The sequence below is a fragment of the Talpa occidentalis genome, unplaced genomic scaffold, assembly GCF_014898055.3.
Source record: "Talpa occidentalis isolate TD23 unplaced genomic scaffold, MPIMG_talOcc4v2.1 talOcc4.12, whole genome shotgun sequence".
NCBI classification, from domain to species: domain Eukaryota; kingdom Metazoa; phylum Chordata; class Mammalia; order Eulipotyphla; family Talpidae; genus Talpa; species Talpa occidentalis.
This window is the reverse complement of record NW_023601212.1, coordinates 22,122,489-23,200,668: the sequence shown is the minus strand read 5'-3', so window position 1 is coordinate 23,200,668 and position 1,078,180 is coordinate 22,122,489. Positions and strand designations below refer to the sequence as shown.

General features: G+C 40.4%; 49 protein-coding genes, 2 long non-coding RNA genes, 1 other non-coding gene and 4 pseudogenes across 82 annotated transcripts; 33 read left to right on the top strand and 23 right to left on the bottom strand.

Annotated features, from left to right (window-relative positions):
* Positions 1-13,416: 13,416 nt before the first annotated feature.
* Positions 13,417-15,329, bottom strand: LOC119242110 (olfactory receptor 151-like). The gene is made up of 2 exons (XM_037507890.1): positions 15,306-15,329; positions 13,417-14,346 (listed from the first exon to the last, which is right to left on the bottom strand). Exons 1-2 carry the CDS (start codon positions 15,327-15,329, stop codon positions 13,417-13,419), a joined length of 954 nt encoding a protein of 317 aa, XP_037363787.1.
* An 8,999-nt stretch (positions 15,330-24,328) lies between these two features.
* Positions 24,329-25,270, bottom strand: LOC119242109 (olfactory receptor 8D2-like). The gene has a single exon (XM_037507889.1). It carries the CDS (start codon positions 25,268-25,270, stop codon positions 24,329-24,331), a length of 942 nt encoding a protein of 313 aa, XP_037363786.1.
* Positions 25,271-45,007: 19,737 nt separating this feature from the next.
* LOC119242108 (olfactory receptor 149-like) lies at positions 45,008-45,940 on the bottom strand. Its single transcript, XM_037507888.1, has one exon. The coding sequence runs from the start codon at positions 45,938-45,940 to the stop codon at positions 45,008-45,010; it is 933 nt and encodes a 310-aa protein (XP_037363785.1).
* A 3,168-nt stretch (positions 45,941-49,108) lies between these two features.
* On the bottom strand, positions 49,109-50,053 carry LOC119239920 (olfactory receptor 8G5-like). Its single transcript, XM_037504311.1, has one exon. The coding sequence runs from the start codon at positions 50,042-50,044 to the stop codon at positions 49,109-49,111; it is 936 nt and encodes a 311-aa protein (XP_037360208.1). The 5' UTR covers positions 50,045-50,053.
* A 7,603-nt stretch (positions 50,054-57,656) lies between these two features.
* LOC119239918 (putative olfactory receptor 8G3) lies at positions 57,657-58,613 on the bottom strand. Its single transcript, XM_037504310.1, has one exon. The coding sequence runs from the start codon at positions 58,590-58,592 to the stop codon at positions 57,657-57,659; it is 936 nt and encodes a 311-aa protein (XP_037360207.1). The 5' UTR covers positions 58,593-58,613.
* A 6,568-nt stretch (positions 58,614-65,181) lies between these two features.
* On the bottom strand, positions 65,182-66,138 carry LOC119239917 (putative olfactory receptor 8G3). Its single transcript, XM_037504309.1, has one exon. The coding sequence runs from the start codon at positions 66,115-66,117 to the stop codon at positions 65,182-65,184; it is 936 nt and encodes a 311-aa protein (XP_037360206.1). The 5' UTR covers positions 66,118-66,138.
* A 5,403-nt stretch (positions 66,139-71,541) lies between these two features.
* Positions 71,542-72,469, bottom strand: LOC119242107 (olfactory receptor 8G1-like; annotated as a pseudogene).
* A 6,979-nt stretch (positions 72,470-79,448) lies between these two features.
* Positions 79,449-80,384, bottom strand: LOC119239916 (putative olfactory receptor 8G3). Its single transcript, XM_037504308.1, has one exon. The coding sequence runs from the start codon at positions 80,382-80,384 to the stop codon at positions 79,449-79,451; it is 936 nt and encodes a 311-aa protein (XP_037360205.1).
* A 7,252-nt stretch (positions 80,385-87,636) lies between these two features.
* Positions 87,637-88,572, bottom strand: LOC119239915 (putative olfactory receptor 8G3). Its single transcript, XM_037504307.1, has one exon. The coding sequence runs from the start codon at positions 88,570-88,572 to the stop codon at positions 87,637-87,639; it is 936 nt and encodes a 311-aa protein (XP_037360204.1).
* A 6,790-nt stretch (positions 88,573-95,362) lies between these two features.
* On the bottom strand, positions 95,363-96,325 carry LOC119239914 (putative olfactory receptor 8G3). The gene has a single exon (XM_037504306.1). The coding sequence runs from the start codon at positions 96,293-96,295 to the stop codon at positions 95,363-95,365; it is 933 nt and encodes a 310-aa protein (XP_037360203.1). The 5' UTR covers positions 96,296-96,325.
* Positions 96,326-118,080: 21,755 nt separating this feature from the next.
* On the bottom strand, positions 118,081-120,165 carry LOC119240792 (olfactory receptor 149-like). Of its 2 annotated transcripts, XM_054693167.1 has the most exons (3): positions 119,290-120,165; positions 118,337-118,494; positions 118,081-118,105 (listed from the first exon to the last, which is right to left on the bottom strand). In XM_054693167.1, exons 1-2 carry the CDS (start codon positions 120,163-120,165, stop codon positions 118,372-118,374), a joined length of 999 nt encoding a protein of 332 aa, XP_054549142.1. In that variant the 3' UTR covers positions 118,081-118,105; positions 118,337-118,371. The 2 variants fall into 2 exon arrangements, with proteins under 2 accessions (XP_054549142.1, XP_037361409.1); XM_037505512.1 differs by lacking the exon at positions 118,081-118,105 and having other exon boundaries at positions 118,307-118,494.
* VWA5A (von Willebrand factor A domain containing 5A) lies at positions 118,459-304,387 on the bottom strand. 3 transcript variants are annotated; one of them, XR_008551064.1, is made up of 22 exons: positions 304,352-304,387; positions 229,323-229,553; positions 188,086-188,162; positions 143,082-143,142; positions 142,758-142,960; positions 142,235-142,457; positions 141,954-142,129; positions 141,571-141,685; positions 140,294-140,463; positions 139,947-140,035; positions 139,631-139,775; positions 139,224-139,303; positions 137,675-137,789; positions 136,798-136,962; positions 136,146-136,246; positions 135,596-135,846; positions 132,921-133,265; positions 131,145-131,275; positions 128,676-128,802; positions 122,193-122,392; positions 120,939-121,013; positions 118,459-118,494 (listed from the first exon to the last, which is right to left on the bottom strand). XR_008551064.1 is itself a non-coding variant. In XM_054693165.1 (20 exons), exons 4-20 carry the CDS (start codon positions 143,122-143,124, stop codon positions 124,322-124,324), a joined length of 2,520 nt encoding a protein of 839 aa, XP_054549140.1. In that variant the 5' UTR covers positions 143,125-143,142; positions 188,086-188,162; positions 229,323-229,553; positions 304,352-304,387; the 3' UTR covers positions 124,165-124,321. The 3 variants fall into 3 exon arrangements, 2 of the variants coding, with proteins under 2 accessions (XP_054549140.1, XP_054549139.1); XM_054693165.1 differs by lacking the exons at positions 118,459-118,494; positions 120,939-121,013; positions 122,193-122,392 and adding an exon at positions 124,165-124,362; XM_054693164.1 differs by lacking the exons at positions 118,459-118,494; positions 120,939-121,013; positions 122,193-122,392 and adding an exon at positions 127,178-128,193.
* LOC119240797 (olfactory receptor 148-like) lies at positions 152,672-153,604 on the top strand. The gene has a single exon (XM_037505518.1). The coding sequence runs from the start codon at positions 152,672-152,674 to the stop codon at positions 153,602-153,604; it is 933 nt and encodes a 310-aa protein (XP_037361415.1).
* LOC119242106 (olfactory receptor 148-like) lies at positions 160,686-161,615 on the top strand. Its single transcript, XM_037507887.1, has one exon. It carries the CDS (start codon positions 160,686-160,688, stop codon positions 161,613-161,615), a length of 930 nt encoding a protein of 309 aa, XP_037363784.1.
* LOC119242105 (olfactory receptor 148-like) lies at positions 170,588-171,520 on the top strand. Its single transcript, XM_037507886.1, has one exon. The coding sequence runs from the start codon at positions 170,588-170,590 to the stop codon at positions 171,518-171,520; it is 933 nt and encodes a 310-aa protein (XP_037363783.1).
* On the top strand, positions 176,939-180,944 carry LOC119240796 (olfactory receptor 148-like). The gene is made up of 2 exons (XM_037505517.2): positions 176,939-176,996; positions 179,989-180,944. The coding sequence occupies exon 2, from the start codon at positions 180,012-180,014 to the stop codon at positions 180,942-180,944; it is 933 nt and encodes a 310-aa protein (XP_037361414.1). The 5' UTR covers positions 176,939-176,996; positions 179,989-180,011.
* Positions 185,413-186,342, top strand: LOC119242104 (olfactory receptor 148-like). The gene has a single exon (XM_037507884.1). It carries the CDS (start codon positions 185,413-185,415, stop codon positions 186,340-186,342), a length of 930 nt encoding a protein of 309 aa, XP_037363781.1.
* On the top strand, positions 191,739-192,674 carry LOC119240795 (putative olfactory receptor 10D4). The gene has a single exon (XM_037505516.1). The coding sequence runs from the start codon at positions 191,739-191,741 to the stop codon at positions 192,672-192,674; it is 936 nt and encodes a 311-aa protein (XP_037361413.1).
* LOC119242103 (putative olfactory receptor 10D3) lies at positions 209,996-212,485 on the bottom strand. Its single transcript, XM_037507883.2, has 2 exons — positions 211,901-212,485; positions 209,996-210,043 (listed from the first exon to the last, which is right to left on the bottom strand). The coding sequence occupies exons 1-2, from the start codon at positions 212,483-212,485 to the stop codon at positions 209,996-209,998; spliced, it is 633 nt and encodes a 210-aa protein (XP_037363780.2).
* On the bottom strand, positions 217,238-221,302 carry LOC119242102 (olfactory receptor 958-like). The gene is made up of 2 exons (XM_037507882.1): positions 220,394-221,302; positions 217,238-217,321 (listed from the first exon to the last, which is right to left on the bottom strand). Exons 1-2 carry the CDS (start codon positions 221,300-221,302, stop codon positions 217,238-217,240), a joined length of 993 nt encoding a protein of 330 aa, XP_037363779.1.
* Positions 229,586-230,567, top strand: LOC119240794 (olfactory receptor 10G4). Its single transcript, XM_037505515.2, has one exon. The coding sequence runs from the start codon at positions 229,586-229,588 to the stop codon at positions 230,519-230,521; it is 936 nt and encodes a 311-aa protein (XP_037361412.1). The 3' UTR covers positions 230,522-230,567.
* On the top strand, positions 240,808-241,797 carry LOC119242100 (olfactory receptor 10G6). The gene has a single exon (XM_037507881.1). The coding sequence runs from the start codon at positions 240,862-240,864 to the stop codon at positions 241,795-241,797; it is 936 nt and encodes a 311-aa protein (XP_037363778.1). The 5' UTR covers positions 240,808-240,861.
* Positions 245,292-246,269, top strand: LOC119242099 (olfactory receptor 10S1-like). The gene has a single exon (XM_037507880.1). It carries the CDS (start codon positions 245,301-245,303, stop codon positions 246,267-246,269), a length of 969 nt encoding a protein of 322 aa, XP_037363777.1. The 5' UTR covers positions 245,292-245,300.
* On the top strand, positions 258,258-259,232 carry LOC119242098 (olfactory receptor 10S1-like). Its single transcript, XM_037507879.1, has one exon. It carries the CDS (start codon positions 258,264-258,266, stop codon positions 259,230-259,232), a length of 969 nt encoding a protein of 322 aa, XP_037363776.1. The 5' UTR covers positions 258,258-258,263.
* LOC119242097 (olfactory receptor 8B3-like) lies at positions 267,420-268,368 on the bottom strand. Its single transcript, XM_037507878.1, has one exon. It carries the CDS (start codon positions 268,350-268,352, stop codon positions 267,420-267,422), a length of 933 nt encoding a protein of 310 aa, XP_037363775.1. The 5' UTR covers positions 268,353-268,368.
* LOC119240798 (olfactory receptor 145-like) lies at positions 289,103-290,050 on the bottom strand. Its single transcript, XM_037505519.2, is given in 1 exon segment — positions 289,103-290,050. A coding segment is annotated over 1 exon segment (948 nt).
* On the bottom strand, positions 303,389-692,116 carry LOC119240793 (olfactory receptor 4D5). 5 transcript variants are annotated; one of them, XM_054693170.1, is made up of 3 exons: positions 691,536-691,550; positions 596,272-596,442; positions 303,389-304,438 (listed from the first exon to the last, which is right to left on the bottom strand). In XM_054693170.1, the coding sequence occupies exon 3, from the start codon at positions 304,406-304,408 to the stop codon at positions 303,464-303,466; it is 945 nt and encodes a 314-aa protein (XP_054549145.1). In that variant the 5' UTR covers positions 304,409-304,438; positions 596,272-596,442; positions 691,536-691,550; the 3' UTR covers positions 303,389-303,463. The 5 variants fall into 5 exon arrangements, 4 of the variants coding, with proteins under 4 accessions (XP_054549145.1, XP_054549143.1, XP_037361410.1 ...); XM_054693168.1 differs by lacking the exon at positions 691,536-691,550 and adding an exon at positions 633,360-633,512; XM_037505513.2 differs by lacking the exon at positions 691,536-691,550 and adding an exon at positions 632,533-632,707.
* Positions 317,213-318,151, bottom strand: LOC119242096 (olfactory receptor 8D4-like). Its single transcript, XM_037507877.1, has one exon. It carries the CDS (start codon positions 318,149-318,151, stop codon positions 317,213-317,215), a length of 939 nt encoding a protein of 312 aa, XP_037363774.1.
* On the top strand, positions 334,533-335,250 carry LOC119239913 (40S ribosomal protein S8-like). The gene has a single exon (XM_037504305.2). It carries the CDS (start codon positions 334,563-334,565, stop codon positions 335,184-335,186), a length of 624 nt encoding a protein of 207 aa, XP_037360202.1. The 5' UTR covers positions 334,533-334,562; the 3' UTR covers positions 335,187-335,250.
* Positions 347,532-350,245, bottom strand: TMEM225 (transmembrane protein 225). The gene is made up of 4 exons (XM_037504304.2): positions 349,853-350,245; positions 349,321-349,467; positions 348,923-349,057; positions 347,532-348,257 (listed from the first exon to the last, which is right to left on the bottom strand). Exons 1-4 carry the CDS (start codon positions 350,025-350,027, stop codon positions 348,034-348,036), a joined length of 681 nt encoding a protein of 226 aa, XP_037360201.1. The 5' UTR covers positions 350,028-350,245; the 3' UTR covers positions 347,532-348,033.
* LOC119242095 (olfactory receptor 8D4-like) lies at positions 358,766-359,704 on the top strand. Its single transcript, XM_037507876.1, has one exon. It carries the CDS (start codon positions 358,766-358,768, stop codon positions 359,702-359,704), a length of 939 nt encoding a protein of 312 aa, XP_037363773.1.
* On the top strand, positions 373,980-377,766 carry LOC119239910 (olfactory receptor 8D4-like). The gene is made up of 2 exons (XM_037504303.2): positions 373,980-373,995; positions 376,811-377,766. The coding sequence occupies exon 2, from the start codon at positions 376,825-376,827 to the stop codon at positions 377,764-377,766; it is 942 nt and encodes a 313-aa protein (XP_037360200.1). The 5' UTR covers positions 373,980-373,995; positions 376,811-376,824.
* LOC119242094 (olfactory receptor 8D4-like) lies at positions 397,929-398,861 on the top strand. The gene has a single exon (XM_037507875.1). It carries the CDS (start codon positions 397,929-397,931, stop codon positions 398,859-398,861), a length of 933 nt encoding a protein of 310 aa, XP_037363772.1.
* LOC119239909 (olfactory receptor 8D4-like) lies at positions 412,215-413,150 on the top strand. Its single transcript, XM_037504302.1, has one exon. The coding sequence runs from the start codon at positions 412,215-412,217 to the stop codon at positions 413,148-413,150; it is 936 nt and encodes a 311-aa protein (XP_037360199.1).
* On the top strand, positions 430,751-431,686 carry LOC119239908 (olfactory receptor 8D4-like). Its single transcript, XM_037504301.1, has one exon. It carries the CDS (start codon positions 430,751-430,753, stop codon positions 431,684-431,686), a length of 936 nt encoding a protein of 311 aa, XP_037360198.1.
* LOC119239907 (olfactory receptor 8D4-like) lies at positions 439,916-440,851 on the top strand. The gene has a single exon (XM_037504300.1). The coding sequence runs from the start codon at positions 439,916-439,918 to the stop codon at positions 440,849-440,851; it is 936 nt and encodes a 311-aa protein (XP_037360197.1).
* On the top strand, positions 444,808-449,153 carry LOC119239906 (olfactory receptor 8D4-like). Its single transcript, XM_037504299.2, has 2 exons — positions 444,808-444,845; positions 448,204-449,153. The coding sequence occupies exons 1-2, from the start codon at positions 444,827-444,829 to the stop codon at positions 449,151-449,153; spliced, it is 969 nt and encodes a 322-aa protein (XP_037360196.2). The 5' UTR covers positions 444,808-444,826.
* Positions 461,627-462,565, top strand: LOC119242093 (olfactory receptor 8D4-like). The gene has a single exon (XM_037507873.1). It carries the CDS (start codon positions 461,627-461,629, stop codon positions 462,563-462,565), a length of 939 nt encoding a protein of 312 aa, XP_037363770.1.
* LOC119242092 (olfactory receptor 8D4-like) lies at positions 468,737-469,674 on the top strand. The gene is given in 2 exon segments (XM_037507872.1): positions 468,737-469,145; positions 469,148-469,674. Coding segments are annotated over 2 exon segments (936 nt in total).
* LOC119239905 (olfactory receptor 8D4-like) lies at positions 482,086-483,021 on the top strand. The gene has a single exon (XM_037504298.1). The coding sequence runs from the start codon at positions 482,086-482,088 to the stop codon at positions 483,019-483,021; it is 936 nt and encodes a 311-aa protein (XP_037360195.1).
* LOC119239904 (olfactory receptor 8D4-like) lies at positions 500,198-501,133 on the top strand. Its single transcript, XM_037504296.1, has one exon. It carries the CDS (start codon positions 500,198-500,200, stop codon positions 501,131-501,133), a length of 936 nt encoding a protein of 311 aa, XP_037360193.1.
* On the top strand, positions 508,808-509,743 carry LOC119239903 (olfactory receptor 8D4-like). The gene has a single exon (XM_037504295.1). The coding sequence runs from the start codon at positions 508,808-508,810 to the stop codon at positions 509,741-509,743; it is 936 nt and encodes a 311-aa protein (XP_037360192.1).
* LOC119242091 (olfactory receptor 8D4-like) lies at positions 536,427-537,368 on the bottom strand. The gene has a single exon (XM_037507871.2). It carries the CDS (start codon positions 537,366-537,368, stop codon positions 536,430-536,432), a length of 939 nt encoding a protein of 312 aa, XP_037363768.1. The 3' UTR covers positions 536,427-536,429.
* LOC119240790 (tubulin alpha-1B chain-like) lies at positions 543,315-544,661 on the top strand (annotated as a pseudogene).
* On the bottom strand, positions 552,804-553,783 carry LOC119242090 (olfactory receptor 8D4-like). Its single transcript, XM_037507870.1, has one exon. It carries the CDS (start codon positions 553,740-553,742, stop codon positions 552,804-552,806), a length of 939 nt encoding a protein of 312 aa, XP_037363767.1. The 5' UTR covers positions 553,743-553,783.
* LOC119240789 (tubulin alpha-1B chain-like) lies at positions 562,937-564,423 on the top strand (annotated as a pseudogene).
* Positions 572,323-573,381, bottom strand: LOC119242089 (olfactory receptor 8D4-like). The gene has a single exon (XM_037507869.2). The coding sequence runs from the start codon at positions 573,379-573,381 to the stop codon at positions 572,443-572,445; it is 939 nt and encodes a 312-aa protein (XP_037363766.1). The 3' UTR covers positions 572,323-572,442.
* On the top strand, positions 579,326-579,945 carry LOC119242088 (tubulin alpha-1C chain-like; annotated as a pseudogene).
* Positions 593,658-624,648, top strand: LOC119242087 (olfactory receptor 6M1-like). Its single transcript, XM_037507868.1, is given in 6 exon segments — positions 593,658-593,672; positions 593,818-594,089; positions 595,974-596,038; positions 608,518-608,811; positions 624,210-624,466; positions 624,529-624,648. Coding segments are annotated over 6 exon segments (1,023 nt in total).
* Positions 605,025-605,130, top strand: LOC119242516 (U6 spliceosomal RNA). Its single transcript, XR_005124515.1, has one exon. It is a non-coding gene; the product is annotated as a U6 spliceosomal RNA (small nuclear RNA).
* Positions 611,387-611,906, top strand: LOC119240788 (60S ribosomal protein L23a-like). Its single transcript, XM_037505503.2, has one exon. The coding sequence runs from the start codon at positions 611,387-611,389 to the stop codon at positions 611,858-611,860; it is 474 nt and encodes a 157-aa protein (XP_037361400.1). The 3' UTR covers positions 611,861-611,906.
* Positions 632,167-652,598, top strand: ZNF202 (zinc finger protein 202). 9 transcript variants are annotated; one of them, XM_037505501.2, is made up of 8 exons: positions 632,167-632,246; positions 633,569-633,646; positions 643,353-643,852; positions 644,518-644,722; positions 645,076-645,164; positions 646,409-646,538; positions 647,066-647,185; positions 647,670-652,598. In XM_037505501.2, exons 3-8 carry the CDS (start codon positions 643,451-643,453, stop codon positions 648,659-648,661), a joined length of 1,938 nt encoding a protein of 645 aa, XP_037361398.1. In that variant the 5' UTR covers positions 632,167-632,246; positions 633,569-633,646; positions 643,353-643,450; the 3' UTR covers positions 648,662-652,598. The 9 variants fall into 9 exon arrangements, with proteins under 9 accessions (XP_037361398.1, XP_037361392.1, XP_037361391.1 ...); XM_037505495.2 differs by having other exon boundaries at positions 633,529-633,646; XM_037505494.2 differs by having other exon boundaries at positions 633,210-633,646.
* Positions 692,117-699,109: 6,993 nt separating the features above from the next.
* SCN3B (sodium voltage-gated channel beta subunit 3) lies at positions 699,110-725,399 on the top strand. Of its 5 annotated transcripts, XM_037505492.2 has the most exons (8): positions 699,110-699,145; positions 699,478-699,667; positions 700,081-700,162; positions 707,761-707,924; positions 711,326-711,551; positions 715,517-715,655; positions 720,998-721,097; positions 721,440-725,399. In XM_037505492.2, the coding sequence occupies exons 3-7, from the start codon at positions 700,108-700,110 to the stop codon at positions 721,059-721,061; spliced, it is 648 nt and encodes a 215-aa protein (XP_037361389.1). In that variant the 5' UTR covers positions 699,110-699,145; positions 699,478-699,667; positions 700,081-700,107; the 3' UTR covers positions 721,062-721,097; positions 721,440-725,399. The 5 variants fall into 5 exon arrangements, with proteins under 5 accessions (XP_037361389.1, XP_037361390.1, XP_037361388.1 ...); XM_037505493.2 differs by lacking the exon at positions 699,110-699,145 and having other exon boundaries at positions 699,310-699,667; positions 720,998-721,081; positions 721,443-725,399; XM_037505491.2 differs by lacking the exon at positions 699,110-699,145 and having other exon boundaries at positions 699,310-699,667; positions 720,998-721,081.
* A 799-nt stretch (positions 725,400-726,198) lies between these two features.
* On the bottom strand, positions 726,199-957,553 carry GRAMD1B (GRAM domain containing 1B). 12 transcript variants are annotated; one of them, XM_037505479.2, is made up of 21 exons: positions 892,159-892,532; positions 854,476-854,553; positions 771,282-771,492; positions 765,154-765,174; positions 755,481-755,565; positions 754,872-754,975; positions 754,036-754,131; positions 752,642-752,722; positions 750,507-750,622; positions 747,122-747,278; positions 745,942-746,131; positions 743,693-743,836; positions 742,662-742,780; positions 742,274-742,416; positions 740,324-740,427; positions 739,509-739,712; positions 738,404-738,494; positions 734,621-734,728; positions 734,197-734,314; positions 731,164-731,257; positions 726,205-727,411 (listed from the first exon to the last, which is right to left on the bottom strand). In XM_037505479.2, exons 1-20 carry the CDS (start codon positions 892,530-892,532, stop codon positions 731,168-731,170), a joined length of 2,634 nt encoding a protein of 877 aa, XP_037361376.1. In that variant the 3' UTR covers positions 726,205-727,411; positions 731,164-731,167. The 12 variants fall into 12 exon arrangements, with proteins under 12 accessions (XP_054549136.1, XP_037361385.1, XP_037361375.1 ...); XM_054693160.1 differs by having other exon boundaries at positions 726,206-727,162; XM_037505480.2 differs by having other exon boundaries at positions 726,206-727,159.
* LOC119240784 (uncharacterized) lies at positions 780,460-782,348 on the top strand. Its single transcript, XR_005124196.1, has 3 exons — positions 780,460-780,530; positions 781,046-781,180; positions 782,118-782,348. It is a non-coding gene; the product is annotated as an uncharacterized LOC119240784 (long non-coding RNA).
* LOC129145471 (uncharacterized) lies at positions 876,532-885,631 on the top strand. The gene is made up of 3 exons (XR_008551063.1): positions 876,532-876,724; positions 877,439-877,848; positions 885,488-885,631. It is a non-coding gene; the product is annotated as an uncharacterized LOC129145471 (long non-coding RNA).
* Positions 957,554-1,078,180: the final 120,627 nt, after the last annotated feature.

Here is a 1,078,180-nt window from a genome sequence, read left to right as displayed (position 1 = left end):
TTGACAGGAGAGGTCTGCTGCCCCATCTGGGTTAGCTCCCTGGCCAGACTGGAACTCAGGCATACTGGTGATGGCATGGAGACTTAACCCCTAGGCCACCAGGGAGGTTCTGAAGTGGATTTTATGTGAATTTCATGCACTATATATATCAGATATGTAGAACTGACCACATCAGGAGTGTGCAAGTATAACTATATGATGTGGCAATACACAGAAAAATAAAGGAAGGATGAAATGGAAGAGCAGGGGAAATAAGTATCCACCAGTTTTAATTTATAGTCAGAAATGTTAATTTTGCTTCTTCTCTGATGGTGATTATATAATATTTCTGTTTATAGATGCTTGTGTAGAATAACACCATTTGAATAAAATGATTTCTACCCCTTCTTTTCCATATGTACATTGTCTGTCTCTATATATGACTGTGAATTGGCATTTTATTTGGTGGTAATGTGTTTGTGTGTGTGTTTGCATCAACTGTGGGAAGACTTTTAATGCTTATCCATTTTACTTTTTGTCTTATGTGGATGTCTTTGAAATTAGTATAAATTATTTCCGTGGGCCTCCCTGGTGGTGCAAGGGATTGGGCACTGTACTGTGGAGCAATCAGAAGCCTCTGCAGTACAAGTTTGATCCCCAGCCGGCCAGGGAGCAACCCACATGGTGAAGCAGACTTCTCCTGTCTCACCCGCTGCTCCCCTCAGCAGTGTGTTTCAGTCAGTCTGCCTGTTCTGTTCCTCACTCTGTCTCTGGGGGATCCTCTCACACCCTGCATTTCTGGCCTGCACCCCAGCTCTTGTGTGCATGAATAAATAAATCTTTTAAAAATAAATAATTTCCATAGTAATAAAGTCATTTAAAAAGTAAAATATGGTAGATTTAACCCCAGAAAAAAAAAAATTCATAGCAGTCATCTGTGCCTTGTACAGTGATGCCACAAATTTTAGAAGCCTGAAAATAGGATGTTGCCTCTCTCCTTCACACACTTTAATTCTAAATATTGAGGATTTGGGGTATACTTACAGAATTTTTGCTATTGTTTGTTTTGTCTTCTGGATTATTGAGTTACCACAGGGGTTCTAGCCGATGTTTAAATTTACATTTAATTTGTCTTAAATCCATTCAGTTTACCACTTTGAGCTCTCATGGATTTTGCTCTTGATGTTGCATCTTAAAAATCTTCCTCAAATTCAAGTTCCCCTCACTTCAATCTTATTTTATCTTCTAAGAGTTTTATGATTTTTGTTATACATTTAATCTACTACCCACTTTAAGTTTATTTTTGTGAATGATGTAAAATCCTTGCCAAGATTTATTTCCTTGCATATAGATTTTCAATTTCACTGCCATTTGCTGAAAAGACTCAAAGTCCTTTTTCCAATAGTTACCTTTGCTTCTTTATTAAAGATCGGTGCCTATATTGCTGTGGATTAATGCCGCGGACCAGCACAGCAGTAGACGATGAGGCCACCTCAGGGTTGAGAGAAGCGTGCAGGGTGGTCAGGGTGTCGGTGAAAGAAATGACAAACAGACACACTTCAAGAGTGAAAATCTGAGTGTAATTTTCTTTGAGTTTGTGACCAGTATATATGTTTTCCAAAAGCACAGGAACAATGAATATCAATGAAATCAGCTTGCTCATGGGCTCAGCCTATCACCATCAGGGAGGTGATCTACATAACAAGCAATGACTTTTATAGAAGAAAGAAGGAAGTTTAGAAAGACAATAAGGGATTAAAGTTTGTAGTTCTAGAAAGATGGGATAAGATTTTTAGCATTCTTGTAGTGGTTCCTGGTGGTCGTTATCTTTTGATAAGCTTCTGTCTTTTCAGGGAACTTCCGCTGTACTTCCTCTGCTTCAGGGTGTTATGTTGTTCTCCCCCTGCACGCTGGTTGCCCAGCCGGACCTAGGGACCATGGCGAAAGCCATTCCTAAAGGTCACTGCAGGGGGAGGTGCAGCAGGTATGTCTTCAGAGGGTTTTGCTGTTCTCCCCCTGTGCGCTGGTTGCCCAGCTGGACCTAGGGACGGTTAGCCCTAAAGGTCACTGCAGGGGGAGGTGCAGCAGATTAACTTCTGGGCTCTCTTCTGTGCAAAAATCTATTATTTCACCTAAGTCGCACTGTCTTGCTTACTCTATAGCAAAAAATTTGCTTCAAATTTGTTTTTCTTTATCAATATTGAGTTGGGTTTAATGGTCTTGTGTATTTCTATATAAACTCTCTAAACAGTTTGTAAATATCCAGAGAATAACATGCTAGAATTTTGATAGAAATTGTTTTCGTCTGTCAATTGAGGAAGGATGAAATGAAATCTTGATAACATTGAGTTTCTTATCCATGATCAGAGATTATCTCTAATTATTTAGATCTTGTTTAATTTCTTCTTCAGAATTTTATGGTTTTCCTCTAAGGCAAATTATTTCATTTTTAATTTGTGCTAATGTAATAGCATTATGTTTTAATTTTCTGGTTTTGTTATAGGGCAGGGAGAGGGGCAGCCCAAACCCCGCAAACCTGCCTATTCTAAATGGGTTCTGCCATCCGCCGCATCAACACAAAACATAGGAGACTTTAATGGGAAGGAACTTTAATAAAACTAGGAAACAATACAGGTAAGGCAAAGAGTCTAGTTTCTAAATCAAGCACCCAAAGTTACCCGTCCCCTCGTGGGTAAAAGTCCATCCATATGGGATTGGCCCAGAACAAGGCCCCAAAGCCTGCCACAAGTCTAAAGCATCTTCCAGTGGGGACCCACAGAAAAGGGTCACAAACAACCGGACAAGCCCGGAAGGAAAAGAGCAAAATCAACATCAAGATAAAAGCTGCCATTGTCACCTCCCCACGGGTCTCACCCACATCTGTGTCACCTAGTCCATGACCAAAAGACAAGCGCAGTTTCTTCACGTGTCTCTAGGCTCCATGTGCCTCCTCCAGGTCTCCTTGCTCCATCCTGCTTCCTTCCTCCGTCTCTTCCTGCAGCTTCTTCTCTTGCTGCTCAGCTCCACCCTCCCTTGGGTGGGGCAGGGAACCTCCCCCTTTCCTGGGGACCACCCTGTTGCAGTTTCAAATGTTCATTTCCGGAATACAGGAAGATAATTAACTTTTATATATTATCTTTGTATCCTTCAGCCTTACAATAATCACTTAGTTCCAAGACAATTTTCTGTTATTTTTTTAAAAATTTCTACATAGCTATGTCATCTATGAACAGAGACAGTTTTATTTCTCCTGTATTATTTGTATATTTTTATTTCACTTACTTATGTTAGGATTTGCCATAGGATGTCAAGAGACCAGACATCTTTAGCTTGTTTTTAATCTTAGAAGGAATGGTTTTCACCATAAAGCGTGATTGTTACCAACAAGAGGCTTATATAACTCTGACAAGAAGTTCCTTTTTATAATTGCACCAAAACCAAAAAAGAATACGTTTAGGTGGTAGAAAATTCTTTATCTAGATCATCATTGCTAATATTAAAATATTTATTCACTATTTCATGAGAATAGATCTAATTGACAAAATGATGGCACAAACAGCTTCAAATGTAAAAGCAAGCGTTACTGTGTTCTGTTTTCGGAGCAAAGAGATGAGGCCTGGGTCCTCTGCTTTTTGATGAAAGACAACCTCCTTGCCAAATTGCTGCATGTCTGCCTGTGATCATCCTACTATTGTTTTATTTGGGGCCATTTCCATTTTCTGCAAAAAGTTTTTTCCTTATAACCAGTAAGGTCTAAAGCTTAATCCTGTACATTGGTAATGCCATTATTTTGGGTACCATTTTATCTGATTAGTTGCTTTTTCTCAGGATAATTTCATCTTTGAGATTCTCCCTTGGGTATTGTTATCCTAAGAAAATAGTATACTCATTCATACCTTGGAGGTGGAAATCCTTCAACAACAATTCAAAGTGTTCTTTTGTTTAAAAAGTGTAGCTCAAGATATAGGGGTGGAAGAAGATCTCACTAAAAATATAATAGTTCCTAGAGATCATCTACCCAGCTCCATCACTGTGTAGAAAAACAGGGGAAGTGCCTTTCCCAAAGACACATTGTGCAGAGATGACAAAGCTGGTGCAGGGACTTAGCTTCAGAGGTGGGAGGAATAAGGTTTATTCTTCATTTCTATAGTTGCCATTTGATAATTTTTTCATGTAGGTGCTAATACTCACACTCAAAACAAAATCAGTAAGGCACTGGACAGGTACTGCCTGCCATATAGCTGTTAGTGTGAACTTATCTCACATTACAAGAAAGAAAATGCAGTCTTGAAAGCATTGAAGTACACAAATTCTAAGCATCTTTTTTCTAAAATAATTATTGTGAAATAGAATTAGTAGGAAGAATACAGGTTCAAATTGTAATAAAATTATAGTTGACCTGTGTGTGGGTGGGTGGGTGTGTGGGTGTGTATCAATTCAATATAACTGAGGCTGGAAGAAAGGGGTTTTATATTGTTTGTGGGTATACAGTACATGGAACAAAAGGAATCTTCTTTTGCTTTCCTTGTTGTTTCTGTGATTTCCTATGAGGTAGTCACAGTTCTCTTCTATATAAAAATACAGAGTACTCACTCATTTGGTTCACAGAACTATAGAATAAGTTGGAAGTTCTCTTTTACTTGAAGTCTCAGGGATACGAGCTCCCCTCTGACATACACCTTTTGCCCTGTGTTGCATGATAAATAACAACACAAGCACATTAAAAGCCCCATACTAACCTTGAAATTAATTTCTTTACATTTAATAAAACCTTGATGTCATCAGCACCAAAGCTCCAACAATTTTAGCTGAATCCCAGTCAATGTATTATTGTTTGCTTTTTCCAGTATTTGAGAGTACAGAAGTTAAGAGTTTTTACTGATTCATCTTTTCAAAACATTTCTTCCTCCCTCCCTATTTTGTTGTTATAAACATCCAATATTTGTGTTTGCCATTCTGACTTGTTTCATTATACATAATTTCCTCAAAATACTTTTACTTTTTTTGTAAATGACCACATTTCATCTTTCCTTATGGTTGAAATATATGCTGTCAGGTGGATATACCACCTTTTCTTTCTTTCTTTTTCTAAGGTTTATTTATTTATTTATACAAGCACCAGGTACAGTCAGAAGCGCAGGACGGTGAGAGAATTCACCAGAGCCAGAGCAGAGAGCAGAACAGTCAGACTGACGAAATACACTGCTGAGGGGAGCCGCGGGTGGCAGGAGAGGTCTGCGCGCCATGTGGGACCCTCGCCTGGTGGCTGGGGATCGAACCAGTGCTGCAGAGGCTGAGGGCAGCTTCGCAACCCAGCGCTCAACCGCTGTACCACCAGGGGGGCCCTATACCACCTTTTCTTAATCCAATCTTCCATCACTGGACATTGAGGTTGTTTCCATGTCCTAGCTATCATAAATAATGCTGCAATATATATTATAGGGCATATTATATTTTGAGTGGATGGCTTCATGTTCTTTGGATAGATGCCCAAGAGTGGGATTACTGGTCATGTGCTATTTGCATTTTTAGTTTTTTAATGTAAATACAGATCACTTTCCAAAATGGTTGTACCAATTTACATTTTCTCCAACAGTGAAACAGGGTTCTTCTTTATCTGTTTACGCTCAGCAATTGTTGAGCATCTTTTTAATATGTGTCATTCTCGTGTTGTGATATGTTGTTTATGGTTTTGACCTGCATCTCCCTTATTAAAAATTATAGTCACTGGTTTTCATGTGTCTATTGACTGTCTGGATATCCTCTTCCACGAATTGTCTATTCAGCTCTGCTGCCCATTTATTAATTGAATTGTTTGTTTTTTTATTATTAGGTTGAATAATTTTTTTGCATGTCTTGGATATTAACCCCTTCTCCGTTATATATTGTGTGACTACTTTCTCCATTCAGTGGGGTGTTTTTTAAATCCATTTACATTTCCTTTTGCTGCGTAAAATCTTTTTAATTTGAAGCAATCTGGCTCATGTATTTTTGCTTTTCTTCATAGGAGTATAGTCTCCAAAGACATCAGTGTCATTGATGCCAGGGACTGAATTATCAATATTTTCTCCTATGATTTGTTGTTGTGGATCTTACATCTCAATCTTTAATCCATTTTGAATTTATTTTTGTATATGGAGTTAGAGAGTAATACAAAGTCATTTCTTTGAATTGAGGCCATTTGCTTTTTCCTAGCACCATTTGTTAAAGAGACTCTACTTGATGAAATACCATAGTAAATACCATGCTATGTTTATTACAGGACTTTATGAATCTCAGTATTAAGTAATGTTAGTCCTTTCACTTTTGTGTGTGTTTTTATTAAAAATATATTTATATATTTTATATCATCGTTCATTTTTGTACAGTGTCTGATTTCTCCTCTCAGGTGTAGTCCCCATAAAACTCCTACCACCATGTTTTTTCGCCCATAAAGTTTATGATAAATTTTTTAATCATATCAAATATAAAGATCAACTGAGGGAGAATTACCATCTTAACAACACTGATATTTCTAACCCAAGGACATGGTTTACCATGCCCTATATTTAAGTATCTTCTTGGCAATCTTTTGTAATTTTCAGAATAAAAAGCACATCTTTTATCTGACTTCTCAAGTATTTCCTTGTTTCTTGATGTTTTATTAGTTCCTTTTAAATTTATATTTCTAAGTATAAATTGTAGGCATAACAATTGATTTTGTGTATTACTATCTTACTCAGCAACCTTGCTAAATGCATTTATTGGTTGTGGTAGCTGTTTTGAAGATTTCATTGAATTTTTCTACAGTTTCATTTTTCATTTACAATGTTGATGCCATCATTTTCCTTGACATACCACAAAGCCTTGGACCCTCAGTAAAATGTTGAATAGAAGTAATAAAAACAGATATTGTTGTCTTGTTGCTGATCTTAGAGGAAATCATTCAGTTTTTCAAAATTAAGTTTGATGGTTTACTGTGGATTTTTCATATATTTTCTTTATCAAGGTTAAGAAATTTCTTTTTTATTCTTGATTTGTGAAGAATTTTTATCAGAAAATGATGCTGGATTTTGTCAGTGCTTTTACTAAAAACACTAAAATAGTATTATTTTAGTTTTTTAAAGTATAGTTATATTTATTCATTATCAACTGTTAAACTAATATTTAATTCTGGGCTAAACCTCAGTTTTATGTGACACAGCTCTTTAACATATTACTGTTTTGTTTAGAATTTTTCATGTTTTCAAGATGAATATTTCTTTATAGCTATGTTAGCTTATGATGTCTTTGATATATGAATAATTATACTCATAGTCTGACTAAGAAAGTACTATTTCTTATTCAATTTTCTTAATCAAGCTTGGGGAGAGTTGGAATTTTTTTCTTTCTTATTTGATCAATTGAATTTGCCATTAAACAGCCTGGGACTGAACTGGACTTTTTGTGTCTGAAGATTCTCTGTTCCAAATTCTCTTAAAGAAAGAGAAAGCATTGTTATCCATCTTGAATGAACTTTGGTAACTTGTCTTTTAAGGTATTAAGCAATTTCATTGACGTTCTGGATTTTTGTTATTCATATACTTTCATGCTTCATAATTTTTCATAATATTCACATATTAAATGTGCTTAGAATTTGCAAATGTCACCTCCTCCATTCCTGATAACGATAATTTGTTTTCTCTCTTTTTTGATCAGTGTGATTAGAGTTGTAGATTTTATTGATCACCTTGGAGAAAAGGCCTTCATTTTTTAATTTTTTTCTGCTGATTTATTAATTGATATTTTATTCTTCTCTCATTATTTCATTTTTCTGCTCCTTTGCTTTTATTGTCTCCTTTTTCAGTATTTAAGGTGAAAGATTTGTTATCCATTAAAAATTTGTTAAACTCTAACACTGCAAAAAATCCTGTTGAGAGCTGTAATGGTGGTTTCATCAGAGTACTAAAAGATACATGATAATTTGTGCATATATAATCATGTTCTCATTCTGTATCTCATATAAATCTTTGCCACATATGCACACCATGAATCTATACTTGGAATTCATTTTCTCTTCAAATCTTCACTAATATTTTATTCATAGACACCCTTTTTACCAAAACCAAAATCTAGAAGCTATAAATTAAAAGCTAGATATATTTAGTTCTGAAAAAATTTAGAAATCTGTATAGCAAAGATACTATATATAATATAAATACATAAAGAGTAGAGTTGGAAAAAATACTACAATGCAGAGGACGGCAGAAGATTAATTTCTTTGATTGAAAAAGAGTATGTAAAATTTAAAAATAAAATACTACACAACAAAATAGACAATTTATAGACCATATAAAAAAACAAAAAATATGTTTTATATATACATGTATATAATATATAAAATGTGCTTATATTCATTACAAGAACAAAATAAAGGGTAAATTAATATAACAGTACTGTCATGTAGTTCCAAACAAATGCAAAAATAGATAATAACATAGTGGATGTGCAAGAAAAAGGGCATTCACATATTACCACCAAAAAATGAATATTTTTACAGTGTGAAACATATGTTATTAGAATGTTTTTGGAAATCCATATTGTACCACTTATGTAAAAAAAAATGATTTATAACTACCTCTCCTGGGAAATTATTCCATGGAGATGAAACACTAATGTATGTATGTGCATATGTCTTAAAATGACATTTTATTTAATAGTAGCATTTTCTAAATATCTAGAGGAAAAGTTAATGCTTATTAATAAGGTATAAATATATCATGGTATAGGTAAATTACTGAATATTATGTCACAATTTAATATAATTAATAACAGCTACACATTTACCTTGGAGGAATATTCTATAGATGCTTTTTAATTATAAGGGAAGGAAAAGTATTTTTTTGTAATAGCCTACATTCTAAATAAATGACAAAATGTTGTGTGCATATAAAATTATATAATCACATAGAAAGTTTAAACATTTTTCTTCATAGAATGATGATTGGATGCCTTATACCAGCACACCCCTGGAAATAAGGGGTCATTGTCAGCACCCTCGGCAAACCTTCTGGTTTGCAGATGATGTGGGAGACGCCTGCATCCTTGCAATGTGAGAAATGGAAAATGAAGTGATTAGACCCTTCATAAATCTTTTTTTCTATGTAACTTTTAACAAATTGTTAGCTATTCTCACCATAAAAGGGACTTTGATTTTCTGCCAAATTCAGGAGGTGAAGATTTATTAGTCAAGCTAGGAGCACTTTGGGTGATAGTGTTTCTGGGACCAAGTTGGAGGAGATTTAAGTTGCTTTAGGAGGTAATTAAGGAAGCTATGATCTGTCTTTTTGTTCCTATGGTCCATTCTTCTCCAGGCCTGGTTTTGTTTGAAAGCAGAGGGGAGATCTACTTGAATAGAATTCTTTTTTACATATCTTTGGAAATGGTCAAAGAATGGTCACAGGAAATTATTCTAAAGCAGCTAAGTTTGTCCTCCTGCATTTAACGCTGCAGCCAGAGCTCCAGCTTCTCGGAAGAGAAGTCCTGTTTCTGGGAATCTTTGTGGTGAGTGGTGGAGACCCAGACTTTATTCTCCGGATTGCATTCAGCATGTCACTTCACTCCCCCAGGCACTATTTTCTCAGCAGCTTGTCCTTTATTCATCCTTGATAGTCCTGTCATGCCCCCCAAATGCGCTGAAATTCCTAGGCAGGAAGGATCTGGTCCTTTATTCTGAAGACTGCTTGACACAGTTCTTTTCCTTTGTGTCTGTGGTGTCTGAGGGTTACCTTCTGAACCTGTGGCATACGATCATGATCTGTCTGCTGCTCTCTATAGCTGGCTATTTAGAAGATGATCACATCCTCTTGAGTCTGTTCACTGCTCATGCTAATTGCCCTCATCCTGTATTTCTCTCTGCCCTGACCCACACTAATGTAATGATAAAATTCTCCTTCTGCAAACTCACATCATCAGCTGTCACTTCAGGGCTATCTCTCCTTTCCACATCTCTCTAGCACTAACATGCACCTCTTGCATTATTCATTACTGTGGGATTTAACACCTTAGTGGCTACTCTAGTGTCATCATTGTTTTGCCTTTATCTTCTACAACATGTTTATGTACAATCCTCAGGTGGCTGGTCCAAAGCGTTTGAAATTTACTTTTAATTGAGGTAGCACTTGGTATATAACATTGTGTGATTTTAAGGCTCTCATTTCACAGCTGTGAGAATTTTCTGAGTCTATAATATTCAGTTATTTAAAACCCTTTTCCAGGCCTCCCCTGGTGGCGCAGGCAATTGAGCGCTGTGCTGTGCAGCTGTCTGTAGCCTCTACAGTGTGGGTTTAATCCCGGCCGGCAGGCGAGAATCCCACATGGCGTGGCCGACCTCTCCTGTCGCGCCTGCTGCTCCTCTCAGCAGTGTATTTCATCAATCTGCCTGTTCTGTTCCCCACTCTGTCTCTGGTGAATCCTCTCACCTTCCCATGCATCTGGCCTGTACCCCAGCTCTTGTATAAATAAATAAAATCTTTAAAAAAAAAAACCCTTTCTAATAAGCCCCTGGAACAAGAGAAGATATACTTAGGGTTTTACACCACAGTGCTCCCCATGCAACAGGTGAAATAATGCAGTCATTTTGGAAAACAATATTTCAGGTCCTTACAAAAAAAAAAAAACTACAAAAACTGAATTTATGCCTTAACTGTTACCCAGACATTCTACTCTATGGTGGATTTACTCAGGTGAAAGGAAAGCATATGATCACAAGATAGTCTTGCACACAGATGCTCATAGTATCTTTATTTTTGATGGCCACCAATAAGAAATAACCCAATGTCCATCATGAGTTAGAGTTAAACATATTACAGTATATCTATACAATGAAATACCACTTCAACAATGGGAAGGAGTGACTCAGTGGTGCACACAAAGACACTGATGAAACTCAAAATAATTACACTTAGAAAAATAAGCCCATATAAAGGAGTACTTACTCTATGATTTCATTTACACAGTCTTAAAAACAAAAACTAATCTATAGTGACAAAAAGGCATGATACTATAGGAAGAGATAATCAAGGAACATGTGGAAACATTTAAGAGTGATGGGTAAATTTATTGCTTGTGGGAATGGTTTCATGAGTGGATAGATATGAATGTCAGTGATAATCTCATTGTACACTTTAAACACGTACATCGGTTGAAGGTCATGAAATAGTTACAAAAACAGTTATAAGAAAATTGAGAAGGAACATAGCTGGACTTGTTATTTCCTTCTGGCAAAAACAGTTTTTAAGTAGTTACTCTTGGTTTCACAGGGAATAATGAGATTGAGTGGGATGAGCAGACAGAGGTGTTATTCTGCAAGTCTCTTCACAGAAAAAGCACACGCCTTGGAGTTTCCCTTTTTTTGACAATGGAGTCTGGAAATGCACATACATCTTGAATACATTTTCACTATGACCACTGACTTTTCTGTAAATCATTCCTGGAAGAAATCAATCTTTAGACAGGAAGGTCTTCTTCTAAAATTAGATTTTCCTATCTGTGGTTTTTAAAGAAATTGGAGCTTTCGTAGCAGGAATTATTCCAAGTTTTGAATATTTCTCCCTGTTCTTCCTCAACAGGAAAATAAACATTCTAGTCATTTTATTTAGTATCTAATTTCTTTAAGAATATGGAATTGCTTGTGTGTGTGTGTGTGTGTGTGTTACACATTTTTCCTTTGTGTAGATCAAGTAATACATAGGACTTTGTAATCACTCCTGGCCAAATTCATTTTCATTTATAACAAGATTTAAAGTGAATTAAAAATTTTTAATCCCAGTTATAATTTCATTTGTATTATATTGCTTCAATATGGGAGATGAGAACTTCCATGAAATACTGTTAAAAACTTAAAATTTTACTTTAAAATAGGGTTACAACTGTCTGTTTTTGGTTTCTGTTGACATCCTTCTTTGGTTATTTCATACACATATTTAAGGTATTAGCATAAATATCCCCCTTTTGTATAGTTATTTATCTAAATTCGCTAACTTATCCTTAATCAAGTCTAATTCTAACATATCTGCTTGGTGTATAACAAAATTATTGATTTATTAGACCTCTAAGATAGTAAATTCCATAATAATGGGACAAAAAAATGAATGAATGGAATTTCAGATACTGTCATCTGATCTCGCCATTTCTATGCAAAATGTGAAATGTACATTATTGATCATTGTCACTTGAGCTATTATTCATGTAGCTTTTGCTATTGTCTCTTTCATAATGGAGATGTGAGAAACTGAATTCTCAAAGGAGATCTGACACTTTGTGAACATGTGTATCTGTGCCTGCACTTGCTGGGAGAGTAGAATGACTTTTACTTGGTAATCAGGTGCTATTTAAACCACCTGGGGAGGCAGTATGCTGTCCAATTTGAAACTCGCTCTACCTCCTTAAATTAGTAAAATGGCAACTTTGGAATAACAATGAAAAGAAAATAACTATGAGCAATTTTTAGTAGAAAATATCACCATCCACTCTGCCCATGAGAAGGCAAATAGAAAGTGAAATAACAGGAGACAACTGATGTCCACGTCAGAGTTTAAGAAAAGAACCCGGGGCAATCACAACTCTGGCCAGTGTGCTTGAGGAGAGAATTTCTTGGGAAATGTTCTGTGGAAAGGAACAGGATGAGACAGTGTGCAGAGGAGAATCACTTAGAGCTGTGTCTTAGGGTCATGTCCATGACCGGTGCCTGCATATTTCTAAGGAAAGCTATTACTTATGAAGTGATAGAATTATCAGTTGCCTGTAAATTTTGTTAGGTTAAAATACCTTTTCAACAACTAGCTTCATTGGCCTACATTGTACTAGATACTTTGCTGTTAATGATTATTAAATTCATTTTGTGAATGTTCATTAATTTTAGAAAGGTATGGTTTTAAGAGAAAGATATATGGCAGAACAAAAAAAGGTGGACCTATGAAAGGATCATCAATTAGTCATTTGTCCAATTACATTTTGCAGCCCCCCATGACCAAGGGTTAAGATTATTGGTTTTTGTCACAGTCTAGTCTTAAGGAACTTACTGAGTGTTAAATATACTGAATGTTCTGTAGCTAGTTATATTAGGCAGAAGGAGGTGAATGTTAATTTGCTTCATCTAAAGGAAAATATTCTATCTGGAATATTCTCATTAAGGAAGGAAGACCATGAAAATTAAGCTCAAAAGAATTTTTGAAATGAACCTCTTTAAACTTCACCAGTGACCTATTGAGTAATAACATGTAAAAGCTTGCTAAAGGGATGTGTGTGTGTGTGTTATGTATGTATCCATATGTTTACCCAAGCTTCCATAGAAGGGTTAATATTGTTAGAGCAAATCAGAATGTATTGTTACCTTTTAGAAAGAGAAGTGGGTTTTAAAAAGAAATCAGAACACTGTTGCCATGACTTTCAGTGATTGACTCTTACCCTGAGGTGACCTTACCTCATCCCCAGGACTTTTCTCAGCACATTCTTTACATCCTTATTTCTCAAGCTATAGATCAAGGGATTCACCATGGGGACCACCGTGGTATAGAACACAGAGGCCACCTTCTCCTGCGTCATGCTGCTGCTGGAGGAGGGCTTAAAATACATAAACACGATGGAGCCATAAAAGATCCCAACAGCTGTAAAATGAGAGCCACAGGTACCAAAGGCTTTGGACCTACCTTCAGCTGAGGGAATTCGAAGAACGTTGGCAATAATGAAAGCATAAGAGACAATGATGGTCCCAGTGGTTGACAGCATATCAAATCCACCTACAAGTAGTATCATAAGCTCATTTAGATTGGTGCTAGAACAGGAGAGCTTGAGAAGAGGAACTATATCACAGAAATAATGATGAACAACATTGTCCCCACAGAAGGATATCCTGACCATAGAGAGTGTGTGGGCAAAAGCTCCAAGTAGTGCCATGGTATAGACCCCAGTCACCAACACATTGCACACCTTTTGGGACATGGTAACACTGTACAACAGAGGATTACAGATAGCCACATATCTATCATATGCCATTGCTGACAGCATAAAACACTCTCCAATAGCAAAAACACAGAAGAAGAAAAGCTGTGTGATACATCCAGGGTAGGAAATAACATTTTGCTCCAATACAAAGTTTCCCAGGAGTTTGGGGGTAACAACTGTTGAGTAAAAGAGATCGATGAATGACAAATTACCCAGAAAGAAGTACATGGGAGATTGGAGCTTGGCATTGAAAGTGATTAGGAGAATCATGCCCAGGTTTCCCACTATAGTGACCACGTAGATTCCCAGAAACAGGAAGAAGAGGGGCAGCTGGAGTTCTGGCTGGTGTGTTAATCCTTCTAGGACAAACTCAGTCACAATGGAATAATTGCTCCATGTAATTTCCTTCAGCAAACAGGATATATAAAACAAGGAAAAAGGAAAGTGACAGTATGAAAGCTATGTTCCCTGATTGGTAAAGGCCTTATTGCTATTATGACAGAAAAAAAGAACAAACAACAATTAATTACTTGTAAAAACATTGTCAATAATAACCCATTGGAATATAATTCCATATTTTGTTAACATTTAAAAATACTGATAGTTAAATTTATATTTTGATGTTAAACTGCTATATTTAGCCAAAGATATACAAAGATATTCAGAAACATAAACCCATTCAGTGTATTTTTAAAAATTGTCAGAGATTATCTGATAAGTTGAAACTGTCATTGAGTTTTATGTGATCATTGATCTAATTGATTGGTGTATGGAACAAGCAGGCACTAAGCAATTATGGATTCACTGGGACATAGCTTATAGTGTTGAAACCTCTGTGCTCTAGTGACAGGGAGGGTTTTTTTAGTGTTAACAATGTACTTTATTAGTTAGCATCAAGACTTTTATGCACACTAGTTGTTATTTACCCCATGTGCAGAGTTCTCCTCTAGCAGGAAAGAGTAGTGAATATATATTGTAGGGTCAGGATCAATTATAAGAAGGAAACGCAGAAACACTTATGCTCCAACTTAAGGAGAACTTACATAATTCTGAAGTTTTCAAATGAGTGAGTACTCCACTATATATTTTTCTTTTTAGGAAGATTTTTGAAATATTTTGTGGTACATCCTAGGAAATTAATGAAATAAGGGATTTTTTTCCTGGTTATTCCACCCACTCCACTCCCAACAGAAAACTCTGCTCTTCCAACTTCAGGTGCATTGAGTTAGGTAATAGTCACACTATTTGGGTATAAATTTTTATTCTTTTGGGATATAAATGTAATTGTTACTTGTAGTTCCCTTTTAGTTTCCTCTCACAAGAGAATGCTTTACGAAAAGGATGCTCAGAATTTGTGTACTTACTTCAATACTTTCAAGACTTTGCATTTTCTTTCTTAATGTGAAATCAATTTATACTAACAACTGTATGCATGTTTTACCTGTCCAGTGCCTTACCGATTTTGATTCAAGTTTGATTATTAACACCTACATGAAAAAAATATCAAATGGCAACTATAGGAAATGAAGAAATAAAACCCCATTCTTACCATCTCTAAAGATGAGTCCCTGCACCAGCTTTGTTACCTCTGCACAATGTGTCTTTGGGAAAGGCACTTCCCCTGTTTTTCTACACAGTGATGGAACTGGGTGGATCATCTCTAAGAACTATTATAGCTTTATGCTTTAATGACAGAGTGAGCAATAATGAGATCCCTTTCCACCCCTATATCCTAAGCTACCCTTTCTAAGCAAGGGAATACACTGACTTGTTGTTTGCAGGTCTTGGACCTCCAAGGGATGAATGAGTACAATATTCTCCTAGGACCACAAGATCCAAAGGAGATTATCAAAGGTGAAATTGTCCCGAGAAGATAAAAAAACAATTAATAAATTATATTTACATCCTGAATAATGGCACACAAAGAATACTGGCATTCCCAATGTACAGAATTAAAAGTTTGGTCTCACTTATTGGAAGGAGAAAAGGTATTTTTGCACAAAATGGTAATGACTCCCATTGTAGGATAGTTATAAGATGATCACAAATAGCTATTCAGTAGTTTTAGAAGTTCTCACTCTTCAATAAACAGAGGACTCAGCTTTCACCTGTGCTTCAAAAATTGAGCATAGTAACTCTTGCTTTTTGATTTTTAATTCTTTGTGTGGTTATTAGTCCATGAATAAGCATCCCAGTAGTCACAACGATGATCCAGATAGCTTCTTATTCTTTATTGGATTCGATTTAATTTTCAGGGAGTTTCTTGACAAGACTTTATATGACCTCTTGTGGCTCTATAACCTGTAATTATGAGAAACACAAGACTGTCTAGTCTCTCCACTCCTTTTAAACATCATACAGAAAATCCTAATGTGATGAGAAAAGAAAATGATATAAAAATGGGGAGGGAAATATAAGACAGTCTTTATTTGTAGATGGCATGATTGTTTATGTGGATTGTTTTTTTAAAAACACAGAAAAATCCTCTTGGAACTAAGTGATTATAGCAAGTTAGAGGATGTGAGATTAATATACAAAGGTAAAATTTCACAAATGAACAACTGGAATTGGAAATGTAAAACATCATGCCAATTCTATAGCACAAAAATGGTGAGTTATTTTGCTGTAAATTTCCCAATAAACATTCAAGATCTATATAAAGGTAGTGACAAAATTGATGAAAGAAATAGAACAAGACCTAAATAGTCTATAAACGTGCATACCACGAGCCAATACTATTAGATTGTCATTTCTTCCCAACTTGACCAAAAGATAATTTCACTTAACACTTCATTTATAATTTCAATAACCTATGCCAATTTCAAAGACATTAAAAAACAAGAAGGCATAAGAAAAGAAAAATGGATGAGCTATAAAAGTCATCCTACATTTGGTACACATATGTACAAACTACTGCTAAAAATACCAGCAAGTGGCCAGATAGAGACAGACAGACAGATGGTCAAGAAAAGACAGAGATACAAAGAATGAATAGAATCACTTTATTTAAATGGTGTCGCAGTACACAAGCTTTCATAAACAAAAATGTTGTATAAACTTTCATCATCATAGAAGCAAAATTAATTTTATTTTATTTTTTAAATAATTCATATATATTTTACATGGAGAGACTATAAACGTAATATCATCATTTTCTCAAATGATCTTAGAAAGTAAGGTCTGTTCATTCCTCCTGCATTGTAGTCAATACTGGTGGCTTCTTCTGATTATTTAACTTTCTTCATCCTCTATTTTTTAAAGTAGTTAGAGTTGCTATGTAGCATTTTTTTTCTTGTACATTCCTAATGCAGTCATGTCTAATATCTCTGTTACACAGAGTGTGAAAACCTTCCCAGTGATTGGGGTGCTGTTTTTTCTCCCTTCTGAGGTGTTTTATTCACTTTTCTCTAAACTGGGAGGGTGGGAGCAGAGTGGAGGGGAGAATTGTGTGTGTGTGCCTCTTATTTCAGAGATGGGGTCATGTGTTTCTTCCCAAGATTTTGTTTCAGGTTCTGATGCAAGGTTTACTTCCATCTGTTTGTTGGTGGAACTTCTGCCCATTGGCATAGTCTAGGAATTCAGCTCAGTGATAGAATAAATATGATACCCTGAAACCTTTGCCTGCACTAGAGAAGAGCTCCTTAAATTATAGTTTCCACATCTGGAAATTTGCATGGAAAGTTTATCTTCTGTAATTTCTAGTTAAAATTATTACCTTCAAGTCAGAATCTTAGTAATAGATTATGTTAAAATATGCAGCAAGTCAGGTTTGCACTTATTTTCCTGTCTTTCAAATGACTCTTATTAGTGTTTTTCTTTTTGCCATCATTGGATTGTCTTCTGATTGTTTGTTGCCATCACTGTGGCTGTATGAAGAGTTTACACAAAAATCCTTCCATGGTGAGTTTTCGTACTAATCTCATCGTGATTTCCTTTTCCTAATCACTAATGGCGACAGAATTGAGAAAAAAAAAGTCTGAAGAACGCGCTTTCTGTGTTCTTATTTGCCTGGAAATCAGTGTATAATTTAATATTATTTCTTACCCCCTCTTTATTGAGATGATCTTGTCTTTATTATTTAGAAATTGAAAAGATTACAGCAGGTTGGATATTGGAAGAATTTAAACAAGACTATAGAACATGTTCATGTAAGGCTTTTAATAAATATCACAAAGAGAGCAGGTGGAGGCAGATACAGGAGGTCAAGAAACTTTTGACTGCAAATCTCAGGAGTCCTTTATATTTGTTAAGAATGCATTTTCCTGATTGAATACCAATATTTGTATAATGAGTATTGTTTTAAATACATTTAAAATGTTTTAAATTCATTGAAGTCACTACTTTCATAGAGCTTGCATCTTAGAAGTGAGAAACAAACAACAAACATTTTAAAATGCATGGCACTGACACATGATATACTGAAATAAAGCATATATGAGACTGGGAGGCTACTTCAATTGAGTGTCAGGAAAGGCTTCTCTGAAGAAGTGATATTGCAGGTGCGATTCTAGACATTGAGGATTGTGGTGATGAGTATGTAAGCTGGGGTCAGCCCACACAAAAGCTAGGAAGCTTATGAGTCTGTGGTGCACAGTGTAGACTGAGGTTAGACTGTTGTGATTGATGGAGAGCTCTTGCATAAGAAAAAGAGCTCTCTTGTGTGGTAGTGCCAGATCAAAAGATTTTTAGGAGAAAAACACATTACTTATGATTATTTGAAAATGTTTAGCAGTTAAACATATGACTAGGAATGTGGTGGTTATGAGTGCTAATCTGCATGGACTGTGTGGAATAGCAGAATTATTGGACCTGACTATAGAATACAGATAAAATCCTTGTGTTACTCAATGGAATATTACTCAGCATTCAAAAAAGATAAACACATGCAATTTGCAGCAACATGGATGGAACTGGTGGGATCATGCTCAGCAAAATAAGCCAAAAAGAAAAAGAAAAATACCGGATGGTCTCACTCATAACAGGAAACTAGAAAACCTAAATAAGGGACCAGGAAAAGGAATAACTTTAAGAAAGAAAAAAATCAAAGTCAACAAATAACTATGAACCAGAGACACACTGCGGGGGGAGGGCGGGGAAAGGAGGAACTGGGGTCAAAATCGGGGTTGCAATTGTATGGGGAATATAAAAATTTAAAAAAAAATTATTTCTCTAAAAAAAAAAAAAAAAAACCCATGTGTTACTATTTTCCAGGAACCTGACCTTGGGTACAGTGTGGAACTTTCTGAGTTTCAGGTTTAATCATTAGAAAATTTCAGGATGGATTAAATATGCTTCAGTGCTATTAGAGACCTGCCTTATTTTTCTAGAATTTTCTGGATTTTAATAATATCAAATTTATTTAATAAAGTGGTAAGAAAAGCTAAAGTGGTTGGCATAGAGAAGAAACCTAGAACACTCTCATCTCCTTTATTTTCATGTAGTCTAAGAGAGGAAAAGTAAATATAAGAATTCTTTTAATTCTCTGCAAATACAAAACCAACTATGCTTTAATCAACATGAAAGTAAAGATTCTGTTTAAGTCAGGGTATTTGTTTGAATCCACTCTTCTTCTGTTTAGTAGCTGATCTTCAGAGAACTAACATATCCTCTCTGCATCTAAATTTCCCATTAATATACCATGATAAATAAGACAGTTGTGATTGTAGGGTTTTTATAAGGTAATTCCTATAGAGATGGTGTTTAATAAATCTGTTACTGATATTGTTAAAACTCATTTGTTGAGTAAGAAATTTTCCTTCCTTCCAGCCCCTTTTTTCGCACTGGGCCCTGGGAATCTGTACACATCTTGTTCAGACAGCAGGAGAAAACCTTAGGAGGTATAAAAAGTATAAAAGAATATACCTTAGGAGGTATAAAAGAATCAGAGGCAAGAAGGGGTAGTCCAGAAAGATATATATGTATTTAGAAGTTTGACTGCACACACTCTCTATTCAGTTTTTTTAACTTATACTTCTTATTTGTAGAAATTTATTCATTTAATAAATAGTGTTTGAACAACTATGTCATTTAAAACTCTAGGTATTAGAGATCTAGAGAAAAGACACAGGGTCATAAAGCTGACCTTCTAGAGAGGTAAATGAGATCACCCAACTAGTGTATTGTTAGAATTGTTTAAATAAAGTTGACATGTGTGCTATGAAAGGGATCGATATTCATATTTCACATTTATCTATTTTGCTCCTTGGAACTTGGAAAAAAGAAAATAACTTACTGAACATATTAGAGTGTTTATGTCCAAATTTTCAAAGTCCCAATATGATTTTCTTCTGACACCTTCCAGAGTGAAGAGTCAAACAGTAGTGGAAGGGTATATCAGTTGTCTAAACTTTTCTGTTATTTTCTGCAATGGTCCATCTTCTAGCTTTTTAGTCTAGTTTTGGTCACAGTCTGATTGCAGGAGAAGAGTTTCTATGTGAACTGTGAAAACTACTTAAGTAACATGTTTCCCCCAGGAATGTGTGAGCATGTGTGTGGAACTGAGACTATCCTCAGTGCTTATCCACTTCTCTCCTCAGTTCTCTTGGTACTATGTTGTCCCTTTCTTGAATGTAGAATCTTTTGCTCTGTTTTTGCAATATTTTCAAAAAATATTACTGCTGTTACAAAAATAAGAGTACAAAACTCTTTAGGAGCTTTTCTTCTAGAAAAGAAAGAATGACCATGTATATGGTCTAAACTCCTCCCACAATTTCCAGATCTTTGGAAATTACAACTCTATTATCTCAGTTCCTTCATTAATCTCATTCTCTAAAAACACATATCCAATATGTCAATATATAGGTATCATCAATACATCAACAACATTTTGGTCTGTAACACATATCCAGAATATCATCTCTTCTCTGGGTTAACATAATCCCTTCCTAACTGGTCTAACTCCCAGCCATATCCTACTGGAAGTGGAGATAGCAGAGTGATTATTCTTTCCTTTGGTTCTTATTTTGAACAATTTTTAGTCTATAGAAAAGAACACTGATCATGTTTCTTCCTGAATTCACTGTTGTTAATATTTTGCCACATTGACTTTAGTGTTCTATTTTCCCACAACACACCATTCGCACATGCAAACCTACACTTATGCACACACGATTGTACTAAATGATTACACGTCATACTTTATCAATAAAGGGATCGGCATCTATGGCTGAAGAGTGGGGACATTCTCCTACATCACCACAGTAAAACTATTACATTGAGTAAACTAAACATGATGTAATTCTTAGATGAATATATGATCTATATTTGAATAAATTCAATTGTCCTAATAATGAGGGTTTTAGGCTCTTTTTTTAAAATCCAAGATCTGAGCATGATGTTTATTTGACATTTCCCTTTGATATACATTAATCTAGAATTGTTCCTCAGTCTATCTTTTATGACTTGACATATAAAAAGAACTGTGGTCAATTATTTTAGAGATTATCTGTCAGCTTTGACTTGTCTCTTTCCTTATGGTTAAATATTTTTGGCTCAAATGGCTATATAGGTGATGATTTTTGAGGAAATAAGCAGAAGGCACATGATGTCAATTTGTGCCCTTATTGGTTGTGTTACTCATTAGGTTAAGATTGTTTCTACTAAGTTTTAGGGTCCTAAAGGTACTCCCTCTCCTTTGTATGATATTTTGAGATTATTTTTTTATTTATCTACTTTTCTTGACCCATTGATTTTAATTTCCATTGATTCTTACCTAATTACCTGATGATTAGTACAGTCATTGTAATATGATGAGTTTCTAATTTTATCAATCCTGACGCATTTAATAGTGTTACCTTGTAAAAGAATATTCCCTTTTCTGCTACCTTTATTTTTTAGTTATAATAATTTTTGTATATCATAAATTCTCACATGCCACTCATTTTCATTGATCAAATTGTCCTAAATTTCTAGAGTGGGAACTTCTTCCATAAATTTTGGTCACTATTTTATGCTGTGAGATAATAAGATATTCCAGGCTTATCTTTAAATTTGGAATCTGCCATTTCTCCACAAAGACCCAACTTTTAGTGTATTTGGGCATAGTATTTAGAAATCAGATATCACTGGGTACTAGGTATCATCATTGTTACTTGAATTTTATTACTTCTAGGCCCATTCAGCAGAAAGGCAAGAGTAATCTAGTAATCGTCAGATTTGTATATCACTTTAGGTAACATGGTCATTTTAAAAATGTTAATTCTTCCCAATCTATGAGCATAGAATATCTTTCATTTTTCTTTCTTTTTTTTAAAAAGATTTTTTTTATTTATTTATACAAGCACTGGGTACAGTCAGAAGTGCTGGAGGGTGAGAGGATTCACCGGAGCCAGAGCTGGGAGCAGAACAGGCAGACCAACAAAGTACACTGCTAAGGGGAGCAGCGGGCGGCAGGAGAGGTCTGTGTGCCATGTGGGACCTTCACCCGGCAGCCGGGGATCGAACCAGCGCTGCAGAGGCTGTGGGCAGCTTTGCAGCTCAGCGCTCAATCGCTGCGCCACCGGGGAGCCCATTTTTCTTTCTTTTTTTTGTATCTTTTTCTATATGTTTCAGTGATATCTATAGGTCTTTTACCTTGCTGGTTAAACTTATTCCCAGGTATTTTTTTCTTTTTTGTACAACTGTAAACAGGATTGTTTCCTTAATTTCTTCTTCTTGAATGGTCATTATTTGCATATAGCAATGTAATTGATTTTTGTATATTGATTGTATTCCCTCCAAACTTACTATATTGGTTTATTGTTGGTAATAGACTTTGGTGAAGTGAGTCCTTAGGGTTTTCTGTGTATAAAATCATATCACCTGCAAATAATGACAGTTTTAACTTCTTTCTGATTTCGATTCCTTTTATTTCTTTTTGGTGACAAATTGCATTGGCTAGGACTTCAGTTATGTTGCATAATAGTGATGGAAGTAGTCAACCTTGTCTTGATCCTGATCTTGGAGGAAAAGTTTTCAGGATTTCACTATTGAGTATAATGCTAGCTATGGATTTGTTACATATGGTCTTTATTATGCTGAGGCATTTTCTTTCTCTTCCCATTTTATTGAAAGCTGTATCATAAATGGGTGTTTTGCATCCATTGGAGTGATCATTTGGCTTTTATCCTTCATTTTGTTGTTGTGGTATATCACAGTGATTCTTTGCAGATGTTGAGTCATCCTTACATCCTAGAATAAAACCCTTTGATTATAGTATATGATCCTTTACGTGTATTGCAGGATTCAACTTGCTAAAATTTTGTTGGATTCAGGTCACTTTTCTGTCCACACCTTTCATTGGTTTCCCATTTCACTTAGAGGAGTCAAACCTTTAAAACTTGTTCTTAGGACCCAAAAAAGATTTTTGTCTTCCATCAGATTTCTCAAACTCTCACATCCTTGTTTAAAAAATCAAGTCCCTTAATCCAGAGCCCAACTCTCTTCTATGTTTTAGTTTATCCCCTAGTACTTATTAACATATTAAGGTACATGTTTGTTTCTTGATTTGTTCATGATTTGCTCCCCATGAGGGTAGGAAATTTTTCCTACCTGACAAAAAAGTATTCACGGATTGACAGGAAGAATAAATTATAAGCCTAAGTAAGACTTAGGGGGTCTTCTGAATAATGAGAGAATAAATAACAAAAAAATTAAGGCAGTTAATCAGAAGAAAGTTATCTTGAGATTCAACTTATGAGAGTCAAAGTATACAATAGTTTGGCTATAATTGTAAATTAAAATTATAGTTATCACTTCTCAGTTGTTTGGCTGAAATCAAGCATAAAATCAAAAATTTTTAGTCATTTTGTCCCTTTATAGCTATGCCACTATATTCTCAACCAGACTTGAGACCTCTGCAAGATGGATCTCGATGATTATGACAATAGTTAAATGTCTTATGAAAGTACTATTTACTAGAAACTTGATTCCTTTAAAATTCAAAGAAATGTCTACTGCTTTTGCAACCCTGTCATGTATTAGAATTCCAAGAGAATTGACATATTCAGTCATTTTAGATCTTTCAGTTTTAGGGATTTTCAGTTTAGCAAGAAAATTACACAAAGAGTTCTAATATGCATACATATATAAACTTCATATCTATACATATAGACATTGCAACTTTATATTATATATGTGTGTATATATATGTACACATATACACATATATATATTTAGACCAGTGGGTAAGAAGTCTGCTTTTTCAGTGACTAGGTAACTAAGGAGAGTAAAAAGACACATGTGTTGGGATTAAAAGAGGAAGTGAGGGTCACCAAAAAGAAATCATCCTGACAGTTAAGTTTAAGATAACCCTTGAATTGGAACTATTTACCCTTAAAAACAAGCAGAAATAAAATATAAGATAAAGTCTATGTTTAAAAGTGCTATTTCTTTTCCAAAGTACTGTTTTCTATACAGACCTGGAAAGTATCCCACAATTCAGAAGTTTTTTAAGAGATTCTTTGACATCCTTGTTCCTAAGACTGTAGATCATGGGGTTAAGCATGGGAATCACTGTGGTATAAAAGACGGAGGCTACCTTCTCCTGAGTTGTGTCGCCGGTAGATGGTTTAAAATACATGAAAATGATGGAGCCATAGAAAACCCCAACAGCTGCAAGGTGGGAGCTACAGGTGCTGAAAGCTTTGGACCTGCCTTCAGCGGAGCGGATGCGCAAGATGCTGGAAACAATAAAGGCATAAGAGATGAAGATGGCTATAGCACATGCAAACACATTGAAAGAAACCAGAACCATCACCAGCAGTTCCTTGGTGAAGTCTCTCGAGCAAGAGATACTCAGAAGAGGAAGGATATCACAGAAGTAATGTTGAATGATGTTAGTTCCACAGAAGAAGCGACTAGATATGTAGCTGGTATGAACTAAGGCACCGAAGAACCCCACTGTATACACCCCGGTGACCAGGAGAAAACAGACTCTGTTGGACATGGTGACATTGTAGAACAGGGGGTTACAGATGGCAACGTAGCGATCATATGCCATAGCTGTCAGCATGTAGGAATCATCGATACCAAAGAAGCAGAAGAAAAAGAGCTGTGTCATGCACTCAGGAAAGGATGTGAAATTCTTCTCTGACACGAAGTTCACTAACATCTTGGGGATTATGACAGAGGAGTAGCAGAGATCTATGAAGGACAAGTTACTGAGAAAATAATACATGGGTGTGTGAAGCTGAGAACTGAACCTGATTAAAAACACCAAGCCCATGTTGCCCACCATGGAGACTGTGTAGATCAATAAAAAGAAGACGAAGAGAGGAAGCTGCAGTCCTGGCTTGTCTGTTAACCCCTCGAGGATAAACTCAGTGACTAAAGAATGATTTGCTTTATCCATCTTTCTCGCAGTGGTGAGAGCCTGAGAGCAGTTGAGGAAAGAGGTTTCCTCAGACAGACTTTGTCATCTGGCAGAATGTCGTGAGCCAAGATCTGATGAATGACATAATTGCTAAGTGATACAAGATTTCAGGTTTTAAAGGAAACCTCTGTCAAGATGTTGATGCTTTGTTTGGTTTCAGTCTTTATTACTCCTATGTGACATCATTTTGGAGTGAAAATCATTTTGTCTCCACAAACTGAATTTTAGATTCTCCTATAAATAAAAAGAACACTCCTGTTACTTAGTAGCCTTTAGAGAAACTGTCCAAAGCCACTCTGCTACTTTGTTGGTTTTCAGTCTGTAATAGTCAGTGCTCTCCTCTGATGTCTTGAATTCACCCTCTCTTCCACTGATACCCCTTGAATTTCCCTTTTGGCAACTTTAATTTACTCATTCAGACCCTAACTCCAATTAATATTTCATGGTTTTGATAAGGCAATGTAATTTTAAATGGGGTCTCAAAAGTGTTTTGAGTCTAGATAACATAATTTGAGTCTAGATAACATAATTCTGGGAGTCTAGATAACATAATTCTGGGAAGAAGGACTCTCAGGCACACAGGTTCTGAAACATAGCGTGCCTTGTGTTGGAGGAAATGCCAGGAGACCAGAGTGTGGCTGAACCAGAGAGAGCAAGGATGAGAGTATTAAATGGACTTGAAGGTGGATCAAGATGCCAGGAAGCAGCCTTGGTAAAAACTGACTTTTACTTTCCTGCAATGGATCGCTGATGGAGCTTTGCAGAAAATAGAATGTTACATGTTCTCATTTATTTTAAAAGGATCACACAAGCTCTGATTAATCTGTCAGTAATGTTCATTAAGGAATGGAAAGAAGATTACAGCAAATCAGGTAGGAGATAAAATGTGCTCCAGTTGAGACATGAGAGCTTGGGCCAGGCCGATCATAAAGGATATAGTAAGAGGACAGATTAATCTGAGATAGATGACATTTGTTTACCAGTTGGATATGCACTTCTGAGAAAGAGTGGCAAAGCTGGGATCGAGGATTTGAACCTGAGATTGGATCAATGTGCTAGTAGAAGAGCAGGTTTGGGAAGTATTTTTCTGCTTATTTTAAGTTTGTCTAATCTATCACCAAATGGAATGTATGAATCTGGAGTTCAGAGGCGAGGTCTGGCTTGGGCATCACAACAGTGCCTTGTATGTAGATAGTTAATATGTTGCAGCCCGGTCATTTTTAATATTATCAGGATTTTTAGAATGTTTCCTCCAATTTTTCCCCATGTCTTCCTTCTTGATTTACTTTCTACTGATACATAACCAGAGCTGTAGTTCAAAAGACCCTCTGTTATAGTGAAATGGAAACATTAAATTCAGAATCTGGAAGCTAATAGAGACCCAAAACCTGAATGATTCATGCACCCCTATGCTCACTGTGGTAGTAATTACAGTAGCCAAGACACAGAAACAACCTAAGTATACATTGATGGATGAATGAATGAAGATATACAGAAACACACACATATACATACACACAAAATGGAATACTTGGGTATAAAAAAGATGAAATCTCGCCATTTACAACAATATATCTTACATTATTATGTGGGCAAGTGCTCTGTAAACTTTAAAATTCAATACAAAGGAGAGATATTCATAATTATTTATGAATAGATTTGTCATGAGAAGAAAGCCAAGAGATGGAAGCCAGAACAGATCTAGAGGAGGGAGAAATGGTCTCTGTGCTGTGTACTCTGTGTTCACCTGTTGTGAGGCAGGCACTGCCTGCTCATTCAGTCCATTGGGTATAAAACAATAGCTGAATAATAAGAATTTTTAAGTACCACTGCAAATTCAATTTCCACTGCAATATCTCATTAAGGGAGATATTATTTTATGACTTACCTGAATAATATCACCAGGTAAAGTGCTGCTGGTCCTAAATGAGATTTTATCTTTGGTCTCACATAGTGCATATATGTGCACTTACACACAGTTATGAGATAATTTTATCATTAAACACAAATGGCCCAGATTCTGGCAAAACAATGGAGTTGCTTCTGTATAAGAATTCAGGGTATTGATGAAAAGTAGCCTCTCAATACCAACTAAACAGCAAGAAAAGTAATCCCAACAAATCTTAGTCTTCTATTACTGAAGGAAAATTTTATTTGAATCTGTTTGAACCTGAAGGAGATGATTGTGAGCAAAAGTTCCCCTTAGGGGCTTGTCATCCCAATAGTTAGATTCTATAGGGAAGAAACAATTATAAAGTATGTATTTGCTGGAAATATGGTAGCATTCCTCTTGATCCCTGGGGTATATGAAACAAATACCAAATTTTTTTCTCCAATTGTTAGGGAGATTAATAATAATTCCATAGTAAACATCAAACTTTTGAGACCCCATTTATAATTACATTGCTTTATCAAAACCATGAAATATTAAATTTTTCCTTAGCAATATAAATTTTCTGTAATCTAGTTAAATCCATTACAGCATTTCCAGGAATGCTGTAAATCCATTACAGCATTTCTAGGAATGCTTTTTCTTAAGTTTTCTGGATATTTTGGAGGATTACACATGGAAAAATTAATATGGGAATTTAAAATGGTTTCTGTGTTTTAAAAAGGTTTGATTTGGATTCCAAAGCATTTTCTTATAATGCCACATGTTTATGGAAAATATAAATTTATACAATTTTCCGGCTCAGTCCTAATTTCAAATATGTGACTTTTTGCCAATCTAAGGTATTGCGAATTACCTGTTCATTATAGTCCCATAGACCATAGTGGGCTATAAACACTCCTCTGTATCTTGATAGGTATGATAGTTACTTGAGTGAACATATTTATCAAAAATCATTGAATTAAGCCCTTGATACCTGTTCATTTTACTAATATTATCTAAAACAGCTGTAATATAAAAATATAAAAGACTATATAATCTCAAGTAAACATAATTATAAAATAACTTATAACTGCATAAAATTCACAACAAAATACATCGTATAGAGAGTAAAAGGGCAAACTATTAACTAGGAAAAAATAATTGAAACACATGGAACCAGTCAATAAATTTTTTCCATACTTATAAAGAAGGTCCACAAATTAATAAGAAAAGGGTAAACAACCTGATTGAATAGGCAATGGATGTAAGTAATTTCTCTGTCTAGTAAATCCAATGGCAAATCAATGGAAAGAATTTGACTTCATAGAACCAGCCTGTCATGAGCGCTCAGGATACCATATTTCAACGACTGGCCATGGCTTTGGTCTCCCACATTTAAGACTCTTAAGTATGTTTGGAGATAGGAAAATCCGGCTCCAGATTCACTTGTGAAGGATACCCCTGAATGTCCTCATTAGTGAAGTGTTGACACTATCTTGGCCTTTCTCATGTCACAAGATCATAGAGAGAGAGCAGCTAACAGTGTGAACAAATTAAACTGCAAATCGCTGCTAATTAGACATGTCATCATTTGCTACCATCCTCCCACTTGAAGATGATTGAATGCTTTCATCTCTGGGCTTGTATTTTCTTAGAATGAATACAAACAAGATATTTCCTGTTTAAAGGAATCTGTTTGATGACTATAGCACTTTCTATTTATAGAAGAATCTTAATATAAGCTCCCTGGCAATTATTTGTAATGGAGAATCAAGCTAAATATATAAGGACACACATTTCTGTATGCAGGTTTACAATCTTTTTAGGAAGGATACATCATTCATACCCATAAATCCCTAACTATTTAAATACTTGAGGGTATCAACAGTTCTCAAATGTGGACAGGGAGCAACTTGAGGTAGGTTTAAAAAACTTTCAAGGGCCTCCGCTGGTGGCGCAGGTAGTTGAGCACAGCGCTGTGAAGCTCTCTGCAGCACGAGTTTGATCCCAGCAGGCCGGCGAGAATCCACATGGCGTGACAGACCTCTCCTGTCTCTCCCGCTGTTCCCCTCAGCAGTGTATTTTGTCAGTCTGCCTGTTCTGTTCCCCGCTCTGTCTCTGGTGAATCCTGTCACCCTCCCGCACATTTGACCTGTATCCAGGTTCTTGTCTGTATGAATAAATAAATCTTTTAAGAAAAAAACTTTCAAGTAAGAAATAAGCAGGACTCATTTTCTTAAAGACATGTTTCCTTAAATATATGATGGGGAAAAATAACAACTTTTATACTAAAAAAAAATTGTATCTACTGGGAAACAGGACTTTAAAAAAATGCTGCAACTTTAAGCATAACTTTGAACATACCCTGCCCCTAATATTCCTGCTTATCTGCCAAAAGTGAGAAAAACATAGTGGAAAATTTAAGAACTACCCAAAGAGCATGGACTGGCATTTGAAACCTAGCTCCACAAAATGCCTTTGCCCTTGTCTTCCACAGATCTAGTAACTGTAGAAATTCTATAGAGAGACAAGAATGTCATTGGGAGGCTCCTGGCTGAGTGCCCCATTCGACTCCAAAGAATGACAGTCATGAGCCTCGTGTTTTAATCATGGTCAGGACCTGCCCTCCGCTTGCAAGCTTAGAGACCTAATTTTTTTGAACATCAACAGGAAACTATTCTTTTGGAAATGGACGTCATAATAACTAAGCTCAATAGTTGATGTCCACAAGCAGAATGCTATTTATTAAATTGCAGCAAAATTAGGACACATGAAGGTATTATCATATGTCTGATGCAGTCAGGCTACGTGGGAGATCAGTGCATAACCTGGATGTCAATATTAATGCAATCTGAGGACTCTGTATTACAGAAACGGTATAATATAGTCTGCACAACTCATTCTCTCCTGGTGGGAAGACCTGAGTGTGAAGTCAAACAGAAGTACAACTGATTAGCTTGGAAAATAGAACAAAGTAAAAAAAAAATCAACTAGTCTCAAACTTTTGGGTTTTATAAATACGTAAATTCAAGGAGGAGGAGGAATAGAACTCACAAGTCATAGCATTATTGGACATTTTTATTTTGCCAAATTATTATATTAAAATCAAAGAAATCCTCTTTTTAAGTAACTACCATTCCCCCAAAGGTATTTAAACATTAATCATAAACATAGAGCTTCCATATGATCCAGCAATTCCACTCCTAGATATTTTCCCAAATGACACAGAAACAGTAATTCCAAAGGGCACCTGCATGCCTATGTTTATAGCAGCACTATTTACAATAGCTAAGCTTTGGAAACAACCCAAATGCCCAAAAATAGATGACTGGATCAAGAAGATGTGGTACATATACACCATGGAATATTACTCAGCAATCAAAAAAGATAAACACATGCAGTTTGCAGCAACATGGATGGAGCTAGAAGGGATCATGCTCAGTGAAATAAGTCAGAAAGAAAAAATACCGGATGGTCTCACTCATAGCAGGAATTTAGAAAACCTAAATAAGAGACCAGGAAAAAGACTAATCAATGCAAAGTAATAATCAAAATCAACAAGCAAAATTACATAATTTTTCATTTTTTCTTTATAAACCAGAGACACACGGCGGGGGGGATTAGGGAGGAGGGGAAGAGGAAGAACTAGAGTCAAAATAAGGGGGGGGGCAATTGTATGGGGAATATAACCAAAATGAAAATGCATACATTGTACAAAGATGAAAAATGATATAAGTATTATATATAATAAAATATTTTAAAAAAACATAAACTTTATTCTAAAAGCCCACACCATGAAAGGACAGAAGGCAACATTAGACCCATTTGCACACTAGCTCAGTAGCCTCATCCAGAGCTAGGAAATGGCTAACTTAGATAATTTGATTACCTGATGGCTGTATTTTACATTACAAATCCTTTGGCAATGGAAGAAAATTAGAATACAATGCTTCCAATTTCTACATCTCTTTACTGTAAAAGGTGGTCTTGACAGAGACAAGAAAGTTGCAAGTTCTTGAGTTAAGCCTCCTTCCATCCCTTAGATTCCAGGATTTTTCTAATGACTTTTCTAATCAACTCCCACTCCCACTGACCCTTCCACACTGATAATTTTAAAGTAAGTGAGCATATTCAATAAATTATAATAAATACTGTCCTGAAAGTCATTCTGTTGTTTCTCTGTTCAGTCAACTGAGAGAAGCTGCCTGAGAACCAAATGAAATTATACCTACAGGAGAGCTTTACAAACCATAAAAAGATGGGCAGAATCTAGTTATATCCTTGCTTCCTATCATTCAATTTTTTAAAAAAAGATTTATTTATGCATACGAGACCTAGGATATAAGCCAGAGGTATTGGGGGTGAGAGGATTCACCAGAGACAGAGTGGGGAGCAGAACAGGCAGATCTATTGAAATACACTGCTGAGGGGAGCAGTGGACAAGGCAGGAGAGGGCTGCTGCATCTTGTGGGCTGCTCACTGGCAGGCCTGGGATCCAACTCGTGCTGCAGTGGCTGGCAATAGCTTGATAGCTCTGTCTTTAACCCCTGTGCTACCAGAGAGACCCTGCCCATCAAATTTTATCTCATTTTTCTTCTATCTCATCTGGTGAGATTTTTTCTTTCTTATATTTTATTTTATATAATTCTTACATCATTTTTCATTTTTTCACAGTGTATGCATCTTCATTTTGTTTATATTCCCTGTACAATACCCACCCCCTCCCCTTATTTTGTCCCTAATCCCTCCTCTCTTCCCCCCATCCCCATTAGTGTGTGTTTGGTTTATGGTTGCTTGTTGATTTTGATTTTTTCTTTATTATAATTAGTCTTTTTCCTGATCCCTTATTTACATTTTCTAAATTCCTGCTATGAGTGAGGCCATCCAATATTTTTCTTTTTCTTTCTGGCTTCACTGAGCATGATCCCTTCCAGCTCCATCCATGTTGCTGCAAACTGCATGAGTTTATCTTTTTTGATTGCTGAGTAATATTCCATTGTGTATACGTACCACATTTTCTTGATCCAGTCATCTATTTTTGGGCATTTGGGTTGTTTCCAAAGCTTAGCTATTGTAAATAGTGCTGCTATAAACCTAGAGGTGCAGGTGCCCTTTTGAATTAAGACTGCTTCTTATGCAAACACTTGCCAAAAAGTGTTGCCACCTCATATCCTCATTTACTATGTGGGAAACCAGTTTCTTCCTGGTTCATTAAGCCAAGCAAAGTAAAAGTTGTCAATACAGTTAAGAATTCTAAAGTGTTTGCATAATAAGCAGTCTTGTCCTGCAAGCCCTCAACCCCTATATTTCTTGTGTAAATATATTGTAAAATTTTCTCCATTAGATTACTTTAGCATGTTTATAAAAAAATCATTTTAGATGTGGCTGCACATATTTCTGTAGGCAAATTGATTCCGTTGATATGTGTATCAAACCTATGCCAAAATTACTATTTTGATTGGAATTACTTTTTAATGATGTTGGAAATCAGCTTTGTTCCTTCAGTAATAATTTATGGGTTTCAGAGTAGAGGATTTACATCTTTTATTAAATTTTTTTTGTCATTTTTTGACATCATCATAAAAATATTTCTTAAGTTTTTTTTTAAAGATTTTTATTTATACAAGAACTGGGGTACAGGTCAGAGGCACCGGAGGGTGAGAGAATTCACCAGAGACAGAGCGGGGAGCAGAAGAAGCAGACAACTGAAAACACTGCTGAGGGGAGCAGCAGGCAACACAGGAGGGGGTTGCTGCGCCATGTGGGTGTCTCCCTGGCCAGGTGCAGACAGCTTCACAGCACTGCACTCTTCTACCAGGGAGGGCCCATCATAAAAATATTAAATACATAGTTACTAATTATCAGATGCTAGAATCTTGGAATTCAGTTGTGTTTTGTATATTGACCTTCTGTCTTGAAATGATGCTAAACTGAAGTACTGGTGTTAACTTTGTGTTTTTTGTGTTAAAAGGGACATAATCTGTAGGATCAATTTTGCTTCTTCATTTACAATTTATATGTATCCCACTTTTTTTCTGTCTTACTGTACTGCCTCAAATCAGGACACTACAGTGGCCCTGGATATTCAAACATAGCTTGTAACTCACTCCTCTTTCCCCCAGTGACCACATAGGATGAACATTTTTTTTTCTTGCAAATATTACAGGAAGATAATATAATTGCAATTTATGTCAGCACAGAAAGCTACCAGTCGGATCTCTGAGATTAACTAATCTGCTTTTCATGGAGCCTCTGTTAAAGACAATATTAACTCCCATTTTTAGTGTGGCTTCACCCCATTAATTAAAGCCATAGCATAAACAATCCTAACAGTCAAATATATAGTAGGTTACAAAATAAAAGTATGGATAAGTAGTGAGTACGAGAGGCACTGCAAGAATCTCGTCTATTTGAATGGCTGATTTTGCAAGAAGTTTGACAAAAACAGAATTTTTTGGAAAAAGAATTCAGAGCCCCTCCTTATCTTTTCTTTTTCACAAGTGAATCCTTTTACAGGCAATTAGATAATAATCTCATTTATCTTCTTTTATAGATGAGATAATTAAGGATTAAAAGAGGAATGTACTAAATATTGATATATGAAAAGGGGAAATCATAAGGAACATTAGAAAATAATTTCAACTGAGTAAAAATAAAAGCGTAACATTTCAAATTTTGATGAGATTTAGTGAAGGAGTGTTCAGAGAAATGTATGGTATTACATTATAGTATTTATGGTATTATAGCAAGAAAGCGTCAAATCAATGCTTTCAGCTACCACTAGAGAGAGATCAAATTAAGCCAAAGGAAGCAGAAGGGAGGCAATAACAAAGAAAAAGACTATACTGACAGAGGATGGTGTGTTAGACCGCACGCTTGCATGAACACACACACGTACACAAAAAAAAAAAAAAGAGAAAAAGACTAAAGGAACTTTAGATGAGAAAAACAATAGTAAAAGAAAACCTAAAAATGGGTTCTTCTGAAAAATTAATAAAATTGATTTTAAAAACTAACCAGAATAATCAGGGAAAAAGAGGAGATAGAAATTTCAAATCAGGATGAGGAAAACATACCTTACAGTGTTAAGGGGATTATATGAGGTGACTATGAACATGTCTACTTGACAGCTCAGATGGACCAAACAACTTTGTCTTGTGTCAATAAGGACACATCAACTCTATTAGAATAACTGGGTACTATAAATCTTTGAAAAATTTTACTTTCAAGTTATTTGTACCCTTGCATCTAAAGTGTGTCTCTTTCAGATAGCATATAATTGAACCTTGGTTTTTTTGGGTTTTTTTTCCCTAATACAGCTGAAAATCTTTATTTTTTTTCGGTTTACATAATGTTGGTTTCAGCACTGTAAATTGAGGAGTCCAGGTTCACACCTCCTCAAATAAATGCTGCCACACCATACCCACCACCAAAACACCAAAACCCTCCCCAAAGGCCACTGGATTCCTTTCACCTTCCCCCCAACCCTAGCCCCCACCTGTCTAGAAGCCTCAGTTCTGCAGTTGGATCCCCAGTGTTTTGTGACACTTGGGATTTGTGTGTTCCTTTGCTTAGTTTCTTTCCATTCCACATCCAAGTGAAATCATTGCTATTTGTTTTTCTTTTTCTGACTTTGTGAAAACTACCCCTCTCCATTGTCATTCATATTGTCACAAATAGGAAAATCTTCACTTTTTTGATTGGAGCATTTAGTCAATTCACATCAAATATAATTGTTTACATAATTTGATTCATCTGTGACATTCTTCACTGTTTCCCATATGTCTTGTCTCTTTTGCTCATTTGAGTCCCCCTTACTCCTTCTTTTTGGGTTAAACAAGTACTTTTAGCATACCATTTAATTCCTCCAAATGCATTTTTTTAAAGATTTATATATGCATACAAGAACTGGGGTACAGGCCAGAGGTGCAGGGGGTGAGAGGATTCACCAGAGACAGAGCGGGGAACAGAACAGGCAGATTGAAGTACACTGCTGAGGGGAGCAGCAGGAGAGTCAGGAGAGGTCTGCTGCACCATGTGGGTAGCTCCCTGGCCAGGGATCGAACTCATGCTGCAATGGCTGTGGAGAGATTCATAGGTTGCATCTTAACCCCTTGCACCACCAGGGAGGACCCAAATGCATTATTTTGACTGAATGATTATTTGTGTATATCCAAATATCATGATAACAATTAACATAACATTTGCTAAAACATTTTCAGTACATATCAATATTCTTCTAAATGGTAATAATGTTTATATTCATAGCTACAGTAGGACCTGTACATTATGAATATTTAGTTAATGCTCTGATACAGATTTTTTGATTAAGATAATCCTGTACTATTTCACATATGTGACAACTCAGCTGTCCACCATCCATTGGATAACTAAGTAAATTTGCTCCATGCATTGGAATGTGGTGCCTTTTCCATTTCTCAGTGTGATCAAAGTTTACAACAAAAACCCAAAGATAGGCAACAATAGAGTAGCAAATAACTCTCTAAATGACCTGTAATTGGACTTTATTAGTTTTCACATAATCATGAAATATAAAATTTAAATTTTAAATTTGTAACCTAAGATTCTTCAATTTAAGAAGGGTAAGAATTACAGTGTTTTATTTATTTTCATTAAGTGGAGTGACCTAAATAAGAAATGCATTTTTAATATGTTTGCTATATCTCTTACCATTCTTGGTAAAAAGTCATGTGATGATTTCCATTTCTATAAGAAAAAAGCTAGTTTATGCTGAGGAAACAAATAACTCCATGTTGAAATGTCACTCTACAGGATGGGGAAAGAATATGTTAAAAGTGGCTATTCCTAAAATATGGGTAGTTGCAATACTACCAAGATCTCAGAGAAGAGAATCAGATATTTGTGAACACCGCTAATGATGGGGGGGGGGGGGGAGAGAGAGAATATGAATGAGAATGAATGTAGAGAAACCAATGGGCAAATGTTGATTTCTCCCAAAAGTTGACCTGAGGCTAGAATTCCAGTGCTAGAAGTTATTGTAGGAAAGAAGGAAAGGTCTAATTAAAAGGATATGCGAAACAGGACAGGAAATGACAATACAGGTGTATTAATGAACAGATTACCTTTGGGGAAAATACCCCACAGAGACTTTTGGCATTGGTTCAGTCTTTTTACTCAATGGCTGAGTGAACCTGCAATATTTACTTCTAACTTCCTCTGTCACTTGATCTGGATTTCTCTCAGGAACTTTAACTCTTAGCCACTTTCATCCTACGTTTTGCAAGGTCAGGATAAGTTCTCAGGCAGAGAGATCTGGTGCCTGCAATAGATATGGGGTGAGGAGGGAATATAACTGAGGTCCTGACAGTTTATATTGCACAAAAAAAAATACATAGGATGGTAATATTTTGTTGAGCATACTTTATTTTAGTTTGGATGACACTATTAAGTAGTCAGACCTCTAAGTATGGACTATGTCATAATTTCTTCTGTGATATTCTAGCCTTTCATGTTCTCAGAGTCAAAATAAATATAGTGGGATCATACGCTCACTCAAATTAATTCATATGTGGAGAGAAAATTGAAAATATTTATATTCTTTATAATGGTCCTGATCATTCTCAAGAATGGTTCATCTAATGCAATTCTATCTGAACTTTTGTCTAGTCATTTGGATGGCCTGCCACCTATTTTTGTCAACAGTTTTATTGAGCACAACCACATCCATTCCTTAATATATAACAGATGACGCCTTTACTGCTACAATGGCAGTGTTGAAAAATTGCAGCAGAGACTGAATGGCCTCAAAGTATAGCATATTTATCACATGGCCCTTACAGAAAAAGTTTGCTGACTGTAGATTTAAATGAAACTTTAGTAGTTTGTCTTGGGCAAAATAGTTTAGTTTTATTGCTCAGTCTTTTCCCAAGCCACCCTCTAACATGGCCATTCTCCAAGATGATATCTATGTGTATGATTTTTCTATACTCTTGGTGTAGGCTCAAATAGGGAAGTCCTTCATTGTAACATCCTGATGTCTTCAGTCACAGGGATATCACTCCAGCTATTTTTAGATCTGCCCATGGAAATTTCATGGACTGTGCTCTTTTCAGTAAGATGTGCCCTGTGGTTGGTGGTAATATTTTGTTGGATATTAAAGCCATACATGACACATTCTATAAACAAGTGAATATTAGCTGACTGTATACCTTAAGATATCTTTCCTATACTACCTGAAGTGATAACTCTAGGGATCGTTATTTTTCATCATTGTTTTTCAGGGCTATCCCTAAGTAAGACGAGTGCAACAGATGGTCATTTCTGGTTGTACTATTATAATACCATAGAGACTCTTAGGTAAACCAGGTCTAGGGGGAGAGGCAGTGAAACCACAGAATCTAAACTCCCTGCTTGTAGAGTTTACACTTTCTGGATTAATCAGCCTGCTCATTTGGTCATGGAACATAATCTAATGGTTTCAAGGATCAAGTAACATCATGCTTATACTGTAAAAACTTGCATCGTAAAGGCACATGCTATCCCAACTGTCTCATGGTGTAGTAAGTTAAATAATGGTTACCTTAATACATAAAATCCTAATTCTTGGGACTTGCAAATATTACCTTGGTTAGAAAAAGGATCTTTCCAGTTGTAATTAAGTTAAGGACCTTGTAATTAAGTTAAGGACCTACTTTACCTGTGGCCTCAAAACACTGTAACAAGTGTCACATAAGAGATGGTGGTATCAGCCCTCCAATGGGGTGAGAAGGAAACCCATACCTCAGGTAGTGCAGTGAAAGTCCAGGGGTGTTGGAGACTTCCTCCATCTTTCTCTCTCCCTGATAGGTAATAAAACTCAAGATATGTCCCTTCTCTCAATTTTACAGAGCCATGCCAAAAAAATTTTACAATTGGGGGAGGGCAGGAGAAAATTTTGGAGGTGACAAAAATGTTTATTATTTTGATGGCAGTGATGGTTTCATTTTATTCTTACTGCTCATCTTCATCTGTAACTAATGGAAGGAATAAACCAGTTAAATTTGAATTTTAAATAAATCATATCTGAGAGAGACACTAAAAATTATTTGCTTATCTGAAATTGAAGTTTAACTGAATAGCCTCTTTTTTTCAATTTCTTTTTTAAATTTTATATTTTTTGCATCATTTTTCAATTTTGTACAATGTATGCATTTTCATCTTGGTTATAGTACCCATACAATTTCTACACCCCTTGTTTTGATCCTACTCCCTTCTCCCCTCCCCTACCCTCCGTAGTGTGTCTCTGGTATAGTTGCTTGTTGATTTTGGTTTTTACTTTATTAGAATCAGTATTTTTTCTGGTTCCTTATTTAGATTTTCTAAATCCTTGCTACAAGTGAAACCATCCAGTATTTTTCTTTTTCTTTCTGGCTTATTTCACTGAGCATGATCCCTTCTAGCTCCATCCATGTTGCTGCAAATGGCGTGAGTGTATCTTTTTTGATTGCTGAGTAATATTACATTGTGTATATATACCACATCTTCTTGATCCAGTCATCTATTTTTGGGCATTTGGATTGTTTCCATAGTTTACCTATTGTAAATAGTGCTGCTATAAACATAGTGGTGCAGGTGCCCTTATGAATTAATTTTTCTGTGTCCTTTGGGTAAATACCTAGGAGTGGAATAGCTGGATCATGTGGAAACTCCTCGTTAGCAGACTGAGGAATTTCCACACAGCTCTCCATAGCAGTTGGACCAGTTTACACTCCCACCACCAGCAGTTCAGGAGAGTTCCTTTTTTTCCACATCCTCGCCAACATTTGTTGTTGCTAGTTTTTTTTTTTTTAATATGTGCCTGAATAGCCTCTATTTTTACTTGTAAATCTGGCAACTCAGACTATCTGGACTTGTAGACTCATGTGTTCTTTTATCGCACTCCACAGGCTGTGAAGGAGGTCTTTTATCAAAAAAAATTTGAGGTCAAAAAATGCTAAGTGATATATTAATTCTCCTTGATTTCCAAGTTTCTATTTAATCATAAAATTACAAGATAGACAATGTTCTTAAATACATACACCTTGAAAACATTATGCTAAGTGAAGGAAGCCAGACACAGAAGGGTATATCTACTATGATTCCATTTACATCAGTCATGCACAATAGGTAAATCCATCAAGACAGAAAGCAGATTAGTGTCTCCCAGGAAAGAGGTAAAGGAGAATAACTACTTAGCAGCTTATCCTTTTGGATGGATGAAATGTTATGGACATAGGGATTTGTGAAGGTTGCAAAAATTTGTAAATGGGTTAAGTGCCACTGAATTGTTCACTTTAAAATAATAAACGTGCATTTCTTCACAATAAAAACATAATATAGGTAGAGTCCACTTCAACCATTAACAGAGGCTAGTCTTTGAGCACTCACCCTAGTACTACTTAATTGGTAAGACTAAGCTATAACAATGATCTAATTGTCTAAAGATTGGGTATCATAGTTGAGATTTTTTTCTATCCCGATATGTTAAAGTTTTATTTACATTTTTTTGTTGTTACAATATGTAGTATTTTTTATTTGTAATTGAAGTATTGTTGGTTTACAGCATTGTTTGTATTTTGGGTGTAGAGGACATGCCCCTCACCCATGTGTTAGTATGGTAGCACACCCTCCACCAATGTATCTATGGTCCTCCCCCTTAGTCCATGGTGCTTCCTCCCCAATTTTAAAAGACATCAGTGATGTTCAGGTCTTTGTTGTAACCAATTCAGGTTATACAAGTATATTCTAGTAATAGTATTTGGGCACATGTTCTGTTCTCACAGAATTTTAAAATAATTTGGACAGGAAGTACAAAATAAATCCTATACATCACTTCCTAAAATCAGACAAGATCATTAAGTCCATTGTTAATTTTTAATGAGGAATAACACTCACTGAAATGGCTAAAAGAAAACTTTGTTAATTTAGTTTTTGTACTTCTGCTGGCTTTTGTATTATTTTATAAAGACTAGTTAGGCTCCCACCTTATAATTCCTTCAAGACCCATAAAGGGGATGTCTTATGTGATACTCAGTTCTACCTCCTTCTGAATTTCTGAGAGACTATAAGAAATCACTTGTTATTTTAATACATATGACACATTTTTCTCTGATTTTATGACATTTTATAAAATGATGAAAATTTTGTAGTGTGTGATCAAAAACATTGTTCTCATTGATCCTGCTATGGTATATACGTGCAGATGTGAGTGTGTGTGTGTGTGTGGGTGGGTGGGTGGGTGGGTGGGTGTAGGTGGGTGTGGGTGTGTGTGTATGTATACTCGGTTTTCCCTTAAATCACCAAGGAAAATTCAACACAATTGACTGTAACAGCGTCCAAATATTGCTTTACCTAATTCCCAGAGTGATCAATTTGATTTGTCACATTGCAAAACTCTGAAGGGAGGGGACAAACAGTGAGGTAAAATAATCAGATATAATGAGGCCAGGGAGAGTCTGATCTCCACATAAGGTGTGAATGAGGACCTGTGAGATTAATTAACTAAAAATTCCTATTCTCATAGATGTCACAGGATGATGTAGATGGTAACAAAAGTTACTTGAAAATTATTTCACATGTAAAGGTTGCTATGGTAGTTGTTTTGTGAAACAAGGACCTTTCCCTGAATTTTACTGTAATAGTGTTAACAGTGTTGAGCACCAACATTATACAAAGAACTATAGTAATCACTTTGGATGAATAGTTCCACCTGCTAGCATGCAAATAAAAATATCATCCATTGGTAGTGGGAATATAAAATGGCATGACCACCTTGCAAATAGTTAAACATATATATTCACATAAATTAAATATATAAATTGTTACTTCAGAATGAACTAGAAACTAGAAATTGCCAACATTAAAAATCACACATTGTATATTGTTGCCTTCACAATAGCAGTGCAGAGACCATGTTTTGAATACGACATATCTTTGGGGACAAATCCCAGTTCTTCCATTAACTAGAAGTATAACTTTAAGCACATCACTGAATTTATCAACCTCAGCTTATGTATCTATAAGATGAGACACATCCCTGCCTCAAAGAAATACTGTAGGGATTAAATAGTTGATGAATGCCATGAGTTTAATGTAAAACTTAATACGAGTGATCTATTGTGTTATTGTGTTAGCTACTGCTTTATTATAACAGAATTTTATTTTTTCTTTTATTGGATAAGGTAAGCACTCCCTTAGTGATATCTTTTATTGGGTAAGGTAAGCACTCCCTTAGTGATATCTGTCAATGTCAATATTCAGAGCCCTATTTAAACGAGGTCAGGTTTGAAGTAGATAATAAAACTACAGAACCCATAATACCTTGTGTTCTCCTTTGGGTTCCTTTCCCAGCAGAGGCCAGGGAGCAGGTTTTCCAAGGTATATAAGGCAGTGGCCATCAGAGGAGGAAGAGCAGAGTATGTGACTTCCACCATGAATATGCCATGTCTGCTCTTTCTTCTCTTGTTTTGCCTCCCTATAAACTCTGTATATTTTATAGCTGATTACCTTTTGAGGTAGACATATCTTTAGTTCATCTATTTCAAGACACAGTTACATTTAAAAAGATTATCAGCTGATCCCTGATATGGGATTCATCTTCCATCTAATTTAGCCTGTAATCCCATAGTTTTTCCTGGTGCAAAATTGCTTGGACAAAGCCATGATTTCTGGCAGAATTACCAGCAATAGCATTATCACATCTCCTACTTTCCTAAGGTCTCTAAGTGTTTATTTTACTGCTGCAAATTTGCAACTGGATCAACATGCTATCCTTCCCCTTCTTCTTTTCATACTAAAGCTTTGACCCAGCACTCTCCCTCTTTATTACTGAAAAATTTCAAATACATGTGGATGTTGACATAAGTTAATTTCCACATTAGCAATTTTGTGTTTTTGAAATCATGTTTAAATTGTCAGTATTTTATTGAGTTTGGGTGAGAATTATCACATAGGGAAAAATATATAGAATGAAGAAATAGAACTTTCCTCATATTTTTACCCTCACTGGTGGTGGAGGTATAAAATATGTATTATACACATATGTAAAAATGCACTATTATCATATAACATACATTTCTGAGCACTGACATTATACAAAGAATTACAGTAAACAGGGTGAATAGTTCCACCTGTGAGCATGCAAACAGAAATCTCAACCATCACTAGTGGGAATATAAATGTAAATGGAATGTAAAATGGCATGACCACTTTGGAAAACAGTTATTCTTCTTAAAGTTAAATATATATTCACATAAAATGCAAAAATGTTATATTTCTGTCTATATATCAGAAATTAAAACATACACAAAAACTTATATAAAAATGTGCCAGTAGTTTTATTTAGAAACTGGAAACTGAAATTTTTATCAAGTGAATAGATAAATTGTGCTATATCCATGAGCAGGCATATTTCTCAACAATAAAAAGAAGGGAGCTTCAAACACACACCAAAACATGGAAGATGTCAAAGGCATAATGCTAAGTGAAAGAATCCAGACACTCACCAGTTTACATTATAGATATCATTTATATAAAATTAGAGAAATTCCCCCAGATGAAATTTCAAGAAATATGAGCTCAGAACAATAGATCACCCAATAATGAACACACACAAAAAAACCCATATACTGTGTCAGCAGAACCAATAAAAACAGAATCAAGAATGCAAGCAACACATTTTACAATAAATGGCTAGGAAATAAGAAAAAAACTGTAGAAAAGACAAAGTGTGTGTGTGCATATGTACTCACTATATCAAGCATATGTACTCACTATACTGCATATGACTATCAAGCATATGTACTGACTATACTGACTACAAAAGGGAGTGAGCAAAATTTTGCCCCAATATTCACAGGATGATATTCATCCTTAAATTTCCACATCTCTCTCATACTACTTTATATAAAATATAGATACATTAAAATCTTGTATGTCAGTGCCACCACCACCACCCCTATGCTTTATGGTAGAGTTGTTACATATATATACATATACACATTCAGATATGTGTTCATATACATATAAAAAACATTACAATTTTATATAAATATTTACAATTACATATAAAACTTTACAATTTTATGTTCTATTTCATTTTATTCAGTTCAAAATATTTCTATTTTCTCTGAACTCAAATGATTTCCAACTCTAAGTACTTGCAAAATTTTGGTTACAGCTCCATATTTGTTATAATTATTTCAACAGTATATTTGCTTAGCTTTGTAGAATTATAGCCTTATGTGCTCATAAATTAATATTTAGTGATTCACTCAATAGGACCCCATGTAGATTTCTGGAGCACTTTCTCTGAATAGCTCCCTCCCTCCTCTGCAGTCCTCTACCCTAGAAACTCTATGACCACTGTCATATTTCCTCTGTGTGATAAAATCTCTTTAGAAGACAAGGACTATGTCTAGCACTGAAGAACTATCCCAAGGCCAGAATATGAATCCACCCCAAGGCTCTGGAGACACTTAATGGGAGCAAAAGAGCTGACAGATATGAGGATACCGAGGTTCTGCTTCACCAGTCAACAAAGACAACTCTGTACATGTCTTCTCCTCCCTGAACCTATTACTTTCACTCTTAGAAAATGTTTTGCCAAACTTATTCTAGCACAATGACTTTGCAAAGCCTTATTCAAAATAGAAGTGGAGACCTGATGCTGTGTAGCATAAGGCAGGTTTTACATAAAAATGAAATTTAAAAGGATTTTATATGAAGAGAATTCATTTTTCCAGTCGAAGATTCTAGGAGTACTTCTGCTATAGAGAATAAAAGGCACTGAATTTAAGAGAGAGCAGAAAATTCTCCCCTTTAAAAATGTTCATCATCTTATTGCCTTAAACTCTGGCCCCAAATGCAATGTGGTGGATGGTTCTGTCTGGCAGATTCCCTGACTTAACTCTGTTCCTAAAAAGAAAAGAGAGAGACTTGCCTGAGCCTCAGACCCTTCTCTTTGCATCACCTCCTCATATTCCCACTGTCCTTTCTTCCCTTCAAATTGCCATCTGGATTGGAATAGCACATTTCTCATGCTATATTCCCTGAGCAAAAGAACAAGGGAGTGTTAGGGGGAGAGCCCTGAAGTCACCACCTTTTGATAAGCAGCGAGCTATAGACCATAGAACGATAGCATCTAAGACTTTGCCTTGCTCCATGGATGTGCTGGTGATTATAGACTCAAACTCACATTTCTAATCCTGGGAAACAACAGACAGTCACCCCTTCCAGACTCTTTCCCCATTTATCTTTGATATTTATTCTTTCATCCTCCCTCAGCTCTTATTCAAGGCCTTAGGTGCAGGTCTTATATAAGCAGGTAGGATTTGTGGGTGAGCCAGCACACCGGAATCGCAGATTCATAAAAGACCTGCCTCAGGTGTCACTCAGAAGTCTCTCTGCTTTACACGACATTTTATATTTCAGAGTCACAGAATGACAGTAAAGCTATGTGCTGGAAGCTCTCCCACTTTTCAACAACTCTTAGACAATCAAATGCGGGCTTATTTAATACAAACACTTAAGGGGACAGTTAGATGATCATGACACAGTGCTAGGATAAAGGAGAGGGAGGAGAAAGAGAGGGTGTAGGAAGAAGAGGAGAGGAAAGCAAGGAAAGAAGGATAGTAGGTTAAGACCCTTCAGCCACTGGGGAGGACATAATCCTCCCTGGGCAGGATAATTTATTAGTTATGTGACCTTGAACAATTCACTTTGTGTCTTTAAAACTTAGCTTTTTTTATATGTAAAGGCAGGCAATTTGTGTTTTCTCTAGCACATAAAAGGAAATACTTTTTGTAAGCACTGTGATGCCATTAAATTGGAGCTAATGATCTCTGTCACTTCACCGGAAGGAGGATCACCCTCATTAGCACCTTTCTCAGGGATGATTTCACCTCTTTATTCCTCAGACTATAGATCAAGGGGTTCAGCATGGGGGTGACCAGGTTATTCAGGACCTGAACAGATGCATTAAGCCAGGGATTAGGGGTAGGCTGAAGGTAGATGAGGACCACCGGCATAAAACAGAGCAGGATAGCAGTGAGGTGGGCGCTGCAGGTAGAGAAGGCACGGCGCCGGCCTTCAGTAGATCGGATCTGAAGAATAGAGCAAACAATACAGGTATAGGAGGTGAGGATGAGAAGGAAGCAGCTGAGGGGCATGAGGCCCACGGCTATGAAACCCACCATCTCCAGGGCTGAAGTGTCCGCGCACGCCAGCTTCAACATCACAGGGATATCACAGAAGTAATAGTCCACCTCATTGGGGCCACAGTAGGGCAACTGGAAGGTGAGGGTAGTTAGAAAGATGGCCTGAATGCAGCCGAAAAATGACGTCCCAAAGGCCAGGAGGGCACACACCCTGTGGCTCATGATTATCGTGTAGCGTAGAGGGAAACATATGGCAACAAAGCGGTCGTAGGCCATCACGGTGTAGAGGAAACACTCAGTGCAGCCCAGGAAGTGGTAGAAGAAGAGCTGGGACACGCAGCCTGCATAGGAGATGGCCCGGCTATTCCCTGAGAGGTAGAAGAGCATCTTGGGGGAACTGACAGAAGGGAAAAATATGTCAAACACAGACAGCTGGCACAGGAAGAAGTACATGGGGGTGTGCAGTCGAGTGGAGGAGATAATTGCCAGGAGGATGAGCAGATTCCCCATGAGAGTGAAGATGTAGAAGGACAAAAACATGACAAAAAGCATGGTCTTCAGATCCTCCGTGTGTGGTATGCCCAGCAGGATAAACTCAGTCACCACTGAAAGATTCTTCATCTTGGTCAGAATGTTGGGCTGCAAAAAAGAATGCAAAACTCCAAAATGTGAAACTGATGTAAAACTGGGAAGTCTTTTGTTGGATGTGTTGGTTTCATGTTTTTATAAGCAACAATCAAACCTCTTACATAGAAGCATACCTATGTAAGAACATAAAGATATTTACATCCTTAGCCATACAAAATAAAAATAATTTGTCTTAAAAGTGAAAGGAGGGAAGAGACTGTGAAGAGAAGACACTGTGCCTTACACACTGTCCACTGAACCTTAACTGACTTCAAAAATGCTTGATAGAGAAAGAAGTTGCCCATTTGTGAGGGAGAGTCACAGATGGACTCTCCAGAGCTGAAGTCTTCGCCACACTCCTACGAACGTTGTCATTCTGTACTACTCTTTGAATGATTTATGGCACTAGACTGTATTCCAGAGAGAGACAAGTCTCTCAAGATCATATTATGTCTGAGTCAGTAGGTCCCACAGTGATAGAGAAATTACACTTTCTGAAGATGATCCCCAAGAGCCTAATCAGATTAAAGTGTAAGATAAAGGAAAAGTTGCATCATATTTGCCTCTGCTAAAAACCAAAATTCATTCAAATAAATTTAGAGATCTGGTGGACATTATTAAATGAATAGTGGATCAGGTAGCATCCCATCTAGCTAACAGAAAGACTCTGCAAGGAGTTGTGTAAAATGAAAGATTTTTATGGTCAGAAAGAGGATGGGGTGGTAATTAAAAGAATTTTTTTTTCAGGCAAATATTCCTCCCCTTAGTAGAGGGCAGGACTTCTTGTCATGAAGATTACTTATTAGTGCCGAATTGGAAACTCCAGAGTGATCTGTTTCAATGTCCACTTTTGGGTGAGGCAGAAATGGTGATTAAATGTGATATTATGTCTTGATATTATGACTTGGCATGAGTGACTCCATTTAGTCTAGTTGTTTCCTTTCCAACACCTTATTCAGAAGTCACAGCATTATTTAATTCCTTCTTTTAAGGGAATTCTAATATTTAGTAAGCTTGCAGACTATTTCCCTGCCCCTGTATCCCTTCATAAATGAGCTAAATGATCTTGCTCATAGAAGTAGATTCAATATCTTTAATTGGGAGTTGAGATTTTACTCTTGCAAACTATTATATTAACACAAAAACATTTATATATATATATTTTTAATCATTCTTCCTTTTTGTACAGTGCACACTTTCTCCTCTCATGTATAGTTCCTATAAAATTCCCACCACCAATTCACCTGTGCACCATCACCAAAGTCCTTTGTGCTCTTCCTGCCCCTGTTTTGATCCCTCTTCTCCCCCGCAGAATGTCTCTGATTTATAGTTGCTTGTTATATTGTTTTTTAATTTATTATAATTATTTTTTCTTATCCCTTATTTGGTTCCCCTACACTCCTCCTATAAGTGAAACCATCTGATATTTTTGCTTTTTCTTTCTGGCTAACTTCACTGAGCATAATCCTTTCTGGCTCCATCCATGTTGCTGAGAATGGCATGAGTTTATCTTTTTTGATTGCTGAGTAATAGTCCATTGTGAATATATACCACATTTTCTTGATCCAGTCATCTATTTTTGGGCATTTGGGTTGTTTCCATATCTTACTTATTGTAAATAGTGCTGCAATAAACATAGGGGTGCAGGTATCCTTTTGAATTAACATTTTTGTGTCTTTTTGATAGATACCTAGGAGCGGAACTTCTGGGTCATATGAAGCTCCATTTTCAGTAGTTTGAGGACTACTAAAAATAGTAGATACTTTTCCAATTATCTCCTCCAGGAATCTCTACCTATCTTCCATGTGTCTCTTTCAAGTCCCTAAATACAAGTTGAAACAGGAAATGCGAGCAAATAGGCCTGCCTGCCTTCCATGTTGCATAGTCTACTCATCTCCACTGCTAGTACCCAGGAACTCCCAGGCTCAGGAAGTCTGTTTCATGGCATACTGGGATTTGTAACCCAAAGCAGCTACCTGTAAATGGAGACAAGGAAAATTGTGCCCCTTCAATGTGCTGCCAGCTCCTCCCCTTTTCATAGAGATGACTCTGTAACAGTGCTAAGAATATTCTTTTATTCTACATTTAATGTTATGGAACAGAATTGCTGGAGTATAGAAATGCTTATCTTCAATTCTGCACAGTATTGGCAAGCTGTTTTAAAAGTGGAATTATGTACTAACCAACATCTAGGAATCGGGAGCAGAGAATTAAGAATAGTGAAGCAGGAAGGTCAAAACTCTAATATAAAAGTATGTTAGCAAGATTGTTTATGAGCATTGGGAGTTGAATCTTATGAATAATTGTTGAGGAGTGCATTTTGTGCCTTCTAGAATTTTCATTGTGATGGTTAACTCTATGTGTCACCTTGACTGGATTAGGAATTGAAGGGGTTAATGGGTAAAGTCTGTGTAGGAGATATATTGATTTTCATCTAAATATTCTGTGAGGAAAATAATGCTATGGAAAGTACTGAGGACTTACTAGGTAGCAAGCATTCTATTACCTGGACATATGGCATTGAACCATATGTGTAAGGGGTCTACCTTGATGGAGATTATAGTCTGGTATGGATTTGGACAGTAAGCAAGCACTTACACCTGGTCTAACAGACCTCAAAGCAGGGAGATATGGACAATGTATTCAGGAGTCTGTAGCTCAGATTTGTGATATCTTTAGTTAGAAATAGAGGAAATAACATGGTAAATAAAAGGTATTGGGTAAAAAAAGATTTTCCACTAGTAATGTGAAAAAAGGTTTTACACTAGTAATGTGGAAAAACTAAAGATGCAGTCATTATATTGCCATGATCTTTTGTTGGTTTTGACTGGATAAAAGATGGCTGGTAATTTTCATTATGATTGAAGATTTTTTTATCAACTGCACAGAATAACAGGGAAGGATATGATGGTGATAGCATTAGTAGGGCCATGTATCAAGATCATCCATAGTATTTTTGCAGTATATGTTTCAGTGATACTTATGACAGGAAATACAAAGAGAAATGGCATCAAAAGCTCATGGAAATAGCAAACAATGTCAATAAAAATCCTACCAAGTGAGAAAAAAATTACGAATGGACTAAAAGGAAACATATAGTTCACACAGTATAATAGCAAATGGCTTAAAACTAATAAATCATCATCTGGATTCTGTTTCTGTTCACAGGCATCGTCTTCTCTCTAATATTTTCTTCAAGGCAACATTGACATCCTTGTTCCGCAGGCTGTAGATCAGAGGGTTCAGCATGGGCACAGCAATAGTATAAAACACAGAGGACACTTTCCCTTGATCTGTGGACTTGACAGGTGATGATTGCAGGTACATGAATGCAGCAGATCCATAGAAAATAGTCACAGCTGATATGTGGGAACTGCAAGTGCTGAAGGCTTTGAACCTGCCCTCAGTGGAACGGATGCGAAGGATGCTGGCAATGATGAAGATGTAGGAGCTAAGGATGGTCAGGCTGGGGGCAAGGATATTAATTGCACTAAAGATTAAAATCAGTAATTCATTGACATAGGTACTAGAACAAGAGAGCTTCAGGAGATAAATAAGATCACAGAAATAATGGTTGATCACATCATATTTACAGAAATGTATTCTAAACATGCAGCCTGTGTGAGCAAATGCACAACCCAGGCCTATAATGTACACTCCAAGAATTAGAGAGAAAGAAGCCTGATAAGACATGATGACATTATAGAGCAGGGGGTTACAGATGGCAACATAGCGGTCATAGGCCATTACTGCCAACATGTAGCACTCAGAAATAGCAAAGACAAGGAAGAAGTAGAGCTGAGTCATGCATTCAGGGTAGGAGATGATGTTCTTCTCTGCCACAAAGTTCACCAGCATTTTGGGGGTAATGACCGTGGATTGGCAAAGATCAATGAAGGACAGGCTGCTGAGGAAATAGTACATGGGGGTGTGCAGATGAGAACTGAGCCCTATCAGTATGATCATGCCCAGATTCCCCACTACCGTGATCACATAGATTCCTAGGAAGACAAAGAAAAGGGGTAGCTGAAGTTCTGGCTTTTCTGTTAGCCCAGCGAGGATGAATTCAGTCACTGTGGAATGATTTCCTGCTACCATCTTTCTCTGTGTGTTTCTGAAGAAGAGAGAGAAAATCATAGTTGTTGGGATGGCCTCACTATTATTCCCTATTTAGGATAGGCACCCCATGCAGATGAATTATGGTTTAGGTAGCCTTTGGATCTACATGCTCAATTAACTTTACACAGAAGTTAATTTCTGCTTAATATTCTGTAAGCCTCCTTTTCAAATATAATATATATGTTTCATATAAAATAGTTTTTCTCTGTTTATATTCATTGAAAACTTTCTACTTGTGTATTTCCTATTTGAACATTTCTATGAACATCAAGACAATACTTCCAAGTTGAAACTCACAAGCATAAATGTTTATATATATATATATATATATATATATATATATATATATATATATAAATGACTATAACTAAGTGGCATCTTCAGGAGAGCAAACTCTGCCTAAGAGTAGTAACCTTTAATAACCTACAACTAATTTCTTACAGAGGTGAACAGAGACAATATTATATACAGACCTTACAATTTTTTTAAATAATTATTATCAGAATATCTGAACTTCTATCTAAAATCATCTGATGTTTAGATACTATTATTAGGATGAAATAAAACCTACAACAATCATTGCACAGGTCTACTAGCTGGGTTAACCCACAGTTTGCAGATTTGAAGTCTCTGGACCAAGTGCTTCTGCCTTTGCTTGAGAGAAGCAGCTTGAGTAGTAGTTAAATAGACAAGCCTTAAAGCCATATGCCTGGGATTGTATCTGAGCCCAGCATTTATTAGCTGATTCCCTTGGACAAGAAAAATAATTTTATGTCTGACTTCCAAGTCTGTAAAAGTGACTTTGCTTTACAGTAAAAAGTAGAAGATCATATTTAAACATAGAGTATTAATTAAAGGATTTCTTAGTAGAGTTGATCATTGGAACCAGCTAGGGATATTACAGTATTTATAAAAAATGATGAATGTAAAAATGTAAACATATGATTATAATGAATACAGTAGTTCCTGAATCATCCTTCTTCTTGTCTTAATTCCATCCCTGAGGAATAGTATAATCTCTGTAAATTGTTCTGATAAACAGTTTTTTTCTCAATTTCTTCTGAAGGATACCTCCATCTTCTGAAATTTAAATAATTTGTTCATATTTCTAGGATTTTCAACTGTGAACATTAAAGCAACTTTCTTTATTGGGTTTGAAGTTTTTCATTCTGCTGACAACTGTATTCAATTTTAGATATATTTTTAATACCACCTTTAAAAATATTCTCAAAACTCTACATTCATCTGTATTCAAAATTCTGTCAACTCATCTGGAGATACTCTGTTTGATTATTTAATATTAGATTTCCTACCTAAGCCAGATATTGTGGACCAGAAAATCAGAGGGGGGAGTTTAAACACCTGAACTTTCTAAAAATGAAATAGGAAGGAAACAAAATTATAAAAGTAGTTCTGATAATTGGGAAGAAGATTAAGATATCAAAGTCAGTCCATTGGTCTGAGTGCAGACATTCAAGTCTCTCTCTCTCTCTCTCTCTCTCCCTCTCTCTCTCTCTCTCTCTCTCTCTCTCTCCCCCTCTCTCCTCTCTCATTTATTGAGTAAAGGTTACTGAGAAACCAGTGTCAACACTGAGCTCAAGACTAGAGATATAAAATGAAAACGACACATTCTCTAATGAAACTCATGCTCTAAGTTCTACTTGGCTACATATTTCCTAATACTTTACTAAAGAGCTGGACCATGAGCCAGATGATGGGCCACATCAGACTTATTCTCCTCTGTGCCAAGTAAATGACATACATTTGGCGTGTCATAGAAAGTCTAAAAAATGAGTAAGTGAATACTGAATGAAGGTATGGAGGAACAATTGCAGAATTTTCAGTGTGATTTCTTCCACACTCAGTAATTTCACATCACAAGTTAGAAACCGACACACTCACCTCTTTGGTTCCTGAAAATCTCAATGCCAAACTTTGCAACTTGCAGGAGTGCTAATGTTGGTGTTGAAAGTCGTAGGTCCCCAGCATCCTGCTATCTTGAGTGCTGAAAAGGCAGGCACAGTCTTGTCTCAGCCACTTTTGAAGCCCATCTACTTCATAGGTCACCATCTCCAAGAGTGAATTTTCAGTGTTTCTCTAACCTCAGGATAGCAAACATCTTCACCTTTCACAGTCTTGACAGCAGGTCTGATTGCTGGACTAAGAGGGCTATTCCGGTATTAAATATCCCGGGCACCAAATAATATGGAGACAAATACTTGCCAACGATTTCTATTTCTCAGGGAAAAGCTCTTGAGAAAAGTAGTAATTATATCGACATTTCCCAATTGACTAGCTTCTTCCTTCAGGAGGGATTCTTTGTCAAGCCTAAACTTAACAATCAGTGATTAAGGTTTGTGTGCAGGGAAAACCTGAGAATTTCTTTTCATCCGAAGTAAAAACTTTATATGTTCTTATTGAGGTAACATTAGTTTACAACACTGAATATGATTTAAAGGTATAGGATTACACATATCAGGTGTATGTCACCACACTATACCCACCACTACTGTCCTCCACCATAGTCCAGTGTGCCTCCTCCGCACGTTGGTCTCTTCCCTCTGGTAGCCTCAATTCTCCAGATTTCTAGGCATTACTTTTGCTTTGATTTTTATCTGAATCTTTGTTTTGTTTCTCTGTGTTCCACATATGAATGACACCATGTGATATTTGTCTTTCCTCTTCTTACTTCACTTAGCAGTCTTTATCCCCTCCAGTTTCATTCATGTTGTTACAAAACTCTAAAATTTATCATTTTAATTTTGGGCTGTGTAATATTCCATTGTGTGTGTGTCCCAAATCTTCCTAATCCACTCATCTGTCTTTGGGCATCTAGGCTGCTTCCATAACGACTATTATAAATAGCCCTGCAATGAACATAGCAGTGGATATTTACCTCCAGATTAGTGCATTTACACTCTCTGGGTAGATAACTGTAAGTGGAATCATATGGCAGATCTATTTTTAATATTTTATTTTATTTTTAAGATTCATCTATTTACGCATGCAAGAGCTGGAGCACAGGCCAGAGATGCGGGGGGTGAGAGGATTCACCAGAGACAGAGTGGGGAACAGAACAGGCAGATTGACTGAAGTACACTGCTGAAGGGAGCAGTGGGCGAGACAGGAGAGGTCTGCTGCGCCATGTGGGTTGCTCTCTGGCAGGCCGGGATCGAACTCGTGCTGCAGAGCTGCAACTGCTTCATAGTGCAGTGCTTAACCCCTTGCGCCACTAGGGAGGCCCCTATTTTTAAAATTTTATTGAATCTCCATCTGATTTTCATAGGGGCTATACCAGTCTATATTCCTGCCAACACTTTTTGATATGGGTCATTCTCACAAGTATGAGGTGGTAACTTTGTAGTTTTGGTTTGCATTTCTCTGCCAGTCAGTGGTGATCAGCATTTTATCATGGGTCTGTTGACCACATGTCTTCTTTGGAGTAGTTCCTATTTAGCTGTTCTGCCCATATTTTGATTGGGTTCTTTATTTTCTTTTTGTTGAGTTGTGTAAGTTCTTCGTAGATCTTGGATATCAGCCTTTCTCGGTTGTATGATGTACAAATATTTTCAGTTCAGTAAGGTGTCTTTTTAGTTTAGTGATAGTTTCTTTCACTGTGCACATGCTTTTTAGTTTGGTGTAATTCCATTGTTCATATTCTCTTTTTTTTTGGCTGTTGGAGATGAACCCACAAAGACATCACTGAAGCATTTGTCATAAAGTGTTCTAGGTGTTTTCTTGTCTGTATTTTATGGTTACTGGGCTTGCATTCAATTATTTTATCCATTTTCAGTTAATTTGTATAGATATGAAATAATGATCTAGTTTGATTCTTTTATACGTGATCTCCAGTTTTCAAGATACCATTTATGGAAGAGGCTTTCCTTTCTCCAGTGTATACTCTTCGCTCCTTTGTCATAGATTAACTGTCCATCTAGGTGTGAGATTATTTCTGGGATCTCAAATCTATTCCATTGGTCTGCATGTCTGCTTTTGTTCCAGTACCATACTGTTGTAGTTATAGCTTTGTAGTATAGTTTGACATCTGGGAGTGTGATACCATCATTCTTCCTCTATTTTGTCAGTTTTGTTTTGGCTATGCAGGGTCTTTTGTGGTTTCACATGAATTTGAGTAACGTTCATATATTTTTTTGAAGAATACCTTTGAAAATTTGATAGAGATTGCATTGAATCTGTATATTGCTTTGGGTGAGATGATCATTCAAATGGTATTAAATTTTCCAGTGTGTGAATAGAGAATATCTTTCCATGTCTTTTTTTAAAATTTCTTTTGTGGTGTGTGTGTGTATTTTTTACATCGTTCTTCATTTTTTACAGTGCGTGCTTTCTCATCTCAGTTATAATCCCCATGAAATTCCTACTACCAATTCACCCATGTGCCATCAACATAGTCCCTTGTGCTTTTTCCACCCCTGTTTTGATCCTACTCCCTTCTGCCCCTCTGCAGAATGTCTCTGGTTTATAGTTGCTTGTTGATTTTGATTTTCATTTTATTATAATAACTTCACCCACTCCCCGATCCCTTGTTTGGATCCTCTACATTCTTCCTACAAGCGAAAGCATCCGATATTTTTCTTTTTCTTCCTGGCTTATTTCCCTATGCTTAAAGCAGCACTGTTTACAATAGGTAAGCTATGGAAACAGCCCAAATACGCGAAAATAGAAGACTGGGTCAAGAAGATGTGGTATATATAGACAATGGAATATTACTCAGCAATCAAAAAAGATAAATTCATGCCATTTGCAGTAAAATGGATGGACCTGGAAGGAATCTTTCCATTTCTTCGTGTCTTCCTCTGTTTCTTTTAACAATGTCTTTTGGTTTTCATTATATTCATCTCCTTTGTTAAGCTTGCTAGGTGTTTTTGATGCAATTGTAAATTGGATTATTTTCTTGATTTTTTCCTCTTCTAGCCCACTGTTTGTATATAGGAAGACAACTGATTTTTGTACATTGTTTAGGATCTGAGGTCAAACTTCAGCATTTAAATAAATCTTCTCAATCTTCCATATGCACAGGAATAACATTGGGGTTTTGTTTAAATGCAGATTCTGATTTAGTAAAACTGCTATATGGCTTGAGATTATGTATTTTTAACAAACTCTCAGTTTTTTCCTATACTACCAGTCTAGGGATCACTCTGAGAAACAAAATGTTAGATCAGCTCTAATATAGAACCCCTTTCATATTCTTTCAGATTCAAACAAGTTTCCCTTTTACATATCAGAAAACTTCTTTTAGTTTTGGAAGTGACTTTAGGATTCTGAATGGTTGTAGGAAAATAATATGTAAATGGAGTGTTCTTTATGGATGAGCAGACTAAGACTAGCTATTCGTTCAGCATGCTGATTAAAAGATGTGAGCAAGAGAGTTAGAGCTTGGTTAAGGACATACATGAGAAGGATACAAACAGACCTTTCCATAAATGATTATACAGTAATGAAAACTATTAAGAGACACGTAGAAGCCATTATTTCCATTCCATCAGTATAGATGATTCAGAAGAGAATATTATGTGTATGTCTCTGTCTATTAATCAAGTAACTATAGAGAAAAACAACAAACAGACTGAGCTTGAATTTATTGCTTTGCTATGAATTCTCATCTAAAGTTAGAGTTCCATCTTGAGAGTTCTACATCATTCATCCTTTATTTAGATATCCAGGCTAGAAATGTGCATTTACCCTCATATTTTCCATCCCTCAACTCATTTTTATTGAGCCATGTCTGAACAATGCATCTTTTCAAACATCTTTTGAAAATCTTGTTTCTTTCTAGTTCCACTGACTATTATTTCATATCTTGCTTAGATAAATAAGATGGCTGCTGACTCGACTCCTTCAACTTAAACTTGTTCTCTTTCCATCCATCTTCTATACCAACTTAAGTCTGATATTACAAACATCCAAAGCTATTTTGTCACCTCTCTGTTTCTAAACATTTAGAGCTTCCTTCAATAAATTACAGTGTTTGCCAATGAGTGATGAGAAGTGAGTCATGAAATGTCTTCTTTCTGCTTTTCTATGTAGCTTCATTAAATCATCTTCAATATGACATGGTTTTCTGAGCTATATTGATTTTTCAGAGCTATACTGATTTTTCTTTATGAGGCCACTAACTTTCTCTCAGTCTGTATTTTCTTTATCAGTTCAAGTGCTAGTAATTCAGTGACTCTTTGTTCATTCTGTGTCAGTCCATTTCTACCTGTTGGACACAGCACTGGACTGTCAACCAAGTCTAAGAGAGGGTTGTAATTGTGGCCATTTTCCCTTCCAATATAAGACTGATGAAAATTAAATGCTAAATATGAGGTTTCTTTGAAAATGAATGTATGGCATCAATGAACGAATGGATAATGAAATACTAACATGGTAAAATATACATTTTGCCCGATATTTGGAAACTAGCTAAATACTGCATAACGCAATACACTATGTAGAGAGAACTTACTGGGAATGATTGAGTACACTGGTGTGAATTGGGGATAGAAGAAATGAGTATTTAGAATATCATGTGAATTCATAGTTGTAAAATATTAATTGCCCAGAAGCAGATATGCAATCACACTGGGGAGAAAAGAGATGTCTTAAAATGAAATGCATGTGAAATAACAACTATAGGTAAATTATGGGGAAAAGAACATGAGTCACATAAAAGAGTACAGCTGTGTAGGTATTGTGACTTACAGGATGAGTTGTTCCACAAATAATAATAGTATTACTGGTATACAGATAAGACAATGTGGCTTATTACGTGTGTGTGTGTGTATATATATATATATAATTACTGTCAACTATGATAATTTGAGTCCCTATCATGAGACTCTATAGTGAGTTTTCATTTTCATTCTATTTTTGTATTAATGTGTACAAGAGTGAAAGATTGTGATTATTTTCATTTTAACATATGAAATGGAAGGGAAAGCAATATTGGTACCATCTAGTGGAAAGCAGCATGGCCATATATGTAACCGGGGGAGTGTGACACATAGGAGACGGATCTTAAGGAGTGTGTAGAACTACCCACTAGTCCCCGGAACCCAAGAACCACTTTAACTAAAATTGTGGATCCCAGACTGAAACTTGCTAAGCTGTAGATTCATTATGAGTAGGATCTTGGGGTTTTATGAAAATGAAATGAGCTCAATTTCTTCATCTTTAACTGGAAAATAATAGAGTTCTTGCCTTGAGGAAATACTATAAATATTTCAGTTATCCTTTTAAAAGAAAAAAGTTGATGATGTTAATCATGATGATAGTAATATATACTGCAAAGTTTGATATTTTATAAAACTTTGCAGTATATATTACTATCATCATGATTAACATCATCAACTTTTTTCTCATTGTTATTTGTATCATTATTAAAAATAAATCTATAGATCATTTAATCCTGTGGAGTATTTTATTCTTAGTAATACTCCATACAAACAATATGCTCTAAGTTCAAAGAAAGTGACCTGGAGAAGACTTTTACAGATAGGCTATATGGAATTTAAAAATTCAGCAATACATCTAATCCATCACATATATTAGCAAAAGGAATTTTCTGATATGATGCTGATTCTATTCATGAACGTTTTCTAAATTGCAGAATTTTTTTTAGGGCAACTATGACATCCTTATTTCTCAGGCTGTAGATGAGGGGGTTCAGCATCGGCACAATGATGGTGTATAAAACCGAGGATGCTTTCCCTTGGCCACTGGAGTTCACAGATGATGGCTGAAGATACATGAATATTAAGGAACCAAAGAAAATAGCAACACCTAAGATATGGGAACTGCAGGTACTGAAGGCTTTGGACCTGCCCTCAGTGGAGCGGATGCGGAGGATACTGGAGATGATGAAGATGTAAGAAGCAAGGATGGTTAAGGAAGGGAACATAATATTAAATGCACTTAAGATTAGAAGCAACAATTCATTTATATGGATGCTGGAGCAGGAGATCCCAAAGAGTGGAAGGAGGTCACAGAAATAATGGTTAATCACATTCATCTTACAGAAATAGAGTCTCAAAATTAATCCTGTGTGGATTGTAGATCCAATGATGCTCCAAATAAAAACTCCTGCTGAGAGCCAGAAGCAGATCTGAGGAGTCATGATGACATTATAAAGCAAGGGTTTACAAATGGCAACATAGCGGTCATAGGCCATTGCAGCTAACATGTGACACTCTGCAATAGCTAAAATGACAAAGAAGTAGAGCTGAGTCATGCATTCAGGGTAGGATATGATGTTCTTCTCTGCCACGAAGTTCACCAGCATTTTGGGAATAATGATAGTGGATTGGCAGAAATCAATGAAGGACAGGCTGCTGAGGAAATAGTACATGGGGGTGTGCAGGTTTGTACTGAGCCCTATCAGTATGATCATGCCCAGGTTCCCCACTGCTGAAACCATATAGATCCCTAGGAAGAGGAAGAAGAGGGGCAGCTGGAGTTCTGGCTGCTCTGTTAGCCCAGCCAAGATGAACTCAGTCACCATGGAGTGATTGCCAGGGTCCATTATCCTCTCAGCAGGTTCTAAGTTTGAGAAAAGCAAACAAATTAGTACTTGTATGAGTGTGTGTGTGTGTGTGTGAGAGAGAGAGAGAGAGAGACTGTGTGTGTGTGTGTTTAAACATGTATGAGAGAGATGACATGTGCTTGTTGACAAAGTAATGCTGTAGAGACTCTACTTAGTCCCTCTTCAGAGGAGATTGACAATGCAGGGATCACTTGAATCTTCTCTTGCTTCTGGTACCCATGACTTTTTCTGAGTCACAAAAGACATTATAGACTTCAAGAACCCTAAAATTAAGTTATTTCACTCATTTTCAGAGAAAGCAGTAAATCTGGCATTTTTAAGTCAGTCACAAACATTATTTCTACTGTAAGGTCTGAGGACCTTTTCTTTCCTCCCATACCCTATATGGATATATTAGTATCATCCATGTCAAACAGCATGACTCTTTCATTTTGCTGAGAATAACTGATGGTGTGTGCTTTCTGTAACTAATGAAGACGGGGCACTTAAGTCAGTGAAAGAGTGATGTTGCTCTGCTCTGTTTAGAAATTTAATGAAGTATCATGGTTCGTAGTGTTATGAAGTAGATGGACAGCATTATAAATCAACATCCGTATAAATTCCACTATATTCCAAACTATATTAATGTGTGCTATTTTTTCCTGAAATTTCCACTGAAATAGCTGAAGGACAGGGAATTACCACTATCTTTGCACTTGTGATTTTGTGGTCCTGCTTGTTCCAGCACCTTCACAAAGTCTACCACCCAGAGGCAGAAATTTAACCGCTTGGCACACATCATGTGGCTGTCTCAAGCATTTCTAAGCAATTGCCCTCCCTTCTAATTTGAATCATCCCAGAGGCCATAATATAATGCCTCAGTTAATGTCGCATTGTCACTACTGTGGACAGGCAAAAGTAGAATATGATTTGGCTGTGCAGCTTGGACTGCATGTTTGAAGATGTGGAAGTCAGAAAACTATTTCTGTTCCCCAAATATGAGAAAAGTTTTTTAAGATAAACGCTGGTTATCAATTATGTTTTTCTTTTACTGATAAGCATTGATTTTGTATGTGCTTTCTATAGAATTTAAAACATTGGAGATTTAATTGGTAGAGCACATGCAGCATGAAATTAGAAATTTTAATTGTGATATAGACAACATTGTTGTTTTAAAGAAGATAACTATAGATTTTCAAAATAAAAGAGCAAAGTATTAAAATGGAAATTCACATTCTTACAACAATCAGTAATAGTTGGTTTAGTGTTTTCATTTTGTAATTTATGTGTTATAGAAAATGGGGACAATTTCAGAAAAATGATCCAGAAGTTTGCCATTTGAAGAATGGCTGAGATAACTGAGGTTTGGGGCTAACAAAGTAAGATTTCATGTGTCACATAGTAGTTATCACAATGATCAGCATAATGCTTTATTTAAGAGGTATCAGACTCTTTTCTCCAAGAAAGGTATCAGACACATTTCTCCAAGATAGTGAAATAAAACTAGTAAATTGTTAATTAGTAAACAATAAAACATTTGATACTAGGGAGAGAAATATTTGATTTCTCAACAAAGGCCAACATTTCATCCATGAGACATGCTCTGATTTTACAGTTAGAAATGTCAGAGCAGAGTCTAATTTATCAGTTACTTAGGAGATCTTGTCAAGGTCATAAGCATCTGATGGGTGGAGGGATTAAATTATCTTAACATCTCTTACACTTTCAACATTGCATGATGTTGTAAGTCCAGTAGGTTCTGACATTAACTTAGCAAGCAGTGAGTTAACATCCCAATGCCATAGGTTTGTGTGACCTGGGATAATTAACACCCACTCTCAACAATAGGAAAAACAAAAATGATGGTAATTGTCTCCTGTGAAAATTAAGTAAAGGAGCCCTCAAGGTGTTTTACAGTTTCTGACTCTTGATAGAACTTAATGAGTACCAGTGTTATTTTAATTTTTATCTACTAAATTTCTCTCTGATCTTCCTTTTATTAGATGAACACTTTCATAAAGCCCTTTCCTTAGCACATCCTCTTGCTGCTTCTTTCTACATAAGTATGTACATTAACAGAGATTTGGAATTTTTAATTGAGTAGTAACTTCCTAAAATTATCATTACTTTCCAGGATCTCTAGTAAAATTTAAGCAAGTAATTTGTCACTCTTATGAAAAATTTATATCTCACCACAGAAAGAGATGCTTTCTTTTTTACATGCCAAAAGTATATAACTAGTTTGTCACAAAACAGCATTTATTTCATATCTTTTTTTTTTTTTAGCTTTTCTATTGTTCTATCTCCTCTGTCCTAAAAATCTCTTCAATAGTTAAGGCTCTTTGTTAAGGCTTTAGTAATGAAAACCCCAGCTCAGAACACCATCTATTTGTGCCTATGAGTACACTTTCTATCATTACGTAAATGTCCTTAATTCTGTGGTACTTAGTGTTTTTTATTTTTTGCTAAGGCTGTAACTCAAGACGGTACATGACACGTGCCTTCTATAAACCCAATATCAAAATATACACGTGTTTAATACAATTATTGACAGAAGGTTAATGATTAGTTGACATGCACTCGAAATAAGCGAACAAAGCTCTTACATTGCCTTGGTCAAAATGACTAAACATAGAAGTGCTTGTCATAAATTTTATTTAGCAGGGGATAGGTAGATAATAATATGAGTATTGGAGTGAAAAATGGGTAGACAGATAAATAAGCACATGCACATGAAGGGAATGCCAAAGAGTCTAAAATTTCAAAATCAAGGAATGGAATTCAGACCTACCCCTTAAATTCCCACCTAATTGAGTGCTGTGTGTTCCTCCCCTCTATTTCTCTGAAGGGAAAAATTTCTGATGCTGTTGGTGGAGTGTTCTGAGTACTAACCTTGCTGGACTCCTTGGTTATGAGGGGGTCACGGCCTGAAAGTCTCCATGGCATTAATATTGAGTCACTGATTCTGGTCCCAGTGAAGGTGAAGTGTAAAGTTTGGTTAACATGATGATTTTATACTCTGGATACTGGTGCTGAGTCTGCTAGGAACAAATAATGATAATGACATCCCACTAGAATCTTGTCCCACAAGTATCAGCCATTGGGAAAAGAAACAATTAGAATCTCTTTTTTTGTTCCCCATTGACTCCCAGTGTTTAATAGTGTCACATGGTGTGATTTGTTGTTATTGCAGGGATAGAGATTGGAAACATGGATATCATAGATGCTCATATTGTTCCAGTGAATTTTATGATAAGTTAATTCAGAGTCCCAAATTTGAGGATTTTTTAAAGACACTAAAGGAATTTTCTAAAGTGATTTCTACCTAGAGAAGTAGAAAATAAGGGGAAATGACCTTTGTAAGATTTCAGACTTCTTAACTAATAATTTCAAAGTATATGTAGAGTACATCCAATACTTACAATGATTTTTTTAAAATGAATTGATAGTTCAATGAGTTTTAAAAAATATTTGAAAAATATTTTATTTTTACTGACTTCATCTAAATATATTGGTCTACCATGAAATTCTCATAAAAAGCAGAATGAAATCACTGACTAGATATTGCTTTAACTCTGAGACATTCCTAATGAATTTAACCAGGAAAAATGATTACTTACTTGCCTCTAAAATCAAAACAGAAATTTTGAGAAACAATATAAAGGCATGCGTGTTTGACAGATTATTTTATTCTAGAAACAGTGAATCATTCTATTTCTTTGGAAGTAAAATTGTATTTAATGTTTTTATTTAATATTTTCATGGAATCTTTTATCATATTGAGATAAAATAGATATTTTTTATCAAATTCATCTCTTTCTAGCTTTAAGATAAACCTGGCATAGCTCATTTGTTTACGATAAAGGTGCTCTATGCTTTGATTTATACATTTAAATATTGCAAATTGATTGCCATCATCAATACTCCAGTGTTAGCTTGCACCTCTGTCATATCACATAACTAGCATTTCTTCTTTGTGGTAAGAACCTTTCAAATCTACTCTCTTGGAAACTTACATAATGCTATATTACTAATTATGAACACCATGCTATTAAGTAGATCCCCAAATTAGTTCATCTTATAAATGGACAATTTTATAAACACCTCCCTGCTTCCCCTAATGACCAACACTCATGTTTGGTGGGCACTGGGGGTAACCACCACTCATGGTAACTGCCACTCTTGTTTCTATAAATTTAGCTTTTTTTAGACTTAATAACTAAGTGATATTATATATTATTTATATATAGTATATAGTATTTATCTTTGTTTGACTTGGTCTGTTGCTTACAAGACTATTAGATGGGGCCTTAAATTTCTTCATCTTAATGTAGTATTCACTTATTTGGTCCCAATGGGATTAAGAAGGAGCAATATTTGAGTATACTGTTGAGGTGATATTATTGGCAATTGGGGTTCAGTTTTGCAGCCCCTATGAGGAGCATGCAGTTTCCGTAAATGACATCACACCACACGAATGTGTCCTTAATTTGAATTTTTCATTTTGGTTTAGTTCTAATGAGATTTCTGAGTGATAGAAGAAATAATCCCGGCAAATAATGCAAATGGAGGTATAGGATAAGGGGAAAAAAGACGTTCAATGTAAAGAAACAACAAATAGACTGAGCTTTAATTTATTTCCTCACTATAAATTCTCACCTAGGGTTAGAGTTCCATCTTGAGAGTTCTACATCATTCATCCTTAATTTAAATAGCCAAACTAGAAACTTGCATTGACCCTTATATTTTCCATACCTCAACTCATTTTTATTGAGCCATGTCTAAATAATGCACCTTTTCAAAATCTCCTTTCTTTCTAGTTCCTCTGACTCTATTATTTCATATCTTGCTTAGAATAACAAGATGGCCTCTGACTGGTTCCTTTCAACTTAAACCTTGTCTCTTTCCATCTTCTATACCAACTTAAGTCAGATATTACAAACATCTGAAGCTTTTTTGTCACTTGTGTGCTTCCAAACATTTAGAGCTTCCTTCACGAAAATACAGTGTTTGCCAATGAGTGATGAGAAGTGAGTCATGAAATGTCTTCTTTCTGCTTTTCTATGTAGCTTCATTATATCATCTTCAATATGACATGGTTTTCTGAGCTATATTGATTTTTCAGAGCTATACTGATTATTCTTTATGAGGCCACTAACTTTCTCTCAGTCTGTATTTTCTTTATCAGTTCAAGAGCTAGTAATTCAATGACTCTCTGTTTATTCTGTGTCAGTCCATTTCTACCTGTTGGACACAGCACTGGACTGTCAACCAAGTCTAAGAGAGGGTTGTAATTGTGGCCATCTTCCCTTCCGCTATAAGATTGATGAAAATTAAATGCTAAATATGAGGTTTCTTTGAAAATGAATGTATGACATCAATGAATGAATGGATAATGAAATACTAACACGGTAAAATACACATTTTGCCCTATATTTGGAAACTAGCTAAATACTGCATAACGCAATATGCTATGTAGAGAGTACTTATCTGGGAATGATTGAGTACACTGGTGTGAATTGGGGTAGAAGAAATAAGTATTTAGAATATCATGTGAATTCATAGTTGTAAAATATCTGCCCAGAAGTAGATATGCAATAACACCGGGGAGAAAAGAGATGTCTTAAAATGAAATTAACCTGAAATAACAACTATAGGTAAATTATGGGGAAAAGAGCATGAGTCACATAAAAGAGTACAGTTGTGTAGGTATTGTGACTTACAGGATGAGTTGTTCCACAAATAATAATAATATTACTGGTATAGAGATAAGACAATATGGTTTATTACGTGTGTGTGTGTGTGTGTGTGTATATATATATATATAATTACTGTCAACTATAATAATTTGAGTCCCTGTCATGAGACTCTATAATGAGTTTTCATTTTCATTCTATTTTTGCATTAATGTGTACAAGAGTGAAAGATTGTGATTATTTTCATTTTAACACATGAAATGGAAGGGAAAGCAATATTGGTACCATCTAGTGGAAAGTAGCATGGCCATATATGTAACCGGGGGAGTGTGACACATAGGAGACAGATCTTAAGAAGTGTATAGAACTACCCACTAGTTCCTGGAACCCAAGAACCACTTTAACTAAAATTGTGGATCCCAGACTGAAACTTGCTAAGCTGTAGATTCATTATGAGTAGGATCTTGGGGTTTTATGCAAATGAAATGAGCTCAATTTCTTCATCTTTAACTGGAAAATAATACAGTTCTTGCCTTGAGGAAATACTAGAAATATTACAGTTATCCTTTTAAAAGCTTGATATTTTTTAAAACTTTGCAATGTAGGTTCCTATCATCATGATTAACATCATAACCTATTTTTCTCATTGTTATTTGCGTCATTATTAAAAATAAAATCTATAGATCATTTAATCCTGTGGAGTATTTTATTTTATTCTTAGTAATACTCCATACACAAACAATACACTCTAAGTTCAAAGAAAGTAACTTGGAGAAGACTTTTTACATATAGGCTATATAGAAAAGTGTCATGGAATTAAAAAAATTAAGGAATGCACCTAATCCATCACATATATCAGCAAAAGGAATTTTCTGATATGACGCTGATTCTATTCATGAACGTTTTCTAAATTGCAGAATTTTTTTTAGGGCAACTATGACATCCTTATTTCTCAGGCTGTAGATGAGGGGGTTCAGCATCGGCACAATGATGGTGTATAAAACCGAGGATGCTTTCCCTTGGCCACTGGAGTTCACAGATGATGGCTGAAGATACATGAATATTAAGGAACCAAAGAAAATAGCAACACCTAAGATGTGGGAACTGCAGGTGCTGAAGGCTTTGGACCTGCCCTCAGTGGAGCGGATGCGGAGGATACTGAAGATGATGAAGATGTAGGAGGAAAGGATGGTTAAGACAGGAAACATAATATTAAATGCACTTAAGATAAGAAGCAGCAATTCATTGATATAGATGCTGGAGCAGGAGATCCCAAAGAGTGGAAGAAAGTCACAGAAATAATGATTAATCACATTCATCTTACAGAAATAGAGTCTCAAAATTAATCCTGTGTGGATTGCAGATCCAATGACGCTCCAAATAAAAACTCCTGCTGAGAGCCAGAAGCAGATCTGAGGAGTCATGATGACATTATAAAGCAAGGGTTTACAAATGGCAACATAGCGGTCATAGGCCATTGCAGCTAACATGTGACACTCTGCAATAGCTAAAATGACAAAGAAATAGAACTGAGTCATGCATTCAGGGTAGGATATGATGTTCTTCTCTGCCACGAAGTTCACCAGCATTTTGGGAATAATGATAGTGGATTGGCAGAAATCAATGAAGGACAGGCTGCTGAGGAAATAGTACATGGGGGTGTGCAGGTTTGAACTGAGCCCTATCAGTATGATCATGCCCAGGTTCCCCACTGCTGAAACCATATAGATCCCTAGGAAGAGGAAGAAGAGGGGCAGCTGGAGTTCTGGCTGCTCTGTTAGCCCAGCCAGGATGAACTCAGTCACCATGGAGTGATTGCCAGGGTCCATTATCCTCTCAGCAGGTTCTAAGTTTGAGAAAAGCAAACAAATTAGTACTTGTATGAGTGTGTGTGTGTGTGTGTGTGTGTGTGAGAGAGAGAGAGAGAGAGAGAGAGAGAGAGAGAGAGAGTGAGAGAGACTGTGTGTGTGTGTGTAAACATGTATGAGAGAGATGACATGTGCTTGTTGACAAAGTAATGCTGTAGAGACTCTACTTAGTCCCTCTTCAGAGGAGATTGACAATGCAGGGATCACTTGAATCTTCTCTTGCTTCTGGTACCCATGACTTTTTCTGAGTCACAAAAGACATTATAGACTTCAAGAACCCTAAAATTAAGTTATTTCACTCATTTTCAGAGAAAGCCGTAAATCTGGCATTTTTAAGTCAGTCACAAACATTATTTCTACTGTAAGGTCTGAGGACCTTTTCTTTCCTCCCATACCCTATATGGATATGTTAGTATCATCCATGTCAAATAGCATGACTCTTTCATTTTGCTGAGAATAACTGATAGTGTGTGCTTTCTGTAACTAATGAAGATGGGGCACTTAAGTCATTGAAAAGAGTGATGTTGCTCTGCTCTGTTTAGAAATTTAATGAAGTATCATGGTTCGTAGTGTTATGAAGTAGATGGACAGCATTATAAATCATTATCTGTATAAACTCCACTATATTCCCCACTGTATTAATGTGTGCTATTTTCTGTCCTGAAATACCCCACTGAAATGGCTGAAGTACAGGGCAACTCCTGTGATTTTGTGGTCCTGCTTGTTCCAGCACCTTCACAAAGTCTACCACCCAGAGGCAGAAATTTAACCACTTGGCACACATCATGTGGCTATCTCAAGCATTTCTAAGCAATTGCCCTCCCTTCTAATATGAATCATCCCAGAGGCCATAATATAATGGCCTCAGTTAGTGCCACATAGTCCACCACAGTAGCCAGGCAAGAGTAGACTATGATTTGCCTGTGCAACTTCTAGTGCATGTTTGAAGATGTGGAAGTCAGAAAACTATTTCTATTCCCCAAATATGAGAAAAGTTTTTGAAGACAAATGCTGGGTATCAGTTTTGTTGGTCTTTTATTGATAATCCTGTATTTTGTGTGTGCTTTCTATAGAATTTAAAACATTGGAGATTTACATTGGTAGAGCACATGCAGTATGAAATTAGAAATTTTTTTTTAGTGTGATATCGTCAACATTGCTGTTTTAAAGTAGACGACTTTATCTTTATATTTTCAAAATAAAAGAGCAAAGTATTAAAATTGGAAATCCACATTCTTAAACAACAATCAGCAATAGTTGGTTTAGTGTTTTCATTTTGTAATTTATGTGTTGCAGAAAATGTGGACAATTTCAGAAAAATGATCCAGAAGTCTGCCATTTGAAGAATGGCTGAGATAACTGAGGTTTTGTGCTAACAAAGTAAAAATTCGTGTAACACATGGTAGTTATCACAGTGATCAACATAATGCTTTATTTAAGAGGTATCAGACTCATGACATGTTTCTCCAAGAGAGTGAAGTAAAACTAGTAAGCTGTAAACTAGGAAACTGTTGAAACTAGGGCGAGAAATATTTGATTTCTCTACAAAGGCCAACATTTCACCCATCAGACATGCCCTGATTTTATAGTCAGAAATGTCAGAGCAGAGTCTGAATAATCAGTTACTTACAAGGTCTTTTCAAGGGCATAAGCATCTGATGGGTGGAGAAATTAAATTATCTTAACATCTCTTCCACTTTTCAACATTTCATGACTTCTTAAGTCCAGTAGGTCCAGCGGGTTAAAATCCCAATGCCATAGGTTTGTGTAACCTGAGATAATTAGACCCACTCTCTACCAATAGGAAAAACAAAAATGATGGTATCTGTCTTGTGTGAAAATTAAGTTAAAGGAGCCCTCAAGGTGTTTTACACAGTTTCTGACTCTTGATAGAATTCTTGAGTGCCAGTGTTATTTTAATTTTTATCTACTAAATATCTCTCTGATCTTCCTTTTATTAGATGAACACTTTCCTAAAGATCTTTCCTTAGCACATCCTCTTGCTGCTTCATTCTACATAAGTACGTACATTAACAGAGATTTGGAATTTTTAATTGAATAGCAACTTCCTAAAATTATCATTACATTCCAGGATCTCTAGTAAAATATAAGCAAGTGATTTGTCACTCTAATGAAAGATTTTTATCTCACAACATAAAGAGATGCTTTCTCTTTAATGTGCCAAAAAGTACCATATAATTAGTTGTGTCACAAAACAGCATTTATTTCAATCATGTATTTTTTTAACTTTTCTATCATTCTTCTCCTCTAGCCTATAAAAATCTCTTTAATAGCTAAGGTTCTTTGTTAAGGCTTTAGTAATGAAAACCCCAGCTCAGAACACCATCTACTTGTGCCTACGAGTACATTTTTTATCATTACATTAAGTGTCCTTAATTCTGTGGCACTTACTGTTTTTTTTATTTTTGCTAAGGCTGTAAATCAAAACAGTACATGACACAGTGCCTTTTATAAACCCAATCTCAAAATATACATGTCTTTAATACAATTGTTGACAGAAGGTTAGTGATAAGTTGACATGCACTCAAAATAAGGGAATAAAGCTTTCTCATTGTCTTGGTCAAAACAAGTAAACATAGACATGCTTGTCATGAATTTTATTTAGCAGGGGACAGGTAGATAATAGGATGACTATTGAAGTGAAAATAGGTAGACAGATAAATAAGCACATGCACATGAAGGGAACTCTGAAAGAAGAGTCTAAAATTTCAAAATCAAGGAATGAGTTTCAGATATACTCCTTTACTTCCCACTTAATTGAGTGCTGTTTATTTCTCCCCTCTATTTCTCTGAAGGGGAAAAAATTTCTGATGCTGTTGGTGGAGTGTTCTGAGTACTAACCTTGCTGGACTCCTTGGTGGTGAGGGGGTCATGGCCTAAAAGTCTCCATGGCAATAATATTGAGTCACTGATTCTGGTCCCAGTGAAGGTGAAGTGTAAAGTTTGGTTAACATGACTATTTTATACTCTGGGTACTGGTGCTGAGTCTGACTAGGAACAAATAATGATAATGATATCCCACTAGAATCTTGTCCCACAAGTATCAGCCATTGGGAAAAGAAACAATTAGAATCTCCTTTTTTTCCCCATTGACTCCCAGTGTTTAATAGTGTCACAAGGTGTGATTTGTTGTTATTGCAAGGATAGAGATTGGAAACATGGATATCATAGATACTCATATTGTTCCAGTAAATTTTATGATATGTTAATTCAAAGTTCCAAATTTGAGGAATTTTTAAAGATACTAAAAGAATTTTCTAAAGTGATTTCCCATAGGAGAGAAGTAGAAAATAAGGGAAAATAACCTTTGTGTGTAAGATTTCAAAGTTTTTAACCAATAATTTCAAGATATATGTGGAGTACAACCAATACTGACATGGAATTTTTTTTAATAAATTGATAGTTCAGTGATTTTCAAAAAGTATTTCAAAGGTTTTATTTTTACTGACTTCATCTAAATGTATTGGTCTACCATGAAATTCTCATAAAATAGTAATGCTTGAAACATTTACCAGGGGAGCAGAATAAAATTGTCGGCTAGATATTTCTTTACTTCTCTGAGAAGTTCTTAATTAATTTAACCAGGAAAAATGAGTACTTACTTGCCTCTAAAATCAAAACAGAATTTTTGAGAAAAGATGTAAAGGCATATGTGTTTGACAGATTATTTTATTATTCCATAAACACTGAAATATTTCTTTGGAATTAAAATTGTATTTAATGTTTCATTATGCATTTTCATTGAATGTTTTATCATTGAGATAAAATTACAGTAGATTTTTGTTTGTCAAATTCATCTTTTTTCTAGTTTTAAGATAAAATTGGCATAACCATTGTTTAAGATAAAGGTGTTCTATGCTTTGATTTATGCAATTTAAATATAGCAAATTGATTGCCATTGTCAAATTTCAAATTGGTTACCACCATCAATACTCCAGTGTTAGCTAACACTGTCATATCACATAACTAGCATTTCTTCTTTGTGGTAAGAACCTTTCAAATCTACTCTCTTAGAAACTTACATAATGCAATATTACTAACTATAAACACCATGTTATTAACTATATCCCCAAATTAGTTCATCTTATAAATGGACAATTGTCATCTTTTATAAATACCTCCCTGCTTCCCCCAATGACCACTACTCTTGTTTGGTGGTTTTTGGGTGTAACTGCCACTCTTGGTAACTACCTCCCTTGTTTCTATAAATTTTGCTTTTTTTAGAGTTCATATCTAAGTGTTAATACATAGTATTTGTCTATACTATATAGTATTTATATAGTATTTGTCTTTGACTTTATTTACTTAGTATTGCTTACAGGACTACAAGATGGGGGCTTAACTTTCTTCATTTAATGTACTATTCACTAATTTGGCCCCAGTGAGATTAAGAAGGAACCAATATTTGAGAGTAATGTTGAGGTGACATTATTGGTAATTGAGGTTCAGTTTTGCAGCCTCTCATGAGGAGCATGCAGTTTCTGTAAATGATATCACACCACATGAATGTGTTCTTAACTTGAATTTTTCATTTTGGTTTAGTTCTAATGAGATTTCTGAGTGACAGAAGAAATAATCCAGGCAAATAATATAAATGGAGGTATAGGATAAGGGAAAAAAAGACTTTCAATGTAGAGTTAATGCCCCAAACTAGAAAAAGAGACTATAGTCATCCTATTGCTATGAATATGTTGTTTTCTGCCCATATAGAAGACAGGAAGTTGGTAATCAATGTTGAAAGATGGCTCTTTCATTATGATTGAGATTTCTTTTTATCAATTTTATGGAAGAAAATGAGGAAAGGTGGTGGTGATAGCGTTAGTCAGTCCATGTATTTGTATCACCCTTTAATAGTTCTTCTAATCTGTGTCTCAGTGATACTTATAAGAGAAAAATCTGGAGATATATAACATCAAAAAGGACCTGAAAATAAGAAATAATAGTTACTACTAGATCTATCTAAATAGAAAAAGTGTTGGCAAATTGACTATTATGAAACATAGCAATTCATACAGAGTAATAGTCAATGACTTAGAGCTAATAAACCATCTTCACATCATTTCTTTTTTTGTTTTGTTTGGTTTTTTTAAGATGTATTTATTTATGCATATAAGAGCTGGGGCACAGGCCAGAGATGTGGGGGGTGAGAGGATTCACCAGAGACAGACTGGGGAACAGAACAGGCAGACTGACCGAAACACACTGCTGAAGGGAGCAGTGGGCGAGACAGGAGAGGTCTACCTTACCATGTGAGTTGCTCCCTGGCAGGCCTGGGATCGATCTCATGCTGCAGAGGCTGCAGATTCATAGTGCGGTGCTTAACCCCCTGCACCACCAGGGAGTCCCTTCACATTCACATTATTTCTAATCATGAGGATATTCTATCATTTTCTTCATAGCAACATTGACATCCTTATTCCGCAGGCTGTAGATCAGAGGGTTTAGCATGGGCACAATAATAGTGTAAAAGACAGAGGACACTTTTCCTTGGTCCATGGAACTGACAGATGAAGGCTGCAGGTACATGAATGCACCAGATCCAAAAAAGATCACAACTGCCATTATGTGGGAACTGCAGGTGCTGAAGGCTTTAGACCTGCCCTCAGTGGAACGCATGCGGAGGATGTTGGCAATGATGAAGACATAGGAGTTAAGGATGGTCCGGGTTGGGACAAAGATGTTAAGTGAACCAACAGAGAGAATCAGTAATTCATTGATATAGGTACTTGAACAGGAGAGCTTTAGGAGGGAAGAAGATCACAGAAATAATGATTGATGACATCACATTTACAGAAATGAATCGTAAGCATGAAGCCTGTGTGAAGAAATGAACAAACCAAACCTATAACATATACTCCAAAAATCAGTGATAGACAAGCCTGATAATACATGATGACATAGAGCAGGGGACTACAGATGGCAACATAGCGGTCATAGGCCATAGCTGCCAACATGTAGCACTCAGAAATAGGAAAGACAAGGAAGAAGTAGAGCTGAGTCATGCGTTCAGGGTAGGAGATGATGTTCTTCTCTGCCACGAAGTTCACCAGCATTTTGGGGGTAACAGTCGTGATTGGCAGAAATCTATGAAGGTCAGGCTGCTGAGGAAATAGTCCATGGGGGTGTGTAGGTGAGAACTGAACCCTATCAGCATGATCATGCCCAGGTTTCCCACCATCATGACCACATAGATTCCTAGGAAGAGGAGGAAGAAAGGTAGCTGGAGTTCAGGATGTCCTGTTAGCCCAGCCAGGCTGAACTCAGTCACTGTGGTGTGATTTTGTCTTACCATTGTTCTCCAGATGTTTCTGAAGAAGAGAGAGAAAGATAGTTTTTGGAAACATTGCCTTTATTTCCCATTTTATAAAAGTTACCCCAGATAAAGATTAACTGTTTATATATTCCCTTTGATAGTCTTTTTTAATTCTGACTGAAGTTACCTATATAATAGTATCTTAATTTAAATATGTATACTTTCCTGCAGATGTATTAAATTATTTCATAAAAAATGTATCATCCATAATGATCGTTATACATTTTTTGAGGAGAGACCGCCTATGTTCAACATTTTTGTCATCCTTAATTAAATTTTTCCTGAAGTGTGTTTGCAGAACCAAAAAGTTAAAGAAGCCTTTGAAAAGGACATAAGCTGGCTTAGGGCAGCCTGGAGAGAGTCAGCCCTATTCAAGTGCAGGGTTCTTTATTAATTAGCAGTGAATCCACCAGCAATGAAAAGAGACATATCATTGCTAGACTTTTGGAACTTTTAAATGAAAATCAGAAACTTTGTTTTCTCAGTGAGAATTCAAGTTTTTAATATATAATATTAATATATACAATATGTTATATACATTAATTTACAATATGTAACATATCAATATAATTATATATTGATAATGTAATGGGATGGCTGGATTGTACAGGGTGAGAAAGTTTGTAGCTCTGAGAACAAATACTTCTGCCTTTGCTTGAGAGAAGCATGAATAGTTTTAAGCGTGAAGGTTTTCAATTCCAAGTGCCTGGGTTAACAGTCACACCCATCCTTTACAAACATCATTTATAGACTTGGGTAAGTCTATAAAAAAAAACCTTATTATTTAGCAGAGGTTAATACTCCAGAAATGATGATCATCATAGTAGTTGTTGTTTCTTGCATCATGTTATCAATTGGTAATAAGGGATAATTACATATTTTAAATGCAAAATCTATAATATAATGTTTAAACCTTTCCTTTTAGCTCTTATCTTTCATTAATTAAGACAACATGAAAACTGCCATAAAATTAAGGCTATAGAATCATAAATGTAGTCTCCTATTCTGTTAAGTAGTAAGCAGATTATCATTACTTAAATACAAATGAATGAAATTCCAAATGAATTCAACTTGAATAAAAATAAAGATTAAACAGAAAATCTAAAATATTGTACTTAATAGCTCATCAAAAATAAACATGAACCAAATCTTAAATATAAAATAAAAGATAAACTGAAAATACTGAAACATAACACCAAAGTATGCCTTTAATATGTTAAAGGAGTCTGAGATTTTTTGGGATGTACACACAACAGCTATCCATACAACACTGCTAAATTGTTTTATGCAAATTAAAAATTATTCTTCTAAAAACATCCTTAGAAAATTAAAGGCAAGCTATAGGCAATACTGATATCTAAGGATTTTAATCCAAAATATATAGTACTGATATTACAAGAACCTGAAGAACTTTAAAATGATACATTACAGAAGAGGATAAAAGAATAATTAATAAGTACATTATTCATCATGGTAATGAAAACTGCAGTGAAACCATAATGACCTATCACTTGCTGGTGAAGAAGATGTGAAATTGTCTAAACACTTTGGAAAATTCTTTGGCGATTTCCTAGAAAAACTCCAATACACTTACAATAAAATCTAGCAATTCTGTGCCTCAGTATTTATCCAAGAGAAATGTAGACATTTCTACAAATGTCTACGCAATAACTTGTACCAAGTTATTGGTACAAGTATAGTGGAAGTTTTTTCACTAGCAACCCAAAACTGGAAATAACTCTCATATTCAACTAGATAAATTACTTGCATCTGCAGCATGGAGTACTACTCATAAATAAAAATCAGTATCACTGAACATGCAACAACATAGTTTAACTTAATAAAGATCATGTTGAGTATAAAAAGCCAGGCATAAAAGAATCTGCATTGCACAACTTCATTTATATGAAGTTCTAGAAAAACAGAACTAAACTACAGTGATGGGAATGAGGTCAGTGTTGACTGCAGTGGGTCATGGGAGAATATTGAGAAAGGACATGAAAGAAACTTTAAGGATGATACAAATATGTCACATAATTATTGAGATATTGGGTTGTCCAGTGTGCATTGGATGCATTTGTCAGAGTTCATTCAGGTGAACTTGATTCATAGAATCAAGGCACGGTCTGACCAGGGGATTCTTTGGGATGCAAGTTGTCTCCTTGGGTCACACATTCTTTTTAGGGGTACATAGAATCTTTACAAAATTACTTTTTTTTTTTTTTTAAGATTTATTTATTTATTTATACAAGCACTGGGTACAGTCAGAAGCGCGGGAGGGTGAGAGAATTCACCAGAGCCAGAGTGGAGAGCAGAGCAGGCAGAAGGACCGAAGTACACTGCTGAGGGGAGCAGCGGGCGGCAGGAGAGGTCTGCGCGCCATGTGGGACCTCCTCCGGTGGCCGGGGAGCAGCCGGGGATCGAACCGGCGCCACAGAGGCCGCGGGCAGCTTTGCAACCCAGCGCTCAATGGCTGCGCCACCGGGGAGGCCCTACAAAATTACTTTTAAGCTAGTTCATAACACATTATATTCCCATGATTTATTTACTTTACAACTGGAAGTTTGTACTTTCTGATCCCATCACCCATTTCATCTACCACATCTACCTTTTGGCAAACACCAGACTCTTCTCAGTATCTGAGAGTTATTTTTTTCTCTTTTAATTATTCTAATATAAGTGAGACCATATGGCATTTGTCGTTCTCTGTCTTATTTCATTTATCTGACTACCTTCAGGGTCATATATATTTAATAAATGCAATCCATTCATTATACTGTTCACCTTTTTACATTCATAGTGATTTTTTTTGCCTAGTGACATATACATATATATACACAGATAAACATATACACACATATACACATATATTGAAGTCTTCCACAGAGTTTTGACTTATCAATTTCTTTTTGATTTTATAGCCATGTTTGTTTTTACAAATGCGTTATGTTGGATCTATAGAATGTTAGAATTCTGAGCTCTTTCTGCTGTGGATAAACTTAGACTTCAACTCCTTTTCTTTTAGAATATCTCCCTAATGTACAATGCTTACAGTTATACCTGATTTTAGCATAGGAAAACCCTGTCGTTTCAGATTGAACTTACAGAAAAACAGTGTCTAATTTTGATCGTTAATAATTCCTAGAAGATCATTAATATAGCTTTCCAACTAGAGTTCCATGAAATTAGATTACTATGAATGGATCGTGAAGGTGCTGAGGGCTTTGTCTTCTTATCCTTTGAGGGAGTGGGGGTAAGCCTTTGGGTTCCATGGTCACACGTAGTGTAGCCCTAAGACATACAACAAATACTATGACTTCAATGTGTGTCATTGCATTAGAAAGGCTTGTGCTACTCTTAAATTGCATCTGTCATGGTCTGTTTAGTTATGGGTTGTTGTGATTGGAAAAACTTGGAAAATATTTGAAGGTAATGGGAAAATTAGCAGGTATCATAAGGAAACTAAAGGGTAAAGAGACTTTATGTATGGACTTTGAAAGATCTAAAAATACACCCAAATACATGAGAAAATATTTTAAAAATTTGAGTTATTTGAAACAGAATTAACTATTCTTAATCAGCGAATATACCCAACCATAAGCCAAATGAAGGAACACTTTCAGGGACACTAGAGAAAGGGTTTCTTTCATACCTTTTAGGATCAAGTATGAGTATCCACACCTCTTGCTAATCTCCTGACTTTGTTCACATTTGGTTCCTTTCAAATTCAGAGACTTTATTTTCAAGTTGAGAAACTTTTCAGTTTTGCAATATGCCACATTCTCTCAGCTGTCTGAAGTTTTATTTGCTCTTGTATTCACAAGAAATAATGAATTCCATTTGTCTTTTCATTTGCCAAATATTTTTGATTTTCCATTCACATTTAAAATTAAAATCATCATGGAAAGAATCTCCAATTCCTTGTAATCATCTAGACTATCTTATTACATTATCAAAAAACTATCATTTTAAAACAGCATAGTTTACTATTTAAACTGCACTACAAGCCAGACTATGGACCAAATCAGACTTAATCTCTATATGCCAAGCAAACAGCATACATCCATCATATCATAAAATGTTTTAAAAATATTAGGAGTAAATGAATATTTAAGTGAATGAATGAAGGTATGGAGGCATAATTGCTGAATTACTAATGTGATTTCTTCCAGATGTAAGATGTAATAGTCTCACATCAAAATTATAAAATGAACACTCACCTTTCTGGTTCTGGAAATCTCAATGCCGAGTTCTATTTACAATTTGCTCTCTCTGACTTGGAGGGAAAAAAAGTGCTGATTTTAATTTTGGGGAGTCATAGGTCCCTAAATTTCTGCTATCTTGAGTGCTGAAAAGACAGGCACAGTCCCGTCTCAGAGGCACTTTTGAAGACCATCTGATTCACACGTCAACATCTCCAAGGGTAAATTTTGGTGTGTGTTTCTCCAACTTCAGGGTAGCAAACATCCTCACCTTTCACAGTCCCCAGAGCAGTTCTGATTGCTGGACTCTGAACAAGGTGCTAAATACTCTCTAAGGATTTCTGTTTCTCTTGAGAGCAGGAGCAATTGCATTGACACTTCCCATTACTAACTTCTTCCTTCAGAAAAAGGGATTCTTTGTCAAGCCTGACCTTATCAATTAGTGATAAAGAGTTATGCACAGTGATAACTGGAATTATTTCAAATGCAGATTCTGGGTCAAGAAGTTCTGAAGGGGGTTGAGATTCCATATTTCTTACAAGCTCCCAGCCAGTGATTCTGATTCACAGTCCACAGTGTGAACAGAAGATTTTAAATAATCAGGAAACACCCTAGCAAGTTATTTTACTGTTAAGTGAGCTGCTTTTTAAAATACTAAATTTACCACTTACCCTTGTACAAAAAAAAAGCTTAATTTATTTCATGTATAGATAGGTAGTAGAGTTGTTTTAAAAGCCAAATCTCTTTAAAATTGGACACTGGAATTGCTGGGATAAGAATTCAAAATATAGTATTTTCATTTTTAGCTCTTCACTAATAAGGATACTCTGAAAAATTGCATATTTTTAAAAAATTTATGTATTTATGCTTAAAAGAACTGCAGTATACGCCAGAGGTGCGGGGGAAGAGAGGATTCCCAGAGACAGAGTGGGGAGCAGAACAGTTGTATCTACTGAAATAAACTGTTGAGGTGAACAGCCGGTGAGACAGGAGAGGTCTGCTGTGCCATGTGGGTCAGCTCCCTGGTGTGCTGCAGTAGCTGCTGATAGCTTCATAGTGCTGAGCCTTAATCCCTTGTGCCACCAGGGAGGCCCCCGCAAAATTGCATGTTTAAAGAAAATATTTTATTAGGCACTGGTGTCCCTTATTTCTTCCTCTTTCTTATACACATTCACTTTCCCCTCCCGCCCCCAAGTTGAAACAATTGGAAGCAGTCTTAGCTTACAGTATGATTCAAGGTAAATTGGATACTCACATCAGGAAGCCCATATAAATTATGGCTAAATATATTAGGGTCAGTTCCTTCAATGGGTTAAATTAGTGTTTCTCAATCATAGCTGCATATTGAAATCCCAGAGACTTAAAAAACCTCAGGGTCCTGGCTGCACAATATATCAGTTAAACCAAACTATGTAATAGACTGAGGAGTACCATGGGAATCTTCTTCAAATGTGGAGTCTATTTAGTAAATCCAGGTATGGCATTTTTAACAAATTCGTAGATTTTTCCAGTATTGCTGGTCTGTGGGGACCCTTTTGAGAAACAAGGTGTTAGAGGATCTCTTGTTTAGAATTTTTTCCACTATTTTTCACTTAGATTTAAGCAAGTTTCCCTCTGTCCATCAGGAAGCTTCTTTTAACTTTGGAATTGCAGTGGCTGCAGGATGCTAAATGTTTTTAGGAAAATACTATGTGTCTGGAAGGCCCCCTTACTGGTGAGCAGACTGACTGACTATCACTTCATAGGCTGAATGAAAGAAATGAGCCAGAGACTTAGAGCTTGGACTGCCATGGAAAGGACACAAACAGGCCTTTGCATAAATAATTATACAATCATGCAAACTATTAAATGCCTCTCGAGGCCATTGTTTCTATTCTGTCTACACAGGAGAAATGTTTTAAACAGAAGAATGACATTAAATGGCAACTCTTTATAAATTATGGCGCAAGCAAGCATGAACCCCACAAAAATGATACAAGCTGGCAGGATTTTTGAATTTGAGGAGCTGTTGCTCATAAATAGCTATAGAATCACTGGTATAAAGATAGGCCAATATTGTGCTTTTATAAATTATTGCTATCAAGTATAATAATTGGATTCTCTGCAATGTGTCATTTTGTTCTGCTTTGATGAAAGTGTTGATTTTGATTTTTATATATATATAGTATGAAATAAAAGTGAGGAAAAGTAAAGAGAGGAAAGTAACAGCTGTGTGGGTAATTGAGGGTGTTTAAAATAACCACACTTACCTGCGGTCAATGAGGAAAATTATGGATTCTGGGGCCCAATTTAACTGAGAGTGATCATTTTCTTCCTAATTTGGGGTCCTTGTTCATTTATGCAGATTAAACACGCATGAATTCCTTCATCTTTTGAAAGGAATTAATAGTAGGACTTTCCCTAAAGGAATACTGTAAATAGTAAATAAAGTTATATTTAAAGTGCTGGGCATTTGCTAGATATTTTATAAAATCTTAATATACATCACTACTATTTCAATCAAAATCAGCATAATTGTTTTGCTTATGTCTTTAATGTCTGTCATTAAGATAAAACTGGTTTAATACTCAAAAGTCTTTGACTTTTGTCAGTATTTCTTTATATATGATAGCTATAATATAGGTTCAACATAGGCCTGGAGGGAATTTTAAAGATGTAGTATATAGGGGGTGCTGCTAAATTTGCAAAATATTCAAAATAAACCTACTGCAAAACAAAGATGTGTTTTTGATATGACATTGTGATAATAATTCTATTCACAAATGTTTTTTACAATATAGAATTTTCTTCAGGGCAGATTTAACATCCTTATTACGCAGACTGTAGATCAGGGGGTTCAGCATAGGCACAACGGTGGTATAAAACACAGAAGATACTTTGCCTTGATCCATGTTGCTCACTGAGGATGGCTGCAGGTACATGAAGGCTGCAGATCCAAAGAAAATAGAAACAGCTGAGAGGTGGGAACTGCAGGTGCTGAAGGCTTTGGACCTGCCCTCAGTGGAACGGATACGGAGGATGCTCGAGAGGATGAAGATGTAGGAGGCAAGGATGGTTAAGATAGGAAACAGGAGATTAAATGTACTCAAGATTAGAACCACCAATTCATTGATGTAGATGCTGGAACAGGATAGCTCCAAGAGCGGAAGGAGGTCACAGAAATAATGGTTAACCACATTGACCTTGCAAAATAGGAGTCTCAACATAAAGCCTGTGTGGATTGTTGACCCAGTGATGCCCAAAATATAAACTCCTGCTGAGAGCCAGAAACAGACCCGAGGGGTCATGATGACATTATAAAGCAAAGGCTTGCAGATGGCAACATATCGGTCATATGCCATTGCAGCTAACATGTGACACTCTGAGATACCAAAAACAAGGAAGAAGTAGAGCTGAGCCATACATTCAGGGTAGGGGATGATGTTCTTTTCTGTCACAAAGTTCACCAGCATTTTGGGAGTGATAACAGTAGAGTGACAGAAATCAATGAAGGACAGGCTGCTGAGGAAATAGTACATGGGGGTGTGCAGGTGAGAACTGAGCACTATCAGCATGATCATGCCCAAGTTCCCCACTACTGTGACCACATAGATTCCTAGGAAGAGGAGGAAGAGAGGTAGCTGGAGTTCAGGACGTCCTGTTAGTCCAGCCAGGATGAACTCAGACACTGTGGTGTGGTTTCCAGGGTCCATTAGCCTTTGAGCAGGTTCTAAATTATGAAAGAGAAAATGAGTGGACTGTGTGTATGGCTTTGAGTCTATGAATGTGTGTGTGTGTGTGTATACAACGAGGAAGTTATTCACTTTATCATTCATCAGAGGAGATTCATAATCCGGAGATCATTTGAGTTTTTCCTACTTCTGGGACAACCAATTCTTCAGGTTCAACCAGAGAAGGAAATGCAGACTCAAATAACCTTATAATTTAGATACACTAAGATACTGTAATACTCTTTAAGAGAAAACATCATTTCTGAATCTTTTAAATGTTGCAATGAACTGTGCCACAATTATTTATGAGAAATCTTCTTTCCTGCTATATTCTAGAGATCCATACTAATATCAAACATCAAGTGGCATAATAATTTGAATTTTTCAGAAAAGTAATAGTACTGTGTGCTCTCTATGAATAATGAGCATAGAATACATAGGTCTGTGAAAGATAGTTTTGTTAGTCTGAGTTTTTTTTTTCCTTACTAGACCCCCAATTCAAGCTACCTGAAGAACTGAGCAACTACCAATATCTTCCCTGAAATTCTTGCTCCCTGGTGTATGTCAGCTTTCTTCCTTCAGGGTTACTACCCCAGAAAGCGGGAATATAGCTGTTTGGCAACTTATACCTCAGTAGGTTTTCCACAACCAAGGAACCCCCCCCCCTTTTAATCTGGGCAGCCATAGGAGTCATAATAGATTTGGGGTCATGTTTTCATTCCACCAGTGGAGTGAGGGGAACAGTGGACTGGATTGGACTATGCAGTGGACCACACAGATGAAGAGGGAGTGGTCAGAAAATTATTCATATCCTCAAATTAAGAGAAGGATTTTTGAAGACCAACACTGGGTATCATTTATGCAGGTCTTTTTTTGTTTGTTTGTTTGTTTGTTTTAGTAATCATGTCTTCTGCACATGCTCTCTATAGAACTGAAAGATGGTGGAGATGTGGATTAGGCGATCTGCAAAACTTAATACAGTTAACAGTGGGATTTTTTTAAGTCCACTGCATCTTTGTTTATGTGACGCAACAATGGTTTATAATACTGCATATGATTTAGGGATATAGGTTTATACCCCTTCAATGTATGTCAATGTACCCCTTCTATTGTACCTGATCCCATTTTGTTCCCACCCTTGTCCTCCATCTCCCTCCAGTAGCCTAGTTCTGCAGTCATATTTCTAGGGTTTGTTTTGAAATTTCTAGGAGTTTTCATTACTGTAATTTGATTTTGCCAGTTCCTTTGTTTTGTTTCTCCATATTCCATTTACTGCATTAGCTTATGTTTGCAAAGAAAATGGGCAGATTCTAGAAAGAGGAAATGCATAACACTCAAGCAATAGTTATGTTAGTGTTCTCAGTTTGGGCTAAATAATAAGTGATATAGAAACCTGGACAATTTCAGAAAAACTATCCAGAAATCTGTCATATGAAGAATAGCTGGAATAATCACTAACATTTTGCTAACATATTGAATGATCTTGTGAGACTGACAGTTAACTCAATGTTCCTTTACTTAAATGGCATTTAACTCATTGCATATGTCTCTGGAGAATGTAGTAAAACAAATTGCTTGAAATTATGGAAAAAATATTTGGTTTCTCCAGAAAGGTGAGCATTTCACCCATGAGATTATACCCTAATTTTGCTGTCATAAATGTCTGAGCAGAGCCTGAATAATCACTTACTTAGCAGATGTTATTTAAAGATATAAACCATCTTAAACATCTGTTCCATTTCCAATACTTCATGTTTTTTTATAATTCGAACAGGTTCTGATAGAAGGTATATATTAGTTGATTGAAAGCTCAATGCAACCATGCACTTGTAATGTGACCTAGGATAATTACACTTACTCTTCAATCATCTGAAATAAAAAAGTGATCTCCTCTCTCTTGTATGAAGTTCAGTGAGGTCTCAAGGTGGATAGTATATATTTCCTGACTCTTACTAGGAACTTAATATATGTCAGTGTAACTTTAACTTTAATCTGTTAAGTTTCTCTTGGCTGTATCTCTTATTTGACCAAAATTTTCATTCCTGTATTGATGGCTAGAATTTTTAACTTTTGTTCTTGGCATATCTTCCTGTTGCTCCCATCTACATTAATGCATACCATGATCCAGATTTGGAATTCTTTACTGATATTAGCTTCCTAAAATTACCAGTGTCTCCAAAATAAATTCAAAGCAATTTCATTGTGATTTAAAACTAGCAAGGAGGTGAAACAATGGTGCCTCAATAACAATATTTTTTTCAAATATTCTACAATCAAAGCTTAAAAATTTTCATTGTCATTCAGAGATTCATATCATCTAGTAAAAAGATTAAAAAGTTTCTTTTTTATGTCCCCACAAGTATGAAATGATTATTTCATAAAAGAGACTTTGGTAAACTCATTTTTACATATCATGTTTCTTTAGCTTTCTCTCATAATCTCTTTTCTATGAAATCTTTTGAATAGTTAGATTCTTTAGTTAACTAATAGTGAAAACCCTAGCTAACAAACCATTATTTTATACCCATGAATACATTTCTTATGTTTACAGTGCTTATGCACTTAACTTTGTTTTCATTATTGACTTTTTCTTATGTAGTAGACTCTAAACACAGTATACCATGCCTTACACAGAACCACTCTCAAAAAATATGTTTCTAACACAATTTTTGAAAGAGGGTTAGTGACAAGTTAACATAGGCTCAAAATAAGTGAACAAAGTCCTCATACTGCCCAAGTGGGAAGGAGTAAACAAAGAAGAGTTTCCCATGATTTTATTCAGAAGGGACAGATAGTTGAAAAGGGAACCTTCTCTCATTAAGAGTATGAATATTAGAGTGAGACTAGGCAGAGATAAATAACAATGTCCACCACCATGTATACTGGGAAGGAGTCAGAGCAGAAGGCTCTAAAATTTGCAAATCAAAGACTGGGATTCAGATATGCCGCTTTTGTTGCCCAAAAGTGTAGCACTGTGTATTTTCCTCCTCCATTTCTCTGAAGGGGAAAACAAATCCTGATGCTGCTGGCAAATAGCTCTGAGTACTAACCTTGCAGGACTCCTTGGTGCGAGGGGGTTAAACCTTAGAAGTGGTAATGATTTGAATCACTGGTCCTGATCTCTGTGAAGTCGATGACCCTCTGCAAAGTTTGATCAATGTGATATGATAATTTTATACTCTGGGTATTGGTGCTAAGAGTCTTATTTGGAACAAATAATGATAATGACCTCCCCCTAGAATCTTATCCCACAAGTATCAACTCCTGGGGAAAGAAACAATTAGAAAGAATCTCCCTTTTCCCCATTGACTCTCCAGTGTTTAATAGTGTCACACAACATGATTCATGTTATTGCTGGGTTACAGCTTGGAAATTTGTATGTAATGAACATTTTATTGTAGAAATTAACCTATGCTTGTGTAGAGTTGATGCAAGCCAAACGCTATATGAGAACATATAAGTGTTTGTCATAATGCCTAGACTTAGGGTACATTTATTTTGACCTGCTCTTTTCAATTATTAAAAAAAAATCCTTGATACAATATATCCTTCTGTAATGTTACGTAATAAATCATGTGTTCATTTTTTTTTTTCTCGTTTGTAGCAAATCTCCTCCTTCAAGATTCTTTACTTCTCATTTTGTGATAGAGCTCCATCTCTGTTTTGGATATCTAATCTAATATTTTTTTAATTTTTCCAGTTTATTGAGATATAATCAATATACAGATTTATATAAGTTTAAGATGTCCAGGATAGTTAGCATCCAGGATCTCATAATATATACAAAAAAAAAAAAAAAAGGAAAAAAGTGCTTCACACCATGAAAATATTTAGGGTTTACTTAGGTAATAATTTTCAAATGTATAAAACAGTGGTGTTAATAACTGCCATTGTGTACGTTCTCCTCTCATGCATCCCTAGTGCTCTGGGACATCCCTAGTACTTAATTATCTTAGAACTAGAACTTAGTATCTTTTGACCACTTGACCAATATTCCCTCCCCTGAGCCTGCCTCTGGTAACCACAAATCTTTCTTATTTCTTTTATATTAATTTTCCAAAGCTGAAACAATTGGAAGCAGTCATCAAGTGCAGTATGTTTCAGGGTAACTTGGACACGCACATAGGGGAACTCTTATGTAGTATAGTTAAGGGTATTCACTTCAGTGCTTCTAAAAGAATAGAATATATTCATATTTCTCAGCTACAGTCTCACATTAAAATAGTCTCTTGTGTTTTTTTTTTTTTTCTGACTCTCAATATCTGCATAACAGCCCATCTCAATTAACAATATCCTAGGGTCAAGGCACATTATCCACTTTTTTTCAAAACTTCACAAAATTTTAATCTGCACAAGAATAATATGGTGATATTGTTCAGATACAGATTCAGACATGGCATATCTGGACATGCCTTGGGATTATGCATTTTTTTTAAAGATTTATTTATTTATTTATTTATATAAGCACTGGATACAGTCAGAAGCGTGGGAGGGTGAGAGAATTCACCAGAGGCAGAACGGGGAGCAGAGCAGGCAGAAGGACCGAAGTACACTGCTGAGGGGAGCAGCGGGCGGCAGGAGAGGTCTGCGCGCCATGTGGGACCCTCCGGTGGCCAGGAAGCAGCCGGGATATCGAACCGGCTGTGCAGAGGCAGCAGACAGCTTCGCAACCCAGCGCTCAACCACTGCGCCACGGGGGAGGCCCGCGATTATGCATTTTTAACAAACTGTCATGATTTCCAAATGCTGGTCTAGGGATCCCTTTGAAAAACAAGGTGCTAGATGATTTCTTATTTAGTCTCTTCCACTACTCTGCTCTCAGACATAGGCAAGATTCTCTATGTCCATGAAGCAGGGAGCTTCTTTTATTAGCTTTGGAATTGCAGTGATTGCATTGTCTGAACATTTATAGGACAATACAGAGTGTCTGGAATGACACCTTACTGGTGAGCAGACTGTCACTTTACTGCAGTCTCCTGAATAAAGGTGAGCAAGAGAGTTAGAGCTTGGTTAAGGACAGCCATGGGAAGGACACAAAAAGACCTTTCCATGAATTATTATAAAATCATGACAACTATAAAGAGACACATAGAAAACCATTGTTTCTATTCTTGTCCAAGCTAGAAGCAGGCATTCAACCCCATGCTTTCCTGTGCCTGCAGCTCACTTTTATTAAACCTTCTCTGAAAAAGGGACCTTTTCCAATGTCCCATGAAAGTCTTCTTCCTTTGAACACTACAATGTTCGATGTGCCATTACTGGTTTGAATAACAGAATGGTCTCCTTGAATTCAGCTGTCCTTTCTTGCCATCCATCTTGTCTCTGCACTACTTAAAAACACTGACAACTCCCTTCGCTGTGATAAGGAGTGACATCTAACAGTGACCAGTTGAGCTTATGAGATATCGTCTGTCTGTACTTCTATCTGTGTCACTTGGGCATATTACTCCAAATCAGACGTGCTATGCAGGAACTGCACAGGTTTTTTCCCCTCCTTTCAATGAGACATTGGTCTTTCACTTAGTATTTGTTTTATGGGGTCAAGTCCCACTAATTCAAGTATCCACAACCAGGACACTTTTTGTTGGCCATATGTCTGCCATTCAGTGCTTGGACTTGGTATCATGTTTAAGACAGGCTCTGTAATTTTCATCATTTTCTTTTATAGGACTGATGAAATTTAAGTCCTATAATAAGTGTGAAAACTCTTTGGAAATGAGTATCTGCTACAATCAATAACTAGATAATGGAACACAAGGGTGGTGACTACGTAGGTATTCTTTTGCTCTAGAATTGGAAACTGTAAAGAATCACTGCAGTTTCTTTATCAGCTGAAAATTATATCACAATATCCAAAAGGGTTATCTTGGCAGTAACTAATAAGTAGGGTGTTGTGATTTGGGAAGAGAAAGAAGACAATTGAACATTTGTAATATCATGTGAATTAAATGTTATAAGATGTTAAATGTTCAGAAAGTCAAGAAGAGATGTTTCAACATTAAAATAGAAACAATGTGGCAACTATTTGTAAATTATGAGGCAAAAAATCATGAACCAATGACAGTGATGTGACTCAGCAGAATTCTAGCTTACATGAGAGGCTGCTTCATAAATCAAGGTAGCATTAGAGGTCTAAAGATAAAACAATTGCTTTATACAGATCACTGTTGTCAATAATAATAATTAGACTGTCTATTATGTATCCTTCTTTATTTTGCTTTGATGAGCACAGGTTTCAAAGATTTTATTATTTCCATTGAAGCATATGAAATAGAAAGTAACAGAATCATTAAAATATGTAGAGGAAACCAACAGTCCTACCATAAGTAGGGATGTTTGCTATGTAGAGGAAATTCTCAGAAAGTCTTGTGATCCACCCACAACTACCTGGGGTATAGTTCAATGAGAAAAAACTCTCTTGCTTTCATGTTGTGTGTGTGTATGTGTGTGCACCTCTGCCTATTTTATCATACTAAATAAGAAAGTTTCTTCATCTTTAAAAGAGAAATAATAGTAAAGCTTGCCTGAAGACTAGTTTTTATTAAATGAAGTTATGTATTCAGAGTACAGGACTTACTGCTCGATATTTCACAAAATCTATATAAAATAGTACAGTATTATCATCATTTTTCTTACTGTTTATATTGTTTTAAAATTAATAATGTTTGCTTTTGGGCCTCCCCGGTGGCGCAGCGGTTGAGCGCTGGGTTGCGAAGCTGCGCGCGGCCTCTGCGGCGCTGGTTCGATCCCCGGCTGCTCCCCGGCCACCAGAGGAGGGTCCCACATGGCGCGCAGACCTCTCCTGCCGCCCGCTGCTCCCCTCAGCAGTGTACTTCGGTCCTTCTGCCTGCTCTGCTCCCCGCTCTGGCTCTGGTGAATTCTCTCACCCTCCCGCGCTTCTGACTGTACCCAGTGCATGTATAAACAAAACAAACAAAGAAACCAGCAAAACAAATAAATAAAGCATGCCTCTATAAAAAAAAAAAAAAAAAAATTAATAATGTTTGCTTTTAATGCAAAATCTTTTGTTTCCAGTATTTTTAGAACATATGACTATAATTCATATAGTCAAAGGAGTGTTCCTAAGAATTTTGAAGATATGCTTAAAGGGAAATGCCGTTGATTTCCCAATTTTGAACAATAAACCTGACACATCATATATATATATATATATATATATATATATATCAGCAAAACAAAATCTGTGTTGATATGATATTGACATTGATTCTATTCATGAATGTTTGTTGCAGTCCAGAATTTTTTTCAGGGCTAATTTAACGTCCTTATTCCGCAGACTATAGATCATAGGGTTCAGCATAGGTACAATGATAGTATAAAACATAGAAGACACTTTGCCTTGATCCATGGAGCTCACTGAGGATGGTTGTAGGTACATGAAGGCTGCAGATCCAGAGAAAATAGAAACAGCTGAGAGGTGGGAACTGCAGGTGCTGAAGGCTTTGGACCTGCCCTCAGTGGAACGGATACGGAGGATGCTCGAGAGGATGAAAATGTAGGAGGCAAGGATGGTTAAGGCAGGAAACAGGATGTTAAATGCACTCAAGACTAGAACCAGTAATTCATTGATGTAGATGCTGGAACAGGATAGCTCCAGGAGTGGAAAGAGGTCACAGAAATAATGATTAACTACATCAACCTTGCAGAAAAGGAGTCTCATCATAAAGCCTGTGTGGATTGTTGACCCAATGATGCCCAAAATATAAACTCCAGCTGAGAGCCAGAAACAGATCTGAGGAGTAATGATGACATTATAAAGCAAGGGTTTACAGATGGCAACATAGCGGTCATAGGCCATTACAGCCAACATGTGACTTTCTGCAATAGCAAAAATGATGAAGAAATAGAGTTGAGTCATGCATTCAGGGTAGGAGATGATGTTCTTCTCTGCCACAAAGTTCACCAGCATTTTGGGGGTAACAGTATTAGATTGGCAGAAATCAATGAAGGACAGGCTGCTGAGGAAATAGTACATGGGGGTGTGCAGGTGAGAACTGAACCCTATCAGCGTGATCATGCCCAGGTTTCCCACCACCGTGACCACATAGATTCCTAGGAAGAGGAGGAAGAGAGGTAGCTGGAGTTCAGGACGTCCTGTTAGTCCAGCCAGGAAGAACTCAGTCACTGTGGTGTGATTTCCAGAGTCCATTATCCTCTCAGCAGGTTCTAAGTTCAAAAAAGCCAAAATGAGTGTGCCTGTGTGTGACTCTATAAATACTGTGTGTGAGTGTGTGTCTAGAAAGGTAATTTTGGGAAGATCATTATTTCACCAATGAAGAAATTAATACAGAAATCACTTGATTATTTTGTGTTTCTGGGATACCTAATGTTTCTGGTTGAACAACAGAAGGAATTATAGACTTAAAAACTGTATAATTGGGATATTTTGCAACACTTTCAAAGAATACAGCAATTTTGGGATTTCTTAAGGCAATACATTGCTCCTGTTGTTTTTATGGACTCTTCTCTCTAAAATTTTAGATATGTATATATTACTGCCATAGATATCGATTGACATAATATTTTTATCTTAGTGTAGTAGTAATGTATGATTTTTATAACTCATAAACATAGGATCATTCTTAGCACTAACCTTGTGAAACTCCTTGGTGCTGAGGCGATCATAGCCTAAAAGCATTCACAGCAATAATATTGAGTCACTGGTTCAAGTCTCTGTGAAGCCAATGATGCTCTGCAAAGGTTGGTGGTATGATATGATGAATTTATACTCTGGGTATTGATGCTAAAAGTGGGACTAGGAGCAAATAATGATAATGACATCTCACTGGAATCTTATCCCACATGCATCAACTCCTGGGAAAAGAAACAATTAGAATCTCCCTTTTTCCCCATTGGCTCTCCAGTGTTTAATGGTGTCACAAAGTGGATATGTGGATATGAAAGATCCTCTTAGAGTCCCTGTGAATTTCACGCCAAACTACCAAATAGTGTAAAATTGGGAGAAATTTTTTTTATATAATTTTTTTAAGATTTATTTATTTATTTATTTATACAAGCATGGGGTACAGTCTGAAGTGCAGGAGGATGAGAGAATTCACCAGAGCCAAGCAGGGAGCAGAACAGGCAGACTGACGAAGTACACTGCTGAGGGGAGCAGCGGGCGGCAGGAGAAGTCTACGTGCCATGTGGGACCCTTGCAAGTGGCCGGGGATCGAACCAGAGCTGCAGAGGCTGTGGGCAGCTTCGTAGCCCAGAGCTCAACCGCCTGTGCCACAAGGGGAGGCCCAAAATTGGGAGAAATTTTTAAGATATGCACTAAAGGAAATTTATAAAGTGATTTTCCCTAGAATACAGGAAATTCAGGAAAATGATCTATGAATGTAGATTTTTCAGTTTTTATTTCCATTGATCCTTGTAAATTATATTTCAATATCTTGAGTACTTATGAAACTCAGTACTATCAGCATTTATCTTGGTGACTGAAAACATTTATAAATATTTTGTTTGCCCTATAAGCATTTCCTGGCAATCTAACAGATAAAATTGATGACTTGTTTTCCTCTACAATTAAAACAGAAAATGTTGAGGAACAGTATGGAGACACACATATTAAACAGATATTTTTAGAATTAAATATCCATTATATTATATACTACATCCTAGCATTTATTTTCTTTTTCCCCCTTCGTTAAGGCAATACTGGATTATAACACTATATGATTTAGTGGAATACATTCACACCTCTTCCAATGTATGTTCTCACACCGCCCCCTGCTTCAAAGCACCCATATTCCTTTACCCTAAACCAATAGGCACCCACCCTCATTTTCCCCCACCTCTCCCTTCCTCCCCTCTGACAACACTCATTATGCAGTTATATATCTAGGGTATATTTTGGTTCAGTTTTTCCCTTTTGTTTTGTTTTCTCTGCATTGCACATATGAATGAAATCATCCAGCATTTGTCTTTCTTCTTCTTTATTTCACTTAGTGAAATTCCCTTGTTTGCTCCATGTTGTCACAAATGGCAAGAGTTCATCTTTTCCTAGAGTGATTTCATTGTGCATATATAGCATGTCTTAATCCATGGCTCATAGATGGGTTTATTTATCTTCTAAGTAAAATTAGTGACTTTTGACCACCTTACCAATTCCCTTTCCCTGTAACCCTGCCTGTGGCACCCACAAATCTGATCTCTTTTCTATGTGTATTTTATTAATTTCACATATCTATTTCAGGTCATACAGCATTTGATTATTCTGCTTGACTTCTTTCACTTTGCACAATGCCTTTAAGTGCCCATGCAAGTTGTCACAATGGCAGGATTTCCCACTTTACTGTGGCTAAAAATAATGCATTACATATGTATTTACTTATATAGTCTTCCATTATATGCATATACATATAGCACAACTTCTTTATGCATCCATGCATTTTGGACCCTTAGTTATGTTCCATGTCTGAGTTATTGTAAATAATGACACATTGCACATGAGGGTACAGGTAGCTCTTCAACATAGTATTTTCATTTCCTTCAGTTAAATATAGAAGTGGAATTGCTAGATAATGTGGTAATTCTATTTTTTTAATTCTTTGAAGAACCACCACGTTTTGATAGCAGTTGTAATACTTTAGATTCCCACAAACACAAAGAATACTTTTCTCCACATCCTTGTCAGCATCTTAATATTTTTATGATAACTTTTATTGATACCTAGTATTTTCATAGCATATCTTCCACCAGTCGCAAAAGCATTCAAAACACTTAGACCTTTTTTTTTTTTCTTAACAGTTGTTAACATTTTTTTTAAAAGATTTATTTATGCATACAAGAGCTGCAGTACAGGCCAGAGGTGTGGGGGTTGAGGGGATTTACCCAAGACTGGGTGGGGAGCAGAACAAGCAGACTGACTGAAATACACTGCTGAGGGAAGCAGCGGGTGAGACACGGGAGGTCTGCTGTGACATGTGGGTTTCTCCCTGGCTGGCCGGTGATCGGATCGAACTTATGCTGCAGAGGCTGTGGATTGCTTGGTAGAGCCGTGCTTAACCCTTTGCGCCACCAGGGAGGCCCCAGTTGTTAACATTTTTCATACAGAAGAGAACACTTGGCAACAAAAGAGTTCTTCATAAATAGTCACTTGTATCTATCACTGGTCAATGTGAAAAGCATACTAGATGTTATTTGTTTTATTACTTATTTAATAATAAAATAAAAATTACACAAGACTTCCTATTCAAGGTATGACATGGAAAATGCACAATTCAGCTCCTCTTATCTGCAGCTACATCTGGGAAAATGTCCTCTAGAAACAAAGTCAAACTGAAAACTAGCTAACTTCTACACACTGCAGGGAGTAGGAGGCTGAGATACAGTATTGCTATAAACTCCACCTGCATCAGAGGGAAATCAAAACCCTGAGCTTCTCCATGAGAAGTGAAGGATTTGAACCCCATATATGGCACCCCAACTTAAAAAAATCACTGATTTACCATTCATTTATGCTATAAGTTTCTAGAGTACAGCTTCACACCTTTATACCGGAATGAGCCTCACCTCTGTGCCCACAAAAGTTACAGTGGCACCCCAACATTGAAGATCCACACCTGAAGATTGAGCCCTCCAAATATCTAGCATTAAAACCAATGTGTCTTAAGTGCACAAGCCCCACAGGCTGCGGTGATATCAGACGGAGCTCTCATAGAGCCCCAGGGGTGGGCTCACCCAGCACAGGACTCAGCACAAAGGTAGTGCCCTCTTTTTTTTTTAATAACATTTTTTGAATTAATTAATTTATTTATACAAGCACTGGGTACAGTCAGAAGCGTGGGAGGGTGAGGGAATTCACCAGAGCCAGAGCAGGGAACAGAACAGGCAGAGTAATGAAATACACTGCTGAGGGGAGCAGCGGGCAGCAGGAGAGGTCTGCACGCTGGCAGTGCCCTCTTCAAAGCACCCAGATTTCCTGGGAAGAAATCCTCTTTGCTTACCTGAAAGCATCACACTGAGGGGCAGGCATGTAATATAACGCAAAGCAAGGAATATTCACAAATCCTCTGTGACCAGAGGCCACGGGGTCCACCATTTTGCTCTCCCATTGTGTCACTGCAGTGACCTGTTATCCCCTCTAAAGGAGGTTGCATGCTTGCCTGGTGCCCCAAGTGTTTGGATCCTGTCCAGATGACAACTCTGAGTCACTCATCTCTGGTAGACAATGGAGGTACTGCTGGCAGGTCCTAGGACTATAACCCACAGAGAAAGCAGTGGCAACAAGGTATCATCCCCAGGACAAAGCTATAGACTGGAAATGCCTTGAGATTATGCATTTTTAGCAAACTCATGATTTCCAAATGCTGTCCTAAGGACCCTTCGAAAAACAAGGTGTTAGATGATCTCTTATTTAGAGTCTCTTTCACTGCTCTGCTGTCATATTTAAGCAAATTTCCCTATGTCCACACATCAGAGTTTATTTTTGCTTTGGTATTGCAGTTGGCTGCAGGATTCTGCATGTTTCTAGGAAAAGACTGTGTGTCTGGAATGCCGACTCACTTTACTGCAGTCTCCTGAATAAAAGTGAGCAAGAGAGTTAGCGCTTGGTTAGGGACAGCCATGGAAAGGATACGAATAGGCTTTTCCATAAATGACTAAAAAATCATGATAACTATTCAGGGACACATAGAAGCCATTTTCTATTCTTGTCCAAGCTAGAATCTGGTATTCAACCCCATGCTTTCCTCTGACTGCAGCTCACTTTTATGCAACCTTCTCTAAACAATGCACCTTTTCCAACATCCCATGAAAGTCTCCTTCATTTGGATAACACAATGTCTGTTGTGCAGTTACTTGCTTAGAATAACAGAATGGTCTCCTTGAATTCAGCTGTCTTTTCTTACCATCCATCTTCTACACCTACTTAAGTGTGTTAATAGTAACATGCAAAACTGTGTCTCTGCCCTACTTAAAACACTGAGAAATCCCTTCACTGTGATAAGGAGTGACATTTAACAGTGACCAGTGAGGATTATGAGACATCTTCTGTTTGCACTTTAATCTGTGTCCCTTGGTCATATTACTCAAATCAGACATGATATGCAGAGAAACTGCATAGGTTTTTTTTCCTTTCCTTTTAATGAGCTAATGACCTTTCACCCTATTGGGTATTTTCTTTATAAGCTCAAGCCCAAGTTATTCAAATGCCTGTAAACGGGACAGTTTATTTTTCCACTGTGTCTGACATACAGGGCTCAGACTCGGTATCAAATCTTAGACAGGCCCTGTAATTTTCAATATTTTCCTTTACTTTATAGGACTGATGAAATGTAAGTCCTATAATCAGTATGAAAACACTTTGGAAATGAATAGCTGACTATAATGAATAAATAGATAAGGGAACACAAGGGTGGTGAAGATGTAAGAGCCTTGGAATTAGAGAGTGTAGAGAAATTGCATCTTCTTTATATCACAGTATCCAAAGGGGTTATCCTGGCAATAACTAATAAATAGGATGATGTGACTTGGGAAGAGAAAGCAGACAGTTGAATATTTATAATTCATGTGAATTAAATGTTATAAGATATTAAATGTCCAGAAAGTCAAGAAGAGACTTTCAAAGTTAAAATAGAAACAATATGGCAACTATTTGTAAATTATGAGTGAAAAGGTCATGAAGCAATGAAGGTGTTTTGTCTCAGCATAATTCTAGCTTACATGAGCAATTACTTCATAAATATTGATAACATTCCTGGCCCGATGATGAAACGATATGGTTTGTGTTGCTTTTATACAAAACATTGCTGTCAAGTATAGTAATTTGTATATCTACCATGTTTTCTTCTTTATTTTGCTTTGATGAACATGCTTGAAAGATTTTAATTATTTTCATTGTATTGTAATGTAGTTCCCACATGCACAGGGCTGGTTCTCTTATTGTTTCAGGCAGATGGATAAAGGAGGATCCTGGAGCTGTCAGTGGCTTTTTCAGGCTTTAATACACTCTGCGCCATTGTTTTGGGGCAAATCTGCAGGCTGGCAAGGCAGGGAGCTTGGGGGTGTCGGGTGGCTGTCAGGCCTCCCAGGACCCTGGCATCTTTACTCTTTCAGCTCTCTCTGGTGTTCTTTCGTAGTGTATTCTGCTCGTAGCCACTGCTTGGCATCTTGTAGCTGTTCTGTGTTAGCCCTTTTCTTTCTCCGAGAGATGCCACCCTTATAGCCTCAGCATCTAGGACCAGGTACACACACACCATACTCCACAATCAGGCATGCGTGCCTGGTGCCCACGCTCCCAAGTGCCTTCTGCATTCAAGGCTGCTAGTGATAGCCACAGAAGTTAATGGTGTAAAAGCCTAACCGTCTTCATTTACCCTACACATATAAAATTAAAATGGTGTTGAATATCTAGAGAAAAGCAATGTAGTCTTGTAGATAACTATTCTGTTGTAGGAAATTCTCAGAAAGGCCTTAGGCCCACCCAGAGTTACCCTGTGTCATAGTGTAATGAATAAAACCCACTAAGTTTGATCATTTATTTTAGGATCTTACCTGTTTTCTCAAACTAAATAAGCACCAATATCAACTTCTGTAAAAAGGGAAAAGATAGGAGATCTTGCCCTGAGGGAATACTGAAGAGAATAAATAATGTCATCTATTAAAAGTATAAGAAATAGTTCTTGATATTTCACAAAAGCTGTATAATACAGCTGACTGTCATCATTAGTATCTTTAACATATTATCATGCCTATCTTACTGTTTATATGTCTTAAAAATTATTGTTGCTTAAATCCCAATTAGTTTTGCATTTCTTCTTAGAATTTCTGTACGCCTGGTCACTAATAGTCCAAAGGAAGTAACCTCATTGACATTTTGAAGATGTTCTATAAAGTGAAATACTACTGAATTTCCAATATTTGACTACAAAACTGACATGACATATCAAACTAAAGTCTCTGTCTGATACAACATTTTGATACTTATTTTTTCACTAATTTTTACTACAGTCCAGAATTTTCTTCACGGCATACTTGACATCCTTATTACGCAGACTGTAGATCATGGGATTCAGCATAGGTACAATGATAGTATAAAATATAGAAGACACTTTGCCTTGATCCATGGAGCTCACTGAAGATGGCTGCAAGTACATGAATGCACCAGATCCAAAGAAAATAGAAACAGCTGAGATGTGGGAACTGCAGGTGCTGAAGGCTTTGGACCTGCCCTCAGTGGAACGGATACAGAGGATGCTGGAGAGGATGAAGATGTAGGAAGCAAGGATGGTTAAGGCAGGAAACAGGATGTTAAATGCACTCAAGACTAGAACCAATAATTCATTGATGTAGATGCTGGAACAGGATAGCTCCAGGAGTGGAAAGAGGTCACAGAAATAATGGTTAACCACATCGACCTTGCAAAATAGGAGTCTCAACATAAAGCCTGTGTGGATTGTTGACCCAATGATGCCCAAAATATAAACTCCCATTGTGAGCAGGAAGCAGATCTGAGGAGTCATGATGACATTATAAAGCAAGGGTTTACAGATGGCAACATAGCGGTCATAGGCCATTACAGCTAACATGTGACACTCTGCAATAGCAAAAATGATGAAGAAATAAAGCTGAATCATGCATTCAGGGTAGGAGATGATGTTCTTTTCTGTCACAAAGTTCACCAACATTTTAGGGGTAACAATAGTGGATTGAGAAAAATCAATGAAGGACAGGCTGCTGAGGAAATAGTACATGGGGGTGTGCAGGTGAGAACTGAACCCTATCAGCGTGATCATGCCCAGGTTTCCAACCACCGTGACTACATAGATTCCTAGGAAGAGGAGGAAGAGAGGTAGCTGGAGTTCAGGACGTCCTGTTAGTCCAGCCAAGAAGAACTCAGTCACTGTGGTGTGATTTCCAGGGTCCATTATCCTCTGAGCAGGTTCTAAGTTCAAAAAAGCCAAAATGAGTGTGCCTTCATGTGACTGTATAAACACTGTGTGTGCATGTGTGTCTAGAAAGGTAATTTTGTGGAGATCATTATTTATTTCTCCAAAGAAGAGATTCATAATACAAGGAACAGTTGATTTTTTTGTGCTTCTGGAATAATGATTGTTTGAAGAAGTCAAGGAATATTAGACTTAAAAACCCTGTAATTGAGATAATTTGCAACACTTCAATGAAAACTTCAGTTTTAGAGTTTTTAAGTCTACACAATGAGCATTACTCCTGTTATTTTGGTTCTCTTTTCTTTAGTTTATATGTGTACATGTATATGTGTTTGTGTATGTATACATATAAGCATAGATATATAGACATAGCATTGTATATACCGTGCCTGTCAACTGGTGTAATACTTTATTTGGTGTAGTAGCAATGTACGAAGATTATATTTAATAAACATAGGATCGTTCTGAGCACTAACCTTGCAGGCCTCCTTGGTACTCAGGTGGTTTAAGCCCAAAAGTGTCCGTAGCAATAATACTGAGTCACTGGTCCTGATCTCTGTGCAGTTGATGCTATGTTGAGCTCAGCTGATTTGATATGGTGATTTTATATCCTGGATTATTACTGCTAACATCTTATTAGGAACAAATGATAATAATGACATCCCACTAGAATCTTATCCCACAGATATCAAACCTTTGGGAAAAGAAACAATTGCATTCCCTTTTTTCCCCATTGGCTCTCCAGTGTTTAATGGTGTCACAAGATGTGATTCATTGTCATTGCTGGGTCACAGCTTAGAAATGTGGATGAGAAATGTTCCTCTTAGAGTTCTAGTAAATTTTATGCCATCCTACTGAATAGTGTATTTTTAGAAGACATTTTAAGACATTCACTAGAGGAAATTTATAAAGTGATTTCTCATATAGGAATAAAAGAAAATTAGAATGACCTCTGTATGTACATTTTAAAGTTTTTATTTCCATTGACCTCTATGAATTATTTTTCCATATCATGAGGTACTCATAAAATTTATTATTTGGAGCATTCTTCATGGTGACTAATGAAAGCATTTATTAATATTTTGTTTATCCTTTATGAATTTCCTGGCAAATCTAACAATTAAAATGGATGACTTATTTTCCTCTAAAATTAAAAAAGAATTGTTGAGGAACAATATGAAGACATACATATTAAAGTTCTATACAAGTATTAAATTTTCTTATTTACTTGGAAATAATTAAAATTAATACTTTTATTCAAAATATTATTTGAATTTTTATCCTTTTTTATAATAATTAACATAAATTTACTTTATATGCTTTACATTATTTTAGGTATGGCACAGTAGCTGTTTTTCAAATTACTTTTGCAAATTGCTATGAAGGGCAAAACTAGTACAGAATAATTTATGAACCCTACGAAAAATGTTGCTCTTAAGTATTTTTCAAACCTTAGAGCCAAAAAATGTGGTACAATGAAAGATAATATTTACTATTATGTATTTGACAGATTTTAAAATTATAAATAGAGCTGTTATAAAGTGCACCTGTATGTGCTTTTGCTAAACAATGCCAGAGACTACCTCACTTCTGTAGCATTTATGATAAACAGAAGTGTGCCTGATAATAGTCTGAATCAGCCAGTCATACATGACCAGTTAACATTTGTGTTTGTCATGGAAAACTTTGTTCAATTCAGTCATAAGAATAGAATTAATAAACCCTTTCAGGATGCTGATTAAAGCATATTTTTTTAAAAAGATTTATTTATGCATACAAGAACTGGGATATAGGCCAGAGGTGTTGGGGGTAAGAGAGTCCACCAGAGACAGAGTGGAGAACAGAACAGGCAGATTGACTGAAACACACTGCTGAGGGGAGCAGCAGGTGAGCCAGGAGAGGTCTGCTGTACCACGTGGGCAGCTCCCTGGCCGGGGATCGAACTCATGCTGCAGTGGCCACAGACAGCTCCACAGTGCTGCATCTTAACCCCTTGCACCACCAGGGAGGCCCTCAGCATATCTTAATGATATGAAAATGTCAACATAATTTATGAATCATGTATTTAAGTTACATATTTTATTTTGTATTATGCACTTTTAAAGATCACATTTCACAATATTTTCTTAGACACATGTCTAGAGGCTAAATTAAATTAATGCTAAAATAAACTTGAGAACATAAATTATCTCTTACAGAGAGTGGATGACACTGCTGGCTATTCCAAATTTTCTCCCTTTCTTCCTAAAAAATTAATACCCTGAATCTCAGCTTAGCACATGCCTAGATAGATAAACATGGACTTTCTTAGCTTCTCTTGCTAGGTTTCATCATAAGACCAAGTGCTCAGCAAAGGCAGATGGTGGAAGTGAAGTCTATCACTTCCAGGTAGTTTCTTCAAGTTAGGGGACATTCCCTTCAACTTCCCTCTCTGTCTTTCTCATGGCTAGGCTGTGCAGATGAAGGGTAGATCTGGAACCAAAATAACTCCAAAAGATGGAAAATAGATTTGGGGCCAGTAGAGAAAGAATTTAAAAGAAACTTATGTCCTTGATAAGCCACTGTACTGGCCTGTGTGTGTGTGTGTGTGTGTAATGCATAGTCAATCCTAAGGGTTACTAATACAGAAGATGAAAACTTACTGTTTATTTTTTTTGAAGATTTTATTTTTATTTTTGTGTAGAAGACCTGGGGTGCAGCCCAGAGGTGCAGGGATTGAGAAGATTCACCGGAGACAGAGTGGGGAGCAGAAAAGGCAGATTTACTAAAATACACTGCTAAGGGGAGCAGCTGGCAAGAAGGAGAGGGCTGTTGCACCATACGTGGGTCAGCAACTTGGCAGGGGTAGAAATCAGGCAGTCATGAGGGGCCGTTGTGGTGATAGCTCTGAGACTTAACCACTAGGCCACCAGGGAGGCTGGAAAACTTACTCTGTTTAAAGCTCACCCTGTGACACACTGATGATCCTTGAGAATGCTAATTGTACGTAAGAACTGTTTTATTTTAGAAATATATGCTTACTTACATCAGCATAAAAGATAAAACTATGGTGAGAACATTATCCAAGTTTATCATAGTGCCTGGTGTTAGAACATATTTACTGTGTCATGATTGATATATCTCTCTCGGGGTTGGTACCTCATAATTCCTTCATATTTGTTAAGTTTTTTTCTCATTTATAGTAGGTTACCTTCTTCAAAGTCCTTTGTCCATCTTTTTTGTGGTAGAGTTCCATCTCCATATTAGAATCTTTCTTATATATATTCTAATATTTTACTAGCAAATCTCGCTCTATTTCCCAGGTCACTAGAGACAGTTCTGTAATTTTTTACCTTCTTAACACTTTTGAACATTTTTAATAAGCAAATGAATGCTTGGAAACAAAAATTCTAATAAAGAGTTTCAGTCCATCAGCCATCAATGTGAAAAAAAATTACTAGATTTTGTTTGTTTAATGCCTAAAGTAATAAAATAAATCATATACATATGAGCTTTGTAAAACATATTCAGCAGTTAAAATCATGTAGGCATATAACATAGACTTACACATATAGTTTGTACATAAGCACATATACTACACATATGCACATATACGAGAGACACACACCATGCAAATAGTTTTAATGTGATTCAAAATGGAGTATGAAGGTAAGGGATGATTAATATATAGAAAACCAAGGACATTTCCTTTAATTTTCAAAAAGAGGAAGTAATCTTCATTCGCTCAATACTAGTTTCTTGCCTCTGACCTTTTTCATTAGTAAGCATGTGGACATATGTAAGGAAGGGTGATATTGTTGGGGGGAAAAGGATGTCCTAAAGCTAATTCCATACAGGCTTTGTGGACTCCACCCTTCACTCCAGGCCAAAGCCAAAGACACTGGGAACTCCAAATCCCATCACCACCAAAGGGAAGGTGGCTGGGACCTGAGGGTGGGGTTAAGCAGCCAGGTGTGGTGGGCTTTGGAGGGGATCTCCAATTTTGGCTCTCTGCCAGCTCGCAGAGCTCGGCCAGCTCTCCTGCCTTTGGGTTTCCAGGTCAGCGGATCGTGTAGGATGCATTAAAGACTTTATTTCCCTATTTTCTCCCTGAGTTGTACATTTTCCTTATTTCCTTTTCCCTTGTAAATAAACCTTTTATTAACCTTTTGTGTGTGTCTGTAGTGGAGTATTAATAAGTCCCTTTTAAGCGCGTGGGTGAGGACCCACAGCCAGGCAACCCGTTTTATTTTATATTGGGGTTGCCCTATAACAATATCTCACTGAGGGGTTAATGTCACATATTTGAAGACAAGCTGATGACAAAGCAAGCATTGTCTTATGCCTGCTAGATAATGCAGATGGTTTTTATAATATATTTTAACCTGGTGCAAATGCTCAGGCTGAGTCAAAGAACCAGGAGCCGTGTGCCCTGCCTCTGGGCTCAGCATATCAGAGATGAACAGTCAGAACGTGTTATTTGGAGGTGTCCATGCTTATCTCCTTAATTTAACTTTTTATTTTTGGGCTGGGGAGTTTTGAAAACATCAGGGAAAAAACCCTCTGCCTTTGTTATAGGACAGGGAGAGGGGCAGCCCAAACCCTGCAAACCTGCCTATTCTAAGTGGGTTCTGCCATCCGCCGCATCAACACAAAACATGAGACTTTAATGGGAAGGAACTTTAATACAATTAGGAAACAATACAGGAAAGGCAAAGAATCTAGTTTCTAAATGAAGCACCCAAAGTTACCCTTCCCCTCGCAGGTAAAAGTCCATCCATATGGGATCGGCCCAGAGCAAGGCCCCAAAGCCTGCCCCAAGTCTAAAGCATCTTCCAGTGGGGACCCACAGAAAAGGGTCAGAAACAACCAGACAAGCCCAGAAGGAAAAGAGCAAAATCAACATCAAGATAAAAGCTGCCATTGTCACCTCCCCATGGGTCTCACCCACATCTGTGTCACCCAGTCCACGACCAAAAGACAAGCACAGTTTCTTCACGTGTCTCTAGGCTCCATGCGCCTCCTCCAGGTCTCCTGGCTCCATCCTGCTCCTTCCTTCCTCAGTCTCTTCTGCAGCTTCTCCTCTCCCTGCTCAGCTCCACCCTCCCTTGGGAGGGGCAGGGAACCTCCCTCTTTCCTGGGGACCACCCTGTTACAATCCCCCCTTTTAATTTTTATTCCACCATATCTATGGTGGCACAGATCTCAGGGAGGTTCCCTGTTACACCTTGACTTGTCATCTAGAAGTAGTTTTAAAACAAACTGAAATATCTGGTCTTCAGATATGTGTGGAGCTGCTCCAGGGAGAGAGAGTACATGCAGCAGCAAGAGGAGGTGAGGAGCTGGCAGAGCTACTGAGGCTTACAAATGGCAGCTGTTACTTCCAGGCAGGAATTACGAGTATTTTGCTTGCTGTTCACAAGAACGCCACTGGAAACTTATTGGTGAAAGGGAAAAGGAGGGAATTTATTGCTTATACATCTTCTTCCCTCTCACCCCCTTAAAAAATTCAATTTTTCCCCCAGAATGAATAGAGTTAGGGTATAAGGGGCTACTTATTGTAATAGTCACTTCTAAATCTGAGACCTTATAACATGGATTGTTAAAAAAAAAAAAAAAGTGTATTGTTAGGAATAAGAGAAAATGAGTATAGGATTCTCACCTAAGCGGAGGTGGTAGTATTATCCCCAAACTGTGGAGCTAGGAGTGTTGGCAAATATATAAGACAAAATACACACAATATATTTAGTGCTGTTTGTTAGTATCCATCTCTTCCATGATAGTATAATCGATGATGTAGGAACTATGTCTTAATACCCATCATAGGCCCCCGTATTTGCTTATACAATTCTGTACATTTTATAAGAGCTGAGGATTGGAATGTACAGATTCCAAATGTTTCAAAATTATTTATTTTAGCGATCACACTTCTGGAAATATGTCTGTCCACTTAGTAGTGAATAATGCCAGAGACACAAATCATTGAGTATAGTAAAAGGGACTGCCAGATGAATTCATTCCATGAAATAAAATAAACAAACCTTGCCTTGAAAATTTCAATATCCCAAGCATATAAAGTATGATAGTCCACATGAGACCCCTGAAGATTTTTTTTTCTTTAATGTTTACCGGTAATATGGGTTACTACGGGTAGGTGAACTCTGGGTATCCCAGAAATGATACTGCTCCCCATGTGACTGATGCTATGAATCCAATCCTCTCCTTTGTGCTTTCCTGCCAAATAATCAAATAGTATCAATAACCTTATTATTTGTGGATAAATATTTCAGTTTTTGAACTCTTAACTGCTTCTTAATTTCTCAGGAAATTATAAATTTTTGCTAAGGCAAAATACCCTTGTTTCACAGGTACTGTTTTTTTTGTTTTGTTTATTTGTTTGTGTTTTCAAGGATCTCCTTTAGGGCAACTTTTGACATCTTTATTCCTCAGGCTGTAGATCAAAAAAAAAAAAAAAGATTCCTCTTCTATCCCTGCCTATCCAAATGGAAATACCTTGAAAACTCCTACAGCCAGGGGGAGCCTTTAATTCTCTGCTAAGATTGGAGATGTTTCTACATCCACCAGAGGGCAAAAGAGCACAGTGTGCAAAATACAAATCCTATGTCCAGGCTGAAGCCATTTATGTCTAGAGATACTGACTGATTATAGACTATATCACAGATGCAAGATACAGCCTAAATCCCTGCTATCTGTAAAACTTATTTATGCTGAAGAGGTGAAGGTGACAATAGTTGCCTTCTTCATGTAGAACTAAATAATGGAGAACAGTCAGAAGATGACTTAGTGAGGTAAAAGAAGCCATATGACTCAATCTTCTGACTCACGAGCCCAAAAGGCAAGAATAGGACAAAAATTAAGGTCTTCATCACTTCAGTCTTCAGGGCTGGCCCCAAGACTGCCCCCAATTATTTCAGTTTGTTGAGGTTGGTCTCAAGTGGAATCTTTGTGACCTTGGACATCTACCATTTTGCATTCCTTTGATGTGATAAAGCAGACAATCTAAATACAGCCTGGAGGCACACAGTCTAAGTGTTTCAACCCTTTGCTCACATTACAGTAACTGGAAAAGGGGATTAAATCCTATTACTGACATATTGATCAAAGGGAAGTTCCAAGTTCTCCAGTTCCTGAGGTTGCTAAGAATCAAAACATAAGAAAACATACTGTGTCCAGGTATTGCAAATTAGTATACATTTCTCTCAGATCCACTATAAATTTAAAATATACTATCTAACATACCCAGTATGTTTTTTCACTTTTATCAAAGTACACAATGATAATACAGAACTTCAGGAAAATGTATAAGGATGAGCAGTCTCTAAAGTAAAACAGTTTAAACACATTGAAAGCAAGCCCTACCCAAAAGAGAGGGTCCTCTACCCTCTAGGGAAAGAATTTACCAGAAAGCTCAGCAAACAAGGCTTTAGTAAAGACTCATGCAGGAGGTGGACAGAGGGGTGAGGAGAGAATTTAGCCTGGCTCCTCACCAGAGTTAGGAGGAGATATTTAAAGGGTAAGCACTCGAGGTAGAAGGAGAGCAGCAGCTTAGCTCCTTATGGGTGGGCTGTGTCTAGGTCCAAGGGGTCTGCCCTTCGTCTTGAAAAGTCTGTTTTTTTTTCCGCGCATAGGGCTCTTGTGGGTGTGGTTTTGACCCAAACGTGGCCCCAACCATGAACTTCAGTGGTTTAATCCCTAACCTGAGTTCTTTCAGTTTTTTTCCGGCCTTGAATTTAAGTAGCCTTTTTCCGTTAAATATTACCACCAGTTTGATAAGTGTAAATAATTGGATTAAACCTAGTGTATGGCACATGATTTTACTTCTGTATACATATGTCGGGGCTTCTCTATAACAGAAGGACTGCTGCCTCATGCCAGGGCAGAGACTGTACTGATATAGTCCTCTTCTGCTTGGGAGGGGCTCAATCCTTGTGAGCCTTCTGTTAGTTGCTGATTTTGGATAACTGCAGAATCTGAAACAGACAAGAGATTCCACAATGGGCTCAATCTCCATATCTTTACCCTTGCTCTAGATACTCCCTACAGCAGTCTGATACCTACTAGGATTTTATGCTTTGTAATCTAGGCTTTGGCACCTAAGGATCTTGGTTTCCATAGCTGTGTCCTTGGCTATGCTAATCCCTTCTACCCCCACCTCCTTGTGAGTTTCTGGTCTTGTGGCACCAGAATCTTTTTTTCAGTTTTTTTTCTATTCCTGTCCTCCATCAGTAATGAACAACCAACATCCTCCCAGAAAACTGATTGTGTGAAAGCAGAGAAACAAAACAAAACAAATAAAATATACATTCAATTAATCAAAATAAATATGTTGACCACCCAGTCTGTAACTGGCTGTGCATGCATGAGGTGCTGGGGATAGACTAATTTTAAAAAGTCTGCCACGATTGCTCTCTTACTAACCTTTGAGAGCTGTGCTGTCCTGTTTGCTCCAAAGAATACAGGGCAATGATCTCCAGTAAGACAGATAGCAGTCAAGCCTGTGGAATTGTTACAGGGCAGGGAGAGAGGCAGCCCAGACCCCTCAAACCTGCCTGCTTTAAATAGGTTCTGCCATCTGCCACATCAACACAAAACATATGAGACTTTAATGGGAAGGAACTTTAATCAATTAGGAAACAATACAGGAAAGGCAAAGAATCTAGTTTCTAAATCGAGCACCCAAAGTTATCCGTCCCCTCGTGGGTAAAAGCCCACCCAAGCAGCATTGGCCCAGAGCAAGGCCCCAAAGCCTGCCACAAGTCTAATGTACCTTCCAGTGGAGACCCACAGAAAAGGATCAGAAACTGTTACGGAGCAGTCCCGATATCAAAAGGGGTTGCCTGGCTGTGGGTCCTCACCCGCACACTTAGAAGGGACCTATTAATACTCCACTACAGGCACACACAAAAGGTTAATAAAAGGTTTATTTACAAGGGAAAGGGAAATGAGGAAATGTACAATTCAGGGAGAAAATAGGGAAATAAAGTCTTTAATGCGTCCTACCCAATCCGCCGACCTAGAAACCCCCTGGCTGAGCGCTGCTAGCTGGCAGAGAGCCAAAAAGGGAATTCCCCCAAAGCCCACGTTTCTGATTTTATACCAAACCTGGCTGCTTAACCCCACCCTCAGGTTCCAGCAACCTTCCCTTTGGTGGTGATGGGATTTGTCTTTCCCAATGGCTTTGGTCTGGGGTGGAGGTGGAGTCCACAAAGCCTGTATGGAATTAGCTTTAGGACAGCCTTTTCCCCCTAACAGTTTCTTCTCGTGTCTCTCTGCTCCAAGTTGCCTCCTCCAGGTCTCCTTCTGGCTCTCCATCTTGCTTCCTTCCTTCCTCAGTCTTCTCTGCAGCATCTTCTCTCCCTGCTCAGCTCCACCCTCCCTTGGGTGGGGCAGGAAACCTGGAGCCTACCCCTTTCCTGGGGACCACCCTGTTACAGAATCAGTCTAAGTTGTAGTGAGGGTGAGGCCAGAGGTGTCGGGGTGAAAGAATTCACCAGAGCCAAAGTAGAGAACAAAAAAGGTGGATTTATTTAAACACCCTGTGAGGGAGCAGGGGTGCGAGACAGAGAAGTAGCCTAAAGAAGGGCTTGAGGCTGTCTTCTATAATCTGCTTTTGCAGGCTTTCTTCCTTGGGGTGCCACGTTGGGTCAGTTATCTGCTGGAGGTTCTGGCCCTGCTTCCACATTCATGGTCCAGTGATCAGACTTATGGCCCAGTTCCCATAGCAACCTTATCAAGTCCCTTTATTTATTCAAGGCTGCCAAACTTGTCTGCTGGGTAAGGAGTGGGGCCTTTGTTTTTAACCTTATTAAATGGTGCTGGGATAAGTGTTAGTGAGAAAAAAATGAACAAACAAAAAAACATTCTAAAAAAATTCAAGTATTGATAAGCAGCAAAGGGGTCAAAAGGCAGGAGCCAGACAATGACAGGAGTGGAATGGAAGCAATGGTAGAGAAAGTAGACCTGGATCTGGGGTGCTTGCCATGAATAGCATTAAATGCTGCTATTTGGCTTGCTAAGTGGTTTGGTAGGTAAGTCACTAACAGAGTGTTGCACTCAGATCTATTTATTCAATGAAAATCTGTATAAACATTATGTACAAACATTATTAAATAAGAAATTGCAGAATGTGTCATGATGTAAAGAAAACATTGTTATATGAGGGAAATGTGAATTCATACCTTAGTAACTCATTGATTAGGAAAATTCACATTAAATAAGAGGATGTATGAAGAAATTGAAACCCAGTATCTGGTAGTGAAGGATGTAAAATGGCGCAGTCACTGTGGAAAAGAGTATAGAGTTGGGCATCCCACATATGGAGGGTGAGGAAACTAGATGATGATGTTGGGTTCAGATGATGGGGTCAGTGTGTGTGGTTCTTGGGTCCTGCTGAGAAACAATTCAGATGTTCCCATTCATTAGCACTGGGCAAGTTTTTTGAAGAAAGAGAAACAGACACACCTGCATAGACACAGGCAGGGACTCTTAAAGGACAAGAACTGTGTTTTGTCAGAGCAGGGGGTATTCTTTTATAGTATTCTTTGGTGGAACTACTGTGGAAATCATTGCCTTGGATTCAGGTTGGGTTGGTCTTTTAAGATCAATAATCCTCCGCTGGCGCACCCAGCCCCCCACCCCATCTTCTGGCTGATAATCTTTTCTGTCCTCACCTCACTTTCCTGGAAACTTCCATTGTCAGGTTTAGTTTAAGATTCCTTAAACATCTCTACCCCCAACGCTGGTGTTCGTCACTGTGAGACCTCCCATCCTAAATTTTTCTACTCTCAGCTTCCATCATTGGATTCTGCAAAGAACAAAGAAAGCAGGTGACTCTAATGTAAAGGTTTAAGAGACCTTCCTCCAGAATCTCTGATTGGGCTGATTGGTGGGGATCTTCTTCGGAAAAGACCAGTCTGTGAAAACTAGAAGTAGTCAATTTCTCTAATAGGCAGATGGCAACACAGAGAGTTGAGGAAAGTAAAGAACAAGGCAGAATACTCCAAACAGATAATTGCAATAAATCTCCAGAAACTGAACATAAGGAAACAGAATTATATGATTTACCGGAGAACTTAATGCATCATAAGATGATTACTAAGGCTGAGAGCAATACATACAAGGGTTGGCAAGGATGTGAAGAAATTACAAGCCTTATACCCTGTTGGTAGGCATGTAAAATGGTGCAGCTGCTGTGAAAAACAGTATAGTTTCCTTTAAAAAAAATTAAATTAAAAAATAGAACTACTATGCGATCCAGCAATTGCATTTTTGAGTATATATCACAAATTTCAAAATCAATCCTTTTTTTTTTTGCCTTGTATATATATTTATAATATTTTAGAAAGTACATAAAATGGCTGTGGGTACTATAGTAACAAATCTAAAAAGACATCAATATTTGGCCTACAACTTCCCCTCTGGTAACCACCAAGCTGTTTTCTATATCAAAGAGCTTGTCTTTGTTTTGCTTGCTCTTTTGCTTTGTTTCTTTATATTCCACATTTGCGTGTGATGTTTTCTGGAGTGGCTGGGTTCAAAAATTGGGGTCCTTGGGTTTACTCTAGAAAAAGTGTCACCAGAGCTCCCCTTTCACGGGCACCAGTGAGTTTCCCAGGCTAGTTTCTCCATGACACAGAAACATTAATTATATCCAAAAGGGCAGGTTTATTATAAAAGGGAGAGAAGAATAAAGGACACTTGCATAGACACAAGTGGGCAGAAAGGGCTGCCCCAAAAGGGACAGGTTTGCAAAAAAGAGAGGATTGCATGGTCACAGGCAGGCAGCCTTGAGGAGAGCTGCCTCTGCTGAAGGAGGCCAGTGTAGAGGAGCACAGGCATGTTACAGGTCATGGGCAGGCAGGAAGGCTGCTACCTGTAGAGGGAGAGAACTGGAGCAAAGAAGTGCCTGCACAGTCGCAGGTGGGCAGAAGGACTGCTGCCCCAGAGAGTGCAGAGATTGCCCTGATAAAGTCTTCTTCTCTTTGGAAGGGTCTCTTTCCTTTGTGGAATGGCCTGTTTGCTTTTGGTTTTTGGTTTTGGATAACTGTAGAATTTTAAAGGTATCAAGATTCTACAGTGGCCTTCAATCTCTGTATCTTCACCTTCTGGTCTGTGCCCCTGACACTCCCCACAGCAGTCTGATACCTGCTTGGGTCTTGTGCTTTGTGATCTAGGCATTGGAGCCCAAGGATCTTAGTACCCATAGCAGTGTTAATGGCTGTGTTAATCCCTTCTACCCCCACCTCCTCATGTGAGTCAGGTTCTAGTCTTGTGATGCCTCCTTTTGAAGTTTTCCATTCTTTTTCCTCCATCAAGTGGAATCACATGGTATCTTTCTCTATCTGTATTATTTCAATACATAATATACTCTAGATCATTCATGTTTTGCAGTTGGCGAGATTTCCATTTTTGTAATAGTTGGGTAGTTTTCCATTACAAATCAAGATTTCGAAGATATGGTAACACTCTCATAGTCATTGCAGTGCTGTTCATAACATATAAGGTATAGAGACAACCTAAATTTTTAACAACAAGAAAATGAATAAAGGAAATATTGCATATACATAAAATAGAATATTATTCAGCCTTAAGAAAGCAGAAAATTCGTAAACATGCAACAGCCTCAGTGAGCTTTAGAGGACATTATGCTATGTACCAAACCTTCTGCAAAGAAGGACAAATACTGCATGATTCCACTCTCATAAAGTATCTAAAATAGTCAGTGTATAGAATTAAAACTAAAATGGTGGTTTACAGGAGCTGTAAGGAGCAAAAAAGAGGGATAATCAATCAATAGGCATAAGTTTCATTTAAACAAGATCAATAATTTTTAGAGATCTGTTGTATACATATTAAGTTTCCAATGTGTAATCCTAAAGCACCATTCCTTAACTGTAGACTTAGTTTTATCACAAAGAGGGCCGTAGAGCAAACTTATATATTGGATCTAAAACAGAATAAATAATAAACCAAGCATGATTAAATCTGTAAGGAATCAAAGGATGATCTCAATTTGTACCTCAAATATATGGCGATATAGCTCAAGAGAGAAGAATTTGCCCAATGTCATAGATTCAGGATAAGAATTTCTATTTATATTGTAATGATTCTGAGTTAGGTCTCCCTCATTCTTTCACATAATTCTTAATATTTCATGTTGATGTACGTTCTCTCTCTCTTATTCTCTCTCTCTCTCTCACACACACACACACAAAAAAAAAAAATGGTGAACACTGTGTAACCAGGATTTAGAGCAAATTATTTTTAAATAAAAGTAAAGATACAACCATAAGTGCAGAGAGGAGAGAGAATGATGGGAAAACATGACAGAGAGAAAAAACAAAATAAGTAATAAAATTGCAGGATTTACACTCATCAGGTAAGCAGTGTTCTGGTCTAAGTCAAATGCAGGCTAATCCTCTCCAGTTATTCTGGTATCAGTCATGGATGTTTGCTGGGTCTCCTTATTAAGAGAGGGTTCTACAGATTGGTTTGGTTCTGGTCTCTGAGACATGTGTTGCTTCGATTTTTCTGTCTTTTAGCTATTTAGACTCTGTGTGAATAAACTCCCAAACCAGACACCATGGATCCTCTGGACTTTTCTGTAGGCTCCCCTAAGAGTAGGTATCAAATGCTTAAATAAAGTAGGCATCTCTAAGGATCCAGATTAGATTGTTATTCATTCATTAATTTATGGATATGTAGTTTATTTCCAGTTTTTATTAATAATGCTGCTATGAATATTTATGTACATGTTTCACCAAGGTGAAATGCTGGATCTAGACTATCAGCATTGCAAACAGAAAGAATATTTATCTTGACATACATTTTCTTACATGTTATATTAAATATAAAGCTATAATCAATTTTTGCTTACAACCTTCCTGCAGTAATAAAACAAAACTAACCTAAATGCAAAAAGCCAACTATAGAATTCATAAAATTCTAATGGTATTAATTTCATCTAATGAAATTTTTTTAGAAATCAAATAATGGGTGTTGAATTTAATCAAAGAAATTATACATTTACATATGTAGTGTTGTGTCAACTTGATTCTGTGATTCAAAGAATATTAGCTCATCAGTTGAATTTCCTTAGCTCTGTAATTTCAAAATGACTTTTAAAGCTGATCAATATATTATTATTATTGGCTAATTAAATTTAAGGGAGGTCCTCCCCTAGTAGCGCAGGCAGTTGTGCGCCACGCTGTGAAGCTGTCCGTAGCCTCTGCAGTGCCGTTTCGATCCCAGCTGGTCAGTGAGGGTCCCACATGGCGCAGTAGACCTCACCTGTTGCGCCCGCTGCTCCCCTCAGCAGTATATTTTGTCAGTCTGCCTGTTCTGTTCCCGCTCTGTCTCTGGTGAAACTGCTCGCCCTCCCACGCATCTGGCCTGTACCCTGATTCTTATATGAATAAATAAATAAATCTATAAAAATAAATAAATAAACTTAAGGGAATTGCAACAATTAAATTTTGAAGTAAAATCATCTATTTGAAGTAGTCTCCAGGCTCTGAGGAGGAAATTTTCCCAGGGAGAAGGGTGTTGGATGTCAGTGTGGGGACCACAGCAGGTTGGGTTGAGCTCAGCAGATGTGGAGACAGAAGTGACCAAATGCCACCACAGGACATTGCACGTATCAGAGGAGGTCAAGAGCAGGGGTATCCAAGTAGAAAAGTGGACATTCTTTCCCACCAACACTGTAGTGAATGTAAGTCCCAGAGCACAGAACCCGCTCCGGGGGAGAAAAAAAGCTGAGGACAAAAAGCTGGAAATGGACTGGCATGCAACTAGAATGTCACTGACTTCAAAGTAACTAGAATATTCCCCCTTCCATTTGGTAGAAATGGAGGCTCAAGATAAAAGTAAACTAGGTTGTAGAAAATTAAAGGAAGTTACATTTTACACATCTGTGTTTGTAGCCTATGAACAACAGTTTACCCACGAGGTAACCTCTTGGGATATTTGAAATCACCTTAAATTGTGACTCTTCAAGATATGAGTGACGTCAGTTACATGCATATACTTGGGTGTGTATCAAAGCCCTGAGAGTGTGGTGACTGGCATTATAGGTGGAAGATAAGAGGCCTCACTGCATTTAATGGACTTTGTGCTATTTCACTGGAAACATTTTCACTGACCTTAAAGTTTACACTTCACTTCACAGAAAGCAACAAGCCCACTTTGGTCTATTGCTGACTCACAGGGTCCTCTCAAGGTCTCCATAGAAACCAAATGCAGAGAGAAAGGAGAACGCAGAAAGACAGCTTAATTAATTTTCAGCCTGCTGCTTCCTTTCTCCTAGGTCCTGACAACAGAGCCAGTGCTTTTGTGTGGCTTATGCCAAATGAATATAAATATATAATATGCTATAAACATTTTAAATACTATAAAACTACTATACTATATAAATAATATAAAATAAAAATAATGTCTAATGTTATATATACATATGCATGTATACATAGACACATACATGCATATACACACAAAGTCCATATATCTCATATGGATACAAATATTGTATATACCTATATTATCTATAAGATATAGTGCCAATTTATAATGAACACATAATCTAATACTAAATATTACTACTTTTTTAACTAAAGGAAAAAAGTGTCATTTTTTTTCTTGTCATTTCTGTATCTTAACCTCTCAGGTCTCTTTTCTCCTAATGCCAGCTCCTATTCCTAAACGTCCAAATCCTACCAGCCAGTAAAACCCAGTGTATCATATTGTCTCCTTATTTAGGCATAATCTAATATTTCTAGATCAAATTAACCTCTTTCATTTAAGCAACTTCTTATTTAACTCCTTTTTCTTGTGACAGATTATATGCAATTTGTCTCATAGTTAATTACATATCTGACTCATTTTTTATCTGTAGAATCTAGCTACTTAGTAGATCCTTAATGAACATTTGCTAAGTTAATTAATCAGTTAATTAAAGTGGGAAAAAGCCCACTTAAGCTTCAGATCCCTTGATGAAGAACAGAATTCCCATGTAGTACACTCATTTCAGATACTCAGTTATATAGGCCTCATCTCATTTTAAGGAGAAGGTTTAATATTAGGAATCTCTGAGATGACTTGTAGCTCAAATGTTCTATTTTATAATCATGATATAAAAATAATACAGTTATGTACATTTAGACTAACTTTTGTTGTGGGGCCTAGTCTAAATGTTCCCCTTTATTTCTGCTCACATTGGTTCCCAAATAATTAGACTTAGTTCTATAAATAATGAAATTGGCAGAGGAGGGAGTGGCCCTGTACATGAGGATATCATTTGCAAAGGGATATCCAATTCAATATTATAAATAGTGATAGATTTCAGCTATGCCTAGGCCCTTTTAATGAACCACAGCAGGAGGAATAAAGAGGGGATTAGTAACAGAATAGACACACTGTCTATTTTCAGGGAATTTCCAGTTTATAAGGTGGATAAGACAAGAACAAAGATAATTATAAGAAATTATTCTAAAGTAGATGAGATAACCAGAAGATTTAAATCCCTAATTAGATGCCAATGCTTTCTTTTAAGTGATGTGACATTGAATAGCATAGTATATTACTTTGTTCTCTTTGTTCTGAGTTGTATTTTATATATGTAGTTTTGGCCTCCTTAAGTCCTATTATTTCATCATATATAAATGAGATCATTACTTATATATTTAAGCTCCCATTCATCTCTTTCCTTATATGTCTGAAAGAACATAAAAAATTATCTCTCTATTTTGATAGTGATGCTTTACTTATTGAGAACCTTAAAGAGTTTTTCTAACATTTTGCTAAAAACAAGAGATTTCTTTCTATTGGTATAGTATCGAAATTATCGTTATTGCCATTGATTATATTGTATGTGTGTTTTGCTTTTTAAGGTAAATATTTTTTAAAATATTTTTAAATAGTGTATTTTTAAATAATTAAGAATGTAAAGTACTTCTAAATTTGCGGTTATGAGTAGGGAAGGATGACATGAAATATGTCTTCACAGCAAGCATTGATGGAAAGAATCAGCAAGTATCCAGTTAATTTAAGCCATGAGACTGTCATGGTTGATAAATTGAGCCTTCTGCATTAGCTCTTGAAACTCACTCTGAGTTTCAAATTGCTCATGGCTCAGCTGTTCAGTCTAATTGCCCTGTTTTAATTCTCCTAGACAAAGTCAGCTCTGAGCACTGGAGTATGATTGACAGATTCCAGTGATTCTTTTTTGAGAGTGAGAAGAGTCAACACTCAGAATATATAGCCATTTGAAGCCTTGACTTTAAAAACCCCATGTTTTCACTGTTCTGTCAAATTATTTAATTGCATCATAACTGATAAATTGCATTTTATCACCAACTCTCATAAGCGCGACAATGTCATAGATTTTCCCCCTCTATTTTTTTAAATGCAGTGATTTAAGACTCAACTTCTTGGAAATGCTGGAAAACCTAATGTGAATGAAATTGTACATGAACATATATATGGAAAGGGAGTGCTATGCTAGTTATGTGTGTGTGTGTCTCTATCTCTATGCACACACAGATGTGTGTAATACTCACTTTTTCTTTGGAATAATTATTGCAGACAGAACCCAAACTCAAGATCATAAACACTTTAACAAGCTTTCTTTCAATTCCTGAGCTAATTCCCAGTCTTATTAGCCCACTTTGCCCCATTACACAGCTCACAAGTGGGGACCAAAAATTAGAGGGCAAAAAAAATATTAATGGATGTGAAAAACATCTCATCAGAATCAGTACCTCTGAGATTAATTAATGAAAAAGTTCTCAGTGCTTCCCATAGAGAAATCTTACAATTTGATATAAGTGGCAAGAAGTTTTTATAAATGTATTTCTGTTCAGAGTTTTCCATAACCTACTTTAAGAAGGAAGGACCATTTTCTAAATTTCAGCACACAGTGTTAATAGGAATGAACATAGAAAGAACATGCTGATATCAGCAGCACAAATCATACATTATCCATAGTCACTGGAGTTGAACTGGGCTTGGCAACATTACTCAGGCTATCACAATAGAATACTACAAACTGGCTAGTAGAAAATAACAAAAATTTATTTCCTCACAGTTCTGGAAGTTAGGAGTCTTAAGATAAAGGTGCTAAAAGTCAGTTTACAGCAAAGGACTTTTAGGGTAAGAGCTGCCCCAGATCTCCCTCCCTAACTTGCAGCCTCTTTACATGGCCTTCTTCTGGGTGGGCATCCCCTGTGTCTCTCTTATCTCCCACATTTCATCCTCTTATAATACAACTCCCACTCTGCTCTGGTGAATCCTCTCACTCTCCACACCTCTAGCCTGTACCCCAGTTCTTGTATGCATAAATAAATCTTAAAAAAAAAAAAGAACTTTGGTCACACTGAATTAGGCCCATCCTGAAAGTCTCCCTTGTAAAGGCCCTGTCTTCAAATCCAGTCACCTTCTGAAGTGCTGGGGACTAACACTTCAAATCTGAATTCTGGAGGGATATAACAGACAGGAAGACAAGCTTAACGCTGAATGAATCATTCGCTACATGAATGATTTTGAACAAGTTGCTCAAGCTTTTCATCTTTTTTTCTAATCTATAAGATAAGGATAAATAATAACAATAGGCACTCACCCCACTGACTTATGATAATGAAAGAGGGAACAAAGCCATCTGTTTCGTGCATGGTGAATACTCTAAATACAGCCAACCATAACAAAATTTTACTTTTTTTGGTATCTCAAACATTTCCTCATGATAGTTTTAGCTTATCCTTTTCATCAACAGTATTATTTGGTAACTATCAGCTTGCCTCTCATCTAAGTCTTAGTCGATCTAAATCTTGTCTTTTTGCTTTTTAAAAATTGTTTCAATGAATTCTTGATTTCTGGTAGTAGTTACAAGCAACAATAACATTTTTTTTAACTGAAGTAACATTGCTGAAATACGTAAACACCTGAAAAAATACGTAAACACTGAAAAAAGTGTCAAGTGTGCGTTGTTGAGAATACGTGTATATACTACAGTTAGTTCATCACTAAGAATCTAGTTCTATCCTTCCCCATATAACTGACCTCTTTGACCCTAGTAACATCCCCTTCCTCCTTTGCAAACTATTTTAATATTAGTTTGAATTACAGAAAACTGATAATTCATTGCTGCTTCCTGAATATTTATTGAGTTACTTCTTAAATTTAAGAGTTTACACTTAACTAAAAAAGGTATCTCAGTCCCTACCCCATGTGCATCTCTACCTTTATTTTATCAAGGTGTGCCACAGCTTCAGCCCCAACAGTGGAAATTAGTTTGTTCCTATAACCAGGTTCTATTTTATTCAGTTTCTCCTTCCTATACTTTTTATCCAAGGCTGAGATTATACTTATTCAAATGCAGAAATGTTTTGTTTGTCCATTTTCTGTTTTCAAAGCAAGTAGAAGTTTTGTTTTCACATTTCTGACTCTCCCATTTAATTTTTTTTCTTATTAACTTTTAACATAATCTTTAAAAAAAAAGATTTATTTATTTATGCATACAAAAACTGAGGTACAGGCCAGGGATATGGGAGGTGAGAGGATTCACCAGAGACAGAGCAGGGAATAGAACAGGCAGATCTACTGAAATCTACCCCTGAGGGGAACAGCCGCGCAGGAGAGGTCTGCTTTGCCATGTAGGCAGCTCCCTGGCTGGGGATCGAACTCATGCTGCAGAGGCTGCGGATTGCTTCATAGTGCGGTGCTTAACCTCTTGTGACACCAGGGAGGCCCCAGCATAACATTTTTTACTTTTTTTTAAAGGTGGAGATCCCTTGGTGTTCTTTTCATGCTTCACTAAACCACCTGTGCCCATGCCCCATTTGCCACCTTTCCTCTACTCCTACCCCTCCCCTCCCCCTTCCCTCTGGTAACCATTTTATTCTTTTTGCTGAATTCAAGATTTATTCCTACTATTCTTTGCATATGAATTTTTTTGGGGGGGTATTTATAGTCCACAGATGAGTGACACTATCAGATATCTGTCTTTGACTCATTTCACTCAACCTAATTACCTTGAGATCCATCCAATTTTTCCCAAATGCCACTACTTGGGTCATACATAACCTGATGCATTTTGTGTACCTAAAGTTTGGCCTACTTTAGTGTGTTGTGGTCTATAGGAATCTGGTTTTGTTCCTGAGTTTTGTTGATTATTTGGGTCTCTGATGACAAATCTGACTCTCGATAATTCAGTACCAGGTTAAGTCATGTTGAAGTTGGCTCACTCAGTTAATTCGGCTGAAAGCCTACATGACAACAGGGTGCAGTCTTCAGGAAATTTCTCATTAGAAAAAATGCTCGCATTATGTCACTAACAATTTTAAGTATCATCTCTCTAAAACTGTTATTTCACCAAAAATTGTTATCAGCCACAATGTTTATATTTATTTTTAAAGATTTATTTATTTATGCATACAAGAGTTGGGGTACAAGCCAGAGGTGCGGGGGGTGGGGGGGTGAGAGGATTCACCAGAGACAGAGTGGGGAGCAGAACATGTAGATTGACTGAAATACACTGCTGCGGGGAGCAGCAGGGGAGACAGGAGAGGTATGTTATATATACCATGTGGGTAGTTCCCTGGCTGACTGGGGGATCAAACTCCTGCTGCAGAGGCTATGGATAGCTTCATAGTGCTGTGCTTAAACTCTTGTGCCACCAGGGAGGCCCCCACAATGTTTATATTTAAAGACAGAGAATGCAAGAATGTAATCATTGTCTCTAAATAAATTTCCTGACTTTAGGTAAACATTTCTAATTTCTCCCTGTTTCTGATCTTGAATTTCATCCCAACCCCTGAGGCTTGTTTTCCACAAGGCTGTGATCTCCTGTGTCTCCTGATGGGTGGTGGGAAATCCAGGTTTAGCATTCAAACTCCCATTTCCATGTTTTTGGACAACTCTGGCTCACAAGGCCCCCCAAGGAAACAGACCCATAAATGTAACTGTTGGGTGGCTAGGGAGTAGGTCATCTTTATCTCATTTTTGAGGAGTTTTATTCTCAAGATTAGAAGTTGGTACTAAGTTCTTGTGCTTCATAAATGTACCTTCAGGAAAAGCAAGGAAATAATCATCACAAAATTCAGGAAAATGATGGCTTTTAGACGGAATGAAAGGTATGAAATCAGGCTGGGGACTGCTGCGAACATTCAAGGCAGTGACACCACTGCTCTCTTTCTAATTCTTTTTGGTGGGACCCAAGTGTTATTGTATCATAGTTCTTCATTCTTTACATATTTTCCAGTAAAATCATTTAATTATTTGGAATTGAAAAAATACATTTTAAATATATCCATCAGGACAATGAAGGATGACTTTAGATGTGCTTGTGGAATATTATCAAAACAATCATAAAAACAAAATGTTTAAAAAATAGAATGTAAAATAAAGGGATGGTAAATTATAGACTAGATTATTTCTTAGTGATACAGCATTCTGATAATCACCAGCATTATCATTCCTCTTACTGTAAGTGAACTCGTGAAACACAAACAATGCTATTTTCCTTGCTTAATGTGTATTATTGTTTATAACTGTGACTAAAAACACTCATTTGTGACTAGCTATTTATTCATTTTAGTCCATTTGATTTAGAGCAAATAGGCAGGGTGCCAGCGAGGGCAAGCAATAAACAGAACAGGCGCTGCTCCTGTGAACACTCCCTTGTAAACCTCTTTCCACAAGACCCCCAGGCTGTGGGTAGCCACCATCTCAACTCTACCTTAGTGGCCATGAGATAGGTTTCTACTGTAGCTGCCCTCACCACTGGTTCTGTCTCTCGGGCTGCAGGGAAAATAAATACACAGGTGAAATTCAGAACAGTTATTAACTGTATAACAATTTTGGGGTGAGCAAAAAGAAACAGTGACTGGACATGATAATGAATGTTGCAGAAAGTGTTGGGTGTGGGGAACAGAGAAGCCTTTTAAGGAACCAGAATGCACTTGTGTCACATCTTTAATGTGACACCAAGACTGTGTTTGATCAGTGTCTGGAGAAATGCTGTGGATATACCTTGCTCTGCTCAAAATATACTCTGAACTTCTACTTCAGTATTCTTGCTCATCTTTGACTTCTTTGGTCTGGTCTTGGATCTTGATTCTGTCTTTGCTCTGCCCCTGTGGATTAAGCAGTCTGCTCGGTGGTCTCCATGATTTGGCTGCTGTCTGATTCTGAAAGGTAGAGATGAGAAAAATCTGGTCTTTGCCTCTGCCCACCCTCTTCCAGTGCTCTTTCCATGGCACTGTTAGAACAGACTTCATAGCGTCTTCCCCAGGGTGTCAGGATTCTCAAAGATTTCAGTCATGCAAACAATAACTCACTGTATTGAAATGATACGTTTTCATTCTTAGCATATTCTCAGCCAAAAAAATAAAGATGCCTAGGATTGCAGACCAAAGTCAAAATCTTTCAGTAAACAGAAATGCCAAAGACACCAAACCATGACAGTGTGGACCCTGTGTTGCCCACTGGTTATACTGAGCAATACAGAGCCTGGTCCAGAATCACAGCACAGACACCCTTTTGCAGACTTCCCATCTGCCATTTCCACGTTCTTGTTCACATGCTACAGTCAGGACCTGCTTCCAGGTCCAAGTACAACAGCAAGGGTTTGCAGCTGACACAGCCCACTAGCACCTCAGCTTCACTCACAGAGAACTTGTCCCCGGTCCCAGCTGGAGTCCTCTTTAAACAACTTCTGTAGGTTTTTCTAGGGTGCTACTTGAAGCTTCGACACATCCTTCGACAAGTCTCTTTAACTCACTGTAACTATGTAAATCTTAGACTCCATATTGTAAAATGGAAATAATCATTACAATATCTTCCAAATTTAAAAATATTTTTGAGAACCATTTAAAAGTATCTTATAAGCTATGAAGTGCAGTTGAAGCATTAGCATCTGATCTCTACAACTGCTCAGGAAGGAAGCCCAGATGATGTAGGACCTTCCTCAGGGATGATTTTACCTCCTTATTCCTGAGGCTGTAGATCAAGGGGTTCAGCATGGGGGTGACCAGGTTGTTCAGGACCTGAACCGTTGCATCCAACCAGGGACTGGGGGTTGGTCTTAAGTAGATGAGGACCACCGGCATGTAAAAAAGCAGGATAGCAGTGAGGTGGGCGCTACAAGTGGAGAAGGCACGGCGCCGGCCCTCAGCAGAGCGGATCTGCAGGATGGAGTAGACAATGCGACTGTAGGAGGTGAGGATGAGAAGGAAGCAGCTGAGGGGCATGAGGCCCACGGCTATGAAACCCACCATCTCCAGGGCTGAGGTGTCTGCACATGCCAGCTTCAACATCACAGGGATATCACAGAAGTAATAGTCCACCTCATTGGGGCCACAGTAGGGCAACTGGAAGGTGAGGGTAGTTAGAAAGATGGCCTGAATGCAGCCGAAAAATGATGTCCCAAAGGCCAGGAGGGCACACATCCTGTGGCTCATGATTATCGTGTAGCGTAGAGGGTAACATATGGCAACAAAGCGGTCGTAGGCCATCACGGTGTAGAGGAAACACTCAGTGCAGCCCAGGAAGTGGTAGAAGAAGAGCTGGGACACACAGCCTGCATAGGAGATGGCCCGGCTATTTCCTGAGAGGTAGAAGAGCATCTTGGGGGAACTGACAGAAGGGAAAAATATGTCAAACACAGACAGCTGGCACAGGAAGAAGTACATGGGGGTGTGCAGTCGAGTGGAGGAGATAATTGCCAGAAGGATGATTAGATTCCCCATGAGAGTGAAGATGTAGAAGAACAAAAAAAGGAAAAAGAGTATGGTTTCCAGATCTTCCGTGTGTGGGATGCCCAGCAGGATAAACTCAGTCACCACTGAGCGATTCCTCATAGCTGTGAGAAAGTCAGAGAAGGAACTCAAGAAACCAAAATTGAGCATCAATCTCAAATTAAGATTTTTGCTGATGAGAGCTTTAACTGTGTTTTTAAACAAGAAACTACCATCCCTCTTATGAAAGACAAGATCTGTATCAAAATATCAGGTAATGAGAAATGCGTATCTCCGAGCCAGAGTATGCGTATCATCCAGGCCCAGGCAGAAAGGTTTTCGAGAGAGGTTAGAGGGATAGATTCAGACATTCTCTTGCTGAGTTAGAAAACTTTTTTCACTTTGTTTAATTCATGGATTTTTTTCCCTTTGGTCATATCTGTTTTGAACCCTAATGATATCTTTGAGTAACAAACTGCCAGCTCACAATACTTTGTGATTAACATCAGGAACAAAATTACATTGCAATCAGGATACAGAACACTTCATTTGAATCCTGGCTTTGCCTCTTACTAGCTATATTAGGTAAAACCATTTATATAGCCTCTTTCAAAGACACCATTTTATCCTCAACACAAAGAAATCCGTAATTGCTATAACGAGAATAGGAGCAACAACAAAAATAATGATATCAGAGTAACATTTACAAAATGTCTGAAAACATTTGTCAAAACTGAAAGTCCTAATAAAAAGCGCTCCTTTATTTTATGTATCTCGGGTACTTCTTTAGTGTCTTTCTCTATTTGCAAGTAAGTGCTTTATTGATAACATTGTTGAGTAGATTTAAATCATATCCTCTTCGGATTATATCCTTCCAGACTTGGGAGGGCTAATACCTGCAGCTCTTTCAGGAGATGCTACTTTGCTTCTTCCAAGCCTTTTCATCTTTTCTAAGTGGACTTGAGGCAACTCTAAAATGTTAAACAGAAAAAAAATGGTAGCAGCAAGGAAAGAGCCAAACTACTGTAACAAAGTAAGACGTACAATGACCTACATAAAATAAAGTTGGTCACAGAAGTCAAGAGCAAGGTGTGGGACAGGAAAACACAAGTGACCTCTTCCTCGATAATAATACAAGCAAGACCTAGATGCACGCACTCTCCCTAGATTACTTCCTTTTAAGTTTTTTTCAGATCCCCTTAAGCCCTGTTTGGGACTCAGTGATAGCTCTGAGGGAATAATTAGTCTGCCAGGCTTATCATCATCCAGTTATGAAATAGCAATGAGGTCACCAGAAAGGGGTGCTGTAAAGTAGGAAGCGTTTCTGTGCCTCCAAGTTTGTTTGCATGGTAGAACATTGTTCAATTCTAACTTTATCCTTTCTTAGGGTTGCCTTGTGATATTTGTCTCATTGCTTTTGAAGTGATCTCTACACACACACACACACACATACATTCATATTAAAGACTATTTACTGCATTCCAACAATTAGGCTTAAGACCTCCAAATGTGATTCATATTTTAAAATAAACCTGTGAGAAATGATTATTACTGTTGCCATCTACAGATCTAGAAACTGAAGCTTAGAAAAATTAAGCAAGTTGCCCAAGGTTGTAAAGCTAGTATGTGATAGTGCCAAGACTCAGACCTGTTTCATTCCTTTGTCTGTGCCCTTTGTGAAGAGGAAATTCTGCTTCTGTTTGCATCTGCTTTGAAAGACAGCCTGTCCATTGTTGGGCAGTGGACCCTCTTATCTAGATCCACATCATCATCTTCTAGGATAGTGGAAATATCTTCCTGTCTTACTTCATCCTCATCACTTTCTAGCTTTGTAGAGAACATGTTGTTGATGTGTAATTTAGTTACAGAGTTCAGACAACAGGCTTTTCCCATTCCTGTGACCCTAGACCTTAGTATCCATTCCAAGACAGGAACATTCAAATTACAGAGCCACATTCAACATGGATTTTCCAATCATAAACTGTGGCAAATACCACTGAAATCATGTCTAACTAGAATGACCTAGCAAATGAGTCACTCACCTACCACTCAAGAACTAGGCAAAAGTGAAGATGGCAAAGAAAGAAGAGTGACATTCTGGGGGAGGAATATTGCCCATAACCTAGAGTTGTTAGTGATTGTAGCCTCACCTGAGTAGTGTGTCTGAGCGATGCAAACTGACGGGAGCGTAGGATCACCGCTCCTGGTCACTGCAGGCTCTCCAAGGTCTTTGGTCCTTGTCTGTGATCAGATGACATGATAATCTATGATTGCATAATTCTGTTCACTGTTTAAGTCCATTTCAGGAAAAAGCAAATCCCCAGGAACAGGAAGTTCCTGCTGTGTGGATCTGTTAATGTGTCAGAGACAGAGACTCTTAGCAGTGAGACACAGGCAGAAGTTTGAACCCTCACACTGTCACACAGTCCACCGTGTTACGCTGATAACTCACATCTACTATTTCCAAGCAGAGCACAGTGTGCTCAGCCACAGGAGCTTCAGTTCTCTCATTTATAAGCACTAAGTCTCACAAGGGTTGTCTAGGCAAGACCTGTACGCATGCACTCTCCCTGGATCACTTCCTTAGAAGTTTTTTTCAGGTCCCCTTAAGCCCTGTTTGGGACTCAGTGATAGCTCTGAGGGAATAATTAGTATTCCAGGCTTGACATCATCCAGTTATGAGATAGCATAATGAGGTTACTGGAAAAGGGTGCTCTAAAGTAGGAGGTGTTTCTGTGCCCCCAAGGGTGATTGCATGGTAGAATGGGTTCCAGCTCTAACTATCCTTTGTTTATTTATTTTTTTGAGGCTCTGCATTGTCTATCAGTTGATATCAGTCCCAAATGGACAAATGGGATGTGGCATGGCTAACAAAATATCAGTTAAAAAGGCCTGTTTTATTACTTATTTTTATAATATTTTACTGGCTCATCTGTTTACATAACTATATAATTTCAGGGGTACAGTTTAATACTTCAACATGTGCACATGATTCACTCACCCACCTCCAGACCTCCTGTGTCATCATACCACTGCATTACCCTACCCAACTCTCGGGAAACATTGTGTTTTTTGTAGAGTCTTAGAGATATTTTTGTTGTATTTTGCCAGTTTGTTTGCTTTGGTAATTTATGGTCCACAAATGAGTGAAACCATCCAGTAATTGTCTTCCACTTTCTGATTTATTTTACTTACAGAATCATCTCAAGTTCTGCCCTTTTTGTCACAAAAGGCACCGTTTCTTTTCCAATAGCTGAATCGTTTCCCATAGGGTATATAGATCGCAATTCCTCCATCCAGTCATCCTTTGATGGGCATTTAGGTTGGTTCCATGTCTTGGCTGCTGTGAATAATGCTGTGCACATGGGGGTACATAAATCTTTTCATAGTAGTGTTTTCATTTTTTTTATTTATGCATGCAAGAACTGGGGTACAGGACAGAGGCCCGGGGGGTGAGATGATTCACCAGAGACAGAGTGGGGAACAGAACAGGCAGACTGACTGAAATATACTGCTGAGGGGAGCAGCAGGCGAGACAGGAGAGGTCTGCTGTGCCATGTGGGTCAGCTCCTTGGCCCGCAGGGGATCAAACTCGCGCTGCAGAGGCTGCGGAGAGCTTCATAGTGCTGTGCTTAATCCCTTGTGCCACCACGGAGGCCCTGTGTTTTCATATTCTTTGGACACATTCCTAAAATTGGTATTGGTGGATCATTTAACTATCCCTTCTTAAGGGTGCCTTTTTTCACATTCACATCTTTGTGTGTGGTATCATTTGTCTCATTGCTTTTGAAGTGATCCCTACATACATGTGACAAGTTATCTCTAATATGCATCACTCTTCAAGATAAACCTAATCAGTTAGTAATTCTTTATTATGCATCAACCATCTGTGTTTGTCCCTTAAGTCAGCCCCCTAAAGAGAAATATTCACATACCAGGCACAAACATAGGACAGTGATAATTATAAAGATGTTAACAACCATTTCCAAAGGAAAATGATTGATTAAATAGCTAATAGTCAGTTAATAATTCATTTTAAGGACTAACCTCATGCTGAGTGCTATGTTAAATTTTGATTAATTATGACAATATCTCTAAAAGAAATTCTATAAAGTAGAAAGTGACTTAACTGAGCCTCTTTAATTTCAATGCCAACATTTTTAAAGCATTACACTGTTATGAGATACAGAGATTTCGGTGAAGCAGAAATAAAAATGCAGATTTCAGATGCTTTCAGGGCTAGTAGATAGACTTAATGTATGCTGGTCCCTGTGTTGACTCAGGAATCATGTGCAGATGTGGTTGAAAGATTTCTTTTCACTGTAGGAAGCAAGTTTTTAATTATTAGAAAACATATAGCAGTGAAATAAGGCATCTTGTGGGGTATTTAACTCTTTTGTCACTGGAAATATACAAGAAGATATAAAGAGAATCATCTTTTAGGTAAGCCAGTAAGGATTTTCTTAATTTGAACAAATAATTGAGTTCTTATGAATTATGAAATTAGTTGATTTTATTTAACAGTAAAAAATTTTCAGTGACACTGATCTAACATAACGAAAGTGAACTTTAATGACACTAAATCTACCAAATCTCAGAGCAAAATAACAAATATGACTATAGTGGTTATAAAAGTAAGTATCATAATACCTAGACTGCTCTGAAAGCATTTTTAAAAGAGGAGAAATACACATCACAAAGGGAGTTCAGATGCTACACAGACAGGTTCTCACAGCATGAGAGTGGCCAGTTGGGATGTGTTAGTGAATAAACCACTTCTAATAATAGTTGACATTTACTGGGCATTTGCCATATGTCAGAATTGTGCTCAGTGTTGTCTATTATTTCTTTCCATTTTCACCAGAAATCTATTTGGCAAATATTGTTATTTCCCTTATTTCTAGTAGAAAAAAAAATTTTTTTGTGGGTCTAGTAGAAAAATTTTAAAAGATTTAATCTCAAAGAGTTTAAGCAACTTCATTGATGTTACAGAGTTGATTAATAGAAGAGCTGTATTTCAAATACAGCTTTATAACTGTATGTAACTCTGCATTATAAAGAAAAATAATTTACTATTGTGATATACAAATATGCAATCAATTTTTTAACATTGTTGGCTTTATTTTTTTTATTACATCATTCATTTTTGTACAATATTTGATCTCTCCCCTCAGCTGTAAGCCCCCAAAGCTTCCACCCACCACCACATCACCTGTGAACCATCAGCATAGTCCCTTGTGCTCTTCCCTCCTGTTTCGACCCCTCTCCCTCCTTCTCTCCTGCTGTATGTCTTATTTTTATAGTTTGCCTGTTAGTTTTGTCTTTTTTTTTCCTGACCCCCTGTTCAGTGTCCCTATATTCCTCCTATAAGTGAAACTATCCAATATTTTTCTTTTTCCTCCTGATTTATTTCACTGAGGATAATCCCTTCCAGCTCCATCCATATTGCTGCAAATGGCATGAGTTTATCTTTTTGGATTGCTGAGTAGTATTCCATTGTGTATATGTACCACATCTTCTTGATCTAGTGTCTGTTTTTGGGCATTTAGGTTGTTTCCACACCTTAGCTGTTGTAACTAGTGCTGCAATAAACATACGCATGCAGGTTTCCTTTCTAATTAATCAATCATACTTTGGAGGAACAAGAAGTTCCTAGCATGTGGATCTGTTAGTGTGTGAAGGACAGTGTATGTTAGTTTGAACGCTCACAGTCTGCAACACAGTCGCTCCATCCACCGTGTTATTCTAAGACCTCACATCTACGGTTTCCAAGCAGAGCACCGGGTGCCCAGCCACAGGAGCTTCAGTTCTCTCATTTATAAAAACTTAGTCTCACAAGGGTTGTATAGTCAAGACCTGTGCAGACATGCACTCTCCCTGGATCACTTCCTTAAACATTTTTTTTCAGATCCCCTTAAGCCCTGTTGGTAGCTAATGACTGGATTTTCCAGTGCACTTTTATATTGTGATTAATTTTATCAAGAATTATCTAAGAAAACTCTCATTAAGCCCACTTTACAAATAAGGACATTGGAACTCAGAGCAATTGAGACTTTCCTAAAGTTAGACTGTGGAAGAGTCCAGGCATTCCCAAGCTAAGCTCTCTTTCCACTACATCATCACTGCTTCCCAAAAATGGCTTCATACAGAAAGCAGCTGTCCCTCTCTGAGAGAATTATTATTAATAGATTCATCTTAGAGATTTGGAGGAATCTTCTCCATATCCCTACAAGCATTACTTTTTAAAGTTTGTATTATCTGACAAAATTATGGCCTTAGGTTAAAATGAAAGAGACCAAAATCTTATTCAGCTCATGTGCCATTTCATAAACCACAAGTCCCAGAAACTTCAGTAGGTATTTCTGAGGATCTCTGTCTTGCTCTTGGGTATTTGTGGAGCTGTTTGCATCTTTGTTTTAATCAGAGAAAATGGCTTGCCTGGTTTAACTCCTTTTTCCCTACTCTGGGAATTCAAGTATTGGTATATTTTAGCAACCACTGATTTATCAACTAATCATTCAATGAAATTTTCTAACTGTAAATAGTAGGGCTCAGTCTAGACATTCTTAGTCCAGTGACAGACACCTTATTGTTTGTTGGCAGCGCTGGGATTTGAGTAGACAAGTGAGAGTTTCTTTATCTGTGAAAAACTCAAGCAGGGAATAATTACAAGAATTACAGTGTAAGTTAGAAATGGAAGAGGGCAGGGTGATGGCTACTTACAGAGGGATACATTTCTTAGGCTGTTTTTTTTTTTTTTTTTTTATTTCCTTTCCTTTTCTTTCATTCTCCCTCATGACTTCCTTTTTTTCCCCCTGGTGGTAAAGTACTCTATTGCTTTCATTGCCTTTCTTTTTTTTTTTTTAAGATTTATTTATTTATGCATATAAGAACTGGGGTCTGCTGCACTGTGTGGGCTGCTCCCTGGTCTGCCAGGGATCAAAATCATGCTCCAGTGGCAGGTGATAGCTTGATAACACTGTCTTTAACCCCTGCACCACCAGGACATTAGCCTATAACAGAAGATGTGGTAGGGACATGGTGTGAACAATGGATGCATCACAAAAGTTTGGAAAAACAGGGATAATAAAGCCAATACAGGTTTTGTATGAATCTATAAAAGACCAGATATTACTATGTGCATTGTACAGAGTTCTTTTAATAGTGATAGAACAACAGTTTAGAGAATAATACATCAAACAGGATCATTTCCAGTAGAACAGGATGTTGGGACATAAGCATCAGACCTATCCACAGGGAGTATCTTTCTGCCTTATGAGGTGAGTGATCCAGGTTCAACTCTCAGACAAAGATGCCTTTCAACCTGATTTTCCTTAACAGATCAGACTTAAGAGACCTCACAAGTTCAAGGTTAGACAGGATTCCAGTGTAGCCTTACAAGGATGTTTAATGATAAGAAAAAATTGCTGTCTCCAGCAGTGGTCACTCAACCCAAGTCCTCCAGGCAGAGGAATATAGGTCAGCAAAGCCCAAGCATCACTCATCACGATGGCCCCCCACAAAAACGCCAACTTGAAGTGGATAACTTGAGTCTCCCTCTTTGGGATGTTATGATTATATTGATGCTAATATTGTTTTTTCAACCTCCCCTCCAGCTCTTCCTCCTATGTAAGGATGGAAAACTGCTCAGCTCACCAGTCTGGTCCTGATAAGTACATAACATCAAAGGTGTACAGACAAATGCAATGCAGAGAATTTTCTAATTCAGACATCCCAGACATCAAACTTACCACCTTTGGTCTGGCGTCCATATCACCTATTTTTTCATGTGACCTTTGCATAAGCCTGGGCGGACTATTAAATGCTTTGAATTCCTCCCAGAAAGGGAACAGGTTTAGGGCCACTGACACTAGGCTGAAAGTGCATACTGGAGAGAGGACTATACCCAAAGGGAACCCAGAGTAGAGGCGAGGCAGGGTGGCCATCATTTACTTTTATATCAGCAAACTCATAGGCTAGGTGTCAAATACAAAGCACAGCACAGCAGAAGAGAGGGCAAAGGAAAGGACAGCAGCATAGGAGAGGCACTTGTCTGTCTTCCATGGCACCCTTACAGGACAAAGACAGCAGGATCTACGGGTGACTTCAGGAAAGCAATTGCAGCTTTCACAAGCACGTCCATGCTGGGGCCTAAGATGAAGACAGAAGATTTAGGGCTTTGGGACAGTGATGAGAGGAAATGCTCTTCTCCCAGTCTCCCCTAAACCTCCTTTTTCATCTCTTTCAAGAGTCCTGCTTTTATCTTTCCTCAATACTCCTGACTTCTCTCTTCCTACTGATTTCCTTCAATCTTCTCTGGCTCACAAATACTCAGCAGCAGTGAGATAATTTCTGCCCAAGGATTAAATACTCCCATTCCAGGCTAGTCTTGAGAATGAGAATCCATGGCCTTTCCCTCTGTATTTACCTTTCCCACCCCTAGTTTAAGACTGCACCCCCATCCTGTCAAGGAACAAAGCAGTTGGAAGAAAAGGTCTGAGTCAGAATGGTAGGAAGGGTGGATCCTGGGGATTTTTTGACTACCCTCTGCCAGACTTAGAGGCTCAGCATCTGGCAACATGACTTGCTTCCGAAGGAGGAAAGGAAAGGGGATGATAGGATTGTGTGCCTACCTGCATGGAGGTGAACCCAAGCCACAGCCTTTCGTTCCAGAAGCTCCCACTCGCACTTCAAGTCCTTCCCATTAGCATGCAGCCAGAGCACTGCCAGGATTGTAGCCCAGCTTTGAGCATCTGCATTCTGTGCAAAACAGAGCTCTTAGAAATCCTCAGGGGGATGCAAAGAGCTCCATCCACTCCTCACTTGCCAACCCCCCAACAGTTACTAATGGAGTTATCTGTCCTCTTTTTATCTCATCTACTACATGCAAGGCATAATGCCAGGGTGTGAACCCCAGGGCAATAATCCATTGAGTCTTTTGGTAGAAAGGTCAAGTATAACCACCTGAATAGTGCCTGAAACTCCTAAGACATCCCCCATAAGGATTGCCCAGTTGTGATAAGAGAAACACATCAGTAGTTATTTTACAGTATAAAGTACCTTCACACCTTTTTATTTGTACCCTTATCCTAACAAACATGAGGAATGATCGATCACTACATTTGTAAGAGACAAGAGTCATTCATACAGAAGCAAAATGATTTGCCCAAGTTGACCTTCTAGCAGATGACAGAGCTAGGCCTGTGGCGCCAGATACTCTGATTTGAGTCAAATGGCTCATAGTATACAGTCCAGCCCCACAACAGAGTGGCCTCCCATGAGCCTTTGTATCCTGGGCTCCCTAGTTTATTAATAGTTTAGAGTCAGCAGATTGAGTGTAATTCCCCTTTAATATGATGATCTTTAATATTCAGAAAATAGTTTTCATTTCCTCTCAAGACCTCTAGGTGGTCTTGTTTCAAATCAAAATTTCCAGTTTCTTTAATTCTTTAAGATGGCTGCTTATATCAAAGTAGTATGAATCACCATACTTGTTCTCCTAGTCTAAAATCAATATGGTGATTTCTAAAAGATTTCTTTTGGGGTTATCTAAAAAATCTCTTATTTTCTAACTGTAAAGTTGAGAACTGAAAGCCAAAAACACCATTTTTATTCCTAAGGAGTTTCTTCCCCTCCCCCCAAAACTGCAAGTTATTGTTCAAGGTCTTTGGGAATCCTGATTTTCTTTTTGCTTTATCTCCCCAGTTTTGTCATAGGTAAGTAGGAAAGCAATGGTCTGTGTCTTAGTCTAATCTTCTGAAATGGACCTCTAGAGAATTCAGAACCTGTGGGTCTAAAACTGTTTCAAATTTGAATTAATTCATTAAGTATTAAATGTTTTCAGCTATTTTGTACTCACTTCATGTACTTTTTTTTAAAAAGTCTAATTCTCTACTGAAATTCATCTATACCAGGGCTCTTGATTTCCTTACTTTACTAGCCCAGTTGCACACATCAAAGAAAATGGTAGTTTGGCATGTCTTGTTCTCTGTGAACCCAAGTTAGAATTTCCAGATCTTTACATCTTTATCCAATTGTTAATTATCTGTTCTAGAACAGCATTTTTTAATAGAAATATGATGGCAGAAATACAGACAATTTTAAATGCCCGGGTGGCCACATGTAAACTTATAGAAATTAAGAGATGTAGTTATTTTTCTCAGATATTATAATACATTTACTAATATTAATATGGTCAAAATATAATTATAATACATAATCAATGTAAACTAATTATTGAAGAAACAATTTACATTCTTTTAAACTTGAAGTCAGTATGTCTTTTACAACTATAGCATACATACCCTTGTTAAAAATTATTAGTTCTTCATTTGCATTGGCCACAATTGACTAGTGGGTACTACAGTGGATGGTGCAGTTATAGGCTATTGGAATTTGTCTCACATTAAACAATTTCTCAATTAGAAGGTTTAGTAGGGTACCTTGAAATCCTGGAATATAATTTATCTTTGCCAGCACAGTTGAACAGACTTGAAATAAGTAGGTCATCTCTATTACTACTTTACCTATTCAATGCAATTTTGCTAATTTCTGGATAACTTCCTTCAATATGAAGAGGAACAATAATGTGGGTTCTGAAGAAAAAGAGTCCTAGGATTGAATCCAGCTCTGCTGCTGATTGGCTGGGTAAACTCAAACACATCATTGTACATACCTCTCTGGCTTTTAGTTTCTTCATCTAGAAGCAGCAACATGATTAGGATTTACCTAATATAATTATTGTGTGATGAATAAATAAGATCATGAATGTTAAGTGCTTAGCTCAGTGCCTGACTTAGAGAAACTTCCCAGTAAATATTGGCTATTATAACTACAATGGCAGGGAATATAGTTCATATTGGAAGAGGACTATTGATTTCCCTTTGCTATCCTTCAACTCTAAACCATCAGTGTGTCCTAGCAAGAACATTAGTTTGTTGTCCTTTCTGTTCTAACATTCCTAGAAAACCCTTTTTCCTAGAAAGTGAGTCTATGGCCCATATTCTCCTTCCTCAGGTGAGTCGTAGTTGACCTCAATTCTCAATATTGACCCTAACCCTTCACCCCTAAATATTCCTTTTTTTTTTCCCTCCAAAACTCACCTTCACAGGGAGAGCAGCCAGGATATCTGACAAATTCATACCTAGGACAATGGCCAAACCTTCATCCAGATCCCAGGAGCCATTTGCTTTTTGGAGGGAAATCAACTGCACAAGGTAATTATCTCCAAAGACTGAGAGAGCAAAAAGAGAGAGGATAAGAAGTGAAGGCGTTCCTGGTCCCTGGAATATCTGGGAGACAGATCTGAATTCAGTGATAGGCTATAGCAAGAGTGCAGAGCTAAGCGGACCCCTATGTCAGACCTTCTCCTAGGAGACAGGCAGAGTTTTGTGATGATGTAGGTCAGCCAGGTGATGTACTGACTCCAAGAGAGATATATTAACAAAATCAGCAAAAAGGAAAGACGGGGTACTAAAAAACTCACTTATAGTGCTATTTAAACCATTACCTGGTGCTGTTAGGCATTTAAGCTTTAGGTGCATTAAAAATTCTAGGCAAATAGAGCTTGAGTTTCAATTATCAAAACTTTCAAACGAAAGTAGATCTACAAGAAGCAAAGAGCAGTCTAATCTAGTCTAGTGTTAAATCCTGGTGGCGTGAGAACTGCTTAAAGACCACATGATGTTCATTGAAACCATCTCACATCTGGCTATCAAATGGGATGATGTACTTAGAGCAACTTAGAAATTAGTAGGCAAAAACTAACTAGAAAAACAGTTGTCCTCTATTGGCAAAATAAATTAATACCTTAATTTGAATTTCGACTAACACTCAAAATGTAATAGTTTTGTAATCAGTGGGAATCTTTGTCAATTGAAGGGAATAATGCCTAGTGTATGAAGAAGAAAGTAAAATACTTGGAAGGCCCCTAATTGGCTCCCTATAAATAGTAGTGCTAATTAATTCACAAAAACTAGCATCATAACACTGCTGGGTAATATTTTTTCTTTCATGTTGGTAAAAGAATTCATGAGAGAAAAAGCTCAAAGCAGAGATATCCTACAATATTGGGCATTAGAATGCCATGGGAGACCAACAGAAAATCCAATCAGTGGACAACACTAGAAGGTTCTCATGACAGCCATAAGAGGTGAGTAGCCAAGCAGTTGAAGTAACTAATGCTCTGAAAATGAATTAATTTGCCTACCAACGCACAGTAATTGGGAGTACAGAATCCACCTTAGACCTCACAGTCTTTTCTTTAAGTAGCAGCCTAAGGAGAATGGACAAGTAGAGAGAGTGAGGCAAAGAAGTTTAAATAAACAAGTGCATGCTACAACTCTTGCTCCAGAAATTGTAAAGACCAAAAAGTTGTTGTCTTTAAGCCTATTTTAGTAGAAAATGAATCCCCTCTTCAGTTAGTAAAATGTCCCTTAACTCATTTTGTCCATGAAAATCCCAGCTGCTCAGAACACAATATCCAAGGAACGCTGATGACAGAAAGAAGGTCCTCAGACAGTATCAGGAAGACAAATTTCAAACACAACTTGGGCCATGGCAGCCAAGGTAGTGGGGGCACAAACATGGTGGCAGCTGAGTTCTATAGGAGGGTCCCAGCCTATAGGCAAGGCTAAGATAGCAAAGGGGGAGTGTGTAACTAGCACTTGACCTATACTCCACTGGAGTAGGTTTTAGGATCCTGTACTGTAAATTAAAGCAGCTGGGCTGACCCTACAAATACAGAGACTTAATAAATCTCACCCTGTCATGCTTTGCAAGCAGATTCCCTTCTTGGTAGCAAAGCCCCCAAGACAGCAGAGCATTAAAAATTAGTTCTCCATTCCCCATAGATCAAAAAGAACTGAGGCCCGCCTCACCTGTATGGTGAGATTCCAAATTGGTGCTGTTGGTGGAAGAATAAGCCCTTCCAGGAATGATGCCTGAAAGACATGTATTTCTTCCTTCATCTAAGTCCAAAAGCTCGGATTCAGGATCTAGCGCAGAGCCATATAGCTCAGAGTCATCTAGTTCTGCATATGTGTGAGACCTGGGTGAGGAAAATTCCCTAGGAAGATGCTCACTTAGATTGTACAGGTGCTTGTCCCTCTTGGGCCCCCTAGAAGACGTGCTAGGCCTTAGGCGGCATGCCCTGACTGAGAAAGGCAGTTTCCTCATGGATTGACTCCCAGGAAGACAAAAGGGAGATGAGTTCTTTGCACGAGCTGAAAAAGACCAGCACAGACAGTGTGAATGAGACACCCCCTGAGCTCTGCTGTAGGCTAAAGACCCTGATAATCTGAGACACATATTCTCATATTTACATCAGTCTGTCACCCTCTTTATTGTGCATTTCTTCTCCCGTGAGCCCACATTCTGCACATGCCCTCACTCTGAGTTCTTTCTAGGGTATGCTCTGGAATCCTTACTACATGAAAATGATCTTCCCTGCATCTTTAGTTTCATTACAAGAGGCCTCTTCCAACTATTTATCTTCACTTAAAAACTATTCCGCCTCTATTCCTATCAAACAGTGCTAACTCACATTCAGCTCTTTACATATCCTCACTTACCAGGATTACCTTTCTCAGATTCTTTCTCATCACTGCCAAACCCCAACCTCTTTGTCACTTCTTATCATTCACTGAAGTATCTGGGAGCTATATCATATATTTCTACTTCCTTGCAAAGTTGGCCATTATCTTAAGAGAATTCAGTACCCATGTAAATAACCCTAATTCAAAACTTCTTGACTTCCTTAAATCAAAAGGCTTCTACCATAGTAACTCCCTTCCCAAGCCAGGCCTTGTTGTCAAGTAGAATTATTCCACCTGTAAAAAATAAATTGGGAAACAAAATCCTACTCTTTATACACAATCTAACTCAGTTGTTTCCCATCTTACCTGATCTTTGACCTCATCTGGATCGCCAAATCCTTGACTCCTCTGCTTTTTCAATATATATCAACTTCCTTCTGTCTTTTCTCTTCTCTCCATTTAACCTACATCCCAAATCTAAAAACTTTACCACTCCTTCATATCTTCAACTCCACATCCCCTAAATTCCTTTTAATCACACCCAACAGTCAAAACTCAATCCTTGAAATGAAGCCAACACTCTACTCCATTCTTAGACCAAAGTGCTGAGTATAGCTGAAATGAATCCCAGAAATGATGATTCCCCCTTTAATAATGTGGTGCCACTGGAAAGGCCAAGGAACAAAGCTAAAGAGGACCCTTAACACTCCTTGAAAAATACTCATTTTGCTCTCCAATAGTCCACATAGTTATTTCAGACTCAACTAATTCTCTATGCTAACACTTCAAGTTCATACTCATTCTCGAATTGGTCTCTCTTACTGAAACTAAACAAAGTCTAGCAGACAGAAACTCCAAAAACTTGCCTCAGCCTAAAATAACGTTCACCATTCTCCCACTTCCTGGCAATAGAGGCCCCATACTTGTCCTACTAAAAGTTAATCCCTCACTGTGTCTCTTGATCTCATCTGCTCACTTCCTCAAATCTCTCCCATTCTCAAATTTTAAAGAGACAAAACATACAAAAAAAAAAAAAAACAAAACCCACCTCAACTCCTACCTCTTTTCTAGATGTCACTCTATATGCCTTCCTATTTTCAATGTATCATTTATAGTATCTATACAGCCCCTCATTTACTCTAACATTCGATAATATGGATTCTTTTCTGATCAATGACATTGTTTTCTATTAGATCAGCAAGGACCACTTTAAAATAAACCCATTATTCTCATTTCTATTTTTCACTTTGATTTCTCTGTAGTATCTGATACTTTTATAATACCCTTTGCTATATCAATGTTACCTTTCCTGCCCCCCCCCCTTAATTTCTCTTCGGGTTTGGAAAACACTTGGTCACCTATTCTTAGATACTGAATTATTTTTTACAATAACTCTCACCCCTCCATTTCCCTATCACTTTATACCTGCCTTCTAAATAGTATCATTGATGCTCATGACAAGTTATTATCTAACTGCTAAATACTGTCAAATGTGTATCTTCATTCTGAACACCAAAGCCATCTATCTCCCTTTCTACTAGACATCTTCATATGGTATTCTTTAGGCATCTCAAGTTTTAACCCCTAAACTTGGTCTTATTCTTTATTCTCTACTTAACAAATGAGATTATCATCCACCCTGCTGCTTAATCAGAAATTTGGTTTCGCACTGAAGCCTGGCATTAGAGCTAACATAAAATATTCCCATCCAGTCATAGAATCTTGCTCAGGAAAATTTTTGACCTGATCCTAATCCTTGGAACCCCTAGGTCTATAATTAAGCCTGCTTGGCTTAGGACTGAGACAATCAGAACCCACTCTCTAACACTACTGGATTGTCCATCAGCCACCTGTGCAATTACTAGACAGAAAAGCTTAACACCAGCCAGAAACCCTAGATGTGGAAAGACAAGGAATAAAAATGCATCTTAAGGACCTGTTCTAAATATTTCTTTTAAATGATGTGTCCAGATATGCAGGAACCCTAATTTTACAAGTTAGAATAGGGTGAAACTCACCACATGAAGAGCGGTTCGATGCAAAAGTAGCTCCCAATAGCATTGGCCTTGGAACATCCCTACGAGCCAGGGGCCCCTGAATTGGCTTATTGGCCTCCTTGTTGACAACAATGAAAGATGTGTGGGAGCTGATGACTCCACACTCCATGCTGACTTTCAGGATGTCTTTCTTATCTTTGGCTGGAGTGTCCCTGTAGCCCAGGTCCTTGGACTGGAGAAAGGACTTGGCAGCGAGGCGGTGAACTGTGAGGCTAAAAGAAAAGCATTCCTGTGACTTTGGGAAAGCATACCTATGGCAGTTAATTCAGGGCACACCACCAATTAAAGATGGCAGAGAGAAAACAAGAACAGAGAAGGGGAGAGATAAGATTTGAGTAACTTAAAAAGGAGAAATGATTACAGGGAAACAGTTGAGCCCAAAATTAAGAGAAGGAAGACAACCCTCGAGGGTGACAGAAACCAAAAAAATGGAGAGAAAAGGAGAAAGGAAGAAAAGGAGGGAGGGAGAGAAGGAAAAGGGAAAGATAGCAAAGGAAAAATGAATTCTTACTTGGCATCAAACTTGGGCTCTAGAGAAAACTTCACTTTACTGCTCAACCTCTTGCCCTGGAATGTGTACCTGAAGCACACTTCTCCTGTCGCTTCTGCAGGCTATAAATTAGAGAAGAGTAGAGAAGACGGAAGGGAGGGCTCACCAAGAGCAAGGTCAGAACTGGGGCAGACTCCCAACCCACATTCAAATTTCTGGCCAGGGGGCCTCCCTGCTGGTGCAGGGGTTAAAGACACAGTACTATCAAGCTAGCTCCAGCCACTGCAGCACAAGTTCGATCCCTGGCTGGGGAGCTGACCCACATGGTGCAGACGACCTTTCCTGTCTCACCCGCTGCTCCCCTCAGCAGTGTATTTCAGTAGAACTGCCTGTTCTGCTCCCTGCTCTGTCTCTGGTGAATCCTCTCACACCCCCACACCTCCAGCCTACACCCCAGTTCTTGTATGTGTAAATAAATCTTTTACTAAAAAATTTCCGACTAGGAACAGGTAGTTTAGGAAATTAGAGACCGGATATGATGGAGAAAGGGGTAGGCAGGCTGACTCCACCTGCCAAGTACTATCTTTTGATGAGGTCTCCTAGTTTAATGAAATGTCCAGTGCAGAGTTCAGGTCAGCAGCTACTCTAGGCACAAAAAAGAACAGGCACCCACCTGCATCACTCCATTCAATTGGGCATATATGATTAACCTTTGACCCCTAAAGATGACAGTCTGTTCTGGGGAAAGCATTTTAGCAGATAGACCAGAAGGCAAATCCCAGCTGAGTGAAACATCATCTACCACAGGCTGCAAAGCACGTTTCAGGGCCCTAAGAGCCTGGGGAGGAAAGAGAACAGAATAAGCATTAAAAAATAATAATAGCAACAATAACTATTATTGATTGAAAATTTATTATGCATAAGGTGCTATGCAACACAATGCATGTCACGCCTAATCTGTAACACTGTCCTAGCAGATGGACATTATTACTCTTAATTTGCAGTTAAAGCTGACAGATTTATTAACAAAAAATGAATGAAGGAAACATCTGAGAAAGGAGACCCTGGAGAAGGAGGAGCTAAATAAGAGATGGCAGCAACAGAACAGAGGAACTTAGAAATGTGATCAGAGGTGGAAAATGCCTTTCCTTGTGCATACTAATCAAATGGTACATCAATGCACCACTTTCTCCAATCTAGCAGACATGCTCTAATTATTCCTTCTCATTCTCTGTATTTTTTGCATAGAGGATAAGATGTAATACCAAAGAGTCTAGAGCATATACCTAGAATCTCAATCATGACAGTCTCTTAGTTTCTGTTCTTAAATACAAATCCCTAACCTCCTGTAGAATCTCATGTCTGGGTTTCCAATTAGTAGGCTAGATTTTAGAACAATGAGGGGCCCTCTTACATCGGCCAGAAGTATATAGCCCATGCCTTCAGGATAAAATGAAATGAATTCTGGAGGCAAGGGTTGCTTGTGCCCTTTCAGCAATGTCTTCCCCCACCCCACACTTGCTGTGGCTCACAACCGGTCTATCCCTTACCTTAGACTGCACTCTGTCCTTGCCTGTAATAAATTCTGCAGTGCCCCCTGAGGCCCGGGCAATGCCTTTTATTAGGCTGGTGGAGGCTCCTTCTCCAATACCAAATGAAAAACATCTGCAATTGTGAAGGGGTAAAAGTTAGAGACAGGCAATACAGCGTGAAACTATACAGTAAATATGCAATGTCCAAATAATTACTTCCTTAACCAAAAGTCTAATAACAGCCATTTATTTTTCTATATTTTAGGGTGGCAAATGCCTTAAATTACTAATACAGTGTAATCATCACAATGCTCCTCAGAGGCAGGTTTATGCTTCATTTGCAGATAAAGAACTGAATTCTGAAGCATTTTTAAAAACTGTCCAAGATCACACACAATGAATTAAAAAACAGTTAGAGATCTCGTGTGTATTGTTAGGTTAAAGAAACAAGAAAATGTGCTCATTTCGTGAGATACTAGGTTTCTTGCCATGGAGGAACGAAGACACAAATATGAAGCAGGAGAAAGAACAAATGTTGTGTTACTCCTTTGGAAGGATGGATGGCAGTAAAATAATTTTTTAAAATATTTGCTAGTTTTGTCTGCTGAAAATGCTTAGAACTAATAATATCCCAGAGCATCAAGGAGTTGTAACTAACATTAAAATATTGACCTCTCTCTATTATTTTCACTTACAGGAACAAGGCTTCTTATAAAAATGGAAAGTTAGAGGGCTACGAAAGTACAGGTAAGTCTGAAACATTGTTTGCAAAAAAGAACGGAAATATTCATAAAGCAAAGGCCATGTGGGAAAGACAGGAGCAAGTGAAAAAGGTGCTCCCATTGGCCTAATCTGGAACTTTTGAGCATCTAAATGAACAATGAGAGTAATGAAACAAATTGGAAAAATGATGAAAGAATACAAGAGATAACAAAAGCAAAGGAGGGTGAGATAAGGGAGGGAAAGCTCTTTTACAGTAGGATGCCAACTAGTAAATAGGGGAAACTTAATATGGGATAGCTAGCCATCCATCCATCCATTTAATTACATTTTGGTCAAGGTCAGTGGTAGCCCCAAGAGGCTACACCATACAGCCTAGACCTGTCCTTTTACCAAGTAGGTTGGTGCAATTAACTCTGTGATGTTCACACAACAAGGCAACTGCCTAATGATGCATTTTTCAGAATGTATTTCTGTTGCTAAGTGAGGCATGACTATACATATACATATGCACACATACAGATATATGTAGACAAGTGTGTACAAAAAATACACATACAACAATAAGCTAATGTGTATTATTTTTAACTGCTGAAGCAATGTCTATCATCAGTAGAATCAATAAAGTGTGGTATAATAGTTTTATGGGATATTTTATACCTATTAAAATTTACTGTTTCCATGGAAAATATGTATCTCAACATATGGCAGGAGCAAAGAAGCAAGACTATTCAAAACAAGAAAAGCAATGCTGGCACTATATGGCACTGTGACACAAGATCATTATCTTTGTAAGATCCATTTATTTATGCACAAGAACTGGGCTACAGGCCAGAGATTTCTTTACCTGTGCTTCAGATTGTTGCTTCTGACTTCACTAATGACACGGAATGTGTCGCAAACCTCACCATCTGTGAACACAAAAAGCTGGAGAAAGAAAAAGAATCAAATCAGCAGTGAATGTGAGTAAATTTTTGAATTTGGTTTCCCTCCCCTCCCCTCCCGAGTAGAGTACAGGCATATTCACTAAAATACATTGGTGAGGAAAGCAGCAGGTGGGAGAGGTCTGGTGAGCCAACTCCTTCTCCAGGGACTGAAGGCATGTTGTGGTGGCTGCAGATAGCTTCATAGTGCTGTGACTTAACCCCTTGTGCCATCAGGGAAGCCCGCCCTCCCTCATAAAGATTAAAAACTTTATTTAAGGCTGGTTTTTTTTCCCCCTATCCCCTTTTTTTGTTCTGTTTCAGTGTTTACCTGAAGGGGGTGATCCGGAATGGAAGGCCTACTGTAAATGGCCTGCAATGGCTGCAATATTTCTGTGCCCCCCAAGTCAGCTTGCATAAGCTTCACTTCCTTCACCGCCTCCTCCATGGTTTCCTGAGTGTACTGCACACTATCCCTGAGAAAAAGAAAGCACATAGCTACCATCCAGTATTGAGTCCCTACGTTGAAATACCCCCACTATAAACTCCATCTGAAATCCCCAAAGTCAATTTTTCATTTATTAAAGGGATTATTGCATGTTTTCATTCAAATTTCTTTTTGGACTTTCACTTTTCTAGACACTTACTTAAAGAATGACTTATAGGAAGATCCAAATCCATAGATATTGAAATAACAACCAATGGGCAAACTCTTCAGCAGCAAAATCAGTGTTTCCTGAAGGAACAGAGTATGCAGGAACAGTGAGAAAGGTTCCTGTCAGACACACAGACCCTAACAATCTAACTCTTGACAGTAAGATCTTTCACCTTCATGCCTCCATGCCCTTATAGTCCAAGGTTAGCCTCACTCCAAATGATCATTTCATCTGTAGTTCACATGGGTAGCAGACCCACAGCTCCGGATGGAATCCATTTTAACCCCAGCATTTCATTCTCACTTGAGCATATGATCAAAGAAAGAAAGTAGTTTTACCTTGGCTGCCTCGATGCGCAGTTGAGATTTATCCTCTTTACTCATTGGGCAGGCCATACTTCCTGAGCAGTCTATGAGGAAGACAAATTCTCCACAGGCAATTGGTGGTTGAGCTTCTGGGATATTTGGGTAGAAACTCACCATTGCAGATGGAGCCCCCATCAAAGAATCTAACCAGAAAGGATAAGGACACTGTGAGGTAAAGTCATGCTTCATGGTCCTTGTAACCTAGTGCCAGGAAGTTCCCAAGAGTGACATGGATACCAGGTAACCTTCCAAGGAAAAGTGTACACATATTAACGAAAATTTAGAAAGTAAGGCAATACAAATGCATGTAGTAAGAAACTAAAGCTAGACTTGGAAATTAAGAAACTAGGGCAAGATGAAAAAGTTCTAGAATGGATATTACTGATGGTTGCCCAACAAGGTGAATGAACACATTCAAGACAACAGAACCAAACACTTAAAAATAGTTATAATGATAGACTTTGCTATGTAAATTTTACTGTGATTTAAAAAAAAATTGCAGGTAAAATCACATGTAGATGTGATGAATCAATCAATAAAACTTATTAGATATAATAATCTTAACCAAATAACAATTACTACTCACATACCTCCTGTTTTTAAATGTTTTGATCAATGCAGAAGGGATTTTCCTGTGCAAGTCTGTATAACTTACTTTTTCTTGCCTTATTTTACTAATCAAATAAACACAGCATAGTGATTTTAGCCACTGTAGACATTTTACTACATGTAGACATTTTACTACATGTAGACATGCTACTATTAAAATGATAGAGGTCATTTTAGTGCATATGTTTACTTATATTTAGATTCCCTCCCTGAGGTAAGATCCCCAAATTTGCAATTACCAAAATGAACATTTGACACTTAGCAACAAATTTCTTCTCAGAAGTATGAAACCACATTATTTACTTCACACTACCTATGAGAATGTCAAATTCACCATTCCTTTCAAAGCATGTGCCACTGCCAGATCTGGAAAGCTTGGATAATTTGAAAGGTGAAAAAGCCACATTGTTGTCACATATTTGTAGGTAGCTATATTCCCTCTTGTGAATTATTTGTTTAGTGCTTAGCCTAAGTATCTACTGGTACTCTTAAAAATGCCTACAAGACATAACCACTTAAGTCATTAAAATGAATCATTCCTGCATGCCAGAGTGAGATGCTGTACATCCATCTCTTTTACCCACTACTGAAGAGAGGGAAAGAAAAGCGATGCTGAGAACAAGTTGAGGAGTAACCCTTACCTGGCTTTGAGTTTGGCTTCCCCATCTCCACAGCTACGCTGGGGGTATGCACATCCCTGTAGTAAATCAGGAGTTCCACATCTCGATCAAATTTGTGTCCATCGGCCAGAGAAACCTGAGTTGGGAACAGGCAAAGAGACACGCTGGGACTTTCCTGGCTTGCTGCCTGGGGCTGTGGTGAGAGTTGAGGATTTTTCCACAAGTAAATGTGGTTAGGACTAGGACCAAGAATGCAGAGAAGGCTCTGGACAAGGGGACAAAAGAGGAACACAGTATGATCCCCTCCTCTCAGTCAACAGGGAAAAGGAAGGAATGTTAAGGAAAGATTGAGGGAGGACCAAGGTCAGAACCCAAGGAACAGAGATGTGGGTAACCGTAAGTACCTGAGCAGAAGTCTTTTCAGCTTCAGGATACTCAATGGCACTCAAGGGGCAGTTGCACTGAATCCTCTGGATGCCATGCTGGGAATGGATGGCTGCGGTCATGCTGAGTGTGTAGGGCAGGTCTTCCAAAGGAACTCTGGGGGCCTTCATGTTCAGGCAACTGTCCTCAGACAATCCTACAAAATATTACCTGAGTTCTGTTTTCCTTTCCCATGCTTTCTAGCAGCCCTCCAACCTCGAGGGGATTTCTCCACTAATTTTCCACAGGAGACAATACTCACTAGTGTTCTGGTATCGAGGATTCAGGATAGCTGGGAGCACATAGCGCAGGGCCCCATCTGCTTCCAGGGGCAGCTCCTGCACGTACCTCAGCGTCAGTGAAACCTTTGACCCAGGGTGGAGGTTCCCCACGTTGCAACAGAAGACATCCCTGGAGAACATGTCCTCTTCCAAGAGGAAGGCTTGGTAGCCATGGCTGATGGCAGTGTCATACTTGGCACTGGCCTAAGGAGATTAGGGAAAGAAAAGGGGCATCAGAGGTAATATAGTTGATGATGAGGAGACAAGTGATAAAACAAAGACTGAGGGAGAGGAGCTGTGATGATCTCATCATGTTCATAATTGAACTCTGAGTGGCTCTGATGGCATTTTATCTCTAAAATTATTTTAGGAAAATAGCACTAAAGAGGAGAGTGGAGGAAAGAGCACTCAACATCAGCATTTTTTTTTTGTGAAATTGCATTTGCTGGAGAATATTCATTAAAGAAATAAGGAGGGAGAGGACGATATACTCATCCCTAGTACCGTCATCCTCTCCTGTAATTCTGCCATAATTCTCTTCCCATCCACCATGGCCTCAAAGGTGTAGACAGCAGAGTCTTCATCCATGGGAAACACAAAGAAGGCCTCCACGGGAACTTTCTCCTCATTCTCGTAGTGTAAGGTTGCGGACACACCAGCCACAAACTCCCGAATCGACAAGGTCACAGAGATGCTCTTTAGCGGCACTAGGGAAAGAATCCAATGGTTAAAAAGAAGAAAAACATGAATAGATTGCTTCTTGCAAGCCAGCCCTTGTGTGAGCCACCAAAGGGACAGTGGCAATTAAGAGGTAGGCATCGGGCTTACCTGGCTCCTCCTGGCGGGTTAGTAGGCCACAGGACCCCACCATGGTGACACAGGGATTGCTCTGGAAAAGAGTGACAAGTGACAGTAATCCCCAATACAGTGACAAGTTGGGGATTGCTGCTTCAAATACCAGTACCTTAGGTGCTTCTCTCTAGCATAATAGTGCTTCGGTGTTAATGATGGAGCCAAAAAAGGGAGAAAGAAGCCGGAACAGAGATAAAGATGCCAACAGTAAGGCTGTAAGATTCACTGACTACCCACTAAACAGAAAATCTCTGAAATGCCCCAAAGATGGTTCAGACACCGCCTCCATTTTCCCCAAAGTGATTTTAACATATCCCCCCATAAGTACATTACACAGGTAAAATTAATGAAACTCCTCAGAAGCCCAGTATTTTAAAATGAAGCCCATAATACCTGTAAGTCATACATGCACATATGAATTAATGTATGTGAGGTCCCTAGGACAGTATCTGGCCTATAGCATGTATTCAATCAGTTATGATAGACTATTAGTATTCTATGATTGTCATTACAGTTGTTACATAGACCTCTGCTGTCACTTTGGCTCATGCTATTCAGTGACCTTCATGTTGCTAGAGAAGTCTGGAAAAATGCAGTATGACTATGCCCCCCGAAGGAACTCTCCCGTGAGAACCCCCCAAATCATCCTTCTTAAGCAACCTTATCTGACTCCTGCACTCCCATTTCCTAACCCATTATTCATTTCACTCCCTCACGCCCTTCTCCTAAGCAACCGCTAACTCTGCTTTGACTGTCACAGTGGAACTGTAAAAAGGCATAAAAAGCTTGTTTCCTTTACACTTGGTGCCCAGAGTCTTGGAGATGACTCCCCTGGGCCTGCCGGTGTTAATAAAATCTCCTGATCTCAGTTTTCTGAGTGTCGCTTGTTTCTTCCTCAGGGAAGGGCTGAAGAACCCTAACAATGTCACTGTCCATATCAGCTTCATGTCTCCATGGCTCAGCTGCCTGACCCAGAATGGACCCCCACACCAAATTTTCTTGTGATTTTCTTTGTGGGACTCATATTGAAATTATGCTTTACTTCCTCTAGCCAAAGACATTCTAATATAATATATGCAATATATTCTCTATTTTAAATCAAGCCATACTAAATATAGCTTCTATGTTGTATTGTAACATTAGACAACAATTTCATGTGATATAACAAAGATAAATTTATGTATCTGCACTATTATTACAGACATTATGGTTCTTTCATCCAATCAGCAGTGGATTTAGTCACAGTCTTTGGCCCTAATATCACTGGAAGTTGCCCTCCGACTATTGTGAACTGAATTATTTGTAAATGTCCCCCTCCCTCTTCAGTCAAAGGGTGACCTAAGCTGCAATCTTCAGCAGCAATGTCACTGAACCTAGGCATTAAGGAGTTTACTCCAACAAACTCCCTTTGGCTTTCTTACCATTATTTGCCTGCAGTTCTTTGTTACACCAATTGTGATTTCTGTTTCATCATGTCACCTCACATCACATATTTGGGGGTTCATCCACAACCTCCTTTGAATAAACTTTCTTTGCCTCACCATCACAATTGCCAGTGCAATATCTTAACCCAAGCAATGCTCCTGCTCCATGTTGCTCAGCCATCTGATAATAACAATATTTCTTATACACACTGCCCTGGCCTCACAAATTAGTTCCAGTAAATCAGACTTTTCCTCCTGGGTCTGTATTTATGTTTGAAATAACACTCAGGGCAAAAAAAAAAAACAGACTTTTTAGGACTTGAGACAAATATTATACTGTGAGTCCTGCAGAACTAGTGCGCTTATGGTGACCACCGTAAGGAATGTTACTTTGGGCTGGTCAACCACGGGTGTAACTTGGAAACCACGCTGGGTGCCAAACTGTTGTAGAGCAGCCCTGATACAAAATGGGGTGCCTGACTGTGGGTCCTCATCCATGCACTTAAAAGGACTTATCAATGCTCTACTACAGGCACACGCGAAAGGTTAATAAAAGGTTTATTTACAAGAAAAGGGGAAATGAAAAAATGTACAGCTCAGGAAAAAAAGTGGGAGACAAAGTTTCAAATGACTCCTACCCGATCCGCCCATCAGGAATTCCAAAATGGCACTCTGAGAGCTGGCCACGAGCCAGGAGCCGTAAAGCCAGGAGGCGAGCGATAGCGAGCCCCACCAAGGCCCACGTGTTTGGTTTTTATATCCAACCTGGCTGCCCAACTCCACCCTCAGGTCCCAGCCACCCTTCCTTTGGTGGTGACGGAATTTGTCTTTCCCAGTGTCTTCATGACTTTAGTCTGAAGTGGGGGTGGGGTCCACAAAGCCTGTATGGAATTAGCTCAGGACATCATTTCCCCCTAACAGTGGCAGCTCAGGAGAGGATGCTTAGGAAAAGGGTTTCTATCCAGACACTTTACTAAGGTAAGTTCTTTGGCTGAACAGGCTGGGGCTGCAAGGGGAAGAATTTCTGACATCAGCAGAAACGTAAAGCAGGAACCACAGAGACACACAGCTGAAGCAGTTTTCAGAAAATAGCAGGCCACGGAAGCCGAAGGTGAGGCAATACTCACCAATGGTGGATTTCAGATGGAGGGAGAGAAGTTGAAGGGTGTCTCTGGAAAAACTAAACAAAACAGCCTCATTTCCTGATTCTAACCACAGAATAAATCCCTCCTTGGGGGCAATCTGCTCTTCAGTACCCAGTTCCTCACCTTTCCTAGTACAAACAAGGCTGGGTCAGATAGCATGAGTTCTCTGCCCTGGGGGTGGCACTTTAGAAATAGAAGAGGTAGGTAAAAACTGGCTAAAGAGGTTGACAAGTTCAAAGCCTTGTTTGAGGTCTCTGGTTAAACCTGAACCTGAGGTCTGGTTAAATAGAAGGCATCACAGAACCATGTGAATGTGTGTCAGATGGGCTCTCGAGAAGGGAAGCAAGAGTTCCTGAACTGCGGGCAGCAGGCCACACCCTTGCAGCCTGTTGCAGGTCAGAAGTAGAAGAGACAGATCCAGCCAAGGGAGAGATTTGGGTGTAGAGAGGGCTGGAGAGAAAAAGGGAGTGATTTAATCTTTAATGTCCAGTCCTAGCTATCAGTGTTAGGTATTAACACAAGGGATCAGAGTCGGTCCCTTGAATTTAGAGGCTGCAATCTGATGGGGGGGGGGGTGGGGGGGGGGTTAATTTCCACATCATAACATGGAGAAAACATTAACAGTTTATATGAAAGAAAAAGAAGGGGAGACAGAGAGGGAGAGACAGAAATGAAGGTCATTAGACTGTTAGGAAATGACTAATAATTTCCCAGCCCACCACCAGAGGCCCCTGAACTGTCAACCCAGCAGAAACTCCTGGGCTACCACATCAGGACTAACTTCCCCAATCTTGCACTTGCAGGTAAACAAGCCCCAACAAAGCTGCAGATCTGGAAGCTGAATGAGATTGGCTGATCTTAGTCCTCAGAGACTAAGGATGGGTCCAGCCCCAGGGCAGGCATCTGGGTCACCTACCTCCTCACAGGCAGCTCTGAGAGAAGTGTGTCAAAGCAGAGAGAAAACAGCTGCAAGAAAAATTACGGGAAGGCCCGCCCTCTTCTAGGGACCAATTAAAAATAGTAACTATGTGAGTAAGGGACCTACAGGAAATTCTTAAATGTTCTAACCATTGCTTTTCTGAATCAAGGGAGAATTCTTTAACCCTGGAACTTTTGCTGTCCCCTAAGTAACAATCTGAGCATAAGCAAAGGGAAGGGAGTCCCCCCATCCCACCCCAAGTGAAAATGTAACAGTAACAACATCAACATTAATATAAAAAACTAGATATTTCTGTAGCCTCATTACCAAGGGCTTACTGGCAAGCAGAGGAGAGCTTTTAGGGTCAGAATAGACAGGAAAAGCCTGGAAGGAATAAAGAAGCCTCCAGAGATGAGCAACAAATTCCAAAGGGAACTAATCAAACACCCCAGGACCAGGGGCAACAAGACATCCTGGAACAAGGATGATAAAGAAAAGTATGCTAAGATAAGGACTGGGACACAGAGACTTAGTTCTGGGCACAGAGACTTTAAGGCAGAGTGAGACCACCAAGGACTAACCAATCACAAAGAGACTGGTGAGGTTTTAGAATAATGAGGGAAAGAAGGTGTATATTCCCTGAGGCAAGACTCCACTTTGGCTTCCTTGCCCCTCCCTGGCCTGGTTCCACTGGCTGGGAGTCCCACTTTATTTCTGTTCCTTTTCTCCTTAATAAACCTTTCGTTTCTCTAAACAAATCTGCCTCTTTTTGCTTGCTTGCCTGAGCGTCATTGAATTTCCTGCTGCGGCTTCTTGAGACACCAACCCGTGGTGGTCTAGTGGCTGGGACACAGCGCTGCCCCTGCAGCCTGGGATCTGTTCCTGGCTGGGAGGCTAGATTTGAAAACCTGAAATCATAGAATTGTTAGGGGGAAAGGATGTCCTGAGCTAATTCCATACAGGCTTTGTGGACTCCACCCCCACTCCAGACCAAAGCCATCAGGACATTGGGAAAGACAAATCCTGTCACCACCAAAGGGAAGGTGGCAGGGACCTGAGAGTGCAGTTAAGCAGCCAGGGTTGGTATAAAAAACCAAACACGTGGGCCTTGGGGTCTCTCGCTCTCTTGCTGGCCTCCTGGCTTCATGGCTCCTGGCTCGCAGCCAGCTCTCAGAGTACCATCTGGAATTCCAGATCGGCAGATCAGGTGAACGCATTTAAAACTTTGTCTCCCACTTTCCTCCCTGAGTTGTACATTTCCTCATTTGCCCTTCCCTTGTAAATAAACCTTTTATTAACCTTTTGTGTGTGTCTGCAGTAGAGTATTGATAAGTCATTTTAAGCACGCGGGTGAGGACCCACAGTTAGGCAGCCCGTTTTGTATTGGGGCTGCCCTATAACAGTTTGGCGCCCAGCGTGGTTTCCAATTTACGCTGCTTATAATACTTCATTCTAACCCTGAAGTTCATTTCTGCCATTCTATCTTTATTATCATGGAGTCTCATTTTAGTTTCCTCTGAGATTTGCTCTCTTTCCTCTGACTGCAGAGGAATCTCTTTCCTCTCCATTGCAATTCATCTAAGACTTTTTATTATTCTTACCCTACTGAAGCCTTTTATGTATTCGTAAGTTAAAAAAAAATTAAGTTATAAACTTTTAAATAAAAGCCCAAAATGCATATAATTTTTTTTATTACTAGGTGTTACATGAGAATACTAATGGTTGTACTTAGATCTCTGATTGCTATCCACTGTAGGTAATAGTCAAAAAGATCAAATGAAAAAAGTTCTCAGAAGTGTATACATCTTTTTGTTACCTGATCTATTACTGATAACAACTATAATTAATAGGCATCACTTTATGTGATCACTGGTAACTTACAAATTTTGTGTTTGGAGAGATCACATGACACTGGGGCCCAACAAAAATTTAAAATAGATGGAAAGTTGGTAAGATGGAATGAAAAAAAAAAAACATATGTAGCTACTGTATTTGAATTTTTATGGAAATCAAGTATTTTATATGGTAAAACAAATAGCTTTACTTCACACACGAACATTCACTGTGAATGCTAGTTGCACTCTCCCTTTATTGATTTTTAACCTGATTACATCCCAGATTCTAATGAAATTTCATAGAGAACAGGCTTTTATTATGAAAAGGAACCTTATATTTCTTATATAGTATCCTAATTCTAGAAATATTAGTTATTTGCAATCTCTTCCCTATACATATTAATGTTTAAAACAAAGTCAAACAACAACAAAAAATAACTCATCTTCACAGTGGGAAAGGAAGGAATAAGAAAAAGAAGGGAAAGATTCTACAAATGAAGAGAAATATACGCTTTCTGCAAATTTAATAAAGATTATGGGAATAAGAGCATGTGCCAGGAACTTTATAAGCACTACCTCACTCAAACTTCACAGTCACTGCATGAAATATTAGTAAAACTCCATTTTTAAATTATAATGTTAAGGTTCAAAGAGAATCATTACCTTCTCTAGAACATATAACTGATATGAGACAGACATCTTTCACACCAGAAACTCCTGGCTCCAAGGTGGTACATTATGCTACAATTTCTTCAAAAAACCTCAATAAAAAAACAAGATAATCTAAAAAAATGGCTGATGAACAGGTCAGATCTCTAAGATCCATGGAGAACGAAGAGGTCCATGGGCTCTCTACCCAGAAGAGAAAATGGTGGCCATGAGGAACGGGCAAGCTCAGTCTTCAAAGGAATGGGGAATCATCATTTTGATTCGTGTACTATTTTCTCACTCCCAAACTCTCTCAACTTCCAGCATTTAATTGTTCCCTCTGCTCAGAAGGCTCCTGCTCCCTGTGTCTGGGGATATCCCATGGGTGGGTCTCCAGAGGCACTATGTAATCATGCAAATGTAGATCTTTGTACTTTTCCTTACTCTGAGGCAATCCCCCTAGTGATAGGCCAGCCATTGGAGGTAAAGCTTCCTCTTTCTGCATAATTTTCGATGAAAAAAACATTTGTGCTTTGCAGAGAGAGAAACTCAAGTCCAATTCCACAGTGCCCAGGGGAACAGAGAGTCCCATATCTCTTGTAGAAGAAACTGAAGATAAAAGGGAGGGAAAAACATTTGTTAACCTTACTTGGGCTGGTCATGAGCCTTTTGATCATGTAAGTTCAGAGTATCTCCCCATCTTTCTCCTCTTTTTACTATTTCCCCTCATTCTAGAGTTCTTGGTGGCAAATATGTTGTGAGAATTCACAATAAGGCCTTGCTTCTCATTTTAGGTGATCACTAGAGCCTTTTCTTCTATCTACTCAACCAAACAGCATGCAGGAATGCATTTATTGATTCTCCTTTTCTTCCTTAATCATTTATTCAGTATCTATCACATTTCAAGTACCACACATTACTTAGGATTAAAAATTTAGTTAAGATATATTTCCTGGCATGGAGAAAATAATAATCTTTATGTTATAAAAATATGTAAAAGATAGTCTTTTCAAAATTCTCTGAAGAATGTACATATTTCATCTTAAAAGGCTCCTTTTCCTTAAATGGAGTATGGCTCAAGGTTTGACTTCCAACCCTATGTTGTCCTGACTTTTTCTTATCTTTCTTGTGACCTTCTGGCTTAAGGCAATGACTGTCATCTTCATGCAGGTAACTACTTCCCAAATTCTTTAACATGAGACTCTCTGTAGAAAATATAGTAATAATGAACTATATGTAGCATGTTGTGTATATCAGAATCTTTCATGAAGTCTGTCATTTATAAGGAAAAATATTTTTAATATATAGTATATAAAACTTCAGTCTAACATAGTATTCTTTTCATGAGATATTACTCGTAGTTTTCCACTGCTTTCTTATAGAAAATATACTGCTCTATAACCAACAGAAATGTGACTCCTATTTACAAATACCTTATAGACTGATACGGTACAGATCACTGTATCGCATTATCATGATTCACATTTTTCAGTACTTTCAGTGATTTGGAAGGTTGAGTGCTTTTTTATAGGATACAAAACATGAGAAAGACATTTAAGCCATGGTTCCCAAACTTCTCCATTACGGGTTTTATTTGTATCTCAGCAAAATTAAGAGGAGACCATTATGTCCACAGCTGCATTTACTAAATAAACACTTGCCCCAAACTGTGAGTTATTTAGCATTAGCTATGTTGATGCCAATATTAAGTCAGAGCATTACATGAGTATTTTTACTTTTGCCCAGAATAAAGAGGTAAATAACAATTCCTAGGGACCTGAAATGTGACAGACACCACTTGAGAGTCTCATACTGTATTATCCTATTTACTAACAGTTTTGGATTGTAATACAACCCTGTTTTAAAGACAGATAAAATGAAACACAGCAAAGTCAAAAAATAGGTAAACAAGAGTTTAGGTTTAAAAATCAAATCTGCCTACTTCATAACTGTTATCTTCCCTTATTACCATTCCCCTATAGCAGTGACTATCTGATGCATTACACTGCATTATACTGTTTAATTTAAAACAGAATCTTTATGGAGTACTTATACCATATAACAACTTTTCATGCATTCTTTTATCTAACAAATATTTATTGCCAGCTATTTAGTCACTGTAACAATACTGCAGATTCAACCACCATTGGTGCGTTTGCTCTCAATATAGTCTGATACAATCTGAATTCAGTTCCATCCAATTTCTTTTGTATATGTGGATAATATTACCCTTTTTGAACACTTCCAGTTGTTTCAGAATGTGCTATTGTGAGTCAGTAACTATTAAGCGATTCAGAAAGACTGAATTGTATATATATATATTTTTTTTATTTTGGACTATATATTTGTAAGAATTTTTTTTTAAATAATAAATTTTATTTTTATATTTCCCATACAATTGCATATTGTATATTGAAGGAATTGTATATAGAATTGTATATAGAAGCCAAGTCACGACAATTAACCAATTTTCTTATCTTTTGAATATCAAAAAAAAAAAAAGCCTAAAAAATGGAAAACGTTTTGGAATTGACAAGCACCTTAAATACAAATAGTGTGACAGGTGACTACAGCACCCCCTAGTGGCAGTTTCAAGTCCTTCACATATTCACTTACGTGACATTTTCCTTTAAAATAAATTGTCAAACTCAGAAGCAGAATGCATATTGGTGTTTGCCATGGGCAGAGACGAGCAGAAATGGAGAGATGCCTAAATAAAAGCATGTAAGTTTTCAGTAATGCAAATCTAAATAAATTCGAGATCTGCTATACAATATTGTACCAAAATTTTTAAATATTGTATTGTACACTTAAATATCTTACTAAAAGGGTACATGTCTTAATAGAATAAAAAATTAAGGCAGTAGTAAACACACTCAAAGAATTGCATAATTGCGATGTCCCACTGTACTAAGGATTCAAAAATTCTGATTTCTAGCAAAGATTAAATAGTCTATCTTTACACCTTCATAAATGACATAACTTCACTAAAATTTACCATCCACATGACACAACGATCTGCTAGCCTCTAAGGAATTTAAAACCCCAGGATTATATCTAAGTTTACCACTGTTAGTTCTTTTTAAGTCAAAGGCATGTTGCCAACTAAGAAAATGCTCAAACAAATAATCCAGTAGGAATGATATACTATTTTAATCTATCACAATCCATTATTCTCATCACAGGAGTTTATTGCTCATATTGACCTTTGATCAATATTTTGGATATTAGACCAATTATTAAATTAATTACAGATATGCTCTGTAAAGGAATCAGTAGGATCAGACTTATAGGGTAGTCTAATTTAGTGCATTTTTGGTGCATAATTGGTTATGAACATGCATCAAACTATGATGATCTGTATAGTATAAAAATTTTTGTTCTCATGTGTTCAATATTTCACCATATAGGAAGGCATGGATTTGCCTTATAGCCTGTAAATATTTCAGCTAAATTTCTAGTTCTTAACTTCAACATCTTTCTGTTTGAAGAGTGATTAGTAATGATGAATGTATTGGTCTTTTCTGTCACAAATCAAACTCCGTCTTCATGCTTTCATGTCTTTTACATTCATCCAGACCAACCCTCCAGGAACATGAGCAATCATACAGAGCTGACTGAGTTCATTCTGCTGGGAATACCTGAGACACAGGGAGCAGAGACTTTGCTTTTTGTCATTTTCTTATTCATATACTTCATCACCCTGCTTGGCAATTTACTCATCCTCATTGCAGTTGTTTCTTCCCCTACCCTTCACACCCCCATGTATTTCTTCTTGGGAATCCTCTCTACTTTTGACATGCTGTTCCCATCTGTCACCTGCCCCAAGATGCTGTTCTATCTCTCTGGCCAGAGCCACGCCATTTCTTATCACGGATGTGCCGCCCAGCTCTTCTTCTACCATTTCTTAGGTTGTACTGAAAATTTCTTGTTTTGTGTGATGGCTTATGACCGCTTTGTTGCCATCTGCCACCCACTGAGGTATAATCTCATCATGAGATCTGGAGTCTGTGTTGGTTTGGTCCTGGGAATCTGGTGGTTGGGTTGTCTTCATGCCAGCATCCTGACTTCCTTAACCTTTAAGTTGAGTTACTGTGGCTCCAATCAGGTCGACTACTTCTTCTGTGACATTCCTGCTGTCTTACCCCTGGCCTGTGATGACAGCTCCCTGGCCCAGACCGTGGGTTCCACTAATGTTGGCTTTCTGGCCTTAATGCTTTGGTCCATTCTTTGTGTCTCTTACACACGCATTGGGATTGCCATTTTGAGAATCCGTTCAACAGAGGGCAGGAAGAAAGCTTTCTCTACCTGCAGTGCCCACCTGGCTGCAGTCCTCTGTGCCCTAGTACCTGTAATCATCATCTACCTGGAGCCCAAACCCAAACCATTCACTGATGCTGTAGTGCAGATATTAAATAATATTGTCTCACCCATGCTGAACTCATTAATCTATTCTTTAAGAAACAAGGAAGTGAAAAGGTCTCTGAAAAGAGTGTTCCACAGAACAGTACTTACTTCTCTGGAATAAAGTAAAGGTTTGTGATCGAATTTGGGATTTTATTGTCTCTCGTCATCCTCGTATTCTCTGCTCATAAAGGTAGGTAATAGAAAATCCTTCCTGTAAATCATATTTCTTTTCCTATTAGCTTTTCCACTTTGAATGTGTCTCTATAGTTCCTGAAGTCTGTAAGTAACTCTAAATAATATTATCCTCAGCACCTTAATCTGGGTAAGGAACGAAAGGGACATAGCAAGAATCTGGAGACAGATTTCTTTTCCCATATTTGGGCAGGTTTGAGGCATGTTTGCAGGTTGAGGATAATGAGGATCTATGGCCACCCAAGAAACTACACTTCAATAGCTCATCTCTGTGCCAAATCAAACTTCACTGTATTTTACTTACTATACTTAGTATAGTGCCTGTTAAGTATTTTCTGCCTGTGACTACTTCAATTCCTTCAAATTACCAGGAGTCGTATTAACTAAAATATTTATTGAAAATGATTTGTTTTCCAGGCAATGTAATGAATATTTTACAATGTTATCTTATTTAATCTTAAGAGCACCCCCACCCATAGAGTTTCCATTTAAAAGAAAAAAGCTTTGAGGATTAAATGTTTCAGTTAATTGACCTAAGGTTGAACATTAAAAAAAAAAAAAAAAAAGACCATAACTCAGATGCACTTAAATACAAACACCCTATTCTTATCCCTTTACTAGATGATTGCCCACAAAGATGTACATGGCAATTTACTCATTGTCATTCTCTCTGAGCACATGATACATTGAAGATGTTTAATAAATAACTGTTAAAATATGTACTTACATAGGTCATGTTTAATTCTTTTCTTTACTGTGATCTCCATCTATTCTGTGCCATAATCCTTTGCACCCATCTGTAGATGGTAGCACAGAGATACAGCTAACTGTGTTACCCTTGATAACACACCTAGTTATGGTAAAGTCAGGCCTAGACCACCCTCTTAACTCTTATTGGGCTGGTATTATTACTGCGCTATGCTGCCAGTATCCCAAATTACTCTGCAGTGTGAATGAATTGTGGAAGACTTCCTGTCCAGTGTTAAAGAATATGATAACCTAAATATGGAGTTCATGCTCATCTGGTTTTTACCAAGTTATATTGTCAAATCTGGTTTCCAGCGATACTAGAGTTGATGATTATTTGTGCATTTTTCTGAATCCAGAGAGGAAGAAGGGGCAATATTTTTTGTAGAATCCACAGACACATTAGTTTCAAGATATTTCAGTATTTTTTAGTTTGTATACTCCACTTTTATTACTCATTTTTATCCTATTTTAAACCACTAAAACAGAACCAAAAAAAGTGAAAGTCCCAAGTAAAATAAATTTCTGCATTACAAAAAGTGTGATAAAAGGAAAAAATGAAGCCCATTCAACCTTAGCTACACAATTTAGGGTGAAATATAGGTTCTATTGTCCCTACTAATATGATTAGTAAAATCAAGATCATAAAAAATCTTATTATTGAGGGAGTAGAGAGTCAGCTGGCTAGAGAGCTGGCCTGCAAGAGCTGGGTGTCAGATAGACCAAGGCTGGGTGCTTGAGGAAGCAGAAAGCTGACAGGTAAAGGCTGCTAGCCACTGAGCTTGCAGGCAGAGGCTGGTAACCACAAGAGGCATGTAGAGGCACACAGTAGGGGGATACTGGAAAAGCACCAGAACAGGAAAAAGACCCCATGAGAAATTATGAAAGTAAACTACTCCCAACAGTAACAAGCTCCTCCCTTAGACCCCCACCTACTGTCAGGAGTCTCTCTTGCAATAAACCTGAGTTTACTAATCTTCTGTCCCGTGTTTCGGTGATTATTTCTCAAAAGCTTGGACACAAGAACCCACCTGATGGGCAAAATTTTACATTTTGTGACTACATACCTTAAAAGATATGGGAGCAATTCTAGTATATGTTTGCTGTACTATTAATTCTGGGAATTGGCAGAAGAACCCACTATGATATTTGGTAAAATCTGGAGAGCATCTATGGGTAGATATGCATCACACAGCCACCAGTTTCTTTGCTATACAATGGGAAATCCCAAAAATGTAGAGATCATATTTGTCTTTCTTACTCAGGTAAATTGTACATTATTGAGGTTATATTGATTTATGCCACTGTATATGATTTACAGGTACAGGTTCACATCTCTTCACATGTATGTTATCACATCCTGTTCACTACCAATGCACCTATATTCTTCCACAATAGTCCATTTGGCCTCCTCCCCTTTTTACTCCCCGCTCCTATCTTCCCTCTCTGGTAGTGTCACTTCCATAGTCAGATTTCACAGTTGTTGTGTTGTTCTGTTGTTGTTTTTTTTCTAATTTGGTTTTGCTTTGGTTCTTTATATTTCAGATATGAGTAAAAAATCCATTTTTTGTCTTTCTCCTTCTGGCTAATTTCATTTAGCCTAATGCCCCCTGTTTCCTCCATGTTGTGACAAATGGTATCCACAGTGAGTCTGAGTTCAAGTTAGGGTTACGTCCTAGGGCAAGTTAGGGACAATGCAGGCAGCGACTTTGGGAGAGTTAAAGAGGCTTCTGAGATCAAGACAGTCAATTCTAAAAGGTGCTAACCAAAACATACTCCAGAGATAAGGACAGCATCAAGTCCAGGAGGACCAAACATGGATGGTAAATCTTGAGAGAATAAAGATCTTGGACAGGGGAGGAAAAGGAGAAATGCTAAGATAATAGCCGGGGGAATGGGCCCAGCTGCCCAGAGGAATATGGCCACTAGGAGAGCGCACCAGTCACCAAGTAGGATGCTGAGATTTTAGAATAGAAAAAAAAAAAATTAAATTAAAGTTTAAATACCCAGACACAGGCCCACAGCGGCTTCTTTGTCCCTCCCAGGTACAGCGCATCTGGGAGTCATTGCTTTCTTCCTTTAAATAAATTGTTCTTTACTTTCTTCAACAAAGTTTTATTCTCTCTAATTACTTGTCTAAAAAGTCTGCGAATTCCTTTTTACAGCTTGGTGGGACAACAACCTGTGCTGATTCAAGGGCTAAAATAACAGGGTACACTGGCTTCAACAGAACATATTCCAATGATACAGCAAGTGTCCATGCTTAGTTGAATGAATGGACATTATTCTGGCATTCAAACAATGGTTTACTTGTACATTTATTCACATAAAGAGAGGAACACGGTACATGAGAGAATAAATGGGACCCAAATTAACGTGCACTAATTTAAATATATATTCTAATTTGCCACTTCTTAATTAGTGTTGTATTGACAGTTTGTTTTTTTTTTTTTAATTTTATTTTTATATTCCCCATACAATTGCAACCCCTTTATTTTGGCCCCAATTTGGTATTTTTAAAACCCAAATTTAAGAGTTTAAATCTTTCTATATCTAAAACTTTAGTAAAGCACGCAACATATAATATTTAAACAATGTACAACACTACTTCTTAAAATGCTACTTCATCCACAATGAAATAATGTCAAAGAAATTAAATAGTCTCCAAAGAAGACATACAAATGACCAAACAGCATATGAAAAGATACTGATATCATTACTCACTAGGAAAATGCAAATAAATGCACAAAGAGGTCAATCACACCAATTAAGGTAGCTGTTGTGGAGGGAAAAGAATGTAAATGTTGCCTAGGATGTGGAGAAACTTGGACCCTTGTACACTGTTGGTGAGCATGTAAACTGGTACAAACACTATGGAAATAGTATGGTGTGTCCTCAAAAAATTTAAAAATAGTGTTACCATGTGATTCAAGTATTTCAGTTCTTGGTATACAGCCAAAAGGGTCTTGGAGAAATATTCACATTTATAGAATGTTCATAGCGCATTATCTACAATAGTCAGGAGGTGAAAACAATCCAAATGAGCACTAGTCATAAACAACAAAATGTATATGCATACATATATACATGTATGTACATATATACACACATACATGGGGTAGTATTAAGCCCGAGAAAGCAAGAAAAATCTCTAATTGCAATGTAAGTAATTATGTTTCAATTTTTCCACAATGTAAGAGCTATGGGAATAGGTTGGTAGACACTGGGGAACAATGACAGATAAGCAGGTGTCTGGGTAAAGGGAAAAAGGGAAAAATTCTCCACCCCTCTGGGTTCTTCTCAGGCTAAACAAGTAATCAAAACAGCAGATGATAGGTTAGCTAAGGAAAAAAATCCATTTACTAACATTCAAGGGAGAGAAAGGGATAGAAATCCAAAATCCAAATTAATGGGCACAATTCACCAAGGTTTAAGGAGGGGGAAGACTAAACATGTCAAGCAGAGGATGACTTCATTTTTACTCTCCAAGTAATGATGAGATTGTCAAATATGGAGGATGTATTTCCAAATAAAAACACCTGGATGATAAGCCCCAAACTACATTTTTCTAGGTCATAAAAATGAAATGAAAGCAGTGATTGCTGCTTCAAATAGGGAAAGGGTAAAAGATTAGAGAGCAACGGTCTCTTCTTTGTCCATCATGGAAGGGTAAAGGACTCAGATAAAGACAAACGCTTCTCCTCAGCTTCTGGGGCCTTAATTGCACTTAACTCAAAATAATCTGCAGGGCTTCTAGAGGAGATCAATCCTGGGAGTCTTGGGATGGTTTGATTTGGGCACCTTCAAGGATTAAATCCCTGAGATCTATAGAGAACAAATGGGTCCCATGGGATGTGTACCCAGATAGAAATACAAGTTAGCTGGGGAAAACCCATGACCTCCCTGATTCCTAGTTCCTGTAAAGTTTATCCTGATTGCTGTAAACTATGTGCTTACTCCTTATTTTCTTGATACTCAACATTTAATTGTTCCCTTTGTTCAGAGGGTCCCTGCTTGGAGTCTCAGGATATATCGTGGATGGGGCTCCAGAGGGGCTACTAGATAATTTCAAATCCAAAAGCTAGAGGACATTTTTACTTCTGTTAATTGGGAGGACGTTACCCTAGATGACAAGGCAGATATGAAATATAGAGCCTCCCTTCTCTGTGATTCTGAATGCAACAGGCCATGTGTGGCCTGGATTTTCAGAAACCAAGTCAATTCCATGGCACCTAAGAAAGAAATATGATTGGGATGGAGATCTCCACAGCTCTATGGAAGATACTAGAGCAAAGGAAGTGGAAAAATAATTGTTTTCCTTACTTGCACCAGTCACCACACCTTGAGCACGTAAGTGTTCTGAGCATTTCTCCATCTTTCCATGTTAACTCGTTATCCTCACCCTAGAATCTGCCTAGCAAGGGTTGTGGAAGAAATCTCAATGAAGGCTTCCTTGTCTTTCTATACAATGACTAGAGTTTATCCTTTATTAACTCAATCAGTGAGCATGCCAGGTTGTTATTCATTACTCATTAATTCAGCATTCCAAGAACCAAACAGTTACCGAGGGTTGAAAAATAGGTTGGCTATATTATCTGACACAGAGAAAATATGTTTCTGTGGAAATGGAACAATAGCAAAGATGGAGGACATACTAAACTTTTTGATACAATGTAAAAGACATTCTCCAGGTCTATCCAAATTCTCAGAAGAAAATATATATTTCTTTTTAAATGACCCCCTTTCCTTCTCCTAAAATTGAATATAACTGAGGTTACCAAAGCTCAAAGGGGGTTGGGGGCACAGGGAGAGGATATACAGTGGACTATGGTGGAGGCTTATGGGTGCTTTGGTGGTGGCTGTGATTTCTAACTTTCTATTCAACTGTCTAATGCCAGCTACTCACAGGCACCGCTGCATACTGCAGATTCAATGACAAATGATAGCATTTGCTCTCAGGCACCTCACAGCGTAGCAGAACCTGAATTCAATTCCATTCAATACACAGTTAATCAAAGCACAAGAAACATGAGTGACTTCATGTACTCAGCCATCTCCATTTAATGGATTTTTTGTTTTAAAATAAAACAAGCAAATCACGGAAGCAGAGCGAGGACAGTGGTGTGGAGAGAGCAAGAGGTTACTAGTCAAAGGGCACAAAGTCTCTATACACCTGCTGTAGCACACCGTGACAATCGACAATGTTGTACTGTACACTGAAATGGTGTTCAAGGTAGCTCTCACATTGTTTTCCTTCCGGAACACATAAAATTATTTAAAATGAAAATAAAATTATTTCTTACCAGAATGCCAAAAAAATTTGGTTTTACATCAGAATGCAAGAAAATTAAAGTAGAAAACACAACAAAATTGTGAAATCCTAAACAATTTAAAATGCTAAGATAATATCCAAATGTGCAATAGTTTCTTTTCACTCAAAAAAGATGTGCCATTAAGAAAATGTTCAAACTGAGAAATAAATTCAAACAGACTGATACTAATCCTAAAGTTAATTTCACTTATCAAAATCCATTGTTCTTATCCAAAGTGTTCAAATTGACCTTTGATGGATTTATATTATACTTGACTACATCTTTGAGTGCTGGAAACATTCTCTGCAAAGGAATCAAGAGGAAGCTTCCAGACTGGTCTATTTTAGGGCACTTATTACAACAGTGTTATACTGTTGGTTGTAATATTAAAGTATGTTCTTTGGTTCAGTCCTCAAAGCCTATTCAGTAATTCAACGTATGAACGTTTGGATGGTTTTGTATTCATATTCATAAAGGAATATGGTATCTTGAGATATAAAGGCAAAGATTTACTGTAACAGCTCCTAACTGTCTTTGGTAGAATTCCTGTTTCTTATTGCATCATCTTTATTTTTTTAAAGATTTATTTATTTATGCATACAAGAACTGGGGTACAGGCCAGAGGTGTGGGTGGTGAGAGGATTCACCAGAGAGAGTACGGAGCAGAACAGGCAAATGTACTGAAATACACTGCTGAGGGGAGCAGCAGGCGAGACAGGAGAGGTCTGCTGTGCCATGTGGATAGCTCCCTGGCCAGGGATCAAACTCGTTCTGCATTGGCTGCGGATAGCTTCATAGTGCTGCTTCTCAACCAATTGAGCCACCAGGGAGGACCCTCATCTTTAAGATTGGTGACAATGAATGAATTGGTCTGTGTCTTTCACAAATCAGCCTCTACATCTATGATTTAGTGTCTTTTGTTTCTACGCAGACCTCCCCTCCAGGAGCACGATGAACCACACAGAGCTGACTGAATTCATTCTGCTGGGAATACCTGACACAAGGGGAGTGGAGTCTGGGCTCTTTGTCATCTTCTTATCCATGTACCTTTTCATTCTGCTTGGCAATTTACTTATACTTATAGCGATTGTTTCTTCCTCTGCTCTTTATACCCCCATGTATTTCTTCTTGGGACTCCTCTCTATTTTTGACATGCTGTTCCCATCTGTCACCTGCCCCAAGATGCTGTTCTATCTCTCTGGCCAGAGCCACGCCATTTCTTATCACGGATGTGCTGCCCAGCTCTTCTTCTACCATTTCCTGGGCTCCACGGAAGGGTGCCTCTACTCTGTGATGGCTTATGACCGCTTTGTTGCCATCTGTCACCCACTGAGGTATAATCTCATCATGAGACCTGGGGTTTGTGTTGGTTTTGTCCTGGGAGTCTGGTGTGTGGGTTGTCTCCACGCCAGCATCCTGACCTCCTTTACATTTCGATTAAACTACTGTGGCCCCAACCAGGTGGACTACTTCTTTTGTGACATTCCTGCTGTCTTACCCCTGGCTTGTGATGACAGCTCCCTGGCACAAACTGTAGGTTCCACTAATATTGGCTTTATAGCCTTAATGCTTTGGTTCACTGTTTGTGTCTCTTACACATATATTGGGATTGCCATTTTGAGAATTCGTTCAGTGGAAGGCAGGAAAAAAGCTTTCTCCACCTGCAGTGCCCACTTGGCTGCAATCTTCTGTGCCCTTGGACCGGTAATCATCATCTATCTGCAGTCTACACCCAACCCCTTGCTGGATGCTGTGGTACAAATGTTAAATAATTATGTGTCGCCTATGCTGAACTCATTAATCTATTCCTTAAGGAACAGGGAAGTAAAAAACTCCCTGAAAAGAGTGTTCCACAAAATAGTACTTACTTCCCTGGAATAGATTACAGGTTTTGTAATGGGCTTTGGATTTGCTGTCAGTTAAGAATATCATCCTACATCCTATCTCAACTTCTTAAGTAATAAGCAGGTAACAGAAAATGCTTCCTCCACTATATTATATTTTGTTCTCTAAGATTTTCTGTTTGTCTGTATAAACCCTGTGCCTACACATACACCTCTATGATTAAGATTATCCTTATTGCCTTAATAATGGGTAAGAAATTCAAAGTACAGGGGCCATCCCGGTGGCACAGGGGTTAAGGACACAGTGCTATCAAGCTATCTCCAGCCATTGCAGCATGAGTTTGATGCTGAGCCAGGGAGGTGACCTACATGGCACAGCAGACCTCTCCTGCTTCATTCTCCCACTGCTCCCCTCAGCAGTGTATTTCAGTAGATCTGCCTGTTCTGTTCCCCACTCTGTCTCTGGTGAGTCCTCTCACCCCCCTCCAATACCTCTGGCCTATACCTCAGTTCTTGTGTGCATATATAAATATTTTTTTTAAAGAAATTCAAAGTGCATAGCCAGCCATGGGAGATGGACTTCTTGTACAATAAGAACAGCCAGTTTAACCTGATTGAGAATAATGAGGCTCTGCCTCCCTGGTGGCGCAGCAGTTGAGCGCAGGGTTGCGAAGCTGCCCACAGTCTATGCGGCACCAGTTCGATCCCCGACTGCTCCCCAGCCACCGGAGGCGGGTCCCACATGGCGTGCAGACCTCTCCTGCCACCCGCTGCTCCCCTTAGCAGTGTAGTTAGGCCCTTCTGCCTGCTCTGCTCCCCACTCTGGCTCTGGTGAATTCTCTCACCCTCCCGCGCTTCTGACTGTACCCAGTGCTTGTATGTATAAACAAACAAACAAACAAACAAATCTTTAAAAAAAAAAAAGAATAATGAGGCTCTGATTCCAAGAAGCACTCTACAACAGTTCATCTCTGTGCCAACCCACCACTTCATTTTTCTTGATCCATTTATAATGTAACTGTTCCCCTTTTCCACCTATAAACATTTCAATTTTCCATGTCCTGGAATAGTATCAACATTAACAGAAAAAAAAATCTGTTTTCTAGACATTGTGATATATAGTTCACAAATATCAACTTATTTAATCTTCATATCACCACATTCTTGGGAATGTTCATTGAATAAATTACTGGATACTACTTTGCTGTTAAATTATGATGTAGGTGCATGTTTACTCATATGCAAAGGGGAAAACAGATAAAATAATTAGTACACAGAAAACAACATGCACTAATTTAAATAAATAACTACATTTAAGTTAAATGAAGACATATGAAAGCCACTACCTGATGATCTGAGTCTCCCCACTTTTTTTTGCCTTTTCTAAATCAGTGTGTAATGACTTTTGCATTGAAGAATTATCTTTAAAACACGTCTTTCCTATATCAAAAAATTCAGTACTATTTTATTTAAAATACAGGATATATGCACATAAAACTTTATAAACTTACTCCAAAACCACCAACAAAAAAATAACAAGAGGTCCTCCCTGGTGGCATAAGGGGTTAAGTCTCAGCACTATGAAGCTATCAGCAGCCACTATACCATGAGTTCAATCCCCAGCCAGAAAGCTAATCCACATGGCACAGCAGACCCCTCCTGTCTCGCTCACTGCTCCTTTCAGCAGTGTATGTCAGTAGACTGCCTGTTCTGCTTCCCACTATGTCTCTGGTGAATCTTCTCAACCCCCACACCACTAGTCTGTACCCCAGTTCTTGCATGCATAAATAAATAAATCTTAAAAAAAACAAGATTTGCAAAAAAGGGCAAAAGACTTAAATAAAATAGACCCTTCCCCCAAAAAACACAAAATAAAAAGATGCTTGATCTCCCTAATAATTATGAAAATGCAAATTGAATGCACAATGAGATACCACCTCCAAGCAATTATATGACTGCCCATGAATAAAAAGTAAAAGAAAAAGAAATGTTGACTTGGGTGTAGAAAATTTGAACCCCATGTGCCTATGCTGAGAATGTAAAATGGTGCAGCCATATGGAAAACAGTGAGTTCTTCCTCAAAGATTTATGAATAGAATTACCATAGGGTCCAGCAATTCCCTTCTGGGTTTGTATCCAAAATGGTTCTGAAGAGATATTCCTATTTATAACATGTTCTTAACAGCATTATTCACAATAACCAGAAGGTAGACGCTTCCAAGGGTTCATTGACAATGAAGGAAATAGTCACAGCTCAGCAATTTTTTCTCCAATATCTGATTCATGAGAGCAATCTTGCATTCTTTCTTTTATTGTAGTAGTTACTGAAGTAACATTAGTTTACAATACTGCATACAATTTAGGAGAATAGGTTTATACCTCTTCAGATGTATGTTATCACAACACACCTACCACCAAAGCACCCATAATCTCCTACTATTGTCCACTGAATCCCTTCTGCCTTTGCGTCCCACCTTCCTTCTTGGTAACCTCAATTCTACAGTCAGATTTCTAGGGTTTCTTTGGCTTAGTTTTGTCAGTTTCTTTGTATCTCCATATTCCAAAGAAATGAAATCATCCAATATTTATCTTTCTCCTTCTGATTTATTTCACTTAGCATAATTCCCTCCAGTTCCATCCATGTTGTCACAAATAGCAATATTTCATCTTTTATAGCTGAGCAGTATTTTATCTTAATCCACTTATCTGTCATTGGGTACTTGGGTAGTTTCCATAATTTAGCTATTATAAATAGTGCTGCAGTAAACACAAGAGAGCATAGATCCCTTCTACTTGGTGTTTTTCATTCTTTGGGTAGATACCTAGGAATGGAATTGCTCGATCATATGATAGATCTATTTTTAATATTTGAGAAATGTCCATACGGTTTTCCACTGGGCTGGACCCACTGTTAGTGGGAATGTACCATTATGAGCCTTCTTTAGTCTCCACATCCTGACCAACACTGGCTGTTTCTGGTTTTTTGATATAGGTCATTCTCACAGGTGTAAGTTAGTATCTTATTGTAGGTTTGATCTCCATTTCCCTGATAACAAGATTATACAGTGGAGAAAGAAAAATCTCTTCAGCAAATGGTGTTGGGAAACTGAAGAGTCATATTCAAAGGAATAAAACTAGACCATTATTTCACACCATACACAAAAATTAACTAAAAATGGATTAAAGACTAGAATGTAAGACCTGTCACAAGAGGGCCCTCTACAAATGTTAATTCCACTATCCCATTTTTTAATTGATCAAGTTGAATGCTGAGAACATGAAATATCATAAGTCATTTAGATTCCATATGGAATAGGAAATTAGGAAAAAATTCTGAGGATTCTTATGTTTTTCCCCCCTTAATCACTAGCAGTTAAAATAAACAACAACCAGATAACAAACCAAAAATACAAAACAAAAACCCACTAACTCATTTTAAAACTCCAAAGGCTAGGAGAGAGTAACAAAAAAAGATAGATTCTAGCAATGAAATTGAGTATTAGAATGTATAATACCTTCAAGAAATAATAAATTACAGGTGCAAGTATTATGTGTCAAGAAAGGTATAAGCATTATCTCATTTAATCTTCATCTTCCCTATAAAATCCTAATATAAATCAATTTTACAAATTACAGTATTAACTCAGATAAGACAGATACCTTTAGTTTTAAAGACATATAGCTAATGTGTGATAGCGTGTATTCATATCAGAACTTTCTGACACGAAGGTGGATGCTCTTTTTATTGTTACAATCTTTTCCACAGCCATGCAGAGGTTAGGGAATCGGGAGGACATGACAGATAGGGAAAAACTGGAAAACATGACTGATAGCAAATCAGAGAGAACAAAAGGGTCCTTGGGATGTGTACCCAGAACAGAAAAACAGGGTGGCCAGGGACAACCCACAACCTCTTTAATTGCTATTTCATGTAAAGATTATCTCAATTACTGTGTACTATTTTCCCACTCCCAAACTCTCCCAACACCCAGCACTTAATTGCTCCCTTTACTCTGAGGGCTCCTGCTCCCTGTGTCTTGGGATATAACATGAATGGGACCCAAGAGAGACCTGTAAAGGTCAAAGATATTTTTACTTCTGTGAACTCTAAGGAAATCACCCTAGGTGACAGGGCAACATCACAAGCACAGTGTCCTCTGTGTGTGTGTGTGTGTGTGTGCGCGTGTGTGTGTAGAATGAAAACCTGGACCATTTTGGGCTCTGTAGTAAAGAACTCAAGCCTAATTGTATAGCCCTTAAGGAAATCAGACCCAATTCGATAGAAGCAATTGAAGACAAAAGGAGGGGGAATATATTTTTTGTCCTTACTGAGCCACTCACGACTCTTTGACCATGTAAGTGCTTAGAGCATCATCCTGTCTTTTTCAATTTTTAATTTTATCTTCAGTCTAGACTTTTATAGTGCAAGGAATGTGGGAAAATATAATCAAGAGATTCCTTCTCATTTAATGCAATTACTAGAGTCCTTTCTTCCATTCATTCTATCTAATAGCATGCAGGATTACATTCAGTGATCCTTTTTACCATTAATCATTAATCATTAGCTTAGCATCTATCAGATTCCAGTCACCACACTTACTTAGGATTAAAAAATTAGTTAGAAATATTCCCTGGCTTGAGAAAATATATTTCTATGTTAATGAGAAAATAATAATCTTTGTGATACAAAGGTATGTAAAGATAATCTCCTGTTCTCTTCTAAATTTCTGATATTCATAGTTCTTTCTTTTTAACTTAAATTATCATTCATCTACCCACCTGTATAACTGCAAGGTTAGATTTTTTACTCCTCCTCATGGGCACATGCTTCCCTCACCCTTCTGGCTCCATTCCTTCTCCTTTTCCTAAAAATGGAGTATTTCTCAAGGTTTAGCCTTCTGTCTTATTTTATTCTCACTTTACCCTGTCTCTCCCAGGACTTCCATCAGGCATAAGCCATTTTGTGTCATCTTCAGACAGGTAACTATTTCCCAAATTCATTAGCATTGCACTCTCCTTAGCAAATATTATAGTAATGAGCCATATATAGTATGTTATTATGCCTTACATCTTTCATGAACAACATTACATTTGATCTGTAACATTTCCATGATATATATTTGTTAAACAAATATAAACATTTAAAATGTCCTAATATCTACCAAGTATAATTATAAGAAGATCACACATCTTCATGACATAGTAATGTGAGTCAAATATAGATTGTAGAACATAAATGAGAGGCCTTATGCCAAGGAGATTATTCAGCGGTTTGATGGGACTTTTCTATTTTGCTCCTATTGTCTTGCCTTAATTATTATTAGCACCCTTTTGACTCTCAAAAGTATTCTAGTTGTAATGATAAATTTTAAATGATTAGTTAAGATTGAGTTACTGGTGCAGGGAATGCTTTCTGTGTCTTTAAAGATGAGAAACTGAGGTTCACAGTTTGTGAATCCACAGTGACACTACCGACAATCAGAACTTGAAGATAAATCTTTTAAAAAGAAAAAAGACCTATTTATTTATGCATACAAGAGCTGGGGCACAGGCCAGAGATGCGGGGGAGGGGGATTGATGGGATACACCAGAGACAGAGTGGGGAACAGAACAGGCAGACTGAACCGAAGTACACTGCTGAGGGGGAGCAGCAGGCAAGACAGGAGAGGTCTGCTGCGCCATGGGGTTGCTCCCTGGCCGGCCAGGGATTGAACTTGTGCTGCAGAAGCTGTGGATTGCTTCATACTGTGGTGCTTAACCCCTTGCGCCACCAGGGAAGCCCTGAAGATAGGTCTTTAGACATCTAATCCAAGGTTTTTTAAATATATCATGTTGGCTATCCCAGACAAATGTTGGAATTTGAGTTGAATCTTCTAGGAAAGAGGTATTCTTTTCTAGTATGGCAGCCACCCTAAATTACTGTGTGAATTATCACTCTAGGTTCCATGTTTATCTCTGATGCCTATGAATCTGGTTGTGTGTTTAGGGATGGTGAGGAGGTTGAACATTTAAAAATATATATTTGAGGTTATAAAGACAAACATTTTTAAAGCATGTAAACTAAACCTGGGTCTGAAATTGTGCTATTTTCGTGGAAAATTTCTCTTTCTTCATGGAAAATTTCTTGGCTTTCAATTTTTATTTTAAAGAAAATAACGTTACCACTTCTCTAGAAACAGAAAACTGTGACTCTTGTTTCACCTGGCATATCATTATACCATCCATTAGCATGATTCATTTATTACTATGATTTGAATGTTTAGCAGGATTTGGGGGATAAGAAAGATATTTAAGCTATAGTTGTTGAATTTCATCATAACTCAGATGAAATTTCCCTGGGTCCATTGCATACTTTCTGAACTTTTCCCCCAAACGACGAGCTATTTAGTATTACATATGCTCTGGTGCATATTGTCAGTATATTACAAAGTCTTTTTACTCTGTCCAAAGTGAAAGATAAATAACCATTGCTGGGGACTGTAGATATGACAGATACCGCAGTAGACGCTCATTCAGCATTACCCTGCTTAATCTACCCAGCAACCCTTACAATGTAACACATGGCCTACTTTAGAGACAAACGGAAACATAGCAAAGCCACAAAATTAGCAAGCAAGAGCTTAGATTGAAAATCATATCTGCCTACTGCAAATATACTTTCTTATCATTATTGTCGCATAGCAGTTATTCCATACTCATGTTTTCATTGAGTCTAGCTGAGATTGTTCAGAAGCTTACAAGGATACTTAGCAAATAGATGGCTGATCCAGACCATGGGGACCAGTGGCCATGCATTTCCTGCAACAATTTCAGCACAAGAACAAACTGACTTCAGGTCCAGTTGAGCCCTTACTGGAAAAAGACAAAAGTTGTCTGGGAAAATATTGATGACTCCTGGCTATACTCCAGCAAGAATCCCCAAAGAAACCATCACTCAAAGAACCCAATGTAATAAACAAAACCTCTATAGTTTTGAGACAAAATAGCAAAGTGAGTCAACTGCATTAAAAAAGTATAATGCTATTCTACTTTAAATTACCAAAGCAACTAAGACCCATAATCTAAGTCTAGACCTATGATTGTGTGAATGTTTTTTTGTGCTTGTTCAAGGGTTTTCTACTATAATTCATACTTACATGTTTTTCTGTTGTTATAAAACTATCCACTAATAATGACTTTTTCCTTTTCTTCCCCTTCAGGGGTGTCCACACTTTTTCCTTAGCTCTCTACTCTTGCCTATCATTTATATATATTTTTAACTCCAGCATGAGTCACCCAACAGTTACCAACAATTATGAAGATTTTTAAGGCTCAGTCTATCTTTCCTAGTTCAGGAATTAGAAACTCTACATTTCAAAGACTATCTAAATTCCAATGGAATCTCATACCAAAAGTACATTTACTACAAACTCTGCTGTCTGAGGTTAATAAAAAAAGGCTTAATATAGTCTAACATCATTGGAATCATTCAGCATATTATAAAATTCTATTTGAATACATTGAGAGCTAAAAATATCCCAAATCCTAGAAATATGATGGTGAACAAAAGACAGCTCTCTTCATGAACTTATAGCCAAAGTATATCCATAAATTAATTTCTGAGGTTTCATTCATTCATTAAATAACAAGTATTTAAATGTCAAATAATAACCATCAGTACTGCAGATCCAACCACAAATTATTATGCTGTTAACTTTCAGGAACTCTGCAGTCAAATAGAACCTTTATCCAGTTCTATAAGAATTTCTTTTTTATGTTTGGATAGTATTAACCCGTCTTGTCAAAGCAATTTTTTTTAGAAGATAAAATTATTACTCTGTAAATATTAATTCTGAAAAAACAAATATTAACCAGGAATTATATTTAGAGGTCCGAAATTTAAAATTAGAAAATTTTCATACACATTCAATTTCAAAAAACACTTTTCTTATCATATCATATTCTAAAATTATTTTTATCATAAAAATAAAAACTGAAAGAACAATATCTCTTTTGGACAACAGACAATGTTGTTTAAACTCAAACATAACAGAGCTGACCACAACAAACCCTGGTGGTAGTTTCAAGTTCTCAGATTATTCAGTTAGGTTGACTTTTCCTTTACAATAAACCAATTGTCAAACTCTTAAAACCAGAGTGCAGAATGGTTGCCAGGGGCTGAGGTGAGGCGGGAAAGGGAAATTACTAATCAAAAGGTATAAATTTTAAGTAACACAAGATGAATAAATTCTAGATTGGGGCTATAGCACTGTCCCTAAAGTGAAAAATATTGTGCTATATATACTAAAAGTTCTAAGAGGGTAGATGTTATATTGTTTTCCTAACCAGAATGAAAAAAAGATTTAGATGAAAAAATTCAGAAAACACAAATATTTTAAATATTTTCATCCATTAGAAAATATTAAGAATGCTATAGCAGCATCTTCATATTCGACAAACAGATACAGAAATAAACCATCTACATAATACAACTAAACCACTAACTTCTAAGCACTTTAAAAGCTCAGGATAATATCCAATGATGTCACCATTATTTTCTTCTCTTTGAAAACAATATTAAGAAAATGCTCAAAGAACTATATCCAAATATGACCATATCTCCTTGCATTGTGTCACAATCACCTTTCTCAACAGAGGTGAGGGTGCGCAAGTTGATAGGGTATTGGACCACAATCTGAGTAACTGCAGACATGCAGACATACTCTGGAAGGATCAGGAGGACCAAATTGCACTTTATGGCAATTGTAGAGGGATAATTAGTTGTGAACATTAAGTTCATTTGCTCACTATTCAGACTTTCATTCTCTTAGTTCATCCAGTAGTTTTGGGTCCATCCATGTAAGAAATATCTCAACGCAAGGTTTGAAAGCACAGACAGAATTTCTACTTCTTTATCACATCATCTTTATGTTTAAACAATGACTATGTTGGTATTATTTATTCACAAGTCAGCTTCCACATTCATGCTATTTTTTTTTTCTATTTCCACAAGAACAATCCATCAGCAACATGAGGAATCACACAGAGGTGAAGGAGTTCATTCTGCTGGGAATACCTGAGACACAGGGAGCAGAGACTTTGCTCTTTGTCATCTTCTTGTTCATTTACCTCTTCACCCTGCTTGGAAACTTACTCATCCTTACAGCAATTATCTCTTCCTCTGCCCTTCACACACCCATGTATTTCTTCTTGGGACTCCTCTCTATTTTTGACATGCTGTTCCCATCTGTCACCTGCCCCAAGATGCTGTTCTATCTCTCTGGCCAGAGCCACGCCATTTCTTATCACGGATGTGCCGCCCAGCTCTTCTTCTACCATTTCCTGGGCTCCACAGAAGGGTGCCTCTACTCTGTGATGGCCTATGACCGCTTTGTTGCCATCTGTCACCCACTGAGGTATAATCTCATCATGAGACCTGGGGTTTGTGTTGGTTTGGTCCTGGGAGCCTGGACTGTGGGATGTCTTCACGCCAGCACCCTGACCTCCTTTACATTTCGGCTGAACTACTGTGGCCCCAACCAGGTGGGCTACTTTTTCTGTGACATTCCTGCTGTCTTACCCCTGGCTTGTGATGACAGCTCCCTGGCCCAGACTGTGGGTTCCTCTGCTGTTGGTTTTCTGGCTTTAATGCTTTGGTTCATTGTTTGTGTCTCTTACACACATATTGGGATTGCCATTTTAAGAATCCGCTCAGTGGAGGGCAGGAAGAAAGCTTTCTCCACCTGCAGTGCCCACCTCACTGCCATCCTCTGTGCCTATGGGCCTGTAATCATCATCTATCTGCAGTCTACACCCAACCCCTTGCTTGGTGCTGTGGTGCAAATATTAAATAATATTGTCTCACCCATGCTGAACTCGTTAATCTACTCCTTAAGGAACAAGGAAGTAAAAAGATCCCTGAAAAGGGTGTTCCCCAAGGCAGTACTTACTTCTCATGAATAAATTCTGGGTTTGTAACAGAGTTTGTAAATCATTCTCCTTTTTTTGTTGTTGTTGTTAAAGAAATAACATTATAAAAAAATGCTTCCTCTAAAGCAATATATTAATTTGCTATTAGGCTGTCTACTTTGTGTATCTGTTATTCTTGGGACCCATAGGTAACTACAATTAATATTATGGTCAGTGCCTTCATCCTAGGCAAGATATCCAAAGGGCATCACAAGCAGCTTGAGACAGATTTCTTTCTATACTAGGCAACCAAGTTTGCCTAGTTGAGGGAAGTGAAAGTCTCTGGCAATCCAAGAAGCACCCTTCAATAATCCATCTCTATCATGAATCAGACTTAAAGACATTTTCTTGTTTCACATAGTATATACTGTTCTCCTATTTTGTCTATAAACATTTCAATTCCTGCAAGATGCTAGGAGTATTACTAATATTGATAGAACTTTGCTATGGGCCTGTGATGAATAGCTCACAGATGCCACCTTATTTCACCATCCTATCACCCAGAAATGTAGAGTTTCCATTTTATCAAAAGGAAACAGAGACATCAATAATGGTCTCCATTGCACATAAGGCAGCAAAACACCTCAGCATCAGAACCTGTTAACTTCAAAACCCATTTTTAAAATCCCTCTACTACATGACTATTCTAAAAGACCTGTTTGGAAATTTACTCATCCTCATTACCTCTCTCAGAACTCATTATATATATAAGGCATTCAGTGAGTAACTGGTAAATAATACGGACATAGCCCACTTTTTCATATTTATTCTGTGCCACTGCTCCCTGTACCCATCTTAGATGGTGGCACTGAGCTTCAGTCAATATATGCCTTGCTCTTTGTTTTATAACACAACTACTATTGTTATGGGAAAGCCAGGTCTACACCAAGTCCTCTTAACTCTTACTGGCATGGTATTTCTTCTGTACCATGCAATCAATATTGAAAATGAAACTTCAGTGTTAAAGGACTAGAAATGTCTTGTCCATTGTTGATGACAATGTCCTAATATGTGGTTCCACCATCAAGTTACATTTGCCAACTTGGCTTCCAACAATACTGGAGCAGATTTCTCCTACACCTTTTCTACAATCTGTGGTAGGAAAGGGACAGCACTTTATAAGCCCCACAGATGAGCTGGCCTTAGTTTTCATGACATTTTAGTGATTGGTAGTTTTGTATTCCATTTTTAGTCCCCCAATTTTCCATCCTAGTAGAAACCATGGAAACAAATCAAAAAGCAGAAATCCCAAATGAAGTAAATTGCCTCCCTAACTAAAGGCATGAAGCAACAGGACAAAACGAAGCACAATAGCATAGATGGATGGAGCCAGGTACTGTAAGGCTCCATGCCCCCTGCTAGCCCATCAAACAAAATCTGTATCACACAGATCCTACTCCCACAGAGTCAGAGTCGGTATACCTACCCTAGAGAATGTGCCAGATCCATATTATGCTAGTGTGTGTTTTTGTCCTATATAATGGTGCATTGAGGGAAGAAGCCAGATGCTATGGTGTCTGCTCACACCTCGATTGTGTTTATGAATATGTACCTACCATGCCAACACTTCAACTTGTTCAAGAGATTTATCTGGAAAATCTAGTGAAAAATTCCCTAAGTACAGTGATCCTATTCACTGGTATGTCCCCTGGATGTAGCCCATAGTCAGTATCTTGTAAGTTTGTTGAATGTAAAAATGAATGAACACTACTTTGTCATTTAAATGACGATGCAATCACATATTTGCTACTGTTTAAAAAAGGAACATGAATGAACAATGTGCACAGAACAATGTGCACTAATTCAAATATCCACATACATTTACTTGAAATTAAAGATATGTGAAAGCTGAAATATGAATGAAATTCAACTAGTAAATGGTATTTTGTTAACTCAGAGGCTCAGAAATTGTAGAGAAAACTGGCAAGCAGGTTTTGGTGTATTAGAATCAACATGGTTCTACCAGTGAATTTAGTCTATGAACTTTAGACTTAAAGCATCTAAGGGTCACTTCCTTCATGTACAATTTAACATTTGTATAACCTTGGGGAAAAGACTGAACTTCTCTAGAGATCCATGTCATCACGTAAAGCACATACCCTATATGCACATTGCAGGAATTAAAACAAAAAAAAATTTTAATCACTGATTCTTAGACAGTAAAAGATTTTTTTTAAGACATCACTCACAGTAGCCACTCTTTAAATGTTAGTCCCACTTTTCCTTTACCCTGGTGGAATTCTGAGAAAATGGGAAATCTTAGGTCATTTAGTCTTGGAGAATAGGCAATTATAAATAAAAGGATGGAGATTTCTAGCAATAGAAATAGTAATTTGTGTTTTTGTTTCACCATCACTTTTCTCAAATCACTAGAAGAAAAAGAAAACCAAATAATAATAAGAAGAAGAGGTCTGCGCGCCTTGTGGGACCCTCCTCCAGTGGCCAGGGAGTAGCAGGGGATTGAATCTGCGCTGAAGAGGCTGCGGGCAGCTTCATGACCCAGCGCTCAACCTCTGTGCCACCATGGAGGCCCCTATGTAAGTTTCTTAATGAGTATTTTGTCATTCAAATTATGATGCAATGGCAACATGTTAAAGAAAAGACATAATTGAAATGATTTAGGATACAGAACAACATGCACGAACTTCGACATGCATCCTCATTTTAATAAAATTGATGATATATGAAAGCAGACATTTGAATAAAAATCTGAGCACTGCTTTACAGATTCTAATTCATTATGCAATGATTGTTAGGCACTGAAAAAAAGTTCATTATCAGAAATTCCCTAGAAGATGCTAACTGTTTTGCTTAAGAGTAATTGTCATCAGCTACCAGCAGATATGCTTTTGACAAACAAGAAGCATAAATTAACATGAAAGGAGAGAGGCCAAATAATGCTCAAGCTTTGTATCTCTGAGGACTAGTAAAGAGTGTATCTTCCCCATCCAGAGAATGTGTAAATTTGTAGACATAACTAAGAACTAGGTTCTCATGTATTATTAGGTCATCATAGAATTCAATCTGTGAACCTTAGAATCTGGGCCTTCATTTCTACCTCTACTATTTAATGATTGTGTACTCTTGGAGGAAAAAAAATTTTACTTCTCTGAGTACATGTCATTATTTGTAAAATGGAGTCACAATACCTATTCTGTCTCCACGTTTCACAATAAAAGTATGATATCTTTAAAACGTCTGTCAAAAGAATGAACCTTTCTAAATGCTAGTTCCAATTTCCCTTTATTGGGTTGCTCAGGTGGAAGCCTGAGAATCTGGAAAATCTTAAATCATTTAGAGTTCATTTAGACGAGGATATTATTATGAAAATGTTTGAGATTACTAATATTTTTCTAAATCCTGATATACTATTTGCTTGTTCTCTTTCCTTGCAATTACTAGTAGTAAAAAACAAAAAATCCAGGGCCTCCCCGGTGGCACAGCGGTTGAGCGCTGGCTTGCAAAGCTGCCCGCAGCCTCTGCAGTGCTGGTTCAATCCCCGGTCACCGGGTGAGAGTCCCACATGCCACGCAGACCTCTCCTGCCGTCCGCTGCTCCCCTCAGCAGTGAACTTCATCAGTCTGCCTGCTCTGCTCTCTGCTCTGACTCTGGTGAATTCTCTCACCCTCCCGTGCTTCTGACTGTACCCAGTGCTTGTATAAATAAAGTATAAATAAGTAATCTTTAAAAAAAAAATCCAATCAATCACACAAAAGACGAAAAGCAAAGCAAAACAAAAACTCATCTTAAAATGGAAAGGGAAGGAGAGAGGGGGAAAAAAAGAAATTCTAACAATGTAGTTAAAATGATAACATTCTAAACTTGCTCCACATCAAGAAATACTGTCATAGGAGCAAGCAGTCTCAGGAAATCTAAAAACATGGCATTTAATCTACACGGCCATTCTATGAAATACCATTGAAACTCCATTTTTCAAAACACAGTATTTTAGGCTCAAAGAGGACAGAACTGCTTAAGAACATATTGCTAAGGAGAAACAGCCTTGTTCTTCATGCACATAGTCTCCCGGGGTACTCTTTTCATTATGTCACAATTTCTCCACAACCGAAGAGCTTGTGGGAAAACTGGAAAAAGTAACAGATAAATAAGCAGACCAATCCCTTGAGATCCACAGAGAAGTAAAAGGGTCCATAGGATGTCTACCCAGTGCAAACAGTGTGAGTTGGGGGACTCTATACCCTCTTTGTTTCTTGGTTTCTTTAAAGACTTCCTTGATTACCTTGTGCTACTTCCTCACTCCTAAACACTCTCAGCATCCGGTATTTAATTGTTCCCTCTGCTCAGAGAGCTCCTGCTCCCTGTGTCCTGGGATACATCATAAATGGGACCCCAGAGGGACGATGAGATCATATAAGATCCTGCAATGGGAAGAGATACCCTCTGCTAGCAGAGAAGTCACCTTAGGTCACAGGGCATACTTCAGATGTACAGCGTCCCCTCTCTGTGTGATTAGGAATGAAAAGGACCATGTGTGGTCTGCAGCCCAAAAAGCCCAAACCATTTCCATGATCCCTAAAAAAGAGAGATTGGGAATGGTAAGCTCCAAAACATTATAGAAGAAACTGAAGCTAAAAGTAGAGGAAAATATTTGTTTTTCTAACTTAAACCAACAATGAACTTTTTGACTATAAAATGCTCAGTACATCTTTTTATTTTCTAAGTTATCCTCACTCTGGACTTTACTATAGCAAGGGCTGACAGAAGAAATCAAAATCAAGAGTTTCCTTCTCCTTTTATGGCTTGATTAGAGTTCTTACCACCATTCACTCTATCAAACAGCATGCAGGAATGCATTCACAGATCTTTTTTTGCCTCAATTTTTGTTTCCTTAACCAATAACTCAGCATCTATCACCTTTTCCAAATAACACACTTATTTAGGACTAAAAATCTGGATGGATATTTCTAGACACGAAGAAAAGAAATTTCTCTGGCATGGAGAAAATAACAATCTTTATGATACAAAGGTATGTAAAGATAATCCCTGGGTCTCTCCCAAATTCTTTGAAGACTGCACATAATTTTTTTTATTTTTTTTTTCTTTTTATTTATTTATACAAGAACTTGGGTATAGGCTAGATTCACGGGAGGGTGAGAGGATTCATCAGAGACAGAGCGGGGAACAGAACAGGTAGACTGACGAAATACACTGCTGAGGGGAGCAGCGGGTGAGACAGGAGAGGTCTGCCACGCCATATGGGACCTTTGCTGGCTGGCTGGGATCGAACCAGCACTGTAGAGGCTGCGGACAGCTTCACAGCACGGTTTTCAACCACCTGCACCACCAGGTGAGGCCCTGCACATAATTCTTTTTAAATGGCTCCCTTTTCTTCTCCTTTTCCTAAAATGCAGTATCTCTCAAGGTTTGGCCTCCAGTCCTATGTTGTCGTCACTTTATTGTCCCTTCTGTGACCTCCATCAGGCTTAAGACATCTGTCATCTCCATGCAGGTAACTACTTTCCAAATTTTTTAGCATTGCACGCTCAATAGTATAATGAGCCACACATAGCATGCTATTTTGTATCAAATCTTTCATAAACAATATCACTTTAATCCTTACAACAATCCTGTGATATATTATCTTCATTAAACAAAAATTAACATTTACTGGGTTCCACTACATACCAAGCACAATTGTAACAACATCCCACATTTTTATTGAAAATGTCAAATATAGACTTGCAGAACCTAATTGAGGGGTATAATGCCAAAGAGACTTATCAATGATTTCATGGGACTTTCCTATTTGACCCCTACTGTCTTGCGTTAATTATTATTAGCATCCCTTTTGATTCTCAAAAGTATCCCAGTTATGGTGATAAATTTTAACTAAGTTGAGGGGGAGGCTACTGGTACAAAGAATATTTTCTGCTTTTTCAAAAATGAAAGTTGAGGTTCGGAGAAAGTAAATTACTAATCCACAGCCATGCCACTAACAATCAGAATTTGAACTTGGGTCTCCAGACCTCTAATCTTTTCATTATATCCTATGTCGTGTCTTTCCTAGACAAATATTTGATTTGAGCTCAATCTTCTAGGAAAGCTGTGTCCATTTTTGTTATAGGTGTCACCCTAAATGACTATTTGAATTATCACTAGGTTTCAGGCATGTCTTGGATGCCTACGAACCTGTCTAATCATGATCTTAGGCATGGGAGGATGTTGAAATTTTAAGGAAAAAAATTAATATTTCAAGTTATTAGGACAGAATTTTAGAATTGTTTTCAAAAATTTAACATGGTAAATACAATTTTAGTTTGTAGCTATCTTTGATAGGACTTAGATAAAATAATATTTATTCTGCTCTAGAACCAGCAGAAATGTAACTCATATTTCATTTTATATGTCACAGATCATAAACTGGCACAATTCCTGTTTTACTGGTTTTGAATAGTTTGGAGGGGGATTGCTTGCATGAAGGGTAGAAGGGACAAGAGAGATCCTTAAATCATAGTTCCCAAACTTGTCCATTATGTATTTTATCTGCTCCTTAGCATAACTCAGAATGGACTGCCAAGTTCCCCAGGGTATTTTCTAAACACTTCTCCAAACCCTCGCTATTTAGCATTAGCTATGCAGATGCAAATATTAAACCAGCACGAAATGGCTGACTCTTGTCCAGAGGTAAGGAGTAAGTTACAGCTGCTGGGTACCTCCAATCCCATAGACTGCATAGATGTCTTATCCTGTTTATCTTAAAATAGTGTATCTACATAGACTTGACACCATATGTGAACTTTTCATTTATTCACTTATATGAATATTTAAATGACAGCAATTCAAAGGTACAGTGATAATACTCCAGATTAAATGAAAAATTGCAGCGTTCACTCTAAGGACCTTATAGTCTAATAGAACCTGAATTCATTCGTGTAAGGATTTCTCTTGTAAATATGAGTAGTTTTAACCTGTCTTACCACTTCCTATTTTCTTGGAAGATAAAATGATCTATCAGTAACCATCAATTATAAAGGAGATCAGGGAAATTCATCAGGGATTGTATTTAGTAGTCAGTCATTTATGATTAGACAATTTTCATATATTTTGAATATCAAAATAAGAATTTATAAATAAAAACAAAGTGAAAATATCTCTTTTTGCACAACTCACAAGCACATTTAAACATAAAGCATTGTAACAGATGTTAATCACAACAGAACCGATGGGCAGTTTCATGTTCTCTGCATTTGAGTGACATCTCCCTTTAAAATAAAACAATGATCAAACTTCTAGAATCAGAGTGCAGACTGGTGGATTACAGGAACAGAAGCCAGAGGGAAAAGGGGAGTTGATAATAAAAGGTTATGAAATTTTTCAGTAATGTAAGATGAATACATTCTAGAAATCTATTGTACAAGGCTGTGTTTAAAGTCAACAATATTGTGTAATATACTAAAAAAATCACATTAAGCTTTCTAGAAAACACCCCAAAAGTTGCAGAATTGCAATACTTTCAATGCACTAAGAATTCAAAAATTCCAATTGTTGGCAAAGATTAAATATCCCATTTTTACATATTCATACAAGACACAACTTAGCTAACCTTTAAAGAATGTAAGAGTTCAGGGTAATATCTACCTATCACTATTTCATTGTATATTTTAATAAACATTGCCAAACAAGAAAAATGCTGAAGCTAAAAAATATATGCAGAAACAATGTTAATAAATCAAATCCTAATGGTCATTACATGATATCGCAATCTATTGTCCTATCATATTTAGTGCCCAAATTAACCTTCAATGGAAATTTAGGGTCTCTGAATGAACCCTTGGATAATAATAGACACATTCTAAAAAGAATCAGGGCATCAGGCTCCCAGGTTGCTTTATTAAAGGGCATTATCGCTAAACAGTTGGTTTTGGACATTATGTTCAATTGCCACAGTTTATACGCATTTGACCAAATAATGCTTCTTTCTGTATTTCTGTATTTTATCTGAAATTTGTATCTATTTTATATTGCGATTATAAAGGGACATGCTATCTAATGAGCCATCCCAAACTGACTTTTGATAGATGCTTGGGGTATTTGACCACATCTTTGAGTAACTACAGATGTGCTCTGAAAAGATATCTGGTCTCTCAGGCTTCCAGGTTGGTCTACTTTAGCACATTATTATTTATACTTGGTTATGAGCCTTAATTAAATGATAACAATTGTGATCTTTGACCTCACAGCCATTCAAGTATTTCAGCATCTTGATGGTCACTTTCCTTTGCATCCATATATACCCACGTGCACTCATCAGGAAGATGCTATCTTGAGCTACGAAACACAGATTTGATTTATAGCCCCTAAGTGTTTAGGTAGAATTCCTAATTCTTAATTAAAACATCATTTTTATTTATAAGCAAATATCAGTGATGATGAATGTAGCTGCAGTGTTTCTTTCACAAATCAGCATCCACATTCATGCATTATCTTTTGTTTCCAACCAGACAAGACCCACATCCCCAGCAACATGAGGAATCACACAGAGCTGACTGAGTTCATTCTGCTGGGAATACCTGAGACACAGGGACTGGAGATTGTGCTCTTTGTCATCTTCTTGTTCATTTACCTTTTCACCCTGCTTGGAAACTTACTCATCCTTACAGCAATTATCTCTTCCTCTGCCCTTCACACACCCATGTATTTCTTCTTGGGACTCCTCTCTATTTTTGACATGCTGTTCCCATCTGTCACCTGCCCCAAGATGCTGTTCTATCTCTCTGGCCAGAGCCACGCCATTTCTTATCACGGATGTGCCGCCCAGCTCTTCTTCTACCATTTCCTGGGCTCCACAGAAGGGTGCCTCTACTCTGTGATGGCTTATGACCGCTTTGTTGCCATCTGTCACCCACTGAGGTATAATCTCATCATGAGACCTGGGGTTTGTGTTGGTTTGGTCCTGGGAGCCTGGACTGTGGGATGTCTAAATGCCACTACCCTGACCTCCTTTACATTTCGGCTAACATACTGTGGCCCCAACCAGGTGGGCTACTTTTTCTGTGACATTCCTGCTGTCTTACCCCTGGCTTGTGATGACAGCTCCCTTGCCCAGAAAGTGTGTTCCACTATTGTTGACATTATGGTTTTAATGTTTTGGTTCACAGTTTGCATCTCTTACACACGCATCGGGATTGCCATTCTGAAAATCCGTTCAGCAGAAGGCAGGAAGAAAGCTTTCTCCACCTGCAGTGCCCACCTCACTGCCATCCTCTGTTCCCTTGGACCTGTAGTCATCATCTATCTGCAGTCTACACCCAACCCCTTGCTTGGTTTTGTGGTACAAATATTAAATAATTATGTGTCACCCATGCTGAACTCATTAATCTACTCCTTAAGGAACAAGGAAGTGAAAAGATCCCTGAAAAAAGTGTTCCACAGAATAGTACTTATTTCTCTGGAATAAGTTATGGGTTTGTAACTCATTCTCTATTTTTTTGTTGTTGTTAAAGAAATAAGCACATTATAAAAATGATTCCTTTAAAGCAATATATTAATTTGCTTAATAAGACTGTCTATTTTGAGTATCTGTTATTCTTGGGACTCCATAAGTAACTGCAATTAGTATTATGGTCAGTGTCTTCATTTCTGGATAAGAAATCCAAGGGCATCACAAGCAGCTTGAGACAGATTTCTTTCTACATTAGGCAACTAAGTTTGCCTAGTTGAGGGAAGTGAAAGTCTCTGGCAATCCAAGAAGCACCCTTCATAATCCATTTCTATGATGAATCAAACTTAAAGTCATTTTCTTGTTGTTACACTTAGTAGATACACTTCCTGCAAGATGCTAGGAGTAGTATTAATATTGATAGAACTTTGCTAGAGGCCCTGTGATGAACACCTCACAGATGCCACCTTGTTTCACCATCCTATCACCCAGAAAAGCAGTTTCCATTTTGTCAAAAGGAGCTTTGAGAAACAGACTTCATGAAATGGTCTCCATTGCACATAAGGCAGCAAACCAGACCCCAGCGTCAGAACCTGTTAACTCCAAAGTCCCTTTTTAAAATCCCTCTACTACATGACTATTCTAAAAGATCTGTTTGGAAATTTACTCATCCTCATTACCTCTCTCAGAACTCATTATATATACACAATACATTCAGTGAGTAACTGGTAAATAATATGGACAAAGTCCACCTTTTTATATTGGCTGTACTATGAGCTTTGTTTATTCTGTGCCACTGCTCACTGTACTGAGCTTCAGTCTATATATGCCTTGCTCTTTATAACACAACTACAATTGTTACAGGAAAGCCAGGTCTATACCAAGTCCTCTTAACTCTTACTGTCATGGTATTCCTTCTGCACCATGCAATCAATCTTGAAAATGAAACTTCAGTGTCAATGTAAAAGGACCGGAAAAGCCCTGTCCATTGTTGAAGACAATGTCCCAGCATGTGGCTCCACAGCCATGCTCACTTGATTCCACCATCAAGTTACATTTGCCAACTTGGCTTCCAACAATACTGGAGCAGATTTCTCCTACATCTTTTCTACAATCTGTGGTAGGAAAGGGACACCACTTTATGAAGCCCCACAGATCAATCAGCCTTAGTTTTCATGACATTTTAGTGATTGGTAGTTTTGTGTTCCCTTTTTAATCCCCAAATTCTCCCTTCTAGTAGAAACCATGGTAACAAATAAAAAAGCAGAAATCCCAAATGAAGTAAATTGCCTCCCTAACTAAAGAAGAGGACATGAAGCAAGAGGACAAAATGAAGCACACTAGCATAGATGGATGGAGCCAGGTACTGTAAGGCTCCATGCCCCCTGCTAGCCCATCTAGAAAAACCTGTATCACAAAGAACCCTACTCCCACAGATAGAATATTTACCCTAGAGAATGTGCCAGATCCATATTGCGCTAGTGTGTTTTTGTCCTATTAATGCTGCATTGAGGGAAGAAGCCAGGTGCTATGGTGTCTCCTCATACCTCGATTGTGTTTATGAATATGTACCCATCGACCAACACTTCAACTTGTTCAAGAGATTTGGAAAATCTAATGAAAAATTCCATAAGTATAGAGATCCTATTCACCGGTATGTCCCCAGGATGTAGCCAATAGTCAATATCTTGTAAGTTGAACACTACTTTGTCATTCAAATTATGATACAATCACATATTTGCTACCATTTAAAGAGGAACATGAATGAAAGAATTAGAACACAGAACAATGTGCACTAATTCAAATATCCACATACAATTATGTGAAATTAAAGTTATGTGAAAGCTGAAATATGAATGAAATTCAACTAGTAAATGGTATTTTGTTAACCCAGAGGCTCAGAAATTGTAGAGAAAACTGTCAAGCAGGTTCTGGTGTATTAGAATCAACATGGTTCTACCACTGAATTTAGTCTATGAACTTTAGACTTAAAGCATCTAGGAGTCACTTCCTTCATGTACAATTTAACATTTGTATAACCTTAGGGAAAAGACATAAACTCTCTGGAGATCCATGTCATCATAAAAAGCATATACCCTATACGGACATTGCAGGAATTAAAACAAACCAAAAAAATTAATCACTGACTCTTAGACGTGAAAAGATTTTTTTAAGATATCACTCACAGTAGCCACTCTTTAAATGTTAGTCCCACTTTTCCTTTACCCTGGTGGAATTCTGAGAAAATGGGAAATCTTAGGTCATTTAGTCTCAGAGAATAGGCTATTATAAATAAAAGGATCGAGATTTCTTATATACTTTTCTAGCAATAGAAATATTAATTTTTGTTTTTGTTTTACTATCAGTTTTCTCAAAATCACTAGAAGTTAAGAAAAAGAAAACCAAATAAGCCAAATAATAAGAAAACAAAAGCTGCAGAAAAACTCATTTTTAAATTGGAACAAACAGGACTGGGGGGTGGGGGATGAAAGGAGTCTAACAATGATGAGAAATCCATATTCCAAGCAACATCAATAAATCTGTAGGAGCAAGAACCACATGTCAGGAAGTTCACAATTATTATCTAATTTAAACTTCTCAATATCCCTATGACAAAGAAAAATACCCCTGTTACCTACAATTATAACTTTTATAAATGATTGTGTTAAGGTTTGGAGACAACCAATTACCTTCTCAATAACATAGCTATTGAGAAACACATATTTCAATCCAGACTTTTTAGCTCATAGGTGGTATTAATTATGTTACAGCTTCTTCTAAACCAAGAGGCAAGGAAATAGGTAGAAACTAGAAAAATGACAATTAAGTAGCCCAAATGCTTGAGATCCTCAGAGAACAACAGGGTCCATAGGATGGCTACCCAAAGGAGGTATATTGCGTGTCCAGGGAGAATCTACACTCCTTTAATCCCAATTCCTTTGAAGACAATCTTGATTATCAATTTGTACAATTTTCTCACTCCTACAATCAACATCCAGCACTAATTGCTCCCTCTGCTCAAAGGGCTCCTGCTCCCTGTGTCCTGGGATATACCATGAGTGGGACCCCAGAGGGATGATGAGATCACGTGAAATCTCTGCAAAGGGAAGAGCTGTTCTTCTGCTAATCAGCGAGGAATCACCCTAGATGTGAGGGCACCATCAGACATATACCATACCCTCGCTGTGTGAATCTAAGTGAAAAAGACCACTGTGGTCTGCAGAACAAGAACCCAAGACTGATTCCATGGCGCACAGGGAAGAGAGACATTGGAAATGGAGCGACCACATCTTTGTAGAAGAAACTGAAGCTTAAAGGAGGCAGAAAACATTTTTCTTTACTTGAGCCTATAATGACCCTTTTGGCCACGTAAGTGCCTAAAGCATAGTTCATTTTTTAACTAGTTCTTTTAACTTCTTTACCCTCACTATAGACTCAGTATTGCAAGTACTATTGGAAGAAATCAAAGTAAGGACTTTCTTCTCTTTTTATGCAAAGACCAGGGCCCTTTTCTTCATTTACTCTGTTGAATAACAGGCAGAAATTCATTCATTTATTTTTTTCTTTAATCATATCCAATTTTTATTCTGTTCCAAGCACCAAACATTACCTAGGATAAAAAAAAAATAGTGGATATATCCCCTAACATGGAGAAAAATTTATTTCTATGGCATGAAGAAAATCATCATCTTTATGACACAAAGATTTGTAAAAGACATTCTCCAGGTCATCTCCCAATTCTCTGAAAAATGTATATATGTCTTAAATGGCTCCTGTTCCATTTTTCCTAAAGTGGAATAGTGCTTAAAGTTTTATATCCAGTCTTCTGTGCTTATTTTGTCTCCCCTCTGAACTCTCCCTTAGGCTTCAGACTCTGTCATCTATGTAAGGATAACTATTTCCCAAGCTCTTTATCATGGGATTCTCTTTAGCAAATAATGAACCACAGATCATATGTTGTTATGAATCAACATATTAGAACAAAAAATATATAATAGAACAATAGCCAAGTCATGAAGCAGAATACACAATAATAGTTGCCAGATGTAGGAATGAGGGGGAATTGGGGAGTTGCTAGTCAAAAGATATAAAGTTTCAGGAACACAAGAGAATATATCCTAGAAATTTGCTCTAAAGCATTGTGCCAAAAGTTAACACTAATGAACAGTACTCTTCAAAATCTGTAAGAGGGTAGATCACATGTTCAGTTTTCATGCCACAAAATAATTGAGATATCATGAACATGGATACTGGTTTGTAAACAAAACATTCCAACTACATTCATCATCACTGATATTTGTTTAAAAATAATGATGTTGAAATTCAGAATAGGAATTCTACCCATTTAGGGATCAGTATAGAAATCGATACCTTGATTTCTTGAAATACCATGTTCCTCACAAATTTACATGAGTAAATTCAGTATCCACATTCATGCTATCTCAATTTTTGTTTTCAACCAGACCACACCCAGATCCCCAGTGACATGAGGAATCACACAGAGGTGAAGGAGTTCATTCTGCTGGGAATACCTGAGACACAGGGAGCAGAGACTTTGCTCTTTGTCATCTTCCTGTTCATTTACTTCTTCACCCTGCTTGGAAACTTACTCATCCTTACAGCAATTGTCTCTTCCTCTGCCCTTCACACACCCATGTATTTCTTCTTGGGACTCCTCTCTATTTTTGACATGCTGTTCCCATCTGTCACCTGCCCCAAGATGCTGTTCTATCTCTCTGGCCAGAGCCACGCCATTTCTTATCACGGATGTGCCGCCCAGCTCTTCTTCTACCATTTCCTGGGCTCCACGGAAGGGTGCCTCTACTCTGTGATGGCTTATGACCGCTTTGTTGCCATCTGTCACCCACTGAGGTATAATCTCATCATGAGACCTGGGGTTTGTGTTGGTTTGGTCCTGGGAGCCTGGTGTGTGGGTTGCCTTCAATCCACAATTCTGACCTCCTTTACATTTCAGTTAACCTACTGTGGCCCCAATCGAGTGGACTACTTCTTCTGTGACATTCCTGCTGTCTTACCCCTGGCTTGTGATGACAATTCTCAGGCCCAGACTGTGGGTTCTACTAATGTTGGCTTTCTGGCCTTAATGCTTTGGTTCACTATTTGTGTCTCCTACACACGCATTGGGATTGCCATTTTGAGAATCCGCTCAGTGGAGGGCAGGAAGAAAGCTTTCTCCACCTGCAGTGCCCACCTCACTGCCATCCTCTGTGCTTTTGGACCTGTAATCATCATCTATCTGCAGTCTACACCCAACCCCTTGCTTGGTGCGGTGGTGCAAATATTAAATAATATTGTCTCACCTATGCTGAACTCATTAATCTACTCCTTAAGGAACAAGGAAGTGAAAAGATCCCTAAAAAGGGTGTTCCATAATGTAGTATTTACTTCTCTATAATAAGCTATAATTTTTTAAATGAATTCTTGGTTTGTTATATACATTCTATAGAAGCAAACACTAATGTTTGAAATTTATTGTTGCTAACATCATCCTCCTATTCTCTTGTTAAATAATCAGATAATAAAATTTGCTTTTCCAAAGCATTGTATTTTATTTGCCTAATGAGATTTTTCTGTATGTGTCTCTGTAATCCCTGAAGTCTATAAGTAACTACAATATTATTGTCAGTGCCTTTATCTTGCTTAAGGAAATCCAAGGGGCAGAGTTAACAGCTGGAGACAGATTTCTTATTCCTATTTTCAGTAGCCAATTTTACATGGTTGATGGTATTAAGCATCTGTGCTTAATACCTTCAAAGTCCACCTCTGTATCAAATCTTTCATTTTTCTTGCTTCTCCAAATGCAATAGTTACCCTCTTCTGCTGTGAACATTTCAGTTCCTCCATGTTGCTAAGAATAGTATTAACATTCACAGAACCTGATTTGTTTTCCAGGCACTGTGATGAACAATTTGGATGCCATCTTATTGACTCTAACATCATCCCCATGAAGTTGAGTTTCCATATTGTAGGAAGGAATTTTCAGGATTACAGACGTCAAATTATGCACCTAAGATACATATAATGTAGCAGACCAAACTTGCAGCTCAGCTCCAGTAACACCAAAATCTCTTTTCTTAATTCCTCTACAACATGACTGCCCTAAGAGGCCTGCTTGGCAATATATTCATCATTTGTTCCTCTCTCCAGAGCTCATGCTCTATAGAGGGTTTTCAATAAATTACTGGTAAAATATGGTGTACTATAGCTTATATTTGAATATTGACTATACTGTGATCTCTATTTACTTATAATCCCTTCCACCTACATATAGATAATGGCAAGAAGTATCTTACCCATTATAACATATCTAACTATGATATAGCCAGGGCTAGACCTAAGCCCTCTTAACTCCTTGCCATGGTTTTCCTTTTCCTCCCACATTGCTAATATCCAAAATTACTCCCTACGGGGCAAACCTTCCTATCCAGTGTCATTTGAAGAGAAAATGGTCTAATCATGTAGCTCAATTACCACATGCTTTTGAACACACACCAAGTTATGTTTTCTAATTTGACCTTCACAATACTGGAGTCTTAAGTTATTTTTCCAATTTTTCCAGAGAGAAAAGGGGGGAGTACAATTTATTGGTGATCCCACAGACGCAGCAGCCCATAGTTTTCTTGACATTTTGTGATTTGTGGCTTTTATGTTCCATTTTTACTCTCCAATGCTCATATCCTACTAGCAACCATTAAAACAAAATAAGTAAAAATCAAAAGTAAATGTCTGCCTTTACCAAAGACAAAAAAGGACAAAATCCACCTACAATCTCAGTAGCATTTATCTAACCTAAAAACCATCTTTTCTCCTTTTCTCATAACCAAGTATCTCAAAATTCTACAGCCTGGTGATCTCCCTTAACTGTCACTCTGATAATTAGCCTCTCTGAACTGTCTCTTCCTATGTCCCCTCCCCCACAATATACTCAATACAATCCTCCTTAAAACTCACCTAAAGTTTCTCAAAGTTCCTAACAGAAAGCATATTCATTAAAAGGACCAACCAGACCATGATTAACTTGCTTTTCTGCCTCTCAAGGTTTATCTCAGTCCTCTTTTTCGCTTTGCTCCAGTTCATCAAACATACTTCCAAAGCCTCTGTATGTGCTCTTGTCTGTCAAGAATGTTCTTTGTCTTACCTTTCTTGGAACTCTTGCTCTTCAGATCTCCATTGACACATTTCTCAGGGAAGTCCAGGACCTTCAAGGACCACCACCTAGTGATACAAATCATGATACAAATAGGTATTGACATGAAAAGAAAAACCCAGGATACAAGTACTTTGCTGTTACAACTATTCAGGTATAGTTGCATATAGAGACTATATAGAGAGAATATATGTGTGTGTGTGTGTGTGTGTGTGTGTGTGTGTGTGTGTATATATAAAGAAAACTGAACTTTTCTTCCTAGCATTTGCTACATAAATATATACATATGATATATATATATATATATATATTAGATTTGAGTAATGTTTTTATTACTGGACTGTGAATTATTTGGGAGAAGTCCAGACTAATTCCAATTCACCAGAATATAGGTTTGCATACCACAGCAGCTGCTAACACATTTTTGAGGAATGAAAAAGTGACCTCAGAAACATCCACATTATTGACACCACTTTCTCTCCTCTTTTCAGCATTTTGCTTGCCTGTTCTTAGCTTCTTATCCAGTTTAGGCCTTTTGACCATTATTATAACTAGTGCTAAATTCCTCCTTTTCTTCCCACCCCTTCTCCTGTGAACCCCTTTTCTGTAATGAATACATATAATTTTCTAAGAGGGCAGGTCCTAAGAGTTCTTACCACACAGAGAAAATTAGAGAAAAGAAAATGGTCACTCTGTGAGATGCTGGATATGTTATTCAGCACAATGATAAATTCATCATGTACGCATATATCAAAACACCCCACTGTACAATTTATATAGAGGATTTGTCAATTTATATCTCAAAAGCCAAAATAAATGAAAGTTGCTTTCACATGTTTAATTTCAAGGTCAAGAATTAATATTAATATTTTAGTTTTCTATTATGGCATTAAATACAGCAACCAAACAAGTGCTTCAAAATAATAACTTATTCTATTAAAAGGTAAATTGAGTTCTTGTTTTAAAATGCACATAAAGTGTAATGTGCAATTATACTTTTGTTGCTTAGAATAATTCTGGTACATCTTTATACTTTGAGGAACTTATAAATGAAAATAACAAGATGTTCTGTTATTCTTTAATCTGCAATTGTTATCACTGAAAGCAGTGACTGGACTTTAGAGCTTGTGGAACATTTGTGTTTTTAGTGGCCATGATATTAATTTAGCATGTACCCTGTTGATTTTAAACATTCCATTTGCAAATTTCAAATAGTCTTAAAAGGCTAGGTTGCAACAAAAACATTATTTGCTTTTTAAATAAAAATTCCAGATGACTTTGTAACAATGATTTACTAAACACTCCTTAAACATTGAAACTTGATGATCAAAAACTTTATTACCAAGAAGAGGCCAGATCCCAGCTTATTCCAGAATAAACTCCATAATTCCAGCTTATTCCAGAATAAACTCCATAATTTGGAGGCATTTGTTTAAGTCCTTTGATTCTTACTTTTCTAATATGTAGGAGACTTACTTCATCAGAGTTTTATGAGGTATAAATAAGACCATAACACTCTTTTTCTCTCCAATAAACTAAAATTTTTGAGCACAGGGCCTATATCTGACCACCTCCTCCCAAAACTTTTTGGGCCAAGAAAGATCTGGCAAATGATTAATGTCCTGACTAAGATAATTAGTACTCAGAACTTGCTGGTATAAATGAATCTATGAATGCAGTAATAAATGAACAAATGCATTTAATGAGGAATTTACCCCCTGCCTCCCCCAAATATTTATTGTGTGTGCAAGACATTTAACTTAGGAAGTGTGAGCAGATGCTAAGTAAAATAATATGGACACCTGAAGTGACAGCTTAAAATTCTTTTTGTGCCCTCAGCATGTTTCTTCCCCCCAGCAATAGATCTTTTCCCTGCCCTTTGGTCAACTGCCCATCTCCAACCCACTGTACTCTGTACCGGGGCACAGAATAAGCATATGACCCAGCTAAGAAAATCAGATTTTAACCTGGAGCTGAGATGCACATCAGCAAAGAGCAGCTGAGGCGGAATCATCTGATGGCAGTGTCGTGAGCCTGCTTAGGCCCCTGGAGCTGCCCTAGTTCCAGAATCTTCCATAGGCCTGATATTTTCATCAATTATCTGTGCTACCCCAGTTACTATTGTTGGCAATAAATCAACCCTATTATCGCAGTGTAGTAAATAGCATGACAATTTTTTTTTTATAAAATAACACATATGAAAAATCAGTAAATATAAAAATATACCAAAAATATGTGACATATTTTTCACATTATTATTCCACTGAATTATATTTTACAAAAGAAACTAACAGATTTAATCTCTAATCAGGTCTCTCTCTCTCTCATTCATTTCTAAGGTCCAATTATACCAAGTAGTTAATTGTTCCCTTGCTCAGCACAGTCCCTGACTTGGGGGACTAATACCCAAAGGAAAACCAAGATTATTTAAAATCTGTGTTTGCAGTTCTGGAGCTGGGGGTGAATTTACTATAAAGAAATTGAAGCACATTTGTATTTGAAAGTGATTGAAAAACAGAACTCAGGATATTAACCTGCAGACTACAAACTGATGGGGATTTAGACAGAAGAGCGCCCCTTCCTCCTGGAGAACAAAAAGGAAATAACACCCTGTAACATCAGCCAGATATGTTCCTGGTTTGCCTTGTAAGTGTCCGAATTCAGTCCTTCACCTTTTCAATTGAGGTAACATTGGTTGACAACATGATATGTGATTATTCAAAGACATAGGATCACACCTCCTCTGATGCATCCCCATCATCATCATTATCCCCCCTGTCAGGTAGCCTCAAGGCCTTCACTATTTTATTTTGCCTCTCATGAGATCCCCCCATAGATAGATAGATAGTATAGATATATAATACACACACAAGATTAAGAGATGGATAGGGTCTTATCTTAGACAGTAGGATTCATGGGTTGAGCTGTAATTTAAAGGTCTTATTATTGTTGTAGAAGTTAGAATGAGTTGAAAAAGATATCCCAGGATATTTCAAAACATGGACATTGGAAGAAGCATCTACTATCCCTTCTCCTGTGTCTTCTACTGCCATAAAATTAAGATATTGCTTAGAAAAATGTTAGACAATTGTAGACATTAGAGAACTGAAAGGGAGGTTACCAGTTACTCACGGTTTGAAATCTGAGCACACAAGCCCTGTTAAAGTAATTTTATGTTCACTAAGAGTGGCCTAAGCCCCTTCTTTCAGCTAGTTTCTCATGATTGACCTTTATACCTAGGAAGCCAATGTGGGAAAGATGCTGGATCCTTTGTATGTATGGCTTAGATGATCACAAATGATTTTTGGAGTGTTAACATTTCTGAACTGTCTTTGATGAATATAGGCAACTGTTACAAAGACATTGTGCCCCTATATTTGTCCCTTTTAGTATCAGAAAGTAGCCTCTGGAATGAATGTGATTTAACAGTGTCTATGAAGAATGTGAGGAGACAGGTCCTATAAAGGTTGTTGGTGAAATTATTATATCCAGTAAAGAGAGAAGCGGGTAGATCAAGACAATTCCTCCAGGAAGCATTAATCTGCAAATATCTAAGGCAGTTGCTGCTTTTCCACCTCACTGATTTAAGCAGCTAACCACAATTCTTTTTCACAGATACGCAAGAGTTAGTTCTTCCATTAAAAATGAGAAATCACACCATGGTGACTGAATTCATCCTGCTGGGCATCCCTGAGACAGAGGGCCTCGAGACTGTGCTCTTCTTCTTGTTTCTCTTAGTATATTTATGTATACTCTTGGGAAATGTGCTCATTCTTACAGCTATCATCTCCTCCTCCCAGCTTCACACCCCCATGTATTTTTTCTTGGGAAACCTCTCCATGTTTGACCTGGGGTTCTCTTCAACAACTGCTCCCAAGATGCTATTATACCTCTCCAGGCAGAGTCAAGGAATCTCTTACCAGGGCTGTGCTACCCAGCTCTTCTTCTACCACTTCCTGGGCTGCACGGAGTGTTTTCTGTACACTGTAATGGCCTACGACCGCTTTGTTGCCATATGTCACCCTCTGCGGTACATGGTCATCATGAACCACAGAGTCTGTGCCATCTTGGCCACAGGGACATGGGTGGGGGGCTGTGTCCATGCCATTATCCTCACCTCCCTCACCTTCCAGTTACCCTACTGTGGCTCAAACGAGGTGGGCTACTACTTTTGTGACATTCCTGCTGTCTTATCTCTAGCCTGCGCAGACACGTCTCTAGCCCAGAGGGTAGGTTTCACAAATGTTGGTCTTTTATCTCTCATTTGTTTTTTTCTGATCCTTGTTTCTTACACTCGCATTGGCATCTCCATATCAAAAATTCGCTCTGCAGAGGGCAGGCAGCGAGCGTTCTCCACCTGCAGTGCTCACATCACTGCCATTCTTTGTGCTTATGGGCCAGTGATCATTATCTATCTACAGCCCAATCCCAGTGCCTTGTTGGGAGCTATAATTCAGATATTGAATAATCTCGTAACCCCCATGTTGAACCCACTGATATACAGCCTGAGGAATAAGGATGTAAAATCAGCTCTGAGGAATGTCCTCCACAAGAGGGACTTTGCTCTGGAAAATAAATGAGAAAATCTACAGCTTTGCTGGGTGAAGTCTGACTTTCCATTTAAGACATTAGTCCCTAAGAGAATCAGCTTTAGTTTGTCAAAGATAGTAAAAACAAAACAAAGTCAATCAAGTTTAAGTATATCGCTCATGTCTTTTTCCAATTATATTGCCCATGTCTTTTTTTTTTTAAAGTATATTGCACATGGATCTATCTTTGAATGGTATAAGAGGCATGTGAAAGTTTTCAGTTAAATACAGGCAGTAATAATAAATTGGCATCTCTGTAGAAAAGAAAATGCTTCTTTCTCATAATTACATCTATATAATTTTTTTAAAGATTTATTGATTGATTGATTGATACATACAAGCACTGTGTACAGTCAGAAGCGGGGGAGGGTGAGAGAATTCACCAGAGCCAGAGCGGGGAGCAGAGCAGGCAGAAGGACCCAAGTACACTGCTGAGGGGAGCAGCGGGCGGCAGGAGGGGTCTGTGGCAGGAGGGGTCTGCGTGCCATGTGGGACCCTCCTCCGGTGGCCGGGGAGCAGCTGGGGATTGAACCAGCGCTGCAGAGGCTGCGGGCAGCTTCGCAACCCAGAGCTCAACCGCTGCGCCAACAGGGAGGCCCTATATAATTTTTTATCCCTTCAATCTATGGTCTATAATACTAAGGGAAAAAATAGGTCTATTTATGGAAACTACATTAAATTTTGTAACTATTCTCATTTTTCTTCCCCTGGTGTTTTCCTTTCTATGGTTTACCTACCAGTTGTTTATGGCTTTTCCTATATGATACATTATATCCTTTTTGAAAAGCAGCAGAGAATACATTAAAACCAAAAACATAATAAAGCTGTATTTTAAAAGTGAAATAGCATTTTTCATATTGGAGTGATTTTTACCTTCCTGCTCTTGCCTTCAGTTCCTATCTATTAATGCAGATGATTTAAAATCAGTTCTCCAGTGGAAATTATAGGCATCACACTGAGCGTGGAATGAGCTATCCAAAAATATTAAATGGCCTCCAGTGACTATAGGAGCCATGACCCATACTTTGTGGTTACCTTAGAAGAATCTCTAATGTACCTTTCATACAATTAGGTAGTCAGGCTAGAAATCAAAAGGACTTTAGTCCAAAATCAGACAAACTTAGTTACAGTAAACGTCCTTCCGGAAAAGCAGCAATTGAATTTAAATATTAAACTTGTCTAATGTTAAAGGGTAAAATCTAAATAATGGCTTGATTTTCGTTTATCAACTTCAGTCCACAAAATGAATAACTTCCATTATAGCAAGGCTGTTATTTCCGCAATTCTGTTATCTGGGAAACACAATAGTCATTCCAGCTCTCTAAGCCCTGCATGATGCTGCCAACTGCATTGCCCATGCACATCTGTCTTCCTCTGGACGCCAAGGACTCATAGTAATCTCTTTCCAGTTTCCTAAATGCAAACACCTGTGTTTTCTTCTCTACCTCCCTCTTTGGCAGGCAAATGCCAGACACTTGGCAAGGATGCCAGTGAACCAAATAACGGGATTTATTGATTTTAAGCAGATATAAAACAGCTGGTATAATCAGGATATACTACAGAGACATCAGCAGCTTTTCTCAAGACAGAAGATACAAGGTTCCTGGACCTAAATCACACCACGGACGATAGGGTGTTGTTCATGATAACATAGGAATGAGTAAGTTTACCTTCGGATGCGTCACTAACTCACTTAGACCTGGATTAATGAAAATTAGAACATAAGGCTAGACCATCACTGTGTGTATATGCTACTAACTACCTCAAAGTAGAGGTGCTTGGGACAGAGACACCCCATCAATCTCAGTATCGTACAAGTACGATATGATTATAGTTAGGGGACAAGATGAGCTTAGATCATTACAAAGTCCTCAACCATGCTCTCAGACTCTGCAACCCAGGGAGTCTCCTGTGAGTACTCTAATGACCTAGATGCTAAAGAGTTAGGAGAGGAAGCCATTCTCATAATGCTTAGCAGTTCACACCACAAATTACATTATTTATCTCACTCAGCACTCAGTCTTAATCTACACTCTTAAATCACCTGATGCTGTTTTAGAATTTCACATTTTCTACCAATAAAATTGTCCTGTGAATACACCTAACTACAGATCCTGAAGTCAAATAGCCTGGGGCTAGAAGACTTTTCAAACATGGTGGCTTTTCCCATTAACATTCAAATATTAAATCTTAATAGTTTGCTACTTGTGAGCACACGATATGAAATAGCTTTATGTAAAACTCATTCAAGTGAGCAAAAACCAAATAAATGGCAAACCCCCAGTAGTTCGAGAACATTTATAGGGAGTAGGTACTGAGAAGCATGAGAGAGAGAATGTACAATACAGAGCAAATCACCTTTGTAGTCTGAAGGAGCTTTGGCTGAGGAGGATGCAAAAACCATAAACATCACTTAGAGGGTCATAAATGCAGGCTGCACCAATTATCACTTAGAATGACTGTACTCTGAACTTCATTCATGATTGTTGTGCCAGAAACACAAACCTCAAAAGAAATGGAAATTAATAGGTTAAGCATGCACTGGATTATGTACTGTTAGTACTAGATTATGTGTTATTAGTCAACATAGATTAACTGACCACTTATTGTGTTCAGTAGAAGCTGTAGATTAGGTAGGAAGTGACTAAAATGAACTTAAACTCTATCATTAAGAAATTTCATCAAATGAAAGTCAAGTACTATATAAAACCAGGAAACTATGATGTCACCACAGTAAATTTCTGAATATTGCAAAAAACCAAAAATATCTAAAACTCCAAAGAGAAGAAGTATCTATAGGTGAATTCTTTCCCAGGATGTGGCAGTCTAATACCATCCTCAATCCCTCAATAGGATATTCTTACATTTAAATTTTAAATCCAAATTCATGGGCTCTGGGCAACTGATGCTGAATGACCACCACATTGACATCAAGATGTCCCCTTTCTCTCACAATGTTTTTTGTTATCAGATGTATTTATTTATGCATACAAGAGCTGGGGTACAGGCCAGAGATGCAGGGGGGTTGAGAGGATTCACCAGAGACAGCGCAGGGAACAGAACAGGCAGACTGACTGAAATACACTGCTGAGGGGAGCAGCGGATGGGACAGGAGAGGTCTGCTGCACCATGTGGGTTTCTCTCTGGCCGGCCGGGGATCAAACTCATGCTGCAGAGGCTGCGGATTGCTTCATAGTGTGGTGCTCAACCCCTTGTGCCACCAGGGAGGCCCTCTCTCACATTTTTGTCTACACTCTCAGCCCTCAGAACCAATAGGTCTCTTTCACAGGTTTTGCCTGGAACAGCATTTGGTTTGATATTATATCATGTACCAGATCCTAAGAATATTATTCTGTTTAAGATATTACTAGATGACTAGGACTTGCTTCTTCTTTTGTTAATATTTTAGATAGTGGTTTTATAAAAACATCTTTCCATGGGGAAAGTAGACATTAATGAAGAGACTCTACATTAAAGCAACACAAATTTGGTAGTACTAAAGGATGCTCATCCCATTCCATCAGGAAAGAGTCCCAAAATTAGAAAGCGACCATGGCCACAAATATGGCACCTCAACCTTATAATGAGATGAATATGAAATGGAGGGAAGAATTCTGAACATTTGATTCTTCAAAGTTTAATAACAAAAGGGTATTTTATATTTATACTTATATTCTGAAATTTTACTAAGGCACTTCATGTTCGGACTTGATATTCTTATGCAATTTAATTTTGTTAGCATATTATTTATATTTTTTGCTATTGTGGGTGTTCATTTTACAGCTCCTTCCATTGATTTATATTAAAAAACGTGGCTAGACATAATTTGCAATGAGGAATGGATTAGAGAATGTATTTTTGACTGGGTACAGTGTGTCCTTGATATTAAATCAATTTCTGTTCTGGAGACCAGTGGATGATTCAGGCAGTGCTCCCTGGGTTGCCTGGCAACCAGCTGGCTGAAGTGGCCTGCAGCTTCCCCCCACAGAAACCTAGAGGTCAAGTCAAGATGTGATTTCAAGGTTTAGAGGGAGAGAGATAGGACATTCTCTTGCAATTTTAATCCAGCTTTATTAGTAATAAAACCGACATTGTATTTGAACCCTCAGCTGAATCCTTACATTTATTCCTCAGTTCTTAGTTTCTTAATCAGAAATGAGTAAGTGGGAAAAAGGATGACTGATTACACTTCCTCAATACACATTATTAGCTCTTCAGTTTGATATGATACTTCACACTTCCAAGTTGCTTATAGATGAAATGATGCTTTTATGAAATATGGTTCAATAAGTTTATTTAAAATTCTTCTTAACCTCAGCCTAATATGTATAAAGAAGACATCACAAATACTCTCCAAGGGCACATCAAACTAAGCTTTACAGTGATCACAGGAAAAGGGAGTAATTCAGTCTTTTTCAGTGATTAAGGTGCCATGCAAGAGAAATCACAACATACTCAAGTGCCTGGGTCAGAAACTAAGAGCACACCTTCACTGTTTCACATTCCCGCTCAACAATTTGCTCCACCAACCTATTTCTCAACTATTTTTTCCCTATTTGTCATCCACTCTCCTTCCAAATTGCTACCATCTCATTCATATCTTGATCACACCCAGATGGCCTTTTAAATGGAACCTGGCTGCTTCTCCAGCCTGAGGCCAACCCCCTGTCCTGATACGTTTTAGGGCGCCCACTAATCACATTACTCACCAAGGAGCTCTACTCAGACTGCCATACAAAGCACAACCTTCACAGCACATCATTTGACCTTCCACATTCTGACTCCCGCAGACCTTTCCACCATGGTAGTAACCATGCTGAGTTGTGGTTTTCTCAAATACTCTGTGCCCAGTAACATTTGATAGGCCACTTCTAGACCTTTCAATCTAGCCTCCTTTTAAATATTCTCATTCATGATGCCAACCTGAAAGAAGTTGATTTCTCCTACATATTTCTCTAGTGTGTATGCAAATGAGACAGACTCCCTTCAGCAACATAGTAAGAAATACACACCTGAGTTGAACTCCCAGAAATACTGTATTTGCTGTGTGACACTGGGCCTACTATTTAAACTTCCTGGGCTTTAGTTTCCTCTCCTTCAGTTCTGAATAACACCTCTTTCATATGGATATTACAGCATTAGATAATACTCATTAATCACCTATCATAACTTTGGCTCATAGAGCTAAAGCAGTAAATTTTAATTATTCCTTGCTCTACCTTGGCTTTAACGGTTCCTTGATGCAATTCTAAATTTTAAGCACCTGGCACAAAGCCTTCTCATAGTAGATATTCAATAAATGCTCTATAAAGTAATGAAATATATCATTAATATATTTATAAATCTGTTTCATTTAAATATTTATGGATCAACTATGACGCTCAAGGAATTAATGTGTGTGGCTTCAGATATACAAACTTAAAGTTAGCCTTGGAGAAACAAAAGACTTCATGTGAAATGATTGTAACTGTCATATTTAACACACAAAAACTAAATAGTTGTGACCACAATCATGGCCTCCAACTAAAACTCATCTTACAAAGAAATCCTTCTTAGTCTGCATCCCAGAATTAAGTGTTTTATTATTACCAAAGTCTACAATAAGGACTACTTAATTTTCCCTCAACAAGAGTGATGACTAAGAGAAAAACAAATCGCCAAAGGAAGATCACAGCCATGTTTATTAAAATTATTATATAGTTGAAGAGCTCTGTTTCTTCCAAAGTAAAAGTAAAAGTCAAACTGGGATGTCAATCAAAATTAGAATGTGATGATATATGAGAGAATTTTATGCTTCATGAATCCTATTAATTACACTTTTCAGCCTTATCTCATATGAGGACAGTGTCTATGTGTCCTCTGTCATATGTAATCTGTATGTACTATGCGTGTGTTAGCTTTGAGGGATCCTTCCTCACCTTCCATGTTCCCTGTAATGAGATGAATCAGAGACAGGATAAAATGAGTGTCTTGTCCCTAAGTGAGTATTTTCTTTCCTTACCATCAGAAAGGCATATAGTCTTAATGGAATCAGACAAGCATGGAGATTCCAGTGACTGGGAGAAAAGGCAGAAGCTACTGGGGCAAACTCCTCTCCAGCCAGAGAAAAGGAAATTCAGCCCTTGTCACCATGGGATCTTCGTCACAGGTTGCCTTTCATTTTTGTGGTGGTTTCTTTCACTAAGATTTTAGTTTGATGTTGTCTCTTGTGTTATGTTTGTGTTTCCCTGAATGTTGAGATGAATCGTCAAATACATCTTAGAGGGCTAATGTCCTGGAGTGTGTCATCAATGTTTTCTTCTATGTCTTTTTTGGTGCTGGGTCATCTGTCCAAGTATTCAGTTCATTTTGCATTAATTTTTGTGTATGGAGTTAAATAATGTCACACAGTTGACATGAAGAATATATAAAATGGGTCATAAAAGACACATGTTTCTAGGGTGACCTGTGTGATGTTATAAGGACTTTCAGAGCAACCACCATCTAGTTGTTACATTTCTCTGCTATATAATAACATAATCAATGTGATCCAGTACTATCCTGTATCCCCATCTGGATCCAAGCATGGCTTGCTATATGTCCTTTTAAAATTACTTAAAAGCCTTATGGAATTAGCATGTTCTGTCCCTTCATTACCAACTTTCAAAAGTGGGAGCAAGCATACCTCTGAAGGGTTCACATAATTTAGCAAGGATATCCTTGTTGGTGGAGCTGTAATTAAGCCCACGTGCTCAGACACTTGCCCCTCAGAAGCCCATCTGACATAGGAGCTGGGGTTAGGAAAACCAGGTTTTATCCAGGAAACAGGTATTTCTGGGAGATGGCGAGCTCACGCCCTCAAAAACCTTCTCCCCTCTTGGACCATAGCATAGGATTTTTCTAAGTAGCTGAAAAAGAGGTCTCCCTCATGGTCCAAGGGGTTAAGACACAACCTATGAAGCTCGCAGCAGCCACTGCAGCACGAGTTCGATCCCCAGCCAGGGATCTCCCACATGGCGCAGCAGACCTCTCCTGACTCGCCCACTGCTCCCCTCAGCAGTGTATTTCAGTGGATCTGCCTGTTCTGTTCCCCACTCTGTCTCTGGTGAATCCTCTCACCCCCCACATCTCTTGCCTGTATCCCAATTCTTGTATGTATAAATAAATCTTTAAAAAAAAAAGTAGCTGAAAAAAACAAAACTGAGTTTGGCTACTTGCCTCTGGGCACTCCAGGCATCTAGTTCTGGTCCTCTTTCCACAAGTGCTTGAGTTTTACTCAAGACCTTTTAGCACAATTGCTGTATTTGTGGCCAAAAAATACTACCCTAAAGGTTACTGTAATGGCTAACGGAGATGCAGGAACCTCCCTGGGCATATTTTATTAATTTTTGTTTGTTTGTTCTTTTCAAATTCAGAACCTTCACACTTTTTCCTCTCACTTTGTGCAAATAAGTGTGGACCATGGGGCCCGGCAGGCATGCCTGAGCTGTTTTATGAACTCCACCTAAAAGTGCATTCCTGCTTATGTCCTGCTTTCCTTTCCTGCACCCGTGTGCAAAGCCTGAAGAGCTGGGGGCAGCTCATTCCCACTCTCCCCTCCAGGGACAGCCAAGTGGAGAGGGAAATGGTCTCTGGAGGGGAATAGATATGAGGGCTAGAGGTTGAGATGATCAGAGGCCCAGGACCCAGCTCAGCAGCAGGAAGGACACACAGCAAGGGCCAGCTGAGAAGACAACCCAGTGAGGGTGTAAGGGAGCTGGCAGGGCAGGAAGTGAGGCTCTCACCAAAGGAGCAAGAGCTACAATATTTATTAATATATATTTTACATCATTGTTCTTTTTGTTTTAAACAGTGTTTGCTTTTTTTCCTCAGGTGTAATTCCCATAGAATTTCTACCACCAGTTCACCAGTGCACCATCACCATAGTCCCTTGTGCTCTTCCTGCCCTTGTTTTAATCCCACTCCATGACCCTCCCCTGCAGAATGTCTGATTTATAGTTGTCTGTTTTTTGTTTTGTTGTGTTTTTTATTATTTTTTCCCCTGATCCCTTATTTGGTTCCCCTATATTCCTCCTATAAATGAAACCATCTGATATTTTCTTTTTCCTTCTAACTTAATTCACTGAACATAATCCCTTAAGAACTTCAAGATTAGAACACACATTTTTCTTCCCCCCTCATCACCCTAGTCAAATGATTGTCAGCCAACTTAGTAGCAACTAGATGGCCTCCGCTGAAGAAAGGGTGAAAAATCAGACACTGTCAATGACAGTTTTTGAGTCACAGCAGCAAATCACACACACACAAAAAAACCTCTTAATCATTTTAGTGAAATCTACATAGGGACAAAATAAGCACAGATGGTCAGAAGTGAAAACTTAGATAATCATAAGTGACATTAAAGGCACCAAGAGTTCTCAGAGATGAATGATACAAAGGGAAAGTGAGATATCTGGTCAAATAGTGACTATTGCAATGCAATCCACTTCATCTTATCTCTTTCCTCCACACACAGATTATCTCCCAGCTATGTGATACAGCACAGTTGCTATGGTTTCCAAAAGCTGCTTCAGGGGACCCACACAGGCTCCAGCTCAATAGTACTAGCCTGTATCCAAATCTTGATTCAAATTTAAAATTAATCATTTTAAGAGGGCTTGCTACATGCCCTTTTACAATTACTTAAAAGCCTTATGAAATCAGCCTGCTCTGTCTGCTCTTCGTTACCAACTCTTCTCAGCTCTCCCCATCTAGGTTTTATTCTTTCAGGCAGAGGATGTGAATAGATATCCCTTTCCTTTCCCAACACAAAATATTCAGATTCAGTATAAATTTTATCAAAGTTTATGTTAAGGATTATTATTAATATCCAGTAGCTAGGAAATTTCCTCCTTTATTTACTTTTGCTCAAACTAAAACTTGGTATCATTTTATCATCACAGGGTTTCTAGGCTAAAATTAAACCCTGGGCTACTTGATAAACCTGACTAAGCCTCTTTTTACAGTGAAGAAAATGTCCCAATTATTTTCTCTGGAAGCAAGTAGGGGAAATAATCAGGATATGGGCTGAAGTAGACACTTATGTTAGCATCAGAGTGACTCTTGTATTTTGTGATCTCAATGAGGGGGTCAGTGATCTTTGCCAGCCTTATTTTCAATAAGACTTTCTTTTTCCCTTAAATTATTTCTATGACATACACAGAACAGTATACATAATGATACCAACATATAAAAACAGTCATTTGAAGCTGATTCTCTAGAAAGATATTCACACCTAGTAGTGTAATCAGAAAATCATGGGTTTTACAGACCTGTTTGACATAGCTCTAATCATTTCCACCATTCTTTATCCTCTGAAATCAGTTCCAGAATTTTTATTGCAGGCAAAGTCCACAGAGAGGATTCTAATTTGTTGGTGCCCCAATAGTGCCATCTACTGGCTATAATGAGGCACTGCACTTTGATGCAGCGCCCCCCCCCACCCCCCCCCAATCTCAAAGGCAGTATTCAAAATCAAGGGGAAATTGGGATGGGGTAATGTTTGCATAACAAAATATTACAAAACACTGAAATATAGACTTAAATGAATGAAATGCAAAGTATGTGATGTTTACCTCAAAAGTCTATTATGAAACAAGACAATTACCTGCTATTGTCATTTTGTAGTATTTTTTTTAAATGGTGATAATTGTTCCCATCATAAAAAAAAATGTGATGTTAGAATTGATAGTTAACGCTACAGTGGTAATCAAACTGCAGTATACAAATGCATCCAATCAACATGTTTGTACAACTTAAACTTACACAGTGTTATATACCAACACCACTTATTACTTAGGAAAAGCAAATCAATATCACAATGAGATATGGCCTATCTCACAAAGACCAGAAACAAGTACTGACAAGGATGTGGAGAAAAGGGAACCCTCCTACAACTGTTGGTAGCAATGTAGACTGATCTAGGCCCCATGGAAAACAGTATGGAGGTTCTTCAAAATATTAAAAATAGATCTACCATATGATCCAGCAATTCCACCCCTAGATACCTACCTGAAGGATGCAAAAACATTAGTGAAAAGGGACACATGCACGCCTATGTTCATTGTGGCGCTACTTACAATAAATAACCAGTTATAGATGCAAACTAAGTGCTCAACATCAGAAGAGTGGGCTAGTGCATACACAATGAAATATTACACATATATGAAGACAAAGTCTTGCCATTTGAGACAGCACAGGTGAAACTGGAGGGGATAACGCTAAGCAAGATGAGTCAGCAGGAGAAAGTACCAGATGACCTCACTCATATTTGAAATATAGAGAAACAGAAAGATTTATGCACCTAAAAATAAAACTAACTCAAGTAATAGGACTGCAGAATTGAGGCTACTAGAGGTAGAGGGGGAAAAAAAAAACGAAGGTGGGAGGGGACGCAACCATTTATGGTAAAGGATTATTTATGGGTTCCTTGGTAGTGGGTGTGTTCTGGTAACATTTAACTAGGAAGGTGTGACCCTATTCTCCTAAATCATATACAGTGTTGTAAACCAATGCTGACGGAGGACAAGAATAGAAAGCCCAGAAAGCAGGTGCCCCAGGACCAGAACCTGACTCACAAGGAGGTGGGGGTTGAGGGGAATAACATGACCATCAACCCAGCTGTAGAGGTCGGATCCTTAGGCACCAGTGCCTTATCACAAGGCTTGAGACCCAAGCAGGATCAGACTGCTCTAGGGAGTGGAGCACAGACCTCAGGGGAAAGATATGGAGATTGGGCCCATCCTGGAATCTCTGGTCCCTTCCTAGTTTTGCCTGTTACCCAACATCAGCAACAAGCAGGCCACTCCACGGAGGAGTGACCCCTCCCAAAGAGAAAAGGACTATATCAGTACAGTCTCCGCACAGGCTCGGGCAGCACTCCCACTGCCCACCTGTGACTATGCAGGTGCCTCTTTGCAACCAACTCTCTCCCTCTGCAGGGCAGCAGCTTTCTGACTGCCCATGATCTGTACCATGACAGGGCTTCTCTTCACTGACCTCCCTCAGCGGAGGCAGCTCTCCTCAAGGCCCCACCTGCAACCATGCAGGCCTCTCTCAGCAAAACTTTCCCTTTTCCTAATAAACCTGTTCTACCTCAATAATAAATAAAAATGACAAAAATTTTACATAAACATCTGCATTTTCAGGTTAAGTGAAAGATCCTTTATCAACAATTAACTTGCTTACCAACAAGGCAACTAAAAACACCTAAGTTTTGCTACACATAGAATTTTCAGATCAAATGTAAATTCCATCAAAAAAAGGAACCTCACAATTAAGACGGGAAGTACAATTTCAAAGAAGGTAAATATGTTTTCATTCACAATAAAAGGAGCATTATATTTCTTAGCTAAAACAGGATATGCCATGATAACAAGCAAACCCAAGATTTCAGTGGATTAACACAATAAAGATGTAATGCTTACTCAAAAAGTCCTAGATGAGACAGAAATTCCCTCAAGGGCACCCAGAATCCTCCTGGTGGGGGGAGGGGAGAGAAAGGCCACTCAGGGTCTTTTTATAAGCTTCTCCTGAGAGTGGTTTGCATCATTTACTCCACATTGATTGGCAAGAATCCAATGGCTTGGCTCCAACTCAACTATCAAGGAATCAGAAATACCTTCTTCTTTTAGCCACGGAAAATAAAAAGTATTTGCTTAAGACAACAGGAAGGTGTTTTTTTAAAGACCATTAGTGCAGAGGTCAGTCATTGTGGAGGAAATTTGAATATGTGCATAAGGGAGAAGGCTCAGCGTTTAAGGGAGAGTCAGGGGAACCCAGCGTTCTAGGGATTGAGAACAACTAGGATGAAGGCACTGGAAAATTAAAGGGACTTCAGACTTTACATAGATGCAAACAGGAAATATTGGAGGCTTGATACAGCTAGGAGGAAAGAGCCTAATCTGTGAAATACGGAGATTAATAGACACTGAAACTTTAGGGATGTAGAAGTCCAGGTGATTACTAAAGATGACCACCTTCAGGCATGAATACTGAGGCTTGAATACTATCTGCTTAGGAAATTTGCACTCCTTTATATTTAGTACCTGGTGTTGTTGAAGATTATTTTTAAAAGCAAGAAAAAAAGATATTTTTATACCATTGCTAAAGAAGGACAAATGGTTGAGGTTCCAATTTATCTCACAAACTGAAACTCACAAACTGAGAGAAAGTAACTCTTGTACCTTACATCCTGTGGGTCCTTGCTGTGGGGCAACCAGGCACAGTGCAGGCAGGGGGGCCTGGACACAGGGGAGCCCCCCAGGACCCAGTAAATCTTTACTCCTTCTTTCTGGGCTCTTTCTGGCGTCATCTCGTGGTCTCGCTTCTGCGGAAGTCAAGCTTGTTTACTCATAGCTGTTCTGCAGCCTTCCTCTCTTATAGCCCCGGCCTCTAGGCACAGGTGTGCACATTTACGCATGCCCACACCCATGATCCAGGTGTCCACAATCGGGCCACGTGTGCCCCGTACATACACTCCCAAGAGCCTACAATCAAGGGTGCAGCTGACAGGTAGAGGCCAGTGGTATAAAAAGCCTGACCACTTCCATTTACCCTACTGTGCTCCAAAACCATCTTTATCAAAATGGATCAATCTTTACAGTTAGGTTAATTTTATTTCTTGAACTTAATTCATTGATATGCTGAAACGCAAGTTAAACACAAATAATTCTTCCCACCCTCCCCCCCCGGGTATTATTTTATTATAGTATGAGTGTTAATAACTTCTGCCCCCCAATTATATACTATCATTGAGACATAGGGCAAGTTAGGGTAATTAGGCACTTTTAGGGACATTGCAGGAAGGGACCTCTGAAGAGTTTAGGAAGGCTTCACAGATAAGGACAACTAGAAGAATGTAACTAATTCCACTGGGAATAATAAACATCCCAGGACCAAGGACAACAGTGTTAACGCTGGCCTTGGTTTCCCTCAGGTGATAAAGGGAGGTGGAGTTTGGGGAAACGGAGAGTGGTTTAATATATGGACAACTTAGAAGGGCAGCTGTTTAACTTCAATGCAGGGATGCCCATCCAGAGGACTGGGCCATAAAGAAAAAGATGCAACAAATGGGGAAAGAGAAAGCTGTTAGATAAGGGATGTGAAGATCCCCCTCTCAGTAGCCGATGAAGTGAGACAGCCGAGAACTAACCAATCACAAAGAGACTGGTGGAGCTTCAGAATAATGAGGGAAAGGAGGTCTATATTCCCTGAGACAAGACTCCACTTTGGCTTCCTTGCCCCTCCCTGGCCTGGTTTCATGGCCTGGGAGTCCCACTTTATTTCTGTTCCTTTTTCCTCAATAAACTTTTTCTTTCTTTAAACAAACCTGCCTTTTCTTGCTTGCTTGCCTGAGAGTCTGCGAAGTTCCTGCTGCAGCTTTGTGAGACACCAACCTGTGAGGGTCTGGTGGCTGCGGCTCAGCGCTGCACCTGCAGCCTGGGATCTGTTCCTGGCTGGGAGACTGGGCCTGACAATTCCGGTATCAATATTATCAAATTTTAGGATACAAAAGCCATCAAATATTATAGTATAGGAAATACTAAGAAAGAAACAACTTGTGAGGTTTTATAAAACCTAATTATAAAGCTTAAATTGGTTTTTTAAATTCTGTACATTTCAAGCCTGTTTTCTATCCTGACATGTATGGACAATAATAGAACTTGATGTTAGGATATTAAAATAAAAATCTTTAATAAATTCCCAATGTAAACTCATTATCCATATTTTCTAACAACAAAGGAAAAATATAACAATTTCTAAAAACACAGTTTAAAAATCTACAGTTCCTTATAATTAACCATGTTTCATATGGTGAAAACATCATGAACTTAAAATTTTTTGCAAAGTAAAAGAAAGGAACAGAATTTTTATTAAAAAAGATAGTTATTAATATTATTGGTAAGGATAAATGCCAAAGATACAACCAGAAACCTTTGACCTCAAACCAAATGTTAAATAAATTTATAAATAAATTCAAAAGTTTATCTTTCAGCAAAAAAATGAATAAAAGGTAATTTTTGGCAAGTCTAATTATATGTAAAAAGAAAATACAAAAATAAAGTACAATGAGAATGGGAATATGATAACACATACAGAGAAAGCGAACATAGTTATCCTGACAAACTTGAGATCACAAGTTAATCTCCGGAGTGTGCTTATTAAAAGTAAGCAATTCTCTTTCTCTCTTCAGACTTCACAAATCAGAATCTCTGGAGGATGACCCACAGGAAACTACATTTTAAAATGACAGTCTCTAATCCCACAGACCAAGGAATTTAAAGTGCGAGGCCACCCATTTTAGGCTAAGTGGAAATTTTTATTAGGAAAGTATTCATCACAAGAGCAAATCATGAAAGAAATGGAAAATCTGAAAAGATTTTGTGAAAATAGTGGAACACTTTTTCTAAAAATTTCTTATAAAAATCAAATTACAGGGCCTCCCCGGTGGCGCAGAGGTTGAGCGCTGGGCTGCGAAGCTGCTTGCGGCCTCTGCAGCGCCAGTTCGATCCCCGGCTGCTCCCCGGCCACCGGTAGAGGGTCCCACATGGTGCGCAGACCTCTCCTGCCTCCCGCTGCTCCCCTCTGCAGTGTACTTCGGTCCTTCTGCCTGCTCTGCTCCCCACTCTGGCTCTGGTGAATTCTTTCACCCTCCAGCGCTTCTGACTATCCACAGTGCTTGTATAAATAAATAAATAAATCTTTAAAAAAAAAAAATCAAATTACAGCCAGATAACATATAGACTGTTTTAAGAAATAGATAATTCTCCTGTGTTCTCTTTTCTAAAGCAGAAAAAATCCAGTCAGCACATTTATGTGATTTATTTTATAATGTTAACAAAGCTGAGACTAAAAATTAATCTCAAAAACATGCCAGCAGATCAGTAAGTACAATAGAAGTTAATCTCTAAATAAAGCTCAACCAAGTAAATCTAAGCAAATATGAAAAAGTCAATGTTAAATACAAAAATCAAGTCAGTCATCTCAATGACTATTTGGTTTAATTAAAGAGACCACAGATTGATCACTTTTGAAAAACTCATTAAAATATTAAATAATAAGAGAATATTGTAGTTATTATGAACATAAAATTAAACTTCAACCTGGTGCACAAATAAATTACAGGTATGTAAATGAGTATATATTTTTAAAAAACTTAGAACTCATTAAATCTACAAGAGATGAGTTATAAGCATTTTCACAAAAGTGGAAAAGAACAGATGTAAAGAATAAAGACAAAGAATAAAACATAGGGAAAAATGATAAATCACATCATATAAAGAAAGACTGCTGTACAAAAAAATATTGCAAATGTTTGCAATACATAACAAAGTGAGTTAAAACATAACATATATTCACAGTTAATAACCTAAATTTACAAATACCAAACAATAACATTTTCAAGATCACTGAACATCAACAAAGGAAAATGATTAGTTTTACACAAAAGAGGACAAAGAAACATATAAAACCATATTGCTTCATGAAATAAAAATGGACATTCCGACAATGATTATTAATTTAACAAATTTTATAACAGTATTTTACATAATGAAAGGAAAATAAATTATGTTTTCAGAAGAAGTTACAGGCATTTCTCTGAAGTATTTTGGCATTGTGCGCACACACACACACACAAAAACACAACCAAAAAGTCCATATTCTTTGACCCAGTAGTACCATAGCTAAAGACACAATTGAAAAAAGTTTAAGCACAAAAAAGTGTTCATGTAGGGTTATGGCTAATAGGGGAAAATGAATCAAATTATAAGTCTGGTAGTACAGGAATCATTTTGAAGAGTATATGAATGAAATGGAATAGTATGCAACCTTTTAAAATATGTTTATTAACATTTTATGGTCAGGTGGGATTTCTGGCTTAACATCTTTGGGAGTTCTGTGGACATGCTCCCAGCAAAAACTGATAAATATCTAGTGAAGTCTCTGGAAATGATCCTAAAGATACATAGTTGAAAAAATTATTCAGGAAAATCTACTAGAATTTTGCAACAGCTGAAAAAGTCCCTGGCATTTGAACTGTTCCCTATCATTTCTGTCCATCCCAGTGAGATAGAGACTGTTTCAGACAGATAAAGCCAAGAACACAGGGTTTCCTCTTGTAGGGTAAGGAAAAATGTCAGGTTTTTCTGCCCTCCCGCCATTAGGATAGATGATGGATCCTTGAAGTCCTGAATGCATGCCTGATGGCATACACCTGGAGTAGGGTGTGGGCATAGGTAGATGGGATTCACCTGGGCTGAGACTGGGATTTTTTTAAGGGCGGCGTCATGGAAACGCCAGCAGAAGACAAGAATGAACAGAAGTCGAAGAGAAGCCAAGAGAGAAGCAGAAGCTGAGAGAAGGCCGGAGAACCCAGATAAGAGTGAAGACCTCATGGGGGCTGGGAGGCCTGCCAGCCTCCCGGCCCCCCAGCACCCCTACCTGCCGTGTACCGGGTAAATCCCAATAAAAAGACCTGCAAAAAGCCAATAAGGACTCTGACTCCTCCTTTACCCGGTCTGCATGGGATCAGAAAACCTGCACTGTGTCCATTCCTGTTCCTACACCTCTCTTCCCAGTTCTTAGTCAGAGAGATTGTCCTCCTAGGATGAACAGACATTCATGTTTCTCATCCTGTCCCCAGCTATCTTTTTTAAGTTCTAGGTAAGTGGCCAAATGCAGAGCTCCCACAGACCAATTGATCTTACTTCAATTCATTAGGTGATGATACCATCCCAAGGGGGCAAGTCAAGATATGACTCTACTGCCCATTCCCCACCTCCATCCCCACTGAGTATTCAGTTCCTAAAATAAAAGTGATGAAAGAGAAGCACACCATTGTCTCCACTCCCAGCTAGAGTCCTGGTTCAGACATGATGCCTGGCAGAAGCAAACAAACCAGGGGAAGATGGCTAAAAAGAGCTAGAAATCTGTCTGGAGTCAGATTTCAAACCCTGATCTCATGAACAACTGCTTAAAAGGACAGGAAATATATTTGGACTAGTCTGCGGAGTATATAGGCCCCAGAGAATTGTTTAAAAAGCAATAAAGCAATCAGTCAGAAATTAATGGAGCCCAGGGGGGCTTGGTGTAGTCAGGGACTCTCTTTAATTCATTTTCATTTTTGAAAGATAGCTTAGTTGTCTATAGGATCTTGGTTGAAATCTTCTTCCCTTTGAGCACTTAAATCATTGCCATGTTGCATTCTAACCCCCATTGTTTCTCATTAGAAGTCATCTACTAATCTTATTGAGGTTACTGCTAAGTGATGAGTCGTTTTCTCTTGACGCTTTTCACATTTTCTCCTGCAGTTGACTTTTGGTGTTTCTACTATTAGGTGTCTATGGAAAAAGAAAATGGAGAGAATCTGTTTCCAGTAGACCTACCTTACAAGAAATACTAAATTAAGTTCTTCTAGCTTCATGTGACTCCAGATAATTTAAATCCACATGAAAAATAAACAGTGCTAGTTAAAGGTAATCATGTAATTATATAAGACAGTATGATTACCTGTTTTCTCACTTAACTTAAAAGCAATTTTATAAAAACAATCTGGGTGAATGAGTGGATTAAGAAGATTATCAAATATGTGATAGTTGAAAATGGTTGATACAGTATTAAAATGGGATACAGGGCCTCTCCTGGTGGCGCAGTGGTTGCACGCTGGGCTGTGAAGCTACCCACAGCCTCTGCTGCACCAGTTCGATCCCCGGCCACTGGCGAGGGTCCCACATGGTGAGACAGACCTCTTCTGCCGCCCGCTGCTCCCCTCAGCAGTGTGTTTCATCAGTCTGCCTGTTCTGTTCCCCGCTCTGGCTCTGGTGAATTCTCTCACCCTCCCACGCTTCTGACTGTACCCAGCGCTTGGATAAATAAATAAATAAATAAAATCTTAAAAAAAAATGGGATACATATATAAATTATTACAACTGTATAAATCTGTACACATACAGAGATAAATAAAAAGGTAGTGATATAAATATAGATGATATAGATAAAATAATTCTAAATTTAGTCACTAAAGAAAGGGAGGAGAAATGTCAAAATATCAAAAATGATCTACTTTAGTGGCAGATTTAATGAGTCATCTCTATTCAGTTAGCTTTGTTGCAATTTCTTTATTGTCTTCAAAATTATTTATTTTTAATAGAAAAATATTATTTTTTAAATCTTCTAGAATTCTAATTCAGCCTTGGAATTAGTGGAAGGAGATCTATAGCTCTTATTACAGAACTCAAACTATTGTCCTAATGAATATACTTCCCTGAGAGTAGAGGCACCATGCTAATATGTTGGTAGATATATGGATATCAGCAGGCTACTAAAATGTAATTGAATTTCTTTCTATGAGACTCAAGTACATGTCACCCATCAAAATATATAGTACAAAGTGATAAAAGCCAATGGAGCAAATTTAATGGTCTATGAATTTTTTTGTCAAACTAAAGAACATTCCATGTAAATTGAAAAGAAGTTTCTGCAAGATGTACACATTCATATTGTAATTTTTACAGTACAAACAGCATTAGCACAAGATTATGACCTCTTGGGTTGCATCCTAGTTCAACAACTTTCTAATTGTTATGTTCTCAGTGCTTTATAGCCTCACTAAATGGTGATAAAAATATCACCTACTTTATATGCTTATTATATGTCAGCATTTGTAAAGTGCATAGAATAGTGCCTGGCACTATTGGAGAATAAGAAAATTATATAAAAATGCAAACATAGATCACATCTTAATGTCACTTATTCCAAATGCCAATCAGCAATCACACCAAACAGAAGATTACTAACTGCCCCAGATAGACACAATGCAAAGTCATAGAGACAGAAAATGGCATAGAAGCTTATGCCCCACATGTGTGTAATCCTTGGCTTAGCCCTTTCCTAAGAGCCATTTTCACATCCTTGTTTCTTAAGGTATAGATCAAAGGATTCAGTGACGGGGTAACAATATTATTCAACACCTGAACCACAGAATCCAGCCAAGGGCTGGAGGCAGGTCGGAGATAAATGAGGACCACCGGTCCATAAAAGAGCAGGATGGAAGTCAGGTGGGCGCTACAGGTTGAGAAGGCTCTGCGCCTGCCTTCTGCAGAGCTGATTTTCAATATAGAGATAACAATGCGAGTATAAGACGTGAGGATTAGAAGAAAGCACAGTAGCGCGACGATACCTACATTGGTGAAACTCACCATGTGAGCTAGCGAGGTGTCTGCACAAGCCAAGGGCAGCACCACTGGGATATCACAGAAGAAATTGTCCACCTCGTTCGGGCCACAGTAGGGTAACTTAAAGATGAGGAAGGTGAGGACAGAGGCATGCAGACAGCTCCCCATCCAGGTGCCCAGGGTCATGGTGGCACACACTCGGGGGTTCATGATGAGCGTGTATTGCAAGGGGTGACAGATGGCCGCAAAGCGGTCGTAGGCCATCACAGTGTACAGGAAACATTCAGTGCATCCCAAGAAGTGGTAAAAGAAGAGCTGGGAAGCACAGCCCTGGTAAGAGATGGTCCGGCTTTGCCCCATGAGGCAAAGCATCATTTTGGGGGAACTCACTGAGGGGAACAAAATGTCAAACACTGACAGGTTTCCCAGGAAAAAATACATGGGTGTGTGGAGGTTAGAGGAAGTGAGGATGGCCAGAAGAATAAGAAGGTTTCCCAGAAGAGTGAGCAGGTAGAAGGCCAGAAATAAGACAAAGAGCACATTTTCCAGCCCTTGTGTGTGAGGGATTCCCATCAGGAGGAACTCGGTTACTGGAGTGTAATTCCTCATCTTCGTGTCTAGTTAGTCCTGGAACATCAAAGAATGGCCTCATCAAAATGAGCTTCCCCCACCCCAAGTGTCTTTATAGGACTCACTGGGAACTGATAATACTATATATATTTTATATGTATTATATTTTATATGTGATAACCTTTATATGTATACTTCATATGTACTATAAAAAACTTCTAGAGAGGAATCAGACCAATATTGTCACTGATAAAGTGACAGTAAGTAATTTAATTAATTTTTATGTTTCCTAGAAAATAAAGAGGAAACACAGAACAGGGGGAAGAGAATAACCCTTACAGCTGGAGACTTCTGAGTTGAAATGTTAAATCTGCTCCCCAATGTATGACTGTGGACAACTTTAGAAAAATCTCTAGCTTTCTTCTGTATTGATATATATAATGTAATAATGCCTTCCGGTTCTTGTTGAGAATTAATGTTTATATATATATATATCCCTATTATAATGCCTTTTCCTACCCACCCTTGTTAAAAATTTCATTCAAGTTGCTAATATCCTGATTTTAATGAGCTTTTCATTTGCACAATATTTCTCTTAGGTTCACTAGCAGCTGTTCTGGAATTATCTATTGATGTGAGTGATTTTGTGAAATTGCCTTTCTCCATCATTAGCCCAAAAAATGGAGAATAACGTATGATCCAGCAATTCCACTCCTAGGTATTTAACCAAAGGATGCAGAAACATTAATTCAAAAGGGCACCTGCACCCCTATGTTTATTGCAGCATTATTTACAATAGCTAAGCTTTGGAAACAGCCCAAATGCCCCAAAACAGATGACTGGATCAAGAAGATGTGGTACATATACACAATGGTCAGCAATCAAAAAAGATAAACTCATGCAATTTGCAGCAACTAGATGGAGCTGGAAGGGATCATACTCAGAGAAATAAGCCAGAAAGCAAAAGAAAAATACCGGATGGTCTCACTCATAGCAGGAATTTAGAAAACCTAAATAAGGGACCAGGAAAAAAACCTAACTATAATAAAGTAAAAATCAAAATCAACAAACAACTATAAACCAGAGACACACTATAGGGGGTTGGGGGTGGAGAAGAGAGTAGGATCAGAACAAGGGGGGGGTGGGAATTGTATGGGGACTATAACCAAGGTGAAAATGCACACATTGTGCAAAAATGAAAAATGATGCAAAAATGTATAAAATTAAAAAAAAAACTGGGAATAGTGTATTGGGGATGCAGAAAAGGAAAAGATAATATTAAATGTAAGAAAAAGAAATGGACAATTACCAATATTCAAAACAACCTTTTTCAGTATGAAATTTAGTATCTCAATAGCAATTCCATCTGTAATATGACTGAATATATGTAGTCACCATCCCATGTTTTGAATTAAATTTCATCACTAGGGAATATCTTAAGAAAATACCATAGAGTCACTGTAGGGTAAGTGAAAAAGTATCAGGCTTTTCCACCCACTCGCCATTAGTGTTGATGGATCCTTGCAGTCCTGCATGCATGCCTGATGGCAGACACTTGGAGTGGGGTGTGGGCATGCATAGGTGGACACACCTGGGCTGAGACTGGTTTATAAGGGCGGCGTCACAGAGATGCCAGGAGAGAGAGAGAGAGAGAGAGAGAGTAGGAGAGAGTACAAGACCACGAGAGGACGCCGGAGAGCCCAGAAAGAGTGAAGATTCACCGGGGGCTAGGACTGGCTGACCTAGCCAGCCTCCTGGCCCCCATCCCCCGCCCCCAGCACTCCGGCCTACCATGTACCTGGTAAAAACCCAATAAAACCCTGGAAAAGCCACTAAGGGCTCCAGGACTCTCCTTTACCCTTCTGCTCAGATCACAGAGATCCTGCTCTGTGTCCTCCTGGCACTACAGTCACCTAAGTCAGCATTAGTCCAAACTCAGACAAGCCCATTTCCACATTCTTCACGCCTTCTTCTAGTGCATACATAACACTTCAGAAGATGAAGAAAACATAGTGTTTAGAAAGAAGGCACTTACAGACCATGGAAGGGTAACAGGCAACTTGAGCTGAAAATCAGACCCTACATCCACCCCAGCTGTTCCCTTTGCCTTTAGATATGAAATAGGAGGGCTGGGTTCTGAGGCCAGCCAAGCTGGAAGAAGAGCCTCTTTCTTTATACTCAGTCACTTGGGCTTGAAAACTAAGACACAACAACTGTGCCTCTGGTCCAAGAAGGTGCACCAATCATTCCCTCAGGAGAGAATACATGTCTTGGGGTTCCTAAGGGACCCTGTTCCCTAGGGGGCACTAACTCCAAAGTCTATGCAACAGAGGGAGCAATTAGAAGATTTTTCTCTCTTCCCTCCTGTAGAGTAAATGAAGTTATCAGGCTTTTTTCCGCCTTCCTGCCGCTAGTGTGGATGCCCTGGGCCTATAGGCATGGGCCCAGGGCAGGCACCCCAGGATTGTAGACATCTGGCCCTAGTAAGCATGGATGTGCACATGTGTGAATGCTCATGCCTGTGCCTACAGGGGATGGAAAAATGCAGGGGCAGCATTATGGCTACAGGAGGACAACTCTGCGATGAGACCACAAGATCACATGAAACTAAGAACACCAGAGAGAGGCCAGAGAAAGAGCGCAAAGATTCATTGGGGGGCTTGGGGACTCAGTTCCCTGCCTGTCTCTCAGTTGAAGAAAGAATTGGGGAATAAGAAAGTAACTACTTAAAGAAACAACAATCCCGTCTGGAGTTAAAATGACAAAACACACCTGCAACTGTTTTGTCTTTAACTAGCTTTATATCCCCCATGATCACATTCACAATCCCCGAATCCACAGCATTTTCTAAAAGCTCTTCCTTTTCCATTAACACTGCCCTTAAAGTTCATGTTAGCATTTGTCATGGTTCCATTTATATTTTTAAGAACTCAATCTGCTCAATGCTGACTATGTAGAGAATGGATCAGAGTAGACATGGGTAGAATTAACTAGGGTTGTGAGCTCATCGTTGTTACTGGCCATCCAGAGAAACAAGCACAAAGACCTGGCACAACTATATGGCTAAAACTGTTTTGAGATATTAAAAAAAGTCACAAAAAATGACAACTGTAATAAGGCCAAAGTAATTTTACAACCTTCTAATAATCATTATCCGTCATGTCAAGGAATTCAGAAGAGACTTCAATTTCCATGGTTTTAAAACTGCAGTTACTGCTTACTGAGAATATTTTTTAATCAAATGATTCAATGCCCCTTTATTTCATCCTTGTATCAATCCATCCCATGAGCTAGAGGTTATTTTCTTTTTAAAGATAAAAACAAGGTACTCACTTCAGTAGCTCATATACTAAAATAGAACAACATAGAAATTAACATGGCTCCTGTGGAAGGACAAAACTCAAATTTGTGAAGCATTTCATGGAAGGAAAGGACAAGAAGGAGGGAAGGTATAGGAAGAGAGTAGGTTCAAAAAGTTCAATTACCAAAGTTTACTCCAAAAATCAGTCATAGAGTTTAGATTTGAATTTCTGTCTGCATTTAAAAATGAATTCTTACAAATGGAATATTTTGTCTTCAAAAAGCAAATGTTAGTCATATAATTTTCTATATTAGACCATCTCCTCATAAAACCTTTGAATATAAGTAATCCCAATAATTAATTCTTCAAAGGTCTATATCTCATAATTTGTATCCCCAATACTCATTAAAACACACACATTCTTGGGTCTCCCCTGGTGGCGCAGTGGTTGAGCGCTGGGCTGTGAACCTGCCGGCAGCCTCTGCAGCGCCAGTTAGATCCCCGACCACCGGAGGAGGGTCCCACAGGGTGCGCAGACCTCTCCTGCCTTGCCCGCTGCTCCCCTCAGCAGTGTACTTCGGTCCTTCTGCCTGTTCTGCTCCCTGCTCTGGCTCTGGTGAATTCTCTCACCCTCCCACGCTTCTGACTGTACTCAGTGCTTGTATAAATAAATAAATAAATCTTTAAAAAAACACACACGCACATTCTTTAGGAAAAGATAAATATCGTAGTGAGCTTCTATATATACCATCTCATTTCATCTTCCAGAAGTGCTGATCTTGACAAAATCTCTAGAGTCCTAAGGTAACAACATGATGATGTAAAACTGTGTCATTCTTTATATTGTTAGCTCTAAACATTCCATATCATTAATTCAACAGATATCTTGCAAATATTCATTTGCCACCTCACCAAGTTAAATCAATTACACAGCAAATTTTAAAGGATATATATATGATTTATATATGAATTGTGAATGTTATTTATATGGCATATATGAATATTAATGTATAAATTTGCAAAGAAAAATAAAACACCATATTCACTAGAATGCATGTGTTAGTGCATTGCTTTTAGTAAAGTTCCTTTCACATCCAAAGTAAAATACTCTCACAAGGCTATTAGTGTACAATTAAAATAGAGTGAACCAAATGATTATAACCAAGTCTCTCCTGCTACAACAACTTGACACAATTTACTCAGTGTAATTGTTAAACTGAGTTAAATGTCCTTGGACGCTGATATTTCTTCTCCCCTGGACACAAGAGATATACTATCCATTTGTTTAACAAGCACTTCCTTTTTATTTTTCAACAGATTTATCAATGTATAAATTACATTTCATAAAATTTAACAGTTCTAGGTGCACAATTTAGTGATTTATAATAAATTTCTAAAGTTGTGAAAATATTTTCATAATTCAGAAAATTTTCATCACCCCCAAAATTTTCCTGGGACTGATGTACATCAATTTCCACTCCTATTCACTCCTATTCCTCTTTTGCTAAATTTTCAAATTTCTTTCCTTCTTCAGCCTTGGTGCTTTCATTTAAGCTTAGGTTTTCACAGCCCCTCTATTTTTATTCAACATCTTTATCACAATTATGTGCTGAGTATTTGTTTCCCATCTGCCTTCTCCTGTACGTTTTATATTCTATAAGGAGAGAAGTCATGTATATCTTATTCACTACACTTTGGCTAGCACCTTGTAAATACATAAGTAATAAACAGCCAATAGCCATTTGGTATTATCCCAATGGCTAGTCTTCCTACCTAAATGTGTTCTAGGCCTGCCATTTATTAAAATGTTGAATAATAACTTTTGAATCATATATATATTCAAAATTATGATGGAAGAACTATTACAGTTAGTATTTCATAGTGACAAAGCAAATAATTTAAGAAACAAGAATTAATTGCTGTTAGAAGGAGACCATTGTAGAGTGGTGTATTTGGAGAAGGTATTATGGAAATGGTTGAGAATGAGCAAAAATCCCAACAATTTGGGGTCCTCATAAAAGCAAAAACTTTTGCAGTGGAATGCTAAATCAAGAAAACTGTGCTCCAAGATATATCTCTATCATATGAAATAACCTTAAGTGAAGAGTTCCACTAAGGAAAACATCTAAATAGGTGGATATATATCTGTGATGGGGAAGTGGGAAATACATCAACACATTTCTGACATCCCTTCAAAAGGTGGAGCCTAATTTCTCCCCTTTTGAGTATAGGCTGGACATAATGATTCACTTCAGAGATAAATAAAAGGAGTGATGGAGTGTAACTTTAAAGATTAGGGTAAAAAAGGCTCTGTTGCTTCCCATTAAGATTGTCTCTTAGGTCACTCATGCTGGGGGGGAAGCAGGTGGCATACTATGAAGACATGAAGGTGAGAAAATGGATGGAGCAGCCTCTGTGGTGAGTGAAGAAGGACTATGTAAGGAGCATCTTTGAAACAAATCTTCCTGACCCAACTGAATGACAGCAGCTGGCCAATAACCCAACCACGGCCTCATGGAGATCCCAGGCCAAGACCACTCCAAGGTGCTTGACTCTCAGAAACTGTGTGAGACAGTAAATTATTTGTTTTAACTGCTGAGTTTCAGATTAATTTTTTATACTACAATAAAGAGCTAATGCAATAGCATAGATAGTGCCAAGGATTCAAGAACATTCAAACAAGAGCAGTGTTGCCCTTAAATGATAAACTAGTGATATAGCAAGCGTAATAAATTAGGTAACTGTATATAAATCAGGTAATAAATCAGATAACTGGTAGCAAATCAGGTAACTGTATGCTTGATTTATATAATGGACATGTAGACATTCTTCCCCAAAATACATATCCCCTAGTATCCTATATCTAGGTATTTTAATGAATATTCTATCCTGATCCCATCTGACATGAGTCATATACAAAGTTTTAAGTCAATTCCTTGGTTAGTTTCTTAGGGAATAAATGGGCATTACCAAAGAGTAGGGAAAGCTAAAGTTGTCACTTCCCCATCATGGCTTATTTCTCATTATGCTCACCAGAGTGCTTCACTAGCAATTTCCATTGTCATCATTACTTTTCCATTCTGCAGTTACTTAACATTTTGTCCTTTGGTTTACTCATATATAATTGAGAAGAGAAATTGTATGCAGCTTATTAGATAGGCTGTTCAGATGACACTCATTCATATGTGTAAAATAGTTGAAACAGTAAATGGTATATAGAGAACAAGATAGAAGGATAGTTATTATTAAACAGAATTTATGATTCTTCAGTTCTTCTAAAGAAGTGACAGGTTAGTTCTAAATCAAGACTCCTTTGGTTTGACTACTTCTCGATGCTTAGTCTCTTCATCTATAAAAGGAGAATGTCCTTTTTTAAAATTTGTTTATTTATGCATACAAGAAGTGGAGCAAAGGTTAGGGGTGTGGGGGGTGAGAGGATTCACCAGAGACAGAGCGGGGAACAGAACAGGCAGACTGACTGAAATACACTGCTGAGGGAGCAGTGGGCAAGACAGGCGAGGTCTGCTGGCTGGTCCCTGGCCGGCAGGGGTTCGAACTCATGCTGCAAAGGCTGCGGATAGCTTCACAGTGCTGTGCTTAACCCCTTGTGCCACTAGGGAGGCCCATAGTATCTAACTCTTTGGATTTTGTGAGTTAACTTAGTCAATACATGTAAAGTGCTTGGAACACTATCATACACACAGTAATAAGATTTTTAATGTTAGCTCTTATGCAGGTAGGTGTTTGAGAGAATGACTCTAAACAGATAAACTGCTTGAAATTTATTTATCTAAACATTAAGATTAAAAAATTTAAAAAAATATTGCTACTGGTTAATTTCAATTAATTATATATTAGAGTTTTGAGAATAGACTATATACACAACTCTGGCTTTAAAAGACTTTTATCTGCAAATTTACAGAAGTCCACTCTCCCATTTTATAAGAACAGATTAATGACTGACCATTCCTCACTTGAGACAAAATGAGTATAGTCCAATGGCAAATTTCTTATGGTCAAAGGAATAAAGCTCCAAATAGAATTCTTTTGTAATGGGTTATGATTAAAGCCAAGGAATTTATAAACTACAATTCAAGCTTAAATTTAAAAAGTGTGCACACCTACTTTAAAATTTCATACTAGTCAACCCTAAAACCTAGCTTTATTAAATGGCCAGAAAGAGACTTCAATAGAATGTAGAATAAGATATACATTTTGAAAGGATAAAAGGAAGGCAGGAAGGAATGGAGAAAGGTAGGAAGGGAAGAAGGAGGAGGAGAAGCAATGTAGGAAGAAGAGGGTCCATGGGCTCCAAGACCTTGTAGCTTTAAGATAATTAATGAAAACAGGGCTCCAACATGTACCTACTGTAAAGAAGAAAAAAAGCTGCATTGTTTTGGCAAGTTGAAAAAGGAAATCCTGGCTCAATCTTAAAAGGTTCCTTGAAGAAGTAAGGTAGTGGCTTAGCCCACCCATGCCCTACCACTTGACTGTTAGGATTCCCAAGAAGAGCCTGATGAGTAACCTCACCCAGCTCACTATTTGGCAACAATACTATTGTAAGAGTAGTGTATCTGAAGCAACTCCCCCAAAGAATCTCAGGGAGGAATCACCCCTATACCTTATACCCCAGAAATGTGGGCAACCTGAATGAACACTTTCTTCAGAGCCAATTTCACATCCTTGTTTCTCAACGTGTAAATCAAAGGGTTAAGAGAAGGTGTGACAATATTATTCAACACCTGAATGACAGAGTCGAGCCAGGGGCTGGAAGCAGGCCTGAGATAGATGAGCATCACAGGTCCATAAAACAAGAGGATGGAAATCAGGTGAGCACTACAAGTCGAAAAGGCACGACGCCTGCCTTCGGAAGAGCTGATTTTCAATATGGAAAGGACGATGCGACCATAGGAAGTAAGAATTAGGAAAAAGCAAGTGAGAGTCACCACATCCACGTTGGTGAAGCTCACTGTCTGAGCTAGAGTGGTGTCTGCACAGGCCAGGGGCAGCACCACCGGGATATCACAGAAGAAATTGTCCACCTCGTTGGGGCCACAGTAGGGTAACTTAAAGACAAGAAATGTGAGGATACTTCCGTGTAGACAGCCACCCAGCCAAGTGCCCAAAGTCAAACCTGTACACACCCTGTAGTTCATGATGACTGTGTATCTCAGTGGGTGACAAATAGCCACAAAACGGTCATAGGCCATCACAGTGTAGAGGAAACACTCGGTTCCTCCCAGGACATGGTAAAAGAAGAGCTGGGAGGCACAGCCGTGGTAGGAGATGGTCCGGCTTTGCCCCATTAAGTAGAGCATCATTTTGGGGGAACTCACTGAAGGGAAAAATATGTCAAATACTGACAGGTTTCCCAGAAAGAAATACATGGGAGTATGCAGGTTGGAGGAAACCAGAACAGTGAGGAAGATGAGCAAGTTCCCCAGCAAGGTGAAGAGGTAAAAGGTGAAAAACAGGACAAAGAGCATGTTCTCCAACCCTTCGGTATTTGGAATTCCCAACAGGATGAATTCCGTCACGGAAGTGTAGTTCTGCATGTTTATGCACTAGGTGGTCCTGGAAAAGTAAAGCAATCATCAGAACATAACAGCACAAATGACTGAGAAAATACCTTCCTAATTTCTATCCAAGGCAAAGGCTGCAAAGAGAAGAAAGCCAAGGAGGAAAAGGAGACCCGTGATAAATCTGGCTTGGCAGCCAAGGAAGGGGTCAAACTGGACCATACTTTTTCATATGTTAAATTAGCTAGCAGAACAGTTTACCTTTACAGTTATCAAATATCTTACAATGCTCAAAAAATTCTTATTATCCATTTTTTGTAGCTTTTCCCAATCTGGTTTATCACTGCACACACTGGAATATTTTAGAACCAATATCTCCAATGGAAAATTTATCATCACCTTCTAAAACACAAACAGTAATGTAAATCAATGTTACCACAATAAAAAAGAAAAGAAAAACAAACAGCAGACAAAAAGAAAAGGAAAGAAAGGGAAAGAAAAGAAAATTCATTATTAGGTGATAACCTCATATTAATATTAGCCAAGTCATAATTAAACATTAAAGAGGCCAACTACCTAAATATACATACAGAAAAAAGTAAACTTAAGCAGAAATTATGTTCACTTATCTATTTATTTTTACATTCACAACACTGTTTCCATTCTTCAGCATTCTTGTTCAAGGAAAAATGTATATAATACATGTTTATAACCTGCTTTCACACATATAGAAGTTGGGTTAAGTCTAGAAGAAAGCATTGCATAGGTAATATAAACAACTATTGTATCTCACTAGAACTGTAACTCTCCATAGCTAGCCTTTGTTTCTATACTATGGATGCCACAAAAACAAATGACACAATATTTGTGTTTTATTGTAAATCATCGATAACACTAAGAAAAGTGAATTCTATTTTCTGATGGCCCAATTTCTCCTTATATTTACTTGTATCTGTTTTATGTTAACACTAGATATGTGGTTATTGGATATAACTGATTTTGCCTTTCCCTGCAATCAAAATTTGTTTATGGGTAATAATCTCATAAACCTATTCATACTAATTTATAAATTATCTTTCTGTTATTATTTCCATCTTAACAGGGGTAAATATTTATGCCATGGTGAAAAATCTCTATAAGTAGAATTTCTGGCATAAATTAAAAGGGGAGGAAGAAGGAACTCTTTAGATCATTCTTGATCATTCTATATGACCATGCTCTACATAAAGCTGGTTCTGCTCAAAATGTTTGATTAGATTATGATCCTCATAAAGATATAGACAGAAAGACAAAAAAAAGATTCCTTCCCACCCCACAATGCAATTTATATGTTAAATTTGGGCCATGATAATTTAATCTCACATTAATATTCTATCTACCTGCTAAAAATATAAAGAAGAATAAAACAAAGTACTATTCCTTGAAGAGCTCATTCTAGATTTACATAAAACTGGTTTCTTACACAGACCCTGAGTACCAGGTGACAACTGCTGGGTCTTATGCAACTTATTTAGGCTCTCTGAGCCTCATGTCCCACAAAAGAAAAATGGATAACAATATCACCTGTCTCCTAGGGTTCTTTGTGTATATTGAAGAAGATAATGGCCATAAATGGCTTTTACACAGTGTTTGGCACTTATAGTAAATGTTCAGCAAAGTTAGTGTAACAAGTAATCCTCATGCATGTACGACTAAGATAAGGATGACAATATAGTAACAACAAAAGCATTGCAGATATGAGTAAAATATTAGAAATTAACTTGAAAAAGAATCTATGAAATATTAAAAAAGCAGAGAAAACAAATACAGTTCAGTGAACTTTGACAAAAAAGCAAAGGCAATACAATGGAGAAAACATGATCTCTTCAATAAGTAGTGCTGGAACAAGACATTCATAAGGAAATAACTGAATTTAGATAGACCTTAATTAATCCTTTCACAAAAATTAACCTGAAATGATCACAGACCTAGATATAAAATGCAAAACTATTAAATTGCTAGAATATAAAAGAAGAAAACCTAGATGACATTGGGTATGTTGATGACTTTTAGATATATCAAAGCATAGTCCATGGAATAATTAACTGATAAGTCAAACTTTATTAAAAGTTTTTACCACGTCTGCTTTGTGAAAGACATTGTTAAGAGAACACAAAGAAATGCTACAGAGAATGGGAAAATATTTGTAAAAGTCTCATCTGATAAAAGACTGTTATACAAAATATACCAAGATCTCTCAAAACTCAATAAGATGCAACTAGGCATGTTCAGAGTAATGTGGTGATAGACAAAACTCAATAAGAAGAAAACAAACATCCAATTAAAATCGAAGTCAAAGGTGCTAAAAGACACCAAAGAAGATATACAAGGGGCAAATAAGCCTATGCAAAGATGTTCCATATCACGTCATCAGGTAAATACAAATTAAAACATGCACACTTATCTCCAACACTTCTCCCCTTCAATTCTTTCTCAGTGATGCATCTCTGAGCTCAACAACATATGAGATTTTCTTAAGTTCTATGATTCTCATTCAGTTGAGTGAGCAAGGGAAATGGAGAGTAGAAACAGCATAGAGGGAGAGAAAAGGAAGGAGAGCGGTACCAGTAGAACAAAAATTAAATAGACATTGTCAGCTAATGGAAAACTCATCGAACATAGGTAGAGAAATTTTTCTAAAATATCTAGATAACAATATGTTCTTAAAGCCAAAATTCTAATTTACTTAAGATGTCAGAGCAGAAAGGCAAATTTTTACACCTTCTGTTCTTGAATCCAAGGCACATAGATTCAACACTCAGTCTTGCTATGTCACCTCGTCCTGAAATTCTGGATTTATAGTATTTTCAAACTGGGGAGTTTCTTTTGAAACAACATCCCCAGTGGCCCAATCCCCACACTTAAGAAACATGAATCTGCAAAGGGAGCAATTAGAATCTTCTGCTCTTCCTTCATATTCTGTTTCCATATCTTGTCATTTCAAAATATTTTATACATTCATTACAAAATCTGCATCAACTTAGTAAAATATTTGGTAAACATTAATAAAAGCAAGAAAATACTGTATATCTTCTACCTTAACATTACCAATGTTAACAATATTTTAGTGTTTTCTTCCCAAATTGCTCTATTATGTGGTCATGGTATATTATTAGCTAGTTATAATCATATCATATATGTACTTTTGCACCTTTTCCTTTACAATTTTATCAAAAATATTTTCCATATCATTACTCAATCTTCTAAAATATAAAGTTAATGATAGCATCTATTCCACTGAGTAGATATGCCTACATTATTCAACCATCTTCATTTTTCTGAATAAGTTTTAAGATTTCCTAATATTTCCCAGAATAAATATATATCATAGACAACAGATATATTATAGCTAGGCAGCTATACAATGCACTATGATGAATCTCTTAATTCATACAGTTTTTCCATATTTGATATTTTATCAGAGATAGATTCACATAGAAATACTAAAAAATGGGGCCTCCTTAGTGGTGCAAGGGGTTACGTCGCAGCACTCTGAAGGCATCACCCCACACACACACCTCTGGCCTGTACCCCAGTTCTTGTATGCATAAATAAATAAATCAATCTTTTTTTTAAGAAATACTATAAAATTATGAATATTATGGGTTTTTAAGATTATTTACTTTGTTAGCAGCAGTACTTATGAGGGCATGTTTAACCAGCATTTTGTGTTAATATATTTAAAAACTTTAAAAGCTCTGTAATAAGCAATGACAATGAACTATTTTTTAATATCATTTTTTGGTTACTCCTAGTGCTAAATATGCTTCCAAATTATTTTGTTTTAGTGACACTAAAATGATGTGGTATTGATGTAGTGGTAGACAAATAAACAAATGGAATGGGAGAGAGGTTATAAAAACACTACTCCTAGGGTCTCCCCTGGTGGCGCAGGCAGTTTAGCACTGCACTGTGAAGCTTTCTGCAGCCTCTGCAGTCCCCGTTTGATCCTGGCTGGCCGGCGACAGTCCCAGATGGCGCGCAATCTCCTGTCTCGCCCGCTGCTCCCCTCAGCAGTGTATTTCATCAGTCTGCCTGTTCTGTTCCCCACTCTGTCTTTGGTGAGTCCTCTCACCCTCCCGCACTTTTGGCCTGTACCCTGGTTCTTGTATAAATAAATAAATAAATCTTAAAAAAAAGAACACTACTCCTGAATAATGGATGATTTGATTAAAGTCAAAGGCATCATGGGAACCTTTTTTCAATAATTTTGCTTGGACAAATGGAGCAATAAGGGAAAAAACCTCTTTCCATAAGCTATACAAAATCAATCCAGGTTTAATATAAACTCAAATTTGTAAAGCTAATAATATAACTTTTACAAATTAAATTGGGGGAACTAATAATCATAAGGGAAACATTGATAGTTTTGCTTATTTATAATTGACACTAATATTATGAGTAAAAAAGAAACACACACAAAAAGTAAAAAGTCAGAGGCATTATTTATAGCAAGTATAACTACTAAAGACTCATATTCAAAATATGCAAAGAAGTCCTAAAATACATATGGTATGTAGAACCACAAGCAGTCCAATAATACTCAAAATCAAGAGAAAACTTAGTCAACAGAAATAACAGATATGATGAGATTAAGAAACAAAATGGAGCCTCCCGGGTGGCACAGATGGTTGAGCACCGCACTATGAAGCTGTCCCTGCCTCTGCAGGCAGGTTCAATCCCAGACGGTCAGGGAGAAACCCGCGTGGTGCAGTAGACCTCTCCTGTCTCACCCGCCTGCTCCCCTCAGCAGTGTATTTCATTAGTCTGCCTGTTCTGTTCCCTGCTCTGTCTCTGGTGAATCCCCTCACCCTCCCGCACATCTGGCCTGTACCCTGGTTCTTGTATAAATAAATAAATCTTTAAAAGAAAAAAGAAACAAAATGTTTAAAACTGCTATTGTAATGTGTCAATAATACTCAATGATTTGAAGGAAAAATTAATGTAATGAAGAGGTAAATGAAGATATACAAGAAAGGTAATAGGACCTCCAAATAAGAAAAATGTATAACTGAAATTAATATATATTATATATATTATATATATACAATATATAATATATATATATATATATGTTTCTGGCTCCGCAGAAGGGCAGGAAGACATAGAAAAAATATTTAAAGAAAAATAGATACAAATTCTCAACTTTGATGACAAAGAAAACCTCAAGACACAAGAATCTATGTTTCTTTATTTTTTTTTTTTTTATAGAGGCATGCTTTATTTATTTGTTTGCTGGTTTGTCTGTTTGTTTTGTCCATACATGCACTGGGCACAGTCAGAAGCGCGGGAGGGTGAGAGAATTCACCAGAGCCAGAGCGGGGAGCAGAGCAGGCAGAAGGACCGAAGCACACTGCTGAGGGGAGCAGCGGGCGGCAGGAGAGGTCTGCACGCCATGTGGGACCCTCCTCTGGTGGCCGGGGAGCAGCCGGGGATCGAACCGGCGCCGCAGAGGCCGCGGGCAGCTTCGCAACCCAGCGCTCAACCGCTGCGCCACCGGGGAGCCCCAAATCTATGTTTCTTTAAACCCCAGTTTGGATAAACAAAGAAAACCACATAAGATACATTTTAATAAAATTGGTGAAAACCATGATAAAGACAAATATCTTAAAAAGCAGCCACATTTAAAAAATATTGGATACAGAATAAAGATGAGAAAGAAAGCATATTTATCATCAAAACTATGCAACACAGAAGGAAATAGAATAGCATATTTAAAAGACTAAAATTAAAATGTCCACCTAGATTTCTATATATATGCCAAAAAAAGCCTTGAAAAATAAAGGGAAAATAAAGATCTATTTAGGAAAACAAAAGTCAGCAGAATTTTATAAGCAGTAAACCTGGACTACATAAAGTGTTTCAAGTTCTTATAAAGATACTAATATTTTCTAAATATATTAATTGGATTTAAGTTGCAAATAATTCTTGAAGTATCTTCAAGATAGTATTTTGATTTCACATTGATTAAATATCCCTTATCCTTAATGGATAGATGATGTCTAAAAATTTGGTAATGTGATAGATTAACTGGGAAAAATATTAATTTGGGAGGCTTTAATTTCTCAAAATCTAACCTATGGAGAGTGTTCTACTGGCAATGTATTTGTGAAGCAACATTTTTTTTCATTTTCCAAATATCAACAGTACTTTGGGTTTCTACTCTGTCACACCAGGTGTCCTCCTTGTTTACATAACTAAGACACATTTATTCTAGAAGAAAGGCATATTGCACCTCTCCTTAGTTATATTAAATCAAGCTTTAAAAAAATCAACTTTTACAAATATGTTCTAAGATTAGAGTGTAGAAGTTTCAAAGGCAGAAGTCTCTGAAAAGAAAAATATCTTTGAATCAGACAAGGTAGCTTTTATTCTCGGCTAGGGTCTCCCATAGTTGACCAACCGCAGAGGGAGGAAGTGTAATTAGTAAGATGTTTATCTAGGAGGAGAAATTCTCTGCTACTCCCTGGAGCAAAAAAAAACCTCCGGAGCTCCTTTTCCTGAGTGGCCATAATCAGCAGAAAGTGATTAAGATTCATCAGAGACAGGAACCGCCTGGGAGAATTGTCCCTTTGAGGATGAAAGCCAGTAGTTTCCATCTTTGAATTTGAAGAAGAAATCAGAGAAACAACAAAACAAAATACAACACAACTAAATCACTTGGAAACTGCAATTTTCAAGTCCTGAGTGTCATGGATATTTATTGGAAATTAATTTTTGACTAAATGAGATCCTTTGTGGAATGATAGTGCATGAAAAGCAAAACAAACTTAAACAAGGACATTTGGAAAAATTCCTCAGTATTTATTATACATGGAAATATTATCCTCACCCATAAGGACTCAAGGGCCAAGACAAGATCTCCTGAGATATCAAATCAATTTTAATCTCTATTATTTAAAAAGTTTGTTTCTACACTTTGTTCTTGTAGTTTCATCTATACAAGAAGCATCCTACTCATCAAAGACTGAGAGATTATTTAAATCTAGAATTTTATCCTGCCATTCAAAACCCAGTTGAGAAATTGGTAAGTAGCAAAAACTGGTAAAACTTCAGCATTTTTCCTTGTGGAAACTGGGAGCAGGAGGGGGTAGTCAGGAGGGAGAGGGTTACAATGCATTAATGGTCGGAGTTTTGTTTTTTTTCTTTAACTTTGGCTTCTTTCCTCTCTGCATATATATTCACAGAGACATTCCGTTCATGCATAAAATCAGGAAATTAAAAAGTTACTGAGCTCCAGAATAATAGAACTCCTAGATACAATAAATTGATTTCATTTTACAAACTTTTTCTTTATTTTTAAAAGTGCATTTGTATCTGTTTTATAGTAAATATAAATATTCAGCCCTAGAACTGAAGCCCCAGAGATAAAAGACAGTCCTCTTTATTATTTAAGAGTATCTAATTCTTCGTGAGCATCTCAAGATACATTGTGAGATGACTTGATCACACGTTAGAAGAAGGATGATTGATGGCTTGGAGTCCCCAAGGCAGATATAATAAAATATTTATAAGTAGACACACATATCAGATAAGAGATTTTGAGGAAAGTGGCGGTAGTCTGACCATGGTTGCCCTGGTTTGGTGACAGATTTCACCAATGATCAGGTGAATGTGGTCCAGGGTAGACGAAAGGGACCTGGCTCCCCACCATGCTAGACCACAGCTGGGGTCCAGCCTTGTCACATCTGCTCCTGCCCAGAAAGTTCTAAGAAGGCAGTTTCCTCTCAGCTCAGTCATCAAGAATGAATGTTTCTTTGGAGAAATTTGTATTCTTGGAAGAAATACTCTGATGATCAAAGAGACTGAATCTGTATGTTTGGAAGTGTGGTCTCTGTGTGTTTATGCTTCTGCATGTCTGTGTGTCTGTGCGTGAGAGAGAGAAGGAGGGAAAGAGGGAGGGAGAGAGAGAGGGAGAGAGAGATGAATAAAGGCTTAATCAGGGGGAGCTTTCCAACTCTGACAAGGTGCTAGTTTGGGAATATCTTGTTAATTCTATAGATAACATAAAATTTACCCTCTCTCCTATTTGGTTGATTTTGTATGAATTTACTCCTCTTGAAGTCGGTTGATTTTTTCTATTTGATTGACTTTGGTACTGTAAAAAGGAAACAGCCGTTCCTCTTCAAAGTCCCAAGCTGAGCAAAAGTGCTATGTAAATTCACTCGGCTATTCTCCATCAGAGGTTATTCATTTGCCACATTTCATACGAAATAGTTTCTTAATGGTATTGAATTCGCTTTCCTTCCTGTAAAGACAGAGTACCATGCATGGGAAGAAATGACAAACATGAGCCTGATAACCACGTTCATCCTCATTGGCCTTCCCCATGCACCGGCTCTGGACATGCCCCTCTTTGGAATCTTCTTGGTGATGTATGTACTCACTGTGGTAGGGAACCTCCTCATCCTGCTGGTGATCAAGCTGGACTCCCACCTCCACACCCCCATGTACTACTTCCTGGCCAACCTGTCCTTCATTGACACATGGTTCTCCACAGTCACTGTGCCCAAAATGCTCATGACCTTGGTCTCCCCAGAAGGAGCAGCTCTCTCCTTCTACAGCTGCGTGGCCCAGCTCTACTCCTTCCACTTCCTGGGCAGCACCGAGTGTTTCCTCTACACCGTCATGTCCTATGATCGCTACCTGGCCATCAGTTACCCGCTCAGATATTCCACCTTGATGAGCGGGAGAATGTGTGCCATGCTGGCCGCTGGCACGTGGCTTGTTGGCTCTCTGCATTCTGCTGTGCAGACCATCCTGACATTCCGCCTGCCCTACTGTGGGCCCAACCAGATCCAGCACTACTTCTGTGACGCACCGCCCATCCTCAAACTGGCCTGCGCAGACACTTCCATCAATGACACGGTGATCTTTGTCAACATTGGGGTGGTGGCATCCAGCTGCTTCTTCCTCATAGTCCTGTCCTACGCGAACATCGTCTACGCCATCCTGAAGATCCGCACGTCCGATGGGCGCCGCAAAGCCTTTCAGACCTGTGCCTCCCACTGCATTGTGGTGCTTTGTTTCTTTGTTCCCTGTGTTTTTATTTACCTAAGACCTGGTTCCAGGGATACTGTGGATGGGATCGTGGCAGTGTTCTACACTGTGCTAACACCCCTGCTCAACCCTGTGGTGTACACCCTGCGGAACAAGGAGGTGAAGAAGGCTCTGCTCAAGCTGAGGAAGGAGTCTATGTTCACTCAGAGTAAATAATCAACAGAGGTCAGATATGAAAGTCATTTTAAAATGTATAATTAAATTAAACCACCCATGTGAGCACTATACTTTGAAGGAAACTTTCTATACTCAATCTTAATTTTCGAATGAAATTTTAATAAATTTTTCTGTTTTTTCTAATCTATGCTTATCCAAATGCCAGGTTCAGCAGTCATTTAATGGTAATAATCAAGAGGAGTAAAAGTGGCTTGTTTTTCTTTTTTATGTTCTATCAAGTGAGTCCTCAGAAAAGTAATGTACTTTCATCCCCTACATAATTTTTTCCAGAATTGCTGTGCAGTGTAATACTCATATTTTATTTTCTGCTACTTAAATCAAAGCATTACAGAAAGCCTTACCTTTCCATTTTTAAAACTTCAATTGAATATATTGAAAAGTCCACTTATAATATCGATAATCCATTATATTATATGGTGTTCATATGATGAAATGCTTATATTAGAAAATATTACACCAAAAATTAATGCTTTGTATGAAGTATAGCTTTATTCACATTTATGAGCTAATGAAAAATGTTTGATTTTTTTTTACTTTGACTTCCAAGATTTTTGAAAGTAAATATTTATCTACTTATGTACTATTTGTATTCAGTTGGTCACTTTGCTAATACCACTACTTAGATTATGCCCCTATATTTACACAGTTCCTGGTCTTTTATGCTGAATGCAAAGCTTCTATTTTTAGCAATCTTAAAATTATTTTTGTAAGTAAACATGAAAAATAACAAATACACAAAAATAAGCAATAATCTTAAAGGTAAATATATACCTTCAAAAAATATTGAGAGTATCTCCCACTTTTAGAAACTGACCCTAGGAGATACTTCTTGTGTAATTATGCCATGTCTGTAATTCATATTTGTTTGACTTAAAGTATGAAATGAACCATGGACATCATTGAGGGGTAGGGAGTTTGGGCCATGAATCTTACAAGCAATCATCCAAATACATGCATATATTGAAAATTTCCATTTTTCTCAAAATAAACACTCTGTTTAAATACCACAGGTATTCCTTTAATGTGGTAAATGTCAATATTGCCAGATTCTGAAAAGAGAAAACTGGAAGCAGCTGTTTGCACTGAAGAGCCCAAAGATACCCCAGACTTAAGCTGCCTTACAAATAAGACTTAGCAAGACAGCCATTCCTTCATGCTACACAGTCATCTGTTACACTAAGTAAGCTGTGAGACTATCCAGGGAAAAAAATCATACTCTGAAAATGATATGAACTATGAATAGTCAGCTGTATAAGAGCTTAATTATTGGTATTCTTTGCAATAAAATGGACAGATATAACCTATTCTATAAACCCAACTCATTTTGCAAAGAAGAAAACTAAAGACAAGTTGGACCAAAATTCCTAAGCCATTGAGTTCATTCATTCCCATACTTTGCACCATCACATTTTTTTTATTTAACTTGAATTTTTGAGGTCAGTAAATTTAAATAACAATTAAATAATTTTAATTCACATTTGTGAGTTAATTAACTTAACTCAGTAATCACACAAAATGCTATGGGATATTTACTGAGTGTTAAGGCACACAATAAACCATGGATACATAAAAAGAAAAGACAAGAATGATCTCCACATTCACAGAGGTCATCTTCTGATGAGAAAGAAAAACAAGCATAGTATCTATAACCCAAGGTACAATGTGATGAGTTTATAGGTGCTGGAAGAGTCAAAATATTATAACAATATGTATTAATAAAAACTATGCTCAAAGTCATTTACATTTTTAAGTGTGACAATGAAGGGAAATATCAGTTTTTTACATTGAAAATTGTATTGAAATAAGTACAGAATCACATGAAATTTCCCCACTGGTAACTATCTGCAAAGTTGGTGCATATATTTTAACTAGGACTTTGACAATAATATAATACACAGGTCTGATTCAGATTTCCTCAGTTTTATTTGTACTCATTTTGTGTCTGCATAATATTTCCCAAATACTAACAACCAAGTTAACACATACAAGTAGAATGGATGCACAAGAAGTAGAAACAATTCAAACTATTCTATCTGCTATTATCTTAATTTTAATTGCACTGCCATCATTATGAATTCCTTATTTGATACACAAAATTAAGAACCACAATTAATCTTATTATGATTTAACTTTCAATTCATACAGAGTACCAACCACAGGTCTAAAACCAAAATGACAACACAATCATTGTGAGATATCTCAGAGCCTTCTCCATAACAGAGACAGTCCACTATAGGGAAAAGAGTATTATAACAACTGTGAGAAGGGCATTGCTCCCACTCCAGAGTGAGACCCCTCCAGTCTTGTCTTATCCAAAGGGGGAAAAGCATAGTCAACAGAGGTCAGAGCTATGAGAAATTAAACTGGGAATGCTGTGGTCAAGGATAATGGCCCAGGGAAGTGGGGGCAGACATGGAGAAACAGCTCTGAAGGTCACATCTTCACTATCTTCCTCCCTCAAACTTTGCCACCACACCAACAGGACCCCTGTTTAGTAATTCAGTAGATTATAACTTAGAGTTGAACGAGTTGTAAGATACAGACTCTGAGGAATACTTATGATGCCTACAGTAATAGGATATGAGCCAGAGAACACTAGCACTATTTGAAGCTTCTGGCACCTATACATACAGCAGGCTATAAACTACTATTCAGATTATCGTAAATCCTCACAATGGAAGCCTATTACCTTGTGGACAATCAGTTATTGCCTTCTACAACATGGCCAGTTTAAACAAACATTAAAAGTTAAGGAAAAATAAAACCTGTCTGAAGAGACAAAGTAATAAGAAAAAAGTAGTAAGATGCGACATAAATCAATGGTTATCAGAGAGGAAATTTAAAACAACTATGGTTAATATATTAAGAGCTTTGGAGGAAATAGTGGACAATATAAAAGAACAGATTGTAACATAAGCAGTGAGATGAAACTCGACAACAGAATCAAAAGGAAAGGTAAAAAATAAAGAGCACTTTAATGGAAATGCCTTTATGGGCTCAAGACATATCCCTTGTCAACATGTGGGTAAGTGTGAAGCCCACCAGCTGGTTAGAAGGGAACTTGTAATAGCAAGATATTTCTGTAGATTACCACCAACATCCCTGAGCACAAGCGGGGTGAAAGAACAATAATTCCTGTGTTTCACAATTAGTACTAAGTAGAACTTAGTATGGCCTCTGCCACTGGTGTTTAATTACCATACACTAGGCTGCCTATGAAGGGTTGCTGTTCTGTGTTGCATTTTAGAGTTTTGCCACCTATGCATGGCTTGGTACACGTCATTAATGTTTTCAACACCACATTCTCTAACGTGAATATACAGTCAGTGGGCAGTCTCTGGAGGAGTAACATGTCTTACTATTATATCACTCAAGGAAAATCCTTGCCTTTTATTTATATCTAGTGATCTTAAGAGCTATCATTAGGACATCTGACCACTTTAGACTTACTACTGCACAAATTTCAGTCATATTTTCAAAATTCTAATGTGGCTTTTCAGCACTGATTATGGGTAAATTGAAATGATCGGATAACAGTGACTCTTTAGGGCTTCAGAAATGTCCTTTCTAATGTGATATGCATGCTCCCTGGTCTATTTTGATGGTATGGGTGGAGATTCTATCAGAAATGTCCATGTTTGACTTGATTGTCCACACTGTAGCAATTTAGTTTGTATTTGCAGTTCATTTCTATTCAAGAATCCAAGTAGTGGGGGTCCAGGGAATGGAAACTAACATGGCTAGATAGGTAGGGATTTAACTTGATTTAGCCTCTCAGGGGATAAGATTCTCTTGGGTCTTCAGGTCCCCTTGATGAGCAGAAAGATAACAAGAAGAGATAATGAAAGGTTTTTAATAACCATTTATGTTTTCCCTATGTGTTTGTTATTTGAATACTCCCAAGAAAAATCCATGTCTTAGGTATAATATTTATACCTAATAGGAAAGAAGGAGGGAGAATTCAGTTGTCTTACCCCCTCAGTAAAGACTAAACAGCTAACTCTCAACTAAAAATGCCCATAAATGAGCATCACCTGTTTGTATATTCCATCTCATTGTATGCTGTCTTTCACCATCTTTTTAAAGCAGTTTAAACATCTAAACTTTCAAGTGCTTTTGCTATTCTGTTTTATAATGACTTATTCACAAAGAAATACATAAATATTTTCAACTGTATAAGTAATACTTAAATGCTATTGTCCTGCTGTCATAAATTTCATTGCTTTCACAAGCACGAGTAAATACATGATTTTTTTTTTAGATAACATTGTTTTACAACATGGTATATGATTGAGAGGTATAGGATTAGACACTTCAGGTTTATGTTACCACAGCACACCCACCATGGTGGCACCATGATCCTCCACCAGATCCCATTGTGTATCCTCCCAACTTTGCTCTCTCCTCTCCACCTCCTCTGGTAACCTCTACAGTCAAATTTCTAGGGCTTATTATCCAAATATTTCTTTTTTTAAAGATTTATTTTATTTATACAAGAACCGGGGTACAGGCCAGTTTCATGGGAGGGTGAGAGGATTCACCAGAGACAGAGTGGGGAACAGAACAGGCCGACTGACGAAATACACTGCTGAGGGGAGCAGTGGGTGAGATAGGAGAGGTCTGCTTGCCATGTGGGTTGCTCTGAGGCCAACAGGGATTGAACTGGCACTGCAGAGGCTGCAATTGCCTGTGCCACCAGGGAGGCCCTATTATCCAAATCTTTAATGGCATTTTTTTCTCTTTGGTCAAACTCTTTTGGAATTCAGTTTCATTTAACTAAAACTAATGTGGGGTGGGAGTAGAGACACTTAAGATTTTGACTGAAGAAAACTCTTCCTTTTTCAAGGAAGTATTTTGGACTTCTAACCAAGGCAAGAAAACTTTATTAGACAGGATAGGAAGTATCAGTTTTTCTGGGTAGGGAGATAAAGATGTGGATGAAGATTTCAGAGCTGCCTCATCCAAATCCTATCACTTGCCCTCATCCTATTTCTTAGAGTTCTGTTCTTTTCTAATTATTCACTAATTTTATATGAGTCCTGCCAAAATCTGACTTTGTAATTAATAATCCACATTCAAAATATGTGTTTGGATTTAAAGACTTTTTGTTGTTGTTGTTGTCTCTTCTTTTGTGTTTCTTTAGATTCCACATATAAATGTAATAATATGGTAGTTGTCTTTCTCTTTCTGACTCATTTAACTTAGCATTATCCCCTCAAGGTCATTGCCATGTCATTGCAAATGGCAAAATTCTATCTTGCCAGAAGAGAAGGGGTAAGTGAAACAGGTGGGAGAGGGTGTTGATGGATTGGATGATGATGAATGGCAATTAGATCTGTGGTGCTGAGTGTGCTGTGTTACAAACATGTATTGAGGTATAAGGCTATAATCCTGAAACTTGTACAGTATCACATCAGTGTTACTGCTATAAAAATAGCTAATTTTTAATTTTTTTCAAAAAATAACTACTATACCAGTAATATGTATATATTGTTTTTAAAATGAAGATCAAGATCAATAAAAAAGTTCATCCACCAAAAATACATATGTGTGTGTTTTAATTTTTGCCATTTCAATCTAGTGATCCAAATAAAATAAGACATTATTTTCTTACCATCATAGAAAAATCCCCGGACTTCAATATGTTATTTATTGGAAAATAAGTAGATTGAGAGTCTAAGATCCTCTCTGTTAAGTTGCAAAAGAAATTGGTACTCTTCTCACAGACACCTTCTGTGGCCCCATTTACATAAACACACAAATGAAACACATGGGAGATACAGGGTTAAAAAACAACATTGACTCCTTAAAATAGATAAGGTCTTCCAAGACCAAAGAGCCACTTTGAAATTTAGAACCATAGTTTCCGTCTGTAATCAAGAATTCCTTTGCTTAGAATTATTCTGCATAAATCTCTATTCCCATCAAGAATATCACAGAACAGGAAAACTCCCTATGACAGGAAAGAGTTAGGTGTTTGTAGTCCTAAATTTCCTCTATCTCCCTTCTTATAAGTAGAATTATCTATTAGCAGAACCCACAATTTGCCATAAGTTCAATAGAATGAGGAAGTATGGAAAAACTAGGAAATTATGTCTTTGCAGTAGGGAGATGTACTAACAAGTATACATTGAAATACTGGCTTTTGTATGATTAATTAAATGGAGAATAGCTCATTTTTAAAAATAGATCAAGTATAACATTGTGTCTTACAATGTTCCTTATAAGTTGTATACCAACAATGATTCAAAGTAAATGATTACAACATATTTAAAAGAAGACAAAAGGTATTTTAACAAATATTTATTGATCATTAGTTTATCCAGCACTATTTCACAACTATATCTTCCACAGTGTTGAGTGAATCCCTATCATTTTGTACATAGATTTGTCTATGAGAAAGTCCTGATTCTCTTCCAAACTCAATTTTTCAAGTATAAAATGGGAGTGTGCTCAACATTCTTTCTTGAAAGTTCCTTCCAGCTCTAGTGTAATTGTTTGACTTAAGAAACTGACAAGCCTTTCACTCTCCATCTTCATCTCTTATTTGCATGTTGGATGATGTAGAATTTTCTGTGAGACATGGTGTTATCTATCCTAGTACCTCATCTTGTCAAGTTAGTCTCGATCTAAGTTAAATTCAGAGTACACTTATAAAATCACTGACATATGGCATTCATGTAACATCTTTGGCTTTAAAGTAATCCAACCTAATCACCAACATACAAGTGAGAAAACTAAAACCCAGAGAAATGAAAGGTGTGACCCTTCCTGACTCCTGAACAAGTACATACCCCTTTGGATCCCATGTTACAGGGATACCAGCAGCAATTAAGTAGATTTCCTGAAATAGCTGTAGTTTATGTTTTGCTGTTAACAAAGCCCACAGCAACTTATTCTCGTGTAAGTTAATTGCCCAAAAGGGTGAAGCAGAAGTGATGTTAGTCCCTCACCCCTATCCCATGGGACTACCAGAAAGAGAAACTCCTTGCTAGAAAACAATACTCCAGAGGTCAAAACTTACAGGTATCACTGCTACCATTTCAAAAGAGGAGTGATGAGGCCAGAGAAGTGTGCAGAAAGAGCATAGTGGCCAAGCGGCATGTCAGTGAAGGAGACCAGGAAACCTCCCAAGTTCACAAAGAGTCCTCCACAAGAACCAGAGGAGAGCAAGAACAAGCAGAGGGAAGCAGCAGGCCATGGCCTCTCTGCAGATTCACCTCCAGGTAGTGGCTACCAGCATAAAAGACTCGTGAAAGGGGTAGAAGTGTAGGAACCAAAAGTCTTCTGAAATATATATTTATTGGAATATAGAGATTTTAGAGATTTGGGGACAGAGAAGGCAGCTGAGTCTTCCTAATAGCATAATGCTTTACAAATAAGTAGTAGAGGAAGAGAGAACCTTTGTATTAAACTCACCAAAGGCCAATCTGTCACTCAGTTTTCTGACCCAGATGATTGGCAGGGTCTACCTTTAACCACATTCCATTCACACAGGGTTTGAAATGGCCAGATGAAGCTCGTATTTGGATGCTAATGTCTTTTTCCCTCAAGACTACTTGTCTTTGCCCATACCATATGTTGATATTATAATGTGGTATGAATTATAATATATACACCAAATAACTAGGATAGTTGGTAATGGTAAAACCAGCAATAGTTTTCTTTTTTCCAGGTGAAAACAAATGATACCTACATAGAACAATAAATCAGAAAAGCGAATGATGTTTGCGATGTCAAGGAAGCAAGGAAACAAGAAAAAATTAAAATTATTGTATATAAGAGAAGTTGGACCAGGAGGAAAATTGATTTTCTGGGTGTGAGAACAATATTTAAAATTTGAATTGTTATAGATACAAAAGAAATTGGGTTTTTTTTAGGGGGGAGATGGGAATCTTTTCTGATTCCCTCTCCCTCTTTTTTTCCTTAGCAAATAAGATATTAAAAAACTGAGACTAGGATTTTTAGGGACTTGTTCAAAATAATATAGCTCTTAAGTAATGACAGTTCCAGTTCAGGGAAAAGTGAAAAATTCCCCTTGGAATTCTTTTGATTTAGGGAACTTGGTTATAAGATCTACCAGATAATCTGATACTATGCTGGATTTTGTGTCCAGACAACAGAGACACTCAAATAGAGAGGAATGCATGTATTCAGTGAGATTTAAAAATCTATACAAGGTATACTACAAAATTGGGATGGAAAGAAAAATGAGACAGAGTCCCTTTAAGAGTTCATAGTTTGTAAGAACTCAAGCCCATGAAAGAATAAATTGTAATGTGCATAGTAGGTCTATCACAGGAACATGAAGTGCTGTGGTGGCTATTTAGAATAAGTGATTACTTGGGGGGAAAGGGAGGGTGTCTTTATGTAGTAGATAACATAAATAGGATCTTGAAAAATTTGTAGGCCACTTCAGGTTAAAAGGACTATGGTGTAGAAAATAAACAATATTTGGCTGGAGCACAAATTTGTGGGAAGGAGTGAAGAGAGGAAACTAGGAGAGTAGGGTAACACCAAATTTTGAGGGTCTCTTTTCCCATAGGCCATGCACTAAGTTTGAGCTTTGCCCCTGAGCAATGTGGTGCCAGTAAAGGTTGGTAATCAATGATGTCTAGGAAATGTCTAAGTATTTACTCTAAATTGGTTTCCTCTCAAATAGATTCTGTAACTATATATTGAGAAATTATTCTATGTGGTTTAGAGCCTTACTTGTCTCATTTTGCCTTAAACTTGCAAGATTTAACATGGAAAGTGTCATAATCCAGGAAATTGCTCAATTCCAAGAAAATCTTTTTTCACTGTAAGAGAAAAAATCTGGGGCACCCCAAAATATTGAGGGAGATAAGATTTTGGCTACATGGGGATGCACTGTGAGAAGGAGGAGAGGATATACCCAATGACAGCCACAGTTGCAAGCTAGGTTCTGTCATTTCACACCCTATGAGACCTTCTGACTGATTCTGGGTGGCACCTGAGTCCTTAGGAAAGTAACACATCACTTTACATTTTGCTGCCAATTTGTGTGAAGATTATTCAGGCAACAATTAGTGGAAGGAAGGTGGCACTTGGAAGCCTGCAACTAAAAGGATCCCTCCATGGCTGGAAGAGTTATGGTTCCCTCTTATCTACTCCCCCGATTTCTTCCTTTCATTGTGGCTGATGCCAATCACTAGTAGTTCTGAGAGAAAAGGTTCTTTGGGATGCTGCTTCAGATTTGGAGGATTTATACTGACCATTGGACAACTCCTGGAAGCTATGAGTTCATGGCACATATGAGGCACACATGCAGAGACTGCATGTGCCTAATAATGCACTAATAATACAGGGCCACAGAATACTTAATGGAAAATAATAGCTAAACATTTATTGGGTGCTACTGTAAATTATGTAAATTAGTTTATGTAATCCTTACAACAGTCCCATGAAATGGGAACCATGATTGTCCCCACTTATAGAAACAGGCAGAGGAAGGTGAAGTGGTTCTTCCCAGATTACCAAGTAAAAGTGGGAGAGCCATGATTTTTAAATCCAAACTAACTTCAGATACCTCAATTTTAAGATACACTATATGTTGCCTTACTGAATGTACAGGTGGATAGAAGGGTGGATGGATGGATGGATGGATGGACAGATGGACACATTGATGGCACTGATTTAGAAGGAGAGAGGAAAGAAGGCATCCTAATGGAATTTTTATGGCATATCTATCTTTGAAGTAGAATTTCTGAAAATAGATATTTCAAGCAACAACTTCAGAGATTCCGAATATATGGTGTTTGATATACAATCTAAATTGTACCATATACTTTAAAGCTGCACAGATTTTTATTAAACACATTTACATTTAATAAAATTCCAATGCTGTTTCTTTTAAAAATAAATAATCTGTAACCTTATTCTCTGGCACACAGATCAGAGATCAAACTGAAGAAAATCAGAAGAGTCCATTTCTTCATAGACAGATTTAGATTTTGCATGGTAGTGTTTCTTCCAACATGAAAAGCTTCATGTATGGACTTTCCTTCACTCCTCTGAATTAAATATTCATAATCTGTTATATAGTTTTTATTATTGGAGAGAACCCTGGAACCAAGCAGAATCTCAGAAGCAGGACAGTAGGGTGGGGGATGGGGAAGTGTGAGGAGAAAGAATGATTAAGGACAAGAATTACAGCAACAGCAAGATCTCTCTGCCTGAGATCATTTTCTGTCCATATTTGGGAGTAACACAGAATATATGTGGCATGCCTAGAGAATTTGAAGAGCATTGAGCATTTCTTTCTACTATTTCTTTGGGCAGATGTAAACAGCAAGGAAATGCAAAGCGGAAACCAGACTTCTGTATCCCATTTCATTTTGGTGGGTCTACACTACCCACCACAGTTGGGGGTACCACTCTTCCTGGCATTCCTTGCCATCTATGTTCTCACTGTTTCTGGCAATGGAATCATCATCCTCACTATCTTGGTGGATGTCCGACTCCACCGCCCCATGTACTGGTTCCTATGTCACCTCTCCTTCTTGGACATGACCATTTCCACTGCCATTGTTCCGAAGATGCTAGCTGGATTTCTCTTGGATAGTAGGATTATCTCCTTTGGGGGCTGTGTGATCCAACTTTTTTCTTTCCATTTCCTCGGCTGCACTGAATGCTTCCTTTACACACTCATGGCTTATGATCGTTTCTTGGCCATTTGTAAGCCCTTACACTATGCAACAATCATGACTCGTAGTGTCTGTAACTATCTGGCATTTGGCACCTGGATGGGAGGCACCATCCACTCACTTTTCCAGACAAGCTTCATATTCCGGCTGCCCTTCTGTGGTCCAAACAGGGTAGACTACTTCTTCTGCGACATACCTGCTATACTGCGTCTAGTCTGTGCTGACACCACCATCAATGAACTGGTAACCTTTGTGGACATTGGCTTCCTGGCGCTCACCTGCTTTGGGCTTATCCTCACTTCCTATGGCTACATAGTGGCTGCCATCCTGCGTATCCGGTCTGCTGATGGGCGCCGCAATGCCTTCTCCACCTGTGCCGCCCATCTCACTGTTGTCATTGTTTACTATGTACCCTGCACTTTCATTTACCTTCGACCTGGATCACAGGAACCCCTGGATGGGGTGGTAGCTGTCTTCTACACTGTCATCACTCCCTTGCTTAACCCCATTATCTACACACTCCGCAACAAAGAGATGAAAGCAGCATTATGGAGACTGGTAGGGCGTAAGGATATGCAACCTCAGTGACTGAACACATTTCAAACATGCAGTAGACACTAAAATTAAGGGCACTGGGATGGGATACCAGATAACTGGGGATATTTAAGATAGAAAGAGAAAGAATTCTAGCAAAGAGTAGATGAATGCTGGGTACAAAGGAGGGAACTCTGGAAAATTCCATATAATAATCTACTTTCAAATACATTTTTCATTTTTTCCTTCAACGCCAATGGAAAAAATATATTTGAACACACTACATCTGCCAAGGTACTGAGATTAAAGATCTACAAAGAACTCATACAATGCAACAACAACAACAAAAAAACAGATAACCCAATAAAAAATTTGAGTAGAAGAGCTAAATGGATACTTTTCATAGAAGACATACAAATGGTCGACAAGCACATGAAAAAATGCTCATCATCATTTATCATTAGGGAAATGCAGATAAAACCACAGCGAGATACCCCCTCACACCTGTAAGAATGGCTCATATCAAAAAGATCAGAAACAAGTTCTAACAGGGATATGGAGAAAAACAAATACTATTGGCGGGAATACAGTCTGGTCCAGTCCATATGGATTTTTCTCAAAATATTAAAAATAGATCTACCATGTGATCCAGAAATTCCACTCCTAAATATATACCCAAGGAATGCAAAAAAAAAAACAAAACCTAATTCAAAATTATATACACACTCCTACATTCATTGTAGCACTATTTATAATAGCCAAGTTATGGAAACAATCTAAGTATCCAAAGATGGATGAGTAGATCAAGATGATACACACACACACACACACACACACACACACACAATGGAATACAACTCAATGATTTTTAAAAAAGATGAAATCTAGCCATTTGCAACAACATGGATAGAACTGGAGCTGTTTATGCTGAGCAAAGCATTGCTAAGCCAGAAGGACAAAGAAAAGTGCTGGATGGTATCACTTGTAGGTCAAATTTAGAGAAGCAAGAGAAAGGGTCATATTAAAAAAGAACCAATTAAAAATCATAGAAATCTGACTGTAGAATCAAAGCTACCAGAGGGGGAAAGAAAGGAGGGAGAGCAAAGAGGAGAGGAGGCATAATGGACTATGGTAAAGGACTATGGGTGCCTTGGTGGTGGGTGTGGTGTGACATACATTTGAAGCATGTAATCCTATCCCTCTAAATCATGTACAATATTGTAAACTAATGTTACATCAATAAATAAAATCAATGATAAATAAATTTGATGAATGTGGAATAAATTAAGCACTGTTGGGGGTTCACTGAGTGGGGCTCTTGTTTCTGAGATGGATTTCCATTCAGCAATACACTGCAAGTTTATTAATGCATGTCAAGTTCATTAAGGAATGAGACAGGAAAAGTACATTTGCATAGACACAAACAGGTAAAATGTGCATTTTAAAAGGCAAGTTGATTAAATAAAGAGAAAAAGAAAAAAAGGGGACATTTGCATAGATGCAAATGGGTAGTTCTTCAAGGGTAAGAAACTGCATTTTGCCAGAGCAAAAGGTATCCTTATATGGCCTTCTTAGATGCCATTTTTATTGTTTTTGTTGGAATTTCTCAGTTTGGAGTTAGGTTGGTTTTCTACACAGATGGTTAAACATCTCTCCCCCACCTCCAATTCCTGGCCTCAGGCAGATTCCATAGATGGTTTTAACAATGAAGTATATCATTCCTATCTTCACACAGACTCATCCAGGAGGCAGGCAGTCTAGGTGACAGGAGTCAAGGTGACTGGCTTCCCCAACAGTCTTATATTAGGTATAGAACACAATTAGGTCTTTAAGTTTCCAGTACTGGAGTTGGAAAAGTTAATGGTTGATCATGAGAAGGCACTATATAGGGAGTGCAATTCAGGGAATTAACAGTTAATCCTACTGGAGGAATACAATTCACTGGTTGGAGTTTTATTTTGCTTATTTCTAAATTTTCTACTCCATGCTTCTATTAGCACCATGATTCCTCTCTTTCAGCTAATATGTGGATGATCAGGAATATGAATTTAACTTTATGACTACAAATAGACTTGGCTCATTAGTATTAATATTTTTACTGTTATATCCCAAATATTCATGGAAACTGAAAAACACAAAAGATATTTTTGCCTGTGTTTCTCTTAGGGAGATGCGACATAAATATATGGAACATTAAAGTAGACCAAAGGATACCTGCTTAGGAATTCATTCCTATTTATTATTATTAATAACCTAAGTTGCTGGAATGATTAAGTCAAGGTGGGATAAATTATTTATGAAGGGCTTATGGAGAAGTTAGTATTCAAACTTAACCATAGATAAGAGATTTGTGAAGGTAAAGATTAAAGGAATTCCATTCATGTTCAAAAATGGAATGCTGTGATAAGCTCAGAGAGAGGTTATGACAAATTGAGGAAGAGAAGTAGCAAAAAGCACTCCAGGTAAGGGAGTTTTTCCAACAAAAAAATAATTCGAAGAAGAAGAAAAAGAATTTGTGACAATAATGTAAACAGTTTACAGATAATTTTTAACACAGAGATACAACTTATGCCTTGGACAGTTGGAAACAAATAAGTAGATTTCAGAAGACTGACAAGGAAGCTGAATACAGAAACATTTGCTGTATTAGAAAATGAATGAGCCATGGAACAGAAAACACCATCGTAAAAATCTACATATAAAAATATTCAGAGGCAGGGTTAGGTAGAATCCATGGGAACTGAAGAGACAACAGAAATAATCAATTCAAAGAAATTTCTCACATAATTCAACATCAAATTAGATTTAGGAGGCAAAGAAAAGAAAAAGTAAAAGGGAAATCTCAAATTTCAATTCAAGCTCAACTATAAAGGCATAGGAAACATTTCCACAAGGACTGAAACCGAACTTTACTGGAAGAGCAAAATGAACTGAACAATTTATCCTGATAATTACTCAGTCAATTCTCCAAGGCTTCATTGTCATGCACCTGAGAGTTGGTTTGGGTGGTTGATATTCTAAGAACTCCCTCTTGGTAAAGAAAGGATGGGATTGCTGTATTCCTGACTGATGTAATAAAAAGTCCACAAACTAGATCAGGGTCCTCAAAAGACTGGATGAAACTCCCCAATGACCCACAGCAATAAGAACCTGACTGCCAATGTCTGCAGCACGGCAGAGTGAATTAAGAATACAGAGGCATCACCATTCTGGAAAATATGCAAAAAATATATACTCCAAGAGATTAAGATCCATCTTTAATTGTTATTATTTAGTGAGTACATTTCTCCAAATAATCCTTGCAATCCTTCATATGTCCCACAAAGATGACAGATTCCATATTGCAAGATTCATTGCAACAAGGGGCTGCAAGAAAACCTTAGAACAGCCCACCTCAGTGAAACAAACCTAGATATATTTCTCTAGTTCAGAGGTCAAGACCATAAGGACCAGGGAAAATAGCTAATGGTAGTTCAGGAAAGTGGAATGGCTACTTTTTATATCAGCTAACGTCAGCTATATTGCAAAGCAGCTAACTAGTCAGTCTGTGTGAAAGCATGGCTTTGAAGACAGAGGACCCCAACCAGACAGAGGTGAGCTACTTCTTCCTGGAGAGCCTGATGTACACAGCTGAACACCCGAGCCTCTTCTTCCTCCTCTTCTTCATCATCTACGCCATCTCGGTGACTGGGAATCTCCTCATTCTCATCACTGTGGGCTCTGACCCTCATCTGGCCTCCCCCATGTACCACTTTCTGGGACACCTCTCCTTTCTGGATGCATGTCTGTCTACAGTCACAGTGCCCAAGGTCATGGCAGGCCTTTTAGCTCTGGATGGGAAGGTGATCACCTTTGAGGGCTGTGTTGTACAGCTTTACTGCTTCCACTTCCTGGCCAGCACCGAGTGCTTCCTATACACAGTCATGGCCTACGACCGCTACCTGGCTATCTGTCAACCCCTCCACTACCCAGTGGCCATGAACAGGCAGATGTGTGCAGCGCTGGCTGGGATCACTTGGGCCACAGGTGCCGTGCACTCTGCAATCCATACCTTCCTCACCTTCCGCCTGCGCTACTGTGGGCCTGACCACATTGCCTACTTCTTCTGTGACATCCCCCCTGTGTTGAAGCTGGCCTGTGCTGACACCACCATTAATGAGCTTGTCATGCTTGTCAACATCGGCATTGTGGCTGCAGGTTGTCTGATCCTCATCATCATATCTTACATCTTCATCGTAGCAGCTGTGTTGCGGATCCGCAGCTCTGAGAGTCGCCAGCGGGCCTTCTCCACTTGCAGCTCCCACCTCACAGTGGTGCTCTTATACTACATGCCACCTGTCTGTATCTACCTGCAGCCTAGCTCCAGCGAGGTAGGCGCTGGGGCACCTGCTGTCTTCTATACTATAGTCACTCCCATGCTCAACCCTTTCATTTATACTCTGCGGAATAAGGAGGTGAAGCGTGCACTGCGAAGACTTCTGTCCAGAGGATCTCCAGAGTCTCCAGGGGGCAGTCCAATCTCCTAATCTTCTGGGTTGCTCAGAGCCAAGATCTATTGATAAGTCTTTTGTGCTAAGGTATGTGGAGTGCTATTCATAGCCTCATTTATTTTGGTAAGCAATCCTTTATTTTGTATGAAATAAATATAGAAGTGTATATAACACACTGAAGAATACTGATCACAAAAATATGTGCAGACAATAAATAAAGCTTTCATCACCTATTTTTAGAGAAGAAAGTACTTTTTTTAGGATGTAGCTAGATTTTTTTGTCCACTAGGAGGAAATGACCTACCCAAGATTACATAGAAAATGTCTTAACCTATTCTCCTACTGAACAATGTATATAACTAAGTAATAGAAATAACATGGATTTTTAAGTACCTACAGTTATTCTAATCCTGATCACACCAATCATCAATCTTGTAGAAATTTTATAATACGTGGTGTTTCAGTGTCCTCTTTTAATAGTAATGATATGTAAAATATCAATTTTCTAGTATTTTATGAGGATTGATGAAATAATTATGCTAAATGTCTATTGTAAAATATATGTCCCATATTTTTCCAAGCAGACTCAAAGATAAGCTTCAAATTGTCTCTGAAGAATTATATACAATGTCTTTATTGTATATAGTGAAAGCAACTACCACAGACACACAAACATTTCTAGAATCTGAGGTGACAGAAGATAATTCAAGATGTAGCTAAAGAAATTTGCTTATTAATGGGGAGTAAGGAGTCGGGAGACAACTGTTCCAAAAAGTGAGTGAATGATGCTAAACTACTCTATGTATTGAAAAGGGCTTAAATACCAGGTTAAAGAGATTTTATTTTACAGTTTTTATAGACTTATATAGAAGTCTACCTTCTTATTTCTACTCTTCTTCATTTACAGGAACACTTTTATCCTTAGAAGTTATGTATTTTTTAAAGTTAAGTCATGGGATAAATGAAAAAAGAGAGAAGAAAGAGCCAAGTGGTAGGAAAAACAGTTATAGACTATTATGACATCATAGGCAACAGAGAAAACTTTATTTAACTTGGGAGGTAACATTGCAAGTGAAGAGGCATGTCACAGAATTAGGGGAAAAAATCAAGAGAAAAATGAAAATGACTGAAAGACTGTTAGAACTACAATAATAACCATAATCATTGTTGATTCACACATGGGTAAAACTCTCTGTCAGTTGCTTTGTTTATGCAATTTCGTTTTAGAACTGAATTTTAGATGATGTATTATTTATAGTATACACATAAGGAGACTACAACTGGGGAGGTAAAGTAATTCTTCTAAAGTAATAGAAGTCAGAATTTCAACTCAAATCTCAGAGACAACACACTTTAGTGAAATAATAAAATCTTAGAATCAAATCTAGCCCCATTCTTTGTGAAGTGCTAATGACATTAAAGATCTCAAAATCGGGGCCTCCCCGGTGGCGCAGCGGTTGAGCGCTGGGTTGCGAAGCTGCCCGCAACCTTTGCGGCGCCGGTTCGATCCCCGGCTGCTCCCCGGTCACCGGAGGAGGGTCCCACATGGCGCGCAGACCTCTCCTGCCGCCCGCTGCTCCCCTCAGCAGTGTACTTTGGTCCTTCTGTCTGCTCTGCTCCCCGCTCTGGCTCTGGTGAATTCTCTCACCCTCCCGCGCTTCTGACTGTACCCAGTGCATGTATAAACAAAAAAACAAACAAACAAGCAGACAAATAAATAAATGGAACATGCCTCTATAAAAAAAAAAAAAAATTTAAAAAAAAAAAAAAAAAGATCTCAAAATCATTTAGGCCTTTAACAAGAGCATTTTCTTTGAAATAAAGATTCTCTAATTCTTGAAAATTGCCCAGTTCTCTATAAACAACAGGATCTGAACCTGGCATACCCAGAAGGGGAAAATACATCAAAAAATGAAAGGAAAAGAAATACAATAAAGACGAGAATACTTCCAAAAGTCAGAGGTAATTTCTCTTGTTCTAGTAGCTCAGAGTTATTAATATGCCTGTAGGAGGCCAGAAGTACCCAATACATTCATCATTCTGGTCTGAATAGTCTTTAAACATGGGTAGAGGTAGACTACATGAAAAGCCAATTATAGAATGGGAGATAGTGCTAAACAAGCTACGGTCCAGGGGTACAGCATCCTCCATCTTGCCAAATGGCTGCTTTCTTGAAATGAACTAGAAGATTGCAGTCATGCCATTGCAGGTCTACTCTTATTCCCTTCTACTCAACTTTAGCCTCAACTCTTCTCTATATTTCCACCAAGTGAGAATCCTTTCCTTGAAGATCTCCAATTCTGTCCTTAATCTTCATATCTGTCTCTGGTGGCAATGATTCTACATCACATTGGGGTTTTTGTGGCTCCTGATAACACTACTGATGTATATTCTTCCTTATATTGCTATTGAATGTTTTGTGTGAAAAACTAGATTGGAAGAAATTAGGAGAAACCTCTTACACCTCTATTTCTTCCAAATAAAAGCTTACTGAGTAATACCTGATTAACATGTATTCAAAATCTAGAGATACAACATGATGCATATACATTTTTCACCAGAAAGTTTTCAAGTCAAAAAATTTGGTTCTTATTCAGTAAGGGAAGGAGGAAAATTGTTAATCCCCATTGTTTTAGCCTTTTAGATATTTCTTTAAAAAAAAAAAAATTATTTATTTATTTATTTATTTATTTATTTATTTATACAAGCACTGGGTACAGTCAGAAGCCCGGGAGGGTGAGAGAATTCACCAGAGCCAGAGTGGGGAGCAGAGCAGGCAGAAGGACCGAAGCACACTGCTGAGGGGAGCAGCGGGCAGGAGAGGTCTGCGCGCCATGTGGGACCCTCCTCCTGTGGCCGGGGAGCAGCCGGGGATCAAACGAGCACCTCAGAGGCCGCAGGCAGCTTTGCAACCCAGTGCTCAACCGCTGAGCCACCGGGGAGGCCCTGTTTTAGCCTTTTAGATATTTCTATCTTCAGGTTTATTTTTAAATTTTAGGTGTCAGATATTAAAGAACTAGTTTTACCATTCTTTAAAGGAAGGATGAAGGAGAATTAATTAAAAGTCATAGCACTTTTCACTCTTTACTTTTCACTCTTATAAATAACTGATATGAGAAGCTGAGAATGCTTTAATGCCTACAGTTTGGGATCATTAAAATTTTAATAGGTTATATTTCGGTATACAATAACTGCCTTATTTGAAGCACATAATTTAATATGCTTTAACATAAGCTTATGCGATTGATACATGCATTCTTTAACTGTCACCATTATGAAGACAATAAACATATTTATTGTCCAAAAAAAGTTTCCTGAGGCCATTTCATAATACCTTCTTCTCTCACATCTCCCTACATCTTCAGCGGACCACTGATCTTTCTGACACTAGATGTAATTATGCATTTTCTACAATTGGTTATAAATGAAATCGTACCATGTATACTCTTTTTTATCTGACTTGTTTCATTCAGCATAATTATTTTGAGTTTCAGTCATGTTATTTTCTGTATCACCTGTCCATTCACTGTATTGTTGAGTAGTATATTTGTTACACAGACAGGGCACAACTCATTTATCCATTCACAAGTTGTTGATGAATATTTTGGATATTTTAAATATTTGACCATTGAAAAGAAAGTTGTTATGAACATTTATACTTAAATAGATGTATGAAGATATTTTTAATTCTCAAAATCATGTCTTATGATGAGCAGAAGATCCAATATGGATCAAGTCTAATTTACCCATTCTTCTATTTCTTGAACCATACTTTTGGTTCATATCTAAGAAATACTTGCCTAACCTAAGGTATCAGAGGTGTTATAATTTTAGATTTATATGTAAATTTATAATCCACTTTAAATTAAATTTTATATGTGATGCATGGAATAAATCAAACTTTTTCTTTCTATGTTTTTCTGGTTTTCTTGTTTTGCATGTGGACAACCAATTATCTCAAAGACATGTCTTGAAAAAATATATTCTTTCTTAAACTGCTTTTGTACATTTGAAAAAAATTGACTGTGCATGAATAGGTTAACTTATGTGCATAGTATTTCCTTATATCTTGATTCCAACATCACATTGTCTCAATTATTGCAGATTTATCCTAAAATCTTAAAAGTCAGGTATAAGCACTCTATTTATTGTTCATATTCAAAATTGTTAAGGGTATTCTAGTTGCTCTGTATTTCCATACAAATTCTAGAAACATATTGTTAATTTGTACAACAAAGTCTGCTGGGATTTTGTTTGGGATTGTGTTGAATGTATGATCTGTATGGGGAGAATTGGCAACTAGACAATATTGAGTCCTCTAATTCATGAATACAGTATATATCTTCATTCTATAGGTCTTCTTTAATTTGTCTCAGCTAAGCTTTTTATATTTTCATGCACAATCCTTGAAAATATTTTGAAACATTTTTCTCTAAATATTTCACATTTCTGATACATTTTGAAGTTCTTTCTGATGTCACTCTGTTATTGTTTATTGCTACTATATAAAAATGAATTTTGTATAGTGACCTTGTATAATAAAACTCATTAAACTCACATTATATCTAATCATTTTTTTAATATTCCGTATGATTTTCTGTATGGACAATCCTACTATCTGCAAATAATGACAATTTTACTTTTTCTTTTTCCATATGAATATCCTATATTTCATTTTCTTGCATTTTTGCATTGGCTGAAACCTTCAGTAAATGTTGATTAGAAGTAGGACTTGCTAATATTTGCCTTGTTCTTGACCTTAGAGAAGAGCATTTAAGCACTCAAGACTAGATATTATGTCAGCTGTAGGGTTTTCATAGCTGATCTTCATCAGTTTAAAGAAATTCCATCTATGCCTAATTTATTGGAAGTTTTAATCAGGATTGAATGTTGGATATCACCCGAGGCTTTTGTTGTATCTACTGAAATGATATTTTATTTTCCAAATCTCTCTCTTTTTTTAAAGATTTATTTATTTATGCACACAAGAACTGGAGTAGAGATGTGGGGGATGAGAGGATTCACCAGAGACAGAGTGGGGAACAGAACAGGCAGACTGACTTTAATACACTGCTGAAGGGAGCAGCGGGCAAATCAGGAGAGGTCTGCTGCACCATGTAGGTCCTTCCCTGGCAAGGGATAAAACTTGTGCTGTAGTGGCTGCCGATAGCTTCATACTGCTGTGTCTTAACCCCTTGCACCACCAGGGAGGCCCTTCAAATCTCTTGATATGGTGAATTACTATGTTCATTTTCAGTGTTAAACAAATATGCACTTCTGGTAAACAAATATAACAATAGTTAATTACACATCATTCTTTTAGATATTTCTAGATAGGATATGTTAAAATTTTAAGTTTTTAAAAAATATGTTCTTGCAGGATACTGGTTAACACATGTCAATTATTGCAATCTTTACTGTCCACTTTGGGTATGAAATATTGGCCCCAATATGCCTATAAATATTTGATAAGAATCACCATGTGTTTGTTTCATGCACTTACTACCACTTTTACATCTGTTATAAATTCTGAAAGACTGTCATTATTTTTTGCTCTGATTAGTTCCTTATCATTAAGAGAGAAAATTATATGAAAATCACTTTATATTTACAATCTTCTTAAAATTTCAACTATCCTTTATTCCTTTGGTAGATTCTGTGTCCATCTAGTATATTCATTTTTGCTGTAATTCCTATAGCAATTCTTATATTGAAAGTATGTTGGTAAATTCCTTTACTTTTATCTTTCTGGAAAAGTCCTAATTTCACACAATTTTGTAATTTTTTCAATAAATGCATATTCATAAGCATTTGTAGAAAAATAGTACAAAGTAATACTACTAAGGACTGAATGTTTGTGTACCCCCAAAATTAAATATCTAGGCCCAGATCCTACCAATACGATGGTATTTGGAGAAGGGGTCTTTGGTGGATAATTAGGTCATGAGACTGGAGTTCTTCTGACTGGATTAGTGTTCTTATAAAAAAGAGACACACAAAAAATCCTTGTTTCTACTCCCTGACCTGTGATTCCCATCTGAAAAACAGGATCATGAACAAGATTGACATTGTTAGCACTCTAATCTTAGCCTCCAAATCGGAGAAAGATAAATTTCTATTGTCTAACCACCCCATCTATAGTATGTGGTTGTAACAGTCTCAAATAACCTTGGCAGAAACCATATACTCTTTGCCAAGCTCATTCTAATGGCGACAACGTGCAAAATCTAAGAGTAGTATCACAACCAGGGAATGATATAGTTAAATAGGAGGTCCTGTTCCTCCCACAACCACAGAAACATCTATTTAACAACTCTCCATAGATTAAAACACCTTTATAAAAGGTCTATAGTACAGTAGAGTGTTTTCAACACCCCAGTGGAATACAATATCCAAACACAAAATAGATACTTAAAAGGGCAAGAAGAATTATTTCTCTTTAAACACATCACTGCTCCTCAACGTTTCCATGACTCAATGCAGAGAGAAATCCCTTAGGCCTATACTTTCCCCTAGGGGGAAGAAACAGCAAAATAAGTATCTGGCTTCCTCAGACTTTCAAGATGCTGCTTAAGAAGCTCCACATCACCTCATCCAGAACACTTACTGAACCAACACAGCTGGATCATCTTGAAAAAAGCAAAAACTCGTAGTATTCGGACAGTAAACTCCATAAGCATACCCAAAGACACCTCTAACTACCTAAGCATGCCCCGAGAGTGAGAGTTGTATGAAGCCAACTCTGCAGATCATGTAAATCTCAGCAGCCAACATGGATCTCAGCAACTGGCTTGACTCTGAAGTATTAAGAGAAAGCCTAAACCATTCTTAACTCTAGTATAAAAGTTAAAAGACAAAATATTAGGAATAATCTTGTTATACCAATCTGTTGCTTAATGAACACCAAAAAATGTAAATTCATACATCAATAACAAAGTGTGTGGAAGGTGTAAAAAAGCAGGCTTTTGTACACACTCAAAGCTAAGATGTTATCAGTTGAAAAGTAGATTGTTTAAAATTTTTTCAAGTCTAACAGTAATCACAAATAAAATACTCAAAGACAAAGCATGCAGGGAAAAAAGAAAGAAATCAATATCAAAATGCCATCAAATTGAAAAAGTGAGAAAAGAGGAAGAAAGGCATGCAAGAATAACAGACAGAAAGCAATGGACAAAATGGGAAGAATAACAACAATGGATAGCATAGACCTTCGATAAGAAAACTGACCTCAGTAGCACCATACACAAATGGGCCTAACAGAAATACATACACTATTCCATTCAACAGTAGCAAAACTTTCAGATTTTCTAAATGGCACATGAAACTTAGCCAAGGTCACAAAATAAGACTTCACAAATTTAAACATATTTAAATCATCCCAAGGAGGGGGAATGAATAAACATTGGATCATAGAAGAAATCATAAAGGAAATTAGAAAATACCTGGAGACAAATGAGAACAAAAACATTATATAATGAAGTTTTTTGGAAGCAGAAAGAAATACTTAAGAGAAAAGCTTATAGAAAACATCTCTATTTTTAAATAACATTTCAAGTAAACAAATAATATCCTAAGTAATTAGCTAACAAAAAGAGTACACTAAGGTCAATACTAGCCAAAAGATGGCTATAATAAAGATTAGAGCAGAAAAATGAAAACACTAGAAGTAACAGAAAAAAATCTACAAAATTACAAGATGGTTTTTTGCAAAAATTAAAATTGACAACTCTCTAGACTGAGGGGGAAAAAGGAAAAAAATCAATAAAATAAATCCTAAATTAAAGAAGGGTCTACAGTGTGTAGCACAACACACAGAAACAAAAATAGGACTCCCACCAACAACAAAAAATGTAAGGAACAGAATATCTCACAAGTTAATTCACCCAAACATTTATGGGTGCCTTTGTGGTATATATAGTATGGAAACATACATCTGAAGGGTGTGATGCCACACCTCTAAATCATATATAATGCTGTAAAGATATGGTGCCTTTATAAAAGAGAGAGAGAAAAACAAAACAGAGAGAGAGAGAGAGATAGAGAGAGGAAGAAAGGTTAAGATGGAAGTAGGAAAGAAGGAAGATTGCTCTTGCATACATACAAAGCCAGAAAAAAGAAAATAATGAAGGAGAGCAAATATAAAAAAAAAAGCTTAAAAAATGAAACAAAGATCAATATAACTGAAATATCACATCAAGAATGATAAAGGATCTAAAAGTTTCACACATATTTGTTAAATAACTGCATCATTCATACCATGTATAGTGAGACAAAGGGGAGAAAGAAGGTAATTAGGGAAATGCAGACTGCTGGTAGAATTAGAGATCTTCAGGTATCTTGGAGAAAAGAACATAAAATGTTCTATTAATGAAGGATAAATATTTTTTGCATAAAATCTTCCCAATGAAGATATAACATATCCTATTACCCATCTTTTCTGTCCTGAAGTCCCAAAAGGCAACACTCCATGCAGCTCCCCTTGTTGCTAATTGCTCTAAAAAGTTATCTGTTTCCTGTTTTTAGGAACAGGGATCAGAAGGAAATCTCGGTTTACCATGCTCCCTTATGATTAATGTGAAGAGATTAGAGACCAGAGAGAAAGGAAAGTCTCACTATATTCATGTTCTTTTGGGAAACAAAGATATCTCCCAAAGCTAAAGTCCCAACAGCAATCAAACAGATGACTCTCACTTCTGCAAACTCAATAGTCTTTCAAAAGAAGTTTATTAGATTAATGAATGGCAAATTTTATATTCACCAAAGTTTATATATCCATATATATCATAATATTCCAGACATACTTCCATGAAAAATCTTACAACCTTACCATATCTGGATTTATTGCCAAGCAATTTTTCTACTTTAGATTCTTATAAGATCCAAAAATCAGCTGGAGAATGATGAAATGAACTAGTTACCCCACTTTTCATGGAAAGGATGAATGACTAATTCTCCTTTTCCTTGTAGGAGTTTGTTTTTTTGTTTGTTTTTTGCATAGTGATTCATATAATTAAGTTAATCCTTATTTTATAAATCATTTGCATTGCTATTTTAATTTCCTTCAACTATCTGCATCACATTATACATTCCTTACCAGAATTTGGCATTAGTGACTAAAACAATTTTTATCTAGAACACCCTTTTCTTCAATGTCTTACACAGGGCAACATGGACATCTTTGTTCCTCAAACTGTAGATGAAAGGGCTCAGCATTGGCCCCATAACAGTATAAAAAACTGAGCATACTTTTTCTTGATTCACAGAACTAGTAGTAGAAGGTTTAAGATACATGAATGCTGCTGATCCCAAGAATAGAGAGACTGCAATTATGTGGGAGCTGCAGGTGCCAAAGGCTTTGAACCTGCCCTGTGTAGAATGCATGCGGAGGATGGTGGAGATGAACAAAGTATAAGAAATGAAGATTGTAACACTGGACACTGTTACATTGATTATCACAGCAATGAAAGTTACCAGTTCATTGATATAAGTGCTCCTGCAGGAGAGCTGTAACAGAGGAGGTGCGTCACACATGACATGATCAATGATCATCACAGAAGGTGAGTCTCAACATGCATACAGTGTGGGCAATGGCACCCACAGACCTCATCATGTATGCACCCATCATCAGCATGAGATGCACCTTACTGGACATTGTGTAGGCCAGAGGTGTGAGAGGGTGGGTAAGGGGATTCACCAGAGACAGTGGGGAGCAGAACAGGTGTATTGACTAAAATGTACTTCTGAGGGGAGCAGTGGGCGAGACAGGAGAGGTCCGCAGCACCTATCTCCTACAATTTTACTAAACCTATTTATACCGCCTAAATTCTTTTCTGTTGGGTCATTCCTTCATAAAGGATAAATTTTATAAGTATCACAATCTTGGTGAACAGGTTACCTTTTGTTTTTAGCAGAGTGAATATATCAATCCATGTATCAATTCACTCCTCCTGATTGGTGATTTTTAGCTTTATGAACCTGGAGGTCCATATCCCCTCAACAATTTATGTACTCATATAAACATTCTGTGCCTGTCTCTCTCTCCCCTCTATCACTCGCTTCTATTTCTGCAACTCTCATAATATATGTATTGGTTAATCCTAAATTTGTAATACAACTCAGTGATCAGAGATTAATTTTGTTTATTTCTAATTTTTCTGCTCTAAGTTTCCAAGGCACCACAATTTCTCTCTTTTAGTTAATATGTAGTTGACCAGGGATATAAATTTAACTTTATGGAATACCAATAAACTTGGCTCCCTGTTATTTTTATTGCTATACCCCAAAATATTCATGGAAACTAAAGAATGCAAAAGATATTTTTTGCCTGTGTTCCTCTTTAGAAGACATGACATATGTACATGGTACATTAAAGTAGACCAAGAAAGTACATGCTTAGGACTTCATTACTATTTTTGATTAATAATACCCTAAGTTGCAGGAATGAATAAATCAGAGTGAAGTAAATTATTTATGGAGGGTTAATAGAGGGATTAATGTTCAAATTGAAGCACAGATAAGAGATGTCTGAAGGTAAAGATTAAAAGAATTCCATTCATGCTCAAAAATGGAATGCTGTGATGAGCTCAGAGAAAGGATGGCAAATGAGGAAGAGATGTGGCAAAAAAAGAAAAAAATCCCAGGTAAGGGAGTTTTTCAGAAGAAAATGAATTTGAAGAAGATAAAAAAGATTTTGTGACAATCGGAGCCTCCTGGTGGCACAAGGGGTGAAGTATTAGCACTATGAAGCTATCTGCAGCCACTCAGCACAAGTTTGATCCCTGGCCAGGGAGGTGACCCACATGGTGCAGCAGACCTCTCCTGTCTCGCCCACTGCTCCCCTCAGCAGTATATTTCAGTAGACTCGCATGTTCTGCTCCCCACTCTGTCTCTGGTAAATCCTCTCATCCCCCACATCTCTGGCCTTCACCCAAGATCTTGTATGCATAAATAAATCTTTGAAAAAAGAATTTGTGACAACAGTGAAAGCAGTTTACAGATAATTTTCAATACAGAGATACAATTTATGTCTTGGGCAGCAGGGAACAGTAAGAGGGAGAGATTAATTAAAAATGTAGATTTCAGAAAATGGACAAAGAAGCTAAATACAGAAACATTTGCTGTATTAGAAAAGGAGTAAGACCTGGGACAGAAGACACCATTTGAAAACACAGGTATAAAAATAATCAGAGGCAGAGTTAGGTAAAATCCATGGGGACTGAAAATATAACAAAAACAATCCATTCAAAGAAACTTTTCATATAATGCAATATCTAATTAGATTTAAGAGGCAAAGTATAGAAAGAGTAAAGGGGAATTCAAATTTCAATTCAAGCTCAACAATAAAAGCCTAGGCAAACATTTCCCCAGGGACGCAACCATCACTTTACGGGAAGCGCAAAATGTACTGAACAATTTATCCTAATAATTACTCAGTTAATTCTCTAAGGCTTCATTGTCATGCACTTGAGAGTTGGTTTGGGTGGTTGATATTTCAAAGAACTCCCTCTTGGTAAAGAAAGGATGGGATTGCTGTATTCCTGACTGATGTAATAGTTGACAAACTAGATCAGGGTCCTCAGAAGATTGGATGAAAATCCCCAAAGACCCACAGCAATAAGAACCTCCCTGACCATATCTGCAGCATGGCAGAATAAATGAAGAATACAGAGGTATCACCATTCTGGGAAAAAAGGCAAAAATTATATACTCCAAGAGATTAAGATCCATATTTACATTGTTATTACTTAGTGAGTACATTTCTCCAAATAATCCTTGCAATCCTTCATATGTCCCACAAAGATGACAGATTCCATATTGCAAGATTCATTGCAACAAGGGGCTGCAAGAAAACCTTAGAACAGCCCACCTCAGTGAAACAAACCTAGATATATTTCTCTAGTTCAGAGGTCAAGACCATAAGGACCAGGGAAAATAGCTAATGGTAGTTCAGGAAAGTGGAATGGCTACTTTTTATATCAGCTAACGTCAGCTATATTGCAAAGCAGCTAACTAGTCAGTCTGTGTGAAAGCATGGCTTTGAAGACAGAGGACCCCAACCAGACAGAGGTGAGCTACTTCTTCCTGGAGAGCCTGATGTACACAGCTGAACACCCGAGCCTCTTCTTCCTCCTCTTCTTTATCATCTATGCCATCACGGTGACTGGGAATCTCCTCATTCTCATCACTGTGGGCTCTGACCCTCATCTGGCCTCCCCCATGTACCACTTTTTGGGACACCTCTCCTTTCTGGATGCATGTCTGTCTACAGTCACAGTGCCCAAGGTCATGGCAGGCCTTTTCACTCTGGATGGGAAGGTGATCACCTTTGAGGGCTGTGTTGTACAGCTTTACTGCTTCCACTTCCTGGCCAGCACCGAGTGCTTCCTGTACACAGTCATGGCCTATGACCGCTACCTGGCTATCTGTCAACCCCTCCACTACCCAGTGGCCATGAACAGGCAGATGTGTGCAGCGCTGGCTGGGATCACTTGGGCCACAGGTGCCGTGCACTCTGCAATCCATACCTTCCTCACCTTCCGCCTGCGCTACTGTGGGCCTGACCACATTGCCTACTTCTTCTGTGACATCCCCCCTGTGTTGAAGCTGGCCTGTGCTGACACCACCATTAATGAGCTTTTCATGCTTGTCAACATTGGAGTGGTGGGCGCAAGTTGTCTGATCCTCATCATCATATCCTACATCTTCATCGTAGCAGCTGTGTTGCGGATCCGCAGCTCTGAGAGTCGCCAGCGGGCCTTCTCCACTTGCAGCTCCCACCTCACAGTGGTGCTCTTATACTACATGCCACCTGTCTGTATCTACCTGCAGCCTAGCTCCAGCGAGGTGGGCGCTGGGGCACCTGCTGTCTTCTACACTATAGTCACTCCCATGCTCAACCCTTTCATTTACACTCTGCGGAATAAGGAGGTGAAGCGCGCACTGCGAAGATTTCTGTCCAGAGGATCTCCAGAGTCTCCAGGGTGCAGCCCACCCCCCTAACCTGCTGGGTTGCTCAGAGCCAAGATCTATTGATAAGTCTTTTGTGCTAAGGTATGTGGAGTGCTATTCATAGTCTCATTTATTTTCCAATCCTTTATTTTGTATGAAATAAATAAGAAGTGTATATAACACACTGAAGAATACTGATAACAAAAATATAAGTTACAGACTATAAATAAAGCTTTGCATCACCCACTTTAAGAGAAGAAACTACTTTTTTAAGGATGTAAGTGGATTTTTTTGTCTACCAGGAGGAAAATGACCTACCCAAGATTACTTAGAAAATGTCTTAGTCTATTTTCCTACTGAACAATGTGTATAACTAAATGATAGAAATAACATGGATTAGCTATTCTAATCCTGATCACACCAATCATCAATCTTGTAGAAATTTTATAATACGTGGTATTTCAGTGTCCTCTTTTAATAGTAATGATATGAAAAATATCTATTTTCTGGTATTTTATGAGGACTAATGAAATAATTATGCTAAATGTCTATTGTAAAATATATGTTCTCATTTTTTTTCCAAGTGGACTAAGAAATCCAAAAAAACTTACTAAGAAGACAAGCTTCAAATTGTCTCTGAAGAATTTGATGGCTTTATTGTATATAGAGAAAGCCACTATCTCACACACACACACACACACACACACACACACACACATTGTTAGACTCTTGGTGACAAAGATCATTCAAAGTTCTTGTTAAGCAGTTTTACATATAAAACTGTACACAGTGGCTGCTGTGTACAAAAAATGAGTAACTCCAACTCTATGGATTGAAAGGGAATTTCATTGCCAAGTTAAAGAGTTTAGATTATACACTATACAGTTTATCTCTTTATTTCTCCTCTCCTTCATCTATAGGAACATTTTACCCTTAGAAATCACATCTTTTTTTAAGTTAAATCATGGAATAAATGCTATAAGGAAGAGTGAGAAGAAAAGAGTCAAGTGGTAGAATAACTACCTATAGTTATTATAACATCACAGACATAAGAGAAAATATTACCAAACTTGGTTGGTAACACTAGAGGTGGAGAGGCATTTTACAGAATTATAGCAGAGGTGTTTTAAAGAAGAAAAAATGAATAAGATAAGGGAAACTGACTGAAAGATTGTTGGAACTACAATACTAACCATAATCACTTTAATTCAAAAATGATTAATTTTTTAATCACACAATACTAATCATAATCATTTTAATTCAAAAAAGATTTTAATTCAAAAAAGATTTTAATTCAAAATGATGTGCAAGATTCTCTGCCAGTTGCATTATCTATGTAATTTCTCCTTAGAACTATATTTTAAGATGATGTATTATTTACATTATACACATAAAGGAACTAAGACTGAGGAGATACAGTAATTCTTCCAAAGTCATAGATAGCTGAACTCAGAATTTCAACTTAAATCTCAGAGACCACATACTTCAATTAAACAATGAAATCTTAGAGAAAATCAAATCCAAATCCAGCCCTCGTTATTTGTGAATTTCCAAAGACATTAGAGATCTCAAAATTATTAGGCCTTTAATGAGCGTGTCTTCTTTGAGATAAGGATTCTCTGAATTTTAAATTGCCTAGTTCTTGTAAATGCAGGATCTGAACCTGGCATACCTAGAAAGGGAAAATGCATTTTAAAAAAGAGAGAAAAAAAATGCAGTGAAGATGCAGGATACTTCTAAAAATCAGAGCTAGTCTCCCTTGTTCTAGTAGCTCAGAATTATTAATATATCAGGAAGAGGCCAGAAGTAGCAGAACTACTCATTATCCTGGTCTGAATATGCTTCAAGCATGGGTAGAGGCAGACCATATGAAGAGCCAATTATAGAATGGGAGATAGTGCTAAACAAGCTATGGTCCAGTTGTACAGCATCCTCCATCTTGCCAAATGACTACTTGAACTGAAATAGAAGACTGTAATCATGCCACTGCAATTCTGCTCATATTCCCTTCTTTTCACTTTAGCCTTAACTCTTCTATATCTCTCCACTCAGTGAGAATACTTTCCTCTCTCCAACTCTGTTCTTTCATCTTAATATCTTTTCTGGCAGCATGGATTCTCCATGATATTGGGTTTTTTGTTGTTGTTGTTTGTTTGTTTGTTTGTTTAGGTAGGTCTCGATAATGGTACCGATATATATCTTACCTTAAAATTGTTACTGAATGTTTCGTGTGAAAAGCTATATGGGAAGAAATTTAACAGCAGAAACCACTTACACTTCTTTGCGTTCCAAATAAATACTGAGTAAAACTTTTGTTTAACCTGTATTCAAGTTCTAGAGATAAAAAAAGACACATACATATTTTTCACAGGAAAGTTTTTAAGTCAGAAAGTTTAGTTTTTATCAATATCCAGTAGGAGAAGGAGAAAAATTGTTAATCTCCTTTTAAATTGTTCTCTCCTTTTAAATATTTCTATCTTCAGGTTTGATTTTTAAATTTTAGGTGTCCGACGTGAACAAAATAGTTTTACCATTCTTTAAAGGAAGGATGAAGTAGAATTAATTAAAAGTCATAGATTCCCTTTAATTTTTACTCTTATAAGTAATTGTTATGTGAAGGTAAGAATGCATTACTGTCTGAAGTCTGGAATCATTAAATTTTTAACAGATTGTATTTGACATACACAATTGAACATATTTGAATCACATGATTTGATATGTTTTGACTTAAGTATTCACATTTTAAACTCTCACCATAATGAAGACAATGAACATATTTATTGTTCCAATAAGTTTTTCCAAGGCCACTTTATAACACCTCCCTCCCACTTTTTATCTCCCTACATCCTCAGGCCACCATTGATTTTCTTTCTGACACTGTATATAAATTGGCATTTTCTACAATTGGTTATAAATGAGATCATACAGTGTATACTCTTTTCTGACTTTTTTCACTCAGCATAATTCTTTTAAGATTCAGTTATGCTATTTTCTGTATCATCTGTCCATTCTTTTTAATGTTGAGGAGTTTATTATATAGACAGGGCACAACTTATTTATCCATTTGTATGTTATTGAATATTTTGGATATTTTAAATATTTGGTCATTGAAAAGAGAGTTGTTATGAACATTGCTGGTTAAACAGATGTATGGGATATTTTTAATTCTCAAAAGCATGTCTTGTGAAGAGCAGAAGATCTAATAATGATCACGTCTAATCAACCCATTTTTTTCTGCCTTGAATCATACTTTTGGTTTATATATTAGACACTTGCCTAACCCAAGGTATCAGAAATTTTGTCCTGTATGCTTTCAAAGTCATTATAATTTTAGGTTTTAAATGTAAGTTTATAATCCACTTAAGGGCCTCCCTGGTGGCACAACGGGTTGAGTTTAGTGCTGTGAAGCTGTCCATAGCCTCTGCAGCACCGGTTCAATTTCCAGCTGGCTGGGGAGAAACCCACGTGGCACAGCAGACCTCTCCTGTTCTTGTATAAATAAATAAAAATCTTTTTTAAAAAAAGAACTTTAAATTTTTTTAAATCCACTTCAGTTAAATTTTATATGCGGTGCATGGAATAAATCAAACTTTTACTTTCCTTTTGTGTGTGTGGACATCCAGTCATCTCAGAGACATTTGTTGAAACAGTTATTCTTTCTAAAACTTCCTTTGCATGTTTGAAAAAATTAGCTATAACTGGGGCAACTTACACACATTATATCTCATTATTTCTGGATGCCAATATTATTGTCTCAGTCATTGCAGGTCAATAATAAAGTCTTAAAGTCAGATATACATACTCTATCTTTACCATTCATATTCAGAGTCCTTTAGGGTATTCTAGTCGCTCTATATTTCCATTCAAATCTGGAAACATTATTAATTTGTACAACAAAATCTGCTGGGATTTTCTTTGGGATTATGTTGAATGTATGATAAAAATGGGGAGAATTGGCAACTAGATAATATTGAGTCCTCTAATTTATGAATACAGTGTGTATCTTCATTTATTTAGGTCTTCTTTAATTAGTATCAGCAAAGCTATATAGATTTTATTGTACAGTCCTTGAAAGTATTTTGAAACAGTTTTCTCTAAATATTTCATATTTCTGTTACATTTTTAACTTCTTTCTTATGTCACTCTGTTAGTGTTTGTTGCTACTATATAGAAATGAATTTTGTATAGTGACCTAGTATAATAGAAATGTGTTAAACTGGCATTAGTTTTAGTAGTTTTTTTTTAATATTCCACATGATTCTCTACATGGACAAGCTTATCATCTGCAAATAGACAATTTTTCTTTTTACTTTTCCATATGAGAGTCCCTTATTTCATTTTCTTGCCTTATTGAATTGGCTAAAATCTTCAACAAAATGTTGAATATAAGTAGGACATGCTAATAACTTTGCCTTGTTCTTGACCATCACTGGGACCTGACTATACTAGCACCTAATCTTAGCCTCCAACATGTGAAAGATAAATTTCTTTTGTCTAACAACCCCGTCTATGGTATTTGGTTGCAGCAGTCTCAACTGACTCTGGCAAATACCATACACTCTTTGCCTAGTTCACATGAATGGCAAAGTCTTGCAACACTATTGAATAATGTAACAGCAGGGGATGACATAAGCAAGAAGGCGGAATAGGAGGTCCTGGTCTCTGTACACCCACAAAAACATCAATTAAACAACTCTCCATAATTGAAAACACCTTTAAGAGGGGCTGTTAGTTGATTTGAGTGTTTTCAATACTCCAGCGAAACACAATAGCCAAACACAAAGTAGCCATTTAAAAGAGCAAGAAGAATTCCTCTTTACACATGTCACCTCTCCTCTAAGTTGCCACAACTCAGTGTGGACAGAAATCTCTTAGGCCTATAATTTCCCAAAGGGGAAAGAAACAGCAAAATAAGTATCTGGCTTCCCCAGATGTTCAAGATGCTGCCCAAGAGGCTCCATCTCACCTCACCAGGACACTCAGAGAACCAACACAGCTGGATCATCTGGATAGAAGCAAAAACTCATAGCATTCAGACAGTAAACTACATCACCTACCCATGGATACCACCAACTAACCTATGCATGCCCCAGAGCCAGGGCCATATGGATCTCAGCATGGATCTCAACATGGACCTCAGCAACTAGCTTGACTCTGCAGGATTAAGAGAAGGCATAAATGTTTATTAACTCTAGTAAAAAAGTTAAAAGATAAAAATATTAAGAGTAATTTTAATTAAATAATTCTTTTAATAAATACATACGAACAAATATAAATTCTTACCTCAATAATATAAAGTGTATGGAAGGTATAAAAATGCAGACTTTTTTTAAAAAGATTTATTTATTTATTTATTTATTTATTTATACAAGAACCGGGGTACAGGCCAGATGTGCGGGAGGGTGAGAGAATTCACCAGAGACAGAGCAGGGAACAGAACAGGCAGACTGACGAAATACACTGCTGAGAGGAGCAGCCTGCAAGACAGGAGAGGTCTGTTGCACCATGAGGGACCCTCGCAGGCCGGGATGGAACAGGCGCTGTAGAGACTGCAGACAGTTTCACAGCGCAGCACTCAACCGCCTGCACCACCAGGGGAGGCCCAAAAATGCAGACTTTTTGTACACATTCAAAGCCAAGTTGTTATTAATCCAAAATTGACTGCGTTTTTCATGTAAGCCTAACAGGAACCACAATTAAAATACCCAAAGAAGATGTATGCAAGAAAAAGAGAGGAATTAAAGCAAATCATTACAATACAAAGGAAGAAGCAAAAGAGGAAGAAAGGTATGCAAGAACAACAGACAGAAAACAATGAACAAAGTGGGAAGAATAAATATAATGGGTAGAATATCCAGATTTTCAGTAATAGACTTGAATAGCATCATAGACAAAATGGGCCTACAAGATATACACAGACTATTCCATCCAACAGTAGCAAAATATTCAGTTTTTCTAAAGAGCACATAAAACACATGGTAGGTCACAAAATAAGATTTAACAAATTTAGGCATATTTAAATCATCCAAAAGAGTGGTGGGTATGCTAAGGATACTACAACAGGAGGAAATTCTATACTTACAAAATTCTAATAACAATATAAACCAATGGTTCTATTGGCACAATGGATCTCTCCTGGCACAGCCACTGCTCCCCTCAGTAGTGTATTTTGTCAGTCTGCCGGTTCTGTTCCCCGTTCTGGCTCTGGTGAATTCTCTCAATCTCCCACGCTGCTGACTATACCCAGTGCTTGTACAAATAAATAAATAAATCTTTAAAAATAAATAAATAAATTTTTAATTTAAATAAATAAATAAATAAATCATCCCAAGCTCTTTTTCTTATTACAATGAAATGAAACTAAATATCAATAACCAAAGCAAGATAGTAAATTTCATAAACACATAGGGATTAAACAAAATGTTGAACAAACACTGGATGAAAGAAGAAATCATAAAGGAAATTAGAAAAGTCTGAAGACAAATGAAAACAAAAACAACATAACAAAACTTACAGGATGCATAAAAGTGATACTAAGAGAGAAGCTTATAGCGAGCATCTATATTTTGAAAGAATGTATTAAATAAACAAATTAACTTAAATCTCAAGGATGAGGTAAAAAAAAGAAAAAAACTAAGGTCAAAAGAAGTATGCAATGAAGATTAGAACAGAAAAGGGAAAACGCTAGAATAAGAAAAAAATCTGCAAAACTCTGAGGCAATTTTTTTCAAAATTGAAATTGATAATCCTTTAGACTTACTAAAGGGGAAAAAGAGAAAAAAACAATACAATAAAATAAAAAATTAAAGCGTCTACAGCATATATTGCACGCACGTGCACACACACACACACACACACACACACAAACAAATCTCCCACCACCACCAAAATAAAAAACAGTTCAAGAACAGAAGACCTCACAAATGAATTCACCCAAACATTTTTAGGTGCCTTGGTGTTGTGTGTGATGTGGAAACATACATCTGAAGGGTGTGATGCTATACCTCTCGATATATAAAATGCTCTAAAGCAATGGTGCCTTAATGAGAAAGACAGGTAGGACAGGAGAGATGGTAGGAAGGAAGGGGAAGGAGGGAAGGAAGAAGATTCCAATTATGAACATACAAAGAAGACAGAAAAAAATAATAAAGAAGAGTAAAAATCAAAAACATTAAAAAATGTAATATAGATCAATGAAATTGAAATTTCAATAAAAAGATTGACAAAGGAGAAAGACAGTTAACACAAATTACCAATATGAAATGGTGTGGGAAATAGTGAATATCTCTACAAACAAAAAGACAGTAGGGGATAGTAAAATTTCACACACATTTGCTGATTAAATAACAACATCATTAATACCATGTATCCTAAGACAAAAGGGAGAATGAAAGTACTTGAAGGCAAATGCAGACAGCTAATGGAATGGGGGACTTTTAGGTCTTTTAGAGAAAAGAATGTGAAGTCTTCTGCTAATAAATGGTAAATATTTCTTGTATAAAATCTTCCCAATGAACACAGAACATGTCCTATTATCCACCATTTCTGTCCTAAAGTCCCAAGAGGTAATCTTTCCTGTAGCTTCCTTTGTCGCTGTTCCTGATTGCTCTAAAAGGTTATGTTCCTATTTCCTGTTCTTAGGAACAGGGATGAGAAGGAAATCTCTCTTTACCATGCTCCCTTATGATAAATATAAGAGATCAGAGACCAGAGAGAAAGGAGTCTCTTTTTTGTTCTTTTGGGAAACAAAGGTATCTCCCAAAGCTAAAGTCCTAACTGTACGCAAATAGATGACTCTCATTTCTGCAAACTTTATGGTCTTTCAAAAGAAGTTTATTAGATTAAGGAATGGCAAATCTAAAGTCCACAAAAGTTTATATATCCGTGAAAAGTATCAAAATATTCCAGACATGCCTCAGTCAAAAATTTTATGACTTTAACATATCTAGATTTATTGTCAAACAACTTTTTTCTACTTAAAAATTTATAATCTCTGAAAATAAGCTGGAGGATGACAAAATGAACTAGCTTTCCCACTTTTCATGAAAGGATGAAGGATCAATCCTCCTCGTAGTTTTGTTTTTTTTTTTTTTTTGACATAGTGATTTATAGAGTTAAGTTAATCCCTAATCTATAAATCATTTGCATTGCTATTTTAATTTCCTTCTATTTTCTCCATAGCATGATACATTATATGCCTTTGCCAGAATTTGTATCAATGAATAAAACAATTTCTATCTAGAAGAACATCCTTTTCTTCAATGCCTTATGCAGAGCAACATGGACATCTTTGTTCCTCAAACTGTAGATGAAAGGATTCATCATTGGCCCCATAATGGTATAAAAAACGGTGGATACTTTATCTTGATTCACAGAACCAGTAGAAGAAGGTTTAAGATACATGAATGCTGCTGATCCAAAGAACAGAGAAACTGCAATTATGTGGAAGCTGCAGGTGCTGAAGGCTTTAGACCTGCCCTTTGTAGAACTGATTTGGAGGATGGTGGAGATGATCGAGGTGTAAGAAATGAAGATGGTGACACTGGAAACTAGTACATTGATTCCCACAATAGTGAAAACTACCACTTTATTGACATTGGTGCTTGTGCAGGAGAGCTGGAACAGGGGAGGTCCATCACACATGAAATGATCAATGATGTTGCCATCACAGAAGGTGAGTCTCAACATGCACACAGTGTGGGCAATGGCACCTGAAGACCCCATCATATAAGTGCCCATTATCAGCATGAAGCACATCTGATTGGACATGGTGACCCTGTAAAGCAGGGGCTTACAGATGGCCACATATCGATCAATGGCCATTGCTGTCAAAAGATAGCACTCATCAATAACGAAGAAGCAGAAGAAATAAAGCTGAGTCATACACTCTCCATAAGAGATAACATTCTCTTTCACAAAACTAATCAGCATTCTGGGAGTTATGGCAGAGGAATAGCAGAGATCAACAAAGGAAAGGTTGAAGAGGAAGAAATACATGGGAGTGTGCAAGTGGGGGTTCAGACCAATCAGAATGAGCAATCCCAAATTCCCCAGCATGGTGATCACATAAACTCCTAAGAAAATGAAGAAGAGTGGCAGCTGGAGTTCTGGTTGTTCTGTTAAACCCAGTAGGATAAACTCAGTAACTGAAGAGACATTTCCTGATGCCATTCTTCCCTAAGACATATCTGTGAGAACAGGACAAAAGGGTAACATTAAAATGAGTTCCTATTTCTCTCCACCCAATCCCCCTACAATGAGATGAGACCCAGAGTGGGAGGATAAGCTCAAGCCCACCCTTTTGTGTGCCATTGCTTTTGCTATTGAATAAAGGCTGAGTTAATTTTTAAGGATACATATCAGAACACTGAAGGACAAGTTATGTAGAGATAAGATTCAGGAACCCTGTCACCACTCACAATTCTACCGCATCTTTGCTCCACTTCTGCTTTGGCAGTCCACCATGCCACCTAATGATCAACATTCATCTCAGTTGAGAAGAGATAAGGTATTTCAAGGAGTCTTGGCTTCCATACTGAGGTTTAGAAGAACAGCAGGATATATACAATTCAACACTCTCCTTTATGCATCACGATTTCAGTGTCAGTCTTGCTAATTCTTCTCTGTATTCTCACAGAGGGGCAAGTGACTCTGATAAATTTTAGAGTTGGACAGTCCAGAGCAAAGTTTCTTTGTCTTTGTTAGTGTTTGTAGTTTAGGGAACTTTTGTACTGAGGGAGCCAGAGCACAGACATCTGTACCCCCGTTTCTGAGATGCTATGAGTGAGAGATGACAAATTCTGAGGGTGTCCTCTCCAGGCGGGGGTAGTAAATATCATCTGCTGAAGCTATAAGAGGCATCTACAATATGACCCTGGGGTTTTATGAGTTGGGAAAGCCTAGGGACCTGATTAAAATGGAAGATGCATGTTTCCCCAGAGATCAGGCTTTGAAACTAATTGCTCTTCATGTATAGCTGCGTTGATTGTAATAGCAATGACTTGCTGAAAGTATATTTACATACGTTTTAACTTACTACCAAATGGGGCACATCCTCGAGTAGAAAAGCAGCTGACTCTTCCTAAGTCTACAGCATCTGTCCCTATTCAAAATACTATATATCTCTTTGTTGTGTCCTCCCACAACTCATACACACACACTTAAAACTAAGTTTCAAAAGAGCACACATTTTATCTATTTTCTTCAGTGTTATTTCTACAGCACCTTAGATGAATACCTGAAATATTGAATATAGAATAGGTATTGATACACACCTGTTTAATCAATTTTTAAAAAAGGAATGAATGAGAATCCCCTTTGCTGTCTTTTCTGGTGCCTAGTCTAGATACTACAATAGAAAGCTTGTCCAACAGGCAAAGTTTATGGTCGAAGTTTAGGTCAATGTTTTCCCCTGTAGATCTCAGTGTAGGATTGGAAAATCCTATGTAAGGGTCACTACTGAACTCACATAGGCCAGCTAAGAGCATTCCAGATGAAAGTAACTGAGCTCAGAGAAAGAATGCAATTTCTATGCTCCCTAAATGTCACACAGTGAATGTCAACAGACTCAGACAGGTCCTAGTGTTTCTCCCAGGACAACTGCGTAATACTCAGATCAATACAGGAAGCTTAAATGTCATAATTGAACTTAACAATGAGAAGCCATTAAGAACCACTCAATATGCTTATTTCTTTTTTAGCATTGGGCCAAAATTATCAAAGTAGGGACTCAGAAAATTTAATATGGCAGGGGGAGATACAAGCTGGTACTGGGGTCAGAGAGGCTGGAGGCAGATTTGTTTGCTGAGATTTTCTTTTGCTGTTAGTTTGCTTTAAGTGTTTTTAATCACTCACCAAGCATTTCTATAATAGCTGTGTAATACCTCTGACTCTGTTCTTCTTACTCAAGATTGCTTTGCTATTTGGGCTCCTTTATGGTTCCATAAGAACTAAATGAATGTTTTGAATGTTTATTGTACCAATTGCGATTGAGATTGTGATAGAGATTTCATTGAAAGTATAAATATCTTTTGGTAGTCTGGCTATTTTAACAATATGATGTGTTCCAATTAATGTGCAAGGGATGTATGCCATATTTCTGTGCCTCCCTTAACTTCATATTATTACTGTTTTGTAATTTTAAGAGTATGAGCTTTCATCTCCTTGGTTAAGTTTATTCCTAAGCAATTTATTATTTTTGTTGCTATTATGTATAGGACTGTTCCATTAATTTCCTTATCTAATCTTAAGACAACCACCTCAATTTCTCATAATTTCAAGGTTGTATATAAAAATATGACTCAATTTCATAATTTGATTTTATATCCTATAACTTTATTGAAATAATTCATACCTTCTAATAGGTTTTCGGTTGAAACATTAATTTCTAAAGGATGACTTTTACAAAGATAGTATTCTTGGTGAGCAGGTTTCCTTTTTCCTTTCAGCACATTGAATATATCAGTACACGCCTCTTGTTTTGAAAGGGTTCTGGTTAGAAATCCTCTGATAGCCTTGTATGTAATGAATCACTTTTTGACTGTTACTTTCACATTTCTCATTGTACTTGACTTTTATAATTAATTAAAATATATCTTGGTGTAAATTTCTGTGGGTTGATCGTGTTTGGAGATCTTGAGCTTCATAAACCTGGAGGTACATATCCCTCCCAAGATTTGTATGTTTTCAGTCATTCTTTCTTCATTTAAACATTCTATGCCTACCCCCTCATCCATACTTCCTCCCCACTCTTTTGTCATTCTGGAACTCGCATAACATGTGTATGGTTCCCTTTTGTCTTTTGTCTCCCACAAAGCTCATAGCATTCATTCTATTTTCTGCTCTGAGCAGAGAATTTCAGAATAGTTATCTTAGAGTTCACAGATTCTTTCTTCTGCCTGATTGAGTCTATCATTGAAGGCATAAAAATATGTCTTTATTTCATTAACTATATTCTTCAGGTCAAAAATTTTCTTTCAGGTCTTTTTTTTATGATTTCTCTTTGTGGAATTTCTCATTTTATTCATGGATTGATTTCTGAATTTGATCAAGCTGATTTGATCAGCTTACTGAAGTTTAAAATAATAATTTTGAAATTTTTGTCAATCAACTCATAGATCTTCACTTCTTGAGAGTTTCTTTTTTTAAGGATTTTATTTATTTATGCATAGAAAAACTGGGGTGTAAATCAGAGGTGCAGGAGGTGAGAAGATTTACCAGAGACAGAGTGGGGAGCAGAACAGGCCGACTGACTGAAATACACTGCTGATGGGAGCAGTGGATGAGACAGGTCAGAGGTCTGCTGCGCCATGTGGGTAGCTCCCTGGCTGGCCAGGTGTTGGAGGCGGCCACCCTGCGTAGTGAGCAAAAGGGCCTTGACCCGAGTCTCTAAGGCATGTGAAAACACATGCGTCTCAGAGGAAAACCTCTGGGTGACAGGACTTGGTGTTGAGAGCCTGGAAAGTGACCTGCGTGGAGTCGGGCTTCTACATCTCCACAGTCTGAGAATAACAAAATGGAGAGATCCTGCGCAGTAAGCAGAAGGGCCTTGACCTGAGTCCCTAAGGCATGGGAAAACACATGTGTCTCGGAGGAAAACCTCTGGGTGACAGGATTTGGTGTTGAGAGCCTGGAAGTGAACTGCATACATCTCCACAGATTGACAACAACAAAATAATGAGCGAACTTCCCAGGCTCAGGCTAGGAGGCGATAAGATTATGTGTGTGAGAACTAACCGCCTGGTATCCTACTGTCTGAAGTAAATAGATAATAGTAAGAAAATAGACTAATCATTCATACATGTTATCATTATGTGGTATGCTTTGATGTTACACCTGCTACAATTAAAATAGTATATAATGAGCACTAAGACAATAAAGATTTGCTGCATGCTGGACATGACAGTCCCCCATGTCTAATTTCCCTCACCGTCGCAGTTCAGGCTCGGACTCACTAGAAGTCCACAGCTAGGGATCAAACTTGTGCTGCAGCGACTGTGGAGTGCTTCACAGTGCTGTGATTAACCCCTTGCGCCACCAGGGAGGCCTGCATTTTTTCTCTCTTTAAAGGCCAGTTTCATCAGGTAAATACCTTCTTTTGCTGGGTCCACAAGCCAATGGGGCTGCCTCCAGTATTGCAGTTTAGCAAAATTGAAGCCCGACCATGTGGTTATTGCTGGATGTCCAGTTGGATCAGTGGTTGGAAGCCCATTACCAGGAACACTGGATCTTCAGACGGATGGGTCTTATTTAGAAACATGGTTGAGAAGGGCTAGAGTCAGGTCACAAGTTACTCCCAGGTTAATTCCATTAGACATCTGGCCTTGTACCAAGGGTGCAGACAGGTATGGATCCCTGAATATGTTCCCACTAGATCCAGAGCATCAGGAAAGTAGGAACATGTCACAGACGATCTTCATGTTTCACAGTTAGAACTGATTTCAATAGACCATCAGAAAGAAAGATTGTATCCCACTGGTTTCTTGGGAAGGCAGAACTACACCCAAATTGTGGCACAGGGGGCTGGCATAGAATCATAAGGCTTCTTTAAGGTTCAAAGTCAGGACTGAAGTCAGCTGGCCTGCTACCAGCTACAAGGATGAGCATCATTAGGTCCTTGAACTGCAGTTGAGTGGGGCTAGAACCAGTTCGCAAAGATTTATTGTATTATCATTATGAAATGCGCCTCTATTTTTAACAATGCTCCTTGACTTGAATCTATTTTCTTTGTGATCAAAACAGCATGCCAGTTTTCTCATAGTTTCTACATTTAATTCTTTCAAATTTCCTTTCATGCCTCTAACTATATAATATACCCTTTTTAGATGGCATGTAGTAGTTGTCTTGCTTTTTTTTTTCCAACATAAAAACCCTTCTGTATATAAATCGGAGTTTTCACAACTTAAATTCTATCTTGAGAGGCAACTCAGCTTATATTCCTATGAATCTTTAAGTCCATCAAGTTTCAATTATTTTCATTTAACAAACAGCATGCTATAGTCATTTTTAGTGCCATGGTCTATTATCAAAGTCAAACAAGCTTAAAGGTGCATCTTAATTCTACCTGGGAGGTTTTTCAATTTGCTATGCTCCAGTTTGTCCAAATATAAAGTGTAAAATAATAATAATTTTCTAATTGTGTAAATTAAGTTATTGTGTAGATTGAATAAGAAATATGCGTGTTTATATCTCTCATTGCTTGAATTCATTTCATTGATTCTCATCTGGACAAGAGGTAATTTTAGTGCAAAGTGCATGAGATCAGGAAACCATTTCCAACAATAAAACTAAGAATTTGTAACGATTTGAATTTATGCAAGTCTCCCAAGACATTAAGCAGGATAACCAACAATATTAATTTGAGGTTCAAAATGATAATATTTTAAACAGGAAAAATACAAGGGGATTGTATTGTTATTATCTGAAGTAGTAAAAGTGATCATAACCCAACTGATGAAGTTACTCGGGAACTTATAAATAGATATTCAAGTTAACTGTCACAGAAAGTCATATAATAGATTTTAGCATATGTATTTTATAGCAGTAGCTAATAGCTAATATAGAAAAGCTTAACAGCTAGATTTTACAAGCTACTTTTAATCATAATACTTGCCTGATGCCTCAGAAAGAGCTAATTTATAAGTTTTCCTTTTCTGAAATGATTATGCGACCCTGAAGGAATGCACCATCCTTTTCTGGGGTTAGAGGAGGTATTTCTTTGATTTTGGAGACACAGGCCCTAGGTTAACAGAATGAAATTTTACTAGTAGCTTGGCACTTAAATCTCAGGACTTGATTGTGCCAAAATTGAAATGAACAGAATAGGGCCTCCCTGCTGGTCTAGGGTTTAAGTCTTAGCACTGTCACCACTATGGCCTGAGTTCAATCCCTGGCCAGGGAGCTAGCCCACATTTGGCACAGCAGACCTCTCCTGTCTTGCCTGCTGCTCCCCTTAGCAGTGTATTTCAGTAAAATCCACCTGTTCTGTTACCACTCTGTCTCTGGTGAATTTTCTCACCCCTCCACACGTCTGGCCTACACCCTAGTTCTTCTACACAAAAATAATTTTTTTAAATGAAATAAACAGAATATGCCTTGAATGACTCTTTCCTTCAGCCTTAGCATTAAGATTCCTTGCCTCTTTGATATGATGACTTCAGACAGAATTGAGAAATATTTGTGCCCTCAGTTTTAATGTTGGAAATCTGGAGCAGTAGATGACCCTGACTTAACCTTTGTCAAAGCTCTCAACATTTCATTTCTTATAAGTTAAATAAATGATGGTAATTTGCAATTTTTTTGACCTTAGGGTCTTTTCCAATATTTCCCCTAGTTAACAAGCAGGATCTATATAATTCTGAGTATTTGGTGCTGGATGTAAGAAAATGATCCTGGAACCAAGATGTTTCTTGAAATCCAACCCTTTGAAGTCTCATATGAATTTTACAAGATGCCACAAGTTCCGAGGATGAATGCATTTCCAAATTAAGGCCAGAGTTGAATAGACAAGTTGACACATTTGTCCTCTTCGATAACATGCCCTCTCCCTCCCCATTTTATGCCCTAAGAGTGTTGGGAGAGCTGAGGTTGAGAGAAGGCTGCAAATGGTACACTTTAGAAGAGGCATTTCTTATAAACAGAAGGAAGTCTTGGATTAAAAAAAAACACACTTCATAACTTTATGACAAGACTGAGGGCTTTACACAGCCCAATCCGTGGGGTTCTCTGGCTGATGATGGAAAAACTATGAAAGACCAGTTTTTTACTCAGTTAATTTCTGTTAAGGCAGAACACATAAGACCACAGAGGCCAAGATGAATTCTTGATACTGGTAAAATTTTTCTCAAGGTGCACTTATTCTTTAAGCTCTTTCTCCATTCTCCTGGATTCTGTCTCAGTGAGCAGGGGAAGGAGTGTATACATTGGAGCCATAGAGGATAGTATGAAATCCTGCCTCTTCCACCACTGGTCATAAAAGAGCTCCTTAAATTTCTTTGGTCATCCTTTCCTTGTATAGAAGATGAGAAGAGTGATGCCTAATTTTAAGGGTAGTTGTGACAGAGATACTGATATGAATTTCTTTTTAAAAAATATTTATTTATTTATACAAGAACTGGGTTACAGGTCAGAGGGTGAGCGAACTCACCAGAGACAGAGCGGGGAGCAGAACAGGCAAACAGACCAGTAACACTGCTGAGGGGAGCAGCAGGCGGGGCACGAGGTCTGCTGCACCATGTGGGTTTCTCCCTGGCTGTCCAGGAATCAAACCCTTGCTGCAGCAGCTGCAGACAGCTTCACAGTGCCACGCTAACCTCCTTGCACTACCAGGGAGGCCCACTGATATGAATTTCCTAATACATAATTGGTGTTAAATATCATTCATGTTATCACAAGCATATATTGTCTGCTATCAAAATTTGGTTCTCTCTTTTTAAGTCACCATTAGGCAGAAATGTGGATTTCTGCAGGCCTTCTCCACTTGCAGCTCCCACTTCACAGTAGTGGTCTTATACTACTTATCACCTGTGTATATCTACCTGCAACCTAGCTCCAGGTGCTGGGGCATCTGCTGTCTTCTACACTATAGTCACTCCCATGCTCAATCATTTCATTACACTCTGTGGAATAAGGAGTGAAGCACACACTGTGAAGACTTCTGTCAGAGGCTCCCCGGAGTCCCCAGTGGGCAGCTTACCCCCATAAAGTGCTGGTGACACTTTCAATTGGCCAGCAAGGAAAGGAACTATTCCCTGATCAAAATGGGAAAGGAAAACGATTCAAGTATAAGTCAGAATAACTGAGATTTAGCTCAACTAGGAATGTTTTCCTCTTCCTTGGTCAAGTGACCTGTCCCAATGTCTCATGCACAAACTTTTCTTCTGGGAAATGAAAGGACTAGTGTAGGGTAAATGGTTTTTCAGGCTTTTCTGCCCTCCCACCATTAAGTTTGCCCTGCTTGATGGGGTACCTGCAGTTGTTACATTGTTGCAAACTGTCTTGTTTACTTCTGTGGGCCATGGGAGGGGTATTGAGAGGTAGTCACCAGAGAAGCATAAGCAGGAGAGAGGCCAGGAGAGAATCCGGAAGAAGAGAAGGGGAGAAAAGAAGGCCAGAGAAGCCCAGAGTGAGGACTTGCTGGGGGCTTAGAGGCCTACCGGCCTCCTAGCCCCCGGCACCCCTGCCTGGTTGCTGCAATATGCGCAAAGCTCAATGAGAGCATGAGAGAGCCACTGAGGACTCCAAGACTCCTCCTTTGCCTCCTCCGCAGATCATAGAAAACCTGCTCTAAGTCCCTCCCTGCCCCTACAACTAGATTAGATGATGTTGAGAGCCAAGATCTAAGTCCTTTGAGCCAAGGTATGTGAAATGCTATTGACAGTCTCAATTATTTTAGTAATCAACCTTTTATTTTCTTATGAAATAATTATAGATGTGAATAACGTGTATTAAAGAAAAAATAAACAATAAATGAAACTTTGCATCACTTAGTTTATTTATTTAATTTTTTTGATTTATTTTTTTTGGACATTTTGAAGGTTTTATTTTATTTATTTTTTTTAAATAATAAATTTTATTTTTATATTCCCCCATACAATTGCAAACCCCCCATTCTGACCCCAATCCCTCCCCTCCCGGCCCCCACACCCCAAAAAGTGTCTCTGGTTCATAGTTTTTTGTTGATTTTGATTTTCACTTTCTTATAGTTATTCATTTTCCTGGTCCCTTATTTAAGTTTTCTACATTCCGCTATGAGTGAGACCATCCGGTATTTTTCTTTTTCTGTTTGGCTTATTTCGCTGAGCATGATCCCTTCCAGCGCCATCCATGTTGCTGCAAATTGCATGTGTTTATCTTTTTTGAATGCTGAGTAATATTCCATGGTATATATGTACCACATCTTCTTGATCCAGTCATCTATTTTTGGGCATCTGGGCTGTTTCCAAAGCTTAGCTATTGTAAACAGTGCTGCTATAAACATAGGGGTGCAGGTGGTCTTTGGAATGGATGTTTCTGTGTCCTTTGGGTAAATACCTAGGAGTGGAATTGCTGGATCAAATGGAAGCTCTATGTTTAGTAGGTCCAGAAATCTCCACACAGCTCTCCATAGTGGTTGGACCAGTTTGCACTCCCACCAACAGTGTAGAAGAGTTCCTTTTTCTCCACAACCTCGCCAACATTTGCTGTTGCTAGTTTTTTTAATATGTGCCATTCTCACTGGTGTAAGATGGTATCTCATGGTAGTTTTGATTTGCATTTCCCTGATTACAAGAGCATCACTTTGTTTAAAAGAAGAAAATATTTGGGGGGGATGTAAGTTATTATTTTGTCCACCAGGAGAAAATAACCTGTTCAAGTTCACTTAGAAAATGTCCTTAGTCTTTATTCTCATACTGAACATGGTATATAATAAATAAGTGGTAGATATAACATAGATTTTTAAGTACCTACAGGTATTCCAATCTTGATCACACCAATCACCAATATTGTGCAGATTTTATAATACATGGTTTTTCAGTGTCCTCTTTTAATAATAGTGATATGAAAAACACCTATTTTCTAGTACTCTCTGAGGACTTAATGAAATAATTATGCTAAATGTCTGGCGAGAAATAGATGTTCCTATTTTTCAACAAACAAGCTAATGAAGTCCAAGAAAACTTACTATACAAGCTAAGTTTCAAATGTCTTGGAAGAATCTGATGTCTTTATTGTATATAGAGAAAACAAGCTCCACAGACACACACACATTTCTAGAATCTGAGGTGACAGAAGATAATTTATGGATCTAGTTAAAGAAGTTTGCTTATAAATGGGGGGTAGGGAGGGGTAGAGACAGCTGCTGTGTTCAAAAAAGTGAGTGAATGATGTTACATTACTCTATGTATTGAAAAGGGCTTAAATGCCAGGTTAAAGAGTATTTATTCTACACTAAACAGTCTACCTCCATATTTCTCCTCTTCCTCATCTGCAGGAACAATTTTATTCTTAGAAGTCATATTTTTTTTAAAGTTAAATCATGGGATAAATGAAAAAAGAGAAGAAAAGAGCCAAGTGGTAGAAAAGTTATAGACTATCGTAACATCATAGGCATCAGAGAAAACGTTATTTAACTTGGGAGGTAACATTGGAAATGAAGAGGCATTTCATAGAATTACAGGTGTTTTTAAGGTGAAAAAAATCAGCGAGAAAAATGAAAATGACCGAAAGACTGTTAGAACCACAGTAGTAACCATAATCACTGTTGATTCCCACACGTGTAGACTCTCTGCCAGTTGCTTTGTGTATGCTGTTTCTCCTTAGAATTAAATTTTAGATGATGTATTATTTATATTACACATAAGGGAACTAAAACTGGGGAGGTAAAGTAAATCTTCAAAGTAATATTAAAATTTAAATTTCGACTAAAGCTCAGAGACCACGCACTTCAATTAAACAAGATCTTGGAATCAAATCCAGCCCCCATCATTTGTGATGCCCCAATGACATTAAAAATCTCAAAATCATTTAGGCCTTTAACAAGAGCAGTTTTCTTTGAGATAAGGATACTCTGATTCTTGAAAATTGCCCAGTTCTCTACAAACAACGGGATCTGAATCTGGCATACCTAGAAGGGAAAATACATCAGAAAATAAAAGGAAATGCAGTAAAGATGCAGAATACTTCCGAAAGTCAGAGGTAATTTCCGTTGTTCTAGTAGCTCAGAGTTATTAATATACCTGTAGGAGGCCAGAAATAGCCCAACACATTGATTATTCTGGTCTGAATAGGCTTTAAACATGGGTAGAGGTAGACTATATGAAAAGCCAATTATAGAATGGGAGATAGTGCTAAACAAGCTATAGGCCAGTCATACAGCAGTCCTCCATCTTGCCAACTGGCTAATTTCTTGAAATGAAATAGAAGATTGTAGTCAAGCAATTGCAATTCCACGCCTATTCCCTTCCTATTTTTCAACAAGCAACTAACAAAGTCCAAGAAAACTTGTCATACAAGCTAAGGTTCAAATGTCTCTGATGAATTTGATGTCTTTATTATATACAGAGGTGTAATGTTTTATTACATGCAATGTTGCTATTGAATATTTTGTGTGAAAACTAGATTGGAAGAAATTAGGAGAAACCCCTTACACCTCTTTGTCTTCCAAATAAAAACTTACTGAGTAATACTTGTTTAACATGTATTCAAAATCTAGAGATAAAACATGACACACATATTTTTCAGAAGAAAGTTTTCAGGTCAGAAAAATTTGGTTCTTATCAATAAGGAAAGGGGAAAAGTGTTAATCCCCATTGTTTTAGCCTTTTAGATAATTCTATCTTCAGGTTTATTTTTAAATTTTAGGTGTCAGATATCAAAGAACTAGTTTTACCATTCTTTAAAGGAAGGATGAAGAAGAATTAATTAAAAGTCATAGCATTCCCTCTACTTTTCACTCTTATAAATAACTGATATGAGAAGCTGAGAATGCTTTAATGCCTGAAATTTGGGATCATTAAACTTTTAAACTTTTTTTCTTTTTTAAGATTTATTTATTTATTTATTTATTTATTTATTCATACAAGCATTGGGTACAGTCAGAAGCGCGGGAGGGTGAGAGAATTCACCAGAGCCAGAGTGAGGAACAGAACAGGCAGACTGACAAAATACACTGCTGAGGGGGAGCAGTGGGCCGCAGGAGAGGCCTGCGCACCGGGGATCAAACCGGCGCTGCAGAGGCTGCGGGCAGCTTCGCAGCCCAGCACTCAACTGCTGCGCCACCAGCGAGGCCCATCATTAAACTTTTAATAGGTTATATTTCAACATACAATAACTGCCATATTTGAAGCACATAATATGCTTTGAAATAAGCTTATGCAATTGATACATGTGTTCTTTAACTGTCACCATTATGAAGACAATAAACGTATTTATTGTGCAAAAGTTTCCTGAGTCCATTTTATAAAATCTTCTTCCCCCTCATCTCCCTACAACCTCAGGGAACCACTTATCTTCTTTCTGACACTAGATGTAAGTTTGCATTTTCTACAATTAATTATAAATGAAATCGTACCATGTGTACTCTTTTCTGTCTGACTTGTTTCACTCAGCATAATTATTTTGAGTTTCTCATGCTATTTTCTGTATCACCTGTCCACTCATTTTATTGTTGAGTAGTTTATTTATTTATTCATTCATTCATTCATTCATTCATTCATTTATTTATTTATTTATTTGTGGGACCCTCGTCTGCAGCCGGGGAATGAACCGGCGCTGTAGAGGCTGCGGCAGCCTCGCAGCCCAGCACTCAACCGCTGCGCCACCAGGGGAGGCCCGAGTAATATATTTATTATACAGATAGGGCACAACTCATTTATCCATTCACACGTTGATGAAAATTTTAGGTATTTTAAATATTTGACCATTGAAAAGAAAGCTCTTATGAACATTTGTGTTTAAATAGATGTATGAGGATATTTTTAATTCTCAAAATCATGTCTTGTGATGAACAGAAGATCTAATATGGATCAAGTCTAATTTACCCATTCTTTTATTTCTTGAATCATACTTTTGGTTCATATCTAAGAAATACTTGCCTAACCTAAGGTTTCAGAGATTTTGTCCTGTATTCTTCCAAAGATATTATAATTTTAGATTTTAAATGTGAGTTTATAATCCACTTTAAGTTAAATTTTATATATGATGCATGAATAAATCAAACTTTTACTTTCTATGTTTTTCTGTTTTTTTTTTTAATATGTGGACAACCAATTGTCTCAATGACATTTGTTGAAAAAAACTATTCTTTCTTAAACTGCTTTTGTACATTTGAAAAAAATTGAATGTTTATGAATGGTTAACTTATGTGCATCATATCATATTTCCTTATTTCTTGATTCCAGTATCACATTGCCTCAATTATTGCAGATCCATCCTAAAGTCTTCAAGTCAGGTATAAGCACTCCATATTTACCGTTCATATTCAAAGTCGTTTGGGGAATTCTAGTTGTTCTACATTTCCATACAAATTCCAGAAACATACTGTTAATATGTACAGCAAAGTCTGCTGGGATTTTGTTTGGGATTGTGTTGAATGTGTGATCGATCTGGGGAGAATTGGCAAATAGACAATATTGAGTCCTCTAATTTATGAATACAGTACATGTCTTCATTATATAGGTCTTCTTTAATTTGTCTGAGCTAAGCTTTTTAGATATTCATGTACAGTCCTTGAAAATATTTTGAAACATTTTTTCTCTAAATATCTCATATTTCTGATACATTTTAAGTTCTTTCTTATGTCACTCTTAGTGTTTTTTGCTACCATATAGAAATGAATTTTGTATCGGGACCTTGTGTAATAAAAATTTGTTAAACTCACATATCTTATCATTTTTTAATATTCCATATGATTTTCTGCATGGACAAGCCTACCATCTGCAAATAAAGACAATTTTACTTTTTCTTTTTCCATATGAATGTCCTTTATTTCTTTTACTTGTATTTTGCATTGGCTAAAATCTTCAGCAAAATGGTTATTATAGCTGGGAGGGCGAGGCACTCACAGAGGCCCACCTAACTCATCGCAAGCCCCATAGACATTTACTCCAACTGGGACAAATGTTGGAACTGGCCCAGCCCATTGGTTCTTATTGTAATTACAGAATCTCTTTCAATAAACATAATAAACATCATCTGGGGCAAAAAAATGTTGGTTATAAATAGGACATGCTAATATCTTTGCCTTGTTCTTGACCTTTGACGACAGCATATAAGCACTCAAGGCTAGATATTATGTCAGCTGTAGGATTTTCATAGTTGTTCTACACCAGTTTAAAAAAATTACATCTATGCCTAATTTATTGGAACTTTTAATCAAGACAGGATGTTAGCCCAAGAGCCCGAGGCTCTTGTATCTACTGAAATGATCATATGATTTTTCTCTAAATCTCTTGATATGGCGAATTACTATGTTCATTTTCTGTGTTAAACAAATATGCATTTCTGGAACATATACCAATTATTATTATATGTTATTCTGCTAGGTACTTCTAGAAAAGATATGCTAAAATTTTACATTTTTAAAAAATATGTTCTTGCAGGATACTGGTTAGCACATGTCAATTATTGCAATGTTTATTGTCTGCTTTTGGTATGAAATATTGGCCCCAATATTCCTATAAATATTTGATAAGAGTCATAATGTGTTTGTTTCATGCACTTACTACCACTTCTACACCTGTTATAAACTCTGAAAGACTGTCATTATTTTTTGCTCTGAATAGTTCCTTATCATTGAAAGATAAAATTATATGAAAACCATTTTATATTTACAATCTTAAAATTTCAACTACCCTTTTATTCCTTTGGTAGAGTCAGGTGTCCAACTAGTATATTCATTCTTGTTGTAATTCCTATAGTAATTCTTATATTGAAAGTATGTTGGTAAATTCCTTTACTTTTATCTTTCTGGAAAAGTCCTAATTTCACACAATTTTGTAATTTTTTCAGTAAATGCATATTCATAAGCATTTGTAGAAAAATAGTACAAAGGTATACTACTAAGGACTGAATGTTTGTGTACCCCCAAAATCCAAATATCTAGACCCAGATCTCACAAATATGATGGTATTTGGAGAAGGGGTCTTTGGTGGATAATTAGGTCATGAGGTTGGTGTTCTCCTGACTGGATTAGTGCTCTTATAAAAAGAGACATGAAAAAACATCCTTGTTTCTGCTCCCTGACCTGTGATTCGCATCTGAAAAACAGGGTCATCACCAGGAATTGCCAATGTTGGCACTCTAATCTTAGCCTCCACACCTAAGAAAGATAAATTTCTATTGTCTAACCACCCCATCTATAGTATGTGGTTGTAACAGTCTCAATTGACCTTGGCAGAAACCACATACTCTTTGCCAAGCTCACTCTAATGGCAACATCTTACAAAGCCTAAGAATAATATCACAACCAGGGAATGATATGAGAAGATGGTGGAAAAGGAGGTCCTTGTCCTCCTACAACCACAGAAACATCAATTTAACAACTCTCCATCGATTAAAACACCTTTCTTTAAAAGAGGCCTATAGTCCAGCTGAGCATTTTCAACACCCCAGTGGAATACAGTATCCAATCACAAAAGAGACATTTAAAAAGGAACTCTTCTGCACTGTTGGTGGGAGTGCAAACTGGTCCAACCACTGTGGAGAGCTGTGTGGAGATTTCTGGACCTACTAAACATAGAGCTTCCATATGATCCAGCAATTCCACTCCTAGGTATTTACCCAAAGGACACAGAAACATCCATTCCAAAGAACACCTGCACCCCTTATGTTTATAGCAGCACTGTTTACAATAGCTAAGCTTTGGAAACAACCAAATGCCCAAAATAGATGACTGGATCAAGAAGATGTGGTACATATATACCATGGAATATTACTCAGCATTCAAAAAAGATAAACACATGCAATTTGCAGCAACATGGATGGCGCTGGAAGGGATCATGCTCAGCGAAATAAGCCAGAAAGAAAAAGAAAAATACCGGATGGTCTCACTCATAGCAGGAATCTAGAAAACTTAAATAAGGGACCAGGAAAATGAATAACTATAAGAAAGTGAAAATCAAAATCAACAAAAAACTATGAACCAGAGACATTTTTAGGGGGGCGGGGGCGGGAGGGGAGGGATTGGGGTCAGAATGGGGGGGGCTGCAATTGTATGGGGAATATAAAAATAAAATTTATTATTTAAAAAAATAAAAAATTAAAAAAAAATAAAAAAAAACAAAATACAAAAAAAATAAAATAAAAAAATAAAAAAAGTTATCACTTTAATTAATAATAAAAAGATGTGAAATTTAATGAGAAAAAAATAAATAAAAGGGTAAGAAGAAGAATTTCTTTTTAAACATGTCACCTCTCTTCAAAGTTTCCATGACTCAATGTAAAGCGAGATCCCTTAGGCCTATACGTTCCCACAGCGGGGAAGAATCAGCAAAAAAAAGCATCAGGCTTCCTCAGACTTTTGAGATGCTACTTAAGAGGCTCCACATCACCTCTTCCAGAACACTTATAGAACCAGCACAGCTGGATCACCTGGAAAGAAGCAAAAACTCATAGCTTTCAGACTTAAATTCCATAAGCCTATGCACAGACACCTCCAACTACCTAAGCATGCCCCCAGAGCGAGGACTTCATAAAACAAAATATTAAGAATAATCTTGTTATACACATCTGTTGCTTAATGAACACCAAAAAATGTAAAATCATACATCAATAATATAAAGTGTGTGGAAGGTATAAAAAAGCAGGCTTTTGTACACACTGAAAGCTAAGATGTTATCAGTCAAAAAGTAGATTGTTGAATATTTTTTCAAGTCTAACAATAACTAAAAATAAAATAGTCAAAAAAGATGCATGCAGGAAAAAAAGAAATCAATACCAAAAAGTCATCAAATTTAAAAACGGGAGAAAAGAGGAAGAAAGGTTTGCAAGAATAACAGAAAGCAATGAACAAAATGGGAAAAATAATGATAACAGGTAGAATTAGACCTTCAACAAGAAAACAGACATCAATAGCACCATAACAAAATGGGCCTAACAGACATATTTACACTATTCCATTCAACAGTAACAAAATTTTCAGATTTTCTAAATGGCACATTAAACACGTGCAAGGTCACAAAATAAGATCTCATAAATTGAAGCATATTTAAATCATCCCAAGAAGTGGTGGGTATGCAGGGAGATTACACCTGAAGGTAGAGTGCCTTAGACTTCCAAAATACCAACAACAATGTAAACCAATGGTACTACAGCTAAACAACTATTTAAAAAAAGTATATAAAATCATCCCAAGCATTTTTTCACCACAATTTAATGAAACTAAATGCCAATAATCAAAGGAAGACAGTAAATTTCATAAACACATATGGATTAAACAATTAACTACTGAATATGGGAACCTCCCTTGTGGTGCAAGGGGTTAAGCACAGGACTGTGAAGCTATCTACAGCCTCTGCAGCACGAGTTTGATCCCCAGCAGACGAGGGAGCAACCCACATTGCACAGCAGACCTCTCCTGTCTTACCGCTGCTCCCTTACTTCAGTCAGTCTGTCTGCCTGTTCTTTTTTTTTTTAAGATTTATTTATTTATACAAGAACTGGGGTACAGGCCAGAGGCGTGGGAGGGTAAGAATTCACCAGAGACACAGCAGGGAGCAGAACAGGCAGACAGACCAAAAACACTACTGATGGGAGCAGCAGGCAAGACAGGAGAGGTCTGCTCACCATGTGGGTATCTCTCTGGCCAGCCGGGAATCAAACCCACACTGCAGAGGCTGCGGACAGCTTCACAGCCCTGCGCTCAACCAGCTGCGCCACTGGGGAGGCCCCAGTCTGCCTGTTCTGTTCCCCACTCTGTCTCTGGTGAATGGTCTCACCCCCAACACCTCTGGTCTCTATCCCAGTTCTTGTATGCATAAATAAATAAATCTTTTTTAAAAACCCAAGTAAGTACTTAATAAACATTGGATCAAAGAAGAAAGCATAAAGGAAAATACCTGGTGATGAAACAAAAACATAACAAAGTTTATGGGATGCAGAAAAGAAATTCTTTAGAGAGAAGCTTAAAGAAAACATCTGTATTTTTAAAGAACATTCAAGTAAACAAATAATATCCTAAGTAATTAGCTAAAAAAAAAAAGTAAACTAAGGTCAACACTAGCCAAAAGATGTATGTAATAAAGATTAGAGCAGAAAAATGAAAACTATAAATAATAGGAAAAAAATCTACAAAACTATAAGATGATTTCTTGCAAAAATTAAAATTGACACAATCACCAAAACAAAGAGAAATCCCACTGACTGGGAGAAAATTTTTGCACACAACACTAATAAAGGATTGATCACAAAAATCTACAAAGAGCTGATGAGACTCAACAAAAACAAAGAAAATAATCTAGTCAAAAAATGGGCAGAAGAGCTAAAAAGAAACTTCTCTGAAGAGGAAATGCAAATGGCCAACAGGCATATGAAAAAATGTTCAACCTCACTTGTAATCAGGGAAATGCAAATCAAAACTACCATGAGATACCATCTTACACCCGTGAGAATGGCACATATTAAAAAAACTAGCAACAACAAATGTTGGTGAGGTTGTGGAGAAAAAGGAACTCTCCTGCATTGCTGGTGGGAGTGGAAACTGGTCCAACCACTATGGAGAGTTGTGTGGAGATTTCTGGACCTACTAAACATAGAGCTTCCATATGATCCAGCAATTCCACTCCTAGGTATTTACCCAAAGGACACAGAAACATCAATTCCAAAGGGCACCTCCATCCCTATGTTTATAGCAGCACTATTTACAATAGATAAGCTTTGGAAACAACCCAAATGCCCAAAAATAAGAAGATGTGGTACATATATACAATGGAACATGACTCAGCAATCAAAAAAGATAAACTCATGCAATTTGCAGCAACATGGATGGAGCTGGAAGGAATCATGCTCAGCGAAATAAGTCAGAAAAAAAAAGAAAAATACCAGATGGTCTCACTCATAGCAGGAATTTAGAAAACCTAAATAAGGGAACAGGAAAAAGACTAATTAATACAAAGTAAAAATCAAAATCAACAAGCAAGTATAAACCTGAGAGACACTACTCCGGGGCGGGGGGGAAGAGGGAGGACAGGAAGGACTAGGGCCAAAATAAGGAGGGGTGCAATTGTATGGGGAATATAACCAAAATGAAAATGCATACATTGTGCAAAAATGAAAAATGATGTAAGAATTATAAAATAAAATATTAAAATAAATTATTAAATATTAAAAAACTAAAATTAACAATCCTCTAGACTTACTAAGGGGAAGAAGAGAAAAAAATCAATAAAATTAGAAATTAAAGAAGAGTCTACAGTATGTAGCACTCACATAAAAAAGCAAAATTAGGTCTCCCATCAACAACAAAAAATTTAAGGATCTCACAAATTAATTCACCCAAACATTTATGATTAATAAATGTTATGATTAATATGATTAATATGGTTATGATTATGGGCAGAAGAGCTCTTCTGCCCTTATGATTAATATGAAGAATGGCATATTTATGAATGGCATATCTTCGTGGTATATATGGTATATATGATATGGTAACACACATCTGAAGGGTGTGATGCCATATCTCTACATCACATACAGTACTGTAAAGAAAATGGTGCCTTAATAAAACAGAAAGAAACAAAACACACACAAACACAGAGAGAGGAAGAAAGGTAGGAGGAAGTAGGAAGAAAGGAAAATTGCTCCTGCATACATACAAAGACTGAAAAAAAAAATAATGAAGACCAAATTTCAAATAAAGTTACAAAATAAAGTCTCAGCAATATGAAGCTATCCACAGCCTCTGCAGCACAAGATTGATCCGCAGTCCACCAGGGAGCTACTCACATGGCGCAGCAGACCTCTCCTGTCTTGCCCGCTGCTCCCCTCAGCAGTGTACTTCAGTCAGTCTACCTGTTCTGTTCTCCACCACTCTGTCTATGGTGAATCCTCTCACTTTCCCCCACCACCACTGCTGCCGCACCTCTGGCCTGTACCCAGATCTTGTATATGTAAATAAATAAATCTTAAAAAAAAAAGAAATAAAGATCAATAAAACTGAAATATCACATCAAGAATGAAAAAGAATAAAGATAGTCAATAAAAATTACTGTTAGGAAGCGGGAGTGGGGAGGAAATGAGTATCACTACTTACAACAAAATGACAAGGGGACTAAAAATTTCACATGTATTTGTTAATTAAATAACTGCATCATTCATACATGTACAGTGAGACAAAAGGGAAAATGAAGGTAATTAAAGGAAATGCAGACTGCTGGTAGAATTAGAGATCTTTAGGTCTCCTGGAGAAAAGAACATATTCTATTAATAAAGGATAAATATTTCATAACATATCTTATTACCCATCTTTTCTGTCCTGAAGTCCCAAAAGGCAACACTCCAGGCAGCTCCCCTTGTTGCTTATTGCTCTAAAAAGTTATCTGTTTCCTGTTCTTAGAAACAGGGATCAAAAGGAAATCTCTATTTACCATGCTCCCTTATGATTAATATGAAGAGATCAGAGACCAAAGAGAAAGGAAAGTCTCACTATAGCCATGTTCTTTTGGGAAACAAAGGAATCTCCCAAATTTAAAATCCCAACAGCAAACATAGATGACTCTCATTTCTGCAAACTCAATAACCTTTCAAAAGAACTTTATTTATGAATGGCATATCTTAGATCCACCAAAGTTTATGTATCCTTATCTATCATAATATTCCAGACATACCTCAGTCAAAAATCTTACAATCTTACCATGTCTGATTTTATTGCCAAACATTTTTTTCTACTTAAAACCATAGAATCTCTGACAATCAGCTGGAGAATGACAAAATGAACTAGCTTCCCCACTTTTCATGGAAAGGATGAAGGAATAATTCTCCTCTTCCTTGTAGTATTTTTTCGCATAATGATTTATATAATTAAGTTAATCCCTAATCTATTTTTTTAAATTTTTTAAAATGAATCCTCTTTTTAATTTTTTTAATTAATTTCCTTATTTGTACAAGCACTAGGTACAGTCAGAAGTGTGGGAGAGTGAGAGAATTCACCAGAACCAGAGTGGGGAACAGAACAGGCAGACCGACGAAATACACTGCTGAGGGGAGCAGTGGGCACGACAGAAGTCTGTGCGCCATGTGGGACCCTCGCCTGCAGCCGGGGATTGAACTGGTGCTGCAGAGGCTGCAGGCAGCTTCACAACCCAGCACTCAACTGCTGCGCCACCAGGGGAGGCCCAATCCCTAATCTATAGATCATTTGCATTGCTATTTTAATTTCCTTCTACTATCTGCACTGCATTACACATTCTTTACCAGAATTTGGCATCAATGACTAACATAAATTCCATTTATAAGAACACCATTTTCTTCAATGTCTTGTGCAGGGCAACATGGACATCTTTGTTCCTCAAACTGTAGATGAAGGGGTTCAGCATTGGCCCCATAACAGTATAAAAAACTGAGGATACTTTTTCTTGATTCACAGAACTAGTAGTAGAAGGTTTAAGATACATGAATGCTGCTGATCCCAAGAATAGAGAGACTGCAATTATGTGGGAGCTACAGGTACCAAAGGCTTTGGATCTGCCCTGTGTAGAATGCATGCGGAGGATGGTGGAGATGATCAAAGTATAAGAAATGAAGATTATAACACTAGGCACTGTTACATTGATTGCCACAACAATGAAAATTACCAGTTCATTGATATAGGTGCTCGTGCAGGAGAGCTGTAACAGAGGCGGTGCGTCACACATGAAATGATCAATGATGTTGCCATCACAGAAGGTGAGTCTCAACATGCATACAGTGTGGGCAATGGCACCCACAGACCCCATCATGTATGCACCCATCATCAGCATGAGACATACCTTATTGGACATGGTGACCCTGTAAAGCAGGGGCTTACAGATGGCCACATATCGATCAATGGCCATTGCTGTCAAAAGATAGCACTCATCAATAATAAAGAAGCAGAATAAATAGAACTGAGTCATGCACTCTCCATAAGAAATAACGTTCTTTTTCACAAAACTAATCAGCATTCTGGGAGTTATGGCAGAAGAGAAGCAGAGATCAACGAAGGAAAGATTGAAGAGGAAGAAATACATGGGAGTGTGCAAGTGGGGGTTCAGACCAATCAGAATGAGCAATCCCAAATTCCCCAGCATGGTGAACACATAAACTCCTAAGAAAATGAAGAAGAGAGGCAGCTGGAGTTCTGGTTGTTCTGTTAAACCCAGTAGGATAAACTCAGTAACTGAAGAGACATTTCCTGATGCCATTCTTCCCTAAGACATATCTGTGAGAACAGGACAAAAGGGTAACATTAAAATGAGTTCCTATTTCTCTGCACCCAATCACCCTACAATGAGATGAGACCCAGAGTGGGAGGATAAGCTCAAGCCCACCCTTTTGTGTGCCACTGCTTTCACTATTGAATAAAGGCTGACATAATTTTCAAGGTTACATTTCAGAACACCAAAGGGCAAGTTTAGTAGGGATAAGTTTCAGGAACCATGTCACCACTCACAACTCTACTGCATCTCTGCTCCAATTCTGCTTTGGCAGTCCACCAGGTCACCTAATGATCAACATTCAGCTCAGCTGAGAAGAGAGAAGGCATTTCAAGGAGTCCTTGGCTTCCATAATGAAGTTCAGGAGAATAGGAGGATGTATACCATTCAGCACTCTTGTTTCTGCATCAGGATTTCAGTGTTGGACCTTGCTAAGTCTTCTCTCTATTCTCAGAGGGACAAATGACTGATAAACTTTAGAATTGAACTGTCCAGACCCCGATTCTTCCTCTTTGTCAGTGTTTTATCAATAGTTTCAGTGATTTTTGGATTGTGGGAGCTAGAACACAAATGTCTGTACCCCAGGTTCTGAGAAGCTATGAGTCACATATCATGAATTCTGATGATCTCCTCTCCAGGCTATAGGGTAGTAAATATCCTCTCCTGAAGCCAAAAGAGTCATCTGCCCATATGACCCAAGGGGTTTTATGAGTTGGGAAAGCTTAGGGACCTGATTAAAATGGGAGATCTATGTTTCCTCGGAGGTCAGGCTTTGAAACAAAAACAAATTGCTCTTCATGTATAGCCTTGTTGATTTTAATAACAATGACTCACAAAGAATATCATTTCAAATACATTTTGAGTTTTTACCAATGGGGCACATCTTCAAATAGAAAAGCAGCTGACCACTCCTAAGTCTATAGCATCTGCCCCTATTCAAAATACTATACATCTATTTGTTGTTGTTGTGTCCTACCACAACTCATATGCACATATAAGCTTGCACACGCACATGCACATGTGCACATACACACACTTAAATGTAAATTTCAAAAGGGCAAGCATTTTGTCTATTTTCTTCAATTTTATTTCTATAGCACCTTAGATAAATACCTGAAATATATAACAGATATTGACTACCTATCTCTTTTTTTTTTTTAAGATTTATTTATGTATACAAGAGCTGGAGTACAGGCCAGAGATGCGGGGGCGGGGGGGTGGTGAAGGTGAGAGGATTCACTAGAGGCAGAGTGGGGAGCAGAATAGGCAGATCCACTGAAATACACTGCTGAGGGGAGCAGCGGGCTCTACAGGAGAGGTCTGCTGCACCATGTGGGTGAGCTCCCCGGCCGGGGATCAAACTGGTGCTGTAGTGGTTGTGGATAGCTTCACAGTGCTGCATCTTAACCCCTTGCTCCACCAGGGAGGCCCATGACTACATATCTGTTTAATAAAAAAAAAAATGTGGGACCTCTCTGGTGGCACAGAGGTTAAAGACACAGCACTATGAAGCTATCTGCAGCCACAGCAGCATGAGTTCGATCCCTGGTCAGGAGCTAACCCACGCAGCGCAGCAGACCTCCCCCGACTCACCCGCTGCTCCCCTCAGCTGTGTATCAGTACACTGCTCCATACACTATCTGGTAAATCCTCTCACTCTGCACCTCTGGCCTACACCCTAGTCCTTGCATGCATAAATAAATAAATCTTTAAAGAATTTTTTTTTTTTTTAATGAATGAATGAGAATCCCATTTGCCTTCTTTCCAGGGACCTAGTCCAGATAGTACAATGGAATGCTTGCCCCACAGGCAACGTTGATGTAGGGTCAGTGTATTCCCTTGTAGACCTCAGTGTAGGGCAAGAAAACATCAGCAAGGTATGTAAAGGTCACTACTGAACTCGCATAGGCCAGCTAAGAGCATTCCAGATCAAAGTAACTGAGCTCTGAGAATGTTATTTCCCTCCTCCCTAAATGTCACACAGTGAATGTCAACAGACTCTCAGACAGGTCCTAGTGCTTCTCCCAGGACAACTGCATAACACTCAGATCAATACAGGAAGCTTAAATGTCATAACTGAACTTAACAATGGAAAACCAATATTCTTAATTCTTTTTTAGCACTGGACCAAAATTACAAAATAAGGACACAGAGAGTTTAACAAGAGAGAGGGGGGCATAAAAGCAGGATACTCGGGTCAGCTTTGTTTGCTGAGATTTTCTTTTGTTGTTAGTTTGCTTTAAGTGTTTTTAATCACTCACCAAGCATTTCTACAATAGCTGTGTAATACCTCCGGCTCTGTTCTTCTTGCTCAAGATTGCTTTACTATTTGGGCACCTTTATGGTTCTATAGGAACTAAATGAATGTTTTTTGTTATTGTACCAATTGCCATTGGGATTGTGATAGAGATTTCACTGAAAGGATAAATAGCTTTGAGTAGTCTGGCTATTTTAACAATATGATGTGTTCCAATTAATGTGCAAGGGATGAATGCCGTGTTTCTGTGCCCCCCTTAATTTCCTATTTTAGTGTTTTGCAATTTTAAGAGTATGAGCTTTCACCAACTTTGGTAAGTTTATTCCTAAGCAATTTATTCTTTTTGTTGCTAGTATGTATAGGACTGTTCCATTAATTTCCTTATCTAATCTTAAGACTGCTATCTCAATTTCTCATAACTTCATGGTTGTATATAGAAACATGACTCAATTTCATAATTTGATTTTATATCCTATAACTTTATTGAAATAATGCATACCTTCTAATAGTTTTTCGGTTGAAACATTAATTTCTAAAGGATGACTTTTACAAAGATAGTATTCTTGGTGAGCAGGTTTCCTTTTTCCTTTCAGCACATTGAATATAGCAGTACATGCCTCCTCTCTTGAAAGGGTTCTGGTTAGAAATCCTCTGATAGCCTTGTATGGAATGAATCACTTTTTGACTGTTACTTTCACATTTCTCATTGTACTTGACTTTTATAATTAATTAAAATATGTCTTGGTGTAAACTTCTGTGGGTTGATTGTGTTTGGAGATCTTGAGCTTCATAAACCTGGAGGTACATATCCCTCCCAAGATTTGTATGTTTTCAGTCATTCTTTCTTCATATAAACATTCTATGCCTACCCCCTCATCCATCCTTCCCTCCCCCCTCTTTTGTCATTCTGGAACTCACATAACATATGTATGGTTCCTTTTTGTCTTTTGTCTCCCACAAAGCTCATAGCATTCATTCTATTTTCTGCTCTGAGCAGAGAATTTCAGAATAGTTATCTTAGAGTTCACAGATTCTTTCTTCTGCCTGATCGAGTCTATTATTGAAGGCATAAAAATATGTCTTTTTTTCATTAATTGTATTCTTCAGGTCAAAATTTCTGTTCAGTTCTTTTTTATGATTTCTCTTTGTGAAATTTCTAATTTTATTCATCGATTGTTTTCCAGGTTTGATCAAGTTGTCTCCCAGTGTTCTCCTGTAGCTCACTGAAGTTGTTTAAAACAATAATTTTGAAATTTTTGTCAAGCAACTCATAGATCTTCATTTCTTGAGTTTCTTTTTTTAAGGACTTTATTTATTTATGCATAGAAAAACTGGGGTGTAGGCCAGATATGTGGGAAGTGAGAGGATTCACCAGAGACAGAGTGCAGAGTGGGGAGCAGAGCAGGTGGATTTACTGAAATACACTGCTAAGCGGAACAGCAGGCGAGACAGGAGAAGTCTTCTATGCCATATGTGGGTTAGCTCCCTAGCCAGGGATTAAACTCAGGCTGTTGTGGTGATAGTCCTGAGACTTAACCAGGAGGCCCCCTATTTCTTGACTTGCTAACGGTGCTATCATGTCTACCTGAGTCCCCATGACCCATGTACCCTTCTATTGATGTGTGTGAATTTGGAGCATACACCTTGTACTCTATTTATAGGCCAGTTTCAGCAGGTAAACATCTTTTGCTGGGGCCACAAGCCAATGGGGCTGCCTCCAGTATTGCAGTTTAGCAAAACTGAAGCTTGGCCATGTGGTTATTGCTGGATCTCCAGTTGGATCAGTGGTTGGAAGCCCATTACCAGGCACATTGGATTCTCAGGCGGATGCGACTATCTAGAAACAGAGTAAAGAAGCGCTAGAGCCAGGTCATGGAATTACTTCCAGGTTAATTCCATAGACAGCTGGCCTTGTACCAAGGGTATAGACAGGTGTGGATTCCTGAATATGTTCCCACTAGATCCAGAGCGTCAGGAGAGTGGGACTGGAATATGTCACAGACCATGTCCCTGTTTCACATTATTGATTTCAATAGACCTAGCACAGGGCCATCAGACAAGATTGTATCCCACTGGTTCCTTGGGAAGGCAGAAATACACCCAAATTGTGGCACAGTGGGGCTGGCATAGAATCATAAAGCTTCTTTAAGGTTCAAAGTCAGGATTGAAGTCAGTTGGCCAGCTACCAGCTACAAGGATGAGCATCATTAGGTCCTTGACCTGCAATTGTGTGGGGCTATAACCAGTTCACAAGGATTGTATTATCATTATGAAATGTTCCTCTATTTTTAACAGTACTCCTTGCCTTTGAATCTATTTCTTTGTGATCAAAACAACATACCAGTTTCCCCATAATTTCTACATTTAATTCTTTTAAATTTCATTTCATGTCTCTAGCTGCAAAATATACCTTTTTCATTTATTTATTTTTTTAAAGATTTATTTATTTATTTATACAAGCACTGGGTACAGTCAGAAGCACGGGAGGGTGAGAGAATTCACCAGAGACAGAGCAGGGAGCAGAACAGGCAGACTAACAAAATACACTGCTGAGGGGAGCAGCGGGCAGCAGGAGAGGTCTGTGTGCCATGTGGGATCCTCACCGGCGGCCGGGATTGAACCGGCGCTGCAGAGGCTGCAGGCAGCTTCGCAACCCAGCGCTCAACCGCTGCACCACCGGGGAGGCCCGAAATATACCTTTTTTAGATAGTATGCAGTACTGTCTTGTTTTTTTTTTTTTTTCCAACATAAAAACCCCTCTGTATATAAATTGGAGTTTTCACAACTTAAGTTCTGTCTCAAGAGGCAACTCAGCTTATATTCCTATGAATTTTTAAGTCCATCAAGTTTCAATTATTTTCATTTAACAACAGCATGCTCTAGTTATATTTCTAGTGCCAATGTCTGTTATTAAAGTCAAACAAGCTTAAAGGTGCATCTTATTTCTAACTAGGAGGTGTTTAAATTTTCTATATTCCAGTTTTTCCCAATATAAAGTGGAAATTAATAATTTTCTAATTGTGTAAATTAAGTTATTGTGTAGCTCAAATGAGATATATGCATGCTTGTATCTCTCATTGCTTGAATTCATTTCATTGATACTCATCTTGACAAGAAGTAATTTTAAAGCAATATGCATGAGATCAGAAACCATTTCCAACAATAAAACTAAGAATTTGTAACTGTTTGAATTTATGCAAGTCTTCCAAGACATTAAGTGGGAAAACCAACAATATTAATTTGAGATTCAAGATAACAATAATTTAAATAGGAATAATACACAGGGACTGTATTGCTATTATCTGAAATAGTAAAAGTGACCATAGCCCAACTGATGAAGTTACTCGGGAACTTATAAATAGTTATATAAGATAACTCTCATGGAAGGCCGTATAATAGATTTTAGCATATATATTTTATAGCAGTAGCTATGAGCTAATATAGACAGGTTTAACAGCTAGGCTTTATAAGCTACTTTTAATCATAATACTTGCCTGATGCCTCAAAAAGAGCCAATTTATAAGTTTTACTTTTCTGAAATGATTATGTGATCCTGAAGGAGTGTTGTGCCATCCTTTTCTGGGGTTAGTGGAGGTATTTCTTTGATTTTGGAGATACAGGCCCTAGGTTAGTAGAACGAAATTTTATTAGTAACTTGGCACTTAAATCTCAGGACTTGATTGTGCCAAAAATTGAAATGAATAGAATAGGGCCTCCCTTGTGGCCTAGGGGTTAAATCTCAGAGCTGTCCAGGTGGAGTCTGGTGAAACCAACTTTGTTCCTGAAGCCTACATGGACCGGATGCCAATGGTTTGCTCTGATCCTATATGGAGTACTCCAACAAAGCCAGCTAAAATTGCTGTTTAGTTATTCTGCCCTGTGATTTTATGCAAAAATAGGTAAAATGGCTTAAAAGTAGATTTAGTTTGCAAACTTTTGCTATGCTGTTAAAAAGTTTGGTATCAAGGTTGAGAAAATTTGTGTTTTACGTAAGTTGAACCATTTTAAGTTTTTTTCCTGTAATTTTGACGTATTTACTGTCTTGTTCTGGCTAATGCCTCCAGATTTTTTTTTTTTTTTTTTTTTTTTGGCTTGGACTGATGAACTGTTTTTTCCAGGAATGGAGGACTTTTGCTTTCCACAATGGACAATGCCTGGAGGGACTGGTTTTCTTTCACACTGGAACCCTGGAAAATTTTCATCTGAGACTATATCCCAGCATCCATATATTTGATCTTCATCACCATGGAAATGGTGGCAAAAAGTGAAAAGGGGGAATTGTTAGGGGGAAAGGATGTTCTGAGCTAATCCCATACAGGCTTTGTGGACTCCACCCCCACTCCAGACCAAAGCCATCAGGACATTGGGAAAGACAAATCCTGTCACCCCCAAAGGGAAGGTGGCAGGGATCTGAGGGTGCAGTTAAGCAACCAGGGTTGGTATAAAAAACCAAACACGTGGGTCTTGGGGGGGCTTGCTCTCTCGCAGGCCTCCTGGCTTCATGGCTCCTGGCTCGCGGCCAGCTCTCAGAGTGCCATTTGGGATTCCAGATCGGCGGATCAGTTAGGACGCATTTAAAACTTTGTCTCCCACTTTTCTCCCTGAGTTGTACATTTCCTCATTTGCCCTTCTCTTGTAAATAAACCTTTTATTAACCTTTCGTGTGTGCCTGCAGTAGAGTATTGATAAGTCCTTTTAAGCACGCGGGTGAGGACCCACAGTCAGGCAACCCGTTTTGTATCGGGGCTGCCCTGTAACATCACCAGTATGGCCTGAGTTCAGTCTCTGGCCAGGGAGCTAACTTACATTTGACACAGCAGACCTCTCCTGTCTTGCCTGCTGCTCTCCTTAGCAGTGGATTTCAGTAAAATCCACCTGTTCTGTTCTCCACTCTGTCTCTGGTGAATCCTCTCACTCCTCAGCACCTCTTACCTACACCCCAGTTCTTCTACACAAAAACAAAATAATTTTTTTTTAATTAAATAAACAGAATACGCCATGAATGCCTCTTTCCTTCAGTCTTAGCATTAAGATTCCTTGCCTCTTTGATATGGTGACTTCAGACAGAATTGAGAAATACTTGTGCCCTCAGTTTTAATGTTGGAAATCTGGAGCAGTAGATGACCCTGACTTAACCTTTGTCAAAGCTCTCAACATTTCATTTCTTATCAGTTAAACAAATGATGGTAATTTGCAATTTTTTTTTTTTTTTTGGTCCTAGGTTGTTTTCCAATGTTTCCCCTAGTTGACAAGCAGGATCCACATAATTCTGAGCACTTGGTGCTGGATGTAAGAAAATGATCCTGGAACCAAGATGTTTCTTGAAATCCAACCCTTTGAAGTCTCATATGAATTTTACAAGATGCCACAAGTTCCGAGGATGAATGCATTTCCAAATTAAGGCCAGAGTTGAATAGACAAGTTGACACATTTGTCCTCTTCGATAACATGCCCTCTCCCTCCCCTTTTTATGCCCTAAGAGTGTTGGGAGAGCTGAGGTTGAGAGAAGGCTGCAAATGGTACACTTTAGAAGAGGCATTTCTTATAAACAGAAGGAAGTCTTGGATTTAAAAAAAAAGCACACTTCATAACTTTATGACAAGACTGAGGGCTTTACACAGTCCAATCCATGGGATTCTCTGGCTGATCATGGAAAAATCACTAAAGGTACTGAAAGACCAGATTTTTACTCAGTTAATTTCTGTTAAGGCAGAACACATAAGAACCACAGAGGCCAAGATGAATTCTTGATACTGGTAAAATTTTTCTCAAGGTGCACTTATTCTTTAAGCTCTTTCTCCATTCTCCTGGATTCTGTCTCAGTGAACAGGGGAAACAGTGTATGCATTGGAGCCACAGAGGATAGAATGAAATCCTGCCTCTACCACCATTGATAATAAAAGAGCTCCTTAGATTTCTTCAGTCATCCTTCCTTGTATATAAGAGGAGAAGAGTGATGCCTAATTTTAAGGGTAGCTGTGACAAGAGATATTGATATAAATTTCTTTATACATAATTGTTGTTCAATAGCATCCATGTTATCACAAGCATATCTTGACTGCTATCAAAATTTAGTTCTCTCTTTTTAAGTCACTTGTAGGCAGAAATGTAGATTAGTATATGCTCAGGATATAAGAAGTCCTAGGTGCTCAATATTATTTTATTGATTGCTTAAATGATTGATAGTAATGCATCTATTACAAAGCTCTGTTTCACTTCCCCTGCAATTGATTATTGAGGAGCCCTGAAACCAGACTCAGTAACACAGCTTGGCCTTCTGGGTTCTCCCAGTAGCCACTCCAGTAGTTCCCCTTATTCTTGGATTGATGGTTGCCTACATTGTAACCAGCACAGGCAACATGCTAATTATTGAGCTCAACTTGATGGATGAGCACCTGCACATACAAATGCACTTCTGAGGAATCTTCTTCCTTCCTAGAGTGGCTGCTTGTGCCTACTGTGGTCCCCCAAGAAGTTTGTCATCATCTTCACACTATCTAATTTGCCAGCTACATCATCCTTCCTCTTGGCTGTCATGTCTCTGGATTGCTACTTGGCAATCTACTGACCACTCCACTATAAGACCCTGATGAGTAGTCAGGTTTGCTCCCAACTGGTGCTAGCCTTCTGGCTAGCTGGATTTCTCTGGGTCTTCTCCATATCCTTGTGGTCAGTCTACCTTTCTGTGACCCCAATGGCATCAACTACTTCTTTTGTGACAGTTGGCCCTTGTTAAGGCTTTCTCGTGGAGACACCCATCTGCTAGAGCTGGTAGCTTCTGTGCTGTCCATGTCAGTGATATTGGCTCTCTGGCTCTGACTTCTGTTTCCTATGCCTGCATTCTGGCCACTGTCCTCAGGGCTCCCATGGCTGATAATTGCAATTTGCGACAAATGCTTTTAAAATAAAAGCTGAGTTTGTTAGAGGGACAAATAAGGACAAACTCATTTGAAGTGAAAATCAGCAAACACGGCTTTTGAAGAAATGACCTTCACCTGAAGCTTGCATTGAGCAGGCATTAACATTCTGTAGTGAGTATTATTTTGCAAAGGTTCAGAGTAAGGAAAGAACTTAGACAAATGCATAGCAATGAAGAGTTAAAAAAGAAGAAAGAATGGAGCTGAGAGGTGGACTGAGGTCAGTTCAGAAGAGATCTTATCTATTACATTTACATGGGTCGAACTTTCTTTTTAAAGACTAAGTAAAGTCTTTAAAGAGTTTTAAGCAAGTAAGGAAGTGAGTTATCAAATCATAATGTAAGAGATTGATCAGCTGCTGTGGAAACAACTGATTTGCAGGAGGGCAAGTGGATTTTATAGGATAAATTAGGAGACAAACTGTGTTAGTCAAGACTTTAGAATTGCCAGTGAAGGTTGAGTGAAATGAGCAGCAAGCATATAATTTGGGAGCAGAGTTGATAAAGTAAGCACTTTTCCCACCCATAGATCATACAGTCTACAGTAAAACCAAGCTAATAAAGGGAATCCATAGCAGATATTTAATACTACAGTGTGAGAAGCAAGGTTTCTGTGGGGTCACAAGGAAAGGGATAGTGAAAGCTTCCCAAGAGAAGTGATAATCTTACACAAGACCCTAGGAATAAACCACGTTAAGAAGGGTGCTAAGTGAAGTGTCCTCAACACCAGGTATCAGAGGTATCCGGAATATGTTCAGGAAATTAAAAGAAGTACAATATGATAAACTATGATAAACATAAAGCCATGAAAATGGAAAGATAAGCAGAGGACAATCAATGTAGCTCATTTGTTAACATTTTAAGAAGCACCATTTATTAAAATAGAAGAGAACTAGAACCAGAAAATCTGGGTTCTTGTTCCAACTTGCCTGCCCTGTGACTACAGCAAATGACTTTCTCATTTTTCCATGGCTCCCTCATGTGTAAAATAAAGGGACTGGATGAGTGACTAGATTACAATAATGTATCTCTGCAATAATATGAATAATATATTTGGTGAATAATATATTTCTGCAATAAGCTCATACAATCAATAACCTCTTCCTTCCAAATGAATTATAGACACATAAAACTTAGTATGGGATATCTACTTATTCATGGAGTAGTTAAACTCACCACTGGAATACTAAATTAGATAATTTCTAAAATTCTTTTCAGCTCGAGTTATTTTGTATGTTTCTAAAATAATGATAATTATATCTAGGTCTGTTCAATTACACATTTACTAATACATTATGATAGCAAATACCATCACTAACACTATATTTCAATAGTAACACGGACCGATCAATAGCTATAGATACATTACATTGGCTGGCTGGCTGGCTGGCTGGCTGGCTGGATGGATGGATGGATGGATGGCTGGCTGGATGGATGGATAGGGTAGATAAGAAAATGTGGGGGAGAGAGAGAGATACCTAACACTATACATAAGGTTAAGTGAGACTAAGTTAGAATGGAAGTGCCACCCTAACAAATAACCATTTTGTCCTAACCAAACAAAGAAAGAAAATCGATCCAAGATTTTATCATTAGGAATCAGCAGAAAACAAAGACAGAATTACTCTCATGTCCAGTTCTAAGTCCAGAAATCAGCCCAGGCCAGCCACTCTGGTGGTAGCAGAGACCACCATGTGAACAGAAGACACTGTGTTCAAGTAAACTACACTCTTCCTCCAAACATTCTGACACCACCTCAAGAGGAATAAGTTGGAAAGAAGAAGAGAGCAGAATGCTAAGATACTGAGTTATTTTCTGAAAATAATGACCATATACTTAAAGGGATCATTTGATTTTATGCATAGGTATAAGTATAAATATTTATGTAGACATACTTAAATTTTAGTTATTTTTTCCCTACTGTTAAGCAGGATAACACTTTTGAGGAAAATCACATTGGTACTGAAAAACAGAGAAACTGCATTTTTATTTGCATTCGACTTATGTAAGTAAACCATGACTCTGCTACAAATTGCTAAGCTAAACTGCATGAGAAGAGAACTCTGACATGAGTCTTCTGATTCCAAAATTCTCTTTCCATTAAAATACGCTCTCTCTTTTATTTTAAGATTTATTTTTATTTATACAAGAACTGGGGTACAGGCCAGAGGCAAGGGAGGGTGAGAGAATTCACCAGAGACAGAGCAGGGAACATAACAGGCAGACTGATTGAAAACACTGCTGAGAGGAGCAGTGGGTGAGAGAGGGGAGGTCTGCCGTGCCATGTGGGTATTTTCCTGGCTGGCCAGGAATCGAACCCAGGCTTCAGAGGCTATGGACAGCTTCACAGTGCTGTGCTCAACCCTCTGCACCACCAGTGTTTGTTCTATACCATCTAATCTTCTCATTCAATATTCCAACTCCATTCTATTTTATCCTATACCTTTCCTCTTTGTATTGGACTTATGGTCTAAACATTCCCTCTCAGCAGACTATTATTGTGGAAAGGAACTTTGTTTATACTAATTTATTTATAAAAATATAAATGATAATGACTTCATGCTAAGATTGTGGATGCTTTCATTACATATCATCCTCTTCCAATCCTATATCATTGATTGATTAAATAATAACTAGCAAGTTATATAAACAAAACACTGCTTTATTTTCAATATGACTCTTAGGGATGGAGGTAAGGATAAAATGATGCAGGTCCTCTGGTACAAGTAAGAAGCTAAGTGAGTAAGTCGGTGGTAGGAGATGCAGGAATCCAGAATAAGGAGTTAAGCATTGGGGAGGAGTGAGAAATGATAAAAGAGAAGATTCTAACCATTTTTCCACACCTTCCTAAATTGAAGTAGAGTTTCTAGAGTCACTGATAAATTATGTGATGCTACTCTTTATTTGAGGGCTAGAAGATAAGCTCCCTTTCCATGTTACATTCCAGTTCCATAGTCATCATGTGTTCAGTAGTCCAAGATCATCTTCTACTCCATTTCCCTATATTCTAATATCTTGTCTGCCTGACTCTCTCAATCATACTTGGCCAAGATCAACTTTAAATATCATCTCATGATACCAATCTAATAGGCACAAACTCACATCGAGATATTGAGCCTCAGAGGAGTTTTTGATATCATCAACTATAAGGAGATTTTGATATCATCAACTGTGCTCCAAAGTTAAATAGATATTAGTTGGATTTCAGAAACAAGTTCTGGAGACTAAATAAATTATTTAATGTCTCTAATCCACAATTCATTTATTTTCAAAATGAAGGTGACACCAACCTCGTAAGATTACTGAAAGAATTAAAATAAATAATAAATGTAAGTCACTTGGTACAATGACTGGCAGATAGTAAGCTCTTAGCAAGTATTATTTAGTATAATCACAATAATGATTATGACCATTATGATGACCTTAAGAAAGAAGAATAAAGTAATTTGTTTAAGGTAATTCCCTTTTTCATCATGGATAATAATTCAAAAATCCACCTGAAATCAAGACTCCACATCCTACCCTTTAACCTCCGGATTCCGCCTGTCTTCAGAAAGCTTATATTATGTAAATTCTATGAGGACTACACCTGAGAGGGTGGGGAAAAGCAAATATTGTTTAAAAATGATGTAAAAAATTAAAAAATAAATAAAATAGTGACAGGTTAAAAAATAAAGAAATAAAATAAAATTATAATAATTTAACTTCTTAAGGGATAGTTTCCTACCATAAAAGTATTACCCCTGTTTCTCAAAAGGGTATTTTATATTCTTGCCAGTTTCTTTTTTGATATATAATAATTTAATGAAATTTAATAAATTCAATTAAAAGTTAAAAAAAAAGAGAAAGCTTATAATTGTTTTGAGCTCCTCAAATGTATCTTTTGTCCAAGAAACACAATATCATAAAGGAAACACAAGATGTACCATGTCTGTGCATATGCAGATGGAACTTCCTCAGCTAGGGCAGCATCAGGCTCATCTGGGATAGTGTCATCTGATCCAAACATTGTTTCTGCATAGCACTTGAGGTCTTTTTCTCTAGAAGACACTTGAGAAAAGTTCTAGATAGTTAATCCATTTTCTAGTTTGACTGAAAGTTTAGGTCACTAGAACTTGACTGAGGCCAGGAACACTAGAGAAGCAGTAGACAACTAGCTTTAGTTACTTTGTGAGTCCTGTGAAATAGGTTGTACACTGAAGCAGCTCCAAGATTCTCATGTCCTGCTTCTGCTAATCTAGGGTCAGTGCTCCAGGGGAACAAGAACATCCTTTTGTCTCCTCCACAACTTCTTCATGGCCATAATGACTTCCTTGTTTCTCAGGGTATAGATGGCAGGGTTCAGCATGGGAGTGACCATTGTGTACAGCACAGAGACTGCCTTGTCCATGGGGAAGGTCCGAAATGGCCTTGCATAGATGTAGATGCAAGGCACGAAGATTAAGGTTACCACAGAAAGATGGGAGGCACAGGTAAATAGGGCTTTGCTGCGGCCCTCCCGTGAGTGGCTTCGGAGCATGACTAGCAGTGCTGTGTATGACCCCAGCAGCACCAGGAAACACATCAGGGTCACCAGACCATTGTTCGACACCATCAGAAGCTCTAAAACAAAGGTATCTGTGCAGGCCAATTTAATCAGCTGGGGCACATCGCAGTAAAAGTTGTCCAGCTTGTCAGGTCCACAGAATGGCAGCTGCACAGTCAGTCCAATCTGTACAATGGAGTGGATGAAGCCCCCCACCCAGGAGCCTGCCATGAAAAGCCCACAGACCGTCCGATTCATAATCAGCATGTAGCGCAGAGGCTGGGAAATGGCAACATAGCGGTCATATGCCATGACAGTCAGCAGAAAGATCTTGATCCCTCCAATGAAGTGGAAAAAGAAGAGCTGAGTCAGGCAGCTACCAAAGGAAATTATGGGGTTTCCTGAGAGTAAGTCAGCCAGCATCCTAGGTGCAGTAATGGAAGAATAGCAAAAGTCTAAGAAAGAAAGATTGCCTAAGAGAAAGTACATGGTTGTATGTAAGCGTGGGTCAGAGGTCACTATAGCCACAATGAGTAGATTTCCAGTTACAGACATGAGATACACAACAGAGAAAACAATGAAGAAGAGGAGCCGAAGCTCCCATACCTGAGAGAGCCCTAGTAGTACAAAACCAGTCACGTGGGAATGATTTGCTGGATTCATCTGCTTGGTATGACCTGGTAAGTCAACCTGCTGAGAAAAGAATAGAGCATAGTCATCATAGGATTCACTTGGTTCTCTGAAATAATTTCATCTACCCCCTCTGAGAAAATTCTCTTCTATCTCATTTACCACAAGAATGTTTTAAGTGGTTCTAAATGTTTTGTTTTTTTTTTTTTAAGATTTATTTATTTATTTATTTATACAAGAGCCAGGGTACAGGCCAGATGCGCAGGAGGGTGAGAGGATTCACCAGAGACAGAGCAAGAAACAGAACAGGCAGACTGCCAAAATACACTGCTGAGGGGAGCAATGGGTGAGACAGGAGAGGTCTGCCGCACTATGTGGGACACTCCCCGGAAGGCCAGGATTGAACCGGGGCCGCAGAGACTGTGGACAGCCTCACAGCACGGTGCTCAACCGCCTGCACCACCAGGGGAAGGCACTGGGTAATGACTATTAATGGATGCAAAGTTTCTTTTAGGGCTGCTGAAATGTTCTAAAACTGATGTGGTGATGGTTGGGAAACTGATTATACAAAGAACCTTTTATTTTACACCTTAAAGAAACTAATTAATTGTATGTATGGTATGTAAATTATACTTCAATAAAACTTATTGAAAAATATAAAACCATATGCTAAGAGAGGAAATTAAAGGGAATCTTACAAAATGCTCAATTAAAACCAGAGCTGACAGAGAGAAATATGGTATTAAAAAGTAAGCACCAAAATGGAAAAGAGTTTAAAATATGGTAAATATTAATGCAACTATGTTAATAATCATTTTACATGAATAGCCTAAACATACATTTCAAAAGAGATGCCATCAAAGTGGATTGAATAAAAACAAGATCCAAATACATTTTGTCTACAAGAAATCCACTTTAAATATGAAGAATAAGGCTAAAAGTAAAGGGATAAACAAAGATACACCATGTGAATCCTAGTCAAAAGAAAGCTGCAATAGTTACATTATTTTCAGACAAAGTAGACTTCAAGGACAGTTCCTGGGAAAAAAGGAAATTTATCAAAGATAAAGAACACTACATAATGACAAAGGGGTCGATTCTTTAAGAAGATATAGCTTGAGTTGCAACTGTAAATATTTAGATATCTATGTTGGTCTCCATTTGTGTTCTTGCAATGTGTCCTGTAAATATTAGAGATCGACCTGGTTACAACACTGATTAAGTGAATTGATGGGTTAAATCCTGAACTTACCTTCAAGTGATTTAATAATTCATTAATAAATACAACGGATTTGCATGACTCAGCTCAGAGGTGGAGAAGATCTGCTGTCTAAATGTTGTGATGTGAGCGGTCATAGGAAAGAACACACCCCAAATGCTTCCATTTTGACTAAGCATCAATGCCAAGCCTTCCTTCCTTCTTCCCTCCCTCCCTTTCTCCCTCCCTCCCTCCTATTCCTTCCCTCCCTCCCTCCCTCCCTTCTATAAAAATCAGATTAAATTAAATTTCAAGATCTGTTCTTAAATTGCACCAGCTATGGTTCAGTGCTCTCAATTGCTCCCCATGGCTAGGGGCTACCATACTGGACAATGCAAAAATGGTACATTTCCATTATCACAGAAAGTTCTACTGAAAAACAATGGGTGAAAAAGAAAGCTCTATTTTGAATTTCAACATGGCCTTCACCAATAATATTGATGAAAACCAAGCAATGACTTTATGACTTGTTGTATTACAATGATTTGGCATCACTTTCGAGTTCCCTAGCAACTCTCCCTTCCACTAAACAGTTCTTTGGAAAATTGTAATGTAGGCAACAGATGAAATAATATTGTTCCTAATATGAAACATTTTGTAATATCAGTCACAAGAATTTGCACAACTGGACAAGCTGTTCTTCGGGGGCCAAAGAATATGCTAGTTTAGATCCAGGATGTTCTGAACAGTCTGACAAAACATATATTCTTCTCTACATTAAAGAACTGGATTCTAGTTCTAATTTTGCACTAACATATATATGACCTTGGGGAAGCTACTAAACCTCTCTAAAACTCTCTCAACTTTAGTTTTCCTGTGAGTAAAATGGAAATAGCAACATTCCCAATTTGTCCTACTAAGATAATGTAAGTACGACATGCAACTATATAGATGAGGTTTGATTTTTTTCCCCCAACCTCTGCCTGCTTTTAAGTAGATTCACTCTCACAGATGAGACCAAGATAGGAAAGAATGTTGACTCTACCTTGTCGTACCTGAAATCTTTCCTTTGATATGTTGAGACCTTCACTGAAAGGTGTCTTATAGCCAGAAATGTAAATGTTAGATTGTTAACTGGCATAGTGGGTCTTTCTTTAGCATACATTTTTGATCTAATTCTATAGATGCATGTGTGATTATTCAGTTCAATTCAGTGATCATTTATTCCCAGAATATTTGGGGTAAGGAAGGGAGTACTATTGTAAAAATTGCAAAACTAGTGGATAAATTGAAGATCTCTACCATCTTGCATATTATTTTAGAAGGAAAGATAAGGAAATTGTCATGTAAATTAAGAATAAATTTTAAATGTAATAAATGTTTCTAAAGCAATATATATATCATGCCTTTGAGAGAGAAAAAAAATCCTTTGTTTAGAGGGTTGAGGAACTGTGAAATCTCAAGGACAGGCATATGTTCATTCACTTTGGCATCTCTATTGCTAGGCACTTAGCAGGTGTTCAATAACCTTAATTTTTGCTAATACTACAAAAATAAGCTTTGATAGGGTAGTGTGTGCAGGGTAGGGTACAGCATTATCCATAAGAACTCTGGTTTTGGCACCCAGTAACTGAACACTTGGGCAAAGTCTCTTCATTGCTTTGAATCTAATCTGTATAATATAAGCAATGATGGCTACTTTTCAGTTTTCCTTATCATAAAGTGAGGATAATAACACCTATTCTGTATGGTTCATCTAAGCATGAAATTAGACAATGTATAGAAAAATTTTAGCTTAATGCCTAGAAGAGAACTAGATAGAAATATTTTGAATATAAATAAATGTTTGCTCTATCTTGAAAGTTAGAAAGTATTTTTAACTGTCATAAATAAGGACAGAAATTATGTATTTCAGAAGGAAGGGACAGATTAAGAAAATGTGTGGAGGTATAACAGTGAGGGAATGTCAGGGTAAAGACAAAATGTCTTGCTTGACATAGATGTAGTGGTAAGAGAAATTATTGGCAAAGTAGAGAAAGGACATTTGTTTTTTGTTTTCAAAAAACAAATCAATGAAAAGGCCTACAGAGAGTTACCAGAAGAGAAGGGGATGGAGAGTGGGTACAATGGAACAAATAGGAGAATGATATGGTGAAGGATTGTATTGGATTTTTAGTGGTGAAGTTATTGTAGTATCTATTGATTCTCAATGATGCACACCTAGTGTACATTGATGCATACCTAGTATACATTTACCATGACTTTTGGTAAATGTCAGCTTAAGGAGTTCCTATTTTACACAGAATTTGTGAGCAGGGGAGTAAGAGAATCAAACTCAGTCATTTGTGCTGTTTAGCTATGGCATCTGAATGTTCGGTTTAAATAACGATTTAAAATTTATAAAATTTGGGCTCCCAAACCCCTTGGTACAAAGGGTTAAGTAAGTCTCAGCACTACCTACTCGCCCACTGCTCCCCAGGCAGTGTATTTCAGTAGATCTGCCTGTTCTGCTCCCCACTCTGTCTCTGGTGAAACCTCTCACCCCTCTGCACCTCTGACCTACACTCCAGCTCTTGTATGCATAAATAAATAAAACAAATCTTAAAAAAAATAAATACAATTTATAAATTTTCCTCGGCTAGTAGTATTAAAGATGCTTAACCCTGATTACTCTAGTTAGGTAAACACATACAACTATTTAAAAAGAATACACTTAGTCTAACTTCAAATCTTATTCCTCATCCTACAAGTGGAGAGACCATCTCAGGAAGAATGATCTTAGACTCTAGTACAAAGTAACCTGGTTAGAGTTGAGACCCAAGGAAGTGGAATAGCATGATAGATTCTCAAGTTTAGTTGATACTCCAGAATTTGATGTAGCACAATCAACTCTAAATTCAGCTCTTCCAATGGATAACTTTAGCATTAGAAAGCCTCCACAAATGAGTAAAAGCCTAAGAAATACATGAAATAAATGATACACTTACCAGGTTGCTTCTCACTTAAGATATCCCAATAGTGATCATAGATATATAAAGTCAGGTCAAAATATTGACACCTGCAAAGTTTCCATTAGACCCTTTAAAGGGCTTTGGGGAATGGAAGTTAGCCAGTTTTAGTGCAAAGGGATTATTGACAGAGCAACAGGTAAATGCCAGGCATGGGACAGGCAAACTTGCCTGGTGCTCTCCAAAGCCACTGTCACTGGGGACCACACCCAGAACCAAAGAATGGAAGGGCATTGATTCAAGTAAACTATCCCCATAGGATAAATTAACTATTTCTCCTTTAGCTTGGAGATTTTCCTGTATCACCACATCACAACCCTGTAATTCAAAGATTACATCTGTAATTATTTGACTCCAAATTCTTTTTGCCTGTCATTCTCTTCTATACTGTTATGTAAACATGCCAAATCACTACATAGATCAAAGACTTAAATGCAAAAAAAAAATCAATGAAAAGGTCTACAGAGGGTTACCAGAAGGGAAGGGGATGGAGAGTGGGTACACTGGAACAAATACGAGAACGATATGGAAGGATTGCATTAGATTTTTAGTGGTGAAGTTACTGTAGTATCTATTGATTCTCAATGATGCACACCTAGTATACATTCTCAATGATGCACACATGAAACTTACATAATGATACAAAGCAATATTACTTCAAAAAAAAAATAATGTAAAAAGCAAAAGCCCACTGAGGAAACAAGAGTTCAAGCTAACTGCCTCAAACTTGCACCTCAATCTGACTTTATTGTCCTCTACCATTGCTTTTCATATAATTATTCCTGGTGAAGATTTTAAAGGCAATTAATATACGTGATAATATTTTATGGCATATCAATGAGATAAATTTTATGCAACACAAAATCCTCAAATTTGTTGAGGATGTAAAGCATATTCCTCAGAGATATGCAAATTTACTAATACCTATGCTTAGTATATATTAATTTTCAGAATATTTATACCAATTGAGGTATGTGAAATATTCAGTCTCACTATCTTCTTGCCATCAATCAATAGATGTTACCGATTTTTCCATAATTTTCAGTTGACTGTTCCAAAAATCTAATTTTTTTTTTTTTTTTTTTTAAAGATTTATTTATTTATTTTTATACAAGCACTGGGTACAGTCAGAAGCGCGGGAGGGTGAGAGAATTCACCAGAACCAGAGCGGGGAACAGAACAGGCAGACTGACGAAATACACTGTTGAGGGGAGCAGCGGGTGCAGCACGAGAGGTCTGTCACGCCATGTGGGACCCTTGCTGGCGGCCAGGGATTAAACCGGCGCTGCAGAGGCTGCGGGCAGCTTCGCAGCCCAGCGCTCAACTGCTGCGTCACCAGGGCAGGCCCTCCCTAGATGTTCTTAAGCAACAAGAGGACAGATTCCCTTTCCAGATATCTCCCAAATTCTTATCTGAGAGACCAAAAATCTAATTTTAATATACATTTTAACTACTATTAAGGATAAACATTTATTTTGTCTTTTAATATTTCTTCCATGGCTTTCATGTTATTTTGGTGTATTTGTGTTCTTTGCCCAGATTTCTCATGCAGTTTTTGTAGTCTTTGTTCATCTTTTTTTTTTTTTAAGATTTATTTATTTATGCATATAAGAACTGGGGTACAGTCCAGATGTGCAGGGAGTGAGAGGATTCACCACAGACAGAGTGGGGAACAGAACAGGAATACTGAAATACACTGCTGAGGGGAGAAGTGGGTGAGACAGGAGAGGTCTACTGCGCCATGTGGGTAGCTCCCTGGTGGGCTGGGGATCGAATTTGTGCTGCACAGACTGTGGACAGCTTCACAGTGCTGTGTTTAACCCCCTGAGCCACCAGGGAGGCCCTTATTTGTGAGTTTTTTATTAAGAATAAAAGTGTATTTATATTATAAATAAGTATATATTTATATGTACACATTTATGAGTGTGTATATGTAAATAAGCATACATACATTTAAATTTGTGTTGATATGTGTGTTTATAATTTATAAAACTTGCTATGCTCTTTTCTGTTTGGTGGTCAAAATAATTTTTTTTCTTTTAAATATTCTGTAGGTCTTTTTATTTTGTTTTTAGAAAAGTTTCTCTCACGTCAATATACAATCTTTATTATCTAGATTTTTGTTCATTTTGTTCCTTCATTTTCTGTTTAAATTGATCAAGTGTTTGAAAATTTCTTAAATTCAGAGCTAACGTAATTTTTCTAAGAAGTTAAATTTCCAACCTCTATTTATTGTATAACTTAGCCTTTTGCAATAGGTTTGGAATATTCCTTTTATTGAACACTATATACATATATATGCATATACACACACATATATATATGTGTATTTATGAACTAAGAAAAATTATGATACTAAAGCAAATAAGAAAGTGTAGAGTAATATAAAGCCTGAAATAAATTCACTAGAAAACAGAAAATCAAATAATGGATAACTATGTCAGAGTCATTTTTAAAAATGAATAGACCAGAGAAACTTATAAATAAGAACAAGGAACACAAAAAATACACAAAATAGAATGACAGAATAGAATATAGTAAGGAGGAGATTTAAAGAAATACTATAAAGCACCTTGTACCTACCTCTGTACAACTTGAAACTCAGTAAAATGGGCCAACTTTAATAAAGGTTCATATTAACTCAGAGGAGTTACAATAATATTCATGGATTTCATTGAAGTATCTGTCAATTCTTTCATGAGTATGACCTACCTTTACTTCTTTTAAAAATATTTATGTATATTTCATCTATTTGAAATTAGTCATAAATCGGGAAGGATTGGGGTCAGAATGGGGCGTTTGCAATTGTATGGGGGAATATAAAAATAAAATTAAAAAAAAAAAAAAAAAAAAGAAGTAGGAAGAGTAAAAAAAAAAAAAGAAATTAGTCATAAATCAAGAAAAAATTAGATAATGGTAACAGCAAACATCTTTGTCTACTTTCATTTTAATTCTATATGTAGCTCAAATTTGGAATTGTTCTGGCAATATTTTACTATTTTTTGCCACCCTTCCTTCTGGGACTTCAGTTGAATATTTGTTTGATCATTTGATATTATACCATGAGAAAAGAAATCTTTTAACCTTTATGTCTCTGTTTTGGAAAATTTCTATGGTTATAGGATGTGTTGCTGTGGAAGGATGATGACCACTCACCACGGCTGCAGTGATGGGTGCCTTCTTCCTCACCCCCAGTTCCATGCTACCTACATCTCAGAAGCCTTGGTGTAAGACTCCCTCCTTCTTGAGTGGGGAACATGCTAGAAAGCTGGGGTGTTGCTGAGAAGCTAGGTGGACCTTTAAAACACTGAAGACAGGCAGAGCACACTCTCTTACTTGCTCAGCTCCAACTTGCACTTTGGTGCTGCCAATAGGACAGAAAGCATCTAGCCATACACAGGTCAATTACTCTCTCTCTGTTCTCCCTTTTCTAACTTCTCTTATACATAAACCCTTTTTTTAAAAATTTTCCTTACTTATCTGCTTTTGTGTCTTGTCCCCAGTACTTAAACACATGGTTGAGGCCTCCCAAACTGGGTCACCCTCCGACTTTATTTCCAGGATTGCCCACTAACACTATTGCTATGTCCTCAAGTTCAATTATCTACTTCTATGTGTCTGATGTGCAATTAATGTCATCTGGCAATCTTTTTCATTTCAGACTTTATATATTTTTGTCTCAAGAAGTTTGATTTGTTTCTTTATTATTGTGAAAAAATAATGATTTTAAAGTGAAGGTTTTGGCATTTAGTATATTCACAATATTGTGCAAACACCACCTCTATCTAGTTCCAAACCATTTGCATCACTTCAAAAGAAAACTTCATAAACATTAGGCAATTATTCCTATCCCTTCTTTCTGAAGCATGGGAAATCATCAATATAATTTGTCTGTGTATATTTACCTTCTCTGGAAATTTCATATATACAAAATCATACAATATATGATCTTTTGCATCTAATGTCTTTCATTTATCATGTTTTCAAGGTTTATCCATGTTGTAGCATGCACTTCAATCCTTTTTATCAATCGAATAGTATTCCATTGTGTGTATAGTCATGCATTGCCCAGTGAGGAGATAATAGGTTGTAAGAAAAGTGTCAATGGCTGATTTGACTGTTCTGCAAACATCATAGAGTGTATTTACACTGGAAGTGTGGGCTAAATGATATGCTTGAAAAACTTGGGGCTCTCTCTGTGCCACATCACAAAGGGTTTTAATGAATAGCCTACAACTGTAGCCAAGCAAGACTTAAAATCCTTGAGACATGGCATTATTAGACTCCTTATGGATGAGTCCTTTCAGAAACCCACTTCCATAATAGGTAGATTTTATCCATAATGAAGATGTTCTCCTGCAAGTAACTTTTTTTCACAATTAGCTTATCTAGACTTTCCAAATTTTTTCAGTTTCCTTTATGTAAACATTCCCAGACTCACCACTCACTTTCACACTATGTAATGAATAATGATCCTTGAACTGCTTAAACCACCCAGAAAAAGCAGTAAAGTCAGCATGGCAGTTGGGTCCAAACATTTCATTAAACATTGCAAACACACTGTTTGCTTTGGTCATGCTGTGGGAGGGTTACCTCACCAAACTCTGATATATCAACATAGTAAAATTATTGTGCTCTTCTTGGGATGCCTTCTCTGAATTAAGGTCTAAAAGATGCCCTCAGGTCTAGAAAGTGCTAGTGGTTATAAGACTCACCTCATTTGTATGCCTTCTAGCAGGACTCATTCTCTTGGGATACCTACTGTCCAAAGTCTCAAAACAATTCTTTAATATATCATGTATTTTTCTAGTTGTTTATGACAGGAACTTAATTCTGATTTCAGTTATTCTATTACAGTCAATGTGGAAATTCTCAGTTATCAGTGCTTTATGTTTTTGACTCAGAAGGTATTCAGGATCTTATTTTCTTTTTTAATTTAAGTGTGTAAAATAGAAGACGACTTTTTTCTTGTGCTTAATTACACATATTAATGATGTTTTGACCTTTTCACTATATTGACTTTTCCTCCAGACAGAATATCATGGATATAAACCAAGAAGTATTTTCAGGAAAACAGAAATTTTAAGTTATATATTAATTTTATGAAAGTGAAATTAAAATTTTATTACTCATACTTAAAAAAAATTGATGGTTATATCTGAAACCCCAATTTCCTTTGCAGTTGTCCTTCAATGTCCTAAAAACTTAATCTAGGAATTATGCCAAGAAAATATGCAAGATTGAGCCAGACCATTGTACCAAAATCACTACTAGTCACTCAGCCTGGTGAATCATGCTGTTTTATATATCAGACACAAATAAAACTGGTAAAAATTAATAAAATTTCAAGATAATTAAATTCCACTCTATTCAGCATTACTGCTACAATGATAGTGACAGCCTGAACCACTGGATTAAAGTAATTTTGAGGATATATTGGATTTATTGTAGTTTCATAATATAAGAGTGCTGCATGACTATGTGTCATCCCTGGGTCAATCTCTTCCTTGCTTCCTTTGTCTTAATCTTCTGAATTGATCTTCTAAACATGGGTAAGAAATTTCTTCTTGGGCCTCCCTGGTGGCGCAGGGGGTTGAGAACAGCACTGTGAAGCTGTCCACAGCCTCTGCAGCGCAGGTTCGATCCCCTGCTGGCCAGGGAGATACCCACATGGTGCAACAGCAGACCTCTCCTGTCTCACCCGCTAATCCCCTCATCAGTGGTTTCAGTCTGTATGCCTGTTCTGCTCCCCACTCTGTCTCTGGTGAATCCTCTCACCCTCCGCACCTCTGGCCTGTACCCCAGTTCTTGTATGCATAAATAAATAAATCTTAAAAAAAGAAAGAAATTGCTTCTTTTCAGTAGAAAGAGACTCCAAACCCACTTAACTCTGCAGAGTCATATGTGAGTCATCCCATGAGGAAGATGCAACCAGAGGTATAACTGCTTTATTAAAAAAAAAAAAAATGCAGCATCCTTCTTTCAAAAGTTCTACCAACTAGCATCTTCTAGTAACAGCTACACAAATTCTCTACAACTTAATTTTTTTGTTTCTTTGAGAGAAGGATAAGAAATTAAAGGGAATTTTTTTACAACTTTACAAGAAAACTTTCTTTACCATGAATGATTGGAGTGATTTCTTTTTTTTCCTAATGATGAGAATTGTACAGCTAACTCTACTACCATATTTATCTTAACTTAGCTGATTATAAAAATTCAATTAGATATGCTAGACACTGCAACAATTTAGACTATTAGGATCTATTTCTGTTTTCCTTTTGACTATACTCAACTATTTATATTTCCTAATTTCTACTATTTAATTTTACTACTGTTAAATTTATCAAAATTTAACATGTTTAGGTATCACATTTTAATTTAATAATACATTATTAACTCAATATGAGAAATGTGTCTTGAATCCATTTTTTTTACCACTAATAACATTACTCTAATTAAAGTTGCATTGCTCCTTACCAAGATAATTTCAACAGAACAAAAGTGTTCTGTTTTCACTCTGACCAATAGCCTCTTCTTCCTCTTTCAAGCTCCTCAAATATATATACTCACCTATATATTTTCTTATCTATAACTAGGAGTCATTTTCAAATGCAAAACAGATTACATCACTCTACTCAAAACATCCTACAGTGGCATCTCTTTGTACTGAGAATAAAATTCAAACTCCTGTGGCCTCCCTGGTGGTACAAGGGGTTAAGTGACAGCACTATGAGTCAATCCACAGCTACTGCAGCACAAGTTTAATCCCTGGCCAGGGAGGTGACCCACATGGCACAACAGACTCCTCCTGTCTCACCTCGCTGCTCCCCTCAGCCATGTATTTCACTCAATCTGCCTGTTCTGCTCCCTAATTTGTCTCTGGTGAATCCTCTCACCCACCGCACCTCTGGCCTACACCCCAGCTCTTGCATGCATAAATAGGTAAATCTTTTTTTAAAAAAAATTCAATCTCCTGACATGATCTGGCATTTGCCTTCCTATTCTATGCCCTGGGCACCTTTTTCTCCTTGTTCACTGTTCTTCAGCCATACTGCCATTTCTGCTTCTTAGCACAGCCAAGTTTTTACATCCTTGTGCTTTGTACCTACTACTGCTCTTCTGTTTTTGCATAACTGTGCTCTTCTCTTCAGTTAAGGCTTTATTCGAATTGTTCTTCCTAATGGAGCTCTATGGAGAGTTTTCTTTAATCCACTGACAATTATATGCTTCACATTTTTTAAAGCACATTTGTTTACATCTGTAACTAATATACTTTCTCCATTTCTTATTTAATTACTTCTGAATATCTTCATTCCCTCACCAAAAAAAATGAGTAAAAACCTTGTCTAACATAGTCACATAATATTCCAGCACTCAAAACAGTGGTTGGCACATAGTGTCCAAGATAAGTATATGCTGAGTAAATTAGCTAATTAACACATTTAGTTTTTCATGAAGTAGATTATTGTGACTTATTGTGTAGAAGTTTATTCTTGAAAATCATAAGCTATTTCACTGTATCAAATTCAAAACATTTTATAAGAAGGAAATTAAAGACACCTAGAACATCAAAAAAAAGTACTAACTGAAAAGAAAGTTGAAAACACTGCATATATACTGAAGAACTTAATAAAAGTTAAGTTATTCAAACAACTTAAATAAGGGCCTCCCCGGTGGCGCAGCAGTTGAGCACTGGGTTGCAAAGCTGCCCGCAGCCTCTGCAGTGCTGGTTCAATCCCCGGCTGCTCCCAGGCCACCAGAGGAGGGTCCCACATGGCGTGCAGACCTCTCCTGCCGCCCGCTGCTCCCCTCAGCAGTGTACTTCGGTCCTTCTGCCTGCTCTGCTCCCCGCTCTGGCTCTGGTGAATTTTCTCACCTTCCGCGCTTCTGACTGTACCCAGTGCTTATATAAATAAATAATCTTAAAAAAAAAATAAAGAAAAAGAAAAAATAGGAAAAAGAAAAGAAAACCAGAATTAAAAAAAAAAAACTTAAATAAAACTGTAAAAATATTATCTCTTCACCTAGAAGTTCTAGATCAGACCAATGGATCAGCAGATACTAACTGCAGGGTTGTATTAGCTTAGCCCTTTGCTGGATCTTTGTCATTAAATTCATTTTTGATATAACATTAGCCTTTAAAAGGCTTTTTAAAAGAAACAACAGAAAAATTCTTCCACATTTATTGCAAAGTTGTTATCATAATTTCCAATACATTTTGATTAATCCTATGAAATTTCCATGAAAGAAATCTGGTTGTGAATGAGACAAATAGGAGGAAAGATGGTCTCATAAAAGAAAAAAAAGTGCCATTTTCTCTGATATTTCTATACAGTACATCATTATTTCATTTTCCCTTTTGGTCTAGATTAAGGAAAATAAAAATTAATGTTCAGTCCCAACATGATACTAAACTTTATAAAATATTTGCTATTTCTCATTTCATACTTGTTGTTTTACATTTTATTAATCATCACATGTAAATAAATTAATCTCATTATATTTAATTTCAGATATATGTTCAGAAATATATATAAAATCTCATCACATTTCACATTATTTTTAAAGAATCAATATATAAATACATATGGAGATATGATTATGATACATAAATAATCTTGAAAGAGCACATTAATTTGAAGATATTTTTCTTTCTAAAAGTTTCATCAAGGCACTTTTCACTTCCTTGTTCCTGAGGCTATATATTAGGGGATTCAACATGGGAATCACGGTGGTGTAAAATACAGAGGTGACTTTCTCTTGGATGGCTGAACTGCTGGAAGTAGGTTTGAGATACATGGACATGAGAGATCCATAAAATATAAGAACAGCTGTCAAGTGAGAGCTGCAGGTGCTGAAAGCTTTGGACCTGCCCTCTTTAGATGGGATGCGGAGGATGCTGGAGAGGATGAAAGCATATGAAATGATGATTGTCACACTGGTTGTTACCATGTTAAATCCACCAATGACAAAAATCAAAAGTTCATCTATATACGTGCTGGAACAGGAGAGTTTAATAAGAGGAACGATGTCACAGAAATAATGTTGAATGACATTGGAGCTACAGAAGTCCAATCGTAATATACAACCCCCATGAATCATGGCATCAGTGAAGCCTACTGAGAAGACAGCAGCCACCAGCAGAGAACAGACCCGCGGGGACATGATGACATTGTAGAGCAGGGGGCTGCAGATGGCGACATAGCGATCATAGGCCATTGCTGCCAACATGTAGCACTCAGAAATGACAAAAATACAGAAAAAGAACAACTGAGTCATACATTCAGAATAGGAGATTGCTTTATCTCTGCTTAAAAACCCTACCAGCATTTTGGGGACAATGACAGTAGAATAGCAGAAATCTAAAAAAGACAAACTACTGAGGAAATAGTACATGGGAATGTGAAGTTGAGAACTCAACCCAATTATGGAGATCATGCCGAGATTCCCCACTACTGTAACTATATAAATCCCTAAGAAGAGGAAGAAAAGGGGCAGCTGAAGCTCTGGTTGGTCAGTTAATCCTGAAAGAAAAAACTCAGTCACTGTGGACTGATTTCTTATCCCCATTCTCCTGTGAAAATCTGTGGAGATCAAAGAGGAAAGAGTCCAATTAGACAGGCATAAATCCAGCTCTGCCCCCGTTTCCAAATCCAGGTTCTCCGTCATCTTGGAGCCTGTTCTGTGCCTCTATTTAGGACAGGTTCTTACCCAACAGAAAGTCACCACTCAGACAAAAAGGTTGGTTAGCATCTGTCTATCTGTAGATTTTAGGAACCGTGCATGAACTTTCACATTCTTCCAGTGTCTCAAATTCTTTTAGCAAAGTAGAAAACCTTTAACTCCAACATTAGAAGACAACTGCTAAAGACCATGGGGGAGGCTTTCTAAAGCGAATTAAAGAGGTGCATAAAGAAAGGGCTGTGCATGTATACAACAATGAGCATTGATGTAATATATATATAAAAAAATTAATTTTAAAGAAGGTCTGTGAGCTGAGAAAATGCTTTTGGTAACGACACATTTGCCTATGTTCACGTGATCCTGCTTCCAGGATTTCAACAGAGAAGGTGTCTCTTGATCAGGTCTATAATGATTTCTGGGTAATGTTTCCATGTGTGTACAGCAGAGCAATGGCTCTAGATTTTTCAATGATGTTACATGAAATAAGTAGCTCAGGGATATATAATTTCAGATATTCAGAGTTATAGAATCTTAAATGGGTTTCTTAACTGAAGGATAGCTCAGAATCTACTAAACGGCCTATAAAACAACAGCATATCAAATATATCTGATGACAGACTCTACACACACACACTTCAATAAAAAAAAAATTGTTGCAGCGCCAATTGTTTAGGGAAGTGATTTTGTTTTGCTCTAATTTATTCTAATCATGAGCTGGCTTCCTGGACAGAAATCTATTCTTCTAATACTTCAGTAAATCTGATGGTAAAACAGCAGCCCTCCACACATCATTTCTTATCTCTGAATCTCTGATCATTTTCTGGGCTTGGCTGACCTCTCTTGTGAGGCCAGTGAGCAGGACTTAATGCACTTCTTCCAGTGCTGCCAATTTGGCAAAGCAAACAACCAGGTATTTGTGTTTCGATCAGAGGCTCTTTTGGGGTACTACCTCTTCTCACCTAGAAAGTTCTCCTGGGAGGGGACAGAGGTGACACATATGGGGGCTGCCTGTTCTGGGTTCAATCAAAGAATTATCTCTGAAAAGTTTGACTTTTTTTTCTTTTTTGCCATTGTTGGACTACTCACAACCTCCTCTCTAGTTTCTCTCTCTCTCTCTTGTTCTGTTTATATAGAGATTATGAAGAGTTCCACTCAGAAAACTGCTGTAGCAAATTCTCAACCTGACCAGCCCAGGATCTACCTGTCTCCACGCTTTTCGAGAAGCTGTTCATGACTTCCCATTTCCAGTCTGTTACTGCTCTATTAGGACACACTTCCTTTGAACCCTTAGGAGTTCTCTATAATGTCAGTGCCTCTTCCTGATTCCTGAAGTCAGTTTAAAACAAGGAAGCTTCATAACACTGAACAATTGTTCTCTGGGCAAGTTCAAATTCTACAGAACACTTGACTCTTGTATGTGCTCATTTTTCCTATCCTGAGGGATGAGGACAGAGGAATTGTTTGCAAAAGAGAGGTTTCCATTCTGCCTTGCATGTTAGTGACATACTCTGGAGACGTTTTTTTCCCTCGTCCTTTGCCAATGAGTAAGCACAGATGTCGTCCAGTCACAGAGACCACACATAGAAATTGCAAAGCAATCTTCTAGAAGACCATGGACTTAGTTTTAATCTCTTCCTGTGTGCAAAGCAATCTTCTAGAAGACCATGGACTTAGTTTTAATCTCTTCCTGTGTATGTTTTTAATGTGTCCTGAGTGTCACAAACACAACAACTATCCTCATCAGGTGCAATTCTCCCACATTTCCCCTAATTCCTTCTGAACTGCTATCAAAGTAACATGTCATCCTTTCTCCTTCCTGCCCATGTTCCCTTTTTTTGTTCTATGCCCTGCATCTGCCTGCTCTCTAGTCAAAACAGCTGGTTTCTTTTTCCTATTTATCCTACTTCTTAAACATGCTTGTGTCATAATCCTCGCAACTTAATATGCAGTCCACAGACCAGTGACACTGCATCAGTGGAAAATGTGCTAAATGCACGATCTCATGCCTGAACCCCACCAAGTGAATCAGGATCTACAATTTAGCATGATCCCCACATGAAATGTGTACATATTTAAGACTGAGATGAACTGTTTAGGTTATTCTCGCCTAGAGCTGAAATCATCTTTTCTTGATTCTTACTTCCTCCTCCCAACTTCATCTGCCTCTTCTTTGTGCCAGAAAGCTCTCTGCACTCATGTAAAGCTCGTCTCTGAAAACACCTTCTCAAGAAGAGTCTCCTTGGATGAAGGATAGAAATATACTTTGTCACTGTAAGTAGATAGTGATTCCATGGCAGTGTGACAGGAGTGCCTTATTGCCAATTACAAAACATTGGATTTTACTTCTGTTTTATGTGAAGAGATGTTACATAAATTACATTTTAATCCACAGAAAAATGAATAATGCTACCCAGTATCTACTTTATTTCACAATCTGCTAAACATAAAGCTCCCTAGGCAAGGGTTAAAATTTTGTTGTGTTTTATGTCTGACCATCTCCAAAATGATTATTCTACTGACTCACCTGATAGGTCATTTAATTTTAAGTATTCAAAAGCACTCAATCAATAAAAAAGGTGTTTTTTGAAAAAAGATTTCAATGCTCTATTATATAACATTATTAAAATCATGACAATTTAAAATATTTCAAAAAGATATCATCTAGATCAGCCTTGCCCAGGAGAAATATATACAAATACATGGGTAACTTAAAATGTTCTAGAAGCCCATTTTTTCAAAAGTAAAAGCAAGCATAGGAAATCAATTTTAATATGCATATTATTAACACAGTATATTAAAAATATTATCATTTCAACATGTAATTACATCAAAAATCTATGAAGTATTTTGTTATTTATTTTACTAATCTTTGAAGTTCATGTTTTTTATATGTGCAGCACTTCTCAAATCAAATAAGCCACATTTCAAATGCTCAGTAGCCACATTTGGTGACTGGCTATGTATTGGACAGCACAAATCTAGAATATATTTTCTTGTAAATCTCTCTTAATTGCTAAATCTTAATTGTCCCAATTAGTGAAGCAAGCCATTAGCACAAAGTGGAAGAAATAAAATTGAATTGTGAGCCATAACATTTAGTTTCAATGCCAATTCTAAGTCTTATAGTGTAACATTTGACTCATCATGGTCTCTCTGAACTTCATGTTTTAATCTTCAAAAAATAAAAAACTTCCAAGGGAATAATGCACAAATAAGTAAGAAAATAAGAGTTAACACAATTTGTGCACTGCAAGGTTTGTATAAATATAATTGTTTTATAATTCATATTTTAGAGGCTGGTGATTTCACAGATTAATTCACAGATTAACATCTAGGGCCCTTAGACAAGGTAAGTGGACAACACTCAGTCCAGATGGACGTCAATGACTTCTTCCCCATTGGCCAAGACTTAGTGGCCTGTAAACATGCAGAGACTCCTGAGCTCAATTAGAAAATCAGGTGTTGGGCCTCCCTGGTAGCACAGAGGGTTGAGGGCAGCGTGGTTGTCCACAGCCTCTGCAACGTGGGTTCGATCCTGGCCAGCCAGGGAGAGTCCCACATGGCGGGGCAGACCTCTCCTGTTGCGCCCGCTGCTCCCCTCAGCAGTGTATTTCTGTCAGTCTGTCTGTTCTGCTCCCCACTCTGTCTCTGGTGAATCCTCCTACTCTCCTGCACCTCTGGCCTATATCCCAGTTCTTGTATACATAAATAAATAATTTAAAAAAAAGAAAATCAGGTGTTGATTTTAGAGCTTTTTAACACCTGCGTAATAAGAGCTTCATACCTCTGAAACTCACCTTCCCCTTCTGTAGACTTAGCTGAGTGTTTCTTCTCCTATCCTCATCACTTGAAGAATAAAGATTTATTAATTATACCTTTTCATCCTTTAGTGTCTAAACAACCACAACAGACAAGACTCAGGTTTAAGTGAAACTGTGACTTCTATTCTCAAATCAACTATTTTATGTTTGGAAATATAAAGACAGTATTTCCCAAGGGCTTCTTACCTCCTGAGGTTCAGCATCCTGTATAGTTGTAAAAACTGTCATTAGCTGGCCTATCAAAACTCTTTTTACATAAGGAAACCTAACCACGTAATATGGTCACATTTCCAAAATAATGCAATTGTTATAACTCAACAAGCAGAACAGATTTAGAGCACAATGTTAAAGAAACTGAACAGAATGATTCATTCAGATGTGGAAGATAAAGCAATAAAACAATGAACAAACAAAACAAAAACAAGATCTTAGACTATAATAACAAAATGATGGTTACCAGAAGAGAAGGGGTAAGGAGGGTGGATAAATCAAGTAGAAGGGGTCAATTTTATGGTGAAGAATAAAAACTAGACTTTTGATGGCAATTATAATGTAGTATGTACAGATGTCAAATTATAATGCTGTTCACCTATATGTCATTAACCAATGTTACTTCAATACAATTTTAAATTATGAAAAACAGAAAAGGAACAACTCAGGAATACTCCTTTAGGATGATAAGAAGTAAATAAATTATATTTCCACGTATGCAGATAAGTTTACATTGTCCTTTTATAGCGAATGCCAATAAAAAATATCAAAAGCAAAATGCAAAAGGATCAAAATGTTTTCCATCAAATTTGCAATTTAGACAGTAACTAAGTGTTAATGGAACCAAAGTCTTGTGAAATTTTTATTTTTCAAGTATGGACAGTTGAAAAATCCAGAACACAATAGCCATCAATTATCACTATTTTTTTTTATAAGGGACAATTTTAAATCCAAAAGATATAAACTCATAATAAAGGTCAACTCCTTGCAATGAATACATTTAGCTTTGCAAACTCTTTTTTAAAAAGAAATCTAAAGCAGATGAGCAAAAGAATATCACTTTATTGCAAAGGTATTTTAAACTATGGAGGAAATTTCCCAGTTATATATACATACATATATACATATATAAACTTCTCCAATTGACGGAATTTTTATTTATTTATTGAGTATATTTTGGGCATTTACCAATGATTAGGACACTGAAAAAGGATTCAACATTAGTGTCTCAGAACCATACAACGGAGGGCAGAATATTGCCCAACACACACTTTGTAGAATGAATATTAAGTACCATATGCTCTATGGAATAAGCAGTAGAAACTTGTGTGAGCTCAGAGGTGAAGCAGATCACTGTTTTCTGAATGGGTAGATTTTAAACCATGCCTTTAGAATTGGAGAGAATTAACTACAGCTGAGAGCTATTCAAGATATAGATTAAATCATAAGCAAAAAAGAAAGAACTAAGAAGCAAAAATAAGGAAAGGTGAAAAAATTGGGGAATGAGCCTTCCCTGGAGGAGTCAATGTTTCTAGTTTCTGATTAAGGAAGCAAATTGCCTCAGGTGACAACTCTCAGGGCATCTGGCAGGATGCACTTGGTGATTTGGAAGAGTCAAGAGTGGCACCCTTGAGATGTGAGTGCCTTCACATCTCAAAATTCAGGGGCAAATTAACTGGGTTCAGCTTGGTTGGGGGTGTCTGTGTCATTATTTCACATTATTTCATAATCAATTATTAAGTGCCTACTATGTTCAAGGCAATGCTAAATTTATGAAGATGGAAGAAGGTGAATAAATCATAACATTTACAATTTGGGGGGTGAAAGTATTTTAGTATGACTCATACTGCTGTTTTCTTCCCTTTGAACTGGGCATTACATTACCTACCTCCTCCTCCTCCACTCATATACATACATGTGCTGTCCTCGCTGCTATTTGGGAGCTTATTGAAAGAAAGCACAATTTTTCATTCATCACTGTGTCCCTTAAGACCTACTCTAGTGCCTGTCATATATTAGTTGAACTTACTCTTTTCACCACACTCTCATCCCCACCAGGCACCTAATTCAATCAGAATATTTCTCCTCTACAAAACCATGATATAGAAAAAAAAGGTTTGAAAAGACTAACTTGCCTGGGAGTATTTTTTTTAATCACAAAAATGAGATTACCTTTCTCCCCCAGCATTATTGAAAAATCACAATTATATATATTTAAGATGTATAATGTGATGATTATATATTTATATATGATTTGATATACACTGAAATGATTGCCACCATCAATTAATCTGTCACCTCAAATAGTTACCACTTCTTAAACTTTTACTTACAAGATAAATGAATTTGGGGATCTCAGGTATAGCATGGCAAATCTAGTTCATAATACTACATTGTATACTTGAAATTTACCAGGTCAACTCTCAACAACAAAAAATCCATTGTAAATGAAGAGCTGTTACAACAATAGATACTTAAGGCATATTATTACTACCTTAACATGTTTATCCATAAAATCAATATTGTAGGTAACATCTCTTTTTTTTAAATATTTGTCCCAGCAAGGTTATTGCAGAAGTCTACTAGAGCCATGCATTTTAAACATAAAACTTCCAAGTATAGTCAAGATACCTACCACAGTCATGAATGATACATATTGTGAATAATCTTTACTAAAATCAATCTCAGATTAGTCTGTTATGACTATGTGTGTGTCCTAAAAGACAACCTAGTTGCAAAAAACAAATGAGAAAATATAATCCAAAGACAAAGAGAAATAGTCACACTATTTCTATATTCTTTCTACTCTTTCTATAAATGGAGATAAGTGAAAGATGACTGAGATAAAACAATATCTTTATCTTTAAACCAGGAGTTCCTCACTGTGGAAGGTGACACGCTACATGATTCACCTTTATAAGTTGGTGGTTGTTGTATTAAAGGTGAGCTAAGACTTGTACATGACTGCTGACATCATTTGACTTATAATAATCATTCCTAATATACCAAACTCTTCTCTGAGGGGCCCAACAAGTCATGGATCCTCATTTTTAAATGTGTAACTACTTGATATTTTTCCACTCACATGGTATACTCCTATGGAAATATGCTATGAGGTGCCATAGGCAAAAAGGACACAGGATTTGGGGTTTGAGGGTCAAGTGAAATGACTGAGGTGAAAATCACTCAGATACTGTTTGGGAATAAAATTATAGCTAATTTTACTGATTCTGTGCCCTGTAATTCTTCCTTGCTTCCTCTGGGAAAGTTTCTATAATGGATTAAAACAGAGAGGTCCAAAAATCACACACATATAGTGTCCAGAGTAAAGACATAGAATGATTTGGCTGCAATTTCTCTCTTCCTTCTTCTCACTTCCTTACACCCAAAACCCAAGATTCAGGGTGCTGTCTTAAGGTAGAGAGCATAGGAAAATAAAGTCAGATGAACTAGTATAAAGCCAGGACAGCTAGAGAGATCAGTTAGGTTTTGGAGTATTGTTTATTTTAGGTTTGGTTTTGTCTTCTTGCTTTTCAACCATTTCTTAAATCTAGAGTCTTCTAGGGTTTTTAGTTGGGACATTTATTTCTATTTGAGGAAAACCACCTTCTTGCTTTCACTATCACAATTATTACAAACTGACCCACTAGGACAATCACTGTCCTCCACCCCTACACTACATTATTGGCCTCTGTCACTGCTCCACCAGGTATTGCTACTTTAGCCTTAATGGAGCCAAGATTAATGGAGTATAGATACGGGGCTTAAATTTTGTGTCCATCTTGTATTTTGCTAGATATTAATCTAAGAAATGGCACAGCAATATATTACAGAGATTTCCATTACAATTAAACTTCTATTTTTAATTCATTCAAATATTCTTTTAAAATGCAATATGGGATTACCCAGAGTCAAATCTCACTGAGAACTTCAGACTGTTCCTATACTTTAATATCCTTGAAGATGAACATAACTTATTTTACTGGGTCTAATATATCAAATCAAATTCCTGCTTTCACTCCATTAAATTCTTCCAGAATTCCTGATCTTGATAGCACAGAAATTTACAGATAGTCCCCAATATATCATCTGACATCTCTAAATGCTGCTCCTCTCTCCTTACCACAGACATAGACAACCAAACACACACTCACTCGTGAAGGAAACTCTATGGGGGCTATACCTGAGGGGGGTGGGGGAAACAAATATTTTTTTAAAAATGAACAATGATGTAAAAAACAAAAAATTAATATAAAATTATATAAATGTTTCAAATTAATAAGTTTATACCTTAACTTGATACAATACTGTATATAAAATATATTTCAATTAAGAAATAAATGTATAAATGGATGAATTAAAAAAAACAAACACACACTCACAACAAAAGAAGAAAAGGTAAAAGGAATTGATATTTATTGAGTATTGATCCAGCCATTTTATACATATTGTCCCAGCTACCATCAATGAGGTAATTTATAATTTACATTTAGCTCCATTTTACTTGTGAGACTGCAGGAGTTCAGAGTGATTGTGACATTTGCACAAAGTCACACAACTAGTAAGAGAGTGAAGAAGCTCATCTTGGAGTTTCGCACCAGCATCCATGATTTCCGCCCTCAGAGGAAAGAATCTAGGGTGGTAGGTATTTACACTGGACAGAGATAAAGAGAGTTTTAGTATCTTTCTATGTGATTCAGAACACATCATTGAAGTTGAAGAGCAGCCACAGATACAGGGCAAAAGATTTTATCCAGTAAATAAAGCCAGTTCTATTGGCTAAAATAATATCTACCAATCTTTTTACCACTGACCTCCCCAAAAATTATGCAACAGACTCAAAATTTTACATAGATATTCAGCTGATTTTTGAAAGAAGCCCCAGATGTAAAGATGCCTTAGAGTCAGAAACCCCAGGCTAGTGAGTTCCTTGTACTCCGTCTCAAAGAACCTGCACAAGGTGGAGAGGGGCTAAGAGGACAAGGAACACAACCATGACTATGTCCCACGCCATGTCCCGCTATCAGGACTATCACTGGAAATGAGTGTTAACTGTTAATATGCTGAGAAATCACCCAGGGGGCCTGGTAAAAGTGGGCTCTACCCTCTGAAGTTCTGATTCTGAAAATTTAGGGTTAGATAAAGGGCTCTTTAATTTCAAAAGCAATCCTGAGAGGTACATAATCACAATGCTCAGGGCTAATGTATAGCAAAACACCATAACCCAGTTCTGCACATCAGGGAAACCCACCCTGAAGGCCCGCACCTCAGGAGACATCCTGCTGAAGAAGGGAACAGAGAAGCCAATGGCATTAAATGCCATGTGAAGGGCAGCCCAAAGACCACACTTGTATGCTGTGTTGACACTGTGTCCACAAACACCTCAATCACCACCTTCAGGCAAAGGGAAATGTCCACTTCTCTATATATGTCTCCACTTTTCACACAGTTCCTGCATGCCTTTCCTTTCAGACAGATGTCAGGCATGGATGTTTCAGCTGCAGGGACCATGATGTATCATTCCCCCAAGTACTCATCCTTCAGGCAGGAATCAGACTAATGAGGTGGCGAGGTAGAAAGGACTGTTAACATAAGGTCTCTTAATACCAAACTGAAATGAGTATCTGGTGGAGTCTGGGGAGATGGTCATCATTCATCTTTTTACTTTAAAGTTAATGAAAACAGGTATCCAGGTGAGAGTCCCAGAACCATTATAATTAACACATGACTTTGAAATTCCAGCCTTGGAGACAAAGACTCAGAAGACTTCCTGATTCTGAAATTATTGCTTGGAACACACAGGTAATAAGCTAATAATTGACACAAACACTTATTTAAATAAACAATCATTCCAATTTCCACGCTGGTCTCTAGAGCTCATAAAAAAGTTTTAATTGCCCCAAATGGGACTATGTTCAATTACTTACAAATGAAGCCTGCAATCAAGAATATGACAATGTTCTAATTTCTCCTTTCAATTTGCCTCAGGTTGGACTTCATTGTGTATTTGAAGTTTCAAGTGGATTCCACTTTTTTAAAATCTTCCCTGAACTTTCACAGGTTATCTGCCATAAGAATGACATGGTACATGATTCATGTTTTACATTTCTCTTTCTGACCCTGACAAATTGATGACTAAAGATCAGCACAGAGCAAATATCAGAGAGACAGAGAAGTGACATTCACCCAAGGCATGCCCAGTTGTGTTTCTAAATTTAAAGATACATTACGATCTATTTATGCTAGGTATTTTATGGCCATTGACACTTATCTCACCTGTCTTAACCAAGGTTTCCTATGATTAGAAGTATATAATTCTAACAGCTATTCCATCTGAATTTTAAAGTTTTTAAAGGTCAGATATGAAAGATACACAAAGATATATTTTTAATTAAAAGGACTTTATATATGCTTGCTGTGATTGGTTTGTGTCTACTTGGTATCTTGGGCTTGGGGGTGAAGAGTTGAGACTTGGTGAGGGAATCAGCTACGGAAACCACCTCATATCTCATTCCTCTGATTGCATCTCATTCTCCTAGATGGTGCACTGCAGGCAGTGGAGACAATCTAAAGATCACAGGTCAATGTGATCACACACTTTTGTGGATGAACACAAATGACTATTATGCATTCATTAAATTTAATATTTTAAAGTTTTACTGCTCATGCTGTTAGCGACCTATACTATAAACATTGCAAGTGCAACCCTGTAGAACTACATCAAAGATGTGTGCATATAAACAGAAATAAGAAGGGAACATGCAAAAGGGTATTAGTTGTGATGGGAAGATAGTATGATTCATGGAGTATTTTTTAAAGATTTTTTCATATATTGTTCTCTTTCTCATTTTTTCCTAATAATTTTAATCTTTCAGATTCTCACGATTTCAAACTCTGCTTTCTCAATAGACACTTTATCTTTGTCAGTTTCTAACTCATCAGAAAGTACAAAGTTTTGTTTTCTTAGTATCTGTCTTCAGTTACTGCACTTAGAGAGATAGGAGAGAATCATCAAACTTTATTCTAATTACAAGTCTATGGTTAAGGTGATTTATTGCTATTGTGTCTTCATCCCACATTTTGTTCATAGCAAATGGAGAAGAAAGCAAAGTTGCTCAACCCTCAGGAGAACCAAATAACAACATAGCAAATCATAAAAAGGGGTTGGGGAGGCATATAAGAGAGGACAAAGAAGTGAAATAAAGACAGTTTTTATGTCAATAAGCAAGGGGAGGAAACAACAAACTGCATAAAATTCTGGTGACATATTTTTCTATTTTTTAATTAATTAGTTGTTCATATATCTATATAATTTGGGATTACATTTTTATACCTCTGAAATGCACATGCTTCACTCACCCTCCACCAAATCTCCCTTGAGAGCTATTCTTCCTCTAGCCCCCACTTCCTCACCACCAGCTACCCCATTCTCTCTAGTAACCAGTATGTTTTTTCCAGTCTAAGAATCATTTTTGCTGTGCTTTACCAGTATGTGTTCTTAGGCTATTTATATTCCAGAGATAAGTGAAACCATCTGTTATCTTTCACTTTCTGACTCATTTCATTTAGTATAATCACTTCAAGGGTCATCTATTTTGTCTCAAAAAGCATTATTTCATCTTTTTAATGACAAAGTAATAGTCTGTTGAATATATACTACACAATCCTTTATCTAGTCTTCTGTCCTAGGGCACTTAGGTTAGTTCCATGACTTGACTAGGGTGGATAGTGCTGCTATAGATATATGAGTGCATAAGACTTTTTGTATGTCTTATTCCATGTATTAGTGTATTGTTACTGCATGGATAAATACTGACGAGTGTTACTGAGAGATTATACGGAATTTCCATTTTTAGGGTATCTCCATATTATTCTTTATAGCGGCTGTACCAACTTTCAACAATGGTTGAGAGTTCCTTTTTCTCCACATCCTTACAATCATTTTTTTTTGTTTCCACTCTTATCAATATAGGCCATTCTCACAAAGTTAAGGTGGCATTTCATTGTGGTTTTGATTTGCATTTCCCTTCTAATAAGTGATGTTGAACAATTTTTCATGCACCTGTAGACCACCCGAATGTCTTCTTTGGAGTGTCTATCTACACCTTTTGCCCATTTTTGATTGCATTGTCTTTCATTTGTTGATTGTATAAGTACTTCATATATTTTGGGATAAACTCCTTGCCAGATGTGTGATGTGCAAATATCCCCAATCTGTTGGTTGCCTTTTTGTATTGTGATTTTTTTTTTCTGAGACACAATAGCTTTTTAGTTTGCTGCAGTCCTACTAGTTTTTGCTTTTTTCTCCCTTTCTGTTGGGGTTGTGTCCCCAAATACATCTTTGCAGATGATGTCCAGGAACACATTGCCTATGTTTTCTTTTAAGCATGTTATAATTTCAGGTCTTATATCCAAGTCAACCCATTTTGAATTTTCGTGTTTACTCTTAAGTAATGATCTAGTTTCATTTTTTTTTTGTATGTGGCTCTCCAGTTTGCCCAGTATCTCTTGTTAAAGAGGCTTTGCTTCTCCATTGTATGGTCATGGTTCCTTTGTCAAAGACTCTACCATATTTATGTGGGTTAATTTCTGGGCTTTCTATTCTATTCCATAGGTCTGTATTTCTATTTCTGTTTCAATACCATACTGTTTTGATTACAATTACTTCATAGTGTATTTTGAAGTTAGGAATGTGATACCTCTGCTTTTCTTCTTGGAAAAGGTCATTGGGATTTGATAAATATTGTGTTGAATCTATGAATTGCTCAGGTAATATGATCATTTTAATGATGTCTAGTCTTCCAGTCCATGAGCATAGGACATCTTTCCATTTCTTTGTTTCTTCTTTCATTTCCCTTAACAGAGTCATATAGTTTTCAAAATACACATGCTTTACCTCCTTCATTAAGTTTATTCCCAGTTATTTCATTTATTGGTGCAATTGTAAATGGGATTATTTCTTCAATTTCCCTTTCTTCTGATTCATTGTTTACATATAGAAATGCAACTGACCTTTGTGTATTGATCTTGTATAGGCGACTTTACTGTATTCATTTATATCTTGTATATTTTTGGTATAGTTTTTGGATATAATCTAATGTGATAGTTTCACTTCTTTTCCAATTTTGATTCCTCTTTTTTCTTTTTTCTTTATTTTTTTTTTGACTAAAAGCTCTGGCTACAATTCCCAGTAATATATAGAACAATAGTGTGGTGAAAGGGGACTTCCTTGTGTCGCCCTGATCTTAGTAGAAAGCTTTCACTTTTTTTACTCTCCTTTTTTTTTCCTTCAGCTTTTCATCATTGACTATATTAGCTGTGTGTTTGTTATATATGGCTTTTGTTATTTTGAGATAAGTTTTGTTTATTCCCATTTTACTGAGAGTTTTTATCATAAATGTATTGAATCTTGTTGAATATTTTTTAGGTATCTTTTGAAATGACCATATGATTTTTAACTTCCTTTTTGTTGATCTGCTGAATAACACTGATTAATTTTCAGATGTTGAACCAATCTTGCAGCATTGGTATGAAACTTACTTGATCTTGATGATTTTCTTAATATATTGTTAAATTCAATCTGCTAGGATTTTTATATCTACAGTCACCAGGGATATTGGTTTATAGTTTGCCTTTTTGTGCTTTGTTTGGTTTTGGAACTAGAGTATATTGGTCTCATGGTATATGTTAGGGAGTTTTCCACTCACTTCAATATTTTGAAGAGTGAGTAGAATGGGTCTTAGGTCCTCTTTCAAGGTTTGGTAGAATTCATTAGAAAAAACATCTGGTCCTAGGCATTTGTGCTCAGGGAGACTTTTTATTACTCTTTCAATTTCTGTACTTCTGATTGGAGTACTTAAGGTATTTCCTCTTGGTTCAGTCTTGGAAGTTTGTATAAAACTAAAAATTTGTCCATGTATTTAACATGGTACAATTTGTTTGCTCCTATTAGTTTCTAAAGATCCTTTTAATTTCTGCAACTGTTGTTTTTTCACCTCTTTAATTTTTTATTATTTTTATTTGGGGTTTTTTCCCCTTCTTTTCTCAATGATTCTAGCTAAGGGCTTTATCAGTTCTTTTTTAAGAATTATTTATTTATTTATGCATATAAGAACTGGGGTACAGACTAGAGGTGGAGGGGGTGAGAGGATTCACCAGAGACAGAGTGGGGATCAGAACAGGAGGACTGACTTACATACACTACTGAGGGGAACAGAGGGCGAGACAGGAGAGTTCTGCTCCACCATGTGAGTAACTTCTTGCCTCGGCATAGAACTCCTGCTGCGAACTTGTATTGCTGTAGCTACGGATTGCTTCATAGTGCTGAAGCTTAACCCCTTGTGCCACCAGGGAGACCCCTGTTTCTTTTTTTTTTTTTTTTTCAAAGAATCAACCCTTGGTTTCACTGATCTTTTGAACTGTCTTTTTGCTTTCTATTTCATGTACTTCCCCTCTAATTTTTACTATTTCCTTCCTTCTACTGATTTTCAGATTTACTTGTACTTCTTTTTCTAATTCCTTCAATTGTAATGCTAAATTATTCGACATTTTTCTTTTTTTGATGTGGGCCCATATTTCTATGTACTTCCCTCATAATACCCCTTTAAGAACATTCCATAAGATCTGCTAGCATATCTAGTTTCATTGGTGTCCAAACAATTTTTAATTTCTCCTTTAGTTTCATCAACTCTCCAACAATAATTGTGTTTTGTTAATATGTTGTTTTAGGTCTGATAATAGTTGATTTCTATATCTAGCTGCTCTTGTGTTAGGTGCATAGATATTAATGACAGTTTTATTTTCTTGATAAAGGAAATATTTAGTGTCCCTTTTTGTCCCTAATTAACTTTAACTGAAAGTCTGAATTATCAGATAGGAGAAAAAAGCTTCTGCTTTTCTCTCTGAGTTATTGTCTTGAAGAAACTTTCTCCAGTCTTTCACTTTAAGTCTGTGTTTGTCTTTAGGTTTTAAAATTCTTAGCTTCTTATAAGTAAAGTGTAGATGATTCAAACCTCTTAACCCAATTGTCATTCTGTGCCTTTTAGTTGGCAGTTTCAGATGATGCGTATTTAGAGTGATTATTGCTATATAAGGCAATATATTTATTGTAGTTCTGTTTTTCTTTCATTGTTTCTTTCTGATGTCTCTTTTTTTTTGAAGAATTTTTTTTAAGATTTATTTATTTATGCATACAAGAACTGGGGTACAGACCAGAGACGCTGGTGGGGGGGTAAGAGGATTCACCAGAGACAGAGTGGGGAGAAGAACAGGCAGACTAACTGAAACACACTGCTGAGGGGAGCAACGGGAGAGTCAGGAGAGGTCCGCTGCACCATGGGGTCACCTCCCTGGCCATCTGGGGAATTGAACTCATGCTGCAGTGGCTGCACACAGCTTCATAGGTTGCGCCTTAACCCCTTGCACCACCAGGGAGCCCCTCCATTTGTTGTTGTTTTTTTAATATATTTTATTTTATATAATTCTTACATCATTTTTCATTTTTGCACAATGTATGCAATTTCATTTTGGTTATATTCCCCATAAAACTGCACCCCCTCCTTATTTTGACTCTAGTCCTTTCTCTCCCCACCCTCCCCGCATAGTGTGTCTCTGGTTTATAGTTGCTTGTTGATTTTGATTTTTGCTTTGTATTAATTAGTCTTTTTCCTGGTCCCTTATTTGGGTTTTCTAAATTCCTGCTATGAGTGAGACCATCTGGTATTTTTCTTTTTCTTTCTGACTTATTTCGCTGAGCATTATCCCTTCTAGTTCCATCCATGTTGCTGCAAACTGCATGTGTTTATCTTTTTTGATTGCTGAGTAATATTCCATTGTGTATATGTACCACATCTTCTTGATCCAGTCATCTATTTTTGGGCATTTGGGTTATTTCCACAGCTTAGCTATTGTAAATAGTGCTGCTATAAACATAGGGATGCAGGTACCCTTTGGAATTAATGTTTCTGTGTCCTTTGGGTAAATACCTAGGAGTGGAATTGCTGGATCATATGGAAACTCTATGTTTAGTAGGTCAAGAAATCTTCACTAGGTCGCTACATGCAAAAGAAAAGCTTGACCACTACCTCACACCATACACAAAAATCAATTCAAAATGGATTAAAGAACTAGACATAAGACCTGAAACCATAAAGTACATAGAAGGAAATATAGGTGAAACACTACGTGACATGGACATCAAAGACATCTTTACAGACACATCACCCAAAGCAGTGATAGTGAAGGCAAAGATAAACAGCTGGGACTACATCAAATTAAAGAGCTTCTGCACAGCCAAAGAGACAACAAAAACAAAGAGAAACCCCACTGACTGGGAGAACATTTTTGCACACAACACTAATGATAAAGGACTGATCACAAACATCTACAAAGAGCTGATGAGACTCAACAAAAATAAAGAAAATAATCCAGTCAAAAAATGGGCAGAAGAGCTCACTGCGTTTCCTCTTTCCGGCCAGCGCCGAGCGATGGGCATCTCTCGGGACAACTGGCACAAACTCCGCAAGACCGGGGGCAAGAGAAAGCCCTACCATAAGAAGCGAAAGTATGAGTTGCGACGCCCAGCTGCCAACACTAAGATTGGCGTTCGGCGCATACACACAGTTCGAGTTTGGGGAGGCAACAAGAAGTACCGAGCCTTGAGGCTGGATGTGGGGAAATTCTCTTGGGGCTCTGAGTGTTGTACTCGCAAAACAAGGATTATTGATGTCTACAATGCGTCCAACAACGAGCTGGTCCACACCAAGACCCTGGTAAAGAACTGCATCGTGCTTATTGACAGCACACCATACCGGCAGTGGTATGAGTCCCACTATGCACTGCTCCTGGGTCGCAAGAAGGGAGCCAAGCTGGCTCCTGAAGAGGAAGAGATCCTGAACAAAAAGCGATCCAAGAAAATTCAGAAGAAATATGATGAAAGGAAAAAGAATGCCAAAATCAGCAGTCTTTTGGAGGAGCAGTTCCAGCAGGGTAAGCTTCTTGCATGCATCCCTTCAAGACCAGGCCAATGTGGCCGAGCAGATGGCTATGTGCTGGAGGGCAAGGAGCTAGAGTTCTATCTGAGGAAAATCAAAGCCCGGAAAGGCAAATAAGTCCTCCTCCCTCCTCTCTTAGCTCCTGTAATAAAGGTCTTTGTTGTTCTTAAAAAAAAAAAAAAAAAAAAAAAAAAAAAAAAGGGCAGAAGAGCTAAAAAGAAACTTCTCTGAAGAGGAAATGCAAATGGCCAACAGGCATATGAAAAAATGTTCAACATCACTTGTAATCAGGGAAATGCAAATCAAAACTACTATGAGATACCATCTTACACCAGTGAGAATGGCACATATTAAAAAAACTAGCAACAACAAATGTTCGCAAAGTTGTGCAGAAAAAGGAACTCCCCTCCGTTTGTTTTTAACTGCTCTTTCATTTGTATGGCTTTTCCTCATTTCTTATATGTGTCTCTATTCTAGATTTTTTGCTTAGATACCATGAGGGTTATAACAAATTTACTGTGTCTTAAAAAGTTTTTTATGAGATAGTATCAACTTGCCATCATAAAATGGTACAGGTCCTAACCTTTTCTTCCTCCCCTTTAGTGTTTTGTTGCTGACTCCTAATATTCTTGTTCATAATTCTGATTTTGTATTCCTATTGTCACTTTGTTCAAGATTTTGTCTTTGTTTTTTCTTTTCACTCAGAACTCCTTTCAACAGTTCTTGTAGGGCGAGTCTGGTGATGGCAAATTCCATTACCTTTTGTTTCTCTGGGAAGAACTTTATTTCACCTTCATATTTAAATGATAATTTTGCAGCATAGAGTATCCTGGGATGGCAGTTTTTGTCTTCTAGGATCATTCTTGCCAGGAGGGTAACTGATACAAAATTTGATGTGAACCTGACTTGGATGCCTCTGTATGACAACTCCTATTTTCCCTGAATAGCCTTTATTATTTTTCTTTCATTTTTAATTTTTGATAATTTAACAATGATGTGTCTTGGTGAAAGATGATTTGCATTTACAGATTTGGGTGTTCTTTCTGCTTACTGGAAAACCATGTTTTTATCTTTCCTTATTTAGGGGAGTTCTCTGCTATTTGTTTTAAAGATTTATTTATTTTACATACAAGCACTGGGGTGTTAGCCAGGGGTGTGAGAGGATTCACCAGAGAAAGTAGGGAGCAGAACAGGCAGATGTACTGAAATACACTGCTGAGGGGAGCAGTGGGTGAGTCAGGAGAGGTCTGCTGCACCATGTGGGTTGCTCCCTGGCAGGTGGGGGATTGGACTCATCCTGTAGTGGCTGGCAGTAGCTTGAAAGAGCTGTCTTTAACCCCTGTGGCACCAGGGAGGCCCTCAGCTATTATTTTTGTCAATAGGGTCTCAGAACCCTATTCTCTCACTCCACCTCTGGAATACCCATTATCCTTTAATTCCTCTTCTAATTGAGTCTGATATTTCTCAAAGAGTTGTTGTTGTTTTTCTAAATCCTGTTTCTCTTTTTCCATTTGGGTGATTTGTAGATTTGAGTATTCAATTTCTGAAATTCTGTCTTCTGCCAGTTTAATTCCATTTAAAATCCTTTTCATATTCATCCTCATTTCATTCACAATCCCCTTTTGTTTTTCTTTTAATATATTTAATCTGTTTAGTGAAGAAGTCTTTTTGTTCTTGGATCTCTTTTCTGAGGTCCTGTACCTTCCCTTTAGCATTTGACCGACCTTCCATTACCTTTAAAAATTGCTATTTTAAAGCCTTTGTTGGTTTGCTCCTCTATTTCAATAGCAAAGAGAGAGAGAAAGAGAGAGAGAGAGAGAGAGAGAGAGAGATAGACACTCTCCTTCTGCTGCTTTTCCATCTTGTAGTCAGATGTTCCTTACTAGGTATGTGTGTTCCCTTATTTGCTTTTCTGTAGTTGGGGTGCTAGGGGTTAAGTGCTGTTTGTTTCTCTTTGTTTACCTTAGTAGGAAGTACAGACTGGATTAGAAACTGGAGTTTAAATCCTTGGCCTCAGTCTTGGTGAAGAATGAGAATAACTCACCTCTGTCTCTTGTTTCTCTAAAGCAAGCTCTCTTCCATGCTTCAGAATTCCTAAATTTCTAACTCACCTCTTAGCTGCAACTTTCTGCAGTTGTCATGCTCCACAAAACTTGAGCTACTTGGCAAAGGAAAATAGGTGTGGCAAGAGCCAAAGGACTCAGTCAGCCTTGCATTGGCAAGCAGGGGGCACCCAATGCAGACTGTGGTCTCCATGTTGCCCCAGCAATGACCACTACCCCCCTCCCCAGGGTGAGAGACCTGGGCTGAAATGTGCTGCAGCTCACTCACTTGAATATTTCCAAAGGAGAAGAGAGAGAGAGAGTCCTCCCACATGACCTTCCTACTCCAAATCTCTCCACCACTGAACCCAATGTGGTTCAACCAGGAATGTATTTGTTCTCCTTCTGCTAAGAGCAAAGCTTTCGTTGCCCACAATGACCGCAGAACTCCTAATGACCTAGGCCAGTCCTGCATATGTGCTCACTTCCAAATAATTTCTCTAGTAAAATTTATCACACTCAGTTTAGTTGTGGGCGGCAGTTGCCCAAACTGACCTGTGGACCGGGGTATCTACCACCCTGGCCACAACCCCTTTCCCCTCCTTCCTCCCCATCCTCACAGTAAGACACTAACCTCAGCATAAAAACTCTGTGGGGAAGTCCTATGATGATGTTAGCAAACCTCTGAATGTTCCTTTGAGCAAATTTTATTTTTACAGTTTGTTTAGGGGAGAAGATGATCGAAACTTCTCTATTCCACCACGTTGTAGGTGGAGTTCTCTCTGGTAAAAATCATCATTAAATCATATTTCCAGGAATACAATGAAGAATATAATGAACTAAACCATCCTTCGCATTCTTCTAACACCACTGGTGAAATCTTTGAGGCTTTGCTTCAGTAAACTTTCAAGTTTCCCTCCTACTGCATTTAAGGGGCTGAGAAACATGAATGCTAAGGAATCTAGTCAATGTCAGTGTCATGAATATTCATCTACTCAACATATTTTGTTTAACGTATGACAGGTCTAATTCAGACATGGAAGAGATAATTATTGGGGGGGCGGGAATATGTCTACAAGGAATATATATTCTAGGAACAATGCACATACAAAGAAAATATTTTAATATTAGATGATAATTTCAGAAAGTATGTACTGAGTAGAGCAGCAGCAGAACAGAAAGGAGGCATTTATTGTGAATATATTTACTGAGATGTCCTATCTATTAAAAAATGACCTGAATGATGGAAAGAATGATTCGATTCCTTCCTCCAGTACTGAAAACCCACAGTCATTGTCCTAAACAAAGAGGTACTGACCCAGTCTTTGGCCTAATGATAGCCATGCAAAATCTAAGCTTCAAATTAAACACAAACCAATTCATTCCTCTTTTCTTCACAGATATAATAGCCTAAATAATACCATTGAAAGTTACTGTTAGAGACAGTGAGAGTGATCAAATAAAACATTTTAATTTTACTTAAGACTCCAAAGAATCAAGTTATTTGCCCACTGCGGGGGAGGGAGGGAAATGGTTAGTTAATTGCAGAATGAACCTGTAATTCAGGTCTTACTTTTTTTTTTAACTACTTTATAGCACCTTTTGCAATGATTTACACAGATTTTACTGAGGTTCCTCTTCAATTCTCTCCATTTCTTCATCTCTTCAATCCTCTCTGACAACTATTTATAAGTACAGCTTAGAGGATATTTTATTTCCAAAGGCCTTAAAATTGCTCTAGCATTTAAGCATCATTGTTTAAATGATATGGCTTGTAATAAATCAAGTCTTCGTTCCATAATTCTTTTTTTTTTATAGAGGCATGTTTTATTTATTTATTTATTTGTTTGTTTGTTTGTTTTGTTTATACATGCACTGGGTACAGTCAGAAGCGTGGGAGGGTGAGAGAATTCGCCAGAGCGGGGAGCAGAGCAGGCAGAAGGACCGAAGTACACTGCTGAGGGGAGCAGCGGGCTGCAGGAGAGGTCTGTGGGCCATGTGGGACCCTCCTCCGGTGGCCGGGAAGCAGCCGGGGATCGAACCGGCGCTGCAAGAGGCCGCGGGCAGCTTCGCAACCCAGCACTCAACTGTTGCGCCACTCGTTCCATAATTCTTATCTTACATTTATTCCCATCACACTGCTCAGCATTTCTATGTTCTATTAATTTCTTGATGACAAATGAGGTTGAACGCCTGTTCGTGTTTATTGACATTTGGGTATTCTCATTGGGTATTCTCTGATTGTTGTGTATTGTGCTTCTTTGTAGTGGACAATCTTTCTTTTATGCACAGAAAATCTTTACATATTCTGGATATTAGTTCCTTGCCAGAGATATGTATGTCCTTATTTAATCATAGATATTTCAGTAACAGAAATACAACTTATGTCTCTCTAATGATTCAAACTAAATTCTTTTGGAGGTCATGGAAGGGTCTCTTTAACATACATTTAGATACTACACAGAAAAAGACACCAGATTTTAAAAAAAATAGTGAACAGAGGTCAGAGAAATCACACAAAACTTTTTCCAACCTTCTGCATTATTAGTTTGACTCCATTGTAGGTAGAAATTTCAACATCAAAAACAAAATCAAAATATAGGATCCATACAAAGCTGACATAAATTTTAAAGAAATTATGAGAATCAAAAATTCCTTGCATATGATATATACATACACACATATGCAAACACAGCTAATGAAGCAGAGGGAAACTATAGCACAAAGCCAAAATATTTTTTTAATTAAAAAACAATTTCAGATATAAAAGAACACTACAAGTGAATATAAAAACTCAGTCTATGATAATAAAATGCCAAATATCTCAAAAAATGGCAAAACATTTCAACAAATGTTTCACCAAAAATTTATAAATTACTTCTAATATACCCATGATATTTTCTATATTATTAATAGAGAAAATGCAAATTGAAATCAAAATAAGAATGTACAAGTCACCTATTAGAATAGTTGAAATTAAAAAAGATTAACATATTTGGCACTTGAAGAAACAACATTGCTTATTGTAGTTCTCATTATATGTAGAGGAAATATTTTAATATATTTATTAATTTTAATATTATAAATGGGGAAAGGTAAAGAGATTAAAGGAAGATATTCTATTCTATACTCCACTCAAATTAGTAAAATATCAACAGCAATAGACTGTGACAAGTTATGTTTTTGTAGAAACAAAAATATTTGTCTCCAAAGAGAAAGTCAAAAACAATAATAAAGTAAAATGTAATTCTTTTTTTTAATTACTATGTAACTCCATTTAAATATGGTCTCAAATCATAGAAATGCAGAATAGATTAGTAAATGCCAGGAGCTAGTGATGGGAGAGTAATAGGGGAGAGGAAATCAAAATTACTCTAAAGAGGTATCTGTCTTTGTTGTGACAGAATACTTCTCAAGTGCAGTGGTGTTTACACAAATCTATACACATGGCAAAATAGCACAGAACTGGAAGCATACATTGCATCAATGTCATTTTTCTAACTGTATATTATTCTATAGTTAACTCTTAAGGACAACTCTGTGAAGGGCACATGAGGCCCACCTGTACTATCTTTGCAAATCTTTTTTTTTTTTTTTTCAAAATAAAAGAGAAACAAAAATTAACATTACAAATCATAACTGATAAAGTGTTGATACCCAAAATATATAACAGACTCTTACAAGTGAATAACAAAATAAATTTTAAAATTGGACAGAGTGGCCTGAAAAAATATTTCTCAGAAAAGGAGGACACTACAGATGGCTGACAGGCACAAAGAAGATGCTCATCATTACTGAGAGAAATATAAATCAAAACCACATTTAGTTATCACCTCCAACCTACTAGAATAACTATTATCGAAAACACATAAAACAAGTACTGGTGAGGATATGAAGAAAAAGGAATCCTTGTAAATTGTGGTGGGAATGTAAATTGTTATTTCCACTATGATAAAGTATGGAGAGTCTTAAAAATAAAGAATACGAATGTCATATCATCCAGCAATTCCACTTCTGGACATCTATCTGAAGAACACAAAAACACTAATTTGTAAAGACATGAATGTCTTTTCTTATGCATGACTTATACTAACTTTAGCCAATAACTTTATTTTCCATAAGTGGATGTATGGATTAAAAAAAAGTTGGGAGATATTATATATAGGAATATTACTCAGTTTTTTTTAAATCTTACCATTTGTGACAACATAGATGGAACTTGAAGTTACTACGCTAAGAGAAATGTCAGAGGAAGTCAGACGAAGTTTTTATCAAACTATGATTTCATTCATATGTGGTGTATAAATTGAAAAAGCAAATTACAAGTAAAACAAACTCTCAGACACAAATGACAAACTGGTGGTTATTAGAAGGGAAGGGAGCAACAGGGATAGGTGAAGTGGGTACAGGGGTACAACTATATGGCGATAAATGGAATCTTGACTTTTAGTGGCAACCATGATGTAGCATTTACAAATGTCAAAGTGCAATGCTGTACACTTGAAACCAATGTAACATTATTAAACAGTGCTACTTCAATATAAATTTACTAAAATAAAAGTTTATATTTCTAAGTAATAATGAGTATATGGAGCAAGAGGATATCTCAAACATTGCTAAAAGTAATGCAATATGGGACAGCCATCTTGGAATACATTTTTGTATTCTCAAAGAACACACTTAACATGCAATGCTAAGGCTAGCATTTATCCCTGTAAAAATGACAATACATCCCCTTTATAGGCTATAAACTAAAGCCTATAACAGCTTACAAATACATAGCAAAAAAAAAAAAATGGAAAAGCCGAAACATTCATCAAAAGAGAATGAAAAAACATATTGTGGCATAATTACCCACTGTAATTCTGTTCAATAAAAACATTGAATTACTGATACAGTCAACAATATGAGTACATATAGAATGTACTTTGCTAAGTGAAAGCAGACAGACACAACAGACTACTTTCTGCTTGATTCAAATCCATATAACATTCTAGAAAAGCAACATCCCTAGAATCACAAAGCATATTGATGTTTTCTAGGAGATATGGATTTGACAGTCAAGGAATACTTTTCAGAGCAATAACATGTTCTATATAGTGAATATTGTGGTGGCTACATAATGTAGTTTGTTTTTATCAAAAACTCATCAACTTATAAAGAATGAATTTGTTGCATATAAATTACACTTCCATAAACGTGATTTTTAAAGCCTATCACCAAATTCCAATAAACAACTTCTTTAAAATATCTCAAAATAAAAGTGGATAAGCATCAATTCTTCAAGAAGACTTAAAAATTCTTAACATCTATATACCTAACAACATGGAATCAAAGTATATGAAGCAAAAAATAATAGAACTACAAGGAGAAAGAGATGAATCCACTACTAAAGTTAGTGACTTAAACATTAGATCGGAATGGACAGATCCAGTAGACAGGAAATCATTAAGGACTTGTCCATATCATCAATCAATCAGATATAGCTGGCATCTATAAACTTCTTCGCCTAATAATAGAATATACATTCTTCAGAAGCTCTGATAGAAAATTCACCAAGAGAAAGGACAACCTGGGCCTCCCTGGTGGCGCAGGGGGTTAGGCACCTGCACAATAGGGCAATCCGAGGCCTCTGTGGCATGAGTTCGATCCCTGGCCAACCAGAGAGTGGCCCAGGTGGCGCAGCAGACCTCTCCTGTCTTGCCCGCTGCTCCCCTCACAGTATATTTCAGTCAGTCTGCCTGTTATGTTCCCCACTCTCTCTGGTGGGTCCTCTCACCCCCCGCATCTCTGGCCTGTGCCCCAGCTCTTTTGTGCATAAATAAATAAATCTTTAAAAAAAAGAGAGAAAAAGAAAGCACAACCTGTGCCATGAAGTACAATTTAACAAATATTAAAATAAAAATTATTCAATGTCAGCTCTCAGACCACAATGCAATTAAATGAGAAATCAGTAACAGCAAGATGACTGGACAGTACCAAAATAAGTGGAGATTGAACAACACAATTTTGAAATATTTTGAAGTAAATGAAAATGAAAACCCAACTTGTTGAAATTTGTAGGATGCAGAAGATGAAGTGGCTGTGGAGAAATTTATAATATTGAATGCATATAGCAGAAAAAAAATTCTACTATAGAAAATATAGGATAATATCTCCAAGAAAACTTTGACATAATTAAAATTTTTTAATAGGATAAAAAAAATTTAAACAACTGATAAATAGGGTTACAGCAAAATAAGAACATCTGTTCATCAAAAACTTCATTTTGAACATAAACTGACAAGCTCTTGAGTGGGAGAAGAGAAGATATTTGCAACATGGGCCTCCCTGTAAGCACAAGGTCTTAAGTATCAGCACTATGAAGCTATCGGCAGCCATTGCAGCATAAGTTCAATCCCTGGTCAGGGAGCTGACCCACATGGTGCAGCAAACCTCTCCTGTCTCAACAGCCCACTGATTTCCTCAGCAGTGCATTTCAGTAGATCTGCCTCTTCTGCTATCCACTCTGTCTCGGGTGAATCCTCTCACCACCCCCCCCACCTCTGGCCTGTACCTCAGTTCTTCTACATAAAAATAAATTTAAAAATCTTTTTTTAAAAAAAGATATCTGTAATGTACATATATTTTACAATGACTTCGATCCAAAATATAATAAAAGGGCAGATAATAAATGGGAAAATATTTGAACAGAGGATATCCTAGTGGTCAGTAAATAAATGAAAGTTACTAAACGTCACTAATCATAAAGGAAAAGCAAATTCAACCTACAATATTTTATTAGTATGTTTGCCTTACTGTTACATATCTACCAGAGTGATTTGGTCAAAATGAAAAAGAAAGACAACATTAATTGCTCTGAAGGACATGAGGCAACTAGAATTCTCATACATGCCAACAGAAGTGTGAAATTAGATACATTCACTATGAATAACCATTTCATGGTCTCCCAAATTTGAATATGAATGTGGATAAGCTGTGATTCAAAACTTCCCTCCTAGATAAATAACCAACAAAATTGTTCACATATGTCCATGAAAATACATGTATAAGTATGTTCATAGTCCCGAACTGTACCTAAAGCCCATAACAGTAAAATGGATGCATACATTGTGGCATATAAATATATAGAACAGAATTCTCTGCAGCAATGAAAATAAGCTGTCCCCACACACATCATTGATGACTTAACCAAATTGTAGTTCATAAAGGAAGTGAAAGATAGAGCATTCACTGAAGGATACCATTTTCTGTAAAATTTAAAATAAGCAATGCCTATAGATCTTGAAATAATACACTCAATGCCTTTGTACTCGAATGGCATGAAGGTGACTTCTAAGGTGCTGTTAATATTTTGTTTCTTTATCTGAATACTGCTTACAGGTGTATTCTCTTTGTGAGTATTGAAAGAGTTATAAACTGTACTTGTAAACTATTTAATATACATGATATTGTTTATAAACATTTACACAAACTTTCCCTCAAAATAAAATTATAAAATCAAAGTAAAATGAACAAGGAGAAGACAAGAAAACAAATTAGGCAACTAAATTTTACTTACAGTTTCAGAAATTTGAAAATAGACAATTCATTTTGGCAGTTTATTAAAACAAACACAACATAACTAAAAATGTAAAATTTCTCAGGTATGCAAAGTGTTTGATGATGACAAATAAAGGAAAAAAGTTAGTTTGGGGAACTTTGCATGTGAGCATCAGATTAATCTGTATATTTAATTTAAAACAAGTAGAACAAACTGTTGACTTTTAAGGTTAGGCAATAAGTGCACAGATGATTATTACATTGTTTCTATCTTTCTGTATCTTTAAAATATTTTACAGTAAGATACAGAAAAATCTGCACTTATCATAATTTATTAGATATATTCAATATTTGGAATAGAAAAAAAGTAATTTGATATTTGGTAAGTGCATAAAAATTCAATAAATTAAATATTTACTTTTGGTAAGTTAGGTAAATAAGGGGAAGTCCTTGAATTTTGATGGAAATGTGCCAGATTCAACAGTGTGTATATCAACTATTGTGATTATAGAGGCATTTTCATTAAAATAAAGAGCTAGGAAAGGATAACTATTTTCCCTCATTCAACTTTGTCTAAGATGTCTGAGTCAGTGAATAGGGCAATACAACAACAACAACAAAAAAGAAGGATGTGATATAAGTATTAGAAGGATGTATTCTATAGACAATATGTTGTCTTCCAAGGATCATCTATGAGAATGTACAGAGAAATTATTAGAATTAAAATAATAGTTTGCTAAAGTTCCCACATACAAAAATCAACAACTTAAAAAAATTAAATAAAATAAATAATTTTTAAAAATCAACAACTTTATACCAGTTAGAGATAACTAGAAAATATTATAAAAGATTCCCATTCACAAAAGCATAAAACTGCAAGTCCTCTGTGATCAACCTAACAAAAGACCTCTCTGGGGCATAGATCACAAAACGTCACTGAAGAAAACCTAAATAAATATCATCATATTGTGGGTTGGATAAATATATAGACTCTCCCAAAATTAGTTAATAAATTAAAGCAATTCTGAATGCAAACTGGCCCAACCACTATGGAAAGCTGTGAGGAGGACCCTCAAATTGCTAAAAATGAATCTACCATATGACCCAGCAATTCCACTCCTAGGAATCTACCCAAAGGACACCAAAACATTAATTCAAAAGGATAACTATCCTTTGTACTCCTATGTTCATCGCAGCACTATTTAAAATAGCCAAAATATGGAAACAAACTTAAAGCCCCAAAATAGATGAATGGCTCGCGAAGATATGGTATATGTACAGAATGGAATACTACTCAGAAATCAAAAAAGATAAACTCATGCCATTCACAGCAACATGGATGGGCCTGGAAGGGGTTATGATCAGTTAAATAAGTCAAAAGGAAAAAGAAAAATATCGGGTGGGTTCACTTATAGTAGGAACATAGGGAAACCGCACAAGGAATCAAGGGGAAAAAAAGACAAAACTAGTAGTCAAACTATAAATTGGAGACATTCATCAGTGGAGGGGGAGGGAAAGGGATCAAAATGAAAGGGAAGAGCATAAGAGTCTATGGTGATGGTTCTCAGGTATCTTGGTGGTGGTAATTTTATGGGGACAACACCTGAGAGGAGAAATCAAACACTGTTCAAAAATGAACAATGATGTAAAAATTTATAAATAAATAAATAATGCAATTCTGAAAAAAATTTAATTGGGAGTTGTACAACAATACAAGCTAATTCTGCTATTTATTTGGAGAACAAAATGTCAAGAATAAATCAAGATAATTTTGAATAAAGTATTGGATCTATTAAACAGTAAAACTTTTTTACTACAAAATAATTGTGATTTTAGTATGGTGCAGGGAAAAAATAGATCAATGGGATATACCAAAGATCAGAAAGTCACTCACATGTGGTAAAGGTTTTAATACAAATCAATAAGAAAAGGCATCAAGCCAGAAAATATTCTCAATAAATAGTTATCCACATAAAGTACATAAAACTGGATCTAAGCCTTATATAATTCACAAAAATTATTTCCATTTGGGGAAAAAAGATTAGGAAAGTGATTCTTAAATAAGACACAATAAAACACCAATTGAAAGGAAAAATATTGATAAACTGAGTTACATTGAATTTGAATACCTCTATTTAAAAAAAAAAGGCATCATAAACAAAGTCAAAAGCTAAGGCACAACCAATTACTATTAGTTTCCAATATAAAATAACTAGAAATCTGTAAGAAATAGAAAAATAATCTGTTAGGAAAAAAGGGTCAAACATTAATTCACAGAATAGGAAATTCAAAAACTCAACAATGAAATGACTGTGCACAAACTCGATGAGAGTTCAAATAATCAGAAATTAAAGACTGATGGTACAAGAGTTGGCATATCTTAAACTGGAACTCTCATCCACTACTGGCAGAAGCATAAATTGGTCCAACCACAGTTTAGATAATTTTGTCAATATAAAGGTAATTTCAAAATGAATATGCTTTCTGATCCACTTGAGTCCCAGACAAATACCCTAGAGAAACTATCTCATGGGAAGAGGGAAAGCTGTGTGTAAGAATGTTCATATTGTTTATAACAGAATAAAAGGAAATAATTACATTTCCATCTACTGGAGAATAAATATTTTCATTATATCTCCAGTATGAAAAGCTTAATAGTAGTTTTAATGAAGTAAAACAAAATATTAATCATAGAATTGAATGAGCAAAGTGGGTTGCAAAAAATGATTTGTACATTCTGATATTTAATAATCTTTGACTGATGAAAAGCTAATTGATGTATAATTGATGTAATTTTTATAAACATATAGTATACATGTATAGTAAAAAAGTATACATGTATAGTAAAAAATCACTATGGAAAATGATCAGCAATGCATCATCAAAAGTATATTCTGATGATAAAACAGGTAGGAAAATAAGATTAGGAAAGTTTTTAGCAGAGCACCAGTTATGTCTCTAAATTTAATTTTAAAATATCTCAAGCAAATAGGGCATGATGATCAAATTTCATCAAGTTGGGTGATGTGTACACAGGTGTTTATCATATTGTTTTGTATTCTTTCTGAATATTTGAAACTTTTCACAATAAAACATAAACAAAAGCTATTATATATTATTCTAAATCTTTGGGACATACAAAGTTAACAATACAGCAAGTAATCATTATATGACAATATTTATTACATTAATAATAGATGTTGTAAAAGAAACTATTTGTTTAGCAGGCCAGGACAAAAATAAAAATGCTATCTTCTGGATCTTCTTCAGACCCCATCCCAGTCACAGTTAATTTACATATGCCAAACAGAAACAACACAGTGGGTGATACATATAGTACACATACACAAAGCTATTTTCATTAAGATGAGCAGGTCAGGTCATAGAGCCCAGGTTACATGATGTGTTTGGATGTGTGGTTTGCTTAGAGAATCTTCCCTGTAGCTAGAACGGACAATACTACGAGGCATTGCAGTGCATTCTGATAATGAAATAGGTTTCACAGAAATCTCAGATGGCTCTGTATCCAGACTTTCTACAGGACATATATGGATGATGTTCAGACAGGAACACAAATGGGACTGTGCTACAAGAGAAAGGATTCCTAGGGAAAAGAGAAGCCAGGGAGTGCAATGAAGGATCAATGAAAAAATCACATTTCCCTATGTTTTGGCAAAGAGACCCTAACCCACAGCCCCAGGGATCCCTACAAACTGCCCCAAGCCATGAAGCAGTCTTTAGTGTAAAAGTCTGGGAGTGTATGCAGAATTGCTTAAATGCTACACCATTCAATTAAATTAAGGATTCTGTTTAAAAGTGGACATAATTCTGACTTAGAGCAATTTCAAATGAAATTATAGTCTTAGTAAAGGAGGGTGCCCAGTGTTGATGGGTGGACATTCAGCATCAGATGTAGCCTCTTTGACCACATATTGCCTGAACAGTATACCGAGGGTCACTGTGCTGCTCCACACAAGTGAGCATTCCACCTCAGTCACTCTTCCCAGTCGTGACTTTGCTGGTCATCTGTGCCCAAAGTAGAGACTAGCTCAAAGGCATTAGAAAAGGTGGAAATGAGGAGTCACCTTGCAAGGCAGCATCCTGGCCATTTCATACACAGTCCCAACCTCCAACTCTGTCCTTGTAGGAATGTCCTTGAAGGCTGAGTCTCCTTGAACTTTAGTGACTGAAAGTGCAGGGATGGAACTTCTCCCACCCACCCTTCTTTCCCATGCTTTCTCTCTACTCTCAAGGGCCCTGGAGACTCACCAGAGGCAATAAAGCAGAAAACATTTAAGTAGGCAATGAAAGTGATCCAGGTGATCTTGTAACTAGTGTAGTACACGGCTTGACCTTGTCTTAGCTTTTGGTGATACAGAAGGAGTGCAGAGAATAGAAGGATACCTGATGTCCAGACAAAAGGAGAAAAGTCTTTGCTGAGGAATTTAGCTCGTTCACTCAAGTATTAACCCAAGATACGCCTGACTGCCATGCCTCCACCCTGTACCACTGTGTCTTAGACAAAGACAAACTCCACTCCAGTGGGAACGTGTCAATGAAGCTGCATACCTGAGCCACAGAACTGGGAAGGCCGTGTGAGAGAATGCAGCCTGGACCCACAAATCAAGGACACCACCAAGCCTGTTTTAGGAGAGCCACAAAATTACCTGTGAGGAAACTGAGGATGACAGGGATGAAGTGGATGTATTTCATGCGAGGAATCATATAGGTATATTCCAAGCCCAGGAACAAGTTATGGAGGAAGGAAAGGCTGAGGACCAACATCATCATGATCCTGACCACTTCCAGTTTATCTGTTGGAAAGGAGAATCTTAATTGAGAGAAGGACAGATATTTCTTCTAGGCTCATTTCCACACAGGAGCCACCGATGGCTAAGTGGGGACGGGGGCAGGAGGAGCGGTGCAAGATAGGATTAAATAATAAAAATGGAAGAGAATATTAAAGAGTCAGGGAGCCTTAACTGCATAGGAAAGAGAAGCAGAAGAAACTATTCTCTAGCTTCTATCTCAGTAAGTTTCCCTTTCTTCTATACTCTTCAAGGAACTCACTGGAAGTGGACACTCTGCAACCTGAGGAGGTTACCTGGAGAATCACAGATAAGCTGGTGAGACAAGTGAAAGTCAAGGAAAGATGAACCCTCCCTTTGGACCCATCTCTTTCCTTAGTATAATTCTGACCTTCTGGCCAAACCGTAGTGCAACATATCCAAGGATTGTGACTTATATATTTTTGTGTTTTCAATTTCAATCTGACCCATTCTTCCACAGGGATTCCTACTGTCAAGAAGACTAAGCCCCACGAGGAGAAGAACATGTTGGTCGCCTGGATCTTTCTGGTTGATATATGCAGCATTGTGAGTGGGGACTACAAGCCAAGACTACCATCAATATCTCACGTCTCTTCTCTGATTTTAGTCCTCACAAGAAAGCCAAGATGTAGACTTTTAGTGGTTGTTGTGGCAGTGGCTGTGGCAGATGCTGAAATAGACGATGGAACAGAGAAAATAAATTCACCCTTCACTACTCCTATAACTGGGCCAGTCTGCTGTCAGGATTGCTAACTGTCATGGAATCTTCTATTGGTCTGACCCTTGACCTGTAGCAAGTGCAGTGGAAGGACCAACGTTCCTGAGTGTGCTACCAGATATAGAAGGAGATGTAATTTCACAGAAAGAATCTCTAGTTATGGAATCATACATAGAGACCTTGAAATGACTCAGATATGCATGACTAAGGAGGTCCCATGTTACTTTAGAATTATGTGTTCCAATTCTGGACCTACTAAACATAGAGCTTCCATATGATCCAGCAATTCCACTCCTAGGTATTTACCCAAAGGACACAGAAACATCCATTCCAAAGAACACCTGCACCCCTATGTTTATAGCAGCACTATTTATAATAGCTAAGCTTTGGAAACAGCCCAAATGCCCAAAAACAGATGACTGGATCAAGAAGATGTGGTACATATATACCATGGAATATTACTCAGCATTCAAAAAAGATAAACACATGCAATTTGCAGCAACATGGATGGAGCTGGAAGGGATCATGCTCAGTGAAATAAGCCAGAAAGAAAAAGAAAAATACCAGATGGTCTCACTCATAGCAGGAATCTAGAAAACTTAAATAAGGGACCAGGAAAATGAATAACTATAAGAAAGTGAAAATCAAAATCAACAAAAAACTATGAACCAGAGACACTTTTTGGGAGGTGGGGGGCGGGAGGGGAGGGATTGGGGTCAGAATGGGGGGGTTGCAATTGTATGGGGAATATAAAAATAAAATTTATTATTTAAAAAAAAAAAGAAAGAACCAGTGAAAAGAAGAAGGAATTGAAGACCATTGACATGAGTAGTCAGATAAGTGGCATCACGAAAGTGAATGAGCATTCAAAATTTAGGATGTTGCCCGTAGTTTCAAGGTCCAAGATTTGTGCCAGGGAAGTGCTAGAGCAGCCCAGTGTCTCATGCCCTCCCAGGAGACCCAGCCAGCCAGCCACCAGCTTATATTATTGCACTACTCCATATGGATGCTTTTATTTCTGTGCTAGATCCATAGAGATAGAATTCCTTGGTTAAAATATTCAAGTCTCTGGTTTATAGTTGCTTGTTAATTTTTTTAAATATTTATTTATTTATGCATATAAGAGCTGGGACACAGGCCAGAGATGCAGGGGGTGAGAGGATCCACCAGAGACAGAGTGGGGAACAGAACAGACAGACTGACTGAAATACACTGCTAAGGAGAGCAGCGGGCAAGACAGGAAAGGTCTGCTTCCCCATGTGGGTTTTTCACTGGTGGGCTGGGGCTCGAACTTGCGCTGCAGAGGCTGCGGATTGCTTCATAGTGCAGTGCTTAAACCCTTGCGCCACCAGGGAGCCCCCTTGCTTGTTGATTTTGATTTTTACTTTATTATAATTAGTCTTTTTCCTGGTCTCTTATTTAGGTTTTCTAAAATTCCTGCTATGAGTGAGACCAGTTTTAACATATAATGATAGTAAAGATATAAAGGTGTAGTCAGATTAGAGAAACTTAGAGGATGTGAGAAATTACTAAAATGCAAGACAAAGATGAAACCAAATTTCCAGGTAGGAAGGACAGTAGTCAATGAGGCCATTATAAAATGTAAATTATGGGAGGAAGCACAAACCCGAAAAGGAAAAAGTTGGTAAAGACCACTCTGGGTTAGGTTTAAGGTATCTGCAGGACAACAATAGGCAGGATTTGTTTCTGGAACTTGAATACAGATTAGGGTGTCAGCAAGAGAGCTAGTTGAAACACTGGTGTGTGTATCATCAATCACTATATTGCATAGAACGTGACCAGAAAAGGGAAGGAAATTCTGGAGAACACCAACATTATGAGAAAAAGCAAAGAAATAATGAGAAGGTAAAAAATGCAAATGTTTGGTGACATGCACCTGGGGAGGTGAGAATATACTCCCTTGAATCATTTACAATGTTATAAACAAATGATGCCTCAATCAAAAAAAAAAAAGGAAAAAATATTTTTAAAAACTTGTTGCTGAGGAAATAAAAAGAGGCTAGAGTTTTGAAGAGAGATTGAGCAACTGAGCTACAGAGAAAACAAGTTAGGCAGTTGCACATATGTCACTTACTTTGACAATAAGGATGTTATTGGTGATTATGGGATTTTCAGTAAAATGATGGCGAATAGAAAGTAGGAGAGGTTTTTTGGAGACATAAATATTTTAACTTACAAAAAGATATGCTAGAAAGATATAAAATGATATAAGATGAATATTTAGGATATAAAGATTTAAGCTACCTGAGACCTGAGTAGTCTGATTCCTGTCCAAGCTGAAATAGTCATGCCTGACATCTGGCTGAAGGGAATGGCACCAAGGGTCTGTGTGAGCCCTGGGCATAGAGAGAAGTGGGCATTCCCCTTCACAGTTGGGTCTTGGTGAAAGTTGTAAAGGGGGTGTTATCGCACAGTATCTACACAGCACAAGTGCATGGTCCTTGCTTTGCTGCCCCTCACATGCCACTTCAGGCCACTGGCTTCTCTGCTCCCACCTTCAGCAGGATGTGTCCCGAGGTGCGGGCCTTCAGGATGAGTTCCCTGATGTGCAGAACTGGGTAAGGGCATTTTGCTACCCTTTAGCCCGAGCATTGTGATTATGTGCCTGTCTGGAATGCTTCTGAAATTAAAGATCCCTTTATCCAACCCTAGACTTTCAGAATCAGAACTTCAGAGGGTGGATCCCACTTTTACCAGGCCCCCAGGTAATTTCTCAGCACAATAACAGTTAAGAGTCACTTTCAGTGATAGTGCTGACAGCGGGACATGGTATGGGACATAGTCATGGTTGTTTTCCTTGTCCTCTTACCCTCTTCCACTGTGTGCAGGAACCTACTAGTATGGAGCTCTGAATCTAAGGTGTCTTTACTTCTGGGGCTTCCTTCAAGAATCACCTGAATATCTATGTGAAATTTTGAATCACATAATTTTTGCAGTGGTCAGAGATAAAAGACTAGCAGGTATTACATTAGCCAGAGCACTGGCTTTATGACTGGGCTGACTCCACTCCCAGAATCTGTGTTTGCTCCCATATTTAGTGATGTGTATCAGATCACATAGGAGGACCCTAAAAACTCACTTTATGACTCTCAATGTAAACTGCCATCATCCTACATTCTTTCCTCTTTGGGCAAAAAAGCATGGACGCTGGTATGAAGCATCTCTGGATTTCTTTCCCAACTCTGCATCTTAGCAGATGTGTGACTTTGAGCAAATGTCATCATCACTCCTAAATCCATTAGTCTCACAAGGAAAATGGAGCTAAGTGTTCTCTTTGCTGAGTACTTTCTACTGGGAACTGGGATCAAGTTCACACAGTGCCTAGGTCAGCACACAACACATATCAACACCTTTCACCTTTTCTTCCCCATTGTTGTGGGGATGGCTATGGACAGAGGGACAGAACAGACCCACCCTGGACATGGCATGTGAGATCATCAGGACCATGTTCAAGTCTCTGTATCATCAAGGCCAGGAATTCTTGAGGGATTCAAGTGGAGAGAAATGAAAAATTTGATTTGATCAATTTAACCTGGTACGATAAGCTTGTCCATTCTCATAGAGATTTGAAATCTAAGAGCATGAAGCTCTTAGACATTTTACTCTGAGTCATGTCCCTTTGCCTACTCACACTATTCAAATATCTAAAACAGAAATTATTAATTTTAGTAGAAATTTATTTACAATACTGGCGTACATTAGGATTTATTGGATAGATTTCTGGAGAACTACCACCCAGGGAACACACTTAAGCCACATGTCCTTTCTGCACAGATCCTGGGCTCCATTAAGGTTAAAGTCCCATGGCTAGATGGAAAAGGAACAAAGGCCAGGGTGCCTGGTGGGAGCTGGCACAGGATGCAGATCACATGGAACAGCAACCCTCACTAGTATTAATATACTGAGAACAACAGTGCAAGGAGGCAGAGTGTGGACCTGTGTTTCTTTCCCACCTAAAGAAACACACCAACTAAAGGCCATGGCTTAACAAGAGTTTGAAAGACAGAAAATAAATGAAGCAAAAATGATACCGTCCCCCTAAATATCCATGACTTGCACTACCTCGCCTGACTCTATAATTCATCATTTCTGTGTCACCCACTATTTTCCATACAGGAAAGAAAAAAGCTGTTCTGACTGATAGATATATCTGGTCTGCAGCCAAAACACCTTGAACATGCACTATCAGGTCTGACTACAGATGCTAAGCAGCATCTGGACTGATTAGTGCTTAGATGGGGGATGTAGGACCCAGTGGTGATGATCATATCAATATATTTAATATCTCTTTGTATCCTCTTACCTTCAGTTAATTCTTCCTACCTCTAATGTATGTTTAAATTCTATAAATAAATCAGTAAATTCTACCCATACATAAAGAATGTCTTTCTCACTATGGAGAGCAGTGATGTGCTCCAACTCTGAGCACACACAACTCCTCATGCTTAGTCATTCAACAATTTCTTGAGGAGTTGTTGGGTAATACTCTGCCCACTAGAATGTAATGTTTTTAGGGCCTAATGTGGATTCCTCTTTCAGATTCCCAAGTACAAAAGGTGTTCAAAATATAATTGATGGGTAAATAAAAAAGATTCCTTCATTAGTGTTATAAAAATGTGTATTTGGGCCTCCCCTGGTGGCGTAGCAGTTGAGCGCTGGGCTGCGAGGCTGTCCTCAGCCTCTGCAGCACTGGTTCATTCCCCAGGCGCCGGTGAGGGTCCCACCAAAAAAAAAAAAAAAATGCGTATTTAGGGAACCACCTCTATTTTTAATACTCTCTATGAGAAAATTATATTTTCTTTATCATTTATTCTCATTATCATTGCAATCTAAATATATTCTAATGTTGGACAATAACAACTGCATTACTCTGGACCGTATGACAAAGTGAGGTTTCATTATAAGAAGAGTTTGATAGGCGAGCTAAATGACACTTGTTACACTATATAGTCTGCTAAACCTCAGGAGATAAGAAGCCCTTGGGAACGACTTGTCTTACTATTACCAGAAATAAAATACTTGAACTAAGAAGGGTAGCCACAGTTGCACTTAAACCTGATTCATGTTAGTTGTGGTTGTTTAGACATCAAAGGAAGAAAAGTATAATCAATCCATCTTTATTCCTAACGCAATGAGGCTAGGAGAAGCAACATTCAGCTAGTCTTCAGGAGGGGAAGGTGAGTTTCAGAGGTATGATGATCATATTTTGTAGCTGTTAAAATATGCTCTAAAATCAACTCTGATCATCCACATGAGCACAAAGGCTTCTGCATGTTTGCAGGTCACTGAGCCCTGGTCTAGAGGGAGCAGGCCTTGGACATCCATCTGGATTCAGTATGCACTGTCCACTCACCTTGTCTAAGGGTCCTAGAGGCTAATCTGTGAATTAATCTGTGAAATCACCAGCCCCGGAAATAGAATTAAAATACTACAAGTAAGTTTATGCAGACCTTGCAATGCACAAATTGTGTTCATAAATTGAATTCCTTAACTTGTACAATAATCCTTTGAAGTGTTCATTTTTTTTACTGATTAAAATAGGAAGCTCATAGAGACACTCTGATGAGTCAAATGTTATACTGTAAATCTTAAGAGTTGCTCTTGAAACTAAATATAGTGATTTCTAGTTCAGTGTTCTTTCTCATACTTCTGTACTATATTTTTTCCTCATTATAAAAGAAAATTGATATTTGACAAAGCAAAATGTAGGAAAAAAATATTTGCTACACCCGTGCTGCTCAAATTGTAGTCATATATGTAGCATATGGATACTGAGCACTGAAATGTGGGTCCTTTGTTGTGGAAAATGCTGCAGAATAAAATTCACTATGAACTGCAAAAATTTAGTCAAAACAGAATTTAAATTATGTAATCATAATTTTTATATCATTTTTTGTTAAAATTAAATGATCTGAATGATCAGATAAACTATTGCATTAAAATTTACTTCAGTGGTTTGCTTTTACTTTTTAAAAAAATGGGCTTCTACAATCATTGAAATTACACAATGATGTTCATTATATTTCTATTTGGCAATACTGTTTAAGACCCCACCTTTGTAATAGCCTTAATTGTTATCATCTTAATAATAGTTTGTGATACACTGAAATATTTAAAAACACCATTCAAACTGCTAAATTTTGTTTTGAATTTCTAGAATTACATGAGGACCGAAACAGGTAAAACAGAGCAGTATATTATTTGAAGGGTGGCCAAAATTGTAATATAAAAAATTTAGTCCTAACCTAGAGGAATCACTATTTAGCAGACAGATAAAGTAGATACCAATTATCATTGCTCACTTTCTATGTAGATTAAAGATACATTTGTATAATGTTTGTTGTATAACAACTGGCGTATTACACTGCCAGGAATCTCAAGTCTACATATAGGTGTCAAATTACTAAAATATAAAATTGTACAGTTCTACTGAAAATTGTGCAGAATCATGCAAGAAAGCTCTTCTTTTAAGATGTTTTCAAAGATGGTCTTTAAATAGTGCTGTCAGGCACTGAAATGCAAAAAGAGGTTCAAAGTACAAAATAAGAACATAAAGATTTCAATTCTAAAGGAGAATAAGCCAAATAGTGCCTCTCACGTTCTATGTACACTCACATTGTGTCCAGAGATCATTAAAATGCAGATTCTGATTCAGTGCTGTGGGTTAGGGCATGGCCTGGTAGATTTCAGTGATGGATGGGGGAGGCCAGTTTGTGGACTACATATTGAGTAGCAAGGACATACCACACAGACTCATTTAGGAAATAGGAAAAAGAAGTAGCTGGTTTAGATAGAGTCAGTCAGCTGCAGGACAGGCATAAAAAAAGAAACAGAGAAAATGCATGGAATCAGACATTTGAGGAGTATAGATATTGTCTGCAACACTAAGGACAGTATGAAAGCATGATGAAACAGATTGATGGTAAGTACACAGTCTCCCTGAACATATCTTTGATATTTCTCTGTGTCTTCTCTGTGACTGGGCTACACCAGTATGTGCTATTTGGCAAGGACTAGCGAAAAGAGGACACCAGAGTATGGTATTAACACTCAGCACAATGGGGCTTTTACTCTTTTGCACATGATTCCTCTAGCTTCATCCCTCAGGATAGGAAAAAAAAGCAGAAGAGTGAAGAATAGAATTGGAACTTGCTCAGAGAAGACATGTGCAGTGTTAGGAAACTTTCTTCTTTAAACTGACTTGGGAAATCAGAAGGAGGCACCAACATCATAGGGAACTCCAGGGGCCCAGAGGAAGTGTCTCCCATAGAACAGTAACAAACTGGAAGAAGGAACACATGAATAGCTTCTTGAAAAGCCAAAAGACAGGTAGATCCTGGGCTGGTCATATAGAATTTACTAAAGCAGCTGTCTGAGTGGGGCTCTTTGTAATCACTGGGTAAACATGGAAAAGAGAGAGACAGATTGAGAGACTAAAGAGGACTTGGGAGGTTGTCCAATACTGGGGGGAAAAAAAGACAGCTTTTCAGAAATCATGATGTGACTGCACCCTACATGCAGAACAGGCAGCCCTACATGCATCATCTCTGTCCAACCCTGGGAGAATTCTGGGTGAAACTGGGTTCTACGAGAGCCCTACTGTGGAAACACAAATACCTGGGATGCTGCTTTTCTTAAAGTGGCAGCACTAGCAGAAGTGCATTAAATCCAGCTCAGAGGCTTCCTGAGAGAAGTCAAGCGAGCCCAGAAAGCAGTCAGAGATTCTGAGAGCAGACACAGGCTGGGGAGGCTGCCATTCTACCACGCAGCTACTGAAGTGCAAGGACAAGCTTCTGACCAGGCAGTAAATTTAGGATTAGATTAAATCAGAGACAGTCAGTATGAAAACTCAGTTTTCTCAACAGTACTGAGCAATATAATGCTATGAGACATTTTTTTCTAAGTTTGAAATTATTGTGTGTTCTATCATTGTTTTGGAGATTCTGAAATATCCTCCAGTTAAGGAACTTGTTTAACTCCTCATGTATGAAATCATAGCATCCTGGGATACTGACTTCATGTACACCTATTATCACGGCCCCGGAATTAATATCTGCTGAAAACACTAGGAAACCTAACCAAAAATCATGACAGGCCTTAAAAAGAGGCAGCTTCTCTGTTGAAGTACTGGAATCAGGTCATACCTAGGCAAGTGTGTCCTCAGCAGAGGTATTTTCTCAGCCCACAGCCCTTTCTTCATGCCCCTCCTAAGCTGATTTGCTTTGGAAAGCCTCCTCCGTGGTCTCCAGCACTAATCTTCATTCTAACACTGCATTTAAAGGTTACATACTTTTGCTAAAAGAATTTGAGACACTGGACTGGATATGAAAGTTTATGCATGGTTCCTAAATCTGTAGGTAGGCAGAAGCTTTTTGATTGTTGAATCTTACTGCTGACTTTCTGGAGGGTAAGAATCTGTCCTCAAAGGAGGAACAGAACAGGTGCAAAGGGAATGTAGAACCTGAAGTCAGGAATGGGAGCTGAGTTGGGTCTCTGCCTAATTGGATTATTTCCTTTTTGATCTCCACAGATTTCCACAGGAGGATGGATATAAGAAATCAGTCCAGAGTGAACGGCTTTTTTCTTTCAGGATTAACTGACCAACCAGAGCTTCAGCTGCCCCTTTTCTTCCTCTTCTTGGGGATTTATATAGTTACAGTGGTGGGAAATCTTGGCATGATCTCGACAATTGCATTGAGTTCTCAACTTCACATACCCATGTACTATTTCCTCAGCAGTTTATCTTTTATAGATTTCTGCTATTCTTCTGTTATTATCCCAAAAACACTGGTAATGATTTTAAGCAGAGATAAATATATCTCTTTTGCTGGATGCATGACTCAGTTCTTTTTTTTCTGTATGTTTGCCGTTTGTGAGTGCTACATGTTGGCGGCAATGGCCTATGATCGCTATGTCGCCATCTGCAGCCCCCTGCTCTACAATGTCATCATGTCCCCGCGGGTCTGTTCTCTTCTGGTGGCTGGTGTCTTCTTAGTAGGTGTTTTCTTTGCTATGGTCTTTGACGGTTGTTTGCTACCTTTGGATTATTGTGGACCCAATATCATTAAACATTATTTCTGTGACATAAATCCTCTTATTAAACTCTCCTGTTCTAGCACTTACATCGATGAAATTTTGATCTTTGTTGTTGGTGGATTTAATATGGTAACCCCCAGCGTAACAATCATCACTTCCTATGCTTTCATCATTTCCAGCATCCTCCGCATCCAATCTAAAGAGGGCAGGGCCAAAACTTTCAACACCTGTGGCTCCCACTTGACAGCTGTTCTTATTTTCTATGGGTCTCTCATTTCCACATATCTCAAACCTACTGCCAGCAGTTCAGCCATCCAGGAAAAAGTAACATCCGTATTTTACACCATGGTGATTCCCATGCTGAACCCACTGATTTATAGTATGAGGAACAAGGAAGTCCAAAATGCCGTGAAAAAACTCTTAAAGAGAAAAACATCTTCTAATTAATATGATTTTTAAGAATTACTTATGCATTATAATGATACATATGTGTGTTGTGTTTATATCCTGACTATTTAAAAAAATTGGAAGTGAGGTGAAAATATAGATGTAGTTATTGATAAAGTTTTGTACAGATATACCCTTGAAAAAATATCTGAAATTTTATATTGAGATTACTAATAAGTGCACACATAATATCTTTAAATGTAAAACATCGAATATGTAATATAAAATACTAAATGTTAATGTTTAATTCCATTCTGGATTGAACATCAATAATTATGTTTAGTTTTGTTAACAAGGCCAATAAAAAATGAAATCATGATATATAAGTCTGGCACATCAGATAAAAACCATACCAAATTCCTGTTGATTAGACTAAGTCTTTTCTCTCATATATCTTACTTGAAAGAATATTTTTTCTTGGAGAAATTAGCATAGGAAATCCTAAAGAGTGTGACAAATATAATAAGTACAATTTACAACAAAAGAACTTTTTCATTTTTTTAAGGACTTATTAAAGGTCAATGTTATATCAAACATGAATTCAGTGAGGAAGTCCAGTAAAGGGCTAAGCCAACAAGGCCCCAGTATTTGGTCTGGTGATCAGAGGATTAGACTGAGACTATCTAGATGACTATACCATATTTATACAATTTTATCTAAAATTCAGCAGTTTTTCTGTATCCCAAACATATGTGCAGTATTTAAAACTTCCTGTGTAATTCTTTGAGTTGGCACTTAATCCAGGATGTAAGCTCTATGTTTTTAATTTCCTCCTCATACTTTTTGAATTAAACAAGAAAAACTTTATTGTCCCAAGAAACTGTTAAAACAATAAAGAAGATAATCCACCATATACAGAATATGATGTGTCCATTAATTCATTTCTCAGCATATGATTATGGACAGTATGTACTGGGTGCTCCCTTACATGCTGAAATACCATGTGAATATGGACAAGGTTTCTAATTACATTTTGTGGATGAGTGAGTGGCATCTATTACAGAAGTAATTTAATAAACAAGCATGATAATGAGGTATAAATAATGCTTTCAAAGAAGTGAGGCATATTTTGTCAGTGGATTGTGGGCAACACTGGTAGAAGAAGAAACTTAACAAAATCTGACTGAGAAGAAAAGAGTATGTAAAAAGGAAGCAGGTACAGATTCTGAAGGATGTAACAGACTTGGCATATTCAAGAAACGGGCAGTACGGCTAAAAACTCATGACAGAGGAGAGAGACTAAAGGGGGTTCAGGAAGAAGGCATATTCCAGATCACATCAGGAGTATGACTTTACCAGAAGCCACTGGTATGTTTCAAAAGTAAAGTTTTGTAGATTATTTATATTGACAAAGTGTCTTCTATATAAATAATTAGAAAATATATAGATGTGTGTATATGTGTTATGTGTATATTGAAGTGATTGATAAGGAGAGAAAAACTATTGGCCAGCTGGAAACTCAGAGAACACTACTGAGTCTAATGAAATACTCTGGAACGAATAATTTGTCGGCATGCCGGCATTAGGAGCAGAAAAATTTATAATTTCATGAGAGATTTACATTTACATTTGTAACAAATAGGACAGAACAGTTCACTTGGTTGAGGGATTACATACTGATTTGGGGACCTCATTCTACCAAGAATTAAGGAACACTTGCGACTTGGATGTGCTCTTTCTGTAAATCACAGTTTAAATTTATGGAATTTTGTGTTACACCTGCATAGGAAATCAGTTTCAGGATTATAACTACCTCTGCCTTTTGTAAAATTTATAATTAATAAATTTGAAATGTAACTTCTGCATATATAATATTTACAGTATCCTGAGAATACATCTTTTTTCTATACATGGATATATAAAACTGATTATGGATATTTTCTAGAATAAAAAGTGAATAAATTCAAAACAATGAAAATATTATTACTAACTCAATGAAAGTGAAATTATGTGTAGTTTAAGAACTTCAAACCATATAATTTAAATATTTTAAAATTCAATCACCTCCAAATAGCTTCAGGAAAAAAAAATTTAAATGTTAGTAAATGAAGAACTTCCACACTGCCTATAAGAAAAATGGAGATCAGAGTTCAGTGCCTGCCATAAGTAACTGCAAAAACAGGTAAAATATATTTTTTGAAATCAATATTGAGACTATGAGGATAAAGTATCCTAGCAGTGAGATTCCTGAGAGAAGAGACACAAATGAGATGAGCTTTGTCACCACTAGCACATTCCATCTCAGGGCACTTTTAGACCACATGCAGGGAAAGTAATCTGACTGTTTGAGGAGACAGATATCAGAGTTTGGTGAAATGAAGGCTTTAGAAATGTTCATACACGGCTCACAAGAAGAGGGTTGTTAAACAGACACAGAGGTTGCATAAATCTTCAAAGGAATGACCTTGAGTGTTTGGCTGAAGACCAATGTACACAGAAGAACTTAACAAAGCTAAGAAAATAATAGCAGCTGAGAAGCCATGGGGTGAAAACATCTCAGAGTGCAGAGATCTGGTTGAAGCTCTAAATCCAACTAGTCAGAAAAGAGATTTCTTTTTGCACACATTGGAGAATCAGAAGCATCATGAACCAACATTACGCTTAATTTTTTCTGTAGTAAAGGTTATTCCAGAGCTCAATGGTAAAGAGACATAAAATTTGAAAAGACTCAACTGATAATATCTAAATTGTCTCACAAAGTAACTTTCAACATTGATGAAAGGAAAACTATAAAATCGTGCATGTAACCATGTAACAATGTTACATTAGTTATATTTGCATAGAATAGATCATCACTCCACACCCAAGGCTTAACACACTGTTTTCCATAAGCAGGAGAAAAATCAGTTAATAGAAAAATACATGGAAATAACAGAGATAACAGAATTAGTATAAATGAACTTACAAAAGTTCTTAGAAGAAGAATTTATAGGAAAAAGTAAGTATTCAGAAGAGAAACATACAAGATATCAAAATGATCCAAATGGGAATGGCATCAGTGAAAACAGCAGAAAAGTCACCTCCACCCTCAGCGCACTCCCCTCAGACACAATAAAAATCACTAGAAGCTTTGAGAATTTTACCAGAACTCTAGTAAACAGTCAAAGGTTTATAGTAACCAAGTGAATGCTAACTCAAGAGAAAACTCAAAAATGCTAATTAAACTCTGTAACATTTGCCTTGCTTCTACAACATCTCTCTCAAATTCAGTAGTGGACTTGAAGATGACAGCCCATGTCCCCAATGTGGAGTTCTAGTCCCTCAATCTGAAAGAAGCAGACCAGACTTTATTCTCAAAGAAATGTGCTTTTCTCTCCAAACTTCTGGTGGCTGTCTAAAAGACTGAAGACACAAAATATTTGGTTTGTTTTGTCGAACTCAGAACTTAGACGAGAAAAGCTGCAGGCTTTTCTTGATCAACTTACAAAGCAAATGAACAAACTACAGTGACTTGGGGAAAAATATCACAGTTGAGACAAACAGTAGAGCACTGAAAGTAGAAGTAAAAACTGGAGAGAATTACTTTGGAATTAGGTTTTTTAAAAGTGCCTGTGTATAAGACAAAGCTAGAAATCCAAGCAAATTCTCAGGGCAGGAGACATACAAAGAAAAGATTGAGAATATTCTAAATGTTCTCCCCTGGATCTGTTTTTTTTTTTTTTTTTATAAATTTTATTGTTATATTCCCCATACAATTGCAGCCCCCATTCTGACCCCAATCCCTCCCCTCCCGCCCCCGCCCGCCTAAAAGAGTCTCTGGTTCATAGTTTTTTGTTGATTTTGATTTTCACTTTCTTATAGTTATTCATTTTCCTGGTCCCTTATTTAAGTTTTCTAGATTCCTGCTATGAGTGAGACCATCCGGTATTTTTCTTTTCTTTTTGGCTTATTTCGCTGAGCATGATCCCTTCCAGCGCCATCCATGTTGCTGCAAATTGCATGTGTTTATCTTTTTTGAATGCTGAGTAATATTCCATGGTATATATGTACCACATCTTCTTGATCCAGTCATCTATTTTGGGCATTTGGGTTGTTTCCAAAGCTTAGCTATTGTAAACAGTGCTGCTATAAACATAGGGGTGCAGGTGTTCTTTGGAATTGATGTTTCTGTGTCCTTTGGGTAAATACCTAGGAGTGGAATTGCTGGATCATATGGAAGCTCTGTGTTTAGTAGGTCCAGAAATCTCCACACAGCTCTCCACAGTGGTTGGACCAGTTTGCACTCCCACCAACAGTGCAGAAGAGTTCCTTTTTCTCCACACCCTCGCCAGCATTTGTTGTTGCTAGTTTTTTTAATATGTGCCATTCTCACTGGTGTAAGATGGTATCTCATGGTAGTTTTGATTTGCATTTCCCTGATGGCAAGTGATGTTGAACATTTTTTCATATGCCTGTTGGCCATTTGCATTTCCTCTTCAGAGAAGTTTCTTTTAGCTCTTCTGCCCATTTTTGACTGGATTATTTTCTTTGTTGTTGCTGAGTCTCATCAGCTCTTTGCAGATTTTTGTGATCAGTCCTTTATCATTAGTGTTGGGTGCAAAGATGTTCTCCCAGTCAGTGGGGTTTCTCTTTGTTTTTGTTATTGTCTCTTTTGCTGTGCAGAAGCTCTTTAATTTGATGTAGTCCCAGCTGTTTATCTTTGCCTTCACTATCACTGCTTTGGGTGATGTGTCTGTAAAGATGTCTTTGATGTGCAGATCACGTAGTGTTTCGCCTATATTTCCTTCTATATATTTTATGGTTTCAGGTCTTATGTCTAGTTCTTTAATCCATTTTGAGTTGATTTTTGTGTATGGTGTGAGGTAGTGGTCAGGCTTCATTCTTTTGCATGTAGCGACCCAGTTTTCCCAGCACCATTTATTGAACAAACTTTCTTTGCTCCAATGCATAGTCTTTGCTCCTTTGTCAAAGATTAGTTGACCATAAATCTGTGGATTTATTTCTGGATTTTCTATTCGATTCCATTGGTCTGTATGTCTGTTCTTGTTCCAATACCATGCAGTTTTGATGATTATGGCTTTGTAGTATAGTTTGAAGTCTGGGAGTGTAATGCCTCCATTCCCTTCTTTTTTTTCAGGAGAGCTTTGGCTATTCGGGGTTTTTTGTGATTCCATATGAATTTCATCAATAATTGTTCTATTTCTTTGAAGAATGACATTGAAATTTTGATTGGAATAGCATTGAATCTGTATATTGCTTTTGGAAGGATGGCCATTTTAATAATGTTTATTCTTCCAATCCACGAGCAGGGGATGTCTCTCCATTTCTTTGTGTCTTCTTCTATTTCTTTTAACAGTGTTTTATAGTTTTCTTTGTATAGGTCCTTTATCTCTTTTGTTAGATTTATTCCCAAATATTTGATTTTTTTGTTTCAATAACAAAAGGGATGGTTTTTTGATTTCTTCTTCTTCAGATTTATTGTTTGTGTATAGGAAGGCTACTGACTTTTGCATGTTGATTTTGTATCCTGCCACTTTACTGAACTGATTGATGAGTTGAATTAGCTTTTCTGTGGAGTTTTTGGGGTTCTCTATGTATAATATCATATCGTCTGCAAATAGTGATAGTTTGACTTCTTCTTTTCCTATTTGGATTCCTTGGATGTCTTTCTCTTGTCTTATTGCCCTGGCTAGGACTTCCAGTATTATATTGAAAAGCAGTGGTGAGAGTGGACATCCTTGTCTTGTTCCAGATCTTAATGGAATTGCTTTCAGCTTTTCACCATTGAGAATGATGCTGGCTGTTGGCTTGTCATAGATGGCCTTTATGATGTTGATGTATGTTCCTTGTATCCCAAGAATTTCAAGGGCTTTTATCATGAATGGGTGTTGCACTTTGTCGAAAGCTTTCTCAGCATCTATTGATATTATCATATGGTTTTTATATTTCTTTTTGTTGATGTGTTGGATAACGTTGATTGATTTTCGGATGTTAAACCATCCTTGTGCCCCTGGAATGAATCCTACTTGGTCGTGGTGAATTATCTTATGGATACATTGTTGGATTCTGATGGCTAAGATTTTATTGAGGATTTTTGCATCAGTGTTCATTAGGGAGATTGGCCTATAGTTTTCCTTTTTAGTGTTGTCCTTGTTCGGTTTTGGTATTAGTGTAATATTGGCTTCATAGAACGTGTTTGGTATTGTCCCTTCCTTCTCAATTTTTTGGAAGAGTTTGTGAAGGATAGGCACTAATTCGTCTCTGAATGTTTGGTAGAATTCATTTGTAAATCCATCAGGTCCTGGGCTTTTGTTTTTGGGGAGGTTTTTGATTACCATTTCAATTTCGCTAATTGTAATTGGTCTGTTTAGGTGTTCTATTTCTTCTTTATCTAGCTTGGGTGATTGTAGAGTTGTAGGAATTGTCCATCTCCTCTAGATTATTAAACTTATTTACATATAACTGTTCATAGTAGTTACTGATTATTCTTTTGATTTCTGCTGTGTCTGTTGTGATTTCTCCTCTTTCATTGATGATCCTGTTTATTTGTGCTTTCTCCCTTTTTTCCTTTGTGAGCCTGGCTAGGGGTTTGTCTATTTTATTGATTTTTTCAAAGAACCAGCTCTTGATTTCATTGATCTTTTGGATTGTTTTTTTAGTTTCAATTTCATTTATTTCTGCTTTGGTTTTATTATTTCTTTTCTCTACTGGTTTTGGGTTTTTTTTGTTGTTCTTTTTCTAGATCTTTGAGCTTCGAGATTAGGTTGTTTCTTTGAGTTCTTTCTTGTTTCTTGATGTGAGCTTCTATTGCTATATATTTTCCTCTTATTACTGCTTTTGCTGCATCCCATACATTTAGGATATTGGTGTCCTCCTTGTCGTTCAATTCAAAAAATTTTTAATTTCTTCTTTGATCTCCTCATTAGTCCAGTGGTCTTCCAGTAGTGTGGTTTTTAATCTCCATGAGGTAGGAAAGTTCCTTGCCTTCTTTTTATGGTTTAGTTCTAGTTTGATGCCTTCATGGTCAGAAAAGATGGTTGGTATGATTTCAATCTTGGTGTATCTGTTGATGTTTGTCTTGTGCCCCAGTATGTGATCGATCCTGGAGAATGATCCGTGTGCGCTTGAGAAAAATGTGTACTCCGTTTTTTTGGGGTTTAGTGTTCTATAGATGTCTGTTAAGCCCAATTGCTCTAGGTCCTTATTTAGAGCTTTGGTTTCTTTACTTATTTTTTGTCTTGTTGATCTATCCATTGTTGATAGTGGTGTGTTGAAGTCTCCCACTACGTATGTGTTTTCTCTGATGTCTGTTTTCAGAGAAGACAACAGTTGTCTGATATATTTTGGTGCTCCTTCGTTTGGTGAGTATATGTTAATGAGTGTTATTTCTTCTTGAAGTATTGTCCCCTTGATCATAATGTAGTGACCATTGGGGTCTCTTTTTATCTTTTTGAGTTTGAAATCTGTTTTATCTGATATAAGTATAGCTGTTCCTGCTTTCTTTTTTGGCCCATTTGCTTGTAGGATTGTTTTCCATCCTTTGACTTTGAGCCTATTTTATCTTTTGTAGCTAAATGTGTTTCCTGGAGACAGCAAAAGGTTGGGTTTTGTTTCTTAATCCAGGCTGCCACTCTGTGTCTTTTTATTGAAGAGTTTAGTCCATTTACATTTAGAGTTAATATTGATATGTTAACATCTGTATTTGCCATTGTGTTTGTCTTTCCTTTGATTTTATTTATTTATTCTTTTAATAACTTTTTTTTTTTTTGGCCTTCTTTCATTGTTATTCGTCCCTCTGAGGTTCTGGCTTTAGGACTCCTTGTAGTATTTTTTGGAGTGGGGGTTTAGTTGCAATGAAATTCCGGAGTTTCTGTTTGTCTGGGAAGGTCCATATTCTTTCTTCAAAGAGGAAGGAGAGCTTTGCGGGATAGAGTATTCTTGGTTGGCATCTGTTTTCTTGGAGTCTGTTGACTATGTCCCTCCACTCTCTCCTTGCCCGTAGTGTTTCTTCGGAGAAGTCTGATGTCAGCCTGATTGGCTTTCCTTTGAATGTTATCTGTTTCTTCCCTCTTGCCAGCTTCATTATTTTTTCCTTGTCCTGGATTCTTGGGAGCTTTACTATTATGTGTCTTGCTGTATTTTTTCTTTCGTCGTGGAAGTTTGGTGTTCTTCTTGCTTCTTGTATATCAATTTTCAGCTCCTTCTTCACATTTGGGAAGTTCTCTTCAATTATCTCTTTGAATATTTTCTCTGTTCCTACTTCTCTCTCCTCTCCTTCTGGTATTCCTATAACTCTTATATTTCCTTTCCTCATGGAGTCAGATAGTTCCCGAAGTCTTTCTTCATTCTTTTTCCTTCGTACTTCTCTTTCCTTTTCTGTTTTGGTTCTTTTTATTTCTGTGTCTTCAAGAGCACTTATTCGTTCTTCCATTTCATCAATTCTGCTTTCATTGCTTTTCCCAGAATTCTTTAGTTCTTCCACTAATTCTTTGATCTCCTGCATTTCTTTTACTTCCCTCTTTAGGGACTCAATTTCATTCTTCTGATCGTTGATTATTTTTCCCTTATCATTGTTTTCCTTTATGACTTGTCAGTTTTTTAATCACGGCAATTTTAAATTCTCTTTCTGGAAGGCTCAGAAGTTCTTCCAAGTTACTGTCGTTGCAATCTGGGGGCTGGTTTTCTTTTTGTGGTGTGCTTTTTCTCTGGAGAGTTGCTAGGTTGCGTGTGGTTCTTCTCCTCCCTACTGTCTGTTTTCTAATTTGCCGTATGCGTTGGGACACTGTGTTGTTGGGACTGGCCGGCATCTTGGGTGGGCTTCTCTTCTCCCCTCTGGTTCCTCCTGGAGTCATCTGTCAGTTTCAAGCAGTCTTTATTGGAGAAAGGTCCCTGTCCTAAAATGTCGATGTGGGGACACACTCCCCTGTGCGCCTGGTCTGCCCCGGCGGTGGGTTCCTGCTCCCCCTCTGGGCTTGGACTGCAGGCCAGAGGGGGTCTGGCGTGGGCGAACTTCCCCCGCTCACCTCTGGCTCCTGAGGAAGCCTTCTGCAGGTAGTCTTTACTGAAGAAATGTCCCTGTTCTAAAATGGTGATGTGGGACACACTCCCTGCGCGTCCGGTGTCAGGCACACTCTTCTGCGTGCCTGGTCTGCCCTGGCTGTGGGTGCTCGCTCTCCCTGTGGGCTCAGACTACTTGTTCGGAAGGGGCTGGGTGTGGGCTAACTCCCCAGCTGGCCACTAGTTCCTTCAGGAGCCTGTGCTGTCTACAAGTCGCTAGGTGGCGCCAAAGATCTCTCCTAGAGCCCTTGGGGAGCTGATTTTCCATGCCGTGGGACAGGGAGCAAAGCGGGGATGGTAGGGTACACCTCAACGGCTTTGGGGTGCTGTGTCTGCCTTGTGCCCCACCGTCGTGGGGATCCCACGCCCCTAATTTCGTGCCCTGGGTCTCAGTTCCAAAGCCCTCAGTTCCAGGACGCGGGCTGTAGCCCAGTTCAGTGGCGCGGGAAGGGCGCCTTTTGCACCGCTCCCGTGCCTGGGCGCCTGGTTCCTGCTCACTCAGGGAGGGACCTTCACCTCAGTGAGGACCTCCGCGCCTCCCAGCAAGCCTAGGTCGTCTCCCAAGCCTAGGTCGCAGGCGCGGGGACCTGGGCAGCCGCGATCCTGGTCTGCACTTGCTTTTCAAGCGCGCCGAGCGCGCCGCTATCCGCGCCAGCTTACCGGCAGCCCGGGCTGTGTGCGCGTCTCCCGGGGTCTTTGTTCTTCTCTAATGGCGCCCGGAGCCGTTCGCTCACCGCCGCGGGGAATCCTGCAGGGTTCTCCACAGCTCCCGTTCACGGGGTGTGGTGGCTGAAATAGTTCCTTTCCACTCACAGTCCCGCTTGCTGCGTCCGTTTTTCTTGTTGGCCGTTTTGGTTTGTTGTTTCCTCCCCTCTGCCGGTCGGAGAGTGCAGCCTCTGTGGGCGGGGGAGGGGAGCAGGGTTCTGCGCTTCCCTCCCTTCTGGTCCTCTTTTATGGCCACTTTCTTCTTTGGGCAGTTTGCTGGAGTCACCCGTTTATCTTCCGTGTCCCAGTTCTCACTGGGACCTGCCGCTTTTCCTCCCTATTCACTTTTTTTAATGGGAGATCTTACTCGCAGCGTCTCCTCGCCGCCATGTTGCTCCGCCCCCTCTCCTCCCCTGGATCTGTATTCTCAGTGCAAGAAGAAAGTGAATGCAAAAGCACAGTGGTAGTCCACCATCACAGTTAATGTACAAAGTTGGGGAGATATTTTTCACACAATACATGCACAAACACATATACACATACAGACCACATATACACATACAGACCACATATCTGTGTGATTATCTATTTATTTGGGCTCCTCATGTTCAAAAATATCTCTTCCTAAACACTATCAGCACTAGTGAAAGGAATAGTGTCCTCACTGACTACACATAAACTCATGACATTTGCAGCAACATGGATGGAGTTAGAAGGGGTTATGTTAAGGAAAGTAAGTCAGAAGGAAAAAGAAAAAATATCAATGTGTCACTTATAGGTGGAATATAGGGAAACTCAACAAAAGGTCAGGAAAAAGACAAATCTTGCAGGCAAACCATAGATCTGAGAGATACAACAGGGGAGGGGGCAGGAGAGGAGCCAAAACAGGGGTGGGAAGAGCACAAGGCATTAAGGTGATGGTTCACAAGTTCTGTGGTGGTGTGAGAAACTTGAGGACTACCACTGAGGGAGAAATTAAATAGTGTTCAAAAATGAACATTGATGTAAGAAAATAAGCAATTAAAAAGAAAACAAATGTCAAGGAGTTCACAAATATTGAAATCATTCCCAGCTCTTCTTGGACCTAGGCATCAAACAAGAAATCAATTATCTAAAAGAAAAGCAGGAAAATCCTTTAATACATGGATAATGACCACAGTGGTCAATGAAGAAATCAAAAATTACCTCAACACAAATGATAACAAAGACACACCATTCCAAAACTTATGGGATTCAACAAAAGCAGTAGTAAGGAGGAAATATATAACAATACAGGCCCACATCAAAAAACTAGACAGCATCCAAATAAAGAACATTCTATTGTCTCAAGGAATTAGGAAAAGAAGAGGAAACAGATCCACTAGACAGTAGAACAAAAGCTTTTAAAAGATAAGGAGAAATAAATGAAATAGAAATAAAAAGACAGCCCAAAAGATTACAAAACCAAATTTGGCTCAATGAAAAAATAAACAAAATAGAGAAAACCTGAGGAAGGCTCACCATGAAAATAATGGAGAAATTTCCAATAAATAGAATCAAAAAAAGAAAGAAGATAAATTGTAACTAACATTGCAGAAATTCAATGGACAGAGACTACGCTTAATATCCATTCACTAACAAATTGAAAATCCTATAAGACATGACAAATTCTTAGAATTATAAAATCATCCAAATTACATATGAAAGAAGTGTAAATCATGAACCAAATGATCACAAGCAAGGAAATTGAAACAGTAATCCAAACTGTACCCCAAAAAGTCCAGAATCAGATGGTTTCATAAGTGAATTTGAGACAAGGATTACTCTAATGTTAAAACTACAGACAACACACAAAAAGAAAACTACAGACCAATTTCCCTAAGGAACACAGATGCAAACATCCTCAACAAAATCCTTGCAAACCAAATGCAAATATTCCTTAAAAGAATCATGTATCATGATGATGTGGGTTTTATACCAGGGACATAAGTGTGGTTCAACATCTGAAAATCAGCCATCATAATTCACCATATAAACAAAAAGGAAGATAATAACATGATTATAGCACTGATACTATGAAATCATTTGAAAAGTTTCAACACCCATTTATGATTAAAACCTCAAAAAACAGGGGATAAATAGAACATAACATTTAAAAAGCCATTAACAACAAAAATCTGGTGTATCAGTTCTATAGTCATTCAAGGGTGAGTTTTTTGTGATCTGGTGCATCAGTTCTATAGTCATTCAAGGGTGAGTTTTTAAGCTTGTTTATCTGACTCTTAGGTATTCTATATTCTAAATATAGTTCTAAATATAGCTATTCTATACTCTAAACATTCTATAGTCCACATAGTAGTGACACCATCCATTATTTATCTTTCTCCTTTTGGCTTGTTCCACTTAGCATTATCCCTTCCAGCTCTATCCATGTAGAGTTTATCATTTTCTTTGCTCTAATTGTGTATATAGCCGCTATCTGTTTTTTGACATTCAGGTGGGTTCCTTGATCACAAAAATCTGCAAAGAGCTGATGAGACTCAGCAACAACAAAGAAAATAATCCAGTCAAAAAATGGGCAGAAGAGCTAAAAAGAAACTTCTCTGAAGAGGAAATGCAAATGGCCAACAGACATATGAAAAAATGTTCAACATCACTTGTAATCAGGGAAATGCAAATCAAAACTACCATGAGATACCATCTCACACCAGTGAGAATGGCACATATTAAAAAAACTAGCAACAACAAATGTTGGCGAGGGTGTGGAGAAAAAGGAACTCTTCTGCACTGTTGGTGGGAGTGCAAACTGGTCCAACCACTAGGGAGAGCTGTGTGGAGATTTCTGGACCTACTAAACACAGAGCTTCCATATGATCCAGCAATTCCACTCCTAGGTATTTACCCAAAGGACACAGAAACATCAATTCCAAAGAACACCTGCACCCCTATGTTTATAGCAGCACTGTTTACAATAGCTAAGCTTTGGAAACAACCCAAATGCCCAAAAATAGATGACTGGATCAAGAAGATGTGGTACATATATACCATGGAATATTACTCAGCATTCAAAAAAGATAAACACATGCAATTTGCAGCAACATGGATGGCGCTGGAAGGGATCATGCTCAGTGAAATAAGCCAAAAAGAAAAAGAAAAATACCGGATGGTCTCACTCATAGCAGGAATCTAGAAAACTTAAATAAGGGACCAGGAAAATGAATATAAGAAAGTGAAAATCAAAATCAACAAAAAACTATGAACCAGAGACACTTTTTGGGGGATGGGGGGCGGGAAGGGAAGGATTGGGGTCAGAATGGGGCTTTTGCAATTGTATGGGGGAATATAAAAATAAAATTTATTATTTAAAAAAAAAAAAAAGAACTGATGCACCAGAAGAGGAAAATGGGGTAAGGTAAGAATAAAGAGAAAAGCAAGCACAGGGGATTAGAACGGTGGACTATGGGTGACTGATGTCCCTATGCTTGCAATACCTGAAGGGCTTATCCAACAATTACTTCAATTAAAAATCAATTAATTAATTTTAATAAATACATGAAATTAAAACTATTATTCCAAAAGACTGTCTTTCACACACACTGTGGAGAACAGTGATCTGCTCCATCTCTTATGCATAATTCCTTATACTTATTCCATAGAGGCCATGGTGCTCATTCATTCAATTTGTTTGAGGTGTGTGTTGGGCAATAACCTGCCACTAGATTGCAATTTTGATGAATAGTGTTGATTCATCTCTGAGTGACCATCAAAATAGACATCTAAAATAGAGTTGATAGATAAATAAAAGATTCCATCTCTTATCCTTTAAAAATACATAAAACTGGAAACAACCTCTATTGTTAATAACACTTTCCATGAGAAAATTAATATTCTTAATATTCTTTTTCTCATTTATTCTCCTAATTGTCACAGTCTAAACATATTCTAAACTTGGATTATACCTACTGCATAACTCTGGAAAAGTGACTACATTACATGGCTAGGTTTCCTTATATTAAAATGAGTTTGATAAACCAGCAAATGACAACTCTTTTTTTAAAAAAGATTTATTTATTTATGCATACAAGAACTGGGGTACAGGCCAGAGATGTGGGGGCGTGAAATGATTCACCAGCGACAGAGTGGGGAACAGAACAGGCAGATTGACTGAAATACATTGCTGAGGGGAGCAGCAGGCAAGACAAGAGAGGTCTCCTGCACCATGTGGGTAGCTCCCTTGCTGGGGATCAAACTTGTGCTGCCCTGGTTGCAGACAGTTTCATAGGTTGCATCTTAACCCCTTGTGCCACCAGGGAGGCCCAGCAAATGACAATTCTTACAACTCTATAGGCTGTTAAACCTCAGGAGATAAGAAACACTTGGGAACTCCTTGTCCTTTTATTTCCAGAGATAAAATGTTTGTGTGATTAGAGAAGTCAAAGTTACAATTAAACCTTATTCTTGTTTGTATGGTTGTTTATATGCTGAAGGAAGAAAAGTATAATTAATCTATTATATTCCTAACAGGATGAGATTATATAATTAATCTATTATATTCCTAACAGGATGAGACTACGAGAAGCAATACTCAGCTAAGTCTTCAGAAGGGGAAGGTGAGTTTCAGAGGTATGATGCCCATACTGCATAGGTGTTAAAGACATGCTCTGCAATCAACTCTGATTGTCCACATGAACACAAAGGCTTCTGTGTGTTTACAGGTCACTGAGCCTAGGTCTACAGGGAGCTGGCCTGGGACGTCCATCCAGACTTAGTGTGCGTTGTCCACTCACCTTGTCTAAGGGTCCTAGAGGCTAATCTGTGAATTAATCTGTGAAATCAATAGCCCTGAAAGTAGAATTGTAATACTAAAAATATATTTATGCAGACCTCGCGATGCACAAATTGTGTTCAAACTTAACTGTCTTATTTAATTTGTACAATAATCCTTGAAGTGTCTATTTTCTTGCTGATTAATGCATGAAGCTCAGAGAGACACTCAGATGAGTCAAATGCTAAACTGTAAATCCTAGAGTTGGTGTTGAAACTAAATGTAATGATTTATGGTTCAGTATTCTGTCCACCACGTCTGTTAATTTTTTTCTCCATTAAAAAGTGGAAATTGAGTTTTGACAATGAAATCAGAGTAAAGAAAAAAATTATTCTACACCTGTGCTATTCAATGTATAGCCATATATGTACATGAGACTACTGAGCATTTGAAATGTGGTTCCTTTGATTTTAGAATTGCTTAAGCATAAAATAAGTTATGAAATCCAAATTTTTTTAAAGAATGTGAAACACCCAGCTATAACTTGATATTCTTACTTTTTAAAATGAGGTGATTTGGATTTACCAAGTGAATAAATTATAGCATTAAAATTGACTTCAACTGTGTGCTTTTATTTTTTAAAAAAAGGGCTTCCAGAAAAATTTAAATTATTCATTTATGCACAATTTAGTTCTCTTTCGCAATACTATTTTGAGACTCCAACTTTGTTAAGGAAATTAGCCAGATAGTATTTCTCACACTCTGTCTACAAACACATCGTGTCTAGAGATTGTTAAATTGCAGATTCTAAGTCAGTTCTGTGGATTAGGACATGACATCATGCATCTCACATCCTTCCAGTGATGGTGGTGGGACCAGTTGTTGGACAGCATATTAAGTAGCAAGGACCTAGTATACAGGTTTGTATATAAAGTAGGAAAAAGAAGTAGCTGGCTTGGATAGAAGTCAGACAGAGGTGGACATAGGATTAAAAAAAAATACAGGGAAATGCATGGAATTAGACACTTGATGAGAGTAGATATAGTCTGCAACACTAAGGACACTGTGAAAGCATGATGAAACAGATTAATGGTGACTACACAGCCTACTTGAAGATATCTTTGATACTTCTCTGTGGGGACTCTGTGACTGGACTGCACCTGTGCATGCTATTTGGCAAGGACGAGAGAAAAGAGGACTCCAGAGTATGGCACTAGCACTCCAAGCACACTGGGGTATCAATCTTTTGCACATAATTCCTCTAGCTTCATCCCTCAGGATAAGGAAAAAAAAAAAAAAGAGCAGATAGGAGAGTGAAGGCTTCCACAGAATTGGAACTTGCTCAGATAAGACATGTGCTGTATTAGGAAACTTCCTTGTTTAAACTGACTTGGGGAATCAGGAGGAGGCACCAACATCGTTGGGAACTCCAGTGGCCCAGAGGAAGTGTGTCCTATACAACAGTAACAGACTGGAAGCTGGAAGACATGAATAGCTTCTTGAAAAGCCTGGAGACAGGTGATCCTGGGCTGGCGAATTCACTAAAGCAGCTGTCTCAGTGGCGCTCCTTATAATCACTGGGAAAAATAGGAAAAGAGAGACATAGAGAGAGAGACTAGAGAGGTTCGGGAGGTAGTCCATCATTGGGAAAAAGAAAAAGACCTGTCAGCTTTTCAGAAATCATAACAAGATTGAACCCAGAACAGGCAGCCCCACATGCGTCATCTCCACCCAAGTCTGGGAGAATTCTGGGTGAAACTGGATGCTACAAGAACCCTACGGTGGAACAAAAATACCTGGGATGCTGCTTTGCCAAAAGTGGCAGCGCTACAGGAGTGCACTAAATCCAGCTCAGAGGTTTCCAGAGAGATCTCAAGTGAGCCCAGAAAACAGTCATAGAGTTCAAGAGCAGACACAGGCTGGGGAGGCTGCCATTCTACCACGCAGCTACTGAAGTGCATGAACAAGCTTATGACCAGGCAGTAAGTTTAGGATTAGATTAAATCAGAGACATTCAGTATGAAAACTCAGTTTTCTCATTAGTACTGAGCAATATAATGCTCGGAGACACTTTTTTCAAATTTGAAATTATTGAGTGTTTTATAGTTGTTTTGGAGGTTCTGAAATATCCTCCAGTTAAGAAACTTGTTTAAAGCTGCATGTATGAAATCACAGGATCCTGGGATACCTATTTCATGTACAACTATTATTAAAGCCCCAGAATAAATACCCTGTTGAATGCACCAGAAACCTAACCCAGAAATCATTATGGGCCTTAACAAGAGGCAGCTTCTCTGTTAAAATACTAGAATGAGATCACACCTAGGTAAGTGTGTCCTCAGCGGAGGTATTTTCTCAGCCCACTGCCCTTTCTTTATGCCCATCCTGAGCTGATTTGCTTTGGAAAGCCTCCTCCTGGGTCTTTAGCAGTAGTCTTCTTTCTAACAATGGACTTAAAGGTTTTATACTTTGCTAAAAGAATCTGAGATACTGGACTGAGTATGAACGTTTACGCATGGTTCCTAAATGTATAGGTAGCCACACGCTTGCTGTTTAATCTAGAAGCAGGTGCAAAGAAATGTAGAACCTGGATATGGGAATGGGAGCTGAGCTGGGTCTCTGCCTGTCTAATTGGATTCTTTGCTCTTTGATCTCCACAGATTTCCACAGGAGAATGGGGATAAGAAATCAGTCCACAGTGACCGAGTTTGTTCTTTCAGGATTGACTGACCAACCAGAGCTTCAGCTGCCCCTTTTCTTCCTCTTCTTGGGGATTTACATTGCTACCATCGTGGGAAATCTCGGCATGATCTCCATAATTGCACTGAGTTCTCAACTTCACATTCCCATGTACTATTTTCTCAGCAGTTTATCTTTCATAGATTTCTGCTATTCTTCTGTTATTATCCCCAATATGCTGGTAGGGATTTTAAGCAGAGATAAATCTATCTCTTATGCTGGATGCAATATTCAGTTTTTTTTATTCTGTGTGTGTGCTGTTTGTGAGTGCTACATGTTGGCAGCAATGGCCTATGACCGCTATGTCGCCATCTGCAGCCCCCTGCTCTACAATGTCATCATGTCCCGTCGGGTCTGTTCGCTCTTGGTGGCTGCTGTCTTCTCAGTAGGTCTTACCCTTGGCATGGTTTTTGAGGGTTGTTTGCTAAGTTTGAATTTCTGTGGATCAAATATCATTAAAATTAAACATTATTACTGTGACATCGTCCCCCTTATGAAACTCTCCTGCTCCAGCACATATATTGAGGAACTTTTGATTTTTGTTTTTGGTGGATTTAACATGATAACCACCAGTGTGACAATCATCATTTCATATATTTTCATAATTTCCAGCATCCTCCGCATCCAATCTAAAGAGGGCAGGGCCAAAGCTTTCAGCACCTGTGGCTCCCACTTAACAGCTGTTCTTATTTTCTATGGGTCTCTCATGTCTATATACCTCAAACCTGCTTCTAGCAGTTCAGCCATCCAGGAGAAAGTGACGTCTGTATTTTATACCATTGTGAATCCCATGCTGAACCCCCTGATTTATAGTCTGAGGAATAAGGAAGTCCAAAATGCCGTAATAAAACTCTTAAAGAGAAAAACATCTTCATAATTAATATAATTTTAAGAATAACTTATTCATTATAATGATATATATGTATGTTGTGTTTATAACCCAACCATTTAAAAATAATTTCAAGTGAGGTGGAATATAGATGTAGTTATTGATAAAGCTTTATACAGATATACTTCTGAATAAATATCTGAAATTTTATACTGAGATTACTAATAAATGCACACATAATAGCTTTAAAATGTGAAACAACAAATATGGAATATAAAATACCAAATGTTAATGTTTAATTTCATTCTGGGATTGAACATCAATATTTTAGTTTTGTGAACTAGGCCAATAAAAAAAATGAAATCATGATATATACGACTGTCGCATCAGATAAAAACCATACCAAATTCCTGTTGATTAGACAAAGTCTTTTCTCCTATTTATCTCACTTTAAAGAATATTTTTCTTGGGGAAATTAACATAGGAAATACTAAACAGTGTGACAAAAATCATGACTACAATATACAACTAAAGAACTTTTTCATTTTTTAAGGGCTTATTAAAGGTCAATATTATATCAAACATGAATTCAGTAAGGAAGCTCCAGCAAAGGGCTAAGCCAACAAGGTGATAAAAGTATTTGGTCTGGTGATAAGAGGATTAGACTAAGACTATCTAGATGAATATACTATATTTATACAATCTTACCTAAAAGTCATCAGTTTTTCTGTATACCAAATATATGTGCAGTATTTAAAACTTTCTTTGAATTATTTGAGTTGGCATTTAATCAAGGATGTAAGTTCTATGTTTTTAATTTCCTCCTTATACATTTTGAATTAAACAACAGGAAAAACTTTATTGTCCCAAGAAACTCCTACACAATAAAGAAGATAATCCACGACACACAGAATATAATGTGTTCATTAATTCATTCCTCAGCATATGATTATGATGGAAAATATGTGCTGTTAGGGCAACACTGGTAGATCTCCTTGAAGAAGAGACTTTTAATGAAACCTCACTGAAGAGAAAAGTGTATTTTTGTAAAAAGGATAGAGCAGAAGCAGGTACAGATTACAAAGGATGCAACAACTTGGCATGTTCAAGAAATAGGCAAAATGGCTAAAATTTCATAACAGAGGAGAAAGAGGGACCAAAGGGGGTTCAGGAAGAAGGCATATTCCAGATCATGTCAGGAGTATGACTTTACCAGCAGCCAATGGTATGTTTCAAAAGTAGAGTTTTGCAGAATATTTCTATTGGCAAAATGTCTTCTACACAAATAGATTAGAAAATATATAGATGTGTGTATATGTGTTATGTGTATAGTGAAGTGATTGATAAGGGAAAAAAACTATTTGCCAGCTGGAAACTCAGACAACACTATAGAGTCTAATGAAATACTCTGCAATAAATGATATAATTTTTCAAGCATGTCAGCATTAGGAGCAGAAAAATTTATGATTTCATGAAAGAGTTCCATTCACATGTGTAGCAAATAGAATAGAGCAGTTCATTTGGTTGAGGGATTACCTATTGATTTTGGGACATCATTCTACCAAGAATTAAGGAACACTTGTGACTTGGATGTGCTCTTTCTGTTAACCCCAGTTTAAATTTATAGAATTTTGAGTTACACCTGCATAGGAAATCAAGAGTTTCAGGATTATAACCACCTCTGTCTTATCGTAAAATTTATAATTAATAAATTTGAAATGTAACTTCAGCATAATATTTAGAGTATGCTGAGAATACCTCTTTGTTTCTATAATGATATATAAAAACTGATTATGTATATTTTTAGAAGGAAAAAGTGAATAAACTCAAAACAATATAAATGTTATTAATAACTGAATAATATTGAAATTATGTGTAGTTTAAGATCTTCAAACCTTCTATTTTATTTATTTTAAAAATCAATCACCTCCAAATAGCTTCAGGAAAAAAAAATGTGAATGTTAGTAAATGAAGAACTTCCACACTGCCAATGAGAAAAAAACTAAAATCAGAATTCTGTACTTGCCATAAATAACTAGAAAAACAGCTATAATATATATATTTAAATCAATATTGAGACTTTGAAGATTAGGTATCCAGCAGTGTGATTCCTGAGAGAAGAGACACAAATGAGGTGAGCATTGTCACCACTAGCACATTCCATCTCAGGGCACTTTTAGACCACATACAGGGAAAGTATCTAACTGTGTTGAAGAGACAGATATCAGAGTTTGGTGAAGTGAAGGCTTTAGAAATGTTGATACACAGCTCACAAGAAGAGGGTTGTTAAACAGACACAGAGGTTGCATAAATCTTCAAAGGAATAACCTTGAGTAATTGGCTGAAGACCAATGTATACAGAAGAACTTACCAAAGCCAAGAAAATACTAGCAGCTGAGAAGCTGTGGGGTGAAAATTCTCAGAGTACAGAGATCTGGTAGAAGCTCTAAATTCAACTAGTCAGAAAAGAGATTTCTTTTTGCACACATTAGAGAATTAGAAGAATCATGAACTCTTGAACCAGAATTTAATTTTTTCTGTAGTAAAGGCTATCTTAGAGCTTAACTGTAAAAAGACAGAAGATAAAATCTGGAAAGACTCAACTGATGAGCAATATTTAAACTGTCTCACAAAGTAAATTCCATCATTGATTAAAGTAAGACTATAAACCCTTGCATGCAACAGTGTTACATTAGTGATGTTTGCATGGAATAGATTATCACTCCACATGAAAGGAGCAACACATTGTTTTCCATAAGCAGGAGAAAAGTCAGTTAATAGAAAAAAGACATGGAAATAACAGAGATAATAGAATTAGTATAAATGAACTTACAAAAGTTCTTAGAAGAAGAATTTATAGGAAAAAGTCAGTATTCAGAAGAGAAACATACAAGATATCAAAATGATCCAAATGAGAATGGCATCCATCTTCAGTGCACTCCCCTCAGTCACAATAACAATCAGTAGAAGCTTTGAGAATTTTACCAGAACTCTAGGAAACAGTCAAAGGTTTATAGCAGCCAAGTGAATGCTAACTCAAAAGAAAACTCAAAAATGGCTTTGCTGCAAACCCTGTAATATTTGACTTGCTTCTATAACATTACTCTCAAATTCAGTAGTGGACTTCAAGATGAAAGCCCACATCCCCAGTGCAGAGTTCTAGTCCCTCAATCTAAAAGAAGCAGACCAGACTTTATTCTCATAGAAATGTGCTTTTCTCTCCAAACTTTTGGTGGCTGACTAAAAGAGTGATGACACAAAATGTTTGGTTTGTCTTGCCCAACTCAGAGTTAGAAGAGAAAAGCAACAGGTTTTTCTTGATCAACTTACAAAGCAAATGAACAAACTACAGTGACTTGGGGCAAAAGATTATAGTTGAGGCAAACAGTAGAACACTCAATGCCTCGAAGCAAAAACTGGAGAGAATTACTTTGGGAAATTAAGTCATTTGAAAATGCCTGCGTATAAGACAAAGCTAGAAATCCATGCCAGTGCTCAGGGCAGGAGACATGCTAAGAAAAGATTAAGAAGATTCTAAATGTTCTCCTCTGGATCTGTATTCTCAGTGCAAGAAGAAAGTGAAGGCTAAAGTACAATGATAGTCCACCATCACAGTTAATGTACTACTTTCGGGTGACATTTTCACGAAATACATGCACAAACACATACACACAGAGAGACCACACATCTGTTTGATTATCATTTATTTGGGCTTCTGGTGTTCAATAAAATCTCTGCCAAAACATTAGCAACACCAGTGAAAGGAACAGTCTTCACTGACGACACATTACAAATAACACAGATTTGTTTTTTGTTTTTTAATTTTTTAAAGATTTATTTATTTATGCATACAAGAGCTGGGGTACAGGTCAGAGGTGCTAGGGGGTGAGAGGATTCACCAGAGACAGAGTGGCAAACAGAACAGGCAGATTAACCAAAGTACACTCCGAGGGGAGCAACGGGTGAGCCAGGAAAGGTCTGCCGCACCATGTGGGTAGCTCCCTGGCTAGTTGGGAATAGAACTCGCGCTGCAGTGGCTGTGGATAACTTCATAGGTTGCCTCTTAACCCTTGCACCACCAGGGAGGCCTCAAGAACACAGATTTTTAAACAATATTAAAAAGTCAGTCACCAACATGATGATGAAGGGACACCAGGTTAAACTGTCAAATAAATATAATTGATAGAGAGAAATAACATGAGTTCCTGGAGTGTCCCAAATGTGTTGGACAAAATTGGTGACCCAATAGAAGCAGAGGGAAAGTTAAAACAACAGGGTAAGGGAGGAAAGAAAATCATGGATCCTTCTCCCCACCCTCAATCACACAGGAAAAGAAAAGAAGGTGAAAAAGTATGGAGTCCAAGGGAGAATCCTGAGACTCCTGAAAACTCTGGAAAGTGACAGGTGGGGAAACAGGGGCAGAATGGCAGGCACAGAGCTGGGTGTGAGCCCTGTCGTTGTGGAACTCCCCTCCCCCTCTTCTGTTTCCCAGAAACCTGAGGGAATTAGCATAGTTCAGAGAGCTTTCTAGGAGATGTCTCTGGCACCACCTAATGATCAGAACAAAACCACCAACCAACTACACCTGAAACTGACAGGCTATAGCTGAGGTTATTCCAGGAAGGACATACCGTTTAACCACAAGCAGGAGGGGCATCAGATGAAGCCTCGTAGGGCTGGTCCCTACACTGGGGTCATCTAGATACCACAAGCCCCAGGTGAAAGGAGACCTCAGGAGCCCCACACTTACCCAACAACCTCAGGGAAACAGAAAGAGTGCCAGTCCTCCCAAACTCACAGTGGCAGTGGAGATGATCAGAAACTGTTAGACATGCCACAGTTTATGCCACATCTCTCAGAGCAGGTTCTATATCCTCCCTCAATACACCACAAGGGAGACAGGGAGCTGAGAAACCTATCTTACCCAGTCCTACAGTGCTCCCCAGTGGACCAGGCCTCAGCTTGTTTCTGGAAGCTCAGGGCTCTGCACAAGACTCTTGACTACCACTAGCTGAGGAGTCAGATCCCATCCTATGCAGTGAGGGCCGAAAAGCACAGCTCCAAAAAATATTACAAGGAACTCTAGAACTAAACCCAACAGAAGAATGAATAGGAAGAAGAGAACAAAATAAGGAACCAAATCACAGAAAGGCAACCAAATGGCAAATACAATGTACCAATATTAAATCTAAATGCAAATAGTCTAAATTCATTCAATAAAAAGACACCAATTACAAGCAGTGAAATTGAAACAGTAATCAAAACCGTCCCCAAAAACAAAAGCCCAGGATCAGACAGCTTACCAAATGAATTCTACCAAATGTTCAGAAACAAACTAGTGCCTATCCTACACAAACTCTTTCAAAACAGAGAAATAAAACCACACATGTATGGACAACTAATCTTTGGTAATGGGACAAGGACAGTTTGCTCAATAAATAGTACTAGGAAAACCGGATTGCTACGTGCAAAAAAATGAAGCTAGACTACTACCTCACACCATGCACAAAAAACAACAAAAAATGGATTAAAAAATTAGACATAAAACCTGAAACCATAAAATATATAGAAAAAAATATAGGCAAAATACTACATGGCATACATCTCAGTAACATCTTTAAAGACATCCCCTCAAGCAAAGAAATTGAAGGAAAAGATGAACAGCTGGAACTACATCAAATTAAAGAGCTTCTGTACAGCGAAAGAGACATTAACCAAAACAAACAGACATCCCATTGATTAGGAGAAAATTTTTGCACACAATAAAACTGATCACAAAGATCTACAAAGAGCTGAGGAGACTCAACAAAAACGAAGTAAACAATCCAGTCAAAAGTGGGCAGAAGAGTTAAAAGACACTCCTCCAAAGAGGAAATGCAAATGTCCAACAGGCATATGAAAAAAATGTTCAACATCACTTGAAATCATGGAAATGCAAATCAAAACCACAATGAGATACCACCTTACACCAAAGAGAATGGCACATATTAAAAAAAAAAAAAAACTAGCCAAAAAATGTTGGCGAGGATGTGGAGAAAAAGGAACTCTCCTACACTGCTGGTGGGAGTGCAAAATGATCCAACCACTATGGACAGCTGTGTGGAGGGCCCTCAAATTACCAAAAAATGCAGCTACCATATGACCCAGCAATTCCACTACTAGGAACCTACCCAAAGGGCACAAAAACATTAACTCAAAACGACACCTGCACCCCTATGTTTACTGCAGCTCTTGTGCAGTAGGTAAGCTATGGAACAACACAAATGTCCCCAAATAGATGACTGGATCAATTAGATGTGGTATATATATATATATATATATATATATATATATATATACAATGGAATATTACTCAGCAATCATAAAAGATAAACTGATGCCATTCACAGCAACATGGATGGAGCTAGAAGGGATTATGCTCTCAGTAATAAACTAGCATGGATGGAGCTGGAAAGAAGGTTAACTGAAATAAGACAAAAGGAAATATAAGTAATGGATGGTGTCAGTAATATGTGGAATACAGAGTACTTGAAGACTCAGATAGACAAGCTTAAAAACTCACCCTTGAAGGCTGACTATAGAATGGAAGGTTCAGGGAGACAGGGGATGTGGAGGGAGGTAAGAATAAAGCAGGAAGGAAGCACAGTGGACTAGGTGGGAGATTTTGTGAGCACTAAGTTTGCAATGCCTGGAGGGTTTATCCAAATGTTACCTCAATTAATATTTAAAAATAAATAATTGAATAAAATTAAAACTACTATTCCAAAAGATTGTGTTTCACACTGTGGAGAGTACAGATCTGCTCCATCTCTTGCACACACAATTTCTCATATTTGTTCCACAGAGAACATGGTGCTCATCCATTCAATAATTTCTTGGTGGGTGTTTTGAGCAATACTCTGCCACTAGATTACAACATTTTGATGAATATTGTTGATTCCACTGTCAGTGACCCAGTCAAAATAGATGTCCAAAATATAACTGATAGATAAGTAAAAAAGATTCCATCATTTATCCTTTAAAAGTCCATATAACTGGAAACAATCTCTGTTGTTAATAATACTGACCATGAAAAAAATATTCTTTTTTTCACTTATTTTCCTAATTGTGGCAAACTAAACATATTCTAAATTTGGATTAAACCCACTGCATAACTCTGGAAATATGACCTCACTACATGACTATGTTTCCTTATGTTAAAAGACTCTGATAGGCCAGCAAATGACAATTATTACAATTGTACAGGCTGCTAAACCTCAGGAGATAAGAAGCCCTTGGGAACTACTGGCCTTATATTCCAGAGATAAAATATTTGCATAATTAGAGAACTTACAGTTACATTTATCCTGGTTCTTGTAGAATCATTGTTTAGATCCTGAGGGATGAAAAGTATAATCAATCCATCTTTATCCCCAATATGATGAGGCTAGGAGAAGCCACATTCAGCTAAGTCCTCAGAAGGAGAAGGTGAGTTTCAGAGGTATGATGTCCATATTGTGTAGGTGTTAAATCATGCTCGAAAATCAACTCTGATTGTCCAAATGAGCACAAAGGTTTCTGCATGTTTGCAAGTCACTGATCCTTGGTCTAGAGGGAGCAGGTCTTGGATGTCCATCCAGACTCAGTGTGCATTGTCCACTAACCTTGTCTAAGGACCCTAGAGACTAATCTGTGAATTAATCTGTGAAATCACAGACATCCCGAAAGGCAAGGAAAATAGAATTATACTACAAGTATGTTTATGCAGACTTTGCAATGCACAAACTGTGTTCAAACTTAACTGTCTTATTTAATTTGTACAACAATATTTTGAATTGTTTATTTTCTTACTGATTAAAACCTGAAGCTCAGAGAGACATTCAGTTGAGTCAAATGTTATACTGTAAATCTTAGAGTTGTATGTTTACATAGAAGCATATTTGGGTTATTTTCCCATAGAGCTGATTTTCTCTCCATGTTCTTATTTTCTACTTTGAACCTCTCTTTGATCCTCTTTGTGCCTGAAAGCACTGCATGCTCAAGTAAACTCATCTTTGAAAATATCCTATTACAAACTAAATGTAGTAATTTATGGTTTAGTGTTCTTTCTGCTACTTCTGGTAATTTTTTCTTCATTAATAAATGGAAATCGATTTTTGAGAATGAAGTCAGATTTAGGGAAAAAATAACTCTACACTTGTGCTATTCAATGTATAGCCACATATGTACGTGTGACTACTAAGCATTTGAAATGTCGTTACTTTGATTTTAGAGTTGCTGAAGCATAAAATATGTTATGAAATCCAAAGAATTTTTTAAAGATTTATTTATTTATGCATACAAGAGCTGAGGTACAGGCCAGAGATGAGGGGAAGGGGTGGTGAGAGGATTCACCAGAGACAGTGTGGGGAACAGAACAGGCAGACTGACTGAAATACACTGTGCTGAGGTGAGCAGCGGGTGAGCAGGAGAGGTCTGCTTCGCCATGTGGGTTGCTCCCTGGCCCCCGGGAATCGAACTCATGCTGCAGAGGCCGAGGATTGCTTCATAGTGTGGTGCATTGCTTCATAGTGCGGTGCATTGCTTCATAGTGCGGTGCTTAAACCCTTGTGCCACCATGGAGGCCCCAAAGAATTTTTTTTAAGAATGTGAAACACCTAGCTATAACTTTGATATCATTACTTTTTAAAATGAGATGATTTGGATTGAAAAAATTATAGCATTAAAATTGACTTCAACTGTGTGTTTTTATTTTTTTTTTTAATAAATTTTATTGTTATATTCCCCATACAATTGCAGCCCCCCCATTCTGACCCCAATCCCTCCCCTCCCACCCCCGCCCCCCTAAAAGTGTCTCTGGTTCATAGTTTTTGTTGATTTTGATTTTCCTTTCTTTCTTATAGTTATTCATTTTCCTGGTCCCTTATTTAAGTTTTCTAGATTCCTGCTATGAGTGACCATCCGGTATTTCTTATTTTCTTTTCTTTTTGGCTTATTATTTCGCTGAGCATGATCCCTTCCAGCGCCATCCATGTTGCTGCAAATTGCATGTGTTTATCTTTTTTGAATGCTGAGTAATATTCCATGGTATATATGTACCACATCTTCTTGATCCAGTCATCTATTTTTGGGCATTTGGGTTGTTTCCAAAGCTTAGCTATTGTAAACAGTGCTGCTATAAACATAGGGGTGCAGGTGTTCTTTGGAATTGATGTTTCTGTGTCCTTTGGGTAAATACCTAGGAGTGGAATTGCTGGATCATATGGAAGCTCTATGTTTAGTAGGTCCAGAAATCTCCATACAGCTTTCCACAGTGGTTGGACCAGTTTGCCACTCCCACCAACAGTGCAGAAGAGTTCCTTTTTCTCCACACCCTCGCCAACATTTGTTGTTGCTAGTTTTTTTAATATGTGCCATTCTCACTGGTGTAAGATGGTATCTCATGGTAGTTTTGATTTGCATTTCCCTGATGACAAGTGATGTTGAACATTTTTTCATATGCCTGTTGGCCATTTGCATTTCCTCTTCAGAGAAGTTTCTTTTAAGCTCTTCTGCCCATTTTTTGACTGGATTATTTTCTTTGTTGTTGTTGAGTCTCATCAGCTCTTTGCAGATTTTTGTGATCAGTCCTTTATCATTAGTGTTGGGTGCAAAAATGTTCTCCCAGTTGGTGGGGTTACTCTTTGTTTTTGTTATTGTCTCTTTTGCTGTGCAAAAGCTCTTTAATTTGATGTAGTCCCAGCTTTTTATCTTTGCCTTCACTATCACTGCTTTGGGTGATGTGTCTGTAAAGATGTCTTTGATGTGCAAATCACGTAGTGTTTCGCCTATATTTCCTTCTATATATTTTATGGTTTCAGGTCTTATGTCTAGTTCTTTAATCCATTTTGAGTTGATTTTTGTGTATGGTGTGAGGTGGTGGTCAGCTTCATTCTTTTGCATGTAGCGACCCAGTTTTCCCAGCACCATTTATTGAACAAACTTTCTTTGCTCCAATGCATAGTCTTTGCTCCTTTGTCAAAGATTAGTTGACCATAAATCTGTGGGTTTATTTCTGGATTTTCTATTCGATTCCATTGGTCTGTATGTCTGTTCTTGTTCCAATACCATGCAGTTTTGATGATTATGGCTTTGTAGTATAGTTTGAAGTCTGGGAGTCTGATGCCTCCATTCCCTTCTTTTTTTTTCAGGAGAGCTTTGGCTATTCGGGATTTTTGGTGATTCCATATGAATTTCATCAATAATTGTTCTATTTCTTTGAAGAATGACATTGAAATTTTGATTGGAATAGCATTGAATCTGTATATTGCTTTTGGGGATGCCATTTTAATAATGTTTATTCTTCCAATCCATGAGCAGGGGACGTCTCTCCATTTCTTTGTGTCTTCTTCTATTTCTTTTAAACTGTGTTTTATAGTTTTCTTTGTATAGGTCCTTTACCTCTTTTGTTAGATTTATTCCCAAATATTTGATTTTTTTTGTTTCAATAACAAAAGGGATGGTCTTTTTGATTTCTTCTTCTTCAGATTTATTGTTTGTGTATAGGAAGGCTACTGACTTTTGCGTGTTGATTTTGTATCCTGCCACTTTACTGAACTGATTGATGAGTTGAATTAGCTTTTCTGTGTGAGTTTTTGGGGTTCTCTATGTAAATTATCATATCGTCTGCAAATAGTGATAGTTTGACTTCTTCTTTTCCTATTTGGGTTCCTTGGATGTCTTTCTCTTGTCTTATTGCCCTGGCTAGGACTTCCAGTATTATATTGAAAAGCAATGGTGAGAGTGGACATCCTTGTCTTGTTCCAGATCTTAATGGAATTGCTTTCAGCTTTTCACCATTGAGAATGATACTGGCTGTTGGCTTGTCATAGATGGCCTTTATGATGTTGAGGTATGTTCCTTGTATCCCCAGAATTTCAAGGGCTTTTATCATGAATGGGTGTTGCACTTTGTCGAAAGCTTTCTCAGCATCTATTGATATTATCATATGGTTTTTATATTTCTTTTTGTTGATGTGTTGGATAACGTTGATTGATTTTCGGATGTTAAACCATCCTTGTGCCCCTGGAATGAATCCAACTTGGTCGTGGTGAATTATCTTATGGATACATTGTTGGATTCTGATAGCTAAAATTTTATTGAGGATTTTTGCATCAGTGTTCATAGGCAATTGAGGAGTTTCCTGTGTGTTTGCTGTAGTTTCCTTTTTTGTGTTGTCCTTGTTCGGTTTTGGTATTAGTGTAATGTTGGCTTCATAAACGTGTTTGGTATTGTCCTTCCTTCTCAAATTTTTTGGAAGATTTGTGAAGGATAGGCACTAATTCGTCTCTGAATGTTTGGTAGAATTCATTTGTAAATCCATCAGGTCCTGGGCTTTTGTTTTTGGGGAGGTTTTTGATTACCATTTCAATTTCGCTAATTGTAATTGGTCTGTTTAGGTGTTCTATTTCTTCTTTATCTAGCTTTGGGTGATTGTAGAGTTGTAGGAATTTGTCCATCTCCTCTAGATTGTTAAACTTGTTTCCATATAACTGTTCATAGTAGTTACTGATTATTCTTTTGATTTCTGCTGTGTCCGTTGTGATTTCTCCTCTTTCATTGATGATCCTGTTTATTTGTGCTTTCTCCCTTTTTTCCTTTGTGAGCCTGGCTAGGGGTTTGTCTATTTTATTGATTTTTTCAAAAAACCAGCTCTTGGTTTCATTGATCTTTTGGATTGTTTTTTTAGTTTCAATTTCATTTATTTCTGCTTTGGTTTTTATTATTTCTTTTCTTCTACTGGTTTTGGGTTTTTTTGTTGTTCTTTTTCTAGATCTTTGAGCTTCGAGATGAGGTTGTTTTCTGTTTCTTTCTTGTTTCTTGATGTGAGCTTCTATTGCTATATATTTTCCTCTTATTACTGCTTTTGCTGCATCCCATACATTTAGGATATTAGTGTCCTCCTTGTCGTTCAATTCAAAAAATTTTTTAATTTCTTCTTTGATCTCCTCATTAGTCCAATGGTCTTCCAGTAGTGTGGTTTTTAATCTCCATGAGGTAGGAAAGTTCCTTGCCTTCTTTTTATGGTTTATTTCTAGTTTGATGCCTTCATGGTCAGAAAAGATGGTTGATATGATTTCAATCTTGGTGTATCTGTTAATGTTTGTCTTGTGCCCCAGTATGTGATCGATCCTGGAGAATGATCCGTGTGCGCTTGAGAAAAATGTGTACTCCGTTTTTTTGGGGTTTAGTGTTCTATAGATGTCTGTTAAGCCTAATTGCTCTAGGTCCTTATTTAGAGCTTTGGTTTCTTTACTTATTTTTTGTCTTGTTGATCTATCCATTGTTGATAGTGGTGTGTTGAAGTCTCCCACTACGTATGTGTTTTCTCTGATGTCTGTTTTCAGAGAGGACAACAGTTGTCTGATATATTTTGGTGCTCCTTCGTTTGGTGAGTATATGTTAATGAGTGTTATTTCTTCTTGAAGTATTGTCCCCTTGATCATAATGTAGTGACCATTGGGGTCTCTTTTTATCTTTTTGAGTTTGAAATCTGTTTTATCTGATATAAGTATAGCTGTTCCTGCTTTCTTTTTTGGTCCATTTGCTTGTAGGATTGTTTTCCATCCTTTAACTTTGAGCCTATTTTTATCTTTTGTAGCTAAATGTGTCCTGGAGACAGCAAAAGGTTGGTTTTGTTTCTTAATCCAGGCTGCCACTCTGTGTCTTTTTATTGAAGAGTTTAGTCCATTTACATTAGAGTTAATATTGATATGTTAACATCTGTATTTGCCATTGTGTTTGTCTTTCCTTTGATTTTTATTTTTTTATTTTTTTAATAACTTTTTTTTTTTTTTTGGCCTTCTTTCATTGTTATTCGTCCCTCTGAGGTTCTGGCTTTAGGACTCCTTGTAGTATTTTTTGGAGTGGGGTTAGTTGCAATGAAATTCCGGAGTTTCTGTTTGTCTGGGAAGGTCCATATTCTTTCTTCAAAGAGGAAGGAGAGCTTTGCGGGATAGAGTATTCTTGGTTGGCATCTGTTTTCTTGGAGTCTGTTGACTATGTCCCTCCACTCTCTCCTTGCCCGTAGTGTTTCTTCGGAGAAGTCTGATGTCAGCCTGATTGGTTTTCCTTTGAATGTTATCTGTTTCTTCCCTCTTGCCAGCTTCATTATTTTTTCCTTGTCCTGGATTCTTGGGAGCTTTACTATTATGTGTCTTGCTGTATTTTTCCTTTCGTCGTGGAAGTTTGGTGTTCTTCTTGCTTCTTGTATATCAATTTTCAGCTCCTTCTTCACATTTGGGAAGTTCTCTTCAATTATCTCTTTGAATATTTTCTCTGTTCCTACATCTCTCTCCTCTCCTTCTGGTATTCCTATAACTCTTATATTTCCTTTCCTCATGGAGTCAGATAGTTCCCGAAGTCTTTCTTCGTTCTTTTTCCTTCGTACTTCTCTTTCCTTTTCTGTTTTTGGTTCTTTTTATTTCTGTGTCTTCAAGATTACTTATTCGTTCTTCCATTTCATCTATTCTGCTTTCATTGCTTTTCCCAGAATTCTTTAGTTCTTCCATTAATTCTTTGATCTCCTGCATTTCTTTTACTTCCCTCTTTAGGGACTCAATTTCTTTCTTCTGACCATTGTTTTCCCTCTCTAGGGACTCAATTGCATTCTTCTGATCGTTGATTATTTTTCCCTTATCATTGTTTTCCTTTATGACTTCTGTCAGTTTTTTAATCACGGCAATTTTAAATTCTCTTTCTGGAAGGCTCAGAAATTCTTCCAAGTTATTGTCTTTGCAATCTGGGGGCTGGCTTTCTTTTTGTGGTGTGCTTTTTCTCTGGAGAGTTGCTAGGTTGCGTGTGGTTCTTCTCCTCCCTACTGTCTGTTTTCTAATTTGCCGTATGCGTTGGGACACTGTGTTGTTGGGACTGGCCGGCATCTTGGGTGGGCTTCTCTGTTCCCCTCTGGTTCTTCCAGGAGTCATCTGTCAGTTTCAAGCAGCCTTTAATGGAGAAAAGGTCCCTGTTCTAAAATGCCGATGTGGGGACACACTCCCCTGTGCGCCTGGTCTGCCCCGGCGGTGGGTTCCTGCTCCCCTCTGGGCTTGGACTGCAGGCCAGAGGGGGTCTGGCATGGGCGAACTTCCCCCGCTCACCTCTGGCTCCTGAGGAAGCCTTCTGCAGGTAGTCTTTACTGAAGAAATGTCCCTGTTCTAAAATGGTGATGTGGGACACACTCCCTGCGCGTCTGGTCTCAGGCACACTCTTCTGCGCGCCTGGTCTGCCCCGGCTGTGGGTGCTCGCTCTCCCTGTGGGCTCAGACTACTTGTTCGGAAGGAGCCAGGTGTGGGCTAACTCCCCAGCTGGCCACTAGCTCCTTCAGGAGCCTGTGCTGGGGTCAAGTCGCTAGGTGGCGCCAGAGATCTCTCCTGGAGCCCTTGGGGAGCTGATTTTCCACCCCGTGGGACAGGGAGCAGAGCGGGGATGGTAGGGTACACCTCAACGGCTTTGGGGTGCTGTGTCTGCCTTGTGCCCCACCGTCATGGGGAACCCACGCCCCTAATTTCGTGCCCCGGGTCTCAGTTCCAAAGCCCTCAGTTCCAGGACGCGGGCTGTAGCCCAGATCAGTGGCGCGGGAATGGCGCCTTTTGAATCCCGCTCCCCTGCCTGGGCGCCTGGTTCCTGCTCACTCAGGGAGGGCCTCCGCCCTCTCCCCGCAGCCTAGGTCGCAGGCGCGGGGACCTGGGCAGCTGCGATCCGGTCTGGATCCGCGCCACTTTCCGGGCAAGCTTACCGGGCGGCCGGGGCTGTGTGCTGGGGCTGATCTCCTCCTGGGGGGCGGGGCTCTCTTTAATGGCGCCTGGAGCTCACCTCCGCGGCGGATCCTGCAGGGTTCGCCTCAGCTCCCGTTCACGGGGTGTGGTGGCTGCAATAGTTCCTTTCCACTCACAGTCCCGCTTGCTGTGTCCGTTTTTCTTGTTGGCCGTTTTGGTTTGTTGTTTCCCTCCTCTCTGCTGGTCGGAGAGTGCCGACTTTGTGGGCGGGGGAGGGGAGCAGGGTTCTGCGCTTCCCTCCCTTCTCGTCCTCTTTTATGGCAACTTTCTTCTTCGGGCAGTTTGCTGGAGTCGTCCGTTTATCTTCCGTGTCCCAGTTCTCACTGGGACCTGCCGCTTTTCCTCCCTATTAACTTTTTTTAATGGGAGATCTTACTCGCAGCGTCTCCTCGCCGCCATGTTGCTCCGCCCTCCTGTTTTTATTTTTTTAAAAAAAAGGGCTTCCAGAAAAATTTAAATTTTCCATTTATGTGCAATTTCGTTCTCTTGGCAATACAGTTTGAAACTCCTTTGTAAAATACTCTTGATTGTTATCATTTTAATGATATTTTAGGCACAGTGAAATGCTTTAAAACACCTTTTAAATTACTAAATTTCTTTTGAGTTGCTACCATTATAAGAGACCTGAATCAGGTAAATCAGAGCAGTAGACTATTTTAAGGATGGTCAAACTTGCAAGGTAAAAATTTTAGTCCTAACATAGTAAAAATCACTACTTAGCAGATGGTTAAGCAGATACCAGTAAGCATTGTTCACTATCCAGGTTATGATAATTTGTATAACATTTGTCTTATAAAAACAGACATATTACACTGGCTGGAATCCCTGAGGATAGGACTCAAAGTACTACAATATGAAATTGTACAGTTCAATATATTTTTTTAAGATTTATTTATTTATGCATATAAGAGCTGAGGTACAGGCCAGAGATGGGGGCAGGGTGCGGTAAGAGGATTCACTAGAGACAGACTGGGGAGCAGAACAGGCAGACCGTCTGAAAAACACTGCTGAGGGGAGCAGCGGGCGAGACAGGAGAGGTCTGCTTCACCATGTGGGTTTCTCCCTGGCCAGCTGGGGATCGAACTCATGCTGCAGTGGCTGCGGATTGCTTTATAGTGCGGTGCTTAACCCCTTGCACCACCAGGGAGACCTGTACAGTTCAATCTTAATCTCATGCAGTGTCACCCAAAAGGTTCCTTGTCATATGGTATTTTCAAAGATGAGCTTTACCTGAGCATGCAGTGCTTTCAGGTGCAGACAGGAGCAAAGAGAGGTTCAAACAGAAAATAAGAACATGGAGAGAAAATCTCCTCTAAAGGAGAATAACCCAAATAGTGCTTTTATGTACACATGGAGCAGCAACTCTCACTAGTGCTAATATAATGACTGCAACAGTGGAAGGAGGCAGTGGGAAGGCCCTGTGCTTCTTTCCAGCCTAAAGAAAAATATGCCAACTAAATGCTTAACTTAAAAGAGTTTAAAAAAAAAAACAACAGAAAGTATCAATCAAAAACTAAACCACCTTTCTAACCATCCTGGATTTATACTAGGTTAGCTGACTTTACACTTGTATCATTCTTGGGTCACCACTTTCAGATGATATATATTTTTTTAAAGATTTATTTATTTACACAAGAACTGGGGTACAAGCCAGATGCACAGGAGGGTGAGAGGATTCACCAGAGACAGAGTGGGGAACAGAACAGGCAGACTGACTGAAATACACTGCTGAGGGGAGCAGCAGGTAAGACAGGAGAGGTCTGCACCATGTGGGTATCTCCCCGCTGGCCGAGATCGAACCAGCACTGCAGAGGCTGCGGACAGTTTCGCAGCGCTGCACTCAACTGCCTGCACCACCAGGGAGGCCCTCCGATGATATACTTTAGAGAGGAGAAAAAATTGTATTCTGATTGGCTACAACACCTTGTCCACAGCCAAACCACCCTGGAGATGTCCTATATGGGTGGAGAAGCTAAGCAGGACATGAGCTGGTTAGTACTGGGATGGGAGATACAGAATCCCAGTGCAGATGACCTTGCCTATATCTTAATGTCCCTTTGTATTCTCTGAGTTTCAATGTATTCTCTTAATTGATTAATTTATTAATTAAGAAATTCTATCCATACATAAAGATTGTCATTTTCTCTATGGTGAGTAGTGATTTGCTCCCTCTCTGAGAACACACAATTCCTCATTATATTCCATAGGGCACCATGGTGCTTATTCATCCCACAATTTCTTGAGGTATGCATTAGGCTATTCTCAGCCCAATAGATTGCAACATTTTGAGGGACTGTTACTAAAATGTATCTTGTCCCAATCAATGGCAGCCACACAAAAGATTCCATTATTTGTCCTATAAAAATATGTAAATAGGAAACTAGTTCTATTTAATAAAACTTTCTGTTTGAAAATTATATTCTTTTTTCATTTGGTTTCTTTTTGTTAAAACCTAAATCAATTCTAAATATATTTGAATGTTAGGACATGCCATGCATTACTCAAGAACTGTGACCACATAACATGATTAGGTCCTTATATTAAAAAGTTTGAAAGACCATCAAATGAAAGGTCTTATACTACACAGCCTACTAAACCTCGGGAGATAAGAAACCCATGGGAATTCCTCATCTTTATATTTCGAGACGTAAAATATTGAAACTGAGATGATTCACAGATTTACTAACACTAGACTCATGTTACTTGTGGTTGTTTAGACACTGAAGGATCAAATGGTATAATTATTCCATCTTTATCCCTAATGTGATGAGGCTAGGAGAAGCAACGCTCAGCTAAGTCCTCAGAAGGGAAAGGTGAGTTTCAGAGGTATGATGTGCATATTGTGTAGCTGTTAAGACACGCTCGAAAATCAGCTCTGATCGTCCACATGAGCACAAAGGTTTCTGCATGTTTGCAGGTCACTGAGCCTTGGTCTAGAGGGAGCAGGCCTTGGATGTCCATCTGGACTCAGTATGCACTGTCCACTCATATTGTCTAAGGGCCTTAGAGGCTAATCTATGAATTAATAAGTGAAATCACACCCATGAAAGAGTATTGTAATACTACAAATATATTTATATAGATCTTGTACTGCACAAATTCTGCTCATAAATTGTCTTCTTTAACTTGTACAATAATCCCTTGAAGTGTTTTTTCTTAAATGATTAAAATATGAATCTCAGAGGGATGCTCAAATATTATAATGTATATCTTAGAGTTGTTGATGAATCTCAATATAGTGATTTCTGGTTCAGTATTCTTTCTTATATTTCTGTACTATATTTTTCCTCATTCTAAGAGCAAGTTGATATTTGACAAAAGTGAGATTTAGAAAAAACAATTTTCCAAACCCGTGTTGCTGAAATTATAGCCACATATGCAGCATGAGGCTATTGAGCACTGAATTGTGGGTCCTTTGACATGGGAAATGCTGCAGCATAAAATACCTTATGACTACAAAGATTCAGTAAAAACAGAGTGCAAATCACTTAATAATGATTTTTATATCATCACTTAATAAAATGAAATGATTTCCCTACCTCAGGTAAATAAACAATAGCATTACAATTGACATTAAACATTTGTTTTTACTAGTTAAGAAATGTGTTTGTAGAATCATTTAAATCACCCATCAATGAAAAACATATTTCTATTTGTCATTACTTTTTGAGATTCTACCTTTGTAATATTCTTATCGCCCTGATAATAATACTTTGTGGCACACTGATGAGAGTACATATTGTCTACAACACTAAGGACAGTGTGAAAGCACGATGAAACAGATTAATGGTGACTACACAGTCCTCTTGAAGATACCTCTGATATTTCTCTGTGTGTTCTCTATGACTGGACTGCACCTATTTGGCAAGGACAAGGGAAAAAGAGGACTCCAGAGTATGCTACTAACACTCGAGGCACAATGGGCTATCACTCTTTTGCACATGATTCCTCTAGCTTCATCCCTCAAGATAAGAAAAAAAGAGAGCAGATCAGAGAGTGAAGACTTCCACAGAATTGGAACTTGCTGAGAGGGCATGTGCAGTGTTAAGAAGCTTCCTTGTTTAAATTGACTTGAGAAATCAGGAGGAGGCACCAACATCGTGGGGAACTCCAGTGGCCCAGAGGAAGTGTGTCCTATAGAGCAGGAACAGACTAGAAGAAGGAAGACATGATAAGCTTCTTGAAAAGCCTAGAGAAAAGCATGGAGACAGGTAGATCCTGGACTGGAGAATTTATTAAAGCAGCTGTCTGAGTGGGGCTTTCCTAATCATTGGGAAAACAAGAAAAAGAGAAACAGGGAGAGAGGGACAAGAGAGGACTCAGGAGTTAGTCCATCATTGGGAAAAAGAAAAAGACAGGTCAGATTTTCAGAAATTACAATGAGATTGAACAAAGAACATGCAGCATCACCTCCGCCCAACCCTGGGAGAATTCTGGGTGAAACTGGGTGCCACAGAAACCCTACCGTAGAAACACAAAATACCTGGGATGCTGCATTGCTAAAAGTGGCAGCACTACATGGGGTGCATTAAATCCCCATTAAAGCTCAGAGGCTCGCTGAGAAAAGTCAAGTGAGCCCAGAAAGCAGTTGGAGATTCAAGAGCAAAAACAGGCTGAGGAGGCTGCCATTCTACTACGCAGCTACTGAAGTTCATGAATAAGCTTCTTACCAGGCAGTAAGTTTAGGATTAGATGAATCAGAGACAATTAGTATGAAAACTTAGTTTCCTCATCAGCACTGAGCAATATAATGCTATGACACTTTTTTCTCTAAGCTTGAAATTATTGTGTTCTATAGTTGTATTGGAGGTTCTGAAATACCCTCCAGTGAAGAAACTTGTTTAACTCTGCATGTATGAAATCATAGCATCCTGGGATACTTACTTCATGTACACCTATTATTACAGCCCCAGAATTAATAACCTGCTGAACATACTTGGAAACCTAGCCCATAAATCATTACAGGCCTTAACAAGAAGCAGCTCCTCTGTTGAAATACTGGAATGAGGTCACACCTAGGCAAGTGTGTCCTCGGCAGAGATATTTTCTCAGCCCAGAGCCCTTTCTTTATGCCCCTCCTCAGCTGATTTGCTTTGGAAAACCTCCTCCATGGTATCTAGCACTAGTCTTCTTTCTAACAGTAGACTTAAAGGTTTTATACTTTGCTAAAAGAATTTGAGGCCCCGGACTGGATATGAAAGTTTATGCATGGTTTCTAAATCTGTAGGTAGCCAGAAGCTTTCCGACTGTTTAATCTCACTACTGACTTTCTGGAGGGTAAGAATCTGTCCTCAATGGAGGTACAGATCAGGTGCAAAGGGAATGTAGAACCTGAATTCAGGAATGGGAGCTGAGCTGGGTCTCTGCCTGTCTAATTGGATTATTTCCTCTTTGATCTCTACAGATTTCCACAGGAGAATGGGGATAAGAAATCAGTCCACAGTGACCGAGTTTGTTCTTTCAGGATTAACTGACCAACCAGAGCTTCAGCTGCCCCTTTTCTTCCTCTTCTTGGGGATTTATATAGTTACCGTGGTGGGGAATCTCGGCATGATCTCCATAATTGGGTTGAGTCCTCAACTTCATATTCCCATGTACTATTTCCTCAGCAGTTTATCTTTCATAGATTTCTGCTATTCTTCTGTTGTTATTCCAAAAACGCTTGTAGGAATTTTCAGCAGAGATAAAGCTATCTCCTATTCTGGATGCATGACTCAGTTCTTTTTTTTCTGTATGTTTGCCGTTTCTGAGTGCTACATGTTGGCAGCAATGGCCTATGACCGCTATGTCGCCATCTGCAGCCCCCTGCTCTACAATGTCATCATGTCCCCGCGAGTCTGTTCTCTACTGGTGGCTGGTGTCTTCTCAGTATGTTGTTTATATTCCATGATTTTTGAGGGATGTTTGTTAACTTTGGATTTCTGTGGATCCAATGTCATTAAACATTATTTCTGTGACATCATGCCTCTTATTAAGCTTGCCTGTTCCAGCACGTACATTGAACTTTTGCTTTATGTTCTTGGTGGATTTAACATGGTAACCCCCGCCATGACAATCATCATTTCATATGCCTTCATCATCTCCAGCATCCTCCGCATCCAATCTAAAGAGGGCAGGTCCAAAACTTTCAGCACCTGTGGCTCCCACTTGACAGCTGTTGTTATTTTCTATGGATCTCTCATTTCCACATATCTCAAACCAGCTTCCAGTAGTTCAGCCATCCAGGAGAAAGTGACATCTGTATTTTACACTATGGTGATTCCCATGCTGAACCCCCTGATTTATAGCCTGAGGAATAAGGAAGTCCAAAATGCCGTAATAAAACTCTTAAAGAGAATAACATCTCCATAATTAATATGATTTTTAAGAATTGATTTTTAAGAATAACTTATGCATTATAAAGATAAATATGTGTTTTGTGTTTATATTCTGAATATTTAAAAAAATTGAAGTGAGGTGAAAATACAGATGTAGTTATTGATAAAGTTTTATATAGATATACTTCTGAATAAATATCTGAAAGTTTATATTGAGATAACAAATAAGTGCTTTAAAATGCAAGACAACAAATATGTAATATAAAATACCAAATGTTAATGTTTAATTCCATTTTGGGATTGAACATCAATATTTATGTTTAGTTTTGTGAACTAGGCCAATAAAAATAATGAAATAATCATATATAATTGTCACATCAGATAAAAACCACAGCAAATTCCTGTTGATTAGACAAAGTATTTTCTCTTATTTATCTTACTTTAAAAGATTATTTTTCTTATGGGCATTAGCATAGGAAATACTAAACAGTGTGACAAAAATCATGACTACAATTTACGACAAAAGAACTTTTTCATTGTCTTTTAAGGGCTTATTAAAGTTAAATGTTGTATCAAACATGAATTCAGTGAGGAAGCTCCAGCAAAGGGCTAGGTCAATAAGGCCCTAGTTTTTGGCCTGGTGATCAGAGGAATAGACTAAGACTATCTAGATGAATATACTATATTTATACAATCTTATCTAAAACTCATCAGTTTTTCTGTACCCCAGACATATGTGCAGTATTTAAAACTTTCTGTGTAATTCTGTGTGTTGGTATTTAATCCAAATGTAAATGCATTGTTTTTAATTTCCTCCTCACATATTTTGAATTAAAAAGAAAAATTTTATTGTTCCAAGAAACTGTTATACAATAAAGAAGATAATGTACCACATGCAGAATAAAATGTGTCAAATAATTTATTTCTAAGCATATGATTATAATGTGCTGGGTGCTCCTTTACATGCTGAAATTGCAGTGAATATGATGGACAAGAATTCTAATTAGCTTTGGTGGATGAATGAGTGGCATATGTCACAGAACTAATTTAATAAATAGGTATGGTAATGAAGTATAAATAATGCTTTCAGCAGTGATAGTGAAGGCAAGGATAAACAGCTGAGACTACATCAAATTAAAGAGCTTCTGTACAGCAAAAGAGACATTAACCAAAACAAAGAAACACCCAACCGACTGGGAGAAAATTTTTGCACACAACACTAATGATAAAGGACTGATCACAAAAATCTATGAAGAGCTGATGAAACTCAACAAAAACAAAGAAAATAATCCAGTCAAAAAATGGGCAAAAGAGCTAAAAAGAAACTTCTCCAAAGACGAAATGCAATGGCCAACAGGCATATGAAAAAATGTTCAATGTCACCTGTAATCAGGGAAATGCAAATCAAAATTACAATGAGATACCATCTCACACCAGTGAGAACGGCACATATTTAAAAAAACTAGCAACATATGTTTGCAAGAATGTGGAGAAAAAGGAACTCTCCTGCACTGCTGGTGGGAGTGCAAACTGATCCAACCACTATGGAAAATTGTGTGGAGATTCCTCAACCTGCTAAAGATGGAGCTTCCATATGATCCAGCAATTCCACTCCTAGGTATTTATCCAAAGGACTCAGAAACATTAATTCAAAAGGACACCTGCACCCCTATGTTTATATCAGCACTATTTACAATAGCTAAGTTATGGAAACAACCTAAATGCCCAAAAATAGGTGACTGGATAAGAAGATGTGGTACATATACACAATGGAATATTACTCAGCATCAAGAAAGATAAACTCATGCAATTTGCAGCAACATGGATGGAGCAGGAAAGGATCATGCTCAGCTCAATAAGCCAGGTGGCGCAGCGGGTTGAGTGCTGTGCTGTGAAGCTGTCCACAGCCTCTGCAGCGCGGGTTTGATTCCTGGCCAGCCAGGGAGAAACCCACATGGTGTGACAGACCTCTCCTGCCTCGCCCACTGCTCCCCTCAGCAGTGTCTTCAGTCATCTGCCTGTTCTGCTCCCTGCTCTCTCTGGTGAATTCTTTCATCCTCCTGGGCCTCTGACCTGTACCCTAGTCCTTGTATAAATAAATAAATCTTTAAAAAGAAAAGAAAAAAAAATACTGGATAGTCTCACTAATAGCAGGAATTTAGAAAACTCAAATAATGGACCAGGAAAAAACCTAATTATAATAAAGTAAAAATCAAAATCAACAAGCAACTATAGACCAGAGACACACTACAGGGGGTGGGGGGTGGAGGAGGGAGTAGGATCAAAACAAGGGGGGTGAGAATTGTATGGGGACTATAATCAAGATGAAAACGCAAACATTGTGCAAAAATGACAAATGATGTAAAAAATGTATAAATAAATAAATAAATAAATAATGCTTTCAAAGAAGAGATGCATATTTTGTCAGTGGATCAAAGGTCACACTGGTAGATCTCCTTTAAGAAGAGAACCTTAATGAAACCTCACTAAAGAGAAAAGTGTATTTATGTGAAAAGGGTAGAGCAGAAGCAGGAATGGCTAAAAACTCATGAAAGAGGAGATAGAGACACCAAAGGGGGTTCAGGAAGAAGGCATATTCCAGATCATGTCAGGAGTATGACTTTACCAGCAGCCATGGGTATGTTTCAAAAGCAGAGATTTATAGATTATTTCTACTGACAAAACGTCTCCTACACAAATAGATTAGAAAATATATAGATGTGTGTATATGTGTGATGTGTATAGCGAAGTGACTGATAAGGGATGAAAAACTATTGGCCAGTTAGAAACACAGAGAACACTATTGAGTCTAATGAAATACTCTGCAACAAGTGATAGAATTTTTCATGCATGACAGCATTAGGAGCAGAAAAAATTATGATTTCATGAGAGTTCCATTTACATTTGTAACAAATAGGACAGAACAGTTCACTTGATTGAAGGATTACATATTGATTTGGGGACATCATTTTCCCAAGAATTAAGGAACACTTGCAACTTGGACATAGTCTCTCTGTAAATCCCAGTTTAAATTTATGGAATTTAGAGTTAGAACCTGCATAGGAAATCAGTTTCAGGATTATAACCACTGCTGTCTTATTGTAAAATTTATAATAAAATTGAAATGTAACTTCTGCATACATAATATTTACAATATCATGAGATACCTCTATCTATATATGATACATAAAAACTGATTATGTATATTTTCTAGAAGAAGAAGTGAATAAATTCAAAAGAATGAAAATGTTATTAATAACTCAATAGAATTGAAACTATGTGTAGTTCAAGAATTTCAAACCCAATATTTCAAATATTTTAAAAATTCAATCGCTTCCAAAAGTTTCAGGAAAAATATTAAAAACATTAGTAAATGAAGAATTTCCACATTGATATGAGAAAAAAAAACAGATCACAGTCAGTACCTGGCATAAATAACTAGAAAATCAGGTAAAATATATTTTTAATATCTATATTGAGACTTTGAAAAATAGGCATACCAGCAGTGTGATTCCTGAGAGAAGAGACACAAATGACATGCTTAACACCACTAGCATGTTCCATCTCTGAGTACTTTTAGGCAATATTCAGGAAAAGTAATCTGACTGTTTGAAGAAACAGATATCAGAGTTTGCTGAAGTGAAGGCTTTAAGAAATGTTCTTACACAGCTCACAAGAAGAGGGTTGTTAAACAGACATAAAGGTTGCATAAATCTTCAAAGGAATGACCTTGAATATTTGGCTGAAGACCAATGTATACAGAAGAACTTAACAAAGCCAAGAAAATACTAGCAGCTGAGAAGCTGTGGGTGAAAACTTCTCAGACTGCAGAGATCTGGTAGAACCTCTAAATCCAACTAGTCAGAAAAAAGATTTCTTTTTGCACACAGTACAGAATGAGAAGCATCATGACCAACATGATGTTTAATTTTTCTGTAGTAAAGGTAATCCCAGAGCTGAATTGTTAAAAGACATGAGATAAAATTTGGAAAGACTCAACTGATGCGCAATATCTAAATTGTCTCAGAAATTTATTTTCAACATTAATGAAAGTAAAACTAAAAAACCATTATGCAACAATGTTACATTAGTGATGTTTGCATTATCACTCCACAGGGAAGGAGCAACACATTGTTTTCCATAAGCAGGAGAAAAGTCAGTTAAAAGAAAAAGACATGGAAATAACAGAGATAATAGAATCAGTATAAATGAACTTACAAAAGTTCTCAGAAGAAGAATTTATAGGAAAAAGTAAGTATTCAGAAGAGAAACATACAAGATATCAAAATGATCCAAATGGAAATGGTATCAGTGAAAACAGCAGAAAAGTTACCTCCACCCTTGGTGCACAGCCCTCAGACAATAAAAATCTGTATAAGCTTTGAGAATTTTACCAGAATTTTAGTAAGCAGTCAAAGGTTTGTAGTAACCAAGTGAATGCTAACTCAAGGGAAAACTCAAAAATGGCTTTGCTACAAACCCTGTAACATTTGCTTGCTTCTATAACATCTCTCTCAAATTCAGTAGTGGACTTGAAGATGACAGCCCACATGACCAGTGTGGCATTCTAGTCCCTCAATCTGAAAGAAGCAGACCAGACTTTATCCTCAAAGAAATATGCTTTTCTATCAAAATGTCTGGCTGACTAAAAGACTGATGACACAAGATGGTTGGTTTGTTTTGCCCAACTCAGAACTTACAACAGAAATGCAGCAGGCTTTTCTTGATCAACTTATAAAAGCAAATGAACAAACTACAGTGACTTGGGGCAAAAGATTACAGTTGAGTCAAACAGTAGAGCACTGAAAACCTAAAAGTAAAACTGGAGGGAATTATTTTGGGAAATTAGGTCATTTGAAAACGCCTGTGTACAAGACAAAGTTAGAAATCCAAGCAAATGCTCAGGGCAGGGGACACGCTAAGGAAAGATTGAGAAGATTCTGAATGTTCTCCTCTGGATCTATATTCTCAGTGAAAGAAGAAAGTGAAGGCTAAAGCACAGTGATAGTCCACCATCACAGTTAATGTACTACTTTGGGGTGACATTTTCACAAAATACATGCACAAACACATGCACACACAGAGACCACATATCTGTTTGATTATCATTTATTGGGCTCTGGTATTCAATAAAATCTCTGTCAAAATATTAGCAACACAAATGAAAGGAACAGAGTCTTCACTGACTACACATTACAAGAAATATAGATTTTTAAAACTATTTAAAAGGCACTAAGAAAACAACAGTTACAGTGCACTGCAAGTAATAAAAATAAAACCATTTTGAAGGGGAATCACTTCATTTCCTGAGTTAACACATGATAATATTCAAAATATCTAATTTTAAAAAAGGCAATACAGTATGCCAAGAAAAAAGAAACTATTGCCCAGTCACAGAAGCAATGAACTAAAACTGTCTCTGAGGAAACCAAGACAGTGGGCTTACTAGATAAAGACTATTATTGCCTAGAAATAAACAAAAAGATAAAGGAAACGATGAATAATGATGTAGAGTAATGAAAGAATATAAACAGAGTAACAATAAATAATAAATAATTTACCCTGACAATAAACAGAGTAACAATACTCTGAAAATAAACAGAATAACAAAAACAATAAGAGTAAAGCAGAAATTCTGGAGCTGAAAAGAACAATAAAATGGAGAAACTCAACAGAGGGTTTCAACAGTAGATGTGTACATGAAGAAGACTCAATCTATGCACCTAAAGAGAAGAAATTAAAACTAAAGAGGAGAAGAATGAAAATAAGAATTAAAAAAAAAAGTGAAAGAATCTTAGTGACCTGTACAATACCATCAACATTGCCAAAATATGCACTATTGGAGGCCAAAAAGTAGAAAATGAGAGAACAGGATAGAAAGATTACTGGAGAAATAATAGAGGGAAATAAATTGGACCTCAATTGTTGAAAGACATGAAACTATACACCTAAGAAACTTAATAAACATCAATAAACTAAAAATGGAAGAGATCCACAGTGAGAAAAATTATAATCAACATTAAAAAAAAAAAAAGACAAAGAATTTTGAAAGCAGTGAGAGAAGCAAATAGCAATACAACCCTCCCTGATGGAAAGTCCCAATTCATGCCAGGTAAGTGCTAGAGCAGTTTCAGAACTCAGAACCTCCCTATATACCCTGCCAAACAACTCTCTAGACAGGTGACCCCACAAGCCAATATACCTAGGCCATTGATGTCCCAATTCATGCCCCAGAACTACTGGAGCAGTCCCAGGTGCCATGACTTCCCAAGAGACTCCATCGGCCACCTGCCAAGATAAATGAGACCCCACAATACTGAGGAGGGAGGATCCAAGCAAGACAGAATCCCCAACCACAGCATCCATAACCCAAAACAAATAATACAAAGAAGAGGAAACCCAACTAATTGGCACATGAGCCCTCAGGGGAATAATACAGCACACAGAGAGAATGACTTTCCAGAACCGATCTTCCAAGACATGGAACAAATGTTCCTCCATCAGATACAGACTTTAAAATTGTCATGATAAAGGCAAATCAACAAATTGAAAAATTCTGTGAAAATGCAGAAAAACAAATAAATGCCCTTAGTAATGTAATCAATGAACAGAAGGTAGAAAATCATAACAGTGGAAATTCAGTATATAAAAAGAGATATAAAGGTGATGAAATTTCAGGAGAATGTTGTGGAAGTAAAAAAGACATAATGGAATAATGAATCGGTGTACTTGAACATCAAATGTTCAGAGAACCTACTAGAAACAGAGTAGGAAGAGTAAAAAAAGATGGAAAAAAGTAAAACAAACAAACAAAAAATCAATTTACCCACCTTCATGAGGAAAGGTAACATAACAATGATGGAAATACCAAAGTTGAAAGAGAGGAAAAAAGGTACAGAAATGTATATCAGGAAATAATGGAGGAAAATTTCCCAAACTTAGAGACAGACATAAATAAACAAATTCAGGAAGCTAAAAAGCCCCAAGGTACCTAAACAAAATGCGACCTATACTAAGACATATAGTAGTGATCCTTCCCAGAGTTTAACACAAAAAAAGAATATTGAAATTGGCCAGGGAGAAGAAGTAGACAACATTTAAAGGTACCCTGGTCAGTCTAACATCAGTCTTCTCTTTAGAACACTATAGGCAATGAGAGAATGGAATGATGTGTTCCAAATACTTAAAATAAAACTGCAAGATAAGAATATTCTACCCTGCAAGGCTTCCTTCAGAAATGAAGGATAAATAAAGATCTTCTCAGATATAAATTCAAGGAGTTTGCAAACACTAAACCACCTATCCTAGAAATACTGAAAAGACATAACACATCTTAAATGAAGAGAGGCACATACATAAAAAACTAAATAAGGAAATAAACTATACCACAAAAATTAAGAACAAAAGGCAGCAACAAACTTTCATATATGAATAATCACTCTGGACTCTGGACTGAACTCACCAATTCAAAGACACCAAGATCTAGTTGAATTACAAAACAAAATCCAACCTTCTGCCATCTCCAGAGTCACAGCTACACTCAAAAGACAAACATAGGCTCAAAGTAAAGAGTTAGAAAACAATTCTACAGGAAATATGCTACAATAGAAGACAAGGACAGTCATATTTTTATCAGACAAAATAGATTTCCTCTTAAAATGTTAACCAGAGACAGGAGGGAGACACAAGATTAAGGGAACATTATATCAGGAACATAGACCACTTAACAGCATAACTCACCAAATGAAGCAGCATCAAAATATATTAGACAACTAGCAACTATGAAAACAAACTTTGGAAAACACACACTTATGGCAGGCACTTCAACACTCCATTTTCACCAATATGTCAATTAGGCAGAAAACAAACAGGGACATAACAGCTTTAAATAAAGAATTAGAACACATGGACCTCACTGACATTTCCATGACACTGCACCCCCCAAAAGATAGAGCATGATTTTATTTAGTGCACATGGGCTATCCACAAGAAGGAACACTCTCTTGATCACAAAACAAACACCAATAATCTATCACAATGGAATATTCCTCAGCAATCAAAAAACATAAACTCATGACATTTGCAGCGACATGGATGGAACTAAAAGGGATTATGTTAAGGAAAATAAATCAAAAGGAGAAAGAAAAAATATTGGTATGTCACTTATAGATGGAATATAGGGAAACCCAACAGAGGGTCAGAAAAAGACAAAATTTGCAGGCAAACCATAGATCTGAGAGTTACAGCACAGAGGGGGCAGGAGAAGAGCCAAAAAGGGAATAGGTTGATGGTTCACAGGTTCTGTGGTAGTGGGAGAAATATGAGGACTACCACTAAGGGGAGAAATCAAATAGTGTTCAAAATATGAAAAATGATGTAAGAAAATAAAAAATAAGCAATTAAAAAGAAAACAAATGCCAATAAATTCACAAACATTGAAATTAAGCCTAGCATCTTCTTGGACCACAAAGGCATCAAATATGAAATGAAATATCAAAAAAAAAAAAGACAGGGAAATCCTTTAATACATGGACAATGACCACACAGTACTGAAAGACTGTGGTTCAATGACATAATCATAAATTACTTCAAGACAAATAAAAATGAGGACACAACATTCCAAAGCTTATGGGATGCAATAAAAGTAGTACTAATGAGGAACTATATAGCAATACAGGCCCACATCAAGAAACTAGACAGCATTCAAATAAAGAACATTCATCTCAGGAATTAGGAAGAGTAAACAGATCCACTAGACTGTAGAACAGAAGAGGAACAAATTAAGCAAGTGATCCTATTTGTAATCACACCAAAATAAATACAATACCTAGGAGTAAACCTAACAAAGGAGGTAAAGATCTATACAAAGATCTGTCTATACACACTGTTCCAAGAAATAGAAGAACCAACAAAATAGAAGGGCAAGCTGTCAAAGCAGGGGAGGGAAGGAAACAAGTAACTGTGGGGATGAATCATGGATGCCTGATGGAAGGAGAACTACAGGGGCTATACCGGAGGAGGAAAACCAAATACTATACAAAAATTAACAAAGAGGTAAAATAAATAAAAAAAGAAAAAGAAAAAAACACTACTTCGGGGCCTCCCCTGGTGGCGCAGCTGTTGAGCACTGGGTTGGGAAGCTGTCCACAGCCTCTGCAGCGCCGGTTTGATTCCCGGCCGCAGGCGAGGGTCCCACATGGCACGCAGACCTCTCCTGCCGCCCGCTGCTCCCCTCAGCAGTACACTTCGTCAGCCTGCCTATTCTGCTCCCTGCTCTGGCTCTGGTGAATTCTCTCACGCTCCCGCACTTCTGGCTGTACCCAGTGCTTGTATAAATAAATAAATAAATCTTTAAAAAAAAAAAAAAAAGCACTACTTCAAAATTATAATCCCATATTTATTGCAGTGCTATTTACTATAGACAAATTAAGGAACCCACCTAAATGTCAAAAAACAGATGACGGCTATATACACAATTGAATATTACTCAGAGCAAAGAAAATGATAGACTCTACATGGATGGAGCTGGGAGGGATAATGTTAAGTGAAACAAGTCAAAAGGACAAAGGTAAAGATCAGGTGGTGTCACTACATTCCACTAAAATGTGGAATATAGAATATTTAAACTAAGAGGTTTAAACTAAGCTAAAAAAAACTCACCTTTGAATGACTATAGAACTGATGTACCAGAAGAGGAAAAAAGGGGATAGGGTAGGGTAAGAATAAAGAGAGAAGCAAGCACAGTGGACTGGAAATGTGGACTATCGGTGATTGATGGTGCTTCATGTGCTTCATGCTTGCAATACCTAAAGGGCTTATCCAAATATTACCTCAATTAAAAACAATTAATTTTAACAAAAAATAAAATTAAAACCATTATTCTAAAAGATTGTCTTTTCACACTGTGGAGAGCAGTGATCTGCTCCATCTCTGGCACATACTATTCCTCATGCTTATTCCATATAGGACATGGTGCTCATTCACTCAACAATTTTTTTTGGGGGGGGGGTGTTGTGCAATAATCTGCCACTAGATTGCAATTTTGATGAATAGTGTTGATTCCTCTCTGAATGACCAATCAAAATAGGTTTTAAAATAAAATTGATGGATAAATAGATTCCATCATTTATGCTTTAAAAATACACCTAACAAGAAACAACCTCTATTATTAATAATACTTTCCATGAGAAAATTAATATTTTCTTCTCATTTATTCTCCTAATTGGCACAATCTAAACATATTTTAAACTTGGATTATACCCACTGCATAACTCTGGAAATGTGACCTCAAGGTCACATATAGGTTTCCTTATGTTAAAAGTTTTGATAAACCAGCAAAATGACAATTCTTAACAACTCTACAGGCTGCTAAACCTCAGGAGATGAGAAACCCTTGGGAACTCCTTGTCCTTATATTTCCAGAGATAACACATTTGTGTAATTAGAGAAGTCACAGTTACACTTAAACCTCATTCTTGTTTGTATGATTATTTATATACTGAAGGATAAAAGTGTAATTAATCCATTATATTCCTAACAGGATGAGACAATGAGAAGTGATACTCAGCTAAATCTTCAGAAGGAGAAGGTGAGTTTCAGAGGTATGATGCCCATATTGTGTGGGTGTTAAATATGCTCTAAAATCAACTCTGACTGCCCACAAAGATTTCTGCAAGTTTGCAGGTCACTGAGCCTTGGTCTAGAGGGAGCGGGCCTGTGATGTCCATCCGGACTGAGTGTGAGTTGTCCACTCACATTGTCTAAGGGCCCTAGAGGCTAATCTGTGAATTAATCTGTGAAATCACCAATCTGGAAAATAAAATTATAATACTAAAAATATATTTATGCAGACCTTGCAATGCACAAATTGTGTTTAAACTTAGCTGTCTTATTTAATTGGTACAATAATAATCTTTGAAGTGTTTGTTTTCTTACTGATTAATGCATGAAGCTCAGAGAGACAATGAGTTGCTTCAAATGTTAAATTGTAAATCCTAGAGTTGGTGTTGAAACTAAATGTGGTGATTTATGGTTCAGTGTTCATATTGCCACATTAGTTATTTTTCTTCATTAAAAAGTGGAAATTGATTTTTGACAATGAAGTCAGATTTAGGGAAAAAATTATTCTACACCTGTGCTATTTGATGTATAGCCACATATGTACATGTGACTACTGTGCATTTGAAATGTGGTTACTTTGATTTTAGAATTGCTGAAGCTTAAAATAAATTATGAAATCTAATGATTTCTGAAAGAATGTGAAACACCTAGTTATAACCTTGATATCATTACTTTTTAAAATGAGATGATTTGGATTTACCAAGTGAATAAATTATAGCATTAAAATTGATTTCAACTGTATGTTTTCACTTTTTTAAAAATGGGCTTCCAGAAAATTTTAAATTTTCTATTTGTGTGCAATTTAGTTCTCTTGGGCAATACTGTTCGAGACTCCAGTTTTGTAAAATACTTTTAATTGTTATCATTTTAATGATACTTTGGGTACATTGAAATGCTTTAAAATACCTTTTAAATTACTAAATTCCTTTTGAGTTGCTACCATTACAAGAGGCCTGAATCAGGTAAATCAGTGCAGCAGACTAAGGTATGTCACTAACACATAAAGCACAATGGGACTACCTCTGTTTTGTACATGATTATTCTGTCGGCATCCCTTAGGATTAAAAAAAAAAAAAACAACGCAGATACACATGTCAAGTGTTCTGCAGAACTGGAACTTGCTTGCTCAGAGAACAACTGTTAAGTGCTATGAAACTTCCTTGATTGAAACTGACTTGGGAAATTGGGAGGAGGTACTGACATTGACATGGTAGGGAACTTCAATGGCCCAAAGACAGTCTCCTAGTAGAGTAGTAACAGATTATATGTAGGAAGTCATGAAGAGCTTCTTGAAAAGCCTGGAGAGAGGTAAATCGTGGGCTGCTCATGTTGAGAATGTGCTAAAGCAGATGTCTGAATGGGGCTCTTTATATTATCTGGGTAAACACAAGAGGAAAAGAGAAGTGAAAGCGGGGGGAGAGAGATCATATTTTTCAGACATAATTCCTAATTGAACCTGAAACACCCAGCTCCCACATGTGCCACCTTTTTCCCTCCTGGGAGAATTCTGGGTGAGAATGGGAAGTGCCACACACGAGTCTCCTGTGGAAACATAAACACCTGGGTTGCTTGCTGTACAAAAATGGGCAGCACTGGAAGAAGTGAATTAAGATCTCTTCAGTATTCTTATATTTCCTACCCCAGAAAATAAGGAGAGATTCAGAAAGCAGAAAAATGGGGGGGGCCTGCTTTAATGAAGTGTATGTAGAACTTGAATTTGATCAGAAAGTCAGTTTATGATTAGAATAATCTGGAGGATATTTAGGAATGAAAACTCAGTTTTCTAGTTGCTCTGAGCCATAGAGTGTTAACATGTGGGTTTTTTTAAGTGGGAGGGGAAGATGATCACTAAATAAGTTTCGAAAATATTGTGGGTTATATGTTATTTTGGAGGTTATGAAATATTCTCCAGTTAAGAAACTTATTGGTTTAAATAGAAATGTCTGAAGTCATAGCATCCTGTGATACTTCATGTACAGGTATTACCACTGCCCCAGAATTAATAATACTCTGCAGAACACATTTGGAAACTCTGCCCAGAAATCATTATTGGCCTTAACAAGAGACACTTTCTCTGTTGAAATCCTGGAAGCAGGTCACACAGAAGTGAATGGGTCCTCAGCAAAAGCATTATCTCAGCCCACAGCCCTTTCTTTTTAAAAAAAAAAATTTTATTTTTATTTATTTATGCATACAATAGCTGGGGTGTAAGCCAGAGGTGGGGAGGAGTGAAAAGATTCACCAGAGATGGAGTGGGGAGCAGAACAGGTGAATTGACTCACACTGCTGAGGGGAGCAGTGGGCAAGACAGGAGAGGTCTGCTGCAACATGTGGGTTAGCTCCCTGGCCGGGGATCAAACTCATGCTGCAGTGGCTGCCCATAACTTCATAGAGGTAAGACTTAATCCCTTGCACCAGCAGGAAGGCCCCCACAGCCCTTTCCTTATGCTGCTCCTTTGCTGATTAGCCTTAGAAAGCTTCCTCCATGGTCTTTAGCCGTGTTTTCTTTCTAACACTGGAGTTAAAGACTTTGTATTTTGCTAAAAGAATTTGAGACACTGGATTGTTTCTGAAAATTTACGCAAATTATAGGTACACAGATTGCTTTACCTGCAGCTGACTTCCTAGTGGAGAACCTGTCCTCAGTGGAGGCACAGAACAGGCTACAAATTGATAACAGAAACTGGATAGGGAATGGGAGCTGAGCTAGGTCTCTGCCTATCTCACTGGGCTCTTTCCTCTGGTCTCTACAGATTTCTACAGAAGAATGGGTAAAAGAAATCAGTCCACAGTGACCGAGTTTCTTCTTTCAGGATTAACTGACCAACCTGAGCTTCAGTTGCCCCTTTTCTTCCTCTTCTTGGGGATTTACATAGCTACCATCGTGGGAAATCTCGGCATGATCTCCATAATTGTGTTGAGTTCTCAACTTCACATTCCCATGTACTATTTCCTCAGTAGTTTATCTTTTATAGATTTCTGCTATTCTTCTGTTATTATCCCCAAAATGCTGGTAGGGATTTTAAGCAGAGATAAAGCTATCTCCTATTCTGGATGCACTATCCAGTTTTTTTTATTCTCTTTGTGTGCCGTTTCTGAGTGCTACATGTTGGCAGCAATGGCCTATGATCGCTATGTTGCCATCTGCAGCCCCCTGCTCTACAATGTCATCATGTCCCCGCGGGTCTGTTCTCTGCTGGTGGCTGCTGTCTTCTCAGCAGGTTTTACCCTTTCCATGGTTTTTGAGGGTTGTTTGTTAAGCTTGGATTTCTGTGGGTCAAATATCGTTAAGCATTATTACTGTGACATCGTCCCCCTTATGAAACTCTCCTGTTCCAGCACGTATATTGAAGAACTTTTGATTTTTGTTTTTGGTGGATTTAACATGATAACCACCAGTGTGACAATCATCATTTCATATATTTTCATAATTTCCAGCATCCTCCGCATCCAATCTAAAGAGGGCAGGGCCAAAGCTTTCAGCACCTGTGGCTCCCACTTGACAGCTGTTCTTATTTTTTATGGGTCTCTCATGTCCATGTATCTCAAACCGGCTGCCAGCAGTTCAGCCACCCAGGAGAAAGTCACTTCTGTATTTTACACAATTGTGATTCCCATGTTGAATCCCCTGATTTATAGTCTAAGGAATAAGGAAGTGCAAAATGCACTGATGACACTCTTAAAGAGAAAAACATCTTCATAACGAATACACTTTTAAGACTTATTGGTATATCATAATGATATGTGTGTGTGTTTACATACTACCATTTAAAAATAATTTGAAGTGAGGTGAAAGTATATAGTTATTGTTAAAGTTATGTCCATATATAATTCTGAATAAATAGCTGAAATATTATATTGCAATTACTTAATAAGATTAATAGGATGTTAAAAAAAGTGTGAAAGTGCAAAACTCCAAATTTTAAAGTTTAATGCCATGCTGGGATTGAACATCAATATTTATATTTAATTTTTAACCAGGTCATAAAAACACAAAATCATGAAATACAACACATTCATATCAGACAAAATACCATACCAAATTGGAGTTCATGCAACTATCTTTTATTTTTCTTACTGAAAAGGAGATTTTTATTATGGAAATTTGGAGAGAAAATACTGAACAGTGTGATTGAAACATCACTACAACTTTAAATAAAGGTGAAAGTAAATTTCCATTTTTTAAGGGATTATTAAGTGTAAATGTTATATCAAACATGAACTCAATGAAGAAGATCCAGGAAAGGACTAATCTAAAATGTCCCAGTATTTGGTGTCTAGAGATAAAAATATTATCGTATTTATCTAATATAATATTTATAAAGATGAGGACATCATATTTATACAGTCTTATTTAAATATCTTATGTGTTTTTTCTGCACGACCAGTATATGTGCAGTATTTTACAACTTTCTGTGGAATTCTTTTGAGTAGTATTTTATCCAGGATGTAAACTCCATGTTTTCAATTTCCTCCTTATGCATTTTGAATTAAAGAAAAAGGTTTATAATCTAAGAAGGAAATCTTAAACAATAAATCAAGATGATGCACCACTTGCATAATACAACATGTCAATTCATTCATTTTCTCAGAATATAATTATCATGGGCAGTATTGCCAGGTATGCTTCTAAGTGCTAGAATATTATGTGAATATGATGATAAGGTTTCTAATTACTTTTGGTGTATGTGAAAGTGGTTTATATTACAGAAGTAATTAAATAAACAAGTATGATAATTACAGATATAAACAAATGCTTTGAAAGAACTGAGGCATATACTGGTCAGTGGACGAAGACCAAATCTTGACAGATCTCATAAAAAGGACTGATGACACAAAATGTTTGCCTTTGTTTTGCCCAACTCAGAACTTACAAAAGAAAAACAGCAAGCTTTTCTTGATAAAATTATAAAGCAAATGAAAAACATACAGTGACTTCAGGCAAAAGATTACAGTTGAGAAAAATGATAGAGCACTGGGTGTCTAGAAGTCAAAATTGGCAAGAATTATTTTTGGAAATCAGGTCATTTGAAAGTGCCTGTGTATAAGAAAAAGTTAGAAATCCATTCAAATACTCAGTTCAGTCAGAAGACATATTAAGGAAATCCTGAGAAGATTCTAAATGTTCTCTCTGGATCTACAGTTTATTTACTATTTATTTGGACTCCTGGTATTCAATAAAATCTCTGTCAAAACAATAGCAACCCAGGGCCTCCCTCGTGGCACAAGGGGTTAAGCATAGCACTGCGAAGCTGCCCACAGCCACTGCAGCATGAGTTTGATCTCCAGGAGGCCAGGGCATACCCACATGGCATAGCAGACCTCTCCTGTCTCGCCAGCTGCTCCCCTCAGCAGTGTTTTCAGTCAATCTGCCTGTTCTGCTCCCCACTCTGTCACTGGTGAATCCTCTCATACACCAGCACCTCTGGCCTGTTCCCCAGTTCTTGTATGCATAAATAAATCTTTAAAAAAAACAAACACTAGCAACACAAGTGGAAAGAACAAAGACTTCAGTGACTACACATAACAAAGAATACAGAAAAAAATAAGTCACAAAGTAAACAACAATTATAGTCAACTGTAAATAGTAAAAATAAAAAACACCTGGAGGGGAACCACTTCATTTCCTTAGTTAATGCATTACAACATTCAAATATCTAATTTTAAAAAGAAGCTATAAAGCATGCAAAGAAAAAAGAAAGTATTTCCCATTCACAGAAGAAATGTATTTAGAGAAAAAATGGAGGAAAACTTCCTAAACCTACAGAAGGGAATAAATGTACAAATTCAGGAGCTAAAGAATCCCTAGGTACCTAAACAAAATGCAACCCATATGGAGACATCTATATTGACTTTTCCCAGAGTTCAAAGAAAAAAAGAATATTGAAAGTGGCCAGGGAGAAGAAGCAGATAACATATAAAGGTACCCTGATAAGGCTAACCTCAGACTTCTCTTTAGAAGAAATGAAGGATAAATAAAGATCTTTTCAGACATAATGAAATACAAGGAGTTTGCAAGCACTAGACCAAGAAATACTGAAAGATAATGTATCTTAACTAAAGAGACACATATACACAAAAAACTAAATAAGGAAAGGAATTGAACTACAAAATATAACAAAATGGCAGCAACAGACTTTCATATTTCAATAATCACTCACCAATTCAATGAGACAGAGTATCTAGTTGGATTACAAAATATAATCCAACCTTCTGCCATCTGTCCAGAGACACATCTCAACTCCAACAGATACAAAGTAAAGGGCTGGAAAACAAGAAATGGAACACAATAGAAGGCAAGGACAGTCATACTTTTATAAGACAAAACATATTCCCCCTTAAAAAGGTAACAAGATAGAGGAAGGAACACCATATGTGGGGAACATATAATATGCAACAGCATAAACTCACCAAATGAAGGAGCATCAAAATACATTAGGCAACTAGCAACTCTGAAAACTGACATTGGAAAAAACACACTTATAGCAGGGCACTTCAACACTCCACATTTACTAATATACCAACTAGCCAGAAAACAACAGGGACACAATAGCTTTAAATAAAGAATTAGGACACACGGACCTCACTGACATTTCCAGGACACTGCACCTCCAAATAATAGAGTAGGCATTTTTTTGAGTGCACGTGGGACATACACAAGAAGGGCCACACTATCAATCACAAAACAAATACCAACAATATATCACAAAGGAATACTATTCAGCAATCAAAAAAATGTACACTCATGACATTTGCAGTAATGTGGATGGAGCTAGAACAGATATGCTAAGCAAACTAAGTCAAAAGGAAAAGGAAAAAATATCATATGAGTCACTTATAGGAGGAATATAAGAAAACCCAACAAGGTTCAGGAAAATGATAAAACTTGCAGACAAACCATAGATCTGAGGGATACAGCAGGGAACGGTATGGGCGAGGGGACAAAACAGGGGAGAAAAGAAGACAAAGGACTTTGAACAATGGTGATTGTTCACAGGAGCTGCAATGGTGGGAGAATTATGAGGACTTCATTGAGGATAGAAATCAAATAGTGTTAAAAAATGAACAATGATATAAGAAAATTAAAAAATAATTAAAAAGAAAACAAATGCCAATCAGAAAACAATTCACAAAATTGAAATCATCCCTGGCATCTTCTTGGACCACAAAATTATCAAACAAGAAACCAAATATCAAAAGAAAGCAGGGAAATCCTTTAATACATGGACACTGACCACACACTACTGAGAGACTACTGGATCAATGAAGAAATCAAAAAATACCTCAAGACAAATGACAATAAGGAAACAATATTCCAAAACTTAAAGGATGCAACAAAAGCAGTATTAATAAGGAAATATATAGCAATACATATAGGCCCACCTCCAGCAACTAGAATGCATTCAAATAAATAACATTCTCTCTCATCTCAAGGAATTAGGAAAAAAAAAAACGGATCCACTAGTCAGTAGAACAGAAAATTTTAAAAGATATGGAGAAATAAATGATATAGAAATAAAAAGACAACCCAAAGATTACAAAACCAAATCTGGCACATTGAAAAAAACAAACAAAATACACAAAACTCTAGCAAGGCTCACCATGAAAATAATGGAGAAATCTCAAATAAATAGAATCAAAAAATGAAAGATGAGATGAGAAATTACAATTGACATTGCAGAAATTCAGACTACCCTGAAGATCTGTACACCAACAAATCAAAAACCCTAGAAGATATGACAAATTCCTGGAATTATAAAATCACCCAAAGTACATATGAAAGAAATATAAATCATGAACCAAACAATCACAAGCAAGGAAACTGAAACAATAATCAAAACTCTCCCCAGAAAAGTCCAGGACCACATGATTTCATAAGTGAATTTGAGGCAAGCATTACTCTAATGCCAAAAACCAACCAAACAAACAAACAAAGACAACACAAAGAAGAAAACTACAGACCAATTTCCCCAAGAAACACAGATGCAAAAATCCTCAACAAAATCCTAGCAAACCAAATAAAACAATGCATTAAAAGGATCATGTACCATGACCAAACGGGATTTATATCAGGGATATGGTATGGTTCAACATCTGAAAATCAATCATTATAATTCACCATATTAAAAAAGGAAAGATAATAAGCATATTTTTATATCAATGGATGCTGACAAAGCATTTGACAAGTTCCAATATCCATTTATGGTGAAAACCCTCAAAAAACAGTGGATAAAATGAACATAACATAATAAAGAAATTTCCAACAAACCCACAGCTACTATATTTCTCAATGCTTCTCAATTTGTACCATTTTATGCTATTTAGCTCTTTCCAGGAATCAAAAACTGAAACCTTTTTCACTAAGAGCTGATACAAGACAATGATGTCTATACTTACCACTACTATTCAACATAGAACTGGAAGTCCTAGCATGAGCACTTAGGCAAGGGAAAGACATAAAGTAATATAAATCAGAAGAGAAGTAAAACTCTCATTGTTTGCAGATGACAAGATAATGTCATCAAATTAGAGCCGTCAAAACTCCACAGAAAAACTAATCAATACAATCAATTTAGCCGAGTGGCAGCTTATAAAATCAATAGACAAAAATTAGTTGCCTTCCTATATTAAATAATGATATAGAAGAGAAAGAAATTAAGCAAGTGATGCTATTTATAATCACACCAAAATAGGACATTCCCGGTGTTGCAGCGGGTTGAGCACAGTTCTGTGAAGCTGTCTGCAGCCTCTGCAGCACAGGTTCAAATCCCAGTGGCCAGGGAGAAACCCACATGGCGCAGCAGACCTCTCCTGCCTTGCCTGCTGCTCCCCTCAGCAGTGTCTTCAGTCCATCTGCCTGTTCTGCTCCCCACTCTGTCTCTGGAGAATTCTCTCACCCTCCCGTGCCTCTGACCTGTACCCCAGTTCTTGTATAAATAAATAAAATCTTAAATAATCACACCAAAATAAATTAAATATCTAAGAGTAAAACAAACAAAGCAGCTTCAAGAATTATATAAAGAAAACTGTAACATATTGATCCAAGATAGAGAAGACAATGGCCAAGAGCAAGGAAAATGATAATTTTCCAAGAGCAAGGAAAATGATAAACTCAACATGGATGGAACTGGAAGACAAAAGGAAAGATAAGTAATAGATGGTGTCAGTATATGTGGAATATAGAGTATTTACTCCAAAAGTCAGATAAAGACAAGCTTAAAAAGTCACCCTTGAAGGCTGACTATAGAACAAAATGTCCAGGGAGATAGGGGATGTGGAGGGAAGGTAAGAATAGAGCAGGAAGGAAACACAGTGGACTAGGTGGTAGACTAATGTGCAATGCCTGGAGGGCTTATCCAAATATTACCTCCATTAATTTTTTTTAAAAATAATTGAATAAAATTAAAACTACTATTCCAAGAGATTGTCTTTCACACTGTGGAGAATACTGATCTGCTCCATCTCTTGCACATACAATTCTTCATATTTATTCCATAGAGAACATGGTGTTCATTCATTCAACAATTTCTTGGGGGTGTTTTGGATAATACTCTGCCACTGGATTGCAACATTTTGATCAATACTGCTGATTCCTCTCTAAGTGACCCAGTCAATATGGGTGTACAAAATATAACTGATAGATAAAAAAAGATTCCATTATTTATCCTTTAAAATTACATATAACTGGAAACGAGCTCTATTGTTAATAATACTGTCCATGAAAAGATATTTTTCACTTACTCTCCTAATTGTGGCAAACTAAACATATTCTAAAGTTGAATTACACTCACTGCAAAACTCTGGAAGTGTGACCTCATTACATGGCTAGGTTTCCTTACCTTAAAAAACTCTGATAGGCCGGCAAATGACAATTATTACAACTGTACAGGCTGCTAAACCTCAGGAGGTAAGAAGCCCTTGGGAACTCTTTGTCCTTATATTTCCAGAGATAAAATATTTGTGTAATTAGAGAAGTCACAGTTACATTTATCCTGGTTCTTGGAGTATGATTGTTTAGATCCTGAGGGATGAAAAGTATAATCAATCCATCTTTATCCCTAACATGATGAAGCTAGGAGAAGCGATACTCAGCTAAGTCCTCAGAAGGAGAAGGTGAGTTTCAGAGGTATGGTGCCTCTATTGTTCAGGTGTTAAAACATGCTCTAAAATCAATTCTGATTGTCTAAATGAGCAAAAAGGCTTTTGCATGTTTGCAGGCCACTGAGCCTTGGTCTAGAGAGAGCAGGCCTTGGACATACATATGGACTCAGTGTGCATTGTCCACTCAACTTGTCTAATGGCCCTAGAGGTTAATCTGTGAATTAATCTGTGAAACTGCCAACCCCCCAAATAGAATTATAACACGACAAGTATTTTTATGCAGAAGTGCAATGCATGAATTGTGTTCAAACTTAACTGTCTTATTTAATTTGTACAACAATCTTTTGAAGTGTGTATTTTCTTACTGATTAAAACATGAAGCTCAGAGAAAAACTCAGTTGAGTCAAATGTTATACTGTAAATCTTAGAGTTGTGTGTGTACATAGCAGCACTATTTGGGTTATTCTCCTTTAGAACTAATTTTCTCTCCATGTTCTTATTTTCTACTTTGAACCTCTCTTTGCTCCTGTCTGTGCCTGAAAGCACTGCATGCTCAGGTAAAGCTCATCTTTGAAAATACCTATGACTGATTTATAGTTCAGTATTCTTTCTGCCATTTCTGTTAATTTTTTCTTCATTAAAAACTGGAAATTGATATTTGACAATGAAATCAGATTTAAGGAAAAAAAATTTTGCACACCTGTGCTATTTGATGTATAGCCACATATGTACATGGGACTACTGAGCATTTGAAATGTGGTGACTTTGATTTTAGAATTTCTGAATCATAAAATACATTATGAAATTCAAAGAATTTTTTTAAAGAATGTGAAACACCTAGTTATAACTTTATTATCATCAGTTTTTAAAATGAGATGATTTGGATTTACCAGGTAAATAAATTATAGCATTAAAATTGATTTCAACTGTGCATTTTTATTAAAAAAAAAAAGGTTTCCAGAAAAATATAAATTATCCATATATGTGCAATTTAGTTCTCTTGGGCAATACTGTTTACGACTCCACCTTTGTAAAATACTCTTGTTATTATTTTAATGATATTTTCGGTACACTAAAATGTTTTAAACACCTTTTAATTTACTAAATTTCTTTTAAGTTGCTACCATTACAGGAGGCCTGAATCAGGTAAATCAGTGCAGCAGACTATTTAAGGATGGCCAAATGCAAGGTAAAAAATTTTGTCCTAACATAGTAAAAATCTCTACTTAGCAGATGGTTAAACAGATACCAGTGAGCATTGTTCACTCTCTGTGCAGGTTATGATGTATTTGTATAACATTTGTCTTATAAAAACAGACATAGTAAACTGGCTGGAATCTCTGATGATTAAGACTCAAAGTACTGAAAAATTAAATTATACAGTTCAATCTTAATCTTAGGCAGAATTACCCTAAAAGGATGACTGTCATAGGCTATTTTCAAAGACGAGTTATACCTGAGCATGCATTGCTTTCAGGCACAGACAGGAGCAAAGAGAGGTTCAAAGTAGAAGATAAGAACATGGAGAGATAATCAATTCTAAAGGAGAATAACCCAATAGTGCTTCTATGCATACACACATCATGACCAGATATTGCTAAACTGCAGATTCTGATACAGTTCTGTGGGTTAGGACATGACATCGTGTCTTCCACATCCTGCCAGTGATGGTGGTAGGGCCAGTTGGTGGATCATATGTTAAGAAGTAAGAACCTCCAACTTAGGTTTGTTTAGGAAGCACGAAAAAGAAGTCAGCCGGCTTGGACAGAGTCAGACAGGTATAGGACATGGGATAAACAAAGAAAAATAGGGGAAAATGAGAGGGATTATACACTTTATGATAGTAGATACAGTTTGTGACACTCAGGACACACGAAGTCATATATGAAAAGAGATTACAGGTAGGTACACGGTCTTCATGAAGATTGCTTTGCTATCTCTGTGTGGTCTCTGTGAGTAGATTACACCTGTGTGAGGTCACTGGCAAGGGAATTAGGGAAAGGAAGGCTCCAGCATATGCTGCTAACACACAAAGCACAATGGGACAATCTGTTTCATGCATGACTCCTCTGTCATCCGCCCTCAAGCCGATACGAGGGTCAAGTGTTCTGTAAATTAGAACTTGCTCAGAGAAGACATGTTCGGTGTTAGAAACTTCTTTGTTTTAAACTGACTTGGGAAATCAGGAGGAGGCACCAACATTGTAGGGAACTCCTATGGCCAAAGGAAGTCTGTCCTATAGAGCAGGAAAAGACTGGAAATAGGAAGTCATGAAGATCCTCTTGAAAAGCCTGGAGACAAGCGGATGCTGGGTTGGTCAGGTAGATTGTGTAAAGCAGATTACTGAGTGGGGCTCTTTATAATCTCTGGGGAAGCAGAAGAGGAAAAGACAGTGTGAGAGGAAGGAGAAGGAGAGAGAAAGAGAGAAAGAGGTTGGGGGAGGAGACAGACAGAGACAGAATAGCGAGGAATCTGTGCACAGTTCCAGACTGGGAAAAAAGAAACAAAGATCAGATTTTTTTTTTATTTCTTTTTTTTTTTATTAGATAATAAATTTTATTGTTATATTCCCCATACAATTGCAGCCCCCCTTCTGACCCCAATCCCTCCCCTCCCGCCCCTGCCCCCCTAAAAGTGTCTCTGGTTCATAGTTTTTTGTTGATTTTGATTTTCACTTTCTTATAGTTATTCATTTTCCTGGTCCCTTATTTAAGTTTTCTAGATTCCTGCTATGAGTGAGACCATCCGGTATTTTTCTTTTTCTTTTTGGCTTATTTCGCTGAGCATGATCCCTTCCAGCGCCATCCATGTTGCTGCAAATTGCATGTGTTTATCTTTTTTGAATGCTGAGTAATATTCCATGGTATATATGTACCACATCTTCTTGATCCAGTCATCTATTTTTGGGCATTTGGGTTGTTTCCAAAGCTTAGCTATTGTAAACAGTGCTACTATAAACATAGGGGTGCAGGTGTTCTTTGGAATGGATGTTTCTGTGTCCTTTGGGTAAATACCTAGGAGTGGAATTGCTGGATCATATGGAAGCTCTATGTTTAGTAGGTCCAGAAATCTCCACACAGCTCCACAATGGTTGGACCAGTTTGCACTCCCACCAACAGTGCAGAAGAGTTCCTTTTTCTCCACACCCTCGCCAACATTTGTTGTTGCTAGTTTTTTTAATATGTGCCATTCTCACTGGTGTAAGATGGTATCTCATGGTAGTTTTGATTTGCATTTCCCTGATGGCAAGTGATGTTGAACATTTTTTCATATGCCTGTTGGCCATTTGCATTTCCTCTTCAGAGAAGTTTCTTTTTAGCTCTTCTGCCCATTTTTTGACTGGATTATTTTCTTTGTTGTTGTTGAGTCTCATCAGCTCTTTGCAGATTTTTGTGATCAGTCCTTTATCATTAGTGTTGGGTGAAAAAATGTTCTCCCAGTTGGTGGGGTTTCTCTTTATTTTTGTTATTGTCTCTTTTGCTGTGCAGAAGCTCTTTAATTTGATGTAGTCCCAGCTGTTTATCTTTGCCTTCACTATCACTGCTTTGGGTGATGTGTCTGTAAAGATGTCTTTGATGTGCAAATCACGTAGTGTTTCGCCTATATTTCCTTCTATATATTTTATGGTTTCAGGTCTTATGTCTAATTCTTTAATCCATTTTGAGTTGATTTTTGTGTATGGTGTGAGGTAGTGGTCAAGCTTCATTCTTTTGCATGTAGCGACCCAGTTTTCCCAGCACCATTTATTGAACAAACTTTCTTTGCTCCAATGCATAGTCTTTGCTCCTTTGTCAAAGATTAGTTGACCATAAATCTGTGGGTTTATTTCTGGATTTTCTATTCGATTCCATTGGTCTGTATGTCTGTTCTTGTTCCAATACCATGCAGTTTTGATGATTATGGCTTTGTAGTATAGTTTGAAGTCTGGGAGTGTGATGCCTCCATTCCCTTCTTTTTTTTTCAGGAGAGCTTTGGCTATTCGGGGTTTTTTGTGATTCCATATGAATTTCATCAATAATTGTTCTATTTCTTTGAAGAATGACATTGAAATTTTGATTGGAATAGCATTGAATCTGTATATTGCTTTCGGAAGGATGGCCATTTTAATAATGTTTATTCTTCCAATCCATGAGCAGGGAATATCTCTCCATTTTTTTGTGTCTTCTTCTATTTCTTTTAACAGTGTTTTATAGTTTTCTTTGTATAGGTCCTTTACCTCTTTTGTTAGGTTTATTCCAAATATTTGATTTTTTTTGTTTCAATAACGAAAGGGATGGTTTTTTTGATTTCTTCTTCTTCAGATTTATTGTTTGTGTATAGGAAGGCTACTGACTTTTGCGTGTTGATTTTGTATCCTGCCACTTTACTGAACTGATTGATGAGTTGAATTAGCTTTTCTGTGGAGTTTTTGGGGTTCTCTATGTATAATATCATATCGTCTGCAAATAGTGATAGTTTGACTTCTTCTTTTCCTATTTGGATTCCTTGGATGTCATTATCTTGTCTTATTGCCCTGGCTAGGACTTCCAGTATTATATTGAAAAGCAGTGGTGAGAGTGGACATCCTTGTCTTGTTCCAGATCTTAATGGAATTGCTTTCAGCTTTTCACCATTGAGAATGATACTGGCTGTTGGCTTGTCATAGATGGCCTTTATGATGTTAAGGTATGTTCCTTGTATCCCAAGAATTTCAAGGGCTTTTATCATGAATGGGTGTTGCACTTTGTCAAAAGCTTTCTCAGCATCTATTGATATTATCATATGGTTTTTATATTTCTTTTTGTGATGTGTTGGATAACATGAATTGATTTTCGGATATTAAAACCATCCTGTGTCCTTGGAATGAATCCTACTTGGTCCGTGGTGGAATTATCATATGGATAATTGTTGGATTCTGATGGCTAAAATTTTATTCAGGATTTTTGCATCAGTGTTCATTAGGGAGATTGGCCTGTAGTTTTCCTTTTTTGTGTTGTCCTTGTTCGGTTTTGGTATATGTAATGTTGGCTTCATAGAACGTGTTTGGTATTGTCCCTTCCTTCTCAATTTTTGGAAGAAAGTTTGTGAAGGAATAGGCACTATTCGTCTCTGAATGTTTGGTAGAATTCATTTGTAATCCATCAGGTCCTGGGCTTTGTTTTGGGGGAGGTTTTTGATTACCATTTCAATTCCGCTAATAGTAATTGGTCTGTTTAGGTGCTCATTTCTTCTTTATCTAGCTTTGGGTGATTGTAGAGTTGTAGGAATTTGTCCATCTCCTCTAGATTGTTAAACTTGTTTCCATATAACTCTTCATAGTAGTTACTGATTATTCTTTTGATTTTGCTGTGTCCGTTGTGATTTCTCCTCTTTTCATTGATGATCCGTTTATTGTGCTTTCTCCCTTTTTTCCTTTGTGAGCCTGGCTAGGGGTTTGTCTATTTTATTGATTTTTTCAAAGAACCAGCTCTTGGTTTCATTGATCTTTTGGATTGTTTTTTTAGTTTCAATTTCATTTATTTCTGCTTTGGTTTTTATTATTTCTTTTCTTCTACTGGTTTCGGGGTTTTTTTGTTGTTCTTTTTCTAGATCTTTGAGCTTCGAGATTAGGTTGTTTCTTTGAGTTCTTTCTTGTTTCTTGATGTGAGCTTCTATTGCTATATATTTTCCTCTTATTACTGCTTTTGCTGCATCCCATACATTTAGGATATTGGTGTCCTCCTTGTCGTTCAATTCAAAAATTTTTTAATTTCTTATTTCATCTCCATTAGTCCAGTGGTCTTCCAGTAGTGTGGTTTTTATCTCCATGAGGTAGGAAAGTTCCTTGCCTTCTTTTTATGGTTTATTTCTAGTTTGATGCCTTCATGGTCAGAAAAGATGGTTGATACGATTTCAATCTTGGTGTATCTTTGATGTTGTCTTGTGCCCCAGTATGTGATCGATCCTGGAGAATGATCCGTGTGTGCTTGAGAAAAATGTGTACTCCGTTTTTTTGGGTTTAGTGTTCTATAGATGTCTGTTAAGCCCAATTGCTCTAGGTCCTTATTTAGAGCTTTGGTTTCTTTACTTATTTTTGTCTTGTTGATCTATCCATTGTTGATAGTGGTGTGTTGAAGTCTCCCACTACGTATGTGTTTTCTCTGATGTCTGTTTTCAGAGAGGATAACAGTTGTCTGATATATTTTGGTGCTCCTTCGTTTGGTGAGTATATGTTAATGAGTGTTATTTCTTCTTGAAGTATTGTCCCCTTGATCATAATGTAGTGACCATTGGGTCTCTTTTTATCTTTTTGAGTTTGAAATCTGTTTTATCTGATATAAGTATAGCTGTTCCTGCTTTCTTTTTGGTCCATTTGCTTGTAGGATTGTTTTCCATCCTTTAACTTTGAACCTATTTTTCTTTTGTAGCTAAATGTGTTTCCTGGAGACAGCAAAAGGTTGGGTTTTGTTTCTTAATCCAGGCTGCAACTCTGTGTCTTTTTATTGAAGAGTTTAGTCCATTTACATTTAGAGTTAATATTGATATGTTAACATCTGTATTTGCCATTGTGTTTGTCTTTCCTTTGATTTTATTTATTTATTCTTTTAATAACTTTTTTTTTTTGGCCTTCTTTCATTGTTATTCGTCCCTCTGAGGTTCTGGCTTTAGGACTCCTTGTAGTATTTTTGGAGTGGGGTTTAGTTGCAATGAAATTCCGGAGTTTCTGTTTGTCTGGGAAGTCCATATTCTTTCTTCAAAGAGGAAGGAGAGCTTTGCGGGATAGAGTATTCTTGGTTGGCATCTGTTTTCTTGGAGTCTGTTGACTATGTCCCTCCACTCTTTCCTTGCCCGTAGTGTTTCTTCGGAGAAGTCTGATGTCAGCCTGATTGGTTTCCTTTGAATGTTATCTGTTTCTTCCCTCTTGCCAGCTTCATTATTTTTTCCTTGTCCTGGATTCTTGGGAGCTTTACTATTATGTGTCTTACTGTATTTTTCCTTTCATCGTGGAAGTTTGGTGTTCTTCTTGCTTCTTGTATATCAATTTTCAGCTCCTCCTTCACATTTGGGAAGTTCTCTTCAATTATCTCTTTGAATATTTTCTCTGTTCCTACTTCTCTCTCCTCTCCTTCTGGTATTCCTATAACTCTTATATTTCCTTTCCTCATGGAGTCAGATAGTTCCCGAAGTCTTTCTTCATTCTTTTTCCTTCGTACTTCTCTTTCCTTTTCTGTTTTGGTTCTTTTTTATTTCTGTGTCTTCAAGAGTACTTATTCGTTCTTCCATTTCATCAATTCTGCTTTCATTGCTTTTCCCAGAATTCTTTAGTTCTTCCATTAATTCTTTGATCTCCTGCATTTCTTTACTTCCCTCTTTAGGGACTCAATTTCATTCTTCTGATCGTTGATTATTTTTCCCTTATCATTGTTTTCCTTTATGACTTCTGTCAGTTTTTTAATCACGGCAATTTTAAATTCTCTTTCTGGAAGGCTCAGAAGTTCTTCCAAGTTACTGTCGTTGCAATCTGGGGGCTGGTTTTCTTTTTTGTGGTTGTGCTTTTTCTCTGGAGAGTTTCTAGTTGCGTGTGGTTCTCCTCCTCCCTACTGTCTGTTTTCTAATTTGCCGTATGCGTTGGGACACTGTGTTGTTGGGACTGGCCGGCATCTTGGGTGGGCTTCTCTGATCCCCTCTGGTTCCTCCAGGAGTCATCTGTCAGTTTCAAGCAGTCTTTACTGGAGAAAGGTCCCTGTTCTACAATGCCGATGTGGGGACACACTCCCCTGTGCGCCTGGTCCGCCCCGGCAGTGGGTTCCTGCTCCCCCTCTGGGCTTGGACTGCAGGCCAGAGGGGGTCTGGCGTGGGCGAACTTCCCCCGCTCACCTCTGGCTCCTGAGGAAGCCTTCTGCAGGTAGTCTTTACTGAAGAAATGTCCCTATTCTATAATGGTGATGTGGGACACGCTCCCTGCGCGTCCGGTCTCAGGCACACTCTTCTGCGCGCCTGGTCTGCCCCAGCTGTGGGTGCTCGCTCTCCCTGTGGGCTCAGACTACTTGTTCGGAAGGGGCCCGGCGTGGGCTAACTCCCCAGCTGGCCACTAGCTCCTTCAGGAGCCTCTGCTGGCTTCAAGACGCTAGGTGGCACCAGAGATCTCTCCTAGAGCCCTTGGGGAGCTGATTTTCCACCCCGTGGGACAGGGAATAGAGCGGGAATGGTAGGGTACACCTCAACGGCTTTGGGGTGCTGTGTCTGCCTTGTGCCCCACCGTCGTGGGGAACCCACGCCCCTAGTTTCGTGCCCCGGGTCTCAGTTCCAAAGCCCTCAGTTCCAGGACGCGGGCTGTAGCCCAGTTAAGTGGCGCGGGAATGGCGCCTTTTGAATCCCGCTCCCCTGCCTGGGCGCCTGGTTCCTGCTCACTCAGGGAGGGCCTCCGCCCTCTCCCCGCAAGCCTAGGTCGCAGGCGCGGGGACCTGGGCAGCTGTGATCCGATCTGGATCCGCGTTTGCTTTTCAACCGCACTGCTTTTCAGCGCGATCCGCGCCACTTTTCCGCGCAATCCCGCTCCGCGCCTGTTTTTCTGCTTTCCGCGCAGGCTTACTGGGCGGCCGGGGCTGTGTGCTGGTGCTGGTCTCCTCCTGGGCGGGGCTCTCTTCAATGGCGCCCGGAGCTCACCTCCGCGGCAGATCCTGCAGGGTTCTCCACAGCTCCCGTTCACGGGGTGTGGTGACTGCAATAGTTCCTTTCCACTCCCAGTCCCGCTTGCTGCGTCGTTTGTTCTTGTTGGTCGTTTCAGTTTGTTGTTTTCCTCCTCTCTGCGGGTGGGAGAGTGCCGCCTCTGTGGGCGGGGGAGGGGAGCAGGGTTCTGCGCTTCCCTCCCTTCTAGTCCTCTTTTATGGCCAGTTTCTTCTTCCGGCAGTTCGCTGGCGTCACCCGTTTATCTTCCGTGTCCCAGTTCTCACTGGGACCTGCCGCTTTTCCTCCCTATTCACTTTTTTTAATGGGAGATCTTACTCGCAGCGTCTCCTCGCCGCCATGTTGCTCCGCCCCTAAAGATCAGATTTTTTAACATAAAGCCTAACTGAACCTGGAACAGGCAGCTCCCACATGTGCCACCTTTGCCCCCTCCTGGGAGAATCCCGAGTAAGTCAGGAAGTGTCAGGCAGGAACCTCCTTTCAAAACACAAATACCCGATTGCTTGCTTTGTAGCAAGCAACTGGCAGCACTGGTAGAAGTGCACTAAGTCCTGTCAGTGTTCTTGTAAGTGGGTTACCTGGACCAGAATATGATCAGAGATTCAGAGGTCAGACACAAGCTAGGGGCCTCCCTGATGGGGTTAAGTCTCAGCGCTATCACCACTAGGTCATGAGTTTGATGCCAGGCCAGGGTGCTAACCCACATACACCTCAGCAGACCGTCACGTTTCACTCACTGTCCCCTTAGCAGTGTATTTCAGTAAATCTGCCTGTTTTGCTTCCTACCCTGTCTTAGCTGAATCTTCGCACCTGGCCCCTCCCCCACACCCTGGCCTATACCCCAGTTCTTCTGTACAAAAAAAAAAAGAAAAAGAAAAAGAAACAGGGCCTCCCTGGTGGCGCGGGGGTTAAAGACACAGCGCTATCAAGTGATTGCCAGCCACTGCAGCACCAGTTCCATCTCCAGCCCACCAGGGAGCAACCCACATGGTACAGCAGACCCCTCCTGTCTCGCACGCTGCTCCCCTCAGCAGTGTGTTTCAGTGGATCTGCCTGTTCTGCTCCCCACTCTCTCTGGTAAATCCTCTCACCCCCTCCTCACCTCTAGCCTACACCTCAGTTCGTGCATGCATAAATAAATAAATCTTAAAAAAAGAAAGAAAGAAATATGTCGGTGGATGGCTATTCTATCATCCAGCTTTACTGAAGTGTAGGGAGAATATTAACCTGACCAGAAAGTCAATTTATGATTAGAATAAGTTGAGGGTATGTATGAATTAAAAACTCAGGTTTCTACTTGCTCTAAGACATATAGTGTTAAAATGTGTTTTTTTCTAAGTGGGTGAGGGAGATGGTCACTAAAATTTCAAAAATACTGTGGGTTCAGAAACATCAATTCCAAAGAGCACCTGCACCCCTATGTTTACAGCAGCACTATTTACAATAGCTAAGCTTTGGAAACAACCCAAATGCCCAAAAATAGATGACTGGATCAAGAAGATGTGGTGCATATACACCATGAAATATTACTCAGCATTCAAAAAAGATAAACACATGCAACTTGCAGCAACATGGATGGAGCTGGAAGGGATCATGCTCAGCGAAATAAGCCAGAAAGAAAAAGAAAAATACCGGATGGTCTCACTCATAGCAGGAATGTAGAAAACTTAAATAAGGGACCAGGAAAATGAATAACTATAAGAAAGTGAAAATCAAAATCAACAAAAAACTATGAATCAGAGACACTCTATGGGGGATGGGGGCGGGAGGGGGGGATTGGGGTCAAAATAAGGGAGTTGCAAATGTATGGGGAATATAAAAATAAAATTTATTATTAAAAAATAAATAAATAAATAAATAATAAAAAATAATAAACCCTGGGGGGGGGCGATAAAAGACTTTAAGAATTAAAAAAAAAAAAAAAACACTGTGGGTTATGTTATTTTGGAGGTTGTGAAATATCCTCCAGTTAAGAAACTTGTTTAACTTTGGATGTCTCAAATCATAGGATCCTGGGATACTGATTTCATGTACATATATTACCACAGTTCCAGAATTAATAATACTCTGCTGAACACACTTGGAAACCTTGCCCCTAAATTATTATTGGCCTTAACAAGAGACACCTCCTCTGTTAAAATCCTGGAAACAGGGTCACACACAGTCAAATGTGTCCTCCGGGAAAGCATTTTCTCAGCCCACTGCCTTATCATTTTGCCCCTCCTTAGCTGATGTGCTTTAGAAAGCCAACTTCATGGTTTTTAATATTAGTCTTCTTTCTTACTCTGGAGTGAAAGCTTTTATACTTTGCTAGAATTTGAGACACTGGATAGGATATGAAAATTTATGCACGATTCCTAAAATGACAGGTGGACAGGTGCTTACCGATTGTTTTACCCGAGGCTGACTTCCTAGTGAGAACCTGTCCTCAGTGGAGGCAAAGAACAGGCTACAAGTTATAAGGAAACCTGGATTCGGGGAATAGGATCTGACCTGGGTCTCTCCCTATCTCATTGGGCTCTTTCCTCTTTGAACTCCACAGATTTCCACAGGAGAATGGGTATAAGAAATCAGTCCACAGTGACCGACTTTCTTCTTTCAGGATTAACTGACCAACCGGAGCTTCAACTGCCCCTTTTCTTCCTCTTCTTGGGGATTTACATAATTACAGTGGTGGGAAATCTTGGCATGATCTCCATAATTGGGTTGAGTCCTCAACTTCACATTCCCATGTACTATTTCCTCAGTAGTTTGTCTTCTTTAGATTTCTGCTACTCTTCTGTCATTGTGCCTCAAATGTTGATAGGGTTTTTAAGCAGAGATAAAGCAATCTCCTATTCTGGATGCATGACTCAGTTTTTTTTATTTTGTATGCTTGCCGTTTCTGAGTTCTACATGTTGGCAGCAATGGCCTATGATCGCTATGTCGCCATCTGCAGCCCTCTGCTCTACAATGTTATCATGTCCCCGCGGGTCTGTTCTCTGCTGGTGGCTGCTGTCTTCTCCATAGGTTTTATCCAAACCATGATTTATGAAAGTTGTTTGTTAAGTTTGGATTTCTGTGGATCAAATATCATTAAACATTATTATTGTGATGCCATTCCCCTTATGAAACTCTCCTGTTCCAGCACGTATATTGAAGAACTTTTAACTTTTATTGTTGGTGGATTTAACTTGATCGCCACTATCCTAACAATCATCATTTCATATGGCTACATCCTCTCCAGCATCCTCCGCATCCAATCTAAAGAGGGAAGGTCCAAAGCTTTCAGCACCTGTGCCTCCCATTTGACAGCTGTTCTTATTTTTTATGGATCTCTCATGTTCATGTATCTCAAACCTGCTTCCAGTAGCTCAGCCACCCAGGAGAAAGTCACTTCTGTATTTTACACCATTGTGATTCCCATGTTGAATCCCCTTATTTATAGTCTGAGGAATAAGGAAGTGCAAAATGCACTGATGAAGCTCTTAAAGAGAAAAACATCTTCATAACAAATACTCCTTTAAGTCTTACTTATGGATCATAATGATATATATGTGTGTTTGTGTTTATATCCTGACCATTTAAAAATAATTTGAAGTGAGATGAAAATATAGATGCAGTTTCTGATAAAGCTCTATACAGATATAATTCTGAATAAATATCTGAAATAGCATATTGCAATTACAAAATGTGTTCACACCTAATAATATTAACAAATTGCTAAAAAAAAAAGTGTGAAAGTGCAAAATTACACATTCATATCAGACAAAATACCACACCAAATTGCTGTTGAAGCAACAGTCTTTCATTTATCTTACTACAGAAGATATTTCTCTTATGGATATATGGATAATAAATACTGAATCCTGTGATTGAAATCATCACTATAACTTTAAATAAAGGTGAAAGTACATTTCCATTTTCTAAGGGAATATTAAAAGTAAATGTTATGTCCCAGTATTTGGTCTCTGTAGATAAGAGGATTATCATATTTATTTGATATCATATTTATACAGACTTTTCTAAATGTCTTGTGTTTTTTTCTGCATGACCAGTATATGAGCAGTATTTTACAACTTTGTGTAATTCTTTTGAGTAGTATTTTATCCAATATGAAAATTCCATATTTTCTATTTCCTTCTTATATATTTTGAATTAAAGAAAAAGGTTTACAATCTAAGAAGGGAATCTTATACAATAAACCAATATAATGCACCACATGCAGAATCTAATGTGTCATTTTATTCATTAACTCAGCATATGATTGTCATGGGTAGTATTGCCAGGTATACTTCTAAGTGTTAGAATATTATGTGACTATCAATGACAAGGTTTCTAATTACTCTTGGTGGATGAGGAAGTGGCATATGTTACAGAAGTAATTAAATAGATAAGCATGATAATTATAGATATAAACAAATGTTTTGAAAGAAGTGAGAGATACACTTGCCAGTGTATAAAGGCGAACTCTTGATAGATCTCATAAAAAAGACTGATGACACGAAATGTTTGCCCTTTTTTGCCCAGCTCAAAACTTACAACACAAAATAAGCAGGCTTTTCTTGATAAATTTATATAGCCAATGAAAAACCTACAGTGACTTCAGGCAAAAGATTGCAGTTGAGGGCCTCCCCTGGTGGCGCAGCGGTTGAGCGCTGGGCTGCAAAGCTGCCCGCAGCCTCTGCAGCGCTGGTTCAATCCCCGGCCACCGGTGAGGGTCCCACATGGCGCGCAGACCTCTCCTGCCTTGCCCGCTGCTCCCCTCAGCAGTGTACTTCGTCAGTCTGCCTGTTCTGCTCCCCGCTCTGGTTCTGGTGAATTCTCTCACCCTCCCGCGCTTCTGACTGTACCCAGTGCTTGTATAAACAAATAAATCTTTAAAAAAAAATTTATTAAAAAAAAAAAAAAGATTGCAGTTGAGGCAAAAAATAGAGTACTGAAAACTTAGAAGTGAAAATTAAGAATGAATGGCAGCAACAGACTTTGAACTATCAATAATCATTGTAGACTCTAGACTGAGCTCTCCAATTCAATGACACAGAGTATCTAATTGGATTGAAAAACAAAATCCAATGTCCTGCCATCTCCAAAGACACACCTAAATTCCACAGACAAACATAAGCTCAATGTAAGGGGCTGGAAAATAATCCTACAAGAAATGGCACACAATAGAATACAAGGAAAGTCAAACTTTTCTCAGAACAAATAGATTTTCTCTTAAAAAATACAAGAGACAGGGGGCCTCCTTGGTGGCGCAGTGAGTTGAGCGCCACGCTGTGAAACTGTCCACACCCTCTGCAGCGCAGGTTCAATTCCCGGCCGTTCCCCGCTCTGTCTCTGGTGAATTCTCTCACCTTCCCGCATCTCTGACTGTACCCCAGTTCTTGTATAAATAAATAAATCTTTTAAAAAAATACAAGAGACAGGAAGGGACACTAGCTTAAGAGAACAATACATGAAGAATATATAACATTTTTTTCAAATTTCTTTTTTTTAAAGATTTATTTATTTATACAAGCACTGGGGTAGAGGCCACAGGTGCAGGAGGGTAAGAGAATTCACCAGAGACAGAGCAGGGAGCAGAACAGGCAGAAGGACGAAAGTATACTGCTGAGGGGAGAAGAGAGTGAAACAGGAGAGGTCTGCCATGCCTTTGGGTTTCTCCCTGGCCGGCTGGGAATCGAACTGGCACTGCAGAGGCTGCAGATTACTTCACAGCCCTGTGCTCAACCTGCTGTGCTCAACCCACTGTGCCACTGGGGAGGCCCAAGAATATATAACACTTAACAGCTAAACTCACCAAAGGAAGAAGCACCAAAAAATATTAGGCAACTAGCAACTCTGAAAACTGACATTGGAAAAAACATGCCTGTGGCAGGCACTTCAACACTCCACTTTCACCAATATATCAACTAGGCAGAAAACAAATAGGGACACAATAGCTTTAAGTAAAGAAATAGAACAAATCGACCTCATTGACATTTGCAGGCACTACACCACCCAAAAAACAGAGTATTTATTTTTTAAGTGCACATGGCACATACTCAAGAAGGACCACACTCTCAGTCACAAAACAAATACCAATAATATATCACAATTGAATACTATGCAGCAATTAAAAAACATGACATTTGCAGCAACGTGGATGGAGCTAGAAGAGATTATGCTAAGCAAACTAAGAAAAGAGGAAAAGAAAAAAGTATCAGGTGAGTCATTTATAGGTGGAATGAAAGAAGACCGAACAAAAGATCAGGAAAATGACAAAACTTGCAGACTAACCATAGATGTGAGGCACACAGCAGGGGAGAAGGCAGAGAAGGGTCAAAATCAAGAAGATGTGGTACATATACACAAAGGAATATTACTCAGCAATCAAAAAAGATAAACTCATGCCATTTGCAGCAACATGGATGGAGCTGGAAGGGTTCCTGCTCAGCGAAATAAGCCAGAAAGAAAAAGAAAAATACCAGATAGTCTCACTCATAGCAGGAATTTAGAAAACCTAAATAAGGGACCAGGAAAAAGACTAATTATAATAAAGTAAAAATCAAAATCAACAAGCAACTATAAACCAGAGACACACTACAGTGGGGGGGAGGAGGGAGTAGGATCAAACAAGGGGAGGTGGGAATTGTATGGGGACTATAACCAATATGAAAATGCATACACTGTGCAAAACTGAAAAATGATGTAAAAAATATATAAAATTAAAAATAATAATAATTTAAAATTTTTAAAAAGGTGAGAGACGAGAACAAGGGAATATGGTGATCGTTCATGGGTGCTGTGGTGTTGGGAGAATTATGAGGACTACAACTGGTGGTGCAAGGGTTTAAGATGCAACCTATGAAGCTATCTGCAGCCACTGCAGCACAAGTTCAATCCCTGGCCAGGGAGGTGACCCACATGGCACAGCACACCTCTCCTGCCACCCCCTCTGCCGCCCTCAGCAGTGTATTTCAGTCAATCTGCCTTTTCTGTTCCCCACTCTGACTCTAGTGAATCCTCTCACCCCCCCACACCTCTGGCCTGTACCCCGATTCTTGCATGCATAAACAAATCTTAAAAAAAATAAACTAACAACAACAAATGCTGGCAAGGATGTGGAGAAAAAGGAACCATTTTACATTGCTGGTGTAATGCAAACTGGTCCAACTGCTATGGACAGCTGTGTGGAAGATCCTCAAATTACTAAAAATGGATCTGCCACATGACCCAGAAATCTATGCTAAGTACACAAAAACATTAATTCATTGCAGCACTATTTACAATAACTAAAATACAGAAACAACCTAAATGCCAAAAACAGATATCTGGATCAAGAAGCTGTGGTATATATGCACAATGAAATATTACTCAGCAATCAAAAAAGATAAACTCATTTCATTTGCAGAAACATGTATGGAGCTGGGAGGGATTATGCTCAGTGAAATATCGCATGGTTACTTATAGGAGGAACATAGGAACCATACAAGGGATCAGAAAAAAAAAAAAGACAAAGCTAATGTGTCCTTTGGAGACATTCAGCAGGGCATGGGAAGGGAGAGGAATCAAAATGGGAGGGAAGAGCACAAGAGTCTATGGTGATGGTTCCTGGGTGTCTTGGTGGTGGTAATTTTTGGGTACAACACCTGAGAAGAAAAATCAAACATTGCATAATAATGAACAATGATGTAATAACTTATAAATTAAACAATCAATTAATTTTTATAAATAAATAATTAAAAATACTATTCCAAAAGATTGTCTTTCACACTGTGTAGAGCAGTAATCCACTCCATCTCTTGCACACACAATGCCTCATATTATTCCATAGAGAATATGGTGTCCATTCATTTAACAATTTTCTGGGGATGTTTTGGGCAATACTCTGCCACTAGATTGCAACATTTTGACAAATAGTGGTTATTCCTCTCTCAGTGACCCCAAAAAAATAGATGTACAAAATATAACTGATAGATAAAAAAGATTCCATCATTTATCCTTTAAAAATACATATAACTGGAAACAACCTCTATTGTTAATACTACTGTCCATGAGAAAATTAATATTCTTTTTCTCATTTATTCTCCTAATTGTGGCAAACTAAACATATTTGAAAGTTGGATTATACCCACTGCATAACTCTGGAAATATGACCACATTACATGGCTAGGTTTTCTTATATCAAAAAGAGCTTAATAAGCCAGCAAATGACCTTTATTATAGCCATAGAGATACTAAACCTCAGGAGATAAGAAGCCCTTGGGAACTACTGTTTTTATATTTCCAGAGATAAAATATTTGCATAATTAGAGAAGTCGCTTATCCTGGTTCTTGGAGTATGACTGTTTAGATACTGAGGGATGAAAAGTATAATCAATCCATCTTTATCCCTAACATGATGAGGCTAGGAGAAGTGATACTCAGCTAAGTCTTCAAAAGGGGAAGGTGAGTTTCAGAGGTATGATGCCCATATTGTGTAGGTGTTAAAACATGCTCTAAAATCAACTCCGGTTTTCCACATGAGCACAAAGGTTTCTGCATGTTTGCAGGTCACTGAGCCCTGGTCTAGAGGGAGTAGGCCTTGGATGTCCATCTGGACTAAGTGTGAGTTGTCCACTCGATTTGCCTAAGGGACCTAGAGGCTAATCTGTGAATTAATCTGTGAAATCACCAGCCCCCAAATAGAATTACAACACTACTAATATATTTATATAGACCTTGCAATGCACAAATTGGATTCACACTTAACAGTCTTATCTAAACAGAAGCTCTGAGACACTGGGATGAGGCAAACGCTATACTGTAAATCTCAGTGTTATTGTTGAAACTAAGTGTAGTAATTTATAGTTCAATGTTCTTTCTGCAATTTCTGTTAATTTTTCATCTTTAAAAAGTGGAAATTGATTTTTGACCATGAAATCAGATTGAGGGAAAAAAATTATTCTACAACTGTGTTATTCAATATATACCCATATATATACATATGACTACTGAGCATCTGAAATATGGTTCCTCTGATTTTAGAAGAGCTCCAGCATAAAATACATTAGGAAATCCAAAGAACTTTTTTCAATAATGAAAAACAACTAGTTATAACATTGATATCATTACTTTTAAAATGAGATGTTTTGGATATATCAGGTAAATAAATTATAGCATTAAAATTGACTTTAACTGTTTATTTTTTAGTTTTTAGAAGGGGCTTCTAGAAAAATGTAATTATCCACTTATGTGCAATTTAGTTCTCATGGGCAATACTTTTTGAGATTCTACCTTTGTAAAAATTCTAAATTTTATTCATTTTAATAATAGTTTGGGTACATTGAAGTGTTTTAAAACACCTTTTAAATTACTAAATTTCTTTTGAATTGTTACAATTACAGAGGCCAGAATGAGATAAATCAGTGCAGTAGACTATTTTAAGGATGGTCAAACTTGCAACATAAAAATTTTAGACCTTTCATAATAGAAATTATTACTTAGCAGATGGTTAAACAGATACAAGTAAGCATTGTTCACTGTCTGTCCAGGTTATGATACATTTGTACATTAGTCTTATAAAAACAGAAATATTACACTGGCTAGAATCTCTGAGGATAGAACATAGTAAAATATTAAATTGTACAGTTCAGTTTAATCTTTTGCAGAGTCATCCAAGAAGGCTCCCCATGATAGGATGTCTTCAAAGAAGAGCTTTACCTGACCACGAGTGCTTCCAGGTACAGACAGGAGCAAAGAGAGGTTCAAAGTAGAAGATAAGAGCCTGCAGAGATTTCAATCTAAAGGAGAATAACCCAATAGTGCTTCTTTGTACACACACATCGTGTCCAGAGATTGCAACAGTGCAGGTTCTGAGTCAGTGCTGTGGTTTAGAATATGACATCGTGCATTTCACATCCTCCCAGTGATGGTGGTGGGGCCAGTTGGTGGGCTACGTGCTAGGTAGCAAGGACCTATAGCACAGGCTTACTTAGGAAGCAGGAAAAAGAAGTCAGCTGGCTTGGATAAAAGACAGACAGGTGGAGAACATGGGGTAAACAAAGAAACAGAAAATATGCATGGGAATTAACTCTAGATGAGAGTAGATACAGTCTGCAACACTAAGGACATATCGAAAGCATGTATAAAGAGAGATTAAGGGTAAATACACGGCCTTCTTGAAGACTGCCATTTTTCTGTGTGGTCTCTGTGACTACACTACACCTGTGTGAAGTCACTGGCAAGGAAATTAGGGAAAAGAAACTCCAGCATATGCCACTAACACACTAAACACAATGGGATGATCTGTTTTACACTCAATTCCTCTGTCATCCTCCCTCAAGCCTATACAAGAGTTACATGTTCTGTAGAATCAGAACTTGCTCAGAGAAGACATATGCAGTGTTAGGAAGCTTCCTCATTTTAAACTGACTTGGGAAATCAGGATGAGGCACCAACCTCGTAAGGAACTGCAATGGCCCAAAGGAAGTGTGTCCCAACCAGAGCAGAAACAGACTGAAAGTAGGACATCAGAAATAGCTTCTTGAAAAGCCTGGAGACAGATGCTAGAACTGCTCAGGTCAAGAATTTACTAAAGCAGATGTCAGAGTTGGGTTCTTTATAATCTCTGGTTAAACACAGAGGAAAATACAGGTGAGAGGGAGAGAAGAAGGCAGTGGTAGAGAGAGAGATTAGATATTTCAGACATAATTCCTAATTAAACCTGCAACAGACAGAGCCCATATCCACCACTGTCTCCCCTCCCAAGAGAACTTTCTGGGTAGATGGTGGCGTGCACACTGGAGTCTCCTTTGGAAACACAAATAACTGGATTGCTGGCTTTGCGAAAATTGGCAGCACTGGGAGAAGTGCATTATGTCCTGTTCAGTGTTCTTGTAAGTGGGTCACCCAGCCCAGAAAATGATCAGAGATTGAGAGCAGAGACACGTAGTGGTGTGGAACAATAAAGCTATTCTACCACCCAGCTTTACAGAAGTGTAGGAAGAATATGAGTCTCACCAGAAAGTCAGTTTATGATTAGAATAAACTGGAGGATATTTGGAAATGAAAACTCAGTTTTCTAATTGATCTGAGTGCTAAAATGTATTTTTTTATGTGGGGGGGATGATCACTAATTAGTTTCCAAAACATTGTGGGTTATATATTATTTTGGAGTTTCTGAAATATCCTCCAGTTAAGAAACTTGTTTGTTTGGCTCTGGATACCTCAAATCATAGGATCCTGGGATTCTTACTCCATCTATGTGTATTACCACAGTCCCAGATTAATAATACTCTGCTGAACACAGTTGGAAACATTCCCAGAAATCATTATTGGTCTTAACAAGACACCTCCTCTGTTGAAATCCAGAAGCAGGATCACACATAGGCAATGTGTCATTAGCAAAAGTGTTTTCTCAGCCCACAACACTTTCTTTATGTCTTTCCTTAGCTGTCTTGCATTAGAAGCCTCCCCCATGATTTTTAGTGGTTGTTTTCATTCTCAACTGGAGTTAAAAGTGTTATACTTTGCTAAAAGAATTTGAGACAATGTATTTTTTTCTGAAATTTTATGCATGATTCCTAAAATCATAGGTGGGCAGGTGCTTATACATTTTTTATCTGAGACTGAACGCCTGGTGGAGAACCTCAGTGGAGGCACAAAACAGGCTCCAAGTAAATAAGATAACCTGTAATGGTGATGGGAACTGAGCTGAGTTTATTCTTGTCTCATTGGACTCTTTCCTCTTTGATCTCCACAGATTCCACAGGAGAATGGTTATAAGAAATCAGTCCACAGTGACCGAATTTCTTCTTTCAGGATTAACTGACCAACCAGAGCTTCAACTGTCCCTTTTCTTCCTCTTCTTGGGGATTTATATAGCTACCATCGTGGGAAATCTTGGCATGATCTCCATAATTGCGTTGAGTCCTCAACTTCATATTCCCATGTACTATTTCCTCACTAGTTTATCTTTAATAGATTTCTCCTATTCCTCTGTTATTATCCCAAAAATGCTGGTAGGGATTTTAAGCAGAGATAAAACTATTTCTTATTCTGCATGCAATATTCAATTTTTCTCATTCTGTGTGTGTGCCATTTCTGAGTGCTACCTGTTGGCAGCAATGGCCTATGATCGCTATGTCGCCATCTGCAGTCCCCTGCTCTACAATGTCATCATGTCCCCGCGGGTCTGTTCTCTGCTGGTGGCTGCTGTCTTCTCCACAGGTTTTATCCTTTCTATGATTTATGAAGTTTTTTTGTTACAGCTAGATTTCTGTGGATCAAATATTATTAAACATTATTATTGTGACATCATTCCCCTTATCAAACTCTCCTGCTCAAGCACGTATATTGATGAACTTTTGATTTTTGTCATTGGTGGATTTAACATGGTAGCCACCAGCATGACAATTATAATTTCATATGCTTTCATCCTCTCCAGCATCCTCCGCATGCAATCTAAAGAGGGAAGGTCCAAGGCTTTCAGCACCTGTGGCTCCCACTTGACAGCAGTTGTTATTTTTTATGGGTCTCTCATGTTCATGTATCTCAAACCTGCTTCGAGCAGTTCAGCCGTCCAGGAGAAAGTCACCTCTGTATTTTACACCATTGTGATTCCCATGTTGAATCCCCTGATTTATAGTCTGAGGAATAAGGAAGTGCAAAATGCACTGATGAAGCTTTTAAAGAGAAAACCATCTTCATAACAAATACTATTTTAAGACTTACTAATGGATCATAATGATATATATGTGTTTGTTTATATCTTGACCATTTAAAAGAAATTTGAAGTGAGACAAAAATATAGATGATATTACTGATAAAGCTATACACAGATATAATTCTGAATGAATATCTGAAATATTATATTGTGATTACAAAATATGTTCACACTTACTAAGTTTAATAAAACATTTAAAAAAATTCTGGAAATACATTTTTAGTATTCATATATTTAGTCTTTTCTAAATATCTTGTATTTTTCTGCATAGTTCTTTCATGTACAGTATTTTACAACTTTCTATAGAATTCTTTTGAGTTGGTATTTTACCCAGGATGTAAGCTCCATATTTCCAACTTCCTCCTTAAACAAATGAATTAAACAAAAATGTTTATTACAGTTTCCAAGAAGAAAATGTTACACAATAAAACAAGATAATGCACTGCACGCAGAATCCAACATGTTACTTCATTCATTTTCTCAGCATATGATTATCATGGGCAGTATCACCAGGTGTGCTTCTAAGGGCTGGAACATTATGTGAATATGATAGACAAGGTTTCAAAATACTTTTGATGGATGAGGGAGTGGCATATATTACAGAAGTAATTAAATAAACAAGCATGATAATTCTAGGTATAAATAAATGCTCTGAAAGCATATTGAAGAAATAGGCATTAAGGTTGAAAACTCGTGAAAGAGCAGAAAAAGGTAGCAAAGGAAGTTCCGTAAGAAGACATATGCCGGAAAGATCATGTCAGACATTGACATTTTAAAATGCAGCTTTAGAAACAAAAGAATAAAAAATATTAGTAAATGAGAAATTTCCCCACTGCCCATGGGGAAAAAAAAAAAAAACTTTGATCAGAATTAAGTACCTGCCATAAATAACTAGAAAAACAGGTAAAAAAATGTTAAGTCTCTTTTGAGATTTTGCAGAATAGGTATCCCAGGAGTGTGATTCCTGGTAGAAAAGACACAATGAGGTGAACCTTGTCACCTAGCATGTTCCATCTGAGGGCACTTTTAGACCACAATTCAGGAAAAGTAATCTGTGTTGAGGAGACAGATATCAGAGTTTGGTGCAGTGAAGGCTTCAGAAATGTTGGTACACAGCACCCAATCAGAGGGCTGTTAAGCAGACACAGAGGTTGCATAAATCTTCATAGGAAATAAAAGTCTTGGCTAAAGACCATTGTATACAGAAGAAATTAACACAGCCAAGAAAATAATAACTACTGGGAAGCTAAAGGATGAACACATCTCAGAGTGCAGAGAACTGATGCAAGTTCTATATCCATCTAGTCAGAAAAGAGATCTGTTTTTGACCACATTAGAGAATCAAAAGTATCATGATCCAACATTAAGTTTAATTTTTCCTCTAGTATAGGCCATATACATATATATGGCTATCCTAAATCTTAATAGATAGATAGATAGATAGATAGATAGATAGATAGATAGATAGATAGATAGATAGATAGATAGATTTAGTATAGCCTTTATATATATAAACATATAAAATTTATTTATTTATACATATTTTACATCATTGTTCATTTTTGTAAAATATTTCCTTTCTCCTCTCAGGTGTGTAGTCCCCATAGAATTCTACCACCTATTCATCCGTGCACCATCACCATAGTCCCTTGTGCTCTTCTTGCTCCCGTTTTGATCTGCCTCCCCCTCCCCTGCAGAATGTCACTGACTTATAGTTGCCTGTTTAATTTTTTTATTGTTATTATTTTATTCCCTGATCCCTTATTTGGTTCCACTATATTCCTCCGATAAGTGAAACCATCTGATATTTTTTCTTCTTCCTTCTATTTTCATTGAATATGATCCCTTCTAGCACCATCCATGTTACTGCGAATGGCGTGAGTTTATCTTTTTGATTGCTGAATAGTATTCCACTGTGTATATCTTCTTGATCCAGTCATCTATTTTTTGGGCATTTGGGTTGTTTCCATATCTTACATATTATAAATAGTGCTGCAATAAACATAGGGGTTCAGGTATCCTTTTGAGTTAATGTTCTTGTGTCCTTTGTATAGATTCCTAGGAGCAGAATTGCTGGGTCATATGGTAGCTCCATTTTTAGTAATTTGAGGGTACTCTACACAGGCTTCCATTGTGGTTGGACCAGTTTACATTCCCACCAGCATTGTAGGAGAGTTCCTTTTTCTCCACATCATCACCAACATTTGTTGTTAGTTTTTTTTTTCATTATGTATGAAAAAAAAATTTGTATGAGGTGGTATCTCATTGTATGAGGTGGATCTCACTTGTATGAGGTGGTATCTCATTGTGGTTTTGATTTGCATTCCCTTGATTATAAGGGATGTTGAATATTTTCTCATACACCTGTTGGCCATTTGCATTTTCTCTTTGGTGAAGTGTCTTTTTAACTCTTCTGCCCATTTTTTGACAGGATTGTTTACTTTGTTTTTGTTGAGTCATGTGAGCTCTTTGTAGATTTTTGTGATCAGCTCCTTATCAGTTTTGTGGAGAACAAAAATTTTCTCCCAATTTTAAAAAGATGTAAGATAAAATTTGAAAAGACTCAACTGATCAGCAATAACTAAACTGTCTAACAAAGTAAATTCAAATTTGATTAAAGATTATATAACACAATTATGCAACAATGTTATATTAGTGATGTTTGCATAGAACAGATCATCTATCTGAGAAATTCAAAAACACTATTTTGAAAGAAAATTTTTATTATTTTTTTAAAGATTTATTTATTCATGTACACCAGAGGTGTGGGGGGTGAGAGGATTCACCAGAGACAGAGTGGGGAACAGAACAGGCAGACTGACTGAAATACACTGCTGAGGGGAGCAGCAGGCGAGACAGGAGAGGTCTGCCTCGCCATGTGAGTTTCTCCCTGGCCGGCTGGGGATCGAACTTGTGCTGCAGAGGATGTGGATAATAAATAAATCTTAAAAAAACAAAACTACTATTCCTTAAATATCCTATTTCTAACTGTGGGGACTAGTGATCCACTCCATCTCTTGCACACACAATTCCTCATGTTTTTCCATAGAGAGCATGGTGCTGATTCATTCAACAATTTCTTAGGCTGTGTCTGGGCAATACTCTGCCCCTAGATTGCAACATTCTGATGAATAGTATTGCTTCCTCTCTCAATGACCCAATCAAAATAAGTGTCCAAATATAACTGATGGACAAATAAAAAAAAATTCCATCATTTATTCTTTAAAAATATATGTAAAATATATGAAATACATGTAACTGGAAACAACTTCTATTATTAATAATACTTAATAAAGAAAATTAATATTCTTTTTCTCATTTATTCTCCTAATTGCGGCATCTTTAAGGTGGATTAATAAATTGCATAACTCTGGAAATGTGACCACTGTACATGGTCAGTTTTCCTTATATTAAAAAGAGTTTGATAGGCCAGCATATGACAATTCTTACAACTATACAGTCTGGGTCTCTCTAGTGGTCTAGGGCTTAAATCTCAGCACTATCCCCACTATTACCTGAGTTGGATCCTGTCCAGGAAGCTAACCCACTTATGGGGCAAGAGACCTCTCCTGTCTCGCCTGCTGCTCCCCTTAGCAGTGTACTTCAATAAATCTGCCCATTCTGCTCCTCACTCTGTCTCTGTGGAATCCTCTTTCCCCCCCACCAGCCTGCCCCCCGCCGCTGCATCGCAGGCCTACACCTAAATTCTTCTACACAATAATAAATTTTAAACAATTTTGAAAATATTACACAGGCTGCTAAACCCCAGGAGATAAGAAACCCTTGGGAACACCTAGTCCTTATATTCCCAGACATGAAATATTTGAGTGATTAGAGAAGTTACAGTTGCACTTAAATCTGCTTCTTGTAACATGATTGTTTAGTCGTGGAAGGATGAAATGGTATAATTAAATCATCCTTATTCCTAACATGATGAGGCTAAGAAAAGTGATACTCAGCTATGTCTTCAGAAGGAGAAGGTGAGTTTCAGAGGTATGATGCCCATATTGTATCGCTCTGTCCAGATGAGCAAAATGGCTTCTGAGCATTTGCAGGTCATTGAGCCTTGGTACAGAGAGAGCAGGCCTAGGATGTCCATCTGGACTCAGTCTGTGTTGTCCACTCACCTTGCATAAAGGCATTAGAGGCTAATTTGTGCATTAATCTGTAAAATCACCAGCCCCCAAAAAAGATTTATAATACTACAAATACATTTATGCATATATGCAATGCACAAATTATGTTCAAACTTATGTCTAATGTGTATATTAATCCTTTAAAGAGTTTATTTTCTTACTGATTAATGCATGAAGCTCAGAGAGACATTCTGATGAGTAAAATTTTATACTGAAAATCATGTAGTTGGTGTTGAAACTAAATATAGTATTTATGCTTCAGTGTCCTTTCTGTAACTTCTGTTAATTTTTTCTTCTTTACAAAGTGGAGACTGATTTTTGACCATGAAATCAGATAGGGAAAAAGATAATCTACATCTGTGCCATTCAATGCATAGCCATCATATGTACATGTGGCTACCAAACATTTGAAATGTGGTTCCTTTGATTTCAGAGTGCTGCACCATAAATGCATTATGAAATCCAAAGATATTTTAAGAAATTGTGAAAGCCTAGTTATAGCTCTGATATCATTACTTTTTAAAATGAGATTATTTGGATATACCAGGTGAATAAATTATAGCATTAAAATTGACTTCAACTGTTTATTTTATGGTTTTTTTAAAAACTGGCCTCCAGAAATATATAAATTATGCATTTCTGGCAATTTAGTTTTCTTAGGCAATAATTGTTTTGAGATTCCACCTTCATAAAATACTCTTAATTGTTATCATTTAATGATACTTTGGGTACACTGAAATGCTTTAGAACACTTCTTAATTACCAAATTTCTTTTGAATTGCTACAATTCCTGAGACCTAAATCAGGTAAATCAGTGCAGTAGACTATTTTAAGAATGGTCAAAATTGCAACATAAAAATTTTAGACCTTTCATAATAGATTATTATTACTTAGCAGATGGTTAAACAATACCAGTAAGCATTGGTCACTGTTTATGCAGGTTATGATATATTTGTATAGCATTTGTCTTATAAAAAAGACATATTATGCTGGCTGCAATCTCTGGGGATAGGTCTCAAAGTACTAAAAATTAAATTGTACAGTTCAATTTTAATCTTGTGAAGAATCATCCAGAAGGTGCCTCATCATAGGATATTTTCAATGATGAGCTTTACCTGAGCATTCAGCGCTTTCTGGCACAGACAGGAGCAAGAGAGGTTCAAAGAAGAGGATAAGATTTCAGCTCTAATGGAGAATAACCCAATAGATCTTCTATGTACAGAAATATCATGTCCAAAGATTGCAACACTGCAGGTTCTGAGTCAGTGCTGTGGTTTAGGATATGACATCGTGCATTTCACATCCTCCCAGTGATGGTGGTGGGGCCAGTTGGTGAACAATGTGTTAAACTGCAAGGACCTGCAGCACAGGCTTGTTTAGGAAGCAGGAAAAAGAAGTCAGCTGGCTTGGATAAAAGACAGACAGGTGGAGAACATGGGGTAAACAAAGATAGAGGAAATATTCAAGGGAACTAAACTCTCCATGAGAGTAGACATTGTCTGCAACACTAAGGACACACTGAAAGCATGGATGAAGAAATTCAAGGTAAGTGCACGGTCATCTTGAACATTGACTAGACTACACCTGTGTGAGGTCACTGGCAGGGAATTAGGCGGGGAAAGGCTCCAGCATATGCTGCTAAGATACAAAGCACAATGGGACAATCTGTTTTATGCATGATTCCTTTGTCATCCTCCCTCAAGCTGATACCAGAGTTAAGTTTTCTATAGATTAGAACTTGCTCAGAGAAGACATGTTCAGCATTGGGAAGCTTCCTTGTTTTAAACGGACTTGAGAAATCAGGAGGAGCCTCTAATCTCATAAGGAACTGCAATGGCCCAAAGAAGTATGTCCTAACAGAGCAGTAATAGACTGAAGTAGGAAGTCATGAACAGCTTCTCAAAAAGCCTGGAGACAGTAGATGCTGGGCTGGTCAAGATAAATATTTGCTAAAGCAGATGCCAAAGTGGGGGTCTTTATGATCTCTGGGTAAACACACAGAAAAAGGTAGGGGGAGTGAGAGAAGGCAGTGGAGGGTGAGCAAGAGAGAGAGTGAGAGAGGGAGGGTGTGTGTGTGTGTGTGTGTGTGTGTGTGTGTGTGAAAGAGAGAGAGAGAGAGAGAGAGAGAGAGATATTTTTCAGACATAATTCCTAATTGAACCTGGAACAGGCAGCTCCCACATGAGCGACATTTTCCCCCCCTGGGAGAATTCTGGGTAGAATGGTAAGTGCCACACAGGAACCTCCTTTGGAAACACAAATAACTAGGTCGTTTGCTTTGCCAATATTGGCAGCACTGGAAGAAGTGAACTAAGTCCTGTTCAGTGTTCTTGTAAGCGGTCACATAGCCCAGAAAATGGGCAGAGATTCAGAGAGCAGAGACATGTGGGAGCCTGCTGTTCTACCATCCAGCTTTACTAAAGTGTAGGAAGAATATGAGTCTGACCAGAAAGACCACTTATGATTAGATAAACTGGAGGATGCTTCGGAATGAAAACTCAGTTTTCTAACTACCCTGAGCCAAAGAATATTAAAATGTGTTTTTTTAAGTGTTGGGGAGAAGATCCTTAAGAAGTTTCAAAAATATTATGGGTTATACATTATTTTGGAGGTTCTGAAATACCCTCCAGTTAAGAAACTTTTTTAGCTCTGGTTATCTCAAATCATAGGATCCTGGATACTTACTTCACATACAGGTATCACCACACCACCAGATTAATAATACTCTGCTGAACTCACTTGGAAACCTTATCCAAAAATCATTATTGGCCTTAACCAGAGACGCTTTCTCTGTTGAAATCCTGGAATGAGGATCACACATAGGCAAGTGTTACCATTAACAAAAGTGTTTTCTCAGCCACAGCACTTTCTTTATCCTTATGTTAGCTTATTTTCTTTAGAAAGCCTCCCCCATGACCTTTAGCGGTAGTTTCCTTTATAAATACAAAGTTTTAAGTTTTATACTTTTGTAAAAGAATTTAGGGCACTGTATTATTTCTGAAATTTTATGCATAATTCCTAAAATTATAGTAGACAAGTGCTTACTGATTATTTTACTGAGGCTGACTTCCTGGTGGAGAACCTGTCCTTTTTAGAGGAACAGAACAGACTCCAGGTTGATAGGAGAACTTCCATTCAGGAATGGGAGCTGAGCTGGGTCTCTGCCTGTCTAACTGAATTATTGTCTCTTTATTCTCCACAGATTTCCACAGGAGAATGAGTATAAGAAATGAGTCCACATTGACCGAGTTTCTTCTTTCAGGATTAACTGACCAACCTGAGCTTCAGCTGCCCCTTTTCTTCCTCTTCTTGGGGATTTACATAGCTACCATCGTGGGAAATCTTGGCATGATCTCCATAATTGTGTTGAGTTCTCAACTTCACATTCCCATGTACTATTTCCTCAGTAGTTTATCTTTTACAGATTTCTGCTATTCTTCTGTTATTATCCCCAAAATGCTGGTAGGGATTTTAAGCAGAGATAAATCTATCTCTTATGCTGGATGCAATATTCAGTTATATTTGTTCTGTGTGTGCGCTATTTCTGAGTGCTACATGTTGGCAGCAATGGCCTATGATCGTTACGTTGCCATCTGCAGCCCCCTGCTCTACAATGTCATCATGTCCCCGCAGGTCTGTTCTCTGCTGGTGGCTGCTGTCTTCTCAGCAGGTTTTACCCTTTCCATGGTTTTTGAGGGTTGTTTGTTAAGCTTGGATTTCTGTGGGTCAAATATCGTTAAGCATTATTACTGTGACATCGTCCCCCTTATGAAACTCTCCTGTTCCAGCACATATATTGATGAACTTTTGGTTTTTGTTGTTGGTGGATTTAACCTGGTAGCCACCAGTGTGACAATCATCATTTCATATGTTTTTATCCTCTCCAGCATCCTCCGCATGCACTCTAAAGAGGGCAGGTCCAAGGCTTTCGGCACTTGTGGATCCCACTTGACAGCGGTTGTTATTTTTTATGGGTCTCTCATGTTCATGTATCTCAAACCTGCATCCATCAGCTCAGCCATCCAGGAGAAAATCACTTCCGTATTTTACACCATCGTGATTCCCATGTTGAATCCCCTGATTTATAGTCTGAGAAATAAGGAAGTGCAAAATGCACTGATGAAGCTCTTAAAGAGAAACACATCTTCATAATGACTTATTTATGTATCATAATGACATATATGTAAGTTTTTGTTTTTATCCTGACCCATTCAAAAATCTGAAGTTAGATGAAAATAGAGTTGTTATTGATAAAGCTATACACAGGTATAATTCTGAATGAATATTTGAAATGTTATATTACAAATAAAAAATGTCTTCACTCTTACTAAGCTCATAAAATGTTAAAAAACACTGTGAAAGTGAAGAATTCCAAATGTTAAAGTTTAATTCCATGCTGGAATTGAACATCAATTTATTTCTATTTAATTTCTGAAGGACATCTATAAAGAACACAAAATCATGATATATAGCACTTTATATCAGACAAGAAAATATACCAAATTGCTGTTTATCCAACAGTCTTTTATTTATCTAATTTTAATAAACATATTTCTCTTTTGGAAATTTGGATAGGAAATACTGAACAGGAAATTGAAGTCATTACAACTTTAAATAAAGGTGAAAGTAAATATCCATCTTCTAAGGCCTATTAAAGGTAAATGTTATATCAAACATGAATTCAGTGAGGAGGATCCAGCAAAGGACTAAGCTAAAATGTCCCAGTATTTGGTCTCTATAGATAAGAGGATTATCATATTTATCTGATATTATATTTATACAGACAAGGACATCATATCTAATGAGGACATCATATTTACACAGTTTTCTAAATATCTTGTTTTTTCTGCATGACTAATATACATGCAGTATTTTACAACTTTCTGTGGAATTCTGTTGAGTTGGTATTTTCCCCAAGATGTAAACTCCCTATTTTCAGTTTCCTCCTTATACATTTGAATTAAACAAAAATGTTTACAGTTTCCAAGAAGTAAATGTTATACAATAAAACAAGATAATGGACTGCATGCAGTATCCAGTGGTCAGTTCATTCATTTTCTCGGCATACAATTATCATGGGCAGTATTGCCAGGCATGCTTCTAAGGGCTGGAATATTATGTGAATATGGTGGACAAGGTTTCAAAATACTTTTGGTGGATGAGGCAGTGGCATATACTACAAAAGTATTTCTTGCAGTGCTATTTACTAGAGCTAAATTATGGGAACCACCTAAATGCCAAAAACAAGTGAGTGGATCACAAAGATGCAGTATATATGGAACATTACTCCGGCAAACAAAAAGATGCCATTTGTGGCCATATGGATTGAGCTGGAAGGGATAACACTAAGTGAAATAGGTCAGAAGGAGAAAAATAAAGTCAAGGTGGTGTCACTAATATGTGGAATATTGAACAACTAAACTAAGAGTCAGGTGAGGACAACCTATAAAATCTACCCTTGAAAGATGACTATAGAATTGAAGCATCCAGAGGAGAAAGGGGTAGAGGAAGCATAAAAGCAATGGGGGAAGGAAGCACAATGGACTCAGGTGGTGACACTGGGTGGTAAGTGGTGGGTGCATTAAGCTTCCATTGCTTGAAGGATGTTTCCAAATATTATCTCTAGTAGAAATAATTTTAAAAACTAAATAAAAAAATTAAAAATCCTATTCCTAGGCCTCCCCGGTGGCGCAGTGGTTGAGCGCTGGGTTGTGAAGCTGCCCGCGGCCTCTGCGGCACTGGTTCGATCCCCAGCTGCTCCCCGGCCACCGGAGGAGGGTCCCACATGGCGCGCAGACCTCTCCTGCCACCCGCCGCTCCCCTCAGCAGTGTACTTCAGTCCTTCTGCCTGCTCTGCTCCCCGCTCTGGCTTTGGTGAATTCTCTCACCCTCCCGTGCTTCTGACTGTACCCAGTGCATGTATAAACAAAACAAACAAACAAATAATAAATAAATAAATAAAACATGCCTCTATAAAAAAATAAAAATAAATAAATAAAAATCCTATTCCTTAAATATCCTATTTCTCACTGTGGAGACATCTTTTGCACACATAATTCCTCATGATTTTTTCCATAGAGAACATGGTGTTTATTCATTCAACAATTTCTTGCGGTGTGTTTGGTTATTACTTACCCCTAGATTGCAACATTCGGATGAATAGTATTGATTGCTCTCTCAATGACTCAATCAAAATAAGTGTCCAAATATAACTGATAGATAAATGAAAAAAAAAAGATTCTATCACTTATTCTTTGAAAATATATGTAAAATATATGTAACTGGAAACAACTTCTATTATTAATAATACTTAATAAAGAAAATTGAGACTGCACAGATACAGGGAAGTGCCCTCCTGACTCGCCTTTAAGACCAGGTATCCATGCCTCTGGAACCCACCTTGACTGCCTAGAACTGGAAAAGGGCAGCCCCCACAGCCAGAGGTGAGCTGAAAAGCCCCCACAAGCCAGGTCCACTCCGCCAGTCGGAGCCCAGAGAGGGATCCTGTGATTTGGAGCCCAGTGGGCAATCCAGCCATGGCCATGGCAGTCTGTGGGACTGCAAGACCCACCTCTGGAATTAAACAAATACAGAAGGAGAAGATTTTCTGTGACAGTAACCACTAACATATTCATAGTACCACTGCCCTACTGGACTTCCGGCATAACAGTTTTTGACTCAATTTGACCACCAGTTACCGACATCCGAGAAAGAGCACACCAAAAAGATGCCAGCCAGTACCAGCGACACAGTGTCCCAATGCATAGGACAAATCAGAAAACAAGCAGCAGGGAGAAGAAAAACTGCAAGCAACCAAGCAAGTCCTCAAGGAAAAGATATACCACAAAAAGAAAATCATCCACCAGAATGCAACAACACTGACTTGGAAGAAATGCTGAGCCTTCCAGAGAGAGAATTTAAAATTGCCATTATTAAAAAAACTGAAAGAAGTCATAAAGGAAAACAACGATAAGGAAAAAATAATCAACAATAGGAAGAATGAAATTGAGTCCCTAAAGAGAGAAGTGAAAGAAATGCAGGAGATCAAAGGATTAATGGAGGAGCTAAAGAACTCTGGGAAAAGCAGTGATAACAGAATAGACAAAATGGAAGAACGAATAAGTACTCTCGAAGACACAGAAATAAAAAGAACCAAAAAGAAAAGGAAAGAGAAGTATGAGGAAAAAGAATAAAGAAAGACTTCAGGAAATATCTAACTACATGTGGAAAGAAAATATAAGAGTTATAGGAATCCCGGAAGGAGAGGAGAGAGACATAAGAAAAGAGAAAATATTCAAGGAAATAATTGAAGAGAACTTCCCAAACATGAAGGAGGAGCTGAAAATAGACATACAAGAAGCAAGAACACCAAATTCCATGATGAAAGCAAAATACAGCAGGACACATAATAGTAAAGTTCCTAAGAATCCAAAACAAGGAAAAAATAATGAAGATGACAAGAGGGAAGAAACAGGTAACATACAAAGGAAAACCAATCAGGCTGACATCAGACTTCTCCAAAGAAACACTACGGGCAAGGAGAGAGTGGAGGGACATAGTCAACAGACTCCAAGACAACAAATGCCAACCAAGAATACTCTATCCCACAAAGCTTTCCTTCCTATGTGAGGAAAGAATAAGGACCTTCCCGGCTAAACAGAAAACTCCAGAATTTCATTACAACTAAACCCCACTCCAAAAAATATTACAAGGAGTCCTAAAGCCAGATCCAACAGAGGGATAAATAAGAATGAAACGAGATCAAAAAAAAATTAACTAAGGGGCCTCCCCAGTGGCGCAGCAGTTGAGCGTTAGGTTGAGAGGCTGCCTCTGTAGCACCGGTTCGATCCCCGGCCGCTGGCAAGGGTCCCACATGGCGCACAGACCTCTCCTGCCACCCACTGCTCCCCTCAGCAGTGTACTTCGTTCCTTCTGCCTGTTCTGCTCCCTGCTCTAGCTCTGGTGAGTTCTCTTACCTTCGCACGCTTCTGACTGTACCCAGTACTTGTGTGGGTAAATAAATGAATCTATTAAAAATAAATAAATAAATAAATAAATAAAACCAGGAAAAAGACTAATAAAATGGCAAATAGAGACACTAACATATCAATATTAACTCTAAATGTAAACATACTAAACTCTTCAATAAAAACACACAGAGTCTCAGGCTGGATTAAGAAACAAAACCCAACCTTTTGCTATCTCCAGAAAACACATTTAACTACAAAAGATGAAAACAGACTGAAAGTAAAAGGATGGAAAACAATCCTACAAGCAAATGGACCAAAAAAAAAAAAAAGGCAGAAACAGCTATACTTATATCAGATAAAACAGATTTCAAACTCAAAAAGGTAAAAAGAGACCCTGACAGTCACCACATTATGATCAAGGGGACAATACTTTAAGAAGAAATAACACTCATTAACATATACTCACCAAATGAAGGAGCACCAAAATATATTAGACAACTATTATCATCTCTGAAAACAGACATCAGAGAAAACACTCATGTAGTAGGAGACTTCAACACAACACTATCAACAATGGCTAGATCAACGAGACAAAAAGTAAGTAAGGACACCAAAGCTCTAAATAAGTATCTAGAGCTCAAGGGCTTAACAGACATCTCTAGAACACGAAACTCAAAAAAATCTGAGTACACATTTTTCTCAAGCACACATGGATCATTCTCCAAGATCACATACTGGGACACAAGGCAAACATCAACAGATACACCAAGATTGAAATCATACCAACCATCTTCTCTGACAATGAAGGCATCAAACTAAAAATAAACCATAAAAAGAATGCAAGGAACCCTCCAATCTCATGGAGATTGAAATCCAAGTGTGGATTGGAAGACACTGGACTAATGAAGAGATCAAAGAAGAAATTAAAAAATACTTTGAGTTAAATGACAAGGAGGACACCAATTTCCTAAATGTATGGGACACAGCAAAAGCAGCAATAAGAGGAAAATATATAGCAATACAGGCTCACATCAACAAACAAGAAAGAACTCAAAGAAACAACCTAATCTCACAACTTAAAGAACTAGAAAAAGAACCAAAAAAAAAACCCTAAAACCAGTAGAAGAAATAATAAAAATCAAAGAAGAAATAAATGAAATTGAAACTAAAAAAACAATCCAAAAGATCAATAAAACCAAAAGTTGGTTCTTCAAAATAATAAATAAAATAGACAAACCCCTAGGAAAAATGGGAGAAAGCACAAATAAATAGGATCATAAATGAAAGAGGAGAAATGACAACAAACACAGAAGAAATTAAAAGAATAATCAGAAACTACTATGAAGTTATATGCAAACAAGCTCAACAATCTAAAAGAGATGGACAAATTCCTACAACTCTACAATCACCTAAAGCTAGATAAAGAAAAAACAGAACACCTAAACAGACCAACTACAAGCAGTGAAATTGAAATGGTAATCAAAACTCTCCCCAAAAACAAAAGCTCAGGACAAGATGGATTTACAATTGAATTCTACCAAACATTCAGAAACAAATTAGTGCCCATCCTTCATAAACTCTTTCAAAAAACTGAGAAGGAAGGGATAATACCAAACACGTTCTATGAAGCCAACATTACACTAATACCAAAACCAAACAAGGACAACACAAAAAAAGTAAACTATAGGCCAATCTCTCTAATGAACACTGATGCAAAAATCCTCAATAAAATTTTAGCTATCAGAATCCAACAATGTATCCATAAGATAATTCACCATGACCAAGTAGGATTTATTCCAGGGATACAAAGATGATTTAACATACGAAAATCAATCAATGTAATCCAATACATCAACAAGAAGAAATATAAAAACCATATGATAATATAATAGATGCTGAGAGAGCTTTCAACAAAGTACAACACCCATTTATGATAAAGAACCTTGAAATTCTCAGGATACAAGGAACATATCTCAACATCATAAAGGCCATATATGACAAGCCCATAGCCAATATCATTCTCAATGGTGAAAGTTGAAAGCATTTCCATTAAGGTCTGGAACAAGACAGGATGCCCCTTCTCACCACTGCTTTTCAATATAATACTGGAAGTCCTGGCCAGAGCAATAAGACAAGAGAAAAAAATACAAGGAATCCAAATAAGGAAGGAAGAAATCAAACTTTCACTATCCACAGATGATATGAAAATATACATAGAGAACCCCAAAAACTCCACAGAAAAACTAATCAAACTAATTGATCAGTTTAGTAAAGTGGCAGGATACAAAATCAACACACAAAAATCAGTAGCCTTCCTATACATAAACAATAAATTTGAAGAAGAAGAAATCAAGAAAATCATCCCTTTTATTAGTGAAACAAAAAAAATCAAATACTTGGGAATAAGCCTAACAAAAGAGATAAAGGACCTATACAAAGAAAACTATAAAACACTGTAAAAAGAAATAGAAGACAAAAGAAATGTTAAGACATCCCCTACTCATGGATTGGAAGAATTAACATTACCAAAATGGCCTTCCTACCAAAGGCAATTTACAGATTCAATGCTATTCCAATAAAAATTTTAATGACATTCTTCAGCGAAATAGAACAAACATTGATGAAATTCATATGGAATCACCAAAAACCCTGAATAGCCAAAGCTCTCTTGAAAAAAAAAAAAAAGGAGATAATGGAGGCATCACACTCCCAGATTTCAAACTATACTACAAAGCCATGATAATCAAAACTGCATGGTATTAGAACAAGAACAGACACATGGACCAATGGAACTGAATAGAAACTCCAGAAATAAATCCACTGATTTACAGTCAACTAATCTTTGACAAAGGAGCAAAGAATATGCAATGGAGCAAAGAAAGTTTGTTCAATAAATGGTGCTGGGAAAACTGGGTCACTACATGCAAAAGAATGAAGCTTGACTACTACCTCACACCATACACAAAAACCAACTCAAAATGGATTAAAGAACTAGACATAAGACCTGAAACCATAAATTATATAGAAGGAAATATAGGTGAAACACTACATGACATACACCTCAGCAACATCATTAAAAACATCACCCAAAGCAGTGACAGTGAAGGGAAAAATAAACAGCTGGGACTACATCAAATTAAAGAGCTTCTGTACAGCAAAAGAGACATTAACTAAAACAAAGAGACACCCAACCAACTGGGAGAACATTTTTGCAGACAACACTAATGATAAAGGACTGATCACAAAAATCTACAAAGAGCTGAAGAGACTCAACAAAAACAAAGTAAATAATCCAGTCAAAAAATGGGCAGAAGAGCTAAAAAGAAACTTCTCCAAAGAGGAAATGCAAATGGCCAACAGGCATATGAAAAAGTGTTCAGCATCACTTGTAATCAGGAAAATGCAAATCAAAACTACAATGAGATACTATCTTACACCAGTGAGAATGACACATATTAAAAAAAAAAAAAACTAGCTACAACAAATGCTGGCAAGGATGTGGAGAAAAAGGAACTCTCCTGCACTGCTGGTGGGAGTGCAAACTGGTCCAACCACAATGAAAAGCTGTGTGGAGATTGCTCAACCTGCTAAAGATGAGGCTTCCATATGATCCAGCAATTCCTCTCCTAGGTATTTACCAAAGGACACAGAGACATTAATTCAAAAGGGCACCGGCACCCCTGTTTATAGCAGCACTATTTACAATAGCTAAGCTATGGAAACAACCCAAATGCCCAAAAATAGATGACTGGATCAAGAAGATGTGGTACATAGACACAATGGAATATTACTCAGCAATCAAAAAAGATAAACTCATGCAATTTGTAGCAATATGGATGGAGCTGGAAGGGATCATGCTCAGCAAAATAAGCCAGAAAGAGAAAGAAAGATACTGGATGGTCTCACTCATAGCAGGAATTTAGAAAACCTAAAGACTAATTATAATAAAGGAAAAAGACTAATTATAATAAAGGAAAAATCCAAGTCAACAAGCAACTATAAATCAGACACACTATGAGGGGGTGGGGGAAGGAAGGAGGGATTAGAGTCAAAATAGGGGGAGTGGGTATAATATGGGAATATACCAAGATGAAAAGATACATTGTGTAAAAATGAAAAATGATGTAAAAAATACATAAAATAAAATAAAATATTAAAAAAACAAATACAATGCATTGAAATTTGACTATCACAAAAAATAAATAAAATTAATATTCTTTTTCTCATTTATTGTCCCAATTGTGGCATCCTAAAGTTGGATTACAAACTGTATAACTCTGGAAATATGACCACTGTACATGGTCAGTTTTCCCTATATTAAAAAGAGTTTGATAGGCCAGCATATGACAATTTTTACAACTATACAGTCTAGGTCTCTCTGGTAGTCTAAGGCTTAAGTCTCAGCACTATAACCACCATGGTCTTAGTTGGATCCTGTCCAGGGAGCTAACCTACTTATGGGGCAAGAGACCTCTCCTGTCTCACCTGCTGCTCCCCTTAGCAGTGTATTTCAATAAATCTGCCCATTCTGCTCCTCACTCTGTTTATTTATTCTCTCTGGTGAGAGAATTCTCTCACCACCTCAACACCCCACCTCCCCACCCTGCATCTCTGGCCCACACCTCAGTTCTTCTATACAATAATAAATTTTAAGCAATTTTGAAAATATTACACAGGCTGCTAAACCCCAGGAGATAAGAAACCCCTGGGAACACCTAGTCCTTATATTTCCAGACATGAAATATTTGAGTGCTTAGAGAAGTTATAGTTGCACCTAAATCTGGTTCTTGTAACATGGTTGTTTAGTCGTGGAAGGATGAAATGGTATAATTAAATCATCCTTATTCCTAACATGATGAGGCTAGGAAAAGTGATACTCAGCTATGTCTTCAGAAGTAGAAGGTGAGTTTCAGAGGTATGATGCCCATATTGTGTAGGTGTCAAAACATGCTCTAAGATCAACTCTGTCCAAATGAGCGAAAATGCTTCTGTGCATTTGCAGGTCACTGAGCTTTGCCTAGAGAGAGCCGGCCTAGGACATCCATCTGGACTCAGTCTGCATTGTTCACTCAGCTTGTATAAGGTCACTAGAGGCTAATTTGTGAATTAATCTGTAAAATCACCAGCCCCCAAAATAGAGTCATAATACTACAAATACATTTATGCAGATCGTGCAATGCACAAATTGTGTTCAAACTTAACTGTCTAATGTGTTTATTAATCCTTTGAAGAGTTTATTTTCTTACCGATTAATGCATGAAGCTCAGAGAGACATTCTGATGAGTAAAATTTTATACTGAAAATCATGTAGCTGGTGTTGAAACTAAATATAGTATTTATGCTTTAGTGTCCTTTCTGTAACTTCTGTTAATTTTTTCTTCTTTACAAAGTGGAGATTGAATTTTGAACATGAAATCAGATTTAGGGAAAAAGATTCCACATCTGTGCCATTCAATGCATAGCCATTATACGTACATGTGGCTACCAAACATTTGAAATGTGGTTCCTTTGATTTCAGAGTGCTGCACCATAAATGCATTATGAAATCCAAAGATATTTTAAGAAATTGTGAAAGCCTAGTTATAGCTCTGATATCATTACTTTTTAAAATGAGATTATTTGGATATACCAGGTGAATAAATTATAGCATTAAAATTGACTTCCACTGTTTATTTTATGGTTTTTAAAAAATAGGCTTCCAGAATTATGTAAATGATGCATTTTTGTGAAATTTAGTTTTCTGAGGCAATATTATTTGAGGCTCCACCTTTATAAAATACTCTTTATTTAAAGATTTATTTATTCATTTATTTATTCACCTCATTCATAAGGTGGGGTACAGACCAGAGATGCGGGAATGAGAGGATTTACCAGAGACAGAGTGGGGAACAGAACAGGCAGACCGACTCAAACACACTGCTGAGGGAAGCAGCGGGCGAGACAGGAGAGGTCTGTCTCGCCATGTGGGTTGCTCCCTGGCCGGCCGGGGATCAAACTCATGCTGCAGAGGCTGTGGATTGCTTCATAGTGCAGTGCTTAACCCCTTGTGCCAAAAGGGAGGCCCAAGACACTCTTAACTGTTGTCATTTTAATGATACTTTGGGTACAATGAAATGCTTTAGGACACATTTTAATTACTAAATTTCTTTTGAATTGCTGCAATTCCTGAGACCTCAACCAGGTAAATCAGTGCAGTAGATTATTTTAAGGATGGTCAAACTTGCAACACAAAAATTTTAGACCTAACATAGTAGAAATTACTACTTAGCAGATGGTTAAACAGATACCAATAAACATTGTTCACTGTCTATGCAGGTTATGATACATTTGTATAACATTTGTCTTATAAAAACAGACATATTACATTGGCTGGAATCTCTGAGGATAGGTCTCAAAGTACTAAAATATTAAACTGTACAGTTCAATTTTAATCTTATGAAGAATCATCCAAGAAGGCACCTCATTATAGAATATTTTCAAAGATGAGCTTTACCTGAGCATGCAGTGCTTTCTGGCACAGACAGGAGCAAAGAGAGGTTCAAAGAAGAAGATAGTAAGTTTTTGCCCTAACGGAGAATAACCCAATAGTTCCTTTATGTTCACAAATATCATGTCCTAAGATTGCAACACTGCAGGTTCTGAGTCAGTGCTGTAGGTTAGTGGGTTAGTTCTGTGCATTTCACATCCTCCCAGTGATAGTGGTGGGGCCATTTGGTGGACAGTGTGTTAAATTGCAAGGACCTATAGCACAGGTTTGTTTAGGAAGCAGGAAAAAGAAGTCAGCTGCTTGGATAAAAGACAGACAGGTGGAGAACATGGGGTAAACAAAGGTACAGGAAATATGCATGGGAACTAGATTCTCCATGAGAGTAGACATTGTCCGTAATACTAAGGACACACTGAAAGCATCGACGAAGAGATTCAAGGTAAGTGCACGGTCTTCTTGAAGATTGTCATTTTTCTGTGTGGTCTCTGTGACTGGACTACACCTGTGTGAGGTCACTGGCAGGGAATTAGGGGGGAAAGGCTCCAGCATATGCTGCTAAGACACAAAGCACAATGGGACAATCTGTTTTATGCATGATTCCTTTGTCATCCTCCCTCAAGCTGATACCAGTTAAGTTTTCTGTAGATTAGAACTTGCTCAGAGAAGACATGTTCAGTGTTAGGAAGCTTCCTTATTGTAAACTGGCTTGTTAAATCAGGAATAGGCACCAACCTCTTAAGGAACTGCAATGGCCCAAAAAGTGTGTCCTAACAGAGCAGTAACAGAATGGAAGTAGGAAGTCATGAACAGCTTCTTGAAAAGTTTGGAAACGGGTAGATCCAAACTTGGGCTGGTCAAGTTGAGAATTTGCTAAAGCAGATGTCTGAGTGGGGCTCTTTATAATCTCTCGGGAAACACAAAGGAAAAGATAGGGGGTGAGAGAGAAGGCAGTGGAGGGGGAGCGAGGATAAGAATGAGTGTGTGTGTGTGTGTGTGTGCGCGCGCGTGTGTGTGTGTGTGTGTGTGTGTGTGAGAGAGAGAGAGAGAGAGACAGACACACAGACACACAGAGAGAGATCAGATTTTTCAGACACATTCCTAATTGAACCTGGAACAGGCAGCTCCCACATGTGCGACCTTTTCCCCTCCTGGGAGAATTCTGGGTAGAATGGTAAGTGCCACACAGGAACCTCCTTTGGAAACACAAATAACTAGGTCGTTTGCTTTGCCAATATTGGCAGCACTGGAAGAAGCGAACTAAGTCCTGTTCAGTGTTCTTGTAAGTGGTCACATAGCCCAGAAAATGGGCAGAGATTCTGAGAGCAGAGGCATGTGGGAGCCTGCTGTTCTACCATCCAGCTTTACTAAAGTGTAGGAAGAATATGAGTCTGACCAGAAAGTCCACTTATGATTAGATAAACCAGAGGATGCTTCGGAATGAAAACTCAGTTTCCTAACTACCCTGAGCCAAAGAATATTAAAATGTGATTTTTTTAGTGTTGGGGAGAAGATCCTTAAGAAGTTTCAAAAATATTATGGGTTATACATTATTTGGAGGGTTTTAAATATCCTCCAGTTAAGAAACTTGTTTGTTTAACTCTGGTTATCTCAAATCATAGGATCCTGGGATACTTATTTCACATATAGGTATCACCAAACCACCAGATTAATAATACTCTGCTGAATAAACGTGGAAACCTTGCCCAAAAATCACTATTGGCTTTAATAAAGACACCTTCTCTGTTGAAATTCTGGAAGCAGAATCACACATAGGCAAGTGTTACCATTAGCAAAAGTGTTTTCTCAGCCCACAGCACTTTCTGTATTCTTACCTTAGCTTATTTGCTTTAGAAAGCCTCCCCTATGACGTTTAGGGGTTGTTTTATTTATAAATCTGGAGTTTAAAGTTTTGTACTTTTGTCAAAGAATTGAGGACACTGTACTGTTTCTGAAATTTTATACATGATTCCTAAAATTATAGTAGACAAGTGCTTACTGATTATTTTACCTGAGGCTGACTTCCTGGTGGAGAACCTGTCCTCAGTAGAGGAACACAACAGACTCCAGGTTGATAGAAGAACTTCCATTCAGGAATGGGAGCTGAGCTGGGTCTCTACCTGTCTAATTGGATTATTGCCTCTTCATTCTCCACAGATTTCCACAGGAGAATGCATATAAGAAATGTGTCCACATTGACCGAGTTTCTTCTTTCAGGATTAACTGACCAACCTGAGCTTCAGCTGCCCCTTTTCTTCCTCTTCTTGGGGATTTACATAGCTACCATCATGGGAAATCTCGGCATGATCTCCATAATTGTGTTGAGTTCTCAACTTCACATTCCCATGTACTATTTCCTCAGTAGTTTATCTTTTATAGATTTCTGCTATTCTTCTGTTATTATTCCCAAAATGCTGGTAGGGATTTTAAGCAGAGATAAATCTATCTCTTATGCTGGATGCAATATTCAGTTATATTTGTTCTGTGTGTGTGCCATTTCTGAGTGCTACATGTTGGCAGCAATGGCCTACGATCGCTATGTCGCCATCTGCAGCCCCCTGCTCTACAATGTCATCATGTCCCCGCGGGTCTGTTCTCTGCTGGTGGCTGCTGTCTTCTCAGCAGGTTTTACACTTTCCATGGTTTCTGAGGGTTGTTTGTTAAGTTTGGATTTCTGTGGGTCAAATGTCATTAAGCATTATTACTGTGACATTGTCCCCCTTATGAAACTCTCCTGTTCCAGCACATATATTGATGAACTTTTGGTTTTTGTTGTTGGTGGATTTAACATGGTAACCACCAGCATGACAATCATCATTTCATACACTTTCATCCTCTCCAGCATCCTCCGCATGCACTCTAAAGAGGGCAGGTCCAAGGCTTTCGGCACTTGTGGATCCCACTTGACAGCAGTTGTTATTTTTTATGGGTCTCTCATGTTCATGTATCTCAAACCTGCTTCCATCAGCTCAGCCATCCAGGAGAAAATCAGTTCCATTTTTTACACCATCGTGATTCCCATGTTGAATCCCCTGATTTACAGTCTCAGGAATAAGGAAGTACAAAATGCGCTGATGAAGCTATTGAAGAGAAAAACATCTTCAAAATGAATCTCTTAAGCCCTATTTATGTATCATAATGACATATGTGTAAGTGTATGTTTTTACCCTGACCCTTTCAAAAATATGAAGTTCGATAATATAGTTGTTATTGATAAAGCTATACACAGATATCTGAATTCTGAATATCTAAAATACTGTATTGTGAATACAAAATGTCTTCACTCTTACTAAGTTCATAAAATGTTAAAAAAAACATTGTGAAAGTGAAAATTCCAAATGTTAAAGTTTAATTCCATGCAGGTATTGAACATCAATGTTTATATTTAATTCTGAAGTACGTCTATAAAGAACACAAAATCATGATATTTAGCACATTCATATCAGGCAAGAAAACATACCAAATTGCTGTTGATCCAACAGTCTTTTATTTATCTTATTTAAATAAACATATTTCTCTTTTGGAAATTTGGATAGGAAATACTGAACAGGAAATTGAAGTCATTACAACTTTAAATAAAGGTGAAAGTAAATATCCATCTTCCAAGGCCTATTAAAGGTAAATGTTATTTCAAACATGAATTCAGTGAGAAAGATCCAGCAAAGGACTAAGCTAAAATGTCCCAGTATTTGGTCTTTAGAGGATTATCATTTTTATCTGATATTATATTTATACAGACAAGGACATCATATCTAAATGAGGTCATCATATCTAAATGAGGACATCATATTTATACAGTTTTCTAAATATCTTGTTTTTTTCCTGCATGACTAATATACATGCAGTATTTTACAACTTTCTGTGGAATTCTGTTGAGTTGGTATTTTACCCAAGATGTAAACTCCATATTTTCAGTTTCCTCCTTATACATTTGAATTAAAAAAAAAAGTTTATAGTTCCAAAAGAAAATGTTATACAATAAAACAAGATAATGCACTGCATGCAGCATCCAATGGGTCAGTTCATTCATTTTCTCGGCATACGATTATCATGGGCAGTATTACCAGGCATGCTTCTAAGGGCTGGAATATTATGTGAATATGATGGACAAGGTTTCAAAATACTTTTGGTGGATGAGGCAGTGGCATATACTACAAAAGTACTTCTTGCAGTGCTATTTACTAGAGCTAAATTATGGGAACCACCTAAATGCCAAAAACAAGTGAGTGGATCACAAAGATGCAGTATATATGGAACATTACTCAGGCAAACAAAAAGATGCTATTTGTGGCAATATGGATTGAGCTGGAAGGGATAACTCTAAGCGAAATAGGTCAGAAGGAGAAAGATAAAATCAAGATGGTGCCACTAATATGTGGAATATTGAGCAACTAAACTAAGAGTCAGATGGAGACAAGCTATAAAATCTACCCTTGAAAGATGACTATAGAATTGAAGCATCCAGAGGAGTAAAGGGGTGGAGGAGGCGTTAGAACAATGAGGGAAGGAAGCACAATGGATTCAGGTGGTGGATGCTGGGTGATGGGTGGTAGGTGGCACTATGGTTGCAATATCCAAATATTTTCTCAAGTAAAAATAAATTAGTTTTAAAAATTAAATAATTTAAAATTACTATTCTTAATTATTCTACTTCTCACAGCGGAGAGTAGAGATCTGCTCCCTCTCTGTGCATGCACAAATGTAAATGCTTATTCCACAGAGCACTTGGCACTATCCATTCAACAATTTCTTGGGTGTATGTTGGGCGACATTCTACCCTCTAGATTGCAATGTTTTGAAGTACTAATGTTCAATCATCTCTAAGTGTTCTAATCAAAATACATAACAAAAACATAAATGGGTGGGTAAATAAAATGATTCCATAATTTGCCCATTAAAAATATACAACAGGGAAACAACCTGTATTGGTAATAATATTTTCCATGAGAAATTTGTATTTCTCATTTATTCTCTTAATTGATGCAACTTAGATATATTTTAATGTTGGATTATGCCAATTGCATTACTCTGGAAATGTGACCACATTGCATGGTTAGATTTCCTTATAATTAAAAAGTGTCTGGTAGACCAATAATAACAGTTCTTATAATTACGCAGGCTGCTAAACCTCAAGAGATAAGAAACCCTTGGAAACCAGTGACCTTTATATTTCCAGGCATAAAACACTTGAACTGAGAAGTCACAGTTTCACTTAAACCTGATTCTTATTGTTTAGACACTGAAGGATGAAATGGTTTAACTAAGCCATCTTTATCCCTAACGTGATGACACTATGAGAAGCAATAGTCAGCTAAGTCTTCAGAAGGGGAAGGTGAGTTTCAGAGGTATGATGCCCATATTGTGTAGGTGTTACAACATGCTCGAAAATCAGCTCCAAATGTCCAAATGAGCAAAAAGGCTTCTGCATGTTTGCAGGTCACTGGGCCTTAGCTTAGAGGGAGCAAGACTTGAGTGTGAGTTGTCCACTCACCTTGTCTAAGGGCCCTAGAGGCTAATCTGCAAATTAATCTGTGAAATCACCAGCCCCCAAAATAGAATTATAATACTACAAGTATGTTTATGCCAATACTGCAACACACAAATTGTTGTGTTCACACTTAAGTATCTAATTTGTACTATAATCCTTTGAAGTGTTTTTTTTTTTACTGACTAAAACATTAAGCTCAGAGATTTTCTGATGAGTCCAATGGCATATTGAAAGTAAACATACTAATTTCTAGTTCAGTATTCTTTCTGCTAGTTCTATATGGTTTTTCCCCATTAAAAGTGGAAATTGGTATTTGTCAAAGAAGCCAGATTTAGAAAAAAAAATTATACTACACCTGTGCTGGTCAATTGTAGCCATACATGTAGCATATGGCTACTGAGCATGAAATGGGGTTCCTTGGATTTGAGTAGTGCTGTAACATAAAGTTATGTTATGATTTCAAAAGAGTTAATCAAAAAAGAATGTGAAATCCCTAATTATAACTTTGATATCATTACTTTGTAAAATGAGATGATTTGGATATACCAGGTGAATAAATTATAGCATTAAAATGGACTCAAACAGATTTTTTTTTTCCTTTTTAAAAATGGGTCTCTAATATTTTATTCACTTGTCTGCATTATATTTCTAGTTAGGCAATACTGTTTGATAGTCCACCTTTTAATATACTATTAATTGTAATCATTTTACTAATAGTTTGTGGTACCCTAAAATATTTCAAAACACCTTTTAAATTGCCAAACTTCTTTTGAGTTACAGGAGGCATGACAGTAATTAAGTGCAGTAATTATTTTAAGGGTGGTGAAACTTGCAACATGAAAAATGTTAGTCCAAACATGGTAAAAAATACCATTTAGCAGATGGTTAAACAGATGTCAGTTAGCATTGTTTATTGTTCATATGATTTAAGATACATTAGGGTTCTCCCTGGTGGCGCAAGGGGTTAAGGCTCAGCACTTCATAATATGAAACTATTGGCAGGCAGCCACTGCAGCATGAGTTTGATCCCCAGCCAGGAAGCTAACCCAGATGGCACAGCAGATGTCTCCTGCCTTTCCCACTGCTCCCCTCAGCAGTGTATTTCAGTAGATTTGCCTGCCTGTTTTGCTCCCTACTCTCTCTGGTGAATCCTTTCACCCCCTCCCCACCCACCTCTGGTCTACACCTCAGTTCTTCTATGCATAAATAAATAAATATTTTTTTAAAAGATACATTAGTATAACACTTGTATAAAGACAGATAAATTATACACCTAGAAATCTCTGAGGCTATTCAGGAATAAAAGTACTAAAACATAAAATTGTACAGAATTGCACAGGAGCAAAGAGAGGTTCAAAGTAGAAAATAAGAATATCAAGAGATTTCATCTCTAAAGGAGAATAAGCCAAATAAATAGTGCTTCTCCAATTCTATGTACACACAGTGTGGATCCAGATATTGTTTAATTGCAGACTCTGAGTCAGTGCTGTGGGTTAGGACATGACATCGTGCATTTCACATCCTCCCAGTGATGGTGGTGGGGCCAGCTAGTGGAAAACTTGTTAAGAAGGAAGGATCTATGCCACAGGCTTGTTTAGAAAGCAAGGAAAAGAAGAAGCTGGCTTGGATAGAGTCAGACAAGAAGAGGACATGGAATAAAAAAAGACACATAGGAAAATGTGTCGGAAATAGAAACCTAATGAAAGTAGATATTGTCTGCGAACTCAAGACATATTGAAAGCATGTATGAAAAGAGGTTAAAGATAAAAAAACTAAATGGATGGTCTTCTTGAAGATTCCTTTGCTATTTCTCTGTGTCATCCTGTGACTGGACTACACCTGTGAGTGCTCAACGGCAAGGGATGAAAGGAAAAGGGGACTCCAGGGTATGTCACTAACACACAAAATACAGTGGGACAATCTCAGTTTTATACATGATTTCTCTGTCATCATCCCTTAGGATAAAAAAGTAAACAAGCCAGTACAGGAGTCAAGTGTTCCAGAGAATTGGAACTTGCTAAGAGAAGTCATTTTAGGGTTAGGAAGCTTCCTTGTTTAAATTGACTTGGGAAATCAGGAGGAGGCACCTACAGCATAGGGAACTTCTACGGCCCAAAGGAAGTATGTCATATAGAGCAGGAACAGACTGGAAATAGGAACAGCCTCTTAAAAAGCTTGGATACAGGCAAACCATGGACTGGTCAGGCTGCGAATATGCTGAAGCAGATGTCTAAGTGGGACTCTGTCTAATCTCTCACTAAGAACAAGAGTTATACAGAGAGAGTAGACAGAGAGGTGGTAGGGGGGAGGGAGAGAAAGAAAAAGAAAGGTCAGAATTTTCAGAGAATATGCTTAATTGAACCCAGAACAAGCATCTCCCACAAGTGCCATCTCTGCCCCCTCTTGGGAGAATTCTGGGTGAGAAAGGGAGTGTCACACAGGGGCCTCCTGTGGAAACACACATAAACATACCTGGTTGCTTGGTTTGCCAATATTGGCAGCACTGGCAGAAGAACATTAAGTACTGTTCAGTGTTCTTGTGACAATGGTCAGCCCAGCCCAGAAAATGATCACACATTCAGAGAGCAGACATGGTGTGCGGAAGGTTGCCATTTATCATCCAGCTTACTAAAGCGTAGGAAGAATAGGCTTCTGACCAGGAAGCTAGTTTATGATTAGAATAGAGGCCATTTAAGAATGAAAAGTCAGGGCCTCCCCGGTGGCGCAGCGGTTGAGCGCTGGGTTGCGAAGCTGCCCGCAGCCTCTGCGGCGCCGGTTCGATCCCCGGCTGCTCCCGGGCCACCGGAGGAGGGTCCCACATGGCGCTGCTCCCTGGCCACCGGAGGAGGGTCCCACATGGCGCGCAGACCTCTCCTGCCGCCTGCTGCTCCCCTCAGCAGTGTATTTCGGTCCTTCTGCCCGCTCTGCTTCCCGCTCTGACTCTGGTGAATTCTCTCACCCTCCCACGCTTCTGACTGTACCCAGTGCATGTATAAACAAAACAAACAAACAAACAAAACAAACAAATAAATAAATAAAACATGCCTCTATTAAAAAAAAAAAAAGAATGAAAAGTCAGTTTTCCAAACACTATGAGCCATATAATGTTCAAATGTGTTTGTTTGTTTTTTATGTGAGAAGGGTTTGTTTTTTATGTCAATAGCCAAGTAAGTTTTAAAAATAGTGTGTGTTATACAGTTATTTTGGACGTTCTGAAGTATCCTCCAGTAAAGAAATGTTTTTAAACCACATACCTGAAATCACAGGATACTGGGATACTTATTTCTTGAATACCTATTACCACAGTCCCAGAACTGATACCCTACCGAACACATTTGGAAACCCTACCTAGAAATCATTATTGGCCTTAACAAGAGAGACATTTTCTGTTGAAATACCGGAAGCAGGGTCAATAGATGGAATTGTGTCATTAGCAAAAGTATCTTCTCAGCCCACTGCATTTTCTTTATGTGGTTCTTTCACTGATTTGCTTTAGAAAACACCTCCCATGGTCCTTAGCATTAGACATATCTCTGCATCTGTAGTTAAAGGTTTTATACTTTGCTAAAAGAATTTGAGACAATGCACTGTATGTGAAATCTACAGATAGACAGATGCTAACGGACTGTTTTACCTGAGCACTGACTTTCTGGTGGGTAAAAATCTGTCCTCAATGCAAGCATGAAACAGGCTCCCAGGGGATGAAGAACATGGATTCAGGAATGGGAGCTGAGCTGGGTCTCTGCCTGTCTAACTGGACTCTTCTATTATCTCCACAGGTTTGCGCAGGAGAATGGGTATAAGAAATCAGTCCACAGTGACCGAGTTTCTTTTTTCAGGATTAACTGACCGCCCTGAGCTTCAGCTGCCCCTTTTCTTCCTCTTCTTAGGGATTTATATAGTTACAGTGGTGGGAAATCTCAGCATGATCTCCATAATTGGGCTGAGCCCGCAACTTCACATTCCCATGTATTATTTCCTCAGTAGTTTGTCTTCTTTAGATTTCTGCTATTCTTCTGTCATTGTGCCCCAAATGTTGATAGGGTTTTTAAGGAGAGATAAAGCGATCCCCTATTCTGGATGCATGACTCAGTTTTTTTTATTTTGTATGCTTGCCGTTTCTGAGTTCTATCTGTTGGCAGCAATGGCCTATGATCGCTATGTCGCCATCTGCAGCCCCCTGCTCTACAATGTCATCATGTCCCCGCGGTCTGTTCTCTGCTGGTGGCTGGTGTCTTCTCCATAGGTTTTATCCTTTCCATGGTTTATGAAGTTTTTTTGATAAAGTTGGATTTCTGTGGCTCAAATATCATTAAACATTATTACTGTGACATCATCCCCCTTATGAAACTCTCCTGTTCCAGCACTTTCATTGGTGAACTTCTGATTTTTATCATCGGTGGATTTAATTTGATCACCACTATCCTGATAATCATCATTTCATATGCTTTCATCATCTCCAGCATCCTCCGCATCCAATCTAAAGAGGGCAGGTCCAAAGCTTTCAGTACCTGTGGCTCCCACTTGACAGCTGTTGTTATTTTTTATGGGTCTCTCATGTTCATGTATCTCAAACCTGCTTCCAGCAGTTCAGCCGTCCAAGAAAAAATTGCATCTGTATTTTACACCATTGTGATTCCCATGCTGAATCCCCTGATTTATAGTCTGAGGAATAAGGAAGTGCAAAATGCACTGATGAAGCTCTTAAGGAGAAAAACATCATCAAAATGAATATGCCTTTAAGACTTATTTATATATCATAATGATATATATGTAAGCATTTATATCCTGACTTTTTAAAAATAATTTGAATTGAGGTGAAACACAGATGTAGTTACTGGTAAAGGTATATGCATATTTAGTTCTCAATAAATACCTGAAATTTCAGATTGCTATTAATATGATTGCACATACCTAGATTAGTAAAATGTCAAGAAAGTATGAAAATGTAAAATTCCAAATTTTAAACTGAGATTGAATATTAATAATATTTCTATTTAGTTTCCCGAACTAGGCCAATAAAAAAGACAAAACCACGATTAACAAGAAATTCACATCAGAAAAAAAAGCCACACTAAATTGCTGTTGATGAGATAATCTTCTATGTAACTTACTAAAAAGGAAGAGATTTCTCTTATGGAAATTTGGATAGGAAACACTGAGGTTGAGACTGAAATCATCATTACAACTTCACAGTTAGTTGAAAGCAACTTTCCATTGTTTTTTAAGGTCTTATTAAAGGTCAACGTTATCGCAATCATCAATCAGTGAGAAGGTCCAGCAAAGGTTAAGCTAATATAGTCCCAGTATTTGGTCTCTGGTTATAAGAGGATTAGACTAAGAATATCTAGATTAGTATATCATATTTATACATTTTTATCTAAACATCTTGGGTTTTTCTTGCATAACCATATGTGTGTACTATTTTAGAACTTTCTGCGTAAATTTTTTGGCGTTGACATTTAATCCAGGAGGTAAACTCCATGATTTCAGTTTCTTCTGTATATATTTTGAGTTAAACATGAAGAAAAAGTTTATTTTTTAAGAAGAAACTCCTATATAATAAATCAAAATAATGTACTGCACACAGAATACAATGTGTCAATTAATTCATGATCTCATCATATGCTTATCATGGACATAATGTACCAGGCAATCTTCTAAGTTCTAGAATATTAAGTGAATAAAATGAACAAGATTTCTACCTATTTATGGTGGATGAGGGAGGAGCATATATTATAGAAATAATTAAAGACACATGATAAATAAATGTTTTCAAAAAAATGAGGCATATAGTTGCCAGTGAATTAAGGGCAAGACTTGATAGATCTCCTAAAAAAGAGACATTTATGGAAACATAACTGAAGAAAATAGCACAGGTATGAAAAAACAAAAAGGAAGAATCAGGAACTGAGTACTAAGGATGAAACAAACATAGCCATATTCAATAAACAGGCATTATGGTTAAAAACTCAAGCAAGAGGAGAAAGAGGGACCAAAGGGGATTCAGGAAGAAGGCACATGCCAGAACATGCCAAAATGACTTTATTCTCAGTACACAGAGAAGCTATGAGTGTGTTCCAAAAGTAGAACCTGTTTTACATTGGTAAAATGCAATCTATAATTAAGAAATTATACAGTGTGTATATTTTGCATATGTTTGAGTACCTGATAAGTGAAGAAAAATATAACCATATTGGAAAACACAGAGAATATATTACTAAACATGCAAAAAATAATATAGTGCTAATTAGAGTGTGACAATAGGACATAAAAGAAAATGAATTCAAAATACATTTCTGATACTGAATTAATCACATTGAATGTTAAAATAAAGTGTGATGGGCCTCCCCGGTGGTGCAGAGGGTTCAACGCAGTGCTGTGAAGCTGTCCGCAGTCTCTGCAGTGCTGGTTCGATTCTCGGCCGGCCAAGGAGATTCCCACATGGCGCGGCAGACTTCTCCTGTCTTGCCACTGCTCCCCTCAGCAGTGTACTCAGTCCTTCTGCCTGTTCTGCTCCCTGCTCTGTCTCTGGTGAATTCTCTCACCCTCCTGCACCTCTGGCCTATACCCCAGTGCTTGTATAAATAAATAAATCTTTGAAAAAAAATAAAAAATAAAATAAAGTGTGATGCCTACGGTGATACAGTTTGATAAAATTAAAATGAAAATTTAGAACTTTCCTACTGCCAAGAAGACTAAGGCCCACAAGGAGAAATTATTGGTGGCCTGGATCTTGCTGGTTGATATATGCACCACAGTGAATGGGGACTTTAAGCTGAGCTATCATCAATATCTCACATGTCTCCTCTCTAATTTGATTAATCCTCAGAAGAAGGACCATATATAAACTTTCAGTATTTGTTGAGGCACTGACAGTGGCAGAAGCTGAAATAGCCTATGGAACAGAGAACATAAATCAAACTCTTCACTACTCCTGTAACTGGGCAAGCCTGATGTCAGGATTGCTAACTGTCATGGAATTTTCTGTCATATTTTAACCCTTAACCCTGGAGCTAATGCAGTGGAGTGACTTAAGTTCCTGAGAGAATGATCAAATACAGAGTGTGATGTAATTTCACATATAGAAAGACAAGTTATCCCAGCATACCAAGAGACCTTGAAAGGACTTAGACCTGCATGGCTAAAGAGGTCCCATATTACTTTAGAATTATGTGTTACAGGATGAGCTGACATTAGGAAAGAACCAGTGAAGAGTAAAAGGACTTCAAGATCATTGACATGAGTAGTCAACTAGCTGGCATCACAAAGTGAATGATGATTCAAAATTTAGGATTCAAAATTTAGTACCTGTGAGATCCAGGATATGTGCCAGGGTCTCCCCCTCCCCCAACCACTGGCCTCCTACACACACACACACACACACACACACAGAGCTGCTAGCGATGCCCAGCGTCAGTATAGGTCAGGTTGCACACACTGGTACTGTTTCAGTTTTGAAACTATCATGCTACTGCAAATGAACCAATTGATCGGGTTCAAGCTCCCACAGACACCAATCAGGTTTATGCTCATATTGGTCCTAATCCAGTAAAAAGGACTAATCAAGTTTGAAAAGCAGGTACCCTGGGGAGGATATAAACTAGGCTGCAGTGAGCTTCAGGAGTCAGACAGACTCATCAGAACTCTTTCCTAGGAAGACCTTCGCAACCTTCAAGACCTTCAAGACCTTCACAGACCTTCAAGACCTTTGCATCTAAGGGCCTCCCTGGTGGCGCAGGGGTTAAAGTCAGCACTATCAAAACTATTGCCAGCCACTACAGCATGAGTTCAATCGCTGGCCAGGGAGCAATCCACATGGCACAACAGACCTCTCCTGCCTTGCCACGCTGCTCCCCTCAGCAATGTATTTCAGTATATCTACCTGTTCTGCTCCCCACTCTCCCTGGTGAATCCTCTCACCCCACACTCCCGCACCTCTCACTTTCATTCCAGTTCTTGTATGCATAAATAAATAAATCTTAAAAAAAAAAAAAAAGGCCTTTGCATCTGACCTCTGCATCTCACCACCACCTGACCGGTGCTCCAGCATTTTGCCCTGCTTCCCAACAATGCCTGCTGCCTGGGACTGAGTTGTCTATTAGTCCATGCCAGCACCAATAAAGAAATGCCTGGCACTGGCTTATGCCCAGATCTTTCTATGAGCTATAACTCTAGAGCTTCATTCTAACACTTTTCTTTCTCCAATTTTTTTCTCTCATTCAAGTAAGAGAAAAATAAATTTGGTAAATAAACCCCATTTTTTCTTGGACCATGATCTTGAGTTCTGTCTTGCAGTTGTAGATTTTTTTTTAAGATTTATTTTTATTTATGCATACAAGAACTGGGGTACAGCCAGAGGTGTAGGGGGTGAGAGGATTCACCAGAGACAGAGTGGGGAACAGAACAGGCAGATCGACTGAAATACACTGCTGAGGGGAGCAGCGGGTGAGGCAGGAGAGGTCTGCTATGCATGTGGATAGCTCTCTTGCCGGTGATCAAACTCGTGCTACAGTGGCTGTGGATAGCTTCATAGTGCTGTGTCTTAACCCCTTGCACCACCGGGGAGACCCCTTGTATTTGTAGTTTTAAGTGCACAGCTAAGAACCCACCAATCATGAAAATCACCCCCAAGTTTTTATGTTTTCTGTGTCTGGTGATATCCCAGGAGACACCAACTGATGTGTTTATATTATTACTTATAACAGTACCATATTTGGATTACTTTTACTTCTATGCAATAGATCCTTAAGAGTAGGATTCCTGGGCTGAAATATTTAAGTTCTTTTAGTTTTCACAGATGATGGCAGTCAAGAATATAAAGATGAAGCCAGATTACAGAAACTAAGAGGATGTGAGGAATTAGTAAAATGCATCAAAAAAGAAATAAGTTTCCAGCTAGGGAGGACAGTAGCCAATGAGGCCAAAAATAAAGTGTAAATTAATGGAGGCAGCCCAAACCTGGTGACGAAGAATTTGGTAAGGACTACTTTGGGCTAGATTAAAGGTGTCTACAGGACATGAAACAAACAGGACATTTTTCTGAAATTTAAACACAGATTAGGAGATGTCAGCCAGAGGATGTAGTTAAATCAGGAGTGTGTATCATCATGTCAGGAATATTGCACATATTGTGACAAGAGATAGAGAAGAAAGTTCTGGAGAACACCAACATTCATGACAAAGAGCACGGAAGTTAGATTGAGGAGATAAAGAATTGCAAATGGGGGCCTCCCCGGTGGCACAGCGGTTGAGCGCTGGGTTGCGAAGCTGCCCGCAGCCTCTGCAGCGCCGGTTCAATCCTGGGAAGCTCCCTGGCCACCGGTGGAGGGTCCCACATGGCGCACAAACCTCTCCTGCCGCCCGCTGCTCCCGTCAGCAGTGTACTTCGGTCCTTCTGCCTGCTCTGCTCCCTGCTCTGGCTCTGGTGGATTCTCTCACCCTCCCGCGCTTCTGACTGTACCCAGTGCTTGTATAAATAAATAAATAAAATAAAAATAAAATAAATCTTAAAAAAAAAAAGAATTGCAAATGGGGCCTCCCTGGTGACGCAAGGGGTTAAGACACAACCTATGAAGCTATCAGCAGCCACTGCAGCACGAGTTCAATCCCCAGCCAGGGAGCAAACCCACATGGAGCAGCAGACCTCTCCTGACTTGCCCGCTATTCCCCTCAACAGTGTATTTTTGGTCAATCTGCCTGTCTGCTCCCCACTCTGTCTCTGGTGAATCCTCTCACCCTCCACATCTCTGGCTTGTACCCCAGTGCTTGTATGTATCCATAAATAAATCTTTAAAAAAAAAAAATACAAATGTTTGGTGACATGCACCTGGGAAGGTGAGAACCTAATCCCTAAATCATACAGAATGCTATAAATGAAATAAAACCTCATTTAAAATAGAGGGGGGAATTTTTTTTTTAAGTAAAGAAGCATAAATGTTGTTGAGGAAATAAAAAGAGGCTGGAGTTTTGAAGAGAAACTGAGCAACGACAAAGCTACAGAGAAAGCAAATGCAGTAGAACTTGAACATAGGTCACTTAATTTGACAACTAGGTCACTGTGATCTTGTCAAATTATCTCACAATGATCATTGTGAGACCATTGGTGATTTTGCTATTTTCAGTAAAATAATGAAGAACAGAAAGTAGAAGAGATTGAAATATTTTAATAGAAAAGAAATATGACACAAATACTAAAATCATGTAAGATAAAGATTTAGGATATAAAGATTTAAGCTACCTGACACCTGAATAGTCAGATTCCTGCCCAACAGATGTGTGCTCAAGGCAACACTCCATCATGATCCCTGCAGCTGAAACAGCCATGCCGGACATCTGGCTGAAGGGAAAAGCACAAAGGGTCTGTGTGAACCCTGGGCATGTAGAGAAGTGGCATTCCCCTTCATACTTGGGTCTTAGTGAAGACTGTAAAGTGGGTGTCTATGTGCACAGTACCTACACAGCACAATTATATGGACCTTGCTCGGCTGCCCCTCACATGCCACTTCATGCCACTGGCTTCTCTGTTCCCTTCTTCAACAAGATATCCCCTGAGGTGCAGGCCTTCAGGATGGGGTTCCCTGATGTGCGAAAGTGGGTAATGGCATTCTGCTGAAAGTTAGTCCCAAGCATCATGATTATGTAAGTCCCAGGAATGCTTTTGACATTGAAGTTCCTTTTATTCAACACTAGAATTTCAGAATCAGAATTTGAAAGGGTGGTGCCTGCTTTAACCAGCCACCCTGGGTGATTGCTCAGCACAATAAGTTAAGACCCCTTCCAGTGATAGTGCTGACAGCGGGACAGGGAGTAGGACTTATTCTTGGATGTGTTTCTAGTCCTCTTAGGCCCTTTCACCATGTACAGGTTCTTTGACGCGAACCCCTAGTTTAGAGCTTCTCAATCTAAGTCATCTTTACTTTTGAGACTTTCTTCATGTATCACCTGAACATTTATGTCAAATTTTGGGTCTGGTGCATAATTTGGAGAAGCTAGTAAGAGAAAGAGTAGCAGTATTTGATATAAGACAGTAGCAGTGGTTTCAATGCTAGATATAGTCTTTCCTCCAGAATCTGAGTTTGCTCTTCAAATTTAGTGATATATACCAAACCACCCAACAGGACCTAAAGCCTTACTTTATGTCTCTCAACCTATGTATTTGCCTGTTAAGGAAAAAAAGCATGGACTCTATGTGAAGCATCCCCGGATTACTTTCCTGACTCTGCCTCTTAGCAGATGTGTGACTTAAAGCAAATGCCATCATGACACTAAACTCCACTAGTCTTTCAGGCAAAATGGAACTAAGTGTTCTCTTCACTAAGTGTTCTCTCTACTAGCAACTGGGATCAAGTTTACACAGTCAGCACACAACAATCAACACCTTTCACCTTTTCTTCTCTGTTGTTGTGGGGATAGCTATGGGCAGAGGGACAGAACAGAGCCCCCCTGGACATGGCAGGTGAGATTATCAGTATCACATTCAAGTCTCTGTATCATCAAGGCAAGGAATTAATGAAGTATTCCATGGAGAGAAATTGGGAGTTTGACATGATTAATCTGACCTAGTACAACAGCTTTGTCCACCCTCATAAAGATGTGAAATCCAAGAACAGCATGAAGCTCTCAGACATTTTACTGAGTTGTGTCCATTTGCCTATTCAAAGTATTCAAATACCTAAAAAACAGAAATTATTAAATTTAGTAGAAACCTAGTTAAGAATCTGGTGTACAATTAGCATTTATTGCATAGATTACTAGAGAACTACCACCCAGGGAACACACTTAAACCATGTGTCCTTTTTGCACAGACTCTGTGCTCCACTCAGGTTAAAGTCCCACTACTGGATGGAAAAGCAACGAAGGCAGAAGTTCCTGGTGGGAGCTGGCAAGGGATGTGGGTTACATGGAGCAGCAACTCTCACTAGTACTAATATAGTGAGAGCAACAGTGGAAGAAGGTAGTGTGTAGGCCCTGTGCTTCTTCCCAATTCAAAGAAATATATCAACTAAAGGTTTAACTTCCTTCAAAAGAGTTTAAAAAAAAAAGACAGAAAATAAGAATCAAAACAAACCCACCTTTCTAACCATCCTGAATTTATACTAGCTCATCTGACTTTACAATTGTATCATTCTTGGGTCACCACTTTCACATGATGTATTCTAGAGAGGAGAGAAAACTATATTCTGATTGGCTACAAATGCCTGTTCAGCAGCCAAACCACCCTGGAAATGCCCTATAGGTAGAGACGCTAAGCAGAACCTGGGCTGGTTAGCACTTGGATGGGAGATAGAGAACCCCAGTGCAGATGACCTTGCCTGTATCTTAAATATCCCTTTGTATCCTCTCAGGTTCAGCGTATTCTTCCTACTTTTGAATTACAGCTTAAATTCTACCCATAAATCAATAATTAATTGATTAATTAAGAAATTCTATCCATACATAAAGATTGTCAATCTCCCTACAGTGAGTGGTGATCTGCTCCCTCTCTGAGCACACACACTTCCTCATGTTTACTCCATACAGCAACATGGTGCTTATTCATCCCACAATTTCTTGAGCGTGCATTAGGCTATTCTCAGGCCAACAGAGTGCAACATTTTGAGGGACTATTACAGAAATCTATTTGTGTCCCAATCAATGGCAGCTACCCAAAATAGATTTTTTGAATAAATAAAAATAGTACATTATTTGTCCTATAAAAATATGTAAGTAGGAACCTAGTTCTATTTTAATAAAACTTTCTACTTGAAAATTATATTCTTTTTTGCATTTATTTTCTTTTAGTTGAAACCTAAATATATTCCAAATATATTCAAATATTAGGCCATGCCATGCACTACTCAGGAAATGTGACCACATTACATGATTAGGTCCTTATATTAAAAAGTTTGAAAGACCATCAAATGACAGGTCTTACACTACACAGCCTGCTAAACCTCAGGAGATAAGAAACCTCTGGGAATTACTCATCTTTATATTTCTAGACATAAAATATTTAAACAGAGACAGGAAATCACAGTTTCACTGACACCAGGATCTTGTTACTTGTGTTACTTGTAGTTGTTAAGACACTGAAGGATGAAATGTTACAATTATTCCAACTTTATCCCTAAAGTGATGAGGCTAGGAGAAGCCACACTCAGCTAAGTCTTCAGAAGGGGAAGGTGAGTTTCAGAGGTATGATGCACATATTGTGTAGGTGATAAAATATACTCTAAAATCAATTTCAATTGTTCACATGAGCGCAAAGGCTTCTGTGTGTTTGCTGGTCATTGAGCCTTGGTCTAAAGGGAGCAGGCCTGCAACGTCCATCTGGACTCTGCGCGTTGTTCACTCACCTTGTCTAAGGGCTCTAGAAGCCAATCTGTGAATTAATCTGTGAAATCACCAGCCCCTAAAATAGAATGATAATACTACAAATATATTTATGCAGGCCTTGCAGTGCACAAATTCTGTTCGCAAATTGTCTTCTTTAATTTGTACAATAGTCCTTTGAAGTGTTCATTTTACTGATTAAAATATGAATTTCAGAGGGACACTCAAATATTATAATGTAAATCTTAGAGCAGTTGGTGAATCTAATATAGTAATTTCTAGTTCAGTATTCTTTCTTATACTTCTGTACTATATTTTTCCTCATTATAAGAGCAAATTGGGCCTCCCTGGTGGCGCAGCAGTTGAGCGCCGGGTTGCGAAGCTGCCCGCAGCCTCGCAGCGCTGGTTCGATCCCCGGCTGCATCACCTGAGGAGGGGTCCCACATGGCGCGCAGACCTCTCCTGCCGCCCGCTGCTCCCCTCAGCAGTGTACCTTGGTCCTTCTGCCTGCTCTGCTCCCCGCTCTGGCTCTGGTGAATTCTCTCACCCTCCCGCGCTTCTGACTGTACTCAGTGCTTGTATAAATAAATAAGTCCCTAACAAACAAATAAATAAATAAATCTTTAAAAAAAAAAAAAAAGAGCAAATTGACTTTTTTTTTAAAGATTTATTTATTTATTTATTATTTATACAAGCATTGGGTACAGTCAGAAGCGTGGGAGGGTGAGAGAATTCACCAGAGCCAGAGCGGGGAGCAGAACAGGCAGAAGGACGGAAGTACACTGCTGAGGGGAGCAGCGGGCGGCAGGAGAGGTCTGCGCGCCATGTGGGACCCTCCTTCGGTGGCCGGGGAGCAGCCGGGGATCGAACTGGCGCTGCAGAGGCTGCGGGCAGCTTCGCAACCCAGCGCTCAACCGCTGCGTCACTGGGGAGGCCCAAGAGCAAATTGACATTTGACAAAGAAGCAAGATTTAGGAAAAACAATTTTTCTATACCTGTGTTGCTCAAATTATAGCCATATATGTCGCATCTGGCTGCTGAGCACTGAAATATGAGTCCTTTGATGTGGGAAATGCTGCACCATAAAATATCTAATGACTATAAACGTTCAGTCAAAACAGAGTACAAATCACCAAAAAATCATTTTAATATCATCATTTATAAAAATGAAATGATTTCCCTACATCAGGTGAACAAACAATAGCATTAAAACTGACTTTAAGTGTTTGTTTTTACTAGTTAAGAAATGGGCTTGTAGAATCATTTAAATCACCCATTAATGAAAAAATATATTTGTCATTGGAAATACTTTTTGAGAGTCCACCTTTGTAATATTCTTGTTATGGTCCCAGTAATAACACTTTGGGGCACATTAAAATATCGAAAAACACCATTCAAACTGCTACATTTTTTTTTTTGAGTTGCTAGAATTACTGAAGGCTGACAAAGGTAAAACAATGCAGTATATTATTTGACAGGTGGTCAAAATTGTAACGTAAAAGATTTACTCCTAATCTAGTGAAAATCACTATTTAGCAGATAGTTAAATAAAATAGGTACCAGTTATCATTGTTTCCTTTTATGTGGATAAGATACATTGTATAATGTTTTATAAGGATAGGTCTATTACACTACCAAAAATCTCAATGTATTAAAATAAATTTGTGCAGATTCATCCAAGAAGGCTCTTCTTAATAAGATGTTTCCAAATAAGTTTTTAAATACCAAAGTAGTGCTGTCAGGCACAGAGAATGCAAAGACTGGTTCAAAGTACAAAATAAGTACAACGAGATTTCAACTCTAAACAACAATAAGCCAAACAGTGCTTCTCACACTCTATGTACACTCACATCATGTCCAGAGACCATTAAAATGAAGGTTCTGAGGCAGTGCTGTGGGTTAGGACATGACATAGTGCATTTCACATCCTCCCAGTGATGGTGGTGGGGCCACTTGGTGGGCTACGTGCTATGTAGCAAGGACCTACGGCACAGGCTTGCTTAAGAAATAGGATAAAGAAGTAGCTGGCTTGGCTAGAAGTCAGACAGGTGCAGGACATTGGATAAAAAAAAAGGAAACAGGGAAAATGTGTGGAATTAGACACTTAGTGAGAGTAGATAATATCTGCAATACTAAGGACACTTTGGAAGCATGATGAAAGAGATTAATGGTAAGTACACCGTCTTCTTGAACATTGCATTGCTATTTCTCTGTGTGATCTCTGTAACTGGTCTACAACTGTGCATGCTATTTGGCAAAAAAGACTAATGGAAAAGAGAACTTCATAGTATGTCATTAACAGTCAAACCACAATGGGACAATCTCTCTTTCGCACATGATTCCTCTGTCCTCATTCCTCAGGATAGGAAAAGAAGAGCAGGTACAAGAGGCCAGTGTTCCATAGACATGTGCAGTGTTAGGAAGCTTCCTTGTTTAAACTGCCTTGGGAAGTCAGGAGGAGACACTAACATCATAAGAAACTCCCATGGCCCAAAAGAAGTGTGTCCTATAGTGCAGGAACAGACTGGAAATAAGAAGTCAGGAACAGTTTCTTGAAAAGACTGGAGACAGGGAGATCCTGGGCTTGTCAGGTAGAATTTGTAAAGCAGATGTCTGACTGGGGCTCTTTATAATTTCTGGGTAATCAAGAAATAAAGAGACAGAAAGGCAAAGACTAGACAAGACTCTTAGAGTAGTTCATCATGGGAAAAAGAAAATGACAGGTCAACTTTTCGGAAATCATAATGTGACCCCAGAACAAGCAGCCCCACATGTGTCATCTCTGCCCAACCCTGGGAAAATTCTGGCTGAAAATGGATGCTATGAGAACCCTATAGTGGAAACACAAATACCTGGGATGCTTAAAGTGGCAGCACTACAGGAATGTATTAAATCCAGCTCAGCAGCTCCTGAGAGAAGTCAAGCAAGCCCAGAAAGCAGTCAGAGATTCAGAGAGCAGACACAGGCTGGGGAGGCTGCCATTCTACCACGCAGCTACTGAAGTGCATGAAACAAGCTTCTGACCAGGCAGTAAGTTTAGGATTAGATTAAATCAGAGACATTCTGTATGAAAACTCAGTTCTCTCAGTACAGAGCAACATAACGCAAACCTATTTCTAGGTTTCAGAAATAGTGTGGTTTTCAGAAACTTGTATGGGGAATATAACCAAAATGAAAATGCATACATTGTGCAAAGATGAAAAAAGATGTAAGAATTATTTAAAATAAAACATTTAAATTTAAAAAAAAGAAAAAGAAACTTATTTAACTCTGTATGTCTGAAATCATAGGCTCCTGGGATACTTACTTCATGCACTTCCATAACTACAGCCCCAGAATTAATACCCTGCAGAACACACTTGGAAACCTTACCCAGTTATCACTATTGGCCTTAACAAGAGACATCTTCTCTGCTGAAATCCTGAAAACAGGGTCCTGTCCTCAGCAGGAGCATTTTCTCAGCCCACAGTAATTTCTTCAAGCCCTTCTTTGGCTGATTTTCATTAGAAAGTTTCCTCCATGATCTTTAGTATTAGTCTCTCCAACTCTATATTTAAGTGTTTTATATTTGGCTAAAAGAATTTGAGACACTGGACTAGGTTCAAAAGTTTGTACATGGTTCTTAAACAGAAGCTTCTTAGACAGAAGCTTACTGAATTTTTAACCTGAGTACTGAATTTCTGGTGAGTAACAACCTCTCATCAATGGAGGCCCAGAACAGGTGCAAAGGGAGCGCAGAACCTGGATATGGGAATGGGAGCTGAGCTGGGTCTCTGCCTGTCTAATTGGATTCTTTGCTCTTTGATCTCCACAGATTTCCACAGGAGAATGGGGATAAGAAATCACTCCACAGTGACCGAGTTTGTTCTTTCAGGATTAACCGACCAACCAGAGCTTCAGCTGCCCCTTTTCTTCCTCTTCTTAGGGATCTATCTAGCTACAGTGGTGGGAAATCTCGGCATGATCACAATCATTGCATTGAGTCCTCAACTTCACATTCCCATGTACTATTTCCTCAGTAGTTTGTCTTCCTTAGATTTCTGCTATTCTACTGTCATTGTTCCCAAAATGCTGACAGGCTTTTTAAACAGAGATAAATCTATCTCCTATTCTGGATGCATGGCTCAGTTTTTTCTCTTCTGTATGTGTGCCATTTCTGAGTTCTATCTGTTGGCAGCAATGGCCTATGATCGCTATGTCGCCATCTGCAGCCCCCTGCTCTACAATGTCATCATGTCCCCGCGGGTCTGTTCTCTGCTGGTGGCTACTGTCTTCTCCATAGGTTTTATCTGTGCCGTGATTTATGACACTTCTTTGTTACAGTTGGATTTCTGTGGCTCAAATATCATTAAACATTATTACTGTGACATCATCCCCCTTATTCAACTCTCCTGCTCCAGCACGTATGTCGATGAACTTTTGATTTTTATCATTGGTGGATTTAGTATGGAGGCCACCAGCATAGCAATCATCATTTCATATGCTTTCATCCTCTCCAGCATCCTCCGTATCCAATCAAAAGAGGGCAGGTCCAAAGCTTTCAGCACTTGTGGGTCCCACTTGACAGCGGTTGTTATTTTTTATGGGTCTTTCATGTTCATGTATCTCAAACCTACTTCTAGCACTTCAGTCATTCAAGAAAAGGTGACGTCTGTGTTTTACACCATTGTGATTCCCATGCTGAATCCCCTGATTTATAGTCTGAGAAATAAGGAAGTGCAAAATGCATTGATGAAGCTCTTAAGGAGAAAAAAATCTTCTTAATGTATATGCTCCTTTAAGATTTATTTATGTATCATAATGATATATATGTGTGTTTGCATTTCTATCATGACCATTTTAAAACAATTTGAAGTGAGGTGAAAATATATAGTCAAAAATAAATCAAAATACAGGTATAATTGTCTAAATATCTGAATCTGATATTGTGATTATTAAATATGTTCACATGTAATAAGATTAATAAAAAAGTATGAAAGTGTAAAATCAAAATGTCAAAATTTAATATCTGTCTGGGTTTGAATATCAATGTCTATATTCAGTTTCCTGAACGAAGTCAATAAAGATGACAAAATCACAATATACAGTAACAGTCACATCAGGAAAAAGAAATACACAAAATTCCTGTTTAGGTGACAAAGGTTTCTCTTATTTTTCTCACCCCCAAAAAAGAGATTTCTCTCACTGATATTTGGAAATACTGACTTTGTGACCTCTATCATTTACTATATAGCTTACCTTAAAGGAGGATGAATGTTTCCATTGTTTTTTAAATGGCTTATTTTAAAAAAGATTTATTTTTATTTATTTATGCATACAAGAACTGGGATTTAGGTCAGAGGTGCAGCAGGCAAGAGAATTCACCAGAGACAGAGTGAGGAGCAGAGCAAGCAGATCTGCTGAAATACTCTGCTGAGGGGGACAGCAGAGAGACAGGAGAGGTCTGCTGTGCCATGTGGGTTAGCACCCTGACTTGAGAACACACTCGTACCGCGGTGGCTGGCGATAGCTTGATAGCACTCAGACTTTAGCCCCTGTGCCAACAGGGAGGATTCTTAAAGGGCTTATTAAAAGTCACTGTGATATCAAACATGAATTCAATGAGTAACATGCAGGAAAGGGCTAAGTTAATACAGTCCCAGTATTTGATGCCAGGAGATACAAGGATTAGAATAAGTGTATCAGAGGAAGAGATAAGATATATACACTCATACAGTCCATTATAAATTTCTTGGGTATATTTTCTGCATATGTATATGCAGTATTTTACAACTTTTTGTGGAATTCTTTTGAGTTGCTAGTTTATCCAGGATGTAAGGTACACGTTTTCAATTTCCTCCTTAAACACTTTGAGTTAACAAAAAGAAAAAGTTGATAGTTCCCAAGAAGAAACCCTTAAATGCACTGCAATGCAGAACTAAAGGTGTCAATTCATTCAGCCAATCAGCATATGATTCTCATAGACAGTATTGTGCCAGGCAAACTTCAAAGGACTGGAATATTATGGGAACATGATGGACAAGGTTTCTACTTAAATTTGTGGATGAGGGAGTGGCACAAATTAGAGAAATAATTAAATAAAGAAGCATAACAAGTATAAATAAATGCTCTGAAAAAAGTGAGGTATATAGTTGTCAGTGGATTAACAGCAACACTTGGTAGATCTTCTGAAGAAGAGACAATGAAGGAAACTTAACTGAACAAAAGACCACAGGTATGCAGAAACAGAAGGGCAGAAGGAACAGAGTACCAGGATGGAACAAACATGGCCACATTCAATAAACAGGCATTATGGCTGAAAATTCATGAAGGAGAAGAAAGACATACCAAATAGGGTTCAGTAACAAGGCACATGCCAGTCCAACTCAGGAGTAGGACTTTATTCTCAGCACAAAGAGAAGCCGCTCGAATGTTTTCATTTCAAGACTGATGCATTCTTTTATGCATTGGAAAAATCTCTAATATAAATTGAAAAGAAAAAAAGATAGATAGATAGATAGATAGATAGATAGATAGATAGATAGATAGATAGATAGACAGATAGATAACTAGACTGTTGTATGTGTATTCTGTGTATGTTTGGGGTCTGGGTAAGGGAAGGAAAACTATTAGCCAGGGTGGAAACACTGAGAATATGTCTGTCTAATGAAATTATCATGCAAGGAATAATATAATGTTAATTACAGTATAGCAATAAGAAATAGGAGAAAAATGAATGAATTCAGGTATATTTCTGATATTAAATAAAATTAAATGTTGAAATGAAGTGTGATGCCTAGGGTGATACATTTTGATAAAATTAAAATGAAAAAATAGAAATTAGGATTTTTACTGCCAAGAAGACTAAGGCCCACAAGGAGAAACTATTGGTGGTCTGTGACTCTCTGGTTGATATATACACTATTGGGAGTGGGGACTTCAAGCTGAGCTGTCATCAATATCCCACATATCTCCTCTCTAATTTAATTAGTTCTCAAAAGAAGGACCAGATACTAACTTAGCAGTTGTTGAGGCACGGACAATGGCAGAAGCTGAAATAGCCTGGGGAACAGAAAAGATAAATCTCACTTTTCACTACTCCTATCCTGGGAAATTTTGTTATTAGAAAAGTTAATTGCCATGGACTCTTCTATCATGCTTCAACCCTTAACCCTGGAGCTAACACAGTGGAATGACTTAAGTTCCTGAGAGAACAATTGGATACAGAGTGAGATGTAATTTCACACATAGGAAGTCTAGTTATCTATGCATATATAAAGACCTTGAAAGCACTCAGACATGCATGGCTAAAGACGTCCCATGTTCTTTAGAATTATGTGTTCCAGAATGAGCTGACATTAGGAAAGACTCAGTGAAGAGCAGAAGGACTTCAAGATCATTGACGTGAGTGGACAGCTAGCTAGCATCACAAAAGTGAATGATAATTCAAAATTTAAGATGTTGCCTGTACCTGTGAGGCTGAGGATTTATGCCAGGGAAATGCCACAGCAGCCCTATTGTCACAAGGCTCCTTTACCCCACAAACACACAGAGTCGTAGTGATTCCCAGCCTTCGTATATGTAAGGTTAGAGACTAGAGCAGTATTAGTTTTGAAATCAGTATTTGATTGAAAATGGCCAACTCATCAGGTTTAAGCTCCCACAAGCACCAATCAGGTTTGTGCTCACATGGGTCTCAATCCAGTAAAACAGATCAATCAAGTTTGAAAGGCAGGTACCCTGAAAGGGATATAAGCTAGGCTCTAGCCAGCTTCAAGAGGTAGAGACATTCATCAGAACTCTCTCCTAGGAAGACCTTAACAGACCTTCAGGACCTTCACAGACATTCCAGACCTTTCCATCTGACCTCTGCTTCTCATAGCCACCTGATCTTTGTTCCAGCATTCGGCCCTGTCTCCCACCGCCTGCTGACCGGGACAGAGTTGTGTGCAACCCTTGCTCAGCACCAATAAAGAGCTGTTTCTGCCACCTGTTTATGCCTAGATCACTCTGAGAGCTGTAACACTAGTGCCTGATTCTATCACTTTCCTTTTCCCAGTATCTTTCTCTGGTTCACACTTTGGTAAATGAACCCTGTTGTTCGTTAGACCATGAGCCTTAGTCCTTTCCTGTAGTTCTAGTTGTAAATCCATGGATGAGGACCCACTAATCATGATAAATTGGTGAAATATACCAAACCACCCAGGAGGACTCCAAAAACTTGCTTTATATCTCTCACTGTCGGCCACTGCCAACCTATATATTTTCCTCCTAGGGAAAAATAACATGGACTCTGGTGTGAGGCATCCCCGGATTTCTTTCCTGACTCTGCTTCTTAGAAGATGTGTGACTTTGAGCAAATGCATCATCACTCTAAACTCCACTAGTCTCACAAGCAAGATGGAACTAAGCGTTCTCTTACTTCAGTACTTTCTACTAGCAACTGGGATCAAGTTTACACAGTGCTTAGGTCAGCACACAAAACATATCAAAGCCTTTTACCTTTTCTTCCCAGTTGTTGTGTGGGGATGGCTATGGGCAGAGCTACAGAATAGACCCCCCTGGACATGGCAGGTGAGATCATCAGGATCATGTTCAAATCTCTGTATCATCAAAGCCAGGAATTCTTGACATATTCATATGGACGGAAATTGGGAATTTGATCTGATGAATATGACTTAGTGCAATAACCTATGTCCACCCTCATAGAGATGTGAAATCCAAGAACATCATGAAGTCCTCAGACTCTAAGCCATGTCCCTTTACCTACCCACAGTATTCAAATACCAAAAAACAGATATTATTAACTTTAGTGGAAATCTAGTTAAGATACTGGTTACCATTAACATTTATTGCATAGATTGGTAGAGAACCACAACCCACAGAACAAACTTAAGCCATGTGTCCTTTCTGCACAGACCCTGTATTCCACTCAGGTTAAAGTCCCACTGCTAGATGGAAAAGCAATGAATGCCAGAGGTGCCTGGTGGAAGCCGGTACAGGATGTGGATCACATGGAGCATCAACTGTCACCAGTACTAATAAAGTGAGAGCAACAGAAGAACGAGGCAGTGTGTAGGCCCTGTGCTTCTTCCCAACCTAAAAAGGCTTAACTTGAAAGAGTTAAAAAAAAAAAAAAAGAGAAAATATGAATCAAAAACTAAACCACCTTTCTAACCATCCTGAATTTATACTAGCTCATCTGACTTTACAATTGTATCATTCTTGGGTCACCACTTTCAGATGATATATTCTAGAGAGGAGAGAAAACCGTATTCTGATTGGCTACAAGTGCCTGTTCAGCAGCCAAACCACCCTGGAAATGCCCTATGTGGGTGGAGAAGCAAAGCAGAACCTGGGCTGGTTAGCACTTGGATGGGAGATAGAGAACCCTAGTGCAGATGACCTTGCCTATATCTTTAACATCCCTTTGTATCCTCTCAGGTTCAGTGTATTCTTTCTACTTATGAATTACAGCTTAAATTCTATCCATAAATAAATAAGTAAATTAATTGATTACTTAAGAAATTCTATCCATACAAAAAGATTGTTACTCTCCCTATGGTGAGTGGTGACCTGCTCCCTCTCTGAGAACACACACTTCCTCATGTTTATTCCATACAGCAACATGGTGCTTATTCATCCCACAATTTCTTGAGTGTGTATTAGGCTATTCTCAGTCCAATAGAGTGCATCATTTTGAGATACTATTACTGAATCCTATTTCACTGTCCCAATCAATAGCATCTGCCTAAAATAAACATTTTGGGAAAACATAAAAAAAATTCATTATTTTCCTATAAAATATGTAAATAGGAAACTTTCTATTTTAATAATGCTTTCTGTTTGAAATATATATTCTTTTACTTATTTTCTTTATTGCTGCAATCTAAATACATTCTAATGTTGGGCTCTATCAACTGCATTACTCTAGAATGGTGGCAACACTACATGGTTAGGTTTCCTTACATTAAAGAGTTTGATAGGACTGGGAGCTCCATCCCTCAGTAGCAGCCATCCTGAAGTTGTGTGCCCTGTTGGGAGAGTAGTGAAAATTCCCCATTTCTAAGCCCTGCCAGCAGCTGTGACCCCCAGCACCTATGAGGAACACCAGTAGCCACACACATCCGGTAGCCATGTGTCCTAATAAAGCATCCCAGGAACAAGGAAGATATATCCACACCCTAGTAAGAACATCCAGAATTAATGCCTGCATGATTAAGTAACATAGTTGCCCAACTCATAGAACTAAGCAGAAAGTAAAAAACAGGCACATGGATGGCACTGGAAGGGATCATGCTCAGTGAAATAAGCCAAAAAGAAAAAGAAAAATACTGGATGGTCTCACTCATAGCAGGAATCTAGAAAACTTAAATAAGGGACCAGGAAAATGAATAACTATAAGAAATTGAAAATCAAAATCAACAAAAAACCATGAACCAGAGACACTTTTTGGGGGGTGGGGGCGGGACGGGAGGGATTGGGGTCAGAATGGGGGGGTTGCAATTGTATGGGGAATATAAAAATAAAATTTATTATAAAAAAAATAAAATAAAATAAAATGAAAAAAAAATAAAAGTAGTTTCAAAATTGTGGGGAAAAAAAAATAAATAAATAAATCTTTAAAAAAAAAACAACAAAAAAACAGGAAGAAACAAAAATGGAAATGGTCAAGCACACAATATTGGGAACAATACACCAATAAAGAAAATCAGCTTCCAGCTGGGAGAATTTCTCAGCCTAACAGATAAAGAATTCAGAATCACATTAATTAAAAAAGACAGAGCTTTCATATGATCCAGCAATTCCACTTCTAGGTATTTACCCAAATGACACAGAAACATTAATTCAAAAGGGCACCTGCACCCCTATGTTTATAGGAGCACTATTTACAACAGCTAAGCTATGGCAACAACCCAAATGCCCAAAAATAGATGACCGGATCAAGAAGATGTGGTATATATACACAATGGAATATTACTCAGCAATCAAAAAAGATAAACTCATGCAATTTGCAGCAACATGGATGGAGCTGGAAGGGATCATGTACAGTGAAATGAGCCAGAAAGAAAAGAAAAATACTGGATGGTCTCACTCATAGCAGGAGTTTAGAAAACCTAAATAAGGCACCAGGAAAAAGAATAATTATAATAAAAAATCAAAATCAACAAGCAACTATAAACCAGAGACACACTACAGCAGTGGGGGGGCGGGGAAAGGAGAGACTGGGGTCAAAATAAAGGGGGTGCAATTGTATGGGGAATATAACCAAGATGAAAATGCATACATTGTAGGGCCTCCCCTGGTGGCACAGGCGGTTGAGCGCCATGCTGTGAAGCTGTCCGCAGCCTCTGCAGTGCTGGTTCAATCCCGGCTGGCCAGCAAGGGTCCCACATGGCATGGCAGACCTCTACTGTCGCGGCCACTGCTCCCCTCAACAGTATATTTCATCAGTCTGCCTGTTCTGTTCCCCGCTCTGTCTCTGGTGAATCCTCTCACCCTCCCGCGCATCTGACCTGTACCCTGGTTCATGTATAAATAAATAAATCTTAAAAAAAAAAAAAGAAAAGAAAATGCATACATTGTGCAAAAATGAAAAATGACATAAGAAATATATTTTAAAAATTTTTTAAAAATTTAAAAACTGAAAGAAGCAAAAAAAGAACAGAATGCTATGAGAGACACAATCAACAATCTGAAGAATGAGAATGAATCTTTAAATAAGAAAATAGGGCCTCCCTGGTGACGCAAGCAGTTGAGAACAGCGCTGTGAAGCTGTCCTCAGCCTCTGCAGTGCCAGTTTGATCCCCACTGGCCAGAGATGCCCACATGGCATGGCAGACATCTCTTGTCTCTCCCGCTGCTCCCCTCAGCAGTGTATTTAGTCAGCCTTCCTGTTCTGTTCCACACTCTGTCTCTAGTGAATCCTCTCACCCTCCCACACATCTGGCCTGTACCCCGGTTCTTGTATAAATAAATAAATCTTTAAAAAAAATAAGAAAATAAAGGAAATGCAGAATTTCAAAATTCTAGAAAACCTACAGAAACAGAATAGATTAAATGGAAGAATGAATCAGTACGCTAGAAGATACAGATATAAAAAGACACATAAAAGGAAAGCAAAGAGTGATACAAAGAAAAAACAGGAAGAAACCTTTCACAATCTATCTAACACCATGAGGAAAGGAAATAGGAGAGGCAGAGGGATCCCAGAAGGAGAAGAGAGAGACATAGGAACTGAAAATCTAGCCAAGGAAATAAGTGAAGAGAACTTTCAAACTTGAAGAAAAAAATGAAGCAGACATACAGGAAGTCAGAAGGACACCAAATTACCATAATGAAAAGAAAACTACAGCAATACACATAATATTTAAGCTACCGAGAGTCCAGTACAAAGAAAAAATAATTAAGGTGGTCAGGGGTTAAAAAACAGATAATCTATAAAGGAAACCAATTAGGCTGACATTGGACTTCTCTAAAGAAACACTGCAGGTAAGAAGAGAATGGAGTTACATTTTCAAAAACCTCCAAGACACAAAATGCCAACCAAGAATACTTTACCCTGCAAAGATCTCATTTCTTATGAAGGTAAAATAAGTATTTTCTCATACAAACAAAATCTTCAGAAATTTGCTTCTACTAACCCCCTTCTCCATGAAATACTGCAAGAAGCCATAAAATCTAACCCAATAAAACAATGAACAGAGAGAACTGAACAAGGTACTGAATAGAACCATGAAACAATGAATAAAATGGCAAGCACAGATTTTAATGTGTCAATAATCACCCTAAATATAAATGGACTAAACTCAGCAAAAATATTCACAGAGTAGAAGGATAGATAAGAAAACAGGATCCAACCTTCTGCTATCTCCAGGAAACACACCTGACTGCTAAAGATAAACATAGACTTAAGGGTTGGAAAACAATTCTACAAGCAAATGGCCCCCCAAAATAAGGCTGGGATGGCCATACTTGTATTAGGTAAAATAGATTTCAAAACAAAAAAGGTGAGAAGAAACATAGATAATCACTGTATAGTGCTCAAGGGGACAATACACCAGGAAGACATAACACTCATTAACATATACTCACCAAACGAAGAAGCCCCAACATACATTAGGCAATTACTATCATCTCTGAAAGCAGACATTAGAGAAAATACTTATGTAGTAGGAGACTTCACCCACTCTCACCAAAAGGCAGATCAGCAAGACAAAAAATAAACAGGGACACAATAGCCCTAAATAAAGATCTAGACCACATGGGCCTAACAGACATCTATAGGACACTGCATCTAGAAAAAAAAAACTGAATACACATTTTTCTCAAGTGTACATTGATCATTCTCAGGATAAACCACATACTAGGTCACTAAACAAACATCAATAAACACATGAAGATCAAAATCACAGCAACTATCTTCTCTGACCATAAAGGCATCAAACTACAAATCAGCTACAAAAAGAAAGCAAGGAACCCCATTGATACATGGAAAACAGCAAACATGCTCCTGAAAGACCACTGGATTGATGAGGAAATCAACGAGGAAATTTAAAAATATGTTGAGACAAATAATGAGGACACAACGTACAAGCGGAGATAAATGAAATAGAAGTTAAAAGGACAATCCAAAAGATCAATGAAAGGCTGGTTCTTTGGGAAAAAATAACAAAGTAAACAAACCTCTAGTCAGGATCACAAAGGATAAAAGGGAGAAAACTCAAATAAATAGGACCATAAATGAAAAAGGAGAAATTACAACAGACACAGCAGAAATCCAGAGGATAATTAGGGATTACCATGAATATTTATATGCAAACAAGTTCAACAATCTATAAGAGATGAACAAATTCTTAGAACTAGACAAACATGCAAAGCTGAATAAAGAAGTAGAACTCCTAAACAAACCAATTGCAAGCAATGAAATTGAAACAGCAGTCAAAATCCTCCCCAAAAACAAAAGCCCTGGACCATATGGTTTCACAAATGAGCTCTACCAAACATTCAAAGATGAACTGGTGCCTATCCTACAAAAGCTCTTTCAAAAAAATCAAGAGGGCCTCCCCGGTGGCGCAGCAATTCAGCACTGGGTTGCAAAGCTACCCACAGCCTCTGCAGTGCTGGTTCGATCCCCGGCTGCTCCCCGGCCACCGGAGGAGGGTCCCACATGGCGCGCAGATCTCTCCTGCCTCCCGCTGCTCCCCTCAGCAGTGTACTTCGGTCCTTCTGCCTGCTCTGCAACCCGCTCTGGCTCTGGTGAATTCTCTCACCCTCCCGCGCTTCTGACTGCACCCAGTGCTTAAATAAATAAATAAATAAATAAATAAATAAATAAATCTTTTTTTAAAAAAAATCAAGAAAGTAATACTACCTATTACACTCATACGAAAACCAAGAAAAGATAACACGCGCAAAAAAAGAAAACTACAGGCCAATCTCCCTAATCAACACAGATGCAAATATCCTCAATAAAATCCTTGCAAACAGAATCCAGCAATGCACCAAAAGCACAATATACCATAGACCAAGTGAGATTTACTCCAGGGACACAAGAATGATTAAATATCTGAAATGAATCAATGTAGTCCACCACATCAACAAAAAGAAAAATAAAAATCATATCATCATATCAATAGACACCGAGGAAGCATTTGATAAAGTTAAACATCCACTTATAAAGAAGGCCCTCGAAATTCTTGGGATAGAAGGAATATACCTTAACATAATAAAAACCATTTATGACAAACCCATAGCTAATAACATTCTTTTAATATTTATTTAATTTATTTATTTTTATTTTCTTACATCATGGATCATCTTTCTATAGTTATTGTTCCCCTTAGGTGCAGCCCTCCCACCAATAATCTATTCACATAATACCACCTGATTCCCCTGTTTCTCTCATCCCCAATCTGATCAGTCCCAATCCCCCATTGCTGCCAGACATAGGCCTGGTCTTTTTCCTGGAACCTTATTCTTTTCCTGGGTGAGGACCTGGTCTCCTGGACCAAAGCAGACCAGGTTGCTCAGATCCCCAGGAAAAACCATGAGGCAGGTAGCAAAGCAGAGACATCCAGGATCCTCTTGTAGGACAGTTGTGTGGAGTGGTTCTCCAGACTCCTGAATTTCCTGTAGTATAGGAGATTGTCCAGTTTTCTCCAGACCAGTGTGGTCTCTGGATTCTGTGTGTCCTCATTCATAGTGATTGTGCCATCCATTCCAGTGAATGTCACATGATACTGCTTCTGAGTCATAATCCTGGCCATGGGAACCCTCCTCCTGCTAATGAGTGGAGAAATTCCCTGATGGGAACAGATTCCAGTAGGTGATTAGTCCAGCTCCTCTCACCTCCTTTCATGGTATCCAGTCCTAGCCTGGGTCCCCAGTCATATCTCTGATGTTTTCTTCCCCCAGTTGGAAAAGGAGGAAGCCTCACACACATTGCATGCATCCCTGGACCATGGGTTTGGTTCCCCAGCCCTCAGAAATGTTGCAGGTGGAGCTCATGTGATAGATTGCCACACCAGCTTGTCTCATGGTCCTATCTCTTATGCATCCAACCGTGCTGTTTGGGTCTGCCCCAGGCAATGACTATGTCCAAGGATTTGATTTGTTCCTCTTGTCTCCTGAATGTCTGCAGCAGGAGTGACTGAATGAAAGGTATCTTGCACCAATCTGATTGAAGTGGGAGTCAGAAAAGAAGGGGGATCCCCTTTGACCTCCAAGAGCCCTAGACCCTGTGACCTAGGCCATGCAGGGGTGTGCTGGGCCCCTGTCGAAGACCCAGGCCATGTTGGGGCAACTGGCTTGTACCTCCAGCCTGACTGGAACTAATATCACTCTAAATGGTAAAAAACTGAAAGCCTTCCCATTAAGATCTAGAGCAAGACAAGGATGGCTACTCTCACCACTGCTTTTCAACATAATACTGGAAGTCCTACCTTGAAAAATTAAGCAAGAGAAAGATATACAAGGAATGGAAATAGGGAAAGAAGTAGTACAACTACCACTATTTGCAGATCTTATGATAATATAAGTAGAGAACCCTAAAAACTCCACAGAAAAACTAATGAAAACAATAAGCCAATTTAGTAAAGTAGCAGGCTACAAAATCAACACACCAAAATTAGTAGCCCTCTTATATGCAAACAATTAGCCTGAAGAAAAAGAAATCAACAAAACCATGTCATTTACACTGTACCAAAAAACAAAAAAAACAACTAAATACTCGGCTTACACCTAACAAAGAAAATTACAAAACATTGTTAAAAAAATAGAAGATGCAAAGAAATAGGCATTCCCTGCTCATGGATTGGAAGAATTAACATTATCAAAATGGTCATCCTACCAAAAGCAATTTACAGATTCAACACAATTCCATTAAAAATCTTAATGGCATTCTTCAAAGAAATGGAACAAATATTGCTGAAATTCATATGGATCCACAAAAAAAAAATCAAATAGCCAAAGCTCTCCTGACTAAAAAGAGGAAAAAGGGAGCCATTACATGCCCAGACTTCAAACTATAATACAAGGCCATAAAAATTAAAACAGCATGGTACTGGAACAAAAACAGATACATAGACCAATGGACTTGAACTGAAAATCCAGAAATAAAACCACACATATATGTTCAAATAATCTATGACAAAGGAGCAAAGAATATGCAATGGAACAAGGAAAGTCTCTTCAATTTATGGTGCTGGGAAACTGCAGCACTACATGCAAAAGAATGAAACTACATTACTACCTCACACCATACACAAAGATCAACTCAAAGTGAATAAAAGACTTGAATTTAAGTCCTGAAACCATAAAATGCATAGAAGAAAACATAGCACAACACTCCACAACATACATCTCAAAAATATCTTTGAGGACTCATCTCCAGGAGCAAAGAAAATTAAGGAAAAGATAAACAGTTGGAACTGCACCAAACTAAAAATCTTCTCTACAGCAACAGAGATGATAACCAAAACAAGGAGACAACCTACAGACTGGGAGAAAATACTTGCATGCCACATAACTAATAAGGCACTGATATCAAAGATCTACCAACTCAATTAAAAACAAAGCAAACAACACAGTCACACAATAAGCAGAGGAATTAAAAAGACACTTCTCCAAAAAGGAAATGCAAATGGCCAACAAGTATATAAAAAAAATGTTCAATGTCACTGATAATCAGGAAAAGACAAATCAGAAACTCAGTGAGATAACACCTCACACCAGTGAGAACAGCCCATATGAAAAAAAATTGACAACAAATGCTGGAGAGGATGTGGAGCAAAAGGAACTCTCCTACACTGCTGGTGGGACTGCAAACTGGTCCAACTATTATGGAAAGCTGTGTGGAGGTTCCTCAGTATACTAAAAATGGAGTTACCATATGATCCAGCAATTCCACTCTGCGGAATCGACCCAAAGGACACAAAAACATTAATTCAAAAAGATACCTGCACACCTATGTTTACGAAGCACTATTTACAATAGCTAAGATATGAAAACAACCTAAATGCCCAAAAACAGATGACTGGATCAAGAAGATGTGGTATGTATACATAATGGAATACTATTCAGCAATTAAAAAAGATATATTCATAACCTTTGCAGCAACATGGATGGAACTATCAATAGAAGGAATTATTATCAGTGATATAAGTCAGAAGGAAAAAGAAAAATACCAGATCGTTTCACTATAGGGGGAATATAGGGAAGCCGATCAAAGGAGCAAAAAAACATAGAAAACAAAACTTGCAGGCAAACTATAGATCTGAGGCATACAACAGGGTAGGAGGAGGGAGATGCATCAAAATAAGGAAGGGAAGAGCACAAGGGACTCTGGTGATGGATTATGGGTGATGTGGTGGTGGGAGATTTAAAGGGACTACACATGAGCAGAGAAATGTAATATTGTACAAAAATAACAATGTAAGAAAAGAATAAAGTTTAATAAAAATAAATGAATAAATGAATAAAGAAAATGCGTTTTATTTTAAAATAATAAAATACAAAGTTTGATAAACCAGCAAATTACAGTTCTTACAACTACACAGCCTGCCTAATCTCAGGAGGTAAGAAACCTTTGGGAATTACTGATCTTTATATTTTCAGCATAAAATACTTAAACTGAGAGAGAAGACACAGTTTCACTTAAACAGACTCTCCTAACTCATGATTGTTTAGACACTGAAGGATAAAATGGTTAAATTAATCCATCTTTATCCCTAACGTGATGAAGCTAGGAGAAGCAATAATCAGCTAAGGCTTCAGAAGGGGAAGGTGAGTTTCAGAGGTATGATGAACATATTTGTAGGTGTTGAAACATGCTCTAAAATCAACTCTGTCCACATGAGCACAAAGCCTTCTGCGTGTTTGCAGGTCACTGAGCCTAGGTCTAGTGGGAGCAGGCCAGCGATGTCCATCCAGACTGTGTGCATTGTCCACTCAACTTGTCTAAGGATACTAGAAGCTAATCTGTGAATTAATCTGTGAAATCAGCAGCCCAGAAAATAGAATTTTAATACTACAAATATATTTATGCAGACCTTGCAATGCACAAAATGTGTTCACACAAACGGTCTTATTTAATTTGTACAATAATCCTTTGCCGTGTTCGTTACTGATTAAAACATGAATCTCAGAGAGACACTCAGATGAGTCAAATGTTATACTATAATTCTTAGATCTGGTATTGAAATTAAATATTGTGATTTATATTTCTTTCTGCCACATCTGTGCTACTGTTTTCTTCATTAAAGAGAGGAACCTTAACACAGATGGAGCTAGAAGGGATTCTGCTAAGCAAAATAAACCCTCAAAGGAGACAGCTAAATACCACATGGTGACAATGTGAAACATAGGGAAACCAAACAAAGGGGCAAAGAAAAACTTTAAAACAAACCCTTGAAAGCAGACCATAGATCCAAGGTATCCACAAAAGAAAGGGGAGCAGCAGGAAGAGGAGAAGGTGAGGGCACCGTGGACTATGGGGGAGGACTACGAGTGCTTTGGGGGAGGGAGAGCTACTGTGACCACAGCTGAAGGGAGAAAAATCCTATAGAGTGAAAATATTACACAGAGGTACAGAATGGTACTCATTAAAAAGTGAATAAATAAATATTTTTAAAAGCAGAAAGTAAGAATTGACCATTAAGTCAGATTTCGAGAAAAAATTGTTCTGTACCAAAGCTGTTCACTGTGTAGTTACAGATGTAGCATTTGGCTTCTGAGCACTTGAAATGTTTTCTCCTTCATTTCAGAAGTGCTGAAGTGTTAAATACAATAATATAATTTCAAAGATTTCATCAAAAAATAATGTAAATTACCAAATGATAATTTTGGTATCATTACACATTAAAATGACATGATTTGCCTATACCAGGTAAATTAACTATTGCATGAACATATGCTTCAACTGTTTCTTTAAACTTTTTATAAATGGACTTCTAGAATACTTGAAGTTACCCGATTATCTGTATTATATTTATATTGGGCAGTAGTGTCCAAAACTGCACCTGTGTAAAGCTATTTTAATTGCCTATATTTCAACAATACATCATAGTATATTGAAATATTATAAAACACCTTTTAAACTGTTAAATTCCTTTGAGTAGCTACATTACATGAGGCCTGAACCAGGTAAAGAAGTACAGTAGATTATTTGAAGGGTGGTCAAAATTGTAACATAAAAATTTATTCCTAACCTAGTAGAAATTAGAATTTACAGATGGTTAAATAAAAGAGGTACCAGTTAGCATGTTCAATTTTTATGTGGGTTAAAATAATATTACTACAACATATGTATCATTTCTTCATACAACCGAATTGTCACGTAAGGACAGGTATATTACACTGCTAAGAACTGCTGAGTCTACAGAATCATCCAAGAAGCTCTTCTAGATAAGATGTTTTCAAAAATAAGCTTTACATGCTCATGTAGTGATTTCAGGCATAGGGAAAACAGAGAGGTTCAAAGTAAAACATCAAGAGATTTCAGCTCTAAAGGAGAATAAACCAATAGCACTTTTATGTACACACACATCATGTCCAGATATTGTTAAATTGCATATTCTGAGTCAGTGCTGAGGGTTAGGACATGACATTGTGCATTTCACATCCGCCCAGTGAGTGGTGGAGCCAGTTGGTGGACTACGTTTTAAGCAGCAAGGATCTACAGCACAGGCTTGTTTAGGAAGCAGGAAAAAGAAGTAGAAGGCTTGGATAGAAGTCAGACAGGTACAAGACATCAACAAACAAAAAAGCCGAAGATTGGAAAAGTGTGTGACTTAACTCGAGAATAGATATAGTTTGGGACACTAAGAACGCAATGAAAGCATGCATGAAGAGAGATTAATGGTAAGTACACAGTCTTCTTAAAGACAGAGTTGCTTCATCTCTGTTGTCACTGTGACTGGACTACACTTTTGTGTGTTCACAAAGGGACAAAGGGAAAAGAGGACCCCAAGAGTGTCATTAACAGCAAAGCACAATGGAACAATCTCTCTTTTGCACATGATCCCTTTGTCTTCATCCCTTATACATAAAAGGACAGATACAAGAATCAAGTGTTCCTCAGAATGGGAACTTGCTCAGAGAAGACATGTTCAGTGTTATGATATTTCTTTGTTATAAACAAAGAGCAGCATCTACATCACAGAGAAATCCTATGGCCCAAAGTACGGGTGTCCTAATAGAGCAGTAACAGACTGAAAGTAGGAAGAAATGAATAGGATCTTGAAAACCCTGAGACAGGTAGACCCTGGGCTGGCAGGCTGAGAATTAGGTAAAGCAGATGTCTGAGTGGGGCTCATTATAATCTGTGGCAAACATGAGAGTAGAGAGAGGAAACTATGAGCATCCACGGCTGGAAAAAAAAATGAACAGAAGGTCTGATTTTTCAGAGATAAGGTCTAATTGAAGCCAGAACAGGCAGCTCCCACAAGTGCCACCTCTGTCCTCTCCTGGGAGAATTCTGGATGAAAAGGGGATGTGCAACTCAGGAGCCTCCTGTGGAAACACAAATACCTGGGTCGTTTGCTTTGCCAAAAGTGGCAGCAGTGACAGAAGTACATTAAGTCCTGTTCAGTTGCCTTGAGAGGGAGATCAGCCTAACCCAGAAACTGATCAGAGACAGAGGTCAGAAACATGTGGGAGTCTGCTGTTCTGACATCCAGCTTTACTGAAGTTTAGGAAGAATAACCTTTGAATGAGGAAGCCAGTTCATGATTAGATTAAGTTAGAGAACATTTAGGAATGAAAACTCAGCTTTATAAACTGTTCTGAGCCATATAATGCTACAATATATTTTATTAAGTGGTAGGAGGAGTCAATCACCAAGCTTCAAATATTCAGTTGTATAATTGTTTAGGAGGTTCGGAAATATCCTTCAGTAAATTTCCTTCAGAAATTTACTTAAGTCTGCATGCCTGAAATATTCGGCTCCTGGGATAATTACATCATGAGTACCGATTACCATAGCTACAAAAAAGTCTGGTGAACACACTTGGAAACCTTACCCAAAACTCATTACTGTCCTAAACAAGAAACACCTTCTCCGTTGAAATCCTGGAAGCAGGGTCACACATAGAAAATGTGCAATTATCGAAAGTATTTTCTCAGTTTACAGCCTGTTTCTTTAGCTGATTTTCATTAGCAAGTCTCTGTCATTGTTCCCAGCAATATTTATATATCTTAGAGTTAAAGGTTTATACTTTGCTAAAAGGATTTGAGACATTGCACAGGATGTAAAAATTCATGCATGGCTCCTAAGCCTATAGGTAGACACAAGCTTATTGACTGTTTAATCTGAGTACTGATTTTCTGGTGGGTAAGAACCAGAAGCCCAGAACAGGTGAGGAGATGGAAAACCTGGATTCAGGAATGGGAGCTGAGCTGGATCTTTGCCTGTCTAACTGGACTCTTTTCTCTGTTACTTCCACAGGTTTTTCACAGGAGAATGGGTATCAGAAATCAGTCTACAGTGACCGACTTTCTTCTTTCAGGATTAACTGACCAACCTGAGCTTCAGCTGCCCCTTTTCTTCCTTTTCTTGGGGATTTATATAGTTACAGTGGTGGGAAATCTCGGCATGATCTCCATAATTGGGTTGAGTTCTCAACTTCATATTCCCATGTACTATTTCCTCAGTAGTTTGTCTTCTTTAGATTTCTGTTATTCTACTGTCATTGTCCCCAAATTGCTGGTAGGGTTGTTATACAAAGATAAAGCGATCTCCTATTCAGGATGCATGACTCAGTTTTTTTTCTTCTGTATGTGTGCCATTTCTGAGTTCTATCTGTTGGCAGCAATGGCCTATGATCGCTATGTCGCCATCTGCAGTCCCCTGCTCTACAATGTCATCATGTCCCCGCGGGTCTGTTCTCTGCTGGTGGCTGCTGTCTTCTCCACAGGTTTTATCCTTTCTATGATTTATGAAGTTTTTTTGTTACAGCTAGATTTCTGTGGATCAAATATCATTAAACATTATTATTGTGACATCATTCCCCTTATCAAACTCTCCTGCTCAAGCACGTATATTGATGAACTTTTGATTTTTGTCATTGGTGGATTTAACATGGTAGCCACCAGCATGACAATTATAATTTCATATGCTTTCATCCTCTCCAGCATCCTCCACATGCAATCTAAAGAGGGAAGGTCCAAGGCTTTCAGCACCTGTGGCTCCCACTTGACAGCAGTTGTTATTTTTTATGGGTCTCTCATGTTCTTGTATCTCAAACCTACTTCCAGCACTTCAGTCATTCAGGAGAAAGTCACCTCTGTATTTTACACCATTGTAATTCCCATGTTAAATCCCCTAATTTATAGTCTGAGAAATAAGGAAGTTCAAAATGCACTGATGAAGCTCTTAAGAAGAAAAATATCATCATGATTAATATACTCCTTTAAGATTTATTTATGTATCATAATGATATATACATGTGTTTGTCTTTATATCCTGACCATTTAAAACAATTTGAGGTGAAGTAAAAATACACATATAGTGATAAGTAAATCTATATACAGATGTAATTCTGACTAAGTGTCTGAAATTTATATATTGATATTTATATCAATAGATATTTACATCAGATATACAATATCTGAAATATGTTCAGATTAATAAAAAGGAAAACAAAAAGTATGAAAGTATAAAATCAAAATTTCAAAGTTTAATTCCAGCCTGGGCTTGAATTGAACATCAATGTCTATATTCAGTTTCCTGAACTAAGTCAATAAAGTCAAAAAAATCTTGATATACAACAGTCACATCAGTAAAAATAATACACCAAATTCCTGTTTATGTGACAGTCTTTTCTTACCCCCCAAAAAAGAGTTATTTCTTATTGAAATGTAGATAGCAAATACTGAACCTCAGTGTGACTGAAATCTTCACTACAACTTTACAATAAAAGAGAATGAATTCTTCCACTGTTTTGCAAAGGGCTTATTAAAAGTTAATGTTATATCAAACATGAATTCAATGAGTAACGTCCAGAAAGAGCTTAGTTAATATGGTCTCAGTATTTGATGTATAGAGATAAAAGGATTAGAATAAGTGTATCTGGAGGAGGATATTATATTTATACAATCTTTTCTAAAAATCTTGTTTTTTTTTTTCTCCTGCATGACCAGTACATGTGCAGTATTTTACAACTTTGTGGAATTCTTTTTAGTTGGTATTTTATCCAGGATGTAAAGTCCATGTTCTCAATTTGCTCCTTAAACATTTGAATTAAATAAAAGGAAAAAGTTGAGAGTTTCCAAGAAGAGACTCTTATACAATAAACCAGGATATTGCACAGCATGCAGAGTCCAATGTTTCAGTTCATTCACTTACTCAGCATATGGTTATCATGGACAGTATTGTGTTGGGGACACCTCTAAGTACAGGAATATTATGTGAATATGATGGAATGTTGGTGGATAAGAGGTGGCATATATTGCAGAAGCAACTAAATAAGCAAGCATGATAACTAATGGCATAAATAAATGCTTTGGAAAAATATTAGGCATGTAGTTGTCAGTGGATTAAGGGCAACTTTTAATAGATCCCCTTGAGGAAGAGATTTTTATTGAAACCTAACTGAAGAGAAGAGCAAAGTTATGCAAAAAGAGAAGGGTAGAAGCACATACGAAGTACCAATGATGGAACAATCTTTTCCAAATGCAAGAAACAAGCATTATGGCTGAAAACTCATGAAAGAGAATAAAAAGGTACCAAAGGAGATTCAATAAGAAGGCACATACCCTATTATGTCAAGAGAATGACTTTATTCTCAGTAAAAAGAGAAGCCACTTATATGTTTCAAAGGCAGAGTGATGCAGTCTCATTTACATTTCCAAAATGTCTTTGATATATAGATAATAAAATACTTCGATGTATGTATATATATCTGTTGTGTGTAGTTTTGAGTGTTTATAAATGAAAGGAAAACTATTGTCTGGACTGGACGTGTCTAATGAACTACCATGGCAATGGATGATATAATTTTATTTAGACTATGGCAATAGGAGCAGAGAAAAAATGGATGGTGTCAAGATAGATTTCTAATTTCATTTGTAATGGAACAAAACCGTTCACTTGGTTGAGGGACTACATAGTGATTTGGAGACATCATTCTAGCAAAAACTTAAGAACATTTGTGCTGGATATTCTCTTACATATATCCTATCTTAAATTTATGGGACTCTGAGTGACAGAAGCAAAGGAAATCAGAGTTTCAGGATTTTAACTGCCTCAGCATTTTTTTCAAAAGTACATTAATAAAATTTAAATTCAACTAATATATTTTATTAAAATTTGTACAATCCTGAGAATACCTCTTTGTTTCTATATATGATATGTAGAAACTGACTGCATAATTTTCTAGAGGAAAAAGTCAATAAATTGAATACAATAGAAATGTCATGAACTACAACACTATAAAACTGAAATTATTATGTGCACTTTAAGAACTTATGCCTTATACTTCAGACATTTAAAAAATCAAATTCCTGAAAACAGCTTCTGAATCAAAAGAATATAAAACATGAATTAATAAATAAGAAACTTCCACACTACCTATGAAAGAATAACTGAGATCAGAGTTAAGATCCTACTAAAAATAACTAGAAATAAGTAGAAATAAAAAAGACTGTCCAAAGATTGCTAAGCAAAGGGTAGTCCTTGAAAAAATAAATAAAACAGACCAATTTCTTGCAAGACTCACTAAAAGAAAGGAGAAATCAATTTAAAATGGATAAAAGATTTGGGTGCAATACCTGAAACCATAAAGTACATGAAAGAAAAATTAGGCAAAACATTTCACAACATAAGCTTCAGTGATTTCTTTAATGATTCATCCCCTACAGCAAGGAAAACAAAAGAGAAGATAAACTGCAGAGACAAAATCAAACTAAAAATGTCTGTACAGCCAAAGAAATTGTATGTTAAAACAAAAGATACCCTACTGATTAGGGGAAAAAAATTTACACACCATACATCTGACAAAGCACTGATATCCAAGATCTACAAAAATCTCACACAACTCAGCAAAAAGAAAACAAATAATCTAATCAAAAAATGAGCAGATGAACTAAACAGACACTTCTCTAAAGAAGACTTATAGATTGCAAACAGACACATGAAAAAAATGTTCATCATCACTTATCATCAGGAAAAAGCAAATCAAGACACAGAGAGATACCCACTCACATCTGTAAGAATGGCCCATATTGTGAAGACCAGAAACAATAAGTGTTGACAAGCATGTGAAGAAAAGGGAGCCCTCCTATACTGCTGGTGGGAATGCAGACTGGTCCAGCCTTTATGGAAAGCAGTATCAGGTGTTTCAGAACAATTAAAATCGATCCATCATTCAAGCCAATAACTCCACTCCTGGACATCTACCCAAAAAATTCAAAAACATTAATTTGAAAGGAAACTTGTAACACAGGTTTATTGCAGTGCTATTTACTATAGCCAAATTATGGAAACCACCAAAGTATCCCAGGAGAGATGACTGGATCAAGAAGGTACAGTATATATACACAATGGAATATTACTCACCACTCAATAAAAGATAAACTCATGCTATTTGTGACAACATACATTGAGCTGGAAGGGATAATGCTAAGTGAAATAAGTCAGAGGAGAAAAATAAATAACAGATGGTGTCACCAATATGTGAAATATGGAGTAACTAAACTAAGGGTGAGATAAAGACAAGCTTAAAAATGAAACATTGGAAGCTGATTACAGAAGTGAAGTAACCAGAGTGGGAAGAGGTGGGGAGAGATAAGAATATAGAGGGACGGAAGCAGAATGGACTACAGTGGTGGACTACAGGTGATTTGGTTGTGGGTGCATTATGGAGTATTATCCAATAGGAGTATTCAAATATTATCTCAATTAAAAATTGGGTTTTGAAATAAATAGAATAAAATTAAATCTACTCTTCTATAAAGACTGTCTTCTCACTATAAAGAATAGTAATTTGCTCTACCTCTGTGTACACACAATTCCTCATGCTTATTCCATAGACAATTTCATGGGGTGTGTGTTGGACAATACTCTGCCCACTAGATTGCAGTGTTTTGAGGGACTAATATTTATTCCTTTTTCAGTTTTCCAATCAAAATAAGTGACCAAAATACAATTCATGGATAAATAAAAGATTCCATCATTTGTCCTATAAAAAATACATAACTTGGAAACGACCTCTATCATTAATAATGCTTTTCATAAGAAACATATTATTGCTCTCATTTATTCCCTTTATTGCTGCAATCTAAGCATATTCTAATGTTGGACTATCTCAATTGCATTACTCTGGAAATGTGACCACATTACATGGTGAGGATTCCTTATATTAGAAAGAGTTTGCTAGAACAGCTTAATGATATTTCCTATAAGTCCACAAGCTGCTAAACCTCAGGGGGTAAGAAACCCTTGGGTATTACTAGTCTATAATTTCCAGACATAAAATACCAAAACTGAGAAGAAAAGTCAGTTTCACTTAAACCTGATTCTTCTTAGTTGTGGTTTTTAGACACTGACAGTTGAAATGGTTTAATTAATCCAGCTTTATCCCTAATGTGATGAGGCTAGAAGTGATACTCAGCTAAGTCTTCAAAAGGGAAGGTAAGTTTCCAAGGTATGATGCCCATATTATGTAGGTGTTAAAACATGCTCTAAAATCAACTTTGATTGTCCACATGGGCACAAAGGTGTCTGCGTGTTTGTAGGTCACTGAGCCCTGGTCTAAAGGGAGCTGGCTTGCAACGTCCATCAGGACTCAGTGTGCGTTGTCCACTCACCTTGTCTAAGAGCCCTAGAGGCTAATCTGTGAATTAATCTGTGAAATCACCAGCCCTGAAAATAGAATTATAATACCACAAATATATTTATGCAGACCTCGCAATGCACAAATTAACTGTCTCATTTAATTTGTACAATAATCCTTTGAAGTGTTCATTTTTTTACTGATTAAAACATGAAGCTCAGGAGACACTCTGATGAGTCAAATATTATACTATAAATCTTAGAGTTAGTGCCGAAACTAAATATAGTGATTTATAGTTCAGTGTTCTTTCTACCACTGCTAATTTTTTCCTCATTAAAAAGGGAAAGTTGAGATTTGACAAAGCCAGAATTAGGGAAAAAAATTTATTCTCTACCCGTGCAGCTACATGTGTAGCCATATATGTACCATGTAGCTACTGAGCATTGAAATGTGGTTCCTTAGATTTGGGAAACATAAAATATGTTATGAATTCCAAAGAATTAATCAAAAAAGCATGTGAAACACCTAATTATAACTTATATTATTGGCTATAATTATAACTAATTATAACAATGATGATGATATCATTGCTTGTTAAAATGAGATTTAGATATATCACCTGAGTGGTGTATCAGTAACTGTCTTTACTTTTTATAAATAGACTACTAGAATATTTCAAATTGCCCATTTGCACGCATTAAGTTTCTATTGGGTAATACTGTTTGAGACACAAACCTTTGTAATATACTCTTGCAATCATGTTAGTAATAGTTGCAGTACATTAAAATACTTAAAAGCACTTCTTAAATAACTAAATTTCTTTTCAGTTGCAAGTTAATACAGGCTGAATAGGTAAATACGTGTAGTAGATTATTTGAACGGTGGTCAAAATGGTAAAATAAAAAATGTATTCCTAAACTAGTGGATATTACTACAGAACAGACAGTCAAATAGATACAAGTTAGCACTATTCAATTTTTATGTGGATTGAAATGCAATGAATACAATGTGTAAATTATTTCTTCATACAACATAGCAACATTTGTTGTGTAAGGACAGGTATATAGCACTTCCAGGACTCAAGTCTACATGCAGGTGTCAAAATACTAAAATATAAAATTGTACACTTCTACCCTAAACTTCTGTAGACTCATCTAAGAAGCTCTTCTTGATGTTTTCAAAGATTAGCTTTACATGGTCATGTAAAGCAGACACAGAGAATGCAAAGAGAGTTTCAAAACAGAAAAAAAGAACATTGAGAGATTTCATCTCTAAAGGAAAAAAACCCAAACAGTGCTTCTCACATTCTATATACACACACATTGTTTCCAAAGATTGTTAACTTGCAGACTCTGATTCAATGCTGTGGGTTAGGAAATGATATTGCGCATTTCACATTCTCCCAATGATGTCAATGGGGCCAGTTGGTGGACAACGTGTTAAGGAGCAAGGACCTATGGTACTGGCTTGTTTAGGAAGTAGGAAAAAGAAGTTGCTGGCTTGAGAGAAGTCAGACAGCTGAATAAAAAATGAAACGGAAAATATCAGGGAATTAGACACCTGATGATATAGACATATTTTGTGACACATTGAAACCTGCATGAAAACAGATGTATAGGTAAGTATACAGACTTCTAGAAGATTGCTTTGCTATTTCTCTGTGTGTTCTCTGTGACCTGTGCATGCTCTTTGGAAAAGATGTCTTCAAGCATATGTTATTAATAGGCAAAGCAGAATGGGACAACCTCTTCTTCCCATGTGATTCTTCTGACTTCATCCCTCGGGATAAGAAAAGAAGAGCAGATAAAGAATCAAGAGTTCTGAAGTATTGGAAACTTGGTCAAAGCACAATTGTTCAGTTTCATGAAGTTTCTTTACTCCAAATTGTTAGAATCATGAAGAGGCACCAACATCACAGGGAACATCAGTGACCCAAAGTGTGTGCTATAGAGCAGTAGCAGACAGGAAAGAGGAAGGTATGACAGCAGCTAAAGGACCTGGAGACAGGTACATGCTGGGTTGGCCATGTAGAGAATTCCTTAAACAGATGTCTGAGTGGGGCACTTTATAATTCTGGGTAAATATGTGAGTGGGGAGAGGATGAGAGAAATACCAGAGAGGAATCTGTGAGTAGACCAACTCTGGAAAAAAGGAAGAAGAGTCATATTTTTCAGAGATTATGCTTAATTGAACCCAGAACAGGCAGCTCCCACAAGTGCCATCTCTGCCTCCTCCTGAGAGAACTTTCTGGGTGAGAAGGGTAGGGCCACAGGGGCCTCCCGTGGAAACACAAATACCTGGTTGCTTGGTTTGCCAACATTGGCAGCACTGGCAGAAGTGCATTAAGTCCTGTTCCGTGTTCTTGTGACAATGGTCAGCCTAGCCCAGAAAATGATGACACATTCAGAGAGCAGACATGGTGTGGGGAAGGTTGCCATTTACCATCCAGCTTTACTGAAGTGTAGAAAGAATAGGCTTCTGACCAGGAAGCTAGTTTATGATTAGAATAAATTAGAGGCCATTTAAGAATGAAGAGTCAGAAAAGTCTAAATTGTTCTGAGCCATAATATGCTACAATGTTTTTTTTCTAAACCATGGGAAAGGAAGTTAATGACCAAGAGAGTTTCAAATATTGTGTGAAAATATTGAAGTTATATCTGTAGCTGTATACACATATAACTCTAAATTAATACCTAAATGTCATCTAGTTGTTTTAGAGTTTCTGAAATATTCCAGATAAGAAATTTGTTTAATTCCACATGTCTGAAATCACAGGATCCTGGGATACTTACTTCATGTACACTATGACTCAACCCCAGAATTAATAATCTGCTGAACACTTGGAAAGCTTGCCCAGAAATCATTATTGGCCTTAACAAGAGATCAGGGTCACAGGCAGAAATGTGTAATCATCAAAAATTTCTCCTCTGCTGACAGTCTTTTCGTCAAGCACATCTTTAGCTAATTTTCATTAGAAAGCCTCCATCATGGTCTTTATCATTAATCTTGTCTCTGACTCTGGAGTTAACAGTTTAATACTTTGCTAAAATAATTTGAGGCACTGGATGGAAACTGAAAGTTTATTCATGGTCCCTAAAAATCCATGGATAGATAGATGCTTAGGCACTGTTTTACCAGAGTCCTGACTTTCTGGTGGGTCTGAACCCATCCCCAATGGAAGCACAGAACAGGTGTGAAGGGGATAAAGAATCTGGATTTGGGAGTGGGAACTGGGCAGGATCTCTGCCTGTCTAATTGGACTCTTTTTCTCTTTGATCTCCACAGATTTCCACAGGAGAATGGGTATAAGAAATCAGTCCACAGTGACCGAATTTCTTCTTTCAGGATTAACTGACCAACCTGAGCTTCAGCTGCCCCTTTTCTTTCTCTTCTTAGGGATTTATATAGTTACAGTGGTGGGAAATCTCAGCATGTTCATAATAATTGGGTTGAGTCCTCAACTTCATATTCCCATGTACTATTTCCTCAGTAGTTTGTCTTTTTTAGATTTCTGCTATTCTTCTGACATAACTCCCATAATGCTGGCAGGCTTTTTATGCAGATATAAAGCTATTTCCTATTCTGGATGCATGGCTCAGTTTTTTTTCATCTGTATGCTTGCCATTTCTGAGTTCTATCTGTTGGCAGCAATGGCCTATGATCGCTATGTTGCCATCTGCAGCCCCCTGCTCTACAATGTCATCATGTCCCCGCGGGTCTGTTCTCTGCTGGTGGCTGCTGTCTTCTCCATGGGTTTTACCCAAACTATGATTTATGAAGGTTGTTTGTTAAGACTGGATTTCTGTGGATCAAATGTCATTAAACATTATTATTGTGACATCATTCCCCTTATGAAACTCTCCTGTTCCAGCACATATATTGATGAACTTTTGATTTTTATCATTGGTGGATTTAACTTGATTGCCACTATCCTGACAATCATCATTTCATATGCTTTCATCCTCTCCAGCATCCTCCGCATCCAATCTAAAGACGGAAGGTCCAAAGCTTTCAGCACTTGTGGCTCCCACTTGACAGCTGTTCTTGTATTTTATGGGTCTCTCATGTTCATGTATCTCAAACCCTCTTCCAGCAGTTCAGCCATCCAGGAGAAAGTCACCTCTGTATTTTACACCACTGTGATTCCCATGTTGAATCCCCTAATTTATAGTCTGAGGAATAAGGAAGTACAAAATGCACTGATGAAGCTCTTAAAAAGAAATATATCTTCATAATGAATGTTTTGAAGACTTATGTATCATAATGATATATATGTATGCTTGTATTTATATCCTGATCATTCAAAAATAATTTAAAGTGAGGTGAAAATATTGAAGTTATATCTGTAGCTGTATACACACATAACTCTAAATTAATACCTGAAATTTTATAGTGAAGTGCTTAATTAATATGTTCACACATGGGCCTCCCTGATGGCGCAGCGGTTGAGCACTGGGTTGCGAAGCTGCCCGCAGCCTCTGCAGTGCCGGTTCGATCCCCGGCCGCCGGGCAAGGGTCCCACATGGTGCGCAGACCTCTCCTGCCGCCCGCTGCTCCCCTCAGCAGTGTACTTCGTCAGTCTGCCTGTTCTGCTCCCTGCTCTGACTCTGGTGAATGCTCTCACCCTCCCATGCTTCTGACTGTACCCCATGCTTGTATAAATAAATAAACAAATCTTTAAAAAAAAATATGTTCACACATAACAAGATTAATAAAATGTAAAAGAACTAGTATGAAAGTGCAAAATACCAAATTTTAAAGTTTAATCCATTTGGATTGAATATCGCTATTCATGTTTCATTTCCTGAAATAAGACAATAAAGAATCAAAATCATTATGCATAATACAGTAACATCACAAAATTCACACTAAATTCCTGTTGATCAGACAGTCTTTTATTTATCTTACTCAAAAAAGTGATTTCTCTTACCTAAATTTGCATATAAGAAAATGAGCAGAAAACAGAAATCATGGCTACAACTTCACAATAAAGGTGAAAGAATTTTTCCATTTTTTTAAAGGCTTTGTAAAGGTCAATGTTATATTAAACATGAAGTCAATGAGGAAGATGATCCAGCAAAGTTAATATGGTCCCAGTATTTTCTCTCTAGTGATAAAAGGATTAGATTAAGAATATCTAGATAAGGATAATATATTACAGTCTTATCTAAATATCTTGTTGCAATTTTTTTCTGCATGACCAGAATATGAGCAGCTTTTTACAAATGCTGTGTAATCTTTCTTAGCTGGATGTAGGTATAATACATTCCATGTTTTCAATTTCCAATTTTTCAATTTAATTTTCCTTGTTACATGTTTTGAATTTAACAAAAATAAAGTTTATGGCTTCCAATAAGAAACTCTTTATACAATCAACCACGATAATGCACTGCACGCAGAATGAAATGTGTCACTTCATTTACTCAGCATATGCTTGTCATGCATAGTATATGTCAGGCAGTATGCGAAGTGCTGGATTATGTGAGTATGATTGACAAAATCTCTTGTATTTTTGCTCGAAAGTCCAAGTTCTTAGGCATTATGCCATCCTACTCCTTTCTACTTATTTTTGGTGCATGAAGGAGTTGAAATATTACAGAAGGAATTAAATAAATAAGTATGATAATATTAGGATAAATAAATGCTTTGGGAAAAAGTGAGACATACAGTTGTCAGTGGATTAATGGAAACTTTTTTTATTATTTTTTAAGCACCATTATTTTACACAAAAGCACCTCCCATAATCTATTGTATTCTTCCCCCATCTCCTGGTTTTCACCCCTCTTCCTCCTTATTCCTCTCTCAAAGCCATACATCAATGGTGAGTTTTCAAGGGTTGGTTTTAAAGTTTGTGTTTGTCTGACCCTCTGTTTGGTTTTTCGATATTCCACATATAAGTGACACTATGAATATTTATCTTTCTCCTACTGGTTGATTTCGTTTAGTGTAAGCCCTTCCAGTTCCATCCATGTTGCTGCAAATGACATGAGTTTATCTTCTTTGATTGCTGAGTAATATTCTGTTGCATATGTATAACACATTTTCTTGATCCAGTCATTTGTTTTGGGGCATTTAGGGTGTTTTCATAACTTGGCTATTGTAAAAAAAAAAAAGTGCTACTAAAACATGGGGATGAAAGTTTCCTTTGAATTAGTATTGTTTGTACTTTTCTGGATAGCTACGTAGGAGTAGAATTGCTGGGGCATATGGCAGATTCATTTTTAATCTTTTGAGAAACATCCACACTGCTTTCCCCAGGGGCTGGACTGTCTACATTCCCACCAACAGTATAAAAATGTTCCTTTTCCTCCACACCCTTGCCAGCACTTGTTTCTGGTCTTGCTGATATGTGCCATTTTACAGGTATGAAGTGGTATCTCATTATCGTTTTGATTTTTACTTCTCTGATGATAAGTGATGATGAACATTTTTCCATGTGCCTGTTGGCCATCTGTATGTCTTCTTTGGAGAAGTGTCTACTTCTGCCCATTTTTTGATTAAGTTATCTGTTTTCTTTTTGTTGAGTTGTATGAGTTCCTTTTATATCCTGGATATCAATCTCTTATAAGAAGTATGCTGTGCAAATATTTTCTCTCATTCAGGAGGGTGTCTCTTCATTTAAATTGCTGTTTCTTTGGCTGTGTAGAGCTTTTTAGTTTGATCTAGTCCCAATTGTTTATATTCTCCTTTGTTTTCTTTGTTGCTGGGGATGACTCTATAAAGATAGCTCTGAGGCTCATATCTTCTAGCATTTTGTCTATGTTTTCTTCTATGTACCTTATGGCTGCAGGTCTTACATTCAAGTCTTTTATCCATTTTGAGTTGATTTTTCAGTGTGATGTGAATTAGTGGTCTAGTTTCACTCATTTGTATGTGGTATTCCAATTTTCCAAACACCATTCATAGAAGAAGCTTTCCATGGTCCAATGTATGTTCTTTGCTCTTTGGTCATAGGCTAGCTGTCCATATATGTGTGGGTTTATTTCTCAATTCAATTCCATTGGTGTGTTTGTTTGTTTTATTTCCAGTATCATGCTATTTTAATTATGATAGCCTTATAGTATAGATTAAAGTCTAGAATTATAATGCCCATTTTCCCACTTTCTTGTCAGGAAAAAAGCTTTGGCTATTCTGGGTCTTTGGTGATTCCATATGAATTTCAGTAGTGTTTTATAATAATAATAATTCAATATCACTCCATTTACTTGCAGAATGCCATTGAAATTTTTATTTGGGTTGCACTGAATCTGTAAATTGGGTAAAATGGCTCTAACAAAAGAGATGAGCACAGATATGCAAAAACAGAAGGTCATAAGCAAGTATAGAGTACTAAGTATGGAATCACCTTGGCAATAAACAAGAAATAGGTATTCTAGCTGAAAAATTATGAAAAAGGAGAAAGAGGACCAAAGGAGGTTTGCTAAGAATGTCAGGAGTATGACCTTATACTTAGTACAAAGAGAAGTTACTGCTATGTTTCAAAGAAAAAGTGATGTAATCCATTTTACATTTGCAAAAGGTTTTTTTATACTGGTAAGAAAATATATAGATGCATATGTATATGTGTTATGCGTATGTTTGGGGGCTTGATAAGGGAAGGAATGGAAACACAGAGAACACTGTTGATTCTAGTAAAATTATCTTGCAAGGAAGGATAAAATTTTAATTAGACTATGGCAACAGAAGCAGGAAAAAATGGATAATTTCAAGTCAGATTTCTTATTTTGAATCAATAACAATTACTGTTGAAATAAAATGTTTCACTATTAAAATAAAATGTGATACTTAGGGTGTAAAATAAAATTTAGAAATTGGAAAATATAAATAAAAGACCTTTCAAAAGAAAAACAGAAATGGACCCAAAATTTACACAGTTTGATCTTCAACTGTCTGAGTTTCTAGTTAGCCAAAATAAAGATAAACACAGTAGTGGTGATAGTTAAATTATTCTCTTTTTTTTTTTTTTAAAGGCACCATTTTTGGTGGTAGGTGTGGTGGGGAAATATGTACGCGAAGTGTGTGATCCTATACATCTAAATGACACAATATTCTAAACCAATGTTACCTCAATATTTAAAAAAAGGATCAGTCTAAGTATTTGTGATATGCAAAATTTTTATAAAATTGTAAAAAAAAACAATAATTCTTTCCCATTATCCCAAAGAGACCAAAAAAACATTTATGTAGAATTTACTTAGGGAACAGTAGAAGATGCTAGTGAGTAGCGCTTTTGAATGGAGCAAAGTGGTGTTTTTCTAAGGTATTTTTACCTCTTTGGGTCTTACCTATCTCATGGAATGCGTCACCCAAGTTACTGAAGAGTTAAGTTGGCTTGGAATCTTTTCCTTCTTGGAAGAAGATATTGCTCACCCCTCTTTAGAATGTCAATTCAGAAAATTAAGAGAGAGGAGACAAGAAATAGAGTCTGGGAGGATACATATGTGGGGTTAATGCATTTAATTTTTTAAGAATACCCATGAAGAAATCACTTTTATATTGTGGTACTCCAGTATATTCAGAGTAGGCTATATCCAGTAAACTGAAAATGATTTTAAACCTTGTGCTGAAGACCATCTGTATCATTTGAAGAGTAATGATGGAAATAAAACTAATTTCCTTGTAGATTTTACTAATATTACTTAGAACTTGTAACTAATTTTACTAATGTAACTTGTAACTGAACAGAATAGTTGCTAGGTAAAGCACTACACAGTGATTTGGGGGCATTATTCTAACAAGAACTTAGGAACATTTGGACTCTGGATAGTCTCTTTTCATATATCCCAGTTTAAATTTATGAGATAGCTGCAAAGGAAACCAGAGTTTCAGAATTATAACTTCCTCTGTCATTTTTCTAAAAGCATAATTAATAAAATTTAAATGTAAAAATACATATCTATTAAAATTTTGTACTATTCTGAGAATACCACTTTGTTTCTATACATGATATATCAAAGTGGATTATGTCATTTTCTAGAGGAAAAAGCCAATAAATTCAAAACAGTAGAAATGTCATGAAACACAACACAAAATTGAAATCATTATGTACAGTTTGAGAATTTCAAAATTTTAGACATTTTAAAAATTCAAACTCCTCTGATTAGCTGAAGAATCAAAATATTAGGAAATTTAATAAATGAGAAACTTTCACAATGCCAATGAGAGTGAAATCAGAGTTAATTTCCTACCATACATAACTAGAAAAATAGAAATAAATTTTTAGAAAACATTTGAGACTTTGCATAATAGGTATCCCAGGAGTATGATTCCTGATGGAAACACAAATCAGGTGTGCCTTATAACCACCATGACTTTCCATCTGAGGGCACTTTATAGACCATAATTCAGAGAAAGGGATCCCAAGCCTAGCTCAATAATCTAACTGTGCTGAGGAAACAGATGTCAGAGTTGGGTGAGGTGAAGGCCCCATATATTCAGCACCCAAAAGGAAGACTGTTGTGCAGACAGAGAGGTTGCATAAATCTTCACAGGAATTATCTTGAGTGACTGAAGACCAATGTGTAGGGAGGAACTTAACAAGGCCAGAAAAATAATAGTAGCTGGGAAACTATAACGTGAACACTGAACATTTCTCAGAGTTCAGAGAGGCTCCAAACCCATCCAGTTGGAAAAGAGATGTCTTAATGAACAATTTAGAGAATCAGAAGTATCACAATCCAATAGTAAAGTTAAATTTTTCTGATATGAAGCATGCAAGAAAATAGAAAGTATGGCCCATTCAAAGAAATGAACTGAAACTGCCTCTAAGGAAACCCAGACATTGGAGTTACTAGACAAAGACTAGTATCCCTTAAATATGATCAAAGAAATAAAGGAAACTATGACTAATGAGGCAAAGAAACCAGGAGAATGTCTGAAAAAATAGATAGTAATAATAAATTATAAAAAGCAGCTCTTTTTCAGTTCTTCTGGGGCTGAAAACAATAAAATGGAGAAACTCACTAGAGAATTTCAATAGCAGATATGAACATGCAGAAGACCAAATCTATGAAACTAAAGGGAGTAAATTAAAATTAATGAGGATCAGAAAGAAAACAAGAATAATATAAAAGAAAAACTGAACAGTGTCTTAGTGACCGTTAGGACACCATTATGAGAACCAACATATGCATTATGGGAGCCCTAAAAGAAGAAAGTGAAAAACAAGACAGAAAACTTACTTAAAGAAATAATAACTGGAAATAAATTTGTCCTAAATTGTTGAAAAACATGAATCTACACATCTAAGGAACTCAATAAACATCAAGGATAAATGCAAAGAGACCCATACCAAGAAAAACTGTAATCAGAAAAGCTAAAGACGGAAAAAGTTCTGAAAGCAGAAAGAAGCAAGTAGACAGTAGTCACATATAAGAGATTCTCTAAAAGATTAACAGCCAGTTTTTATTATAAAACATGGAGGCTAGACAGCAGTGGAATGACCTAACTAAAATACTGAGAGAGATTTTAATAAAAGCTGTAAGACTAATGCTATATATAGCAAAACTCTTCCTTAAAAATAAACTAGAAATTAAGACATGTTCATATTTCTAAAAAGATGGGGATGTGTTGCCAGTATATCAATAGAGTAAAAGGAAAGGACACTATACATTAATTTAAAGATGAACGGAGAAATAAAGATCTCCAATAAAGTAACTATATATGCAAATACAAAAAAAAGCAAAAAGCATTTACTTTTTTCTATAAATAGTATATATAAAAGCCAGTATTATTGATTTTGGCTTTAAGTCCTTTAAGTCCTTTTTTTATTTCCTAAGTGATATAAAAAACAAACACATAAATAGCATTATGAAACTATTATAATGGGCACACAAAGTATAAAGTTGTGATTTGTAACAACAAAATAAAGGGGCAGAAATGGAGTGGCATAGGCACACAATGTATAATATTGAAAGTAAGTTGGTATCACTTTAACTTAGATTGTTACAATTATGCCATTAATTGTAATCCCATGGTAATGAGTTGGCAATCAAAATGCATCCTGAAAAATAAACACACAAAAAAAGAGAGCAATCTAGGTAATAAGGGACAAAAAGGCAGAAAACATACAGAAACAAAATAGCAAAATAACAGAAGTAATTCCTTTTTATCAGTAATGACTTTAAATATAAATGGATTAAATTTCCAACCAAAATGTAGAGATTGACAGAAAGTATTTTTTTTAATGTTCCAGCACTATAGCTATAGAGACTCACTTAAGATCCAAGGATACAAATAGGTTGAAAGTAAATAATGGAAAAATACACTGCCAGCAAATAACCAAAAGGGAGCTTGGGTAACTATACAAATATCAAATGAAATATACTTTAAGATAAAGTCTGTTATAAGAGGGCCCTCCTGGGGTTAAGTCTCAGCACTATCACCACTATGGCCTGAATTCAATCCCTGGCCAAGGAGCTAACCCACATATGGCACAGCAGACCTATCCTGTTTCATCCACTACTCCCCCCATCAGTGTATTTCAGTAAATTCCCCTGTTCCGCTCTGTCTCTGGTGAATCCTCTCACCCCCTCACCTCTGGCCTACACCCCAGTTTTCTACACAAAAGTAAATATGCATATATTTTAAAAAATAAAATAGTCTATTACAGGAATCAAAGAAGGACATAATATTTCAATAAAATTTCAATTCACCAAGAACACATAACAATCACAAACATGTGCACACCAAACAACAGATTTTTCAAAATATGAAGCAAACATCCACAGACTTGGAGACAAAGGCAATTCTGTTTTAATAGTTGAGACTTCAGTTCATCACTTTGAACAATGATTAGAATATCTGGAAAGCAGTTGAGGAATTGAACATCAGTAAAAATCAACTAGACCTGGAAGACCTATAGAGTACAATCCACCCAACAATTGCTGCATACAAATATTTGTGAAGTGTACATGAAACTTTTTTAAGATAGATCACATATTAGGTCACAAAACAAGTCTCAGTATATTTTTTTTTTATAGAGGCATGTTTTTATTTATTTATTATTTATTTGTTTGTTTGTTTATACATGCACTGGGTACAGTCAGAAGCACGGGAGGGTGAGAGAATTCACCAGAGCCAGAGCGGGGAGCAGAGCAGGCAGAAGGACCGAAGTACACTGCTGAGGGGAGCAGTGGGCAGCAGGAGAGGTCTGCGTGCCATGCGGGACCCTCCTCCGGTGGCCGGGGAGCAGCCGGGGATCGAACCGGCGCCGCAGAGGCCGCGGGCAGCTTCGCAACCCAGCGCTCAACCGCTGCGCCACCTGGGAGGCCCAAGTCTCAGTATATTTTAAAATACTGAAGTCATACAATGTGTCTTCTCCAACCACAATGGAATAAACTAAAATGTCAGTAACAGGAGGAAAACTATTCACAAATATGTGGGGAAGAAATCACAAGTATGTAGAAATGGTTTGCCTTTATCTGAGCCTTAGATTGGTTTCTCTATATTCCACGTATTAGTGACATCATCTAGTATTTACCTTTCTCCTTCTGACTTATGTTGGTTAGTATAATTCCTTCTAGCTCCATCCACGTTGCCACAAATGGCATAGTTTCTTTTCTGATTGCTGAGTAATAGTCCATTGTGAATATATACCACATCTTCTTGATTCACTTGAATCATTATTTCTCTTCTGTTTAGATGTGTCCAGTAACCAAAATATAGATGGATTTTTTAAACTAATCCAACAATTTCTGAATTTTAATACATAGACATGTCAATGTTTCAAAACTTTGATAGAGATAAACTGATGAGTACTGTGATGCTGAAATAAATGGAGTATACAAGAGTCACAAGGCAAAAAACGCATAGAGGGGTGTACTATTTGAGAGTAATCCAATTGAACACTTTTCCACTCCACACCTGGCTGCTTTGGAAAGTATCTGTATCTTTTGGTGATTGCACTTGATCAACCTAGAAAGCATGTGTTTACTTATTGGCACCTAACTATCACTCCAACTCACAAATCTAAGGACTTTCAGGTTAAAATAAGGAGTAGATATAGACTAATAGAATAAATGAAATGAAGGTGAAGACATCTTTTATAAGTTTTTGGCAAGAATGAAAGACTTTTTCTCCACTTTAACACAGAAAGGAAATTTTATAATATTTAGAGCATTGGAAGGATTATTATTATCAACAGTCCTAAGAAAGGAAAAGCTGACATAATTCTGTCAATTATTTAGGGACATGAAAAGTTTTCTAGGTCTCAGTGTACTAAAGCAGGACACCAAGATTTTATTAATTGAGAAAAACAGAACATGAGTGATAATTCCCCTGGGGTCCTAAACAGTCTGTCATGTCCAAGTAAACTCTGTAATTCCTATTGGTTTTTCAAGGTTAAACTTATCTGATTACAATAATAGTAATTAACCTCTTTTACCTCATATTCTCAAAAACAATTCTCAAATATTTAAGCAAGAGCAACAAATATCACTATTTATTCATGGGCCATTCTCATAGAGGAAAAGACACATCACACCCTAGATACAGAAAAAAGAGGTTGAACTCAAACTTTAATTTACCTTATAAAGGATTTGGAGTTTTCAGAATAAATACATGAAAACAATTCATAAGCAGATTCCATATCAATTTAATGGTGGATTTTGTGAAAAAGCTGTACAAAGATACAGAATTCTATAGAAAAGTCACGCTTTTCTCCCATTTTATAGAAACAATTTCACGGAATATTTATTCAGACAAGGCCACTGTGCAACACAAAATACCAAAATATCCTCTTTTTTTACCCAAGGAATGGCTGCTGCTTCTTTACAAGTTAGAGCTTTCTCTCACATTGTCTTACCTCACTATATACAAGGTAATTACTAAGATAACCAATCATAGAATTGCCCCATCTTTCTGATAGCATCCAATCCAGAGAAAGCCCCCACTTCCTTAGACCCTCCTTCAAAGTACCCAACCAAAGCCTAAATCCTATAATACGTTCACTGTCTTACTAACACATGCCACATCCTCCACAGTGTGGACTCTCTATCACTACAACAAATAATAAACCAAATTTTCCCTTAATGTATTGATTGTTTTACAACATTGTATGTGATTCAGAGGGATAGGATTACACCTCCTCAGATGAATGTCACTATACCACACCCACCACCATGCCACCCATAGTGATCTACCACAGTCCATTTGACACCCTCTACACTTTACTCTCCCCCTCAGCGTCTCCCTCTAGTAGTCTAAACTCTGCAGACATATTTCTAGGGTTGGTTTGGTTTTTTTTTTTAAAGATTTATTTATTTATTTATACAAGCACTGGGTACAGTCAGAAACACAGGAGCGTGAGAGAATTCACCAGAGCCAGAGCAGGGAACAGACTGATGAAGTACACTGCTGAGGGGACCAGAGGGCGGCAGGAGAGGTCTGCGCACCATGTGGGACCCTCGCCCCGCAGCTGGGGATCGAACCGGCGCTGCAGAGGCTGTGGGCAGCTTCGCAACCCAGCGCTCAACCGCTGCGCCACCAGGGGAGGCCCAAGGGTTGGTTTGGTTTTAACTGACCTTTTGTTTTGTTTCTTTATGTCCACATATAAGTGAATCCATGTGACATTTGTCTTTTTCCTTTTGACTTATTTTGTTTAGCATTATCCCCACTTCAATCCATGCTGCCACAAATGGGAAACTTTTTTTTTATCACTGAGTAGTATTCCATTGTCTATCTATACCACATCTTCTTAACCCACTCATCTGTCCATTAGCACTTGGGTTGTTTCTGTTGCATACAGTGTTGCAATGTGCATAGGAGTGCCTGTATCACTTCAAATTAGTATTTTTGCATTCTTTAGGTAGATACCTAGAAGTGGAGTTACTGGATCCTACGGTAGATCTATTTTTAGTATTTTGAGAAATTTCCTTAATTTTCCATGGGGACTGGACTAGTCTGCAATCCCACTAACAGTGTACAAGGGTTCCCTTATCTTCATACCCTTGCCAAAACTTGTTGTTTCTAGATTTTTTGATATGAACCATTCTCACAGGTGTGAAGTGTGATCTCACTGTGGCTTTGATTTGCATTTCCCCAATGATGATAAACCCAATTTTTCAACTGTATATATGTCCATAGTCTTTGACACAAAGGCAGTGCCATATAGTAGAAGATAAGGCCCTAATACTAGGCAAAACAAGCTTTAAAACGATTGAATCCAGTTCACAAGATATCTGAAAAATCCAGAAACAAAAAAGGTGAGTAAGAACACATATAATGTAGTAGGAATATAGAGGAACCAAATAAGACATCAGTGTAAAAAAAATAATAAGAGTAAAAAACACAATAAAGTAAAAACAGACAATTCTAAATCAGAGATATAACTGCAGGGGAGGAGGCAGGAGAGGGATCAGAGGGAGGGAGGGAGGAGCACAGGGGACTGAGGTGATGGTGCACGGGTGCCTTGGTGAAGGAAACTCTATGGGTACTACACCTGAGGGGGTGGGGGGAAGAAAATATTGTTTAAAAATGAACAATGATATAAGGCCTCCCCGGTGGCGCAGCGGTTGAGCGCTCGGTTGCGAAGCTGCCCGCGGCCTCTGCGGCGCCGGTTCGATCCCCGGCTGCTCCCCGGCCACCAGAGGAGGGTCCCACATGGCGCGCAGACCTCTCCTGCCGCCCGCTGCTCCCCTCAGCAGTGTACTTCGGTCCTCCTGCCTGCTCTGCTCCCCACTCTGGCTCTGGTGAATTCTCTCACCCTCCCGCGCTTCTGACTGTACCCAGTGCATGTATAAACAAAACAAACAAACAAATAAATAAATAAATAAAAACATGCCTCTATAAAAAAAAAAAAAGAAATATTAAAAATGAACAATGATATAAAAAAAATTAAAAATTTAAAAATTTAAAAAATAAAGGAAAAAAAAACACATATAATGTAAAAAAGGACCATGAAAAGAATAGAAAAACTACCTCTGACTCTTCATCACTTGATAAATTTAACAATCCCCAATGAGAAGGAATTGATTAAATAAGGCCACATCTTAAAATATAGATCACTTAAATTATGTCTTACATGTCTAAATAAAGGGCATTAAAACTATAATTTGCTTACCCATAAATTTGTTTTGTTTTCTTAGTTATCAGTAATAACCATGCTATTAAAACCCTGGGATTAAAGAACTCCATTCAAATGTTGTTCATGCTAAACATCTAAATATAAGTGTGCATAGCTAATATTTGTTGAATTTGTTGTCCAAAGCCCATTAGGGTTCTAGTTACAGTGACATCTGTAACCTCGCTGGTGTGAAACACTGTTGTCTATGTAACACTTTATAATTAGAAAAACCCTTTTTTGATAACTTCTTCCTCAAATTCTATTTTTATTTTGAATTTTCCTTTAAAACCGTCCACTTTTTAAACCCTATAGTCTTCTGCTCTTTAGTCCAGATCCCTTACCCAAAGGGATCTGCTTTTACTCATTTATGAACCCAATTTAATAAATTGCCCTCAGTAGGTTTTCTCATGCAATTTTTTTTATGTTGGGAAATAATAAATTATCTAGGGCTTTACCAGTTATAAACTCAATGACTTTGTAAATGTCATTTCCTTGCTTTCTCCCTACCCATCACCATTCTCACCACTGATCTGAGAGCTGGCTGTTCAATGAAACCCCAAATCTCTTGGAGAACAATTCTTCAAATATAAGCTTCTTATCATATATACTAAAAAGCTAAGTCAAATTTATTTGTGTTCATGCACACAATTTTGTCATCCTGATAAAAACTGAATTTAATAGCAGTACCTGATTTCAGCCAAACATTTTGAAATGTCCAGAATAGCCTTATTTGTTTTTTGTTTTTTGTTTTTTATGATTGATTGATTGATTGATTGATTGATTTATACAGCACTGGGTACAGTCAGAAGCACGGGAGGGTGAGAGAATTCACCAGAGCCAGAGCAGGGAGCAGAGCAGGCAGACTGAAGTACACTGCTGAGGGGAGCAGCGGGCGGCAAGAGAGGTCTGCGGCCATGAGGGACCCTCCTCCGGTGGCTGGGGGAGCAGCCGGGGATCGAACCAGCGCTGCAGAGGCTGCGGGCAGCTTCACAACCCAGCGCTCAACCACTGCGCCACCGGGGAGGCCAGAATAGCCTTATTTGTTTTAAGACTCACATCCCATTCAGTTTATACAGTGGTGATGTGGAGAAGGAGGAGTGTTCAAAAGAGAAGTGGAAAATGTTTCACCTGTATATAAAGAAAACCCCTTAAGGGTAATTGTGGAAGTAAATACTTTAAAAGGGGGATTTTCAAAACTTCTTAATTCATTCATAGTTTTCTCACTACCAAAAATGTCTTAAAGGCTGAAAGGAATATTTGAAATAATTAATCTGATTAATTTGATTGATATTTTAGGTGACATTTTTTAGCCTCTAAATTTCTACATTTTCCAAGGCCAGAAAACATACATTTTTTTAAGATTGTTTTTATATTCCCCATACAATTGCACCCCCCATATTTTGACCCCAATCCCTCCTCTCCCCGCCCCCCCCCATAGTGTGTCTCTGGTTTATAGTTGCTTGTTGATTTTGATTTTTTCTTTCTTATAGTTTTCTAGATTCCTGCTATGAGTGAGACCATCTGGTATTTTTCTTTTTCTTTCTGGCTTATTTCACTGATCATGATCCCTTCCAGCTCCATCCATGTTGCTGCAAATTGCATGCGTTTTTTTTTTGATTGCTGAGTAATATTCCATTGTGTATATGTACCACATCTTCTTGATCCAGTCGTCTATTTTGGGGCATTTGGGTTGTTTCCAAAGCTTAGCTGTTGTAAATAGTGCTGCTATAAACATAGGGGTGCAGGTGCCCTTTGGAATTAATGTTTCTGTGTCATTTGGGTAAATACCTAGGGGTGGAATTGCTGGATCATATGGAAGCTCTATTTTTAGTAGGTTGAGGAATCTCCACACAGCTTTCCATAGTGGTTGGACCAGTTTGCTAAATATCTAAAATTTCCTCCATTTAAAAATACCCAATTATTTTTGCCTTATTGTTACAGATAAATGCCCTAAGGAATTTCTTTTTTCTTAAGTTTGAGGTTTGAAAGTTTCCTTAGGGAAATATCTTGAACCAAAGTCAATTCATTATAACATGTACTATTTTTAACAAGTTAGTAAAGTAGCAGTTAGTAATGAGTTCCTAAGTGGTAACAGTAACTGAAGAATACAATAATTAATCTGAGACTCCAGATCACATATCCCATATAAATAAATCATAGGTTTGGAATAAAATTGAAATGAACATAAAAGTAATAAATTAATCCATCATCAAATGCTAATTATCATGACATTCAGGATCTCACTTCAAGTGACAATTCTGTAATCCTTTAAATTTATTATTTCTGATTATTTATAAGCTTTGGTGCCAATTGTAAAAGAGCACATCAAGACAGAATCTGAAGGTACATGAAACATTCTGTGTTTAACCTAGAATGTCTAAATCATTTTAAAATCCACCAAAAGCCATTGGGTCATCCATGTTAGAAATTTGAGTAAATCAGACTCAAATGATTGTTCAGGCCCTTTATTATGTTCCTCATATTTCAAGTCTTTTTCTCCTCTTCATCCTAATTAAGTTTCAGATATTAAGACTTTTATTATCCCTCTTGGGATTATCAGAGTGATCAATTAATCAGTATCTCTGTCTCTAGCCTTATCTTCATTTAAATAACTCTCCAATGTTGACCAGAATAACTCTAAAACAAAGATTTGGAATTTAGTTCAAGATGGTGGCATAAAAAGAGACTGAACTCACCAGTGACATGGACACAACAAATCTAAAACTAAATGTGGAGAAATTCACCCTTGTAGTGTCATATTACTTTAAGTTCTCAAGTTATCTGGTATTATATTGTCCTGCCTGGCCATTTGGCTATTTTATCACCTTTTAAATTAGTACTGAATTTTTTATTTTAATAATATCTAGATCCATGACTTGTAACTAAGCTGCTAATCATCTATTTTTCCAGCATATCAGATACATGATTTGCAAATATTTTCTCTTGTCCTTAGGTTGCCTTTTTATTCACTTAGCATAATTCCTTTGAGCAAATGACATGAGTTTATCTTTTTTGATCACTGAGTAGTATTCCATTGTGTATATATAACACATCTTCTTAATACACTCATTTGTTTTGGGGGCATTTAGGTTGTCTCTACATCTTTTGTAAATAGTGCTACAATAAACATAGGGGTGCAGCTTTCCTTCTGTTTTGTTGTTGTTGTTGTTCTTTGGGTAAGTTCCTAGGAGTACAATAGCTGGGTCACATGGCAGGCCCATTTTTTAGTGGAAGGTTAAATTTTAAACTGTTCCTTCAGAAGAGAGGATAACTCACTGAAGCTGACAGGAATCAAGATATATTCAAAATACAGTTATGGTCATGAGCAAAAGAACTAAGAAGAAGAAAACAGTAGGAATCGATGAAGAATTCAGGGGATGACTGAACATATCTTGGATAATCAGTGGGGTCAATGTTACTAGTTTCTGATTATGGAAGTTTCTGATTATAAGATGCTTCTCATCTGGTTTGATGAGAGAAAGTATTCAGTGTCCTCTAAGGTTATTTGGAACACATCATTAATTTTGAAGAGCAAACATAGATTGGGGGGAAATATTCTACCCAGTAATAAAGTCAGAGCACTTGGCTAGAAAAGTAAATACTTGCCAATCTTTTTATCATTGACATCTCCAAAAAGCAAATATTGAAGTGATCATGAGAGAAGCCTTTAAGATGCCCTGCATTCAGAATGCCAGTCTAGTGGGTTCCCTGTATTCTATCTCAAAGAACCTGCACATGGTGGAGAGCACCTAAGAGGACAAGGAACACATACACGACTACGTCCCACACCATGTGCCATTATCAGCACTGTCACTGGAAGCAAGTGCTAATGGTTAATGTGCTGAGAAATCACCTGGGGGGTCTGGTAAAAGTGGGCTCCACCCCTGGAGTTCTGATTCTGAAATTCTAATGTGGAAAAAGTTTTCTCAATTTCAAAAGCATTCCCAAGAGTTACATAATCAAGATACTAGGGACTAAAGTGTAGCCCATCAGGGAACCCAATCCTAAAAACCCACAACTCAGGAGACATCCTGCTGGAGAATGGAAGAGAGAAGCCAGTAGCCTGAAACAGCATGTGAGGGGCAGCACAAAGACCACACATGTATGCTGTGTTGATACTGTGTCCATGAACACCCCAATCACCATCTTCAGTAAGACCCAGACAAAGAGGAATACCCACTTCTCTGTATGCCCCCAGGGTTCACACAGACCCTTTGTGCCTTTTCCTCCAGCCAGATGTCAGGCATGGCTGTTTCTGCCATAAGGAACATGATATAGTTCTGCCTGAGTATATGTCACTGAAGCAGGAATCAGACTACCCAGGTCTCAGAAAGTGAGGACTATTAACACAAGGTCTCTCAGTCCCTAACTGAAATGTGTATCTGGTGGGGTCGAGGGAGATAGCCACCATCCATCCTTGCACTTTAAAGTAAATGAATACAAGTATCTGGTGAGAGTCTAGAAACATCATAGTTAAGACTTGTCTCCCTTCCCTGAGAGACAAAGGCTCAGATGTCCTTATTCTTCAAATCATTGTTTGGATCACAGTACGTAAGCTAATAAGTGACACAGACACTTATTTAGGTGAATAATTATTCCATTTTCCTTTATGGTCTCCAGAGCTCATGATGTTCAAGAAAAGTTTTAATTGCCCCTGCTGGGATTATGTTCAACTAATGAATCTTGCAATCAAACATGCTACATTATTATACTTGCTACTTTCCCAAATACCTTCAGGTGGAAAACATTTGTACTTTTCCACATGGTCCCAAGTGGATTCCAATTTTTTAATTGACACCGAGATGAGAAGCAAACTTGCACTAACGATAACACGAATCATGATTTGAATTGTACATTCCTCTTCTGGATCCTATAGATTTGATGACTAAATGTCAGCATGGAACAGATATTCAAATAAATAAAGGAGAGAGGGAAGGGAAAGGAGAGGAGAGGCAGAGAATAAGAAAGAGGGCATATCGCCATGAATGCATCAAATTCTAAATTCGAAGATATCTAATATCAAGGTCTGCTATTTACTAGCTGTGATGTGACTTTTCACAAGTTCTCTCACCTAAGCCAAGGTTTCTTATTAATTAGATAGATAAAATTCTAACAATTGTTCCGCCTGAATTTTAAGGGGTTCTGAAGGTCAAATAAAAAAGTTTTTCAGGGGCCTCCCCGGTGGCACAGTGGTTGAGCGCTGGGTTGCGAAGCTGCCCGCAGCCTCTGCAGAGCCGGTTCAATCGCCGGCTGCTCCCCGGCCACCAGAGGAGGGTCCCACATGGGGCGCAGACCTCTCCTGCCGCCCGCCGCTCCCCTCAGCAGTGTACTTCGGTCCTTCTGCCTGCTCTGCTCCCCGCTCTGGCTCTGGTGAATTCTCTCACCCTCCCGCGCTTCTGACTGTACCCAGTGCTTGTATGTATAAATCAATCAATCAATCAATCAATCAATCTTTAAAAAAAAAGTTTTTCATAACATATAAAGGATTTTATAGATGGGCACTACTGTTAAAGTGTCTATCAGACAAGGGGATGAGGATTAGAGAAGGTGAGGGAATCAGCTGTGTAGACCACCTCTCTCCTCTGCTTCCATCCAGCCCATTGCTCTATATGGATGAAATTACAATCAGTGATGCCAACTTAACACTTCCAGGACAATGTGATCATATATCAACACAAGGTATGTTGTACATTCATTAAAACTATCATTTTAAAGTCTGATTTTACTACTCATGCTGGTACCCACACATAGTATAAATATTTTGATTGCATCTATGCAGAACATGGGTGTAATATAAACAGATACAGGAAGGTAATCTGCAAAAGGAAATCAGTTATGGTTTCAGGTCTCACATACATGTCTTTAATTCATTTTGGATTAATCTTTGAATGTGGCATTAAATAGTGGTCTAATTACATTCTTTTCTATGTGGCTTTCCAGTTTTCCCACCACTATTTATTAAAAAGACATTCTTTGCTCTACTGTATGCTCTTGTTTCCTTTGGTGCAAATAAGTTATTCATATATGTGTGGGGTTATTTCTGGGATTTCAATTCTATTCCATTGATTTGCCTGTCTATTTTTAGTCCAATACTATGCTGTTTTGATTACTATCACTTTGTAGTTTGGTTTGAATTGGGGATGTGTGATACCTTCCTTTTGTTGCTCTTTCTCAGGATGTTTTTGACATGACTTGGGGCTCTAGAAGCTCAAAATAAATTTATAATTTTTCATTCTATTTCTATGAAAAATGCTCTTAGGATATTGATAGGAATTGCATTGTAACTATAAGTTGTTGTTTTTCTTTTTCTTGTTTTTTTTTTAAATTTTATTTTTATATTCCCCATACAATTGCAACCCCTTGATTTTGACCCCAATCCCTCCTTTCCCTGCCCCCCCATAGTGTGTCTCTGGTTCATAGTTGTTTGTTGATTTTGATTTTTTTCTTTCTTATAGCTATTCCTTTTCCTGGTCCCTTATTTAAGTTTTCTAAACTCCTGCTATGAGTGAGACCATCCAGTATTTTTCTTTTCTTTCTGGCTTATTTCGCTGAGCATCATCCCTTCCAGCTCCATCCATGTTTCTGCAAATTGCATGTGTTTATCTTGTTTTGAATGCTGAGTAATATTCCATTGTGTAGGATTAAAGAACTAGACATAAGACCTAAAACCATAAAATATATAGAAGGAAATGTAGGCGAAACACTACATGACATGCACCTCAAAGACATCTTTACAGACGCATCACCCAAAGCAGTGATAGTGAAGGGAAAGCTAAGCAGCTGGGACTACATCAAATTAAAGAGCTTCTGCACAGCAAGAGAGACAATAACCAAAACAAAGAGAAACCCCACCAACTGGGAGAAAATTTTTGTACCCAACACTAAAGATAAAGGACTGATCACAAAAATCTACAAAGAGCTGATGAGACTCAAGAAAATAATCCAGTCAAAAAATGGGCAGAAGAGCTAAAAAGAAACTTCTCCAAAGAGGAAATACAAATGGCCATCAGGCATATGAAAAAATGTTCAACGTCACCTACAATCAGGGAAATGCAAAACAAAACTACAATGAGATACCATCTCACACCATTGAAAATGGCACATATTAAAAAAACTAGAAACAACAAATGTTGGCAAGGATGTGGAGAGAAAGGAACTCTTCTGCACTGCTGGTGGGAGTGCAAATTGGTCCAACCACTATGGAAAGCTGTGTGGAGATTCCTCAACCTACTAAAGATAGAGCTTCCATATGACCCAGCAATTCCACCCCTAGGTATTTACCCAAAGGACACAGAAACATTAATTCCAAAGAGCACCTGCACCCCTATGTTTATAGCAACACTATTTACAATAGCTAAGCTTTGGAAACAACCCAAATGCCCAAAAATAGCTGACTGGTTCAAGGAGATGTGGTACATATACACCATGGAATATTACTCAGCAATCAAAAAAGATAAACACATGCAATTTGCAGAAACAGCGATGGAGCTGGAAGGGATCATGCTCAGCGAAATAAGCCAGAAAGAAAAAAAAAGAAAAATACCTGATGGTCTCACTCATAACAGGAATATAGAAAACCTAAATAAGGGACCAGAAAAAAGAATAACTATAAGAAAGAAAAAAATCAAAATCAACAAACAACTATGAACCTGAGACACACTTTGGGGTGGGGTGGACAGGGAAAGGAGGGATTGGGGTCAAAATTAGGGGGCTGCAATTGTATGGGGAATTTAAAAATTAAAAAAAAATTCCATTGTGTATATGTACCACATCTTCTTGGTCCAGTCTTCTATTTTTGGGCATTTGGGTTGTTTCCATAGCTTAGCTATTGTAAATAGTGCTGCTATAAACATTGGGGTGCAGGTGCTCAGACACATTGCCCAAAGCAGTGTTAGTGAAGGCAAAGATAAACAGCTGGGACTACATCAAATTAAAGAGCTTCTGCACAGCAAATGAGACAATCACAAAACAAAGAGAAACCCTACCGACTGGGAGAAAATTTTTGCACCCAACACTAACGATAAAGGACTGATCACAAAAATCTACAAAGAGCTGACGAGACTCAACAAAAAGAAAATAATCCAGTCAAAAAATGGGCAGAAGAGCTAAAAAGAAACTTCTCCAAAGAGGTAACTATATATTGTTTTAAGTAATGTGGCAGTTTTAACTATTAATTACTCCAATCCATAAGCACAGAATGTTTTTCCAGTTCTTGTGTCTTCTAGTTCCTTCCAGTGTCTTATAGTTTTCAGTGTACAGGTCATTCGCCTTCTTGTCTTTGTGAGTACAGGTAAGGATTTGTCTATTTTGCTCAACTTCATAAAGAACCACCTCTGTTCTCATGGATCTTTGTTTTGGTATTTTCTTTTCCTCTCTATTTTGAGTATTTCCATTCTAATTTTTTATTATTTCTTTTACAGAGTTTTGGCTTCAATTTTTTTTTCTTTTTCTTGTTTCTTTGGGTATAAGCTTAGATTTTTTTAGATGTGTTTTTCTTGTTTTCAGAAATATATCTGTATTTCTATAAATTTCCCTCTTAAAACTGCTTATGCTGCATCCCATAGGTTCTTGATAACTTGTGCCTTCATTTTCAATTATCCAGGTATTTATTTAGCCTTTGATTTCCTCATTGACCTAATAGTTGTTCAGAAGTATATTATCTATATAATATTTGTGGTTTCCCCTTTTCTTGTTTGTTGATTTCCAGTTTTATACCATTGTGATTTAAACGAAGCTTGATATGACCTCAGTCTTCATATATTTATTGATATTTTATTCGTGTGTGTCCCAACATATGATCTATCCTAGAGAATGTTCCATGAGCACTTGAAAAAGAATGTGTATTCTGTTTTTGTAGGGAGGAGGGAAGGTGATTGACAGAATGCTTTATAAATATCTAGTAAGTCCATCTCATCTAATTTGTTATTTAGGCCATTTTTCCTTGTTAACTTTCTGTCTGGATGACCTGTCCACTGTTGCAAGAAGGGTATTAAGGGGTCTCCCCAGGGACACAGCGGGTTGAGCACAGCACTATAAAGCACCAACCATATATTTTTAAATTCTAAGAAGTGTTACTTTGCAGGTACTTCACGTTATTATTTTCCAGACTCTGCAGCATGGGTTCGATTCCTGGCTGGCCAGGGAGAGTCCCACATTGTGTGGCAGACCTCTCCTGTCTCGCCGCTGCTCCCTCAGCAGTGCTTTCAGTCTGTCTGCCTGTTCTGCTCCCCACTCTGTCTCTGGTGAATCCTCTCACCCTCCCACACCTCTGGCCTGTACCCCAGCTATTATATAAATAAAAAATAAATCTTTAAAAAAAAGGTATTAAGGGCCTCCCCGGTGGCACAGCGGTTGAGCGCTGGGTTGCGAAGCTGCCCGCGGCCTCTGCGCCGCCGGTTCGATCCCCGGCTGCTCCCCGGCCACCAGAGGAGGGTCCCACATGGCGCGCAGACCTCTCCTGCCGCCCGCTGCTCCCCTCAGCAGTGTACTTCGGTCCTTCTGCCTGCTCTGCTCCCCGCTCTGGCTCTGGTGAATTCTCTCACCCTCCTGCGCTTCTGACTGTACCCAGTGCATGTATAAACAAACAAACAAACAAATAAATAAATAAATAAACATGCCTCTATTAAAAAAAAAAAAAAAGGTATTAAGGTCTCACACTATTATATAGCTGTCAATATGCCCCTGCAGGCCTGTTGATATTTGCTTTATATATGTTGGTATGTCTCTGTTGGGAACATACATTTTAATGAGTGTTACCTCTCCCCTATATTTTTATAATGTCCATCTTTATCTCTTGTTACCTTTTTTGACTGGATATTTATTTTCATTTGATATGAGTATAATGGTTCCTACCTTTGAAGTTTTGATTGACGTGGAGTGATATTTTCCATCCCTTCACTGTAACTCTATGTTTGTCTTATAGTTGAGCCTCTTATAGGCAGCATATCATTGAGTTGTTTCTTTTTTTTTAATCTAGTCATTCACTCCTGTACTTTTTGATTGGTGAGATAGGTCCATTTACATTTAAAGTCATTTTTGATATATGTGGGTTTGCTACAAACTTTTATTTTTTCATTTTATCTTGTTTTATGGTCCTATTTATTGCCTTGCTCAATACTGTATAAACTTTTTTTAGACAGAAAAAGAATCTTGTATCATCAATCTTGCAGACAACCGAAAGAGTTTAGGACAGATATGATTCTTTGGGAATAAAATCTGGTCTACCTGTGTCAAGTTCATTGACTAGCGCTCCACACTGGTGACATGTTCATCTTCAAGCCTACCACAGAGCCAGGGAGAGATTGTGCAAGGGCAAGAAAATGTCATACAGCTTTATTACTATTTTTAAGTTGCCTCTTTCTTGATGCTGCATTCACATGGTTTCTATAAATGACCATTTAAGAAGCAGAGTTCTGAAAAAAAATTATTCTGACAGGTTTTACTGGTTTTTTTTTTTCACCGTTTTTGTGGCAGGACAGATCACTGGAGTTAAATACATTGGCATTTCAGTAATGTCATTCCCATTTAGGTCTTTAAAATATCTTATATTTTTCTCTGTCATACTATTTTTCCTCCACACTCTTTTAAAAGAACTGCTTTTTATAATTTCACATCTCTATAAATACTGTGTCTATTTCCATCAATTGATTTTTCTATTGCTTATGGGATACAATGCATGTTTTTTGTGTGTCTAGTGATTTTCTATTCCATGCAAGCATTGCTATGATTACATTGCTACATATTTGGACTATATTACTTACTTTAATGAGTGTTGAAATTGATTTTGTTAAGCAGTTTAGTTATTTATTGATCAGGTTGAGCTGGGAAAGCTTTTACTCAAGTGAATTATTTAGCTCTATTGTAAAATCATGATATCTCTGATTCTCCAAATTGTTGAAAAAGATTTCTTCTGCCTGGATGGATTTGGAGCACCCACCATATACTTTTAAATTCTGAGAAGTGTTACTTTTCAGGTACTTCACATTATCATTTTCCTGACCTTTCAAGTTCTTGTCACATTAGCACTGAGACAAACACTCAAGGAAACTCTCTATGATGATATACACAGCCCTGTGTGTCTACAGAATACATTTCTTCTCAGGTACTATGTACCAAGTATTCTAAGAATATGTGTCTAAGAGGATTATATCTAAAGACAAATATTTACTTTGTACCAAATACTCAAGAGAATTCACCTCCCCAAATTCTAATATCTAATATCTTATCAACAGGTAGATTACTGAACTCTGCTTGGGGTTCCCTATTCTGAAGTATCATCTATAAAGTACCCTCAGGTAGAAAGACAGAGTGGTTATAAGGCTCTCCTCATTCTTTTCTATCAGGGAACATACTCCTGGGATACCTTTTGGCCAATCTCAAAACAGCTTTTTAATATATTCATAGTGGGAACTTACATGTTACTGTTATCCTACCACAGTCAGTCTGAGGGTTAATTATTCTTTAGTGTTTTCTGGGGACCTCCCCAGTGGCACAGCGGTTGAGTGCTGGATTGTGAAGCTGCCCACAGCCTCTACACGGTGCGCAGGCCTCTCCTGCCGCCTGCTGCTCCCCTCAGCAGTGTTCTTCGGTCCTTCTGCCTGCTCTGCTCCCCGCTCTGGCTCTGGTGAATTCTCTCTCCCTCCCGCGCTTCTGACTGTAACCCAGTGCTTGTATAAATAAATAAATAAATCTCTAGAAGAAAAAAAAAAACTCATTGGGGAGCACTATACTCTTCTAAACAGCCTCCAGGTAAAAACACACACTTTCAGTGGAACCACAGGAAGTATTATTTGCTGTAGAAATGCAAAAAAAAAAAAATTATTCTTTAGTGTTTTCTATCCTTTTGTCTCAAAAGCTCTTCAGAGGAGTGTGATTTTGATTTTTTTAATGTCTAAAATATAGTTTGCTGTGCTTAATTGACACATAACAATTTTTAATGTTTTAGAAATTTAGCTAATGGCATTTTTGTCTTTTGAATTTATTCTTTATTTCCTCCAGAATCTTACATATCAGTTTTCATTCATCATAAATAAAAAGTGGGTATTTTCAGAAGATACAGATTTTAACAATTAAATGTTATATTTACTAAAAGTTGCATTATAATACATTTGGAAAAAAGACATATGCAGCTATCCTTCAAAGTCCCAAAATTTTTATGGGATAAGGAATGAGAAAACGTAAGGTAAAATCTTCTTGAGTAGTAGTAGCTGGGATTTTATTGCAAAATATCTAGATAGTCCCTCAACCTGGTTAACTGCACTATTCTTTGCATTAGATACAAGCAAAATGTATAAAAATCAGTAAGAGCTACAAGATAATTAGATTCCTTCCTATTTACCGTTACTGCTCCAGTGATAGAGGCAAACTGAAGCACTGGGTTTAATAGAATTTTGAAGATAAATCTGGATTTATAGTAATACAATAATTCATAAAAGTGCTATCTTCCATGGGGATGTATAAGAGAATAAAGCATGAATCCCACCTATTATAACATCCTGGTTCAATCTATATTGCCTCATCTCTCTTAATCTTCTGAAATGGTCTTCTAAGCAAGGATAAGGAATATCTTCTTTTAAATAGAAAAAGATTCCAAGGCGAACTTATCTCTTCAGTAAAATGCATTAGGCATTACATGAAACAGATACAATCCAAAGAGGTATAAATACTATATATAAAACACAAGTCCTCCCTTCTTTCAAAAACTCCATCTACTAACAACATCTAGAAACCCCTACATAAACTTATTGTTCTTGTTATTGTTTCTTTAGGGGGAAATAAAAAAATTAGAAGTGAATTTTTTACAACTTATAAGAAATCTCTTCTTAGCTTGAATACAGGGAATATTTTTTTCTAATAATTAAATTGTATAACTAACTCAACTACTGTATTATCTTTGTTTTGGCTAAATAAAACTCACCCATATGAAGTTCAAACATTGCAACTAGTCTGTAAGAGACTATTCCTTTTTTCTTCATACTTCCCTGGACTCATTTTATTTATTTAAGTATTCCAAATTTCTAAATTTTTATTTCAATTTACAAAATTTATTATACTCAAGCATCACACTTTAATTCAACAGCAAAATATTACTGATTTCAATGTCAGAAATATAGCCTAAATCCATCCATTTTTCCCATTTCTATTGCTATATTCTAACTAAAATTCTCTCTTTCTTGTAAGAAATTTCAATATGGGCCTCCCCTGATGGCACAGCGGTTGAGCGCTGGGTTGCGAGGCTGCCCACAGCCTCTGCAGCACCAGATCGATCCCCGGCCACCGGTGAGAGTCCCACCAAAAAAAAAAAAGAGAGAAATTTCAATAGATTCCAATTGTTGTTTCCAATCTAACCAAAAGCCCCTTTTTCCCCTATCAAAACACTCAAATATACACACATCTCTATATATCTTCTTAGTAATAACTAGAATACATTTAATATAAAACAGATTACATCATGCTGCTTTTGAAACATACCAGTGTTTTCTCTGTACTGAAAATTAAAGTCAAACTCGACATGATCATCCATGTGACTGTTTATCTAACCTCCTTCTTTCACTTCAACAATCATACTACCTTTTCTGCTACTTTCTATAGTCAAGATGTTCATATTTTAATTTGTACCTATTTCTATCTTTTTGTATTTTGCATATCTGTGCTCTTCTCTTCACTCAGGCTTCATTCAAATGTCTCTTCTTTAAGATTTTTCAGGAATTGACCTTAACCCACTAACCATTATCATGCTTGTTCATTTAATTCCTTTTATAATATCTGCCACTCCCCCCATCACCAAAAATAAGCAGAAGCCTTGTCTATCATAGTCATTTAATATTCCAACACTTAGAAGAGTGCCTGGCATATAGTATGCTTGATAAGCATATGTGAAGTAAATAAATTCATTGACATATAGCATTCCTCATCAGTGTATTGTCTTGGTATGTGTAGAGTTTATTCTTGAAACCATAAATGTTCCATTATATTTAATTCAAATATTTTATATGAAGAAATTAAAGACTCCTGGTTTATAGCCTAAAGAGAAAATACTAACTCACAACAAATAAATAAAGTTGTAAAATACTGCCCATACACTGGTCACACAGGAAAAGAAAAAAGACATTTAGATTGTCTCTATATCATCTCCTCACATAGAAGTTCTAAGTCCTATTGATTGATCAGCAGATGCAAATACTAGGACCATGCTATATTAGCCCTCTCCTGGATTTTTTTCAGTGAATTCAATTTTGATTGTATCTATTACAATGATTTTCAAGAAATCCTTCAAAACAGTATAAAATTCTTTGACACTTATTATATCATGATTCCTCTCTTACTGATCAACAGTTCCTATTAATAATCCATGAAAAGAAATCTAATGTCAACACACTAAACAATTCGGTGTGGATTTCTTCATCTAACTATGCAGTACATCATGATTTTGTATTTTTTTTTTACCCTAAGTGAGGAAAATAAGGGTAAAACTTGATGCTGAATTCCAGCATGGTATCAAACATTAAATGTAAATATCGAGTACATCACACTTTTGCTTGTTAATATTTTTTACTAAAAGTTGTTCCATATTTTAATTTGTACCTATTTCTATCCTCTTGTTTTTGGCATAACTATGTTCTTCTCTTCACTTAGGCTTCTTTCAAATGTCTCTTCTTCAAGATTGTTCAGGAATTGCATTTAACCTTTTATTAATCTTATGTACAAATATATTTTGTAAACAAATATATAGCCTCAGATATCAACATTCAGAACATTTATATGATTTCATCTCAATTTAAATTATTTTTAAAGTCTTAGGTAATGAACACAAATACATCGAACATTTGTTACATAAGTAAATCTTAAAGAACGCATACTCAATTTGAAGATATTTTTCTTTTTAAGAGCTTCATCAGTGCATTTTTCACTTCCTTATTCCTCAGACTATAAACCAGGGGATTCAGCATGGGAATCACAACAGTGTAAAATATAGACGTCACTTTCTCCTGGATGGCTGAACTGCTGGAAGCGGGTTTGAGATACATGGACATGAGAGACCCATAAAATATAAGAACAGCTGTCAAATGGGAGCCACAAGTGCTGAAAGCTTTGGATCTTCCCTCTCTAGATTGGATGCGGAGGATGCTGGAGAGGATAAAAACATAAGAAATGATGATTGTCATACTGGTGGTTACTGCGTTAAATCCACCAATGACAAAAATCAAAAGTTCTTCAATATATGTGCTAGAACAGGAGAGTTTCATAAGAGGGATAATGTCACAGCAATAATGTTTAAGGATATTTGATCCACAGAATTCCATCCTGACCAAAAAAACTTCATAAATTATGGAAAGTGTAAAACCCACTGAGAAGAGAGCAGCCACCATCAGAGAACACACTCGCGGGGACATGATGACATTGTAGAGCAGGGGGCTGCAGATGGCGACATAGCGATCATACGCCATTGCTGCCAACATGTAGCACTCACAAACGGCACACATACAGATGAAAAAAAACTGAGTCATGCATCCAGAATAGGAGATTGCTTTCTCTCTGCTTAAAAACCCTATCAGCATTATGGGAGTTATGTCAGAAGAATAGCAGAAATCTAAAAAAGACAAACTACTGAGGAAATAGTACATGGGAATGTGAAGTTGAGGACTCAACCCAATTAATAAGATCATGCCGAGATTTCCCACAACTGTAACTGTATAAATTCCTAAGAAGAGGAAGAAAAGGGGCAACCGAAGCTCTGATTGTTCAGTTAATCCTAAAATAAGAAACTCAGTCACTGTGGACTGATTTCTTATGCCCATTCTCCTGTGGAAATCTGTGAAAATGAGAGAGAAGAGTCAAATTAGACAGGTATAGACCCAGCTCAGCTCACATTCCCTATAATTCATGTATTTCTAGCTGTAAAAACATGAATCTGGGCTCTCTGCTCCACTAGAACTAACTCTGTTCCTCCATTGATGTGCAGGGTCTTTGTGCCACCAGAAAATCAGCACTTCCTACTTTCATCCACAATTGTGCCAGGTGGGGTCAGGCATGGTATATGTGGGAGCTGCCTATTATTAGATCAACCAAGGCATTACCTCTAAAAATATCAGATCATTTTTCATTTAGCCTTGGGATACTCAGACTCCCTAGATTCTCTCATGTGTACCCATAGATTGTTACATAAAGTCTCACTCAGATAAATGGTTTAAAAAATTCTCAACCAGACGATCCCAGGATCCACCAAGTCTCCAGACTTTCCAAAAACTGTTCCTAGGGGGCCTCCCTGGTGGCCAATGGGTTAAGTCTCAGCATTATCACTGTTATAGCCTGAATTCCATCCCTGGGAGATATGTGGGAGTTAACCCACTTATGGCCCAGCAGACCTCTCCTGTCTCCCCCCTCCACCAGTTCCCCTCAGCAGCCTATTTCAGTAAATCCACGTTATGCTTCTAACTCCATCTCTGATGAATACTTTCACCTACACCACCTCTGGCCCACACCCCAGTTCTTCTACAGAAAAATAAATAAAAACATTTAAAAAAAAAAACCTGTTCCTACTTCTAATTACTGTTGATATTACTGCCCCACTAGGACAAAGTCTACTTTCTTTAACTGCCTGAGCCCCCAGTGATGCTGGTACCTCCTCCTGTTTCCCAAGTCAGATTAAAACAAAGAAGCACATAACAAGAACAACTCTTTTTGAAGCATTCCCAACTTTACAAAACATGTAATTTTTGTGGCTGCTGCTTTTTTGCCATCCTGAAGGATGGAAATATGGGAATCATGTCCAAAACAGAGCTTGCTTTCTGTCTGTGACTAAAATGCCCTGGGATCGTCCTTTCCCTTGTTCCTTAACAACTGGCATGCACAGGTGTGGTCTAGTCACACAGACCACAGAGAGACAGAGCAAAGGAATTTTCAAGAAGACCATCTACCTAGTTGTTTGCCTTCAATTTCTCTCCATGCATGTTCAAATTTGCCTTCAGTGTCATAAACTGTATCTAGTCTCATCAGATGTCTTATTCCCCCATAATTTCCCTAACTCCCAGTCGACGTCTCTCCAAGTCACATGCCTTCCTTCCTGCCACATATCTTGTTTTGTTCCCTGCCCTGAACCTGTCTTTCTTATAAGCAAGTCAAATAGTTTCTTCTGCCTATTTTTCCTACTTCCTAAACAAGCCAATGTCGTAGGTCCTTATGGAGCTACCAGACCAGTAACACCAACATCATTTGAAAATGTGTTAAATGCACAATCTCAAGCCCTAATCCCAGACCAATTGAATTAGAATCTACAACTTCACAAGACTCCCACATTTAACGTGTTGCACATTAAAGTCTGAGAGGTACAATTTTAGGTTATTCTCTTCTACAACTGAAATCATCTTTCTTTATCCTCACTTCCTCCTCTGTACGTCAATACTTCTTCTCTGTGCCAGAAAGCAATCCCTGATGATGTTAAGCCCATTTTATCAAGAAACACCTTCTTAAATGAAGGACAGAACTGTAATGCCAAGTATATATAGAGATCCCACAGCAGTGTGATGTGAGTATCCAGAGGTGTGTTACATCATATTGTATTAGGCTTCTGTGTATGTGAAGAACAATATTCTACAAATTGCATGTTAATGACTCGAAAATGAACAATGCGAGCTGTATATTCTTTTTTTAGCTATCTACTAAACATTAAGTTCCACTGGGCAAGAGCGAAAATTTTGTTAGGCTTTATGAACACTTTCCAAAATAATCTACTATATTTTGTCTCACCTAATAATCATGTATTTTTAGCAACTCAAAAGTAGCTGGGCAATATAAAAGATGTTTTTCTCTAACATTTCTATGTACTACATAGTATTATTAAAACCAAGACATATTAAAGAATTTCACAAATATAGAGGCTAGATCAGCATTGACCACTAGAATTATAATGACGTGTAATTGAAAATGGTCTAGAAACTCATTTTTAACATTTTTAAAAGTAAAAGCAAAGCTATGAATTCAATATTAATAATGAATTTTATATAACCATGTATATTGAAAATACTATCATTCAAATATGATATAAAATTTCTAATGAGGTATTTTATTTTTTTCTTCCTTGTACTAATATTTAAAATTCATAATGCATTCTATACTTACAGGACCTCTCAAACCAAACAAACCACATTTCAGAGGTTCAGTAGCCACATATGGCTACTAGCTATGCAATGGACAGCACAGGTCTAGAATATAACTTTCTTCAAAATCTGACTTAATTTCAACTCTCAATTCCCCTTTTTAATGAAGAAATAATTAGCATAGACATGGTAAAAAGAGTACTAAACTATGAATATTCTGTATAGTTTCAACACAAAGCTGACAGTTACAATGTAGTGTCTGACTCAGGATAGATTCTCTCTGAGCTTCATGTTTTAATCTATAAAAAATAAATACTTTGAAGGATTATTTTGCAAACTGTGAGAAGCAGTAATTGTGAGCACAATTTGTGGGTTACAAGGTCTGTAGAGATAGATATACAGTATTATAATTCTATTTTAGGGGCTGGTGATTTCACAGATTAATTCACAGTTTAGCCACTAGGGCGCTTAGTCGAAGTGAGTGGACAACGCACACTGAGTCCAGATGGATGTCCAAGGCCTGCTCCCTGTAGACCAAAGCTCAGTGATCAGCAAACACACAGAAACTCATGCTTAAATGGACAATCATGAGTTAATTTTAGAGCATATTTTATCACCTCTATAATATGAGCATCATAACTGAAAGTGAACTCCCTTAAACCTTCTGATGATTACCTGAGTGCCTCTCCTATGTTCATCGCTTTAAGAATAATGATGGATTAATGAAACCTTTTCATCCTTCATTGTTTAATAATTAGAGCTAACAAGAAGCAGGTTTATATATGTGACTTCTACTTTAAATTAAATCCATTTATATCTGGAAATAAAAAGACAGTAACTTCTAAGTTACAATCCCCTGAGGTTTATCATTACGTAGTTTAAAGATGTATCATATAGCAAGTATATCATACTCTCTTTACAAAAGGAAATCTAAACATTTGATGTGGCCACATTACCAAAGTAATGCAATCATTATTGCCCAACATGAGGAATATATCTCCAACATACTGTTACAGATATAGCCTAGAATTACTTTGCTTATATGTGAAAGATAATGAAATTAAATAAAGGAACAAACAAAACAAAAACAAACTCATGGGAACATAATGGTGGTTACCAAAAAGGAAGGGAAAGAGTGGGTGGATAAATCATGTAAAAGGGGTCTACTTGATGTTGGAGAATGGAAACTAGACTTAGTGGTAATCAAAATGTAGTGTACACAGATGTCAAATTATAATGCTGCACAACTAAAACTTATTTAATGTTATAAGCCAATGCTACTTTAATAAATTTGTAAAGAAAATAAATCAGAAATAATCCTTCAGGAGTAATTATTTTCCATATTTTCAGAAAAATTTACATGCTTGTTTTAAAACTTACACCAGTAAAAATAATATGCTTTTCCCAGCATTACTGAGGTATAACTGAAAATTTAAATTGCACATATTTAAGATATACAATGAGATGATTTGATATCAGTATCTTTGTTAGATGATTTTCCAAAACAAAATCATCATTTCACATTTTTTTTTTCAGTTTTAAGATAAATGATTTCTGCTGATGTAGTGTATGGCACAGTGAATTTAGTTCATAAAACTATGTTGTATACTTGAGATTTGCTGAGAGATCAACTCTTAACCCAAAGATATCAGTCATGAATGATGAGGTTCACGGTGCTTGAATAGTAGCTACATGTGGAACAACATTTTTGCTTTTCCTTAAAATCATGTATGCTAAATCATCACTATTTCACTTCTTTGTACTGGTAAGATTTTGGCATGAGGTCTGTTGAAGAAATTTTCTCAAAACACAAAAATTCAACTATAGTCAAAATATCCATTACCAGCCCACACATCATATATGTTGTAGATAATGTCTAGTAAAATTAAATCTCAGATCAGCCTATTATACATGTATGTTGCAAAAAATATAACAGATTCCAAAAACAAATGCATTTTAAATGCAGAAACATGTTTATGTTATCTTGTATTCTTTTTTAAACATGGTAAGTCAAATGCAGAAAAGCCTGGTTATATAAAAATATCTTTTTTGTAAAGAAAACATGATATACTCGCTATATGACACATATACTATACAGATACTGTGCCCATAAACAACCCAACCACCGCCTTCACTCAGATCCAAGAGGTGGAAGGGGAACAACCAATTGTCTGCATGTCCCCAGATTCCACACGGACCTTTTGTGCCTGTCCCTTCAGCAAGATGTCAGGCATGGCTGTTTCACCTACAGGGAATATGAGGTAGTATTACCTTGAATTCACATCCCTAGGTCAGAAATCAGACTATACAGTTCTCAGGTAGTGAGGACTGATAGTGCATGGTCTCCTAATCTCAAATTTAAAGGTATATCTCCATTCTTTCATTTAAAAGTAAATGAAAACAATTATCCAGGTAAGAGTCCCAGAAACATCAAAATTACAGACTTGCCTATAGAATCCTAACTTGGGAGACAAAGACTCAGAAGACCTCCTTGTTCTTGAAATTACTGTTTGGATCACAAAGGTAGGACCCTAATCAAGGTAGTAAGTGACATGGGCCCTGATTCAGATGATTATTTATTCCATTTTTCCTTATGGTCTCCAGAGCTCATGGTGTTTAAGAAAAGTTCTAATTGCCCCAGATGGGATTATGTTGTTATTTACAAATGAATCTTACAATCGTGAATGCTACAATATTTTTAGTTGCTACCCTCCCAAATACTTTCAGGTGGAAAAACATTTGTAGTTGTACACACTATCCCAAGCGGATTTCAATTTCAAAAATTATCCCTATTTCTCATTGTTATCTGTCATTTAATGACTTGTTTCACAATTCATGTTTTATATTTCTGTTCTGGGCCTTACTAATTTGACAGCTAAATATTGGCATGGAACAGATATTCAGAGAAGGGGGTGGGGGAGAGAGAGAGACAGAATAAGGACAAACGAGAGAGGAAGGAAAAGAGCAGGTACTATGGGCATCTCATTTTGACAGTATTAAGATTCATATTTGCTATTTATTAGCTGTTATGTGGCCTTTGGTAAGTTATCTCACCTGTCTAAGCCAAGGCTTCTTATTCATTAGCTATAATTCCAATAGTTGTTCTACCTGAATTTTAAAGAGTTTTGGGAGGTCAAACAAGAAATATATACAGTTTTTCTATAAAATATAAAGGACTTAAAATATTTTTTACTGCCATTAATGTGTTCATTGGGCACAGGGCTGAAGAGGAGAGACATAGTAAGGGAATCAGCTGTATAAAAGACCTCTCTCCTCTGCTTCCATCCTATTGTTCTAGATGGATGCAATCAGTGAAGTCAACCTGATGATTACAGGACAATATGACCACATACTTTTGTTTATCAACAAAATGGAATGTTGGCATTCATTAAAATACCATTTTTAAAAGTCTGTTTTTACTACTCAGGCTTAACTACATATAGTAAACATTTTGATTGTCTCTACATATAACATGGGTACAAATATACAGAAACGGGACGGTAACCTGCAAAAGGAAATTAGTTGTTGTAGGACGATGGAATGACTCAGCAGTTTCTCTTACATTGGCCACCTAAAAATCATGCTGTAGTAAGCAACAAACTCTCTGCTTCCTCTCCACCACCAGCTCAGCAGCTGCAAAGTAGCAACATGCATGACTGCACCTCCATCCATGTTAGCCAGGCTGCTGTCCAGATCGGCGATGTCTGCCGGAAGCTCTACTTCCTGGAACATGGTCTCCAGCCCCATGGCCAGATGCCCAGTGACAAGACAATTGGGAGAGGAGATGACTCCTTCACTATCTTTTTCAGTGACGTTGGAACTGACTTCAGTGAGCATGTGGCCAGGGCAGTGTCTGTAGACCTGGAACCCACAGTCACTAATAATGAGCCACCCACTGCGGCTCTTCCACCCTGACCAGTTCATCACAGGCAAGGAAAATGCTGCAAATAACTATGCCTCAAGGCACTACACAATTGTCAAGGAGCTCAATGACATGGTCTGGGACCAAATTTGTAATTTGGCTGACCAATACACAGGTCTTCAGGTATTCTTGGTTTTTCACGGTTTTGGTAGGGTAACCGGTCTGGGTTCACCTCCCTGCTGATGGAATGTCTCCCTGTCCCCAATTATGGCAAGAAGTCCAAGCTGGAGCTCCCCTTTTACTCAGACCCCCAGATTCTCACAGCCATAGCTGAGCCTTTCAACTCCATCCTCACACCCACACCACCCCAGAACACTGATTTGCTTTCATGATAAATGATAACGCTATCTATGACATTTGTCATAGAAACCTCAATAGCCCAACTTATACTAAACTAAGTAGGTCAAACTATATCCTCCATTACCGCTACCCTCAGATATGATGAAGCCCTGAATGTTGATCTGACAGAATTCCAGACCAACCTGGTACCCTATCGCCACACTTTCTTCTAGCCACACATGCTCCTGTCAGCTTTGCTAAGAAAGCCTACCATGAACAGCTTTCTGTGGCAAAAGATAACCAATGCATGCTTTGATCCAAACAACAAATTGGTGAAATGTAACCTCCAACATGGAAAATACATGGCTTCTGTCTATTGTAGCAAGGCAATGTGGTTCCCAAAGATGTCAATATTGCCATTGTCACCAAAAAAACAAGGCATTCCATCCAGTTTGTGGATTGGTGCCCTACAGTTTTCAAATTTGGTATTAATTACCAGCACCCAACTGTAGTACCTGGTAGAGATCTGGTATAGTGAGTTGTGTGCATGCTGAGCAACACTACAGCCATGGCTGAGGCCTGGGCTCACCTGCACCACAAGTTTGAACTGATGTATGCCAAGTCTGTCTTTGTTTACTGGTACGTGGGTGAGGGTATGAAGGAAGGATAGTTTTCTGTGACCCATGAAGACATGGCTGCCCTTGAGAAGGATTATGAGGAGGTTGGTGTGGATTCTATTGAAGGAGAGGGTAAGGAAGAAAGAGAGGAACACTAAAGTTAAAATGTCACAAAGGTGCTGCTTTTACAGGGAAACTTGCTCTGTCTTAAATATTGAAAAGGTTTGGTCTGATCAGTTAATTTGTATAAAGCAGTGTGTACAATTATGTAGATACTCTCTCATACAATTATGGACCTATGCTTTAAAACAGACAATTTGTTATAGGTCCCAGCTGCCCATTTCTGGATTTTTAAATATTCCTTCATGAGTTGTTCCCTCAGACATGAAACCATAAAACTGCTATTAGAAAACACAGGTGACAAGTTCTTTCATATTCATCTTAGTGATATTTTTCTGGATTTGACCCCAAAGGCAAGGATAACAGAAGCAAAAACAAGCAAATTAGAGTACATAAAACTGAAAGGCTTCTGCACCACAACGGAAACCATCAATAAAACTAAAGTGTGACTTTAGTTGGTGACTGGGTATTTGGTGGCGGGTGTGGTATGATATATACTGCTGTTGAGGAGAAAAATTGTACACATGAAACCTATGAGTTATAGGTATAGTTACATGGTGTTATGAACTGATACAACCTCAACAAAAAATAAAAATATCTATATATCTATATATGTAGCATTATCTATAAAGATGATTATATAGCATTCTCTCAATTTTTCCTAATGACAACTCACATAATGTCACATAAATGTCACATAAAACATCAGACTATTGTAGGATACAAAATCAGTATACAAAAATCAATTACATTTGTACATATTGTATACTCATATAGTTGCATGTCTATATCCTAACAATGAACTAAGACAAAGAGAAAACAAAAGATAATCCCTTCTAACACAGCATAAAAAAAGAATAGAAAACTTAGGAACAATTTAATCAAGGATGTAACAGATGTGTGCAATGAAAACAGTAAGACATGAATTTTAAGAATTGAAGCAGATACAAACAAAAGATGTCCCAGGTTAGAATTAACCTGTCCATACTAAGTAAAGTGACTTAGAGATTCAATTCAATCACTATCAAAATTCATTGGCAGTTTTCACAAAAATAGAAATAACAATTTTACCATACGAATGGAAGGACAAAAGACCCCCAAATAGTAAAGCAATAATGAGAAAGAAGAACAAAGCAGGAAACATCACATTTCCTTGTTTCAAACTATTTTACAAAACTATAGTAATCATAATAGTATGGTAATGGCATAAAAACAGATATATAGATCAATAAAACAAAATTCATTGCCTAGATATAAACCTACTAACATTTGACAAGTGTACTAAAAACATACAACAGGGAAAGGATAGTATCTTCAATAAGTGATACTGCGAAAACTGAATATCCATAGGCAAAAAAGAAAAATTGAAACTGATCACAACCTTACACAGCACTCATAAAAATTAACTCAAACTGGATTATCGACTTAAATGTAAGATTAAATCTCCTAGAAGAAAATAGGGGAAATGTCCTTGGCATTGATCTTGGCAATGATAATTTTTTTCAACTTTTTGACTCTTAAAACACAAACACATGTACAGATACACAAAAATAATTTTTCTCTATATCCTAGTCTCTAAGTTTTTTTTTTTAATTTTTTTACATTTGAATTTTTTTTAAAAACTAAGACATGAACAAACACAGTAGCCTAAGGTGACACATGATCAGGACTTATCTTCTTCCTCTGCATTTCATCTCACTAGAAGCTCTTTAGGGGAGGCTTGCATGGAGCTGTCATTTCCTATGATAACAATGCCCTCTTCTGGAATGTCTCCTGAAGGACTAGCCTGAGGCTCTTTTTGAGGAAATGTCATTCTTTTCAGATATATATGCATGGTAGTTTACTGCATTGCTGTTGTGATGATGATGATAATGATGATGACTATTTCTTGTAAGAAGATCTTTCACCATAAACATTCCTGTTAATGGAAACCTCTCAGTAGTAGGATCCATGTTTTGAAACTTTTTTTATGAATTATTTTATATAATTCTTACATCACTTTTCATTTTTGCATAATGTATGCATTTTCATTTTGGTTATATCCGCATACAATTCCTACCCCCTTTTTCTGACCCTAATCGCTCTTCCCCTCCCCCTGCCCCCACTGTAGTGTGTCTCTGGTCTATAGTTGCTTGTTGATTTTGATTTTCACTTTATTGCAATTAGTCTTTTTCCTGGCCCCTTATTTAGGTTTTCTAAATACCTGCTATGAGTGAGACCACTGGTATTTTTCTTTTTCTTTCTGGCTTATTTCATTTAGCATGATCCCTTCCAACTCCACCCATATTGCTGCAAATTGCATGAGTTTATCTTTTTTGATTGCTGAGTAATATTCCATGTGTATATATACCACATCTTCTTGATCCAGTCATCTATTTTGCGGCATTTGGGTTGTTTCCATAGCTTAGCTATTGTAAATAGTGCTGCAATAAACATAGGGGTACAGGTGCCCTTTGGAATTAATGCTTCTGTGTCCTTTGGGCAAATACCTAGGAGTGGAGTTGCTGGATCATATAGAAGCTCTATCTGTAGTAGGTCAAGAAATCTCCACACAGCTTTCCATAGTGGTTGGACCATTTTGCACTCCCACCAGCAGTGCAGGAGAGGGTTGTGCCCACAGCCAGAGGTGAGAATGTTTTGAAACTTTTTAAGGGGCTTGATGAGAGGTTTCCAGAAGATCCACTAACCCTACACTAAAAATTGGAGGTGAAGAGAGAGAGTCTTTTCATTCCCCTATAGTTTCCTTTTCTCTTGTTTCTTCTTCATCTATGTGTTCCAACAACTCCTCATTAGCCAATTCCTCAGAACAGTCCTAGGAGCTTTTCAATTTCATCCTTATCCACACCCAGGTTAAATTTGCTTGCTTCCTAACCACAATCTTGTTGATTTCTGCAACCTTCTAGTTCTTGACAAATCATTTAAAATCATGAATGAACCACCTGAATGTCTTTTTCCAGATGTTGCTCCTACACCCCTTAGTGACATCATCCCAAGCCAAACCAAGATTTTTGATGCAGTCATAAAGGTTGTAATTTTTCCGGAATTGCATCCATCTTCTCAATGTCTTCCTTAAACACAGGATTAGCCTAAGCAAAGATCCTACTTGGGTAGTAGGTCTTAAAAGGTGCTATAACTCCCTGATCTGTTGGTTGAATTAAAGAGGTGGTATTTGGAAGGAGAAAAACCACTTTGATACTAGGATAGAGAGCACCAATAAAATGTCCCAGAGTATAATCAACAATAAGCAAAATCTTGAGAGATACATTCTTCTCTAAATAAGAACTTCTCCGTTTTGCTGGCACAGCATTCAGAAGGGCATCTTGGAATAGGAACTGGGTCACCCATGACTTCTTATTGCTCCTGCAATGCACTGGCAGGTGTGCTCATTGATATGCTTGAAGAGATTCTCACTGTACCAGATCACAAAGCATTTTAATTTGTAGCCTGCATTACTGTCCCCAAGCCAGACTCTCCTAAAAAAGTCTTGAAACCTGGCAATGACTTAGCCTCCTTCTGGATGTAAGTCCTTTCTGGCATTTATTTCTAGAATAGGGAGATTACATCCTTGTTGAAGATTTATTTTTTTCTGGCAAGTAATTATCCTCTACAACTTATCTGGAGTTTCCAATTTTTTTTTCAGCCGTATTTACATCAGCACACATAGACTATCACTCACGTTCACATTATGTAATGTACAATTCTTAAATTTATTTCAGTTGGAATTTATTTCAATTCCATCATAGTTGCACCCAATCATTTATATCAACATTATAAAGAAATTTTTGTTTTGGTTGTAATCATTATGGTTTTGAGAGGGATACGCTTCTGTGTCTGGTCTTCGACCCAGATTATTACACGTTTCTCCATTTCTGAAATAAACTCTTCTCAATGTTTGGTTAATCTCATTGTTTTCTTTTTTTTTAAAGATTTATTTATACAAGAACTGGGGTACAGGTCAGATATGCCGGAGGGTGAGAGGATTCACCAGAGATAGAATGGGGAACAGAGCAGGCAGGCTGACTGAAATACACTGCTGAGGGGAGCAGCAGGCAGGGCAGGAGAAGTCTGCCCTGCCATGTGAGATCTCCCCAGCCAGCCAGGATCTAACCTGCGCTGCAGAGACTGTGGACAGCCTCACAGCACTGAGCTCAACCCCCTACACCACCAGGGAGGCCCCTAATCTCATTGTTTTCAATGCAGTAAATTCTTTAGCAGCTTTCATCACTTTGTTCTGGTACCTCAAGACTATAGCTATGGTGACATGCCTGACTGGAGAGCAATCACCCGCACTATTGTCCACTTTTGTAGTCCTTAATCATTTTGAATTTTGTTTCCAGACCAATCACTTGGCATGGCCTCCTACTGGCGAGGTTAGCAAAGGATTTTGTATGCTTAGGTCCATGATGAACCAAACAGATGAAATCAAGCACAATGGTAAATGAAGTTTTTATGCTATCAAAGATACAGTAAACAGGGGCCTCCCCAGTGGCGCAGAGGTTGAGCGCTGGGTTGGGAAGCTGCCAGCAGCCTTCCCAGAGCCTGTTAGATCCCCTGCTGCTCCGAGGGTCCCACATGGTGCACTGACCTCTCCTGCCTCCCGCTGCTCCCCTCAGCAGTGTACTTCGGTCCTTCTGCCTGTTCTGCTCCCCGCTCTGGCTCTGGAGAATTCTCTCACCCTCCCACGCTTCTGACTGTAACCCAGTGCTTGTATAAATAAATAAATAAATGTCTAGAAGGAAAAAAAAAAACACTCATTGGGGAGTACTATACTCTGCTAAATGGCCTCCAGGTAGAAACACACACTTTCTGTGGAACCACAGGAAGTATTATTTGCTATAGAAATGCAAAAAAAAAAATTATTCTTTAGTGTTTTCTATCCTTTTGTCTCAAAAGCTCTTCAGAGGATTTTGATATTTATAATGTCTAAAATATAAAGTTCGCTGTGCTTAATTGACACATAAAAATTTTTAATGTTTTAGAAATTTAGCTAATGGCATTTTTGTCTTTTGAATTTATTCTTTATTTCCTCCAGAATCTTACATATCAGTTTTCATTCATCATAAATAAAAAGTGGGTATATTCAGAAGATACAAATGTTAACAATTAAATGTTACATTTACTAAAAGTTGCATTATAATACATTTGCAAAAAAGGCATATGCAGCTATCCTTCAATGTCCCAAAAATTTTAATGGGATAAGGAATGAGAAAACGTAAGGTAAAATCTTCTTGAGTAGTAGTAGCAGGGATTTTATTGCAAAATATCTAGATAGTCTCTCAACCTGGTTAACTGCACTATTCTTTGCATCAGATACAAGTAAAATGTATAAAAATCAGTAAGAGATACAAGATAATTAGATTCCTTCCTATTTACCATTACTGCTCCAGTGATAGAGGCAAACTGAAGCACTGGGTTTAAAAGAATTTTGAAGACAAATCTGGATTTATAGTAATACAATAATTTGTAAAAGTGCTATCTTCCATGGGGATGTATAAGAGAATAAAGTATGAATCCCACCTATATAACATCCTGGTTCAATCTATTTTGCCTCATCTCTCTTAATCTTCTGAAATGGTCTTCTAAGCAAGGAAAAGGAATATCTTCTTTGAAATAGAAAAAGATTCCAAGGCCAACTTATCTCTTCAGTAAAATGAACGAGGCATTACATGAAACAGATACATCCACAGAGGTATAAATACTACATATAAAAACACAAGTCCTCCTTCTTTCAAAAACTCTATCTACTAACAACATCTAGAAACCTCTACATAAACTCTGTTGTTGTTGTGGTTTCTTTGGGGGGAAATGAAGAAATTAGAAGTGATTTTTTTACAACTTATAAGAACTCTCTTCTTAGCTTGAATACTAGGAATGATATTTTTTTCTAATAATTAAATTGTATAACTAACTCAACTACTGTATTATCTTTATTTTGGCTAAATAGAACTCAGCCATATGAAGTTCAAACATTGCAACTAGTCTTTAAGAGTCTATTCCTGGGCCTCCCTGGTGGCGCAGCGGTTCAGCGCTGGGTTGCAAAGCTGCCCGCAGCCTCTGCAGAGCCGGTTTGATCCCCCGCTGCTCCCCAGCCTCCGGAGGAGGGTCCCACATGGCGCACAGACCTTTCCTGCCGCCCGCTGCTCCCCTCAGCAGTGTACTTCAGTCCTTCTGCCTGCTCTGCTTCCAGCTCTGGCTCTGGTGAATTCTCTCGCCCTCCCGCGCTTCTGACTGTACCCAGTGCTTGTATAAATAAATAATAAATAAATAAATCGTTAAAAAAAAAAAAGTCTATTCCTTTTTTCTTTATATTTCCCTGGACACATTTTATTTTTTAAGTATTCCAAATTTCTAAATTTTTATTTCAATTTACAAAATTTATTATACTCATGCATCACACTTTAATTCAACAGCAAAATATTACTGATTTCAATGTCAGAAATGCAGCCTAAATCCATCAATTTTTCCCATTTCTATTGCTATATTCTAACTAAAATTCTCTCTTTCTTGTAAGAAATTTCAATATGGGCCTCCCCTGATGGCTCAGCGGTTGAGCGCTGGGTTGCAAGGCTGCCCAGAGCCTCTGCAGCACCAGTTCGATCCCGAGCCACCTGTGAGAACCCCCCCACAAAAAAAAAAAAAGGAAAGAAATTTCAATAGATTCCAATTGCTGTTTCCAATCTAACCAACAGTCCCTTTTTCCCCTATCAAAACACTCAAATATACACACACATCTCTATATATTTTCTTAGCAATAACTAGAATACATTTAAAAAATATAAAACAGATTACATCATTCGGCTTTTGAAACATACCAGTGTTTCTCTGTACTGAAAATTAAAGTCAAACTCGACATGATCATCCATGTACCTGTTAATCTAACCTCCTTCTTTCACGATTCAACAATCATACTACCTTTTCTGCTTCTTTATATAGTCAAATGTTCATATTTTAATTTGGACCTATTTCTTTTTATTTTTTGCATATCAGTGCTCCTCTCTTCACACAGACTTCATTCAAATGTCTCTTCTTTAAGATTTTTCAGGAATTGACCTTAACCCACTAACCATTATCATGCTTGTTCATTTAATTCCTTTTATAATATCTACCACTATCCTCATCACCAAAAATAAGCAGAAGCCTTGTCTATCACAGTCATTTAATATTCCAACACTTAGAAGAGTGCCTGGCATATAGTATCCTTGACAAGCATATGTGAAGTAAATAAATTCATTGACATATTGCATTCCTCATTCAGTGTATTGTCTTGGTATGTGTAGAGTTTATTCTTGAAACCATAAATGTTCCATTATATTTAATTCAAATATTTTATATGAAGAAATTAAAGACTCCTGGTTTATAGCCTAAAGAGAAAATACTAACTCACAACAAATAAATAAAGTTGTAAAATACTGCCCATACACTGGTCACACAGGAAAAGAAAAAAGACATTTAGATTGTCTCCATATCATCTCCTCACATAGAAGTTCTAAGTCCTATTGATAGATCACCAGATGCAAATACTAGGACCATGCTATCTTAGCCCTCTCCTGCATTTTTTTCTGTGAATTCAATTTTGATTATATCTGATTACAACGATTTTCAAGAAACCCTTCAAAAAAGTATAAAATTCTTTGACACTTATTATGTCATGATTCCTCTCATACTGCTCAACAGTTCCTATGAATTATCCATAAAAAGAAATCTAATGTCAACACACCAAACAATTTGGTGTGGATTTCCTCATCTAACTATGCAGTACATCATGATTTTGTACTTTTTTTTTTTTTGGCCTAAGTCAGGAAACTAAGGGTAAAACTGATGGTGAATTCCAACATGGTATCAAACATTAAATTTAAATATCGGGTACATCACACTTTTGCTTGTTAATATTTTTTACTAAAAGTTGTTCCATATTTTAATTTGTACCTATTTCTATCCTCTTGTTTTTGGCATAACTGTGTTCTTCTCTTCACTTAGGCTTATTTCAAATGACTCTTCTTCAAGATTTTTCAGGAATTGCCCTTAACCTTTTATTAATCTTATGTACAAATATATTTTGTAAACAAATATATACCCTCAGATATCAATTCAGAACATTTATATGATTTCATCTCAATTTAAATTATTTTTAAAGTCTTAGGGAATGAACACAAATACACCTAACATTTGTTGCATAAGTAAATCTTAAAGAAAGCATACTTAATTTGAAGATATTTTTCTTTTTAAGAGCTTCATCAGTGCATTTTTCACTTCCTTATTCCTCAGACTATAAACCAGAGGATTCAGCATGGGAATCACAACAGTGTAAAATATAGACGTCACTTTCTCCTGGATGGCTGAACTGCTGGAAGCGGGTTTGAGATACATGGACATGAGAGACCCATAAAATATAAGAACAGCTGTCAAATGGGAGCCACAAGTGCTGAAAGCTTTGGACCTTCCCTCTTTAGATTGGATACGGAGGATGCTGGAGAGGATGAAAACATATGAAATGATGATTGTCATGCTGGTAGTTACCATGTTAAATCCACCAATGACAAAAATCAAAAGTTCTTCAATATATGTGCTAGAACAGGAGAGTTTCATAAGAGGGATAATGTCACAGCAATAATGTTTAAGGATATTTGATCCACAGAATTCCATCCTGACCAAAAAAACTTCATAAATTATGGAAAGGGTAAAACCCACTGAGAAGACAGCAGCCACCAGCAGAGAACACACTCGCGGGGACATGATGACATTGTAGAGCAGGGGGCTGCAGATGGCAACATAGCGGTCATAGGCCATTGCTGCCAACATGTAGCACTCACAAACGGCACACATACAGATGAAAAAAAACTGAGTCATGCATCCAGAATAGGAGATTGCTTTCTCTCTGCTTAAAAACCCTGTCAGCATTATGGGAGTTATGTCAGAAGAATAGCAGAAATCTAAAAAAGACAAACTACTGAGAAAGTAGTACATGGGAATGTGAAGTTGAGGACTTAACCCAATTAGTAAGATCATGCCGAGATTTCCCACAACTGTAACTGTATAAATTCCTAAGAAGAGGAAGAAAAGGGGTAGTCGAAACTCTGGTTGATCAGTTAATCCTAAAATAAGAAACTCAGTCACTGTGGAATGATTTCTTATACCCATTCTCCTGTGGAAATCTGTGAAAATGAGAGGGAAGAGTCAAATTAGACAGGCATAGACCCAGCTCAGCTCCCATTCCCTATAATTCATGTATTTCTAGCTGCAAAAACATGAATCTGGGCTCTCTGCTCCACTGGTACTAACTCTGTTCCTCCATTGATGTGCAGGGTCTTTGTCCCACCAGAAAATCAGCACTTCCTACTTTCATCCACAATTGTGCCAGGTGGGGTCAGGCATGGTATATGTGGGAGCTGCCTATTATCAGATCAAACAAGGCATTATCTCTAAAAATATCAGATCATTTTTCATTTAGCCTTGGGATACTCAGACTCTCTAGACTCTCTCATGTTTACCCATAGATTGTTACATAAAGTCCCACTCAGATAAATGGTTTAAAAAATTCTCAACCTGACGATCCCAGGATCCACCAAGTCTCCAGGCTTTCCAAAAACTGTTCCTAGGGTCCTCCCTGATGGCCTATGGGTTAAGTCTCAGCATTATCACTGCTGTAGCCTGAATTCCATCCCTGGGAGATAGGTGGGAGTTAACCCACATATGGCCTCCAGACCTCTCCTGTCTCCCCCCTCCACCAGCTCCCCTCAGCAGCCTATTTCAGTAAATCCACATTATGCTTCTCACTCCATCTCCGATGAATACTTTCACCCACCCTACCTCTGGTCCACACCCCAGTTCTTCTACAGAAAAATAAATAAAAACATTAAAAAAAAGAAACTGTTCCTAGTTCTAATTACTGTTGATATTACTGCCGCACTAGGACAAAGTCTACTTTCTTTAACTGCCTGAGCCCCCAGTGATGCTGGTACCTCCTCCTGTTTCCCAAGTCAGATTAAAACAAAGAAGCACATAACAAGAACAACTCTTTTTGAAGCATTCCCAACTTTACAAAACATGTGATTTTTGTGACTGCTGCTTCTTTGCCATCCTGAAGGATGGAAATACGGGAATCATGTCCAAAACAGAGCTTGCTTTCTGTCTGTGACTGAAATGCCCTGGGGTCTTCCTTTCCCTTGTTCCTTAACAACTGGCATGCACAGGTGTGGTCTAGTCACACAGACCACAGAGAGACACAGCAAAGGAATTTTCAAAAAGACCATCTACCTAGTTGTTTGCCTTTAATTTCTCTCCATGCATGTTCAGATTTGCCTTCAGTGTCATAAACTGTATCTAGTCTCATCAGATGTCTTATTCCCCCATAATTTCCCGAACTCCTAGTCGACTTCTCTCCAAGTCACATGCCTTCCTTCCTGCCACATATCTTGTTTTGTTCCCTGCCCTGAACCTGTCTTTCTTATAAGCAAGTCAAATAGTTTCTTCTGCCTATTTTTCCTACTTCCTAAACAAGCCAATGTCGTAGGTCCTTGTGTAGCCACAGACCAGTAACACCAACATCATTTGAAAATGTGTTAAATGCACAATCTCAAGCCCTAATCCCACACCAATTGAATCAGAATCTACAAGTTCACAAGACTCCCACATTTAACGTGTTGCACATTAAAGTGTGAGAGGTATGATCTTAGGTTATTCTCTTCTACAACTGAAATCATCTTTCTTTATCTCACTTCCTCCTCTGTACCTCAATGCTTCTTCTCTGTGCCAGGAAGCAATCCCTGATGATGTTAAGCCCATTTTATCAAGAAACACCTTCTGAAATGAAGGACATTAACTGTAATTTGCCAAGTATATATAGAGATCCCACAGCAGTGTGATGTGAGTATCCAGAGGTGTGTTACATCATATTGTATTATGCTTCTGTGTGTGTGAAGAAGAATATTCTACAAATTACATGTTAATCACTCAAAAATGAACAATGCTAGCTGTATATTCTTTTTTTAGCTATCTACTAAACATTAAGTTCCACTGGGCAAGAGCTAAAATTTTATTAGGCTTTATGAACACTTTCCAAAATAATCTACTATACTTTGTCTCACCTAATAGTCATGTAATTTTAGCAACTCAAAAGTAGCTGGGCAATATAAAAGATGTTTTTCTCTAACATTTCAATGTACTACATAGTATTATTAAGATCAAGACAAATTAAAGAATTTTACAAATATAGAGGCTAGATCAGCATTGACCACTAGAATTATAATGACATGTGTAATTGAAAATGGTCTAGAAACTCATTTTTAACATTTTTAAAAGTAAAAGCAAAGCTATGAATTCAATATTAATAATGAATTTTATTTAACCATGTATATTGAAAATACTATCATTCAAATATGATATAAAATTTCTAATGAGGTATTTTATTTTTTCTTCCTTGTACTAATATTTAAAATTCATAATGCATTCTATACTTACAGCACTTCTCAAACCAAACAAACCACATTTCAAAGATTCAGTAGCCACATATAGCTACTAGCTATGCAATGGACAGCACAGGTCTAGAATATAACTTTCTTCAAAATCTGACTTAATTTCAAGTCTCAATTCCCCTTTTTCATGAAGAAATAATTAGCATAGACATGATAAAAATAGTACTAAACTATGAATAGTATGTATAGTTTCAACACAAAGCTAAGAGTTACAATGTAGTGTCTGACTCAGGATAGATTCGCTCTGAGCTTCATGTTTTAATCTATAAAAAATTAATACTTTGAAGGATTATTTTGCAAACTGAATGAAGCAGTAATTGTGAGCACAATTTGTGGGTTACAAGGTTTGTAGAGATATATTTGCAGTATTATAATTCTATTTTAGGGGCTGGTGATTTCACAAATTAATTCACAGTTTAGCCACTAGGGTGCTTAGTCGAAGTGAGTGGACAACGCACACTGAGTCCAGATGGATGTCCAAGGCCTGCTCCCTCTAGACCAAGGCTCAGTGATCAGCAAACACGTAGAAACTCATGCTTAAATGGACAATCATGAGTTAATTTTAGAGCATATTTTATCACCTCTATAATATGAGCATCATAACTGAAACTGAACTCTCCTTCCCCTTCTGATGATTACCTGAGTGCCTCTCCTATGTTCATCGCTTTAGGAATAATGATGGATTAATTAAACCTTTTCATCATTCATTGTTTAATAATTACAGCTAACAAGAAGCAGGTTTATATATGTGACTTCTACTTCAAATTAAATCCCTTTATATCTGGAAATAAAAAGACAGTAACTTCTAAGTTACTATCCCCTGAGGTTTATCATTATGTAGTTTTAAGATGTATTATATAGCAAGTATATCATACTCTCTTTACAAAAGGGAATCTAAACTTTTGATGTGGCTACATCACCAAAGTAATGCAATCATTATTGCCCAACATGAGGAATATATCTCCAACACAATGTTACAGATATAGCCTAGAATTACTTTGCTTATATGTGAAAGATAATGAAATTAAATAAAGGAACAAACAAAAAAAAAAAACAAACTCATAGGAACATAGTGGTGGTTACCAAAAAGGTAGGGGAGGAGTGGGTGGATAAATTATGTAAAAGGGGTCTACTTTATGGTGGAGAATGGAAACAAGACTTTTAGTGGTAATCAAAATGTAGTGTATACAGATGTCAAATTATAATGCTGCACAACTAAAACTTATTTAATGTTATAAGCCAATGCTACTTTAATAATTTTTTTTTAGAGGCATGTTTTATTTATTTATTTATTTGTTTGTTTGTTTTGTTTATACATGCACTGGGTACAGTCAGAAGCGCGGGAGGGTGAGAGGATTCAACAGAGCCAGAGCGGGAAGCAGAGCAGGCAGAAGGACCGAAGTACACTGCTGAGGGGAGCAGCGGGCGGCAGGAGAGGTCTGCGCGCCATGTGGGACCCTCCTCCGATGGCCGGGGAGCAGCCGGGGATCGAACCAGCGCCGCAGAGGCCGCGGGCAGCTTCGCAACCCAGCGCTCAACCACTGCTCCACCGGGGAGGCCCTTAATTAATTTTTAAAGAAAATAAATCAGAAATAATCCTTCAGGAGTAATTATTTTCCATATTTTCAGAAAAATTTACATGCTTGTTTTAAAACTTACACCAGTAAAAATAATAAGCTTTTCCCAGTATTACTGAGGTAATAACTGAAAATTTAAATTGCACATATTTAAGGTATACAATGAGATGATTTGATATCAGTATCTTTGTTAGATGATTTTCCAAAACAAAATCATCATTTCACATATTATTTTCAGTTTTAAGATAAATGATTTCTGCTGATGTAGTGTATGGCACAGTGAATTTAGTTCATAAAACTATGTTGTATACTTGAGATTTGCTGAGAGATCAACTCAAAGAAATCAGTCATGAATGATGAGGTACATGGTGTTTGAATAGCAGCTACATGTGGAACAACATTTTTGCTTATCCTTAAAATCATGTATGATAAATCATCACTATTTCACTTCTTTGTACTGGTAAGTTTTTGCATGGAGGTCTATTGAAGCAATTTTCTCAAAACACAAAAATTGAACGAACAAAAACAAATAAATAAATAAAAACATGCCTCTATAAAAAATAAATAAATAAATAAATAAAAAAACAAAAATTAAACTATAGTCAAAATATCCATTACCAGCCCATGCATCATATATGTTGTAGATAATGTCTAGTAAAATTAAATCTCAGATCAGCCTATTATACATGTATGTTGCAAAAAATATAACAGATTCCAAAAACAAATGCATTTTAAACAGAAACATGTTTATATTATCTTGTATTCTTTTTTAAACATGGTAAGTCAAATGCAGAAAAGCCTGGTTATATAAAAATATCTTTTTTGTAAAGAAAACATGATATACTCGCTATATGACACGTATACTATATAGATACTGTGCCCATAAACAACCCAACCACCACCTTCACTCAGATCCAAGAGGTGGAAGGGAAACAACCAATTGTCTGCATGTCCCCAGATTCCACACGGACCTTTTGTGCCAGTCCCTTCAGCAAGATGCCAGGCATGGCTGTTTCACCTACAGGGAACATGAGGTAGTATTACCTTGAATTCACATCCCTTGGTCAGAAATCAGACTATACAGTTCTCAGGCAGTGAGGACTGATAGTGCATGGTCTCTTAATCTCAAACTTAAGGGTATATCTCCATTCTTTCATTTAAAAGTAAACGAAAACAATTATCCAGGTAAGAGTCCCAGAAACATCAAAATTACAGACTTGCCAATAGAATCCTAACTTGGGAGACAAAGACTCAGAAGACCTCCTTGTTCTTGAAATTACTGTTTGGATCACAAAGGTAGGACCCTAATCAAGGTAATAAGTGACATGGGCCCTGATTCAGATGATTATTTATTCCATTTTTCCTTATGGTCTCCAGAGCTCATGGTGTTTAAGAAAAGTTTTAATTGCCCCAGATGGGATTATGTTCAGTTATTTACAAATGAATCTTACAATCGTGAATGCTACAATATTTTTAGTTGCTACCCTCCCAAATACGTTCAGGTGGAAAAACATTTGTAATTGTACACACTGTCCCAAGAGGATTTCAATTTCAAAAATTATCCCTATTTCTCATTGTTATCTGTCATTTAATGACTTGTTTCACAATTCATGTTGTATATTTCTCTTCTGGGCCTTACTAATTTGACGGCTAAATATTGGCATGGAACAGATATTCAGAGAAGGGGGTGGGAGAGAGAGGGACAGATAAGGACAAACAAGAGAGGAAGGAAAAGAGCATGTACTATGGGCATCTCATTTTGACAGTATTAAGATTCATATTTGCTATTTATTAGCTGTTATGTGGCCTTTGGTAAGTTATCTCACCTGTCTAAGCCAAGGCTTCTTATTCATTGGCTTTAATTCTTTTTTTTTAAAATAATTTTATTTTTATATTCCCCATACAATTGCAACCCCCCATTCTGACCCCAATCCCTCCCCTCCCACCCCCCACCCCCCAAAAAGTGTCTCTGGTTCATAGTTTTTTGTTGATTTTGATTTTCACTTTCTTATAGTTATTCATTTTCCTGGTCCCATATTTAAGTTTTCTAGATTTCTGCTATGAGTGAGACCATCTGATATTTTTCTTTTTGTTTCTGGCTTATTTTGCTGAGCATGATCCCTTCCAGCACCATCCATGTTGCTGCAAATTGCGTGTGTTTATCTTTTTTGAATGCTCAGTAATATTCCATGGTATATATGTACCACATCTTCTTGATCCAGTCATCTATTTTTGGGCATTTGGGTTGTTTCCAAAGCTTAGCTATTGTAAATAGTGCTGCTATAAACATAGGGGTGCAGGTGTTCTTGGGAATTGATGTTTCTGTGTCCTTTGGGTAAATACCTAGGAGTGGAATTGCTGGATTATATGGAAGCTCTATGTTTAGTAGGTCCAGAAATCTCCACACAGCTCTCCATAGTGGTTGGACCAGTTTGCACTCCCACCAACAGTGCAGAAGAGTTCCTTTTTCTCCACACCCTCGCCAACATTTGTTGTTGCTAGTTTTTTTAATATGTGCCATTCTCACTGGTGTGAGATGGTATCTCATGGTAGTTTTGATTTGCATTTCCCTGATGACAAGTGATGTTGAACATTTTTTCATATGCCTGTTGACCATTTGCATTTCCTCTTCAGAGAAGTTTCTTTTTAGCTCTTCTGCCCATTTTTTGACTGGATTATTTTCTTTGTTGTTGTTGAGTCTCATCAGCTCTTTGCAGATTTTTGTGATCAGTCCTTTATCATTAGTGTTGGGTGCAAAAATGTTCTCCCAGTTGGTGGGGTTTCTCTTTGTTTCTGTTACTGTCTCATTTGCTGTGCAGAAGCTCTTTAATTTGATGTAGTCCCAGCTGCTTATCTTTGCCTTCACTATTACTGCTTTGGGTTATGTGTCTGAAAAAATGTCTTTGATGTGCATATCACGTAGTGTTTCGCCTATATTTCCTTCTATGTATTTTATGGTTTCAGGTCTTATGTCTAGTTCTTTAATCCATTTTGAGTTGATTTTTGTGCATGGTGTGAGGTAGTGGTCAAGCTTCAATCTGTTGCATGTAGCGAACCAGTTTTCCCAGCACCATTTATTGAACAAACTTTCTTTGCTCCAATGCATAGTCTTTGCTCCTTTGTCAAAGATTAGTTGACCATAAATCTGTGGGTTTATTTCTGGATTTTCTATTTGATTCCATTGGTCTGTATGTCTGTTCTTGTTCCAATACCATGCAGTTTTGATAATTATGGCTTTGTAGTAGAGTTTGAAGTCTGGGAGTGTGATGCCTCCATTCCCTTCTTTTTTTTTCAGGAGAGCTTTGGCTATTTGTGGTTTTTGGTGATTCCATATGAATTTCATCAATAATTGTTCTATTTCTTTGAAGAATGACATTGAAATTTTGATTGGAATAGCATTGAATCTGTATATTGCTTTTGGTAGGATGGCCATTTTAATAATGTATATTCTTCCAATCCATGAGCAGGGGATGTCTTTCCATTTCTTTGTGTCTTCTTCTATTTAACAGTGTTTTATAGTTTTCTTTGTATAGGTCCTTTACCTCTTTTGTTAGATTTATTCCCAAATATTTGATTTTTCTTGTTTCGATAATAAAAGGGATGGTTTTTTTGATTTCTTCTTCTTCAGATTTATTGTTTGTGTATAGGAAGGCTACTGACTTTTGCGTGTTGATTTTGTATCCTGCCACTTTACTGAACTGATTGATGAGTTGTATTAGTTTTTCTGTGGAGTTTGGTGGGTTCTCTATGTATATTATCATATCATCTGCAAATATTGATAGTTTGACTTCTTCTTTTCCTATTTGGATTCTTTGTATGTCTTTCTCTTGTCTTATTGCTCTGGCTAGGACTTCCAGTATTATATTGAAAAGCAGTGGTGAGAGTGGACATCCTTGTCTTGTTCCAGATCTTAATGGAATTGCTTTCAGCTTTTCACCATTGAGAATGATACTAGCTGTGGGCTTGTCATAGATGGCCTTTATGATGTTGAGGTATGTTCCTTGTATCCCATGAATTTCAAGGGCTTTTATCATGAATGGGTGTTGCACTTTGTCGAAAGCTTTCTCAGCATCTATTGATATTATCATATGGTTTTTATATTTCTTTTTGTTGATGTGTTGGATAACGTTGCTTGATTTTCGGATGTTAAACCATCCTTGTGTCCCAGGAATGAATCCTACTTGGTCGTGGTGAATTATCTTATGGATACATTGTTGGATTCTGATAGCTAAAATTATATTGAGGATTTTTGCATCAGTGTTCATTAGGGAGATTGGCCTGTAGTTTTACTTTTTTGTGTTGTCCTTGTTCGGTTTTGGTATTAGTGTAATGTTCACTTCATAGAACGTGTTTGGTTGTCCCTTTCTTCTCAATTTTTGGGAAGAGTTTGTGAAGGATAGTCATTAGCTATAATTCTAATAGTTCTTCTACCTGAATTTTAAAGAGTTTTTGAAAGTCAAACAAGAAATACATACACTTTTTCTATAATATAAAGGACTTAAAATATTTTTTACTGCCATTAATGTGTTCACTGGGCACAGAGCTGAAGAGTAGAGACAAGTAAGGGAATCAGCTGTATAAAACACCTCTCTCCTCTGCTTCCACCATATTGTTCTAGATGGATGCAATCAGTGAAGTCAACCTGATGATTACAAAACAGTATGACCACACACGTTTGTTTATCAACACAATGGAATATTGGCATTCATTAAAACTACCATTTTTATTTTTTTTAATTTATTTTTTTTAAAGATTTATTTTTATTTATTTATTTATACAAGCACTGGGTACAGTCAGAAGCGCGGGAGGGGGAGAGAATTCACCAGAGCCAGAGCGGGGAGCAGAGCAGGCAGAGGGACCAAAGTACACTGCAGAGGGGAGCAGCGGGCGGCAGGAGAGGTCTGAATGCCATGCGGGACCCTCCTCCGGTGGCCGGGGAGCAGCTGGGGATCGAACTGGCGCTGCAGAGGCCACGGGCAGCTTCGCAACCCAGCGCTCAACCGCTGCGCCACCGGGGAGGCCCTAAAACTTCCATTTTTAAAAGCCAGTTTTTACTACTCATGCTTAACTACATATAGTACAAACATTTTGATTGCATCTACATATAACATGGGTACAAATATACAGAAACAGGACGGTAACCTGCAAAAGGAAATTAGTTGTTGTAGGACGATGAATGACTCAGCAGTTTCTCTTACATTGGCCACCTAAAAATCATGCTGTAGTAAGCAACAAACTCTCTGCTTCCTCTCCACCACCAGCTCAGCAGCTGCAAAGTAGCAACATGCGTGAGTGCACCTCCATCCATGTTAGCCAGGCTGGTGTCCAGATCGGTGATGTCTGCTGGAAGCTCTACTTCCTGGAACATGGTCTCCAGCCCCATGGCCAGATGCCCAGTGACAAGACAATTGGGAGAGGAGATGACTCCTTCAATATCTTCTTCAGTGAGGTTGGAACTGACTTCAGTGAGCATGTGGCCAGGGCAGTGTTTGTAGACCTGGAACCCACAGTCACTAATAATGAGCCACCCACCGCAGGCTCTTCCACCCTGAGCAGTTCATCACAGGCAAGGCATAGTTATTTGCCTCAAGGCACTACACAACAGGCAAGGAGATCACTGACATGGTTGGGACCAAATTTGTAATTTGGCTAACCAATACACAGGTCTTCAGGGCTTCTTGGTTTTCCACGGTTTTGGTAGGGGAACTGGTCTGGGTTCACCTCCCTGCTGATGGAATGTCTCCCTGTCCCCAATTATGGTAAGAAGTCCAAGCTGGAGATCTCCTTTTACTCAGCCCCCCAGATTCTCACAGCCATACCTGAGCCCTTCAACTCCATTCTCACACCCACACCACCCCAGAACACTGATTTGCTTTCATGATAAATGATAACGCTATCTATGACATTTGTCATAGAAACCTCAATAGCCCAACGTATACTAAACTAAGTAGGTCAAACTATATCCTCCATTACCGCTACCCTCAGATATGATGAAGCCCTGAATGTTGATCTGACAGAATTCCAGACCAACCTGGTACCCTATCCCCACAAACACTTCCTCTAGCCACACATGCTCCTGTCAGCTTTGCTAAGAAAGCCTGCCATGAACAGCTTTCTGTGGCAAGAGATAACCAATGCATGCTTTGAGCCAAACAACGAATGGGTGAAATGTAACTTTCAACATGGAAAATACATGGCTTGCTGTCTATTGTACCAAGGCAATGTGGTTCCCAAAGATATCAATGTTGCCATTATCACCATAAAAACGAGGCATTCCATCCAGTTTGTGGATTGGTGCCCTATAGTTTTCAAATCTGATATTAATTACCAGCACCCAACTGTGGTACCTGGTAGAGACCCTGCTAAAATATAGTGAGCTGTGTGCATGCTGAGCAACACTACAGCCATGGCTGAGGCCTGGGCTCACCTGGACCACAAGTTTGAACTGATGTATACCAAGTCTGTCTTTGTTTACTGGTACGTGGGTGAGGGTATGAAGGAAGGATAGTTTTCTGAGACCCATGAAGACATGGCTGCCCTTGAGAAGGATTATGAGGAGGTTGGTGTGGATTCTATTGAAGGAGAGGGTAAGGAAGAAAGGGAGGAACACTAAAGTTAAAATGTCACAAAGGTGCTGCTTTTACAGGGTAACTTGTTCTGTCTTAAATATTGAAAAGGTTTGGTCTGATCAGTTAATTTGTATAAAGCAGTGTGTACAATTATGTAGATACTCTCTCATACAATTATGGACCTATGCTTTAAAACAGACAATTTGTTATAGGTCCCAGCTGCCCATTTCTGGATTTTTAAATATTCCTTCATGAGTGGTTCCCTCAGACATGAAACCATAAAACTGCTATTAGAAAACACAGGTGACAAGCTCTTTCATATTCATCTTAGTGATATTTTTCTGGATTTGACCCCAAAGGCAAGGATAACAGAAGCAAAAACAAGCAAATTAGAGTACATAAAACTGAAAGGCTTCTGCACCACAACGGACACCATCAATAAAACTAAAGTGTGACGTTAGTTGGTGACTGGGTATTTGGTGGCGGGTGTGGTATGATATATACTGCTGTTGAGGAGAAAAACTGTACACAGGAAACCTATGAGTTATAGGTATAGTTACATGGTGTTATGAACTGATACAACCTCAATAAAAAATAAAAATATCTATATATCTATATATGTAGCATTATCTATAAAGATGATTAAATAGCATTCTCTCAATTTTTCCTAATGACAACTCACATGTCACATAAATGTCACATAAAACATCAGACTATTGTAGGATACAAAATCAGCATACAAAAATCAATTACATTTCTACATACTATATACGCATATAGTTGCATGTCTATATCCTAATAACGAACTAATACAAAGAGAAAACAAAGATAATCCCCTCTAACAGAGCATAAAAAAAGAATAGAATACTTAGGAACAATTTAATCCAGGATGTAACAGATGTGTACAATGAAAAGAGTAAGACATGAATTTTAAGAATTGAAGCAGATACAAACAAAAGATGTCCCAGGTTAGAATTAACCTGTCCATACTAAGTAAAGTGAATTATAGATTCAATTCAATCACTATCAAAATTCATTGGCAGTTTTCACAAAAATAGAAATAACAATTTTAACATATGAATGGAAGGACAAAAGACCCCCAAATTGTAAAGCAATAATGAGAAAGAAGAACAAAGCAGGAAACATCACATTTCCTTGTTTCAAACTATTTTACAAAACTACAGTACTCATAATAGTATGGTAATGGCATAAAAACAGATATATAGATCAATAAAACAAAATTCATTGCCTAGATATAAACCTACTAACATTTGACAAGTGTACTAAAAACATACCACAGGGAAAGGATTTCTCTTCAATAAGTGATATTGCAAAAACTGAATATCCATAGGCAAAAAAGAAACATTGAAACTGATCACAACCTTACAGCATAAAAATTAACTCAAACTGGATTATCGAATTAAGTGTAAGATTCAATCTCCTAGAAGAAAATAGGGGAAATGTCTTTGGCTTTGATCTTGGCAATGATAATTTTTTTCAACTTTTTGACTCTTAAAACACAAACACATGCACAGATACACAAAAATAACTTTTCTCTATATCCTATTCTCTAAGTTGTTGTTTTTTTTTTACATTTTGAATTTAAAAAAAAAAAAACAAACAAACACAGTAGCCTAAGGTGATACAGGATCAGGACTTATCTTCCTCCTCTGCATTTCATCTCACTAGAAGCTCTTTAGGGGAGGCTTGCATGGAGCTGTCATTTCCTATGATAACAATGCCCTCTTCTGGAATGTTTCCTGAAGGACTAGCCTGAGGCTCTTTTTGAGGAAGTGTCATTCTTTTCAGATATATATGCATGGTAGTTTACTGCATTGTTGTTGTGATGATGATGATGATAATGATGATGATGATTTCTTGTAAGAAGATCTTTCACCATAAACATTCCTGTTAATGGAAACCTCTCAGTAGTAGGATCCATGTTTTGAAACTTTTTTTATGAATTATTTTATTTTATATAATTCTTACATCATTTTTCATTTTTGCATAATGAATGTATTTCCATTTTGGTTATATTCCGCATACAATTCCCACCCCCTTCTTCTGACCCTGATCCCTCTTCTCCTTCCCCCACCCCCCACTGTAGTGTGTCTCTGGTCTATACTTGCTTGTTGATTTTGATTTTTACTTTATTGCAATTAGTCTTTTTCCTGGTCCCTTATTTAGGTATTCTAAATTCCTGCTATGAGTGAGACCACTGGTATTTTTCTTTTTCTTTCTGGCTTATTTCACTGAGCATGATCCCTTCCAACTCCACCATGTTGCTGCAAATTGCATGAGTTTATCTTTTTTGATTGCTGAGTAATATTCCATTGTGTATATATACATCTTCTTGATCCAGTCATCTATTTTGGGGCATTTGGGTTGTTTCCATAGCTTAGCTGTTGTAATAGTGCTGCAATAAATATAGGGGTACAGGTGCCCTTTTGAATTAATGCTTCTGTGTCCTTTGGGTAAATACCTAGGAGTGGAGTTGCTGGATCATATAGAAGCTCTATCTGAAGTAGGTCAAGAAATCTCCACACAGCTTTCCATAGTGGTTGGACCATTTTGCACTCCCACTAGCAGTGCAAGAGAGGGCTGTGCCCACAGCCAGAGGTGAGAATGTTTTGAAACTTTTTAAGGGGCTTGATGAGAGGTCTCCAGAAGATCTGCTAACCCTACACTGAAAGTTGGAGGTAAAGAGAGAGTCTTTTTATCCCCCTATATTTCCTTTTCTCTTGTTTCTTCTTCATCTATGTGATCCAACAACTCCTCATTAGCCAATTCCTCAGAACAGTCCTAGGAGCTTTTCAATTTCATCCTTATCCACACCCAGGTTAAATTTGCTTGCTTCCTAACCACAATCTTGTTGATTTCTGCAACCTTCTAGTTCTTGACAAATCATTTAAAATCATGAATGAACCACCTGAATGTCTTTTTCCAGATGTTGCTCCTACACCCCTTAGTGACATCATCCCAAGCCAAACCAAGATTTTTGATGCAGTCATAAAGGTTGTAATTTTTCCGGAATTGCATCCATCTTCTCAATGTCTTCCTTAAACACAGGATTAGCCTAAGCAAAGATCCTACTTGGGTAGTAGGTCTTAAAAGGTGCTATAACTCCCTGATCTGTTGGTTGAATTAAAGAGGTGGTATTTGGAAGGAGAAAAACCACTTTGATACTAGGATAGAGAGCACCAATAAAATGTCCCAGAGTATAATCAACAATAAGCAAAATCTTGAGAGATACATTCTTCTCTAAATAAGAACTTCTCCGTTTTGCTGGCACAGCATTCAGAAGGGCATCTTGGAATAGGAACTGGGTCACCCATGACTTCTTATTGCTCCTGCAATGCACTGGCAGGTGTGCTCATTGATATGCTTGAAGAGATTCTCACTGTACCAGATCACAAAGCATTTTAATTTGTAGCCTGCATTACTGTCCCCAAGCCAGACTCTCCTAAAAAAGTCTTGAAACCTAGCAATGACTTAGCCTCCTTCTGGATGTAAGTCCTTTCTGGCATTCATTTCTAGAATAGGGAGATTACATCCTTGTTGAAGATTTATTTTTTTCTGGCAAGTAATTATCCTCCACAACTTATCTGGAGTTTCCAAAATTTTTTTCAGCCGTATTTACATCAGCACACATAGACTATCACTCATGTTCACATTATGTAATGTACAATTCTTAAATTTATTTCAATTGGAATTTATTTCAATTCCATCATAGTTGCACCCAGTCATTTATATCAACATTATAAAGAAATTTTTGTTTTGGTTGTAATCATTATGGTTTTGAGAGGGATACGCTTCTGTGTCTGGTCTTCGACCCAGATTATTACACGTTTCTCCATTTCTGAAATAAACTCTTCTCAATGTTTGGTTAATCTCATTGTTTTCTTTTTTTTAAAAGATTTATTTATACAAGAACTGGGGTACAGGTCAGATGTGCCGGAGGGTGAGAGGATTCACCAGAGATAGAATGGGGAACAGAGGAGGCAGACTGACTGAAATACACTGCTGAGGGGAGCAGCAGGCAGGGCAGGAGAAGTCTGCCCTGCCATGTGAGATCTCCCCAGCCAGCCAGGATCTAACCTGCGCTGCAGAGACTGTGGACAGCCTCACAGCTCTGAGCTCAACCCCCTACACCACCAGGGAGGCCCCTAATCTCATTGTTTTCAATGAAGCAAATTCTTTAGCAGTTTTCATCACTTTGTTCTGGTACTTCAGGACTATAGCTACGGTGACATGCCTGACTGGAGAGCAATCACCGGCACTATTGTCCACTTTTGTAGTCCTTAATCATTTTGAATTTTGTTTCCAGACCAATCACTTGGCATGGCCTCCTACTGGCGAGGTTAACAAAGGATTTTGTATGCTGAAGTCCATGATGAACCAAACAGATGAAATCAAGCACAATGGTAAATGATGTTTTTATGCTATCAAAGATACAGTAAACAGGGGCCGCCCCAGTGGCACAGCGGTTGAGCACTGGGTTGCGAAGCTGCCCGCAGACTTGGCAGCTCAGGTTCGATCCCCGGATGCTCCCGAGGGTCCCACATGGTGCGCAGACCTCTCCTGCCTCCCGCTGCTCCCCTCAGCAGTGTACCTCGGTCCTTCTCCCTGCTCTGCTCCCCGCTCTGGCTCTGGTGAATTCTCTCACCCTCCCACTCTTCTGACTGTAACCCAGTGCATGTATAAATAAATAAATAAATCTTCAGAAGGAAAAAAAAAAAAACACTCATTGGGGAGCACTATACTCTGCTAAATGGCCTCCAGATAAAAACACACACTTTCAGTGGAACCACAGGAAGTATTATTTGCTACAGAAATGCAAAAACAAAAAATTATTCTTTAGTGTTTTCTATCCTTTTGTCTCAAAAGCTCTTCAGAGGGGTGTGATTTTGATTTTTTTAATGTCTAAAATATAGTTTGCTGTGCTTAATTGACACATAACAATTTTTAATGTTTTAGAAATTTAGCTAATGGCATTTTTGTCTTTTGAATTTATTCTTTATTTCCTCCAGAATCTTACATATCAGTTTTCATTCATCATAAATAAAAAGTGGGTATTTTCAGAAGATACAAATGTTAACAATTAAATGTTATATTTACTAAAAGTTGCATTATAATACATTTGCAAAAAAGACATATGCAGCTATCCTTCAATGTCCCAAAAATTTTAATGGGATAAGGAATGAGAAAATCCAAGGTAAAATCTTCTTGAGTAGTAGTAGCTGGGATTTTATTGCAAAATATCTAGATAGTCCCTCAACCTGGTTAACTGCACTATTCTTTGCATCAGATACAAGTAAAATGCATAAAAATCAGTAAGAGCTACAAGATAATTAGATTCCTTCCTATTTACCATTACTACTCCAGTGATAGGGGCAAACTGAAGCACTGGGTTTAAAAGAATTTTGAAGATAAATCTGGATTTATAGTAATACAATAATTTGTAAAAGTGCTATCTTCATGGGGATGTATAAGAGAATAAAGTATGAATCCCACCTATATAACATCCTGGTTCAATCTATTTTGCCTTGTCTCTCTTAATCTTCTGAAATGGTCTTCTAAGCAAGGATAAGGAATATCTTCTTTTAAATAGAAAAAGATTCCAAGGCCAACTTATCTCTTCAGTAAAATGAACGAGGCATTACATGAAACAGATACAATCCAAAGAGGTATAAATACTATATATAAAACACAAGTCCTCCTTCTTTCAAAAACTCTATCTACTAACAACATCTAGAAAACCCTACATAAACTCTGTTGTTGTTGTTGTTGTTGTTGTTTCTTTGGGGGGAAATGAAGAAATTAGAAGTGATTTTTTTTTTACAACTTATAAGAACTCTCTTCTTAGCTTGAATACTAGGAATGATATTTTTTTCTAATAATTAAATTGTATAACTAACTCAACTACTGTATAATCTTTGTTTTGGCTAAATAGAACTCAGCCATATGAAGTTCAAACATTCCAACTAGTCTTTAAGAGTTTATTCCTGGGCCTCCCCGGTGGCACAGCGGTTCAGAGCTGGGTTGCGAAGCTGCCCGCAGCCTCTGCAGCGCCGGTTCGAACCCCGGTTGCTCCCCAGCCACCGGAGGAGGGTCCCACATGGCGCACAGACCTCTCCTGCTGCCCGATGCTCTCCTCAGCAGTGTACTTTGGTCCTTCTCCCTGCTCTGCTTCCAGCTCTGGCTCTGGTGACTTCTCTCGCCCTCCCGCGCCTCTGACTGTACCCAGAGCTTGTATAAATAAATAAATAAATAAATGAATGAATAAATCTTTAAAAAAAAAAAAGTCTATTCCTTTTTTCTTTATATTTCCCTGGACTCATTTTATTTATTTAAGTATTCCAAATTTCTAAATTTTTATTTCAATTTACAAAATTTATTATACTCATGCATCACACTTTAATTCAACAGCAAAATATTACTGATTTCAATGTCAGAAATATAGCCTAAATCCATCCATTTTTCCCATTTCTATTGCTATATTCTAACTAAAATTCTCTCTTTCTTATAAGAAATTTCAATATGGGCCTCCCTGACGGCACAGCGGTTGAGCGCTGGGTTGCAAGGCTGCCCGCAGCCTCTGCAGCACCAGTTCAATCCCCAGCCACCACTGAGAGTCCCCCCCACAAATAAAAAAAAAAAGGAAAGAAATTTCAATAGATTCCAATTGCTGTTTCCAATCTAACCAACAGTCCCTTTTCCCCCTATCAAAACACTCAAATATACACACACACATATATATATTTTCTTAGCAATAACTAGAACACATTTAAAAACTATAAAACAGATTACATCATTCTGCTTTTGAAACATACCAGTGTTTTCTCTGTACTGAAAATTAAAGTCAAACTCGACATGATCATCCATGTGCCTGTTTATCTAACCTCCTTCTTTCACGATTCAACAATCATACTACCTTTTCTGCCTCTTTCTATAGTCAAGATGTTCATATTTTAATTTGGACCTATTTCTATCTTTTTATTTTTTGCATATCTGTGCTCTTCTCTTCACTCAGGCTTCATTCAAATGTCTCTTCTTTAAGATATTTCAGGAATTGACCTTAACCCACTGACCATTATCATGCTTGTTCATTTAATTGCTTTTATAATATCTGCCTCTCCCCCATCACCAAAAATAAGCAGAAGCCTTGTCTATCACAGTCATTTAATATTCCAACACTTAGAAGAGTGCCTGGCATATAGTATCCTTGATAAGCATATGTGAAGTAAATAAATTCATTGACATATTGCATTCCTCATTCAGTGTATTGTCTTGGTATGTGTAGAGTTTATTCTTGAAACCATAAATGTTCCATTATATTTAATTCAAATATTTTATATGAAGAAATTAAAGACTCCTGGTTTATAGCCTAAAGAGAAAATACTAACTCACAACAAATAAATAAAGTTGTAAAATACTGCCCATACACTGGTCACACAGGAAAAGAAAAAAGCCATTTAGATTGTCTCTATATCATCTCCTCACATAGAAGTTCTAGGTTCTATTGATAGATCACCAGATGCAAATACTAGGACCATGCTATCTTAGCCCTCTCCTGGATATTTTTCAGTGAATTCAACTTTGATTACATATGATTGCAATGATTGTCAAGAAATCCTTCAAAAAAGTATAAAATTCTTTGACACTTATTATATCATGATTCATCTCATACTGTTCAACAGTTCCTATGAATTATCCATAAAAAGAAATCTAATGTCAACACACCAAACAATTTAGTGTGGATATCCTCATCTAACTATGCAGTACATCATGATTTTGTACTTTTTTTTTTTGGCCTAAGTCAGGAAAATAAGGGTAAAACTTGATGCTGAATTCCAGCATGGTATCAAACATTAAATTTAAATATCGGGTACATCACACTTTTGTTGTTAATATTTTTTACTAAAAATTGTTGATATTTTAATTTGTACCTATTTCTAGCCTCTTGTTTTTGGCATAACTGTGTTCTTCTCTTCACTTAGGATTATTTCAAATGTCTCTTCTTCAAGATTTTTCAGAATTGCCCTTAACGTTTTATTAATCTTATGTACAAATATATTTTGTAAACAAATATATAGCCTCAGATATCAATTCAGAACATTTATATGATTTCATCTCAATTTAAATTATTTTTAAAGTCTTAGGGAATGAACACAAATACACCTAACATTTGTTGCATAAGTAAATCTTAAAGAAAGCATACTCAATTTGAAGATATTTTTCTTTTTAAGAGCTTCATCAGTGCATTTTTCACTTCCTTATTCCTCAGACTATAAACCAGGGGATTCAGCATGGGAATCACAACAGTGTAAAATATAGACGTCACTTTCTCCTGGACGGCTGAACTTCTGGAAGCGGGTTGGAGATACATGGACATGAGAGACCCATAAAAAATAAGAACAGCTGTCAAATGCGAGCCACAAGTGCTGAAAGCTTTGGACCTTCCCTCTTTAGATTGGATGCGGAGGATGCTGGAGAGGATGAAAACATAAGAAATGATGATTGTCATGATCGTGGTTACCGCGTTAAATCCACCAATGACAAAAATCAAAAGTTCTTCAATATATGTGCTAGAACAGGAGAGTTTCATAAGAGGGATAATGTCACAGCAATAATGTTTAAGGATATTTGATCCACAGAATTCCATCCTGACCAAAAAAACTTCATAAATTATGGAAAGGGTAAAACCCACTGAGAAGACAGCAGCCACCAGCAGAGAACACACTCGCGGGGACATGATGACATTGTAGAGCAGGGGGCTGCAGATGGCAACATAGTGGTCATAGGCCATTGCTGCCAACAAGTGGCACTCACAAACGGCACACATACAGATGAAAAAAAACTGAGTCATGCATCCAGAATAGGAGATTGCTTTCTCTCTGCTTAAAAACCCTGTCAGCATTATGGGAGTTATGTCAGAAGAATAGCAGAAATCTAAAAAAGATAAACTACTGAGGAAATAGTACATGGGAATGTGAAGTTGAGGACTCAATCCAATTAATAAGATCATGCCGAGATTTCCCACAACTGTAACTGTATAAATTCCTAAGAAGAGGAAGAAAAGGGGCAGCCGAAGCTCTGGTTGTTCAGTTAATCCTAAAATAAGAAACTCAGTCACTGTGGAATGATTTCTTATACCCATTCTCCTGTGGAAATCTGTGAAAATGAGAGGGAAGAGTCAACTTAGACAGGCAAAGACCCAGCTCAGCTCCCATTCCCTATAATTCATGTATTTCTAGCTGTAAAAACATGAATCTGGGCTCTCTGCTCCACTGGTACTAACTCTGTTCCTCCATTGATGTGCAGGGTCTTTGTCCCACCAGAAAATCAGCACTTCCTACTTTCATCCACAATTGTCCCAGGTGGGGTCAGGCATGGTATATGTGGGAGCTGCCTATTATCAGATCAAACAAGGCATTATCTCTAAAAATATCAGATCATTTTTCATTTAGCCTTGGGATACTCAGACTCTCTAGACTCTCTCATGTTTACCCATAGATTGTTACATAAAGTCCCACTCAGATAAATAGTGAAAAAATTCTCAACCTGACGATCCCAGGATCCACCAAGTCTCCAGGCTTTCCAAAAACTGTTCCTAGGGGGCCTCCCTGCTGGCCTATGGGTTAAGTCTCAGCATTATCACTGCTGTAGCCTGAATTCCATCCCTGGGAGATACGTGGGAGTTAACCCACATATGGCCCAGCAGACCTCTCCTGTCTCCCCCCTCCACCAGCTCCCCTCAGCAGCCTATTTCAGTAAATCCACATGTTATGCTTCTCACTCCATCTCTGATGAATACTTTCACCCACCCCACCTCTGGCCCACACCCCCATTCTACAGAAAAATAAATAAAAACATTTAAAAAAAAAACTGCTCCTAGTTCTAATTACTGTTGATATTACTGCCGCACTAGGACAAAGTCTACTTCCCTTAACTACCTGAACCCGCAGTGATGCTGGTACCTCTTCCTGTTTCCCAAGTCAGATTAAAACAAAGAAGCACATAACAAGAACAACTCTTTTTGAAGCATTCCCAACTTTATAAAACATGTGATTTTTGTGACTGCTGCTTCTTTCCCATCCTGAAGGACGGAAATATGGGAATCATGTCCAAAACAGAGCTTGCTTTCTGTCTGTGACTGAAATACACTGGGGTCTTCCTTTCCCTTGTTCCTTAACAACTGGCACGCACAGGTGTGGTCTAGTCACACAGACTACAGAGAGACACAGCAAAGGAATTTACAAGAAGACCATCTACCTAGTTTTTTGCCTTTAATTTCTCTTCATGCATGTTCAAATTTGCCTTGAGTGTCATAAATTGTATCTAGTCTCATCAGATGTCTTATTCCCCCATAATTTCTCTAACTCCTAGTCGACTTCTCTCCAAGTCACATGCCTTCCTTCCTGCCACACATCTTGTTTTGTTCCCTGCCCTGAACCTGTCTTTCTTATAAGCAAGTCAAATAGTTTCTTCTGCCTGTTTACCCTACTTCCTAAACAAGCCAATGTCGTAGGTCCTTATGTAGCCACAGACCAGTAACACCAACATCATTTGAAAATGTGTTAAATGCACAATCTCAAGCCCTAATCCCACACCAATTGAATCAGAATCTACAAGTTCACAAGACTCCCACATTTAACGTGTTGCACATTAAAGTCTGAGAGGTACTATTTTAGGTTGTTCTCTTCTACAACTGAAATCATCTTTCTTTATCCTCATTTCCTCCTCTGTACCTCAATGCTTCTTCTCTGTGCCAGGAAGCAATCCCTGATGATGTTAAGCCCATTTTCTCAAGAAACACCGTCTGAAATGAAGGACAGAACTGTAATTTGCCAAGTATATATAGAGATCCCACAGCAGTGTGATGTGAGTATCCAGAGGTGTGTTACATCATATTGTATTATGCTTCTGTGTGTGTGAAGAAGAATATTCTACAAATTACATGTTAATCACTTGAAAATGAACAATGCTAGCTGTATATTTTTTTTTAGCTATCTACTAAACATTAAGTTCCACTGGGCAAGAGCTAATATTTTGTTAGGCTTTATGAACACTTTCCAAAATAATCTACTATACTTTGTCTCACCTAATAGTCATGTAATTTTAGCAACTCAAAAGTAGCTGGGCAATATAAAAGATGTTTTTCTCTTACATTTCAATGTACTACATACCATTATTAAAACCAAGACAAATTAAAGAATTTTACAAATATAGAGGCTAGATCAGCATTGACCACTAGAATTATAATGACATGTGTAATTGAAAATGGTCTAGAAACTCATTTTTAACATTTTTAAAAGTAAAAGCAAAGCTATGAATTCAATATTAATAATGAATTTTATTTAACCATGTATATTGAAAATACTATCATTCAAATATGATATAAAATTTCGAATGAGGTATTTTATTTTTTCTTCCTTGTACTAATATTTAAAATTCATAATGCATTCTATACTTACAGCACTTCTCAAACCAAACAAACCACATTTCAAAGATTCAGTAGCCACATATAGCTACTAGCTATGCAATGGACAGCACAGGTCTAGAATATAACTTTCTTCAAAATCTGACTTCATTTCAAGTCTCAATTCCCCTTTTTCATGAAGAAATAATTAGCATAGACATGGTAAAAAGAGTACTAAACTATGAATATTATGCATAGTTTCAACACAAAGCTAAGAGTTACAATGTAGTGTCTGACTCAGGATAGATTCGCTCTGAGCTTCATGTTTTAATCTATAAAAAATAAATACTTTGAAGGATTATTTTGCAAACTGAATGAAGCAGTAATTGTGAGCACAATATGTGGGTTACAAGGTTTGTAGAGATATATTTGCAGTATTATAATTCTATTTTAGGGGCTGGTGATTTCACATATTAATTCACAGTTTAGCCACTAGGGCACTTAGTCGAAGTGAGTGGACAACGCACACTGAGTCCAGATGGATGTCCAAGGCCTGCTCCCTCTAACCAAGGCTCAGTGATCAGCAAACACGTAGAAACTCATGCTTAAATGGACAATCATGAGTTAATTTTAGAGCATATTTTATCACCTCTATAATATGAGCATCATAACTGAAACTGAACTCTCCTTCCCCTTCTGATGATTACCTGAGTGCCTCTCCTATGTTCATCACTTTAGTAATAATGATGGATTAATGAAACCTTTTCATCCTTCATTGTTTAATAATTACAGCTAACAAGAAGCAGGTTTATATATGTGACTTCTACTTCAAATTAAATCCATTTATATCTGGAAATAAAAAGACAGTAACTTCTGAGTTACTATCCCCTGAGGGTTATCATTATGTAGTTTTAAGATGTATTATATAGCAAGTATATCATACTCTCTTTACAAAAGGAAATCTAAACATTTGATGTGGCCACATTACCAAAGTAATGCAATCATTATTGCCCAACATGAGGAATATATCTCCAACATAATGTTACAGATATAGCCTAGAATTACTTTGCTTATATGTGAAAGATAATGAAATTAAATAAAGGAACAAACAAAACAAAAACAAACTCATAGAAACTAGTGGTGGTTACCAAAAAGGTAGGGGAGGAGTGGGTGGATAAATTATATAAAAGGGGTCTACTTTACGGTGGAAAATGGAAACTAGACTTTTAGTGGTAATCAAAATGTAGTGTATACAGATGTCAAATTATAATGCTGCACAACTAAAACTTATTTAATGTTATAAGCCAATGCTACTTTAATAAATTTTTAAAGAAAATAAATCAGAAATAATCCTTCAGGAGTAATTATTTTCCATATTTTCAGAAAAACTTACATGCTTGTTTTAAAACTTACACCAGTAAAAATAATAAGCTTTTCCCAGCATTACTAAGGTATAACTGAAAATTTAAATTGCACATATTTAAGATATACAATGAGATGATTTGATATCAGTATCTTTGTTAGATGATTTCCAAAACAAAATCATCATTTCACATTTTTTTTTCAGTTTTAAGATAGATGATTTCTGCTGATGTAGTGTATGGCACAGGGAATTTAGTTCATAAAAGTATGTTGTATACTTGAGATTTGCTGAGAGATCAACTCTTAACCCAAAGGAATCAGTCATGAATGATGAGGTTCACGGTGTTTGAATAGTAGCTACATGTGGAACAACATTTTTGCTTTTCCTTAAAATCATGTATGATAAATCATCACTATTTCACTTCTTTGAACTGGTAAGATTTTTGCATGGAGGTCTATTGAAGCAATTGTCTCAAAACACAAAACTTCAACTATAGTCAAAATATCCATTACCAGCCCACGCATCATATATGTTGTAGATAATGTCTAGTAAAATTAAATCTCAGATCAGCCTATTATATATGTATGTTACAAAAAATATAACAGATTCCAAAAACAAATGCATTTTAAATACAGAAACATGTTTATATTATCTTGTATTCTTTTTTAAACATGGTAAGTCAGATACAGAAAAGCCTGGTTATATAAAAATATCTTTTTTGTAAAGAAAACATGATATACTCGCTATATGACACATATACTATACAGATACTGTGCCCATAAACAACCCAACCACCACCTTCACTCAGATCCAAGAGGTGGAAGGGGAACAACCAATTGTCTGCATGTCCCCAGATTCCACACGGACCTTTTGTGCCTGTCCCTTCAGCAAGATGCCAGGCATGGCTGTTTCACCTACAGGGAACATGAGGTAGTATTACCTTGAATTCACATCCCTTGGTCAGAAATCAGATTATACAGTTGTCAGGCAGTGAGGACTGATAGTGCATGGTCTCTTAATCTCAAATTTAAAGGAATATCTCCATTCTTTCGTTTAAAAGTAAATGAAAACAATTATCCAGGTAAGAGTCCCAGAAACATCAAAATTACAGACTTGCCAATAGAATGCTAACTTGGGAGACAAAGACTCAGAAGACCTCCTTGTTCTTGAAATTACTGTTTGGATCACAAAGGTAGGACCCTAATCAAGGTAGTAAGTGACATGGGCCCTGATTCAGATGATTATTTATTCCATTTTTCCTTATGGTCTCCAGAGCTCATGGTGTATAAGAAAAGTTCTAATTGCCCCAGATGGGATTATGTTCAGTTATTTACAAATGAATCTTACAATCGTGAATGCTACAATATTTTTAGTTGCTACCTTCCCAAATACGTTCAGGTGGAAAAACAGTTGTAGTTGTACACACTGTCCCAAGAGGATTTCAATTTCAAAAATTATCCCTATTTCTCATTGTTATCTGTCATTTAATGACTTGTTTCACAATTCATGTTGTATATTTCTCTTCTGGGCCTTACTAATTTGATGGCTAAATATTGGCATGGAACAGACATTCAGAGAAGGGGGTGGGGGAGAGAGAGAGACAGAATAAGGACAAACGAGAGAGGAAGGAAAAGAGCATGTACTATGGGCATCTCATTTTGACAGTATTAAGATTCATGTTTGCTATTTATTAGCTGTTATGTGGCCTTTGGTAAGTTCTCCCACCTGTCTAAGCCAAGGCTTCTTATTCATTATTATAATTCTAATAACTGTTCTACCTGAATTTTAAAGAGTTTTGGAAGGTCAAACAAGAAATATATACAGTTTTTCTATAAAATATAAAGGACTTAAAATATTTTTTACTGCCATTAATGTGTTCATTGGGCACAGGGCTAAAGAGTAGAGACACAGTAAGGGAACCAGCTGTATAAAACACCTCTCTCCTCTGCTTCCACCCTATTGTCCTAGATGGATGCAATCAGTGAAGTCAACCTGATGATTACAGGACAATATGACCACACACTTTTGTTTATCAACACAATGGAATGTTGGCATTCATTAAAACTACCATTTTTAAAAGTCTGTTTTTACTACTCATGCTTAACTACATATAGTAAACATTTTGATTGCATCTACATATAACATGGGTACAAATATACAGAAAAAGGACGGTAACCTGCAAAAGGAAATTAGTTGTTGTAGGACGATGGAATGACTCAGCAGTTTCTCTTATATTGGCCACCTAAAAATCATGCTGTAGTAAGCAACAAACTCTCTGCTTCCTCTCCACCACCAGCTCAGCAGCTGCAAAGTAGCAACATGCATGACTGCACCTCCATCCATGTTAGCCAGGCTGGTGTCCAGAACGGTGATGTCTGCCGGAAGCTCTACTTCCTGGAACATAATCTCCAGCCCCATGGCCAGATGCCCAGTGACAAGACAATTGGGAGAGGAGATGACTCCTTCAATATCTTCTTCAGTGAGGTTGGAACTGACTTCAGTGAGCATGTGGCCAGGGCAGTGTTTGTAGACCTGGAACCCACAGTCACTAATAATGAGCCACCCACCGCAGGCTCTTCCACCCTGACCGGTTCATCACAGGCAAGGAAAATGCTGCAAATAACTATGCCTCAAGGCACTACAAATTGTCAAGGAGCTCAATGACATGGTCTGGGACCAAATTTGTAATTTGGGTGACCCATACACAGGTCTTCAGGGTTTCTTGGTTTTCCACGGTTTTGGTAGGGGAACTGGTCTGGGTTCACCTCCCTGCTGATGGAATGTCTCCTGTCCCCAATTATGGCAAGAAGTCCAAGCTGGAGCTCTCCTTTTACTCAGCCCATTTACTCAGAAGCCTTTCAGTTTTATGTACTCTAATTTGCTTGTTTTTGCTTCTGTTATCCTTGCCTTTGGGGTCAAATCCAGAAAAATATCACTAAGATGAATATGAAAGAGCTTGTCACCTATGTTTTCTTTTTTTTTTTTTAAATAATAAATTTTATTTTTATATTCCCCATACAATTGCAACCCCCCATTCTGACCCCAATCCCTCCCCTCCCGCCCCCCACCCCCCAAAAAGTATCTCTGGTTCATAGTTTTTTGTTGATTTTGATTTTCACTTTCTTATAGTTATTCATTTTCCTGGTCCCTTATTTAAGTTTTCTAGATTCCTGCTATGAGTGAGACCATCCGGTATTTTTCTTTTTCTTTCTGGCTTATTTCGCTGAGCATGATCCCTTCCAGCGCCATCCATGTTGCTGCAAATTGCATGTGTTTATCTTTTTTGAATGCTGAGTAATATTCCATGGTATATATGTACCACATCTTCTTGATCCAGTCATCTATTTTTGGGCATTTGGGTTGTTTCCAAAGCTTAGCTATTGTAAACAGTGCTGCCATAAACATAGGGGTGCAGGTGTTCTTTGGAATTGATGTTTCTGTGTCCTTTGGGTAAATACCTAGGAGTGGAATTGCTGGATGATATAGAAGCTCTATGTTTAGTAGGTCCAGAAATCTCCACACAGCTCTCCAGAGTGGTTGGACTAGTTTGCACTCCCACCAACAGTGCAGAAGAGTTCCTTTTTCTCCACACCCTTGCCAACATTTGTTGTTGCTAGTTTTTTTAATATGTGCCATTCTCACTGGTGTAAGATGGTATCTCATGGTAGTTTGGATTGTTTTTTTAGTTTCAATTTCATTTATTTCTGCTTTGGTTTTTATTATTTCTTTTCTTCTACTGGTTTTGGGGTTTTTTTGTTGTTCTTTTTCTAGATCTTTGAGCTTCGAGATTAGGTTGTTTCTTTGAGTTCTTTCTTGTTTCTTGATGTGAGCTTCTATTGCTATATATTTTCCTCTTATTACTGCTTTTGCTGCATCCCATACATTTAGGATATTGGTGTCCTCCTTGTCGTTCAATTCAAAGAATTTTTTAATTTCTTCTTTGATCTCCTCATTAGTCCAGTGGTCTTCCAGTAGTGTGGTTTTTAATCTCCATGAGGTAGGAAAGTTCCTTGCCTTCTTTTTATGGTTTATTTCTAGTTTGATGCCTTCATGGTCAGAAAACATGGTTGATATGATTTCAATCTTGGTGTATCTGTTGATGTTTGTCTTGTGCCCCAGTATGTGATCGATCCTGCAGAATGATCCGTGTGCGCTTGAGAAAAATGTGTACTCCGTTTTTTTGGGGTTTAGTGTTCTATAGATGTCTGTTAAGCCCAAGCGCTCTAGATCCTTATTTAGAGCTTTAGTGTCTTTACTTATTTTTTGTCTTGTTGATCTATCCATTGTTGATAGTGGTGTGTTGAAGTCTCCCACTACGTATGTGTTTTCTCTGATGTCTGTTTTCAGAGAGGACAACAGTTGTCTGATATATTTTGGTGCTCCTTCGTTTGGTGAGTATATGTTAATGAGTGTTATTTCTTCTTGAAGTATTGTCCCCTTGATCATAATGTAGTGACCATTGGGGTCTCTTTTTTTCTTTTTGAGTTTGAAATCTGTTTTATCTGATATAAGTATAGCTGTTCCTGCTTTCTTTTTTTGGTCCATTTGCTTGTAGGATTGTTTTCCATCCTTTAACTTTGAGCCTATTTTTATCTTTTGTAGCTAAATGTGTTTCCTGGAGACAGCAAAAGGTTGGGTTTTGTTTCTTAATCCAGGCTGCAACTCTGTGTCTTTTTATTGAAGAGTTTAGTCCATTTACATTTAGAGTTAATATTGATATGTTAGCTCTGTATTTGCCATTGTGTTTGTCTTTCCTTTGATTTTATTTATTTATTCTTTTAATAACTTTTTTTTTTTTGGCCTTCTTTCATTGTTATTCGTCCCTCTGAGGTTCTGGCTTTAGGATTCCTTGTAGTATTTTTTGGAGTGGGGGTTTAGTTGTAATGAAATTCCGGAGTTTCTGTTTGTCTGGGAAGGTCCTTATTCTTTCTTCAAAGAGGAAGGAGAGCTTTGCGGGATAGAGTATTCTTGGTTGGCATCTGTTTTCTTGGAGTCTGTTGACTATGTCCCTCCACTCTCTCCTTGCCCGTAGTGTTTCTTCGGAGAAGTCTGATGTCAGCCTGATTGGCTTTCCTTTGAATGTTATCTGTTTCTTCCCTCTTGCCAGCTTCATTATTTTTTCCTTGTCCTGGATTCTTGGGAGCTTTACTATTATGTGTCTTGCTGTATTTTTCCTTTCGTCGTGGAAGTTTGGTGTTCTTCTTGCTTCTTGTATATCAATTTTCAGCTCCTTCTTCACATTTGGGAAGTTCTCTTCAATTATCTCTTTGAATATTTTCTCTGTTCCTACCTCTCTCTCCTCTCCTTCTGGTATTCCTAAAACTCTTATATTTCCTTTCCTCATGGAGTCAGATAGTTCCCGAAGTCTTTCTTCGTTCTTTTTCCTTCGTACTTCTCTTTCCTTTTCTGTTTTGGTTCTTTTTATTTCTGTGTCTTCAAGAGAACTTATTCGTTCTTCCATTTCATCTATTCTGCTTTCATTGCTTTTCCCAGAATTCTTTAGTTCTTCCATTAATTCTTTGATCTCCTGCATTTCTTTTACTTCCCTCTTTAGGGACTCAATTTCATTCTTCTGATCGTTGATTATTTTTCCCTTATCATTGTTTTCCTTTATGACTTCTGTCAGTTTTTTAATCATGGCAATTTTAAATTCTCTTTCTGGAAGGCTCAGAAGTTCTTCCAAGTTACTGTCGTAGCAATCTGGGGGCTGCTTTTCTTTTTGTGGTGTGCTTTTTCCCTGGAGAGTTGCTAGGTTGTGTGTGGTTCTTCTACTCCCTACTGTCTGTTTTCTAATTTGCCGTATGCGTTGGGACACTGTGTTGCTGGGACTGGATAGCATCTTGGGTGAGCTTCTCTGCTCCCCTCTGGTTCCTCCAGGAGCCATCTGTCAGTTTCAAGCAGTCTTTACTGGAGAAAGGTCCCTGTTCTAAAATGCCGATGTGGGGACACACTCCCCTGTGCGCCTGGTCTGCCCCGGTGGTGGGTTCCTGCTCCCCCTCTGGTCTTGGACTGCAGGCCAGAGGGGGTCTGGCGTGGGCGAACTTCCCCCACTCACCTCTGGCTCCTGAGGAAGCCTTCTGCAGGTAGTCTTTACTGAAGAAATGTCCCTGTTCTAAAATGGTGATGTGGGACACACTCCCTGCGCGTCCGGTCTCAGGCACACTCTTCTGCGCGCCTGGTCTGCCCCGGCTGTGGGTGCTCGCTCCCCCTGTGGGCTCAGACTACTGGTCGGAAGGGGTCCGGCGTGGGCTAACTCCCCAGCTGGCCACTGGCTCCTCCAGGAGCCTCTGCTGGTTTCAAGTCGCTAGGTGGCACCAGAGATCTCTCCTAGAGCCCTTGGGGAGCTGATTTTTCCACCCCGTGGGACAGGGAACAGAGCGGGAATGGTAGGGTAAACCTCAACGGCTTTGGGGTGCTGTGTCTGCCTTGTGCCCCACCGTCGTGGAGAACCCACGCCCCGAATTTCGTGCCCCGGTCTCAGTTCCAAAGCCCTCAGGTCCAGGACGCAGGCTATAGCCCAGTTCAGTGTCCACAGAATGGAGTCTTTTGCACCCCGCTCCCGTGCCTGGGTGCCTGGTTCCTGTTTACTCAGTGAGGGACTTTCACCTCAGTGAGGGTCTTCGCGCGCGTCTCCCCGCACACCTAGGTCGCAGGCGTAGGGACCTGGGCAGCCGAGATCCCAATCCACGTTTGCTTTTCAACCGCACTGCTTTTCCGCGCAATCCCGATCCCGATCCGTGTTTGCTTTTCCAGCGCGCCGCTTTTCCGTGGCCCAGGGCTGTGTGCTGGTGCTGGTCTCCTCCTAGGGTGGGGCTCTCTTTAATGGCACCCGGAGCTCACCTCAGCAGGGAATCCTGCAGGGTTCTCCGCAGCTCCCGTTCACGGGGTGTGGTGGCTGAAATAGTTCCTTTCCACTCACAGTCCCGCTTGCTGCGTAGTTTGTTCTTGTTGGTCGTTTTAGTTTGTTGTTTTCCTCCTCTCTGCTGGTCGGAGAGTGCCGACTTTGTGGGTGGGGGAGGGGAGCAGGGTTCTGCACTTTCCTCCCTTCTGGTCCTCTTTTATGGCAACTTTCTTCTTCGGGTAGTTTGCTGGAGTCGTCCGTTTATCTTCCGTGTCCCAGTTCTCACTGGGACCTGCCGCTTTTCCTCCCTATTAACTTTTTTTAATGGGAGATCTTACTCGCAGCGTCTCCTCGCCGCCATGTTGCTCCGGAAACTTCTTTCCTAGTCTTCAGGTTTCTCCATTTCTGAAATAAACTCTTCTCAATGTTTGGTTAATCTCATTGTTTTCTTTTTTTTTAAAGATTTATTTATACAAGAACTGGGGTACAGGTCAGATGTGCCGGAGGGTGAGAGGATTCACCAGAGATAGAATGGGGAACAGAGCAGGCAGGCTGACTGAAATACACTGCTGAGGGGAGCAGCAGGCAAGACAGAAGAAGTCTGCCCTGCCATGTGATCTCCCCAGCCAGCCAGGATCTAACCTGCGCTGCAGAGACTACAGACAGCCTCACAGCATTGAGCTCAACCCCCTATGGCACCAGGGAGGCCCCTAATCTCATTGTTTTCAATGAAGCAAATTCTTTAGCAGCTTTCATCACTTTGTTCTGGTACTTCAAGACTATAGCTATGGTGAAACAAGACAAGCCTGACTGAAGAGCAATCAACTGCACTATTGTCTACTTTTGTAGTCCTTAATCATTTTGAATTTTGTTTCCAGACCAATCACTTGGCATGGATTTTGTATGCTTAGGTCCATGATGAACCAAACAGATGAAATCAAGCATAATGGTAAATGATGTTTTTATGCTATCAAAAATACAGTAAACAGGGGCCTCCCCAGTGGCGCAGCGGTTGAGCGCTGGGCTGTGAAGCTGCCCACAGCCTCTGCAGCACCTGTTCGATCCCCGGCTGCCGGGCGAGGGTCCCATTTGGCGTGCAGACCTCTCCTGCCGCCCGCTGCTCCCCTCAGCAATGTACTTCATCTGTCTGCCTGTTCTGCTCTCCGCTCTGGCTCTGGTGAATTCTCTCACCCTCCCGCACTTCTGACTGTACCCAGTGCTTGTTTAAATAAAATAAGTAAATCTTTAAAAAAAAAGAAAAGATACAGTAAACATGAGATTTGTGAGGCTGCAACTGGCACAAAATGCTACATCATGAGAGCTACAATGTCACCACACAATAGGAATTTGGGGAGCACCATTATATATGTGACCTGTCATTGGCAGAAACGCTATGAGTGACATGACTGTACAATCTATATAGTAGATGATCCTCATTAATACAAAAGAAGAAACTACTGATAGTTGTTTCCACTTCACATTAAGTAGAAGACACACACACATAAGACAACATGCTGTAAAACTGTGTTTATATAAAATTCCAGAAAGTTCAAAATTACACTGACAGAAAACACATCTGTGGTTGTCAGAGGCTGAGCAAGGGACTGGCATCTGCTCTGTTACTAAAAGGACACAAAGAAAATATTCAAGGTAATTTAAATATTTTAAACCTTTCTTGCAGTGGCAGTAATGGCTACATGACTATACACTTGACAAACTCAACAATTTACACACCTGAAATGGTCTAGCATGTGTAAAGCATATCTCAATAAATTGTTTGAAATATGTGTACAAATGTACAGATAATATTTAAGTAATCTCAGTTTCGTGGAATAGAAGGAAATAAAGCAAACAAGCAGATAAATATAAACCAAAAACAAATCATTGGGTTTTGACAACACAACTGTCATCACTGGATGGGAAAGGGCTGGGATGGGAGCCAAGGACAGAGGGGATCCCATGCTAGGGTCACTAGCACTTCGCTGGTAGTTGTGCTATGATAACACACAATTGAAGATGAGTGAGCCTATACACCTGAAATATACAGTGTTGAAAGCAATGTTGCCTCAGTTTTAAAAAACAGCTTAAAACTTATTTCAATATAGCATGAATATTTGTCTAAAATTTTTAAGTTTTTTAAGTTTTCCAAGATTTTAGTTCCCTGAGGCTTTAAAGCAGATCCCTAAGTTTTTCTTTAAATAAATAAAATAAGCACCCAAGAGTGTTCCAGGAGACCTTCACTTTTGTAACTATGATTAGTTGCTTCATTTGAACTTCTGTGACTGCAATATTTATTAACCACTTTTTATGTCATAGTCCCAAAAGTCATTCTGGAAGTGGAAAAAATTCATTAAATATAAATCATTAAAATCATGTAATATATACTCAGCATTCAAAAAAGATAAACACATGCAATTTGCAGCAACATGGATAGAGCTGGAAGGGATCATGCTCAGCGAAATAAGCCAGAAAGAAAAAGAAAATGGTGGTGTCACTCATAGCAGGAATCTAGAAAACTTAAATAAGGGACCAGGAAAAAGAATAACTATAAGAAAGTAAAAATCAAAATCAACAAACAACTATGAACCAGAGACACTCTATGGGGGGTGGGGGCGGGAGGGGAGGGATTGGGGTCAAAATAAGGGGGTCGCAATTGTATGGGGAATATAAAAATAAAAAAAAATTTATATATATAAAAAAAAATCATGTAATATAGACAAGGTACTTTTTCCTGGAGAAAGCAAATAAGGCTGTCTACCTAAAATCAGGACAAAATATGCCTGAGGAACCAAACAGGAGTGGTTAAACAAAATAATTGAAGTTTAAGAATAATTCAGTGAATACAAATATGTTTTTTTTCCTAACAACCAGGACCCTTTAGGTAAAAGGAGATGCCTCAAAAAATGAGTTTAACATCACGAGGCAACAACTTGGTGGAAACATTGCAGAATATTTTAGGACCTTGTTGGCTCACATACTCTTTAAGTTCTCTTCTAATCTAACTTTGTGTGGCTTTGAACAATTCCAAGTTTCCAAATGGAAGCACAGAAGATATAGAAATTAATTGAATAGAGAGAAAGTTACATTCCTGCAAATATAAAGCAAATTCTGAGAACTGGAAATCTTTCAGTCATTCTTGTTACAGACTTAAAATAGATGTTAGAGGACCTGCTCTTAACCAGCTGTCTGACTTCTCGATTCATCACCAAACCTAACCATACTGATCTCTTTGGTCCAAAAATGTGATCTGGAGGGCCTCCCCGGTGGCGCAGCGGTAGAGCGCTGGGTTGCGAAGCTGCCCGCAGCCTCTGCGGCGCCGGTTCGATTCCCGGCTGCTCCCCGGCCACCGGAGGAGGGTCCCACATGGTGCGCAGACCTCTCCTGCCACCCGCTGCTCCCCTCAGCAGTGTACTTCGGTCCTTCTGCCTGTTCTGCTCCCCGCTCTGGCTCTGGTGAATTCTCTCACCCTCCCGCGCTTCTGACTGTACCCAGTGCATGTATAAACAAAAACAAATGAACAAACAAACAAATAAATAAATAAAACATGCCTCTATTAAAAAAAAAAAAAAAAATGTGATCTGGAATATATATTACTTGAAACTCTGAAAATCCATATCTATTCTAAGGTATGTATATACCTGATATGTAAAATACACGATTAAATGATAATATAACACTTGGACTTCATCTTGGTGAAAATCAAGACTCAGACTTTTTCTGTGTGAATAAGAAAAAGAACCAGTGAAAGTAATCAGAGGCTATAAAAGGACAAAATTTCACTCAAAGGAAGAAGGATGAACTACTAAAGAAAAAATTAACCATTTGGTGTAGTTTGGAAAAGGGGAATGTATATCATATGGGAAAGAGTCTCAGACTACAACTGAGAGATTTATCTGGAATTCAAAATTGAATCAGTAAGAGAATTTAAAGAATAATGAATTGGAATACAGGAGGAAAAAATACTCAAAGTTCAAATTTCTTAACATATTTGAAGGAAGAAAATACTGACAGTTCTATAATCAGTATGATGTAAGTATATTTTATTATGTAGTTATCCATATTTACATGTTAAATTGTCTGAGTCTTACCAAATTTACATGAAGATTTTATAAATTAAAGTGTAGTTACCATTCTGCCAAAAATTTTAGTGATGGTAGATGTCAAATGTTACAGCTTTACTATTTTATATAAATTAATGTTTTTGATTATGTAATAAATTCACATAACATCACATTATGACATTACATATTTTTCAGGTATATATCATTATAAATATGGTTATGATATACTATATTGTAAAAATTAATGTTTTCAATATACCTCAGTTACAATTAAACTTTTTCACATTTTACTGATAGCACCACAGATCTTGAATTATCACCAACCCTGCTATATATTAGACCTTTTCTGTTCACCCTTCCCCAACCCTATGTTCTTACAAACATATCTTGAACACCAATTACACATAAATCACTGTGGTAGGCCTTACCTTCAGACTTGAATCTGGCATTACGATTATCCTCATCTTAAAAATGAGGAAGATAAGATTCAGGATACTTAAGCATCCTTTTAAAGATCACAAAGCTACAAATGGCCAAACAAGAAATACAACACAGGTTCTGTTTCTAAGACCCGCCATACTTTTTCCATTAGGCCACATTTTCCTGAATAGATTTAAAATCTTGAAATACGCAACTGTGCAATTTTTAAAGGATCCTCAAGAATGATAATGAAAATTAACAGAAAATGAAAGCTTTAATATGGCAAGATTACAATAAAATTATTGTCATTGTCCAGAAAAGGACCTTATCGTGGTCCAGAACCTGTCCTCCTAGACATGATGGGCTTCTAAGGGTACAAGACCATCTAGAAAAGACTACCACAAAGCCCTCTTCATTTCTGCCATGAACTTAAGGGATTCCACGAAGGAAAGCAATGCTACTTCTTTGGTTCTTCTCAGGAAAGTATATTTGATCCAAATAAGGCAGATCAGAGAGCTCCCAATACCATTATTTCCATGGTTACATAATCCTTGGGGCAACATAGCAAGCAGCAACTCTATTTGTGTTTGACCATCCCAGAGTTTTGTTGTTAAAAAATGGTATGATGCTTTTTAAATTTCCAAGCTGTTTAACTTTTACATTAGCAGATGGAAATCAAACCTCCATCGGGGCCATCAAAGACTATCGACAGGAAGGAAAATGAATATTGTGAAATGAGTGACTAGACAAATGGAATAAATAGGCAACTGCATGAGAATCCATATTATTCTGCTTTAAGATACCTATCAAGTCCCAGTGTGTCAGTGACAAAGGCAGGGAGGGGGAAATGGAAGGGAATTTTAGTACATTTCCATTTATCTACATAGTGTGCTGTATTCTATTCATAGTTCGCTCTTGATGACATTAATATTTGTCTACCTGGATGTGGTTATACCTTTTTGTGCGGTAGTTAAGCATTTGGAAGTTTATTATCTAGATACATGAGTAGTGAGAGAAGTCAATGTTGGAATGTTTGTATTGGAAAGGACACCTGCTGTTACCAAGGTCCTATTTCAATAGATTAGGCCCTTTGGAGTCCTTTTGATGGAACCTTAGAGGAGAAAAATTTAGGATGGAAGGTCTCACAAGGACAAACACCAGAGGTGGGGGTAGGTATGATTAATGAATCTTAAGACTAAACCCAGTTACAGAATTTCCCAGGAATCTAAGGTGGGGTCAGAATTAATAGTCAGAGATGGAAGCAGAGAGGATTATTGATCTTAAAAAACCAACCCAACCTGACCCCCAAGGTAATAATATCCACAATAATTCCATCCATGAACACTATGAAAGAACACTCCTTGTTCTGGCAAAATGCAGTTCTTACTCTTTAAGTCTGCCCACCTGTGTCTATCCAGGTGCCCCTTTCTTAAATCCTTCCAAAATGCAGCTCTTGTCTTTTAAAACTGTCCACCTGTGTCTATGCACGTGTCTCTTTTCCTTAATAAACCTGCCATGTGTCTGTTTAATTCTGTCTCAGAAGGACCCAAGACCCTCCCACACAGAACCTCATCATCTGAATCACTACACTTTGATAAGTTAAAAGATTAAATAGACTGCCTTATAACAGTTTCAAAGATTACTAGAAGAAATGGAACAAAAACCTTGCTATTGTAAGCAGCTGTGTTTTATTCTAGATTTTACACTTTTTGTGACCCTATCTCTAAACCCTAAAAGACCTAATCAATTAGGCATATTGGTGTTTGGGTCTGTTAGAATGCAGGGGAAATTTCCCCCACCCCATCTGTGTTAATCTAAGCCTGGGAAGAGAATAAATTTAACTTTAGACAGATTACTAAGAGAGAAGAGCAAACTTAATAATGTAATGTGAGCAAAATTTATATGATTGTAAACTTTAAAGAATATCTGTGTACACATGAAACAGTGAAAACATAACCCCAAAGTTATACAGACACTTAAATGACTAACAAATTTAATTTTTAAAAAAGAAAAAGTAAATATGCAAAAAAATTAACGTAATTAAAGAATAATAGAGCTGATTGGGGATATTTACTCTGTTTAGGGTCCTGCAGCATCCAGGGGAATGGGGGTAGGTTCACATGACAACAAGGAGGGACTGACATCTTTACTCTAATAAAGATGAGATTCACATATAGAAGGGCCACTTTTCTACTGATAAACTTATACCTGGATGATACTCCCAAAATACATTCTTCTAATTCATAAAAAGGAAGTAATGATCGCTTCCTTAATTAATCAGAGATAAAGGATGCAGACAAGGACAAAAGCATCTCCTTAGCCTCCAGGACCCTCACTGCTCTCAACTCAAAATAATTTGCATCTTTTAAGTCATTGCATAGACCTCCCAAGGTTCACAGCATCTTGATTGATCTCTAGTTTCCAAGGTAACAAGAGATCTACTCTGGGCACATTAAGTCTATCTGAACTTTTGGGGGAGACCAATGGACAGGTCCCTTTCCCATGCTCAGCATTAATATTACAGTAATCAATTATCCAGAATTACACAGACCCCAAATTAACAACTAGAGAAAAGGTGAAACACACCAAAAAGTTTCAAGTTATGAAAAAAGTCTAGCTTGATATTACAAGAATGCAGACAACAGTTAACCATTGGTTAATCATGGGATAGATGCAACCTCATGCTTAAGAGAGGAGTTCTGTGAATTTGATTGATTTATTTAATAAACAAATAAGTACCTTCTCTTTTCAAAGAATGGGCATGGGGGCTAAATAGATAGGGTGCCTACCTTCATGGAAACAAAAGAAATATTTAGACTGGAAAGGAATTCATAGATGGACCGTAATCTTTTTTATTTAATAGATGTAGAAACTGGAGTCTGGATTTCAGAGAAAATAAAAAACCTTGATGACTAAATTCAACAACATCAAGTTATTCAACTCACAATTACTCTCAGGTATATGGAAAGCACTATGCATTTGTAAAGGAATTTACTCACTAACAACCTAGAAATGCCTAGAAGAGAGATGAAGACAAAACTCTTGTGAAATAACATAAATAAGGGATTTGTGGGATAAAGGAGCAGTGAATAGCAATAAAGTGGCCACAACAGGAACCAGAAAAGTCACAATTAACTTGCCTGAAGAAAATCCATCAGAAAAAAGTCTAAGAATAACAATATAGGGCTGCCCCGGTGGCGCAGTGGTTGAGCGCCGCGCTGAGAAGCTGTCCGCAGACTCTGCAGTGCCAGTTCGATTCCCCGCTGGCCAGGGAGAAAACCACATGGCACAGCAGACCTCTCCTGCCTCGCCCAAAGCTCTCCTCAGCAGTGTCTTTGGTCCATCTGCCTGTTCTGTTCCCTGCTCTGGCTCTGGTGAATTCTCTCACCCTCCCACGCTTCTGACCTGTACCCCAGATCTTGTATAAAATAAATAAATAAATCTTTTAAAAAAAAGAAAAAGAAAAAGAAAGAAAAACAACACAGCTGCTAGGAGTTAATTTTCCCAGACAGAAAGCCTGAGGAAAATGACCTCCTTTATTTTTTTGTAAGTAGCATTACCTTATAACATTATATAAGTTTCAGATGTGCATGATTATAAATCAACACTTGTCTATACAACATTAAATTTACCACTAAAAGTTCAATTCTCTCCCTTACCATACAGTTGACCCCTTTTACACAGTTTACCCATCCACCTTTTCCCCTCACCATCTGGTAACCATTAATTTGGCCTTTCGTCTAAAAGTTTATTTTTATTTTATTTATTTTATTCCTTTTTTTTTTGGTTTCTCTATGTACCACATGAGTAAAATCATATGCCATATGTCTCTCGCCATCTGACTTATTTCACTAAGAATAACAACACCCTTTAGGGAAAATGACCTTTATAAAAGAACTGAATGGGTTTCAAGCCGAAAAAGAATTTAGCTCAGGGTTATAATTGGTAACTTTTACTTAAAATTAAAGGATTTTCCAGAAAAATAATATACCAAAGGATAAGGCTTCAACTGAATTATATAGACATGAAATAGATGTTCAGCAAACTTAGCAGTATTCAAAATCCAAGCTGAGCATTTCGAAACCATCTATCTACAAACACTTTGTACTGATATTAATAACCTGACTTTCAAATGACTAAAAAGAATATAATTTATGAGAAACTTGTTGAGAAAAATTGTTAAGAATCATTTGGCGAACAGCAGGGGAAAGTTGGGTTATTCTTAAACATGTTGCCAATGACATCTCACTGCAAGGAACAGAGAAGAAACTCTGATCATTTTCTAAAAAGAGTTATTTAAAAATATAGGTTATGCAAATTATGAACCATATATCATGGACCTTTTTGTTTTGTAACAGCATAGGCACCAAGAAATGCATTATGATTACAGAAATTAACAAAGAAAAACTGCAGCCTTTTGAAGAGATATATTATTATCACATCAAAATAATTTATCTCCAACTAAATATTAATATTGATGCTTAATACAATACCAACAAGAGTGAGTAAAGACAAATACAGATTCCCTTTCATCTCACTATCTTGACCAGTTTTCATAGTTTCTGCTCTTTGATTTAGACACTACCTGAGAAGCTGAAATAACTTAGAGAAAAACAACTGAATTTTTATTAACATTCCCTTCCTCTATTTTCCAAATTTACTGACTGGATGCTTAATGTATGTCTCTCAGACACAGAGCCAGCTGGGGAAACTAGGCTTTGTAAAAGAGAGGAGGAAAGGAGCATATGTAAAAAGAATAAAATCATAAAGACTAGAGTTTTATGATATTGTGAAGATAATTTCATTCAAAAAAATTTTAAATTTGAGAATACTGAAATTAGAAGAACTCCTACAATTTATCCAAGGTCCTACATTTATTAGCTTTACAGGTGAGATGAAAACAAATCATTCTTGACTTTTCACACAAAACTTTTACTACTTCATCTTATCATTGATAGTGTTAAAAATGAGACAACCTAGATAAAAGAAATTGCCAGGCGATAGGATGAGTTGTTCCAAGTCCTGTTTGAAGAGGTAAATTGAATCATGAACTGGCAAGTGCCATCCAAACAATTTGGCCACCACACTGACCATGAGGCACCACAGTAGACAAAAAGCATTAGTTCCTGACTAATGGGGTTTTCACAGTTTTCTAGAGGGAGAAGGCAGAGACCACAAGCAGTTGCAGTGTGACCTGTCTGCACATGCCCAGGCTAGCCCAACCCAGAAAAGGCTGTGAGCTGCCTTCCTCTTCCCCATCTCCCTAACTTACCTTTAAATATCTCCTGTTATAACTCCCTTGGGCAGCCAGGCTAAATTCTTTCCAGAAATGGTTCACTTCTATGTGAGTCTCTCTAATAAGGCCTTGCCTGGTTTAACTACATCTAGTGCTCTGTGGCGAATTTTTTCCCTAGAAAGCTTTTGGGTCAGGGCCTGTAACAAAAACACTTAAGCTGATTTTCATCTCTGTTTTTTTTTTTTTTTTTCAGAGACGTACTGCCCACTCAGCGTTGCATGTAATGGACACGCAAAATCAGACCACAGTGACTAAATTTACCCTGACTGCCTTCCCAGTTGTCCAGAAGCTTCAGATTTCCCTCTTCGTGGTCCTCTTGTTTACGTACATGCTTATTCTAACAGGAAATATTGTTATCATCTCCCTGATATGGGCTGATTATTGCCTCCAAACCCCTGTGTACTTCTTCCTCAGTGATTTGTCATTTGGGGACATTTTATACACAACCTCAGTTACCCCAAAGCAGTTAGCCTGTCTCCTAGAGGGCAGGAAGACCATATCTTTTGCTGGTTGCATCACCCAAACATACTATTCTTTTTTATTTTTGTTGTAAACTTAGCCAGTTAGTCTCTAATAGGCAGCCATATGTCATTAAGAATGACCATTTCTGACTAAGACTTTTCAGATGCTATGAAATGACTGGCTTCATCTCTGACAGCTAAATAAAGAACAACAACAACAACAAATGGACTATGATGGAGGATTAATGGGGCATTGGTGGTGGGCATAATGTGGTAACATACATTTGTAGAGGTGTGATCCCACACCCCTGAACATAGTGTTGTAAATCAATGTTACCCCCAATAAACATAATTTTTAAATCATAAAAATAACAAAAACATGGAAGAGAAGTATCCTGTCTTGGGTTTGTGCAGTGTATTTAAAACAAGTACATATAGGTCACATTTAATCCTTTTAACAACCATGAGAGCTGGTATTAATTTCCTTATAAATAAGAAAACTGAAGTTCACAGGGATTAAGCATTGTCCCAAAGTGCAGCCCAGGTGAGTGGCAGAAGTTTAAGCCATGTGAACCCTAATCTATGTTAGCACCTCCCTGTCTCATAAAATGTGAAGGGGAAGAAACTTACAAGGAGAGACAGAGGTTAACCTTGGAAGTTACCCACTTTTTCTGAAACCAAAAGTGTTCACTGCCTGCTTTAACAACCTAGAACACCTGCAGACCAGGGCAAATGAGGATGCAATCACAATAGATTGTTGCAAAGAAAGGACCAATAAAGAGACCAAATAGAACGGACCTTACGGCTGGGTTGATCATCTATGGCAACTGGCTGATGTGGCCATCATATACAAAAGAATGAATAGTCTAGGATTCATTTGGTTGGAGAAAAATAAAAGCAGAAAACTAATCAAGTTAGCTTAAGTAAAATAGGTCTTTAGTATAACAGAGTGACACATGGAACCCCAGAAGGTAAGAAATAGCAACACCAACTAAGGGACAAGAAACAGGAACTAGAATCCTTAAGGAACCAAGGCAGGCGCTCTCTTCCCTCTAAACTGATCACCCTCTCTGGGGTCATGCGGTCTCTATGTTACTCTTTTAAAACACATAAAAATAATAATAACAAAAATTAAGGTAGAGGAGTAACCTGCCTTGGGTTTGTACAGTGTATTTAAACATGTACATTGTAGGGTAAGGTAAAAAGCATCAGGATTTTCTGCCCTCCCGCCATTAGGACAGATGACGGAACCCTGTGGTCCCAAATGCATGCCTGATGGCAGGCACCTGGAGTAGGGTGTGGGCATACGTAGATGGGATTCACCTGGGCTAAAACTGGGCTAATAAGGGCGGCCTCACGGAGATGCCAGCAGAGAGAGAACCATGAGGAGAGCAGAACCACGAGAGAAGCAGAGAGAATGAACAGAACGGCAGAGAACAGGCCACGAGAGAACGCCGGGGAGCCCAGATAGAGCGAAGACTTGCTGGGGGCTGGGAGGACTGGCAGCCTCCCGGCCCCCCAGCACCACTGCCTGCTGTGTACCTGGCAATTCCAATAAAAGCCTGTAAAGCCTCCGAGGGCTCCAGGACTCTCCCCTCCTTTACCCCGTCTGCATAGAATCATAGAAAATCTGTCCTGTGTCCCTTCCCGCCCACTACATACATATAGATCAAATTTAATCCTTTTAAGAACCACAAGAAGTTGTCAGTGGGCTGAATAATGGACCCCAAAGGTATCCAGGTCTTATTCCCTTAATCAGTGAACATTACCTGATACGACAAAGGGAACTCACCTGTGTGAATGAAATAGGGAAACGATCTTGAAATAGGGAAATTATACTGTTATCCTGGTGGATCCAATTGTAACCAAAGATTTTTCCATCCCAAAGAAGGCAAAGCTCTGATGGAAGTGGAAAGAGAGTTGGAGACACGATGCTGCTGGCTGGCTTTGAAGGTAAAGGAAAAGGCCAGGAGGGAAAGAACGACTCCTAAAGCTAGAAAGTAGAGGAAATGGATTCTTTCTTCTCTGGAGCCTGCAGCATGACCCAACTGACACCAATGGTTCAGTCCAGGGAATCTGATTTTAAATTTCTGACCTCCAGACTATATAACAAAACACATCAGTGTTGCTTGAAGACACCAAGTTTGTGGAGGCTGGTGACCACAGTAGCCGCGGCGCACACATACCTGCTTTTCATTCCTCTTTGCACACTTTCTCTCCACGTGGTGGTGCACACAGCCAGGAGGGCGCTTCGGTGGTTCATAAATATCCACACAAGAATCCCCAGTTCTCTTCTTCAAAAGGCCGCACTAGGCCACTTCAATCTGACGAAAGCCCTACGTCAGCAGGTGTTTCTGCTAATGAAAGAAATCTGAAAATGATTACTGCTTTCACGACAAGGCGAAAAGCAAAAGAGCGTTGCACGTGGGTTTTACAGCATCTCTGCAGCAACGTACACTAGAGCCGCCAGAACCCCTGCACACAGCTGAATGGGCATCTCAGTCCTGCTTTGACAATATGTTATTGTGGCTTTAGGTTTCATGCGTTATTTGGTATGATTTGGTAGTTTATATTTTGGATCTGAGAATGAGAAAAAAAATTTCCATGTGAATTAATGGTAATTATTTCACTTTACATGTTTCAGCTTATGAAAGGTTTCATAAGAACACTTTTCTGATAGTAGGGGGAAACCTATATATATATTCAATCACAGATATGTATTCAATCAATACAAATTATTGAATATATTTAAATATGTTTTGTGTAGAATTCGTATAGATCTATATTTTAAATTGTCCCAGTTCAAAATCCAAGTTCTTGGGAAGGGGATATGACTGGTTCAATTGGTATTAAATGTCATCTTCTGATTCACTTGTTTGTATGAGGAGTGAAATTGTTCTCTGTCCACAAAGGCACTGAGCAGGTGCTATGGGGACAAGCACTCTACAAAGAGTGAAGAAAATAAGCATCTCTAAGGTCAAAAAAAGCCGTTATAATAGTGACCAAGGTCACAACCAAAATGATAGGCTGAGAGCACAAACCTTCTAACTGCAAGGAAAAAAGGACACTTTTAAGAACTGGCATGAATTCTATCATAGAAGAGCAAGTAGAAGAAGTTCTGTTTTAAGACTGGGCTCAGAATATTACAAGAGTATAGTCATTATAAGACAGTGCAGTGGACAAATATTTAAGGATAAAAAGATGGTAGAACAATATCACCAGGAAGGAAGCAATCATAATTTTCTGCTCTGTACTCATAATTGGACATTTCTGAAGATGGGATTTTGAAAGTTACTTATATTAGCTTCCTATTGCTTCCATAACAATTTTAGCAGCTTAAAAGAACACAATTTATTCTCTTATAGTTCTGTAGTTCAGAAGTCTGACATTCAGCTCACCAGGCTAAAATCAGCAGGATGATTTTAGGGTCTCTAGGGGGAAACCTATTTCCTACCCATTTGACTTGTTGACAGAATTCAGTTCTTTGACGTTGTAGGACCAAGGTCCTATTTACTTGCTGACTCTAAGCTCAGTTTCTACAGCTCATGTCCCTCCTCCCTACCCCTCCACCTTCAAAGCCAGCAACTGCAGGACAAGTCTCTCACAGATTTCCTATCTTTTTTTCCTCAGCTCTTCTCTCTCTAACTGGGCAAAGTTCTCATCTTTGAAGGATTCATGAGATTGGGTTGGGTCCCCCCATAGAATTAAGTTCAAACAAGGAAATATACAGAGAATTACAGAAAAGAAAGATGTCACACTATCTCATTATTTTCAAGCAGACATTGGAAATGACAAAACTTGGTCATATATTTGGTGACAAATGAGTCAAAAGAAATTTATAATAAATAATTGAGTATTGTTCTAATTATATACAGGAACAAAATTGTAATTCAGTAGGAAAAGATAACAAAATCAAAGATCTGGAATGTAAACAACATACTGTCAAATGTTTTTATTAAAAATGGCATTCCAAATGAAATTTCAATGTTAGTACAAAAAATACAAGCAAGATAATTAAAACAACAGCAGCATTGGAAATAAAAATTAAATAAATGCTACTGGAAAAATCTTATCCCCAGGAAAAAATATTTATAAATTTAAATTTTTTCATGTAAATACAAATTCATAGGTCCCTTTCATATGTATGAAAGGCCAATGAATACCAGATTAGGTAGCTAAATTCTAGGCAGAAATGTTCTCCTCCATCTATCTCTATAAATAAAGGTCTATCATAAATCCATTACATATCCAACAGCATTCCATCCCAGTCAAATTTTCAGGAACACAGCTATCACATTTTAGGGAACACTCTAAGGATTCTTCTTCCTTCCAACACTAATCCTCAGGCAACTGAGGAACTTTGACCCCAGGAAGAACTAACTGAATGCGGAACATTTGCCAGGAACCTGTTAAAAGCTCTCAAGCTTTAGGCCTCCCTGGTGGCGCAAGGAGTTAAGCACTGCACTATGAAGCAATCCACAGCCTCTGCAGCATGAGTTCTATCCCCGCCTGGCCAGGGAGAAATCCACATGGTGAGGCAGACCTCTCCTGTATCGCCCACTGCTCCCCTCAGCAGTGTATTTCAGTCAGTCTGCCTGTTCTGTTCCCCGCTCTGACTTTGGTGGATCCTCTCTCTCTCTCTCTCTCTCACTCACACACACACACACACACACACACACACACACGCCCCTGCATCTCCGGCCTGTGCCCCAGCTCTTGTATGCATAAATAAATAAATTTAAAAAAAAAAAAAAGCTCTCACGCTTCATTTTGCCTCACTATTTGATATCCCCATTTTACAGAGGTGATAACTAAGGAGTTGTAAGATTAAATTACTGTCCCAAAATCATTCATCTGATAAGTGAAGCCAAACCAAGAACTGATGACTTCAAAACCCATCCTTGTAATTACTATACAGCACCATTCTCTTTGCTGGTATTTGTGGTAAGTATCTCTCACAGACACAGCTACAAAATGAAAGACATAGGCTGGAAGGACTTTAGAGAGCATCGTGCTCATACATTTGATGTACAGGTCTCTCTTCCTGCCCCACCAGATAAGCATCCCTAACAAGTTTGTTTGTTTAACAAGTTTGTCTTCTTGCATTCTAAGGAAAAGGAAGTTAAACAGCATGTGTTGACAAAGCAAGCTGGTGCCCACCCAAAATCTCCACATGCCTGCATAGAAAGGACATGCCAACCCTTCCTATCTCCTCTTTGCAGACTCTTGCCCATCTCCCTTTTGTTTGACTCCTTTGTATAGATAACCCTGCACTCTGTCAAAGAGTAGGACAGGGTCTTTCAGACACAAGTCTGCTACCTTCCTCAGTTTGTCAATAAATTAAACTATTATATAATTAAATTAAACTATTAAATAATTATAATCATTTCATTTTAAAAGTTTTACAGGGCCTCCCCGGTGGTGCAGCATGTTGAGCACAGCGATGTGAAGCTGTCCTCAGCCTCTGCAGCGCGGGTTTGATTCCTGGTCAGTCAGGGAGACACCCACATGGCGTAGCAAACCTCTCCTGTCTCGCCACTGCTCCCCTCAGCTGTGTCTTTGGTCCGTCTGCCTGTTCTATTCTCTGCTCTGTCTCTGGTAAATCCTCTCACCCTCCTTCATCTCTGGCCTGTACCCCAGCTCTTGTATAAATGAATGGATCTTTAAATGAAAAAAAAAGAAAAGAAAGCACATCCTTTAAAAAAATAATAATAAAATAAAAGTTATACAGAAAATTGAGACTCATATGAGGCAGAATTTTCAAGACCTAGCTAGGTAATAAGAGGGCCAAAACCAGAACCTGTCACAATCTATGCTAATTTACTATTATTTCCTTTATGACATCCAGGCTATCATTCAGTCAGTATTTATTCCACACTTATTAAGTAATAGGAAAGAGTTCTATAAATGTAATATAGAAGACAACAGATTATAATAAACCCCACACAGAGACATGAAGATTATTTGTGTAGTTGGGAGAGGGGAAATTTGGGGAAACACTAATAGAAATTTTTGTCAGAAAGCTATAAAGTAACCCCCTCACTTGCCAGTAGATGGAAAAGTTTGCTCTGAATGCCAGGTCACTCCTCCCACAACATTTTATTCCTATTCTGTAGACTCTTTAAAACAAATGGTCTTGCTGTTATAAATGGTTATGCATAGGAATTTTATTTTAGGTTTTGGTAGCTGGGGTATTTAAAGTGGCAAATATGGAGAAAAGACGCTTAAAATCGCAGTATGTTGAAGGTAATTGAGATGCTGTCCAATCCAATCTACCACTATTCCCATTATTATTTATTATGTATTTTCTCACCAGAATTCCCTCTAATCTGCTCCCCTATTTACAGCACTTCTGTCTTCTCCAAACACCACACACACACACACACACACACACACACACACACACTGCACGTATGTGTGCCCAAATGAATGACTTAAGTGTTCCACTCACAGTTTTGTTTGCCACCTTTTCACCCCACTGGGGAGGGAGGAGAGGTTCCTCTAGGATTCTGGGGATGGCTGAGCACACAACACTCCACACTGGACAGACTGGATTGGCAGCGATTTATTCACATATTCACAGTGCCAAGAAGAAGGACCCTACATGCCAGGCAGCACCCTGCAGTGGGCTGCCCTCAAGAGCAGAATGAAGGTAGCTGGCAGAGAACTAGAGCCCTTCAGGCTGAGGGCTGTGGAATGCAGCCAATCCCTCTGACTAGGAGTGGGGGGTAGGGGAGCTTTTCCTATGTATCTGGCAAAAGCCACTCACAGTTAGACCTTTGGAGACTTGAAGATGTCAATAAAATGTTAGGCCTTTCCATTCCTCTCCCCAGTGCTACTTGAATTATGTTTTAAAATATTTCCCACAGGCTCTAGTTTTTATGCCAACTTCCATTTTGGAGTTGTTCATTCCACTGCAAAGACCTGTATGTTCTTGCTTTCTCTGCTTTCTCTGCCTCTCTCTCTCTCTGCCTCTCTCTCTCTGTCTCTCTGCCTCTCTCTCTCTCTATCTCTCTCTCTCTCTCTCACACACACACACACATCTCTCTCCCTCCCTCCTCTTTTGCCCTTTCTCCCATTTTCTTTTTGTAGAAATATATATATTTGGGGGAATATAATTTATAAATATGCATTTACAAGTATATATATAATTTTACAAATGTCTTTTAAAATATACATAATACACATATACAGACATACACACACACATCAGACAGAAAGAATGATAGGGGAGGAATGAGATAATCCGTAGACTGGAGATCAAGATGAGGCCATGGACTAAGCATTTAGGGCAAAAAATTGAAATTGGGAGATTATGGTCCAAGATTGTGTCTTGGAGTTTGGGGTTTCAGTGATTGAGTAATCCTATGTAATGGTAAAATCCTAATTATAATAATGGAGTTGATGCTTTAAGAGGAATATAATTTGTGCTCATTGGGAGCAAAGTTAAGAAACTCAATTTTTAGTATATTCTATGAGCCGTTTACATCAATATTCACATTTCCTACAATGATAATAATTCTCAGGATGAAGTGGAAGGCTATGAATCACTGAAAAATTCTTCACTGAAAATGTCACCAAAGATTTTCATATTTTTCAATTTTTTTAAATCTATCTTTGTTTTATTTGCATGCTCTAAGGTAGATGTTTATTTCTTTCTTGAAACCCAAGCAATAGGTGGCAGAAACAAAAAACCATAGAAGATTGAACAATGGGAATCATGGAAGATTTTTATCAGAAACCAGAAAAGCAGTGATTTGAAATTGGCAATTGGGTGCAAAATAACAGTCCTATCAGTTATGATGAGCCTGTCTCTCCAGCCCTGAGCCCCTAACCCTTAACATGGAAAGGACAATGTCCACGTTCACTCAAAAGAACCTCAGAGGAACCACCGATTGCAGGTGAAAATTAGACTTTTATTAAGATAGAAAAGGTGCAATAGTTTTAGTATGGAAGTTATTCTTATTGGGAAAAAAAGCATGCATATGCAAGAATACAGTGCAAGTTCATGGCAAGCTTGAAACTATGGGAACTAAGTCAAGGCTCAGGACCAGGAACTTATCTTTATGAACAGGGACAGGACAGGGATAAAAATCAATGAAATTTATATAATTATATTTTCCTCTGCAACATTTTTGAAAATTTATGCTGCTAGAGACAAAGGTACTGAGTACTATCTGAAACTCTAGAATAGTCATTCTTCAGGAATATTTCTTACTGATAGATTAATTTGGGAAAGATAAAGTTTTCTGTGTTCTTAAGTTCCTTATAGATTTTTTTAAGTATTCTTTTTTTCTATAAATGGATAAAGCAAAGAAAGCAAAATACCTAAGGAAATCTCCAATGAGAACCCTTAACAGGTCTATCTGACACCTTCTAAAACTTTATAATTATGGTAAGGTAGTTCAGAACCAATATTCTTTTATAACAATATTATTAAATAACGTCTTTTGCCCCATATTCCCTGAGCTAGTCTATCTAAATCTCTAAGGCAAACAACACTGTGGAAAAATCATAGTTGGTCCACTTTGGAAAAAAAATTCACACAGAAAAGTAAAATTCACTACACAGAGAAAAGGAAAGAGGTAACTTTAAAAAAAAAAAAATCATGTCACTTTTAATCTGGTGATTTAGAGTATCCAAGACCATTTAGTGAAAGCTTCAATGGAATGATAAATACTTAAAGAACCAAGTGGAGCATGATCCCATAAACTGAACTCATCACTTGGTGAGGACACTGAAGGAATCCTGCTATATTCACATCTAAATGAGTTAGTCGATGGGATTGAATTGCCTAGTTATTAAATATCTAAAATTACTGAGATTGAGAATTAGCCAAAATATATATATATATATATATAGCTTTCTTGCATAGGGAAAAAAAAACACCTGACAATTAAGAATCAGTGATTTTCGAGAACAAATTTCTTAAATGGGAGTCAGAAAGGGTATTCTCTAATCTGGCTGTGACTGATTGATTCGTGCAATTTTTTTAAAGTCACTTAACGCAACTACCACATCCATATTCTCTCTCTCTCTCTCTCTCTCTCTCTCTTTCTTTGCAAAAACAGACTTAGAATTTGTGCTGTGCTGAACTCACTGCGATGTTGTAGGGTAGGGAGGATATCTAGATGGAGAGGTTTTTGAGGGCTGTCAGGGTAAAAAAAGTTAGTATCTGGCCTGTAAGGTCAGTGCATAATCGTGTAGGAGGAAGTTATTGAGTTTACCATTCGAGATAAGAGCTTTTCCTTCAGATAATGCTAAAGCCAGACAGTGATTTCCCAATCATTGAAATCATCCCAACAATGGCAGGGTGTATATGTAGTGAGGTCAGAAGACTCATATTGGGGTTAGATGGTTTAGTGACCTAGCAAGGTCTATTTTATCTTTGAGAGATGTTTTTATGAGCTAGAAATAGAGTAGAATTGGGGTGGGGGAGGAACTCAACGTACAATACTTAAGATTCATTCATACACACATAATTATAAAGTTTGACTCTTTTACTATGTGCATTCAAAATACTCTAAGAGGATTTTACATTATCTATACAATCAGTGAAGTGTAAATATACTTTTTCACATGTTTTGTTTAATATACCACTTTGGTTAAATTGACTTCTCTGTGTATAGTGTCTCTGATTGTGTCAATATTCTTAATGGGGTTAATGCCAGACTGGGAGGGATTCAATTTATTCCTCAGTTACAAATTAAAGTTTTCATAATTCATTATATTTGCTCAGATTAAAAAACAGCTCTAATTGTTCATCTCCTTTAGGTCATCTCAATGCTTTCTCAAAGGAACATAACAATAAACTCTATGATATTACCACACATTATTTAACTTAAACTTTAAAGCACCTCTTTTAGGGGGTTTTCCATTTATTTCCTGATTTTTAAGATTATACTTATTGAGATAACATTGGTTTACAACACTGTATATGTTTTTTAGGGGCATAGGTTCAGACTTTTATAAATGCATGGTGTCACAACCACACCAACCAACAAAGTCCCCCAAATCCTCTGACATAGTCTATTGGATCTTCCTCCTTGCTTTGATCCCTTCCTCTCTCCTCCCTTTTTGGTAGCCTCACTTCTGCAATCAAAGTTCAGGGGGCTGTTTTGGTTTGGTTTTGTCTGTTCCCCCGTTTCTGTATATTCCACATATGTGTGAAATCATCTGGTATTTGTCTTTCTCCCTCTGACTTACTTCACTTAACATAATCCTTTCTAGGGCCTCCCCGGTGGCGCAGCAGTTGAGCGCTGAGTTGCAAAGCTGCCCACAGCCTCCACAGCACCGGTTCGATCCCCGGCTGCTCCCTGGCCACCGGAGGAGGGTCCCACATGGTGCGCAGACCTCTCCTGCCGCCCGCTGCTCCCCTCAGCAGTGTACTTCGGTCCTTCTGCCTGTTCTGTTCCCTGCTCTGGCTCTGGTGAATTCTCTCGCCCTCCCGCACTTCTGACTGTGCCCAGTGCTTGTATAAATAAATAAATAAATAAATAAAATAATAAATCTTTAAAAAAAAAACATAATCCTTTCTAATTCCATCCATGCTGTTATAAATGGCAATATTTCTTCTTTTCATATGGCTACCTGTCATTCCATTGTGTACATATAATCACTTCATAGCTATCCATTCACCTGTCTTTGAGCACTTAGATTGCTTCTATAAGTTGGCTATTGTAAATAATGCTGCAGTGAACATAACAGTACATATATCCCTTCTAATTTGTGTTTTCATGTCCTTTGGGTAGCTACCTAGTGGTAGAATTGCTGGATCATATGGTAGATCTATTTTTAATGATTTCAGAAAACTCCATGCCAAAGCAGCTCATTTTAATGTTACAATGCACTTCATTTCTCAGTTGAATAAGTATGACTCATTGAAAAATTTATTCTAATATAACAAAACTAAAAGTGGTTCAAAAATCCTGGGACTGAAGTGCTCACTTTGGCACACACATACTAAATTTGGAATGATACAGAGGAGATTAGCCTGGCTCCTGTATAAGGATGACATGCAAATTTGTGAAGCATTCCATATTATAAAAAAGGAAGAACTTGGACTAGAACCAAGTTTTTGTGTCTCACATTAATAAAATTAATACTTAAATTTTAAAATGCGAGGTATAATTTGTGTATTGAACAATCTCATGGAAATACTTATACAAAACAGATAACAGAATGCCCTGAAAGTTCATATGACATTGCATATGCTACTATATTGGTATAGACATTCATGGTTACTTTACTTTTGTAAAGTACTTTTGTACTTTTGTACATGGTTACTGTACTTTTGTACAGTAATTTCCAGAATTGTTGGGAGCTTATTTAGTACAAAGTGAAAGAAGTTAGAATCTTTGAGGTAGAGAAATGAGCTGAACAGTAACTGGTAGTAGAACCTTAAGACAAGGAGTGAATCTTATAAATGTGTAGCCCAGCATTCTAACTGAACATAAAAAGGACTTTTTTTTTAAGTGCCAGGGTCTCTGCTTTACTGCTTTCATTTTTAAAAGGGGGTGGGAGATAAATAGGAAGAAACTCAAGGACAAGGTGTAAATGAATTTCACTTGCTAACCCTTGAGAAATTTGAGCTCTGAATGCTGAATCTCAAATACTTTCAGAAAATCGGTCAGTTCAAAATTTAATAGCTCAATCTTGAAAATTAAAAAATAAAATAAAATGCTCCTCATACCTCCATGCAGCAATAAATATCTCTTGAAATTTTCAGATCTATGGGGAAATGTTGCAGGAAATCAACTTCATGAGTTAGTGGTTGGAAATTAAGGTGACACAAAATGTGAATGTAGGACTGAGATCAACCCAGACCTCCTGGTTACTAATTTAATTTGTTACATCACAAAGTGATTTGCTGTATCACTTCACTTTCCCAATAGGGCCCACATTTCCTGTATCTCCTTCAAGAAATGTAAGAATTGATGAATATTGCCAGATTCAACTCTTTTCTTTGCTCAAAATAATATTAAAAAAAAAAAGAGCGCAGCAGCTTAATCTCATTGAGACATCAGCTACCCAGCCTTAGGTATAATCCAAAACTATTATCTCAGCAAAAGAAACCATCAACGAGTAGTTTCACATCATCCTCTCTCTTGTAAGTAAAATCGAATATTATAAGACCAGGTTTTCCTTGAATTTTTATATCACAGTAGAGTAGTAAAAAACAAACATCCTACTGGAAATAAGAGTAGTCTAAAGAACACTAAGCCAACTGCACAAAGATTTACATACAAGAATATACACACTTGATCACTTTCTATTCCAGTAAACAATGTTGATCAACTTAATTGCCAACACTCAGCAACTAGCTAAATAAATCACAGTTCCATACCTGGAATCAGTCACTTATGACCCTGAAAAGACTGTGTAAATAAAGGAAGCTCTGGAAAGTGGTGGGTATGTCGATTACCTTGATGTGGTGAAGGTCTTATAATCGTTTGCATGTGTCCAAGTTGATCAAGTCATATACATTAAGTATGTGCAGTTGTTTGGATATCAATTATACCTCAAAAAGAGCAGTTTTTGAAAAATGTGTAGGTTTTTGTAATTGACATAGTAATTGAAATAGAAAGTAATTTTAGTAAAAAAAATAAAATCTGGTTTTAAAATTGTATGCTAGCATGATTTACTTCAGATTCATAATTTGAATTTAAAAATAATCTAGGAATAGGGCCTTCCTGGTGGCGCAGCGGTTGAGCGCTAGGTTGCGAAGCTGCCCACAGCCTCTGCAGCGCCAGTTCGATGCCCGGCCACCGAGCGAGGGTCCCACATGGCAGGCAGACCTCTCCTGCTGCCCGGTGCTCCCCTCAGCAGTGTACTGCGTCAGTCTGCCTGCTCTGGTCACCGCTCTGACTCTGGTGAATTCTCTCACCTTCCCGCGCTTCTGACTGTACCCAGTGCTTGTATAAATAAATAAATAAATAAATCTAAAAAAAAAAAAGGAATACTGGCACCTCTTAAAAAATAAATAAAATAAATAAAAATAATCATAACTATATATATCTGTAACATGTTTGATTAAAGAGTTAAAGAGTACAATTTTCTTTATGCATTTGTATTTTCTAATTCTGGAATTCTAAATACTGGAAAAATATATTCATAATAGGCAAAACTTTAAATAAAAAATGAAATAGGAAGGAGGGGTAGGATGAGAGGTGGGAAAAAGAAATTGAGGGAAATAGTTGTAATTTATTTACTGAGGGTAAAAGAAAGTTAAACAAACCAGCACAGAGATCACAGTTAAAGAATGGATAGTTTTAACCTGAAATGGGGAAGTCTGTGCAAAAGAACCATTTCTCAGGGGATAAAGAACAAATTGGATGCTCTTGATGTACTGTCTTAGGATTTCAACTGATCAAGTAAATGAAGCTAAATGACCTTTACTTTTTAATATATACTGTGTATTATTTATGCCTCTATGGTTCCATCACAGTATATGATGTGCTCTCAAACAGCAGGCAGCTATATAATGTATATGTTAAATACGTCATAGAACCTGTAGGAGGCAGGGATTGGACACAGAGCATAATCTGATAACCATACCTATTAATCCTTCTGGCATGTCATCTAAGATGATCAGTGAGACTACATAAGCCCTGGTTCCTGTCAGATGGATATTGATCCACAGATCCATAGATAAATATACGTTTAGGAAAAGACCTTAAAAATTGGAACACTCTGGAGTTGGAACACCAAATATCAGGAAAAAAGAAATCAACCTTTATCTCTTACTCATGGCAGGTAACTAATATCAACTGCCAACATGAAATAAAATCTGTCATCAAAAAACTAGAAAATATTTAAAAGGATTTCCCTCAGTCACTGTAAAATCAGAATAATAGAAAGGAGTTCTAATTAAAGTATGAGTCAGAATATTAGCACATTTCCATGTAGGAAAATGAAGCTGGAAATTTTAAAAGGGAAGTTTCATACAATGAGAAGGAAGTTTAAAGGTTTTAATTCAGCCTTATCTCTTCGTTTTATAGAAAAGTTCTGTCTAAATGGTATTTTGACTTCCTGAAGATTGCATAATAATGACTTTTAGATAGAAGACATAAGGCGTTCTCCACAATCCATTTTCAACAGATGTATTTACAAAATAACCTCTTAGGCTGATTTTCCTGTTCTTGTTTCAAGGACACCCTGCCCACCATGCAGTCACAGCCCTGGGAAATTGGAGCACAGTGACTGAATTCATGCTGATTGCCTCCCCAGTTCTCCTGGAACTTCGAATTTCCTCTTTGTAGTTCTCTTGCTCACTTACACATTAACAACAACAAAAAACATCATCATCATCTTCCTAATATGGACTGATAATCGCCTACAAACCCCCATGTACTTTTTCCTCAGTAATGTGTCATTTGTGGATATTTTATAAATCACTGTCACCACCCCAAAGTCGCTGGCTTGCCTCCTAGGAGAGAATAAGACCACATCTTTCCCTGGCTGCATCATCCAAACCTACTTCTATTTCTTTCTGGGGACAGTGTTTATCCTCTTGGCAGTGATGTCCTTCAAGTGCTAAGTGGCCATCTGTAACCCACTGAGATACACCCTCACCATGAACAGCAGGACCTGCCTTCTGCTGATCCTGGGCTTCTGGGTGGGGGCCTTCCTGTCCATGTTGGTACCAACCATTGTAGTGACAAGGATACCTTACTGTAACAAAGAAATTAATCATTTTTTTCTGTGGCCTCATCCCTCTTCTAAAGGTTGCCTATATAGACACCTCATTGAGAACATAAACTTTCTCCTATATGCCCTTATCATCCTGAGTTCCCTGGCATTCACTACTGGGTCCTACACCTACATCATTTCAACCATCCTGAGCATCCCTTCCAGGGACGCCAGAAAGTCTTCTCCACCCAAGCTTCTCACATCACTGTTGTCTCCATTGCTTATGGAAGCAACATCTTTGTGTATGTAAGACCCAATCAGAACTATTCACTGGATTTTGACAAGGTAGCTGCTGTCCTCATTACGGTTGTGACCCCTCTTCTAAACCCTTTTATTTATAGTTTGAGGAACAAAAAGGTAAAAGAAGTGTTGACAGAGACAGTGAACAGAATCAGCTCCTTGATACTAAGGAAAATTGACGTTAGTGTTCAGGACATGATACAACTTTTCTTCAGTCTATTCATTCTGCAAGGATAGGCAGCATGTTGGTGTGCTAGAAACTTTAGACTGTGTCAAGAGCATGAGCAGTGCTCATATCAGAGTGTATATTCACATCTTAAAACCATGGAAAGTCACCCATGGGATTCAGAGGTCTCCAAATCTAGTCTTAGCTAAATCAATTTATCTTGCAGATGACTTTGGCCACATCACAACTTATCTGAGCCTCACTGTTTCCAGCTCTAAATAAAGTAATAGATAATCAAGCATCACTACTTTCAGTGAGATACATAAAGTTACAGAACTTTAACTTTTTGCTACATGCTCTTGACTATTTCAAGAAAGTTAATAGTGGTTTTCACCTCTATTAACCACGTCAAGTAAATGCGATGTGAGATATGAGGGAAAAAGAACCAAGGCTCAGGATGTTATCAAGCCTCTGCCTATCAATGGCTGAGGTGGAGATACTTGATGAGAAAAGAAACATAAGGGCATGTTGGTGTTAGACCAATTGAATTGTAAGTTCCTGTGGGATATCTAAGTTTTCAGATGAACTATCAATATTATTTGAAGTGTAGGTAAGAGAAATAAACTATAAATGTAATTTATAGAAACATTAAATATATTAATCATGGTTAAGGTCATAGAATTAGCTGAGATAAAAAAAAACATACCATTATCCCCACCCTGGTGTTTCCCATAGGTGCCCACCATCTCCAACCAATATTCTCCAACCAATATAAATGAACTCTGAATCACTCTGTCCAGTAGTGTGTCACCTATTCTGAGCTTCCAGGACTCCCTGAGGCACAGAAGTCAGACAGAATTCAGACAGCATCAATTCATACAATTGAGTGTATCTGAAAATATGAAATGATTTCAATGCTCTTAAAAACTATCCCATCCCTTCCAGGTCATGCAAATGTTCTCTAAGTAATGAAACATCTGAGGCAGTGTTACATATGTGTGATGCAATATAAGCCCTACATAATACAGAAAAAAAGATGATATTAAAATTCTTAGAGTGTTTGAAAAAAACACTCTAAGTGTATATTAGAAAAAAATCTCTAGATACTATTATATTTAGAAATATAACCCCAAGTTTTTCAATATAATCAACTGAACATGGTGGGGCAAAGATTCGAATAATAAATCCATTTTAGTAACACACTGAAAATCCATTCTTAATCCTGTAATTTACCAAGCTTAGACTTCACTACTAGAAATCTTATGCCCTGCCTTTCAAATACCTAATCACTCTATTGTTTTCATAGTTAGATACCATAAGGAAGTTCTTGATCCTTTTAAGTTTGAAAATTAAGTTTTATTAGTCACACACTCCAACCACCAGAGGGAGTGCGAGACACAAGTGTGCACATGCACATGCACACGCCACACCCCCACCCCCATTCAATTTTACCTCCTACAATCACAGGAGCGTCAGGAAGTTTGCTGCATTAAACAGTTCCCGGGGGTCACTGTTCACATTGAACGCATTTTAAATCCAAGATGTTTGGAAGCTTTGGATGTGATGAATGAATCTGCTAAAATTTTTGAGTTTAAGAATCTTGGGTTCAAAATTGAGAAAGATTGAGCATTGGGGGGCCAGATATTCTTTACATGAAACTTGTTGAAGTGTACATTTCTTCAACTTCAATGTTGGTGCTAGAGGGTAATTATGTGCGTTTTAATGTTGGTTGTTACATATTTGGACAAATGGTTTGATACTGCAAGTCACTGCAGTATCTTGAAAATAAAAAAGTAATACTGTGCAGTGTTTAAAATAAAAAAAGAATCTTTGGGTTCACTTTTATTTCACATACGTGGCTGGCGAAGTAAGAAAAGCTTGGAGTCTCCTATCACCGAAGGCAGCCGCCCCGTCCCCTGTTCTTTTTCTAGGATTAAATCATGATCAGTAGAGAAACAAGTGGCATGAAGTCCTTACTACAGGCCTGTGGTGCTCTCTTAGAGATAAACATATTTCTTTACTTGGGGTACTTTCCCTTGGACTCTTTGTATTCCTTTTTTCCTTTTTCAATTATTTTTAAATGTTTTAAGATATTTTTTATAAACATTAGATAAAAATGTTTCTATTTGAAAATTCATTTTCAGAGTAACTTTTACAAAGTAAATTATGCTCATGTCCATTAAAATAACCTATTGTCGCTTTTCATGAAGATGGCACCGAAAGCAAACAAGGAAGCCCCTGCCCCTCCCAAATCCGAGGCCAAGGCAAAAGCTTTGAAGGCCAAGAAAGCAGTGCTGAAAGGCGTCCACAGCCATAAGAAAAAGAAAATCCGCACTTCACCCACTTTTCGGAGGCCCAAGACATTGCGACTCCGAAGGCAACCCAAATATCCACAGAAGAGCGCTCCCAGGAGAAACAAGCTTAACCACTATGCCATCATCAAGTTCCCTCTTACCACTGAGTCAGCCATGAAGAAAATAGAATACAACACACTTGTGTTCACTGTGGATGTCAAGGCCAACAAGCACCAGATCAAACAGGCTGTGAAGAAGCTCTATGACATTGATGTGGCAAAGGTCAATACCCTGATCAGACCTGATGGAGAAAAGAAGGCCTATGTTCGACTGGCTCCTGACTATGATGCTTTGGATGTTGCCAACAAAATTGGGATCATCTAAACTGACTCCAGCTGGCTAATTCTAAATACAATTTTTCACCATAAAAAAAAAAATATATATATATATATAACCTATTGTCTAAATATTGAAAATGTACATATTTTCATTTGTAGACATGTACTTTAATAAATTTTCCAAAGACTGCATTTTTTTTCAGTTTAGTCTTACTTTTTAAACAGTTAAACAATAATTTCTGGTTTTTATTTTCAAGACTGTATTTTCTTAATTAAAACAGTTGTTACATTGTTTTAATATACAAAGAGAGTGACTGAAATGTAAATTCTTTTCTGTCATAAGCTTATAGTGAATACACATGAAAAATAATTCAGTGAAATTGTTATCTTTATTGCTGTCATTGATTTCATTTTACATTTTTTGAAAAACCTTTATATTTTGGCTGCTCTTGTCCAAAATAAATTGCTGAACACTTCCATATTTTAAGGCAACAGGAATGAGAAATTATTAAAAGTGAAATTTGCAAACCCAGTGAGGCATTGAATCTCTACTTACTAAACAAGGGAGCAATCGAGTAAACTGTCATATGAGAACTCCAAACATGATAAGACTTTAATTTTGAAATTTTTAGGGCAATTTTGTTTACTGTATATTTTTTGTTTTTAGGAGACAGATGACTAGATTTAAACTATCATAGAAAATATGTAAAATTTTTAGATTTAAATTGCCCTCCAGAAAGTGCACATTAACTTTTTCTAGCAAATACTGCTTATAGAAACTGCCTCTGAGTTAAAAAGTACTCCTAAAAGAATCTATCAGGCCTATAGAGATACAACCTCAGAAAACAAAGTTAAGCCAATAGATATTTAGTTATTAAGTAATATGAATCACGCTAATAGTACTGTGACAGATGGCATTACTTTTTTTGGTAAATAACTTCATTATATAATATAAATTATCATCAGTTATCCCAATAAATGTTTATTTTTTTGCATTATCTTTAACTGAACTGACATCGCATTGTAACATAAGTTTCAGAAATAATTCATTAAAAAACAACATGTATGCATACTACATTACGTTCTCCACTGAAAGTCCAATTTTATTGTAAGATCAACCCACTTAACAAAAATTTAAGTGTACAGTAAAGTTAACCACAGGCACAAGAGTGCAAGGCAAATCTCTAGAATATACCCATCTTACATCACTAAGACTTTAGACTCTTTGAACAGCTACTCCCTATCCCTACTACCCCAGGTCCTTGGGACTCACCATTCTATTCTATCTCTCTGACAATTTTTTTTTTTAAATTCTATTTATTTGTTTATTTATTTATTTATTTATTTATTTATTTATTTATACAAACACTGGGGTACAGTCAGAAGCGCGGGAGGGTGAGAGAATTCACCAGAGCCAGAGCGGGGAGCAGAACAGGCAGAAGGACCAAAGTACACTGCTGAGGGGAGCAGCGGGCGGCAGGAGAATTCTGCGCGCCATGTGGGACCCTCCTCAAGTGGACGGGGAGCAGCTGGGGATCGAACCGGCGTTGCAGAGGCTGCGGGCAGCTTTGCAACCCAGAGCTCAACTGCTGCGCCACCGGGGAGGCCCTGTCTGACAATTTTAGATAAATACATGCAAGTGGAATCATGTGACATTTGTCCTTCTATATTTGTCTTATTTTATTAAGTATAATGTCCTCCAAGTTCATTGCTTATGATGAGATTTCTTTTACAAAACTGAGTAATAAAAAAACTGAATAATATTCCGTTAAATGTATATAGCACATTTTTTCTTTATCCATTTACTTAGTAGATATTTAATCATCTCTTGGCTATTGTAAGTAGCACTACCGTGGATGTGAGCCTGAAGCTATCTCTGCAAGATCCTAATTTCAATTCCTTTGGATATATACACACAAGAGGGACTGTGGTATCACAAGGTAGTTCTATTTTTAGGTTGTTCATAGACCATCACAGTTTCCATAGTAACTGTACCATTTTATAATTCCCACCAACTGTGCACAAAGGTTCGAATTTCTCCACATTCTCACCAACACTTATCTTCTTTTTTTTTTAATAATCATCATTCTAACAAGTGTGAGGTGATACCTCATGTTTTTGATTTACATTTCTCTAGTGACTAGTAATGGTAAGTATCTATTCCTTTACCATTTTTGTCTTCTTTGATAAAGTAGCTATTCATTTCCTCTGCCCATATTTAAAGCATTTGGACATTTTTGGCTGTTAAGTTGTAGGAGTTCCTTATCCATATTATTTTTATTGTAGATGTTAGGTAGATGGTTTGCAAAGTTTTCTCCCATTCTGTTCATTATCTTTTCATTGTTAAATGTTTCCTTTGCTGCACAGAGCTTTTTAGTTAGATGCAGTACTGTTTATTCTTATTTTTGTTTTCTGTGCATTTGGTGTCACAGCCAAATTGTTGCCAAGCCCAATATAATGAAGCTTTTCCCCTGTGTTTTCCTCTAGGAGTTTTACAGCTTTATTTCTTATGTTTAAATATTTAATCCATGTTGATTTAATCTTTTTTTTTTTTTTTTAATACAAGCACTGGGTACATGGGCCTCCCCAGTGGGGCAGCGGTTGAGCGCTGGGTTGTGAAGCTGCCCACAGCCTCTGCAGCGCCGGTTCGATCCCCGGCTGCTCCCCGGCCACCGGAGGAGGGTCCCACATGGGGAGCAGACCTCTCCTGCCACCCCCTGCTCTCCTCAGCAGTGTGCTTCGGCCCTTCTGCCTGCTCTGCTCCCCGCTCTGGCTCTGGTGAATTCTCTCACCCTCCCGCGCTTCTGACTGTACCCAGTGCTTGTATGTATAAATAAATAAATCTTAAAAAAAAAAACCAAACAAACACTGGGTACAGTCAGAAGGGCGGGAGGATGACAGAATTCACCAGAGCCAGAGCGGGGAACAGAACAGGCAGACTGACGAAATACACTGCTGAGGGGAGCAGCAGGTGCAGCAGGAGAGGTCTGTCGTGCCATGTGGGACCCTTACTGGAGGCCGGGGATCTAACTGGAGCTGCAGAGGCTGCGGGCAGCTTCGCAGCCCAGTGCTCAACTGCTGCGCCACCAGGGGAGGCCCCATGTTGATTTTATTTTAAAGTGTCAGAATGCAGTTTCATTCTTTTGCATGCAGATATTCAGTTTCCCCACACTATTTGCAGAAGAGACTGACATTTACCTATTGCATTTTCTTGGCACCTTGTCAAATTTATGAGTTGAGTGTATATGTGTGGGTCTATTTCAGGGTTCTCTATTCTGCTCATTGGTCTAGATGTCTGCTTTTATTCCAGTAACATACTTTTTTGATTACTATGGCTTTGGAATACATTTTAAAATTGAGAAATGTAATGCTTCTATTTTCTAAAGATTTTGACTATTGAGTATCTTTTATGGTTCCATATGAATTTTATAATATTTTTCTATTTTGGTAAAAACAAATGCTATTAGGATTTTGGTAGATATTTGATAGGGATTTGATTTTGATTGTAGATCACTTTGGGTAGGGTAAATCACTTTAGTAATATTAATTTTTCCAGTTCACGAACAAAGATGCCTTCTCACATATTTGTATCTTCTTCATTTTCTCTCATCAGTGATTTACAGTTTCCAATGCACATGTCTTTCGCTCCCTTGGTTAAGCTTATTCCTAAGTATTTTTTTTCTTGCTATAGTAATGGGATTGTTTTCTTAATTTCTTTTTTGATACGTCACTGTTAATAAACAGAAATACAACTGATTTTTGCATGTTGATTCTGTTCCTGGATTGTTTATGCCATCAAAATAGTAAGATAGTAAGGACTGATATTAGAATATGAACCTAAAGTGACTGATGGCACTTTTCATCATAGAACCTTCTAACAGACAAATTTGTAGGAGGAACAACCTTGGAGCCAATGGGTTCCATAGCTCCATAGTAAAAGGTGGAGCTTTCCATGCTCAATCCCTGACTCCCCGAACACGGGCTGCTGGGAACTAGGGGTTGAGGGGATTTACCATGTGGACCTTAAAGAGACTGAGCACAGATGAGCTGCTCTCTTGTTGGCTGGTTTCCAACTGCACCCTGGTCTCTGCTCTGCTGATACTATGTTAGGGTAGAACAGACTGCATCTGGCCACGTACCAGTTAATAAATTTACTTCTCTTTTCTCTTAGTTCTCCCTTTTCTAACTCCATATGTAAATAAACACTTTTTATTTCCTATTTCTCCCTGCATATCTACTTTTGGTCTCATCCACATGTATTAAGTGCATAGGTGAGGACTCACAAGTTATGTCACACTTTTGCCCCCCCAGGTGTACCCACAAGTCCACATCATCCAATCCAGCCCACCAAAGAAATACACTGAGTTTGGACTCCATAGCCAGTGACAAAGGGAATTATTTTTCTTGGCCATATCCTGTAAGTATGAGAGAGGCAACTGGTGCTATAGACAGCTGGTCACAAAATTGAAAATTTGGTATTTTGGGTCCCTGGTACCTCTATGTTGATTTCCACCTAAAATTTCAAATTTCAAATTTCCACCTAAAATCTAAAAATTTCAAAAATTTTAGACAAATGTATTGAGTGAACTGGGTGGCAGGTATTTGACCACCCCATTCATTGAACATCAGGTGCCCCATATCCTAGCAACAGAGAGAAATTAATCCTAAAATAAAGTCAACTATAATATGCCTTAACAAAGCTTTAAGCAGAAAATCTTAGAAGAATCAATTAAATCTAAAATAATTTGGTACCCTGTGAATACAAACTATTATATTTTTTAATGAAAGAAAACAAGACACAGACATTCAATGACGTTTAAAATATGTCATCCAACCAAAACTTGCTAGACCAAAATAAAAAGGAAATGTAGATAAAATGAAGAGAAAAATCAGTCAAAGCAACACATCTAGAAATAACAGAGATGACAGAATTTATCAAACAATAAATGTGAAATCACCATGATAAAAGTTCTAAGATTTTTTTAAGCAAGCATGAGAAAGAAAATGGAAGATATATAAAAAAAGAAGCAAATGGAATGAAGAGTAGATAGAGCTGAAAAAGAAAAATTCCACTAGATGAGTTCAATAGCTGCTTAGTTGCTTCACAATAAAAGAACTTGAAGGCTGAGTAAAAAAACTATCCAAACTACAGATTGGAGGAGGAATAAAAGCAAAAATCAAAATGAATAGAACCTTGGTGGCCTTTAGGACAATATCCAGCATTTACTGTATGCACGTATGTACTTATAACTAGAGATCAAAAGGGACTGAGGGGTCTCCCTGGTGGTGCAAGGGTTAAATCTCAGTGCTATTAAGCTATGGCCAGCCATGCAGCATAAGTTCGATCCCCAGTCATGGAGCTAACCCACATGGCACAGAAGACCTATCTTGTCTCACCTGCTGCTCCCCTCAGCAGTGTATTACAGTAGATCCACCTGTTCTGCTCCCCACTTTGTCTCTGGTGAATTCTCTCACCCCCCTGAACCTCTGGCCTATACCTCAGTTCTGGTATGCATAAATAAATAAAATAAATCTTAAAAAAAAAAAGAAGGACTGAGTGGAGAAGAAAATATTTAAACAAAAAAATTATTCAAATAAATAGTGGCAGTAATTTTTCAGAGTTGGATAAAAAATATAAATTCACAGGCTCATGAAATGCAGCAAATATCAACCAAAAAAGGGAAAGGAAATTTTATAACTATACATATAATAATTGAATATATTTTTTGAATATTATTTAAATCAAATATTTAAAGCAATCAGATATTAAAACATGTTACAACATATTATATATGTGTGTATAAACTTATGCTATAAACACACGTTTATACACTTGTATCTATAAACATACGTAATATACCCTAATGTCTTACTAGAAACCATGAAAAACAAAAGAATATGGACTAGTATCTTTAAACTGCTTAATGATGGAAGATGGGAATGGAATAAACTACCTAGAATTCTTTGCCCAAAAATATATCCTTCTAAAATGAAGAGCATACGAACAGATTTCAAAAAACCAGATTAAAAAAAATTTTCCATCAGAATTTCTCTGAAGCAATGTTAAAAACTACCTCAAAATGGGTCATAAGCCTCAACATCTAAAAAAAACATTTAAAAAAATCTTTGCAATCTTGGGGTAGGCAAATATTTCTCAGATTACAAAGCAATGAGCCATAACATATGCCCATGAAAAGAAGCCTATGTAAGTATCCACGACAGCTTTGTTTTTAGTTATCAAAACTGAAACTACCCAAAAGCTCATCAACTAGTAAATGAATAAGCAATGTGTGGTATAGTCATATAATGGAATACTCAGGAATTAAAAGGCATGAACTGTTTATACTCAACGATATGGATGAATCTCAAAAATCATTTTCCAAGCAAAAGCATCTAAACAGCAAAGAGTATACTATAATATGTATGATTTCATTCAAATAAAATCATACAACAGGCAAGATTAACCTGTAGACACAGAAATTAGGTCAGTGGTAACTGGGGTAGGAGGAAGGTTGTCGAAAATGACCACAAAGGAACTTTTTGGAGAGCTGATAACATTCTAAATCTTATTTGACGTGCCGGTTACACAGATGTGTACATCCATTCAAACTCATTGAACTGTATGCTTAAAAAGACTGTTTTTTATATAAAGTTTATCTTTTTAAAGTTACAATTCCAACTCCATTTTCCTGTTGGCAGAAACAATTATATGCACTATATTCATCAACTCTTGACACTACCCACAACATATTGGCCCCTGTCTTTACCTACCAGCCTAAGATAACTCAGAAGAAAATCAAAAGCAATTCTGCTCACTCTTCCATTCCTACCTAACTGGCCATTTTTCACATTATCAAACATATTTGCTACCCTTAATTCAGTTCTGTTAATTAGACAACCCCATTTATTTGTTATAACTCTATTTGTTATTATTGATTATTATTATTATTTATTATTATTATTATTTATTGAGCCCATTGGCTTATATTCTTAGGAAACCAAGAAATTCAAGGTCTAAAGCCCATATAATCAAACTTCTGCGACTGATTGATTATCCCAGGAGTAGATAATTCCTTGAATTGATTTACTAATAAAGCAAAAACTTCTTTGTCTCCTGGGACTCTCTGAAGCACCTCCATCAAGACTGATGGTCCAGGAGAAGATGTGAAAGTGCCCCACTTACTAATTACTGTTTTGAGAGAAGAAATCTTGACCTAGTATAAACTGATGTGTTAATCACTTCCAATGCAGTTTTATTAAACACTGAAAAAAATCATGCCATTTCTTGAAAGCTTTATGAATAGAACTTAGCAATGCATTAAATTCTAAAAAGAAAAATTTTTTCCTATGTCAAAAAAGGAAAAGGAAATTCTTCTGTCTCAATTAGACAGCCTTTTCTTTCAGTCTACTCCTGGACAAAGGCATACCTCAAAAGTGTTTCCCTGGGAATCATAAGCTGTGAGTATTGCTTTGTCACAGAGAGGGAAAGAGTATTTCCCTATTTTTGGATAAAGTTTTGCTCTTCCTAAAATGAATAGCTGCAGTTGGCCTTGATGCCTTAAAGCCTTAAAATAAATTCCAGTAAATGAATTTGTCTCATATAGAAAAGCCACAGTAAATATTTGGGCTACGGTTTTTATTCACTGTATCTTATCCAGAACCATCAGTCCTAGGGATAAATTTCAAACTGGTTTTCTTTATTTACACTCTACTTAGCACAGCCCTCAAGTAGTGATTGTTGGTGCATTTCCCTCTGTAAAGCTTATAGTATATATTCTAGGTATCCCAGCTTTAAGATTGCTCTATTGGGCATTCCAAATTTATATTTTATACATATATACACAGGATACATATAGTTTATACTTATGTGATCAAAATTATGAAAGTTGGCCCCTATCATCAATTAAAAAACAGTAAATAAGCTAACAAACAAATAAAAACAATGGCTTGGGACATACTGTTTAGCCCAAAACCACACAAGAATTAGTTATTGGGCCTCCCCGGTGGTACAGTGATTGAGCGCTGGGTTGCGAAGCTACCCAGGCCTCTGCGGCGCCGGTTCGATCCCCGGCTGCAACCCGGCCTCCGGAGGAGGGTCCCACATGGCACATAGACCTCTCCTGTCGCCCGGTGCTCCCCTCAGCAGTGTGCTTCGGTCCCTCTGCCTGCTCTGCTCCCCACTCTGGCTCTGGTGAATTCTCTCACCCTCCCGTGCTTCTGACTGTACCCAGTGCGTGTATAAATAAATAAATAAATAAATAAATCTTAAAAAAAAAAAAGAATTAAGTTACTAGTTTTCTACCCTTTTTCTTCTTTTGAGACAATAAATAGTTTAAGATTGTAACAGTATAGCTCAGAAAGTGATTTAACTCCATCTCAAACCATCTATCATTGAATGAGTTAAGAAAGCTATCTATACACAGGCAGCCTGGAAAGGTTGGGAGAAAAACCAGAGCAGGGTAAGAAACATATATCCCTGATTAGAGAAAGATGGAGGAGAAAGATTTACATGTAGCAGAACTGGAAGCAGCAGCAGACTTGGAAAAAGATAATTCAGCAAACAATCCTATTTTACAGACTCCAGCATTTGAATATTTAGTATAGTAGCATTTTATAAACTCATGCATGTATCAGCATACATAAATGTAATAGTAACTGCCTCATTGTTAACAAACTTTTAATATATCCATATATAAATAATCAGAAAATATCTTTTGAAGACTTATGTTGGCTTATGCTCTGCAAATACTATTGCTGCATTTAAAGGGCTACAATCAGTGGTGGAAGCTAAGCAAACAGTAAATTCAATTCTATAAGTTTTCAGATACAGAGGTGCAGGGTGTAGTAGAAGCACTGGGAACCTGCACTGGACTGGAAATGGGAAGTAGAGGCAAGGCTTTCCAGGAGGTGTTTCCTCAACAGAGATCTAGAAATCAGATTGGATTTAGGCAAATAATGGAAAGCAGGGAAGGGTGTTATAGGCAAAGGAAACAGCATGAACCATTGTTCATGTAGACAATAAAGACTATATGTAGACGAGGATGTATCTCCAGTGAACTAGAGAGGGATCAGCAAACTGTTTCTTTTCTTTTTTAAACCTGGCCATTAAAAATGTATTATCTTGAACTTCATCCTTTCTTTCACACTGTCCCGTCTTCCATTGGGACACTTGTAAATTTTTATTGATTTAGCAGCAAACTGTCTCTATAAAGCATGCAATAGTAAATATTTTAGTTTTTGTGAGTCATATGATCTCATTTGCACAACTCTGCTGTGGTAGCAAAAAAAGCAACCACAGACAATACACAAGCAAATTGGGAAGCTTGTGTTCCCAGTAAAACTGTATTTACAAACACAGGGTCATAGTTTGCTGAATCGGGTTAATCCAATATGCATGAAGTGCAGAATGGAGAAGGACGAAAGAAAAATGACAGATCAGACTAGAATATCAAGCAAGTAAGATGGTCATCAGAGGCTGAGGATTGGATGTTACCCTCACGGTTTGAGTGACATGCTCAAAACTGTTTTCAGAATGACTGTTCTTGCAATAATTTTAAATATGGAAGAAGAGAGTATGATAGATCAGGAGACAGGAGTCTGATGAAAGATGAAGGCATCAACTAAAGTAGCCTAGATGACATGGAAAGAAAGAAATAGATTGGAGAGTGAGTAAGGAGATAAAATGAACAGGACTCAGGAACTGATTGATATGGGGAAATGAAGAGAAATATTGTGTCTCTACACAATGTGACTTTTCTAAAGGAAAACATGAGTCTAGAACATACAGTTTATCGCTTCTCGGCCTTTTGGATAAGATCAAGTGTAGAACATACAGTTTAGTATATATATAGACTTCAGAGTTTAGTATTTTAACGCTCTAACCTTAACTTCCTGTGGTTAGTTTCCCGTTTCTCTGCATATTCTTTTACCTGCTAACTCAAGACAGGTACCCTCCTTCAAAGTCTCACAACTTCTCATGTGCTCACAACCCAGCCCTCTCAACTGTCCAGATGGCTACTATCTGGTCTGCCTCCTCTCTTTTGCTCTGCAACCATTCCACTGGGCCCTGCTGCTACTTCTCCTGGAGCACTGCTCTTGCCAGGCACTGCCATTCCTGCTGACACCACTGCTGTTCTTCCTGGGTCCTCATGGTACTAAAGCCAAGTAACATTCCTCACAAAAGCAAAGGGAATCTGTATCTCCCTGTATGTACCACACTGTGTGAGTGTGTCAGCTGGATCCATAGTAGTTCTACCAGGATCTCAAAAGAGCTCAATCACTACCTGAGCCCCTACCTCCTTAAGTGCAGATAAATGTGTCCATGTGTTGGAGAAGAAGGCTACCACCATATTTCATACACACACACACACACACACACACACACACACACACACACCCTTGGCCCAATGTTAGCAAATCCCTGACTCAGGATTCTCCCCTTCAAAAATTTCATGGATTTATCTAGTAACTGACTGATAGGCCTGCCCAACCTGATTGCTTATCAGAAGTTTCCGGACATTTCTGACTTCCAACTCCAGTTCAAACTGGATTACAGTTCTAGTCTACTTCACAAAACACTGGGTCTTTGTCTGGAAGGTATTTCCCCTCCCTCCTCAACTCTCTTTTCCTGCTGATCTCCTAGGACTCAACTTAGTCACAGCTTTCTCTGGAAATCCATTCTTGACCCCTGCCCAGGTTGAGTAAAGAGTCCCTCTGGGTGTTCTCCAATATGTACACAAATCTACACCTTCACTTGCTGGATTATGCTGTGATTTTTACCTATTTTTACCTATTTCTCCTCTATCTAAATGATAAACTCCTTAAGTATCTCACAGAACTTGGAACATAGTAAGTACACAACAAATGTTTGTGGACTAAATAAGTTTAAATTTCCAAATTGTGGAATGTTTAGCCCTTGGAAATTTTGTATTGCCCAAGAGAGATTGCCATTCACCTCTTCATAGGAAATGAAGATAAATTCAGGTAATACCAAGTTCATGAGTAGTTTCATTAGCTACTAGTGCAAGTTCAAATACTTCTCCATTTCTCAGTTTCATGGAAAAGAACTAGAGTTTGTGATATTATAGACAAGAATAATTCTTTTCTGATCTAGAAAAGTGGGACGGAATAGAAGTATCCTTTTTCCCTAAGCTCTCAGAGAATTAGTGTTCTCTCAAATGGGAGAAGAATTAAGCTACATGTCAAAGAACAGTGAGCTGCCTCTTCCAAGCTAACTTTCCTCTATACTTTGACAATTTTGAAAATTATATCAGAGTAATTTATCTTAGTCACTGAAAAAGAGAGCCATATAGAAGAATATCCTCAGTAAAACAGGAAGTAGTTTACTATTTTCTAATGAATTTTAACATAACAGAAAGAAATTCTCAGCCTATAAATCTGCATCTATAAATAAGAATGGTGTACTTGGTTTAAAAAGATACTAAGTCGCAAAGGAAAGTTTTGATAGCAGTGCCTTTTCCAGGGTGTTGAGTTTGCGCTCCTTAACATTTGCTCGCTTTTTTATTTTTTTTATTTTTTTATTTTTTTAAAGATTTATTTATTTATTTATTTATTTATTTATTTATTTATTTATTTATTTAATTTATACAAGCACTGGGTACAGTCAGAAGTGCAGAAGGGTGAGAGGATTCACCAGAGCCAAAGCGGGGAGCAGAGCAGGCAGAAGGACCGAAGTACACTGCTGAGGGGAGCAGCTGGCAGCAGGAGAGGTCTGCGAGCCAAGCGGGACCCTCCCCCAGTGGCCGGGGAGCAGCCGGGATTGAACCGGTGCCACAGAGGCTGCGGGCAGCTTCGCAACCCAGCGCTCAACCGCTGCGCCACCGGGGAGGCCCTTTTTTACTTTTTTAGGTTCATGACTACAGACCTTTATTCAACTACATTTATTAATTTATATATTAGTCCCTGATTCAGCTAAGACTTTTGAATTAAAATTTTGTACAATTCCCTATACAATTTTCAGTTTTAGTACATTTCTTAAGCAGTCTCCTAGACTATTTTATCCATTCAGTTTTGAATATTTTTTAGTCTACTTTTATTTTATTTATTTTTGGGGGGGGTGGTTAAGATTTATTTATTTATTTATACAAGCACTGGGTACAGTCAGAAGCGCGGGAGGGTGAGAGAATTCACCAGAGCCAGAGCGGGGAGCAGAGCAGGCAGAAGGACCGAAGTACACTGCTGAGGGGAGCAGCGGGCGGCAGGAGAGATCTGCGCGCCATGTGGGACCCTCCTCCGGTGGCCGGGGAGCAGCCGGGGATCCAACCGGTGCTGCAAAGGCTGCGGGCAGCTTCGCAACCCTGAGCTCAACCGCTGCACCACCGGGGAGGCCCCTAGTCTACTTTAAAAAATAAGTGAATCATATTAGAATTTGAAAGCAGCCTGCGCCGACACAAGCATCTCCGAGCTCCTAGGTCTCTTGGCAATCATTCTGGTGGTCCCAGGGTCACTTCTCTTCACGATCATTTCTTGTATCTACATCCTGTCCACTGTCCTACAGATTCCTTCAGCTACTGGCCACCAGAACGCTTTCTCTACCTGTGCCTCTCACTTGGCAGTTGTCTCCCTGTTCTATGGAGCTGTTTTGTTCATGTACCTAAGACCCACAGCACATTCCTCCCTTAAGGGATATAAGGTATATATAAGGATATATAAGGATATATAAGGATATAAGGGATATAAGGGATCTCCCTTAAGGTATATAAGGTGTCAGTGCTAAATACTATCCTCACACCCATGCTGAATCCCTTCATTTACACAGTGAGTAAGGAGGTAAAAGGAGTCTTAAGGAAGGCAATGACTGCTGCGGCCAGCTGACTATGGAGTTGAGCTATTCTTTTTTAAACATGGCAAATGGAAGAATGCAGTATGTTAAATTTTTATTACTATGTAATTTTGAAAATATCTGCATATCTTCACCCCCATACTCATTTCTAATGTAATACTCTAGTGGAAAACCTTGATTAAAAAAAAAAAAAAAAAAAAGATGGCATGGAGCAGGAAAAGCCTTTGACAAAAAGCCAGTGGAAATTGTTCAAAGTTTGGGACCCTGAAGAGCACTTTAAGAATGGGGATGCTTGGGCCTCCCCTGGTGGCACAGCGGTTGAGAGCTGGGCTGCGAAGCTGCCCGCAGCCTCTGCAGCGCTGGTTCGAGCCTCTGCAGCACCGGTTCGATCCCCGGCCACCAGCGAGGGTCCCACATGGCACACAAACCTCTCCTGCTGCGCCCCTGCTGCTCCTCTCAGCAGTGTACTTCGTCAATCTGCCTGTTCTGCTCCCTGCTCTGGCTCTGGTGAATTCTCTCACCCTCCCACGCTTCTGACTGTACCCAGTGCTTGTATAAATAAATAAATAAATCTTAAAAAAAAAAAAAAAAAAAGAATGGGGATGCTCAACTTGAGCCCAGATTTCTATAATATAATCTGTCTTCCCCTCAAATCTTCAGTAAAGTCTTCCACATTACCAAATGTGTGTATGATTGGTATGTATACATCATATGCGCACACGCGCATGCCTGTGTGTGTGTGTGTGTGTGTTGTATGTGTTAACCCAAAGAAGAGCAGAGTCTCACATCAGGAAGGATGTGGTTTGAATGAAACAATCCATGAGTAAGTTCACAGGAATGGCCAAAAAATATACAGAAATTTTGGAAAGAACTTCAGACTTGGTTTGTGGATGTCTTCAGGTAACCTAGATCTAGAGAAGTTGGGACACCGGGGTTATGATATTATTTTAAAATATTTTTTAAAGCAGATCAGTTTCCAAAACTGATTTAACAGTGCATTTAACAGTGCAGTTTAAAGCAATTACACCTAAATTATATGACAATAAAATTGATCTCCTAATCCTAAATTTATTTTTAATCTGCCTTGAAGTTTCATGAACATTAGTTTTCCTGGGTCTCGCCTATTATTTTAAGAGTTTCCTGTTTGATGGCAGAGAGTAACATAAAACACCTTGACAGGCTCTATAAGAGAGAAAACAAATGTGAGAGTACTACCACACTTTAGTTTATGAAACTCAAAAGAAACACCATGTATTCACACATTTTTCATGTTTTGTTGATACATTGTTATCATGTACCAAGCAACATGCCTAGTACTGATTCTGCTGAAAACAAATTCATATTTTTAGTCTGTCAGAGAATCAGTTCTAGAAGGTGGAAACGCAGTTAGTAGTAGGAATTAGAAATGCAGAGTTAAACTGCAGCGCCAGTTCGATCCCCGGCTGCTCCCCGGCCAGCGGAGGAGGGTCCCACGTGGCGCGCAGACCTCTCCTGCCGCCCGCTGCTCCCCTCAGCAGTGTACTTCAGTCCTTCTGCCTGCTCTGCTCCCCGCTCTGGCTCTGGTGAATTCTCTCACCCTCCCACGCTTCTGACTGTACCCAGTCCTTGAATAAATAAATAAATAATAAAATAATGCCACGGACCAGCACAGCAGCAGACGATGAGGCCGTTTCAGGGTTGAGAGACTGCGCAGGGTGGTCAGGGATTCGGTTAAAGAAATGACAAACAGACACACTTCAAGAGAGAGTGTAAATCTGAGTGCGCCTTTATTAAGCTAGTGGTCAGTATATATATGTTTTTTCTAAAGGCATAGGAACAGTAAACATCAAAGAGATCAGTTTGCTCATAGTCTTAGCTTAATTGACAGGGCAGTGATTTATGTCCGAAGTTACATCTGGACCTAGCCTCATTCCTAATTGGACAGGCTATAAATTCTTTCTACTGTTCTATATAATTATTTTCTAGTTGCACTAACTATCACTATTACTCATTTTCACTCATAATTAATTGTCATGGGTGAATTTATTTTATAATGCAGTTAATATCATAGGTACTAAAGTCAAGCACATAATAGAAAGATTATTAAACTAACAATTCTATTATTACACAGTGTTTAGTAATGTTTCATTTGGATTAGCCTATTTATTAAATTATGTATGTTTTTTAATTAGCAATCAATGACCAGAAAAAGGAAAGATTTTAGAGAGACAGTTGTAGCAGAATAAAGTTTGTGGGCCTTGAGAAAGCGAGATAAGGTTCCAGGTGGTCAGCATTTCTTTTAGTCATCTTTGTGGCAGCTTCTGGTGGTCATTATCTCTTGGCAGGCATTCCGCTTCTCTGCATCTTAGGGAGTTTGCTGTTCTCCCCCTGCGCGCATGGTTCCTTGCCCACGCCGCACCTCAGGGACCATGGCAACAGCCATTAGCCCTGAAGGTCACTGCAGAGGGGTGCAGCAAAATAAAATAAATCTTAAAATAAATAAATAAATAAAAAGAAATGCAGAGTTAAAAGGAAAAGACTAGCCAATGGAGAAGCTTCACCATCAAGATTCATGAGTTACAAGAGAATTTCAAGGCTGTTCTGCCTTAGCTCTGACCTTTCTTCACCAGCAAGAGGCAAGAGGCAATGAGGAAGTGTGGTCTGAGCCAGAACTGGAACACAATTTTGAGGAAAATGGCCATATAGACAATACGACAACACCTGAAACTTTACATTGTTCTTTGGTCACTAACGCCCAATGTCTTTCCAAAATGCACATATGAAATTACACAAAGATCCATTCAAACTTTATCATAAACAACCTACTACTCATATCCCTGGATATTAATTATTTTTCTACTATCGGTAACATTAATGACAATTGTCTTTGGACATAACAATGGACATACATCTGAGCCAAATCCTTGACAATAAGTTCTTGAGTTTTTTCCTGAAAATGCACACACAGGTAAAGCAGTGCTTCCACAATGTGTTCTATATTTGTTATTAAAATCAGGCCTAAGTATTCAAATCAGGCGAGCCACAGAGTTAAACAAGTTTAAGCAATTTCTTCACTACACAGCTTCTCAGAATCTTTAACACCATGTTGAATAAATTTTCCAAATAAGCTTATTCACATGAAAGTGTCCACTATATGATTCTGGGCATTATTAAGAACTGTTCCCATAATTACTGATGTAAACCCAAGCAATGGCTACTGCAAAAGGAGACTTTCCAACCCTTTCCTTAGGCAATCAAGTAATGACCTCATGATCCTGCTGAAATTGTGCAAAATTTCCTCTCCTCATCCTAGATCTAGCCTTTTCCCTTTCAACTCCAAAAGATTCACCAAGCTCACATTTGAATGATACAGCTCTCTCTTGCCTTACAAATATTAATTCAAGATTACTCTTTCAGTTCTAAGGATCTTCATACATACTCTAAACCCCCAAGAGGAGGACACATATATGTTTTCCCCAGGGTTTTTCAGCTAAATAGTTCCTGCTGTCTTTCTTACACTAGTCACAAAAGATAAATTCAAAATCCAACCATAATAGTGAGTACAAAAAAGGCAGTAAAGGAAAATATAAGAGGAAGCACCGGTAACTTTGGTGTGCAAATGATGTTCTTAATAAGACACAAAATTCAAAGGCACTGAGAAAAAGGATACAAACTTTAATACTGTAAACACAGAGTATGTTCTAGGAATCCAGAAGGCAAGAGAGCAAAGCTGTCTGTATAGGTTTTCAAGTTTCAACAGGAACTGCTGTCCTATTCCTATCCTGTGAAGCAGTTATGTACAAATATGCTGCCTGCACATACGCCAGTCTTTCAGGACCCCACTAATAAGCAAGGAACAAGATAACAAAAGTTAAACAATCAAACTCATCCTTTGCATTGCCACAGTGCATTCTTTAGAAATCTGAGACTTGATTAAACCCCAACATTAGCCCTCCTCTGTGCACAGATAGCATCAACATATCTTGCAATCAAGATAACTTCAGAAATTGAAAGATCTAAGCCTATAGAAAAGTAGAAACTCCTCCCTACCCTCCCTCAAGAATAATTACATTTTTATGTTAATGATGCATGGGTCTTATCTTAACTAAACCCAAACTTGGGATTGTTGGAACAGTTCTCATGGAGTAAAATCTGTCAGACTAATTCTCAGGTTTGAATCTTCACTTTGATTTTCTAATAAGCTCTTAATCTAACTATTGATATTATTGAGACTTTTATCTTAGTCAACAAATACAAGCTTAAATTTATGAAGAAAACATTTGCAACATGTATGTCAAATGTGTAACATCAAGTCTATCTAACAATAAAAAAAATCCAATAGAAAAATGAGCAAACTCATAGGAAAATGACAAATTATAAATAAATGTATAAAACTGATGTTTATTTTTATATGGTTATTTACTATTAATCATGGGAAGGCAAAGTAAAACAATTAAACATCACTTTTTAATGCATCAGATTAGCCAAAATTCACAAGTGTGGCAATATGAAGTAAAAGCATGGATCGAGGAAGAAAATATTCTTACATACTGCTGAAACTAGTACAGTCATTTGGAAAGAAATCTAGCACTTGGGCCTCCCTGGTGGCGCAAGGGGTTAAGTACTGCACTATGAAGCAATCCTGCCAGGGAGCAACCCATATGGCGCAGCAGACCTCTTTTGTCTCGCCCACGGCTCCCGTCAGCATATATTTCAGTCCGTCTGCCTGTTCTGCTCCCCACTCTGTCTCTGGTGAATCCTCTCACCCTCTGCACATCTGGCCTGTACCCCAGGTCTTGTATGCATGAATAAATAAATCTTTAAAAAAAAAAAAAAAAGAAATCTAGCACTATCTTACATGTATTCAACCTATGACCCAGTAATACTTTTTTCTCAGTATTTGCCACAGAGTAACAATGCATTGTTTGCGGAAAACAAGTGTAAACAATTTATATATTATCAATAAGCAAATAGCTGATCCAACTATAGAAAATCCCTGGTGGTCTAGTGATTAAAATTTGGTGTACTATGGGAAGTTACGCAGAATGGAGGAGTGTGTACAATTTTGGACAGATCTCCAAGGTCCACTGTTAGGTGAAAAAAAGAAAAAAGGCTACATATTTATGCATGTTCACACAAAATATACTATATATTTTCTACGAATACATATCTAAATTTCTACCTGGATTCCCTCCATTTTGCAACAGAAAACATACGAGACTAAAAGCTAGGAATAAGTGGAATTAACTCTAACCACCCTTTTGCATTCCCTCTTCAGAATTAACTGTTAACTCCTGCATTCCTGGGGACTTGGAAAATTGATTGTGTTACAACCCTCTGAATCTCTCTGGCATCAAAAAAAAACACATCTGCTGTCTGCTGCGAAAACACCCTGCTGGGAAAGTCAAACACCTTGACTCCTATCCCCTAGATTGTCCAGCACCAACTAGGACCTGGAAATGTGAGACCCTGCTCTTTATTCACATGCCTTCACCACTTATGGGGAAGGCTAAGAGAAAATTTAGGATGGAAGCATCAGCAACCAGAAACTGGAGGTGTGATAATAGAAATTATTACCATAATTGTTAAACCAGCTATAGAAATGAAAAATCCTTAGGCACAACTGCTAAAGTATCAGACTGCTATATAAATATTAAAGGGGCCTCCCTGGTGGCGCAAGGAGTTAAGTCTCAGCACTATGAAGCTATCACCAGCTACTGCAGCGCGCGAGTTCGATCCCCAGCCAGGAAGCTAACCCACATGGTGCAGCAGACCTCTCCTGTCTCGCTCACTGCTCCCTCAGTCAATCCACCTGTTCTGCTCCCCACTCTGTCTGTGGTGAATCCTCTCACCTCCTGGCACCTTTGGCCTACACCCCAGCTCTTGTATGCATAAATAAATAAATCTTCTAAAAAAATAAAGTATTAAAGGGACAGAGCAGAGGTGGAGATTAAGGGTCATTGTAGAGAACCATAGGTCCTTACAAATCACCCTATTCACACCTTAGAAGTGATTAACAATAGATAACAATTCCAGAAAGGAATGACCCCTCCCCAAAAGAAGAACACTGTATCAGTATAATTTCTGTGTTGGCAAACAGCTCTTCTCCCTGCCTGTGACTATGCATGTGTTTCTTTTCACAAACCTTTTCCCTTTACAAAGCAGCAGAGGTAGCTCTCCTGCCCACCTGTGACCACGCAGGTGCCTCCCTTTCTCCTTATAAACCTGTCCCTTTAAAATGTAACCTTCACCTGCCTGTGTCTGTGCAAACATCTTTGTTTCTTGAGTAAAACTGCCATGTGCTGCTGAAAGGGGAACTCCGCTGAAACTTTTCTCACAGGTAACCTAAGGGACCCCGCTCACCAAACTACCTCCACACACACTTCTTCAAACCTACATCACTTATAAAATCTGGGCACTTATGCCATTTGGGGAGCTGGTTCTTTTGGAGTGACTATCCCAGCGATTCCATTGATAGCCATCTCAAATAAAACTTCATGTAAAGACAATTTCATGATTCAGAGTTTGCCTTTCAAGGTGTGAGTGACAGTTCCAGTTTGATCTGTTGCATATTGTATGTAAAAGCACAGAAAAGGTCTGGAAGATAAACACACCAGATTCATAAGAATAAACTTTTGGTGGAGCAATGAAAACCATGATTGGTAAATGGTCAATTACTTTCTTTTAAATGTTGAGACCATATTTACTCATTACTTTTTAACTTTACTATTTTCAAATATTCAATGAGCTATACAGAGAAAACATCTGGCATACAGAAGGCTTTCATGAACTTAAAGAACTTATTCCTCGTCCTCCATCAAAAGCAGCAAGGTGTCCCATAAAAATGAAATGTGAAAGATACGGAAGAGAGGCCCTGTGTAACACGGGCGGTGACTTAGAGGGTGGAAAGGAGCAAAAGGAGTAAAAACAAAACCAGCAGGTATGGGCAAAAATGTCCCAGACAGAAACGTGTAAATGAGCTGAGGAATGACAGTCGCAAATAAATGTTCAAGGAAAAAATAGAGTAATTCCTCTCTGCTGAGGTTCACATGCAAATGTCTCATATTACCCTCAGACAACAGCATTTTAGAAAACGGACACTGGTTTTCAAAGAGGTGCAAAGATTTGCTCGAGGTCCTGCAACCACTGGTGAATGCAAGAGCCAATATTTAAAGCCAAAACTGCTCTTCTCCATTGTGCTTCGTGGAAAAAAGGGGGGGGGGGTTTAGTTATGATAAAAATGTAAAGAAGAGGAGTACTCTAAACAAGTAAAAAAAAAAAAATCACAAATGGGGCGGGGGGGCAGAAACCCCTGCAAAGGTTTGCGAGTAAACTGCAGGTCCCTTGCTGCAGAGAGGGCCAGCATCCGGCGGAAGAGTTTTGGTCTGAGGCTTTCCGCCCCGGGACCTAGCGGGTCGCCGAGCTCCGCCAAGCGCCGGCACACTGAGAAGACCGAACCTCCCACGGCCTAGAAAGGCCCCAGCGCGGCGAGGAGGCGGGGCCAGGAGCAGCTTCCGGTTCCGGAAGAAAAGGCCCCACGTGTTCCGACCGGCCAGGCCCCGCGCCGCTCGGATCCGGCGGCGCAGCTCCGGCCGGGAGTGGGTGGGGGACGAGCCGGGGCAGGGGAGGAGCCGCAGGAGCTGTCGGAGCCGTGAGTGCTGGGGGGCCGGGCGGGGTCGGGCCGAATCGGGCCGAGTCGGGCTGGTGGGGAGAGGGAGGGGTTGCAGACCCCGCCTTCCCGGACCCTGGGGAATTCGCCCCGTCCCGGGGAAGGGGCGGCGGCAGCGTAGTGAGGTGCGGAGCCGTCGTGGACCCGCTGTTTCCTGGTGGCCCGAGCTAGACCCCCCGGGAACGCGGATGGCGCTCAAAGATTCTTTCTTTAAAGCCACCGCCCTCCGCCCCCTCCCGAGGCCTGCAGAAACGCAGTTAGTTCGTACCTCTCGTTGCTTTCGAGTCAGCTGCGCCCCCCCTCCCCTAACCTCGCGCCGGAACGAGGGAGGAGTGGTCTAGGCCCCTTTATTTCTCGAAGTCTTTCCTCACCCCGCCTCTCAGATTGTTCACGAATTCCCCTTGCAGACTCCCTGCCCATCTTTTAGCACCACTAACCCATCCCCCCGACGCACACGCAGATACACTTTCCCGTGATCGTATCGCCCACCATCATACTAGACCTTGGCGAACATCTGGCCTGTGGTTTTTCAGCTGCCACTGTGACCTGACCGACCCCGAGCTTCGCCTCAGCTGGTGGCTCTGTCTCCCCTTGCTACTTCCCTCCCCTCACCCTCACTCCTCACGGCCAGTTCTGACACTTATCAATATCACCATCACTCCGTACTTTTTGTCTGGTTTGACTGAGAGTTTGTTAGTTTGTATGACTTGGATATATATGCCAGTGTTCGCTCCATTTTTATTTTTCTGGACACTGGATGTTCCTGTCTCCTAGGTTCTTTGATATACCCGGTCTATCTTGGTCCCTGTACTAAGCTCCCCAGAGGTAGGCTCTTAGAACTAGCACTTCGTGGACCACCTTGGTCCAGGGAGCAGTGCCACATCCAGGCTCTTCCTTAGCGGCTAGGCTTAGAACTGTTGCTTTTTGTCTGTCCACACTCCGCAGGTGACACCCAGGGCAGCTTCAATCAGAAGCCACCAGGAAGGCTAGTGGAGTCCCTCATCCCTCCTCCCAACTTCTCTTCCAAGCTGCCCCATGGGCCTTGATCCAGAAAGTCACTTCAGAAAGGTTGTGGGGTAGCTCTGGGAGACTTACCGGTGGGAAGTGTGTGACCGTGGAGCAATTAGAGCTTGTGGCCATTTCTCTTGGGTCATTTATGCTATTAATTCTAGCTTAGGAGGGAGGGCAGGGTTGGAGGGAGGAAGGGGACTTTACCTATGACCAAACACCTGGGATTCATAATCTTTCCCCCTTTCTCCTCCAGCTGTACCCCTCTTGCATTCTTTCTATATACTTTATTGCAGTAGACAGTCATTTCAAGGGCACGGCAAAGTTTACTACGATGTGAGGGACCCTTGAGCTTTACAAACTATACAGATGAGGTAAGTTAAGATTTACAACATTTTAAACAGTTAACTTAGCACAAGCATAAAACATATAATGGTCCTAGAGTGTTTCTGCTTTTGCAAACCCTTCTTTAAATGTGATCTAACACTAGAAAAGTTGGGTCCTCTCTGCTTTGACCTCAGATTTTACTTATTTTGCCTTAAGTAGTGATCCTCAAACTTATCTCACATTGCAAGCACCTGAAGAGTTTGTCAAATACAGATTTTCCAGGCTGCCCGTATAGCTTCTGATACTAAATCTATGCTGGGGCTTGAGACTTTGCATTTCTAACAAATTCTCTAGGGTGCTGTGCTGCTGCTCTGGGTTTCTCACTTTGAGAACCACTACCTTTGGCTAAATTGCTTCACTTAAATGTTGCAGTGGTTTGGGCATCAAAAAAACTGTGTGAGTACTTCTTTGTTAGAAACCAGTAAAATGATCTTGTGTGGGTAATTTAACCACTTGGGTCTGAGTTCTTTCACTTGCAAAATTAAGAAAGTATACTTTAACAAAAACTTAGTACTATGTTATGCTGAATTGAAGATGAAATATACATTTGTTTCCTTTCATTTTCTTAATTCCCTTGAATAGGAGCTTCTGTTTTGATCATATAACTTATCCCCGTATTCTAGATTTTTGCTGTGAATCCCCAGCATTACTAAAGTTCCTGTTATTTCTAAACTACATAATTCTTCATGGTAAGAACCTGTTCTCTTTTCATCTTTCTCTGCCCAATAACTTGAATTGTCTGGGACACACAATTTGATGCTCTAGATGAATGAATGAACTCTTTCTCCTGCTTTCTCCCCCATCCCCACCTTATGCATAATAGTAGGAGATGACTATGTTATCCGATTTCCTGAAGATTGGAATAAACACTAACGCCCAGTTCTGTCCCTGGGAGTGGTTTATTATCCAGAAGCCCTAGCACCCACTGATTCTGAATTTCAGTGTCTGAATTGGAGGAGAAAAATAGGCAACTTAGTAAAATTCTAGATATATTTTTTAAGCACCTTTTCTACCAAGTATTTCCAAGTTTGAAGGAGTTCCTTGCCATCAGGGCTCACAGTGGGAGACACACTCCACAGTGCGGTGAATGGCTCCCTGGGTTTCTACTTTGAACCTTGATTTGTCTTTCTGCAGTGGAAACCTGATGTTCCCCAGATTGCTGAGTCCAGGCCTGGCCCTCATCCTTTACATCTCATCATAGGCAATGAGGCCTTGGGCAAACCAGAAGGAAGTCATCTAAATACAGAGCAGAGAGTGTCCTAGCATAATATTAATTACAGAGCAAAACATACAGAAAAAGACTTGAATTCAGCAGATATCCTCATACCAAGACTTGTCCTGGTGAAAGGCTCTCTGCCCAACTCTACATTTAGCTTAATCAGCAGCAACTTTTGGGCGCCAAGCAAAATCCCAAGAACAGAGCGGGGTGAGGGGATCCGCAGGCTGTTTTGCATTATCCATATTTATACTTCTAGTCAGGCTGTATTATAATATGTATGAACCTGTTATTTTTTATCAAATAATGGTTCCTCTTACTGTGTGATTGGCATTATACATGTTCATTAGAGTAATTGGATACATCTAGTGTAACAGTGGCTGCAAATGAGAGCTGCTTTCCTCGTCATGTTTGATGATTGCCCTTTTCCTACTGCAGATTAGTTTGAGGTGTTTGTTTTAAGTAGAGGCCTATAGATTGACCCACTTTTTAAAAATCTTTAACCTCTTATGGGTAGTAACCTTTAAGATTAAAAAGCATAGCTTCCTACTAGGGGTTAACCAACATAATTATGATAACAAGATACTGAATTCTAGATGCTTAAAAGTCTGTATTTGTCCTCTAATCTTTCTCAACTTTTGAATGTACCCTCCCTCTCACCATCCTAGGCAATACATTATGGCCCAAGTAGTCAATAAAGAACGCATATGCCCTTGTTCATCTCAAAACCCTTCCTTTATCACCATCAGACCACTAGATGATTTCTCAAAAGATGATCCAGCTCTCTGTCTTACGATAGAGAATCCCCCCCAATTTCAAGATGAATTGAAGTAACTTGACCAAGATGACACATCTTTAAGATGGTACAACACAGGTCATCTACCTCCAAAGGCAGAACTGTCTATTGTCCAAAACTGCCTTCTGAGGTTTTCACACTTAACTACAGAAAGTATTTTAATTAAATATAAAATGAATTACTATGATTTTGTATATAGCATTATTTTACATTTTCATGTATGCATTACTCTCAATGGTACTTTTATATCCACCTAATACCCTAACCACAAAGTCTACAAAATTTTAAGGGGGGGGCAGGAAAATAATTTTGCCTCTAGCTGAAAATCCCTTATAATAAAAAGACAGCTTCACAGGTGAAAAATTTAATTATGTATGTAGGTACAGGAGCCCCAGAAAGCTATGAGGCTCAAAGAAATGACCAGAGCAGGAAGCTTTTATACCTTTTAGACATATTTGTAAAGAGTTGGTAAGACAGGGTTTGGGCCAGGGGTAGTGAAGTGGTGATGTAACAATGTCTGTTTATAGATCTTTGTCAGCCCTCAATTCCCTGACTCTAGTGATAAGGATGTCTCCCTCCTGGTATAGGGAGGGTACCTTAAAAGTGACAGATTTATCTAGCTTTCAGGAAAGAGAAGGGACAGGGTGTGTCAGAGCAACCAGCCTTCCTGCTTCTACCATTTTGTCAATATCTTATTGAATGAACCCATGTGCCATGCTTTGGAGTTGTGTGTCCTAAGCACATAACATTGCAGAAGATATTTCTGATTTAGCCTCCATTGACTTCCCTGTACCATCCACTACTAACTTGACTGCTTTATTTCATTTTGCCTTTCTCTTCGCTATACCTCAGTCTCTTTCTTTGACATCAGTTATAATAAGCTTTGTACCACTTAAATGTTTTGTTACTTAACAGAAAACAGGGACATTTAAATGGTAAAAATTTTAAAGAAATGGTTTTAAAAAGTAGTTTGATGCACACTGATTGTGATATGTTAGAAAGCTAAAACTGCATTCCCTTCCGATTGTTTCACCTTCCAAGTTAAGTTTTCAAGGGCCTTCATGGGGATACTAAATGGGCTTGTTTCAAATTGTGTCCCAGGGGCGAGGATGGGATGTTGACATTGCTCTATGTAGGAGCATTGCTAATAATGTATTTGGCAGAACTTGTCTTTAAGGGTCCATCCTGTCTCTGTCCCAAGGATCTTACTTAATCTTGGTTTGTAAGTGCCTTCAAAGCAAGGACCGTTCTTTAGCTTTAATATTTTACTTTTGATATAACAGTAAACAGACCACGATTTTTCCTGTACATTTGAATTGAAATTTTTTTGTAATAATTCTGATGAACTAAAGGACTGTTTGCTTGTTTATCAGTCCCAAAAGCATTTAAAACAGTTTGAAGGAAAGAGAACAAAATATATTGAGCATCTATACTATGCCAGCCTCTATGCTTTGTTGACTTTTTTTTAATGTTACTTCATTACTCCTTAAAACAACCATGTGAGGAAGGCAGTATTTTGTAGATGATAATCAGGCTTTAGTGAGTGTCACATGGCTAATAAGCGAGGATAGGGATCCAAAGCCGCCTTCTATAACCATTATACAGAAAACATAAACATTTATATACATATATGTATATACTATAATTAGCATAGTAAAGGAATCTTTCCAGTGGAAAGTCATACTGGAGTAATATTTAGTTTGCCACCAGTGGAAAAGAGCAGTTAACAATTTTGTATTAGTCAATTTCTGTTCTAGAACATCAGGAACTCGTGCAAGGTCTGGTGAGCCCCCAGGAGCAGTGATATTCAAATATCCAGATTATGGGCCTGCTTTTCGGGGTAAAAGACTAGTGGAGGCAGGAGGGGCTATATAGATATTTGCTCAATAAAACCATTTGAACCTCTCTGGTCCCTGTTTTCTTTTGAAGAATAATTATTTGCCAATAAATAGATCACTGTTTCTCCTTTAGGTAGTGAATGTGTAACTACAGGCCTTGTCATTTAGCATCCAGAAAGATCACCCCAAGAGGTAGTATTTTAAGAAAGAAGACCAGATAACCTTATTGCTAACAGTTTTCTGTTCTTGTCAATAGAATTGAGTTAGGCTCTCCTCTGGCATAGAACACCTTCAGATAAGGGGATCAAAGAAAGAATGAAGAAATGTGCCTTTCCACATCTCCCCAGTCCTGCCCCACAAATCCTATAAAGACACATTCTAAGGACTAGGTCATGGAGCCTGGCCCAAGTTCATGAAGCATCTCTGCAGATGTTATAGAGCCTTCTAGAACCAAGTCCTTAGGTCCTTCTGGCCTGGCTTCACCTTATCTCTATAGTATCCTGTTGTTCAGTTTTTATCTTTCACCATGGAACTCTTCCAAGGCCAGTCATTAAGGAAAGGGATTAGACTAGCAAGGGCAACAAATTGTAGGGCAAATGTGCAATGTAGCATATCCTATAAATTATAGAATAAAATGCATCTATTTTCTAGCCCCAAACCTGACATTTCCATAGCACATGTTATTTAATAGTTTGTAAGCACTCATAGAATTCAGCTAATGCTAGAGTTAGAAGAGTGGTTATATGCAGAGGGCTTTGCCCTTTACAAGGATTCTGTTATATGTTATCTCATGAAACCTTTAGAGCAGCTCTGGTTACTTTGCAGTCTGGGGCTGGAGTCTCTTTGGATCCCTAATCTGGTGCTCCTTCCTGTCTCTCGTCCCATCACGGACTCCTCTTCCTCTCTCATTGCACTGTTTTGTCTTCATCTCAACGTTTCTAAGCTGCCAAAGCAAATGCAGAATAAACAGTGGAAATCTCAATTTATGATTTCTGAAGAACATTTAAAATCAGCAGGTTATATGTGGCAATGTCAATTCATTGTTTTGTTTGGCTAGCAAAGCCCTATGAGAGTAGGAATCCTTCTCTCAATTCATACTCTGTAGAATCCATAGAGGGAATATCTTGTAGCTAGTGCCACTAGAAAACAATGAGAGTTTCTAGAAAGTCTGCTGTGCTAGGCATGGATTCTTGGACTTTGGGGATAATAGATACTCCTTCAATAAGCCAAGAGGATGCCTATCAATTCCATTTTCTCTCACTGCCTTGTAGGGGACAGGGGTGGGAGTGAGGGAGGCCTGGGAAGCTGTGTGGACAAATAATCATTGTAGTTGCATTAAATTTCTTGATGTCTGGTTTTGTGCTTATTAAAGTTGCTTCACATCTTCAAAAGAAAGTGACTTTTTTTCAATACCCAGCTTTGACTTGCATTTAGGTTATCCCATGGCAACCTGAAATACCTTGCGATGCATCGTGGTCCCATCACTTCAGAAACCAGAGAATTGTTTTACTCAGAATCCAAACAATAGATTCTTTTACATTTGTTTATTGATTTGTCTAGCCCATGTACTGCTGAGCAAATAAATATTAGTAAGATAAGGCATTTATCCTGGAAAAAAAATAATTAAAAAAAAAAAAGCCCTGAGTGTTCTCTGCATGTGCCAGGTACTTACTAAGTACCTGTTTTGTGACAGAGGTTGAGAGTGCTGCATTGTCCCTGCCCTCAACTCAGTTCGGTGAGTTAAGCAGCAAGATGAACAATTTTTGCCTCACAGAAAAAATAGATATATGTGTGTGCTGTGAAACGGGGAGGTACAAGTCCCTATAGACAATCTGAATGATCAGGGGAGACGTCCTAGGAAAATTGACATTTGAAGCATGAGTGGAGTTAGTCAAAAAATCCAGGGAGTTGAGGCGAGGGGGGGCATATATTTCAGGCAGAGTGGACAGTATAGTGAAAGTCCAGTGGGGACTTGGAAAAGAGTGACTTGATGCCAGAAGAGAGGTGGGCAGGGGCCAGGTCTGAAGAGCCTTAAGAATCAAATTGTAAAGAGTTTAAATTTTATCATAAGGACAGTGTAAATACATTGGCTGATTTTGTATGTATGAAAGTCACCACTCATACCTCCCTGTATACTTTAGGTAGAACCAGTGTGGATGGGCCCCTGCCCATTTTTTAAATGTTTGTTCCTACCTTTCCCCCACCACCACTACCACCCCCCAAAAGAGAAAACTAAAGGTAAATACAGTTTCCAGAAATAAAAGCTGATGGAGTAAGTGTAAGCTGACTCCACTACAGCCCAAGAAGATTTCAAACTATAATATGGCTTCTAGAGTTACGGGTTTTAATGTCTGTGTGTCAACAAAGAGATAATTTGGGGAAGAACTCAGAGGAATATGGAATTGAGCCACCTGCCAACCTGCAGCCTTGAGCTCCCCCCATCATGAAAATCTGCCTATTGATGAAACAGAAGGGTAAGGAAATGGGCCTCCATACTTGGGTAGGACAAAAATCACTTGCAGGGATTGACCCAAATAATACATTGTCAGCATAATTTAGGAACACTCCAAGGTCACTGAACCCATCAGTACTTAGGTAAAAGCAAATGAAATTGTGTTTGAAGGGCTCATATAAGTCCCAGGGCTCTCAACTTCCAAAGGAAAAATAATCTTACTAAAGATGAGCATAAAATCCAAAACTTAAAACCATTGTGAGTTAGCAACAGCAGAGTCGATAAGTAGGACAACACATGAAAAGCTAAACAATGGAATGATCTAAAACAGGCCAGGAAAACATACTGGAAATGTTTGAGGATAGTGGGAAATTGAAGTAAACATGACTAGAAAGAGATTTGAGATAAAAATAACAGTGAATGATAATGGCCATTGAAATTAAGCTGGTGATGAGCAACAGCACATTAGACGCAACGGCTAAGAGTGGATGGTAACCTTGAAGTTGGATCTGAGACAGCTGTAGTGAAGCAAAAAGATAAAAAAATGAAGACTCCCTCAGTTTGAATATAGAAAATGGTCTGGAAGCAGCGGGACCAAGAAGACCAGTGATGAAAGTTAAACCAAGTTGTTCAACATCTGAGTGCCTATTATTTACCAGTGTGGGGTCAGGGCAGAGGCTATCATTTTTTAAAGATCCTATTAAAACCTTCTAGTGTGTTACAATGGCTTCATCTGGGAATGCCAGCGGAGATGAGAGAGATGACACTGACAAACATTTAGGAGCTAGATTTAACAAGATTTGGTGAATTTTTTTATTAAAGTATGACAGGAAAAGATTGATTCTTTTAAAGTAGGAAGAAAGTTTCAAAGTGTAGTTTTATTGATGTAAATGCATTTATTGTGCACTTTAGAGGTTAGAAATTGGTAACAAAAGCATAGCTCCTGACTTCAAGGTGTTTTACAGGAAAGAGTGGCTGTGTGACAGGACAGATACTGCGATAAAAGATGTCTCCAGGTTGCTGTGGGAGCACTTATGTGATTTCTAACCATGTCTAAGGCAGGGGGAATGGGATCAAAGAAAACATCTCAAGACCTGAAGCCTGAGCTGTTTCTTCATAAGTAAAGTAACTAAACAATAAAGAGTCAGAAGGAAAAGCATGTGTAAAAGCTAACAAGCATAGGGCTTTTGTGTGCTTCCAATGCATATACTGTGTGTGTGGTATGGGGGGAGAGCAAAGATAGTAATACAAGTGTGTACAGCTGACCCTTGAACAACAAATGATAGTACTGCACAGATCCACTTTTTTTGCATTCATACATTCATCTAACCACAGAAGGGAGCCCATGAATGCCGAGGGCCAACTAAAAATTATATGGGGATTTTCAAGTGCATCCCTGACTCCTGAGTTGTTAAAGGGTCAACTGTTTTTCACTTAAAGACAGAGAAGTGAGTGAGGATCTTAAAGTGGGGAGACCAGATTTGCCAAGGGTACTCACTCTTGTGAGACTATGAATGTTATAAATTGTTATAATAAATACTTGAAGTAATAAGGCAGTTGCTATAATCCAATTGAGAAGAACCTAAATGGTAAATAATGGGACTAAAGAAGAGGCTACCTGTTAAGAAATAGGAATACACTGTACCGCATTACGGGGAGGAGGGTGAGTATTGCAGCCAGAAGCCTTTACTAAGGCCTGGAGAGGGCCTCTCCGGTGGCGCAGCAGTTGAGTGCTGGGTTGTGAAGCTGCCCGCAGCCTCTGCAGCGCTGGTTCGATTCCCGGCCACTGGGCAAGGGTCCCACATGGCACATAGACCTCTCCTGCTGCCCGCTGCTTCCCTCAGCAGTGTACTTCGTCAGTCTGCCTGTTCTGCTCCCCGCTCTGGCTCTGGTGAATACTCTCACCCTCCCGCGTTTCTGACTGTACCCTGTGCTTAAATAAAAAAATAAATAAATCTTAAAAAAAAAAAAAAGGCATGGAGATCTGAAAAGTGCCCTATTGTAAGGTGGTCAGCAGTGCATTCATTCCTAGATGGCACAGAAATGTAGGGTACAGTACAGGACATGAGGCTTGAAAATTAAATTGAGAGCTGACAGGAACTTCATATGCCATGCCAAAAATTTCAGAACTAACAGTACGAAATTATTTTTAAATGTTAAGTGATGTAATCAGAACTATAATTTAAAAAGATAACGGTTAGCATTGGGTTACCATCACTCCTGAGTTCTTCCCAGATAATACATTTCATCCTCACATTAACTGTTAGAGGGATACCATTATTGTCTCCCTCCTGTAAATGTGGTGACAGGCGTAATAAGGAGAATAAGAAACTGCCCAGTGTCCCATAGAGTCGATCCAGGATTGAGACCCTAGTGGTCTGACCGCTTAACTTTAGGCACTTGGGTGTTTCTTAGCTAGAATGCACATCAGAGTCACATGTAGCATTTCTAAAGATACAGCTGCCTCTCTTGACTGAATCAGAATATCCAGAAGGATGCGTGACACTCTGTTTTAGAAAAGCTTCACAGGTAATTCTGCTGCCCTTTGCCCACAATTGAGTACTGCAGGAATCCCAGTTAGGAAGTTAAGGCAAGGGATAAAGTTTCAAACTAAAGTAGGCTGTGGGAAAGAGGAAGGGGCACAGATTGAGAGGCTTCAGAGACAGAGTTGGTTTAATGAACAGTAAGCAGTAGGGAAGAATCCAAGTTGAATCCCAGGATTACAAAACTGAGTGTAAGTGGTATCTTAGCTAAGACAGGATTCCAGGATAAGGGGTGGGCTTAGGAGTAAGAATAATGAGTTTAGTATTGAACACTTGAAGTTAAGGATCTGTAGGTCTTCCAATTAAAGAAATATTAAGAGGAAGGTTACTTTTTGAGCTATCTATATGCCAGCCACTGTAACTATTCACTGTTAACCTCACACAATCTCTGAGTCCACATTTTGCAAAGAAATTACAATGTTTGTGTTTCACTTCAAATGAACTGAATACATTTTTCCCAATCTATTTCAGCCTGTTATATCTCAGAATATATCTAGTATATATTTAAATTGTGTATGTATATGTATAAAACAGTGTACACGGTCACATCGTACCACATTTTTCAGCAGATGATTGAGTCCTTCCTCCTAGCCATTTTCCTTTTATGTTACCAGGTTTCTTGGAGTAGAAATTCAGTATTTTTCTATGGGTTATGAACCTTATCTCAGTAACAAGAACATACTTTCAGTGACAGATCATGTTATCCCAACTAGATGTACTTTAAATACGTTATGGGGATTTCATAGTTTGGGGTAACATGTATACGGGGCTATGGTTGAACTCAAAACTGCTGTCCTCTGTAGAAGTTAATGCTTAATATTGCTATTTGTCTCTACTTTCTACCTCAGGTCCCTTGGGAGATACTCCTCGGGGTGCCCAGGCTAAGATTGGGGGGTAACAACAGCGTGCATTCTAGATGGTGTGAGACCCCCCCCACAGCCAAAAAATGGCTACAGCCTTGGAACCGGAAGACCAGGATCTTTGGGAAGAAGAAGGAATTCTAATGGTGAAACTGGAAGATGATTTCACCTGCAGGCCAGAGTCTGTCTTGCAGAGGGATGACCCTGTGCTTGAGACCTCCCACCAGAACTTCCGACGCTTCCGCTACCAGGAAGCTGCAAGCCCTCGAGAAGCTCTCATTCGACTCCGAGAACTTTGTCATCAGTGGCTGAGACCAGAGAGGCGGACAAAGGAGCAGATTCTAGAGCTGCTTGTGCTGGAACAATTCCTCACCGTCCTACCTGGAGAACTGCAGAGCTGGGTGCGGGGCCAACGGCCAGAAAGTGGCGAGGAGGCAGTGACGCTGGTGGAGGGTTTGCAGAAACAACCCAGGAGACCAAGGCGGTGGGTGAGGAGGGGGAGTCCTGATCTGTGTGATGTGGAGGGGGACTATTTGCTGAGAGGATGGATTTGGGGGTAGGACTTGCAGGGCCCCTATAAATTACCCTTTTGATTTAATTGGCTCTGCCCTTGGGTTGCACCTAGATCCATAAGCCTCATAGGGCAGAGGTCTGTGTGTGTGTGAATGTGACTTCCTGGTTTTTGAAACACCCACCTAGGGAATACTTCAGGGCCCTCACCCACCCATATGAGGGTCCTATGGCTTTGGTTTTTGCTTTAAAAGTGGACCCTCCAGTTCCTGGAGAGGAGAATTTTATAACTTCCTCAAAGGTTCTCACAGACCCTCAGTCACAGATCCTCCTTCCAGGACAACAAGATAGGGAAGGAAAACTGCATATAGGATGGGTGGAGATAGGAGGAATAGGTACCTAGAGCCTGGTGGGTGACAGGGACAGGGACAGCACAATGAGAAAGCACTGCAATATCTCAATGTCCCCTGCTTGTGAGGAGAACCTTCAGCTCCCCCATCCATGCCCCTGTGGAACTGTAGTTTCACCTCATCCAGTTCCTTCTGGGAGTTTTCTATTGGCAGCTGCTCTTAAAGTAAGCCCTGATGACAACCAAGACTTTTCTTCTGACTCCATGGTGACTGGAAGTTGGAATTATTCCCAGGTGACTGTCCATGTTCATGGCCAGGAAGTCCTGTCAGAGGAAACAGTGCCACCAGGAGCAGAGTCCGAGTCACCTATTGAACTACAAGATCTTGTGCAGACCTCGACCGAGGAGTCCAATGAGGACATTACCCAGAGCCCAGATCTAGCACCGGAAGAGCAGACCCCGTGCCATGAATCGGAGTTCCAGCCCCCACAGGAGAGCGGTAGGAAGCCTCAGCAGCAAGCTGAGATTGTTGCACAGTGACAGGAGAGGGATATTTCTCCTCTACACAGGAGACTGGGTAGATGGTAATGGGAGTAAGTCACAGAATCCAGGTTATTGGGAGGACACAATACAAGCTAACATCACCCATAAACAGCCAGACTTACAGCATTCTTGGTTATTCCATTGGCATCCAGTGGTGTTATAGGTGGCGAGGTTGGGATAATTTGAATTTCCCTTAGGCTGGTTTCTTGATTCCCACCTTTCTACCAAAGATGACAGGGGATGCCTAGCTCATTGCCAATTACAGGGGTGTTTTACATATTGCTGATCTCTGCCTTCTTTTTTCCATAGAGGTTCCAGTGCCCCAGGACCCAGATCTTCACGAAGAGAGGAACACTGGAAACCCAGAGATGGTTGCCCTTCTTACTGCTCTATCACAGGTGCATCCTAGTTTCCTTCCCCACCAGAAAAACATCTGGAGAGTCATTAGCATTTGTTATTTGCTACATAGGTCAGACAGGACACAAATTTCCACTTTCTATTTAAATTCTAAGTTACAGACAGCATATCTGGAAGGAGAGAAATTGCATCTGATGAGATTAATTATAAATTATATTTATTAAATATTATGTATAATGAACATTATATTTTTATATATTTATTTTCTATTTATATTTACTATATATAAATATCACCTTCTTTATCTGCCATTAATTAGAGGTACTAACAAAATGGGATTATTTTGTGTCATTCCAGTATAACTTTGAAGTTGTTGAATGAGGGTTTGTTTTGTTTCTTTTTTTTTTTTTTAAGACTTATTTATTTATTTATACAAGCACTGGGTACAGTCAGAAGAGTGGGAGGGTGAGAGAATTCACCAGAGCCAGAGCGGGGAACAGAACAGGCAGACTGAAGAAATACACTGCTGAGGGGAGCAGTGGCCGCATCAGGCGAGGTCTATCACGTCATGTGGGACCCTCGCTGGCCGGCCAGGGATCAAACCAGCGCTGCAGAGACTGCGGGCAACTTCGCAGCCCAGCGCTCAACCACTGCGTCACCAGGGGAGGCCCTGTTTTGTTTCTTAAGAATAAACTTGATGGTCATTTATAAAAAAGACTGTGCTACAGAACCTATCTCTGTAGTTGTATGTTTGTTGATTCTTCCAAGAATTACATGTAGTCAAGCCATGACATTGAGGAAGTATTCATATACTCCCTCATGGCCCTGAAACTAGGCCATGTGCCTAGAATACAAAATGGCAGAACTTATCTGTGTTTTTAGAGTGTAGTGTAAATGAAGAAACAAGTCTTGTTTATGCTGTATAAGTGGTAGCATGAATGGATAGGGTTAGTTAAGGAAAGCTTCTTAGAAGATAAACTTGTAGAACTATAGGGGACATTAATGCAAATAGGGAGTTGAATGAATACTTAAGATCTTTCTTGTATTTCTTAAACAATATCCTCAAGAAAAAGAACATAGGCTGGTCTTGAGAAAAAGCAGTGGAATTGAATGGAACCATGGAGCCAAAGCAAAGGTAGAAAGTCAGGAAGCAAAGGGAGCCAAGTGTCCCATTTGAGTTCTTTTTCTCTCCTGGAAAGACCTCACTATATGAATGACCTTTATTTCAGGAAATTGGCGGTTCTATGAAGTATTATTTTCTAATTGAATCCTTGTGTTGTTTCAGGGGTTGGTAACTTTCAAAGATGTGGCTGTATGCTTCTCCCAGGACCAGTGGAGTGACCTGGATCCTACACAGAAAGAGTTCTATGGAGAATATGTCTTGGAAGAAGACTGTGGGATTGTGGTTTCTCTGTGTAAGGAATTTCAAGTGTTTGTAGAATGTTCTGAGCACAGAGATCTTTATCCTGTTGGAAGTTTATGGACATCTTAGACCTTCTATTGTATGCACTACACTTCTCTATGCCTACCTCACAAATGAGATTAAGGATTAGCTGAGGACAATGTTATCTTTCCATGTTAAGGGAAAAGAAAATGCTTAAAGTGGTTGAAAACATCTGATAAGAAAATGAAGTTATAATGCTATATAGCCTTAGTATATTTGAGGTAAGTGCATGAGTTTGAAACAAGAAATTAAGTGGGATTCAATCTTACTTAAACATAGGAAAAGAGAGTAATATTTACAGTTGTGTAATTATTGAGTTGGAAGAGACAAGTGAGAGATATGCAGCAGTTAAGATGTGCTCAAGCTAGAGACCAAAGATTGGATCTACTGATTTGGCTATGAATTTGTTCTGTATTCTGCCAAACAGAAAATTCTTGCTCTTAACACAGGGAATTGTTGATCCAATTAGAGTATCTTTTATTTCCTTCTCTTGAGCAGCATTTCCAATCCCCAGACTAGATGAGCTCTCCCACATTAGAGAGGAAGAGCCTTTCGTCCCAGATATCCCAGAACTTCAAGAACCTCAAGAACCAGAAATCCTGAGTTTTACCTACACAGGTAAGGAATGATAAGGGAATCTTCCCTCCCAAGCTGGCAGTTCCTCTAGTCAGTAGTTCTCCCCCAGGGGCCCCTTTCATTGGCTATTCTAATATGTCAGCCAGTACTTCTCTCCCTCTGAATACGAAATCTTCCTATCTTTCCCTACCCTCTGAGCCCCCCAATGATTCATTTGAAGGATATGTAATACAAAATGGTGAAAGAAAGAAAAAAGAAACTGGAATTACAGCTGTACCATTTACTTGCTAAACAGTTCACTTAAACGATCCTTAATCTCTACCTTTGTGAAATGAGGATATTAGTATTTGCCCAAACTAAGGCTTATGGATAGCATGAGATAACATGTAGGCATTTACTTAGTTACTTCCCTCTTTTCTAGTCTCTATGGTCTTGTCCTTTCAAAACCTCATTTAATAATAGCCCATTGTGTAGAAGACATTGTTGCCTCCATAATGCCCCTTTTCTCCTCTCACTCCCTCTACAGGAGATAGGAGTGAAGATGAGGAAGAGAATCTTGAACGAGAAGATCTGAGTTTGGAAGCTCTACACAGGTCTGTTTTGGGAGATCCAGAAATTCACCAGACTCCAGATTGGGAAATAGTCTTGGAAGATGATCCAGGTAGACTTACTGAAAGAAGATTTGGTACAAATATTTCCCAACTTAATAGTTTCACAAATCATCAGGAAACCATGCCTCTCCTCCCCTTGTTAGGAAGACATCATGACTGTACTGTATGTGGGAAAAGTTTCACTTGTAACTCCCACCTTGTTAGACACTTGAGAACTCACACAGGAGAAAAACCCTATAAATGTATGGAGTGCGGGAAAAGTTATACACGAAGCTCACATCTTGCCAGGCACCAAAAGGTTCACAAAATGGGCACTGCTTATAAATTCCCCGTAAACCAGAAGGATTTGGATAAGACCTCCCCTCTCGTCCAGGCTGAGAGAACTCCACGTGTTGAGAAACCCTATAGATGTGATGATTGTGGAAAACACTTCCGCTGGACGTCAGACCTTGTCAGGCATCAGAGGACACATACAGGAGAAAAACCCTTCTTTTGTACTATTTGTGGCAAAAGCTTCAGCCAGAAATCTGTGCTAACAACACACCAAAGAATTCACCTTGGAGGCAAACCCTATTTGTGTGGAGAGTGTGGAGAGGACTTCAGTGACCACAGGCGGTATCTGGCCCACCGGAAGACACATGCAGCTGAGGAGCTTTATGTCTGTAGTGAGTGTGGGCGGTGCTTCAACCACAGCGCTGCATTTGCCAAACACCTGAGAGGACATGCCTCAGTGAGGCCCTGTCGGTGCAATGAATGTGGGAAAAGCTTCAGCCGAAGGGACCACCTTGTCAGGCATCAAAGAACACACACTGGCGAGAAACCATTCACGTGCCCTACCTGTGGAAAAAGCTTCAGCAGAGGCTATCACTTAATAAGACATCAGAGGACCCACTCAGAAAAGACCTAGCTAGGTCCCATGTGAGAGAGATTTGCATTCACCTCTTACCCAGGGTTGGGCCAGAACAATCCCTCTTGTCAGCCTTGGAAGACCTTTCTTAGGGAGTTCACTGGCTTACCCAGATCTACATAACCTCTTCCCACAACCCTGAGCAGAACCTCTCAATCTTCTCCACCTTGAGATAATTTTGCCCAAAGTACAAACTGAACTGAGGCTTCTCCTGCCTCTACTTCACAGGCTTGAAGTAGGAGAATTGGAAGACTTTCAAGAGGTTGTGGTAACTATATTTTCCCCAAAACCAGGCTGTTCCATATCCTAAAGACTACTTAACAGCCTGAAGTTTAAAGTGGCCCTTGACAACCCCTTAGGTTTGGCGAGGGACCAGCCTTTAGGGCTCTGTCCTTACTGGGCTTAAATCTTAAAGCACACAGCCCTGAACTCTACACAGGAGATTTGCATATTGATGGCTTTGCCACACATTCACAGGATAACTCTACAAATCTCCCTCTGATTCGCTTCACCACACACTTTCCTTTGATCCTGCGGAGAGATAAGACAAGTGTCTGGTGAGTGAAACCTGAAGGCTGCTTCATGTGAACTTTGTCAGGCTGCTCCCATCCCCATTGGCAGAATGACTCCTGGTGCCAGGCACTGATAGGACAGTCAGAAGCCTCTTTCCTCATGAGTTTTTCTTTCCCTATTAGACTACTCATGCTTACAGCCTTCCAACCATTCTACCAGTCTCTTGGTTGTGTCCCTAGCACCTCTACTACAAGTGAGATGCAGCATTGGGTGCTGAGGGATTCAGTAAAGCATAATTAAATCATAATGAGATTATTTGCATTCCCACATGTCTACAAACCCACCCACCCCACCCTCTTTGTATGGGTTTGTGAGGGGATTTTGGAACAGTGTCATCTTACAAAGGCACTATGATAATTATACAATCATGATTGACTAGGTCACTTCATTTACATGAAGACAACTGGAGAAGATCTGAGATCAAACCATGGAAAAAATAAGAAAAAGCTGTGGCTGCTGCTAAGGCCATAAAGATTATTCTCCTGACACCCAATCATGCATGCCTCAGTTCTCTGATAACAGGGAAAAATGAACCCCAGTACCTGGGATCCTGAAGAAGAACGGAGTAAAAGGCTTTCATGTATTTGTGTTGTTTGCTTTTTCTTACGTGATTTCATTTTCATGTAATTAAGAACTAAATATTAATATCTCATGGCCCAGAGATCTCTGTTGCCTGACAAAGGTTCCATGAAGTTGAGGCTAAATCAAGTATTTCACCTGCTCTGATTGTGGTAGTGGAAAGGACTGGGGAGACTGTCCTCCATAAATGGAGCACAGGGTATGGGATTAAAGCATGAGAAGGTAGACTGTCTACTGTGCCTGGTTTCTTCTACTCAGTTTCTCAATTCATCCTGTGCCAGTGTACACCAGGTGGATGCGGGAGGGATAGCCTGACCTCAGTTCTAACAGCTCAACAAGGAGATTTTCATTTTGGTCAGTAGTAATGCTATTCTAACTAAATTGTTTGGTTTTTACCACCAGTCGGCCTTCGTCCTTCTGGAAATACACACGTGGAATAAATAAAGGTAGCACTGGCAGCTAAGTTCCCTGGTGTCTGGGACTTTCCATGATAACCATTCACTTTACAGGCCTTCAGATTCCTGATATTTCTGAGATCATTCAGACTACAAAGAGACCTGGGAGTACAGAATAGTTTTTGCTAAGGGTAGAGAAGGGTTGGCATGTCTAGCAGAGTCACAGGTAGAATAGATGCACACTGAAGCAAGATCTAAGCTTGGAGTTTGTAGAAGAAACTGTCCTGACAGTCAGACACTTAGCCATAGATCCAAGGTCAATGGCAGAGTTTGTCCTGGGTGAAATGTCAGACCCAAAAGATAATTTCTCTTAAATCATTTCTGGAAATAGATAAAATACTAGCAGTAACAGCAAATTTATTTTTTCACTGTTTATCTACATTATAGTAATAAATAAACATGTCAAGAGGATTTTACATAAGGAAAAGTTTGAGAAAACCTAGTACTATTAAACATGAATATTATGAAACAATTCTTATGATGATAATTCCAATATTATGAAACACCAAATAATTCTTTTATTGCTGATCCCCTGCAGAGCTTCATATGTTTCCTGAGGTTCCTGGAGCAACTAGCTGTCTCCTAAATCTGAACATGAACAGAACCACAGCTGCAGCAGTAAGGCTAGTACAGGAGCCTAAGTAGCAGGAGTCTCATAGTTGGAGGTGGGGACGAGTCCTACTGGACAGGATGCCCACCCCACCCCCTTCATAAAGGTCTCTTAGACGATTTTGTGAGCTATAAAATCCTGGAGTTCCTTTATACTGCACTAAAGAAAACAGGAGGAAAAAGGCAGAATTTAAAGATACTATTTGCAGGAAGGAACTACAAGGTCTAATAAGTTCATTGACAGGGGAGTGCTAGATTGTTAGAATTGATGTGCTTAGAAAGGTATGAAATGTAAATATTAGTGTATTAGGCAATTATTTTAGGAATTCAGCCTCCTCTTTCAGGTCCCAAGAGAAATAGGAAAAGATAAAGATTTTTTTTTTTTTTCAAATCCAGAACTTAGGCCTCAAGCTAGAGCAGAATCTAGTAACTTAGTGAACCGGGAAATATGGTAAATTGGCTTAGCATCAAAGTTTAGAATCAAAGGCGGCAGAAGAAAAAATCTCTTGCCTCTCTCCAAAGTCCAACTCAACTGATGGGTCTACAAAAGATGTGTTCTTTCCATCAGCAGCAGAATAGTGAACAAGAACATGACCCTGAGTCTTGCAAAGTTGGCAGGAACTGTTTGCTCCAATCCTTGCAGGTCAGTTCAGGGCATCAGCCTCTAGATCGCCCTTTCACATGAGGAAAATAAGATAATATCCTCCCTCCCTGCCCCTCTGCCCAGTTTCCCAGAAAGGACAGTGATCCAGATGACAGTTCTTTGGGCCTTATGATAGTTTTGCAGAAATAAAAGTAGACTGAGAAGTATTAAATGATGACATGCTGTGCAAATAATTTGGTGCTATTCCATACTATTTTTAAGTTGTTCTACCTGTCATCTCCCTCAGATGACCAAAGTATTTCTCCAGCCACAAGAACTCCCTGAGAGAAACAGACCTGCAATTTCTTCCATCCCCTTATATTTCTAGTGATGTTGACTGATTCTTTAATAAAAATGTGAACTCAAAGAGTTCAAAGATGGGTGCCTTCCCCATGTTTCACTCACCTGCATTTTGGCAGAATATAATATCCTATGTGAGCACATTTCTTTGTAAGTAGAATGATTGGATTCTTCCCTGGGGAAGCCCTGAGAAACAGGCAAGGAAAGATCTTGAGCTTTCTCTAGATAACATTTTTTGTAAGTCATCCTTAATAGCACAAAGAAAGAAAGAATGTTTGCCAGCACAGCAGAGGTAAGGATAACCCATAATGTGCAATTCTAGTTCATATTATGTGTGTATATGCTTATGGGGGTCTCAGATAGAAGAAGAGGGAATGCAATTTGAGCCCTTAAAGAAGGGGTCAATCAGCATAACTAGATGACTTAATCATTTGCACATATAGGGATTCTTTAGAGGAAATTGGGAGCTAAAGAATAAACTGTAGATCCAGAAGCTGCAACAACAGGTAACTGAACCAAGAAAATCCAACTCTGCAAAAAGAGTATAAAAAACAAATTTTGTTTAGGTAGTATAACTCTTAGCTGAGTAATGTTCTGTGCAGAATATAACAATACTTTAAAAAGGCCATTTGCATCAGCAGATTATTGAAAGTAGAGTCTCAGGATTTCCTATAAGACTACTGTTCTGTGGTTCCCTCATTAGTTGTACATCTGATGTCCAGGAGACTATTTGTCAAATGAAGATTTCCGGAAGAGGTCTACTTTTTTTTTTTTTTGCTTTTGTCCATTTACTAAAACCTTTGCAAAAGCTCCATGGAGAAGCAGTTCCACAGCAAAACAGCTGTGAGGAAACTGAAAGAAAATGCCCAAACAGCAAAGAATTGTGAGTCAAGAAATACTAGTGCAAGTGCAGAAATCTGGATCACCAAACAAAGGAGGAAGATTTCTGCTTCATTCTTGACCTGACAAGATATTCTGAAAGGTTTGCTACTAAAATAAGTCTACATTGTGGGAAAATAGCTAAAATACTACAATTAGCATGTAAATCGGTATACAGTGATCAGAATGTAGCTTATTAGTGCTGATGAACTGTTCAGGACAAAAATTATACTGGTTACCTTCAGTCATTAAATATGCACTATTATTACATTAAATAAATTGTTATATATGCACTGTGCACTAGCAAGGATGCATATTATAAGAAATGAAGTAGAATAAACAATATTCTAAATGAGGGGCTTTGAAAATAAGAATTTAAAATTTAGAAAAAGGGTAATTCAGAAAAGGTAATTCAGAATGTCCAAAAGAAAGCAAAAAATAAACATAGACTGGGTGAGGCAAATGGAATGACAAACATGACAAAAAACCCAAATATATGAATAAAAGAGACTATTAGAGTGGGCTAAAAAGTAAATTATAGCAATAGGCCATCTACCAGAAAAATATAATAATGTGTAAAAGAACAAAGAATAGACCAGGAAAATAACTGAAGAAAAGCTCCTAAGGGAGATACTTTAATATTTGCAAATTTTTACACAGAAAGTATAATGAGAAATAAGTCTTTATTTACCAAATCAAAATTTTAATCCATCAGGAATATATAAATTTCTATGTGCCTATCGAAGTAGCTCAGAATATAATACAAAGGTTAGTAGTCACCATCTCCCTAAGTCAGAAGCAGTTGTAGGCACCATTTGGACAGTAATATAAAGGAAGATAAAAGGATAGGGATATTGTCCCTGACTTACCAGTTCAGTGAAGATGTTATACTGGGAAAAGGACCAGGGGATACTTGCTTTGATCAGTTACCACATATTAAGCTGCTCAAGGAAGAGACAAAAGCAGAGACAAAAATAACTCTTGAGACTTCAACTGCAAACCTTAACTGGCTATGAATCTGGACTGAATTTGGCTGAGTCCTATGACCTACTTTAGCATTCCAATATAAAGGAGTTCCAGAATATATCTGCTCACAGGAAGTACAAGAAAGATATGACAGGATATGTCTCAGTGCTCAGAATATGAAAGCCTGGGACACCCCCAGTGGCCTTTCTCAGTAGGGAACAGCCAATGATAGGCCAGGCCAATGATATCTGACAGTGTGGCTTTGTCCAAGAGGCCTTGTGTGTAAGCTCTTGTCTTTAACCTGGACAGAAACTATAGATGGGCAAAGGGGCGCTATGGTAATCCAGAACTGATCACTCCAGTGAGACCCCAATTCTCAGCAGTGGACTGATTGAAGAGTGGTGAGTAGAGGGGCCAGGGGAAGGGGAAGACGTGACAACAGTGAACTTCACTACCTCCCCTTCAACTCATATCCTTCATAGGAAAATATTTTTGCCTATGACCATCTTGTTCCATGTGTAATCCTACTAAAATCTGGGGTCTCTCGGGTACACAGTGATTTATAGTCAAAGGAAAAACAAGTCCAAGTTCTATAAGTACATCTAAAAGAAATGACAGTACATATGAAATTTTTAAAAATCAAGTGTGTAGAGGCAAGGTAAAAAATAATTTATAGGGCCTCCCAGTGGCACAGCGGTTGAGCGCTGGGTTGTGAAGCTGCCCGCAGCCTCTGCAGTGCCGGTTCGATCCCCGGCTGCTCCCCGGCCACCGGAGGAGGGTCCCACATGGCGCGCAGACCTCTCCTGCCGCCCGCTGCTCCCCTCAGCAGTGTACTTCGGTCCTTCTGCCTGCTCTGCTCCCCGTTCTGGCTCTGGTGAATTCTCTCACCCTCCCGCGCTTCTGACTGCACCCAGTGCTTATATAAATAAATAAATAAATCTTTAAAAAATAATAATAATAATTTATAAAATTTGGGCCTCCCTTGTGGCGCAGGCAGTTGAGCACCACACTGTGAAGCTGTCTGCAGCCTCTGCAGTGGGGGTTCGATCCCAGTTGGCCGGGAAGATAATCACATGGCACAGCAGACCTCTCCTGTTTCGCCCACTGCTCCCCTCAGCAGTGTATTTCGTCAGTCTGCCTGTTCTGTTCCCCACTCTGTCTCTGGTGAATCCTCTCACCCTCCCATGCATCTGGCCTGTACCCCAGTTCTTGTATAAATAAATAAACCTAAAAAAATTTATTTATAAAATTCTATGTAGGGTAAAACGTAAATGGAAACACTAATGAACTAGCCATGTGGCTTTGCATCCCCACATCTTATTCACTCTGTGGACACCAGATGGCGACATTTTCTCATAATCCTGGCCACTTGGCTAATTTATTCAGCAAATATATAAGGGGAGATTTATTCAAGGATTCATATATGAATGCTACACTGATAAAACTTGATATCAGGAAGTTTATAATCTTTTGAGAGTAGATAGCTATACAAGTAATTTAAAAGTACAGTAAATGATGATACAAAATAATAGCAAACATTTTTTAAAGGACAAAAGACCTGAAAAAATAAAAACTTCACAAGCAGGGATATTCAAATACACACGCACAGTGATCAGTATTAGTCACCAGGAAAATGAAAGCTCAACGAGACACTGATATAACCCCATTAAAATGACTAAAATGAAAGGACTCAGAAAGCCAAGTGGTTGTGAGGCTGTGGAGCAACTGAAAATCTTACACACTGCTGTGGGGAATTTGAACCTGTACTACCACTTGAAGAACAGCTTGGTGTTATCTAGAAAAGCTAACCTTACAAAGACCTGTGACCAAGCTATTGCACCTCTAGAAACAGAACAACTGAAATGAATACTTACATTCACCAAAGACACTCACAAATGTGTTCACAGCAGATTATTACAGCAAAAGCAATAGAAATAACTCATTTTTCCATCCATAGCACAGTGTATTTTTTTCTGGTCTATGCACAATATATGCAATAAGTAGAATATTACACAACAATGAAAAACAAAAAAAAAAAACACCACTGCTATTTATGGCAATAGGGATGAATCTCACTAAACATAACGTTGACTGAAAGAAACCAGACCCCAAAGAGCACACACTATATGATTATATTTCTATAATGTTGAAGAGCGGGAAAACCTAATCTGCCATGAAAAAGGTCAGAATCTTGGTCACTCTGGGAAGCAGAGTGGATATTGACAAGTGCGAGAAATGTCCTGTATCTTGATCTAGGGGTTGCTACACAGGTACATACAGATGTAAAAATGTATTCATTTGTGTAAGATTGGTGCACCTCACCACATGTGTGCTATTCTTCAATATGCATACAAATAAAAGGAAGCAACAGTAAACAGCAATGAATATTTATTAGATGCAACACATTTTGTCAATACACATATTATCTCAGTGAGAATCATTCTTTTTCCCCACTCTATTAAGATATAATTTACATTATACCATTGGATAAGTTGAAGGTGTACAAGGTGATGATTTGATATATGCGTATATTGCAAAATGATTACCACAAGGTTAATTAATATATTCATAATCTGACAATTACCTTTTCTGAGTATGTGTAGGGTAAGAACTTGTAAGATCTACTCTCTTACCTCCCTGATGGCAAGAGGTTAAGCACAGCACTGTGAAGCTATCCTCGGCCTCTGCAGCATGAGTTTGATCACTGGCCAGCGGGGGAGCTACCCACATGGTGCAGCAGACCTCTCCTGCCTCATCGACTGCTCCCCTCAGCAGTGTATTTCAGTCAGTCTGCCTGTTCTGTTTCCCACTCTGTCTCTGGTGAATCCTCTCGCTGCCCCCCCTCCCCACACCTCTGGCTTGCACCCCAGTTCTTGTATGCATAAATACATAAATCTTTACAATAATCTACTCTCTTAGCAGTGTTCAAGCATACAATGCATTATTGTTAACAACAGTCACCATGTTGTACAGGAGAATGCTAGAACTTAACCATCTTGTAACTGGAAGTTTATACTCTTTGAACACCTTCACCCATTTCTTCCATCTTACCCCTCCTCTCTGCCCCTGGCAAGCAACACTCTACTCTTGGTTTCTTTTTTTTTTTTAATATTTATTTATTTATACAAGAACTGGGATACAGGCCAGATGCATGGGAGGGTGAGAGGATTCACCAGAGATAGGAGTGGAGTACAGAACAGGCAGACTGACGAAATATACTGCTGAGGGGAGCAGCGGGCGAGACAGGAGAGGTCTGCTGCGCCATGTGGGTTTCTGCTTGGCCGGCCGGGATCGAACCCGCGCCACAGCGTCTGCAAACAGCTTCACAGTGTGGCGCTCAACCACCTGTGCCACCAGTGAGGCCCCGCTACTCTTGGTTTCTGTGAATGCTTCCTTAAGATTCCACATATGAGTGAGTCATACAGGCATGTGTCTTTCTCTGCCTAACTTATTTCAACCTAATGCTCTCAAGGTTCATCCATGTTATTGGATTTCCTTTATGACTGAACAATATCCCATAGTATAAATATATGTACATTTTCTTTTTTTTTTTCTAAGATTTATTTATTTATTTATACAAGCACTGGGTACAGTCAGAAGCACGGGAGGGTGAGAGAATTCACCAGAGCCAGAGCAGGGAGCAGAGCAGGCAGAAGGACCGAAGTACACTGCTGAGGGGAGCTGCGGGCGGCAGGAGAGGTCTGCGCGCCATGTGGGACCCTCCTCCGGTGGCCGGGGAGCAGCCAGGGGGATCGAACCTGCCCTGCAGAGGCTGCGGGCAGCTTTGCAACCCAGCGCTCACCACTGCGCCACCGGGGAGGCCCATGTACATTTTCTTTATCCATTCATCCTCTGATGAAATCTAAGTTGTTTCCAAATGTTGGTTGTTGTAGATAATGATGCAAGGAACGAACACCTGAATGTAGAAATCTCAAGATTGTGATTTCGTTTCTACCCCAGAATAGAAGTACATAAATACTGAAAAATGCAATTGTTGGCTTGCATGGTCATCCAATTTTCACTTTTTTGAGGAACACCATACTGTTTTAGGGAGTGGCTATACCAACCTACATTCCCAGCAATAGGGCACAAGGGTTGTGTACTCGCCACATCCTCAACAATATTTGTCATTAACTTTTTGATGATAACCATTTGAACAGGTGTGTAGAGTTATTGCAATGTGATTTTAATTTGCATTATTCTAAGGATTAAAGTTATCAGAAGAATTCTAGGATGGATGTACAATTACCAACCCCATTTTACAGACCATTAAACCATGTTTAGAGTTAAATAACTTGCCCAGGAGCATTTAACATACCCTAGGAAGAACCTGATGGGTCTGGTTAGAAAACCTGAGCTGGGCCTCCCTGATGGCTCAAGAGGTTAGGACGCAACCTATGAAGCTGTCTGCAGCTGCTGAAGGATGATTTTGATCCCTGACTGGTCAGGGAGCTACCCATAAGGCGCAGCAGACCTCTCCTGATTTGCCCGCTGCTCCCCTCAGCAGTGTATTTCAGTCAATCTGCCTGTTCTGTTCCCCACTCTGTCTCTGGTAAATCCTCTCTTCCCCCACACCTCTGGCTTATGCCCCAGTTCTTGTATGCATAAATAAATAAATCTTTAAAAAAAAGAAAGAAAACCCAAGCTCTTTTCATTATTCAATTGCTTCCTCATTTTCACAAGCCCACATAGGAGTGATACAGTCTGATATATGGGGAGGTAGATTAGCAAAGATTTCAAAGTAAAGGATGACACATTTTGTACAAAACAAATGAACCAAAAAGGTTAGTTTTCTTGCTTCCTAATGGAACTTTGGAATCCTAGATTTGTAAGAAGGTTTAAGGATCATCTAATCTAGTGCAATCCCTTATTTTATTTATGAAGGAAATAAAGCTCAGTGTAGCAAAGAACAGAGATAAGGTCACTTTGAAAATAGCTGACCTTGACCAGAAAGGTTACATAACTGCCCATGGCCACCCAAAGGAAATGGCAGAGCCAATATCTAAGTCTAAGCAGTGAGCCTGCTCCCTACAGAGCTTCCCAACCCCCTGTTCCACTCACTGTCCCAGCTTGCTCCCATAAAATACAAGTCTGTAAATTAGGAAATATTGCAAAAGTCACAGTTAACTAGACGTACAGAAGCAGACAGAGAGACAGGCAGACTCCCCACATCAACTCAGTCCCCATCCAAATGTGACAAACTAAAATATTTGAGAATTGCAAGATAATTGAGAATTTCCAACCAATCAAAGTCAACTTTGAGCAGAAACAAAACAGCCTTAGAAATGTTACAGATGCACCTCCATAAAGAGGAAGAAGCATTCAGCACCACCCCTCACTGACATGCAGCCATCTTAGACTACAATACCCAGCACGCAATGCTGAAGGGGGGGGCAAGTGGGAAGGAAAGAGGTGGATATACAAATACAAACTGAGGTGAAATGAAGGAGAGGGGGAGACATGCTGAGATACTTAGAGGAGAGACTTGGGTGAAACACATGAAGAAGCTGCTCCTGGGACTTTAACATTTTGCAGAGATGATAACAGTCATTATCATTACCTTATGGGAGATTATATGGTACATATTGAATTTTGGCTCTTTCCTTCTATCCCATCTTTCTGGGAGCTGCCTAACCAGAAGGTATCTTATACAGTGGCAAATTTTCAGGTCTCATCCACCCTACTTTGGACTAAGCCTGTTTGGCCAGGCATTAGCCCATGAAGGAATGGGTAATTTTCAGAGTTTGCTCTTACTTGAAATCTTTTCTTCTCTTCTCTTTCTCTCCATGTAACCAGCTAAAGATCTTTCACACTAAGAATCATGCCTTTATGCATGTGGATGGCTGAACCTTAGAAAGTGCACACCTAATAAATTGGGGTCCCTGGGTACCCCTTGGCTGCTTGCTTACAGAAAACCACCTCATTTAAACCAACAGATCATTTCATGACTTGAATTTAGACCTGAAGGAAGAAAAGCCCAGTTTCAGCAAAGTTCAATTAAAACATAAACAATCCAATAGAGATCAAAATGGTAGGCATGTCTCAGCACTGGGGTTAGATACTTATCTGGCCAGAGCACCACAGCCCCAGTCTACAGTTCATTCCAGCCTCACTCCATCTTTCTGTTGTCTAGCCCTCCTCCCTGACAGAAGTTCTTCCATAATTCTTCCTCTGACCCTTTGTAATCTGTGCCCACTTTTCAGTATTCTATCTCACTGATCAGTGGTCTAATAGATGATGATCTTTATCTTGGTACAATTAATCGTCCTTGTGGAATCTTTCCTCATATTAGCTTGCATGACAACAGCAATTTATTCCTTCAAATATCTGGATCTAAGAAGTCCAAAACTAGGACTGATAGGCCAAAATCCAGCTGTTAACACAGCTGTACTCCCTCTGGGTGCTCTAAGGGAGAATTTGTCTCTGGGCCCTTCCAGCTTAGGTGGCTGCCTACATGGCACTCCAGGCTGTGGGCACATCACTCCAAGATCCACTTCTGTCTTCTCCTCTCTGTGTGTGACATGCCTCTTACAAAGACCCATCAGAAAAGACCTCTCCTGACATCCTGCATAGCAGCATTTTTGTCCCTCTCTAACCTTAGACCATGATTTAAGGCAGTTGTCACTACCTAAATAATTTTATGCGTTTATTTGTCTCATTGATTAATTTTTATCTCCCTGAGTAAAATATTGGCCTTCTGAGAGAATGAATATGCTATTTTTATCACCAGATCTCTACTGCCTGATACAGAATAGGAACGTGTTAGATATTTCTTGAAGGAATGAATGATCTGAAGATTTCAGGGCATGGATATTAAAGGAAAGTTCATGAAAGAAACCTCCCCTACAACCCTGACCACAAACTCAGACCATGGCTGCTGTGCTTCCTCCCAGCTCGAACACACCCGACCGCCCCAGCTGTATGTCAGCCCTTCTGACAGAGTCACAGAGGCCACGAAGCCTCCACCCCATCTCAGCTCTCAGACCCATTTCTCAAGGGAAGTGGGCAGGGAGGCCAGGAGGCGGAAAATGCGACCTAGGACAATAGAGCTAATAATGGACTGTCCTTGCATTATAGCAACTACTGTGACATGCAAAAGCTACATGTCATGTTTTGTTTTTTCTGAAATGAGTTCCCCATTGGTATTTGCTATTAAGTTTTAGCTGGAAAAGCTACATTTACGCCCCACTTGAGGAAGCAGTTGAAAAAAGACTGCAGCTGCAGTGTGAATGGTGCCCACGTTCCTTTCAGGGACCTCCATGGGGCACAGACCTAAACATAATGCTTCCCCTCCCACTGCTCCCACCACTACCACCCCCCCAAGGAAAATCAGTACTTGTTCAGTAACTAGGAAAAACCCACATAGAGCAGTAGAACATATTAATGAAGAACTAAAATGTCAGAGGCAAGTCTTAATCTGAATTCCCAATGTATATGCTAACTCTGTGTTCCTGGTAAAATCACGTTTTAAGCCTCAGTTTCCTTACCCATAAAATCAAATTACTCTCTTAGGGCTATTAGGAGGCTAGAAGGGCCTAGCGCAGCACAGGACCTCAGTGGCCAGTAGTTAGCACACACACCCTTGGTCCTCCTGTAGAAGGGAAGGGAGACTAAGGAGAGTGGTAGTGACTGGTCCAGTCATATCCAGTGACGTGTGTGGCCTTGGAGTGTGACCAGCCTGCCCGCTCTATGGACACCATGGAACCACTGAAGAATATGGTTACAAAGAAATGTCGGAGTTATTGAAAACAAAAAACTTGCATTGCACAAAAAAGAAAATGAGCTTAGAAAGATGAACAGAATCACACAGGAAGTTAACAGCAAAGCCACCGCTGGGACCGAGATCTCAGACTTCAGTGCCAGCTCATACAAGTAATTCTCAGTATTTTAATAGCCTGGGTGACACATAGGGCTCTTACTTCCACCCTTACTGGCTGGGCCTCAGAGCCCACAGCAGCCCTGGCTACTAGTCAGACTCAACCACAGTGTTACTGTGCCAGGCACCAGACTGTCCCCACCTCACCCCCATTTTCTAATTTTCCTTCCTCTACCCACTATAGTCTGTGATCCCCATACTCCCTGTTCCCCACTTCCTCCCAACAGAACAGGTGCCCACTGGCCTGCTGTTGTACATTTCCTGAAGGTGAGACACAGAGAACTACAAGGTCAATCTGAAGGTCCCTGCACCTACATAGGAGCTAAATCACTTAAGGGAAGCATTTCCTAGCCTCTACTGCCCTATTTAAGCTGGTTGGTGATGCTATGTTGCCAAAGTTTTCATAAATTAAAAACAATGGCAAAACACCCAGATCTCTTAGGGCAAGGGTACGTCCTGGAAATGTCTGTCGACCCCCTTCACTTCTCCATTCCCTCCTCTTCAAATTTTTACCCTTATGCTTGATTATCTGTTCTGCATAATTTGGCAAGTATTAGATTTATGATAAGAAGCCACCCATTCTTAGAGATCAAAAACAGTCAAATATCACCAATCTCATGATTCAATCTTATAATAGTAATGATTGCAATAAAAATAGCAATAATACCCAACATTTATTTAATGCTACTATATGCCAAGTACTGTCCTATGAGATCTGTGCTGTTATCATCCCCATAGGTCAAATGAAGAAATTGAGACATCCCCCCACCCCCATTAAGCGGAGTAAATGTCCATCAGTAACACAGCTAGTAATGGGACTCAAACCAAGGGAAACGGATTCTGACCTTACACATCCAACAAATACTCACTCTACTGCTAAGCCTTCTGAATGCAGGATTCTTTCATGTTCTTGTCAATCCACTCTTCAGTCGTCAAGGACTAAAACTCTGTCCTTGACATCCTGGACACCAAACGAAGGCTAAACTCCTGCCTCCTGATGAGAAAATGCTTTTTAGCTGCTTGAATCCTCAAATATTGCTTGCTCCTAGCATCTCCATCACTGTGTTCTGTCGGTCCAAGAACACCCACCCTTTATTCATGTTGGACCTCCCTGATACACAATGCTCTACTGAAAAGCCCCCCACAATATGTGCTGTTCAGTTAATCTTCTGCTTACCAGACAGTTATTGTTCACTGCATCTTCAGCTAAGTTTATGCCCTCAGCCTCTTCCCCATTCTTGGAATGCTTCTAATGCCACATCTGTGCCCATCCCCCTCTATCCTGTTTTGCTTCCTGTCCTAAGCAGATCATAGCTAGCCCTGCTCATGCATATGAAGTGATGGGAAGAATCCTGGAGATACAGAGAGCATGAGATGTGGTCTGTGGGAAAAAAAGAGCTTGCAATCTTATCAGCAGGTATAATAAAGAAAATGCAAGATGGTGTGCACTGAGCAATGATTGAGTGGCACAAATATTTACAATGCAGTAAAGGCCTAGTATTAGGGAAAGAGTGAAGGATCGTGATCAGGATACAGTCTAAACAGTTCTTGCTTATATCTGCACCAAGCCAAATGTCCAGTATTAAAAGATCCACTAGAGGTACAAATGAGGTCACTAAGAGGTCAGGGTGGGGAAGTAGCTCTGGGGAGAGTTCCTTCACCTCCAGCCCAGCCCACTCCAGGTAATGGCAGTAATTGAGCCTTGTTCCCCCACCTCACTACACATGATCCTAAGCTTTTCATCCATAAATCAGGAGGAAGTGACCATAATTTAAATTCTCTCCAGTGCCTAGCCTGGCTAGACCACAGTAAATTGCAGCTTAAAAAAAAAAAAAAAACTGCATTTTTTTGTTATTGTTGTTTGGACCCACATAAGCCATGAAATTTCAGGCTGTATTTTTTTTTCAGCTTCCCTTCCACTAGCTGAACAGGCTCACTTATCTGCAGCCATTAAGTCTATCCGCAGGCAGGTATCAGGCATGACCAGAAAATCAATATGAGCCAGTGAAACAAGATATTTCCTCCCCTTTTGCATGTCTAAACGGGGAAAGCGTCCAGTGGTGATCCCAGAGCAGCCAGCGGCTTGCATCTTCTCTCTCCCTGCATGGCAAACACAAATTATTTTCTGCCAAGAATATGCTCCAAGACTAAATTCAAAGCTTTTAATAGCATAATAAAGCCAGTCTTAAAATCTCCTTCATATCTTGGAAGCTGTGACAGAATCTGTTCTGGAAAAGAGTGGGAAGGAGAGTTTAGAGATTCATTCAGTGCAGATGTATGAAATGACCAGGCCCTCCATTTCCAGATGGAACTACCCAGCAATCATTTGCATTTACCTCTAAAAACTCTCAGACACCTTTATTTCCAAACCTTTTCTAATGACTTGTGTTTATGTATATTGGAGCTACTTCACTCGTCCAGCATGTCTTCCTCTAAGATGTCATATTGTTGATGACAGCCTTTTATCCTGAACCTCTGTTGCTCAATAAGATTTTGGAACTTATTTTTGTACTTAGCTTTGTGACTAAAGATCAGGTCCCACTCACCACCCTTGGCGGAAGCAGACACTGGGTAATGTTGAGAATGAAAGCCGTGGTCAGGTTTCCATAACAAAATGCCATAGATGGGGTGGCAAAAAGCATTCAGCTAGGATTTGTAAATAGTGACCTGGACTCATCATGAGTGATTTCTGTTTGATAAAGAATGGTCTAGAAGACTGGCTCTTTATGATTCATTGCCCAGCTGCTACTCAGGAATGAGTAAGCCAGGAAAATCCATTTGTGGGCTGCAAAATACTTTATGTTCATTTGCACTGATATTTTATCAGGAAAAAAAAAAAAAGAATATAAAGTTCATTTATACAGAAGCCCTCAGACACGAGGAAGTAGCTTTTTCACATTAGCCTGCTTGTCCATCTTAAGGAAACTGCCCCTGGTTTCCTGGATTTAGGTAAAAGCTCCTTGCTGCTCACCCAGGCCTTTTTTTTTTTTTTTTTTTTTTTTTTTGATCTCCTATTAAAAGACAGCCAAAACTAGACCCCAGTTTCCCTTGAACACCTACAAAAGATGCTAGAAATATACTTTTACAGAGACAATCTGTATTTCTTCACCCACAGACTATTCCCAGAAGACAATTGTCACAAAACTCACAGGTGGCCTGTTCAAACTGCCCTGTGCCACTGAAGGTCTTTGAGGGGAGATATAGTCAGTAACAGGACAGGCTACAGAATGTTCACAGCAAAGAATTAACATCTCTCCAGTACAGTTAGAGCACAGATCTCAACAACACACGGGACCAATGAGCAGTGATAAGTGGATCCCAAGGCATAGGTAATATTTTTTTAAAGGTTGAATTTGACTTTTGAATATTGCTATTTCCTTGAGCAAGTTGAGTTGGTTGATGGCACTTAAGGGCATTTTCTCTATTTTAGGACTGTATGTCTGTGTCTGAGAGGTCTAATCAAAAGTATTTTTGCTGGGCCTCCCCGGTGGCGCAGCGGTTGAGCGCTGGGTTGCAAAGCTGCCCGCGGCCTCTGCAGCGCCAGTTCGATCCCCGCCTGCTCCCCGGCCACTGGAGGAGGATCCCACATGGTGTGCAGACCTCTCCTGCCTCCCGCTGCTCCCCTCAGCAGTGTACTTCCGTCCTGCCTGCTCTGCTCCCCGCTCTGGCTCTGGTGAATTCTCTCACCCTCCTGCGCTTCTGACTGTACCCAGTGCATGTATAAACAAACAAACAAAAACTAACTAAATAAATAAATAAAAACATGCCTCTATAAAAAAAAAAAAAAAAAAGTATTTTTGCTGTTTCTCTGAGAAAGTCTTGGGTTTACAATCCAATATCTATCTTGGTAGCCCACCTGTTATGTCAGGAGTCCCAAAGTAGACAGGGAAGTGAGGTGCCTGCCAAAATATCATTACCAACACATCCTTGCAGCTTCTGCTTTTGTGGTTTTGGAAGCCCTAGGCTATGGGTAAGAAGTCTTGGTATCCTGCTGGGGAGACCACACAGAGAGGTAAGAAAAGGCCATGAAACTAGATGGAGAACAAGAGGTTGATTATTGAGGCCTCATGTCAAGGCAGATGTCTGAATGAAGCCCTGCTGGGTATTGCAGCCCATTTGTCTTCTGACTGAGAGTCCACAAGTGAGACAGATGACCCCTATTCAACCCAGACATTCATGAAAAATAATAAAATTGTTCTGTTTTAAACCATTAAATCACAGGTATGCAGCAATTATTTAAAATAATTGGTAAAATAAATAAAAAACCGAGTCTGAATGACATTAGACTTATTAACAGTAACTGAAAGATGAAAGACAATGGAGCTAGAGCTTAACAAACCATTGAAGTGGAGGGCATTATGAGTTATTTCAATTGCAGTTTTATAATTAGCGATCAAGCATAAGGTTGGAATAAAGATGATTTCCTAAGTTCTCAAAAAATTTACATGTAAGAGCTCAAAAAGTTTATATCTTATGCAACTTCCTTCTCAGGAAGTTACTGTCAAATATAACTCAGGAAAATGAAGGACTAAACCAGAAATTCTTGACTGGGGTCAATTTGCCCTCCAGGGACATTTGCTAGTGTCTGGAGACATTTTGGTTATCACAGGTCAGAAGGGAGTGTTATTGGTAGAGGCCAGGGATGTTGCTAAATATTCTATAATGTATAGGACAACCCACTGCGCCAAAAAAAATTTTCTGGTCCAAAATGTCAAAAGATCAGAGACTGAGAAATTCTGGATTAAACCAATAAAGAAGATATTATATCGGGGAAAAGGTTCTCCAATATGTTAGATTTGCAAAGGGAAGCCCCAGGACAGCAGCTGTATTCCAGGCTGAGAGCAGTCAGTGTGAATAGGAAGGAGATCACAGGGTATTCTAGGAGGGGGCAAGGATGAAAAACTGTAACAATACTTGATTATTTGGCTGGATGATAACAGTATTGAAAGTTCTTTTGGGGAATGGGAAGATTTAATGATACAACTATGAAGAAACACATTTTAAAGAAATGTTAAGAAACACATTTTAAAATGGAGCAATTAACTTCAGAAGAAAAGGGGAAAATGTACAAAATAAAATATGACTACAATACTCTCTTGACTGTAAGACCCAAGTAGTAATAATCACAAAGTGATTGTAATACAACCATGTGCATGACTTATCATACCACTGTTGTAAATGTTTTACCAGTATTTATTCATTTAACCTTCACAAACATTTTACAAGGTACCTACCGTTATTATCCCCAGCAAAGGCACAGAGAAATTAAGCAGTTTGCCTGAGATTGCACAAGTACAAATGGCAGAAGCAGGATCAAACCAGGAAGTCTGGAGCCAAAATTTGAGCATGTATCTACTATCCTAGTCTGTTTACTAATCTAAACAAACCAATAAATGTGATACTCCGCTGATAGCCACTTCTACGGTCAGGCAGCCAGCAACTTCTGCCATGTTTTCCAGCAGTTACTAAATGTCTAAAATTTCACTCCTGGAACCAGAGGAGAGAGAAAGGAAATTAGAGTGTGCTAAACCCTCATTTACTGTAATAGGGAATTTGCGTATGTATATGTACATATGAATTGAGTCACAGCAGCAAGAGCCTGTTGTTTTGAAATATGGAGGAAAACACCAGCAGCAACAGCTAAAAGAGATTAAAGTTGTTAGGATGGGATTTAGGAATAGAGAAGGATATAGCAGGGGAGAGCTTTTATTATTATAATAAGCTTTGTATTACTATTTTTATTATAAGCTTTGTATTACTATCGGGCTTTAAAATTACATGTATTTATTACTTTGATTGAAAAAAATAAAATCTATTAAAATACTGAATAAACTCTCATAGGTTTAGGATTGTTGAGGTGTGTTCTGCCTGGAAAAAGACATAATACAGTGATCCTTAAGTGGCCTTCTCAGCTAAGGACCATGGAAATAGGAATATTTAGTCCCAGGGAAAGGCCTAAATTGACTTTTCTTAAATAAGACAGGAAGACGCTCATTAAGAGTAGAGACACTTGAATTGAGCCACCTTAGATTCTAAGTGACCCATTCAGTCTGGAAGCATCTATATTCCTACATTATTCTGTGACCTTTTTTTTTTTATACAGATTTATTTATTTTTATACAAGAATTGGGGTACAGGCCAGAGATGCATGGGGGTGGGGTGGGGTGAGAGGATTCACCAGAGACAGAGTGGGGAATAGAACAGGCAGACAGACCGAGGTACACTGCTGAGGGGAGCAGCGGGCGAGACAGGAGAGATCTGTCCCACCATGTGGGTTTCTCCCTGGTCGGCCGGGAATCAAACTTGTGCTGCAGTGACTGCGGATTGCTTCATAGGTTGCGTCTTAACCCCTGCGCCACCAGGGAGGCCCCCTTTCTGTGATCTTTCTACAGCCCTTCTATGGCCCTTCTATATGGGGGTTCCTTTCACACAGAGGTGTGAGATCCAGAGGAACTCCATCATGGAGAGAAACATGGAGTCCTGTAAGTGGGATGGGATCCTTGATGAGGAAGATTGATAAACTCCACCACTGTGTACAAAGGATGAAGGTAAATTGTGCCAAAGGAAGGAAGACTGTGTGAGGAAGTCAGATACAACACCAATTACAATTTAAGTGATGACTGCAAATCATTTTTGAGATTTCTTGAAATTTACCCAACAACTGACTGATTTCGGAACCCTTTTCTCTAGCCTTTCAATGACCTCAGTCCCCTCTTCTGCACCTGTTAAATATTCACTCAGTTTCACCATTATAGAGGCCTTGGACCCTATGTCCCAGTCCTCACTGTAACAACCAACTCCACCAAACTGCACAACTTGGTGCAGGCATGGTTCAACAGCCTGGCCTCACGCCTGAGCTGGAACCACTTGGCTCTTGTCCAGGAGATTCCCTGTTGACAGTGAGTGATAAACTGCTGGACCAGTTGGCCAGTAATACATGCATTCTCAAAAGCAAGGGGAAATTAACCACTGTGACACACTCTGACCACTGAACTCAGCACCAATGATACATTCTCTCTTCCTCCCTCAGAGAAAATGGCCTGAAAACAACTATGTTTAGCTTGGGTGAGTCTGCAAAATCAAGCAGCTAGTGCTGCCTCCTATCAAGTGATGATCGCTACCCGTCCTTTGCTCCCCCCTTTCCTTCCTTCCCTCATTCCCACTTCCTTGGATCACACACTTAGACCAAGTAATAGCCCATACAGACACATGTGTCTCTCAAGTTTCTACTTTTTTGGGTAACCAAGATTTCAGACTTCAGAAATGTGAAAGGCCTCAGAGAGGTTTCCTAAGTGCTCTAGATGAACATTGATGTTTTCCTGAAAGCCATATGATGAAATCCTTAAAAATGCTAACATATCAACTAATATAAAGTAGATTATCTGGGCCTCCCCTGGTGGCGCAGCGGTTGAGCGCTGGGCTGCGACGCTACCCGCAGCCTCTGCAGCGCCGGTTCAATCCCCGGCTGCCCGCGAGGGTCCCACATGGCGCGCAGACCTCTCCTGCCGCCCGCTGCTCCCCTCAGCAGTGTACCTCAGTCCTTCTGCCTGTTCTGCTCCCCGCTCTGGCTCTGGTGAATCCTCTCACCCTCCCGTGCATCTGGCCTGTACCCCAGCTCTTATATGCATAAATAAATAAAGCTTTTTAAAAAAAAATAAAATAAAAAAAATAAAGTAGATTATCTGAATAATCCTATACTTTTTAAAGAAATTGAATTGTAACTTGAAGGTCCCCAAAAAAGAATTCACCAGGCCCAGACGATTTCACTGGAGAATTCTACTAAACATCTAAAAAATAATTAGCACCATTTCTACACAATCTCTTCTGAAACTAGAACAGTGGAAAGCACTTCCCACAACCAGACAAACATAGTAAAAGATGAAATAAAACCATAAAACTTCAGGTTTATGTTTTCCATAAACTTGGATACAAAAAAACTTTTTAAAAATGCTATCATAGGGGCCTCCCCGGTGGCGCAGCGGTTGAGCGCTGGGTTGCGAAGCTGCCCACAGCCTCTGCTGCGCCGGTTCGATCCCCGGCTGCTCCCCGGCCACTAAAGGAGGATCCCACATGGCGCGCAGACCTCTCCTGCCGCCTGCTGCTCCCCTCAGCAGTGTAGTTCGGTCCTTCTGCCTGCTCTGCTCCCCGCTCTGGCTCTGGTGAATTCTCTCACCCTCCCGTGCTTCTGACTGTACCCAGTGCATGTATAAACAAAAAACAAACAAACAAATAAATAAATAAATAAAATATGCCTCTATTAAAAAAAAAAAAAAGGCTATCATATCGGGCCTTCCCAGAGGTGCAGAGAGTTGAGCACCGTGCTGTAAAGCTGTCTGTCCACTGCCTCTGCAATGCCAGTTCGATCCCAGCCAGCCAGCGAGAATCCCACATGGCGCAGCAGACCTCTACTGTCACGCCTGCTACTCCCCTCAACAGTGTATTTTTGTCGTCTGCCTGTTCTGCTCCCGGCTCTGCCTCTGGTGAATCCTCTCACCCTTCCACGCCTCTGGCCTATACCCCAGCTCTAGTATAAAAATAAATAAATCTTTAAAAGAAAAAAATGCTAGCATATCAAACCCAGCAATATATAAAAAGAATTATATATACCACAACCAAATAGAGTAGGGATGGAATAAACCAGCTAGGCAGATTCAATATTTAAAAATCAATATATTGATACAGAAAAGGTATTTGACAAAATTCATTATTCTGTTTATGAATAATGATAAGAAAATTAGGAATAGAGGGAAACTTCCTCAACTTCTTAAAAAGCATGTATCAAAGTCACAGCTAACATAAATGGTAGTAAAGATTGAACGCTTTCCTCCTAAAATTTGGAACAAAGCAAGGATGTTTACTCTCATTACTCCTATTCTACATAGTTATAGAAGCTCCAGTTGGAGTAATAAGGCAAAAGAAGGAAATAATTGGCATATTGATTGGGAAGTAAAAAATGAAACTGCCCAAATATGCAGATGACATTAAAAAAAAATAAATAAATAAGGAAGAGACTAAAAATTTCACAGAGGGCCTTCCTGGTGGCACAAGGGGTTAAGATGCAACCTATGAAGCAATCCGCAGTCACTGCAGCACGAGTGAATTCGATCCCCAGCTGGCCAGGGAGCGACCCACGTGGCAAGGCAGACCTCTCCTGTCTCGCCCGCTGCTCCCCTCAGCAGTGTATATCAGTAGATCTGCGTTGTTCCCCACTCTGTCTCTGGTGAATCCACTCACCCCCCTCATCTCTTGTCTGTACCCCCACTCTTGTATGCATAAATAAATAAATCTAAAAAATAAATAAATAAAAAGTTCACCACAGAACTAATGACTGACTTGAGCATATTCAGAGGATACAAGATTAACCACAAACATCAAGAGTGCACCTATGTACTAGAGATGCACAAATACTAAAATACAAAAATGAGAAACAATACCATTAACAATAACTATCCAAAAATGAAATACCTAGGCAGAATTCTAACAAAACACATATAGATCTATATGCTGAAAATTACAAAATTTTGATGAAAGAAATCATTATATTGAAAGAATCAATGTAATTCAGATGTCAAGTGTTCCCAATTGATTTATAGGTTTAACGCAATTCTATAAAAATCCCAACAAAAAAAATTGTAGATATAAACAAGTTAATTTTTTATAAAACACATATGAAAAGGTAAAAAAAAAAAAAAATACCCAGAATAGCTTAAATAATTTTGAGAATGAAAAGTAAAGTAGGGACAATCACTGTACCTAATGCTAACACTTATTATGTAGACGCAGTAATCAAGAGAGTGTGGTATTTATTAGTGAAAGAAAAGACATAAATCAATCAAAGAGAATAAATCCATAAATAGACCAAACTAATGGATCTTTGACAAAATGCAAAAGAAAAAGTAAAAATAAAAGCTACAGACCAAGAAACAATACTTGTAAACTATATATTTGATAAGAGCCTGCTATCTAAGCTCTAGAAAGAACTCTTAAAAATCAACATTTAAAAATAAAACAAGTATAAAACATGCAGAAGAACTGAATAGACATTTCACCCAAAGGAGAGATAGATGGCAAATAAGCACCTGAGAAGATGTCAAACATGACAGCCATTAGCAAATTAGATATCACTACGCATAATTTTTTAAGACAGAGGCAAAACCAAAGCAGGTAAGGATGTAGAGAAACTGGATCACTCGTAGATTGCTCATGGGAGTGAAAAATGTCACAGCCACTCTGGAAAGCTGGTAGTTTTGTATAATACCATTCTACAATGCAACTATCATATAACCCAACAATTCCAGTCCTGGGAATTTATTCTAGAGAAATGAAAACTTAAGTTCACACAAAAACCCTTATACACATAATAGCGGGTCGATTAATAACAGAATATTACTGATAAAAAACAAAAAATCTTTGGGCCTCCCCTGGTGGCGCAGTGGTTGAGCGCTGGGCTGCGAGGCTGCCCGCAGCCTCTACAGCGCCGGTTCGTTCCCTGGCCGCTGGCAAGGGCCCCACAAAAAAAAAATCTTCTTTGAGAGAATGGTTGAACAAATTGGTATATATTTCTACACCTGACTATCACTAATTAATAAAGAAATGAACTGCTGACACATGCAATAATATGGGTGGACCTCAAGAGCATTATTCTTACTGACAGAAGGCAATCTCAAAAGGTTGCATACTATATGATGCCATTAATAGAATATTCTAGAAATGACCAAAAAATGGATATAGGGATTAGGTTAGCTGTTGCCAGGGGACAGGGATGAGAGTGGAGTGGGATGGGGTAGATGGAATGAGAGTGCTCTTGATAATGACAGAAAATGTTCTAGATTTTAATTGTAAGGGTGGTTATACACTGGATAGAATTGCATAGAATTATATACACCCAAACACATACATGAATGCAGGTTTTAAAACTCTGAACCCTGAGTACTATCTATATGTAGTCTAGTTAATGCTAACTTTCTGGTTTTTATATTGTATCACAGCTATACAAAATGGCACCACTGGAAGCAGACTGAAGGGTGCACAGAACTATCTGTATTAATTTTGCAACTTCTTTTTTTTTTTTTTTTTTTTAAAGGATTTATTTATTTATTTATTTATTTATACATGCACTGGGTACAGTCAGAAGCGCGGGAGGGTGAGAGAATTCACCAGAGCGGGGAGCAGAGCAGGCAGAAGGACCGAAGACACTGCTGAGGGGAGCAGCAGGCAGCAGGAGAGGTCTGCGTGCCATGTGGGACCCTCCTCCAGAGGCCAGGGAGCAGCCGGGGATCGAACCAGCGCTGCAGAGGCTGCGGGCAGCTTCGCAACCCAGCGCTCAACCGCTGCGCCACCGGGGAGGCCCAATTTTGCAACTTCTTGTGAGACTATTGTCTCAAAATAAAATGCTTTTTAAAAAAAGGCAGGAACAACTGGAAGAAAATTAAAATAACTTTTTTTAAATGACCTACCTCCTCAAAATTTTAAAGAGTTCTTAGTCTGCTAAAGCATACTAAAATAACTGTGAGAGAGACTTTCCTTATGCTGAAGACAGATGTGGTGGTAGAAAGGACAAATGGAAGACAATAGCTAAGAAGAGAGGTAAATGAGTCAAATCTCTGGAAACTACAGGTGAAAATGAGTATGTCTTGAGCCAAGAAATGGGCTACAGAGTTTCAATAGCGGAAGGTTGTGTGTTCATGAACACGAAAACAGAAAATACCAGGGACAGACAGGCTGGAACAAATCTGGGTGTGGGGAGTTGGAACAGGAGGAGAACATCTCTGAGGGTGGATGGAGTAACAGGAGGAGATGATTTCCGGACAACAGAGTCCACACCCGGGGAGCAGCAGGGATGGATTCAGCCTTGTGAGTGCTGATTGAGGATAAATCAGTTGCTAGCTGATGGAGAACAGCAGTCCAGCCTGCCTCGGAGGGCAGGGGTGCTGTTCACTTCCTCAGTTCTTCCCTCCACCAGAGCTCAAGGCATATTAATAATTGTCATCATCACAGCCTACATATGCATAGAACCCTTCCATTTTTTCAAAAACGTTCATATCTCTGACCTCATTTGAGCTTCACTGCTCATTTGTAATGCAGTCAGGGAAGATGATTTCTAAGACAAGAGAATTAAAAAATACAGAAATTCGTTTCACTGACCCAACCGGATATGGTCTCTGGGCCATGACAACCAGCTCTGAAATATGAATTGTGTTCACTCTTTTCCCAATGGACTATGCCAACTCCCAGTCTGCAAACTGATTTGAAATCTCATGGAAGCAGAGTGAGAAATTCAGAGAAAATCTACCAGCAAAATCCAGCCACACAGAGCTATACCTTTCCGTGAGCCATAATGATAAAGAAAAAGCATCAGTTCATTTGTTCATGAGTTTTTTTTTTTTGTTTTTTTTTAAGAAAGGAAAGGGAAATATGTAAATTTCACCCTGGCTGATTTTATGTTTTCAGGTAATTCCTGAGTCTTAGTCATACATGGGTCCTGGATTAATCAGAATTTATTTTTATCTCCCAACCTTCCCTTGAAGCTCAGAGTGCTGTTTTTTGCCTGCTGGGTAAGGTTGCCATAGAAACTCTTCCAGGGGAAGCAGTGTCTTTCTTTTATGTTGTGACTGCAAGCAGGGACTAAAGCAGACCAGCCACTCCCAGACAAGAATAAGAGCACTCTGAGCCACCAGGAGCCCTACCTCCTCTACTCCAAGATCTGTGTGCTCTGAAATCAAAGTGCCCTAAACAGATTTTCTTCCTCCGTCCCAGACTCCCTCCCTTGATCTGTTAATTCTCATATTCTCTCTCTCTCTCTCTCTCTCTCCCTCTCTTTCTCTCTGCCCCCCTCCCCTTCCCCCCTCTCTCTCTCTCTCTCTCTCTCTCTCTCTCTCTCTACTCTCTCTCTCTCTCTCTCTGTCCTTCCCACCCCTACCACCCCTTGTCTCCCTGCCTCCCACCTTTTCTTTCCTCTCTCTCCTCACCCCTAAATCTGGACAGGTTTGTTCACATCAAGGGTAAAAACCTTTTATAAATCATATCTTGAGTTCCTTCTCTACAAAACCTTAATATAAAATTCTAAATCTTACCAATGCTCTGGATGTACAAACAGTATGTCACATACAAGGAAGGGCAAAAAAGAAAACCACATCACTCGATTTTTAAAATATCACCTTTGCACAAGTCCATACTTCTAATACAGCATCTCACTAAATGTTTCTTTGCTTCTTGCTTCCTTCCCTATGACCTTGACCCAAAATACTTCTCTCTTCCTTCTTCTCTTTCTTGTCTGCCTCCTTCCCCTCCTCTCCTCTTCCACCTCCTCCTTCTTCTTTATAAAATAAAATGTACATGTTAAAATTATGTGTTAATGTACTGAGTGTTTGATACAATGTTAGTATATCAAAATGCTAATCTATTTTAGGTCATTTCTACTAACAGGTATAAGGGGAAAAAAGCATTTGCCAGATCAATAGCTGTGTACCAGGTCTGGTGCTTGATGATGTATTGATTTCTCCAGCAAAGAAACCACATCTAAAAGAGCAGCTGCAACTGAAGTCATCACCTGATTAAGTTTCCCATAATGCGTTATCATTCTTCAAGATTCTGCACAGGGAAGAGTCAACCATCGCAGTAAAATGCTGAAGCCATGTCCAGTCACTCAAGCTAAAACCCTGAGTACAGAATCTCTGGCCAGTGTGGCCACAGCAATACATTCCATGCATCCAGGCACTCACATTCACAGTCCTCGGATGTTTTTTCAATAAAAGTTGTCAAATTTTTACAACTCTTGGATATGTATGGTAACTTCTCGTGGATCACACCTCTACCTGAGCCTCCCATAATATGGTACATCTCAAAACACTGGAATCTAGAAGCAATGAGAGGTGATTGCTTGATTCTTGAGCAGGATCAGCACTCTCACACAGTTTACCTCTAAGAGGTCACGAAAGCAAGGTAAGTACAATTCCTCAGACACGGGCGGAAAGGTTAGCTTTGCAAGTAATTTGAAAGAATTTTTGGATTAAAGGTTCTCAGTTTCATCAGAACATGTCCATATGTCCATAACCTAACTTTCAGGATCTTTGGTCTTCCTTCACAAAGCCCTACCTTAATCACAAGCAAACCTATGTGGCTATGATTTGAAATGTTGGTATAATTCAGCCTTTGAAGCATTAAACTTGCATTTGATTTTTAGAAATCTTAATCTTGAAGCTATAGTAGATAAAGGTTTATTTCAAGGAAGCTACAGAAACTCTGTGATTCTTTATCTGGACCTTGAGATGGGAATTTAAATCCCAACCTCACCACTTTTCTTCTCCAAATCCTTCAGTAAATTTGGAAGGAATCGATCGACACCAGCGACAGTCTTTTGTTTATATTTAAATCACCTATGGCAATATCTCTTTGATCACCCAGAGAGTTGTCTTCAGTTCGCTCCAGGTAACTACAGGTAACAACTAAATTAATTGTTTTGCCATTATATGTCCTTGGCTTCTGGTCCATTTCCCAATGGCAACATAGTCATTGCCTGTGATGACTCTGAATTTATTAGCCAGATCAGACCAGAGATTCAGGCTCTCATCCTTCAAGTTCTGCTTCCTTGGAACCACATTTAGGTCCAATAACATGCCAGTCAGAGAAAAAGAGAACCACAATGAATACTAGGTACAGAAGAGATTTAAGAATTAGACCTTTTGTTAGACCTTGAACTTTAAAGGAATCACACACAGTAGTGCAAGGAGTTAAGGAAATGAAGTTCTGAGAGGAGGAGAATCAGCAAAACAGAGTCACTAAATAGGCTTAAATCACTGGCACAGATGGAAAAGTCGGAGACGGCAGGGAAGCAATCAGGTTCAGTGGCCAAAGGGGAGCACAGAAGGGATACTGGGGAGAGAAGCATGGGAAGCTGTTGCCTTTATTTTATTTTTTTATTATTTTTTTAAAGATTTATTTATTTATGCATACAAGAGTTGGGGTACAGGCCAGAGATGCGGGGGGTAAGAGGATCCACCAGAGACAGAGTGGGGAACAGAACAGGCAGATTGACTGAAATACACTACTGAGGGGAGCAGCAGGCAAGACAGGAGAGGTCTGCTGTGCCATGTGGGTTTCTCCCTGGCTGGCAAGGGATTGAACTCGTGCCACAGAGGCTTTGGATTGCTTCATAGTGCAGTGCTTAATCCCTTGCGCCACCAGGGAGGCCCCTGTTGCCTTTATTTTAACCACTCCCCAGTGGGTTCACAGCCAAGCCTGGGCTATTGTTGGTAGTCAGCCTGGAAAACAGGCTAGATACAGAGTGAAGAAGAGCAAGAACAATCTGGGGCCCCAAGGCACCTCTGTATCTGTCTGACTGTGAGCTACTTCTAACAGCAGTGGCTCTTTTTTCACTTTGACCTTCCAAATATCACACAAGTTCTGCTTTTGGCAACTCTATACTGGAACCATACTGGGTAAGGGGTTCTAGAGAATGTAGTTCCCACTTTGACCAAATTGACATTGTACAATCCAACCCCCTCCTCCAGGAATGTATGGGTGGAAGCAAGTGACATTAAACGTAAACTCAGTAAAAACACAAAGAAGCTACTGAGACAAGAATAAACATATGATGGCAATCACACTGTAGTCAATTTCGATGTTTCAAACTGATGCTGAGAGGTATTAAAAATTGAAAATTAAGAAGAGAATTATCACCATCACCTTGCTTCTTTTTTACTTTGACAGACTATGAGGTAGGGTATCTCCCTAATGGATATTTTAAATATTGATTAATCAAAAAGCAAGGAAAATTACAACTCAGCTAAGCCTCCAAAGAGTCTACTCTCATGGGATAAGCTCACTAAACGTTGCCACTTTAACTCCTTTTTATAAAATTTTATGGTTCTTTTACTGTAAAGAACATTTAATATTAAGAAATTTTCTTCACATAATTTATTAAAGTGTTATCCTGGAGCTTCCTTTCCAGCATGATTTCAGTTAATCTAGAAATAGGTCGATGAGGGCCTCCCCGGTGGCGCAGCGGTTGAGCGCTGGGTTGCGAAGCTGCCCGCGGCCTCTGTGGCGCCGGTTCGATCCCCGGCTGCTCCCCGGCCACCGGAGGAGGGTCCCACATGGCGCGCAGACCTCTCCTGCCGCCCGCTGCTCCCCTCAGCAGTGTACTTCGGTCCTTCTGCCTGCTCTGCTCCCCGCTCTGGCTCTGGTGAATTCTCTCACCCTCCCGCGCTTCTGACTGTACCCAGTGCATGTATAAACAAAACAAACAAACAAATAAAATAAATAAATAAAGCATGCCTCTATTAAAAAAAAAAAAAAAAAAAAAAAAAAAAAAAGAAATAGGTCGATGAACTAAATTATATGTCATTATCCCTTCCATGGCTCATCCTATAATTTTATTTAGGGTATAAAACTCCTTTGTTGCTACTTCCTAATAATCTGTTCATCAGAGTGATTCTAGGTGGTATCTGGGAAGGCAGAACACACTCATAACAATTTTGAAAGTTACAAGGCACTTTCAAATATGTTTTCACACTTGAATCTCAAAATGATCCAATGAAATGGTCCAGGCAGATGTCATATCACCATGCTTATAGATGTGGAAACTTGGTCTTTGGCCTTTTAAACAACTTGCTATTCCAAGAACTCTTTCAGCTCATCATGCATAATTAACAGAAATTATGCAACTGATAATGATTACTGGGTCAGAGGCTTTTTTCCCCAGGAGTGATGATGGATTGCTCCAATTCATCCATACTTTATCCCCTTACCAGTACACACATTTGGAAGTAGTGCTGAGAAGGAAACATGTTTTGGTGGAGATCTGGTTTTGAAGAATGGCTTCATCACTTGCTAGCTTTGTAGCTGTGGGCAAGTTACTTTTTCTCTCTGAGCTTCCATTCTTCCATTTCAAAATCTGGAATGATTTTTGCAAGTGTATAAAGATTGAATTATCCAATGCACACTGTTAGAACACCCAGCACAATGCCAGGCACACAGAAGGTGCTCACCAAGTGTATTCCTCCAGGCTGAGGTGCAGTTCTACACAGAACTCTTACTTCTCATCCAATTTCACTTTATCCAATGTCTTTCAGGGCCCTACTTAATGTTCTCAAATTATTTTATATTCTGCTCATTTTCATTCATGTAATAAATATGTCATGAGTGCACACTACATTCAGACATTGTTGTTATTTTGTAAAGATTTTTTATCTACTTATGCATACAAGAACTGGGTGCAAGCCAGAGGATTAGGGCAGGGAGGCGGGTGAGAGGCCTCACCAGAGACAGAGCGGGGAGCAGAACAGGCAGATCTACCAAAATACACTGCTGGGGGGAGCAGCGGCCAAGACAGGAGAGGTCTGCTGCACCATGTGGGTTAGCTCCCTGGCCAGGGATCAAACTCAGGCCGTGGTGGCTGACGACAGCCCAACAGTGCTGAGACTCAACCCCCTGTGCCACCAGGAAGGCCCCTATATTCAGACATTGTACTAAACTCTGCATATAAAACAGCAAAGCTCCTGCCCTCTAGGAGTTTACAGTCATGTAGGAAGCTGCTCTCATACCCTTCAACACACAGGTAGATGTACAGAAACAAGCAGTGCAAGAAGCTGTGAATGCAAAGACCAGGCTGCAGGTGGACGACAGAGTGTAGATTGGGTGGTGAAAGGAATTCTCCTTGGAGTGATATTTAGGTAGACATGGACCATGAGGAGAGAAAAAAAAAAAAAAAAAAAACATGTAAAGATTAAGAAAAATAGCACCTCATAGAGAACAGCAAGTATGAAGCAATAGGGAAGAATACTTGAAAAGCCAGTATAACTAGAGCCTAATGAGCAAAAAGGATGTGGCCTAAAATTAGGTTGGAGAGGCAGGCATGGACCACACAGAACCTTTCCATAAATTGGACTCTCCCAGTATAGACTAGCACAGCCTGTGTGGAAATCAAAAGGTTTCTCCAAAGACTAAAAATGGACCTGTCATACAAACCAGTAATTCCACTCCTAGGTATCTACCTGAAGAATACAAAAACATCAATTTCAAAGGTAACCTGCACTCCCATGTTTATTGCAGCACTGTTTACAATAGTGCAGCTATAAAACAACCTAAGCACCTAGTGACAGATGAGTGGATCAAGAAGATGTGGTATGTATACATAATGGAATAATAGTACTCAGAGATCAAAAAAGATAAACTCATGCTATTTGTGGCAACATGGATGGAGCTGAAAGGGATTATGCTCAGTGAAATAAGCCATAAGGAGAAAGACAAATACCAGATGGTGTCACTTATATGTGGAATATAGAGAAACTGAACAAAGGGTTGGATAAAGTCAACCTTGAAAGCTAACCCTTGAAAGCTGATCATAAACTGAGGCATGAGGGTTGGGGGGGGCAAGAACAGTTTGGTGGTGGGTGCACTATGGCAACTGAAGGGGATACTTCCAAAATACTATCAACTATGTAAAAAATGGTACTTAAACAAAAAATTAGTTGGCTTGTTTTTGTCTTATTTTTTATTCTTGAGGGACATACTTGGAGATTGAACAGAAGCATATGGGACACCACAGCATGGCACCCACGCCCTCCCCTGGCCGTCTGAGCATCTCTGCTCTTGTAGGTGGTGCTGCTCTACCCCACCCCTCCTGAGAATTCAGAGGCACAGTACCCTTAGAAAGTATCTTCACAGGCTACAAAGGTCAGACCCCCTGGGACTGGACTGGATGCATCTTAGTATTTACCTTTTCTCAATTGCATTTTTTATCTGATTTCAAAGAGATGTGACCTCTTTGCTGAAATACCACAAAATGTATAAAAGCAGAAAAATGATACTCTAGGATATGGTTGAATTTGACCCAAGACATGTTTCACTAAATATTTTTTCTTTTAATAATCTTAGAGTCAAATGCTTCTATATTGTACCTGACCTAAGACTCTATTGCAATTTACCCTTCCTTTCTTCTTGCTCTGGTTTATGTGAAAACAAAAGTTTCCACATCAATATTTCTGTCTCCTGTCCTCTTTGTACCTCTGTTTCCTTAGATACGCTAAAGAGTTGTCTCCCTCTGTTGGCCGACAAGAGTAGCAATGCCCAGATCAAGGTCAAAATGACACTTCTGCAGGCGAACAAATCCAGAGCTGGACAAAAACCAGGAGCCATTTCGTGCCTATGTGAGGTAAGAAGCAGCCAGATCGTCTCCTAAGAAATAGTCACGCTGGTGGCGCACAGATCTCTCCTGCTGCCCGCTGCTCCCCTCAGCAATATATTTTGTCAGTCTGCCTGTTCTGTTCCCTGCTCTGGCTCTAGTGAATTCTCTCACCCTCCCACGCTTCTGACTGTACCCAGTACTTGTATAAATAAATAAATAAATCTTTAAAAAAAAAAAAACTTAAAAAAAAAGAAAAGAAATAGTCTCGCTGGTTGATTTGGAGGAGGTTGTCTCCCCACTGTGGTGACAAACTCGACTAGAAAGGCATCTCCCTTCTACAGCTCCAGGGGAGTCTTCTAGCCCCGGCCTTATTAGCTGGGAATACACGCTCATCCAAATTGAGAAAAGGGGATCACTTCTAGAAGAGAATCTAAATAAAGCTCTTAAACTCAGCAGCTGTTGCAAATTCTCATCTTACCACACTAGATTAGAATTAATTTTGTGCTGCTGGGACAGGAACTTCGAGGAAAGCTCCGGATATGCCCTTGCTCATTCCACCAGGGTGTCATGTCCGCTGAGTCTGGGAGTTGAGAAGTGAAAGTTGGAGCTTCTCAGTTCTGTGTCATGAAGCAAAATAAATAGATTACATCAGCTACAACAGAGTTCTAGTTGCTGTTCTGCCCTCCTTCCTAAAGGCAAGGAGGAGAGAGGGGGAGATGGGCGGATGGATGGAGGGACAGATGGAGGGGTAGACAGAGAAGAATAGAGAGGAAAAAGGGAAAAGAAAACACTTAAACTACTCCAGGAAGATTTATTGATAGTTCTTCATTTCCATCGCCTTTCAAGCACTCAGGAAGTCCTTCCTTAGCTCAAACCCAAGTTTTTCTTATTGCCACTTAATGTCATTTCATGGTTACTTCCTCTGTACCAGGAAGATAAATCCTCCTCTGTACCAAGATAAATCTTCTTGGTACAAGGAAAGGTGGTACAGGCTAGGGTGGCAAGCACTCTGCCAGTAGAAGCAAACACACTTGAGTTTGAATCCAGATTCCCCACTTACTAACCAAGCAATTTTGCAGACATTTCCTCACCACACTGTGCTTCCTCGGAAGTATTGATAAAAGGTGCATCATAACATAAACCTATGCAGATTAAATGAGTTGCTACATGGGATGCTCCACAGTTAAAAACCCATTAGTTATAAAGATGAACATTCATATGGCATTTGCAAAATATCTGACTCTGTAATAGAATTTTTAACATAAATGTGAATTAGCCTAAGTGCTCTTTTGTTATCCATGACTTGGGGGGAGGGGGGTGTTTAGCCACTTCCTGATTACTCAAAGTAGAATTTAAAGGAAACTAAAGTCTTTTGCTAACTTAATAAAAAAATTATCGGGCCTCCCCGGTGGTGCAGCGGTTGAGCACTGGGTTGTGAAGCTGCCCGCAGCCTCTGCAGCGCTGGTTTGATCCCCGGCTGCTCCCCGGCCTCCGGAGGAGGGTCCCACATGGCGCGCAGACCTCTCCTGCCGCCCGCTGCTCCCCTCAGCAGTGCCTTCCGTCCTTCTGCCTGCTCTGCTCCCCGCTCTGGCTCTGGTGAATTCTCTCACCCTCCCGCGCTTCTGACTGTACCCAGTGCTTGCATAAATAAATAAATAAATAAATAAATAAATAAATAAATAAATAAATAAATAAATAAATAAATCCTTTTAAAAAAAATAAATAAAATAAAAAAATTATCTTCAACTTGGACTTGCTGGAATTCTCTTTTTTCACCCTGATCTTGAAGAAGTGGATCGTTTGTGACAAGATTTAAAGGGGAAGCAGTCTTCTTAACTCCTAAGACTAGGTGTCTTCCCTCCTGCAGAAAAACAAAAGGCATCTTTTCCTCCCTCTGAGGTTTGACTCCACCCCCAAGGCCTCCAGGGTCCTGGGGGATGCCTGCAATGCACAACTGCTTATTTATTTGGGTTATATCGGTGCATCATAAATGCCAGTTGTGGGGAGAATACAGCACTACTGGAACTCAACTTTGATTTTTATGAACAAGCTTTCTTCAATTTTGATTTTTATAAGTTTTTCACTTGTACTATCTGTCTTTTCTCAGTCTCTCCCCCAGTCCTCAACAATACTAAATCTCTTGTGATCCTGTCAAAGGAGGGTGTAGCATCAATTTATTCCCCCCCTCTCCTCCATCCCCTCCATGGTAGCCTCATTGTTCTTGTTCCCCTTCGCCATATTCTAATCAGGGTTTTGCCCATGTGATTCCACAAGTTCTTAATGGAATTCACATAAGTCACTATGTCACTCTTTTTACATCTTTTTTTTTTAAAGATTTACTTATTTATGCATACAAGAGCTGGGGTACAGGCCAGAGATGGGGGGGGGGGAATGAGAGGATTCACCAGAAACAGAGTGGAAGCAGAACAGGCAGACTGACTGAAACACACTGCTGAGGAGAGCAGCAGGAGAGACAGGAGAGGTCTGCTTCACCATTGGGTTTCTCTCTGGCCAGCTGGGATCGAACCAGTGCTGCAGAGGCTGCGCATAGCTTCTTAGTGTGGTGCTCAACCCCTTGCGCCACCAGAGAGGCCCTCTTTTTACATCTTCCTCAAAGTTTTCTACTGAAACCCTGTAATCTGCCCATCTTACTCCATGACTTCCTCTGAGGAATTGTTCTTTCTTCTCATTCCCAACCATCATCTTCAGGAATATAAATAATTCATGGTGATAATGCTTCTCCTGTCCTGATTCACATGTTCCTTTTCTTTCTTTTTCATTCCAGAGACCTGAAAACATCCATCAGCTTTCAATCCAGCCTAGATGAGCATTTAGTGAGATTAGGAAAGCATTGCTGATTTATGAACCTGAAATTTTTGTTGCTCTGAAGCTAGAACTTCGATTTTTTTTTGGGGGGGGGGGCAGGAATGTTCGCTTGTTGGAAAAATTTGAATTTGTACACATATGCATAAATTGAAAAATAACATCTTCCTGGGCCTCCCCGGTGGCGCAGCGGTTGAGCGCTGGGTTGCAAAGCTGCCCGCAGCCTCTGCAGCGCCAGTTCGATCCCCGGCTGCTCCCCGGCCACTGGAGGAGGGTCCCATATGGCGCGCAGACCTCTCCGGCCTCCCGCTGCTCCCCTCAGCAGTGTACTTCGGTCCTTCTGCCTGCTCTGCTCCCCGCTCTGGCTCTGGTGAATTCTCTCACCCTCCCTCACTTCTGACTGTACCCAGTGCTTGTATAAATAAATAAATAAATCTTTTAAAAAAAAAAAAAAATAACATCTTCCTGATCTCCTTCACCCCAGTGCCTTCCATTTGCAATGTACCTCCATCTCACAACAGGGCCTCCCTCGAGACAGACTTGTTATCATTCAAACATGGCTTCACACTGAAGATGCCAGACCCCCAAATATCCTGACAATTCTTCTGCCCTTCGTTCTCTCGATCAATTTCAATCCCTAAGACTGTTGTCACCATCAATCACTCTGTGCTTCTTTATTCTTTTTCTGTGACATTTGTTAGACTTGGCATATAAATTGATCATTTCACAAATATACTCAATGTCCCTCCAGGATGCCTCAACACCTTGACCTTCCATTCCATCTTGCCATTCCCCAACCTTCAGGAATGGTTGCCAAGGGTTGTGGGAGAAAGCCTTGAAACCATTTGGACTGGATCCACCACAAATCCACTCTTTACTGGCTGTACTGACACAGATCTGCTTTCTCTCACTTTTTATTAATTCATCATCATTCTTCCTAGAGACTTTCTGATCTCTCCCCTCAAGGTCCCTAGTTCTGTCCAGCTTCCCATTCATAGCAAATGACTTTATTGCCTGATTACCAATATAGACTCTCCCATATTTGAGCAACTTCAAATTCTGTTTTCCTACATCAATGTCTCTGTGTATTCTTCTCCCTCCTCTTCCTCTCCAAAATCTGAGATGAAACCCTCATCCAGTGCTAATGGTCCAAGTCCCTCCATCCTCCTTGCATTCAGTTACAACCTTCATCAGTTATCACCCTGCTCCTGAATCTTCATTCCTTCCCTCTGAGTTGACTTCCAAGTTTTTGCATATATGATCTTCGATAAGAAAACCCTTACTTATCCTAAGATCTCCTTTCATCACTTTCCTATTCCTCTTTCATTATCAAATATTTGGAAAATACAGTCAAGTGCATCACCCCAACTATTTTTGCCCCAACACTTAACTTTTTCCATCATGCCACTCCCCAAACTTCAGGAAAGGTTGCCAAGTGTTATGACTTAACTTTTTCCATGGTGCACTGCCCCCTCCCTCTCCTCTACTGAAGCTCCTCTAATGCCATCAGTAATTTCCTAATTACCAAGTCTCCCAGTCAATTCTTATCCCAACTCTCTGATGCAGCACTCATTTGGCAAAAGCAGTCCCTCTCTTTACTCTCTAACAGTACTATTTTGATCTCCTATCACTTTGATCACTCATTTTCCATCTGTTACTGGATCCACTGCTTTGTCTATGCACCTAAATTTAGGTATCCTTAGATCTCCTATCTCTTAATCTCTTCTGAAGTCTCTCTTACCAAAAATTATGCATGTCCATTACTTCAATTACCACTCTATGAAAATGACTCTCAAATCTTTATCACCAATACATTACCTCTTCTAAGAACCAGATTTAAATTTCCAGACAATCTATCAGTATCTAAAACTTAAAATATAACAAGCAAGATCCAAGATCCACCATCCAAGATCCACTCCCAAATCACCACTCTTGCTATCTTCTCTATAACTTGTAATGGCCTTATTAGCACATGACTCAGAGGTAGCCCGGGACCCTAAAATGTTAAGGGATGCATTCTGTAAAAGAGGTCTGACTATCCATGTACACAAAGGCAAAGGAAGTAGACTCACTGTGAAAGATTCTCTGTATATGCACAAAGACAGAGAAGAAAGGATTTCAAGTAATAGTTTCCTAAGAAAACTCCAAAAATTATCTATTTTCTGGGCAAATGACCAGCAAACAAGGTCAGCCAGAAGTGGGGCCACTGAGACACGAGAGCTTGCACAAGTCTATAGCACCTTCTGATGGGGAATCACAAGAAAGGAGGTAGGCAGGTCCCAAAGAGCTGGTGCAGAAGGAAACACCCAAAATTCAAAATGTAGCACATAATCCACCATGAATTCAAGATAACAGCTGCCATAGTCTCTGCAAAGGACCAGTAGCAGCCTCCCCATATTTCCCTCACCCATGCCTCTCTTCCAAGTGTCTCTTCTCCACATGTCTTCTCCTCTCCTTCATTCCACTTCCATTATTTATACATCCACCTTGCTCCTTCCCAGTTGCCTCCTACTCAAGAAGTCCAATTCATGGCATGCTGGGACTTGAATTCTGAAGCAGCTGCATGTAAGTGTGGGTGGAGGAAATGGTGCCTGTTTATTGTGCTTCGATACTCCCCCCACCTCCACCTTTCACAGAGATGCATTTTGCAACAGCATGAAGCTTTCCCCATTTACTGTGATTGGAGTCACCTTTTCTCCCTTGCCCCACATCTGATTATTTGCCAGATGCAATCTATTATGCCTTCACATTTTCTTCAGAATCAGACATCTCCCACTCACACTGCCCATCATCAACCCCTCCTTTCTCTGAATGTAGCTACTACAATCATTTCTCCTACTTTTCCCGTTCTCTGTCTCCTGTTCTGCCAACTTAATTTTCCTAAACCCATTTCATATCACTTTATTCACATCTTTAAAAACTGCAATAACTCCCAATTATCTATCAAACTAAGCCTGGACTCCTTAATTGGCATTAAAGACTATTAAGTTACTATTCCAGCATTAGCCACCATTATTTCTCTGTGTCCAGTGTTCAGATAAATTAAATCATTAACTTTCCCCATCTTTGATCTAAAACTTTCCAGCCTCTATGGTTTTATTCATGTTATTTTCCTGTCAAGAATGTCATGCTTTTCCATCACTTCCTGTTGAAACTACCTTTGCTCAAGAAGGTTTTTTTTTTTTTTTATAGAGGCATGCTTTATTTATTTGTTTGCTGGTTTGTTTGTTTGTTTTGTTTATACATGCACTGGGTACAGTCAGAAGCGCGGGAGGGCGAGAGAATTCACCAGAGCCAGAGCGGGGAGCAGAGCAGGCAGAAGGACCGAAGCACACTGCTGAGGGGAGCAGCGGGCGGCAGGAGAGGTCTGCGCGCCATGTGGGACCCTCCTCTGGTGGCCGGGGAGCAGCCGGGGATCGAACCGGCGCCGCAGAGGCCGCGCGCAGCTTCGCAACCCAGCGCTCAACCGCTGCGCCACCGGGGAGGCCCTCAAGAAGGTTTTTTTTTTTTTTTTTTTTTTTTAGAGGCATTTTTATTTATTTATTTATTTATTTGTTTGTTTATACATGCACTGGGTACAGTCAGAAGTGCGGGAGGGTGAGAGAATTCACCAAAGCCAGAGCGGGGAGCAGAGCAGGCAGAAGGACCGAAGTACACTGCTGAGGGGAGCAGCGGGCGGCAGGAGAGGTCTGCGCGCCATGCGGGACCCTCCTCTGGTGACCGGGGAGCAGCCGGGGAACGAACCGGCGCTGCAAAGGCTGCGGGCAGCTTCGCAACCCAGCGCTCAACCGCTGCGCCACCGGGGAGGCCCCCCCTCAAGAAGGTTTTAATTGCACCTTCTTCAGCTACCTTTCTCGGTTTGAGATGTAACCTACCTTTCATCTGAACTTCCAGATCTGACATTTAATCTCCTTTGTAGCATCACGATTTGTGAGTGTGTCACCTTCTCTTCACTGATGCCTTAATCCTCACTATACCCTGCTTCTTTAAAACTATTTTTCAGGTATGTTGCTTATTTCTGTAGATTCTAAGATGAATAATAACTTTCCTAATTTCCCTTGGAAACTTAAAACCTCCATACTCAAAGTAAAGCTTTATTTATGTTTCTCATCCCCACTCTCCAAGCAGGTTTCTCATTCACCCTGAAAGTGAGTATGTTCCCCTTATAGGGTGTTGCTTCTTAAATAGTAGAGAACATTAAAAAGTGGGACTGTCTTTATCTTTATGGAAAAGGGAATGTGTTCTCAAGTCCCACAGTGGAGTGCAAATCTTAGAGTGGAGACGTAGGCTCATGATGGAGACAGACTCTGAAGCATCTGGTTATTTGACAAGAGCTATGACAGAAGCACGTGCTGTGGGAGTTGTTGAAGCCATCTCGAGCTCCATCAGGAGTGGAAGCAGGAAGGATGAAGGAACTTGGCAGCTACTCAGGTTTTCTCAGAGTGACTTCATCAATCATTTGAAATACAAACTAGTACCACATCTTTCCCAAAGGCTAAGTATAGTCACATTTTTTTGAGAGTACTTACAGATCTGTAATAAGTCTTAGAAACAATGTTATTGATTCATCTGGCCTGAATATAGAGGTCTTTCTCTTCCTTCCTTCAAGACCAAGACTTGGTATGTTGGCCTCTTTCTGGCCACATATGGCTACTAGGGAAATCTGGGTCCATGGGAGTGGTAAGAACATCAAACAGAATAAAACCAAAGAACTAAAGGTTCTGCCACATACAGGTTGAGTGAACAAGTCATTTCATCTCTTTTGAATTTAGTTTCTTAAATAAAGAAAGAAGGTAAAATAGTGGCTGCTTTCTTTTATGAAGAAGGAGGAAGAAAATAATACTTATCTTTATGCTACGGACCAGGGTTTGTGTTCCATGATTTATCTGTTTGAGTCATTTCATCCTCATAAATAGCTCCGAGATTAGTAGTATTAATATTCTCATTTTATAACTGAAGAAAAGGCTCCGAAGAATTAAATAACTTTTCCAAGTTTACAGAGGTAGCAGGCAGACTTCCAAAGATACCACTGACCCCAAAGATACCACTTTTTTCTGTAACTGACCCTAAAGTTACCACTTTTTTCTGTAACTCTATTCAGACACTCCAAATAACCACTTTACTTGAAAATGGCAGTGTCTTTAAGTGATAAGTGATTCAAATTAAAAACCAGGAGTACGCCATCTGCACTACAAAATGAGCTTCCCAGAACACCTATTAATACACAGTCTACCATTCCTCTTATTTAGGAAATCCTATTCTATCTCGTCAAGGTTGTACTCAAATATTACCTCTTTCAAACCTTTCTCAGGTATCCCCCTACCTGCCAACTCCCAAGGAATAATCTGTGACTCCATCTTCCAGGTCACCTGTAAACAATAGTGCTTGCCTCCCAATTTCACAGTTATTCTTTTAAAGTCAGAGACTAGAACACCTGGTAAAGAGCATGCATTCCGTAAAAGTTTCCTAAATGAACGAACAAAGTGTTAACAGTACACAAGTTATTTAATCTCTCTAGCTATCAATTTTTACCATCATTAAGATGGTAGAGGACTAGTGTCCCCTTTATAAGATAGTTCATGAAAACTCAATGAAATATATATGAGTCATAAAAATAAAACAATGCCATGAGGTCAAGATGTTTCTTTAAAAATAACACTGGGGTTTTCACTCATGTTAAACCATGTGAGCTCTCTAAATGAAAAAAAAAAGGGAGAAAAGAGGAAAAAATATTCTGGATTTTTTTCTCAAACCTGTCTTAGATCTCATATTTTTCCAGCATACTAGAAGTTCTGGGAGTAAAGGGATGGTGCCCACTTTTTCTCACACATAAGCCCACATAGACATAGAGCACCTATCTCAGAACATCACATTGTATTGAGTCATTCTTTCTGTCTAATTTGCACACAGAATTGTCTTTTTGACGGTGCTGATCTTATAGGGAAAAGCTAAGTCCTGCGGCTTTGGAGACAAATAGCCTTGGGTTTGAGCCATAGTTCTGCCATACACAATTTGAGTGAACAAGTCGTTTAACTTTTCTTGAACTTATTTTCTTAAAAGAAAAAAAAAGAATAAATATGGAGTCACAACCTTAAAATTATTGTGAGGATTAAATGAGATAATCTATTTAAGATATTAGCATCATTCTGAGGTCAAAAGATGCCATCAAATATTATGGTTAGGAAAACAATGAAGTTGATGATGAAAATGATAAACAGAGGTGGTGATAAATTATAAAAAGCTGATTATTTCTTATTATGGTGAGGTTGACAGCTGAATATATCTCTGCAAGGTTTTCAAAAATATTCCAAGCAGGCACCTCTTGATTGTAAAGGACTTTACAAAACCAAAACACATCTACACACATTACTTCATTAGTGCTCCCAGCAACTCTGGAAGACAGGGTTAAAGAGAGAGAACTGGTTCACAGAGGTTAAATGAAATGTCAGCACTAGCTCAGAAAGGACCTGGGCCTAAGACACAGGCCACCTGTCCCCCAAAAGGGCCTCAATTTGTGGTTTTTCTCCTACTGTTATAGGACAGGGAGAGGGGCAGCCCAAACCCCGCAAACCTGCCTATTGTCTATTCTAAATGGGTTCTGCCATCCGCCGCATCAACGCAAAACATAGGAGACTTTAATGGGAAGGAACTTTAATAAAAACTAGGAAACAATACAGGTAAGGCAAAGAGTCTAGTTTCTAAATGAAGCACCCAAAGTTACCCATCCCCTCGTGGGTAAAACTCCATCCATATGGGATCGGCCCAGAGCAAGGCCCCAAAGCCTGCCACAAGTCTAAAGCATCTTCCAGTGGGGACCCACAGAAAAGGGTCACAAACAACCAAACAAGCCCGGAAGGAAAAGAGCAAAATCAACATCAAGATAAAAGCTGCCATGGTCACCTCCCCATGGGTCTCACCCACATCTGTGTCACCCCGTCCACGACCAAAAGACAAGCGCAGCTTCTTCACGTGTCTCTAGGCTCCATCCTGCCTCCTTCCTCAGTCTCTTCTGCAGCTTCTCCTCTTCCTGCTCAGCTCCACCCTCCCTTGGGTGGGGCAGGGAACCTGGAACCTCCCCCTTTCCTGGGGACCACCCTGTTACACTACTTCAATAATGTTTCTAATGAGCAATGAGCCCAGGAGGCCTCAACTGCTGCTCCTGCCCCAAACACTAGAGCAATGTATTTAGGTCAACAGCAAAGGCGGTAACAAAACTTATTTCTCCAAGACTTTTTCTGAATAGACTAAGAGCTCCAGACACACACATGCCAGAAATGTATAAAATTCATGCCAGTCTCACCATAATACTTCAAACACTGTAATTTTCTTCTGAGGAACTTAAAGTACCTTATATTTATAGTATTCGTGTTTAAATGTTTGGATTATCATAGCTGCCTAAGTGTAACTATGGGCTTCCTGAAAATGGGTTAAGAGGAGTGTAACCCCAAACTCTTTTGTAGGGCAGGTTGTGTTATTGCTAGGGGGAAAAGGATGTCCTAAAGCTAATTCCATACAGGCTTTGTGGACTCCACCCCCACCCCAGGCCAAAGCCAGACACTGGGAACTCCAAATCCCATCACCACCAAAGGGAAGGTGGCTGGGACCTGAGGGTGGGGTTAAGCAGCCAGGTTGATATAAAGCCAGACACGTGGGCTTTGGAGGGGTCCCCCATTTTGGCTCTCCACCAGCTCGCAGCGTCCGGCCAGCTCTGAGAGTGACTTTGGGTTTCCAGGTCCTCGGACCGGGTAGGACGCATTAAAGACTTTATTTCCCTATTTTCTCCCTGAGTTGTACATTTTCCTTATTTCCTTTTCCCTTGTAAATAAACCTTTTATTAACCTTTTGTGTGTGTCTGTAGTGGAGTATTCTTAAGTCCCTTTTAAGCGCGCGGGTGAGGACCCACAGCCAGGAACCCGTTCAATATCGGGGCTGCTCTATAACATTATGAGTGACAGAGGCACGCCTGGATGTCAGGAAAATCCCGGATTCCCTCATCATCCTGCTGGAATTCAGTTCCATGAGACAAACATGTTTTGATCCCTTACCTGCCACGTTCTCCGTGGGCGCAGATTCAGGAAGGAACTGCCTAGTCTGCTCATCAGTTTCCTGTTCTAATCCCAGACTTCCCTGGGCTGGCGACAGTCCCCACACAGCAGGCAGGGCGATGAGGGAGCGATGTGGGGCAAGCCCAGCATCTCTCACCCCCACACGTGCTCTCTGGCACATGTTCCCTCCCTGCCTTTGTCCCAGTAGGTTTGCACTATTTTTCAAAATCCACTTAAAATAGCAAAAGCAGGCCAGTTGACTGCGCTGGGCTCTGATTTCCGCATTTTGACTTCAAATTCGGTATGTGCCGATCTGGAAGCTTCTCCTGGCTTCTCTGTGCATCAACAAAGGGTCCACAGTCACTGCACACTTTCCCGTCCAGCAACCCTGCTCCTCCCACCCCTACTTTGGAGACAGCCTAGGTCGAAGAAGTCGAGAGTTGGCAGGAGGACCAGTTGCTCCAAGTCCTGTTTGAACAGGTGGACTGAATCATGGACTGACGAGCTCTGTCTAAACAATGGGGCCACCACACTGAACACGAGGCACCACGCAGGACAAAAAAACCCTAAAGCCTGATGACTTCCTGGCGCGGAGGGCGGAGCACGCATGCGCAGTTGCAGTCGCCCGTCTACGCATGCCCGGGCATAGCCCGACCCAGAACTAGCCTTGAGGAGCCTCTTCTCCAGGCCTCCTGGACATACGCGTTAAATAGCTCCCAGGGCCTCCCCGGTGGCGCAGCGGTTGAGCGCTGGGTTGCGAAGCTGCCCGCGGCCTCTGCGTCGCCGGTTCGATCCCCGGATGCTCCCCGGCCACCGGAGGAGGGTCCCACATGGCACGCAGACCTCTCCTGCCGCCCGCTGCTCCCCTCAGCAGTGTGCTTCGGTCCTTCTGCCTGCTCTGTTCCCCGCTCTGGCTCTGGTGAATTCTCTCACCCTCCCGCGCTTCTGACTGTACCCAGTGCTTGTATAAATAAACGAACAAACAAATAAATAAATAATAATAAATGCATCTGTAAAAATAAATAAATAAATAGCTCCCCTCCTTTAAATATCTCCTGCTAATGTCTTTCGAGGATTCAGGGCTAACCTGCCCTTCTCCGGCAATGCTACCCTCATGCCTGAGTCTCTCTAATAAAGTCTCTAAAAACACCTAGTGGTGGGCCTCCCTGGTGGCGCAGGCTGTTGAACACCGCGCTGTGAAGCTGTCCGCAGCCTCTGCAGTGCGGGTTTGAGCCAGCTGGTTGCGGAGCTACCCACATGGCGCGGCAGACCTCTCCTGTCTGGCCCGCTGCTCCCCTGAGCAGTGTATTTCAGTCAGTCTGCCTGTTCTGTTGCCCACTCTGTCTCTGGTGAATCCTCTCACCCTCCTGCACATCTGTACCCTGTTCTTGTGTAAATAAAAAAAATCTTAAACAAACAAACACCCGGTGGCACTCTGGCAAATTCGTTCCCTAGAGGCCAAAGTGTTACAGGGCAGGCAGAGGGGCAGCCCAGACCCCCAAACCTGCCTGTTCTAAATAGGTTCTGCCATCTGCGTGTCAACACAAAACATATGAGGCTTTGATGGGAAGGAACTTTAATACAATCAGGAAACAATACAGGAAAGGCAAAGAATATGGTTTTTAAATCAAGCACCCAAAGTTACCCGTCCCCTCTGGGTAAAAGTCCACCCAAGCAGGATTGGCCCAGAACAAGGGCCCAAAGCCTGCCACAAGTCTAAAGCATCTGCCAGGGGGAGGCCCACAGAAAAGGATCAGAAACAACCAGACAAGTTTGAAAGGAAAAGAGCAAAATCAAAACCAAGATAAAAATCGCCATTGTCACCTCCCCATGGGTCTCTCACCCACATCAGTGTCACCCAGTCCACAACCAAAAGGCAAGTGTAGTTTCTTCACGTGTCTCTTGGCTCCATGCGCCTCCTCCAGGTCTCCTTCTGGCTCCATCCTGCCTCCTTCCTTCCTCAGTCTCCTCTGCAGCTTCTTATCTCCCTGCTCAGCTCCACCCTCCCTTGGGTGGGGCAGGAAACCTGGAACCTCCCCCTTCCTGGGAACCACCCTGTTATAGTATCATTGTCTCTTTCTGAAACTTCTCCCTTTTCTCTGGCTGTTCTTTCTTTCTTTCTATCTTTCTTTCTTTCTTTTTAGATTTATTTATTTATGCATACAAGATCTGGGGTACAGGCCAGAGATATGGGGGGTGAGAGGATTCACCAGAGACAGTGGGGAACAGAACAGGCATATACACTGCTGAGGGGAGGAGCGGGCAAGGCAGGAGAGGTCTGCTGGACCATGTGGGTTAGCTCCCCGGCTGGGGATCGAACTGTTAGGGGGAAATAAACCTCTTATTAACCTTTTGTGTGTGCTTGAAGTAGAGTATTAATAAGTCCCTTTTAAGTGCGCGGGTGAGGACCCACAGCCAGCAACCCGTTCAATATCGGGGCTGCTCTATAACAGAACTAGTGCTGCACAGGCTGCGGACTGCTTCATAGGTTGCATCTTAACCCCTTGGACCACCCGGGAGGCCCTTGTTCTTTGTCTCCTCTGTCGATTATGGCCTCAGTCAAATTCTCACACTATTCTCTCATGGGATCCATCCCAGCCTTGCCTAGCACCACTTTAGACACAGGGCCACAGCAGCAAACAACAACACAGAGTTACTTTCACGGAACTTCCATCCTGTCAGGAGGAGGTAGAAAATAAGCCAGGACATAAATTAAAAATAAGATAATTTTGGATAGCAAGAGAAGATATGAAGAACAAGAAACAGGGTAATGAAATAGAGAGAAACTTCTGGTGAAAGGGAACTGCTCAGCAAATAAAATCTTTCCTGTTTCCTGCTAAAGAGTCATAGGCCTGGTAATGCAAAGTAAGTGTAAATAACAAGTTTGCTACCTTAATAAGCATATCTAAACAAGGTGTGGCAGCCTGCTGGGCTGACTGATCTCCCAGGCCAACCTCAAATATCTGTATCTTTCCCCCTTTTGCCAAGAATTTGTATGCTAACTGACCAATGTTATCAATGTAAAATGGTTATGTTTAAAAGAAACCCTTTGTCTCTACATGGGTGCTCAGACTTTATGGGTCTACCCAGGTCTGAGACCTCATGCATGAGTAATAAAGCTTCTCCTGACCTCACCATTCCTGAAGTACCTCTTGTTCTTCCCTTGCCTGGATAAAAGGCTAGAATTTATTTCTGCAACACTGGTAGAAGAAGTAGGCAGGAAACCAGGTTAGAAAGAGTGATGTGTTCAGGGAGTACCACAATAAGAAGTCATTTTGTTATAGAGCAACCCCGATATTAAACGGGTTCCTGGCTGTGGGTCCTCACCCGCGCGCTTAAAGGGGACTTATGAATACTCTACTACAGACACACACAAAAGGTTAATAAAAGGTTTATTTACAAGGGAAAAGGAAATAAGGAAAATGTACAACTCAGGGAGAAAATAGGGAAATAAAGTCTTTAATGCGTCCTACCCGATCCGACGACCTGGAAACCCAAAGTCACTCTCAGAAGTGGCCGGACGCTGCGAGCTGGCGGAGAGCCAAAATGGGGGAGCCCCCAAAGCCCACGTGTCTGCCTTTTATATCCACCTGGCTGCTTAACCCCACCCTCAGGTCCCAGCCACCTTCCTTTGGTGATGATGGGATTTGGAGTTCCCAGTGTCTTTGACTTTGACCTAGGGTGGGGGTGGAGTCCACAAAGCCTATATGGAATTAGCTTTGGGACATCCTTTTCCCCCTAACAATTTGAGGCAAGACCAGAATACAAGAGAAACTGAAGTGAGGAGCAGACATCGGGTGAGAAATAATGGAAAACATATATTTCCAATTTATAATGGGAAAAAGCTTGGTAAAGTTTGAGACAGATTTTAAGAAATTCAAGTGTGGCTAGTATGCTGTGGAGAAGACAGGAAATGGTAAACTGAGTGGGGAGAGATAGCCAGAGTTCAGGGTAAGCTTGGTAGGCCAGAGGGAGGGGTTCTAGATTTGATATGACTCAGAGTCCTCTGGCCACTGTTTGGAGACTAACATAGAACAGGTGATTTTATGGTTTCACTTATTTAAAATGATCATCAAATTGGAAATGGTAGTTAAAAAAAAAAAAATAACAGCAAGGAAGGGTGGGAACTAAAATGACAGGAAAGAGGAAATGAGTTTTAAAAAATCTCTCAGTCAAATGAATTTGAGGGAACACAAGGTGCTTACAGGAGTGACTGAGGGGCTCTGCCAAAAATCCAGGGAAATGACAGAAGACTGAAAGACCAGATGCTCCTGTTTTCAATATAGGAGAGCTATGAAAGTAGCTGATGCAAACTAGAGGCAAGCACATTGTTCCCCAAACCTCAGTAAAATCTTCAAAGTGACTAATAACAAGGAGCTAGTAAGCATTTAGAAAAGGGCATTGTGATTATTAAGGAATTAGCAGAAATAGAAATTTTAAAAATATATGTAAATCTGTTATAGGACAGGGAGAGGGGCAGCCCAAACCCCGCAAACCTGCCTATTCTAAATGGGTTCTGCCATCCGCCACATCAACACAAAACATATGAGACTTTAATGAGAAGGAACTTTAATACAACTAGGAAACAATACAGGTAAGGCAAAGAGTCTAGTTTCTAAATGAAGCACCCAAAGTTACCCGTCCCCTCGTGGGTAAAAGTCCATCCATATGGGATCGGCACAGAGCAAGGCCCCAAAGCCTGCCACAAGTCTAAAACATCTTCCAGTGGGGACCCACAGAAAAGGGTCAGAAACAAGCAGACAAACCCGGAAGGAAAAGAGCAAAATCAACATCAAGATAAAAGCTGCCATTGTCACCTCCCCATGGGTCTCTCACCCACATCTGTGTCACCCAGTCCACGACCAAAAGACAAGCGCAGTTTCTTCACATGTCTCTAGGCTCCATGCGCCTCCTCCAGGTCTCCTTCTGGCGCCATCCTGCTTCCTTCCTTCCTCAGTCTCCTCTGCATCCTCTTCTCTTCCTGCTCAGCTCCACCCTCCCTTGGGTGGGGCAGGGAACCTGGAACCTCCCCCTTTCCTGGGGACCACCCTGTTACAAATCTAGACCAGTTCCTTCAGCAGTTGTGGTATTGGTTGGTAGTGGTGGTAGGGAGGTTGATGGAATTATCAGACTGCAAATATTTCAGCCCTACATATTTGGGTGAGACTTCTAATAAAATCATAGAATCTTAAAAATGATCAGAACTGGGCCTCCCCGGTGGCGCAGCGGTTGAGCTCTGGGTTGCAAAGCTGCCCACAGCCTCTGCAGCACCGGTTCGATCCCCGGTTGCTCCCTGGCCACCAGAGGAGGGTCCCACATGGCGCGCAGACCTCTCCTGCCGCCCGCTGCTCCCCTCAGCAGTGTACTTCGGTCCTTCTGCCTGCTCTGCTCCCCGCTCTGGCTCTGGTGAATTCTCTCACCCTCCCGCGCTTCTGACTGTACCCAGTGATTGTATAAATAAATAAATAAATCTTAAAAAAAAAAAAAAAAAGATCAGAACTTTGTCAATGCTCCATTCCACATTTCTAACCTATGGAAGTTCACCCCACCGCCCAATGTCCCAGTAATTATTTGGACAACTACAACTGCATGAACATAATAAAAGGCAATTTATTTCACTTTGGAATGGTTTATAATACATGTGAATGTGTCCATGTAAATGTAACATATTGATCCTAATTCTTTTCTCTGGATCATTATAAGTCTAATTCCTTTCACATATGAACTTTGCTTTACAGAATGTGTAAATTATCAGAACGTGTAAGTTGTCAGAATGTGTCATACTATATATATGGAAAACAGGGAACTATATTTGGGTATTTATTTATGATTGGTCAGTCATACTAAAGAAAAGTAATTAGTAGCACATTGTCAAGCTAAGAGCGAGGTCTCTAAAAGCATGACAAAGGACTCTTTTTTTTTTTCCTGTCCAAAAACCCCTCTATGTTTGGATTAAGTGATTGTTAAGCCTAGAGATGAGATAAGGCAAAAGAAGAGAGCTATGTTGGGTGACTGAATTCAATAAAAGTATTTATAGGGTGTAATCACTGGTTGAAACAAATACATTTTAATGGCAAAAGTGCTAAATTTCACAATTTTTCCAAAACTCCCTGTATAAACACAGAATAATACTGCAACAGGGTCAAGTGAGAAATAAATAAGGACTTTAACTGACCACTGACCGTAACCTCATTATGAGTGAATTATAGCTGTATTTGTATTTGAATAAACATACCCTCTAAAGCAAGTGTGGCCATAATTCCTCAGGATTTATGCTGCCCAGGTCATACAGGGAACCTCAGCTCCTGTTTTGGATACAATTTTGAGAAATGCTGACAAACTAAAAAATCTTCCAAAGAAAGTGACCAGAGGTTTAAGGATTGGAAACAACAAGGAAAAGAAAAAACAAAAAAAGCTTAACCCCAAACAGAAAAAGTCTTGGAGTGTGGGGAAGCAAAACGCTTTTCAGGAAAACAATTTTAGGACAACTTAATGGGGCACGGGGAAGGAGGAGGAGTATACAGAATTCAAATGAATATAAAGAAACAATACAAGAGACTGACTTGTGAGTTAGTAAGCGCTCATGACTGAAATAGGTGAAACCTGTTCATCAGAAATGTTTTTGGGGGACTCATGAATAGGATAGGAGGTTGAATTAAGTCAACTTGAATTTCTCATCCAAGTCCAGTACCTGATGCTTCAAGGACTGGTATTTCAAAACAGTATAGAGTTATAGCCTGATGGCTCTCTGCCTGGGGAGGAACATTCTATCTTGGGGACATTCTGTTGCTCTGTGATATTTGGAGGGAGGATTTCTCCTGCGTATGGTTAGCTTGTAGTCAGCTGTTACTCTGCCATTCTTTTTTGGACTATCACTGTGAAGCTTCCCTTTTTGGAAAGGGAGAAGGAGGGGGTTGGGGGGGTGTGGGTAGGACACAGAGGTTCTTCCACTTTAGTTCACTTCAGTTCCAGACATTCCTAATCTGTTAAGTCAATGTGAGTTTATGACTGAATTTAAAGGTTCAAGTTTCCCTTCCAGAGATGGGAGTGGGGGTGGCATTGGAACAGCTGCTAGAACTAGGGAGTGGCTAATAGCTGGAAGAAGCCAAACCACCATCTATCTGCTTTTTCAAAAAGAAAAAAGTGATTAGAGCAAGAGGGAATTGTCCCACCCCCAATACCACTCTTGAGCTGACACTTGGATCACCTCACTGGGTGAGGAGGTGAACAAGGGAACAGGTGCGCCTCACCCCTACCCTACTTCTCCTAAGCAGAGATTATCGTGCTGTATTCAGTGTGCCCGGAAGCAATTAATCAGGGCTAGACAAAGGATAGCCTGTGAGGACAGGAGGGGGTGGGATGGGAGGGGGGGGTGACAGAAGACTGGAGCCATGTATCGTGTACATTACAGATGACATCACTCCCTGAAAGAGACTCGGCCCTCCCCTTCCCGGAGCTGGAGACAAGCATGTCTGCGCGGGAGCAGCAGTAGGGTTGCTTGGAGGGTGCAGATTGGTGGCAGGAGGTGTGCCCGCGCTGGGGAGAGGCATGGAGGTGTGAAACGGAGACCTGGAGACAGGCAGAGAGCGAGGAAATCGCGGAGGCTGGAGGTGTTTGCGCGGCTTAGGGCTCCGCCCCCCGCTCGGCGCGGGTTCAGCCCTGGGAGGGGCACGCCTGTTTGGGGGTGGGGAGTGTGTGCACGAGGGGGTGGGCCCGTGGTGGCTGTGGGGGTGGAGAGCCGCCTGCGCATGTCAAGATTAACCGAGCACACACACCAACAGGGGGGCCAGGAGGAAGGCAGCTAGTCACCGCCACGCAGGAGTGGGACCCCGCACGATCCGAGGGCAAGCTCCGGGGAAGAGCCCTGCCCTGCGTGTCCACCCCATTCACCTCTGAGATCGTCGACTAAACAGGGGTGTCCACATCCTTCCCGACCCCTCAGGACCTCCCTGGGGATCCGAAGGCGGGTGTGGACGGCAACGTCGTGGAACGAATTCTGAAGCTCAGACGGGCAACCCAGAGCGGCTTGGGTGTGGGGGCACGCCCAGCTGGAGAGGCAGAGCAGGGCGGATGAAGCCAGAGTTCTCGGATCTTGGTGGATGCCGGTCGGAACCTAACTGGAACTAGAGGAGGTGAGATAGGAGGATCAACATGGACCCCTTCGACAGCCTAGCGGCTTAGAGGCAGCGGTGCGGCTCACTTTCGAGCTGAGCTTTCCCGAGGCGCGCACCAGAGAAGCTGCAGAGCAACTGGAATTCAAAGTTCCGGGGTGGGCGGGGAAGGTGCTGTCCGTGGTGCTGAGCCGGATCCCAGCAACGGGCTCCGGGGAGACCGCGCGGGGTTGCAGAACCTTTCCTCTAACTGGGGCTGTTCTCTAGAGCAGCTTCGAACTGCAACCCAGGCCAGCTCAAAGCCTCCCCTGGCAAGGGCGCTTCGCCCTTCTTTCAGTCAGGAAGTCGCCCCATTGGGGGGCAGTTCTTCCCAAAGCGTTTCCTCGAAAGTATTCGAGAGGAGGCAGTTGTTGACCTAGGGAATCTCTGTTTAGCCTTGAAGCCACCAGCAGGAAAAAAAGATGCCTGCCTTCAACAGATTGTTTCCTCTGACTTCCCTCGTGCTCATCTTCTGGGGTAAGTACCAGCACCCTGCCATGCGAGATGCAATAACAGTAATAATGCTAACAATAATAACACTTATTAATGTTGGTCACAAAAATGAGCCCTGCTTGACTTCCTTCTGTGCATGTTGGCCAGACATAGGGGTTCCATGAAAGCTGGGATTTTGAGATTGGAAAAATGCCTTCCCACTCTCCTGCTGCTTTATCCCTGAACATCCCTTGGTGACGCTCCCATTTCCTGATAATTTCAAAGTATTTTTCCCTTTCTCGTTGCTGAACCAAAATGCAGCCACCTTCATATATACATATATATATATACATATACATATATATATATATCCATTGCAGTAACATTTGATTTGGCAGTGAGGAGTCAGTTGGGAACCTTGCTGTGTCTTCAGATTTATTTATATATATTTAAAAAGTGGAGGATGCATTAATTAGAGAATGAAAATATTCTAGGTGTTGATCCATGTGTTTGATTTTAATAATGAATGAAAGCAAAACAGGTTTCAGCCATTTGCTGCTATGTATTAGATAAATGGGCACCAGGGAATTACATCTTTCTGCCTTTTTTATGAACATGTATTACTACAGTGCTTTGGTGTTTGGGGAGCTGGGATTTTTGTCTCAAAAAATGAATAGGTTCTTGCTTGCTTGCCTTCTGTGAAGGAGTGAGATGACCTTCTCCCTCCAAATAAGGGAATTATTTGACAAATAACTACTGTTACACTTGCAACAGTAAGCGGAGTGTTGTCAAAGATGGCCTGGTGTGGGGGCACCTCATGTGTATAGAGGGAGTTATGAGTCTATCTGATAATGTCTGAATGTGTGACTGAGAGAAAGCTTTATTTCTCAGCATCTGAATTTGTGTGCTATGTATGTTTAAGCATGCTAGCTATATAGGCATCTCGGTGGATAAGTGAGAATGTGTGTGTGTGTGTGTGTGTGTGTGTGTGTGTGTGTAGGTAGTTGTTGTTCTGTAGTTCTGGGCATCATTGACTTGAGGACTCTGATGAGATCCTTGGGTCAAATACAGGTATTCTTCAGTTGATATGTTGCTTTCTGTGATTTACCTTCCCCCACACTAAAAATCAATAACTAGGATAACTAGAAGTCAGTGTGTCCATCTGCCTTATTGAAATCAGGCATGTGGGACTATACTCCTATGGTTGGCATGAAACAGTTGGCCTGTGCAGTGGCAGATATGCTGATGGGAATTGCCTCTTTGCCTTAGTATCTCTATTAAGCTTTCAAGACTCACTTTGGCAGCCAACATGATCTGGATTCTGCATGGGACCAGAAGCAGAACCAAGCTTCCTGTTGAACAAAATGCATGATGAAAGGACACAACAGGAGAGTAAAGGCAGTCCCAAGGGCAGACTCACTGCCATCCATCCCCAGTAGAGTATCCCAGATCTGGAGATGAAGCAGACATAATAGGTTGCCAGTGATCTCACCTGCCTTGAATATCTAATGCTGGGACTTCCTCAGGGGAGGCAAATACTATGAACAACAGCATTAGGCAAGGTTAGTCTGACTGCATAAAAAGACTGTGAGTAAAGCAATGGTAGATGAAGTGATAGAGTTGGGGGGAGATTCCAGGGGCTTTCTTCCCAAGCCCTGATCTAAGTTTTTAATGCCCCTACCTGAATTCCAGTAGAGGGGGACTATAGACCAAGGATCTTTTGATGAAGACTTACAAATCATGAATTGGGGTCTTAACTCTGCTGCTAGCTTGCTATGCAACAATCTCAGAGGTTCTAATATGTAAAGTTTGGAAGCTGGTGCAGACAATGTCTAACAGCCCTTTCAGCTGCATAATTCAATGATAGGGAAATATTTAGAGAATATGGCTAAAATGGACAGAGTGCTCATCTCTCTCCTACCCCCAATCCCCCACCCAAAAAAAAAACCTTTGGAAGAAGTGTGCTCATTAAAACTGTTCTTGCTGGTTCTTAGCTTCCTTGTTACCTGAACATTAATTTGCCAAGCTAAAAACCAGCAGAAGGGAAAGAGATGGTTCAAGAAATCTTGTCATGAAATGTAAGAGAAAGGGCCTCACTCTACAGATGTAATTCATTTTATTTGCATGTAATCCCAGTATTGGAAAGCACTTAGCTTAGATGCATTCTCCCTTCCCAAGTGATTTTTCATATGGTGCAAATATGAATGGGGAGATCCTTTTATTTTGTATATGTATTGAAACAATTCTTTTTTCCTTTTATAAAGGTAATAATAACAGTAATCCCAATCCAATCCTTGCCTGATGCTTTATAGTTCACAAAGTAATTTTCAATTCATTACTTCTTTTGGTTCCATATTATTCTGTAGTCAGAAGTAGTATTGTTTCTAATTTATAGACGAGAAAATGAGCTCAGGCAGAGGAAAGGAGTAGCTAGAAATTGCTTATCTCCTGGTTTCAGTCTCCCGGTGCTCATTCTAGTGCCTTTTATGGATACATGTACTGCTGTGCAGGATTTTAGGAGGGACTTTTTCCCCTACATCCCCCACACCAGCCAATAACATTGCCATTACTAGAGTCTCACTCATTCCTTAGCTCCAAATGCCCTCTCTGCTCTTCTCCAGGTGGGCACTCCCAGATGTTCCCTATGTTAGGGAATGTTTTCCCCTCCTCCACCAGTAGCCCATCTTGCATCCTATCCTCCCCAGACTCTGCTCAGTGACTGGCTAATTTGATAGGCCCAGTTATTTCAGGGTGTTAATATCTATAAACAACATCATTTATTACCCTCTTTGGAAAGTATTTACATTCTAATCAAAGTCTTTATTATCATAGTGCAAAGGAAACATTTTAGAACAAGCTGAGGAGTGCCCAAAGAAGAGAAACATCTGGGGGCATCTGAGCATCTACCATCTGTCCAAGCTTTCCTTGGCTATCTAGAGGATTTCATACAAGAGAGACAGTGATGCACTGAAGACTTGTGGGGTAGAGAAACATGTCACCTATTGATGGAAAGGAGCAGCAAGTCATATTGCAAAGGGCAAGCACACAGGAATGAAAGGACTTGGGGGCCATTTTGTAATCCAAGATCTCACGAGCTGAGTTCTCATACTTTACAGAGCAGGGTGAGGGGCACCCCAAAAAAAACCCAAACCTTCCTGCTCTAAATAGGTTTTGCCAACATCAAGACAAAACATACTCTAGTGTGTAAGACCTTTAATGGAAAGGAATTTTAATACAATCTTTGAGCAACAAAGGCAAGACAAGGAATACAGTTTCCAAATCAAGCACCCTATGTTATCCATCCCCTGGTGGGTAAATGCCCGGCCAAACAAGGTTGGCCCAAAGCAGGGACACTGAGGCCCTGAAAGCCTGCCACAAGACTAAGGTACCTCCTGGCCGGGACACATAATAAAGGAGCAGAAGGGGCCCAGCATCTGGGACAGAGGAGCAAAATCAAGATAAAAGCTGCCATTGTGAACATCCCCACGGGTCTCTCACCACAGCTGTTTCAATCAGCCCAGGACCAAGAAGCGAGCAGAGCTTCTTCACTTGTCTCTCTGCTCCATAAGCCTCCTCCAGATCTCAGTCTGGCTCTCCATTCTTCCTCTTCCCTTCTGCATTCTTCTCTCCAGCTTCTCCCTTCTAGCTCAGCTCCACCCTTCCTTGGGGCAGGAAACCTGGAACCTCCCCTTTCCCTGGGGACCCCTGTATTACAATACCTTGAGGTTGGACTTTGACCTGAAGAGAAGTAGCAGGAGTTGCTCTCTGATGGTGCCTTGAATTATTGTCATCTCCAGGGCAACTCCAGAAACAGGGGACTCCACACATTGCCATGCAAAATTCACCATCCTGGCTGCATAAGTTCTGCCCTCCTTCTTTAACTATAAATGAACTAGGCCCTTCTATTAAATATGAACCCATTTACTTGTTCGCGAGTGCACATCACCTCTCATCTCATCAAAGACAGTTGTCTAAACTATTTCCTTTCAAATTCCAGTAGTCCCACTACTACCTCTGTCCAAGCAAAACCATCACTCAGAACCATCACTCAGTTTGATCATCAGCCTCCTAACTGTTCTCTTTGCTTCCACCCTTGCCCTTCTTTACCTCTTCACTTTATTTACAACATAGCTATTAGATCATGTCATTTTGTATAAATCAGGTTGTGTCCTTCCTCTGCTCAGATCTCTCCAGCCCTCCCTATGTCACTCCAAGCAAAAGCCAAAATTCTAGCTGTGGCCTACATGAACAGTCAGGGCCTGCACTTGATTTCTCTCTTTACCTGTTGCTTACTGTTCTCACTTGGTTTGCTCTACTTTCCACATTGTGCTTCTTGCTGTCTCTTGAATGTAACATGCTGCCACCCCACTTGCTATTTCCTTTGTCTGGCACACCTTCACACAGGTGCTGCCTCCTTTGTTTTGTTTGGTGCCTGCTCCTTGTTGCCTTCTCAGCGAGGCAGTCTCAAATTATGCTATGTACTCTCTCTCTCTTCTCTGCTCACTTTTATTTTTTCTTATAGCATGTATTACAATTTGATGCTGTTTATCTTCTCTCTTCTGCCTCTGCAACATAAGCTACGTGTTTTATTCCCAGTATTCTCAGTGCCTAGAATAGTGCCTGGCTCCGTATATTTGTTGAGTGAGTGAACAAATAAACACGAATAAAGTTCTATCTATTCAAAGCACATTCATATAAATTATTCCATAAAATCCTCATGACAAATCTTATATATTTTCAGCATTTTGTGGCAGAGAGGTTAAATAGTAGCTCAAACCCAGGCCTACAGTTCCAAATACCATCTTAATTCTGCCACTGTTAATTGTCACCGAGCATTTTTTCTATTTGGTTTTCCAAGTCATCATCTTCTAACTTATCTTTATCATGTCTAATTAAATAGGAGGGTGCCTGAAGGCTCCCTGCTACCGAGTTCTCGATGCACTCTGCCCTCAAACTTTTTTTTTTTTTTAAAAGATTTATTTATTTATTTATTTATATAAGCACTGGGTACAGACAGAATCGCGGGAGGGTGAGAGAACTCACCAGGGCCAGAGCGGGGAGCAGAGCAGGCAGAAGGACCGAAGTACACTGCTGAGGGGAGCAGCAGGCGGCAGAAGAGGTCCGCTCTGCCATGTGGGACCCTCGCCCGGCAGCCTGGGATCGAACCGGTGCTGCAGAGGCTGCGCGCAGCCTCACAGCCCAGAGCTCAACCGCTGCGCCACCAGGGAGGCCCTGCCCTCAAACTTTTACACAGAACACACTTTCTTTTCTTTTTCTAACCAGGTTAACCAAGACTTTAGACTCATCACATCCAAAAGTTGCTTTTGACCAGTTTTCTCTAGATGCACAGTCAGTCCATAAAGTAACCACTGATGTGCAGAAGCAGGAAATCCTCTCAAAGACTGTCCAAAGCAGCCCCAGCTTGCTTGAGAGTTTTCAAGCTGTTTAACTTTATTTTACCTTGATGTTTCAAGTTTTGCATTAATCATTGTGCCATAGTTTTTAAACTATGTTGAAAATTGAAATTTTTTTTGCCTTCTATGTCAGTCAATACAGTATTTCATTTTTGACTCAAAATGAGTTGATCGGTTTCATTTTAAACTTGAAATGTTTTTCTCTGTTTTTAGAAAGAACTTATCTGCCAATAGATGAACAGACCATTTGTAGGGAACTAGTTTTTAAATGACAATGGGTAGGGCCTCCCCGGTGGCGCAGCGGTTGAGCGCTGGGTTGTGAAGCTGCCCGCGGCCTCGGAGGCGCCGGTTCGATCCCCAGCTGCTCCCCGGCCACCGGAGGAGGGTCCCACATGGCGCGCAGACCTCTCCTGCCGCCCGCTGCTCCCCTCAGCAGTGTACTTCGGTCCCTCTGCCTGCTCTGCTCCCCGCTCTGGCTCTGGTGAATTCTCTCACCCTCCAGCACTTCTGACTGTACCCAGTGCATGTATAAACAAAAACAAACAAACAAATAAATAAATAAATAAAAAACATGCCTCTATAAAAAAAAAAAAAAAAAAAAAATAAATGACAATGGGTATTAGTGCTTTTTTCTTTAAGGAGTTTTTATTGTTAATTCAATGAAAGTAGCATCAGGAGGTCCTGACACAAGATGACCTTGATGGTCATGTAGATTTTGAATTTTCCATAAAATGAGGTATAAACCTCTTACCAAATAGCTTTGGTAGTGTGGGGTTTTTTTGGTTTTTTTTTTTTTGGGGGGGGGCACTCTCGCCAGTGGCTGGGGATCAAACTGGCGCTGCAGAGGCTGCGAGCAGCCTTGCAACCCAGCGCTCAACCGCTGCGCCACCAGGGGAGGCCCAGTAGTGTTTTTTTTTCCCCCCACATTTGTGAACATCTTCAGCACTAGAAAAAGTTTTTTTTTCTGAGTTAAACTTATTTTTTTTAGAACTTTTGGAGCTAGACAGAATCTATTCTCTCTTCCACAGGCCTGTCTTCAAATATTTGAAGACATATATGTTCTATGTCCAAACTAAGCAATCCTAGTTCTGCCATTCATTCCTTACTAGATGTTGTCTCCAGACCCTTCACCCTCTGGGCATGCACTCTTGTAAAATGTGACACCCTGAATTGATCACAGTTGCTCAGATTTGTTCTGAATTGTGCAGCAGAACTGTTCCTCCTTCGTTCAGCACATTATACATCTGTTAATGCAACCCACATTCACACTTGCTTTGTTGGCAGCCACTTCCCACTTTTAATTCATTATGAATTTGCAGTCAGATGTACTTGCCTTTTTTTTTTTTTTTTTTTTTTAATGGAACCTAAGTTTTTTGGGGCAGGAACTACAAGACCAGAGCTCAGGATGGCATGCATGGTGTCCCACAATCTGACCTCACTGCAAATTTTCAAGTTTGTCCCTCTGCTCCTCTGCATAGAGCATTCTTCCTTCCATGGTCAGCTCTCTATTTTCTTGTTGCTACTCCATACTCCACCATGTGTCAGAATTACCTACATTTTCCATAAAATACAGCCATGATGTCTCTCAGTGCTTTAAAAGCTTTATTGTGAAGTACATGCAGAGGCTTTCACAGCATGATCTGCCTTTCTAGCCTCACCATCCTCCTCCTTCTCTCCTTCACGCCCGAGTAAATGCCCCTTCTCTGTGGAAGGGCACCGGCAGCTAGGATGGCATTCACTGTGGTCTGTTTAGATCACATGGAGGAGTATGTGTTCCCTGCTGGTTATAAACACCCTTAGAGCATGACTGGTGTTTTGTTTATCCTTGAGTCTCAGTCTCAGCACAGCACCAGGCCTGGTGAGTGGATTTTGGTGAATGCTGGTTGCATGAAGGGGTGCATGCATGGACACAGATGGGTGCATGTGCACCCTACATCTTAAGTCTCTGAGAGCAGGACTCAGGTGTGTGCTGTACTGCAGCTCCCCCACTTCTGGGGAGGCTTCCAGTCCATCCTAGGTTCTCGCTGCCTGCTCTGCCCCACTTCCTGCTGCTCTGAGCACCTCTGCTCAGGGAGCAGAGGTGATGGTGCAGAGATAGATGTACATGCTCTTTTCAAGTTTGTCTCATGATTGTTTCTTCTCTGTCTCTGCTCTCTCCCACCTTGTTCTCCAATGCCTCTCCCTTCCCCCAAACCTCCCATCCCTTCCCTGTCACCCACCTCTCTCCAGTCAGTGTCTGCTTCCCTGTGTGTGTGGAGGTGCCCTCGGAGACGGAGGTGGTTCAGGGCAACTCCATGAAGCTGCGCTGCATCTCCTGCATGAAGAGGGAGGAGGTGGAGGCCACCACGGTGGTGGAGTGGTTCTACAGGCCCGAGGGCGGTAAAGATTTCCTGGTATGTCCGACTGCTGACTCTGGTCTTTTTTTGTTGGGTTCTGCTATGTGTGCCTGGCTCCTGGGAGTCTGGGGAGTGATGACCTGTCACACCCTGCTCTTTCCCTTCAAAGCACTGACAGCTCCTTTGCCTAGCGAGAACTGACAGACAGAGTTAGCCCCTCTCTGAGAAAGGAAGGGCCGGGGGCCAGCAGCAAGCATTCCTAGACACCTAGGGGAGGAGAACCAGATAAACTGTTAGGAGCCCAGGGCATGTTAGTTGCTGACGAGGCCCTGGCAGGCATTTCATCTCATCTTCTACACTCCCCTATTGCATGGATTAAATAAGAAAAATTGAAGTGAACACTAAGCATTGTATGAGCTATATAGCTTAGCTCGTTTAACTCTCACAGTTCCAGTGAAATGAGAGTGATAGGGATGATCAAGGATGACATTCAACTGGGACAGTGACATCGGTGGGTGAAAGGTTTGAAATGCTATATTGCCGCGGACCAGCACAGCAGTAGACGATGAGGCCACCTCAGGGTTGAGAGAAGCAAGAAATGACAAACAGACACACTTCAAGAGTGAAAATTTGAGTGTAATTTTCTTTGAGTTTGTGACCAATATATATATGTTTTCCAAAAGCACAGGGACAATGAATATCAATGAAATCAGCTTGCTCATGGGCTCAGTCTATCACCATCAGGGAGGTGATCTACATAACAAGCAATGACTTTTATAGAAGAAAGAAGGAAGTTTAGAAAGACAATAAGGGATTAAAGTTTGTAGTTCTAAAAAGATGGGATAAGATTTTTAGCATTCTTGTAGTGGTTCCTGGTGGTCGTTATCTTTTGATAAGCTTCTGTCTTTTCAGGGAACTTCCGGCTGTACTTACTCTGCTTCAGGGTGTTATGCTGTTCTCCTCCTGCACGCTGGTTGCCCAGCCGGACCTAGGGACGGTTAGCCCTAAAGGTCACTGCAGGGCCTCCCCGGTGGCGCAGCGGTTGAGCGCTGGGTTGCGAAGCTGCGCGCGGCCTCTGCGGCGCCGGTTCGATCCCCGGCTGCTCCCCGGCCACCAGAGGAGGGTCCCACATGGCGCGCAGACCTCTCCTGCCGCCCGCTGCTCCCCTCAGCAGTGTACTTCGGTCCTTCTGCCTGCTCTGCTCCCCGCTCTGGCTCTGGTGAATTCTCTCGCCCTCCCGCGCTTCTGACTATACCCAGTGCATGTATAAACAAAACAAACAAAGAAACCAGCAAACAAATAAATAAAGCATGCCTCTATAAAAAAAAAAAAAAAAAAAAAAAGAAATGGCACTTTAAAGGTCACTGCAGGGGGAGGTGCAGCACTATATAGTGGACATTTGCTGTGCCAAGTTGCCCACCATCCTTCTGAGCAGGTCTGGAGAGATCTAGAAACTAAAGCATGGGTCCCCGACAGAGCCAGGAGCCTCCGAGGCTGTGCAGTGGGCAGCGTTAGTTCTGAAGGTTTGGTGCCAGTGCTAGAATGTTTGTCACATAATTTGAACCCCACCTTGGGTGGGGCTTTCACTGACCCTACAGCCAGGCTAACTGGGTCTGAGTTTTGACTCCACAGATTGTTTCTATGTCCTCAGACCGCTCTGTGCTTCAGTTCCTCCTCTCTAAAGTGGCAATATAGCTACCTTACAGAGAGTTACCAGGACTCATGTGCTGTAACTCTTAATGCAACCGGTTCTGGAATGTAAAGACACACACACACCGGCACACACACATGCGCGCACATGTGCATGCAAGTGAGGCCACTGTGACTCAAAGAAGTGAAGTTATTAGTAAGACAGCTTAGATTTGAACCAGGTGGCCTGACAGCAGATGCAAGTTCCTTTTTACCCCACTACCTCATTTTCCTGGAGGCAAGAGTATCCGCCACAAAGACATCTAATGGAGACAACAGGAGGGTGAAATTGAGTTTTGCTGCTCTTCCGCCTGGCTTTTGTAAAGCTAACGCATTTTTAACTTGAGGCTGTATGTGCCCTTCTGAACAGAGGTTTACCTCCATCAGGGCCAGACCTGGATCACAGAGGCTCAGGCTTGACCATAACCAAGGCTAGTTATAGGTGACAGGATCCTGCATGTGTTGTCCAGATGTGAAAGCCCCCAGGAGCATGCCCACTGCCTACTCTGCTGCCCAAAGTGAGGAGAAATGCAGCTTAGAAGGAAGAAAAGAAACTCAGAAATTGTGCTAGAAATACAGATGATGCCGTCTGAGAGAAAGGGCCGTGTACCATACATGTGATGTCCAATTCCAATTCAGTAGCCACTGGCCACATGTGACTTGAGAGCACTTGAAACATAGCAAGTGCAACTGAGGAACTAGATTTTACTTTTTATTTAATTTCCACTAATTTAAATTTTAATATCAGTCATCATACATGGCAAGTGGGGGCTAGGCTGAAAAGCTCAGCTGCAGGAAAAAAGGGAGTATCAGAAGGTGGAAAAGGTAAAAGAAAAAAATTTAGTCCTCATTCAGTCCCAAAATTAGTCTTAACTCAGCCCAAATTCACTGGAAGGGGTATGTGTCCGTGGGCAGCGCCCTGCTCATCTGGGACACTTTAGGGACCTGGATCCCCTTCTGGGGGCCTGGCCCAGACTGCCCACCTCCTCTGAGTGGGGACCAGCTCAGAGGGGCAGGTTTGCAGGCCAGGGCTCCAGATGCCTTCATGACCAATGAAACTGCCTCTCTTGGCCTCTGTACCTTGTTTCCCACTGGCCGCTGCACCACATCTCTTTCTCCTTCTCTCCCATCAACTTGCTACCCTTTTTCTCAGTTCCTCCCCGTCCTGGTCTCTGCACGTCTCTTCTCACTTACCTTTGTTCTCCTTTCCACTTTTTCTTTTCTGCCAAGCTTTTTTTTTTTTTTTTAACTATTTATTTATTTATTTATTTATGCAAGCACCGGGTACAGTCAGAAGCGCGGGAGGGTGAGAGAATTCACCAGAGCCAGAGCGGGGAGCAGAGCAGGCAGAAGGACCGAAGTACACTGCTGAGGGGAGCAGCAGGCGGCAGGAGAGGTCTGCGCGCCATGTGGGATCCTCCTCCAATGGCTGGGGAGCAGCCGGGGATCGAACCAGTGCTGCAGAGACTGCGGGCAGCTTCGCAACCCAGCGCTCAACCGCTGCGCCACCGGGGAGGCCCTGCCAAGCTTTTTCTTGCCTATTCCTTTCTGCCTTTTTCCTGGCTATATGCATAACTATTGGCCTCTGCCCATTTTCCCTGACTTGTCTCTCTGTCCTGCCCTCCTTTGAGCCTTTTCACTCCTCTCTCCCCCAATTCTGAGGTACTTGTAACTCTGTCCCCTTTGCTCATTGTCTCCATCCATCTCCGTCTACCTCTCTTGCGCTGCCTTCTCTCCTGGCCCTACCTCCTCTGCTTCTCTACCTGCAGATCTATGAGTATCGGAACGGCCATCAGGAGGTGGAGAGCCCCTTCCAGGGACGTCTGCAGTGGAATGGGAGCAAGGACCTGCAGGATGTGTCCATCACGGTGATTAACGTGACCCTGAATGACTCTGGCCTCTACACCTGCAAAGTGTCCCGGGAGTTTGAGTTTGAGGCACACCGCCCCTTTGTGAAGACCACACGACTGATTCCCCTCCGAGTCACCGAGGAAGGTGAGATGGGGTTTCTAGGGCACCCCGATCTTGGGGAAGGGGGCCAGTGGTTTTCCACAGAAATGAGACCCTTGTAGAGCATAAAAACCCTTATATATCTAAATGTGATTGTCTACAGCTTGGTGATCTCCATGGACCTGTCTTCCTTTTGTAGCCAGCTTCTGGCAAACTACCCAAGAGCATGTCTCTTCTCAAAGCAGAAAGGCATGGAGATAACAGTAGTACGACTTCTCCTGGTCCTTTAATTCTCATCCTTTGAAAAAGAGCATGGCCTCTGAGGTCAAGAGGTTGTGTTCAACCCCTGACTCAGTGGGCTCAGAGAAAGCTCGTGGGGTTATCTGGAGGTCATCTACCCTCCTGTCTGTAAGCCATCCATAACTCTGAGCCAGTACTCAAATGTCGGCATGCCTCAAAATCACCTGCAGGACTTCCTAAGACCCAGTTTTTCTGATTCTGTAAATGGACCCTGAGAATCTGCATGTCTAACAGACTGCCAGGAGATGCTGGTGCAGCCAGGGCCACGCTCTGAGAACCACTGCTCTAAACCCATGCTGCATAGCCTTTGTCGTCTGATTTCCTCCACAATCACCACACAAGCATCTACTATCCCATTCAAGGCATAAACTCATTGTTAACTGGGAAAAGGTGACAAGATAACTTTCCAGTCATTATTTTAAAAATCTTCAGGTTGCCACAGTGCCTTGTGAGGTTGGGGAGTCCTATCATGGACCTAATTCAAAAGTTTCTGTTGTAATCACAGAATCTTCAGGGTGAACCTAGAATGTTCTCTGCAGTTCCTGTTCTGCTTTCGATGGGCTCAGAGAACTGTGGTCCCCTGCCCCTCGCAAATGTTCCTTCACCTGATGGAAAAGTGATGCACACATCCTGTTTCCTCACCCACGCCAGATGATGGCTCCGCTTTAGTTGGCCTTTCTCAGTTTCTCAGGCTATTTCCAGCAGACTAGTCCGCCTTTCCCCAAGATGCAGGGTAGTGATCAGGTAAAAGGAATGGGGCATGAATGAAGATATCCATGAAGATTGGATCTTCCCAGAAAATGACTTCCAGGAATCCTGACTTCCAGGCCACAAATCTATTTATTTCTTATGGAAGACAAAGCAGTTGTGATGTAGCTATGGCTGAAACAGACAGTCGGTCAGTGCTCAAAGTACAGAGGACTCTCAGGCTCTTTGAATGTAGACCTGATGAGCCACTTTCCCTCTCCGAGCCTGTTTCCTCTTGTGTAAAACGCAGGAGTTGGACGGGAGTTCTCTAAGGTATTTTTCGTTTCAAAAGTTCCATTAGCCTCCTCTGTTTACTCCCGTCTCCTCCCTGGGGAAGGGAGCCTGGCGCCCTCTACTGTTCACCTTCGGGAACTGTTGGCTGGCGACTGCCTGGCTCCCAGGGAAGGTGCCTTTCTGTCTCCATCTCCTGCTCTAGCAGGCTTTGGTCTCCAGACACTCTCAGGCAGCTTCAGCTGGTGGAAAGTGTGGCCAAGCTGAGCCAGCCCGCCTGCTGGGCACCAGACCCAGACTTGGGTAAGAATAGGAAGGAAAAAAGTTTGTTATCAGGACCGCAGAACCTTCAGGATGAGAAGGCTGGAAGGAAGTTTGGCTCTCATTTAATCCTGGAGCAGACATCACAATCACCCAGGCAGCTTTCCTCCAGTGTCACCAGCTCCACCACTCTTGCAGTGTGAGTTTGGTGTAATGACTCCCTAGGTGACTGGAGGTGCAGCCCTGGTTCCCCTCATTTTGTGGCTGGGAGAACAGAGCTCTGGAAGAGGGAAGGACTTGCTCAGGGGCAAGAAGCTGGGTAGCACCAGAAGCATGAATACAGCCTGGATCTTCTGCCTGCCAGGCCACCTCTTGTTCCACTGCAGATTTTCCTTCTACTGCCATCCCGCTGCCCACCACTATTTTTCTTCCCCTCCGTCCCTCTCCTCCTCCCCCCATGACCCCTTGATAGGCTCCCCAACAGATACCCACTGCTCATACATTGCTCAGAGCGACCTTCTCCACATGAGACACCCCTCCATGTCTCCTCTGTTCCCGTGGCCCCAGAGACTCCCTGGTTCTCTGTGCAAGTTGAGCACCGATTAAGGCTCTCACTTCCTGAAGCTAATACAGAAACCTGAGGCCTGTGCACTGGAGGTGACTAAAAATACTGAAGGCAGCTTCCTGTGGTGCTCGCTCTCTCTGGGCTGTTGCCTTTGAAACGAGATAGTGTGTTGTCAGCCAAGCGTGTCACACACCAGTTGGCAGCGAGCCCAGGAAAAGACATGTGATGTGCGTGGCAATCCCCTGTGCCTCCGCCTGCATCTCTAGCCTCCAGCTCCATTTAGGAATCCTGAACAGTCTCATAGTCCTTGGACTGCTCTGAGTTGAAGGAAGGTCATGGCTGGCTAGACTGAGCTTTTAATGAGCAAGGCCTGAGGGTGACTGGCCCTCATAAATAACCCAGGACCACGAATCTAATTTGTCTCTGGGAGCTGGCAAGGGAGAGGAGGTCAGGCAACCTTCTTCCCATTAGGAAGGAATATATATCAGGATGTTTGCTATGTATCATGTTTTAATTGTCATTGTTGTTGGTTGAGGAACAAAGATCAATATTTATTTATATTCATTCATTCAACAACTACTTATTCAGAACTTACTGGGTACTTCAAATATTCCAGGATTAGACAACAGGCTGATAATGCAGAAGATAAGTTTGCAATAAGCACACAGTCAGGAGAGGAGAGAAACACATCACAATATAACCCGAAAAGGATTACTATGAGTGAGTGAAAAAAGTACAGACAAGGATGTGAATAACCTGCCTGAGCAGCTGAAGAAAGTTTTGCCAAGGAGGAGACTTTGGTGGAGTCTAGAAGAATGACTGGGAGACTGAAAAGCAAGTGGGAGTTTGGGAGAAGTAGAAGTAGGGGATGAGATACAATTTTGGGAGAGGGAAGTGAAAGAGGGAACGTCCAGATTCTAAAAGACCATGGTGTGCATGAGAAGTCCTTGCAGGCTAGGGGGACGAAAAAGAGGTGACAAGGCCTGCACTGTGACTGGCGTGCTTACCTGTGACTAAAACTTAGGCTTTATTCTCAGGGCAGCATAGAACACCAATAAACAGGGACATGGCAGGACCAGAGGGTTGTTTCAGAGGTAGATGTCTAAGGATAGTCTGGCATACAGAATCCTCCAATATTCTTTTCAGTTTGGATTTGGGATGACCCGGAAGAAAAAAGAGCTGGGAAGGTCCTTATTTCTAATGCAGACTAGTAGAGGGCACCTGTGGGCCCACTGCATTGACCCTGTTCACCTTTTCTGATGCACTTTCCTTAGGGATACTGCCCCACCCACCAGCCTAAGCTCAGAGACACAGGCAGCTGAACTAAGAAATGTTCCTTAAGTCTGTATAGACTTTTACATCTCACAGTATATTCTTGAACATATTAGCTAATATAATGGTGTGAATTATTATCTTCCTTTTTACAAATTAAGAAACTGGCTGGGAATTATATGGGGACTATAACCAAGATGAAAATGCATACATTGTGCAAAAATGAAAAATGATGTAAAAAAAAAAATATATATATATAAAAAGACAAAATCCAAAAAAAACAACCCTGAGTCTCAAATAAAGGAAATGACTAGTCACATACAAGTAATCAGAAAAATTGGACCCAGACATGTGTATGCATGCCCTCACTCTCTTCCAGGATTCCTTTCACTGCCCTAATGCCTCTTCCACTATCATCCTCTCATTCCTCTCTCCAAGCATCTGATGACAGTGAACTAAGGGGCTGACGGACAGGAGAGTCAGAGGATATTTATTCCTTTGACACCCTCTTGAGTTTTAGACTTGGTGCTTATTTAAGCTCTACTTCAAAATAGGCCTCATGTGTCTCTAACCCCAATGGCAGCTCTGGGTTTGATGGACATGCACATTTTGACCCTCATGATCCCCCTTGCAGCTGGAGAGGACTTCACTTCTGTGGTCTCAGAAATCATGATGTACATCCTCCTCGTCTTCCTGACCTTGTGGCTGCTCATTGAGATGATATATTGCTACAGGAAGGTCTCAAAGGCTGAAGAAGCAGCCCAAGAAAATGCGTAAGTCGAAAGATGCCAAAATGACAGCTAGCACCTACAGGTGAGGTGCTGGAAAGAAATTTATATAAAATTCCACATTGCCCACAACCACCTTTGAGGTAGGCAGCATTAGTAGGCCTATTTTACAGATGAGAAAACCAAGCCTGGGAGTGTCTGCCCAAGGCTATTATAAGAGGCAAAGCAAGGTTTGAATTCATGCTGCTAACTCTTGGCCTGCACTTATCGCCACCAGTGTTAAGCCCATCAGCTGCCACCACAATCCCACAAAATTAGCATTATTATGACCATTTTGTAGACACTGAAGCAGATTCGCAGAGGTTAAGTGGCTAGCCGAGGCTATGCTGGTCACGAGGGGAGCCATGGGACCGGAGCCTAGGTCTCTATTAGTAACATCCACATGCCATCACACCCAGCTGTTCACTGCAGGCGGTGGGGCTTATCTGGCCACAAGGGCACTACCCTGTATTAGTTAACCAACAAGTTCTTTCCTCTGGAGCTTGGGATTGAATACCCAGAATGTAGGCTCTGAGCAACTAATGCCCAGGCTATCCCTTGGCCATTTTCACCAAGGTCCTAGTCACTCACGAGTGAGCACCAGTGAGAAAAGGTGGAGTCCAAGGGTCTAGAGATCATGCTGGCCTGTTACTTGGGGGAGAGGAAAGAGAGAAAGGAATCCTCACAGATTTATAAGGCTAGCAACATAGCTGAGGTAATAACCTAAATTAAAAGCCCTAGGCTATTATTACCTCTTAGAAATGTCTTTAAAAATAAAACAATCATCATTGTGCATACTATCTGTGATCTCAGGGAAGTAAAAGATACAACTGACCAGCTAGGATGATAGGAGCTCGATGCTAGGGAAGAGGACATTCCTGGTGGCCCAGATGCTTAAACTGGTAGTATCCACACTGGGACAGAAAGTGCCAATAGTGGGACCTGCCCAAGAAGCAGAGTTAAATGGAGGTCCCAGCAGAGCCAGGAGCCTTAGAGGGCTACAAACCACACAAAGGGGAGAGCAGACAATAATCAGTCCCCCAGCCCAGGGAAAAGTTAAGGAAATGACCATTTGGCCCAACTCCAAGTAGAAACACAAAAGATCCTTAAAAATTAGTAACCATAAGCCTACACTCACAATGTTTGGGACTTAAATTTATCCTACCCACATAATCCAGGAACCTCTCATCTTAGAAATTCAATCAAATAAAATGAGTCCCTAGTCAGTGATAACCACAGAGAAGCAAATGAAAAACCCACCTTCAGCTGAGGCTAACCAATTCCCCAGATAAAGCACTACAGAATCTGATGTAACAATCCAATCCAAAGCTAAAAGACATATCAGGAAAGAACCCATCATGAGTCAGAGAGGAACATGGCAGGAATACATCCTGAGAGGTCAGATACAAAAAAGAACCTGAAAGAATGTGGAACACAGTTTAAAAGACTTAAAGCAATAAAAGAATGAATCAAAAGCATAGCAATAGAGTAAGGTGCTAAGAAAAAAGAACTGACAGATTTGAATAGAAATCAAAGGGAAAAAATCTGGAAATGAGAAATATATAGTCAATAAAATTTAAAACAACAGACTGATTCACCAAAAGATGAGATTACCTTACAAAGATAAATGTAAGAAAGTTATACAGAAAGAAGCACTGTATGTGCTGACAGGATAAATACATAAAAATCTAAACCTAAACACTAACCCTCTTTATTTTTTTTTTTAAAGATTTATTTATTTATTTGTTTGTACATACAAGTACTGGGTGCAGTCAGAAGCACGGGAGGGTGAGAGAATTCACCAGAGCCAGAGAGGGGAGCAGAGCAGGCAGAGGGATGAAGTACACTGCTGAGGGGAGCAGCAGGCGGCAGGAGAGGTCTGCGCCATGTGGGACCCTCCTCCGGTGGCCGGGGAGCAGCCGGGGATCGAGCCAGCGCTGCAGAGGCTGCGGGCAGCTTCGCAACCCAGCGCTCAACCGCTGCGCCACCGGGGAGGCCCCAACACTAACCCTCTTTAAATTGATAAATGGCAGTTACTAAAGATATCCTGTAGCAAGTATCTGTGTATTGCAACTTTAGAAGAATTGCCTGTCATATTAGAAATATGTGAAAGATACTATTCTCTCTGAATCTATTCAATAATGTATTAGAGAACCTAGGTTATCTATTAAGAAAATACAAAGAAAAAGATACAAATTGGAAAAAACTAAATTATCATCATCATACCCAATACAACTACTTAAGCAAAAATCCAGGGGAATATAGAGACAAACTATTAGAACTATAAGAACATTTCACAAGACTGTTGCTACAAACGAAAATATCAAAATGTCAAAATCACCAACATTTCTGTTACAAAAATTAAGAAAAGCATGCAAACATTAAAATGTTAAAACAAAAAAAAAAACAATCACAATAGCAATGAATACTTTCCAGTGCCTGGGAATAAATTTGATAAAAATGTGCAAGATCTTTAAAAATAAAATTACAAAAGAACCACTTGATAAACATCAGCATAATCCCACATGCATTGTCAGATTGTCTCAAGCTCTTATGTGATTTTGAAACAAGATGATTTTCCAAAAAAAAGGCGGGGGGGTGGGGTGGTGGGAATGAGGAGCTATAAATTAGACGCAGGACAATCTCTGATCTTTATAAATGGAAATTTATCAATACTACCTAGTATTTCTACAATAGAATTTTCTTAAGACAACTAGGAATTAAAAGTAAATTAAAAAATAAAATCACAAAACTTTACTGAAAGATTTAAGACTTAAATAAATGGAGAAAACAAAACTCACTATTACAAACATGGCAATTCTCTCCCAAATTTATCTGCAAATTCAATGAAATTTTGATCAAACTAGCCATTGCATTTTTCAAGAAACTTGATAAACTGATATTAAGTCACATGGAAGGGGGCAAAGGACCAAAACTAATCTAAACCAAGGGAAGACCAGATAGTAAATATTTTAGGCTTGCAGGGTACTGAGGGTCTTTGAGTATTGTCCTTTGGTTCCATTTCTTTGCTTGTTATGCTTTAAACAACAACTTAGCTCATAGGTTATAGTTTACCAATTTCAAAGAAAAAAATAGGGCCTCCCCGGTGGCGCAGCGGTTGAGCGCTGGGTTGCGAAGCTGCGCGCGGCCTCTGCGGCGCCGGTTCGATCCCCGGCTGCTCCCCGGCCACCGGAGGAGGGTCCCACATGGCGCGCAGACCTCTCCTGCCGCCCGCTGCTCCCCTCAGCAGTGTACTTCGGTCCTTCTGCCTGCTCTGCTCCCCGCTCTGGCTCTGGTGAATTCTCTCGCCCTCCCGCGCTTCTGACTGTACCCAGTGCATGTATAAACAAAACAAACAAAGAAACCAGCAAACAAATAAATAAAGCATGCCTCTATAAAAAAAAAACAAAAAAAAAAAACAGTGTATTTAGAGGAGGTGGCTGGCAGAACTTTTCCTATTAGATATGAAGAGTTCTTAGAGAGCTATTAAAGAGTCCATACAACATGGGCAAATGGAACAAAACAGAAAGCCTCCAAATAAGTCCATGCATAAAAAAGACTCATGACAGAGATGAAATTACAATGACTGAGGGAAGAATGAAGTGTCCAATAAATGGTACAGAGACAATTCATTATCTGTACAGAAAAATAAGATGCCTCACATCTCACACTAAACAAAGATAAATTGTGAGTGGATTTAAAGATGAGGTAAAATACGAAACTTAAGAACTCTATTAAGGCATATAAGAGAGTATTTCTTTGAAATAGAGAGGATTTCTTAAAATACAAAAGGCACATGCCAAAGATTGTTAAAGATGATCATTCTCCTTGTATTATAGGTAAAAATCATTTGCTCTTTACAAGAATCCATAAGCAGGCCTTCCTGGTGGCCTAGGGGTTAAGTCTCAGCACTAACATATCGACAGACAGCCTGAGTTTGATCCCTGGTGGGGAGCTAACCCACGTACAGAGCAGCAGACCTCTCCTGTCTCGCCCCCTGCTCTCCTGAGCAGTGTATTTCAGTAAATCCACCTGCTCTGCTCCCTACTCTGTCTCTGGTGAATGCTCTCACCCCCTGCACTGCTGGCCTACACTCCAGTTATTTTACACAAAAATTGGAAGAAAAAAAAGAAGAATCCCCAAGCAAAATTTAGAGACAAGCAGATCAAAGAAAACTCAGTGAGAAAAAGAGAAATATCTCCAAAGAAAAACTGGCAAAGCAAATGAACAGGGCCTCCCCGGTGGCGCAGCGGTTGAGCGCTGGGTTGCGAAGCTGCCCGCGGCCTCTGTGGCGCCGGTTCGATCCCCGGCTGCTCCCCGGCCACCAGAGGAGGGTCCCGCATGGCGCGCAGACCTCTCCTGCCGCCCGCTGCTCCCCTCAGCAGTGTACTTTGGTCCTACTGCCTGCTCTGCTCCCCGCTCTGGCTCTGGTGAGTTCTCTCACCCTCCCGCGCTTCTGACTGTACCCAGTGTATGTATAAACAAAACAAACAAACAAACAAACCAGCAAACAAATAAATAAAGCATGCCTCTATAAAAAAAAAAAAAAAAAGCAAATGAACAAATGATAGAAGTAGAAATCCAAGCAGCCTATAAACTTATGAGAAGATAATCACAGAACTGAAATCAAAGCAACTATAAAGTGTAATTTCACACCCATCAGTTTGATCACCATTTTAATTAATTATTTATTTATTTATGTGGGACCCTCGCCAGCGGCCGGGGAACGAACTGGCACTGCAGAGGCTGCGGGCAGCCTCTCAGCCCAGCGCTCAACCGCTGCGCCACCAGGGGAGGCCCAGTTTGACCACCATTTTAATCCAACAATACTGAGTACTGAGAGCAACGGTGATACATGAGAAGACCTGTGCTCTGCTGCTAGGAGTGTTCACATTCAAATATGGAGGCAAGGGCCTCTGCTGTGGCACAGCGGTTGAGCGCTGGGTTGCGAAGCTGCCTGCAGCCTCTGCAGCGCTGGTTCGATCCCCGCTGCTCCCCGGCCACCGGAGGAGGGTCCCACATGGCGCGCAGACCTCTCCTGCCGCCGCTGCTCCCCTCAGCAGTGGTACTTCGGTCCTTCTGCCTGCTCTGCTCCCCACTCTGGCTCTGGTGAATTCTCTCACCCTCCCACGCTTCTGACTGTGCCCAGTGCTTGTATGAATAAATAAATAAATCTTAAAAAAATGGAGGCAAAACACCGCATTACCCTAACCCGCTGAAAGGGTTATTCTACTTTTCTCTTGGGAAGCACAGGCAGAAGTATGTGCAGAGCTATTCTGCAGACATCCCTGCTCCTTTCCCATGGGTTCAAAAGCACTGATTCTCTTCCCTCATGTCCCCTCCTACAGGTCTGACTACCTAGCCATCCCATCAGAGAACAAAGAGAACTCTGCGGTGCCAGTGGAGGAATAGAAGAGAAGGGCATGTTTAAGGTGAAGTACAGTGAAGGTGAGAGGAAGGTGGATAAGGAGGGCAGGTTGTGCAGAGACCTTTCACCTACAACTGAAGAGACTTGAAATTCCGTCCTTTAGCTCAGCGTCGACCCTACCCCGAGTCCCCACCTGCAGGGCCCTACTTTAAGTTGCCCAAGTCTAAAGCTCCATGTGTTGTCAAGGCTTTCGGAAGGTGAATTGCTAGGGTGTGAGTACTGGGGCAGTTTGAATTCCTTACGTATAATGACAAAGGCAAAATAATTCAATCCCTCCCTTTTTTAAGGGTCATGGATTTGGTCAGAGTGTTGGGCTGGGCTGGGCTGCACTGGACATTCTCAGTGAGTTGTTTTATCGTTAGTAGGTGGCCTGAACACTGAGGGACTGGATATTCCAGGTTGAATGATGTCAGCAGCATCAGGAGGGCGCCCCAGGGGCCACATTGCTTTCCTTCATCAGTCATCCTTCTATTCATTCACCAAAATCCACTCACCTCTGAGCTTTTTCACCTCTGACTTCCTAACTCCACCAGACTTCTCCACACCATGAGACTTTGCCAGAACTGAGGAGCCAACATTTCCACATGGACTCAACCTCACCCTGTCTTAGTTTTCATGCAAGCAGCTCCCAGGCCAGCTGGACTTCTGCCCTGTGCTCCAAGCGTGACTGTGTACAGTGATGGAGGCGGCGCATCCCTCTGCCCGCAACTGGCTGGATACGGCTCGTTCTCTGTTGCTTCTAGTGAATGGATGTCTTAACAAAGGAAGCAGAAGTGATTAGGTTCAGGTTAAAGCAAAAGTGTCATGAACTGGAATTCTGTGATATCAGCTATTCCAATTTCTTGGCCCACTTGGCTACACCATCAGAGCAAAGCATGCCCCCCACCCCAGGTTCCCAGCGACAGAAAGTCACTAAGTATATGGACAAGTACCAAGAACTCCAAGGCTAGATCCTGACAGGTCTCTAAGACCTGGATTAGTCTCAGTCCTTCAAAAATCCAAGGACAGAAAACTTGGGAAGGATTGATAGCAATTTAAGTGGCATTTAAAAGTCATACCGTATGTTTCTGATCCTATGGAGTAATATATCTGGGCCCTAGAAGGTGCCCACCCAAGATAGCTGGGAGGCATAATTTTCCTGTGGACATGAGAACTAAGATTTCTAAGTTCTTCCTCAAAATTCCTGTGGATCAGTATTATTCCTCGCTTTACAGGAGGCAACTGAGAATCAGACAGGGCTCACCCGAGTAAGAGTAAGAGACTTCAGAAGAAAAACCGAAGAAGAGATAATAAGCCTCGGGTGCTGCTTCCCAAGGTGGGCGATAACTGCTTGTGCAAAGACTTTGACATTGAGCTTGGCTAAGCTCATGTCTCTCTCAAAGCACAGGCTGGCTTGGATTGCCTGACTCTAACTCTGATTCATTCAGGGAACTAGAAGCTGGTCAGGCAGAGAGAACTGAAGTCAACTTGCAGAATTTCCTTAGTGAAAAGATCTGTGAATCTGAGATGCTGAACTCTCCAGGAGATGAATCTGGGAATGATATTTAAAATAAGTCACTAGTTTTTATCCTGAGATGGGTGATGAGCAAATGGTAAAGTGATGGGAAGGGGTGGGCCAGGTGGCTTCCAAATAATTCACTTGTGAATCTAATAATGTCTGATTTCCCCTCTATATGCTGGGAGGGCAGAGGAACACTGGAAATAGTTTAGTCCATATCCCATGTTTCATATTGATTGACTAGTCAAGGTGTGATGTCCTTTGGCACCAGTGATGAGAGAAAGGAAGATTGCTTTCTGGGAGACAAGATGATAAAAGTGACGGAGACTTGATGAGTGGGATGGTCATCAGATCTGGGGGGAATCTGTGGGGAAGATCATGTTCTGTTGGCTTTGGGCCTCACCTGATGAACTCATTTCTTCATCTTTCACCCTGGAGAAATACTTGAAACAAGTCCTGGTCCACATATGCAAGATCCAACTTCATTGAAGAAAAGATTTTCCATCAATTCAAGGCCCTTCTCATTGTTAATTTAATCCCATTGAAATAAGGGACAGAATAGAGACCATCGCTCTCTGCAGCTAGGAAGATGAGCCTGGATTATGGGTTCCTCTGGGGTTTTTCCAGCCATGTGGCAGGCTGACTGCAGAGCTTGCTCTAGAAGCAAGCTACTTACCACCACTCCTCCTTCCTCTTGGTTCCATTAAAACATGTATCTAGCTTGTAATGCATGAACCTCTTTTTCCTTTTTAAGACGCCCAACTCAGATGTGATTTTAACAAAATTGAATGGTAGCTACCACTTTTCTTATTTATCCTTATAAACAATCTTCTCTATTCTTTTTTCCCCTAACTTCTCAATTCCATTCTTCATATTTTCATTAGAGCTGTATGATTTATATAGCAATGTTTCAAGTACCATTTCTAGCCCTGTGAGGTTGATATTACTCATTAGCATGTTACAAATGAAGAAACCGAGGCTCCCAGAGGTTCAGCAGCCTTACCAAATCCTAAGTTCATCTAAGTGGTGAGAGCTGGAACCTGGGCTTTGTCACGCCTAGCCCATGCTCTTTCCATTCAGACCATGGCTGCTTCCTTTGCTTTCATTTCAGTTTCCATCCAATCTTTGCCTCTCTGGTTTGTTGGAAAATGTTCAATGTTTCTCACCTCTCATCCCAGGCGACTGATCCTCTAGGACTTTGCTTCTTGGTAGATGCTGAAAGTGTGCTTTGAGAGTTCATCTTGTTTTGTTTCCCCTTCCTAGTTGGTTTGTACATCATTTCTTCTGAATTGCTTAAACTCCTTCCTGGGAGACTTGATCATGACTATAACTCTACAAGGTACTGTGATCACCAGCCTACTTCAAATCTCCACCACTTCCCTGTTTCTCCCATATTCCTACCAAGAACCCAGACTACATATGCATTACTCTGGAAGCGCTACCTGGCATGCTGTTCTTACTAAAGGGCTTAGAAATGTTCTCAAGGGCTATTCTCACTTGAGGAACCCCATCTGTTGTCTTGGTGCTGGGTATTTCCCATGACTGGTCCTCAAGAACACAAGTCACTAATGGCCAAGCTAGGCTGGGTCTGATTTTCCCTCTCCTGCTGCTTAACAGCCATGAACTTACTTGTTCAACTCAGTTGGCCCTGTAAGCACCTTGCCCTCTGACCTTTACTGTCCGTTCAATCTTATACCACACCCCTGACTCCTGCATGGAAACACCTGACCCGTGGCTGTCCCTTTATCTTCAGGCTGTTTAAAAACATTATCCTTTAGTTTTTCCTCCTACAAATATCCATACAGCCAGATTTCTGATTCTCTGAGTTCCAAGTTTCTCCTTCCATGACAAACTAGAAACATTAGTGGGATTTTTCTCAAAGCAAGAATATCCTGGGAATACATGTACAGCAGTTAATGGTTAAGAAGAGAGAGTAGCTCCCTCCACTCCCTGTAAAATGACTAGATCAAAAAGGGAAATAAACATCCCTGTCTGAGATCTGTGAACCCACCAGACATAAACCAAGGGAAGATGCTGTGTAACTGCATCTTTGCTGGAAGAAAGAACTAGGCACATTTCAGCACATTGGCTTTTTTCCCCAGGTTAGCACAGAAATGGAAAAACAAATCAAAGCCTTCCTCTCACCTTTTGTAAATTAAAGCTCCCTAATCGAGCGATGTCACTGAGTCACTGCAAACATATCTAGTGTGCCCATTACTCTGATCATCCGCTCATTCTACATTTCAGTGCCCACTCTGTCAAGCACTAATCTAGACCACCCCTTCACCCCCCAAAGTGTGCCCCATGTTTCTAGGTCTGTAAAATACCATCATTCCAGCCTTTCTTGATCTCTCAAAATCTGTGGGCACTCATGTTTAGCCCGCCCCTCCGCCGCCCCCTTCAAGTTTACAGTCAGGCCCAGTACATAAGCATGCAAAGCAAGTCTGAGTTATAGATGAGGCTTAACCTCTCATAGGTCAGCTATTCTCAAAGCTGGTGATACTCCATCTGTTCTCCCTGAGTCACTAATTGGCAAGAACTGCATCTTCTGGGCAGCGTGTGTGATGGGGTTGGGAGGCTGCTGAAGGGCAAGTGTTTATAGATTTGTGAAACAGCATCAAACTCAATTAGCAAAATCTTTAGTCTTGCCAGTGATGGAACTCTTTCCCACACTGTTGCCGTCATATGACTTTTTCTTGATTTCCCACAGCCAACCCTTTTCTGAACTCTACAGATAATATTTCTGAACACCCAAGTTCTCGACAACTATTGGTTTGTCCTTAGTGTTTACAGGAAACTCCCTGTTCATGTTAATAAAGTGTCTCTAAACATCTTTTTCCAGTTTTGCTTTACTTACTCGGTGTGGCTGCTACGGACACTGTGGCTTCTACCTACTTCTACCTGTACCAGCTCCTGAACTGACTATATCCCCAGAGAATTAATACAAACATTTAATAGTCTAGAATTGAACATGATAAATGTATGGCCCAGCGCCTTTTCTACTTCCGTTCCCTACTCACATACAAGGTGTATGAGAATCACCTATGGTTCTCACCTCCCTGACAGCCAACAAACTTCCCAGCAGGGGCAGGGGCTAGCTTCAGGAATACCAAAGGAGGGAGAGGCCCCACCAGCTCTTGCTCTACCAGTTTAGGTAACACAAGACAATACAGCAAAGGTGTTTCTGCCAATGCCCAACTCCCTGCAAGTGCCCAAGGAGCCAAAAAGAACAGTTCAGGGACTCCCTGGTGGCATAGGGGTTAAGTCTCAGTGCTTTTACCGCTGTGGCCTGAGTTCAATCCCTGGCCAGGGAGCCAACCCACACACCTCTGCTGCTCCCCTCAGCAGTGTATTTCAGTAGATCCACCTGTTCTGCTCCCCACTCTGTTCTGGCAAACCCTCTCACACCCCGTACCTCTGGCCTACACCCCAGTTCTATGCATAAATACATAAATATTTTTTTTAAAAAAGGAAAAGTTCAAGTAACTGTCATTAGGATTCACAGTCCATCATACTCTTATAATATTAATGAATAATGAAATAAAAATTATCTTAGTGCAATGACCACCATATTCACAGATTTTTTTTTTTTTTTTAAATATCTCTAAAAAAAAACAGGCTGGGAGTGATGAATGGGCCCATGATCACACAGCTGGTAAGCAGTGATGCTAACCTTTGCCCTCAGTCTAATTCCAAATCTATTCCACTTCAGGCTGTCGCCCTCTGCCTCCCCCGCAAGGAGGTCTTAGATTTCAGGATGTCCGTGAGTACATGGATAAGCGTGGTACACATCTGGGAAGACCAGAAACATTTGGGGTGAGCACTGATGATTCAAGCAATAAACACACACACCATTTATTATTTGTAGTTCAATACTTTTTCTTTTAATTCATACTGTACTTCCGTGGGTCTAGCTACTTACATTAAAGATTTGGCTGGGAAGCCTTGTATGTTTCTAGGTACTAGCAGTAAGTTTCCAGACCTTGCGCACAGCGCCAGGCAGAGGACAGTTACAGTTCCCAACACAGATGGCCAGACAACTCAACTGCAGTCAACCTGTGTTCCTTCCCATTGATGGCCCAGTGCAGATTTGGGGCTCCTCCTTATGCCTCACCCCACTCCACCCCATGTCAGGATTGCCCAGGGACCACTATGGCCTCTGGCCCATCCCTCCCCACCTCGGGGTCTAGGTTGAGTGGGGAAGGGGGGAAGCACCATGGGTTTGGGAAGATGGTCTGGTCCATGCAGAGAGTGGTCTGGCCCTAGAGTGCAGGAAGGGGAGGCGTGGGGAGCCACACACTATTGTTGGCAAAAATGGTTGCTTTGACGATGCGATCTCAGCACATGGCACCCAAGCCCAGGGCCAACATTCCAGACAGAGCCAGCTGTCTTGCCTGGAGCAGAGGCCACCATTTTGCTTCTGCAGTGTCTCATTGTGCCGAGAGAAGCAAGGGAGACCAAAGGGCAGAGATGACAATGTTCTTTCCGCCTTCACATGTTGCGTAGATCGTCTGGCATCAGCTCCTCTTGGCAGGCCAGGTGCTTCTCCCCAGTGGCCAGGGCTCCAAATCCGGGCTCCCAGGCCTGCTGAGGACCTCAAGTCACAATAGAAAACAATGCCCAAGACCCCTGAGTGGTCACATAGAACACCAAAACAGGGAGCTGGCTGGGCCCGTCACAGCCATGGTCGGAGCAGGAGTGAGGTAACGAGGCCGGGCAGAGAGGTGGGAAGGGGGTCTCTCTACACCGTGTGCAAATTCCTGCTCCACAGAAAAGCAGGGACATTAAAAGGTGGCCTTCCAGAAAAACGCTCCGCCCGGACCCAAAACACATCTTCTGGAAGAAAACAGAGGTGGAGAGGAGTGGGGTCAGCCTGCTGGAGGTTTGGGGATGAGGGCCAAGAATGTCAAGTGGTGAGTGGGGTGATTGTCCCACAGCCTAGAGACAGGGGCGGGGGGAGAGAGAACTAGGAAGAGAAGTGCTCAAGTGTCCTACTGGTATGGGCAGGTGGAGTCAGGGATGTGGCAGGGAGACCACAGTCCTGCCACCCAGGGAGAGAGAACAGTGCTATTTCTCCTGCGGGGGAGTGGGGGGGGGTCCAAGAGGAAGGGCTGGCTTTGGCTGCCCTGCAGAGCTAAGGAAGCAGTAGAGTATGGCACAGAAAGTATCCTTCTGAGTCCACAGATGGCCTAAAAAGATTCTTCCTCTAGTTCTGCCTCTAAGATTTCAGTCTAGAGATGGTGCCTGTGAATGTATTAGACATAGTCCAAGCTTGGGTGGGGCATAGGGAGATGGGGAGAATCTACATCTAGCAAAGCATTCCTCCTGTGGTTTCCTGGTTCTCCCCTCTCCCTGTAATCCCTGCTCTAAGGCAAATCAAGATGGTAGCTAAGGTTTCACACCTATTTCCAACCCCATCAAGGTTTTGACTGAGCCAAAAGACATGCTAGAACCAGAAATGACTTCTCTCCACTGCTACCTCTAGCAAGGAAGAAGGATGGACAGATAGATGAAAGGCTTCTTAGCCAAGGATGAAAGATGGCTCAGTCCAAGATGGTGCCTTTCTTGCCATTATCCTCCTAGTTCAGAAAAGATCCAAATGACGGTCTCTTCCCAAACTAAGACGAGCCAACTGAAGGAAGAAATGCCTTTCTAGGTTAATACTGAATGAGTCTGATCTCCCTTCCTCGTCCTCATCCCCACTCCCCTGCCCCAGTGGACAACTGAGAGCTGTAGACATGACTGACCTCTCCAAGGCCACCTTCTCAATTACTCCACTGTAAGTGGAAGTTTAAACCCTGTAAGCTGTTCTTTACCTGGTTAGAAACTTTGTAAATTATTTCAAATGGAGTATAAACTCATCAATGTTTTGCCACATGAATCCTCACAGAAAAATCCCCTATGTGACTTGAGTTCTTAGGTGAACAAACAGAAAACAAAAGAGCCTGCTGGAAAGAGCTAGCCTAAGAGGTGGTGGTTCTGATGCGCCCTTGCAGACAGCTCCAGGCCAGGCAGCTGCAGTTACCATGAGTTACCATGTCATTTATGGGTTTCCCTGCAAGGCTGAGCTCCCTTCTCTGGCAGATTACTGAATAAGGAGAAAACACTTTTGTCTGGGACTGAATAGTACTGTTGGGTTTTTTCCTTGGTTTGAAAATCAAACAACTATTTGAATAGAGAGTGCCCACAAGGGATCCATAATTCTTAGGCATCAGGCAGCCTGAGGGGCACCCCCAAGGTGCACCCATTGTTTCCTGGGTTCAAATCACCTGAAAGCATGAGGGCATCCTCAGACATGATTATCTTCCCCTCCCAGTTACCTGCTCCCTCTGTGAATGGTCCTGAGAATAAAAACGAAAACAGAACAACTCTGCATAGTTGGGCCCGTGGGTTACACATCACTTTGCTCCAAGCAAAAGAAAAAAAAAAAAAAAAAAAAAAAAAAGCCATCCCCAAGGGATGGGACCTTTAATAACTTAATAATTTAAATAAATAAATAGTTGTCTATGGAATAAATTAGTGGTTTTGCCTTTTTTGCTTTCAAAGGTGTTGGGGAACCACTATGGCCTCAGGCTACTAGACCAGCAGGGAAATTTCTAGCAGTGTGCACCACTCCTCCTTTGGCTGGTGAGTCTTGACCCTCATACCAGAACCACAGTGAGTGGTGGTGACCCACTGGCCTACAGGCAGAAGTACTCATCACCAGGTTGACATTCAACTGCATTTCCTTACTTCTCATTTCCTAAGGGAGGGATATTAATTTTTGCTGACCCAGCAGCTATTCTACTCCCTGGGCAATGGCCTGGGCAGTAGGTTTTTGTCCTCTCTTCCTGCCTTTGAGCAACTACAAGGCTGGATCCTTAGACTAAAAAGTCAAGAACTTTTCACTGCCAAGTGAGATGTGCAAGAGAAGCGATTTCAAGAGAAGAATACAGTTTGTTCTTTTGGGGTAGGTCATTGATAACTTTCCTTTCCTTCTGCACCTTCTATCAAGAGGCCCCACTAGAAGACCAAGCAATCTGGGAGAGCTCTCCCTGCCAAACTGGCTTTCCTGATGGAGAATCTCCAGGCGCTGTGCGTGGGGAAGCCTTTGGAATGCTCTGGCAAGGATTCCAGGGCCATTCTGTGGAGAAATCGAACTGGTGTATGAAGGATGATGGATGTGCCCAGAAGGGCCCCAAGAGGTGAGACAAATGCTCAGTTCCCCAGAGCTAACCTCCAAAATGGATGATTCACTTTCTAGACCCAGGACTTCTTTCTACTCCTGAGTCATCTCCTAACTCTGGGGTCAGACGCGAGAGAGGCTTTGCCTCCTCTGCTAGAATTCCCACTGTAAGTCTGAAAAACTAGAGACGTGGAATAGGGCAGCTTGGGGCAGCAGAGAACGCCACCTGGCTTCTCCTTGCCCAAACACATGTACCTTTGCCAAATCCATTCCCTCCAAGGGCTTAAGACTTCCTCTAAGAGCCAAGAGCCTCAGACAGTCCTTGAAGAAAGCTGGCCCTTCACTGAGAGTAAGTGACGGGGCAGCCAACCAAGTGCTCAATTCCTGATGCTCCCTGTCCACCCAGCACTCTGTGCTTAGACCCTGCAATCCACACATTGCCTGGGCATCCACTCTCTCAATCCCTAGAGTTCCCAGGACACCCTGGTTCACCTGGAAATCAAGCTGGCAGCTCAAAGTGAAGGATGCAGAGCCCCCAGAGCTGACTTGCTTATAATCATGAAAAGAGGTTTAACAAGATCAAAAATGCTCCACCCTGGCTAATAAACAATGTGCTCTTAGGGCACAGAGGAAAAATAGGACTTTAGGCACTAAAAAGTGACACTTCGCCCAGATCCAGCCTGGGAGAAGACCAGAGAGAAAGGGGGAGGGCAAGTAGGAAATTCCCAGCCCTTATTGGGTCCAGCCCCTACACAGGTGAGAAGAAGGGGGTGATGGAGAAGACCGTCCCATATACGAGACCTCAGGAGCCTACAGCTTCAAAACACAAAGTCACAAGCGCAGCCTTTCCAGCTTTCCCACCAGCCTCTCCACCCGACTCTTGGGGGATGGTCCACAGGAAGGGGGCGGCCTGTCTGGTGGAGTTTAGATGGGGCTCCTGCCCTTGATGCTTCCTTGTTCACAAGAGAACATCTGGAGGCGTGGGGTCGGGAAGAGGAGATTCTCTTCCATTGGGGAGACAAATCAGAAGGGGATTATTAGGGAATGAAGCACCTGAAGCAATGCCCCCTTGAGGCTTCTTTTCAAGACCCAGGGTCTTCACAGGCATAACTTTGGCTCAACAACATTTCCCTTCTCAGAGCCAAGAATGGCCAGCGAGGGAAAGGGCGGGGATGACAGGAGGGGGAGGAGGAGGGTCAGGGGAGGTCGGTGCTGGGAGATGGTCCCTGCCCTCCTCGGCCCCTCCACCGACCAGCACGGGGGCGGTCCCGCTCCTTCTCCCTGGTACATAGGCATTATCTCTGTTTAAAATCTGTATATAATATATATATATATTTATATTCTGTATATATATATTTATATATATTTATATGGTCTATGTACATGTATTGCACAGGCCTCTTGCAGCCACCCCTGCTCCTGCCTTGTCAGTGATAGCGGTTCCTCTTCTCTTCGCTTTCTGATGAGTAGTCACGGGACCTGATGCCATTCTGAAGGTTGATGAGTGAGTCCTTCATCTGTAAGACAGGTTTGCTGCCTCAGTGCCCTTCAACCCGCAGTGCCTACCACACCCACCAAAGGCTCCCTGATCATGCCAGAGAGCTCCAGGGAGCCAGGCACCTAAAACAAGGGCAATTCTTCAGGGGCACAGTCCCAGGCAGAAAGGGGATGGTTGATCTAGCACTGGAGCCCCAAGGGGAAGGTCTGCTGTGTCCCAAAGAACTGTGGGCCTGGTTCCACTGAATTAAGAGTTCTCGCAAAGCATCCACCGCACTGAGGGGCTACCAGAGATGGTCTTTTGTCTTCAACTCATTCAGTGTGGTTTCCCTCCTGATCCTGAAGACACTTCTCTCTCGTCTATTCCAATCTCATCCATTTATTAAGACCCAAGACAAACCCAAGCTTTGTGTGCCCTCCAGCACCTCTCTAATTCCTGGCCTCTCGTGGACCACTCACTGGGGCTCATGTTGCTTTGCATCTCCAGCGGCTTTGCTTCGTGTGTGCTGGGACTGGCACTGTCTCTTAGCCCTTCCTTTTCTTTTTTTTTCTTAAGATTTATTTATTTTTACAAGAACCAGGGTACAGGCCAGAAGTGCGGGAGGGTGAGAGGATTCACCAGAGAAAGAGCAGGGAACAGAACAGGCAGACTGACGAAATACACTGCTGAGGGGAGCAGGGGGCAAGACAGGAGAGGTCTGCTGCACCATATGGGAATCTCCCCGGCTGGCTGGGATGGAACCCGTGCTGCATAGGCTGCAGACAGCTTTACAGTGTGGCACTCAACAGCCTGCACCACCAGGGAGGCCCTCTTATCCCTTCCTTAGTATGCCCTGGGTGCCAGTAGAGGACTGAGTAGGCTCCTAGTTGTACCTCTCTCACTGAAATAACATTAATTGGATTCTGTACCCTCTTTAAAGAAATGGACACATTAACATAATCAAGACATGCAATGGAGTTAAAACAAGGGGGTTCCAGTGGTAGAATCCTAAAGTGGGCATGCTATCACAACACACAGGTATTGCTCCCAAGTAAGGCGCTGTTACAACACAGTTAACATTTCATGGGAGAAGTATTATGGATTTGAGGACCTCTGGTCTCTCTGCCTACCCTATACCTTTCTTCTCTGTCTTCTATAGTCTCTGCTCAACAGGGGAGGAGGTTTCTATTACTCTTCTTTTATGTTACTTTTGAAGGGAATGAAATAGAACACCTATCTCTATGCTTGTAGAATCTACCATGCTATAAATCTTACAGCCCCCAAGTGGCAACTTAAGGGATCTCACCCTGAAATAGAATTCTAGAGTTGGAAGAGAACTGGCTCATCCAGTGCCTTATCTAACTTCACCCCCTGAACACTTTCAGTGCGTCTCCGTTCTCCTAAGTAGCCCTTTCCAGTGTGGGGCAGATCCAGCCAGAAGTAGTTATGCTTTTAATTTATGGCTCAAAATCTAATTCCTGTAACATCTCATCCTAATTCAATCTGTGACTTCTCACTGTTCCTCTAACCCTTCTTCTACCTCCTGGGCCTCAATATCTGAAGACAATTGTACTGTCCTTCCCCCACCTCAAATCCCCTCCCCCTGAGCAGATCTTTCCTTTCCATCAGCCCTTCTTGAGTTGACAGGATGTCCAAATTCCTCGCTGTTCCAGTTACCCTCTTTGGGTTAAAAACTGCACTCTTTACACATGGGTAGGGCTACCCGTGATTCTCTAGACATGTTCAACTGGATCCTGAGAGCTGCATTAAAAGTCTCTCTCCATGGGGGCCTCCATGGTGGCCTAGGGATTAAGTCTCAGCGCTATCACTTCTACTGTCTGATTTCAATCCCAGGCCAGGGAACATGGCATAACAGACTCTCCTGTCTCACCCGCTGCTCCCCTCAGCAGTGTATTTCAGTCAGTCTGCCTGTTCTGCTCCCCAATCTGTCTCTGGTGAACCCTCTCACCCCCTGCACCTCTGGCAAAACAAACAAAAAAAAGTCTCTCTCCTTGATTCAAGTTAAGATCAAACTAAGAAGGGCAATAAAATTTAATATTAATCAATGTCTCCTAGGTACCATCAAATTCTGACAGCAGTTTCTTGAAGCAAAGATTACGATTCCCACTTTAGAAAGGAAGATATGGAAGCTCACTAATATTAAATCTCTTGCTCAAGGTCACAGGACTAGTTAGTGGCAGGGTTAGGAATGCATCTTAGGTCTGGCTGACTGCAAAGCATCAGGGTGATACATCTTTTGGAAAAGGAATTTGAAGATAACAGAACAAATCCATGGGCTACGATCTTCTTAATCTTCTTGCACAGAAAAGGTAGGTTCCTGCTGTCTTGGTAACCACATGGGAGCTATTCTAAGATGTTTGATTCTTCTGGGGGAAGGAAGAAACACCTTTCCCTAATAAAACTAAGCTAATGGTTGATTTTACCCCAGGGTAATTTTCTTAAATAGATACATCTGAAGGAACACAGGCAACTATAGAAGGAAGATGTTATGAAAAGAAGACACAGCCACCTTTCCAGAGTCTCAGTACTGCCTCTGAGGAGAGTGGAAGGAGGCTGCATGTTGAGGAGAACATTTTGAGGGCGGGGGAGCAGGGGAGACACAGGAAAAAGAATTAGAAAGTCATTCCCTCAGGGAAGGTACATTTCTATAAAAAGGGAAATTCTGTCATTAAATGTCCCTCAGATGACTATGGGTTACCAAGAAAAAAAGTTCTTCCATCTCACCAAGAGCATCCTCACTGCACACCCAGTGTGTTACTTCATCGTTATTATTTTGGGGACTACACCTGTGCTTCCAACAGCACATTCAAGGATGGCTTTAAAATGAGAACAGATGGCCTAGCAGAAGAAGGAGCAGAGGATGAGGTGCAGCAGCTGGTGATGGGCTGTGATCATGCTCAGAGGCCAGGTAAAGAGTCCCGTGACCGGAAGAGGGCAAGAGAAGGTGGGGAAGCTCACCTGGTCAAGAAGCATCACTGAGGATTTGATGATTTCCCTCCATTTTTGAAGCTCGGTATCATGGTACTTTTGTTGGGACTCTAAGAGCTGGGCCCATTCTGTCTGAGACTGGGGTAACCTGTGGGGTAGAAGAAGGGGTGCCCCGGCAGCTGGAGTTACGCTCAGTGGACTGTCCTGTGCTCCCAGACCCCTAAAGGACAGAGAGTCACATCAGAGTGCTTTGTCCTCAGCTCACTGTCCCCCCAGCCAGAAGCAGATCCAAACTATAGGGCTAGTTTTCAGAGTCTGCCTATGGACTCATCCCAAAGGGTTATCCCACAGCCAAGGGTAGCAAGGCAGTCGCAAGGAGACGGAGGGAGGTGCCAAGGCAGCAGGGGTGCTGGCTGGGAGGGAGGGAGTGCCAAGGGGAAGAAGCCAGGATTACCTTTCTTGGAGCCTCAGACCCTGCCAGGCAGTGAGGGTCTGGGTGGTGTATTCCAACATCCAGAGTTTGTAGAAGAGCATCATGTTAAGGATGACCAGCAGCACCAGACTATGAAGGAGACAGAGGGAGAAAGCAATAGCAATGAGACGCCACCTGAGAGAGCATGCTCCCCTTAAGAGGCAGGGAACCCCCCAGCTCAGAGGCTGCTCTGTTTAGACACTGGGTCAGCAGAAGCATTGTGGTGTGAGAATCAGTGAGCCAGAGATGCAGCAGGAGAGAGAGGTCAGAGAAAGAGGGTCATAGCAGGAGAGCCGCAAGGACACATGGCGGGTGAAGCCAGTAGAAAAGAGACATACACACAAGTCACCCAGAATCTGGGTGCCTGGGGTAAGAGAGGTAAGATGGAGAGGAAAAGAGTTGGGGGCGGTGGTATAAAAGGAGCAATCATAGAGCCAGTACCTGAAACAGATCCTAATGGGAGCAAGGAAAAAAATGGGAAGGAGGCAGAGATTAGAAACAGACTAAAACAGGGGACGGGGAAGCTGCCTGTAACGGAGCCAGGGAAAAGGAAATGCTAGGAGTAAAGACACAACGGACAGAAGACCCAGCAGGGAAGGAGCAGGAGGAAGCAACTGAAAACACACCTAGTGTTTCAAGGGTGAGAAGTCAAGCTAAGTTCCGCCTACCAATCCACCCTTAGGACACAAGTGAAGGGTAGAACTGCAGCTGCAGGGGGAGTTCTAGTGCATTCCCAGCCCAGTCCAGGCGCTTTCCAGACATTAGCTGAGCTGCAGCTGCCATGGTCTAGCAGGGCTCGCAAGGTTTGAGGGAGGTTTCCCAGGGATCAGCCAGAACTGGTCAGAGACTGGGAGGACTTAAGGAGAACGCAGGACCGGCAGGGGGTGCAGCTTGCCCAAGAGGCTGGGTACATGCACTTGGCCTCAGGGCTTCCTGAAGATCATTTAAAGCAGAAGCTCATGGGATGGACACGGGGAAAGCAGGGTGCAGAAACAGACAGGATGGGGAACAAATCCTGGCTCAGCACCGAGGAGTTTCTTGTCCTGTGGTTAAGTTTCCTAGCTTTGCTGACACCCAGCTTCCTCAAGAGGCTAATAGGTACCCAGCTTGGGTTAAGGGCTCATGAAGAAGTGTGTGTGGGTGAAAGCTCTGGGCACACGGGGGGCCCTTCAGCAGTGCCTACCATAAAGGAGGGGGGTAGAGACACACACAGGAAAAGAGATGAAAACATGAAGGTAAACCACAAAGATGGAAAGACCAACAAAGAAGGGAAACCTCCTGTGCCTTCAACTCTCAGGATGTGAGCGCCTGTGCGTCTGATGCTGTGTCTCCCACTTGTGTTTCTGGGATGGCAGGGAGTGTTCCTCAAACTGGCAACTGCCATTTTCTGGGTGCCATTCTCTGGGGCTACTCAGCCATGATCCCGGGGCTCACAAGTATCTCTCCATCTGCTGCATTTCACTGACAATGCCTTTTAACAGCGTCAGCACACACAATTACCAGCACCCCCACTTCTCAGCATATGCTGGGTGCAATCTTAGCACCTGCATTTGGGTTTGTGTTGACCATCCTATGTCCAATGAAAGTCAAGGGACCCCCCCCTGCACACTGTTGGTGTGGTCTGAGCCCAATTACCATGCCAGTCAGGGAGGGGGACCTGCCCTGCACCATGTGCCCCAGGGGCACGCTCTGGGCAGACCCCTGCCCAGCCCTAGGCAGTGTGGAATGATGAGGTCTGCTTATCCCAAACCAACAATGCCCCGCAGTGACTTGGCACCATGTGCCTTGGCTGATTCAGTGAGCAGGGCTTCTTTCTTTGTCAAAACACAAAAGAGCTTAAGCATAGAAGGACCCTGAGGCTGGAATTTTCTATCTGCCAAACCCAATGTCAGAGAGCTAGTGTGAACAGAACAGTGGTAAAAATCACAATGAGTTATGGTGTTCCATGTGAGTTTTATTGGCTTTACAATTGCCTTAATGTCTTATTTTGTAAAAATATCTTGGCATCTTACGCCAGAGGCAGAATATACCTCTACTTCCATGGCACGCACTTGAGTGAGGTCAGCAAGAGTCCTCCTTGCATCCTTCACAGCTCCCTCTCCTTTCCCGGGGCTGGTCCCCAACCCCTCACAAGATCTTCTCACCTCAGATGATCTTGTCTACACCCACGACTTTAATGCTTCCATAATGAACAGAGCAACAGCAGCCCACACTTCTCTCCTTAGCTCCAGGTCCACACCCACCAACACCCATCTGTCACCTCCACCTGGATCACCTATGGCAACTCAGACACACCTGGAACTGACGGCATCTCCTCTGGCAATCTTTCCCCAAGTTCCAGACTTCTATAAATGACACAGCCACCATGGACTCTCCCACCAGTAACTCATCTCCCTTTGCTCCAGCACTAGATGAGTGACAGTCCTTCCCTCCAAGGACCTCTCAACTCCTCCTCACCTGAGTCGACAGTCATCTCCACCACATCACTGCCCTAGTCCTTTCTCCTCTAGTCCAGTCACCACCTAGTGGTCACACTGATTTTTTTCTTTGTTAATGCAAGTCCACCATGTCATGCCAGGGCTTCCTTCAGTGTTTCCTGAGGTTGGTAAAGGCAAGGCTGTGCCCCAACTTTTGCCTCTCCAAAACTGCTTTAATGAAGACCTGGAGGCTGGGAGTGGGGAGATGCTGGTCAGAGTCAGCATCTAGACAACTCCACTCCCCTCACCCCCTGGGCCTCTCCCTCTCTCAGCATATCCCTGTTGAGGAAGGGTTGGACCAAGCAGAAGAGCTGTCTGTAGTGAGCATACCAGCTCCCTGCTCCAAAAGGTTTACAATTGGGCCTCCCCTGGTGGTGCAGCGGTTGAGTGCTGGGCTGCGAAGCTGCCTGCAGCCTCTGCAGCACCGGTTCAATCCCTGGCAGCCGGCGAGGGTCCCACATGGTGCGCAGATCTCTCCTGCCACCCGCTGCTCCCCTCAGCAGTGTACTTTGTCAGTCTGCCTGTTCTGCTTCCCACTCTGGCTCTGGTGAATTCTCTCACCCTCCTGCACTTCTGACTGTACCCAGTGCTTATACGAATAAATAAATCTTTAAAAAAAAAAAAAAGGTTTACAATCATCCTGAGCTAACTAGGGGCTTCAGAGAGCTGTGCTCTCCCACTTCACCCCTGCATTTCTTTCAACTTCTTTTCTCTTCAGCCTAGTGTTTTCCTGTGCATGTTATCAAGTCTACTGTTTTACAAAGTTGCGGCATGTACTCTGAATTATTTGTAATAAAATCAACGTATGCTTCTCCAGGAAGCACTGGTTTTGTCTGACCACCCTGCCAAATTGTGGGCCAGGAGCAGACGGCGCCAGAGCGTCTCTCATAGTGAGGGCAGGCTCATGAAAGGCGCTGCGGCACCCCTATGGGCAATGTATCCAGTGCTGTGGTTTTGAATTTCCTGCCTGTCTTACCCACTTGAAGCTGAGTTCCTGAAGGGCACAGGGGTTTCAAGCAGCACTCTCTTCTGAAAGCTGAAGGCCTAGCATGGAGTAAAGTCTGAATAAAACTGAGGAAAAAATGAAACTGAAAGGCAAGAAATGACAGCCAGAGCAACTGATACAGAGAGAAGACCAGAGCATGAAGAAAACAAAAACAAAAAACCAGGCAGTGGTAAAGATGCTCACAGGCCTGAAGAGACCTGGAGGGTAGGAGGTGGCAGGCAGGAGGGCAGGGTGAGGGCAGGGCGGTGAGGGCAGGGCCGGCAGAGAGCCTGGATTCCTTACACACAGCTGATAACCAGCAACAGCTTGGACACACTCTGCAGGTGGAAACCATTGGGGGCGTCCTCGGGGATATGCCGTGTCTGCGTGGAACCTGTGGGGAGAAGAAAAAGGTCTTCATCAGCATGGCCCATGCATCCCCAAGTGCTGATGTGACACTGGTGTTGCGCAGAACTTCAGGGAGTGATGAACTGTTCATGGTGCTGTCACATCATCAAATGAAAGCTACTCCAGGAGTGGAAGGTAAGCTCCTCAAGGGCAAGGTCACTGGCTGGGCAGGCAAGGTGAAGAAGAAAGTCACTGAAGAGAGGAGGAAACAGGTTTGTGCAGCGAGGACACACAGAGCGGGACGAGTTGTCTGCAGCTGTGGAAGGGAAGCAGAGCGAGTCAGCACTCAGCTCTGACTTTATCCATAACTGGCTATGAAAGGGTGGGCAAGGGCTGAAAGTTCTCCGAGTCGATTATTCCAATATAGTGTTAGTCAAACACCCTCTCAGTGAAACATATGCATGGGAATGTTCTGGTGGAAGCTGGGGGAGGAACTTTAATGCTCCTTCTCTTCCTCTGCCTCCACTCCTATTGCCATTAAGCTCTGAAAATCACCCAGGGGCGGCAGAGCACAGTTGAAAAAACACTGGATTCAGCTGATCTCTAAGACCCCGATCACAGGAGTCCACTGCCTGGTGGGCACATCCTCGGTGGGCCTGTGGGCCCAAGAGAGGGGTGGCTGCTTTGGATCCCCTGACCTAGTGTTATGAGGTAACCTCTGGAGTCTGAATTTCGGCTTCTCCCTGGGGCATCTCCCGTGAACTTGGGAGTTATGTACTTGAGATAACGCGGGTAGCCAAGGAGTACAGACATCATGGAGGGACAGACTTGAAGGTAAGGTAAACAAGAAAGGTAACCGAAGGGTTCAACAGGGGTTGAGAGCGTAAAGGGCAAAGGAAAACAGGTAGAGAATGTGAAAACTCATATTTAGTGAGTCATGTGCCAATTATATATACAATCAGTTCCACCCAAGAAGCAAGATGACTTTGGATGGGTGTCTTGGCTGTGGCCTGCAGTCCCAAAAGCCTAAGTCACACTGCCTGCCCCATCTGGCACACACCTGCCACGTGCTTAATCCTGTGACCCACATCTTCATCAGTGGGTGTGGTGACGGGGCTCATCACCTCTTCCAGGTGAGGGACCCGCAGGTGGGCATGGGGACGCTTCCTCCTCCGCACCGTTGGAGGCTTGCTGGCCTTCTCTTTGGGAGACTGTCTGTGCATCTCAGCCAGGTAGGTACTTTCTGTTTTGGTCAGCTCGCTCTCTGTCCGAAACAAAAGGCCACACATCAGAGGCCTAGACTTCCAAACCAACACACTGGACTCCGGAAGCTGGTCTGTTTACTCCTAGCTGAGCCTTCTCCAAGGGAACCACTTTCCACACTATACCCTGGAAAGATGGCTGAAAGGACATGGGTCCCTCAGGGTTGTGAATGGGCCTCAGTAAGTACTGCTGACACCCAGGCCAGCCCAAACACTTCATCTGGGTTGGTCAACAGTCTGTGGTAACATAGGTTTCCAACACCTGCACCTGGGTCACACAATTAGGGACACATCACATTTCCTAATGGATGCATTCACAGGCTATTTCCTTCTCTGCTGGTCACCAGAGTGACTAGCTCTGGAGTTCACGTGGGGGAGGGAGTGGTGACAGACCCCTTTATGAGGCATGGTCTCTTGAAAAACCTACATGTTCATATATGCCGAATTTTGTGTCCATCCCTGGGGCACACTTTGGGACCCCATGAGACCCCTTCACCGTGTCAGTCTCTCTCCTGTTGTCCGTGTTTCCCGTGCCCTGCATGGTGTCTGCTGTACCATCCACCCGGCTTCTGCGGCCCAACCCACAAGCAGTAATGGTGACGGCAGTGCTTACCTAGATGGCGGAAATAGTCCTCCAGCCCACTCCAGAAGTTCTTCTCGATGAAAGACTTCACCAACCCCCAGGGCTGTTTCCGATAACGCAGCTCTGTGGAGACCCTGTGGAGCAAGCCAGAAACGAGATCAGCTACTTCTGGGGCAGATCCCCCTCTGCTAGTTAAAGGAAGGTTCAGGGTGAAGGTCAAAGCAGTCTCACATCTCTGTAATGGATGCATTCACAGGCTATTTCCTTCTCCAGCTTTAACAAGTCAGAAAGTCTTTTCACACTCATTGCATCATTTGCTCTCCCTGGTCACCCTTTGAGGTAGATGAAGCTAATGGATTTATCCTCATTTTATAGATGAGGAAATGGAGTTTTAGGTTACTGAAGCAGACCAAAGGCCAACAAGAGCTTGACTCAAAGCCCAGAGCTCCTCCACACCGCCATGCTGTCTCCCCCAGAGCACACCTGATGGGGCTGAGCAGCTGACCCCAGCCAGCTAGTCCTGAGGTCCTTCTCTACTTCTCCAGAGGCTTCATGTCTGAGCCATCATATCCACCTTTAATAGCATTCCCTGTGCTGACCTGGTTCTTGTGTTTTCCAGGAGACTCAAGACCTTGCCGGCTCTTGCTCTTCTCCAATATTCTCTTCACCATCCTGAGTGTCTCTACCGCCCCTGCCTTACAGATCTCTGCCTGCCACACAGCAGCCCAGCAATTCGCTACCTTTCCTCAGGTTCATTTTCACTTGCTAGGAGATGCTTCTGGTTCATGTTCCCCATGTTTAGACTGCCTGCCCTGCCCACCTCCACCATGACCTGATGTGAGTCATGCCTCTCATGGGACCCACCTCACTCCCCTGCCCAGCACCATATACCTGGCAGAGGGGGGAATGGTCACACACCTCTCTGTAAAAATGTATCTGAGGTCAACCGGCTATGGACCAGACAGAAAGGATACCCAGTCAGTCCTGCAAGGAAGCTAGAGCTGAGAAATGAGACACTGTGGAGGAGGAAGGACAGAAGGAAGAGACCAGAAAAGGCAGGAAGAGGAGTGAGAAGGAATGGGAGATGTCCAAAGAGCAACAAAGAAACAAAAAAAAAACTTATACTTTTTAAGCCAAGGATGAGAAAGATGCAGGGTCTAGCCGAGCTGTGTGCAGTCAGAACGTCCTGGTTCCCAAGCCATCTGGATTCCCACTTCAATCAATTCCTAGTTCAATTCAGATTTGAACTACACGTGAGTTTCAGCCCCACACAACCAGAACTTGATCTAAGGTGCAGCTACACAGTGTGTTTTCAGATTCTATGGCTGTGTGCCTTGACTTTTCAATTTAACTACAAGCTCTTCAAATACCAGGGTCTGAATTTTTCCCTTCCTCGAGCACATGTCGTGCATGTGTGCAGAGTAGGATGCTACCCACAAACAGCATTCCAACCATTCAGCACTGGGGACGAAGTAGTGAATGGAAGGGATTCCTGGTCTGCGGGGCTCCATGACTCACGGAAGATGAGCAAGAGATGTGGCAGAGACAGAGCCTCATGAAAGCGCAGATCTGTACTTCGAAGAACCAGGTGTCGGTTCTCACTCAGGGATATGACTCTTGGCAAAGTCAACAAACTCATGAGCCTCAGTTTTCTTATGTGAAGAATGAGTCTGAATCACTTCCTTGAATCCTTCTCCAGATTCCAGGTGATGGAGGTAAAGTGCTTTGTAAACTACAGGCTATTAGTAAACAGCAATAGCTAAGACGGTTTTACTAAAGAGGCCTGCAGTGTGGCGAAGGGAACGTGTGGTGGGGAGGATACTGACGTGTCAGGATAGGGAGGTAGGGCACAGGGTCCGAGAGGCTTGGGGAAGAAGATGGAACAAAGAATGGCAACCTCCTCCCCGCCCTGCACGAGCAAATGAATGTTCTGACGTAAGGCACTGGGAAGCTCCCCGGAACCCACTTGGGGGTCCCCACCTGAGCCGACTCTTGTTCCGGGCCACACGGGTGAGCGTGTAGCGATTGATGGTGTAGAAGTAGTCATGGTAGGGCACGTCGTGTGTGAGGACCTCGGCGTCGATCACGTAACACTCACTCTCCTGGCTCGCCTTGTACATGGTCTGCGGGAGCAAAGGCCGGTGGGACAAACTGCAGAGGAGCAAGATGGGAACGGCACCTCCTCCCCCAACCCCCACTTCTAAATGGGGACCCAGAACCAGGATGGGGATGCTGCAGGTAAGAGACTACGGTTTCTGAGATGACACCTGCACCCAGAAACTTCTTCCCAACCTCTATCCTTGATCCTTCACACCAGAACACGGGCTTCTACCCCCACCCCCAAAACTGGCCTCTGCCCTCCACTCACCTGTGTCTCCCTGACGGTGGCCGTTTTGGGAGCCAGGGGGTTGGTCAGGGTGATGGTATAAAGAATCACTCGGCTCTGGTTTCCGTTCTCTTCCTTCTTCCAGGGATGGAAGATGATGTCTGAGGGTAGAGAGGAGCTGGGCAGTGAGGGAGGGCAAGAGGCATGCCCTCTCCATTTCTGAATTTCTCCTCCAAGTGAACTTCTCCTGACTGCGGACTGGCCCCCCAAAGAAGCCAATGGGAGCCTGAGGGCGAGGGGAGGCGGCTGGGAGGAGGGGGAGGCAAAGCAGAAAGGCTCATTGTAGCATTGCCGAAATTCTCCACAGGCTTCCAGAATGCTGATTGTTCCCGGGGCTGGGGCAGGAGGTCTTGGGGCCACCTGCGGGGGTGCTGGCAACACTGGAGTTACTGTGACGGGAGCCTGGGATCCTTGAGAAAAGTCCTCTCCTCTAAGGCGTGACCTCCCAGGGCCCACATCAGGCCCTCTCCTGCTGGCAGAGGGCTGAGCTGATGCCCAAGTGCTTTTTTGCAGCTTGGAACTCTCAGCAGCTCCACCAGGCTGGAGGTACAGTCCCTGCTGTGTGGCAGAGAGGAAAAGAGGATGAGATAGGAGCAGCGAGGGGCAAGGCATGAAGCCTGCATTTGAATCCCGTTGGCCCCTGCATGACCTTAGACAAGCAATAATAGCGTGAGTTACATTTCCCTCACGGCTACTGTGGGGATCACAATCTTACAGATGTAGCATGTAATCTCATGTTTAATGTGAGATAACATCATGTGCATGGCACATAGCAGGTGCTCCTGTTCTTTACTAGATGGTATGTCCTGTGAGGTCTGGCTGGCCCATAAGCTTTCGGGGCCAGGCACCAAATGCCTGGTCACAGTGGACCTGGTCACCGTGGGCAAGCATAAAGCTGTGGTGTTGGGGGAAGGAGTAGCCAGTAGGCTCCTAGTCCACCAGGTGCACTGGGAAAGGGGTTGTTGGAAAGAGACGCAAGGGACAGGCGGCTCCAGCCTCAGGGAAGAACGGACCAGAGAAGCGTCGTTGCTCCATGAAGTCACGCTGGAAAGGCGAGTCGGTGAACAGAAGGTCATAGAGCTTGTCCACACTGAAGTTGAAGACTTCATTCACATATTGCCGGCCACTCAGGTCCTCGTAGAAGGCCTGGACCTCGCCTGCACAGAAGAGGGTGAGTAGTAAGTAGTGGACAGGGAAGGTTGAGGGCAGGTGATCCCAGGGACTTCAAAGCACTAAGCACTGCAGCAAATGTGGGAATGGCAACCCAAGGTTCAAGGAGGTCATGGAGTAGGGCATCCGGACCAGTGGGCTCAGCTCCCTCCTTGGCTGGCATGTGTCCTGTTCACTTGAGTTGGGAATGTATTCATCCATCCTTTGCAGAATCGGGGGTTCTACTATTTGCTTTTATATTTTCAAGTCTTCCTAATTAAGATGATTTTAGACTAAAGTGTAAGTGACTACTTCCTAGCTTTCCCGAACAGTTATTGAGCTGCTACAAGTTAACCATAATTGACAACAAAAGGTTGCTGACATAATTGACAACACTAATTTGTAATGATCTGTTTATAAAAAAGCTTCTAAGGCTGGGATGAGTTACAGGGCTTTGATCTCTAACTACACAAGGTCTGCTCCCCTTCCATAAGGCACCTTATTTCTCCCATGATTTCAATAATCTTGAATTTTCTATCTGCTACAGGAGAAATGTGTCTGAGGGTATGGGTAAGTTATTTAGGCTCCTGTGCGCCTCCCCAGTCCCTAATATGCCACAATCTCTGATTACTGCATCTGCAGTCACTGATAAGTGAGCTCAAGAGGATGCTATGGGCCTCCCTGGTGGCGCAGCAGTTGAGCGCTGGGTTGCCAAGCTGCCCGCAGCCTCTGCTGTGCCGGTTCAATCCCCGGCTGCTCCCCGGCCACCGGAGGAGGGTCCCGCATGGCGCACAGACCTCTCCTGCCGCCCGCTGCTCCCCTCAGCAGTGTACTTCGGTCCTTCTGCCTGCTCTGCTCCTGCTCTGGCTCTGGTGATTCTCTCACTCTCCCACGCTTCTGACTGTACCCAGTGCTTGTATAAATAAATAAAAACAAACAAATCTTTAAAAAAAAAAAAAAAAAGAGGATGCTGGCTCACTGTCTGTCTCTGACCCTGAGAAGGCCAGGGAAGAACTCAGGAGCATCCTATGGGCCAGTGCCTATTCCCACACAGAAGGTGTACTCCATGAATACCATGGGGGGCATATTCACTGCTTAGTCTATATGAATGGCACCCCATTATTATGCCATCCCCAAGCTCTGCAGTCATTTTCATTGGCCCTGAATATTAAAGGGAGTAGAGAAGCTAACCGCAGGGGAGAAGACCACCACAGTAACCCACGAGACTGTCCATGGGTGGACATATGAGCCCTGTCTGCACTCCCTTACTGGTCGTAATCTATCCACATCCATCGATTTCATGCAGAGAACTTAGCCTCTCATTCTGGAATGTTGAGAAACAGCATGTTGCTGAATGCGGCCCTAGAAGCTAACCCTCTGCAGCAATGAAGAAAGCAGCCCTGTACTTAGAAATGTAAAGGTCAGCTCCAGAGTCTGACCCAGCCAAACCTTTTCTTCCAGGCTGCTCTAGAATCCCCACACCAGAGTCACTTAGGCAAGTTTCTATTAGCATTATTTCCAGGGAGCAGCAGATTGGCACTTGCCTCATGGCAGATAAATATCTCCTAGTGCTGTTTCTTGGTGAAGGAGGTGGCAAGACAAGCCAATTCCCACAGGGGGTACATGAGTGAGAAGACTAGATGGCAGGACAAAGCATCATCTCTCTAGAGAAGAAAGACCAATATGGGGGGCCCTCCCTGGTGGCCTAGGGGTTAAGTCTCAGCACTATCACCACTACAACCTGCGTTCGATCCCCAGCCAGGGAGCTAACCCACATCTAGTACAGCAGACCTCTCCTTTCTTGCCCACTGCTCCCCTTAGCAGTATTTCAGTAGATCCGCCTGTTCTGCTCCCTAGTCTGTCTCTGGTGAATCTTCTCAGCCCCCTGCACCTCTGGCCTACACCCCAGTTCTTCTATGCAAAAAAAAAAAAAAAAAAAAAGACCAACGTGAAGATCCCCAAAAAGGGATGTGTGCAAAAAACATGTACCATCCCTTAAGAAAAGCCATTACCCATCTATTCGTCCACCAGGAAACTACAGACTGACTCGTCTCCATAAGCCTTCAAAATGGAGACAGGAATGGCCACCCTGCATCCATTTTTGAATACCCACCTTCGTCATGGGTATCGGAAGAGTCGCTGAGCTCGGTGGGGATGTCCTCATTGTCATTGAAGTCCAGGGAGGGGGAGGCCACAGGTGCAAGGACCTCAATTTTCTCCCCAATGATGTTGTCGATGGTGAGCTCCTTCTCTAGCGATCCATCGCCCCCCAGCACCTCCTCTTCCAGGGGCAGTCCATCGAACTGCAGGGGAGACAGAGATGTCACTCCATGAGGCAGCCTGCCTTGGGTCTACTATCCAAACGACATTAGGGGCCCTCACATTCCCTACACAGATGCTCTAGCTGGGCTGGAGTCAGGCTCTGGGGGTTTCCTCCAGCTCTGCTGGGGAAGATGACAGAGCTCGGTTTGGGTTCTGCTCTTCTCAGGCTCTTGGCAAATAGCACATCATGCCCTACGAGGAGCAGTCCACTCCTTGTCACTGTTGTTGACACAGAGTTGTGATCATGCTGGCTTAAGAAGCTCAAAAGACTTCATCAGCATTTTCCCGTTAGCCCTGATGGGGAAGAAAAGCCATTCTTTACATTCGAAAGATAACCTCAGAGACAGAAAATGGAGCGTAGGTATCAAACGTCTTCACCCTAAGGTCTGACCCCTCTGGCACTGGAATACAGACTCCCCTTCCTGGAAATTCTTTTCTGAGGACTCCATCCTTCCTTCTACCTGGCTATTAACCGATGTGCTTCCTCCACTGAGCAGTTATTTCCTCTAACCAAGATCCAGAAGACAGAGGTCCTTCTCACACATTTTTATCTCTTCTACAAAATCTAGCATCATGGGAAAATAAATTGGAGCATATAGACTGGGGCCTTCCTAACCACTTATTGAATGCATGAATACAGAGGTAACAATGCTACAGTCCTACAGTCACATGGGCGTGATTTCAGAGCAAGGCAGAGAAAGACCAGGGGCTAGTTGTCCACCAGAGGGGCTGCCCTGGAGTCGCCCACCAAAATCAAGGTTCACTCAAAGGACTTGGAATGGTTTTTCTCTGCTCAGAAGCCAAATTTTGGTAATTAGGGCACCAAGAACCAGCTCTGGACACTGGGAGGACACCATGGGAACATAGCAGGAGGCCTCCATGAGCAGACTGACACAGTGTTATCAACCTCCCCGCCACATGCTCCCTGGGTTGGGGCCCTGCAGAGTTCACTGGATTGGGGGTATCCATACTGAGACAGGGGCTTCGCTGCTCCCAGTGGAGGTGAGGGTGCTGTTGGTGATAGACTTCTTGGGCAGCTGTGGACTGGCATCCGGCTTGGTCTCTATACTGCTTTTGGAGGAGCTGTCATTGACTTCATTCTCTTCTACGGGGATCTCCTCGCAGTAGCTGAAGGAAAACATCCCAAGCATGTTAACAACATTCGTGGCCCAGACCAGCAGCTATTCTCAGTACTGAGAACTGTCTCTCCATCCAAACCATGGGACTTCTTCCTTCTTTGCTCTGTATGTGATTTTCTAAACACTTCCCTACCCCGCTGCTCTCCTGAAACCTGCTTCCCACCTTACCCTACCTCTCCTGTGTAAAATTTCTGGCTCCAAACTCATCTTTTAGGACACCCTTCTTAGATTTCTCCCCACCTAAACACGGCCATTATTTGCCAAGACTTTCTTCTTCCATCATTACATTTTCCAATCCAACCCAACCCAAACATATGGGTGTGGAACATAGGGTTCATTTCCCACACAGTGACTAGAACAGGACTCTGGACATGAGTGTTCCCTGGGGGCACTGCCCAGCTTCTGGATCACAACTAGTTAACTTCTGTGCATGTACTCCTATGGGACACCAACCTTTATCTATGAGATAAAGGAGGGTGTATTACTAGGGACATCTCAGGGATGTCACTGTGGCGACTCACGGAAGAAACCATCATTGTCATCATCCATATCCGACTCATACTTTACATACTATCTCATCTGGACCCATGAGCGATGAATAAATCATTTCATCCATTTTAGAGATAATCAAACAGATAGCCCCAGAGGTTTCGTGATCCTACTATCAAGTGTCAGAAGATGTAGCTAAGTCCAGGGCTACAGATAACACATTCAATGCTCTTTCCTCCATTTCTATTCCTTTGTGCCTCTCATACTACCACACCTCCATTACTTTCCCAACCTCAAGCATCCTGACAGCAATTTGGTCCTCATTTTTTTCTTTTCTTTATATTTTAAAAGGACAGGCTTATTAGGAAATGGAGAGAGAAAAAGAGAGGCACCTGCATAGTCACAGGCACACAAGGAGAGCTTGTTCCTGAAAGGTCCATGCAGCAGGCCGGAATGCAAAAGCCTACCCAGAAGCCCACCTGGGGGGCAGGAATGCGGATACCTGCCTGGAGGATTCAGGCAGTGAGCCTCCCCCCTCCCACTACGAGTCTCTTCTCAGACAAAGAACCTCTACCTGCCCCAGGAACCTTTTCGCGCGCCCTATAAACTTTTCCCGCCCACCTATAAACTTTACCCACCTGACCTCTCCTCACCCTATAAAACCCTGCCTCCCCCTAACAACATGCGCGGCTTCACTGACCCCCACCTTGGGTGTGTGAGGTCTGCCCGGGGCGCAATAAACTTTCTCTCCCTTTGAGAAATGTAGCCTGGCTCTCCTTTTCTTTACTGTGCCAAACCTTTCAGTTCCCACCTTAACCTGGCAGTGGCATGTGATACAGTAATACTTGCTTCTCCTTCACATTTCCTTCCCTTGGCTTCCAGGAAGCAAAACTCCCCTAGTGTTCCTTCCCCTTCACTTGTTACAGAATGCATGTCTGTGAAAGCAGGAGGAACCGCAGCACAGTGAACCAGTGCCATTTTCCATGCTGCCACTTACATGCAGCCACCTTGGATTACAATGCCCAGCATGCCATGAACCAGATCTCCTGAATGGGGTGCAGCTGGGAGGAGCAAGGTGGGTATAAAAATGGAGGCGGAACAAAGGAGGGAGGAGGGGCACCTGGAGGAGAGACAGGTGAAGAAGAGACACATGGAGAGGTTGCTCCTAGATCTTTAGTGTTTTTAGTAGAGAATGGAAGTCATTACCTTCACCTTGTGGTAGATTCTATGGTACATTTTGAATTTTGGGTTTCTCCTTCTGTACCAGTTCTCTGGGAACTCCCTAACCAACCCCTTTTTGTGGTTCCTTACCAGAAGTTACCAGAAAGCTTCTGACAAGCTTTTAGGCCTCAGTTACCCCATTTCAGGCCAACCCTGTTTGGATGGGTATTTGCCCATGAAGGGATGGGTAATTTTCAGAGTTTGCTGTTATATGAAATCCTTTCTTCTTTTTCTCTCTCTATGCAACCAAATAAAGCTCCTTCATACTAAGAGCCTGTTTTCTTTGTGGGGATGGCCAAACCCTTTTAAAATACACACTCCTTACCAGCTTAGAATCCTGGACACCCCTTGGTCACATGGTTACACACAGAATGGTTTTAATGATTTCTTTCCCTGCTTTTTTCTCTTGGTGAACATGGCCCAGTCCTTGAAATTCTTATGTTCATTTAGTCAGCTGGTGATTTCAGTCAATATCATGACTATCTACTGGTGTCTCCCAAGCCCGTGTTCCTTGCCCATTCATCCCTTGTAAACTCCACCCTCATATACACAGATGTACTTGACATCTCCACTGGGTGACAGTCACCTCAAACCTCACTTGCCTAAAACCAAGTTCCTGATCTCCACACCCCACCAAACCCTACAATGCAGATCAACTCAGTTTGGAACAACTATAACTTTCCAACTGGCAAATTCAAGAAACCCTTATTAAAGAAGCCATTGTGGCCTCCTCTGGTGGCGCAGGCGGTTAAGCGCTGCACTGTGAAGCTGTCCGCAGCCTCTGCAGCACGGGTTCGATCCCAGCTGGCTGGCGAGGGTCCCACATGGCACGGCAGACCTCTCCTGTTGCACCCGCTGCTCCCCTCAGCATTGTATTTCGTCAGTTTGCCTGTTCTGTTCTCTGCTCTGTCTCTGGTGAATCCTCTCACCCTCCCATGCATCTGGCCTGTACGCCAGTTCAATCTTTAAAAAAAAAATCACCAAATCTTTCAAAATGTTTCTGGTTCTGCCTTCAAAAAATATTCAGAAACTGACCACTTACTGCCATTTCTACTGCTCTTCTGGTCCAAACCGGCATCATCTCTCATCTAAATGCTATACATTATTCAACAGCCTCTTAGCCAGTCTGCCCTTCCTTCCTTTCAGTCTATGTTTCAACCCAGGAGCTAGAGTGAGCGATCCTGTTAAAATGTTAAGTCAGATATTATCAATCATCTACCCAAAGCTTTCCCACTAGCTTCTCATCCATTTCTGGGTAAAAGCTAATCATCATGTTGGCAAAAACTCTCAGAATCTGGAACCTGACCTACCTTTCTCCCCTCCTACTTGTCCTTTGTTAATATGGCCCAGCCATGTTCCCTTGCCTGGGAGGATCTTCCTAAAAGTTCCTTCCTGGTTCCCTCCCTCAATTCCTTCACTTAGATGTCACTCCCCAAGGAGGCCTTCACTGCCATCCTAGATCCTCACAGACAGCCTCCCTGGACAGCCTGACCTCTACCTCACTCACCCCATCGTGTTGAAGTCGTCATCGGGTGGCACGTAGTCCTCGTCATCACTGGTCAGGCCCAACTCGTTCCCGTAGCACTGGTGAACAAAGTGCCAGAGCTCCTTGGGGCACAGGGGCTACAGAAGACAACAGAGCAACTCTGACCCTTCCTCCCTTGGGGCCCCACTTTACACATGGGCACTGAGTCGGGCTGGTCTCCCTTAAGGGTAGGAGAAGCCAAACTCCACTCTACCTAGCTGAACTAAGCAGAGAGCAGTGTCTCAGGGCAGCTTCATCTGCCTGCCCTGCCTCCTTCCTCTCAGGTTTCTCAGCAAGCTCCAATCTTCTGCCCAAGAACATGGCTTTCAGCAAAGCCAGCAAGTTGGCCTGTGCCCTCAACTCAGGTTTGCATAATGGGACCAACTGGCCCCTTGCGGATGCAACCTTTTGCTCCTGTGGATGAGGTCCAGCACAAAGTGCCATAAACCCAAGTTACTCTGGGGCCAAAGTGGCCAGAGCTTCTGGTTTGGACTCGGAATGAGTGCCAGAGGTCCCCTGAGTCAGTTTCCCACATGCCACAGAATTCTCCTTCTACTAACAGAGGTGCGCCCCGCTGACTCATGTCCAAAAAGGTGGCCCATTCCACAGTTGGACAGTGGTTAGAAGAAGTCTAAGTTCTCAGGCCTCAAAGGCCATCTCATCCTGCCCTCTCTGGACCTCCTGAATAAGCACTTTTTCCTTTACTCTTATGCAGAATCAGTTTTTCCACAGCTCTACCTATTAGTTTCAGTTTTTAAAATCAAACTGAAAGAATGTTTCCCAATAATAGATTTGAAAAAGGATCTGAGTGCTTTCAGGCTACAATTTCAGAAGCTGATACTAGGAGTCAGGGTTCCAGCTTCCCCTCTAAAGAGATCAGCCCAGAATGGCAGAGTCAGGGCTCTCTCTGAGCCAGCGGCTGCTCCCTGTGCTGGACCACAGAGTACCAAAGTGGGGTACTTCCTTCTTTATCTGGACTTCCTTGCTCTGACGTCTGGCCTCCCTCTCACCCTGCCCGGGACACTTCTGTCTCTCTGCCAAACCTTGGCTCCCCTCCTTTACAACCTGCCTCCTCCATGCAGCCTTCCCTGACCAATTCCACCTGGCTCAGCTTATCTGACCACAGTGAGGACAAACACAATTAGCAGGGCAAGAGTTCTGTTCTGAACTCTTACAGTGAGTCTGTGAGAGCATCTGTGAACCACATGGATGATCCCTCTGTTTTACTTAGAAACGACAGCAGTTGTTAACTGACATTCAAAGCTGCCAGTGGATCTCAATCACATTATTATTACTGATGGCTAATAAAGCCAGATGATTTCAGCTCATATCAGATACCAGGATTTACACCAGGGCTACAGACTTTTGGTTAGAAGAAACTCCAAATAATCAATTTTCTTAACATGGTATTAATTTTGGCCCAAATCATAGAAGACACACACACATATTTAAAAAAAAAAAAAAAAAAAAAGACCTGATATCTAAAATATAGATTTCTATCTTATTTCTCTTCTCCTAACTTGGATGCTATTTCTATATGCCTAGGAGTACTGAGTGAGGGTTTTCTAAGGACTGCAACCAGGACATCTCCACCTGTGTCTCCTCACGATGTTCTTCAGACACTCAAGTTGTCAACTGACAGCTGAATAAAGGTTCTTGCCTAAGTTTTCTCTCTTCTCTTTGCCTCCTAATTAACCCTGCTGCTTCCTCCTGGAGCCTCTGCATGGGGTGCTTGCTTCTGCCTTTAGGGTCCCACAAACACAAAACTTCTTGCCGCATGGTCACCAGCCCCATGTCTGTGTCTTATCGGATCTGATTAAAACAAATCCTGGTGCTTTTTAAAACAGTGGGACCAAAGCATCAGATGCTGATGAGTGCCTTGCTCCAGGCAGTGATGAGGAAATGTTACTTTCAGACTTAGGTCAGTAACAGCAGTAGGAGAACATATCACTCACCACAAGTCTGGGGGATTTCCAGAACCATAAGGAAACCCGGCTTCTATGCAGCCGGTCCATCCCACAGTAAGAGCATGCTCCCCAGGAGGCCTATTCCCAAGAGGAAAGAACATTGCAGGTGGAGGTGCCTCCCGAGGCTGAAGGCAGCAGGACAGTACTTACCTTTTCAAGGAGAGCATTCTGCCAGAGCCGGAACATCATCATGTACGTCCTATCCCGCGCCCCAAATGAAGTGAAAAAGTGCTAGATTGGAAGAGAAAAATGGCAAGAAATGTCTGTGAAGTCTTGCAATATAATGGCGACATGGTACTCCTTTCTTTAAAAAAGTCACTGATCTTATCCTCAAATACTACTGACTCACAGTTATCCATAACCCCAGCGATGGAGAGCTGCACCCTGGGGGCCTCAGCTCTGGGACCTCTAAGTCCTCAATGTCATAGAGTCCTTCACTTTTACCCCACCCCTGCCTCAGTGCTTCTCTCTCTGGCTTGAAGGTTTCATCTCCATAAAGCACTCCCTTCACCTATCTTCTGGGTAGAGGTGAGCTGTGACTTAGCCAATAGGGAAAGAGAAGACAAACCGAATTAACCCACTGACTCGCTCATTCATTCACTCAGCACATATCTGAATATTAGCATATTCTAGGCACTATTCCACATACTTACAAACCAAACAGAAAGCGGCCCCTACCCTACATTGGTGGGGACCCTTTTTAATATGCTGAGGAAAATGTTGGTAAATAAGATTTTACTGAACACATTCCAGGGACTTTACAAATGTGGCTTTATTTAAGCCACACAAACATAAAATAATAACATAAAACATAACGCAGTACCTAAGAAACAGGCAGGTGAGGTTGTATAATCACAAAGCTGACTTGTGCCAGGAACAGAATTCAAACCAAAGACTATCTGACCCCTGAATTTCATGGTTCCTGAAACTGAACTGCCAAGCCCAAGGGAACTGTAGACCTTGGGGTTCAGCAGAAACCTAGCCCACCCCCAAGTTCTGAAGCTATTAGACTTCAGGATTGGGTTAAAGGTCAAAGAACACAGTGTTTAGTCTGCCTTAAATTTTATCCACCACATTCTCCCCATATCCATATGGATGATCCATTTCCCATCAGCCCCTCACTCCAACTGACATATAATCAGCTATGCTGATAGGTGATGAAAACAACTTATATTTGCATAGTGAGTGCTTTATAATTGAGTGTTTCCAAGTGTGTGATGTCATTGTAAGACTCAGTTAAACAGGTATTGCTGGTTCCATTTTACACATGAGAAAACCGAGGTTCAGGACAGTCATGGAACATGCCAGTAGTCAGGTGACTGACTCCAAGTTCAATGTTCTGCTACTCCATCCACCTCTACTCAGACTTGAAGCACTCTGCTCCACATGGAGGTGGATCTTATAATCTGCATTACCCTCAGCGGCTCACCCCAACCCTATTGGCTCCCGTATTAATGCAACTGAAGAGTAAAAATATGCAACTGGGGCTAGGGGTGGGGTGGGGGGGGAGGAGGTGTAGTAAATCCAAATGAGACTCCCCTTACCTTTTCTGAGTCGGTGCAAACTTGGATGGCATTGGGAATGAGGCGAGCTGTTTTCTCCTTAGTCATGGAGCAGATGTCTTTCAAACGGACGGTCAGCTGACATCCCCACAGGGACAGAAAATGGACAACAAGCAAGAGGAGGCATTAATGGAGTTAAGGCACAATGTCCACATGGCACCAGTTCAGACAGATGAAATCTGATCAGTATCTCTAAACCTGGAAGGAACTGCCTTAGACATCACCTGGCTTAGTCACTTATTTAGAGTCCATCCAGTGAGGCAGAGACTGAGTCTCACCCAAAGCCCAAGGAGATTTTCATTCTTGATCCAGAGCTTTCTTTCCCATTTCTACAGTCTGATAAATGTGCAGGGAGAGGTTGATCAATATTTGTCACTTTATAGACTTGGACTACTGGCACTGACTGGGACCATGAAAGTCATTTAGTTTTTCCTTCTCTATTTTATAAGATGAGGAAAGGAAAGAGAGGCAAAGAAAGAAAGAAAAAAAAAAAGGACTAATCTAAAATCATACAGCTTATCAGCTGCAGAACCCAGAAAGTGTATAAGCCAGTTCTGAGTCCCAAGGCCAACACCCTTTTACTCTACTCTGCCACCTTCTGCAGTGACTCCTGCCAAACATTTACCTGCATTTGCCAAAAGCAAACACATTCAACATGGCAGGGGAAGTTGTAGCAGGGAGATAGATCCTGCAAGATGCAGACCTGTGCTTTTTGTTAATTGTGCAAAGACTTGGAGAAAGCATGGTGTCAACCAAAGGAAGAAAGCAGGCACAGCCAAGGGGACAGCCCAGGGGAGCAGCAAGCCCCATGTCTTTACCAGAGTTTCCCAGCGGAAGATGTTGCTGTAGAAGCAGATCCAATTTTCAGAGAGGTAGAGTCGGCCCTGAAGAAGAATGTCCCTTTGGAGTGCACATGAATAATCTGTAGTAGGATGGGGGGACAAAGAAGCTCAGGGACAGAAAGCACTTTCAGCAAACCACTACAATTTAGGCATGCCTCCCACCCACCAGCACTGGCAGAGCCCAGCTGCCTACCACCGACTAGGCATGACACTTGAACTAGTGGCCAGCGGGTGTCCCTAGCATCTGGTGATTAGGACCATGCAGGATGTGAAACACGCTACTGCTTAGAGCAGAAGAATGGATGAGCTGGCAGAGTGGGGCAAGAAAGCTAGAGGTAGAGAAGTTCAGGGAAATTCAATCCACAATCCACAATCACCCAATCCCTTTACTGCTGGGTCATCTGTAGAGAGGGGCGGCTGTAAGATTCCTTGCAGGCTGTTTTCTCAGCCCTGGGCCCCGAGCATCCTCTCTCCCTGCTCCCAGTCAGAGGTTCCTAATAGGGTTGCTCTTACTTGGGGGAAGAAGAGTGCTGTCCCCCAGACTCACACTTCCTTCTTGCCCGCACCCCTGGGTGCCCAGCTCACCAACAATGAGGCGCTCCGTGTCTGGAAGTTGCTTAAAGAGCTTTCGGAAGTCTTCATTTCTCTGCTTGTAAGTGGGGCTTAATACCTGCATGACAATGGGCCAGGTTAGCAGATGCTCCCAAGTTCTGTGAGGCTGGGGAGGATGGTGAGGGAGAACCTGCTTGGGTGTTTAAAAGGCCAAGATGATGCTCTGTTATCCCACAGACCCTAGCAGCTCAGGCAAAGTGGGCTTGGCATGGAAAAACACAGTGGGGAGAATTTGATGCTGCAAAAGGCTTTGGATGTAGTGTCTACAATGAGAAGGCGCTGAGCAGGCCCCAGATTACATCCCAAGAAAGGAAAGGAAGGCAGGTCACTTGCGGGGAGTTTCTCGGGCCACACCATGCCAGCACTGCTGCTGTGCCTTTGGCCAGCAGACAGCACCACCTTAACCGTGAGGCAGGGCCCGAGGGGGGCTCCCCTGTCCCCCAGCTGGACCCATGATGAGAAGGTGCACAGCGCACCCCTCAGAAGAAGTTGCTAATATGACTGACATGGCTGTGTGTGAAATTTGAGATTAAAAAAAAGTCAATTAAATCCTAAAACTAACACAATGTTATGGTAATTACATTTCAAACAGGGAAAAAAATGACATTTTGATGCAGACTCAAAAAAAGACAACCAAAACTAGTGCTAGAATAAGCAAAGAAGTGAATTTAAAAGCACATCTGGCATCTAGAGGCTCCTGACTGCGATCTCTGCCCATTCATCACAAGATGCTGTGACCCAACCCTTACATTAGATGAGGCCAGAAAGAAGTCCCGGCTGGGACCAGTCTCCGGCTGGTCAGCAGTGGACCTCTTTGTCGGCCCCTGGTCCTGTGCTCCCACGACAACTTGTGCTGACAGGCACCCCTTGTGCCCTCCTAGCTTTTGGAGTACCTCAGGGTGAACTCACACCCCCAAACTGCCTGGAATTTCAGGGCCAGTCAAAAAGGACTCCTGCTTTTTCTGAACTTACGATCTTCCAAACTTATGCCGCAGCTGGAATGATACAGGCAGACAAGTGCACAAGCCATGGACTTGGACCACTGCAGAAACACACCTGCCTCCATCCAGGTGGTTTGTTAGCCTGTTATTGTCAGGACTCATGCAGACCCAGGGTTCTGGCAATGGTGACACTTGGGTCCCAGCCGTTTACATTTTCTTTCCCACTTCTGTGGGTATCGGCTGGCAAATAGCTGTGGTGATGATGGAATGAGCTTTGGCCTGTACATTTCTGGCTTTCTGCAAATCCATGAGGAAGCCCAAGCTATAGCTGGCCACACTGGCAGCTTTCCCAGACTACCTGAGCTAGGTGGCTGGTGGCTTTTGTGCAAGAGGGAATAGGATTATCTCGGGAAGCTGGGGAAGAGAAAATGACATGACTTTAGTTGAGGCAGTTTTCCAGAAGAGGAGAGAATGAATAAGAGAGAGACAGAGAAAGAGGGAGAGGGGTAAAGAAGTGGGAGGAGAGAAGGGGAAATACTTTCAAACACACTATAGCTCACTTGAATTTTTAACATTTGTTCTAGCCTATTTATGAGTGGTACTTGCAATAGTGGGCAGTCAGCTACCTTCTCCCAAGCAATGTCATCTTGCAGCATCTCAAATTCACAAATCACTTGCTACATGTCTGAACCAAGTATCAGGGTCACTGGCAGTAAATGCCTGGAAGTCAGCCCATCCCATGACTTCCGTGGCTAGGAAAGACCTCAGAACCACATTCCCCTGAGCCACATACTCGTTTTGAATAGATACCCCACCTAAGTGGCCCTTGGTCTCTCAGAACCACTGAACACCCTGGCTTGGCCACCTGATGGTCTGTGAGTCCTTGATTTCATCCAAGTGACTGTGTAGAGCTGCAGTGAAGTCAAAGTAGGAGTCCTCACCAGCCCCACATGGTCATACACCCTTCACACACCTCATTTTACCTGCTCACGGGATTAAGTATCTTGTTTTACATACAAGGAAGTTGAGCACCAGCCAGGCAGAGCATCCTAGAGCTCTGGGTCTGAGTGACCCTCAGGGTCCTTGGGTCAAGAGGGGAGGAACTGGGATGCACCAGCAGAGCACAATAGTGGCAAGGAGATGTTCACGAACTTTGGAACCCTAATAGCCTTCCTGGACCCCAGTAGGTCTTTATAAAGTGCCAATATCAGCTTGAGCAGCAGCCCACCAAGGGACCCCAAACTCCCTTCAGATGAAACTGGACATCCGGGTTCCAATTATCTGAAGCCGGAAGTCCGCCTATTTCTAAGAATTTTTCCACACCCTCCCTTGAGTTTGCTTCTTCTCATTTCCCAAGGGAATTCAGCAATTACAGAGGTGGACGTGCAGGGAGTGTGGCCATAATGTCCAGAGCAGAGGAAAATCAAGGGAGTCTCTCCTCTCCTTGGAACAAGGCTGTGGCCAGGGAAGAGACGGATGCAAATCCAACTCTGAACTCTGAAGTCATCCTGTTGGACAAGGACTCTTTTAGGCAGAGGGGCTCCTTAACCCAGGCTTGCAAATAAATGCCGATTCTATCAGGCTGCCAATGTGGATGGAAGGCCAGCCTTCCCACCACACATCCCCTTGGCAGACCAGAACTCTCCCTCCCACCCCCTTGCTCTTAAAGCAATTTCCTCCAAAGGTGAGGCCTGGCTCACCTACTTCAAAACAGCCAAAAGCACTTTGGCTCAAAGATGATAAAAGCCAGGGCCCTCACGTACAGGGCCACGTGGGGAAGGACACAAGGTACATAGAACTTGCCCCACAGGCCCGAGAGAGATCAGGTCACACACTCACGGCTGGGATTTCCTCAGATCCACACCAGCAATAGAGCTCCGCACCAGCAGGTACATCCATAAGCTGCTTCAGGTACCACAGCAACGACTGATTGTCCTGTTCCAGGACAAGGGCCCAGAGGACCCCACATTCTGTCAAAGATTCCATTGCTCCCCACTTTCCAAAGGAGCCTGGCTCCTCAAGTTCCGATTCCCTCCTCTCCCCACACTTCTCTCTCCAGGCCTGCACACAGATGTGTGACCACAGGCTTCTCGGTGGGTCTGTGTGACTCTGCCCGGCCTCCTTTTCTCTCCCGAAGTTCTGTTCCGTTCAAAAACTTCACAAGTGGGAGGGTGTGGTCAGCATGGTCTTGGGACAGGCTGTCCAGCCTCTGGCTGGCTCCTGCTTTGTTCTACTTGGCTCCCAGTGGGACTGGTCTTCCAGCTGAGGAGGACCCAGAAGGGACGTGGGGAAGCCTCTCCTCCTGGGTCCAGGTGGACGGTCACTCCAAGAGGCCAGCGGAGGTCAGAGGACACAGGTGTGCAGCTGAAGTCTCTGAACGACAGGCTCTGGAGACAGGCAAGCTGCACAATGACCCCACGGCCACACTGAGCCTATCCCACTGGTTACTCACACTCAGCAGACAGGCTCAGTTTTGGTCTGAAAGTCCAAGGAGAGGACAAGCGCCCAGCTCCCCAGCTCTGTCTGTCCCGTTCCATTAGGCAGCCTGGTTCAATGTGCAATCACTCTGGGCGGGAGCTGGTGGCGATGACTCACAGCCCGCGCCCAGGCGAATGGCCACCCCTGGCTGGGGAAACAGGGCCTGCTCTCACCCCCACTGCTCACACATCCCTCTCCCCAGACCATGCTCCTCTTGGCTGACCTGCAACAACTCTCTTTGTTAGTCGCCTGTAGTGGGAGGGAGGGAGGGAGGCGGGTGGGTGGGCGGACAGGGCCGGAGCCCTACACATGCTTCAAGTTACAGGATCTGGGTGATGGTACAGGCCAACGTCCTCCAGTAACCCCCGGCCTCGCCTGGCCTCCCCAGCAGATGTTTCCTGCAATGGAAAGGAGTTGGCCAGAGCTCCCAGTGGGGGAGGGGAGGAGGAGGTGCCAGGGGCACTGCAGTCATGATGAAATCTGAAATTTGAGACCCAAACAGCCTGGGGCTTCTTGGAGACACTCACTCTCTCCTCTCACAGACCCATCCATCCACCATTTCCCCCCAAGAAGCAGCAGCACAAGATTTGGAAGCTTAAATCATCTCCTCTCAGTTGTGTCGTTGGGGAGAAGTTGGGCAGGTGGGCTGGAGATGGTCAGGTCCACGGCTCTGGGGTCTGTTTCCTCTCTTTCCAGGCACCCTGTCCTGCCTCTAGCACTAGCAGCTGGGGGATCAAGGCCAAGAGGGTTCCTGGGCAGCTGCTCAGTCCTTTCAGGTGGAGTCACTTATATTCTTTATATAAGAGCAGCAGAACCTGTCCCAGGTGATAAGGAGACAGGCAAATGCAGGGAAGCTGGGATCTAGGGGAGGTGGGGGGAAGGGGTTTCAGGGCCAGAAGGGCTGCAGGCAGGATGCCAGGGATTACAGATTAGACAGTACTGGGGCTGGGAAGATTTGGACTCATAGAAAAAGTCAGACCCTTGAAACAAATGAGACATCTCATCCCATCCCCAGCAATGTCCATCTTGCCAGAAGGGTCACAAGTGTGCCCAGGATGGTAAATGGTGCCTCTGCTCTAGGAGTCTCAGTGACTAGATGCAAAGCATCAAACTCCAGTGTACTTAGGCGTGACCTAGAGAATGCATGAAAAATGTGGATTCCTGACTCCTCAACCAAAGATTCTTCTGATCACAAGGACTTGGACTCCCAGGTGAAGCAGCATTGGCCACCTGATGGTCTGTGAGTCTTGGGTAAAGTAGGGGATGACGCCAACTCCTACAGCCCTCAGGGACCACGCCCTGGACCCAGCCACTGCCTCCACTGGTCATGTATCACTGGGCGATTACTGCACCTCCAGCACCGTCTACAGCATGCGGCGTGTTTCAAATAGCAGCTTCTCAAAACCTCATTACCAAGCTTACGCATTTCTTACATGCCTCTTGAAATGCTCCTTTTCAGGCAGGTCTTACGTTCTAGGGCTGTGGCTTCTGAGGTGCCCAGTCCAGCCAACACTCCCCCCCGCCCCACATACACACATCTGAGTTTCTCTACCCGTGGGTGCTGTCAGAGGCACCCTCAGTGGTGGGGTAGGAGAACTAACATCCCTTCCAATTCCCGCAGGATGCTCTCCCAGGCCATATTGAGACCAGGTGGGCTGATGGTTACAGCCAATTCCCTGGAGACACTTGAGCATTGTTGTGAGCTGTTTGGGCTGTCGTGGGGTGGGGTAGAGATAGGAAACACACAGAGATAACCCCTGGGAGATGAGTCTCTGTGCTCAGCCTTTGTCTCCTGAGGCTGAACTGGGCTGGGCAGGGCAGGGCAAAGCTAGGCTGGGCAGGGCAGGGCAGGGCAGGGCAGGGCAAGTAGGCAGCTTCCAGCCTCAGAGGAGAGGGAATTGGCCCTGAGCTAAACATTAACTCCATGGCAAACAATGGGAGCTGGAACCAAGTGGTACTCCCTCCCTGGATACAATAGGGCTGGGGGGGGGTACAGGTGTGGGGAGGAGGGTTGGAGAAGCCCAGGAGAAAAACAAGTGGATTTTGCTGGAGTACTGGCTTCACCTAGGATGAAAACAATTAAGACTCTCAAAGGACACCCTTGCTCTCCAATCAAATTGGGGCAACAAGGAGTCAGCTGGGAGCTATGCAGACTGTGGACACAGTGGGGGGGGGGCAACTGAGCAAAGAGAGGGTGGGCGTAATATAGAAAGGTGGAAAAAGGACTGTGCTGGCAATGGGATTTTTTTCTGGAGAGAAGGGACGACTCTTGAGAAAGTTAAGCATGGTTGTCCCAGGAGCCGTCTCAAGATAAAGGGTAACTACAAGAGGGAAGAGGGACACAGTCAGCCCCAGGAAAGAAATACAGGCTTCCCAGGTTGTCGACACTGCTACTCTCTTGACTGGCCCCTTAAATCCTAGATGGCTTTCCCACAAAGCTTTGCCGTCTTGCTCTCAATCTTACGCCAGTCAGACCAGCTTGTTAAGTCACAGGACTGGCACCAAAGGGCCAGCGTCCCTAACCAGCATTGGGTGACTTGGATCCAAGGCCTCCGGCAGCTGCCAGGGTCAGGGCTCCTGCCCTCTGACCTCAGAAATGCCCCTTCCCTGCGTTTCTATGCAGAGACTGATCCCCAGGAAAGGGTCAGGCAGATGAAGACAGTACCATTGCCCACCTGAGGCACAGAGAGACTTCTACCACTGTGAGCTTCACCCCAGATGCAAACTTACCTCAGAGCAGGGATCATTTTTAGGGGGCAGACTGTGCCAAGTGCACCTCCAAAGTATCCCTTGGTGACGCCAGACACCAAGACACCCAATTCTGCTTATGCCTCCATCTCAGGTCTACTGGGGCTGTGCCACCCAAGCTGGAGGCCTTGATGAATAAAACCAGGTAGTCAAGTGGGGCCAAGGGTAAGGGGGAGAGGACACAAACAGGCCTGGTGGGACTCGGGGTACCTGCGGATGATACAGCCTTTAAACCCACTTTGATCTGAATAGTCCTGGCTAGAGAAAGAAGCTCCTGCATCTCAGTCCTTCCATGGGCCCCTTAGCTCTGGCCACCCCCCTCTAACCCCCAAACAGGACCCACGCTTTAGACCGAGGAGGCCTGTCATTGCAGCAACAGCTCCTCCCTGGCTAAGTTAGAAGTAAAATGCTGTTTCTTCTACAGGAGAGAGGCAGGTGAGGCGGCTGTGGGGTGGGCAGAGAGGTGCTGGGTGAGCCTCCACTCAGATCAGACCCAGGAGACTCGCTGATTGGACTTCCCTGAACCCGTCAGATGTTTCTGTCCCCTGGGCTGGGGATCCTCAATGTCCCTGGGGTTTCGCCCATTTGAAGGGCTTCCAGAGCAAGGATGGAACCTCAGGCAGCAGATCCACTAGTGTGAGGGAAGCTGATAAAGGGCACTGTCGACACCCAACCAAGACAGGGCAACCCAGACCCAAGGCAGGAGAATGGAACTGTAGGGTAAGGAAAAATGTCAGGCTTTTCTGCGCTCCCGCCATCAGGATAGATGATGGATCCTTGTGGTCCTGAATGCATGCCTGATGGCGGGCACCTGGAGTGGGGTGTGAGCATAGGTAGATGGGATTCACCTGGGCTAAGACTGTGCTTTTTAAGGGCGGCGTTGTGGGGACGCCAGTAGAAGCAGAAAAAGAAGCCAAGTACGAACAGAAGCCGAGAGAGAAGCAAGAGAAGCAGAGACCGAGAGAAGGCCGGAGAGCCCAGAGTGAAGACCTGCTGGGGGCTGGGAGGCCTGCCAGCCTACCGGCCCCCCAGTGCCCCTGCCTGCCGTGTACCTGGTAATCCTAATAAAAGACCTACAAAACCACTGAGGACTCTGACTCTTCCTTGACCCATTCTGCTGGATCATAGAAAACCTGCACTGTGTTCCATTCCTGACCCTACAGAGCCAACCAAAGGAAAACTGAAAGCCAGGTCAGAGCAACAGGAGCAGGCAAGGAGCTCCTGAAAAACCCCTTAGGCCATGGAAGGACACGAGAAGTCCTGTCTCCCTGGAGACCCTGCATGGGAAACAGCAGGAAGACATGTGTGGATGGCTCCCAGTGTCTGGGAACTCGGAGCCCCCAAAAGAACAGCCAGGGAGAGCAGGAGTCCCCAAGTGGGACGTTGGGGCATCAAAAGCTATGCTCAGCAAAGATTCCCTTTGTGCAATTGGCCTTCGTGAGCCCACGATTTGTGCCAGGTGGAGAGTCGTTAATGGTTCTGTAACTCACTCAGGGTGAGGAGCGGAGGTGGGAAGGACACAACCTATGATTAATAGAGGATGAGTTGCAGGAAAGGCCCGGATGTGTGTTTACAAGATGTCCAGAGTCCATGAGCGGCCCCTCCTGCATGCAGGGTCAGCCAGGAGGCAGTGCCTGCTCTCCACTGTCTCCCACTTCTGGGTACCTGAACCCCTGACTTATGGGCGCCCAGCTGGCCACGGGAGCACGGCACTCTGCAGCCAAGGGGCTGCATCTGCTTCTAGCCTGTCACCTTTCTGAGTGCCAAGTGAGAGAGAAGACATGGGAAAGAAAGGATGGGAGAAAGGCCCAGGAGAGAGAAAGCAAAACCTGTCTGAATCAAAGAGACAGAGAAAGTCCAGGAGAAGTCATAGACAGGGGAGGAAAAACAAAGTGCAGTGGGGTGAGTTAGAGAGGAAAAGGGAGATTCAGGGAAAGGAAAAGTGAGAAAAAGGAAACAAAAGCCAGAGGGAGGGGAGGCGCAGAGATCATCAAGGAAGAAGGTGCACGCATCCACTACCTACTAGGTCTGTGGGCACCAGCTTCCTGGCTCCTTCTTGGAGCACTCATTCTACAAATGGCTTCAAAGCAGGTCTTCCTAGCCAAGGATGTGAGTCCCCACATGGCCTGGTAGGGGGACCTCCTGCAGAGAAGGAGCTTCACTCTCCTTCCACAGTGAGCTTGAAGCAGCAGCAGGGGGAGGGTGGTAGAGGGCAGGTGTAGCCCATGAGGGCAAGATGGCAGGGGGAGGGGAGGAAATTGCTTCCTCCCCCCTTCAACTCCTCTCCCACCAGCACAGACACCCAACCTCTGCCCTATTTGTGCTGGGCGGGCCTAGGCAGGCAGAGCAATAAATCCACAGTGCCCACCGGGACAGGCAGGCCCGCTGAGCAACAGGCGGGGGCGGGGTGGGGGTGGGGTCCCCAGGGCTACCTGGACTAGGATTGATTTTGGGGAATCATGAGCCATGTGGGAACCCTGCCCACCCACCTGACATACTCGCAAGTGATTCTGACCCAAGGTCCTACATTAAACCCAAGGCTCACACACACACACTTTTCCCCTCACCAGAGTCCTCCTCAACTCTGTCACAAACAGCCACCTTCTGCATGCCCACCTCTCCCGCTGGAGGAGAGCCCTGAAGGAGAGCCGGGTACTTGGGGAAGAGGAGGATGGTACCCCTGTGATCCAGAGTCAGTGTGGGAAATGGCTTGAAAGCAAAGGCTGGTGTGGCCAGGCCTGCAAGCCGCTGGTCCCTGCAGTGTCCCAGAGAGCAGAGTCCAAGTGCCAGGCCCAGCAGACAGACATCAGCCAACTACTCACCAAGGGAAAGTCAGGACCAGGAGGACATGGCCTTGGCAGGAACTGTTTACCCCACACCACTGTCTAGGTATGGGGCAGCTGGCTCAAGCACCCTCATGAGTGACCCCCGGCCCCTATGATTATCTTCACCACAGAATCGGAAGCAAGAGCAGCGCAAGAAGCATGCGCTGACGCTAACATGGTGTGTCCTGGAGCAGAAGCCAAATTCCATTACATGGGACAGTCCCTTTCCTAATGGGAGACATTTCCCCTAAAGTGTCTCCTTTAAGGAAAGGAAACCTGGTTTCAACTTCAGTTCTTATGGGTGTCCTAATCCGGGTATTCTGTCTGGCCTGGGGATGCTCCTCCTGTCTCGGCTCCTTGGTTAGGGCTGGAGGAATCTTGTCCAGATGTCTAGGGGAGGAAAAACTGGGCCATTCCTGCCGGGTCTCCCCGGATCAAACTCTCCCTCACGAGGCTGTCCTGTCCTGCTCCAGAGGAAAAGCACTGCCTCTGGTTTTTGTGGGAGGGGGCCGCTCAGGGGGAAGCAATAATCTCTATTTGCTCAAGCCCACAAAGGAACCAGACTTCTCTCCACCGCTTTCCCCCACCCCAACCCACTTCCTTTCCCCACCCACTTCACAGGTACCCAACAAGAAGAGAAACAAAGATACTTACATTATACCAACTCTGGCTTTTCTGCAAGAACAAAATAAAAAAAGAAGGTAAAATTAGTCAGGGAAGAGCTGGTGGGAATGGCCAGCATGTTCTTGGCTCCAGAGGGGAGTGACACAGACAGCAGAGGGCGGGCAGGGAGGAGGAATCCAAACGCAGCTAATGCTCCCCATGTTGCTGCTCAAGAGGGGTCCTCCTTTCACAAGACAGTTCCAGAAAGGAGGCCCGGGGAGCAGCCCATGCTGGAAGCCCCGCCGCGGTCAGTCAGTGGGTGGGTGGCAGGCAGCGGCAGCACCGGCTACGGCTCCACTGGGGGGAGTGGGCCGGAGCCCCATCACAAGGTTCTTCTGATGGGGTGAGGGATGCACTGCAGGCATCCAAGACCCAGTCCCCAATGGGCCCTGACTAGAAGCAAAGGGCACGGAGACGCGCGAGCCTCCCATTCCCTGCCCATCCCTCTGTCGAAGGAAGGATGGGAACGTCTGCTGGAGGGGAAGAGAAGGGATGGCCGGGAACCTTCCTCCAAGTGTGTTCTCAGCCAACAGATGAGTAAATCCCTCCTGCCCAACAACAGTCTGATGCCTGATGATCACAATGTCAGGGGGGCTGTGGGGGGCTCTGCATGGGTGGGAGGGGGACATCTACCTGCTACAGATTCTGCCCGATACCTACTCAGCACCGACAGCAGCGGACCTGCCCCAGCTCCGGGGTTCTGCATTCCCAGCCCTTCATGGCAGCTGAAGGTGTTTTAGGGAGACAGGGGGCGAGCTAAGACTGCAATTTGCCTCTGATCTCTACGACCAGGAGTTCTTTTGGGATGTGGCACATGGAAGCTAGACAGGCAGGCACGCACGCTCTCTCTCTCTCTTTTTTTTTTTTTAAAAACATTTGGGTTTCTTTTTTTATTTTTCTTAAAGATTTATTTATTTTTATACAAAAACCGGGGCAGAGGTCAGAGGCATGGAAGGGTGAGCGGATTCACCAGAAACAGAGCAGGGAGCAGAACAGGCGGAAGGACTGAAATACACTGCTGAGGGGAGCAGCAGGTGCTACAGGAAAGGTCTGTTGCACCATGTGGGTGTCTCCCTGGCTGGCTAGGAATCAAACCCACGCTGCAGAGACAGCTTCACGGTGCTGCGCTCAACCCACTGCACCACCAGGGAGGCCCCTCTCTTTCTTGCCAAGTCCTTGTCCCGTGAGGTGCTGATTCAACAGGTCTAGGTAGGGGCTGGTATTTTCTGTTTTAAACATTGTCAGGGGTGTAATTAAGTCGCTGAATCACTGGGTAGAGGGAAACTGCCTGCAGGTCAGCATCGTCAACCAGCCACAGAGGGTTGGTTCTTGGGCACAAGTTAGTGGACTGTACCCCACCAACTGGGGTCAGGGCCGACACAGAAGGGAAGAGGGCAGACGCTGTCTGGCAGGACAGAGAGTGGGTGAGGGTGAGGATGGGAGGACAGTCTCCTTGCCTGCACTTTTCCTGCCTCCAGATGTGTGCAGAGACCTTCAACCTTCCCACCAAGGGGAAAGGTGTGGAAAGAGGGGAGACAGCATGGGAGAGAGAGGGTTTGTTTCATCTCACACCCAGCCTAACTGGCCAGAATATGCCTTGGAACAGGGGGATATGGATGACAAGGCAGGTCTCAATGTCCCTCTGCAAGATCCTGGATCATTCTGCAGCAAAGCCTGCTACCAATGAGAGGTCACAGAATCCCTTCTCTTCTCCAGCTGAGAGGTCTTAGTAGATAAAGGGACTCAATCCAAATACTCAAAGCCAACAATTTCACTGCTGTGATGAACAGCTCAGAGCAACTGTGTGGGAATCCTGCACCCAGAACTGACTAGCCTGTGTGCATTTCTGCTAAAGTGCCCCACATCTGGATGTGAGTGGATGGGACAAGGGGGCTGTACCTGTCCTTATCTGCATCTGGGATGGCTTCAGTACTGGATTCTGACTTGGAGATCACAGGACCCAAGGGTGGGTGACCCAAGGTCTGCCCGCATTTCATGAAACCCAAGCCAGGAAACCTGCGTCACAGCACAGAAAACTGTCACTGGCAACCATGCTCCTCACCCCTTTGTCTGGCCTTCATGTCAGACGCAAGAGGCAGCAACAGCAAGTTGGGCTAGGTGGGAGAACCCACAATCCATCATGATTACTCTGCAGAGTGACCCCCACCACCTGCCTCCAGCAAACCCCAGTACCATGTACTGGCAGGTGTGCATATCCCTTTTGAATCTGGAATAAAGTGCTTCCCCAACACAGAGTCCCAACCGAGGAACCCCCCCGACCCACCATCAGGAGCAAAGACTTCTGTCCCTCAGTGTGGGACTCAACCCCTAACCAGCTGTCTCTGGGGACACTGGCTCCTCCCCTCCAGCCAAATTCACAGAGGCTGTTAATTACCCACTGTGGGCGTGAACCCCAAACTCTGAGTGGTGTCTTAGAGGCAAATCTGATACTCACAGCCAGCTCTGCATTCCCAGGAGTGAGTCCCAAAGGAGCTACCTGACAGCAAGAGACCAGCTCAGGGGCGTAGGGAGGCCAGAGGGGCCACAGTTGGCCCCAGTGGGACTGAAGCTATTCTAGGCTGAAATACTCCTCCTGGCAGAGGCCCGCGGCAAGTAAAGAACAGAACTAGGGGATGGGGCTGCAGGGTTTGCTGACAAGTTATAAGTAGGATTTGGTTAAAGCAATTTTGGAAGAAAATCGCCCCAAAGGCAGAGCTATAGGGGCAGGGACCCAAGCAGAACAGGCTTCTGTTGGCTGCTAGAAGAGGTGGGAAGAGCGAGCACTTAACGGAAGGCAAACCCCCTGGAAACACACCAAGTTGCCTAAAAATATCTCCCAGTAAAAAGGTCAGGGGGTCTGGGAGATGGAGGGTGGGAATAAGAGTTCCACATTTAGTAGGAGTTGGGGGAAAAAGCAACTTCTTACTTTGATCAGCTTAAGTCTGTCATACTGGAAAGAAAACCACACAAATTAGGATTGAAAAATGGGTCATGTCCAGAGGAAAAGGCAAGTCAGAGCCACAGAGCCAGGGGACTCCAGCCTGAGCAGGAATGGGTCTGGGCACTGCCCCAGCAGCCAGGGCAGAGGCCCGGGGAGTTGAGGAGCTGGTGGGGCAGGGAACAGCCACTGGCTCCCTCTGGTGGCCATAGGCCATCACTACAGCATGGAAGGGGGGGTGGTGGCACCAACTCAAAGGCTCCTGGGAAGTGGAAATAAGTGCAATGCCTTCTAGCCCAAGGCTTCTGTTAGGGGTGCACAGGAGAGGAACCTAAGATGACATAGACCACTCACCACAAATGAACACATGAGGAAAAGGAGGCCCAGAGCTGAGGAGTCTGAATCTGTGGGAGGCCTGACCAGGGACGCACTCTCTGGCTGATGGAAACACGAGGTCACCTCCTCTAGACAGGGAGTGAGGAGGCCTTGCTGCAGTACTAGTGACAATAGTTCTGACCCCTCTGCCATGAGATGTGTGATCAAGCTGAGACAATGTGAGGGGGCGGCGGCTACCCAAAGCCTGGAACTCACAGCAGAGTCCACGGGGAACACACACTGCCTCAGACAAGCGCTTCTAAAGACAGCTATCCCCATTCATCTCCGTGGGGCATGGCGCCCGGATTAACCCACTGTGCACACTCAGCTTTTGGGCCCTTATTCAGGACTCATTTTTGCCTCTCGAAGTCTCACTCAAAGCTCCACCTGCTCCCTGGCTGGCCTGGTTCCCCTGTCTCTGAATTCATATAACGTCCGCAACTACTCCTGTGGTGTCAAGAGTTGGTCTCGTATTATAGATAAGCTGGGTTTGATTCTTCTCATTCCTTCTGAAATGTACACTGCTCCTGGGAGTGGGACCTTGGTCTCCTTTCCTGAAGACTATTCAGGACATTTAAAAGTCCTCAGTACTGGGTACTCACCTCACCCCATCACCGAACAAGACAGGCACCCTGTAAGTGGTGGTGAATGACCAGACCTCAATATTGCTCTCTCTGAGGGCCTTGCTAGGCTTGGGTAGGAAGGTTGAGAAAGCTGAGCGCTTCGCCTTCCAAGCATGCCTCCACCATGGGCAGAAGCAGAGAGGACTGGCCTGAAGACCCTGCCTGCAACAGGGCTGAGGGGGGACGTGTGCAGACACACTTGGGAAGGGTGGAGAGGCCCTGTCACTGTCCTCTTGGCCCTGCCTCCAGCCAGAGGTGTGAGGGGCTCAGAAGGGCTGGCAGGGGTTATTTCAAAGCCCCGGGCTCCAGACCTCCCTGTACCTGCCAAGCCAAGTAAAGCCACAGAGAACCCGTGTGGCTTCCTCTATAGCCAGGAACAGTGGCTGAATATCTCTGAGCCAAGATGCGCTGTTAGCCTGAAGGTCACACACTAGAGGATTAGCCCTGGAGCCTCCCGTTCTTCCCTCAGGAAAGAGAACAGCTGTTCACCCTCCTCCTCCTCCTCCAAACACTTAGAAGCTTGAGACTATTATTAAGTCATCCCTCAGCTTTCTCTCCTTCAGGCTACATCCACCCCCTTCCCTGTGGGTATTATTTCCTGAGCCCTGCTGGTCTAAAATACCTATTGCTCACTCTCAGCTCTCTGCAAAGGCTCCTCAGGAGTCTGAAGGCCTGGGGCAGACTTGCACTGCCTCCCTGACCTGGCCGCACATCTGCAGGGCTCAGCAGGGGTTACTGTCCACATTCCCCTTTGGTGGGGTGCTGACATCATGCCGTCCGGGAGAAAATGTCCCCTCTGATCCCCATCCAGTATCCTAAGAACCAGAAGCTCCCTCCCCAGGGTTGGGCAGGGGGTGAAGCAGTAAGGGGTGCTTAGGCACAGCTGCTCTCAGCAGACAGGAAAGGTGAGCCCAGGTAGTGCTCCTGCGGTCACTCTATAGCAGAGAGCTCAACTCACGGGAATTCATAACCTTCAGTCAATTTGCTGGGAAACCAGGAATCACCCACTAAAGCAGGTAGAAGGGGGTCTCAGCACGTGCAGCCTGACCCATTGGGGCCTCCTTCTCCAAAGGAATGAAAGGAACCCCTGGCAGGGCTCTGCTTCTAGAAGGTACCATGTAAGGAGGGAATAGATTCCCAGCCTGAGGAAGTGTTTGGGGAGCAGGCAGAGACATGGGGGTGGGGTGTGGGGGACAGGTCTGTTCTCAGACTTTGGTGCAATGGGAATGGTCCCTCCGTGACTTCAAGCCAGCCTGCCAGGGGGCAGTGTGTAGGGTCAGCCCCCTGGGAAAGGGACCAAGCAAGACAGGGGCCAGAGGGGCAGGACAGGGACAGGGCGGGTTGGGGGGGGGGGCGGGGGCAGAGCACTGCAGACAAGTTAACACTGAGGGAAGACCAAAGACAAAGACAAAAGATGGCTTACTTTTGAGAGGCGCTTGTGAGACTAAGACCATGCATGCAAAGAAGTATTTGGGAAATGGTGGGGAAGAAGAGGAAGAACAAGAAATCAAAAAGACAAATTCAGGTGGGACGCAGGGTCCCCACCAACCCTCCCCCTCCCAGCCTCATGAGTCCAGCAGGGAAGGGAAGCTTGTAGAAGGAACCTCCAGGCAAATACATCTACTTCCCACAGGGCGAGGGGGGAACGTGTGCAGACACACTTGGGAAGGATGGAGAGGCCCTGTCACTGTCCTCTTGGCCAGATGAGCACCAAATGGGTTAGTACCAAAGGTAAGGATGATGGCCAGGGCTGAGGCTAAAATAGCATTCTGGAACATTCCCTGAGGACTCTCTTCCTGGCACTATAGTTGTCCCAAATAATGTTCCCTTAGACCCCAAATTTGAGAAAGTGTCAGGACTAAAGGAATGACTCCTGCTGATCCCCAAACATCCCTCTTCCAAGGTCTGTGAGGCTCCCTAGTTCCTACAGAGAGATACAATCTTCGTGGAATCATTTCACATTGCCCTGGGGCTCTCGGAGTGTCTAGCCCAGGAGTTAACATTTAACTAGAAAAAAATTCAATCTTCTCTCCTGCTCGCCCTCCCACCCCCCATGAATAAAGACTATCTGTGGGACACTAGGGCTGGTCCCTGGAGGAAGGGGTTCTTCCCTCACAATCCCCCATCACCTGCTTCCCTGCAGCCAGCTCTAAGTACAGAGGCCCCAGCAGGCTCCAGCTCACCTTGGAATTTTTGCCACCACTGCGGCCCGACTGTGAGGAGCAGCTGCGCTGCACGCCCTGCTCGGGTGTGGACGGGGACTTGTCCGAGGAGTGATCTGAGCCCTTCTCCACCATGGTGTCTCCGTCGGGGTTCTGTGGGGTTGGCGAGCGAGACCGCTTCCGGAGGATGGGGGAGCAGGCGGGCGTGCTGCGGTTTGAGTTACTGGCAGTGCTGCAGGGGCAGATGGAGAGAGGGAGCAGGGTAGAGAGGGAAGGAGGTGGGGAGACAAGCAGTCAGTGATTGAAGGCCAAAGAGGGGACCCCAGGAACCAGCTCAGGGTTTGGGAGAAATGGGCTCAGCTATGGACTGATTACACCGTAATACCGCTGCTGGCCAGGAGAGGGCGGTGGTGCCAATGTGAAATGCAAGGGAAGTCACGGGTAAGCAGGGCAATTAGACAGAAACATCAATCCATCAGGGATCCGCCTAGCATCCCTCCAGATATTGTTAGGGCCCCTTTATATGCCAAGATCTGTCCAGGAAGAACTGGATTTAAGAGCTGAATGAAATGAGCTCCTTAGAGTCACCTAATGCTATCAGCTCATTTTATAGATGCTGCAAATCCAATGTCTACCCTATTTTGGATTTGTCCCCTAAAAATAAACAATAATCCTACTTTCAAAGCATATTATTTCACTGGGCTTTAAAACACCCCATCGAGGTAGTAATGACAAGTACCATAATCCAGGTTTTTATTTTTTTCAAATATAATTTCTATTAATATAAAGGCCAATGAAAGGTAGAGAGAAGTTCAGTATCTTTGGGTCACAGAGGTCTTCTGACTTGTCACTCAGCATACACCATATTATTCCCCTGTGAGCCATCTCGGTTCCTACTGCCCCTGCCCAGGGTACAGGGGAACACAGCTTAAGTTCTCACATTCCACGTGCCCTTCCCCCCAAATTCATTTCCTACAGATACCTGATTGTCCCATAGTACCGAATCCACTAACACCAGAGCCTTATCAGCTGTATAAATGTTTAGTTGCTATTTAGCTTGTGTTCCCAGTGTTATAGGAGAAGAGATAACGAAAGGAAAAGGAGAGAAAAATTGAATGCGGTTAAGTTTAATAGGTGTTTGCTTTGCTCTAAAAGAAAGGAGGGAGGAAAAAACATTAAGAAAGAAATGGGGGACATGGGAAGGAAAGCAAGGACTGGAAAACCATAGAAGCACAAGTGGAGTGGGAGGGCCCCTCTCACCCCTCAGCAGGGAGAAAGCAGGAGGGTCAGACTCTGGAAACAGTCAGGACTGAGAACACAGGTGCTTTCCCAGCTGCCCTGTGTGAGGCAGGAACACTGTCATTTGCATGAAGATCCAGCTGCCACCTTAAATGTCCCATTGCACCCATTTGCAATGAAAACCAGGTCCCATTCAGCAGAACCTTACACCTAGGGATCCTCAGCAGAGAAAAAGGGAATGAGCCCCAGAACCTAAACCAGAGAGAGCAGAGAGGGGGGCAGTGCTATATTTGTGGAAGGAATCTGATGGCAAGAGGGAGAAAAAGAGACCAGAGAAGTGGAAGGCATGTGTGATCAGAGACTACAGGAAGGCTCGGCATCTTGCTCCATCCTCTAAGAGAATTTACTAACAATAGCTATGATTTGGTGAAAGAGTCTTCAAGTTCTCACTGCGTCCCCACCACCCTTATCCAGACTCTCTGGCATCTAGTCCTTGAGAGAGCTGGGGAGGGCAGAAAGTGTAACCTGAAGAAAATTCACTCCAGCTCTCTCAAAGCCCGTGAATGGCTAACTCAATGATGGGCGTGCCCAAGAGGTCCCCTCATCCCCTAGGGAACCCAGGCACATCCTTCATGGGCCACCCTTGGACACTAAAATTCTGCTTTCATTTCATCAGGCAATAAACAACTTATACCGTCATTTGCCACTTTTCCCCCTCAGTGCTGTTAAGGTTGTGGATCACCTGCGTGTTTCTTGAAAAATCTTTCCTCCGTCCCCTTTCCTCTATTCTTCTTGCTGCTTCAGCCACTTGCTACGCCACCTGAAATTTAAACGTTCCCCAAAGGGGAGCGAGTCCTTCCCTGCCCAAGTCCTCTCCTGCGTTCTATGACTTTAAGTATACCTCGAAGAAAAGCCCTCTTGTCCCTGGCTCAGTTCCGATCACACTCATTAGCTTCAGCCCAGCCCTCCACACCACTTTCGCCTCCTCCAAATGGAGTCTCCCAAACACCTCAGATACAAAACAGAGCCTGCCACCTTCCGCCCTCGACTGCCCATTCTCAAATCCTAGCCTGACTGCAACCCCATCTCTACCATTTCATCCCACAAAAATGGCAATTCTATTTCCTAAAGCTCCTTAACCCCGTCTACCTTTCCATCCCAAGGGCCCTAGTTCAGGTGTTCGGTGCTTCTTGCTTACACTCTTCCCTTAGTGGTCTAAGTGGCCTCCCCCATCTTCTTCTCTTCCATTCTCCTTAACATCTTTGCCATCAAATCTGTCTAAATATAAGCCTCAACTAGTATCCATATTTAGTATCCAAAATCTTCAGAATCATTTGACGTAAAGTTTATTTCAATACTCTTGCTCTGACTAGGCTCTTAAAGAGCTCCCAGATTCTAGTCCTACATAGATATGGTTTTATTATCTTTTATTATCCCAGGTTTTATTATCTTTCTCCTGTTTCTAGAGTTCTGTACCACTTACACATGTGTGTATGAAGAATCCGTTCCCTCCAAATCAACCTCCTGGAGTCTGGTTCATCCTTTAAGACCCATCTCAACTACCACCTTCTCCAGAGCCTTTCTGCATCTCAGCCACGGAATTGACTAAAGCATTTAACACTCTGCCTGGTGCTGAGGTTAAGATCAGCACACTCCTGGAGCCTCAAGCCTTTGTACCTCCCACCCCGCCCAGCATGGCGCACAGAAGAGATAGGGAGTATGCGCAGGGTCTGCTGACTTGAATCTCATTCCAGCTAAGGTTTTCAGTCCCGTGGCTTTAACAGCCTTGGGTATCACGACAGCTCCAAAATGTACACCTCTAGCCTGTTATTAATGAAAATAGTTAAGAGTTTGTGAAGGTTTGCATTCTTGGCACTGTGCCAAGCACTTATGACGCATTATCTCATCTAATCTTCCCAGTCAACCTCTGAAGTATTCATGAGTATTATTATGGTCCTATTTTTTAGGTGATAAAATTGTATTGACAGACTAAAAGTAACTCATCCAAGTCATGTGGGTAGGAAAGGAGCACAACAGAATCTGAAAACACAGGCTGATCTGATGAATAGAGCTTGTTCTTAGAACCAAGCTTCCAACAGCATGACTAGGTAGCAGAACAGACAAGTAGCAAGATGGATAGAAAGAGCTACCTGCCTCCAGTTTTCACCCACTCTTTACCTTGCAGTCAAAGTCAATTTCCTAGAAAATGAGTTTGCCATTCTTAATATTTATTTATTTATTTATTTGTACAAGCACTTGGTACAGTCAGAAGTGCGGGAGGGTGAGAGAATTCACCAGAGCCAGAGCGGGAGGCAGAGCAGACAGAAGGACCGAAGTACACTGCTGAGGGGAGCAGCGGGCGGCAGGAGAGGTCTGCGCGCCATGTGGGACCCTCCTCTGGTGGCCGGGGAGCAGCCGGGGATTGAACCGGCGCGGCAGAGGCTGCGGGCAGCTTCGCAACCCAGCGCTCAACCGCTGCGCCACCGGGGAGGCCCAAGTTTGCCATTCTTGACCATCTTCTCCTCTGATAAAGCTGTCTCATGGATTCCTATCCCTTGGAATAAAATCTGAACTCTATGTTACAGAGTCTCCTCAACGATCTTACTCTAAGATCCCTCTAAAACTCCACCTCTGGCTACTCATCTTGGTGCAACCTGCTCAGTGGTCAATGCATAGACCCTTGTACCACACTCTTGCATTCTACACATCTGATGCAGTCACACGTGCTCTCTCTTGTTCTGAAATGCCATGTTCCCCCTTCAATCACCCAACCAACATTTACATTTACATTAAAAAAATTAGCTCAAGTATCCCCCTTAGCCCAGGCCCCATGCTCCATCTCCGTTCTGGTTTTCACAATACAAGAGGAGATACTTAGAGGTACAGCTCTAACTCAGTAAAGTCACTATTAGACCAGCTAGACTTTTCAAACACTTGAAAAGTCTCCCCGATTATCCTATAGATTTGAATGTCCTCCTGAGCAAATAAAACCAAGTCCCCTAACATCATTTGTATCTCTCAAACTCTACAATGTGCCATTAAAATGATCCTGCCACCTTTAGTAGTAACAGTATTGCATTGTGTTTCAAAATCCTAGGATTTTAAAGCTAAAAAAGACCTTAGCTTTGCCATAGAATGGGAAGGAACTATTGGACTAATTAAGACCCCATTCCAGAGTTTGGGATCAAGATATCCAACCCTCGACTTCGTATAAGAAACCCAAGAAACAGGGAGGCTCTGTGTCTGGCCCAGGTGAAGTGACTTCATATCTGGTTCTTCTTCGACAACATATACTGAATCCCTGGCATAACACTAGGCTTTCAGGTTCTTATTGATGAGTGAGAAGTGCTTATAGGAGGAAGAGCTTAGCATTTAAAGGTGAGCAATGAAGAAAGCAGAGAGAGGAAAGGAATCAAAATCAGACTTGAGAGATCAAGATAAGGTCTCCTTGAGGCTATGGCACTGGAGCTGGGTTCTGAAGAAATGAATTAAGAGTTAGCCAGGCTAAGTGTATGTGGTTAGGGTGGGGATGATAGTAGGAGGTAAGATTATCCACCCCCCAAAACCTACTCATGAGGAAATGTATGAGCATTCCAAGAAATGGTCTTGAAGCATAATATGCCTAAGAGAATCCTGTAGCCATCAGCTCCCCCAAGCAAAGGGGCTCCCACCAGCCTTTTAACTCAGTACAGGGGGGCCCCTATGTCATTTGCTCCCTTCTCATCGCATCCCATCTGTGTTTAAGACTCCTAACAAAAGGTCTTTCACTATTTCACTCCTCTCCTGGCCATCCAATAACAAATAGAACTTAAATCTGACTATTGTACCTCATGTTACAATTTGATTCTATTTCCTATGGTTATCTGGCTGAAGTCCTTGAGAAAGAAAGACCCAGGAAAAGAGGATACAGGTTCTTCGGGCCTGTGTAGTGACTCATTTTGCAGCATTCCCCACCCCCATCAGGGCACCCAACCCCCACTTTGCTTGGCTTCTCTGAGCCTATATCTGCAGTATATCTGCAGGCACAGGTGGACCTTGTCAGCATGCCAGCCCTCTGATCAGTCAGCCATACACTTTTGGGAACCCTGAGCAGAGCAGAATAGTAATTTGGTGTTCCATGTTCCTCATTCAGGGTAACTTATTTGCCTTCAGAGAAATCAATCATATCTGCTCCAGCGATTGCCAAATATGGGTGTGTCGCTCTGCATGCCCACCGGCTTGGAGGGTAGCAGCACCTTGGCCATATTCCTGCCTTGGGGTGCTCCACCACCCCGGTTCATTCCCAATTGTACCTCAACCCTGCTCTCCACCCCCGGACACTGTGTACATGTCAGTGTTTCCCCCACGTCCACCCCTGATCTAACCTGGATGAGCAAATGGATGGCTGTCACACAGCCAGGGCCCTGGCAATATTTTTACAAACTGCCTGATACATTCCAGGGCCCGCCAACATTATAGAAAGAGCATTTAATTAGAAATTTAGAAAGGCTGTTTAAAATGAAACATTTATTTGCTGTGGGCCTGCTTGGGCCATACATGGTGGGGATTACTTGCTTGTCCATGTGGTCAGCAGGCCCGAGTTTGAGGCCCAGCTCTGCCACTTGTTGTGTGATCAGCTCTTAAGCTTCATTTTTCCCATCAGAAAAAATGAGATACTAGTACCTATCTCTGTTGTGTTAAATGAAACAACATAATTCAAATGTTTTTGCACAGTGCCTGATACATAATGAATGTTCAGTATTACTGACTTGCAATGGTTAAGACGATTGTAGTTCCTTGCTATAAAATGTGAAATAAATACCCTTGCATTCTGTCTTCACAGGGTTATGAGGACAGGCTTCGCATGCTACAAAGCATCACTTTTTTTTTTTTAAGATTTATTTATTTATACAAGCACTGGGGTACAGGCCAGAAGCGCGGGAAGGTGAGAGAGTTCACCAGAGACAGAGCAGGGAGCAGAACAGGCAGAAGGACCGAACAACACTGCTGAGGGGAGCAGCGGGCGTGACAGGAGAGGTCTGCTGCTCCATGTGGGAATCTCCGCTGTGCTCAACCTGCTGTGCCACCGGGGAGGCCCCAACAAGCATCATTTCCCATAGTGGGGACCAGATCTGTCTACCTGGGGTGCTCCCTGACAGTGTAGCATACCAGCCTCACCTCTACTCAATAAATGAAAGTTTCCAAGGAGAGGATCTGAAGGATCTACATTTTAAACAAGGATCATAGCTGATTCCAAAGCGCTCCCAAATTTGCGAACCACTGCTCCCAAGGACCAATCTTCTAAGTGTGAAGAGATAAGTGGGTGTCTGTGCCAGATGCCAGGAACCTGCTTATAACTCTGAGTGTATCAGCTGTTCAGTGTCTACCAGGTAGATGGAACAGTTTATAAGCTGTGCTTGTCACAGGTGATACCAGTGGAGAAGAACCTGAAGTTGAATTGATGGGGAATGAACAAGAGGAGGATGTGATTCTCAGCAGCAGTGGAGTCTCTGCCCACAGCCACATTACTGGCACCTCATCCCTCTCTGCCTTTAGTTAGCTTCTGGTTAAAAAATCTGATTTGAAGTCTCGAATTTCTTAATTCCCAACAGAGGACTATTCTGTTATCCAGCTACATACCTCCCATCCCCATGATCGTTAGTTTTTTCATCAACAATCCTCCTTAGTTCTTTAAAAGAGCACGACAAGTATCCAAGTGACTCAGCAAGCCCCACTTTGAATTTTCCCATAGCAAACGTGCAAGTATCCCAGACAGGAAGACCACAGGTGCATTTGCATAACATTTGCATGAAATTTATAGACTGCCTGCAAAGGCCTCCATTGGTAGGTCTGCCCACCAATTGTTTTTCAATTCCTCCCTGTTTCCCTGCTTGTTAAGTAGCAGTGTCTGTCCCCTCATGAAAGCAGAGCACAGAAGGGGAACGTGGCCCAAATCACAAGCAGGGTCCCAAATTCTCTCTGACCCTCCTCCTCAGGGATCAAAATACCAACTCATATAGAAGGGATCATGCTCAGTGAAATAAGCCAGAAAGAAAAAGAAAAATACTGGATGGCCTCACTCACAGCAGGAATCTAGAAAACCTAAATAAGGGACCAGGAAAAAGACTAATTTATTATAATAAAGTAAAAATCAAAATCAACAAGCAACTATAAACCAGAGACATACTACGGGGTGAGGGTGGGGGGCGGGGAGAGAGAGGAAGAAGGGTTGAGAAGGGAAAAGGATCAAAACAAGGGGGGTGGGAATTGTATGGGGACTATAACTAAGATGAAAATGCATACATTGCGCAAAAATGAAAAATGATGTAAAAAATATATAAAATTTAAAAAAAAATACCAACTCATATAAAAAGAAAAAAAAAGTTCCCAGGCCTGTTTCCTTGTCATAAGGTCCTGGAACTCCTGGGTTTGGCCATCCTTACCCATGAAAAAAATAAAACCGCAGTCTCAGATCCCCAAGATGACAAGTACAGATAGAGAAGAGTCGGAAGGGCTACCCCAGGCCTGTCCTCTCACAGCGAAGGATGGAAGCCTGACCAGAGAGACAGCTCGTTGAGGGGTCAAGAGGTAGTCTGACCCTTGATGGCCCGACCAGGGGTACTCAGCAGGAGACAGTTCAGTGCACACAAGACTTCTTAGGGCACTGGATGGAGTGGGGATTTGAAAGGATGACTAGGCCCACTCTTGGTGGGCCTATCTCTTGGATTCTAAATCTGCCATTGGGTCCAATTCTTTCTCTAAGGGAGGAAGCCAGCAGTGTCAAACTGTGACCACCCGGGTGAAGAAAGGGGCCAGACAGCTTTGAGGAGAGATGCTTTGCCCCTGCTGTTGTTTCTCCAAGGTAGAGGTTCTACTCCCAACTTACACTAAAGCAGAGTCACAGCCAGGCCCAGATGCCACACACTTTGGTCTATGTTCAGCAGCCCGATGTGTTTCAGCAAGGGGTGGCGAAGGAGCAGGCTTGGGTAAGAACTCCTTTCTTTCCGATCACAGCTGATACAATGCAGCTGCTGGGCCTGACAAAATGGACCTCCCTCAACTGCTGCAAGAGCAAGATTTTGAAAGAAGAAGACTTTGTTCTCTTCTCTTGTTTGGGTAACTTGATGAAATTCCCTGGGGGTTTTACAAATGGACCCTTTGAGTAAGACATACAAGGTATTCGGAAACAGGTTGTGTCTGACATTTGGAACCAAGCAGTTGGAAACCAACTGTTGCCAGGTCAGACCACTGGCATAGACAGTTAACAAAGTCCGACAATTTGCCAGACTCACTTAACTGGCCACTCAAGCAAACACTGGCTCACAGTATCCACACTGGCCCTTGACCCACCCTCTCTCTGCACTCTGTCCCTCACTGGCCCATCTCTGTAGATACTGTGATAATTCAGAGCACCTTCTATGGTCAACAAGCTCCACATACCCTGTCTTCCTCTTTCCTATCTTGTTTACGTATCAATGGAAATATTTTTTTTAAACTTATAAGGGGAATGAAAGGTGCAGAGCCGCTTGAAAATATTTACGGCCAACTAATTGAATACTTAGCTTCAGTCTCACTGGGGATCTACTTAACCCTGCAAGGAATTATTTGATGTGGGGAAAGTGCTACAGGTGACCTCAGGTGGTGATGAGTTTATTAACTGGCCAATCAACATGAGGGCAAGGTCCATGGGAAGTCTCTGTACAAGCAGAGGAAAGCAGACTTCGGGTGCCCTTCTCCTGGTGTTCTCAGACCAGAGAGGTCATGGGTGGAGAGAGGGCTAGAGACCGGGCAGTAGCTGCAGGCCTGTTCTGCTCGAGCCCGAGAAAGATCCCCCTCACTGCAATGTTGGAGCACCCCTCCATCCTGCTCCCCCACTCCCTGGCTTTCCTGCAGCTTCTGTTCTGCCCAGAGTTTGGAATTCAATCCAGGAACAGGCATGACAAACACTATTTTTCATTTCCATGGAGACCAGGGCCTGCAATAGAACCAGGACTCCATGCCTGAAATGCCCAAACAGCCTGACCCACTTTTCCCCCTTCCTCCAAAAACAAAGTAAGTTTGTGTGGGCCCTGCAGAGCTAAGGGAGAAAGCAGAGTTCCTGTTATCTCTGTGGACATTTTGAAAAGGAACAAATGATGACAGCCTTGAAAACTCAGCTGGAGGTGCTTCTAAACCTGTGGGAAGTCGGACATGATATGTTTTACCCTTGGGGCTCACGGGTCACGCCAAATCCACTCTACTTCCTGTTCCTAGCCTTCTGGAAGGATAGATTCATAGCCCCTAGGAGATATCCTCAATGACCAGTACACCAACTCCTTTTGGAATCCAATCCCTGGAACTGTTACCTCAACTCATTCTTATACCATTCTCTCCCTCTACCCCAGCCTCCTCGGACCATTCTGTGCCTTGAACACACTAAGTCCACATGTGTCCCAGGATATTTGCACATGTTGATCCCTGTCCAGAATTTTGAATTTTAACCTTGGCTTCACAGCTCAAATGTCCCCTAACCTAGCATTCCATCTAGGGCAGCCTCCCTAATTCCAGGTAATCATCATCATATCTAGGTACAATTTCAGGAGCTGCAATTGTCCTGGTTTTGTTGTTGCTGGAGTAGTTTATCTCTAGAATGAACACTCCCTGGGGACGGTTTTCCCGGTGTCTTCATCCGGCACAATGACTGGCACACACAAGGGTCACAGGTATGTATCACATGAACAAAGGAATGAGCTCCTTTTAAGGTACTGTTCAGCCACTTTGAGGCTGTTCCATACCTGCCTCCCTGTAACACCAGCTGTAGATTCTTATTCTGACTTCTGGATCCATGAAAACCAAAATATGGCCTTATTTCCAGACTCTGCTGCCTTGGTTACTTTGCCTAGACATCAGCACACATGACCTTAAGTCCTTAGCCATTATGTGCCCTTGAGCAAGATCACTGTATCTGCCTGTGCACCTGTGTCTCATATGTACGCTGGTGGTGACCACAACTGACCTTAAGGGTGAGGCAAAATCTTTTTAAAAAATTAGCTAACTAGGGCCTCCCCGGTGGTGCAGCGGTTGAGTGCTGGGTTGCGAAGCTGCCCGCAGCCTCTGCGGCGCCGGTTCGATCCCCGGCTGCTCCCCGGCCACCAGAGGAGGGTCCCACATGGCGCGCAGACCTCTCCTGCCGCCCGCTGCTCCCCTCAGCAGTGTACTTCGGTCCTTCTGCCTGCTCTGCTCCCCGCTCTGGCTCTGGTGAATTCTCTCACCCTCCTGCGCTTCTGACTGTACCCAGTGCATGTATAAACAAACAAGCAAACAAACAAACAAATAAATAAATAAAAACATGCCTCTATTAAAAAAAAAAATTAGCTAACTAGATAGTGCATCCCCCAAATAAAGGGCTTCCTATAGTTGCTCACGGAGCAAAATCATGACAGAAGTAGAAATTGAATTCCCAGTTAAGAAACTGAATCCTATTTCTAAATGTTTCCCTTGCGCGTGGTAGCAAGACTGCTGCTATTCACACCTTCAGAGTGTCCCTACTGCCACAGGGCTGGGGGAATAAAGATTTGAGATGAAGCAGAAGATACTGAAATTAAATGTAGGAACCTATTGCTGAGGTACGATTTTTGTTTCCTTTTCCTGTCCCTCCAGGACAAGCATCTAATATTTGGGGAACAGTCCTGTGGGTGTGCAGGCAGTGCTGGCTGAACTGATCTCAATGATTGTAGCTTGGAAGGGGCCTTCCTGGTCATGTCCTCTGATCTCCCACAAGATGGAATTCCCTCTGTCCCAACACTGATACCGGGACCGCAAACATGTTTGTTCTAAAGGGATTTTTAAGTACCCTGGTCCTTATATCTTCGTGCTTCTCAGTGACATGAACCACGGGACTTTCTCTATGATTCACTGTCTTAGAAATAAGCTGAGCTTATGGATTTCATGTCAATAAACAATCACTGAGCAACTACTATGTGCTGCCAACTTTGTGATCTAAGAGTTCTTCAGGACAGTGATCTTGTCATGGTTCTTGGAGGATACACCAAGATTAATTATTCAACATTATACTGGGCATACAGTAATGACTTTTAAACTTGACTCACTATCAATCTCAGATCTAAGTACAACTCCACCCAAAATATTTTTTAAGCCTCAGCATTTGGGAACTAGACACTTTGCAAAGCACAGAGATGCTAAGCTATCCCAGGAAGCCCCTTCCTTGAAAGAGATTTCCAGCCCACTGGGAGGGCAGGCCACAAAGCACTGACAAGGCAGGGAGGAGTTCAACTGAAAAGACCTTCTGCTTTCTTCTATATTTGCATCAGGGGCCCCTCCCCCACCCCTAGCAAGACAGATGTTACTACTGACTGAATAAGCTTGTATAGGATCCACCCACCCAGCAAAAAGCAGGAGGACCTTACTTCCAGCCAGGTAATTGCTCTGGACATTAGAGACATCATCTTTCCCTCTGAAGTAGGAGGAGACAGACATGCAATTAACACTATGGCACAAAAGCCATTTGGATTCATTCAAAAACATCTCCCCTGGCCACCTGTTAAGGGAGCTGGACAGTCCTGACTCAGCCCCCTTCCAGGGAGGGCAGGTGTGATGGGGGGGCACACCCCTCCTCTTTCAGCTTCAGCTTTTGTGAGGGGAGAAGGCCTGTGAATGCGGCCCTCAAGGGCCCTGACCGTCTGAGGGTGCTGGAGGAGGATGGTCAGAGCATGCACAGGACACACTGGAATTACTCAGAGGTAGTACAGGGACTCATACGTTAATCAAGCAAAGGGTCCAGAAACAGGGCCCAGGCATCTGGGCTGAAGGTGAATTCAGCATCCCCAGTGGCCCCTCTGGTGATGTCACAACTGGCACAGGTTGCTGTAGGGCCTTGAGAAGAAAGTGCCCAGTCACAGACTTGGGGTGTGCGGGGGAGGGGGAGCGAGAAGAGGTAAATAACCATCATATAGCTCCTCCCCTAAACCCCTTATTAGAGCCAAGCACCTGCTTAATCCCCACCAGAGAACAAACAGAAACAGGCTGAAGAATATATTCAAATCACAGAAATTTTAGAACAAAGAGGGTGGTCAGAGGTCAGTATGCCTGTTGCAAGCACACACCTAAATCATGAGTGTTCACCCTAATTTAAAATATATTCAAGGTACAAAATTCCAGAACCCCCCTTGTGATTCTTCTCACTGCTTCCTGCTACCATCACAAGTTCTTTATGATCAAAGAAAAAACAAAACAAAACAAAACAAAACAATCCTGTGACAATGCCTACCACTTTTTTTTTATTCCAGCTTTCCCAGACTTGAGGTCAGCTCATTAGCTATAACCCCTTGTTCTGATCCTGCTTTCTCTGGATGGTTTTAACTCATTTTCAGATATTAAAAATCATTTCTCCTATGACACTTCCACCAAATCTTTGAGCAGATTATACCTCAAGTGACATAGACGTCATTAATGAATGACTTCTAGTAATTAGTGATATATAATTCATTTTAACTCAGGGCAACTCTTTTTTTATTTATTTCTTGTGACTTCCTCACAAAGACCCTATTTGACAGTCAGAGATCACAGTCAAAGATTCCTTGACAGTCACAGATCACATCTGATTCCTTTCCACATGCTGTGAACAGGGATCTCATACTCGCTGGTCCCTCCAGCTGCCCCACACACAGCAGGTCCAGGGGTCTTTCAGCCCTTGGGTTGGCTCTGCTCTAAATGGACATCAGCTCACCCCCCTTAAACTGCAGATTCCAGAAATGGTTGCCATACTGCTGAGCAGTAATCTGGTGAGCCCAGAATAGAGCAGAACCATCACCTGGGATGCTTGGGAAATCACAGTGCAAATATATTTTTGAAGTCATCTTCTGAATCAGGGGGATCTGGAATTAGTCACTGTTCTCTGACGAGTCTCTGGCTACAGCCTCCAGACAGTACATGCATGTGTAACCTATGTATACATATCTCCGCAAGGAGTGCTCCTGGTCCCTTCTCCCAACCAGACAAATGCAAGTCCTAGTGGATGGCGATGAATTCATCCAGCATTCACCCCAACTCAGACTATGCTACAATTCTGAATTGGTATGTGAACAAGCCCAGATCTGACGCAAAACCACAGTCCTTAGAGATTCTCTTCTCTGAAGATGTCAAGCCTGTAGCAAATGTTTTCCTGTTTCAAGTCCAAACATTTGTTCCTTAGTCTCTGGACGGTCTGACTTACAGAAACAATACTGTGAGCTCATTAAGAAAACTAAATCCGGCTCTGTCTTGTCCATAACCGGGAATGGAAGGTATGTGAGAACATGTGCATAGTGAAGGCATTCTGGTCCCGGCACACTTTTCTAAGGAGGTCTCAGGTGATTATCAGGACTTGCTGATCAGAACTGTCTAATTCAGGGGTGAGCAAACTACCACTGAGGTCAAATCCAGCTGGCCACCCATGTGGGTATGACCTAGGAGCTGTGAATGATTTTCACATCCTTAAACAGTTGAGGAAAAAAACAAAAGAAGGCTATCTTGTCACATGAAAATTATATAAAAGAGACATTTAGAACCCAAAAGTAAAGTTTTAGAGGGTAGGCAGCTCAGTGGCTGCTTTCCCTGTACCTGGTGGAGTGAAGTCACCTGGACAGAGACGGTAGGGCTGACAAAATCTAAAACATTGCTATCTGGTCCCTCACAGAAAGGGCTGCCTAATGCTCCATCTAACAGTGTATGACCTTGAAAGGGTTGGTTTTTTGTTTTTGTTTGTGTGGTTTTTTTATCTGGCCAGTCTGCTTCTCCCCTGTCAAAAGGGGGGTCGGGGTGGGGGCAGAGAGTGTCCCCCAGTTGAGGAAAAGTCAGGGCTGCAGTCTTGCTCCTGCCTTAAGAAGAAATTTGTAGGGTCAAGAAAAAGAGAAGAGAGAGTTTTCTTTCTAGGGAGGATGATAAACTCACTCTTTCTTTCTCTCTCAGTGGGGTACTGCCTTCCATGGTCTTGACAACGGCACTGCTCTGCCCTGGGCAGCTCCCAAAACATCCCTTCTTCCTTTCCTTCTTCCCAGTCAGCTCTTTCCACCTGGCCCTAAACTTCTCTAACCTGTGGAGCGCTGAACAAGGCGAAGGTGAGAACATGCCCATCACGCAAGGCTAGATGGGGAGAAGAAAGGCAGGAGACAGGAGGAAGGGGGTGTCCATAGAAGCACAGTTTGTTAGCAAGTGTCAGAAAAGGTAAAGAAGCCCCTTCCAGGCTAGGCTGAGCCTGGGCTGAACCCCAAGGGAGACAGAGAGCTCCCATGCCTCCCCCACCCCTCTACTTGCCTAAATCAAGCAAATAACTAACAATGCAAGGAGGTGTGGGGGAGTAAGGCCCAGCCACTGAGTATCTATTTTCTGAAAACACATGGCAAGTCTCTGAGCCAAATGCCAGCTAAGCCAAAGAATAAACAAATCCCTTTATTTCCCTGAGACAGGAGCTATCAACTTCCCCTCTCATCTCCTTCAAGCCAGATCCATCCATCAAGGCTCACACTCCCTGTGGAAAAGCACTGTCTGACCACAGCTCAGAGGGAGACCTGGCCCCTAACTCTCCAGCCTGCCTCCCCTCCCTTGCTACCCACTGTTCTGGTCACCTCTCCCCCACCAGGGGCACCCCAGAGCTGAGTTGGTGGATGGAGAACAGGAGCACATGGTCTGTCCACACTTTCCCCCAGAAGCTCCGGCCAGCTCTCCATGACGCACTGCTAATTCAATCACCTGCCCTCTTTTCTCCAAGTTAGAGGGCCCTGCAAAGTCTTGCTGGCCAAGGGGACCCTATCAGCCCCAGACCAATCCCCTTCCCTCCACCCCACCCAGGCCTACCCCTCAGTGTCCCAAAGCTCTGCTCCAGCTGGGGCTACTGTGAAGAAGTGGGGGGCAGGGGGAAAGAAGCTAGGGAGGGAGAAGAATGTGGCATCTCTGCAGCATGATGTCACGCTGGCTGCTTTCGGATCCCCCAACACAGAACTGAAGCAAACAACATGGACTCCGGATTTACCCTGCCTGGGAAGGCTTGTGTTCTCGGCAGCTCTGAGCAGCCTGCGCCAGCTGGAAAAAGCACACCACCAGACAGATGGGTCCTCACTCTCGCCCCCAGGGCCCCCACCCGACCCCCCGGGCAGAGCCACCCTCTCAAAAAAATCCCCCAGGAAACAAAGATAGACTGACACATACACACACACAGCGTCAGCACCGGTTAGCACTAACCTGGAAGCCATTAGGAACGTAGTAGAGTGCAGTGCAGAGAGGAACTCATTCATTCATGCATTGGGCAGAGGGGGGCGGGGGTGGGGAGCGGGGGCCCTGAGGAAGCTGGAGGGCACTCACCTCCATGACTATCCCACAGCCCTGGATCTTAGGGGAAGGGAGTGGGGGCAGGGTTCTCAGAAGCTGGGGGAGCTTCCTTTCTCTGCTGTTTCGCACTGCTCTGGAATTTTAAGCATGACTCCCCTTTATTTTCCTTCCCCCCACCTCCCTCTGCGGTTGTTATTTAGTGTGGTCCTGCAGCCGGCCACAAGTGCCTCTCTCCCTCGCCCTTGCTCCCTTTCTCTCTCTCCCTCTGACTCCCTCACAGACAGCTGTTCTGGAGCCGCTGCACGCACGCGCACAGACACACTCAGACATGCACCCTCCTTGCGCACAGACACACACGCAGACACACACGTACATGCACGCATGCACATGCACACCCTGCCGCCTGCAGCTTTACATAATGCAACTCTTTGGTGCAGTCAGCTTGCCAGCTCTCAATTATTCATGCCAGCTTGGAAGACAGAGCCACTGGGGATGGCGAGCAGTACTTCCTCTTCCTCCCCAGATCTGACAAAACACAAGATGATGCTCCCTCTGCTGCCACCAATTATTTTCCAGGTGTTGCCGATTGGGTCAACCTGCATCAAGGAAGTGACACTAAATCCAAACACAGGCACCTGGCTCAAAATAGAGTCTTGAATCTTTCAAAGGATGACAGCTGCGCTCCTGCTGGAGCCTTGGGAAAAGAGCAGACAAGGAAGCGGCACAGGAGACCATGATCTATGAGAGAAAATGGCTGAGGGCTTCTTTGGGGTAGCCTCTCCCCTGGGGGCAAGGCAGTGGCCCGTGGAACTCACTTCTCAAGCAGGTCAGACCCAGGAATATAATCCTCAAGTCAAGCACTTACATTCAAGACAATGCAGGGCAGTCAAATTGAGAGTTTGTTCACTGAAATGCCCTACTGGCACTGAGAGAGCCACCCAGACGAATATTCTGTCAGAGGAGGGGCATGCTAATCAACCATGACACTAATGTATATTCTTAGACTCATGTACATTCATTTGATTCCCACAACCATCATCGGCACAGGGTCCATAATGACTGATTCTAAAGGGAAGAATCCCAAGCCCTGCAAAGGTGGAGGACCCAAGGCAGGATAGGCTGAGCTAGGAACCCCAAGATCATGGGCCCCCTAGCTCCCTGAGCATGGCTGCAAGTCTTTGAACAACTACGCTCCTCTTATGAAGGGAGTAGCTTGGGAAGCCCAAACCTGGGCCAGAACAAACAACAACAACCAAAACCCGACGATGGTTAGCTCAGAGCTTCTCAAACTTGAATTACCCAAGGAGCTGGTTAAACCACAGATTCTGAGATTGTAGGTCTCGGAAAAGGAAAAGGGCATCCTTTCCGGTCACCCCCCAAGTGAGGCTACCCCATGGGTCATGCTTTTGAGTAGACAAGGGGTGCTTACACATCCTGGGGTGCTCCTGGTGTTGTGTGTCTGCTGCAACTGCAGGATGGTGGGTGCAGGTAGATGGTAATTACTGTCAATTCCTGTCACCTGAGTGCTCCCCAGAGGCATGCCGGGAGCTAATACTTTCTGGGCATCTGTTGGCAGCCAAGGGTCATTCTGAGTGCCAAGTCCCCCAGGCTCATGATGGAAGGTCTTTCCAGACCTGTTTCTGTCTGAACACCAGTCTCATGGTCTCCAGGAAGCACGGGGGGGGGGGGGGGGGGGGGGGAGGAGCTGGGCTGCCTGCCTGGCCCCCGCTACAGTTATCTACAGGAATTTTAGCTTCAAAGAAAGGAGTACTAGCCATGCTATGGGTCACAGACTCAGCCCCTCTTCTACCCACCCACTTGTCTAGCTCAAGTCCCGCCTCTTCTGAAATGCCTTCTGGCTGTGGACCACGCACCTGCTCCTGTTACTCCATGACACGATCTTAGACTTCAGAGTCAGATCTACACTCAAAATTAAATTTTGCTGTTTTCTGGCTCTGAGTAAATTATCTACCTCAACACCCCTCCTCCCTATCTCAGACCCAGTTTCTTCATTCAAAAAAAACCCAACAATATTTATGACCTCCCTATACCGTTGACAAAAATGGAATAAAATGAAGGTATGGAAAAGCACCCCAGAGAAGCTAACTACCTCCTCTATCCCACTGCCTTATAAATGACTGTACAAAATCTAGAACTTCATTGTAGATTCTGATGTTCTCACTGTTGATCTCATCTCCCTAAGAAGGCTGTAGACTCTTTCTTTCATGTTCCTCCAGCACGTAGGAGTATTGGTACAGACAGCACGATAAAGCAGTAAATATCTATGCACTGACTGTTCTGTCCCCTAAGAAGGGGATAAACAAAGGGGTTGGTGGGGTCAACCAACCAGCACCCTGGTACACGTACCACTGAACTTTGGACAAGTCACGCTAACTTCTCAGGTAGGGGCTTTGCTTCTTCCACTATAACAAGCACAGGTTTGTCTTTCTTCCACAACACCCTATATTGTTAGTAGCTTCATGGTTTAAAGGGATGGGTTGGAAGGGAAGGCTCAGAGATGAGACAAGATGGCGTCAAATGCGGGTTCTCTCAATTGTGAAATTTATGATCTTTGAAAAGGTGACCTCACTAAACCTCAGTCTTAATCTTTATTCAAAAATATTTAACAGAATCATACTAAATTGTGTGAGGATTAAATGAGATAACTACATGTAACAAACTTTTCACCGGGACACAGAGTGCTTTTTAATCAACAGAAACTATTATTATTGATTTTGGTCCAAACAAGAGTTATTACTGAAGAACACAATGAAATATCTTCAGGGGTCATGACACAGGCATTGAGGAGTCTTCAATTGAGCCTGAAATCTAAGAAACATCTTAATTCCTTAAGATGTGTATGGTATGTCCTCCGTCACCAAATGTTCTTTCCTGTTCCTCCTAAATTGGACCTCATCAAATAAAAAGAAAGTTATGAAGTGTGCAAATCAGAGAATCGGAACTATTTCTAATGGGTGATAAACTGTAAGCCTTTCTTTCATGACTACAAGCTCCTCATTTGAGCTACATGGAACCAAAATTATCTTGATAAAAGCAAAAAGTACTTTCTTTGTGCAGTGCCATCTGCTAAGTCCCTGACATGAATGATCTCATTTAATCCTACCAGCAACATTAAGAGATGTTATTATCCCTGTTTTTCTGATGAGGAAACTAAGAGGTGGAGGGTTTGGCAACTTTCCGGTATGAGGGTTACTCAGCAGTGGGGCACACATGTGAACCCCAGCCCGCCCGGCTCCAGTCCGACACCGGCTCCAGTCCGACACCGGCTCCAGTCCGACACCGCACTGTGGAGAGAAGTGTTCTGACTCTCCTCAGGAGGTCACGAGTCTTCTTTCTTTCTTTTTTTTTTTTAAATTAACAGTGTTGATAGGTTTGCACAGTTCCCCTTGTCCTTGAAAGTCACAGCACAAACTCTGAGGAGGTCAGCAGAGTCTAAGAGCTCAAGCTGTGATCATAACAAAGCCAACTGGACTTCCACTGAGGGAACTTATGCCCTGGGACTCCATCATTTAACAGCTGATCTATTTGGTGCCTAAATTTCCAAACGGCTTTTCTGTAAGTTGATTGAGAAAATGGAGGTAAAAGTCGTGCTTTTTTCTGAATTAAACAATTCCTTGCGAGATAAGGAAAACTGACATTCCTTTCTGTTTTCAAAAGGAGACTTTTTTTTTTTTAAGATTTATTTATTTAGGGCCTCCCTGGTGGCGCAGTGGTTGAGCGCTGGGCTGCGAAGCTGCCCGCAGCCTCTGCAGCGCCGGTTCGATCCCGGCCATAGGGCAAGGGTCCCACATGGCGCGCAGACCTCTCCTGCCGCCCGCTGCTCCCCTCAGCACTGTACTTCGGTTCTTCTGCCTGTTCTGCTCCCCGCTCTGGCTCTGGTGAATTCTCTCACCCTCCCACGCTTCTGACTGTACCCAGTACTTGTATAAATAAATAAATAAACAAATCTTTAAAAAAAGAAAAGTTATGAAAAAAAGATTTATTTATTTATACAAGAACTGGGGTACAGGCCAGAGGCGCGGGAGGGTGAGAGTATTCACCAGAGACCGAACAGGGGCCAGAACAGGCAGATGGACTGAAAGCACTGTTGAGCGGAGCAGTGGGCAAGACAGAAGAGGTCTACCGCGCCATGTGGGACTCTCCCTGGCAGGCCTGGATTCGAACCCCCGCTGCAGAGGCTTCCGACAGCTTCACAGTGCTGCACTCAACCCGCTACACCACCAGGGAGACCCAAAAGAAGACATTTCTAAGTATCTTATGCAGGGTCCAAAGCATTTCTTAAGGAGTGCCTTAGAGGAACTGGGGAAGAAAGAGAATTTAAGGTATCCCTGCAAATCCCATTCAACCCATTCCTGTTCAATCACATTCTATAATGAGAAGGTCAGTGTCTCCACAGCAACTTCTCATCTCAAATGCTTAATATGTTGACATGAAGGGGAAAGAGGTAACAAAAGATGAGGTCTTAGGGTAGTTTTGAATCCTGTTCCTAATCCAAGGAAAACAATAGACTGTTCGTAAGTACTTCAAACATCTTAACTAAATCTGAATTTATTAAGTTACTGGGAATAATTGTCAAAAGTAAGCTGATGATGTTACCATCATCGTCCAAATCACAGGTGCTTTTATAAAGCAAGACCATCTAGGAAAAGGATCAGACATCAGCATTCCCGAGAAGCTACCATGCGCAAGGTGCATATTTTACTTACAAACCTCGTATTTAATCAAACAGAAGAGGAAACTGAGTATAGAAGTATGTTCTTACTCAAGTATACACAGGTTATTTCTAAAATCTGTGTTACCACCAGATTTTAGAAGCTATTAAAAGGCACTTCAAAAGTTAATGCATGTAATCATAACTGTTCACAATCACCATGTTGCATTTAATCCTCAAAACAATCAACAAGACAAGTTCCACTGTTCCTACATTGGCCAGTGATGCAAAGATTGGCCCTCAGTCTCAAGTCTACCCTTCTATGCCAAATGGAAATACTGGAGCTGGACCCTGTGAGCATTTCACTGGCCTCTGCCTGAGGACCAATGGGCAGTTCACCCTTGTGGGGTGTTCTGCCTCCATTCTAGTGGCAGACACTCCCCTTCTAGCTGTTATTTCTACTTTCCTTAGAGTCCTCTGTGCCTTTCTTCTTGTCTCCCTTTTCATCTAAATGAGTGTATTTAGCCTTAGTGCACAGCTCTACGGGTGAGCAAAAAAGAAGCTTCTATGGGTGAAACATCATCCCTGCCCTCAAGTGATTCAGTCGTAGTCAAATAGCTACCGGGATACAGAACATTCAATGAGCCAGATGCTGTGTTTATACATTTCATATGTAACCCTTCATAATACCCTCACATCGGCCCTACTCCATAGACAAGGAAACTGAGGTAGCTCAGCGAGTCAATAATTTCCCCAGATTACATTGTTGACAGAAACACCAGGATCCATACCCCCCACCCCCATTCAGGCTCCAGAGTCAGGCTTGGTCACGTGGCAGCGCTGCCTCCATCAACTGGCTGTGGCCAAAGAGTGAAAGAGGGACACGGAAGCGAAGTGGGATATGTAAGCCACTTTCTCCAAGTGTGGAAGAACAGACAAATTAAATTGTTAGCTGCTTATGTCCAAAGAATCCATAAAATGAGAAGAGGTCATTAAAAGTCTTTTATTTCAGTCCCTGCCATGTAGAATAGGTGGTGCAGCCTGGTTGGGGGATACTGGGGAGACCCTGATATTCAATAACTCTTTCCAGAATTAATGCTCAGGATATCATCTGTAAGTGGTTGCATTTATGCACCATTAATGCAAGAGAACTGCTGGTCCACAGGTTCCCATCCTACCCTCTGTGAGTCCCCTACCCCACACTTGACTGGAAGGAAGCTGGGCCGGGGTGTCTGAGTGGGTATATTGATCGTCTTGGATCCAGCTGTAATCCAAGACTGCTCATTAATATTGCATTTCTCACATGAGGAGCAACAATGTCTATGTAATTAAAACCTGGAGCTTGAGATGGCCAAAAGGATGGGGGGCAAGGGAGCCGAGGATTCAGGAGCTATCACAGGGGTACACTCCATAGTATGTCAACACTGCCCCCAAACCTGAACCTGCCCACTAGATGAAACACTAGTGGGTGTGCGAGCCTTTCCAAGAGCCACACACATCACTGTGGGATGAAAAGACCAACCTCCCAGCCCACCTGGAACAGAACTTGCTTGGGTTAAACCTCCTTCTACAAGTTAGTTTATGAGCTTTGAGTGCATGTCTCTGGGAGTGCATCCCAACTCTCTCTCCCAGTTTTCTTGTAAGCCTATCAAACAAAATAACTAGCTTCTGAGTGTCACTTTTTGTTTTCTAGAAGTTCCCAAACATCAATTCTAGATATCCAGGATGAATTATAAGTCCATTGAACGTTCTGTGCCAATGGTTCCCAAGCTTCATTGCACTTGAGAATCATCTAAGAATTTTTACTTACCACAATACCTAGGTCATACCCCATACCAATTAAATAAGAATGTCTGTGGGTGAGAGCCAGACAGCAGCATTTTTTTAAAGATCCTCAGGGATGTGGCTTAAAAGGAACTCTCCTACACTACTGGTGAGAATGCAAACTGGTCCAATCACTATGGAGCTAAAAATGGATCTACCATATGACTCAGCAATTCCACTCCCAGGAATCTACCCAAAGAACAAAAAATTCAAAAGGATACCTGTACCCCTATGTTTACTGCAACACTATTTACAATAGTTACAATAACTATTATAATAACCATTTATAATCGTTAAGATATGTAAACAACCCAAATGCCCAAAAATAGATGACTGGATCAAGAAGATGTGGTACATATACACCATGGAATATTACTCAGCAATCAAAAAAGATAAACTCGTGCCATTCACAGCAACATGGATGGAGCTGGGAGGGATTATGCTCAGTGAAATAAGCCAGAGGAAAAAGAAAAATATTGGATGGTTTCATTTATAGGAGGATACAGGGGAACCCAATAAGGGATCAAGAAAAAGAATAAATAAATAAAAACAAAATCAACAGGCATCTGTAAATCAGAGACATTCTGCAGGGGAGGGAGAGGGAGAGGGATCAAAACAGGGGAGGGAAGAGCACAAGGGTCTGTGGTGATGGTGCACGGATGAATTGGTGATGGGAATTATACGGGGACTACATCTGAAAGGAGAAAGCATTCACTGTAAATTATAAACAAATAATTTTTTAAAAACTCGTCAGGTGACTGTAATTTTGCAGCAACAGTTTAGGAGTCACTTGTCTGTATGATTTTAACCTTAATTCTCCAGTTATGCAGTATAGAAATTACTTCTGAAAGTATAGTCTGGGGTCTATAGGTTCTCCAGGAATAATTTTTTTTAAATCCAAGGCATTTTTCCTCTATTTTTGTGATTTCCCATAAAGCAATTAGAGCTTGCATGGTATTAGTACTAGGCCTTGTTTTATGCACTTTATGAGAGGCAAAGAACATTCTAGCTCATTATGTCTTATTCCAATTTCACAGAGTTGAAAACTGAGTCAAAGAGATGAACACATCTGCAAGTTTAATCAGTACACCTGTGATGTCATTCATCAACAACTAGAGACAGGAAAATTGTCCCGTGTTATCTTTACCCTGATCTTTGGGTTCCAACTCAACCCAGTTACATTTGCTGTTTTATATTTTTTGGTGTTGAAAATTGCTCTCTGTAAAAGAGAAGATAACTTCATGTAGGTAACTTTCGTGATATTCTGAAACACACAAAAAGAGAATGAAAATTCTTCCTTTTCCCAGATCTTGAGAATTAGCATGGATGCTAGATAGCCAATACGCACAATATGGCAGGCACTAAAATCCTCAGTCCAGGGCCTCCCTGGTGGTGCAAGGGGTTAAGACACAACCTATGAAACTATCCACAGCCACTGCAGCATGAATTCGATTCCCGGCCAGGGAGCAACCCACATGGCGCAGCAGACCTCTCCTGACTCACCCGCTGCTCCCCTCAGCAGTGTATTTCAGTCAGCCTGCCTGTTCTGTTCCCCACTCTGTCTCTGGTGAATCCTCTCACCCCCGCCTCCTCTGGCCTGTACCCCAGCTCTTATATGCATAAATAAATAAAATCTTTTTTAAAAAATGCTCAGTCCCAGGAAACAGGACAGCCTCCTATTCCATAGGAAGTTCCAAAATCAAGGAATCTGGAGAACCAGCCATACACCTGCCCTTCAGGTGAACTGCTTGGGCTTGCTACCTGCCTCCCAGTTGCTACTGGGTTCTGAGCACCCTGGTGTGCTGCAGCCCAGGAGCTCAGGTCCTCACCCAGGAAAAGGACAAGGCTTGTGGGGCAACCATCAATCTAGGGTGTACAGTGAGAGAGGAGTCGGAGTGGTAAGAGCAGGGGAGAAACTGGGTGGTGGTTCCCTGGTGGACTATTGTTGGAAGGGCTGCATGTAAGGGAGCAAAAACTATACAAAGGTGACCAACAATGTGTAAGAAAACAGAAAAATAAAATGATTAGTCCCAGAGAGAAAGTACAGATCCCACAGATGGGCAGAACATTGCACCTCCTATGTGGAAAGGAAAAGGTGAAGGGGCAGGGGGAGATTGGGGAAAATGAGCGTAAATTAAATAATCTCTGGGAAGGCAGAGGTGGCAAGAGTATATGTGAGCCAAGGCAGCTGTGAAGGCCCTGAACCAGGAAACTGCAGGAGGGTGGCTAGCTACAAATGGGGTTGGAGACCAGACCTCTCCTGTCTCGCCTGCTGCTCCCCTCAGCAGTGTGTTTCAGTCAGTCTGCCTGTTCTGTTCCCCACTCTGTCTCTGGTGGATCCTCTCACCCCCCACATCTCTGGCCTGTACCCCAGCTCTTGTATGCATAAATAAATAAATCTTAAAAAAAAATAAAACAGGGGGTAGGTCTACTCTAATTAATTATGCAAAGTCAAGTATTTAACTGGCCTGCCTTCCCAGGGTTAACTGGCACTAACTTGGAGGAGGATGGAATAATAATACAAGTCTTTTTTGCTATATTCTTTCCACTAGGTTCTGAGTACAGGCCGCCACTAGCTACCCCACCACCTTTCACATGACTCTCCTCTGTGAAAGGGAGAGAACTCCTGCTCTGTAAGAGGGGGATTGTGAGGAAGAAAAAATATTGGACCAAGGACAAGGTCCCAGTGGCTCAGACAAATAGAGGAATGTCCTGGGACAGCGGTTCCCTTGGTTTGCCGCCCCCTTCTGGAGCAATGCACTAATTGCTTAGCTGCCTGGAGTTAAGAGTGACTGGTGTGGAAACTGCCCTCCACCAGAGAGAGCACCCTCACCCAAGAGTAAGCCCGCTCACTGAAGATAGGCCCAACTATGGGCTAGTTCATTGCATGCTTGCTGATGGGCCATCCCAGAACCAGAACTTTCCATGGGATTAGCCAATGCCTCTTGCAAGAACATCAAAGCTTAATTCTCTCTCTGCCCAATCCTGGTTTGTTCAATTCCATCATAGGTTTGTTCCCAAAAGCACTTCCCAGGGAACTCTGTCTCCAAGTCTTTTCCAGGGTCTCTCTCCAACCTAAGACAGATACTGATTATCATGCGGAAAAGTATGTGAATAAGAACATGACCAGGCATGGTGCTAAAGTCCAAGAAGGTGGCCAAATCTCAGGCTCAGGGAATCAGTTCCCATATGGAACGTCTAGAGTGTCCTGTGCGTGCCTGGGACAGGCAGATGACCATGCTTTGGCTTCTCTCCTCTGCCCACTTCCAGATAATAGAAAGGACTAAGCCCTGGTTGAAATCACCTCTTTGCAGTGGTAACTGACCTCTTCTTAATCTGGATTAAGATCTTAAAGAGGGAAGCCTTCTTGCTAGTGCCCCAGTTAAGATGGTGACAGGCTGTCCTTAAGAACAGATCTTGAGGGCCTCCCCTGGTGGCGCAGCGGTAGAGAGCTGGGCTGCGAAGCTGCCCGCAGCCTCTGCAGCACCGGTTCATTCCCTGGCCGCCAGCGTGGGTCTCACAAAAAAAAAAAAAAAACAAAAAAAAAAAACAGATCTTGAGCCTCCACTCCCCTCCCTCCCCAATGGCCCAAGGCTTGGGGCATGTGACCTTGAGCTCCCTCTACCTCATGCCCACTCTTCCTTTACCCTAGAGAACCAGCCAGCTTTGGCAGCCAAATGAGCTCCGATTATGAAAACACCATAATGAGGCCCCTGCACTGGGAGCTGGTAAGGAAGAGAGGGGTGAAACACTGTTGGGGGATCATGATGAGTACGGAGGCAATCCTGGTCAAAGTACTAGCCCTGCGTGCATGGTGACGGATAGATGGGTGGAAACCAGACTCTGGTGGTGATCATGGAGTGGATAGATGTCAAATTATGGTGCTGTACACCTGAAGCTCACACCATGTTATAAATCAACATCACTGCAATAGAATTCATTACAAAAAGAAATAAAAAGAAAATGGGTATTTAATTAAAGAAAATATAAAAAGCTATGACCCTGTCCCCACCTTGGGGTGGTCTCTGCTGTGTGCAGAAAGGCTGCTCCCATCCACATACCCATGGGTCTCCAGAGTTAGGCTGGTCCATGGAGCCAGCCAGGACAGAGAGCCAGGTGGGAAGCAAAGCATCAGAGCACACTCTGCAAGCATCCCGCCTCAGCGCCTCTTTAACTAAACCTGGGCTCTGTAGGGGGTGACAAGTAAGACTTTTAGGGGTACTGAAAAGCCCCTCATCTCTCCTTCCATGTAATGGTGCAGAGGCCTATTCTCTGAAGTGCTGGCTGGAGTCTGACTTACTGCAGCTGTGAGCAAGCTGCTTTGAGAGGTTGCCAGACCCTTTGAGGGTTCGCCTTCAATGTAAGCGTATGCATACTGATGGCACATCTTTTCCCAGTGTCCATCTCCCCCATACATGCCCAGCCATGCAGTTATTCTCTCCATAGGCAGTACCTGGGCTGCTTCTGCTACTGTTCCCCAATCAGGCCTCCTCCCACTGAGACACAATATTGGGTTGTCAGAAAAGTCATGACGTATTTTCTCTTTTTCAAGCAAAAATGCATCATGACTTTTCCGACAACCTAACATATACTGGTTGAGGATGATTCAGCCAAAGGAAGGAGTTACTGATATGCTGCAAACCCCCAACTCACGTGTAAGACAGCATCACCTTCCTGGAGACCAAGCACCTAGATGACATTGGCGTATGACCTTGGGCAGACCCCACCCTTTCTCTGGGCCTGTTTCCTCATCTGTTATAAGAAGGGTTTGAGCTATAAAACTGCCTGTCATTTTCTGTTCCAAAGGTCCATGAACATTCTTCACCTCATACATCTCCAAGTGCAAAGAAGCAAAAAAGATGAGCTCTGTGGCCATAGAGAGTGAGGCAGAAAAAAGCAGCGGTGCTGACCACAGCAGATGGGGTCAGTGACCTAGGCAGTGAGCTTGCTTCTCTTTCTGTTCTTCTGACCACATCATTGCCTTGAATTAATTGCCTTTTCTCTTCCTACCTCTGCTTTTCCTATTTCCAGAGGAGTAGAGCTGAAAAACCCAAGGGGTGGCAGGGTAGCTGGGAGGCACTCTATTTCTCATCTCTAGACCAAGCCTTAGCAAAGAGTTTTGGCCTAATCTGACTCTTCTGGTCGAAACCTAATGGAGGATGGGAGAGACCATCAGGGACAGAAGAAATCTAAGGAGACAAGCAGCCAAGTGGCAGGCTGGGGACACTGTCTCACCCTATACAGATGCTATGACATGCTAGCAGCACCTCCCTCCAGTCAAAACTCAGATTCCCTTCCCACAATGCACACGCTGTTGATGCTTCAGCCACGCACCCCAGTGGGTGGAGCCTGTCTGGCACAGAGTCTACTACAGAAGAGGCTCCTGTGTTTTAGCAAAGGCTCTTCTACAAAGTTGAAGGAGTGAGAGTCTGGTAAGCAGAAGTCAAAGATCACAACACAAAGATCACAGGGACCAACATAATATGAGAAAAAAGAAAAAGAAAAACTGGATCTTGGGCCTCCCTGGTGGGGCAAAGGGTTAAGCACAGCACTGTGAAGCTATTGTAGCATGAGTTGTAGCAGCCATTGTAGCACGAGTTCGACCCCTGACTAGCCTGGGAGCTGACCCATATGGCGCAACAGACCTTTCCTGTCTCACCCACTGCTCCCCTCAGCAGTGTATTTCAGTCAATCCGCTTATTCTGTTCCCCACTCTGTCTCTGGTGAATCCTCTCATCCTCTACACCTCTGGCCTGTACTCCAGCTCTTGTATGCATAAATAAATAAATCTTTAAACAAAGAAAAACTGGGTAACATGGACAGGTGCAAGGGAGGGAGGTTAATCCCACCACAAATAAAGCTGGTAAGAGTATACCTAGAAAGAGCAGCACACTCTACAAGGCCTATTGTTCAGAGAAGACCAGTAAGACAGTGTAGGTCTGGAAATCCTGCCCTGGGCAAGAGATGTGTAGACTGAAGGACAGATGCTTTAGAATAAATAGGGCAAATATTTGAGAAGAGGAAGAAAGAGAGAAAGCAAAAGGAAAGGAGTCGTGGTATGTTTCACCAGAAAGCAGCTATCAGGTAGCTTCTTTAACCAGTAAGGCCTTCCCTCTACTGCCAGGGGCCAGAAATAAGTCTGCAGGTTCCATGAATCTCCAACATGGAAGGGCCTTTTGTTCCCACTCTGCCCAATTTCCTACTCCTAATGGTGATCTCCTTGTAGCTTCCCCTGAAGAGAAGGAAAAGAAATCAATGGATTGTTTCCACTGACCTCTAAAATAATGAATCAGTGTTAACTTATGGACAGAGAGCCAAATCCTTCTCCCAAGAGAGGGTGACAAAATTTCTCTCTCTACACACTAATCGAAGTCCTGCTCCTGCCCATTCCCATGGGCCTCAGAGCCACTGAAGGTATCAAACCCCCACCAAGAACAGAAATGTCCCTGTGAAGCTTCCTGGAAATCTTGTAAACTATGCTCAAGTGGGAGTGAGTGGATGCTAAGAAAACTCTGCCCACTGCTGGGATCCCTGTGTGCTGACATTTGTAATCAGGATGGAAAATATTCATAAAACATGCCCTAAAGGACTGGCTGTTTTCTTCTAAATAACCTCCCATTTGATTCACCAAAAATCCATGTATCAGAAGCTATAAAATACCATCACCAGGGTGTATGGCATTAGAATTCTGTCTGACCAATGGCATTTCCCCTGGCCTTGATTATTTCTCCAAAACTCCCTGGGGGGCAGGTGGAAAGGAAACAGCTCAATCATCCGCCCTGCTGGAGGTCTCTCCCTAACCTCCTCCAACCTCTTGCCATGCTCATAAGCAGCTGGATAAATGCAACTCCTGGAATAATGAACGCAAGGAGAAATTAGAGAGTACATGAAGAAAAAGCAGCCTTGACATGGGTATGAAACAAGGGAAAATTTAGTCCAACAGGATCATTTTCAGAAAAGTAATGGTTGAGCAAACCCATAAAGTTATAATAAAAAACCTGGATGCCTGCTAAACCATGGTGCCCACTTTGGCACAACAGAGCTCCTGAGGGGAACACAGCCCACGTTGTCGTCGTTTTCCAAACACCCCAAGACCCTGGATGCTTCTGTCAGTTCTCCTTCCTTGAGGTCAGGAAGGCTGTGTGGAAGGTCCAATTTTACTCTGGGGCCTGGGTGGGGTGTAGATAGTAATTACAATACCTTGTATTTATGTCTGGCTATTTCTGGCCTGTAGCTTGTTTTCTCTTCCTTTGATTCTCTCTGCCTTATACATGTGGCTTCTGGGCTCTCTATAACATCAACATCACCTCGTCTAGAGGCAGAAATCAGGCAAGGATTTTCCTCCTTATTCTCTAGACCAAGACACAGGGAGGGCACAGCCTTTTCCAAACATGTCACTCAGGAGCACCTAAGGATGGCTGCCCTTTACTAAAACATAAAAGGGGGGCCTTCCTGGTGGCACAGGGGTAAAAGACACAGTGCTATCAAGCTATTGCCAGCCACTGCAGCATGAGTTAGATCCTGTGCCAGGTTGCTAACCCACATGGCGCAGCAGACCTCTCCTGTCTCCCTGCTGCTCCCCTCAGCAGTGTATTTCAGTGGATCTGCCTGTTCTGCTCCCCACTCTGTCTCTGGTGAATCCTCTCACTCCCTGCACATCTGACTTACACCCCAGTTCTTGTATGCATAAATAAATCTTTAAAAATAAAATGAAACAAAAAAAATAAAGCATGAAAGGCAACCCCTCCCGAGGCCAGCTTATCAGGGGACCATGCCAAACTGTGATCTCCCACCTGAGTGGTCGGTATACCAAAAACAAAACAAAACAAAACCTAACCTTAGCGCCTCCCTGGTGGCACAAGGGGTTAAGCGCCACACTATGAAGCAATCTGCAGCCTCTGCAGCATGAGTTCTATCCCCGGCAGGCCAGAGAGAAACCCGCATGGCGAAGCAGACCTCTCCTGTCTCGCCCGCTGCTCCCCTCAGCAGTGTTTTTGGTCTGTCTGCCTGTTCTGTTCTCCAGTCTGTCTTTGGTGAATCCTCTCACCCCCCACATCTCTGGCCTGTACCTTAGCTCTTGTAAGCATAAATAAATAAATCTTTGAAAAAAGAAAAACAAACTTTAAACAGTACTATGGATGTACTGGTTGTGTTTTGAGAACTTTATAAATATCAATTTCTTTAAACCTCATCACCACCCCATACAATATGCACTATAGCATGCCCATTTTACAAGGGAGAAAACAGAGAGGATGAGAAACTTACCCAAGGTCATAGAGATAATAGCTGGTGGGACCAGGATTCAAAACCAGTGAGCTGACTCCAGGGGACCTGCTCTGAACCCCTAAAGAGAAGTGGCCTGGCTCAAATTCGTGGGCCCCATCTAGATACTGTGACTCAGTGTGTCCCCACATCATTCTGGTGACCAGAAAGCTGTGGGAACCACTAACAAAGTCAGGGGTTCTCAGACCCTGTGTGCTTGTGGGTATTCAGATTCTTGAGCCCCAGAAGTTCTGGATTCAGAACACAGAATCTATAGTTTTTTTTTTTTTTTTTTCCTTAAGATTTATTTTTTATTTATACAAGAGCTGGGGTACAGGCCAGTGTTGCAGGAGGGTAAGAGGATTCACCAGAGGCAGAGCAGGGAGCAGAATAGGCAGATGGACCAAAAGCACTGCTGAGGGGAGCAGTGGGCAAGACAGGAGAGGTCTGCCTCACTATGTGGGAATCTTCCTTGCAGGCCGGGAATTGAACCTGCGCTGCAGAGGCTGCAGACAGCTTCACAGTGCTGCGTTCAACCTGTTGCACCACCAGGGAGGCCCAGAATCTATAGTTTTAACAAGGTCCTCAGGTAATTCTTGGGCCAGGGTGGTTCACAAAAGGCACTGCTGGAAAACTGGTCATCAGGCCCTCCCCGCTCACCTGGGCCAGGTAAGGGTCTCATGGGGACCTCCAGCCTACAAGACCACTCTACCCCACTGGAGCCACAGCCCTGGGGCAGCTGGGACTTGGGCTGTGTGAGGATTCTGCTGTTCTTTAGCCTGAGAGACAAGGCTGCCTTCAGAAGTGGAGGCTGAGGGGAGGGCGGGTGACTGAGGAGAGCTCACCGTCCCTCCACACTCACAGGCTGCCCATCAGAGGGGAGCACACGGTTGGTAACGGGAAAAGAAAAAAGACTGGGCAGTCTGGGCCCCCACCTCCCATTGCCAGAACAATGGCCTCTTCAAATCCCTGGCATCTGAACTGGGCAGTCCGCCACCAGGAAAGAAAAGAGCTCGCTGTCCCTTTAAGGACGCCCTCTCTCCACAAAGGTCAGAAATGCCAGCTCAGCCTGCCCAACGGCTGCCTTTTTGCCACTTTGATGGCCCCAGGCCCAGGGCCATGCTCCCCCTTCCTGCTGGTTCTTCTGAGGAAGGCAGAGCACCCCGGTGGCAGCTGTCACTCCAGGAGAGAGATGTGTGGGGAACCCACGATGCCATGTGCTTCCCAAAATCATCTTCCCAAGCATAGTTTGCAAGGAAGGTGGGGCTTGGGGGGGGCAAAGTCAGGAAGATGTCTGTAGGAGGAAGCACGGGGCTCAGAAAGAATATGAAGAGAGGAAAGGACACTCTGAGACACAAGCACTATTTCACGGAGAAGAGCAAAAGCAGATCAGTGATTGATCCAGAAATCACTAAGAGGGGCCATCAGGGAAGTTGGGAGGACAGGGTGAGGGTTTAGGGCAAGGGCTTTTCTCCTACAGACCAGGTTCAAATCCTGCCACTTTCTGTAACTAGAGGCACCTTTCCTAACTCCTTTGAGCCTCCGTGGGCCTTTATAATACTGGCACAGATTGAGCAGTCAGTAAACATTAGAAATTTATGGTGTCCATCAGCAGGGGGCCACTAGCTGCCTGGGTCCCACAGGCAGCTCAGATAGTCAATGTCCTCAAGAGGCCTGGTTCTACTAAGTCATCTTGCAAATATGTGCCCTGAGAAACAGGGGCACTCATTTAGAAAATGGTCTGGCTGGTGCAAATCGTGATTCTCATAGGAAAAAAAATAACTCAAAATTAGTCCTCTATTCACATATAAAGCAGAGATTGCCAAATGTTTTCTGTCAAGGAGCAGACAGTAAATATCTCAGATTTTGCAGACCTACAGTCTTGGTCATAACTACTGATCTGTGTTGCTATAGGACTAAAGGAGCCATAGACAACACAAAAAGACAGGAGGGGGCTGTGTCCTAATACAACTTGATTTATAAAATCAAGAAGCAGGCTGACGCTTGCTAGAGCCAAAAATCAAGGGTGGCATTAACAAGAGAAAGGGTCAATTCTTATGGGAGGTGGAATAAAAGCCGGAGGCAGATGCCTAATTCTTGCTCTTCTACCTTGGGACCATGTTTTAGCCAATTATCTGACTTCCCAGAAAAGTTTTTGGTGCACACCAGATAACTGCAATGACACCTTTATGCTGGTTCGTCGGCATCTATGTCTAGAGTGTGTTAGCATCTACCTGCACTTCAGAGGCTTCGTTTTCTTGTTGTTCTGCACTTTCTCTAGTCCTTGAGATTGGGTGCTCACTGTGGGCAGGGTCTCATTCTCCAGCAAATCAAGTGGGATACTCATTGAATGGCCACCCTTCCAGGTGTCCCTCTCAGCACCCCTCATAGTAGAAAGTTCACCTCTTACCCAGCTGACCAGGTCACAGAAAGCTGGGACTCTTAGGTCAGTTCCCCACCATCTTCCTGGACAGTCATGCAGTTCTGGGAATCCATGCATATTTCACTGATCCATTTAAATAGGTGAGTTCCTACTATGTGCTGGGTAAATCTCGGGAAACACAATTTCACCTCCGCTTCTGAGGGGAGCTGGAGAGAAGCTGCTATGACTGTCCTCTCTGAGTGAATTTATTTCCTGCTCCCTGCTGTCTTTCTACCCGCACTTCAAAAATAACTTTCTCAACTGTACTAACAAGTTTTATCATGACAATTTCTAAATGGCACTAAAAACAAGAAGGATAAGAAAAGCTGAGAATGAGGAAACAGTGAGATCCAAGTAAAAGAGGTGGAAAGAGAAGCAATTTTTTTTTTCTATTTCAAATTGAAAAAAAAAAAAAAACAACTGCTTACTTACATCATTCTCTCTGCATAAAGTGACCTCATTCCAAAATTCCACCTTATATGGTTTCCAGCCTTCCTACAAAGCTCTGCAACCAATCCATCTCCCCCAGGGAGACTTTCTGATAAACTGCCCCAGATCTCAAACTGTGCAGCAGCCCTGGCAATTCTCCTTCTGGCTCACACTTGCTTAGGGCACCTTATGCAGGGTGCATGAGAGCTGATGACTCTGCCCTCAGAGGCTTTTCCTTCTCCCACATTCCCCATGGCACACTAGAGTTTTCAAGTGGTATCCCTACACCACTGCTAGGCCAAGGCCCTTCTTCAGTGGAAGAGCTGCTGCGAACTTACAATATCCTCAGTGACCTGCTATCCCTGTGGACAACACTATCCATTCATTTGCTTAGTCACTCTATAAAACATACCCAGAATGTTCACGTGCCAAGCAGTGTGCTGTAGATTGACATCTAACACATTAGCAAACTCACTGAATCCCCAAACCAGCCCTACTAGGAATGGTGTTAATATGTAACTGGTGTACAATAACTGGGTGACTTCAGAAGGGATGGTGGGAAATGTGGGTAACTGACAAGAAGTGATACGCCATCATACTCTAGAAAAGATATTTTCATAGACCCGGATGGTGTTCTGATGCTAGAAAAATGGATGTAAGTCTCATCCAGTCCAAAAAACAAAATCACAGGATTCAAAGAAAGCAGAGGTGAGTATGTGTCTTCTTAAGGTTGGAAGGAACTTTTCATGAAAAATACCAAAGGCAAAGACCATAAAGGGAAAGAATGACTGACTTGCTCACAGTCCAACAAATTCTTATGGGCCAAAAATTAGCCCAAAGTGAAAAGACAAAAATTCCTGGGAACATGCTTTTAACAGATGACTAAGGGCTAATATCCTTATTATATTAAAGAGCCCTGAGCAACAAAAAAGACAAACACCTCAACAGTAAGGTGGGCATGAGGCAAATCACAGAAGAAATATAAATCTGTAATAAGGAAATTAAAAGCATGTCAGCAATGATCAAAGCAATGTAAATTAATGCAACTCTCAGATACCACTTGTGGAATATCAGATTGGCAAAGACTAAAAAGAATGGTAATACAAAGGTAGGCGAGGACAGGGGAGGAAACAAACATTCTTATACTTGCTGGTGGTTATGTAAATTGGAAGTCTCCTTGAAGGGGAACATGGCATTCTGTAACAAAAGTTTTGACCTAAAAATTTGGCTTCTAATTTTTTAAACACTTACTCTATTTATTTGTGCATACAAAAACTGGGGTGTAGGCCAGAGGTGCAGGGTGAGAGAATTCACCAGAGTCAGAGTGGGGAGCAGAGCAGGTGGATCAATTGAAATACACTGCAGAGGGGATCAGTGGGAAAGACAGGAGAGGTCTGCTGCACCATGTGGGTCAGCTCCCTGGCCAGGGAAACTAATGCAGCAGTAGCTGTGATAGATTGATAGTGCTGAGGCTTTAACTCCTGTGCTACCAGGGATGCCCCTTCTAAATTTTTATCTGCACAAGGTTAGCATGACATTATTTTTGCTGCTGAAGAATTAGAAGTAACCTATGTGTCAAGTGAGGAGATTAGTCAAATATTTCTACTATGCTATGCAAATATTTCTACAATGCTACGCCCTTCAGAATCATGGAAATCAGTATTTATTTCTTTTCTTTCTTTCTTTTTTTTTAAAAAAGATTTATTTATTTATTTATACAAGCACTGGGTACAGTCAGAAGCGTGGGAGGGTGAAAGAATTCACCAGAGTCAGAGCGGGGAACAGAACAGGCAGACTAATAAAATACACTGCTGAGGGGAGCAGCGGGCACAACAGGAGAGGTCTGCGCGCCATGTGGGACCCTAGCCGGTGGCCAGGGATCGAACCTGTGCTGCAGAGGCTGCGGGCAGCTTCACGGCCCAGCACTCAACCGCTGCACCACCAGGGGAGGCCCAGTATTTATTTCTTTAGAGATGAGATATTGTTAGAGAATTCCAGAACAGTATATAGGCAAATTCTAAATTTCAATTATCTATTATATTTTCTGTAGCTGTACACAGCATATACCTACATAGTTGTATGTAACAGACATAAATAGCTCAAAAGGTATAAACCAACACATTAATAGTGATTGTCACCAAAAGGTGGTATTATGATTTCTATTTCCTTTAATGTTGTATTTTCCAATTAGTCTGCCAAACCTGCAGACAAACCATGCTGAAAAAGAAAAGAAAAAAGATAAAATAAACCAACATAGTTGAACAGGTTTAAGTAATACCACTGATTTTTTTCTTCTATCAGTCCTTTAATTCTGACTTTTAAAAGAGAAGAAATATGTGACAGAACTTTAAAATTCAAGTACTATACAGAGCAACAGTGCACTCAATTTATCTAGCAAATATTTTTGAGCAGGTATGTGCAACGTCTCGCAGAAAGTATAAGAAAAGAGAACAAAAATTAGTATAACTCTCTACTCTCAGAGAAGACTTTATATGTTATAAAAGACAGAATCAAATCCAAGATGATGAAATTACGGGACTCCAAGTAAAGTACTGAGAAGATGGAAAAGGACTAATTAATTCTTATGTGGAAATGAAGTAAATCCGGGATGATTTCTTGGAGATGACAGTAAAACTAAATTTTGAAGAAAAGATAGGATTCATATAGCAGAGACAGAAGCATAACAAAGGAGCAGTGTAACCAAAGGCTGTAGTGATGTGAAAACTGACATGACACACTCCGAGAAGACAGGTGTGTCAGGATGCAGGGACAGCAGGGATCATGGCGGGATGGAGTCACTGATGGGTAGCCCAGAAGGATGGAGCCAGACAGCAGGAGACCTTGAGTACCAGGCCAAAGTGCCAACAGTAGTGTGTAGGCAACTAGGAGCCAAATTCAGCTTTTGAAGAAGGCTTGGAAATCTGACCCATGTGACAACAGAGAGTAAAAGTGCACCTGAGAGTTATGAGAAGAGATGGAGCCATAAAAAAAGGAACCAAGCATTAATGCACCCGAGGGCCCGAATGAAGCCTGGGACATTACACTAAGTGAAACAAGTCAGTCACGAAGAGCAGAGAGAGAGCAGATTACTGGCTGCTTGGGGCTGAGGGTGATGAGGAACGACAGCTAAAAACAGAAGGACAGGGCTTCTTTTTGAAGTAATGAACATGTGCTAAAATCGACTGATAGTTGCCTATGTCTGCAAATATACTAAAAACCATTCAATTTTATACTTCAAATGAGTTAGTTTAGTTATATATGCTTTGTGAATTATATCTCAATAAAGCTATTTAAAAGAGAGAGAGCAGGGTAGCTATTACAATAGGCCAAGCAAGACACAGGAAGGTTATCACTTAAGACAGTGGGGTAATTATGGGAGTGGTGGGGAGCAGATCAGAGAGGCTGCAAGGACAGAGCAAACCATGCAGGGAGTGAAAACAAGTGAAAAAAGGCTGAGAAGTTCCCAAGGTGAGTAACAAGGAGAGGAAGATGTTAGCTGAGAGGCTGTTCGGAATTTGTTTTTCATGCACTGAGTTTGAGGATCTTAGTCCACTGCAGGAGGAAAGGCAATAGACAAAGGCACAGTTCTGGACCTGACTCATCCCTCTCTTGGAAATGATAGCCAAGAGCTTTTTGTGACTGGTGATGACAATTAGGAATTACATTAGCACTAATGACCAGCTCAAAAGTGGTCTAACTTATCTCTAGAAATATACCTAGGAGAATTTAGCCAGAAGTGAAGACTGCAGCAAGCAAGAAAAGCCAATTCTAGAGCTGCACACATAATACTCTCAGCATTTAACAGATCTGGGCACTCATTGCTTCAAGCACTGATTTCTGTAAATGGGAAACTATTATCATTGCAGCTCTAAAGGTAACAGTTTATACAAAACTGAATGGCGGTGGTTAGCTCCTATTACTAATGGGCCTTGCAAGAGTACAAATTTACTTTACTTGTTTATATCAAAAGAGGCAAGAACATGAAGTAGAAACTGTTGGTTCCGGAAATCAGAGTAGGAAAAAAAAAAAAAATCATGGGATGAAGCCAAAGTTAATAGATACAAAATAAATAAGTTTAAAAGGTCTATTTTTAGACCAAAAAGATGGCTGAGGAAAACAATGTGCAACCAGTAGAACATATCACCTTCCAAAATCCCATGGTCCCCAAAGTTTGCATCCTGAGGTTTGTCAACTGAAGCCTCTGGAGAACAAAGGAGTTTTGCATATCATGTCATAATGCCACTAGATAAAGACTATGACCACTCACACTGGGGATAAAAAGTTGAGGTCGCTGCAGGGAAGCTATTATGAAACAATGAGACTCCCAGTCTCAGAAAAAAAGGGTCCAAAAAAAGATCTTAACTGAAAGATAAATCTATTTGCACTACAGCAGGAGAGGCATATGAGTCGCTCTGTGGAATTTTCCTATAATATGCAGGACAGGTGAGGCCCAACATAATGGGGGATGGGGTGGCGAGGTTCTGGTTCCCCCACTATGTTGGGCAACCTCTGGGACAAGGAGCAGTTCCTAGTCATCTGTGGGATCCTACCTAGCCCAGAGGTACTCAAGAAATTCAATGAGTAAACAAATGAATAAATTATAGACAGGATAGAATCCAGTGGGAACTTCAGAACATATTAAAGGGTCTTGTACTCCAGAGATCCTTAGCCTGATGTTTATAGGGATCCAGAAGAGATCAAATCTGCTGCTCTAATCTCACCCAGCATCTTAGGCAGGAGAGCACTGGGGCATTGCTGAAGGTCATGCATCCAGTGAGTAGCAGAAGTAGTTCTAGCCTCCAGTTAGATGACCAAGTGACCATATCCAAGTGGGTGGGAAGACAGAGAGTTCTAACAATGAGATTTGGGAGATTGTTAACTTGAAAGGACTGGTAAAAACCTAACCCAGAGTGATCTAAGACTAGTACTCCAGCAAAGAAAATGATCGGAGTTCTTTACATACATCTAGCGCTTGAGAAATAATCATGGATTCCAGTCAGTGCCAACTATAAAACTAAAGGTTTTAATAGTAGCTAACATCAGGTGGTTTCAATGTGCCAGGCCTCCCCCTAAGTGCATTAATAGGAATTATCTCATCCAATCCTCCCAATCCTTACAAGGCAGGTGTCATTAACTCTATTTTATAGAAGAGAAAAGCAAGTCCTTGGGAGGCTTGCCCACAGTCATACTACTGGAGAGCAATGGAACTTCGGCGTCTACCCCAGGGGTCCCCCAAAGAACTACAGGGAGTGAGCTTTGGGTCACAGATCAGCCATGCCCCAAAGTCAAGTCTTTGCCATGAGTCAGGACAAAGAGGCACAAACTACCTCCTTGAGGTAGGAAGGCCCCAAGTCCAGACTCACAAATCCAGTTAAAAGCTCAGTCCCCTAGATTCGCATTCTCTGGGGCTTATGAATATTTCCATAAACCTTACAACACACACTGCACAACCTTCAAAGGTTTAGATAATGTTCTAAAGTTTAACAGGATGATGAACAGGCAATGTTTATGCTTCTCTAAGGTATACACTTACAGTATACACTGTCTAGTACAAGTTATAATGAACACATGCTTTAGAGCTAAATCTGCAGTTTTATTCCAGTTCTGCCACTTCTGATGTAGTCTTGGACCCATTCTTCTTCAAGACTCAGTTTCCCTACCGATAAAAAGGGATGAGTACCATCTTTCCTGTAGGGTTGAAGGTTACATGAGATAAGAAATGGAAAGTTCAGAGAAGCATTGTTACTATAGTTTCTAAAGCTCTTCTTCACACATGCTCCCAAACTCTGCATTTATTTCAGTTCTGGCCCCACCACATCTAGGCCACAATGCATCTCGGTGTTTGGTTATCCTGAACCTGACAGTGTCTCAGGCTGGGTGCAGCGGGCCCTCAGGCCTCACTTAGGAGCCTGCCTATAGGTGAGCCCTATTTGGCCACTTTTATCCCAGAGTATCCACTCCTTTGTTCTGACCAGGCTGCTTGGCTCCCTCTCCTTTCCAGCAGGCCCTCATTCTGGTTTCTTTGGCCCAGTTCATGCATCTTCCCTGCCTGAGAGACCCACTCATCTCTCTTGAAATCTCAGTGGCCTCCAGTTTTCAAGAAACAACCTCCATCCCACCTCCTCCATTCTGTTCTTCTTGATTTACTGTGTTCATTACTTCTCTCTCTCTCTCTCTCTGTGTGTGCGTGTGTTCTTGCATGTTTTGGGCAGTTATAATTCATATCATTAAATGTCTTCATAAATTAACTTAGAATATTACTCTACCTTTTCATGGATATTCATCTTTTCTTGTCTCAGGGGCAAAGATTTGTCTTCCAATGTCTTTGTAATTGTAATGATTAAGAGCATCAAGTCCGCCAGCTTCAATACTTTGAGGCTGTGTGACCTTGTGCCAATTACTTAACCTCTCTGCAACTTATTTCACTGATTTGTAAAATAGCACGTAGCATCAAAAAATGTTATGAGCTAATATGTGGAGAAAATTTCAAATAGACATGTTATATAGTAAGCGGTTATATAATTACTAGTTTTTATTATTAAATTCATACCATTCATCATCACTATTATTATAATAGTGCCTAGAACAAGACTGTTAGCTAGAAGTATCCAGTCAAAACATATCACTTTGTTGCACTTGAGAGGCATCTCTATTCACCTAAACTAGGAGGAGCACCCTTGTGGTAAGGGCCAGATGATAAATACTTTAGCTTTGTGGGCCCTAGGTCCCTTCTCCTTCTCAGCCCCCATACTGTACAGGAAAGCAGCTGTAGATAATATGTAAACAAATGAGCGTGGCCCTGTTCCAATAAAACTTTATTTATGGATGCTGAAATATGAATTTCATGTTATTTTCACACGTTAGGAAACAGTCCTCCTCCCTTTATGTTTTCCAACTATTTAAAAATTTAAAGACATTCTTGTCCAGAAAACTGTACAAAAACTGGCTGCAAGCTGAATCTGGCCCACTGGTTGTGTACTGACCCCTTATACAACGTCACACAAGGTCCTCCATAATGTCTCAAGTTAAGGTCTCTCTTCTACAGACAGTTAAGAAAACACTGTCAGGCTTGAAAAGGTGGTGAGCCCAAGCCCACCCTTTCACAAAATCAGCCATGGTGGGTGCTACAGAGGCTTAACAATTTTCCAGTTCTCCTCTCCTCCTACCATTCAGAAGTTTACATTTCCCAGCATTCCTGCAGGCTGGCAAGGTCATGTTGCTGGATCTGTCCAACACACTGAAAGGATAATGCCAGTGTGTTTGCTTCCAAGGAGAAGCATTTCAGAGCTGTGCTGTCTCCTCCGTTCTGTGGAGGAAGGGCCAGGAGTTTCTACAATCTGTGTGGCTGAGACTACCCACATTGGAGAATGATTTCCCTGGAGAGTTTTCCAGAACCTCAAAGGGACTTTGAAGAGTCAAAAACTAACTTGCAATGGATGAAGCTACTTGAGTTTGTGGGTAGAGATGGGACGCTGGCATGACATTACAATGGCATGACCTAGCCTATACAGTTAATTCAAACTCTTTCTTCAAACATAAGCCAAGGAACAGCATGAAGGAAAAAGCAACACAAAAACAGGGCCTCCCCTGGTGGCGCAGCGGTTGAGCATTGGGCTGCGAGGCTGCCCGCAGCCTCTGTAGCGCTGGTTCGTTCCCCAGATGCCGGGAGGGTCCCACAAAAAAAAAAAAAAAATCTAGCAAAATCTAGTTTATCCCAGCCTTTCACCTGAAAACTGAAAACTCATTTAGGGAACAAACGTCCAGTCTTCTAGACAGTTTAGCAACAGATGAGGAGTGTTATTCTTTTCTTCTAGTTCTATCATTAGAAACCATTAATCTTCTCTTCCAGCAAAAAATTCATTGACAAAAAGCCTTCTACAGGCCAGAAGGAACAGTTTTCTAGCCAGCAGCAAAGAACCGCAAGTACTCATAATCTGATTTGTTCGACACAATCTTTGCCATCCAGAAGCTGACATTCTAATGGAGTACTTCTTAAAGTAACAATGATGATAACCAAATAAATAAATAAATACTGCTCATTGCTGATTCTTATAAGCCAGGTGCAGTTCCCCAAAGTCAAATCTTGGGGGAGAGGTGGCCTTCACTATTCTTTAAAGAAATCTGTTGCGGCAGGATATCTGGCCACCACCCTGAGATGTCCTGCTCACTCAAGGGATTTAAATGCTTAGATGACTGGCACTCAGTGGCCTGGTTTTACCAGACCATGGGAAAGCTCAAATTTCTACCCAACAAGTAATAAAGTCATTCTCACACCACTCACAAGAGGATGTGCCTGCTGGGGGATGCTTATACATGAATTTAATATTTAATATTTTCAAGTAAAGGTTTATTCTTAGTGTTTCATGCTGGTTGAAGTGTGCCAACAGTCCACATCACAAACTACCACTCTTTGTGGACTGTGGCCCTTTTCTAAATCATGAGTAAAAAGGAAGCCAGGAGACCGACTAGTCTACCCAGCACTATTATTTAATCTCACTTTTAAAAACAGCTACCACCCAGGGCAAACAGAAGTCATCTCCCAAGGACACACAGCAGGTCAAAAGATGGTTACAAGATTCCAATTCAGGAGCTGGCTCTCCAAAATCCCAAGTCACTGAGTGACTCCAACTTTTACTGCAGCTCACCTTCTGGCAAACGTGAGAATAGCTGGGAAGCCTGGCTCTGAAGGAGGTGTACAGAGGCCATATCCAGGGCTTCCTCCTCCGCTACAGAAAGCATTTTGCAGAAAGAACCTCAAAAGACACCTCGCCCATTTCTTCTTTCATGGGTCTACCCCAGAGCTGAAAAAGGAACAGTACTCCATTCCTTGACAGATTTGAAGAGAGAAAGTACACTGGACAGATGACCTTCACCAGCTAATCAAATATGGCCAACCACTCACCGCCATGAACTACAGAGGAGGACAAATGCTCAAGTAAGTGGGGTTTGTCACACAGCTCTCCCCTTTGATGAAACAGTGCAAAGGTAGCCTGATTACTCCCTCACCTGCTCAAACACAAAGAAAAACACCACATCCTCTCATCTGTGAGTTGAAACCTGGCCACAGAAATGTTCCCCCTTGCTATCTGTCAAGAACTATACTGTCTTTACTCTGTTTTTTCCACAGAATCCATTTCTTCTAGCACACTGACTTTCCTGAAGGTCTGTCACAGCCTCCAGGCTCTATGGAGACTGCGCCACCAACCCCCAACAGATGTGAGGATCAGGAACACGAGGACAGAGAATAGAGACAGATGTCACTACAGTCTGCCAAGTGCTATGGGGCCAAAACAATCTGTACGGGGAGCAGCCCCATGAAGTGGGAGGCCTTCATGGTATTTGAGGTTCTGAAGCTCTGTAAGGATTAGGAATAGCGTTAAAACACACACACATACACTAACCATCCAGAAGGATTGGTAAATTATCTTAAAAAATTACTTGGCTTCCAAACAACACATGACCCACAGCTCTGCTTAGGCACAGCCCTATCTGTCTGCCACCTTAGCTCTCTTCAACCTCTGTCCTTACCTTCTTCACCAAGTAACCTTTGTTCTTGCCTTCAAGTAAGCAAGAAGCAGAAACAGAATCATCTTGCAGGAAAACCTAAAGGCCCTGCAGGGTGAATTGGTTGTATCTCACCATTATGTCACTAGTCAGTGACACACATATCCTGATTGCTGCACCCTCTGTGACAACCTCGTAACTTCCAGGAGGTGTGCTAACACTGTTGTATAAAGCATAGCCTCTACTTACCTAACACTGGCCAGCCTTCAAAGCCTTGCTCAAGTGCCAATTACTCCAAGAAGCTTCTCTGCCACCAGCTGAAATGAATGTTTACTGCCTCTGAATTTCTCAAATGCTTAGTGTTCATTGCATGTCTCTTGTTTTGTAGGTTGTGTGTGTCTCTGTGTGTGTGTGTTTTGGGGAGGGGTTGGCTTTCATTTCATCTGTGAGGCAGTAGTCCCTAGAAATCAGGGTCAACGTCCTTTACATTTCTAACCTCCTTAAGGTCTAGGTACAGCATTGTGAAAATAATGACTCTCTCCACATTTGTAGAATGAAAGGCTGGAGGAGCAACAGATTTATAGACTTTGACCCTGCTCTCTGGGAAAGGAGATCTAACAGAAATGCCACCTTGCTGTTGTAATGGCCCTTGCAAAACTGAAACAATGGTCAAGTGACAAGCGTTTGCACCCTGGCCTTTTCACTAACTTAGTTGCATGAGCTTTGTCAAAACCCTTTACAACACTCTGGACCTCAGTTTCCCTCATTCTCAAATGGAGATACCAACTGCCTCATGGGAGGATAATAAGAATTGAAAGAGGTAATATATTTCCACACACTAAAAGCCCAATTAACCAGATAAACATTAGACAGACAGTAAAGCAGTAATAATAATAAAAATTCTAATATATGGTACCACGTTAAATACAGAGGAAAGTACACTCTAAGAGAGTACCAAAAACAGGTGAATCACGGGGGAAAATTATCTGTAAATCCAAAGTGGGAGTCCTATCCATATGCCTTCAAGCAGGTTACTTAACCTCTGCGTCTCAGTTTCTTCTGCAAAATGGGATCTTAAATCATAATACTACCAGCCCTAGGCAACGTAACACATACAATTAATGTTTAACATGAGGCTGACACAGATAAGCACTCAAATGTTAGTTGCCACCCATCCTCATCATCCTCATCATATCACTAATCCATACTACGTATTCCAGAAACATTTCTAGTCATGATTCAGACATTTCTAAGATAATTAATCCCATCCTTTTAAGTTATCCAGAACAGAGGAGAGAATCCAAGAGCTTGTCATCTTTCTATCCAGCCTCCCAGTTGGAGTAGACGGTACCCTGACATGGGACAGAACCAAAGGGAGCAGAATTTTAAACCCAAATGCCCACAACACAAATGCAAGGTCTCCCCCCTCCCCAGTCCCACCCCCAGCTCAAACAGACTGATTTATCAGTACCTGATGAGATCATGAATCACAGGATCTATCAGTACCCAGGCAAACATAAATGACAAAATTTTCCCATGCTTCTAACATTTTATTTGGCTGAAGAGGACAAGGTTACCCCAATTACAGGTCCCAGTTTAATACTGCTTTCCTTGTTGAAATGCATCAAGAGATACTCAAGGCTGATTTTTAAAGGCAAAGCTCTCTGCACATCCCTGAGGGACCAACCCAGGCTAAGTCGAAAAGCATAATGTGTTAGTGATGTCTTATCCTAAATGACACTCAAGCACCGCCCCCCCCCCCAGCCCTCCCCAGTCCCAAGCTGGCTGTGCTGATAGCAGGGGCATGGTGGGGGGTAGGGGAAGATGCCGAGGGATTTTCCATCGTGAGCAGTCCGGTTCCCCTGGTGTTCCTGCTCTCCCAGCAGCCCCTGGGCTCTCCTTGAAACCCTGTCCAAGATAGGGCCCAACTCTGCTCTGCTAAGGAATGAAGAGGCAGCTTTAATGCTGACCAGGCCTGAAATTCCCTGTGACTATAGGCTCCGCAATGGCTTCCAATCCAGAAGTATCATGTCACCTGGATCTAAGAGAGCAAGGGCAGAAACCTTGCTACCCTACTGCCTCTACCTCCCTTTCTTAAACTCAGCACAAGAGCTAAACATAAGAGAGACTGATAGTGAATCTGGAGAAGCAACCACTGGCTAAGTGGCCACTGATGCTCATTGCTTCTTGGCACCTCCCAGTTCTTAAGGGGGAAGCTTGTAAAAACTAAGCTCCTCCCTTCCCACAAAGTTGAAGACCTACTAAATGACCCTTTTGCCTAAAGAAAGAGGGCTGGACTAGGCATTCTATCAGGGTAGGGGTTTCTAGAAAGCACCTAGAGCCAGGCTAGGACTTCACGCATCAAACTGCTCAATATTTATCTCCACTGAGAAATACTTAGCTCCACAACAAAACCAACCCAGATAGATGACCTACCACCTGGCACCCTCCACCGCCTCAAGGAGAGAAGGCTCCATTTCCAGCCCAAGGAGCCTCATTCCTCCGAGGTACTCAGAGGTCCTGCGGGGAGTACCCATCCTGGTATGATAAAGTTTTCCCTGCAAAAATCTCCAGTTTCTCCACCATATAAAAAGCCAATGTCCTGTCCATGCCCCCCCCCAACCCCCCAATCTGATTCAAAGGAGAAGAGGGAGAGGTAAGGGTATTAGTTTTAAAATGGATGGTAAAAATATTAACTTTGGGGGCTACAATACAGCTACCTCATACCCCAAGCAAGAAGTGGCTTCCCCAAACAATAAGTCCAGAATGAGAGGTTTGCTCCAAGGGAGGTGTGTGTATGTGTGTGTGTTTATGAGTGTGTGAGCACTCGCACACATGGTGACATGTATGGTGTGGGCATAGGGTGGGAAGCGTTCACTCTTCTGGACAAAAGGCAATCCTGGAGAGGTTGGAGTGTGGCCCCTCATTACTCTCCTGGGAAAGAGGCCCTCAACAGGTCAGACAGCCCACCTTAGAGGACCCTAAGGAGCGGGGTGAGAAAGGGCCCTCAGGATGTCAGGGGCAGGGAGAGCACCACTGCACCACCAGCCTGAGGCAGACCCACAGGACCTGGTGCAAGGGGTCTTTTCTCATCAAGTTCCCTTAGCATACACTACCCCTCAGGCCCCTCAAAGTTGGAGATTTTTCAACTACAGTTCCATGGCCCCCCACTTCCCCAAAACCCAGGAAGATGCTGGCAGAAAATACTGCAGCGGTGCAGAAGCAGGAGTAAGCCAGGAAGATCAACCAACTTTGTTGAGTTTGGTCCCTATCTTAACCCCTTGACACCCATCCAGGGAGGTGGGCCTGTTCCATGAGAATGCTGAGGCCCTGGGAGGTGGGGAGGGAGGGCAGGGCGTGTGGAGAGACACTGGGCTGAAGAAAGACCACAGAAGAGGAAGGTGCTGATCCTTTCTCTACTTACCAGGACAGCTTGAATCCTTTCATTAGTACAGTCACGATAATCCACTGACTGTGGCCTTAGCATCCCCGGTACAGCTCCGGAGGTCCCAGGACATATTTGAAAAGATGACGAAGTCCCAAAAGAACAGAATCCCATGTAATGTGACTTGAACACAGAAAGAGAAAGGAGACAGAGAGAGAGACAGAGAGAGAGATCGAGAAAGCCAGAAGAACTGCTGCTGCTCCCCCTTCTTCCCCTTTCCCAGCCAAAAGCTGGAAGGCAAAGGGCAGCTTTTGCAAAATCAGCCCGGGGCTGAAGCTGCCTGCGGGCGCTGTTGCTGCCTTGGCCAGTTTTGGATGAGGATGGGTAATGCTGGCAAGCCCTGGAGTTGCTGTCAACAGGCAGGCTGGCCGGCCACCCACCCACCCTCACCTCACATGGGCTCTGAAGAGCCTTGGGAAATAGACCCAAGGAGAACACAGGAGGAGAGCAAAAACCTAGCAGAACCTGCACCTCTCCTCCCCCAGGCGGCAGCTCCCGCAGCTCCATATAATCTCCTAATCAATGCAGTACCCAAGCAAAGCACTGCCAGCCACTTCCGCCCATTTAAAGACACAGCACATGTTTTGGCCCAGGATGGGACAGAAAGTCAGGGAGAGGGTGGTGAGGGATGTGGTGCAGGAAAAGAGGAGAGGGCATAAATATCTGAAAGGGAGCACATCCATGGGCACCCATCAAAGGGTTAAAACCCGGGGCTGGGGTTGGGGGCGGGGGTGGCCTTAACCCCGACAACCTCCAAAAACTTGGGGAATCCAAAACTGAGCAGACCTGAAGGGCAGGTGGTGATGCCTGCCGAGCTGCACCAGACCACCTTAAACAGAATCCTCACCCTCGCCCCAGCAAGGCGGGGCGGGCGCTGTGAGCTCCCAAGCGGTATGGGGCGGTAAGGGGCACGCAGAACACACCGTTCTAGTCTCCTGCAGAAAAAACTGCCTGGCCGTGACTTCTGGGGCTTGTGATGTTCCGGGTGAGGCTGCAAAGCCCCAGGGTGGCCAGGTGGCCCAACAGTGCCTCCTGGCCTGGGGGGGCTGGGGGATACTTTTAAGGTGGCCCAAAGGCCTGCTGTAGCATTTAAGGAAGGCTTATCGCTCATACAGGACTCCAAGAAGATTCAGATTGGGCATGGCAACCAGTGAGGAGGCACAAGATTCCCGAGTTCAACTCACTCATACAATTCACAGGAAAGGGGTAAGAAGCGCCTCTTAAAGTCCTCCAAGCCGGGGCCCATGAATTTCAGCCCTAAAAACTTCCCTGGCTTTGGGATTTCTTTCTGTCCTCCCCTAGGTTACTGGCTATCTGGGTCAGTAATTCGGATGAGTGAGAACAAACAAAGAGGAGATTAATTATAAAATAGCAACCTTCAACTGAACCAGAATAAGCCTACCCTGAAATTTGCTCCCAAAGCACTCTGCAGAAGTCCATAGGTGGTCGACACACATCTCTATTTGACCCTCAAAAGTGATATTCAAGGAAAATGGAACACATATTTCCCCTCCTGACACTTAACAGCACTTATAATTATTCGTTTATTATCTACCTTCCTCTTTTTAGCTCCATGAAGTTAGGGACTGTGTTATCTTGTTTGGCATTCTCTCTCTGCTAGCCAGGAAGATCAGCATACTGTAGGGGTACCATAAACAAGTGTTTGATTGACTTGATCTTATTAAAACCTAACTAAATGATTGCAATCTCTTGCCAGTGTCCAGATGGTCCAGCAAAAATACTCTGTGAGGTATCCTGGCTTCAAAGCTTCCCTGGGTGGTGGAATTTCCCTCCCTCCACATCCCTCCCCACATCAGGCAACACTGAAAGGCTTCCCAGATTTTCGACACACCTTTAGTTATGTTTTTAAAGCTCCTTGAGTTTATAGCCAGTCTGTACGTTCAGCAGTTACTGAAGAGAGACCACAGATTTGAGAAGTACATAGAGTTCTCCTTGAAGACTAGATAATTCACTCAGAGGGCCTACCCCCTAGACAAATGTCATTCCAGGTAGATAAGAATATTCTCACTCTGTCCTGCCCACTGTTCTGATCACAGGGAATACACAAAGCCTTGTTAAGTTCTCCAAGTTGCATATGAGAAACACAAGATGATGATAAATGTCAAATTAAAAAATAAATAGATATAACAACTCTCCTTCACAACTACTAGTAAGAATTCATTGAGGGCTTATTTCCACGGGCAGCATGCTAATAAGCATCTTACATACATTATCTCATTTATCCTCACATCCACTATATGAAGCTGTGACTGGCCATCAAAAAAAGAAAGTGTGCATTGTCTTGATCTGCCCAAAACCCACAAGCAGTAAACTGCAAGCTTGGGATCTGAATGCAGGAATGTCAAGCTCAAAATCCATTTTCTCTTACTCAAAAATATGCTGGTTCTAGAAAAATCTCTACCAGAAGAGATGATTTGTAAGGGCTCATATTCTCCCAATTCACGAATCCAGGCAACAGTTTGTAAAAAAGAAAAGCCAGTTACTTCTATCTATTATGATGAGTTAGTTGGCTTGAGTGTGTATGATGTGTGGTTTGTGACAACAGCAAAAGGGGAGAGAAAAAGAGACTGGTTGGTAGGAGACAGTCACCTGACTTAATTCTTGGCTTTTTGTTTCTGAAATCAGGACTTCTCACAGAGCTCTGGAACCTGGCTCCAATTTTGTGGTCTATAAGAAAATCTCAAAATAGAATCCAAACATGTGATTGTGTCTTTCCCTAAGGTAAATTAAAGATTAAGACCAAGCAAAATGAAGGCACATTCCATATTGAATGTATTTTTGCTCTTTCATCTTCGCAGAGAGGGTGGACAGTTTTGTATGGCTGAAGAAATTCCCTGAATGGTAAACTGTCATCATTGACGTATTCTAGATTATAGTAAGAATGGATATACAGATTAATTAATGACTGGGTAGGTACATGAGATTCCCTTGATTTTCTTGACTGTGCAATCTGGCAACTCCTTGATAATCCTTTATCAGATGGGCCTTTCTGCTAAAATTATTGGATAAAATAAAAACATTTAGAAAGAAAAAAAATGTTTTTGTAAGACTTGATGAGCTATTGATAAAATAAGGAATATTCAGAGACCACAAATTTAATGAGGGCAGAAATCCAGAATTTTAAGGAAAACCTTACAGATGTATTTTCTAGAGAGAATTTTTGTGAAACTGGACTTTGGTTCTCAAGGTCCTCACTGAATACAGTGGACAAGAGCATGGTCTCGGGCCTCCCCTGGTGGCGCAGCAGTTGAGCGCTGGGCTGCAAAGCTGCCGCAGCCTCTGCATTGCCAGTTCGATCCCCCGCTCCCCGGCCACTGGAGGAGGGTCCTGCATGGCACGCAGACCTCTCCTGCCGCCCGCTGCTCCCCTCAGCAGTGTACTTCGGCCCTTCTGCCTGTTCTGCTCCCCGCTCTGACTCTGGTGAATCCTCTCACCCTCCCACACTTTTGACTGTACCCAGTGCTTGTATAAATAAATAAATAAATCTTTAAAAAAAAAGGAAAAAAAAAAAAAAAAGAATAGGATCTCCTTAGAGAGTGGGCCTGGCTGGCTATGCCCTGATTCCAAAACTGAACTTGAAAGAAACTCACAAATGCTTCCAAGGAACGAAAGGAAAACTACCTGTCTTAAACCTTGGCAGTGAATGAAGAAGGAAAAAGATTCTCCCCTGACAAATCATAACTACAAACTGATCCTCATCCACACGACTGCCTTATGATTTCTTAGAGAATTTACAAAAACACCCAGAATGTCCAGAAAGGAGACAATTGATCAATTCAACCACAGAAAAATTAAGAACATTTGATCATCAAAATTGATCACAAAGAGACAGGGGCCTCCTGGTGGTACAAGGGTTATTAAGACACAGCACTATGAAACTATCTGCAACCACTGCAGCATGAGTTTGATTCCCAGCCAGGGAAGTGACCCACATGGCGCAGCAGACCTCTCCAGCCTCGCCCGCTGCTCCCCTCAACAGTGTATTTCAGTAGATCCGCCTGTTCTGCTCCCCACTCTGTCTCTGGTGAATCCTCTCACCCCCGCATCTCTGGCCCACACCCCAGCTCTTATATGCATAAATAAACAAATCTTTTTTAAAAAACTGATCAAGAGACAGGATAGGGTTTTTCTAGAAGGAGATATTTGCAACATATCTAACTGAAAAAGGGATTGTTCACAGGATTTCTTTTTTACAGTTTAACAAACCAATGAGAAAAAAAAAAAAACAATTAGAAAAATAAATGATTTGAATAAGCACTTCCAGAAGAGGACAATCAATAAACATGAACTTTGTTCAACCTCATTAGGATTCAGGAAAGTGAAATTGAAGTTTCATGAGATCAACTCTTCTACTCATCTGACCGGCAAAAATTCAGAAGTCTAAAAATGTGTAGGGTTGGAAAGGAGCTGGTGGAGGTGTGTATTGGTTCCAATACCTAAGATTTGGTGTCAAGTAGTAATGTTGAAAAAATGCATCCTAACACCTCATAGTACTATTTCATTGATCAAAGAAACTCACATTAGGAGACATGCAGAGAAACATCAAACAGCTGTGTTTGCAGAAACAAACAAACCTGGGAACCAAACAAAGACCTATTGATAACAGAAAGGAGAAAGGGGTCCCTACACTTGTATGTAGTAAGAACATACAGAAAAAAATTTTTTTTTAAAGATTTATTTATTTATTTATACAAGCACTGGGTGGTACAGTCAGAAGTGCGAGAGGGTGAGAGAATTCACCAGAGCCAGAGCGGGGAGCAGAGCAGGTAGAAGGACCGAAGAACACTGCTGAGGGGAGCAGCTGGCGGCAGGAGAGGTCTGCGCGCCATGTGGGACCCTCCTCCAGTGGCCGGGGAGCAGCCGGGGACTGAACCGGCACTGCAGAAGCTACGGGCAGCTTCGCAACCCCAGCGTTCAACCGCTGCGCCACCAGGGAGGCCCAGAACATAAAGAAAATTTATAAATTACTGTCACATGCAACAAAGTAGATGAATCTCTAACAATGATGGAGAGAGCCAATCAACGAAGCTGACAGTATGATTCCATGTATATATAGCTAAAGGACCCATAAAATGTTAGAGAGATGACAGAAGAGTATGAATGACATGATAGATATAGATGACAGATGAATTAGACAGACAGATCTATGATAGGTGAATTATATGACAGATGATATAGATGAATGATATTTAGATGGCAGATTAAATAAATAGAGATATTCAATATCAAAACAAATGGAAAAAAAGACAAGGAAATAACAAACTCAACCTTCAGAAAGATGGCCACCTTTGAAGGGTGGAGAAAATAAAGGAGTCATCGGGACAACTGAGAGGTATTCTTGTGTGTAGTTTCTTTTTTTTTTAACATGCATATTAAATACCTTTTTTTTTTTAAGATTTATTTATTTATTTATACAAGCACTGGGTACAGTCAGAAGCGCGGGAAGGTGAGAGAATTCACCAGAGCCAGTGCGGGGAACAGAACAGACAGACTGACGAAATACACTGCTGAGGGGGAGCAGCGGGCGTGGCAGGAGAGGTCTGTCGCGCCATGTGGGACCCTCGCTGGCAGCCGGGGATTGAACAGGGGCACTGCAGAGGCTGCGGGCAGCTTCGCGGCCCAGCACTCAACCGCTGTGCCACCAGGGGAGGCCCTACCTTTTTTTTTAAAGATTTATTTTATTTATACAAGAGCTGGGGTACAGGCCAGAGGCGCAGGAGGGTGAGAGAATTCACCAAGACAGAGAGGGGAGCAGAACAGGCAGACAGACCGAAGACACTGCTGAGGGGAACACTGCTGAGAGGTCTGCTGCGCCATGTGGGTTGCTCCCTGGCCAGCCGGGAATCAAACCCGCGCTGCAGAGGCTGCAGGACAGCTTCAAAGACAGCACTGTGCTCAACACGCTATGCCACCAGGGAGGCCCTATTTAATACCTTAAATAATCTTTCTATCTACTGCATGTGTAGCAAAAGCAATTTAAAAATAAACAAGGTAATTACAAAACACTTGATCCCCATCTTTCCCCTGGGGTCTTTCTGAACAGGCTTGATGAAAAAACAGACGGTGATGAAGAAGAATTTACTATGACAATGTTTTAGGTTAGTTATCCGCATTTTCAAAAAATCTAAGTTCAAAAATTTCACTTTTCCAGGCCCATGGATATTCAAAAGTTTGTTGTTCACAAACTTTGAAACTAAGGTTGGTTTGTATGCCTCCAGGTCTCTTGCTATAGTGGGTTCCTCCCCTTCACTGGATTTGGAATGTAGGCTGGAAAAAGTTCAGCCTTTTGATTTTAGTTGCTTTGACTCTTGGCCTCCTGTGACCCACAAGGTCTCACCTACCCTGGTACTGTTCCTTTCCTAGTCCAACAAAAACACAATTGGCGTCTCCTGTCTCATCTCTTAAGGAGGGACTAGAATGGAGAGAAGTCTTTCCACCAGATCTCACTGCTGGTGACCTCACCAGTCCACACCCAGGGCCCCCAGCCAAGGGACCCATGGAAGCAGAAGGGAGAATTCAGACTTCTGCCTCCCACCCCCCACCCTGGCTTCTTTCTACCACTAGAAGCTCATGCCTTCCTGTGACCTTGGGAAGTCACCATGCATATCTGGAGCTGAAAAGACCGCCATGACTTCCCGAGGTGCTCCTCCAATCTCAGATTCTTGGATTTGGTGCTGAGCTCCCTTCTGCCTCTTCTCCTAGGCAGAGGAAAGCTGCAGTACCCAGCAGAACTGCATGCCTCTAGGAGCTGGCAAAACTGGGGCAGAGCAGTGCTGCAGTCACACGTTGGGGAATCAAAGCTCCAAACTCAGGCAGGGGAGTCGTCAGGCGCTGAGAGTGTTATATTTAAGGAGCATTTTGGAGGTCAGGAAGCTAGCGAGAAAGGAGCAGCGGGGGAGGGAGCAGTCTCCTAAACACTCCATTTCAACAGCAAGCCACCTCCTCCTCCTCCAGCCAGAATCCTCTTCTAAATTCCAAACTGCAGTCAATAGAGCCTGTGTGAGGGGACACGGCAGATGGCCAGAGCTGTGCCTGATCAGGTGCTCCCCACCACTTCCCTGTTTCCCTCCTTCCCCCCATCAGCTCTCTCCCCTCCCCACCCTCCACCACTATTAGTCACTGGCTCTGGGGTGACAGTGTGGGCTGCAGGCATTGGCCTTGCCTTCTGGTCTGTTCATCTGTGTCAGCTCCCTGTTTGGAGTCTGCGAGCCGGCCCCTCCCTTCCTATGTTGGTACCAGTGTGCACACCCCTGGCCTCCAGCTCCGCTGCACAGACTGGAGGGACAGCACCTGCCAGAGAATAGCAGTGACTGAGAGGCCTGTGGGGAGAGCAAGGGAGTTCTGGTCCTTTCAGGAATGTTTGCTCCTACCTCTGTGGCTCTGTAACCTAGGGTGCTGGCGCGAACACTTTTAAAGATGGACTGATTCATCTCTCCCCACACTTCAGTGTTGGCTAATTCAGAATACTCCTTCAGGCAACCAGCAGAATAGGCAAGGTCATAGCCAAGGTCCAATTGGGAGGGAGGCAGGATGAGCCGGTCGGGGCTTACATGAATGTCTGACCACTCTAGAACCTACAGTGGTCTCCTAGACATCTCGTACTCTGTTCTCACAACAGCTTAGTGTGGCATTACTAAGCCATATTTAAGGGAAGAGAAACTGAGGCCTAGGGAAGTCTAATTCTCTTCCTACTACTAATAGCTGCTTCTAGATAAGATGGTATTGGGTGAAAAGAGGAAGTTAAAAAAGGTAAACACCCTTCTGCCTGGGGTCCACAGCCCCCTCACCTCACATCTTAGCCAGGACAGGAGGGAAATACCTCCCCTGCTGGCCTCAACCCAGAATCCTATGAAGCTGTCACTCCCCCTGTTGAAGCAGCAACTTCAGGGGGAGACTCTTGACTTGATAGATCTTTCCCTGACCTGTTCTGGAAATCCCAAAGAGGACTCCCCTCTCTCTATCCTCTCTTTCCCTTCACCTCCAGAGTCAATCCCAGGCTTCCTAAGCATCACAGCCTGACTCACTGCTGGTTTATCTGCTCAGTTCACTGTAGACAGAAAGGCAGCCCCTTCCAGGTAAAAGCCCTCTTGTCAAGGAAGCCACACAATCTCAGAGAAGCCCAGCACCAGGAGAGGAAACACTGCCAGACCGCACTCTTCATTCTGATCACATGCATAAATAACAAAGAAGACATCTCTCCTGTCAATATGGAAGAATTCTAATTACCCCCACCCCTGCTTTCCTTGGCTTATTCTCAGGAGAAATTCAGGGTGACTGATGGTGTGAGGGACCCAAAAGGGTGCTTATAAACTCAGGTTCTCTCAGAGAGGGAGCACCCATACACCCACAGCCAGCTGCTCCATGCTCTCCTCCCACCAAATGGAGATTTCTCCTTTCTCAGCTAAAGTTGCATATGAGAATTACCATTAACAGACAGATAATTGAATTGAGTGCTAACTCATTTTAACAGTGGAAGTTTCCTGGCCAAGGACGCGACAAGAATCTATTGCTGGCTGAGCAACTGCTTGCTGATAGAAGCCTCTGAAAACCACATTCTTAACTGACATGGCCTGACACCAGTCCCTGAGGTGTGTGTTGTGGTTTCGCACAGGGATTCTGGAATTAGACTTGAGTTCAAGTCCATACTTAATAGCTATGCGACCTTGAGCAAGTTACTGCACTTCTCTTAGCCTTGGTGCCATGCATGCAAAGAGATGGTGGCAATCTGTAAGGCTGTTAGGAGGAGTCAAGGACACAATGCATTACAAAGGATGAAGCACCCAGTACATTCGAATCATTGTTATGATTATTCTCTCTCTTTTTTTTTTTTAAAGATTTTTTATTTATTTGTTATGATTATTCTCAATCAGGTTTCACAGACCACCACTAGTTACTGCGAGAGTCCCAGGCTCCAATTCTATGCTTTCAGATCTTTTTCCTCCCTTACCAAAACAAAGTTTCTCATTTTTCTTAGACTGCTGGGGAGACGTTTTATTCCCCTCCACCAAACTGCCTGTGTCTATACCCCATTTGCCTCCCTCTCCCATCCCCTCCACAATCTCCCCTACTCCCTGTGGTAACCATTATCTTCTTTTTTGAGTTCAAGTTTTATTCCTTCTATTCTTAGCATACAAGTGTTCCACAGCTGTGTGAAACCACCTGATATCTGTCTTTCACTGTTTGACTTGTTTCACTCAACATAATCATCTCGAGGTCCATCCATTTTGTGCCAAATGCCATGTTCTCATTTTTCTTCACAGCTGTGTAATATTCTGCTGAACATATGCTCCATGGTTTCTCCATCCATTCATCTATTGAAGGGCACTTGGTTTGGTTACATGACTTGACAACTGTGAACAGTGTTGCTATGTACTTAGGTAAAGATAAATCTATCTGTATTAGAGTTTTCATACTATTCGGATAAATACCTAATAGGGGTATTGGTAGATCACACCAAGTTTCCATTTTTATTTTCTTGAGAAATCTCCATGCTATTTTACACAAGGGCTGCACCAACTTGCAATCCCACCAATACTGGGTAAGACTTCCTTTTTTACTCAGAAGAATCTTTTATTTGGGGCTGGGAATATTTTTCTATGTTCTTTTGTGGGTCTGTGTGTGATATTTCTTTTTTTTTCTTTTTCTTTTTAAAGAGACATGTATTTTATTCATTTATTTATTTGTTTGTTTGTTTGTTTATACAAGCACTGGGTACAGTCAGAAGCGCAGGAGGGTGAGAGAATTCACCAGAGCCAGAGCAGGGAGCAGAGCAGGCAGAAGGACCGAAGTACACTGCTGAGGGGAGCAGTGGGAGGCAGGAGAGGTCTGCGCGCCATGTGGGACCCTCCTCTGGTGGCCAGGGAGCAGCCGGGGATCGAACCGGCGCTGCAGAGGCTGCGGGCAGCTTTGCAACCCAGTGCTCAACCGCTGCGCCACCGGGGAGGCCCTGTGTGTGATATTTCTATTAGGTCTGTCAGCCACTGATTTATTCAACAGTAACTATACTTAATTAATGCATGCTTAACATGTTAACGATCTAGAAAAATCATGATGGAAATTCAACGATAAATCCAATGTCCTCCTTGATCACTAGGAGCTTATACTCTAATAAGACATCAGCATTAAGTAGTTATATTAAATAATCCTAACATAAATTGAAAGCATTGAGTCCTATAAGAGAGGCATAGATAATCAGAAGGACAGAGTACTTCTGTTTTCCAAAGTGAACATACATTTGTAATCATCCCAATTTTTCAATCAACTAATGAGCAGTGAAGAATATTCTCAGCTAATCTATACTAAGTCTGTTCATGGTAATTGGTTCTTGAATGGTCTGAATTTAGCACAAAAAAGTGAGCCAGAAACAAAGAATCTAGTATGTGTCACCATCCTTGATGCAGACAGCACTTTCTATTTGCACAAGAGGTGTCCAGAAACAGTGCCATTGCAACACATTGCTACAATCACTGCTGATAAACAGGTATATTTGGATGAAGCAGACTGGATCCAGTGGATCCAGCTGCACTTTGCGGTTTCATCCCCTCCTATCAGGACACTTCCTCATCAGTACCTTGTGATGGGGGGTTGAGGGGGAAAGCTCAGGGCCCTATACTCACTACTGGGCCTTAACATCACAATAGACATGATCAGCCTAGCATAATTATAAGTAAACCTAACAGCTCAGGTGCCATCTGTCTTGTGACCAGAACCACTCAGTAAATACAATCCCTGTGTCTAGACTCAGCCAGCAGCTACTTTTGAAGGCTCAGGGGCACCCATGAGCAGTGTGTAGCATCACAGGGATCCATGAGGAACTGAGAAAAAGAAAGGCCCCTTGGTAAGTTTCAAAAAGCTAAATATTTTGGATTTTGAGTAACATGTCCTCTTAAATTTTGTGTTTGAATATTCTTTAAATAAATAATCAATGGTGGTGGCTGTTTTACATGTTTTAGTTTTGTTTTGTTATCTTTTATAGATATAATGGTTTAGTTGGCAATTCTGTGTTGGTCCTCCAACTGTTTTCAATCTCTACACAATCCACCCCTGCAGACTGCCCTGTACAGAACAGCTTCTCAGTTCAGACACTTCACATTCCACTATAAGGAGAGCCTCTACCTCTTAACAGTGGGTGGGGGGAAGGAGAAACTTCCAGGCCCAGGTCTTGTCTTTAGGAGGTCATCTATGTCACAGAGGTCCCTAATCTAGTCTTTGTGTTTTTAAATCAAGATGTAAATGACAGATCATTATATTAATCTCAGGGGCTGCACTTGATTTCATATCTGCATCTATTACAGAATGATCTCCACAGTTAAGTCTTGTCAATATCCCTCCTCTCAATTATAACTTCTTGTGATGGTCTAATCTAGACTTGAATGTTTTAACAATGCCTTGGAGATATATCTGCACTTACCCAATATACATATAGTCATGTCACCTCCTAAACTCAGACACAAATTTCCAATTGTTCCTCAAGGCCTTCCTCTGGGCGTGACATGGGCTCCCCAGAGCCAGCATGAATAAATGAAACTTCATCTCCTTTCCTTTTCATCTTCTGACTCTGACCTTCTGTACCTACCTCAAAAATGGCACCAACAACTACTAAATCACCCAGTCAGAAACCTGGCATTCACCCGCCACTCCCTCTCTACCTCCCATGGAATTAGGTACAATTCCAAGTAGACAACCATTTGTTTCCTGCTACCAGTTTTTTTTTTTTTATTTTTTTATTTTTTTTTTTTTAATAGAGGCATGCTTTATTTATTTGTTTGCTGGTTTGTTTGTTTTTGTTTATACATGCACTGGGCACAGTCAGAAGCACGGGAGGGTGAGAGAATTCACCAGAGCCAGAGCGGGGAGCAGACCAGGCAGAAGGACCGAAGTACACTGCTGAGGGGAGCAGCGGGCGGCAGGAGAGGCCTGCGCGCCATGTGGGACTCTCCTCCGGTGGCCGGGGAGCAGCCGGGGATCGAACCGGCGCCGCAGAGGCCGCGCGCAGCTTCGCAACCCAGCGCTCAACCGCTGCGCCACCGGGGAGGCCCTCCTGCTACCAGTTTTTACGTGCCTTTCAATTCTCAACTTTAGTTTTAGAGTGTCACTTCTTACTGTCTCCATTCATTCACCAAATTGTGACGGAGTACCTATAATATACCAAATAATGAGCTTGAAAAGCAAAAACTCCTATCCTTAAAAAGTTGAACTATAGGGCCTCCCTAGTGGCACAAGAGGTTAAGTGTCAGCACCATGAAGCTATCCACCAGCCACTGCAACAAGAGTTCAATCCCCGGCCAGGGAGCAACCCACATGGCACAGCAGACCTCTCCTGTCTTGCCCACTGCTCCCCTCAGTAGTGTATTTCAGTCAATCCGCCTGTTCTGCTCCCTACTCTGTCTCTGGTGAATACTCTCACCCTCCCCCATACCTTTGGCCTACACCCCAGTTCTTATATGCATAAATAAATTTTAAATAATAATTTTAAAAAGTTTATACTATAATGGGAGGGAAGATAGGCATGTAAAAAAAAAGTGGCAGAGACAGTTAAAATTCGCTAATTGACAGTATCTATATAATCTCAGCTCTGTATAAGGCTTCCATGGTACACCTCCCACATGCCTGGTGCCATGGTGCTAAGGTACTTGCTGTGCTCATGGTGCCCTGTCTCCTGTCTGGCTACTATTCAGTGAACATCTATGGCATGCCAGACATTTTACATAAGTTATCTCATTTACTCCTCACAAAACCCACATAGGGTGGATGGTATCACCCTCATGTATAAAAGGCCATGATAACACAAGTTCACAGAGCCAGAAAGTGCCCATGCTGGTATCTGAACCCCAAGGCATAACTAGACCTCCTCTCCTCTCTGGTCCACCTGATAAACTCCCCCTACACTTCAGATCTAATGTCACTTGCCTTAGAAAGCCCTTCACACCGACCCAGGCAGCAGCATCAAATAGCTCTTTGGCATGTGACTTCTGCTTCCATTACAACCTTATTACCTGTGCCATCATAACTTGTTTATCCATCTTTTTCTCTGAGAAACCTGTGAGCAACTGCTCAAGTGATCATGTGTTACCTAGCTCCAAAACCTCCATACTGAACTCTCTGCTGGCAGATTACTGGCATTTAACAAACATTTGTTAAAAGGATGAATTAATGAATGCTCACCAACCTCTTCTTAAAGTTGAAATAGAAACTCTTGGGACATAATTAATCATCTACATATCTTAACACAGTCATGTGAGAATATCAGATGGTCCCAGTCTGAAACTGCAACCTTAAAAATAAAAGGGTAGACATGCAATGCAGTAACAGAACCTCCAGGAGGTGAAGTGACAGCCCCCCAAGTCCTCCTGCAGGAAATGAACATAGTCTAAAGAGGTACACCTCCAACCAAAACCAATTTCATTCTTGGGTAATTTACCCAGTATTATTGGGAGCTCCTGGGGAAATCCTGGGGCAGTACTCGGAAATAAAAGGGTTAAGCTAAGGTGGGGGGGGGAGTGGGAGGTATTTATATATATATTTGGACATTTAAAAATCTGCATCTAAAAGATAAATAAATGACTGACCCTTGAGCCACAATAGGAATTTTTACTCAACATTCCAGCCACTTCTATACATTATCAGAGATTCAGTACATCAGCCATTAATCTAGGTTCTCTGTACTGGGCTGCCAAATGCAAACTGGCTCTTTTTAGGAACATCTTGACCAGTTAAAGGTTCTTAAACCTTTCTGAGTTATAAATCCTCTGGAGATCTGATATCAGCCAAGGATACTTTTCCTGGAAAAATGAAGAGATACCAAATTCTGCCTACAACAGATTAAGGGTTGGGCCTCCCTGGTGGTGGAGGAGGTTGAGTGCCACACTGTGAAGCTGTCCGCAGCCTCTGCAGAGTGGGTTCGATCCTAGCTGGCCGGCGAGGGTCCCACATGGTGCTGCAGACCTCTCCTGTTGCGCCCACTGCTCCCCTCAGCAGTGTATTTCATCAGTCTGCCTGTTCTGTTCACCACTCTGTCTCTGGTGAATCCTCTCACCCTCCCGTGCATCTGGCCTATACCCCGGTTCTTGTATATAAATAAATAAGTCTTAAAAAAAAAAGTTAAAAAAAAAAAAAGATTAAGGGTCATAAAACCATTCCTAGACTCCCTAGAGAAACTTTAATGGTTCATAGGTCCAGATTGGAAATGTCCACACTAATCTCCCTCCAAGGGCCTTGGGTTAGAGGAGATTCAAGAAGAATCTCAGCATTAGAGTTAAAGGGCATTTCTTTCTGTGGCCAAGCAAGTTCAGTCTTGGGGTCAAGTCCTAAGAGTATACATGCTAGGCTTGGAAATGGTCCAGCTCCAATGGTCTGAGTCTATACCTGATTATGCTATCTGTAATCTGCACTAAGGGAAGGCAAGGGTCTAAGAAAAATAGAGTTTGTTTCTATGTCCATAAGTAAATGCAAACATAAGCATGTCTCCAAACTGCAGGTTAACGCCCCACCCCCCAAACTTCCCCAGAACACCCACTCCTACCCCTGAGAGCCAGATGATGGATACCAAACCACTTATAACTTCGAGAGCTAGTTGACTGGCAGGTTTGTGAGAGGTAAGCCCTGGCAAGAGGAGACACTTTATATCACAGAGCAGCATCACAACCAGGCAGCAAATTGCTTGGAGCAAATTATTTTGGAGCCAAAACACAGCTGCAGATGCCTGCTTCCTCGGCTGCCATTGTACATCGCCAAGGGGGCACCACACCTTTTGCTACCCGTGCTCAAAGCAGGTACTCAAATATTTGTGGAAGGAGGGGACAAAAAGGGGAAGGCAGACAGATGAGGGAATAATTCCAGGAGTTCAAAGACGCCTATTCCTATTTTGTCTTGCTTTCCCCAGCTCCTTTCTTCAAAGAAAATGAATTAGTTGACAGATCTGGGCTAGTTAAAAACAACAGATGCATGTAATTTTCACGATTGTGTAGCCTAGGAGATGAAAGCCCAGAGAGGTTAAGTAACTTGGATCAGATCACACAGCATGTGGGAGAAAAAGGAGCCAAGAACCCCATTCTGTGATTTCCAAAGACAAGCCTTAGCCGCCATAATACATTACTGCCTGCAGCACACTTGCTGCTTGGGCCTCCGACCTCATTCTGTCTTCCAAACACACAGAGGGGACCCAACCTGCTCCAAAAGTCTGAGACTCATCCAGTCTTCCATCTCTGAGAAGGGAGACCTTGCCATCTGGCCAAAAGGGAAGGCCCCCAAACAAAGGTTGAGCTATTCTGGAAGGACTGCAGGTCTGTGCCTGCACAGAGACTTCCTTAGACCCACCCCCACACACTCCCAATGGCTCAAGCTCCTTGTTTGGAAAAATGCACAGAAAAACAAATTGCAAATTGTAAGCCCAATTCAGGGGGGAGATGAGAAACCATCTCAGGAGCGCCCTCTAGCGAGCCTACAGGGTCCAGGCAACACAGCACCCAGGCACCACTCCCTTGAGGTGATTGCGCCGGCAGTTCCATTGGGGCATCAGATGAGCTGTGGGAGGGGACAGCATCAGCATCTACCACTTAGAGACTAAGCTCTGGCCAATCCCAAGGCCATCATCTACTGCAGGATGAGAGGCCGGCTCTCCTCTTGACTGTCCAGCAGCACCAACCCCACCCATTCCTTATACAACAGGCAGAGAGAAACAGAAGCAAACAGCAGGTGAAAACCAAGTGTGGAGGTGGCAAGATGGATTAAGAAAGCACAGTAGTGTGGGGCAGAGACAGAGGGAGGCAATAAAGGACGGGGGAGGGGCTAAAAGGAGAAAGATTTAAAAACAAGGCACAGCTAGAGAGAAGGACAGACACCTGGGTCAGCCCAGGCAAAGCTACAGGTCACCGCCACCACCTGCTCGACTTCTGGGCACATAGGTGGGGCGTGTGCTTTGCAGGGCCCGGCCCTTCCTCCCCTCTCCTGAGACCTTCATGCTCTCATCATTTCCCACTTTGGCACAGCCCCTGGACGCTCAGGAATGGGGGATGAGGGGGAGAGAGGAGAGAAAAGTGAACCAAAGGCAGAACTTGCCAAGCGAAGCCACTTACGCACAGTGCGGCCGGCAGCATTTCCATCCTACCTTTGCTGTCGCCATATCAGCCGGCTCCATGATCTCTGCTTGGCCTAAGGAGCAGCGGCACCATCCAGAGAGAAAAGGCAGAGTCACAAAGGTCCACCCAGAAAGAGTCACCACCCCTCTGGAAGGTCAGGGAACACAGGGACCTATTGCTACTGTCTGGCCCCAGGGACCTCTTCTGTTAGGGGGAGAGGAGCAAAGAGCCTTGGGGTCCCCAGCAAGTTGGGGTGCTGCCTGTGTGCCCACAGATGCCCATACCAGGCTGAGTGCCCAGAGGGGCGGGGGCGTCTCCCCTTGCCTGGTACTTCTTCCCTGGAGGCTAGTGTGGGTCTCGCCATAGCTCCCCCTGCTGGGGGACAGCAGGCAGCGATGGAGGCCCTGCCCTCCTCCCATCACCCAGCCAACTGGTACCCACAGGTCAGGAAGAGGGGAGCGTGTGGGAGAAGGCCAGCTGGCGGATGCTGAGCAAGTGCTGGGGGGAGCAGGAAGAGAGCAGGCCAGGGTTGGTGGGGGCGGGTGTGAGAACCTCAACAAGAAGGTGCAGGCACTCAGATGGAAGCAGAAGGCGCCGGGCAAGGAGGGGCGGGCGTCACAGAGCCCGAGCCAGCAGGGCAAGGTCAAGAATGCAGAGGGAGAGGAATCACCCGGTGAAGCCACTCACCTTGCAATAACATTCAGACTGACTGAGGCCTACACAGGAGCCAGGAGCAGGCGGCTCACACCCCCCACTCACTCCCAGAGACTCCCAGCCTCTGTCTAAAGGTACATGAGAGCAGCCGGCAGCCCGACTGGATCTGCAGAGGCCCTGGGCTCTCTCGCAGCAGCCTGATTGGAGGAGCAGGATGACTTCATCCGGCCCCATTCATCACTCTAGGTTTCCTGCCCAGCAGGGACAGGCCGCTCTGCTGGCAGTGACTGCAGCTTCCTCTCTGGCCCATTTTATTCAGGCAACCTGGGCGAGGCTTCATCGGGCAGAGGCAGCCCAGGGAAAGGAATCAGGCCCTGATTCCTGATGGAAGAGGGGTACTGGCTGCTCACAATTGTAGGGAACTGCAAAGCCTCTACTTAAAACATGTGCATATATTCACGGTGAGCGTTTGCTGGAGAAACACCCAAGCTCAGAAACCACCAAGAAAGGAGGTTGTGTGCTCCAGTCAGCTGCTGATCTGCTTGCCCAAAAAGCAAATCCAACACATCCAAATACTTAGAGATAATCCTCCAAGTTAGAGAGACTGGCTTGTGGAAGAGCAGATCTAGTCCTCAGGCACCCCTACGTACCTCCTCCCGAACTGGCTCTCCTAATGTAATGCTAGCCTGGGCTGGCTGACACACATTCCCTCATGCCTAAGGCTACAGACCCACAAAATGTGACAGGTGTATGGGGCCTGAAAGCTTTGGCTCCATTTTATAGATGAGAAAATTAAGGCCCAGCAAAAAGCAAAAGTGTTAAAGAATGGTGTCCCCACACTCGTTTTCCAACTCCACAGACTGTTCCCTCAGAAATGGTGAGATCCCAAGAGAATGATGTGCCCTCATTGCTCCTTCCCCGTCCTCTTCACCGCTCCCCTCAACCCAGCCCATAGAAGGTAGCAAACCCCAGCAATGCAAGGGCTGGCCAGAGAGAGTAAAATGTAAGGGAATAAAAAAGAAGGAAATGATCTGTGGTCACCGATCCACATACAAAGAAGCTTCCTTCTTTCTTATCTACTGCATGTTCTGGTTCAAGCCTGACTTTACAGAGTAGGCAAGAGTTTTCTCACATTCTGAAGACATCAATGCTCCCACCAGTTTATACAGTGCTGCCTCCTGGGTCTGGATTCAGGACAGGTAACCAACACTAACGCCTCCCTTTGCGCAGGGCCCATCATTTACAAGGCATTTTCAAACCTGTTACCTCATTTCATACTCCAGGAACTCCTATGTGTTAGGCATTGCTTTTCCCATTCCAGGGAGAATTAAACTGAGATTCAGAGACTTTAAGTGATTTGCCCAAGGTCACAGGTAGCACCACAGAGCTATGAACCCGTGTTCATTGACTCCAAAAATCTTTTCTCTAAATACCACACTGCTGTACTTCCCTCCACTTCTGCTCCCAACTCCTCTACCCCAGGACTACATAATCAGAAGACTAGAAAACCTCAACTATTTCCTTCTGGGAATGCTTTTTTTTTTTTCTTTGAAGATGTCAAATTATAAGAAAATGCAAGGTCTCCCTGGTGAGATAAGAGTTAAGTCTCAGTGCTATCACCGCTACAGCCTGAGTTCAATCCCCAGCCAGGGAGCTAACCCACCTAGGCACAGCAGACCTCTCCTGTCTCTCCCAATGCTCCCCTTAGCAGTGTATTTCAGTCAATCTGCCTGTTCCCCACTCTGCCTCTGCTGAATCCTCTCACCCCCACCTCACAGTTCTGGCCTATACCCCAGTTCTTTTATGTAAAAAAATAAATAAGAAAATGCATTATCAAACATTAAAAAATATTGTTGGACCTACCCCCAGAATAGTACATACATTTATAAATCTCCGATGTCCAATGGAAACTGCCTTTAAAAAGTATGACAGATCACGCACATTTACTTTATTTAGGCAGAAAAGTAGTCCAAGACACCTGTGCAAATTGGTTGACTTTCAAGATTAAAATTAGGTCAGAGACGTGTGTCCAGGTTCCTAGAGGTACGTATGTTCCTTTTCAGTATCATAAACACAGAACATGTCACTTCTCCCTTTCCTATCCCATTTTAATCTATTTGCCATGGGGTGCCAAGTTCCATAAAACTATCTAAAAAAGGAGGAGGAGAGAAGTAAAAAATCATTTAGGCCAGTGGACAGGTTTTTCCTTAACTCATCGCCTACTTCCTCTAAGTCCTACACTCCAGTCACAATCAACAAGGGCGAGTGACAGTCAGGGGCCCTGACAGTCCCACCCTCTATGGTCCATCTCTGCTCCCAGGCCTCCAACATTCTTCCTGGCCAAGGCTATGGCTTGCAGTCTGCTATGTTCCTGGGCTGACTGTCACATGGACACACATGGAGGACAGAAAGCCAGTACGATGAAGGAGAGTCTTCTGTTTTCATCAACATCACACAGAACTCAGACCCATGCTAAGGGGATTTCACCCAGGCTCCCCAATGACCACACACATTTACCTGCTCAATTCTTAGAGACATCGGATTGTCACACAACCGGACAGTGGACAGTGTTTACGACTACTGTTCAGCCAGAGGCACCCATGTCTGTTTTTTAAGACAGTGCTTGCCTGGAACTCACAGCTCTGTCTGAGAAGATAGAGCAGGGCAGTAGGCAGGGGAGAACACCAGGCTTTAAGGAGAGAGGAGGGAGGGAATTATCCCCCAGTTTGTTATTTTATTTATTTATATTTTTTAAAGATTTATTTATTTATTTACACAAGCACTGGGTACAGTCAGAAGCGCGGGAGGGTGAGAGAATTCACCAGAGCCAGAGCGGGGAGCAGAACAGGCAGAATGACGAAGTACACTGCTGAGGAGAGCAGCGGGCAGCAGGAGAGGCCTGCGCGCCATGTGGGACCCTCGCCGGCAGCAGGGGATTGAACTGGCGCTGCAGAGGCCGTGGGCAGCTTCGCAGCCCAGGGCTCAACCGCTGCGCCACCGGGAAGGCCCTATCTCCCAGTTTAAAGATGATTCCAGGAAGAAAGAGGGTAAAGAGGAGGACAGTGAAAGGCAAAAAGGAAAGAAAAACTGAACATGATGTCTCATTCAGAGGCCACCTCTGCTACTTACTAGAAAGGATTTGATCTAATTCTTTATAGATTAAGCAACTCCTCTACTTTATACATTTTCCTTATAGACTAATTAATTCTATTCTATTCTATACATTTGATTTTTTAACTAAAGACTGGAAGCTCCTTCTTCTGCCTGCAACTTCACCTCATTAACGGGGTGGGGGGGTGTCTTTACAATATGGTTACATCATTCTCTCCCAGGGCAATTATTTGCACTGATTACTTTATCCTAGGTATCAAATTCTAATCTTTAATCGCTGCACTTATGTACCAAGTTAAAGGGGGAGGAAAAAGAACCCCGATGCTTGAAGAGACTAGAGTGAGTTTTGCAGGGACAGGTGGATGCAAGCACAGGCACCCTGGTCCCTGAGGACAGCAGAGAGGCTGGACGCTGCACCTGCTTCTTTAGGAAAAGCCTCCTCTAGAGCAGCTGCCTCCTGGTGGGAGGGGCTGCAAGCGAGGCTGTTCCAAGCCCTGGTCAGATCAACTTCCCGCTGCGGCACCATGGGACATGTAGTTCTCTGAGCACAGGGCAGTCGTGCAGCCATATTTGCCTTGTTTATCAAGTGAGAAGCTTGATCCCTCTGCCTTGCTCACCTTGTCCTGAGACTCCAAATAGAAACTAGATGCCTTTGTCCAAAAGGTGAAATTTCTTCTCTGGGGAGTCTGGGTGCTGGCTGCAAAGTGCAGATATGGTGCGAAAGAGGGAGAGAGTCAGGAATTATGGAAGACCTTGAGAAGAGCCTTGACATCTTCGCTCCCTGAATACATAAAAGTGACAGTTTCTCTCAAGAGGGGAAGAGACAGAAAAAAGAAAGAGGAGAAAGAACCAGAAAAAGAACGCGAGGGGGAGTGAAAGGAGCCGTGTGTGTGCCTGTGGTTGGGTGACTGGTTGAGAAACTGGAAGGTGACTGCTCATCTCTTTAGCTGGTGAACCATCAATTCTTCAGAAAGAGTGGAGCAGGATTAAGAGCACGCCTCTCAAGCCATTTTGTGACTCACCACTGCTGCACCAGCTGTGTGACCCAAGGCAAGTTACTAAGCTTTTCTGCGCTCCCATTTATCTATAAGACAGAGTAATAATATCACTCAGCTCGGAGGCTGCTGTGAAGATGAGCTGAGATAACATATGTAAAGGGCTTGGAATTATATCTGGCACACAGAACACGCTAACTAAATGTTAGGTGCTTTAAAAAAAAAAAAAGTACTGATTCACTTCCTGTCTCCCCTTGGTTTGTGGGACATTACCCCTAGAGCATGAAATTTTAAGTTCCCTGCAAAGTTGATGGTCGTAGAGGTACACCAGACAGAAAACAAACCCATCTGCTTTTTTAGGTGAATAAAGACATGAAAATAGTGGAGCATAAAAGCCATTAAAATAAGGAAAAGGCAGGAAAGGAATAAAGAAAAACTATCATAGGAGACACTGCAGGCAATACCGAATGGCAGGGGACATGAAGTGGGGTGTGGGAGAAATATGGAGAAAAAGCCACTGAAGAGCAGTAGGAGAGTGTAAATGAAAATAAAGAAGGGAAAGAAAAACTCACAAAGAAAATCAGGCAAATTGATTAGTTTGGAAGCGGGAGGAGGAAGGAGATGAAGCAATTAAAAACTTCACGTGGAAATTTCCATGAGAGGACTGAGCTAAAGCATCTGAGAGGAGCTGTGGGATGGACAGAAACGGCTCAGCAGGAGGAAAACTGGAGAGATGGCAGCGAGTGATGCCAAGTTCAAGTCTGAACTGTTCTGCAAAGGTGACCTGATCTCTGGAGATGTGGGGATGCTTTATAGATTAAGCAACTCCTCTGCTTTATACATTTTCCTTATGGACTAATTAATTCTATTCTATACATTTGATTTTGATGTGGGGTACAGAAGTTTCTGGAGTCCTGGGGACAAGGAGGGAGGAAGATGAGTGGCAAGGATGAAGGCTCGGGGTCTAGAGGGAAGGGAAGTAGCCGAGGCACCAGTGGCCTGCAGTACCTCAGTTGTGTGTGGGAGATGTCACAGGAGGGGGAGGAAGGGTTATTCCAATCAAGTCCAGGCTGAGTGAACAAAGGGACAGCCAGACATTGAGTGCCCCCAGCAGCTTCCTTGTATGACTCTGAGGGTCAGGGCTGGTATTGCCGTGGTTTCACAGGGGAGGTCCTCAGGCAGGAACAACAAGCTAGGTATATAGAGAGCCAACTCCCTGAGCTGCTAGCAATTCCTGAGCCCTCCTGGGCAACAGGAGTGTCACTGGTATTACCTCAAATCAGACTCTAGGACTGGACAGGCAAGGTAGCCCCAGTTAATCTGCCTGGATTAAAATTCCAGCCCATACAAGCTCCTTCTATGAGTTTGCTCAAGCCCCCCTGTCAGGTCTCTGAATCTAATATAATAAACCTGGTTTCTTACCTACAAAAGGGAGAGTATACTATTTCATAGGAAAATGGTGACATTTAAATGAAGGCACTGTGACAAGTTAAAAAAAAAAGTTAAGTATTAACTAAAATTATGACCTTATAATTACTATCTCAAGGGCACTCTGAGGGTTGTGACAATGGGAAGGCCACAGGTCCCCCAACCCCCAGCACCATGCGCCCTTGGTGCCCCTACATAGCCAGCACTGCTCTGGTTCTGCCACCCCACCCCTGACCCCCATCTCCAGGCCTAGACACACACACCCCCTCCAGCCAGCAGCTGGTCCCTGCACTGTCCCTGGAGGGACCCTCTAGTGAAACTGCTGAAGCTGAGAGAAAAACAGGAAAGGTTACAGACAGGCATGGCCACCGATCCCTGGAGGGCCCAGTGACAAGCAGCAGTCTCAGGGAGTCCTGTTGGGGAGAGTCATTTCACACACCCCCCCCCCCCCTTCACTGCAGCTGCCAGAACAGACCCACCAGACAGGTCAGGGGGAAACAGGACAAGTCTCCAAGGTGGAGTGTTCTACTTTAGCTCTCAGATTTCTTCAGAGAACTGGGAAGGAGGCTGAGATACAGTTACAGCTCTTCGCCAGTTCTGGAGCAGAAGAGAGGCAGAGCCCTCAGCACGCAGGAAAATGTAGCAGGGTACGCTTTCAAAGCCTACACCCCTCCAGGGTGCCGTAGGCTTTCTTCTGGAGGAGACCAATGCCAATGTGGAAGCCTGCCACGTGGCACTTATACCCAGAAACAAACAAAACAAAAAACCAAAACTAGACCATTAAAAACTATGGACACTGGGTGAGGTGGGGAAGGAAAGAAAGAAAACACTGTCTCAATGGCCAAGGAAACCCATGGGCCCCAGGAGTCTGAGTAGAGGGTCTGAGAAGAACCCACAGACCCACTGGTTCAGCTCCTCCCATCAGCAGTTCTTCCTTCTCCTGGTGTCCCCGCTCTTCCTAAGACCTGGGAGCTGTCCTCCAGGAACACGCCCATGTCCTCCACGGTTGGAGTGGAGTCCAGGACACTGCCATTCTGTCTGCCGACTCAGGACACATCTCACTACCAGGAGGGCTCGGACGGGCCTTCCTGCCTCTCCTGGAAAAGCCACTACCAGCAGAGGGCGCTGGTGAGCCCAGTGGAGAAAGAAGGCCTAAAGTGAAGACTGTGCAGCTCCTGTGGATAATCCACAGGGTCTTCACCTGGTACCTGCAGAGAGCTAAGAGTAAGCACTTGTGTTCTGTGGTTTTCATTCCTGAAAATTAATGGAAGGCATCAGAAAGAGATACTGTCAAAAAAAAAAAAAAAGAATGTTGGAACTTTGCTTCATGTAACTTGTTAAAATGTAAAAGATTTCTCAAAATCAACAAGGCACAAGAAATGTACACTGAAAAGATTCAAAAAGCAAAACTAAACACCCTATTTGGCCCTCAGGCATATTTAACTGGATCATTCAGAATCACTGGGGTTTATTCCCTCCTTCTCGGTTTGTTTCCTGTCCTGTCTGGCTCAGAAGCGTTTCAAGAGGAAGTCTTCATTAGCAGCCCTGCTCACACTCCTCATATCGAGGGCTTCAGTTCTAGGATGTTGGCGAAGAAGAAGATCTAAGGGAAGGGAGAAGGTTCTACTTCCTAAAATGGACCCCTCAAGTGTCTCTATAGTTTCATGTCTTCTTGTTCAAAGGGAAGTCAGAAAGCCTTAAAAATAAAACTCAAGATTGAGCTCTCGAGTTCAGTCTCAGCTATGCCACTTACAGGAAATGAGTGGACAATCTGTCTCTATTTCCTTACCTATGGGTAGAGAGCAGTAATTGCTTCCCTTACGAGATTGCTATCGTGATTAAATAAGGTAGCACATGCAAAGCGCAGCACTGAACACATCATAAACTCACAACAGCAGTTATTAGTAACAACAAATAAAACCCCAGAACTTATACTGTGCCCACCAACAGTGCCCAGACACCACTTCATCTTGCATTTACTCTTCACATTTGTCATTTTGCAGTAGTTTTCTCTATTACAGCTTTCTTTACTGAAAGAGACTCCCGATGGATTTCCTTAGCAAATTTCCCATTATGAAAGTTACTCACAGAAAGACAGATAAGCACTTGATGTAGGTGCTGAAGAAGAAATTGATGAACTAGGAAGAGAGCACAGAGTATTTGACCTGTAAAGGATCTTTCTTAAGGGTTCTTTCTGTAGACGTATGTTCTACAAGATGATGGATTTAAATTCTCAGCCAGATGGGAATCTACCTGCTATTTAAGATGCTCAGAAAAGGAAACACAGGAATAGTTCTATTTCACCTCTAAGAGGAAAGGGGTTGATCAGGTAAAATTGTTCATTTGACAAATCCCAAAGCAAGTCCGTGGTGGAGTCAAATTAATAATGTATTTCAAAGTACAACCCTGAAGTCTACTTAGTAACTCACCCATCATATTTACATAATGACACAAGGAAACTTGTGTGTGTGGTGGGGTCGGGGTTCAGGTAATCAGTCATTGCCCACTCCTCCAGCCCATCCCCATATCCAGACCATTCCTGACCCAGGGCACAAGGTATCTGTGCATCTCAGTGGAGGAGTTTTTCACCTTCAGACAAAGGAGAAATGGCACAGACAGGGAGGGAGGCCAGTTAACTGGTTGTCAGCTCACAGGCCAAAGGATAAGAAGAAAAAAGGCACTGAGCAAGCTGGAAAGTTGGTGACAGGTAAGATGAAAAGATTAATTTAATTATACATCTTTCTCCTTGCTTGCAGAACGGTTATTCCTGGGCTATGCAAGACAGGCAAGGGAAAACACAAGCTGTGCACTGACATGAGTGTCCCCAAGTCAGGGGTAAAAAAGAAAACAAGGGCAGCCAGAAGCTCCCTAAAACCTGAATCAGAGGCCAGTAAACCCCCTCGTCTTTACCTGTGTAATTGGAAACCTGATGCCAGTTAGAGCAAGGCGAACAGGAGGCTCTGGTCTATGGGACATGGTTGTCAAAGTGTGGAAGTGTGGTCCAAGACCACCTGAGTCAGAGTCACCGGGGATGCATGTGAACTGTGAGAATTCCTAGGCTGACCTGAGCCCAAGCCACTCAGAACTGGAGAGGGGCCCAGGAATTAGCATACTGACCACATTCTGCAAGGGATTGGGAAATCTGTGAAAATGTAAAGGACCACTGCCTGAGAGCCCTGGCCCCCCAAGTAGGCTGCTCTTTACCCAGGGACATGAGCAGAGCAGGAAGGGAACACTGTAGTTCTATTTCTTTTTATTTCATCTTTTTGAAAGTTAATTATATAGTACCCAAAATATTTAGTATAGTCATACATGTATATAATTCACATAAATGAAAACACTTTTATTAATAGAGGTTTGCAACCCAGTTACGGTATCAACTTCTGGTACGATGACTTCTTCAAAGCCTAAATGGGGAAGGAAGGAGGAGTCCTACAAAGAGCTGCTCTCAGCTGACATTACTAATATGTTAGTATTAATATATAAGTATTATAATAATTTATAATGATAATTATTAATCATCGTGACATGTTGAGCTGAGAACCCCGGGGTTTTGGCCTCCGACTGCTCTCAACCCTGGAAAGAGTCAAAGGAGGTTGCACAGAGCGGGGAAGCCTGAGGGTGGGGTCTGAGCCCCCCAAGCAGTCCCTTTTTCACATTCCTTCACTGGAGCTGGTAGGAGGATGGGATTTCTCCCAGCAGGAAGCAGGGAAGCTGGGGAATGAAATTTACCATTACCATCTGCCCTGCCAGTTGTCTAAATCTAAATCCCAACTATGGCATCAGGAGACAGAGTTTGCTGAGCTAAAATTAATAAACCCCCTTTTCTCTAGCAGAGAAAAAATGCTGGAGTAGGAGAAACATAGAGCAGGTGATGGTTACACCTGCAGACAGTTCTGCTGACACCAAGGGCAACAGCCAGGGACCAGGAGTCAGGAGCAACAAACTGGGGTGCGGGAAGGGAGGGGGAAGGCAGGAGTGCTCACTTGCTTCTCTGTCCTGCCACCGAAAGTCAGAGGGTGGCACAGACCCAAAATAAAGTTCTCCTCTCTGCTGTCCATATGCACCTGTGCTGCTCTCACAAGACCATCTACTTGATCCCTAAGCATGTGTGTGAATCAGAGAAAGAACACCCAGGGCGCAGCCACAGAACAAGCCTCCTCCATGGCCAGGAGCATCGCGCAAATGAACAGATGGAAAAGGGCTAATCAGTGGCCTTTGATTTGGGCCACAGTCGTAGAACCCACAGTCACAGAAAGGCAGCGCTGGCAAAAAAGCTTTTGAGAGCTATTCACATGTTCATTTACTCACTGAACAAATATTTATTGAATCAGGCATTTTGCTAAGTGTTGAGTATACACAAGTGGATAAAACTAAAATAGTCCCTGCTCTCATGAAGCTTGGGACTGGTGGGGGAGACAGACAACAACCAAGTCAACAAATAAATACACAGTCATAACAGGTTTAGTGTGAAGATGGAAAATTAGCCTGGAAAGCGAGGACAGGGGACTGCCCCTGGCAACAAAGGGGTCACAGGAGGGCTCTCATGGACTCAGCCTAACCTAGTAGCTCAAAACTCACCTGCCACTTACCTGGCAGGCCCAGCCCAAGGCTACTGCTTGCTGACAACAACACTAACCAAAGCCACGCTGCTAAGCCTTTTCCTATTTTACCTCACTTTGAGTCCCATGACCTCCACAAAGTAGGTATTATCTCCTCTTTTAAGGAAGGAAACATTCAGAGAAGAATAGAGCCAGAAACTAAAGACAAGCTCTGGGGAGTCACTACCTGACAGGTCACCTCAGATTCAGGATTCATCTGTTACCACTCAAAACATTTGCCCCGAGAACACCCCAGGAGAGAATTTTTGTCAATAGATTGTTAAACAGCATCTAGCATCTCCCCCCACATACCCACCTCTCCCCCCGAGCCCCCACACAGCGCTTGCTCATAAGTTTGAAATCCCAGCCCCCTTCCCCCTTCGAATGTCCACCAGCCTTAGAACTTCACTCTGATTCCAGGGGCTGGAAACTCTTCCTCCAGTCTGCGGTCACAGAGCCCAAGGCTCTGCATGTTCAGCAAGGAGCCACTATACCAGTTCTGCCAGGCACAGGGCCCACATTGGGGAGGAGCCTCCCAGGCCAACCTGTGCTTATACTCCCCAGCTGTCTGCTGGGGCAGCTCTGGAGTCAGAGACCCAGATGAAGATGAGCGGACACAAGAGCTGAACACACAAAATCAAGACCCCCAAACGCTTCACTAGTAGGTGCCTATCTGTGGGAGGGAATGATCCATACCCTCAAAGACATGAGTGCCCCTGCCCAGGGCACTCCACATCAGGTAGAATACACTGTTCATTACAGTTCCTTTCTCTTGAGACCTACGAGTTCTACCAACTGAAGTGACTGATGAGGAAAGAGGAAAGTATCCAGACTGCTGAGTGACCTCCGTGGCAGAGGCCTACCAAGCATCCCACCCACATCCAGGGCCACGAGGCCTCACCTGACAACCCCTCTAACCTTGACTTTCAGCCCCTTGCTACAGACTGCTGTCTCCCTCTTAGAGATCTATACTTGGCAAGGAGCTAGACTATTCCCAAATAGAGGAGCCAGCCCCTAAATCAATCCATCTCTGAAGAATCCCAGGTGACTCCAAGCCCACCAAAGGCCAGTTCCTCATGCCCTTATCTCCAAGGGTCCCTGTCACCTACTTGGTTCGTAGAAAGGACAGCTTCTTCCTCAGGGAAGAGACGTGGTAGTGACAGGCCTGCTTCACAGCTGTGCTGCACGAGACGGTCTCCGGGCGCAGATTCTGCACCATGCTGGGCTCAGGGAAGGGCTCGCCACATGGCAGCAGGGGCTCGGGGGCCAGAAGCTCCCTCTGGTATGGCCTGTATGTCCTGCTGCCGACCTTGGCCCCAGCACATGAGTACTGCCTGCCCTGACATTGACTGTAAGTCACAGGCAGGTGGAGGGCCTGTTAGCAGGCCCCCTCCATTTCTGAACATCTGGCAGCGCTCTGGCTACTTGGTGAGTCTCCTCCTGTGTCCTCAGACAGGGAGGATGGAGCTGTACCTGCACGTGACGTCAGCTGCTGGTGCTAGGAGGGGCAGGCCAGCGGCGGGCACGGCTCCCAGAGGGTTTGCTCCTTGGCTCCTTCCTTGCAGAGAGGGAGCTGACTGGAGAGATCACCTGAGTGTCCATGGGACCAGGGGGAATTCAGTGGCCAGGCAGGTAGGTGGAACTAGAATGCTCTGGCAGTAGGTTATATGGGGATAATTTCTGAGATTGCATAGCCACTATTGGAAACACTTTTCCTTCTGATAGGAGGCCATATATCCTGGTGGTTGGACCACTGTGGAAGCAGTGGGTCTGACTTCAGCCTCACTTCAACTCTGAGGCTTGACCTTTGGCCTCAAATTCCACTATGATGATTTTTCCATTTGTTCATGCACACATTCCACAAACAGCTGCTGAGTGCTCACTCTGTACAAGACATAAGATACACTGTCTGTCCTCCAGGGTCTCGTGGGCTGGTAGGGTGGCAAATGCTAAGCAGATTAAAGCACTGGCCCACTCCACTTACAAAATAGGTGTGGTGAAGCCTACCCTCCCTTCCCCAACTGGAGGAAACAATGGTGTTCTAGAAAGATATAGGAGACATGAACATGGTTTAAGCCAGTCACAAAGAAGTTACAGAAAAAATCCCCAAATTAATGATTGCCACATACTTCTCACATGCCACCCTCCCTGATTGCAGATGACTTTATTTCTAATTAGAAAGAGAAAATAGATCCTGCTGCTATTAACCTTCTGGCCTTCCTACCACATCTCCTATGAATTCATCTGAACCCATACCCACTCTTCTCTCCTGTTCAAGGCTAAAACTTTCACCTAGGGTCTAGATCTTGCTTTTCTTACCTCTGAAACCATGCTTTCTTGTTTCAGTAGGGGGCGTTACCCAGCCAGGCAAGTGAGAATACCAGGACTAACTCTGAAGACCTCCCTTCTCTCTCATGCCCTATGTCCAATCCATTACCAAGTCCCAGACATTTTATCCCTTTAATACATCTTCAACTCATCTAATTTTACCTCCCCCCAATGACTACCATCCCAAGTCCAAGCTGCCATTCTTTGCCTAGAATATTGTATTATAATAGCCTCCTCACTGCCCAGCTGATCCCCCTTCATCCACCCAGCTGCCTCCATCCTTTCCCTACTTTGAAATCTTTTCAAAATGCAAACCTGATCCTGTCACCTCCCTTCTTAAATACCTTCTTCTTACAATAAAGATTCATAGTCTTTTGTCATGATAAGCAAGTTCCTGCCCCATCTTATCTGTCTCTTTTCATTGCTTCCTCCTCTCTTTCTAGTATCAGCTCCACTATTACACCCGGACAGAAGGGAGGGGGCCCCTCTTCTGTCAGGGTCCAGTTTCAGCGATACTCTCCTTTTTCATGAACATTATCCAATTATGCATTTCCTCTGTCATACATTTGGTTGTGTTAACGTCTCCTCAACAAGACCAGGAACTTGATGAGTGCAAAGTGAATATCTTAATTTTTGTTGAATGAATGAATGAATGATGTCCTTACTAAAATCCTCAGTCTTGACCTCCTTGGTTTACTATATTGAAATAAATGTTCTCTCCTGCCTTCTTCTTTAGGTATCATTGCTATCTCTTCTCTTCCCTGGGGATCTTTTAGAATAAATTCAGTCACTTCTTCCCTTCTTCATTTGTGAAAATACACTATGGTTACCAATGGCCTCCTAAAAGCCACTGCAGAAGGACTATAGTCCTCACCTTAGCTGAGTAGCCCTCTTCAACTCATCTTCCTATTGTCAATGCTATTTCTGTCTCCCAGTTATCTAGAAAAACATGGACAATCTCTTGCCATTTCTTCCTCCTTTGCCTTCTTTGCTTAAACTTTGCTAATCCTAGACTCTTGCCTCAACTACAATCTCACTGGTGTGTTCTGCCGTAGAAACCATTCCCAAAAAAAGGAGTGCTAGTGCTTTCTCTTAAACTTCACATAGGCAGAGCCACCTGCCTAGTGCATCCTTCCCCTTATAATCCAAGAGCAATTTAGATTCTACATTTGTACATTAAACTTACTACCACCCCCGCTCTTCCAATTCTTCCTCCCTCACTATTTTAGTAACAGTAATAACAATAATAGTAATAATAGCAAGCACATGTTAATACTAGTCACATGCTATCGCACATGGTGCAATAGCACTCTTGCTATTCTCTTTCTCTCTCTCTCTCTCTCTCTCACACACACACACACAGAGTGCAGCATGAATGAACATACCCATTTTAGATGTGAGAAAGTGAGGTCCAGAAGCAGAGACTTGCCTGAGATCATACAGCTTACAGTGGAAGTACAATGAGCACCCAGGTAGGCACTGAACCGCTAGACTTCGCTGCCTTTTACTGCTGCCCAAGCACAATACCTTAATTTCACGCTAGATACCCTTCCTCAACCAGATGTCAGACCTACTTGACACATTTCTTCAACTGGTTCCTCCTTTTGTCTTCACTACCAAAATTCAGAAATTTATCCATCTGGTCTCAGCTTAAATGCTACCCTTCCCACCCAATGTCAAGGACTCCCAAAGAGCTTTGGTCCACCACATCATTCTTTTTTGCTTTCTTTTTAGTACGTACTATGACTTGATGTTTTCTTATTGTTTGCTTGTTATTATCTCCACTGACTAGACAGCACCGGGAATGGAGAGGCCATGGTTATCTTGTTGACAGCTGTACCCCTCAATGTCTACAAGAGGAGTTATGTACTCAAAACAATAGTTGCAAGATGAAAGAATTGCCTCAGTTTCCTTCCTTGTCCATCTGCTTCCAGACTTTGCTCCTTCAATTCCTCTCCTACACTGGGACCGAAAAGTCATTTTTCGTACAAGAGTATCTTGGTGTGAAATGGGTACCCTTTCCTCAAAATCCCTAACCCATTCCCTATCATCAATTGATAAAGCCTTCTTGGGCCTCCCCTGGTGGCGCAGGTGGTTGAGCACGCAGCACTGTGAAGCTGTCCACAGCCTCTGAGCACAGGTTCGATCCCCACCAGCCACGGAGATACCCACACGGTGCAGCAGACCTCTCCTGTCTCACCCACTGCTCCCCCCAGCAGTGTCTTTCAGTCAGTCTGTCTGTTCTGCTCCCCGCTCTGTCTCTGATGAATCCTCCACCCTCCTGCGCATCTGGCCTGTACCCCGGTTCTTGTATGCATAAATAAATAAATCTTTAAAAAAAAAAATAAAGCCACCTTGTAGCAAAATGAATTTGATCAGGCCCCTGTCTGCCCTCCTGCGTCCTCAGCCTCCACCTCATGTGCATCCTGTTGCCTCAGCTGGGGATGTGGTCCTTGTGATGAGACTCCTATGCACCTTGCAGCTCAAGCACAACCTCCACTGTGGAGTGTTTCTGGATCCCAGAGCCCACTTCCTCCCTCAGAACCCCTCATGCCCAGCAGAGTAGCTGTGGTATTGTCGAGAAAACTTCTTAACACCACAGAGCCTCAGTTTCCTAGACTCTAACAGAGGACAAAAATATCATCTGCTTGACAGGGTTGTTGAGAGGATTATATTAAAAAGTGTATGCATGATTTACCACATAGGGCCAGGCGCATTAGTAAACAAATTCTTTTTTACTTTACACACAATTCCATGTCGATTAATTGTTCTTATTTATGGTCTCTCCATATTCTACACATTCAGTTAGTGCTCCCTGAAGGGCAGAAGATCCGCTATGAAATGCCAAGTAAAAACCTGATGGTAGCCCAAATTAGGGTGTTAGAGCTAGCACTTATGAAGCACCTACTAAGTATCAGGCACTTTTACCCATGTTCTCTCATTTAGTCTTTCAGAAAAGACTCTCACAAATGAGGAGCCTAAGTGTGAATAAAACTAAGTACACTGCATTTTCAAATGTGCAGTTAATAAGGGACAAAGATGGTCATTGTGATGAAGCCTGACTTATGAGACTTCCACTCATGCCAACACAGAAGTCCACTCTACTCATTTCTCAGCCAGGACTCCAGCAGCCTCCCCACATCTTACAGGCATTTAGTAAAGGTGTGTGGCTCCCTTGCTTGCATGCATAAATGGAATGTGGACTGGTCCAAGAGCAAGATGCCCACAGCTCGGGTACTCAGTCACACCCTAGCCCAGGTCTCCACTTTCCTGACACTGAAGGGCTCCCAGGTCAGCCAAGACCATGCTAATACATTGCAAATGGTCCCTAGTAAAACAGCTCTTTTCCATCATCCTGGCTTTGTTTTTCTTAAGATTTATTTATTTATACAAGAACTGGAGTACAGGCCAGATGTGCAGGAAGGCAAGAGGATTCACCAGAGATAGAGTGGGGAATAGAACAGGCAGACTGGGCCTCCCTGGTGGCGCAGCGGTTGAGGGCTGGGTTGCGAAGCTGCCCGCGGCCTCTGAGGCGCCGGTTCGATCCCCAGCTGCTCCCCGGCCACCGGAGGAAGGTCCCACATGGAGTGCAGACCTCTCCTGCCACCCACTGCTCCCCTCAGCAGTGTACTTCGGTCCTTCTGCCTGCTCTGCTCCCCGCTCTGGCTCTGGTGAATTCTCTCACCCTCCCGCGCTTCTGACTATACCCAGTGTTTGTATGTATGTATAAATAAATAAATAAATCTTAAAAAAAAAAAAAAAACAAAAACAGGCAGACTGATGAAATACACTGTTGAAGGGAGCAGCGGGCGAGACAGAAGAGGTCTGCTGTGCCATGTGGATATCGCCCTGGCCGGTCAGAATCGAACCCGCACTGCAGAGGCTGCAGACAACGTCACAGCACTGTGCTCAACGGCCTGCACCACCAGGGAGGCCTGTCCTGGCTTTGCTTGAAAGTTCCTGCCATTGGGTGATTGTACTAAATAAATATTGGGTGTTTTAGGAAACCTGAATGATGGGTTCAGTTTGGGCTAAACCTGGGAAATAGTGTTTTTAAAGTGTATGCCTGGTTTCACCTAGAAGCATGAGAATGGATTAATAGCCCTTATTCCATTATATATACCTAGAGATACATACATAAGTTACATCTATTTTCTTTTCTACTAGAAATCTGGTGGTGGGGAGGTAATTATTCCTCTTTGAGAAAAATCTATTTCCCAATAAACTGATTCTTCTCCTAGAGTAAAACCTCTCCCAGAGGCACACCTGTATTGTCTTCCTGCACTCACCCACCCACCATCTACCTCCACCACGGCTCCAAAGATTCTTTCCCTTTAAGACAGAGCATTGAAGTAATAAATAAGAAAAAAAATTCTTAAAAGCCCTTAGGTTTGGACACCGTATTGAGACATTAGCCTACTGCTGTAATGTGGACATTTTTTTAAACCATAGTGAGGTAGTTATTTTGTCTCTAAAGCGTATATCCATTCTGAACCTTGCCTAAGAAAAAGAGGGGAGAAATCAATGTTTTATTTAACCAACTGAAAATGTATTTCATACTGAAGGATTGTAATGTTGATCTTTAAAAGAGAAAAGTCAATGCTAATATTTTTTTTACCTGCTCTATGAAACTCTCCTTCATCCTATAATTGACCACGTGGTATGCAGAATTAATTTCACTTCACTTCAAACTCATTTTCAAATCATAATGATAATTAATACCTGTTCTACCCACCTTATAGGGGGTGTGGAAGAGTCACTGAAATGATTACATACCAGCTTTACCTGTGTAGGAGCCGCCGCCTAACAGCAGGGGGCGCTGCCGGTCAAAAGGCTCCCAGAGCGAAGAGCATCAGTCAGATCCCCATCTCAGCCTTAACTCAGCCTCTCCCCAGGGTCCAGATCTCACACTTGCCCTAGGCCAGGACATCACAGACCAACATCCAAAATACCCCAGAGAGACTCTTAATTGGGTGGAAACATATTAGAGGAAGGATTGGATGCAGAGTGTAGGGGTTTGTTCTGAGCTGAGGCTGGATGATTAATTAGTGCTCTGGGGATGTGTTCTCTCCACGAGAACCCACTGAGAAGATAAAGACTTCATTCAGAAAGGTCACGGGGAACACATAACCGTCCTGAGTTTCTGAGGGTCCACGGCGACAGTCAAGGGATGATTACTCCTGATCACATCCTCTCAAGATAAGCAGATGGAAAACTATGTCCACTGTCCACCATAAAGAGCTCAAGGGACTGTCAGTTGTTTAGGGATGGAAAGAAAAGACCAGGCAAGATACCTAGAGGTTTGCTTTTTCTTTGCATGGGAGACCCTTTGTATCATTACATTTGGTTGGGGGAGTAGGCAAAGGAAAGCTAAAATATATTTTATATCAATATACAATCCCAAATAGCAAACAAAAACAAGGCTCTCTGGTGAGCAAGCTGCCAAGTCCTAGAGTAAAAGATAGGTTGCCTTGGGGAAAATGTATTAAGGTAGGTGCAATTCATGTCTCCCAGGGATGCCCTGAGCAGCACAAACTGAATGCAGGGGTTGCCAATCCCAGAGCTGACAGAGAAGGAGCAAGTGAAGACATCACAATCAGAAATGGATGGTACCTATTTAGAGAGGCTCGGCTCCCAAGCCCAGGGAAGGCAGATGCATTAAGAAAAGTCTATAGCCCCTTCTGATTTGAAAGCCTACTTGGTGAAATCCAGGAAACACTGAAAAGAGTGTGGGCCACTCTAGAGACCAAGGGAACTGGCATCAGCTCACAACTGATTAAGTATCTTGACAAAAAACCATTAGTCTTTGGCCCTTAGGGCCTCCCACACCCTTGTCTATACTCCAGCTAAACCAATGAGCTGAGCTGTTAATTTTGCTTAACAATGAACATAAAACCAAGAACCAGGGCAGAACTCACAGGACTATAATCTCTAAAGAAAAAAGGATTAGCAAGGTTCCACCCTCCCCCCTCAGGAGGGAATCCTTTATGGGGGAGGGGGCACTTAATTATTTCACAAGGCCTGCTCCATTCTAGTACAGCTCTAAGGAGAGAAAAGTTCCTCCTTATCCTTAGAAGATATTCTTCTCCCTGTAACTTCTCCACATCCAGTTCTATTTCTCAGTCTTTCAGATATTTAAAGAGTACTGTTAATCCATCAGACACCTTCTCTTTTCCAGGCTAACCCCCTTGCCTTCCCGTGAACCTTGTAACGATATGGTTAGCAGTCTCCATGAACCTCTGACACCTACATTCACTAGCATTCTTAATAGTCTTTTCTACACTTCAACGCAACAATTTCTGCTTCCAAAGTATTGGGCATGACATACCAGATATAGTCAAAGTAATGCAGGTTAGAGTGACTTTTTTTTTTCCCCACAGAAATCCTGCCCATTACGTTCCCTGTCGTGATCCTATACCGAAATTATTCTAACAAAATCTACAAACTCTTATGTCATATTAATATAAATAAATACGTAAATGCCCATTTCCTTGTTGTTGCCATCCATTCATCTACTTGACATAACACTAAATCTTGATTCTATCATCCCGTGTTCTCTACTCCCGCTCAGATGACTGTCTGCCATAAATTTAATACATGCAGTTAAAGCATCTTATTTTTCATCCAGTTTGTTGATAAAAGTGGTAAACAGATCTTGACCAAAACCAGAACTCTGCATTATCCCCATGACCTCCTTTCATTAACATCAATACGGTCAAATGTCTTTGGTCACAGAAGTTGAACTTGTCACAACAGACCCCCACAGTGTCTACCGGCTAAGGCACCACATGAAGCAGGAGCTGGCTGATCCTCAAAGCTGTACCTCAGATCCTTATACAGCATCTGGAAGCCTCCTTCAATTACAGGGCAGGGAGAGGGGCAGCCCAGACCCCGCAAACCTGCCTGCTCTAAATAGGTTCCGCCATCTGCCACATCAACACAAAACATGAGACTTTAATGGGAAGGAACTTTAATAAAATTAGGAAACAACACAGGAAAAGGTGAAGAATATAGTTTCTAAATCAAGTACACAAAGTTACCCATCCCCTCGTGGGTAAAAGTCCACCCAAGCAGGATTGGCCCAGAGCAAGGCCCCAAAGCCTGCCACAAGTCTAAAGCATCTTCCAGTGGGGACCCACAGAAAAGGATCAGAAACAACCAGACAAGTCTGGAAGGAAAAGAGCAAAATCAAAATCAAGACAAAAACCACCATTGTCACCTCCCCATGGGTCTCTCACCCACATCTGTGTCATCCAGTCCACGACCCAAAAGGCAGGCGCAGTTTCTTCACGTGTCTCTCGGCTCCATGTGCCTCCTCCAGGTTTCCTCCTGGCTCTCCATCCTGTTTCCTTCCTTTCTCAGTCACCTCTGCAGCTTCTTCTCACCCTACTCAGCTCTGCCCTCCCTTGGGTGGGGCAGAAAACCTGGAACCTCCCCCTTTCCTGGGGACCACCCTGTTACAATTCTAGCCACTGCACCTCCAAACTCATTCTCCAACAACCTCTGACTGTACAGTTCACTTCACCCCCATCAGGCTGGTGCCTGCCTGCCGTTTGCACTATCAGCTGTACATGCCGTCCCAGGCCAGGCACAGGATACCCACCCACCCCCATCCACACTGTACCTGACACAGAAGGTGTGCCTCAAGTCCCAACTCTATTCTGATGGCTCCCCAACATATCTGGTTTGCCACCTACTGTCTTCTCCACTTACTGAACCCTGAAGCCTTTAGAATCAGCGCCTTCAAGTCGCCCCGACTCAGCACTTGACTTTCCAGTTAGTCTGAGCACAGCAGTCTGGCATCTCCTATTTCTCTTGACTTTCCACAGTTCTTTCTCACAACAGAAGCACAATTTTACTCAAACCTCTCATCCCTGCCCTTCTAATCTCTGCTTCCATGTTCACCCTCCTCGTTTGCTCTTACCTTTCTTCCCGCACTCGAGGACTCAGGAACCTGCTAGAATCATCGTCGTGGCTGCTCTGCTGGCTACTCTGTTGGCTGCTGGAGAAAGACACAGGATATGAAATGTTAACGTTCAACTTCTTTCTCAACCCTGGGGGCGGTCACTCAGACTTCAGCCAGAAAAAGAACCAGATTACAAAACTCTCAAGACACAAGTTCCCCCATGTAAGTGTGCAAAAAGAGCACACTCGCTTGCAGCAGGTGAGGGATGACAACCATGTGGTGAAAACCCTGCCCAGCAGACCTAAGGCAGGAAGGGAAGATCTCCTGTCACCTCCTCCTTCCCTGGCTCTATCACGTCAGTGAGCAAATGTCCTCAGCAGTCACTGTAACTGGGGCTCTTAATCCCTACAATGGGATTAATCATCCCATTATTCTTCAGCCTCACCTGAAACTCTCAAGGAGCTGAGGCAGATTTGGGGGTGGGTAGGGGGTTGCTGTTTCCCGTAAGGGGGATCAGGGATCAGCGTTCACTTAGCCAGCCTCTGTGCCTGGAGGGAAGGTCAAGTAAAAGGAGAATAAGAGGATTAGAGGGTAGAGAATCTCCACCCCCTAAAGCCCTATAAGCAAGATGATTTCGGCCTCTCAGCTCACAGGGTTCTGACACTAAGATGCTTGCATTAAGGTAATGCGGAATTCAACTTCTTGCATCTTACTCCAGAGAAAGTTAAGCTGTTCAGACAGCTCATGGCACTAACTGAACATACAACTGAGGAACAAATAATTTTTATTAATTGCGAATCATTAACTACTCCCGGCATGTCATCAGGACTCCCAAATTACAGCCCCCCTGTCAAATTAGGAGCTGCCTGCATTTTTTTTATAGCCCCCTGAGCTAAGAATGATGTTTGTTGTTTTAAAGGTTTGGAGGAAAAAGTCAAAAAACAAATATTTCATGACATGAGATAATTATATAAAATTCACACTGCTGTGTCATAATGTTGTATTGGAACCTAGCCCGCCCTCTCATTTAAGTACTCTCTAAGGCTGTTTGTTCTCTTGCCACAAAGGCAGGGGAGAGGTTAAAAAGGCAGAGCTGATTGAGGCTGCGTTGAATGAGGTTATGTAGTGGCACCATTAGTCCAAAATATTTTCTATTGGCCCTTTACAGAAAAAGTTAGAAAACCCCTGCTATACACAGAGTCCATTAATAATAATTTGCTGTTAACATCCATGGACTACCACTCCGCATGCACCCACATAGCCAAAATTGTATCCTTGTTCTGGTGGCTTGTCTACCAAAATAAAAGGCATTGGTTTCTCTGAAATACCTGCTTAGACTAGATTCTTAGGAGACTGCAAACTCCGAATGACCTTGCTCCAGTGCCTGGACATTCTCAAGCAAAGAATAGCATGACTTTTTGTGGTCACAGTTATATCCATGCTTTTATGTGCCCCTCAGCACATAGGTAAATGACCTGAGAAGCAATTTACATCAAATTTGCCAACACACATACCAGTCACCAAAACGGTATGGTACAGGTAGCCTCCAAATGCTTGCTCTACACAAAGCACTTTTTTGCCTCTTGTTCTCTGTGGAGTGACTATTCATTTCCCCATCGCCAGGTCACATAGACTTGCCTACTAAAAAGTCCTTGAAACAAAACTTTACTATGGTGTTGTTGCCCCCATGGGAGGGCTCACATTGAGACACACCCGTTACATGCACCAACTACCCTCTCCTACAGAGGCGCCCCCTTACCCACAGTTTCACTTTCCCAGATCTGTTATCCACAGTCAACCACGGTCTGAAAATATTACATACAGTAAGATAGTCTGCGAGAGAGGGAGAGCGATCACATTCAGATAACTTTTGTTACTGTACATTGTTGTAATTGTTCTATTTTATTATGGTTGTTATAATTGTTAATAAATGAAATGTTAATAAATGGACAGTCATAATCTCTTACTGTGCCTAATTTATGTATTAAACTTTACCATAGGTATGTACCTGTGGGAAAAACAGTATACATATATATTTATATGTGCGTGATATAGATGTAATACATGTGTGTAATGTATATTTGTAATATATGCGTGTGTGTAATATATATATGGGATTTAGTACTATCTATGGCTTCAGGCTTCTGTTGGGAGTCTTGAAATGTATTCCCTGAAGATAAGAGGGCAATGGTATAGTGTTGTAGTAAAGTAGGCACCCATAGACGACTGGATCCTCAAAGCAGAAACAGCCCCCGAGGCAAGCATCAAGAGAGGAACAGCAGCCTATAATGCCAGCAGCATGTGTGAGAAGAAAGGGTGCCTGGAGCACAGTGTTGTACACTGATAGCAGTCCGTGGGGCTCAGCCACCCCAGTGACCATGATCTGTGTGTCACAGCCTTTTCAAGGGAAAGAGAAAATTGAACTCCATTGAAGGCAGGAAGGACTGTGTCTTCCTTCTCACACTATCCTCTCCCTCTGGCAATCAAACCCGAAAGTGAACATATAAAGGGGGCTTCCAAAATTAGATGGCCATGTACCATGGTTTCAGAAAAATAATTTTGAGCTGATCGTAGCAAGTTATTCCACTAGGTGGCACTGTTGACTTTCAAACCAGAATCCGCCAGCCCAACCCGGGCTTCCAGAATCACTAGAACCAACCTCCAGAACCTCCTTCTGGTGTCCCTGTTGCTTAGAAAACAGCATGGACGGTGGGGATGAAAGCAATAATGGATCATCTTCAAGCTGTTTATTAGTTCTAAATAATTAAGAAATATCAACTGTTCTAAATAAGAAGTATCAACGCATGCATTCAACAAGTATTTATATGATGTTCTCAGGAACACGTATGTATTAAACTTTACCATAGGTATGGAAGTGTGGGAAAAGCAGTATACATATATATTTATGTGTGTGTGATATATATGTAATATATGTGTGCAAGGCAGCATTGAGACAAGGTTAAGCAGACTGGAAACTGCCATCTGGAGTTGAACCCAAGCTGCTCTCCTTCCTAGCTATATGACCCCTGAGCAAATTATTGAACACAATTCCCTTACCTACTAAGTGCAGACAGGGCCTCCCCGGTGGCGCAGCGGGTTGAGTTCAGTGCTGTGAAGCTGTCCGCAGCCTCTGAAGCGTGGGTTCGATTCCCAGCCGGCCAGGGAGATTCCCACATGGCGGGGCAGACCTCTCCTGTCTTGCCTGCTGCTCCCCTCAGCAGTGCCTGTTCTGCTCCCCACTCTGTCTCTGGTGAATCCTCTCACCCTCCCGTGCCTCTGGCCTGTACTCCAGCTCTTGTATAAATAAAAACAAATCTTTAAAAAAGAAAAGTGCAGGGCCTCCCCGGTGGCGCAGCAGTTGAGCGCTGGGTTGCGAAGCTGCCCACAGCCTCTGCAGCACCGGTTCAATCCCCGGCCACCGGGTGAGGGTCCCACATGGCGCGCAGACTTCTCCTGCCGCCCGCTGCTCCCCTCAGCAGTGTACTTCATTGGTCTGCCTGTTCTGTTCTCCGCTCTGACTCTGGTGAATTCTCTCACCCTCCCGTGCTTCTGACTGTACCCAGTGCTTGTATAAATAAATAAATAAATCTTAAAAAAAAAAAAAAGAAATTGTAAAAAATAATAATAATAATAATAATAAATAAATTTAAAAAAAAGTGCAGATAGATGTTAGTGATAGTTCTTAGCAGGTAAAGCTGTTTGAGAATTACAGAATAAACGTGAATTTAGAGAACAATATTTGGCACATGGTACATGCTGTATAAAAGCTATTATTTAGTATGTGCCCGGCACAGATCTGTGGGCATAGAAGATAAAGACATGAATTAGATGAGGATCCTGCTCCCAAGGTGTCTAAAAACTGGAAAGGGAGAATCCATTTAAAGAACTATTTATAAAAGAAAATAATAATGCTTAGAAATATACATTAAGTGCTATGGCAACACAGAACAAAGATCACTTAACAACAAGGTTTTTGTGATGTTATTTGAAATGAGGGTAGATTCAGGACAAGCAGAACTGAAAAAGAAAAGCACTCTAGACCAGCTTCGTTTACCAAGCACTCAGCATGTACCAGGTACAAGATGGGCACAAGGACTCACGGTGCCCTGCAATGCAGCAACACAAGAAAGATGGACAAGGGGTAGCTGGCAGACACCTCTGTGGAGGTTTCGGGAAATACACTGGAGAGGTGAATAGGAGGGACTGCGGCAACAGACACCGGGTGCGTGGGATCCTTCCTTCTCTAAAACCCCCAGAAGGGGCCTGGTCCTCTCTCCTCCCACTTTTGTTGTTACCCAACTATCTTAAATAAATGACATGGACAAACATGGTTCCTCCATTTGATCCCATGACATCTCATGACGTAGTATTACTAAAGAGAATTCCCTAAGATTCAGGCTTTGTCTCACCCTGTCATAAAAACTCTCAATTCTGGGCCTCCCCGGTGGCGCAGCGGTTGAGCGCTGGGTTGCGAAGCTGCGCGCGGCCTCTGCGGCGCCGGTTCGATCCCCGGCTGCTCCCCGGCCACCGGAGGAGGGTCCCACATGGCGCGCAGACCTCTCCTGCCGCCCGCTGCTCCCCTCAGCAGTGTACTTCGGTCCTTCTGCCTGCTCTGCTCCCCGCTCTGGCTCTGGTGAATTCTCTCGCCCTCCCGCGCTTCTGACTGTACCCAGTGCATGTATAAACAAAACAAACAAAGAAACCAGCAAACAAATAAATAAAGCATGCCTCTATAAAAAAAAAAACAAAACAAAAAAAAACTCTCAATTCTTCTGTCATGTGATAGGGGGTAGACTACCCTGGTCCCTAAAAGAATGCACCAGTCTTCCAAGGTCTATAGAGGGGTATGTAATGCCACACCCCCATGCAGGCCATTTTAGACAAGGTCTGGGTGGGACAGGGTAACTGGTCTAGATTCTACAGCTTAAGGAAGTAGAGAAGAGCTTGTCGGTAGCTCAGAGGAGGGCACCACCAGATGAAAATGTTCAAAATCTGGAAAAAGTCCTCTAAATAAGGATTTGGATTGACTTAGCCCGGGCACCAGATGATTGGAACTGGGCTCAGCACAATGACATGTGTAAGCAATTACTTGCTGTTCCCCCAAGACACCTAGGGAAGCCATAGATATGCCTTATATCCCCCGTTTTAAATTCAATATTCAGCTAACATTTTAAAATAAATTTTGAGAGTGTAGACTATGCTACTAAATAAAGTGAGGAAGCTTTTCTTTATATTCCAGAACATGTCTGAGTGATGTGAAGCTGAAGCAAATCGAATCCAGAATCCTGGTTTTTGTTCCACACCAGCAAGTTAGTGCTGGGAGCTTATCCTAGAAGGTCACATTAAGCCAATAACATCGGGAAGGGCTGGTAAAGGTCCACTGTAAGCTGAGCCAAAGCACACTGCATTAGGCAGAAAGTCACAGGCTGTGAGCAGGAAAACCGCAGTGCAGGCTGGGTAAATTCCCATGATTCCTCCCCCCTCCCCCACCAACCAGGACATGTGCAGAAAGTACAGGTTAAGCCCACGTGCCACCAGGAAGGTGTTCTTTTGCCCTCTGGAAAGGACAGCTTTATTGCTAGGGAGACTGAGAATGGCATTTTTTCTGAATTAGTGCTTCATAATTACAAACAGCTCTTTCTCTCCCAGATAACACTAACGGGGTTCATGGCTTATTAAGGGGTTCTGAGAGATTCAGGGAGTTCCAAGCAGTGGTGAGGATGTGCAAGCTGTACAACAGTATTTCCCAAACCTATTGGAGACTGTACACTTGCCCACCCAAAGATCCTGCAGGCTGATTTACTGCATCTCTTTGCTTTTGGCTGTAATCAGAACAATCGGGGATGTTAGCGCCTATTATCTACCACTAATTGGAAGCTTTGAAAGGCTCAGAGTGGCTCTGATTGATGTCTGTCTTTGATTAATTAAAAAAAGGGAAAAGACATGACTTTAGACAATGGATGTGTAACAGGTGGTCCCAGGAAAAGGGGAGGTACCAGGTTCCCTGCCCCAGCCATGGCAGGGTGGAGCTGAGCAGGGAGAGAAGAGGATGCAGAGGAGACTGAGGAAGGAAGGATGGAGTCAGAAGGAGACCTGGAGGAGACACGTGGAGCAGAGAGACACATGAAAGAGTTGTACTTGCTTCTTGGTCGGGGACTGGTTGAAACAGATGTGGGTGAGAGACCCGTGGGGAGGTTAACAATGACTGTTTTGTTTTCTACCTTTTTTTTAAATTTTGAAACAATATTTGCTTCCCCCCACCCCCTCAACTGTAGTCCCCACAGTTTCCTTCCCCAAGGCACCCGTGCACCATCAGCACAGTCCCCTGTGCTCCTCCCTCCCTTCCCCCCTCTGATTCCTCTCCCTCCTCCTCCCCTGCAGGATGTCTCTGATTTATAATTGAACAATGACAGTTTTTATCTTGGTTTTGATTTTGCTCTTTTCTTCCCAGACTAGTCTGGCTGTTTCTGACCCTTTTCTATGGGTCCCCGCCAGAAGGTGCTTTAGACTTGTGGCAGGCTTTGGGGCCTTGCCTTGGACCAACCCTGTTTGGCTAGACGTCTGCCCATGAGGAGGTGTATAACTTCAGGTGCTTGATTTGGAAATTTTATTCTTTTCCTTTTCTGTACTGCACACTAATTGTGGTAAAGTTCCTTTCCATTGGAGGTCTTATGTACTAGAGTATATTTTGTCTTGGTGGGGGGAATAGCAGAACCTATTTAGGGCAGGCAGGTTTGGGGGTTCTGGGGTACTCCTCTTCCTGTCTTGTAACAGACTGAGTATACATAGGGTGGACACAGACAAACCTACGTGGGACCCTGACTTTGTTTCTTATTGACTCTCTCGCTCTGAACAAGTCACTTCTCTTCTCGCCAATTTCCCTGAAAAATACTTTGTTTCTTATTGACTCTCTTGCTCTGAACAAGTCACTTCTCTTCTCGCCAATTTCCCTGAAAAATAGGCTAAATACCACTTAGAGAACTGTGTTGAGGATTAAGCTGTGAGTAATCCCATTACAGTATCTCAGTTGAGGATTTGGTCTCAAAAAGACACAGTTCTCATCCTGACTCTGACGCTTAGCAGGATGATACTGGGCACATTATTTAATTTTTCTAGTTGTCAGATGGGGGTAGTAGCACATACCTTAAATGATGGCAGTGAGAATGAGAAATATTAGAAATCATCTACAGAGAAAGTCTAGGGCAAGGTGTAAGTTAGTATTTCTCTGGTATGTGCACCATAGATGGTAGACATCAATTGCACTTAATATTCACAGTTCGCCAGATAAATATTTTGAAACACACACTGCAAGGTGAGGTGGGGAGGGCAGGAGTGGGGAGAGATGATCAAAAATATACTTGTAGCACAAATGTTGAGGGTCACGGACCTGATAAGTAGGGTCATGACAGAAGGGAAAACTAGGTTTTCACATGGAATTTACATCCACCTGTGAAATGACTGGCCTACTCCACATGAATTAAAGTAGGAAAGGTAAACAGGGGAGGAGAGCCAGGTAGCAATGAAGTGGAGAAGAAAGAATAGTTTCTATTTGTCATCTGGCAACTGAATATGGGAAAGTCTAATAATAGAAAATAAGTAAACAGATGTGTTTTGGGGGCACTGCCAATGACTGCCAGCTTCTTACACAACATACCTGAATATTCTCAAGTACTGCTTAGAAAATGGTATGTTTGGGGTGAAAATTGATACTTGATCTAAAAAAGTTAGCAGGACAACTTCTGCTGAATGGTTCCCACAAGAACCTGCAAGAGGAGGTGAAAGATGTAGGGACACAGGACCCAGCTCATATCAATAGAAGCAAGTAATGTTAAGCAACGTAAGTCAGAAGGAAAAAAGAAAAATATCGATGGCCTCACTATGGGGGAATATAGGGAAACTGAACAAAGGATGAGGAAAAAGACAAAGCCTGCAGGCAAACCGTAGATCTGAAGCACAGAGCAGGGGAAGGGAAAGGAGAGAGGTCAAAACAGGGAAGGGGAGAGCACAAGGGACTATGGTGATGGTGACAGGTGCTGCGGTGGTGGGATATTACGGGAACTACCCACGAGGAGAGAAATCAAAATGTACAAAAATGAGCAACAATATAAGAAAATTTAAAAATAATTAAAGAAAAATTTTTAAAGATTTATTTATTTATGCATACAAGAACTGGGGTACAGGCCAGAAGTGCAGGGGGTGAGAGGATTCACCAGAGACAGAGTGGGGAGCAGAACAGGCAGATCTACTGAGATACACTGCTGAAGGGGGCAGCAGGCGAGACAGGAGAGGTCTGCTGTGCCATGTGGGTAGCTCCCTTTTTAAGGAAAGGTCTCCCTCAGTTCCTTTATTTTTCCTTCCTTCCCTTCAGAGCCATATTTTATTCAAAGAACACACCCCATGGCAATTGCCAAGCTTCCATCAAAACCATATCAGAATAAGCTGGGCATTTTACTCTGCAGATTCCTTTCCCCAAACAAGTCAAAACCTGAACCTGACTAGGACAGTCTTTTTTTTTTTTTTTTTTTTAATTTCTCAATGATTCTGGTGGGCAACCAAGATTAAGACCCACTAAACGTCACACCCACTGCCTTTGCTTCCTCAACACTGATTCATGAATTAGTCCATTGCAACCTGGACACCCTACTCCCCACCACACCCTACCTCCTTGGTTTCAAAAACCAGGACTTCCCTTATTGCCCAAGTCAATGATAATTGTTAAGTCCTCATCTTATTTGATCATGCAGGCAGGTTTGACATTGAAATTATTCCCATTCTTTAAACTTCATCCTGCCCTTACCTTCTATAAAAAGGGGTTTTGTCCTACTTTTGTTTCTCTCTCTCTCTCTCTCTCTCTCTCTCTCTCTCTCTCTCGGACAGAAGAGTCTTCATACTCCTCTGCTTGGTGCTGAAATGTTGTCCAGGACTCTTTCAGCCACTCATTTAATAAAATATTAAATGCCAGCTATGTACCAGGCATTGTTCCATAATCTAGACACCAAGTATTGAGTAGTAAACAAAATGTGTGTGTGTGGAGGGAGATCATCATTCTTGAGTTCACATTCTACTGGGTTCCCTCCTTTCCTAGCTTTCTACCAGGGGGACAGAGTGTCACGGATTTCTGGAACTGTTACCAAAATACTATGTGATCATATTGTATTGTACATTCCTGGGAGAGAGTTTGTAGTTCTTATTGATTCTCAAATACGACAAGCCTGCAATCCACAGATTAAGATCCACTGCAAGACATCTCCAGAGAATCACATCCATACCCAGGACTTCAATTATGACAGGTAAGCTGATGACTCCCAAAGACAGCAGAGAGCCCGGCCGTCACTGGTTACATGTGGCTATTCAAAACTACGTTAATTAAAAATTCAGTTCCTTGGTAGCCCTAGTTACATTTCAGGTACTCGATACTACACAGTCTATTAGCCTCCTTGGTAGACAGTGCAGATACAGAACATTTCTGTCATGGCAGAAAGCTTGACTGGAGTGCAGAGATTTCCAGATGAAACCCAGAGTTTGTGTTCTAGCTCTGCCTCTCACTCTTTGAGTAACCCAAAAACAGCTTAGTTACTTTACCTCTCTCTACAATCCTGCCCCCTTACATCTGTTCAAACGTTAAGTTATTTCACAGACTGCTGTGAGGATTGGGCAAGTTAACTAATATAGAGCACTCCACAAGGCCTGCTGGATAAAGCGGTTCCGATTAATGCTAACAATACTTATTTTTATCATCATGCATTTGTAGTGGTACTGAGCTCTCTTGAATGTCTAACAGGAATCTCTGATGAAGCATGCCCAGTACTAGATATGCCATCTTTTCACCTTCTCCTTGTAGTGCATTAAGTGTTAAGAGAGGTTCCAAGTTCCCTGCCCCACTTAAGAAGGGATGAAATTGAGCAGCCAGAAGCTATGTAACATGGAAGGCAGGTGGGCTCAAAAGAGTCATATGGAGAAGGACCCACTTGCTTCTTGGCATTAGACTTGGAGGAGAGACATGTAGAGACACCTGAAAGAGACACGTGTGTGGGAGACATGTGGGGAGGCTGACAATGGCAGCCACTACCTTGATTTGTATTTTGATTTTACTCCTTTCGTCCCAGACTTGGCTGGCGCCTTCACCCCCTTTCTATGGTTCCCCGCCAGAAGCAGCCTTAGACTTGTGACAAGCTTTCGGATGTCAGCAAGGCCACTTCAGGCCTAACCTGTTTGGCAGGACATTTACCCATGAGGGGATAGGGAATTGGGGTGTTTCATTAGGAAACTATTATCCTTTCTTCCCTTCTCTCTCTATGCACACTAATTTTATTAAAGTTCTTTTACTCTAAGAGTATACTTTGTCTTTGTGTGCACGAGACGTAAGGGACAAACCCGTTAGCATGAAAGTTTGGGGGTCCCTGGACACCCCTCAGTCTGCATGCTAACATAAGAATTCAAACTAGAAATGCACCTTCACATCCATTTCACACCAACTCCTGCAGAATCTGTGTCCTTCAAATTATCCTTCAAATCCAATCCATCCTCCATTCATCACCTCTGCTGCCACTGCTGTAGATGGAGCTCTCAACACTTCTTGCACGGATTATGTTAATAGGCTCCTAACCGCTTTTCCTGTTGCCAAACTGGCCCCACTCCAGTCTGTCCTCACATTCATACACAATGATCTTCCTGAAATGCAGATTTGATCATTTCACTTCCTGGTTTAAAATCTGTCAGGCTTCCCATATTGAAGAATGAAGTTCAAACTCCTTAATTCGGGCAATAAAACCCTAACAAACTGATTACTATCTATCATCACACCACCTGCCTCGCTCAGGTCCACTCCAGAACTTCACTCTCCACTCCTGTCATCTGCTTGTCTCTGGCTTTGAATACACTCTTCTTCTGGGTAGATGTATCCTTTTCTCTACTCCCTTCTTTGCTTCACTCATCCCCAATGCTAAAGCAGAACAGGTCAGGGTGTGTGAAGCCCGAGGTTCCAGGCTTCAAGACTACCTGTATTCAAATCTAGACTCTTCCATCCACTCTGCTCCATTTCAACCTTGATAAAATGGAGGGGATAACAGTATCTTCTTTAGTATCTTCTCTAGGGTCTGTAAAATTTAATAAATTAACACCCACAAAATACTTAGAAGCTATCTGGCATTGAGTAATAGTCAATACTGTAGCCATTATTAACCTTTAAAAGGAGTACTTTCTTGTTCCTTTATCACTCTGTACTTTATTATAACATATGGTACTCCTTGGGATACAGCAATTAATAATTCCATTCCCTAACCTTCTACCTCACTATAAACTATCTGAAGTCAGATATCTTATTTTATTTGTCATTTCTTTCAGTCCCCAGAGCCTAACACCATGCCAGGTACCTATTAGGTGTACATCATGTGTCCAATATATGAATATGCAAATATTCAGCCAGGCCTTCTCTCTCATGTTCCACTTCCACGGAGTACTCTGCTTCTGGCCACTCTAGAAAGACACTTTGCTGAATATGTCAAACCTGCACAGATTATATTCTCTCCCAAGAGTATAATCTGAGTCCAGATGTCCATCAATGTTTTCTGAATGCCTGTGTTGAAACTACTCTGGTAGGCGCTATAGATGTGTAAGGCATGGTCACAAACCTCAAGGTTGAATGAAGTTCACACGTCGGTATGAATTCCTGACGTGTCATCCATGTTCCAATGGGCTGTTTCAGTCCTTGGCACTCTGGAGATACCAACTTGAACTAGGTATATGCGAAACTTCCAGATAATGCAGCCACCATAAGAAATCCCACCAGGGTGGGTATTACCCTCCACAGCTTCACCCCACTCCCACAACAAAGCTGTGTTCCAACTCTATTATCCAATGTGACGAAACTGCCCTGCATGTTCAACAGTCTCCTTTGGAGCACGAGCAGGAAAGAATATGGCTCTTCAGACACTGGGGGTAAAAGTTACTACAGGAAGATTTTGAAGCCCTACATTTTTCCTTTCTTTCTAAATTGCCTATGAGTTTTAAATTTTCATGCCAATTCTTGGCTTTTATAGATAAAGATAATCAAGCTTTGGCTGGGGAAAAAAATCATTCTCTCTAATGTCCTGTTCTCAGATATTCCTCACAAACAGTAAAAGATCCCTCATTTACAATAAAATTCTAGACCTCTTACCACACACATTTAAAATTAAAAGAGGGCCTCCCCTGGTGGCGCAGTGGTTGAGCGCTGGACTGCGAAGCTGCCTGTAGCCTCTGCAGCGCCTGTTGGATCCCCGGCTGCCAGGGAGGGTCCCACATGGCACGCAGACCTCTCCTGCCACGCCCGCTGCTCCCCTCAGCAGTGTACTTCAGTCCTTCTGCCTGTTCTGCTCCCTGCTCTGGCTCTGGTGAATTCTCTCACCCTATCGTGCTTCTGACTGTACCCAGTGCTTGTATAAATAAATCTTTAAAAAAATAAAATAAAATAAATTGAAAAGAATGGTATTATCCCATTATGTTCCTCAAATGGCTTCTGAAGAAAAGGAGCAAGGAAAACTTGTGCCAGGTTAAACTCTCTTCAACTGCTATTAGCTAAAGGCACACATTGCTTCTTTTTTTAGTTTCCCACATCCTGGCAGTATCCTTAGCCCCAACCACTACTTAGTTTCACAGTGAAACCTTAGGCCTTCTTAAGAGAATAAATAAAATTAACCAGGTCAGTTAGTGGTAAGCCTTTACTCAGGAGGTAATGTGTCTCACCAAGATATTTCCCAGAACTTTAAGTCATCAAGGAATTGTCAAGATTCTGGGTAAGACACATGCAATTTGCAGCAACATGGATGGCGCTGGAAGGGATCATGCTCAGCGAAATAAGCCAGAAAGAAAAAGAAAAATACCGGATGGTCGCACTCATAGCAGGAATCTAGAAAACTTAAATAAGGGACCAGGAAAATGAATAACTATAAGAAAGTGAAAATCAAAATCAACAAACAACTATGAACCAGAGACACTCTATGGGGGGTGGGGGGTGGGGAGGGGAGGGATTGGGGTCAAAATAAGGGGGTTGCAATTGTATGGGGAATATAAAAATAAAATTTATTAAAAAAAAAAAAGACTCTGGGTAAGGAAGTATCAAAGGCGAGCCTCTCCCACTCCCTTTCCTCCCTCCTCAGCTCCCTCTGCCCACCTTTAGAAAATCCCCATGCTTCCCAACCCAAATGCTTCACAATTGAGAAGAAAGCACTAGGAAGTTACAGCATCATTTTGTCCATAGATAACCCCCAAACCTGATTTTGGATTATTATCTTGATACTGGTCTTTTTATGTAAATTGCTCAAAATGAGGATATACAGTTCCTTCTCCAGCAATTTCTTCCCACAGACACAAGTCAGGTGACATACCCAGGACACGCACAGGGACTCTGCTCATCTTCCCCACATACCCTGACATCCTCCACACCAAGAACCCTGTGACTACATTCCCAGTTCTTTTTGTTTTTTAAAGATTTATTAATTTATGCATATAAGAACTGGGGTACAGGCCAGATGTTGGGGGGTGAGAGGATTCACCAGAGAAAGAGTGGGGAACAGAACAGGCAGACTGACTGAAATATACTGCTAAGGGGAGCAGTGAGCTGGCGAGACAGAAGAGGTCTGCTGTGACATGTGGGTATCTCCCTGGCTGGCCTGAGGATCAAACTCGAGCTGCAAAGGCTTGAAATAGCTTCACAGTGCTGTGCTTAACCCCTTGTGTCACGAGGGAGGCCTACATTCCCAGTTCTCATAAAACACGTAACAGACTAAAACACTGTCTCCTAGTGTGTGTGCATGCATGCATGCGTATGTTTAATCCAAGGTACATAACTACCACTGGAATGCAGGCTAGCATCCAGCAGCATGCTTTCCCACACTGGAGCAATACAATTCAAACCAAACCAACTTAAAGCTTTAGGTTGTCTTATCACAGAAAAATGCATGTTTGCTTTCTGTTAGACTTTTGGAAATGCTGGAAACATCTAAAGGATTCCCTCCCTCCCAATGATCCCCAAAGAAATCATTGATTTCACTAATCAATATACAAGCTGCTATTTCCTTGATTTTACTAATCAATATACAAGCTGCTATTTCCTTGCTCTCTTCTTCTACCAACCTCTGAGAAGTGGTTCCTAATGTCCTGCTCACAGTCTCTATCCCTTCCCTACACACACTCCCCAAAAAAACTCCCCCAAATCCATGGTGTCAACAAGCCATATGTTGGCTCCCAAACTTCTACTACCAGCTTTCACAGTCACAACAAACACCTGAATTCTACTGTTTATAGGACATCATCCACAGTCAGCAGACCTTAGCGCCTCCAACACCTGCACCTCTTCTACCAAATAGCTCACATCTGCCTTCCTCACCTGAGCTACCTGCATCCTCAGTCAGCCATTTAGTTGTCCAAACAAGGAAACTCAGAAATAGTTTTGGCAGTGCCTGCTCCTCCACTCCCTATCTCCAATCTGTTCGGAGATCTGTTGCTCCCACCTTTGAAGTATCTTTTATATTCATCCCCAACTCTCTAGCCCTACTGTCCCAGGCTGGTCCAAAAAGCAGAACCAGATTGGCTGCTTAGGAATCACCTACAAATCACTTCCCTTGGATTTTGTTTTTGGGGGTCTGGACCCAAAGACTTATTTTTTTTTTAATTAAAAAAAAATTTATTTATACATACAAGAACTGGGGTACAGGACAGAGGTGTGGGGGGTGAGAGGATTCACCAGAGACAGAGTGGGGGACAGAACAGGCAGACAGACGGAGGACACTGCTGAGGGGAGCAGCGGGTGGCAGGAGAGGTCTGTTGCGCCATGTGGGACCCTCGCAGGGGGCTGGGGATCGAACCGGCACTGCAGAGGCTGCAGGCAGTTTCGCGGCCCAGCGCTCAACCGCTGTACCACCGGGGAGGCCCTTCACCTACTGTTTTCTGACACTGCTCTAAACATGTCTCTTCCCGGGTCAAAATCCTTTGACCTCTTCCTTGCACAAAAGAACTTACGACACAAAACAACTTTTTACAATTTCTCAACTTCCCCTACAGAAGTTCTGCCTAAGCCTCTCATGTTCAGTTTTTAGAGCCACTTGTGCTCTCCCCAAAACAACCATACACACTCATTCCTCCAAACTTTGTCCATATGGTCCTCTCTGCTCTAAATGTCTTCTCGCTGTGATCCCACTGACACCACACTTCAGTGACTACATCTTCCACCTGGGCCAACTGAGCCACATGTCACACACAGGTGTGGCTGTCTATTCCCTCTCATTTATTCAGGGTCTAATTCATTGATGTTCTTTATTTCTATCACAGAGCTGTGATAAATACAAGCCTGAGCAGGCATCACCAGTGATAATGGTAGCTCTGTCCATCCATTGGCAATAACACCTTTTGCTACATCAGAGGAAATCTCCTGTCCTTCAAATACTGCTTTTTCCCATCTTTATTGAAAGACAGTGCATACTAATGTGTTGCATTTAATACCAACAAGAACTTTCACATCTAAACAGTGCTTTCCAGTCTACAACATGCTTCCACGTACATTCTTCTACCTGATCTTCCCAACACCATAAAGTAGGTAAGAAATATATATACTCTGATTCCCAGTTTATAGGTGAAAACAATAAGGGTCCATGGGGACACATGACCTCAGAGTGCACTGTTGGTTAGCTGACGAAAGAGGGTTCAATCAGGTTTCTGGCCCCTGAAGTCTCTGTTCTTTTACTTGGAGCCTTTCACAGTGCTGCCTCATACACTTGGAGTGGGGAAGCACTGGGTGGCAGAAAGACTTTGGGGATGAGACTGAGGAGATCTGAATTTGGGATGTGTGGCTAGGAAGAGCCAGACTGAAATTATCAATGGTTTCTGCTCTCTAAGAGGCAGAAAAAAACAGAAAATTTCTTGTTGAAAACAACAGGAATTTGTGCTGACCAGCCAATGGGCACTGATATAAGATGGGACAGAGTGCCAGATAATGGCACCTGCCATTAGGTCACAGGGCCACAAGTGAAACCAATACATTTTCAACTATACCTTAAAAAACAAACAAACAGGGCCTCCCCTGGTGGCGCGGCAGTTAAGCGCTGGGCTGCGAAGCTGCCCCGCAGCCTCTGCAGAGCCGGTTCATTCCCCGGCCTCCGGTGAGGGTCCAACAAACAAACAAACAAACAAACAAACAAAGTAACTTAGGCTGCCGAAGAGCTGTATCAACCATCAGACAGTGAAAAAGCCCTGGGCAAGCCAAATAAGACAGCAATGTGCCAGGAGAGAGGTCAGGACTTCCAAGAGCTAGAGTCAGGCCTAGGGAGACTTCCAGGAGGCCAGTGAAGGGTTGGCCTGCAGCCCAAGGAGGAGTCTTTGGGGACCAGAGAGGCCAGAGCCATCCCATTTAGGCAGGAGGGCAGAACCTGGGAAGGGCAGGTCAGCTGCAGACCAGAAATGTATCCACATTTCTGCCCAAAGGGTTTCTTCATGGAAATGTACCCACATTTCTGCCCAAAGGGTTTCTTCATGGAAATGTACCCACATTTCTGACCAAAGTGCTTCTTCATGGAAACTCATTTAGGAAACAGCCCTAGTGGTGTTACCAACTTGATTCCATTGTTAGCTAAAGCAGCAGTAGCTTGTGTTAGGTGGGCGCCAACCTGGAGTTGATGGGGGCGCTCATTCCCCAAAAACAGCTGGTAAACTCCCACAAGAACACTGCAGATGCCCCAGAAAAAGCAGACAATCTCTTTTACATCTGGTCAAAGAAAACTCAATTAGGAATAAATATGTTTTCAAGATGTTTTATAACGATGGCTTCTCACTGGGTAGTTAAGTTCATTTTGCCACCAGAATTCTATTTCCCTTTCCCTTACAGAAGTCAAACCCCTTATGCTCAAATTGCAGGACACTGGAAGGCACTGGGGGTCATTGGGGGTGGGGGGGGCAGGGAGGGAGAAATAGCAAGCTTGTAAATTCCAAGGTGAGAGGTACCCAAGGGGAGGAGAGGCAGATGCAGCTGGAAAGAAGGACGAACCCCTAATTCCAAATGGACCAAGGACACATAGGGGCAGGGATTTATGCAGAAGCCCTATCACACACAAATTGCCAGATACCACAGAAGGGCCCGGGGCTCAAGGACAGGTTGCAGACTGTGCTGTTTCCCAATGAGAGAAACTCAGCTTCCCCACCTCCTGCTCCCCTACCCCACTCCTATTCCCACTCCCCAGCCAACTCATTTGCCCTTAGCCCCAGGAACACCTGGTTTATGGTAAAACAGGTTTTTATTCCCAGTTAGAAGAAACAGAAAACAGTCCAATCAAAAACCCCAGTCATTCACCAACCCACCGAGGGGACCTCAGGGGCCTGGGGAGAAGTAATAGCGCTGACCGCTACTGGGGTCAGGAGTCTGGGTGTGAGAGCCTGGCGTGTTTCCATAATGCCATTCTCCACACACGATTAAATGCCGTATCTTCCCTGTCAAGCACCACTGACAATTTTCTGATAAGGTACACACCACTCACAGCCACTTGCCAGTAGCAAGGCAACAGGTACTGCAGAGCTCAGAATATTAAAGAGAAAACCAAAGTTGAATGACCCACAAGTCACTTATTTTTAGTGTAAGAATGCTAATGAACCACAGTGACACCCAACACACCCCTTCTATCCAATCAGCCCTCTCCTTCAAGGCCACCTCTGGGACTCATCCACATGCACAGGGCATAAAAAAAGATTCTGATGATCCACAAAGTGTATAGACCATTCTTCAAAATTCACTCAAGGAACACTTTGAATGGCAGCCTATAAACAGACAAAAGATGAGAAAGCAAGCTTGGGGAGCTGTCGGGTACTAGGTCAGAGCACAAAGTCCCCTAAGACCCAACCCCTCCTTCCAGAACCTTAATGAGTATTTAGAAACACAGTTTTAAATCTAAAGAGAATTAATCATGAAAAGCCAAAAGTTTGTATGATAGAGGAAGAGGACAGTACTGAGCACTGAATGTCTGCTATGTTTTCACTTACTGTCTCACAAGTCAGTCCTATTAAAATAAAATTCTTCTTAAACTCAAACTCCATTCAGTACAAGTGCCTTGTTTTCATTAAGCACACACCCCCAATCTGCCCTCACTGCACGGGCTGTGTTCTTTCTGACCTCTCAGGGCCCCCTACAAAGTGTATACACCAGTCTTTACACAGCGCCTCTACAAATGGTTTCCCCACTCGTGGCTAGGTAGGCAGTGGTGCTGGGGATGCCTGAAGCCCACCGGTGTGTAGTTGGAGTCGACTGTGGAATTCTGCTGGGCCAAGAGCATTAAGGTGATCATTCTCATGCATCCTAGTTAAGGAGATCTGACTCGGAGATGGGGAAAATTACAGCAGCTCAAGGGGCTAGTCCCAAAAGAAGCTCCACTTCCATTCTGTAATTGCCTATCTGCAGAGCTGAAATTTAAAAGTACCCCACCAAGGCATACCTACCCTGCAAGTTCTCAGCACCCAAAAATGCTTTTGTTTCCCCCCACCTCGTCTTCTCATCACTCACGCTTCAGTGGTACATGGGTGGGAGAGTTATGATAAGCAGGAAAACACCCCAGTCACTTTTTCCTTGTCTAGGATACTCTTCTTCATTCTTTAGATAAAAAAAAAAAAGCACTTGCTGCAAAGTCTCTTACCTCCATTTTCTTCTCAGGAAGATTTTAGGGAGAAGGTAATGAATGACCCTGCCATGGGCAGGCTCTGTTCTTGAGCTCAGCTGAGAGACTCTCATTTTGATGAGATAAATTGGTATTCTGATGTCCAGTTTTGCAAAGAGAACAAAAATTCACCCAACATGGGCTCAGGCTATCTTTGGTCTCATCATACTTTGAGTGTTGAAGTTAAGTACCTTTTTATTTTCCTTTCATTGCCCTACTCCTCCAACTAGTGATCACCACCACTGCATAAATATTCTCGTGTGTCCCATCTTCACTCCCTGCAATCACGATTCCATCTCTATTCCTTGACACAAACTGTTCTCTTATCAAAGGTCACTAATGACTGCCTGATGGCCTTTATTCTATCCCAATTCCTTCTTTCTGACGTTTTACAATATTTGAAATGACGCTTCTTTCTTGAGGGGAAAAAAATATTCTGTCCTTGGCTTTATTTCAATAGTGTGCAGTGAAATCTCATCTCTCATTCAGCAGGCATTTCAAGAGCACCTACTATGTGCCAGGCTCCATTTGAAGGGCTACAGAGGTTAAAAAAGAGAGACAGATACATTCTGTCCTGAAGGAACTTACTCTCTAGGGAAGAAAAAGACATGCTATTGAATAATGAATGAGTCTGCTTATAAAAGGTGATTGTTTCATGCAAGGGGACGTGGGGATGGGGGGGGGCAAGGGTCCACACCAAGTACAGTATCCAAACACGAGAAAAGCCAGCTGGGGGCTGTTGGAAAGGCAATAAAAAGAACATGACTATTGACCCAAGAGCTGGTCCCAGGCACATGGAGGTCTCTAGCCCCCTCCCCTGTCCTGGGAATATATGCACACTTGGCTTCCAGCTCCCAGAAGCCAGCCAAGGACACAGCCTTGAGATAAAATGTGTCATTGAGACTTTCTGGGCAGTGCATGTGATCAAACCCAGAAGGGTCTATAGAAAATTTTGAGATTGGGGGGGCAGATCCAAATAACCCTTATTTGCAACCACCTAAGCCAAAGCTTTGGAAGTAAGTTCCTATGATTAAGACCAGTAGGGAGTGATCTGGTCTGTTTTTCTTAGGTCAGTCCTGCTCCTCCATGTAAGGGGGCTGGTTTCAGGTAACACCTTGCCATTCCTGAGGTTCTGACCCATGGGTTGCTTAGGAAAGTAGGCAGAGCTTCTGAGAGGAGGCAGCATTTGAGGTGTTATTTAATAGGTAAGGAAAATTTTACTAGGCAGACCATATTGCAAATAGGAACTAAGCATATTGCACAAGCTAACCAAGATTCGGAATCCCTGTCAAGGGCACGGAGCTGCATAGAGCCAGAAATGAAGGCTGATATGGGGATGGCAAGAGACAAATGTGGACAAGTAAACCAAGTCTACAGCACGAAGGGCCTGTGTGTCCCAGACACAGGGTTATATTGGTGATGAGGCAATGAAGAATTCTAAACAGGGAGTGATTTGTTCATTATAAGAAAGTAGAGGGGGTGCCTTCCTGGTGGCGCAGGAGTTGAGCGCCGCACTGTGAAGCTGTCTGCAGCCTCTGCAGCGCGGGTTCCATCCCAGCCGGTCGGGGAGAATCCCACATGGCGAAGTAGATTTCTCCTGTCTCGCCCGCTGCTCCCCTCAGCAGCATACTTCGGTCACTCTGCCTGTTCTGTTCCCCACTCTGTCTCTGGTGATTCCTCTCACCCTCCCGCAGATCTGGCCTGTACCCTGGTTCTTGTATAAAAATAAATAAATCTTTGAAAAAAAAAAAAGAAAGTAGAGGGGGAAGCAGCAGGTGCATAAGGAGGTCCTTCTTGATAGAGCAGAGAGGATGCAGCTTAAGCTAAGGGAGTGGGTGGAATAAGCATGGAAAGGCTTAGGGGGTGCCTGGTTGCAGATGATGGGAGAAAGCAAGGGAGCTATCAAAGATGGCCAGAATTTGCTCACTAGCCCCTGGGGGAGGGGGGCAGTTCCATTTTCCTCTTTGGCATCCCTTACCGTGTTAGCACAGTGCAAAACTTAGAGAGGTGAGTAACCAACACCGTCTCACTATTTTTTTTTAAAGATTTATTTATTTTTATTTATTTTTTTAAAGATTTATTTATTTATACAAGAGCTGGGGTAGAGGCCAGAGGCGCGGGAGGGTGAGAGAAATCACCAGACAGAGCAGGGAGCAGAACAGGCAGAAGGACTAAAATACACTGCTGAGGGGAGCAGCGGGCACGACAGGAGAGGTCTGTGGTGCCATGTGGGAATCTCCCTGGCCAGCTGGGATGGAACCAGCACTGCAGGGACTGCAGACAGCTTCACAGCATGGCGCTCAACCTGCTGCGCCACCAGAGAGGCCCCGCCTTCTATTAATTACTACCACCTTCATCAACTAATGGTGAGTCTATAACAAATCTTCAGGAAGTCTTGTACCTGAGCTGAGAGCAGGAGGGCTGCAAGGTGGGTTACACAAAGATTCCAGGGAATTCCAACTGGGTTGGACAAAGTACCCACATACACTTACCTTGGAGTCACATATAAATGAACACTTATTTTTTAAAAATAAAAATACAGTAAAAAAAAAGAGCACAAATGTGGAGGACCAACAGTCTGGGCCAAGCTCTGGCCCTGCCACTGACTCAGCCAGAGTCAAGTGGCACTGCCATTCTGAAGCTCAGATGGCTTATCTGTCTGATGTACTGAGTGTACCAGGTGGCTGATCACAAAGGCACCCTCTGGCCTTAAAAATGAGCTGAGTAAGGTTTAAGAAAGGAAGGGAATCTTTGGGGGCAATCAGTTTGAATGCTAAGTGATCAGCAGAGAAGGCAGCTGCTGGCTATTCCAAGTTGTGTGATGAGAATCAGAGTGTAAGATGAACAGGCTGGACAGTGGGGAGAGGAGAATTGGCAACCTGAGAAGAGCGACCTGAAAACCAAATGTAGCTCAGAGACCCAAAAAGGCAATTACCAGGCACACAGACACAGAAATGTGACTTCCTGGCTCATTTCCTGCCCATTTTTTGAAAAATCCCTGCTTCCTTTTATTGTTATTCTCTTTCCATCTTATCACCTTATCATAGTCTGTAATTATTTTAATAAAATCATGGACCAACTCTTACAGCAGGAAAGGGCTAAAAGATCACCCAGTTTAATTCCCTTTCAAAACAGGAAACCAAAGGCCACAGAAGTTAAGAGACATGTAAAGTCACAGAGGTATTTAAGAACACCGCAGTGAAGAAAGCTCCAGGAGGTGAAATCTCAGAGGGGATTTCTGCCCACAACTTCTGCTCTCCTTTGGGTATGAGAATCTAAACCCCCTGAGTGGAGAGACGTTATTATACAGCCCTGTCGCTTAGAACAAGAATCACTCTTAACATCTGGTCATTCCACAAAATGTAAGTGTTCTGTGCTATTGTTGAGTGTTTCCTAGGTACCAGTACTGCCATAGCCCCTGAGGACATAGTAAGCAAGACCCCTGCTCTTGAGGACCCCCTGTTCTTGTAGCAGAGATGCAGAGATGGGAGACAGATTATCAGCAAAGAGACAACAGATGATGAGGATTTCAAAAGCAAAGAGTATTATGGGTAAAACTGAGCATGAGCAGTCTCAATAAGAGAGGAAGAAAGAAAAAGGTAATAAATACATTAAGGTCAATAGTCTAATAACCAGCAGAGTCTAGACTTGAATCCATGCAGATCACTCTAGACTTTTCCAGTCAGGCTATTGCAGCAGTTTGCATAACAAATTCTTATGGAAAGAATGATCTATTGAGTGGGAATGCATATAATCAGAAGAGTCCCCAGTGTGTTTTTAATTTAGAAGGGAATTCAGGGGAACATTCTAGTGAATTCTGTTTTGATTTTAGTTCATCCTAATGTCTCTCTAGTTAGTCCTAAGGGAGACATAGATTATGGTTTAATCAAACATTTTGTCTTTCATTCTCTGTCTCTATCTACTGAGACAACAACAGACTCGCACATTTGATTTTCCACTTTTCTAAATAATAAACATGATTCTTGCACACAAACAATATTTGTCATCGATATCAAGATATCGATGGAATCACACAGATCGCGATAGTATTACTAACATAAGACGAAGTGCCCATAAAATGCTCTGCTATAGCAAGTAAAAGTATTTCTCAAAGTACAAGAATTACATGTTCTTAGTTCCACAAGTAGTTTCACGAAGTATGAAATAAGCACTGTGTGGTACACATAACACCAAGACTGATCTCACAAATGCCTCTTAGGTCTTTTTTTAAAGACTGTCTTTACATCTTACCTTGGCTCTATTTTACAAGTTCTAATTTTTCTAATAATTCTCACTTTACCTCTTCTGCCTAGCACAAGAACATCTCCCCTAATTTCACCTCCTATCAAAGAATGGCACTCAACCCAAACTAGGAAGCCAATACTAACCTCCACTCAGACTCCACAGAACATCTCGGGCAGTACTGATAAAACTGAAGTAAAAGATTCATGAAGTCACATCACAGAAAATGCAGCATCTGGCAAGATATGCTCCCCACCCCTATGGCTGGCTACCATCCCCCTCTCTTACACCATGAGAAGGGGGATCATGTTCCAGAAGCACACCAGGAAATACTAAGAGAAAATACAGGCTACTTTAGCTGAACACACACAGTCCTGCCCAACCTCTGGACCACTACTTTGTTCTAGGTCGGCTAACTACAAATGACTCAGCAAAGGCGGGACAATGAAAAGAACCGAAAGCCCCAGGGCCTGTCTGTCAGGTGAGATAAACTTGGCCCCAAATGCCACCAAAATGAAAACACCTCTTCCGCTTCATTTTAAAGGGGAAGGAGAGAAAAAGAAGTACCAGGTAACAGAGAGTACCTTCGCTGCATTAGGCACTTTGAGAGGTGTCTTACCTCTATCATTTCATCTTCAAGCAGAACTACAGGGTGGGTATTACCACAATTCCTCATACATGGAGAAAGAGATCAATGATTCAGAACAGTTTGAGGAAAGAAAACTTGTTCCATGATGCGATTTTTCCTCCCTGGGAACAGGCTAGAAATTGCTACTGGAATCAAAGTCAAACACCTGCACAGAGACGAACAGTGTGGCCTGGGTCATGACAGGCTGTATTTTGCAGTGATGAACAGCCTCGGAAGAGAGAGAAATATATTCTATTACTCAGCTGTCCCCAATTACTCTCAAGTTCACAATTAGTAGCCACCTGTGACTCCAGATGTTCCTTCTATCACTCAGTCCCAGCTGGGCTTGTCATGTCCTCACCTAGAACAGGGCATGCCAAGTGGCTAAGTCTCCCAAAAGCGAACATAATCATAATCTCACCCCACTGCTGACATTAAGTATTATATTCAATAAGCAAATTAAAATTTCTTGCTGATGAATTGAGTCCCCATCCAGTGGCCAAAGAGCACCGTGCCTGCAGTAGGGGATATCCAGTGTTAAAGTATATATACATATATGCACACCTATCTGTATATAAGTAATACTGATATACATTACATATACAATGTATTTATTTAAAAATATTTATTTACCCATCCATCCATCCATCCATTCATTCATTCTCCAGTAACTGTCACTTGCCTAGATCAGTGTGTTTGGAGCTATCTGCTTGGAGCCAACTATTTCTTACTAGCCCTCTGAGGATACTGCTGAGCTGATTGAGAAAGAGAAAGTGAATCATTTCCAAATAGCACCTGTTGCCCAAAGGGGCCTTAACCTAGTAGGCAACTGGGGACAGATGCTCAAAGACTATAGATTCTTCATGGCTCTAAGGGGTAAAGTCATAAAAATGCAGATGATAAGCCTGAAAAGACCTAGCTTTTGAATCCTTTGCATCCCTGGTGCTTGTGAGAAACAAATCAGAGCTTTCATTTTCCCCGCACCAAAGGGAAGTTCAATGTCATGCCTCTAGAAGAAAAAGAGAAGAAACAGAGAGCCTGCATCCCAAACATCTGGCCAGGACTCCCAGTCAACAGAACACAAGTCATCTCTGCCTATTCTGTGAAAAAAATAAATAAATTGGGCCCTGTGTTGAGAGTAAATTGTTTTTGCTTTCCTAAAAAAAACTGTCCCTCCCACTGCAACTACTCAGTAAGGAGAGGAGGTCCTTCACAAGATCTGGCCAATGACTGGGATTTCCAGACTTAGTGTAGTGCTCTCATGCATGTACTTGTTACATTTTAAAATTTTGCATTGATTTGTCTGATTTGCACTGACTGCCTATTAGTTGTTCAATAAAAATCTGTTGCTGAGGGCCTCCCCGGTGGTGCAGCGGGTTGAGCGCAGTGCTGTGAAGCTGTCCGCAGCCTCTGCAGTGCGGGTTCGATCCCGGCCGCCCAGGGGGATGCCCACATGGCGCGGCAGACCTCTCCTGTCTCGTCCACTGCTCCCCTCAACAGTGTATTTCAGTAGATCTGCCTGTTCTGCTCCCCACTCTGCTCTGGTGAATCCTCTCACCTTCCGTACCACTGGCCTATACCCCAGTTCTTGTATGCATAAATAAATAAAAATATATTTTAAAGGAAGGGGATCGAGAGGAAGTCAAATGCTGTCAAAGCTTTTCATGGATGGAGAAAAGAATGGAGGCTTTAAAAGAATGGAGGCAAGCTGGAACAGGTGCTTATAATGAGTGGTCTTAAATTTCCTGTGGATTTTAATGACAGACATTGTCAGCATGTATATAGAAACCTCAGCCTCTTGTCAGATATATACAAATAATGTACAATATAGAAAAAGTCCTGAATGAAAAGTGTTATGACATCCCTCTATTTGCATCAGGTTTCTATCATTACTTACCATATGGATGTGCACATGTGTTAGTCTCAATTTCCTTAAGTGCCAAGTAGAGAGACTCATTACATCTGCCCCTTAGGTTACAGGAACAAATGAAATAATGGTTCATCATGCCATAAACATGTTACTGGGAGGCTCTGTGTGCACAAACTTTTTAGTAGGTTCTGGGGCAAATAATCATATTCGTCTTTATCTTCCTGTTGGCCCCTGACCTGGTAAATCACTTTAAAAAGGATAAAGTGCTACCCAAATTAAAAGATCATGATAAACTGCTATTGCCAGCACTGTTTTTCCTTGTGTCCATAGGAGCACTACTCTCAGCCACAGCGACTGGAAGCTTCTAAGGCAGATGTCCATGCCTCCCCTTTTCTCTGTACATCCAGCCTGGGGTCCGATTTAAGACTCCCAACTCTGGTGGCTCAACAAATGACATGCATGGTCCATCTTCAAGACTGTCACTATACAAAGAAGGGCTACTTCTATTGGAGGTCCTTTGGCTCTTGACTTCTGCTAGTGTCAAGAGCCACAAAGAAGCAAAACACCAGTAGACTAATTGCTCTGGCCTTTGACAGCTGCAGAGAGAGAGAGGAAGGGTCAACTTAATCCTGTCACCTCCAAGGCCCTGGAAAATGCCAGAGCAACACACACTTCTGCATTCCAAAATACCCCCACCCAATTAATTCAGCTCTACCATTAACAGGAGGGAACTGGACCCCAGCTCCTCCCCCATTCCCATCTCTCTTCAAAGCTATGTGGAAGACATTTATTTTACAACATTTGATTTCCAAGTTTTAGAAAACTAATTCACTTTCAGTGATGTGTCCGCATATTTGTTTTTAAACAAATAGGTACCAGCCCTGCACTGTTAATTTGCTTACTGTCTCTACCCTCCCAAGGATGTAAGCTCTGGTAGGGCAGAAATTATTTTCTTCATTATTATTCCTGGTGTCTAGAACACCCCCTGGTGCGTAATGTATGTACAAAGAATATCTGACATATTCATGAGGGGGGGAAAGAGGATGGAAGGATAGAGGCATCTGTTCCAGAATCTTTTTCTCTGGCAAGAGGAATAATTATTGCCCTGACCTGGAAGCAAAAGACTGGAAAAAAAGTGCTGTGTTACCATGGCAACCATAGCTCCAAAATTAAAAACACCCTTCCAAGCAGCCTGGGTCTTTGGTGGGGAAAAGGCTAACCACTATTTGCAGACTGTACCAGGGCCTCTGATTGACCATCAGTCAAAAACATTGCTCCCAATGTGTTCTTGCTCTCTGGCACCTCACTTTGGGAAAGGTCAACCCCTCTCCAACTCTGCCAACTCCTGAAGAGAGACCACTCTTAGAAGAATAGAAGTCTGTGGTCTCTGGGCACCTATAATCTTCCCAGAGAAAACACAGAACAACAACAACAATAAAAAAAAAAAAAAAACATGAAGAATCCACAGGCTTAATGCAGACAAACAAGCCAAATAGAATAGTCTAGATAAATGGCACTTTAAGGGGGTAATTATTCAATTTCAAGAAGACTTCTTACTCTGCAAAATGATTTGTGATAGAATTCTAAAAAAATCAAATTTCTTTATTGGCTTCCATTCATTGGATTATTTACTCATCCTCTAAATGCGTATTTATTGAGTTCCTACTAGGTTCCATGAGAACTTAACAGGCACTGCATAAGATAAACTGCCCTCACAATAGAGGACCTAAGGAATACAATTAATAAATAAATACCTGAGTCAGGAAACACTGCCTGGAAGAAAAAAAAAAAAAACAACTAAGTTAAAATCCAATAAGAAGAACTGAAGATGACAAACTGGGTCCGGGCTACAAAAGAGGAAACCTGTTTGAAGGAACAATGTCTATGAAGATCTGGACATTAAATAAAGCACCCCAGGCACTGGAGGTTACTCTTGCTGGAAGTAGAGTACTGTGAACTGCAATAAATGAAGTGGGGGATGGGCAGAAGTGAGGTTATGAAGAACACTCTGGCTGAAGAGGATGAGGAGCTAAGGGCAAGGCTGGCAATGCAGTCAGGGAGACAGGAGGAGGCTTGAAGAACATACATGAGAGATGATGGCTCAGAAAGGAAGATGGAGGTGGAGATGCTGGTCCTGAAAAACGTCTTCTCTTGACACAGGAAGGATATCAATCCCAAAGCAAGGACCAGAATGAGAGGAACTGGATTGGAGGGGATGATGATGAGTTCAAGTATGGATGGAGAAGCTGAGATTTGAAGACCATCCCAATGGAAATGCCCAGCTGGAAATGCCAGCTGGAGGTCTGAGCCCAAGGTTCAGGAGAGAGATGTGGTCTGAGAATCATCATAAAAGATGAAGCTAAAATAGTTCCAAAATAGTACGCAGATTTAAGAAGAGGAGAGAGGGAGGAAGACAAAAGGAATTAGAAACATAAAGCCTGAAATCAGAGCCTTAAGCAGACCAACAATGAAGAGACAGGCAGATAAGAGTAGTCCATAAATTATAAAAACTCAGTTCAGCACCCATCACAAGATGAGAAAAGTGACAATTCACAAATAATAAAAAAAACAACAAACCACTATCCCAGAGGAGCAGACTGAGAGGCCTCATCAGCCATCCCCAAATCTCACCTTTATTAGTAACATTATCATGACTTTATTTTATCATAACATTGTTTGTTTGATCATACGTTAGTAACATTTATCGTAACTCTTCAGACACATCTACTTCAGTTTGTTTTACAAGATGAAGAAATGTATACTGTCCATCTTGCAGATGAGAAAGACAGTGAAACTCAGAGAGATTTGAGTAATGTGCAGAGACCACACAGCAAGAAAATGAACAGAACCAGAGATTCTACCCGATGCTGCCTCAGACAGCCCCCTGGAATGGTAGTAGGGGAGTTGTCCTAGGGTAAACCACAGCTCTGTCCCCCAGAGACAGAAAAGGTCTGTCTAAGCTTCCTAGATTCACTGATGGCAGATATGGCTCCGTCCTGGGACAGAGGGGCGTCCCTGGAAGTGAGGTAGACTCAATATCTCATTGATTTGGTGAAGACCCGTATAGAGAGCCATTTCTACAAATGACCAGATTCAAGGCCATGAACTTCTTTGTTTACTCAAAGTGAAATGGCCACACAAATCCCACCCACCACAAAGATGTGACTCTCTGAAAGAGACACAGAATCTGTAGGTACTTGCACATGGGAGCTGACTACAAGAGAAACAGGCAACGTAATGTGAAATCCAGGTCCTAGGAGCCTCCTCACATCTCCCTCCCTGCAGAGCTTTTTCAGACAAATTATTTTTATGTTTTAGTCTGAATTGCATATTCCACTGAAAAGAACTTGTACATGTTGATCTCCCACACAGGCTGAGAGCTTCTCACTGGAAGGGCAGTTTACATCTGTCTTTGTATTCCACCCAGTGCCTAAAACAGCTCCTGATTCTCTAAGTGCTCAATAAATGTTTGTGGAACTCTGAGAATTGCCTCTTCTGAGTTATCTACATTTTTAGCCTAATCTCTCCCACTGCTAAACAAAAGGTATGTCAACAAATAGAGGCATTTTGAGAAGCAAGCCAAGCAGGCAGAATGCACTTCAGAGAGAACGGGCCTTTTCAGTGTCTCAGAATTTTCTGAAAGGGTGGGTGGGTCACTTTCTACTCTGCTCCCCTCTGTCTGACTGTCTCTAGGTTCTAACTCATGTGGCTCCACAGCCCCCACTGAAGAACCAGGGATGTCCAAGTAATTGTTGTACAAAGTCAGAGGTTCTTTTCCCTCAGAATCCAGAAGCCACAGTTCAAGCTACCAATAGTCTCTGAAGGAATAGTCTCAAAAGGACGATGACTGGAGAGTATTTCCCCTTCACTGAAGAAAAAAGCAAGAGAAAGTGAGGTTGAATTGTTCCATAGAGGATTTTAGTTAGATCACAGTTAGAACTGTCTCAAGAATATGGCATAAGGTTCCTCAAACTATTAAAAATGGAGCTACCATATGATCTAGCAATTCCACTCCTAAGAATCTACCCAAAGAACAGAAAACTATTCATGCAAAAGGACACTTGCACCCCTCTGTTGACTGCAGCACTATTTACAATAGGTAAGATATGGAAACAACACAAATGCCCAAGAATAGATGACTGGAGCAAGAAGATGTTGTACATATACACAATGGAATACTATTCAACAATCAAAAAAGATAAACTCATGCCATTTGCAGCAACATGGATGGAGCTGGGAGGGATTATGCTCAGTGAAAAAAGCCAGAAGGAAAAAGAAAAAATATCAGATGATTACACTTATAGGAAAAAAATAATAACAATAAAAAAACAGTTAACAGGCAACTATAAATCAGAGACATGCTGCAGAGGAGGAGGAAGGAGAGGGATCAAAACAGGGGAGGAAAAAGTACAAGGAACTATGGTAATGGTGCATGGGTGGATTGGTAATGGAAATTTTATGGGGACTACACCTGAGAGCAGAAAGCATACACTGTACAAAAATGAGCAATGACGGGCCTCCCCGGTGGCGCAGCAGTTGAGTGCTGGGTTGCAAAGCTGCCTGCAGCCTCTGCAGCGCCGGTTCAATCCCTGGCCACTGGGTGAGGGTCCTACATGGCGTGCAGACCTCTCCTGCCGCCCGCTGCTCCCCTCTGCAGTGTACTTCGTCGGTCGGTCTGCTCTGCTCTCCACTCTGGCTCTGGTGAATTCTCTCGCCCTCCCGCACTTCTGACTGTACCCAGTGCTTGTATAAATAAATAAATAAATAAATCTTTTTTTTTTTTTTTTAAAAAAAGAGCAATGATGTAATATATATATATACACATATAAATATTTAAAAATAAATGTACCATATTCTATTCTTCATTCTACACCTTTTCAAAAAAATATTTATTTATTTATGGATATAGGAGCTGGGGTGTAGGCCAGAGTTGTGGGGTGGGGGTGGGGTGAGAGGATTCACCAGAGACAGAGTGGGCAACAGAACAGGCAGACTGAGGGGAGCAGTGGGCAAGACAGGAGAGGTCTCCTGAGCAGGGATCGAACTCACGCTGCAGTGGCTGCCAATAGCTTCATAGTGCTGAGACTTAACTCCTTGTGCCTCTTCATTCTACCTTTGATGGGCATTTATGTTTATTCTAATATGGATCTATTACAAATAAAGCTGCCCTAAGCATTCACATAAAAAAAAACAAAAAAGAATATGACCTAAAAACATAGAAAGAAGCAACCATAAGAAGTGCGCAATCCTCTTTCCTGGGGTCGTTTTCTTTTTTAATGAAATCCTCATATCAAGAAGATGTGATTCATCGTAGACACAAGGAAAACTGAGGTTATCACCCCAGTTAAGGGTAGATTGTTCTCTGGAGAAACTCCACCCCATTCAAAGTAATCTTTTTTGCAACGATTCCATCCAACCCTGAGAATCAACAAAAAGGTCAGAAAGGGCTGCAGAGTATCATGACCCAGTGGGAAGACAAATGCTTGTGAGATCGATGCAGCCTGCTCGGAGGCTGCTGGCCTGATGGCTCCTCCTGAAACAGTGCTTCCAAAATTCATCATTTCCCTTATCCCTCAGGAAGAACATATTTCTCAGCCTATGTTTTTCATTATCCTCTTACAGGTACAAGGTTCGGAAGGGTTGATGAAAAAGAAAAGAATCCCCTTGATTAAGAAGAAAATATGAATGAGAAAAAACACTGGGAGACAGTCGATCCACCAAACATGCTACCGATGGTTGGGTTAACAAGGTGAAATAATCAGCTATGCTCCTCTTCTCTACTAGTTAAAATTTTTTATTTTAAGTACCTATTTTATTACACAATATTCACTGACTTTTACAATGTAAGAATCTCTTTTTAAGACAACCAACTGGAAGACCCCTGGAGAGACTAAAAAAATGTGCCAGTGAAAGAATCCATCCACTATTTTCCTAATTACTGGGGCAAACAGCACAAGGGTTACCGCACTCACCCTTCCCTAAACTAGGCCCCCAGGCAAACTGTTTTCCAAAGCTGCTAAAGAAAGGGGGAAAACCAAGTGGGCTCTGTTCTTTGTTTTTCTAGTCCCCTCTCACTCAGCCCTCTCATTTCCTGACTAAGCCTGCCAACCAGAAGCAGCAAGAATGAAAACCTGTGTGGTCAGATTGTGGAGGTTAGAGGCACCAGGCTGGGAAGAGGCATTTCCAAGCTGGTGTGCTGAGATGGAGAAACCTTAACAGGGAGTGAAGAAGCCCCGGAGAGATGTGACAGAAACTGGCCCAGACTTGAGACTGGAGACCTTAGTCCCAGGCCCCAACCCAGTCTTGTTATCCTTTTTTCCTTAGTCCGCCTACAACTCAGAGTTGGACAACTAGATCCTCAACCCAGTTAGAGTAGGTACAAAGGATGAAGCAGGGGGAAAAATGTAGCAGAGCCTCAAATCAAAAAGTCAGAGATTTGTATATCCCTCTCCTCTTCCACCGCAAATCAGCTCAGCCACATTTTCCTGGGGATGACTTTGAACTAGATTATCTAAACGGGAAATCCAGACACAGAGTCTGATGAAAGAGGAGAATATTTGCTACCAGGACTATCTTTAAGTGGTGGTACACGGCTGCTCACAGTGACATGGGAGGGAGAGGAGTATGGCAGGCCATGGTCTGAGATGTCTCATCACCAGCTCAGAGCATCTCCACTCTACCTCCCTTCTCCCATTTGAAGGCCTGCATTAAATTTTCAGTGTCACATCCTGATGGAAGCTCTACCATCTCCTCTGAGGCAGCCTATCCAGGCTCCAAACTCCTGGGGGAGAAGCCCACAGAACCCCCTCTACCCCCTCAGCCACCACCACCAAGGTATCAGAAAGCTGTATCTTCTTTTGTGTCAGGTAAAACAGGCCCCTGGCAAATCACCACACAGATCTGGGTTCTGAAGGAAAAGAATCCGAGAGAGCAAAGGTCCCAGGAAAAGCCCTCAGACTTCATAAAGCTCCTGTACACATAGCAACCCAGCAACCAGCCCCGGGCTCTCAGGCCAACCCTCACACATCTGCTTCAGGGCCAGCAGCTTGCCCACTGGGGTCAAGAAGGAAATTCCCTAGTGGCAGCTCAGCCATTCAGACACCTTAATGAAAACGCTGGTTACCCTAGAAGCAATTACCAGTGACCAGCATAGCAACTGGGAGATAGACTGTACCTGGGAGAAACTAGGTGTGTGGTACAGGGCAGAATTATCACCGGTCAATTTGCTCCACAACCAACCCAGTCTCTGGCCTGACACATAACTGGCACCCTCTGAATACAAAACCGCTATGGAAACTCTCAAAACACCAACTCACAGAGGAAACTGGCCAGTACACATCAATCTCTACCTTCTCAGTTTCCACACTGTTTGAATCTGGAAACCACATCTACAACCAAAGGTTGGCTACTTCTCACGGAGCAGTTCTGCTGGGGCGGTCAGCAGAGCCTCACATGCTGCTGCCGTGACCCTACCCCGCCACACTTCTCCTCCGTCACACCTTCCACATCCTCCTGCCTTTGTTCCTCCACCTATCTGTGATCTCAAATACATAAGAACTGACAGTCTCCAGACCCTGGAGAGATGGTGGCAATGCAGTAGGGGTCAGGCCCTGGAGTCCAAAGAACAGGGTTCAAATCTCAGCCTTGTTTCTATCTGACCAGGAGCGAGTTAATTTTGAAATTTCAGGTTCCTCAACTGTACAACCCCCTGGAGAGTCTGTTGTGGGAATTAAACACGATCATGCATTTAAGATGGTTAGGGAACACTTAGCATAACACAGTCTCTACCCTCAAAGAACTATGTGTCTAGAAGGTTTGCGAGTTAAACCTTATCCAGCACAGCTCACTTACCTAATCTGCTGACAAATCACAGGTCTCCCTTACTTTTGTTTGTTGCTTTGTGTTAAGAAAGACAAGAGTTTTTTTCCCTGCCCACCCCCACTTCCTGTGCTTCTCATACAAGGCAGGGTGTGCAGAGGTAACAGGTACAACGTTCAGATGCACACATCACCTTGCTCCTCTAGAAACTGAGCTGAGAAGGAAGACTCCCTCCAAAGGTCTGAGGAAGGGGATGAAGAATTAAGGTAAATACACCAGTGATGCCTATTCATTACCTTCGAACCTACACACCAGCCAGGCTGGCATGAGCTAGATAACCTGGCCTATCAGGCTGGGCAGAATAAGGCAGCACCTGAAGTCAGATGTGTAGTGCAGAGAAACCTGAAGATTCCAGGCTAAGAAGATTACCCAGCTGTGAGTAGGCAGGGTAGTAAATTATACAGGGTGTGTGGTACAGGGCAGAAAGATAGCCATGGGGAACAGTAGTGCAAAAGTTAACAGTGAGAAGGGTGCTTTGGGAAGAAAGAAGCAATAGAGAGCCTGCAGTGAGCCATCCACACCTCCTCCCTTGTGCCTCTTCAGACTTCCCACTCTCTTTCCTTAGAATGACAGATGAGGCTCTGTCCACCTTCTGACTTCCCACCACTAGGTAGCATGTCAGAGAGGGGCTCTGAGCCTCTGGGTCAATTTGGGTTTTGAACAGTAGCCACTATCAGTTATGGCCAAGGGACTTAGGGAGACACACCTGTAAACTTGAGGCAGCCTTGTTCACTGAGCTCAGAAGGTGGGGTGGCCAGCACAAAATGGCACCATCTCTTTCAGTGGTGACTAAGACAACAATACTGAGCCCGATCATTGGAGGAACAGTGCAAGGCTTCAGGCCTCTACCTCCCCAGCCCATTCACAAAGAACAGCAGAAATTGATTGCCTCAGACATCATTCTGAACATGCTTTCTTGGGTTCTGGAACCTGCAGTGACTCCTATTGAATTTAATCTTCTTTGTACCCAAAACACACTATCTATAGGATCTCCACACATCTTCATCAACTGAACAATAAATTGAAACTCAAACTTTGCAGCATGAATTGTAGTTTGTCATTTCATGCCTCCCTCATTTCCCCACATCTCTCATCCAGACCACACTTAGTCATCCACCTCCATCCACAAGCCTACACACAACTACACTACTTTTGCCAGTAGGTATTTGGTCCCATTCAAAACTCAGCTCTTCATAGAAAGTAGGCTCCTGATTATCTAGGGGCAAGGGGGAAGGGTATGAAAATTAAGGGTGACAGCTAGAAGGTATAGACCTTATTTATTGGAGGTGATTAAAATGTTCTGAAACTGATGGTGGTGGTGGTGGCCCATATTTGTGAATATCCTAAAATTCATGGCATTTTATACTTTATGAGTGAACTATGTGGTATGTAAATGATACCACCATAAATTTGTCACCCCCAAAATACTCAATTCTGGATTCATCTCCTCCAAGAAATTTTCTCTGGCTCACAAATAAGGAGAATCGTACTCCAAACAGTAAAGAAGGAATCATTTATTCACTTATGGCTAATTTATTCATCCACAAACATCTATGAATCACCAGGAAAAGCCAAAGCCATGTAGACTGTTATATAGTGAGGATACAATGATGAGCCAGACAGGATTGGAGTCGGAATGTTTTGATGTTGTACCCCTTAGTCTTTGGATCCCCCAAATCATGCTAACTTTGCCATTTTCCTTCTTCCTAGGGTTACAAAGTAAAGGGTCTCCTGATCCTCTGGGTATTTGCTATTTTGTGAATTAACATCTGTAAGCTGTGGTCCTCTAGTGCCTTATCTTCAACCAAATCAGAGAGAATTCCATGGAAGGTCCGCTAAGTATTTTTTTCCGATGTGGAGAGGTAGACTTGGGGTGAAGAGCATGCTGGACCTACCATGTTAATCCCCCCAATCTAAGCCTGAGCAGAGCCATTTTCTAATCCTCAGTTCCAAATAGTGTCACATGTGAGGAGTCCCAGGTGCTGCTCCAGGATACATGAGTGTGTAACCTCATACTCGAGCACACCTCCAACCTGCAACACACTGAATAATGACAATAATCTCACGCCCCAAATGGAAATTTACAGAACATTTCACATGTACTATTCTTGAGACTTCCCCTTAACCCACAGTTATCCCTATACCCTTCTACAGATAGAGAAGGTGAATCGTATATAAGAGAGGTGTCCAAAGGTCCATAGCTATTAAATGATAACACTTAAATTTAAACCTCCATCTCCTGACTTTTAGTCAATACTTTTTCTACTCTTTGCTGCTGAATGCTAACTTCTCAGGGACTCTTGTTTGATATCTACTTGATCAGTTCTTTCCTTTCTAAGAAGTCTTTCATTTCCAAGACCTAAAAATGATGGGGTTTTGTTTTAGCCACAATACAAATTCCAACTATAGGCAGTATAACAGTGGCTGAGGGTAGAGATTCCAGTCAGACAAACAGGGATTTGAATCACAGTCTGCTTTCTTCTGTATACACACACTGTTTTTCAAGACTAATAAGCCACCCTTTCAAAAAACTTCCTTAAACTAAATCCAGGTGACAATCCTTCCTGATGTTACCAGTATGTCCCATTTTCCAACAAAAATGAAGGTTCTACCACGTCCTTAGACAACACTCAAAACCAGGAAAATCTTTAAATATAACCACTTCACCCCCATCCTCACTGTGGACAGCTCTGCAAGATTCTTTGCCCCATATTTTGTATTTGCTTTCCCTACATTTGTCTTGAATATACATGACAGAATCTCAAAGTCAAAATAGCATCTCTTTTAGGGTCTCCCACACTTGAGAGGAAAGTTGACAAACTGTGATGAACTATTTTACTTTAGTTCAAGATTAGCTCCTGCCACACTTGCCTCATTTCCCTTTCCTCTGTGGGAAGGAAACAGAATCAAGTACCAGAACAGAAAGAATTGCTATTCCCTAGATCCTCAAAAAGTCCCAGAACAAGTTCTATAGTTACACCTGCAGGGATATCCACATTCAGTCATGGCAACCAGAGAAGCCTTGGAAGACTCTGAATGACTGTCTTCAGCATAAGGCAACCACTTCCAAGAAACATGGGTCACCCTATTCTTATGCCTTTGTCCACTGCATTCCTCTTTCCCAACCTCATGCCCCGACTCCTATTTCTCCTGCTGTCTTCTACTCCATTTATATTTGTGATGGTTTGATCTTCTTCCTTCCCAAAATCTTTCTCCTCTCCTTTCTTGCACAAGCAGTGCCACATGGCACACACAGTATATGCCTTCCAATGGTTTCCACTTCCTCCACAGGAATGAAGCTCACATGTCTTAATTTCTTAAGTCTCCTCCCATCCTCCTCCTCCTCAACTTTCACATCTCTGCACTCTACCCTGCCCTCCTCCTCACTCCCTCCTCCACACAGCACCATTAGCTGGTACCAGACTGAGCTTTCAAGAACATTTAATACTTGTTGAATTGAAATGAATGGAATGGAACAGATTGGGAAGAGGACTCTTAGGAAAGGTGGCCAATTGCTCAGATGCCCCCCACAGAAGCTCAAACCACTGTTGTGAGACAGAGCCCTAGAGTCTAAAGGTAAATAGGAAGTTGCTGTGTTATCAATGAGCCGATGAGTCTGCAAGGCAATGGCTTGGCTTGGCTCAAACACAAACGGCCAGTGGTAGAGCAGCCCTTGGGATTTCTGTACTAATTTTCTGCCCAGGAAAATAAAACTCCCCAAGGACTCCAATGCCACATTCATCCAGGCAAAGAAGTAGATGGCACAAACCACAATGGTATTAACCCAAGCTAGGTGTCTCCTGATTCTGTTAGGAAATGTGACTCAACATGAATACTCAGCCACCTCCTCTACCTGCGTGGACCACGAGCCTGGTGTCACCAAAAATAAAGTATGAAAACTGAAATGGAGTCTAAGTGGGGAAGCCACTTAACTTCTCCCACCTTTCTGCAATCTCCATATGTACAACGGGAATAGTCCTACCGACTTCAAAGAGTTTTTGTGAGGATTAAAGTTGGAGACCAATACTTCAGGGCTCACCATCATGGCCCGCACAGGATAATGCTCAATAAATGGCAAATGCTCTGGTTTTTATTATTCATTTTGTGAGAGGCTCCAATGGCACGGAATGTAGGGTAAACGAAGCCCAAGTAAATGTGCTACATAATATAAAGTGCCGCCCAGGTTCCCAGGCCTGCGTCCGGGAGATGGGTGGCCAGGGTGGAGGGCTTGCGGTGCAAGAGGTGGGGGGTGGGATGGGTGGGGGTGCTGCAGTGCTTGTGGTGACTCTGGCAAAGGGCTTTGGCACTGCTCCCCGAAGTTTCCACCGGCATGCTCTGGCCCAAAGGCCCTGGGGAGGAGGACAGCTGGGGGGAAACGGCCTGGGGACAGGCCAGGGGGCAGAACCGGGACGTACCTGCTTTCACTGCACTCCTTCCGCTCCCTCACCCTCAGCCACTTGCGGAGGAGAAAGCGTTTTCGGCGCGGGGAGGCGCTGGGTGTGGAGCAGTTGGACCACGGGGTGTCCTCGTCGCTGGAGGGCGTAATCTCGATGGACGGCAGCTGTAGGAACTCCTTGCCCGGAGCCAAGACGCCGGGCAGGTCCTGGGCCAGCCCGGCCTCCAGGCTCTGCTCCTGCACGTTCTTCATGCGGCGCATCTTGAAGCGCCGGCGTCGGAGCGTGGGGGTCGACGAGCTGGACCACACCGGGCTGCCCTCGGGCGCGCCCTGCGGCTCGGGCACCTGCAGGGCCGGCAGCTGGAGGTTCTCCATCATGTTGGCCGCCGGCATGGGTGCGCGTCGCCTCGGCTCCCACGGCGCCCTCCGCGTCCTGCTCCCCACCCCTCGCCCGCGGCGCGCTCGGCCTCTCTCGTTAGGCAACGCTCGCTGCTGGAACTGCAAGCCGGGCCGGTTGCTCTCCCCGGGCCGATGGCGAGGAGGGAGCGCGAGGCACGCCGCAGGCGCGCGGCCGCGGGGAGTCTAACTTTTCCGAGCGCGGGTCCTGCGGGCCGTGAGCGCCCGGCTGACCCGTCCGCGGCCGGAGAGGCGCCCCGAGCGCGTCGGGAGCCGCCTGCCAGCCACCCGGCCGCCCTCCTGGGGCTCCCCTCGAGCGCCCGCTTGTTTTTCTTCCGCCGCTCTCCCTCGCTTGCTTGCGTCTGTGCCTTAGCGGGACTCGGCGGCGCGGAGCCCCAGGGGGGCAGCTCGGCAAACTCTCAGCGGTTTGCGTTCGGCAGACCAGGTTGGGGAGCCGGCTTGGCGCTGCAGGGAGGTAAGAGAGCAAGGAGGAAGAGGAGAGGCAGGAGGGAGAGAGGAAGAGAGAGAGAGAGGAAGCGAGACACTGGATAAAAACAAAAAAGGAGGAGGAGCAGGGGGCTAGGAGGGGGGTGAAGGGAGGCCATCCCTGTCCAGAAAGGGCGTGCACAGGCAGCGACAGCTAGTGTAACTGTACACGGAATCCCTTGGGGAGGGACGCTACCTCCGAGTATAGGCTGCTCCAATCAGCCTAATGAAATAGGATCACGAACCAAACTTTCTCAAAGCCACGATTGGCCAGGCAGCTGGTATTAGACTAACTCCCTGCTTATTCTTGGGGGGAGGGGTGAACGAATTCAGTCTTTGCCCTCCAAGGCCACCCAAGATCCAGGGTTGAGAAAAAACTAGGGAACTGTAGAGCTCGATCTTTTCATTGAAGAAAGTTCTTCCTTTGAATCGTTTGGGGGTGCAGGTGGCAGCACAGGAAGCCTGAGCATAATCAGAGGGCCAACAGCAAAGTTTCTAGAGGCTGCTTCCAAAATGGTAAACTGAGTGGAGAGGACAGTTTTCCTGTGGAATAAGCTCAGGACAGCAGACATGACATACCGAGGAAGCACAGACAATGGGGATCTGAGAGACACAGGACAACACAGGATCAGCTGGGGGAAGGGACTGATTTATCCCTATACAATTTGAGCAACCTGTTAATACCATGTCCCCAATCCAAGCAGAGAATAAAATTAGAGAAGGGTGACACCCAGGAGGCAAAGTATTCCCCAAAGCCCCAGGGAGCTGAGTGTACTCCCTTTATGTTCCTGGGGCTGATTCCATTCTGTTTCAACTTACAAGAGGCATAGGCAGGTCACAAAAAGTCTAATTAATACGTCCAGGTTATGAGACCTAGAGAACCCGGGTCAGCCCGGTAGCATCCCAAGCTGGGCTGACCTACTCACTTCCTAGCCTCAGGTACACCCCAAGATACTGGGTTTAACCAATCCGCCTTATTGAAGCAGAAAGCACCACCAGACTGTATCTAAAACAGCCCAGTCCCTAGAGCAGAGGCACTATGGCCTGTTCTCTGACCTCCCAGACCACTGCCATTTCTCTCTCCAGTAAGTCCTAACTCTGAGAACCAAAGTAGAGATGGTACTTTGAAATAGTCCAGGAAGAACACAAAAGAAGGCACCATTAAGTCCAGAATCTAATTCACCTACACTGGATAAAGAGTGAATCCAATTTTCGGTTGTAAGCTGATGCCCAGTTTCTATGCCAGAATGAAGTTCTGGTAATATTTCACAAGTGTCACAAAGCCAAGATAAAAATCACATACTTAAAAATCACAAGAACTGACTGTGAGAAACTATGGCCCTGCAGTTCAGCAAGACATCAAGCATGCAGTTGGCCACAGGTCTAGCATGCCCTACAATGACACATCAAGGGGAGCTAAAGCACAGTGTACTGCACCACCTGCATGAGGCCAGGAAACTTGAGTGACATGCGTTTTGCTGAGGGTGGGGTGAGGACACTGAAGCCAAAGCCAGGCCCACTGGCAAATGACTCCCGGAACAGCAGTCCCATCTTATTTCTGATTCTTCTCCACATCCGGTCACTTGCTCTTTCAAGGGTGGTTTCGTATCACTCTATTTTAACTCCTGGATGTGGCATGGAAGGAGAAACCCATTCCCATCAGGTGGTAGGCCTGGCAAGGGGCAGCACACTTCTTCTGGGCATTCTGAGGCAGCTGGGCTGTAACACCCATTTGCAGGATTCAGAACTAAGCCAAGGCACCAGAGATGCTCAAGGTCTTGAATTTCTTCCAGGGATGGCGTTGTGCAGCAACCTGATAACTACTCAGTTCAGACACTTATCTGTTGAGGGGCCATTGAAGTAGGAGCCTGGGGTCTCAGGTGTAAAGAGGAAGAAGGGAAACTGGGACACAACCTTCTCTTGGAGGCACAAGACAGGGGTCAAAAGGTTCACTGGGTATTTGGGAGACAGGAAGGCTTCCAAGGGGAGCAGCTCCTCCCCCTTTAACTTTTCCTGAGCATTCTGATTTAAATGTGAGCCTCTTTGAAAGAGAAAAATCACCAGCTCCCTCTACCCACACACTTCAGCCACTTTTTCCACCTACAGTAGATATTGGATTTAAAATGTGAAATCCTATGAGATCTAATTTAAGCCTTGGGCACAGCAGTAGTTGAGAATGATCATTTACATTTCACCTGGTCTGAGGGAAAACTTCCCCCAAACTAAATCTGAGATGCTGGGAAGCAGGTATCAGGGTATCTTACCACTCTCCTTGTTCACTTTGCCTACAGTCCCTTCTTTCCTTCAAGCCATAACCTTTCCATCTAGCTTCCATATGATCCAGCAATTCCACTCCTAGGTATTTATCCAAAGGACACAGAAACATTAATTCAAAAGGGCACCTGCACCCCTATGTTTATAGCAGCACTATTTACAATATCTAAGCTTTGGAAACAAGCCAAATGCCCAAAAATAGATGACTGGATCAAGAAGATGTGGAACATATACACCATGGAATACTACTCAGCATTCAAAAAAGATAAACTCATGCAATTTGCAGCAACATGGATGGAGCTGGAAGGGATGATGCTCAGCGAAATAAGCCAGAAAGAAAAAGAAAAATACCGGATGGTCTCACTCATAGCAGGAATTTAGAAAATCTAAGTAAGGGACCAGGAAAAAACCTAATTATAATAAAGTAAAATCAAAATCAACAAGCATCTATAAACCAGAGACACACTACCAGGGGAGGGCGGGTGGAGAAGGGAGCAGGATCAAAACAAGGGGAGGTGGGAATTGTACGGGGATTATAACTAAGATGAAAATGCATACATTGTGCAAAAATGAAAAATGATGTAAAAAAATATATAAAAGAAAGAAAGAAAGAAAGAAAAAAACCATGACCTTTCCATCCACTATAATCTGTGGAACACATACCCCTTGTCCCCCAGCTGTTTCTATTTCCTTTTCACTATGGCACCATCAAGAAAGGTCATAAATGTGACAAAACTTTGAAAAATGAAATGTTCTGCAAGTACCAGCCACCATTGCTCTTAAGGCTGCAAGTTCACTGAGGGAAGAATTCAGTTTCTCCTTTAATTCTTTCAGGTAATCCCGTGTCTTTTGTTTATACTCTTTTTAAAAGACCTTCATACATACTTTATCTTCCCCAGCCACCCTAGGGCTGATAGAACAGATGTTATTACCCACGTTTTATAATTGCTTAAAATGAGACACAGTAATTTTCCCAAGGTCACAGATAAATACCAATGCCTAATCAATGCCAAGCCAGGGCTGGAACCCAGGTCTTTTGAAGCCAGTTAGAGGTCACCAAGTCTCTCAAATGCATCAGCTCTGGGCAGCCTGTGGCATCCACATTTTACCAGCACTGATTTTAGCTGGGTCAGTCACAAAATGGCATGTAGCTATTCCATCCCATCAGTTATTTTATTCATGGGGAAATGAAAGTGCAAAATTTGGAAAAACAATTTCCCCGAAAGAGCTGTGGGGGGGAAGGGGGGCAGGATTTTGCATTTCCACAATCCTACCTGCTTCAGAATCTCAACCACTGATTTTTCCCTCCAAGTCTCCCCTTCCCCACTCCTCTCCCACATTTGGCTCCCAGCTGACTCCAGGGTTCTCTGGGAAACTGACCTCCGGCCCCCAGACAGGTGCCAGCCAGAACAACCTGGCCACCCCTTCCCCCACCTGGCAGCCAGACCTCTGACTTGAAATGAAAGGAGCTCATATTACCAAGCAACTGTTGTTTATTCTCAGCTGCTCAGGCTTCCTTTTCCTACAGACACAAGACACCCAACACCTGTCTATTACTTCTGGAGACCTATAAATGACACCGTCTATTATTCAGTCGAAACTTCCAGGAGGGCATGTAAGTGAAAAATAGCAGCTGTGAAACTAGATTTCTCCTGGGTGCACATCCAAGGGAGTGTGGCTTGGAAGGGGCAGGCGCCCAATGACCCACCATCCCACCTGTCCCAGGGATGCCAAGGGCAGGCACAGACAGGAGTGTCCCCTCCCACACTGCCACACAAGACTGACAGTGTCCACGCTCAAGGTGGGTAGGCAGAGTCTCTCTCCCGCAAACACTCAGAATGGCCAATACCAAGGGCAGTCCACCTAGAAGGGAAAGAAGCAGGCAGTGGGGGCAGGAGAGAAATGGCCTTTGGTGATGTAGAAAGCTGGATATACCGACAGAAATGTGAAGAAGGTCGTGAGGGCAGTGTCATTCATTAACTGTGACCAAATGCAAAATGAAGGTTGGCCAGAGATAATTGTCTCGCTATCCTGTTGAGAGCAAGGGGAAATGAGAGTATAGAGCTCAGGGTGGAAGATTCAGGTTAGATGATAAACATTTCCAGAGAGTAAGACCTATTAAGGACCGGAATGTGTGACCAAAAATGAATAGAGAGTGGCTTTATGTGCATGTCTTTGAAGGTAACCAGAGCCTCCATTGAGGGCAGTGACAGGAGAGTGATTATCTCTTAAAGGCCTAGTCCCTACCCTACCACAGTGTTCTGTTAAGGCCGAGATTCTCTCTTCTTAACAAAATAAAAATTTGGGCCTCTCTGGTGGCGCAGGGGTTAAGATGCAACTTATGAAGCAATCCACAGCCACTGTAGCACGAGTTTGACTCCCGGCCCACTAGGGAGAAACCCACATGGCACAGCAGATCTCTCCTGTCCCGCCCGCTGCTCCCCTCAGCAGTGTACTTTGGTCCGTCTGCCTGTTCTGTTCTCTGCTCTGTTTGGTGAATCCTCTCACCCCCCCCCCGCATCTCTGGCCTTTACCTCAATTCTTGTATAAAAATAAATATATCTTTAAAAAAAAATTAAAATTCACTTATGCCTATTAACAAAGTCCATTTGAATTGACACGACACATTTCTGGTCCCAGGTATTTTGATTACTAATTACTTACACACTTTTCTGAAACCCACAAACACTTTTTATATTGTTACAGGGCAGGGTGAGGAGCACCTCAAAGCCCCCAAACCTGCCCGCTCTACATAGCTTCTGCCATTTGCCGCATCAAGACAAAACAAACTCTAGTGCATAAGACCTTTAATGGAAAAGAACTTTAATACAGTTGGTATGCAACAAAGAAAAGGGAAAGAATATAGTTGCCAAATCAAGCACCCGAAGTTACCTGTCCCCTCATGGGTGAATGCCCAGCCAAACAAGTTTAGCCAAAAGCAGGGCCACCGAGGCCTGAAAGTCTGCTACAAGTCTACGGCACCTCCTGGTGAGGACCCATAGGAAAGGGGCAAAAATGGCCAGACAACTCTGGAAGGAAAAGAGCAAAATCAAAATCAAGATAAAAGCTGCCATTGTTGGGCTTCCCTGGTGGCACAGGTGGTTGAGCGCAGCGCTATGAATCTGTCCACAGCCCCTGCAGTGCAGGTTCTATCCCAGCCGGCCAGCGAGGGTCCCATAAGGTGTGGCAGACCTCTCCTGTCTCGCCTGCTGCTCCCCTCAGCAGTATATTTCAGTCAGTCTGCCTGTTCTGCTCCCGGCCCTGTCTCTGGTGAATCCTCTCACCCTCCTGCACATCTGGCCTGTACCCTGGTTCTTGTATAAATAAATAAATCTTTAAAAAAAAAAAGCTGCCACTGTTAAGGTCCCCACGGGCCTCTCACCCACATCTGTTTCAAGGAGTCCATGACCAAAAAGCAAGTGCAGCTTTTTTGCATGTCTCTCTGCTCCATGTGCCTCTTCCAGGTCTCCTTCTTGCTCCCAGTCTTTCTTCCTTCCTACTTCAGTCTCCTTGTTAGATTCTTCTCCTCCCTGCTCAGCTCCACCCTCCTTTGGGTGGGGCAGGGAACCTGGACCCTCCCCTTTTCCTGGGGACCACCCGTTATAATGCCTTGCAAGGTGTAGTAGAAATGCAGGGACCAGCTAAAGTGGTAGTGGGGTATGGAATACCTTGGCGAGTAGTGGACAAGAGACAGAATTGAAGGGAGTAAGCTCCACCTCCTTCCCATGGCGTCTTGTTCCTGGTCCTTTCACTAATCCCTACCTCATTTCCCCAGAGGAGAGCCAGCTACTGCTGAAGTCAGAGGAACCACATACTGAATTTGTGAGGTTAGGGGAGGGTGGAGGATGCTGAAATAAAACCACAGCTGACTACCCACCCCAGCTTCTCCTTTTGAAGAAAATGGAGAAAATGCTATGAAATATCTCCGTTTCCTGAGAACAGAGGGCTGGCAAGGGGCAAGCTTGGCTGAGTGCTTCCCCTAGCCGCTGGCAAGGGTCAGGGTAAGCAATGACGTTGCCACAGGGGACTGTCTACAGATAAGCCTCCCAGGTTTCATTGCTTATCAAAAGGCTTAGAAAGTTGAAGAATGCTTTACACAACATTTGGATGTCCCTGTTTTTGACACTGGGCTATCAAGGCACAGAGAGACATCATCTCTTGTCCTCTAAGTCTTACAAGGACACTCTTTATGCAAAGCAGGGCTGGAAAGGCTTCCAGAGGTCACTCTGTGTGTCTCCTTTACGTGGCACACTCTGGGTAGTCCGCTGCATCCTTTCAAAGAATTACCAAAGGCCATTGGCACTAAACCATAGTGATCTAGTGCTTAGACCCAATGACATGCTGTGTGAATTTCAGACCCACTCCCACCATTTACTAGCTGGTTGATTTAGGGAGAAGTCATTTAACTTCTGTGTCTCAGTTTCCTCATCTGTAAGATCAAGAAAGTGTCTCCCTCCTGGGGTTGTTTTGAGCCCTGAAAATAGTGCTTGGCGCACAGGAAATGCCCTATAAATGTTAGCACTTGGTAGAGCTAATTAAGTCTCTTATAATACCCTTGTTAGGAAAAGGACTATGCAGGCTAATTTTCAATTCAGTTTAATTCTACAAGGAGTTGTTAAGATGAACACCATGTGAGGCTCCATACTAAGTGCAGGGGATACAGCAAGACAACTAAGACGTGGTTTGTGCATTGGAGCACATGTCTGTCTAGCAAGGCAGAATTCATTAAGTGCAAAACCTAAGGGCCAACAAAGTGTGAGGGGAAAGAGCAATAAACTTTAACTAGAGGCAAAAAAGTTGGTCTAGGCAGGCCCTAATGGAGGAATTGGTATTTAAGACTTAGAGTATGAATTTCAGTAGAAAAGAAGAATAGAGCATTCTGGAATAAAGGAATGGGTTGCATAAAAGCTTCAAGGAATAAGAACTCCTGGAGAGACAGGAAAATAGGGGAAGCTAATTCAGGGCCTATTAGAAGGCCATAAAAGGAGATGAGGCTGGACATAAAGTGGTCAGACTGCGATGAGTGCTAAAAGTTTAGATTTTATTCTTTAAATAAAAAGATACTATTCAAGCTGGTTGTGTGTGCAATATTGTCAACTTGTATTTATGGACCATCAATTCAGATGACAGTGTGAAATATGTACTGAGGAAGCAAAAGATGGGACACACAGAGGCCAGTCAGGAGACTGTCATGCAATCAGTCAATATGATTGGAATATGGACTACAGGCATGGCAAACAGCTCAGGTCAGGGATGGAGAAACTGACAGGACAGCAGAAAAAGATAGGAGTTAAGCAAGGAAAATAAAAATCCTTTGAAGATTACTCAGAGAGGTAGATTGGATGAAAATCAAGAATGAGTGATGATTCCAAGTCAAGGCCACATCTATTGAATGATTACAACAGGCTGGCTACCAGACTAAGTGCTTCGCACACAACATCCCATATGACGCTCCTAACAACACTGAGAAATAGATACCAAAAGTTTCATTTTAGGATGATGAGAGATTTTACAAAGTGACTTGCCCAAGTTCTCACAGCCAGTAAGTAGAAGATGATGATGAGCACACATTCAACTAGGGTCTTTAAAAACTCATGTTTTTTTTTTTTTTTTTTTTAGAAATACATAATTCTTTTTTTTTTTATAGAGGCATGTTTTATTTATTATTTTATTTATTTATTTGCTTGTTTGTTTGTTTATACATGCACTGGGTACAGTCAGAAGCGCGGGAGGGTGAGAGAATTCACCAGAGCCAGAGCGGGGAGCAGAACAGGCAGAAGGACCGAAGTACACTGCTGAGGGGAGCAGCGGGCGGCAGGAGAGGTCTGCGCGCCATGTGGGACCCTCCTCCAGTGGCCGGGGAGCAGCCGGGGATTGAACCGGCGCAGCAGAGGCCGCGGGTAGCTTCGCAACCCAGTGCTCAACCGCTGTGCCACCAGGGAGGCCCTCATGTTTTGTTTTTTTCACTTATACCACATTTTCAATGAGATAAATGATGCCAGATGTAATAAAGTCAGGCAGGAGGAAGACTGAGATCATTCCATTAGATTTTGTGATTAGGTCCTAATGACCTTTGAGACAACAGTTTCCATGGAATGGCAAGAGAAGAAATGTGGCTGCTACAGGTTAAAGCGTGAGGAGGAGATAAATAAATGGAGCTGTAAGATGATACTGCTTTTTTTCCAGAAACAAGCAGTGGAAGAAATGAGACTGAATTTACTGAGCATCTACAGTGTGTTAAACAGTAGGACTTGGAGTTAGATTATGAAAAGTAATGTATATTTGTGTGTGTGTATGGGTGAGAGAGAGAGAGAGAGAGAGAGAGAGAGAGAGAGAGAGAGAGAGAGATTTAGGGAAAGAGAATTACGTATTTTTCTTTTATTTTGTGTGTATGTGTTATTGGTGGTTGATGTTATGTTTCAGAAGAACAAAATGTGCTGTGTGATTATGCCATTTAAAATGGAGTTCTGCCTATATCTGCTAAGAAAATTGTAGCTTGGTGGTGTGTACCTGGTAATCTTGCAAATCAATCAAAAAGTACTTCATATGCCCAGACTCCAAGTACACCAATAATTCTTGGTACTGTAAAAGGTTTGTGAAAAGTTTCATAAAACTATTCATTTAGTGCTAAAAATAATTTTTTAATGCCGGTCAAAGATGACCCTGATCTCTACTGCTTCTAATGGGGGCTTTGGGTGGGAGCAGAAAAGCTATTGTAAAAGTATAATTTGGTAAGGAAATCCCCTTCAACAGAAACATATAATGTGAATTCAGAGGAGAGAGATCTTTATCAGAGAGAACTCCATGAGAAAGACAGTACCTATTCTAGGTTAAAGCTTAGTAGAGGGACTAGTAGAGCAATTTTCCCAGTAGACCAATGGGGGCATGTTTCCAGGCAGGGAGGGACGCCATGTACAAAGGCACTGAGGTGTAAAAGAGAGCTTGGTATATTCTTACATTTACCAAAAGAACAGCTTGACTAGATCATAATATTCAGCTAAGTGAGGGATAAGACCAAGAGATTATATCTATATCTATATATCTGCCTTCATTTGCCCCTTCCTCTTAATATATTGAGCATGCAGTGTTCTAGATGCTGCAAAACAGGGCTGCACAAAAGCAAGACTATGCCCTGGAGGAGTTTACATCTTGGTGATCACAAAACTCCAGATTGGTGGAACAGAGATTTTGAAGCAACCATTATTTTATCTCCACTGTTGATTCTGTTTTAGAGAATAGAAAAATGAGGCACTGGGAGGTTACAGACTTTTGCTAAAGTCACATATCGAAATGGGGAGGGTCACGGAAGATAAAGAGGCTTTGCAAACAAAGACCAAGACTTGAGTTGAAGCTCAACTTACTAGTAGAGAAGACTCCAAAACTCTAGGAAATGATTAAAGAGCTAAACCAACTACCTAAGCCTTTTAATTTGACAGCATCTCAGGTCATTCCACCTTCCCCAAATGAGAAAAGTCGCCATTTCTTACAGACAAGCAAACCAGAATCCAAAAAGGTAGAAGTGCTCTGAGCCATGTGCTCCAAATTGCTTCTAGGGCTGAACAGAATTGTGGTTACTTATTACCCTGAGATCTAATGCTGAAATGATAAAAATGCCTACTTTGTTCTGATGGTGCAAAAGCATGTTTGTTTGCAAGCAACAGGGGGATATTAGCCTTTACATACCTTTCGTGGTTTTCAGGAATCATCCCTTTGATTCTGTCCTGGCTGCACTCTGCCCCAGGGCTGTCCCTAGTCACAAAAGCTCCAGTGCTTGCCTCCCCCTGTTCTTGAGGTTGAGAATCTGGAACACCCTCCTCAAGTCAGTGACTCCATGGTATTTTAAATAACTTGAAAGTGGAATTTGGAGATTGGTTATGCTAGGTGATTTCCAAAGTCTCTATTGTAGCTCTGAGTGTAGGAACCAGAAAGATCTACTTTGCTCTAAGCAATCCTAGTGTATGAAAACACAGATCATAAATATGCATGAGTTGGAATGATCCTTCATATAAAAGAAATCATTTGTTTTACAAAAGGATTCATTAATATAGATTACTTCTTGATATGTGTGAACATTTGCATTCAGTTAACCAACTTGAATAAGGAGCATTACACAAGGAAGTCACATGCTGAATAACTAGAATGTTCAAATGGGCATGGAACATATCACTACATGTAGAATGACCTTGTCTTTCCAAAATTCCAGAAAGAGAAAGGGCTCTATTTTCTTACCCACTCCCTGTTTGTAAAAAACAGGTACTCTAGAAGACCATCATAACTGACAGGTGGAAAAAAAAAATGTAAAAGCAATAGGCCTTCCTTAGGCAACAAAAGTATATGTCTGGAACAAACATTAGATATTTAGTCCAATGCCCTTCCTCCACTCTGTTTCACCCAGGTTCACAAATGGGAAACTGAGGCACTGGCAAGATAAATCTTGGACGAAGGTCCTAAGACTGGAATTCAAGCTGCTTTCTATAAATCAAACCTCTTCAGGTCAAATTCGACTTTAATTACTTTCGGTGTTATTTTGTAGGTAATACTTGCACCTCCATTTTAAATAATTAAATAAATATTTAAATAATTAGAAACAAAACCAAAGACACTATGTGTATTGAATTCCTCATCAAGCCCACACAGAGCAAGAAATTAATCAAACCTAAATATCTTTCTAGGATTAATCCCAATATGTGAACATTTAGATTTGTACAAAAGATATAATGGAATGATTATTTGCTTTTGCAAAGGCCTTTTTACTTTACAGCAAAAGAAATTCCTTCCTGCGGGAAATCCCCGATACATTTTATATATTACTTGAATATTAGCAAATGTTAGAACTTAGCAAAAACACCATTACTTAATAAAAACATATCTGTAAATAATCAACTTATACACTCAGACACTTTTAGTTCAATGCAAATATATGATAATGAAGATTTAATCCGAATGAAGAATCTGCTTAAGTGAGGCATTGATTAGAAAGGTTGCAAAGTCCTAAAAATGTTCAAACTCATCTATAATTGTTTGAGTCAGGGACTATAGTTTCTCATTTAAGTTGTATAACAATCCTATGTGCTAACTGTGATTTCCCCCATCTTAGAGATAGCAAACTGAGGGCTAGAGAGAATAAGAACTTTTGGTGTCAACTTGATGTGTGACTCAAAGCCAGGTATTTTGACACCAAAACCACCATTTCCCCCACTCCACTGTGTTACTCTATTTAACTTCCTATAAAATATATTTTTCCAGCTGCCATTCAAACTGGCTCTCAGTCATTCTGTGATTTGCAATTTGGTACACATATTAAATTTTGGTATGGTGCAAATGGATACATTTGTTTCCCTGTTTAATTCAGTCAGTTTTCATTTGTTCCCTACATAAAACACACCACCAAGTTAACACCCATATCTTTGGAATTCCTATTGAATTCTAAGTATTTTTTAAAAGACATACTATCTCAAACATTTTGCAGAACTCACTTGCTAGAAATACTGGCAAAAAATACTATTCATGGCCTGTTCAGGACACGTAAGCTATTTCTCATTTCTAATAAAGTCCTTGCAGCTCTATTTTCTAACTTGAATGCCACAGTCTCTAACATTGCTTACCTGTTAGGTTTTCTACCTGTAGCTCTGAGGCACCTCAGCAGGGCTCTGCGATGGCTGGGGCCCGGAGGCTGCTATTACTGATGCTGGTCTACACCAGGCTTCCCGCAGGTTATTCACACACACAAGGAGGAAGCCACTGGCCTCTTACACAAAGGGCAGCAGCGAGGCACCAAGGGGCTGGTTTGCTTAAATGAAGCTTGTCACTCCCCGCTGAAATGGAGGGCTTAGTAAATACAGAAAGATCTTTAAAATTAGCTTCTCTGTGGTCTTCAGGTTCTCATTAAGTCTGTGCATTAATGTTTCCAGGATGTAGTAAGGCACTAGCTTAAATCTTGCTCGACAGGGCAAAGTCTCCCGTCCTGAAGACTTAGTCATATGATCACATTCTCTGTGTAAGTTTGCCCCCAGCAACATGGACCTTGGAATCAGAACATTAGGCGCCCTCTGACCTGCATCAAATCTCCCCAGCTTAACTCACAGAACATCCAGGCTGCACTCATTGGTCCTGCTGCCCTTCCAGCAGAACCCCACCAGGGTACTGAAAATCTAGGTTACTGCTCTACCTCTTCCTCACTCTCCACTTGTCGCTCCTGTCTGTGTCTTTCTCTCCTCACACAAACTACATTGTTAGAGATCCCAGACACTGTTAATTCAAAAATAAATGCTGAATTCCCCATCAATGGAGGAGTTCAAGTGGAGCCCGAAACTATAGGGGACATTCTCACATTGAGGTTGAGCCCAGAGGACCTCAGAGGACTCTTGCAGGTGTAAGGTTCCATGGCACTCCATAGGTTCCAAGTCTCTGCAGCAAGTCCACACCTATATTCGCTTTTCTACCTGTATTTTTATGACTTCTCTTTCTTTTCTCCTTGGAGAATGTCCTCCATATTCACTTAAATCAGTGCTTACCAGTATAAGGAAACAAAAATCCTTGGTACAATTTACTCATACTGCTTTTCAACACATTGTTTTCCATCTTAGATCATAATTATTGATGGGCACTTTCTTTTTCTTTCTTTTTTTTTTTTTTAAAGATTTATTTCTTTCTTTATACAAGCACTGGGTACAGTCAGAAGCGCAGGAGGGTGAGAGAATTCACCAGAGCCAGAGCGGGGAGCAGAACAGGTAGACTGACGAATTACACTGTGGAGGGGAGCAGCGGGCACGGCAGGAGAGGTCTGTGAGCCATGTGGGACCCTCGTTGGGCGGCCGGGGATCGAACCGGAGCTGCAGAAGCTGCGGGCAGCTTCGCAGCCCAGCGCTCAACCTCTGTGCCACCGGGGAGGCCCTGATGGGCCCTTTCTACCTCCCTTCAGCCTGTATCTGCATCAAGGTCAGATTAATCTTTAGTCGAGGTCCCATTCATGTTTGTCATCCTGTACTAAACTCATAGCCCCACACTGTGTACAAGCTCAGTAAAGTGCTGTGGATGTAGAAATGACCACTCTGGCGGTTTGAGGAGGCACCCGGAGGGATGAGTGTTCCAGCCTCAAGCTCTCTGGAGAGTGCTCCTCTCGGCAATGCCCTTCTGGAGAGACAAGACTAACGAACGTCTTCTGCCTCAACCCTGAGCTCTCTAGGGACAGCTCTGACTGTGGTCATAACTGTGCTTGGATTATTACCACGTCACACTTGGCCTACATCACTGAGAAGTTCTTGGGAGATGTCACCTGGGCCTATAATGCTCTTTGCCCAGAACATTCTTTCCTGATTAACTCAAAGCTCGGGTTTCTTAGGTAAGGGTGTTTGGACTATGGATCTTTGGGGAACAATTAGAGGAAGGAACAAGAAAACACTTGGCAACAGCTGATTATGTATCAGCACTTAAGAAAACATCCCAAATTGGAGTTTAATCAATCCTTTTTCTGTTTGAAAGTGAGGGCCTCAGGTTGACTATTCCTGAGTGAAGGGATTTCATCCTATTTCTTCCAAAGCGCTCCAGACAGGCCAGTCTCCCAATCTGCCCTCAGGAAAGCCAAGCTGACTGGACTTCTGATGTTGTCCACACTCCAGTAAATCACCCACAGGATGTCTGCCAATCCTGACCATAAAGCCAACATTAAGCCATCATTAATGCCCCCTAAATGTCTGTTTGTCCATTTGTGTTTCAAAGTGGAAAAACACCTTAGAGGAAGCCAACCAACCCCCACATCTTATGGATAAGGAAGTAGATTCAAGAAATGCCCGCTCTGTTGGCTGCCTTTATTTATTTATTTATTAAAGATTTATTTACTTATACATGCACTGGGGTACAGGCCAGAGGTGCGGGAGGCTGAGAGAATTCACCAGAGACAGAGTGGGGAGCAGAACAGGCAGACAGACCAAAGACACTGCTGAGGGGAGCAGCAGGCAAGACAGGAGAGGTCTGCTGCGCCATGTGGGAATCTCCCTGGCCGGTCGGGAATCGAACCCACGCTGCCGAGGCTGTGGGCAGCTTCACAGTGCTGCGCTCAACCAGCTTTGCCACCGGGGAGGCCCTGTTGGCTGCCTTTATTAGCCTGCTTGCTGTGCTCCAAAGAAGAAGTTACTCCATGTATTAAAGAGTTAAATCCAGTACATTACCATGTACTTAAAAAAAAAAAAAACTTTACTGGAAGAACAGTTTTAGATTTACAGATACCATATGTTTGTAAAAAGCTAAACTGCTTCAACCTTCCTGTTACTGGTTCACTAACAGCGCCCTCTCATGGTTGACTCGGAACTACAGAACATTGTCAAAATCAATTGTTTTTCATTTGATTGACAGTAAATACCTTAAATAGGTTAACCATGTGGCCCAGATTTTGAGAACATTTGTTTGTTGAAGGAAATTGTTACAAAGAACAACTTCAATACATAGATTCTACAAGAAAGTGGGAAAAGACTTTTATTTAAATTAGATCAACAGGGACCTCCCTGGTGGCTCAAGGGGTTAAGACGCAAACTATGAAGCTGTCCGCAGCCACTGCAGCAGGAGTTCGATCCCTGGCCAGGGAGCAACCCACATGGTGCAGCAGACCTCTCCTGACTTGCCTGCTGCTCCCCTCAGCAGTGTACTTCGGTCAGTCTCCCTGTTCTGTTTCCCTCTCTGTCTCTGGTGAGGGTGTCTCACCCTCCACACCTCTGGCCTACCCCAGCTCTTGTATGCTTAAATAAAAATAAATCTTTTAAAAAAATTAATTAGATCAACATCCAAACACAATCATAGTAAGACTAGTACACACTGTGAAATCTGGCACCATCTCAATGATTCTGTAAGTCAACTCAATGAGCTGGTTGTCATCCCCATTTTCAAGTGAGAGAAAATGAGGCTTGGAAAGGTCACCTAAAGACACACAGCTAATCAGCAACTGGAATGGGATTCAAATTGGACAACTTGATGCCAGAATCTATCTCCCCTGGTAAGTTTCCTCTCTCCTCTAATGTGGAATGCTCTCCATCTTTAAGGTTAGCACCTCGGCTTAAATATTCACTCATGTACTTTTATACTACACAATTACTGCCTGTGCCTTGTACAAGGTAACACAGGAATTCTTAATATCCAATCTGTATGGGATAAATGTAAATATGGTATGTACAGGGCTGGCAGTCATATTTGCATATCCCTGACAGTTTCAATGCACATTCCGAATATATTCAACTTATAATACTCTCATTTCCTCATGTATGGGGAGGCAGCTTTACCAAGCGATTAACTGCAAGGGTTCTGGAATTAGAATCCACATAGATCCACCATGCATTAGCACTTACTCATGTCTCAGTTAACCGATATGAGAAATCAGATAATCACAGTGCCTATGTCATGGGCTTGTTATGAGAGATAAGCAAGACAACACACATCAAGCACTTCGCACAATCCCTAGCACAAAGTAATGCTAAGAAACTCCATGGCTGTATTATTTTTATGTCTGCAGTTGTGCGTGTAAGCGTCACATATTCATCACTGGTGTAATAAGCTACATCAGGCAGCAATGGATGTGTGGTTGCACACACAGAATACACAAACCACTAATCACTATGAAATCCACTTTATCTACACAGGGTCACAAGAACTGCATGGATGATATTCATTTTTTATGGCTCCCCACTCTCACACTAAAAAAGATGGATAAAAATAGGGGTCCACTGTATAGCTTAAAATGCAGGTTTGTTTATTTTAAGGCCTGAGGAGAAGAAAGTGCTAACAGTTGGCACAATTATGATCATTATCACTATTATTATTACTAGCATGAAAAGGATTCTCAGGTTTTCAGCATCTCAGATTTCCATACTTGCCTTTTCTAAAGGAGCCAGAGAATGCTTCATTGCTTCTTTACAATGGAAGTGGTTTTGCCCAATTATCATCTCCATCACACTCAATGAAAGTTAAAAGATGGCATTTGGGTTTTCTATTCGAGTGAGTGATCTTTTTGTACCTTTCTTTACAGGAGAAGCAACTGGTAAAGCTAACGCAATATACTGTAACTAATGCTGTGAAAATGCCCAAAGCACAACCATCCTAATTCACTTTGAAGACTAACTGTATTCAGAATGCCAGGTTTTATATTAAGCTATATATTATAGTAAAATCAGCTTCAGGGAAAAATCCTCTTTGAACCACAGATAAACCATTTTTATTTATTTCTCAAGCTTTCAAGAACCTGGTGCAAGAGAAAGCAGCTCAAACAGATCTCAATATTAAGCTACCAATTAAACCCTTGGCTGAGCAGCTGTCCTGGCCAATGTGTGGATTTTGCACATAGGTTGTGTACCTATGCTGATGTCTGGGGCTCTCATGGGCATCATGGGGACTACTTGAATAGGTAACACGAAGAGCAAGCCTCTAAGTCACTGTTCTGCCATTGAAGCACAAGGGCCCTTTTAGTGTAGTGATTACTAAGTGCCAATAAGAAAGAATCTCATTTATCATATGAGTTCTGCAGATTTTCAGAGAGGAACCACTAGCTGGCAGCCCCATGTTTCCATGTGCTTAGTGGAACATTAAATTCATTCCTGAATCCCCAAAGACAAAAATGGGATGTGCAAATGGTCCCTGAGTCCCTTGTGCAAGTTCCCAGTGGCACTCTCTTTCCCACAGTGACATCTTCTGATGTGTGTTACCCCAGCACTGCCATTAGTGCAATAAGAGAAATGCAGGAGAAGTCAAAGCAGAGTGCCTGGATCACTTGCATCTGGACAGAATATGCTATGCTGCTATATTTCTCAGAGAGAGAAGGGAATGAAGTGGGGGGTGGGGAGAGAGGGGGGGATTGGATGGAGCATAATAAAGAAAGTAATAAGTGTAACTTTTTTCCATTTCTGCTTTGCAGGCCACATGTGTCCCACCTTGGAGTAAGGCCCATTGTCCCTGGCTAGGTGAGCTCAGGAAGAATTGAGATAGAATCCAGCACCCATGCCAGGCAGGTACTAGTCAAGATTTAGAAGGGTCTGTCTCAGAAATTCTATGAGGACTACACCTGAGGGCAGGGGGGAGCAAACGTTTAAAAATGAATAATGGTGTAAAAACATAAATAAAAAGCAAATTTAATAAAAAAGTAAAAACATTTAATTAGAATTTTAAAAAAGAAAGGTCTGTCTCAAAACAGTACTTTTAAGGTAATGAAGAAAGGGGATGTGAGTCTTTGGGTGTCTTACCTTAAAAAATGAAGTCAGACAAGGTTATATAGAAAACCGTATACTCGGGAACAGGGGCTTTATATAATAGCAAAAACTTTTGGAAAGTCACATAGAAAAATACAATTAGAGCCATAAGCTAGTAACACCTTTTGAACTACCAGTCCTGCTCCTAGGAGTTTAGTATTGTGGAGGAACAGGGGTTTGAGAGGAAGACCCACCTGAGTATAATTCCTCACCTTTATTTACTGAGTATGTGACTACCAAGTTACTTACTTCTAGGTTCATTTCTTTCTGTGCAAAAGAGGAGAAAGACACACTTTATGGGGTATGAAAATTAAGTGAAACACTACAAGTAAAATACCTGAACTATGCTAGACATCAACAAATTCCTTCAGGTTTTGTTTCTTTTTTGAACAGTAATAATAGTATGTATTTCTTAAGTAAAAAAGAATGTTTACTTCAGAGGGGAAGTTGGCAACAACCAAAATATCAAACAATAGGATAATGAAGGAAATCATGGTATTTCTGCTTAAAGGAGAAATGCAATTATTTTAAAATTTAAACATAAATCTATATATTCACATAGTTTGTGGGTTTTAAAGATATTTTTGTATATATTTACTGGAAGTGGAATGAAATTGCACATACACTAAAATTACAACATTGTGTGTGTAAACTTTTATGAAGTGCAATCATTATAGATTTCAGTTGCTCGGTAATGATTGTTTTTAAGATAATGAAATAGGGCCTCCCTGGTTGCACAAGGGGTTAAGACACAACCTATGATGCTGTCCGTAGCCACTGTGGCAAGAGTTCTATCCCCTGGCTAGGGAGCTACACACATGGCACAGCAGACCTCTCCTAACTCACCCGCTGCTCCCCTCACCAGTGTATTTCAGTCAGTCTGCCTGTTCTGTTCCCCATTCTGTCTCTGGTGAATCCTCTCATCCCCTGCACCTCTGGCCTGTACCCCAGTTCTTGTATGCATAAATATATATTAAAAATAAGATAATGAAATAGTTCTAATCTAAAAATGTCAAAATTTAATTCACTCTTCAAAATGAAAAAAATTATGGATGTGTAAATGTTCTTTAGGTATTTCTGAGTCTCAGGAAATATAACCTAAGCCAGTAACACCAAACACACATGTGCACCATCAATTCTAAAGTGTAACAGATTAGTTCCAGTGCTGATGGTATGATTTCTAGAGATCTACTAACTGGTATTGTCAGAAGGAAACCATCCTCTTCCTTGTTTATATTATTATTAGATATCTGTTGCAGATATTTTTATAGCTGCTAGGTGCCAGGCATCATGCTAGGTAATAAATCTGTAGTATCCTGCCCTTAATGAGCACATAACCTACCAAAGGAGATAAGTTATTCAAATATTTAAACACAAGGCAGTGGAAAGTGTCACAGGAGGTACACACACTAGGGATTGGCTCCATTATGTCAATAAACCATAGGCAGGCATGAAGGTGTAATGTGAGTTACAGGTAAAAAAAAAAATCAAACTTGCCTAGAAGCCCCTCAACAATTAAGTACAGAGTTGGGAAACCTTAACTCATGTTTTCTAACAAGTGCTCGAATTTCCTCTCTTAACTGTGGCCTCCCCCCACATTAAGGAATCTGGAGGTTCTCTTTGTCAGTATCTCCTGATCCTCAAATCCTGAGCATCAGCATATGATGTCTCAGCCCTGAAGAAGAGGATATGGTCACACTGTTTTTCACAGATGAGGGATGTGACTGTGTCTGCCAGCTGGAACAGGCGCCAGCAGCATCCAGGGGTTCTGATGTGGGTAGAGAACTGAGGAGTCCAGAGGCTGGAATCCCTGGCAGTCTTAAAGCACTAAGGGACATCTGAAAACAGCTGTTTTTACTTTAAAACATTTTAAAGTTTGCCTTTGCCTTCCTCTCTTCTATGCCAGCCTGACTCTCATTGTGTTTCCTCTGCCATCTCTTTCTTTTCTCCTTTTATCAACTCCCTTTTCTTTGTCCCTAAGTTTCCATCCTGCAAATCCTGACAGCCTGGTTCCTGATCTCATAGCCTTGACCCTCCCACTTAAGTCTGAGCTTATTAGTAGCAGAAATGTCCAGCCAGGGGTCAAGGAGGGCAGCATGGGCATGGAGAACCCACTTCTAAAATCTGATGTTGTAACTCAATAATTCTAACTCCAGCACAGTTCAAAGCTAATTGGAGCTCAGCAACAATAAGTCATGTACATGTTATTGACCACAAAAGGAAGGTGGAGAGAGAACAGTCTCTTTGGAGAAAGAAGGAAAGTGGAGCGAGAACAGTCTCTTTGGAGAAAGAATTCTCTGAAACAATAAACATTGCATTTTCCCTGGAGAATGCTGGAAAGCAGCATTCTACTGCCAGTCTCTTTGTAAATGTTCAAAACTCTCTAACTTTTGCTGTTTGGTGTGGTTTTGTTGTTGTTAGTTTGATCTGTGAGAACTAGATTTTCAGGCACGCAAGGCTTCCAAGTCACCAGTGGCAAAGGCAGCAATAAGGCCTCCTTCTCACAGGTACATGTTGACAGGGGGCCATGTCAGCTGCAGGCAAAGGCCCTTGAATTTCAAGCCATTAGGTCTCGTGTGTCTGCCAGTAGTAATTAGGTTTTGTTAACTGTAACTGAGCACCAAGAGGCCCAGACAATGGGTGCATTTCATGAGCCTAACACAAATAAACAATTGACGATAGTAATCTCATTCTCAGAAACTCCTGTCTGGGTGTCATGGCAGGGAAGGCCAGGCAAAACAGATAAGACCAGGAGAACGTTCCACAGTATCAAGAGACAGAGTATAGGGGATTTCAGGGATCCAATGGGATAGGGAGACAGATATCAAAATAAAACCCACCTCTGTGTAGCCCTTTGTAATTTAAACACTTCTACACAAATTACCACACCCAAATAATGAAAGTAGGATAGCTACAATGTCACTTTATTTTTTATTTTTAAATATTTATTTATTTTTGCATACAAGAGCTGTGGTGTAGACCAGAGGTGTGGGGTAGTGAAAGGACTTACCAGAAAAGTGGGGAGCAGAACAGGCAGAGCTACTGAAATACACTGCTGAGGGGAACAGTGGGTGACACAGAAGAGGTCTGCTGAGCCATGTGTGTTAGCTCCCTGGCTGGGGATTGAACTCATTCTGCAGTGGCAGCAGATAGCTTCATAGTGCTGAGACTTAACCCCTTGTGCCACCAGGGAGGTCCTACAATGTCACTTTTTAGGGGAGAAAACAGAATCAGAAATTACATGGCTTCCAAGAGTCTCATCTTAAGAGGCAAAGAATTTTCAACCAGGTGTATCCTTTCTAAATTACCATAATTATCAAAAGCATTGGCTGGGCAGTTACACAGTAAGATGCTGTAAGCGCCAGGAACCCAGGTCGTATTAGTTCCAGCTCAAAGATTGCTTTACTACCTAAAAACGCCTCACTAACCAAATCACGTGATCAAATTTCTATTTTCTCTGGCTCTTGGTAAAGATGACTCTAATCAGTCTCTGGGTAAATATCAGAAAAAATTAAGAGGACAGAGCGTTATAAACCAGCGCAGTCCTTATCATATTACATCTAATCCTCTGAAACAATAAATATTGCATTTTACTTGGAGAATGCTGGAAAGCAGCATTCTACTGCCAGCTGCAGTGGACTTTTTTTTATTATTATTTTTATTGAAATAACATTTAATCATAATATTATATATGTTTCAAGTATGCTTCATTATAAATCAATGTGTTCAACAAGTCCAATTCTGTCTTTCAAGGAGACCATACAATTGTCCCCTTTGTCATGGTACCCATGTACCACTCCCCCTTCCCTTCTGGTCATCGTTAATTGGTCTTGTTACTGGGCCTCTCTGGTGGCGCAAGGGGTTAAGCACAGCACTGTGACGCTGTCCGCTGTCCGCAGCCTCTGCAGCACAAGTTAGGTCCCCTGCCGGCCAGCGAGACACCCACATGGCGTGGCAGACCTCTCCTGACTCGCCCACTGCTCCCCTCAGTAGTGTATTTCATTCAACCCACCTGTTCTGCTCCCCTCTGTCTCTGGTGAATCCTCTCACCCCCTGCACCTCTAACCTATACCCCAGGTCTTATGTGCATATATAAATAAATCTTAAAAAAAAATTGGTCTTGTTACAGATACACTTCCATGAAACATTTCCATGAAAAGGAGAGGAGCACTGGATGGGTGCCATTTTTCCTGCCTGCACTTACATGCAGTAGCCTTGGACTATAGGTTCCCAAATGCCATGACCCAGGCCTCCAGCAATGAGGGGTGGATATATAAATGGAAGTCAGCAAAGGAGGGAGGAAGAGCACATGTGAAGAGATACTTGAGGGAGAGACTTGGAAAAGAGATACATGGGGAGGCTATTCTAGTCCTTCACACAGACCACAGCAGCCATTACCTTAACCTCAAATTGGATAATGTGGTATATTTTGAATTTTGAGTCTCCTCCTTCTGTCCCATATCTCTGGTACCTGCCTTACCCCTTTCTTGGGATTCCATGCCAGATGTTACCTCAGACTTGTGGCAGGCTTTTGGAGTAAGTGGCCCTGCTTCTTGCCAAGCCTATTTGGCTGGGCATTTACCCATGTGAGGATGGATAATTTTGGGAATTTTATTGGGAAACTATTGTTTGAAGTCCTTTTTTCCCTCCCTCCCTCCCTCCCTCCCTCCCTCTCTCTGTCTCTCTCTCTCTCCACACCAATTCTATTTAAAATCTTTCATACTAAGTGTCTGCTTCCTTTGCCTTTGTGCACATGATGGGCCAGACCCCTTAACTGTTTGGGATTCCTGATACCCCTCAGTCACACACTAATAGTCTTACAATCTAAAATTTTTTTTGTTTGTTTTATTTAATTCATCTGTTTGTTTTCTCTATATGTCATGTATGAGTGAAATCATAGTGTGTGTCTTTCTCTGTCTGGCTTTTCTCACTAGCATAATTCCCTGTACAGTCATCCATGTTGTTGCAAATAGCAAGATTTCATTTTTTAGTAGCTGAATAGCATTCCATCATGTATATATACACCACGTCTTCTTTGTCAATTCACCTGTCAACAGGCTTTTAGGTTGTTTCCATTTCTTGGCTATTGTGAATAATACTACAATAAACACGGCATGCTATATCACTTCCAATTAGGGCTTTAGTATTTTTTCAGTGAATACCCAGAAGTGGGGTAACTGGATTGTATGGAATTGTTATTTTTTGTTTTTTGAGGACTCACCAAACTGCTTTCCATATTGGCTACATTATGGTATGCATCAATTTACATACCCACCAACTGTGTATAAGGGTTTGCTCATTATCCATAGATAATCTTGCCAGACTTTGAAAATTTGCCCTATGTACAATAACCCCTGGCTTAAAGGCTTGGGGTGAAAGAAGTACATCCCAAAATTCTTCCCCTTGCTCCACTGTATTTTCTTAGAAAGTAGTGAGCTATTCACAGGTTATCCATTTACACACTCAATTCATCCAAATTATTGTGAAAAATAAAATCTGATCTCATTGGACAACTATTTACTTCTGGGTTCTAACATTAGTTTTACTATAATGACCCTACGTCTACACAAAATAAGAGAGATGGCAGAAGGAAAGTACTCATCAAGCAAATAAGCAGCTGTAAAAGCATAACGAAGGGGCTGGCAAAATCCCATTTGGGTTTCTGCATGGTTATAATGCCCCAGAACAGCATTCTCTTCCAGAACAGCATTCCCTTCCATTTTACTTAGTTTTCCAGCAGACAGTCATAGCGTTCCTGCCTTTTCTGTGGCAACTGAGAAAAACATGGTCCCAGATAGCCCATTACACCTGCAAATTTACATGACAAAACAGTGGCTCCTGCTTAGGATTCACAATGAGGCTGTGTGGTCAGCTCCAGGTTTTGGCTGTAAGACCAAAGATGTCAAAAGGCCATTCCTAACTCCCACTCACAGAGAGATGATCTATATTTTCTCATTTGAAATCATCGAGAATATGATTCTAATGTCGAAAAACTTCACCTCACTATAAGAAAACAGTCTTATAACCTTGGACTCAGGACCATGTGGAACCACGTTGGGGACAACAAGCCATTTGCCTGCCGCCTATGGAGAAACGTGTGGAAGCTCCTAAGAGAAGAGTGGCTTTATCTTGCTGAAGCTTGGATACCCAGAGGCTAGCTCAGTCCTTGACACAATAGATACAGATTGAATAGACCTCATGTTTAATTTTGGGGGATGAAACAAACAAGCATTATTATAACAATTTGCTTATAGTTGTGACATTCAGACTGGGCCCAACTTGCTCTAAAAAGGTCATTTTACCAGCCCCTATTACAAACTGCCAGACTATACCAGACTATACTACAGACAGGAATGGCTAGTCACCGGGTTGGGGGGACCAACAGGTTCTTAATGCCCTCTGGTGGCCAGGATGATCTGAGGTTCTGAAGTGCCCAAATCTCCTCTAATAAAACTTTAAACTCAAGCACACTGGTATCCAAGAGTCTGCAGGTTTCATTTTACCTATCCCCTCTTCCAAACAAGGGAGTCCTTGGTCCATGGCTCAGAAAGATGTCACACTCATCCCAAGTCATTGAAGCTTCTCATCTTATACTAAGATCCAAGGACTACGTCAAAAGCTGCAACTGAACCTTTGAAAGCAAAATGCTGCTCAGTGAATAGCCTGTGGTTTCAAGAGCTCCTAGGAAAAAATCCATTCCAAGAAAATAATAATTTTCAGTCTGGAACATTCAGATTTTCGTCTATTTGGGGTTATCAGGTCGTATCACCCTTCTGAGCATAAAGGACCTTCAGAAGCCCTTTCGAACCTTGTATTACGAACTTCCTGTGATTACATTCCCACTTGACAGAGAAACTGGGGTGCTAAACCAAGTGTTGAAAAAATGGTAATTATCTTCTCAAGCTTACAAAAGTTTTTCATTTTTGCTTTGTTTTGTTGTAAATGTGTGGAAAATGATAAAAACATAAAGTGCTGCAGGGATTTCTAAGGTAAGCACCATATATGTGGGGATTTTCATGTTTTCTCCCACTGTTGACACTCCAACACCCAGAACAATATCTGACACATGTTGTGAAAGAATGAAGTAAGCCTAAAGAGAAAGAGCTTCTTGAGGGAAATTATTGCATACTGGAGAGGATATCCACTCCTTCCTTGAGAACCTTTAAAAACAGGTTGAGGAGAATATAAAAATTAAAAAAAAAAAAAAGAACAAAAAAAATTAAAACAGGTTGAATTCTCATTACAGAATGTGATACATTGAAAGAATCTTAGAACTATCATCAGTCTGATCTATTTGGTTTCATCTATATACTTCACAGATGGGGCCTCCCCGGTGGCACAGTGGTTGAGCACTGGGTTGCGAAGCTGCCCACAGCCTCTGCGGCGCTGGTTCGATCCCCGGCTGCTCCCTGGCCACCGGAGGAGGGTCCCACATGGCACGCAGACCTCTCCTGCCGCCCGCTGCTCCTCTCAGCAGTGTGCTTCGGTCCTTCTGCCTGCTCTGCTCCCTGCTCTGGCTCTGGTGAATTCTCTCACCCTCCCATGCTTCTGACTGTACCCAGTGCATGTATAAACAAAACAAACTAGCAAATAAAATAAATAAATAAATAAAAACATGCCTCTATAAAAAAAAAAGCATAAAAATAATGTGTATATACTTCACAGATGACAAAAATGAAGCTCAGAGAGATTAAGTCTCTCACCATAGCTAAGACATCTAGTTAATGACAAAATCTACAGTGGTTTTAAGTCTTCGCTTATAACACTTCCTAAAAGAGCAATGATCTTGAAAGTTCTTGACTGTATCACTCAATAAGAAATACATTGTGACCCAATACACATCCATCACTCATACACACACACACACACACACACACCAATAAAAAGTTTCATAAAACTGGGCCCCCTTGGTGAGATAGGGGTTGAGTCTCAGTGCTATCACTGCTACGAACTGAGCTTAATCCCTGGCCAAGGAGCTAACCCACATGGCACAGCAAACCTCTTCTATCTCACCAGCTGCTCCCCTCAGCAAGTGTATCTCAGTAGATCCACCTATTCTGCTCCCCACTCTGTCTCTGGCGAATCCTCTCACCCCCTGCACCTCTGGCCTACACCCCAGTTCTTGCATGCATAAATAAATAAAATAAAATTTGAAAACAAATGAAAGGTTTCATGAAACAACATTCACCCTTTCCATACACCGTGTAATAATTATTTTCTTCATGTTTTATAACATTCTGATCATAACTCACAATTAATTTTCCAACTTGAAATTTTAAAAAATATTTCTCTGTAGTTTACTCTCTCTTCTTTTCTTGTGCACTAATGCTGAACTCCTCCAGAAGCTTTGGCCAAGAAGAAGAACTAGTGATCAGTTTCTTGGCACCTTTTGGTCCAAAATCCCAATTTCATGTCTCAGTACAGGCCAGTATCTCCACTGTCAAGTTTCACTTCCCCTCCAAGAGTTCAGTCCTTTCCAGCCAGGGTAACCACAACAGTGTGTTTCTGAACACAGATCAGGGCCACTGGCAGCAGCCTTGTCCTTGTCCTTGACTGGCTTGCTAGTCCACAAGTTAGCAGGGATTTGCATCCTTACATAGAAGAGCATGTCCTTATCTTTCATTGGCCTATCTTGCTACTGTCACTCTCCCTCCTGGCCTAGGAGCCAGGGGGAGGGGACAGGAGTAGCAGCAGGAAGAAGAGCAGAAAAGGGATAGAGCAGAACAAGGAGTGGGTCTGGGAAGGTCATCATCTACATAAGTAGGTGTGAACAGATGGACTGTTGAACAGTTGTCAGAGGTATGCAGTGTCTCTCTCTCATACACACACACACACACACACACACACACACTTACACATAACTCTCCTTTCTCCTAATCCCCTTTGATCATTTTCTCCCTCATCTCCTCCCCTGACTGTCTTTACCAAATATTCTCCCCCACTCTCTATTTCTTTTGACCTAAGATAGTTAACACGGTAGAAAGACCGGTTTCCCAGCTATTTTCCTTTTAACTGACAGGTTGGACCTTTCTCCTCTAATTTCCTATTTTCCTGCTGAGAATCAGCAAGACAGGATTTGGCAGAAGCTGCTTTGTGGCAGTCAGGACTGAAAACCTCCCCATAGCAACCTGGGCACATTCCCATGACTCCCTGACACCAGGCCTACTTTTCAGGGTTGGCAACTCACTGCCTCTCAGAAGCAGTTCAAAAACTGCAGGCTCCCCCAGCAGAGTAGTGAAGGCAATGAGCCAAGAGGGAAGTTGGACAATGCTGTGAATACTTATTGGCCATTTCAAATGTTTTCAGAGACAGGTTTTGGGTTTCAGGTCTGGGTTCTATTCAAGAAAGGGGGCAGATCTGAATGAACTGGGAGGCAGCAATGGTACACCCTAACCCAAGTTCTATCACCAATGTACTGTGTGATATTTAGTTAGTTACTAACTGCTCTGGCTACCAGTGACCTTATTTTTAAAATGAGAGATTACATTTAAAAAACAACACCTTCAATAAACAATTCAAGGAGTTATTTCAGTGTTTTTGAAAACTGGCAAAATAAAGAAAAAGAGTCAAGCATTTATCCTTTTTTCCTATATCAACTACACATCAGATAATCAAATTGCTGAGGGGAAATCATCTCTTTTTAAAAGTATTCTAACAAGTGAAAAATAAATGATAGAATATCATCCTTATGCAACAAGCAATGAATTGATGATTCTAGACACAGACTGATAATCACAAAGAAAATCTGACAGAATATGCTTCCTGAGGAGAACGTACCATCACCTGCCATCTTGCCACAAAGATCTATTTACATTAAGCTTCTAGCACCAGAGACCAATTTTCAGGAAATAAAGAGAACAGAGAACACATAGAACCACATTACAAGCATGAGAGCAGCCATGGAAGCAGACTGAGAAACAATACAGGTCAAATGCTCTGCGTGCCTCAAAAAAATCAGAATTAAGGAAAAGAAACGAATGAAAGCTGAAGCTAGAGAGTAACAAAGACTCTTAAGACAACCCATGTTGGTTAATTATTATTATTATTATTATTGTTATTATTGCTATTACTATTGTTATTATCTCTCTGGTTATTAGGATGTCCCTAATGTGGACAGAAGTGAACCAGAGGTGGATTTCCCTTCAAATAAGGAATATGAACATGGCGCCCTCGGGCCATGAGTGAGTGGGGGGTTGTACAAGATGTAGAGTCGCCAGCCTTCAGGTTGTCTTTCCCCAGTGTGATGCTCGGTGGATATGCTGCCTTCTCCATTCACTCTTCCTCCTCCCTAGACTTCCACCCGAAGGCAGTCTCATCGCTTCCATTTGAAGTTATTCTCATCAAAAACCTTGTTGATCAAATTGGTCTGATGGCCTGTTCTATCCTTGGTTCTTTGGGTCTCCAGCTGGAGGAAACCTCATGGCACCACTCACCATTTCCATTGGTCACTGGGGCCATTGTATCTGAGGAAGCCAACCCAACAAGAAGAGAAACACCACAGGAGCCAGGTGAGCCAAGTGGTTAAGAGCACGAGCAGTGCAGAGGGCTGATGAGACACACCCGCCTCCTGGGGTTACTGGAGATGAGGTTCTGAGGGGACACAGTCTGCAGAATGTGGGAAGCACCATGTGCATATCAGGGCTCACTATGGTGCCTCCAGCACAATAGTAATAGCAATAATAGCAATAACAATAATTAACCAACTTGGGTTGTCTTAAGAGTCTTTGTTACTCTCTAGCTTCAGCTTTCATTAGTTTCTTTTCCTTATACTTGATTTTTTGAGGCACTCAGCACAAGCCACGTGTCTTCTGCTTTTCTTACTTTGCCTTCCTGGGAGGGCAGGGGAAGTACGAAAATCCTGTGCCAGCTTAGTCAGTTTTCCTTCAAGTTATTACTCCATTTTATCTTCTCTGTGTGACTGTGGGAGGTTACTTGTTCTCACTATGCCCTCAATTATATTTATTCCTCTATTAATTGGAAGATAAGAGAGTCTGCTTCATATGGTTATCATGGAGATATAATCGAGTTTAAAAATATAAATTGTAAATCGTTTTATAAAGTGTTGTAAACCATTGTTACTTCAATTTTAAAAATTATATATATATGTGTGTGTGTATATATATATATAGTTTATATATATATATATATATATATATATATATATATAGTTTTTAACAATGCCTGGCAGTGTTTAAAAAGCTCTTTGTTTAGACTTCTGGGTTCCAGTACTACCTTATTACAATAGCTCAGTGACCTTGTAGAAGTTGATCTGATTCTCTACATCTCTGCTTTATCATCTATAAAATGGGGGTACTAATTGTACTCAGTTTGGTGGATTGGTGTGAATATAAAATAGAACAAAGCAGGGCCTCCCCAGTGGCACAGCGGGTTGAGTGCTGCACAGTGAAGCTGTCCACAGCCTCTGTAGCTCGGGTTCGATTCCCGGCCAGCCAGGGAAATACCCACATGGCACGGCAGACCTCTCCTGCCTCGCCCGCTCCTCCCCTCAGCAGTGCTTTTTGTCGGTCTGCCTGTTCTGATCCCCGCTCTGTCTCTGGTGAATTCTCTCACCCTCCCGTGCCTCTGGCCTGTACCCCAGTTCTTGTATAAATTAAAAAAAAAATAAATCTTTGAAAAAAAGTTCAAAAAAATAGAACAAAGTAAGTAAATATCTTGGCTCAGAAATATCTAATAAATATTAGTGATCATTATCCCCATAATGTCAGATAATGAGCAAACCTTTGTTTTTTCCCCTCTGTTCAAAACACACAAAGACTCCAACAGAACAAACATCCTCATCTCCAGGCACTGGCCATGAGGGGGCAGCCTGGGGTCAAGGGCAGGCAGATCTCACTGAGTCCATCACATTTTGGGAGACAGTAGAGCTGTGACATTAACACTTCTAAATTCCCCAAAATTAGGCCTCTCTGGTGGCGCAGGGGGTTAAGCACAGCACTATGAAGCAATCTGCAGCCTCTACAGCACGAGTTAGATCCCTGGCCGCATGGCACAGCAGACCTCTCCTGTCTCGCCCGCTCCTCCCCTCAGCAGTACATTTCAGTCAGTCTGCCTGTTCTGTTCCCCACTCTGTCTCTGGTGAATCCTCTCACCCCTCAAACCTCTAGCCTGTACCCCAGCTCTTTTATGCATAAATAAATAAAATATTTAAAAATAAATAAATAAATCCCCCCAAATGGAGATGAATAAGGTGGAATCAGTAAACAGATTTTTCCCACAGAAAGGTGGTGAGTAAGGGGAATAAGAAGGGGTGACAGAGGGTGGAGAAGGGCTCTCCTCTCTACCATAGTGAGGTACAACCATCAACCTCATTTTCAAAAGAATGACCATTACTGCTGAGAAGTAGCAGCTACAGACTACGAGTTGTCCTTTCTCTCTAATACTTGATTTGATTGTCTCAACAGTTGAGCAAAACAGGAAAGAATTTGAATGAAAAACCCTATTTCACAGGTAGGGTGGGCTATTGCCAGAGAAGATGAAGAAAGTCACCAGCAGAAGTGAGGAAATGAAACTTAACCAGCGAGTGTCTTCACCACCTCATCAACCCTTTTATGTTGAACACAGGAGTTCTCGCAGGCAACTCATTGGAATTTGATACCTAGGTCTCACCCATGGATTCTGACTTCTTGGGTTTGAGGTGCAGCTTTGGTGTTGGGGTTTCTAAAATCTACGTAACAATACTTGAACAAATTTGAGTTCTTGGATAATAAGCAAAATCCACATTTCACCTGAGGAAGCACGGACTTTTTTTTTCTTTCTTTTTTTTTTTTTTGGTCCTTTTTGGGTAGGGCAGGTGAACAGGGAAAAGAAATAATGTAAAAATATCACTCCTTCCTTGAGTTTAGTTATTGGGCTATAAGCTAAGGAAGGATCTATGCAAAGACCTCAAAGGAAAGAAAATTCCACTGTCTCTCTCTATACATTTCCAAATTCTATTTTATGTCTCACTTGAGAAAGTCACTTTTAAAAGAGAAGTCCTTCCTAAGTATGCAAATCAAGATTATCTTTCCAGGAACTTTCTTCCCTTGCACCTGTTTGATTTCATTAAACTAAAATTAAGGACCTACAGTGTTCAATGGTTCATGCAATGTGTGCTCATTTTGCTAAACGAGTCTGGCATAGTCTTAAAACAAGAGATAATAAAAGTGTGATGGGACAGTACAGGCACATGAGTAAACATAGGAAAAAATATGCTAAGTACATGAACTACTTAGAATAGAGCTTAGTATATAGAAAGTGTTCAGCAGTTAGGAAAGAAGAAAAGGAAGAAAGATGAGAGGTAGGAAGAAATAAAGGCAATTTAGTAAAAGAAATTAAGGGGGTTTCAAGTTCAACGATCACAGTGTGTAAAGAGGAGGCTGCAACTGCAGTCTTGAAGAATAGGATGGAGTCCATGAGATCCGAAGTGGGGAGGCAATTCCACTTGGAGGAATTGCATTATACATGAAGGCAGGAAATGTGCTAGTCTGGCTGTGTTTGAGAAACACAAAATGGCATCACTGGATAGAACAGAAGGAATATTAACACTGAGAGTGAGAGAGAGAGTAATGAAAGAAAAAGCTGTTGGTATTTTTTTAATGGACAGACTAAAGTTATTATTTTTTTTAAATAATAAATTTTATTTTTATATTCCCCCATACAATTGCAAACGCCCCATTCTGACCCCAATCCCTCCCCTCCCGCCCCCCACCCCCCTAAAGTTATTATTTTTAAGTGGCAGACGATGGGATGGCCACTAGGTTGTTCTCTCCAGACAGCATTAATGTACATCTCTGGTGCATGCACATTGTTTCACTCTCAGAAGAGCTTTGGTTTAGATAATAAATTATAGGATAATCTTAGCAAATAAGAAACCTTCAAACTCCTTTAAAACTCAGAAGCGCACCTCCCCGGTGGCGCAGTGGGTTGAGCGCAGCACTATGAAGCTTTCCACAGCCTCTGCAGCGCCGGTTTGATTCCCAGACAACCAGGGAGAAACCCACATGGTGCCGCAGACCGCTCCTGCCTTACTTGCTGCTCCCCTTAGCAGTGTCTTCGGTCCATCTGCCTGTTCTGCTCCCCGCTCTCTCTGATGAAGTATTTCACCCTCCCATGCCTCTGGCCTGTATCCCAGCTCTTGTATAAATAAATAAATCTTAAAAAATAAATAAAAAATCAGAAAGCAAAGAGGACGGATGATATCCGAGTTGAATTTCACAAAGACTTATCAGGCAGTTTTATGGGATTTGCATTCAAAAGGGAAAGAAGTTGGATAGAGATGGGATTCATCTATAGCATTTAGAGGCTATAGCCTTATGCAAAAAAAAAAAGAAGAGACTCAACTGAGGTGCTGGTCAAATGTGGAAGAAGGGGGTGCAGGAAGTCTGTGAATTAGTCCCCAGTGACCCCCACCTACCTCATGGTATTCAACCCTCATGCAGTGCCCCCACCCTACACTGACAAGGGTTGACCTGTGCAAACAATAGGAAATCAACCAAATGATGGAATATGACTTCTGAGTTCAGCTTATTATAAAAGACCCTGCAGCTTCCTCTTTGCTCATTCTCTCTTCTTCTCTCTGTTGGATCACTTGGTCTGGGAAAAGTCGGTTGACATGTTTTAAGGTCCTTTAATCAGCTCCACAGAAAGGTGCACATGGTAAAGCACTGGGACCTCCAGCTGAGTACAATCTCAAAGCAGTCCTAACACAAACCATCCTGCTAAGCATCTAATGAATTCCTGATCCCACAGAATACTGCAAGATAAAAATGCTTATTATTGTTACTGCTAGGTTTGGGGTAATTTGTTACTCAACAACAAATAGTAGAAATGAAAGGGAAAGGATAAAAATAAGTGGCACTTGGAAACCTAGGGCACCTGGCATTTGGGCCCTCCTCCCAATTGTTCCCCTAATTAACTATGTGATGTTGGTGATATTATTTAATATACGAGTCTTGGTTTCCTAACCTGAAAAATATGTGGATCTGACTAATGATTTTCAATGTCCTTTCTAGTATCCAAATTAAATGACTCCATTATTCTAAAAGCACACACCTGTCATGGAGCACATTATGTGGCAGGCTATCCACGTATCTGGGTTCATCCTACTCAATTGAAGATATAAAACCATTCTTATCAACAAAGATGATGCAAAACTCAAAGGGAATGTGATCACAGTGGTTAAAGCGAAATGCCTAAAAATCTTGAAATCCTGGAATAATGAGCCAAGTATCACAAGGCGAAATGTAGCAAAGACTCAGACAGCCTGTGACAGTCTGAAAAAAGCATAAGGGTGTAGTAAGAGTTTTATTCACTATTAGTCAATAGAGTGAACCGATTGCCAAGAAATGAATTCTGTCTTTCTTTGGATGCATTCATGAATTCATTCAACAATCACCCAGACATGGTATGAGGCATTAGGACTATAGTAGTGACTAAGACACAGACTTAGGCTGCATACATGGACATATGGAACCTAAAAATAAGAAAGAAGAGAATCTCTTTTTCATCCTTACTCAGTCAGATCATATATGAATATTGGGACACAATTCTTTAATCTACAGACAAACCGGAGTTTGATCTGAAAAGAGTTACCAGAATGGATCGGTGATTCTAAGTATTCAGAATCAACTAACTCTTATTAACCACTTAATAAGTGGTTGCTCTGTGTCCTATGCAGAGACAGGTGTCCAGAGAGAGAAAGATGTAAGAGAAGATGGCTTAGGACAGAATTGCCTGAACACCATTACATACGGGACAGACAGAAGAAGGGGAGCTCAAAAGAGGTTGAGTAAAAGTAACAAGGGAAGCAGAAGAAAAATCCAGAAGCTCAAAGAAAAATGTGTCTCAAAGGTCAAATGTGATCTGGCAACTGCCTCTCCTACAAGCCTCTTCTATCCTTGTGACTTGCTCACTCCGACCAGTTACATGCATCTTCCGATCATTGCCCAAATACACCACAACTCTTCCTAACTCAGTGGCAGTTTCTTTGCTTTTCCCGCTGATCTAAGCACAGTCCAATGCCTCACTTCACTTGATTCTCAGCTCAGCTTACAGCTCCACAGAGAAGACTTTTCTAATCCTCCCCAGTTAAAACAATTACCCTCCGCCTTTGCCTGATTCACATATGCTCACATTTATCCCTCACCCTCTGTAAACCAGATCTGAATCTTTTCTTCCTTTGTCAGCTGATCACAGGGAACTCCCCACGAGGCCACATATAGAGGCTAGGAGGAGAAGGCAGTGTAGCAGGAATGGGGATCCTGGATATCGAGGTCACTTCATGTAACTTACGAGTGTCGTCAGGGCCTGCTCAAGCCAACCGTGTATAACTACTTCTGTTTGATCATGGAGTATCACTGTGCATTCCCAACTTTACTTTATGGACCGGTGGGTCAAATAATATTTACTTCATGATGCAGCCGCGATCTCATGATAACCTGATGCCCTCCAGTCAAGTTTCAGTCTCTATTGAAGCTTAGTAGCAGACTAAATGTTGTTTTTCAAAAGAAGAGTAGTTGATAGATGACTGTGGGGTCCTCTTCTAAAATCCTAAAGGTTTATCTGCAGTTCACCTATAGGGGCCTGCCAAAGACTCTAAACAGCATCCCATCTGCTGACACACACCATTGAGTCTGCTGAATCATATGATTTGAGGGGCAGAGAAGGTTGCACATTACTCTGGACCTACTGCAGATCCTCCTCTTATTCTGGGTGCCACTCAAAACTTAGAGTTCATTGGGTCAATCATTAAAGAGCCTGGTGTAACACCCAAATGACGAAGATTGTCGCCACTAAAATTCATAGAGGCCCCCTAGGCATTGTGCCTCTTCTTAGCTATAGGAGCAGCCACCTGCAACAACTTTTCCTTCACTTTAGAAGGAAGAGCTAAACATACCCCATTCCTGATACCAATTTCCTAGTTATTTGGGGGCTGCTAAAGGCTGGGTGACTTATAAAGACATTTCTTTCTCACAGTTCTGGAAAGTGGGAAGTTCAAGATCAAGCTGCCGTACATTCAGTGTCTGTTGAGGGCCCACTTGCTGAGTCGCAGGTGGGGTTTCCTTCCTCTGTCCTCATATGGTGAAAGAAGCAAAGGTGTCTCAGGGTCTTTCTTATAAAGAACAGATCCTACCCATGAGCACCCCTACCCCATGACATAAGCATCTCTCAAAGGCCCCACCTCCAACCCTCATTTAGACTGGGGGTTAGTTTTGACAAGAATGGCAGGGGTGGGGGTGGGCACAAATTTTCAGTTATGGCACATGTCAAAAGGACACTTTGGGGTGTGAGCACGCTGATGATTTTTATGCACACTGGGGGCCAGAAAACAAAACTCTGAGACCTCTGGGAATGCTGAAGTCAGACACCAAGAAGCCGAGGAATTTTACACACGCCTAGCTTTGTGGGACTGTGGGTAGAGAGTAGAGGCTGGGTGGGTACTCTCTCCTCTGAGATGCTTTCCAAACCTACTCACCGTGGCACAAGAGCCCACACTCCCTGGAATGACCATTTTTACTTCCCAAGCAAAGAATGCTAATTCAATAGCTTTGGGGAGCCTTTCTTCCTCCTATCCGAAATACAGTCTGTCTGTGATGGTAAACACTGGGCTTCACATACATGTGTGTAGGCCCATGTGTCAGCAAACATACTGCCTTTCTGGAGGGTGCAGTAATCCACTGTGAGCTGTGACTGCACAAGGACTGTGCCAAATTAGTCCTTTTCTGAAAACTCTTCCTGGGGATACCTCACATCCAGAGCCATTACTCACCCGCCAGAAGATGCTTCTTAAAAGGCCAGTATCTTGATAGTTAACAGTTTTGCACACCCAGCTAAGACATATAATTCTCTGGGAGTCTAGAGATCGCCTCTGACCACTTTAGTCTTACTCAACTTACCTGCTTCCCCAGAGGAGCCCAAACACAGAACACCTCTACAAAAGGCACCCCAAATACTTAACAAAGGCCCGTTTTTGCTTTGTTGTGTTTTGTACTATTATTATTTTTTTACACTGATGTCTTATTTGGTTCCTCTATATTCCTACTATAAGTGAAACCATCCGATATTTTTCTTCTTCCTTCTGCTTATTTCACTGAGCATATTTCCTTCTAGCTCAAGTCACATTACTGCGAATGGCATGTGTTTATCTTTTTTGATTGCTGAATAATATTCCATTGTGTATATATATACCACATCTTCTAAATCAGAGACATCCTGCAGGGGAGGAGAAGGGAGAGGGATCAGGAGGAGGAAGGGAGATGCACAGAGGACTGTGGTGATGGTGCACGGGTGCCTTGGGGAAGGAAATTCTATGGGGACTAAACCTGAGGGGGTGGGGGGAAGCAAATATTATTTAAAAATGATCAATGATGTAAAAAGAAAATAGCATTAAAAATAAATTAAAAAATAAATAAATTCTAGGAACTTAAAAGAACTGCAATATCTATGATGAAAAATTAAAATTCATTCTTGGTGGTAAAAAAAAAAAATGATGTAGATACTTGGGCCTCCCTGGTGGCACAGTGGGTTGAGCACAGCACTGTGAAGCTGTCCACAGCCTCCGCAGCGCGGGTTTGAGTCCCAGCCGGCCAGGGAGATTCCCACATGGTGTGGCAGACCTCTCCTGTCTTGCCTGCTGCTCCCCTCAGCAGTGCTTTCAGTCTGTCTGCCTGTTCTGCTTGCCACTCGTCTCTGGGAATCCTCTCACCCTCCTGTGCCTCTAGCTGTACCCCAGCTATTGTATAAATAAAAAATAAATCTTTAAAAAAAATAAATTATGTAGATACTTGATTTTAAAGTATTTTTTTTTGCTAAAAAATGAAAACTGAATTGAACACAGCCATTGGAAAAATGACACCAACATACTCACTTGTTTGAAGGCTGCCACAAGCCTTCACAACCTTGTAATAAGAACAATATCTGCAAAGTGCAATAATGTAAAGTTCAATAAATGAAGTATGCCTGTCATTTTCTGATATTCCAAGATGTCTGCTTGACAGAGGTAGGCAGAGAAACTGGTTAGCAGTTTCCTAGACCAACTTTGGTCATTCTACAAGGAATAATAATGAAGACTAAGAAGAAACCAAAAAAAACAGATGGAGGAAAAAGCCTAACTGCACACAGCCATGCAGCTGAGGACCTACGGTCTACACCAACCACTGGAATTCACCCCATGATCTCAGTAAAGGGTTTCTTGGTTAAAGATGTGATTCAATTCAACAAACTATGTTTCAGTGTACAAGCCTTAAAATTAAATTTGAATTTATGAAGATGAACAGGCTATGGTCCCTGCTCTCAAGAAGCTTACAACACTATGGAAGGAAAGAGAGGGATCAATTCCAGCGCCACTGGGAGGATAAATGATTCAGTCAGGCTTGGGAGGCTGGGAGAGCCTTTAGGTAAGAAGCATTTGATCTGGGGCTGGAAGCCATGCATAGCCATGAGCAGCCTAGAGAGGGAAAGGCATTCCAGGATGAAAACAAAGAAAGAACAAAGGCATAAAAGAATGAATAGAAGTCCAGAAGAGCGTGAAGAACAGGGATCCCTGTTAAGGAATTTAAACTGCATTTTCTCGGCAACAGGAAACTAGCAAAGGTGTGAGAGGGATGAGAGCAGTGGTAGAGTTGTACTCACTCAAGCTCAAAAGAGGTAAGTGATTACAAGGCACATGTTTTCCTGAAGACAGAGTTCGTGAGAGCCTGAGACAGAGCAGACACTGAATAAGAAAAATTGCACAAATGAGATGGTAGAAATTTCATCATTGACTGGAATTGGGGAAAGAGAGGATAATAATGAACTTAACTCAGGTTTCTATCCTGGATGAGAAAAAGAACAGATAATGGAATACGATGAACTGAGCTAAGTGTTACAGCAAGTGGAGAGGCTTTGGGAGACTCAAGAAAGAATATACATTACATCAATCATGTGACAATCTCCACTGACTGAAAACATAAGCTTATGAAGGTATCTGCAAAGTATGACCTGTAGGCAGCATTTTTTGTAAATAAAGTTTTATCAGGACATTGTCTATAGCTACTTTCACGTTACAAGACAAAATTGAGTAGCTGTGACAAAGTCCATATGGTTTGAAAGCCTAAATGTTTACCATCAGACCCTTTAAGAAAAACTGTTGACCTGGGGCCTAGAATAGACATTAATAAAAAGAAAGAGGGCCTCCCCGGTGGCGCAGAGGGTTGAGCACAGCACTGTGAAGCTGTCTGCAGCCTCTGCAGCATGGGTTCATTTCCTGGCTGGCCAGCAGACCTCTCCTGTCTCGCCTGCTGCTCCTCTCAGCAGTGCTTTTGGTCCGTCTGCCTGTTCTGCTCCCTGCTCTGTCTCTGGTGAATCCTCTCACCCTCCTGCGCCTCTGTCCTGTACCCAGCTCTTGTATAAATAAATCTTAAAAAAAAAAAAAAAGAAAAAGAGAGAGGTAAGAAATGTTTACTTGAAGAGCATATAGTTGAGAAGCTAAGAAAGTAACATTGGAGAAATATTTTAATCTATTCACATTCCACTCAAATTTCTTGAACACTTTATGTTAAACATTGAGTGGTGGGAATAAAATAATAAACAAGACAGATAAGCTGCCCTCCTGAACTTTACAGTGGAAGCAACAGGTGCAAAACATCATATAAGCACCGATCAGTAATGATATCTGTATTTTGTGGGCAAGAAAGAAATGAATGGGGGTCAGGGGTAGGGTTGGGGGTGGGGAGGCCCTGGATGAATACTGAGATAGACCAAGAGGGAAACCAAAAGAAAACAGCAGAAACCAAAGCGAAGTGTATTTTAAGGAAAAAGATAACACTGAGAATGTTAAATTCTGTAAATTTCAGTACGGTCTAGAAGGAGGGCAATGGATTTGGCACTTGAGAGTTAAGAGAATTCTGAGATAATGTTTGGTACAATGGCAGAGAACAGAACAGTCTGGAAAGAGTCGAAAAGCCAAGGAGCAGTAAAGAATCTGGGACAATGAGAATAGAGTGAGTTTTAAATATATATCTGAACAATAGCCGAGATGCGGGAGATTAAAGGAGGTATTAAAGTTGAGAGAAAGGTTTCCTTAACATCAGGAGGAGGTAAGTATATTTATAAAGCGAAAAGAACCACTAGAGAGTAAGAGATGGAAGTCTTAAGAATGAGAAAATAGTTCATGACCCAGAGCACAGATGGAGGATTTATGAGAAAAATAGCCAGCATTTATTGTACACTTAGCGTGAGTCAACCACTACACTGGGAGATACAGCTCTCAATAGAGACGGATAGAGGTATGTAGTCTTTAATCCTCACATAAACCATTCAAAGAGTTTAATATTCCCTGCCTTTTACAAATGAGGAAACAGGAATTTGGAAGTTTAGCAACTAGCCCAAGGCCCACACTTAATAAGTAGCAGAGCTGGGATTTCTAGCTAATATTGTTAAGCTCCAGGGCCCGTGTTCTTTCCACTTAATCAAGATACCACACTTTGGAATGAAGTTTCCTCCCTGCCATACAAAGAAAGAAAAAGAACAAGTGAAAGAAGAGAGAGGTTCTAAAGGACAAATGCAATCAAGTACAAGTCCAGGTGAGCTTGGGTTAATAGCTGAGTGATCTCTGAAAACAATCCTACCCTACCTGCAATTACACATGGGGCTCTGGCCAAGTGCTGGCACTTTTCTTTTGCCCCTCCAGATTTACTCTGTTTATCTGTCTTGCTCTGTGAGCCAAAGGAGTGATCCTTAAGAGCAGCGTAACAGGGTCCCTTGCCCTCTGACTTCTAGTAGATCCTGCCAAGGGAGGCAATGACTGGTAATAGGAGGGAAGGAGGAGAACAGGGACATGGATTTGACCCCAACTTTCTCCTTGCTTCCTTGCACCAATGGCCACAACTACCATCAGGCAGTTACTGCCAGCCTCACGGTGCTGCTTTATGCTTTGTTGATTTCCCTTAACTCCACTCACACCTTTGAAAAGCATCCCTTTCTTAAACTGCCCCCCATCACTCAGAGGGCGCCATCTAAATCTTGTCAAGTCCTGACAGGCCACTTGGTCACAAATATTCTGGATGCTTCTTCATAAAGCACATCATAGTCTCCCCATATTCATCCATTTTCCTACACATTGAACACCACATTTCTATATGTATAATAACCAACTGCAAGGTCGCAGAATGGACAGAGATATACTTCACAACATAAGAGAGTTCTGAGCTGAATCTTGGAGTCAAATGCCAATTTAAACTTCACACTCAAGATAATATAAGAATTGATGATATTGAAGCATGGGCATTGGCATATCAACGTCTCTAAAATCCCCTAAAAAAAAAAAAATCCTGGATTCCACTGACCCGGGTTCAGAAATGCACCAGACTGGAAGCTACAATAGTACAAGTTCAAAGCTCTTCCCAGTTCTGGTCTTGAAAGGGAGGCTAGGCAGTCTTTCTGTTATTATTATTATTTTTTTTTGGGGGGGGGACACTTGCTGGTAGCCGGGGAACGAACCAGCCCAGCGCTGCAGACTTTGGCAGCCTCGCAACCCAGAACTCAACCGCTGTGCCACCAAGGGAGACCCAGTCTTTCTGTTATGATTCACACTCTGAGATAGGAACTTAATTTAAAATCTTAATTTGCTTTTCAATAGGGTATTGAAAAAAATGGATGCCCTCAGAAGTACTACTTCCTTGGTTTCCCTTCTCCATCCCTCCTTTTCCACAGAAGGGAAAAAAAAAACACCTCATCCTTAGTTCTCAATTGATGTCATTCATTTATTCTGGGAAGGTAAAACCATCTGTTTTATTTCTAACATATAGTTGTTTTCTTGGGCTCTGAGACAGAACCTCTAGGCCTTGGTCAAGAGAAGTCTTCCATGTCCTGGCACCTTCCTGTGTATGGGTTAGCAGAGAAATGGGTATGGACACTATTTTACCCCACCCAACTTTCCAGTCCTACTTACTAACGTAAGGGCTGTCATCACCTCACTTTTCCCTTCTACCTAGGTCCCTATTTATTTCATTTATAAAGTAATGGGTTTAGAAGAAATCAATAGTTAGCCATATTTTCTCCAAGTAGAGGTATTGAATTTTATCATAAAACAAAAACAAAAACTATAGTCCCAAGATATATCTGGTCCACAGGTAATGCTTGGTGCACTCAAGGCTTCTTGGATTATTTGAAGTAATTCCACAGCTCCCTGGGAACCTTTGGTAGGTGTCTAATATATGAGTACCTCTGCACTCCAAAATCCCTTCCATTTCCAGTGTGTCATGGTTTTTTTGTGGTTCCTAAAAGCCTGGCATTCATATGAAGACCCATATGTAAGGATCTCAACATCTTCTCACCCTGGGGTTGGCCCAGAACACCCAAAATAAGGGGTTATTTTGTCCCTATTTAGAGCCAAATCTAATTTAACTCAAGGATCCGGGGTCAGGTTTTCCCTATTTGAGAGACCTCAGATCCAAACAAAGCTTTGATTTGAATTTCTGAGGCATTGAGAAATTTTTAAGGGAATCATTGTAGATACTCCCTAGGCAAGGGTTATCTAATACCCCTCCCCCACAGCTCACAGTTCACACATCCATCTCTTCATTTGCCCTCCATCTCTGGGAGGTCAGTGGATCCAGAGGATCTACCTAAAAGCATTTCATGCAGATCTCATTTTCCAAAAATCCCTATTGCACAGGTCTAGAGTCTTAATCACTGTTCAAGGCGTCACTGATTCAGGCATTATCCCCAAATTCTAAAATCTTCATTCATATTTTGAAGCTTGTGTAGCCTAATATATAAAAAAGACACCTGGATTAATTCTTTTAAGTGTTAGATTAAATGCCACCAAGAGGCACAGAAATGATTGTGACAACCTCCAGAAGGCCCTCCTATCTCCATTCAATAGCAGAACAATGATGGTGATTTGGGACTCTTCTAACAAGGACATGCACAATGACACAATAAGGAAAACTTGAATTGCCACTAAGAATGCTCCCTTTTCCCATGAAACGCACCAAACACAACAGATTCAGGGTTTTATGAAGTCACCGGACAACTACCCAGCAGCTGCCTCCTCTGAGAGCTACAACTCATCACCACCCTCTGTGAAGTCCTAAGACTCTGGGACTCCTAGAGCATCATATAGAAACAGATCCAAGAACTTTCCAGGGAAGGCCTGGGGAGGATATAGTGAGAGAAGTGAAATAGACCCTCCAGAGCCACACAGAAATGAACAAAGTATGGCATCTCACCCCTGTTTGGAAGTCCCCTACCTCTGGCCAGGAGTTTCCATGGAAACCTTCTAAGTTCTATCTATAGGAAAAGAAAAAAAATTACAAAGAAGCAGCATCCTGAGGTATGTATGAATTAGCTCCAAAGAAGGCAAGCAGTGGAGGAGGGAGTGGGGGCTCCCGTGGGAACAAACAGAGCTGATTATCATCCTGATACATAAAAAAAGGCCCTGTGAGAACCAAGTGGCCTTCAGCCACAGAATCAGGAGGGAGGGGGAAAGGACAAGTGAGTATGAGCCACCTGGGGCTTGAGATAGGGATACAGTCACATGGGTAAGCAACTATGAGGACAAGAGGGGACAAAGAGTCAACCCTAGAAGGGTCTCAGGTCAAAGCTTCTTTCCAGAACAGGACAGGACAGTGGGTAGAGGAAACACACGCAGTGTATTCACAGGGACAGGGAGCAGGCGCATGTATTCTTTATCACCTCTTCATGCACCTCAACTGCAAGGTTCAATCACACTACCAGGGTATTTTCATGCTGGACCACCTCAAAAATCAATTCTTAAAATAGCGGTTTTTGGAGATACACAGTATATCTTTGTCTTATAAAACTGCAGCTCTCTGGGTCTCCTGTAAAGCACGATTTTGTTAAACTCTTTCTCCTAAGCTTGATTCCCATGAAGTTTGAATGAAGAAGTATCTTAGTCTTAAATGTCATGGTTTTTTTAAAAAGAGACTATGAGGACCAGAGACTAAATTTAAGAGCTAAAACAATAAAACTCTCAAGAAAACACAGGCATAAATCTTTGGACTAGACAATCACTTCTTGGATATAATATCAAAAGCATAAGCAATGAAAAATAAGTAAATTGGGCATCATCAAAATTAAAACATTCGTGCTTCAAAAGGCAACCAAAAATCTTGGAGAAAATTTAGGTAAATCAAATAAAGGACCGGTATTTAGAATAAAGAGCTCATACAACACATAATAAAAAGAAAAAAAGATAACAGTTTTTAAGTGGGTAAAGGCTCTGAATAAATATTTCTCTAAAGAAGATACACATATGGTCAATAAGTATATTAAAAGATACTCAACACTGGGCCTCCCTGGTGGTGCAGGAATTAAAGTCTCAGCGCTATCAAGCTATCGCCAGCCACTGCAGCATGAGTTCTATCCCCGGCCAGGGAGCTACCCACATATGGTGCAGCAGACCTCTCCTGTCTCACCTGCTGCTCCCCTCAGTAAGTGTATCTCAGTAGACCCACCTGCTCTGCTCCCCACTCTGTCTCTGGTGAATTCTCTCACCCCCACCCCCGCACCTCTGGCCTACACCCCAGTTCTTGTATGCATAAATAAATAAAATAAATCTTTAAAAAATAAAAAATAATAAAAAAAATATAAAAGATACTCAACATCATTAGCCATCAGAGAAATATAAATCAAATCCACTGTGAAGTACCACTTCACATCTGCAATGATAGTTCTCATAAAAAGACAGATGATACCAAGTGTTGGTAAGGATATGGAGAAACTAGAACCCTCACACACTGCTGGTGGGAATATAAATGGTGTAGCCACATTGGAAAATAGCAGTACAGGAGATTTAACATAGTTACCATATGATCCAGCAATTCTGCACCAAGTATATACCCAAGTGAAATGAAAACATATGTTCACATCAAAATTTGTAGTCATAACTACGCTATTTATAACAGCCCAAAACTAGGGGAAAAAAACAAACAAAAACAAGAAACGATATAACTCCACAATAGAACCATTATTCAGCCATAAAAAGGAATGAAGTGCTGTAGATGTCACCACATGAATGAACCTTGAAAACATTATGCTATGCGAAAGCAGCCAGTCACAAGACTACATATAACATGATTCTGGTCATAAGAATAATGATATCCACAGAGAGAGAAAGTAAAGTAGAGGTTGCTTAAGACTAAGAGATTGGGTGAGGGAGGGTTAGGGAGTGTCTGTTAATGGATATAGGGCTTCTTTTAGAAGGTGATAAATGTTTTGAAATCCACTGTGGTGATAGTTTCACAACTCAGTGAACAGACTAAAACCATTGTGTTCTACGCTTTAATGAGTTAATCGTATGGTCTGATTTAGAGATGAATAAGGCTCTTATTAAGAAAAACAGGCCATGAAAATTGGAACATACTGATCTGGCCCTTATTGTAAGTTTTGATAAATTTGTTCATCATGAATTTTTTTGCATTATTTTCACTTCACAAAATATGTCGCATGAATATATTATCTAGCTTTGATTTCTGAGTTTTTTCCCCCACCTGCTTATATTTCCCCCACCTGCACAGACATCACCCTTCTGCTGGCCCTGAATTGGGTGTGGTAACAACAAAGACATCAGAACTGAAAGAACCTTCCCTGATCTTTAGAGGGGTCTTGGAAGCTTCCCTCCACAGTCTTGTTTTCTCCTCCTCTTAACCTCCTTAAGCTGAGTTATCAGCCCTGTGCTTCCCCAGTTACTCGCCTTCATATTACAGGTTTTCATGTGTGCATATAATTATATGCATAAAAAATATTATGTAAAACAAAGTGGACAACTATCCCAATTTTTAGGAGAACAGAAGAAAATAGATTCTACAAATTATAGACCAGTGAGGATGAAATGAAGCTCTAGCAGAGCTGTTATATTTCACAAGATGGTTTGATGAACATCCAGAAAGCAATGTGGTTACCAGTAGTAGCCAGCAGAGGGTCACTAAAGCCAACTGCCTGTTTTGTTAGTTATTTGACTATAATCACAGATTAGGAAATTGCAAAACACATTGAATATCTAGATGGTAGCAATGCACCCAGCAGTATTTTTATATCACTGTGAGTAGGATACAGAAGGGCAGGCAAAATGATTGTATATTCGGAAGAGTTGTAGCTATTTCATAGATGATATGTGAAATTAGTTTACTGTAAGTTCAATATATGTCATATATGTCAACAGAGAAAGCAACTGCAAAAAGTGTAAATTAATCTTGGGCTACATCTTAGTCTCCAAATGTGTGAAGAAACTGCTCCATTCTTTAGCTGACTTCCCAGGAATATAGTGGTCAGTTCTGGGGGTTCTACTTTTGAGGGGATGGTAACCAATTGAAGTGCTTCCAGAGGAGAACATGATAGGATTAGGGACAAGACATTTCCGTAAAAAATTTGAGGTCAGATAGTGTATCATTTAGTGTATAATAGTGAAGCCATAAGGAAATCAAAATGACAACTTTGAAATATTTGAAGAAGGATGGAAGGAAGGAGGGAGGGAAAAGAAAAAGATAAACTAAATCAACTTAATGTAAGAATTGAAAGTACAGAATTAAAGTCAATAGATTAAAGTTACTGAAAAACAAGCAAAAAACTCAGCCTGCACTGTCCCCATCAACGGCCTTGTGAGGAAGACAGTTACCCTTTAATGGACAAATTCAAGTTGAAAAACTTACTAGGATATTGCAAATGGGATTTAAATAATTAGATGAGGTGGGAGCTCATGTCTTACTGGGTCTCTCCCAAATGAGAGATACTATAAAACTGTGCCTTTCTCCTTCCCCTTCTGACTTTTTCTACACTTTCTGAGGCAATAGGTGAGCATTTGGAAGATGTTCTTAAACTTGAACCCATTATTTTCACATTATTCCATCCCTGTAACCCTAACTCTGCTCTCCAGTCCCTTCCTCCCTCTCTTCTTCCTTGTCATCACTGTCCCTCACCCCACATTAGGTTCACACAGTACAATGCTTCACTCTTTTCCCACAATCCCCACTGAAACTGGGTTATGTGAGAAAACAAGAACTATAGGAAAAAAAAGAAAAAGATAATAGGAAAGAAGAGTGAACTCAGGTGGCATGCTGTGTCTGCTATGTTCTGATGTTAAATTCCTATTGCTTGCTCCCTCGGGGACACACACAGATGTTCAGTGACTAACTGAACTAGTTCGTATGAATTAGCCTCAGAAGCGTCTACTAAGCTGCTACCTGTCTGCGTAACACTCGGTGCTTCAACCATACTCAGTGAGTATTTTCTCTGCTCCTTCCAAAGGCCACATCATGCCAGCCTGCTTTCTGCCACATCCCCAGGGTGGCACTCAGTACACAGTATAAACAAATGAAGAATTTCTCTTATCCTTCCCCAGTATGTTCCAGACTGATTAAAATCTTGTTGATGAAAGTCCTGGTTTAGTCTAAGCATTAGCAGTGCACAGAACTTGAGACCTAGCAAGGATGTTTCACAGATGAATAAACGGAGGGCCAGAGATATGAAATATTCATTTATAAGGTAGCAGCGTTGCAAATCAAAAACAGTTTTTCTGGTTTTTAGGAGACAGAATGCCATAGGAGTGAAAAATAAATTTAAAAACCCACAGGTTTTAGAATCAGATGAAACTGGGTTCCAATGCCAAATTTTCCTCTTACTAAATTCATGATCTTGGGCAAGTGAATCGGTTCCTCCAAGCCTCAGTATCCTTGGGAAAGATAACATCCTCAACTAGCTCACTGGCTCAGAGAGTATGTTCAATACCTGGTAGTTTTGGCAAGCACCAGCAAGTCCAGGGCTCCATTCACTGTAACACAGATCCTCAACTCTAAGCCTATAGGAAAGGAAATCTATCTGTGCTAGTGGGGTAGAACAAGCAAACACTGAGTGCCTTCTACATGCTCAACACTTTTCCAGACTCCATCTAAATCACAGAGCAGCCACATAGAAGGTCACCATTCACACAGATGCCTCTTTCTGTTGGGAGCTCATGTGTGTGGAAGGCAGTCCATTTCATTCAATTTCAGTATCTTTCTCAAGTCTTGTATTTGATTATCTTTCTTTTCAGGTCTCCTATTGTAGGGTCTTTCACATAAAGAATAAGAGAGTATATATTCCAAGTGCAATAAGTGTAATTTCAGCTCTTCTAGAAGCTACTTCAGGGCAGAGGTTAGGAAGCAAATCCAATACAGAGATTTGTCATTGTGGGAGCTTAATAAAAGCCAGAAAATCGGGGCTCATAATGATTCACCCTTTCCTTACAGCTTGCTTCCTTGACTGTTCATCTGCTCTCTCTCTGATGCTCACCAGACCTGGCGCCAACCTCCTTTGCTCAACCCTCTTCATTTTGACGGTGTAACTCTGAGATGTCACGCTACAGAGCTCCTTGACTAGGTACCTCCAAGGGAATTTACCTTTCTCCTGCAGCCAGCATATAGTCTGCCTTCTCAGTTCTCATGCTTTGTCTCTCCAGAACAGCTCCTCAAATTGGAGGCTGGTTGTTCAGTTAGCATGAGTGAGATTAAATTCTGGAATTAATTTGGCGGCTGATGTTTTGAGGCATTTATCTTTGGATTTTTATAACAGCTTTTATCCTGATGCAAGGTGTACAGATAAGACAGAGAAGGTGCTTCCCAGGATAAATCAGTCTTTTAAAAAAATGAATGCAATAATCTTGTTTTATTGAACCTATTTATTAGACTGTCAGCAGACTTCAGGAGCTGAGAGGAGGAATGGCTGAAGGGAAGTACGGTTTGTTTGTCAAAGTAGACACATGGTCTCTTAAAGCCATTCTTGGGAATGATTCAAGAGAACAGGAATGGAAGGGAAGGAAAAGGACGAGCTGATGACTGTAGATAAACGCCCATGTAAATTTTGTGAGTTCATGATTTCAGAACAGAACTACAAGAATTGTAAACTACAACAGCTTCTCAAGTATTCCTTTAGTTAAGTAGAAGTAACCGAGTTTCTAAAATCCCATGGTAATCATAGAACAGAAACTACCTGGATCACAAAGGAAGCAGGAATGGCAGCTCATATACAGTCCTTATCTGAGGAGAGAATCTAGCTTCCAATGACTTGGTCCAACTTCCCCTACTTCCCTTAACCAAGAAAGTCCCTGTTCCTTGAATAGCCACCAAACAAAAGTGTAAGATTTGGGCAAATAAAAATGAAAAAGAGAACCATGCCCGTGGTCACAAGAGATATTGTCTTTGTGGTTTCTTAGATATTGTCTAAGATGGTTTCTTTTACGGATAATAGGACCAGAGTGATCCCATCTCATTCTCAAATATCAGGATTCTGAATCTTAACAAGTCTCCTGATTCCATGTTAGGATATTTGCTACTGTCTAAATTAGGACTCAAAAGTCATACCTTAAAAATTGTGCACTTGAAAACCTTCATTGTCCCCATGTCCATTTAAATAGAGAAATCTAAACAATTTATAGTGACAACAACGGGCATGAGGTAGTACATCTGTTCTTGTGAAGACTTTGTGCATCAATATTCATTTACTCAACACATTTTTATGAGCCCTTACTTTGTGAAAAAAATAAGCAGGCTGCAGAACTGCATATATAAGCACGCAAGAAAGCATCATTTCCATGCTGAAAGCCACTGGAGATTACACCCTGATTATATCAGGGAGGTAGGCTTATGAGTGATTGTCCATTTTTTCAAATTTTATTTTGGTAACACTGTCATACTGCTTTGATGTTTTTTCAATTTAGAATTAAAAAGTTGAGATACATATGCCAGAGTTGTTCTCTTTCCTTCTGACATGTGGGTCAGGGAAGAGACATTGGAGACTGGGCATACTCCAGCAAGTAGTGTTCCTGTAAAGATTAAAGGGGTTTTGTTTGGGGGGAGGTTAGGGATCACAAAACTAATTCTTAACATGCTTGCATGAGACCAGCCAGCCAGACAATTCTGAAAAGCAGTGCTGAGTGATATCAGACCTTGGATCAATAAAATACAGTCTGGAGGAGATTTGTAGCCCAGGGCTGGATTGCTGATACTGAGTCTGTGCCCAGCCAGGGGCACTGGCTCTTATCTACTCTTATGCTGAGTTATACCAGATAGTGAACATAAGCTGCCTGAGAAATGAACATGGTTCTTACTCTTACTGTCTCCTCTTTAACCCCATCCTGCATGTCCTCCAACAATGCCTAGCCCAATTTGAGCATTGGTATAAATAATCACAGAAACCTAGAGCATGCAAAGAGGGTAAAGTTAGTTCCATGGCAGAAAACTGGATTTTGTCAATTTTCAACAACCAGTCTGGGGAAGAACCAGACATCTACTGGTTCAGCAGAGACAAGGCCCTTAAAGTGGCCAGGCCATAATCTGTGCTGATGATACAGAAACCCTAGTACCCCTTTATCCCCTGCTTTGTCTCTTCTTACAACTAAGAGATTGCTGCACTTTGATTTGGTTACTTTGCTACCTCTACAACCTGGCACAGGATGTTATTTACTGGAAAGCAGTTCATAATTTCTAAGCCTCTGATACAGATAAATCTCTGGCATAGACAGCCAGTAGGCTAACTCAACAGTCATTTCAAATGTCTTTTTTCCTCACCCTCTTTTATTATAGAAGCTAGAATGAATAAATATTTTATTCCTGCTTTTTTTGTAGCCAATGGTGGCTCTTTCCAGGTCTAGCCAATAAGATAAGAAGGAAGTATACTGGGAAGCCTCTGAGAGAGCCTATGCTTCCTTCAAAACAGACAGACTATGCTGGCACCACATTCTCCTTCTTTCCACCTTGAACCTGAACATAATACCTGAACAGTAACAGCCTGCTCATGACCACAAAGTAATAAACAGCATAAGGCTCAAAAGCAAAATTGGTGAGGATGGTGTAATAGAAATGCACCTGAGTTCCTGACTGCATAATCAGATTTCTAAACCAATGCCAGAAGCCAACATCCTCTAGATTTCTTATTGCATGAAAAATATCAAACATATTTGTTTAAGCTGCTATTAGTTTGGTTTTCAGTAAATTGAAGCCAACAATACTCCTAATTGAATCACTCTTTTGAATCAATTATTTGCAACCAGACCAAATCTGCCCATAAATGTCATTATGACATTAATCTGCTTAAATTCCTCAGTAGCAAGCCTTCATATCTTCCAGACAAAGTATAAGGGTCTTAACATGGTATATAAGGTCCCCAAGAGCCTTCTCTACTACAGGACATTTCCTTCAAGCCACACCTCTCCCCTTACATTACACTCTAGTAATTCCCAAATATCTTAATGTTCTCTCTAAAACCACACTTTCTTTGCCCCCTATGACTGTGTTTCCTCTGCTGAGGAAGCTCTTTTCCCCTTCTCTTTGTTTGCTGTCACTTATCCTTCAAAATATAATTGCTTAAACAACACCTTCCCCAGGAAACTTTTCTCCATACTCCCAGGTAGGGTTGAGTGTCCCTCTCTTATATTATCACAGCATCTGGACACACATACCTGTGCTTTAATCATGTTAGAGATAATTTGTGTGTAAATCTGACTTCTTTCCTAAGAAGTGAGTTTCTCTGACAGCAAGGCCAGCAACTTTATTCTTCTCTGTAACCCTAACACTTTACCCAAGCCTGGTACACAGTAGCTGTTCAGTAGGTAACTGTTGAAATACCTTGTGTTTCAGATGACTGTCCATGCACATTCCTCTCTGGATGAATCTTTCTGTCAAATATTCACTCAATCATTCATTTTTATGAAAGAGAAAACTTCAATAATTCAAAAGCCTAAGAACAAAGTTAAAAAGCTAAGGAAAAACAGCCAGGTAGAAATTCCTTTAAAGTGATATAAGTAAACACACTCAACAAGAAACTCACCTGCTTGAGAAAAGAGATGGCGCCAAAAAGAAACTGAGCAGCACCATCCAGGGTCAGATGGGTCTAAGGATAGGGCTTATGGCTTACTGAATGCAGGCTATGAGAAGGAAGTAATGACTTTACCAATGTAACCATCATGCTTTTAAAGATACTGCTCATCTAGTTACCACTGGAATACAAAGCTATAAAACCCCAGTGGACAGGTAGAGTACTCTCTGTCACATCTTTTGCGTTCATTTCCTTTAGTTTCCTCTTTGTCTATATCCTACATCTTCAAATATGCACTGGTCTTGCCCATTTTAGAAAAAAAATCAGACAATTTTTGTGCCCCTGTTGTTATTATCTTCATTTTCTTCTTCTTTGCCACTGAACTTGTAAATGAGCAGTCTATACTAAGATGATCATCTCTCTTTTTAGATATTAATCCCCTGCATTTGGGTTCTTGTCCCCACTGCACTATGAAATGTGTTCTCTTATATCTCTCATAAGCCAATCATCAAATTCAGAACCATCACATCTGTCATGGTGTAGAATCGCCTCTCTTTTCTTTGTTGCATCTAACACCTATCACCCTCTTCCCTTATATTTTCTTTAAACTATCTCATTTGGTGATGTGACAGTAGTCTAATTCTCCATCTGCTCTTCTTTGACTTTTAAACATGCTTTCCTCCTCTCCCTCCCCAATTCCCTAAACATGGGCATTTCCCATACATATAAATGCTATCTCTGTCAGAAAAACATCTACTCTCACAATGTGAAATATAGAATAACTTGTGAAAGGGGAATGTAAGAGGCATCAGTTGTGGGAATTTATCAGAGGAAGTTTTGAAATCCATCTATAACTGCCAGACCACTGATTGTAAGCTTTGGGTTTATAAGATAAAGTTCCCACTCCTGAACCTGCTATCAATGAAGGTCTAATCTCTGTTTTCAACCTCTCATTCTTCCCCTACAGAATACATTCATACAGTACATATTCAATAGAAATCTGTTGACCAAACAGATGACCAGTTAAATACTTCACTCCTGGATAACTCATAACCCAACCCCACCATTCCTTTTTTTTTTTTTAATTACTTTTTCTTTATTCTTTCTTTCTTTCTTTTTAAAAAAGATTTATTTATTTATTTATACAAGCACAGAGTACAGTCAGAAGTGCATGAGGGTGAGAGAATTCACCAGAGCCAGAGCGGGGAACAGAACAGGCAGACCAACGAAATACACTGCTGAGAGGAGTAGCGGGTGCAGCAGGAGAGGTCTGCACACCATGTGGGACCCTTGCTGGCGGCCAGGGGTGGAACCGGCGTTGCAGAGGCTGTGGGCAACTTCGCTGCCCAGCACTCAACCACTGCGCCACCAGGTGAGGCCCGCAACCCCACCATTCTTTATCCTTCATCTTTAACCCCTAAATAACCTAAACCCCTAACACCAACCTAAAACACTTTGTGCTTGCTTATCCTTCAGGTTTGCTCAGATCACCTCTCTTGTGGGAAATGCTTTCATTTCTTTTCTAACTATAGAAGTGTTGCCCACTACTCAAGACCTAGTGTAAATATCATCTTTTCTAAGACCACCTCCTTAATAATACAGTATTTATTATTCCCCTCATATTGGGCATGCAGTGTATTATTAATTATTTCTTAAACATTTGAAGCCACATGAGGATGGAAGATATTGGATGCTCCCTTGTATTCCCACCCCCACAAATCTAGGCCTGGCTTTGTATCATGTGACATAGTTGTATTACAAGGCAGGCTTGAAATCAGATCTGGATTTGAATTCCAGTTCTGGACACCAAGTAAAACAACCACGAGTCAGTAAATCTCCCAAGTTTGGATTTCCTCAGCTATAAGATAGGGAAATTTGCAATACTGACTCATGGTGGTATGAGCTCAGTGAGGTTATGAATGTGCTGTGTGGTAGGCACATGATAAAAGTTCGATAAAATTTGCTGGTGACAATGATGAAGAGGCTGATGAAGACTATGATTCTTCATTGCCAAGGTCAAATGAGTATCTGTGACTACTTTGAGGAAAGTTCATGCACAGAGGAGTACTTTCTTGCTCCCTGTGATCTCAGGGAAGACAGATGCTATCTAAGCCTGTAGCAACTAAGCAACACAGTGTTAAATTGTGTTTTAATACAGCTCCTTCCTAGGATTGCTACTCCTTCACTTGTCCTCTTGTAACCCAAGCTTTCAGCATAGAGAGAGAGCCATTAGCTCTACACTGAGGTGACCTGCAAACACAATCAGAGGTCACTGTCAGTTGCTTTGCAATCATTTAACCAAAAGAGAGAAAGGTGCACCAGGAGGCTGTTATCAAAGTAAAACTTGCAGGTGGCCATGTCTGTAGGGTCAGTGATCTAAAGGATGCCAAGACTGTTTTTAACTTGCCATTCCTGCCTTAGATGTGAGTTAGGCTGCTCTCCGGCTTTTAGTCTAAAGATAGTAAATCTGTGGTTAGAAATCTCTGGACCTTAATGATACCCGTGTTTCAGAGATGGCTCCTTGGAACTTTGGACTGTGGTTTCAGTTAAAAGTTCAACAGAGACAGTGGTTTCTTATGAGAGATGGAGGGGTCTGTAAGTAGTAATGTTTACTTTGCATTACCATTATCTGTCTCTAAGACTTAACAGCATAACAGCCTACCTTGGAATACCAGATTCAATGTGGAGCAGGGGAGAACTGGACAGACAACACACAAAATTACTGAGTGCATAATTTAAGGACAGAACAATGACACAGATAATATAGGGACAACCCAGACAACAAACACATACTTTAGAACATTTTGGAAGCAGTTAATAGCATTTGAACAGACCAAGGAAATCATCAAAGCAGAAAGACCACGGAGATATCAAAACACCTACCACATCTCCCATTTCTCTTCATAGCTAGCATGTCTGAGAACTCACTCAGTAAAGCTATTAACATGGATAACTACATGGCTGTGAACTGATATTTTGTCCAGATGGGATTCTCTCTGGGGGAAGAAAAATCAGAGAGCAAAATAATCAGCAAATAGGAAACAATTCTCCAAAATGACTAAGAGTTCTGCAGAGCTAAACTCTTAGGGACCCCAAGCTCTGGCAAAGAGAGCCTTATGATTTCTCTGTGGGTTTCACAATATAATTAACTCATAATCTAGAGAGGAAGAGATGAGAGGCCAGGAAACATACTCAAAAGATTTCTACAATTTGCTTATGAGCAGTTTGATTTGTTCCCATATATTTTCTTGTCCATGATACAATGATCTCCAACCTATGTATGTAAGAGATAACCCTTGGAGAGTTCCTTTTTTCTACGCATGTTTTACTCTTTTGCAGTGTACTTTTCCTGTGGGGTGACAAAAAACCCCTAAGTTAATCACATCTGCTTAGAACCAGCATCTATAGCCCTAAGCATCTAATCCACCAAACTACCAACAAGGCAATGATTGGATGGACTTCCACTTCCTCTAAAGGGGCCAGCACTGGCTTGTGTTTCCCTACTAAGACAGGGCACACAGAGAGCCTATGCCATACCTTAGCAAGCCAGATACCAGGGAATCAGAGACTGGCTGTTGAGGAAATTCATACTCATGCTATTGAAAATTCATCCACACTCTCAAACATTCCAGTTCTAAGACCAGGCAAACTCCACTGCTGCTGTACATGCTTCTAGCCTCTCTGCTGTGTGATAGAGAACTAAAGTTTTATAAAGGATTATCAGTACATATCTCAATTATCAGTACATATCTCCACCTGTTGATAGAGGACGACATGATGTAAATAATTAGAAGATTCATTTTTACTTGCCACCAGTGTGTATGACTTTTAAATGTGTTCTGTAATACAAATATAAATTTACCTGCTCAAATTACTGCCCCTAAGCACACACCCACCAGAAAACAAGGGGAGGGGAAAGTAGAGTCAGTGGGTGCAGGATGAAAACTTTAGAGGACAATTTGCACGTAGGGCAAACCTGATGACCAGAAGACTTAACTTGTTGCCCCATAAGCTGTTCCTTAACAGGGACACCATTTTACCCCAACTCAAAATACCCAACTCTCATAGCAACTAGAGATTTAGTTGCTGACACTAAATTCTGTGTCAGGAAGTAGGGGGACTAGTCCCAGATTTATAAACTTGGATGATTGTTCTCTTGCTTCTCTTTTCCCCAATAGTAAAAGGTAAATGAGATGATTTTAAGGCTCCTAAATAGCCAAGAATATGTCAAAGTAAAGCCACAGAGGACAACTGAGACCCTGATTTTTTTATTTTTTTAACCAGAATGCACCATGAAACTAAGTAATGACTGAATAATTAGATGGACATGGTGACAGATTGTTTCCTGGGAAGTTGTTTTTGAAGTCTACATTGATGCCCTATACTTAGTCTCCTAATGTAACAGCAGTAGAAGAAGCCAGAACTGCCTGCAAGGAAGGATAACTGACTGACATAGAAAGGACATTTAAAACCTTGCTTCAGAGCTCTGTAATTGAGGTGAACAAATAAAACAGGCAGATAAAAAACAATTGAGACATTTTTTTCCTGATTTCTAAGGCTGTTCCTTGGATGACACCAATTGTTCACAGCTACCTACAGAATTGTGTACTTTTGGTGTTTGTATGTAGAAATAAAACATGCAATTACACTAAACTACAGATATTTCAATAATGCAGCAAACAACACCGAGATACAGGGGAGAGCCTGAGGATAAGTCTGGAGGGTAGGAGTCTAGGGGGAACAGAGAATCTGGATAGACAAATCACAGAGCACTCTAAACAATAAGTGGGAAAGGTCTAGACAGGTGGAGCTCATCACCTGCTGGTGCTGTCTGCTGAATGACACAAAGATTCTTTCCCTCAGCAGGTCCATCATCTGCTTGGCATCCGGTGAGTTCCCTTGTAGAAAGAATGTGGCTCAGTGGTGAATCAACCCTGCAGAATATGCCCAACTGAATGCAAAAGGAAACCACTGTTACCTGGCTCGCGTGGTAGTAAGGGGGATGGCTTAGAAAATTCACTGCCTGAGTGTAAAATTTCATGGAGTGAGACATGGGAACTGATCTCTGGAAGGGGCAAATTTACTTTAAGGCACAGATAATGTAAAAGAACAGAGTAAAAATCCATTAACAAAATAATAATGTGGCTTAAACTTAAAAAAAAAAATCTCAGGTGAAAGAAGTTCATAATCACATGTTTTAGAAACTCTTCGAAATACCTGTTCATTGGCTTTTGCTTCTGTACCTAATCATCAGACCTGATGGTAGGGAGTTCTGCCACCTATGAGAAGTCACCTAATGCGGAATTCTCTTTCCAGAGAGGCCTGAGCCTAACAAATCCAAGATGGATGGGGCTGACCCAGGGTTGAATTGTACAAACTTTCTTGGTCACCCATTTAAGAATTAACTCTGTCTTTTGATCATAAATATGAGATGACGCCAGTTTAAGGCAGGTGGCTGCCAATAAGCAGTCTGCTAAAATAATCTTTCATGCAGCTGTCAATCCTAGAATCTCAAAGTACCTCCGAGTTCTATCAGGATCCCTACCTCCAAGCTTATGCTTTCCTCTCTCCTCCTTCAAATCTCTTCTTCTGTCTCATCATTCTCTCATCTGGGTTTTCTCTCCTCTAGGTCTCTATCACCAACAATGGTCTCATCAGCATGTTCATTGCTTTGTGGTTTTGCTGACCATTCTCCATACATCTCCTGCCCAAAAGAAATCCAACCAGATGCTCTCTCTGTCCATTTCTTGGGCACAATGTCCATTTCATGGGCATCATGCAGACAGATGATTTTTGTGTGTCAACAATATGCTTCCCGACTTCAAGAAGTATCAGTACTCTATGAAAATCTTTTTGCCTTCCCACTGTTTATCATTTTGATTCTTTAAAAAGTTTCTGTTCTCCTTGAACTCCCTTCTTTACTGTCAGAGGATGACTTCACCTCTTCTTCAGGGAAGAAATATGTCACCTCTTGAAGAGACCGCTTGAAATGACTTCCAGTGGCTCTTTACATCTGCCCTTCTGAAATAGTTGTGTGTGTGTGTGTTTTTTTTTTTTTTTTTTTGCTACTTTCCTACTTTATCCAAGAAAGGGACACTCCTTCTCTCCCCTTAGAAAGTTTTAGCAAGAATTAAATAAATCAACAAATGGAAGAGATCTAGGATAATGTCTGACAGTCCATAAATACTGGTTCCCTTTCACTCTTCCCCCTACAAATTTAATCCCTCTGTTATTACTTAATAGGCCCCATAAAATTTCACATGGACTACTCAGTGTGCCCTTAATGTCATCTGGACTTCAAGACTCTCCTTGTCACACTGTCACCTGACTTACTTCCCTTTAAAGAAAAAATGGTTCTTTTTACCCTCTTGCTGAAAAATGTCTGGGCTCCTAGCTACCTCCAGGAAGCACATGCTTTGGAACTGGACCTCACAATCCGACTGCAAGCTTCTCCAGCCTCATCACCTTGCCTACACCTTATGGTCTAAACCACTCTCACGGACACACCAAACACCTCACAACTCCATCATTTTATACAAGCTATTCTCTCTTCCTGAAATATGATTTCATCCTTCTCCATCCAGAACATGCCTATTCACTCTTTAAAACCCAGCTCAAATATAACCCTTTCTGAAAAAGTCTCAAATTCACCAAAGTTGTTTTTCTCACTGCTGTGGATTCTATGTTCCTATGCCCCTTTAGCCCTAGCTGCTAACAAGTTATCTTTGACTCTTCCTCACTAAACCATGAGCTCTTTGAAGAATGATTTTATTCTCCTCTGTATCCCCAATACCGACCTTATTTCTTGTTTAAAAATGTTTTTGTAAGAAGATGTAGAGGATGTGGTAGAAATCTGCCAGAAATAAATAAGAACAGGGTAAGAATGGAATAAGAACATTATATCCTGTTCACAACTGGTAGACAAGATACCCTGATGAAAAGAACAGGAGACAAGGACACTTCAAAAGTGCTTAGAAAAATCTAGATTCGAATCCCTCGACTCAATTCTTTCCACTGCCCATACAGGAATAAAACCCATAAAAAGTGCCAAGTTGTATTCCTCTCTCTCTCTCTTATTTCAAGCTTGTTTATAACACCTTTTTTCCCTCCCAAGACCAGCTGTTGTCCAAACTTGGTGGCAGTATCATCATTTCAATGAAGGCATACAAGACAAGCCCAAAGGCTCAATGCCTAAATTAAATTTAGAGGTTGCTAAGATATATCAGACTTCAGACAGTAGGGTCAGAACCTAGCACGAGAACTAAAGTCAGGTTCACGAGGCACAGAGGTATGCTAAGAAACCTCTTAGAGGAGAAAAAAAAAAGGAATAAGTGCAATTATTTTTTAAACCCGATTTTATAAATCATCTTCTCATTCACAGTTGAGCAAACATTCTAAGAAAACAGACTTGCTATCATGCTAACTTGTTCTTACTTCTTGACAAGCCAAAATATATCATTTAGCTTGGGCTGGTCTAACAGCTAAATAAAGCCATCAGCACAGCTTATTTACCTGGGCTTGTATTTTCTCAGACAAACAGCAGGAAGCTCATGGATGGGAAAGACAGGCCTAGAACAGAAATTACCATTCTCTATTGATTGCTACCAACTGTGTTCAAAGTGGAGGGAACAGCCCCAGTCACACTGAATATCTCAAAAAGCGGATTATTAGATTTGAATCCTAATGATCTTTCTCTGCTCTCTTTTGGAAGTAGTAGCTTGGAATCTGAGTAATTTCCCTCAAATTCTATTATAATTTTCTTTTGTCAAACAGAAATTTATTTAGCTACTGGTTGCACTGAAGAGGATACAGGGCAGAACTCTCCCTTCAGGCTAATCTACAAGAAAAAGAGGGATATCACTGTTATAAGGCATGTTTTTTTTTTTACTTATGTGTCAAGAAACTTGGCAGTGATTAATATTCCAAAACCTAGAAGAGAGTAGGTTCCTTGGAGAGTATTGCAGTTCACCTCTGACTTCTAAATTACTTTCACTGGATTTACAAACATATCTATATTTTAAGGAATTTCTTTCTAATTTCTTGCAACTATAAGGAGGTGCTTATATATCCCTACTTGCAAAGAGAGAACTATGGTGGGAAAGGTAAGAACTATGGAGAAACATGATGGGAAAAATTAGGAGAAAAAATATGGCGCTGAAAATTTAGGGTAGAGTCTACCAGAGAAAGAATAGTGTCATGGTTTATTTAAGAATAATAATTAATAATGGATCATAGTACTTAAAAATAGAACTTTGGTTTAAATCCTGGCTTTACCTCATACAGCCTATGCTATCCTGGGTAACATGTTTCTACGCCCCAGTTTCTGCAACTATAAAATGCAGATTATAAAAATTGATTCTGCATAAGATTCCCATGATGATTTTAAAAAATAACAAAGAGCTCTTGTGAGTAATAACACATAATGCAAATGATAGTTTAGTGGTAATAAAACAATCATAATGAAGAGTTCGAATTGCTTTTGTTTATTGTCCATCCTTGCTAGTATGTCATCTTCACCAGGAAAGGGGAATTTTTTGGATGAAGACTTTGTGTAACTCTCTCCTTCCAAACAAATTGAGAAACTCATTTTGAGGATTCATTTAAATAAAGTCTTGAGCACAAAAAGGCTCAGAGTCCAAGCATTGAACAGTCTGGGGAAACATACAACAAAGCAATGATGAAGACAGTCTTTTAGCTCCAATGGCTTGTGGGGCTGACACTGTGGGGCTGTGCTCGACTCTGAGCACGACTCAGCTAAGAGACCTAAAAACAGAGACTTTACCTCTGGGAGGTCATACTTTGAACTTACTGGTAGTAAAGAAAGTCCTGATGTGGGTTTATTTTTTTCTCCCCTTTGTTTGCCAACATGCATAAAGTTCCCTTGGCTTCAAAGCCATGGCCAGATGAACTGCCTGAACTAGAGAGCCAAAACAAAAAAAAAGCAGAGGGAAAACACATGCAAATGCCTTCTTACAGGGAAGGAAAGGAAATTGGTTTCTGCTTTTGTCTTAACAGACTGTCAATCCTTAATCCTTCCTTTCCTTGGGCCTTTAAACACACATCCATATGGCTCATGTCCATGCTCTCAATCACTCTGCGCCAGACACAAAGATACCTTTTTATAGAAACTGCAAGGAATATTCTCTGACTAGTAAACCTGTTTAGTTCCAGAAGGAGAGCTTGGCTTCTCCAAGGCCCACCAGCAGGAACAAGAGTTCCTTTCTGAGTCGCATTTCCCACCCAGCGTCCTTTTAAAGTAGGAACTGACTCAAGAGTAGTCTTGATCACCATCCAGTCCAGATACTGACCTTTATCACAGTTGCATTTACAGGTTAGTAGTTAGGGACTCGTATAAACATTCTATGGGTATGGAAGAAAAGCCCAGAAAAACCTTATAAAACATAAACTCATGTGCCTGGGAATGACAGGCATTTTATATCTATCCAACCGGTCTTGTTGGTTCCCTTAACACACACTTGTTGGGGTCTGCCCCCTTCTAAGAATAGTTACAGAGGGGTATTGCTACTAAATCTCATGGGACTTAAGGAAGCAATTCAGTGTCTAAATCAACAAAACATCTGCTCTGTGTTCTAAGCAAGTACAAGATACACAACATCATTATTCTTGCTGCCTAAGCTCTGCCATACCAGCAAAGTACACATAGGCTTCAGCCTGACCAGTCAACAAATAGGGTGAATGCCCAAATTCTAAGCATGGCCTCCAATCTAGGCAAGTTCAGCCAAAGTGAACCCTCTTTGCCATCAATGAGATCTCCAAGGAGAATTGAACCAAGAAGTCTCACAAAGGCTGGAATCAAACTGAGTGCCAAAAAAGAAAAAAAGAAAAAAAAAAAAAAAAAAAAGCTATGGGAGGGGAAATGCTAAACTCCTCCAGAATTCAGTTAACTGGAATTCTTGCTGCTAACAAGCCCGACCAAGCTGGAGAACAAGGTTCCTTTCTTCACAGGCTGCTTTGCTATCAAAGCCCAGCCTCGTGCCTGCCACTCTCTCGAGGATGCCTTCTTATCTGATTAAATGGAATATTATGCTAAATATTCAGCCACTCCAGCACTGGCTGTGTGGGTGTGCTGGATAAAATCTTCATGAAAACGCCATCACAGGGTCATTTGTTTAATTTCAATTCTGCAAAATGTAAAAATAGAACAAGCTGCCGTGAAGGGCTGAGGTTTGACAGCTTCAGCGTTAGAAGGCTCTAATAGCACACTGCTCCCAGGATCGCTTTCTTTCTCCCTCTGCCAGAGAAAAATCCGGAAAGCAAGTGCTGCTTTCACTTCTCTTCTGCGCTCCCCCTCTTTCACCTTTTATTGCACTTTCCCCTTCTTCCATCTGTTTCCCCTCTTCCCTCTCACTTTGCTTGGTTCCCCTATCCCTGTGCCCTGGCCCTGCCCTGCCTTCCACCCTCATCTCTCTCCTCCATCATCTTCAGTGTCGTTTCTCTTTTTCTCTTTCCCAGGGACTGTCCCCGCCCCCAGCCACCCTCCCCTCCCCCCACACCCCTCTTGCTCCCTGGCTCAGGCACCCTCCCCAGGCAGCCTTTGCCTCCTCGGGTCATCTTTCTCCAGCCATCCTGGATTCACAAACTTTTCTGGGATTGGCTCCTCTACCCCATCCCCATGTCTATCCTCCACCACTTCCCCAAACCACAAACCGTGGAAATGTTTAGGACGACGAAATTTCAGAGATGAACTACAACAAAAGGTGAGCTGCAGGGTCATGCTCCTCATCTAGCCAAATGAGTTTATTATTCATTAAGCTCAGCAATTTCTGTCAGGGGGTGTTAGCCAGACAGCTGGTACCTCAGCGGGCTTGTGTTTTGAACAAATCAGTTTTTAATTTCATGAATTTTTTTTTTCCTTTAATACATGCCTAAATTGCCTTTTCCTTCTAATCCCTGAAGCCCATAGCTAACTCTACATCAATCTTATCATAATCCTGGTTCAGAAAGAGAAGCTTCTCTCTTACTAGGGGCTCCAGAACTACACCAAAAGCCCACATGGATGCTAAGAGGGGAGAGAAGCTTTCTGCTTCATGCTTACTAGGATCTCAGAAAGGCTGACATGGTTTCAAATCAATGTGTTCAGGTCTGTTAATAGGTTCAGCAGAACTGACTCAGTTGCATCCCTTCACTCTGTCTCCAAAAGGGGTCTGGTCTGGCCAGACCATGAACAGGGACTTCCCTCCCCTGCTGTGGGCAGTTATTAACTTTCTCTGAAGACAGAACTTCACTGTTTGAGGCAGGCCTAGCAGTGGAGGTGGTTAGCACACCACTAACTCACAGATTTATGAGCATCCATCCACTCTAGACAATTTACATTCCTCCCTTTAGTGCTATCTTGCTCATCTGTACTTGAGTTCCCTGCCAAGTGTTCCTCTATCTAGACAACCCCATTTTCACACAAGCATCAAATAAGCTTCAATAAATTAAGGTGTCCCTCAGAATAGCATATGCTTACCCAAGATACTGTGTCTTACAGCACCCCACCTCTCTTTGTCGTAATACTGTTTCTACACTCCTCTTTCTTACTCACCAAGTTCATTCCTTATGCAGATACTCAAAGCATAGCCATCCTTCAAAGCAGAGTGGATGCTGGGGCATCACTTTGAGGCCAGAGCCTAAATAAAGGATCCCTGGCACATAAAAGACACATGCAATGTCTCTGCTTTGTTTATATTCGGATTTTGGATCAAATCATGGAAATGTTTTTAGTACAAATTGAAGACTGATCCTACAGAGGCAGAAAATGAAATGTGGTTCCTGATATAGCAATCCACAAAAGCAAAAGGGAGAAAGGAGAGAAGGAAGAAAATATCCTGAGCAGACTGAAGAACGAAAATCGAAACAGTATTAACTGCAGCAGGCACCCCAAGAGAAAGCAATCCCTCTGTCCGGTAAGCAGAATGGTCGGTAATTCACGCAGAAATGTAAATAGCAGCCTCAAACCACAAACAGCTGAAAACTACATGCCACCTGTGTGAAAGCACCAAACGGTGGGAGCAGAAAAGTGGAAACACTTATGCAGCACAGCTGCAGACCTGGGGCTGGTGATTTCAGTTACAAGTGTACATAACATCATGTGTGTGATGGGGGAGCCTCAATGGGGGAGTGAACTAATCTGCTAAGACATCAAACAACTGCTTTGGTCCAGTGGAAGACAGTGGCAAGGACCACCTCTATAATGGGGCCGCCTTATAAAGATGCGATTTCATTCAAGGCCTATGATCTATAAATACAGCTGAGCAAGAAACCAAGTAGGGTACTCAGATTTGGCAACAATGTCCAATCAAAGTACTACAGGCACCTCACAGTTTGGAAAGGTATTGGCTGATCACTCATAATGGCTGTTTTTCAATACTCATCCCAAAACGCAGTCCCAAATCTCCAAAACCAAAGTCTTTGAGTGTGGACAGGGGAAACCTGAACATCCATACATCTTTGGAGACCTTGGATCTCCTGATTGCCGATGATGTCCACCAGCGCTCCTGACCCAAATCTGAAACAAGATCTCCTAAGTAAATTACAAAGTCAGTGAGCCAAGGGAGGGAGCCTCAGGCCAACACTGCTGACCTCACCAGCAACCTCACTCTACATCATCAAAGATGGCCAATTCAAGTTATCAGAAGCAGCAGCAATGCTATGGATAGTAACATCCAGTGGGAGTTAGAGCGATAATCTCCAAGTAAGGAACAAAAGCAGAGGTACCTCTGAATAGAGGAAATAAACGTTAGCTTCACCCAGAGCACAAGACGAAATTGCTCACCCCAGAGACATGTGTCTACACTTTGCCCTCGAACCTTTTAAATGCTATTTAATGAAAAGAGAGGGAGAAGTAGGTCACACCAGAACAGTATGGAGGCCTCTCTTCGAGGGTGCCTGTTCCACAGTGAGAATCCAGGTCAGATTAGGGGCAAAGTGGGACCTGGTTGGGGGTTGAAATGCAGCATTCCTGACTTGTTTCTAGTATTAATTTCCTGAGCTCAGAGAGAGCCCCAGCTGAGATACAATGCTCTCCCCTGCAAAAAAAAAAAAAAAAAAAAAAAGTCCCCAGGCAGCAGGTTTCTCATCCATAAAACACGATCTCCAAAAGGTGGTGTGCCCACATAGATGCTGACAGAGGATCTCAGCCCCCTGTACAAATTTCTTTGTCCTCACCCAGAGTGGTGGGAGTTTTACATCTGCTGCTGTCATGAAAACATTTTCTTATTTTTTTACAAGTATTTCTAAAAATTTCCTTGCATAAAGCTAGGGATATCATCTAAGTGTATGTGACATGCGCAATTTTTCCACCCTCTACCTCCTCCTCAATTCTGGGAATTTGATGGAGTTGTCCCTCATGACTACTCCAGGTTCCTCAGAACCCAGCCTGGGAGCATGCTAGCACATGCTTGCTTCTAGGTGGCCTTGGAGCCTATGCATCCTGCTAAGAAACTTTTTGAGGAATGAAGTTCCTCCAGAAAGGGGGTTGGCTGATGGGTGTAAACAAGTTGTTCGCTGTAGCAACTTCATTCTAAAGGCCACACCTTCTCATGCCTTCATCATCTTCCTAAAGATAACTCAATTTCTGCCAGAATGGGGTTCACCTACCACTAGGCCCAAACCAAGAATTCCTCCAATTACTAGACCTTCCGTTTCTACCCTAGAAGGACATTAGGAAAAGCAGAACCTCTCCTAGTCTTAAGAGCTACGTTCGGATAAATCCCACCATGTCCACTTTGTCTTTTGCCCAAATCATAAGCATAGGAGTAGGCATTGAGATTGATGGGGGCCGCCAAGATTAGGTAGGGAAGCAGTGTCCAGAACAAGGAAAGCTAGCATCCCCAATTCAAACTTTTGCCAGAAAGCTGGAGTGAAACAGACACCATCTCCATGCCCACAGCCCTGCCCTCACCACTTGCCTGAGCGCATCTCCAGAACTGAGTGGAGAAAAGCCAGCTAAGCCATCTCTGAAAATTCAGGAAGGGGGTATTCTATCCCAGTTTTTCCTGGGGACACCAGCTCTGAGGTGTTGGACACAACAGCCAAGCCACAATCCATGTTAATAGCTTTATCATGCTTTGGGGTTGCGCTAAGAAAATTCAGATGAGAAGAAACAGCACCCCCACCCCCAATGTTTCCAGTCTCCACTGTCAACAGGATCCCTCATCATCACCCCCTGGCACCCAGGTGTGTTCCTCCCAGATCTCAGAAAGGTCAGGAAGTTCTTACCTGGGTCTGCTGGGAGAGGCACTCATGTGGACACACGTTGCCCGGCGTGCCAGGTCAGCGGCGTCCAGGACGCACCGGCTGCTGGTTACTGCTCACCACATTTCCCTAGGAGCCTGGCTGTTTGCAAAGAACAGAGCTAGTCCCATCTAGAGGGGGGAGTCGGTGTGCGGAGTCCGAGGACGCCCGACCCGGCTAGGATGGGGGCACAGCTCACCCAGGACGCAGGGCACCTCGGCGCGCCTGGACAGTTGTCTGCACCCGGCGGGACTGGGGGCCGCGGAGCGGGAGGAAGCGGAACTCCCCCTCTCTCTGTGGGCTCCGAGGCTCCCGCTGGCTCCGCGTCTAGTTACCGCATCGCGTTCCCTCTTTCTATATATACATCTGCCCCCTCCCTGAGCTTTCCTTTCCTCTCCGCGTCGTCCCTGACTCTACCTCTGTGGTTTCCGCTCTCTCTCCGTCCCTCTCTCCCCTGCTGTTCCCCCCTCTTTCCTTGCTTCCTCTCTCCTCCCCTCGCCCCCCCCTCGCTGGGTGAAGCCTGCTGCCTGGATTCTCCGGTGTTGCCTCGCTGCAGTGTAACTCGGGGACACACAACCAGACAGTTGTTTAAAACCAGCCGCTCCTTTAAAATCAGACCATCAAGTTTGGTGCGGAAACCAACACCAGGAGCGCCCTGCGGCCACAAGGGGATATTAGCCCACCTGGAAACCAGATTACCAAGCTCACGCAAAGCTATAAAAAGCGATGTGTGAAGGCGAACGGACAGATTAGAGTCCACAGGTGACCTGCAGGATCTTCAGGATGGGGTGGAATCCTCATCTAGTAGTGTCTTGGCGCTGCAAAGCAGCACGGAACCCTCAAAGGGTTCATTTTGCAGATGAGAAAGCCCAAGCTCAGAGAGGTTCATTGGCTTGCCCAGGATCACACAGCTAGCTAGGAAAGTGGAGACCTAAAGTCAGCCAATTGACAGGATCTCCAAGTTCCCATATCTAAGAAAGAACATACTACACGTGGAGGGATCCAGAAGATAGAGTTGTCAGGTTCATTCATTCTTGCCCAGTGCACACCCATGTTTCGGGGAGGTCACCAGAGGTCATGAAGAAAATATAATCAGCCCTTTTACAAGTTAACACCCTACTCTAGCCAGAACCACTTCTGCAGTCCTGCCTTCTTCCCCTCCCCCATGTCTCTTCTAACCCTTGTCCCTTTCTACCTCTCCCCTCTCTCTTACCTAGAGCCCTCACTGCATTTAGGAATGTCCACTACTCTTTGTATTTTACTTTGTCCAATCATCCATTATGCAAATGTCTGGTACCTGTCATTCTGTCTTGCTTTACTATGCATAATTCCCTCAAACTCCCTCCATTTTGCTGTAAATGACTGCATATCATCTTTCCATGTGGCTGACTCCGTATGTGTGGGATATACCACATCTTCTTGATGCAATCTTCTACTGATAGGCATTTAGTGTGCTTCTATGTCCTAGCAATTGTAAGTGGTGCTGCATTTAACATTGTGGAGCATACAGCTTTTTGCTTTGGTGGTTTCTGTTCTTTGGAGAGATGCCCAAGAGTAGGACTGCCGGGTCAGACAGTATTTCCAATTTTAGCTTTTTATGATGAATCCAGATCACTTTCCATAATGGCTGCACTAGTTTAAATTCCCACCAACAGCGTAACAGGAATTATAGGGTTTCTCTTACTTTGCAACCTCTTCAGCACTTGTTGTTGGGGGGCTTTTTAATGTGTGCCATTCTTACTGGGGTGAGATGGTATCTCATTGTGGTTTTAATGTGTGTATCTCTTATTGGAAGAGATGATGAACATTTTTTTATATGTCTGTTAGCCTTCTGGATATCCTCTTTGGCAAATTGTCTGTTCATAGCTGCCACCTACTTATTAATTAGGTTGTTTTCTATTGTTCCATTGTATATGTAGTTTTGTTACAGGGCAGGGAGAGGGGCAGCCCAAACCCCACAAACCTGTCTTTTCTAAATGGGTTCTGCCATCCGCCACATCAACACAAAACATATGAGACTTTAATGAGAAGGAACTTTAATACAATTAGGGAACAATACAGGAAAGGCAAAGAATATAGTTTCTAAATCAAGTACCCAAAGTTACCCGTCCCCTCGTGGGTAAAAGTCCATCCAAATGGGATTGGTCCAGAGCACGGCCCCAAAGCCTGCCACAAGTCTAAAGCATCTTCCAGTGGGGACCCACAGAAAAGGATCAGAAACAACCAGACAAGCCCGGAAGGAAAAGAGCAAAATCAACATCAAGATAAAAGCTGCCATTGTCACCTCCCCACAGGTCTCTCACCCACATCTGTGTCACCCAGTCCTGACCAAAAGGCAAGCACTGTTTCTTCACATGTCTCCCAGCTCCAAGTGCCTCCTCCAGGTCTCCTTCTGGATCCATCCTGCTTCCTTCCTTCCTCAGCCTCCTCTGCAGCTTCTTCTCTTCCTGCTCAGCTCCACCCTCCATTGGGGGGGCAGGGAGCCTGGAACCTCCCCCTTTCCTGGGGACCACCCTGTTACAGTTTTATATATCTTGGCTATTAACCCCTTGTTGGTTATATATTATGTGAATATTTTCACCCATTTAGTAGGATGCCTTTTTAATATACATAAAATATATACATATACAATATAAACAGAGAGAGAGAGAACTATAAAAGTTTTTTAACTTGAGATAATCCTGATTGTTTATTTTTCCATTTATTTTCCTTGCCACTGGGGTTGAGTCTCTACAAAACATCTTTGATATTGATTTGGTGAACATATCACTAAGACTTTCTTCTATATATTTTATTGTTACAGCTTTTATATCTAAATCTTTAATTCATTTAGAATTTATTCTTGTCTATAAAGAGTGATCCAGTTTCATTCTTTTATGTGTGACCTTCCAGTTTTTCACAGCACCATGTATTACAGACTCTCCCCATGTATGGTTGTGGCTGTTTTATTAAAAATTAGATACTGATGTGTGCATGAATTTATTTCTGGATTTTTTATTCTGTTCCAATGATTCGTGTGTGTGTGTGTGTATATATATATATATATATATATATATATATATATATATATATATAAATGCCACATTGTTTTAATTCTGCTTTATGGTAAAGCACGAAGTCAAATAATGTGACACCCCCATTTCTCTACTTTTTTCTCAGGACTGCTTTTGCTATTTGAAGCATTGTTTGATTCCATATAGACTAACAATGTTTGCTCAATTTCTTTGAAAAATATTATTGGCATTGGAATATATTAGGGTTTTATATATTGTTTTGGGCAGGATTATATTGATTATATATTTTGATTATATTGATTTTCCCCATCCACGAGCCTGGGATATCCTTCCATCTCCTTCTGTCACTATCTTAGTCTTACAGTTTTCATTGTATGGGTCCTTCACCTCCTTAGTGAGGTTAATTCTAAGGCAGGTGTAAACAGCTATTTTCCTGATTTCCTTTTCTTCTCCTTCATTGTTTGTATAGAAAATGACTATGATTTGTATGATGATTTTATAATATGCCACTTTGCTGCATTCATCTATCATTTCTACTAGCTTTTTTTGGTAGTATCTTTAGGGATTTCTGTATATATCAGCTGCAAAGAACAATAGTTTCAGTTCTTTTTTTGACTTGAATTTCCTTTATTACCTGTTTTTGTCTGATAGCTCTGGCCAAAAACTCTTTTATTAAGTTAAACACAAGGGGTGACAGTGGGTATCCCTGTCTTATTCCTGATCTTAAAGGGAAAGAGAAGTCCTCCCTTTTTCTAGGAAGACTGTGAAGAATGAGAAATACCAGAGGTACAACAATCCTGGAGCCACGAAAGGGTGCAGCAACAAACCCCTCTTCACTGCTGTTTTCCAGAGACCCAGCTAACACACATGCTTTATAAAACCCCATTTCCTGCTTACTATTTTCAGCCCTCACTTTGATTCTTTATGTCATGGGGACCAACCTCTGACACAGATATTTTCATAACACCCACAAAAGACAACACATTTCCCCACGTGCTTCTTCCACCTACAGTAAAATACTACTTGGCAATGTCAGCCTACAAATCAAAGGGGTTTTTGCAACAGGAACACCATCAAGGGGATCATAACATTCATTCTCTTGTTAGCAGCGCCTTCTCACTCATAAATGTCCTTCCCTCGGACATTTTATTACCCCAGCAACTGGGGTCCTCTGAAACGGATTCTCAGGACATTGGTATTTGGTGCCAGCAACAGCTCCTTCCTGCTAGGTAGCATCCAAATTTTGCATACACTCATGCATGTGCTCTATTTAGTAAACTTCTAATACCTGTTTTACAATTATGGGCACTGAGGTAACTCAGAGATTAAGTTATAGAATAACTCCCTGGAGTTATGATAAATCAAGAAGAGTTCCTTTATGAGATATGATCGTTGAGAGCTCTATCCAGAGCTCTATCCTTTACTAGCTTTGTCAACGTGGACATATTACTTAACCTCTCTGATGCCTTAGTTTCCTTGAATGAAAAGTAGAGAAAGTAATTGACCCTGCTTGGGAAGAAAATGAGATTCTGAATAAGGACTATCAGAAACTCAGAACATCTTAGCTGTTATTCATATTGTTGCTCATATTGCTATTAAGAGCTAGGTAACCTAACCCTCTTAAAGATGTTCTACCTGTACTTACTAACTAGGTAACCCTGACCAAGTTGCTTAATCCTTCCCCCTCCTCTTTCAATCAAAGCTATTTTGATCTCTACAATGGGGATTTTTTTTTAAAGATTTATTTATACAAGCACTGGGTACAGTCAGAAGCGTAGGAGGGTAAGAGAATTCACCAGAGCCAGAGCAGGGAAGAGAACAGGCAGACTGATGAAACACACTGCTGAGGGGAGCAGCGGGTGGCAGGAGAGGTCTGCACGCCATGTGGGACCCTCGCCGGTAGCTGGGGATTGAACTGGCGCTGCAGAGGCTGTGGGCAGCTTCTCAACCCAGCACTCAACCACTGCACCACCAGGGGAGGCCCTAAAATGGTGATATTAATACTATGTCTCTCATAGGATTGTTGTAGGATTAATAAAATAATGCCTGTAAAACACCTACCACATTGCCTACCTTTTACACCTCCTACAGATGTAGCTATCTTCCTAGATTCATTGAGCAAGAAGGGGACCTAGAGATTTCACATTCTCAGCATTCTCATTTTATAACCCAAAAAGGATAAATTGCCTGACACTCATTAATAAAGCTAAAATGCTGGCGTTCTCCTGCTTCCTTATCCAATATTCTTTGAGCAATGCAAACCTTTCTTGCCATCTGCCCCAGGGAACACTATTTCCTTGGAATTTTAATTGGTGTCACTTCAACAAAGGTTTCTACAGCCAAGGGTGTTTGAGAAATAATGGGTTAAGCAAAGTAAATCATGTTTTGGTTGGTTGGTTTGGTTGCTTGTTCACTGTAAGACTTTTCAGAGCCTTTATTATGTTTATGAGCACTGAGAATTTCCAGGAGAGGGCTACTTGTTAAATGCATTTGATCAGGAAATTCTTTCTCACAGAGCATTTGGGAAACTGGTGATCTGTGAGACAAACTGAGGGAACACGATTTGGCACTGAAATGCAACCAACCAAGGTCACTGCTTAGTTTGTGTGACCATCAGAGAAGAGACTAGGGGGCAAGTTGTCCTAGGCATTTTCAGTCCCTTTCTAGGTTTGGAACTTGCTAGGTAGATGCAACCCTCAGATGAAAGGACCATGTCACCATGACATGGGTCGCTCTTGCCTGAGCAACTTGCTTGGCATTGGGTACAGGAAAACAATTGCTCAGTCTAACTCTCCTGCTGGACAGACTCATCCCAGCTGTAGGCATTCAGTTCTTCCTTCCCTGCTTTGACTGGGGGCAAACTTCCTGACTTCTTGGGCTTAATTAAAACATAGGCTTTTGAGCAGGGCAGTCCTAGATATTGATCCCATCTTCACTTCTCACTAGCTTTTGGATATTGGGCAAGTTGCTCAACCTCTTGAGCTCAGTTCTTTCATTTGTAAAATCAGCATATAACTGAATTTAAAAAGATGGCATTCAAACCCTTGATCTCATGTCTGGCATGGAGGGAGCATCCCTAAAACACTACTAATATTATTAAGAGTGATAAAAGTAATGGCAGCAGAGTTGTTTAGAACATTTAGTAGTCAACAGATAGGTTGGTGACATAGAGTTTTGCTGAATCCAAAAGTAAAATCTTTCCTCTCTCCCTATATGAGGTGCCATCATCCCAACAACTGCTCTGCTCACTGAGAGCTGGGAGGAAATGAACAAGCTGAAATTAGCCCTCCACCACGAAAAGGCATGAAAAAACAAAAGCTTCCTTCAGTTGAGCAGCTGCTAAACTTCAGGCACTATGCTAGGTGATTTATATTTATATTTATATCAATGTTCATTAACTGTCTATATCTGCATCTGTCTGTATTCCTTGTAATTACTTGGAGGAAAAAAGCATTCATCTCCCCAATTTGTAAAAACAAAAACAAAAAACTAAGGTTCAGAAAGTTTATGAGGCCAGAGGTCCAAAGAACAAATGAATTAGGAGTTTCACTATAGCCATTTCAATCCCAGGGGAGTGTCAGCATATTACGGACTAGAACACATTTTATGGGGCATAGGCTGGCAGTATTTCTCTCTTTCATGGGAGGGGCAGTTGTAGAACAGATATTAATTAATGGCCAATTAGTAAGAAATGGGAGTTAAAACAATTAGTTTCTCAGTTGTCTGCCCTAAGGGCCCATTCAACATCAGTCTAGAATAGCGAAGGATCTATGAGTCCCATTTAAACAGATATGAAGATATCATTGTCTTTCCACTACTAATAGGAACCCAGGCATGTAGAATCACCATAGTGAATTAATGCTTTTTTATTTTTGCTTTCAGCCTCACCAAAAATATTCTTTCAGATTCCTCTACACCCACCTCATCCTTCATCTCCAGTTAGAAAGCAGTGCCAAGTTAAAAACGTGGCTCCTCCCAAGATAATGCTTCCTACTAACCCCAATTCACTCTTCCCAGTCTGCTTGTGATGGAGTAAAAATCCCAGACATCCTTTGGTGGCAACCTAAGATCAGAAAAGGGCTGACCTTCTCCACTCCAGAGGTCAGAACCCAAAATGCAGTCATGGCCACCTCCAAGTCCTGGCTGAAAACACAACCTGGCTATTTTTTTCAAGTGGGTTGGAGAGAAACCAAGTAATAAGACACAAAAGGCAAGAGGGAAGAAGAGAGTGAATCTTTGTTATTTCCCCAGGCAAAATGTAACAAGAAGCTCCTGCAATAAAATTTATACCTGCATAGCTGAGATTGGAGAGGACAAAACCAACCAAATGCCCAGGTTCTCTCAACAGAGGATTCTACTGTGTTTGTCATTCTTAGAAGCATCTGCTGTGTGGTTGTGTGGGCGTGCATGTATGTATAAGGGGCTGGGGTGGGGATGGTGGGTGGATAAAACACCAACACCGACTATGAGGTACCCAATATTGTACTGAGTGCTATCAATTCCAGATTTGTTATCCTCACAATAATCCAGTCAAAGGTAATTTAATTAACCCCTTCTTATGGAAGGAAAGTTGAGACTTAACAAGGATTCAGTAACTTGTCCAAAGTCACACAGTAAGGATGTGATGTGAGAATTGAATCCTATATCTGTAACAAATAATCCCAACTACCTCACATGTGGATTCAGCATTTCAAACACATTCTTTTTGGACAATAAATAATCTTGAGAGGTAGATCAAACACCTCTCTCAACTGGTGCATGAAGAAACAGAAACTCAGAGAGGTGAAATTTATTACAGTCAAACAGGGAGGAAATGACATTGATGGGTCTTGAATCTAAGGCTTATCCTCTACTCTGTCACCCTAGCAAAATAAGCACTTTCCAGAATTTGGAATCTGATGCCCCCAAGAATCAGATTATATCAGAATAATCCTGGCTGAGTCAGTCACTGCAAAAGGTGAATCCTAGGGGAAAAAAATAAAACAACAACATGGAAAAGTCAAATCCCTGGGATCCAGTCCCTGGGCAGGGGTTCCAAAATCTGGAGTCCCTCTATCTCTGTCTCTCACAGACTTCAAGTCAAATGTCTACATTTTCCTCTGCATTACTCCTGAAAGAAGAATGATGGTAATATTAAAGGCATACACTCATTCAGCACTTACAAATTTCAGACTCTTTTAAAAGTGCTTTACCTTTTATTTACTCATTTGATCACAGGTCATGCTATGAGGTAGGTACTATCGTTATCTCTACTTTGTAGATGAGGAAAATGAGGGCCAGAGAGGTGAAATAATTTGCCCAAGGTGACATAGCTAGTATGGGCAGACCTAGGATTTAAACTAAGGGAATCTGGTACCAGAATCCAAGTGCAAAAAAGGCCTCTAGCTAACCAGGATATTGTTAGTTGCTCTGATGAGACCCTCAGAGCATCAGCTTACCCAAATACATAAGGGGGAGTCTGAGGTAAGCGACTGCATCTGAGGGAGGGGTGTTTTGAGACCACCATCCCTTCCCCTCTAGGCTGGTTTTTGCCCAGGGGCACTTGGCTAATTCCTCTGCCCATCTCCTGCCAGCCTCACCAGCTGCCCCTTGTCAGCTCTGCACAAAGGGAAGCCAGATTTGCTGGGGGAGGGGTGGCAGTGCCTGCAGTCTCCCTCTTGCTAAGTAGGGGACTTTTCTTCCCTTCCCCCTTCTCCTGGGAGAGACCATCTGGCCCATATGACCAGCTGATTTGTGCTCTGAAAAGCCTGCTTTCAAGTGAGAGCAATGGGATTCAGTCCCATGAACCACGTCTGTTAATCCAATCAGGGGCATTTTCCCTGTTTATGGGCATCACCCAACCCTGCAGGGTCTGTTGTAGGCTGTGGAACGAGGCTCCACCAGGAGTCTAGCCACAAAGAAGGATGGGGAGTTGAGGCTTTTCTTCAGGAGGCACATCTGACCTCCCGGATTTTAGAGTGACTTTTTCCATCCACCCTCACTTCCCCCACTGAGTGTTATGGTACATTGGAGATATTGAGGCAAAAGAACACGGGTGGGGTAGGGAGGAGAGGTAGCTGCAGGTGGCGGATAAATACAAGCTTAGAGTTCAGGAGGCCCAAGCTCAAGTCCAGAGTTGGCTAGAAACACACTGAACTTAGGAACACCACTTCCCTTCTGTAGGCCTCCCTTTCTCCTCTATAAAATGGGAGAGTTGAATTTGATGAGATTCCTCCTGAACTGTAGGAAGTGGAAAGATTCCTCCAAGGGGCACGATTCCAAGGAGGGAATAGTTAAGAGCCCAGATGCTCCACCCTTGGGCATCTCCTAATGTCTAGTGTTCTCCAGGACTCCACACATTGATATGACATGGTGGACACCTGAGCAAGTTGCTGAGCCAAAGTCTCTAACCAGGGAGGGAAGGCTCCAGAGCCCTCCTTTTATACAAAGCAATAAAGCCCAACATCTGGGTTCTATGAATCGGCCTGCCCCAGGCTTCCAGATTCTCTCAGCTGTGCCTCATTGGCTGCCAATCTTAGAGTTAGGTCTTTCTTCGCCTTCTGACTTTACTTTTCCCTTTTGATCAATACAAAGAAAAAAATAAAAACTAATGGACCCTTATCCCCCGGGTGCCAAACAATTAGCTAATCAGGAATATGGTGAATAAGCTTTACAACAGGCAGTATCTCACTGGGAAAATCGATCCGGTCCCTCAACCATATCAGGCTCTGTCGTTAACAGGCAGTAGTACTGAGAACAGCAGCAGATTTGATGCTTTTTTTGGAAAAGGCATTCTCTGCCTCTAATTTTCTCCTGCCTCGAAGAAATAAGACATAGATAGAAGAAAACAAGGAGAGAGCATGTGAGGAAAAGGCTGTGCTGGGAAGCCAACATGGTGTCTTATGTTGTCCTATAAATCTATATGCCAGGGTGCTGATTCTTGGTTATGCAGCTGTGTATAGCACTAAATAAAGCATCACACACCAACAAGCAATCACTAAGGGCCCTTAGTGGTGATGGCCTGTCTCTTGTCAACACCCTGTCTCTTGTCAACATCCCACTACTCATCCTCTGCCACCTGATGCTCCACTTCATGTCAGGGCTATAGCAACCGGAGTTTGGCTGCAAGGCAGAATAGGACCCCAAAGTGAAGGCTTCTGCATGAATGAGGCCTACATGTGGGGATGGATGTGGCAGCAGATATGAGAAAATCCTTTCCAAGCTGATGGTATGTGACATCTGGAGAGGATGGTGACAGGCTCTGTGATGTGATCTAAGCAAGGAGTTTCCCTAGACACTCTGAAAAGTGAAGTATAATGATACAGGCAATGTGGGGTGTTCAGTTAGCAACAGGGAGGCCTTTGGGTGTGCCTAGCTTCTGGATCCCACTCTGAAGGGGCTGGTGAGAACAAATAGAGTCCCTGTCCCAGCAGAGCTGAGTTCTGAACAGGTTACAATGTCAGGACCATTTGCAGATGAGAAAACTGAAGGCTAAGGTTATACCACCAGCATGTGGCAGAGCTGGGGTGCACACTCAGGTAACCAGAATCTAAACTCTGGATACTTACCCACTGTACTCTACAGCCTCTCAGAACTAGGCTGAATATACATGTTTAGGCCTTTTAGGGGCCTGACAGGAGCCCGAGAGGTCATAACAGAATCAATCCAGGAAAATGTTTACCGGCATGCTGAGGGGCCTGATGGGGTACCACAGACTTGGAAAACACACAATGAGAACCAGGAAGTGAATCCCAATTCAGTGAAGAAACTAGGAGAGCCTTCAGTCACAGTAATTCAATCCAAATGTTCAGACTCAGACAGCTTCATCTCAGAGTGCTGAAATAATATGCCAAATGCAATCTCAGCCCCACAGTCAGCAATGCTGAGAAATCATGGGAAAGTCAGGGACCAAAACCCTGGATTCAACTGCAGTTTCCAGAAAGCAGAGATTAGAGCATCTCTAACAAAGCTCTAGGAGAGATAATTACAAGACTCTACCAAAGTGGGACTAACTAGCATCCCTGAAAATCAGTCATGCCAACATATATTAACTTATTCATTGGATAGGCTTACTATGGGAGTGGAAATATGCTTCTTAAATCCTTGTGTATCTTTCATTCATTCAACAAACATTAGTGGAAAATCCCCCATTTGGAATAACATTGGGTAACAAGACAAAAATATCTTTTTCTCTCACTGAGTATACTTGGAAGAGAATAAAAACACAAACAAGATATCAGAAAATATCATGTGCTAAGGAGAAAATAAAGCACACCAATGGACTAGAGAATGATTAAATGTGAGGGGGTCCTTTGGACAGAGCGATGGAGAATGTTTCTCTAAAGGCCTTTGAGACTGGGGTGAGGAAGAGAACCTGACCTCAGGGGAATGTTTCCAGGGGAAGGAAATAATAACTGCAAAGTTTCAGGTGCTTGGGCAAGTGTGGCATGTTTCATAAACCAAAAAATGATCACTGTGTCTGAAGGAAGTTGGGGGAAATGAGCTAGGAAAGTGGGCAACTTTGCTATGCTTTGTAGTCTGTGGTCAGTGGTTCAGACTTTGTCCTCAGCGAAATGGGAAGCAATGGAAGAATTTAAGCAGGAGGATTACGTGATTTAAATTGCTTTCTAAGAGGATGACTCTGGCTGCTATGTGGAGAGCTATTTGGAAGTAGATCAAGGATGGAAATGAGGAAACCAATTAGAGACCAAGTGTATTTGTTTAGGGGAGATAATTTGGTGGCTTACTCAAGGGTAGAGAAGGTGCAGTGAATCAGATTCAGAATATCTTTTGGAGAGATATTTTTTTTTAATTTTATTTTTATATTCACCATACAATTACAACCCCCTTATTTTACCCCAAGCCCTCCTTTCCCCACCCCCCCAACCCCCATAGAGTGTCTCTGGTTCATAGTTGTTTGTTGATTTTGATATTTTCTTTCTTATAGTTATTCTTTTTCCTTGTCCCTTATTTAAGTTTTCTAGATTCCTGCTATGAGTGAGACCATCCGGTATTTTTCTTTTTCTTTCTGGCTTATTTCGCTGAGCATGATCCCTTCCAGTGCCATCCATGTTGCTGCAAATTGCATGTGTTTATCTTTTTTGAATGCTGAGTAATATTCCATGGTGTATATGTACCACATCTTCTTGATGCAGTCATCTATTTTTGGGTATTTGGGTTGTTTCCAAAGCTTAGCTATTGTAAATAGTGCTACTATAAACATAAGGGTGCAGGTGCTCTTTGGAATTGATGTTTCTGTGTCCTTTGGGTAAATGCCTAGGAGTGGAATTGCTGGATCATATGGCAGCTATGTTTAGTAGGTCAAGAAATCTCCACACAGATGGAGAGATATTTTTGAGCAAATATAAATTTATTTTTAATTTTTATATTGAATTTTTTTAACAAGTCTGGAATCCCCTGGGGCAAAATATTGAAGGAGCAAAATAATGACGGAGGTTCGGTCTTGGCCTTCTCCTTTTTGTTAATATCATTGAGCTGACTTTAGGGTGATGATTTTCACAGTCCCTGTGGTATAATGTTTCTTTATTGGTCATTCCAGTAACGGATTTATTTGTGAACTGCCTCCTCAGGCACCTCTGATCAGCTGTAACACATGCATGCCTTGCAGCTGATCTCTAACCAACTCTGGCCAGGGTGATGGGGATTAGGAGGGCAGGCAGATCAGTGACTGCCCAGTGTCCACGCTGTTGCAGAGGGACTCCAGTACCATGTGACAATTTGAGTCCCTGGCCCATTTCACCGGTTTCTCAGGCTAAGTGGGTTTCTTGGTCATTGCCATGGTTTCTAAGTTGCAGCTTTAGTTGACCTATACCTTCCTAGACTGTGTAAGAAGGTGCGGGTGCATATAACACCCCCCAACCCCTTACCCTCCGCAGCAGCCACAAAAGCAGCAGAGATGCATGTGGCTCTTTCATGAACTATGCACAGAAAATATCACTATCACTGGACCCATACAGAGTGGAACCAGTTGCTTCAGTGAGCAAAGGGGCTTCTATGCTATAGTAAGAGCACCAGAAAGTGGGTGGAGGATTGGAGAAAGATGTTATACTTCCAAAATATAATAATGTAAGCCAACATTACCTCAATAAAAATAAATAAATATTTTTAAAAAGAAAAGGGGCTTCTAGAGGATTCTGAGGAGTTCCTTTTCCTCTTAATATGTCTATGTGAGAGAGTTCTACCATCATGGAAGAAGGAACTTCCTAGAAGTCCAAAATTCAAATAAATCTATAATACGATTTTAGAATGGCCAGATATATGCCACGAGACTAACTTCTAATTTCATTGGGACTCCAATTACTCAGTCTGCACTAGAAACCTTAGGATCTGACTTATTTCACACCCCCTGAAGGAGTAGTTCACTCTGGACACCAAGCCATGCAGGATAATAATCCCAGCAGACAAATGGGAAGAGACAGTCATAACAAATTTCTCTGCTGAAAGAACATAAAGGAAGTAAAAGTTTGGGGCATCTCAGGAGCATCAGCTGCTTAATAATAAAGGCAATGATAACGCAACTCCTTGGCCAGGCTGCAAAAATATCTTTTAGTTACAGGTGTCAAAGCACAAGTGTCTGGCCCTTGTTTTATTACTGTCATTTAGTATGCGATGGGTGTCTGCTCCCAGCGCAGATATTTTTCTCTGACACCAGAAACACAAGGTTTTCTCTGTATAAAATCCCAAAATTTCCCGTTGTAAGACCCATTTCCTTCTCCATTTTCTGCTAACCCAAGACTTTTTTTTTTTTCCTGGTCTTTTTGCTACAGAGTAAAAGGGAACTTGCTTATCAGGAAGACTAAAATAATTGCATATGTACCCATTCAACTATTAAGCACTATCCTATCTGAGAGTTGGGGTGAGGTTCAGAATTATAAAAATTATGAGAATATACTTACTTTGTCCTTTTAAAATCAACTCCATTTAGTGGTCAATAGTAAAAATTCTAGCTATTTTTCTATTTTGTTCAATTTCATTTGTTGATCACAAGCCTTGAGAGTTACAAGAAATGAGAAGTTTCTTCAAGAGATTTGCAATCTAGTAAGACATCTGAGAGAAGCATGGGATTACAGTACAACTGGGAAATAAACTGAATGAAAACAAGGGATCCTATAGATGACCAGAGATCCTACAGCTAGGGACAAACCCATGCCATTAGGAAGAAGAAAAAGGTCAAGTAGCATTTGAGATGAGTCTTAAAAATTGGATTTGAGATCAGGAGCAGTAGCAGAAGGCTAGGGAAATGAACTGGGCTGGATGAGGCTGGAGAAATAGGCTTAGTTACAGAGCCTGAGCTATTGAGGACATCTGGGATGTCTTGGGCCCAGTGCTGATGATGAAAAAAAAATTAGATGTGATTCAGGAATATTCTTCTCTTATACCAGGAAATTCTTCTTTTCCCTGGACATAGAAATGTGAAATTCCAGGTGGTCAAGTAAGTAGAAAAAGTAAGCTTTTTCCAAGAGATTTATGCATTTTCAGAGAATAACTAGGAGTTACAGAAATTAGAATCCCATCCACCAGGGGCAAGAGTTGTCAAGAGCAAAGCAGGGCCAGAGTCCTGTCAAGTGAGCAGGGTTTGGGCCCAACATCATAATCCTAAAGAGATTTTTATCCATAAGGCAGAATAGCAGGCAGACTGCAGAAGTAGGAGAAAGGGCCAAAGCAAGAGTTCCATTCTGGGCCCAGAAACAAAGTGAGCCATCCAAAGGGCTATGCTACAGGAATGTTACAGAATCCAAACTCAGCCACGTCACATCAGATACTCATTTCTGTGTAGCAACATGTCTAATGCTAACTTTCACCAGATGGGAAGGCTGAGCTTCTGACACTTTTTTCTGCACTGGTTAGGTACTGGTTTTGTGTATTTGCAGCAATGCTCTGTGTGTGTAATATCACAGATGAGGAAGCAGGGGAATGAAGGACAAGACAAACTTATTCCTTGTCTGGCAATGTCTGATTCATGCGCCAAAAGGGCTCCTGCTACAGAACAGCAAAGCCTGGTGGGATACATCACTTGGGTTATTACCAGTCCCACAAGAGGAAAGAGATAAAAGGCAAGGAAATAAAAAGGCATGATGGAAAAGACAGGTCAAGTCTGATCTGGTTGCAATTGTGCTGCCAGGATAGTGAGCTTGGGCCAACCCTGAGGTGAGGAAGGGAAATCTAAGACCCCACCATGAATTGAAGCCTTTAAGAGAGAGAAAGGAGGGTACAAGGAGTTTTGGGTGGGGGCAAAGTCCTTGACATATTGGCATATTAACCGCATCCCCTGGTATCTGACAAAAGCAAAAGCAAATCTTCTCTGCAAGAAAACTCCAATTCCCAGTTTAAGCCCTCAGATCTTCTACCCATTATGATAATGGGCTCAAAATTACTAAATGTAGTATGCAAGGCAGTATTACTGAAAATTGTCAGAAATAAATTGTTATGAATATAGAATCGTCTGGATTACATATGAGATCTGCCAGATATAGAACATAGAGCAGCCATGTAAACACAAGGATTATCTAACCCACAAGATACTTTTGGGAGAAATTAAAATTGTAATTGTTGATATAAAAATATTAATGATTTAATTAATAGACTAGTGAAGATACAGTGAAGATAGAATGAATGATTTGGCAGATAGGCCTGGAGAAATTACCCAGAATGCAACCCTGAGAAAGGGAGGGAAAATATGAAACTGACATTAAGAATCTGGGGTAGTATAATATACTTAGAGTACCAGACAGAGAGGGTAGAGGAAATGGAGAAGTTGATATTCACTAGAAGTTTTCCCAACTCATGAAAAACATGAATTTATAGATCCAGGAAGAGCTACAAATCCACTCAGAGGTTCAAAGACAAAGAGGTGATCCAGAGAGTGAATAGAGCTGGGGAATTCATGTGAAAGTCAAAGTTGAAGCAGTTATGAATGGGCTAAGAGATGATATCCAGCAAAAGAAACATGTCTGCTAAAGTGCTTAAGTCCACTAGCACATTAAGCCGTGTCGTAGAATTTGGCAGAAGGCTAAGTGTGAATTTTGTCATTCTGTCTGGTTCTGTAAAGTCCAGAACACTGAATTTTGCAAAAGCACACACCATTTTATCTCTTGGGTACAGAAACCAATGATCTTTGACTGACACATAATATACTAATAAACACTAAAATAAAAATTTAACAGAATATCAATGCCATGCTATACATTCTTTTCAGTCACTTTCCCCACATCTTCATCATCAACAAAGAAGAGTTTGACAAGCATGGGCTGGCACCTATTACAAGGGGATTCTCATGTGAATAGTGGTTCATTGTGATGTAAAAAACTTCAGCCAGTGGGCCTTCCCGGTGTTCGGTCCTTCTGCCTGCTCTGCTCCCCGCTCCAGCTCTGGTGAATTCTCTCACCCTCCCACGCTTCTGACTGTACCCAGTGCTTGCATAAATAAATAAATAAATAAATAAATAAATCTTAAAAAAAAAAAACTTCAGCCAGAGAGAGCTGGTCCCCAGACAGAGAGCATTGAATGTGTAGTCCCTGACACACTCAAACTTTGGGAGAAAGTTCTTAGAGCAGGAAAAAACAAACATGTGCTCAGCAGAAATCAGAGAAGACAAGATCTGACTGAACAACAAAACAAAGTAGCATCATATCTGCCAAGAGACTACAAAGTACCTGAATTGGACAACAGTCTGATTGAGCTACATATTCTAGACACTCAGAGACATAGTCTACCAGTTTTCTTGCTCTTGAGACATTAGCTGCCTAAGCTCCTACCTGCCTCAGTAAGGTCTGTTCATAGCTTCTCCAGGTGACCAGTTCCATCCTTAACATACTCTCTGCCTTCACCCAATCAAATCATTGTGAAATATCATGATTGACTTACCATTAAGAGGAAAAAAAAAAACATTTTAAGATTTTTATAAGGGAAGGAAAACCTCCGGAAAGAAAAAGAACAGGTTAACTTGCAGGGATAATAATTCCAACGACAGAGTAACTTTTGAACTGCGACACTGGCAACAAAAAGACTGTCAAAAAATATCTTCAAAGTGCTGTGAGGGAAAAACTTTCAATTGAGCTTGTGTCCCCAGCTAAACTATGTTTCAAAAAAGAAAGGCAAAAAAAATCTATAGATACATAAAACATGAGAAGGTTTATCACATGAAAACTGCCATTAAAGAACTTCTAAATGATATATTTCAGGAAATGTGAATATGATTCTAGAAGGATAACCTGAAGTGCAGAGAAGATTGTAATACATCAAGGAAGCTAAGCCAATCTGTTATAAAAATAGAAAAGAAGCAATGAAGACAGAAAGGATTTACATAGGCAGTAACTAGAAGGAAAGTGTGGCAAACAGATAACCCAAAAAGTGCAGAGATGAGAAGAATACTATTCAGCTATATATAAATAAATAGATGACATTCTGCCATTGGAACAACATAGATTGACCTGCAGGGTATTATGCTTAGTATAATAAGACCGATGCAGAGAAAGACACATACCACAAGATTTTATTCATATGCGGTATGTAGAGAAACAGATAAGCAAATTAACTAAATAAAATAAAAACAAACTTTTAGACTATAAGACTAAATTAGTGGTTACCCGAAGGGAAGAGGGAAGAGAGTAAGTTGGGGAAAAGTGATCAGTTGTATGCTGGAGGATAGAACTGGACTTCCAGTGGTGAACTTAATATAGTATATACACACTGACTTATAATGATGCACACCTGAAACTTACATGATGTTATAATTTCAAGAAAAATTTCTAAAAAGAAAAGAAAGTCTGTGGCATGTTGAAGACATGAGAAAGTGGCCAGGTTACAAGAGATATCTTTTCTCTTCTTCTATTATTAGTAGTGATGGTCTTGAGGGGAGGCGATCAGGACCTCTCTCTGCTACTCCCTTCCTGTTTTTTCCCCTCTTCCCTTCTCTCTTCTGCCTCCTTCCCACCCCACCCCACCCCCAAATAGACTTGTTGGTCAAATTCCACATAAACCTTTGTTTTCTAGGGTCTTGTTTTCCCATCAAAAGGTCAGTCTGGGAAGATACAGCTTCTGTCTTGGTCTCTTACGACTTTAAGGAATCAGTGTCAGCTCTTAAAAAGAAACAGAAGAGACAGGTTGCTCTTTCTTGTTTGTTTGTTTGGCAACCAGTAGTAAGTTTCTTCAGATATTCTTCACCAAGTCATAGCTAAGTAAACCTAATGCTCCAACAGCCACTCAAATCAGTTCAATCTGAACCATTCTGAACAAATGTGTTTTCCCTTGCCAGCTATTGTTCTCTAATTCCACCTGCTGTTGGAATGTGTAACCTTATATTGCCCACCTTTGCGGTAAGATCTTTGGGTAGGTCTTAGGCATAGGAGGGCAGGAAATCGGGTAGGAGATGGTGAATGGAACAAACACCATAATCTGTGTTGGACAGAAACTCATGATACTTAAACCCAAGTTGCATAGAGGAAAAAAAAAGAAGAAGAAGAAGAAGATTCTCCCATTCATCCAGCAAAGGGAATTGGATGGAATTCTATGTATCCATGGGGATGGTTGATGTGAGCTAGAATTTGGATACTTGGGAGTTCCCTGGCTACTGCACTATATTATAGTTACTTACACTAAGAATTCTAATGATTTGCTGGGACCATTATACTTTTTTTTTTAAGTAAAAACATCCTACCTACTTTATTTTTTTTTAAATAATAAATTTTATTTTTATATTCCCCCATACAATTGCAAACCCCCCATTCTGACCCCAATCCCTCCCCTCCCGCCCCCCACCCCCCAAATAGTGTCTCTGGTTCATAGTTTTTTGTTGATTTTGATTTTCACTTTCTTATAGTTATTCATTTCCCTGGTCCCTTATTTAAGTTTTCTAGATTCCTGCTATGAGTGAGACCATCCGGTATTTTTCTTTTTCTTTCTGGCTTATTTCGCTGAGCATGATCCCTTCCAGCGCCATCCATGTTGCTGCAAATTGCATGTGTTTATCTTTTTTGAATGCTGAGTAATATTCCATGGTGTATATGTACCACATCTTCTTGATCCAGTCATCTATTTTTGAGCATTTGGGTTGTTTCCAAAGCTTAGCTGTTGTAAATAGTGCTGCTATAAACATAGGGGTGCAGGTGTTCTTTGGAATTGATGTTTCTGTGTCCTTTAGGTAAATACCTAGGAGTGGAATTGCTGGATCATATGGAAGCTCTAGCTTTAGTAGGTTGAGGAATCTCCACACAGCTCTCCATAGTGGTTGGACCAGTTTTCACTCCCACCAGCAGTGCAGGAGAGTTCCTTTTTCTCCACATCCTCACCAACATTTGTTGTTGCTACTGTTTTTAATATGTGCCATTCTCACTGGTGTGAGGTGGTATCTCATGGTAGTTTTGATTTGCATTTCCCTGATTGCAAGTGATGTTGAACATTTTTTCATATGTCTGTTGGCCATTTGCATTTCCTCTTCAGAGAAGTTTCTTTTTAGCTCTTCTGCCCATTTTTTGACTGGATTATTTTCTTTGTTGTTGCTGAGTCTCATCAGCTCTTTGAGGATTTTTGTGATCAGTGGGACCATTATACTTTAAAAGAAGTTTAAAAAAAATAGTTTTGTTCAGGTATATTGACATACAATAAACCACACACATTTTAAATATACCATTTGATAATTTTTGATAGATATAGATCTCTCCATGGAAACAATCCACATTAAAGAAAGTGAACATATCCAATATCCTTAAAAGTTTCCTAGAGTCCATTTGTATCGTTTCCTCCTAGTCCTTCCTACCTTCTTCCTCCAACCTCATCCCCAGGTAACCAACAATCTACTTCTTTCACTATAGATTAGTTCTCGTTTTCTAGATTTTTATATAAACTTTATATAAAATAATCATAATATTTACTTTCCTATTATCTTTTTATTTAAAAAAATTATCTTGATACTTATTTACATTTTTGTACAAATAATTCATCATTTTTATATCTATGTATGAATTCAATAAAATAGAATTTTTAGTCCCTGCATAAATATACCACCTTTTCTTTATTTACCTACTGAAGGACATTTGGGGTTGTTTTCAAGTTTTGGGCTATTACAAATAAAGCTACCAGAAGCTTTTATGTAAGAGGCTTTGAATAGACAAAGAAATTTACTCATTTCTGTTGAGTAAATACCTAGGAATGAAATGCCCATATTATATGATAGGTGTACATTTAACTAATAGAAGAGATCATTGCAAAGATCTAACTCCCAGTTATTCTACAAGCCAGAACCAGGCAATCAGAGGCTCCTCACCTCTTCTCCTGTTCTTCAAGTGTGGTTGCACTTGCCTTCCCTGTGCTAAAAACTGCCTCAAGGACATAAGCTTAAGATAGTAATATGGTATTAAGACCATCTGGACAGTTTACATGAATGAACACAGTAAAGGTTTCCATAAACTTTTAAGATTTGGTGAGTGGAAATGGAGAGCTATTCATCTGTGACCACCTAAGTAAGTTCTCATGCTTGTTAAACCTGTCACCTATTAATCTGGGTTGATCTATCTCTTTCTTTATTATCTTTGTGTACAGGGGTCCTGTATGTACAGGGCCAGTTTGTGACCCAACATTAACTTCTTCAGAAACTGCTGAACTACTTTACAAAGTACTGACAGTTCCAGTTCCTTCACATTTTCATCATCAATTTTATATGATAAGTCTTTTCCATTTTAGCCATTCTTACAGGTGCATAACACTATTTCACTGTGATTTTATTTCCCTAATAACTAATGATTTAGGAAATTTTTTCATGTGTTTACTTGTCAGATATATATATATATTTTTTTAAAGATTTATTTATTTATTTATACAAGCACTGGGTACAGTCAGAAGCGCGGGAGGGTGAGAGAATCCACCAGAGCCAGAGGGGAGAGCAGAGCAGGCAGAAGGACGGAAGCACACTGCTGAGGGGAGCAGCGGGCGGCGGGAGAGGTCTGCACGCCATGTGGGACACTCCTCCAGTGGCCGGGGAACAGCCGGGGATCGAACCGGCACTGCAGAGGCTACGGGCAGCTTCACAACCCAGTTCTCAACCGCTGCACCACAGGGGAGGCCCCCAGATATATATCTTTGATGATGAAGTATCTGGTCAAATCTTTAGTTGATTATAAAATTGAGTTGTTTGCTTTTTTATCATTTAGTTTTAAGCTATTACTATGGATTGCTTTTTTTTTATTCCCCACATTTCATATATTGAAAAATCAGCCCTAATGTGAGTCTACTTGGAGTAGGAGTTTTAGGAATTAATTCATGGTAAACGGGGTCATAAGGATGACATAGAGATCCAAAAAATCTTAGATTTCCACCCTCCAGAACTAGGAAAAACAAAATTTCTGTTATGGAAACCACTCAATATATAGGATTTTGTTATGGCAGTCTGAATAGACTAAGATATATAAATACAGATTTTTTTTTCTGGGAACAAGTTCTTTATGAGCTACATGCTTTGCAAGTATGTTTTCCCAGTCTATAACTTTTTCTTTCCATCTTCTTAACAGCGTTTTTAGTAAAGATGTTTTAAATCCTGAGAAGTTCAATATATTGGATTTTTTAAAAACTAGATCATGCTTTTGGTGTCACATATAATAAAAATTACCTAACCAAAGGTAACAAAAATTTTTCTCTAATGTTCTCATAAAGAGATTTTGTAGTTTTGTGTTTTACATTTAGGTCCATGATCCATTTGAGTTAATTTTTGTGTACCATGTAAAGCATGAATCAAAGCTGCTTTCTTTGAGTATGGATATTTACTTACTACATTGTCTTTGTTATTATAGTTTTATAATAAACCTTGAAATCTTGTTAGTTTGCCAACTTTGTTCTTTTTTCAGAGTTGTTTTGACTAGCCTAGGTCCTTTTCATTTCTAAATGAATTTTGGAATCATCTTGTCAATCTCTATTTAAAAAATTATTCTACTGGGTCTTTTATTGGGATTGCATTGAATCTATATATTACTTGTAGAAAATTAGCAGTTAACAATAGTGTGCTTTCTTGAACACACTATGTCTCTCCACTTAGATATTTAGGTTCTTTCACCAATATTTTGTAGTTCTCAGTTTACAGTTCTTACACTTCTTTTGTCAGATTTATCCCTCTATCTTTCTCCTTTTTTTCATAGTAATTATAAATGATTTTTAAAAAATTATTTCAGTTTCCAATTATTCACTGCAAGCAAATAAAAACATTTTTTATATATTAATCTTGTGTCCTGCAAACTTGTTTACTTCTCTTAACAGATCTAATAGGTGTTTCTTGTAAATTCCATCAGATTTTCTACCTAGACAATGATGTCATCTGTAAATAAAGACAGTTTTATTTCTTCCTTTCCAATCTAGATATTTCTTATTTTTTTCTTGTGCTTTAAGAGGTTTTTGATCCCACTCAGTATAACTCATAATTGTACAGATGCAATTGAAGTCCAGAGAGATGATATTTTAAGTCTCCTTTGTTCAACATCTAAAAGACCAAAACTGAGATACTAAAGTTGATAGAACCTGTTGGATATAGTACTTTTAGGCAGGCATATCAGTTATCTACGGATATTAATGATTTGTGACAAATAATCTCAAAACCCTAGTAGCAAATGACAGTAAACATTTAGGTAGCTCCTAAGTCTGTGGGGTCATCCTGATCTGGATCGGGTTTACCTGGTAAACAAACAGCTGCAAGTTGGCTAGCTCACTCTACTTATCATGGCTGGGTTCATTCTCACATATAGTGTTGGCTGGTTGATGGTGACTTCAGAGACATAACTGTGTTCTAATGGTTTCATCCTTGGCGTCATAGTTGTCTCATAGTAATAACAGAAGGCAAAGGTAAAAAATGAATATGCAGGGCCTCCCCTGATGGCACATGCCGGTTGAGCGCCAGTTGAGCGCCGCGCTGTGAAGCCGTCTGCAGCGTCTGCAAGCGCCGGTTTGATCCCGGCGGGCCGGCAAGGGTGCCACATGGTGCAGCAGACCTCTCTTGTCTCGCCCACTGCTCCCCTCAGCAGTGTATTTTGTCAGTCTGTCTGTTCTGTTCCCTGCTCTGTCTTTGGTGAATCCTCTCACCCTCCCATGCCTCTGGCCTGTACCCCGGTTCTTGTATAAAAATAAATAAATATTTTTTAAAAAATGAATATGCACAAAATTTTCAAGGATATAAAATTTTCTAACATCCTCTTGTTGAAAGTCATGAGCAAGCCCAGAATCAGAATGGAAGGATCCTGTGACGTTACATGATGGAAGACATGGATACAGAAGGTAAGAAGAAAGGGAGTCAAGAATGTAGTCATTAGTGGTTAGAGTCAAAGGGGTAGTTAGTACAGAAGATAATGTTGAAGAGCCATTTCTGATGATCCTGGGGCACCAGGATCATGCAAATTACATTTGCATTTACCTCCTCTGGTGTACTGATGAGGAAAGTTTACCCTATTGCTGTGCAAGATATGAGAGGCTTGTAAAACTTTGAAAATAATGTTCTGAAGCATTTAAACATGGGTAAGGATATAACTGAATTTATCAGACTACTAAAGGTATAATTTATTACTTAGCCCACTGAATATTCCAAACCTTTTAAACCACAGGAAAAGCATACATAAAGGCAATGATTACTAAATATTAATTTACTCATACTTAACCTATTCAAAATACTTGGCAACATGCTTAGTATTTATAATGATTTCTAGTCTTGGTCTTTACACTTTCCCAGATTATGACTACTTATTTTGATGCTTTTTATGGCTTCAGGATAGAATATTGTATTAGTACATTTCATGTGTTCCAATTATTTTTAACTAAAAAATAAATACTATCGCCAGTCCATCTAATTTACAATATCTGTATTATTAGCAAATAGATTTTTTGTTGAATTCTGGGACTTCATTGCTTCTTTTTTTTTTAATTGAGGCAACATTAGTTAGATATGTCTAATTTTCAAGAATCTTCCCCCAAAACAAGGCACTGCTGGTTCATTAAACTAATGAATTCCAATGTTCAGAAAATCATATGTTAATTGGAACACTATTTTTTGTCTGCAAATGATAGAAATTGGAGTTAAACTAGAATTTGTAGAAAAGTAATTTCTAGCTCCCCAAAGTGAAAAATCTAGGGATATATCAGACACAGCAGGATCCAAATCCTCAAATAATAACATCGTGACTCAGTCTCTCTCCATCTCTTGACTTGAAATTTCTCTGTCTTCATTCTCAGGCACCCTCCATCCATGTGAAGCTGCCAACAACTCCAAGCCTCCATGAGAAGACAGCATCAATTTCCTAATAATTCCAATAAAGCTCTGAATTGCTCTCACTGTTCTCCCCTCCCCCAACCTGGAACTTGTTACTTAACACAAAGGAATAAAAAATGTTTATTGACCCGGTCTGGCATAGACTCACACTGTAGAGAGTCCTGCATACCACAAACATGAATATATACCCCACATTTAATTAAGAACACTCCGTCACTCAGGAGTCCGTTCTTGATCTGGCACAGCACAACCCATAAACCTAAAACATCCACTCCTGTGACTAACACCAGCCAGACCCAAGGGAAATATTCTCACATATCTTGACCCATGTCCTCGAAACAAAAGACAAACTACATCAAAATTTTACATTTTGTAGGTTATCCTGCCCCTGACATTGAAAAGAGTTACTACTTTGGAACAAACAGAATTTCAGTAGCAGAATTACTTAGGAAAGAAAATAAGCTCTTAGGAAAATTTACATTTATCATATATTCTAAATGTGTCATGCCCTACCTATCAGAGAGCATGAATACTACAGATTCTAGCCTAATGAACTATTTTCCCTCAGTCATGCTAATTGCCCACTTTCTTTTTTTTCTCTTTACATTTCATTTTCTGGTTTCACAGATACTCACAAATTAGCTTCACAATCACAAGCAGGTGGCTGAGCAACATTTTACAATATTAAATAATTTATATTACTCTTAAATATTTATATATACATAGGTATGGATATAATACAAAACAGCATGCATGAAGTATGATACTGTTTCTTTACATAGGCAACTGAATGGTCGTTGAAGACTAGAGCTGTGAAAAATTCTATTTTTTGTAGGAAAAGCTCACAAGATGTATGCAAATTCCCCATACCAAATTTAGCTTTTGGCTTTGTTTAAATAAATTTTGTTTAAAATTAAAATTTATGTTTGGCTTTTTAATTTTAATAAAATGTTGAGCATTTTCAAAAAATTAAACATTTTTTGAAAAAAATATACAAATACTTTTATAATTCTGGATCTTTTCTGGTTGTAAACTCAAGTTCTATACATCTTTACTGTAATTATATTTTATTTTTAATTCATTTAGAACAGGAATTGACCAGTTATGCGAACTACAACCTACAAACTGACTGCCTGTATTTGTAAATAAAGTATTATAGGCACACAGCCATGTCCACTCATTTATATATTGTCTACAGATGCCTTCACTCTACAATAATAGAGTACAGTTGTTGGGATTGCGGCTATAAGCAAGGCTAAAATATTTATTATTTTCCCCTTTAAGAAAAAAAAATCTCCTGATGCCAGCTTTAGCTTACTGCCAATAGGACACAAATTGAATAAAAATACTGATTATCTGAACATAATTAGTGATTGTGCTAAGAGGAAAACAAGACAAACACATTTTGTAGAATAAATATTAAACATTTATGAAATATGCATATTACTATGTGTCTGGACATCTCCAGTTCATCAGCATCACACTTAGAAATGTTAATATAATCAACTTCAGGTGTAGTTGGTATTTTTCCTGACTTTTAGTCATAAAAAACAGTTTTACACACAGTTAAATTTTGGCATTCTGAAGGTAAAAGTATACTTATATAATCATTTGTTTGCTCGATTTATAACTTTTAAATACATAGGTATATGGTAAGGGAGGCCTCCATTTTAACTGTTGTTCCTGGGTCCTGTGAATGTTACATATGGGAGCAGGGAGACAAGGCTGGGCTCTCCAAAACCAAGATGTTATTACAAATGGAAGGGGGAAGGGAGACTGGATAAATTCTAAACAACAGATGTCAATTAGAGCTGACAGTTTGCCAACAGGAGCAATTCTATCAAATACTACTGTTCCCTGATTCCAGAAAAGGATTCATGGGAGTAAGGAGGAAAATATCAGTGCCATGGAAGAACAGGTGGCTGCCTACTGATGTTTCCTTTCAGTGAAGTGCTTGCTTAGAAGCTTGATGAGCATGTCCAGGGTCCTGCAGAAGGAATTCCTGCATTAGGAAGGAGACTGAACAAGGTTAGTTTAGTTGACAAATATTTTGGGGGACCTGTTATGCCCCAAGCTCTACCTTAGGTTTCAATTTTGTGATTTTATGTCACTAGGTTTGGACAATTTTATGATTGGAATAACCAGCTAAAAAAACTGGGAACAAACAGACCAGTTCCCACTGTTCCAAATGTACACAGTTCAGAAACATCTTAGAAGGCAGTCTAGCTCTGCTATTAAGAGAGCTCTGGGTCTATTTATATATCAGAGACACACAAACTCAGAAGCCATCACTGTGGGAGGTAATCCGGGAAGTTACCCGAGGACAGTCTATGGCCTTGACAGTTCAACTTCAGAAGGAAAGATGAAGCAATTTCTGTAACATAGATTTCCTAGATGTAATTGTATTTCATCTCATCAGTTCACCAAAGGCAAAAGGTGAAATTCTAACAAATTAAATTAAAATGCAATATATATAGGCCACTCTGAAAAGCAAATTTCAAAACTGAATTTTCTCTGATTTCTTCTTTGAACCTAGAGTTAAGAGATCTATAGAGGGGAAAGAATGTGTCCTCTTTGATGGAAGTTATCAAGTCAATTTATTCTGTTTCTAAGGAATTAATGGAAAGAGGAGCGATGCCAGCATTTCTCTCAGAGCAAAAGGAAAGAACAGAACTTTGTTTTCATTCCTCACAGAATCTCTGGAGCCAGACTTAGGCAAATGACAGTTACCAGCATTATCTGTAGGATTAGAATGCTTTGCTTCCTTCCTTCCTTGCTATTTCCTTCTTCTCATAAAATCAGACCTTTGTCTTCTTTTCATCTTTGTCTGAAACTATAGAACACTATTGCTAGTAGAAACCTTTAAAATACATTTAGTTTGGGCCTCCCCGGTGGCGCAGTGGTTGAGCGCTGGGTTGCGAAGCTGCCCGCGGCCTCTGCAGCGCCGGTTCGATCCCCGGCTGCTCCCCGGCCACCAGAGGAGGGTCCCACATGGCGCGCAGACCTCTCCTGCCGCCCGCTGCTCCCCTCAGCAGTGTACTTCGGTCCTTCTGCCTGCTCTGCTCCCCGCTCTGGCTCGGTGAATTCTCTCACCCTCCCGCGCTTCTGACTGTACCCAGTGCATGTATAAACAAAACAAACAAACAAACAAATAAATAAATAAAACATGCCTCTATTAAAAAAAAAATAAAATAAAATAAAATACATTTAGTTACTCTAAGCCAGTCATACTCAAGCTACCTTCTAATTAAAGATTTTAAACCTAAAAGGGGTCTTAGAGATAATTTTGATAACTTCTCCAATGCCTAGGAAAGTCAAATAAATGGCCACCAGTTACAATATTTTTGATAACACAAAAGACTATAGCCCAGATACCTCAACTTCATCTAAACAACTTTCAACAAGATAAATCCCAAATGGAGTCACTTATATGTGGAATACTGAGAAATCAAACAAAGGGTCAAAGACAAACTTTAGAACAAATCCTTTTTAAAAAGCTGATCTGATTTATCCAGGAGGAAAGGGGGAGAGGAAAAAACTGGCTCAGAGGTGGGGAGAGCACAATGGATTCCGGTGGAGGACTATGGGTCCTTTGGTGGTGGAACAGCTACAGTGACCACACCTGAGGGGAGGAATCGCCTACTGTCAAAAATTAATAAGGATGTACAAAAATGGTACTTCACTAAAATAAATAAATGTATAAATAAATAAATAAAAATAAACAACTTTCAACTGTGCCACTCAATATGATGGTTCTATGGAAGACTGCAGAAGTTTTCCTGGTAATCCATACATAAGGTCCATTTTGAAGATTTATTTATTTATTTATTTATTTATACAAGCACTGGGTCCAGTCAGAAGTGCGGGAGGGTGAGAGAATTCACCAGAGCCAGAGCGGGGAGCAGAACAGGCAGAAGGACCGAAGTACACTGCTGAGGGGAGCAGCGGGCACTGCAGGAGAGGTCTGTTTACCATGTAGGACCCTCACCAGTGGCTGGGGATCGAACCGGCGCTGCAGAGGCTGTGGGCAGCTTCGCAGCCCAGTGCTCAACCGCTGCGCCACCGGGGAGGCCCTACATAAAGTCCATTTTGGATTTCATTGTCTCAAATATTGGCTTGCTTCCAGTGACTCACAGAGTTCTTTGGGAAATCTTGGCTTTGTGTTCTTATTCTGCTACTTCTTGGTTGTTGATGGTGACTTGATCCCTTATCCTTTTTTTTTTTTTTTTAAGATTTATTTATTTATTTATACAAGCACTGGGTACAGTCAGAAGCGCGGGAGGGTGAGAGAATTCACCAGAGCCAGAGCGGGGAGCAGAGCAGGCAGAAGGACCGAAGTACACTGCTGAGGGGAGCAGCGGGCGGCAGGAGAGGTCTGCGCGCCATGTGGGACCCTCCTCTGGTGGCCGGGGAGCAGCCGGGGATCGAACCAGCGGCGCCGCAGAGGCTGCGGGCAGCTTCGCAACCCAGCGCTCGCTCAACCGCTGTGCCACCGGGGAGGCCCCTCCCTTATCCTTTTAATCTCCATTTAATCATTTGTAAAGTACGTATATGACCAAAGCACCATGTAGGATTGTTTTAAGGATTTTATGAGATAAGATATGTAAGGGGCTTCACAAATTGAAAAGTACATGTATGTCAGGAATTATTACTGTCATAATAGTTGGAATTAATACTACTGCTATTAGCTATCATTATCTCTCTAACGTATTTCCTAGAGAAGTTATTCATAGCTCAGTCTCTGTTCTTTTCTCTCACGCATTCAACATTCATTCAACTTTTATTAAAGTACCTGTTGTGTATGAGACACCATTCTATGTGATGAACTGACAACAATGAATGGGATAAAATGCAGACCATCAGGAATTCCACAAGCCAATAGCAGGCATATTAGTAAGTATGATGTAAAACTAATATATTGGAATGCAACACAATGGAAGCACAAAAGCTGAGCATACTGAGTTTGCTAAAATCTTTAAGAAGACTGGATAGTACAGGTGACATTTGGATAGTTTTGAATCAAAAGTAGTGCTCCAGGGCCTCCCTTAGAGGCCTTGCTCCAGGGCCTCTGCACCGCCAGTTCGATACCGGGCCACCAGCGAGGGTCCCACATGGCATGACAGACCTCTCCTGCTGCCCGCTGCTCCCCTCAGCAGTGTATTTCATCACACTGCCTGTTCTGTTCCCTGCTCTGGCTCTGGTGAATTCTCTCACCCTCCTGCGCTTCTGACTGTACCCAGTGCTTGTATAAATAAATAAATAAATAAATCTTAAAAAAAAAAAAAGTAGTGCTCCAGACCAAAGAGGTAATAGAAAAGAAGGGTGGAATTGGGGCATTCCAGGAGTTGGAATGGATCTGCATGTTTACACAATGGTGAATAGCCTAGAAGTGATTATACATACAATAATGATAATAATAATAACTATCTTTAAGAATGACTTCAAAGCATCACTCTTTTTACTCAAATGTATAATCTACACAGTTACCCTTCAAGTTGGGTAGCATTACCTAGAGATTATAAGTAAGAAAACTAAGTCTCAGGGAGGTTAAATAACTTGCCTACAATCACATAGCTGGTGTTCAGAGAAGTAAAGTTTTGAACTTAGGTCTTTCTGACTCTCAAGTCTATGCTTTTATTCAATGTACCACACCACTTCTCATGAACATAAGGAATGCCAGGAGATGACTGCAAATGTGAGGAAAAGATAGCATTTTCAGAACTTAGAATACCAAAGCCAGCAAACTTGGATTTTACTCTACATATTATGAGACTCACAGAAGGATTTTTAAGCAAGTGTTTTGAAAACTGTCTAGAGGCAATGTATAGACTGGATGAAACAAGGAAAAAATGTAGAAACGGGAAGATCAATTCAGAAAGTATTGCAATAATTCAAGAAAGAGAAAATAGGATCTCTGAAGCTGTGTTTATTTGCTTATTCATATAATGAGCTCATCGGTTATATTAAATAAGTACATTTTTTATCTCACCTAATAGAAGGCCCAGAGGTAGGGCAGGCCCTAGGACTTCTTCATCAGAACACCTGACCTTTTCTTTCTCTCTGTTCTAGTCTACAACTCTCTTAATATGTGTTCCCCTTATACAGTCAAAATGGCTACCAGTGGCAGTCAGAGATCTGCTTGTTCACATCTTACCAGAGAAAGGAATCTCCTCACAGGCAGGAATTCAATCTTTCCTTCAGATTTATTGGGTCAACTTGGGTAACATGAATGAACAACTTGCCATCATGGAACTATATATTGATTGACTCTGATGAACCAGGATTCTCCCCTGCATCCAGGTGGGGTAAATCACCCCACGCCTTGTGCATTGGAGGTATGTATTTAAACCAGAGCACAGCTTTGCTAGGAAAGAAAAAAAAAAGGCAACAAAGAGCATTCACTACTGTCACTAAGTTTGGGGCATGGATACGAGAAAGGCTTTATGTATCTATCTATCTATCTATCTATCTATCTATCTATCTATCTATCTATCTATCTATCTACCTACCTACCTACCTACCTACCTATCTACCTACCTATCTACCTACCTACCTATCTATCTGTAAATCTCCTAAAATTGATCTACCTGAGGTTGTATCCACAAAGTCTCAAACCTGCTCTTGTCCAAATTCCCTTTCACAATCATCCTGCTTCCCACTTTACAAAAGTGAAGTATCCATCCCATCTCTGCCAACTATTACCATAGCACCTTACCTTAGGAAAAAAAGGGCCTGAGGTGTAAAGAAAGGAAAACTATTTCGAATATTGCAGATGGTATTGAGAAAGTGAATGATTATAAAGAGTAGGCAATAAATATGTTTGCTTGTCAGGTGGTTTCTAATTTTTGAAGTTTAAAGAACATAATAGAGTTGTCCCCTGATATGTTAGTGGACATACTTTTAAAGATAAGTTGTAATCCTATCATTGGCATATAAACTGGGAAAAAGTGAAATAGGATTAGAATTAGTGCCAAACCTTTTTTAATTATAATTTTATGTTCAACCACAGATAGAAAAGCAAATAGAAGTCCCATCTATCTCATTAAGTGACGCATTCCCAAGAAATGTTTATGCTTAATAACAACAAAAAGTCAACATATTTTTGTTGATTGTTCATTAATGACATCTCGTAATATTTATTTTGAATGCTTAGATATTTAAGGCATTGAAATAAATTTTTTTTCAGCATCAATTTATATTTTTGTTTCAGAGAAGTATGAAGGGTAATCATTAAAAGATTTCTAAGCATTAAAGTAGGGAAAGTTAAGTGGAAATAATAACTTCATGGAGGAAACGTGTAAAAATGTGTAATCATTAAAAAAGAGGTCATTCCATACAGACCAATGGAATCGAATAGAAAATCCAGAAATAAACCCACAGATTTATGGTCAACTAATCTTTGACAAAGGAGCAAAGACTATGCATTGGAGCAAAGAAAGTTTGTTCAATAAATGGTGCTGGGAAAACTGGGTCGCTACATGCAAAAGAATGAAGCTTGACCACTACCTCACACCATACACAAAAATCAACTCAAAATGGATTAAAGAACTAGACATAAGACCTGAAACCATAAAATACATAGAAGGAAATATAGGCGAAACACTACGGGATTTGCACATCAAAGACATCTTTAGACACATCACCCAAAGCAGTGATAGTGAAGACAAAGATAAACAGCTGGGACTACATCAAATTAAAGAGCTTCTGCACAGCAAAAGAGACAATAACAAAAACAAAGAGAAACCCCACCAACTGGGAGAACATTTTTGCACCCAACACTAATGATAAAGGACTGATCACAAAAATCTGCAAAGAGCTGATGAGACTCAGCAACAACAAAGAAAATAATCCAGTCAAAAAATGGGCAGAAGAGCTAAAAAGAAACTTCTCTGAAGAGGAAATGCAAATGGCCAACAGACATATGAAAAAATGTTCAACATCACTTGCAATCAGGGAAATGCAAATCAAAACTACCATGAGATACCATCTCACACCAGTGAGAATGGCACATATTAAAAAAACTAGCAACAACAAATGTTGGCGAGGATGTGGAGAAAAAGGAACTCTTCTGCACTGTTAGTGGGAGTGCAAACTGGTCCAACCACTATGGAGAGCTGTGTGGAGATTTCTGGACCTACTAAACATAGAGCTTCCATATGATCCAGCAATTCCACTCCTAGGTATTTACCCAAAGGACACAGAAACATCAATTCCAAAGAGCACCTGCACCCCTATGTTTATAGCAGCACTGTTTACAATAGCTAAGCTTTGGAAACAACCCAAATGCCCAAAAGTAGATGACTGGATCAAGAAGATGTGGTACATATATACCATGGAATATTACTCAGCATTCAAAAAAGATAAACACATGCAATTTGCAGCAACATGGATGGCGCTGGAAGGGATCATGCTCAGCGAAATAAGCCAAAAAGAAAAAGAAAAATACCGGATGGTCTCACTCATAGCAGGAATCTAGAAAACTTAAATAAGGGACCAGGAAAATGAATATAAGAAAGTGAAAATCAAAATCAACAAAAAACTATGAACCAGAGACACTTTTTGGGGGGTGGGGGGCGGGAGGGGAAGGATTGGGGTCAGAATGGGGCGTTTGCAATTGTATGGGGGAATATAAAAATAAAATTTAAGATTAAAAAAAAAAAAAAAAGAGGTCATTCATGTATTTTCAAATGAGTAATTGTGAATATCAAATTGGCAATTAATATTCCATTAAAGTCTCTTTTGAATGCTGTAATTTTATGTTTAAATGTTAATACTAAACAATACATTAAAGCTATCTCTTGAAATACGTAAATTTATAACAAAAAGTTTAAATGTCAAACTTAATAATGTGAAGAGATATATAATTTTTCAAAATCACTTTAGTAGATATGAATGCAAAAATGTCAATAACCGGGGCCTCCCCGGTGGTGCAGCGGTTGAGCGCTGGGTTGCGAGGCTGCCCGCAGCATCTGCAGCACTGGTTCGATTCCCAGCTGCTCCCCGGCCACCAGAGGAGGGTCCCACACGGGGTGCAGACCTCTCCTGCCACCCGCTGCTCCCCTCAGCAGTGTACTTCGGTCCTTCTGCCTGCTCTGCTCCCCACTCTGGCTCTGGTGAATTCTCTCACCCTCCCGCGCTTCTGACTGTACCCAGTGCTTGTATAAATAAATAAATAAATCTTTAAAAAAAAAAAAATGTCAATAACCATTATTTTAAAAGAATCAACCAAGATAGGTTGAAAAGCAACAGTCTTGTGATGGCGCTGCACAGGTTACTTATATAATTCCATCTTAGTTGTGCTAAATTTGAACTTCCTAGAAAACATCCCAAGTCAAGATGTCTTTTATTTTTATACCTTTTACCTTAAGGTCCAACAAAAAATGGTCTGTGTAGTGTAATATTCTTAGGAACTTCTTAGAGTGCAATGCTATGACATCACTAATTTTTTCCAGACCAGTGGTTTTTACAATTCCGTATCAGTAATCTGACAAGGGAAGGAATAATCTTGGAATTTATCAGAACCTACAAACTGATAAAAATTGAGAAGGTGAAGTAGTTGTTTTCATGAAGCCTATTTGCAGGTTAACACAGTAATAATGCATAGGTGAATAGAAAATATTAAAAGCCTTAGTCCCTTCCAGAGAAGAGTTTATAACTCAGCTGGGCAGAAAATACCCACACAGAAGAAAAGATGAGATTAATTGAAGTAAAACATGTTTTAAGAAATCATACAAAAGAAAGATTGTTATTGGTTAAAGTCTTTCTAGAGATGGAAAGATGGGGTGGACTGCAAATGTTGACTAGGAAGTATTCCAAAGATGAAGTGCAGGGCCTCTCTGGTGGCATGGAGGTTAAAAACAGCACTATCAAGCTATCACCAGCCACTGTAGCACAAGTTTGATCTCCAGCAGGCCAGGGAGCAACCCACATGGTGCAGCAGACCTCTCCTGTCTTGCCCACTGCTCCTCTCAGCAGTGTATTTCAGTAGATCTGCCTCTTCTGCTCCCCACTTTCTCTGGTGAATCCTCTCACACCTCATAATCCCCGCACCTCTGACTTACACCCCAGTTCTTGTATGCCTAAATAAATAAATAAATAAATATTTAAAAAAAAAAAAAGATGGAGAACAGAACAGCTACATGCCCATGGTATTAAGCAGATTGATGATTAGATAGCCCTGGCTGGAGTGGATGTGTAGAGATGTGCAGTGGTAGATAAACTAAAAGCTAGATGCAAGATTATCCTTTCAGGGTTCATTTCTACAGTTCACTACTAAAAGCTAGATGCTGGTAGCTTGGAGTATGTGTTTGGACAGGATTCTGTTGGCATTGGAAACCACCAAAACTTGTTGAACAGTGGATTGATAGATGAGAAAATAGAAGATGTTTTAGCGATATTAATCTGGAAAGAGCAAGCAGGATAGATTGAAGTTGAGGATGAACTTTATTTAATTTTCCTTCTAAGCCAATGAATGATCAGTTAGTAGAAATAAAGTCCTGAATTGGGTCAGTGACAAACAGGGTAGAAGGATAGAAAAGATGGTACGGGCGTTAGGGAAGAATTTATAGGATTAAGATGCTGATGACAGGGAACATGGTCCAACAAATCAAGATGAATTTGAGGCACTGACTGTTAATAAATAAAATGAAGCCAGAAAAGAGAGTCAAGTAATTTTTCTCCTGGCTGAGAGTTCAGCTTTCTGACATTTGAGCTTACTAAACATGATTAATTTAGTTTTAGAAATTTGGGGGCTGAGAAGATTCAGTTTTAAATGAGCAGCAAGAATCAAAGATCTAAATAAAGAGGTTAGTGCTCCATATGTGAACATAGGAATTCAGTGTCTTTTATCACCTACTATATATGAGGTATATTGTTAGGGGTATAAAGATATCAGAGATAAATAAGACACTTTTTGCTTCAGAGAATCATTTACAAATCTAGTGGTGTTGACACACACATCTACACCTAGATGTGTAGGTTGAAGATGTACATAATAAATGAAATCTGCAATGGATCAAGAATGGAAGGCTCATGGTAGATTCTTGGAATTCAGTCCTTGCAATGCACTAGAGAAAAAGACTGGTCAAAAAAGGCGGAAAGTCAGAAGAGCAAAGCAACCCTATAAAAGTTACATAACATGATTTTTCCAAAAGGTGAAATGCTGCGGAGGGAGCAAAAGAATTGAGGACAAAGGAAAAAGTTATTAGATTTGGTGATTAGGGAGTAACTGACAACCTTTAAGAAAGTACCTTCAGTCTAGTTACAGAGAGTTCGGAAACAAATGGACGGTGAGGAAGTGGAGGATGTGGGTGTGAATTGCTCACTCAGAGAGGTTTCCTGATGATTTATGTTCCCCTCAGAGTCTATTTGTTGCATTTATGTTATGGCTGGCATGTGAATGGCAGTGTGGAGACATGGCACATTTGGTAAATTGGGCACCCAAGAATTTAGTGTCTTTGAAAAGGAGAAGTGCTTTGCAAATCATAGTCATATTACAGTTATGAACTCAGTAATAATGTGAATTTTCCCATAACAATGGCACTTATCTCACCACTACGGCAAAGAGGATACTTTCCAGCTCAGATATGCTTTCTAATCATTAGTTAAGCAAGTTTCCTTTTGGTGCATTCACCTTCTTAAATGATCCGATTAAGCTTTTATCTTCCCCCTAGAGAGCTAATCAAATACGTGGCAAACCACTTAGAACCATTTTATAAATTTCCTTTTTTTCCTTCTCTCTCCTCAGCTATAAAATTTTGGTGTCCATCCAAAACCAAAACAAACAAAAAAGAACAAACACATACACATACTTTACTAGCAAAAATAAAGATTCTAGGGCCTCCCCCAGTGGCGCAGCGGTTGAGCGCTGGGCTGTGCCCACTGCTCCCCTCAGCAGTGTATTTTGTCAGTCTGCCTGCTCTGCTCTCCCCTCTGGCTCTGGTGAATTCTCTCACCCTCCTGCACTTCTGACTGTACCCAGTGGTTGTATAAATAAATAAATCAATCCTTTTTTTTATTTAAAAAAATATTCTATTTTCATTATGAACAATTAGCCCTACACTCAGAGCATCTACCTTGTGGGCTGAGCCTGGTACCCTGTATTTTGGTGGCAGGTGGTGGGAGGAAGCAGAAAAGACCTTACATATGCTTACAGTCTGAGAGCAGTGGAGGGGTCCCCAGAAGAAAGGCTTGATTTTGTAAAGTGGTAATGCTTAGAATCTTCCTATTACAGATATTTGATAACTTGAACTTCAGTTGAGAAGCACAGATTCTTATGCTTGAAAGGCTTCAGATTATAGCCAGTCCAATGACTCATCCAATACTTGTATCATTTGTACAACATTTTGGCTAAATGATGGGGAATTACTCTGATTCAGTAATTCTCCCTCATAAGGAGCCAAACGTGTCTCCTTGTACTTGTTATAGGCATTAGTTCTACCAACTCAGGCCATTCAGAGCAAATGTAGTCCCTCCAGACCCTTCAAATATTTAAAGGTAATTTTGCTCCTCAATTCCTTGAATCCTCTCTTTTTCTTCAGCTTCTACTCATGAACTTGCTTTCAAGCCCTCCGCTGCCATAGCTATTCTCTCTAAATGCACTAGTTTTGTTTTGGTAAAGTACCACTCCAATCTAGAATGTAATTCCTCTTTCTGGGCTGTTTTGAGCAGGGCATGGAATAGGGGTGTGGTCATCTGTCACAATGGAGATTCAACAACTCAGTAGCACTCTGGAGAGCATCTTTCACCACACGCTTTATTTGTGCTCTCCATGTTCTTCTGAGCTCACAAGTCTTCACATGTCTTCCTCTTTGTTACCAAGTCATATAAGTTTCCCTGCTTGGGTTTAAAGACTTTTGGTCATCTATTCCTACTGGATTTGTTCAACTTTATTTTATATGCCACTCGAACAGATACCATTACTTGGGTCCATCAGTTTAGTCAACATATCTCAAACACATCACATTTATTCATTTCCTATTCAACACACTCTTGTCGGAGCAGCCCAGGGTGACTGAGCTCTGCATTCCCTGGGCCCTCGGAGCCACCAGCATTGCCTCCAGGGATGCATGCAAACCTGCACCCACTAGAATGAGGGGCCAATTCCAAAACCTGACATCTGGACATTGCTCATGCCAGAGGAGGTGATGATGCCGGCACAGTGCCATGATCTGAACTCTACCCCTGATGTCGCGAATGAAGGGGCTGCTGGAAAGGGGGCAGAGTTGAGCAGTTATTTTGGGAAACTTTAATAGGGAGCCATGCACACAGGCTTTCTTTATCTTTGGAGCTGCATAGACAGTAGCCATCCTTCTGGATGGCAGTGGACTTTCACCCCCAGTGAAAGTAGTGACAGGTCTCTGCCCCATGCTGCAGCCCCAGTGGTGCTTTACTTCCTGGGTGCCACAGGCCCCAGCTCTGAAGGCACCAGAACTGATCCTGCAGCTCCTGTTATAGAGATATCACCTCATGCCATCCTGGCAACCAGGCCTTCTCTACTCTACTCAGCCTCCCTCTTCCTCTACTTTGTTGATTAAATTAAATTGGTTTTCTTCTGCACCAAAGTCCCTTTTGTTTGTGTTTGTGCTGATGGGTAGCTGGACCCAGAAATGGCAAGAGAGGTTCTGATCCATTGGGAGTTTTAGACCCTTTGCTTGGTCTAAAACTAAAAATTCTCATTTGTTTCCTACCTGAAATGTTGACATGCTCTGCCTCTTGCCCAATTAACTTGCCTGCTTTAAGATCCTACTCAAATACTACCTCCTCCTGGAGGTATGTCATTCTAGACAATAATTTTCTCCTATGTCATTCTAGACAATAATTTTCTCTAATTTCCAAAATGTTTTCGCAACCAAAACCCTATACAACGGACCCACCTTATATGCTATGAGTACAAACATTGTTGTCATTTGTCTTGCATTATCTGCCATAAAATATATGTGATATGCTGTAAATATATCACCCTCCCAGTGAAATACGAACCACATATTTAAATTCATTATATTTTGTCCACTGGTTGCTATGAAGTGAATGTTTTTGTCCCCTCCAAACTCATGTTGAAATCCTAACCTCTAAGGTGACGGTATTCGAAGGTGGGGCCTTTGGGAGCTATTAAAGAGTATTAGTGTCTTTATGAAAGAGACCCTAGTGAGCTCTCCAGACTTCTTTCGCCACATGAGGACACAAGGAGAAGAGGCAGGCTGCAACCAGAACCTGGCTCTGTTGGCATGCTTATCAGAGACCTCCAGCTTCCAGGGCTATAAGAAATAAGTATTTATTGTTTAAGCCACCCAGTCTATGGTACTTTGTTGCAGCAGTCCAAGGTGACTAAAACACTGAAATTAGTACTTGGAGCAGTTCCTGGCATATAGTAGATACTCAATAAATATTTGTTCAATAAATGAATACATGAAAGTACTTAATAAATATTTGTTCAATAAATATATTTGTACTCAATAAATATTTGTTCAATAAATGAATACATGAAAGTACTTAAGATATGCCTGCTGATTGATTGGCCTGGCTTGGACAAAAGATTAACCAGAGCAGGGATTAAATATCAGGGAGAGACTGGACATCATTCTTAAAAATCAAACAGTACTCTAAATCTTGGGTCTGATCCAGAATTGCGGAAGGAGGGGAAGAGGTGGAGGAAGAGGTGGGCTGTCAGCAGAGAAAGCCTCCAAGTTCCCAGGGGAATAAGATTATGTAGGGGCTCTGACTCATCTCAGGAACTCATCAGCAACACTTCAACACTCTCTGAAAACAACAACCCCCGGATGAGGCTTTGAGGCAGTTTTGAATCCTCTCTTGTCTTCCCCCATTTGACATGAGGAAGCTCTTTTTGCAGAATGACTTGTTCAGCCTCCAAGGTGCTGTGGTTAGTTAGCATTCAGGATATGTCATAGTGGGTTCTCCTGTATCAGTCACCTTTCTTCTGAACCCAGGAAACTACTGGAAGCAGGAAAAATGAAGGCAAAAAATAACGGATTCAAAGACAGACATAAACTCTGATGTCCTACATAAAACTATTCTCTCTACTTACCTCCCTACCCTCCCAATCTTATTCCTCTTGTTCTCTCTATTTAGTATGACTCCACTATGTCTTCTCAGACCCAAATGCTATCTTCCATTTAGTTCTCATTCTCATTTCCAAAATCCAAGTGGCTGTCAAATTCTGTCAATTCTGTTCTAAAATGACTCTCAAATCTAATCTTCCTGTGGCAGTCCTTTTACATCTACCCTTTGTCAAACTCTTATCCTCTTTTACCCAAATTATTGCAATAGCTTCCTCTCTTTGCTAGCCTCAAATCTCTCCCCTTCTCTAGACATTCTTCATATTGCCACCAATAAAATGACACAAGAACTGATGATGTTATCTTGTTTGAAACATTCAGGGGTGCCCTACAGTTTACAGAATAAAATCTAAAATTCTGTCATTCAGTCTTTCATATCAAATCTTAACTCACTTTTTCTTTGCCCATTCATACAGGATGTCTCTGCTGCATTCGAGAACTTTCTCCATCTTATGATTTCTCTATCCCAAAATCTTGTCTTTCAAAAACTAACCCAGACTTAACCTTCCCTAGAAATATTCTGCTTCAATGAGTGGAAATATGAAAATCAGGCAAAATTTGAATAAATCTTGGAAGCAAAAGATAGATGTGAGGAGTAAAGTCACTCTCAATTACTGTGTGGTCATGGTCAAGACTTAAAAGTCTTATGTGGAGAGAAACTCCAAATGATAAAGCAAGATTATCCTGGTTGTGTAGATATAAGGGATAGGACCTAGCATTTATTGAAGGCCAACTAGAAGTGAATTCTGCATTAAGCACATATATCATGCTCATTAATCTTTTCAACAACCCCATGAGGTAAGTGTTATTGTCACCATTTTATTAGATGAGGAAACCTAGGCTTAGAGAGCTTTCATGGGTTCAATGTCATACAAGAAGTCACAAACTCATGTCTCTCTGACTCTAAACTGAATGCTCTCCCCATATACATAACATCGACAGTAAAGTAGAGCAAATCTCAGAAACAGAATACCAAGCAGGTATCGGCTAAGGAACCAGCCAGAGAAAATAGGAAATTGGAAAATAAGAGGACTTCTCCACAAAGCAGGGATTTACTTTGGGCACGCAGCATCATGTTGAAACAGCTGCTTTCAGAAACCTCCTTAACATGGTCTCTCCTCAAATGCATTATCTCTTGAAGTGGCCTGGAGATGAGGAGCCAAACTCTGTCCCCTGGTGGGGACAGAGCACAAGCCAGACTGAATATCCGAACATCTCTTGTGCAGTGCTGTGGTCTGAGATCCACCCCTGGTGTCCAGAGTGAGGGGACTTCTGGGAAGGGGAAGGAGCTGAGTGGCCATATTGAGAACCTTTAATAGGGAGCAATGCATATGGTTTCTCTCTCTCTTTTGGATCGACAGGAAGTGGGGCTTCATCACCCTCTCCCTGAGAGGGGAGGGGAGAGGGGTCCCCAAACTCAGCAACAGCTAACCTCTGCCCCACCCCGCTGCTTCCTATGGCTGCAACTCTGTCTTGTACCACTGATCAGTAACTGGACTTTCTTTCTCTCCCTCTACCTTACTAGTGCTGCTTCCAACATATTGTTTAGAATAAATTGTTTTTTATTTTCTTTTTTGCTATGCCAGATGCCCTGGCATCAGGTGGCCAAACCCAGAACCAGTGAGAGAGGTTCTGACCTGGTGTCAGCTTTTAGACTCTTCCCAATAACAGATTCACATCATAAAGTACTACATAGTCATAAGAAAGGATGAAAAGCAGCCATATGCAACTCAGGCAGTAGTGGTGTAGCACTGAGACTTAACCCCTGGGCCACCAGAGAAGCCTAATAACATAAAACACTTAAAAAAAAAAAACAAAAAACAGTGGCCATCAATAAACTTCCTGTGGGCTCTGAGGTTAAAAGAGGTAGGTGGGGAGCGAAGGGACAAGGGGATACGGGGATGGTAGTGGGGTAAAGGAGACTATCTTAGGGATAGTCTTTGGGACATGATTATCTTCTCTGATTCCCACATCTGCCCTCCTACTCACCCTCCATCCAAATAGTATCATGGTTTCCTCTGAGTCCCTAGATTCTGGGTTATGACACATAATATGCCTTATATATGTCTCTGACCCTCATGTCTCTTCCAAGTGTATCGGGAAGCACAAATCTACCGACCCAAAATACATCTTAAGCAAAAATTTGATTTCATGGGAGGGGCACTGGGTAGAGGTTGCCCTTTTGAAAGCAACAATTGCATTGCAAAGAAGGATCTCTCTCTCTCACTCTAGCAAGCCAAGAAGGCCAGTTCTCTTTAGTTCTTCTCCGTGGAAAAGGTAGGATTTAAATCTGCATAAGTCATATCTTCCTTAGAAACCTCCCTAACCAACCTCCCTGTTTAGGTCCTACAACCTCCCTTATCCTATTTAAGGTGGTATCTAAAGCCACATAGGTGAGTTAGTCATACTAGCACCCTCCCATGTATATAGAATATATATACATGTTATTGTTAGCTTCTTTTTATCTTTTTTCTCTCATCAGTCTGTCTGATACTTGATAAATTGCCAGTCTAGAAGAAACCAGAGTGGTAGAGTTTGTTTTCCTTTCTGGCCTGACAGTAACCTTGAACAAAAGCAACCATTTTGGGGGCTTACAATTCTGCAATTTGGCCAGGTTTTAGCAGGACAATTTGTTTATGTTACCCATGCTGTTGCCTGGAACAGCTTGACTAGAATTGTAAAATAGTTTAATTCATTCAAGTCTGGAATCCCAGTTGGGGAGACTGAATGGCTTGGGGCTCACTCTCAAGCAGAGTGGTTCTTTACATATTGTTAGTGTGCAACCAAGAGGGAGCCAAGGACCCTAAACTATTAAGGAGTGCACGCTCTGAAAGATATTCGGTCATCTGTGTACACAAAGGCAAATGAAGCATATACTCTTAGTGTGAAATATCTTTAATGGAATTGCTGTACATAGAGAGAAAAGATATTCCTAATAATGCTCCACAAATTATCTATCCCCTCATGGATAAATACCCAGTTAAAAAGGCTCTGTCTGAAGCAGAGCCACTGAGGCCTGAAAGGTTTCCATAGTCTAAGTACCTTCTGGCAAGGAACCTTAAGAAACGGGTTAGGCAGATCCCAGAGAACTGGGGCAGAGGGGAAAACCCAAAACTCAAAATGTATCACATAACCCAAAATGAGGTCAAGACATCTGACATTGTCTCTGCCAAGGGACATTGCAGCCTCTCCTGCTCTCATCTCTCTTCCAAGTCCCTTTCCCAACTGTCTCTACATGTTTTCCTCCTTCAGTCTCCTTCCCAGAAGTATCAGGGTGTAAGTCAGGCTGCAAAAGCAAGAGATACAGGCCTTTTGTGTTATAGAGGTCCACCTGACTTCTCATCTCCACTGCTAGTCCCCAGTAGCTCCCCTGTTCAGAGAGTCTAGTTCATGGCAAAATGGAACTTGCAACACAAGGCAGATACATGTAAGTGGGGGCAAGGAAAATGGTGTCTCCCCGTTTTCACAGGTGTGCCTCTGTAACAACATGGCAAGCTCAGAGAGAGGAAAATTAGAAGTTCAAGACCTCATAAGGCTTAGACCCAGAAGTCACACAATGTCACTTCTGCCACAACCTATGGATCAAAGTGAGTCACAAGTCCAGCTTAGAGTACATGGGAAGGGGTGAAACCTTCCCTCCAGACTGGAGGGAGGTGAAGGTCATATTCCAAGGGACATGTAGAATGGGAAGGATTAGGGATTTTTCTGCTTATCTTTGTAAATAATCTACCACAGTGATTTCTATGAGGATGGTATGTGTGTGTGTGTGTGTACCCCATTGCCTATAAAACAGTATGAGGATAAGCATCCTGAGAATGGGAATCACCTTGGTGTCCTACACTTTGTTTGAGACCGACTTAAGTAGATAACGAGTAAATTGAACTAAGTCTTGGTGAAAAGTTAATGGTAGGTCAGTGAGAACTGAGTGAGAGGTGAGAGAAATTTTTCTCGGTGTAGGCAAAGTCCAGAGTCCATTTTTCTCATGTCAGTGGTGTTTTGTAGTCCTGGTGTGGAATGCTTTTTTGCAGAGCTGGGGAGATCCTACGACTCACTTGTCATGGAAGTCTGAAGAAAGGTGAGCTGGGGTAGGGGGTGTTGAGGAGGGAATGTAGCTGGGAGTGATCAACTTAACACATGAAAGAATTCCAGAAAAATCCTAGAACTGGCTTTGATTGTTATTAAGAGATCAAAGACTCCCCTAGCCAATGTGTATAAGTGCAAAGATAGGTCAGGATGATTTGGTGAAGAAAAGGACTTTAATGCTCAGCAAGAAGCAGTAGTCCCAAAACTTGGGTCTTCCTCCCCAAATAGCAGAATGGGCTTATATCACATTTTGTTAAGTGGGCTCAAGAGGACAGAAGGGGTGAATTTCAGTAGATAGGGTGTGGACTGGAGGCACCAGAGTGCTGGTTTGGCAAGAGGTTATTGGGTGAAACAGATAATGGAGGAATAAGGAATTAGCTGAAGATCATGGAGTGGTGGGCTGCTATCCATATATGGGTTAGGTGGTCAGATCCTTCCTATGTATGGACAAGGGCTGGACTTGGTTTACTAGGTTTTCTTTACCTGGAGAGGCAGAATTGCTTGGGAAGAACAATTAAGTTCTGGTATTATAAAGGGAGTTAAAAGTTATCTGATTTAACCAACCAAAAGAAAAATGATTAGAATTGGTGAATAGTTAAATCCTGGACAGAAAGAATGCAGGGCTATTTTGGGGGTGGGTTTTGGCTTTGGGGGGCTTGTTTCAATTAGCTCTACGTTGGTTAGGCAGCTAACACAGGTGAGGAAAGCAGGCTGAGGTTTCCCTAAAACAAGGATTCTGGAGACCATGGTCACATTTATAGGACAGTAGCCACATGGTTCCAGCAGACAGTGTCAGGCTCAAGGCAGGCCCAGTGTGGCTATATGGTCAACTTGTTTTCAAGACAAGCTGATAATCCAAATTTTGATATGAAAAATGTTTTAAATGTTGGCAACTTCAAATGTTTTTTTTAAAAAACACTATGTGAACCAAGCAAAACACATCTGCTGGCTGCATTCTGCCTGTGAGCTAAAGTCTGCCCACTCTTTGCAAATTAGTAATTCAAGGTTCCCTGGAGAATCTGATACCATAACCCTTCTGCATTACTCCTCCTCCTGTGTCCTTTCTTCATGTTGGGGTTTTGGCTTAGGGGAAAAAAAAATTGGCCTCATTGAAGGTGAGGAAGTGTTGGAGTCTAACTCCAGCTATGAGTTGTTGATCAAGTTGCTTCCAGGCTGGCCTGCATTTCTCCACATTTATAAATGAAGGGCAGGCGACTAGAAGATGTAATTTCTAGCAGCTCTGGGATTCTGTGACCTATAATTTTTAGAATGCAAGAGAAAAAATTAAGCTACAATTCTTATTTGGGGATGGAAATTTCAGTTCCAGTTGGAGTATAAGGGAGTGCTCTAAGGAAAAGAAGTTTTGAGGGAAGCATAGTGCCTGGACTGGTAGAGATTGGCAGGGAGTGGGAGAGATAGAGAAGGAAAATGAAAAAGATAATTATCATATTTAGAACATTTGCTCTATTCCTGGCACTATGTTAATCTCTTTGCACATATTTTCTTTAATCATAACAATCCTGAGATACAAATTTCCATCTCCAATTTACAATGAAGAAACTGTTTACAGTGTAGAAGTATTTATAGAAAAGTTAGGTTGCTTGCTCACATTCACCTGATTTGTACGTGCAGAACTAGGATGGCACTGAGGGATGCCTGACTCTAAAGCCCATGCTCTTGCTGTTGGGTGGAGGAAACAGTATGAATAAGAGTGTGGGTGGGAAAGCTACAAGCTCATCTATGTATTAGGAGGTTTTCAATCTGTTGAAAACAGATTTTTCTTCTTTTCCTGCTGTTTTTATTTTCCATAGAATTTGTATTCTGAACATCCACCGTCACTTGCTTCTTTTATTTCCCCCAACTTTATTGAGATTAATTGACATGTAACATTGTGTATGTTTAAGGTGTACACATTTTTATCTGATACCTATGTTGACTGAAATAAAAGCCACAGTGAGAGTTAGACAAAGAGATTATTAGATAATCAAAGTGAGGAAATGAACGTGGGAAGCAGTTCCACAGATTTTACTCTGTGAGAACTGCTCCAACACACACAAGTTTGAGTTTAGTGTATTTAGATAAGAACAGTAATTATTCTGGGAATTTCTGGTTTTCTTGTACAGGTTTAGAGCTTTCAATTTCCTAAGTTATCTTGACCTAAAGATATATTGATGCTATCTCTGCACAGAGAAGAGCAAATGTTAGGGTTTAATCATTTCCCTCATTTCTAAAGACTGCACCGTGGAGACGCAAAGGCTAAGTACTCATTGTTTAAATCTTCTTTATCTGGTAAAAAAAAAAAAAAAAAAAACTATGGGGGGGAGGGAGCAGGAGCAAAACAAGGGGGGTGGGAATTGTATGGGGACTATAACCAAGTTGAAAATACATACTTGTGCAAAAATGAAAAATGATGTAAAAAAAATTTGTAAAATAAAATAAAAATGCTCAAAAAAAAAAAAAAAGAAAAAGAAAAGGCTGGTGTGCCACAGATAGCAGATTTTGCATAGCTGCTTCACATCAAGTCTATACAGCTGGCTTTGTTCTCTTACCTCCTGGGGCAGGGCGGTATTCCCAGAGACTTTAAATAAATTCACATTATATATTGCAAAATGATTACATCCATGGTGGTGAATTAGTACTGCATCATGTTACATAAATTCTGTTTCTTTTTTGTGGTGAGAACATTTAAGATCTACTCTCCTAGTAATTTACTAATTTATTTTATGTCTGTTTTTCTCTACTAGGAAAGGGGGGAAGGGACCTCTCCTGTTTGACTAACTGCCATTTATTCTCAGTACTTAAAATAGCGCCTGGCATATGAAAAAAAATATTCAACATCGCTTGTAACCAGGGAAATGCAAATCAAAACTACAATGAGATACCATCTTACACCAGTGAGAATGGCACATATTAAAAAAAAAAAAAACTAGCAACAACAAATGTTGGCGAGGTTGTGGAGAAAAAGGAACTCTCCTGCACTGTTGGTGGGAGTACAAACTGGTCCAACCACTGTGGAGAGCTGTGTGGAGATTTCTGGACCTACTAAACATAGAGCTTCCATATGATCCAGCAATTCCACTCCTAGGTATTTACCCAAAGGACACAGAAACATCAATTCCAAAGAGCACCTGCACCCCTATGTTTATAGCAGCACTATTTACAATAGCTAAGCTTTGGAAACAACCCAAATGCCCAAAAATAGATGACTGGATCAAGAAGATGTGGTACATATACACCATGGAATATTACTCAGCATTCAAAAAAGATAAACACATGCAATTTGCAGCAACATGGATGGCGCTGGAAGGGATCATGCTCAGCAAAATAAGCCAGAAAGAAAAAGAAAAATACCGGATGGTCTCACTCATAGCGGGAATCTAGAAAACTTATATAAGGGACCAGGAAAAAGAATAACTATAAGAAAGTAAAAATCAAAATCAACAAACAACTATGAACCAGAGACACTCTATGAGGGGTGGGGTGTGGGGAGGGGAGGAATTGGGGTCAAAATAAGGGGGTCGCAATTGTATGGGGAATATAAAAATAAAATTTATAATAAAAAAGAAAATAGAAAAAAAATAAAATAAAATAGTGCCTGGGACAAAAGAGGTGTTAAGTATTGAGTTAGTGAATGAATGCTACCCAATATGTATTGCTAGAGATAAGCTTGCCTGAGAAAGAAAATAATAGAGGAGAAAGCAGATGCATGAGAAGGGAAGAAAAATATTCCCGCTAAATTTTAAAAACCTGGTGTCTTCATTACAATTGGGCTGCCCTAAAAAAGCAGTACAGACTGAATGACTTAAACAACAGAAATTAATTTTCTCAGAGAAACCCTTTCACACTATTGGTAGGAATGTAGTTTGATCTAGATCCTATGGAAAACAGTATGGAAGTTTCTCAAAAGATCAAAAATGGATCTACTATATAACCCAACAATTCCACCCCTAGGTTTCTACCTAAAGAATACTAAAATAGTTATTCAAAGGGAACATGCATTCCCACATTCATTGCAGCACTATTTACAATAGGCAAGCTAAGGAAACAACCAAAGTACCTCATGCAGATGAGTGGATCAGGAAGTTGTGGTATATATACACAATGGAATACTACTCAGCTATCGAAAAAGATAAACTCTTGCCATTTGCAGCAACATGGATGGAGCTAGAGGGAATTATGCTAAGCAAAATAAGTCAGAAGGATAAAAAAATACTAGATGGTGTCCTTTATGTATGGAATATAGAGAAACCAAATAAAGGGTCAGATAAAGCCAAACTAAGAACTAACCTTAGAAAGCTGAGTACAGAACGGATGCTACCTGGTGGGGAGGGAGGTGGAAGGGGTGAGAGCAAGGTGAATGTCTTGTTGGTGGGTGCCTTAGGGTAACAACTTGGGAGTAGGGGGTGTGGAGGGACAGCCTATAGTTCTAATACACAAACAACAACTTACTACAGTAAAAAATTTAAATAAATTAAATAAATAGAAACCTTAAAAAATTTAAAATCTATGAATATACTTTTTTTTTATAGAGGCATGTTTATTTATTTACTTGTTTGTTTGTTTATACAAGCACTGGGTACAGTCAGAAGCGTGGAAGGGTGAGAGAATTCACCAGAGCCAGAGCAGGGAGCAGAGCAGGCAGAAGGACCAAAGTACACTGCTGAGGGGAGCAGCAGGCGGCAGGAGAGGTCTGTGGGCCATGTGGGACCCTCCTCCGGTGGCTGGGGAGCAGCCGGGGATCGAACTGGCGCCGCAGAGGCTGCGGGCAGCTTCGCAACCCAGCGCTCAACTGCTGCGCCACCGGGGAGGCCCTATGAATATACTTTAAAAAAAATTTTCTCCAAGTCAAGGGGCCGGAAGTTCAAGATCAGTGCCTGTATGGTGGAGCTCTGCTGGGTTTTCTCTTCCTGTCTTGCAGACCCCAACCCTCTCCCTGAGTCCTAATATAGCCTTCCCTTGGTGAGGGGGCATGTGTGTGTGGAAAGAGCTCTTCCTTCCTCTTATGAGGACATCAATCCTATGAGACTAGGACCCCATACTTACGACTTCATTTAATCTTAATTACTTCCTAAGAGTCCCATTTCCAAATACAGATACATTGAGTATTAGGGTCTCACCTGATGAATTTTAAGAAGGGCAAGTCCATCCACAGTACCTTGACCCCAGATGTCCTTAAACTTTTCAGTTACTTCTGTTTAGTTCTTACCTGAGTCAGAATAAGTTTGATTTCTGAAGTTGCATTAAAAGAAAGCTATTGGGGGGGAGTAGGGGAGAGTTCAGGGCCAAAATAAGGGGCGTGGGGATTGTATGGGGAATATAATCAAAATGAAAATGCATACACAGTGCAAAAATGAAAAATGATGCAAGAATTATATAAAATAAAATAAAATATTTTATTTTTTTTTATAGAGGCATGTTTATTTATTTATTTGTTTGTTTGTTTATACATGCGCTGGGTACAGTCAGAAGCGCGGGAGGGTGAGAGAATTCACCAGAGCCAGAGCAGGGAGCAGAGCAGGCAGAAGGACCGAGGTACACTGCTGAGGGGAGCAGCGGGCGGCAGGAGAGGTCTGCGCACCATGCGGGACCCTCCTCCGGTGGCCGGGGAGCAGCCGGGAATCGAACCGGCGCCGCAGAGGCTGCGGGCAGCTTCGCAACCCAGCGCTCAACTGCTGCGCCACCGGGGAGGCCTTAAAATAAAATATTTTAAAAAAATAAAAGAAAAGAAAGCTATCAGCTTCACAACAAAAGCCCAGTCCCATTAATAAATGGGCAAAGGGCTTTAATATGCATCTCTCTAAAGAACATACACAAATGACAAATAAGCACATGAGATGTCACTAGGTATTAGGGAAAATAAGCCAAAACCACAATAAGATGCTACTTCACACCTACTTGGATTTTTTTTTAAAGGCAACAACAGGGCCTCCTTGGTAGCACAGGGGTTGAGGACAGTGTTATCAGGCTGTTGCTACTACAGCACGAGTTCGATCCCTGGGCTGGCCAGGGAACAGCCCACATGGCACAGCAGACCTCTACCTGTCTCGCCCACTGCACCCCCCAGCAGTGTGTTTCGGTGGATCTGCCTGCTCTGCTTCCCTCTCTGTGAGAATCTCTCACCCTCCCCTGCAACTCTGGCTTGCACCCCAGTTCTTGTATGTATAAATGAATGAATCTTTAAAAAACAACAACAACAAAGAAAAGGGTTGATGAGGATGTGAAAGTCCATCTGCATCACTGGTGACAATATAAAGTGCTATGCTGAAGAGCTGATGAGACTCAACAACAAAGGAAATAATCCTGTCAAAAAATGGGCAGAAGAGCTAAAAAGAAACTTCTCTGAAGAGGAAATGCAAATGGCCAACAGGCATATGAAAAAATGTTCAACATCACTTGTAATCAGGGAAATGCAAATCAAAACTACCCTGAGATACCATCTTACACCAGTGAGAATGGCACATATTAAAAAAAAAAAAAACTAGCAACAACAAATGTTGGCGAGGTTGCGGAGAAAAAGGAACTCTCCTACACTGTTGGTGGGAGTGCAAACTGGTCCAACCACTATGGAGAGCTGAGTGGAGATTTCTGGACCTACTAAACATAGAGCTTCCATATGATCCAGCAATTCCACTCCTAGGTATTTACCCAAAGGACACAGAAACATCAATTCCAAAGAACACCTGCACCTCTATGTTTATAGCAGCACCATTTACAATAGCTAAACTTTGGAAACAACCCAAATGCCCAAAAATAGATGACTGGATCAAGAAGATGTGATACATATACACCATGGAATATTACTCAGCATTCAAAAAAGATAAACACATGCAATTTGCAGCAACATGGATGGCACTGGAAGGGATCATGCTCAGCAAAATAAGCCAGAAAGAAAAAGAAAAATACCGGATGGTCTCACTCATAGCAGGAATCTAGAAAACTTAAATAAGGGACCAGGAAAATGAATAACTATAAGAAAGTGAAAATCAAAATCAACAAAAAACTATGAACCAGAGACACTCTACAGGGGGTGAGGGGCGGGGAGGGGAGGAATTGGGGTCAAAATAAGGGGGTCGCAATTGTATGGGGAATATAAAAATAAAATTTATTTAAAAAAAATAAAAAATAAAGTGCTATGCTGCTGTGGAAAACAGTATGACGATTCCGCAAAAACTTAATCATGGAATCATGATGTGATCCAGTAGTTCCACTTCTGAGTACATACCCCAAAGAAATGAAAGCAGAGGATCAAATAGACACTTGTACACCAATACCAATGCTCCCAGCAGCATTATTCATAATAACCAGAAGGTAGAAGCAGCCCAAATATCCATCAACAGATGAATGGATGAATAAAATGTGGTCTATACATATGCTAACATATTTATTTAGCTTTAGAAGGGGAGGAAATTCTACAAACATGCTACAGTGTGGATGAACCTGAGGACATTAAACCAATGACACAAGCCGGTCACAAAACAGATTACTGTAACTCTACTTAAATGCAGTTTGTAAAGTGATCAAATTAATAGAGATAGATTGTAGAATGGTGGTTGCTGGGGGGCTAGGAGGGAAAGGGAGCCATGGGGAGTTAGCGTTTCATGGGTACAAAGTTTCAGTATGAGGAAAATGAAAAAGTTCTATGATTGATAACGATGGTAGCACAACTTTGTGGATATGACTGAACTGTACAATTAAGAAAAGGTTAAAATGGAAAATTTTATGTTACACATATTTTACCATAATAAAAGAAAGAGACCTAACCAATACACTGAATCTGAAACCCAAAACTGTAGTCTCCAATTATGTTAAAAACCCTACCTCCCTGTGCTCAGTAAAAATCAAGTGAGTATGTGAATTAAAAATAAAAAAAATCAGGTGAATATGTGAACTGAAGGGATGGACTCAGATTTATTTATAATTAATATGTGGGTTTCTCATCTCTCGGCAAAAAGCAAATATTTTCCTTGGTGGTCTCGAAAGTATCACGAAACTTCAACTCAGTCTCTGACTTCAGGAAGTCTAGAAGGCTTCATTCCCACTCATTCAGTTCCCACTTATGTGAACTTCACCCTTATGTGTCTATGTTCAGCACCTGAGAGATTGTTTGAAGTGTCAATATGCATTTTGCGTGTCACCTTTGAGTAGAAATACTTTGAAGGCAGAAGTACTTATTTTGGTATCACTTCTGAGAGCTTATATGGCCAGCTGCTACCCAGAATCCCACAGAGGACTTGGTATTTGGACAAAAACAGAAAAGACTTTGAGACAAGCCCTCAGCTGTAATTCACAACCTTACCAATTCCTGGTGATTTTTATATTTTAGATGTCTTCCATCTTCTCCCTCTTCATTGCCACCACCTTGTCACCTGACTACTTGCAGGAACTTCCTGGCTGGTCTCCTTCCTTTCTTACGTCCTCCCCCCACATCTTAGTCCACTCCCACAGAGCAGTCAGGCTATTTTCCAGACTATCAATCTGATTACTTTCTACCCTGGCTTGAAACCTTGAATGACTTCCCGCTGTGTAAGGATAAAGACTAACCTCCAAACTTGTCCTACTTGGCCAAAGATGTTCTGGCAGCTTTATTCAAGTATATTCAAGCCTCAGATGGAACCACCTCCTGCATCTTCTCTGGACTCCAGCCAGATGCTCCCATTCTTTGGTTCCCAAAATGCGCAAATCTTACCACAGCAACGTCTGCTTGTGCACAGACAGGTAAACTTCCCCATACCCCCAGCTTTCACTTCTTTCTTTGTACACAATTCATCCCTCCTCCTTGTAGTCAATTCTTCTTGGTCCTTCAGTTCTCAAAACTATCAAAAACAATGGTCATTTCCTCAGTAAAAATTTCCCTGACTTCCTCCACACCCTACCTGGGCTAGGTCAATTTCCTTGGCAATAAACTTCCACAGATTGTGTCCCTGTCCTTCAGAGCACTTCAGAGGAAGAACACATTCCTTTGCAGAACTGTTTGATCAACAGCTGTCTCCTGCACTGGTAAGGTTCTAAGCTCCATAAGAATAAAGGCCAATTTGCTTTTACCCATGATTGAATCTCCATTGCCTGGCGCAAAGCCTACTATATAATAGATGCTCAGTAAACATGTGTAGAAAAAAGGAAAGAAGCAAATAATAGGATGCCCATCTGGAATTTTTGGAAACCATACAGCAACACATTTGCTCACACCGCTACCAACTTGACATAATAGCTGAAACACAGCAGATGGATTTCCCAGTTTCATCTTGGTTCTGTAGGCTTGGTCAGATTGCCAAGATCCTCTAATTTTCGGTTTCTTCCATTTACTTTAACCAACAGGTGTAGAATTTCTACTAAGTGCAAGACATAGAAAAAATGCTTCTCAAGTGAAAGAGATGCCTTCTGAAGAGGAATAAGGATTTCAAGGGGAAGTTTCCCTCAGAGTACAAATAACCCAATCCCAGTGTTAGGGGTATTTATTTGGTGTGAGTGAGTAAGAAGGCAGAAGGTGATACTGAGATGAAGATAAAGCAGTTCATGACATCAAAGAACTTACTCTCAAATGTGGGAAAGGCATGGAACTAGAACTATATTATTATACTATAAGGCAATTTACTAGAATATAGGAAAAAAGTACATGCAGAACACAGAGAAGGAACGGGGTGAGGGGAGAGGCTTTGTTGGTAACTTTGGGGCTGGACCCTCTAGGGTAGCTAGGATTTTTTTTTTAAAGATTGATTGATTGATTGATTGATTGATTGATTGATTTATACAAGCACTGGACACAGTCAGAAGCACAGGAGGGTGAGAGAATTCACCAGAGCCAGAGTGGGGAACAGAACAGACAGACTGACAAAATACACTGCTGAGGGGAGCAGCGGGCGGCAGGAGAGGTCTGCACGCCTGGCAGCCAGGGAACGAACCACCAGCGCTGTGGAGGCTGTGGGCAGCTTCGCAAGCCAGCACTCAACTGCTGCGCCACTGGGGAGGCCCTAGCTCGGATCTTGTTGACAATCATGAGGGACAGACACCTGAATCTCTTTCCAAGAAAGATAGTGAGGGCTCACTTGTTAATTGGCAAAGACTCTTTGAAATCTTTTACCAGATGCTCTTTGAGTATTAAATACTATCTCTTAACAGCAAATAATTTTAGCATATTCAACCACATGGCAACTGTGCTCAGCTAACCAATGATATTAACCTTGTAAATTCAGTGTATCTAAGTTTTCTCTTTTCTTCCTTCCTACCCAAGGAACATAATCAGTTTTTTTTTTTTTTAAATAGAGGCATGTTTTATTTATTTGTTTGTTTGTTTGTTTGTTTGTTTATACATGCACTGGGTACAGTCAGAAGCACGGGAGGGTGAGAGAATTCACCAGAGCCAGAGCGGGGAGCAGAGCAGGCAGAAGGACCGAAGAACACTGCTGAGGGGAGCAGCGGCGGCAGGAGAGGTCTGCACGCCATGTGGGACCCTCCTCCGGTGGCCGGGGAGCTGCCGGGGATAGAACCGGGGCCGCAGAGGCTGCGGGCAGCTTCGCAACCCAGCGCTCAACCGCTGCGCCACCAGGGAGGCCCTATAATCAGTTTTTAAGAGAAATCATTCCAACCACCAACAGGGGATTAGCTTGAGAAAAGTTGAGTCACCTAGAGCTAACTGGTGGTTTCTGCCCCATTTCTGTTCTTACCAAGCAGTCAAACATCTAGCACTCTTTGTGACTTTATAAATTCAGTTTGACCCTTAAAGAAATACATAAATGAGGGTAATTCTTTCCAGAATGAGATATGGGGAAACAGAAAACACAGAGGGTGCTAGACAAAACTGTGACATCGGCTGCATGTGCCTGGGAATGCCTGGTCTCTCTGGGTGAGGTAGATAGAGCCTGTTACTAATAATGTTTAGCTCTAACTTGGTAGTAGACATTATTCCAGATGCTATATATGTATTGAATCCTTTAATCCTCACTACAACCTGAGATAGGCAAAGACATTTGCCTATCTACATTTAAAAGAGGAGTGAACTGAAGCACAGAGGGGTTAAGAAACTTATCCAAGGTCATACAGTACTATGATTTGAGCTCAAGAAGTCTGGTCCATGCTTTTAAGCACCATCTTTGACGGCTTTTCATCCACACCATTGAAAACAAGAACATAGGAAATGAGGCATACCTGGTTTTTATAAGGCGTTTTCACTTCCTAGCAGTGTGCTCTTGAGTCTATTATCTAACCTATCAGAGGCATTTGCATTGTAATAAGCCCCCAAAGCCTTAAACTTGAGAAACAATTTTCATTTGGAGGAATTTTCTGTCTCAACCAGCTGGTTAGCTGCCCTCCCTTGCCCCAGTCCTCATCACATCCTGCTCAGCACCATCCTTCTTCCTTGACCTGTTCTGAGTTAGGATGTACTGAAACAGGCTGAGCTGTACTAAATGGAGACCAAGAACAACCTTGTGTTGCTTAATGATGGGAATATGTTGTAAGAAATGCGTCATTAGGCAATTTCATTCTTATGAGAACATCATAGAATATAATTACACAAACCTAGAAGGTACAGACTAATACAAACCTAAGCTATTTATTTTGTCTAGCCTATGGGCACCACTGTTATACATGTAGCCCACCGCTGACCAGAGCATCCTTAAGGGCTGCATTGGACTACACAGCCCTCAGATCTAATCCAGGTCCCAGAGCTCTCATGTGGGGTCTGAGCTCTCATGTGGCTGGATCCACACTTCCCTTAGTATGGTTCCTCTGTTCTGTTCATGGAATGCTAAGCCTTGCCTTCTTTATCCCAGTTCCCCCATGTACTCTGATTTATAGGGCTAGGTTTCAGCTGCCATTTCCTTTCAAGTTCTGGTTCTAGAAAATTGAACAACCAGTTCTGGTATCTGGGTTGGACTCTGCCTTGCACTTACTGGTTCTTTTCCCCATTCAAGAGGAATGTTGCTCCTTAGATAATCATCACAACTAAGAAGCCTCTGTCACCTGGGCAGAATGCCACACCAGCACTCCCAAAGCTGCTAATATAGCAGATAAGCCCAGTTTTTGCTTTGTTTGTTTTTGAGATGCAATTCACATAACATAAAATTCACTATAACCATTTAAAGTGTGTAGTTCTGTGCCTCCCTGGTGGCGCAGCGGTTGAGCGCTGGGTTGCGAAGCTGCCCGCAGCCTCTGCAGCGCCGGTTCGATCCCCGGCTGCTCCCCGGCCACCAGAGGAGGGTCCCACATGGCGCGCAGACCTCTCCTGCCGCCCGCTGCTCCCCTCAGCAGTGTACTTCGGTCCTTCTGCCTGCTCTGCTCCCCGCTCTGACTCTGGTGAATTCTCTCACCCTCCCGCACTTCTGACTGTACCCAGTGCATGTATAAACAAAACAAACAAACAAACAAACAAATAAATAAATAAAACATGCCTCTATTAAAAAAATAATTAAAAAAATTATTAAAGCGTGTAGTTCTGGGTCTGTTAGAGTATTCGGATTATAGTACAACCATCACCACTACCTAATTCCAGAATATTTTAAACTTCCCAGGAAGAAACTCTATGCTCATTACTAGTCTCTCATTTCTTCTCCCTCCAACCCCTGGCTACCACTGATCTATTTCTCTCATATGGATTTGCCTATGGATTCTGAACAACAGCTGCCCTTTGTCTGGCACCTCTCACTTAATATAATGTTTTCAAAGATCATTGTAACATGAATCTTTCCTTTTTTAATCAATTTTCTTTTTTATATTAACATTTATCATATTTTACTTTTTTTAGACAATATTTGCTTCCCCCCACCCCCTCAGATTGAGTCCCCATAGAATTTCCTTCCCCAAGGCACCTGTGCACCATCACCACAGTCCCCTGTGCTCCTCCCTCCCTCCCTCCCTCTCTCCCCTCTCCCTCCTCCTCCCCTGCAGGATGTCTCTGGTTTACAATTGTCTGTTTTTGCTTTGCTGTGGTTTGTACTGTCATTATTATTATTATTATTTACACTGATGTCCTATTTGATCCCCCTATATTCCTGTTATAAGTGAAACCATCCGATATTTTTCTTTTTCCTTCTGGCTTATTTCACTGAGCATAATTCCTTCTAGCTCCATCCACATTGCTGAGAATGGCATGAGTTTGTCTTTTTTGATTGCTGAGTAATATTCCATTGTGTATATATACCATGTCTTCTTGATCCAGTCATCTATTTTTGGGCATTTGGGTTGTTTCCAGGTTTTACCTATTGTAAATAGTGCTGCAATAAACATAGGTGTACAGCTGCTCTTTTTTTTTTTTTAATTTATTTATTTATTTATATGGCCTGAACCAGGGTACAGGCCAGATGCGCGGGAGGATGAGAGGATTCACCAGAGACAGAGCAGGGAACAGAACAGGCAGACTGACAAAATATACTGCTGAGGGGAGCAGCGGGCACAACAGGAGAGGTCTGCCATACCATGTGGAACTCTCACCGGCTAGCTGGGATCTAACCAGCACTGCAGAGGCTGCAGGCAGCTTCTCAGCGTGGTGCTCAACCACCTGCGCCACCAGGGGAGGCCCCAGGTACTCTTTCGAATCACTGTTTTTGTGTCCTTTGGGTAGATCGCTAGCAGTGCAATTGCTGGATCATATGGTAGCTCATTTTTAGTAGACTGAGGAAACTCCAGACAGCTTTCCACAGTGGTTGGACCAGTTTGAAAAGACATACATCTCAGAAACATCTTTAAAGACTCATCACCCAAAGCAGTGATAGTGAAGGCAAAGATAAACACCTGGGGTTACATCAAACAGAAAAGCTTCTGTACAGCCAAAGAGACATTAACCAATACAGAGAGACACCCCACTGATTGGGAAAAAATCTTTGCACTCCATTCAACTGATAAGGGACTGATCACAAAGATATACAAAGAACTCACAGGACTCAACAAAAACAAAATAAACAATCCAGTCAAGAAATGGGCAGAAGAACTCAAAAAACATTTCTCCAAAGAGGAAATGCAAATGGCCAATAGGCATATGAAAAAATGTTCAACATCCCTTATCATCATGGAAATGCAACTCAAAACCACGTTGAGATACCACCTTACACCAGTAAGAATGGTACATATTGAAAAAACAAGCAACAAAAAATGTTGGCAAGGATGTGATGAAAAAGGAACTCTCTTACATTGCTGGTGGGAGTGCAAACTGGTCCAACCACTGTGGAAAGCTGTCTGGAGATTCCTCAATCTACTAAAAATGGAGCTACCATACGATCCGGCAATTCCCCTACTAGGGATCTACCCAAAGGACACAAAAACAGTGATTCAAAAGAGCACCTGTACACCTGTGTTTATTGCAGCACTATTTACAATAGGTAAAACCTGGAAACAACCCAAATGCCCAAAAATAGATGACTGGATCAAGAAGACGCGATATATATGCACAATGGAATATTATTCAGCAATCAAAAAAGATAAACTCATGCCATTCTCAGCAATGTGGATGGAGCTAGAAGGAATTATGCTCAGTGAAATAAGCCAGAAGGAAAAAGAAAAATATCAGATGGTTTCGCTTATAACAGGAATATAGGGGAACCAAATAAGACATCAGTGTAAAAAAAATAATAATGACAGTACAAACCACAACAAAGCAAAAGCAGACAATTGTAAACCAGAGACATCCTGCAGGGGAGGAAAGGGAGAGTGGTGAGAGGGAGGGAGGGAGGAGCACAGGGGACTGTGGTGACGGTGCACGGGTGCCTTGGGGAAGGAGATTCTATGGGGACTCAATCTGAGGGGGTGGGGGGAAGCAAATATTGCCTAAAAATACATAAAAAATGATAAATGTTAAAATTGAAAAATTAAAAAATTAAAAATAAAAAATCCTCATAAGCTTTTTTCTTACCTATTAAATGGCAATAACAATAGGATTGTTGGGCCAGTTGAATGAGATACTACCTGTCAAATCCTTAGCACAAGGCCTATAAAACCCCTGCCTTAATAAATCATAGTTCTCATGCTTATCATCTAAATTGCCTTCCCCGGGAGATCTCTGACATGAGTCATTTGACCAGGTAATAGAGACACATGGAGAAACCACTATGTGGCAGGCACTGTTTTAGGAACTAGGAATATAGTGGCACACAAGTAACCTACAATTTGGGAGCTAATATTCTAGGGTAAGAGTCTTAATAAATAAGTCAACTTAAAAACAAAGAAGATAGGCCCTCCCTAGTGGCGCAAGGGGTTGGGCACCACACTATGAAGCAATCCAAAGCCTCTGTAGCATGAGTTCGATCCCCGGCTGGCCAGGGAGCAGCACACATGGCACAGCAGACCTCTCCTGTCTCAACTGCTGCTCCCCTCAGCAGTGTATTTCACTCAGTTTGCCTGTTCTATTTCCTACTCTGTGTTTGGTGAATCCTCTCACCCCTGGCCTGTACTCAGCTCTTGTATGCATAAATAAATAAATTTTAAAAAAGAAAAACAATGAAGATAATTAGGCAGACTGGTAGTACCTTGGTAAAATATAATAGGTAATGTGACAGTGAGTCGGGTGAGGTGCTACACAGCTGGTGTGGCCAGGACAGACCTGGGGGAAGAGGGACAGTACAGTTTGGAGATGGGGAGGTAGGCAGAGGTCTGGGGAAGAGAGTTTATTCAGAAGAAGCTTCAAACACTGAGTCCCTGTGACAGGAATAGCTGGGAGGGGCTTGAAGGGCTGAAAGAAATGAGGTGGTGAGGGGAGGACAGGGCAGTAGCTCCTAGCAAGCCCAGGATCATGGAGAAGAGACAGCAGGAGCCAAAAGAACTGCTGAGGCACCGTGCTGGGGACAGCAGCAAGGAAATGCAACTGACAGTGGGGCCCTGGAGAAGGACATCAGTGAAACTGGGCCAGACCCTGAGCGTGATATTTGGCAGGAGTTCTGGGTACTTGATGTTCTCCGTAGTTGGCAGGAGTCAAAGGAAGCCTCACTGGAGAGCTTTAGCAAGCATGCTCCCTCCCCAAACCACTGTCACTTGCTCTTGGGCAGTCCTGTCCTCATTCTGATGTCTTTATTTCTGAGACAGAGAACCCAATCACACATCTGTTGCTGGCTTTCAGCCCTAAGAGAATAGTGTGTATTCATATAGGTGCTTGTAGTTGTAGAAGGAGAGTAAAGGAAGTCTGAGGTTTCTTTGCCTTCAGGAAGCATTCTGGAAATAGGCTGGTGGGGTAGAACATTGGGATGCCACAATATCCAAACACAAGCATCATGGAGGCATTACAGACAGTCCAATTCACAGGCCAGGAGTTGCCCCCAATGCCTCCTATAACCTCTCCATGACAATCTCAATGGCCATGGAAGACTCCAGGAGTGTGAGAAGAATGTCATGAAGGTCAAGGATTTTAGACCCAGCACTCACAGATCTGCTGGAGCTCTGAGCTCCACCACTTTCTGACTTCCAACTGGTTTCTTTACCATTATCAGCTCCAGTTTTCCATTTATGAAATGGAGACAGTACCTATTCACAGTGGCATCAAGTACCCCACACACAGAGAGCTGAGCCCGGGTTCTGGGCATTTAGTAGGCCCTCAGAACAAGTCACTCATTATCATTTATTATCAGTATTTCTCCTTTTCCTCTTCCTCCTACTTTAAGAGTCTCTTTCTGTGAAGAGTCACCTTCTTTGCAAAGAAATTGCAGAGGTCGAAGTGTGTCCCAAGAAGAACAGTGATCCAAACTGTAGTGAGAATTTGAGGATTTGGAAAAGATTGGTACAAGAAGGGTGAGGGTAGAGTCTGCATTAAAGAGTGGTATTAAATGGTTTACTATTCTAAGCCAACAGTTAATCAACATAATTTTATTGAAGAGCTCCAAGATGGGAAAAGGACAAATTAATATTTTGTTGGTATAACCTACCATATGCCAAACTCTGGACTGTGGGCTTTACATTTCTTAGTGTGTTCAATAAGAAATAACTACTCTGAGATTGTTATATTAATCATTCCCATTTTGCAGATAAGGAAACCCAGGCTGAGAGACCAAAGTGCAACACCAAGTGATGCACTGGTATCTCTCTGACTCCTAAACTAACAGACTTTTCTCTATAATTGAATCTGAAGAAGCCCCAGCAAAAGCTATCTTATTACTACAGAAATTATGAACACAGATCCCAGTATATTCCTCCAAATGTTACAGCTGCACACTGGCAGTTCTCATGGAGCAACTCATGAGTCTTAGGACACAGGCACGTGAGTGTCTGAGTGTAACACTGGAATGATAAAATCTCTCTGTGCAACAAAAGCAACCTTCTGGCAGAGTACAGAGAAAGAAGGATGCCTTCTATGAGGACTGAGAAAACATCATCAGGGTAGGAAAGAAGAAATCCTCTTAAAGAGGAGTGTTTTAGGCGAGGCTCTCTGGGGCTGGGTGCTAGAAAATAATGGAAGGGCATCTGCGTCAGCAGGGGCAACTGAAACCAAGGTATTGAGGTGGGAGAACACTTGGCTTGTTCTGAAAAATACTTAGACCACCTGCAAAGTAGCCCAGAAGAGGGTTTCAAAGGCAGAGGAGCTGGAAAAGTAGGGTGCACTTGAAGCCAGGATGGTTGGCATCACAAGCTGAGATTTCAGACCATGTTCTGTAGACAGTGGGGAGACACTAAAGGCTTTTCAACCAGGAACAGCTTAATCATATCGATGTTTTATGACATTGCCTCCAGTCACTGTGTAAAGGACGCAGGAGAAGAGAGTGAAGTCATGGAGGTCAGGTTCTGCCTTGAACATCAGCACACCTGCCTTTGGAACCTATAGTTGGAGGGCCCTTTTAGTAGGCAGGAAAGGGAGCATTTCAAGGAGGCCTCTGAGTCTGGCCTTTCAAAGAGCTTGCAGTCCACATTATCTCTCCTGACCGTCTCTCAGGTGCCTGATGAGAATGCCTGCTGGGGTAATGGCAGCACCATCAGCCTTAATTTCCACTGCACTGAAAGGCACAGAAGACTTTACTGGTATAACAAGTACTCCCAAAATAGTCTTCAGCTGAGACACTAGCATCTCCAGGACAGACAGAAGTGATTGTCCCCAACCCTTAAGTCCTCAGAGGAGAGGACAGACAGAAGTGCTTGTCCCCAACCCTTAAGACCTCAGAGGAGAGGACAGTCCAGAGACTCCCCCAGGATGGGCTGGGAGACCAGCTTGTCTAGGAAAGGGGAGGAGGCTCAGGCCTCTGTCCCATTCATTTGTTTATTCACAAGTGCATTGTCTTTGGGTAAGGCAGGTTTCAGTTCAAACCAGGGACAGGGCCAACTTGTAGAAAGAGCTCAAGGATGTAGGGGAGATTAATTAGGACGTCGACAGGTTCCAGAGGAGAAAGGAATCCGGGGTGAAAGAGGCTTGCATGGATTGAGGACAATTTGGTAGTGGACATGCATGGCATCTTCACAGTCACCCCGCTACATACTGCTGCATACCCTACTGGTAAACAAGATATATTGATTTCTGTTTGTCAGTTGCACTAAGGTCTCTCCTGACCTTCCTTCTCCACTGCCCACGTCCCACACAAAGCCCCCATGGCTCTTGCACGGACCAGTGCAGTGGCTGCCCTTTAGGTCACTCTGTCTTCTGCTTTCCAACCCCATCCTTCTCTCAGGCAGTTAACAGCATGTTCTTTTTAATCCACAAGTCTAATGCCACCATCCCACCACTCAACATCCCTCAATGGTCCCTCCATCACTAACCAGACACACAATCTGTCCCATTTACTTGGCTTCCAGAGTTGTTCATAATTGGGCTCCTGCTGATCTGTCCCACGTCATCTTCCACGACTCCCCCTCCAGAACTGCATGCTCTAGTAATACTTATTTCTAGCCCTCAGAACATGTTACTATATTCTTGCATGCTTCCTGATTTTGTACATTTCATTCTCTCTGCCTACATAGTATTCCTACTTGCCAAGCCTTACCCCTGACAGTCTACTCCAGAATCAAGCGCTTCCTCTTGGTCACCCTTCATTCTTCCAGACGGCCTGGGGGATCCTTCCCTTAAGCTCTGCCTATACTCTACAAAATACGCAATGAAAGCAATTATGTGCAGCACTAAATGTGTATAACTAGTTATCTCTCCATTTGACAATAAATTCTCTTTAAAGGAAAGCATTTGTCTTAAAAAAAAACGTTTTTATAGCAGTTTTAGGTTCACAGCAAAACTGAGAGGGTAGAGAGATCCCCCTGTGTTTGTGCTATTCCCACACCTGCGACACCCTCACCGCCAGAGTGGTGCATTTGTTACAATCCACAAATCTACACTGACACATCATTATCACCCAAGGTCCATAGCTTACATTAGAATTCAATCTGGGTGTTGTACATTCTATGGGTTGGGTAAAACATATGCACCACTACAGTATCATCCAGAGTATGTTCACTGCCCTAAAAATCTCCTGTGTCCTACTTCTTCATCCGTCACTTCCCACTCATCCTTGGCAACCACTGATCTTTCTACTCTCTATAGTTCTGCCTTTGCCAGAATGTCATATACTTGGAATCATAGAGTATGTAGCCTTTTATGAAATGTTGTATTGTTATGTTTACACCAGAGCCTGTCACATGACCTAATTTTAGTATTAATATTTACAGAATTAATGACTGACTTATTGAATGAATATTTAGGAAAAGGAGAGTAAGTGATCTGAACTTGAGCTCTAAGCTCAATAAGGCCTGCTCTGGGCTGCTTTGAAGCCCTGGCTGCTTTGAAGTTGGCTGCTTGGAATCAGCCTGATTCACTTCATCTCTAGATCTCATTCAGTCTGATTCACTTCATCTCTAGATCTCATCCCCAGGGCTACTGTAACAGGGTGGTCCCGAGGAAAGGGGGAGGTTCCCTGCCCCACCCAAGGGAGGTTCCCTGCCCCACCCAAGGGAGGGTGGAGCTGAGCAGGGAGAGGAGAAGCTGCAGAAGAGACTAAGGAAGGAAGGAAGCAGGATGGAGCCAGGAGACCTGGAGGAGGCACATGGAGCCTAGAGACACGTGAAGAAACAGCTTGTCTTTTTGGTCGTGGACTGGGTGACACAGATGTGGGTGAGACCCGTGGGGAGGTGACAATGGCAGCTTTTATCTTGATGTTGATTTTGCTCTTTTTCTTCTGGGCTTGTCTGGTTGTTTCTGACCCTTTTCTGTGGGTCCCCACTGGAAGATGCTTTAGACTTGTGGCAGGCTTTGGGGCTTTGCTCTGGGCCGATCCCATTTGGATGGACTTTTACCCACGAGGGGACAGGTAACTTTGGGTGCTTGATTTAGAAACTAGACTCTTTGCCTTACCTGTATTGTTTCCTAGTTTTATTAAAGTTCCTTCCCATTAAAGTCTCATATGTTTTGTGTTGATGCGGCGGATGGCAGAACCCATTTAGAACAGGCAGGTTTGCGGGGTTTGGGCTGCCCTTCTCCCTGTCCTATAACACTAGCACTGGCTATTTCATATGACAAGGGTTCCATAAATATGGAATTAAGACATAATGCCTGCGCTCAAAAAGATACAGTAGGTCAAGTGATGTTTCTACAGTCCTGCTATTCCTGCCCTCCTTTCAGATGTCCCTAAGAAGTCCTAGGACTCCGATCACTTATTCTTTCAGTCATTTAGTCAACAAAGCTGTCATAGGTCAAATGCTTTGTTCTGCTTTTAGTTGGAAACTTCTGGAAGGAAAAGACTATGATTAGCTGACTTGTGCTGTGAGCATCCAAGAAGAGCTCCTTTGCCTCAAAGTCTACGAAGCCTAGGTCCTTGGGGCTCCAGGGAGTTTTTCCTGCCACAACTTGCCTGACTGTCCTAGCTAGCCAGGCTTTCTTCAAGCTCTGGAGTCCTGTTGTACTCCAGTCAGCACCAGACAGTTTGGCGTTAATTGCTCTCTAATTGTTTCAAGTGCTCTATTTTTATCTACCCAGCTCACTGCATTCTCCTTGCAAATGGTCTGGTCTTTTAGTTCACATAGCCACTGCGCCCCCAGCGCTCAGTAAAAGCTTGCTGATTGATTTTTCTATGAGCTGCAATTATTTCCAGGACTGCCCTGGGAGATGGATTTCTCCCGAAACTCTGTTGTTACTTCTACTCCCTAAGATCCCCCTTCCCAGTCCCAGTACATCCCACTGGCTGGCTTTTATGCTAGAAAGCCTTTGTTCTCCTTCTCTTCAAAAAAATGAGCAAACCGGGCCTCCCCGGTGGCACAGCGGGTTGAGCACCATGCTGTGAAGCTGTCCTCAGCCTCTGCGCATGGATTGGATTCCTGGCTGGCCAGGGAGAAATCCACATGGTGCAGCAGACCTCTCCTGCCTCGCCCGCTGCTCCCGTCAGCAGTGTCTTCACTCCATCTGCCTGTTCTGCTCCCCGCTCTGTCTCGGGTGAATTCTCTCACCCTCCCGTGCCTCTGGTCTGTAGCCCAGCTCTTGTATAAAAAATAAATTAAAAAGAAAAAAAGAAGCAAACCTATTTCACTGACCATCCACACCACTGCAGCACACCTGCATGCAATCTCTCTGTCTCCCTCCATCTCCCTCCCGCCCCCTCTTTTTGCATAAGGGCTCTCTTGGCAAGAAATCAGCAGCCTCATGCCTCATGATCTATTTTTATCTCTTCACACAACTTATTAAATACTTTTGGGACCTGCTGGGGTGAATGAAGCCTTCATGTTGATTGAATTTCTATGTTTTCTGGTTTATTAACTACAGATGCAGTTCAAGGAGGGGAGTCTTGGGGGAGACTGTGTTGAGGTGAGGTCAAGTGGGAAGAGAGAGGTTTCTTTCTATGGGGGCGGGGGTTGGGGAGCAGGGTATGCTCAGCTGTGATTGCTGACAAGAGGGCCTAGAAGGTGACATGCCCCTGACTCCCTGGGGCTTGTTACTTAGTTCTGAAATGACCATAAGGTGGTAGGGAGAACTTGGAGCTCTGCTTCACAAATGATTCTTGGAGTTCAGAGAGCTGTGGAAGATTTTCTAAAAATTGTCCATCCAGCTGTCTGGACAGTCTGAAATTGCCCTACACACCCTACAAGCAGACTGAAACAGAGGATCTGATAAATCTGCTGGGCTTGGGGGATGACTTTGTCTGATCTCTCCTCTGAGCTCACCAGGGCAGCTTCTGTTATAGGAGAGGGAGAGGGGCAGCCCAAATCCCACAAACCTGCCTATTCTAAATGGGTTCTGCCATCCGCCACATCAACACAAAACATATAAGACTTTAATGGGAAGGAACCTTAATACAACTAGAAAACAATACAGAAAAGGCAAAAAGTCTAGTTTCTAAATCAAGCACCCAAAGTTACCCGTCCCCTCGTGGGTAAAAGTCCATCCATATGGGAATGGCCCAAAATAAGGCCCCAAAGCCTGCCACAAGTCTAAAGCATCTTCCAGTGGGGACCCACAGAAAAGGGTCAAAAACAACCAGACAAACCCCCAAAAAAAAGAGCAAAATCAACATCAAAATAAAAGCTGCCATTGTCACCTCCCCATGGGTCTCACCCACATCTGTGTCACCCAGTCCATGACCAAAAGATGAGCGCAGTTTTTTCATGTGTCTCTAGGCTCCATGCGCCTCCTCCAGGTCTCCTGGCTCCATCCTGCTTCCTTCCTCAGGCTCCATCCTGGCTTCCTTCCTCCTGGCTCCATCCTGCTTCCTTCCTTCCTTCCTTGCCGCTTCTCCTCTCCCTGCTCAGCTCCATCCTCCCTTGGGTGGGGCAGGGAACCTCCCCCTTTCCTCGGGACCACCCTGTTACACTTCTACTGGGATCTCACACAGCAAAAACAGAGCTGCCCTGGTGCCTGAAGATGGCAGAGCCACAAGGCAACTCATTCATTTGGGAAGAGAAGATGTGGTGATAACTGTTTTTCAAATCAGTTTAACATTTACTTGTCAAGATGGTGGTAGCAGAACATCAGGGCTGAACTGGGCTTCAACATAACCTGGGTTTGAATCACAGTTATAGGATTTCCTGTAAGATTTCAGGCAGGTTACTCTGTGAGCTTCACTTCTTAGTCACAGACAAATGGTTGTAATAATACCTGAAAGGTCCATGCAGGAGACAGGAATGCAAAAGCCTACCAGGAAGCCCACCTGGGGGCAGGAATGTGGATACCTGCCTAGAGGACTCAGACAATGAGCCTACCCCCTTTCCCCTAGGAGTCTCTTCTCAGACAAAGAACCTCTACCTGCCCCAGGAAAGTTTTCATGCCCAACAAACATTTCCCGCCCAACGAACCCAACTTCCCACCTGACCTCTTCTTACCCTATAAAACCCTGCTTCCCCCTAACAACATGCACGGCTTCACTGACCCCCACCTTGGGTGCTTGAGGTCCGCCCAGGGCGCAATAAACTTTCCCTCCCTTTGAGAAATTTAGCCTGGCTCGCCTTTTCTTTACCGCATCGAACCTTTCAATACCCACTTGATGGGGTTATTATGAGAATCATTGAGACATGTGAAACATTTAGTGGGTGACAGGTGCATGGTAAGTAGCTTGTAATGGTATGACCCCCATGGCAACTATTCCCTTCTTCTTAACCATGACCCTATCCTGGAGCTCATCCAAATCCTTTGAGAAACCTACAAAGCAATCTAGTAGTAACTCATTTGGTGGACCTTTCTCACATGTTCAGTTGGCTAAGGGAATCTAGAAAGGGCACAGTGGACCTAATTGCCTGGTAGTGCTATCTTGGCTGGTGAGAACTCACCTGGCCTCTCCTGTAACTACAGTCCAGTCCTAGCCAACAAAACCTCCATGCTGTGACATATTTCCCCTCCTTCCAATCATTATGGTGAGTCATTTCTCAGATCCATTTAGTGACAGATAATGTAGTACAAGTATAAAGAGCAAATGATTTGAAGATGGAAATTCCTGGATTCAGGTGATCCCTCCATTTTCACCATTGTACACCCATAGGCTAGTTATTCAACACTGCCAAAAGAGGTTTGATTGCCTCGTCTGCAAAATGGAGTAATGAAAATGCTGGATTAAGAGCTGGTACATGAAAAACCCTCAGTCCAGTGCCTGGCATGTGGTAGTGGCTCAAAAGCTGGCAGTGTGAGTTGTTAATAAAGCATGGCAGTAACTGAGGGGGTTGCTCCCTTACTGGGACACCTGCTGCCTTTGCCCCTTCCTTGAAAATGCCTGGTGTTCTTTATACCCAGCACTTGAAGTTCATGCCAACCTAGACTTGAACCCCAATCAGTCTGCAAACAACCACATCACGGTACTTTAGGTTATAGCGTCTTCATCAGCTAAGTGCGGCCCAAAAGTGCTAAAGGATCTGGCAGCTCCTCTGGCTGACTAGACGCCACAGGAAACCACAGTGTCAAAAGCTTCTTCTCCCTAAGGCTGCAGACACTGCCTTTCACAATGCAGAGCAGACACCACACACTCAGATAAGTTCCTAATTAACGGCGTGTAATCAGTGTCTTTCAAATGTGCATGTTATTCTCTGCCTAACTAATTAAACTGCACTGAGCCATTCCATGCTGAAGGTGGAAAAGCCCCTTAAAACCAGCTCAGGCTCAGAGCTTAGGAGATGTAAAATTTCTGATCAGGTGGTCAATGAGCGGGTGGATACCCTGGCTGAGCTGCTCTGCAAGGAGAGCCCTAGAGACTTTCTCCTTCCTTAGGATTACAACTGGGCAGTCCTGATCCTATCTGGGAAAGTTCTTTGAAAGGTGCAGAGACCTCTACAGAGGCATATGACAGTTACTCCTACCCTTTGCTAGAAATTTATTTTGTAGGCAGAAAGTATAGGCAACCTTGGGCAAAAATGATGTGTGTGCCTTCTGAGGGATGGGCTTTACCCACATACTACCTCATTGATCATCATGACCACCCATGCCCAAGAGGAAAATAAAGCTCCCTAGAGGAACTTCCAAGGGGTCACCCAGGTTGTGAGTGGATGAGCCACCAAGTGAACCCATGTGGATCTGCTTCAGAAAACTGAGTAGTCATTTCCTTCTTACCCCATGCAAAATATAGTGCTCCCTTGCATAGCTCCTCCCAGAGAGCTCCACCTTCCCCCCTCCCCTCCTCTTGTGCCTCCTGCCCCTCTATCAACACCCCCACCCCTTAAAATATATTCTCTTCACATCCCACAGCTTTCCTTCTTCAGTGAGGTCTAGTTAACCTAGTAGAATATTCCTTGACAGTTTGCCAGCTTAATGCAGCCATTCTGCCATTCACCTTCCTCACCCCCACCCTGGATAATTTCATTTTTTTAGTGGGAGCCTTCTGGAAAGAATACGATACCCTCAAATCAAACTGGAGATTACCTGCCTGCTCTGTCTTCAGTGGGAGTTGCCCTGAGCAACCGTGCTGATGGAAGCTTGAGTGAACATGGGAACAAAGCCAGAAGGTTCGCTCAGCGCACAATTCATCAAAGAAATTAATATAGAACAAGGTTATGAGGAGGGGGATACGGTAAGGAGATACTGGAGTAAAGAGCAAAGACAGGATCAGATAAGTTATAATGCGTGGAAGCTTGAGAACTGGCTTTACGTGGGCAGGACACGGGGACCAGGGAGAAACCCGGGCCCCTTCTCTAGGAAAGCCTACATTCTCTCCAACACCCTGCCCTCTGTCCAAAGCCTTTCTGGTCACAGAGACAGCTCTTTGTGACAATGAATTGCATGAGGCAGCTAAGCAGTAATTCTTTATTTACCACCAGGTTCCAGGCAGGGAAGGGAGCCTCGTCTGAGAATTTTGCCATGGAATCAATAGCAAAAGGATGTTTATTCCACATTATTACACTCAGGAGTTCTCTTCCAAGGCTGAAAAACAGATAGCAGCTGAGAGGTAGATGTTCAGCATGTGAAGGCTGCTAACCGTATAAGTTTAGTCTCATTTTGCAATCTGTGTGTGTGTCTCTCTGTGTGTATGTTTCTCTGTCTCTCTCTCACACACACACACACAACCTCAGAAATTGGGAGCAGGTGGACAGTGGTTCATTGTTGCTAGACATCACAGAGAGAGACAAAGGTCCAGAAAAAATGATGTTATGTTTTATAAATTTTGTGAGAATTGGCTGTCTCCGCTTCCTGCCTGCCCGTGTATCTACTGCTTGTCAAGTCCTCTCTGCCCCTTGCTCCCTTGCACCTGAGGTCCGCAAGGGCTGCTCTGTGATGCTCTTTGAGTCAGGAAGCAGTCGTCTGGGACAAGTTCTGAACCAGCTGCTTAGAGGCTCAACACTTCCCACTTATTGGGGTTGCTGTTAGTGTGAAGATTTAATTAAAACGGAGGGATTGGGTTTTGGCACAGGAGATTGGGTGGAGAATGAGTGATGTGTGTACACATATGGGGGAGTAAAAATGTAACCCTGACATTATATAGACATGCAAATGACTGACAAGTTTAATCAAAATGAAATGAAACAAAATAAAATTGATCAAAAATCTCCATTCCCTCTGCAGCAGGAAAGCTGGAATCCTGTAATACCATGGGAGAGACTCTCCACCCCTGTATCCTGCCTAAGCTGAATTGTTCCTCTCTCCTCTAATTTCCTCCTGAGCACTCTGTGGCCTTTCCTTAATCCATCACCCCCACTGAACACCCCCAGATCGCCTCAGCTTCACCCCAATGGCTGTCACATCCATGCACTGTGTTGAACAGACTTTTCTGAAGAGGTGGGGCAACAGAGAGAAGCCACATTTCATCAGCTCAGTAAATGCCTTGAGACGGACTGTTATGCATTCTGGTTTTTATCACTCCCTTCAGCCACTTCTGCCACTGGATTACCTTTCCTGTTTTCTTAGTCACCAACCTCTTCCAGTGTTGCTGGGTTTTTCCCTTCAACTCCCTTCCCTTTTCCAGCCTAGTCAGATTGCCCCACTGCCCCAAATTCCTATACATTTTTAAGTAGAACAACTTAGCAACCTCTTACCCCTCTCGGTCACACTCAAGGTCTAAGGGACTTTTCACAAACTGGAATGATCCAGCAAGGGGTCCTGCTACTCCTGTGCAGTCCAACATTTAAATCTCAATTAATTAAAATAACATTTAAAATTTGCTTCTTTAGGCACTTTAGCCACATTTCAATTGCTTAGCAATCACGGTGGCCAGTGGATACTGTAGTGGAGAGTATAGACAGCAGAAATTTCTACTGGACAGCACTGTCCAGCACACCAACACCAATTTCTCCTCTGAGAGATGGTGCCACTGGATCTTTGATTCACACTTTCTCTTGCTTAGCTGATTAATGTTTATCGAATCCTTTTGCTGCTAGGTAAAGTCCTGTTCATGTGTTGTGTCACTCAGCCCTCAGGACAGCTTGCTAATGCTGGTAGTGGTTTTCTGGTGCACTGAAGGAAAACCCTTCAGTCAGTGCAGCTAGTTCTTCTTCTTTCCTCCAAGTCAAATGCTTAAGGGTAGTGATGGAAAAATAGTAACAGGAAGGTAAAGGCGGGGGTGGGGGGGCAGACTGGAAAGAGAGAAGGAAAGGATTTTATCAACCACATATGATATTTTTATTAAACTTTAGGAAGAATGTTCTTATTCTTAATGGGTTCTGTCCCAAGTGGGGACTGCTGAAAAAGGTCTAAGAATATTTTTCCAGAAAATAGAACTTTTACTTTGCTACTATGGATGTCATTGCTTCTGGTAGCAGGCCAGGTAGGAAAGTATGGAGGGAGAGACTAGAGCCCTCTTTTGAGAGAAATCAGCAGCAAAAGGAGATTCAGGTGGTTAAAAGCTATGGGATCCTCCCCCACACCAGCTGCTCCCCATGCTTCACTCTGCTCTCCATTTTGTAGAGCAGCTTCCCTTCTGCTAGGGAAAACCTGTGTTTCTTTAGGCTGAACCTCGGGCTGATCCACTTTCATCACCTCTGGGGCTGGGGGGCGTGTGGGTTGGGGGGTAGGTGGAGCAGGCAAGAACTGGAGTTTGATGATGGCATCACCTGCCTCAGTTCCCAAGTAGGTTCCTTCTCAAAGCTAAGGGCAATGGTTCTCAAAGTTTGGTCCCTGGATCAGTGGCATCAGCAGCACCTGGAACTTATAAATGATGCAAATTCATAGACTCCATCCCAGACTTAATGAATCAAAAATTAGGGTTGTCCCAACTATGTTTTCACAAGCCCCTCAAATAATCCTAAAGCTTGGGAATTGCCGATTTAGAAAATCCAGCTCCATCTATTCATTCCATCAGTCAACAGTTATTAATGAGCATCTTCTAGATAAACAGGACTCACACACACACACACACACACACATGCACATAGAATGTAGAATTGTTTATCTTTATGCAATAGGGAAGAGAGACATTATGATCGAGTTATTTTACAGATGTGCAAGAAGAGAGAATAGGAAAGTGGCCTGAGACAACACCCCAAGGAAATAGTGAGGTTGGGTCCCAAGCCCAAGCATCTATAAGCCAACGCCTAGGCTTTCTCAAAACCACACTTCACCAGCTTTTCTAGGTTGGCTTGTCCTTTGTTTGGGGAGCAGAAGAGCTGAGATAGATAAATCTCTACAAGTTGTGTGCAATGAAACTTGTTATAGCACCTAAGATTACTGGCAACACTCATGTGGGGTTAGATATTCACTTCAGAAGGCTAATAAATTGGCTGGCTGTCTAATTTTTGCTCTTCTGTAACATTCCACCAAGTCATTCCCTCTCCATCTCTTCCATTGAGGAAGATAGAGATAGAAGGCTCTGATGAGTTCAGTGTATGGTATGGGTGCTGCCCAAGGGGCCCAACTTTAGACCCTCTTGGGAAAACAGGAGTTTAACCTAAGTTGCCTAGTTGGAGATTGAAAGAGAAAGATAGTGGGAGTAAACAGAAGCAGAAAAAAATGCTGAAGGGCAAAAATAAGAACACAAGACAAACTCCATCTTCTCTTACACAATTCAGCAGCCTCTAAAGCAGCCCTTCAAGCACAAGAAGGGCTGTGAATCAACAGTCAATGACAGAGAAGCACCTGTTATGTGCAGGGCATTCATGGTTAAGTCCCTGCCTTCTAGAGACACACTACTTTGCAGGAGAATAGAGGCACAAGTCTTAAAAACATGTAGACATTTCCATGTTAAACCTTCCCTTGGTCATAAAAAGTTTAACAAATAGCAATGCTTTTTTTGTGTGTGTGATAACAGTAACACTTAATGAGCACTTGACTGTTCCAGGCTTGACATGAGACCAGGGTGGCTGAGCACATTACTACCATTTTTAAAAGTCCCCTTTCTGCCCTTTAGTTTTATAGATCTGGAAAATGGACTTGATTGGCTCCCTCCCAGCTTGTCTAGCTCATAGCTAGCAGATACACAAGAAAATATATTCACCAGGATGGCAATGTGTCCATTTACAGTCAAATCTATAATAGCTAAGTGGTTGTTGGTTACATTCATGAGTCAGCACATCCTGTTTCCTTATGAAAGTCTATAGACAAAACTACCCAGTCACTTGGTGGGCAGAGAATTATAGTAAGGGTGTTGGGTGAAGGTATTGGGGTATGTCAGAGGGATATATATCTTGGTGTTCTTTCACTGCCACTGGAAACAACCTGAGATGACTCAAAACACTGGCCTAGGTGATTCACAGTAGGGCTCAGAGCTGGCTGCCGATGGCTGCCCACCAATGGCTGCCCACTCCCTTTCTGCCTCCTTGCATGATTTCAGTTAGACTGCAATGAAGTCTTGTGGATTCGGTGCTAGTCCAAGGCTCTCTGGTTCCTTTGATTAGAGATGTCTTGCTCCATGCTCCACTGCCCTTCAGTCATTTCATCAGCAAATAGCTAGATCTCATCTGTTCTGTGCTGATTTTTAAGTAGCCTTATCAGGAAGATGGCCTTTTCCTGACCACGTCCTCCCAAAGCCAAGGCTGCCTTCAGTGCTAAGAGACCCCCAAGACAGTCCAAATCTGCTCTCAAAGCCCTCTTGCCAACCTCTTGTACTTTTCTCCATCCTTAGAGAGAGTGGGAGATCTGGAACAAAACACTCCCCGAAGGAGCCTTTGAACCGTTTGTTTACTTCTGTCTTTCTCACAAGCTGTGTCTTTCTTATTCATCTTCATGTCCCCAGAGACTAGAATGGTTCCTAATACTAGTTACTAATGAACGAATCAATGAATGGCTGTTGGATGAATGGAAAGAGTTCTGATCTGTGGAGCAATACAGTAAGAGGCTAAAATTGTTTCAACCACCTTGGAATCTTTGACTAGTCTCTTGACTGCTTTGCTCTCTGTTTCCCCAATAGTAAAGAGAAATATTCCTCCTTCCTTCCTGCCCAAAAGGACATCAGGCAGGTGTACGCCATCACAGCCAGGGGTCAGAATTCTACCAAGCAAATTGTGTAGCATGGTTTCTCCTCTTTTCTCCATCCAAAAAAGGTAACAAAACACAGAAGCTTCTAGGCATTGAGTGTTTTTCAGTTCCATCCAGACAGACTTTCAGTGTTTAAAACACAGGAAGAAGCATCTTGTCCTACAAAACTCTCAGGAACAATGAGATCATGTCTGGAAAAGCTTCGATGACTCCTAAAATTGCTGTTGATCAATTTGCACCATTATTTTGGCTGGCAATTGATTGCTCGTGTCTGATTTTAATATGCAGAGAAGACATTTTAAAGTGTAGGCATTAAAACTAAAAATAACAGATACGAAACGACTATTTCTCTTTTAGAATTTAGGGATTTGTGGTCTTTGGTTGAAAAAGCCCTGGTGTTTCATGAGACTGTGGATTCCCCACTGCCCTGTCTTCCCCAGTGGATAAACCACCCCCGGGCCATGTCCTTCGAGGGTACACTTACCAGTCAACATTTTATTATGCAGAGGTGGTTCTGGCTCCTCTGGGTTCCATGGCAGTCTCTCTCTGTGCTTTATCCTCTGGCCAGCCACAAGCATGCTCTTCTTTCACACTGAGAACCTAGCTTCCAAAGTACCCTAACAGTATAATAAGCTATTCAGGTTTTCAAAGTACAGACATAATAGGCAAAAGTCCATTTTGAAGCCTGGGGCTCAAGTGAATAGCAGAAATAAAATGAGGATCGTTTATAATCACTAATGTTCTCTCAAAACATTTCTTTAAAAAAAAAGATTTATTTATTCATACAAGAGTTGGGGTACAGGCCAGGAGTGGGGGGTGGGGGGTGAGAGAATTCACTAGAGACAAAGTAGAGAGCAGAACAGGTGGATTGACTGAAATACACTGCTGAGGGGAGCAGTGGGCAAGACAGGAGAGGTCTGCTGTTCCATGTAGGTTAGCTCCCTGGCCAGGATCAAACCAGTGCTGCAGTAGCTGTGGATAGCTTCATTGTGCTGAGCCTTAATCCCTTGTGCCACCAGGGAGGTCCTCTCAAAACATTTCTTATCCTCTCCCTTTCCACCTCTCTCCCCTGCCTCATTTCATCTGTCTTCCTTGACTAAAATACATAACTGAAATGTTTTTCTTGTTAATTAACTTTTAAAATAAACTTATATCATCTACTTTCTTTATTTTAAAAGTGAGAGAGCTGAGTATTTTGCATCACCAAAGGCAAAACATGTTGCAAATTCTTTTGGCGTGAGCGGAAGTGTGAGGTGGGAAGAGAGTCGATTGTGTGCATAGAAAAATAATTGGTCCTACTCCCTCCTCCCCCCCTGTAGTGTGTCTCTGGTTTATAGTTGCTTGTTGATTTTGATTTTTACTTTATTATAATTAGTCTTTTTCCTGATCCCTTATTTAGGATCAAAACAAGGGGAGTGGGAACTGTATGGGGACTATAACCAAGATGAAAACACATACGTTGTGCAAAAAGTGAAAAATGATGTAAAAAATATAAAATTAAAAAAAAAGAAAAATAATTTGTCTCCTATCCTTTACACTAATCTAAACTTTTCTCTTTGACATTCAAACTTTTTCCTAACTGATTCCCTTTCTCTCCCAACATGGTGCCTGGTCTCTTGCCTGTCCTGGCTATCTTCTGAAGGACCTGATTCTGATACTGGTATGGTCACTTCCTGGCCCTGAAAAATCTTTGTGTCTCTCTGAAATTCAGTTCCCTCTTCTTCTTGCTTCAGTGAGAAGATACACTTATTTACTAAAACTGTGGATCTGTGGCAGCCCTCAAGGCAAAGTCAACTTCTGCATGAATGGACAGAGTTCATTTCCTGCCCTCCAGAGTGAGCATCCCCAAGCCTGGCCGGCCAGGTCCAATTCATCTCTCAATGGTCACTATCAATTCCTTTTGATTGCTTGTGTCTGATTTTAATATGCAGAGAAGACATTTTAAAGTGTAGGCAGCGCAGCGGTTGAGTGCTGGGCTGCGAAGCTGCCTGCATCCTCTACAGCGCTGGTTCGATCCCCGGCCACCGGCGAGCGTCCCACATGGCGCGACAGACCTCTCCTGTCACGCCCACTGCTCCCCTCAGCAGTGTATTTCGTCACTCTGCCTGTTCTGCTTCCCGCTCTGGTGAATTCTCTCACCCTCCCGCATTTCTGACTGTACCCAGTGCTTGTATAAATAAATAAATCAATCTTTAAAAAAATAAAAAATAAAAAAAAATAAAACTAACAGATATGAAATGACTATTTCTGTTCCCCGCTCTGTCTTTAGTGAATCCTCCCACCCTCCTGCACATCTGGCTTGTACCCCGGTTCTTATATAAATAAATAAATCTAAAAAAAAAAAAGAGCAGGATGATGGTAAGGGATTTTGGTCAAAGGACCCAAGGAACTGCTTAAGTGGTTCTCTGTACAATTTATGTTTCAGCTTTCTTTCTCACTCTTTTTTTTTTGACATTTATATCTACTTATACTTTTTTTATTTAGTTTTTTAATTATTTTTATTTTTATATATTTTTACATAATTTTTCATTTTTGCACAATGTATGCATTTTCATCTTGTTTATAGTCCCCATACAATTCCATCCCCCTTGTTTTGATCCTACTTCCTCCTCCCCCTCTGTAGTATGTCTCTGGTTCATAGTTGCTTGTTGATTTTGATTTTATGAAGAAAAATAGTTCCTTCTATACCAGAGTAGAGAGAACAGCATAAGGAATTCCCAGGCACCCATCACCGAGTTTCAGAAATTACAATATATGGACAATCAGGTTTCATTATACTCCCATCTGCCCCCTGATTATTTTGAAGAAAATCTCAGACAGTGAAAGATAAGGACTCTTTAAAGAAAAAAAATAAAACACAACACCATAACATTCATTTAAAAATGAACAAAGATCAATAAATGGTGCTGGGAAAACTGGGTCACTACACGCAAAAGAATGAAGCTTGACTACTACCTATCACCATGCACAAAAACCAACTCAAAATGGATTAAAGAACTAGACATAAGACCTGAAACCATAAAATACATAGAGGGAAATATAGGCGAAACACTACATGATATGCACATCAAAGACATCTTTATAGACACATCACCCAAAGCAATGATAGTGAAGGCAAAGATAAATAGCTGGGACTACATCAGATTAAAGAGCTCCTGCACAGCAAAAGAGACAATCACAAAAACAAAGAGAAACCCCACCAACTGGGAGAACATTTTTGCACACAACACTAATGATAAGGGACTGACCACAAAAATCTACAAAGAGCTGATGAGACTCAACAAAAACAAAGAAAATAATCCAGTCAAAAAAATGGGTGGAAGAGCTAAAAAGAAACTTCTCTGAAGAGGAAATGCAAATGGCCAACAGGCATATAAAAAATGTTCAACATCACTTGTAATCAGGGAAATGCAAATCAAAACTACCATGAGATACCATCTTACACCAGTGAGAATGGCACATATTAAAAAAACTAGCAACAACAAATGTTGGCGAGGTTGTGGAGAAAAAGGAACTCTCCTGCACTGTTGGTGGGAGTACAAACTGGTCCAACCACTATGGAGAGCTGGGTGGAGATTTCTGGACCTACTAAACATAGAGCTTCCATATGATCCAGCAATTCCACGCCTAGGTATTTACCCAAAGGACACAGAAACATCAATTCCAAAGAGCACCTGCACCCCTATGTTTATAGCAGCACTATTTACAACAGCTAAGCTTTGGAAACAAGCCAAATGCCCAAAAATAGATGACTGGATCAAGAAGATGTGGTACATATATACCATGGAATATTACTCAGCATTCAAAAAAGATAAACACTTGCAATTTGCAGCAACATGGATGGCACTGGAAGGGATCATGCTCAGCGAAATAAGCCAGAAAGAAAAAGAAAAATACCAGATGGTCTCACTCATAGCAGGAATCTAGAAAACTTAAATAAGGGACCAGGAAAAAGAATAACTATAAGAAAGAAAATATCAAAATCAACAAACAACTATGAACCAGAGACACTCTATGGGGGGTGGGGGGCGGGGAAAGGAGGGAATGGGGTCAAAATAAGGGGGTTGTAATTGTATGGGGAATATAAAAATAAAATTTAAATTGAAAAATAAAAATGAACAAAGATCTGGTCTGAAGTAAAATTTACCCCATTGACATATCTCTCTTTCTCTCTCTCTCTCTCTCTCTCTCTCTCACACACACACACACACACACACACACACACACACACAAACACATTATTTATTTACAGTTGATTCTTAAACAATATGGAATTAGGGACACGGACTGAAAATCCACATACAGCTTTTGACTCCCCAAAAACTTAACTACAGTTGTTCCATGTTATCTGTGGAGGGTTGGTTTTAGCACTCTTGCAGGTACCCAAATCTGCAGGTACTCAAGTCCTGTATAGTCAGCCCTCCATACAAGGAGCTTCCCCATCAATGAGTGATGAACCCACAGATATAGAAGGCCAACTGTGTTTATTGAAAAAAATCTTTGCATAAGAGGACCCACACAGCTCAAACCTTAGTTGTGTAAGGGTTAGTGTTTTTATTTGTTTGGTTGTTTTTAAGTTGGATTTTTGAATCAAAATTCAAATAATTTTCACCAGGTTGTTTTTGATATCTCTCTCAGATCTCTTAGCTATGAGCTAGCTATTGTTTTTCTTGCAATTTACTTTTTGAGGAAGCTGAGTTAAGAGGTCTATGAAATCTACCACATTTTAGATTTGGCTGACTGCATCCCTGTGCTGTTATTTCATATTTTCTTTCTTCCCTGGTATTTTCCATAAACTGTCATTGGCTCCTGAAGCTAGGTCAGATTTAAGTTGCATTTTTTGGGTATGAATATTTTGTGGTGTGGTTGAATACTTCCTAATGCATCCCAACAGGAGGCATATGTGGTATGTCTAATCTTATGATGTTAACTGTCATCCATGAATTCAGGGCACGCCAACTGAATCCAGCTCCTTAGGAAGCTCCATACCCACTTCCATTTAGTGGTTTTAACATCTTCTGATGATGACTGTGGTGGTTTTGCAGGATGTCTGCATTAGCAAGGAGGAACTGTATTTCTGAGCATTCCCTTTTCCTGCATGTTTCTGTTGAGAATGGGTCAAAGGGAGATTGTTGGGGCATGTGAAGGGAGGAAGTAAAGTTTCAGCCATTTCAGCTCAGTCATGTTGTGGCTGGGGGTGGGGGAGAAAGAAGAGGGTCAGGTAAGGAATGGGAGCCTCATTTCTCGGAGACGGCAGCCAGGTTTGCAATGGCTCCAACACTAAACTCTTTCAGCTTCCTCACTACTTGGGCGTGTGTATATGTGTGTGTGTGTGTGTGTGTGCATGTTAACTGCACAACAGAGACCCTGACTTCAGCAAGACACCAGACCATCAACATCGAGACAACCAGAACTGTCCCTACAATAGGATTCGGTCTGTCTTTGTGGGTTCCCATTTGTTCTTGCTTTGTTGCAAATTGCATCCACATTTCCTTTCTGACCACCTCCTCTCTTGTGTACTTCAAGCTCTAGCCCTAAATTGGATCCATTTTTCATTAGTGATTGCAGAATAGTGATATTCTAGTTGCATTTCTTTTACTGAAATTTTTAGTTGAAATTCCTGAGTTGCAGGATGGAAAAACAGAAAACTTCTTTCCCTTTGGTTTTCTTATTCATTTCTTCACACAAATGAGCTATTTCCTTAGCATCTTCCGAAGATGGTCATTACAGTTTACTTATTTACTTTTTAAAATATTATTATGAACTCATGGATTTTAATATATTTGATATGGCAGTGTTGCTGTTACTACTATTACAATTGTTATTATATTCAAATTATCCCCTCTTTGGACAGTGGGAGATCATCAAGTGGGCTCCAAGATCTTTCGAATACACACAGCTCCTGTGGTCTATAATAGTTTCTTTGTCCCAGTACAACAGAATGTTTCAGATGCCCTTTTGATGTTTCCTGTCAGCCTTGAAATCAACATTTATTCAAAGAGGTTTGGTTTCTTTTAGTTGGAAATTCTATTTAAAGAACACACTATGAGTGTCAGGATGTTCATTATTTGGGGGGGGTAGTCATGGTTTCTAGACCTTTTCAGTGAACACAGCAAAGAAATATGGTTTTTTAAAAGAAAATAGATCATATTTTCTTTTTATCAAATTTAAGATTATAGGACTTTCCACTTGACTCATTCAATTTTATGTGTATATCTCCCCTTTTCTGCAAAAGTATTGGATCCCTAAACATTAACAGAATTATTTATTTGAGCTAGCCTGGTATACACATATATACTTAATAGTTTAAAAATAATGCTAACGGGCCTCCCCGGTGGCGCAGCGGTTGAGCGCTGGGTTGCGAAGCTGCCCCGCGGCCTCTGCAGCGCCGGTTCGATCCCCGGCTGCTCCCCGGCCACCGGAGGAGGATCCCACATGGTGCGCAGACCTCTCCTGCCACCCACTGCTCCCCTCAGCAGTGTACTTCAGTCCTTCTGCCTGCTCTGCTCCCCGCTCTGGCTCTGGTGAATTCTCTCACCCTCCCGCGCTTCTGACTGTACCCAGTGCATGTATAAACAAAACAAACAAATATAATTAATAAATAAATAAACATGCCTCTATTTAAAAAAAAAAAAAGTTTAATAAAAAAAAATAAATAAAAATAATGCTAACATAGTATAATATTGTGTGTACATCTATTTGTACCTACATGTATATACTATCTGAGCATACATATACTAACATAGTAGAATACTATACTTGATAATTTCAAGATAATACCATATTATAATTACTGAAAACAGTACTTTAGTTCCTTTCATCCTTTAGATATATTCTCCTAGGATTACGCAGTAAGGTTATTCCGTTTGAAAATAATTGAAGTAATTATTTTCTTTGTTTAAACCACCAACTTGATGTATGTTTAGTTTCTTTCATTTTGCTCTCAATGTTTAGTGATTGCACTTTCATTTTTCAATTTTATTCAATTTGCTTTAATAATTACATGAGACATTAATATGGTTCCAAAACTCAAAAGTGCAAAATCAGAGAGATAGAAAGGAGAGGTAGAGAAAGAGAAAGGAGGGGAGAGAGAGAAAGGACAGGGAGAGAGAGAGAGAGAGAGAGAGAGGGAGAGAAAAAGGGAGGGAGAGAGAGAGCACTAAAGGAGAGGGAGAGTGGGCCTCCCTGGTGGTGCAGGGGTTAAGACGCAACCTATGAAGCAATCCACAGCCACTGCAGCACAAGTTCGATTCCCGGCCAGCCAGGGAGAAACCCACATGGCGGGACAGAACTCTCCTGTCTCGCCCGCTGCTCCCCTCAGCAGTGTACTTCGGTCTGTCTGCCTGTTCTGTTCCCTGCTCTGTCTCTGGTGAATCCTCTCACCCTCTCCCCATCTCTGGCCTGTACCCCAATTCTTGTATAAAAATAAATAAATCTTTAAAAAAAATAAAGGAGAGGGAGAGAGGGAGAGGGAGAGAGAAAGAGGAAGAGAGAAAGGGCAGAGGGGGAGAGAGGGGAGCTAGCCACCCTTTCTTATGATGGAAGTTGTTTTACATACACTCTTCAGAATCTTGCCATTTTCAACTAGCAATGTAGTCACTCCAAAGCTGAATGTAGAGAAAAACCACATTCTTTTTAACAGTTCCTTCATATTGTGGGAGCAGCCCTGCACCCAATCAACCTTTGCCCACTTGGTGTTAGTTTTTAGGCCCCTTGTGCAGTAATGGCATTACATTCTGTAGGTGAACCATAGATTACTCCACCATTCCCTACTGATGTGTAGTTTCCAGTCTTTAGCACGGCATATAGGGCCATGATGCTTGCTTTCCATGGCTTTGCCAGTGTATCTTGGGAATAGGTCCTCAGTGTATTCTTTTTTGAGATTTTTTCCCTATTACTTCACATCTCATGGATTTCCATCCCTTCCCCCCACTGCAGTCTGTTCCACCTAAGTCAGCACTTATTTGACTTTGTATTATTCTGAATTTGCCATGTGGACCTTAGTTCTGTACTTACGAGATTGTGCTATTATAGCCCATGGAAGGCAATTATAGCTCTGACCTACTGTTGTCAGGAGGCTGGGCTTATTGCTAAGCTTGTGGGGATTAAAAAAGATTTGACCTAGAGAGGGAGGGGGGAGCAAGTATGCCAAATGGGAAATCTTTTTTTGGAAGGTATTCCAAACATGAAGCAATTCCTCTTGCCAAAGAGAAGAAAATATAATTCTTTCTTCCCCCTACCATGATGACAAGGAAGATAATGCTGACCTCATCAAGGATCTAAGACATGAAATAGAGACAGCTCAGGTTAGAGAGAGAATCCTTTCCTGGACTAAGAGCAGAGCAGACAGCAAACATCTTGCCAAGTAGAATGGCTGGAAGTAAAGCATTTGCAAAGATATTTTCTATCACATTTCTTCCACTTTTTATATATATTTTATATCATTCTTTGCTTTTTACAATGTATGCTTTTTCCTCTCAGGTGTAGTCCCCGTAAAATTCCCACCATCAATTCTCCTGTGCACCATCACCATAGTGAAGCTTGTGCTCTTCCCTCCCCAGTTTTGATCCCTTTCTTTCCCCCTTCCCTGCAGAATGTCTCTGATTTATATTTGCCTATTGATTTTGCTTTTAAATTTATTATAATTATTTTTCTTCCTGATCCCTTGTTTGGTTCCCCTACATTCCTCCTATAAGCAAAACCATCTGATATTTTTCTTTTTCTTTTTGGCTTATTTCACTGAGCTTAAACCCTTCCAGCTCCATCCATGTTGCTGTGAATGGCATGTGTTTATCTTTTTGATTGCTGAGTAATATTCCATAGTGTATATACACCACATCTTCTTGATCCAGTCATCTATTTTTGGGTATTTGGGTTGTTTCCGTATCTTGCCTATTGTAAATAGTGCTTCAATAAAAATAGGGATGCAGGTATCTTTTTGAATTAATACAAAGATATTTTAAATGGATTTCCAGAATTTGGAGTCAAAGATTAAAAAACCTGTGACTGAACATGCGTTCACTAAAGGAAGGTCATGCTGAATGGTGTCATAGTTTCAGGAAAAATGCACCCAGGGTGGTGAAGGATATATGAGATAGTTGCCTTTTAGCCACATTAGCTTGATCCACTACAATGACCAAAGACAGATTCAGTTGCTTTGTCCATTCTCCCATACACCGAGCATAAAGACAATACTGTCACAGCTTGAAATAAAGAACAATAACTCCAACAGAGAATTGAAATGGTATAAAAACCACAGAAGAATGTTAAAAGAACTTAGAAAAAGTAAGGCAACAAAGAGACAGAACAAACGAAGTCGAAGGTCTCCCTCTGAATAACCCTGCTGAATCTCACATTTCCTCAGGGTGGAGGAATTATAATTCACTATGAAAGCCACCCTGTCCCATCCAGTATTCACTGCTGCATTTATTTATGCTAAATTAGCTCTGCAAAAAAAAAAATATATACAGTATTTAAATCTCAGGATGTGGTTCAGTCCTTAGTTGGTTTCATACAGTCCTTATAGATCATGTTACATATTTATAGAAAGGTGGACTCTGATGTTTTTAGATTATGTTCCCAACTAGGCTGTATCCCTTCCAAAGTGTCGCTTCAAGGTCACTACATATTACACAATTGGGAAGAATACTGACAGCTCGTGGTAGCTGCAGATCTTCCACAAAGCCCAGATATACCAATCAGATCCATATGATACAAACAGATCATTTTAACAATCATATCCTGATAAAGTGATCATCACCATTATATTTATATCTTCGTCTTTCTCCCTTGCCCCTATCTTCACGTGAGTTAAATAATAGTGCACGTGAAGCTTTATGCAATAGATGAGATCCTTTCAAAGTTGCATATCTACTTTTTATTATGAACAAAATAATGTTATACACACAATGTGAAATCACTGAAGATACAAATGCTTATCTAGAATAAGTTTCTGCATGCCTGTATGTCCATGTCCTGTTAGCAGAAAAAGGGACTAGTTGGGGAGGCCTCATGCCAGATCAAAGCAAGAGACAATTGCTGCCAGAGGATTTCAGTAGCAATAGTGTTCACTTAGGGTGCCACCTGCTGGAAAAGCCATCTGGGGCAGGAGAACCAGCAGAGCACTGAAGGGTGGAATGGCAGAAGAATGAAGCCGGAGGAAGGAGTTGGGCAGCAGGGGTTGTGTGAGCTAAATTGAAAAACTTGTAATGTGCCACATTGATATATTTTTTAAAAGATTTGTTTTATTTATTTATGCATATAAGAAGTGGGGTACGGGGGGTGAGAGGATGCACCAGAGACACAGTGGGGAGCAGAAGAGGCAGATCTACTGAAATACATTGCTCAGGGGCACAGCGGGCAAGACAGGAGAAGTCTGCTGAGGTCTGCTGTACTATGTGGGTTAGCACCCTGGTAGGGGATCAAACTCATGCCTCAGTGGTTGGCAATAGCTTGATAGCACTGAGACTTCAACCCCTGCACAACCAGGGAGGCCCCGCACGGATAATTTTGGCTGTGGTGAGGAGGGCAGGGGGCTGGAATGGAAATTAGAACCCTACAGCACATCAGAACTGAGAACTTTTCAGTTGGGGGTGGGGGGAGAGGGTAAAACTAGAAGGAAGATAAACAGGCTGCAATGTGTAGGAAGGAACAGATAGAGCGGGAGGGGGCTGGAGGCAGGCAAGCTGATTCAATGTCTGTAAATAGAATTATATTTTTCACACTAAGATTGAGAAGCCAGTGTCAACGGATCATTTCAGGGAAGTTTCATCTTCATTTCTAATTAAACTTTAATACAATTTCATCTTCAAGTCTCCATCCACATTCAACTTCAGTGTCTACATATAAATGCTGGCTTCGAGTCAGCTTTCTATTCTTGTGTATAGAAAGTGAGGAAATGTTTAAAAAGATAACTACAGCTGGTTAATTGGTCTCTGGCAGATTTCACCCTTGTCTACTGGGATTGTTCCAAATGGGGGGATATCTGTCCCAGGCCAGGAGACCCTAGTCTTCCTCCAGGTTGCTCCTTTTCATTTAGACATGTGGGAGGCATGAAAAGTAACATAACCTCAATGCTTTTTAAAAGCCAGTTTATTTTTATACATAGCTCACCTCCTGTACCTGCAGGTGCCCTACTAGTTGAGCCAACCCCAATTTGCAGATAAGAAAAATGAGACCCTCCAAAGTGAAACAACCTACTCAAAATGGTAAGTCAACAAAGAAGTGGTCAGGTTAATATACAAATCCAGTTCCGGCTGATTCTAAAGCTGCAGTTCCTTTCTCCATGTTGCCGACTTCCTTTGAGTGGGAATGTGATAGAATTGGAGGTAAGAAGAGGGGGAGGCACAATGTTTGAAGTAGGAGAGTAATAAATACTTGTTACTTACTTGTAAAGGGAGGAATTATAAGGCAGTGCAACTCCTGCTAAATGCTTCCCCGCCCATATGTTATAAAGCTGTGGCAGGGAGATGAAGCTTTGCCTGCCTAGAGTTACTTGTTGGGAATTTTATGATCACTAAGTCACAATTTCTGCTGATGTTATTAAGAGTTTTTGCCTAAAATGGCCCCATGCCCTTAACTTATTTTTCAAAATAAGCTATACTCCTCCCCTCCTCTGGATCAACTTGGTGCTTTTCACATGGTGTAACTCCTTTGCAACATTTGGGAAGTGATTCAGATATCATCAGTTCTAAAAAGGGAATACTCTTACTGCTAGCCAACTGCAAACCTACGTGGAGTCCAGAGCCTCCTGCTAGAGATTTCTTAACTTTTCTCCTCGTTTTCTATCTAGACAAACTGAATTAACAGAGAATAAGGTTCTAAGAGCCCTCCTTTCTATTTTTCTTTCTCTTTTCTCTTCCCATTTTCCTCTATCTTGACATCTGACCTCTCTTGAGGCTCAGAGTCAGGTAGCTCCAAAATGTGCCGAAGTAACATTATTTTCAACCAAAATTGCCTGAGAAATAGACAAGGCTGGAATTTCTCAGACCCCGCTCTATTTCACTAAAAGCAAGAAAAAAACAATCCCTTTATGACAAGCACTCTCTTTGACCAGGAGGGAATGAACATCTTATCACTACAAAGTTTGCAGGGTCTGTTTCTTCTCACTATATTAATATCCAAACCAAAAATGTAAGGAATTTCTTTGTGTAAAAAATACTTAAGCATGCTGCTCTGTACTGACCCTGGTCTCATGTTCATAATGACTCCTCCATACCGTTGGGGCATAAAGGAAATTATCCTGGGCTCTTTTGGGTTCTTCTAGACTGGCAAATACTCAAACAAGCATCAGACAGATTAATAAGAGAAAAAAGTCAAGTGGATGTTTAATAATAACATGTATGTCTCCTGGAGAGATCCAGCATCACTGAGTAACTTGCCCACATGGCTTCAGAAGTCTTTTTTTTTAAAAAAGATTTATTTATTTTTATACAAGAACCGGGGTACAAGCCAGAGTCAGGGTGAGACAGAGAAGGGAGGACAGACTGATGGAAAACACTGCTGAGGGGAGCAGCAGGCGAGACAGGAGCGGTCTGCTGTGCCATGTGGGTATCTCCCTGGCCAGCCGGAACCGAACCCACACTGCAGAGGCTGCAGAGGCTGCAGAGGCTGCAGAGGCTGCAGAGGCTGCAGAGGCTCCACCGCACTGTGCTTAACCCCCTGTGCCACAGGGGAGGCCCCAGAAGTCTTTTTAAATAGCTCTAGCTAAGACAAAGGAGGCTGGGGGCAAGAAAGGGGAAGGTCAGTGAGGGAGATTACTAAGGAAGGCTCAGTAAACAAAGGTATGCAGATTTAAGTACTGCCTTCTTCACTGAAAACAGGTAAGATTAGGTCTTCCTGATACAGTACAGGAGATACCCTGACAGAGAAAAGTTTACAGTAAATGTTTTTTTCAAAAGCAAAACCCACCCTTCAGAGTTACTCCCATATGCTGAAAAGACCTATTTTGGGTGGCTGATTTTTGCTCCCCTACACTGTACATGAAATTATATATAGTCTTTTCTCCTGTTCATCTCTCTTATATCGATTTAATGATTTTCTGGCCTCAAGAACCCTTCTAAAAGGATAGAAGATTAGCTTCCTCCTCAATACTTCTGTCCAGGGCTCTGTCTCCATTCTGGAGAAAAAATGTAAAGATCACAATGCCCCAAGTTCATGACTGTGCTGGAGACGTGGCAGTAGGTTTCTGTGCCTCCTCTTTATGGGGAATCTCCTATAGAATGGTGCCTAACTTAGTTGTATACACACAATGTGCTGAATGATAGACTAAATAAATATTGCTGAGGTTATTTAGATTTTCCTGAGTGCAAAGGGTTTCTTGTTTGTTGTTATTGTTGTGTTATAGGGCAGCCCCAATACAAAACAAGGTACCTGACTGTGGGTCCTCACCAGCGCGCTTAAAAGGACTTATCAATACTCTACTGCAGGCACACACAAAAGGTTAATAAAAGGTTTATTTACAAGGGAAGGGCAAATGAGGAAATGTACAGCTCAGGGAGAAAAACGGGAGACAAAGTTTTAAATGCATCCTACCCGATCCGCTGATCTGGAATCCCAAATGGCACTCTGAGAGCTGGCCGCAAGCCAGGAGCTGTGAAGCCAGGAGGCGAGCGACAGAGCAAGAGACCCCAAGGCCCACATGTTTGGTTTTTATACCCAACCTGGCTGCTTAACTGCACCCTCAGGTCCCAGCCACCTTCCCTTTGGTGGTGATGGGATTTGTCTTTCCCAATGTCTTGATGACTTTGGTCTGGAGCGGGGATAGAGTCCACAAAGCCTGTATGGGATTAGCTCAGAACATCCTTTCCCCATAACAGTTGGTGTTCAAACCACGTTGGGCGCCAAACGGTTACAGAGCAACCCCGCTATAAAACGGGTTGCCTGGCTGTGGGTCCTCACCAGCGCACTTAAAAGGGACTTATTAATACTCCACTAAAGGCACACACAAAAAGGTTAATAAAAGGTTTATTTACAAGGGAAAGGGAATTAAGGAAATGTACAACTCAGGGAGAAAATAGGGAAATAAAGTCTTTAATGCATTCTACCTGATCCGCCGACCTGGAAACCCAAAGGCACTCTCAGAGCTGGCCAAAAGCTGCGAGTGCAGAGAGCCAAAATGGGGGATCTTCTCCAAAGCCCACGTGTCTGGCTTTATACCAAACCTGGCTGCTTAACCCCACCCTCAGGTCCCAGCAATCTTCCCTTTGGTGGTGATGGGATTTGGAGTTCCCAGTGTCTTTTGGCTTTGATCTGGAGTGGGGAGGGGTGGATTCCACAAAGCCTGTATGGAATTAGCTTTAGGACATCCTTTTCCCCCTAACATTAGCACAATTTGGGAATATTTCTGTGGTGGACAGGAGTAGTTTCCCTTATACAAGGGTATCCACTGTCCTTCTGTAACAGAGGCATCTTCATAAAAGGGGCCGTGCCATGTTCCCCACCCCCAGTTACATGCAGCCTCCTTGGACCAGCTGCTGGGGACCAGGGGTGGAGCTGAGCAGCCAGGTGAGGGTATACAATGTGGAGGCAAGAGACACATGTGGGGAAGGGTTGGCTTGCTTCTTGTCTTTGGACTTGCATCAGGAACTTGGGGGACATGGAAGTGCTAAGGAGCAACCCTGATATTAGGACATCTTTTTCCCCTAACAGAAGGAGAAAGGAGACACATGGAGGAGAGATATATGAGAGAGAGTCACGTGAGGAGCTGACAATGGCAGCTATTATCTTGATTTGTACTTTGATTTTGCTCCTTTGGTCCCAGCTTCCTGGGACCTACTTCATACCCCCTTTCCTATGGTTCCCTCCTAGAAGGTACCTTAGGTTTGTGCTTAGCTTTAGAGTTGACTCTGTTTGGCTGGGCATTTACCCAGGAGGGGATGGGTAGCTTTGGCTGTTTTATTGGGAAATTATTATCCTTTCTTCTCTATTAACACTAATCCTATTAAAGTCCTTTCACACTGAGAATCCTTTGTCTTTATTAGCACTGATGGCTGGACCCCTTTAGAGTGTGCAAGTTTGGGGGCTCCCGGGTACCCCTTGGTCATGCTCCAACACTTCATCTTCCAATAAGATTCAGATTTTTCTTTATGTTAATAATCCTACTCCTCTCACAACTTTTTCGGTTTGGGTAGGGCTTGGTTTTGAGCTCACTTGAGACCTGAGCCAGAGTCATGCTGCATCTTCTTTTTTTTTTTTTTAAAGATTTATTTATTTATTTTTACAAGCACTGGGTACAGTTAGAAGCATGGGAGGGTGAGAGAATTCACCACAGCCAGAGCGGAGAGCAGAACAGGCAGAATGACGAAGTACACTGCTGAGGGGAGCAGCGGGCGGCAGGAGAGGTCTGCGCGCCATGAGGGACCCTCACACAGAGGTCAGGGATCAAACCAGCACTGCAGAGCCTGCGGGCAGCTTCGCAACCCATGCTGCATCTTCTTGACCACCATCAGGTACATGCAATGACCCCTTCCAGGTCTATGAGTGTGACAAATATGACAGTTTAAACTGCCGGTGAAGCCACATTGTGCCCTATTATGAGGTACTAAGCTGGTTGGACATAAATCCACAGCACCCTACGGTCATCTTGTTACCCTGTAGGTAGGACCTGATTGAGAATAAAGTGCACAGAGCAGAAAGCAAAACAAAGGTGGAAGAGACAGTCTCTTTTGCTTGAGACCTGAACTCAACCATGCCTATATCTAGCTACTCCCTGAATTTTTCACTTCTGAGAGTGAATAAATTTCCTTTGATACTTAAGCCAACTGCACTTAAGTTCTATCCACCTATAACAAAAAGTCCTTATAATGTAATTATTGTGCTAATAAAGCCTTTGTATCCTTAATCAAAATCCTCCTATCTATGAGAGATGAAAAAGAACAGAAAATAGGAAGCTTATGGGAGAAGGAAATGCCACCTTAAAGTAATCATATAGTAATAATTTATCTGCATATCTGTAAGAATGTGAGCACTTTAAAAGCAGGTTTCCCTAGGATCTAACACAGTGTGCACAACATAGTTAAAGCTCAAAAGGTACTTATTAGTTGAATAAACTTGATTTATCCATATTTTAAAACTTCAGCGACAGTTAGACCTGTGTTCAAATCTTGCTCATCCACATTTTAAATATCCTAGTGGTTCTTTCTTGTCTGATTCTTCCACCCCGAAAACCACTGCTGGAAGCTGTCTCTCCATACCCTAGCTTAATATAAAGTGTTTGTAATTTTCTTATTTTTATATTGTATCATATCAATTTTATCATCTGGTAGAAAGCTCAAGTTGTAGATTTAAAATGTTAGTGTTCCATTCATCTTTCCAACCCTATTACATGTCTGGGCACAATGACTTAGAATAATGGGTGCTCAGCTAATATTGATTGATTAAATGATGCTGTGAGAAAGCATATGAGTGGACGAATAGATGATCATAAAATAATGAAATTTATGTTCCCATTTCCTCTTCTTTTTGAATGATGACATTTTCCATTAACTTCAGTATATCCCTTTAAGTTCTATTTTCAGGATTCTAACAGTCATTAGAGAATTCATGAGCAACTTACTGCAAAGAAAATTCCAAATCATCAAAAAAGAGCATTTCTATTCTTCTAGCAGGACAGTATTAATACAGCTATAATTTTTTTTAAGATTTTTTAAAATTTATACATACAAGAACTGGGGTGTAGGCCAGAGGTGTGGGGGGTAAGAGGATTCACCAAGACATAATGGGTAACAGAACAGGCAGATCTACTAAAATACACTGCTAAGGGGAGCAGCAGGCAAGACAGGAGAGGTCTGCTACACCATGTGGGTTAGCTCCCTGGCCGGAGATTGAACTCATATTGCATTGGCTGGCAATAGCTTGATAGTGCTGAGACGTCACCCCTGTGCCACCAGGAAAGCCCTATTATAGCTATAATGTTAAGGCCGTTTACAATTTGTATTAATTTATTATTCATTCGTTAATTAGTCATTTAACCAAAAATGTGGTTATCCCTGAAAAGGGCATGATAGAGAGGAATAAAAGAAGTATAATGTGTATATCCTGCCCATAAAATCGATTTGGAAAACAACACACTAGTTAAAAGTTTACAAAAGCAAGGCACTGGATGACAGATTTCTGCAAAGAAAGATTTCAAGAGAGACTTTAAGAGGTATTGACCGAAACTTCTCAAGAAAATTTAACAGGCCATAGAATGAAAATCCATTACAATGTGAAGATTTAAAATTATTTTAGTCCCTGCCACTGACCTTAGTGCTAGTTGAAGTTTTCTGGATTTGATAGCAGCCTTCTCTGCTGTCAAATAATTAAAATGTTAGAACTGCTTGTGAATACTATCAAATTAATACCTATGGCTTTGTATTTTCCTTGCCAACCAGTCCAGGTAAATCTGAGAAACCCTTCAAAAATTGTTCCCCTTGAATAACGCAGATGTTATCAGGGGCCAAGTATCTGGTGAGGGGTTCTGCTCGGGAGGAAAGCAAACGCTAAGGATCTCACTCAAATACTGAGTTCTAATATGGAAGGTCCAGTTCCACCACTTTTCATTTCTCTGGAAGTTTCAAGTTACCAACCCCAAACTGAAAAGAGATTTAAAAATCACATCATGTCACATGCTCTAACAAGGATGAACCTTGAGGACACTGTGCTAAGTGAAATGAACCAGTCATGGAGACAGAAAGAAAGGTGGTGGCCAGGGGCTGTGGGGGAGGATCAGTGGGGAGCTATTATGTGATGAGTAAAGAATTTCTGTTTACAAAATGAAAAAGTTCTAGACAATGCACAACATTGGGAATGCAATACTATTAAACTGTATACAGGAAAACAAACAACGTGGTAAATTTTACATTATATGCTTTTTACCACAATGAAAAAAGAAATCATTTCAACACCTCCTCTGCTTTCAAACTTGACAAACTTTTAATGTGCCCCAAACAGATGGGAATTTCTTGTCTACTTAAAGATCTTGAGAATTTGGCCACCATCTGCATCCTGTAAATCTTGCCCCAAGTGCTCAGTCCTCTCCAATAATAAGCTTCATATTTAAATACAACAGAATACATTGTGGGGCAGTGTGAGCCCTTTTCCAAACCTTGCCCCCCCAAAATCTTAAATGCGCCAACTTTTGGCATATTAGGAGATAATTTTGGGAACCATTGTGTAAAATCCTTGTGTGGTTCCTTTTTCTTTTCCATTCTGCTATGCAGAAGAAGGAAGGGAACATTGTGATCCTCCTAGGCAGAACCATCCTTAGAAAAAGGGGCCTCCCTGGTGCCACAAGGGGTTAAGCACCACAGTAGGAAGCAGTCCGCAGCCTCTACAGCACGAGTTCGATCCCCAGCTGGCCAAGGAGCAACCCACATGGCGCAGGAGACCTCTCCTGTCTCCCCGCTGCTCCCCTCAGCAGTGTGTTTCAGTCTGTCTGCCTGTTCTGTTCCCTGCTCTGTCTCTGGTGAATCCTCTCACCCCTCACATCTCTGGCCTGTACCCCAGCTCTTGTATGAATAAATAAATAAATCTTTAAAAAAAAAAAAAGAAAGAAAGAAAGAGGGAGCTGTGAATGAGAGCCAATGTGTGGACTATATATGTACACATCTATTAACTGAATTCTTACAACAACCTTATGAGGGGAGCACTCTGTCACCTCTATTTAATAGGTGAGAACATTTTGACAGAGAGATATTCGATAAATTATTCAAAAACATACTCCAGAAAGCCATGAAGTCAGGATTATTAAATCCCCAGCAGTGTAGGTCTTATGAAAAGTTCTAAAACCCCACCAGTACTCAGTCAGGAGGGGCTTCTATTGGATTTTACACAATGGCTCCCAAAAGGAGCAGTGAGAAGCAATCTCCCAGCCAGTGAGTGATGCTCATGACCAGCTCCATGGCAGAAGGTAGAGTTTTCCAGATTCCATACCCTGACATCTTGAGCAGAAGGGGGAACTGAAGGGTCGATGGGAAACAGGAGCAAGCTGCTGCTTTAGCAAGTAAACTGAAGGGGTTTCAGCAATAAAACCACAGGTTTCCTGGGCAGTTAAAACTGCTGTTATGAAGTGTGTCTATGGAGAAGCCACAGACTGCCACTGCGACTTGGGCTTGGACCTTGGTCTCTGCTCAGCAGATGCTATTTAGGGTAGCACAGATGACATCAGGAAACGTGACATTATCCCCCTCACCCTGACTCCTCGCTTCCTATAAATAAAGCCTGTTATTGTTTTTGTCCATATGTCTGCTTTTGCATTGTGTCCTGCATTCATAAGTGCATAGATGAGGACCCACCAACTGGGTCACCCCTAGTTCCCCGATTAATTCCATTTCACCTGGCAGCTTCCTGACCCCACTCTGGCTACTCTACCATGGTGGGAGAAATCCATGAGCCAAGAATCCATGACCACCTGAATCCTGTGCCAGGTACCCCAGATCCTGGATCCTCTTCCCAAACAATCCCTAGCCTGCCTCCAGGGTGTCTATCTGTTTCTAGCCCTGACGAAAAGACTGTACCCTAGGCTATGCATTCCTGGAACCAAGATGGAACTACCTGTTGGAAATAGGGAAGGATCCTCACAGTATAAGTCAGAACTGGAAAGAGAGAGACCCACAGGCTGTGGGTCCATGTCACCATGTTAAGCACAGAACTCCAAGAAGTCTGAAAATTCTAAATGTGAACTAGAATTTCCAGGTCATTTTACAAACCTATTTGCTAAGGGAGGAACTAGAACATATCTACTGAACAGTTTGCTGACTTGTTCTATACTTTCAATATACATAAGCAAATGAACCTCCATTTGCAGTCTTGCCTAGGACCCACAAGTGGTGGTGGCAGGTGTGCTCCATGCTAATCTTGCTTTTCAATAATAGCTAACCTTTCTGGAGTACTCCCTACAACAGCCCTGCTGTGAACACTTTACATATACCCTTGAACAACATGGGTTTAAGCTGCATAAGCATATTTATACTCAATTTTTTTTTTAATTTTTGTTTTTTAAATTTTTTTAAAAGATTTATTTATTTATTTATACAAGCACTGGGTACAGTCAGAAGCACGGGAGGGTGAGAGAATTCACCAGAGCCAGAGCGGGGAGCAGAGCAGGCAGAAGGACCGAAGTACACTGCTGAGGGGAGCAGCGGGTGGCAGGAGAGGTCTGCGCGCCATGTGGGACCCTCCTCCGGTGGCCAGGGAGCAGCCGGGGATCGAACCAGCACTGCAGAGGCTGCGGGCAGCTTCGCACCCCAAAGCTCAACCGCTGCGCCACCAGGGAGGCCCTACACTCAAATATTTTTCATCACAGTTGGTCTTCCATCTCCCCAGGTTCTGTACCAGTGGATGTCATTGGTTGAATCGGAGGATGTGTGACCCATGGGTAAGGAGAGCTGACTGTAAGTTACCCATGGATTTTCTACTGGGGTATTGGCACTCTTAATCCCTGCATTATTCAAGGGTCAACCGTAGTCTCATTTTGTCCTCATAGCAGCTCTATGAGACGGAAATCCTCATTTCCCACATGACAGTCGTGATCAGAAGTTGTATTATGGCAGGATTTTCTTCAGTGCTTTTAGCCCATAAGAAAAATGATCTATTAAAAATGATTTTGTCACTCCAATATCCTTGAAAAATGGCAAATAAAGAGAGTTAAGGCCATATTGGAATGCCTTCATTCTTCCAAATAACACTGAATGAGAAGACTGCTGTCCTTTTCCACAGATGTATCTCATACGGTAGCTGCCAGTGTTCAAACTTATCCCCATGTCAGTGCTGAAGGAGGCGATGCTGCTGAGGGATTAGGAATCAAAATGCAACTGCAGATCTAGGATTTTCCTTTCACCACTTGTATCAAGTTTAGGATCTCTACAGTGCTAGCATCCAGGAAGCAGGAAGGTTTCACATATGGGGTCATTTGGCTCGACTCAAGCTAAGTGCATGGAACCACAATACGAATTTATTTGGGGAAACCCACATTACAGTAATATAAGTGTGTAATTCAATTAGCAGCTATAAAGCGGGGGAGGTAATCAACCTCTTGGCAAAGCCTGGGAGACTGACAATGCTGAGTGGAGCGGGACCTGTCATTATGGAGAATTCCTAGAATCTATCCTTCTGCAGGGAAGGAGGTTGCCTCTTCTCAGGGTCAGTCTCCAGTGGCTCTTGCCCAAATCTGGAAAAGTCTTCAGGACTACAGGCATGATGACCAAGAACAACACATATTGCCTCATATGTGGTGTCTATATTTATACCACTTTTTAGAATTACTCTATTGGGATCACCTGTTAATTCTGATTTGGATAGGGCCTCTTGGCATACCAAGTCTTTATCTGTCCTTTGCCTTTTGCATCTATCTTGCATGCACTGTCTTCATAACAAGTGGTTGTTTTATAATTACTAACTTAAGTCTCTATCTCAGTTGTCTCCATCTTTCCATCAATTAGAGTCATTATGATGTTAGTACCTATGAACCAATATGAACAGGATGTCAAAAGGCAATGACCCCAGTAGTGCTATTACGTGGAATACCAAAATCATCACACAGTTGTTAACACCAATGTTTCCTTCTGCCTACCACTGTCACAAGCACGGTGATCTATAATCATGAGAGGGATATCTTCCCTTACAAATGACTCTCCAACTTCTCACAAGTGCCCTAGGCATGGTCATTATGGAGAAGTAGAAAGTAAGAGCTGCTAGAACTCAGCACTCATGATGTCCTAGCTCTCATAAAATTGCCCTCTTTTTTTAAAGATATAAAACCATAAATGGAGTGAGGGTAGGTGGGTAGTCCTTTCACAGATCCATTATCAATAATCATTTGCCAAGGCTGGTCTGCTTTGTCCTATATAAAAATAGCAAGAGGAGGAGGAGCAGTTGAGGGAGGGTGTTTGGCAAGAAATATCTTGGTTTTTCCCCTTTAAACCTGAAACTGAGAAATTGCCTACGGCTTTCACTTTCCAACCAAGTAAAAAAAACCTTAAAATTGAAATGAAAAAGACAGCACGATGACTTTACTCAAATACTTCCAACTGGAAACTGCAGAGTCTGGGAGGGGCATCAGAGTAGATTATAATGGAAGCAAAATTATTTTTGTTTCACTTTGGATATCTGGTTTCTTGTCACTAGATTGTGCCAAGGCTCTGAGCAAGATTACTAAGACCACATCTACCTGGTCACAGCCCATATTTATATCTTCATGTTAACCATTTTCATAGTAATTTTTTGCGGGGGAGCGCATTTTACGTCAGGTTCCCCAGGAAACAGACTCTAGGATGGAGATTTGAGTCCCCTCATAGATTAGCACCACTGAGTTGTCTACTATTAATAGCATGGAGGTATATTAATAGCAGTCTGATTTTTTTCCTTGTACATTCATTGTCTAATCATCTACCAATGTATACATTTACCTACCTATTTACATAGACACATACTCATGTTAACACATTTTAAAGGGCCTATACTACACAGGTAGTATATAGTGTGTATATATATATATATATATATATATATAGAGAGAGAGAGAGAGAGAGAGAGAGAGAGAGAGAGAATATATGTGTGTGTGTGTGTGTGTATATATATATATGTATATGTATATATATGGTGTATGTGTGTAATAAACCCCATCTAGACCCTTGAGTAACTCAGTTTCTAAGAGAAGAATCTTCCAAAATCCTTCCAGGGAGGCACAACATTGACTTTTAGCCATCTGGGAATTAAGTGGAGGCCGGGGACCGGGGATGTCCCTATTTTGGCATCATATTTTCAGCATTGATCCCCTGCATCAGTTATGTTTGGTAATTCCAGAATGTCTCTTATTCAACCTATTCAGAACATAGACCTTTGGACTGCTGTTGTTGGTAGGAGGTGAGTCACCAGCACCGTGGAGTCAAGACAATAGTCTGGGGGCCTAGCTCTTCATATTGAGACTTTCAACAAATGCTCCATTTCTAGATCACCCTAGATCTGCTTACCCTCAGGGGTACCTTGTGCCACCCATTCCTCAACCATTCTGGAACCCACAGCAAGAATGAACTTGCTTCTTTGCTTTTCCCAGTGAGCATGTAAGATTCAGCTTTGCCTGGGACATGAAAATGGCCATCAACTCTCCAGTTTCCAAAATCTTAGTCTATCATTTCCTTTTCCATTCACTCCCATATTGTAGTTTTGTGCATTATTATACTATTACCATTACTCTATTAAAGACAGATGGATACTAGCTTGGGTATTTAATCTAGCATATTTTTAATTCTTAACTGTTTATCTAGAATAGCTTTGAATATCAGTGTGGAGATAACAATATGGTACAATGGGTGGTACCCTATATTAATAAAATAATCCACAATGAACCTCTCTGTGAACATTGGTGGATATTTTTGAACAACAGATCCTAATAGTGTAACTACTGGACGTGTATTCTGAGGTTTACTACTTCTGGAAACGTGTGTGGAGCAGCAGATACCTGTGTGGCAAGCTCTATCCACACAGATCTGGTGTCCTGGGGATTTATCCAGCCTGTTTTTACTGAAACCTGATGCTGGGAAACAGCAGTCTTATGTTCATGGTGCAAACAGAGCCTGTGACTCATGTTTAGAGCAGGGTATGGACCCCAAGCCTGTGCTCAGTGATGCCAGTGATGTGTGCTATACTAAGAGGCAAGGTCCACATCATGCAGGAGTTTAAAATCTTTTTGTGATGATGAGTGGCACTAGAGAGACGCCCACTGGACTCTCTCTAAAGTTGGCACGAGAAGATGATCACATGAAGCTAGCGTTTGTTCTGAATGGCTTTGTAGACACCTCTGGACACACTGAATAGATGAAGGGAATTGAGATAGTACCAACTCCCAAAGCCCCAGAAGCCATGACTGCACTTGTCTCAAGTGAGATGACAACCCCCACGGGGTGCTTGGGAATAATTGACAGTCTCTCCTACTGCCTTGCCCACTAATCCAAGCCTCACATGACAGTAGCCTAGTTTACAAGCAAGCCCTACCCAGACTGTGCCCTCCCCCTTTTGATTCTGCAGCTGTCTGGCTGATCCCTGATGCCACTACTATTTGGGAAGGCAAGTAGAGGAGATTAAATTGTTTAAATCTGTGCTTCCAACAGGAAGGAAAGAAACGAAATGTCCTGGCTAAGTCACTGAGTAGGAATTGCTTTCGGGTACTGAGTTTATTTCACTCTGAGTTGGTCACATGTCAACATATGTTAAAATACAAGGACAAAATAGAAACAGAGTCACAAAGACAAAACAGAGTGCCCAGAACCTAACATTTTTTCTAGGGTTTGTTTATTCCCATTCGAATCAACATAAGTCCATTAAAGAGAGTGATGATATACTGCTTGTGCGGTTTTTAAAACAGTCTGGTAATCAGTAATATATTTAAAATTAGAATCCCCCATAACAACAGAATCGTTCATTGTGCATTTTCAAGAGTCCCAGAGCTTTACACGCCTTATCTCATTTGAATGCTTTCCACTCTTTGTGCTGGGTGCTTTTATTGCTTCCATTTATTATTCCCCATTTTATAGACAAGGAACTAAAACCATGAGAAAATGTGACTCAAGGTCACAAGGTGGTAAATCATGGGCTATAAGGCCAGCAGTTTGACCACGGAGCCCACACTTCCTACTGCAACACCTACTTTCATTTCTTCAAATGACTTTCTAGCAGTTATTAGCACATATGCATGTACACATTTACAGTTATAATATTAAAGTACAGAGTGTTTTATACTCTGCTCGCTCTACTCCCACTTATCATATCAAACATATTTCCATGTTTCTACCATCAGTATAATTGCAATTTGCATTTTAATAAACTCATAATATTTCACTGAGAATCATTTACCAAACCATTTCCCACCGCAGGAGTTTTAGGTTTTCACTATTTTCAGTGAGCATAGTCATGAAGTTTTTTGGGCTTTAGGCTTTTGTTTTAAAAATATGTATTTCCTTAGGATAAAGTGTCAGTAATGGGATTTGCTACCTCTCATCAAATTGCTTTCCAAGGTGTTGTACCAACATACTACTACCAGGAGTGAATCAGTAGACCAATTTCACTGTATTCGCTCCAGAATGAACCACACAGAGAATTTTCAAACAGAAATATAAAAATAATGCAAAATTATTATGATTATTGTTGCAACGAAATTATCAGAAATCAGACTTCCTTGCAGCTTCTACCCCTCATTTCTCTTTGTGGTCCCCTCCCTAGTCATTTTAATATCTTCACCTGAAGTCTTCAGCCATCAGCCATGCATCTGACTCTGTACATGACACCAGCAACATGGGAAGAGATCAAAAAAGGCAGCCCATTATGCAAATCCCCACACTGGCACTAAAATTGCTCTCTCTCTTGCCTTCCCAATTTATCTCTTGCTCTCACATAGGCTAACCAAAAACAATGGCTCCTGCCTCCCTTTTCTCTCATCAGTTTCCACAACCTCCCTTCCAATGAGCTCACCTTCAACCTGGACCGTCATATCCCTCCCCAAGGCCCTCTGAGTCTCGTCATCACTGGCGGGTACATAGGTTCTATAACAGGACTCACTTCTCATTTACATCCACCTACACAGCTCCCGTGAGCCCTCCCAAAGCACAGGCGCTGAATAGGTCCTCTGCCTCAAAGTTGGCACCAGTTTCTAGCAGCCTCAGGAATGGCGTCCAACCTGTTGGGTGCATTCCAAAACATACACCCTGCCTGCTTCCTTCCACTCCTCCAATCAGTCGCCCCCAAGGACACAAGAGCCCTGGAAATATGGTCCTTTCAGGTCCTGAGAGGAAGGTATTTCGGCTAAACAGGAGCTACACTAGAAGCTTGGTCACAATCTCCCTCCTTGTAATTTATTTGTGTCTGTTGCTTTGAATTACTCTTGGGCTCTGGATGCCTAGGAAAGGCTCTCACACATCTTTAAAGCCACCTACATGACACAGCCTTTTGGCAGTTTTTCTGTCTCAAATCTTGCCAGCTCTCTTCCCAATCTAGCTGCGAGAATGATCTAGCTAACCACAGGCTGGGCCTCTCTGTTTCCCACTGTCTCTATGCAGCAACATCCCAGGCCCTTTAAGAGATGATCCCTTGATGGCCTCCCCGGTGGCGCAGCAGTTGAGTGCTGGGTTGTGAAGCTGCCCGCAGCCTCTGCAACACCAGTTCGATCCCTGGCTGCTCCTCGGCTACCGGAGGAGGAGGGTTCCACATGGCGCGCAGACCTCTCCTGCCTCCCACTGCTCCCCTCAGCAGTGTACTTCAGTCCTTCTGCCTGTTCTGCTCCCTGCTCTGGCTCTGGGGAATTCTCTCACCCTCCCTCTCTTCTGACTGTACCCAGTGCTTGTATAAATAAATAAATAAATCTTTAAAAAAAAAAGAGAGAGATGATCCTTTGATACCTGTAGGAAAGCAACCAATAATGACCAGCTACATTACAGTTTTAGAGTCACGTCTGATGACTTCAAATTCTAATGATTACCATTTACTATATATGTGTGTATCACAAATTATGTGACAAGCATTAGGAGAGACTGGATCTGCAGAAGGACAATGACCAGACCATAAATGAGGACAGAACTCGGCCCCACACCCGCTGCACCAACCCTCGCGGGAAGCCCCGCCACAGCCTCAGCGGGGTGGCCCAGAAAAGGCTGGACTTGTTCACAACTGCCTGTTTCCCTAATTTTTGCCTGGGCTTCCAACTGGGGCCAATCAGAGAAAGCCAAATAGGTTCCCAAGCCAATCATGTTAGAGGTCCACGTCTCGTGGGCCCGCCTCCAGCTTCCGGGTGCCAACCCCCTCCAAACCGAGCACACCTGCCCTTTTTCACTGCCTGCCCATCACTCTCAACCTGACCAAGTAAGGGTGCTGGTCCCTTGCTAGGGCGAGCTCTGAGTGAACACCCTGTCCGCATTTGGTGGTCTTTGTTTACTTGCATAATTAGGTTTACTTTTACCATCATCCAGGAAAGCCAACACAATTATGTCCACTCTATGTCCTGATCTTCAGATCAGGAAACTCAGAGAAGCTAACTAAATCCCCCCAAGTATATAACAATTAAGGGATAGATCCAGGATTCAACCCAGGTAAATGTACCTCCAAGTGCTGGCCTGGCCCTGTAAGGCCTCTACCAGGCCCTCCTCACCCAGCGTCTGTCATCTCCTACTGGGATGACAGCAAAACAAGACCGTCTTCCTGACCTGCCTGTGCCTTGCTCAGAGTTAAGAAGTGTTAAGTTAAACAAAGTTTGCATGCTCAGCACTTACTCATAGCAGAATTCATTCCTGATGCTCCGAAACGTTATTCGAGAATAAGGCCGAGGAAATGTCTCTGGTATCCTTTTCCCGAGAAGGTGGCTGAGAAAGATCTTGCGAGGGTAATAAAGCCAGGGTGGGAATTGTACGGGGACGATAACCAAGATGAAAATGCATGCATTGTGCAAAATGAAAAATGATGTAAAAAAATATATGAAATAAAAAATGCTCAAAAAATAAAAATAAATAAAATTAAGAGTTTTGAGGGGGAAAAAAAGTCAGTCAAGTGAATGGCCTGGCATGTCCTGAACTTTCTGATGATCTTGCTGGGCTGTGGTGCAGACCGTGGACACAGGCCCTGAGCGAGGGGCTGCCGTCTGCGCCGCGGGGTGACCCCCAGCCGTCAGGGGCGTCTGAAAGGAGCAGGAGCCGGGCTCTCTGGGTCAGAACCGGCCTGAGGTCAAAGGGAACATGTCCCAACGAAAACGTCCGTGTCCAAAACTCGTCCACCCAGGGTTCAAACATCCTCCACTTTTTGAAGTGCAAACTTTGAGGGTCACCTTTCTTTTTACCAAAGACCCATGAGCGCTCCCCAAATGAAAGCCAACGAGGAGTTCCGCTTTTACGCTTGTACGACAAACGCGCAGAGCGACAGTCGCGTTTCAGGGTTTGTTTTCCGGCAGCTCCTCTGGGACCCGCTCGGTGGGTCGCCGTGGCCTCGAAGCGCCTTCCGCGCCCCACCTGCTTCGGCGCGGCCCTGGGCAGGTGTGCCCTGAGGCCCGAGAGCCGCGCTCGCCGGGTGCGTGTCCGCGTGACCCGGACGCGCCGGGAACGTCACGCGGGCGCCGGAAGGGAGGCCGCCCAGGCCCTGACCCGCAGCCCTGGCATGAGGCGTCCGCTGAGACTCCAGGCGCTGCCGCCGTGGCGGGACAGCCTGACCTCACTTTTGGAAGGGCGCGAGGGTTTAGGACAGGCCTGCAGGATGTCGGGGCGCCTGCGAAGAACTGCCCTTAGGAGGAGGCAGGAGGCGAAGCAGTGGCACCTGCTGCCCTGCTTGAGGCCGCCACCAGCCACCAGCCCGCTGCAGGAGACTGGCCTTGGCCTTTCACACCGAGGCAGCAGACGCAGAAAGGTGGAGGGCGATGCCAGAGACCTGGCCACCCTGATGGATTCTGCCGACCATGAGCTGTTAGTTGACGACCCTCCACTCCCGCCCACACCTCCTCTCCTGGACGTCCCACCACCCCAACCCCAGGACTCAGACTCACGCCCCCTCATCGCCACCTCCCAGCCTTCAGGTGCGCTCCTGTCTTCAGGACTCTGGTAAGTGAGGCTCCCCTGTGCCTGCGTCATTCCTACTTTATGCAGGCTGTGTATTCATCACATCATTCCTGTTTGTACTACATGTTAGTGTTATTTTAGTTTTTTGTGTTGTTTGATTGGTCTGGTAGGTTAATTTGGGGGAACTGGCAATGCTTAAAATTTTCCATATAGATTAATGGTAATTGCTTCTTCGCTTTAAGACATATGAGTTCCTAAAAGCACTTCATAGGAACACTCTACTTTTGGATAATGGGGAAATCTGTACTTTGAATTTTTCAATGATTTGAAGTAGGTAGTTACCTCATTTCTCTCTCTCTCTCTCTCTCTCTCACACACACACACACACGCACACACACACACACACACACACACACACACACACACACACACACGACTGTCGTCTGTTCTTGGGAAAACATCTGCTTAAGGATGTGGAGAAAGAAGGCAGAGACCAAAAGCCTTAAACCCGGTGGCGCAGCGGTTGAGCGCTAGATTGCGAAGCTGCCCGGGGCCTCTGCGGCGCCAGTTCGATCCCCGGCTGCTACCCGGCCACCAGAGGAGGGTCCCACATGGCGTGCAGACTCCTGCCGCCCGCTGCTCCCCTCAGCAGTGTACTTCGGTCCTTCTGCCTGCTCTGCTCCCCGCTCTGGCTCTGGTGAATTCTCTCACCCTCCCGCGCTTCTGACTGTACCCAGTGCATGTATAAACAAACAAACAAACAAATAAAACATGCCTCTATTAAAAAAAAAATCGCATGATTCTTTAAAAAAAAAAAAAGCCTTAAACCTGCCATCTGCAAGGGCCCGAGGGTCTGCAGATAGAAGCCTGGACCGGCCACCAGGTGGCACCAGTGCTAAGCTAATGCAGGTTCTGGCCTTCTGCCCACCCTTGTGGAGAGGCCCCCACATTTACCAACAGAGGCCTATAATCAGAGGTAAAATAAAAACGGGAGTGGGGAAATATGACTGCTCTTACAATCCCACAGCGAGCCTTTTATGTGATTGAAATTTTTATCATTAATAGCACATTTGTTCTGCACCAGAGGCATATATTAGCAGTGGTTTGAGAACTGAAACCAGCCTAATGTTTAGACTACGCTAAGCAAGGTCATGAGGGCTTTCAGTGAAATGACCTGAGCAATCTCTCAGCAGGATTAGTGTAAATGAAGCTTTTCTTTGATTAGCTTTGTTCTGCTGCCCTGGACCTTGAAAATTACAGGTTTTCTGAGGATCACAGTTTAATTACATAATTGTACAAAAATAATACTTAATAAAGCACCAAGCAAACATAAATGACAGCAACATTTTCTAAGCTATTACCAGCTCCTGGAGGCAGCCTGCTGTAAGTAAAGGAATTGGTCTTAAAATTGAACTTGGGTTTGAGTCATAGGTTGCCTTTCTCACTGCATATATTTAAGCAGGTTTTTAAATTTCTCACAGCTTGGTTTTTTTCTTTTAATCTATTAAAGGAGGATAGTGAGGTACACTAAGGTAATGAGAAAGAGGTTAATGATGTGTGGCACTCTCAATGCCAACAACGGTGAGTGGCAGCGTGTGGCTTGTGCAGTAAATGAAACCCACCCCCACTCATAGGTTAGTTGAAGTGGATAGGGAGCCTGCTTGCCTAGGACTTTGTTCTTTTGAAGTCATTTCTCATCCACCATTCTATTTTGGCTTGCAGGTTTGGAAACAAAGCTACTTGGGGCAGAGAACTGTGTGGGAGGAGGGTTTTGTTGAAAATGCAGATAAAGGATAAATTTAATCTGCCATCATGGTCTGTCCTGGCGCCTCCTACATGGCTTACTTTCAAATGCCTTGTGCTGTCCTGAAGACAAGTTCTCTGCTGGGCCAGAGGAGATAGGTGTGTTTGCCAGCATCCTGACTGTGTAGGCTTTCTTATTGTCAGTGGACAGAAGTTGGATTGCGGGTTTGGTCTGGTTTCAGGTGGGCAAAGGGGAAAGACAGGATGTGGTTTTGAAATAGCTGAGACCTCTCCAGGTCTTCCAGAGGTCAGAACATACCACGATTCCTCACCATCTCCTAAACTCAAGCTAGAAAGCCAGGTGGGAACAGGGCCCTCTTCTCTAGTATGGGGCTCAGGATGAAGCGCTTGACCAGGATTCTGCAGGCGCAGGGTCAAGACCTGGCTCTGCTACTGCTATGTACAGAATTTGTCTGCTCTTTGTTCTGGGTTCGGGGATAGAGCTTCTAAAACCCTGGGAATGTCCTGAGTTATGACTGTTACTCATGAGCCCTTAAAGTGATCCTCAGTTTATGGCAGTGAGATGGCACAGGATGTGGGCTGGCTACTAAAAAGACCACCCATCTATATGACTAGCATGTTGGGACTTGGAGCCTGGAGAGGGAGGGAGTCTGGAGATAGAGTCACCAGTCCTGCATAAGAGATAAACCCCAATAAAGGCTCTGGATCCGAACTCAGTGGCGCCCCCTGTTGGTGAACACATCCATGTGCCCAGGTGACTTCACAGGGAGAGGCACAGGAACTCTGCATGGGGACCCTCCTAGACCTCACCCCTTATGTCTCTTCATCTGGTTGATTCTGATTCATATCCTCTAGAATAAAACTAATTGCAAGTGAAGAGAAAAGTTTTCCTGAGTTTTGTGGCTTGGCTAACAAATTCGCAGATCTGAGGGAGTTCATGGAAATCCCCCAGATTTGTAGCTAGTAGGTTAGAAGTGTGGGTGGCCTAGATCCTACTTGCAAGTGAAATCAAAGTGAGGGCAATCTTATTGGGTGTCAGACCTTTAATTTGTAGGGGTCTGTGCTAACTCCCAGGGGCTAAGGCAAAATTGGCTTGAAGTTCACCATCTGGAATAAGAATAGAAATTAACAACTGGTCTCTAAGCAGTCACTTGTCAGTGACTTAGCATCAGGTTAGTGATCCTTTCCCTCAAGTGTGGATGGGCCAGTGGTTTTGTTTCTTCATCCCTAAAGTGAAACTGGCTGTGATCATTGCTACAACTGCTCACCCTGACTGCCCAGTACTGTATGTGCTTGTTCCTGCTCCTGCTGATCCACCCTGGGGACTTTGATCAACCCTGGTCCAACCTCATTGGACCTCAGTTTCTGTATCAGGAGGATGAACCTCCCTATTCATTTACCTCACAGAGGTTTTAATGGGGTCAAACTACAATCATCAAGGTGTGAGAACTTTGGGAAATACTCCATATTTTATAATAGTAAAGTTTCTGATTTTTTCCTCTAATTTCTAAATACATGTCACAAAAGTCACTAAATTTATTTGCACTAAATCTGGAGTGTTTGGGATGGTCAGCTGATAAAAGATAAGCTCAAGGTAATAGGTGAAATTCACTTCAGACATCAGGAACTTTTCAAAGAGCTAGACGTCATCCTCCCACGGTTGATGGAAAATAAAGGCCAATGGAACCTACTGATTTGTGTGTTCAGGGTACCAAAGAGGTGGAGATGCCACGTCAGGAAAAAGCAAACAGGGGTTTTGAATTGATCCCCAAAAGGGTCAGACAGTTAAAAGTTACAAGTGTTAAATTGAAATTGGTTTGTTTTTTTACATGATGGTTAGCAGTTCTTTCCAGCAAGTCTGGGTAGACCAGTCAGCCAATAGATATGAATCTCATACAGTCACAGATTGGGATGGGTAGATTATAGGGTTCTCTAGATGTGAGATTTGTCAAAATTACAAGACTTTTGTGAAAAAATTAAGTCTCTTCCCCCTCATTTCAGTTTGATTCTTCTTAACGGCCAAGATGAAGGAAGGGTAGGGAGGTGGCTCTCCTTTCAATTTAGAAAAGCAGAATTGAAGTGGGCTGGTGTGTGCCCACATTTTGTGCTGGGACCTGTATATGCAAAGTGGAATCCTCTTCTGTCCCCTGCCAACCTGGTCTCCTCCTGAGGGAACTTGGAAACCTCCCCAGTCTGAGAGGGGTCTTAGCAAATGCCTCTCCTCATGCTATTGCCTCAACATGTCCTGCTCATTCTACCTCTTTTTTTTTTTTTAATTTTTTTTTTAATTAGAGGCATTTTATTTATTTATTTATTTTATTTTGTTTTGTTTTTTGTTTATACATGCAGTGGGTACAGTCAGAAACGCGGGAGGGTGAGAGAATTCACCAGAGCCAGAGCGGGGAGCAGAGCAGGCAGAAGGACCGAAGTACACTGCTGAGGGGAGCAGCGGGCGGCAAGAGAGGTCTGCGCGCCATGTGGGACCCTCCTCCGGTGGCCGGGGAGCAGCGGGGGATCGAACCGGGGCGCAGAGGCTGCGGGCAGCTTCGCAACCCAGCGCTCAACCCCTGCGCCACCGGGGAGGCCCTCATTCTACCTCTTAAAGATTTTTCTCAAATCCATTTTCTCCTCTCCAGTCCTTGGTCTCTGACCCTCGTTCGGCCCAGGAAGGCCTGAGCCTGAGGTGAACTTCCAGTGAGAGGCAGTTTTGTTTGGGAGATTGGAGGGCTGAGACCACAGCTTTGGGTGACTTCACTGACTTTAGCTTGAGGGGCGAGGGTAGCTGGAGAGAAGCTATCAACATCCCTGTCTCTGTCAGATACATCTTGATGAAACGAGAGGCTTCCTTGCATTCTGCGTGAGCCTCAGATTTTGTACCTGCTTTATTCAGAGCACAAACCTTTGCTTTATATCCAATTATCCTTAAATCCACTCAAAGAATGGCACTACCCCTAGACATTTTTGGTTTGAAGTCATCCCAAAATAGATTAGGACTTATTGGGTGAAGGATGTGAGTGTTGTGTGAGGAGATAGCAAGAAAATACTGGAGCCTCTGGCCTGCAGTGGTTGCCATGACAACTGTGGGAGCTCAGTCTCCACCCATTAAAAATCTCCTGCCTGTTGGAATGGAAGGCCCGTTAATATAAGGGTTTAACCTAACATCTTCACAATTACATTGATTATCTAAGCAACTTGCTAGAAAGTCAAAATGAGGTGTCAGAGGAACTTGGGCCTAAGGTACATTCTCAAAATATGCATTACCCCATGGAAATGAGTAAGAGGATTGAAATAGACTGGGGGTGGAAAGTGGCAGAAAACAAAAGGACACAATGAGTAGGGGAGAGAAAGAGAGCAGGATGCAGCTCATTAGCCCAAGATTCCCCTGGATCCCAACCACAGGGACGTTCCTTTGTACCCTCGAGTCCTCCACCAACCTGTCCTGAGCATCTACTAGATGTCTCACCCTAAGTTAGGTACTCAAGACGCAAAAATAAATAAAATTATCTCTGCCCTTACTGTGTTGTTTGGAGGAGAAGATAACTATCAAAAGAGTAAGAATCTATATGGAAGACACAGGACCCATCCATAGTTAAGTTCCCATATTTGGGACCAGTACTGCTACTGGGTACTTTCCATATATGTTACCAGCTGAATCCTCATAACATCTTAGTGAAATAATTATTTTATTCCCATTTTACAGATGAGGTGCTGAGGGTGAGAAGTTATATTACTTGCCCAAGCCATACAACTATTAAGCAGAAGAGACAGGATTCAATCAAGGAGGTTTTCAAAACCTTGTGTTCTTTCATTACATCATTCTCCCTATAACATATTAAAACCTCCATTCAGCTTAACCCCATCTGTCCAGAAGTCTCTGCCCACACCCTCAGTCTTTGTGCCCATCCTCTTATTCCCAAGTATATCTCAGCACAGGTAATGCAGATTTGCTAGTTAGAAAGAGACCACAGTCATTCTCCAAGTAAAACTTTTCCTGGCACCAAAGTTTAGAAATGGAAGAGATGCCCAAAATCAACATTGTAAAGAATGGAGTTGACTTAAGAATAAGACAAGCTTCTTCTGATACATGAGCCCTCCATTCTAAAAGAAAACTGCTCTGTCCTCTGTGAAATTGGAGCTAGTAACCAGAACCCAAATAGATGCTTCTGGAAACTGAGGCATAAAGGAAATCATACCCCTCTGGGTTCTAGACTAGCAAATAATCCAAACAAACACCACACAGATTGATGATAGGAAAAAGCCAAAAAGAAGTCCAATAATAGCATGTATTCCTCCTGTATCCATGGGAGACACCCAGCATGACTGATTAACTCACCCACGTGGCATCAGATGCCACCTTAAGTAGGTTAGTTAAGACAGGGAAGGTTGTGGGAACAAAAGGAAAGTCAGTGAGGGAGTTTACCCAAAAAGGCACAGTAAACAAAGGTATGCAGATTAAAGTCCTGACTTCTTCAAGAAAAAGAGGTAAGGAGATTAGGTCTTTGCAGTACATTAAGGGAGATACCCTTAAATATCAATTGTCTTTTTTTTAAGATTTATTTATTTATGCATACAAGAACTGGGATGTAGGTTAGAGGTGCGAGAGATGAGAGGAGTCACCAGACAGAGTGGGGAGCAGAACAGGAAGATCTACTGAAATACACTGCTGAGGAGATCACTGGGCGAGACAGGAGAGGTCTGCTGCGCCATGTGGGTTAGCTCCCTGGCCAGGGATTGAGCTCATTCTGCAGTGGCTGGTGATAGCTTAATAGTGCTGTGTCTTTAACTGCTGCACCACCAGTGAGGCACAGTATTAATGTCTTTTTAAAAGCAATCTCCACCCAGACTTCGGAGCCTCTCCCAGTGGTGTTATCCTGGTGATATCCTTCGTGTCTCCCCAAATTAGCATAGGGTTGGTGAAAATGGTAATAGAAGCTTAGGGCAGGAGAAAGGAGAAAGAATAGAAAGGCAAGTCTTCTGCATTTCACTAGTGACCCTGGGGAAGTTTGGGGATAGCGAAAGCCTTCGTGCTCCCAACAGGAGCCAGTGACACCATTTGCCCACAAGAGGGCAGAGTCAAACCAGTTGCGAGTTCAGCCCAGATGAGTGTGGCTCTAGGGAGAGTTGGAGACTGAACTCTGGAGCCATCCACCAGTTGATGTGTCTGTTTTGCTATCATTTTTGAAGCCTTATTTCAGGGCCACAAGAAGGTGGTGAGATGACATAGACTTAAAAGATCATCTGAACAGGGGAACAGCTGCTCCCCAGGGAAGAGAGGCCCCCCAAAGACAAAGAAGCCTATCTGGGGGCGCCAGAGCTTGACTTTTGAGGCCAGAATTCGGGACTACTTCAAATCCTCAGGTCTCAACAGACCACAGAAACCATGCTCTATTTACTCCTAAATTCCTGGCCCCCAAAACTTAGCCTGAAAAGAAAGAGAAAAAACAATGTGACCATAGACACAGAAGACACAATCTAAACAATTAAATTATTCTCCAATTCCACCTCCATGGTTGATTTCCTTCAGCTATATTTATGAATAACAGAATAGTGAAACATATGTGCTCACACACAGAGCTTTTCCCTGGTTGTTCCCACAAACTCGCTATGCTGACCTTTATCTAGAGTCAAGGGTCTCAGACTTCAGTGTGCCTCAGGCTCACCTGGAAGGTCGTCACAACACGGATTGGTGGGCCCTACCACTAACGTTTCTGAGTTAGCAGGACTGAGGTGGATGTTGATGCTGCTGGTTGGGGGACCACACTTTGAAAATCGTTGTTATCGCTAGCACTGTACAGAAAGATTCATCTCTATCTCTCTACACTACGTTTTCTTGGAGCACTAGAATGCTCAGAAACAAATACCCACCAAATAAGGGAAAGAAACGAATGTTTACTGAGACTGCCGGATGCCATTGCATTCATTATCTCATTTTATTTAATCTGCACAAGTTCCTGGAATGTAGGTATTATTATCCCTGCTTTCAAGTGAGAAAACAAGACTCCAAGAGGTTATTTGACCAAGGTCATCTTTCTACCAAGGGTTTGAGCCTGGATGGGATGCGACTTTGACTTCAGTGTTCATGCTGATAGTCTGTCACCCCTTTGAAAAGTGGGTGAGTGGAAATGAACAGAAGTGTAAAACATAAGCAATGTTTAAACAAAGGTGGGGGCCTCCCCCGTGGCGCAGCGGTTGAGCGCTGGGTTGCGAAGCTGCCCGCAGCCTCTGCGGCGCCGGTTCGATCCCTGGCTGCTCCCCGGCCACAGGAGGAGGGTCCCACATGGCGCGCAGACCTCTCCTGCCGCCCACTGCTCCCCTCAGCAGTGTACTTCGGTCCTTCTGCCTGCTCTGCTCTCGCCCTCCCGTGCTTCTGACTGTACCCAGTGCATGTATAAACAAACAAACAAAACAAATAAATAAATAAATAAATAAAACATGCCTCTATTAAAAAAAAAATAAAAAAAAATAAACAAAGGTGGAAAAGCAAGCTGTGTGGGAAAGCTTTACAGTTACTATTAGTATACGAAGCAGACACTGGGGGTTGCCCCAGTACCCCCAGGAAATCTGCTGCTCCCAGAGGAAACTGACCCGACTCAGAGGAGAACTGGCCTGCCATGACAATGAAGTAGCTACTAGAGGCCTCAATGCCCCGTGGAATAGAACACTATATACATTATTCAGAATAGAGTCATTTCTATTTTTGTGTTCTCAGCAGAAGCAGTATTTGTATAAGAGGGTGTTGGGGAAGTTTGTTAAAAAGCTTTTTACAGATCAGAAATCCCCAAGCTGGAGCTTGATGAATTTAAAAAGCGGAAAAACAAAATGTGATGAAATACTTAAGTGCCAGAGAAACAGATTAACACCCCTTACAGCTTTTAGGTTTCTGCCTCAAAATGGAAGTATCTGCTTCCTTATGCATTCACTTTCTGTAACAATGGGTAAACAGTAAGCCTTTTGATTTGATTTCTTGAGTGTGTGTATGTGTGTGGGGGGGTGCTAAATGGGGGGGAGTTCTATTCTAAGTAATACACCTTCAGGAAATACACCTTTTGCGTAAAATAACCTTGATATTCATAATGACTCATAGTTGCTATGTGTTAGAGAACAGCAAAACAGCATTAGTAGCAATAACCCTTGTGAAAAAAATCTAACTTCTACATATTTGGTTATACTTAATTTATTTATTTTTTATTGAGGTTACATGGGTTTACAATACTGTGTCTGATTCAGAGGTATAAGTTCATACCTCTTCAGATGTATGTTAACCACACCACATCCAGCCCCAAGGATTAGTCTTCCACCATAGTCCATTGGGCCCACTCCACACCCTGTTCTCTGTCCTCTTTCCCTTCTCTGCTCCCTGTCTGGCAGCCTATTTCTACTGTCAGATTTCTAGGGTTAGCTACAGGTTTCTTCTGTCTGGCCCTTTGTTTTGAGGTTACACACAATTTAATTCAACCAACAGACTTTAGGGACTTGCAATTTAATCAAAGTAGTATGATAGACTCATTAATAATGATGGTAACTGTTATGGACCTAATGTGCCATCTCAAAATTTGTGTGTTGCAATCCTAGCCTCTACTGTGATGATATTTGTAGATGAGGTCTTTGAGGGTGGTTGTGAGAATAGAATCCTTGTGAATGGGATTAGTACCTTTATAAGAAACTCTACACAGTGTTTCTTGTCAGTGAGAATAGACATTGGGAAGACAGCTGTTTGCACAAGTGGATTCAGGCTCCCTGAATTCACAAGGCTCCCTGCTGCCTACAAGGTCCATGGAGACCTGTTAGCACCTTGCTCTTGGGCCTCCCATGCCCTAGAACTGTAAGAAATAAATGTCTATTGTTTAAGCCACCCTGTTACCTTATTATAACAGCTTCAGTTGACTAAAACAGTAACTACCATGCCACCAGGAAGAAAGCAAGCACCAAGAACTGCCTCTCCATAATCCCTCTCATCTGTCTCTTTCTAACCCTGTTCCAGCTTTTTCTCTGCTACTTGCCATTTAAGTTATTCAACTCTAATGGCCTTGTTACCTCTGACTCTGGTCCACCCAACACATTGCTATGAGACCTTTCTTCCTAAATTAAAGGCAACTTGATGTTCCCTCTGGAAGAACATCATAGTAGACTGCAAAGATGAAGTGATCCGGCCATCAAATTCCTCCACAAGTCAGCTGCAAACAGCTGGCCAACCTCTCCCCCTTGCACTCCACTTGAGGCAAAGTAACATACACTCTCTATCCCTCAACACCATGCAAACCCTCCCACTTAAAACCTATCAACCCTGGCTGTATACTCTTCAGTATTTGATGTAGGCTGCCTTGAGATATTGTTTGCTTCAATGTGTCTGTCTCCTGGTTCTCACAGTTCCTAAAAGTTGAAAATGTGTGTTTGTCTTCATGTCCTCAGTACTCAGCCCCGGCTGGGTACACAGCAGGCCCACAGTATGCCCGGCCAACTTTGATAAGGGCTTTCCCTGAAGCCCTTACAAACACTTGTTTACAATGATCCATTCTTCCATCCATCCAAAATAAACCCAAATGTACAATACACAGCCACATCAACATTCCTTAGAGTGACATTAAACTAGAGTCAAGAGTTAAGCCACCAGTAAACTTTTCAAGTTGATGCCTCTGTTGCTCTCCAAAAGGATAATTGCCCTGCTCCTTTCAAAGTCCCATGTTTGATGTTACAAAACAATGTCACCACTGGGTAAGTCTACTCCTATGTGTTCCTTAGGTTAAGAAGGCTTGACCTCCAAGATGGGAATTATCCGAGGAGCTTCGGAGCACTACAGTGATCTCAAATAGCTTGAGCTAACTGGGTGTGAAAAGCCTGCCAGTCTCTCCAGACTAATTAGCAATTCAACAAAGACCTCAACTCCAATGATCCTCATGATGATAAGATGGTGATATGACTTGTTCCTCCTGCTCTGCCTCTTAATCTGTCCTGCTGTTAGGGCCAACCCAATCTGCTACTTCTTTATTACGTGAATAAAAAGTAAGATAGTTGTTTTCCTCTGGTGTATAACTATAGTTTTTGGTTATTGTTTAGAATTGAATACAATAAATTAAAGTAGCAGAATGTACATATGCTATAAAATGCTTCTCCCTTTCTCTCTCCGCTCTCCCGCCTTCACCAAAATGGCTTATGAGCTGTTTATTTCAGTTTAGGAAAATGATTATATTAAATTAAGGGTTACTCTGAGAACCACAACAACATAATACTACAAAGTGTCCGGGCAGGTTCCACCACCACACACCACTCACCACCAACAGCTGCATGGGGAAAATGTATTAATTATTCAAGAGCTGATGGGCCAGAGAAAACTTTAGCTGTTAATCAGTACTTTCGCCTGTCATTGATTTCCAGCTTGGCAAAATGAGAGAATCACCATCATGCCAGGATTCTGGAATACCAAACAGTTGAATGATTCAGACAGGAACTGCTCAGAATTGTAGACTGGAGAATAGTGGAGGCGTCCTCATGGATTTTCAATGTTTTAAGTTTAGTATTTCAGATTTAGATTATTTTACATTTAGATTTCAGTATTTTAGTCTTTCAGGCTTTTCTTATTTTAGAAGTCTTGCTTTTACATATGTATTTCTCAAATTGTTGGAGACAAAATTCTTACTCACATGTGTGTAATAAGGAGATTCAGAGACTTGGCCCTCTCCTGCCACCCACAACTTCCGGTGCCTCAGCATGCATACTTTCCAAATTAGGAACTTCCAAAACCTGCTAGAAAATCATCAGTGCTGCCCTCTGCATCCCAGCCTACTGCTGAAAACCCAAACTCTTATCCAGACATCTCAGCCTCTCAACAGGTAACCTTTTAGGGGACCAATCTCTCTGACCTCATGTCCCTTCACTGGCTTTATGTCCCAATTAATAAGTCCTATCTCCCATCCCATATACTTATTTTGATCACTTTTATCAGTGGCTGCAGAGCTAAAAATTGTTGATGTGCATCAGACACCACACCAGACATTTTCATACGTTGCCCTTTAAATCCTCACAATAATGCTACCGGGTGTTTTTCAAATAAGAAATGAGACTCAGAATCTTTTAGCAGTATAGTAAGTGTTGAATTATTTGTGACTCTAAAAAACCTACTAGATGGTACTTCCCCTCCCCTCAATGCTATTGATGTATTGTCCCTGCTCAGTTTCACCTTTATAAATTCTTTTTATGCTCAAGGCCCAGAACTAACTCTGCCTCCTGAAACCTTCCCTGCTCTTTAGAAACACTGTTCTCCTTGGAATTCACAGCACTTTTTGACACTTTAGAACTGTGCACAGGTCTTGAATCCTTTATGCATTTCATGCATGTGTGTAGTACTTCTCCAACTAGACTGAAGGCACCTTAGGCAGGCTTCATGAACTGTCAGTGGTGTTTACTTGTGAAATGCACAGAGTAGGTGCTGAATAATCACCAGTCAAGGAACATGACACTACTAGGTGTGTCTGATACCATTCCTGCTGCAGTCTGTCTCCTGCAGGTGAGCTAATTCAGGAAAACATCTAACTAGCTCAAGAGAAAGCAGACAGATGCTTAACAAACAAATTGAATCTTTTGAAGTGAATACAGGGAAAGAGTCCTGGTTTGGAGGTGTCCTAGGGCTTTGATGAAGGCTTTGATGATGATTATAAAGGATACAAGTCAAAAGATATCCATGCTTCTAATAAAATGCTAAATGGAGATTTGGGCAAGAACAATGTGGCCCAAAGATTGTTCCAGTTCTTTTGGGAAAGTGCCCATCATAAATCATTATCTCTGAGAATATCACTCTCACTCTCATTTGCCTACAAACACATTAGAATCACTGAGGCTACAATGTGGTATTGGAGTTTGTTCAGAAAGGACCTACAACTTAAATGGCAAGAGAGGACAAATACCTACAAAGGAGAGCAAACATTCTAGCCACTGAACCAAGTACTATAAATGCAGATGCGGATGGAGCTCAGAGGAGGAAGAGACCCTTGAGGTATCATGTCAGTAAGGCTTTAAGGAGATGGAACTAGAATTGTATCTGGGATTAAGAGCAGGATACAGATAGGATATGGGCATTGGAAAGAAAATTCCAGGTGTAGGAGCTTTGGGATTTGATGAAGACTCAAGTTCCTCATGGAAGCCACATCAACATAGATTGACCAAGTACATAATCTTGCTAGGCTGTCTATATGATGACCCCAGGTAAAGTCTGCTTGATTACATTGCCTTTTAGATCATTGCCCTGGAGTCAAACAAACAAAATTGAACCAATCTTTGGTTACTAGTTTGTGGCACCTGACAGGTAAGGATTTAGTGATAGGTGTCCACTGGGGTGCTAGGGATTGCAGAAGAAACAAGACAAATTTAAAATGTAGGGACAGGGCCTCCCCAGTGGCGCAGCGGTTGAGCGCTGGGTTGCGAAGCTGCCTGCAGCCTCTGCAGCACTGGTTCGATCCCCGGCCACTGGGCGAGGGTCCCACATGGCACGCAGACCTCTCCTGCCGCCCGCTGCTCCCCTCATCAGTGTACTTCGTCATTCTGTCTGCTCTGTTCTCCCCTCTGACTCTGGTGAATTCTCTCACCCTCCCAAGCTTCTGACTGTACCCAGTGCTTGTATAAATAAATAAATAAAATCTTTTAAAATAAATAAATAAATAAAATGTAGGGACAGGTAGGGATTTAGTGATAGGTGTCCACTAGGGTGCTAGGGATTGCAGAAGAAACAAGACAAATTTAAAATGTAGGGACAGGTAGGGATTTAGTGATAGGTGTCCACTAGGGTGCTAGGGATTGCAGAAGAAACAAGACAAATTTAAAATGTGGCCCTTGCCCTCAAAAAGCTACATACTTACTTTTAGAGCCTGACTAATTCCTATGGAAATGTTTAAACATGCTTAAAAAACAGTATGTTGGACCTCCCTGGTGGTGCAAGGGGTTAAGTCTCAGCACTATGAAGCTATCCGCAGCCACTGCAGCATGAGTTCAATCCCCAGCCAGGGACCTAATCCACATGGCACAGCAGACCTCTTCTGTCCCACCCACTGCTCCCCTCAGCAGTGTACTTCAGGAGATCTGCCTGGTCTGCTCCCCACTTTGTCTCTGGTGAACCCTCTCACCCCCCCACACCTGTGATACATCCCAGTTCTTGTATGCATAAATAAATAAAATAAATACTTTTTAAAAACCAGTATGTCCATGCTAAATCATATCCTTCTGACTAAATAACATAACTGTATTTTAGATATTAAAAATATCAGTATGGGCAAGGGTATTTAGTAGAGATAACAGGAAAATTCCCTGAGACCATCCAAGAAAACACAAATCCAACCACAATTTAGCTTCTTCCAGACACAGAGTATCTCTTATAAGCAATTTAGACATGCTCAATTTTAACCTGAAGCCTTTACAAAGGAGAACAATTTCAAGGCCAGGCCAGAGCCATCTGACTTGGCACTTGGGAAGTGGGAGAAGTCAGTGCCGTTCCCTTACTGGATTCCTTTTCTGCTGAGATCCACCAAGTGAGAGACGCCTGGCCAATTTACAGGATATTAAAAGTGATAGACAGAGTCACCCTGTGAGGGGCGTTGAGACTCGCAGAACTGAGTCAGTGTATTATTCATGAGGCATCTTCTCATTTCGTTATGGTTATAAAATCCACAAACCCAGCCTTTGGCAGAAGCAGCTGTGTGATGCTGCCATTTAAGTCACCGAAATTGTACATGTGTCTTATTTTAACATTTCCCAAAATGGTACAGCAACACTGAATTCCGCTCTTCAGCTTGCTAACAACTCTTCCCACACAGTTCTCTTCATCACCCCCATGATCTATAGGAATTCAACAGCCCAGCCAACGTCTCCAGAATGAGTCAAGTGTGTAGGAACAGGATGCAGAGGACTCCCTCACCCCTAGGAGCGCGCTGGTTCCTGAGTGGCAACTTGACTTTCTCAGTTCCAGTGACTTCTGGAGAAGAAATAATAATCTCTTCCAGTGACTGAAGGGAATGCGGAGCAGGTCTACAAGCAAAATGGATTCGACTGCTGAGATATTACTGATGTGTTGCTCTCTTACCGTGTGAGTGGAGCAGGAATGCAGCGTCTACACATGAGATAAATTTATGAATGAATGAATTCACAGTTCTCTACAAACTAGGTCCCAGGCTGAAACAGTGAAGAAGGCATCCATAATGATAAAAGCTACCATCATGGAAGACTACTCTGGACAGCCACTCTTCCAAGCACTTTTTCTGGATCACCTCATTTTGCCCTCACATACCTCTGGAAAATACACTATTATTACCCCTTTCATACAGAAAATAGAGAGATCGATTAGCTGGCTTGGCTCAACCTAGTAAGAGACAAAGGATTGGAAGTGTGACTTTCTCACCCAGGACCCAAGTTCTTTAATTCAGTGCTTCACAGTCAGATGTACAAAAAACATTTAAGACACATACAGAGAAAGGAAACTACATGTTCAGCCTTTCCCTTGAAAGCAGGGATCTCAAGACACCTTGAGACCTGGTAGGAGCTAGTCAATGACTGCACCCATGACATGGCGTGGTGTAAGGAGAACTAGGAGTGCTGTCAGCCCTGATGCAACAGGAGCACAGCCCTGATGCAACAGGAGCACAGCCCTGATGCAACAGGAGCACAGGGGAGTTAGAGAAAGCTTCCTGGAAGAGGTAGTGAACTTTGAACTTTGAAACTTTGAACTTTGAAACACTGAACTTTGAAACATGAGTGTAAATTAGAATTAGAGAAGAAGCAGATAGTAGAGTGATTATAAAATTGCCCATAAGTTTTCACTCTTTCCTTGCTTGTCCTTACCCTTTACAGTTGACTTTGCAGCTCTTCTTAGAATCTGTTGTCCATGCCTTGAATCTTTTAATTGGCTTTGGCCAGTGGAGTGTGATAGAAATGATTTTCAGCTAGTTCCAAACTTTGGAACAGGAAAGACCTCACATTTTTACTTTCTCTCTTGAGCCTTGTCACTGACATGTGCTAAGTCTGGGCTAACACACTGGATGGTGATAGGCCATGTGTTCCAGTCACTCTTGTCATCCTTGCCAGTGGTCCACTACCCATCAGATAGAAGAGTGAACCCTTGCTAGACAGCCAGCTCTCAGCCACCTACAGTAGACTGCAAAGTGAGTTCGGTCAAGGCAGCCAGGCCTGGCCCAGATTAACAGAACTGCCTGACTGAGTGAGCCCTGGCCTTACAGGCAAACACCAAAGTTTATTATTGTATGTAGCTGAGGTTCTGTGGTTGTTTTATAGCAGTATTATCATAATAAAAGCGGTCTTTTAAAAGACCAAAACCAGTATGGGACAAAGTGCATCGTAATGCTGTTATACTTTGCTTGCTTTAGAAAATACAAGATTCTTTGATTCATACAGCACAGGGTTTCTCATACTTAACACTATTGACATTTTAGGCCTAATCCTTTTTAGGGAGGACTGTTCTGTGCAATGTAGGATGTTTAGCATTATCAATGACTTCTTTTCACAGATGCTGGTAGCATCTCCAGTTGTGACAACCAAAATGTCTCTATACATTGCCAAATGACCTCTAGGGGGCAAAATTGCCCCCAAATGAGAAACACCCAGTCTAGAAACCAATGCAAGAAGTTTAGTTACCAAATACCCAAAGTGCCCCCAACTGGCGATCTTTTCTAAAAGAGAGTTCCATTGTAGACTAAGTTCACTCCCAGTGTGAACACAAGTGCCTTCCCTGGGAACATGTGGTATTGGAGTAGTCAGAGTCAGGGACTCAACAGAGAGATCTTCTAGGGGCAGTTTCCGCTCATGTTACAGCTTGCTGGGTCTGGCAGGTGCTGGCTCAGCACATCACATGTTGCCCATAGAGTGATGCTTAAAAATGAAAACGTAGGACAAGAGGCAGGTTTTTACAGGCCACCAGATAGATCAGACAATTGTGTTGAGGACTTCTTCTAGTTTCCCCATGACTTAAACTTTTACTCCTAATGAATAGGTAGCAAGCAAAAGAGATACTCCTCTTTTTTATGCTTAGGTCATTGTGAAAAAGAGCAATACATCATCAGATTCACATACATACCTGGATATTCTATATGAGGGATCCAAACTGCAACTCTACCATACTGTTAGACTTCCTTGGAGCTAAGAAAGACAGCATTTTGGAATAGAAATTCCAAAGTTAAAGTTTACATTTTCCCAAGAGCTAATTCTACCTCATGAGAGCATGCCCAATCCATGAAGAACCTGTGTTTTTTTTTAAAGATTTATTTATGTATACAAGAACTGGGGTACAGGCCAGAAGTAGGGGTGGTGGGTGAGAGGATTCACCAGAGAGGATTCACCAGAGTGGGGAACAGAACAGGCAGATTTGTTATAGGACAGGGAGAGGGGCAGCCCAAACCCCGCAAACCTGCCTATTCTAAATGGGTTCTGCCATCCGCCGCATCAACACAAAACATATGAGACTTTAATGGGAAGGAACTTTAATAAAACTAGGAAACAATACAGGTAAGGCAAAGAATCTAGTTTCTAAATCAAGCACCCAAAGTTACCCATCCCCTCGTGGGTAAAAGTCCATCCAAATGGGATTGGCCCAGAGCAAGGCCCCAAGGCCTGCCACAAGTCTAAAGCATCTTCCAGTGGGGACCCACAGAAAAGGGTCACAAACAACCAGACAAGCCCGGAAGGAAAAGAGCAAAATCAACATCAAGATAAAAGCTGCCATTGTCACCTTCCCACGGGTCTCACCCACATCTGTGTCACCCAGTCCACGACCAAAAGACAAGCACAGTTTCTTCACGTGTCTCTAGGCTCCATGTGCCTCTTCCAGGTCTCCTGGCTCCATCCTGCTTCCTTCCTTAGTCTCATCTTCAGCTTCTCCTCTTCCTGCTCAGCTCCACCCTCCCTTGGGTGGGCCAGGGAACCTGGAACCTCCCCCCTTCCTGGGGACCACCCTGTTACAATCCCCCCTTTTAATTTTTATTCCACCATATCTATGGTGGCACAATCTCAGGGTGTAGTCTTATGAGACAGTCGTTTTTCAGGGTTCCAATGTGTGTAAGAGAAGCAACAATTAGTCAGCAGCATTGTCCATGAATGTCCACTATAACAGTTTCATTGGCTAAAACAAGATAGCAAATATATCAAAATCACAGGGAAAAAATGTTAAAATGGTTCAACTTATGCAAAAACAAATTCTCTCAACCTTGATCCCAAACTTTAACAGCATAGCAAAAGTTTGCAAATTAAATCTACTTTTAAACCATTTTTCCTATTTTTGCATAAAATCACAGGGCAGAAATAACTAACAGCAATTTTTAGCTGGCTTTGTTGAAATACTCCATATAGGATCAGAGCGAACCATTGGCATCCAGTCGATGTATGCTTCAGGTACAAAGTTGGTCTCATCAGACTCCACCTGGGCTTCCTCTTCTCGAGGGTACCAGGGCTGTTTTTGTTGGCCGGGTTGTCCAGTCCTGCCAATGGAGGCAAGCTTCCTCACCTTCTTTGGAGGTCTCTGGAACCCTGCAAACAAGGCAAACAGGTTCTCCTCTTCTTGGTTCAGCTCTTTTTCAACTTTTTGGAAGAACTCCACACAAAGCCACACAATCAAACTCACGTCCAATTTTTTTTTGTTTAAGCAGACAAAATCCCTATGGAAGTTATGCAAAAACAGACTGAGATAAGTAGCAAAAATTACTACCACTATTTGTATGCTGTGTTGGTATCAAGGGGAGAGAAAATGTGACAAGTTAGCTTTGCTGGAAAAAAATTGCTGCAGATCCTGGTTACT

Bases quoted from the DNA above. Each gene is read 5' to 3' on its own strand.
- LOC119242110 (XM_037507890.1), bottom strand. From the start codon at position 15,329: ATGCAAAGTCTTGAAAGTATTGAA. The intron at 14,347-15,305 runs GTAAGTACACAA...TGTTTGCTGAAG, and splicing joins AAAGTCTTGAAAGTATTGAA to GAAATTACATGGAGCAATTA.
- LOC119242109 (XM_037507889.1), bottom strand. From the start codon at position 25,270: ATGGATAAAGCAAATCATTCTTTAGTCACTGAGTTTATCCTCGAGGGG.
- LOC119242108 (XM_037507888.1), bottom strand. From the start codon at position 45,940: ATGAAGAATCTTTCAGTGGTGACTGAGTTTATCCTGCTGGGCATACCA.
- LOC119239920 (XM_037504311.1), bottom strand. From the start codon at position 50,044: ATGGTAGCAGGAAATCATTCCACAGTGACTGAATTCATCCTCGCTGGG.
- LOC119239918 (XM_037504310.1), bottom strand. From the start codon at position 58,592: ATGGACCCTGGCAATCACTCCATGGTGACTGAGTTCATCTTGGCTGGG.
- LOC119239917 (XM_037504309.1), bottom strand. From the start codon at position 66,117: ATGGACCCTGGCAATCACTCCATGGTGACTGAGTTCATCCTGGCTGGG.
- LOC119239916 (XM_037504308.1), bottom strand. From the start codon at position 80,384: ATGGACCCTGGAAACCACACCACAGTGTCTGAGTTCATCCTGGCTGGA.
- LOC119239915 (XM_037504307.1), bottom strand. From the start codon at position 88,572: ATGGACTCTGGAAATCACACCACAGTGACTGAGTTCTTCCTGGCTGGA.
- LOC119239914 (XM_037504306.1), bottom strand. From the start codon at position 96,295: ATGGACCCTGGAAATCACACCACAGTGACTGAGTTCTTCTTGGCTGGA.
- LOC119240792 (XM_054693167.1), bottom strand. From the start codon at position 120,165: ATGAGGAATCGCTCAGTGGTGACTGAGTTTATCCTGCTGGGCATCCCA. The intron at 118,495-119,289 runs GTAAAATCATCC...TCTACCTTTCAG, and splicing joins ACAGCCTCAGGAATAAGGAG to AATCAGACAGCAGCCAAATC.
- VWA5A (XM_054693164.1), bottom strand. From the start codon at position 143,124: ATGGTGGGGTCCTGTGGCCTACTAACCCGCCAGGAGGAGCCAG. The intron at 139,304-139,630 runs GTAAACACTGAA...TTCTTTCTCCAG, and splicing joins TTCCGGATCACCCCCTTCAG to CTTTTTGTGTTCACAGATGG. The intron at 131,276-132,920 runs GTGAGGCGGGCC...TTGCTCTCTCAG, and splicing joins TTTGGAATCTCACCATACAG to TCTTTGGAGATAATTACCTT.
- LOC119240797 (XM_037505518.1), top strand. From the start codon at position 152,672: ATGAGCAATCATACAGAGCTGACTGAGTTCATTCTGCTGGGAATACCT.
- LOC119242106 (XM_037507887.1), top strand. From the start codon at position 160,686: ATGAACCACACAGAGCTGACTGAATTCATTCTGCTGGGAATACCTGAC.
- LOC119242105 (XM_037507886.1), top strand. From the start codon at position 170,588: ATGAGGAATCACACAGAGGTGAAGGAGTTCATTCTGCTGGGAATACCT.
- LOC119240796 (XM_037505517.2), top strand. From the start codon at position 180,012: ATGAGGAATCACACAGAGCTGACTGAGTTCATTCTGCTGGGAATACCT.
- LOC119242104 (XM_037507884.1), top strand. From the start codon at position 185,413: ATGAGGAATCACACAGAGGTGAAGGAGTTCATTCTGCTGGGAATACCT.
- LOC119240795 (XM_037505516.1), top strand. From the start codon at position 191,739: ATGAGAAATCACACCATGGTGACTGAATTCATCCTGCTGGGCATCCCT.
- LOC119242103 (XM_037507883.2), bottom strand. From the start codon at position 212,485: ATGAGGAATTACACTCCAGTAACCGAGTTCCTCCTGATGGGAATCCCT. The intron at 210,044-211,900 runs GTGAGTTTCACC...CTTTTTCCATAG, and splicing joins ACACCTCGCTAGCTCACATG to ACACCTAATAGTAGAAACAC.
- LOC119242102 (XM_037507882.1), bottom strand. From the start codon at position 221,302: ATGCAGAACTACACTTCCGTGACGGAATTCATCCTGTTGGGAATTCCA. The intron at 217,322-220,393 runs GTTGCCCACATT...GAATAAAAATAG, and splicing joins TGAAGAAAGTGTTCATTCAG to AGGGGCTGTGAAAACCTAAG.
- LOC119240794 (XM_037505515.2), top strand. From the start codon at position 229,586: ATGACAAACATGAGCCTGATAACCACGTTCATCCTCATTGGCCTTCCC.
- LOC119242100 (XM_037507881.1), top strand. From the start codon at position 240,862: ATGCAAAGCGGAAACCAGACTTCTGTATCCCATTTCATTTTGGTGGGT.
- LOC119242099 (XM_037507880.1), top strand. From the start codon at position 245,301: ATGGCTTTGAAGACAGAGGACCCCAACCAGACAGAGGTGAGCTACTTC.
- LOC119242098 (XM_037507879.1), top strand. From the start codon at position 258,264: ATGGCTTTGAAGACAGAGGACCCCAACCAGACAGAGGTGAGCTACTTC.
- LOC119242097 (XM_037507878.1), bottom strand. From the start codon at position 268,352: ATGGCATCAGGAAATGTCTCTTCAGTTACTGAGTTTATCCTACTGGGT.
- LOC119240793 (XM_054693170.1), bottom strand. From the start codon at position 304,408: ATGAATCCAGCAAATCATTCCCACGTGACTGGTTTTGTACTACTAGGG.
- LOC119242096 (XM_037507877.1), bottom strand. From the start codon at position 318,151: ATGGGGATAAGAAATCAGTCCACAGTGACTGAGTTTTTTCTTTCAGGA.
- LOC119239913 (XM_037504305.2), top strand. From the start codon at position 334,563: ATGGGCATCTCTCGGGACAACTGGCACAAACTCCGCAAGACCGGGGGC.
- TMEM225 (XM_037504304.2), bottom strand. From the start codon at position 350,027: ATGCTGCATATATCAACCAGAAAGATCCAGGCGACCAACATGTTCTTC. The intron at 349,468-349,852 runs GTCAGAATTATA...CCTTTCCAACAG, and splicing joins CACTACGGTTTGGCCAGAAG to ATAAACTGGAAGTGGTCAGG. The intron at 349,058-349,320 runs GTAATTTTGTGG...TCTGGACATCAG, and splicing joins CATCCTCAGTTTCCTCACAG to GTATCCTTCTATTCTCTGCA.
- LOC119242095 (XM_037507876.1), top strand. From the start codon at position 358,766: ATGGATATAAGAAATCAGTCCAGAGTGAACGGCTTTTTTCTTTCAGGA.
- LOC119239910 (XM_037504303.2), top strand. From the start codon at position 376,825: ATGGGGATAAGAAATCAGTCCACAGTGACCGAGTTTGTTCTTTCAGGA.
- LOC119242094 (XM_037507875.1), top strand. From the start codon at position 397,929: ATGGGGATAAGAAATCAGTCCACAGTGACCGAGTTTGTTCTTTCAGGA.
- LOC119239909 (XM_037504302.1), top strand. From the start codon at position 412,215: ATGGGTAAAAGAAATCAGTCCACAGTGACCGAGTTTCTTCTTTCAGGA.
- LOC119239908 (XM_037504301.1), top strand. From the start codon at position 430,751: ATGGGTATAAGAAATCAGTCCACAGTGACCGACTTTCTTCTTTCAGGA.
- LOC119239907 (XM_037504300.1), top strand. From the start codon at position 439,916: ATGGTTATAAGAAATCAGTCCACAGTGACCGAATTTCTTCTTTCAGGA.
- LOC119242093 (XM_037507873.1), top strand. From the start codon at position 461,627: ATGCATATAAGAAATGTGTCCACATTGACCGAGTTTCTTCTTTCAGGA.
- LOC119239905 (XM_037504298.1), top strand. From the start codon at position 482,086: ATGGGGATAAGAAATCACTCCACAGTGACCGAGTTTGTTCTTTCAGGA.
- LOC119239904 (XM_037504296.1), top strand. From the start codon at position 500,198: ATGGGTATCAGAAATCAGTCTACAGTGACCGACTTTCTTCTTTCAGGA.
- LOC119239903 (XM_037504295.1), top strand. From the start codon at position 508,808: ATGGGTATAAGAAATCAGTCCACAGTGACCGAATTTCTTCTTTCAGGA.
- LOC119242091 (XM_037507871.2), bottom strand. From the start codon at position 537,368: ATGGGCATAAGAAATCAGTCCACAGTGACTGAGTTTCTTATTTTAGGA.
- LOC119242090 (XM_037507870.1), bottom strand. From the start codon at position 553,742: ATGGGTATAAGAAATCATTCCACAGTGACTGAGTTTCTTATTTTAGGA.
- LOC119242089 (XM_037507869.2), bottom strand. From the start codon at position 573,381: ATGGGTATAAGAAATCATTCCACAGTGACTGAGTTTCTTATTTTAGGA.
- LOC119240788 (XM_037505503.2), top strand. From the start codon at position 611,387: ATGAAGATGGCACCGAAAGCAAACAAGGAAGCCCCTGCCCCTCCCAAA.
- ZNF202 (XM_037505502.2), top strand. From the start codon at position 643,451: ATGGCTACAGCCTTGGAACCGGAAGACCAGGATCTTTGGGAAGAAGAA. The intron at 645,165-646,408 runs GTGCATCCTAGT...GTGTTGTTTCAG, and splicing joins TTCTTACTGCTCTATCACAG to GGGTTGGTAACTTTCAAAGA. The intron at 647,186-647,669 runs GTAAGGAATGAT...CTCCCTCTACAG, and splicing joins CCTGAGTTTTACCTACACAG to GAGATAGGAGTGAAGATGAG.
- SCN3B (XM_037505492.2), top strand. From the start codon at position 700,108: ATGCCTGCCTTCAACAGATTGTTTCCTCTGACTTCCCTCGTGCTCATC. The intron at 707,925-711,325 runs GTATGTCCGACT...CTCTACCTGCAG, and splicing joins AGGGCGGTAAAGATTTCCTG to ATCTATGAGTATCGGAACGG. The intron at 715,656-720,997 runs GTAAGTCGAAAG...CCCCTCCTACAG, and splicing joins GAAGCAGCCCAAGAAAATGC to GTCTGACTACCTAGCCATCC.
- GRAMD1B (XM_037505478.2), bottom strand. From the start codon at position 892,532: ATGCCGGCGGCCAACATGATGGAGAACCTCCAGCTGCCGGCCCTGCAG. The intron at 754,132-754,871 runs GTAAAGACATGG...TGGGGATGTCAG, and splicing joins TCTTCCGCTGGGAAACTCTG to CTGACCGTCCGTTTGAAAGA. The intron at 747,279-750,506 runs GTGAGTGAGGTA...GTTTTCCTTCAG, and splicing joins GACGACTTCAACACGATGGG to CTACTGCGAGGAGATCCCCG.